At 38.6% G+C, this 1,153,433-nt stretch overlaps 3 protein-coding genes and 2 pseudogenes across 3 annotated transcripts; 4 read left to right on the forward strand and 1 right to left on the reverse strand.

Moving 5' to 3' along the window:
• Positions 1–167,542: 167,542 nt before the first annotated feature.
• On the forward strand, positions 167,543–168,944 carry LOC129085695 (bystin-like). The gene is given in 1 exon segment (XM_054592122.1): positions 167,543–168,944. A coding segment is annotated over 1 exon segment (1,308 nt). The 3' UTR covers positions 168,851–168,944.
• Positions 168,945–236,487: 67,543 nt separating this feature from the next.
• Positions 236,488–236,694, forward strand: LOC129085799 (uncharacterized; annotated as a pseudogene).
• A 34,810-nt stretch (positions 236,695–271,504) lies between these two features.
• Positions 271,505–947,386, forward strand: GMDS (GDP-mannose 4,6-dehydratase). The gene is made up of 11 exons (XM_054591986.1): positions 271,505–271,752; positions 400,877–400,921; positions 413,454–413,541; positions 415,072–415,181; positions 555,209–555,401; positions 556,305–556,409; positions 587,716–587,843; positions 783,955–784,073; positions 843,428–843,524; positions 946,697–946,765; positions 946,988–947,386. The coding sequence occupies exons 1-11, from the start codon at positions 271,651–271,653 to the stop codon at positions 947,048–947,050; spliced, it is 1,119 nt and encodes a 372-aa protein (XP_054447961.1). The 5' UTR covers positions 271,505–271,650; the 3' UTR covers positions 947,051–947,386.
• On the forward strand, positions 788,831–790,089 carry LOC129085552 (60S ribosomal protein L4-like; annotated as a pseudogene).
• Positions 947,387–957,374: 9,988 nt separating the features above from the next.
• On the reverse strand, positions 957,375–960,745 carry FOXC1 (forkhead box C1). Its single transcript, XM_054591987.1, has one exon. The coding sequence runs from the start codon at positions 960,736–960,738 to the stop codon at positions 959,092–959,094; it is 1,647 nt and encodes a 548-aa protein (XP_054447962.1). The 5' UTR covers positions 960,739–960,745; the 3' UTR covers positions 957,375–959,091.
• Positions 960,746–1,153,433: the final 192,688 nt, after the last annotated feature.

Here is a 1,153,433-nt window from a genome sequence, read left to right on the forward strand (position 1 = left end):
GAGACAAAGAAACATGACCCAAATGAGAAAAGCAGAACAAACTTCCACAAAAAGAACTGAATTGGAGACGAGTGATCTACTAGATGCAGACCTCAAAACACTAGTTACAAGAATGTTCAAGGAACTTAGTGAAGACCTCAAAAGCATAAAAAAATTCAGTCAGAAACAAAGGATACACTAATTGAAATAAAGAAAAATTAACAGGGGATCAACAGTAGAGTGGGTGAAATTGAGAATCAAATCAGTGATTCAGAATACAAAGAGTGAAAAACAACCAATCAGAACAAGAAGACAAAAAAGAATCTAAAAATCTTATGGGGATAATGCAAGGAGCCTTTGGGACAACTTCAAGCACACCAACATTTGTATCGTGGGGGTGCTAGAAGGAGAAGAAAGAAAGAAATTGGAAACATATTTGAAAAAATGACTGAAAACTTCCCTAATTTGGTGAAAGAAATAGACATAAAAATCCAGGAAATGCAAAGAGTCCCAAACAAGATGGGCCTAAAGAGGCCCACACCAAGACACATCATAATTAAAATGTCAAAGGTTAAAGACAAAGAGAGAACCTTCAAAGCAGCAAGAGAAAACTAGTTACCTGCAAGAGAGCTCCCATGAGACTGCTAGCTGATTCTTGAAACTTTGCAGGCTAGAAGGGATTGGCAAGAAATATTCAAAGTCATGAAAAGCAAGGACTTACAACCAAGATTACTCTATCCAGAAAAGCTATCATTTAGAATTGAAGGACAGATAAAGAGCTTCCCAGATAAGAAAAAGCTAGAGTTCATCAGCACCAAAACAATTTTATAGAAATGATAAAGGGCCTTCTTTAAGATGGAGAAGATCAAAAATATGAACAATATAATGTCAAATAATATCTATCAACAATTGATTCTAAAAATCAAATATACAGGCGGAACAGAAACAGAATAATAGACACAGAGAACATTTTGATAGTTCCCAGATGGAAGAAGGGTCAAGGATATGTGCCAAAAATGTGAAGAGATTAAACACAAATTGATAGTTGCAGAGTAGTCATGGGGAGATAAAGTACAGCATAAGAATAGAGTAGTCAAAGAACATATATATGCATGACCCACAGATATGGACAACAGTGTGGGGATTACTTGAAGAAAGAGGTGGCTGGGTAGAGGGGAGGGAAAGGAGAAAATCTGGGTCAACTGCAGTAGCATAAACAATAAAATATAATTTAAAATCAAGAAAAATAAATATGAACAAGTATTTGCTTGGAATGTCTTAAAAGCACACTTCAATACTAATGTGTTACGGAGAAAAATGTTGGTTCCATCGTATCCACAGAAAGGTTATTGGAGCCCTAGAAACCTATTTCAAGGCTTGAAAGGGTATGCTCAAGATATAAATAATGGTTATCTCTGGATGATGAAATCATGGGTACTTTTAAAGTTCTCTTTGTTTTGCTTATTTGCATATTTAATATTTCTACAATGAACGTATTTATTATGTGTTAAGAAAAAAATGTGCTATTTTAATATTCTTAAAATAATATCTTAAATTATGGACAGAAAGGTTAACTCAAAAGAGACATTGACATACCTCACCCAAGAGAATATAGTGTCTCATTTTTAGGACTGTCAAGATTCCTTTGGGTCTACCAGGTTAATTCGCACAATGGGGAATGACAACCTGATTTGCCAAGGGACTGTATTTTGTAGGCCAAAGAACAGGGCCTATAGATTGGCAAATGGGCTTACTTTTTGAAAGTAAGACCATCCCAGAATATGGCAATCATGCATTTGCTAAACTATTCTAGCATTTGAAAATAGCAGACCCACAATTCAAGGATTAAAGGAAAACCAAGCCAAAGAAAAAGCAAACAAAAAAATGAATGTGCAAACATTGTTTCTGAACACCGAAGCAACTGTCCTGTGTTAAATTTGATTCACTTCAACTCAGCAACATTAGGGAAGATTTCATCTGTGCCAAACAGGGACTGGGTGCTAAGGGCAGAGGGGTGAATAGAACATTGACTTTGTCCAATGCAGGGTAGTTTACCTTTTTCTAGCCTGGTGCGCTGCTCTTTCCAAAAACACCAGGCAAATTTCTGGATACCAGGTCAGAGGGAATTACAAAGGTCTCTGGATGTGTGAATGCAGGGAGCTCTGAACAAAACAATTCTAAAGTCAAATTCCAGTGACTGCTGTATAAATTAACTACCCTGAGCTTCAGTTTCCAAATTTGCAAAATGAGGATAATAACAAATGCTTCATAGAGATGCTGTGAAAAATCACACCTATGAGATGGATAGGTCAGTTCTCCTCTTCCCATTTCTATGAACCGTTCCACAGTTCTACACCCTCCTGAATGAAAGTTTAACACCATTGGAACAGTCCTACCCTGCTTCTTAGCTGACTCAGCATTTTCAGTATATAACTGAGATTGTTATTTCAGTCAACAACAGTTCCAAGAGCACCTTGTGGATGTTGAGCATTGGTACAGAGTTAGCCACAGTCTTCGTTTTATTGCCTGCATTTCCTAAGAACTACCCCTGCAATGTTTTTTATAAAGTAGAATTGTTTGAGCTAGCCAAAAAAAAATTTGTGACATGCTTTTCATATGTCTTAACCTATTTTCTATCACATTTTTTCCTTGGGCGCATTTAAGAAAATTTTTAAAAGAGTTTATTCATTTATTTATTTATTTTTAGAGAGAAGGGAAGGGAGAGAGCAAGGGCAATATCAATGTGTGGTTGCCTCTTGCACGCCTCCTACTGGGGACCTGGCCCATAGCCCAGGCAAGTGCCCTGACTGGGAATCGAACCAGCGACCTGTTGGTTTGCAGGCCAGCATTCAATTCACTGAGCCACATCAGCCAGGGCTATGAAGTTTTTTAACTGTCTTGCAAACCTGATTAATTTTTTAGTTTTACAGACAATGGTCATTCATTTAAATTGCTGCCCAGGTGTCAGAAATGATAAATGTTGTTGTCATAAAATTCAAGTTTTCAAACTCCTAGGGTTGAACAGAAGGTTTCTTCACTGCATCAGCTGACACCCCAGATGCAAGGCCAATTGTTAGTCCAGGTATCACAAAAACAGGTGCCAAAATAAGATGAAATGTGCAAGGATTTTATAAGGGAATGCTATCAAGAATGGGGAGAACCAGCTAAGGCTGGGAGCACTGTCAGACTGTGGTGCAAGGCTGAGAAATAGGGGAGCGGAGGTTGAGGGCAATGTGCTGGACCTCTCTGCAGTCTAAGGACATTCTGAAAGGCTGTCAGGTTGTCCTCCAGTCAATGTAACCTGTCAAAGGAGTCCTGGGTCTCCCAGGAACCAGTCTGCTTCAGTATCCCTGCTGCTTAGTGTTTCTCTGGGAGCAGCCTGTGGAAGTGTGGGCGTAGGGGAAAGGCCCACTACACAGTGATGATTGTAGAGCCAGCAGCTGGCCCCTGGCTGCTTCTACTTCTGGTGTTGGAAGCCTGTGAGACATGTTCTCATAGCCACCGCACCTACACTGAGGGAAACTCATCACTGTGAATGTTCACACATTTGTAAGTACACCCTTCTATGTCACTAGAGTTCCCATAGCAAACACAGAATTTTAATATTACATTACCATAATCTTTGTACTTTCTAATACATGCCTTTATTTATTTTCAGCTAATTTCAGCAAATACCAACTGGGAGCCAGGCACTGTGCTGACTCAAAGTGGACAAAATGCACTGGCTGTCTTGGAGCAGGTCCAGCTCAGCACAGGGAGGGAGGCAGCATGCAAAGGCATCTAGGGAGGGGGCCACACTGAGAAGAAATGGAGTCAAATGAATCAGATGGAGAAGGGAAAACCAAGAGTCTCCAGAGTGTGGGCAAAATTAAACCAGGATATAGTCATGAAGTCAAAGGAAAGAGAGTGTTGCAGGAAAGGGTTAACTTGGTAGACAGATGGAGATGACTTAAGAACTTTGAGTTATAGGCAGGAAAAATGCTCTACAGTAGACAGTGCCCCCCTTATCAGTGAGGGACACGTTCCAAGACCCGCTAGTGGATGTCTAAAACTGCAGATAGTACTGAACCCTTTACATGTATATTATATATTAATACATACAAATAAATATAATGTTTTTTCCTGTACCTATATACATTTTACAGCTTTTCTTTGGCATATCTAAATTGCCAGCATCACAACTCTTACACTTTGAAGCCATTATTAAGTAAAATAAGGATTATTTGAACATAAGCACTGTGATACAACAGCAGTCGATTAGTGGGGAGTATTTACAACATGAATGTGCTGGATGAGGGAATGATTCATGTCCCAGGTGGGATGGGGCAGGACAGCACGGGATTTTATTATGCTACTCAGAACTTCATGCAATTTAAAACTTATGAATTGTTTATTTTGGAATCTTTTATTTAATATTTTTGGAGCACAATGGACCATTGGTAACTTAAACTGGAAAGTTGAGTCATGGGTATTGATGAGACTTGGAAACTTTGACTGTCTTTGCTTAAGTGCCCACAGAGGCAGGACTAAAATTCATTCTGGGGCTTATGTTCTGATTATCTATTCATTGCTGTTATTTTCACAGCCACTCTGATATTCCAGGGTCTCCTCATCTTTTTTCCTCAGATTCCTCACTATGTCTGAGATACTACTAAGGCTTCATCCAGTTTAATAGTCTGTGATTCCACCAGGGAAGATAATATTGTCATGCAAGGTGTGTCTTGTCACGCTCAGCAACATCCTGTCCAGGTCTCCACTGATCATGCATGCAGGTTCAGGAAAAATTCCAAAAGTCACACAAAACAAGCTAAGGAATAGACTTTAATGAAAAATAGTATTTGCCCAAGGACCAACAAGAAAAGAGAAGGCACAGGTCCCCTTGAACTTTCTGATCTGCAGTATGAGTCCAGGGGAGGGACCCCTCCACAATGTGGGTCCCCTTTTCATGGGTCCATTACAGCAAAACATTCCTGTCAAAGGGGAAATAAACAAACTGCTTGGAGCCAGACAGTCTGGGTTTGGGGCATCAGCTATTTACAGGAGTAAACCATTTGTTACAGAATATCGGCCACCCTGAACCTGAAGATTTTAGGGGCCTGTGGGAATTTGCAGTCTCCCTGCAAAAGAAGGAAGCTCCAGTCTCAAAGAAAGTAAGCTCAGGGGAGCTCCTCCCACTGGAAAAGTAGAGGTCCTTGGTACCAGGGAGCTTATCAATCATGTGACATAAAGCCAAACCCCATGAGCAGTTTCAGACAAATCTGCATATTGCACCACAGATCTGCAGCTAAAATATTATACAAATGATAGGTGGCATCAAAAACAGGTGCAGGACAAATGAGATGGCCATTCAAAATGGAAAGAGAGCTTCAGCAAGTGAGATTATGAGGTAGCTTTCATAAAAGAGATAGAATTTGATCAGCACTTGGAGGGATAGGTAAGGCTTGGGAATGTAAGGTGGTGGATATGGACAACTAAGATGTAAATTGGGATGAAATAACAGAGAACAGAGGGGAAATTTGGAGCATGCATCTTATCGGAACACATGTGGCTGGCAATACCAGAAATATCTCAAGCTTTAATAGTATTAACCAAAGTATTGGGAACCATTTCCTCCTACAATTTTATATCAAAACAGAGAGTAAAATGGTGGTTACCAAGGGAAGGGGTAGGGGATAAGATTGATGGTATTGAAGGACACAAACTCATCATGAGTACTATTAAATATGCCATGGAGAGCTAATGCATAGTATAATAAATACAGGCAATAATACTCTACTATAATTCTGTAGTGATAAATATCACTACATATTACAATCATATCACAATATATAAATGTATGGAAGTAATATGTCATACACCTTCAATTTATACAATGTTACAAATTTATTCAATTTTTAAAATCTCAGAATAGAATTCAGAAATATAATTTCAATAAGGTAAATTATAATAGTGGCAGTTTCGACTCAGTGAGCACTTGATGGTGTTTGCTTTGCTTTGCTGATAGTTTGATCTTTGGGTCCATTAGAATCCAACATAGCTTTTTGGCTTTTTATTGTTCTAGAACTCAAATTTTGCTACTTAGGATAGAAATGCTCACAATGGAATTCTTTATTTTCCCTAAATATGCTATTCTTTTCAGCTCAATTTAGATATTTGAGTTCTGAGTATTTCTTGACATTTTGGAGCAAGCTGCCTAGTTTGAAGACACTGCAGGATAAGGAACTTCTGGAATAAAACATGAGCCTCTGAACCTGACAAGAAATGTATAACATAAGTACTTTAGCTCCAGAGAAAGGGGAGCTGGAGGTAAGAGGTGAGGAGGCCTAGCACCCTGCTCCCTCTTCTTGCCATATTGCTCCATTGGCTGCCTTTGTCATTTAAGCTGTGATGTAATTCCAAATAACCCCAAAATGCCTTTCTCTCCTTTATATTGTTTGTCTTGAGGTAGACTAGGTGTTAAAAATAAGCCAGGTTTGAAATCACCAGTCACTCCTGCAGGGAATCTTTTCATATTCCCATAAACTGGAGCACATCGCTCCATCTCCTTCTCTATATCTGAGGTCAAGTCCTGCTCTCTGCTACCCCATTCACCTCTGAGAAAATGCCACAAGTGGATAGTAAATTAACTACATCCATAACATGGCTCTTCCAGTCTATGATGTGCCACTCCAAAGCCTGGGCTGATTGGTGTATACATCCATGCTGACTTCCTCTGGCTCCTGTTTCCAGGTGAAAACATGTGTTTTATTCCAAGCTCTGCAACTAACTCATACTGGGACTTACTGTAAGTCAGTGATTCTGGGTGTATATTTCTTAATCCATAATAAAAGGAAGGTGACAAAGATGAAGCATTGGCACACTTCCCCATTTCCATGTCCATGGCAGACATCATTAATTGGTCATGACACTGATTTCCAAAATGAACTCAGAATTCTCAACCCAGGGTTCCATGCACCCACTATCAATTAAATGGTGTTAGCTTTTGAAATAAAAATTATTTGCCATCCTGAGACTAAGCTTTCTTCCAAATCTAACAGTCTATTTCTGCATTAAATAAATACAATGGCTATTAACATTAAGAACGGTGAGACAGATGAACTGATTCCAATGCAAATTCATCTTTTTGTAGTTAATGTTAAATGAAGACTGATCTAATTTTTGAAACCAGCTTATACCTGCATTTGAAGTAAAATATCTCTAAATGCAATGAAGAAAGTTGATGTTCTTTGGGTAGGGCAATAGAATTTCATTGGTATACTTTGAATCCATTCCCAAATAAGAACTAGCTTTTTAAAAAAATAATATCATAGCTCAAATATCCAGTTATATTATCTAAGTTATTTTCTTCTTCCTAATTGCACATTTTACAAAATTTAGAGCAATCAGGTAAGGACAAATAACTAATGACAAATTTTTCTTCAGTGAAATTAATCAAGTAGATCTAGTGGCCTACACAGAAATAAGAAAAAAGACTGAAATCCTAGGGGTCAGTAACTATCATAACTGGTATTAGGAGCTCCAGGATGAGTCCCCAAAACTTAGGAAGATACTGCCCTAATTGTACTTCTGGCATGTTCCACAGTCTTTGTCAGTTTACATTCATCTCCCTCTCATGCCTGTAAGTGCCTTGAGGACAGACCCTGCTTTATTCATCTCTGAATCCCAAAAGCCCGAGACTTCAAACAACCAACTACAGATAAATGGCTTCCCATTGCTTGAGACTTTAGGGAGCTTACTTGAAAATGCATGAAGGTTGAGAAGGCAGCCTGCACTCTGTCTGCACACATACTCTTCACTGCTAAGTAATGGAAGGATCCCAAGATCTTTCTTTCTTAGAAAATTGTTCCTGGAAAAGTGAGCAAGAATACAGCTTCCAGGCATGACTCCAGTTTCTATCAGGTTGATCCAATGTGCATCTTCCTGTGGACACCCAATGTCCAGAGGTGAGAAGGCTTCTTGGAAGAATCAATAACAAATGCTGGGAAAGTCCCAATCTTTGGCACTTGGGCAGAATCCTTAAACCTAAAATGACAAAACCCTCAAGAAAGACGAACATTACAACATTTGGGCTCCTTATCAGGGATTTAATCAAGCTTTTCAGAGTAGATCCATGTCCTGTCTTCATGAAAATTGCCTGCCCAAGAAAAAATTATGCCAAGGATTTTTCCCTTTTCTTCTCCTCCTCCTTCTGCTTCTCTTCTTCTCTGCCTCCTTCTCTGGCTTTTATCACTGCAAAAGTTGATTCTGAGATCATGAACAAGCCTCGTATTTCCAGGCCTGCTACATCCACAGCTATTATCAAATATTTGTGCTTAGGTTAACCACTCTATGTCAAAATAAAATAAGTGCAGTGGACATCCATCATCACAGCTTGAACTTGGGAATTACATGAGGTTGAATTACCCTCTACTTTTGCATGTGGGTCTCTGGCCAAGACAACATAACCTGTATAAATAAGAAAGATCTTCATATGTTTTACTAAATTTTAAACTGGTAATTCTATACCAGTCCTGTATTTCAATTAACTAATTGTTATTCTTTTGTACTTGTGCCTTGAAATGACTTAATCTAAGAAGTTGCAATAATAAAATTAAATAACAATATTTCAACAGAGGACTGCCCATCTATACATATCAACAACCTTTGTTCATAGCCTTGGGGAAAAATAAGGTTCTTTAAACAATCAAAATGATATTATCATAAAATTACCATAAACTCCTCCTTTATTTGTCTGTTCTACCCTGGCTTAGTTGGTATGTTGTCTTTTGTGATTTTTTTTTCAATTAACAGACAACAGTAATCAATGAGACAAGGAAAGAGGGTGCAATTGCAGGCTAAGTAAGGGATACCAAGGGGTCCTCAGGTCCTGGAAATGCTCAAGGGTCTAAAGATGGAAACTCAAGAGCTCAGTGGTCTACAAGACATGAAAGACACCAGGAAAGAGAAGTTAAAACCCAAGGACCTGCAAAATCAACTGATTAAGTAAATTAAAATGTTCACTGAATTTAAAAGGAGTGGAGCTCAACTGACGACTAAATCTTACAAAGGCCTTCAGGGTGATATAGAAATATCAACTGAAGAAAAGTAGTGTGGTTCAATCTAATCCACTTTGAGGCCTATAATGGATTCAGGTTCATTAATTACAGGTATGGATTAACAGGTATTTATATATATATGTATGTTTTGGTTTTAAATGGATTTGAAATATTATGAAGGTAGCTTTAATATTTTGAAAAAATGTTACAAATCAGAGTATGGAACGTTTTTATTTCTAACTTCTGAGTGAGCACTACTTATCCTTGAATTAAAGAAAGACTCGGAATGATCCTCAGCTACAATCGTGTGATCAGATGGATTTCAGTCATTTAAAAATTGAGTAGTTGATGTCTTCATAAGGTGACATAGTACACCAGCAGGTCCTCTGGGCACTTTCAAGTACTCAGGCCTGAAAGCCCTCTTTCCCCACACTGTCCAGTGGGCATAGGAGTTATACCTTGGTGGTTACTGTGTGCAATGGGATCCATATTTACACAGCTGTGGGTTTAGCATCTCATTGTCCACATGCAACAGAACAGCACTTTCACATGTAGAAACAGAAAGAACCCTTGTGCATTATTGGTAGGAATGCAGATTGGTGCAGCCACTTTGAAAAACAGTATGGAAGGCCCTTAAGAAATTAAAAATGGCCCATGGATTCCACTTCTGGGTACATATTCAAAGAAACCCAAAATACTAATTCGAAAGAATATACGCACTCCTATGTTCATTGCAGTGTTATTCACAATAGCCAAGATATAGAAAGAGGCAACCGAAGTGTCCGTCAGTAGACAAGTGGACAAAAAAGTGGTTGTGTATATATATATATGTGTGTGTATATATATATATATACACACACACACACACACACACACACATATATAATCATATATATAATTGAATGATACTGGGCCATAAAAAAGAATGAAATCTTACCATTTTGCAACATGGATGGACCTAGAGGATATTATGCTAAGTGAAATAAGTTAGTAAGAAAAAGGCAAATACCATATGATTTCACTTAAATATGGAATCTAAAGAACAAAATAAACTAATAAAATTGAAACAGACTCATATACACAAAATAGTAGACTGGTGGTTGCCAGAGGGGAGGAGGGCTTGGGGACTTGGTAAAAGAGGTGAAGGGATTAAGAAATACAAATCAGTAGTTACAAAATAGTAACAGGATGTAAAGTACAGCATAGGAACTATAGTAAAAAATATTGTGATAATTATGTATGATGCCAGGTGGGTACTAAAAATATCAGGGCAAATACTTTGTAAAGTATATAATTGTCTAGCCACTATATACCTGAAATTATTGCAATATTATATTGAATATAAACTATAATTAAAAATAAAATTTAAAGTTCTTTAAAAAAATATTTCTAATGCTACAAAGTGAATGTCCTACCTGAACTTCCCCCACACCCCTAATCCCAACAATCTCTCTGAGAACCACCACTTTCAAAAACATCCTAAAGACCAACTTCAGGGGCCTCTGCTGCAATGAGGTCCCTCTCCCCAGAACATTCCACATGTCTCCCCTCTCAGAGGACCAGATTCGGTTTAGTTAAAACTCAGTGTAGTTAAACCTTAGAGTGTGAACTTCCAGGCATCTCTATACTTAACAAAAGCATTCGATGGTTCAACCACCAATTGAACAGAGAAATATGTTAACAATTGAGATGCAGTTAGCAAAATTAAGGTTAAGGGAAATTCTATGAGACAAACAACTTGGTTTCTTCAACAAATACATTTCTAGAGGAAAAAAAAAGAGAGAGATGGAGGTGGGGAAATCTAATTGATTAAAAGAAACATTGTCCAAATGTAATGTGTGAGACTTCTTTTGATCTATGATTCAAACAAACCAATAGTAGAATAATAGAAAGATATTGATGAGACAATTAGAAATATAACCAATGACAGGATATCAAATAATAACGAAGTCATTGTTAATGTTGACATGTGATAATAGATTTATATCGTTACATTTATGAGTTCTTACCTTTTAGAGATTTAACTGGACATCTTTATGAATGAAATTATATGAAGCCTGGGATTTGTTCAAAATGGTAGTACAAGGCATGATAGACCATGTGGGGGTATAATTGAAGGAAGGTTGGCCGTGCTTTGATATTATTGAAGCCAGGTGATGGGTACCTGCAGGTTTTCTTTCCTTATGTGTTTAGAATTTCCCATAATAAAAGTTAAGAAAAAAGCACAAAACTTTGGCCAAGTTTTGCTGGCACAGTCCTGCAAGAACAATTTTTTTTTCTTACCCCCCTCTTAACCTATCAAGCTGGATGCAACTGATGGAGAGGGCTGGTGGCAGGTGTGGGCATGAAGCACGCTGAGAAAGGTCTCAGGGAGTTGGAGTGGCCCCTGATGATGAAACTTGACTACTCTCTACAGAATGCCAAGTTCTGTCTTGAACTCAGATGGAAAACATGAACAACCTCCTTTGCAATGACCCCAGCTTTGAGGTTCCTGTCATTTTATTGCAGGACTAGGTTCCCACACCCTGACTTAATTCGAAACATTCATGCACATATCTTCCTTATTATGAAGAATTAGAGAGATGAATGTTTTAAAAGCAGCCTTTCTCTGTGATTGAGTTGGTGGGGGTGGGGGTGCTGTTTTGCCTGGAATGTGGGCCTTCCGACACATGGGATGCTGGAAGCAGATGCAATTGAACAGGGCTTAGGACTTTGCCCAGTGGTGAGGACATGGTTAGAATATTTACTTTGAAAAGTAGCCTCTGTAAATGGGAAATGATTAATTCACCATGAGGAATTTTATACTCTACAGGGTAATGCCCTCAGGACAGAAAGGACCTCTTTGAGAAAACTAGGTTGAAAAGGTTTCCATTGGTCCCTTTGCTTTCCATACTCAATTGACTGTGCACCTTCATAGAGCAAAGAGGCAGCATGGAGACAGGGTATGGAGAAAGAAAGAAAATCACTTCACCTCTTTGAAAAAGTGGTAACCATCAAAAGACATTATCAAGAAAGTGAAAAGACAATCTACAGAATGCAAAAAAAATATTTGGAAAACATATCTGATAAGGGTTTACATAATATCTGGAATATGTAAAGTACTATTAAAACTCAACAACAAAAAGACAAATAATTCAACTTAAAAAATGAACAAAAGACTTAAATAGGTATCTCTCCAAAGAAGATATACAAATGCCCACAAGCAGATGAAAAAATGCTTGATATTATTAGCCATTAGGGAAATGTAAATCAAAACCACAATGAGATTCCACCTTCCACCAACTAGGCTGACTTTGATTATAACTTTTTTAAAAAATAGAAAATATGTATTGGCAAGCATGTGGACAAATTAGAATTCTCTTACATTGATGATAGAAATGGAAAATGATTATTATTATTCATAATAACCAAAAAGTTAATAATGCAATATACCAAAATCCATTGCACTGTACACTTTAAATGGGTGAATTGTAGCTCAATAAAACTGCAAAAAAAAAAAAAAAAAAGAATGCATGCACACACACACCAGTTGTGACTCCTCCCTCAAGCTGATGGCCACTAAAACTGTGGCCGCAGAAGACAAAGCCATCAATCCCCAGCATTATGTAGCATGACCTCAGCCTTAGGGTGCTGTCTCCAGGCACCCCCACCGTCTGTGTCAGCTAGGAATGACCTGTGTCTGTCCTGCTCATGCTGAAAGACTTTGATGACAGGTGTAGCTTTGTGTCTTCATATCTTCCAACATTTGAGGGGAAAGGGCTCCTCCAGCTTCCACTCAGCCCCATAGCGAAGGATGTGGAAAACACAGTTTGTGACTCTCTCAGAGAACTGGGACAATTAAGAAGCCATTGTCTTGTTCTTAAACAAGATTCAGCAACTGGTGACAACAGATACCTCTACAAAATAGTGATTTTAGAAAAGGGTGAGGCCCTGGTCCTCCTGGGGCAGTGCAGACTGAGCCAGGGGAAAGCCGGAAGCCCCACTGTGAAAGAGACTGTCGTTGCCTTCCCCTCAGTGAAGCACAGTCATGTCATATCCAAAACTCTAGCTGCCAACCTCCTGCCTTCTCTCCATCTTCAGTTATACTATCCTGGCTGCTCCTCCCTGAACTGGCATTTTGTCTTCTCTGCCTCAGCACTATGCAGGAGCTTTTCCACCTGGAATCATCTGCCTCCTTCTACCCTGGCTAAGTCCTACTTTGTGTCAGAGTCTCAGTCCACTGTTGCCTCATCTTTGAAACCATTCCATATCTTACACAGAACTTGTATTGTCCTCATCTATCTCTCTTTGATTAATAAAGTAGCTTAGGAAAAAGTACGTGTTTATCTCTGTATCCCCCTTGTTTGGCATGGGGGCTGGCACATATGGGTAAGCTCTCATGTTTGTTGAATGAATGAGTAAACAAAAGAATGAATGGCATGGCCTCTGCATTAATAACCCAGGAACAAACTCACATTGAAGATGGGAAGGGGGTATTTGCACATCCCCATGGACAGAGATATAAGTAGGCCCTGAAGCTGGGTAGCTAGAAGAACTTGAATGAATACCATCTATATTCCTATAGATTTAGTATTTCCCCAAGTGGGCTCACAACCCTCTCAAGACAGTACAAGGGTATGTTTTTCCCCAAGTTTCAGATGAAAAAGGTCACTTGTCCAAGACACTGAAAATGATTGTTCATAAGTAACCACTGGTCAGTCTTGGTCATGCCCACCTCTGCCTCCTACTTTGGAGATTACAGCTACTCCAGGAGACTCAGGAAGGATTCCCTCCTTCACTGTGTGTGTGGGGGTGTGTGTGTGCGTGTGCTGGAGGCTGGGGACAGCGGGGGGGCACTGGCGCAGTGTCAAGGGAGAGGGTTTCTTATTCCCTTTCCTCCATTATCACACCAGCCTCTAGAAATTGCTTAATCTGTGATATGAGTCAAAACCCAAAAAATAAATCTAATTTTCTATTTTATGAATATTACTTTTTTATGAGGAAGGCAATACCAGTTGTTGTGGTCCCATTTTTCATCTGAAATAATGTAGAAATCATTTTTCATAGCATATGAAGTTTATATCAAAAGGTCTCCCATCCAAATCAAAGAAGCTTAATAATAGTGGTGGGTCAACACTAATTCCTACTGAATATTTTTATTCAAATCTACATTTTCCTCTAAGATTTCCAAATGCATGTTGGAGTCGTTGGCTAACTTCAATTTGTGCCCCTTTGTGCTAGTATGGAAACTACAATCAACTGAACATTTACTGTTTTCTTTTTAGTAAATGACTATGTGCTGGAGATTTTCTTTACTGCATAATAAAACCAACATAAAATAAATTTGCTCCAGCGTTTCTTCACTCTTTAAAACTACCATACCTCCTTTGCTCGTGATAGTGTTTTGTTGGCATCCTGCCCAGGCCTTAACTAAGTTATCAGTCGGGTGATGGCAGCAGCCTTCAGCCTCTGAGCTTGTGCTGAGCCTGAGTGTCCTGCTCTCTGCCCATCGGGGGGTCTCCACAGCATGGGAGGGGACTGTGATAGCTTTGTACCCCAAGGGGCTTAGCCACTGTGGACATTGCTTTTATAGACTCTGGTGGTTTCTGACCCTATGTTTTTATTACATTCCTTTGCAATTCTAGCAGCTGTTTTTGTCAAGAGTCTTAATAAAGTTTGAACTGCTAAATGAACTTTATGGAAATTGGTCACAGAAGAAGCCTTTTAGAAAACCAGAGGCTAAATTGCCCCATGGCTACCTTTCACAGTAACTGTAGTGACAAAATAAACCTGACAGCATGGGTGAATAAGGATGACTTTGCAACTCATTTCTTACTAGATTTCTGAGAGACTACCCTCCCACCTACAGTGTTTCTATTTACCATAATTTATTAAAAATGTTTGGCTTCATGGCCCAAATTATGAAGGTGGTTTAAGGACATTTATCTTTTAAGAGAAGCAACTCAAGTTTGTTTTTTTTGTTTGGGTTTTTTTTTTTTCATGTTGAAAAAGTAAATCAGAGATTTACTAGGGCTCTTTGGTCTATATAAGAAAACTAACGTATCCAAGACACTATTAACTTATCTCTGTTATTGTTCAATTATACTAAAAATCATTCCACGTTGTTAAGCATATTAATTTTGGCCACAAAGTTACCTTGATTCAACAGTATCTACATGAACCAGTAAAAAACTCTAAACTTGCTCTAGACCTGACTGGAATACAGTGGTTTATCCTCCACTTCACATGCCAGTGTTAGGAAGACAAAGTTACAACAGACCAAAACCAACCACTCATTTGTTTAGGGTGTGACTTCATACATTTCCATGAATAAAACAGACTCTAAAAGCAGTAAAACCAAGTGTCTCGGTAGCCTTAGCCAGGTACCTGAGTACCCACCTTCCAATCGGTCCTTTTATTAAATATCTCTGAAAATTGATTTTGCCACCAAAACTGAGAAGTTCAGAAACAGAATAAGTTATTTGCAACACTCTAGCTAGTTGAAATAAAATATTTATTTATAGACAAGTCACCTTAAACTTATAAAGTATAAAGTTAAGAACTTGAACTAGATGATCTTGAAAGTTCCTCACACTTCTAACACCATGATGTCTAAGACGAGGTGAGAATTCTACGCTGAGCTGACAGGTGGAACAAAGCAAAGCTCACACTGGATAGAAGGCACTGCTAACAGGGCACTTGCACTGTGGAAAAGACACTTCACAGTTCCAGGTGGGCTGCAACAAGAAACACTTGACACTAAAGTCCATCCCTCAAGTCCCAAGCAAACTGAACCTCACAAAGCCTGCAGTTACAGTGGGCACACAAACCCAGTTTCCTTTTTAGTTTTTTGAGAACTGCATCTAATTTTAATTTTTTAATTGTCATAATCTATTCCAATGCAAATAAGAGGGGAAATATAATCACAGTAAAGGGACTTAGTGCTTTGCAATGATATCATAATGAAATACTCCCTTAAGATTATTTAGAGATCTGTTTTTATTTACCATCTAAAGTCAGAAGATACTTCTTTATATCATTCTTGCTTTAAAAAAAAGGCTCAATTCCAATCATTCACTTGCATCCTGATATTTAATGCCTGTGCTTTAAATGGCAACAGAATATGCCTCTAATTGGAATGACTTTTAACTGGCCTGGTCTTCCTGTCCACGTCACAAAGGCACACATTTCCCTGTATTGAACAGTGGAGGGTGCTGTTGTATTTGATGTGTTTCCACAGTGCTAGCTCTCAGGAAATTTTTTCTAAGGGAAAGGGACTCTTTCCCATAGTAATACAAACATGATGTATGATAATGAAAATAATAACTACACCAACATATTTTCCCAAGAAGTTTTTTTTTTTTGCAGTGTGAATGTAGTGCTCTTAGTTATAAGATACATAGATAAATGAATAGACTTTAGAAAAAGGTAGAAGGCATTGAAAAATACTTTCAAGATGAACATGGGCTTCCCAGACTTTGTAAATTGACAATTTTTGACTATTATATACTAGGAGTTTCATTGTACATTGTTGTTCAGTAGTATACAGATAACATAACAGCAATAAAATATAGTGAATAGTAAGATTAACATCTGGCCACAATCAGCCTGGTGTCATACATAATGCTCCCTGACTGAGTTTCACAAGACCTGAGCCTGGCAAGAATGATAGAAAGACACACTATTAAAGCAAGTTGTGACAGTTAAATATTATTTTCAACCACTGCTAGGCATTCCACCATTCCCCTCCCCAGAGCCTGAACTCCAAAGACTCAATTTTATACTTGCCTTTTTTTCACAGTAAACTTTTGCTTCTACATGACAATACCTTTTGTGTAGTTTCTCACTAATCAGTTTTACTTAAGTAACTTAATATATCAATTTCACAAGCATAAGCATGCTTACAGCATGCTCAAAAGACTCCAGAACTACGAGCAAGGAAACCTGGCTTTTAGTTTAAGCAATTTTCATAAACCCTTAGGAGGTTTGCCAGATAAAATACAGGACATGCAGGAAGTTTGAATTTCAGATAAACAACAAATAACTTTTTTATTTTAAGTACATCTCATGCAGTATTTAAGATGTGCTCATGCTAAAAAATTATGTATTGTTTATCTTAAATTCAAATTTAACTGTGTTTTCTCTGATTTTATTTGTTTAATCTGACAACACTTACTCCTGATACTGGGGGTCCTAAATTGAAAATGACTGTACTACTTGTATAGGGTCACTGTGAAACTTCAGCTTTAGAATCTTATTTGTCTATTTGCATGAAAACATAAAGAAAAGTCTATGAACTTACAAACATTGAAAAACTTGCCAGGTCTACAGCTTTTGGAGAAGATATGAGATAGGCCTTCTTTCCTCTCGTTACCTATTTGGCTGCCAAAAGCCAAATGGAGATAATTGGGCTGACTTGGTATTCTGTTTGATGGAAAACTCCACTTAGGAAATAATGTTTCTGTGAAGTCAGGCTGACAGCTAACAGCAGGATTCAGCCCAAGGCCCACTGAATTAGAATCAAAGACTTTGCTGCTCCTCTGCCAAACCTGGGTCAGAACAACCAGCCCACCCAGTGTAATCCTTGGCTTGGCATCTGTTACTCATTAAGTTTGCTTCCATCTTGGTCATCTGAGCAGAATATCTAGTTCTAGCTGCTTCCTGGTTTTTTTCCAGGAACAAAACTAAGCAGGTGTTATGGAATGCTGAGCAAATGGGGGTGCCTACATTGGAAAGGGATAACAAGCCAGGCTGTTATGGGGAAGCTCCATAAAGCTTTCAGACAATGGGAAGCAAAATGCATCCCGCTCTATCAGCTGCTGACCATCACTACTGCTGTAGAAACCCACTTAATACCAAAGAAGAAGTAACTAGGGGCTTAGCCGAGTGAAACCTCCTGCAGCTGCAACTGCTCAGCAGCAGGAGTGAAGCACAAATTGAAGAGCTAGGGTCCACTGTGTAATGATGATTTTTGTAACATCATCACTGATGAGTTTAGAACTGCGAGATAGAGTGAAATGAATGTCCATAAGTGAGTCTTGATAAGTAAACTGTTGCTCTAAAAGTGAACTGTTTGTCCAGGTAAACAGATTATTTTCTTCGATAATTTGATCATAACAATTTCCCAAGGTAAAGAGTGAAGTTAATTTTTTATTCACAGCTTATCTTTCCTGAGTATATTTTGCTGGTACAAACAGCCAAATCGTGTTGACATAGGCCATCTCAGATCAGTCGTCACACAGCAACTTTTAGTTTGTATTGAGCCCTGATATATAATCAATCATTAATGAGCACTTACTATGTGTCAAGTACTTCCTATATGTTTTTGTATATGAAAGTAGGTGTTGGTATCCCTGTTTATTGACAAGAAAACAGGGCAAAAACCTATTAAGTAATTTGCAAAATCCTTCTGGGCTGATCATTATCTGAAAGGAAAAGATATCAAAGCAGTTTCTAAAAATTTATTTTTAGAGAGAGGGGAAAGGGGGTAGAAAGAGAGGGAGAGAAACATCAATTGGTTGCATCTCATGCTGTGCCCCAACTGGCGACTGAACCTGCAACCCAGGCATGCCCTGGCTGGAAATCAAACAGGCGACCTTTCACTTTGCAGGACAACACCCAACCAACTGAACCACATTGGTCAGGACTCAAAACAATTTTTATCTGACTTAAACAGAAACTGAGGCAAGTGTAAAGATTTTGGCCAAAGTCTGCATCCATCCAGAATAATTCCTTGATACTGTTGAAAAGGTGAAGTTCATTTCCACTGACCTCTATCTAGAATTTTTCCTTTCTGAAGCCCCATCAGATTAAGAAAATCACAGTACCCACTGGAGGGAAGTTTACAATCTGATCCATTCCTCTGACACGCTAACTCAATGTGTACTCTACCAACTTGCAAGATGAATACCACTGATGCCTTAAAACCCAGCACCTCAAACTCAGCTCTGTGCTCACATCATGTCTTCTCCCCAGCGTGAACTTCACTGGGGTATGAGAAACGATCAGGTTACTTTCCTAAGGAATTCAATGGCCTGAATGTTGTTGCAACTTTTCTTTCTTAGGATAATCCCTCAAAAACATGGCCTAAATCATGATAACACTAAGTCCCAAATTTTTGAAGTAGGACATGAAATTATATCTCAATGACTTCCCCTGACCCACAAGAAAAATGCAAAGCTAGCCTTACTTGGTTTATCTTTGTGTTAATCATGACAAAAGAGTATGTTTAAAACACTGAGCAGAATAATGCCATTTTTCAACCTTTTCCTCACAATGTCACATGTCTCTTGAACTAGAGTATTTGTTTAAATCATCAACTCCAGTGACCTTGCTCTCTATATTTATTATGCTTTGGATAAAATAATATTGTAGGAGTTCCTATTTTTTAAATTCCATGCTACTATAAAGTATACACTACATCTATCACTATTTTACCAATCTGTTCATGACTTTGAAATCATAAATAGGTTAGTTTTCAAACCTTCCCTTTCTGAGAAAAATAAGATAAACTCTTTTTAATTTGCCTTGGAATGTGCTAGTTTCTTCATTTTAGATATACAGCTCAGACTTAAGTTTTCATTTTAATAGAATTTTCTGTTTTTCTTATGTCTCTCCTGGACAATCCTTTCTCAGAAACAGAACTGCTTTTGGGCAAATGCTGACACCACAAAATTAAAAGGGGATATAATTCTCTAAACACAAAAGGGAAGATTTTCCTCAGCTCTTAACCATAACAGCAGGGGTGGGGGGGGAATAAAGAGCTTTAATAATATCCTTTGGCATGATATTTTTATAATAAAGGTGACGACTTCAATTTTTACTAATTAAACTATACATCTGTTATTGTGTTAGGCCAAATAATGCCTAGAATAAAGGAGCTAGGATATGCCATCTTTCATTTTCTAAAATATTATGTTGGTTTTATCCATTTTAATGAGAGTAAACTCTATTTGCATAGCTAATATACCAAAGTAAATACAGATGTGATATATATTTATAAACTATTAGTAAAATAGTAAATTAGTTGAAATAAAAAGTTATATTTTGCCCATCACAATTGGCAAACAGTAAGAATAATTGACTTACTGTAGTACTTTCTTATCCAAGATTTCAATTACCTATGGACAACTGCAGTCAGGAAATATAAAAAAGAAAATTCCAGAAATAACTTATAAATTTCAAATTGCACACTGTTCTGAGTAGCATGATTAAATCTCTTAACCTATGCTCCATCCAGCCCAGGACATGAATCAGCCCTTTGTCCAGTGTATTCACGCTATAGACGCTACTTGACCATTCATCACTTAACAGATATCTAGGTTATCACATCACTTATCAGAATGAGAGAGAGAGAGAGATAGACCACAATCACATAACTTTTATTATAGTATATTGCTGTTCTATTTTATTATTAGCTATTGTTGTAAATCTCTTACTATGCCTAATTTATGAATTACATTTGATCGTGTGTGTGTGTGTGTGTGTGTGTGTGTGTGTATGAAAAACACAGTATACTAGGGTTCGGTATTATCTGCAGTTTCAGGCAGCCACTGGGGGTCTGGAAATATATCCCCAGCAGATAAGCGGGGACTACTATTATTTCTACCTGTCCATCTTATAGGATATCTTTATGAGCAAATGGTGTCATAGACTTTGGAGCTAAGTAGAGTTACAAATAGCAAATTATCAAAAGGTGACAATATTTTTGTTTCTCGGCCTTTTCTTTTAATTGTAATCTCTCTAAAGGGTATTTTCAGACATTTTCTCCTAATTAACCCCCATTAAATTTTAAGCACATGTATATAGTGTTTATAGATTGTATGATATGTATATATCTGTGACATACATAAAAAGAGGAAAAAAATTTGCACCTCCCCCAATAACCAATTTTCATTTATTTGGAGGTAATATTATCCCTGTTGATTTTTAGGGTTTTTTAAAATTTAGAGAAATATAGCAGCCCTCAAGTTCCCACTTGGAAAGAAGAAAATATATTAGAATTTATAGGGAAAAAAAGACATAACATTGAGTAACAGTGATTGTGAATCACTGTGCATTTGTATAGACAATCCCATTTCTTTGATTAAGCTGCAGTAAGCAAACCAACAGCCTAATTTTCACAATCCATACATGAGTTAATGAATATTCCTTAAAAAACCAACTTGCCAAAGTTTAAATTACAGTTTTAAAGTGTCCCTGAAGGAATGGAGATTCGTCTTGTGGCAATCAGCTTCTGCTTTGAATTTAATTATTTCAACCACTTTAAGGTTAAATATTGGTTCCCAATAAAAGATAGACATGTTTTTAATTTTTCAAACCGGTAACCTCCTCCATTCATTTGACTCTCCAGTCAGCCTTGAACCTCAGACACTACTTACTTTAAGAGTTCTCTTTAACATCCGTGATGCAGTAGGAACCCTTGCAGCTTTGGCAAGCACATGGTTCACTGAAAAGCAGCTTTGCACTAGCACACCATTTATTTCTGAAATGCTGGCAAAATTGAACAAGGCTCTAACTCCACAAGGGGCCACATTTTTCTTCTGGAAAACTGTCAACACTGGTAAAACAGCTGTGTGCAAATTAAGAGAAATTAGCTATTGAGTCAAATTTCCGTAGTTCAGAGATGATATTTATTGACATAAACATATTCTAAAGTAATGAAAAGTAATGTTTCCAAAATGACATCCAGGGACACTGATGATAGCATATCTGTGATCTATTACCTGTCTGAGAATGAAGCGGGGAAAGCACATCATTTCTGTTTGGCTCTTCCCTCTCTTGTTAATGAGGATATGGGTTTTAGCAATTAAACAGTGGGAGAGAGGTCAGCACGGATGGTGGTGTGAGGATAAATCGTGGCCACCAAAAAGGGGACTGATGTCTAACATTATTCCAGAGGTTTGCCTTTCTAAGCTCACAGGATAGCCTCTACCTTTTCTGTGATTTAATGGCTGCAAAGAGTATGGATATTGTGAGAGACAATTTTGAGGGCATAAGTTTTGTAAGTCTGGAAAAAATCAGTGGAAGAAGGCTCTTTTAGCTAGGAAAGAAAGTAGATCTTCCCGAAATTTGTATTCATTCTTCCAGATGTTAAACTTAGTTACTGTCTATGGAAAAAGGGGGGCTTGCTTTGCATTAAGAGATGAGTTGCAGAGGAAGGGTATAGAAATAAGACAAAGACAATAGAAAAGATTAAAGGCTTAGAACTAGATTGAATGTAAAAGTATATAGCAAGAGATATTAAAACATAGTCAGAACAATCAGAGCATCTTGGGGGTAAATTGTTTGTTTAAATCAGCATTTCCCAAAGTATATTCCCTGGACCACAAGTGAACTATGTTTAGAAATTTTATTCATCTCTCACTTGCTGTTTAACAATTCCTATATTAAATTCTTTAAGAAGTTCCACAATATGAGGTATTTTACTGTTCTTTGAAATAGACTTCATGGTAAATGTTGTAAGCTGGCTTGCACCAGCTCATGAGAGCCGATTCTTAAATTTTCAGGAATTTGTAAATAGGTGTTTTAAAAGAGCCATTGTTAATAAATAAATTATATACACTTAAAATTAAATACATTATATTAAAAAGAAAATAAGCCCATCCTGTTAGTTTTTTTATTTGTTATTACATGTTTTTAGTTTTCTCTCTCCATTTGTTTCAAGGGTGTTCATGATTGCTTTTTCAAGCATTTTAATAATGGCTTTTCTAATATCTGTCATGTATTTCCAGCATCTGGGTGTCATCTCATTAGTGTCTGTTGATTGCTTTTTGATATCAGAGTTGAGATTTTTCTAATTATTTCTATGCCATGTAACTTTGGGTTGTATTTGAGACATTTTGACTATTATGTTGTGAGATTCTGGGTCTTGTTTAAATATATGGAAAATGTTAGTATTTTTGTTTTAGCAGGCAATCAACCTCAGTAAGCTCAAGCTGCAAATTCTAACCAACCATCTTTAGTCTGTGATTTTAAGGTCAGCTCAATTTTTTAAATCTTTGTAATGCTATTTGGACCTGCCCCTTATATGTGCTACACAGTGACTAGTCTGGCACCTAGATGGTAATCTATCTGTTACTTCAGGTACCAAAGTCCTTTATGTGCTAATTAGAATTGGACGCTGAATTGTGCAGCTGGGAGTAAGCCCAGGATTTCATAAACAGCTTTATGAAGTCGTTTTTCCAAACTCCTGTCACTTTGTGCCCTTGTGGGTATTGCCCTCTTCCTAGGGCCCACTTTTTTGTTGTCCATTCAGAAAGCTGGGACTTTAGTTCTTTGCTCTGCTGAACCCCTCTGCAGCTACACCCACATCTCAGACAGGTAGTGAAAGCACTGAAGGGAAAAGGTTATCATCTTGCTGTCAACTCAGTGACACTTTAAATTCTGGTCTTTTTATCCAGTCCACCTTCCACTACCTACTCTCAGGGCTCTGGGGTAGCTGCTCCACACACTCTGTCCAGGCCCTACAGCCACATTTGGCAGGAGAGGCATCCGCAGTTCATCAGGACCCTCCCTGTGCTCTGCCCACGCACCTGCATTCTGTCCTCTGAGAGAAGCCCCCATTAATTCCTTGTTTCTCTTCAAGAGAAATATCAGGGTATTTTTTTAATGATTCTTTATAACATTATTTCCAGAGTCCTCTTCCTCTAACTCACTTTCCTCTATGTTTTTCCAAATGTGTTAATATCTTCCTTAAAGTCTGTTGCCCATAATATGGAACTCGTACCTCCCTTGATCTGGATACTATAAATGTATTTTTGCAGTTTAAGGGCGTTATCTTTTTCAGTAACTGCATTTCTTATTTCTCAGACTAAATTTTGAAATCCCAGGTGACTGTGTATGTATAATGTCAGTTCTTTACCACACTGTTGCCATTGGTCCATTTTATCCAAATGCAGAAATTTAGAACTGTTAATATTATAGTTTACCTTATTGGCTCTAGTTTGTCCTTCTTGCCTATTGGAGTATTTTGGAATTTTAATCCATCTTAGTCTTATATAGAGAGACTAGAAATGAGTTTTATTATGTTCTGAGAAGCCTGTAAAGTGCAAAGACTTTCAGAAGTTAAAGTACACCTCTGAATTGTGAATTCAATTGGAAATGTCCTTTCACCAGCACATCTCTGTGTGTTAAGCGTGTAAGTATATTCTTGATATCAGAGCAGATGGATACCCTACCATGACTGAGTGTTCTAGCCAACCTATTCTAGAGGACTCTGAATTTTAGAAATGGCAGGATAAATTTTCCACACACAATGTATGAGTTAAATTGATGCTGAGAGAAACATGAAAAGAGAAGGGGTGGGGAGAGAAATCATAAAGGGAGATGAAGAAGGGGAAAGGGGAAAAAGAAGGAGGCAAAACTAGGCCCAGAAGGAAGGAAGCTTTTAGTCTAAAAGAGCCCATCTCTGTTGACATTAGGCCTGTGCTCTCTGTGGGTCCTCATCTGCTATACTCACTCTGACAAAGGCTGGAATGAGAACACACAGACATACAGCATAATAAATATTGTCTTATCATGTTAACATATCTTTGGAAAGAGCTCCAAAAATCCCACTGACAGAGATAGTGAACTGGACATAACAGTGTTTTTTCCAGAATACACATTTATGGTCTAGAAGAGAAATATATGGTCCAACAAACCAGAATCCAGTAAAAGAGAAAAGTGAATCCTGGAGAGAACTGAGGAAAATATTTTTATGGAAAATTTCATACATATTCTAAAACAGAATAATGTAATAAACCTCCATGTGCCCAACATGCAGCTTCAATTATAATTAGCTGAGGACCAAGCTGGTTTCACCTACAGCCTCACACTCTGGATTGTTTTGAAGCAAATTCCAGACCTTACACCATTTCCATCATAATTCTTCAATATGTAGAGAGAAGGCATTTATACCAGGATAAATCCTGCAGAGAAAATCTGCATACAAACTCCAAAGAAAAATAAAACTTGAGAACAAAAGTAAAGACTCCAAAGAAAAAGATGAAGAGCCAAGTGGGGAAGTGGGGAAGGAATTCATTCCTAGGAATTATTCTCAGATTTTGATAATGTTTTACATTTTAAATAAGAGAAGATTCCATTATCACTTCTTTCTTCTAATCAAAATGACAGTCAAAATCAATTAAGTGGAGAAACAAAACTGATATTCTTGGGGAGGGTTAAACTCCATATGGTTAAACATAAAAGAAACATATTTGAGCTGCATTGGTCCATGGTGACAACACTTTTTAAAATATATGGGCCGTAACCATATTTTTAAAGTTTATATTTATTTTGCTTCGTTCCATGAGATGTAAACTGGGATATTCAGTTATAAAACAGCATTTTATTGCTTCTGAGTAATTCCCCAAGAGAAGAAAATAACATTTCTTTTCCCCCAAAAAGTGATAAATGTTTAATGAAACTTTTTGAGACCTTTCCCCTTAAAGGTTAAGCATGGCTTTTTAGAATATTTTCATATGCATCTGATTTCTTCTACCTGAATTTAGCTAATGAACCAGAATCCAGGTATGAGTAAGAGAAAAAGAGACAAACACTTGTGCCTCTAAAAACAGGACTTACTCTTCAGAACAGGGAATTGTCCTGTCAAATGAGAGTTCTGTCATTAAGAAAGACCACAGATTGCTAGGGAAAAATACCCTCTCGGAAACTATGAATAAGGGTTCAGAATGTTAAATTTAGCTCAAATTGATAGCTGCTTGAAAGAAAAAGTACAAATATTTCACACTCACACACACAAAAACACACTTACACACACACTCCTAAAGGGATTTTTAGGTATCAGGTACCTTTTAACCCAACTAGTTCCAGAGAAGTATAAACAAACCAGAAAGTGTCTTAGAATAAACAAAGATTTCTAAGCAGAAGAAGAAAAATCCTGACAAGGTCAAATTAGGACCTCCCCAAGATTAAACCTTTCTTAAGTAGTTCTAAAGCCGGTAACCTACATAGTTTTGCACACCCACTAGCACTCATCCACTATCATATCACATTCATGAAGTGTGGCTGATAAAAACTGTAACTGTGAATACCTGCGTCGCAAATATGCACTCCACTCAAAGTGCAGCCTTTTTCTCTCATTTCTCCCCTCTTCTGGTGTTATTTGCTGCCTTGTTTTTATATCTCTGGTTTCCATTAAGTAAAAGTCAGGAGTATAAGACTGTAAATCTCTTCGTGTTCTACTTGGCTCCAGGGCAGCCAGTCCACATCCCCTACCTCAGGACCTCAACTGCCAAAGCCCACCATTGCAGCCCCAGGTGACAGGCGACCAGGAAGGGGAGGGAAAAGAGACTTTCTTGCCTAGGGCCTGTTAACCAGAGTATACTTTCTCTTTCTCCGGTTTGTTTTCTCAGCTGGTGGCATGTGCTCTGCTCCAATACTGCTAGGTCTAGTAGAAAACAGCTTCCTCCGAGATCTAACGGTCCATTTTAAAGAAGTGGTTTGGAGCTAAGAAGAAGGGAGCTCAGTTAGAGCTCTGTGCCCAGCTCTCCCTGTTTTTCTTAGTACATGGAAATGTGAGCTGTGTAAACAGTTCATATTTCACATTCCACCTGTAGCAAAATCAGCCAAAGCAGACAAGGGAGACTCTTTGTACCTTTCTCCACCTCAATTACTGTATTAGTATCTTCCCACCACTCTTTTTATTCCCTCATCACCCTGTTTTTCTACTAAACACACACACTTACCACTGTCCATATCCCAAGGGAAAAATATGACTTTTCCCAAAATATTTTATCCTTACAATGTCCTATGACTCACCAACTTCTCCACCCAGAGGCCCCCGCTCTACATAGCAATTAGAATGCTTTTTACCCATCATCTCTTAAGCAGGGGTTTTATTCCTTTTTTTCTCTCTAACTGAACATCAGGGAAAGCTGGACCCTAAGAACTCAACTACCAGCTCTCAGTTGGGAGCAGAAGAGGAGAGAATCCTTAGAAGTAACCCACCTCCTTTCAATGGGTCTCCTACAGATGACTCCTTTCATCTCAGCTTGAAGACAGTCCTAGGGCTTTGGTTGGCAAAGAACTCCCTGCCTGTCACATAATACACTCAACCAGTTCTTTTTCATCGACAAGAGGGGAATCAATTTGGAGGGAAAATAAATGAATGATTAGAAATGACACATATCAGCATCTGCAAAGCCGTTCATTACAGAAGGTACTGAAGAGTCAGTTCCACCTGGATGCAAGGTCCCCAAGCTGGAATTTATACTTGCACCTACACAGAGGTAAGAGCTCAATGGCCTTCAGGGACGCCTAGTGGTGAGGTTAAACCCAACCATTAACCAACAGCCTTGGCCAGAGGAAAGGTAGAGGGTGTCAGCAATGCTGAATTCTAATTCCAAGTGACCTCCTTCTGGATGGGAAATGGGAAAGGAGGAAGGGAAAGCTTTCTTGTGCTTTACATTCTTAAGGTTCAATGAAAGCTTTCAAGGTAAGAAAGAAGAAAAGAGGGAATGAGGGGAAAAGAGAAGAGATGATGGAAAAATGGAGGACAGGATGACTTCCCTTGGGACTGTTAGACTGGTCTCACATGCAGCCATAACACCAGCTTCTAATTTCAAGTTGTCAAGATTCATCTCCCAAAAAAGTAAGAGCTGAAAAGAACGTGTAATCTTCTTGAAAGGGACCCCACAGTATCTCCAGATGTTTTGGTTTATTCTGTGGGGAAGGGAAAAGGCCTAGATTGAGAGAAGCAAATATGTTCATTCCCCAAAAGGAGGAAGGTCACCAAGTGGGAACAGTGTATTCGCCTTTGGAAGTATTACATTTCAGCAGAAGAAGCCAGAAATAAGATATCATTTGTTAACTTTGCTAATCCATTAAGTATACGTTGGACAACTGAGCTATTATTTGGAACTCTTTGCTACGTGTCTTCTAACAAGGAAACAATGTCCTGCTGAGTTTAGGTGTGGTGTGTGCTAAAACTACATAAAACTTTCAGCAGCTTTATATGAAGTTGATTTTTATTTTAGGGAACAACACATGCTGAATCAGTAGAAGATAGCAAAACCATGGCTTTCCAAACTGTGTAGATGTAGTTGTGAACAAAAAACCATCTCTGTCTTTGTGTCCTTTCATGCTGTGAATTCTGAACAACCTCACTGTCCTTAGTAAGCATTTCAAAGCTTTCTCTTTGATTATTTGTGTCCCTTAAAATATAGCTATAAATATTTTTGTTAGTAACATCTAAAAGGGCATGACAACTGAGGCAAATATCAAACTGGTGATACTATCGACCATCAGGGGAGCTGGCCCCTACCTAGCACTGCTGCATTCTTTGTCACTTTATCTGTCAATCATCAGTCCTTGATTATATTATAAAAACAGTACAGTAATGGGAGGCTTTGGAGGAGAATAATCTGCACAGAATTTCTAGGTCATCTCCTCTGCTCCAATCCAATCTTCCCATAAGTAAATTAATTACCATATAGTAAATTCTGTTATATTCCATGGAATCTCCTGCTTTGTTTATTGGCCTTAAGATATTTGCTCATTATGGTGGCATAATACTCTTGTCCACCCCCCTACCCCGCCACACTGGACATATACCCTCATCAGAAAATGTGTGGCTAGTAAATTCCCCAATAGTTTAAATGGTTTATGATGATTTTTTATTAAATTAACTAAAGAATATAGAATTTGTATTTTGTGTGTGTGTTGTTGGTTTTCTTCCAAATGAGAAACCTCAGAATCATAGACTTTTTGAGTTAAAAGGAGTGTTTTTGTTCCAGCTTCTAATTCTACTGATAGAAAATTGAGGCCTAAGGAGGAGAGTCAGTGGATACCTGAGTACACATGTTAATTTGATGACAAAGCCAGGACTAGGAACATGGATGATATTCAGTGAGACCAGGCACCACAAGTGAGAACACAGAGATGAATACAGAGCCAGTATGACTGTCCTGGCACATGCTAGTAAAATACTCTGGTCACCTGGCCACTTCAGTGCTCTATTCATTGTCTGCAACTCTTCTTGGCTTTTGGTTTAGAACAGTAGCTCTTTCTTTTCTCCAAACACACCTTTAATTGTTAGTCTGAGCAATGTTGAAGGGTGAAGGGCAGAGGGGTGAAAGCCAGAATTCTATGCCAGGTATGGTGTGGAATAAGAAGGATGCATGAGATGATGCAGTTCCCGGAAACCTGACCCCTCAATACCATGTTCTGTGTGACTGACAAGTGATTCACACAGACTTGTTAGAACTGGCTGGTTGCATCCTCCTTCCTCATTCCCATGACACAGAACAGGGCCTGGCAGGTAAGACAGAGGGCAAACTGAAAATACAGGTTGAAAGTCTCCTTTGATGCTCATTCCCCTGACGACCTGTCCTAGGAAGTGTGTGGCTGACAAGAGAGACAAACTGACAGCTGAAATGAATCAGAAGTTAAACCACAATCAAGAGAGAGGGATGACCCAGAATACCATGGTCTTGTTACCAACTTAGAGCACTGCCCTGAATCTGTGGAGTAAGCAACTCTTCCTCACATAGGATTTATAGTGTATAAATATTTTAGCCTGGCCAGCATTCCTTCCCTGTTCCGCTAAAAGCACCTCTCTTTTCTTATGAGGGGGCCAACCTATACCAAGCTCAGACCTTTTGATAGTAGGCTCAACCTCCAGCCTCCTGAAGTAGGCACAGAGCACAGGCCTGCACCATTTGAGCGTTCCACCTCCCTGTACTCAGTGATTGGCTCAGGGGTGAGTTCATGAGCCAAGTGAGGTCAAAGAGACTATACGTAGGGCAGTTTGCTAGAGAAAAACATTCTCCTTCTTCTGGAATTGCTAACAATAAAGGTACCATAACACAAGAGGTTTCAGTGGCCCACCTGAGAGCAAAGCCAATAGGTATGAAAGTAGGTCTGAGGGCCAGACAGCAGGGGAAAAAGAGAGAACAAATCTAAATGACACCATTGTAGCACCTGGATTCAACTACGCCCAAGGTCAAGTCTAATGCTGTTTTTGCTAAAGCATTAGTAACACCAATGTTCACACAGACCTATGGGAAAGGACAGGAACATTGTGAAGCAACTGCAAGTCCTGTCTAAAAAAAAAAAGAAAGAATGTTAGGCCTGACAGTATTCCACTAGGCATTAGCCCAGGTGGGCTTCTTGGAGATAAATACACACAACTTTGGTGGCCACTGTTTGGCTGACTGCTTTGCACTGAGAGTGAACCATGCTGTGGGGAAGGTGTATGCAAGGCACAGTGAAAACCCAGAGAGAGAGACAGTCTAACTGAACCTGGTAGAAGAATAAAATTGTACTCAAATGCCGCTTGCTGGATGAGAGAAAATAAAAAAGACGCAGATTAGGGAGAAGGAGATGAAGAGCTCAGTTTTGAAATCATTAAGTTTTAAGCTGTGTACAGGATATCTGAATGGTTAGGCCTGGTTCGAATATACACATATAACTCAAGGTGAGGATGAAAATGCAGGTTAAAAGCACTAAATTTAGAGTCAAATTTGGAGTCATGGAGAAGGAAGAGTAACTAAAGCAGTAGACACAGATGGATGAGGTTGACTAGAGACAAGGGGAAGAAGAGAAAGTTGACCATGTACAGAACTTGCAGAATGGCAACATTTAAAGGGCAAGACCCAGGAGAGAGAACCAGAAAGAAAAATAAAAAGAATGGACAAGAGGAAGAAGAGAAATCAGTGGCAAATATCACCAAAGATAAGCAAGAGAATGTTTCTAAAAATGAAACAATTGGGAAAACCAAATGCCACAGAGAGATCAAAAATTTAAAAAAGCTGAGAAATGTTCTTTGGATTTGGTGATCTGGAGAGCAGTTTCACGGTGTGACTGTGACATAAACCACACCAGACATACTTGTGCTGTCCTTCTCCTAAACGTCATCTGCCTCTTTCCAACAGAACCAGTGTGTGTGTGTCTCTTTCCTCTCTTCCTTCCCAGTGCCTCCATATGTGTCTTTTCATTACTCTTCTATGGAAGCAGGTAGCACATTGCAAGGAAGTGATTTCTTTTTACATTTTTTTCCTCTCTTACTGATTTACTAGCTCTTTGAAGCAGAAGGCTCTGTATCTTTTTCTTTTAAGTTATTTAATTGAGGCATAATTTATATATAACAAAATGCATGCATCTTAGGTATACAGCTCCACAAATTTTTTTACTTTGTTAAAGATTTTATTTATTTTTAGAGAAGGAAAGGGAGAGAGAAAGAGAGGGAGAGAAATGTCAATGTGTGCTTGCCTCTTGAGCACCCCCTACTCTGGACCTGGCCTACAACCCAAGCATGTGTCCTGACTGGGATTCACACCTGCAACCCTTTGGTTCACAGTTCCATGTTCAATCCATTGAGCCACACCAGCCAGGACTCAATTTTCACATGTGTCTCCACTTGCATAACCCCAGACACAACAAGATAAACTTATTTCCGGGACCCCAGGCCACTACCTTATGCCCCTTCCCAGTCAACACCCCAAAGATAAGACTATTCTGACCTTTATCACTATATATTGGTTTTGCCTATTTTGAAATTAATATAAATGGAATTATAGAATATGTACTCTTTGGAGATGTCTACTTTCATTCAGCATTCTGTCACCTAGATTGAAAAGGATGTAGCCACAACCTTTTCCTTTACATTATTGTATACTGAATGTATGCATCCACTCTTTTGTCATTAGACATTTGAATTGTTTTCAGATTGTGGGTATTAAGAACAATGCCACTATCGACACTCTCGCATGTATATTTTGGTGGACATATTCTTGCTTTGGACTATATATGCCCAGGAGTAAAAGTCTGAAGTTTGTGCTTTCATCTTTTATACTCAGTATATATCATTTCATCCTATATATCAGGCCAATAAATACCTAGTAAGTAAAAGTTGCCCTTGAAATAATAAATAATTTTTAACAAATATCTTATAAGAAATTAATCTATTTACTAAGTTGTTGGTGGTTTTATCAACAAATATTTTTAGACCAATTTCTAAGTAAGTGTGTTGAAATCTAAAGAGCTGGCCAAAAAGTTCAATTAAAAGACATTAAGCCCTTCTTCTTAAAAAAATCATACTACAAGATCAAATTGTGTTTTTTAGCTATACAGTCTCAATAAATAAGATAAACAGCCTTTGAAATGAATAGGACAGAATATGAAGAATTCATATTGAGGATAACTAAGGAAGACCTGCAGTTTTGCCAAGAAAAGGGATAAGACATATTTCACTCTAGGCTGGAAGGCCATCTGGAGCAATGCAACTCTTTTTGCACAAGAAGTTGTTCAGGCAGGAACAGGGCTTCAGCAGGTGCCTCAACTAATGCTCCAGAAATAACATAACAAGAAAGGAACCTGACCAATCAAGGTACGAGATTTGTGTTTTTCTCTGCTTCAGTTTTCAGCAGTTAGAAGTTAATACTGGGGAAAGCCAAGGAAGCGTTGAGGAATGAAGCCTTTGTCTTCATTCCATTTCACTCCATTGTCCCAGCTGACCCCCACACATACACACCCACCTCAACTCATTACGCTAATGCAAGAATCAAGTTCAAACAGGAAGTCAATAGAATGTATTGGTGTTTCTCTAGGCCTCCTCCCATCCCTTTGGGAATCTTTCCAAAAAAAGGAAAAAAGTGACACCTTGCCTAACTAGGTGTCACTATTAAATTATCAATATAAAATGATTAAATAAACAAGTTAGGCAGAGGGTGATGATGAGAGTGATTCAAAGCCATTAATCCTGTTGTTGGCAGATGCTGATAAGAAATACCAGACAAGCTGAAAAAAGAATGAACACAAATAGAAGATCAATCTTTTCCAGCTGGGTCTGCCCAAGAGGGAGGAAACAAATGTGTCTCCTTCTGGACATCTAACTACTCTCACTCAGTTGTCAGATTAGCCACAACAATATATTCATTTGGTTTGTGGCCTCAATAATATATGAGAGTTTGAGTTGGAAACAGACTGAAAAAAAAAAACTGTATGGGAAATAATGACATTGTTTTCACCTGTGGCACAGAGATTTCTGGAACTGGCAATACTGGGACAGACTAGGGGAGGGAAGGTCTGCTTGCCCACACTGACAATGCCAGCTTCCTGTGATGCCTGCCCCTGGAAATTTCAGAATATTTAGTGGGTATTTCCAGAGAGGCACAGAGCTACTGTGTTTACCTCTCAGGGCACATTATTGTTGGGCATCACTGTGAAACCGAACAGGAATGAACATTGTAATTGTAATTGTACTTCTGTATTGAACATTGGCTACATGTCCTGATATCCAGGACATTATTGACTTTTAAAATGGATATTTCATTGTCTTGATAAATTTACTCAAATATGTCAAGGCCATAATGGTCAATACACTATGGGTTAGTTCTTGACTAAAAATTCTTAGAATAATTTTGCCGACCTAACTACATTAGAAGTTCCACAATGGCATTCACAACATAATGTATAAAATAGATAATTAATAAATAATTTTTACCTGACAATGCCCCCTTTTCTTTTATTATCTTCAATTAGATATTTCCTGAAGAATAGCCTAATCTTAACAAAAATACAGTCTCTAATAGCATTAAACCCTTTTTTTTCTGACCACCATCTTCTTTTCCCTACTTGACCCCTCTAATCCCCAACAGCACTAATGCTTTCTCCCACTAATACATCCAGTCTATTCATACAGCCACTTCATGGTCCACAATCAAGTGAGACCCTTTCAACTTACTCAGTTTAAATTTAATAGTGAATCACTTCTCTGCACTAATCTTCAATTCCTTTGCTTCTTTCTGTATTGGTCATGCTTCCTTAAAAAAAATGCTCCAATTTCTTTTTTTCTCATTATTGGTGTACAAAAATGCCTTCAATTTCTGAATATTGACTTTGTATCCTGCTATTTTGCCAAATTCACTTAAATGAGTTATAGTAGTTTTTTGGAGTCTATGGGGTTTTCTATGTACACTATCAGGTCATCTACAAACAATGACAGTTTTATTTCCTTCTTTCCAATTTAGATGCCTTTTATTTCTATTTCTTGTCTGACCACTGTGGCTAGGACTCCCAGTACTATATTGAATAGGAGTGGTGAAAGTGAACAACCTTGTCTTTTTCCCGATCTTAGTAGGAAAGTTTTCATTTTTGTCTGTTGAATATGATGTTGGCTGTAGATTTTTCATATATGGCCTTTATTATGTTGAGGTATGCCCCCTTTACTCCCACTTTGCTGAGTGTTTTTATCATAAGTGAATGCTGTACCTTATCAAATGCTTTTTCTGCATCTATTGATATAATCACGTGCTTTTTGTCTTTCCTTCTGTTTATGTGATGCAATACATTTATTGATTTGTGAATATTAAGCCATCCTTGCATCCCTGGGATGAATCCCACTTGATCATGGTGGATGATCTTTTTTTTAATATAATTCATTTTATTTTATTTTTTTAATAGTTGATTTTTTAAATTTTTTAAATTAATTAATTTATTTTTTCAAATACATTTGTCCCTGCCTTCCCCCCACCACTTTCCCTTGCCTTCTTCCTCTCTCCCTCCCTCAACTCTTCCCCTTTGGTTTTGTCCATGAGTCCTTGCTATATGTTCCTTGACTTTCCCCTTCCCTTCTTTTTCCCCCTCTTGAAAAATTAATAAATTAATTAATTAATTTATTTTTTCAAATACATTTGTCTCTGCCTTCCTCCCACCACTTTCTCTTGCCCACCCCTCCCTCCTTCCTTCTTGACTCTGTTGGTTTCTTTTTTTTTTTTTTTTTTCAGTGTTGCTGGTCTTATTTTCTTTGCATCTTTGATTTGTTGGTTAGGTTCCACTTACAGGTGAGATCATATGGTATTTGTCTTTCACCCCCTAGCTTATTTCGCATAGTATAATGCTCTCTGGTTCCATCCATGCTGTCGCGAAGTGTAGTAGTTCTTTTTTCCTTTCTACCGTGTAGAATTCCATTGTGTAAATATGCCATAAGTTTTTGACCTAATCATCTACTGATGGGCATTTAGGTTGCTTCCAACACTTGGCTATTGTAAATTGTGCTGCTATGAACATTGGGGTGCATAAGTTCTTTTGAATTGATGTTATGAGATTCATAGCTGGATGTGGTTTGACAATATTTTGTTCAAGATTTTAATGTCTAGGTTCATTGGCGATATTGGCCTGTAGTTTTCGTTCTTGGTTGTGTCTTTATCTGGTTTTAGGATTAGGATGATGCTGGTCTCATAAAAAGAGTTTGGGAGTCTTCCTTCTTCTTGGATTTTTTGGAATAGTCTGAGAAGAACAGGGGTTAGCTCTTCCTTAAATGTTTTGTAAAAGTCACCTGTAAAACTCTCTGGTCCAAGGCTTCTGTGTGCTAGGAGTTTTTTGGTTACTGCTTCAAATTCACCAGCTGTTATTGGTCTGTGCACACTTTCTGCTCCTTCTTCATTCAGTGTTGGAAGGTTATATTTTTCTAGAAATTTGTCCATTTCATCCAGGTTTTCAAATTTCTTGGCATATAATTGTTCAGAGTAATTTCTCGCAATCCTTTGTATTTCTGTGGTATCAGGTGTTATTTCTCTTCTTTCATTTCTGATATTATTTATTTGGGTTCTCTCCCTTTGTTCTTGATTAGTCTGCTTAAAGGTTGTTGATTTTGTTTATCTTTTCAAAGAACCAGCTCCTGGACTGGTTGATCCTTTGAATTTTTCTTTGAGTCTCTGTGTCATTCAATTCTGCTCTGATCTTGATTATTTCCTTCCTTCTACTCACTCTGGGATTCGTTTGTTGTTGTTTCTCCAGTTCTTGAAGCTGGAGGGTTAGGTTGTTTATTTGAAATGTTTCTGTCTTTTTAGGTAATCCTACATTTCTATGAACTTCCCTTGAGCACTACCTTTGGTGTGTCCCACAGATTTTGGACTGTTCTGTATTCATTTTAATTTGCTTCCAGAAACTTTTTTATTTCTTCTTTGATCTCATTACTGGCCCAGTCATTGTTTAATAGCGTGCTATTCATTCTCTATGAGTTTGAACATTTCTGAGCTTTTTCCTTGAGGTTGGTTTCTAGTTTCAAGCCCTTGTGCTCCAAGAAAATGCTTGTTATGATTTCAATTTTCTTGAGTATGTTGAGGCTTGTTTTGTTTCCTATCATGTGGTTTATCTTTGAAAAAGTTCCATGCATTTAAAAAGAATATGTATTTTGCTTCTTTTGGATGAAAGGTTCTATATATGTCAGTTAAGTCCATTTGATCTAATGCTTCATTCAGTTCCCCAATATCCTTGTCGATGTTTTTTTTGGAAGATCTATCCATTTTTGACAGTGGTGTGTTAAAATCCCCTATTATCAGTGTGTTGCTGTCTGTATCTTTCTTGAAGTCCTCCAAGATTTTCCTTATATATTTGGGTGCTCCTCTGTTGGGTGCATGTAGGTTTACAATGTTTATGTCTTCTTGATGGATTCTTCCTTTGAGTGTTATAAAATGTCTTTTTGGGTCTTTTTATATAGTCATTGTTTTGAAATCTATTTTGTCTGAGATATGTATTGCTACCCCCACTTTTTTTCCTGTCCATTTTCTTGGAATATTCTTTCTGATCCCTTTACTTTCAGTCTGCATAAGTCTATTATTCTGAGGTGGGTCTCTGGTATGCAGCATAGGTGTGGGTCATGTTTTCTTATCCATTCAGCTATCCTGTGTCTTTTGATTCGGGCATTTAGTCCATTTACATTTAAAGTTATTAGTGATAGATATTTATTCATTTTTTTCCCTTTGTACCTGTATTCCTCTCTTTCTCACTCTTTTTCTCCATCTTCTTAAAGCAGTCCCTTTAGCATATCTTACAGTGCTGGTTTGGTGGCTGTGTATTCTTTTAACCTTCTTCAGTCTGGGAAACTCATTTTACCTTCCATTTTAATTGAGAGCCTTTCTGGTTAGAGCAGTTTTGGTTGCAGGCCTTTGTTTTTCATGACTTAGAATACTTCTTGCCATTCCCTTCTGCCTTGTAGTTTGTTTTCTGTTGAGAATTCAGCTTCTAGACATACGGGGATTCCCTTATATGTTTTACCAGTTTCTCCCTTGCTGCCTTTAGGATTCTCTGTTTGTCTTTGATATTTGCCGTTTTAATGCTGATGTGTCTTGGAGTGGGCCTCATTGGGTTTCCTTTGAATGTGACCCTCTGTGCTTCCTGTACCTGTGTGACTTTTTCTCTCTTTAAATTAAGAAAGTTTTTCAGCATTACTCTTTCAAACAGGTTTTCTGTCCCTTCCTCCTCTTGGTATCCCTTCTCCTTCTGGTATCCTTATTATATAGATATTACTACATTTCAGGTTGTTCTGCATTTCCCTCAATGTCTCTCCATTCTTTTTTAGTCTTTTTTCATTTTCTTTCTCTTTCTGGGAGTTTTTGTCTACCGTATTTTCCAGTTCACTGATTCAATCCTCTGCTTTATCTGGCCTGCTTTTGATTTCTTCTACTGTGTTCTTCAATTCAGAAATTTTATTCTTCATTTCCTCTTACCTCTTGTTGATAGTTTGTATGTCCTCCTTCATGTTGATATAGTTTGCAGCAAGGTCCTCATAGTTTCCCTGTAGTTTTTTGTAATTCTCTCTGAGCTCACTGAGCTCATTGAGCTTCCTTAGAACCATTGTTTTGAAGTCAATATTTGGTAACTTACTTGCCTCTATTTCATTTAGTTCTCTTTCTTGGCATTCCTCCTTTCCCTTTGATTGGCAGGTGTTTCTTTGTCTTCCCATTATTTGTGAGACAATTCTTTTTGCTTCTGCTCCTTGAATTGATCCGTTTTGACTTTCTGACTTTGTGGTGTCTGCTCTCAATTTCTAATTCTCAAGAAACTTTTCTATTTCATACACTTCATACTCTTGCTAATATAATCCAGCAGTCATGCTCCTTGGTATTTACACAAAGGAGCTAAAAACTTATATCCACACTAATACCTGCACACAGAAATTTGTAGCAGTTTCATTCATATTTGCCCAAACTTGGAAGCAACCAACATGTCCTAGTAGGTGTATGGATACATAAACTGTGATATATCCAGACAATGGAATATTATTCAGTGCTTTCATGAGCTATCAAGTAACAAAAAGACATCATGGAAACTTAAGTGTATATCACTAAGTGAAAAAAAAATAACCTAAAAATACTACACACTAGATTTTCTATTTATTTGACATTCTGAATAAAATACAAAACTATGGGAATTATAAAAAGATCAGTGGTTGTTAAGGGATGGCTGAGGAGACATAGATAGGTGGAACACAGTGGATTTTTAGCTTAGAGAAACTATTCTGTATGATACTATGATGAAAGATATATGCCATTATATATGTGTCCAAAACTCTAGAATATACAATACCAAGAATGAACTGTAATGTAAACTTCAACTTGAACTTTGTGTGATTACCATATGACCATGCAGAATCATCATTTGTAAAAAATGTACCACCCTGAGGAGAGATGTTGATTATGGGGAGGCTGTGCATGTGTGGGCGCTGAAGGCTTAAGGGAAATGAAATGTCTGTATCTTCCTCTCAATCTGTGCCTTCCTCACTCTGAGAGTGAGGATAGAGAATCTGCACTTGTAAGAAGTTCTCCAGGTAGTTCATGTCTATGTCACATGTCCATGAGGTCTACATTGTAAACCTCTTAGACTTTAAGATAGTGATTTTCAAATTGTTGGCTTCAGAACCCTTTCTTCAAATGTCAGCCTATATTTTCATACTAAATCAGACAGACAAACCCAAAGAACTCTGATTTAAACAGACAGAGAATGTCCTTAGAAGCCCCATTGCCTTGCAGTGGCCTCTGAAGAGATAGTACTAGCCTCTCCAAGGCTTTATAAAGTATGTAAAGATCTCTGATATAAGAATGAACTCAAGCTTTATTTCTTTTAGGAGGTTTCATTAACATTAGTGCTTTAGTAACTCAACTTACCACTTCTCAGCATCAAATTAGACTCTACTAACACTCAAAATAGCTCCACCTTGAACGTGCTACAGCATAAAATTCTTCTCTGCAAAGACAACTTTTCCTCCTACTGCCACTCCCACTCTCACTTTCACTCAACCTAAGCAGGACTTAAGTCCCTCCTTCCCTCTTTCCCAAAGACTCTGCCTTTCAACCATTCTGGCTATATTCTCAACAGCCTCCTCTAACTCTTGCTATATTGACCTTCTCTTTCACTGGCCTGTGCTAATTCCAGCTCTGGATCATTCTGACAATCTCTTATTTCCATTCTTCTTCCTCAGTTTCCCAAATCCTGCTAAAAAATATGGCATATTCATGTTGACTGGCTCCTCTGAAAATTCATGTTTTTCAAATCTCAGCTAGAACCATAGTCTTTCCCAGTAACTCACTTACTCATCTTGGGTCAGTTCCCCTTCTCCTCCCTTCCATGAAAGCTGTATGCAGCTTGCTGACACTCTTCAAAGTGACAACTTCTTTATACATTTTAATAGATAATATTCCCTTCTGAGTTTACAAAGATGAGAAAGGCTATCTGGCACTGTGTCCCTCAATTTTCCTCTACTCTTTTACTGACTTTATTAATGCCTCTACAATTGCTGTTTCAGAAAACATGCCTTTACTTCCTTCACTCTGTACCTCTTGTTCGATCTCATTCCTTCTACTCTGGAATGTCTCTCTATTATACTTTCTATCTCTTTCAACTGTTCTTACCCTTAAACCTGAAAAAAAAACCCAAAAATAAAATACATACCTTTATAAAGTACACTCTTGTCTCTGGGCTCCCTGAAGCTACTTACTCTCTCATCTCTGTCCTTCTGGATAACTCCAAACTTTATGAAAATATTTTAAATGGCTGTCACTACATTCTCTCCTCCTATTTACTTCTCAACCAATGTAAACTAACTTTTTCTCCTTGCCCTTTCAAGAAATGCTTTCTCAAAAATGAGAAATCTGAGAGTTCAAGATAGTGGAGTAGGTAGAAGCAGCAATCACCTCCTCCCATGACCACATCAAAACTACAAATAAATTATAGAACAATCAATCTGGATAACCACCTGAAGAGTAGCTGAACAAAAGTCCCATAACTAAGGATATAAAGAAAAAGCCACATCAAGACTGGTGGTGGCAGCTTTGCATAGTGGCAGTATTTCAGTCAGTAAGGTTTATCCAAGGTGTGATTATTGCTAATTGAAGACTGGTGGTGGAGGGAAGCGATGAGAGATGAATTGGCCCCACACCCACCTGGGATGACTGAGAATCTGGAGGGGTATCTCAGCTGTAGAGGACCCCCTGAGGAGTAAGGGATCTTAGTCCCACCATGGGCTTCCCAGCCTGAAGCAGTGCTAGCAAAAGGAGTGCACATGACATCTGGCAGTGAAATTCACTGGGGATTTTTCTGCCCAGGTGAGACAGAAGGCTGCTAGAAATCCAGGTATTTTCTTTAAAAGACAACACAGAAATTCTTGTAAACAGGCATTCACCTTGAGTCTCACAGAGGGGTGGAATTTCAGGGGGTGCCAGACTCATACAGAGAGACCAAATTATGTGGCTTTGGAGCAAGGGCTGGAGGAATATCTTCCAATGTTCCTGTGTTGAGTCCTCCTACCACATATCTCAAGAGTGCCTTTTTTTCCTAGGTCAAGCACTCCCCTCACGTTACAGAGCCTGAAGAGATATATTAGCTCCACCCTGATGACTCCCTGAGGCCTCACTTTAGCCAACTCACACAAGGCCCAAGGCCCTGTCAGCTGTCACCAGCCTGGGACTGTGTTGCAGTCTTTTTTGAGGACCTCTTGAGGAATTCTAGTTGGGCTCAGCAGAGCCGGAGATACACAGGGAGAGATTAAGTTGTGTGGCTTCAGGCTGAGGGCCATTTTCCAGCACACTCAGCTAGTGCCACTGTTCTTGTGTTGAGTCCTACCCCCCACATAGCAGTAGCCTGGTGAGCTACACTAGCTCCACCATATTGACACCCTGAGGCCCTGCCCTACTCAACTTGCAATTGGATGGAAGCTCTGCCATAGATGGGCAGGATAGGCACATGTCACAATCTTCTTGAAGGACTTTTTAAGAGTTCTGGTCAGGCTTGGAACTTGTCAGGGACTCATGGGGACATACTGAGTTATCTGGTTTCAAGACAGGGCTCTCTTCCCCTATGGCTTGCTGCCACCATCTGTGTTAAACTCTCACTCTACATGACAAAATCTTAATCTGCTCTAGCCTGGTGAACTCTACTAGCTCAATCCAAATCACTCCCTGAGACCCCAGAGTAGCACAAAAGTCTACAGTCCCCAAGCAGGTGGTGGCTAACCTTGCGTACCCTGAGACTTTTGTTGAGTGACCTTAAACCCAGCCTAGCACTGACACTGAGTTCGAATCTCTATTACCCTGTTGGACACCACTCCCCGCTACCTGACGGCTTCTTGAGAACCTGTATCACATGTCTTGTGTACCACACAAGGCTTTTCCAGTGACTAAGCCTAAGAGACAGCCAGCAGGCAGCACTGGGTCTCAGGGTGCTTTGAGACTTTTCCTGACATGACTTAGGCCTGGTACTGGTGGCAGCCATCCTCAGCTCACACTTGGCCCTTCATACATGTATTCAGTCCCAGAACAGGTAGCCACCAACTGTGGATCACTTTGTAGCTCCTAACAGGTAGCCCAGGGTCAGTCACAGGCAGCCTCTGACATTGACCTGAATCAGAATCTCTCCAAAAAGTCCCCAGATCCAACACACTTGAGGACTGGCTTCAGACCATAACAGAACACTACCCAATTAACTCCACAAGGAGGACACCCAAAAGAATGTCTCAGCAGACACCAATTCTGCTGGGGCAAATTCCCACACAGCAGTTTATAAATTATAGTTGTGGCCATTCCTCACAGCCAGCCAGACTGATAGTGAAAGCCACCCATACATATACCATCAGCAATTAAGTTCAATTACAATAGGAGAGCACACATAACCCACACAAGGGGCCCTGGAACACTTGAAACATGTGATCAGGGACACTGTGCCACAAGATGCCACAGGACACCAACTATTTAAGGCCACCATACCAAAACTGGAAAATAGAGTAGCTCTACCTAATACATAAAAATGAACACAGAGAGGCAGCCAAAATAGTGAGACAAAGAAACATGTCCCAAATGAAAGAATAGGAGAAAGCTCCCGAAAAAGAATTAAATGAAATGGTAGCAAGCAAACTAACAAAGTTAAAAACAACAGCTAGAAAAATGCTCAAGGAACTTAGTGAGAATTCAGCATAAAAAAGGACATAGAAACTACAAAAAAAGAGTCAGAAATCAGAATACAAAACCTGAAATAAAAAAATACATTCAAAGGAATCAATAACAGATTCAATGAAACACAGAATTGAATGTGCATGGGATGAATCAACACAGGATGAATCAGCTATTTGGGAGACAAGGTAGCAGAAATTTCCCAATCAGAGCAACAAAAAGAAAATAAGACTTTAAAAACCTGGAAGAGACTTCAAGATGGCAGAAGAGTGAGTGGAAGTCACACTGACCGTCTTACAGGACCAATCTAGAATCAAAACTAAATTGTGGAGAAATGGTCTGAAAAACAACTGAACAATCATGAGACACAAGCCTTAAAACCTTGGACAGACATAGATTTTGGCTTTAGCCCAACCTAACTGGTAAGGAGTGTGAGAGAAGGTAGAACAGGCACTCACGGCTGGCAGTGCCAAAGGGATATTAAAAGTGCCAGTTGGATCCCCCTGAGAAGAGCAGGGTCTAAACCATAAACTGAGATCTCCAGCCTACAGCACTAGAGCCCAAAAAGCACACAGATAACAGCCATCTGTGAAGAGCACCAGGGGGCTCTCTGTCAGAGACAGGCAGCTGGAGACAAAAAGAGCCCTTTAAAGAGCCAACGCAAAAATTTGTAGTGGCAGACACTTATTCAAATAAAATCAGAAATGAAACAGGAAAAGTAACAAATGACACCACAGAAATACAAAAGATTATGAGAAAATACTACAGTTGTATGCTAACAAATTGGACAATCTGGAAGAAATAGATAAATTCCAAGAAACATATAGTCTTCCAAAACTGAATCAAGAAGAAAAAGAAAATCTGAGCTACAACCGACAACATTGAAATGGAGTAATCAAAAACTCCAAAGAGTCAGAAAAGAAAAATGTAGATGTCAGAAAAAATCACCAATCTGCTATATCCATACAATGGAATATTATTAGGCAACAAAGGGAAATAAAGTACTTATACATGCTACATATGCCATCAGCAATGTACCCTGTAAGAATGAACCCTGAAAACATTATGCCAAGTCAGAGAAGCCAGTCACAAAAACCACATATTGTATGATTCCACTTGCATAAAATACCCTTAATAGGCAAATTCATAGAGTAGGGAGATAGGTGGAATGAAAGTAAAAGCTAAACATTATAGGCTTTCTTTTGCGGGTAATGAAAATGTTCTAAAATTGATGAGAGTAAAAATTAGACAACTTTATGAATGCACTAAAAACCACTGAAGTGTACACTGTACATTATTTAACTGTATGGAATGTAAATTATAATTCAATAAAGCTTTTATCAAGAGAAAAAGAGTCCTGATCAGGATGGCATCACAGGTGAATTTAAAACTTTCAAAAAATAATTAACACCTCTTCTTCTCAAATTATTCCAAAAAATTCAATAGAAAAGTAGGTTCCCAAGCTCACTTTATAAGTCCAACACTATCCTGATTCCAAAATTTGGAAATACATTGCAAAATAATAATAATAATAAAATAATAAGCCAATATCCCTTAGGAACATAGATGCCAAAAACCCTGAACAAAATATTAGCAGACTGAATTCAGCAATACAATAAAAAGATCACACAGCATGATCAAGTGGGATTTATTCCTGTAATGCAATGTTGGTTCAATATTTGCAAATCAATTAACATGATATACCATATAAACAAAATAAAAAATAAAAATCATATGATCATATCAATAAATACAGAGAAAATATTTGATAAAATCCAGAATTCTTTATGATAAAAACTCTCAGCTAAATGAGAATAGAGAGAACATGCCTCAACACAATAAAGACCATATATGACACACCCACAGCTAACTTCATACTCAACAGGGAAAAACTAAAAGCATTTTCCTTAAGGTCAAGAACAAAACAATGATATTCCCTTTCACTACCCTTATTCAACATAGTATTGGAAGTCCTAGACAGAGCAATCAAACAAAAAGAAGAAATAAAAGGCATCCAAACTGGAAACAATGAAACTCTCACAATTTGCAGTTGACATAATACTATATTGAGAGAAATCTAAAGATTTCACCAAAAAACTACTAGAACTGATAAATTCAGTAAAGCAGCAGGATACAAAAAGAAATATTTACAAATCAGTTGCATTTTTATACTTCAATAATGGACTACCAGAAAGACAAACAAAAAAAATCCCATTTAGTATTACATCAAAAAATAATAAAGTATCTGGGAATAAATTTAACCAAGGAGGTAAAAAGACCTGTACTCAGAAAATTATGATATTAAAGAAAAAAATTGAAAAAATACAAATAAATGGGGACATTGCCATGCCTTTGGATAAGAATAATTACCATCATTAAAATGTCCATGCTACCTTAGTCCTGGCTCAGTGGATTCAGCCCTGGCCTGCAAACCAAAGGGTCATTCGTTTGATTGCCAGTCAGGGCTCATGCCTGGTTTGCGGGCCAGGTCCCCAGCAGGGGTGCATGAGAGGCAACCACACATTGATGTTTCTCTCCCTCTCTTTTTCCCTCCCTTCCCCTCTGTCTAAAAATAAATAAATAAAATAAAATAAATGGCCATTTTACCCATTGCAACCTATAATTTAATTCAATCTTTAACAAAAATAATTGTTAAATACTAATGACATTTTTCACAGAAATAGAAAAAAAATAATTCAAAAATGTATGTGAAACCACAAAAGATCCAGAATAGCTGCAAGAATATTGAGGGAGGAAAAGAACAAAGTTGGAGGTATTGTGCTACTTGAAATCAACATATACTACAAAGCTGTAGTAATTAAACAACATGGCACTGGCATAAAAACAGAGACATAGATCAATGGAACAAAATAGGCAGCCCAGAAGTAAACCCATATCTGTGTGGGCAATAAATATGACAAAAGTGACAAGACTATACAATGGGAAAAAGACGGTCTTCAAAATATGGTGCTGAAAAAATTGGATGGATACATGCAAAAAATGAAGTGAGGCCGCTGTCTTATATGCCAAGAAAAAAATTCAAAATGGATTAAAGACTTAAATGTAAAACTCAAAACCATAAGCCTTCTAGGCGTACACATGGGTAGTAAACTGTCTGACATTTCTCTTAGCAATATTTTTGGTAATATATCTCCCTGGAGAGGGGAAACAAAATTAAAAAATTAGAATATGCAACTACATCAAACTATAGAAAAAGAAAGCATCAACAAAACATAAAGACAACCTGCTAAATGGAATATTTGCCAATGATTTATCTGATTAGGGTTTAACACTCAAACTTTATTTAAAAAACTCATACGTCTCAGCACCAAAAATAAACAAACAAACAAACAAACAAACAATTCAATTAAAAAATGGGCAAAGGACCTGAATAGACATTTCTCCAAAGAGGACAAATTGTCAATAAATATACAAAAAGATGCGCAATATCACAAATCATTAGGGAGATGAAGGTCAAAACCACAATGAGATTTCACGTCACACCTGACAGAATGTCTATCATCAATAGACTAACAACAAGTGCTAGCAAGGATGTGGACAAAAGGGAACCTTCATGCACTGTTGGTGGGGATGCAAATTGGTGCAGCCATTATGGAAAACAGTGTGGAGGTTCTTTTAAAAATTAAAAATGGGACTGCCTTATGACCCAGCAATTCCGCTACTGAGTATATAACTGAAGAAACCCAAAACACTAATTTGAAAGGATATCTGCATCCCTATGTTCATTGCAACATTGAAACAGTATTTACAATAGCCAAGATGTAGAAGCAATTGTAGTGCCACCATTAGATGAGTGGATAAAAAGTGGTGGTACATATATACAATGGAATATATTTGGCCATAAAGAATGAATATTACCATTTTTAAGATTTCATGGATGGCCTAGAAGGTATCATGCTAAGTGAAATAAGTCAATCAAAGAACAATACTATATGAAATCAAATTTATGTGGCATCTAAAGAACAAAACAAATGAACAGGCCAAATTGAAACAGACTCATGGATACAAACAACAGGTTTATGGTTGCCAGTTTTGAGGGGGCGGGAGTGATTTGGGGGACTGGGTGAAAAGGGTAAAAGGATTAAAAAGTACAAATTGGTAGTTACCAAATAGTCACAGGGATATAAAGTACAGCATAGAGAATACAGTCAATAGCAGTGTAATAACTATATACGATGCCGGGGGGTACTAGAAATATTGGGGGACAGTTTTTAAAGTATATGATTGTTTAACCACTATATTATATACATGAAACTAACACAAAATAAAGTTGAATATAAACTGTAGTAAATAAATAATGAAAAATCTTAACTTTCTCACTTAATCACCATCCCAGCCCAGTGCCTCTCACATAGTGGGTTCAATAAATATTGGTTTATAAAAAATCCCCAATGATTTCTTAATTTCTATATAAGACTGACTTTTGACACTTTGCCATATAGACTATTAAACTAGTCTTTCCCTGCCACCCTAGAGTCTATTCTCAACAAATCAGCTTGGAAGGTATTTTTAAAGCTTTTATCAGACATAGGGGACAAACTTTAAGCTATCCTCCATAACCCCCACCAGTGTGCAATTTTATCCTCCTGATACAACCTGTGGCTTGCTGTTGTCAAAATAATATAAACAGAACCACATTAAAACAGAGCCAGAGCTGCCATTCCAGAGGAATTTACCTGCATATCTTCTGCCTCAAATCTTTAGTGAAAAAACTTTGGATTGGACTTAAAACAACCTTGTGCCCCAAAAAACCCTTGGCAAGGATAATAAGAAAGCAGTTATTCTGAATAAACTGGTGATTACCAGACTGAATATTAAAAACATTGTTTAGCATTATTGTCACTATTTTATACTATTTGCACCACTAGAAATTTCTTTCTTCTATTGATGTAAATTGTTCCCTTCCCTTTATCAAAAATACCCTTTGGCTTTGTTGTAATCAGAACACTATTCAGGTTTCTGCTTGAATCAGTGCATCACCAATTGCCATTCTTTTTTTTTTAATTTTTATTTTTTGTTCAAATACATTTATCTCCACCTTCCTGCCACCACTTACCCCTGCCCCCCTCCCCCACCTCCCTACCTCAATCCTTCCCCACTTTGGCTTTGTCCATGGGTCTTTTATACATGTTCCTTGACTTGACCCTTCCCTTCTCATTCCCTGCCCCCACTTCCCTCTTGACTGTTGGTTTCTTTTTTCTTTCAGTGTTGCTGTTTATATTTTCCTTACTGGTTTGTTTTACTGACTAGGTTCCACTTATAGGTGAGATCATATGGTATTTGTCTTTCGCCCCCTGGCTTATTTCACTTAACATAATGCTCTCTAGTTCCATCCATGCTGTCGCAAATGGCAGTAGCTCTTTCTTTCTTTCTGTTGTGTAGTATGCCATTGTGTAAATGTACCATACTTTTTTGATCCACTCATCTACTGATGGGCATTTAGGTTGTTTCCAACACTTGGCTATTGTACATTGTGCTGCTATGAACATTGGGGTGCAGAGGTTCTTTTGTATTGGCATTTTGGTATTCTTAGGGTATAGTCCCAGCAGAGAAATCACTGGGTCAAAAGGAAGTTCCATTTTTAGCTTTTTGAGGAAATTCCAAACTGTTTTCCACAGTGGCTGTCCCAGTCTGCATTCCCACCAACAGCGTACTAGGATTCTCTTTTCTCCACAGCCTCGCCAGCACCTGCTGTTTCTTGATCTGTTTATGATGGCCATTCTGACTGGTGTGAGATGGTACCTCATTGTGTTTTTGATCTGCATTTCTCTGATGGCTAGTGATGCTGAGCATCCTTTCATATGTCTCAAGACCCCCTTTATCTCCTCCTTGGATGAGTGTCTGCCTGGGTCCTTTGCCCATTTTTTAATAGGATTGTTTGTCTTCTTGGAGTAAAGTTGTGTGAGTTCTTTATATATTTTGGAAATCAAACCCCTACCTGATGCATCGTTGGCAAATATATTTTCCCATATGGTTGGTTCCCTTTTCATTTTGCTGATGTTTTCTTTAGCCGTGCAGAAGCTTCTTATTTTGATGAGGTCCCACTTGTTTATTCTTTCCTTTATGTTCCTTGCTTTAGGGGCATATTGGTGGAACTGTTGCTGTGTGGGATGTCTGAGAGTTTCCTGACTATGTTCTCCTCTAGGACTTTTATGGTGTCACGACTAATATGTAAGTCTTTTATACATCTTTTTATTTTTGTGTATAGTGTCAGCTGATAATCAAATTTCAATTTTTTGCATTTAGCTGTCCAGCTCTCCCAACACCATTTGTTGAAGAGGCTATTTTTACTCCAGTTTATGCTTCTGTCCCCTTTGTCAAATATTAATTGACCATAGAGACATGGGTTTATTTCTGGCCTTTCCATTCTGTTCCACTGATTTATGTGTCTGTTCTTGTGCCAGTAACTGACTGTACTGATTACAATGGCTTCGTAATATAGTCTGATGTCCATTATTGTGATCCCTCCTACATTGTTTTTTTTTCTCAAAATGGCTGTGTCTATTCGGGGTCATTTATGGTTCCATATAAATTTTTGAACCTTCCCTAATGTCTGTGAAATATGTCACTGGTATTTTAATAGGGATTGCATTGAATCTATAAATTGTTTTGGGAAGTATGAACATTTTGATGATGTTAATTCTTCCAATGCATGAACACAGTATATGTTTCCATTTATTTGTGTCTTCCTTAATTTCTTTCTTGAATGTTCTATAGTTTTCCGTGCACAGGTCTTTTGTCTCCTTGTTTAAATTTATTGCTAGGTACTTTATTTTTCTTGCTGTTATAGCAAATGGTATTTTTTTCCTGATTTTTGCTTCTACTATTTTTTTGTTGGTGTACAAAAATGCCTTCAATTTCTGAATATTGACTTTGTACCCTGCTGTTTTGCCAAATTCATTTATTAGGTTGAGTAGTGTTTTGGTGGAGTCTATGGGGTTTTCTATGTGCACTATCATGTCGTCTGCAAACAATGATAGTTTTAATTCCTCCTCTCCAATATGAATGCCTTTTATTTCTTTTTCTTGTCTGACCACTGTGGCTAGGACTTCCAACACTATGTTGAATAGAAGTGGTGAAAGCAGACAACCTTGTCGTGTTCCCAATCTTAGTGGGAAAGCTTTTAGTTTTTGCCCATTGAGTATGATGTTGGCTGTAGGTTTTTCATATATGGTCTTTATTATGTTGAGGTATGCCCCCTTTACTCCCACTTTGCTGAGTGTTTTTATCATAAGTGAATGCTGTACCTTATCAAATGCTTTTTCTACTTCTACCAATATGATCATGTGGTTTTTGTCTTTCCTTGTGTTTATGTGATGTATTGCATTTATTGACTTAAGTATACTGAACCATCCTTGCATCCCTGGAATGAGTCCCACTTGATCATGATTGATGATCTTTTTAATATATTGCTGGATGCAGTTTCCCAATATTTTGTTGAGGATTTGACCGTCAATTGTTCATAAATGATATTGGCGTGTAGTTTTCTTTCTTGGTTGTGTCTTTATCTGGTTTTGGGATCAAGATGATGCTGACCTCATACAAGAGTTTGGTAGTCTTCCCTCAGCCTGGATTTTTTAGAATAATCTGAGAAGAACAGGGGTTAGCTCTTCCTTAAATATTTTGTAAAATTCTCCTGTGAAACAGTTCGGTCCATGGCTTTTCTGTGCCAGGAGTTTTTTTATTACTGCTTCAATTTCCCCAGCTGTTATTGGTCTGTTCAGGTTTTCTTCTTCTTCATTCAGTGTTGGAAGGTTATATTTTTCTAGAACTTTGTTCATTTCATCCAGGTTTTCAAATTTCTTGGCATTTAATTGTTCATAGTAATTTCTACAATCTGTTGTATTTCTGTGGTATCAGTTGTTATTTCTCCTCTTTCATTTCTGATATTATTTATTTGGGTGCTCTTCCTTTTGTTCTTGATTAGTCTGCTTAACAGCTTGTTGATTTTGTTCGTCTTTTCAAAGAACCAGCTCCTGGACTGGTTGACCCTTTGAATTTTTCTTTGGGTCTCTGTGTCATTCAATTCTGCTCTGATCTTGATTATTTCCTTCCTTCTATTTCTCTGGGATTCATTTTTTGTTTTTTCTCCAGTTCAAGTTGTATGGTTAGGTCATTTATTTGAAATGCCTCTATATTTTTTAGGTAATCCTGTGTTGCTATGAACTTCCCTCTGAGGACTGCCTTTGGTGTGTCCCACAGGTTTTGGACTGTTGTGTGTTCATTTTCATTTGTTTCCAGATACTTTTTGATTTCTTCTCTCATCTCTTTATTGACCCATTCCTTGTTTAATAACGTGCTATTCAGTCTCCATGAGTTTGAAAGTTTTTGAGTTTTTTCCTTGAGGTTGGCTTCCAGTTTCAAGCCCTTGTGGTCTCAGAAAATCCTTGTTATTATTTCAAATTTCCTGAATTTGTTAAGGCTTGTTTTGTGTCCTATCATGTGGTTTATCTTTGAAAAAGTTCCATGCATTTGAAAAGAATGTGTGTTTGCTTCTTTTGGATGAAAGGTTTTATATATGTCAGTTAAGTCCACTTGATCTAATGCATCATTCGGTTCCACAATATCCCTGTCGATGTTTTGTTTGGAAGATCTATCCATTTTTGACAGTGGGGTGTTAAAATCCCATACTATCAGTTTGTTGCTGACTATATCTTTTCTGAAGTCCTCCAAGATTTTCCTTTAATATTTGAGTGGTCCCATGTTTGGAGCATATAAGTTTACAATGTTGATGTCTTCTTGATGGATTCTTCCTTTGAGGATTATAAAGTGTCCCTCTGTGTCTCTTTTTATGGCCTTTGTTTTGAAATCTATTTTGCCTGAGATAAGTATTGCTACCCCCACTTTTTTTTCTGTCCATTTGTTTGGAATACTTTTTTCCATCCCTTTACTTTCGATCAATGTAGGTCCTTTGTTCTCAGGTGGGTCTCTAGTAGGCAGCATAAGTGTAGGTCATGTTTTCTTATCCATTCAGCTATTCTGTGTCTGTGATTGGGACATTTAGTCCATTTATATTTAGAGTTATTACTGATAGGTACTTATTCTTTTTTTCCCTCTGTACCTGCATTTTTCTCTTTCTCATTCTTTTTCATCTTCTTAAACCAGTCCCTTTAGCATATCTTACAGTGCTGGTTTGGTCGAGATGTATTCTTTTAGCCTTCTTTTGTCTAGGAAACTCCTAATTTCACCTTCTATATTAATTGAGAGACTTGCTAGGTAGAGCTGTCTTGGTTGTAGGCCTTTGCATCTCATTACTCAGAATATTTCTTGCCAATCCTTTCTAGCTTGTAGTGTTCTGGTTAGAAGTCACTTGCTGGCTGTATCGTGGCTCCCTTGTATGTTACTACCTGTTTCTCCCTTGCTGTCTTTAGGATTCTCTGTTTGTCTTTGATATTTGCCATTTTATTGATGATGTGTCTTGGAGTGGACCTCATTGGGTTCCTCTTCAATGGGGCGCTCCGAGCCTCCTGGACTTGTGAGCCTCTTTCTTTCCTCCAATTAGGGAAATTTTCCATCATTGTTTTTTCAAACAGCTTCTCTATCCCTTGCTTCTCTTCTTTTCTTTCTGATATCTCTATTATGTGGATATTATTACATTTCTGGTTGGCCTGCATTTCCATCAATGCCTCTTAATTCTTTTTGAGTCTTTTTTCTTGCTCTTTCTGGGAGTTTTTTCCTACTTTGTCCTCCAGCTCACTGATTCGATCCCCTGCTTCGGTTAGCCTGCTTGTGATTCCTTCTACTGTGTTCTTCCATTCAGAAATGTTATTCTTCATTCCCTATTGTCTCTTATTGATAGTTTCTATGTCTTCTTTCATGTTGATATAGTGTGCAGTAAGTTTCTGATAGTTCCCTGTAGTTTCCCATAGTTCTCTTCTAGCTCGCTGAGCTCATTGAGCTTCCTTAGAACCATTGTTTTGAATTCAATATCTGATAGTTTACTTGCCTCCATTTCATTTAGCTCTCTCTGTGCGGATTCTTTAACCCTCTTTTGAGAGTTGTTTCTTTTCCTTCCCATTATTTGGGAGGCTCTTTTTTTTTTTTTTTTTTTTTTTGCTTCTGCTTCTTAAATTCATCAGTCTTGATTTCCTGACTTCGTGAATTGAACGTTTATGGTAGTAGGTTGTTTGTTTTTTGTTTTTTTTTTTCCTTTTCTTTCTGGGTATGTCTCTGATGATGTCAGTTGTTGACCCTGTCTGACCTTAGGCAGTCTGTTTGAGACTTCCAGGAATCTACTGTCTGTGTCTGTCTCCTGCAATTGTTAACCTAGTCACTCTGCCCTCAGCTGTCAGGCTTGGGTACCACAGGATGGGGCAGTGCCTTCTGATGCTGGGGCAATCATGTCCTTACAGGCTGCTGCCACTCAGGGGAGTGGTCTGCCTGAGCAAGATGGAGACTGTGGAATGGGGAAGGAGTCAGCACTAGAAACCCCCTGGCTACTCCCTTAGTTTTCTCCCCAATGTTTTTGTCTCCAGTCTCTCCTCAAGCACGTCTCTAAGGAGCTCTGTGTCCCCTTTAGCCAGGGATCTCCTATCTCTGTGGGCCGCTCTGCACTCAGCACTCAGGCCTGCGTGCAACTCCTGGGTGGAGTGTCCTAAGGGCAGGCCTATTACTTCCTTTCCCCACTGCTGTCTCTTTGGGGCATGGTCTGCCTGAGCAAGATGGAGACTGCATAATGGGGAAGGAGTCAGTACCAGGAACCTCCCAGCTACTCCCTCAGTTCTCTCCCCAACACTTCCATCTCCAGTCTCTCCTCAAGGGTCTCTAGGCAGCTCTGTGCGTCCTTTAGCCAGGAATCTAATACCTCTGCCAGCCGCATTGTACTCAGCATCCAGGCCTGTGCATAACTCCTGGGCGAAGTGTCCTGAGGGCAGGAGTATTGTTTCCTTTATGCCTGAGCCAGATGGAAGCTGCAGAGTGGGTGGTGAGTCATCACTGGGGCCCTGCTGGCCACCATCTCAGTTCTCTCCCCAATGCTTTCCTCGCCAATCTTTCCTCATGCACCAGCCCACTCTGCCCCCGCCTCTGCCCAGAGATCAAGGAAGGTGGTTGCCACTGCAAATTTTTGCATTGGCCCTTTAAACATCTCTTTGCATCTCCAGCTGCCTGTCTCTGGCAGAGAGCACCACTCCACTTTTCACAGTTGTCTTTTGGTCTGTGTGCTTTTTTGGGTTCAGATGCTATAGTCTAGATGTTCCCACTTATGATTCAGACCCTATTCTTCTTAGGGGGATCCAACTGGCCATTTAAATATCCCTCTGTTCTGGTGCCTGTGAGCGCCCAGCCCACCCTCTCAAGCCTCCACCACACTTCTCACCCATTAGGATGTGCAAAAGCTGATTCCATATCTGTCTGAGGCTCCAAGGCTCCTCTCTTGCTGTTGTTCTGTTGTTTTCCAGGTGATATCGCCACAATTTAGTTGCAATTCCAGTTTGGTCAGGGGAGGAGATCAGTTTGACTTCCACTCACTCCTCCACCATATTCCCTCTCTCCTTCCTCCTTAACTCCAAGCTCCAGCTTTCCACCTAAGATTTACACTTAGATCTCTGGAACTTGGTCATTCCTGCCTCTCAGGACAGACAGAGTTCCTATTTTTTTATTGGTCTCAAATAAATACTTCTTGCCTCTCACTTTGAAAGGCCTTATTGTTTTTTGTACATCAAATTTTTATTTTAAATTAGAATAACCATTCTTTTGCCAAGATAAAGGCCTTACTTTTTAATATATTTTATTGATTATGCTATCAGCAACTGTCCCATATTTTTAAGTATATTTTATTGATATGCTATTATTGTTGTCCCATTTTTTTCTCCTCTTAATTCCCCTTTGCTCTGCACACCCCCTCCCACCAGCATTTATCCCCCCTTAGTTCATGACCATGGGCCATACATATAAGTCCATGGGTTGTACATATAAGGCCTTTGGCTTCTCTATTTCCTATACCATTCTTAACCTCCCCCCTGTATATTTTGTACCTACAATTTATGCTTCTTATTACCTGTACCTTTTCCCCTATTCTCTCCCTGTCCCCTCCTTGCTGATAACCCCCCATGTGATCTCCAATTCTGTGATTCTGTTCTTGTTCTACTTGTTTGCTTAGTTTTTGTTTTAGGTTCAGTTGTCGATAGTTGTGACTTTGTTGTCATTTTGCTGTTCATAGTTTAGATATTCTTCTTTTTCATAGATAAGTCCCTTTAACATTTCATATACTAAAGGCTTGGTGATGGTGAACCTTTTAACTTTATTTTGTCTGGGAAGCACTTTATCTGCCCTTCCATTCCAAATGATAGCTTTGCTTGATAGAGTAATCTTGGATGTAGGTCCTTGCCTTTCATGACTTTGAATACTTCTTTCCAGCCCCTTCTTGCCTGCAAGGTTTCTTTTGAGAAATGAGCTGATAGTCTAATGGGAACTCTTTCGTAGGTAACTGTCTCTTTTTTCTTGCCAATTTTAAGATTCTCTCCTTATCTTTAATCTTGGATAATTTAATTAGGATGTGTCTTGGTATGTTTCCCCTTGGGTCCAACTATTTGGGACTCTCTGACCTTCCTGGACTTTCATGTCTATTTCCTTCGCCAGATTGAGGAAGTTTTCCTTCATTAGTTTTTCAAATAAGTTTTCCATTTCTTGCTCTTCCTCTTCTCCTTCTGGCACCCCTATGATTCAGATGTTGGAATGTTTAAAGTTGTCCCAGAGGTTCGTAAGCTTCTACTCATTTTTCTGAATTCTTGTTTCTTCATTCTGTTCTGGTTAAATGATTTTTCGTCCTTTTGTTCCGAATCATTGATTTGGGTCCTGATTTCCTTACTTTCACTGTTGGTTCCCTGTATATTTTGCTTTGTTTCACTTTGTATAGCCTTCACTTCTTCCTATATATTATGGCCATACTCAGTCATTTCTCTGAGTATCCTCATTACCAGTGTTTTGAGCTCTGTATCTAATAGATTGGATATTACCTCATTGTTTAGTTCTTTTTCTGGAGTTTTGGTCTGTTCTTTCATATGGGGCATATTTCTTTGTCTTGGCATACCTGTTACATAGTAAAGGGAGGAACCTTAGGTATTCGCCAGGGTGAGTCAATCCGTTTCATTGCCTTGTGGTGCTGTGTGTGGGGGAGGGGTCAGAGAGGGAACTATGCCGCTTGCTAGGCTCTTGCCTCACTTTCAGTCACTTCTCCTGCTACCCACAAGCAAATTGGGTCCTTTTGGTGCTGATTCCGCAGTGGGTGGGCCCCTCCAACAAACTCTCCTAAGACTGGCAGTTTCTCCCACCGCCACTACCACCATCAGTATTTACAGCCAGAAGTTTTAAAGCTTTCTTTCCAGGTGCTAGGACCCTGGATTGTGCAGTCTGTCTCCCTCCTTAGTTGTTCCTCCCTGTTTATCTGCACACAGATGTGTGACCACCCAGTCCACCAGCGGCCAGCTTGCCACCCGTCTTCTTCACCCTGGCTGCCTATCTCTGCCCCTCCTATAGTCTGGATGAATGTCTCTTCTTAAATCCTTAGTTGTGGGACATCCATACAGTTCAATTTTCTGGCAGTTCTAGTTGTTTTTGCTTTTAAATTGGTTGTCATCCTTCTTTCGGTTGTGCAAGGAAGTGAAGCATATCTACCTATGCCTCCATCTTGGCTGGAAGAAATTTCCTAAAGGCTTTATTTTTTAAGTTAACCTTCTAACCAATAGAATATGGAAAAGATTGTGAAATTTCATGGTGACATTATGTTAAAAAACTGTCTTGCTAGTAGACCCTCTCTACTGTCTTGCTGTTCTTGTTAACTTGGAAAAAGTGAATCACATTAATCCTACAAGCGTGAGGAAAAGAACTCTGCCAACAATCAGAGGGAGCATAAAAGGAAGTACTTCCTCAATTGAACCACCATATGAGAACACACCCCAGTCAACATCTTGATTGCAGTCATGTGACAACCTGTGCAGAGGACCTAGCTAAGTGGTGCCTAGACTCCTACCTGCAAAAACTGTGAGGTAGTAAATGTGGTATTTTGATATGCAACATAGAATACTAATATATCAAATCACAATACTTTTTATGATCAAGATCTCAATACCATCCATCACATTAATAATAAAACCCAAAGTTCTTGGGTTTTATGAAATCCTGTAAACTCTAATAATCTAGCTCCTACACTTCTCCAGATTCGTCTCTCTCCACTCATTCCACTGTAGCCACACAGGTCTTCATGACATTCTTCAAATACTCACACCCATTTCTGTCTTAGAGCTTTTGCACATTGTTTCCCCTGCCTGGAAGAGTCTTCCTCCAAATGGCAAATCCTCAAGAAAGCCTCCCCTGTCCACATCCCCTACTCTAGCCCTTATCAATACCTGAAATTACATATATTAAATATATATTATAATATGTATTGTATTTGTTATATGTTATATTGTATTTATTATCAGCTTCCTTTAACTGTAAATAAGCTCCTTGGGGGTAGAAACATCGGTGTCATTGTAGGACAGTGCCTAGAATAATGTCTGGCATTGAGTAAGTGATAGAGCAATTTTTATTGAATTAGTGAATAAATTTGTTTGCCACTAATTTAAAGCATTCAGTATTATTGATTGTCTCCTTGAAACTTTCTCCCCTTACTATGCCCTTGGTTTTTTCTTACTTCTTTGAACTATTGACCTTTTTTTCTTTGCTGACCATTTCTCCTCTCCCAAATATCCTTGGAAGTTCTCTGTAATTCTAGCCCTTTAGGTATGGGCAGGTTCCTGGTCTTTTGGCTGAACCAGGAATTCTCTCTCAGGAATTTGAAATGCTCCAGTAAAAGATATTAACAGCTTTCCTACTTTGTACTGCCAAGTAACTTATTTTTGTGTAATCCTCAACATAAACCTCCTGTCATTTCTATGCTTATTTGACACTGCCTAAATGTGTCATTGATTGGGGAAAATGAAGTTCTGCCTTGGTATTTAAATTCACACCTGTGAATTTTTTATAACACAAAATTAAATAAAATGATCTTTCACTTCATGTGTGTAGCACTGTGAGATGACAAGCCAAGTTCAAGTGCATAAACCAACTGGAAATCTCACTGAGATACTAGATTGTGCTGCAGCAGACATGAATGTAGGGTGACAGATGCGATGATGTTATATTATAGATAGTTTTTAGATGTGAGTTGTCTAATATTTATGATGCAAATCATGAGCAATGATTAAGATACTTAGTACTTTCTATGTAAATCAGAACTTTGTAAATTCTGTGCAATCAAAACAAAAATCAAAATTGCATGCTGAGGTTACAATTACCATCTCTAATTTTAATTTTCTAGTGTGTGTTATCAAAACATCTAGTTTTCCTTAATATCATAATTAATGAATTTAACAAATAGGAACTTATAAAATAAAGGAATGTTAATAAAATAAAATAAAAATATGTTATTCTGGTTTATCCTGATCTAGTCTCTTCCATGAAGCCAAACCATGACTATCATCTACCATATGAACCAAGGAAAAGGAAAAGCCAGACAGCAGAGAAAGAAGCAGGCTCACCGAAAAGGAAAGGAGTGTGGTGAAAGCATCTCTCTGATATCAGTCCTTTGCTGAGGCCTGGCTGAATTTGCCTCTAATGTTTATATGATACCAAAGCCAGGGTTTGTTTCTTTTATCATAGCTAAGATGATTGCATGCCCTGGTTTTCATGAGGCAGTCCCAGTACAAAGATCAAGAGGGTCTCTTTTACTCCCTAAAACACCTTAGTTTTAGATGACAAATTATATTATTATTTACTTATAACTACAAAGTCCCATCAAATATACAAATAACTTTACTGGATTGAACAAAAATTTTTCTTTGTATTCTTCAAGGAGACTGTACCAAGTGGTATAACGATATCCTTAACACAAACAGCTTTGAGTTCGTAGGACTCTTTTACAAAGTTTTTCCTACAAACTGATGGCATTACACTAAAGATCATGAAATAAAATAAATTGAGAAATGCATCTTTTGAAGCTTCTCAAAGGGATATAATACTAGGTATCCAATACTCTTGCTCCTATGATGACGTGCATATCAAACGTGAGGACTGTGGAAGCGATGAGCTGTATTCTAGATGTATTTTGAATGTCGGTAGATTGGATGTTAAGTGCAAGGAAAAAAATAATAAAAAATGCCTTTAACTTTGGGCTAGAACAGTTGTGTAATTTACCAAAATGAAGGAGAAATAGGTTGGGTGAATGTAAATCTGTTGTGGTCACATTTAATTATGGACATCTACCTACGTGGTTCCAAACTGGAGCTATCTCCGACATAGTTGGGATTTATTGGAAGGATGAAAATGATTGATAGAAAAAAAAAGAATGAAAATAATTAAGCAAGGAAAGAATGGAAGAAGGGGTAAGAAAAGAAGAGAGAAAGAGAAAAAGACAATTAATATATACATAGCATCTAAAACCACAAAACTAAGTGAATGAGATCTCTTAGGCAGCTATAGAGACAAGTAAATCTAGAGACATGGAGGACCCAGGATCAAGACCCCAGTGTGCCCCACCATTGGAACATTGGAATAGTAGTCAATAAAGCTTAAAAGTGAGTGATCAGTCAGCAAAGTATAACACATAATTTTTTAAAAGTTTGAAAAGGGAGGAAATGATTAACTGTGTCAAATTTTTCAATTGTTTTACTGTGGTTATTCAAATTTAGGTCCTTGGCAGGAATTATTTTGAAATAAAGGCAGTGAGCTTGTCACTACAAGGAAAACAACTATGAGTCTTGTTGGAAATGATAAAATTTGAGCTATCTAATAAAAATTAGACTTACCAACACTTAAAGACTTTTTGATGAGTTGTGTGTGTGTGTGTATCTATATATGAGAAATATTATTCAGCCTTAAAAAGAATGAAAATTTTGACACAAGCTACATGAGTAAACCTTGAGAAAATTATGTTAAGTGGTGTAAGTCAGTCACAAAAAGACAAATATTGTATTATTCCATTTATGTGAGTTTTCTAGAGTAACCAAATTCATAGAAACAGACAGTAGAATGGTGGTTGCCAAGGTCTGGAGGGAGGATTAAATTGGGAGATGTTGTTAAATAGGTACAGAGTTTCAGATTTGCAGAAGGAAAAAGTTCAGGAAATTAGTGCACAACAATGTGAATATATTTAACATTAATGAACTACACACTTTAAAATGGTTATGGTGGTAAAATTCATATTATGCACTTTTACCACAGGAAAAAATTAAAAAACATTTGTGCATCAAAGAACATAATCAATGGAGTGAAAGGCAATTCACAGAATAGTTGAAAATATTTTTAAAGATATATCTGATAAGAGGTTAATGTTCAGTATACAAAAACTCTTTCAACTCTAAAAGTATGACATGATTAAAAACTGGGAAGAGAATTTAAATGGATATTTCTTCAAAGAAGATATGCAAAAGGCCAATAAGCACTTGAAAAGATGCTGCACACCCTAGTCATTAGCAGAAATGGAAATCAAAACCCCAATGTGCTTTCCCCTCACACTCATTAGAATGGCTACCATCATTGGTTAATTTTATGTGTCAAGTTGACTGGACAAGGAGCGGCCAGACATTTGGTCAAACATTATTCTGTGTGTCTGGGTGAGATTAACATTTGAAATGACAGATCATGTCAAACAGATTACTCTCCCTATTGTGAGTGGCCCTCATATAATCAGTTGAAGGATGAAAACAACAACAACAACAAAAAAATCCCACCTCCTGCAAGTAACAGATAATTTCTCCTACCTGACTGTCTTCAAGTTGGGACATCAGTGTTTTTCCTGCTTTTGGACTCAAACTAAAACATCAGCTCTTCTTGGATCTCAAGTCTGCTGGCCTTTGGACTGGAACCATACCATGTGCTCCCTGGTTCTCTGGCTTGCTGCTGTAGATCTTTGGATTTGACAACCTCCATAACTTCATGAGTCAATTCCTTATAATAAATAATTAAATGCATTTATTTGTTTATTTATTCATTATAAACATGTATACAAAGTCTTTTGGGAAAAAGTCCAACCATTGTTAATATACCATATTTTGCCATGAATAATGTATACTTACTTTTTTACCCAAATTTTTGAGAGAAAAATAAGGATGCACATTGTACATGGATAGTACCTGAAACACCTTGTATCTGTTCTTGTGTTTTGCAATTATTTTTCACATAAAATTTCATGTGCCATAATATGTTCACAAATAAATCCTAAAATTCCTTTATAATACAAAAGAGTATCTAAATATAAATGAATAAAAAAATTGAATTAAAAATTTAAAACAAAAGATTTTTTTCCTGAAAGTTTGGGCCAAAAACGTGGGTGCACATTATACATGGCAAAATATAGTAACAAGAACAGTTGTGTGACATTGATTTAACCTGACACCCAAAGAGAGTGGACTGGAATTCACATGTGTGAACAATGAAGACTTCACTGTATTAGTAGGGGAAGTAGACACCATTGAGTGTGTACAGTGTGGCCATCATATTCAAAATGACTGAGATAGTAGAGCAACGAATCTGCATCAAATTTTGTATTAAGTTTGAACATTCCTCCATGGAAATTATTTGGATAACTCAGAAGGCCACAGCTATGGGCAACTGGTGATTGGCAACTTCATCACGACAACACGCCCATGCATGCACTATATCTTGTGCAGAGTTTTTTTGTGAAATATCAAATCACCCAGGTGACTCAGCCTCCCTATAGCCCAGATTTGGTGCCTGGTGACTTCTGGGTCTTCCAAAAACTATAATCACCTTTGAAAGAGAAGCAATTCAGACTGTCGATGAGATTCAGGAAAATATGATGTGGCAGCTGATGGCAATGGGAGAATTGTGTGAGGTCCCAAGGTGCCTACTTTGAAGGGGACTATGGCATCATTACCCTATGTACAATGTTTCTTGTATCTTATATCTTCTTCAATAAATGTGTCTATTTTTCATATTACATGGCTGTATCGTTCTTGGACAGACCTCATACATAATGATAAATACATACAAACACACATCCTCTTGGTTTTACTTCTCTGGAGAATGGATAACCCTTAATAATACAGCTACTATAAAAAACAAAAACACAAAATAGCAAGTGTTCATGAGGATGTGGAAAAATTGGAACCCTTGTACACTTTTGGTGAGAGTATAAGATGGTGCAGCTGCTGTTGAAAACAGTTCTTCAAAGAATTAAAAATAGAATTATCATGTAACCAAAAAGAATTGAAAGCAGGGTTTCAAAAGGTATTTGCCTATTCACGTTCATTAGCAGCACTATTAACAATAACCAAAAGTTGCAAGCAACACAAACATCCATCAACAGATGAATCAACAAACAAAATATGGAATATACGTACACTGGAATATTATTCAGATCTAAATAGGAAGAAAATTCTGACACATGCTACAATATGGATAAAATTTGAGGACATATGCTCAGTGATATAAACCAGACACAAAAAGGTTAATACTGTATGATTCTGCTTACACTAGGTACCTAAAGTAGTCAAATATATAGAAATAAAAAGTAAAATGGTGGTTGTCCTCAGCTGGGAGGACAGGAAATGGGGAATTGTTGTTTAATGGGTACAGTTTCAGTTTTGTGAGGTGAATGAGTTCTGGAGATGGATGGTGGTGATGATTGCAAAACAATGTGAATGTACCTGACAGAACTAAGCTGTACACTTAAAAATATTTCAGAAGGTAAATTTTATGTTATGTATTTTTTATCACAATGTAGAGTAAATGAATAAAAATAATTGATGGATAAAATATCTATTCAAAGTACAAAATATACCAATGGTACCAAAAATTTATTGCTGTAGTTTCTGATTCTACATTACAATTAATTTTTTACAATTATCATTTAATTTTTATAAAGACTCAATAGAGTCTTTATAAAGACTCAAAAAGAGTCTATAAAGAGTCTATAAAGACTCAAAAAGAAGAATATTTATAATTATTTAAAAGGCTATTACAATATTTTTTTGTAACTACATATCCATGTCAGCCCAGATTTTCTTCATACATTTCAACCAAAACAACATATTGCAATAGATCTAATGCAAAGAAAGAGAATCCAACTCTCTTCTATTGAGCCAGTAAAAAAAGAGATTTGCCAAAATATGAAACAATATATTAGCCCCTTTACTCACTATGTTTTTTTTTGTTTTAGAAAATACAACCATTTTCACAAAATTGAGTTATTTATGTCAAAATTTTTATTTGTATAGGAATTAATAAATATTTTAACTTTATGCAGTTTTAATTTATACTATGTAAATATTTATAGATGTACTATACATAAATATAAGCTCTTTGTGGTTCTCAATAACTTTTAAGAGTGAAAGGGATGCCAAGGCCAAAATGTTTGTGAAATATTGATTAAACTAATGTGACACAGAAGATAACACAATAGTCTTTTCTCATTCCTTTGCACTTGAAATATTACAGCTTTCATTAATAGAGTTTAGATAATCACATTCAGAACATCAGAAGTCTGAAATTAGTATCTTTGGGCTGATAGCAAGATGTCTGTATGGCTAAACTCCCCTGGTAGCTTTAGGGGAGAATCTGTTTCTTGCTTCTCTCAGAATTCCTTTGCTTGTGGCCGCATTGGTTTAATCTCTGCCTCATCTTCACTAACCTATCTCCTTTTATGTTTTTGGACTTTTTTCTTCATAGTACCTTACCTTCTTCTCTTCTGTCTGTGTCTTCTCTTTTAGCTATTTCAAATTTCCCAAGACTCTCTCTTATAAGGACATATGTGATTAGATATCACTTTTTAACTTTATATTTCAAGCATCCCATCATAGTTATATTTGTTAATTTTTTTGTTAAATCCAGTGTCAATTTTTTATTTAATCTTTATTGTATTTTTTCCATTACCATTTAATCCCCTTCTATCTCCCTGTTCCCAGCAATCACCACACTGTTGTTTATACCCATGAGTTCTTGTTTGTTTTTGCTCAATCCCTCCTCCACCCCATAACTCCCTGCCACAACTAACTGTCATCAGCTCTCCAACTATAAGTCTGTCCCCATTTTCCTTGTTAGTTCAATTTGTTTATCAGATTCCACATATGAGTGAAATCATATAGTATTTTTCTTTCTCTGATTGGCTTATCTCATTTAGTATACTGTTCTCCAGGTTCATCTATGCTGAGGCAAAAGGTAAAATTTTCTTCATTTTTATGGCTGAGTAGAATTCCATTGTGTAAATGTCCATAGTTGTTTTATCCATTCATCTACCAACAGACACCTGGGCTTCCCCCATATCTTGGCAATTGTAAATAATGTTACAATGAATATAGGGACGCTTATGTTCTTTCAAATTAGTATTTTGGGTTCCTTCAAATGTACTCCCAGAAGTGGGATTGCAAGGTCAAAAGGCAGATCCATTTTAATTTTTTGAGGTGTCTCCATACTGCTTTCCACAGTGGCTGCACCAGTCTGCATTACTATCAACATTGGACTGGTTTCTTTTGTCTCCACATCCTCACCAGCATTTGTTGTTTATTGATTTATTGATGATAGCCATTTTGGCAAGTTTCAGGTAATAATAACATTGTGGTTTTAATTTTCATTCCTCTGATGACTAGTGAAGTTGAGCATCTTTTTGTATGTGTACTGGCCATCTGCATGTCCTCTTTGGGTAAGTGTCTATTCAGGTCTTTTACCCATTGTTTAATTGGGTTGTTTCTTTTTTTGTTGTTGAGTTTTGTAAGTACTTTATAAATTTTGGATATTAACCGCTTATCAGATGTATCAGCAAGTACATTCTCCCATTCTGTGGGTTGTCTTTTTATTTTGTTGATGATTTCTTTTGCTGTGCAAAAACTTTTTAGTTTGATGTACTCCCATGAGTTTACTTTTTTTCTCTTGTTTTGTTTGCCTGGGGAGATATATCTGATAAAAATTTACTACTAGCAATGTCTGAGATTTTGCTGCTTATGCTTTCTTCTAGAATTTTTATGGTTTCAGGTCTAACATTTAAGTCTTTGATCCATTTTGAATTACTCTAGTGTATAATGTAAGAATGTGGTCTAGTTTCATTTTTCTGCATGTATCTGTCCAATTTTCCCAACACCATTTGTTGAATAGACTCTCTTTAGGCCATTGTATGTGCTTTCTCCCTCTGCCAAATATTAATTGACTGTAAAGGTGGTGTGGGTTTATTTCTGGGCTCTCTATTCTGTTCCATTGACCTAAGTGTCTGTTTGGTGCCAGCACCATGCTTTTTTGATTACTGTGATTTGTAGTATAGTTTCATGATAGGTGATTCCTCCAACTTTGTTCTTCTTTCTTGGGATCACAGTTGCTATGCGGGGCATTTTGTGGTACCATATGAATCTTTTTAGTATTTGTTCTAGTTCTGTGAAATACATCATTGGATTCTTGAAATTGCATTGAATCTATAGATTGTTTTTAGTAGTATGGACATATTAATGATAATAATCCTTCCTATCCATGAACATGGTATGTGCTTCCACTTAATTTTATCTTCAATTTATTTCTTCACTGTCTGATAATTTTCTGAGTACAGGTCTTTTACATCCTTGGTTAATTTTCTGAGTACAGGTCTTTTACATCCTTGGTTAGGTTTATTCCTAGGTATTTTATTCTTTTTTGAAACAATTGTGAATGGGATTGTTTTCTTAATTCCCCTTTCTGTTAGTTCATTATTGGCATATAAAAATGACACTGATATTTTCATATTAATTTTATATCCTGCTACTTTGTTGAATTCATTTATCAGCTCTAGTAGTTTCTTGGTGGGGTCTTTGGGATTTTGCATGTACATTCTCATGTCATGTGCAAGTACAGACTGTTTTACTTCTTTCCAATTTGGATGCCTTTCATTTCTTCTTCTTGTCTGATTGCTATGGTTGGCACTTTCAGTACTATGTTGAATAAGGGCAGTGAAAGCAGACATCCTTGTCTTGTTTCTGACCTTAAGGGAAACACTTGAATATTTTGCCTGTTGAGTATGATGCTGGCCATGGGTTTGTCAAATATGGCCTTCATTATTTTTAGGTATGCATCCTGTATTCCCATTTTTCTGAGAGTTTTTATCGTATATGGGTTCTGGATTTTATCAAATGCTTTTCTTGTATCTATTGATATGATCATGTGATTTTTATCCTTAATTTTGTTTATGTGGTGTATCACATTTATTAATTTGCAAATGCTGTACCAACCTTGCACTCATGGAATAAATCCCATTTGACAACTGTGTATTGCTGTAGTCAGTTTGTTAATATTTTTTTGAGGAATTTTGCATTTATTTTCACCAGGAATATTGCCCTGTAATTTTCTTTCTTTGTTGTGTATTTATCTGGCTTTGGAATTAGGAAAACGATGACCTCATAAAATGAGTTTGGGAGTTTTCCCACCTCTTGAGTATTATGAAATAGTTTGAGAAGAGGTGTTCGTTTAACATGGAATGTTTGATAGAATTCAACTGTGAAGCCATCTGGTCCAGTGCTTTTGGTTTTGGGGAGTTTTTTGATGATAACTGCTTCAATTTCATAAGGTGGAATCTGTCTATTCAGATTCTCTGATTCTTCCTGATTTATTTTTGGAAATTGTATGTTTCTAGGAATTTATCCATTTTGTCTAGTTTGTTGGCATGTAATTGTTCATAATATTTTCTTACAATTCTTTGTAATTTTTTTTTGTTGTTGTTGTCAGTTGTTATTTCTCCTCCTTCATTTCCAATTTTATTTACTTTGGACCTTTTTCTTTTTTTTATTGATGTCTTGTTAAAGGTGTGTCAGTCTTCTTTATCTTTTCAAACACTCAGCTCTGATTCATTGATCTGTTGTATCATTTTTTTAGACTCTATTAAATTTATTTTTGATCTGATCTTAATTATTTCCTTTGTTCTACTCACTTTGGGCTTTGTTTGTTGTTCTTTTTCAAGTTCTTTTAAATGTGAAGTTAGATTGTTCATTTGAACTTTTTCTTGTTTTTTGAGATAGGGCTGTAATACTATGAATTTCCCTAAGATTGCCTTCCCAGTGTCCCACAGATTATGGATTCTTTTGTCCTCATTTCCATTTGTTTCAAGGTATCTTTTGATTTCTTCCTTGATCTCATTCAACAATGAGATCATTATTTATTTAGTAACATTATTTACTCATTATTTAATAGTACCCACTCATTTAATAGTATCCACTCATTATTTAGTAACACATTATTTAGCTCCCATGTCTTTGCTTGTTTCTCAGTGTTATTCTTGTGACCGATTTCTAGTTTCATAGCATTGTGGTCAGAGAAGGTGCTAGATATGATTTCAATCTTCACATATTTATTGAGACTTGTTTTTTGTCCTAACATGTGGTCTATCCTAGAAAACATTCCATGTGCACCTGAAAAGTATGTATATCTTGCTGTTTGGATATAAAATTTTCTGAAGATATAAGTTAAATCCATTTGATCTAGTATGTCATTTAAGGCTGCTGTCTCCTGGATGATTTTCTGCCTGGAAAATCTATCCATTAAAGTTAACAGGTTGTTAAAATCCCCACCTGTGACTCTATTTCTGTCCATCTCTCCCTTTATGTCCATCAAGATTTGCTTTACAGATTTAGGTGCTCTTATGTTAGATGTGTAAAGGTTTACTGGGGTTATATCCTCTTGTTGGATTGTTTCCTTTATCATTATGTAGCAGCCTTCTTTGTCTCTTACTATAGTCTTGGTTTTAAAGTCTATTTTGTTGGATGTAAGTACTTCTACCCCAGCTTTTATCCTCTTTTCCATTTGCATGAAATAGCTTTGTCTGTCCCTTTACTTTTAGTCTGTGTATATCTTTTGATCTGAGATGGGTCTCTTGGAGTCAGCATATACATGGGTCTTGTTTTCTTATCCATTCAGATACCCTGTGTCTTTTGGTCAGAGCATTTAAGCCATTTACACAAAAGGTGGTTATTGATAGATATATATGTAGTGTCATTTTATTGTTAGACTGTTTTCTTCTGTTCTTTTTTCTTTTTCTTCTTCTTCTTAAAGCAAGCCCTTTAACATTTGTCACAGCACTGGTTTGGTGCTAACAAACTCCTTCAGCGTTTTCTTGTCTGGGAAGCTCTTTATTTCTTCTTCAATTTTAAATGATAGCCTTGCTGGGTAAAGTAGCCTTGGTGGTAGGCCCTTGCTTTTCAGCACCTTGAATATTTCACAGCACTCCCTTCTGGCATGAAATGTTTCCATTGAGTAGTTAGATGCCAGACTAATTGGCTCTCCCTTGTAGGTAACTACCTTCTTTTCTTTTGAGGCTTTTAGGATTCGCTCCTTGTCTAAGCCTTGTCATTTTAAGTATGATGTGTCTCTGTGTAGGTTTCTTTGGGTCCAATTTGTTTGAGACTCTCTGAGCTTCCTCAACTTTTGTGTCTTTTTACTTCACCAAATTAGAGAAGTTTCAGTCGTTACTTTTTCAAATAGGTTCTTGGTCCCTTGCTCATTCTCTTCTCCTTCTGGTGTTCCCATGTTTAGGATGCTGTTGCGCTTCATGTTGTCCAAAATGTTTCTTAAGCTCTCCTCATTTTTTTTAAATTCTTTTTTCTTTTTGCTGCTCTGCCTGAGTGTTTTTATCTACCTTGTCTTCCAAAACACTGATTTGATCTTCTGTTTCATCTAACCTACTGTTTATTCCTTCCATGTTATTATTTCAGATATCACGTTCTTTATTTCTGACTGGCTTTTATGGTTTCTATGTCTTTTCTCATGTTATTGAGTATCTTTATAATCATTACCCTAAAGTTTCTCTCTGATGAATTGTTTGCCTCCATTTCATCTAGTTCTTCTGGAGAATTCTCTTGTTCTTTTACTTAGGGTCTGTTTCTTTTTCTTTTTTTAATATTCTCAGTAATCTTTTATTTTTATTTTTATTTTTTTATTTTTTAGAGAGAGGGGAAGGGAGGGAGAAAGGGAAATATCAATGTGCAATTGCTTCTCACATTCCCCCTACTGGGGACCTGGCCTGCAACCCAGGCATGTGTTCTCACTGGAAATCGAACCAGCAACCCTTCGATTCACAGTCCAGTGCTCAATCCACTGAACCACACCAGCCAGGGCAACTTGGGATCTGTTTCTTTGCCTTCCCATTTGGGTTGCTTTCTTGTAGTTTCCACCTTAGCTGTTAAACCAATCTGTTGTTAAGCTTATCAGTTGCTACTCTAATCAAACTGTAGCCAACATCCCAGCTTAAGCACCACTGGGTGGGACAAAGTAATTCCTGTGGGTGGGCTATTGCTTCCTTTCAGGCTGATGTCACTTCAAGAGAAGTGCTCTGCCTGAGAAAGATGGCTTCTATAGTATGGGTAGTTACTCAGCATAGGAATCCTGGTATCTGTTCCTTCAGTTCTATCCCAAGAACCACCAGTCCCAACCTCAAGTGTCTCTAGTCCACTCTGCTCTCCCTCTGCCAGAGTCCAGGGTAAATGACTGCAAACAAAATTTTGTGCATCAGCTCTTTAAGAGGTTTTCTAAGTCTCCAGCCATCTCTCTATGGAAGATAGGAACCCTGTGAGCCTAGCTTTGGGTTTAGACCCCACACTTCTCAGGCAGAACCCCCCAGCTGCTGAAATATCCCTCCAGAACTTCAGCTGCCACCCGTAGGTGCCCAGACAGACCTCTCACACCTCCTCCTTGTGGAGAAATATTTTCTTCTGTTTTGGAATAGGCTGGAAAGAAGCCTATAACCAGCTAGGCTTCTTTCCAGCTAGCATTCAGTTGGTTATTCTAGATGATTTCTGTACGATTTAGTTGTAAGTCCAGATTGGTCCTGGTCGGAGGTTAGTGTAGCTTCCACCCACTCCTCTGCCATCTTGAATTATTTAACAGTGTCAATTTTTTAAAAAATTCAGTTGTTCACTGGGTCCTTTGTGGTTGTTTTTCTAGTCTTTTATTCACTCATAATAAAGAGACACTAGTAAGGACATAGGTCCTGCAGCCCAACTCCCCAGCTTTGAATCTCAGTTCCATCAATTCTAAGTTATATGTATCAGGAAAGTTAGTCATTCCTTTGTGCTTTGGTTTCCTCATTCATAAAATGGGATGATAAGAATTATGCCCACAACTTAGGCTCGTTGTGAAGATTAAATGAGTGGGTACTTATGAAACACTTACAATATATCCTAGAATAAAGAAAGCATCGTATAAATGTTAGTTATTATTATTATATGAATAAGGTTAACAGGAAGAAATTGGGTCTGGCTTAGGAATTAGATCATTGAAACTGAGATCAATACTATTGATATGATTGATACTGATGAACTATCTATTAAATAAGTCACTAGACACTGAGATTGGTACCCCAAAAAGGCATCACTTTGTATGTCTGCACTAAAAACCATATGTATTTTTCAGAGCTTTCCATGGCTATGCAGTCATTACTCCACTCCAAGAGCACACCATAGGAGAATTTCTATTAACAGTCCACAAAGTCAGAGGAGGCACTGAGAGGTTTTGTCTCCAGCTTTTAGGCATAACCTGTTTCTGAAATGAATAGTGGATATTTATGGAGGGAAAATAACAGCATGTATTCTGTGAATTGCTACATCATTTCTATTCCACTTCCTGTTTCCACCATTTGGAGTATTTATAAAATTTTCCATTTGATTCCTTTTTTGGGACAGTCTGCTAGTTTGGAAAAAAATGGAGGGAGGGACAGAACTAAATAAAATGGAGTGCTGAGCTCTGAAGCTATAAACAGGATGATGGGCGCTGCTCCTCCTGTGGACAGGATCTCAGCTAGGACTCAAAGGCAGATTTTTTTTTTTATTGTTGTCAGACAAAGGTTTGATCTCCAAAATATAAAAAGAACTCATATGCCTCAACACCAGGAAGACGAACAACCCAATTTAAAAAGAAGTTAGATTCTTTTTAATGTGCTTTTCTAAATTAAACTTACTGGGATGACATTAGTTAATAGGATCATATAGGTTTCAAGTATACACTTCTATGATACAAGATCTGCATATTGCACTGTGTGCCTACCACCCAAAGTAAAGTTATCTTACCTGAAGGGGAGTCAAGAGTGGTGAGTACAGCCTGCTGCTGGCTGACAACACCATGTGTGGACTTCTTCTCTCCCTGGAACTTGTTTGCAGTCATTATTTCTGTGTGCAAAGAGCTGAGGTAGTTGCCCAGAAAACAGAGGATGGAAAATGAGGGTTATCGCAGACTGCATGAAATAGCTCGTGGTTTCTCTCCCACAGGAATGCACAAATAGGAGGCTCTCAAAGAACTGTTTGCAGACAGTCTGCAAAGAGAAGCTCTTAGCAGAAATGTAGCCTTCAGTAACACCAGCAGTGGAGTGACAGGCTGGGAGACCAAGAGCCTGGACTGGAGAGGAAGTGGTGCTGTGGGACTGCAAATAGGAGGGGACTGGGATGAGCTACTATGCTGATGGCCTGTTTCTCAAGGTACTGTGGCTTTCTGTGCCTGGAACAAATGATTCAGGCCTTCCCAGAATGCTTTTTCAAGCTGGCCTCTTTACTGCATTGGAGATTCGACCTGTACTTTTATAACATGCTAATGTTAGGGCAGAGTGAAAGCCAGGGATGCAAAGCTGGCCCTGAACCAAAACTGAACACACCAGCCCAATGGCTCTGAGCTCTGCTCCTTCAAGTCCCTTGGGACACGTGTGCTTCCTTTCTTTGTTGTCTAGTTTTAATCTGTCCAACCTTTAATGAGAACTACCTTGAGATTTGCCTCCAACCCTGCCACCACAGGGGAGCAAGTACCAACATAACACTAAGTCAGACCACACTGAGGCCCTTGCTCATTGCCACATTTTCTCCTTTTAAAACACAACCTCATGGTTGCGAGTAACCATTGGGCCACTGGAGTGATTCTGACCTACCCAGCCAGTTGGGCAAAGGAACAAGTCCTTGCCAAGGGCAGACTCAGGTGAGTTTGGAGCCAGAATACCAACTAGAAGAATGTGGGAGCATTTGCCCTGACCCACTCTCCAAGAAGTTCAGGAAATGCACAAAAATTGCCATCAGGATGCATAACTAACAAAGATGACTTAGACAGGACTTTCCAAGGCTATCGATAATAAATACATGCTTGGCATGTGCTTGGGTACTCCACCAGAAAGTAGATTTAAAAAGCACGCAAATGATTTTTTTAAGATTTATTCAGATGAGTATTATGTCATTGCAAACTATTTAGCCCTATTAAGTAACTGGACAATTTATCATAGTAAAGGAAAGGGAATTGGAGGTTAACATGCTTCTAAGCATTTCATTCAAGGGAGAAAGATGAGGGAAAACACGTAATATATCTTAGGAACAGTAATGTCCTGTTATTGTTAAAAACTGCTGGGACCTCATTAGAGCCTATGAAAACATCATCTGTAAGTACTGAAAGGCAATAAATCTTTAATAGCCAAAAAAGAAAGTAGGTAAAGGGAGGTAAAAGCAAGAGGGAAGAAAAAGATAAAGCAGAGAAAGAGAAAAATAAAACACAGAAGAAAATTTTTTTCCTGCATTTTTTTTAATCAACATGTCCCAAGCCACAAATGCAACTATTAACACATAGTCTAATTTCTTTGGTATTATAAATAGAACATACAAATTCACTACAATATCTCAGATTCATTTTCATCAATTAACATTATGTTGTTAGAAAATGTAGACTGCAAATACCATTTAATGTTAGGCAGTATAAATTGAATGAAAAAAATACCAGCTCTTCTGTTAACATTCAACACATTATGTCAAATCCATTACTTGTAAACTGGTAGATTTTATTCTTAACTATTTAAATAAATGTTGCACATATAAACTTTATGACAGAACTGAATAACTATGTCCCTTAATTTTTAAGGCTGAAATGACTTTTATGACATTTGATCCTATTCTTTTTTTTAAGATATTTAAAACATTTTTTTTGGTTTTTGCCACAATGGCTACTCAAAAACATTAATTGAAGGGTCAATCCTTATAATAAAATACTAGAATAAATTTGTTTTTAATATTTTAGCATATCTTGTATAACACTTTACTGGTAAGAAGTTTTTTTTTAATTTATTTTTTCAAATACATTTGTCTCTGCCTCCCCCCCACCACTTTCCCTTGCCCCCTCCCTCTTTCCCTCCCTCAGCTCTTCCCCTTTGGTTTTGTCCATGAGTCCTTGCTATATGTTCCTTGACTTTCCCCTTCCCTTCCTTGTCCCCTCCCCGCCTCCCTCCTTCCCTCTTGTCTCTGTTGGTTTCTTTTCCTTTCAGTGTTGCTGGTCTTATTTTCCTTGCATCTTTGTATTGTTGGTTAGGTTCCACTTATAGGTGAGATCATATGGTGTTTATCTTTTGCCCCCTGGCTTATTTCGCTTAGCATAATGCTCTCCAGTTCCATCCATGCTGTCGCGAAGTTTAGTAGTTCTTTTTTTCTTTCTGCTGCGTAGTATTCCATTGTGTAAATGTACCATAATTTTTTGATCCAATCATCTACTGATGGGCATTTAGGTTGCTTCCAACACTTGGCTATTGTAAATTGTGCTGCTATGAACATTGGGGTGCAGAGGTTCTTTTGTATTGGCATTTTGGTATTCTTAGGGTATAGTCCCAGCAGGGGAATCACTGGATCAAAAGGCAGTTCCATTTTCAGCTTTCTGAGGAAATTCCACACTGCTTTCCACAGTGGCTGCACCAGTCTGCATTCCCACCAACAGTGGACTAGGGTTCCCTTTTCTCCACAGCCTCGCCAGCACCTGTTGTTTGTGGATCTGTTTATGATGGCCATTCTGACCGGGGTGAGGTGGTACCTCATGGTGGTTTTGATCTGCATTTCTCTGATGGCTAGTGATGCTGAGCATCCTTTCAAATGCCTCTGGGCCCTCTGTATCTCCTCCTTGGAAAAGCGTCTGCCCAGGTCCTTTGCCCATTTTTTGATTGGATCGTTTGTCTTCTTGGAGTGGAGTCGAGTGAGTTCTTTATATATCTTGGAGATCAAACCTCTATCTGATGTATCATTAGCAAATATATTTTCCCATAGGGTTGGCTCACTTTTCATTTTGCTGATGTTTTCTTTTGCCGTGCAGAAGCTTCTTATTTTGATGAGGTCCCACTTGTTTATTCTTTCCTTTATGTCCCTTGCTTTAGGAGACATATCAGTGAAAAACTTGCTGCGTGGGATATCTGAGAGTTTCCTGCCAATGTTCTCCTCTAGGACTTTTATGGTGTTGTGACTTACATTTAAGTCTTTTATCCATCTTGAGTTTATTTTTGTGTATGGTGTCAGCTGATGATCCAATTTCAATTGTTTGCATGTAGCCGTCCAGCTCTCCCAACACCATTTGTTGAAGAGGCTGTTATTGCTCCATTTTAGGATTCTGCCCCCTTTGTCAAATATTAGATGCTCATAGAGACCTGGGCTTATTTCTGGGCTTTCTATTCTGTTCCACTGGTCTATGGGGCTGTTCTTGTGCCAGTACCAGATTGTTTTGAGTATAGTGGCTTTGTAGTATAGTTTGATGTCCGATATTTGATCCCTCTTACTTTGTGTTTCTTTCTCAAAATTGATGAGGTTATTAGGGGTCGTGTATGGTTCCATATAAATTTTTGAAATGTCTGTTCTATTTCTGAAAACACAGAAGAAAATTACCAACTACAAGTAGTCCCTTGGCATCTGGGGAGATTGGTTCCATGATTCCCTACAAGTATCAAAATTTGCAAATGCTCAAAACCTTACGTGAAATGGCATAGTATTTGCAAATAACCTACGCAGTCATTTGTATACTTTATATCATCTTTAGATTACCTATAATACTAATACAGTATAAGTGCTTTATAAATAGTTGTTATACTGTATTATTTAGGGGATGACCAAAAAAACATTCTATATATGTTCAGTATTGACCCAACTATTGCAGGCCTAACTCCATAGTACATGTCAGCAACAACGGTAACATTTTTTTACCGAATATTTTTGATCATTAGTTGGTTGAACCCAAGGATGTGGAAACTGTGGATACTGATGGCCAACTATTTCTGTCAATTTTCTCACCAAGCTATGAGCCAGCAATTTCCATATTTGCCTGCCAGCTGGCTTCCCAAAATGACTGTGTGAATCCAGTGGCTTGTTGTGGTTGATAAGGAAGGAGGCAATATTAAATATTTTAAAATAATTATCAATCATTAATAAAATGTTTGGGATAGTTTGGTGGAATTTTTGTTTATTTGTTTGTTTGTTTATTTGCTTTGTTTTTTTAGTTTTCAAACTGTAACCTCTCAGTGATCTTGGTTTCTTCCTTGGACATGGAAACTCCTTTTCATAAACTTCATACTGTGATTAAAGTTGAGCCAATTCTGAATAATTGAGCAGAAATTAAACAATAAAGTTTCAAGTTGCTCATTTTGGACTAACTAAAGATTGTCCCTATAGTCATTGTTATTGGCACACAACCAAGGAGCATCTTCTAAGCCAAGCGTTTTTACAGGATTACAGTAGTGAAGGTTTTTTTTTTTTCCTTTTACAGAATTGAAAAAGATGGTCACAGATAATAACTAACAATGCCCTTTTTGCAAGAGAAAAAAATTACAGCCTTAGCAGTTAGCAACATGGAAAGTATTAGACAGGCCAAACCTGCAAAGTAATTAATCATAGCTACCAAAATATGTTAATAAAGAAAAGGAACTCTTTAAAAAAATAGTGAAAATACTATATTCTCTTTCCTCTATGAAAGATATTAGTTGCCTCCTCAACTGACCTATCTGCTTCATGATAAAACTTCTTAAATATTTGGGTGGCTTTTATGTGTAGAGAAGAAAATATTCTTACCATTGTTTGAACTATTTTATTGTCCATTGGTTATTTTTTAAACACAACACCTTTCTAAATATTTTACACACTACTTTCATAAGCTTAACTATTAAATAAAAAGCTACTTTATTAAATAACTATTACTGTATATCTACTACAAATTCTTTTTAAAAAAGAAAAAAGACCAGGTCTGATTTACTTACATCTCTGCTTGACTTTGGTTACTGAGATGTAATATTTCTTTCTCATCATACACTACAATTCTTAGTGTTGACATACAGACACCAGCAAAAACCCATTAGCCATTCTTCATCTCTTCTTGTGTATAGGGCACAGATGGCACAATTCCGATGGTGTCTTTTCCACCTCTCGGGCCCCAGTTCCCCTTCTCCATCTTCCTTTATTTGCACACTTGATTAAATAAATGCAAATGGAAATAAGTGATCAGAACATTTTTCAAAGAAAGTAAGTAATCAAGAAAAATGAACTCCCATGGATACAGTTCCTTTTCAAGTTGACTTTGAGTGCATTGTTTTTTAGATTAAAGATGTGTTCTACCTGATTATTGTTGTGAAGCTTTGTTATCATCTACATAATTTTTTCAGCACAGCAGTTTCCTAAGTGTGATCACCGGACTAACAGCACCACCTGGAACTTGGAAGAAGTTTAAATTCTCTGGCTCTTCCCATGCCAAATGAATAAGAAATCTAAGAGCAGAAGCCAGCACTCTGTGTTCTCACAAATGCACAAGTGCCACATACAGCAATCCCAATGCATGCAAAAGTTTGCTTTGGCATCACTACTGAGCACTTTATTTAGTCTTTATTTTCTTGCACCTATAATCAACATATAGAAGGTTATCATGAAATGATCCCCCAAATGTTAAGACCACTGATCTTTAAGAAGGCTGCAGAGTAGATGGAAGCTCTGTCCACTTGCTCCCAGACCCAGGCTAGTCTTGCAGATAAACCACAGAGCAATCAACTAGAAAATCCAGCTGGGGGTGAATGAGAGCATGTGTGAGTGACTGTGTACATGGAAAAGTGTGCAGGGCATGTGCATGAGTGGGCAAGAGCCAGACCACCTGCAGAGCACACAGAAGCAGGCAGCCCAGGCTCTCCTAGCAGAGCAGCTGCTGTTGCCACGGCCCAACCTGCTACCTCTTGCTGCGCATATTTGGGGCAGAAGCCATTCTGAGGATTTAAAAATATCCTCCTCAGAAAGAGGCTTCCAGAGTGTCAGCAGCTTGGCACCCAGATGTGTCTCTGTGCCTTCTGCCCTGGCAGGGTACACCTGCTGCTGCCGGGAGCCATGATCTGGGGACTGTGGTACTTACTGGGGAAGAGGCTGTTGCCTCCCTGACCCCAGGCACCACAGGAACCACAAACAGGACAGAATCTGACTGGGGAGGCTATGGTTCAGCTCAAGAGCCACGAGCTCCAGGGGCAGAAAGAGACAGCCAGGGCAGTGCTAACTGCAGGAGCAGCGTGGTGGGTGCAGGTCCACCCAAGTTTGAGAATCGATGGAGGGAATGACGAAAGTATTCTGCCACTGCCCTGTATTATAGTATCACTGTGGCACTCTCCCAATGGCATCCAGGAGAGATCCAAACAGAAACTTGATTTAAAACTGTTGGAGGCTCTGACAGGCTCTGGAGAGCCCTGACCAAGAGACTTTGGGCTTTTGGGGGAGGGAGAGCATGAGGAAAACAGGCCACCAAGGGCTTAGTGCAACATAGAGGAGGCCACAGAAAAACTTTCTGTGGAGCTGAGGCGAGAAGAGAGACTTAGGACCCTATTCTCTCATGCATGGAAAGACGACCAGGAGCTGAATGCCTGAGATTTGCAGCAGCCCTTTACAAGCAGGCATGCCCAATCCTCACCTGTGGGATTACAGGCTTTGCAGATCAGTGAGGCCAGGTTCAGAGTCTCCTGCTGGACGTGCATCTGCAGAGGAAAGCTAAAAGCTCTGAAAGGGCCCTTTCTACCAGACACTACAAGTTACGCTGCTCATCAGCTCTGATCCACTGAAACCAGCAGAGCAGAGAGATTAGAGACAGGTGCAAAAAGGAGTGTTCAGGGGCCTATCTAGCCTCCGCATCTAGACAAATCTGCTGTCCATGCCAAACAGGAAAAACCACCCCCTTTTACACATGTTGACCCTTCACAGGAAATGAATAGCTAATTCACCAGAAACTACACATTATTGGAAAGAACCTGGGACAGACCAAGATGTTTGCTGAGGGTGTGGAGAAACACTCCCACCACCTTCCCTGAAAACTGAACAGCACTCCCTGGGGGTGACCCAGGGTCCCCACCCACCTGATTGCACTAGAGGTCCCCTCTGGAGACAGGTGGAAAAGGTATGGGCAGCCCTCTTGGGTCATTAAATGAACCACTCCTGAACCCAGGGCTAATGGAAAGACAGCAGGGCAGAACAGTAAGGACCAGCCAAATCTGAATGAGAGAGTCACAGACTGTGGATCACTTGTAGCTTCAAAGAGGCTGCATAGGGCCAGACTACAACTTCATCTGACATTACCAGGGGCAGATCCAGAAAGAGAAGACAGTGGTAAACACTAGATTCTATGGAGATGAATTCCACCACAGTCTTCTTCATTATTGGTGCTATTTTCTCTTCTGCATAGTTTTTTACATTCATTATCTTTCCTTCAAATTTGTGCCTGCTATTTCACTAATTTGTTTGTCTTTTAGTTTATTCCAAACTTCATATTTTGCTCCTCCCTTCTCCTACTCCATTTACTTTCTTCCTTCCTCTTCTTATTTTTGTTTTAAATTTTTTTCTTGCTACAACTTGTTTGTATTCCACACTCTTACAATTTCTTCCTGCTCCAGCCTCTCAAAACCATTTCTTTTGTCATCCGTTATCTCACATTATTTTCCATTTCTTAAAATATCCTTATTCTCTCTCCATCTTTATCAATCTTCATTCATTGGTTGCGACTATGGTGGTAGTTGTTGTGTTTCTACAATTTTATTTCTAGATCTTCTCTAGTTTTGTATTTCAAATCTCAAATTTTACCATTCCCCTCTCCTACTCCATTTTGCCTTCCCCTTGTCCTTTCTATTTTTCATTTAAAATTTTACTTTCTCCCTGTCTTAGCCTGTTTTCATTCCTCAAACTTAGTATTTATTCTCCCTCTATTCTCTCAAAATCACTTCCCTTTCATCTAGGTATCCCATAACATTTTCTTTCTTTCTTTTTTTCCTTCTTATTCCCATTCCACCAGTATTAATCTTTGCTTATCTGTTTCTGATATCACTGTAGTGGATTTTTTCCTTCAATTTGGTTCCTTATTTTTTCACTATTGTTAAAAAGTTTTTTTAAACCTTATACTCTACTCTTCCCTTTCTTACTCCATTTTTCCTTCTTTCCCTTTTTAAAAAAATTACAATATAAATTCTATTTTCTTTCTTTTTTACTTTGTTCCTGTTCCTTACCTTAATTATTTATTTATCTCTACCCTCTCAAAATCATTTCTCTTTCAGTTAGACATTTCATATTCATTTTTTCTTTCTTATAATAGTTTTAATCTCTTTACACCTTTATTAATATTTTTAATTTGCTGTTGATAGTGTGGTTGTGGGTGGAAGTTATTACTGTGAGTGTAGGTTTTGTTTCCAGGATTGTTTGATTTGTTCTGGCAGCAACTCTACAACAGCATACAAGACATGATGGGTGGTATGATTCTCAGACAGTCAACAGGAGGGAAGAGCCCACCAAAGAATGACCCAACAAAAAACAAACCTAATTACAACAAGAGAGCCCACATAAATGGCATAATGGGAATTAAGACTATCCAGTTCAGGAGATCAAGGAGATTATACCATTTAGACCCACAGGTCTCCTACCACGGAAGTTTACACCACAAAGACAAGGAGTCAAAGCAGATCAATCTAATGCAGAAAAACAACCAAGAAGAGTCACCAAAAATGAGGAGACAAAGAAACAACTCCCAGTCAAAAGGCAAGTAAGAATTCCCAGAAAGAGTGCTAAATGAAATTGAAGCAAGCAATCTACCAGACCTTGAGTTCAAAGGAATGGTGAGGAGCCCAGTGAAAACTACAAGAAACACTATGGAAGCTACAAAGAACTAACAGGGAACTGAACCAACATGAAAAACGACAAAGAAACTATCAATAAGAGCCAGGAAGAAATGAGGAATAAAATATTTCAAATGTAGAATACACTAGAAGAAATTAAAAGCAGACTAGATAAAACAGAAAATTGAATGAGTGAACTGGAGGACAAGGTAGAAAGAAACTCCCAGACAGAGCATAAAAATGAAAAAGATTTTTTAAAAATGAAGAAGGTTTAAGGGAGCTACTGGACAACATGAAACATAATAATATTCATAATCTAGGGATATCAGAAAGAGAGAAAAAGTTGCAGGGATTAAAAACCTGTTTGAAAAGATAATGACAGAAAACTTCCCTAACTTGATAAGGGAAAAAGTCATGCAAGGACAGGAAGCACAGAAGGTCACAATCAAAATGAACCCAAAGAGGCCCACTGCAAGATTCATGATAATTAAAATGGAAAAATTTAAAAACAAGGAGAGAATCTTTAAGACAGCAAGAGAGAAAGAGCTAGTAACATACAAAGGAACTCCAATAAGGATGTCACCTGATTTCTCAGTAGAAACACTACAAATCAGAAGATAATGGCAAGAAATATTCCAAGTAATGAAAAGCAAAGGCCTGTAACCAATACTACTCTACTCAGCAAGGCTCTCATTTAAAATGGTAGGTGAAATAAGGAGTTTCCCAGACCAAAGAAAAAAAAGCTAAAAATAATATCTCCAGCAAACCAGCTTTGCAGCACATGCTAAAGGAACTACTTTAAGAAGATGGAGAAAAAGAGAGAAAGGAACACACAAAGGGGAAAATGTCAATGAATAAGTACCTATCAATAATAATCTTCAATGTAAATGGATTAAATGCTCCAATCAAAAGACATAGAGTAGCTGAATGGATAAGAAAACATGACCTGCATATATGCTGTCTGCAAGAGACCGGAATCAAAACAAAAGGTCTACACAGACTGAGAGTGAAGGGATAGAAAAATATATTCCAAACAAACAGGCATGAAAAAAAAGCTAGGATAGCAATAATTATATCAGACAAAATAGACTTCAAAACAAAGGCCATAAAAAGAGATAAAAGCTATTATATAATGCTTAAGGGAAAAGTCCATCAAGAAGATATAACACTTGAAAACATACATGCACCCAACATAGAAGCACCTAAATATACAGAGTCCGGCAGAAGTAAGGCCTGCTTGAGCGTGGCTGATAGGGTAATAATGTGGGTGTAATAATTTATAGTTTTAATTTGATCATTTAACCTAAAATGTCTTATGATGTGCTTGAGTGTAATGTTGTTATGTTACAGAATTACATGCTTAAGATTTTGTAAAAGTAGATTTTTACCTGATTAAAAAAGGGGCATTTTTTGTGCTGGACCCTGTATACATTCTTTTGAAATGCACAAGGAGCATTTTCAAAGAAAGACCACCTTGTAGGACACAAAACAAGCATCAAGAAAAACAAGGCTCACAAACTAATTCAAAAAAATTGACATCGTATCAAGCATTTTCTCAGATCATAATGGCTTCAAACTAGAAACCAACCTCAAGAAATAAATTCAAAAATATTCAAATACATGGATACTGAATAACATGCTATTAAATTATGAATAGGTCAACAATGAAATCAAGGAATAAATAAAAAAGTTTCTGGAAATAAATGAAAATGAACACACAACAATCCAAAAACCTGTGGGACACAGAGAACCCAATCCTGAGACGGAAGTTCAAGTAATACAGACCTACCTAAAAGTGATAGAAAAATCTCAAATGAACTACCTAACCCTACATATACAAGCACTAGAGGAATGCAAAGCCCATAATGAGTACAAGGAAGTAAATAATCAAGATCACAGCAGAACTTAATTATATAGAGCCTAAAAAACAATTCAAAGGATCAATAGATCTAGGTGCCAGTTCTAAGAAAATAAACAAAATTGACAAACCCTTAATCAGACTCATCAAGAAAGAAAGAATGAGGATTGAAAAAATAAAATCAGAAATGAAAGAAGTTACACAAATATTGCAGAAATAGAAAAGATTGTATAGACCAGTGGAACAGAATAGAAAGCCCAAATATAAGCCCAGGTCTCTATGGGCATCTCATATTTGACAAAGGGGGCAGAATCCTAAAATGGAGCAATAACAGCCTCTTCAACAAATGGTGTTGGGAGAGCTGGACGGCTACATGCAAACAATTGAAAATGGATCATCAGCTGACACCATACACAGAAATAAATTCAAGATGGATAAAAGACTTAAATGTAAGTCACAACACCATAAAAGTCCTAGAGGAGAACATTGGCAGGAAACTCTCAGATATCCCACGCAGCAAGTTTTTCACTGATATGTCTCCTAAAGCAAGGGACATAAAGGAAAGAATAAACAAGTGGGACCTCATCAAAATAAGAAGCTTCTGCACGGCAAAAGAAAACATCAGCAAAATGAAAAGTGAGCCAACCCTATGGGAAAATATATTTGCTAATGATACATCAGATAGAGGTTTGATCTCCAAGATATATAAAGAACTCACTTCACTCCAAGAAGACAAACGATCCAATCAAAAAATGGGCAAAGGACCTGGGCAGACGCTTTTCCAAGGAGGAGATACAGAGGGCCCAGAGGCATTTGAAAGGATGCTCAGCATCACTAGCCATCAGAGAAATGCAGATCAAAACCACCATGAGGTACCACCTCACCCCGGTCAGAATGGCCATCATAAACAGATCCACAAACAACAGGTGCTGGCGAGGCTGTGGAGAAAAGGGAACCCTAGTCCACTGTTGGTGGGAATGCAGACTGGTGCAGCCACTGTGGAAAGCAGTGTGGAATTTCCTCAGAAAGCTGAAAATGGAACTGCCTTTTGATCCAGTGATTCCCCTGCTGGGACTATACCCTAAGAATACCAAAATGCCAATACAAAAGAACCTCTGCACCCCAATGTTCATAGCAGCACAATTTACAATAGCCAAGTGTTGGAAGCAACCTAAATGCCCATCAGTAGATGATTGGATCAAAAAATTATGGTACATTTACACAATGGAATACTACGCAGCAGAAAGAAAAAAAGAACTACTAAACTTCGCAACAGCATGGATGGAACTGGAGAGCATTATGCTAAGCGAAATAAGCCAGGGGGCAAAAGACAAACACCATATGATCTCACCTATAAGTGGAACCTAACCAACAATACAAAGATGCAAGGAAAATAAGACCAGCAACACTGAAAGGAAAAGAAACCAACAGAGACAAGAGGGAAGGAGGGAGGCGGGGCAGGGAAAAGGAAGGGAAGGGGAAAGTCAAGGAACATATAGCAAGGACTCATGGACAAAACCAAAGGGGAAGAGCTGAGGGAGGGAAAGAGGGAGGGGGCAAGGGAAAGTGGTGGGGGGGAGGCAGAGACAAATGTATTTGAAAAAATAAATTAAAATAAAATTTAAATAAATAAATAAATAAATAAATAAATAAAAATGACTGGATAAACAAACAAATAAATAAATAAATAAAATCTTTTAAAAAATAAAAAATAAGAAATTAGACAACCTGGGTAATATGGACAAATTTCTAGAAACAAACAAGCTTCAAAAGCTGAATCAAGAAGAGATAGAAAGCCTGAATAGACCACAATAACTAGTGAAATTGAAGAAATGATCAAAAAACTCCCAGCACAAAAAGCCCTTGACCAGATGGCTTTAGAGATGAATTTTACCAAACATTTAAAGAACTAATTCTTATCCTTCTCAAACTATTCCAAAAAATTCGAGAAGAAGGAAGAACCCCAAACTCTTTTTACAAGCCCAGTATTATCTTAATTCCAAAACCAGGTAGAGACACAACAAAGAAAACTACAGTCCAATATCTCTGATGAACATAGATGTTAAAAACTTCAACAAAATATTGGCAATTTGGACCCAGCAATACATTAGAAAGATCATCCACCATGATCAAAGGGAATTCATCCCAGGGATGCAAGGATGGTTCTATATTCACAAATCAATAAATATAATATACCACATAAACAAAATTAAAGTAAAAAATCACATGATCTTATCAATAGATGCTAAAAAAGCATTTGATAAGGCACAGCATCCATTTATGATAAAAACACTCAGCAAAGCAGGAGTAAAGAAAGCATACCTCAACATAATAAAGGCTATCTATGAAAAACCTACAGCCAACATCATACTCAATGGGGAAAAACTAAAAATTTTCCCACTAAGACTGGGAACACACACAAGGGCATCTGCTTTCACCATTTTAACTCAACATAGTATTGGAAGTTCTAGCCGCAGCAATCAGACAACAAAAAGAAATAAAAGGCATCCAAATTGGAAAGGGGGAAGTAAAACTGTTGTTGTTTGCAGATGATATGATAGTGTACATGGAAAATCCTATAGACTCCACCAAAAAACTACTCAACCTAATAAGTAAATTTGGAAAAGCAGTGGGATACAAAGTCAATATTCAGAAATCAAAGGCATTTTTGTTACACCAAAAATGAAATATCAGAAACAGAAATAAGGGAGGAAATCCCATTTACTATAGCAACAAGAAAAATGAAGTACCTAGGAATAAACTTAACTAAGGAGGTAAGCCTTGTACTCAGAAAACTTCAGAACACTAAAGAAAAAAATTAAGGAAGAAACAAATAAATTGAAGTATATACCATGTTCATGGACTGGAAAAATTAACATCATTAAAATATCCATACTACCCAAAGCAAAGTGTAGATTCAATGCAATCTTTATTGAAATACCAATGGCATATTTCACAGATATAGAAAAAACATTTCAAAAATTTATATGGAACCACAAACGACCCTCAAGAGCCTCAACAATACTAAGAAGAGCAAAATAGAAGGGATCACAATACCTGATATCAGAGTATACTATAAGAACACTGTAATCAAAACAGTATGGTACTGGCATAAGAACAGACACATAGATAAATGAAACAGAATAGAAAGCACAGAGATAAACCCAGGTATCTATGGTAAATTAATATTTGATAAAGGGGACAGGAGCATAGAATGGAGCAAAAATGAGCTCTTCAATAATTGGTGTTGGAAGATATGGACAGGTACAAACAAAAAAATGAAAGTAGACCATCAACTTATTCCATACACCAGAATAAACTCAGGATGGATAAAATACTTAAATATAAGTCATAACACCATAAAAGTCCTAGAGATAAACATAAACAGGAAAATTTCAGATATCACACACAGCAATATTTTTGCCAATATATCTCCTAAGGCAAAGGAAATAAAGGAAAAAATAAACAAATGGGACTATATCAAATTAAAAAGTTTCTGCATGGCTAAAGAAAACATCGTCAAAATGAAAAGGGAATTGTCCATATGGACAAACATATTTGCCAATGATACCTTGGACAAGGATTTGATCTCCAAAGTATATAGAGAATTCATATAACTCTACACCAAGAGGATAAACAATCTAATTTTAAAAATGGGCAAAATATCTGAATAGACACTTCTCCAAAGAGGACATACACAGGACCCATAGACATATGAAAGGATGCTCAACATCATTAGTCATCAGAGAGATGCAAATTAAAACCTCAATGAGATATCATCTCACGCCAGTTAGAATGATCATCATTAATAAATCAACAAAAAACAAGTGCTAGTGAGGATGTGGAGAAAAGGGAACCCCAGAGCATTGTTGGTGGGAATGCTGGCTGGTACAGCCAATGTGGAAAACAGTTTGGAATTTCCTCAAAAAGCTAAAAATGGAACTGCCTTTTGACCTGTCAACTCCACTAAGAACCCTGAAACACCAATTCAGCAGAACCAATGCACCCCTTTGTTCATAGCAGTGTTATTTACAATAGCCAAGTGCTGGAAATAGCCTAAGTGCCCATCACTAAATGATCATGGTCTTGTAGTATATTCTGATATCAGGTATTGTGACCCCTCCTATTTTTCTCTTCTTTCTCAATATTGCTGAGGATCTTGAGAGTCGTTTGTGGTTCCATATAAATTTTTGAAATATTTGCTCTATACATGTGAAATATGCCATTGGTATTTCAATAGAGATTGCATTGGATCTATAGTTTGCTTTGGGTAGTATGGATATTTTAAGGATGTTAATTTTTCCAGTCCATGAACATGGGTATAAGCTTCAATTTATTTGTTTCTTCCTTAATTTCTTTTTTCAGTGTTCTGGAGTGGATCAAAAAACCATGGTACATTTACATAATGGAATACTATGCAGCAGAAAGAAAGAAGGAACTCCTACCCTTTGCAATAGCGTGGATGAACCTGGAGAATATTTTTTTAAGAATTTATTTATTTGTTTGTTTGTTTATTTTTAGAGGGAGGGAAAAAGAGAGGGAGAAAAACCAATGTGTGATTTCCTCTTGCACACCCCTCACTGGGAACCTGGCCTGCATCCCAAGAATGTGCCCTGACTGGGAACTGAACCAGCAACTTTTTTGATTGCAGGCCAGCACTCAATCCACTGAGCCACACCAGCCAGGGCTGAAACTGGAGAATATTATGCTAAGTGAAATAAGCCAGTCAATGAAAGACAAATACCATATGATCTCTCCAACAACATGAACCTAATGAACAAAACAAAAAAAAAAGGAGCAAAATAGAACCAGAGGCATGGAAACAAGGTACAGACTGACAGTGACCAGAGGGGAGGGGAGAAGGGGATGAGGGTGGAGAGAGAGGAAGGAACTAGTCAAGGTACATATATGAATGATCCATGTACATGGACAACATTGTGGGGAGTGACTGTAAGTAGGGGGTGGGCTGGGAGGAGAAGAGCAAATGGGGTAAAATTGGAACAACTGTAATAAAACAATTTAAAAAATCACTAATCTTTGACGAATAATTACTTACTGTTGCAACCTTGTTATGCTCAGAAATAACCCATTCTAAGTAGCATTATGTATATGTATTGGAGATGAAAACTAACAAACATGCTCAATCAAGTCATGTGACTGGGTTATAATTGAGAAAATTATAATTGAGATTGAATTAAAACTTAAGTCAAGAAGATTAAATCTCAAAATAGGGAAATTGTGTGGGGATGGAGGAATATCAAATGAAAATGTATCCACTGTCCTCTGCCCCCAGTTCCTGATGCAACTTCTAAATTCTTTGGAATTTCCTAGGTGGCAAGAGTGAATTTTGTTCCAGTGAGGTAACTCTTACTGGGCTCCAGGACAGCTTCAGAACAGAGGCCGAATCACTAGGAAGACCAAGCCATTTTGGAAGCTTGGAACTTTCAGCACCACTCACTGTCCTCTGGAAAGGGGAGAGACGTCTAGAGACTGAGTTAATGATTGATCATGCCTACATAATGAAGCTCCATAAAAATCCCAAAAGTAAGGGATTCTGAGTGCTTCCAAGCTAGTGAAAACATGGAGGTGCTGGCAGAGAGACATGCCTGAAGAGAGCTTTCCTTCCCCTATGCTCTGCCCTATGTATCTCTTCCATCTGGATATTAATCAGTCTCCTTGAAAATGCCCTTTTATAGTAAACTAATAAATGTAAGTAAGTGTTTCCCTGTGTTTGGTGAATCATTCTAGTAAATTATTAAACCCAAGGAGGGGGTTGTGGGAATGCTGGTTTATAGCCAGTTGGTCACAAGTATGGGGGACTTGTGATTGGCACCTAAAGTGAGGGGTGTAGAAGTCTTGTGGCAGCGAGCTCTTAACCACCTGTGAAATCTGATGCTAACTCCAGGTAGATAGTGTCAGAATTGAGTTAAATTGTAGAACACTCAGAGTCAGAGAACTATGTAATGTGTGGAAAATCCATAATTTGGTGTTAGAAGTGAAGTGTGGCAATCATGTTTTAGTATTGTGAGAATAAAGAGAAATACAGGAGTATTTTCCTTATACAAGGAGAAAGAGATTCTATAAAAAGACTAAGAATTCTAAATACCAGAAAGTTTTAATCTGTTCTGCACAGGGACCGTTCAGCTGTTCCATTCCTGCCCTACATTTAAGCTGTTTATGGTGCTGGAAGAAATCATGCAATAGTATAGATGACTTCCACTATAAAGTCTTCATTTTCAGCTTTGGTTGGGCCAAAAGTGGATTTTACCATCTCCTACTTACCCTTAGTCAGACTTTCCTAAAACTCATCACCCCATCACTGGCCCATCACTCTCTAAAAGCAACCCTGGCCCCACTTCAGAGAGAAAAGAAGTCATCAGACCACAAATTCCTCAAATTTCTGCCATGAAACATACAGATTTAACAAGCAGTCACACCTATTCTTTCTTCTTTCTAAAACCTGCTTCTTCATCTAAGGTTAATATTTTAACACTAGATCTCATCCGTTCTGTGTCATTAGGAATTTCCCACATTATTATGCCTCTCTCTCTTCTTTCTCTTCAATACCTCCATGTATATGGATTCATTCCCAACAAACCTCTCTTACCAAAAACAAACAAACAAACAAACAAACAAACCTTAACTCAATATTTCCCCCTATCTGTTTATATCTCTCCAACTACTTAGTATTCTAGTATGAATCCTAGGTAGTCTCTATGTTAAAAGAGCAGATTCATCAGGTTCGACCAGGAAATATCTTTATTCTTCTCCCCCTGTCATTCCAAGCTTTTCTGTGGAGTTTATTCTCATCTTTACCTAAATGGAATATTAGACAGACACCATAGCTTGTCTGCTCATATTGAATTGTAAAAATAAACAAGAATGATCATCTTTTAGCAACTGGGTTTCATTTGTTCCACTGTAATAATCAAAATTATGAAGTTTATTTAAAGCTTCTCACATCTTCCAGCTTTTTCCTGGAAGCCTTGGGGTGAGCAGTCTCCATTCTCTGATTCTAAGCCTAATGCTCTGCTGCTATTCCTCCCTTGTGAATGTTCCCCTGGCTCCTCCAGGGAGGAAGTAGAAGAGAAAGAGGTAAGGCAGGTAGTTCCTTCATCTTCTTGTAGTGTCTCTGGTCTTTGGGGACATTCAAAAGTACTTTTCTCTGGGCAAGGGAAAGTGGTGGGGGGTAGGCAGAGACAAATGTATTTGAAAAAATTAATTAATTAATTTAAAAAAGACAAAAAGTACTTTTATCTGAATACATTTGTGAATTTTTCAGAGACTTTTTTTTCTAGTACAACATGGCTGGTGTCTTTTATTAAAGGGGAAATCTGGACACAAAGGCAGACACACACACACACACACACACACAAGGAGAATGTCATGTGAAGATGGAGGTAGAGACTGGAGCATTGGGCCTACAAGTCAAGGAATGCCAAAGATAAACAGCAAACAGCCAGCTGCTAGGAGGGAACAGTTTCTTCCTCACAGTTTTCAGAAAAGGCCAACACTATTGATGCCTTTATCTTGGGCCTCTAGTGTCACAAACTGTGAGATAAAAATTTTCAGTTGTTTAAGCTCCTTAGTTTGTGGCATCTTGTAATGGCAGTCTTGGAAACTAATATATTATTTATTTGTGAAAGTGAAGTATTATTTATAAAAACAAAATATTGTCATATTTCCATGGTTTGCCATATTTCCACCCTATAAAATTCCTCCAATCCCTACACCTGTTCTATTTGGTATCGACTGTCAGGGAAGACAGAATACACTCCAACAAACAGCTGTCTGGCTTTTTTATCTGGTAGAAGTCTTTTTTTTATTTCCTCTTGACCATTCTTTCCTTTTGAACAGAAAATTTCAACAGCTTCCCAACTTTATCTCAGAGACATTTTTTAAAAACTGCATATCTCACAAATGGCTCCTTACCTTCTCTCTTTATCTACTTGAAACTTCCCTTTGTCCCTGATAATCCAATCAAAATAAATTCTCTCTGTTTGGATCCCATTGACCCTCTTACATAAGGTCCCCTTAAATATGACTGCAGGCATTTGTCTCCATCAGCATGGTAGACTAGAAACCATAAATGACCCAGCAACCTCCACTGCACGATAGGAAAAATAAGTGAATCCTGGATAAATGTGAAACAAAGTAATAGAATAATAAAAATGACTTAAAAATAAAATAATAAAATAAAATAAAAGTAGCAATTCAATGAATCAGCATGCTGGTTATAAAGTGAGGAGCCTATCTTACTTTGAAACCTGCAACCAATTTCAAAGTGAAAACCTGAGTCTGGGAACTATAAGAAGTAAGCAAGATCCAAACCCCTTTTCACCCTAAAACTATGTACTGAACTTCAATAACTTTTCATGTACATTGAAGAACTACACAGTGGCATGTGAAATAGGAAATTAAGCCTTCAGCCCAATCAAGGTTGGAAAATAATACATAAAGGTGGAGTGTATAGGTCTACAGGCTTAGCATAAGGGTAAATGGGAAACAAACCTAGCACCAAAAGGGAAAGTAATGAGCATGCCAATGGTGAGAATTCATAACTACAATCCCCACTCACATGGATTTGCAGACTATATACACTGTATTTGTGGTCTGAAAAAATACAAACAGTTTAACTTAAACTGGTTCCAAGACAGTTATGATGCTGGGCAACTGATAGAAGAAACTTCATACATTTTCAAAAGGAACACAACCTCAACACAAATTTCAAAGAATTCCAACAGATCAAGTTTCAAGAAACAAATACAGAAGGGAATAAAGTATTATGGGTAAGAAACAACAGGACACACAATACACACATATACACAACACATTGTAGATTGGTCTTACAGAACTTGGGATACAAGATGTTTTTCCTAGGATCAGCAACTGTGAAAGGGAGGGAGAGAAAGCAAGATTAAGCAGACAGGTAAAACTACAGTGTAGCTCTAACAAAAACCTTGTCCAACCAGAGAGAATTGGTGAGAACATTGTCCCTTAGGATTGTCCTATATTAGGTCAAAATGGCCATGGCCAGACCTTGACATCCTCACTCAGTCTCTAGATATAGACTGTTTTGGTATGGCCATAAGACAGGCAGCTCTTTGCACATAAAGACTGCCTACTGGCCTCATTACTCCCCACCAATGGCATTAACAACTAGACATCAACTTTTTTCTTGCCTAATATAGATGCTATGGCCCTGGATGAGTAGCTCAGTTGGTTAGAGCATCATCCTGATACACCAAGGCTGTGGATTCAATCCCCAGTCAGGGCGCTTACAAGAATCAACCAATGAATGCACAAATAAGCAGAACAACAAATCAATGTGTATGTATCTCTCTCTTTCTCTCTCTCTAAAAATCAATTTAAAAAAGGAAGAAGAATAGGAATAGGTGGTATATCTCTGTCAGATATGATAGATAAATAGGTAGGTAGATAGAGAATTGATAAATGATGATGATGATGATAGATAGATAGATAGATAGATAGATAGATAGATAGCCAGGTAGATAGCCAGGTGGATATCGTAATAGGTCAGGTAAAGATTTTAAATATGTAAATTATCACTCAGAATATAAAATAGGTATCTTAATAGACTTTTTCTTTCATAGTTCTCAAAATGATTAAACACATTTATAAACAGAATCAAATTTGTAAAGTAGAACATGTAGAAATGAACATTACAATAAAGTTTAAAAATGTATTAGTCATGTTAAATAGCAGATTAAGCAAAACTCAATAAAGGCTTTCAGTCAAAACTGTGGCATAGGCAGACATGGCTTGTCTCTTCACACAACCACATCAAAATTACAACTAAATATAGAACAACCATCAATAAGAACCACCAGAAACAAAGTTGAATGGAAGTCTGGCAACTACAAAATTAAAGAAACCATATCCATCCTTAAGTTGGCAAGCTGGTGCCATATCTGAGACTCCATCAACCTGGCCACATCAGAGCACCAACACCCTGCACCTGCACAGCTGATGCTCCATGTAGGATAGAGAATGGTGGGAAGTGGTTACAGCCAATCCTTAAAGCTGACTAGCCTAGATAAATCCCTCCCATTGATTTGCCAACAGCAACCAAGGTTCTCAAGCACAAGAGGAGGGTTTACTCAGCCCACACAAATGGTGCACCTCGAGTACCCAGCTTGGGTGATAGGGGAGGCTGTGCCACTGGACCCTACAGGACACCTACTACATTAGATCACACTACCAAGACACAGAGTCAAAGCAACTCTACCTAATACATAGAATCATACACAGGGAGGCTGCCAAAATAAGGAGACAAAGAAACATGGCCCAAATGAAAAAAAAAAAAAACCAACAAACAGATCAAAGCTCCAGTAAAAGAACGAAATAAATAGAGATAAGCAATCTATCAGATGCAGGGTTCGAAACACTGGTTACAAGGATGTCCAAGGAACTTAGTAAGGACCTCAACAACATAAAAGAGATCCAGTCAGAACTGAAGGATACACTAATTGAAATAAATGACACCTTACAGAGAAAACTCAGTAGAGTGAATAAAGCTGAGAAACAAATCAATGATTTGGAACATAAGGAAGCAAAAAACAAATACGAAGAACAAGAAAAATATATAATCCAAAAAATTGAGGATAGTATAAATAACTCCTGGGGAAACTTCAAGAGGTCAAACATCACATAATAGGGATGCCAAAAGAGTAAGAGAAAGAGCAAGAATTTGGAAATCTATTTGAAAAAATAATGAAGAAAATTTCCCAAATTTGGCGAAGGAAATAGACATGTAAGCCCAGGAAGTTCAGAGAGTCCCAAACAAGATGGATGCAAAGAGACCCACTCCAAGACACATCATCATTAAAATGCCAAAGGTTAAAGATTAAGAGAGAATCCTAAAAGCAGCAAGAGAAAAGCAGTTAGTTACCTAAAGGGGAATTCCCATAAGACTGTCAGCTGCTTTCTCAAAAGAAACTTTGCAGGCTAGAAGGGACTGGCAAGAAATAATTAAAGTCATGAAAAGCAGGGACCTACAGCCAAGATTGCTCCATCCATCAAAGATATCATTTAGAATCAAAGGGTAGGTAGAGCTTTCCAGACAAACAAAAGCTAAAGGAGTTCATCATCACCAAACCATTATTGTATGAAATGTTAAATGAACTTATTTAAGAAAAAGAAAATCAGAAGTATGAACAATAAAATGGCAATAAATACATATCTATCAACAATTGAATCTAAAAAACAAACTAAGCAAAGAAGAAGAACAAAGACAGAATCATGGATATAGAGAGCATTTTGATGGCTGCCAGATGGTAGGGGCATATGCTGGATTGGGGGAAGAGGTGAGGGAATTAAGAAGTATGACTAGATAGTTACAGAACAGCCATGGGGATATCAAGTACAGTATGGGAAATGAAGTAGCCAAAAAACTCATATGCATGACCCATGGACAAGCACAATAGTAGGGGTATTGTCTGAAGGAGTGAGGAGTGCTGGGTGGAAGGGGCAAAAGAGGAAAAATCAGGACAACTATAATAGCATAATCAATAAAACATAATTAAAAATAAATAAATGAAAGCAAATATCATATAGCTGAAAAAAACTAAATAAAAATTACTAAATTGAAAGATGGGTATGAAGAAATAGTCAAATGCAACTCAGAGAAATAAAAATAAGGAAAAGAGAATGAAAGGATGTAATTTATGTTTAATTAGAGTTTAGGAAGAGATAAGAGAGAATGAAGAAGAGGCCATTTTCAAAAGATAATGAATGAGAAATTTCCAGACTTGTTGTAACCCCTCAGATTAAAGAAGCCAAATCAATTCCTTGTTGGAAGAATTTTAAAAAATTTAAGGATAGACATATCATAATAAAACTGTAGAACATCAAAGACAAAGTGATAATTTTAAATGTTAGCCACAGAGAAAAGACAACCTTAAAAGGGAAGGTATTATATTGAAGCTTGACTTCTCATCAGCAATAATAGAAGTCAAAAATACAGAGAATTTTTTCAATATACTAAAATGAAATTACTATCAACTTAAAATTCTTAGTCATATTATTTTTTTCAAGAATGAAGAGAAATTTACCTTTTTAGAAAAACAGAACCTGAGAAAGTTAACCTCAATAGACCCTTATAAGAAATACTACAAATTACTAAAAAAAAGGATAAAATATTTGATAACCTTAAATTTAAAATTTTACTTTCATCAAAAGACATCTAGAAGACTCAGAAAAGGAAAATATGGAAGAAGATACTTACAACACATATAACCCACAAACTCATAGCATCCATGGTATGTAAAGTGCTCCTACTAAAAATTAATAAAAATAAGACAACCCAATAGAAAATGGACAACCACACTGAACAAGCATTACATACAACAGAAAATTCAAATAAGCAATAAACATATTTTAAATGCTCAAATTTATTAGTAACTCAGGAAATGCAAACAAAAACCACAGTAAGATACCTTTACACCAGGCTGTCAAAAATCATGAACTTTGATAATAGCACGCGTTGGCTTGGATGTGAAGCAAATGGGACTTTCATACATTGCTATAGGGAATGTAAACTAAGAACAGAATGTTACAGAAAATAAAAATGGAAGAATCTTTTCAAATTGGAAGGTTTGAAATGGACTTTACAAAAAACTTTAACTAAAATTGAAGAATAAGAAGTTGGTTGGACCAACCAATTCCAAGTAAAAAGAACAGTTTGTATATGGGCCTGAATTTTGTAAGGAGTTTGGCATTTTTAAGAAACTGGAAGACAACCAGGGTGGCTGGACCAGGAGCAAGGGTAAGGAGATGGGCAGAACAGCACAGGAGCAGGCTAAAGAGTCAGGCAGGAATCATCCATGTTCTTTCAGGCTACTCTAAGGATTCTGATTATTATCCTGAGCCATGGGAGGCCATTAAAGGGCTTAAACAAAGGAATGATGTTCTCAAATTTGCATTTTTCATAAAGATCACTGGTTGACACTAAAAGATGGGTTAAGTATATGTGTGTGCAAAAGTGGGTACAAGAAAACCACTTACAAGCCTTTTACAATAATCCAGATGGTTAACAATGATAACAGTCTTAGAGGAAGCTGACAGATGGAATAAAATCAATAGACCTTGGTGGTGGCTTAGATATGGTGGTGAGTAAAAAGGGAAATGTAAAGGATGACTATAGATGTCTGAAGTCTGACTTACAAGATCAGTTGCATTGTGATAACATGCATTCAGGAAACCCTGGAAGAAAACAAGGCTGAGTGTGGCACACAGAGATATTATTAGTTTAATTTTACACATTGATTATAAGATACTCATTTTGCCTCCAAGTAAACATGTAGAGGATTCATTTGACATGTGAATTTAGATTCTGTGATTTACTGAAGCCAGCTCACTCATACTCTGCATGTCTTCCCAACTCTGCATTCAGTGACATCATGTCAATAGCTCAATATTGGCCATGGTGAGAATATTTACGCCATGGAAAATGGCAAAGGCTACAATTCATGGCGGTGTTTTTTTTTTCCATTTGGAGAATTGTGGGTTAAACATTACCCTCATACCATTCTTTGGATCATAGGAAAGTCTAGTACAGAGATAAAAAATATGGAAGTCTTCAGAAGGCAGCTGGAGGTTTTTAGCTGTGCTTCATTAAGCAGCAATTCATTTTTCACACAGAGGTGAAAGTCTTAGCATGGAATTTGTTCATGCCATCCCCATAAAACAGCCTGTTGTTGACACATAAATGGCTACCAGACTTTCCAGACAGGTTGGGGTCTTTAAAGGAGAGAAAAATAATTATTTGTCAAAGAAACCCAATTCTCCTTCTATTTTTGACCTTAGCAGTATGATAAGGCATGTGAAAGCAATGTTCCAGGTTTGTATGCATGTTCCATTTACTGCTTTGGGACCATCTATATCTGCCTCCCTAGGAGCCTATGTGGTGTGATTCCAGACCTAGGTACACACCAGCACCAGGTGGCAGGCCTCGTGCACACCTAGCTCTACCTGATCTTACGCTCAGACATGCAAGAAGACATGAGTAAAGAGCCTTGGCAACAGCTTAGTTGCCACCCACAAAACCATATAATTCTAGGTAGCACATGGAAGCAGAGCTTAAGATACCACAGTGACCAAAGTATCTGACAACTGGAGCAAGATGTGTGGCTAACATTCCTCAAAAAAGGGCTCTCAGAGACTGACTGCAAACACTGTTTTGAGAGTGTCAGCGGTACTCTCTGTAGGAGGTCTTGATAACACTTCCTGAGATAATAGCTACCAAGATGGTGACAAAGGCACCTTCTTCTGGTCTAGAACTTTCCAGCTTGCCAAGCATTCTCACATACAATTTCTCATTCTTATTTTTTACAGCAGCTCTACGGAGTTGAAAGCATAAGGTCATTATTTTCTTCTATTTTACAAATGAAGTAACTACAGTTCCAACCTCTTTAAATTAACATGGACCACCCAGCAACACTGTGCTAGGACTGAGTAAAATTCACTCCAAAATGTATATTTGTACATACAGTGTAATATATATTTCTATATATAATTGTGTCTATTAGTAACAGTATATATTTTGCTTTCTGAAACTTTTAAACAGCTTTTCTATAAGTCCCAAGAAGTATTCCAAACAGTACCCATCATATATGTGTTAACACGTATACATAAAAATGTTTTTAAAATACTTTTTTCTGATAGTAAAAGTGATACATGTACTGATATTATAACATTTTGAAAATCAGGAAGTCACCCATAATTGATATGCAAAACAAAAATATCTGGTGTGTTGGAAACATTATTAGGGTAAATATAGCCTACCGACATAGTGATTATCTTGAACGTGCACTCATTTGAGCATACAATGAATGGCATTTGAAAATTAATATTCATGTGTGTGCATGTTCATAGGCATACATTTTCAATATCTTGTCTTTGAAACTGCTCAAATATCCACCTTACATGGAATCTTAAAGGTAGCTGTAGAATTTTCACACACACACACACACACACACACACACACACACACACACACAAACACTGCTACAGTGGTCAGCCTCTGGGATGCCCCGTGATTCTTGCCTCCTGGTTGGTATTCATCCTCTGTATAGTCCTCTGCCATATGGAGCCTGGCAACCCTGTATAACTAATAGAATATTCCAGAAACAGCAATATATAATTCCTAAGGCTAGATAAGAAAAGCCATTGTGGCTTCTTTCTTCCTCTCTTTAAGGTCACTCACTCTGAAGGAAACCAGCCACCATGTCTGAGGACATTCACGCAGCCTACAGACAAAGCCACTTGGAGAGAAACTCAGACCTCCTGTCAACAGCCACGGGAGGGGGTCATGTTAAAGCAGATCCTCAGCTTCAGTCTGAACTGCAACCTCACCAGAAACCCTGAGTCAGAACCACCCAACTAAGACATTCCTGAACCCGATTCACAGAAACTGTGAATTGATAACCCTTTATTGTTGGTTTAAGCAAGCAAGTTTTGGGGTAATTATGCAGCAAAATATAAGTAATACACTTATTATATACACTTAAACCAGACCACTTAAATCCAAGCTCTATCACTTACTATGTAAGTGGAGTTGGTAAACTCACATCATCTATCATTTATAATGTGTTTTAAATTGAAATAATAGTATCTACCTCAAAGCACCTCTTTAAAAAGTAAATGTGATCACTCACCTTGGTTGGGTGGCTCAATTTGTTTGAGTGTGGTCCTGTACTCCAAATGGTTGCAGGTTCAATTCCCAATCAGGGCACTTACCCAGGTTGTGGGTTTGATCCCCAGTTGGGGCACATATGGGGGACAACTGCTTGACATTTTTCTCTCATATCAATGTTTCTCTCTCTCTTTCTCCCTTCCTCTGTCTCTAAAATCAATAAACATATCCTCAGGTGAAGATTTTAGAAAAAGGGGGGGTTGTAATCATACATGGAAGTTCTTGGTACAAGGTCGGCATTCTTGGGGTGATTGATTCCAGTTTACCCAGAACTTTGTTTTAGCACTGAAAGGCTGGCCTCTACAGAACTTCTCCAAGGCCAAGCAAACTGAGATAGTCATTCTAGTATTCATTGAAAATTGGATGAAGGTGAAAGGTGTCAGTGGTATATAGCTAAGAAAGGAAATCTATGAGCATCAGGTAGACTAGCCCAAACTGTACTTACCCACACATAAAGAGATTATGGCTAACATTGCATCACCTTATCTCTGAGACTGGATTCCCAGACCGTGGAAATAAAATCAGGCTGCATTTCTTAAAAGTTCTGCTGTGACCCCAGAGATGTCTGGTCTGCTGTTTCCATCACTCTGGTCTTCACCAGGAAGACTCAAGTCTTCCTTTACCATTTTTTTCTGAAGTTCAGATAGGGCTTGACCACATCATCAACAAGACTAGTCTAGAACATTTTATTGTGTCAGACAGTGAAGGTACTAAAAGGGAAATGCAATTCCACTGATGCTGAAAATGGCGACTCTGAAGCCAGTGATCAAAACTGACCTTAGAACCCCTTAACAAGCAGGGTCCCAGGTCAGCCCTGACTAACCTCCATGGAAGTCCCAATTATCTCCCAGCCTCCTCAGAGTCTACCATCCTGAAGGGCTCCCCTTCTGTTCTCCTTGCAGGTCTCATCTGTAACCTTCCTTGCATTATGTACATCTCCATCCATCCACCCCATAAATGAACAGCAGTTCCATCTCACCATTTGGATCTGTGCCAAGACACTGCTCCCTCTTGGAAAATTTCCCCAACTCCCAGGGAGCTTCTTATGGCCCCCAGCACTTACCTTGAAGTACCACATTACAAGTTATATCACATTTGCTTCTTTGTTTGTCTCACCCCAACCTACCCCCCAGTCTCAATATGCTTCAGCACAATGTCTGTGTCTTGTTCACCTTTCTTTCCTCAGTTCCCACAGTGCCTAGCACACAATGATGTTCAATAAATGATTGTTGATCAGAGGCATAAATGTATGAATACATGCCTTTCATGTTACCTTTCATGTTACTTGGTTTGATTTTCCAAAGACTGATATCTGGGAAGCAGAGTAAAATGCTCTTTTTACTCCTTAGGAGCCACAGTTTGCTATAGTTAATGAGTAGACAAAGGGAAGAGGAAGCAGAGCTCACCACTTGTACAGCATGCCCAAATGTAGACACTGATTGACAAGACCTTAATATCAGGGACTGCCTGTCCTAAGGTAAGGCCTGGTAATTAGTCCCAAAGAACATCGTGCTCTCTGTCTACACTGATTACTTAAGAAGTAAAGGATAAAATAAAGTCTTGAATGGGTTTTCTTTCTTTACAAAAACAAATGACACAGACCTGGACTGACCCATTTGACAAACTCCAGCACTTTGTGGATTCCCTATAATTGGGAGCTTCTGCCCTCAGCTACTGAATTACTCACCCACAGACAGAACCAAGGGAAGCCAGGCAGTCTGGGTAACACACAAAAGAATGATTAGCAGACAGATCCTGAAGTAGCTGGCTCTCTGGACAAAGATGGGAAGCATGAGGTCAATGCTGTGAGTGAGTATGTGTGTTACAGTAGAGGCCTGTGGCTCCCTGCCAGAGGTTCTACTTCATGCATCACGTCTCACTGGAGGAAAAAAGAATGTCTTCCAGAAATCCCAGTCACCTCCACATCTGGTTTAGTGCTCTTTCCAGCAGCCTGAATAAAATGATGTGCTGCTTTCAAAATCAGGTCAAAGTAATAGAGAGGAAGGATGTTTTGACAAATAAACCTCACTCCATCTGGTAAACAAGAGAAAAAAAATAAGTCAAGACAAACCCTTGTAAAGGGAAGCAGTAATGAGTGGGTAACCTGCAGTATATCTGGAGTAAAAACATTGAAATTTGGGATCTAAGACAGCTTCTCTGCTATGACGCTAAACTGGGAGGAGGAGCAACTGCATCTCATGAGCTCGTTTTATTAGGAATTTGCTATTATGTATCTGCTATTTGGAAGGCAAGTATTACATTGTATGTGGTTCTCCAAGAAAGTACACATAAGACAGTACACATCAAGGCACATAAAGTGTCAGACTGAGCAGCTGCAGCCATGCCTGGTATTAAGAGAAGGGAGCAAATGTTAATATATGCTCTTACATAAATTATTTAATGTAATCTTTGCAACAAAGCTAAAAAGACAGTGTTATCACCCTTGTTTTGTGAATTAGAATTAAGCATTTTAATAAAGTATGCGTAACTTAAGTAAACTTTGGACATGCGATCTGGACCTGAGAATCCAAGTGTGTGTGTTCCCATTATTCTGGAGTGTGCAGTACCCCTCTAGTCTATGACCACAGCATTGCCATCTTAGACACTTTTATTTTCTTGTTCAGTGGAGATTCCAATGGGTCCATAACCAATCACAGCAAGCTGTTGATCAGAGCATTCTCAGCAAGCATGAAGCTATGTAGGCTAATCACTCTGTTTCTCTTTTGCAATCCTACTTTCTATTACATTGGAACTTAGTATATTTTCCACAAGATAGAGTATCAAGGTAACTATATAAAAGTCACACTCACTTATGACCTTTTCTAAATTTGAAAATCCAAATTCTCCATATGCTTATGAGCCCTGTCTGGAATTAACCAGACAGAGTGATATCCTTACATTATAGAGTGGGTGTAGAGTTAAGGAAGTGGATTGAATTTACAGTGGTTACCCTTTTTTGCCAAGAAACTCCTCCAACTTGGGTTGGAAAATCAATCCTCAAATGTCATGTATTAATTGGACCCTTGGTCAAAGACATCAGCCAATTAAGGTCCTTGAAGCAAGAGCATACTGTCTTCCAGAGCTGGCGCTAATGGCTTGAAACCTGGTCACACACTATTTCTCTACCTCTACTGCCACACCCATTATTTTGCCCCTTTGTCCAGTGACTTGAGTTTTCCCTCTTCAGCCTGCTGGCAGAATTAGAGGTCTTTTAAAGCTCTCCAGGACCCAGCTGCCCATGAATATTAAAAAAGAAGCCACAGGTAGTTATTGAAACTTATGGAAAGTTTGTGAAGTTTTAGAGAGGGTCTTGGAAGGGTTTGTGTCTTTCTGGAAAGAGAAAAGAGAAGCGGTGACCCAAAAGGAGGAGGCATTCTGTAGGCCAGCAGATGGGTCAAAAGAACCTAGAAGACATGCCAGTTTCCTGCCTTTCCAGCATGAGAGAGAATACATAGTCTGGTGCATTTTTTCTATTAATGTTTCCAACATCATATTTACTAGTAATAAACATGTTGCCCATCACTTATTGGCAAGACACATAAACCAGAAGCTCTAGTATCCACTGGACTTAGACTGGAACCTAGACTCTGTCACTTTCTAGTTAGGATATCCTATGCAAGGAACTTAAATTCTCATACTTCCATACTGAAGAACCTAGGCTGCCAAAAGGTTAAGTTTTTCATACTTAATATAGGGTATGTGCTCAATAAGTGTTATTAACTACTATTTTTCTTTGCTATTTTTCCAAATCTTCCCTAACTCAGTTAACAACTCCTCTCCATATGAAACAAATATAAAATTGGACATTAATTTGAGACCCAGATCTGAGTATTTTCCAACTTAGAGTAGTGGCATTTGTATATTAGGGCACATGTAGACCAGGTTAAGCCCTAGAAAATTTACTGATGAGTTTCATAGTGTGGATGCTTAACCTCATGTACAAGAAGTATTAGGTCTCTTTTGATGACTAGAAAAACAAAGAACTGAAACAATTACACTACAATTTTGGCCAAAGAGCGCATGTTCATTTTGAATAGTCCCACTGAGGAAAAAGTAAAGGCTTCTTATGGATTCAGTTATTTGGAAAATTGCTTCATGTTTCCCAAGCCTCTATAGAAGTGAAGTGACTTTTCTATAGCTCACAATCTTCATGGCAGCTTACTGATGCAATAATGTCCAGTTTATGGTAGATTGAACTGCTGAGAAGGTACCTATTAGTCTGCAGGGCTCTCTGGAGTTAGAAGTTGTCATCTAGCTGAGTGGAGTTTCTACGTGGCAGTATTAGTATTGTCTAACTGATTGGAACAAAGCCAACTGGGATATTCAAAAATACAGGAATATTTCATACCTTTCCAACAATTTTCCAAGATTTCAGACAGTTGGCTTTGTCCCAGAAAAATTTAGTGGCTACCACAATGACAATTCATAGAGAAGCCTTAGAGTTCTTTACTTTCAAGCCAGACATGAAGAGTGTTATAGGGGGAAAAAAATATGCCTGGCCATCCACCTATGCTCCTTTACTTCCTGACTTCTTCATTAAATATTCTTGTCATGTTCATATTCCTTGATTTTGGTTCCATCCCCACATCTGCCCTGATGATACAAGCATCCATCCAACATGTATTTCTATTGAGTTTGTTCAATATAAGGGAAATAAGTGGGCAGGAGGGAACTGAGTTAGGACTACACGTTGGCAAAATTCATTGTTACTGATAAGTGTCAATGATTTACTGACAGACCAATTTTTTTTACCATTATTAGATGGAAATCTAATGCCAAAGACTTTGAAGATCTTAACAGAAAAATATGGAAAATCCTCTTTAAAGAAAACAGTCTCTCTGAAACAGACTGCAAACTATAAAATGAATCACAGGGGATGAGTAAAACATGGCCTGGGCTAAAGGTGCTCCAACTTCTCGCTGCCATGCACAACCTCACCCCATGGGTGTCCAGTTCTTCTGTTGTGTCAGTATCTTTCCAACACTTGCTTTGCCCCAACAGACACTGTTAGCTGAACGCTGCTGTCCTGCTGTGTCTACTCCACCCATTACCTAAATATAGTCATTGTGGCATCTTGGTCTAATACCCAGATACTTAGGACAGGATGCAAATTCTTGCTTGAGAGAGCACTAATTCAGAGGACCCAAAACTTACAACCACCTGGAGAACATAGTGCTAAGTGAAATAAGCCAATCAGAGAAAGCAAATACAATATGATTTCACGCATATGTGGAATCTAATGAACAAGCTAAACTAACAAGGAAAATGGGGACAGGTTCATAGATGGAGAACAGGATGGTAATTTATGGGGAAAGGTTAAGGGGTGGAGGGATTGAGCAAAAAAGAAAAATGACTCATGGACATGGTCAACAGTGTGGTGATTTCAGAGGAACAGAGGGTATAAGGGGACTAAGGGGACTAAATGGTAATGGAAAAGAGTTCAATAAAGATTAATTTTTTAAAAAACAACCATAAAAAGGAAGGGAAGGGGAAAGTCAAGGAACATATAACAAGGACTCATGGACAAAACCAAAGGGGAAGAGCTGAGGGAGGGAAGGAGGTAGGGGGTAAGGGAAAGTGGTGGGGGGGGAGGCAGAGACAAATGTATTTGAAAAAATAAATTAAAATAAAATTTAAAAAAATAAAATAACAACCATAACTTTTAAGAAGTTCATTTTAAAAATTTGTTGCATTTATAGGTTTAAAACGTCATGGATTCCTTTAATAGCATAGAAATAATAACACTAGTAAAAATTACCTAAAGAAATAATAAAAGAGGGTGTTGATTAGTTGCCCCCATTGCTATCAACATTCATGAGTGAGGTGTTCAAAACACAAAATCAGTCAGATGCGTACTTAGTGCTACCTGTCTGGAGCACCAAAAAGTCTCCAGCTCTTTTTAAAAAGGCTAGAGCTCTTAAATCACTCATGGTAAGGGCACTGGCTTGGCTCCTAGGTGCCAGGATGGTGAAGGAGGGCAAAGGGGAATGACAGTCATCTTCGTAAACACTGTTACCAAACACGGGGTATTGAGAGCTTTGTGTCCATTTGTTCATTTTATCCCATCAACAGCCCTATAGGATAAGTACTTCTGTGCACATTTTACAAATGAAGATTCTGAAACTCTAAGAGACCCAAGAGTAACTAGCTCCAATTCAGCAGTTAGGATGTTGCAGAATTTGAGATCAGAATCAAAGCCAGGGCTGTTTGGCATATAGCATTAGAGATATACTACAAATCCCCAACCTTAACCACTATATTAATGCATCTCAAACTTGAATGTTCATTTGAGCTCCATGTGGAATCTTGTCAAAATTCAGATTCTGATTCTTAGATCTGGGTGAGGCCTGAGGCTCTGCATTTCTAACCAGCTCCCAGGTGATGTAAATGCTCCAGGTCTTGGATGTCACTCTGGGAAGTGAGATGCCAAATAATAATCCCTCATCTATGTCTAAAAGGGGTACCCACAACTGCGAAAGTGTGGAGTACAGAGAAGTGAGAAGGAGGAAGGAAGCAAGATTTCCTGTTGCAAAATGTCCCATTCCTTAATGTATATATGGCAATTAAGAAACCCAAAAAGTCAATAACTTTCTCCCATGAAATATCTTAATTAGAAACTAAACTCAGGTTCTGTGTATCTATCTATCTTCTGCTGAACACTTGGGTCTCAACAGATTGGCCCAATTTTGTATTTTACAAAATCAGCCTCCAAGAATAAGAACTGGATAAACTCCTTCTCCCTGGATAAATCCTAAGGACAGAGTAACAGAGTTGAGTAAGCCTGAAAGCTTGCAAGCATCCTGTCGTGTGCACTGTAAAAATGTGAAAGATGCTTCCTTTTAGGGTCACCCTAAAGTCATCCAAAGTCACACAAGACTAGACTCTCACTTGGGAGTGGTGCCCACTTAATGGCACTTGTTTCCTCATTGAGCTTGTGAAGACATATCGTGGAAGGGGAGTTGCATTTTTACTGAGAGACTCAGTGGTGTTTCCTGAGAGTGATGTTAGGACTTGAGGGATACTTGGAAAACATCTGCTGACACCAGCTTGCACACAGGACTGGAAGTAACTCAGGAGCCTGATCACGGCAGATCCTGGCCTCCTCGTCAAGTTGTGGCTCCCTCTCTTTCTCTGTTCCCCACACCCAGAGAGCAGAACTGGGAAGTGCCCAGTACAGACCTACTTCCTCGTTCTTGGCATGAGCTCATTCTGCCTGGAGAAATCATGCAGTACTATGATCACCCCTAAAGAGGATGGTGAGGGTTGGGAAAGAAACATGATGTGTTTTCATACTGGCTTTCCTAAGTCTGTGGTTGGAAATCTTAGTCAGTTATTCTTCCATGAATTTGTCATCCATTGACCTAATCATTCAACAAATATTTACTGAATATCTATGATGTACTAAGCAGCATGCTAGAGATGAGTGTAATGCAGTCCCTAGGCTTGAAGAACTTAGAGTCTAAAGGTAGAGACAGGCATGCAAATAAACAATGATAATAGATATCATGCCCTTAAATTACCTCCAGTCTTGTGTACAGGGCTGGGGTATCAGATGTTGTAATAGAGGTTTGTTCAGAAGTGGGAGGGAACAAGAGGGGAAAGTTCCTACATTTACTGAGCTCCTACTATGTGCCGTGTACTTTAGAACTTCAGAGTTTCCCTATCTTTTTCATATCACTGTTCATCTAGAAAATGAGAGTAGTCCTGTGACATACTCAGATGAACTCAGGAGGCTACTCTGACCTGGAGACCAACTGCCCAGGCTCCAATCCTCTATTGGCTGGCTGCAGGGAACCACATCCCAGCACCACCTAATCCATTCTCAGGTGCTTCACTGCTGTGGAGCCAGGCAAGATGGAACTGAAATATACCACTGAAATCTCACAACTCTACAAATGGGGAAAGTAAGACCTTATGAGTTTAAGTAACTTGTTCAAGGTTTTACATAGCTCATAGAAGCTGAGATTGAGATATGAACCTAGGGCAGTCTTATTCCAAATCAATGTGGTTTTCCCTTTGGAATTATATTTCCTCCAGCTCTGCCCTGAGGAAACACTTCATTGAGAAGTGGGCCTGAGGAGAATAGATCTTAAGGAATGAACATGGAAGGTTATCAGAGGGGAGGAGAAGGGGGAAGAAGGGGGGAAATGTACAGGAAATAAGAAACATAAATAGTAGGTACAAAATAGACATGGGGAGGTTAAGAATAGTGTAGGACATGGAGAAGACAAAGAACTTACATGTATGACCCATGGACATGATCTAAGGGGGTGGGGAATGCTGGTGGGAGAGGGGGCACAGGGAAGAGTGGAATAAAGGGAAAAAAATGAGACAACTGTAATAGCATAATCAATAAAATACATATACAAAATGAAAATAGAGATTAAGGAATGAGTAATTGTTTGAGGAGAAGAGAAAAGATTTCCAAGTATAGAAAACAGCAGGTGTAAATACACAGGGACATGAAGTATGTTTTTCCATATCCCAAATTAAGAACTATAATAGTATTCATTCATATGTGACAAGAATAAAAGGAAATTCATTATCATAACACAGTTTCCTTCCCCATCTTTTAAATAGAAAGGACACTTTGCTCAGGTGAGTTAGATTTCTAGATCTGTTCAACTGATTGGCTTAGAAGATGGAAAGGAGAATGTCCAATGCAGAACACAGGCTTAGTTCAGTCACTAAGGAAAAATGAGATGGGGGTGGGGATAGGGAAGAGAGTTGAACCAGCGCTGTGGGAATAGGACAAAGAGAGCAGAGGAAGAGTGAGAGTGGGGAAAGGACAAACTGGATGTGAGGCACTGAGAGACAGGGAGAGAGAAAGAGAGAGAGAGAGAGAAGCAGAGATTTTAGAAAAGAGACAGGGAAAAGGCAGCTCTGAAGAGACTTCAGCTGAGGTCTAACATAGCTCTCTTGCCTTTAGGAGTCTGTGCATGTTTCTCTGAGCTATGTCACCATGTCGAGAATGGCCTTGAGGTAATTCAGTATATTTGGGTTTTACATTTGATCTAAAAATATGCTCTACAGATGCTACCATTTCCAAATGCTGTGCTGAGAAGTGAGAATACGGTGAATAAAAGCACACAGCCCTGCCATCCTGTGCTCCCAGTCAGCTGAAGCAGACAGACAGGCAGCAGATGAACTTATTACGGGGCACAGCATTTCAGACACAAAAGTTGGCACATGCAGTCATCCTTGATTTCTGTTTTAAAATATACCTTTGTAATTTAAGCTTATTTGAATAATATTGGTAAATAGCATTATATAAGTTTCAGGTGTAAAATTTTGTTATATATTTGCAATAGTCAAGTACTGGAACCAGCCTAAGTGCCCATCAGTAAATGAGTGCATAAAAAAACCACGGTACATTTACACAGTGGAATACTATGTAGCAGAAAGAAAAAAGGAACTACCCTTTGTGGCATGTATGAAACTGGAGAATATTATGCTAAGTGAAATAAACCAGTCAGTGAAAGACAAATACCATATGATCTCACCTATAAGAGAAATTTAATGAGCAAAATAAACTAATAAACCACAGACATGGAAACATGGAACTGACTGACAGTGACCAGAGTTGGGGCGGGAAGGGGGATGATGGTGGAAAGAAGGGGAAGGGACTAGACAAAGAGCATGTACAAATGACCCATGGACATGGACAATGGTGTGGGAATTGACTGTGGGTATGGGGGTGGGCTGGGCAGAGGTGGGCAATGAGGAGGAAATGGAGACAACTGTAATAGAATAACAACAAAAAATGATTTTTAAAAAGGGTGAACAATGGACTTATAACATGTAGAACTTTTTGCTTAATATGATGAATTACAGGCACTGTAACTATTGGTATAAAAATAGTCTCATCCATCATTTTATCTATCTTTCCACAATGTCCAATATTATGTGTTCAATATCTCTTTAATGTCTGTAGGAAAATGCCAAATTTATTGTGCAAGTTTCTAATAAAAGCAAATATATAATACAAAAAAATAATATGACATCTGTATAATCCAATGTGTACACACCACCTGAAGGCAAGTCTCCTTCCATCACCATGTATTTGCCTCCCTTTACCCTGTTTATTCTCCTCACACCCCTTTTCCCTTCTGGTAACCACCATTGTTGTCTGTATCTATGAGTTTGACTTTTTTTTTTGCTTGCCTTTTTTTTCCATTTGTTGCTTTTTGCTTTATATCCCACAGGTAAGTGAAATTATATGATTCCTGTCCTTTTTGTTTTAATGCCATGGGTCCCCTCCAGCCCACGCCTCTCATTTTTTATGTGTCTGGCCTCTGTAAGAATTTGAAATTATAAAATCTGATGCATGTGCTTTTTCCTCTGTTATGTGAGGATAATGAAACCCATGTGATAAAGTTGTGATGATTGAATGTGGAGCATTTGACACAAAACATAACAAATACTAGTTTCTTCCTGGGTGAATTGCTTACAAAAATGGCCACAATCACCCCCCTTCCTGTACCCTCACCCCTTTGTGATATGATGTTGCAGCTCCCCCTATCAAAAGGTGAAGTCTATTTTTCCACCCCTTGGATCTGGACTGAACTGTGACTTGCTTTGGTAAATAGAATGCCATAGAGTTACCTTGTGCCAGTTCTAAGCCTCCAGAGACCTTGCACACTTTCACTTTTTCTCTTGGAACCCTGTCTCTGCCATGAGAACAAGCCCAGACTAGCTTGCTGGGGAATGAGAGACCAAATACCCCAGACCAGGCCATCGTAAATCAGCCAGTTAATCTGCCCCTAAAGACCATGAGCGAATCCAGTCAATGTCAAAAGGACACCACACTGATCTCAACCCAACATTCTGATGTGTAGAATCTTGAGCTAAATAAATGGCTGGTGTTTTAAGCCATAAAAGCTTAGGGTTGTTTGTTACAAAGCAGGAGCTAACTCATACACTCCCTCCCCAAAGGCCTGGGCTGGCAGAAGCCATGACTTATTCATTCCTACATTTTCTTCAGGACCTACAGCCCTGTCTCCACCCAGAAAATTTTGAAGACAAGGAGAAAGGACTGCTGGGCATGGGAGCTATGTCATATGTTGGACACTCACCCTGCATCAGACCCATTGCCACAGAGCAAGCGGTCAGAAGTGCCTGGTTTATCAGTGTAGAAGTCTGCAAAAGAAGGAAAGAAATGGAAGCTCTGCATATGATTCTGAGTTGAAGCCTTGGGTGATGAAGGCAGCACCTTGTAAGTCTTCTGCCCCAGGGAGGTGAGTTACCTCAGCTGTGTGAACTCAGTGGGCACATGCGGGACACTCAAAACAGAAAAAGTCCCACCTGGGAAGAGAAAAGCTGAGCCATGAATTCAGCTCCAAGCCTCTTCCAGCAGAGGCAAAATGCCCCTGGACTTTTTGGATCTCACAGGGAAGTGAACTTGTTTAGAAAAAAATCCTCTTGCCAGTATCTTTATCAAGGCTTCAAAGTTGTAAATGACAGTGGAGACGTACCTGGGAGGTGGGTAGGAAAGGAGAATTAACTGTGCCCTGGAAGGAACTCAGAGGGAGAGCTGATGGGATTGTTCCAAAGGAAAATGTGTGATTCCTGTCCTTTTTATCTGACTTATTTCACCTAGTTTAATTTTCTCAAGATCCATCCATGTTGTCACAAATGGCAATAATTCATCTTTTTATGGCCAAATAGTATTTCATCTTATGGAATACTGGGTTTGAAGGACACCTTGGTTGTTTCCATTTCTTGGCTATTGTGTGAATAATGCTGCAGTAAACATAGGGACACATATATCTTTACAAATAAATGTTTTCAAAATTTTGAGGTACATACCCAGGAAAGGGATTTCTGGGTCATATGGTAACTTTATCTTAATTTTTTTTTTGAGGAAACTCCATATTGGTTTCTATAGTGTCTGTACCAGTTTACATTCCACCAGCAGTGTATGAGAGGGTCTTCTTCTCAATATCTCCTATGATACTTGTTATTTCATGTCTTATTGATAATAGCCAACTAAAAGTATGGGGTCATATCTCATCGTGGTTTCGATTTGCATTTCTCTTATACCTGGTAAAGTACAACATTTTTTCCAAATATCTGTTGGTTATTTCTGTGTCTTTATTGGGAAAAAAAAAAGTCTATTTAGGTCCTCCACTCATTTTCTAGTCAGACGGGCTTTTGTTGTTGTTAAAACATATAAATACTTGGAATCAGCATGATGGCAGAGGACTGAATGGAAGTCACACTGACCTCCTCCCCGGACAAATCTGGAATTACAACTAAATAGTGGCGATATCACCTGGAAAAAAAACGACTGAATAGAGAGAGAAAAACATTATAACCATGGACACACAGAAGAATCAGCTTCAACACAACCTGAATCCACCAGCACAACAACATAAAAGATGTAGTGGTCAGAGTGACCCTCAGTGAATCAGCTGGAGGGAAATACCCTCCAATAAAGGACCAAACAACTATCAAAACCCAATTAGTTCCAGACAGCCAACATAAAAGACATAAAAGGCATCTCAAGAGCGTCAACTTCAAGTGATCAAGGAGACTGCACCACTGAATCTCACAGGTCTCCTACCATAGAACTTTACACCACTAAGTCAGGAAGTCAACACAGATCAATTCTGGAAGCAGAAGCAACAACAACAACAACAACAACAACAACAGAAGAGTCTCTCAAATAAGGGGAAGACAAAGAAACAACCTCCAATTGAAAGGAAAGGAAGAATTCATAAGAAAGAGATATGAATGAGATAGAGGCAAGTAAACTATCAGATATTGAGTTCAAAACAATTGTTCTTGGGAAGCTCAATGAGCTCAGTGAGAATTACCAAAAACTACAGGGAAACTACCAGGAACTTACTGCAAACAACATCTGTATAGGGAAAAGACATAGAAACTATCAACAAGAGCCAAGAGGAAATGAATACAATTTATGAATTGAAGAACACAGTAGAAGGAATTAAGAGCACACCAGATGAAACAGAGGGTCAAATCAGAGAACTGGAGGAAAAGGTAGAAAAAGCTCACAGGAAGAACAAGAAAAAGAGTAAATACTCATAAAGAATGAAGAGAGGTTAAGGGAAATGCAGGACAACCTGGAACATAATAACATCTGTATAATAGGGATAGCAGAAGGAAAAGAATGGAGCAAGGGATACAGAACCTGTTTTTAAAAAGCCATGATGGAAAACAACACCGTTTTGTTGAGAGAAAAATTCACACAAGCCCAGGAAGCCCAGAGGGTGCCAAACAAGAGGAACCCAGTGAGGTCCAATCCCAAGACACATCATACTTAAAATGGCAAATATCAAACACAAACGGAGAATCTTAAAGGAAACAAGGGAAAAACAGGCAGTAACTTATAAGGGAGCCCCGATACAGCTAGCAGCAGACATCTCAACAGAAACACTACAAGCCAGAAGGAAATGGCAAGAAATATTCCAAGTCATGAAAAGCAAAGGCCTGCAACCAAGACTGCTCTACCCAGCAAGGCTCTCAATTGAAAATGAAGGCAAAATAAAGAGTTTCCCAGACAGAAGAAGGCTAAAAGAATACATCTCCACCAAGCCAGCACTGCAAGATATGCTAAAGGGACTGCTTTAAGAAGATCAAGAAAAAGAATGAGAAAGAGAAGAACAAAGGTACAAATGGAAAAAAAATGAATAATACCTATCAATAACCTTAAATATAAATGGATTAAATACTCCAATCAAGAGACATAGGATGGCTGAATGAGTTAGAAAACAAGACCAACACATATGCTCCCTACAGGAGAACTACCTCAGAACAAAAGACCTACACAAATTGAAAGTAAAGGGATGAAAAAAATATTCCAAGCAAATGGGCAGAAAAAGAAAAAGCAGGGGTAGCAATACTTATATCACACAAAATAGATTTCAAAATACAGCCAAAAAAATAGACAAGGAAGGATACTTCATAATATTCAAAGGAAGAAACCATTAAGAAGACATAAATATTGTAAACCTATATGCACCCAACATAGGAACACCCAAATTATAAGGAAAACCTTGAAGGACTTCAAGAAAGATATATTCAGCAACACACTGAGTAGAGGATTTTAACACCCCACTGTCAAAAATGGATAGATCTTCCAAACAAAATGTCAACGAGAGTATTGTGGAACTCAACAATCCATTAGATCAAATGGACTTAATTGACATATATAGAACCTTTCATCCCAAGGGAGGAAATACACAGTCTTTTCAAATGCCCATGGAACATTTTCAAAGACAAACCACATAATAGTACACAAAACAAGCCTCAACAAATTCAAGAAAATTGAAATCATAACAAGCATTTCCTCAGGCAACAAGGGCTTGAAACTAGAAGCCAACCTCAAGGAAAAAACTCAAAAACGTTCAAACTCATGGAGACTGAATAACATGCTTTAACAATGAATGGGCCAAAGATGAAGTAAAAAAGAAATCAAAAAGTTTCTAGAAACAAATGAAAAGATCACAAAACATTCCAAAACATATGGGACACAGTGAAGGCAGTCCAGACAGGGAAGTTCATAGCAATACAGGCTTACCTAAAAAAGATAGAAATATTTCACACAAATGGCCTAATCCTACAGCTTCAAGAACTGGAGAAACAACAAAAAACAAATCCTACAGCAAGTAGAAGGAAGGAAATAATCAAGACCAGAGCGGAACTGAATGACATAGAGACTAAAAGAACAGTTCAAAGGATCAACCAGTCCAGGAGCTGATTCTTTGAAAAGATAAAAAAAATCAACAAGCCTTTAAGCAGACTCATCAAGAAAAAAAGGGGGACAACCCAAATAAATAATATCAGAAATGTAAGAGGAGAAATAACAACTGATACCACAGGAAATACAAAGGACTGTAAGAAATTACCATGAATAACTACATGCCAATGAATTTGAAAACCTGGCTGAAATTGACAAATTTCTAGAAAAATATAACCTTCCAACACTGAATGAAGACGGAGCAGAAAGCCTGAACAGACCTATAACAGCTGGTGCAATTGAAGCAGTAATCAAAAAACTCCCAGTACACAAGAGACCTGGGCCAGACAGTTTCACAGGAGACTTTTATGAAACATTTAAGGAAGGGCTAACTCCTGTCCTTCTCAGTCTATTCCAAAAATCCAAGAAAAGGGAAGACTTCCAAACTCTTCTTATGAGGCCAGCATCATCCTAATGCCAAAACCAGATAAAGACACAACAAAGAGAAAACAACAGGCCAATATCACTAATGAACATAGATGCTAAAATCCTCAACAAAATATTGGCAAACCAAATCCACCAATACATTAAAAAGATCATCCACCATAATGAAGTTGGATTCATTCCAGGGATGCAAGGATGATTCTGTATTCACAAATCAATAAATGTAATACATCACATAAACACAAGGAAAGACAAAAGTACATGATCATATCAATATATGAGGAAAAAGTATTTGATAAGGTACAGCATCCATTTATGATAAAAACACTCAATGAAGTGGGAATAAATGGGGCATGCCTCAACATAATAAAGACCATATATGGAAAAACCTACAGCCAACATCATACTCAATGGGCAAAAGCTAAAAGCTTTCCCACTAAGGTCAGGAAAGAGATAATGTCCATTTCACCACTTCTATTCAACATAATGTTGGCAGTCTTAGCCACAGTGATTAGACAAGAAAAAAAAAATAAATGGCATCCAAATTGGAAAGAAAGAAGGAAAACTGTTTGCAGATGACATGATAGTGTGCATAGAAAACTCTATAAGCTCCACCAAAACACTACTGTACCTGACAAAACACTGCTTTGAATTTGGCCAAACAGCAGCATCCAAAGTCAATATTCAGAAATCAAGGCATTTTATACACAGACAATGAAATATCAGAATCAGAAATAAGGAAAAATATCTTATTTGCTATAGTAACAAGAAAAATAAAGTACCTAGGAATAAACTTAACCAAGAGGTAAAAGAACTGTATGCAGAAAATTATACAACACTGAAGAAAGAAATTAAGGAAGACACAAATAAATGAAAGCATATACAGTGTTCATGGATTGGAATAATTAACATCATCAAAATATCCATACTACCCAAAGCAATTTATACATTCAACACAATCCCTATTTAAAAATCAATAATGTATTTTGCAGACATAGAACAAACATTTCAAAAATTTATGTAGAACAATAAACAATTCCAAATAGCTACAGTAATTTTGAGAAAGAAGAACAAAGTAGGAGGGATCACAGCACTTGATATCAAATTATATTACAAGGCCACTGTAATCAAAACAGTCTGGCACTGGCATAAGAACAGATACATAGATCAATAGACAGAATAGAGAGCCCAGAAATAAGGCCATGTCACTCTATGGTCAATGACTATTTGACAAAGGGGGCAGAAGCATAAGTTGGAGTAAAAATAGCCTCTTCATCAAATGGTGTTGGGAGAGCTGGACAGCTGCTTGCAAAAAAATAAAATTGATCAACAATTTACACCATACAGAAAAATAAACTCAAGATGGATGAAAGACTTAAATATAAGTTGTGACACCATAAAAGCCCTAGCAGAGAACGTAGGCAGGAAACTCTCAGGTAATCCATGCAGCAATATTTTCACCAATATGTGCCCTAGAGCAAGGGACAAAAAGGAAAGAATAAACAAATGGGACTTCACCAAAATAAGAAGCTTCTGCACCACTAAAGAAAACATCAGCAAAATGAAAAGGGAACAAACCGTGTAGGAAAATATATTTGCCAATGATAGCTCGAACAAGGGTTTGATCTCCAAAGCATATAAAGAACTCACACAACTCCACTCCAGGAAGACAAACAATCCAATTAAAAAGTGGGCAAAGGACCTGAACAGACACTTCTCCAAGGAGGACATGCACAGAGCCCAGAAAGGGTGCTTAATTTAACATCACTAGCCATCAGAGAAATGCAAATTAAAACCACAATGAGACCACCTCACATCCGTCAGAATGGCCATCATGAACTAATCAACAAGTGCTGACAAAGTTGGGGAGAAAAGGGAATCTTAGCACATTGTTGGTGGGAATGCAGACTGATGCATCCACTGTGGAAAACAGTATGGAATTTTCTCAAAAAGCTAAAAATGGAACTGCCTTTTTACCCTGTGATTCCACTGTTGGGAATCCTGAAACACCAATTCAAAGGAACCAATGCACCCCAATGTTTATAGCAACACAATTTATAATAGCCAAGTGCTGGAAGCAACTTCAGTGCCCTACAGTAAATGAGTGGATCAAAAAACTATGGTACATTTACACAATGGAATACTACTAAGCAGAAAGAAAGATGGAGCTCCTACCCTTCACCACAGCATAGATGGAACTGGAGAGCATTATGCTAAACAAAATAAGTCAGGTGGTGAAAGACCAGTATCATATGATCTCACTTATTAGTGAAACATAATCAACAAAACAAACAAGCAAGCAAAGTATAACCAGAGACATTGAAATAAAGAACAAACTGACAGTAACCAGAGAGGACAGGGAGGGGCATAAAGGGGGAAAGAAGAGGAAGTGTCATCAAGGATCATGTATAAAGGACCCATGGACAAAACCAAAGAGGTGAAGGATTGAGGGTGGGAGGTGTGGGAAAGCAGTGGCAGGAAAACTGAGACATCTGTACTTGAATAACAATTTAAAAATGCAAAATAAAATAAAATTTTAAAAAAGAATATAAGAAAAATGTCATTAGTTGTAAAAAAAATATATTAATATATATTCAGGTATTAGTCCCCTGTCAAAGGTATCATTTACAAATATCTTCACCCATTTAATTGGTAATCTTTTTGTTTTGTCAATGTGTTCTCTTGCTGTGCAAAACTTTTTAATTTGATGTAGTCTCAGTAATTTATTTTTCCTTGTACTTCCCTTGCCTTTGGGGTCAAATTCATAAAGATTGCTCTGAGACATCAAAGGTCCATAAGTTTATTGTCTATTTTTTTTCTATATATCTTATTGTTCAGGTCTTATATTCAGGTCTCTAATCCATTTTGAGTTCATTTTTGTGTATGTTGTTGCATAACAGTAATTTTATTCTTTTGCATGTGGCTTTTCAATTTTCCCAACACCACTTATTGAAGAGAATTTCCTTTCTCCATTTTATGTTTTTGGTTTATTTCTGGATCTAAATTCTGTTCCATTGTTCTGTGTGTCTGTTTTTCTTCCAATACCATACTGTTTTGATTATTGTAGATTTAAAATATAGTTTTAAGTCAGGTAGTGTGATACCTTTGGGTTTCTTCTTTTTTCTCAGGATCACTTTGGCTATTTGGGATCTTTGTGGTTCCAATGAATGTGATGATACTTTTTGTTCTATTTCTGTAAAAAATACCTTTGGGATTTTGATAGGGATTGCATTAATTTGTATTGCTTTAGGTAATATGGCCATTTAAACAATGTTAATTTTTCCAACCCATTAACACAAACTATCTGTCTATGTTTTTGTGTCTTCTTCAATTTTTTTCTACGTTTTGTAGTTTTAAGTGTACAGGTTTTTCACTTTCTTTGTTACATTTATTCTTAAGTATTTTATCTTTTTAGTTCCAATGTTAATGGGATTTTTTTATTTATCTTTCTAATATTTCATTGTGAGTACACAGGAATACAATGGACTCTTGTATATTGATTTCATATCCTGCAACTTTAATGTATTTGTTTATTGTTTATAATAGTCTTTTAGTAAAGTCTTTCACGCTATCTATATATACAACCATGTCATCTGCAAATAGTGACAGTTTTACCTCCTCATTTGCAATTTGGATTCCTTTTATTTCTTTTTTTTTTTGCCTGATTATGCTTCTAAGACATCCAGCACTACAGTGAATAAGAGTGGTGAGTGGGCATCCCTGTCTTGTTCCAGATCATAGAGAAAAAGCTTTCCATTTTCCTCCATTGAGTATCATATTATCTGAGGGCTTGTCATATATGGCCTTTAATTGTATTGAGATAGTTTCCTTCTATCCCCATTTTATTAGGTGTTTTACTTATAAGTGGATATTTTCTGCATCTATTAATAGGATCATATGATTTTAGGATTTACTTTGTTAATGTGGTGTATCCCACTGATTACTTTGCATATACTGAACCATCCTTGCATCCCTGGACTGAACCCTGCTTGATTATGATGTATTATCTTATTAACATATTGTTGTATTTAACGTGCTAGTATTTTGTTGATGATTCTTGCAACCATGTCCATCAGAGATATTGTCTTATACTTTTCTGTTTGTGTTGTTCTTGATATAGGTATCAGAACAATGTTTATTGGCCTCATAAAATGAGTTTGGAAGTGTTCCCTTCTCTTCATTTTTTTTGGAAGAGTTTGTGGAGAAGAGGTAATAAAGATTCTTAAAATGTTGGTAGAATTCACTGGTGAAGCCACCTGGTCCTGGGCTTTTGTTTTGAGAAAAGATTTTTTAATTTTGTTTCAATTATCTCACTAGTTTTTGGTCTATTTAGATTCTCCAATTCTTCATGGCCCAATCTAGGGAGTTTTTATATTTCTAAGAATTTTTCCATTTCATGTAGCTTATCAAATTTGGCGGCATATAGCTTTTCATAGTGTCCTAAAAGCATCTTTTGTATTTCTGTGGTGTCCATTGTAATTTTTCCTTTTTCATCTTAGATTTTATATATTTTTCTCTTCCCTTTTTTCCTTAATGAGTCAAGCAGATGTTTGTTAATTTTATTTATCTTTTCAGAGAATGAGCTCTTTGTTTCATTAATTTTTTCTTTGTTTTTTTTTCTCTATTTCATTTATTTCTGCTCTAATTTTTATTATTTTTTTTCTTTTACTGACTTTGGGCTTTGTCTGTTCTTCATTTTCTAGTTCTTTAAGATGTTGTGTTAGGTTTTCTGATATATTTCTTATATCTAAAGGTAAGCCTATAATGATAATAAATTTACCTCTTAGTAAAGTATTGCTGCATTCTCCAAATTTTGATATGTTTTATTTTTATCTTCATTTGTATCTATCTTTTGATCTCTTCTTTTATTTCTTCTTTGGTCCAATAGTTTTTAAGTAGCATGCTTGGTATGATTTCAATCTTCTTAAATTTCTAGAGACTAGTTTTGCACCCCAACATATGATTTATCTTTGAGAATTACCCATGTGCCCCTGAGAAGAATATGTATTCTGTCATTTGGGGATGGAAAGTTCAACAAATATTAATTATGCCCATTTGCTCTAATGTGCCACTTAAAACCAGTATTTCCCTATTGACTTTCTCTTTAAATCATTTATATTGCTTTCAAAGGGATATTCAAGTCCCCTAGTATAATTGTATTTTTGTCAGTCTCTCTCTTTAGGTCTGTTATTAATTGCTTTATGTATTTTAGTGCTCCCAGGTTGGGTACATGTACCCTGATAACTGTTATGTCTTTTTGATGACTTCTCCCCTTTATCATTATAAAATGTCCATCTTTGTGTCTTGTTATCTTTTTTGAAATCTATTTTGTCTGATTAAGTACAGCTACATCAGCTTTTCTCTGGACACCATTTGCTTGGACTATCACCTTCTGCCCATTCACTTTGAGCCTACTTGTCATTGTAAATGAGATGGGTTTCCTGAAAAAAAAAACAACAACATGTAACTGGGACCTGTATTTTTTTTTTATTTGAGATAGGGAGAAGAAGGGAGAAAGGGTGAAAAACACTGATTTGTTCTTCCACTTATATATGCATTCATGAGTTGATTCTTGTATGTGCCCTGACCGGAAATCAAACTTGCAACCTTAGCATAATGGTGATGCTCTAACCAACTGAGCTACCCGGCCAGGTTTGAGTCTTATTTTTCCTGTTTTTTTAAATTAATTTATTTATTTTTCCAAATACATTCGTCTCTGCCTTCCCCCTACCACTTTCCATTGCCCCCTCCCCCTCTCCCTCCCTCAATCCTTCCCCAATTTGGTTTTGTCCATGAGTCCTTGCTATATGTTCCTTGACTTTCCCCTTCCCTTCCTTTTCCCCTGACCAACCCTCCCTCCTTCCCTCTTGTCTCTGTTGGTTACTTTTTCTTTCACTGTTGTTGGTCTTATTTTCCTTGCACCTTTGTTTTGTTGGTTAGGTTCCGTTTATAAGTGAGATCTTATAGTATTTGTCTTTTGCCCCCTGGCTTATTTTAATTAGCATAATGCTCTCCAGTTCCATCCATGCTGTTGTGAAGTTTAGTAGTTCTTTTTTTCTTTCTGCTGCCTAATATTCCATTGTGTAAATGTACGATACTTTTTTGATCCAATCACCTACTGATGGGTATTTAGGTTGATTCCAACACTTGGCTATTGTAAATTGTGCTGCTATGAACATTGGGGTGCAGAGGTTCTTTTGTATTGGCATTTTGGTATTCTTAGGGTATAGTCCCAGCAGCGGAATCACTGGATCAAAAGGCAGTTCCATTTTCAGCTTTCTGAGGAAATTCCACACTGCTTTCCACAGTGGTTGCACCAGTCTGCATTCCCACCAACAGTGGACTAGGGTTCCCTTTTCTCCACAGCCTCGCCAGCACCTGTTGTTTGTGGATCTGTTTATGATGGCCATTCTGACCGGTGTGAGGTGGTACCTCATGGCGGTTTTGATCTGCATTTCTCTGATGGCTAGTGATGCTGAGCATCCTTTCAAATGTCTTTGGGCCCTCTGTATCTCCTCCTTGGAAAAGCATCTGCCCAGGTACTTTGCCCATTTTTTGATTGGATCGTTTGTCTTCTTGGAGTGGAGTCGAGTGAGTTCTTTATATAACTTGGAGATCAAACCTCTATCTGATGTATCATTAGCAAATATATTTTTCCATACCGTTAGCTCCCTTTTCATTTTGCTGATGTTTTCTTTAGCCGTGCAGAAGCTTCTTATTGTGATGAGGTCCCACTTGTTTATTCTTTCCTTTATGTCCCTTGCTTTAGGAGACATATCAGTGAAAAACTTGCTGCATGGGATATCTGAGAGTTTCCTGCCAATGTTCTCCTCTAGGACTTTTAGGGTGTTGTGACTTATATTGAAGTCTTTTATCCATCTTGAGTTTATTTTTGTGTATGGTGTCAGCTGATGATCCAATTTCAATTGTTTGCATGTTGCCGTCCAGCTCTCCCAACACCATTTGTTGAAGACTCTATTGCTGCTCCATTTTATGCTTCTGCCCCCTTTGTCAAATATTAGATGCCCATAGAGACCTGGGCTTATTTCTGGGCTTTCTATTCTGTTCCACTGGTCTATGGGTCTGTTCTTCTGCCAGTACCAGATTGTTTTGAGTATAGTGGCTTTGTAGTATAGTTTGATGTCCGATATTGTGATCACTCTTACTTTGTTTTTCTTTCTCAAAATTGCTGAGGCTATTCAGGGTCATTTATGGTTCCATATAAATTTTTGAAATGTCTGTTCTATTTCTGTGAAATATGTCTTTGGTATCTTAATAGGGATTGCATTGAATCTATAAATTGTTTTGGGTAGTAGAGACATTTTGATGATATTAATTCTTCCAATCCATGAGCACAGTATATGCTTCCATTTATTTGTGTCTTCCTTAATTTCTTTCTTCAATGTTGTATAGTTTTCTACGTACAGGTCTTTTACCTCCTTGGTTAAATTTATTCCTAGGTACTTTATTTTTCTTCTTGCTATATCGAATGGTATTTTTTTTCTGATTTCTTCTTCTTCTATTTCATTGCTGGTGTACAAAACTGCCTTTGATTTCTGAATACTGACTTTGTATCCTGCTGTTTTGCCACATTCACTTATTAGGTTGAGGAGTTTTTTGGTGGAGTCTACAGGGTTCTCTATGTACACTATCATGTCAACTGCAAACAATGATAGCTTTACTTCCTCCTTTCCTATTTGGATGCCTTTTATCTCTTTCTCTTGTCTGACCGCTGTGGCTAGGACTTCCAATACGATGTTGAAAAGAAGCAGTGAGAGCATCCTTGTCGTGTTCCCGATCTTAGTGGGAAAGCTTTCAGTTTTTGCCTGTTGAGTATGATATTGGCTGTAGGTTTTTCATATATGGCCTTTATTATGTTGAAGAATGCCCCATTTATTCCCATTTTGCTGAGTGTTTTGATCATAAATGGGTGCTGCACCTTATCGAATGCTTTTTCTGCATCTCTGGAGATGATCATGTGGTTTTTGTGTTTTCTTTTATTTATGTGATGTATCACGTTTACTGATTTGCGTATATTGAATCATCCCTGCATACCTGGGATGAATCCCACTGGATCGTGGTGGATAATCTTTTGAATGTATTGCTGGATGCGGTTTGCCAATATTTTGTTGAGGATTTTAGCATCTGTGTTCATCAGCAAAATTGGCCTCTAGTTTTCTTTCTTTGTAGGGTCTTTATCTGGTTTTGGGATCAGGCTGATGCTGGCCTCATAGAAAGAGTCTGGGAGTCTTCCCTCCTCTTGGATTTTTTGGAATAGTCTGAGAAGGACAGGGGTTAGCTCTTCCTTAAATGTTTTGTAAAATTCTCCTGTGAAACCGTCCGGCACTGGGCTTTTGTGTGCCGGGATTTTCTTGATTACTCCTTCAATTTCCCCAGCTGTTATCGGTCTGATCAAGCTTTCTGTTTCTTCCTCCTGCAGTGTTGGAAGATTATACTTTTCTAAAAATTTGTCCATTTCATCAAGATTTTCAAATTTCTTGGCATAAAATTGTTCATAGTAGTTTCTGACGATCATTTGTATTTCTGTGGTATCAGTTGTTATTTCTCCTCTTTCGTTTTGGATGTTATTAATTTGGGTCCTCTCTCTTTTATTCTTGATGAGTCTGCTTAAAGGCTTGTCAATTTTATTTATCTTTTCAAAGCACCAGCTTCTGGATGGGTTGATCCTTTGAATTTTTCTTTTCGTCTCTATGTTATTCAGTTCTGCTCTAATCTTGACTGTTTCCTTCCTTCTACTTGCTCTGGGATTTAGTTGTTGTTGTTTCTCCAGTTCTTGAAGTTGTAGTGTTAGGTCTTTTATTTGAAATGTTTCTATCTTTTTTAGGTAAGCCTGTATTGCTACGAACTTCCCTCTCAGGATGGCCTTTGCTGTGTCCCATAGGTTTTAGACTGTTGTCTGTTCATTTTCATTTGTTTCCAGAAATTTTTGATTTCTTCTCTTATCTCATTATTGACCCATTCATTGTTTAAGAGTCTACTGTTCAGTCTCCATGAGTTTGCAAGTTTTTGAAGTTTCTCTTTAAGGTTGATTTCCAGTTTCAAGCCCTTGTGGTCCGAGAAAAAGTTTGGTATTATTTCAATGTTCCTGAATTTGCTGAGGTTTGCTTTGTGTCCTATCATGTGGTCTATCTTTGAAAAACTGCCATGAGCATTTGAAAATATGTGTATTTTTCTTCTTTGGGATGTAAGGTTCTATAGATGTCAGTTAAGTCTCTTTGATTCGGTGTCATTCAGTGCCACATTTGTTTATTCATGTTTTGTTGGGAAGATCTGTCCATTTTTGACAGTGGGGTGTTGAAATCCCTTACTATCAGTGTGTTACTGTCTATATCTTCTTTGAAGTCATCCAACGATTTCCTTATAAACTTGGGGGCTCCTATATTGGGAGCAAATAAGTTTACAATGTTAATGTCTTCTTGATAGATTCTTCCTTTAAGTATTATAAAGTGTCCCTTTGGGTCTCTTTTTATGGTGTTTATTTTGAAATCTACTTTGTCTGATACAAGCATGGCAACCCCGGCCTTTTTCTCTTGCCCATTTGCTTGGAATACTTTTTTCCATCCCTTTACTTTCAATCTGTGTAGGTCTCTTGCTGAGGTGGGTCTCTTGTAGGGAGCATATGTGTGGGTCATGTGTTCTTATCTATTCAGCCTTCTTGTGTCCTTTGATTGGGGCATTTAGTCCATTCACATTGAGAGATATTACTGATAGAAACGTACTCATCTTTTCTCTTTGTACCTGTGTTCCTCTCTCGCTCATTCTTTTTCTTCATCTGCTTAAACCAGTCCCCTTAGCGTATCTTGGAGTGCTGGTTTGGTAGAGATGTATTCTTTAAGCCTTCTCTTGTCTGGGAAACTCCGTATTTCCCCTTCTATTTTAATTGAGAGCCTTGCTGGGTAGGGCAGCCTTGGCTGTAGGCCCTTGCTTTTCATGACTTGGAATATTTGTTGCCATTCCCTTCTGGCTTGTAGTGTTTCTGTTGAGAAGTCAGCTCCTAGGCGTATCGGGGCCCCCTTGTATGTTTATTTTCTCCTTCTCCCTTGCTGCCTCGAGGATTCTCTCTTTGTCTTTGACATTTGCCATTTTAATGATGATGTGTCTTGGAGTGGACCTCTTTGAGTCCCTCTTGAGTGGGGTCCTCTGTGCCGCCTGGATTCACGAGAGCCTTTCTCTCCTCAAATTAGGGAAATTTTCCATCATTACTTTTTCGAGGAGGTTCTCTATCCCTTGATCCTCTTCTTCTCCTTCTGGTATCCCTATTATATGGATATTATTGCGTTTCAGGTTGTCCTGCATTTCCCTAAATGCCTCTTCATTCTTTTTGAGCCTTTTTTCCATTTCTTGTTCTTTCTGGGAGCTTCTTTCTACCTTATCCTCCATCTCACTGATTCGATCCTCGGCTTCATCCAGCCTGCTTTGGATTCCTTCTACTGTGTTCTTCAATTCAGAAATGGTATAGTTCATATCCTCTTGTGTCTTCTTGATAGTTTCTATGTCCTTTTCCAGGTTGCTATAGTGTACTGTAAGATCCTGCTAGTTTCTCTGCAGTTTCTCATAGTTCTCTTTGAGCTGGCTGAGCTCATTGAGCTTCCTTAGAACTATTGTTTTGAATTCAGTATCTGATAGTTCCCTTGCCTCTATTTCATTTAGCTCTCTCTGTGGGGAGTCCCCTTTTCCACTCATTTGGGGGGAACTTATTTTTCTTCCTATTTTTGTGAGAGTCTGTTTAGTTATTTATTTATTTATTTATTTATTTTTGCATCTGCTTCAATTGGGCTGTCTAGATTTCCTGACTTTGTGGATTAAACTTCTATGGTTGTAGGTGGATCCTTTTATGTATTTATTTATTTATTTTTCCCTTTACTGTTCTTTCTGGGCCTGCCTCTGATGATGTCAGTTGTTGACCCTATATGACCTTGGGTTGTTTGTTTGAGCCTGCCAGGGGTTGTCTGTCTGTGTCTGACTCCTGCTTGGGGCAGCTCTGTGACCTCTTCTGTAAGGGCTGGACTATTTTTTGGGATCGCTCTGCACTCTCTCGCTGGCTCCTTGATCGAGCTCCTTGGCGCGCGGCAGGATCCCCCGCCCGCCTGGGCTAGTGAGTGCCTGCCCCAGACCAGGGGGCTTATTTGCAACCTCGCATACTTGTCTGGCCCCGCTGGCAGGCGAGCTCTCCGGCCCAGGTCAGTTTAGGGCCTTCTATTGTGTGTTTTCCCCACTTTTGGCTCTTTGGGTGTGTCGCTTGCCCTCGCCAAATGGAGACTTAGGAAATGGGAGGAAGTCAGCCCCAGGACTCTCCGGTTAATCCTGTCTCCTGTCTCTCCTCCAGGGACTCTGGGCAGCTCTGTGACCCCTTCTGCCCCAGATCTACTAATTTTGTGAGCCGCTCCGCAATCGCAGGCCGGGCAGGTCATTTTTTGCCAGTGCAAGCATTTGCCAGCCCGTGCGGTTCACACAGACGCTCGCCAACCCTCACCAGTCACTCGGCCCAAGTGTGCACGCCTGCACTGGGTGGTTTTGAGGTGTCTATGTTTGCTTTTCGGCTTTTTGTTCTTTGGGGGTGTGGCCTCTTCCCACACAATGGAGACTACAACAAGGAGAAGGAGTCGGGGCTCCCTGGTTCCTCCTCCCATTCTTTCCCCAATGCCTCCATTTCCAGACTCTCCTCAGGGGCCTCCGGGCAGTTCCATGACCCCTTCAGGGGACAGATCAATGTAAGAAGCAGAAGCAAAAAAGAAGAGTCTCACAGATAATGGGAAGAAAAAAGAGCACCCCAAATTGAAGAGAAAAGAAGAATCCTCACAAAGAAAACTAAATGAAATAGAAGCAAGTCAAATATCAGATATTTATTTCAAATTAACGGTTCTACAGTAGCTCAATGACCTCAGTGAGCTCAAAGAGAATTACCAAAAATGACAGGGAAACTCTGAGGAACTTATTCCAAATTATATAACCATGAAAAAAAGACATAGAAAGTCTCAATAAGAGGCAAGAGGAAATGAAGAATACAATTTCTGAATTGAATAACGCAGCAGAAGGAATCAAAATCAGGCTCAATGAAGCAGAGGATCAAATCAGCGACCTGGAGGACAAGGTAAAAAAAAGCTTGCAGAAAGACCAAAAAACAAAAAAAGACTCAAAGTGGATGAAGACGCCATGAGGGAAATGCAGGACAACCTGAAATATAATAATATCCATATAATAGTGATACCAGGAGGAGAAAAGGAACAACAGATAAGGAACTTCTTTGAAAAAGTAATGATAGAAAACTTCCCTAATTGGAGGAGAGAAAATGTCACAGAAGTCCAAGAAGCACAGAGGGTCCCATTCAAGAGGAACCCATTGAGGCCCGCTCCAAGACACATCATCATTAAAATGGCAAATATCAAAGACAAACAGAGAATCCTAAAGGCAGCAAGGGATAAACAAGTAGTAACATACAAGGAAGCCACGATACAGCTAGCAGCTGACTTCTAAACAGAAATGCTGCAAGCCAGAAGGGAATGACAAGAAGTATTCCAAGTCATGAAGAGCAGAGGCCTGCAACCAAGACTGCTCTACCCAGCAGGGCTCTCAACTAAAATGGAAGGCAAAGTAAGGGGATTCCCAGACAAAAAAGAAGGCTAAAAGAATTCACCTCCATGAAATCAGCACTACAAGATATGCTTAAGGGACTGCTTTAAGAAGATGAAGAAAAAGAGTGAGAAAGAGAGGATCACAGATACAAAAGGGAAAAATGAATAAGTACCTATCAATAATAACTTTATATATAAATGGATTAAATGCCCCAATAAAAGACATATGATAGCTGAATGGATAAGAAAACCTGACCCACACATATACTGACTACAAGGGACCCACCTTGGAACAAAAGGCCTACACAGACTGTAAGTAAAGGGATGAAAATAAATATTCCAAGCAAATGGACAGGTAATAAAAGCATGGGTAGCAATACTTATATCAGACAAAATATATTTCAAAACAAAGGCGTAAAAAGGCCACTTTATATTACTCAAATGAAGAATCCATCAAGAAGACATAAACACAAATACCATATGGTCTCACCTATAAGCAGAAACTAACCAACAATACAAAGATGCAAGGAAAATAAGACCAGCAACACTGGAAGGAAAAGAAATGAACAGAGACAAGAGGGATGGAGGGAGGAGGGAACAGGGGGGGAAAGGAAGGGAAGGGGAGAGTTGGGGAACATGTGGCAAGGTCTCATGGACAAAACAAAAGGGGAAGGATTGAGGGAAGGTGGGGGGAGGGGCAGGGTAAGTGGTGGGGGAAGGCAGAGACAAATGTATTTGAAAAAAAAAATTTCCTGAACTCAAAAAAAAAATGACATAAACATTGTAAATATATATGCACCCAACATAGGACCACCCAACATAGGACCACCCAAATATAGAAGGAATATCTGGGAGGAACTCAAGAAAGATATAGAGAGTAACACACTAATAGTAGGAGATTTTAAGACCCCACTGTCAAAAATGGATAGGTCTTACAAACAAATTATCAACAAGAATATTGTGCAAGTGAATGACGCATTAGATCAACTGAACTTAACTGACACTTACAGAACCTTTCATCCCAAACAAGCAAAATATACATCTTTTTCAAAGATAGATTACATGATAATACACAAAACAAGCCTCAACACAATCAGGAAAAATGAAATCATAACAAGCATTTTCTCAGAACACAAGGGCTTGAAACTAGAAACTAACCTCAAGGAAAACTCTCAAAACAATTCAAACTCATGGAGACTGAATAGTACGCTATTAAACAATGAGTGGGTCAATAATGAGATCAAAGAAGAAATCAAAAAGTTTCTGGAAACAAATGAAAATGAACACACAACAGTCCAAAACCTATGGGACACGGCGAAGGCAGTCCAGAGTGGGAAGTTCATAGCAATATAGGCCTACCTCAAAACGATAGAAAGATTTCAAATAACTGACCTAACCCTCCAGCTTTAAGGACTGGAGAAACAACATAAAATAAAGCCCAGAGAGAGTAGAAGATAGGAAATAATGAAGATCAGAGCAGAATTGAATGACATAGAGACTAAAATGAGAATTCAAAGGCAGAGACAAATGTATTTGAAAAAATAAATTAAAATAAAATTTAAAAAAACAAAGGATCAATAAATTCAGCAGCTGGTTCTTTGAAAAGATAAACAAAATCAACAAGCATTTAAACAGATTCTCAAGAAAAAAAAGGGAAACAACTCAAATAATATCAGAAATGAAAGAGGAAAAATAACCTCTGACACCACAAAAAAACAAAGCATTGTAAGAAATTACAATGAACAATTACATGCCAAGAAATTTGAAAATCTAGATGAAATGTATAAATTTCTAGAAAAGTATTACCTTCCAACACTGAATGAAGAAGAAACAGAAAGCTTGAACAGACCAATAACAGCTGGGGAAAATGAGGCAGTAATAAAAAAAACTCCCAGCACACAAAAGCCCTGGACCAGATGGTTTCACAGGAGAATTTTACAAAACATTTAAGGAAGAGCTAACTCCTGTCCTTCTCAAACTATTCCAAAAATCCAAGAAGAGAGAAGACTCTCAAACTCTTTTTATGAGGCCAATATTATCCTAAACCCAAAACCAGATAAAGACACAACCAAGGAAGAAAACTGCAGGCCAATATCACTGATGAACATAGACGCTAAAATCCTCAACAAAATATTGGCAAACTGCATCCACCAATACATTAAAAAGATCATCCACCATAATCAAGTGAGATTCATCCCAGGGATGCAAGGATGGTTCAATATTCACGAATCAATCACATAAACAAAAGGAAAGTCAAAAATCACATGATCATATCAATAGAAAAAGCATTGATAAGGTACAGCACACATTTATGATAAAAACACTCAGTAGAGTGGGAATAAAGGGGGCATAACTCAACATAATAAAGGCCATATATGAAACTTTGCAGCCAACATTATACTCAATGGGCAAAAACTAAAAGCTTTCCCACTAAGATCAGGAACAAGACAAGGATATTTCCTTTCACCACTTCTATTCAACATAGTATTGGAAGTTCTAGTGACAATGATAAGATGAGAAAAAGAAATAAAAGAAATATAAATTGGAAAGAAGGAAGTAAAGCTATCATTGTATGCAGATGACATGATAGTGTACATAGAAAACCCCAGAGACGCCACCAGAAAACTACTCAATCTCATGATTGAATTTGGTAAAACAGCAGGATACAAAGTCAATATTCAGAAATTGAGGTGTTTTTGTACACCAAAAATGAAATATCAGAAACATAAATCAGGAAAAATATCTCATTTTCTATAGCAACAAGAAAAATAAAGTACCTAGGAATAAACTTAACCAAAGAGGTAAAAGACCTGTATGCAGAAAACTATACAACACTGAAGAAAGAAATTAAGGAAGACACAAATAAATGGAAGCATATACTGTGCTCATGGATTGGAAGAATTAACATCATCAAAATGTCCATACTACCCAAAGCAATTTATAGATTCAGTGCAATCCCTATTAAAATACCAACGATGTATTTCTCAGACACAGAACAAACACTTCAAAAATTTATATGGAACCATAAACGACCTCAAATAGCCACAGTAATTTTGAGAAAGAAAAAGAAGATAGGAGGGATCACAACCCCTGACATCAAACTATATCAGAAGGCCACTGTAATCAAAGGAGTTTGGCACTTGCATAAGAACAAACACATAGATCAATGGAACAGAATAGAGAGCCCAGAAATAAACCCATGTCTCTATGATCAATTAATATTCAACACAAAAGGCAAAAACTAAAAATGGAGTAAAAGTATCCTCTTCAACAAATGGTTTTGGGAAATCTAGACAGCTACATGCAAAAAATTGAAATTCAACAACCAACTTACACCATACACAAAAATAAACTCAAGATGGATAAAAGACTTAAATATAAGTCGCAACACCATAAAAGTCCTAGAGGAGAACATAGGCAGGAAAATTTCAGATAATCCATGCAGCAATATTTTCACCAATATATCCCCTAGAGCAAGGGACTTAAAGGAAAGAATAAACCATTGGGACTTCATCAAAATAAGAAGCTTCTGCATGGCTAAAGAAAACATCAGCAAAATGAAAAGGGAACCAACCATACGAAAAACTATATTTGCCAATGATATCTTGGACAAGGGTTTGATTTCCAAAATATAGAAAGAAGTCACATGTCTCCACTCCAGAAAGACAAACAATCCAGTTAAAATGGGCAAAGGACCTGAACAGACACTTCTCCAAGGAGGACATACACAGGGCCCAGAGACATATGAAAGAATGCTCAGCATCACTAGCCATCAGAGAAATGCAAATTAAAACACAATGAGATACTTCACACCAGTCAAAATGGCCATCATAAACAGATCAACAAACAACAGGTGCTGTCAAGGCTGTGGAGAAAAGGGAACTGTAGTCCATTGTTGGTGGGAATGCATATTGGTGCAGCCACTGTGGAAAACAGTTTGGAATTTCCTCAAAAAGCTAGAAATGGAACTGTCTTTTGACCCAGCAATTCCACTGCTGGGATTATACCCTAAGAATCCCAAAACACCATTTTGAAAGAACCTATACACCCTAATGTTCATAGCAGCACAATTACAGTAGCCAAGTGCTGGAAGCAACCTAAGTGCCCATCAATAAATGAGTGGATCAAAAAACTGTGGTGAATTTACACAATGGAATACTATGCAGAAGAAAGAAAGAAAGAGCTACTACCCTACATGACAGCATGGATGTAACTGGAGAGCATTATGTTTAGGGAAATAAGCCAGGGGGTGAAAGACAAATACTGTATGATCTCACCTATAAGTGGAACTTAGCCTGCAAAGTAAGCAGGCAAGGAAAATATGACTAGCAACATTGAAAGAAAGAAGAAACTGACAGGGACAGGAGGGAGGGAGTGCCGTAGCGGGGAGGGGAAAGGGAAGGGTCAGATCAGGGAACAGGTTTGAAGGACACATGGACAAAGCCAAGGTTGGAAAGGTTAAGGGGGGTAGGTGGGTGTGGGTGGGGCAAGGGAGAGCGGTGGTAGGTAAATGGAGACAAATGTATTGGAACAATAAAAAAATTCTTTAAAAACACTTTAATTTCTTTGTACATTTCCATCAGAGTTCCTGAGTGAAAAAGTTCATTGTCAATGAGCAGTAATGTTGAAAGAAATATTTTTCTGAGCAGTATGTCTCAAAAGTGGGCTTAAAATATTCAGTACACATTGCTTTAGAGGGATGTGCTGCTATTTAGGCTTTGCTGTTTCATTTATAAAACACAAGAAGGTCAATTTAGTATAATTCTTAAGGACACTTGGATTTTTGGAATGATAAATGAGTATTGGCTTCAACTGAAAATCACCAGCTGCACTAGATCCTAACAGGATGTTCATAGCAGCACAATTTACAATAGCCAAGTGTTGGAAGCAACCTAAATGCCCATCAGTAGGTGATTGGATCAAAAAAGTACGGTACATTTACACAATGGAATACTACGCAACAGAAAGAAAAAAAGAACTACTACACTTCACAACAGCATGGATGGAATTGGAGAGCATTACGATAAGCAAAATAAGCCAGGGGGGCGAAAGACAAATACCATATGATCTCACCTATAAGCGGAATCTAACCAACAAAACAAAGATGCAAGGAAAATAAGACAAGCAACACTGAAAAAAAAAAAAGAAACCAACAGAGACAAGAGGGACAGAGGGTGGGGTGGGTGGGGGAAAAGGAAGGGAGGGGGCAAGTCAAGGAACATATAGCAAGAACTCATGAACAAAGCCAAAGTGGGGCAGGATTGAGGGGGGGGCAGGGGAAAGTGGCAGGGGGAAGGCAGAGACAAATGTATTTGGAAAAATAAATTAATTAATTTATAAAAAATAAAGAGAGTTAGAAGCTTTGAAGTGGCATTTACTTCTCTCTAGCTATGGAAGTCCTAGATGGCACCTACTTCTGATATAAGGTGGCTTCATCTCATAGAAAAAAATATGTTCAGTATGGCCATCTCCACTTAGCTAGATCTTCTTTTTTTTTAATTATATTTTATTGATTATGCTATTACAGTAATCCCAATTTTCCTCATTGGCCCCTCTACCCAGCACCCCACACTGCCTCAGGCAATCCCCTACCATTGTTAATGTCCATGGGTCATGTATATACGTTCTTTGACTACTCCATTTTCCATACTCTACTTTGCTTCTCCATTGCTATACTGTAACTACTTATTTGTACTTCTTAATCACCTCACCTTTTCACCCATTCTCCCATATACCCCTCCCATCTAGAAACCATCAAAATACTCTCCATATCCATGATTCTGTCTCTATTCTTCTTGTTTGCTTAGCTTGTTTTTTAGATTTGATTGTTGATAGATTTGTATTTTTTGCCATTTTATTTTTCATACTTTTGATCTTTTTCTTCAATAAGTTCCTTTAAGATTTCATATAATAATGGTTTGGTGAAGATGAATCTTTTAGTTTTTTCTTGTTTGGGAAGATATTTATCTACCTTTCGATTCTAAATGATATCTTTGCTGGGTAAAGCACTCTTGGCAGTAGGTCCTTGATTTTCATAACTTTGAATATTTCTTGCCAGTCCCTTCTAGCCTGCAAAGTTTCTTTTGAGAAAGCAGCTGACAGTCTTATAGGAACTCCCCTGTAGATAACTAACTGCTTTTCTCTTGCTGCTTTTAAGAGACTCTCTTAATCTTTAACCTTTGGCATTTTAATTATATGTCTTGGAGTGAGTCTCTTTGCATCCATCTTGTTTGGGATTCTCTGTGCTTCCTGGGCTTGCATATCTATTTCTTTTGCCAAATTAGGAAAGTTTTCTTTCATCATTTTTTTCAAATAGATTTCCAAATTCTTGCTCTTTTTCTTCTCCTTCTGGTATCCCTATAATGTGAATGTTGGAAAGCTTGAAGATGTCACAGAAGATGCTGACACAATCCTCATTTTTTTGGATTCTATCTTCTTCTTTTTCTGACTGGTTGTTTTTCACTTCCTTATGTTCTAAGTCATTGATTTGATTCTCAGCATTATTCTCTTCATTGTTGCAGCCCTGTAAATTGTTATTTCAATCAGTGTATATCCTTTGTTTCTGACTCGGTCTTTTTTATGCTGCTGAGGTTCTCACTAAGTTCTTTGAGCATCCTTATAACCAGTGTTTTGAACTCTGCATTTGATAGATTGCTTATCTTCATTTTATTTAGTTCTTTTTCTGGAGTTTTGATCTATTCTTTCATTTGGGCCATGTTTCTTCATCTCCTTCTTTTGGCAGCTTCCCTATGTTTCTACGTATTAGGTAGAACTGCTTTGATTCTGTGTCTTGGAAGTGTGGCCTAATGTGGTAGGTGCCCTAAGGGTACCAGCACAGCCTCCCTACTGCACAAGGTGGGTACTGGAGCAATGCCCTTCATGTAGGCTGAGTACACCCTCTTCTTGTAGTTGAGCCTTGATTGCTGTTGATGGATTAATGAAGGGATTTACCCAGGCCTGTCAGCTATAAGTACTGGCTATGACCAGTGACCACCAGTCTCTGCCCTCCATGGAGGATTAGCTGTAAGGAAGTGTGGTGGGTATGCTCCAACATGATCTATAACTGTCCACTGGTTGCACAGTCTCTGAGATTTCCTGAGTGGTACACACCAAGGTCAGCCCCTACCTGTGTTTTTTCTGGGATCACCCTGCGTGAGCTATAAAGCAATCTGAGATGGTCTGTACTTGTGCTGGGCTTGAAGACTCCCAGGCAAGGCCAAGCTGTGAAGCTAGGCTGGCTGCTGCTAGTGCTGGCCTGGGGCAACCTAGCGAGAGTTATGGGACCTGGGGGCTCATTGAGGCTGGCTGTTGCTTGTTTGAGAAGATTTAGGAATTTGTGGAACATGAACCAAGACCAGCCATTCATACAGAAAAGAAGCTTGCATTGTCCTATAAGTTGGGTGGGACAGAGCCTCAGGCCATCTCCAGGGTGGGGCAAACAGTGTTAGCCAGGTTGGTAGACTCTCAGATATGTCACACACATACTGGCTCTGTGGCGCTATGGGGATGGGGGAAAGGCTCAGAAAAGGAGCAATCACCTCCACCTGCCTTTCTGTCTGGGAGAAATCTGTCTCCCAGCTCCCACCTTGATGCCAGACACTTCAGTTCCTCCCTATATGCCACCAGTGCCTTTATTTTATTATTTTTTTTGGTGGGGTGAGAGTTTGTGGGTGTATGGGTGATAAGGTGAGGTGATTAAGAAGTACAAATAGGTAGTTACAGAATAGCCATGGTGATGTAAAATACAGTATAGGAACTGGAGTGACCAAAGAATTTGTACACATGACCCACAGACATGAACAATGGTGTGGGGGTTGCCTGGGGGAGTGGGAGGTGCTGGATGGAGGGGTGCAAAGAGCGGCAAATTGTGACAGCTGTAATAGCAAACCAATAAAATATAACTTTAAAAAGAAACATTTATTTTTAAGAACTTTTTATTATAAAAACAACTTTAAATATACACAAAAGTAGAAATGATAAAATAATGAATCTCTGGAATAGAGTTTGGCTTAAGGGAACATTGGGGCTGGTTTGATGTTCTGTCCAGACCACTGAATCATTCTCTCAGTAATGTTTGTTTTGCTGTTTTACCATCTGTATGCTCGCTAGTGGCACATTTTATTTCCTTAAAGAACATTTACTTTGCATTCACAACTCAACTATCTGACACAAAAGTCCTGGTTTTAGCCTATCTTATACCTATCTTTCAATATGCCTTCCTCAGTAATCTTAATTATGTCTGGCCTTCGATCTAACATGAGAGAGATGTGATTCCTCTTTTCACTTGAACACTTAGAGGCTATTGGAGGGTTGTTAATTGGCCTAACTTCAATATTGTTGTGTCAGGGAATATGGAGGCCCAAAGAAAAGGAGAGAGACCAGTAACAGCCAGCGGATGGAGTATTCAAAACACACATAATGTTTATTGATTAAGTCAGAACACATGATATGTATTGATTAAATTTGTGATCTTATATGGGCACAGTTCTTGATACCCCAAAGGAATTACAATAGTAAAATCAAAGATCACTGATCACAAATTATCCTAATATATAAAATAATAATAATAAAGTCTGAAATATTGCAAGTATTACCCAAATGTGACTCAGAGACATAAAGTGATCAAATATTCTTGGAAAAATGGCACACATGGATTTGCTTGACACAACATTGTCACAAACTTTCAATTTGCAAAAAAAGTAAAATCTGTGAATGCAATAAAGCAAAGCACAATAAGATGAGGTATGCCTGTAAATATGGAACTTAGGTAGTTCTATATTTATTTATATACTTACTGACATAACCAAATTACATGAAGAATTAAGAAAATACTCCAAGTAAAAGCCACCTTTACTTCTAAGATTTTTTTTTTAGATATTTCAGGCAAAGAAAATTTAATTCACTTAAATATTCATGTAAGTATCTCCAACTCTCCATATAAGTATCTCAACATTTATTTTTATTTTTTCCTTTGTGTTTCCTTAAAAGATTCTTTATTTTTTAAAAAAATATGATACATTTCTTTGAATAAAAATTTCATTAATAAGCCAGAATTATATGGGAAATAAAATGAACTAGGACTAGTATTATTCACTTATACTTACAGTTTAATACTATATTATTAAATTTTCAGTTCCTGTTATTAAAATGACATTTATATCCTGCTGAATTGCCTGGATAAAAAAAAATAATCAGCTCTTAAGAAGCCTAAAGTCCAAATACAGAATGAACTATAATGCTTAGAATTAACTGCTTCTATTATTCAACAAAAATTAAAAGTATAATGGAAATGGTAAAATTTACAGAGAACAGCTGGAAAATATCGTCCTCCTGACAAAAGTTAACCTTAATTGTGAAATAACTCTCCAGCCAGGACATCATCATTTAAAATTTGCTTTTTGGTCCCCTGGGCAACATTTCCCTATTCTGTTTCTAACAAATAAAGTTTACCTCAGTCGTTTACTTACAATTATTTTTGTCAGGTGGCAAGCCAATAAAATACATGAACTCTATAATTAGCACAAGAAATACGTGTGTTTTATAGACATTTATGGTAAATTTTCTGTGCATTTTAGAGGCTGTGCAACCAACAGTAAATCTCTAAACATCTAAGAGAGCTTCTGCCCTGAAGGCACCATTTCCCAGCTGTTCCATTAAACATTCATCACCACTTATTTCGTAGGATTTTTAAATTAATACATATTGTGATTCTACTTTTAATTTGTACTCCACTCATTCAATATAGCACCTACTGGGTGCCAGGTGCTATGTCAGATATGGGGGGTAATAAGATTTGACCAGGAAAGAAGGGCTGTGTTTCCTGATTTTGTAAAGAGTGCAGCCAATTGGACATGGAAACCTTGGGAAGGGTATATGAGGATATACTTGCCAGCTTTTATTTTGTGTGTGTGTGAGTGTGCGCGTGTGTATTTTTTTTATATATATCCTCACCTAAGGACATATTCATGGATTTTTAGAGAGAAGGGAAGAGAGGGAAGGAGAGATGGACAGAAACCTCGGTGTGAGAGAGAAACCTCAGTCATTGGTTACCTCTCACACATGCCCTGTCAGAGACCAGGTCCTACAATCCAGATGTGTGCCTCGACCAAGAATTGAACCCACAAACTTTTGCTTTACCACACGACTCTCCAACCAACTGAGTCACACTGGCCGGGGCTACTTTAATAGTAATTTTAAACAGAACCTCTTTACCAGGGATTTCACAAGCCAATTACCAACACTAAAAGAAAATTATAACTATTACAATAATAATAACAAACTTGAAGAACATAATGGATAATGTTACAATCTAGGGAATAGAATCAGGTGATGTCTACAGTATACCAAGTAAAAAATGGACCATTAGCAGCCTAACTTTCATGATACACATGCACAGCCAAACATCTCAGGCCAGCTCTCAGAGTAGCTTTCTGTGTTACAGAATGTGGTCAGCACTGCTTAGTGCAAGTTAGATGCAGATGAATATATTAATATGTAAATATAGTTGGTTCTTCTAATTTTCAGTACACCTAATTAGCCAATACCAAACCCCTGAGCCAGGGGTAACACAAGGTTGGGTTCCTCCAAGCCTCTGGTCACAATATTTTTGTCAATCAACATATAACCTTGTTTTATGTGTGTTTCTGTTTAAAGACATCTTCTTAAACATATAGTGTCAATTGTTGATTAATTAACATTGAGCTCATGGCTGACAGCACTATAACTCATGCCTGAATGAAGTTCATTTAATACATGTATTTTCTCCTTGAGGAACATCAAAACATTTTTGCCCTAAGGAACACTAGAGAGCACTTAGACACTCTGTGTGGAGGCCATTTTAAACAGCAAAATCACCACCAAAAAGCCCAAAAATGCAAAAATGGGGCACTAAATAGACCATGAGAAGGACGCTTCACAGTGTGAGAGCTGATCCAAGGAGGCAGAGCGTTGTAGTGCTCAACCTCAACTGGACCACATACATCAGATAACTCAAAGTTTTTGCTCTATGCAAGTCCATGAATGATCATAAAAGCCGTGTAAATGTTGATTTGGGGATTACAAATAAATTTTACCATGTAGGTGAATTCACAAATACAGAATAACAAATAAAAAGGATCAATTGTATATGAATAAGACCATCAAGACATTTTAAAACTTTTTATCATGAAAATGTTGAAACATACACAAAAGTAGAGAGAATGTTTTTTTCTATACAAATCTCTGTTTTCAAAGTTGCCTCTATGACTTACATATTTAAGATGAAATTTGTGCTTGCTCTTTTCAAATAATAGAAAGACTAGCACGTAGTGTACCTGGCTGATAGGCCTATGACCTGCTATTTGCACAGTTGAGTTCTTTGAGAATCAGTAATGAATAGACATGACATACCAAACAAACAGGAGTGATGATAAAGGAGAAATGATTGTGACATAAATACATTTTAAAAATAAGCCTTTTATTTGGGGGAAAAACAGGGATTAACAGGTGAAAAATTTATTTATCATGGATACGTGAATTAGAGTCATAAATGAGCCTAAAGTTAACAGCATCCAGCTACTGATGATGAAGCAGCAACTATCCATATTTGAAAAGCATTTTGGTAGACTCTAGACAATCTAACATACTTTGGAAAACTGGCCCTAAAAGCTGGTCCAAATTAGTGTCCTGGTTGGAAATACCAGGTGTGAACCCAAGTATGGGCTAGATGGATGCGAAATTATTGCTTTGAGAAACGTGTAATTTTAAACAGATACTTCTTTACCCATGAGTTCACAATGCCAACTGCCAAAACTAAAAGAAAATTATAATAATAATGATAAAATGGTGGTAAAAAAAAAAAAGAAATCCTTCTTTTGGGACAAATAAGGATTCTTTTTCTCTGTTTCACATTCATCTATTTTTAGATGTGACATAAAATGTCACCGCATAGTAAGTACCCCTACCATAAAATCTCAAAGGTAATTTCTAAAATCTTGTTTTCAATTTCACATTCCTGAAATGAATGCAGACATTGAAACATCTGTCACATGCATGTGAATTTAGGCCCTGAATACATACCTTAGCAGACTTTCAGAGACTGGCACATTCTTAACCAAAGACCATTTGGATTACCTTGTCCTCTTCTGTGTATGACATTTTCCATAGTAAAGAAACATATCACATATCATATCATTTGCCACAAACCAATTTTTCCAAGTTTCATGAGTATCACCTCCCTATTCCTGGAACAGAACAGGCATACAAAGTTTGCCAACAGTAATTCAAACTTAGACTGCTAGTCACTTCCTAGACAAGGCTGTCTTGACAACCAATACCTATTTTCCCAACATTTCAATCTGTGTAATGAGATGTTGCTGTCCTGTCATGTGGATAGATGTTTGAGTAGGATGCAAGAGAGAAAGGTTTATATGTAGCCTCAATTATCTACCCCTGACTAGTCAGGAAAGGCAGAAGTAATTGGGATAATGGTTTTGTGGAGGAAAAATAAATAAAACTTAGGAAGCCAGAAACTAAATAGGAGACTGGCCACATGTTAAAATCATGTTAAAATATGTCTCTTTAAGGCACCAGGATGGGGAACGGGTGAGGAGGATGTTAGCAAGAAAGTAGGCCAGGATCAAATGAGGGCATCTAGCTTTGTCCGTCCTCAGCCCATGCTGGCACACTTCCTGGACCATTCCATCTATCTTCATTTTTCTGCAGTTGACATTTGCCTGCAATAATGCATTCCTGAAAGATTATGACCCAAGAATACCTTTTATTTAGATTATGATACTCAACACAGCCCTTATTTCTTAATTCACATATGTAAAGACATCTTAAACTTCTCATTTTAAGCATAAAGCAATATTCTGTGCTCTGATCAAATACAGTAACTCTTAGGTATCTTTTGTCTGGTTAATTTCAATACAATGTGAACCTTCAGAGAATTAGTAATTTTGTTTCTGAAGCAAAGAATAAGAGAAGAACAGGCAGTTAGCCTGTGACTTCAGCAAGGAATTGGCTATCAGGTTGAAATAATCACCCTGAACGTGCCCGATCTCATCTGAAATAATCTTCTAAAGATTAAATGCCTCTTGTCAAAGGATCAGTAGTAATTAGGTAGTGACAATTTACCTAATGATATTTTAGTGATATTTTCATCTTTTTTTGGAAAACTGCAGTGTCCAAAGAATTAATCCCTCATTTAAAATTCTGGTATTACCATGGCCAGACAACTCAGTTGGTTAGAGCATCGTGCCTATACACCAAGGTTGTGGGTTCAATCTCTGATCAGAGCACATACAAGAATCCAGTCAATGAATGCATAAATGACTGGAACAAAAAATTTCTCTCTCTCTCCCCCATCCCTAAAATCAATAAAAATTTTTTAAATTTTATAAAAATCATTAACATCAACTACTTCAATTTGGGGAAATTTTTTCTGCCAAAGTTAGATAGATATATCTATTTATGTATAATGATTCAACATTGTTGATGTTGAAAAAATTTAATGAAATAGGTGTTTTTTACCCAAAGAGAAATATTATCATGATGTTCCTCCCCCAATTTATCTCCTTGGCCTTCCATATTCATTATTTCCTAAATCAAAAAAATACATACATTATATATTAATAGTACATCTGGAAGATCCAGTTGCCACTTTTTTGACTCTGTGTGTGTGCATGTATGTGTTTGTATTCGAATGCTATTTACTCTATCAGCTATGTCCTTACTGATTTCTTAACACAACTCAACCATTCACATATGTAAGATATGTGTATCCCATGTATTTTTGTTGTGTAGATAAAATCTAGGCTTTATCTATTTGATTTGCTTGCTCTGAAGGGTCAATAGCCACCAGCTGAATTATACTTATACTGCTCAGTCTTTCCACTGACTATAGCTATTCAGGAACCATTCATATTGGCTCTGTGCTTGGAAAAGGGAACAAGATATTATAATTTGAGTTCAACAGAGCATGACCAGAACATAATGTATATGATCCAGAGTTCAGGAAGGGCACTTGGCCAGGAGAAACATATGCAAAGACGGGGAGCTTTTTCTACCTGTCGGTACTTTTCTTGGTCTTCCCTCCCTCATTTTGACCATAGTTAGCTTTCTTTGATACAGCCTACCAGCCTTACTTCAGTACTGCTGATTAAGAAGCATGAGAGGGCAGATTCACTAGGTCACTCCTTCATTTATACCTTTATTCATGCATTCTTGAGGTCCTGCAATATGTCAGACATTGCAGTGAGCAAAATAGACATAAACCTTGCTTTTGTGACTCCCACAGCTCAGTAGGGGAGACAGATGTTAAACAAATATATAATCAATTAATTGGTAAACCATCATTGCAATAAGCACAGAGCACTAGAAACATAATATATTAGCCATCCTCTGGCTTTTCCTCATGCTAAGTCCTAAAGCCCTCCCAACTCTGAGATGCAAAATATTTTAGTGTAAATTGCAGCCCTACTGGAGAAAGCACTGAAAAACTCAGCAGAACTCAGGGCCACTTACAACCATAGTATCTTTTCCAATATCTAAGTTCAAAAAATTAAATTCTAATCTTCAGAACTCTATGCTTTCACTGAATTAATTGGCAAAAATATTTTACGTATCTATAGTTAGAGTTTTAAAGCACTTCCACATACTGAGTCAGTTGCTTTATATTCTTCTTTTTGTTTTTTTGGAACACAGCAGGATATTGCCTATTTAATTAATGATCCATTGGATCTTTACAACCATCCTGTGACTTAATAGGACATGTTTGTATATATTATTTTATTTATATTTATTTTATTTATTTTACTTTTTTTGTTGTTGTTCTATTACAGTTGTCCCAATTTTCTCTCATGGCTCTCCACTGCCCCACCTACCTCTCCACCCCCACGCCCACAGTCAATCCCCACCCTGTTGTTCATGTCCGTGGGTCATTTATACTTGTTCTTTAACTAGACCCTTCTCCTTCTTTCCTCTCTTATCCCCCTCCCACGTCCACTCTGGTCCCTGTCAGGGTTTTTCTGACTTCGATGCCTCTGGTTCTATTTTGCTCATTTGTTTGTTTTGTTCATTAGATTCCTGTTATAGGTGAGATCATATGGTATTTGTTTTTCATTGACTGGCTTAATTCACTTAGCATAATATTCTTCAGTTATATCCATACTGTTGTGAAAGATAGGAGTTCCTTCTTTCTGCTGCATAGTATTCCATTATGTAAGTACCAGTTTTTTGATGCACTCATTTACTGATGGGCATTAGGCCATTTCTAGCACTTCACTATTGTAAATAATGTTGCTGTGAACATAGGGGTGCATAGGCTCTTCTGAACTGGTGTTTTGGGATTCTTAGGGTATAATCCCGGCAGGGAACTTGCTAGGTCAAAAGGCAGTTCCATTGTCAGTTTTTTGAGGAAACTCCAAACTGTTTTCCACAGTGGCTACACCAGTCTGCATTCCCACCAACAGTGGACTATGGTTCCCTTTTCTCCACATCTTTGCCAGTACTTGTTGTTTGTTGATTTGTTAATGATGGCCATTCTGACTAGTGTGAAGTAGTATCTCATTGTGGTTTTAATTTGCATCTCTCTGATGGCTAGTGATGTTGAGCACCCTTTCATATGTCTCAAGAACCTGTGTATGTCCTCCTTGGAGAAGTGTCTGTTCAGGAAATTTCCCCATTTTTTAATTGGATTATTTGTCTTCCTGGAGTGGAGTGGAGTGAGTTCTTTGTATATTTTGAAGATCAAACTTTCGTCCGAGGTGTCATTGGCAAATATATTTTCCCATATGTTTAGTTCCCTTCTCATTTTGCTGATGTTTTCTTTAGCCTTGCAGAAGCTTCTTATTTTGATGAGGTCCCACTTGATTATTCTTTCCTTTATGTCCCTTGTTCTGGGGGACATATCAGTGAAAATATTGTTGCATGGAATATCTGAAATTTTGCTGCCTATGTTCTCCTCTAGGACTTTTATGGTGTTGCAACTTATATTTAAGTCTTTTATCCATCTCGAGTTTATTTTTCTGTATGGTGTAAGTTGGTGATCGAATCTCTATTCTTTGCATACAAACACCATTTGTTGAAGAGGCTATTTTTTACTCCATTTTATGCTTCTGCACCCTTTCTTGAATATTAATAGACCACAGAGATATAGGTTTATTTCTGAGCTCTTTATTCTGTCCCACTGATCTATGTGACTGTTCTTATGCCAATACCAGACTGTTTTGATTACAGTGGCCTTGTTATATAGTTTGATGTCAGGTATTGTGGTCCCTCTTACTTTGTTTTTCTTTCTCAAAATTGCTGCAGCTATTCAGGGTCATTTATGGTCCATATAAATGTTTTGTCTGTTTGTTTTATGTCTGTGAAATATGTCACTGCTATTTTAATAGGGATTTCCCTGAATCTGTAAATCGCTTTGGGTAATATGAACATTTTGATGATATTAATTCTTCCAACCCATGAGAACAGTATATGCTTCCATTTATTTGTGCCTTCCTTAATTTATTTCTTCAATGTTGTATAGTTCTCTGCGTATAGGTCTTTTACATCTTTGGTTAAATTTATTCCTAGGTACTTTATTTTTCTTCTTGCTATATCGAATGGTATTTTTTTTCTGATTTCTTCTTCTTCTATTTCATTGCTGGTGTACAAAAATGCCTTGATTTCTGAATACTGACTTTGTATCCTGCTGTTTTGCCACATTCACTTATTAGGTTGAAGAGTTTTTTGGTGGAGTCTACAGGGTACTCTATGTACACTATCATGTCATCTGGAAACAATGATAGTTTTATTTCCTCCTTTCCAATTGGGATGCCTTTTATTTATTTTTCATGTCTGGCCACTGTAGCTAGTACTTCCAATACTATGTTGAATAGAAGTGGTAAAAGTGGACAACCTTGTCTTGTTCTCGATCTTAGGGGGAAAGCTTTTAGTTTTTGCCTGTCAAGTATGATGTTGGCTGTAGGCTTTTCATGTATGGCCTTTATTATGTTGAGGTAGGCTTCCTCTAGTCCCACTTTGCTGAGCGGTTTTTTCATAAATGGGTGCTGTACTTCATCAAATGCTTTTTCAGAGTCTATTGATATGATCATGTGATTTTTGTTTATCATTTTGTTTATGTGGTATATTATGTTTATTCATTTGTGATGTTGTACCACGCTTGCATCCCTGGGATGAATCCCACTTGATCATGATGTATGATATTTTTAATGTATTGCTGGATCCAGTTGCCAATATTTTGTTAAGGATTTTAGCATCTATGTTCATCAGTGATATATTTAGTTATTTTATTATTTAATTATGTACAGATTTTTGTAGGCAAATAAATGGAAATTTCAAGACTAGATCACTATCTCAAATCTACACAGCTAGGTGGTTGGGATAAGGGGTCCTATGACTATGGTTGTCACCTCTCTACTTGACTTTTATATTGGATTTCAGAATAGTGACTACATGTTTGTGTAATTTGACCACTAGGTAACAATCATTCATTTTTTTTCATTGTTTTTAATGAGGCTGAGCAAGGAAAGACTGAGGAATAAACAAGTTGTAAACATTTAAACACAATTTTTTTTTTTTGCATTACCTGACTGTGGCAAGTAGGGGGAAGAGGGGTGGATAGACACCTTCTTTTCTTCATAGATATAACTTCTTTTTATATATAACCTTATAAGCACATTCTTATCAACCAGTTTCTACTCACAGCTCATAATAATTTAGTTAGAACTTGGGTGCATGAAGCAACTTTTTGCTTTGTTACAAGGAGTGCTATGGGCCATGTAATTGAGTCCCCATGACATCTTCCTGCCTTGATACCTAAATTCCATCCCAAATGAATGTGCTATGGCAGAAAGTTAGGCTGAGATAACATGCAGTTATCTCAAATAACCCAGTCTAATTAATATGAGTATAATGATATTTGTCCACAAAGAGGAATAAAATTGGTTGGGACACCTCGTATTTACTAGGCTTTATTTATGTGTACATCAACATCAAAAGACAATGATGGCATTGAGACAATGTAGTGAGAAAAACTCAAAGTGTCCTTTACACACAAATTGGATGAGATTATTTCTCAATCTTTAACATACCACAGGTTCTATATTAAGTGGTTCTCACTGTAACTTTGTTATAAGTCACTTGTCAAATGAGTTCACCACCTATCCTACATCCAGGAGTGTCTGAGGAATGAAATAGTATATTTATAATTTTTAGTTATCATTATCATCATCATTAATTTATTACACCAGGCAATGATATTTTTAGCATGGATCATTTAAAATGTTTTATATGAACTTTTGTGTCTGGGTGATGTCAACCCTTTTTAACTTGACAAAGATTTATAGCTTATTAAATTGCTGACACATATTTACAAAAATCCACTAAGGCTCAGGAATGTCCTTATATCTCTTTTTCATAACTCTTCCCACTCTTCACACTTCCACACACCTAATAACTTTAAGATGCATCTTCCCCAAACCTCCCAGCCTATGGCAGGTGCTCAATAAATATTGCAAAAAGAAATGAATAATCTTCCATGATTGTGTCATATACCTACTGTTGTAAAGGAAATTATTTAAGAAACTAGTTGCCTCCAAGTTATTAAGAATCCCTTGGACTGTACACAGACAAAAGAAGTCTTAGTTATGGGAACAACTTTAATATAGGATTAACAAGACCAGCTCTGAAAATAATGGATCTGAGATCAAGTTTGGGTAACACTGCACATTCTGACTTCCTCTGAGAAATAGTAAAGGCCCCGAGAAGTCCCACTGTAACAAACCTATTTAATAGTTAAACCTGGAATTGTCTATGGGACTTTTCCTTTCTACGTCCCTTCCTTCTCCCTTTCTCTCTCCCTCCCTCCCTTCATTTTTCCTCCCTTCTTTCTTTTACTTTTTTCCCTCCCTTTGTCAACCACTCCCTCTTCTTTTCCTCTTTCCTTACTATCTTTCTAGTTTTAGAGTACATTACAAAACTAGTTGAGTAGAATTCTCTCTTTTATTTTTTTGGAAGTTTTTATTTTATTTTTTATTGAATTTATTGGGGTTGAAATGGTTAATAAAATTATATAGGCTTTGAGTGTACAATTCTGTAATACATCATCTGTATATTGTACTGTGTGTTCACCATCCAAAATTTAGCCTCTTTCCATCACCATTTATCTCCCATTTACCCTCTTCTACTTGCCCCCACCCTCTTTCCCTCTGGTAATCACCATACTGTTGTCCATGTCTATGAAGTTTGTTTGGTTTTTGTCTGCTTAATCCCTTCCCCTACTTCACCCAGTCCCCCGGACCCCTACCCCCCATCCCGTGACAGCTGTCAGTCTTTTCTCTGTGTCTGTTTCTATTTCCTTTGTTTATTTTGTTGATTAGATTCCACATGTAAGTGAAATAATATAGTATTTGTGTTTATATGATTGGCCAAAAGACACATGAAAAGATGCTCAACATCACTAATCATCAGAGAAATGCAAATCAAAATACAATGAGATACCACTGCAACCTATCAGAATGTCTCTCATCAATAAATTAACAAACATGTGCTGGTAAGGACATGGAGAAAGGGAAACCCTCATGTGCTATTAATGGGGATGCAGACTGGTGTAGCCACTGTGGAAAGCAGTATGGAGTTTCCTCAAAAACTTAAAATTGAATTGCCTTATAAAACCAGTGATTCTATTTTTGGGAATTTATCCAAAGAAACTTGAAACATCAATTTTAAAGAATATAGGGTGAAAGAGGTGAAGGGGTTATGGAAAAAAACTCTCAGAAACCCAGACAATGGTATGGATTACAAGAGGGAAAGGAGAGTAGAGGATGAGGTAGAAAAAGGTAAGGGGGATAAAGGATGATGGAAGAAGACTTGACTTGGGGTGATGAACACACAATACAACATACAGATGATGTACTATAGAATTGTACACCCAAAACCTACCATATAATTTTATTAACTATTGTCACCCCCAAAATAATTCAATTAAAAAGTTTTTTAAAAGAATATAGGCAACCCTCAGTTCATTGCAATAGCCAAGATTTGGGAGCATCCCAAGTACCCACCAGTAGATGAGTGGATAAAAACGCTATGGTACATTATGTGGAATACCACTCAGCCATAAAAAAGAAGGATATTTTGCCTTTTGCGGCAGCATGGGCAGTCCTAGAGAGTATTGTGCTAAGAGGAAAACTCGGTTTTTTTCTATTTTATTTTTTTAAATTTTTTTAAATTTTATTTTTAAATCATGTTTATTCTTTTACAGTTGTCTCAATTCTTCCCGCTTTGCCCTCCTCCATCCATCCCACCCCACCCCCCACTCCCACAATCCATTCCCACTCTGTTGTTCATGTCCATGGGTCATTCATACATGTTCTTTGTTTAGTCTCTAAGAAGAGAACTCTGTAGAAGAATTCTAGTTTCACCAAATGACTTGCCACATACACACACAAAAAAAAATAGGGCCCACCCTCAAATGGGCAAAGGCCTAACATCTTTCAGAAAGATCATGATGTAGGTGTCTTCTTTCCCCTCTGTGATACTGGAGAGTACTTGCTTCATAAAGGTATGAGGATGCACTGAGTTAGTGCATATATGATGCTTAGAGCAGTAGTACCACACATGGTAAATGCTCAATAAATATGAGCTATTGTTTGTTATTATTATCATCATCATTAATTATTGAGTTTACAATGGGCCAGACCTGAGTGAAATTGCTTTGAAAAGTTAACTGGCTTTATTTTCAGGACACTCTTCTTGGTGGCAAACATTTTTAAACCAACAAATGAACTGGTGCTTTCAAGACTGGCTATTTTTAACTTTTTTTCAATGACCTCTTTCACTGTTACGTGGTGGGTGGGCAGCTGTTTGCAATTACTGCTGTCTCTGTGGTCTGCAGGTAAGCCAGAGTGGAGGAATCTGGCTTTTTTCTAAATGTTTTCAAGTCACTTGGCAGCCAGACCACACCCAATGAAAATATGCTAAAGCAGACGGGTAGAGTGAGTTGGAGACACAGGAGTGACTTATGCTCAGGAACTACCATCGCCACAGTTATTATCTTTTAAATTGAATTTATTGGGGTAAACATTGCTTCACAAAACCATGTAGGTTTCAAGTGTACAACTCAATGGTAATTCTGGTCCACTCAGGGAGGGCAAGTGGTAGGGAGGAGCCTCTGGAAGGCATTTCAATGGACTGCTTATTGGCCTATTGTTGAGAATGTTGGTTTTCTCACTTGGGCTTCTCCATTCTTTATTGGTGTGTCCAGAAAACAAGTTGGTGCTGAACAGAAAGGCCTTCTTAGCAGGAGAGGGAAGAAAATATCCTTCCTCGACTGCTATAAACCCTGAAACATAAGAGAGCAGCCATCAACAAGAATGTGTATGGATTGGGGGGTTTTATTTTGCTTGGTTTTAAAATCATGAGAAACTGAAACCAAGGAAATAGTTAAATAAAAGATCTTTGGGAAATATGCCTTCTTTTCACCATACAGGCTATCAAGCTTTGAAATATGGAAAAGACAGCTTTGGGAAACTCTTTACTTGAGAATATGCTCCCACTCATTAAATCCATGTGCATTCATGCTGTCTGTTGCCTCCTGGCTGTGTCTCTCTGGAGATGCCTGATTTTCCCCATCCAGCTATGGGTGTGCTCACACAATTTCATGTACATGTATGAGGTGTGTATGTTCACAAGTGTATGTGGGGAGTATTGGATTGTGGTATGTGCACACATCTGGTGTGTGTGCACTGAGTGTAAAGAGGATTTATGCTGTGTGCACATGCATCACATGTGTGTACATGTATATAGTGTGTATGTGTTTTGATATGTTGGAGAGGTGTGTTAGGTGTGAGTGTGTCTGTGTGCACATGCATGCAGTATACGTTTGTATGTGTGGTGTGGGTATATAACAAAGGACAGAAGCTCCCGGTACAAGCAGGAAAGATTTCTACCCCAAACAAAAATTTATTAACTCATTTTTATGCCATTATTTATGGTCACCACAAGGTCAGAGCTGCACACTTACTACCTAACACAAGAAGAAGATATCTGCACACCCTATGGGCACACATCTTAAAAGAGTAATGAAGAATACAGATTAACTAAAAGTTGCCAACTGGTTTTTCTGCATTTTATATTATGCTGGTTATGTCAGTGACTGTCAAATATTAAAATAGTACACCTTTTTTTTAACTACTTCTTTCTAATTTGTCCATGTTTACTGCCTTGAAACAAAGGAGGAAAATGTTGAGAAAAGTAGGAAAGTAAGAAAATAAGATGGAGAGGGGAAAAGAGAAATATTTAAGACAGAAAACTGGGAATGGGCTAGGGAAACGCTTGTTGGCCAACACTGCCTGCACGTGCCAGGGAGGAGGACCACATTCTAACCACCGGAAACCCAGAACAATTGCCTGAGTGTATCTGAAGGTAAATGAATTAATGACTTCAGTACTGTCGTCACCCCCTCACTAACACATTCTCACCTGTGGCATGTTGGCCCACTGGGTTTGCAGATTCAAAGCTGGTTTGTATACCTATTCCCTAGTGAAATATGTTGAAGTTCCCCTACAAGAAAATTTTTACATAATTTTTGCATGTTCTTGTGCTTAATCAGAATAACATGATTCTCATGGGGAAAAAAACCCAGGTGGTCTGAACAGTGGTCTTACAGATAAGATCTTTTGGGGAGAATTATTGCATGTAATCTGTTAGACACAACACCTAAATTCCCTTAGTCCCAATTTTCCTTGAAATGAAAAGAAATCAACTTATTTTTACCAAACAGCTGACTGGCATAAATTATAGTAACAAGCATTCAAGGGCTTTTGTGATTATGCTGCTTTCTTCATAAAATGCTGCACTAAATAAATTTCCAACCTCCATTTCCTTCTGTCTAGGGATCTGAAACATTCAGTAGATTCATTCACAGAATATTACAGCTAGAAGGGACTTTAGTGTTCACCTGGTGCAAACACTTCATTTTTGGATGGAAAACTAAAGCCCAAATGTATAAAATGCCTGGACCAAGGGGCCTCTGCAGGTTTGCAGAAAACCAGGTTGGGAACTGAAAGCATGCTCTCTGCATCCAGCTTCCAAATGCACCCATCAAGTATGAGTGCACAAGTGATGGAGAGCAAACTGGGTCAGGACAGTTTTATCAAGGAGGAAGGGAACCTCTAATACAGACTTTATTTGAAGAAGTGCTTCCAAATGAACCTATTTGCAAATAACCATTTCTAGCCACCTAGCAGATACCTACCTTCTTGTGCCACTGACAGAAAAGAGATTGCATGTGATTTGTTGTGGGTAAAGATGTACACAGATGTTAACTAGGGTCTGCCCAAACAGATCTCATTCATAATGTTTTCTTTAAAATAAATCTTTTGCAGAATAAGATACCCTTTTCATTCTCATTTGAGAGCATCTGTATCTAATTGTTGTGAATGAGGAAAATGGAGAAAGTATCATCAAGGAGCATTCTTGAAATGAAGCATTTTAAAACTCCTATGAAATACGTGTATGTATTTGTCTTACTCATAGAAAGAAATATGAGAGCAAAATTTCCTTCTTTAGGGGAAGGATAAATAGGCCAATATATCACAAGCTCAGTGCACAAGACAGTTTGGCAAATACAAACTGGTCTGTCTGCTTTATTACTTTTGAGATTATGTGGAAACATTGTGGGTGGCAAAGGGTAACTTCCTCCTTTATCCTGTGCTACCTAAAAAAAAGAAAATGGTGTAAGAGCCAGATGTCAGTATACCTCAATGAGCAATGAACTATCACAGAGACAACATTTAGATATTTTAATGTTGATCACAGGTCAAAAAAGAAAAAGCTGAAAGGCAGAGTTTGCAAGCATCTCAGTAATATATAATCAACATATTCGTAGACATCTTTATCTTTTCATTCCTCCAAAGTTTAATAACTGGGCACAGGCCCTGTGTTTTGTTTAGAATTTTTCTCCTATCCTCTTGGTTTATCTAACCCTACATATACTCAAGACCTCATTTCAAATGTGATTTTATCCAAGATATTTTTTCTGCCCCCTGATTTAATCTAGGTTCCTGCTACTGCAGGGTCCGATGATGTTCCTGCATATCTCCCCACATTTGCATAAAGTCACCTGCCTTGCCAGACTAGAAATTACCTGATGGTAGGAAGCAGGTGTGCCCCATTCTCAACTCTCTCCCCAACACCTAGCAGAATAGTTGGCACATAGAAAACTCTCAGCACATATCAGTCAAATGGAAAGATGGATGCACACCCTCTCTAGTTTCAGAGGCTGTATTTAAAATACCTCTTTTCAAGCCTTCCTTTTTTGACCACTTTCCTCCACTGCAGTAGTGTTCGACTGGAAACATAGGAGTGTGGAGGATAAGGCAATCTGGCTACCATTTGCATTGGCCAAGGATTCCATAAGATTTCCTCCAAAGAGTTGACACATAAGGAATTAGAGATGCCTTGAATTCCAAATCTTGATATAAAGTGGACCCCCAAATTCAAGCTCTACATACCTTTGAGTCAAGAATTGTATATGTTTCATTTTTGAATCCCTAGTAGATTTCCAATAACACTTTATTAGTGTTTATTTTTCTCATAAACTAAGAAAACACCTTTAGGACTTCTGGTCAAGATGGCAGCATAGGCAGATTTGGCTCAGCTCATCACACAACCACATCAAAATTACAACCAAAATATAAAACAACCGTCACTCAGAACCATCAGATATCATGTTGAATGGAACTCTGACAACTACCGATTTAAAGAAACCATATCCATCCAGACGCGAAACAGGCTGGTCTCTCACCAATGTGAAGAGGTTAAAAATTTAGGAAGGATATCTTGGGAGCAAGGAGTCCCAGACCCACACCAGGCACCCAAGTCCATGACTCCAGGAACAGAAAGAGAAATCTCCACAACTTCTGGCTGCACAAACCAGCAGGGATTGAGTCAGCAGAAGAAGCTCCTAGAGCCCCAAACCATTCCTCTTAAAAGAGCTCACAGACTCACCTACTCAGACTCACTCCCTCTAAACTTCAGCCCTGGGGTAGTAGCTTGAAAGGCAACAGTGGTATACAGTGAAGAACAGAAGTGTCTGGCATCAAGGCAAAAAGAGGCTATTGTCCCTTTCCTAAACCCTCCTCTGACATAGTCAGCAAGTTGATACCATATCTGAGACTCCAACAACCTGGCTAACACTGTTCATTCTACCTTGAAGATCCCCAGAGACTCTGCCCCACCCAATTTATATGCCCACCTAAGCTGCATTATATGAATGGCTGGTCTTGGCCCAAGCTTCAGAACTTCCTAAATCCTCTCAAACAAGCAACAGCTGGCCTCAGTGAGCCACAGATCCAGCACTAGCAACAACCAGATTAAATTCACAACTTGGCTTTACCTGGGAATTTCCAAGCCCAACACAAGTAGCAGCCATCTCAGATTGCTTTATAGCTCAGGCAGGGTGGTCCTGGGCAAAATACAGGTTGGGGCTGACCTTGGCCTGCACCACCCAGGAAACCTCAGGGCCAGTGCACCCAGTGGACAGCCACAGTCCACGTTGGAGCACTGCCACTGTGCCCCTGCACAGCTGATCCTCCACTGAAGGCAGAGGTTGGTGGTCAGTGGTTGCAGACAATCTTTGCAGCTGGCTGGTCTGGGTAAATCCCTTCCACTGATGTGCAAACAGCAACCAAGGTTCGACTACAAGAGGAGGCTGTACTCAGCCCTCACAAAGGGTGCACCTTGAGTACCCAGCTTGGGTGATAGGGGAGGCTGAGCCACTGGACTCTACAGAACACCTACATTAGACCATGCTACCAAGACAGAACATCATAGCAGTTCTACCTAATACACAGTGACAAACACAGGGAGGCTGCCAAAATGAGGAGACAAAGAAGTGTGGCCCAAATGAAAGAACAGATCAAAACTCCAGAAAAAGAAGTAAACAAAATGGAGGTAAGCAATCTATCAGATGCAGAGTTCAAAATACTGGTTATAAGGATGCTCAAGGAACTTAGAGATGACCTCAACAGCATAAAAAAGATCCAGGCAGATGAAGGATACACTAATTGAAATGAACAATTTACAAAGAAACAGCAGTGGAGTGAATAAAGCCAAGAATCAACTCAATGATTTGGAACATAAGGAAACAAAAAACAACCAGTCAGGGCAAGAAGAAAATAGAATTAAAAAAAATGAGGATAATGTAAGAAGCCTCTGGGACAACTTCAGGAGTTCCAACATTTGCATCATAGGTGTGCCAGAAGAAGAGGAAGAGCAAGATATTGGAAATCTATTTGAAAAAATAATGAATAAAACTTCCCTAATTTGACAAAAGAAATAGATATGCAAACCCAGGAAGCACAGAGAATCCCAAACAAGATAGATGCAAAGAGACTCACTCCAAGACATATAATTAAAATGCCAAATGTTAAAGATTAAGAGAGTCTCTTAAAAGCAGCAAGAGAAAAGCAGTTAGTTATCTACAGGGGAGTTCCTATAAGACTGTCAGCTGCTTTCTCAAAAGAAACCGCAGGCTAGATGGGATTGGCAAGAAATATTCAAAGTCATGAGAGACAGGGACCTACAGCTAAGGTTGCTCTACCCAGCAAAGATATCACTTAGAATCGAAAGGCAGATAAATATCTTCCCAAACAAGAAAAAACTAAAGGAGTTCATCATCACCAAACCATTATTATAGGAAATGTTAAAGGAACTTATTGAAGAAAAATATCAAAAGTATGAACACTAAAATGGCAAAAAAATACAACTCTATCAACAATTGAATCTAAAACACAAAGTAAGCAAACAAGAACAGAGACAGAATCATGGATACAGAGAGTATTTTGATGGTTGCCAGATTGGAGGGGTGTATGAAAGAATGGGTAAAGAGATGAGGTAATTAAGAAGTACAAATAGGTAGTTACAGAAGAGCCATGGGGGTGCAAAATACAGTATAAAAAATGGAGGAGTGAAGGAACTCATTCTCATGACCCATGAACATGAAAAATTGTCAGGGGCTACCTGAGGGAATGGAGGTGCTGGGTGTAGGGGGAAAAAAGGGGTGAAGTCAGGACAACTGTCATAGCATAATCAATAAAATATAATTAAAAATTAAAAAATAACATTAGACTTATATCACAAAAAGTAAATAAATAAACAAAGGTAAATTAGGTACCTTGGACAGGAAGTGGAAGTAAGAATGTTGTATCTAATATACTCAGAGGTGAGAGGGAAAAATCATTTCTTCCTGAGAATTAAACTTAAATTCCCAAACAATGGAGGTGACTGCATCTATGGTCTGCAAATTAAAAAGTTGTCTGTCAAAAAAACACCTTTATATAACATTAATATTTGCAGGCTGGGTTTCGCTCATAATGTGAAAGTTAGATAAATCATAAATTAGCTTGCCTTAGCCAATAAATTGTTCCCTCTAATTTTATGTCAGTGCTAAACATCTAGCATCTGGTTTTGTGAAGTGGTCTAAATTACTCCAGAAACAGTAACTGATTCTCTGTAAACATATTCCAAATCATCCAATGCTTCCAATAACTTCTACATTGGGCTTCATGAGGGCATTAATGCCAAAAAGTATTACCTTAATGTCAATGAGCTACTAAAAGAACAAATTGATCATAGAAATGAGGAGCAGGCAAACTGTTTCTGTCAAGGACCAGAGAGCAACTATTTTAGGCTTTGTAGGACTTTCAGATTTTGTTGCATATACTCAACTTGGTCAATATAGTATGAAAGCAGCCATAGGCAATACAGAAAAATAAATGGGTGTGGCCAATTTCAATAACATTTTATTTACAAAAACATTGCAGGCTAAGATTGGCTCACAGGCTGTAATTTATTCATTCCTGAATGAAACAATACATTGATCCAGGTGAAGCCAAGACAACACAGCAGAGTGTTTCAGGAAATTTTCTAGTAGTTTAAATAAAGAAATTATGGAAGAATAGACTTATTTTTCAAAAGATGGTCAAACCAAATTTAAAAAAAGAAAAGTAAACCTTAATGGTCAATACCATATTCACATTGAAAGAAGTAATATTAAAATCATTTAAAATATAAATTTATACTTATAAAAATTCTGTAATGTAATTATCAAATTTATAAGTAAAGGGAATTTATGCATACTTGTGACTGCACATATTTATGTATTACAACTAAGGTAATTCATTTAAACTGGGGAATTCTGTGAGGAATATTTTTCTTTAAAAGAATTTTATTTGGCTATTTCTTTTAATATTGTTTGCAAGAAATTTTTTATTTTTTAATATATTTTATTGATTATGCTATTACAGTTGTCCTATTTTTTTCTCCCCTTTATTCCCCTCTACCCTGCACTGCCACACCCCCCGGCATTGCCACCCCCCACTTAGTTCATGTCCACGGGTCGTGCATATAAGTTCGTTGGCTTCTCCATTTCCTATACTATTCTTCACCTCCCCCTGTCTATTTTGTACCTATTTATGCTGCTATTCTCTATACCTTTTCCCCCATTCTCACAACTCCACCTCCCTGTTGAACTCCATTTCTATAATTCTGTTCCTGTTCTGGTTGTTTGCTTTGTTTCTCTTTTGTTTTTGTTTTTTAGGTTCAGTTGTTGATAGCTATGAACGTGTTGTCATTTTACTGTTCATAGTTTTTGATCTTCTTCTTCTTTTAGATAAGTCCCTTTAACATTTCATGTAACAAGGGCTTGGTGATGATGAACTCCTTAACTTGATCTTGTCTGGGAAGCATTTTATCTGCCCTTCCATTCTAAATGACAACTTTGCTGGACAGAGTAATCTTGGATGTAGGTCCTTGCCTTTTATGAGACCATAACTGTCTCTTTTTCTCTTGCTTTTAAGATTCTCTCCTTATCTTTAATCTTGGGTAATGTAATTATGATGTGCTTCCTTGGGTCCAACTTCCTTGGGATTCTCTGAGTTTCTTGGACTTCCTAGAAGTTTATTTTCTTTGCCAGATTGGGGAAATTCTCCTTCATTATTTTTTCAAGTAAGTTTTCAATGTCTTGCTCTGCCTCTTTTCCTATGGCACCCCTATGATTCAAATGTTAGAATGTTTAAAGTTGTCCCAGAGGGTCCTAAGGCTCTCCTCATTTTTTTGAATTCTTGCTTCTTCATTCTGTTCTGGTTGAATGCTCATCTCTTCCTTTTGCTCCCAATTGTTGATTTGAGTCCCGGTTTCCTTCCCTTTACTGTTTATTCCCTGTATATTTTTCTTTCTTTCACTTTGCATAGCCTTCACTTTTTCCTCCATTTTGCAACCATGCTTAACCAGTTCAGTGAGCATCCATATTACCAGTGTTTTGAACTGTGCATCTGATAGGTTGGCTCTCTATTCATTGCTTAGTTCTGTTTTTGGAGCTTTGATCTGTTCTTTGATTTGAGCCATATTTCTTTGTCTCAGCATGCTTGTTACATTGGAAGGGGTAGAGCCTTAGGTACTCACCAGGGCTGGGCAACCCAGGTCACTGCATTGTGACTGCTGTATGTTGGGGATGGGTCCAAGAGGGAGCAATGCCGCCTGCCTGGCCAGCTTTCAATCACTTCCCGTGCAACCCACAAGCAAATTGGGCCCTTCTAGTGCTGAGTCCTGGGTGGGTGGGTTTGTGTACATTTTAAGACCCTGTGGGTCTCTCCAATGGACTCTAATGTGAGGCTGGGAGTTTCTCCTGCTGCTGCAACCCCCGCAGGTTTTTATCTCCAGTGGTTTTGAGGTTTTCTTTTCCTGCAGTGGAACCATGGGTTGCTCGGTCTGTCTCATTCCCCAACTCTTCTTCTGGTTTATCCACACACAGATGTGGGACCACCTGGTCTGCCAGCTGCCACCTCGCCCACCTGGTCCTCCAGCCACCACCTTGCCGGGCATCCTCTCCACCCTGGCTTCCCCTCTTACCCTCTGCCCCTCTTACCAGTGTGGATGAATGTGTCTTCTTCAACTCCTTGGTTATCGGACTTCCATACAGCTCAATTTTCTGGCAGTTTTGGTTATTTTTTGTTTTTAAGTTTATTGCTGTCTTTTGGTTGTGCAAGGAGGCAAAGTGTATCTACCTATGCCTCCATCTTTATTTTGATATAAGGTTGAAAACAACTGGCCTGGATGAAATTTTTGAGATTTTGATATTCAGGGTAGATTATCTTCATAAAAAGAAAAAGTGATAATACAGAGTGTTAACTTATGCCAGTCTCTCTTCTGGGAAGTGGAGGAATTCAGTAATAAAATTAATCTATAAGCATATTAAATATCCTGAAGGCACAGATTATATTTCACTCTTAGTAGTGTTCATTTGGCACTCAATACTTAATTGACTATGTGGATGCACTCTTCACAGCTTGCAGATGACTATATCCTAAAATAAAATGAGGGTAGCTAGCTCAAATATACAGTTAAACTCATCATAATGCAGTATTCTAATCAAATAAGTATCTGATACTTAATATTTTTGAGGATGAAAAGAGAAAATGTTTCTTTTTTTCCTATGTTCTGGAAAATTTTTTGTAACATTATCATTGTTTCATCCTTAAATGTTTGGAAGAATTGTCCAGTGAAAACATCTGTACCTAATTTTATCTCATATGAAGGATCCTAGAAATCATACTTCATTTTTACTACATTTTAGCATTATAAAATCCTATTTTATAATAGGACAAGATTCTACATGATATCAGGGTCACCCACCTCAAAATATCCCACATTGCACCCTCCAACACCCACTATTCACCCCTTCTTCTTATCTTGTCCCTGGGAAGTAGAGAAACATGGGACCTTATTCTACCGCAGCTTCATCTTAAAAATCCTCCAGTACATCTTAGTTGCACAATGAGTAATCATAGTCTAGTGGAATAGTTACCAAAGCAAACTGTTTGCCATGCATCCTTCTCAGCCTTGTACTCCAGGAATCCAAATCTTGTTGGATTAAAAGTTGTGAGGGCCTATGAATTGGTCAGAATAAATCACATTCTGCTAGAGCATGAAACAACCCCAGGATCTCAGGGACTCACTCCATCAGAGATACTTCACTTGTTCACAGAGCACGACCATTTCAGGTCCACTCTGGTTGTGCTCTCCAGGCCATTGAGGAGCTGCTTTATTTGGAGCATCACTTATCATTAGCACAGAGAAAAGAGGATCAGAGGGAACCATGTGTTGGCTGCTAAAACTTCCACCTGAAAGTGACAGGCATCACTTCCATATACATTTCTCTAACAAAAACAGGACAAATCCAAAGGCAGCCCATGAAGGTAAGGATATATTTGTGACCAACAATACTCTCACCAGATTTAGAGCAAGGATTCTCAATGTCTTTCCTTACTGGTCTTGAATAAGTTGCCTAACCTCTCTAGGCCTCCACTCTCTCAACTTCTAAGAGAATAAAACAGTATGCTTTTTACAGGGGTCTTTTGACAATTTGCATTTAAGGTGCATCATGCCAGCCATACAGTAAGCACTCAGCAATGTTAGTTATTGGTATTATTTCTCAATGGATGCTATAATTCTTAAAGGAGGTGGGGAGGTTAAAAAAAGAAAGAAATAGCAGATTGCAAACCACTATTCTAAAGGTTTGGGAGTTTTAGGTGAAACAAAAGCATTGCTCACCATCACCATGCCTAACATGCATGCACACACAGGCATATGCAAACACACAAATATGGCACTTGGGTGCTACAGAAGCATTCTTCAAGCCATACTGCCTCCAGAATCTGTCCTAGTTCCAATCAGAGCAGCTGTATGGGCCCAGGATTGCTTTAGACCCCAGGTCTCTGGCATATCACTCTGCTCATCAGAGGGGCCATATTCTTGTGCTGGAGCAATCTCACATCAGTGAGGAAGCATGACTTTCACCCCCATTGACAGTACGTCATTGATTTCTTTCATTGAAAGGAAACACCCAAATATACTGCATTGAATGACTCCATCCAACCCTGCTCTTAAGTAGAGTGACCTCTCTCTCTCTCCCCTCCTTCTCTCTCCTTTTCTTTTCTCTCTCTGCCTTTAGCTACTATAAACACATAACATTTTCCTTTAGGTGAAACAGTATCTCCGTCTTCTGAGAGCCACTTCCCACCCATTGCCAAGTTCTAGTGCAGGCCCCAACTGATTTAACTCCATTAACCTGTCCCAATACAGACATGATTGCAGAAAGTGCAACTACCTGAGACCATCAGGCTGGGGAACTGCATGCTGGGACTTGTGGGAAACAAGAACATCTCTCCCTTCAGGGGCACTACAGGGAGTAAATCTCTTTCTCCCATTGAAGGATATGCTGCCACTGCCATTTATATCAGGGACTCTCAATTTCAGCTCTACTGACATTTGGACTAGATAATTCTCTGTGGTGGGGACTGTCCTGTGCATCATCCCTGGACTCCACCCACTAATGCCTTAGCACACCTTCAATATGACAACCAAAAACTTTCCCAGACATTGCCAACTGTCCCTAAGGACAAAATTGGCCCAGTTGAGAACCAGTGCTGCTGTCAGACAGTTTCAGCAGAGTTTTATGTCATTTGCAACAAACAGAAACCTGTTACAACACATGTGAATGATATCCTTTGATCACCTCTCAGAAATACCTTAAAGTGGGATGGTATAAATTCATATTCCACTTATGAACCTCATGTTTGTCCTTCAAGCATTTGTTTTAAATAAATATAAAACTTACTTTCATTTATAAGGTTCTTAAAGCAAGGAAAGTTTCTAGTTTGAAGACTACTTTTAACGTACTGACCTGGTCTAGGTATCAAATATAGTTGGAAAAATAGAGACACATTTGAAAGATCACTCTGAAAACATATTTGTAACTGGTCCACAGATTTCAAGAAAATAGTCATTCCACACAGAAAGAAGAGTAAGATTAAGAAATAAGCAAAGCCACCATGTTAAAGGAATTCCTTAGTAAAGGAATTATGTTATTCAAGAAAGACCTAAGCCAAAGCCAAGAAGAAGACAGTCCCAGCTACCAGAGGGAAGACAATGTCTTTGCTTTGTACCTATCATGGACAATCAGTGATCAGATGTTAGATGCCTCCTGGGGAGGAATATTTGAGACCTTGAACTTAAGCCATTCTCCTCTGCCAAAGACAATATCTAAGGAGGGGCTCAGCTGAGAACTGTCAGCTGCTACTACCATGTGTCTGAAGGGGGAATATGAGTGACACTAATCAAAGTGGCCGATCCAAGTGGGACAGCATCCACTCTAAGTGTAAATTAAATGTTTTACACTAAATATAAATCTTACATCACTAGATTACTGGCTTCAGGAAGGCGAGGATCTTGTCTTTCTTTTTTATCATTGCATCATTAACCCCCAGAATGTAGCCTTTCACATGGTAAGCACTCAATAAAAGTGCAGTGGTCAACCAGCACTGAAACAGGCAGGTATCACTTCACAAGTGCTGATGCACTGATTATAGCGTACCAGTTTCAGCGTCATTCCAGAGTTCTCAGATTAGTTATCTGTGTGACATTTTGCACTAATAAATTGTGTAGGTTCTTTATTTCTTACGAGTGTTATAAAATTTTACAATTTAGGTATAAAGTCCACTTTAAATGGCATAAAGCCAACCACTCACTTGCAGTGGCATCTCAACGCTGATACAAAGCTGCTCTTAAGAGGGAGCTCGTAGTGGGAGTGGACAGCAAACTTCAGTGATGGAATAAGACAAGAAATCCTCCAATATCCTTCACAAGGGACAAGGGGCCTCTTGCCACCTAGGCACACCTTCCAGCTGGCCAGCTGAGTGAGAAAAACATGCACTGAGATGGTTGTGTTCGCTGTGGAAAGGCTGTGGGGAGCATTTTGGACAGCTCTTTGGAAAGCTGTAAAATAAATGCAGTTTAGAACACATGATGTTTGACCAAACAGAGCCTCCTCTCAACTGCCAAGACAGCAGAGGGACTTAAAACTGCATATTATAGGCCAGCGCTTGCTTTCATATCCATCCATGTGTTATTTCATTCTACCTGGGGAGAGAACTAATTTACCAAGATAGGAGTGTGTGGGTCTGCATATACCTGTGTATTTTGTGTGTACATATGTGTGTGAGAGTGTGCTGGCATGCAGTACATTTCACAAGATAGTCATTTCTCAAAACATGAGTCAATACTATCTCATTTTTTTTTCAGTTCAGGTATATTTTCTCGACAGAATTAAATCCTTTATAATTGTAAACCAAGATGAAAGGCCACCACTAATTATTTTGACTTTAAAAGATTATTATAATTTTTAAATGGGTAACTCTTTTTTTTTTAATCGACTGATAACTTTATTTACAGGGACACTGTAACTCATTCTGGAGATTATATGCAGAGGTATTCCTCATTTACTTATTTCTCAAAACAACAAATAAAAATGCTTACATAGTTGAAGACCTATGTAAATTGTTTATGTCTGTATTTTCTTTCTTTTTTTTAATTTATTTTTTCAAATACATTTGACTCCGCTTACCCCCCACCATTTTCCCTTGCCCCCTTCCTCTTTCCCTCCCTCAGCTCTTCTCCTTTGGTTTTGTCCATGATGCCTTGTTATATGTTCCTTGACTTTCCCCTTCCCTTCCTTTTCCCTGCCTCGCCTCCCTCCTTCCTTCTTGTCTCTGTTGGTTTCTATTCCTTTAAGTGTTGCTGGTCTTATTTTCCTTGCATCCTTGTATTGTTGGTTAGGTTCCACTTATAGGTGAGATCATATGGTATTTGTCTTTCGCCCCCTGGCTTATTTCGCTTAGCATAATGCTTTCTGTTCCATCCATGCTGTTGCGAAGCTTAGTAGTTCTTTTTTTCTTTCTGCTGCGTAGTATTCCATTGTGTATATGTACCATAACTTTGGATCCAGTCATCTACTGATGGGCATTTAGGTTGCTTCCAAAACTTGGCTATTGTCAATTGTGCTGCTATGAACATTAGGGTGCAGAGGTTCTTTTGTATTGGTGTTTTGGTATTCTTAGGGTATAGTCCCAGCAGGGGAATCACTGGATCAAAAGGCAGTTCCATTTTCAGCTTTCTGAGGAAATTCCACACTGCTTTCCACAGTGGTTGCACCAGTCTGCATTCCCACCAACAATGGACTAGGGTTCCCTTTTCTCCACAGCCTCGCCAGCACCTGTTGTTTCTTGATCTGTTTATGCTGGCCATTCTGACCGGTGTGAGGTGATACCTCATGGTGGTTTTGATCTGCATTTCTCTGATGGCTGGTGATGCTGAGTATCCTTTCAAATGCCTCTGGGCCCTCTGTATCTCCTCTTTGGAAAAGCGTCTGCCCAGGTCCTTTGCCCATTTTTTGATTGGATCGTTTGTCTTCTTGGAGTGGAGTCGAGTGAGTTCTTTATATATCTTGGAGATCAAACCTCTATCTGATGTATCATTAGCAGATATATTTTTCCATACCGTTAGCTCCCTTTTCATTTTGCTGATGTTTTCTTTAGCCGTGCAGAAGCTTCTTATTGTGATGAGGTCCCACTTGTTTATTCTTTCCTTTATGTCCCTTGCTTTAGGAGACATATCAGTGAAAAACTTGCTGCATGGGATATCTGAGAGTTTCCTGCCAATGTTCTCCTCTAGGACTTTTAGGGTGTTGTGACTTATATTGAAGTCTTTTATCCATCTTGAGTTTATTTTTGTGTATGGTGTCAGCTGATGATCCAATTTCAATTGTTTGCATGTTGCCGTCCAGCTCTCCCAACACCATTTGTTGAAGACTCTATTGCTGCTCCATTTTATGCTTCTGCCCCCTTTGTCAAATATTAGATGCCCATAGAGACCTGGGCTTATTTCTGGGCTTTCTATTCTGTTCCACTGGTCTATGGGTCTGTTCTTCTGCCAGTACCAGATTGTTTTGAGTATAGTGGCTTTGTAGTATAGTTTGATGTCCGATATTGTGATCACTCTTACTTTGTTTTTCTTTCTCAAAATTGCTGAGGCTATTCGGGGTCAATTATGGTTCCATATAAATTTTTGAAACGTCTATTCTATTTCTGTGAAATATGTCATTGGTATCTTAACAGGGATTGCGTAGAATCTGTAAATCACTTTGGGTAATATGGACATTTTGATGATATTAATTCTTCCAACCCATGAGAACAGTATATGCTTCCATTTATTTGTGCCTTCCTTAATTTATTTCTTCAATGTTGTATAGTTCTCTGCGTGCAGGTCTTTTACATCTTTGGTTAAATTTATTCCTAGGTACTTTGTTTTTCTTCTTGCTATATTGAATGGTATTTTTTTTCTGATTTCTTCTTCTTCTATTTCATTGCTGGTGTACAAAAATGCCTTGATTTCTGAATACTGACTTTGTATCCTGCTGTTTTGCCACATTCACTTATTAGGTTGAAGAGTTTTTTGGTGGAGTCTACAGGGTACTCTATGAACACTATCATGTCATCTGCAAACAATGATAGCTTTACATCCTCCTTTCCTATTTGGATGCCTTTTATCTCTTTCTCTTGACTGACCGCTGTGGCTAGGACTTCCAATACGATGTTGAAAAGAAGCGGTGAGAGCGGACATCCTTGTCGTGTTCCCGATCTTAGTGGGAAAGCTTTCAGTTTTTGCCTGTTGAGTATGATATTGGCTGTAGGTTTTTCATATATGGCCTTTATTACGTTGAGGAATGCCCCATTTATTCCCATTTTGCTGAGTGTTTTGATCATAAATGGGTGCTGCACCTTATCGAATGCTTTTTCTGCATCTATCGAGATGATCATGTGGTTTATGTGTTTTCTTTTATTTATGTGATGTATCACGTTTACTGATTTGCGTATATTGAACCATCCCTGCATGCCTGGGATGAATCCCACTTGATCATGATGGATAATCTTTTGAATGTATTGCTGGATGCGGTTTGCCAATATTTTGTTGAGGATTTTAGCATCTGTGTTCATCAGCAAAATTGGTCTCTAGTTTTCTTTCTTTGTAGGGTCTTTATCTGGTTTTGGGATCAGGCTGATGCTGGCCTCATAGAAAGAGTCTGGGAGTCTTCCCTCCTCTTGGATTTTTTGGATTAGTCTGAGAAGGACAGGGGTTAGCTCTTCCTTAAATGTTTTGTAAAATTCTCCTGTGAAACCATCCAGCCCTAGGCTTTTGTGTGCCGGGAGTTTCTTGATTACTCCTTCAATATCCCCACTGTTATCGGTCTGTCCAAGCTTTCTGTTTCTTCCTCCTTCAGTGTTGGAAGATTATACTTTTCTAAAAATTTGTCCATTTCATCAAGATTTTCAAATTTCTTGGCATATAATTGTTGATAGTAGTTTCTGACGATCCTTTGTATTTTCTATCTTTTTTAGGTAAGACTGTATTGCTATGAACTTCCCTCTCAGAACTGCCTTTGCTGTGTCCCATAGGTTTTGGACTGTTGTCTGTTCATTTTCATTTGTTTCCAGAAATTTTTTGATTTCTTCTCTTATCTCATTATTGACCCATTCATTCTTTAATAGTCTACTGTTCAGTCTCCATGAGTTTGCAAGTTTTTGAAGTTTCTCTTTGAGGTTGATTTCCAGTTTCAAGCCCTTGTGGTCCGAGAAAAAGTTTGGTATTATTTCAATGTGCCTGAATTTGCTGAGGTTTGCTTTTTGTCCTATCACGTGGTCGATCTTTGAAAAACTGCCATGAGCATTTGAAAAGAATGTGTGTTTTTCTTCTTTGGGATGTAAGGTTCTATATATGTCAGTTAAGTCTCTTTGATTCAGTGTGCCCTTCAGTGTCACAATATGTTTATTAATATTTTGTGGGAAGATCTGTCCATTTTTGACAGTGGGGTGTTGAAATCCCCTACTATCAGTGTGTTACTGTCTATATCTTTTTTGAAGTCATCCAACAATTTCCTTATAAACTTGGGGGCTCCTATATTGGGAGCATATAAGTTTACAATGTTGATGTCTTCTTGATAGATTCTTCCTTTAAGTATTATAAAGTGCCCCTCTGGATCTCTTTTTATGGCCTTTGTTTGGAAATCTACTTTGTCTGATACAAGCATGGCAACCCCGGCCTTTTTCTCTTGCCCATTTGCTTGGAATACTTTTTTCCATCCCTTTACTTTCAATCTTTGTAGGTCTCTTGCTCTGAGGTGGGTCTCTTGTAGGCAGCATATGTGTGGGTCATGTGTTTTTATCCATTCAGCCACCCTGTGTCCTTTGATTGGGGCATTTAGTCCATTCACATTGAGAGATATTACTGATAGAAATGTACTCATCTTTTCTCTTTGTACCTGTGTTCCTCTCTCTCTCATTCTTTTCCTTAATCTTCTTAAACCAGTCCCCTTAGCATATCTTGGAGTGCTGGTTTGGTAGAGATGTATTCTTTAAGCCTTCTCTTGTCTGGGAAACTCCGTATTTCCCCTTCTATTTTAATTGAGAGCCTTGCTGGGTAGAGCAGCCTTGGCTGTAGACCCTTGCTTTTCATGACTTGGAATATTTGTTGCCATTCCCTTCTGGCTTGTAGTGTTTCTGTTGAGAAGTCAGCTCCTAGGCGTATCGGGGCCCCCTTGTATGTTTATTTTCTCCTTCTCCCTTGCTGCCTCGAGGATTCTCTCTTTGTCTTTGACATTTGCCATTTTAATGATGATGTGTCTTGGAGTGGACCTCTTTGAGTCCCTCTTGAGTGGGGTCCTCTGTGCCGCCTGGATTCACGAGAGCCTTTCTCTCCTCAAATTAGGGAAATTTTCCATCATTACTTTTTCAAGGAGGTTCTCTATCCTTTGATCCTCTTCTTCTCCTTCTGGTATCCCTATTATATGGATATTATTGCATTTCAGGTTGTCCTGCATTTCCCTAAATGCCTCTTCATTCTTTTTGAGCCTTTTTCCCATTTCTTGTTCTTTCTGGGAGCTTCTTTCTACCTTATCCTCCATCTCACTGATTCGATCCTCGGCTTCATCCAGCCTGCTTTGGATTCCTTCTACTGTGTTCTTCAATTCAGAAATGGTATAGTTCATATCCTCTTGTGTCTTCTTGATAGTTTCTATGTCCTTTTCCAGGTTGCTATAGTGTGCTGTAAAATCCTGCTAGTTTCTCTGCAGTTTCTCATAGTTCTCTTTGAGCTGGCTGAGCTCATTGAGCTTCCTTAGAACCATTGTTTTGAATTCAGTATCTGATAGTTCCCTTGCCTCTATTTCAGTTAGCTCTCTCTGTGGGGAGTCCCCTTTTCCACTCATTTGGGGGGGAATTTCTTTTTCTTCCCATTATTGTGAGAGTCTGTTAAGTAATTTACTTATTTTTTTATTTATTTTTGCATCTGTTTCAATTGGGCTGTCTAGATTTCCTGACTTTGTGGATTAATCTTCTCTAGTTGTAGGTGGATCTTTTTTTTTAGTATGTATGTATGTATGTATTTATTTATTTATTTATTTATTTATTTATTTTTCCCTTTACTTTTCTTTCTGGGCCTGCCTCTGATGATGTCAGTTGTTGACCCTATATGACCTTGGGTTGTTTGTTTGAGCCTTCCAGGGCTCTCCTGTCTGTGTCTGACTCCTGCTTGGGGCAGCTCTGTGACCTCTTCGGTAAGGGCTGGACTATTTTTTGGGATTGCTCTGCACTCTCTCACTGGCTCCTTGATCACGCTCCTTGGCGCGGGGCAGGATCCCCCACCCACCTGGGCTAATGAGTGCCTGCCCCAGGCCAGGGGGCTTATTTGCAACCTCGCATACTTGTCTGGCCCCGCTGGCAGGCGAGCTCCCCGGCACTGGTCAGTTTAGGGTCTTCTATTGTGTGTTTTCCCTGCTTCTGGCTTTTTGGGTGCTTTGCTTGCCCTCGCCAAATGGAGACTACAGAAATGGGAGGAAGTCAGCCCCAGGACTCTCCGGTTAATCCTGTCTCCTGTCTCTCCTCCAGGGACTCTGGGCAGCTCTGTGACCCTTTCGCCCTGGATCTACTATTTTTCTGAGCCGCTCCGCAATCACAGGCCGGATGGGTCAATTTACACCTACCCTTGCCGCTCTGTGCACTCCCTTGCAGGCCATTTTGGTGCCAATCTGTGGGAGGCCTTGCCGGCCGGTGCAAGCTTTCACCAACCCTCGCCGGTCACTCATCGCAAGTGCGTGCACCTGCACTGGGTGGTTTTGGGGTGTCTATGTGTGCTTTTCGGCTTTTGGCTCTTTGGGGATGTGGCCTCTTCCCGCACAAGGGAGACTACGGCAAGGAGAAGGAGTCGGAACTCCCCGGTTCCGCCTCCCGTTCGTTTCCCAACGCCTCCGTTTCTAGTCTCTCTTCAGGGGTTTCCGGGCAGTTCCGTGACCCCTTCAGCCAAGAATCCACCCCCTGTATGGACTGCGTTTCAATCGCGGGCAGTCTGGTTCATGCGCCTCCTGCTTCTGCCTCTTCGGGGTCACGCCTTTCCAGCCCACAATGGAGACTACAGAACGGGGAGGGAGTCAGGACTCCCCGGTTCCTCCTCCTGTTCTTTCCCCAACACCTCCGTCTCCAGTCTCTCCTCAAGGCTCTCGCAGCCAGTCTGCATTCAGCCCCCCAGCTCACATGCACAAGCTGTGTTCGGGGTGCACAAAAGGCAGGTTAATTGATTCCCTTATGCCTGAGCGAGATGGGAGCTGCAGAGTGGGAGGTGCCTCTTCACCGGGGCTCCACCGGTCGCCATGTCAGTTCTCTTCACAAAGTTTTCCTCACCAGTCTTTTCCCAGGCACCAGCTCACCCTGCTGCCGCCTCTACCCAGAGGATCAGGGAGGGTGGCTGCCATTGCAATTTTTGCGTTGGCCCTTTAAATGTCTCTTTGCATCCCCAGCCACCTGTCTCTGGCAGAGAGCACCCCTAAGCTTTTTGGGGTTGGTTTTGTCTGTATTTTCTTGGTTTTAGCTGCTGTAGTTTAGTGTAGTCCCTGTTTTTGATTCAGGCCCCGTTCTTCTCGGGGGAAGCTAACTGGCCGTTTCAATGGCCCTCTGGTGCTAGTGCCCGTGGGCACCCAGCCCACCCTCTCGAGCCTCCACCGCACTTCTCACCCGTTGGGATGTGTGAGAGTCGAATCCACAGTCCGCGGCTCCAAGGTTCCTCTCCCACTATAGTTCCATTGTTTTCCAGGTGATTATTCCACTATTTAGTCACAATTCTAGTTGGGTCTGGGGAGGAGGTCAGCGTGACTCCCATTCACTTCTCCGCCATCTTAATCCTCCCCTCAAATTCTTTATGTCAGGCTGTGTAGAGCCCCATGCTTGCTTTTCCAAATCATAATGGAATTCAGATTTCAGAAATCTCTTTTTATCAGCATTCTCTCTTCTTTACAGGTAAAAATCACAGAAAATATAAATAAAGTGCATTTAGTGCTCATATCAAGTTGAGGATTTCCAGGAAGGAAGAGGTCCTGCAGGAGACTGAAGAGCACTAGAGGAGGGGGTTGTTTCTAAATGGGTCACTCTTTTCATTTCCAAAGAGAAGTCATCAGTCTATTCACTGGTTGGGAGGAGACAAATAATGTGCTTTGCTTGAACACATAATGTAGCAGTTGCCAGGACTTTATTCACTTTTAACTTAATTTTATGTGTGAGTATTTAGTACTTGGAAATGATACATAATTCAAAATCATATGTAGAAAATTGAATTTTCCCCCTTCCATCCACATCTAGTAGCTACCCAGTTTTCTTCTAGAGAGGCCCACGGGTTCAAGGGCTACAAGCCATTTTGTGTTATCCTCTTTTTATGTAGAGGGGGGCTTACACTACTACACTGTTCTGAACTTTGCATATTTACTTCTCAATATACCCTGGAGATCACTCCATACTCATACAGTTTATTCCCTTTTTTTCCCATAGCTATAAAGTATTAGCATTTCAGTTCTTTCTAATCATTGGCCATTATAACTAATAACTTTATAGATATGCAGTTTTGCATGTGTGCAAGTAGAGATGTGTAAAAAAAAATCCTTGAGAGAGACTTGCTGAGTCAAAGTATTTATAGTTTTGATAAGAACAAATTGCTCTAGTCTCCCAGTGCATTTTGAAAAGCTAGGCTAACCAGGAGGGCTGGGCCTGTGGGGAGAGATGGAGTACGTGCGGTCTTCTCCAAGTATGGACTGCCATAGGTCAGAAGTCATCTACGAATTCTCTTCAGGGCAAAAGATAGAAGGGTTGATACATTAGTGCTGAAAGACAAATATGGAAACAATACTGTGAAGACAACAAGCAGTTTTTTGGCCATCACTGATTGGTTATATATACTACTGAAATGAATGGCAAAAATGCACTCTGGGACATGGATGGAAAGGTGGTGTGCCCTGGATGGCATGATTGACTTCATTCACTGCAGGACTGATGATCCTCCAACAGCAAAACCACTGACAGCTCATAAAGTCATTGGGATAAACCATAAATTCAATGTGAGTGGCACTCCAGAGCAATATGTACTTTATTTCACCTCTAGAGATTCAAGAACGGGTCCCACCTTTAACATCTTAGAAGTAAAGACAATAAAAAACAATTTAAACATATAAAATATGGGGCTTTTCATATAACACTTTTACTGCTTACTCATAACTTGATTAAAATTGATTAAAAAATCAAATTGCTGCTCTATAGAGATTGAAATTGATTTATATTTCTTTCAGGAATGTACGATACACTTTTTTTTTTACTTTTCCTCCCACAAAGTGTGTTGCTTTTTTTTTTTTAATCTCTGTCTATCTGATAGGTGGAGAAGGGTATTTCTGGAGGAAATAGATGGAGGGATATGAGAAAATAAGACTTGCTAGCAGTTCAAAAATGTTGAAGCTGGATGATGGTTACAGGTAAGGGAAGTTCACAGTATTATTCTGTCTAGTTTAGTACAGACTTGGAATTTTCCTTAGTAAAAAACTTGTTAAAGAGTCATTTCTTTATATTGACTTTTCCAAGACCTGCCTATATAAATTCTTTTCATATTTTTATATTAAATTATTAAGATATTTTCTATTGATTTATAAGGGGTATTTCAAATATTAGGAAAATTAGCCCTTTATTTGTAAAATAGTTCCTACATATTTTTCCTGCTTTGTTCTTTAACATTTGAACTTTCAAAGAAAATTATTTATTTGAATTTAACAAACTTTGTTTTATGATTTCTATGTGCTATATAAAATTAGAAAGACTGTTCCCATGTCAAGATTTTCTTTAATTTTATGTGTTCTGTTTAGTATTTTCACTGTTTTAACCACTTTACATTAAAGCTATTCTAGATCAAGAAAATGAATGGAGAGCACAAGCGCACTTAAGAGTTCTCCGTGCCCACGTGTGAACTTTCCCGGCAACTTTTTCGAGAAAAATGCCCAAATTCAAGGTGGCTCGCGGAGTGAGGGGTCAGGAAAAACACGCACCCCTTGCCGAGCAGATTCTGGCTGGCGACGCGGTGCCGGCAGGGGTCCGTGAAAAGCGGTAGGGTCGTGGAACCGAGGGAGATGAAGAGTATATAGGGCCCCGGTTGACCCGACGGATTTTGCAGCAAGCTCGGCAGCAGCAGGAGCTCGAGGCCGAGCATAGGACTAGGGGAAGGCCCGCGGCGCCACGGGAGCGCATCACGCGGCTGGGTCCAGGAGTGCCACAAGATGTATCAGATGACGAGGATGAAGAGTGGCCTACCCTGGAGAAAGCTGCCACAATGACAGGGGTGGGCCACCATACAGAGGTGGTCGTGGACCCTGAGGATGAGCGTGCCATTTAGATGTTTATGAATAAAAACCCTCCTACCAGGCGCACCCTGGCTGACATCATCATGGAGAAGCTAACTGAGAAGCAGACGGAAGTTGAGACAGTCATGTCCGAGGTGACAGGCTTTCCTGTGCCCCAGCTGGACCCCCAGGTCCTGGAGGTCTACAGAGGAGTCCGGGAGGTGTTATCTAAATACCGCAGTGGGAAGCTGCCCCAGGCATTTAAGATCATCCCTGCACTCTCCAACTGGGAGCAGATCCTCTATGTCATGGAGCCCGAGGCCTGGACTGCTGCTGCCCTGTACCAAGCCACAAGGATTTTCGCCTCTAATCTGAAGGAACGCATGGCCCAGTGCTTCTAAAACCTTGTCCTGCTCCCCCGGGTACGAGATGACATTGCTGAATACAAACGACTAAATTTCCACTTCTACATGGCACTCAAGAAGGCCCTGTTCAAGCCTGGGGCCTGGTTTAAAGGGATCCTGATCCCACTGTGTGAATCGGGGACCTGTACCCTCCGGGAAGCCATCATCGTGGGTAGCATCATCACCAAATGCTCCATCCCTGTGCTGCACTCCAGTGCGGCCATGCTGAAAATCGCCGAGATGGAATACAGCGGTGCCAACAGCATCTTCTTGCGACTGCTGCTAGATAAGAAGTATGCACTGCCCTACCGGGTGCTGGACGCGCTGGTCTTCCACTTCCTGAGGTTCCGAACGGAGAAGCGCGAACTGCCTGTGCTCTGGCACCAGTGTCTCCTGACTTTGGTCCAGCACTATAAGGCAGACCTGGCCACAGAACAGAAAGAGGCCCTCCTGGAACTTCCCCGGCTGCAGCCCCATCCACTGCTGTCCCCTGAGATCAGGCGTGAGCTTCAGAGTGCAGTCCCCCGAGATGTGGAAGATGTTCCCGTCATCATGGACTGAGGAGACAGTCACTCATCCTGGTCTGAGGGGCGTGGGAGGACCACAGGATCCTTGTTTGGTGACTAAAGGTGGCACAGCCTTTACAGCTGAAGACCCACATTTGGGCAGTGATGGCTCACGGGTATCTGTGACTCCCCAGTACCTGACAGGGAGGACTGTGGTTCTGGCTGGCCCCCTCGTCCATTCTAGGCCATTGTTCCTGCTCAGTTCTGGAACCTCTTTGAGTACTTTTCTTTCAGGCTGTGGTGTCACGTCACTGGGATGTGTATAAAAAACTAGTTATTTATTGGGAAAAAAAAGAAAAAAGAAAAGAAATGGAGCTAATATTTGAGACAGAGATCCAGTTTTTTATTATTTATTCTTAATTATATCTTATTGATTTTGCTAGTACAATTGTCTTGATTTTTCCCCCCATGCCCCTTTCCACCCAGCACCCCTCTCTCCCTCAAGCTATTCCCACATCATTGTTCAAGTCCATGGGTCATATGTAGGTTCTTTAGATACTCCATTTCCTATACTGTATTTACATCCCCATGACTATTCTGTAACTACTTGTTTGTACTGTTTGATCTCTTCACCTCTTCACCTATTCTCCCGTACACCCTTCCCATCTGGAAACTATCAAAATGTTCTCGATATCCATAATTCTGTCTCTGTTCTTGTTTGCTAGTTTGTTTCTTAGATTCAACTGTTGATATATATGTATTTTTTTGCCATTTTATTGTTCATTCTTTTGATCTTCTTCTTTGTCTTGAACAAGTCCCTTTAATATTTTGTATAATGATGGTTTGGTGAGGATGAACTCATATAGTTTTCTCTTGTCTGGGAAGCTCTTTATCTTCCCTTCAATTTTAAATGATGTTTTTGCTGGGTAGAGTAATCTTGACTGACTGTAGGTCCCTGCCTTTCGTGACTTTGAATATTTCTTGTCAATCCCTTCTAGCTTGCAAACTTTCTTTTCAGAAATCAGCTGACAGTCTTATGGGAAGTCACTGTAGGTAACAAATTGCTTTTCTCTTGCTACTTGTAATATTCTCTCTTTATGTTTGACTTTTGACATTTTATTTATGATGTATATTGGAGTGGGCCTCTTTGCATTTATCTTGTTTGGGACTCTCTGTGCTTCCTGGACTTGGATGTCTTTTTCCTTCAACAATTTAGGGAAGTTTTCTTTCATTGTTTTCTCAAATAGATTTCCAAATTCTTGCCCTTTCTCTTCTCCTTCCGGTGCACCTATGACGCAAATACTGGAACACCTGAAGTTGCCCCAGAGGCTGCTCACCCTATTCTCTCTTTTTTTGGATGCTATTTTCTTCTTATTCTGATTGGTTGTTTTTTGCTTCCTTATGTTCCAAGTCATTGAGTTGATTCTTGGCTTTCTTCACTCTACTGCTGTTTCCCTGTAAGCTGTTCTTTATTTCAGTTAGTGTATCATTCGTTTCTGAATGGATCTTTGTACACTGTTGAGGTCCTCACCATGCTCCTTGAGCATCCTTATAACCAGTGTTTTGAACTCTGCATCTGATAGATTGCTTACCTCCATTTTGTTTACTTCTTTTTCTGGAGTTTTGATCTGTTCTTTCATTTGGGCCACACTTCTTTGTCTCCTCATTTTGGCAGCCTCCCTGTGTTTGTCACTGTGTATTAGGTAGAACTGCTATGATGTTCTGTCTTGGTAGCATGGTCTAATGTAGGTGTTCTGTAGAGTCCAGTGGCTCAGCCTCCCCTATCACCCAAGCTGGGTACTCAAGGTGCACCCTTTGTGAGGGCTGAGTACAGCCTCCTCTTGTAGTCGAACCTTGGTTGCTGTTTGCACATCAGTGGAAGGGATTTACCCAGACCAGCCAGCTGCAAAGATTGTCTGCAACCACTGACCACCAACCTCTGCCTTCAGTGGAGGATCAGCTGTGCAGGGGCACAGTGGCAGTGCTCCAACGTGGACTGTGGCTGTCCACTGGGTGCACTGGCCCTGAGGTTTCCTGGGTGGTGCAGGCCAAGGTCAGCCCCAACCTGTATTTTGCTCAGGACCACCCTGCCTGAGCTATAAAGCAATCTGAGATGGCTGCTACTTGTGCTGGGCTTAGAGATTCCCAGGTGCAGTGAAGCTGTGAACCTAGGCTGGTTGCTGCTAGTGCTGGGGCTAGTGCCCCTTAGCAAGAGGTACAGAGCCAGGAGGCTCACTGAGGCTCTGTTGCTTGTTTGAGAGGATTTAGGAAGTTGTGGAGCATGAGCCAAGACCAGCGATTCATATGGAAAACGAGCTTGGGTGGGCCCGTGAGTTGGGTGGTGCGTAGTGTGTGAGGATCTCCAGGGCAGGGCTAACAGTGTTAGCTAGGTTGGTGGAGTCTCAGATATGGCACCTGTCTGCTGGCTCTGTGGCTCTGTGGCTGTGTGGGGAGGGCTCAGAAAAGGGACAATGGCATTTGCCTGCCTTTCTGTCTGGGAGAAAGCTCTCCCCTGGCTCTCCCCTTGATTCCAGACACTCAGTTCCTCCCTCTATGCCACTGGTGCCTTTCAAGCTGCTACTCCAGTGCTGGAGCCTGAATGAGTGGATCTGAGTAAGTCCATGTGTGGGTTCTTTAAGAGGAACTGCTTGGGACTCCAACAGTCTCTTTCACCAACTCAATCCCTGTTGGTTTTTGCCGCCAGAAGTAATGGAGGTTTATCTTCCTGGTACTAGAATCTGGGGCTGGGAGGGGCTTGTTGTGGGGCTGGGACTCCTCACTTCCAAAATATCCCTCCCTAATTTTTATTCACCATATGTGGATATGGGACCAATCCATTCCTTGTCTGTGCCCCTCCTACCAGTTCAGATGGATGTGGTTTCTTTAATTCTGTAATTGTCAGACTACCATTCAACTCAATTTTCAACAATTCCAAGTGATGGCTCTTCTATATTTCAGTGGTAATTTCAGTGTAGTTGTATGAGGACATGAGCTATGTTTACCTATGCTGTCATCTTTACTGGAAGTCACGGATCCAGTTTTATTCAATGTTCATCTTGTTGTCCTAACATCACTTATTATTACAACATCCATTTATTCTTCATGGATTTCACATTCCTGTTATCAAACACTGGAATTCTGGTGGTATTAGGGACTACTCATTCACCAATGCCTCCCACAATTTATCTGGTTGGAAGAGTTAAAACCCATCATTTATTTCTCTTATCTAATTGCATTGGCTAGCACCAACAGGATACTAAATAATAATGCTAATTGTGGATATTCTTTTCTTGTTCCTAACTTTAATGAGAATATTTATATTTCCCCATGAAGCATAATGCTAAATTTGAGGTGGAAATAGGTATCTTTCATTTTAAGGAAGTATACAGGTATGGCTCATATCAAACTAAAGTATTCAACTATTGCTAATTTCCACTCCAGATTTTCAGTAGCTTAAACAAATAAAAGTAGGGTTTTGGTTTGGTTTGGTTTGGTTTTGATTTGTTTTAATGACTCAAATGATAGCCCACCATTGATCATAGAGCACTACAAGGGCTCTGCTCTCTGCTGTCACTCAGGGACTCATGCTCCTTCTCTATACTGGTTCTTACATCTCTTAGAGCCTCAGAAGCCTCCTAGAATCTCTGCATATGGATGGAATAAAAGAGGAGAAACATGTAGGCAATTGTGTGGGAGATGTTCACAGGCCAGGCCTAGAAATGTCTGATATCATTTCTTTTCACACTTCATTGAAAAGAACTCCCTGCAATAGAAGCTGAACAATGTTGCCTATCTTTGTGTTCAGGAAGGAAAGGAAACAAAGTTCAGGATTTGTTTTTCCTATTACTGTCCACCTATATGCATATTCACCCATATGTGTACAAGTATGTATTTCAATGTTATCAGTCAGGACTTGATAGGTTATGCTGGAGTAACAGACAACCTAAATATCTCAGCTTCTTTCCACTAAAGACCCATATACCAGATGCATGTCAGAGGACTGTCTCTACTCATCCCAGTTATTCAGTGATTCAGATTGATGCAGAAACCAACTAAAACATGTTTCCATGATAGCTTTGACAGGTGAAGAAAAAGATACAAAATTAGGCACAGTATTCTGTTGACTAAAGTAAGTCACATGGCCATAACTGACTGCCACAACAAGGAAATACAAATCCCCCATGTGCTTGGATGTAGAGATGAGCCAGATATAAGTGAACTATGAAAGTACTTACCCCACTTAATGTGTATAAAACTATGAATCAGTGTTCTGAAACCTATCTCACATCTAAACCATAATTGTTTTCATGCCTGTAGACATATATAAATGTGGCTGGAACACAATGAAATGCACCTCAATCCAAAGATAATATAAAATATTTAAGAAGATGTTAAAACCTTGGTTTACTTGGCCAATATCAATACCACTATCCACTAAATTCAAACAGTCTGTCTAAGAAAAGTGTATCTGCATTTGTTTATTGTGAAATCCGTAAGTCAATCTAAATGGATTCAGCTAAGCCATTCCACAAATCTCTATTCTGTGGATTAACATTTACTGCGGCTAAAGATTTTAGTGCAGTTGGAATCTATCAAATGCCATAGGCCAAATCTAAACTCTGTTAGCAAAGGTCAAGATTCGTGGAAATTAAATACAAAAAAAAAGTCTCTTAAAAAGTTACATTTTCAATAGCCTTCTTCAAATTTTGAAATGAATTACCCTTTTTTTCCTTAACATACTATTAGGTACAAAGTTTTACAAGAAAGCATTATATTCCAAAGGAAGTAAACCAGTCAAGAAATGTGGATCGAATTCTTACTATGTACAACAGCTCTTGGAATGTAGGTAATTTGTTTCTCCATTTGCAATCATTACTCAAGATCTAACCAGAATTTCACTGGTTGTTGGATGAGCCAGAATAGGTTAGCATGAAACCTGAGTTGAAAGTGCTATTTGGAATTGATGATCTTATAAAGTTTGTCAAGTACATAGTAGATGTATTATAGAATAATTATTACTCTATCAATAGCTTTTCCCCACATTTTGTTTCTTCAAGTATTATTTCTGGAAATAGTGACCCCACTCTCACCACATGTTTGAGCACATGATCTGGGGTAGGCTGTAAAACCTTCTGTTAAAGAAGAGTGAGAGGGCTTCGGGGAATTCTGCCTTAATTTCTGGAACTCCATTTGCTCTCCTCTGCCTTTTTCTGGCCTTCATAAGGTTCACCTGTGTCTGAAGTCTGCATTTTCCCCTCATTTGCCCCTTCAACTAACATTACAGAGAACTGCTATATCCCAGATTCTATACCAAATCATGGTGATGCAAGGAAGAAAAAAAGTTGTCCCCTATCTTTGAGAAAGTCAAGATCTAGTAAGAAAATGGAAATTTAAATTAAGGCAACATGCAGAAACTGCTCCACAATGCTTGGAGTATTGTAAACACTGCCTCATTTACTTTACTTTTCCAGATTCAACAGAACTAGCTCAAGCCGCACCTACAGATTGCCAGGAATGTCAGGATCACAAACATGTACTTTCTTGTCCTCCCCTGGATTATCTGGGGATCCTGGAAGGCTCCAGTGCAGATTTATTCTGAGTAAGGAAACCCCTGTCATCTCCCAGCTGGCTGTCTCTTGTGACCAGGTTCTCACTGCTCCCTACCCCGACTCCACTTCAGTGCTGGCCCCTCATTTGTCAGCACCGCTGACCCATGCTGCAGCCAGTGGGGTCCTTCAAGAGAGGTGCTCTGAATCTTTCTCCACTTCCTCTGCTAAATACACATGGGTCCCCATCATCCAGTTTCCTAGGGCTGTGGCTCTAGGTACTCATTCCTTCCAGATACACTTCCTGCATTCTCTTCCATGATCTGACTTCCTAGAGGCACATGGCTTCAGACTCTTCATGGAGTCCACCACAACTTGAGGATCCCCTCAGTGGCATGACAGCTTTCCTTTTCAGTCCTGGAAACAGTTGTTGAGCTGTGCTGTGGCTATACAGAGAGCACCACTGGGGTGGCCGCTCCTCCTGGGTCGGGCAGCAACCGCCACATGGGGTGAGGGGGGATGGAGCATGCCACAAGGAGCATGGTGCTCCCTGAATCTGAGGGAAACCAGCTGGGGCCAGCTGAGATGGGAGCAGGGCTCTGAATTCCACAGAGCCTGACCCGGGGTTGTCACAGATAAGGAGAATAAACACGAATTGTTGCAAACACTTCTCTGTGTGCCGGGAGAGCAGACATAGGCACTTTCCTCTTAGTGGAGAAGCCCCGTGGCACATCCATATAGTGGGGAAGGCCCTGAGTCCCTTTGTCCAAAGGCTTTTATTGAAAAGGCTATCAGTGGGGCTAGGTAACAGGAATGCACAGGTTATCTCATTACATCAGTATGTGAATGTTTACATAGAATAGATGATGTTTCGAAGAAAACAAATGGCAGGAACACACCAATTTTCATGGGTCTGAGAGGAAGATGAGTAAACATGAGAGCATAGTAAACATAAAAGCGCCTAAGGGTATAGGGCTAGAGTCTGTGAATAATGTAATTGTCTTTCTCATCATGAGCTAGCTAGAGCTTTTGAGAGAAGAACAAAGCACACTTTAAAGAATTTACTTTTAGGCCTGATTTCACTGGGAACCACCAGATCTGGTTTAGGGCTGATTCCTGTATTATTTCTTGCCTGAGCCAGGCATGTGGAGGGAGCCACCAAGAGACAAGGAGACTGCTTTCAGCTGAAATGAGGGCTCCGGCCATGTCCAAGCCAAGCAGTATGGGCCTTTTTGTTCTTTCTCCATGTCTCCCAATTTCTTGTCTGCTGCCCATACCAGTGGATGTCTGTCTTAGGTTGCACCTCCATTGAGGGGTCTTACCGGTTATCAACAAGCGACCATCACAAAGCAAAGCAGAGAGGCAGGAGCTATGCCCCTGCCAGGGAGGACAGGTTATGTCTCCTCGGGAGCCTGTTTCTCCAAGGCCTCCTGATTATTTCCAGCCTTGGGGCCCTCCAGCCTGTCAGCAGGGTTACAGTTCCTGAAACCAGACAGGGCATTTCCCAACACACACTGGCTTTATTTCTTGTCTTTTTCAGTCACTGTTGATGGGATGCACCCAGATCTTTGGAATGCCTGGCAAGCAGGAAGACCTCTTCCCAGATAGTCCAGCAGCTCATTTTGTGGGCTTGAATCAGGGCCATAGCTCACAGTTCTGAAAGCAGCATGTAGCACAACTACAGAAGTTGGATGGCTGGGTCAGAGTACAGATGCAACACTTAATTTCACAAAGAAACTGCAGGTTTTCCAGAATGACTACATCAGCTTCCACTCCCATTAGCCATGTTCTCTCTCCCCATAACCTTGCCAACACTTGGGTTATCCATCCTTCTAACTGTTGCCATTCTGATGGGTCTGCAGTGGTTTCCATTACTAATATTTCCAGAACTAGACAATCAATGACAATGGGCTTTTGTCACTTATAGTCATTCTGTCTTAGTCATAAATCTATGCCTTAGCTAACTAGTAATTTGGGAAAAAGCTTAAACTATATAGTATATTTTAGAGACCACACCATTGAATCTCTGGTTTTCTACCATAGAAGTTCACACCACAAAGTCAGGAAGACAAGACAGGTCAATTTAAGAAGGAGAAGCAAAAAAAGGAGAGTCTCACAAATAATGGGAAGACAAAGAAACATCCACCAATCTAAGGGAAAGAGGGAATCCCCAGAAAGAGAACTAAATGAAAAGGAGACAAGTAAACTATCAGATATTGAGTTCAAAACAACGGTTCTAAGGAAGCTCAATGAGCTCAGAGAGAATTACCAAAAACTACAGGAAACTATGAGGAACTTATTGTAAATTACCATGCTGGTAATTTACATGCTGGTAATTTACATGAACATAGAAACTATCAACAAGAGGAAAGAGGAAATGAAGAATATAATTTCTGAATTGAAGAACACAGTCAAAGAAATCAAAAGCATGCTAGATGAAGCAGAGGATTGAATCAGCAAGCAGAAGGACAAGGTAGAAAAAAGTTCACAGAAAGAGCAAGAAAGTGAAAAAAGACTCAAAAAGAATGGAGAGGCATTTAGGGAAATGCAGGATAACCTGAAATGTAATAATATCCGTATAATAGGAATACCAGAAGCAGAAGAGGAGGAGCAAGGGATAGAGAACCTATTTGAAAAAGTAATGCTGCAAAACTTCCCTAAATAGAGGAGGGAAAAAGTCACACAAGTCCAGAGAGCACAGAGGGTCCCATTCAAGAGGAACCCAAAGAGGCCCACTCCAAGACATATCATCATTAAATGGCAAATATCAAAGACAAACAGAGAATCCTGAAGGTAGCAATGGAGAAACAGGTGTAACATAGAAGGGAGCCCCAATACAGCTAGCAGCTGATTTCTCAAGAGAAACACTGCAAGCCAGAAGGGAATAGCAAGAAATATTCCAAGTCATGAAAAGCAAAGCCCTGCAATGAAGACTGCTCTACCCAGCAAGGCTCTCAATTAAAAAGGAAGTGAAGTGAGGAATTTTCCAGACAAAAGAAGGCTAAAAGAATTCACCTCCACCAAACCAGCACTCAAGATATGCTAAAGGGACTGCTTTAAGAAGATGAAGAAAAAGAGTGAGAAAGAGAGGATCGCAGGTACAGAGAGAAAAAATTAACAAGGACCTATAAATAATAACTTTAAATGTAAATGGATTAAATGTTCCAATCAAAAAACATAGGATAGCTTAATGGATAAGAAAACATGACCCACACATATGCTGCCTATCAGAGACCCACCTCAGAGCAAAAGACCTACACACACTGAAAGTAAAGGGATCAAAAAATATATATTCCAAGAAAATGGAAAGGAAAAAAAAAGCCAGGATTGCAATACTTATATCAGACAACATAGATTTCAAAACAAAGGCCACAAAAAGAGACCCAGAAGGACACTTCATAATACTCAAAGGAAGAATCCATCAAGAAGACATAAGCATAGTAAACCTATATACACCCAGTATAGAAGTACCCAAATATATAACAAAAATCTTAGAGGACTTCAAGAAAGATACAGACAGCAACACACTGATAGTAGGGGATTTTAACACCCCACTGTCAAAAATGGATAGATCTTCCAAACAAAACATCAACAAGGATATTGTGGAACTGAATGAAGCATTAGATCAAATGGACTTAACTGATATATATAGAACCTTTCATCCCAAAGAAGCAAAGTACACATTCTTTTCAAATGCATATAGAACAGTTTCAAAGATAGACCACATGATAACACACAAAACAAGCCTCAACAAATTCAAGAATATTGAAATCATAACAAGCATTTTCTGAGGCCACAAGGGCTTGAAACTAAAAATGAACCTCAAGGAAAAAACTCAAAAACATTCAAACTCATGGAAAATGAAAAGCATGCTATTAAACAATGAATGTTTCAACAATGATATCAAAGAGGAAATCAAAAAGTTACTGGAAACAAATGAAAATGAACACACAGCAGTTGAAAGCCTATGGGATACAGCGAAGGGAGTCCCAAGAGGGAAGTTCATAGCAATACAGGCCTACCAAAACAAGATAGAAACATTTCAAATAAATGACTCAGCCCTACACCGTCAAGAACTGGAAAAACAACAACAAACAAATCCCAGAGCAAGTAGAAGGAAAGGAATAATCCAGATCAGAGCAGAATTGAATGACATAGAGACTAAAAAACTATTCAAATGATCAATAATCCAGGAGCTGGTTTTTTCAAAAGATAAATGAAATCGACAAACCTTTAAGAAGACTCATCAAGAACAAAAGGGAGAGGATCCAAATAATATCAGAAATGAAAAAGGAGAAATTACAACTGATACCACAGAAATACAAAGGATTGTAAGAAATTACTATGAGTAATTATATGTCAAGAAATTTGAAAAGCTCGATGAAATGGACAAATTTCTAGAAAAATACAACCTTCCAACACTGAATGAAGAAGCAGAAAGCTTGAACAGACCGTTAACAGCTGGGGAAGTTGAAGCAGTAATCAAAAAACTCCTGGCACACAAAAGCCCTGGACTGGAGGGTTTCACAAGAGACTTTTACAAAACATTTAAGGAAGGGCTAACCCCTGTCCTTCTCAGACCATTCTTAAAAAATCCAAGAAGAGAGAGGACTCCCAGACTCTTTTGATGAGGCCAGCGTCATCCTAATCCCAAAACCAGGTTAAGACACAACAAAGTAAGAAAACTACAGGCCAGTATTGTTGATGAACATAGACACTGAAATCCTCAACAAAATATTGGCAAACTGATTCCAGCAACACATAAGAGAGATCATCCACCATGATCAAGTGGTATTCATCCCAGGGATGCAAGGATGGTTCAATATTCACAAATCAATAAACATAATGAATCACATAAACAAAAGGAAAGACAAAAATCACAAGATCACATCAATAGATGCAGAACAATCACCTGATAAGATACAGCACCCATTTATGATAAAAACACTCAAGGAATAAAGGACACATCCCTCAACATAATAAAGGACATATATGAAACACTTGGAGCCAACATTATACTCAACAGGCAAAAAATAAAAGCTTTCCCACTTAGATTGTGAACAAGACAAGGATGTCTGCTTTCACCACTTATATTCAACATAGTGTTGGAAATCTTAGGCACAGTGATAAGACAAGAAAAAGAAATAAAAGGAACCCAAATTGGTAAGGAGGAAGTAAAACTGTTTGCAGATGACATGATAGATAATATACATAGACTCCAACTAAAAAATACTCGACCTAATAAATGAATTTGGCCAAACAGCAGGATACAAAGTCAATATTCAGAAATAGAAGGCATCTTTGTACACCAACAATGAAATATCAGAATCAGAAATCCAGAAAAAAAAATCCCATTTGCTAATGCAACAAGAAAATAAAGTACATGGAACAAAGTTAACCAAGGAGGTAAAAGACTTATACTCAGAAAACTACACAATACTGAAGAAAGAAATTAAGGAAGACACAACTAATTAGAAGCATATACCATGTTGATGGATTGGAAGAATTAACATCATCAAAATGTCCATATCACCCAAAGAAAATTATAGATTCAATGCAATCCCTATTAAAGTACCAATGACATGATTCACAGATATAGAACAAACATTTCAAAAATTTATATGGAACCATAAATGACCCTGAATAGCCACGGCAATTTTGAGAAAGAAAAACAAAGCAGGAAGGATCACAATACCTGACATCAAACTACATTACAAGGCTACTGTAATCAAAACAGTCTGGTACTGGCACAAGAACAGACACATAAGTCAGTGGAACAGAATAAAGAGCCCAGAAATAAACCCATGTCTCTGTGGACAATTAATATTCAACAAAGGGGCAGAATTATAAAATGGAGTAAAAATAGCCTCTTCAACATATGGCATTGGGAGATCTGGGCAGCTACATGCAAAAAATGAAACTCGACCACCAAAATACACAAAAATAAACTTAAGATGGATAAAAGACTTACATATAAGTCACGACACCATAGAAGTCCTAGAGGAGAACATAAGCAGGAAACTCATATATCCCACACAGCAATATTTTCACCGATCTGTCCCCCAGAGCAAGAGACATAAAGGAAAGAATAAACAAATGGGACTTCATAAAAATAAGAAGCTTCTGCATGGCTAAAGAAAACATCAGTAAAATGAAAAGGGAACCAACCGTGTGGGAAAATATATTTGCCAATGATACCTCAGAAAACGGTTTGATCTCCAAAATACAGAAAGAACTCATTTGACTCCCCTCCAGGAAGACAAACAACCCAATTAAAAATGGGCAAAGGTCCTGAACAGACATTTCTCCAAGATTTAGAGGGCCCAGAGACATATGAAAAGATGCTCAGCATCACTAGTCATCAGAGAAATGCAAATTAAAACACAATGAGATACCACTCCGCACCCATCAGAATAGCCATCATAAACAAATCAACAAACAGCAAATGCTGGTGAGGTTGTGAAGAAAAGGGAACCCAAGTACACTGTTGGTGAGAATTCAGACTGGTGCAGTCACTGTGGAAAACAGTTTGGAATTTCCTCCAAAGGCTACAAATAGAACTGCTTTTGACCCAGTGATTCCTCTGCTGAGATTATACCCTAAGAATCCAAAAACACCAATTCAAAAGAATCTATGCACCCAAATGTTCATAGTAGCACATTTACAATAGCAAAGTACTGGAAGCAACATAAGTGCCCATCAGTAAACGAGTGGATTAAAAATCTATGGCACATTTACACAATGGAATACTATGCAGCAGAAAGAAAGAAAGAGCTACTACCCTTCGCAACAGCATGGATGGAACTGGAGAGCATTAACGCTAAGCACAATAAACCAGGGGTTGAAAGACAAATACCATATGATCTCACCTACAAATGAAAACTAATCAATAAAACAAGGAAGAAAAATATAACCACCAACATGAAAGCAAAAATAAACTGAGAGTAACAAGAGAGGAGGGGGGAGGAGGGTAATGGGGAAAAGAAGGGGAAGGATCAGGTAAAGGAACATGTATTAAAGACCCATGGACAAAGCCAAAGTGGGGAAGGATTGAGGGTAGGAGGTGGGCGTTGGTGGAGCAGGAAAAGTGGTGGTGGGAAAATGAAGACAAATGTATTTGAACAATTTTTTAAAAAGCTCTTAAAAGAGTGTATTTTAAAGATGACAAGTAATAGATAGCCAGCCCTGCCCCTCCCTACGCAAATATGAGTTCTTTTGAAGCACCCCAAGGTCATCGTCTCCATGTGTCCTCACAGCTACACTGTATCCAGTGCCTTCCAACAGTGCCCTCCCTACCATGAGGCTAACCAAGAGCACTGCAGGAACAGGCACTGAGGAGGGATGGGACAATGGGTGACATAAGCAGAAGCTTTGCACTGAAGTTCTGGAAGTAGATAGTGATGGTGGGTGCAGAATAACAAGAATGTACCTAATACTACTAAACTGTATACTTAAAAATGACAAAAATCATGAACTTTAGGTGTATTTTTCAACAATTTTAAAAGTCACTGTGGTTTATGGAGAAAAGGCTGGGAAAGCAGCAGAGGAAGTGAAAGACCAGTTAGAAGGTGACTGCAATAGCCTAGGCAAGAAACATGGCTGGACACGGGGTTGGCAGTTGTTTGTTCGGATCAGGGCCAGTTCGGGGTGTCTTAGTACCACCCAGTTTACATCATTACTGTGTTCCCAAAAATCAAATGTTATGTGCAAAAATATTAAGAGCCTATTTCCCAGGGTTTGTAAATGGATTTAAAAAGTTCTACTATGTTGCATGGCAACACTTATAACCCAAACAGATTTCCTAAACTATTACTATGACACAGTGAAATGTGTCTACATAAGTAATGTCCATATATAAGTAATATATAATGTTAGGATGTAAAATATTTAAAATATACTTTCATGATCTCTAAATAATTAATGTGATGGTTAGTTGTCATTTGTTAATTTGGTTTGTATGCTGTAACATAAAGAGTCTGTTTACATTGGACCATGGCAAACACCACATTGCAATGAATTCATTAGCTTAAAAAATGCAAACAAAATTTACAATAAAATAAATAAATAAATCTTCTTGTAATAAACTGCTTCTCGCCATCGTCCCTGGCTCTTAGGAACTAGGGCGTAGACATCTTGGGGTGAGGGTTGGAGGCATTATCCTGTCTGCTACAATGCTATAGATGGGAGTAGAGAAGAATGGAAAAAAATTGAGCTCTTCACAATGATACTATGCACTTAAACCTGAATCTCTTACCTCTGGATTTCTTACTATATGAAATAATAAATTTTTGAATTGTTTAAGCAAAAATGTTTTCTTAAAATATTTATGTTAATTTACTTTATGGCTTACTTTATGGTATTAGCAACATCTTCATGCTGTCTAGTTTTATCACACTGATACTCCTCACCTAAATTTACACTTGTGAACACCAAAGTACAGATAAAAAATTTAGGTGAGTTATAGCAACAATCCTAGATAAACAGAGAAAGATCACTAGTTTATTACATTTCACCAAATTATGATGACTACTTGGAACACTTTAAAATTAATCTATATTATGAAAACACACGTTTGAGGAAGAAGAATGACTTGCTGTATATATTTAAAAGGTTGAGGTAAAAATGCAGTTAGTCATATGTGGGCTAATCCATATTAATTTAATATGAAAATATACTATATCAGATTTTCCTAAGTTTGCTTTTTCTAAATATGCGTCTAACTAGATGTCTCAGGAGTCCTTATCAAAACATTACGTTGCTTCTGAGAAGAAGGGAGCTCTGGGGAATTATACTGAAGAGAAGATAAAGGCAAGGAAACTTCAGAGTCTAGTCTGCTTGAAAGGGGGATTAAAGATACCTGCAAGAAGAAAAATGAAAGTTAGGAAAAAATAAAAGCATCTTTTTTCTTTAATCTCTCTTCTTTTCTCTTTCCACATATTATTTAACACAGGTGTTGCCATAATAGGCTCTCAATAAACACAGTAGATACAGAGTGAATGCATGAATGCATGAATGAACGAATAAATAAATGGCTAGATGGCTCATCACTTGGAATCATTCCTATGGACAGTAAAGAGAATAGGAAGTATTTTCAGGAGCATGAGTAGTTATCAATCATTTACGTCCTCTTCCTCACTCATCAACAGCCGCACATCCCCATTATCCTTAAACAGATCTAACTGCTTGCTACAAGGAGCACTGAAGTCTAATTTGATGTTATCTCTTAATGTAAGGCTCTAATTTTGAAACCACATGAATAGTATTGGGTTTTTACTTTGTATATGTTATGCATCAACAGAAAATATAAAGATATATTTACAGACCCAAAGACTATATATTTTTAAATATAATGAAAACAAGGTGAACCAATTAATGTTTGAATACAGTGTAAAAAAGAGTAGTAGTGCTCATTCAATTAGGAAATAGAGTCCAAACACTCATAACTTACTTAGTTTCCATCCTAGTCCTGACTCAATTAGAAACATGTTTGGCTACTGTATACTACTTAACCATTCAGGACCTCCATTTCCAGTATCAAAAAGGGTTGGGTCAGGTGATTGTTACAGTATCTCTCAGTTCAAAAACTGGACACTATCACTTTAGTGAGTAGAAGTTTGAACTAATGTATAAAGAAGTACAAATGCAAAGCATTCCAACTAGAAGAAACCACTAAGTTAGAAACCCTGGGCTATTCTCCAAGATTCTTAAAACTGAACTTAGAGTCCAAGGAGACAGAATTGCTGAAAATTAAGTTGTGTTGTCTTGTGAATACAAACCAAAAGTATGTTTTTAACAAAAGTATTTGATTTGTGTGCTCATACAGAAATACTTTTAGCTATCTACCCCAACTTCCAAAATTACAAGAGTTATCTTAAAGTTTAAATCTATAAATAGTTTTGCGGGGTTTGTTAGGGTGGGGTTATTTGGATTTGTGTGTGTGTGTGTGTGTGTGTGTGTGTGTGTGTGTGTTTTGCAGGGGTAGGGGGTCATCTTGAAATTCTAAAATCCTGCCTAGGAATACAGATTTTCCTGTCTTTGGGCACTTGTGCTACGCTTCAAGTCATATGCATTGAACACTGTAAAAGTGGCAGTACCATTTTGTGCAGGTTTAGATAGTTTAGCTAATCTAAAAAGATAAAAATATACAAAAGGTATGCTTTCATGGAGATTTTCCTAAATCAACCTTCACCCCACTTTTAAAAGCATTTTGCTTATTATAACAATTGGTGCTTATATGTATTTTTTCCATTCAGCCCTTATTGTTTGCAAACACTCTATTAAAAAACAAATGCAAAAGTAATATCAAATACAGCCATATTCCAGAGACAATAGCAAAATCCTTTGGTTAAATTGATTTTCAAAACAAATGTGTGGTTCTCAACACATTTATTGGGAAGTAAATGTTTGTAATAAAAGCATATATACAAATATAAACATCACAGCCTTTATTATTAAATCGATGTAACTACATTAACATAATAGTGTTTTATGGCAATGAAGAATAAATTTAAAGTGCAATGAATCAGGTTCTCACTTAAACCAGTAATATTAAACTTACTTTCCACCAAACATTTAATGAATGCTACCAACAAGTAGCTACTGTAAGTTTCACCCTTGTTTCTCAAATTTATCTCCACTATGGGTATATTTGAAAAATTAAAGACAAAAAGTTGAGACCAGAGGTTTTACAGAAAAAAAATATTAGCCCTACAAAGATTTATAACCCCCATAACTTTCTTAAGTATAACAAAAATGATTTGTAGCAATATGTGATCCCAATACATATCCACACTTATTCAAAATAAGTGTCACACATAAAGGCACATTTCTGTGTAAGTCATTGGCAAAGAGAAGACACTAAATTTTTAAATAGTAGAGCTTTGCACCATCCTGACAGGTGATTTACTTCTATGGCATAGTTACTATAAAAGACACGATGTTGGGCCTACTACCTCCCACCCAGAGTACACCTACTTGAATTTTCTTTTTAGGTGTAATTTTCTAAGCTCCATGGTCCCTTCTTTGGCTTCTGTAACTTATTTCCTTAGCTCGTTTCTTCTCCTGCTCACTTTTACTACATATGTAACTTTCTAAATAAACTTTATCTTACAATTTGAGTTCTTGACTTTGATTTACGTCTTTGCCAAACCCAAGAACCAAGGTCCAACTTCACCAGTAACAACTGAAGCCCTTTCACTGCTGATAATATATGGTGCCATGACTGGGATCACCTTATCGCCCATCTCAGCAGAGTAAATCCTTTGTCAAAATGTGCCTTGTCAATGCTGAGATGGAAGGTAAATCTTCCCTCTGGACATAGAGTCACCCAACCAAATGAACACCCCCAGGTGACAGCTGGGTGACAGGGTCCAGTCTAACTTTGGGAGTCCCTCTTCATCACTGCCTTCTAAAATGAGACTCAACAATTTAACTGAACTGACTTGTTTTTAGGAGAGAACAATTGAGTCAATGAAATATGGGGCAATCTACCAACTTCATTCACTTCTAGATAAAACAATTGCATATCAAGATGATGATGATTCAGGGATCCCAGCCTCTCCCTACTTTGGGAGGATCAGCTAACAGTCCTCTGTTCCAGTCTTGGAACCCATTCCCCTGACTCCCTTAGTGATATCAGGCAGGGAGAGACTTCCATACCCTATATAGGCAGGGACCATGGCCTTTTTGTTTTTTGTCAGCAGAAAGTAGTTACTAAGGACTGATGGTCCTCCCTCATCACCCCTAAAAGATTTCAGGGATAGAAGTCTCTGAGGAGGGAATGAAACAGGCTAGTAAGCCAGGAGAAGTGGAATAAGGAAACTGAGACAGATAGTTAAACAGTCAAGCTGTTTACAGGCATCTAGTAAATCACATAATCATATCTTCTGTAACCAAGAACACTTAAGAGTAAATGGTTTACACTTCTTCGCCCCAACCTGAGAGTAAATAGCTTAAATCGCCCTAGTCAGGGATGTAAATAACAAAAATCCAGTGCTATTTATGCCAAGGACAGGTGAAGTCAGGGGGATAAATCTCATTTTGGTACATCACAGAAAGCTGATGAATATTCTATTGAGATCCTCCCATAAGAACTCCCCTGAACTCCTAGTTTTTAAACCTCTCAAGATGAAGAGCCCAAAGGGCTGGTTTGTTCTCTCTCTTTCTCTCCCTGCTCCCTTCTACCTTTCTCATTCTCCCATTCCCTAGAGCAAGCCTGCTCAAGAATTTTCTTTTCAAGTGTACTTTCCTAAGTTACAAGGGCCCTTCTTTTGCCTCCATAACTCGTTTCCTTGGCTCATTCTTCTAATTCATTTTTATTACCTCTGTAACTTTCTAAAGAAACTTTGTCTTATAGTTTGGAGGGGGTGGGGCGCGGAATATGTTGACACAATTAACCTTACTCAGTTAGGCCAGCAGATGGCGGTATTGACTATACCAAAACAGCCTAAAACTGACCAGCACTGCTCGTTTCAAGGTAATTCCCAAGAAATACAAAGGAGTTAATCTTATCTGTGTTTTGAAAGTTTCAAAGATATTATTCCCTCCTAGGAGAGACTACTGTGAACTCCCTTTGAAAACACTTATGATCCATCTATTTCTCTTGGCTCTGTGTGTAGTCTTTCTTTCATTTCCACAAGGATAAATACAATTTAGGGACTTTATCTGTCCTGTAGTTAGAAAAGGACTACTGTTTTGTTTTGTTTTTAATTATTTTACTGATTATGCTATTCAGTTGTACAGATCTTTCCCCCTCTACCCAGAAAAGCAACTCGATCAGACATTCCCCCAACATCATCATTCACGTCCATTGGGCATGAGAATAAGTTCTTTGGCTACTCCATGTCTTATACTGTATTTTAGACCCCCTGGCTATTCTATAACTACCAGTTTGTATTTCTTAATTTCCTCACCTCTTCACTCATTCTCCTCCACCACGTTCCCACCTGGAAACCATAAGTTGTCTATATTTTTTAATCTGTCTCTATTCTTGTTTGCTTAGTGTTTTTTTATATTTGATTATTGATATATTATGTACTTTTGGACATTTTATTTTTCAAAGTTAGATCTTCTTTGTCTGGAACAAGTCCCTTTAATATTTTGTATAATGATGGTTTGGTGAGGATGAACTCATATAGTTTTCTCTTGTCTGGGAAGCTCTTTATCTTCCCTTCAATTTTAAATGATGTTTTTGCTGGGTAGAGTAATCTTGACTGACTGTAGGTCCCTGCCTTTCGTGACTTTGAATATTTCTTGTCAATCCCTTCTAGCTTGCAAACTTTCTTTTCAGAAATCAGCTGACAGTCTTATGGGAAGTCACTGTAGGTAACAAATTGCTTTTCTCTTGCTACTTGTAATATTCTCTCTTTATGTTTGACTTTTGACATTTTATTTATGATGTATATTGGAGTGGGCCTCTTTGCATTTATCTTGTTTGGGACTCTCTGTGCTTCCTGGACTTGGATGTCTTTTTCCTTCAACAATTTAGGGAAGTTTTCTTTCATTGTTTTCTCAAATAGATTTCCAAATTCTTGCCCTTTCTCTTCTCCTTCCGGTGCACCTATGACGCAAATACTGGAACACCTGAAGTTGCCCCAGAGGCTGCTCACCCTATTCTCTCTTTTTTTGGATGCTATTTTCTTCTTATTCTGATTGGTTGTTTTTTGCTTCCTTATGTTCCAAGTCATTGAGTTGATTCTTGGCTTTCTTCACTCTACTGCTGTTTCCCTGTAAGCTGTTCTTTATTTCAGTTAGTGTATCATTCGTTTCTGAATGGATCTTTGTACACTGTTGAGGTCCTCACCATGCTCCTTGAGCATCCTTATAACCAGTGTTTTGAACTCTGCATCTGATAGATTGCTTACCTCCATTTTGTTTACTTCTTTTTCTGGAGTTTTGATCTGTTCTTTCATTTGGGCCACACTTCTTTGTCTCCTCATTTTGGCAGCCTCCCTGTGTTTGTCACTGTGTATTAGGTAGAACTGCTATGATGTTCTGTCTTGGTAGCATGGTCTAATGTAGGTGTTCTGTAGAGTCCAGTGGCTCAGCCTCCCCTATCACCCAAGCTGGGTACTCAAGGTGCACCCTTTGTGAGGGCTGAGTACAGCCTCCTCTTGTAGTCGAACCTTGGTTGCTGTTTGCACATCAGTGGAAGGGATTTACCCAGACCAGCCAGCTGCAAAGATTGTCTGCAACCACTGACCACCAACCTCTGCCTTCAGTGGAGGATCAGCTGTGCAGGGGCACAGTGGCAGTGCTCCAACGTGGACTGTGGCTGTCCACTGGGTGCACTGGCCCTGAGGTTTCCTGGGTGGTGCAGGCCAAGGTCAGCCCCAACCTGTATTTTGCTCAGGACCACCCTGCCTGAGCTATAAAGCAATCTGAGATGGCTGCTACTTGTGCTGGGCTTAGAGATTCCCAGGTGCAGTGAAGCTGTGAACCTAGGCTGGTTGCTGCTAGTGCTGGGGCTAGTGCCCCTTAGCAAGAGGTACAGAGCCAGGAGGCTCACTGAGGCTCTGTTGCTTGTTTGAGAGGATTTAGGAAGTTGTGGAGCATGAGCCAAGACCAGCGATTCATATGGAAAACGAGCTTGGGTGGGCCCGTGAGTTGGGTGGTGCGTAGTGTGTGAGGATCTCCAGGGCAGGGCTAACAGTGTTAGCTAGGTTGGTGGAGTCTCAGATATGGCACCTGTCTGCTGGCTCTGTGGCTCTGTGGCTGTGTGGGGAGGGCTCAGAAAAGGGACAATGGCATTTGCCTGCCTTTCTGTCTGGGAGAAAGCTCTCCCCTGGCTCTCCCCTTGATTCCAGACACTCAGTTCCTCCCTCTATGCCACTGGTGCCTTTCAAGCTGCTACTCCAGTGCTGGAGCCTGAATGAGTGGATCTGAGTAAGTCCATGTGTGGGTTCTTTAAGAGGAACTGCTTGGGACTCCAACAGTCTCTTTCACCAACTCAATCCCTGTTGGTTTTTGCCGCCAGAAGTAATGGAGGTTTATCTTCCTGGCACTGGAACCCTGGGCTGGAGCCTGGTGTGGGGCTAGGATTCTTATATCCCAAGACATCACTCCTGAATTTTTATCCACTACACATGGGTGTAGGACCTGCCTATTCTACAAATCCATCCCTCCTACTGTCTGCATGATGTGGTTTCTTAAATTCTATTTCTGTCAGAATTCCATTTAACTCTATTTTTGACATCCTGAGTGATGGTTCTGTATTTTACCTTTATTTTTAAGATTTAATTTATTTATTTTTAGACAAAAGGGAAGGGAGGGAGAAAAGGGGAGAAAAACATCAATGTGTGGTTGCCTCTAGGGTGCCCCCTACTGGGGACCTAGCCCAAAACCCAGACATGACCCTGACTGAGAATTGAACCAGTGACCTTTTGGTTTGCAGGCTGCTGCTCAATCCACTAAGCCACAGCAGCCAGGGCTGTTACGTATTTATTTGTAGTTCTGATGTGGTTGTACAAGGAGGTGAGTCATGTGTACCTGTGCTACCATCTTAACCGCAAGTTGAAAAGCAGCACTGTTTACCTTATCCAGGAAAGAGCTTTGGAACTACATGGAAATATTCCTACAAATATGGAGTATAACATATGCATGAGAGAAAAACAAGAACGAGTTCACATTTTGAGTTAGAAATTTTAAAATACTCCAGGCTATCCTTGAATTTTCTTTCTTTTTTACTACCAAAGTTTTCAGGTGAACTCTACGTATTCCATCCAGTAGGCATTGTTAAAAGGCTGGATGAGTTATTTATCCCTGTAAAGTAGAGCAGCATGGAAAACTTTTCTTAACGGATCAGATGGTAAATATTTTAAGATTTGAGAGCAAAAAGACAAAACTGAGGATATTATGTGGGTACTCATATAACCATTTTAAATGTAAAAACTATTCTTGACTTAAGAACCATACAATACCCACTGGCAGGACAGGTTTGACCTGTAATATGTAGTTTACCAACCAGTGGCTAGAGGATAAACTCTGTCATGTGATGTATACATATTTCAGGCAAAAACCATAGATTCTCAGAAAAATATACTTTAGCCTGTATATTATGTTAAAATTTGTCTATTTTAATTGTTTTTCTGTTTAAACCTTGTCCATTGATATATGTAAGGTCTGTCCAGAATGTATCTGGCCATGTAATATGATTATAGAGACAATTTTTTAAGAAGATACGAGAAACATTGTTCATAGGACAATGACGTCTCAATCCCCTTCAATGTAGGCACCTTGGGACCTCACACAGTTCCGCCAATCACCATCTGCTACCCCATCATGCTTTCCTGAATCTCATAAATGGTCTGAAATCTCTTACCTTTCAAAGGTGATTTTAGCTTTGAGAAAAGCCAGAAGTCACAGGGCACCAAATCTGGGCTGTAGGGGAGTTGAGTCACCTGGGTGATTTGAGGTTTCACCAAAAGCTCTTCATGACCCATGATGCGTGAGCAGGTACATTGTTACAGTGAAGCTGCCAATCACCAGTGGCCCATAGCTGTGGCCTTCGGAATCATCCAAGTAGTTTCTATGGAGGAATTTTCAAGCTTAAAGCAAAATCTGATGCAAAGTCATTGCTCTACTCACTCAGTCATTTGAATGCAACAGCCACACAGTACACATGCTCACTCAGTGGCATCAACAGCCCCTCCTGAAGTTGTCATTGTTCACACATGTGCATTCCAGTCCACTCTCCTTGGCTGCCAGGTTACATAGATGTTGCACAAACCATTCTCATTATATTAACAAAGGCTGGACTCTTTCTGGACAGACATTGTAAATATTTTTTTGCATCTAGATTAACACACATTTGAAATGCCTTTTATCAGACCTCTAAGAAGCTTAACCACCTTTAAGAAAACACATAATCTTGTTGACTATCCTATAATCCAGTCCCAGACTTGCAGTCCCCCAACTTCATGTAATTTTCCTATGTTCTGTCCTTAATTCTAAATATACATATATAAGAAAGATAACTTCAACTGTCATTCTGGGAAGAATTTTCTCAGTTTGTGAAGATTTGCTTCCAGGTATGTCCTCTGTTTGGCTCAGATAAACATAAAAATTTTCTACATATTTGTATGGTCTTACTTCAACAAGATATATAGTAAAATTTAATATTAATCTTTAATATTTTTAAAATATGCAGCGTCTGGCACAGATAACACCCCTTTTTTATTACAAAATCATGAGCATGTAATTCTGCAACATAACAATATCGCATTCAAGTACACCATATAACATTTTAGGTAAAATATTCAAATTGCTGTCTGTCTCACATAAGACATTCATATTCCCTACCAATCACACTCAAACAGGCGTTACTCTGCCAGACCCTGTATATTATTATTAATAGGAAACAAAAATCCTGGACCTAACATAAGGAAATCTGGTCCCAAAGGCACTCATAATGGTGACAAATGAGGGGAGTGAGGAACAGGTGCTGGAGAGAAAATACCCACAAACATCCACAAATAAATAACTGTAATGCTGTGTATAGTATATGCTTTTCAGTAAAGGCCTTAGTTAGAATGTCTTTAAAAACTCAGTGTTAATGAGTTTTCATTTAAATTTTTAAAGCCTTTCCATTTAAATTAAAATTTATAATTTTAAAAAATCACTAGCACTGTAGGCTTTTAAGGAGAAGATTCCCCTTCTTTCAGACTTTGAACTGTACAGTAAGCTCTCCCCAGGCCAGGACAAAGGAGCATTAGGAGGTGGGCTGCCGTTACCTATCCAGTGTGGAGATCTGAGGGATTAGTGAACTAATCTATAGAGCTAACTTAGAATGAAATGTGAATTTAGCTTCACAATTTCCTTTTCTTCTCTTTCAGACGGATCATTGAATATTCTGCAAAGTAGATTAGTTAGTAAGAAAGGAATGACATAAAATAACAAACTTACTCAATAATTATTTTATCTTTGATTTGGCAATATGGTCAGAAATATTCCCATAAGCTTGATTTTTAGAAGTGAAGAAAAAAATCTGGAATAAGTATGCCTGTGCTCTGGGTCCTGACTTAGAGGTCAGAAGGACCTTCAGCGTCATCCAATCCAATCCTTTTTTTTTTTTCCCCCCACAAATGAATCAACTATGGCCTAGAGAACTGATGTGCTAACCCAGAGTCACACAGCAAGGAACTGACAAGACTATGTATAGTCTGCTTAAGACAAACTTTATAGTTTCAGGGTTAGAGCTACAAACAAGTTATTTTTCTTTCAATGAATGTGTCTTTACATAGACTCACAAGATAAGGGTAAAATACAAGGTAATTTGAATGCCTTCTACTACTGTCCAGAGACCTGGTAAAAGTAGGAATTAAGTGTTACAACTCTTGCCAACTCCAGGCCAGTTCTGGTGCAGACTGTAGAGAGTTGTGGGGGACCTGGATTTGCTCAGCCAGCCTGTAGTTGCCCAGAAACCTGAATCCTGCCTTCTCTGGAGAGGAACCAGCCACACTGTGTCTGAGAGTCTCCGATCATGGCACAGACCAGCGTGTCACTGTCCCAGACAGAAAGTCACTTCTTTTTGTCCCACCTTTTGTGCAAAGGAGCAAGGAGATAGAGCATTTCAAGGTGGGTTCTCTAAATACAAACAACAGACCAATCCCTAAAACAGAGAAAAAAAATAAAAGCCTCTCACATCTTTGCCTATCAACATATCAAACTGCTTCATTATAGTCAAGTCACATCAGCAAGTGTTGTTTTTAAAGTTAGGGCTTTTACTTTATGAGACATTCTGTGACCCACAAAACAAATTTTTATCACACAACAGTATTTTGTCGGTGACGTCCCAGGCCACTAAAGTAGATTACCCATGGGCCCCCTACCAAAATGGTCTCAACTTCTGGGTTCCAGGTGACTAGAACATTTTCATTCTACTAAGCCATGCCACCTTCTAACCCAAAACCTCTTATCTTTTAGCCTGTCCACTCATTGACCCATCTATTCCAGAAAGAAATAGGAGGATGAATTTTTAAATTTCTACATTACTTTAAAAATATTTTTCCAGTATGAAAGCAGGCAAATGCCAACATTATACCAAAAGCAATGTGCAAACTGGTTTATAGGCAGCAAATATGGAACCGTCCCCTGCTCACTGCTGTCTGCCCCCTGCCCCTTGTCCCCTGCCCCAGCAGGCGCCCTCTTCTCTTCCACAGGGAAGAAAAGCCATATGAACACTCACTAGTGCCCCCTAAAGTGGACAGCCATTATCCTGTGTGCCAAGAATAGCACCTCTGTCTTCTGAAAAATATTCATTCAAAGCATGTGGCCTAGAGGGGGCTGTCATCACAGTGTCCCTGGTGTGTCTCTAAACATTGGTTGGGCCAACAAGAGCCCATCCTAGAACTCTTTCTTTTAGCTGTAGCTTTTTTTTTTTTCCTTTGGTTACCAGTTCTTAAAGAACTGAACCTAAATCTCCTCAGGCCCAAACTCTGGCTCTGTGATAAAATCTGTCTGGAGCAGGAAAGAAATGCAGCCAGAGATAAGAGCCAAGATATGAGAGAAAAAGAGAGACACAGAGAGACAGCAAGGCAGAGACAGAGAGGGAGGCCAGAGAGCTCACAGTCCCTGATTCTGATAACCTCTGGCTTTGCCCTTGCCCTACCCAGCTAGTAAACTGATGATATCCTATTTTGCTTAAGCAAATGTGAGTTAGAATTCCAGTCACTTGCAACCAAAGAATCTTGACTGAAACAGAAAGCGCTGCAGGGGCCAGTCCACTACTGTTGTGATATAGGCAGGAGTTAACATGTAGTTTAAAAAGACAGTAGTGTCACTCCCTGGCCAAATAAAAGAAGAGAGTATACCTTATCTCTTTACACTTTCTATCTCAATAGGTCATCTCAGCTACTGGCATTTAGAAGGAGAGACAGCCTTTGCCGCATGCTGGTCTTTTCTTGTGGATCCTTGTGCCAGTCCACTAGGGCTGCCATAACAAAAGACCATAGACTGAGTGGCTTAAACAAAGAAATTTTTTTCTCATCATTCTGGAGGCTGGAAAGTCCAAGATCAAAGCTCCAGCAAGGTTCAGTTCCTGTGGGAGCTCTCTTCTTGGCATGCCAATGGCCACCTTTCCTGCTGTGTCTTCACGTGGCTTCAGGAAGAGCAAGAGAGAGAGACAGAAACATAAAGATATGGAAATAGAGATAGAGAGAGACAGAGAGGGGAGAGAGAGAAAGGGAAAGAGCCACATTGAGATAGGGAAAGAGAGACACACTTTAAGCCCTGATCTATTAGATCAGGGTTCCACCCTTATGGCATCATTTACTTTAATTACGTCCATAGAGGCCTCTCTACAAATGCAGTCACATTGGAGGTTGAGCCTTCAACATATTAATTTCAGAGGAACATAAACAGGTGTAGGGGTAGGTGACACTGGGATCAGATCAACCATTGTTGAACAGTTTAGTTCAACAAGCATTCATCAGTTATTTGCTGTATACCAGGTCTTGTGCTAGCACCAGGGATTTAAAATAGACAAGCTGCATGCTCTGCCCTCAAGGAACTTTGTGACAAAGGAAAAATCAGGCAGCAAACAGATAAATTCAATGTAATACAACAAATAATGAGACTGATGAGTGTTCACGGTGCAGTGAGAGCTTATGGGAGGGCCTTTACCCTTTAGGACCCACAAGTAAACCTCAAAGGTGAGAATGGCAAAGGGCTTCAAAAGTGGCATTTCAAGTAGAGAGGTGATGTGCTGTGCATGGGTACACAAGGTGCTTGTCCCATGAAAATGTAAGTTAGGAAAAGAAGGATGTCGGGAGACAAGGCTGGGTGAGAAAGGGGATCTATTATGAACTTGTCCATGCTGGCATTCTGGAGGCTTTGCACGGGGGAGCTATTGGTCAGGTTCATGCGCCAGCTACGTCATTATGGTGACTGAGTGCAGGATAGACTTGTAACAGGCATGTGCAGAGGTGGTTCAAACAAATGATAAAGGTCCTCTTTGGAACTGCAACAGTTGTCCTAGGAATAAAGGGATAGATTTGAAAAATATTTAGGCTATAAAATGGGTAAGACTTGGTGACTGCTGGTGTGAGGAAGAACATGAGACAAAGAGGATGCAGAATGACTAGGTAAAGGGTAGTACTGTGGGCTTGGAGCTGGGTGGCGTGGTGATGGGAGATGATGGGAGCAGATCCAAAACCTATGGAGCAAGTGCAAAGACTAGACTAGCCCATGGAAAAGACGGCTTACCAGAGAGTGCTGACTTAATGATATGAACAATAAACACAACAGGTGCCCTAAAAGCAGCAGGGAAGGACAAAAGCGCACCTAGATGATTTTCATAGTGTCTAAAAGTTTTAAATGAAGCCTAGGAAGTCCCATGGCTGTATGGGTAGGTGGGCTGAATAGTACTGGCCCACACTGTTTTGTCTGCACGGTATTGCTTTGCTGTTTCAATGAATGAGTTGACAACATTCACATACCAACTTTTTCTATGCAAAACCTGGATTCATGGCTTCCTGGCTTCCGGCCAAGATGGAGGCATAAGTAGATATGCTTTGCTTTATTGCACAATCAAAAGAAGCATAACAACCAATTTAAACACAAAAAACATGATCTCACCTATAAGTGGAACCTAATCAACAAAACAAACAAGCAAGGAAAATATAACCAGCAACATTGAAAGAAAAAAGAAACCAACAGTAATGAGAGGGAAGGAAGGAGGGGGTGACAGGGAAATGAAGGGGAAGGGTCAGGTCAAGAAACATGTATAAAGAATCCATGGACAAAGCCAAAGTGGGAAAGGGTTGAGGGAGGGAGGTGGGGGTGGATTGGACAGGGGAAAGTGGTTGCAGGAAAATGGAGACAAATGTATTTGAACAATAAAGAAAATTTTTGGAGAGAAGATGGCGGAGGAATGAATGGGAGTCACGCTGACCTCCTCCCAAGACCAAGCTGGAAATGCAACAAAATAGTGGAGTAATTACCTGGAAAACAATGGAACGATAGTGGGAGAGGAGCCCTGGAGCCGCGGACAGTGGATTCTGAAGGGGCCAAACTTTATGAAGGGAAGAATTAGAGCCCCCCTTAGTAATAAGATAGGACAACGGCTGAGCCTTGACTCAGATAAACAGCCCGTAAAAGCAAGGTCAGAGCTGAGGATAAGGGAGGAACTAATACCAAGAAAGACATATCAGGGTGCAGCCCCCATGCAGCTGGGCCAGAGTCGACAAGAATAAGGAGGAGGCATAGGGCAAGAACAATACGGATATGGGCAGACTAAGGGGAACAAGTTGACCCACACTAGAACAAACAATACCCCAAGATGATGGAAGAATTGTGACACCACCCAGTAACAATGTAGAAAAACCAAACAGCCAATAGCTAACCGCCACCTCTTGCCCTTGTATCCTGCTTGCTTGCTCTGCTTATAAAAATCCATGTAATCTAACAGCAGCGCGCCTTTTTCCTTTCGAGGGAAAGGTGGCCCCTGCGCAGGTAAAAACTTGGCCAAATAATAAAGAGTGTGTGATCAAACTCTAATTTCTGAGCTCATACTTGCGGGGATTGTAACAGATTCGACTCTCACATCCTAACGGGTGAGAAGTCCGGTGGAGCCTCGAGAGGGTGGGCTGGGTGCCCACAGGCACTAGCACCAGAGGGACATTGAAACAGCCAGTTACCTTCCCCCGAGAAGAATGGGGTCTAAATCATAAACAGGGACCCCTAAACTACAGCAGCCAAAACCAAGAAAATACAGACAAAACGCAACCCAGAAAAGCTTAGGGGCGCTCTCTGCCAGAGACAGGTGGCTGGGGATGCAAAGAGACATTTAAAGGGCCAACGCAAAAATTGCAGGGGCAGCCACCCTCCCTGATTGCTGGGCAGAGGCGGCAGCAGGGTGGGCTGGTGCCTGGGAAAAGATTGGTGAAGAAAACTTTGTGAAGAGAACCGACACAGCGGCCGGTGGAGCCCAGGTGATAACGCACCTCCCACTCTGCAGCTACCATCTTGCTCAGGCATAAGGGAATCAATTAACCTGCCTTTTGTGCGCTCTGCACACAGCTTGTGCATGTAAGCTGGGGGGCTGAGTGCAGACAGGCTGGGAGAGCCTTGAGGAGAGACTGGACTGAGATGTTGGGGAAAGAACGGAAGGAGGAACCGGGGAGTCCCGACTCCCTCCCCGTTCTGTAGTCTCCATTGTGGGCTGGAAAGGCGCGCCCCCCAAAGAGGCAGAAGCGGGAGGTGCATGAACCAGACTGCCTGTGACTAAAACGCAGTCCACACAGGGGGTGGATCCTTGGCCGATGGGGTCACGGAACTGTCCGGAGGCCCCTGAGGAGAGTCTGGAAACGTAGGTATTGGGGGAAAGAACAGGAGGAGGAACCAGGGAGCCCCGACTCCCTCCCCATTCCGTAGTCTCCATTGTGGGCTGGAAAGGCAAGTCCCCAAAGAGGCAGAAGAGGGGCGCGCAGGAACCAGACTTCCTGCGATTGAAACACAGGCCACACAGGTGGTGGATCCTTGGCCAAAGGAGTCACAGAACTGCCCAGAGATCCCTGAGGAGAGACTAGAAACAGAGGCGTTGGGGAAAGAATGAGATGAGGAACTGGGGAGTCCCGACTCCTTCTCCTTTCCGTAGTCTCCATTGTGCGGGAAGAGGCCACACCCCCAAAGAGCCAAAAGCCGAAAAGCACACATAGACACCCCAAAAACACCCAGTGCAGGCGCACACACTTGGCCAGAGTGACCGGCGAGGGTTGGCGAGCGTGTGTGTGACCCGCGCGGGCTGGCGAACGCTTGCACTGGCCAGCAAGACCTCCCACAGATTGGCACTGATATGGCCTGCGAGGGAGTGCACAGAGCGGCAAGGGCAGGAATAAACTCACCTGCCCACCAGCAATTGTGGAGCGGCCCACAAAATTAGTAGTTCCCCAGCCAAAGGGGACACAGAGCTGCCCAGAGTCCCTGGAGGAGAGACCGGAGACAGGATTAACTGGAGAGTCCTGGAGCTGACTTCCTCCCATTTCCATAGTCCCCATTTGACGAGGGCAAGCAACGCACCCAAAGAGCCAAAACCGGGGAAAACACACAATAGAAGACCCTAAAAGACCAGTGCTGGGGAGCTCGCCAGCCAGGGGTGCCAGATGAGTATGAGAGGTGGCCAATAAGCCCTCTGGTCTGGGGTAAGCACATGTGAGCCCAGGTAGGCGGGGGATCCTGCAGCGCCGGCAGCGCACTCAAGGAACCAGCGAGAGAGTGAAGAGCGATCCCAAAAAATAGCCCAGTCCTGACCGAAGGGGTCACAGAGCTGCCCCAAGCAGGAGTCAGACACAGACAGTAGACTCCTGGAAGGCTCAAACAAACATCCCAAGGTCATATAGGGTCAACAACGGACATCATCAAAGGCAGGCCCAGAAAGAAAAGAACAAAAATACTTAACAGACTCTCACAAAAATGAGAAGAAAAAGAAGTTCCCCCCAAATGAGTGGAAAAGGGGAATCCCCACAGAGAGAGCTGAATGAAATAGAGGCAAGGGAACTATCAGATACTGAATTCAAAACAGTGGTTCTAAGGAAGCTCAATGAGCTCAGCCAGCTCAAAGAGAACTATGAGAAACTGCAGAGAAACTAGCAGGATCTTACAGCACACTATAGTAACCTGGAAAAGGACATAGAAACTATCAAGAAGACACAAGAGGATATGAAGAATACCATTTCTGAATTGAAGAACACAGTAGAAGGAATCCAAAGCAGGCTGGATGAAGCCGAGGATCGAATCAGTGAGATGGAGGATAAGGTAGAAAGAAGCTCCCAGAAAGAACAAGAAATGGAAAAAAGGCTCAAAAAGAATGAAGAGGCATTTGGGGAAATGCAGGACAACCTGAAATGCAATAATATCTGTACAATAGGGATACCAGAAGGAGAAGAAGAGGATCAAGGGATAGAGAACCTCCTTGAAAAAGTAATGATGGAAAATTTCCCTAATTTGAGGAGAGAAAGGCTCTCGTGAATCCAGGCGGCACAGAGGACCCCACTCAAGAGGGACTCAAAGAGGTCCACTCCAAGACACATCATCATTAAAATGGCAAATGTCAAAGACAAAGAGAGAATCCTCGAGGCAGCAAGGGAGAAGGAGAAAGTAAACATGCAAGGGGGCTCCGATACACCTAGGAGCTGACTTCTCAACAGAAACACTACAAGCCAGAAGGGAATGGCAACAAATATTCCAAGTCATGAAAAGCAAGGGCCTACAGCCAAGGCTGCCCTACCCAGCAAGGCTCTCAGTTAAAATAGAAGGGGAAATACAGAGTTTCCCAGACAAGAGAAGGCTTAAAGAATACATCTATACCAAACCAGCACTCCCAAGATATGCTAAGGGGACTGGTTTAAGCAGATGAAGGAAAAGAAAGAGAGAGAGAGGAACACAGGTACAAAGAGAAAAGATGAGTACGTTTCGAACAGTAATATCTCTCAATGTGAATGGACTAAATGCCCCAATCAAAGGACACAGGGTGGCTGAATGGATAAGAAAACATTACCCACACATATGCTGCCTACAAGAGACCCACCTCAGAGCAAGAGACCTACAAAGATTGAAAGTAAAGGGATGGAAAAAAGTATTCCAAGCAAATGGGCAAGAGAAAAAGGCCGGGGTTGCCATGCTTGTATCAGACAAAGTAGATTTCCAAACAAAGGCCATAAAAAGAGACCCAAAGGGACACTTTATAATACTTAAAGGAAGAATCTATCAAGAAGACATCAACATTGTAAACTTATATGCTCCCAATATAGGAGCCCCCAGTTTATAAGGAAATTGTTGGATGACTTCAAAAAAGATATAGACAGCAACACATGGAGAGTAGGGAATTTCAACACCCCACTGTCAAAAATGGACAGATCTTCCCAACAAAACATTAAGAAACATTGTGGCGCTGAATGACACACTGAATCAAAGAGACTTAACTGACATATATAGAACCTTACATCCCAAAGAAGAAAAACACACATTCTTTTCAAGTGCTCATGGCAGTTTTTCAAAGATAGACCACATGATAGGACAGAAAGCAAACCTCAGCAAATTCAGGCACATTGAAATAATACCAAACTTTTTCTTGGACCACAAGGGCTTGAAACTGGAAATCAACCTCAAAGAGAAACTTCAAAAACTTGCAAATTCATGGAGACTGAACAGGAGACTATTAAACAATGAATGGGTCAATAATAAGGTAAGGGAAGAAATCAAAAAATTTCTGGAAACAAATGAAAATGAACATACAACTGTCCAAAACCTATGGGACAGAGCAAAGGTGGTCCTGAGAGGGAAGTTCATAGCAATACAGGCTTACCTAAAAAAGATAGAAACATTTCAAATGAAAGACCTAACACTACAACTTCAAGAATTGGAGAAACAAGAACAAATACATCCCAGAGCAAGTAGAAGGAAGGATATATTCAAGATTAGAGCAGAACTGAATGACATAGAGAAGAAAAGAACAATTCAAATTTCAACCCATCCAGAAGCTTTTTCTTTGAAAAGATAAATAAAATTGGCAAGCCTTTAAGCAGACTCATCAAGAAAGAGAGAGGACCCAAATTAATAATATCAAAAACGAAAGAGGAGAAGTAACACTGATACCACAGAAATACAAAGGATGTCAGAAACTACTATGAACAATTACATGCCAAGAAATTTGAAAACCTTGATGAAATGGAGAAATTTCGAGGAAAGTATAATCTTCCAACACTGAAGGAGGAAGAAACAGAAAGCTTGAACAGACTGGTAACAGCTGGGGAAAATGAAGCAGTAATCAAGAATCTCCCGGCACAAAAGCCCAGGGCCGGACGGTTTCACAGGAGAATTTTACAAAACATTTAAGGAAGAGCTAACCCCTGTCCTTCTCAGACTATTCCCAAAAATCCAAGAGGAGGGAAGACTCCCAGACTCTTTCTATGAGGCCAGCATCACCCTGATCCCAAAACCAGATAAAGACCCTACAAAGAAAGAAAACTACAGGCCAATTTCGCTGATGAACACAGATGCTAAAATCCTCAGCAAAATATTGGCAAACCACATCTAGCAATACATTAAAAAGATTATCCACCACTATCAAGTGGGATTCATCCCAGGCATGCAGGGATGGTTCAATACACGCAAATCAGTAAACGTGATACATCACATAAATAAAAGACAAAAACCACATGATCATCTCGATAGATGCAGAAAAAGCATTCAATAAGGTACAGCACCCATTTATGATCAAAACACTCAGCAAAATGGGAATAAATGGGGCATTCCTGAAAGTAATAAAGGCCTATATGAAAAACCTACAGCCAATATCATACTCAACCGGCAAAAACTGAAAGCTTTCCCACTAAGATCGGGAACACGACAAGGATATCCGCTTCTCACCGCCTCTTTTCAACATCGTATTGGAAGTCCTAGCCACAGCGGTCAGGCAAGAGAAAGAGATAAAAGGCATCCAAATAGGAAAGGAGGAAGTAAAGCTATCATTGTTTGCAGGTGACATGATAGTGTACACAGAGAACCCTGTGGACTCTACCAAAGAACACCTCAACCTAATGAGTGAATTTGGCAAAAGAGCAGGATACAAAGTCAACATTCAGAAATCAAAGGCATTTTTGTACACCAGCAGTGCAATAGAAGACGAAGAAACCAGAAAAAAAAATACCATTATTTATCACAAGAAGAAAAATAAAGTACCTAGGCATAAATTTAACCAAAGACATAAAAGACCTGTATGCAGAAAACTATACAACATTGAAAAAAGAAATTGAGGAAGACACAAATAAATGGAAGCATATACCGTGCTCATGGATTGGAAGAATTAATATCATCAAAATGTCCATATTACCCAAAGCAATTTGATCCAACGCAATCCCTATTAAGATAGCAATGTCATATTTCACAGAAATAGAACAGACATTTGAAAGATTTATATGGAACCATAAACAACCCCAAATAGCCGCAGCAATTTTGAGAAAGAAAAACAAAGTAGGAGGGATCACAATACCAGACATCAAACTCTACTGCAAAGCCACTATATCAAAACAATCTGGTACTGGCACAAGAACAGATCCATAGACCAGTGGAACAGAATAGAAAGCCCAGAAATAAGCCCAGGTCTCTATGGGCGTCTAATATTTGACAAAGGGGGCAGAAGCGTAAAATGGAGCAATAATAGCCTCTTCAACAAATGGTGTTGGGAGAGCTGGACGGCAACATGCAAACAATTGAAATTGGATCATCAGCTGACACCATACACAAAAATAAACTCAAGATGGATAAAAGACTTCAATATACGTCGCAACACCATAAAAGTCCTGGAGGAGAACATTGGCAGGAAACTCTCAGATATCCCACGCAGCAAGTTTTTCACTGATATGTCTCCTAAAGCAAGGGACATAAAGGAAAGAATAAACAGTGGGACCTCTACAAAATAAGAAGCTTCTGCACAGCTAAAGAAAACATCAGCAAGATGAAAAGGGAGGCAACCATATGGGAAAATATATCTGCTAATGATACATCAGATAGAGGTTTGATCTCCAAGATATATAAAGAACTCCCTCGACTCCACTCCAAGAAGACAAACGATCCAATCAAAAAATGGGCAAAGGACCTGGGCAGACGCTTTTCCAAAGAGGAGATACAGAAGGCCCAGAGGCATTTAAAAGGATGCTCAGCATCACTAGCCATCAGAGAAATGCAGATCAAAACCACCATGAGGTACCACCTCACACCGGTCAGAATGGCCAGCATAAACAGATCAAGAAACAACAGGTGCTGGCGAGGCTGTGGAGAAAAGGGAACCCTAGTCCACTGTTGGTGGGAATGCAAACTGGTGCAGCCGCTGTGGAAAGCAGTGTGGAATTTCCTCAAAAAGCTGAAAATGGAACTGCCTTTTGATCCAGTGATTCCCCTGCTGGGACTATACCCTAAGAATACCAAAACACCAATACAAAAGAACCTCTGCACCCCAATGTTCATAACAGCACAATTTACAATAGCCAAGTTTTGGAAGCAACCTAAATGCCCATCAGTAGATGATTGGATCAAAAAATTATGGTACATTTACACAATGGAATACTACGCAGCAGAAAGAAAAAAGAACTACTAAATTTCGCGACAGCATGGATGGAACTGGAGAGCATTATGTTAAGTGAAATAAGCCAGGGGGCGAAAGACAAATACCATATGATCTCACCTATAAGTGGAACCTAACCAACAATACAAAGATGCAAGGAAAATAAGACCAGCAACACTGAAAGGAAAAGAAACCAGCAGAGACAAGAGGGAAGGAGGGAGGCAGGGCGGGGAAAAGGAAGGGAAGGGGAAAGTCAAGGAACATATAGCAAGAACTCATGGACAAAACCAAAGGGGAAGAGCTGAGGGAGGGAAGTAGGAAGGGGGCAAGGGAAAGTGGTGGGGGGTAGGCAGAGACAAATGTATTTGAAAAAGTAAATTTAAATAAAATTTTTAAAAAAAGAAAAATTTTAATTTAAAAAAAGCAAAAACACAACCAGAACCTCAGGAAAATCAAATTGTATGGAAGTCAGACAACCAAGAGGTTAAAGAACATTTATCCAGCCTAGTAGGAGGGGTGGAGATGGGAAGCCAGAGTGACGAGGGCATATGACAATGCAGCTGATGGATGGGGGGCATATGAGGTGATAGCTGGTAGACCGAGATATCCCACATTCATGTGTGAATAAGGCAGAAGGAACAACTGGGGAGTAAGTCAGACCATGCAACCCAGTGTTCCAGTGTAGGGAAACTGAAACCTCAAAACCTCTGGCTGGAAAAACTTACAGGAGTTGCAATGGCAGGAAGAACTCCCAGTCTCACAGAAGAGCCTGTTGGAGGGGCCCAAAGGACCCTAGAACATACACAAGCCCAGGAATCAGCACCTGAAAGGGCCTGGTCTGTTTGTGGGAAGTGAGGGAAGTGACTGAAAGCTGAGTGAGAGCCAAGCAAGCAGCATTGTTCCATCTCTGACCCCTCGCCACATACAGCATCACAACACAGCAAAGTGTGTTGCCTCACCCTGGTGAATACCTCTATGGCTCCGCCCCTTACAATATAACAGATGCACTGAGAAAAAGAAATATGGCTCAGATGAAAGAACATATCAAAACTCCAGAGAAAGACCTGAGAGATGAGGAGGAAAGATAGCCAATCTTTCAGGAGCAGAGTTCCAAACACTGGTAATCAGGATGCTCACAGAAGTGGCTGAGCATGGTTGCAAAATAGAGGAAAAAAATGAAGACTATGCAAAGTGAAATAAAGAAAAATATACAGGGAACCAACAGTGAAGGGAAGGAAACTGGGACTTAAATCAACAAATAGGAGCAGAGGGAAGAAATAAACATTCAGCCAGAACAGAATGAAAAACAAGAATTCAAAAAAATGAGGAGAGCCTTAGGAACCTCTGGGACAACTTTAAACATTCTAACATTCGAATCATAGGGGTGCCATAGGAAAAGAAGCAAAGCAAGACATTGAAAACTTACTTGAAAAAATAATGAAGGAGAACTTCCCCAATCTGGCAAAGAAAATAAACTTCTAGGAAGTCAAGAAACTCAGAGAATCCCAAGGAAGTTGGACCCAAGGAAGCACATCATAATTACATTACCCAAGATTAAAGATAAGGAGAGAATCTTAAAAGCAACAAGAGAAAAAGAGGCAGTTACCTGCAAAGGAGTTCCCATAGGACTGTCAGCTGATCTCTCAAAAGAAACTTTGCAGGCAAGAAGGGCTGGAAAGAAGTATTCAAAGTCATGAAAGGCAAGGACCTACATCCAAGATTACTCTATCCAGCAAAGCTATCATTTAGAATGGAAGGGCAGATAAAGTGCTTCCCAGACAAAATAAAGTTAAAAGGGTTCACCATCACCAAGCCTTTAGTATATGAAATGTTAAAGAAATTTATCTAAGAAAAAGAAGACGACCAAACCATGAACAATAAAATGACAGCAAATTCACAACTATCAACAACTGAACCTAAAAAAAATAAAAATAAAAATAAACAAACAACTAGAACAAGAACTGAATCACAGAAGTGGAGATAACATAGAGAGTTATCAGAGGGAAGGGGGCAGGGAGAGAATGGGGGAAAAAGTACAGGGAATAAGAAGCATAATTGGTAGTGCAAAACAGACAGGGGGAGGCGAAGAGTAGTACAGGAAATGGAGAAGCCAAAGAACTTATATGTATGACCCATGGACATGAACTAAGTGGGAGAATAATGGAGGGAGGGGGTGCAGGGCAGAGGAGAATAAAGGGGAGAAGAAATTGGGATAACTGTAACAGCATAATCAATAAAATATACTTTTAAAAAAACTGGATTCTTGTGTCTCAGTGACAACGTGTGAAAGGCACAGCACTGATCCTGCCTTCTTCTCTGGCAACAATCAGCAGGGCTGGAAAGTCGGCACGGCCTTACAGACAAGGCAGGCCCACTGTCTAAGCTGAGTGTCTCAGTAAGTGTTAAGAGTTGGCCACATTGCCCCACAGTATCACAAAGATGGGAGAAAAACCAACCTTGCTGTAATCAACTCTGGTGAGATGTTCCCACAACTATCATCTTGTGAAAATACAAATCTTTCTCTCAAAATGCAAGTTTAGGACATTTTCTCAACTGACTATAGACTCCCAAAGATTTTTTGTTTTAAACTAAATAAAATGATGCCAATATTTATAAATATTTTTATTGGCATGCTGTATATATACTAGACTAGCTATTACTGACAATAATATTATATCATTTTTCTTCTAACAGTTCAAAATATTTTATTAAAACATAAAGCAAATTTCCTCCAAGCATACATGACTTCTGAGCCTTATCTGGAGTCTACATCAAATATAATACAGGTGGGAAAGTTATGGTCAGAGCAGATACAACTTGACTATAGTAGAGGAGTCTTCTGGGACCTTGAAAAATACTCCCTGCATCTGCATAGTAAGTCTAAGCCTGCCTACTAAAATTGCAAAGGTGCTATCACAGGACAGAAAGTACTGTTTTTTAATCCAGGGCAGGAGAGTTACAGGTAAGGGCCAGAAGATAAGGAAAACTGTGGGTTATTTGAAATGGCTACCACCTGTATGGTCTGTTTACTCTGAGGAAAATGTTGATCAAAGGTATCTGGTAGGAAAAAGTAACTACCAACAACTGATGAGGATGAAAGAAGAACATCTATATTTATGGATAATTCACATTGAGTGTTTAAGGACATGGCAGGCTATTGGGCCCTTTTTCCTTCTCTGGAGCACCCTCATTTATCTGAACTGAGGGATTTTTCTTTGTTTTCCTGTGTGTGTGTGTGTGTGTGTGTGTGTGTGTGTGTGTGAGAGAGAGAGAGAGAGAGAGAGAGAAAGAGAGAGAGAGAGAGAGAAGAGAGAGCAAATAGAGAGTTGGGACTTTTTTCCAATTTACAAGATCTACAAGTGTCTTGTGAGCATGTGGTTGGTTGGGGTAGTGACCAACTAACTATGTGATCTTCAGGCAAATTTACTTTGGATTCTGTTTCATTTTTTATCAAAAGCCCTTTTCAAAATGTTCTGCCAGATGCCGTAGTCCAGCTAAAGGGCTAATTCTCATTCCAATTTCTATTTTTAAATTAGAGCTTCAATTTTAGGCTTCACTCTGTTGACAAAATGAGATGAGTGCTCTGCTGCCCCATTATCATTTTATTTAACCCCAAATGTCATCCAAAGGTATTTTTTAGTCTATCCTAATAATCTTCTATAGTTTCATCATTTTTGTTTGCTTGCATAATTAAATTATGGTTCAATAGATTTTTACTGGAAATATTTCAGGTATGACTTTTAGGGGACTCTAATGTATATTATTGGCTTTTTCTTGGCTCTCAAGTTTATTGAGGAAAGAGAAACCATGTAGGTCCATATCTGGGTTAGTCCAATCAGCGTTTATCTTCCAGGATACAGCATCTGAGGTTCAGATCAACATGTGTGCAAATTGACACAGGTCGGGTCATATGCTCTCAAAAGCATTATAAATTCTGTGAATATTTGTTGGTCTTGTTTAGGTTTAGGGGAATCTTTTATTGCAGTTCTTAATTCAGCTCACATGCAAGGTTTCAATACTATAGTTGTCCATTTACCTGAATCATGGGAGGAATGGATATTTAAAGGCAACTGGCATTTTGGATGTTTAGAGAGTTATTTAGACAAGAGAAGATGAGGGAGGAGTTGTTTGAAGCACAACAAGAAGGAATCAGAAGGGAAACCAGGAAAGGGAGAGCTGATATTAAAATGAGTATTTTGTTCTTGCTTCACTTGGCCTGATTGCTCATTAGGTTTCGTCAAAGAATTTTTAGTGAAGCCATTTTCAACTCAGAACTTTTTTTAGAAGCCTGTTTATACCAACCAAAAATGCTGCCCATTGAGTCTGAGAAATATTATGTCCATTTCTTCTTCTCATAGGAATCATTATATTCAAAAGAAAATGTTCCTCAGAGTGGCCACCAAAGGTCCAAATCATCTGTGGTAAAGTTATGCCATTCAGAAAGGCAAGCACAAGAATTAACATTGTAAAGAGTATATATAAGAGCAGGAAAAACTCTTCTCCAGTTATAGGAAAGGATTTAGACTTAGACAACCCCTTTAGAACTGGCAGCAGTCAGTAGGAACATAATGCTTGTGTACCCCATGTCTCAAGCCCCCTACCTGAGGCTGGCTGCCTCCAAATGCAGACCCCACAATCTGTGCCCCCAGAAGGCAGAAAACAGCAAGAACACTCTCTCTGCATCAAAGCTAAGCTCTCAGGACACAAAATCAAGACAAAAGGAAAACCTTATTCAATTTTATTGGGGATCCACAGCAAAGTCTGTCCAAGGGAATGCTGGTCTGGTGAGAACTGCAAACTCACTGGTCTGTGAGGTCAGTTCACACAACAGGCTTATAGGGCATATGCTTGGTTCTACCCTGTGATTCTTCTTATGATAATACAACCACACAAAACAGTCTCACACACACACACACACACACACACACACACACACACGCACACACACACACACCCAGCAGAAATGGTTTGACTACTCCAAGGATGAACAAAAAATGAAAACCAATAATAAAAGCTGGGTACCAACCTGAGAATAAACAGCCAAAAACTTAATGCAGCGAATGAAGTTTAGACTCAGTGCTAATTACCATGCCATCAGTGTGAGCTGCAAGGCACAAAGGACCTGTGGGAGTTCCATACGTGGTTAAATGGTGGACCCATGGCAAGAGTCAGTGCAGACCACATCTCAGTGAGACCTTGATTATAACTGTGGAAATTTTAAAAAGCCAACTAAATAAGAAAAACAAGCCTAGTTATTCAGAGCTTGCTGTGGGAAGGGAGTCAGCCCCTACTATTTGTGTTTGGCAGAGGCTTGAGGCAGCCAGAGGAGCAGAAAAACTTTATAGTGGAATAAACGAAAGTTTTCAGGTGTACCTTGATTGGAAGCCATTGGCCTGGAGAAGCTGGAACCAGAATAACTAGAAGTGGGGCATTCCATGTAATTGGTTAGAGGTACAGATTTGGAACTCCCTGATTGGTCCTAAACTGGAAGCAGGGGCAAAAATTACAGAAGCTGTCAGTTATTAATCAAGCCCTGGCTGTTTTTGGCCATTGCTACAGAGGTTATTGTTTGGTTTCCTGGGCTGGCTGCTGCAGGTTATGGGTCAAAGCTCTACTTTTATACCATTGGGTTGGGCCATTGGCCATTGGGCCAATATGTTCAGTGTCTCAGCACAGAGCCTTCAGTCCATCAATTCTGCTCCTAGAAATTTGTCCTACATAATGAAATGTGTACAAGGTTACCCATGACAACATTGTTTGATAGAAAAAAGAGAAGATTAAAAAGAACCAAAATATCCATCATCAGGGCACCAAATATATAAGTGAGGGTGCACCAGTGTAATGGACTAGTAAATAAATGTCCCCTTTTTGGTGTTCCTAAGCCCATTGTACAGCACTCATCTCATGCTACCTATTTACATGTCATACTTTCTAGTGCATTCTTAAGGACTCAAAGCAAATTTATTCAACTTTGTGTCTTCTCAATAAATATTTGTCAGTTGAGAGTAAAGTACAGGGTAACTGTTCTCCAACCAGAGGACAGGAGGTCATAAAAAGTATTGCAGAGTTTAAATTTCTCTAATGGAAAAGCACAGTAAGTCATACAGTTGTTTTTGAGCAATATGTTTTTTCTGCCATGATTTCAGATGTTAGAATACATTTATAGAGGCAAGATGTTTAATTCAAATTAATAAGTTTCCTGGGACATTACTTAAAAGAAGAGGTCAGCAAAGTTTTTCTCTAATGGGCCAAGACGGTAAATATTTTAGGTTTTGAGGGCCATACTATATCTGTCACCTATTCTTCCTTGTTTTTTGTTGTTGTTATTGTTGAATATTTTAACAACCTTTCAAAAATGTAACACCTTTCTTATTTCTATGGCTGTATAAATACAAGTCACAAGCTGGATTTGGGGCTCACAGAACCCTGTCTAAAAACCAAATTTCACTGACTTTCTCTTTGTTCTTAAAACAGTGTTCGGTAGAAATATCTAAGTATGAATATATAAATATCATTGGAAAGCATAAAATAGACTTTTTCAGGCAAAGAAACATTATAATAAAAGAGATTAAAGTGACTACTGCCAAAAAAAAGACTATCCAAACTTAAAGAAAATTTTATAAGAGTTTATTTCGGCCAAATTTTGAAGACATGCCCAGGAGCAAGATCTCAATGAATTGAGAATGTGCTCCAGGGAAGGGCAGTTTTATAGCTTATTTTATATGTTAGAATCAAAGGAGGAGATGTAAAGAGGGTTACATGAAATCCCTTGGTAATAGATTAAGGAGGTGGGAAAAAGAAAAGTGGGGAAATCTCTAGGACAGGATAAAAAGAAAAATGGAGAAACATACTGCTTTTATACTGATGGATACAGGACAGTTAATAATTAACATTTTCAGCACATAGAGATGGCATTTGGGGAACAAGATAACAATGGGGGTTCTGTGGTCTTGTGCTCTGGTGCCTGGAGTTGTTCCTTCAAGGGATCTTAAAAAAAGAAAATTATTTTGACATTTTGAAGGTATGTTATCTTGGATGCATAAGAGCAATGGACAGGGTTCACTTAAGGTAAGGTTGACCTTTGCTAAGTAAGCTGTAGGCCTAGAACATGGCTACCCACCATGACCTGACCAGTTAGGAATTTGTAATCAGACCATCCTGTGTGGATACTTTGGTCACTGGCCTGCCCAGCCTGCCATGAGGCCCCCTGAGCCTGTTGTGTTTATTACATAGCCCCTTTTTCATTCACATGACTGAAACTTTAGAATCAGGGTCACCTGGAGGACTCATTAAAACCCAGGTTGCTGTGGGGGACAAGTTCCCAAGTGGTGCTAATATTTCTTGTCCAGGACCATGTTCTGAGAACCACTGTACAGATGGAATTACCAAATGAAAACCTCAGAGTTCTTAATTTTCTGCAACCTTTTATTTGCTGCATCCCCCCTCAAAGATACCAGTGTATTAGGCACTTCATAGATGCCCCACTGAAACTTCACAGTCTCACCCAGCTCCAAAGACAAAAGGAAAACAATGTTGACAAACCAGTAGCAGCCCTGGAAGAGCAGCCCTGGAACAAGAATCCAGCAAGACTCTAGGAGTGTGATCCCTTTTTCAGCTGAGAACATTTTGTGCCCTGTTCCCTACCTCCAACCCTGGTGTTGAAGGCTGCTGACCTGCAATGAACTGGAATGGAATATGGTGACAGCCTGTGTATCCTTTGCAACTAGTTCACCCAGTCTTCAAGGGCCCATGGCTCCAAGATGATCTGAGTTTTGACTCTTTCTTTTCTTTCTTTTTTACATGCTTTTATTTGTACTCTATTTACACTGTACAATTGTTACACACCTACAAAAAGGACAAAAGTCTAATCCTTTCTCCAGTGCCAGGTCAGAGCTAAGCTGCACAAAAGAAAATAGTACAGTAAATAACAAGAAGAGTTTGGATATCCTGTACAAGTCAAACTGCCTGGCACATGATGTATTTAAAGCTGTATATGAGTAAATTACCACAGGAGAATCTCCTGTCTTTGAAGTGACCACACAGTTTTATGGATGAGGTCTCCTTAGTTCAATATAGTTAGTTTCTTTGAGAACAGAAACATGGAGACTTGACCAGGTGTGACATGGATTGCTTTTACTTGATAAGAGTGAAGGTTTTTTTGGCATTTTCAACAGAGTTGTTTGAAATAAACCTTATCAGTGCCAGAAATGCACCACACCTAGGCACTCTGCTACCTAGTCTTATAATCTAGAAAACAGTCATATTTTAGATCCAAAACCTGGAAGTTGGGCTTCCCAAGTGGATTGACAGTGTCTCCTTGTGCTTGCTTACTCTTCCTTTCCTGAGGACTCATGGCATCTTCCTCCTCTAATACAACATCCTGCCCTAGTTCCTCCCGACCTTGGCCTTGGTGGTGGCTGCTGCTGACTGCTCCTCTGCAAGACTGGAAAGTTCCTTCCTGTCCACAGCCCATCAAGCCTTTGTGGCTAATCAGTGGCTACTCCTTGTAGCCCATGCTGCCTCAAGAGGTTGTGGCTGAGCAAAGTGCCAGGCCCCAGGGAGTGCTGCACCAATTTGTCCGCCTGAAGACTCACCTTCATGCCCAACTCCTCGGTGTTGGCTTTGAAGAACCACAGGCTCGGGTTGGGATTCATTTAGGAGAGAATGGCCTTAATCATCCCCATCTGGTACAGTTCTAGGCTGTAGCTGAAGGCATTCTCAGGCACGAGGAGCCCCCTACCTGGCTAGGAAAGTAAGGCGAATGATATTTGCACTCAGGCAGGGCAAAGGCAGTGTGTTTTCATAGCCCTAGTAAAAGCGGTAGGGAACACCACAAAGCTCTCCACACACTCCTCAGTGCCCAGGTACAATATCCTGGTACAGTTTATGTCTTTGTTTTGCCTTCCAGCTTTAATTGCCTCTTTCTCCTTCTGATTAAATTAGTCCTCAGTTACTTTTTGATGGATTTAGATGATGATGTCAATTTGGCTACTAGCCTTCTTAAGACCTTGTTAACATGCAGAAATTTTTGTCATCATCCTTAACCACACTATATGTATGTATTTCCCCTGGAGTCAAAGACCAGCTTACTTATTGAGTTAGTGTACATTAAACACTTAGAACAATGTGTGGTACATACCTTGTGCTGCACAAGTCAAAAGTCTGACCACTTGCTATTGTTATTCACAGTACCGAGCACAGAACCGGGCTTAGTAGGAGCTACATAAATATTTTTTAAATGAATAAATAAACAAACAGTATAACTTATGGTTATAAGCCCCCCTTCTCCAACGTTCTTGTAGTTCATCCATTGTCCTTGAAAACACAAATAACATAGGAAAATCCAGACCTCACCTGACTGATTTGGGAAGAGCCTCCAGACAAAGCCTGTTAATCCTAAACACTCACTCAAGGTATACTGTTGGAACAAATGTGTTCCTATAAATACAGACAGGGAAACAACTTTTTAAGAAAAGGATATTCCTTTAGGGTGTGCCTAAAGGCACAGGCTCAGTAAGCCTGTGGAGAATTGTGTTTGTGTTCTTCCCTTCAACTGTGAGTAGTAATTCTGGTTTAAATAGCCTGGAGGGGAAAGAACAGTGAGAGTGGATGGGAAGTGAAAGCAAGTTTTGGGGTTTGTTTTTGTTTTTGTTTTTGTTTTTAGTATTTTAAGCAGCCAGTGGAGGGACAACTTTGGTTATTTTCGAAAGAGAAATGCAGAGGGAATTAACAGCAACACTTGTATCTGCTCAGTGAGAAATGTTTAAAAATCAGAGAAACCATCATCACTTATAGAGAAGAGAAGAGAGAATTAGAAAACTGACAGCATGTAACACCACAGGAATGGACAGTCACCAGCTATTGGTAACACCTGTGTACAAGAAAGTCTCCATGGTTTTCTAATACCTAAACCCAATCTGACAAAGGACTGGAGTTTACCAATAGAAGAACAACTTTCAAAGCATTGGGGAACAAGTTTAAAATGAGCAAAGGCTTATTTTAAATGATTTAGTTTCTAACTCTTTCTCAAAATAATACTTCCTTATTAATTAAAAAAATGCATGTGTCAAAGAGCACAGTGAGGAACTGCAGAAGTGAGCATGGGCATCATTGCTGCTCTTGAAAGCTGAGGCAAATTTTGCTTCCACAGAAATCCAAATACCCCAATTGGTGTATACCTGGCATGGCTCTTCCAATCAGAAATTGGCTCTTTTTAGCACCAGCACTATAGGAATTACCATATTCAAGTCCAGGTTCCCTCTCCAGGCACCCAGACACTGATCCAATTCATAGGTACCTTAATTTAAAGAATTGATTGAGAAAAATTGAAACTAAGTGATAACACAAATTACATATGTTAGTGAACTGTTAACTTAAGCTAATAATATATTTGGGAAATATACAAATAATGTGTTAGAATAACTACCATAAGTTTTTAATAACTATCAATTTTCCGTGTATAGTATTAGTAAAATTGCCAAGAATAACCAGGCAAATATGGGTCTTTAAATAGTCTTTTCTTCTGTAATTATGTAATGGAGCACAGCCAGGGCGCCCCCCCCCCCCCGCAAAGGGTATTTTGTAACAGGGTCCAGAGATTGGGGTGTCCAAGAAAAATATATTCTCCCCACCCCAGGGCGGACCACCATGGGGGATGGGAGCCTTGAGCAGGGCCATTGAGAATTAGTTTGCATGTCAATAACAGGATAGCTTCGTTCCTCCTTTGCAAAGAGGATTATTTGGCATATCACCAAAGCTAATCAGGAAGGTTTAAAAGACTTAATACAGAATGTAACAGAGAGGAGAGACATTGGCATGCAGGAGAGAGAAAGGGACACAAACTCTGGGGAACAGTGTGAAAACGACAGGGAAAGAAAGAGGGGAGAAAGGACTCTTGCTAGTGGGCCATGAGAAGGTGTCACATGGTTATGGATTAAGAGCTGGAGATCGCAGCAACGCGGTGGATGGTGCTGAGATCCATGAGAGGCCTGCCTAGCCGAGCCCCGGACTTCTGTTCTTTTTCTTCTGAAGGACGGTACCCCTGACAGGCCTAACTGGGCAAAGGGGGGAAAGCAGGACAGTGTGTGTGCTGGTGGTTGTTTTGAAGGGATTTTGAGGTTTAAGAGTGACATTTAGCCATTAATCAAACCTATAAAATGGAGAACTATTTTGAATAAATAGTTCCTTTCCTTTTCACCAAACTCTGCCATTCAGAGCCATAATTCCAAGGGCGGCAGGCAACGGACCCACAACCGAGGGGTCCCGGGTGAGAAGGGTGTCATTTCAGTTATAGCATCTGAAAGGACCCCACCACCACGGGTCCTTTTGTTTGGTACAATTATAGTAGTTCTGTAGCACTCACTGATCAGAAACCAGAAAAGTTGGTGTTCATGATGCCTGTCACTACCAGGACTGATAAGTAGAGACAAGGATTGAATCTTTATGGGAACTTTATTCAGATGGCCAATGATCTGAGAAGATGGTCTTAACATCTCATTTCAAGCTGACCTTTTCATAAGAAAGTGTGGGTAAGGGGTTTGGAAAACAAGGCTAATTGGGTAAGAGTTGCAGTCAAGGGTGATTTTCCTAGTACTTTATCTGTTGATCAACAATTCTTTATCAGGATCATAGTGTTCCCCACTTAGGGAAAAAAATGGCTCAGATACTATCTCCATAGTTTGCTGACCCACTGGGGCGCAGAGGCTGAATTGAATTTTGACCTCTTGGAGTCAAATGATCATGCATTCCAGTTCTTGGAATAACAGCTTTCCACATTCACTAATCACTTAATCCTATCAATTAAGGCTAAAATCATTAATTCTCAAATCCCCCTATCAGATCTACTTTCATTAATCAAACTGGAGGATTTTATTTGGGGTCTTCTTGCCTGTGCACATCAAAGCCCAATAAAACACAAACAGGAGCTTGCAGCAAAGAATGTAAGGGCTTATTTTTAGGAAGTGGCCCATGCCCTGAGACATAGGTGAGCTAATACTCAAAGACCTGGCTCCCAGATGGGCTCCAGGAAATGGGTGATAGGGGAGGAAAATAGTTAATCATGGTGACTAGGGTCCTGGTCAGGGTTGTGGTCTCTACTGATTGGCTGGTACTAGAGCAAGTGGTCAATCAGTGCACCTGGTCCTGATGTCAGCATGGAGTCACTTCATCTGGTTTTCCTGCTTTTCTGGGACTGGAACTGAAACACAATTGAGACCTAGATGTTATATCTAGTTTGGTCAATGGCAGCACCAAAAATTCCTTACCCAAAGTTGGCCCGCATAGGATAAAGAACTCTGGAAACATCATGCACAGATCCCCCAAATGTAAATCAAGATCACACACATCAGTGCACATACTAAAGCCATACTACAAGCCTTTGTTAAGATTATCTTTCTTCCTTTGGAGTTCCAGATATCACTGATAGTAAACAAGACATTCATTTCACTTCTCAAAATATACAGTATGGGCTCTTGAACTGGCATTTATCAGAACTTTTACTTACAGGCATCATAAAGCATCATAGTGACTAACTTAAACCAGTTTGAATTTGATTAAATGAAACATGGCACATTGACTGTCAGGGATAAAGCAGCCCTCAGCTTATCAAGTAATATAAGAAATCTCTCAGAAAGGATTTCAGAGAAATCTGTTGCTTCTCTGATAAAAAAGGGTCATACTCAACTAGAATGCACCTATTGCTTTTTGCTATGTACTTTCCTTTATTCTTTCTGCCCAGAACTTTGATGTGATGGCTGGAGGATGAGGAGCCATCAGAAGACTCTGAGAAAGGAAGCCACAAATTAATTCCTCTGTGGTCAAGCTTCTTCAGCTGGGTTTTATTGCAGCTGAATAAAATCTTAAAGATCTCAGGCTAATTCTGTCTTCTTTCTTCTTCTTGAGTCTAATTTATTTATTTATATTTTATAGCAAAGTATATTTTCTTTCAGGTTTTCACAGTAATTTGCTTTATAGTTCTCATTTGATAGCATTTTTAATATCTCTATCTGGATTACCTTTTTTATTCTACATATTATTAAAAAATTATTCCAGCTTCTGATTCACCTATTTTGATCTTTGCGAAGGAAAAGCTCTTAGTCTTATCAGTTTTATTGTTTTCCTGCTTTTTAGTTAGTTAATGTCTGTTTTTCTTTTCAATACTTTTATTCTATTTTTTCTACAAGTATATGTCTTTTATAGATGCACACACTGATTGTTTTTAATATTCAATTTCTTGTTTAATAATAAAATTAGTTAAGGCTATGCCATTTTTTAGCACACATTTAAACCCCATGTTATAATTTTTGATATCTAGTGTTTAATTTTTTTAAACAGATACTCTTAAACAGTTTTAAGATTGTTTTTTAGCTGCAAAATTTTACTTGACAAAGTAATTTGTGTATGTGTTTCTTTCTGCATTATAATTAATTTCTAATATTATACTAAATAGGCATCAGAGAACATGGTCTGTGGAATTTCTAATGTAAATTTTATTGAGTTTTTCTTTGTGGCCTATTACATAATCAATTTCTACAAATGTTACATAAACATTGAAAAGAATGACAATAAAATTGTAAAGATTCCACCAAAAAAAACTGTTAGAATTAATGAATTTACCAAATTGCATGATACAAAATAAACATGCAAAAGTTATTTTTATTTATCTACCTTAACAATGAACAATCAAAGAAGGAAATTAAAAAATATATTTACAACAGCATCAGAAAGAATAAAATACTTAGGAATTAACTTAAGAGGTGAAAGACTAGTATACCAAGAACTACAAAACACTGCTGAAAAAAATTTTAAATTACACAAATATATAGAAGAAGACCCATGTTCATGAACCAGAAGACTTAATGTTGTTATGATGATAATACTACTCAAAGCAATCTATGGATTCTATGCAAACCCTATCAAAATCCCAATGATATTTTTTGCAGAAGTAGAAAAAAATTCTAAAATTTTTTTTGACATATCAAGAGATTCCACACAGCCAAAATAATTTTGAGAATGAAGATAATACAGATATGAACATAGGGATGAAGATAGTCTTTCAAATATGTGTTTCAAGTTTCTTCAGATATATTCCCAGAAGTGGAACTGCTAGGTCACAAGGCAGTTCCATTTTTAGTATTCTAAGGAAACTCCACACTGTTGTCCACAGTGGCTGTACCAGTCTCCACTCCCACTTCTCCTCTCATCCTTGTGAACAATTGTTTGTTAATTTTTTGATGATAGCCATTCTCAAAGGCATGAGGTAATATCTAATTGTGGTTTCACATTGCATTTCTCTGATGATTAGTGATGTTGAGCATCTTTTGATATGTTTATTGGCCATCTGCATGTCATCTTTGGAGAAGTGTCTCTTCAGATTTCTTGACCATTTTTTAACTAAACTGCTTTTTTTTGGTGTTGAGTTGTTTGAATTCTTCATAAATTTTGGATATTAAGAGAAATAAAGATGGCAGAGGAGTGAATGGAAGTCACACTGACCTCCCACCATGACCAATCTGAAATAAAACTAAATTGTACAAAAATCACCTGGAACAAAAACATGAACAATAGCAAGAGAGGAGTCTTATAACCTCAGACAGACAGAAGAATCAGCTTTAGCGCAACCTAACTAATAAGGAGAGTGGTAGAGGCTCAAGAAGGTGGAATAGGTGCCTACAGGTAGCAGCACCAGAAGGATATTGAAATAGCCAGTTGTCACCCTGAGAAGAGTGGGGTCTAACCATAGGCGGGGATCTCCAGCCTACAGCACCAGAGCCCAAAAAGTACACAGATAGCAAGCTGATAAAAGCAGCAGAGTTACTCTGTGCCAGAGACAGGCGGCTAGAGATGCAAAGAGCCTTTTAAAGGGCCAATGAATAAATATTTATGTGCAGCCACTTACCGTGGTCTCCAGAAAAAGAGAGGGCAGAGTGGGCTACAGATACCTGAGGAGAGACTGGAGAAGAGAACTGAGAGAGTAGCTGGCAGGATCCTGGTGGTGACTCATCCCTCATATAGCAGCACCCATCTGGCTCAGTCAGGCCATGCCCCTGAGCAGTAGCAGTGTGAGAGGACACAACAGTCCTGCATCCAAGAGGGACTCTGTCCTGCCATGTGGTGCCTAAACCAGACTGCAGAGTGCAGAGTGACTAGATTAGCAACTGAAAGAGATAGCCACACAGAGTAGATTACTAGAAGTCTTGAAAGACTGCCTAAAGTCAGACAGGGTCAATATCTAACATCATTGGATACAGATCAAGAAAGAAAAAACAGCAGTCTCCTACCATAGAAGTTCACACCACAAAATAAGGAAATCAAGGCAGATTGACTTAAGAAGCAGAAGCAAAAGAGAAGAGTCTCACAAATAATGGGAAGACAAAGAAATACCCCCCAGTCGAAGGGAAAGGAGGAATCCCCACAAAGAGAACTAAATGAAATAGAGGCAAGTAGACCATCAGATACTGAGTTCAAAACAATGGTTCTAAGGAAGCTCAATGAGCTCAAAGAGAATTACCAAAAACTACAGGGAAACCACAAGGAACTTACTGCAAACTATATCACCATGAAATGGGACATAGAAACTATCAATAAGAGACAAGAGGAAATGAAGAATACAATTTCTGAATTGAAGAACACAGTAAAGGAATCAAAAGCAGGCTGGATGAAGCAAAGGATTAAATCAATGAGCTGGAGGATAAGGTAGAAAAAAGCTCCCAGAAAGAGCAAGAAAATGAAAAAAGATTTTTTAAAAAATGAAGAGGCATTGAGGGAAATGCAGGACAACCTGAAGCATAATAATATCCGTAATAATAGGGATACTAGAAGCAGAAGAAGAAGAGAAAGGGGGAGAGAACCTGTTTGAAAAAGTAATGATGGAAAACTTCCCTAACTGGAGAAGAGAAAAAGTCACACAGGTCTGGGAAGCACAGAGGGTCCCATTAAAGAGGAACTCAATGAGGCCCACTCCAAGACACATCATCATTAAAATGGCAAATGTCAAAGACAAACATAAAATCCTAAAGGCAGCAAGGTAGAAACAGGTAGTAACATATAAGGGAGCCCCGATAAGGTTAGCAGCTGACTTTTCAGCAGAAACACTACAAGCCAGAAGAGAATGGCAAGAAATACTCCAAGTCATGAAAAGCAAAGGCTTGCAACCGAGACTGCTCTACGCAGCAAGGCTCTCAATTAAAATGGAAGGCAAAATAAGGAGTTTCCCAGACAAAAGAAGGCTAAAAGAATACACCTCCACCAAACCAGCATTGCAAGATATGCTAAAGGGACTGCTTTTAGAAGATAAAGAAAAAGAATCTATTAATACACAGTTCCTATCACTACCACCAATACTTGATATTACCAATATTTTTAATAGTCTGATTGTGACAATGATGTGTGATTTTAATTGTTACACTATTATTTGTTGAAACTAACCTTGTTTTTGTATATTTCTTGCCTATTTCTATTATTTTAATAAAAAGCTCTAAGTGACTCTATTCATTTTTTGATTAAATGTTTGTAGAATTGTTTCCCTAAAAAAAACTATTAACCTTTTCTTAGATGCGTTGTAAATACTTTCCTATTCTATTACTTGGCCTCTAACTTTTTTTATATGTATATTACTGTATAGTCCTAAATGTTTATTATAGTCATATTGTCAATATTTTACTTTATAGCTTCTGGGTTTGAATATGTTATTTCAGGATAAGAAAAATGTTATTTTGTATTTTCTCTGAAAACCCCTTAGATTTTGCATATTGATTTTTAACTCACCTGAATATTGTTTGTACAATGTGTGAAATATGGCTGTTTATTTGTTTTATTTCAAGTAATAGTGGCCCATGCACCTTATTTGTTGGCTGAGCCTTATTTTCCCCATTAATTTGAAATATCAATTTAATCATATATTATATTGTTAGACATATACATTTGTTTCTAGAATGCTCATTTTATTTCATTGATCTACTTGATTATTTCTGTGCTGTTGTCATGTTCATCAAAATAAGAAGCTTCTGCATGGCTAAAGGAAACATCAGCAAAATGAAAAGGGAGCCAACCATATGGGAAAATATATTTGCCAATGATACCTCAGAAAAGGGTTTGATCTCCAAACCATAGAAAGAACTCACATGATTCCACTCCAGGAAGACAAACAATCCAATTAAAAAATGGACAAAGGACCTGAACAGATACTTCTCCAAGGAGGACATACACAGGGCCCAGAGACATATGAAAGGATGCTCAGCATCACTAGCCGTCAGAGAAATGCAAATTAAAACCACAATGAGATATGACTTCACACCAGTCAGAATGGCCATCATAAACAAATCAACAACAAGTGCTGGTGAGATTGGGGAGAAAAGGGAACCCTCGTACATTGTTGATGGGAATGCAGACTGGTGCGGCCACTGTGGAAAACAGTTTGGAATTTCCTCCAAAGACTAAATATGGAACTGCCTTTTAATCCAGCGATTCCACTGCTTTTATTACATCCTAAGATTCCAAAAACACCAATTCAAAAGAACCCATGCAGCCCAATGCTCATGGCAGCACAATTTACAATAGCCAAGTTCTGGAAGCAACCTAAGCACCCATCAATAAATGAGTGGATCAAAAAACTGGTACATCTACACAATGGAATACTATGCAGCAGAAAGAAAGGAAGAGCTACTACCCTTCATGACAGCAAGTATGGAACTGGAGAGCATTATGCTAAGCGAAATTAGCCAGGGGGTAAAAGACAAATACCATATGATTTCATCTATAAGTGGAGCCTAATTAACAAAACGAATTATCAAGAAAAATATAACCAATAACATCGAAAGAGAAAACAAAGTGACAGTAACGAGGGAAGGAGGGAGGGAAGGAATGGGGAAAAGAAAGGGAAGGGTCAAGTCAAGGAACATGTATAAAGGACCCATGGACAAAGCCAAAGTGGGGAAGGATTGAGTGTGGGAGGTGGGAGTGGGTGGGGCAGGGGAAAGTGATGGTGGGAAAATGGAGACAAATGTATTTGAACAATTAAAAATAATTTTACAAAAAGATAGACAACTGGAAATCCAGAGGGTAAAAAATAGTTTCTGTCTCTAAGGATTAAATATAGAGGAGCAGGAGTAAAGCACCAGCAAGTAAAAGGACATTAGAATTAAAAAATGTAACATTATGGTAGACGTGAGCCCATAAGAGGCACATAACTTGAAACCTTCTTAGACAAGGTGGTAAGTTTAGATGAAAGGAGGAGAGGTAAGAGGAAAATTAGCCTCGACAGAAAATAGCACAAACAAAACTAATAAAATGGGAAAAGTACTTTTAGAAAATGGAAAGTATTATTTCCTTTTTATTGAATTTATTAGGTTGACATAGGTAAACAAAATTACTCAGATTTCAGGTGCACAATTCTAAAACACACCATCTGTATACTGTATTCTGTGTTCACCACCCCAAGTCAAGTCTCCATTTATCACCATTTACCCCCACTCTACCCTCTTCCATCTGCTCCCAGCAATCACCACATTCATGTCCTTGTCCTTGAGTTTTTTTTCCCAAAGCCCCCCAACTCTGCCTCAACAGTTCTTAGCTTGCTCTCTCTGAGCCTGTCTCTATATTGCTTGTTAGTTCATTTTGCTCATTATATTCCACATATGAGTGAAATCATATGGTATTTGTCTTTCTCTAGCACAATGCTCTCCATGCCCATCCGTGCTGTTGCAAAGGGTAAGATTTCTTTCTTTTCATGTCTGATTAGTATTCCATTGTGTAAATGTACCATAGCTTTTTAATACACTCATTTACTGATGGACGCTTCTTTGTTGATTTATTAATGATGGCCATTCTAACAAGTTTGAAGTGGGAGCTCATTTCAGTTTTAATTTGCATTTCTCTGAGAAGGAGTGACATTGAGCTTCTTTTCATCTGTTTATTGGCCATCAGTATATCCTCTTTGTATCTATTCAGATCCTTTGCCCATTTTTTAATTGGATCATTAGTTCTTAATCTGTTTCAATGTTGTATATTCAAAATGTTTACCAATGCTATTTGAACATTTGGTTTTGGCATGACTATTTTTTAATTGCTTTCATAGGATTTGAGAAATTTTAAAGGTTTGACTTTATATTATATTAAATATGTTAAGGTGCTCCAGCATCTCACATTAAACATCATTTATACATTTTTGAATAAATTGAATTTTAATACAGTTGAATAGTTGATATTTATTATTTTGAACACATTTTATTGTGACTTAAAAATCATTCCAAAATATAATTTTCTTTTCAGAGTATTGAGCCAATAATTTTTGATATAGTAATTTATTCATAGTAATACAAACAACTTAAAATAGAAATACGCCCATATTTCATCTCACAGGGTCAACAGCCTCCCTATAGTGTGGCATTCTTCCCTCTTCTCTTCTCTCTCCACCCTTGACTGGTTCCTCACCCACATGAGGTGGATAAAAATTTGGGAGGGATATCTAGGGAGTGAGGAGTCCCTACCCGACACCAGGCATTCCAGCTAAGGATTCCAGTGCCAGAAAGATTAGTCCCCACAACTTCTGGCTGCAAGAACCAGCAGGGATTGAATCAGTGAAGAAACTTCTGGAGCCTCAAGCAGTTCCTCTTAAAAAAAACTCATACACAGTCACCTACTCAGAATAACTCTCTCTGAGCTCCAGCACCAGGGTAGCAGCTTGAAAGGCACCAGTAGTATATAGGGAGGAACTGAAGTGCCTGGCATAAAAGTGAGCAGATACCATTGCCCCTTTGCTAAACCCATCCCAAACAGAGCCCATAAGCTGGTACCGTACCGTAACTCCATCAACCTGGCTAACCCTGTTTGACCTGTCTTGGAGTTCCCCAGAGGTTCTGCCCTACCCAACTTACAGGTCCACCCAAGGTGCTTTCCCATAAAAATGGCTAGTCTTGGCTCCTAAATCCTATCAAACAAGCAACAGCTGGCCTCAGTGAGCCAGACTAAATTCACCGCTTGGCTTAGCCTAGGAATCTCCAAGCCCATTACAAGTGGCAGCCATCTCAGATTGCTTTAGGGCTCAGGCAGGGTGCCCCATGCTAAACACAGGTAGGGGCTAACCTTGGCCTGCCCCATACGGTAAACCCTAGAAATGAGTCAACACACCAGTGGACAGCTATAGGCCATGTAGGAGCACCACCGCCCTACCCTTGAACAGCTGATACTCCATGGAGGGTGGAGATTGGTGGCCAGTGGTCACAGCCAGTCCCTACAGCCGACTGGCCTGGGTAAGTCCCTCCCATTGATCTTCCAACAGCAACCAAGTCTCAACTAAAAGAGGCACTCAGTCCACAAGAAGGGCGCACCTCAAGTACTCAGCTTGGGTGATAGGGAAGGCTGTGCCACTGGACCCTACAGGACACCTACTAGATTAGGCCATACTACCAAGTCACAGAGTCAAAGCAGCTCTACCTAATACATTGAAAAAAATACAGGGAAGCTGCCAAAAAAAGGAGATGAAGAAACATGGACCAAAGGACAAAACAGATCAAAACTCCAGAGAAACAGCTAAACGAAATGGAGATAAGCAATCTGTCCGATGCAGAGTTAAAAGCATTGGTTATAAGGATGCTCAAGGAACTTAGTGAGGACCTCAGCAGCATAAAAAGGACCCAGTCAGAAATGAAGGATAGACTAATTGAAATAAAGAACAATTTATAGGGAAACAACAATAGAGTGGAAGAAGCTGAGAATCAATTCAATGACTTGGAATGTAAGGAAGTCAAAAACAACCACACAAAACAACATGAAGAGAAAAAAATCCAAAAAAATAAGGATAGTATAAACAACATCTGGGACAACTCCAATAAGTCCAATATTTGCATCATAGGGGTCTCAGAAGGAGAAAAGAAAGAGCAAGAAATTGGAAATCTATCTGAAAAAAGAGTGAAAGGAAACTTCTCTAATTTGGTGAAGGAAATGAACATGCAAGTCCAGAAAACACAGAGAATCCCAGTTATGATGGATGCAAAGAGACCCACTCCAAGACACATCATAATTAAAAGGCCAAAGGTTAAAGATAAAGAGAGACTCTTAAAAGCTGCAAGAGAAAAGAAGTTACCTACCAGATGTTTGCCAGATGGGAGGCAAGATGGGGAGAATGGGTGAAGAAATGAAGGGATTAAGAAGTACAAATAGGTAGTTACAGAATAGCCATGAGGTTGTACAGCATAGGAAATGGAGTAACCAAAGAACTAATTTTCATGACCCATGGACATGAATAATGGTTGGGGGATTGCCTGAGGGAATGGGGTTGCTGGGTGGAGTAGGGCAAAAGGGGAAAATTCAGGACAACAATTGCTATTACACAATCAATAAAATATAATTAAAATGTTTTTAAAAAATACAATGAAATAAATTTCTACAGGTTTGAATGTTTCGTACATCAACAAACACAAGAGAAAATACATTTCTATGAGGGCAGAGACTCATATTAGGGACACCAATAAGAGCTTGAGTGTAGGCAATACAGTATGAAATTCCTGTTTAAATTTTAAGGAAGGAGAAAAGGCATAACTTGGTACAAGAACTTGGTTGGGAAGAGAGAAATTCAATTTTGATTTTGAAAAATTATTTTTAGGCTAGTATACCAGTTCCTCTCTAGAGACCTCTCCTTTGCTTGAGGAAACACTTCTATGCAGTTTGGTGACAGATCAGCCCTAGGCATGATTGGAAATTCAGGAGAGTGAGACACAGGGAGAGTTAAGTGGTTTAGTCTGCATGAGAAGAGTCTGGAGTTTCCTAGAATACTGTCGGAAAGAAAGATAGGATCTTGCAGGCCAGAAAGTTGGAATCCTCAGTGGGGAAGGGGGTTGGAGAGATGGGAGTTAATGAACAAAAATTTGACTGAGTAAATTTAGAGATCTAATTGGCTTTCTTGAAGAACTCTTGTATCAGGCAGCAGGTCATCTAGTAAATAGAAAGATACTCCAAGACACTGTACAAAATGGGAGAGTTTTAGCAGCAGAGACTGCGCAGAACAAGAAAGTTAAGAGGAGACTTCTGGCCAAGATGGAAGTGTAGATAGATACACTTTGCCTCCTTGCACAACCAAAAGGACAACAACAAATTTAAAAACAAAAGACAACCAGAACCACCGGAAAACTGGAAGTCTGACAACCAAGGAGTTAAAGGAGAAACCTTAATCCAGACTGGTAGGAGGGGCAGAGATGGGCAACCAGGGCAGAGGGGACAAGCAGCAAGGCATCACCTGGAGGACTGGGAAGGCAAAACAGCTGCTGGTGGTCCCACATTTGTGTGCATATAAAGGAGGAGGAACAACAGGGGAGTGAGACAGACCACGTAACCCAGGGTTCCAGCACTGGAAGAGAAAGCCTCAAAACCTGTGGCTGTAAAAATCTGTGGGGGTTGTAGCAGTGGGAGAAACTCCCAGCCTCACAGGAGTGTTCGTTAGAGAAACCCACAAGGTTCTAGAACATACACAAACCCACCCACCTGTGAATCAGCACCAGAATGGCCCAATTTGCTTGTAGGTAGTGGGGAAAGTGCCTGAAAGCCTGCTGAGAGCTGAGCAAGTGGGATTGTTCCATCTCTGACTCCTCCCCCACATACAGTGCCCACAACATAGTAACATGAGTTGCCCCAGCTAAGGCTCTGCCCTCTACAAAATAACAGGTGCACCGAGACAAAGAAATATGGCACAAATGAAAGAACATATCAAAACTCCAAAGACAGAACCAAGCAATGAACTAAGCAACCTATCAGATGCACAGTTCAAAACACTGGTAATATGGATGCTCACAGAAGTCGCTGAGTATGGTTGCAAAATAGAGGAAAAAAATGAAGACTATGCAAAGTGAAAGAAAGAAAAATATACAAGGAACCAACAGTGAAAGGAAGGAAACCAGGACTCAAATCAACAAATAGGAGCAGAGGGAAGAAATAAACATTCAACCAGAACAGAATGAAAAACAAGAATTCAAAAAAATGAGGAGAGCCTTAGGAACTTCTGGGACAACTTTAAACATTCCAACATTCGAATCATAGGGGTGCCATAGGAAAAAGAGGCAGAACAAGACATTGAAAACTTACTTGAAAAAATAACAGAGAACTTCCCCAATCTGACAGCGGAAATAGACTTCCAGGGGATCCAGGAAGCTCAGAGTCCCAAAGAAGTTGGACCCAAGGAAGCACATCATAATTACATTACCCAAGATTAAAGATAAGGAGAGAATTTTAAAAGCAACAAGAGAAGAAGAGACAGTTACCTGCAAAGGAGTTCCCATAGGACTATCAGCTGATCTCTCAAAAAAAACCTTGCAGGCAAGAATGGATAGAAAGAAGTACTCGAAGTCAAGGAGTGTTATCAGCAGGGAAGGGGTGTGGGAGAATGGGAGGAAATGTACAGGGAATAAGAAGCATAAATGATACGTACAAAATAGGAGGATGTCAAGAATCATGTAGGAAATGGGGAAGCTAAAGAACTTTGATATGTACAACATATGGACGTGAGTTAAGGGGGTGATACTGGTGGGAGGGGCATGCAGGGCAGAGGGCAATAAAGGGAAGGAAAAAATGGGACAACTGTAATAGAATAATTAATAAAATATACTTTATTTTAAAAAAGCAAGTTAAAAGAGTGGATTATTTCAGGCAAGGTCACCTTCCCTTAGGAAAAAACAGGGATTTTTCAGGCAGATTGCCTTTCTAGTGGTGACCAGTAAATTCCAGTCCAAGTGGTTTAAAATTCCACTCCTGGGAGCAGCTGAAACTGCTATCAAGCTAGGTATTAAATGTTGGCTGGACTTAGCACAAGCGATGCCATTTCAGGCCTGTTATTTCTTTTTAATAGGACTTTAGAACAAGGAAGTCTAATAATTAGCACTTATTTATGATTATCCTGATGATCTCTGCCTGCTTCCTCTCAGAAAAAAAAAAAAAAAAATGTGTGGTAAAGGGCTTCTCTACATATCTGACCATGTCAGTAAAGTTTGTGGCAAGTTGAAACACCACCAGAAAACAGCTGTGCTCCACATTGGTTGGGGAGAAGGATGGAGTTAAGATGGAGAGTTCAGCAGAAGCACAGGAAATAAAGGGCAAAGACCAGGATAATTCACAGAAGTATAGAGATGAAACGCCATCTAATATAATTTCCACCTTAAAATACAGTGTGACCACATAAGGCTGGGTGCAATGAAGTTATCTGAGAGTCAGAAGCTTGAATATATTCAATGAGGTGTGTTTTCAAGCCAGCTTGAATTCTGGACCTGAATTCCCTTCCATAAGAGGCTCCTTTTCTCACCCTGTCACCCCAGGGACCCTTGCTGGGTTTACCATGATCTCCTTTGTTCTCTTTTATTGGAGAACCATTGCTTTGTTTAAAAAGTAATAAAAGAAGACAATTTATGTGAAACAAACAACACTTTATGAAGTGGATGGTCTGCTTTCAGAGAACTGCAAATGGATGGAAGGCAAGAAGCTTTGATAGGATCAAGAACAAAGAAGAGACAAATAGAAAATATCTGATTGGCTGGGTCACATATTTAATCATGCTCGGATGAAAAGGCCCAGAGTTGGCTTGCTGCTTTGCGATTGGCTGGCTGAATACACTGCATTTCAGGTAAGGCAAAGCATTTACAGAGGCACAAAATTTATCTAAGTTTCAGTTTGTTGATGTGGCACCCCAAGCAGAAGTGGCTCCATCTTGGTCTTAGAAATGTATTTCTATAGCTTCCAAAGCCAGTTTTTCTCTCAGCTTTCATTTGGACTTTTCATTACATTGCCTATTTTGCCTTACTGATTTTAGGCAACTTTATAGGTTTCACATCCTTTACCAGATATATATCCCACAAGTATCTACCTCAGGCCTGTGGTTTGTTTGCCTTTCACTCTCATAATGTTATTTTTTTGAGGAAGTGTTACTCTTAATTTTAATATAGGTTAATTTATCACTTTTTCCTGTAGGGTTGATACTCTTTTATGAACTCTTTGCCAGTCTCAAGCTCATGAAGATATTCTTCTATGCTTTTTTTCTTAAAGCTTAATTAGGAAACAACACTAACTCGAGAAGTTACCTTCATCCCCTTGTTCATAGCAACTTTATATGCAATAGCCAAGGCATAGAAACAGCCTAAGTGTCCATCAATGGGTGAACAGATAAAGAAAATGGGGCACATATACAGTGAACTATTGTTCATCCATAGAAAATGAGGAAATCCTGCCTTTTAGGACAAGATGGCTGGATCTTGAGGGCATTATGCTAGTGAAATTCAGACACAAAGAAAGACTGCATGATCTCACTTTCATGTGAAACAAACAAAAAAACCTGCAAAAAAAGAGATCAGATTTGCGGTACCAGAGGAGAAGTCTGGGCAAGGGAATTGGATGAAGGTGGTCAAAAGGTATAAACTTCCAGTTATAAGATAAATACATACTAGGGATATAAAGTGCAACATTATGACTATGTAACCACCGATGTGTAGCTATGAAAGTTGTTGAGAGAGTAGGTAAATCCTTTGTATATATATGAGATCATGAATGTTAACTAAATGTTTTTAATTATAAATTTATTTTTAGGGTAGATATACATGTATGAATTTTTATTTCTTCTTGTGTCCATTTGGTAAGGGATATTTTCCTAGGGATTCCTGAATATCTCCAAAGTTGTAAATAGAATATAATTATTCATTGTATTCCTTTTTATCTTTTCAACATCTGTAGAACTTCAGTTATGTCCCACTTTTCCCCTTCATATTGGTAATTTGTATCTTTGCCCTCTATTCATTTTATTAAATATGTCTTATTGATTATGCTATTACAGTTGTCCCAGTTATTCCCCATAGCCCCCCTTCACACAGTACCCCCATTTGCTCCAACAATCCCCCCCTTAGTTCATGTCCATGGATCGTACATACAAGCTCTGTGGCTTCCCCATTACCTATGCTGTTCTTAACATCCCCAATTTTGTACCTACCAATTATGCTTGTTAATCCCTGTATTTTATACCCCATTCTCCTCCTTCCCCCTCCCAACTGATAACCCTCAAAATGTTCTCCATATCTGTGATTCTGTTTCTGTTCTACTTGTTTGCTTAGTTTTTTATTTGGATTCAATTATTGATAGTTGTGAATTTATTGCCATTCTATTGTTCATTGTTTTGATCTTCTATTCATGATGACTTACTAAAGGCTCTATCAATTTTATCATTCTTTTCAAATAGTACCCTTTTGTTTTGCTTATTGTTTCTATTGTTTCTCTGTGAACATTTGCTTTTGCATAATACAACTCTGCTTTTATATTTATTTATTTCAGTCTTTTTAATTCTGCATATATATTTGTTATCATAAGACATTAAATTATTGCTTTGTGTGGCCAACGTTTATTCATATTTACCCTCACATTACCCTTTCTCATTTTTTTCATTACTGCCCTGTGTTTCCATGCTTCTGTATAGTATCATTATTTTTTCCTTTCTGCTGAATTCCCCTTAGCATTTCTTTTAGGGCCCGTATGCTAGCGATGAATATTTTCAGTTTTATTGCCTTCATATTTGATGAATAGTTTTATTTTGTGTAGAGTTCTAGATTGGTAATTATTTTCATTAACACTTTTCAAATGTTTTTCCATAAGTCTTCGAGCTTCCATTGTTTCAGCTAAGAAGTCAATTATCAGTCTTTTGTTGCTCTTGCAGGAATAGTGCGTTGTTTTTTTTTAAATCCAGTTGCTCTAAAGATTTTCATTTGGTCTTTGATTTTAACAGTTTGGCTATAATCTAGTTAGGTGCAATTATAAAAATTTATCCTGCTTTGGTTTGTAAGCTTGAATCTGAGCTTTCTTTGTAATCTTTCATTAGTCTCAAATAACTTAGAGCCATTATTTATTAAAACATGTTTCTGACCACTTCTTGTATCTTTCTCTTTTGGATATTTCCATTTTAAGAATACATAATACACTCTTTTCTGTTTTGTTGACTCTTTTTGCACACTATGTTTCAGTCTACAGATTTAGTATTTACTTTTCTTTTGGTTTTATGTGACAAATCTGCTTTTAAACCCACTTACTTAGTTCATAATTACAGCTACTGTATTTTTCAGTTCTAGTATTTATATTTGCTTATTTTTATGGATTCAAATTCTCTTATCAAATTTTCCATTTTTCCTCTACTATCTTGACATATTAATCATAGCTATCTTAAATTTCTTTTCCAATAAGCCCAATATCTGTGATTCCTTAGGACTGTTTGTATTTTCCTTTGTCTTGTTTTCTTTTTTCAATCATAAGGTATGCCATGCTTAGTAATCTTTTACTGAAACTTGTGCCCATTGTAAATGAAAATTTTTAGAGGTTCTAGAAGAAAGTGTTTTTTCCCTTCAAAGATTTGCTGTTTCCTCTGCTGACAAATAAAGTGGAAAATTAATAATCTGTTCAGATTTGGAATAAAGGTGACTATAGGCTCAGTATGCTTCTAGTTCACCCACAGCTCCTCAGGCATAGCTCTCCAGGTGTTCCAGCTGAGGACCTGTAGGAGCCTGAACCCTAACACTTCTATTCTCAGCACTGAGTGATTACTAAAACATTTGCTCTACTTTCAGATATTTTTATTTGGCCTGTAGCCTCTATCCCAGAATAACTTGAAAATTTAGCAAATGTCTTGAGGGAAATCCAACAGAGTATAGGGATCAGTTTCCTACCTCTCTTTTTGCATAAAAATCTCACCTATAAGTCTTTGATTGTTTCTTTGTAGTATGAGACTATACTGGATTTTCTGCTTTTAATAGCAATCATTTCCTCAATCCCTTTTCTTGAATTCTCAGTCTCTCCTTCCCCCAGAATCAACAAACGCCCTGAGGAAAAGAGTGACTGCATACTGTCACCTCAATTCTCTGCATGGTTTCTCTTCTCCAGGATTCTGTCCCCTTAATTCTAATTTGCCTTAGCACGTTGATGCTTTCAAACATATTTCTAAACTATGCATTTATCTGACTTTTCTAGCTGTTCTTAGATGGAGTATTGTTTGATTCAAGCTATTCTGTCATACCTGGAAGCTGATTATCCTTTTGAAACACATTTTATTATATTCTCCTCAGTTTGAATTTCTTAATGCTTACAGAATGAAATCCAAATTCCTTACCAGATCAGACAAGTTTCTTTTTACTGTCTAGTGCTAGTGTACACTTCTAGCTTCATCTCCTTATTTTCTTTCATTTACCCTATAACTCAGTTAAATGGAATTATTCATCAGTTCTCAAATAAATCATGCTCTTCTACTTTTTTAAACATTCTCATGTGCTTTGTTTCTTGCTAAAAAATTGACTTTCCCTTTTTAACTTCTCCAAAGTTAATATTGATCATGAGGGCTTATCTTAAATGCTACTTTCTCTGCGAAGACTTTTCCAGTGCTTCAATACAAGTTAGATGTTCCTTCCTTTATATATCCATGTTAATGCTTCTATCTTAACACTTTATAATATCTGTTAATGCATTTACTTTCTCCAGTGGACTCTGAGATACTTGAAAGCAAGGGTGTGATATTATGATTGCTTGTTGCTTCAATGTCCAGCAGAATGCTGAACATAGAAGCTCAGATTTAGGAGACCTCGTTTTATATTTTTTTCACCAGAAGCCCTTGATCCTTTTTCTCTTGTGATCCTAACCATTTCATTTTCCCTCTTACCTCTCACAGCCAAACTTTTGCTACAAATAGTCTACAACTCTACATTAATCACTTCAGTTTCCTCAATAGCTGATATTTCCTCTCTTACTGAAGTTTGGCAAGTGTTCTCACCACTTTAGAGCAACAATACTCTTGAAACCCCCAAAATTTAATTCCAATTACACACCTTGTTTTAAAGTAATTTGTATGGAAAACATACAAGTAGATAAGAGGTACATGAAAACATGTTTGACATCACTAACCACTAGGGAAATACAAATCAAAATCACACTGAGATACTACCTCACACCTGTTAAATGGTTCTTATCAAAAAGATAAGAAACAGCAAGTGTTAAAAGGATGTGGAGAAAAAGGAACGCTTGTGCACTACTGGTGAAAATGTAAACTGATCCCGCCACCATGGATAACAATATGATGATTCCTCAAAAAAATTTAAAAATAGAACTACCATATGATCTAGCAAATTCACTTTCCCACATTTATCTCAGCATTATTTACAATATCAAAGATAAAGAAACAACCAAGTTGTCTATCAACATCAAAGGATGATTATATTTAAAAAATTAGATAGTATATATCTATAAAATCTTTCAGTGGACTATTACTTAGCCATAAAAATAAGGAAATCCTACCATTTTTGACAACACAGATGGACTTTGAGGGCATTTTATTAAGCTAACTCAGACAGAGAAGGGCAAATATTATATGATCTTATATGTGGAGTCAAAAAAAAAAGAGCTCATAGATACAACCGATTGATGTTTGCTAAACATGGGGAGGGCAAGGTGCAAAAAGGGTGAAGTAGTCAAAAGGTGAAAACTTTCAATTTAACTGAGTTAAGAGTTCTTATCACAAGAAAAAAGAATTTGTAATTTTATATGGCAATAAATGTTAGCTAAACTTATTGTGCTAATCACTCACAATATATACATACACCAAATCATTCTGTTGCAGACCTAAAACTAATACAATGTGATATGTCAATTATATCTCAAATAAAATTAATTAATTAGAAGTCACTTGTATGTAATATCTCTGGTAGACTGCTAAAATTGATAGTAGAAATGTTGTGTATATTTACATCAGGCCTTACATTTAGTAGGTCAGAAAACAATTGAATGCCATCTTTAAAAGCCTTGCCTCGGTCTTTTCTCTCTCTGTTTTCTCTGTATCAGCTAAGACTGATGATCATCATCTCTATATCTCTTCCCTCAGATTGTAACAATACACCATTCTGGCACTATTTTGGCTCTACTTCTATATGTTAAATATTGCCGGAATAAAAGACTTCAAAGTGTAAATGATGAAAATATGATTGACCGTGACCAGTAGAATAATGAGCAGTACCATGATAGTTTTGACCATGAGACAGCAACATGATTGCATCACAGCCTCATCACAAAGGTTTGCAGCTAGCCTGGTTATGGTCACAGGGAGTTTTACCCTTTGCAATATCCACAGTCAGGAGTAGGGGCTGAGTGTGTGAGTATATCAAGTTCCTGAGTGAAGATCCCTGGTGTCCATTTGGGATTCATAACAGGTAGAACCCAAATTATTGGAAGGTGAAACTACAAAAAAAAAAAAACTTTATCTTTAACCTTTGGCCTTTTAATTATGATGTGTCTTGGAGTGGGTCTCTTTGCATCCATCATAATTGGGACTCTCTGTGCTTTCTGGACTTGCATGTTTATTTCCTTCACCAAATTAGAGAAGTTTCCTTTCACTCTTTTTTCAGATAGATTTCCAATCTCTTGCTCTTTCTTTCCTCCTTCTGAGACCCCTATGATGCATATATTGGACTTATTGAAGTTGTCCCAGATGTTGTTTATACTATCCTTATTTTTTGGATTTTTTTCTCTTCATGTTGTTTTGTGTGGTTGTTTTTGGCTTCCTTACGTTCCAAGTCATTGAATTGATTCTCAGCTTCTTCCACTCTATTGTTGTTTCAGTCTCTCTCTCTGTCTCAGTCTCTGTCCCAGTCTCTCTCTCTCTGTCTGCCTCTCTGTCTCTCCATGTCTCTCTGTCTTTCTCTGTCTCTGTCACTCCATCTCTCTGTCTCTCTCTCTGTCTTTCTCCGTGTGTGCTTCTCTCTCTGTTTTGAATCCTTTGTATTTCAGGAAGGCAGCTTCTGTGCTCAGAGCAACCTCTTGGAGAGGACCACATGGCATGGTGAGCAACTGAGGCCTTTAGTCCAGCATCTTGCAAGGAACTGAAGCTACCAACAATGACATCAGTCATTGTAAAGAAACTACAAAAAAAAAAACTACAAAAAAAAAAAAAAACCCAAAAAACCTCTTGTGAGAGGCAAGAGAGAAAAAAAAATTAAATGTCCATCAAGTAGAAGAATGAGGAAGAAATTTCACTAGGTGTTAAGCTAAAAGGTAGATCAGTCCCAAATTTGAATTGTACACTGGTCACAATGTTCAGGCATAAGTCAGGAGGGAGAAGAAGAACTGCTGCATCTCACAATATTAAACATAAAATTGCCAATTGAAGCTCCTAGTCCTACTTAAGTTATTCCCACACCAGGATAGGTACTAGGATATGATCTGGTGCCATGTACACTTCTCTAGCACCACCGTTTCCTCCTATTCCAGCTGTGGGCATTCTCCCAATTTCTCTGCTTTTACCCTTCTCTTCTTTCTATCATCACTCCTCAGAGTTTTATTTACCTAGCTACTCTCAATTACCCCTGTGCAGATGTCTCTGTTTTGCTGGCTTCTAAGAGCCTTTGAGTTTATGAGATAAGTCAGTCTATATCCCTGGCCTATTCTTTGTATTAAGAGTCACATTCTTCTAACTTCCTACTAGATATCACCACCAAAATGTCCCCCTTTTATATCAAAATTGAACTTATCATCTTTCTCCTTTAACCTCTCCTGACTTCCCTATCTCTTTTATTACTTACCCAGTCTGAGCTTTTGTTTTCTTATCTTTAAAGTAAATAAAATGTTATTTTCCATATAAAGTTGTTTTGAAGATGAGAAACAAACTATGTAAAACACCACAATTCTCTGCACAGAGTTGAGGTTCAATAAATGGTTCCTATTAATAAAAGCTATACATTTATTTTCTTATCCTGATCATTTAAGTTTATGACAACTTCTCTGTGCCCCTCATTTTTTACATTCAGTTAGGTACGCCAAGCTCTTTCATGACAAATTATAAGACACCACTAGCCTTATTCTCTGCTTCAGACCCTTTTTCTTCCTGCATTTGATTATGAAAAAAATTTAAGCATATATTAGCAAATTGGAAAGAGTGTTATACAAACATTCTCATACCCACCACCTAAGATTCTACTATGAACATGTTACTACACTTGCTTTATTATATAACTTTCCATCCATAAATTTTTATATATTTCCAAGTAAATTACAGATATCAGTATACCTCCCTCTATATACTTTTGTATGCATGTCATTAACTTGAGATCTATATTTGTTGACAGTTTTTCTTCTGTGATAAAAATTGCATGTGATTTAATATACAAATCTTATTAATATATTCACTGATTTTAATAAATGAATATATCCTTTAGCACAAATTTTATCAAGATATAAAATATTAGCCTCAACCCAAAAATTTTCCTCATGTCCCTTCCCAGTTCCCCACTTTTCTTCCCCAGAGCAACCATTGTTGTGATTTTTTTGTACCCAGAGATGAGTTTTGTCCAGCTGTTATTAATTAGTTCATATAGCAACCTAGATATTAAGTCATCTTCATATCAGTTTCCCTCCCTCAACTAAAATTACTCTTTACCTATCATAATTCACCACTCATCTAGAAACTAATCCCCTAAAATGCTACTTTCTCATGCTACCACACAAATCAACCCATTTCACAAACTCCCCATTGCCTGTGAAGTGCAAGATGCTAACAGAAGTCCTTCCTCAATGTGATCCCAGCCTACTTTGAGCTACATCTCTAACTTTTGAACCTCTCTCAAGGAATTAAACACTGCCTTTAGTTTAGTTTTTTTGTGAAAAGTTCCTTGAAGCACCTTGAAGACCACAGCAGTGTCCCAAACACCTTTATATTCCATAATATATGGGAATGCTTCCTTGCGCATAATCTCATGGTCAATAGATATTCATGAAATAAACTGATGACAAATTTAACAGAAAAAAATGAATAAAATTGAAAAAGGGAATGAGTGAATTGAAAAGGATTTTCTTTACTGTCTCATATTACTCTAGCATTAACTTGCATTAGTTATATTTACTGTCTATCTCGTAAGAATGTGGTGAGAAAGGCGTGCAAAAATTCCCCAAAAGATTTCTACAAAATTTAGACATGAGAGAAAGAAAGACAGTTGGTGAGCAAGAAGGGGAATCGTTTGAAATTTTTTTGATTAGGAATCTAAAGTATAGTCTTATGACACTGATATGTAGATTGATATTTTTATTTTTTTAAGTTGTCAATTAAAAACATTTTCTCTTGCTTCTCAGCCTTTTGGCTAAGATCAAGTGTAGTATCTGTTCTTATCAGTTTAAAAACTAATTTTCTGGATTCAAGTGTAGAGTTTAGAAGAGCAGATATCAACATTTTGATGCATTTTAGAAGCACAAGGGGAGCTTTTAAAATCTCCTGACGTTCAGACTCCACCCTCAGCATTTCCGATTCCATTTGTCTAGGGTTTAGCCCAGGCATCAGTAGGTTTTTAGAGTTCCCTAGGTGATTCTAATGTGCAGTCATCACTGCTTGAGGAATGGTTCTTTACATCGAGACAGCACATTTATTGCCAAAGAGCCAGTGAGGAAGGAATGAAAAAATTCCCAGCTAAAAAAGAGAATTAGGGGCGTTAGTTTTTTCCATTTCTGGCAAAGTAGAGCATGTGTGCACCATGGAGAAGAGGAGTGGATTTTCCAACAGCTACAGGTCCTCAGAAAGCTGGTCCTTACTCAGAGCTGGAAGAAGAACAGGTCAGCTGCAACCATGCAGGAATCACATCGACAGTTTGGTGCAAACCCAATTGCTTCAGGCTGTCCCAAGGATAGGCCATGAGCCTAGGCTGCTCAATCACATCAGGAGTTACTAGGAGAGCAGGGATGAAGGGTTTGCAGGCAAAAATACCAACAAACCTTAAAAAATACATAACTAGAACATTCACATAATGTATGTACAATATGGAGCTGGCACCTGCTTTATGGAAGGATAAGAAGCAGAATACATCTGTGAAGTTTCTGTCTAACAATCAAAGAACATCAGTGCTCCTCAACCCTTTCATTCACTTCATGACAATAATGAATAGTAACATAGTTGTCCGTATACTAAAAGAGATGATGAGAAGGCATCATTATAATTTACTTTTCTTTTGAACCCCAGTGGGTTTTTTATACCCCTCAGTTATATCATTGGCCCCTGCAAGTATTGCTCCCTTATTCTAGTCTCATTATGTTCTGATCTGCTCCTCCTCCATTGTCAAGCACTCTATTCCATTTAATATGTATTTTTGTGTGTGTATGTGTTCTTATAAAATGTGCTGTGTTGTTTTAATTTTTGTAAATGGCATTGTTATATATCAAATTCTATTCCTTTACTTTGTCTTTGGAATATACTGTTTTTAAAGCCCTATCCATATGTTCTGTGTATTTATTTTTTTATTCTCACCCAAGGACAGGCCAATTGATTTTAGAGAGAAGGGAAGGGAGAGAGAGAGAGAGAGATGGAGAGAAGCATTGATGTCAGAGAGAAGCACAGATCGGTTGCCTCTCACACACCCCATCCAGGAACAAAACCCAAAACTTAGGTATGTGCCCTGAAGAGGAATCAAACCTGTGATATAAACTTTTAGTTTTGGGGACAATGTTCCAACCAGTTGAGCTACACCAGCAAGGGCTGTTTTGAGTATTTTTAATCCATTGATCCAGGGAACTCATGTACACCTTTCACGACCCACTCTCCCAATGCTGGGTGCACAGGTTGCTGCCAATACCCTGTCACCATGAAAGAGTATTCTTTTTCTGCACTTGCGGAAAATTCCTTTACTGTCATCAACTAGAATTCTTTAAGTATACTTCTTTAAGTCTAACCATCTCTTCTTTTGAGTGTATTGTCAAATCTATTGTTAAAAATACAAATGTTAAATCATAATGTAGTGGATTTCCAATACAGTTGCATTTTTTATATTAAGTATTGTATTATTACAAAATAATAATGAATCTTTTCCTCAAGCATACTCTCTGATATACTTGTCATTCTATTATTGTCAATAATTCCATTGCAGGACTTATTATAACACTACTAAGCTTATCCAGCAAACTTCATTTTATCTCATTTTTTGAAGATTGAAGTTTTGCTGAGTCCTTAATTTTATGAGTACATGATAATATATATTTTCACACAGCCCTTAGAATTTTCCTGTCCCAAGTAAAAGTCACAATTTTAAACTTCTTTGGCCTTGGATGCCTGACGCTTGCCCCCGTTTTCCAAACTGTAACAGATCAGGTCTTTTGCAGTTTGGGAGTCCACCATTGGGAAAGGCAACAGGTAATTGGTTTCTTCTCTTACTTTGCAGTTTGGCTTCTACCCTTCTTCCCCCATCTTGTTGGCTATGGTTTCAGATCCCTCTCTGAAATGAGGTTGGAGGAAAGGAAAGAAGTGGTAGGAAAATTTTGCCTTGCATGCTACTGCCAGAGTTGCATTTCTCTCTGGATCTAGCAAATGTTTAAAGCTGGATTTTTCTCATTTGCAGCTCCCTTGTTGTGGGTTAAATACTTTCCTTCTGCTCAAAATTAAGATCTTGCCTCATCCCCTGAGCACCTGGTGATTCAGTTGCAGACTCTTTTTGCTGAGTGCCTCTTGTCCCAGTGATCTATGTCAGGTTCTCTGGTTTGCTCTGGCATAAGACCTGCACCTGATCTTGGAGTTCCACACATGCATCTCTTCCCTGACCAAGTCTGGAAATGCTGACCCAATTTAATGCTGCAGAAATCTCTCAGACTTGCTTTCCTGAAGTTGCAAGTGACCAGCTCAGCAGCCATGTCTCATATTGTCCAGATAGAAGGCAAAGGCCAGCCTCTATGTCTCCTATACTACAAGGAACACACATCTCTGCTACCCCTGATGCCCCTTTATGGACTTCAGGATAGTTTAGACAATCTCACCATTTGGGAGTGAGATTTCCACTTGGAAAGAAAATGAAATGCAAAAAACATTAGCAATTCTCTCCATTACCCCTCAAATATTCTTTTAGTCTCCACTCTTAGTTCTTTTGTGCACTTGGTATAGGTAAAGAATTGGGAAGTCATCCAACTGGCTTTCTGTCTTATAGGTCTGCTTTAGAATTCACTCTGGCATTTGGTGTCCGGAGTCTCAGGGTATTAGCTGAATGTGCTCTTGTAACATTCTGTTGTAGGTATATTATGCTACCCCTGCTGAGAGGCGGGTTGACAACTTTTGAGGAAAATGACTACTTTGAAGACTGTCGTCCAGCTAGTGTATGATTGTCTGCTGGCAAAGCCCCCACCTGAGGTCTTTCTCTCAACAGCACACTTTTTTTGATGTCAACATTAAAAACTAAGTGTATCTCAACTTCTCTTAGTAGCCATGTGTAGCTATCTTTATTCTAAACTCAATTCATCCCTTTGGAGGCAAATTCTATTTTTTACCAGTTTACAGGAAGGACAGAAGGGCCAGGGTGAGGTTTCACAGGAGCACCAGCCTGGGCCTTCACCAGAACTGAAGACAGCAGAGGCAGAGACACCTGGCAACAAAGGGATGCCAAAGTGGAGCCATGGGCACAGGCAAGATCCAGTTGGAAACCACAAGCTCCTAAATGTTGAGAAAGAGCATTGCCAGACTATTGGGAAATAATTGTCAGATTTGGGACACACTGAAGTTGGAATATGAAGCAGAGAAGAGAATCTGCAACCAAGGTTTGGAAATTAAAAATAATAAAAAGAAGAATGGCATTTCTTTATTTGTGTGAATTATCTGGAAATTTAAAATAATATAAGAATTATCTTAGTATATTTTCACCTATTTTGATCAGTTTCTTAGCTGCACCTGTGTCTAATACTAGTCCATGTTATTTCTGTAAAGAATTTTATTTGGTATTATTATTAATTTTTTGTCCAAAAATTGCTTACAAACTTCTTCATATTTTACAGTTAACACTTTTGAGAACTTTTTGAATCCTTCCACTGACTTTCTCGGTAGATAGTGTTTTTTCAAATTGAGAAAATGCTCTCTCCATGGGACCTAAGGCACTTGATAAGCTCCAAGCAAATTTGATAAATGCTGAGTACTCTCAATTCCAGTTATTTTAGTATAGAAATGTGGAAATATTTTTAGTTACTTTGGTATTAAAATATGTAAATGTTTCCAGGCATTGTGTTTTGTCCCTGCCCCCACCTCTCACAGCCTTGTCTACACTCTGAGCCCCAAGACTATCAAATCTAATCTCACCAGACCCTTTATATGTCAGTGTGACTCAGGCACAGAACTCTTCTGGAATCTGACCTCCATAATTCCCTACACATTCTTTTATCTCATTTTAATTCTCATTTTTTCAACCTCCTCAGACCACTTCCATGTTCTCTTTAGAACAGCACTGTGCAAGAGAATGATAATGAAGCCATATATATAATTTCAAATTTTCTAGTATCCACATTAAAAAAGTTAAAAGAAAGATAAAATTGCTTTTAATATATTTTAGTTGATATATCTGAAATATTATTTCAATACATAATCAGTATATAAATTATTGAAATGTTTTATATTCTTTTTTGTACTAAGTCCTCAAAGTCCAATGTGTATTTTACCCTTACAACACATCTTAAGTGCTCAATAACCATATGTGGCTAGTGGATACCCTACTGAACACAACAGAGCAACCCTAGAATATTGATGCTCAAAGTGTTGTCCACAGACCAGGAGCAGCATCACCTGAGACTTTATTAGGAATACAGAATCCCCAGTTTGGCCAAGATTTCCTGAACTGGAATCTGTATTTAAGAAGACTCCAGGTGATATGGCTCCACATTAAAGTTTGAGAAACTCTGGTCTGGGAGACACAGTCAGTCCTCAGTAAAACCCCCATACCCTTTACTCATCACTTGGCCTTACGGAAATTTGGCCTTGACCTGTGGGCACTGCCTGCCCTGCATCTCTCTCAGATGGTATCTGTTTTCTCTGCTGCAACTTTGTACCAGTGGGCATATAGGTGGGGTGGATTTCTCCTTCCTACCTCCCTAACCACTCAGAGCTTTGAATCTGATGTTGGCAAAATATATCATCCAAGTGCTCTCATTGTTTCTGCTGCTGACTGAACCCCCAGAACACTCCTCCTCATTCTTGTTTCTCTGTATCACTCCTACATGACTTAATGATTTTTTATCCAATGATACATTTAATGCCCTAGCTCCTTCAGTTCCCTCTTCTCCAAAGAGCTGAGCTTGTCTTCCATTCTTCCTCAAACACCTGTTCCCATGATTAAACCTTATTGTACTTTCTCATCACAAACAAAAACAAAACCAAAACCAAAAACTGCTTTTGCACCATAAGCTCAATTTCAAGCACCCCCTCTCCAGCCACTGTTTCCTATTTTTGTTCTCTCCTCCTCTTGCACTCCAACAGCCCTTCTACCTCACCAGGACCAACACTACATTCACTGTCCCTCATGTGATGACTTCTTTCCTTGTCCCAGTTAATTCCATGGCTCAGCAGCAGCAGCACATTCTTCCACACAAACCCTTCCACTCTAGACTGGTCATATCTTTTTGCCAAAATAACAGTCCTTGTAAAATGCAATGCTCCACCTAGGCCATGCAGTTGAACGTGACCCAGGAAAAACACATAACTGCTGACTGGCCTTATTTTGAATACAGGATAACCAATGAGTGATCCTTTAGTGCTGCCAGGCAATTTCCCTAGTCAATTCACTTTCCTCCTTTCCTGAATGAGTCTCTCACACCTTCTTCTCAAGTTTCCAACACCCTTCCCCCATCCCCAGTCTTAACCAATGGCCTTACTTTCTATTTAATTGAGGAAATGGAAGCAAAAAGAAGAGAATTCCACAAGTCCCACTGCCACAAACAATTTCTATCAATCTGTGTGTACATCCTGTGTCCTGTTATAAAGGCTAGTTGTCTGGGATCTGAGCTAAGGCTGGCCTATGCCTGTCTGCTCGCTGGGTGTCATTTCTCTTGTCTACTCAGGGACACCACCGTAGCAGACTTTCCTTCTCTCCCTACATCACTAGTTTGCTCCTTCCTAAGTGGATCATTCCTACACACTACAAATTTGCTACTATTTTACATCACCCTCTGTCTCCTAGTCTTTACTCCATTTCTCTCCTTCTCTTTATAGGAAAACTCCTAAAAAACTCCTACCTTTACTGTTTTCAATGCCTATCCTCCTTGTTTTTTCTTTAACTCACTTTAAGCACCAATCCACAGAAACTGTTTATGTCAAGGTCACTATTCACTACCTTGTTACTAAATCCAATGGCCAGTTCTCAGTATTTATTTTATTCAAACAATTAGGAGCAGTAGATGGTTGAACACTCTTTCCTTAAAATACTTTATTTTCTTGGCTTCCAGGACACCACACTGTCCTGATGTTTTCCTGTTGGCTGTTCCTCATTTCTCCAACCTGTTAACATTGGAAAACCTCAGATTTCAGCCTTCACACAACTCTTTTCTATCTATACTTATTCTTTTTTTTTAATGTCATATCTATACTGACTGACTATTCTCATCTTGTACTTCCAGCCAATTCCTCTCTCCTGAACCCCAGACTTAAATATCTTACACCTTGCTCAAAGCTCTATTCAGATGTCTAAAGGACATCTCAAAATTAATATGTTCAAAACCAATTTTTTTACTTTAAAATATTTATTTTTTTATTTTTTTATTTTTTCAAATACATTTGTCTCTGCCTTCCCCCCACCACTTTCCCTTTCCCCCCCTCCCTCTCTCCCACCCAAACTTGTTCCCTCCCACAGTCTTCTCCAGCTCAATTAATAGCAAGTTGATTCTTTCAGTTGCTCAAGCCAAAGCCTCGAGGTGATCTTTGACTTCTTTCTTTCTCCCCTTCTTATTTCTAATCCTTTAAAATTTTTTTTCCTTTACCATTTACTCTTCTTATGACAGCCAAACATGCTGTCAACTCAGAGCTTTCGCCTTTGTTTTCCCTTTTCCTTGAGCACTTTCAATCCAGATACCCTTATGGCCTACTCCCTTACATCTTTTAAATTCTGTTAAAATGTAACCTTCACAGTGAGACCTTCCCTAACTGAAAAAAATTGAGAATCGTAGCCTTCTACCCTAACTTCCTGATATCCTCTATCCTTTTCTCTGCTCAATTTTTCTTATTGTTATCTAACATATTGTTTTACTTATTTGAATTATTTACTTTCTAAGTCCTATCAATACTGCAACATCCCCTGAACTGTCTCTTAGGCTTTCAATCTTGAATTCGTTTTGTAACCAAAGGAGTATGCTATGAAAAAGGTAAATCTGACAATTATTGTTCCACATCCTAAAACTCTTCAGTGACAGCTGATAGCTTGACACAGTTGTCCTGTTGTGGCATAAGACCAAGATAGGTTTGGTACTGACCTCTAGAAAAACATATAGAAATAAATGGGCTATGTAGCAGATAATGTTGGTTTTCTACTTATATCCCTATGCTCCACATATTTCAATTCCTTCTATTTTTGAAAAATAGTCCACATTCCCAAACATACTAGCAGTCTTCCTATAAAGACTGAGAGAAATTGGAGCATGAACACCCACACTCACTTGCCCTGGTGAAATAACTATGAGTGGTTATTCCATATTATTTCCAAGTTTTCCTACATTATTAGGCTCAGTCACACACAGCAGTAGTTAGCTTGTTAACACACCTTTTATTTGGTTGCCTTCCATTCTTTGTATTATTTTTTCACTCCCTTACTGGTGCTTCCTGCACCTCCCAAATAAAATACTTGCATTCAAATTCTGTTTCAATATTTGCTTAAGGGAGAACCTTAACGGAAACAGGACGTTGGGAGTGTCATTACAACCAGGTATCAGGAGGCCACATAGCTAAATGCCTTGCAAACCACAGGAGAGCACAATCCATGATGAATTGTTCCTCCCAAAATGTCAATAATACATCTGCCTCTTTATTATGGCAAATAAGACCTATCACTATCTATTTTCAATTTCCCTCTCCAGTCTCATTTCAAACTTGGTTTGTTAGGTTTAATTCTTTGTTTTGCTTTTGATGTCATTTTTATTTGTTTGTTTTTAGATCCTAATTCTGTCATTCCAGATTAAAGTCAGAGTGGTGCAAAGAATAAAAAATCACTTACACTTACCTAGTATAATTTCTAGATTCATTCTTGAGAATGACCCTACAGGTCTACCCTGGTAATTCATATGGGGTATCTGAAGGAATCTACACATCTAGGGATCCTTAAAGAAGCCATTGAGTCTAGCAAAGTCTCTTAATGAGGCTTTCATAGTTGCTCTAGAATGAAATGCAATTTACCTAGTTTTACACAACATAGGTTTTCAAACGGCAGAAAAGTTTCACCATCAAGTTCATCATTATTGTAGAGTTACAGCCAATTACTGATTCGCTAAATCAAATCATGTTATTCCTCACTAATGCTTCCTTTTATTTCACTTACTTTCACTGCTGGAAGGAGAGGTGATAGAATGGTGCCCATGGCTTTTTTTCCACCAAACTTTATGATCTTTTAATACCTCCTATGTCAGAATGACTGAGATTTTTCCTGTCTTGACTTATGATAAGCATAGAGTAAGACTTAGAGTGATGGAGAGCACCTTGAGTTTTACCTAGTTCCATTTCCTTGTTTCCTGTTAACTCTTCAGGAAAGAGAGTTGCCTTACTCCTCGTCAAAGATCTGTAATGATTCATATGAAGCTACTTACTTTAGTATTTCACTCTTGCAGCTAACCCAGCATTAACACTACTTATTACAGTGCCTGGTATGTAGTAGGCACTTCCAAATATTTTCTGAGTAAAGGTTGAATAAATAAAATATTCAATCAAAGTTTAAATTTAGGTTCCTTTTTTTCAAAAATTATAAGTATATTTTATTGATTATGCTATTACAGTTGTACCATTTTTCTCTCCCCTTTATCCCCTTCCACCCTAAACCCCTCCTCTCATCAGCATTCCTCCTCCTCAGTTCATGTTCATGGGTCGTACATATAAGTTCTTTGGTTTCTCCATTTCCTACACTTTTCATAACCTCCTCCTGTCTATTTTGTGCCCACCAATTATGCTTCTTATTGCCTGTACCTTTTCCCCCATTTGCCCTCTTCCCTGCTGATAACTCTCCATGTGATCTCCATTTCTGTGATTCTGTTCTTGTTCTAGTGGTTTGCTGAGTTTTTGTTTTTGTTTTAGGTTCAGTTGTTAATAGTGGTGAGTTTGTTGTCATTTTACTGTTCAGAGTTTTGATCTTCTTTTTCTTAGATAAGTCCCTTTAACATTTCATATACTAAGGGCTTGGTGAAGATGAACTCCTTTAACCTTCCCTTATCTGGAAAGCACTTTATCTGCCCTTCCATTTTAAATGATAGCTTTGCTGTATAGAGTAATCTTGGATGTAGGTCCTTGCCTTTCATGACTTTGAATACTTCTTGTCAGCCCCTTCTTGCCTAAGGTTTCTTTTGAGAAATCAGCTGATAGTCTTACGGGAACTCCTTCATAGGTAACTGTCATCTTTTCTCTTATTGCTTTTCAGATTCTCTCCTTATCTTTAATCTTGGGTAGTGTAATTATGATGTGCTTCCTTGAGTCCAACTTCCTTGGGATTCTCTGAGTTTCTTGGACTTCTTAGAAGTTTATTTTCTTTGCCAGATTGGGGAAGTTCTCCTTCATTATTTTTTCAAATGTTTTCCATTTCCTTCCTCTTCTCCTTCTGGCACCCATATGATTTGGACGTTGAAATGTTTAAAGTTGTCCCAGAGGTTCCCAAGGCTCTCCTCATTTTTTTTCAATTCTTGTTTCTTCATTCTGTTGCAATTGTATGTTTATTTCTTCCTTCTCTTCCAAATCATTGATTTGAGCCTCAGTTTCCTTCCCTTCACTGTTGGTTCCTTGTATTTTTCCCCTTATTTCACTTTGTAGAGTCTTCACTTTTTTCTCTATTTTGCATCTGTACCCAACAATTTCTGTGAGCATCCTGATTACCAGTGTTTTGAACAGTGAATCTGCTAGGTTGGCTATCTCTTCATCGTTTAGTTCTATTTTTGGAGTTTTGATCTGTTCTTTTATTTGGGCCATATATCTTTGTCTCAGCATTCCTGTTAGGTTGTAAGGGGCAAAGCCTTAGGTGTTCGTCAAGGTGGGGCAAACCGCTTCACTGTGTTGGTGGTGCTGTATGTGGGGGAGAGGTCAGAGAGGGGAAAATGGCACTTGCTCCACTCTTGCCCCACTTTCAGGCAATTCTCCAACCACCCACAAGCAAATTGGGCCCTCTTGGTGCTGATTCCCGAGTGGATGGATTTGGGTATGTTCTAGGACCCCGTGGATCTCTCCAACGAACACCCCTGTGGGGCTTGGAGTTTCTCCCTCTCCCACAACTGCCACAGGTTTTTACAGCCAGAGATTTTGAGGCTTTCTCTTCCCATGCTTGGAACCCTGGGTTGGGTGGTCATCTTGCTTCCCTGGTGTTCCTTCCAGCTTATCCACATGTGAATGTGGAACAGCCTCGTCTGCCAACTGCTGTCTCACCTGCCCAATCTTCCCGCCGCTGCCTTGTTGTGAGTCCTCTTTGCTCCAGCTGCCCATCTGTGCCCCTCCTACTAGTCTGGATGAATGTTTCTTCTTTAACTCCTTGATTGTTGGACTTCGATTTTTTGGCAGCTCTGGTTGTATTTTGTCTTTAAATTTGTTGTTTCTTTCTTTGGTTGTGCAAGGAAGAAAAGCGTGAATACCTATGACTCCATCTTGGATGGAAGTCCTAAATTTAGGTCCCTTTTATCTTTCTTGGATTTCAGCAAGAAAAAATGGTTCAGCATTTTGGTGAAAGCCCTTTATCAGGTTTGAAGATAACATTAACTAAAGTAGTCTTTTCTCTTGACAAGATGACTTTTTAAAAATTTTAATGAGAGGAAAATCAAGATGACAGAGGAGTGAGTGGAAGTCACACTGACCTCCTCCCAGGACCAATCTGGAATTACAACTAAATTGTGCAGAAATCATCTGGAACAAACAACTGAACAATAGCAAGAGAGGAGTCTTATAACCTTGGACAGACAGAAGAATCAGCTTTAGCACAACCTAACTGGTAAGGAGTGTGGTAGAGACTGGAGAAGGTGGGCAGGGCACTCACAGGCAGCAGCACCCAGAAGGATATTGAAACAGCCACTTGGATCCCCCCCACCACCGAGAAGAGCAGGGTCTAAACCATAAGGGGATCCCCAGTCTACAGCACCAGAGCCCAAGAAGTAGACGGGTAATAGTCAGCTGCAAAAAGCGGCAGGGTTGCTGTCTGCCAGAGATGGGCAGCTGGAGATGCAAAGAGCTTTTTAAAGGGCCAATGCATAAATTTTTATTTGCAGCCACTCACCCTGTGCTCTGGCAAAGACAGGGGCAGAGTGGGCTAGAGACACCTGAGGAGAGACTGGGGAAGGAGGTTTTGGGGCTAGAACTGAGAGAGTAGGCGGTGGGATCCCAGTGCTGACTCATCCCCCATACAGCAGCAGCCATCTTGCTCATGCTGACCACTCTCCTGAGTTGCAACAGCATGAGAGGACACAGTAGCCCTGTCCCCAGGAGGGACTTAGCCCTGGCCCAGTAATGCTAAAGCCTGATTGCTGAGTACAGAGAGGCAGCCACAGATAGTAGATCCCTGGGTAAAGGGGGCGCAGAGTAGTCTAGAGACACGAGGAAAGACTGGAGACAGAGGCTTTGGGGAGAGAACTGAGAGAGTAGCTGGCGGGATCCCAGTGGTGACTCCTACCCCATATAGCAGCAGCCACCTGGCTCAGGCAGACCTGTCCCCTGAGTGACAGCAGCATGAGAGGACCCAATAGCCCCGCCCACAGGATGGACTCTGCCCACCCTGTGGTGCTTAAGCCAGCCTGCTGAGTGCAGAGTAACTATATTAGCAGCTGAAGGAGCCATCTACAGACAGTAGATTCCTAGAATTTTCAAACAGACTACCTGAGGTCAGACGGGGTAGACGTCTGACATCATCAGAGGCAGATCCAGAAAGAAAAAAACAGCAATCTCCTACTATAGAAGTTCACACCACAGAGTCAGGAAATCAAGACAGTTCAATTTAAGAAGTAGAAGCAAAAAAGAAGAGTCTCACAAATAATGGGAAGACACAGAAATACTCCCCAGTAGAAGGGAAAGGAGGAATCCCCACAAAGAGAACTAAATGAAATAGAGGCAAGGAAACTATCAGATGCTGAGTTCAAAACAATGGTTCTAAGGAAGCTCAATGAGCTCAGAGAGAATTACCAAAAACTACAAGGAAACCACAAGGAACTTACTGCAAGCTATATCAGCATGAAAAGGGACATAGAAACTATCAATAAGAGACAAGAGGAAATGAAGAATACAATCTCTGAATTGAAGAACACAGTGGAAGAAATCAAAAGCAGGCTAGATGAAGCAGAGGACTGAATCAGCGAGCTGGAGGACAAGGTAGAAAAAAGCTCCCAGAAAGAGCAAGAAAATGAAAAAAGACTCAAAAAGAATGAAGAGGCATTTAGGGAAATGCAGGACCTGAAACATAATAATATCTGTATAATAGGGATACCAGAAGGAGAAGAGGAGGAAGGGAGAACTGTTTGAAAAAGTAATGATGGAAAACTTCCCTAATTGGAGAAGAGAAAAAGTCACACAGGTCCGGGAAACATAGAGGGTCCCATTCAAGAGGAACCCAATGAGGCCCACTCCAAAACACATCATCATTAAAGTGGTAAATATCAAAGACAAAGAATCCTAATGAAGGGAGGGAGGAAGAGGAAGTAACATATAAGGGAGCCCCGATAAGGTTAGCAGCTGACTTTTCAACAGAAACAGTGCAAGTCAAAAGGAAATGGCAAGGAATATTCTAAGTCATGAAAAGCAAAGGCTTGCAACCAAGACTGCTCTACCCAGCAAGGCTCTCAATTAAAATGGAAGGCAAAATAAGGAGTTTCCCAGACAAAAGAAGGCTAAAAGAATACACCTCCACCAAACTAGCATTGCAAGATATGCTAAAGGGACTGCTTTAAGAATGATGAAGAGAAAGAGTCTATGAAAACCCAGTTCCTTTCAGTTACCAATACTCAATATTACCAATATTTTTAATACTTGTTAATCTATTGTGACAATGATGTGTGATTTTAATTGTTACACTATTACTTGTTGAAACTAAACCTGTTTTTGTATATTTCTTGCCTATGTTTATTATTTTTAAAAAGCTTCAAATGACTTACTGGTGTTCTTTATCCATTTTTGATTAAATGTTTGTAGATTTCTTTCCCTAAAAAAAAACAAACAAACAAAAAAAAAGAACAAAAAAAACTATTATGTTGGGAAATGCCCTGTTTGGTTTCAGGAACTGCAGCCCCGCTGACAGGCGGGAGGGCCCCAGGGCTACAAATAATCAGGGAAGCCTTGAAAAAACAGGCCCTTAAGGAGACAAAACCTGTCCCCGGGCAGGGGCTATGCCCCTTCACATCCCCCTGCTTGACCCTGTGATGGCCAGTGATCCATGACAGGTAAGCTTCTCTCATGAGGAGAAAACAACCTAAGACAGACATCAGCTGGTATGGCCAGTGGGACAAGGAATTCGGGGACACGGAGAAAGGGAAAAAAGGCCTGCACCCCTTGGCTCAGCTTGGACATGGCCAGAGTCCTTATTGTATCTGAAAGGATTTTCCTTATCTCTTGGTGGCTCTGCCCCACCTCCCAGGCGCAGGCTTGAAACAATACTAAGGGCAGGTACAGCCCTAAACCGGATCTGATGCTTGGTGGTTCCTGGGGACAATCAGGCCTAGAAGTAAGTTCCTCTAAGCATGCTTTGTTCTTCCGTCAAAAGCGATGATAACTGGCTCTTACTGGGAAGGAGATTTACATTATTCACAGACCCTGACCTGAGGCAGATCCCTTGTGCTCCTTCAATTGTTATCTATGATCTCTGTTTTTTATAAGCAAAGCCTTTTGACATTGATTGATGAGCTTTGCTGTATACCCCTATGCATTTGATTCTCAATAATAGCCTTTGGACATGGGGGTTCCGGGCCTTCTCCACTAGAGGAGAGAGTCATGACCCTTTTCCTGGAAAACAGAGAATTCTTTGTGACAACCTGTGTTTATTCCCCCCATCCATGACAACCCCGGGATGGGCTCTGTGGGATTCAGAGCCTCGCTCCCTCTTCAGCTGGCTCCAGTAACCCTCAGATCCAGGAGCACCTGCGCCCTGCACTTGCTGCAATGCGTCGCCCCCACGTGGCACTATTAACCCTTTTTTAGATATGTTGCAAATACTTTCCTATTCTATTACTTGTCCTTTAACCTTTTTTATATGTATATTACTGTATAGTCTTAAATGTTAATATGGTCATATTATCAATATTTTACTTTATTGCTTCTCAGTTTGAATATGTTACTTCAGAGTAAGAAAAATATTATTTTGTATTTTCTCCGAAAACCCCTTAGATTTTACATACTGATTTTTAACTCACCTGAATTTTGTTTTATAATGTGTGAAATAGGACTCTATATTTGTTTTATTTCCAGTAATAGTGGTCCATGCAGCTTATTTGTTGAATAAGCCTTATTTTCCACATTGATTTGAGATATCAATTTAATCATATATTACATTGTTACACAGATATATACGTTTGTTTCTAGAATGCTCATTTTATTTCATTGATCTACTTGATTATTCTGTGCTCGTGTCATGTTTTAATTGTTGAGACTTAATAATGGATTTAAATTTTTTAATATTTTATAGTGGATCTTGACATTTAATAAAAAAATTAGTAAAATCAATCTGTATTTAAAAAAAAAAAATGAAAGGAGGAACTCCAACCTTTTGCGACAGTATGGATGGAACCGGAGAATATTACGCTAAGTAAAATAAGCCAGTCGGTGAAAGACAAATACCATATGCTATTACCTATAAGTGGAATCTATTCAACAAAATAAACTAATGAGCAAAATAAATCACAGTAAAGAAAACATGGAGCAGACTAAAAGTGACCAAAAAGGATGGGGAAAGAGGACAATGGTGGAAAGAAGGGGAAGGGACTAGACAAAGAACATGTATGAATAACCCATGGACATGGACAACAGAGTGGGAATTGACTGTGGGAGTGGGGGTGGGAGTGGGATTGGTGGAGGGGGGTAAAGGGAGGAAAATTGAGACAACTGTAATGGAATAAACATGATTTACAAGTAAAAAAATGACAAAAAAGTTTTAATTGGAGCATTTGTTTTGCTTTTAATTTTTTATGGCAATTCTTATTACTAGTCTTTGTATTTTTTGCTGGGCAAAATACTGAATACAATAAGCTGAAAGGGCTGCCATGAATAGAGTAAGGAAGAACAAGTAAGAACATTACTAATCTTAAATGTCATAATTTAAATGGATAAATTTTAAGCTACGTCCATAAAATAAAACTAATAATTAGAAGAACAGCACCATTTCTCATCAACACTAAATTTAGTAAGCATTGACTGAACATCTTTCCAATGTGTTTTGGGCATATTTAAAGAAGGAAAATGCAAGTTGTGCTTTTGAGTAGCTGGGAGATTCAAAGGTGTTCTTCTTTAACAACGATTTCTTAATTCATGAAGAAATCAGTTTTGACTTAGTATAATCCGGGAAGGTTTTTGAGTAAACACTAATTTCCAATGTTTACATGTCTTAGAACTTTGAATTAATAGGCAGAGAAGGACAGGGAAGTGTGAAATTTTTTTAACTAAGAGTTTCCATTTACTTTAAACTGTCTCTTTCCATTTGCTATTTCATTTTTTTCCCTAAATATTTTCAGAGGTTTATGCTCGATTCCAAAGCAGTTCATATAAATTTTGTGTATGCAGAGAAGAGTAGGTAAATGCTTTATAACTTTTTCCTTTAACTTACTTTCATTGCCATTTATGCTGTACTAAGTAGCCTTTTACACTTTTTCCACCTATTTTTAAAAAGACATGCTACACTTTTTTACAAGTTGCCACAACCACTGTTAGATGACACGTTAAAAGGTTCTGAACGAAATTCCAGTGTTGTGGTGGAAAGGTAGTTCTAACATTAGATGTGTGTCCAAAAATTCAACTTAATTCTGATAGTATTTACCCAGAGATAACATCGATTTCATGGGATAAGAGCTTGGTCCCACAAGACTGCCCTCCATTTCAGATGCCAAACACAAGCTTAGGTTGTTACCTATGCTTCTGACCAACCCGCTATAGATTGGAGGTTACCATGTTCAACTCCTTATGTTCAATTAATTGGTTACTATGGCTCACAGAACTCGGGGAACCTATTTATTCACTGGATTAGTAACTGATTACAATGCAGCTGTAGGTTCATATATACCATGGATGATGTCAAATGAACTGTAAAAGAGTCTGGAGGCTTCACTAGAAATAAATGATAAAGATTTCCTTCAAGGGTCTTAGAGCTTGTAAACTGAAAACATAGATAGGCGAAAACTCAGAAGTGTTCCAAAGGAGAAAGAAAAGTTAAGAGTTCTTATGGTAAAAAAGAACATTCTTGAAAAGAATCAGTCCTGCATATTTAGCCCTAGGACTGGTCAAGCATGGTTATCAGACAGATATCAGGTGGTCCGATGATGGATGCCAGGCAGATGTCAGGTGATCTGGGTATGTAAACATTTATTCCTTAGTCTTTTAGTGGGTAATTGGATGGTTATCCAGAGTTCAATGGATATCCAAGCACTGAAGTGTCCTTTGGAAAGTTTAAAAGTTTAGTTCCCAGGCTAGTTTAAAAAAGGATAGAATTGTTTCCTCATGCCTCAACCTACTTGATTTTAGTAATTTAGCAGGTTTACTATGGTGACTGCATTTTATTTCTTTACTCTATTCCTCGATGACTAGGTAGCAATCCAGGCAGGGATCAAAGTTTCTTCATCCTGCTCCCTTTTAACATTTCTCTTAATTAAGACATGTTTTTGTGATTTAGGGCTGTTCTAGCAAATTCCATTTCTCTAACACCAAATAAAGATCTGGTCACCAATTTCAATGTGTGGGGGAAGGGTTTTCCCATACCATCAAGCAATTCTTGGACATCAGCTGGGTGTCCCACAATGCAATTCAATTCAGACACAGTCTACCTGGAGATCAGATTCTGCAGGTTAAAGGCTCAGTTCTACAAGACTGCTTTCCCTACCTCAGTTTCAGACTCCTGTCTCAAGTCCAGGTTGTCACCAGTGTTTTTGACCAACCTGTTATAGACTGGAGTTTCCCGTGGCTTCTGCCTTGGGTTTGATCATTTTGCTGGAGCAGTTTGGAGAACTCAGAAAAACATTTTATTTATTAGATTACAAGTTTATTATAAATGGGTATAACTCAGAGATAGCCTGATGGAAGAGATGCATAGGCCCGGTAATGGGGAAAGATGTAAAGCTTCCATCCATGTTCTTTTCCCCAGGTACACCACTCTCCTCAAGTCTCCATGTATTGATCAATCTGAAAGTTCCCTGAATATATCCTTTGGATTTTCATGTAGACTTCATTACACAGGCTTAATTGACAAAATGATTGGCAATTGGTGATTGATTCAAATTCCATGCCCTATCCCTTCTTCAGAAATCAGGGGATAGAACTGAAAAATTCCAAACTTCCATTTGTGGTTGGTTCTCCTGGCAACCATACGCATCCTTGAGTGCTTTCCAAAAGTCATCTCATTAACCCAGTTGTGGTAGAAAGGAGTTTAGTATTAATAACAAAGCACCCATTTTACTTTATGGCTCTGAAGCTATTTCAGGAACTGGGGAAAATAAACCAAATATTATGACAAGAAAATGCTCCCACCGCTCTTATTGGTCAGGAAATTTCAAGAATTTTGGGAGCTGTGAACCCAGAACCATGGATGAAGACCAAATCTGCAAGAGAAATGTATTTTGGTCATCTGAGTGACTAAATACATATTTATTCTAAATCATAATATTACACACATTTAATGAGAAACACAAAATGCAGACAATTTAAAGTATTCATTTTCATATTTTAGATCAGACTTATTACTAACTTATGTTTCATATGTTGATGTAAGAAACATTCAAACCTGCAGAGAATGTTTGTGAGTTTATTTGAGCTAAACTGACAACTGCCAAGAAGCAAAAGCTCAACAGATTGACAAATGGTCCGGAAAATGGCAGTTTTGTACCTTACTTTATATGTTACAATCAAAGAAGAAGGCATAAGGGAGTTACATGAAACCCATTGGTGATAGGCTAGAGAGGCAGGATAAAGCAAAGTGGGGATACATCTGGGATTGGATAAAAAATAAAATTATAGATACATACTTCTTTTACACAAGTGGGTACAGGATATTTAACAGTCAACAATTAACATAACAATAATAATGAGAAAATTTGTGATCCCCCTCTGGTGCATGCCTGTGGTTTGAGAGGTCCAGGAAAAGGAAATACAGTGTTCAAAAGATATGTTATTTTAGATATAGATGTGAAGGAACAACAGATAGGCTCAGTTAAAGTAAACGTTGACCTTTGTTAGGGAAAAACGATAGCCTAGGACGTGACTGTCCATTGTGAACTGCTTTCAGTTACGAAGCTTTAATTTCAGACCACCCTGATACAAAGAAATCTGATCAGATCACTGGGGAGGAGTAGGAAGGTGCCATAGGAGGAGGTTGTCAGAGGCGATGGTAAACAGACTAGGATGGGATTGGCTGAGAAGCTGATTGCCTTCAGAGTGCATGGAATTATGGGTGAGAAGATTTGGAATAAAAGAAGGGCTCTCAGGCGGGCTCTCTCTGGCTCTTGGGTTCTCTTCTTCCTTGAGGATGCCTGGATGACCTTGCTGCAGCTGCCTGCATTTCCCAATGGGTGGTATTTTGGATGGGAAGGAACTCTGGGTACAGTTTACGACTGGGCTGTCCTGGCAGAGAGTGGCAATTTTATTCTTTGGATGTTCTAGAGGGAACAGACTCTGAGGCAGAAACTTGTCATTCTTTCAAAATTGTGTAGCTTTTGTATCTTATGTTTTAATTTGTAAACTAACACTATAGAAATAAGATAATTAAAACTAATGATGGGGGTGGCGGAAATGATAGGAGAATTCAGGTGTTTAAGAGTTTAGCCTTAATTGACAGGCTTAAGTGATTAAAGCTGTAACCAAAGAGTTAAAGAGGTTTGTCTTAATGGATAGGCCTAACTGACTACAGTATTTTACCATGTATAATGTGCACTTTTTGCCCAAATTTTTGAGGATAAAATAAGGATGCACATTATACATAAGCAGTACTAATTTGGTATCTATATAAATGTTTTTAATTCTTTTATTTATGCTTATGCATTAAAAGTGTAACTCTAGAAAGCAATAGCAATATTTGTATGCAAAGTAATACATTGGAATACAATGATTGGTTTTGTTTCTAAATATAAATAAATAATTGGATTTAAAAATTAAAATGAAAGATTTTTTCCCTGAAAGTTTGGGCCAAAAATGTGGGTGCACATTATACACAGGAGCGCACTGTACATGGCAAAATACGGTAATTCCTGTGGAAAGCTGCTATTCAAAAATTGCGAAGCTTTGGAATAAAGACTCCTTTCCTTTATCACCAAACATTTGCCTCTGGAATTTTGTCTAGAGGGTGGTGGCAGGCAGCAGGATCCCAACTGCTGTGCGATAGCAATCCTCTGTGGTTATGTTAGGTCTCTAAGTTTGTAAGTCCGCCACACAGGACTCCTCTGAGCTCGTCAGATTTTGCATTTGGTCCCTTTTCTTCCATACAAGCAAAAATATTGTTTATTTGAAATTTTGTTGCTTAATTTAAATACATCAGCTTTCCCCTGCAGAAGAGCTTTATGGATTTTTTTCAGGATTGACTTGAAAGATATATAACATTAAAGGAAATTTTCAGTAATATTCTTAGCTTAGTATATCAAAAAACAGTAGTAATATTTGGTTCAATTTATGTCGTAGTTGATTCAAATTCATGCTAATTATAACTGAAAGGGAAGTCTGGCTTCTTCAGGAGGTAACCGTACTTTTTAATGAATGATCATAGTTTTCAGATTTTAGAAAGAATGAAAAACAGTAATTTTCTCCACCACCCTAAGACCTTAGCTCTTTGAGGGCAAGGACTGTGTCTTAGTCTCCCTATACTCAGAAAATAGGCAGGGCAGAGATGAGGTCGAGGAAAAGCATTTGCTCCCCATTTAACTGTGAGACAATTAAGGATGAGGCACTCTTCTGAGATTATAACCAGCCAGAGTTATGATCTCAGATTTTCTGTATCCTTGTGGGATACATTATGCTCTCTTAAGCTGCTTCCTAGCAGACCATGTTTCTTCTGATGGTGTTTCTTCTTAGGTAAGCTTATTGCCCCACCTTTTTTTTCTTGGTCCAATGGATGGATAGAACTTAGGCCCAAGTTTCCGTCTTCTTCCTTGGGGAAATATTTGAAGGAAACGTCTGACTTATACCTCTACATCTTTCTTCACTCCTAGGGAGGAAGTCTGGTGAACCTGATTGTGATTTGTGAGGAGTTACTGGGCTCCTCACTTTTTCTTTCTCCCTGTGCTCAGGCTTTTCAGCTCCCTTGTAATGAACACATCTGGGAAGAAACGTCCCCCACCTTCTCAAGGCAGCAGGGCAACCCACCATTATTTCTCTGTGTCAGCTCTGCCACATCTTACTGGGTAGGTAAGTTGGTGAATTAAGTCCATTGTAGACCAAGTCTCCAAATAAGGAGGGGTGGGGTGGAGAAGGGGAGGATAAGAAACCTCTAGCCTAAGCCAAATTTTTCTAACAGTTTTCTAGAACAGGGTTTTCTTGTGCCCTAATCCAAATGTAACATGCTGCATTGGACTCTCATTCAGTAGTTATCCTTGTTTGAGTGCTCAATCAACAGTCAATGCTGGAAAACAGGGAGTGACAAAAGATATTCTACTCCAACATAACATTTACAACTGTGTCAGAAGAGTTATTTGTTGTTGTTGTTGTTGTTTTTAGTAACTTTGCAGTATGGACAATTTTACCATCTACAAAAACAAACATAATACTCTTAATAAATCCCCTCATACTCATTCTCAAATACCAACAACCATTAATTGATGTCCAATGTTTCTCCATATGTACATTTAAGAGTTTTTTAAACTATTAAATACTTATTTTTTCTAAATGACAAGTGTAGTTCTCACTTTCTTAGGCCACACAGCCTGAGGTGGATGAGGGTTAAAGCTTGGGGTTAGCAATAACATCAACAAGAACACAAAATAACATCAGAGTGACTCTGTTCTCCTTTGCTCCCAATCCAATAGCAGCAGTGGTATTCCAAGACCCCATTACCCCTTCCTTTCTCTGAGATGATCTAAGAGGTTCATGTATTGTTTTTTTTTACCATGGCAAAGATGCTCTTCTGTCACTTAGAGACTTTGAGGGATAATTGCTGCTGCTGGGATAAGCATAGGCCTTTCTTAAAGACTTAGTTTTTTAGACTCACTGCAAAGTTGAAAGGAAGGTATACAGACTTCCCATATGTACCTGCATAGCTTACCACATTATCAACATCCCCTACCAGAGCAGTATATCTGTTAAACTGAGGAACCTATATTGACACATCATAATCATTCTAAGTCTATAGTTTATGTTGGGGTTCATGTATGGTGTTGTATATTTTATGGGTTTGCATAAATTATAATGATATGTATCCACCATTATAATATCATACAGAGTATTTTCACTGCCTTAAAAATCCTCTGTGCTCTTCCTATTCATTCCCTTTCCTCCTCCAACCCTTGGCAACCACTGATTTTTTTATTGTCACCATTGTTTTGCCTTTTCCAGAATGTCATTTGGTATGTATGAAATCATATGGTATGTAGATATTTCAGATTGGCTTCTTTCACTTGTAATATGCATTACTTCATGTCTTTAATAAGGTCCCCCTTCCTTTTAATGGCTTGAAAGCTCATTTCTTTTTAGCACTGAATATTTCATTGTATATACCACAATTTATTTATCCATAAACCTATTTAAAGACATATGGGTTGCTTCCAAGTTTTGGCAATTATGAATAAAGTTGCAACAAAAACCTATGTGTAGGTTTTTATATGGACATAAGTCTTCAATTTATTTAGATAAATACCAAAGGGTGTGATTGATAGATTGTGTGGTAAGAATATATGGGCATCTGGCCCTGACTATGAACACCAGACTCCTGGAGGATGAGAAGCTCCCAACACCAGCGGTAGACAGCTATCCCGATATCAACAGGCCCTTATATCTACAGATTGATATTGAACTCAGAAACCATTTTGTTTAATTGTCTTTACCTGTCCACTAATGGTATTTATCAAAATAATAGTTATACATGGTCTTTTGGTTTTTCTGTATGATTTGGCTTTTTATCATTACTGAACATGTATAAGATAACTGTTAATACTGTTTTTATGGTTTACATAAATGTTATACTAAATACAAAACATAGAAAAATGAGACAGATGGCAAAAATAAAATCATGATAGTTCGCAGGATAGAAATCATCCAGAATGTGGGTTTGTTTGTTTGTTTGTTTTTGTTTTGCAATGAAGGCCATAATACCTGACTGCCTTTTACTTGCTTACTCTCCCTTTTTGGAAAAAATTCAACCTCAAGTCACACATATGGTTACAGAACTTCCCCACCTACAACGGTCCACTTTTAAACAACACAATGTTGATACTGAGATGTCCTAGAAATGAACTTTCCTAAATCTGTGAGAACATACTATCTGGCCAAATGGTTAGTCATCAATGCATCCTTCAGTTTGATTCATGACTAAAAGGGGAAATTGTGAACAAAAAGGAGAGATCTATGGAAAGTAAATTTGCAGTGTAATCTGATTATAAATTCCTAATTGAGCAAGTTAAGGTGGGTAGTCATGCCCCAGGAATATAACTTCCTAATAAAAGGTACATCGTTGCCTTAAGCAAGCCCTATCCATTGTTTTTGTGCATCGAGGTTAACACCTCTTCTAAATAAGAATGTAATCACTGTCAAGAGAGCACATAATCTTGTTAACTATCTTGTGACCCAATTCCTGCCTTGCTTTCCCTCACCCTCTTGAAATTTTTCTTGTGTTTCCTTCCTACTTTCAAATACATAAAAGAAGCTGCAAAATTATTCTCCAGAGCATTTGAGACGTTTTTTTTTTTAAAGATTTTATTTATTTACTTTTAGAGAGAGGGAGGGAAGAAGAAAGAGAGAGAGAAACAATACTGGACAAGAGATACATTGATAAGTTGCCTCTTGTATGCCCCCAATCGAGGACGTGGCCCGAAAACCAGGCATGTGCTCTGATGGAATCGAGCAGGTGACCTTTCAGTTGGCAGATGGGTGCTCAATCCATTGAGCCATACCAGCTAGGGTAGGATTTGAGATCTTGCCTCCTGGCTACTGTCATCAGTTTTGGCTCAAATAAATTCTTATAAAAATTCCCTATAGTTATAAACATTTCTTACATTGACACATATAATTGGCAAAGTTCTATAATCTTTCTGGGGACAATATTTTTCTGAGTTATGAGTGAACTGTTGGCAGTACAAAATATAAGAGCCTAAAAGTAGATTTGGGGAGGCTGGATTTAGGTAGAGAGGTTATTAGATAATGAGGAAGGAAAATGTAAAAAAAGCTGGGTCAAGTTTTCTAAGGAAATGGAATTCCCTTGGATAGACAGAGAAATCATTTTGGAGAGAATGAATTCTTTCTTATCCAGAATTTATAACTTGGCGCGCATTGATACTTATATTTTTATTATTTCCTACAACAATAAAAGGAAGAATCTCAAATTGTTACCTGACTAAAGGGTCCATGTTTCTGTGCACATCAGAGCCCAATCAAATGTGAACAGGAGTTTGCAGTCAAGGAAATAAGGGGTTATTCATTGAAGAAATGGTTCCAAGCCTGACAACACAGGTGAGCCAGAGTGCTAAAGCCTGGCTGCCTGTGGCTTTCAGGGTATAGATTATATAGGAGGAAAATTATTAATCATGGTGACTAAAGGAGTTGGGTTGTGGGCTCTACAAACTGGTTGGGGCCAGGGTAGGCAGTAGTTGATCATTGTTTAAGGTCTTGATGTCACCAATGACATCTCTCTGGTTTCACGAGAGTGTGTTTTGTAGGCTCATTCCACTTTCTTGGGCCTGGGCTGAAACACAACTGAAGTCAATATGTTATCTTTGACTGAAACTCTTTTTTTGTGGTCCACAGACCTGAGGCTTTGTTCTTAAGATAGGTTTATCCTAACCAGAATCTGATGTCCTAAGGGCTTAATGACTAAGGAAAGGAGTGGACAAACAGAAAAGAGAAAGGGCCATGTAAAGAAACTGAGTTTCTGGGCCATTACACATTTTCTAGAAAAGTTGGCTCAAATTGCTTAAAAGTTACTTAGCAAGTAATGGCAGAGGCCAGGGTAAAATTGAACTCTGTCTGACAGTAACATCCATGCTCTTTCCATTTCCTAAAGTAATCCTGCATTAAGTCAACAAACAATTACAGCATCCCTACAATATGCCCAAATCTGGTCCAGAGGGTATGTTACAATAGATGCTGCTAAACTGCCTTCAACAAAGACAATAACAGTTTACATGTCCACTTAAATCGCAAAAAAGTGCCTGATTCTCAAGCCTATTCTCCAAACTGAATAGCTAATATGGAATTCTTCAAAATTTTATGGTGTGTTATTTTGTTTTAATTTATATTAAATTGAACATCTCTTCGAATGGATGTTTTACAATTTCTTATTTATTTTTCTCTAAATCACCTTATCATACATTAAATTGGGTCTCAAAATGATATGTTCAAGTCTTAACTTTGGGCTTCTGTGAATTTGACCTTATTTGAAAGTAGGGTCTTTGTAGATGTAATCAAGTTAAGATGAGGTCAAAAGGAATAGCGCAGACCCTAAATCTAAAGTGGTTGATGTCCTTATACAAAGAAGGAAATTTGGACATAAACACACATAGTGAGAATGCCTGTGATGATAGGCAGAAATTGGAGTAATGCATCTCCAAGTCAAAGAGCCCCAAGGATTTCTGTCAAGTACTGGAAGCTAGGAAGAGTCAAACAAAGATCTCTCCTAGAGCTTTCAGATAGATCATGGCCTGCCAACACCTTGATTTCAGATTTCTAGCCTCCCATGAGACCATTCATTTATTTTAAGCCACCAATTTTGTGGTACTTTAGTAAGGCACTCCTAGGAGATAAATACCTTGTTCTACAAAAGGTCATTTGACTCTAATTTTGGGTTTAGTAATAATCTGTGGTACAGATGGAGGCAAAAACAGGTTTTTAAAAATAATTTAAAAAATAAATATGGATAAATATAATCTTTGTTCTCCAACATAAAGCCAGGCTATCATGATAATGGGCTATCACTCCCTTGTTAGGTTATGTTATATAAGATTCTGTCTTAACATATTGGAGTGAGAGATTCTCCTCATTGGTTGATGAAGTGAAAAGCCATGTTGAGGAAGCCCACAAGGCAAGGCCAAAAGGCCTCAGCCAAAAGACCTGAGGCTGCCTTCTTCTGACAGTGAGTAAAATGCCAATATCCTTAGTCATACATCCAGAAGGATATGAATTCTGCTATCCACCCATTGAACCTGGAAGCAGATTCTTCCCCTGTCAATCCCCGAAATGAGAACACAACCCAGCTAACATCTTGTTTGTAGTCATGTTAGGCCCTGGGTAGAGGACCTAGTCATACTGTGCCTAGACTCCTACCCAGAGAAACAGTGAGATAGTAAATAGGTGTTGTTTTCAGCTGCTAAGTTTGTGGTGATTTGTTACACAGTAATAGACAACTAATGCAAGGGGTGAGTATATTTTGCATGAGGAAAGGGTGTGAATTGAGTGGCCCAAGGATGGCCTGAGGTAAATACTTTCCAAAAAGGGCCACTGTCAATTCCTATGGGCGCATTCATTCATTGTATTTCTCACATCAAGTGGTGGAATCTGATTCCCTCCCCAGGAGTTTGGGCTGTGATTATTCAGTATTGTTTTGACCAATAGAATGTGATGAAAATGATGTTCTTAGACATCAAGGTTGTCATAAAAAGCCATGAAGTTTCTTCTAGGTCTTTTAGAATCCTTACTCTTGGCATTCCTGACCCAAGGTGGAAGCATATCAAAAGGGCCATGTGGAGAGACCACATGGAAAGGACAGATGGAGAGAGAGGTCTGGTCATCTTAGATTCCAGCTGAGTGCAACTATCTAGCCTGCCCTGCAAAGGCACCAGGCTGTGAGTGGAGACTTTTTGGACACTTTAGACCATAATGACTATTATCTGAATACCACTGAGTGACTCCAGTTGATGTCACAAAGAGCAGAAGAATCCGTTTAAATTACTGATTCACAGAATCATGAGCAGTTTGTTAGACAGTAATCAGGCAGGATATGGTTGGGCATCTTCTGTGAGGCAGAGTATCATCAACACTAACCTGGAATATCTCCTGTGGAAGTTTGGGAGAGAAGAGGGGACTCAATAGCTGAATAATTTCACCTATCACATATCATTGGGTAGGGTTGCATTGCATGTCTATGTCAGTCCTTCACTGACAAGGGGCATAAAATCATTATGATAAATTTAAACTAATCAACATTTACCTCTGTAACTCCTTTCCCTGAATACTTACTGAATACTACTTTGTTGAGAGTCAGACCGTAGTATCTACCATAACAGTTACCTGCTGCCACAGTCATTGTGTCAGAACAATAGCTAACCATGTTTTGTCTCAACTATCTTCATTGCTCACAGGCAATGGAAGGTCTGTCCCCAGCAGTGCTTATTGCTCTTCACTGAGGTTCCCAGAGGAGTAGCTTCCTTTTCTAGAGTTTACAGTTTGTTTTGAGAACTCGGGAAAATTATCTCAGAGCTGCACCTGAGGATTACTTAAGAGATCCATCTTAAATCATATCAAAAGTGAGTCTTCTCACTAAAGATTAGGGTACAACCTAAGGCAGAGCCTACATACTCTTTAGTCCTCCTTGTACCCTAAGGTAAATTCCCTAAGTCATGTCTCCCAGAGCTTGAAGGAAGTTCTCTCTTGGTGGGAAGAAGGAGCTGTTTAAGAAATGCATTAGTATCAAAGTTCTTTTTACCTTTTTTTTCCAGGAGGTCTAGCAAATTCTCTAGTTCATAGAATTTATGGTTCTTGCCTTTATAATTCTTGCATTTCTGTTCCTATATAAATTGGGCCCGTAGCCAAGACCTTTACGAGGCATATAGATCCTAAAAGGAAGATGGGAAGCCATTACTAGTTGAAGTGGGCTCAGCCTGGAAGAGCTTAACATTTAGGACAGCACCTTGAACATGTTAAACATGTTAGTACAAAAGGGTAAAGTTCCTCTGGAATTAGAGTGCTTAGAATTAAAAAATGAGACCTATATCTTAACCTTGAGGGAATTTGACATACAAGAGTCAGACTAGTAACCAGGAATTGACAAATTTCCATAGGCAGTCAAGGGTGTTTCATTTCCTAATCTAATTCAAAGTATAATGTATTACTTTATTTCTAGTGTTGGTGTTATTGGAGATTTATTTGTTATTGACAAGGCTTTAGGAAATATTGCAAAAAGAAGTGAGCACGTATGTGTTCTCAAATCCGGAGAGGAGAATGCTGAAACTAGGAGACAAGGAAGGCTTTAGAGCATCACATAACTTTCCCCCTGATTTTGATGCCACTAAAGGAAAAACAATGTTTTATGCCTTAAGTGGAGATTATAATCAGATAGTAAAGCAATGATCCCAAGACTCTGCGACCTGACATTTTGTGAATTAAGAAACTAAGATTATCAGAGTGAAAATATTTCTCAAGAAATTAGCCCTTTTATCTTAACAACTATTTCGTTTTTCAACTAAAAATTGAAAATTAAAAAAACCAAAGATGTGGGGGCAACATGACTTTGAGTACACATGCCCTACTACAGATAGATTATACGCAGGACCCAGAACTCATACTTCTTATACTCATTTGCTTGAAGAAAGAGAGCTCTTAGATGGAAAATTTTAAGAGTGAGGATGTGAGAAATACATGTGTTCAATTATTTTGAATACTTTCCCCCTTTTCTAAAAACATGGTCTAAAAAACTTGCCACAGTATAATTTCCTAAGTGGAATGATATAACCCTAAATTGAGGTGACAAATTTCAGAAAGTCCTTAAAAGCTTTAGAGCTATCTCATCACCTTGCAATTTTGTTTCTAAAACTCTATGCTTCCGCCATAAATTCTGGAAAAGGAAACTTACACAATTTAATTTTATTCCAAAGAGAAACATAGTGGAAAGGTGAGGATCTAAGTTATTTCATCTCCAATGGAGTTGGATTTTATAAGATTTTACTTAAAAATTTACTACTTCTATCTTGGTTATTTCCTGAATTGGCAAACTGATATAAATTCTGAAGGTGGGTGGAAGTGAAAAGGAAATGGTCTCTATTTCTTCCCTGTATGTTTTCTCTGCTACAATGCTTCTTTCTCAGTCATACTTACACACACACAAGTAACCATTTCATTGATCCTTCAATGTTGGTTAAGAACCCTCAGTTTGGAGTCTGTCAGAGTTTTGAGTGAGACACAAAGTAGAAAGGCATTTCAACTAGAAAGGGATTTAGTGCAAGAAATTCTGTTTACAAACTCTTTGCAAGGAAACAGTTTAGCAGATTTTAGAAAACTAAACCTGCAATTAACATATGTCCCAACTGATTATACTCTTGGGCAAAATGAAAACTATAGTCACACAAAAATGCTGAGTGTGAACGTTCATAGCAACTTATTTGTAGATGTCCCAAACTAAAGACAACCCAGATACCCTTCAGTAGGTAAATGGCTAAACAAACTATGGTACATCCACACCCTAGAATACTATTCAATAATAAAAAGGAACGGTATATATCAACTTGAATGGATCTCTGGGAAATGCAAGCTGAATGGAAAAATCCAATTCCAAAAGATTGAAAGCTGTGTGATTCCATTTATAACATTTTTTGAAGTGACAAAAATTTAGAACTGTAGAACAGATTAGACATTTTCAATGGGAAGAAATGGGGTTGTAGAAGGGCAACATGAAACATTCTTGTGTTGTCAGAACTATTTAGTATTTTGACTTTGGGAGTAGATAAACAAACCTACACATGTGATAAAACAGTTTAGAACTAAACAGACACATACATGCACAAAGGAGTACATGTAAAACTGGGTAAATCTGAATACAACTGGTGAATTGTATCAATGTCAATACCCTGCTTGTGTTATTGCACTATAGTTTTAGTTTTAAAGGGTACCTAGGATATCACTGTGTTATTTCTTACAAATACATTTGAATCTAGAATTATCTCAATAAAAACCAGTTAAAAAAATGTAGGAAATGGAGGAACAGAAGCAGGGGCTGTTGATGTCAAGGGCATACCTCTAAGGCAACCACACAGCCCTAGGCCGGAATTTAGGAAACTGCTGCCGCCACTCCTCCCGCTGGCTGATCATGAAACTTGTGACCAGACCCAGACTTGGAGTCTAGCTGGCAAAAACTCTCAGGACAGTCTAATAAGAAGTGCCAGATTGAGGAGGAACATGTTTGACTGGCAGAACTCAATTTGCTTCCAAAACACTAGATGCAAAATGATCTGGGAAATGTGGGTTTTAGCACTATAATTTTTCCAAGTAGAATATGGAATGGAAATTGAAAGAGCTAATCATGATATTTACCATAACCAGCCACTAGCAGTGTGACCTTGGGCAAGTTTACTAATCTTTCTGATTCTAAATTTCTATAAAATAGAGATTGTTACCATACTTACCTCATAGAATTAAATAAGATATGGCCCATCTTACATGCTCATTCAATACATACTAACCATCATCATTGGTTTTCCAAACTGAGGTACAGTGAAAGAAGATTAGCAAATGTTCCACAAGTGAAAAGCTAAGGAAAAAAAAAATAAAAAGAAGAGAAGAAATAATTTGGAGGGGAAAGTAGAGGCATTATTTTTTAATAAATAGCATCTACTCAATGTCCAGAAATGGGAAACAAACATGTAGAAAAAACTTATTCAACATACTAAGTATTGAACAAAATGGTTGATGCTGTGGACTGAATTGTGTCCTTCCAAAATTCACATGTTGAAGCTTTAACTGGCATTGCGATGGTGTTTGGAGATAGTGGTCTGGAGGTAATTAGATCTTGAGAGCAGAGACCTCAGGATGGGATTATTGCTCTTATAAGAGGAGACAGGAGAGAGATGTTTCCCTCTTTACCATGTGAGGAATAGCAAGAAGATGGCCTTTTGCAAGCAAGAAGAGAGCTCTCACAAGGAACCAAATAGGCCAGCACCTTGATCTTGGGCTTCTCAGCCTCCAAAACTATGAGAAATACATTTCCGTTGTTTAAGCCAGGGGTCTCCAACCCCCAGGCCATAGACCAATACCTGTCCTGGCCTGTCAGGAACAGGGCTGCACCCGAAGGAGGAGGTAAGCAGCAGCAGGTGAGCTATCCAGCAAAGCTTCATCTGCATTTACAACCATTTCCCATCACTTGAATTACCCCTTGAACTCTACCTCCTGTCAGATCAGTGGTGACATTAGATTCTCAGAGTGTGAATCCTACTGTGAACTGCACATATGAGGGAGCTAGGTTGCATGCTCCTTATGAGAATCTAATACCTGATGATCTGAGGTGGAGCTGAGGCAGTAAGGCTATTGTTGGGAAACGGCTGCAAGTTATCATTAGCAGAGAGGTTTGACTGCACAGAGACCATAATAAATCAATTGCTTGTAGTCTCATATCAAAACCCTATCAGCAGTGGCAAGTGACAATCAAGGTGCATCTGGTGGCAGGCTTTAAGTCAGAATCTGATACTTTTTTAGTCCACGTGTGGCCTGTCCATTATTTTATTTATTGCTTCTGTCCACACCTCTTTCCTGCACTGTGCACTTGTCTCAGTCAGTTTTGGGAAACCCACAAGCTAACCCTAGCCAAAATGTGTAAAAAACAAACGTCACTGGAGAGCTTCTTTGGAAAGGGGAAAAGACCCAATGACGAGACAGCAGGAGATTCTCAGATTGCCAACAAAAAGAAATATCCATTTAAAAGAAAATTGTAACAGTCCTACTTAAAATTATAGGTTCATTGTAACAGGTGATTCACATTCTCCAAGTCTGCTTTGTATAATATGTGGGGACTGGCTATCCAATGAAGCCATGAAACATTAAGAACTGCTTCCCCACATGGAGACAAAACACCCTGCATTAAAAGACAAGCCTTTGGAGTTTTTCAAAAGAAAAAAATGTGAACATGAAGAGCAGGAGCAATTATTGAAGGCTGACACTTCAAATGTGTCTGTACTGAGGGCATAATTCTTAGTGGCTAACAGCATCTCTAAACCTGAGAATCCTGTTCTATCAATGAAGAGTTGATGCTGCCTACTGCTAAGGACATTTGTCATGAAATTTTAGGAGAGGTTGCAGTTCTTAGGAGAGCTGGTACATGTTCCTCTTTCGGCTAGCACCATAACTAGATAAATTAATGATATAGCAGAGGTTATTGAGGTACAATTGTTAGAGAGGATTAATGAGTTACCATGGTATGCAATCCAGGTTGACGGCTCTACCAGTGTTGACAACAAGGCAACAATGCTTGTTTTTGTGTGATATATTTTTCAGGAGGATGTGCATGAGGATATATGTGTACTTTTGTTACCAACCAACACCACAGCTGTAGAACTATTCAAGTCTTGGAATGATTACATATCAAGAAAACTGAATTGGTCGTTTTGTGTCAGTATATGCACAGATGGAGTGTGTGCCATGACTGAACAGCCTTCTGGTTTCACTACTTGGGTCAAAGAGGTCACTTCTGTATGAGTCTACGTACTGTGTCATTCATAGAGAAATGCTGGCTAGCTGGAAAATGTCACCTGAACTTAACATTTTGCAGGATGTGATTAAAATTATCAACAACATTAAAGTACATGCCCTTAACTCATGTCTGTTTGTGCAGGTCTGTGAGGAGATGGACGCAGAGCATACATCTTCTTTTATACACAGAAGTGAGATGGTTTTCTAAAGGTAGGTCACTGGCCAGAGTTTTTGGGTTATGAGAGGGGCTCCAGAGATTTCTCTTAGAAAATAAGTCACCACTGGCAGCATGTTTCAGTGACAAAGCATAGGTTACAAAACTTGCTTACTTGTGTGACATGTTCAACCCGCTCAATGTGCTCAATCTGTCACTTCAGGGGAGAATGACAACTGTGTTCAGATTGGCAGATAAAGTGGCTGCATTCAAAGTCAAACTGCAGTTATGGGGTGACAAATGAACACTGGGATTTTTGACATGTTTCAAACATTAGGAGAGATTTTGAAAGAGACTGAGCTGGGGCTGTCTTTCTCCCAGCTGGTGCATGATTACCTATCTCAGCTTTCAGAAGAGTTTTAACATTACTTCCCAACCACAAAAGACCATCCCCCCCCCGCCCCCCGAGCTGGGAAGGAATGGATCTGTGACCCATTTGTGAATAAGCCAGGTGAATCATCTTTGTCTGTTCTAGAAGAGGATCAACTGCTCGGGATCACAAATGACAGTGGCCTTTAAAGTATGTTTAAGACAACTTCAAATCTCCATACATCCTGGATTAAAGCCCATTAAAGGCAGACTTTCCTAAGATTGCCACAAAAGCACTGAAAAGCCTGCTCTTACCTCCAACATCTATCTTTGTGAAGCAAGGTTTTCTGCAGTGACAGCAACCAAAATGAGATACAGAGTAGACTGGATATAAGCAACACACTTTGGGTATCACTGTCTCCCATCACCCCTGGATGCGACCATCTAGTTGCAGGAAAACAAGCCCAGGGCTCCCACTGATTCTGCATCATGGTGAATTGTATAATTATTTCATTATATATTACAATGTAATAATAATAGAAATAAAGTGCTCAATAAATGTAATGTGCTTGAACCATCCCCAGACTATCCCACCACCCCATCCCCCGCCCGTCCCTGTCCATGGAAATTGTCTTCCACAATACTGGTCCCTGGTGCCAAAAAGGATGGGGACAGCTGGTTTAAGCCACCTAGTCTAAAGTATTTTGTTTTAGCAGCCTGAACTATATACAGTTCACTTTTATCCTTTAAGAGAACTTGAGAGTTTATGGCCTTGCCCTTGTCTTCATATTTTCATCATGTTTAAACCAGCCCCCTTTCTGCCTACCCCTCCCCCCAAAAAAAACAAACAAGAAAAATCTTTTTTTTCTAGCTGTTTGTTATGAATTAAATTTTCTGCCCTCTCCCCATTCACATTTAAAGTCTTAACTCCCAATAACTCAGAAAGTGACTATTTGGAGATAGGATTCTTAAAGACATAATTAAGTTAACATGAGGATATAGGGTGGAATCTAAACTGACTGATGTCCTTATAAGAAGAGCAAATTTAGATGTAGACATATATAGAAAATCCGATATGAACACGAATATGGACATCTATAAGACAAAAAGAGAGGCCTCAGAAGAAACCAATCCTGATCTTGGACTTTCAGAACTGTAAGGAAATAAATTTCTGTTGTTTAAGTCTTCCAGCCTGGGTATGTTGTTATGACAGCCCTAGCAACCTAATCTATTGTCCTACCACTTTTCTTTAGAAAAGTTTTTTAGAGAAATGTCCTTTGTTTTTCAATGTATCTCTGAACCGTTTCCCTTAATATTTTGTAATTATTTTATTTACAGACCTTCAGATAATATCAATTTTCTTTTTATGGGTCTTCTACTGTCATCCTTCTTACTCGGACAGATAAATGTCCAGTGTTCACTAGCATGATAGGAAGTCTCATAGCTGCTGGATAAACTTGGCATGTACTCCCTGAGTATCCCATCTTTTTGACAATTTTTGGGAAAATGTTAAATAATTTATCTGCAAGTTAATTCAAAGCATTTTTTATTAAATAAAACATAAATTATTGAGATAATCTAGTAGATTTCAAAGACATTACTTGTTTATAGTGAGTTGCCCTAAATGAAAGTGTTTACTCTCCTCTACAATATGGCTTTTCCATTTATCGCTCAGGCAGCCTTCTGTTACTGCATGTAAAACTTACTCAGTAATTCTCCGTATTGAATGGACAGAGGAGAAGACAAGCCTATCTATACAGCTAAAGAATATTCCTGAAAGGCTGAGCGGCCAGATATTTTTAATTTAATCCTGAGATTTCCTTATTTTGGGATTTAAGGTATTATTCGTATGCTAGATTGAGCACTCTCCTACCTAACTTGATTTGAAGTGACGATCTTACGTGTCATAAGCAGAGTAGTGGAGATAAGGAAGTTTCTGTCTCCTCCCTAGGTCAACTGCTCTGGTATACACACCTGCTACCCTTCCAGTATCTGACTCACCTCTGCTCTTTTCCCTGCTCGATGTACAGCTGCCACATGGAAGCCAAATTCAATAGACCTCAAGTTCTGACCCCACCTTACATTTGTATTACTTTTTTTTTTCTTTTGGTTAACTTCAGGTTTATTGACCCATGCAGTCTTTTCATTTCCTTATTGTGTATGTGGGAAGGACCAGACTTTTTTTTGTTTTGTTAGTCCTCTGAACTACAAGACTTTTAATCCAGTTCCTTGGAACCTTGAGCCTACCTCCAAGCCTCTGGGAAAATGTGAAGAGCCACAAAGCTAGGTTAGAGGTGAGGTTAGTTATTCCGCACAATCGTAATTCCCACTCAGGAGCCTTGTAATGCTAGTGCCTTTCAAGAAACATAAAAGACCCCTCAAAAAAGCACCGCAACAGGTTTCCAGAAATTGTTTATCAAAGCCTTTGACCCAGGCCCACAATGCCCAGATTTGGAATTCAGGGATTTCTCCCAACAGGAAGGTCGGACCATAGTTTCTCCTGGCACCCTCCCTCCGGTACGTATTAGGATCCCTGAGAGATGCTGAAGCAGAACGAGAGGACAGGGGATACCGTGGAGGGAAAGAAGGGGATAGACCTGATCTGCTCCTGGCCCGGCCCCCTCGACAGGAGCTAAAATACAGTACCACTTCCTGTCCCGAGGCTGCGGACCAACCCTAGCCAGAGGCGGCAAAACCACCACCAGATCCCGCCCCTCCGACCCCGCTCTGCGCCCGCGTGGCTGCCGGCGGTGGGCGGGGCCTGCCGCAGTCTCCGCCGGAGCGTCGCGGGCCTACGCGATGACGCGACGCTCGTCAGGCTGCAGCTGGGCAGCCCAGCTCCCGGCCCGCCTCGGTCCGCCCCCGGCCCTTCCCACCCAGTCTCCCGAGTTCCCCAGTCAGATAGTGGCGGCCGGCCGCGCGGAGCGCACTTTGCTTGCAGCCCGGGCGAGGCGGCTTGCGCGCGGGCACACCCCCACCTCCTTTCCTCTCCGGCGCCGCCGCCTCAGCTCCGGTCGCCTTCGCTCCGCCCTGCCCTCTGCCGCACGCCCGCAGGGACATGGCTTACGCGCCGGCACGCTCCCCTAGCGCTCGGGGCTCCGGGGACGGCGAGATGGGCAAGCCCAGGAAGGTGGCTCTCATCACTGGCATCACGGGCCAGGTGAGTGCAGAGGCAGGGGCCCGAGCTGGGCCTGCTGCTGCCGGGGCACGTGTGCACCGCTCCTTGCGCTCTGGCTTCTTACGTTCCAGGAGCAGTCTTCTGGGCGTCCCGGAAGGCGTGCGTTTGCCCGAGAGGTCGGAGACGAGGTGTGGTTTGTAGAGAGTGTGGTAAATGCATTGGGTGTTACTGGTCTTCCCCTGGGACGTGGGACGCGTATTCTGGATGGGATGTGGTCCTCACACCTGAGCAGGGCTGCCCTCTCTCACCTGTGCGATTGGCGACGGGAGCCCTTGTTTTTACGGCCCTCTAGGGTGCACTTGGAATTTAGTTCTTTGCGGATCCTAGTGCCCTGGAGGGAAAAACGTCGTTTATTAACGGAGGGAAAAGGACCTTTTATTTGTGAACATGTGTATGGAGCCACATTAAGGCCGCTTACCTGCTAGTGCTTGGGAAGCAGGGAAGGAAGTTTCTTGTTGAAAAAACTCACCAGATTTTCAGATAGAAAACAGAAAAATGACAAAGTAGTGCTGTGGAGTCACGGAGCAGGAAATGCTTTTTTTTTTTTTTTTTTTTTTTTCTAAGCGTACCTTACGGAAACTTTAAAATTTCACGAACTTCTGAGATTCATCTTCATACATACTAGGGTTCCACAGAAATGAGTTTCCTGACTGAGGTAATCACTAGTGCAGCCCTGAATGTTGGAACCTCGCGTGCAGGCTGAGCATGGCCCATTTGTGACAGTGGAACTCTTAGAGGTGTGCAATAGGTAGGGGCTGACCACTGTGTCTTATCAGGCTGTGCTGTTTTTCATCCAGTGGCAATGAAATAATTTTGTCCGTGTATTTTTGTTAAAAAAATGTGGCTATGCTCCTGGAGATCTACTAGTAGCCAATATTACTCTGTAATAAAGATGACAATAATAGCTAATATATATTGCGCTTATTATATTTTAGTCACTTGACTAATATTATTAACTCAGTTTTCACAACTACTGTCTGAGGGGGCATCCCCACTTTACAGATGTGGAAACTGAAGCATGGAAGTTAGATTTGTCTGAAGTCAAAACTAGAAGTGTCCAGTTGGGATTCAAACTCTGCTCTCAAAGCTCTCTAGCATTGGAGAGAAGTTGAAATTGGCCAGATGTAGAGTCAGAGAAGATTGGACAGTTTTAAATACTGGATATCTGATTAATTTCTGGTTATTTCGTGCATTTTACTTTGTTTAAGGTAATTGCAGTATCCAAGTGTTTGAAAACTGATAAGAGAGGTGGGTAGATCAAGGATTTGAGGTTGAGAAAGAGAACTCTTAAATTCAGACAAGGGCTTACCTACTGTCTCTCCTTTTCTAATGCTGAGGACTCTTCTGCAGGTTGTTCCCCTTTTTCCACTTTCTTAGACTGGATTTGAAGTTCAGATGTTTACAAAGCTTGTATGAGCTCTTGAAGGTTAAGTTTCTTTTTTTTTTTTTTTTTAGTATCATGAAGAAGTTAAGCTATTACTGTAAACCACTGGTATGACTTAACACCAATTTAAGTGACCAGCAGTATGAATCAATGCAGTTAGAAATGGAACCTTATTTAGAGCCCTGAGCGTAGTTTTCTGGTTGGTGCTAAGTGGTGAGAGATGCGCTCCCCTACTCTAGTTTGTCTTGTAGGCTGCCAGGGGGTAGTCTTCCTTAAGCACATATTCAGCATGCTTCTCCCTGACCAGACATCTTTGGCTCCTCATATCATTTGCAGCTTTAAACTCCTGCTTGAGTTTCAGTTTCCTTTTAACCTCTGCACCAATCCCACATCCTTCCAACATCCACCCTCTGCATTGCACCCTTACTTGTTGGCTGTTGTGTTGGCTTCTGTAGCCCCTGGCACAGTACTGAACTTTGTAGCTGCCAAATAAATCCTTGATGAAGGAATTTACTGGTCTGCTTTGCATTTATCTCCTAGGACAGTGAGTCCCAACCTGGGTATCAAGGAGCTCCGGAAGACTGAAGTTAATACGAGGGATCTGAAAATCCATAACTTGTCCATATAAAAAACAATATTGGGTGAGAGCTTATTGAGCTACTCATTCTGCTAAACATTTTATATTTCAATCTTAAGAGGCAGGTACAATTTTTATCCTCATTTTACATCTGGCTAAGTAAGGTTAAATATGTACTCTGAAAGTGCTCACCTAATAACAAGTGTCAGAGCTGAGATTTTTAACCCAGCACTTGCTCTAAGTCATTTTGTTATACTGCCTTTATGGTAAGCCACACACATTAAATTACAGCTCTGTGAGAGAGAGAGAGAGAGAGAGAGAGAGAGAGAGAGATTGCTTGCTTGAGATTGAGATTGTTTCACTCTAAGGAGAGGTTTCAAAAGAGGTAGTAACTACTGCACTGGCCCTTAGGGTTATGATGGCAATTATGCCAAGACAGACTTTTAAATGAGTTGTTAAATTCGCACATGAGAATGAGTGCAGATAGCCAGTGTGCCCTGTCTGTTCTGCATCGCTAGTATTTAATGTCAGGCCCCGCCCTCCTATCTATTTTTGACACAGTAGTTGTGCATCATTTTCTAAAGTTTTTACCTTACTAAATCATCTTAAAGAAAACCAGTCTCTGGCTTTGCATTACAGCCTTTAGGCTCTCTACCATGTCCCCAGAGTTCACCTCCATTGTCTAATGATGCTTGTTGTTCTTTACTCACCCATGGAAATCTTGCTGTTCTTTGAATACTGTCGCTTTGTATATCATTGGAATCATCTTTTGACCAGGTGTCGTCAAAAGTCTTTATTCCTTTAAACGCCACTAAAAGCCTCTGCAAACACTGACAAATTCTGTTAAAAACAGCCATTCCAGGAACTTTGTGTGCATTTACGTATATGCATTTCTTGTACGCTACAGGTAATTTACTACCTTAGCTCTTTGGTTTGTAAACTGCTTTCAGATAAAAACTCTGAGTGGGCTTTCAACAATGCTGACTTACTTTTCCCATTAACAGAACACGTCTTTACTGTGTGTCTGTAGTGTGCAAAGCTTGTTTTGATGCTGCTGGGAATATAAAGATATGTAAAATGTTCTCTCTGCCCATTAGGAACTCTCAGTCTTTGAGAAACCTAAGACAATGCACATGAAAAGACAGTGCATATGAAAAAAATCAGTATTGTAAAAATATATTAGGCACCAAATGAATGGTCCACTCAGCCTCAGGAGTCTGGGAGAAGTCATTGAATGCTAGAAATAGGAGGGCCTGTGTTTGGGGTGAACAGCGTGCACAGGAATACAGAAAAGGGAGAGTTTTGGGGGACACTGAGGAAAAAATGGTAAAAACAAAGGAAATTAAATTATTAAATTATTATGTTCTTTGCTCATTTTCAAAAGAATTTTGAGGTGACTTCAGTAAAAAAAAAAAAAAAAACACATCACTAGACCATCATAAAAAGAATAAAAGAAACAAAGAATCTGCAATGAAGGCACTAGAAAGATACAGGTAGTGTACCAAAACCCAAAGCTGAGGATAGCTGCTGTCAGGTGGGCACAAAATTCATCTTTGACCTTCCTGACAGTAAAAGTGAATAGGTGAGTACAACATTTTATTAGCCCTAAACTCTCAGTGGAATAATTGTTTAACAACAGGTTTATAATAGTATCGTGCACAATATATTCCAGAGTGGTTTTGAAAAGAAGGCAGAATCATCTTCTTAGAACACTCATTACTCCCTAATGGACAGTGAAAGTACACTTATTGGTAGGTGGAGATTTTAGAGAATTAAATAGCTAGTGTTTGTGGATTTTCCCTTTTCTAATATTTATTTCAAGTTGGTATCTGCCAGGAGGGCAGGCAAGTAGGAATTGTAGATTACTTTGTCAGATGTGTTTAAGGTTAATATTGGTGTGAATTTGACATGGTGAGGTCCTTACCACCTGCAGGTAGGCTTAGAGTTTCCTTAGGAAGTGGTTTTAGATCTGGTCAAACATGTAAGCAAGAACCAATACAAGGTTCTGGAGTTCTGCTTTGATGCCTAGAGGACAAAAAGCATGTATCTTTAAATAGTTGAGTGTTAGTCCGTCATGGTCAAGAGGAGTTAACTTGTCCATGGTTGGAAGAAAAGGTTTTGGTAAGTCTTGCATAGATGAAAAGGATAGACTCTTGAGTTATTAAGGTCAGATTATCTAAGCCATATTTGTTTCAGAATTTTAATTTTATGGCCTTTTTTTCCCTTATTTTTACTGGCTTCTTTTCAGCTTATTCTAGCTGCCATAAAATAGTCCTTTAGTTACTTACTGATGCTTATTGTCTTGCAGAAAACTTGCCTGGAAGTTGTAGAAGTCTGTAGAAATAGGGATAAAATGTTATGATATATGGCTTTTTGGTTGGGTAGTAGTAAGGCATTGTCAGGGGTGAATTGGATATTATATACCTGACAGATAAATTGGAATTTAGGAGATGAAATGATTTGTTATAATTTCAGATTTAAAGGACTTGGAATATATCCATTTCAAGGGAAGAAAATAATGTGTCCAGTTTTGTGTGATATAGTTCCTACTGGTTTTGTACTTGTATTAACCACTAAATGAAAAAAAAGAAAAAGGATATTCCCTTGGTATACATGTTGTGATTTTATAACTGGAGTTGTTACCACCATTATGTAGAAGAGGAAAGGAGATTGAAAAAATGTGATTTCCCCAGGATTAGACTCCAGATTCTTGTCTTCCCATTGTTTTAGGATTGATCAACACTGTCCTTAACAACAAGAAAGAGAGACTTCTTTGAGCCAGAAAAATTGGAGTAAAAAACCATATGTAGTAATAAAATGTATATTACAGAAGTAAAATTGAATAATAGTAAATGTACATCTGAATAAGAGATCAAAGCTATTTCAATATTTAAGGAAAAGGTAACTTTAGATAAAATTTAACATCTTATTGTAACAAAATATGTGTAGTTTTAAAAGATTGGGAGCCTTAGAGTAATTACATAAGAATCTTTAGTATTTGATCTACAAAGGAAAATTAATAAGATTATAGGGACTAAACGAAGATGTTAACTTTAGATAACACATTCTTTAGACATGCACTGTTCATTCAGTGCCATATGCTGTCCCTGAGCTGGTAGCTTGTCTCCAGCTCCTCCAAACTTACTGAGCTCTACCTTGTCCACTCATAGTGTAGGAAAACCTAGTGTTGCATCTCTCCATGTTCGGCTGGACTCCATCTTTTGATCCTGAATGGCTTTTTTTGAGGTGTAGAGATCTGAACTTGCCTATCCTTTGAAGCAGTCTTTTCTGAACCTTTATTAGATCAAAATACCACTAAACCAGAACTATTTGGCTGTGATTCCATGTAAAGAATTAGGCCTAGGGAGTGAGGCAGAATGTTTTCATTTAACCAGAGTTCTGGATACCTGATAGAGAATTATTTGAAGGGGGGGGGGGGATACAGAAAAAAAAATTTACAACATTGATAGAATGATTACATGTGCTTGGCAATGTGCTAAGCATTTTGTATTAATTATCTCATTTATCCCCAGGTGGTACGTATTTATACTTTTCTCAAACAAGAAACTGAGACTTGGAGAACTTCAGACTTGCTTAAGAACCCTTAACGAACTATTTTTTTCTCAGGACCTTCTCTCACGTGTCAAGTCAAACTAGCCCTGTTGGCTAGTTTGTCGACAAACAGCGGAAGTTCTCAAGAAGTAAGTTGCTTTTAAAGGCTATTAGATATGTGTATTTTGATTAGTGCTTAACCATATCCATTAGGAGATAATAACATTATTAGCTTATGTGTCAGCAGAAACCTGCAATAAGGATGGGCAAGCGAGTGTAGAAGACTGTTTTCTGAAGCCTATTGGAGACTCCTGGTGGCTCCTTTCCCCAGCCTTTTTCTCAGTTTTCTGATGATTTTTACTGTAAGAGATGGCAGTGGTTAGAGCGAAGTGCTTTTCTCTGTTCATAAACCACTGTATCTTCCAGTAGGGCAGGGTGTCAAGTGCTGTTAGACAATTCATGGGATCCTGAGAAACATGTAGGCTGCCGGGGCTGCAGCTTGGGTAATGGGTTGTCAGAATGAAAATTGTGACTGGAGAGCTTGCCCGGAGCCCTGATGAGCACATGGATAGTCCCAGTTTTCAGTTGATGGAGAAAGGCTTTTGAGAGGCAGGATGCTTGATTTTGTGGCTGCTACAAATTGTTCTCAAGGACCCTTTTACCTGCACACTAATCTGAGGATTACAGCTCCCAGGTCACTTGCTGTGCCCTTATATACATTACTTCCTTTCTTTAATGTTGCTTTCCCCTCTGTAGGGTGGGGTTTGTCCTTGCTCTTATGGCCCAGATTAGATTTTCTTCAGGAGACTCAGAATTCCCCTATTCTAGATTCTTGCACCTCTATTATGAGCAAAGAAGCCTGTCTAAACCTTAAAGTCTTTTGACTTGCAAATTGCACTTAGCAAATATTTTTGACTTGGCTTTTCTTCTGTTGGGTTAGTTTGATCCGTGGAGGTGCTTCCTTGACTAGAGAGTAGCCTCCCTTCTTCTCTCTTGCAGTAAGCATTGCATTTGGGCTATTATCAGTACTTCATTTCATACCTCTCCTAAATTTCCAGGTAGCACTTTTATTTCATGCTTATTAATTTTTCTCCCAGAGGAATTACATTTTGATGCACGTCACCCTCTACTTAGTAATAGAAGTACTAGTAATCATAATTCATTCAACAAATGTTTGAGTGTCAACTATGTGTCAGGTACACGGGATACAACAGTGAACAAAACAGACAAAAATGACTATCCTTATGACATTGATATTCTAGTAACTGTTCTGGTAACAGTGTAAAGTGGATGTTCTAGACATTGGTGATGGTGAGGATGATTATGATAGGTCACAATAATTAACGTGTATTGAGCTTTTACTTTGTGCCAGGCACTGTTCAAAGGGTTTTACATTTATTAATTTATTAAAGCAACATATCACTTCTCAGAGATGATTTTCTTATTATGCCCAAGGAACACAGAGGTTAAGTATATTGCAAAGTCAGATTTGAAAGGTAAATCCCAGTAATTTTATTTTCTATTAAGTTTGTAATTAGTATCAACAAATGAATTACAAGCAGAGGTTAGTACATTGTTTATCAAATATGAAAAACAGCATATTCAAGAGTATTTTTGTAGTTGTGGAAAGGTGGGTTACAGTAGTAAAATATGCATGTATTAATCACTATATTCTTTTATTTTAAATGTTGTGTCTTTTGAGTCATATCTTTAGTTAATTCTTTGGAGGGCCCATACTGATGACTAATCTTCCAAGCTCACTGAAGGCTAAGACTCTGTTAGAGCAAAAGGAGGAGAATTAGTTGGATATGTAGGCCAACTTAGGTTTATATTACTCCTTATTGGCTGACGAGCTCCATGGCTTTGGGCAAGTTATTTACCTTTGCTGCCAGGTTGGCAGAGTAATCCCTACCAAATAGAAATAAACCTGGTAGGTAATAGGGGCCTAGCATGGACCTTCTCTTCACTGGATTGGCAAGATAATAAAAGATTCCTTGAATTCTATGAAAGGAAGTTGAATGTGGGGAGTACTAATATTTAGCCTTTCTTTGAACAGGGAATCTATTATCTAGGGACAGAAGGTTCCAGAGTATTTGACATCAACCACAAGGCTAGAAAAGTACTCGAAGGCCAAAAGATTTGACATCTGATGAGTCTTAACAGACTGAATGTGCAAAGCGGGTCTGGGAGCCATGTAAGAGGATTGTCAGTGGTGGCCTTCACTCTAAACCTTCCTTAGTGGGATTTGTGGTGGTGGGATGAAAGGTTTGGCATAACTGGAAACGAGCAGTTCTTCATTTCATACCAGAGTTCATTTCATTTCATAGTGCTTAAGTACTGTCCTACTTTGATTATGGCTATTATATAGGAGAAAGGTTTTTTTGTTTCTTTATTTTTTCTTTTAAATGTTTTTACATTACTTGTTATTCGTTGATTATACCTGAGGAAAGAGCTTGGAATGGAGAATCAGAGGCTGCATTTTAACACCAATTAATTATATAGTCTTAATTTTTCCTGAATCTCTTTCTTAATCCATAATGAGAAGATGATTGTTAAAGTCTGTTTAGAGTGTAAAGGGCTACAGCATTAGGATTGAACACTAAATTATAATTGATTTTGTGCAAGCAAATCTTATATTTAAGCAATATAGTCATTTAATATCTGTTTTAACAATAAGGCCAATGGGAGAATTAAAAAAAAGAAACCAATGACTATTTAGTAAGTCTGTAATGAAGTGTATAAACTAAGAGGAAATTTAAATGAGTTGTATTTTGCAAGAATTTGTAAGGTTAAAGTGAAAAATCCAAGCTGTCTGCCCTTGTTAAGTTACACCAAATGAAATCCCCCCCACCCCCAAAAGGATTTTTAAATTCCTGTTATTTATTTATTTTTTGACTGAAGTTTTAGAAAAATAAGTATATTGTGAGTTTAGTGTTTAATGGTTGAGGTTTTCTTTATTTAGTAAGTATTTGCTGAGATTTATTCAGTGGTGAGCTAGGCACTGGGAATATAGTCACCAGCAAGATAGACATGATTTTGTCTTCAGGAAGCTGATAGTCTAATGGGGGACAAGCAATTTGACAAGTAATTTTATAGCTTGTTAAGTGCTGTGATAATAACAAATGAATCACTGGGTCACAAGAAAATTATCTCTTTGAAACAAATGTTCTAGCCCTGGCCAGGTAGCTCAGTTGGTTAGAGCATCATCCCCATATGCCGAGGTTGCAGGTTAGATCCTGGTCAGGGCACATGCAAGAATGAACCAGTGAATGTACAAGTACGTAGAACAGCAAATTGATGTTTCTCTTCCTCCCTTCTTTCTCTAAAAATCAATAAATAAAAATAAAATGCTCTAAAACAGGGGTGTCCAACCTGCGGCCTGTGGGCCACATGCAGCTCAGGATGGCTGTGAATGCAGCCCAAGGTAAAATTGTAAATTTACTTTATTATGGGATTTTTTTTGTGATTACATGTCACAGTGTATTTAATGTGTGGCCCAAGACAACTTTTCACCCAGTGTGGTGCAGAGAGCCAAAAGGCTGGACACCCCTGCTTGAAAGTAACATTTACTGAGCATTGCTTACCTGGAAGTTTCTGGATATATATGCCCTTGTATTAAAAGGGTTAGTTGTGAGGTCTTTTTATAGGAAGCTGAGCTGCCTGAGGACCACCTATATGCTACTTATTCTTTTTGACATAAATATTTTGCATAATCTTGTATTCAAGATGTTACATTTTTACTTTCATTTTTTTTTCTGCCTTGAAAACTGTATTTCCAGCCTTTAACATTTATTCCATTTGGAGACCTTACCAGTTGTTTCATCAGATATACTTATGAATGCACAGGGGAATCATGTGGGCCAAGTGAAGAAGGATTTGATGAATTCCCATCTTGTGATGACATTCCCAGTATAGTCCCTCATGCTGAGTTAGTGTCAGCCTGGAATTAGTATTTGTTTTATGGTTTTATAACTAACTTTTGAGCCAGTACAGTCATGAGCTGATTAATGATAGGGATATAAAGGTCTAAGAAATGTGTTGTTAGGCGATCTCCTTGTTGTGAAACATCGCAGAGTATACTTACACAAGCCTAGATGGTTCAGCCTACTGCACATCTAGGCCGTATGGAATATAATCTGTTGCTCCTAGGTTACCATGCCATAGACCATGCTACTGTACAAAACAACAAGAGATTGAATCGAGCACAAGAAAAATGATGCCATCCAGATATGTGAGACTGCTGCCACTGTGACATGGCATAGTGTTTTATAGCAACTTTTTTTTTTTTTTACAAATCCATTTCATGATTTACTTTTCAATAAGTTTAAATCCTTCAGGGGTATAGCCTTACATGGATTCTGTGCAGTTCTCACTAATCTCTAAGTGTGCTTGGAAAGAATATTCAAATGATTTTTGTGCTGTTTCAACTGTAACTTGGGAACCTGAAACTGAAATAAAGTTTTGGGGAGCTTCTGAGTGGTTTCAGCTTGGTTTTGTGAGGTTGTTCAACCTTGTGTATATGGAAGGAAAAAATATTGAGTGAATTTCTTAAGAGTGAATGGAAAGATTTTGGGGAGTTGTTTTTTGAGGGTATGTGATAATACATAACAGATAGAGAGTTTTGCTTTCCTACATTTAAATATTTACCTCGAAAGGGAGACACAGTAGTTAGAAAAAATTGAACTGCCTTTATTGTTTTTTTTTTTTTCCTTTCAGCACGTTTGTGGACTATATTTTGTATGTGTGGTGTGTTTTTACTTAACCTCCTCATTCATTTTGCTATTTTGACTAATTTAGAAAGTTTTGAATAGTTTTCACTTATGTAGTTTATTCTTTCTATTGAGTTGTATTTTCGTCTTTACTGATGTGTGACCATACAGATTTTAAACTGTTTAAGCATAATCCAAAATTTATACCATTGCCTGATTGTTATTATGGCTAAATTTTTATTGTAATTGCTAAAAACAAGGGAGTGTTTTAAAAGGAATTCATTTGCCTAGACCAGGTAAATACTTGGTAGTCCAACTGGAAATCTTAGAAGATTCTCTTTGTAAGGCACGATGGTTAGTGGAAGGCTTAGGGTTGGGTCCAAGAAACCTGAAATTACTGCTTAGCTTTTTGAACAGTGCAGATCACTTAACCTTTATGGGCTTTGGTTTTTCTGCTCTTTAAATCTATTGTACATGTCAGGAATAGATGTAGATATACATATAGAATAAAGACATTGGGTTAACATTCACAACATGTATAATGGAAACTAGAATTTAATAGGACATTGTTTGTGTTAGGGAGGGATTCCAGGAATTAGCCTGCTGCAGGGCTCTGAAGAGGAGGTCAGCCGTCGGCTCTTCATGTGTAATCAAGGCTGTCATGTAAGAGGCAGCCGTGTTGTTCCCATAGCATCTTGGAATGATGGTGTAGTAGATGTGGTAGCAGAGGCTTCTCCTTAGGGACTCTGGGAAGGAATGAGCCTTTCAGGTTTATGAGGTACAGGTACATCCTAGGTTACAGTTAGTCTGTCTACACAGGTAAGACAAACGAGTATGCTTTGAAAGTTTATTTATGTAACTTGACAGTTGTTTTTTTTTTTCCCTATTAAGTTATAGTAAGGCCATGTTAGTATGCGAATAGTATTGTCAGGGATGATTTTGGCAAAATATTCTAATCCTGGCCTTGGAATTGAGAGGAGAGCAGTTCCTAAAAGAAGAGGAAAACATGGATTAGAATCCTGACCTCTGTACTTACTGGGGGCCCCATGCAAATTTCTGCGTCTCTCTGCACCACTCTTATCTGTGCTAAGAAGTAATAAACCTACTTCAGAGTGCAATCAGGATTGAATTGTAAGAAAGTGCCTTGTGCAATGGCATTCAAGAAATGGGAGCATCATAATCCTAGAGGATCGTTTTGGTTTTTCCAGTGTACCAGATAGGATTTAAACATTCCTCATCTCCTGACACCTTATTGGCTTTAGGACACTTTTCCCTTTCCTCTTCCACCCATATGTGCAGTGGAGCCACAGGCACCCCCACTGGCTTTGCTTCAGGGACTCCTGCTGTTCCCCTCTTCTTCCCCTGGCCTCCGTCTCCCCCATTTCACAGCCAGGGAATTTCCCCAGGAGTCTCTTGCTGCTGTGTGGCCAGTAGCCTGGCCCCTACTGTTGACTGGAGCTCCTTTACCCCATTCCTCAGACACCATACCTGAACCCCCACAGGATGAAGCTGTCACTAAGAATCTGGGGCTAATTCTGGAAGACAGAGAGGGAGCTCAGTGAGATCTAAGTAAGCCATTCCATGTAGAAAAACATTACTAATGGTTACTCTAAACACTACATATTATGGGCTTCCGGAACTAAATTTGTGTTCAACTAAGTGCTCTTTCTATGGAGAAATGGGTTGCAAGTTTCAAATAGTTGATTTGCAAGAGTATTTTTGGCAAGATTTGTTAAAGCATACCCTTTTGATCAGTTACTACCAATTCAAAAGCCCACCAAACAGGTTGAAACTTGACTGCTATGCGGGTGGGAAGGCTGCCTTTTTTTTTTTCTCTAATTGCACTCGGCACCAAGTGGCTCCTTTCTCTTAAACAGTTTTTCCTTTTCAAAAAAGGGCTCAGCTCTGTAGCAAGGGTTGGAGTGGACACTGAAGAAAGAGGGAGAGCTTACAAACTAGAAGAGGAAAGGGAGAGAGACAGAACACCACAGAATTGTTGAGAAGCATGGAAGGTTGGTGTTGACTTTTTAGTGTCATTTCCCACTGTAAATTGATCCTTTTAAGTCAGTGATGAGATAAACATTTAATGCTGTGTAACGTTCGAGTTAAAGCCTTGCTTCTTATATCCAGGAAAAAACAAGCACAAACAGGTGTTTGCCCTCTCTCTTTTAGGAAAAGTGCTGAAGGTGAATTCTGACACTGCTACTAAGGAGGGTACATTTATCCAGGTTTAGCACCAACAAGTTTAAGGTGCTACTTGCTTTCATTTTATATTGTGCTTCCCAGTGTAGATGCTTCATAGTCCTGGGCCATGCACTGGAAAGAAAAGGGCCTTACATGGCAATGCCTTGGCTTTTATTAACGTACAGGAGTGTGCATATTTCCCATGTTGCCTGGAAATGCTGCCTAGAACTGAGAAGGTAGAAGCAGGTGTGTGAGGGCCTGCATCTGGAGAGCTGCAGGTGAGTTCTGAGCAGCCATATACAGGTGGCCATGCCCAGAGGGAGTTGGCCCTGCCTTTTTCTGTCTTGCTTGTGTTCCTATTGAGCTGCAGCTGCCACTGTGACCCAAACTGCACCTGTGCAAAAGAACCCTGTCTTGTCCACCTGGTTCTTACTCACTTACTGCTCCCATCTTGATATTTCCAACCAAGGTTTCTTTTTTCTCTGTTCACTCTCTAGGAGTTACTGAAATTCTCACCAGAATCTGCTATAACTCTTGATTTGGGGTTCAGCCAAAAGAATACTTTGATTTTCTATTTTAAATATATCATCTTTATTATATTTTACCATTTAGTCCCCTTATACCTCCCTTCCCAACTTTGGTTTTTTGGTTTTTTTTTTTGGTGTTTTGATCTTGGATTTCAGCCTTCTCCAAAGAAATAACACCTTTGCAGCTGAAGTAGGAACCTTCTGTAAAGTATAGATAGCTGTCAGTGTTGGTTGCATTGTAGAATAACTTGAGTAGCTTGAAAAAGTCTTGGTTCTTCACCTATACAATTGAGTGGGTTTAGGGTGGGACTTCTATTGGCCTTTTTAAAAAAGTTCCCAGTGATTCAAAAGTGAGCTTAGGTAGAGAGCTATTTACTCATTTAAAGGAACTGTGATAATTACTTGAAGATGAAATGGTGTTTTCCCCTAATAGTTTCCCAATTATTAAAAATAATAATACATTTTAACTATAGGAAAATTAGAAAATATAAGGAGGGGGTAAAATGTCGGGGAAAAGAAATGGAACCAACATTCCTAATCACACGATTCAGAAATAATCACTGGCAGCATTATTATCTTTTTTTTCACTGTTTTGACTAAACTGTTTCTGATTTGTTTCTCTGCTTTTCAGCATATATTATTGGCTGGGAAGAGGATATGGATCTTATAGTGGATCTGGAATCTTTCCTGAATGTTCCTTTAGGAGTCAGCAAATACTGATTGAGTACAAGGGACTGTAGGGAACTGTGGAGCACACCTCTGGGTTCAGGGATGAAGAGAACCCCATCTTCAAGATTTCTAAACATATAAACCATGTAGCACCTTTTTGACCTCTGTTACAATTATCATGGACATTTGCTTGTATATTTCAGTTCAAATGTTATTTGCTCTTATTTGTTTTATATTTTCAGTGAGACGATGTAATTTAGGGAAATAAATGCAAATAAAATCATAGTTCAGTAATTTTTAACATGTTATATGTAAAAACTTAAAATAATTCCTGTGATGTTGATTGAGGATTGAAGTTTCAGATATTCATATTCAATTACTGCTCCTCCTGATTGGAAGGTGGTTGTTTACCTTTCTGGTTGGGAGTATTGGTCTTGGTATATTTTTCAGTTAACTTTTGTTAATAATGTTCTCATGAAAGCACTTTATTAACTTATTAATATTTAAATTTAACTATAACACAGTAATGGCAAAATTTAGTTGTACTTAAAAGGTTTAGTGCAGGACTCCTCAAGATGTGTCACTTTGGCAAGAGAGTTATTTTGAGCTGAAGGCAGTTGAGACCCTGAAACTTTTTACTGAAGGAATTTAAATTAGGGTCCTTGACCATGATAAGAGTTATTACCAGAGATAGCATTTTATTACCTGTGAGGGAGGGCCCCCCCAAACCAGAATTTCATAAAAAATTGTATATTCTTATATGTTTAAACTTCAGTCGCCTTCAAAGTACTCTCCATTTGATGTAATACACCTATTGAGATGTTTTTCCCCACTGCTCAAAACAGTTTTTGAACTTGTGGATTTTGATAATTGTAGTGCTTCTGCTGTTTTTTGTTTTACCTCTTTCACATCAGCAAAATGTTTCCCTTTGAGGACTTTTTCATCTGAAGAAATAAAAAAAGGTCTCTGGGAGTGAGATTGGGTGAATAGGGAGGATGGGGCACGGGGATCATGGTGTTCTTGGTCAAAAACTGCTGAACACTCAGGGTGGTGTGGGCAGGTGTGCTCGTAAATCACCCACCAGGAAATGGGCAAACACATTGAGTTTTCAAAAAAAAAAAAAAAAAAAAAAATTCACTCAAACTTAATGGAGCCTCTCACCACACCAGCTAGTACACTGATACAGATGGGTTCCTAGATCACTCACCTAGCAGCAGCCCACCCTCCAAAAGATAATTCCTTTTTTTGGGGGGGGTCTCCCCTCATAAAGGGCAAGGCAAACTGCTAATTACTGAACATCTGCTCTTCTTATCCTGTGAATGACATTCCTCCCCTCTGAAGCCCCAAGGTGTCCTCTTTCATCCTTAGCTCAGAATGCCATATATGCCTCATTTTCCTTTTCTGTCTCTGAACCTCTCATATATGTAGGGGGTCTCTGACTTTATGTATGTAGGGTTCCCATATAAACATTTATAATTAAGTGTGGTTAATTTCTCTCATGTTGATTATGATCTTACAGGTCTCCTTACAGTTCTGACATTCTTCCAAAGTTTGTGGACTGCATTGGGGTAGAAGAGGCTCTAACTTCTCAGGTTTTATATCATTTCTACCAAAGAACCAGAATTTCATATCGAGGGCCAGGTCTGAGAGAAATCAAGTATGTTGCCAAGACCTAGAACAGGGTGAGCACAGTGATTGCTCTTTATTCCAGGTGGGTAGACATAGAGACTCCTCACCTGGCACAAGGGTGAGGTTATATCTGGATTTCTCATCAATTTTCTGTTGAAAGTTGGCATTGTGTCATGTAGACATGGAGAAAGGTCGGAAAGCACGAGTTAAAAAAAATGGTATGTAAATCTTGACTGCTAACCTGGCTGGGGAAACTGTCCCTTGTATAATTGTTTTCTCTCTCCCTCTTTGTTTTCTCCCCCCCATTTTTTTTTTTTTTATTTTTATAGTTTTTTTCCTTTTCTATCCCCACCGCTATTTCTTTCCCCCTTTTTTGGGTTAGGCCTTCAAGGATTGGAGTGAGAACACCTTATCGTCAGAGCACAGAGTTCACATGTTAGGAAGTGAGAGTGGCAGGAGAGCTGTAATGGTAGTCCTTGCCCTCCTGTGGTCCTGACTGATTGCCTTGTGGGTGGTAATTGTACTGTAGGAGAGTTTAGAAAGCAAACAGTGGAACCTTATTTAAATAGCTCTGGAAGGAACATTAATGATGTTTGTAGGTCATGGTCCAGATGGAAACGGGCACTTTCCTGAATCCACCCCTCTCATTTTACCCTTGAAGCATTTCCTTGTTCTACTCTATGTTAGGGTTTCACAGTCATTCCCTTTAGATTCCTAGCTTAATGTGTAATTACGATGCTTTTCTACTTCCTTTTTGCTGATATACAGGTCATCAATGTTTGTCTGTAGCAAACACACTGATCAGGATGCAAGCTGGAAATCTAAAGGTTAACAAATAATTCGTCACGCACACAGCATGTCACAGGACAAATCAGAATGAGCTGAAGAGAGCTGTGATGTAGGGGAAGGGCCGTCAGTAACAGAGAAAGTATAAGATAAAGGGGTTGTTTGCTCTGCCCTTCTGTCTTCATTAAAGTCAACGTGAGAAAGGCTGAAATTGTATAGACACACCAGTGTTCAGATCGGTTCTCTCCCAGTTTTTGGTTCTGTGGCTTTGAGGTAGATACTCAGTTTCTTTGTGCCTCAGTTTTCTCTTTTGTAAAGTGTGTATAAAAATACTACCTACCTCATGGGGTGAGGGTTAGATGAGATAATGCATGTTAAGGACACAGTGCCTGGAGCATAATAAGTACATATAAATTTTTTACAATTAGCTATTCTGGACATTATCTTGACCCAGAATTCTTTCCTTGAAGATATGCTATAATTTTGACAGGAATACTCCACTAATTCTTCTTTTCATAAACAAATAAATGTGTTGGTATGCAGGTACTTGACGTTAGTCAACAAATGCTGTACTTAAGATTTTTTTCTTTAAGAGCATTTATTCTGAGACACAATACCAAATTTGTATACAAATATTTCTGACCACTGATCCCTTTTGCTCCTCTAACTATATATGTAAAATAGTTAAAACTACTTAATAAACTCTTTTTAGAATAAATATATTCCTCCAGTAATAAGTATCATTAAGGTTTTTAATCAGGAAGCAATTGGTTGCAAACTGAAAATACTTTTCAGTGTTTTGGTGTATTGTAAAGTTTCTAACATCATATTCCAACTGAAAATGCCTGGGTGTCCAAATCTAATAGCCAGAAGTCATTGTTGCCCTTTAGTCAACAGTCTGTTTCAAGAGATCCCTGCAGTGAAAACTGAATTAAGATGAATTGCAGTAATCCAGCATTTTTGTCAGTAGGGAATGTACAATTTCTAGGGTTCCACAAAGGTCTGTTAGAAAAGCTGTGCCTCTAATTCCCATAGCTTTTGTTGCAGCTTGAGTCGAAGGCTGTATGGAGGCAGAATCCCCTTTTTCTTTGTGGCTAATGCGTTTGAGTGAGTGGATGTGAGGCAGGGTTGAAAGAAGTTAAGGAAAAATCTCTCTTACCAGAACCCCCAACTCATAGAGAAAGCAGTTCAGGGAAGGAGAACCCCTACTGTGGTTTCAGAAGTCAACAACAAGGACTGGCTAGAACCATATCATTCTAAGATGGAGAAAAATTGACCAGAGACAGACCCCAAAGCTCATTATACCATGATTATAATGAGAACTGATGCCACAAGTAGAAGGAGGGCTGAGGGGGACAAACGTCATGACACTTCCAGAATGGATCTTGTTAGGCACATGGCCCCCTCCCAACTAGAAGGTGGAGTCAGAATTTGATGCCACAAGGTTTATAGACCACCCCTCCCCGCCTTTGGAAACACAAAATTCTAAGAACTAAAAGACTGCTTAGAACTCATTCTTGAGTTGGCCTGCACCTACTTGGATGCATGCTTTTCGCTTTTATGCCCTGACCTCGCTTTTATGCTCTGACCTCTTTTTTTTCCCTCTACTTGAATAAAACTTGCTTCATTTTCACTCTGACTTGTCCTTGAAATCTTTCACAGGAGAGCCAAGGACCCGGAGGTCTCCTGACAAGCCAAAGGTCCTAGACTATGCAAAGGCAGGGCCATCCCAGGGCTTGGAAGCTGTCTAGTAACAGAGGGAGTCTATTCACATAATGGAGGATAATTGTTTTATTAAAGTCTACTGATTTGAATGTTAATCACATTAAAAATACCTTTCTGGCAACATGTAGATTGGTGTTTGGCCAAGTATGTGGTACTATGGCTTACCTAAGTTGACACAGAATTAACCATCACTATGTCTTTCTCAACTTTATCATCTTATCTCTGTTCAGATTGCACTCTATAATCACTGTGGTGCCTTCTGACCACCTGGAAAACTGCTCCTACTTGAGTAATCAACTCTCAGTCTGTCCGGACCTTCCCAAGCAGTACAGCATTTCTTTTTTCTTTTTTTTTTGTTCCGAATTGTCTGGTAATTACCTCTATTAGAATATTATTCCCTTGTTGCCGTGCTTTCTTCACTTACTTGTCTTACTAAACAGAATGAAAATACCTTAATGGGTAAGACTGCTGTGTTCACAGTCTTCATGGCTTAAATTCATGCTACCTGCCTAGTAGTAATTGTGTAATGAATTAATGAGTGAACAGAGAAGTTTAGGCGAAAGGTTCTGAGGCAAGAAATTACAATGGAAGCAGTTGGTGAGGAGGAAAGCAGAGGTTTGGGAACTTCTTGAAATTGAGAAATCACCAGTCACAGCAATAGGGTAAGATCCTGAATTCCCAAGGGAAGGATTATAGCTGCTGAGGGAAAATTAGGTCTGCCCTCAAATTAAATAGAGGATTAGAGTGAACCTCTAAGAAGTCAAAAACTCAGTACTAACGCATACTTCCAGTGAATGCTGGTCTGACAATTTCCTGAGAATTTGTAGCTCTGATAACATGACTGACAAAATGCATAAGCTGTCTCTTATCACACTTTTTAGCATATTAGATGCTTCTTACTAATCAACTCTGGGCAAGTGAGTGCTGTCAGACATCTGTCTTTTGTTTTTTCTTGGAGAAAAATTTAGGTGGAATTACAGTATAATTTTTTATTTCTTATTTAAGAAAACCTATCTTTTACGGCCCTTCAACATTCATTTTTTTCTTTTTCTTTTTTTTTGAGAAACCTCCATACTGTTTTCCATAGGAGCTGCATCAGTTTATAGTCCCAGCAGCAGTGTATGAGGGGTCCCTTCTCTCTACAACTTTTCCAACACTTGTTATTTCTTCTCTTACTAACTCTAACTGTTCTAACATGTGTGAGGCAGTATCTCATTGTGGTTTTGATTTGCATTTCCTTTGTAGCTAGTGATATTGAACATTTTTTCATATATCTGTTGGCCATCTGTATGTCTTCACGGGAAATGTGTCTGTTCAGATCCTCTGTCTAATTTTTAGTCATGGAATTTTTTTGTTGTTTTTGCTGAATTATATGAGTTCTTTATATATTTTAGATATTAGTCCCTTATCAGAGGTACTGTTTTTAAATACCTTTTTCCATTTTGTTGGTTGCCTTTTTGTTTTATTGATGGTTTCTTTTGCTGTGCTGAGCTTTTTAGCTTGTGTAGTTCCTTTTATTTATTTTTGCTTTTACTTCTTTGTCTTAGGGGTCAAGTTCACAAAGACCCCTCTGAGACCAAGGGCCATAAGTTTAGTGCCTGTTTTCTTCTATGTATTCTATTGTTTCAGGTCTCATATTCAAATCTTTAATCCATTTTGAGTTAATCTTTTTGTATGGTGTCAGCAGTCTAGTTTCATTCTTCTGCATGTGGTTTTCTAGTTTTCTCAATACCATTTATTGAGGAGACTATTCTTACTACGTTGTGTGTTTTTGGCCTGTTGAAAATTAGTTACTCATATATGTGTTGTGGGTTCTCAGTTCTGTTCCATTGGTCTTTGTGTGTGTTTTTTTCTTGCCAGTACCATGCTGTTTTGATTATTGTAGCTTTGTAGTATAGTTTGAAGTTAGGGACTGTGATACCTTTGGCTTTGTTTTTTTCTTCATAATGATCTGGCTGCCTCTTAAAGGGGCAGCACTGAGTTTCCTGCTCACCCTGTTGACGCTGGCTACCAAGTGTGTGCTTTATTTTCTCTTATACTGCATGGCACATTCTGAAAGTAATTTTTGTTTTATTATTTTTTTTGTTTGGGATTATTATAATGTTTCTTAAGAGTTTCTAATTCTTTTACTCATATTGTAAAATTCACTAAGATCACTTTATTAAAAGAGCATTTTTGATAACACTTTTAAATAATGTATAATTGAATTTAAGGAAACCTGATGAATATAAGAAGATAAAATACAATTGAAGTCAAATGGATGGGTAAATTGTGACATTAAGAGTGAGAACCAGAATTCTTGAGTCAGGGATAAAGCTGGGAAGTTAACTACATGCCACAATCCTATATGTACTCTCTTAGAGAAATACCATGGTTTGTTTTTAAGCTTTATTGCAACCAAAACAAAAAACGGGCAAACAATTACTTGCATAATTTATGGTATTTGAAGGGAAAAAAAGATAACTAGGCTGCTCAGAAGCAGTATCATTGCACAAATATCAGAGTGAATTGTTTCATTTATAGATCCCTGTTGTAGATCCCAGGGTTGTGGTCTGCCCACCATTGTCCTCAAGCTAATTGTGACTGGTTAGACAAGATAAGAAAAGATGATAGTAACTTAAGCTTTTATAGCACATTGACATTCCTTTGACATTCACATATCTGATCATTTCCCTAAGTAATCTACTTTGAATAGTATTTACAAAAGAACCAGTTTATGATGGACTAGAAATTTAAAACTAGAATTAACAAGGAGTATGGTTTTCACCATAGCTGGCTGAGAAGCATTGATTTAGAGGAGACTATGATGGAGGATCACAAAGTTGTCTTCTCATTGGACATGTGCTGTTGGCCGATGGCAATACTCTAATACTATTCTCTAGGGACTCAAGTTTGCAGTTTTCTTATAATGTGGATGTTATGGAGTTTCTGCCTATTTAAAAAAATATTTATTTGTTTTTTGAGTAATAGTTCACTGAGTTTAGAATACAAAAAATCCAAATAGGTAGGTGTTCAGGAGAGTCTCCCTTCCACCCCTGCCTTTACCTCTCCATTTATTCTTAGAGGATTCACATGTGACTTATGTCTGTGTTAGCTGTATTTGAATGTCAGAGTGAATGTACTTTGTATACTTCAGACAGTCCTCTGTGAGAACTTTTTGATGGTTGGATGAGTATGGTGCAGCAGTGTAGATCCAGAGTCAGCTTTTCTATGTTGCTGAATAGATGTGGTAGTGACGATGTGGGGTCTTGGTTCAGCCACCTTGGTTTCTGAGTTCGGCAAAGAAAGTTCAGAGCCAAGAACTGTAATACGAGAGGCAGTTTATTTAGCATGCAAAACACAAGTTCACTTGAAGAGAAGATTTAAGCCAGTTGTCCAGAGTGCTGCCTAGGCTTTTTAGAGAGTAAGCCACAGAGGCAGAAAATGTGAGTCAGATGGGCTGCATGGACTCAGGAAACAAGTTAGAGGCAAAAGAAGGTCCCTTAGACCTTGGAAGAAAGAAAGCAAAGACACACACCTGAAGAAGGAAGATCCAAGCATGCTCTAGAGAGAGTGCGAGCACTGGGTCCTTTGTCTTAAGAGTTTTTATGTTTTCTAAAAGCAGGAATTTTAGAGATCTCAGGAGAGGATCTTAATAGAATATTCATAATCTTTCTAGGTGTGTCTTTCAATATGCTGACATCAAAATGAGTGTATAGGGTCAGGGTTGTGTTCTCTACTGATTGGTTCATGCTAGGGTAGAAGTCTCTGATCATTGCATCTGGTCCTGATGCCAGCCATTTCTTCCCTTCATCTATTTTTGCTACTTTTTTGGGCCTGGAATGAAACACAACTGAGGCCCGGATATTAGGTGTAGATTGACCAAAACTCTGTCTCTGTGGTCAACAGACTTGAGGCTTTGTTAAAACCTCATTGTCCTGAGGGCTTAATCCTTAATGGAGTAGTTGTGCAAGGGAGAAGGAGGCAGAGGAGTCAGAGTGCTGATGAGGCCAGTTCAAATCAGCTGTTTCAGTTTCCCCATTCTACTTGCCAAGGAATTTTCCTGGCTTCTTACTATCCTGCCTCATATGTAGACCATTTTCATTTGCTTCAAACAAACGGCTGCCTTTTAAAGTGAATGGTGAGAAGAAAGTGCAGTATTTTATGTTTACTGACTTATAGTTGTGAGAGTGGTAGACTCTGAGAGCTGACTGACTGGGATAGGCCACAGACATAGAAGGGTGCCTCCCCTCTGAATGGAGCTGGGTTCAAGGGACAGTCAGTCTCAGGTTCTCAGTGAGTCACCACCATGGAAAGTAGAAAAACTGGTCTTAAATAAAGGCCCTAAATTTTGTCTTAGAATATAGCTGTAGTAACTTTAATCTAGAAGATTTTAAAAGTGGACTTTACATAATCTTGGCTATGAAATAATCTTAGTGAAAACCTGTAGAACATCTAATTTTGAGCAATTTAAATTCTTATTGAATTTTCCAAGATGCACCCCAAAGTGTCCTAAAATGTAGCCTGAGTAACCAAAGGCATGGACTTGTTAAGTAGGGGAGTTAAAGTATTCTCTTTTAACAAGGCAGTTATTCTAACAACTATGATGATAATTAATAGGATGGTGATAATTAATAGGATATGTATGCTACTGAAGAGTACACAGACTGTGGAAAGTAGTATGGTATGAGATAAAGAGCTCAGGATTTAGGTCAGATTTTGCAAGCTTGCAACCGTCAAAAACTTTACCCTCTGTGAACCTCAGCATCTTATTTATCATGTGAGGATAATTAACATTTAGTTTACAATACAGTATGTGGCATTTGTAATCTGGAACACTTTAAAATATACATACATTGAAATATATAAAAGATTGAAAGTTACAAATGTGTGTATTAAAATATATTAAAGAATGATCAGAATCAAGATGGCGGAGGAGTGAGTGGAAGTCACACTGATCTTCTCCCAGGACCAACCTGGAATTACAACTAAATTGTGGAGAAATCACCTGGAACAAACAACTGAACAATAGCTAGAGAGGAGCCTTGTAACCTCGGAGACAGATGAATCGGCTTTAGCGCAATCTAACTGGTAAGGAGTGCAGTGTAGACCTGAGAAGGCGGATGAGGCGCCCATGGGCAGCAACACCAGAAGGATACTGAAACAGCCAGTTGGATCCCCCTGAGAAGAAAGAGGTCTAAACCAAAAGTGGGGACCTCTAGCCCAAGGCTCCAGAGCCTAAAAAGTACACAGAAAACAGCCAGCTGCGAAAAGCAGTAGGGGGGCTCTCTGCCAAAGACAGGTGGCTGCAGACACAAAGAACTGTTTAAAGGGCCAACACATAAATTTTTATTTGCAACCATTTACCCTGGTCTCTGGCAAAGTGGGGACCTAAAGATGCCTGAGGAAAGACTGGGGAAGGAGGCTTTGGGGAGAGAACTGAGAGAGTAGCAGGCGGGATCTCGGTCCTGACTCATTCCCCATGCGGCAGCAGCCATCTGCTCAGGCAGAGACCACCCCTCCTGAGTAGCACTGACATCAAAGAACCCAATAGCCCCACCCCCCAGGTGGATTCCACCCTGCCCTGGCTGTCTAAGCTGCCTGCTGAGTGCAGAGTGGCAGCCACAGACAGTAGATCCCTGGCTAAAGGGGGCCTACAGGGGTCTGGTGACATTTGAGGAGAGACTGGGGATGGAGGCTTTTGGGAGAGAACTGAGAGAGTAGCCGGCGGGATTCCAGGGGGGACTCCTCCCCCATAAGGCAGCATCGCGAGAGGACCCAATAACCCTATCTCCAGCAGGGACTCCACCTCTCCCTGAGTTGTCTAAGGCTCCCTGCTGAGTGCAGAGTGACTAAATTAACAGATGAAGGAGACAGCCACAAACAGTAGATTACTGGAAGCCTTGAACAGACTGCCTAAGGTCAGACAAGGACAACATCTGACATCATCAGAGGCAGATCTAGAAAGTAAAAACAGCGGTCTCCAACCCTAGAAATTCACAGCACAAAGTCAGGAAATCAAGACAGAGGAACTTAAGAATGAGAAGCAAGAGAGAAGAGTCACAAGTAATGAGAAGACAAATATGCCCCACTTGAAGGGAACGGAGGAATCCCCACAAAGAGAACTAAATGAAATAGAAGCAAGTCAACTATCAGATACTGAGTTCCAAACAATGGTTCTAAGGAAGCTCAATGAGCTCAGTGAGCTCAGAATTACCAAAAACTGCAGGGAAACTATGAGGAACCTACTGTAAAATATATCAGCATGAAAAAGTACATAGAAACTATCCATAAAGACAAGGAAATGAATACAATTTCTGAATTGAAGAACACAGTAAAGGAATCAAAGGCAGGCTAGATGAAGCTGAGGACTGAATCGGTGAGCTGGAGGACAAGGTAGAAAAAAGCTCCCAGAAAGAGCAAGAAGATGACAAAAGATTAAAAAAGAATGAAGAGGCAGTGAGGGAAATACAGGACAACCTGAAAAGTACTAATATCCGTATAAAATGGATATCAGAAGAAGAGGATGAGGAAGGGATAGAGAACCTGTTTGAAAAAGTAATGATGGAAAACTTCCTTAATTGAAGGAGGTAAGAAGTCACACAGGTCTGGGAAGCACAGAGGGTCTCATTCAAGAAGAACCCAATGAGGCCCACTCCAAGACACATCATAATTAAAATGGCAAATATCAAAGACAAACAGAATCCTAAAGGAAGCAAGGGAGAAACACGTAGTAACACATAAGGGAGCCCTAATACGGCTAGCATCTGACTTCTCAACAGAAACACTGCAAGCCAGGAGAGAATGGCAAGAAATACTCCAAGTCATGAAAAGCAAAGGCCTGGAACCAAGACTGCTCTACCCAGCAAGGCTCTCAATTAAAATGGAAGGCGAAATAAGGAGTTTCCCAGACAAAAGAAGGCTAAAAGAATATACCTCCACCAAACCAGCACTGCAAAATATGCTAAAAGGACTGCTTTAAGGTGAAGGAAAAATTTCTATGAATACCCAGTTCCTTTCAGAGTTGCCAGTACTTGGTATTACCCATATTTTTAATACTCATTAATCTGATTGTGACAATGATGTTATTTTAATTGTTCCTTTACTATTTGTTGAAACTAAACCTGTTTTAGTATATTTCTTGCCTATTTTTATTATTCATTAAAAAACATGCTGTAAATGACTTTTTGATATTCTTTATTTATTGATTAAAGGTTTGTAGAACTTTTTTCTCTCTCTCTCTCTCTCACACACACACACACACACACACACACACAAACACAAACCTATTAACCATATTTTAGATGTGTTGCAAATGCTTTTCTATTCTATTCCTTGTCCTTTAACTTTTTTTAGATGTATTTTACTATATAATTAAATGTTTAATATAGTATATTGTCAATAAAAATAAAAAAAGACAGTAAAGTAGAAGAATCCCTCTGAGTTATGACAATACCTAGCAAAGTGAAAGGTATGTGCTCTACAGGCTAGGAGTCCACCCCTAAATATCTTTTGTGTTGTGCACAAGGGGCTGTTTTTCAGATGATTTGTTACAGTAGTGTTTGTATGAGTGAAAATTAGGAAACAATATAAATGTCCATCAATAGCAGAAAAGATACCTCAATTTTCTTCTCTTTATAAAATGGAATATTATATTCCAGGTCTAAATTACATATATCAATATGAACAAAAAAATCTCAAAAAATTTCAAGTAAAAAAAATAGGTAGTAGAAGTGCACATAAAATTTGATAATTCCACCTCTGTAAAGTCTGAAAATATTAAAAAAATACAGTATTATTTATAGATAACATAAGCATGGAATGATAAGTAGCAAATCCAAGATAATATACATACAATATGTGATACAATAAATATACGAAGTCTGTCTAGAAAAAGTGCAACCATTGTTAATATAACAAGGATGGTTTGTGTGACATTGATGTAACCTGGCTGCCAAGAAGGGTGGACTGGAATACACCTATGTGAACAATGACAACTTCACTGTACTAGTCAGTGAGGGTGGTAGACCCCAGTGAGTGAGTATGTGTACTGTGTGGCCTTTGTACTCAAAATAACTGAGCGAGTAGAGAAAACAAGTCTGCATCAAATTTTGCTTAAAGCTTGAATATTCCTACACGGAAGCTATTCAGATGATTCAGAAGGCCACAGCTATGGGCAACTGGTGATTGGCAGCTTCATCATGACAATGTGTCCGCTCATGCATTACATCTCATGCAGAGTTTTTTGGCAAAACATCAAATCATGCAGGTGACTCAGTCCCACAACAGCTGAGATTTCACACCCTCCAAATTTTGCCTTTTCCCAAAACTAAAATTGCCCTTGAAAGGAAAGAGATTTCACACCATCAATGAGATTCAGGAAAATACAGCAGGGCAGCTGATGGCAATTGGAACTGTGTGAGGTCGCAAGGTGCCTACTCTGAAGGGAATTGACATGTCATTGTCCTATGTACAATGTTTCTTATATCTTGTATCTTCTTCAATAAATGTTTCTATTTTTCAGTAAAAAAATTATCATATAGGAAGGATAAAAAGATAATGTAATATACTGTGCTGTCTGAGGTAGATTAAAAAAAAGGCACCTACTTTCCATTCTAGGATATGAAAGTCTTTGCAAAAGTGAATCATTAATTTCTGGCAAAGATGGGCTCTTAATCCAAAAAACAGCATATAACTAAACTGTTTTGTAATATCTTAATGATCTGCTCTAACTGGCTTGCCCTTATCTTGCATTTCCTCTGGGCCAAAATATTTCTATTCCTTGTTTTTCTCCATTATAATTAAGATAAGAGGGAACTTACGTTGATATGAGGTACAGAAAGTGGTAGTTTTTGTTGTTTACCACTTTACTTTAACCTCTCAGTTTCCAGTGGATTGTTTTGAATAACTTGGTATTCAAATGAACACCTTTAACTTTCCTTTTTCCCCTAAGGTTTCCTTACCCACCCTGCAGATATTTTTAAAATGAGATAAGTGAGAAAATGGATGGGGTGATTGTAGCGCCAGTGGGACAGTACCAGTCCCGAGTCCATGTGCCCAATTCTTCAGGAGGCCAGAACTCAAGATGGCGGAGTTTGCAGTAATGAAACTTACTGATTGAAAAGGCACCGAATTGGGAAAATGGGAGTTCCGATCCTCAAATCCATCTTAAGACAGCAGAGAATTCAGGCTTCTTTTATGTCAAAGCATGGGAAAATGGGCAGGGCTGTTTTGGTAAGAATTCAAGCTCCAAGCACAATTACTGTAATGATTAGCATGTCTAAAGCAGAAGCTATTAGCCTGAAGGCCATGGAAACAACACAGGCTCAAACAGGATGGAGTCAGATCAGCATTTTATTGTTACAGGAAGGGTGCGCCAGTGAGAGATGGTGAGGAGACTAAGGGAATCCCCAGAAGCCATATGTAAAAATTGAATTTTATAAACCATTTCTCAGTTTTTTTGGAACCTCTGAGCACTTGTTTTCTGTCAGTTTATTTTTATGTCACAGCGAAGTCCAGAGTCTAAAGGAACTTTATTAAAATTTTGCTTAGCTCTTGCTATCCAGAGCAAAGCTACTTTGTCTATCCTCCCTTCAAAGAAGGATGTGCAGAGCTCCTGTTTCTTGGCAGGCTTTGGCTGAAAATATTCCATGAGTAGCCTGTGCGTGCATGGCCTTGTTTGGGCTGGGGAGTTCAGAGAAGACTAAGAGTCATCTTGCTGTCAGGGAGCTCACTTCCTCATAGTAAAATGCCCTTAAATTTCAGTTATTAACACTGAAAGTCATTTTATTAATAATTTACTATTAGGATTAATAACAGCAACTAAAATATATTGAGTGCTTTTATGTGCCAGGCCCTGTATGTGCTAAGAGCTTTGCATATTTAATCCTCACAAGGGTGCCATCACTTTTTGAGCCATCTGCAAAATTTTTATAAAAGTAGTTTGATGTTTACTATTTAAACCAGGGTTGGGAGACCTTTCTCCTACCTTACCCTGGTAAAAGGCTTAATTCAAAAGCAAGTTGGTGATAATATATATCCCCTTTAAAATTAACAAACTAAAAATACAAACCTTTACCTGACATTAAAATATTTTATACAGTATGGTGTTATAATTTATTATATAAATGTTATGTTGTATTATAAGAACACTACAGTAAATTAAAATACACTGCAGTCCTATATTATGGAATAACACATGTAACTGTTCTGTAGCTCTTGGTGTAGTTGAGATTAAGGTGAGCGGATATAAAAAAATACATAGAGAAGACAAAACAAGGGGGAAGGGCATTTTTCTGTAGTGATGGGATTGGGATTTTGGTGAGTACAGAAGAGAAGATTGAAAGTAGAAGGTAGAGAGGTGAAAGGGAGGTAGGGCAAGAGGCTTAGAAGGCTTTTAGAGCAGATTAGGAGATGTCACAGTTTGGGCTTTGAAGAAACTGGTTTATAATGATTACTATCTTTTTCTACTGTTGAGCTGCTTACCTACTTGCTACTTAACTCTCAGGAGTCACACCTCTAATCCACATCTCTGTGCAGTGGGTGGGGTACTGCATGGCCCTAAGCATCCAGAGAACTGCTAAAGGTGGGTGTCTTTTGGGGCTCCCAGCATCCTGGGGGAGACAGACCCTATCTTCGTTGGTCCCTACGCACAGTAAGAGTGGTAGTCAATATTGGATTTGGGCCCTAGGGGCACTGTGGTAGGAGTGGGAGGCATCTGGGAGCAGGTGATAGCTTAAGTGCAACTTCTTTAAAAGAGGAGTAGGAATTAGCTGGCGATGAGGGGGCACTGGGGAGGGATCATTCAATTAGAAGTACTTACACAAGGAAAAGAAAGGCAAGGTGATAAACAGCCATAGTGTGTTTAATCAGCTAAAGCAGTTGAATGTATTTGGAGCATATGTTACATGCAGTGTGAAAGGGCCTCTTGAAGAGGGATATGTGTGATTTTAGTGATTCTGTTTTATCCTTAGATTTAATAATTTTATGTATGATAATTGACAGTAAGCAGATCTAAATGAGTTTTTCTTTTTTTCCTTAATTCTTCTTGGGTTACATACCCTTTTGGCTCAAGCCTGGATCTTTCCCCATAGAAAAGCATGAGTACAATAAGTGCATGCACATGCATACTTATGTAAACACATACACAGGTACACACACAGATTTACTTACACAAACTCATGTACACACACTCACATACCCCTCCGAATCAGAGGTTCACAGGTCTCCTGAAGCACATGCATGTTCCTCTAAGTTGGAATCTGTTTCATAAAAACTTGAGCTGGTGAAGGTCCTGTTTTTCTTAAAAATGTTCAAAATAAATTATCATATATCTAGGAATTGTAAAATGGTTATAGGGTATTATTCTCTTTACAGAATTTTAAAACATCAACATACTTCTGAACCTTAAATACTATAAAATTAGAAATTAAAAATATTTAATGATGTGAGTCATTTTAAGTAGTATATATAGCCCTCTTTAAAAAAATCATTTTAATAATCCCAAATCTTTTATTTTTTATTTCTATTCTGTCTTATCCTGAAATGATTCAAGACAGTTTTATTAAAGAAATTTTCAAATATATACTAAAGTAGAAATCATAGTATTATAATGAGTCTCTACATACTTATTACTTAGATGCTGCAATTATCAATTTGTAGCAAAATTTATTTTATGTATAGCTCTACATTTTTCCATGATCCTCTCCCCCAAGTTTTTTACAGTAAATCTGGCATTATATTATTACAGGTGTATGTATTTTTGATAGTATACAGTAAGTCCTGTATACTATTAACATTATCGATAGGTTTTGCAACTTTAGTGAAATGACCTATGACAAAACCACTTTTACCATAGCCTAATTGATATAAACAAGTTCCCACAGCATCTTGTCTACGTTATAACAAAACAACTTTGAGATCATCATCAGGGGTTATTGTTTTATTAGAGTTTGCAGTTTACTAGAGGTGATAATTGGATTTTGTATTCTTTCTTCAGTAATTAACTGCAATCCTTCTAAAGAGAGAAGCTTGTAAATATTTGGTTACCCTGAGGTATAGGAAAGGCAAAATAAATGATCAATTCTTTTTCTTTACTAGTTTTTAATGAGTTAGTCTATATCATTTTCCAGTGGAGACCCCCCTTTTTTTTAAGTATCATTATGGACTCATGGAATTAAATGTTTTTGATGTGTTTCAGTCCATTGTATCTTGCTCAAATTGCCTAACTTATGGCCAGTATAAAATGTTTTAATTTGGGCTCTGCATTTTTTTTTTGATGCAACCATGGTAGTCTTTGTTTCATTGCTTTCAGATATGATGAGAACTTCCATGTATTTTTTCCAGCTCCAAATCTGGCATCAGTTATTTTTACAAGGTGCTTGAGAGCAGGTTTATTTTAATTTTGAAAGTCTTTTAATGACAAATTAAGAGTCTATGCTTCATGCAGCAGCTGCTGCTAAAGTACTGATTTTGGTTGAAGCTTCCCAGTGTAGGGAGCATTATCTCTTCACCTCTTTGTCATTTATGTGCAGTGTTTTGCACATAATAGAAGCTTAGTAAATATTTGTCAAATGTTCGTATACAGTGGGAGTTCTTCTCCCCCTCCCACTTGAAGCTTGAGTTCTAGCTTCACTCATATTTATTTTCAGTGATGACCCACATGCCTTACCTGAGAGGGCTGAACCTGTCAGTCTTCCACATCTAGTGGTTCCTCCATCTCAAAATGCTCTTGTATTATATGTTAACAGCTCTTAAAATGACCCTCATTGCTTATCGTGTAACTTCTCACTTCCTATCTGAACCAGAGGGTCACCATCACAGCTTCTTGCTGATTATCCTCCCAGGTTTAGATGTGATGGGATTGCTCACACGTGTAAGAAACAAACAAAGAGAAGGCCCCTAATTTTGGCCTTTCTGTGGCCTCCAGGAGGCCTTTTTTCTTTCCTAGCACTTTCTGACCAGTGCTGCCTCTTAGGGTTGCCTACCCTGTGATCATGCTGTAGTGTGGCCCAGCAATCTCTTCTAGGCCTGCCTCAGTTTTGTTTTGTATTTTTGTACTCTGTGTGTGCCCCCCTCTTCATAAAAGAACTATTTGTGTACCTTCGTGACAGAATTAATTTGTTTTATTTGCTTTTTTTCCCCCAAGCAAGTTCATTCAAAATATCCCATTTAATTTCTATACCTCTGTTAAGATCATTGTGTCTGTATTGTTATTTAATTTTATAAATGAAGAAAATGGAAGCCCCAAAAGCTTAAAGTGTTTAAACTTTCTGTTAAAGGCCTAAGATCCAACCATTAGTAAATGGCAGAAAATAAAGAGTTAGAATTTAGAGCTACAGAGGCTTTTTACTATGCTTCGCTGACTACCATAATTCAAGGGCCTCCTTCTGCAAAATATTTTGAGGCATTCTTCAGTCAAGATTATCTAAAATGGCTTTATTGAGTGACTTTTGCCCCCTTATGATGAGCTTTTGTTGACATTACAATTTTATGAATTCTAATAAAGTGAACAAGGGCTTGTAGTGAACACCCATCCTCCCTTTGAATGCAAATACTGGAAAATAATGTATAGTGGGGACCTTAAAAATTCCTTGTCCCTGAGGTTCTTAAGTCACCTAGAAGGGGAGTAATCTTAGGGAAGAGTAGTTAACTGAAAAATGACATGAGCATACAAAAAGAAATATTTATTAATAAGAACAATAAATATTTTTCTTTCTGAAATTTTACACTTGATCTTAGCCAAAAGGCTGAGAAGTGATCTTCCTAAAATTTTAAAGCGATTTTTTAAAATAAGCAAGTAGTTATTCAGAAAATGCTCTTTTTACTTTTTAATCCGACACTGTTCTTATGGTCTGAGGTTAGAGTCCATGTTAGACTGAATAAATCCAAGATTATTTTTAGGTTATTCTCAGATAGTAAACTCAGTGTTTCTAATTTAGTTTTTCAAAAAGTTAATATAACTTTGGTGTACTGAAAAAGGTGATAACTAAAAGAAAAAGTAAGCAGGCCTTTTCTAATGCAAAGGCTACCTAGTATGCTTTCTCTAGCAATTACAACCTTTATAGCTGTTTTATTATTTTTTCTTTTCCAAACACAAGTTGGGGGCTATGCAGTTTTTGTAGAATATGCATTTAAGTGTCTGAGGTGTATCCTGTAATTTGTACTATTATCTAAAAATTGTAGCGTTCTTGAAATTTTGTTCCTTTGATTTTCAATTTTTTTCCTGTCAGGCAAAATTCTTTGAAATGGTGGTCCTGCAAATGCTTGTTGCTAAACCAATATTTTGTTTAAGTAGGGAAAATTCTAAATTGTTGGCATGGTTATATGCTTGCCGACTTAAGTCGTTGAGAAAGACCTTTTTGAACTCTGACTTTCCCAGGAAAAAATAACATTCAAACCACCTAAAGAGTTAGTTAGTTGAGGTATTGCTAGTTTACAATTGAATCCAGATGTTAAAAACAATTGGTGTTAGTATAATTTTATTACATTGCAAAATATCACATCTAGTTGGTTTCTTACTTAGTTGAATTACAGAGAAATGCAACACAGGTTTTAAACGAAAAACAAGTAGGTATTATAACATTAAAATTCCCCACACAATTCTATAGTTATTTAATTTCATGAACTGTAATTCAAAAGGGGTGGGTTTTCCACCAAAGAAACATGTAAACTTACAGAAAAATTTTATGAGTTTATCTGAGCCAAATTTTGAGGATATGCCCAATAGGAAGATCTCAATGGATTGAGAAAATGCTTCAGAGAGTGGCAGTTTTTTAACTTATTTTATACATTTAGAATCAAAGGAGAAAATGTAAGGAGAAGGTTACATGAAATCTGTTTGATGGTAGTTTAAGGAGGTGGGAGGAAGCAAAGTGGGGAAATGACTAGGTTTGGATGAAGAGTGTTGACAAACATGTAGAGAATATATTATGAGCTTATTATATGAGTTAAACAGACTAAGCTTGCCTGGAAGCTAGATCTCAAATGGTGCAGAGAATGACAGTTTGCAGTGTCTTTTATACATTTGAAGTTAACTCTACAGAGGTCATGGTCAAAAAAATTACGGTGTAGGTAGCATGTATCCCACACTTTCATTACTATGTGTAATTACCAGGTGTAAATGAATGAGATACATTCATTACTGTTATGTGCTAAAATGTAAAAAAAATATTAAAAACTGCAAATTTGCACTTACTACATTTATGTAATAAAACACATGATTTTATTTATTTTTAATTAAAATCTAGAAAGTATTTAAAAATTATAAAACAAAGAATAAAAATTTTTCTTTTCAAATGACAGAAACATGGATATTGCTAAAAAATGCAAAAAAAATGGAACATTAATCAGAATCTTCAGTAGTTGGCTTTGCAAAATATTTGTAACAGTCATTGCAAACAATATTGCTATGCTCAAGGCAAAAATACTTTTCGCAACACTTGCAGAACTATTTTGATAAGCGACTCTTTTGGATGCACAGTACTTAACATATCTTTTGGTTATAGAATATGTTATAACCAAACTGACCACTTAAATGTTATGGCTTAACACTAGTCATGTACAAACATGCAGCTAGTCATGACCTTGAACCTCTGCACCCAGTATGTGTAACAATATTTAAGAAAAGAGTTTGTACATCTCAGATCCGCTGTGACCTCTGCAGGGTTAAGGAGGGAGCTAGGGGAGAAAATGCATTCGATAAATTCAGCACCATTTATGAAAAAACCTCTCAACAAAGTGGGAATGGAGGTATTGTAACTCAACATAATAAAGGCCATATATGAAAAATCTGCAGCCACCGTCACAACAGGCAAAAACTAAAAATGTTATTTTTAAAGATCAGGAACAGGGCAGGGCTATCCTCATTTAACATAGTACTGGAAATCTTAGCCACAGTGAGCAGACAAGAAGAAGATATAAAAGGCATCCAAATAGGAAAGGAGGAAGGAAAATCATCATTATTCACAGATGACATGATATTATACATGGAAAACCCTAAAGACTCCACTGAAAAACTACGAGACTTAACAGATGAATTTGGCAATGTAACAGGATACAAAATCAATACTTAGAAGTTTATGGAATTTTTATACACCAATAATGAACTGTCAGAAAGAGAAACTAAGAAAGCAATCCCACTTACTATTGCAACACAAGAAAAGGAAGGTACCTAGGGATAAATTTAACCAAGGAAGTAAAAGACCTGTACTTGAAAAACTACAGGATGCTAAAGAAAGAAATTGAGGAAGACACAAGTAAGTGGAAGCATATGCCATACTCATGGATAGGAGGAATTAATATCATTAAAATGTCCATACTACCTACAGCAATCTATAGATTCACTGCAATTCCTATAAAAATACCAGTGGTATATTCACAGATCTAGAACAAATATTCCAAAAATTTATGTGGAACCAAAAAAGAACCTGAATAGCATCATCAATCTTGAGAAAGAAGAACAAAGCTGGAGGTATCACAATATATGACGTGAAACTATCCTACATGCCCTGTCTGGTGTGGCTCAGTGGATTGAGCACTGACCTGCTAATTGAAAGGTCACTGGTTGGATTCCCAGTTTGGGCACATGCCTGGGTTGTGGACCAGGTCCCCAGTTGTGGATGTGGGAAACACAACCTTTCCATGTATCTCTTGCACACTGATGTTTCTCCCTCTCTTCCTCCCTCCCTTCCCCTCTCTCTAGAAGTAAATAAAAAAAAAAATCTTAAAAAGAAAAAAAGACTGTACTACAAGGCCACAATAATCAAAGACTGGTACTGGCATAAGAACAGGCATATAGATCCCTGGGACAGAACAGAGAGCTCAGAAATAAACTCATGCTTTTATGGTCAATTAATATTTGACAAATGAGGCAAGAATATACAATGGAGCAAAGAAACTTCTTCAATAAATGATGTTGGGAAAACAGGATTGGTACATACAAAAAAAAAAAAAAAAAAAGAAACTAGATCACCAACTTAGACCATACAAAAAAATAAACTTGAAATGGATAAAAGACTTAAATGTAAGCCACGAAATCATAAAACTCCTAGAAGAAAACACAATATTCTTGCTGATATATCTCTTTGGGCAAGGGAAACAGGAAAAAATAACAAATGGTACTACATCAGTTTAAAAGCTTCTACACAGTCAAAGAAACCATCATCAGAATGAAAAGGGAACCCACTGTATGGGATAACATATTTGCCAAAGATACATGGGTAAGGGTTTAATTTCCAAAATGTACAAAGAACTTACACATCCCAATACAAGGAAGACAAACAACACAATTAAAAAGTGGGCAAAGGACCTGAATAGACACACTTATCTAAAGAGGACATACAGGTGGCACATTGACATATGAAAAGATGCTCAGCGTCACTAGGCATCAGAGAAATGTGAATTAAAACCACAATGAGTTAACAACTCACACTTGTTAGAATGGCTACCATCAATAAATTAACAAACAATAAGTGTTGGCGAGGATGTGCAGAAAGGGATAGACTCATGCACTGTTGGTGGGAATGCAGACTGGTGCAGCTACTGTAGAAAACAGTATGGTGTTTCCTCAAAAACTTAAAAATGGAACTATCTTTTGACACAGCTGTTGCACTTCTGGAAGTATATCCTAAGCATCCAGAAATACCAGTACACAAGACTATATGCACACCTATGTTCATAGCAGTGTTATTTATAATAGTTAAGATCTGGAAACAGCGTAAGTTCCCATCAGTAGATGAGTGGGTAAAAAAGCTGTGGTATATTTACATAGTGGAATACTACTGCACGCAGCAGTAAGAAAGAAGGAAGTCTTACCTTTTACAACAGTATGGATAGATCTGGAGACTGTTGTGCTAAGTGAAATATGCCAGTCAGTGAAAGTCAAATAGCATGTTTCTCACTTTTATGTGGAATCTAATGAAGACAAACTAATGAACAAAAGAGAAAAACGAATCATAGATACATGGAATAGACTGATAGCTGTCAGGGGCCAGGGCAGGTATGGGGACTGGATGAAAGAGGCTGAAGCATTTAGCCATAGGACATATATGTATGACTTACGGACACAGACAATCATATGGGTGTTACCTGAGTGAATTGTGCACTGGGTGGAGGTAGTCAAATGGGGTGAAAGTAGGGACAATTGTGATAGCATAAACAATAAAATACAATAAAAGATATTTACGCAATGGAATACTACTGCACTTTCCACTTCAGACACAGCAGAGTCAGGGTTCTACCTTCATCTGAGATTAGGCTCCTTTCTCAGTTGAGAAACACCAAAAATATCATGAAGAGCTAAAACCATTAACTCTTCTACTAACTTACCTTTTAAATGACTGCCTTTTCAAGAGCAGATGTTTGTGAGTTTATGTTAAGGCATAGCAGATTATTTTAGATTTATATTTTATAATCAAATATTTTCTGGTAAAATATTGGAAAAAATAATAAAGTACATACATAGGTCAGAGATCACTATTGAAATCGGTCTTGCCTATTAAAGTTTAAAATGCAAATTACAGGATTGTAGGAGTAATTGATAGTCCTACCAAAATAATTTGAAAATAATCAGATGTTATTTGAAAAATGGATACTTTGTTAAATATTCTTGCCATGAAATAAGTTTATTTTAATTACTTTAACAAATATTTCTTGAGCATTCACTATGTTCAGGCCCAGTCCTAAGCCAGCAGGAGCCAGCCAGTGGACCTTCTGCTCTCAGTAATTAGGTACTGTGGCAAGGGGCCTCACTTATGCATCTGAAGAGACAACTTTTCCTATCACTTCTGGAGTGGTGGGGGGAGAGCAGACGTATAATAAACAAGTAAGCAAACAATAGTATTTTCGCTCGTTATCAAGTACTTGGAAAGGGAAGAACCACACGTGGTATGAGAGGGTGCTGTGTGTCTTTTCACAAGCTGTGTCCAGAGATGAGAATTTAAAAGGAGACTCCTATATCCCTATCTCTTTCTGTCCCTTTCTCTCCTAGGAGTAACAAAATGTTTTTAGAAAGCCCCCAGCTGACTTCCTTTCTGTGTAGACCTACAGGTGTATTCCTAACACACCCATCCACTGGTTTACTCCTGGGATTGAGTCACATTGGGTAGGGATGGATAAATACATTTGGGATTTGTTTAAAAACTTGGTAGTTAACAAATACCAACCACTGTACTTTTGTTTAATAATAGCTAAACTATATCAACCATTTATTATGTGCCAGGCTAACTGCTCACAGTACCTTATGTGCATTATTTCATTTAATCCTTTTAACAGTATTCTAAAGTAGGTGGAGAAACTGAGGTGTATAGAGAGAAACTTGGGCAACATTACACCTTGTACTAGAAATATTCATCTAGCACTCCCATTCTAGACTTTGTGTTCTTAAAATGCCATCTGTGGAAAATACAAAATATATTTTTGAAATATTCTATACACATATCTTAACAATAAAAAAGAAGTTGAGTCTTAACACAATAAAAAAGGAATTGAGGACCTAAATTGATCCACCTTCAGTAGCTAGAAACTCATTTATATGAAGCTTCTTGTTTTCCTACAGTATGGAATAATTGTTTTACACACACACACACATACACACACACACACACACAGTCTGTCTGGAAAAAGTCCAGCCATTGTTAATATAGCAAGAATGGTTTATGTTAAATTTGGAGATCTGAGTAAGATTGTATTTGCCAGATTTCTCCAATGTAAAGTTACCCTTTTGCTTTTTGTAATTAATAAGTAACTTGTAAGAATTCATTGGTATCCTGTTCACCACCAGTCTATCACCCTATGATTTTAGTATCCATTCTTGCCTGAATAAATTATTAGCACAGTGATTGACAAATGGTGATTTTTCTAATTCTGTTACTCTACATGCATTAATTGAAAAGCTCTCTCTCCCTGTTCTGATCCCCTTCTCATTTTAGTATCAGTATGAACTTACAGACTTTTAAAAATAATTATACATTCCCTATGTTATTCATTTTGATGCTCACATTGTTCCAGATTTGGTCAATGCAAGCACCTTTGACTTAGCTCCTGTGTACTTTTGATATGTTATTACTATTTTTTGAGTACTTCCTTACTTTGTGGCATAACAAGATGTTTAAAGTTCACCTTGTATTTTTCTTGTCTTATTTTTAGAATCTGTTATTTCTCAAAGGAGCCCTGGTTCTTTTTAGGGAAGAAAAGTATTTAGAAATCAAGAACAAGGCAATTGGCGTGTTCTTTGCTACTGGAGTATCATTACTTCTAGTCCTTTCAGTGGACAGAGCTAGGAAAAAAATATGATATCTGTCCAGAAAAAGTCCAGCCATTGTTAATATAATGAGAACAGTTTGCCCAATATAGATGTAATCTGGAAGCCAAAGAGAATGGACTGGAATGCACATGGTGTGAACAATGCTGACTTCATTGTACTAGTCAGCAGGGGTGGTAGATGCCACTGAGTGAACATGTGTACTTTGTGGCCTCACATTCAAAATGACTGAGAGAGCAGAGTAGCTAATCTGCATCAAATTTTGCATTAAACTTGAACATTCCTCTACAGAAACTATTTGGATGATTCAGGAGGCTGCAGCTATGGGCAACTGGTGATTGGCAGCTTCATCACAACAACATGCCTGCTTATGCATCATGTCTTGTGCAGAGTTTTTGATGAAACATCAAATCACCCAGGTGACTTAGCCCACCTACAGCCCAGATTTGGCACTCTGTGGCCTTCAAAACTAAAATTACCTTGAAAGGGAAGAAATTTCAGACCATCAATAAGATCCAGGAGAATATGACAGGACAGTTGATGGCGATTGGGAGAACTGAATGAGATCCCAAGGTGTCCGCTTTAAAGGAGACTGAGATGTCTCTATCCTATGTACAATGTTTCTTGTATTTTGTATCTTCTTCAATAAATGTCTGTTTTTCATATTACATGGCTAGATACCTTCTGGATAGACCATATATATTTTATATATACACATACACACACATATTATATGTAGTATATGTATATATAACTATAGACACACAGAATATGTTACCTTTATATGTGTTAAGGCCATTTTTCTTTAGGAATCCTTTCACGTATATCAACTAGGTTTTTTGGTCCTGATGGGTAAGGAGCATATGTTCTGTCTGTATGTAACTTACAGAAGTAGTACTAAGATAGCTACTTGTTTCGTGGATCCCTTGTTTTATTGAAACAGCTTAAGAATCTATCTTAAGTGTTGTGTGAGATCATGTGTTAAAATCCATAAGATAGATTTTTCCTTAATTTTAAAGTATGGTTATCTTATTTTTTTTTTGGACTACTTAACCGATTTATAGAGGTTTGAACAAATGCACATGTTTGATAGTGATAAATGTAAGTAATAAAAGCCGTAAACATTTTTCTCAAGTTCATTTTTAATTGTATGTGTTTGTATATGTGTATGTGTGTGTTAAAAATACATTATTTCAAAATTTGAATATAGTTGTTATCTTTTTACTTGGCACTTATAGAATCTCAGAATGTGCATGTATTGGTACCTCCCTGTTATTGAGGAGGTACCCATCCACTGGCTTACTCCACTGGCTAAGGACACTGGCCTGTTGTGCTGGGTGCTCCCCCTAGAGTGGGGAAGAAGTTTAGTAATGAGTCGTAGAGCTGAGGAAATGTGAAACATCACCTTTGGAAGGCAAGGTTTGGCAGCATCTACCCCCACCTCAATATATGTTAATTCTGGGTTCAATACTGGGCTCTTATTTTGTCACCTAGGGATACTTAAAACCAAAACCAACCAACCAAAAACCCTGACATAGGCTAATACTAAATATTGCCATTACTTAAAAAAAAAAATAAAAAATAAAAAGACGGCTTTAACACTGGAATAATTAGGAAGTTATCTGAATGGTAGAAGATTTCATAAAAAGCCTGAATATTGAGCCATGGGCTTATCTAACACTTAAATAACCTCCCTCCCTCCCACCCTCTCTCCCTCTCTCCCTTCCTTCCTCTCTCTTTCCTCCCCTCCCGTCCCCTTTTCTTCTTTCCTTTCCTTTTCCTTTTCCTTTTCCTTTCTTTCGCTTTGTAATAGCCTGATGGACACTCAGGCACGTACACTGTTAAGGAACAAGTTCTCACTAACAGCTAGGAAGAAGGAGATTCAAAAGTACTGGTAATCTTGAAGTGACAGAAGGGGTTTCTGAAACTGAGCTTGAGATTTAGTTTAGTAATATATTTGCTCTGGACTTTGGGACAGGACTGCAGGGTCCTGAGCCAACATATAGTCATTGTCTATGCTATTGAAAACATTAGATCACCTAAATCTAAGACACCTTATATTTCTTTCAATAAGGATGGTGACAGTTAGTGTGCAGATGGATGTTTCACAGCTTTCTTAATGTAATCCACTCTATAGGCCTTAGAATTAAGTTAGTGATAGTAATTTTTAAAAAATGTGTAGGTTTTACTGAAGAAAATAGTAAAAAATGGTTTTTCTAAAATGGTTTTCTCAAATTACCACATCTTGGACATGTTATTTTCTGAAGTGCTTTTACTTCTCTTTGGGTATTTCAGCTACACTGGGCTCTTCCATTTTCTGGGCTGTTATCAATGTATAGGAAAAATTATGTAGACAGTTCCCAATAAGCATCTAAGCTATGTGGGCTCTGATCAGTATCACCTTTTTGTGGCCCTATAAAGCAGTGAGGGAATTGCATACAACTTATCAGTTCAATGACCCTCAAGTCATTTCTCCTGTGACTGTAAGATATGTGGACTGGGGATCAGGAATAGTAGCTTCCTTTTTCATTTTGCTGTGGATTTCGTATTAATGTGTAGATGAATTGCTTAGCCTTTGTGACAGTTTTGTCATCCATAAAATGAAATAGTGAATGCTGTTAATCTAGCCATACTGTTCACCTGTAATATGGCTGGAGACAGAACAGGTTATCTTTTTAAGATGATGGATGGATTCTTTCTAATTTGGTAAAGGGAATACTTGTCTACCTTTACCAGCTCACCTCTCCCCACCCAGGTCTTTCACATTCCTGGAAAAAAGCTACTAAACTGGCAAACTATGTGCTTAACTTCTTGATTGCCAAGATTTTATTTTTGAGAAATGTTTGCAATATTTTTCCAATTTAGTGAAATTTACCTACGTAACTCCCCTTAGTCCTTAAGAAAATTGCTTCAGGCATTGTTAATATTGCAGTCTTGCCAGGAAAACCTTCAAGTGGGAAGGCCTTCTGTCGAAGAAGAGAAGGAGGGATCTGATATGGTAACCGCTTTTATTTTTATTTCATAAGGGCATGTAAATTGTTCTCAGGGTTAGTATTCATTCCATCAACACATACTTATTATATATCTTCTTGGAACAAAACAGTTCTAGGAGCAATGCAGATAAGCTAATAGTTTGAGTCTCATATAATTTTTGTAAAGTTTGATTATAATTTGAATCTGTGTCATTATAAGCTCAACATTTTGTTGTCATTGTGGCATAGACAACCAGTTAGGTTTTTTTTTTAACCATTTTTGTCTTCTTGCTGATAAACACAATCCATATTTTATTTGGAGTCAGCTTTGTGCTTACTTAAAGGATGACATTTTCTAACTTCCTTAGTCACTCTGACTCTATGCCTTAATTCTGAGCAATGAATATAAGTAAAAGTGCTCTCTGTGGCTTCTGGAAATACTGATTAAAGAAGGAATTTGGGAGAAATGCCCCTTATAGCCTTTACTTTCCTCTTTCCTGTTACCTAGTATGTGGATATGATGTCTTATTCTATTACAGTTGTCCCAATTTTTCTCCATTTTCTCTCTTCCGCCCAGCCCATATACCTCTTGCACAGTCAGTCCCCACACGATTTTCCATGTCCATGGGTCACTCACACATGTTCTTTAACTAGTCCCTTCCCCTTCTTTCCACCATTATCTCCCTTCTCCCCTCCCCTCTAACCACTGTTAGTTGGTTCCATGTATCCATGCCTCTGGTTCCATTTTGCTCATTAGTTTATTTTGTTGATTAGATTCCTCTTATAAGTGACATCAAATGGTATTTGTCTTTTACCAACCAGCTTATTTCACTTAGCTTAATATTATCCAGTTCCATCCATGCTGCTGGAAAAAGTAGGGGTTCCTTCTCTTCTTTTGCTGCATAGTATTCCATTATGTAAATGATCCACTCATCTACTGATGGGCAGTTAGGCTGTTTCCAGCACTTTGTAATTGTAAATAGCACTGCTATGCACATAGAGGTGCATAGTTCTTTTGATTTGGTGTTTCGGGATTCTAAGGGTATATCCCAGTAGTGGAATTGCTCGTTTAAAAGGCAGTTCCATTTTTAATTTTTTGAGGAAATTACATACTGTTTTCCACAGTGGCTGCAGCAGTCTGCAGTCCCACCAACAGCACACTAGGGTTCCCTTTTCTCTACATCCTTGCCAGCACTTGTTTGTTGATTTATTAATAATAGCCATTCTTCTGACAGGTGTGAGGTAATATCTCATCATGGTTTTATTTATTTTTTAAAATATATTTTATTGATTATTCTATTAAAGTTGTCTCAGTTTTTCCCCTTTTGCACCCCTCCACTTAGCACCCTCATTCCTGCCAGCAAACCCTCCGCCCCCTTCATTCTTAGTTCATGACCATGGGTCATGCATATAAGTTCTTTGGCTACTCCATTTCCTATACTGTTCTTAACATCTTCCTGTCTATTTTGTATCTACCAATTTATACTTCTCAATCCCTGTACCTTTTCCCCCATTATCCCTCTTCTCCTTCCCAACTGAGAACCCTCCAAATGATTCCATATCTATGATTTTCTTTGAGTTTGTTTTTTAGATTCAATTGCTGATAGTTGTGAATTTATTGTCATTTTAATGTTCATTGTTTTAATCTTCTTTTTCTTCTGTAATTCCCTTTGGCATTTCATGTAATAATGGCTTGGTGATAGTGAACTCCTTTAGCTTTACCTTCTCTGGGAAACACTTTATCTCCCTTTCAATTCTAAATAATAGCGTTGCTGGATAGAGTAACATAGGTTGTAGGTTCTTGCTTTTCATCACTATGAATACTTGTTGCCTGTCCCTTCCAGTCTGGAAAGTTTCTTTGGAGAAATCAGCTGACAGTCTTATGGGAATTCCTTTGTAGGTAACTATTTGCTTTTCCCTTGCAGCTTTTAAAATTCTCTGTTTTTAACCTTTAGCATTTTAATTATGATGTGTCTTTGTGTCCATCTTATTTGGGACTCTGTGCTTCCTGGAGTTGTATGTCTATTTCCTTCACCATATTACAGAAATTTTCTTTTATTATTTTTTCAAATAAGTTTTCAGTTGCATGCTCTTCCTCTTCTCCTTCTGGCATCCCTATGATTTGGATGTTGGTATTATGGGACGTTGACTTGAAGTTGTCCCAGAGCCTCCTTAGCCTATCCTCATTTTTTTTTTTTTAATTCTTTTTTCTTCTTGCTGTTGTGATTGCATGATTTCTCTTCATTATATTCCAAATTGTTGATTTGATTCTCAGCCTCATCCTCTCCACTGCTGGTTCCCTGTAGATTTTTCTTTATTTGACTCCATGCAACCTTCACTTCAGCCTGGGTCATTTTTATGCTATTGAAGTACCCAGTGAGTTCCTTGAACATCCTGATAGCCAGTGTTTTCAACTCTGCATCTCATAGGTTGCTTATTTGGTTTAGTTCTTTTTCTGGAGTTTTGTTCTGTGCTTTCATTTGGGCCATATTTCTTTCTCTCTTCATTTTGGCAGCCTCCGTGTGTTTGTGTCTGTGTATTAGGTAGAGCAGCTTTGACACCCTTAGTAGCATGGTCTGTTACAGAAAAGCACACCTGTAAGCTGTATTGGCAAAGCCTTAGGTAATTGCCAGGGTGGGCCCACCTGTGTGACCTCTTTGTGACTCTGTCAGGAAGGTCTTGGAGAGGGGACAATACTGCTGCCTGGCTTCTGGAGTTTTACCCAGGAGGAAACTGTTTCCTGGTACTCACTCTGTTGCCAGTGACTTCAGTTTCTTCCCTTATGCCACTGGTACCCTTCCAGCTGTTGCCCTGGTGCTGAATCCCAGAGTGGGTGAGTCTACCTAAGTTCAAAATCTGTTGCAGGCCCTTTAAGAGGGATCTCTTGAGAATCCTGCAATTACTTCCACTGCCCAACCCCCACTGGTTTTTACAGCCAGGAGTTATAGGGTGTGTTTTCCTGGCATTGTAATCCTGCCCTGGGTGGTCTGGTCTGGGGCTGGGATCCCTTGCTCCCTAGGTATCCCTCCTGAATTTTATCTACTACATGTGGATAAGGGGCTGCCTGTTCCGTGTCTCTGCACCTCTCCACAACTCTCTGCATTTCCACACCTCTCCATGTGCCCCGTGTCTCTGTCTCTCCTACCCATTTGGATGAATATAACTTCTTCAAATCCTTGATTGTTGGATTTCCATATAGGTTGATTATCTGACAATTCTGGTTGATATTTGTTTTGTAGTCTAATTGTAATTTTTCCTGTAGTTGTGTGAGGAGGCGAGGCATGTTTACCTACACCTCCAGCTTGACCCTCTCATTGTGGTTTTAATTTGCATCTCTTCGATGGCTAGTGATGTTAAGCATCTTTTCATATGTCTGTGGGCCCTCTGTATGGCCTCCTTGGAGAAGTGACTATTAAGGTCCTTTGCCCATTTTTTAATTGTGTTGTTTGTCTTCCTGGTGTTGAGTTATATGAGTTCTCTCTGTATTTTGGAGATTAAACCCTTGTTCGATGTATCATTGGCAAATATATTCTCCCATACAGTCAATTCCCTTTTCATTTCTATGGTCATTTCTTTAGCTGTGCAGTAACTTTTAATTTGATACGTTCTCATTTGTTTATTTTTTTCCCTTTATTTCCCTTCACCTAAGAGATATATTGGCAAAAATGTTGCGATATGGAATATCTGAAATTTTTCTGCCTACATTTTCTGCTAGGACTTTCATGGTATCACAACTTATATTTAAGTCTTTTATCCATTTTGAGTTTATTCTTGTATATGGTGTAAGTTGGTGGTCTAGTTTCATTTTTTTGCATGTACCAGTGCAGTTGTCTGAACAACATTTATTGAAGAGACTGTTGTTACTCCATTGTATGCTCATACTCCTTTGACAAATATTAATTGACCATAGAGGCTTGGATTTATTTCTGGGCTCTGTATTATGTTCCATTGATCTATTTGTCTGTTCTTATGCTAGTACCTGGCTGTTTTGATTACAGTGACTTTTTAGTATAGTTTTATATTACCTATTGTGATCCCTCCAAATTTATTCTTCTTTCTCAAGATTGCTGAGTCTGTTTGGGGTCTTTTTTGGTTCCATATATATCTTTGGAGTATTTGTTCTAGATCAGTGAAACATGACATTGGTCTTTTAATAAGAATTACATTGAATCTATAGATTGCTTTGGATAGTATGGACATTTTAATGATATTAATTCTTCTAATCTATGAACACAGTATATGAGATCTATCCAGAAGGTATCCAAACATGAAATATGAAATATAGAGACATTTATAGAAGAAGATTTAAGATACAAGAAATATTGTACATAGGGCAGTGATACCTCAGTCCCCTTCAAAGCGGGTACCTTAGACCCTTACACAGTTCTCCCAGTCATCATTGGCTGCCCCATTGTATTTTGCTGAATCTCATTAATGGTTTATCTCTTTCCTTTCAAAAGTGATTTTAGTTTTAGGAAAAACCAGAAGTTTCAGGGCACCAATTCTGGGATATAGGTGGGCTGGGTCACGTGGGCGATATGATGTTTTGCCAAAAAACTCTGCACAGGATGTGAAGTGGGCTTGTTGTGAAGTGTCCAATTACCAGTTGCCTATATCTTTAGCCTTCTGAATCATCCAAATAGTTTCTGTGGAGGAATCTTCAAGCTTAATGCAAAATTTGATGCAGGTTTGTTGCTGTACTTGCTCAGTCATTTTGAATGCGACAGCCCTGAAGTACACATGCTCATTCAACTTTGTCTTCCTCCCCCACTAATACAGTAAAGTAGTTATTGTTCACACATGCACTTTCCAGTCCACTCTCCTTGGCTGCCGGGTTACATAGATGTTGCATAAATGGTTCTTGTTATATTAACAATGGCTTAACCTTTTCTGGAAAGACCTCTCATATGTTTCTATTTACTTGTATCTTCCTCATTTTCTTTCTTCAGTGTTCTATAGTTTTCTGAGTGCAGGTCTTTTACCTTTTACCTAGGTACTTTATTTTTCTTGTTTCTATCATAAATTGGATTTTTTCCTAGTTTCTCATTCTCATAGTTCATTTTTGGTGTATAAAAATGCTGTTGATTTCTGAATATTGCCTTTGTATCTTGCCATTTTGCTAAATTCACTTATTAGGTCGAGTAGTCTTTTGGTAGAGAATATAGCTTTTTTTATGTACACTATCATGTCATCTGCAAATAATGACAGTTTTACTTGTTCCTTTCCTATTTTTATGCCTTTTATTTCTTTTCTTGTCTGATCACTGTGGCTAGAACTTCTGGTATGTTGTCAAGTAAGAGTGGTGAAAGTGGACACCCTTGTCTTGTCCCTGATCTTAAGGGAAAAGGTTTTTAGCTTTTGCTCATTGAGTATGATGTTGGCAGTAGGTTTCTTATATATGCCATGCCCTTTATTATGTTGGGGTATGCTCCTCCTATTCTCACTTTGCTGAGTCTTTTTATCATAAATAGGTGCTGGATTTTATCAAATGATTTTTCAGCACTTATTCATATATGGTCATATGGTTTTTTCTCCTTCATTTAACTTATGTGTTGTAATACTTTTATTGATTTGCAAATATTTTTCCATTCTTGCATCCCACTTAATCATGATCTATGATCTTTCTAATGTATTGCTGGATCCGGATTGCCAATATTTTGTTGAGGATTTTAGCATCTATATGCATCAGAGATATTGGCCTGTTATTTTCTTTCTTTGTTGTGTCTTTTCTTTACCTGGTTTTGGAATTAGGATAATACTGGGCTCATAAAAAGAGTTTGGGAAGCTTCCCTACTGTTGCATTTTTTGAAATAGTTTGAGAAGGATGGGATTAGTTGTTCTTTGAATGTTTAGTAAAATTGGCCTGTGAAGCCATCTGGTCCAGGGCATTTTTCTGCCAAGGGTTTTTTTTGGTTACTGCTTCAGTTTCGCTAGTTGTTATCAGTCTCTTCAGGCTTTCTGCTTCTTCTTAATTCAGTTTTGAAAGATTGTTTCTAGAGATTTATCCATTTCACTCTGGTTCTCCATTTTCTTGGCACTCCAATAATTTTGGATGTTATGGTTAGAAGCCAGAAAGATAGAAGGAACTATGGTCCCTGGTTATATATATATTTTTTAAATATATTTTATTGTTTATGCTATTACAGTTGTACCATTTTTTCCTCCTCTTTTTTTCCCTCTGCCCTGCACCCCACTCCCACCAGCGTCCTTCCGCACTTAGTTCACATCCATGGGTCGTACATATGAGATCTTTGGCTTCTCCATTTACTATTCTTAACTTCCCTCTGTCTATTTTGTACCTACCATTTATGTTCCTTATTCCCTATACCTTTCCCCACATTCTCCCCTCTTCCCCCTCCCTACTGATAACCCTCCAAGTGATATCCACTGCTGTGATTCTGTTCTTGTTCTAGTTGTTTGCTTAGTTTTTGTTTTTGTTTTTGTTTTAGGTTCAGTTGTTGATAGTTGTGAGTTTGTTGTCATTTTACTCTTCAGAGTTTTGATCTTTTTCTTAGGTGAGTGCCTTTAACATTTCATATACTAAGGACTTGGTGATGATGAACTCCTTTAATTTTCCCTTATCTGGAAAACACTTTATCTACCCTTCCATTCTAAATGATAGCTTTGCTAAATGATAGAGTAATCTTGGATGAGGTTCTTGCCTTTCATGACTTTGAATACTTCTTGCCAGTCCCTTCTTGCCTGCAAGGTTTCTTTTGAGAAATCAGCTGACAATCTTATGGGAACTCCTTTGTAGGTAACTGTCTCTTTTTCTCTTGCTGCTTTTAAGATCCTTTCCTTATCTTTAATCTTGGGTCATGTAATTATGATGTGCCTTGGTGTGTGCTTCCTTAGGTCCAACCTTGGGACTCTTGAGTTTCCTGGATCTCCTGGAAGTCTATTTCGTTGGCCAGATTGAGGGAGTCCTCCTTCATTATTTTTTCAAATAAGCTTTCAATTTCTTGGTCTTGCTCTTCTTCTTCTGGCACCCCTATGATTTGGATGTTGGAATGTTTGAAGTTGTCCCAGAGGTTCCTAAAGATATCCTCTTTTTTTTGAATTGTTTCTTCATTCTCTTCTGGTTGAATGTTTATCTGTTCCTTCTGCTCCTATTTGTTGATTTGAGTCCTGGTTTCCTTCCCTTCACTGTTGGTTCTCTGTATAGTTTTCATTATTTCACTTTGCATAGCCTTTACGTTTTCCTCCATTTTGCGACCAGACTCAATCATTTTTGTGAGCATCGTGATTACTAGTGTTTTGAACTGTGCATCTGATAGGTTGGCTATCTCTTCATCGCTTAGTTTTGTTTTTCTGGTGTTTTGATCTGTTCTTTCATTTGGGCTATATTTCTTTGTCTTGCTGCTCCTGTTATGTTGTAAGGGGCAGAGCCTTAGGTATTTACCAGCGTGGGGCAACCCAGGTCACTCTTTTGTGACACTGTATGGGGGAGGGGTCAGAGAGGGAACAATGCTGCTTACTTGGCTCTGCCGGCTTTCAGTCACTTCCCCCACTACCTACAAGTAAATTGGACCCTTCTAGTGCTGATTTTAGGTGGGTGGGTTTGTGTACATTCTAGGACCGTATGGGTCTCTCCAACAAACTCTCCTTGAGGCTGAGACTTTCTCCAGCCGCCGTAACTCCCACAGGTTTTTACAGCCAAAGATTTTGAGGCTCTTTTTCCATGCTGGATCCCTGGGCTGTGCAGTCTGTCTTGCTCCCCAGTTGTTCCTCCGAGTTTATGCACATGCTATGTGGGACTACCTGGTCTGCCAACCACCACCTTACCCTCCTGGTCTTCCAGCTGCCACCTTGCCAGGCATCCTCTCCGCCCCTCCTACCAGTCTGGATGAATGTTTCTTTTACTCCTTGGTTGCCAGACTTCCATACAGTTTGATTTTCTGGCAATTTTGATTGTTTTTTGTTTTTAAATTTGTTGTCCTTCTTTTGTTTGTGCGAGGAGGCAAAGTGTATGCTGGTTATTGTTAGCCTAGTAATCAACTACAATACCAGCCCTGGACTGACTACTGCCAGATTTGTTAACTTGTATGTACACCAAATCCTGCAAGTAACTCATATCTTCATGATCATCTTCAACCTTAGTGCATAATTGTGAACATAGCCACTGAGCAGACTTCTGGGGTTTACACATCTGCTTATTTTCCCTCATGGCCCCTGCTGACAGTCATTTCAAATTGCAAGTAAGGAAATCCTCAGATTAAGGAATTGGAGCTTCACTGTTCCTGAACAAATATGCTTGGAAAAGCTCTAAACAGAGATTCTCCAAATATGCTTCCCAGATCAGCGGCATGGTTATCAATCTGGCAGTTGTAATCTTGGGGCTACACCCTAGACCTTCTGAAGAGAACTCTGAAGAGTGTGGCCCAGTAATCTGTGTTTTAATGAGTGATTAAGCAGCAGGCTAAAGCTTGAGAATCACTGTTTTACGGATCGGATCTTCTGCATCTTGTAGCTCAGACAAACAAGGTGGCCTGTGCATATGACATTGGCCAGGTAACAGTGGGCTGGTTGGGGTTGAAGTGGATAAAAATGACTATTTGTACTCTGTACAAGTTGTTTTCCCTTATTTAGTATGGAACGGACAAAAAAGCACTTAAAAATGTGCATGAATTCATGCAAGAGATAAGTACATCCCTCAAGGTTAGTGGACACAGCTTGTGGTGCCTTCTAGTGCTTCTCAGAGGCATTAGAAAAGCCCACCTGACGTAAGAGCCCAGAACTCTCCAATAGCAAAGGAAACAGTATTTTGAATGAGAACTCTGATTTCAGATTTGGATACCTGTGCTTTTTATGTTCCCTGTTCTACTATCAAAGTATTTCAATGAAAAATGGACAACTTTCTCGAAAAATAGAATTTGCCAAAAAAGATTCAAGACGTAACAGAGCACATCATAATAGTATGTTTCTGTTAAGGAAATTGATATTGTTATCAGAAACTTCTCTCACACACATGCAAACATGCAAAAGCCTTCATGAATAAACAAAAATCCCTGAAGGCTTAGATTGAACAATGAAAAAGAAGCAGCCATGTAATGATTTTAGGGGGCATTATGCAGGAGGAAACAGCAAATGCAAAGCCACCGATACAAGAACCTCATTGGTGAAGTCTCTGATGTGGGCAGAGAACACATTGAGGATCTATAAGAATTTGGCAACAACTAGAACAGGAACAGAATCGCAGAAACAGAGATCAGGGGGAGGCGGGGGAGAATGTGGGAAAAGGTACAGGGAATAGGAAACATAAATGGTAGGCACAAAATAGACAGGGGGAGGTTAAGAACAGTATAGGAAATGGAGAAGCCAAAGAACTTATATGTACGACCCATGGACATAACTAAGAGGGGGATGCTGGTGGGAGGGGGTGCAGGGAGGAGGGGAATAAAGGGGAGGAAAAATATGGGACAACTGTAATAGCATAATTAAAATATATATTAAAAAATACAAAGTAAAAATAAAAATGTAAAAATTTAAAAAAATTTGGCAGACAATTTTATCATAATTGAAACTAGAAACAAATGCAAGGTATTAACTACAAGAGTATTATAATCTGATTTGGGATTTCACAAACTTATTCTGACTGCTGCATGGAAGATAAACTATTGAGGGAAACGGGAAGAAAGGAGACCAGTGAGCAAGTTTTAGAATAGTTTGGACACAGGAAAATTGTGGCTTGTACAAAGGACATGGTGAGAAAAGGTCAGATAGTGGAATATATTTTGGAGACCGAATGTATGGGATTTGCTACAATATTTGTCTTGGGAAAGGAACTTTCCAATGAGGGAGTTTTACATGCAACTAATGGTGACATAAGCAGAGGATGACTAATACAGTGTTTCCTACCACAGACCATACAACACTGAGTTGGTTGCTTCAGCTTACACAATTATTATTACTGACTTTGACCAAGTTATGCTGTAATTTCAATTTCCTCATTTGCAAAATGGAGATTCATCCACCTTGGAAGTGGCAGGAAGAATTAAATGAGAAAACGTGTGTTAAAGTGTTTAGAACAATACCTAATGGCCAAAAAGTAAATGGTCAATATGTGTTAGTCGTTACTATTTTCCTTTGTAAAACTTTACACATAAAACATGTCTATATTAGGAAAAGCTTTTTGTCAAAACACACATACTATATAGATTGATATATGTTATGGAAAACAAAATAGATTTAGGCCTTGTAGTAACTATGTAAGAGATAACAGACAGCCCCGACACAGTATGAACTAAATTAGAGGGCTGCAGTCAGGTTGTTGAGCTATCTAAGCTGTTTGCCACATGTTGGCGGTAGAATAAGGAGACTGATTTTCTAACCTGACCCAGAACTGTCAAAACAGAAATTACCTCCATCTGCAGAAAGGACAACATAAAGGTGATAGGAAAATGACCTCTGTTATAGGCCAGTCCACAGCTGGTGATAGGAACCTAATACATGATGTGTGCTTGGCACTTTTAGGGAAAATGCTAAAAATTATGAGCCTACCAAAACAAAGACAACCTAAGGTACTAGTTTTGTCACTGTGGGAAACAACTTTCCTTAAGCCTGCATATCACTCAGATTAAGGATGTTTGAAAGTCAAGTTGTTCAGAGATATCTCAACTGCATCTCAAGGGAAATTATACCTTCATCCCAGTGCCCCCGTACCAAAGAAAAACGTTAAATGTTGATATATGTTGGTTCCCATTATTTTAATTGAACTGATATTTTTTATCTTTACAAAATGCATTCTTTTTTTAAAAGAAATTATGTGCCCATTTAAAGATTTTCATTTCTTGTACTACTGTGAAGATGTTTCCGCGCCCCCTCACCCCCCACCTTCTACCCTACTACCCATTACCTAAAATGGCCATTGTAAGGTTTTCTAACAAGATGTATTATCTGGGAAGAAAATATGACAGAATCAGTGGGATCAACCTAAACTGCTTATATTTCTTTGGTAGACCAGTTAAACGCTATTTTGAAAACACAAAAAATTCATTTTGGAGTCAACCACTTTCTCCAAATCATTACAGAAAACACTGTGGGGACATTTCAAAAGTCATTTAAAAGCTCTTGACACATAAAAAACAAAAATTGCAGTATAAATGTCACAACAGTGTTCACACAGACCTTCACAGTGGACCTACTGTATTATGTCTAAAGAAACTTGGCGTTTTGTCTAAGAATAAGCCAATAACAGAAACTCAGTAATAGATGCCTTGGTTTCTTACTAATATAGGAATCTCCACTGCTGACTTGTACTGGACAGGAGCACACAGGTTTAAATAACAGCTGGCGGCAAAACCTGACAGGGAAGGCAGTATTATTTTTAAGTTGGAGAATCGTTTTTCATAAATTTCTTTTCTTACATGTTCTTTGCCAATTTTACCATCATTTTTCATTCCAAAATTGAATAAATGTCTTCAAAGTGACAGGAAAGTCTACATTGAATCAATAAATGTAACTCCCTCCAGCCCCCCAGTGGCCTCAAATAACTTTAGTACATAAGCATCAGCCTTTTATTAATTGGACAAACCCCCAGAAATGAGGAAAAGTAATTTATGTTGGCAATTTGATTAACAGGCTTCCTATGAACATGCATTCCTATAAAGCTAACAAGTATGAACCCATTCAAGACAAACCAAGAAAAGTTCTTAGGAACCTTTAAAATGAAAAAAAAAAAAAATAGCAGAATTCTTATGGCAAAGGGGGCATGTAGCCCTCATCCAGGTACCTTTGCTACTTGACTCATGCTGACTTTCTGCAGAACCTGTCAAGGGTTATAGGCCAGAATTGCTTCTCCAGGACTGTGCACGTGATTTGGAGGGCCTTCTTCATTTTCTCCTCTCTTTCAACCACTCTATTTGCTGTGGTCCAGCACAATTCATCTTTATTAGAGTGAGAGTAATTTCAGGTTGGAAGCAGTATATTCTATTGAGATTACCCACAACAATCTTGGTACCATGTTAAATTTGATAGCTCCTTCTGTACCTCCCTTTCTTTGTAAGGATGTAAGTCACAAGTCTAGTACTTTTCATCACCTGACATGTATTCATTTATTGCATCTCCTTTGTTTAGAGTATAAACTTTTCTGGTTTAGGGACTTTGACTGTTTGTCTTGTTAGAATTCCTACTTCCTAGAATGCTATCTGGCACATAATAGGTGTACAATAAGTATTTGCTTAGTAATGAATGTATTCTAAAGCTATTTGTACCAAGAATAAGATACAAATGTGACAGCATTAATACGTGTAATATACAGTTACATTATATTTCTAATCTGCTATGGGCTAGAATAGCATTCACTATATGCTTTGGGATTATTTACCCTTTATCCTTTAGAAAGCCTTAATTCTCAGACTTTCTACTTTTTTTTTAAACAAATATGTCCTGTATGTGCTCTGTGCTTGGTATGATTTCTCAGTACTGCTGAAAAGTAGTGTGCTGTTAAGGAGTTTATACTCGAATGAAAGAGACTGAAATAAATGAGGATAATTTCAACAAATGATAAATACCATGAATAAAATTTTAGCAATAAAGAGTAGATTGGGTTTGGGGCTGGGGTACTGCTTAGATTGTTGGAAGAAGGCCTTTGAAGGAGGTATCATAAGAGCTGAAAATGGAGAGAGGGAGCCAGTCCACTGGAGAAGGTGTTAAGGTGGGGGTAGAGGGTCGAGGGTAGAGAAGGGAGCCCTATAAGGTCAGGAAGTAAGTAGGGGATGGGTTGTGTTGAATTTTGTAGGCTATTGTCAAGTTTACAGTATATTCCAATTGAAACGGGAAGCCATTGGAATGAAATTTTACATGATTTATTCGTTTTATGAAGCTCTCTAGCTGCCTTTAAGTTGTTATATCAGGGAGGTACTTTATTTTGGATCCTGTTAAAGTCTAATAGAGATATTTAAGTTTAATACTTAATTTTTATTGCCATCCATAAAACTAGAATGTTTTCATTAAATTGTCTTAGGAACATCGCAATTACTAAGTAAACAACACCATGTATTATAGACATGAAAGTTAAAAAGACAAAGTAAATTAGACTAAATATTTATCCATTATGACAAATAAAAAATGAACAATACTGTATTTTGTAAAGTCTTTTTTATATGATATAGGAAATTTCATTTTTACATATTTAAAAAATTGAAATTGCATTTGAAATGAATACATTGTTAGAATTTAGGGTTCAACTTCCTAAGTAAGGATACTGTGTTTACCCTTTAAGGTAGCAATGGCAAATACTTGCCTGAATTACAGATTTTATAAATGGCTATTTTCTGTCTTTTCCCATTTTAACTAAGAATGGTCTTAGAAGGAGGCTAAAGGAACCTTATAGACTAGTAATAATTCTTCTGATTTGGGATCCATGACCTTGGCTGTGTGTATTCCAGACACCAAAAAGTGTACAATGCTTTGTGTTTCACAAACTTGATGGGAAGTCTGATGTGCTATAGAAGCTATAGTACTGATATTTTCCAGTTTCACACAATCATGATTTTTCTGCTTCTGTATGTACATTTCTCAGTAAAATAAAATTTACCTTATTCTTACCCTCAGCTGTCCTTTTCCTTATTTATTGCTCAGTTCTGTCAATTCTCTTTTTTCCCCCCACCTGAGGGTATGTTTATTGATTTTATAGAGAGCGTAAATGAGGGGGGAGAGAGAGGAACATCCATCTAAGAGAGAAAAATCAATTGGTTGTTTCCCATATGCTCCGCTACTGGGGATGCAACCTGTAAGGTAGGTGTGTGCACTGACCGGGAATCAAACCCTCAGCCTTTTGGTGTATGAGTCGATGCTTTGAACAACTGAGCCACCTGGCCAAGGCCCTCATTCTCTATGTTTCTAATAGAGTGATCTTTGGAGCAGGATTAAAAGTTAATATAACCTCGGACCTTCTAGTCATTGAAGAGTCCTGTCATGCTTTCATATTGTAGAAAGGAAAAACAAACGGATTGAAAATTGTGTCATTGAAGGAGAAATAAAGTACATTAGTTTGTAACAGGGCCCTCTAAGCTGCTCTTAGTATTTTGGATACACTATAATTTCCTAACAAGTATTTTTTCCTATTATAAGGATGACAGTGATGAGACCCCTGTTAATAAGATAGCCCCCTTTTCAGGGAACGTATGGTCACTTAGGAATTATAAATATTTGTATATGTATACATGTACATAAGTATAAAAATATCCTGATTTCTCCTCATGGCCAAGGAAATTAACCCTGTAGCTCCAGGTGAAAGTTCTGCATTCTTTGTTTATTCTTTCCTCAGCCAGTCCTGGTCTCAGCTTCCAGTGGCTGCTGAATTTAGTCTGTTTCAGGTAACTTCTCATCAGCTGCTATGGGTAAGGAGCATGTAGGGTGATTTGCCTCACTTACTTCTTGTTCATAGGGACAAGAATGCTTGTGCAGCATTTCCCTGATGTTAAATATCAAAGCTGAAATCTGAACCCAGGCCTTCTTACTCTAAAGCTTACATCCTTCCATTGATACCTTTGTTATTTCTTATAACAGTATTTGAAGAAATGAATGAATGACTGAAACTTACATCTTTTGGCCTTGCAGAATGAGGAGAGACTAAGAGAAAGGTGGCTTCTTTAAAGAGTATTTTCATGTTATCCCCACTTTGTCATAGAAAAATGGTGTCAGTATTTGTGTATATTGTGAAAGTCACCATAGTAAGTCTAGTTAATGTCCATCACCACACATAGGTATAAAATTTTTTTTCTTGTGATGAGAACTTTTAATATCTACTGTCTCAGCAACTTTTAAATATGCAATACAGTTTTGTTAACTATAGTCACCATGCTGTACATCACCATGTCTTATTTATTTTATAACCAGAAATCTGTACCTTTTAACCTCCTCCCATTGTGTACCTAAAATTAATATATTTGTTAATTACTGTATTTCACCATGCATAATGTGCCCCCATGTGTAATGCGCGCCCACAGCTTTGTGTGCATTATACACAGGATTATTTTTCCCATGGTATGTAATCATTATACCCATGTATAATGTGCACCCTTATATTTCCCTCAAAAACAGTGCACATTATACACAGCAAAATATGGTATAGCTCATTAAAAATGGCATTAAAGAAAAAAAAAAGCAGTTCCATTGTTTCCCTCACAATGCTGGTTGTTGTCTTGTGGCATCTAGAATCAGGAAGTTTTGAAAATTAAAGCCATATTATCTTTGTTAGAACATTTCAAGGAGATGGGACACTTTTATTTGTACTGAATAAAATGTTGCTTGACAAATGTCCTGAGTCCACGTCTCACCTTTTGTTGAGCTCACGGCAAAGTCAGAGCTTCTCAACCTGCAGTGCTTCTCTGTGAAGGCAAATGGTGCAGAGCCAGGCAGGCCTTTTTATGGGAAATGTAGTCATTTTTATAGTCCTGGCCATTGAGGTGGTCAGGTTTAGCAACGTAACTCAGGACCACACAGGGAGCGGGAGAAACAGCTGTCAAAAGGGCCTCTGCCTTCCAGCCAAATGGTCTTTTCCTAAAACTATCTACCTTCCTCAGGAAACAAGTCTTTTAAAAGCAACCTAGCCTCCACCAGGAACCTGGACTGGAAGATGAATACAGCCATCCTTTGAAACTTCTATTCATTCACTGTTTCCACTGGGCAAGTTGCTCAGTCTTGAATCACTGGGATGAGTCAGGAACAGAGGGCACTTTGATGTAAGGGTGAGGAGTCTCTGAAGCCATGCCTAGTGTACCTCCCAATAAAATCAGTAATGGGGAGTAGTGGTTATAATGTACGTGTGAGTTTGCTAATAGCTTTTCTTTATTGCTGAGTTTTATTGGCTCTTCGTTGAAGGGATCACTGAAACGTGAAGGAAGTGGCTTCTCCTAAGAAATGGTGTTGAACTGCTGCTAGACACAGAGGTTCACATCCCTGATCCTTTTACTAGTTAAAAGGATTAAACCGGCCCTGATCTTTTGGCAAGTATCCTTTTAGAGCCAAGTTTATATAATCCTCACCATCATTATCATCATTAGGATTATCATACCTATTGTCTAATGTTCCCTAGTTGCTAAGCTATTATATTTTAAGATAAAGGTCTGCTTTCAACATATTCAGCTCTTAAAAAATTTTGAGCAATCAACTCTTAGGGAATTCTTTTGATTGACATAATTTAATGTCAAACAGAGAGTCATAAAGATTAGTGTTCTGTAAGTTTCCTCTTGTTAACAGAATATATCTCTTTTAACTTTGTTGTTTTTAAACTGATATCTCTGAGCACCTATTGCCACTATCCTGTTAGAAGTTCAGTTTGTCCTATTCTGAAGTGTCCAGACCTAGGCAAGAGGTAAATAAACCACAGGCAAGCCTGCTGTGATCTATGGTTGCTTTGAATTTGTTTTAGATTCTTCACTTAGTGTAGGTGGCAAACTGTTGAAAAGACAAAAAGTTATAGAAACCTGCTATGGTACATTTTCAGAAGTGATATCCATGTTTAGCAATAGTGAATTCTTTTAGGCGCTTCTGAGTGGGGTTGTGCCTTGTAATCTACATTGTTAATACATTTTGGTAAGTGTAAACTCTCTTTGGTCTTGGCGCCTAAAGTAAAAAACATTGTAGAATCCAAGGTTGTGTGCATAGAACAGGTGTTTATTAGTGCAGTGAGGGAAATAAACCACCAGGTGGCTCAAGTATATAGCATCTGCACTTGTTAGTCCTTGATAATTACACTGAGGTGTTGCAGTTGCTGTGAACGTCAGAGAAGACCATTTAGTAAAAGTCATTGTGGGAATTGTTTTTTCCCACACAGTTTTTGAATGTTAAAGCAAAAGGTTGTCTATTTAAATTCCGTTACTGACTAGTGTTTATAAATTTTTGTTTTTATAAGCAAAAACACTGTTTTGCTTAGATTTACATGAAAGCTTGAATATTATTTCTATTTTTGACTGAAGTGCCCCAAATTGTCATCTTAGAATTTTATGATAATTTTTAAAAACCTGTTTATGTTGCCATATATGGTCCACAGTTAAAAATAAAATGAATGAGTATTTAACTTTACTTCTGAAATTTAAACTGTCAGCATGGTTTATATTGACTTATTTTATGCTTCTATTCTGTGGAAAATGGAGGGGCACACAGTACCTGAGAAATCAATAAATACTTTTTTTGTAAATTTATTATCGCCCAAGAAGAATTTAAAAAACTGTTTTATTCCATGAAAAGGAAGTTGCTCAGGAGCTTACCAATAGCATTAGACAGAAAGGGTTAAAATGCCAAAATATTTGCTTTATTAAAAAATATGTGAAATAAAGTTTAAATAAAATTAACCCTTGCGGTACATGATTTATTTAGCAGATCAAGACACAACATCTTTGTTTTGGTCGGGGGTGGAGGGCTCTTATGCTTTTTATTCTTCAATCACAGCTTTCCTGGAATTAGGTTTTTTTTTTTCTTTTAATCTTAAGGCACCATGAAAAATAAAACACTTCTTCAAAATCTTAATGCCTAGTTTTCTAGTTTTCTGTTATCTAGTTCTTTTTCTTTTTGCTTCAACTTTTTTTTTTAAATTTTAGACAGTTATTAGTACTATCATTTCTGTTACAGAATAGGAGAATGAAAAAGAAGGTGAAATTCAAATCAGGCTTTTTTCCTTTATACTAATCTGGTTAGAGTTTTCCTAAAGAAAATATTGTGGTAATTTTAAAACATGTTTTTAAAGTTCTTTTTAACTCCAGGTAAATATAATTACCTCAAAAAGGAAATCAAAGTCTTTACTGATATTATTAAACATAATGTTTTCTTGTCCTTTTTTGTAAAGTGAAGGCTTATAATTCCAAAGACTATTTAAGGAATGATTGTGACTAACGAGTGAACATTGTTTTACTGTAGTTGGTCAGAAGCAGTGTTTACTGTCTGAAAAGTCTCGATGTGTGTTCAATAGACTATACTAAATTTCCTCTTCTGTGTATGTTTAGTCATGTGGTAACCAAAAGCCTTAAACAGTGAATCTTTGTTAAGGTATTAATTTTTGACAAGGAAATTGATGTGATTTAAAAAAAAAACTATTACTGTGTGTGAACAGTGCAGAGGAAGGTATATGTATATTTCCTTCTACTCATGATTAAGAAAATAAAACAAAAAAGTGTGTGTGTGTAGCACTTTTTAACCCTAGTTATTTTTTTATTCATACTGGTAGCTTGGTATACAAATGGAATCTTTTTTATCATAATGATAAAAGGATTAGACATGCAGAGCAAGTTGATTGATAAAGAAGTAAAATTGTTAGAAAATGCTTAAAGATATAGTTTAGTATTATAATACATTCAGATGTAATATTTATTTTTTGGATCCAAGCAACTGTATATATGTGTGTGTGTGTTTAAAAAATACTCCATGAAGAATTGACTTTTAAGAATCATGAAGAATATTTTCACCAATTTTATTTTTTATATTTCTTTAAAAAGTTTTCAAAAATTTTTTGCATTGTGGGTACTTTAATGCCATTTCCTTATGTTTTAAATTTTTTAAAAATTAGTTTTGCTTTTGCTTTGTAAATTACAGTGAATATTTCCATTAAGCTTTGATATGAAAAGAACTGAATTATAGAATATAAAAGTGTTTTGATCAATAGGTGCTTCCCTTATACACACAGTCCAAACTGCTTACAAGGCTGAGATGAAGTCTGAATTGCCTGAGGTGTGGGAACTACCTACCTAGCTTGACTTGCATCTTGTTGAATTGAGAAAGACAAGTGATATTTATGTACCTTTTTTTAATAGTACTTTCACTAAGTTTCCACTATTTCAGGGGTCTTTGTGGCCATTTTATGTGTATTTGATGCCTTTATAGTCTTAAAATGAACTTCATGAATAACATCTTAACTGCACATGTTATTTTTATTAATCCATGTAATATTTTTACTACAACGAAAAAAAAAGTAAAGTGATTTGTAAGGAGAATTTGTTTCTCTATATAAGGGTGTAGACACTGCTGCATTAGGACCTTTAATGAAGCACTCAGATGTGTGCCCCTAACATAGAATCCCAGATGGGCTGGCTACACGTGCAGACTGTGACACCCGTGCATGGCAGTGGCAACAGCAACTCAGGAAATCCTAGTGGCTATGCTGTCAGTGACATCATTTTTTGAAATGGGCCAATTTTATTAAATTTGGAATAAAATAGTAGTTTTCCTTAACATATATGTTGTGTCTATGGAAAAACCTGTTAGGTTCTGTGCTCAGATAATTAGAAAAAGGCTTGCTTCCCCCCGATCCCCCTGCACAGGAGTATCCAGCAGGACTTTTGAGAGTTATGATGAGGGACACAACACCATCTTTGCCTGTGCATCCCAGGCATTAAAGTACCTCAAACAGTCTACCCACGAAGCAGCAGCATTCTCCAATGGTTGTGTAACCATAATGCCTCCCTAAATTTCCAAAACCTCCTGTAGGGCAATGGGAGTGTAGGCTGAGAGAGCCTGTGGTAAATCCCCAGCAAATTACTTGGCCATGTTCACTTAACAACACTGTTAAGAACCTATCTCTCAGGCAGTGTGATAGGTGCCAGAGAGTGGAGGATGAATGACACTTATTTCCTTCCAGATAGAGCTTAGTCCTGTGTGTGAGAAAACATACATGCAATGTAAGGGGAGGTGAGGTAACTTGGTCACAGGTGGGATCCAGAAAAAAATCATATGGGTCATTTTAAAGGTAAGCTTTTTTTCTCCTACTTTTACGTTATCTCCCATATTGTGTTAGGTTCTTAGGATCATGGCCAAGAGTACATTACCATTAGGAATGACTGGGTGGGAATTCCAGCTTTGCCCCTTACAAGAAGTGAGACCTCAAAACGAAAACTTGTTAAAGCATGGGCTTTCTCACCTGTAGAACTGAGGATAATGAGATTACCTTCATAATAAGGTAACTATAAGAATTAAATGAGAAATGCTGTGTAAAGACAGCACAATGTCTTATAGAAAATGAGTGTATTTTACCTTTTTTTAAACAAAAGAATGAAAACTGGCAATAAATGAGGTTAGGGTTACTCTAGTACTAAACTGTTTTTTAAATTACAAATATATAAGAAATAAAATTCCCATAGCTTGTGATACCAGCTTTTCATTCCATATTGCTCTTTTTCGACTTCAAGGTTATTATCACTGGAAGTAAGGTGGAAAATAAAATAAAAAGCAATTTGTGCTTTCAATAAAAGTTGTAGGTTGAATGTTTTCAGCTGGCTAAATTGCCTTCCTGAGCTTGATGATTTCGCCTTTGTCTTGAACCTGAGGAGAAATGGAGATAGGAGTAGTGGGAAGATTTGGAGAGAGAAAGACTCCTATTGAAAGATATATTAAAGTTATTGAAGTCTGTAAAATATTTACATTTGGTTACATAAATTATCGCATAAGATCACTGAGCTCCATCATATAAAAAGAGAACTGCTTGGTATACACTGTCATCAACTTAGTAGTCATGGAATCATGAGTTAGCTTGGTCACAAAATGTTTGGGTGGATTTGATCTTTGTGCTGTAGTGGTTGATACTTGTAGTAGAATATCAAAGCTATTCCCCATAATCAGTGGGATACAGACTAAGAAATAATTCTTTTCAGATGTGAAAGTATGTTTCCTGTCCTCCAGAGGAGTGTACCTATTTTCATATTCTGCAAATGCCATCAAAGTAAATATGTTCTGGAACTATATTCAGAACTGTAAAGGCAGATTATGAACTGCCAAGTGAGCAGTGTTCAATAGAGCAATGGTTCCCATTCTTGGTTTCTAAATAATATGAATTTCTGGGCCCTATTTGGATCTACTTAGTCAGGATTTCTTAGGGTGGGGCCTGGGGTCTTTGTTTTGAATTGGCTCCCTAGTCGATTCTGACTGTCAGAAAGACTGGGGAATCACCGTTATGGACTGGAAAACTAACCCTCCAAAGATAAGATTAGCTTGCATTTCTAGTTGTCCGTTTGATATTTCTGCCTGGATGTTCTCCCTAAATCCCGAAGTCAACACAGGTAAAAAGAATAAAAAGAAACATCTGCAGTCCTCATCACCCACCCCTTCACCCCAGCTCCTGTTACTGGCTTGAGTTGTTATCTCCTGTTGCCCAGACTCAATCATCAGATCCCTTTGAATAGTTTTTTGCTCCCTTCGTTTCCTCAGACCAGTTTATCACCATATATTCTGTGTCTCACTTTTTCAGCACTATCCTTGTCCCTTCTCAGCACCACTTTTCCTGTTCATTTTCTCATTAACCTTCAACTGGGCTTTGCAGTCTCACCGATTTCACTGGATTTAGTCTTCTCCACTAGTTTATATAAGTATGACGCCTGTTTTCTTAGGGCATTGTGCTCATAGTGGGTTAATGTAAATGTTTTAGCCGAGCATTCAAGCACTTCCATAATATCATCACAGTTTTATCTTACTGTGTATATCACAGCTTTGGCCATCATGGACAACTGGCTGTTCTTTGACCCTGCTTCATCTTTTTCACACACCACATTGTTCCTCCTGGGAACGGTGTCCTTCTTGGGGCCTCACCCTGTTGCTCTCTCATTTTGTCATGATCCAGCTCAGTGTCAGGTACTTGAGGAAGACTTCCTGGTTCCTCCTTTACCAGATGTGCTATCACCCACCTCTGAATCCTCTGAAGTGTGTTACAGTTAATTGGTTATTGGCTTATCCTTATTATTGGACATTAAACTGTTTGAGAATCTAGACTTGCTCATCTTGCTACCCCTGCAGCATTTAGTCAAGAATCTCAACCATTGTAGATAAAGCAATAACTATTTGTTGAATTATTTATAACTGAAATTGCCTGGAAAATATTTCATTGTTGCAAAGAATAAGAAATTGAAACCTTTTACTACCTTTTCCTACCTCAGTAATGAACCTAATTCATATCAAGGTAGAGCATTTATTTTCGAACTTAAGGGGCGGTTGATTATGAGACCATTATCGAATAGTTTCAGACATTTCCCTGAGGCAGCTGGAGAAACTAAAAGAAGGCTCTTGATACTGTTTTTATAGGCAGTTTTAAATGACTTCTGTTTGACTACTGATGAGTTTTAGCTCAATTGGACTTTATGTTTAAGGAGAGCATTCTGAGCATTTAGGTAAAATAATCAAATCCATACTTCAGTTGTGTGCAGTGTAGGGCCTTCGTGTCCCCCACCCCCAACACTCCTATCACTTTAAATCCTCCCTCTTCTGTGGAGATGGGCATGTTGCCTCAAAGAATGTGGCAAGCTGTCAGCCTAAGAGAGAGCAGCCTACGTGTGACAGGTGGGTAATTTGTCAGGTATGAATGGACCAGGATTAGGGTGCTGATTGTGTCAATACTAAGCTAAAAGCTCTGCAAGGAGCCTGGAGACTTTTTGCTTTCCTGAGCAAAGTACTTGTGGGCATTGTTTTGTAGTGTCTTAGAGGCAAGAATTAAATTCAGCGAATCTAAAATTAGGGTGCTTGTTTCACTTTTTAGTAATTGAAAACATTTTAAAGTAATAATTTCTTTGAAAAAAGCAATTTCAGCTTGAAAACCTTTGCTTGTTCCCCTAATGTGGGTGCCATTTTATATTACTCATTACAGTGAAAGTAAGGCAGAGAAAAGCCACATCCTAGGGTTTAAATCTTTACTGTTTTACTTGCTTCACATGTCGTCATAGGCAAAGCCTTCTTAACTTCATTTTAATCTCAGTGTTCTCTTTTGAAAAACAGGAATAATGATGATACTGCCCTTGTAGGTTCGTGGGTAGATTAAATGAAATGGTAGATAGTGAGCATATTGCACTGTAGCTTTCATGAACACAGAACACTGTGAGACATTTTTGCACTTTTTCTACTTTGTGTTTTGTCTAAGAGCTTGGTACCTCTCCAAGGAGTAAAGTAGGTATGCTTGGATGAGAGTCAGGCTTGTGACTGTGACTAATGGGACCACAGGTAAATCAAATCCAGATAACTATGAATGCTTGTCAAGTGATAAATAAAAAGAATGGAACTTGTTACACAAGTATGTTATAGGTCTTGCTAGTCACTGTGATTTCATACCAGACCAATAGGATGGAGCTGAAGAAGAATCTGAAGACATTCAAGGTCTGTACTTTGCCTGTGTCAGGAATGCTTTATCAACTGACCAGCTGACCTTCTTTCCTGCCTTAGTGTGGAGAGAACCAGCTGAAACCAACTTACTCATCTGTTTCTTTTGTGAACTTGACTTGTGAACAAAGAATATAATATCTTAGTTTTAAATGATGTCATTGAAAAATCAATGAAGCAAACATTATATATAGCAAGATGTAAAGTACAGTAAGATTACCTAGAGCAGGAATCATCTAGGATATTTTAATGAGCTGGCAAAGTTTTAAAAATATTTATTCTTCTAAACATAGAGTCTCACTAACGTTTAATAGTAGCACTTTTAGTATAAAGTATCATCTATCATATTCATAACATTATATATGAATATGTATACAATGTTATGAATATATATATTTATTTGTGAATTGTGAAATACCCAAGTAAAGACTTTTTTAGTAGCCCATTTGGTGTCAAACAGCAGTAGCTGGAGAGTACTAGTACTCATCCGCTAGTAATTTCAGTCCGACACCTTGATTTTTCAGATCTTGATGTCGATCGAATCTTACTACAGAGTCTATATCTGTAGGTGGTTGTGTGGTTTTTAGTCCTTGCTTGACAGAATAGATTTTTTTTTCCTTTAAATTAGTAAGCAAAACTAAACAATGGTAAGCAGTGAGTATTAGAGAAAATGCTTGAAGGCAGCTGGAGGGGACATCAAATATAGAGCTGAAGTTCTTCTAACATGTTTAATTTATTATAGGGAAGGCTAGCTAGCATATTGTTTCCCTAGGAGTAAGTAACTGTAAGGGCTTGTTACAAATTCCCCCCCATCCACCCACCCTCATCCAGCTTATTTCAGATATTCAAATGCTTTAATGGAAATCTATAAACAGTGCCCTTGGCATTAGTTTGGGAATCAGCTAAACTGAATTGGTGGACTTATGCCAGGTTCCATTAATTGACACTTTTGCTATTTTTCAGGGATAGGCTCAGCCCTACACTGCAATAACATAAACAAGTGATTTTTGAATTGCTGCAAAAATGATACAGCATCTTACTTGAAACATTATAGTGGTTCCCGTACATTTTGTAAATTAGCAGCTTTCATTTTCCTACATTCTCTACATGTTTTGTCCATATGCGCACTTGGTTTTACATGGTGAAGTTCATTGGTTCCCAATGTCAATGTGCCTGTGTTAGAACCACCACGCAGCTTTGATAATGGCACAGCTTTGGTGATTCGAAGCCTATTAAGTTTAAGAGTCATTGGTAAGGATATTCAGTATTCAATAGAATACAGTTTTAAGAAATACATGCCAATTAATTTACTTTTTCACAGGCATTTACTAAATTTATCTCAGTTCTCAACTATACAATGGGGATAAGAACAATATGGAAGAGTTTCTGGGGAGATGGTGAGTTGTTTGAACAGGAGTGGCGAGAGTGTGATTATGTGTGAGATACTCCTAGACACTTCTGGATACAGATCTGCTGGTTGCATAGATATGGGCTAATGTGTTTTGAATGGAACCTCATTTTTAATTACAAGCTGATAAGGCCTAAGGAAATTGAGGTATATATTAAATAGGTGGTATAATGTCATCATGGTCCTACTTCTCTCAAAATGGCCCTATGTAGGGTATCAGCTGGAATTTTCTGTGGAGGCATTGACTCTATCTTCGAAGAAATTGTGTCTTTACTATTGATCTGTGAAGTAGATAGAATGCATGTAGGGTTGAGTAATGCTAGCAGGAGAGATTTAATACAAATCTTGGTAGTTTAATTATGGAAATAAGTAAAAAGGCTGTTAAAATATTGTTGGTTGAAGAGGTAGTTTAATTCTTCCACCTTGTTGGATCCTCAAAGTTGACACCTGAATGGCTATATATTTTGAGGTAAATTAGTTTGATAAAAATATTGATCATTGCATAATATGAAAATATACAACTATAAAGTACAGTATTTTCAGAAACAAATGATGATGCATATGAACTTCACTGCTTAGTTAAGTGCCGAACATTTTTCAGAACCAAAGGAAAAAAAGTCTTGGAATTAGAACTGAGTTCAAATTGGTACTGATCAATCACCCACCCACCCTGAGCTTCCCCATGGAAAGGCAGGTCCGTGAGAGCAGGGATCTTGTTTCTTTCGAACATTGTTGCAACTCCGGTGCCCAGAACAGTGTCTGGTAGAGACAAACACATAAATGAATGATTCTAGAGTGTGCTGAGTACCATGAAAGGGAAAGCACTTAATGGTGGCATGCTGGAGCAGTGTCAATGCCTGCTGACAGTTGTGCCAGTTTGCAGTGGGACAAGTAAGCACAGAAAATGAGAGATTCTTATAGTAACATGATAAGAACATTTTTTTTTCTTTTCTTTTTTAAAAAAATTTATTTTTTCAAATACATTTGTTTCTGCCTACCCTCCACCACTCTCCCCCGCCTCCTCCTTTCCGTAACTCCTCCCCTTTGGTTCTCTCCACGAGTCCCTGCGACGTGTTCCTGGACTTTCCCCCTTCTTCCCGCTCCCCCGCCCCCCTCTCTCCCTCCAGTCTCTGTTGGCTTCTTTTCCCTTCAGTGTTGCTGGTCTTATTTTCCTTGTATCTTTGTATTGTTGGTTAGGTTCCACTTATAGGTGAGATCATATGGTATTTGTCTTTCGCCCCCTGGCTTCTTTCGTTTAGCATAATGCTCTCGAGTTCCATCCATGCTGTCGCGAAGTTTAGTAGTTCTTTTTTTCTTTCTGCTGTGTAGTATTCCATTGTGTAAATGTACCATAATTTTTTGATCCAGTCATCTACTGATGGGCATTTAGGTTGCTCCCAACACTTTGCTATTGTAAATTGGGGTGCATAGGTTCTTTTGAATTGCCGTTTTGGGATTCTTAGGGTATAGTCCCAGCAGGGGAATCCCTGGATCAATAGGCAGTTCCATTTTCAGCTTTTTGAGGAAATTCCACACTGCTTTCTACAATGGCTGCACCAGTCTGCATTCCCACCAACAGTGTACTAGGGTTCCCTTTTCTCCACAGCCTCGCCAGCACCTGTTGTTTGTTCATCTGTTTATGATGGCCATTCTGACTGGTGTGAGGTGGTACCTCATTGTGGTTTTGATCTGCATTTCTCTGATGGCTAGTGATGCTGAGCATCCTTTCAAATATCTGATAGATAACATTTTTAACCATTGATGCTACAATTCAAATTTCAAGCTTATGTTTTATAGCTTTTTAAAAATCCATTTATAAAGGAAATTATTGTAACTGTATTTTACAAAAGGATAGTTCATTGATAGATTGAAAATTATTTTTACAGGCTCCATTCATCAAGATAGTTTAAGAAGCACTTTACTAGAGAGTAACAGGATGGTACCAGTATGTAAGTTTAGGTTAGAGAAGCCCTCTGTGAAAATGAGATTTAGAAGATCTTTTTAGACAGAACAAACTGGAATAAGTGCAAAGGCCTCAAAGTGACTACCTAGTTAGGTTCTAAGGACCAGGAAGAGGCCAGGAGCATAATGAGTAAGGGGATGATGAGGGATGTGGTTGGGTAGTGGGCAAGGGCCGCATCCTCTAGGCATGTTGACCTTGGTAACATGGCTGAGTTTTATTCTAAGTACCAACTGTTCAATGGTGGGTGGGTGGGGTGTGTGTGTGTGCATGCACGCACAAAGAAGTTTAAGGAGATCACTTTTGCAAAATGGATGATAAGAATTAAGAGTAGAAGGGAATGTACCAATTAGGAGGCTGGTGTTGTAGCCCATACAAGAGATAATGGTGGATTGGACAGGAGTATGGTTAGGGGAGATGGAAAAAAGTAGACCAATATGTATTTTGAAGTTGAACTGATAGGATTTGCTGATGGATTAATTTTGGTGAACGAAAGGAAAGGGAGGGTCAAGGATGAATCCTAAATGTCTTCATCATTTGGATGAGTAGAAATGATGCCTATTGAATGGTAAGATACTTTTTGAAGTGATAGGTGAGTGGGAATTAAGAATTGAGAAGTGTTATCTTCCTTGTTTTTGTGTACCTTTTTAATCCCTTTGAAAGTGGAATTTCATAGATCTGTCTCGTGTAACACTGTTACACATAACTTGGAGAGAAAATACCTAAGGCAGTGGGCTTATTGAAATCTCTAGTTGGTTTTAATGGTTTAAAAACACTGGAGAAAGAAATCATTTTGGTTATCAAATACTTTGGAAACTTCCAAAAGAAGAATTCTTTGGAAGAAACTTCCAGAAGAATTCTTTGGAATTAATGGGAGGATTTATTTATTTTAAAGTGGCATCCTGCTCTGTATTTATTTAATTGGCATGTGTTTATGTCTCAACTCATTCTGCAAAGTTAATCAGGTGGTGAAATACAGATACTGTGGCAGTCATATAGCTTTACCACCACAGTTGTCACTTGGTTAAGTCAGTGAGAACAAAAGGGGAGAATTCAACTTTCATATTAAGTCCTGAACTTTATTTTCTAAACCATTTTTGTTTGCTAATACCTTTTTTCCCCGTACTAAAAATCAAATGATGATAAGGTCAATTTAATGATCAAATTTGAGATTGTCAACTGGACAACTGAGAAAATAGATTAGCTCTGGGATGTACCTTTCCTTGAAGCATTAGAGTGTCTCCAGAAAGGTTCAGGTGTGTTTTATTTGGTTTGGGCTCTGTAAGGTGAGATCCTGATGTTATTCTTTTATTTCCTTAAGAGAGGTCCTTTGATATTTTGAAATATGCCTGAATTTGCCCAGTCTCTGGCATCTTCGCCTACATTTATGGCCAGTTGTGACAGTTCTTTGATTTTCATTGATTCAATTCTGCACCTCTGAGCTGTCCTGAAGAGCCCCAGCTGCTGTCATTCCGACCACAGACTAAGAAGAATTGCTTAATATACCTGCAGCTACCCCATGCTTCATGCTTCGCCTTTGTGAAGAAATTATGCCACTATTATCTTGTATCTTTCTCATCTTTAAGTATGGTCAGGTGGGTGTGTCACCTCAAATTTTATTTCTGTTTTAAAGTGAGAATTTAACTGATTTTGTTTACTTGGGAAGTTAATAAAAATTTTGAAATAGAGAACCTTAAAATATTTTTCTTTTGTATAAACCTTTTGTACTGTCTGTGCACTTTGATGCTGCAATTTCTTGAAATCAGATTTTAAAGATACTTTAAAATTTCTTGTATACAAACCACCTATTGCTTTTTACAAAGAAGTTATCGTGCATTTAAGTTGGAATTGTTCCATAATTTTTGTCATTTTACCATCATTATGATGCCTTTCTATGTATACTATGGTGGTTTGCTTTTATTTCTCATCTTTTGTTCTAGATGGTAGTGTTCTTGAAGGCAGGTAGCATTTTTATTCATTGTAGTCCACATAGAGTAAAATTGTCTCTTGTATAAAGTAATTGTTCAATGAAAGAATCAACATTCTTTCAGATGATTCTATTCTGATAATAGCATCTCATAGCATAAATGTCTTTTAACAAAGGGTATGTTTCTTAGGGTGTGTTTTGGCATCAGAATATCATTGTTAGGAAGAAGTTAGGGCATATGTGTGTTTAGACATTGGAAAGGGCAATTATGAGAAAATTCTGTTAAATCCAGACTTACAGGGCCAGCTATGCATTTATCCATATCATTGTCCAAATGTTTTAGCTTTATAGCCAAAGACTCAAACCTATTCCACTCCTAATTTCTTCAGGTTTTACTACTGACCCATCCCTTTTAGCAAAATAGCTTTTTCTTGCGTTATCAAGATCAAGCCTGTCCTTAGGTGAATCATACCTTATTCCTTTAAAATCTCACTCTGGTTTGATGGTCCCTCTCTTCTTTGGTCCTGTAGGAGGAAAATATGCCTATTTCTTACCAAGGCTGGACCTCCCATCTGTGTTCTTTTTACCTCAGGTGGTTGTTCTCTCTGGGTTTGGCTCCCATTTCTTTTGTATCCTTTCCTGTTGCTCTTTTCACTACTTGCCAATGAACTTTCTGAGATTGTCCATCTTCTAAAATGAAACTTCTTCCTTCACTCTCCAACCTGCTTAGGTTGCTTTCCCACTCCTCTGCTTGCCTTATGTCCACACCTTCTCAAGGTGTGCCCTCTGTGTCTGACTTCTCACCTGGCTGTCTCTTGCTTCTGAGCCCTGCACTGTAGCCCATGTTCAGAGCTGCATGCAGCCCTAGTACCAGGAATTGCTAGTCCTGAGGACGGGGCTTCAGCATTTGCTTCTAGGCCAACTCCCACTTTTACTCCCTGGGGTTGCCAGGCGTGGGCTTCTTTCTTTTTCTTTTTCTTTTTTATTGTTTATATACATTTGTCTCCATTTTTGCACCACCACATTCCCCTGCCCTACCCACCCCCACCTCCCACCCTCAATCCTTCCCCACTTTGGCTTTGTCCATGGGTCCTTTATACATGTTCCTTGACCTGACCCTACCCCTTCATTTCCCCATTACCCCTCCCTTTCTTCCCCCCCTCATTACTGTCAATTTGTTTTTTCTTTAAAAGTTGCTGGTTATATTTTTCTTGCTTGTTTGTTTTGTTGATTAAGTTCCACTTATAGGTAAGATCATATGGTATTTGTCTTTCACCCTCTGGCTAATTTTGCTTAGCATAATGGTCTCCAGCTCCATCCATGCTGTTGCGAAGGATAGTAGCTCTTTCTTTCTTTCTGCTGCGTAGTATTGCATTGTGTAAATGTACCACAGTTTTTTGATCCACTCATTTATTGATGGGCACTTAGGTTGCTTCCAGTGTTTGGCTATTGAAAATTGTCCTGCTATGTACATTGAGGTGCATAGGTTCTTTTGAACTGTGTAATTCTGGGGGTATAATCCCAGCAGTGGAATTGTTGGGTCGAAAGTCAGTTCCATTCTTAGCTTTTTGAGGAAATTCTAAACTGTTTTCCACAGTGGCTGCACCAGTCTGCACCAACCAACAGTGTACTAGGGTTCCCTTTTCTCCACACCCTCACCAGCACTTGTAGTTTGTTGATATGTTTGTGACGACCATTCTGATCAGTGTGAAGTGGTATCTCATTGTGATTTTAATTTGCATTTTTCTGATGGCTAGTGATGCTGAGTATCCTTTCATATGTCTCTGGGCCGAGGGTGTGTCCTCCTTGGAGAAGCGTCTGTTCAGGTCCTTTGCCCATTTTTTAGTTGGATTGTTTGTCTTCCTGGAGTGGAGTCAGATGAGTTCTTTCTATATTTTGGAGATCAAACCCTGGTTGGAGGTATTGTTGGCAAAAATATCCTGTATGCTTAGTCCCCTTTTCATTTTGCTGATGTTTTCTTTAGTCATGCACAGAAGCTTCTTATTTTTATGAAGTCCCATTTGTTTATTCTTTCCTTTATGTCCCTTGCTCTCGGGGACGTATCAGTGAATGTCTCAGTGGAATGTTTGAGAGTTTCTTACCTATGTTCTCCTTTAGGACTTTTATGGTGTCACAACTTATATTTAAGTCTTTTTTCCATCTTGAGTTTATTTGTGCATGGTGTAAGTTGGTTGTCAAGTTTCATTTTTTGGCATGTAGCTGTCCAGATCTCCCAACACCATTTGTTGAACAGGCTATTTTTACTCCACTTTATGCTTCTGCTGCCTTTATCAAAAATTAATTAACCATAGAGACATGGGTTTATTTCTGGGCTCTCTATTCTGTTCCATTGATCTACATATCTGTTCTTATGCCAGTACCAGATTGTTTTGATTACAGTGGCCTTGTAATATAGTTTGATATCAGGTATTATGATCCCTCCTACTTTGTTCTTCTTTCTCAAAATTGCTGTGGCTATTTGGGTATGTTTGTAGTTCCATATAAATTTTTGAAATGTTTGTTCTATATCTGTGAAATATGTCATTGGTATTTTAATAGGGATTGCATTGAATCTATAAATTGCTTTCAGTGGTATGGACATTTTGATGATGTTAATTCTTCCAATCCATGAACACAGTATATGCCTCCATTTATTTGTGTCTTCCTTAATTTCTTTCTTCAGAGTTGTGTAGTTTTCTGAGTACAGGTCTTTTACCTCCTTGGTTAAGCTCATTCCTAGATACTTTATTTTTCTTGTTATAGCAAATGGGATTTTTTCCTGATTTCTAATTCTGATATTTCATATTTGATGTACAAAAATGCCTTTGATTTCTGAATATTGACTTTGTATCCTGCTCTTTGGTCAGATTCACTTATTAGATCGAGTAGGTTTTTTGGTGGAGTCTATGGGGTTTTCTGTGTACACTATGATGTCATCTATGAACAGTGACAGTTTTACTTCCTCCTTTCCAGTTCGGATGCCTTTTCTTTCTTTTTCTTGTCCGATCGCTGTGGGTAGGACTTCCAATACTGTGTTGAATAGAAGTGGTGAAAATGGACAACCTTGTCTTTTTCCCGATCTTAGTGGGAAAGCTTTTAGTTTTTGCCCATTGAGTCTGAAGTTGGCTGTAGGTTTTTCATATATGGCTTTTATTATGTTGAGGTATCCCCCCTTTATTCCCACTTTACTGAGTGTTTTTATCATAAATGGATGCTGTACCTTATCAAATGCTTTTTCCACGTGTATTGACATGACCATGTGCTTTTTGTCTTTCCTTGTTTTTATGTGACGTATTACGTTTATTGATTTGTGAATATTGAACCATCCCTTTATCCCTGGGATCAATCACACTTGATCATGGTGGATGATTTTTCTTATGTATTGCTGGATGCTGTTTGCCAATATTTGGTGAGGATTTTAGCATCTATGTTCATTAGCGATATTGGCCTGTAGTTTTCTTACTTTGTTGTGTCTTTATCTGGTTTTGGAAACAGGATGATGCTGGCTTCATAAAAAGAATTTGGGGGTCTTCCTTTTCTTGGATTTTTTGAAATAGTCTGAGAAGGACAGGGATTAGAATTGTAAAATTCTCCTGTGAAACTGTGTGGTCCAGGGCTTTTGAGTGCGGGGAGTTTTTTGATTAATTCTTCAATTTCACTAGCTGTTACCAGTGTGTTCAGGCTTTCCACTTCTTTATTCATTGTTGGAAGATTATATTTTTCTAGAAATTTGTCCATTTCACCCAGGTTTTCAAATTTCTTGGCATATAATTTTTCAGAATACTTTCTTTCAATCTTTTGTATTTCTGTGGTATCAGTGGTTATTTCTCCTCTTTCATTTCTGATATTATTTTTTTGGTCCTCGCCCTTTTGTTTTTGATGGGTCTGCTTAAAGGCTTGTCAATTTTATTTATCTTTTCAAAGAACCAGCTCCTGGATTTGTTTATGCTTTGAATTTTTCTTTTAGTCTCTATGTCATTCTTTTTTGCACTGATCTTGAGTATTTCCTTCCTTCTATTTGCGCTGGGCTTTGTTTGTTGTTTCTCCAGTTCTTGAGGATGTAGGGTTAGGTGGTTTATTGGAAATGTTTCTGTTTCTTTTTCTCTCGGCCTGTATTGTTATGAGCTTCCCTCTCAGGACCACCTTTGCTGTGTCCCATAGGTTTTGGACTGTTGTGTGTTCATTTTCATTTGTTTCCAGAAACGTTTTCATTTCCTCTCTTATCTCATTATTGGCCCATTCATTGTTTAATAGCATCCTATTCATTCTCCATGAGTTTGAACGTTTTTGAGTTTTTTCCTTGAGGTTGGTTTCTTGTTTCAAGCCCTTGTAGTTTCAGAAAATGGTTGCAATGATTTCAGTTTTTTTGAATTGGTTCAGGCTTGTTTTGTGTGCTGTCATGTGTTTTACCTTTGAAAATGTTCCACATACATTTGAAAAGAATGTGTACTTTGCTTCTTTGGGATGAAAGGTTCTATATATGTCAGTTATTTGTCCATTTGATCTAATGCCTCCTTGAGTTCCACGGTACCCTTTTTGATATTTTGTTTGGAAGATCTATCCATTGTTGATAGTGGGGTGTTAAGATCCCTTACTATCAGTATGTTGCTGTCTATATCTTTCTTGAAGTCCTCCAAGATTTTCCTTATCAGTAAGTTCCTGGTAGTTTCCCAGTTGTTTTTGTTAATTCTTTGTGAGCTCACTGAGTTCCTTGAGCTTCCTTAGAACTGTTGTTTGTAACTCAGTGTCTGATAGTTTACTTGCCTCTATTTCATTTAGTTCTCTTTGTGGGGATTCCTCCTTTCCCATCGATTGGGAGGTGTTTCTTTGTCTTCCCCTTATTTGTGAGACTCTTCTCTCTCGTTTCTGCTTCTTAAATTGATCTGTCTTGATTTCCTGACTTTGTGGTGTGAACTTCCATGGTAGGAGACCCGTGATAGTCAGTGGTGCAATCTCTTTGATCTCCTGACCTTGCTGGTCTTTGATTGCCTTTTGCCATTTTTGTTTGTTCTCTGGAAGTAATTGGGTTTTGATTGTTGTTTTGTCTTTCTTTGGTGGGGCCTACCTTTCAGCTGGTTGACTGAGGGTAACTCTGCCCACCATGTCTTGTTTGTTTTTTTGGTAGGTGCTGCCAGAACAAAACCACTAAGCCCAGGAAAGAAACCAAAATTTGCAAAAATAACTCTCCCCTGCAATCTCACTATCTACAGCATATGAACCAGTATAAATAAAGCTGTAAAGAGATTGATTGTTATAAGAAAGGAGAGAAAACACTATTAATATAAGATCTAATGACTTAAAATGCCCAAACCTGATAGACTCAAAATGAACATTAAAAAGATATGTAGTAAGGAAAATATCAAAAATCATGGAGAAGACTACAGCAGCTTTCGTCTTAGTAGCCTCTAATATTTATGTGTGTTTTTTCTTTTTGGATCCTCCTCTGATGATGTGAGGTGTTGACTCTATGACCTTAGGCAGTCTGTTTGAGATTTCTAGGAATCTACTGTCTCTTTCTGTCTCCTTCAGTTGTTAATCTAGTCACTCTGCACTCAGTAGTCTGTCTTAGGCATCACAGAGTGGGGCAGAGTCCCTCCCTGTGGCGGGGCTATTATGTCCTCTCATATTCCTGCTGCTTGAGGAATGGTCTGCATGAGCCAGATTGCTTCTGCTGTGTGGGTGAGGAGTCAGCACTGGGTTCCCGCTGGCTACTCTCAATTCTCTCCTCAAAGCCTCCATCTCCAGTCTCTCCTCAAGTGTCTTTAGACGACTTTGCAACCTCTTCATCCAGGGATCTGTGGCTGCCTCTGTGTACTCAGCAGTCAGGCTTCAGCAGCACAGAGCCAGTGAAGAGTCCCTCCTGGGGTTAGGACTATTGTTTCCTCTCACACTGCTGCTGCTCAGGGGAGTGGTCTTCCTGAGCAAGAGGGCTGCTGTCCTATGGGTGAGGAGTCAGCACCAGGACCCCACCGGCTCCTCCCTCAGTTCTCTCTCCAAAGCCTCCTTTTCCTGCCTCTCCTCAGGCCTCTGTTGCCTCTCTGCTACCGCCTTTGCCAGAGCCTAGGGTAAGTGGCTGCAAATAAAAAGTTATGCATTGGTCTTTTAAACAGCTCTTTTCATGTCCTGTTGCCCGTCTCTGGCAGTCAGCAAGCCTGCCACTGTTTCTAGCTGGCTGTTATCTGTGTACTTTTTGGGCTCTGGTACTGTCTGCTGGAGATTCTCGCTGTGGTTTAGACCCCACTCTTCTTAATGGGATCCAACTGGCCATTTAAATATCCCTCTGGCGCTGCCACCCATGGGTGCCCAGCCAGCCTTCTTGAGTCTCTACTGCACTCTTTACCAGTCAGGTTGTGCTAAAGCTGAGTCTTCTGTCTGTCCAAGGTCATAAGGCTCCTGTCTAATTGTTCAGTTGTTTGTTCCTGGGGATTTCTCTACGATTTAGTTGTAATTGCAGATTGGTCCTTGAAGGAGGTCAGTGTGACTTTCATTCACTCCTTCGCCATCTTCCAGGGGGACTTCTGAGGAGGATGAATGGGAGATGAAAGATCTCTCCTTAGGGTTTTCTCCTTCTTCTCCTGTTTCGGTTGGCACTCTCATAGTCCCCTCTTCTCACCCATAACCAGACAGATTAGGGTTGTCTCTACACCTGGTCCTAAGGTAAGCCAATATATGTTTTCTGTGAATGTTCTCCGGCTTCCTAGGAACCTAGACCACTCCCTAACCCCCTCTGAACACCCCACCCACCCTAATTTTCTACAAAGTTGTTTTGCCAGACATTGTGTTAGGAAATTCATACATTAGTATTTGCCCCACTTCATGAAGACATGTGTACCCGCTTCATAGATGAAGTACAGAAAGTGAAATCACTTAGCTGAAGTCATACAGCCAGTAAAAGGTGAAACCTCTGTCTTAAAAATCTGTGTTTTTAACTATTCTTGCATTGCCTTATTGTAGTTTTCTAATGCTTTAAATTCTTTTAATAGTGAGATAAAATTTTAAACTAAAATATCTCAGTAGCATGTTTAGGAAAACTGCTAACACCAAATATAGTGAATCTGAATCTATTGTTTTGAAACTTTTTTGTTAATTAGCAGAAATAAACTTTTGTCTTGGGCTGATGTTGGGTGGTAGGCAGCTCTGGTGGTAGATTGGAGGCCTGTCAGAATCAAAGGTTGGTAAGGTTACATTTTGCTTGGAGCCACATCTGTTGCCTTCATTTGCTTGAAGTCAAATGAAGCATCTTTGCTCCAAGGCACTTATGTATGATACAGTTATGTACTAGGCAGCTTCATGGGAATACTGCTGTTGCCTGTTTCCTCATATGTCAGATGAGGGTAAAAATAGTACTGTAGCAGATGGAAGTAATCGTACTACAAACCTTGTAAGGTTGTTTATGTGGACTTGTGAGTTAATAAGTGTAAAGTGCTTAGAATACATTTTGAACATATATAAGTGTTAGGTATAAAAGAATTATTACTATTATTTTTAATAGTGACTATTATTGGATATTTTATTTTTGGCGATTTTAGAGGGGAAGCATACCTTACTTTTTGTGTGTGTTAAAATAGAAAGGTAGTTTCATTTCTCAGAAGTTCTGTATCTGCAGGCTTGAATCCTTGCTGTGTGAAAGTGATAGGAAAGTTGAATTTGAGTGAGGCAATTCATTGAGTGACATGATGCAACCTCTGTCTCTGGTTCTTGACAGCTGAAGTGTGGGAATGCTGCTTTCTTTTTTTCTAGCTTTATTAGTTCCCTCAGGAATATTAGAGAGTAAGGGATCTGATGCCTGTTTTGCTCAACATTCTTTACATGGAAACTTACATGCTTCAGGTGGCACATCTCCTTGGCAAAGAATTTCCTCTGAGTTCAACAAGATTTAGAATTAATTCTGCCAAGCCCAGGAGCCATGTTTTTGTTATTCTTAAACTGCTCAAATTTGCTGGGCGATTTTAAAGGTTATTAATACTTAAGTCACCTTAAATTTGCTATTTTTATATTGCTTAGGATGTTCTGTTCTTTTTTTGAGATGATGCTTTTTAAATTGACTTATGCTAATAACTAAAATGTGTTTTTCAAGAAGCAAACATGCAATTAATTCTTAGGTTCCCAAATCTAGCCAACCATGGAATCCTTGGGGAGGTCTCTGAAATGATTGTATGGTGTTGTGTGTCACATTGCTAGCCTCTAGGTGGCCTTGGTCATGAATTAGTTCTCTGGTATGGTCTGGTTGAGCAGAGAGAATTTTTTCTGTTTCACAAGGAAGGACTTTATAACCTGACCACAGGGTCCTATTGTCACTATTGTTGGAGACCTGGACCCTAAGCCCTTGAGGCTTCTACCCTCCCCAGAGACAAGTCTTTTGCCATTTCCTATATTTTGCATAGGTCATTGAGCCTTTAAAAACTAAGCACCTTTGAGTTCCACTCTCATTTGTTACATTGCTTTTTGTGTATCTGAACAATATTTAAGGTGAAAAACAAAATTAAAAATTAGGGCAGTCATACCCTAACACAGAAGAATTTTCTTTATCCTGAAAAACTGTGAAATATTCTGCAGGTGTAGTTTTGTTTTTTGTTTTGTTTTTTTTAATGAAATGGGTGAGTTTGTACATGGAGTTCTAAATTTTTCTATGTAAGTCCTGAAGATACCTTAATAGGAAAGAATGGGATTCAAGAAAATGTTCATCCTTTTTTACAAATATATTTGCAAACATTTACTCATTTAATCCCCCACACTATTGAAGTAGATAGTGTATTTGTTCACATTTTTGAGATCTGAGACTTCTGAACCTCCAGCATCTGAGCACAGAACCTTGCATAAAGAAGATACTTAATATTTATTGAATAAGTGAGAGTCCAAGGTTATATGACTTAGTTAACTGTCAGCCAGGAGTCTTTACTTTGTCTCTACTTCATATTATAATGTATTGAGATCTGGGATTGGAATCCTGATTTGTACTTTTCCTTGTTATATGGCCTTTGGCTTGTTATGGAACCAACTTTGCCCCTAGATAATGGTCCTTAGGGTGAGAGGAAATACTGCCCAGTTCCTGAAACCCTCAGGTGCTTGAACTAATCTAGTGAAATATTAGCTTAATACTCAGTGGATGTGGAAACCATCTATTTAATAATCTCAGAATACAGGGTTTATTTTCCTTAAGCAAACTGCTACTGCAGTAGTTCGCAAATCTAGACATTTTCCTTTGTTTTTTATTGTAAGAACTACCCACAAATACAACCTTTATAGGCAGTCCTCTGTCACTTCTTTTTTCCTACGTAACTAAGGTACAGTAGAACTTTCTGTTTGTACGACCTGTCTGTATAGTTTCAATGTTTGCCCAATCCATTCAAATTAAAGTACTTAACACTAAGAGAGATGGGTACATGCATATTCAGCTTTCTTTAGTGTCCTAAGTCTCTACTTTGTGAACCCTTCTAAGCTTGTGGCTGTCTGTAGAGTAGTGGATCTGATGCCTTCCTGTCCTGTTTATCTCTTTGTAAAAACATGGAATCATCTGGTATTAGTTAGTTTTAATCAGTCCATCAGCTGGGTGCAGGTGGCTTACAACTGACTTTTTCTGAAGTGTATTATCTTGAACTACGCACTTACGCTTTAACTCCTCAGTTTCTTACTGTGAATGAAAAATTTCCACACCCTTCACCGCCCCTCCCCCCCTTTTAAAGAAGCTTTAGGTATCCGTAAGCGGACATGATGATTTTTTTGTTTGTTTAATAATGAAGGACTTAAAGGCTATGCATTTTCTTTAGAGTATATCTGATTATGTTTCTTAAGTGTTGATAAGTAGTAGTCCTGTTATTTTAGAAATTAACCTGTAATTGCAGGATATCTTTCTTTTCTTTGTCCCATGATTTATCTATTGTAGTACTTCAAAATTTCTAATTTTTTATTGTTTAAAATTCATTACTATTTTTATTGCTTTGGCAAATAAGACTATGGCTTTGTGCTATTTATATTTGTTAGGAACTTAGTAAGGTGTTCTTTGCATCCTGCTATATTATCAAATGTTTTAATAAATGTTCCATTGGTGTTTAAAAGGATGATTTTTTAAATATATAAATTACAAAGTTTAATACAAATCTATTTATCAATTGTGTAATCTCAATCCTCTGTATTTTGTAATTTTTTTCCTATGGAATACTGAGAGGTATATCCTTTTATAATGCTGTTAGATTTTGCAGGACTAATTATTCATGCTCTTCTAATAATTTTTGTGTCTTATTATTTTTTCTTTCAATGCAGTTATATATAACACAGACAGAAGTTCATGACCATTATACCTTAATTAATTGTTCTGCTAGAATGCTTTTGTTTTAAAATTCACTTTGTCTTTTCCTCCTTCTCCTTCTCCTTCTCCTTCTCCTTTTCCTTTCTTTTTTAAAAATCTGCTTGAGTCCTGGCTGGTGTGGTCCAGTGGATTGAGTGCTGACCTGCAAAACAAATAAAAATCTGCTTGATATATAACCAATCTGGTTGTTTTGAAAGGTGGTATCTTATTTTTCCCCCTTAATTTGAGAAATTTTTATCTTTAATAGAGAGGAATTAAATTCCTTTATAATCCTCATCATAATAGATAAGTTTGGAGATCTTTCTGCCTTCTAATTTTTTATTTTCAATGTAATCTTGCCTGATATGGGGGTTGGGAGTTTTGTTTTTTGTTAAGTATATTGTTTTTTTTCTTGTATTTTATACAGTGTTTGAAAGATACCTATTTTTAATTCTACAGCCTGAGAAAGCATTTCAAATTTGTCTGCCATTTGAATTATTTTTCTGTTCTTTATTGTGTCAGTTTTTGTTTTCACTGCTTTTAGTGGGAATTTTAAATTTTTACCTTGCAATTTTAGTTTCCCTTTTTATTTCATTCACTTTCCTTTTTACTTTACCCTTTTGTGTTTTTAAAGAACTTTTAATTTTTTGGATTTCAGTTGTACAATATTATTTTAGTTTCTGGTGTACAGCTGAGTCATTAGACATTTATAACACTAATGAGATGATCACCCCAATAAATCCAGCACCCATGCTGAACAAATTCATGTTGAACAAATTACTTAAATTTTTCTTCACCCACTTTTCTTCTTTAGTTGTTATTTTATTAATTTTGAATGTGTGTAAGGACTCCTTACTCCATTTTATTAAGCTCGTGAGACCCTGAAACTTGTGTGACATTATCTTGTACTTTACTCCTCATATTAAAAATACAGGCTCCTGAATCAGGTTCATGAGTTCCCGAATTCCCTGACTGATGTGTATTTGTAATTTTTAATGTTTTCTTTTTGATTGATATTTAATAGTAATAACTTTTGTCAGTCTGGTATGTATTGGTCTTTAGAATTTTAAGTCTTCCAAAAACAGAAACCATACAAATGGGTGAATATTTAATGTAATTATGCTGTTTTACTTAGTTTAGAATATATAGTAACTATCTGGAAGTAACCAGGTTTTTTTAAAATTACATTGAAAAAAATGGGATCTTTTTTTTCTATTGTACCACTAGACAGCACATTCTAAACTAGCCCAGGACTCTCCAGGCAGTAATTGGGAGTTGAGTGTTGCCAACTGAATACATGACTGAATTTTCTGAGTCTGTATTTGAGGATGGTGTTTGGTTAGAGGGGGTGTGAGTTAAAAATAACAGGTCCTGACAACTATTTTATGAAAGTAAAGGGAAAAATAAGCTACTCTCAGTGGTCTCATTGAGTTGCAGTTGTGATCATTAGTTTTTTGGTGCCTCTGTTTTCCCAGAAGATTTTTTTAAACTGTTGGTTTTTCTTTTCTTTTTTTTTTTGGTTGCTTGGTTGCATATACTATTGCATGTACTATGGTTGAGTGAGCTATTTTTTGTGTGGACTTTAAGCTGTTTTACATATAATTTTATATATATAAATATATATATATATACACACACACACACACACAGCATATATATAAATATATAAACTGGGCTTTTGGTTTTCTATTTTTATAGTAATGCTAACTTTAGATTCATTCTTCAGTTTCACAAAGTGCCTTCCAGTTCTTAACTTGTCCTTGATTTATGTTTGGTAAATGTAGCACTGCCTATGTTTGAAGTTAGCCCAGATGTTAAGAATGTAAATGAGGATTATTTGCTCCCCCCCACCCCCCCCAAAAGTTGATTGTGATGTCTACAGTGAAATTTACAGATTCTCTCAGAATCCCAGTATCTTTTTCAAATACTCTGTGATTTAAAACTTTCAGTATTTTCATCCTATAACCCCTATTTTCTACATTGTGTCTTGTCAGTTTACCTAGTAAATTAAAAATATCAATTACTATTTTTCTTTTGTTGACTATAAAGATTTATAAATTCATGAAAACTGAGAGTGAACTTTTTTCTTCTAAATATTCAGAACTAGAGATTCTTTAATTTTGATCTTGTGTACAGTGGTTGTATAAAATATATATTTAGAAAGAGTCCTTATTTGGCATCTCTATTGCCCCATTTTGAGGTTTGTTTTTTTTTTAATAAGCAGTTGATATGTTCTGGCTAGTATTGGAAGAATGTAACTGATTCATTCAATTTCAGAAAGTACAGGAAAAAAATGAAACCATAGTAGAGCTCTAAACTTGTAATATATGAAATTAAAATAGTTTGGGATTTTTCTGCAGAGTATCCTCTCTGAACAATGTGCAAATACAGTGTGCTAATTATTTCACATGTATTTGTAATTCCATTGGCTAAAAGCTGACACGTGAGACATTCAAATTATGTAAATTTTCTGGCTCTGCGTTCTGAGACTCAAGTTTTGTTAGCAGTGAAGTGACCCTTTGCTTCCCTCCCAGTTTCTTCTACTAATGAACCTTAGGCCTTAAAATGGTACAAGTGAAGCTGTCTGTCATGAAGGTAGTTTTGGTTTTATAGACTGTTACAGCAAATAGCAGTCTTCATACTTTTCCCTCCCTACAGTTTCCAGAGCCTCAGGGAGCCTGAAGAGGGGAAATGGAAAGAATTAGAACATCAATATTGCTGATCACTACGTCATTCTGAGGACAGAAGGAAAGAGGAGAATGTAGAAAAAAACAAAGATGGAAGAGGGACCCTATGAAAGTTTGTACCTGCTCAGTGCAGGGGCAAGAAATGAGCCCCAGGAAGTAGATGCATGCTGTTGTGTTACTCCTTGCCTCAGCATTGGCTAAGAGTTATTCTACTGGAATTTCCCAGTTGGTGGTACCTTATAAATACTACAGTCAAGGCTTGTTAGTCATTTGTCACATGTTCATTTAAAAACTACTTATTGACTGCTTGCAATGTAAATCCAACATTTTTAGTAGGCATTGGAGATACAAAGAGAAAAAGACAAGAATTTTGTTCACAAAGAATAGACTGATGAAGAGAATCATGTATATGCAGCTTAGTAGAGTGGAATATTGCTGAAAGGAAAGTGTATGTGATTGCTATGGGAGCAAAGAGTAAAGAGCAGCTAGGGGAATTTTCTGAGAAGGAATGATAGGGTGTGTCATTCCACAGGGCTAGATGGGAGCAGCCCTTGTAGGTAGAGGATGCCCATAAAGATATGAAGAGCATATTACATGTGGAGAATAAGGGAAGGCAGTGGTAAGAGATTAAGTGGAATGGTAAGGGTTTTGTGTATCTTCCTATACAATTACGGGTTTTGTTTATTTTTGTATGGGGAACCATGAAGTTGAAGAGGGGCTGATTCTGATTCTAGTAGCTTTTAAATGATCATTCTGGGTAGATCATATTCTGGTGGACACTGCATTAGAGTAGGGAATACTCTGCAGTCTAGAGGTCTTAGTTCCAAGGGGAGGAATGCTTCCACCAGGAGTTACAACAATGGTCCCATTGAACTGGAAGTTAAGATAGCCATCTGACCTCTCTGGGCTCCTCATGCAAAGAGGAGAGCTATGGTGTTGGCTGGAGTGATTGATTCCGACTTCCTGGGGGAAATTGAAACTATTATTTCATGATGGAGGTAAGGAAGGGTATCTCTGGAATATAGAAGATCCCTTAGAGCACTGCTTAGCATTACCATGACCTGTATTAAGGTCTATGGAAAACTACAACCCAATCCAGGCAGGACCGCAGAGGCTCAGGAATGAAGGTTTGGGTCACCCCACCAGGTAAAGAACCGTGATGAGCTGAGGTGCATGCTGAGGGCAAAGAAATACAGAAGGGGTAGTGAAAGAAGGTAGTTATAAATATGCTACAATGACTTGACCATTACAGAAAAAAGGGCTATAATTGTCCTGAGTATTTTCTCTGTATTTTGTTAAAAATATGTGTTTGTGTACATGTGTATAGAAAAACACAATTCCTATATATACACAAATTATATGTATAATATATATATTACATAGCAAATATCTTTGTTTCATCCCTCTCCTAGTCCCTTATCATGTGACTTAAAATGTATTGGCTCTATATCATAATATTGGAATATTAATTTTCTATCATAGTATTTAACTTACGGACTGTCAAGGAGAGAACAAACCTTATTCAAGGACTTTATTCTCTTCTGGGGAAGGATTAGTGCATTTTCAATTGTACATACATAGGATAGTTATGTTAGGCTAAATTATGACTTTATTATCTTTATATGGATATTATTTAGGTTTAAGATGTGTTATGTATTGGTACCAACTTGATAAGGAGTGTACTTGTTTCTTTTTTTTTCCCCTCTTTGTACTGAATTTATTGGGATCACACTGGTTAACAAAATTATATAGGGTTTCAGGTGCACTATTCTACAACACATCATCTATACACTGTTTTGTGTGTTCACTACCTCAACGAGTGCACTTGTGATGGTTAATTTTCATGTGTCAACTTGACTGGGCCACAGGGTGCCTAGACATTTAGTTAAACATTTTTTTAGGTACATCTGTGAGGGTATTCCTGAGTGAGATCAACACTTGGATTTGTAGACTGAGTAAAGCGGATTGCCTTCCCCAGTATGGGTGTGTCCCATGTTATCAGTGGAAGGCCCGAATAGATCAAAAAGGCTGACCCTCTTGCAAGTAAGAAGGAACTTCTGCCTGACTGCCTTGAACTGGGACAGCAGCCTTTTTCAGACTTTGGACTTGAACTGAAATATTGACTCTTCTAGAATCTTGAGCCAATAGGTTTTTGGACTGTAACTATAACATTGGTTTTCCTAGGTTTCCAGCTTTCTGACAGCAGATCTTAGAACTTCTCAGCCTCTATAATTATGTGAGCCGATTCCTTATATAAATCTCTGTAAACACACACTTATGTTTCTGTTTCTCTGGAGAACTCTGACTGATATAAGCTATTTATTTGCCGCTCCGGCACTTGAGAATTCCACATGAAATGGCTAGGTTTGGTGATCTTACTTTTCACTGGTGATATTTTTTTTCTACCTGAGCATCAGGGTAGGTGACAGGAGTGTATACCCTTTCCCCTGGCAGTTTTTCTAGTCCCTTCTCATTGTTAGGATAGTTTCTTATTGACAATCTGGGCCACACACATACCATCATTCAGTACCATATTTAGCTGTGTATAAAGTGTACTTTTTTGTCCAAATTTTTGAGGGAAAAATAAGGATGTGCATTATACGTGGGTAGTACTAATTCTGTATCTATATAAATGTTTTTAATTCTTTCATTTTTGCTTATGCATTAAAAGTGTTAACTCTAAAAAGCAATAACGATATCCATATGTAAAATAATACCCTGGATTACGATAATCAGCTTTGTTGGACTTGCAATGGCAAGTACAACACAGTTGAAACAAAAACAGTGTTGGCCAATGGTACAAAGAAATGAAACAAACAGCAACATATTATTATCCACAGAGTAAGATAGATAATGCCGATAATTATCCACTTGATAAGATAGGTGATGCAGACTTTTACCGTGGGGTGAACAGTGTGACATTTTTCTTCATACACTTTAGGTGGGAGAAATTACTAGAAAATCCCTTGGAAAATGTCAAAACGGTTTTTGTACACTGCAAGCTTTAAGCTAAAAGTTATTAAATGTGCTAAAAAGCATGGCAGCAAAGCTGCCAAGAGACACTTTGGACTTCCTCTCAGAGAGTGTCATCAGATTGTGGAGGTGACAGGAAGAAAAGCTTCTTAGATGCTGAGATAGAAGAAGGCAATGCGAGGGAAACCTCTAAAGTGGCCAGAGGAGGAGCAGGAGGTGAAGACCTGGATTTTGGAGCAGTGTCAAATTAGGATCTCTGTTTCGACCAAGGTGATACAAGGGGAAGGTAAAAGGATTGCATCAGAAAAACAATGGTGATTTCTTAGGGCCACCTAAGTAGTGTTTTAACTTTATGAAGAGAGAAGGTTTGAACATGAGGACATGAATGAAACTTGCCCCAAAAGTTCCAGCAGCCTATGAGGATCAAGTTTTGGAATTTCATTCTTATGTTATCAATCTTTGAAAGTCTTAGAACTTTTAGCTCTCCCAAATCATCAATATGGATGAGGTGCCACTCACATTTGATATACCATCCAACAGAACTGTGGACATCAAAGGAGCAAAGTCTGCGGCTATTAAAACTATTGGTCATGAGAAAAACATTTCACTGTTGTTCAAGACTGTGTGCAAATGGGACAAAGCTACCATCTATGATCATCTTTAAAGGAAAAATGTTTAAAAGAAGATTCCAAATGGAATTATTGTCTACATACATGAAGGAGGATGGATGAATGAAGAAGGCATGATAATTTGGCTTCACAAAATCTGGTCACGAAGGCCAGGAGAATTACTTTAAAAAACCAGCTTTACTTGTTTTTGATCACTTCAAAGCCCATGTTACACAAAGTGCAAAAGCAATCAGAGCAAACTTGAAAACTCAACGTGCTGTGATAGCTGATGGGCTAACCAGCCAAATGCAGCCTCTTGATGTGTCAGTAAACAAGTCCTTTAAGGCCCTAATAAAGAAAGAGTGGATGTCTTGGATGCAGTCAGCAGGTGTATTACACCTACAGACCCAGTCAAGGAAGCATTCATCATCCAGGTTTGTGATTGGATCCTAAGGTGGTATCAAAAGGAAATGGTTGTGAAGTCATTTAAGAAATGTGGCATCAGAGGAGAATCAAGATGGCAGAGGAATGACTGGAAGTCACACTCAGCTCCTCCCAGTACCACTCTGGAATTACAACTAAACTGTGGAGAAATCACCTGGAACAAACAATTGAACAATAGCGAGAGAAGGGACTTACAACCTCTGACAGACAGAAGAATCAGCTTTAGCACAACCTAACTGGTAAGGAGTGTGGAACAGACTTGAGAAGGCAGATGGGGCGCCCATGGGCGGCAGCACCAGAAGGTTATTGAAATGGCCAGTTGGATCCCCCTAGAAGAGCAGGGTCTAAACAATAGGCAGGGATCTCCAGTCTATAGCACCAGAGCTGAAAAAGGACACAGATAACAGCCAGTTGCGAAAAGCGGAAGGGTTGCTCTTTGCAAGAGACAGGTGGCTGGAGATGCAAAGAACTGTTTAAAGGGCCAATGCATAAATTTTATTTGCAGCCACTTACCCTGGTCGCCAGCAAAGGTAGGGGCAGAGTGGGCTAGAGACGCCTGAGGAGAGAATGGAAAAGGAGGCTTTGAGGAGAGAACTGAGAGGGTAGCCGGCAGGATACTGGTGCTGACTCATCCCCAATGCGGCAGCATTCATCTTGCTCAGGCAGACCACTTTCCTGAGTGGCAACAGCATAAGAGGAAACAATATCATGTTCCCAGGAAGGAATGTTCCTTGGCCCTATGGTACTGAAGCCTGACTCCAGAGTACAGAGTGGCAGAGTACACAGGGTAATAGATCCCTGGGTAAAAGGGACGTGGAGTGGTCTAGAGACACTTGAGGAGGGACTAGAGATAGAGGCTTTGAGGGGAGAACTGAGAAAGTAGCCAGTGGCATTCTGGTGCTGACTCCTCCCCCATATCATAGCAGCCATGTGGCTCAGGCAGACCACTTCTCTGAGCAGAAGCAGCATGAGAGAACACAAAAGCCCGATCCACAGGAGGGACTCTGCCCCACCCTGTGGTGTCTAAGCCAGACTGCTGAGTGCAGAGTGACTAGATTAACAACTGAAGGAGACAGCCAGAGAGAGTAGATTCCTGGAAGTCTCCAACAGGCATCATCAGAGGCAGATCCAGAAAGAAAAAACAGCCATCTCCTACCATAGAAGTTCACACCACAAAGTCAGGAAATCAAGACAGATCAACTTAAGAATCAGAAGCAAGAGAAGAGTCTCAAAAATAATGAGAAGACAAAGAAATACACCCCACTCAAGGGAAAGGAGGAATCCCCACAAAGAGAACTAAATGAAACAGAGGCACGTAACCAGTCAGATACTGAGTTCAAAACAACGGTTCTAAGGAAGCTTCATGAGCTCATTGAACTCAGAGGGAATTACAAAACACTACGAGGAACTTACTGCAAACTATATCAGCATGAAAGAAGACATAGAAACTATCAATAAGAGACAAGAGGAAATGAAAAACACAATTTCTGAATTGAAGAACACAGTAGAAGGAACCAAAAGCAGGCTAGATGAAGCTGAGGACCGAATCAGCAAGCTGGAGGACAAGATAGAAAAGAGCTCCCAGAAAGAGCAAGAAAATGAAAAAAGACTCAAGAAGAATGAAGAGGCATATCCAAATAATAGGGATACCAGAAAGAGAAGAAGATGAGGAAGGGATAGAGAACCTGTTTGGAAAAGCAGTAATGGAAAACTTCCCTAACTGGAGGAGAGAAAAAGTCACACAAGTCCAGGAAGCACAGAGGGTCCCATTCAAGAGGAACCCAATGAGGCCCACTCCAAGGCACATCATTATTACAATGGCAAATATCAAAGACAAACAGAGAATCCTAAAGTGAGCAAGGGAGAAAGAGGGAGTAACATATCAGGCAGCCCCGATCCGGCTATCATCTGACTTCTCAACAGAAACACTGCAAGCCAGAAGGGAATGGCAGGAAATATTCCGAGTCATGAAAAGCAAAGGCCTGGAACCAAGACTGCTCTACCCAGCAAGGCTCTCAGTTAAAATGGAAGGCGAAATAAGGAGTTTCCCAGACAAAAGCAGGCTAAAAGAATACAATTTTCACCAAACCAGCACTGCAGGATATATGCTAAAGGGACTGCTTTAAGTACAGAAAAAGTTTCTATGAATACCTAGTTCCTTCCAGAGTTGCCAATACTCGATATTACCGTTATTTTTAATACTCATTAATATGATTGTGACAATGATATTATTTTAATTGTTCCTTTAGTACTTGTTGAAACTAATCCTGTTTTAGGATATTTCTTGCCTATTTCTATTTTTTTTTTAAAAAGCTTTAAATGACTTTTTGGTATTCTTTATCCATTTATTGATTAAAGGTTTGTAGAACTTTTTTCCCTAAAAAAAAAACCTGTTACCCATGTTTTAGATGTGTTGCAAATACTTTTCTAATCTCTGTCTTTTAACTTTTTTATACATATATTACTATATAATTAAATGTTTAATATAGTGATATTTCAATATTTATACCTTCTGGGTTTCAATATTTTACTTCAGGTCATGAAAAATATTCTATTTTCTTCTAAAACTCTTTAGATTCTACATATTGATTTTTAACTCACCTGAATATTTCTTGTATAATGTGTCAAATAGGACTCTATATATGTTTTGTTTCAAGTAATAGTGATCCATGCACCTTATTTGTTGAATAAGCCTTATTTTACCCATTGATTTGAAATGCCAACTGAATCATATATTACATTGTCAGGCAGATATATACGTTTGTCTCTAGAATGTTCATTGTATTTCATAGATCTACTTGATTATTCCTGTGCAGGGGTCATGTTGGTTTCATTGCTGAGACTTTATAGTGGTTTTAAAGTTTTTTAATATTTTATAATTAACTTTGACATTTAAAAAAATAAATAAAATCAATCTACATTTAACAAAGAAAGAAAGAGAGAGATGGAACTCCTACCTTTTGTGACAACGTGGATGGTACTAGAGAATATTAAGCTAAGTGAAATAAGCCAGTTGATGAAAGGTATCATATGATCTCACTTATAAGTGAACTCTGTCCAACAAAATAAACTAGGAAACAAAATAAACTACAGGCACGGAGACATGGAGCAGACTGAAAGTGACCAGAGACGATGGGGAACGAGGACAATGGTGTAAAGAAGGAGAAAGGACTAGACAAAGAACATGTATGAATGACCCATGGTCATGGACAACAGAGTGGGAATTGACTGTGGGAGTGCAGGTTGGGGGTAGGATAGGTGGAGGGGGGAAAAGGAGGAAATATTGAGACAACTGTAATAGAATAAACATGATTTATAAATCTAAAAAGAAATAAAATTAAAAATTGCAACAAGAAAAAGAAATTTTATGGACCAGTAACAAATTTATGATATTTACGCATCTAGAAAGCCAAGAACTCTTGGTCACTTGTTACTATCAGAAATAGCATAATCTTCAATTTCTAAATTACCAGTGTCTTCTGAGGAGTCACTTTCCTAAATTACGTTTTCCTCAGTTCCAAACATAGCATTGCTGATGCCACATTTCTTTTCACACCATATATTTTTGCTAGAATATTATTGACTATATTCCCTATGCTATACTTTTTAAAAATGTTTATTCAATTACAGCTGTCTCAATTTTTCTACCTTTGCCCTCCTCCACCCACCCCACTCCGCCACCCCTCCCAGTCAATTCCCATACTGTTGTCCATGTCCATGGGTCATTCATGCATGTTCTCTGTCAAGACCCTTCCCTTTCTTTCCACCATTGGCCTCTTTCCCCATCCCTTCCGGTCACTTTCAGTCTACTCCATATTTCCATGCCTGTGGTTTATTTTGTTTGTTAGTTTATTTTCTTGAATAGATTCCAAATATAGATGAGATTATACGGTATTTGTCTTTTACCGAATGGCTTATTTCACTTAGTATAATATTCTCCAGTTCCATTCATGTTGTCACAAAAGGTAGGAGTCCCTTCTTTCTTTTTTTTAATGCAGATTGTTTTTATTTATTTATTTTTTTAATGGCAAAATCCGTTATAAAATATTTAAAATTTTAAATCCATTATAAAGTCTCAGCAATTAAACCAACATGACCCCTGCACAGAAAAAATCAATTAGATTAATGAAATGAGCATTCTAGAAACAAACATATATATCTAACAATGTAATAAATGATTAAGTTGATATTTCCAATCAATGGGGAAAATAAGACTTGTTCAACAAATAAAGTGCATAGACCACTACTACTTGAAATAAAAAAAAATACAGCCCTATTCCACACATTATACAAAAAATATTCACATGAGTTAAAAATCAATATGTAAAATCTAAGTTTTCAGAGAAAATACAAACTAATATTTTTCTTACCCTGAAGTAAAATATTCAAACCCAGAAGCTATAAAGTAAAATATTGACAATACAACTATATTAAACATTTAAGACTAAAGAGTAATATACACATAAAAAAAGTTAGAGGCAAAGTAATATTACAGGAAAGTATTTGCAACACTTCTAAAAAAGGGTTAATAGTTTTTGTTTTTTTGGGGAAAAAAATCTGCAAACATTTAATCAAAAAATGGATAAAGAATACCAAAAAGTCATTTAAAGCTTTTTAAAAAAAAATAGAAATAGGCAAGAAATATCCTAAAACAGGATTAGTTTCAACAAGTACTAAAGGAACAATTAAAATAATATCATTGTCACAATCAGATTAAGTATTAAAAGTAATTTGTAATGTCAATTATTGGTGACTGTGAAAGGAACTGGGTATTCATAGACTTTTTTTCTTCATCTTCTTAAAGCAGTCCCTTTAGCATATATCCTGCAGTGCTGGTTTGGTGAAAATTGTATTCTTTTAGCCTGCTTTTGTCTGGGAAACTCCTTATTTCGCCTTCCATTTTAACTGAGAGCCTTGCTGGGTAGAGCAGTCTTGGTTCCAGGCCTTTGCTTTTCATGACTCGGAATATTTCCTGCCATTCCCTTCTGGCTTGCAGTGTTTCTGTTGAGAAGTCAGATGATAGCCGGATCGGGGCTGCCTGATATGTTACTCCCTCTTTCTCCCTTGCTCACTTTAGGATTCTCTGTTTGTCTTTGATATTTGCCATTGTAATAATGATGTGCCTTGGAGTGGGCCTCATTGGGTTCCTCTTGAATGGGACCCTCTGTGCTTCCTGGACTTGTGTGACTTTTTCTCTCCTCCAGTTAGGGAAGTTTTCCATTACTGCTTTTCCAAACAGGTTCTCTATCCCTTCCTCATCTTCTTCTCTTTCTGGTATCCCTATTATTTGGATATGCCTCTTCATTCTTCTTGAGTCTTTTTTCATTTTCTTGCTCTTTCTGGGAGCTCTTTTCTATCTTGTCCTCCAGCTTGCTGATTCGGTCCTCAGCTTCATCTAGCCTGCTTTTGGTTCCTTCTACTGTGTTCTTCAATTCAGAAATTGTGTTTTTCATTTCCTCTTGTCTCTTATTGATAGTTTCTATGTCTTCTTTCATGCTGATATAGTTTGCAGTAAGTTCCTCGTAGTGTTTTGTAATTCCCTCTGAGTTCAATGAGCTCATGAAGCTTCCTTAGAACCGTTGTTTTGAACTCAGTATCTGACTGGTTACGTGCCTCTGTTTCATTTAGTTCTCTTTGTGGGGATTCCTCCTTTCCCTTGAGTGGGGTGTATTTCTTTGTCTTCTCATTATTTTTGAGACTCTTCTCTTGCTTCTGATTCTTAAGTTGATCTGTCTTGATTTCCTGACTTTGTGGTGTGAACTTCTATGGTAGGAGATGGCTGTTTTTTCTTTCTGGATCTGCCTCTGATGATGTAGATGTTGTCCCTGTCTGACCTTAGTATCTTGTTCGAGGTTTCCAGTAATCTACTGTTTGTGGCTTTCTCCTTCAGGTGTTAATTTACCTTTCTGCACTCAGCAGGGCGCCTTAGACAGCTCAGGGTTGGTTGGAGTCACTCCTGGGGGCGGGGTTATTAGGTCCTCTGTAGCTGCATCCGTATTGGGGAGGAGTCAGCACTGGGATCCCACCAGGTACTCTCTCCATTCTCTCCCCAAAGCCTCCGTTCTCTCTCCAAAGCCTCAAGTGTCCCCAGACCTCTGTGGGCCTCCTTTAGCAAGGGATCTACTATCTGTGGCTGCTATCCTGCCCTCAGCAGGCAGCTTAGACAGCACAGAGTGGGGAGGAATCCCACCTGGGGGTGAGGCTATTGGGTCCTTTGATGATCAGTGCCACTCAAGGGGAATGGTTTCTGCCAGAGCAAGATGGCTACCGCTGCATGGGTGTGAGTCAGCACTGAGAATCTGCCGTCTACTTTCTCAGTTCTCTCCCCAAAGCCTCCTTCTCCAGTGTCTCCTCAGGCGTCTCTAGCCCACTCTGCCCCGCCTTTGCCAGAGACCAAGGTAAGTGGCTGCAAATAAAATTTATGCATTGGCCCTTTAGACAGTTCTTTGCTTCTCCAGCCACCTGTCTCTTTCAGAGAGCAACCCTGCTGCTTTTCATAGCTGGGTGTTTTCTGTGTACTTTTTGGGCTCTGGTGCCTTGGGCTAGAGATCCCTGCTTTTGGTTTAGACCCCTATCTTCTCAGGGGGATCCAACTGGGCGTTTCATTATCCTTCTCGTGCTGCCACCCATGGGTGCCCCGCCTGCCTTTTCGAGTCTCTGCCGTACTCCTTACCAGTTAAATTGAGCTAAAGCCAATTCTTTTGTCTCTGAAGTTACAAGGTTCCTGTCTCGCTATTGTTCAGTTGTTTGTTCCAGGTGATTTCTCCACAATTTAGTTGTAATTCCAGGTTGGTCCTGGGAGTAGGGTAGTGTGACTTTTACTCACTCCTCTGTGATCTTGATTCACCCATAAAATTTCTTTTACCTTGTATCTGTTCTTGTGTTTTGCAATTATTTGTTACATAAGATTTCTTTTACACTAATATGTTCAAAAATAAATGCTAAAATTCTTTTATAATACAAAAAACAAGTATGTAAATATAAATAAATAATCAAATTAAAAGGAAAGATCTTTTTTGAAAGTTTGCATTTTGTATACATGACAAAATATGGTATTACAACCTTAGCCTCTAATGCACATGTCATTGGTTTTGGTTGGACATCTTAAGAGCTAGTCATGGCCATGCAGAGATCCTTGAGAAGATTAGAGACTTGTGTAAATTGATGGGCTATTTGTCCTCAAATGTATTATTTTTATTATTTTTTAAATTTTTAATGATTTTAGGGAGAGTGAAGGATTGGGGGGTGAGAGAGAGAGGTAGAATATGAATCAATTTGTTGTTCCACTTATTTATTCATTCATTGGTTGATTCTTTTATGTGCCCTTACTGGAGATTGAATCTGCAAGATTGGCACATCAGGTCAGTGCTCTGACCGACCTACACGGCCAGGGCCTAATTTTATATTCTTAGATATAGTCATATAGCATGTAGAGATTGACGGATACAGGCACAGAATGCAGGAGAGAAGTGAAATTGCAATGGTCCTGGAAGCTGGAGATCAGGAGGGTGTTTCAGGCCCCTGGGAAGAAGTATGAGTTAGAAGGACACATCCATCACCTCCACAGTTGCTCTTCTCAATGGTGGCTACGTTTTAGATGTTACTAATCTAGCGAGTTTAAAATCTGGTCATGTAGTAGAGCAGCAGGAAGATGTGTGTGTGTGTGTGTGTGTGTGTGTGTGTGTGTGTGTGTGTGTGTGTGTGTAGAACATGAAAACCTGGCATCTTTGGTTTTCTCATTTGAACCAGGATTCATTTTACTAGCAATAAATATTATTATTTTAAATGTGAAGTTTAACATTTCAACTCTAAATACATAAGCTTATAATATACAAAAATGAACCTACTCTTATCTGCTAGCAGTCAATTTCTGCTTGCTCATAGCAACAAAGAGTTTCAAGCTCCAGAGGTATAAGAGAAAAAATTATGGGAAAAACTTCGAGGTCAAATGTCTGTTACTTGATTTTACCTACAGAAAACCTGTCTTAATTGGTGGAATACTGGTGTTCCATGAGACAATTTAAGAACCACCAAACTTGCCTAATCAGTTCCTTTTTACCAGTGCAAAAACTGGCCTCTCTACACTGACTGACTCAAGATTTTAATGTTGCATAGCTGTAGGCAGAACCATGACTAGAACCCAGGCATCCACAGTTAGGTGTGCTTTCCCTTCTTGGAAAATGGGCTACTTTTATTTTTAAAATATCAGCACAAGAATATATATCATGGCCAAGTTAGTCTCGAGATTTTCCCTCTGAAAGCAATGACCTTATCAAGCATAGACAATTTCCTGTATCATTAAGACGTTCCTTGGCACAATATTATTTTTCTTGGTGAATGTATTGTGGTGTAAAGCGCACACACACAGAGCCAGCTGTCTGATCTTCATGAGTGAACTAACTGTATTGTAGCTTATCTGTGGCAAATCTTGCTTTTAAGGTTACTGACAGCAACTCCTGTCATTAGTGACTTGTTTGGTGGAGGTCTTGGCTTTCTTTTTATTCTAGCAGCCTTAGTCAGAGCCAGGAAGTCCTTTGAAACCAAACCCTTAGCCCATATTTGTATTACAGGGTGGGTTTGGGAAGTGGTAACTTTGTGTAAAAGGGTTCTTTGGTTTCTCCATTGAGGTCCCTTATCTTTTTACCAGCCAGCCCCACATGGGTCCTTTTTCTGAACAGAGAAGTTGGTCCGAGGGTCATGGTGGGTAACCGGGGTCTTCCCAGCCGCCTGTGGGTCAGGCTTCATAGTATAGCTTTGTTATGATATTGAAAATGAATTTCCAGATCCTCAAGTATATCCAAATGGAAATAAAATCCTCAAAGAAACACTTCAAAGCTCCCTGAAGGTACTGTTCTATCTGCCTTGTTTATAAATTATTTCCCAGTGCTCACCCTTTTTAGGATAATGGATACAAGTTCTCTGTGTATACCTATTCCCACTCATGTCATTTATTACAATGTATCTTTTTTCAATGAGTAGAACTAACATAAGCGTAGAATTGAAGATTAATTATACTCTAAAATTATCTTAGCATAATACTTTTGACAAAATTTATTAAAAATGTTTCAAGGAATAATGGTCTTCTATAATTACAAAGTTGGCTCCAGGATATTGTTTTATTTCTCTTCTTCTCTTACAAGTTTTATTTTCAGCATGTGCTTCAATGTTAGATAGCTGAGTCAGTGAAAACGCCACTGGCAGTGCGGCTTCTACTTCAGTGCTGGCTGTTTTTCCCATTTGGCAGTAGAGAAAGACTCCATGGGTTGAGTGTTTTCTTTAGTTGTCCTGTCTTCAGAACATATGAGTTGTGCATCATTCCTGTCAGTTCACTTTGAGTGAACTGCATCTCTATGAGTCTGAGTTGATAATAAAAGCAATTTAAGCTTAAAAAATATTTCAAAGAGGTCTTTGTTTATTCAGGTTGCAAGAATAACTAGCAGCACATATTTAGGGAAGTGATATTTATTAGAATATCTGTAGGCTGTGTTGGTTTAGCAAATTGAGTTGTCTTTAAAGAATTCATTTTATATATATATATATATATATATACATATATATATATATATATATATATAAATTTAGAGTTTGTCATTGGACATGGATTGACTTGTTTTTATCTGAGATGGTTTCCACCTATGAATGAGGCCAGAGTGGTGCTCACTCATCAGGTCTTAATGAAGATTAAATTAAAGAAGTATTTCTCACATGCTGGCACAGCACCTGGACACTCACCATAGTGTCAGCTGCTATTGTTCTTCTGGTGAAGAATCACTGTTCAAAATTCTCTCTCCTCAGAATTAGTTCAGATGTAGTATCTTTACAAAAGTTGCACTGTGTAGAGATAGAGCTATTATAAATTTTCTTTTCAGAAAATACAGTACTGCTTGTTTTTATAGGTAGAGATACTTACATTTGTCTTAAAATTTATTTAAAGATATATTAATATTTAGGCTTAAGTAGATCATATTACCTCCTATTAACTGTAACAGGATTAAGTTATATTTGTAGTCAAAGAATTTTTGTTGACTACATGGTGATAATAAAAACATGGTGCTATAAAACTGCATATTTGCCTATTTGTACATATGCTTTCAAAGAACTTTTTTAAAAATTTATATTTTTATTTGTTTTTTAGAGAGAGGGGAAGGGAGGGAGAAAGGGAGAGAAACATCAATGTGAGAGAGACTTTGATCTCTGTTGCCTCTTGTAAACGCTCTGACCAGGGACTGGACCTGCAGCCCAGGCAATGTGCCCTGACTGGGACTCAAACCAGCAACTTTTCAGTTTGCAGGATCATGCCCAGCCAACTGAGCCACACCAGTCAGGGCACAAAGAACTTTTTAAAATAACTCTTTGGCCTACATTTAATATATATCTCCAAAGTTAGGATTGGTTTAACTTAACAGCGGAGAGATTTTTACCTTAACAGAAGAGAGATTTTGGTTGTATTTCATAAAGTGTCAATATTCTACAATATTGAGGGAAAATGAATTGGTTTTTTAAAAAACATGGCTAAGTACTTGTTTGTTATTGCTTCACAGAGCACATAATCAGTGATCCTCCCTCTGCCCCTTTCTGTTTTTGATGATTCCTTTTCCTGCAGGGTTACCTTGGAGATTCCTAAGATAAGTGGCTTATTTGTCACAAACAACTAAAGACTTGTGAAGGACCACTTTATTACCTCCAGCAGGATAGGGAATGAAGTAAGATGGACATGATGAGGGAAAGAAGCACCCATTTATACTAGTAGGAGAAGGAAAAACCAGTTACTGGATCTGGGCGTAGTGGTTTGAGTCAAAGGTTAAGGGGAGTTATCAGAAGGGATTTTGCTGAACCCTTATCCCTGCTATTTTTTCCCCTTACAGTGAAGGAAGTTCAGGGCAATGATCTTAGTAGCAATCAAATGTCAGCAGGCATCCAATGGGAATTTTTACTGAGGATGAGGAGGGATATTTGTGATCTATGATTCTTTCAGAGCCTGAAAGTTCCTTCATTAAGGTCTTCTGAAGAATTATCATGTGTGAAATACCATTTTATTTAGGCATCTAAATGGTATGTATTTGAGTTTGATTGGAAATTTTGCTTCTTACTCCTAATTCATTTTTCGGGGGGGTGGGGAAACAGTTGTCATAGGACATATTTATGCTTTACTTTTGTGTTGTATTCTCACCAAACTCTAAAAAGCGTTTTCTTACTGTACATTAAGGACTCCTTTCCAGAGATATTTGAATATGAATTGAGACAGGCTTAATTTCTATGAATACATATTAGTCACTGCATGTTTGTGTTTGTTTTTTAATATTATTAGTACTCTGAAAGGACAATAACATTTAGAATGAGCAAGGTGATAAAAAAGGCCACTGTGGGAGTTGAACGTGAAAGAATGGAGCTTTCAAAAAGGAGGGAGGTATTGATGTGGTTTGAGGGCTGAGGTTTGTTTTTGTTTGAGCTACCATCTTAGACACAATAGTGAATCAGAACTGTATCAGCCAGGCAGGTTTTAAGGCCCATTCCCAAACAGAGACGTCTCTCTTAGATACATGGAAAGGCCAACATAGACAGCCTATTTGTTCTGCTTCTCATTTTACCCTTGTGGAATGAAGGAATCCTGCTGAACAGTGCCAGCATTAGTTTAGGCTGAAACATGAAACACAAAATTGTATTGGGTAATAAAGGAATTTTAAAATTCCTGTTTTTTCCCCCTGTGGCTCTCTCTCACAAAACAGGCTCATGGTGAAATACTTCTGCAAGTGTTCTCATTCATCTCTGAATGATGCAAGATGTGTAGTGGCTTGCAGTTCTCAATTACTGAAGCCCTTATTTCTCTGGCAAGTTTGTCCTTTTTGTCTGCAGATTTCCTTTTGGCAGCAAAAATACTCACACGACAAGATGAGCATTGCCATTTCTGGTCAAGACAATATCTGTGTGCTGAGATTTGCTGTAGGATGGGTGATCATTTGTAGTCAGAACAACATCCTTGGTCAGTGGGCTGAGGCATTACTCAAGTTTTTACCATTATTTTGCTTCCTGGATCACCTAAAATCAGTCCGAGACTGATAGCACCCATTGTACCACACAAATTACCATATTATAATGTTTACATTCTGAAAAGACAAAGAAGTTGAATGTTTTGAACACTTGAGCACTTGTCTTAGGGGCGGTCTCTAGAACCTTCCTACCTAAAGTGTGGTTCATAGGTGAGCAGTGTCCCTGAGAGCCTGTTAAAAAATATAAACATATTTAGAGGTAAATATTATTTTTGTCTTTGTGTATGAGAGCTTTCTAAGTTCTACTCTGACTAGAATAAGAAAAAATAATTTACTTGTTGGTCACATTATGAAACTAAGTTTTTTGATTTTTTAAAAAATTAAAGTGTCAATACAGTCTAATTTTAATGTTATGAAAGATATAGTCTAAGACTATTTTTTGAAAAACTGAAGACTTTTAGTTTATCATGAAAGTCAGTATTTGATTGTGTGCCTAATTCTTAGTTCACTCATTTACTTCATCATTTATATTGAGCATATGCTATGGAATGACATGACAAGGCCTAGGTCTGTCTGTTGCTTCTAAGCCTTAGGAATCTTTATTAGATTTTCTTAAGTCAAAATGAGTATTTTTTTTCTTCACTAAAAATGCTTTTTTCAAGTTTGCAGTAATAGGTACATACATATAATTGAAATACCTCAGAAAGATATTTTTGAATGATTGAAAATTTCTCTGCCCCTACCATCCTTCATGCTTTTGCCTTGAAATTACAACACACAACTTAGAAATATGTGGGAACCAGTTTTTAAGGTATTGGATAGTATATTTAATTTTCTAAGCTCTGCAGCAGAGTGGTATCGACTGAAAAGATTTAAAGGAAGAAACCCTATGCCATCTATTTAGGTTTTTCTTAACATTTGGCAAATTCTTGAATCTTTTTAGCTCATTTGATTTTGTTAATAGGTTGGTTTAAAATATCTCTTCAGATCTTTTCAAAATATGGCCATTGTATTTGGTTTAATATACATAAACTTCAACTCACATTTGTTAAATCTTCACAAGCTGATTAAAAATACCTTTCAGCAGAAACACTGGTTCTTACACTCCACTACAAGAAAGGGAAAACAGCTTGATGAAACTGTTGCTTAAGAGGAAATTTGCATAATGGTTATACCTCTTGCATTGCATTTTTCTTAAGGATATGGTATCCCCATAGCTCCATAAATAAGGAACTCCTGGATTTGAAAAATTTGGAACAGTTATGTTCTTATCTTCTGCTTGGGACACACTAATTTTCTTGTCAACCTGATGCAATTCGGTTGAAAGGTTGAGCTGTCATCTATTGGTGGTAAGGAAGTCAAGTGTTTCCTTTTAAAATAGGGAAACCATTTATGAGAGAGGTCCAAAATAAATGGTGGGTATTTGGCCACAAGGTTTAGCCACAAAAGACTTTTTACCCAAATGATAACTACCTTTGAAGTCAGTTTGTGGATCTACTTAATTTTTGGAAACTGACCAGTTTTCTGATCTCTTTATTAATTGTCAAATTAAGAGAAAAAAAATCATTGTCTTTTTTGTAATTTCTATTTCCTTTTGTGTTTCATCTATTAAATATAATTACTGGGAAAATAGCAAAGATAAGAACTGGGTTGTACATGAACTTGTAATTGGTAATAACAAATAACCTTATGATTAGAATCATCTTCATTTTATCATATTAGGCATATAAAGCCTTATTTAAATCAGTTTGGGTGTGGTTTTTTGTTTTTTAATGTTGACAGCATTTAATGAATGTTGGATTATGAAAAGTCCTGAGACTAAGCATCCCACAAGGAAGAGCCTCACCTCTAGTTTGAGAAATGTATTTAAAAAATAAAGTATGATTACATATGAGTTGAAAAAAATGAAGAAATGTTGTGAAAGAATCAATTGAAGCAATCAACCTCTTTAAGCTATACAAAGTAGGTAAAAAAAATGTAGGTAAACTGTTGAATACATTTTATATATTTCCGTCTTTCAGCCTATTGGAGTGCTCTTGGAATTGACTGGCTTGGTCTAAGCTAAACTTTTTTTTTTTTTTTTTTCCCATTTCATCAGTAAGAAGCTTTTATTGAACTCACTTTTAAATAGATAAAATTCAGCATAGGTTTGGTCTGGCCAGAAGTTCAGGTCTTAAGTAATAAATATTTTGAAAAATTCAGCTTTTACTCTGATCTTTCATATAATTGTATTTCAGTGCATATTTTTATTGATATAATTATTAGTCTATTACTATAAACTTAGAATTAGTCAAGAAAAGAAGTTTTGGTGGCACCAAAGACTGAATATTTGGAAGTTTAGTAGTCTAAGTTTAGGTGGAAAAAATCTTTTAATGAATTTAAGTTGGAAGAAGAGTTGGTGCATACTTGAAGTCACTGACTTTCTTTTCTTTTTTATGTGCCAAAATCAGAACTATAGATCCTAACCACTGCCCAATATTTTAATTTAATTTTAATATAGGAGTTTTTTTCAGCCATTCTTTTTGTGTTAATTAATCAAAATTATTAACAGAAATCAGAACAGAAATTTAATTAATATGCCATTTTGATATTGCAAAGAATTTCAGAAATAAAGGTAAGCTGTTTCCCAAATAGGATCACTATATATATCCATAAGCCATTATTTTTTCCTTTTAAGTCCAGAAAAACGTGAACAGGACCAACATCTGAAGAAGAAAAGACTAAATGTACTTTTTTCCCCCCCTACTTTTATGTTTAAAATCTATCATGAAATATCAAAAATTTTTTATTTCAATTTTCAGTAAATGTGATTATGACTTGGAGTTGTATGCATCTTTGGGAAGAATAGAGAATACTTACATTAAAAAAAACATAACAGCAGTCTTAACAGATACTTTTTTTTACTTTTTATACAAAAGTATTATGTGGACAAGGCAAAAACCAAACTATATAGCAAGCCACTTTCATCACACCTGTAGTTCTCTATTCTCCCCTTAGAGTACACTTTTTGGTGCATCTTTTCAGAAATATTTTTATGCACATACCATTTCATATTCTTTTAAAATTTGCATAAATGTTATACTTTTCATACAAGTTTGCCCCTTGCTGAAATAAACATTCTTGTACACATACATATGTAGGGGTTGGCAAATGTAGGTTTACAACTGTTTATATGGAAAAAGACATGCAGGTTATGATTATTACAATACCTTTCTTAACTCAGGAGAACGTGACAATGGCACAGTACACTTAGGTGCCACCTCATAAGTATGCATATTGCAGGCCCTCATTACTTATACATTCTTATAGTCTACTCTGTTTCTTGTACTTACAAGTATAAACCTCCTTTTGCCCACCTCTGTATGTAACTGGGTAAAAAGGATGATGCTGATATCTCATTTTGATTTATGTTTATTTCACTTTGAGTAGTACTTAATATGTTTGGATATATATTTATTGCCCATTATATACAGCAAAATATGGTAATAATTTTATAACCATGTAACTTAATAGAGTCTTGTTTTTTAGGTATAGAGTACATCATCTGCACTATAATAATTTTATTTATTTTTTTATTTTTGTTCAATTGCAGTTGTCCGCATTATCCCCTGCCCATTACTCTCTCTGCCCTACCCACCTGTACCTCCTGTATTCAGTCCTGCCCCGCCCCTTGTCTCTGTCCATGGGTCCTTTATGCATGTTCCTTGATGACCCTTCCCCTTTTTTCCCCCATTATCCCCTATCTCCCTCCCCTCTAGTCACTGCCAGTGTGTTCTTTATTCCCATGCCTCTGGTTCTATTTTGCTCGCTTGTTTGCTTTGTTCATTAGATTCTCCTTATAGGTGAGATCATAAGGCACTTGTCTTACACCGCCTGGCTTATTTCACTGAGCATAATGCTCTCCAGTTCCATCCATGTTGTTGCAAAGGGTGGGAGTTCCTTCTTTCTTTCTGCTGCGTAGTATTTCATTGTGTAAAGGTACCAGTAGTTTCTCATCTAATTGTACACACTAGTAGCAGGAAGCAACTCTTAGTCTTTTAAATACTTTCCAAATTGACCAATAAAGTATTCTGAATGCATTTAATTTGGTTTTAAATAGCCTTTCTTAGTACAGTACTCTTGAACTTAGTTTTCAGTAGGGTACATGATTGTCTTGCACGAGATGGACAGCAATTTGAACATTTCACCTAAAATGTCATATGGTGTGTTTGAGTGTGATATTTTTATGTAATTTTAAAAAGGGGTGTTATTTGTGCTGGACCCTGTATATTTATGGCATCGACCTATCCGCTTATGTATGGCCTTTAAATATGGTGGACTTCCTACCAAGTGATGTGAGCTTTAATTTGGAAATGCTGATTTAGTTTAGCATTCCTCAAACTTGTTGATAAGGTAACAAATATCTTTAGAAGTACATTTTAAATTAATAGTTATGTATTTAATTTATCTTAGAAAAAATTAATTTACTACGTTTCTATTGTGTGTTTATGTGTGACATTTACTTAGAATGAGGTTAAAAACAAAGCAAAATTATTAGGAAAAAAGTTTTAAAAAGTGCATAAATTGTAGAGCTCTTAACGAGTGAAAGCTTGATTGAAATTTGGAAAATACAGTTTTAGATTACTAATGTTGTACATAAAATTTTCAGAGATCAAAAGCAGTTTTCTATGTAATTTTAATAGCAATGCATAATAAATAATACTACTAGTAATAGTAATACTGATGATTATTGTGAACTGAGATTACACTAAGAGCATTTTATACATTATTTCACATACTGATAAAATTTGTCTTTCTAGTTTACAGTCTCAAATAAATGATGCAGCTTACTTGCACAAGATCATACAGCTAGCAAATGGCTATCCTCATGTTTATTATAATTGTTAGTCTCAGAATTCACTCTGATTCATTCATATTTACATGACAAAATTATTTTTGAAAGTTATTTTATCCTTTGGCAATCTTCAACAAAAATAAAATTATATGCTAAATCTAATTTTTCTTTATAGACAAAACTTTACAAATAGATTGACTCAGAACATCCTAGTTTATCACTCAGGCATCTCTAAGGGAAATTTAACAGTGTAAAAGCGGTCCAGTCATGTTCATACTCAAAATCGCTAAATATTCAGACTAGTTAGAAGCTGGGAACTTTATCTGTGATCTATTTTTTGTGTAATGGAAAGAGAGAACTTGCATTAGCTATCACATAGTAATTAATGAAAGAAGTCCTGCTATGCATACTTAGAAATACAAGCTAACCATAGCTCTTTTAAATTTACTGAGTGATTCAATTCAATATATATGGCCAATATCTTAGAGAGTTTGCAGAAAGATTCAATCTAGTCAATATTACTTAGTTTCAATTGTGAATTATTAGTCTGAAATAATTGTTTCCTAGAGGTAGACATAATTTCAGAATTTACTTTACTGTTCTAATATAACAGATGGGGAAACCTCAAGCCAAAAGCAGTAAGTGGTTTTCACAACGTAAATTAATAATTGGTAATGTCAGTTGGATTCTGGAATCCATATCCCTTGAACTCCATGGAGATAGTTTTATATTAGTCGGGGAACTAGACTTCAGAGGGAGGGGTCCCACTCAGTGAAATTACTAATTTCTATCATCTCTGCAGGAAGTTTTGATTTCATAGTCACCCTAGTCAGTTTCTATTTAATAGTTAATCTTTTTGTACCTGTTTCTAAAATAAAAATCATTGGACAAATTATTTATTCTCCTTTAGGAATATATACTAGTCGGAAATAGCATTTTCTGGCAGAAATCATAAAATACAAACTTTAAGAGTACTGTGTCATGCCATTGTTTGCCTTGAGCACCTGTTATTAATAAAGCAAGTTTGAGGGCTCAGCATACGTAGCAAACTGAGATAGAGGAACTTCTATTTCTTCTTGTTTTCAGGACATAAGATAACTTTAAGACTTAAAAAATAAAAAGAAAACTCCCAAACCAAAAAACCTTGGGACTTAGTTACCTCACACAGCTTTGGTTGAGATCTGCTTTGTGTACTCAATCTCCCCACAGCTTGTAAAGTCAGTTAAATATAGCCACAGTTGGGTTCTGTGGAACAGCAAATAGGAAAAGAAGGGAAAGCTGGAGGCGTGTTGGTGAAAAACACTTTAAAGTAATTTATTTTGACACTTTTTAAAGGCTTCTTTGTAAATGCACTTTTAAATAGTAATTCTGTTTCCTTGAATCCACACAAGAGCATAAAATAGACTGGATTCAGGAGAGCTGGCCTGGGAACATTTTCAGCTTTGTTACTGCTGGTGTTGGGACAACTGCTCCATTCTCCACTGCACTTTTTTGTTTGTTTGTTTGTTTGTTTAGTTTGTTTGTTTAATGGACCTAAATTCAGGTGACTGACATAATCCTTAATGTACACCATCTTTTGTATGCCTGTTCATCCAAGTTCTGTGGTTGTTAATACAGTCTACCTACAGGTTTCCAAACAGAAGGGAGCACTTAAGTGACCCGATACTTGGTAGGGGTTTGGTTAATAAATAAAAAGGCAATACATCTTGTTCTCCTTACATCCTTTTTAATGAAATTAACTAAATTGTTTATCTTTTTAACCAAACCCCTGGTTCTTCAGTGACTCTTCCCAATAAATAAGAAAATTATTACCTACTTTTTTCTTGTTCCTTAATTACTTTAATATAGAGCCTGTAACTTCCTTAAACTGTCTGAGACAAGCAAAAGAACAGTTTAAAAAAACTTTTCATATTGTCAAGGTTTTGGTTTTCTCACTGATGAAATAATTAGATTTAATTGATCACTAAGGCCCTCTCCACGTCTAATTTTATGATTCTGCACTGTGGCAGAGGTGCTTCGGAAGCCCAGTGTGCCAATAGTACCTTAGGTGTTGCATCCAAGGGGTTCCAGTATGACCCACACGAGCAGTTTCTTTTCTTCTGCTCTGTTTCTACACATCCATGAACGTTGCTCTCATGGACTTGTCAGCTTTGAGCTATTGTTGATGCACAGCTCCTAAACTCTACCTCTTTAACTAAACTAAGGCAACATACCAGAGTGTGACTTCAGGTCTTTGAGAAACCCTGCTCTCAACTACCAACTTCTTAGATGTGAACACAAACCCAGAGAGACCAGAGGATGCTTTTAAGTCTTGTATTTATACTCTGCTGCCCTACTTATGACTTCAAAGTGCATGTTGAGTCACTGAATAGATCTATTAACTGGAGGTTTTCACACTACAAATCAGAATTTACCACACTTGGTGTAGTCACACAAGATTTAATTTATTTTGGATCACCCCTTTAGCAAGGAACTTAAGATTTTACTGCTCTAAAAATGCTTTTGAAACATTATTTACCCTGTTGCTCACTCAACATCTGACAAAAATGTGAAAGTGCTTCCAGGAATAGTAAAAATGTGTTTCAAAACACTGGGTTAAAACAGTGAGGTTAGTTCTGTGGTAGGGGTGCCCCACTTTGAGAATGTCTAATATATAACAGCCTTTATAGAGGCTTTTACACAGGATTCTTTTAAAAAGGGAATACTCCTAACATATATCAAATGCTAGTCAAAATATAAAAATTATTAAGACATCTTGTTAGCAACATATCTATTTCATTATGCATAAAATGTAAGTACTTTTAGTTTCTAAGTTGCTGAATTATCTAGTATGCTCAGGGGAATTTCTCTAAAGCATTTATTTACTAGGCTTGGGTAGTCTTTATGTTTTTGAGGTCCTTAGAGGAAAGTTTTGTATTTTGTCACATGATCTGCCTTGTAAGCAATCATTAAGAATTGGATCTCTGTGAAAAATACGAGATTATTGCTACTCGCATTTGATAGGTGGCGATGGCATGCGTATATGTGGGGAGGAGACGGGTAAATCTTTACATGGGGGGGCCTCCAGAGTGATGGCTTGGGAATGATGCAGAGGTTTCTGATGTCTTAATGCCAGACTAGAGATAAATAATTCAAGGGTTTCAAAGTTATAGAAGTCTTACGTCTAGGTCTTTTCTCCTCCTTTTGGAATATTTAAAAAATGTCCTAATATTTTTGGACTGGAAAGCTTAGGTTCAGAATCTCATGCCTCTTTTCTGGGCTAGCAACCAATGATATGTACCACTGAAATTAGGATATCTCAACGTATGTGTGTGTATGAGATTGGTTTTCTAATTTTGGCAGAGTTGCTGTATCAGAGCTTTAAGAACTATCATTTTGATTATCTTCATGATTTATTTCAGAGCATCACTTTTGCAATTTGGCCAACTGGTAACTTTCTTTTAGATTTTATCAAAACTGAAGAGTTTTGAGTGGCTTTTCTCTTTATTCGAAAATACTGTCTTTGATCCTACCTATCATGTCAAATGAATATCGGCATTCTGAATTTAAGAATTAGCTCAGTAGGCATAAGGCAAAATTGAACTCTACTTTCTTTTGCCTTTTGTTCCATCAGTTTCAGTTAATGGTATGCTGGATCTATTGTGACTTTCTCTTTCATACCTTTATACATTCAACCAAGAATATTTTCTTCCTTCTCTCTGCTAATTAAGCTCCTTTACATCTTCAAAAGGCTGGTCTAAAATTCATCTTTAGGAAGGCTTTTGGCAGATTATACATGACATGTAGCTCTTTCTGATTTCGAAAAAAAATTAATCACTTATTGTATGAATAGCATTGTAGTAGAATGCAGTCTGGGGACATAAGGTGAACACTTCCATACCCTTGCAAGAGCCTACTGTCCAGTTAAAGAAGCAAGAGAAAAAACTCACAAAGATACCTTTCCCTCTTGGGTGGTGTGGTTAAAATGTATCATTGAGCCCTGGCTGCTGTGGCTCAGTGGATTGAGTGCTGGCCTGTGAACCAAAGGGTGGCTGGTTTGATTCCCAGTCAGGGCACATGCTTGGGTTGCAGGCCAGGTCCTCAGTAAGGGGCGTGTGACAGGCAACCACACATTGATGTTTCTCTCCTTCTCTTTCTCCCTCCCTTCCCCTCTGTCTAAAAGTAAATAAATAAAATCTTTAAAAAAAAAGAATAATCATTAAAAAAAGGATAATTAAGTGTGCAAGGATGTAAAAGCAAGGGGAGAAGTTAATTACAGTGGAATACCTAAAGGGGCCATGGAGCCTGACCTTTTTAAATTTAATTTTATTTTAATATTATCACAAACTCAACCCTTTGGAGCTCCTTGGGCTATTAGAGATTATATAATGTAATTAAATTCTAGTCTTAGATAACTACATACCATATTTTGCCATGTACAATGCACACTGTTTGCCAAAATTTTTGAGGGGAAAATAAGGATGCACATTATACATGGGTATTACTAATTCCATATCTATGCAAATGTTTTTAATTCTTTAATTTATGCTTATGTGTTAAAAGTGTAACTCTAGAAAGCAATAATGATATTCGTGTGCAAAGTAATACCCTGGAATATGATAATCAGTTTTACATATAAATAAAAAATTGAATTAAAAAACTAAAATGAATGATTTGTTTCCTGAAAGTTTAGGCCAAAAACATGGGTGGGCATTATGCATGGCAAAATACGGTATTACCTGCTGGGCATGTCTGAATCTTTTCTCACCAAACTGGCCAGTATGTACCGTTCTTCTAGTTAACTTGACTCTTTCCTTTCTTCTGCCCTATAACTGTTGCCTTTGCCCATCATTCACATGTTTATTTTTATTATTCTTGTTTAGAAACTTAATCACCTTTTTCTAAACTCTTGAAGTAATTTATAAAAAAATGTTTTCCCCTCCTTTGCTGTTCTGGCTTTTAGTCAGTCTTATTCACTACTGCCAGATCCCAAATTTCTGCTTTTTTCACAGGTATAAAACTTACTGATTTTAACTACTGTGCAATGCTCAGACAGACCTTGACTGGATCTTGGATTGAAAAAGATTTATAAAAAGATTTTTTGGCAATTGGGAGACTTGAATAGTGACTATATTGATGGTACTGGCATCGCATAAGAGAACTGCAGTATCCTTAGAAGTTGCTTGCAAAAAAAGTATAATTAAGGGTGAAATATCACTACGTTTTCAACCTGCTTTCAAATGGTTCTCCACCCCAAAACAACAAGAAGTGTATATGTATAATATGGAGGGAGATAAAACAAGTGTGGAAAACTATTAATTGGTGAACCAAGGCAAAATTATAATGTTTGTTCACTGTACTATTTTATCAACTTTTATGTATCTCTGAAAAATTTCAGGATGAAAAGTTGGGTGCATATTTTAGCAAGGACTAAAAAGGCAGGTTTCGGGTCAAGTGTAGTGCCTGTGGATTGGTAGTGACCACTTAGAACTCTGTGGAGAGAGATTCTGAGCCAACAGGGCAGGTCCTGTACATGCTTTGGGTAGATGGAAGGTGGCATGGTGTCATGCATGCAAATACTTCCATCTGTGACATAATAATTATGTGCCCTTCTTGTCTGTGGAAGGCCTCATCTACACTGTTACCTTTTGTAATTATTCTTGAGTCTAATGCAAGTTTCTGTGCCTTCAAGTGAACGTTTTCCATTTTCTCCTAGGTTATCATTCTGCCTAGGCTTGAATTCTGCCTTTTCCAGGTCTAAATCCAATGACCAGCTTCATGACTTATTCTTGGAACAATACTCTCAACTACTTCATCATTGTCTTTCTTTTTCATCTCTGCAAACTCCCAATCCTAAATGTCTCACTATTCCTTTTTTTCCTGTGTTTAATGCTTAATCTACTGAGTATTCTTGAGGGGGAAAAACAACCAAGTTTGTATGTGATATCACTATTCATAGTCTCCAATCTCTTTTGGGCTCTCAGTGACCATTGTATGTTGATCATTTTTTTAACACCTTCCTAACATTAAGTATTCTAAGTTTGCCTCTTTCCTCAAACTGCCTAGCCAAACTCGAGCTCTTGGTCCTTAGCAACACTTTGCTTGTTAGTTCTTGAGACAACCTTCATTCCCCCTTTTCCCCTACTAAATTATCTCCATCTGTTGCCATTCTTTTCCCCAGCTATAGGTAACCCCTCCCCTTCCTCTTCAGACTAGGCCTCCATTTGCTCTTGAGCCTGTTCCCTTCCTGATTAAGCCATTTACTCTGCGCTTCTGTTTATTCACCTCTCTCCTGTGTCTCCCTTCACCAGCCTGTTGATGTGTTTTAATCTCTTCCATTTTAACCATAATCTTTACTATTTATTAATGGCCCATTTTATATCATGTATTTCATTTATTTTTAATTAGGAAATATTTGATAAATGAAAAATATATATACTATGTATGTAACTTACAAAGTATAATAATAAAATGAAAAATCAGGTCAATCTACCACCCAACTTAACAAAACAAAACAGGAAAATCCTGGTGAAAGCTCCCCGTGTGTCCTTTCTTGCCATGCCGTAGGGGTATGAATATTACGGTATTTGCCTATCCTCTTGCTTCTCTTTACAGTTTTATCATAAATGAATTGTGACTAAATGTTATTTAGTTTTATAATGTAATTTTTAGTTTTTAAAAATTACATTATACTTTATATTGTATATTTTTCTCACTCAGCATTGTTTATAAAATTTAGTAATTTTGAGGTGAGTCTACTTGCTTTATTTCCACTGCTTTATAATAGTCACATTTCTGAATATACCACAATCTGAATATTAGTGTTCCTATTACTGGACATTTGGATTTATTCCACTTCTTGCTTTTACAGATAATGCTTCTGTGAACATTTTTTTATGTGCCATGAACAAGAGTCTCTCTAGGGTATATCCTGTATGATAAAGTGTATCTGCTTCAACATTGACATATAAATGACCTGTCTTGCAAAATGGTTTTACTAATTTATAATTCCACCGACAGTGTACTTGTATGTCTTGTGATCACATCTTTGCTAATAATGATTTTGGTAGATTTTTAAACTTTGGATAATCTAGTGTGTGTAAAATGTTATCTCACTGTGGTTTTAATTTGCATTTTCCTGATTACTGACAAAGATTAAATGAGCATCTTTTCTATGCTTACTGGAAATTTGTGTTTCATCTTCTAATATACCTATTCATGCATTTGCCAGTATTTCTATGGGGTTCTCTTTTCTAAATTGATATTTGGGACTTCAGGGTATATTCTGGGTACCCAACTTTTCTGTTATATGCACTTCCCAACTCTTGAGGAGCTGAACATATCTTTTCATATTTCTTGTCATTATACTCTTTTTTTATTTATTTTTTAATTTTTCAAATACATTTGTCTCTGCCTCCCCGCCACTACTTTCCCTTGCCCCCTCCCTCCCTCCCTCCCTTCCTCAACTCTTCGCCTTTGGTTTTGTCCATGAATCCTTGCTATATGTTCCTTGAATTTCCCCTTCCCTTGCTCCCCACCCCTCCACCCCCCCCCGCCCCGCCCCCGTCCTTCCCTCATTATACTCTTAATTGAAAATTTAGGATTCTAGCCCTGGTCTTAGTGGACCTTTCAGACTCTGCATGTGGCCTCATCTCCACTCTCACCCTGCTGTGCTTTCCCAGGAACCTTGCAGTAGCAACATCCAGGCATTCATAGCAGACCCAATTGACTAATTTACCTTTTTATGAGACAGTCCCTTTTACTGAAAAGCTCGTCTCCCATTCCTAGCCTCTTGCAAGTTTCTACTACTTCTTTGTTACCCATTTCACGTTTCTGCCTCTTTCTGTGGAGCTTTTCCTCACATACCAGGCATGTGGTTGTATCCCCTGTCAGGGTTGTACTCTGTCCCTGGTCAGGTGTTGTACCATTGCTGCACTGGGGATGCAGCTGGCATAGGGATTGCAAGTTTGAAGTCACATTGTTTAATGTATTACTTATATTTTTAATTTCCTGTATATTATGTTTCAACACCATTTTTTTCTGAACATCTCAAAAATTTTTCTGGCTGGGGAGGGACAGCCCTTTCCTGAAGCTAGCCAATTTGTAGGCATAGCAAAGGGCCCAACTGAGAACATGCCTTTGATATCAAACTATTGCAGGGCCAAACCACTTTTATCTGGCCCTGTACACCCTGGAGAGGATATTTCTTTGCCTTACTCATCCCAGGGCCTCTTATTAGGCATCTAGTGTTTGCTTCTAAAATTTAGAAGCTGCTGAAATTACTCAAACTAGTCAAACCTAACCTGCCCTACTTGCCTTGCTTTTTCTGTGGAAATCTCAGTAAAGGCTCTAACCTTTGCTTTCCCTTTGCTCTTGCTTTTTGCCTCCTTACCACCCTGAGTTTTCCCCGTTTGTCTTTGTATGGTATGCTGAGCCTCATGTTCCTAGGGCTTGAGAGTATTATGCTTTTTTCTGAGCCTCTCCTGTGGCTGCAGCTAACTTACTATCACATAAAAGATTATAAAACAGTGAATTTTCCCTCCAATTTCTTGAAACCTAAATTACATACAGCACTTATTCAGTTTAAGGTATATAGCATGATGATTTGACTTACATATATTTTGAAATGACTACCATAAGTTTAATTAATATCCATCATCATAATACCAAAAAAAGAGAATATGCTTTTTTTTCTTGTGACGAGAACTCTTAGAATTTACTTTCTTAATAACTTTCATATATATCATACAGCAGTTAACTGTAGTCATCCTGTTGTATATTACATTCTTAATACGCTTTTTATAACTGGAAGCTTGCACCTTTGACTACCTTCCTTCAGTCACATTCTCCCCACCTCCTGCTTCTAGTAACCACAAATCTAATCTCTTTTTCTATGAGCTTGGGTTATTATTATTACTTTTTAAGATCCCGCATATAAATGGAATCAAACAGCATTTGTCTTTATCTGACTTTTTTCACTTAACATAATACCTTCAAGTTTCATCCATATTATTATATGTGGCAGGATTTCCTGTTTTTTTATGTCTGAATGATATTCCATTTTGTGTGTGTGTGTATGTGTGTGTATCACAACTTCATCCATTTATTCATTAATGGGCACTTCGTTTGTTTCCATGTTGTGACTTTCGTAAATAACACAGCTATGAAAAATGGATCATACAGGATCTTCTTTATAACATAGTCAAATATTTGATTTTGAATCTATACTTGGCTTTTATTTTAGTTGTATGACCTGACTGTTTCCTCATTCTTAAAGTTGGCTTAACAGTCAGACCCTACTGATTGTTAGGGTTGTTCAGGAGGCTGATGCTTACAGAATATTTCTGTCGGTTCTGCCCTGTGGTAAATATTGCCTGTTAATTTTATTATCACTGTTATTCTTACATATATTACCACAGCTCTCTTATCTACTACATTTTCATTTCTTGAAAGGCAAAGTTAGTCTCTGTAACCCTCTGATTGGACATCAACAAGTATTTGACAAATGAATGAATGAAAAAGGACATATGGCAGAGAAGATTGGAGCCAGGGTATGAAATGCCCATATTAAAAACATTTATTTCTCCCTGGCTGGTGTGGCTCAGTGGATTGACCTAAAAGTCACTGGTTCAGTTCTTGTCAGGGCATATGCCTGGGCTGTGGGCTGGGTCCCTTGTGGGGGCATCCAAGAGGCAACTTTTACCCGAATTTTTGAGGTAAAAATAAGGATGCACATTATACATGGGTATAATCACTGTATACCGTGGGTGTAGCAAAATGTGGATGCGCATTATACACTGCAAAATATGGTAGCATCTTTATAGAAACATTTATTTTTATTTGGTTAGGCTTTTGGGAATGGAGTTGATATTTAATTGAGAGTTATGAGTTTTTTACTAAAAAGTTTATGTTTAATCAGATGGACCAGTTCTAAGCAGTTTTGAAGAGCCCCAGGCTGCCTGGAAATGCATCAAGGTTTGCCAAGGGGCTGGAGTAGGAGGTGTGACGCAGAGGAGAGTGGGAGGCCAAGTAATGGGCAAAACGCTCACTTCTCCCAGATCCTCCCACAGATACCTCCACCCCGAAGCCAGACAGTTCTGTGGTAATCCCTGTTATGTGTTGGATATCTGCTTAAATTTCATTGTGAAAGGAGTTTATTTGTAGGAGTAGCACAGCCTACTTACCCTAGCGTACTGGGTGTCTGATGATGGCTTAGACACTGGAGGCAGGAAGACCAGGGCAGTGACCAAATGAGGTGGGTGGAAGGGGATGGCGGCTGCAAATCTGAGAAGCACTCTAAGGGAGGGCTCACAGGCACCCAGGTTCACAAGAAAGAGTCTGTACTGCTCTTTGATTGGTAGTGTGGGAAATAAGAGGCCCACACTACCAATCAGAGAACAGTGTTTCATGTTTTAAGACAAGAGGCCAAACTGATTGATAAGACAGGTTTTGATATATAAGTTGCACACAGGGCATTGGCATGCCTGCTGGAGATTAGAACCTGTGAGATTAGAAACCCAAGGACATTGAACTTTATTGATCAAATATGTACTGCATGTCAACGACCTAACAGTGTGATGGTCATGTGAGCATGTTGAGCATGTGGGTCATCATGAGCAAAGTGGTTGTGGTCCTGTGTTCGTGGATCCTGCAGTCCAGTGGCGAAGGCATGTAATCAATCCGTTGTCACTGATACATAATGAGACATGTGACAGTAGCTATGAAGGAGAGAACTGTGTGCTTTGAGTATTTCAGGGAGGGCAGGGGATCTGACTCATAGGGTGAAGCAAATTAGGAAAGATTTTCTGAAGAAATGATTGTTGAACCAACATCTAAAATTACGGAGTTACACTAAGGAGATGTGTGAGAAACAGGGATAGTCAGGAGAGTTGAAGAAGAGGGAGCAGCCTGTGTGAAGCTTAGGAAGGACGGATTATCTAAAAAAGGTCAGTGTGACCTGCAGGCAGAGAGCACTGGAGGAAGGACAGAGTTGGCCTTGAACCTGGTAGTTCCTGACAGCCAAATAGAAGTGCAAGAGCAGAAACTGTTCTCTAAACTTTTCCACTCTAGCCTTGTCTGACCTTTTGTTTGCCACTCCTCATTCTTTTGGGTTTTGTATTAGTTTGCTAGGGCTACCTTAACAGAGTACCACAGACTGTGTGGATTAAGCAACAGAAATTTATTTTCTCACAGTTCTGGAAGCTAGAAATCTGAGATCAAAATGTCAGCAGGGTTGGTTCCTCCCTCAAAAGGACTTGAGGGAGAATCTGCTCCAGGCCTCTCTCCTCACTTTTGGTAGTTTTTGGGCAATATCTGGTGATCTTTGGCTTGGGTAAGCATCGCCTCAGCATCTGCCTTCATGCTTATATGATGTTCTCCCTGTGTGCATCCGTATCCAAATTCCTCTTTTTTATAACTCATATTGGATTTAGGGTCTACCCTACTCTCGTGTGACCTGATCCTAACTGATTTCATTTGCAATTATCTTATTTCCAAATAAGGTCACATTTTTAGGTATTGGGGGCTAGAACTTTTAATATTTGAATTTTTAGGGGCACACAGTTCGACCCTTAACCGGTCCTATTTTTAGCATGGCATTATGGTTTTAGAAAAAGCTCTTCAAATATGAGCATGAATTTTCCCCCTTTTTATCTTAAGGCTTAAAAATGAAAAGATAAAATTGAAACTGGCTTATAGTAAACATGCAGTAAAATTTAGATAATAAGGCCTTTATTCAAATGCCATAATTTACCTCCACCTTATAAGAAAATACAAGTGCTCATTGTTGTCCATTAAACTGTTAGACAGTTGCTGCCAGATGGATATTATTAGCCTGAAACCAGTGGGACCCAAATTTATGCTAGGGTAGAAGGGTAGTGGGAGAGAAGGAAAAAGGAGAAGGACACAGAGGCAGAGAAAGGGAATGCAACCAAAACTAAACCAAGACTTCCTGGCATGGAATTAGTATTTGTAGAAGGTGTCAAGCGGACACTTGGAGACTATGGTGCCACAGGGTGTGGCTGCTGGACCATGAATGGAACTGTTGGTATGATGTTGTCAGATGTCCAGTATGTGGAAGGTGGCTTCCAGGCTACCTGGTCATCCTTCCTTTTCCACCTTGGGGTTTCCCAAGGCTGGGGACCTATTGTCAGTTCTTATAAACACTTTTTAAGTGCTGTTAATTTATTCCTCCTCCCTCTGTATTCCCATCTACTCAGAATCCATTTCCAACTACAGGTCACTGTTAGTTTTATGTTCCCGCCTATAGGCACATAAGCTGCTGGCCATTCTTGTGGGTTAGTGCCAATGCTACACAGGTTATTAAATGTTTTGAATTTTACCCCTAGTTTAACATAATTTTTAAAGATTCAGTTATTATTCTAGCTATGCATTTGGGTGTGAGAAACAGGTCTGTGGCCCATTTGGGGCATAGAATCTTAGAGGTGGAGGAAGCTTATTGATTTTCTGGACCAATTTCTTCCTACGGCAGTCTAACAACTGGTTATCCAGTCTTTCTAAGAGTATTCAAATTGACCAGGAACTCCTTACTGCAATACACCATGGAGGGCTTTGTGTTGAGCCAACCCTATCCCCGTTTAGTATTTTATTTTTGTTTTTATTGAATCCTCTGCAGTTCATTTGTTTGTTTGTTTGTTTTATTTTAGCCCTTCAGTTACTTGGAGGTATGCTATTTTGTTCCCCCTTTGGACACTTCTTTTATTTTATTTTTTCTATGCCATTTCTTATTTTTCACCCTCCAAGGTTACTTTAGCTTGTCAGTGTCCCTGAGAAGACTTGAAAGAAACACTTTAGAGGTAGTGGTTTCATCAGGGTAGAATGCAGTAAAACCTACTGTATTGTTTTAACTGGGTTGCTTAGCTCCGCTGGTTACTTGTGTCTTCTGAAGCAGTGTATTCTGCCACTTTGAATCACCCAGAATTCAGATTCATGGTGTCTTAGGTCACCTTACCCCAAATGACTATATTCTCATAACATTTCTCAAAAACCTTCAGTTGTTTTGTATTGGTTGAATACAAGGAGTTTATACTCCTTTGCCTGAACTGAATGCCTTCTAGAAAATGTCTTAGATCAGGATTTTCCAGACTTTGTTAGAGGACTACTGGGTCTGCCAGATGCTGCCAGATGTTAACAGCTGTTTACTTTCACCACCAGCCCTACCCTTCAGAGGAGTGAGGATTCTGTTATTAAATAAATTGGGAAATGCTGCTTTCTGGATTCCCCTCTTGTTGATTCACAAGGCACTTTTACAGGCTCAAGGTTTTGAGAGGTCCTTAGCAATTGTATTAGTTTCCTAGGGCTGAGGTAATAAACTAGAACAACAGATTTACACTCTCATAGTTCTGGAGGCCAAGTGTTGTCAGGAGCATGCTCTCCCTGGAGGCTCTCGAAGAGAATCCATTCTTTGCTCTTCCAGTGTCTGATGGCTGCTGGCATCCCTTGACTTGTGGGTCACATCACTACAGTCTGTTTCTGTGGTCACATGGTCTCCACCTCTTCTGTGTGTCTTCTCATGTGTAAAATCTCTCTGTGTCTCTCTCTTTATAAGGACACTTGTGATTAGATTCAGGACCCATTCAGATAATCCAAAATAATCTCCCCATCTCAAGAATCTTAAGTTAATTACATTGGCAAAGTCTTTTTTAAAAAAAATTTAATCTTTATTGTATTTTTTCCCCGTTACCATTTAGTCCCCTTATACTCCCCTCTCCCCAGCAATCACCACCCTGTTGAAGGGATTGAGCAAAAAGGAAAAAGGACTCAAGGGCAAAGGCTGTTTTTTGATATAAGATTACATTCATAGATTCCAGGGATTAGGACGTGGCTGTGTCTTTGGGAGGGGACATTATTTTAGCATACCACAGTACCTAACAGCTGATCGTCTTTTGTCCATTTGTGACCAAGTAGCACTTTGCTCACACTTGTTGTACCCACTCTCCCTTGCCAGAAAAGAGCTTTTCTTTTTTTATCTACAACATTTATTTTTAAGCTCAAGTCTCTTTTCCGCATTGCCTTCCTATCAGTTCTTGGCTCCCTACTTTTAATCGGAAAGTAGTTTGGTTTATATGTTTCACACACCTTGCAAACTCTGTGAAAAGTGTCCAAGATTCCATAGTTAAAATTGTTGAGTCTACACATGAAAATCAGTGAATCGCTGCCAGTTTACAGACCTGTTCAAGGAAAGAAAAGACAGTGAAGGCAATGAATGATTGTGAATGATTTTGTGCTCTTTGCCAGCGCTCATTGGTAGAGTCATGGATGAGTTTTACCAAGATTTCTGTAATATATACTCCAATGTAAGATTTTCTTTTTTATCTTTAAACAAAAGGAATCCTTGCAAAACAGCAGATAAGGGGGGACTACTGTACATGCATACAAAAGATTATTTTTTTAGTATACTTGAAGGAGGAATTATTTTAAGCAATCATTCTTAAAAGTGGATTATTCCAAAAGTAATTGATGACGCTTATTTAAAAAAATTATTTTGCACTAAACTATATGTTTTAATATACATTTATTAGTTAACTTAAAAGTTTAAAAAACATTTGTGGCCTCTTGGTTGAAATATTTTTATTGTGATTGAAGGAGAAGTATTGTGCAAATAACGTGGTAGTTAGGATTATACAAATTGGTTCCATATTCTGCCAAGTTATCTAATTACCTCTATGACCCTGAACAAATGATTTAAGCTTTCTGAACTTCAACTTAGTGATCCTGGAAAATGGGGAGAATGTTTGCTACCACACCAGGATTCTATGAGATATGAACGTGAAAAATATTTGAATACTTAGCAACCATAAGGAATTATAGAAATGTAACATTATTTTGATATAAATAATAGTGAATTCTTTAAAGAACATATACAGGGTCTGGCACAAATAACACCCCTTTTTTATTATGAAATCATAAGTATATAATTCTGTAACACAACAATATCACACTCAAGCATACTGTATGATCTTTTAGGTGAAATATTCAAATTAAAACTATAAATTATTATACCCATATTATTATCTACCAACCACACTTGGCAGGTCCCTATATACTGTAATGTAAGGTTGAGTTAACTACATATATTGGAAGAAGATAGCTTATCTGAATTTTAAGGCTTACTTCTGCTGTACCCTGTATAGTATAATGTAAGGTTGAGTTAATTACATCTATTAGAAGATGATAGCTTATCTGAATTTTAAACGTAGCATTTTGGTAGAAAAATACTTTCAGCTTTTCCAAATGTTTGATCTAAATCTAAAACATGTAGTCAAATATCCTAAATAAGTCATAATACTAGGATAGACAGTCTCTGGGAAACAAAACAGTAGTTAGATATTTAAATATTGTAACATTGGACCAGAAGGTGAATGTGATGACATTCGATTGAACTAGAGATGACTTGACAAGGTGTCCTTCAGTTCAAGATCCTGGCAAAGCTGGAAATTTGGAACTTGGGGCTGTTGTGACCAAGATGGGGAGTTATGTACATTCCCTGGTGGGATGGGAATTATTTTTCATCCAGAAAATCTTCATTCCACCCAACCCCACCCACCTCTGTCTACCCTTACAAACTCTGATCTTCAGTAGAGTGTAATCTTGATAATGTTTTATCAGTCCTGTTAAGTAAGTCAAGATTTTAAAAAGTGTACAGTTGAATAACAGGTAGGCCCCATTGTTATTTGTTAAAGAAAGCAAAATGACAAATTAAATACATCTTAAAGCATATGCCCTATAGAAGTCTGAGCTGTCATCTGACCATTCACACCCTGCCCTTGTTTTTGTGTTAGGGCTAATAGGCAGTGGTACTGGAGAGAGAATTGCAGGTATGATGGAGGCACATACTTTTATGCGCTTTTTTTCCACCCTAAAATGGTTTTTGATACCTTCCTCTGAGTGGCAGAGCCTTAATGTGCAGTGTATAGAATGTAATGAATAAATAGATATCCTAGCCCACAAAATTGAGTTTTACCAGCTGAACCAACTCCCAGACACCCTACCTCAGTGAAATCAACATTGTTTGTAACTGTTCTGAACTCTGATTTATACACATTCATTCCTACAACACTCCATTTTTTATCTGTCCTCAGGCTCTGAATATTAGTTAGCTTTTTTTTGTTTGTTTGTTTTATAATAGGCAGCTTTCTGAGTAGATGCTTACAAGTTTCTCAATTTATACTCATGTATATAGGTTTCATCTCTTGCAATGATTTTAAGTTATGCAAATAATAGTTTTCATTTTGTATCTTTCTTCAGTGATTTGCAATGTCTCCAGGGTGGTGGGGACTTTTGTTGCAGCAGACCAAATCTAAAATGCACCAGGGAGCCAATAAGTAACATTTCTGTCATAGCATGCACATATTATAAGAACAGTCATTGTGCCAATGAATTACATCCCTAAAAGAATTTGGGGTAAAAAGTGTAAGAATATTTGCAAATAATTGAACTCTGTATGTCACCAACAGTGACATATTAGTAGCAACCTGTTAAATTAATGTACAGTAAAATGGGAAAAGATATAGTCTTCAATTTTTGTTCTTTTGACCTTTTAAAAAATTAAACAAAAGGACACTTGTTTTGTCCTCATCTCTGAATCAGGACATAAATTATAAAAAGAAATGCACAAGGAAACATGAATAAATCAGGTAAAGAATAAAATTTAATAATTCCCTTTTCAGTAAAAAGTTTTTTTCTTCCAAATTTAAGGTGTTTTTTTTTTGTTTTTTTTTAAATTAATCTTGGCCTTGAACACTGGACAAAGTACCTCTCTGTGTTAGTCTAAGTACCTGCAAAAAATCATTTCCTCTGTAAATCACTTGGGTGATTAGAACTACATAAGCCTGTACTTTGCAAAAAAACAGCCTTTAATTGTATGGTCTGTCACTTTGAGAGATAATGAGAAAGGGAAAAGGAAAGAGAGAGGATCTCTATTTTCAAATTTCAGACAATTTTAATTTATACACACATATATATGCACACATATATCTGCTGTGAAGAAATTTTAAAAATTTTTTATTTTTAATTACAGTTCACATACAATATTATATTAGTTTCAGAAATACAACATAGTATTAGACATTTATATAACTTATGAAGTGATCACCACAGTAAATCTAGTACCCACCTTGTACCATATGTAGTTATTATGATTATTGACTATGTACGTTCCCATGACTATTTTGTAACTAACAATTAGTACTTCTTAATTCTTTCCTCTTTTTTCACCCATTTCCTCAACGTCCCCCGATCTGTGTTCTCTGTGTTTATGTTCTCTGTGTTTATGAGTTTGTTTCTTTGTTTTCAGATTCCACATGTAAAAGAAATCCTATGGTATTTGTCTTTCTCTAACTTATTTTACTCAGCACAGTATCTTTTGGGTCCATTCATATTGTCACAAATGTCAAGATTTTATTTTTTATGACTGAATAATATTTCATTGTATCTATGTACCACCTCTCCTTTATCCAAATCATCTTTTGGTGGGCACTTAGTTTGCTTCCATATCTTGGCTATTGTAAATAATGCTGCAGTGAAAACAAGGGTGTATGTATCTTTTCAAATTAGTGTTTTGGACTTCTATGGATAAATATTCAGAAGTAGAATTGCTGGGTCATTAGGTTGTTATATTTTTAACTTTCTGAGGAAAGTTTTCTGAAGTGGCTGCACCAATTTGCAGCCCCACCAACACTGCATGAGTGTTCTCTTTTCTCCACATCCTCATCAACACTTGCTGTTTGTTGGTTTATTGATGATAGCCATTCTGATAGATGTGAGGTGATAATCTTGTGATTTTAATTTTCATGGTGATTAGTGATATGGAGCATCGTTTCATTTGTTTATTGCCCATTCTAGGTCCTCTTTGGAGAAATGTCTATTTAAGTCCTCTGCCCGTTTTTTAATTGGAATGTATGCTTTTGGTGTTAAGTTTTAGGAACTTTTTATATATTTTGCGCAATAACCCCTTATCAGATGCGTCATTGGTGAATATCTCCTCATTTAGTAAGTTGTCTTTCTGTTTTGCTGATGGTTTCCTTCGCTGTGCAAACACTTTTTAGTTGATGTAGTCCCATTTGTTTATTTTTGTTTCCCTTGCCCAAGGAAACATATCTAAAAAAAGTATTATTAAGAACATTGTCAGAGAGTTTACTGGCTGTATTTTCTTCCAGGAGGTTTATAGTTTCAGATTTTACATTTAAGTCTTAATCCATTTTGAGTTTATTTCATACATGGCATAAGAAAGTGGTCTAGTTTAATTTTATTTTATTTGTTCAGTTTTCCCAATGTTATTTATTGAATAGACTGCTGCCTTTTCCTTATTGTACGTCCATGTCTCCTTTGTTACAGATTAATTGACCATTCAGTGTGGGTTTATTTCTGGGCTCTCAATTATGTTCTACTGATCTATGCATCTGGTTTTCTGCCAGTACCATGCTGTTTTGATTACTATAGCCTTTAGTATAGTTTGTCATCTGGTAGCATACCTCCAGTTCTCTTCTTCTTTCTCAAGATTGCTGTGGCTATTTGGGGTCTTTGGTGGTTCCATATAAATTTTAGGATTATTTGTTCTAGTTTTGTGAAAAATGCCTTTGGTATTTTGGTAGGGATTGCATTGAATCTATAGACTGCTTTATAGTGTACGGACATTTTAATAATGTCAATTCTTCCTATCTGTGAACATGTTATATTATTCCATTTATTTGTATTTTCAGTTTTTTTCTTTGTTGTCTTATAATTTTCCAAGTGCAGATCTTTTACTTTCTTGGTTAAATTTACACCTAGGTTGTTTTTTGTGTTTTGTTTTTTGTTTTTTTTTGATGCAGTTATAGATGGGTTTTTTTTCTTAATTTTTTTCCTGATACTTTGTTATTGTATAAAAACACAACTGGCATCTAAATGTTAACTTTGTAACCTACTTTACTGAAATCATTTGTTAGTTTTCATAGTTTTTTGGTGGAGCCAAGAAATTATTTTAAGCATGGCGTTTACTAGTAATATATTATTAATTTTTTATAGATCTATATAAATCTGATTCCATTAATTTGGAGCCCTGAGTTCAAAAACTTTCCGTTAGTATATTATTCTTAACTTAAAAGGAGTTATTCACACCAGACTGAACTGGCCAGTAGACGGATCTTTCAAAGGATGTTGACTGAGATCCATTTCTTGTATTTCGACTGTTTTTTCCCACCTTGATTTCATGCTCAAGTGTGGTGACTTATTTCTCCAAGACACTGTGTGGCTTCTAGTATAGAAGAGATCAGTATGGTAGTATTTCATAGCTTTTCTTTTATGCACACAGCTTTGCCACCCTCTGTTCATTACTAATGTATCTACTGGTGTTCCCTGATAGCAGGTTATCTGGTTAATATTCTCATCCTGTCCTTCTGTGGGTTGGCTAATGTTTGTGAAATCTGAGCCCTTGTTGAAGCATTATTGTTTCTAGGCCAGGAAATGCCTGGCTTCCCAGATACTTTCCAGAGCAATAGAGCAGGGACTAAATTTCTTATGTCTTTCCTGTCCTTTATTCCATAACACCTGTGACCCAAGTGAATGTTTGATATGCACTAATCTGGAATACTTTGCATTGTAAATAAATTCTATAGAGACCACATTTTATGTCAGAACACCTGTAGGCCTGTCATTGTGGAGTGATTGATCCCATTAGTGAAGCAGATTGCCATAGAAATAAGAGAGAGAGAGAGAGAGAGAGAGAAAGAGAGAGAGAGAGTTTTTCAAATCCTTGCTCTGGCTGCTCAGATCTTGGGGAATTTCTTGGTCTTAATTCACTTCAATTTGATCATTTGTCAGATGCAGATAGTAGAGCATTTAGAACATGCCTGGCATATTCTCAATGCTATCCATGTGCCTACTGTTATCGTTATTACTATTATCACCATCATTTGTAGTAATAATAGGTTATATTAAGGCACTTGTGTTTCTTCTGAAGGATAAAAAAGTCAGTATGAGTGTTGGGAATGGCAGGATGGGAGAGAGAAAAACATGAAGTTCAAACTAAGGGAGCTTATATTTAAAAAAGGAAAGAGAATTCGTGGGATACTAGTATTCTTAGGGCATACTTTTACTCATGTGGAGATGAACAGGTCAGCTCACCCTTGATGTATCTTTGTATTATTTACATGCAGCACACATGTAGGCTGTTAATAAATGCCTTTGGGTTTACTTTTGAGGTTTTTAAAACATTTTGGGGACTATGTTTGGAATATCTGTGTATGTGTTGTCCTCCTAATCATGCAACTAAAAATTACCTTTTTATACCTTATTAAAAACTGTTTACTTCCCACCATGTTATTTTAACCTTTAATCCCTTTTTCCTTATAGCATTTGCCTAAACTACAGAAATTTGTTTTACTGTGTGGAAATTAATGGTATTTCCTTTAATGCTGGGTTGTGCAATTGTACCTGGAGTTTAAATTGTGGTGTTTGCCTTCCTCTTTGCCATTCAAACTAAGAGTTTATAATAATCATTAGCAATTTGAAGAAACATGCATTTTAAATGAGGTTATTATGGAAGTTCTTCCATTGAAAATCTGCTAACCTGTTTTAAAATATTTGTCAATGGTTTCTTTGGAAATAAAAATTAGTAGCTTTTACACATGTTTCAGATACATATAGGTATAAGAACAAATCAATTAGCAAAATACAACCTACTAGAAAAATGTATTGAAAAATAAAAGAAAAAATAATTTTCAAAAGAAATATAATACATAGTCACAAACACAAAACAAACTCTTCAGTCTTAATACTAACCGAAAACTGGAATGAAAAACATCATTTTTTAATCTATCATATTGGGAAAATCTTTTTCTAAAATTAAACTTATAGGTTATTTTTTTTCTCTGTGATATCTTTTCACATGTAAATCTTTTAAAGAATTTACCCTGGACATAAGACTTAACATTACAGTCTTTGGAAATGGAGCATGTTTGGGGGTGAAGAATGCAGGGTAATGGTAGACCAACATGTAGGATGGCTTTCCAGCTCCTCATGATTTGCTGGAGGGCCTTGCGTTTAGTGGCAGAGCCACTGTCACTTCTTGGTGAGTATATACAAGGTGTGTGTGCAACCCCTAAGCACCTGCCTGAAGGACTCTTTCCCTAGCAGGCGTGCGGCGGGAAGGGTTGGCTACAGAAAGAGTATTCTAGCTGTTGAGCACAATCAATTCTTTATTACTTAGAGTTTGTTGATCACATTTCTGAATTACTGTGCTCCTCTCTACCAGAAGGTAAATCTAAGCAAGTAGAAGTCAGTTCTTCAGTGACTGCACCTTTTATGAGGAAATAATTTTCACCTTTGAAGACTACAGAAGTGGCAGTTGTTCATGTGTTTTAAATATCGATGGTGTCCTTGTTTCTTGTCTACCAGTCAATCAGTTAATTATCACTCTACTGATAATTGTTGGCTATATTCTTGCTCTTCACTCTGTAATATACATTGGTATATTTTACTTGGCTTTCAACTTTAGACGTTAAACCAGTCTCATAATTAAACTTTTCATTGTCCTTTTTAGTGAAAAATTCAGAGGTCTATGAGGCCAGAGACTGGGCTTTTTTTTTTTTTCATTGGTGGTGTTTTGTTTTGGGGGAGGCAGGAAAGGGTACAGCTTGTGCTACTCTCTAACTGTGACTCTACACTAAACATTTAACTTTTAAATCTCAATTTCCTGATCTGTAAAATGAGAGAGTTGGATTAATTAATCCCTGTGGTCTTTTGAATTCTGTGAGTCTGACAGAAATTTTATCCAATGATTTGTTTTACAAACATGAGCCAGGTTAAAATACTTTTCAAATATATTCTTCCTCTGGGCTCTTCACACTACACTGGCTAATCTTCCTATTGGAAGTTTTTATTTTAAATCAAAACAGCACCCTCTGTTAATTATTGAAGTTATTTGTATTTTTCTTATTGGAAATAGAGATTACTTTCATACTGTAATTGCAATTAGCTGAAAAGATGCTTATTTTAGAGTAATTAGAACACTTTAAGTTAAAGAGCATGAAAGGTGGTATAAACTAGTGCTTTCTCTTCTTACAGAGGAGTATTCTATTTCCCCATGCTTGACATGGTCTAAACAAGGAAATCAATTTTATTATGGCATGATATCTTTAGCCCAATACTACTTACCTTATTCTGTCAAAGAAGCTGACAAAAGGTGCTTAAGCAGAAACATACAGTATAATTTAGCATGCAGTTCACAGGGACCAGAATCTCAAATTCCATATAAGAAAGTATCCTGTTTATTCATCCTCCTGAGCTCTAAGTTCATCTATATTTGAATAGAGAATAGAAATGCTAGTTTTTCTTCTCAGGAGGGTAGACTTCCTAAAACAGGAATGTTTGGACATGGGGTGGATATGAGGTGAGGGTTGGTCAGTGTTTTTTAGCCTTGTATGGCCATTGAGAAAAGGGGGAAACTTTCTGTCCCTTATCAGCTTTTTAGAGATGTGAACTCTAAAGTAGTTTTCTTATTATAGCCAAGATATAATTCAGCTAATTTCTGGAATTACTCTTAATTTGTATGGCTGTTTATCTGGAACATTTCTGAGTATTTGTGAAAGGTAAAGGACAGAGATACCCATATAGAGGGACTGTAGGTATTAGGCACACGAAATCTGGCCCTTTTGAACCCTGCACAGTGGCCCTGCCCTCTAGGCCCTAAAACCCAAACATGCAGCCATCACAAATCCATGTTCACCTCCAGACCATACTATACCGCTTCCCAAGTAGTGCTCATGCCCAAATGAGACCTGAGAAATTTCAGGCACTATGCCTGTCTCCCTCCTTTGAACTTTGGAGTGTTCTAAAATTACGAGACGTCTCTGGGTTTGGGTCACCTGATTAAAACTAGAAGCAGTGTGTAATCCATAAAAACACTTTGTAATGGAAAAATGACTAAACCAATATGGTTTACAATGAATCCACTTACATTATTTTATTATTTTGTAGGGTTTAGATGTATTTTGGTAGGTCCCAGGTAAAGAGGAGGTTGTTTCCTAGGTCAAAGTAATGGGAGACAATGGATTCCAGTCCTGGCTTCATCTCTAGTGTGATATCAGGCAAATTGGCTAATCTCAGGTGGCAAATGGCTGCTTGCCTTCTAGGCTGAGTTCTTGTGAAAATAAAACATTTCTGTGTTTTGAAAATGTTAAAGCCATGTTGTTTACTTAAAACTATATAGCATTTAATATGAAATCGATACTCTTAATAACCACATGCAAAATTAAATTTAAGAGTCACAATTGGGACATTATTTATCCAACTAAAAAGTTTTTTATAACAAGGATTGAACCAGGCTGTATCAAATTGTTAACTGTGATCATAGTTAATGCGTGGGAAATTTAGTCCATTCGTTCCTTTGTTCCTGAGGAGTTAAGTGTCAGAATTTAATGTTGGTTGTAGGTTCTCAGTTACCATGATATTTCAGTAGTTAGTCTGATTGAAGCAATCTCTAGCAGCCCTGTTCTTCTAGAGGAGGCAGAAACAATAATCCTGCTGGCTTGGCAGACGCCTGCCTGTTTAGATACTGTGTCTCCAAGTGGAGTCCCCTCAGGGACTTGGGGAGAGGACTAAGGGAGGACAGCTGGGCTCCCAGGGACAGAGACCAGGAGACCTCTCTCTCCTCCACTTCCCACTCATTGTGCTGCCCAGGCCCTATCACTTGAGAGACCTGGCAAGGAAGTAAGAAGGAAGTGAATGCCACTGCTGGTTCAGAATGTTCCAGTGTGGTTGGAAAGTTTGAGAAGTGGCCTGGGTGAGAAGAACAAGACCTTATTGACAGGGTTCAGTCCTGGTCAGGTCTGTTTCACATCAGCCTTCTAAATAATCCCAGCTCTCCCTGCCTTCATGGATCTTGAGCACTTTCACCTCTGCCTTTTAAAAAACAAAACAAAACAAAACAAAACCCAAAACAAGAAACTTTCTGGGCAGCTATGGTAGAGCATGAGCATTTTAACTTTTTATTTAAAGAGAAATTATAAAATGTGGAAAGTATGGCATTGGCTGTTTCAAAATGACAACACCAACAAGAGAAAACAAAACATACTTCCTAGAGCTTTTCAACCTACTGTAAAATTATTCATCTTGTTGTAAATGTTTTTTCTGTTATTTTCTCATCGACTGACTTACAGACTACTGACTACTCTCACATTTCCGATGATCATATAGAATGACCTGGCTTGTCCTGGTCTGAATTATTTAGCCCTCTTACAGATTTAGTTTGCACATTGGGTATTGAAAAATTATGCAGTTGGATATAAGACTGAAAGGAAAAGAAATATGCCAAAATATTTCTCTTCTTCTCCACATGAGTTTGTAAACCAGAATATTTATGTCAGGCAGTCAGAAGAAAATCACTGGAGGTTTTAGTGAATTGTAAAATGTGTCCCTTGTATATCTTGCCTTGTCATCCTGCTTGAATTTATTCATGATGTAGTAAGACCAACCCTCTCTTGGTAGTTCTGTCATTTTCAGGACTCATAGGTGTCTCCAATTTCAGCTGTAAGTCAAGGAATGATAATGACGCCTTCTACATTTTTCTTTTTTCCTGGTGTATCTGGTAGGAACTTTCAAAGTTCAAAGGGATATTGTAAGCTTTTTTAAAAATAGAAAGCCCAAGTATTTCTAATTACTTTTGAGTATATAGACTTTTATTAGTTGGAGCCCCCATTTTTCTGTGTCTGGATGGGATGGAGGGGGACTTACCTAGATTGAAAGCAGAAGAACAGTAGCAGGATTGCTTGTAAAATGCCTATGTTATTCATTTTCTGAGCAAGGCTGGTGACCTCTAAAACAATGATCTCTTGTACTCGGGTACCTAGAAGGGACATGTGAAATATTTTAGTGTAAATGAACCACTATTACCCAGAAATTTTTTAAAGAATTATTAAAAACCAGTTGACTATCCATGTTTAGTTAGACACTAGTGATTAACTGCATGATTTAAGACACATACAGATGAAGTATTTAATGTTTTATAGAAAAGATAAAACATTATCTTTATCTGTATGTGTGCATGTGCATGCACTATATTCAGTGATATGTACAAATCTGATCATGTCTTCCGCCCCCTATCCTGACTCCTATCTTAAAATCCTTTCTTTAGTGACTTCACAGAATCCTTGGATTAGAAGCAAACTCCCACCAGTGGGTGGAAAGCCTCCTAGCAAAGGCTCTCACCTTCGCCCTCTCCACCCTGGTGTCTTTTCTGAGTGATGTCAGCACTCTGGTGTCCTCTGCCTCCTCCTCACACCCACCCTGCTCTCCCCCCAACTCCCATAGCTACCGTCTCACCCCTTCCTAAGAGATTCCTTTTTGCAACCCTCAGGATTAGAGTTTTATATTCCTACAGTAGTACCAGGGACGCCTACTTTGCCTCACATATTTTACATATTTTACACGAGTCATTTTCAATCTTTTTCATCTCGTAGCACTCATAAACTAATTATTAAAATTCTGGGGTACAACAAGTGTATATTTTCTACCTGTCGGACACGAAAATATAAGTATAATTTTGATTCATTTACACCAGATGGCTATTGTGTTGGCTGTTGTCATTTTTTTAATGTGAAAATCTAAGGGAAAAGAGGTCAGTGCCCCCAACTAAATAGTCAGGTAGTGCATGCTTTAAAAATCCTTGTGGCACACCAGTGTGCTGTGTGGCACAGTGGTTGGAGATCACTGTTTTACACGGCTAGTAAGTGGCAAAACCTAACTCTATATCCATCTGATTCTGAGGCATCGTGTTCTTTCTTTTGCCCTATATTAATTCCCTGGACTTCAATTTCTTTCTCTGTGAGTATAACAATGAAAACACTTTAACTGTGCTTCTGTGGCACTCAGATGAAATAATGTCAATGAAAATGTATAGTGAACAGTGGAATACCATTTGGTATTTACTGTCAGTCTTGGCTGCCTTCTTGGCTAGCTATGATGAGTCTGACATTTGTCAATTTTTTTCTTCTTCCCAGGATGGTTCGTATTTGGCTGAGTTCCTGCTGGAGAAAGGCTATGAGGTGAGTGACTCAGTGAGCAAGCACAGGCTGGTGGAATCACTTGGACACAGTGGCCTCTTGCTTCCTCTACTGCCGTCCTCCTGCGTGTGTTTTCCACTGAAACTCTGATAACAAATCAAAATCAGGGGAAGAATGTGCCTTTTGGCTTGTAACCATGCCAGCTCATTGTACTGTTTATCTACTGGTGAGCACTGGTGGCTTCCCCCTGTTCCTTAATGTTTAACTGCTTTGCACGCTTCCCACATTTTCAGATAAAGCAGCAACCTGTATAAGCTAAAAGCTGTAATGTTATTAGGGTGAATTTATGATGTGATATGTTACATAAAAAAGTCCCACTCATAGTAAAGTCACTTAATTCGGAAATTGCATGGAGCAATATAAACTAAGTTGATCTTGCAAGTTTAAATGAAAAATTAATGCTTATAGATTTTGCTTTCTAAAAGGCAGGCGTATATTTTATGGAAGCTGAAGCCTCTGGATTTGTTACTATCATCATTGTCTTCGTTGTCTTTTCTTTTCCTCTTTCTTGTCTTTTATCATTTTCTATTTTAAGAGAAACAAGGGTATCATATTTTAAATTTGATACAGCTTTGTGGGTACATCTTACCATTTTAAAGAACAGTTTTCAGATATGTACACTTACATAAATTCATGTTATACAGTGAATGAAAATCTACGCAGTGACCTGTATGCCATGGCCTGATTTGGGAGTCTTTACTTTAATAATTTTGGATTCTCTGTTTATCCCAATTGGAGGTACATTGTTTTAAAAACGTGCACTGTGGGCAAATCAACAAACAGCAAGAAATTTGGCATCTAAAAACCAGCAGGATTTGCAAAAAAGAAATAAATTTCTTACTTTAACTCATAATCTTTTTTGAGAACCTTGACTTTTAGACTTTAAGAAGTAATGGCAGATATGTTTAGTACCTTCTGTACCCTTATCTAATAGCTAGTTCTATATCTTACAATCATATCAAAATAAGGCAATGTAATTATGAATGTATTATATATGTACACGTTAATATAAACAGATTTTTACTATAATTGAGGGATAAATACATATACTGGAGTAGCAGATTTTAGAAAGGATTATATGTAATGCCGAAGAGTTGGTTTTAGGTGCAGACTGATTTTTATTCAGGCTAGATTAACATAATGTTGTAATAAACCTAAAAGGAAGGGTGTTGCAGAGAGAAGTTGGGACAGACCAAGAAGATTTTAGTGGCTAGAGAGGAGTTAGTGATCTGGCTGTGTATCGAGTAAAGCAACAGAGAGAACTAACTGAGTAATAACTGGTGGGCTCAGGACATGCTACTTCAAAATATGGCACTTTGGCATACCAAATATTTTAAGCTGGAGGAGTGTTAGAAAATGGCAGAAGTTTCTCCTGTAAGTCTGTCTTTGTCAGTTTAGTGTAGAGGAGCGAAAGGGTCTTTGGCTAGGTCTGAAAATTAAACTGAAAAGCATACAAATTTATTTAATAGAAGTTTTACATGACAGGGAGCTTTCATGAGCAAATGAACATCTGAAGAAACAGTTAAGCCTAATTATTTTTATGTTAAGTTTGGTGGAGAATGGACAGCCATGGAGAAATATGGTAGGTAGGTCGAGGAGTGTGAGGGAAGTGTATACACTAAGAGAAACCTAGCAAGGTCTGTTTGGTAGGATTCTTCTTGGTGTCCCCTTGTTTTCAGAGATAAGGATGCTCCATCCTCTATGTCTAGAGAGGGCACCTCTTACTTGAGGGTTTTATGACTATTTCAGGGGAAAAGGGCAGGGGGAAAGTCAGAGTGGCCTTCCTGCTTCTGCCATTTTCTCAAACTCCTTCAGCTTAAAACACTCAATATGCCAAGGTGCCATATCTTGGAGTAGCATGTCCTGAATTCCATCGTAGTCATCAGAGTTTTGGAAGAGAGGTGGCGTATCAGAAGGCATGCTCAAACAGCATAGTGTTAGAATCTGCTTTCAAGATGGACATTGGGGACTGACACTTGAGGTAAGGATGGTGGGAACAAGGAGAGTCTAGAGCTAGTCTAGAGAAAAGAGAAAAAGGGAGTGACAGTGTGAGGTGCGGTGGTCTCTGTGGTGGGTTAGTGAATGAGCCTGGGATTAGTCTGGATATGATAGACAGTAAACATTCTCAGTCATCAGGATGGTGCTACTAGCAGGAAGAAGACATGCATGGAGAAGCAAAGCTCTATTTAGGTGGCTTGTTAAGGAATGAGCAGACTTCAGAAGGCAGGTAGTAATGTTCATAAATGGATGAGAGACTTAGAAATAAATGTAATAAGAACCTAGAACTGCCACATGAACTACAAATCTTTTTGTTCCATTGGCATTTGAAAATTTAAGAGCAGATTTTATTCTGATAAAAACACAATAGAAGGCCCATTTGGCAAGTCAAAGTTAATGGGAGGAATGAATCATTGAAACAATGACTGGCAAGAGAAGAGAGGTTTAGGAGTAAGATCCATAAATTGATAGAAAGAAATGCTATAGACAATACAGGTGGAAGGTATAGAGCTTCAAAGTATAACCAGAAATGATCCCTCCTTTTAGCACAGGGGAAATATGAGTTTTGTAGGAATGGGGGGGAATGATAGTATGTTTATCCACACTGTATTCAATTTTAGTAGGCTGCTGTCTTCAGTTTTAAGGGATTAATAAAACTGAAGGATAAACTATTAAGAGGAATCTGATGGTAGCACAGATCAAAGTAAACATGAGAGTGAGAGATTTTTTGAGGAGGTTCCACTGGAGAGTTTCTGGAATTATCAGCCAGCATTCCCTGCTTGCTCAAGACCATGAGCAAAATAACAGGGTAAAGAGCATGCAGTACCATTAAAGGGGGATATACCTGTCCACACCTACATTGACAGGGTCAGCATCAGCACAGACTTCTAATTCAGCAGGTTCTCAACCTTTAATGTGCGTCAGAATCTCCCAACACAGATGGCTGACTCAGAGGTCTGGAATCTGCCTTTCTAACAAGCCTAGTTGTTGCTCATGCTGCCTTCCTGGGTACTGCAGCGTGAGAACCACTGGAACTAAAGGTCCAAATGAAATCATTTAATCAGGAGATATTGGGTTGTCCATAAAGTTCGTTTGTTTTCTGTAAGGTGGCTCTAGTCAATCCTTAGTTAGTTTTAACTTTATTTGAAACAACTTTGTTAGACTGGATTGTGACAACTGTCATATTAGTTTGCATTTAAAAAAATACTTATCAAAATTGTTGAATTTTTGTGTAGCCATTTTAATAATGAAGGTGGAAGAAAATATGCAACATTTTCACCATATTATGCTTTATTACTTCCAGAAAGGTAAAAATGCAGCTGAAACACACCAAAAAAACTTATGCAGTTTATGGAGAATGTGCTGTGACTGACTGAATATGTCAAAAGTGGTTTATGAAGTTTCGTGATGGAGATTTCTCACTGGACGATGCTTCACGGTTGGGTAGACTCGTTGAAGTAGATAGCAGTCAAATTGAGACATTAATTGAGAACAGTCAATGTTATGCCATTCCAGAGACAGCCAACATACTCAAAATATCCAACTCAGTAAAGTTATTGGTGAACATAAAAAATGTGTCTGTTATGTTATAGAAAAAACTGTATGGACTTCTTGGCCAATGCAACAATTTGTGAGGACTTGCTTCTCTGAGCTCTCATATAATTTTGAATCCAGTCTTTGTATAAGGAATATCACTACAAATTCTATGGATAGACTTAATACTGAGGCTTAGTTCTTCACAGAAAAGAAAGGGGCAGACTTTAATTGGCTAGCATGGCAAGGTCTTTCATTGTGAAGACGGGGAAGCAACAGTGAGCTGGAGGGAGGCAAGTCAAAGAGCAGACACATGGCTGGGTAGTGATGATGGGGCTGTGTGGGCAAGAACAAATTATAGAGTTAACATAGCACAATTAGATCTATTCCTTTACTGCTTTTTAGTAAAGTAGCCAATGTAAAGGTACAAAATGCTTGGTTGATCTTAATGCAAAAACAGGCATTGATGAATGACTTGAAAAGGAATGTCATACATTAGTAGAGTGATTAGTCAATGTTAAATAGTATGCATGACCTCACTCATTAGATTCCTGAAGCCATGGGGCATGGTCATCTAATGTGGCCCTTAAATCCTCACATCTGAGCATGTTTTCAATGAACTGTTTTAATGGGAAAAGGAAGGAATGCTTCATCTCTGGTCCAGTTCTCATTAAGGAGACTCTGTATAAAGGTAAAAAGTTACAGTTTTCACTGTTGCTTGTTTCTTGAATTTTGCTCAAGATTAACAATTAAGGAGAGCATAAAAAGAATAGATCTAATCCTAGTTCATTATTTATAGAATATCTATAGATATCATTCATGATGAGGAAAACTAAGAATTGCCAGGTTTTATATAAAATCACCCTTTAAACTATTATATATTTTCTTCTTTAAAAGGACAGAGAAAAGATAAACATAGTTAAAAGAATAAAATCACAATAACTACATACGTGGGAACAATTATGTTAAATACAAATGGATTAAAGGCTCCAGTCAAAAGACATTGGATAGCTGAATGGATATGAAAACAAAACAAGATCTGTATACGTGCTGTCTACAAGAGACCCACCTCAGTATGAAAGACACACTCAGACTAAAAGCAAAAGCATGGAAAAAGCTATTTCATGCAAATGGTAACAACAACAACAAAAAAGCTGAGGTAGATGTACTTGTTATCAGATAAAATAGATCTTAAAACAAAGGCTACGATAAAAGACATAAAAGGACATTGCATAATGATCTAAGGATCAATCCAACCAGAGGATATAACCTTGTAAACATTTATGCACCTAACATAGGAGCACCTAAGCATATAAAGCAATCTTGATGGACATAAATGGAGAGATTGACAGTAATACAGTTATAGTAGGGAACTTTTAACACCCAGTCAACATCAATGGCTAGATCTTCCAGACAGAAAAGCAGTAAGGAAGTAGTCACCTTAAATGATACACTAGATCAGTTGGATTTAATTGATATAATTTGAACATTTTCAAGAGCACAGGGAACATTTTCCAGGATGGCTCACATGTTAGAACACAACACAAATCTCAAAAAAGTTAAGAAGATGCAAATCATATCAAGCATTTTCTCTCACCACAATGGTATGAAACTAGAAATCAATTAAGAGGGAAAAAACCCTGCAAAAAACACATGGAAGCAAAATAACATGCTACTAAACAGTGAGTGGGTTAACAACAAGGACAAGGAAGAAATCAAAAGATATCCTGATACAAATACAAGTAAAAACAAATGACCTAAAAATCTATGAGACAGAGTGAAAGCAGTGTTAAGAGGGAAATTCATAGCATTATAGGACTGCCTCAGGAAACAAGAAACATCTCAAGTAAAACAAAAAAATCTAACTTTACACTTAAAGGAACTAGGAAAAAAACCAACAAAGTCCAAAGTGATTAGAAATAAGAAAAAATATAGTCTAAAAAACAATACACATATCTATCAGTGGAACCAAGAACTGGTTCTTTGAAAAGATTAGCAAGATTGATGATTTTAACTAGATGCATCAAGAAAAAAGAGAGAACTCAAAAAATAAAATCAGAAATGAAAAAGGAGAAGTAACAATTGACACCAAAGAAATACAAAGGATTATAAGAAAATATTACTAACAGCTGTATGCCAGGAAATTGGATAGTTTGGAAAATAAGGATAAATTCCTACAAACATGCAATTTTCCAAAACCAGATCAAGAAGAAACAAAAAATCTGAACAGACTGATTACAACTAATGAAAATGAAGCAGTAATCAAAAACCTTCCAGCAAAAAAATAGTCATGGACCAGATGGCTTCAGAGGTGAATTTTGCCAAACATTCAAAGAAGAACTAACACCTGACCTCAAACTATTCCAAAAAATTCAAGAGGAGGGAAGACTCCCAAGCTCATTTTATGAGGCCAGTGTTATAGTAATTCCAATACCAGATAAAGACTCTACAAAGAAAGAAAACTATAGGCCAATATCCTTGATAAACAGATGCAAAAATCCCCAATGAAATATTAGCAAATGAATTCAGCAACATATTAAAAAGATCATACATCATGATCAAGTGGGATTTATTCCTTAGATGGAAGGTTGGTACAATATCCACAAATCAATTAACAAGATACACCACATAAACAAAATGAAGGATAAAAGTCATATGATCATATCAATAGATAGAGAAAAGCATTTGACAAAAATCCAGTACCCATTTATGATAAAATCTCTCAACAGACAGGGAATAGAGGAAACATACTCCAATGTAATGAAGGTTATATATGGCAAACCCACAGCTAACGTTATGCTCAATGGAAAAAAACTACAAGTGTTTCCCTAATTAATATCAGGAATGAGACAGGGATGTCCGCTTTCACTGCTCTTATTCAAAATAGTACTGGAAGTCCTAGCCACAGCAGTCAGACAAGAAGTGGTAACAAAAGACATCCAAATTGAAAAGAAAGAAGTAAAAGTGTCATATTTGCTGATGATGTGGTACTTTATATAGAGAACCTTGAAGATTCCACCAAAAAACTGTTAGAACTAATAAAGGAATTCATAAAGTAACAGGGTACCAAAGAAATATTTAGAGGTTGGTTGCATTTTTGTGTACCAATAATGAACTTTCAGGAAGGGGAACTAAGAAAACAATCTTTTTTACAGAAGGATAAATTTAAACAAGGAGGTAAAAGACCTGTATTTGGAAAATTATAAGGTAGTGAAGAAAGAACGTGGAGAAGATACAAATAAATGGAAGCATATGCCATACTTATGGATAGGAAGAATTAATATCTTTAAAATATCCATACTACCCAAAGCAATCTGAAGTTCAATACAATCCTTATCAAACTACCAATGGCATATTCCATTGAACTATAACGTAATCCAAAAAATTTATATGGAACTACAAAAACCCTCAAGTAACCACAGAAATCTTGAGAAAGGAGAACAAAGTTAGGTATCATGTTACCTCATATCAAAACTATACTACAAGGTTATAGTGATCAAAACAGCATGGCACTGGCTTAAAAACAGACACATAGATCAATGGACCAGACTAGAGAGCCCAGAAATAAACCCATGCCTATGTGGTCAATTAAAATTTGACCAAAAAGTCAAGAACATATAGTAGAGTAAAGACAGTCTATTCAATAAATGGTGTTGGAAAGATTGGACAGATAAATGCAAAAAACTGAAACTAGACCACCACCTTGCACTATATACAAGAATAAGTACAAATTAAAGACTTAAATGTAAGACTTGAAACCATAAAATTCCTATAAGACATCATAAGCAGTAAAATATCTGACACTTCTAATAGCAATATTTTTTTCTGACACGTCTCTCTAGCAAGGAAAACTAAAAGGAAATAAACAAATGGGCCTACATCAAAACTACAAAGCCTTTCACTGCCAAGGAAACCATCAACAAGATGAAAAGACAACCTATTGAATGAGAAAAGACATTTGCCAATGATACATCTGATAAGGGGTTTAATACCCAAAATTTATAAAGAACTTATACAACTCAGCACCAAAAACCCACAAACAACTCAATTTATAAATGGGCAGAGGACCTAAATATACATTTCTTTGAAGAGGACATGCAGATGGTTCATAGACATCTGAAAAGATGCCAGACATCACTAATCATCAGGGAAATGTAAATTAAAACCATAATGAGATATCACCTCACACCTGTGAGAATGGCACTCATCAATAAATCAGCAAACAACAAGTGTTGGTGAGGATGTGTAGAAAAGGGAATCCTCATGCACTGTTGGTGGGAATGCAGATTGGTGCAGCCACTACAGAAAACAGTATGTAGAGTCCTCAAAAATTAAAAATGGAACTGACATATGACCCTGTGATTCTACTTCTGGGTATATATTGGAAGAAATGCAAAACACTAATTCAAAAGAATATATGCACCCTTATGCTGTTTGCAACATTATTTACCATAGTGAAGATAAAGAAGTAACCCAAGTGCTTACCTGTAGCCAAGTAAATAGAAACATTGTGGTACTTATATACAATGGAAGTATTGGCTATAAGAAAGAATGAAATGCTACCATTTTTGATAACATGATTGGACCTAGAGAGTATTACGCTAAGTGAAATAATACAATCATAGAAAGACAAATGCTATATGATTTCACCTAGATGTGGAATCTAAAGAACAAAATAAATGAACAAACATACTCACTGATACAGAGAACAGACTGTTTTCCAGAGAATAAAAGGTTTGGGGTGACTTGGTGAAAGAGGTAAAGGGATTAGGAAATACAAATTGGTAGTTTCAAAATGGTCACAAGGATATAAAATACAGCATAGAAAATGTAGTAAATGATAGTATAGTAACTATGTATGGTGCCAGCTGGGAACTGGAAATATTGGGGGGGGCATTACTTTGTAAAGTATATTATATGATTGTCTAACCACTGTTCTGTACACCTGAAACTAGTACAAAATAATATTGAATGTATACTGTAATTGAAAAATAAAATTAAAAAAGTTAAAAGTAATAAAAAATATGCAACAGGGACCATTAAATAAACAAAACGATAACTTTATGTATTTATTTCTACATGTTGTTGAAGTGCAAAGGATGGTTATTGTTTATACCCAGTCAGCCGGCTCAGAGCTAAGGTGAGAAAGCTCTTGGGCTCTGGTGCTGGACAACCTGTGTCCTAATTCTCCTCTGCCACTTGCTGGCTCTGTGGCCTTGGGAAAGTCACTGAACCTTTTTAAGGCTTAGTCCCTTCTCACAGGTGGGGGATGGTAGGCACACCATTTCCACAGGGTTGTCATGAAGATTTGAAAGAGAGCCCAGAGGAGCTCTGTGAGATCTACAGGACTTGTTGATACAGGAGTAAGAGAGTGACACAGTGCTTCATGTTGACAAGCTGAGGGCCATAGGTTTTGTAGCAGGCTCCTTAGCCTAGTTCATTAAATAGCATTAGTGAAAGACAGGTGTGTTACATTGCCTAGGATCCTAGCGCTGTGCATATTCCTTCTCATCATGAGGGAAAAAGGAAATCCGACAGAAGTGAAGCTTAGGAAACTGCACTCAAGTTTCTAGTGCTTTCCTGGTGTCATTGTTAGCACTAAGCCAACAGCATACTTATGTATACCTGAAGCTAATGCAAAATAATAGAGTGTAAACTGAATAAAATATAAAGAGAAACCAGAAAAAATGAAAGACAAAATTAATCCCATTAAAAGCTGGAATTTACCAGGGAATATATGAAAAATCTATACTAAATAACTTGTTAACAACTGCATCAAAACATACAAGAATTTAACATAAAGAATAGGTAAATTGTGGGTTTCCCTTCTGGGAAATGTACAACTAGGGGGATCAGGAGAACAAAAAAATGGTATATAAAGCTTGTGTAGTGTTTTCTCTGAGAAATTAGTTAGAATATGGAATTTCTGTGCTTCCATCCTTGGTCTGTGAGAAACCTTGAATTGCATTTTTCCAGGTTGTTGTATATCCCAGAGTCACTGGTGAAAAAAAGCTTTTCTATGGGTTTTATTTTGAAACCATACTGAGTGTTAGCATGATGCATCATGTCCAGTCTTTAACACCGCCTCTTAGTAGGTGTGTGGTCTCAGGCAGCGTTCTTATCTGTAGAATACGAGTAGTAATAGAAAGGGTATTGTAAAGATTAAGTGATTTAATATCTATTAAAGAACAGTGAGCACATGGCCACTGCCACGTACATGTTAGCTATTGATGTTACCTACATAATCTGTACCTTAAAAAAAAAGCAAGTGGCTTTAAACATCCCTGGAAGGCATCCTTACCTCCAGGAAAAATCTAGACACTGAGAATTTGAAGTTCAGTGGTAAAAATTTTCTATCTTCTTGACTATATTAAATAAATAAGTAAACAAATACTAAAAGGATTTTTTTTTGGATTGAAGAAGGGAAAAAGAAAGGGAGAGGAAAGGAGGGAAGGAAGGAAGAAAGGGAGGAAGGGAGGGAGGGAGGGAGGGAGGAAAAGATTTCTTCAGGTACTCCCTAATCTGACTCTAGGTTTTGAAGTCAAACCAACTTTGTTTTGACACTGAGAGAACCTGAATTTTTCCTTTTCATCACTTAGTTAAATGGGACATGAAATTTATTTGTCAAAATACTCACTTCCATTTAAGGCTTGAGTTTTTCAGAATTATGTTTTGTTTTCAAACTGCTGTAATTTAATAATGATTTTGATTAAATTTATGTGGAGTCACAATCAGCTCATTTATCTTTTCATTTTGGTTTTCTAACTTCTCATCTTTTCCCCCCTAAAATCCTTACAAAAACAAACAAAAAATCCCTACTTACATCCCGTTTAACTAGATTATCCAGTTTGCACATTTTGGCTTGTCTTTAAGTATGTATTTCACCTGTCTCAGAGGCAGACAGACTTAGCTCTCCTATGTTCTTAGAACAACACTTGCTGTCATGGATTAAGCACTTTGCAGGTCTTTCTTTCCCTGTGTACATATACCAAAAGTTGGGAGTGAGGGAAAATTAAACATCCCTCACGTTAGCAAATCGCTCATATATGTGTCTGAATGCACACGTTTTTGATATTTAAAAAAAATAAAAAGGACTAGTGCTTAATGCTTTATCGTTATACTTTTGTTATTTTTATGCTGTGACTTTTTGTAGCTGTCTGATTTTAATACTGAATCCATCAATATCATTTTTTTTATCAGAGCCTTTTGTTTGTATACAGTGTGTATGTATATGGCATTTCTCTTTGTTTTGAGTTGTAATATATGACATACCCAGAATTAAACAATCAGAGGAAAAATAGACTGAATCACATTTTTATTGTTTTTTTTTCACTTTCAAAGTTAAATTATCTGTTTTTACAACATAAATTATTTTCTATCCAATGAAATAAAGCTGAGAAATCTGTATTTCAGAAATAACTTTGGTGGTAAACACCAATTTTGCTATGTATAAGTATATTTGTGAACTTGTTTTTTATTAACAACATTTATTAAGCTTGTAGAGCAGGTCAGCTTTACAATTCAGTAACAATTTGAAAATTTGGAGAGACTATCAAATAGAATAAATCCCAAGTTTATGTGTTATATTCTTCACCTCTAAATTAAGAAATGACTGTATATACCCAAATCTCAAATTAATGTTTCCTAGATTTTACCTTCTAAAATGTTAACCAAGGTTGTGATGTTCTCTTCTTAAAATGTTTTCATGTTTATCAAATTTTCTTTGGTTTAGTTCTTTTGGAGAAAAGGGTGGAGAAATGCTTTTTGACTACAAAGCAGCTAACCAACAGAATTATTAATTGTGGGTGTGCTGTATCCTTTTGTAGACGTCAATTTCTCATGTCTACTATATAAAATGAAGATGGCATTTCTTTTTATTTGATAGAAAGTCTTAGGTGCTTATAATTTCTCACAGCATTTGAAATATTTGAGTCATGCCAAGGATTAAATTTTGTTTGGAAAAGGAAACAATTGAGCTAAAATATAGGAGTGTTTTCAGTTGCAAATGAAACTATCCAACTTTAGAAGGATTGCTTCTGAAAAAAGTGAAGGATTAAATCTGCCACAAGTAGAACTGCAACTTGGGCTCTGGTGACATAAGCTGGTGTTAGCATTGGCAAGACAAAGAAACCAAACTTGACAAGAAGGAAGTGATACCAGGTCTTGAACAACTTATCTTATATATCAGACACATAGTCTTTTTCTTCAGTATTAGACAAATACACAGTCTTGTTCTATTGACTTATTTTTTCCTCACACTTATCATGGTTATTCAAAGATAAATTTTTTTTAAATCCTCTCTTCATTTGAGTTTTCTTCATGTCTTTAGTAGTAGATAAGTCTTGTCCTCAACCTATGCTATTTCTTACTTTTCCACATAGCTACTCTCTGCTCTCTGCTACAGTCAGTGCTACAGACTGCTCTCTGATTATATTAATTGACACAGATATATATGTGTTTGTGCATGTATAAGTAAATAGATAAATAAATATTGTAAGATAAAAAGGTCTGAGGACACTGAAAAGATGTGGTGGCATTAGAGCCTTTCGGCCTTATGTTCTGTGTTAGAGGTCGCAAGGCTGTTTTACTGATATGGGCTCATGTGGTCTGTCTTCAGTTTCAAATTTAAGAGATATTTTTGTCAGCAGTAGGGCTGTAAGTGTGTGTCCTTGGAAAAGGAGACATTTGAGTATCTAAAACTGAGGACTTGCTGTGAAGTCAAATAATTATCTAACGACTTTTGTTGAGATTGGCAGTAAAAGTACTGGTGAAAAATAGAGGTAGGGTCCTGGTGGCTGGAGGGCAGTGGTTGAGGAGAATGTAAGCTGTGGAACTTGTTACTAATGTGAGAATAATTTCTGTAAATAATAGTTATGTATTTTTTATAAAGCTAAATATTAGCAAAAGAACTTTTGAGTTGCTTATTAATCTTTATTGTACATTTATAGTTTATTCGTGTCTTTCCACATTATAAAAAATGCAGGTTCATGGAATTGTACGGAGGTCCAGTTCATTCAATACTGGCCGAATTGAGCATCTGTATAAGAACCCCCAGGCTCATATTGAGGGAAGTAAGTAATTTTCTTTTTCTAAAATTTCTATTACCTCCTCTATTATAAGGTATTTTTAAAGGTTCTTTCTCTTAAAGCCCATCAGTTGCAGTTATTTACACCTGAATTACCTCTATTGACTGCTATCTGTATACTTTGAAAACCCTTCATTGCTTGCTGCCCCTAGGTCACAGTGTCATCTTGGTTAGGCTGTTACAAGGATATTTATTCGTCAGGTTACCCCACTCTAGAGACCAAGAGTAGACATTGCCTTTGATCACCCGTCTTCTGGTGTTCCTGTCCCTTCATGTAAGATCATATTCATAGAGCACTCTTTTGCTTTTAAAATTTGGTCTAATTTAATTAAGTTAAGCAGTCTTTGTATATTAATTTAATTTTAAAAATAATTTGTGAAGACAGGTCCCAGACCAAATGACAATAAAAACTATATTTAATTGCTATATAGGTCATTGTCAATATTTATAGTTGTCTGTTACTTTTGTTAATGAAATTGCCTGTAGGTAGCTGTATAGTTTGCATAGTACAGTCACTGTGTTTTCTCATTGGATCTTTCCAGCAGCTCCTGAGGTTCTGAATGAGACTATTTTACAGGTGAGGAAATGGAGGCAGAGAGAGGTTGTGACTTTATCAAGGCCACACATCATGTAAAAGACAGAGTTGGGACTAGGATACAGAATTTTTTAACTTCCAAGTTTATCGTCCTTTGCTTACCCAGTTTTTCCAGACAGAAGGGATGATCCACTCAGCTTGTAAACTACTAGTGATTTTGTATTCACCTAAGATCCTGGAATATTTGAAAACTTGAGTTACTTGTGCAGACAGTGCTATCATAGGAAGATGACCTCGTCCATCCATAGTAAAGGCTTTTCATCTTAATATTTATGTCATTCATTACATACTCCTTAAAAGTTATTATCATTTTTGTGTAAAGTACAGAATGGTACTGCCACTGGATCTAGACATAAATTAATATTGTATAAAAATAATGAAAAGATGAAGTGAGCAAATCGTTCATATATATGTCATTGCCTAATGAAGTCAATGTAAGGATCTGCTTAGATTTAGATTAGAGGAAGGCTAGTTGTCCTTTAATCAGTTATGTCACTACTTCAGGCATTTCATGGATGGCTTTAGGATTGATGTTTATGAAGTACTTAAAAATCGCTAGATAAAAGTATCTGAACATAGTTATCTTCACTTTTATCAATGTGTAGATTTTCTTTATCTGAATCTTGCTCTTAGTTAACACACCTTAACACTACCTGGGAGCCATAAGATATGTTAATTGTATAATGTCTGTCATAATATTGTGATTGTTTTTTAAAAGTTCATCTGAGTTTTTATAAATCCTGTAGAGACATAAGCAACAAATGAGACTATCTTCCTACTACTTCAGTTTTTAAAAACTCTTCTGCTCCAGAGCCAGTCTGGATTTTAGACTTTCAGAATATGCATTTCAATTTTACTATTTTAAAAAACTGGTCTTACCTTGTTTTCTTTTATCTAATGCTATGTTTTTGAATCCTAAAGATATGAAATTGCACTATGGTGATCTCACTGATAGTACCTGCCTTGTGAAGATCATTAATGAAGTCAAGCCTACAGAGATCTACAACCTTGGAGCCCAGAGCCACGTCAAAGTAAGCCATTTTTATTATCATAGTTTCTCTGGCTGTGTTCCTGAGTTATTCTGAATTTTATTTTATTTTTCTGTTGTGTCTTAATACAGTAATACAATCATAGTCCTCAAATTTAATCATCAATATTAGTTTGGATATTAATGAATCCAAACAGAAATATTAATACATTTTTTAAAAAGTACATTCTCTGTTATCAAGCAATATAATAAAATCTTACTGCTATCATTAAAATAGCAGTATTCATTTATTTTGGGTTGCTCTTGTAGTTGTGAGTCCTACTTGGATGTATTTTCTGCCATTTCATATCACACTGTAAAGAAGTGTTTTTGAGGCTCCCAGTCAAGATGGAGGTGTAGGTAAACATGGCTCACCTCCCCACACACCACGGTAAAATTACAGCTAAACTGCAGAACAGCTTTCATTCAGAGCAGTCAGAAAATTGAGCTGTATGGAAGACTGACAACTATAGAATTAAAGAAACCACATTCATCCAGACAGTAGGAGAGGTGGAGATTGGACATGCAGAACGGGCTGGTCCCAAACCCATGTGTGGTGGATATAAAAGGGAGGGATAGCTTGGGAGCAAGGGATCCCAGCCCCACATCAGACCACCCAGTCCAGGGTTCCAATGCAAGGAAGTTAGGTCCCCATAACTTCAGGCTGTAAAAACCAGTGAGGGCTGGGTTGGCGGAAGAAACTGTGAGGTTCTCAGTCACCTTCTCTTGGAGGGCTCGGCACATGGACTTACTCAGACTCATTCCCTCTAAGCTCCAACACCAGGGCAGCACCTTGAAGGGCACCAGTTGCATACAGGGAGGAACTGAAGTGTCTGGCATCAGGGCAAGATTTGGGGTACAGCTTCTTCCCAGACAGAACTGTGGACAGTGGCCATTATTCCTTTTTTGAGCACGCACTTCCCACCCACTCCCCACTGCCACACAGAGCCTTAGTGGCAGCACCATACCTGAATTTACATCAGCTTGGCTCATACAGTTAGCCTCACCCTGACGATTTCCTACAGCTGTGCCCCAGCCAAATTATGGGCCCACTGAAGCTGATAACAGTGGCTTTTCTATATGAATGGCTGGGCTAGGCTCAGGCTTCAGACCTTCCTAAATCTGCTCAAACAAGCAACACCTGAGCCCAGCCCACCTTCTTCTCTCTGAGTGGCCCCAGGCCTGGCACTAACAGCAGCCATCTGCAAATCACTTTATAGCTTACATCAAGGGGGAGTCCCAGACAGAACACAGGTGGTGGCTGACCTTGGCCTATACCACCTGGGAAACTCTAGAGCCTGCACACCTAGTTGACTGTAACAGACCACATCAGAGCACCAGCACCCAACCATCTCCACAAGCTACGGAGGGAGGTGGTTGCTGGCCAGTGGTCACAACCAGTTCTGATAGCAGTCAAGACTTAACTACAAGAGGAGGGAATACTCAGCCCACATGAAGGGCGCACCTTGAGTACCCATCTTGGGGGATAGGGGAAGCTGTCCTACTGGACCCTACAAGACACCTACTATATAGGCCACATTCCCAAGACACGGAGTCAAAGCAGTTATACTTAATACATAGAAACAAACCCAGGGAGGCTGCCAGAATGAGGAGACAAAGAAACATGGCCCAAATGAAAGAACAGAACAAAACTCTAGAAAAAGAACTAAACGAAATGGAGGTAAACAATCTTATCAGATGCATAGTTCAAAACACTGATAATAAGGATGCTCAAGGAACTCAGTAGGTACTTCAACAGCATAAAAATTATCCAATCAGAAATGAAGGAGACATTAAGTGAAATAAAGAACAGTTTACAGAGAATCAACAGAAGAGTAGATAAAGCCAAGAATCAAATCAATGATTTAGAACACAAGGAAGAAAAAGACATCCAGTCATAGAGCAGGAAGAAAAAAGAATCTAAAAAATCGAGGATAGTGTAAGGAGCCTCTGGGACAACTTAAAGTGTTCCAATATTCACGTAAATAGGGGTGCCAGAATGAAAAGAGAACGAACAAAAAATTGGAAAACATTTGAAAAAATAATGAAAGAAAACTTCTCCAATTTGGTGAAGGAAATAGCCCTACAAGCCCAGGGAGCACAGAGAGTCCCAAACAAGTTGGACACAAAGAGGACCACACCAAGACACATCATAATTAAAATTCCAAAGGTTAGAGATAAAGAGAGAATCTTAAAAGCAGCAAGAGAAAAGCAGGTAATTACCTACTAAGGAATTAAGACTATCATCTGATTTCTCAAAAGAAACTTGCAGACTAGAAGGGACTGGCAAGAAGTATTCAAAGTGATGAAAAGCAAGGACCTACTACCTAGATTACTCGATCCAGCAAAGCTATCATTTAGAATTGGTGGGCAGATAAAGTGCTTCCCAGAGAAGATAAAGGTAAAGGAGTTCATCATCACCAAATGATTATTATATGAATGTTAATGTCACTTATTGAAGAATAAGATCCAAACTATGAACATTAAAATGGCAGTAAATACATAACTATCAACAATTGAATCTAAAAAAAAACTAAGCAAACAAGCAGAACAGAAACAGAATCACAGATATAGAGAATGTTGGAATGGTGGCTAGTTAGGAGGGCGTTCTGGGGAAATGGGGGGAAAGCTGAAGGGATTGAGAAGGACAAATTGGTAACTACACAATAGGGGTATTAAGAGCAAATACAGGGAAATGGAGTTGCCAAAGAACTTGTATGCATGATCCGTGGACATGAACAAAGGAAGTGATCACTGGAGGGAGTGGTGGGTACTGGGTGGAGGGGGACAAATGGGGAAAAAGGAGGGAGTGGGGGAAGCTGAGTAGAAGGGGGCAAATGGGGAAAAACTGCCACAACTGTAATAGCATAGTCAATAAAATTAAAAAGAAAAGAAGTGTTTTGTTAAAATGTAATTCAATGAGCACTGGATGGTGTGGCTCTGTGGATTGAGCCCTGACCTGCGAACCAAAGGGTCACTGGTTCAGTTCTCAGTCAGGGCACATGCCTGGGTTTCTGGCCAGGTCCCCAGGAGGGGACATACAAGAGGCAACCACACACTGATGTTTCTCTCTCTCTCTTCTCTCCCTCCCTTCCCCTCTTTCTAAAAATGAATAAATAAAATCTTTTAAAAAATGTAATTCAATGAAACTTATATTTTAATATTAGCTTTTGGTATCAGTTATATCACTGAGAAAAATGATATTCGTGAGTCTCAATAATACGTTAAAATTAATGGAATTAACTTCTTCAATTATAAGTAGTAAAAATCATTGCAAGAAAAACTTTTTAACTCCTTATCTCTTCAGTATGATACAGCTAATGTTGATTTCTTTCCCTTTATTTTGATTCTCTGGTAGTCTATCTACTGTTCTTTAGGGTTTTTTGTTTGTTTGTTTGTTTTTAAATTCTGGAATAAGTTGTAGTAAACCTGAGAAGCCCATCCCTAGGGTCCTAACAGTTGGTTAAATTCAAGTTTCTGTTGCTGAATTCTAGTGCTTACTTTGGTGAGTGAAATCTGAAGCCAGGGGTGATATTACATCTATTTAGATCATTATTCAATCAAGGTAGTTAGTGGAGCTTTGAAATAAAAGCAAATGTACTCTGAAATAGTACATAAAATCTATAAGTATTTTTTGCTGTGTGATGAATGTATTCAGCAATATTATTTTAGAAGGTATTGAAGGTGATTTGTTATTTATTTGCTATTTCTGCATATCCCAACTTTGGGCAGAATGGAAGCTACGTGCCTGTTTTCTATCTCTGATATTTTAAGGTAGAAATTATAGGTTGGATCAAATGAAAGCAGATATAGAACATAGAGAAACATAATTATAAGCCAAGTTTTGTAATTGATATCTGATTTAAAAATTGAGTTTAAATCTTAAAATTGTTCTCTGAAATATTAACCTTGAAAGATGGCTACATATCAATCAATAAAAACATCTCTTGTCTGTGATGTCTCAGAAAAAAAATTAACTCCTTTCTTAATCTTTGATGATTCTGTTCTTTATCCAAGTTTAAGCTTTGAGCTGTGAAAGATATCAAGGTTAGAGAAGAGCTTTTTTCCTAAATGATTCTAAATGTATTTTCCAATTTTGAAAGGGAATCATGCGCACCATACCTTGAGAAATTATCACCTCTCTGTTCTATAGAGAAGTAGCGACTCTTTATCACTCCAGGAATGAAGACTTTATTTACCCCTAACTGAAGCAATCAATCCATCTTCCACATTAGAATTTATCTGTCTACTTTACCTTCCTGACCAACCATGAGAGTATCTTCCAGACAAAACAGAGTGTTTTGGAATGAATGCGCTACTGTTTAATTTCCTTAAGATTAAGAAGTTTCCTCTGGGATTGTAGATAGTTTATCTCCTCTAAAAGCTATAAACTGGCATGGTGTGAGATGCAGGAAATTTTATAAAGATTTATTTATAGAAGGCCTTCCCTCTACTAAAACGTTTTTGTAGTTCAAAAAGCCTGATATACTTTCCTTACCTTGAAGTGAGCCTAATAGTATCTGGTTCCCTTCTAGGGTAGTTGTACTTTTAGAATAGAAAGCATAGGAGGTTGAGTTGATTGCTTCTAAGTTGCTATGTATGTGAAGTTATCCATTTTTATTGTGTTTTCACCTGCTCCCAATGGCTGGTTAATTGGCAGAAATGATAGTTAGTTGGATATTAATAAGGTAGTTTACCCCTTCAACAAATACTTGCATGCATGGTAGAGTGGAGGACACAAAAATATGTAAAACCCACTTCTGTTGTGAGGATTTCAACTTTCATAGGCGTGGTGGGTGGCAAGTGACAGAGGCTGCTACTAATATTTGGGTCTTCAGAGAAGGCTGAAAGAGAACTTCAGTTTGAGGGAATTATGCATGTTGTTGAGGAGGTTTTGTAAGGACATTTATGGACAAAGTTAGTATGAACTCGTAGTTAAAATGGATGTAAAAATATAAGGCCAAGAATCAGGAGTGAAAAAACTTGGGACATGCTTGCAATGTCATGAGTATTGTAGGTTAGCTGAGTAAAAAGTTTGTTGAAGAGAAATGTGAGGTAAGGCTAGGTAGGAAGTTGGGCAGCTTCCACATGTTTTTGAACAGGGGAAAAATAGACTCAGATGAGTTTTATAGATAAGGGTCTTGAGGTAGAACCTCAGAAGAAGTCGGAAACTATTCAGATGAAGATGGTGGCATTAGAATTGGGAACGATGAGGATGAAACAGGATGCCTGGTAGAGCTGACCCCTTGCTGGCAAGATATGGGGAGCCAGAGAAGAGGGCAAGTGATACTTCAGTGCCCATGGAGCCATGAACTCGAGGAGGAGCTGTTGTAATCAGGTAGAGGAAATGAGAAGTTCCCTCTTGGATACATTCCATTGGCAGTACTGGAAGGCCATTCAGGTGAAGCAGGTCATGAGGTAGTTTAAAATATTTTGTAAAGTTTGAAAGAGATATAGGGTACAGAGATGTAAATTCGCCTCTGGGAGTTCCAGAGATCCCAAGGCAGCAGCTAGAAAAAGAGTAGAAGACTGAAGATTGAACCTTGGGGACATCCATGTATTCATACTGTGGAAGGAGCAAGAATAATCACTAATAACAAGAAGTAGGAGATGGAGAGGCAGGGTGGTAGAATTGTGTCATAGTGGGAAAAAAAAACTAAGGCCATTTCAAGCAGTAGTGGGACCAGCAGTGCAAGATAGTGCAGGTGAGGCTAGGAGAATGAGGACCACTTGGCAGTTAGGGTAGAGTTGATTTGTGACTTTAAAAAAGATCATTTTAGTGATATGATAGAAGAGTTAGCCAGAGTGCAGAAGGTTTAGAAAGTAAGGGGTTATGAGGGAAATGGAAATTGAGTGGAGTCTTTTTTAGAAATATCCTGGTATAAGTAAGAGAGAATATGATAAAGATTAGTTCCCCAGAGTTCTTGATTCATTAGGTATAGAGTGGGGTCTGAGAATTTCCATTTCAAAGACATGTCCAGGTGATACTGCTCATTGTCTGGGGACTTCACTTTGAGAACTACTGATTAATATTCTGGGTTTCTTGGTGTATCCATATGTAATACAGGGCTGGGGAAAAGTAGGTGTATAGTTTTAACACAAATAAATAAATAATACACTAATTAATAAGTAATAATACAAGAATAAACTCTGTGTTTTGTGTAATCACAATTATAGACCTACTTTTTGCCCCACCCTATATGTGCCTTAATGCATTCTTCTTAGGCCTTCTTCATTTAATGTATTATCTTTGGAATCTAACATGGTAAAGCCCTATTCCCTGCCAGTTAATGACTATGTGAGCTTTTAAAGCCTAAAACCATACCCTAACAATTAGCAATGACAAGAATGGAAAGAACCTAAGGACAGTCCAATTAACTGGCATGTTTATACGAAAATTCTTCACATTTCAGAAATCTTTTTCTAAGCTGTGTGTAGTCCGTGAGAATAAATACTTCTTGGGTACTCCCAGTATTTTAGGAGAACAATATGACTACAAGCCACTGTCAGAATGTCCTTTAAAAGCTCATGGTCTGTGCCACTATTTCTCCTGTGATCTAATGTCAGATTGATTCTTAGTCATGGAGAGAGTGGGTGTGGGGCAGGGGCTCGCATGATGGCAGGGGGTGATGACAGACTGCCGGGCTGCTCTGGAGACATTGCTGTGTTCCGCTAAAACTCGTAAGCTCTGTGCATTGAGCTTCGGTTGTCTGCCTGTTCTCCTAGCAGCTTGTTAGTAATTAGGATGGAAAATACATATTTTGTTCCTTATAATTAATTTCTGTATATTGATCAGCTTTATAGGATTTATTGCATTCATGGACAATAGTTTTAAACAAAAGTTCATTCTGACAGTGGAATACTTGGGATAAGTTTAAATAAAATACATTATTATTATATTTGGTTTGGAACTCTTCTGAAAGAAGGTTCTAATATTAGCACATTTTGTATTTAATTTTGAATCCATGACTTCTAGACTGGGCATTGTTTGTTTTGGCTTCTTTTTGCACAGAATAAAGTCTTCTATCACTCTCACTTCCCATTAATTTGATGTGGACTATGGTATGCCTAAAGTAAGGAAAATAAAATAATAGGAAGTTGGCCTGGTTTCCTGTAGGAAACCAGTGAAGATGAAATTGGTTCTTGGAATAAACCCACAGCAGTCTGGGAAATACTGACTGAAGACATTTTTCTGAATCATAAACAGAAAAATTATGACTCATGAAGTGTAGGTCATTGAGAGGCTGATTTGATCTTATGTGGGAGAAAGTGACAGATGACTGAAATGCACTAGTTATTAAAAGTAGTTAAACCTAGCATCATGACATCATTCAAGTAGGAACAAATTATCCAATGTATAATTTTGCCCATTTTGAAGGTGAACCTGCTTTATTTTATTGTATTGTATTGTTTTGTATTGTATTGTATTTTTACTGTGTAAATAATAGTGTTTTTTAAAATTAATTTCTGTCTTAAATTTCTTACCTGTTCAACATTCTTTACTGTCATGTTTTTGATTTTTCTACCATTCCTCGCAACTGCTTTGATAATCTTATATCACTTTTGAAGTCACAGTATTGGACTAGATCTTTCTCCAGTAGATGTAGCTCAGTATTACTCCTTTTCATCTGCAATGTCATGTTGGAATTGCCTTTATTTTTTTCAGAGAACTAAATTATGCAGTCATGAAATGTTAAGAGTCAAAAGGAACTTTAGGAAGAATTTAATATAGTTTTCCTTTTATAAATGAAGTTGCCTGCTCAGAGTCACACATCTGGTTACTGGCCAATTCAGGCCTGGTATGCAGATCCTAATATTCTACAGTTTGTTTGAAAGACCATCCAAGAAAATGATTATCTTTACTAGTAATAATTACTAGGAATAATTCTAATGTAAAATATCTTAACTTCCTTTCTTTACATATCTAAGTTCCTTCTTAAGCTTATTTTTTCCTCTTGTGTCTTTAATAGAGAGAGTAAGAAATTTTGAGTAGGATTTTAAAACTCCTTTTTGCTGTTGAAGAGCATAATATTGAATCTTCCTTTAAGTTTCTCTTATTCAAATTGAATTAATTACATACTTTTCTTTCATTTTATAACTCTTTGATATCTGTGTTGTTTTCCTTTTCAGTTCTATATAAATTATCTGTTTAATTTTGTTTCATGACATAGGAGGCATAAGTCCCCAGGTGGAAAATTGGGGCATGGCTGAGTGAGGGGGAGCAAGACTTTCTATTCTAGTTGTGTGGGACCAGTTAGCAGACTCTGAACATGGAAGCATGAAGGAATGAATCTAAATTGTCTGTATTGTGGCACTTCCAGCCCAGAAGGCTAGGCAAGAAGCAGAGTTGATTGTGAGCCAAGTAACTAGTGTAATGGCTAGGCAAAATTAGAATTAGGGAGAGATGAGACAGAAAAGCCAATCCAGGGAATGAGGCTGGGAATAAAAACATGCATGGGAATTAAAGAGTGGTCCCTGGGAGGGGGCCTGAGCAATTTTAACCTTAGTTAAAATATTGTCATCTCCAGTGGCTTTTTTCCTGGCTGGTCCTGAGAGTTGAAATTTATAGCTGGAGCACTAATCCCATATTTATCTCCAGGAAGCCTAAACCCTCTTGTGGCTGCTCTAATTGAGGGGAGGGGGGTGCGTGACTAAATGTATTGGGAGAATTGCTTATAGTGAGGAAGAGCAGGTGCCTAGGTTGAACATCTGGTTAGTGCCTGAATAACCTAGTTGTAGAACAAAATAAAATTGCAACACAATGTGGCCCTTTACTCTGTAATTATAGCAAAGGTAGGAGTGGCCTATTAAAAACCCAGAGCAGACAGCAGAGAGGACTGTTCTTCTGTGTCCTTGCTCTTCTCTTATTTATTTTGTATCCCAGGAAATCTGACAGAGAGGTGTGAATAGAGAAGGAAAATGAGGACTGGGCAGGGGGCATAGTATTGTTGTTACAAAGGAAACTGTCAGAACATCCTTAAATTTGGGATATACTCTTGCCCTGAATCCCACACAGTTTCTTGTTTGAGTTCATTCCATCAGGTTGTGTGAGTACAGCTATCTTCCTATCCACTCTGGTTGCTACCATTTTACCAGGGTTTGATGCACAAATAGGCTCACAGACCACTGCAATGAGTGTTAGATGACTGTAATGGGGCAGAAGGGAGGTAGGTTTTCATGAGGCATTGTAATATAGGCAAGAGTTTTCAAATTCAGGGTACACTCCAGAATTTCCAGGACACATTCTAAAATTTCAGACCCAGGTCCACCCCATAACCTGGGCTTGGTGTTTTACCTGACTTCAGATCTTGGCCATGCCACTTGCTAGCTGTGTGACTTTGGCAGAGTGCTCAGCTTTTCTAAGCTTCTATTTTCTCATCTGTAAAATGAGCACCCATCCTCCTTAGGTTGTGGATCCTAGGGGCCTTTGCAATTGCTTTTGATGGTAATACTCTTTCCTAGCTATCTCCCTGCCTCATTCCCTTAATTTTTCCCAATTTTTACTTAAATGTCAGCTTCTCAGCAAGGCTGTCCTGACCGTGCTATTTACAACAATAACTCTTCTGGGAGTGGCTGCACTGTTAGTCCATCCTGAGGAGGGAGTAAAGAAGGCCAGCAATAAATGTAGTATGAGCTAGGGCAGAGGGGGACAGTAAAGCAAATTGGCTATTCTACTGCTTCCCCCACCCCAATCCCTATGTTCTCTCTGCTCATAATTTAGGCTAACATGAGGAAATTTTCCAGAGAAGTGAATGCACTAAGGTAATACAGTGAATCAACATGCTACTTTTGCCTGAAGTGGAGGCTTGCCCTTTGCAGCAGCTGCTGCTGTTTGAAATTTTATGCAAGAATATTTCCTCATTCATATGCTTGTAGTTCCTGCCACTGATTCTTAATTTGTTATGACATAAAGGAGAAAATAGTGTTTTGGAGCGTTGGTTCTTTATTAAATGGGCCATAGAATTCTGAGGTGAAAGAGATCTTGGCGATGAGCCAGCTCAAGCCCTTATTTCACAAAGTGCTGCCTGGAACTTTCATTTGATGAGCAGCAGAGCCTGCTATCTAGGCTGGAACCCAGATCTGACGCCACTTGGTTTTCTTGTCATTCTACTAATCTCAGAAGACTGAGGGGCAGTATGTCACTGAGCTCTGAGGGGAAGATAACACAAGACTCTGATGTTTGAGGTTTTACCTCTCTTGTCCATTCCTGCTACTTATTATAGTGAGGTAAAGTTTTGATGCAGTAGGTTTAAATTAAAAACATTGGTTTTTCCTTGCTGGAGGAAACTGGTTATAATTAATACCATATGAGAAGTGTTTGCATAGCTAGGAAGATCCCCAAATACAACAATGCAAGGTGTAATGTTAACATGTTAGTGATAAAATTTGTATATAGGGAAATAGAAATGTACCGTATTAACTCGTCAGGAATAATCAAAATCTTTTTGGTTAGTATCCTAACCAAAACTGCAAAAATAAAAAGAACTATTCAGTTCAATGCAATAGAAAATTTTTATACTGAGTGCCTATACTGTCCTGGTGTGTAAGTTTGCCTAAAAGCTATGGGAGGCAAATAATTGCTACTTATGTAATCAGAAGAATCAATAACTTAATAACCAGATTGAGTAATTTGTTCTTATTTATATACTTAGTTTTTAAAAAGAAATTGCCAAGACAGTTACATGACTATCTTGTGGGGGCAATTTGTTTTAAGATTTAAAAATAAATATTTTCCCCTGGCCAGGTGACTCACTCAGTTGGTTGTAGCATCATCCCAGTAACATCAAGTTTGTGTGAATAACCTAGCCCTGGTCAGGGCTCATACAAGAATCAACCACTGAGTGGAACAGCAGATCTCCATCTCTCCCCCCTCCCCTTCTTCCTTTCCCTCCCTTCCTCTCTCTCAAATCAATAAATTAAAAATTTAAAAATAGGTAAATATTTTTAAAACATTACAAATACATTTTTGTCCACATATTAGTATACACACATTTTAACTTCATGTTGGGTCTCTAAAGATAACTTATTTTGCTTAATAGATACATAGCCTTATGTATTTTATAAGGTTTAAAATTCTTATATCTTCATAGTTAATTTCCTATATATCCTCAGAGCAACATAAAATCACTCTAATTCATAGCAAATTATTAAACTTGAAGTTATGCATGAGTACAGCTATAGGCAGCTATGGGCAGAAGGCTTTAGCTGGTAAAGAGCAGTGAGTATAACCTTGAGAACCTGAGTATTAGTAAGGTGTGTTTACATTTAAAGCTAATATCCATGCATATAGTAATGTGTCTGTTTCTGGAAAAATTAGCTTCTTACAGATTTAATGAGTAAGGTGAATGGAGCAAATATTAGATGCTTTTAGTTTCTATAGAAAGGTAGCTTGGGTGGTACCTCTATGCTATGCTTAAGTAAATTGTGTTTTTTGCTTGTTTTTGTTCTGTATAGCTCTGTTTCTTGCTGATTGATCTTGTCTGTCACCTGTGTGAGGAAAGTACCCATGATATTTAATAAATTTGGTAACTACTTCAGTTTATTACAAGGTAAAATTGCAATAGAGAATCTTTTCATAATTTAATAGTTGTCCTTACAGTGCATGAACTGCACTAATGTAAATATGGCTTATTTACCCCTATGGTTCTTAGTAAGAAGTTTAGCATTTTTTATCTTATATTCATGATGGCAAAGTGGGACTGTACACTGCTGGTGGGTCCCATGTGTCAGCTGGCTCAAATTCTTCTTGGAAGTCTGTTATGGATTTGAGCAATTGAATTCAAATCTAAAACCACTTTAAAGTTCTTTATAGTCCATTAAGAATTTATATGAGAGAGAACACTCTATGAAAGTTCTCCTCTCCCTGTTCAAACAGATTGTTCTGTTTTATTAGATCTAGGTGGTATTGTAATTTTGATAACAGCTAATAATGTTTGGAATTTTGCTTATAATTAGTGGACCACACAAAGGTATGTTTGTTGGGCTTTGTACTTTTAATCCACTTACAATAGTGACTTGTCTACTAAATAAAATCCAAAGTATTATTTTTGCTTTACAACATTTAAGCTAAAATTAGTGTAAATAGCTAAATGTACGTGTGTATCTTAACAATTTCTAGATATGTTTATAAACACAAATAGTAAACAAATAGTAAGGTAATGAAGGTACTGTAACTGAAACTGTCTTAAACTTTTAAAGACAATGGAAAAGTGTTTTTGGATTCCCATTTAGAATAGAATATGTAGCCTGAAAAAGTTAAAATGTAGACATAATTAACATCTTGTTTAATACAACAGTTAGATGTATCTATTCCTCTCCCATCAGCAGCAGCAACAGCAACAACAGCAACAACAAACTTGTGTGCAGATTTAAATATTTAAACTTAACAGTTCTTTTAAAACACCTAATAAAGTTTGGTCTCAAATATGATTCCTACTTTTTCCTTTTAGTACAAGTAGAATTTATAAAATTCTAAAGTTATATCCTTAAAGTTTGTATAGTGAGATAAAATTAAATCTTTTCTATTTCAAAAAATTTAATGCATAAAATGTGTTTTTACTAACTTTTACTCTTCATCATTGATTGGATACCTTACCAGTGCCAGCAAGAAATAAACTGTAAGAAAATTGTTTTAATTTAGATTTTCACTTTTTAGCATCAAAGATTAGTAGATTTCATATATGTTACTCTTTTAGTAATGTTTGCATAATGTGCACATTGTTTAGGGATGTTAATAAAAAATCATCCATGATGAAGTTAAATTTGCATTATTTACGAATGCATGCAGGCTTGGTTTTGCTTATTGAACTATCATCGGTACATTGTTTTGGTAGCAATTACAAAATTATTGTAAATGGCAGTTTTTAGAGGGAAGGCAGCCATTGTGAGCTTTTCAGTTTGTTTGTTATGTCAGGGTAAACCTTCCCTGCGTCTCCTTTCCATTCCCACCCCTATATATTTTATTGGTGCCAGTTTATTTAACAGTAAAAAGTGTGCTAGAAATCAGCAGTATTGACAAAATAAGCCTTTAAGGAGCATTCTTTAAGACTATTAACACATCATTAGTCCTGATTGGAAATATTAGTCTTAACCTTTACTCTGCGGAATAATCGTTAATTTTATTTATTTATTTATTTATTTATTTATTTATTTATTTATTGCTTAAGGTTCCCATAAGTTCCTACTGGACTGTTTCCTTATTTGTTTGTTTTTGACTGAAATTTGTCAGGACAGTTCAGAGCCAATGTAGTCCATACTTAAATGGGGAGGTTGAGAGGCACTCTCATGTTCTGATATAGTTCTCATCTTCCTTAGAAAAGAAGCATTTGAGTGTTTGACAGAGATTAGTTGATTGTTAGGTCATAATATTAGAGTTATTAGTGTTTTAAATAATGTAAGTAAGTACTTTTTTACCTGGTTGCTTTACATTTATTTTACATTAAATATTAGGAAACTGTTTTGGCGTAGTGATCATGGAATCAAATCATTGTAATTTTGCAAAAATTAGTTTATATGTTGTAATTATTTAAGTGACTTAGCACTTACACTTTACTTGTTACCTTTTTTTCAATCATAACTGTAAAAGTTGCCATATTAGCTAAAATTTATATAAGGGAAAAAGTGTTGGTTTTAGTTTATGTTAAACAATGTATCTTCAGTACTCTTTCAGTTTTATTTGCTTCACAAATAAATAAATAGAAGTTCCTGGTAAGCTTCTACATTTTCGTGGGGAAGCAAATTATTCCTGAAGCTCTTCTTGTCATCATCTGTCTACATGATTCTTTTTGGAATGGGGAAGTTTTTGGTACTTAGAAGAATGTTGTGCTTTTTTATACACATAGATGGCAGCAAAGTGTTACAAGACAGCGGAAGTCAACCTTGTAGCTGTAATGAAGGATGAGTGAGTAGCATTATAAGCTGACTTCTATCAAGATAGATGCATGTGTGGTATAGCTAAACACAAAATAAGAAAGAAAGCCACTATTGATAATACAAGAGCATAGGAGAAAAGAAGGGTATAGGAAGCTATAATACATTGTATTTCTGGACAAATCCCAGGTGGGTAAACAATCTTTTGAGGTATGTCATCCATTCCTGTAAGATGATAGAAATCAGCCAAGATAATATACAGGTCAAAATAAAGAGACAACGGAGACTTGGCAGGCAGTAGAGAACGGGGAAATAAAAGAGAAACCTTGCACAAGTTGCAGCAGCAAGTAATGGCCTGCGGATACTGTAGAGTTTGGCCTGCATGTCTCCTTAGTTAAGCAAGTTGCAGAGAGGAAATGTCAGTCCCCGAATCAGGCAAACATTCCATGGGAACATTTGCTCAAATGTCAGCATTTTAGAAAATAGAACTGCAGTCTATTATGGCCTGGTCCTCACACCGGATTTGCTATTAAATACACAAGTACAAATATAATTTTATGTCTTAACTAGCATTCCTAAATAATGATATAATCACTCTAAAATATGACAGCCATTGTAATTAATATTTAATATGAGCCTCTTTCTGAGGACCTTTCTGTGGCCTCCCACAAATTTCCAAAGTAATTTTCAAGTTTTGAACTGAATTTGGTGAAATCGCAGACATGAGGATCTATTGAAATGAAATTGTATGTATCAGAAATTGATATAGAAACATGTTATAAAAAAATTTATAATGTTCTGAACTATCAAATCATGTGAGTATCTTACTACTTATAAACATAATAAGGGCTCCTTAATAACTCTAGAGTAATGGTAATAGAGTTCAGGAAAACATTTCCCGTGCCCTTTAGTTTTTTTCTGATCTACTCTCCGGCGATTTAGTTCCACAGGCTAATCTCTGTGTCACAAAATTGATTCCAAAGGTGTGTATAACAGCTTGCTCAAATGCAATGTCTGGCAAGTCTCTCTTGTGACAGCAACTTATTTCTCACATAATTATTTTTTTTAGTAAATTTGATATCGTAACAACCTTTTCCCTCATTTCTGGGTTCAAAAAATAACACTTAATATAATTTATTTCTCATACTTAATAAAGGCTTACTTGAGAGTATATTACCGTTCACTCTGTAGCTGCTTCAAGCAAATAAGGTTAGGAGGGAATGTGGTTTGTCGGGGGTGCAGTGGTTTCCAGCCCCATTTACTGTGCACTGTAATGGATCTCAATGTTGTTTTAATGAAGCATAAAACATATTCCGGTTGCTGCTTATTACTTATCAGTGCTTAAATGAATATACTGTGTCACATGTCAGTAGAAAAAGAAGATACACATGTATCTGTTCTGTTTTAAACAATCTATTGTGTTAATTTCGATTTGTATGTATACATAGGTCTGTGTTACTCTAATATTATTAGTAATATGGGCTGTATAAACAAAAGAACTAAGAAAAAACTTAAACTAATCAAAATTTGATTTTGATTCTAAACACATAATTATTTTATAATTTTGGGCGCTTTCATTTTCATTAATTAAATGGAATTTTATACAATGAACTTAATCATGATTTAATTCTTAAAACCAAAGTCTAATGTATTTGAATTAGTTACAGTTATATATAAATTACTTCATAAATCATTTAAAAAATCAAACATTTGTTTTAGAAGTAGATATTAATATATATGTATAATTAGTTTCAGATTAGCATATGCTCTTTGAAAATAACTTTTAATCAGAATACAGTGTTTTCCAGGTGACGGTGTACTTTTTCTCTTACTCTTTTTATTCCTCTTTGGCAGTCATTAGATTGAGACTGTGCACTTTTTCTTAATAGGATAGTGTCATGCAGATTATTTATGTGACCTTTTCACTACCACGCTTTTCATAAAACAGACAGCGTTGCAACACCACTTCCTCCAACTGCTTGGTTTCAACGAATCATGTCTAAAGTAGGCAAATTCAACAGAAGAAAATTCTTTTAAAACTTTTAAAGAAATCAATATGTTGATTTTCTTAATATTACTAGTACTGACATAGCCATTTTTCCTGTTAAAATGTAAATATTTTACATAACCGATTAAATATTCAATAAATTTTTTCAATTTGTTTATAACCTTTTAAATGGATTTTAGAAAGAATGCACTCTATAAAGGATATTTATGCATTTTTTTAACTAGAAAAACGGAATGTTTATTGGTTATTTTATTGACATCTTATAACCATTTGTAATTTGTGGTGGCCTTACATTCGAAAATGACTAAGTCTTAGATATTAAAAAATTTCCACTATAATATAATGACAGCTTGAGTATTTTTCCTAATTGTGTTCACTTTTATGTAATTTTGTAGTATTCCAGTTGATCAATAAATTAGAGTGCACTCTATTATTTGGAATTATATTGTTAAAATATTAGTGCTTGTAATTCTTAGCTTTTCTTTCTTATTATGCCCAAGTTGTACTTTTTAAAAAAATTGGTAAACACATTTTAAAATATAAAAATAATTTTTGAATTATTTAAATTGATAGATGAGAGTGACTGTAATCCCAAGGCATATTTTCTCTTGTGATCATTGTCATGAAATTTAGTAATCAGTGGAAATACTAATTTAATATAAATGCCCTAATTTTTAATTTTGGCCTCAAATTTATCCTTAAAAAATTCCTTTTTCTTTTTTATAGGATGCATCTTTATTTTTGAGTTGAACACTTAAGTTCATAAATGTATTGCCCATAGTTGTGTTCTTTGAGGGATGATTTTACATAAATTTGATGTACTTTCTTATTTTGTGGGAGATCCTTTTAAATCTCTAGTCCTCCCACCCCTCTTTTCCTTTCAGTTTCTTTTTGAGGATTCCGCTTATCAAGTTGAACACCTTTTATGATGATGAGTCTTGGTGGTGCAACTTTATTTGCATAGGATTCAGAGACAATTCATAAAGCACTTTTAAAAGCCTCCACCATATGAAATATTAGCTTGTTATTTTTTTATTTTCTGGAGTTTTCTCTTTTGACAAGGGTCATGGAATTTTTTTCTTTTTTTGTATGTTTCTCATGCTAATTCTGAAAGAATTTATAGATATATCATTTGGGAAAAGATACACTTTCACTGACAACATAAATATCCCTCTTACATAGTTATCTGGTAAGAGATTTTAAATTGCAAACCAGGAAAAACTCATTCATTATAATTTAGCATAAATTTTATTTAGCATTTTCCACAAAAACTTCTTAGCAAAATCTGACATTTGAACACTCATATTTTTATATCTTTTTTTATAATAAAACAGATGTTTACAAGAGTTTTGACTCATCTTATTTTCTTGCATTCATAAAGAAAATACTAGTATATTGAAAACTTTTATTCATATAAGTCTCTGAATAAAAATTACATTTCCATGTACAAGAACAACAATAAAGTTCAGAGATTTAATGCTTGCCTTTTCTTTTTATGGGCATTTCATTTTCTCCACTCTAGTAATCTTAATTCCAGATGTTAACACATGACAATTGTATAGTGTTCTAGTCACATGTTTTGGGGCTCCTTTTTTTTTTTTTTTAAATATTATCTCTGTGATCTGATCCTGTTTGTGGTATCTTAATTTCTCAGCTATATAGATTTCATTGCTGTCATTTACTTTTTATTTTCAGATTTCCACCTGTTTAACACATATGTTTGTTGCCACATATCAGAACCCTTACTGAATAATCTGTAGTTTATTTAGATCTTATTGTGGCCTTAAACCTTTATGAATAGAAGTTTATAAAATTAAATAAAATAGTTTGTTGCATATAAATATATGTTAATAGAAACATCGCTATTAATAATGAAAATACTGATTTTCATTGGAACATTTAATACATTAAGAAAACATGCTTAAACATGGCAAATGTCTGAAAATTCACAAAATGTTTATATCTTAGAAATTTGTATTAAATCTAAAAGATAACTATATGGTTGACACATGAACTAAGGATTCACTATATTGACTATGTATATTATTTATTTAATTCAGTTTTAATTATATAATCTATGATTACAACCTTACTGACCTTATAACTGTGATCAATATATTTAAATGTACAACATTCTAATTACTAGCACAGGGTATTTTTTTCTTTTTGAGAAGAAATAAAAGGAATTACACTTGTCAGAGTCTTTGTCTTTTTAGTCATGTAGTGCAAAACTTATGGAATAAAAAACATGTAACTTTTCTAGGCCTCAGTTTCCTTATCAGTAAAATGGCCTGTGAGACTTCAGGAAGTAGGGAAGAATTAGGGTATATGTTCTCTAACATCTCTTTCAACCCTAAAATTCTTCGATTCTATCATATGTTTTTGCAGTGGTATTATGTTTATGAATTATGTGTCTTGTTTAATCTAAACATAAGTGCTAGTAGAACCTAAGGTTGAAAAGTTCAAACAATTTCTCTTAAAAACCATGCTATTGGGGAAGAGTGGACAGATTTTACTATATAATGGTTTTCTCAAGAAATACTTGAAATCCTCATTTAAATTAGGTTTATACCTTTTTAGAAATTTAATACAGAATAATGGTAACTCCAGGATGGAAAACACATTGCATCTAATTTTGTCAGAAAATACTGACTAAAGTATAGTACTCTGTAAGGTGTTGGTCACACTCTTGCCATGGGAATATCATACCTAGAGAAAATTAGTATGTGAATATTTTCTGTAAAATAGAAGTTTGGGTGAATAAGATAAGTTGCTCTTCTGAATAAAGAATTCTAATTTTGCATATATATGCATTTTTATAAAATAATTCTGAGGCATATAAATAAATATAGGTGTCAATTTTAGTTTGTTTCTAAATTTCACTTAGTAGTTATGTTTATTTTTCTTAAAACTTTTAGATAATTGCAGTAGAATCTTATGTGCCCCAAATTTGTTCATCAGGAAAAAATAAACTTACTTTTATGCCTTGACTATATCAAATATGCAGTTTTTAATTATGGAAACTCAGCTTCTACATATTGTAAATACCTTTCACTGAAGTACAACTTTACATAAATTTCAATTTAGTGAATTGTTTTTGCCTTTGCAAGGTGAGGGGGTGGGGAATGGATTTGTTTGAAGGAGTAAAATTTAAAGTATATGTTTGTTTTGCAGTTTAATAATAGAGTTTGTCACTTATCAGTATTGGCTGTTCTACTAGGTGCTAAATGAGACTTTATAATAGGAAATGTAGTGGTTAGATATAGACAATGATTTCAGAAAACAAAAAGTGAAAGTTTAAAAAAAATGCATCTTTAAAAGATAACAATGTATGAATTGCACTAGCACATCCCAAATTCATCATCTGGTGGAAAAAAATAATAATTAAAAGTTTTAATTTCAAGATGTTTATTTTTTGTTCATTTTTTATTTGAATAAGGAATTGCCATTTATTCCTAGCATTTATAAAAGTCAGAGAAAAATACTACATACTAATACAACCATGTCTTTTCTTTTAGCTAAAATACTATATTCCCAAGTGAAAGATTCCAATATCATCTTAGAATAACTAGCATAGATTCAATTATTTTAAACTCATCCAGATTCCTTTTTCATTTAGTGACATTTCATGCATTCAAGGTGGCAAACTTGTTTTCAGGTTGGTTTTTAAAGCTTATTTATTACCAGTCTTACTTTAACCCCAATTAGGGCATATCTAAAATATTTACTCTGAGCTTTTTGTAAGTTTTCTTATATGACTTGTGGAAATCTTAAAATCTCTGAGTGCAATTCCTTTGTGCAGGGATTGCTATAAGTATAACTCAAGTACATGTAAAAATTAGAATTTACTTCGCCTTTCTTGTATAAAATTAAGAATTTGTTTTTAAATGAAGTTATAAATTACATACGGATTCTTAAGATTGATTTTTAACTTTTTCCATCTATAATGAAAGCTAAAAACATTTCAAATAGATTAATTTTTGTGACTAAATTTTCATTATCTCAAGAGCAAGTATAAAAATAGCGTGTAAATTTTAAAACATAATTCTAGCTTATTTGTTTTTGCTAATATAAAGAAGTATTTAATCAGCTTTATATTATTTTCACATGTTTTTGGTAGCTTATTGAAGTTTTTTGTTTTTTGTTTTTTTCTTATGCTATGGTAGGAAGTTTTCAAAATGCTTGAAAAGTATAGATTGTAACAACATTATTTATTTATTTGAATTTTTTGTTGTCATTATTTGAACTATCTAGAGTGGTGACTATCTTCTTAATAATTGGAAGGTCCTCATATAATTCCTTTGTCTTGCATAGCAGGTAACTGAAGCTCAAAAAAAAGCTCCTTGCTTTAGGTTGAGCTATGTCAGATCTAGTTTATGTGGGGCAGAACTAGGACTAAATTTAAGGCTTTGTTACTCTTTATTCAGAGCTAAATCTTCCCTACTCATTGCTTCTCGCTTGCTTTTTCAAAGTATGACATGGATGGATCGCTTGAAATTCTTTTAAAGTCTTTCCTGTATAATAATGATGGCAAAGACTTCAAGAATTTGTCAGGAGCCACTAATACATGTTGTGACAGTAATATAAGGGGGAAAGATGGATTTATTACTAATGAAACTCTTATATTAAAACTAAACATAGTTTACATTCAGTTTCATCCCTCACTGCTCTACCTGTCCCCTTTTTATTTAAACTACCATTGTCTTTCTCTTTGCAGTCTATGTCCTCCTCCTAGCCATCCTTTTCACTGCCACCTCCTTCAGGAGATAGGTGTTAAACTCAAAGAGTTGTTGCAGGGCTTGACTGGAACCATCTGCTTTGCTCTCTTTCAATCTCAGAAAAATAATAGACCAGACATTATTGCAGTGTGTGTGTGTTTGGGGTGGGAGTGATGGGGTGTTATGTATATACTTATCAATAACAATAAAATATAAAAATAAAAATTTTGAAATTTCAAAAATTTAATGATCTATAGAAACCTCTTTGGGACCTCTGGGTATCTTTGAAATTCTTTTTTTCATTTATTACCTGGAACTTGCAAACCTGTATGGTATATTTTTTTCTTTTTCTGTCAGATAGCATTATTTTCTTTGTATTTTACCCATGATAATAACATTAAGATGAAACCTGCTGAATAGATTCACATTGTCTGTCAATATGTACACACTATGTGTCTTTACACACTATGTATCTGTCTTTAGTAACTGTCTTTTCCAAAATGATTAAAAAAAAACCTTACTCTTTGACTCTTAAGTATATGGACATTTTAAAATATAAAACTTTCACTCACTAACCTAAATGATCTTTAGGTATGTATACACAACTAAAATATGAAGTTGATTCTCATCCTTTATGGCATGTGTTCATTGTGACTTGATTGGGAATTTAGTGAGATAACTGTACTTTTAGAACTGTTATCCATTGCTGAGTTTGGAACCTCCCTCTTTGACACAGGTCAAATAGGATTTTACTGTTCCAAGGCTAGTGAAAATTATTTTTCCCCTTGCTTTCGATTAAGTCTAGAATTATTGAGCTTCATAACCCCAGACATTTCTATAACCCTAGGAATATGTGAATTTCATAGCTAGAGCATCTATTGAAATATTTATTAGAACTAACCATACATTTCTATTAATGATTATGATTTCACTTGACCTAGTAACATATGTTACCCAACTTGTCATTTTTTCTTAAAATGGCAAACCATTGATGTAGTTTCCACTATATTATTAACATTAAAATTTTTATTTTGGGAATTGACACAGTGAGTGTTTCCCTTACTGGGTTATGCTTAAACTTTGCTGAAGTTTACAAGTGTGTTGTGTTTTCTTAAAACATAAATGAATTCTGATAATGAAAGAAAAATGGGTTAAATATATGTATTTTTATCTGTAAGTTATAAAAGGTACTTTATTTCTCTGTCTAGATAGGTGTATAACATTTTACACATCAGGTTACAAATGTGTAAAAATTAAGATCATTTTTAACTGTAAAATGAACATTTACCTTATTGATTGGGTTTTTAGATAACCGTTCTGTGTTACTTTACTAAAATCTGTACTTTTATGCTATCTTTGTCTGTTCACTTCTTTCACCATTTTTATTTCTGATTAATAGGAATTTCTATAAATCTTTTATCAGTTATATATATTGCAAATACATTCTTCTAATTGTTCACTGCTATGCTAATTTTATCTGTGGTGTCCTCTGAGCACAAATCTTAGTTATTGTTGAAGTTGAACCCTTTGTGGGAGGCACATTATGTGACTTGTTTGAGAAATTCTCTTTTGGATGGCATATATTCTCTATTAGTTTCCACAGTTGCTGGAATCTTCTTCCTTCTTTAAAAGTTGTCATCCAGTACATTAGGTATATTGTTGAAATGATTCATGCATTTGATCTAATTAGAACAAATGAACTCTAAGTTTCCTTCCAACTCTGCAATTCTGAGATTTCATTATATGACAGATAGATTAAATATAAAGGGTTGTGTGGTATAAAGTTTGCACCAAATTTGAAAGAAATACATTGTATTTCATTGAATCTAAGATATCACTGATTTTCAGATACATCATATTTTATATTATGTATTATTTGGAGGAGATAAACTTCTAATTAAACTATGTTACAATTCTTTCTTATCACTTTAAATTCTTTTATACTTACTGAAAAGCTTATTTAGATTTATTGAAACAGCTGGCCAAGGTGGAGGGGTACGTGGATACACTTTGCCTCTTTACACAACCAAAAGAAGGAAAACGACAAATTAAAAAACAACCAAAAACCAGAACTGCCAGAAAATCAAACTGTAAGAGGTCCAACAACCAAGAAGCTAAAGAAGATATAGTCATCCGGACCAGTAGGAGAGGCAGAAATGGGCAGCAGAGGCCGAGAGGATGTGTGGCAAGGAGGTGGCTGATGGACCCAGCGGTCTCACATTTGCATGTGGATAAACATGAGGAACAGCTGGGGAGTGAGACAGATCACACAAATCAGGGTTCTAGCACTGGAAATGAAAAAGCCTCAAAACCTCTGGAGGTAAAAACCTGTGGGGGTTGAGGTGGCAGGAGAAACTCCCATCCTCACAGGAGAGTCTGTTGGAGAGACCCAAGGGGTCCTAGAATGTACACAAACCCATCCGTCCTGAATCAGCACCAGAAGGGGCCAATTTGCTCGTTGGTAGGGAGGGAAGTGACTGAAAGCCTGCTGAGAGCCGAGCAAATGGCATTGTTCCCTCTTGGACCCCTCCCCAACATACAGTGTCACAGGCTAGTGACCTGGGTTGCCCCTCCCTGGTGAACACCTAAGGCTCCACGCCTTCCAACATAAGAGGCACACCGAGAAAAAGAAATATGGCCCAAATGAAAGAACAGATCAAAGCTCCAAAAATAGAACTAAGCGATGAACAGATAGCCATCCTATCAGATGCACAGTTCCAAACACTGGTAATCTGGATGTGCACTGAATTAGGTGAGTGTGTTCGCAAAATGGAGTAAAAGGTGAAGGCTATGCAAAGTGAAATAAAGAAAAATATACAGGGAACCAACAGTAATGGGAAGGAAACCAGGACTCAAATCAACAATTTTGAGCAGAAGGAAGAGATAAACATTCAACCAGAACAGAATGAAGAAACAAGAATTCAAAGAAATGAGAAGAGGTTTTGGAACCTCCTGGACAACTTTAAACATTCCAACATCCAAATCACAGTGCTGCCAGAAGGAGTAGAGGAAGAGCAAGAAATTGAAAGCTTATTTGAAAAAATAATGAAAGAGAACTTCCCCAATCTGGTGAAGGAAATGGACTTCCAGGAGACCCAGGAAGCTCAGAGTCCCAAAGAAGTTGGACCCAAGGAAGCACACACCAAGGCACATCATAATTAAGTTACCCAAGATTAAAGGTAAGGAGAGAATCTCAAAAGCAGCAAGAGAAAAGGAGACAGTTACCTACAAAGGAGTTCCCATGAAACTCTCAGCTGATTTCTCAAAAGAAACTTTACAGGCAAGAAGGGGCTGGCAAGAAGTATTCAAAGCCATGAAAGGCAAGGACCTACATCCAAGATTAGTCTGTCCAGCAAAGTATCATTTAGAACGGAAGGGCAGATAAAGTGCTTTCCAGATAAGGGAAAATTAAAGGAGTTTGTCATCACCAAGCCCTTATTATATGAAATGTTAGAGGGACTTACCAATGAAAAAGAAGATCAAAAACTATGAACTGTAAAATGGCAATAAACTCACAACTATCAACAACTGAACCTAAAACAAAACAAAAACAAAAACTAAGCAAACAGCTAGAACAGGAACAGAATCACAGAAATGGAAGTCAGAGGGTAGGAGTGGGGGAAATGAGAGGAAAGGTACAGGGAATAAGCCACATATATAGTAGGTACAAAATAGGCAGGGGGAGGTTAAGAATAGTATAGGAAATGGAGAAGGCAAAGAACTTGTATGTACGACACATGGATGTGACCTAGGGGGGAAGTGCTGAGGGGAGGGGTGGTGCAGGGTGGAGGCGAATAAAGGGGAGAAAAAAAATGGGACAACTGTACTAGCATAAAAAAAAAATATATATATATATAAAAGCAAAACATTGATTTATAGAGACATATATTTATATCCCATTTTCCTTTGATCACATACCACAAGCAAACTGTAAATGAAATAAATTGGTTACTTTGTAAGAAAATATGGAATTGCAGACATTCCTCCAGTGACAAATATCAGTTTAAGTTAATACTAAAAGTTGTGCACCATTGTGTATTTTAGTTCCTTTTGGTGTGCAGTAACTTCTTGTTTTACTTCTTGTATTACTGCTGAAATAAAGTATAATTAAAGTAAAATGTGTACTACCTGCAATGACAGCATGAATAGTAATCACTGGCTGTGCACATGTTCAGGCATTGACAACTACAGCACAACCATCATTGGCTGAGTGCAATCATGTGATACAATGGACTGTAAGGTACAGACTGATTTTATAGATATTAGCGTGTGAACAAATGTCTTCTGTAGAGTGTCTGACATTCTGTGCTGTTGTAAGGCTGGTTGCATGTGTTTGGTGCTTTGAGGGAGCATGCTATCCAGTCTACAGTTTCTAAATTACCACAGGAAATAACTATTTGTCTTATTTTTAATGAGAAAATTCCATATAGAATTCTGCCTTATTATCAGTGTTGGTGTAATTGTGGTGCTTTTTCCGTACCTTAGGTGGCTTAACAAATCTCTTAATCTAGCAATTGGAAGACATTTTACAGGGAGTTTAATTTTGTCTCTTATGTGGTACAAGAATGTTTTCTATAGCTTCCAGACTATAAGTTCGTTTATGCTTCTGTCTGTACGGTCGCAGTCAGGGAGCTATCTGCTTTTACTAGCAGCCTGCTCTTTGTTTGGAGTGCTTTCTGGTCAGAAATGTCTCTGCAGTTAACCCAAATCTGATGATTTTCTATCTTATTCCATTGATTCCAGCTCTCCCAGACCCCCAAACTACACCAAAGTGTCTATCTCTCTTTTTGTTTAATTTCAACTTCTAATTTTGAAAATTGCCTAAATCTCTCCTTTTTCTTCTCTGAGTGCTCAGTTTATTAATGTCCCTTGTAAAATATGGGTTGAATAAACCAGGGCCACCTACCATCTTCTCATTTTGTACAGTCTGTAGTCATATTTGCTTCATTGGCAGTTATTCTATGCTATTGAGTGACAATTAAGTTTTTCTCAGGTATTTGGTCCATTAGCTGTGTTTTCTACTGCCCTACTTTTATAGTTTAATATTCGTACATAGTGGAGTATTTCAGAGTTACCATTTATTAAAAAAAAATTTACTAATTGATTTGAGAGGAATAGAAAGAAACATCAGTTTGCTGTTCCACTTATTTATACATTTGTTGGTTGGTTCTTGTATGTGCCCTGACTGGGGATTGAACTGTATTGGGACATTGCCATAACCAACTGACCTTTCCTGGTCAGGACCCAGATTCACCATTTTTTAGTTGCCATCTTACAGATTTTGTGTCATATTATAGATCTAAGTGAAGTTTTTCCAGTTGTGATTATACAAATTTAAAAGCTTTATTTGGTTTTACAGTGCTCAATATAGTTGTTATCATTTCTAGCACTATCCATTTCTGATGTGCTCAGCGTCTTTCCTAAGCATGTGTCCACTTTACGGTTGTGTGTTGAAGCAGAGAGCCCTTTCTACATCCAACAAAATCTTCCCCATAGATATATGCTGACATTGGTCTTTAGCTTTCTTGGGTAGTGGTCATTCATTCAGCCAGTTTAGAATCTCCCTGGTGGCTCAGAAGGGCCTGCATTTTATTATCCTGTCTTCATGAATATCTTGGAAAACTTCATCAAAGCTTTAAGAATGTTGGGAATTGTCACAAGATTGTTTCCTGAGAAATCTATTCTATTTTAATTAGTGTTTTCCCATTATACCAAGTCTTAAAATTTTTTTCTTTGAAATGATATTTTGTTTTTAAATTACCAAAGTAACAGTAGTATAGGATATTTGGAAAACTGAAAAAAAAATTATCAAAAATTTTAATATTGGAACCTACATTTTGCTGTTTTGTTCTGTTTTTCTTTCCAGTCTGTTGACTTACATGAATCCATATGGGTGTCCAATTTTGTAACTTATTTGAGAATTAAATTTTATAAAATAATTCTTTTTAAAATAAGCAGCATTTTAATAGCTCTGTTATTTTACAGGAGTCATTCTAAAAAATCATGCAGAATGCTTTTTAACTTTACATTTATATTGAGCATTATAATTAAAATGCCTTCTTGTGCATTTTTATTACTTATTTGGATCCTCTCTCTGACTTTCTAGAACTGGTACTATTACAGTCATTATCTACTACCTATAGTTAAAGGATTAGGTTGAATCTCTGTTAACCATATCACATGCCTTTGATGTTAGTTAAGGCAAGTCCATGGTTTCTTCTTCTTTTTTTTTTTTTTGCCCCCTTCATCATTTTCCCTTTAGTATTTTACAAAAAAATGGTATACATTATGAAAAAAAGAAAATCCCACATTCTTTGTTCCGTGTGTTTGTATTATTTCCACTCTTTTTTTTTTTTTTTTTTTTGGTGTGTGTATGTTATATGTTTTCAATATGAAATAATGTTTTGTGGTCTGGTAGACCTATTTTTCCTTTAACATGGAAATTATTAAAAGCCTGAGAGGAGTAACATAGACCAATTATGTTTGAACTTAATTCTCAGTCCATTTAGTTACACCTAGAAAGACACATTGGAAGAGTTGGTGGTGAGACTATGGGTTGCCTGTTTTGCCTTACTTTTGTAGTTTTGGCATATTTAATGAGCATGTTTAAAATATAGCCTAGAAAATAGGATAATTAAGAATTTTTGTTCTATAAATTTGTATAATCTGATAACTGTTGGCTTAATGCACATATCTTTCTGTATTTTCTGACAACCGTTCAGTATCTTTCCTTATCCGTCAAACATTTTGCTTTATTTAGAATATCATTTATATTGTCATTAAATTAAAAGCTGGTCTCATTAACGGGATGTGGGAAATGCCCAGCCTCTACTGTAGAGTTCTCGAGCTTTTTGTTTTTTCTGTTGGGAGAAGTGCATTGGGTTCTGAGTCTTTCTAATTCATTGTAGGGTGTGTTTGTAGTGTTTTTTCCTTCCATGTCCACTGATAAGGATATCAGTGATGGAGCATCTTCTATCTTCACTGGTAAGGCGCCTTAAAAATGTCTCTACACTTCCTAGAACTATAACCCCCCCCCCCCTGTAAATCCCCCTCCCCCCCCCCTTCTCTCTTCCCTCCCCTCTCTTTTTTTTTTTTTTTTAATCCCTTCCCCCTCTCCCTTTTTTTTTTTTTTTTTTTTTTAATCCCTTTTTTTTGTTTTTTTACCCCCCCCCCGCATCTCACTGTCTTAAAGTCATCTAACCTGACACTGCTTCTGGGATTTGACGATTGTATGCATTTCAAAACACCTGTTGGCTATAATATGACAGGCACTAGCTCAGGCATTACGTATGTGCCAGGAAAAAAATTATCTTCTATTACCTCACTTTAGTGTAGGTAAATATTACAGTAGAAGAACCCAAAAAGTGCTGCATGATCTCGGATGAGGGAATGATTAATTTTAAGGATGGCGGAAAGGGTGGTATCAGGGAAAATTGCAGAAAGGGGACAACGTTTGTATTAGAACGATTGAAGCTATATTTTGCCAGCTGGTCCAAGAATGAACTGGTTCAGAGAGAGCAGCACAAGCTGAGGCCTGGCTGTGTAGCGTGTCAGTAGGAGTAGTCTACGCCAGTGCTACTACTGGTCATGGCAGTCTATTTCATCTTCAGACATTTCTATGTGAAAATCTGTCTCCTTGTAGTTTATTTTGCATCTGTTATTTCTAACGTGTTTTCCTTAGGAATGCATGCAAAACAAATCCAATTATTTTGTTACATTTTTACTTTATTAATTTGGAAATGGTTTTTACTCCGATGCATACACCCTCCTCCCACCTCAGCCATGTCCCTCTCCTCATGGGCATACCACCCTGTTTTCTATAGCTGTCCTTTACATTGTGTGGATTTCAGGTCCCATAACTCCCTGATTGTTGTCTGCCTAACATAGCCCATCTGTTTGCATCCTTCTTAAGGTGCAATGCTCAGAATTAAATACCTTATGCTAGGTTGTGGCCTGACTGGTGTGGAAAGAGATAGTATAATTTTCTTTTTTTTAATGACTAATATTCTGAGTTTCAGATCAATATTGTGAAAGCCTGTTTTGGTAACCATATCCAGCTGTCCCATTGTCCAGTCATATTAAATGTACTTAAACTGTATTTATAACTCATTATCTCCTGATGTTTATAGGGATCATGATACCACTGAAAATGAAAGGAAGGAAGGAAGGGAAGGAGGGAGCGAGGGAAGGAGGTAAATATTACAGTAGAAGAACCCAAAAAGTGGTGCATGATCTCGGATGAGGGAATGATTAATTTTAAGGATGGCGGAAAGGGTGGTATCAGGGAAAATTGCAGAAAGGGGACTACGTTTGTATTAGAACCATTGAAGCCATATCAATCGTTCTAACTGAATGGGAGGGAGGGAGGGAACGAGGGAGGGAGGGAGGGAGGGAACGAAGGAAGGAAGGGTGGGGAGGGGAGGAGGGAGGGAGGAGGAAAGGTGAAGGAAAACAAAAACTGGATATAATTTGAGTACCTTCCAATAGAAAAATGTAAGATCTAAGTTCAATTCCCCTGAAACTGTTGTAATATGTTCTCATCGGTTGAACTTGTTAAATGTATGAGGCTATGTATTATACAGCTAATGGTGTTTTGGATCTCCTTTTGATATGTGTTGGTTTCACATCCATCCAAACATCTGGTGAGGATATTTCAGACCACATTGGGTTTTCTATCAGCATACTTTAAAAGTAAGCAATTCCAGCTAAACATTATGAAGTCTTCTATACTATAAACCAAGAAGCCATTTAGTTGGCAACTCAGAAGTGGAATGTAGAATGAAAATGAAATGAGATAAATTTCCCCCAGAGGCAGTCCACATTGTACACCCTAAAGGGATGAATGCTGATATTGTACATAAAATGTGCTTTTATAGAAGCTTGGAATTTCCAAATATTTATTATGGCAGTGTTTTATACTTAAATTACATAATGAATATAGTGTCATTTTTCCTTTTAAGTCTCTTAGGCTGATAGTTTGAACTAATAAGTGATGAGACCTTGAAATTTCAGCTAAATCTGTCTTTGAGAGTCTAGAGCATATATTCCACTTCGGTTTTGGAGGATTGTTCAAATTATTTTATGCCATTATAAACATAGTAAGAGTTCAGATATTTTAAAATATTTGTTTTAATTGAACTAGTATCAATATAAATCAAAATACCATTCCAAAAACTTTCAGTTTTTATACTTTTATAATTAAGATTGAAAAACAGGGATTTTAAAAAAAATTTGTGTTATTTTAGCTTGTGATTGAAATCCTAGAAAACAATGTATAATATGTCATTTTATGAACTTAAGAGTTTTAAAAAAATCTTTTATTTATTCACGTTGAATGTTACCTTGGAAATTTAAGAGATTTCTTGATATTTGTGATGTACGTCATTATGAGTATTTTCTATGTAGTCATTGACTGAAGGCCTAATAAATAATTTAGTTTTTAGTGGTAAATGCCTTTATGTATAACTATCAAAAGAATATGTTAATTTTAGTATTTCAAATACTTTTGCTAATTATAGGAATTTTTTACACTTCTCATTTCTACGGATTTTGGACCAGGTATTTTCTCAATTTACCACAATACTTTTTGTGTGTAGAGATTTGACTTCATCATTCTGTTTTCTATCTAGGGATATTGTAGACTAGATTATATGAATCAAATCTATTGAGAACATCTAAAATACAGAATAAGGATAAAAAAATCTTAAAACTTCTTAAAATAATTGAAGAAAAAACAAAATAGTAAACAGTTATCAGCCTAATAATGACTGGAAAGTAGGAGAGGTAAGCTACACATTTAGGCTGTTTTAACCATGAGAACATTCACCCATTTGGCAAAGTGGAACTTCCTTTTGGCAGTTTTGTATGATAAGAGTGACAGAAACCAAAGGGCTACCTAATTAAGTTTAGTATGAACTAGATATAAACCCAATCTCCACTTCCCAGGGATTCCACAGGAAAATTGCTTTGATGCTAAGCAGAGAAGACTGGAGGGAAGTTCCTGAGAAGCTGTGACCACAAGTAGGCCCTCAAGCACATTGTAATCCAAAATCACATCAGTTGGATAGTCTAGAGAACTATAAGCCCAGGGTTTAGTATTAGGAGTTACAGACTTCCAGAACCCGGAGATTTCTGACAGAATATAACAAAATTCCTCTCTGAAGGACGTTATCAAAAATGAGCCTCCCAAACAATTTTACAAAAGCAATAGCCAGCACATAGGGAAAAAAAGCAGGCACCAAAGGAAAAATGTAATTTCTCCAGAAACCTCTCTTCTCATATCTTCTTCTGCTTCATGCACTACTTCTCTTTTTCTTTTTCATATTTTCTCCTTTCTTGCTATCTACTCTCTCTTTTCTTCAATTTTATAGCAACTTAGAGTAGTTTCACTGAAAGTTATCCTCTGCTTTGTAGGTTCTCAAAGTGTTAGTATTTTATTCCTTGTGCTATTGCTTTGGTTAAGGGTTTCATCCCCATCTCACAATTGGGCTGATGTTAGAGATTCCAGGTTGACTTTAATTTTATTTTTTTCTTCCTAAATTCAGTAGCAATAAAGATTCAAACTAATTACATCCCTTATCAGTCTTTCAGCAGTTTCTCTATGAAAATTTCATTGATTTCCCTTAATCTGGCCACAGTGAACTTTCCTTCATTATATGAAGATATGACTGAGGTATTAGGAACTAGAAATGGCTGAGAGTCATTTATTCCTATTATTAATTTCCAATTTAGATTACTGTATTATAAACTAACCTATAATTATGCTCTTGGAAGAATGAGACTTCTTTCATTTTGCTTTAGTATTGGTGCTGGCTCTTCATACGGTAATTTATACATAATAATTGTCTAATAAAAAAAATTCCCTGAGTGAATTAATGGATAAGAGAAGGCAGTTAACAACTTTGTTGAAAGTGTGAGTTATTAGGCAGGTTAGGTTGATAGGAGGAACACTACATTTACTGCTGTTTCACAGTTTACAGATATTTTCCCAGATGTTATCTATCTCCTTTTATCTTTATACCAATTTTATGACACAAGCCAAGCATATTCCTGTTACTACCATTTTACAGGTAAGTTAACTTCTAGTTATCCTTTATGTTTGAAAATGAGTCACTTAGTTCACTTCCAGAAACATTAACTAAATACCATATCCTCCACATACTGCTCTTTTGACTGCATTTTTTCTTCTGATCCCTGCTATTATGACTAATTTAGCCTTGTAACCTTGGTAAGACGCTTGACCTTTTTCTTCCATAGCATTCTCACTTGTAAAATTGATGTTTCATATCAAAACATTTTGTTATAACTATCTCATTTTGATCTTTTAACTACTTCTCTTTCCTCCACTCCAGTGTATTAATGTATTACATTACTTTACAGGCAAGTAAATTAGATAAACCCTGAATCAATTATTAAATCCCAGACTCCTTTTTCAGCTTCTGTAGGGTTAGGAAAAACAAACACCTTACTTACATAAGCAAAATATGTCAACAGAGAATATATATTAATGTTAATAAGAAATTTAGGAAACAAAACTTGAGTGATATAGATAAGTTACCTTGATTATACAGACTTCACTCAATCTAAAATTTTGGAAAAATAAAAATTTCTTTGATGTTGATAATACTTAAGAATGAACAGTCAAGTTGTGTCAGGTCTTGGAATCATTAAAAGCTAAAGACACAGGATTTATTTTCAGTTCTGTAGGAGAGGCAGCAGCACTCAGGGAATACTGTAAAGTCACATGCATTTAAGTACTAATGAATATAGTTCTGTTAGGAGAGCATTTATCGAGTCCCTGCAGTTTCCACGTATTCAGGATCAGCATAGCGGTCTTTCCTTAAATTTGAAAAGTGAATATGAAACCAAGGATCCAAAAACAAATTCAGTCTCTTCTCTTGGAGATTTCCTGAGAAGATTTGTCCTAAGATTGGAGGGCATTCATGGATACAGAAAGATTATTTATTTCAGCAATGTTGACCTAACTCTGCAAGTTACTACTGCTGCTAACTTATTACAGTTATAAGGCCAGATTGTTCCACTCAAGGAAATCAGTCTACAATTAGGATGTCAGAAAGAAGGAAAACATACCTACGTTTTTCATACACAAGAGAGAAATAATCTTAATATCTTTAAATAAAATTGTAAGGGCTACCTATTGGTTTATCACATTTACTTTTATTCAGGATTGACTCATATAGTGCTCTTTCCTTGTCATTGTAACCTGTTCTGTGAGAACTTTGAGGATTCCCCCAAACGAATTCATTCTGGTTGGCGGGGTCAGTGTTATATGAAGAACAATACCAAACATGTGCTCTTAGAGGTAATGGGAAAGCCTGTATGAGGTTAAAGCACTTGGATCCTCATAAATTACATCTGTGGTAATAATTCTTTAGTATTTTAGCTCAACATTTCAACAAGTTTTTTATGTTAATATTTTATTTGGAGCAATATTGTGATTTTCCAAGTGATTTCTCTTATGGAAACTCTTGAGTCCATGAAGGGTACAGGAAATATTTCAGAGCTTTTTTTATTACTTCAGACAGCAGCAAACACATGGCAACAATAATGTACTAAAATGAAAACTATTATCGTCAGCCTAAACATTCTTCGAAAAAGCCCTTCTTTCATAATCTTGACCATAAAGATTCTGGAAATGTATACCACTGGCTCTTCATTGTTTTATTTTCTGCCAACGCACAGCTCAGAAGGGAAATAAAACACATTTAACTGATGTGCATCAGCAGAAGAAAGTCTATCAACACTGACTTTAAAATGTCCTGTATGAATTGAAAAGTATGTAAATGCTGGGAAACAGCCCTCCTCACTACTGGAGGAAGTTTCAGAGACCCTGAGGTAGCTGCTGAACGGCAGCTTTGGGGAGGAACTGTACTACTTTGATTATTTTGGACTGGTTATTATCTCTTGACTTAAATGGAGATACTACATTGCCCATGTTCCTTGAAAGACTAGATCTTCATTAAGTGTCTCTATTGGACTAGAATGATTGGAACCCGAGATACGTGAGGCATAATTTTGTTTTTAAATTTTACTTTTAAATCATGTTTATTCTATTACAGTTGTCTCAATTTTTCCTTCTTTGCCCTCTTCCACCCATCCCACCCTGACCCCCTCTCCCACAGTCAAATCCTACTTTGTTGTCCATGTCCATGGGTCATTTATTCATGTTTTTTCTTTAGTCCCTTCTCCTTCTTTCGACCATTGTCCTCCTTCCCCATCCCCTCTGGTCACTTTCAGTCTGCTCCATGTTTTCTTGCCTGTGGTTTATTTTGTTCATTAGTTTATTTTGTTAAATAGATTCCACTTATAGGTGAGATCATATGGTATTTCTCTTTCATCAACTGGCTTATTTCACTTAACATAATATTCTCCAGTTCCATCCATGTTGTCACAAAATGTAGGTGTTCTCTCTCTCTCTCTCTCTCTTTCTTTCTTTCTTTCTTTTCCTTTTTCTTTCTTTCTTTCTTTCTTTCTTTCTTTCTTTCTTTCTTTCTTTCTTTCTTTCTTTCCTTCTTTCTTTCCTTCTTCTTTCTTAAATGCAGATTAAATTGATATTTCAAATCAATGTGGAAAATAAAGCTTATTCAACAAATAAAGTGCATAGACCACTATTACTTGAAATAAAACAAGTATACAGCCCTATTTCACACATTATACACAAAATATTCAGGTGAGTTAAAAATCAATATGTAAAATCTAAGGAGTTTTCAGAGAAAATACAAACTAATATTTTTCTTACCCTGAAGTAACATATTGAAACCCAGAAGCTATAAAGTAAAATATTGACAATATGACTATATTAGACATTTAAGACTGTACAGTAATATACATATAAAAAAGTTAAAGGGCAAGTAATAGAATAGGAAAGTATTTGCAATACATCTTAAAAAGGGTTAGTAGTTTTTTGGATTTTTTTTAGGGAACAAAATTCTTCAAACATTTATTCAAAAAAATGGATAAAGAATACCAAAAAGTCATTTAAAGCTTTTGAAGAATAATAGAAACAGGCAAGAAATATATTAAACAGGTTTAGTTTCAGCAAACACTAAAGTAATAAAGTAACATATCATTGTAACAATCAGATTAATAAGTGTTGATATTATTGGCTATACCAAGTATTGGTGACTGTGAAAGGAACTGGGTATTCATAGGCTCATTTTCTTCATCTTCTGAAAGCAGTCCCTTTGGCATATCTTGCAATGCTGGTTTAGTGGTGGATTCTTTTAGCCTTCTTTTGTCTGGGAAACTCCTTATTTCACCTCCGTTTTTGATTGAGAGCCTTGTGGGTAGGGCAGTCTTGGTTGCAGGCCTTTGCTTTTTATGACTTGGAATATTTCTTGCCATTCCCTTCTGACTTGTAATGTTTCTGTTGAGAAGTCAGCTGCTAGCTGTATCGGGCTCCCTTGTATGTTATTACCTGTTTCTCCCTTGCTTCCTTTAGGATTCTCTGTTTGTCTTTGATAGTTGCCATTTTAATGATGATGTGTTTTGGAGTGGGCCTCGTTGGGTTCCTCTTGAATGGGACTTTCTGTGTTTCCTGGACTTGTGTGACTTTATCTCTCCTCCAATCAGGGAAGTTTTCCATCATGACTTTTTCAAACAGGTTCTCTAACCCTTTCTCCTCTTCTCCTTCTGGTATCCCTATTATATGGATATTATTATGTTCCAGGTTGTCCTGCATTTCCCTAAATGCCTCTTCATTCTTTTTGAGTCTTTTTTCATTTTCTCGGTCTTTCTGGGATCTTTTTTCTACCTTGTCCTCCAGCTTGCTGATTCTGTCCTCAGCTTCATCTATCCTGCTTTTGATTCCTTCTACTGTGTTCTTCAATTCAGAAATTGTATTCTTCATTTCCTCTTGTCTCTTATTGATAGTTTCTATGTCCTTTTTCATGCTGATATGGTTTGCAGTAAGTTCCTTGTAGTTTACCTGTAGTTTTTTGTAGTTCTGAGCTCACTGAGCTCATTGAGCTTCCTTAGAACTGTTGTTTGGAACTCAGTATCTGATAGTTTACTTGCTTCTATTTCATTTAGTTTTGTTTCCGGGGATTCCTCCTTTCCCTTTGAGGAGTGTTTCTTTGTCTTCCCATTATTTGTGAGGCTCTTCTCTTTTGCTTCTGCTTCTTAAAGTGATCTGTCTTGATTTCCTGAGGGTTTGCAGTGACAAACTGTAACCCTCATCCTAACATAGAGGGATGTGGTGGGGAAAGCCACACCTGTGGCTGTGGGAGGTGCGGTACATAGCAGTTCCCTCACTTCCATGTTGTCTATCGTGCCAGGCAGCTGGGTATTAATCAGGCCAGTAGCAGTAACCTCTGATGTCTATCTTTTTCTGCTGGCTGTGGCTTGCTGTGTCATACCTTGGAGTTGAAGTCATTAGAGTTTGGGAATAGAGATTAGATTAGCAGATTGATCAGACAAGAGTAGAGGTATGTGGCATTTACATTTGTACTACCTTTTTTTCTCTGGTTGTGGAAGAAAATATTTAAAGTGCACCAGGGAAAGTGGTAAATGAATGAAACCTATGATTAATGCCAATTCAAGCAGTGGGCCCTTGCAAAAAATACGTGTATTTTCTATGTTTGAGTCTGTGTGTATATATACAGTAGGGAACACATTGTATATGTCTTTTCATCTTATTTCTTATTTTCATGTTAAACGTTATTGTTATGCATATAATTTTTCATAGATGGGAGGAATGGTGTAAATTGTTTTCAGTCATGTTTGAAAAAAAATTGTGGCTAATTTTCTGAAATTTGTGGCAGTGGTGAGATTAAGCTGGATGTTGGGTTAGTAGTTATCCCATATTTTGTTCACTTGTCCTACTTCTGTGTGTCAGATACTTTTGAAGTGGGTAAGATGTTTGAGAGACCTCCTTTGTAGATTTGTGGATATAATATTGGTTAGGGGAGAGAGAGAGAAGATCTCAGGAAAAGCATATCAATTCTGGGCATACAAAGACCTAATAAAAACAGATAGAAATGACAGGGGGAGGGGTGATCACAAACCTAATCTGAATTTTACAAGGTGAATATTCTGTAATAAAGAGAAGAGGGCTCCAGTTTAAACCAGTACTCTTCAGAGACCTATGAGAGTGAGTGATACATCATGGCACCTACTCCCTCATGTGGCCTGTGACCTGTGGCCTGTGCTCTTTGAGATTTTGTTTAGTCTTATGGATGAAAGGTAAATGCTACTATTTTTGGACTCTGGGGGTTGCTAATGTCAGAGGAGTGGGCTGCAGAACTGGTTGATGAGTCCAAATGATTATGTAAGGTGAGGGCTGAAGGATGAGGATAGATCAGATCAGGAGGACGGACATGGACCAACAAACAAGAAGTGTGGTCTGGAGGAATCCAAAAGGGAGGTGCTGATGCCCAGGATGGCTCTTCATATATTGTTTCCTAAGATGGTCTGGGCATACTCTGATCACAGAGAGGGTACCTAGCAGCCCACTGAAACTAAGCCCTCACTATTACGAAGATTCTTTGTATTGTGAACCCTAATAACAAGGACACCTACTAAGAAGGGCTCCTGTGGTTAACTGGGCTCAAATTTAAAAAAAAAGAAAGAAAGAAAAAGAACAGAGCCTAGCAGCTATTTCTACACAGGGGCCTATCGTGCAAACTGCCTGAACTACCTCTCTGTGCACTGAACTGCCTCCCTGCAGTGTATTGCTGCCCTTTGAGCCAGCCCATATAAAGGAGTTACTGGAATCCTATTTGAACCAATAGGATTGAGGCTTCCCCATCCAATTGGAGCTGCACATCTCTGACCAACCAGAGCAGCTTCTTTCTGACCAGTCAGGATAGTACCCTTTGGAGGATTTAGAGTCTTCATTTGCATGACAACAGGGCAACCAGGGAAGGGGGCTTCTGTCCACATAAACCAGATCCTCATTGGCTCTGAGAGCACACTTTCCCTTTCTACTGAAGACCTAAGACTGCACTCCCTGGCTGAGCCAAAGATGTCTCAACAGAGCAGAGTGGAGCAGACCGGCGCAGGTTGGAGCAAAATGGCACAGAGCAAACCACAGCAGGGCAGACCAGCACAACACAAATCAGACTGGCCATGAACAGACCATCAAGGAGCAGAGCAGAGCAGAGCTGACTAGACGGAGACCGGCCTGGTCCCAGGACCACCTGGCCCCAGGTCCACGCCTCCTCAGAGCTGCCTCACAGCCTTGAGTTGTTTCACACTGAGTAACGGCGCCAGTGATTATTGGTTGACAGTGTATAGCCAGAAACAGCCTTCATGTAGTTCCTAGGGGCACATTATTCTGTCCTGAGATTTCTTGTTTTGTCTTTACACATGTCCTGATTTTTACCTTGATCTTTTTTTTTCCCTTAAGAGTTTAAAAAATGAAATATGGATTTCTCAGTGAGAACCTGGTATCCAACATTTACTAGTATGCCTTATAAACAAAACTTTAATAAAAATGTTGAAATAATTGTTCGTGATACTACTATATTCATCCCCATACAATAGCCCTATTAAGCAGGGGATGTTATCAGTTTTATAGAAAAATCAAGGCTCCTGTTAATTATTTAATTTAGCCATATGAAATTGCCATTTTGTAGCCCCCTCAAGGACTTGAATATCAGCAGTATTAGGTTGTTCAACCTAATAACTAACCAAAGATCAAATGCCAAGGAAACCCATCTTCATTTTTTTGCACTATTTTTTATTGTTTTTTTTTAAGTGGAATTTATCACATTTTAAAATCTTACTAAGTCAATAGTGTAAAAAGCCAAAAGATGTCATTCCATCATGATGCAAAAGCCTGAGAACACATTCTGTGTTGGCACCAGGAAATGGAAGAAGGAAGATCAGAAGGGGCATCTCATCCAATATGGTTTTGAGTAAGTGACTCTTAAGGACTGTTGAGGGAAGTGTGATTTCATGGTTCCCAATACAGTCATTTCTAAGTTTATTTCCTAAAGGTGAATATACGATTGGAATCTGAAACAGAATATCAGTTCTTCGATACTAAATGTGTGCCTTTCCCATGTGTCTGCTGAGTTACTTTTCACATCCTAGAGATGGGTGCTCTGCCCTCCCACGATGTCATGATGATGAAGAGTAATTAGATATGTTTAGAAAAGATGCTTCCCCAAGTCCAGAGCTATTCCTGAGATGCTCTTGTGTATTCAGTACCAAAGTGGCATGTGCCGAAGTTAACAGGAGTTATGGCAGGTGGGAGCTATTTTAATTTTCCCTGTGCACTGACTATCTAATCTAAACATTCCAATGTTGAAAACAAAACTGATAGTTGATATTTCTAGGGAAGGGTCATTGAGCCTCAGGTGGATAAAAAGAATATATGCAAAAAGAAAACAGTATGTTAATGCAGAATATCTGAGTCCAAGATAGAGAAAGGTTACACACTCATCTAATTTAAAGGGATAGAAATTCACAGATGTGTTTATGATTTACCAGCTATAGAGATTTCATATATTGAAATGGCATTTGGAACGGGAAGATAGGGTTCAGATTAGAGCACAGTGAATAACAAAGTGAAAATGTTATTCTAGCAGCTTACAGATACTTCATTGTGTTTGCCTCTGCTAAATCCTGATGAAATGATCTTGAAAGAGTGGAGTCTGTTGTTCTTGGCTTTTATTGATTTTGTTCCATGCAGTGTGAAGGATCTGCTGCTTGTCCCAAAATAATGAAATTGAGAAAAGATTGATTTTGGATGACTTCCAGTATCTTTCCTTAAACTTCACTTTGCAGAAATTGGTCACTCAAAAATAAACCGTAACTCCCACAATTCACTCCCTACTGCTATGAAACCGAAATTTCCAGTTCATGCACCTAATAACTTTAAGACAGATGGAAAATGCAGCCTGTTTTTGAGCAATAATACTTCCATGTTCGATCAGTTCTATTTAAAAACAACAACAACAAAATGACGGTTAGGTCTTTAGACATTCCAAAGCTTTCTGGATATCTTGCTTTTCTTCAAACGTTCCTTGAAGAACAACTGTTGGAATTTTGGCAAGTTATGGCATTGAGGGTTGAGGGTAGAAGAGACTTTCCCCCCATCCATTAAGTTTTAACTATCTCAGGGGATCTAAGTTGTAGAAACTAGATAAGTTGCTTTTTAAATAAATTAACTTCAGCTTTGTCTTATGACATGCATTTTCTATTGTTTAAAGGAAAAATTAAACAAAAGAATGTATCCAGAGCCAAAGACACATAGGCACTGTCATCCCTCCTCTACCCGTCCCCCCACCCCAACACACACACACTCTCCCTCCTGCCTGGTGTGATCTTTCTGAGTCACATGTTGATTTCTTCATTAATAAAGAGTTCTACAAATTGACAGACATTTTACTGTCATTTTTACTCATTTTTTTTCCTTTGGGTCCTTAATGGAGATGAAGGAAATGAGGCCTGGGTTTGTGATGTGACCTATCTGAGATCTCAGTAAAAATAAGACAAAAAGGCTCTTCCTCATAGCACTTGTCATTTGCTATCTTGGAATTTTCAAATATGGCAGTGCAAGTGAATGGGGGGTTGGGGTTTGAGGGTTTAGAATTTTAGTTTTTTCTTTTAAGTATTCCATATGTCATTATTTTTCACAGCTTTTTTTATTCTTCAGTTTAATTGTTAAGGATTGTGGAATGCTTATTCTTTGTTAGAGATCCAGCCTCTGGCACATCTTTAGTTTCTTATATTTACTTTGTTGTTCTTTATTCACTCACCATTTATTGAGCTCCTATGATGTACAAGGCAATTGTGTGTTGTATGTTAATATGTCCGACATCGTTTTTGTCCTCAAGGAATTCATTGTCTGTTAGGTCAGATGGACTCAGGGAAAGAAACCATGGAGTGCCTCATCCAGGCTTCACTCTCTTTGCACTATGTTAAAGGAATAAAAGGGGTCCTTAAAATATCTTAGTTAGGTTCAACTTAGAATAAGAAAGACATGTAGTGGCAGGGAAGACTGTTAACATACTTTGTGCACTATATCTCAGAAAGTTCTAATTTGGATATTGTATGCAATTGAGTGGGGGGGTCTTTAGTTTGCGGTTTATTCTGGTTTTAGCTCAGTTAACATGTGGGATGTGGGGTTGTTGGGGTGCTCTTCCTGGAAAATCAGGTAAGAAAATCTGTGTTTATGTAGACACTGAATAGAGAAAGACATTGGAAATAGATAGTGAGCAATCTTCACCTCTGCTTCGTTGAAATCTGTTCCTTGGGGGCTGAGGGAGTCATTTCTGAAGCAGGGGCATGGTTTCTGTGGGTAGACAAGAGTGAGAAAACATTATGTAAGAGTAACTGTGGTATGTGGTAGGTTGAGGTGGATGCCAGGAAAACCAATGAAGCATATACCAAGCAGTATTCCATGAGGTACTGGTTCTGTGATGCATACTCTGATAAGAAACCTTTGAACTTGTCTGTGTTTAGAAACTGGAAAAAGAATTACAGGAAAGAACAGAGATAGCAGTACTAGGAAAGTTAGGAGATACAAGTAAATGTAGGGTCTTAGAAGCAAAAGTTCACGGAGTTCTGAGGGGCCAGGAGTGCTGATGAGATCAAGAGAATTGGGATTACATAAAGCCTTTGGATTAGAGAGCCATTGGTGCATTTAGAACTGGCTTTTGAGATCATCTGACTTTTGTTATATGTTTTTATCCTTCCCTTTGTTATCTTTTATTTTCTACTGTATTTTATCTATTACCATTTAATCCCCTTATACCCTCCTCCCCCCCACCCCGCAACAATTACAACACTGTTGTCCATGTCCATGAGCATTTTTTCCTTTTCGTTTAATCTCTCCACCCCCTAACTTCCCTGCCCCGCCCCCTTTGCTATCACCCTGCTCTCCATCTATGAGTCTGTCTCTGCTTTTCTTGTTAGTTCAGTTGGCTCATTAGATTCCACATATGAGTGACATCATATGGTATTTGTCTTTCTCTGCCTGGCTCTTTCACTTGGCACAATGTTCTCAGATCCATTCATACTGTTGCAAAGGGTAATTTTTCTTTTTTACTGCTGAGTAGTATTCCATCGTTAAATGTCCCATAATTGTTTTAATCCACTCATCTACTGATGGACATTTGGGCTGCTTCCATCTCTTGGCAATTGTAAATAACGCTGCAATGAACATAAGGGTGCTTATGTTCTTTTGAGTTAGTGTTTTGTGTCCCTTTGGATATATTCCCAGAAGTGGGATCCCTGGGTCAAAAGGCAGATCCATTTTAACTTTTTGAGGTATCTCCGTACTGCTTTCCACAGTGGCTGCACCAATCTGCATTGCCACCAACAATGCAAAAGCATTCCTATTTCTCTGCGTCCCTGCTCTTTGTTGACTTACTGATGATAGCTATTCTGACAGGTGTGAGATGCTATCTCATTGTGGTTTTAATTTGTATTTCTCTGATGATTAGTGACATTGAACATCTTTTCATATATCTATTGGCCATCTGTATGTCCTCTTTGGAGAAGTGTCTGTTCAGGTCCTTTGCCCTTTTTCTCACTGGGCAAAAACTATAAGGAATCCCCTTAAGATCTGGAACAAAATGGGGATGTTGATTTTCACCTCTCTTATTCATCATAGTATTGAAAGTCCAAGCTGCAGCAGTCAGACAAGACAAAATAAAAGGCATCCAAATTGGAAAGGAAGAAGTAAAACTTACTTTGTTTGCAGATGACATGATACTATACACAGATAACCCCAATGATTCCACCAAGAAACTACTTGAACTGAGAAATGAAATCAGCAAAGTAGCACAAAATTAATACTCAGAAATCAGTTGCATTTTTATATGCCAATAATGAACTAACAGAGAAATTAAGAAAACAATCCCATTCAGAGTTGCTTCAGAAAGAATAGAATACCTAGGAATAAACTTAACCAAGCATGTGAAAGAACTGTACTTGGAAAATTACAAGACACTGAAGAAGTAAAGATACAAATCCATAGAAGCACATACCATGTTTGTGGATAGGAAGAATTAACATCATTAAAATGTCCAAACTATAGCAATCTATAGATTTAATGCAATTCCTATCAAGGTTCCAATGATGTATTTTGTAGAATGAGAATAAATACTTCAAAAATTTATGTGGAACCACAACAGGCCCCACATAGCAACAGTGATCATCAGAAAGAACAAAATTGGAGGAATCATGTTACCTAATATGAAACTATACTAAAAGCCCATACTAATCAAAACAGCATGGGACTGGCATAAAAACAGACACCTTAATCAATGGAACAGAATAGAGAGCCCAGAAATAAACCCATGTCTCTATGGTCAATTAATATTTGACAGAGAAGCAAGCACATACAATGGGCTAAAGGTAGTTTATTCAATAAATAATGTTGGGAAAATTGGACAGATACATGCAGAAAAATGAAAGTAGACCACCTTCTGAAACCACACACAAGGATAAATTCTAAATGGGTTAAAGACTTAAATTTTAGACCCAAAACCATAAAAATCATAGAGGAAAACTAAAAAGGTTTTGCACAGCAAAGGAAAATATCAACAAAATAAAAAGACAACCCACAGAATGGGAGAACATATTCGCTAATACATCTGATAAGTTGTTAATATAAGAATATATAAAGAACTTAGAAAACTCAACACCAAAAAAACAAACAACCCAATTAAAAAATGGGCAAAGATTGTTTACCATCTTACCACCAGATATCTCTGACAGAGACATTTATCTTTGGATAAACATTTCTGGTGGTAAGAATGTTTAAATTTAAAATAGGCCCATACCTATTTTAAAAGACACTTAATATTAACATTGTCTATAAACACATATAAAATGTATTTTTGGTTAGTATATTTTATTATCTCAGGTCTTGTATCTTCATCAAATTGCTACATATTAAATAAAGGGCATATATTGCTATATCATAAGTTTACCTTTCCAAATATTTTGATACTAGTATTTCAATAAAATTTGCTTCCTTTGTAATTTTATGTAGTTTGTTTTGTATCTCTAAAAACATTATTCCGAGAAAGCATCCATAGGCTTCATAGATTGCGAAAGAGGACCATAGCACAAAAGCCATGCAGGATGCTGTATGTGTCCTGTACTTCTGTGTCCCTGGTGCAGTGGCTTCATTCACACAGGTACTAAACAGGTATCTGATGGACAACTAAACAATGGTGTATGAATAAACATAGAGTGCTTTTGCCTCCAACAGGAGAGATAAATTACAATTAATTTTCAGCTCTCTTAGTTAAAAACTTATTTTAGTAATGGCTAGACAGTTTGAGCGGTGGTACACCAGAATCTCCCTAAGGAGGCTCCTTTACTCACTGAGAAACCCTGTGTGGTTGGGATCAGAACGTGGCCTCTAGCCAGACGGCCTGAATTCAAATCCTAATTCTGTTGTCTCCTAGATGAGTGTACCTGGACAAGATATTTAAAATTTTGGACATAAGTTTTCTGTAAAGTGGAATGATGATGAAGGATATAAAAATTGTAGACACATTATGATTATGATATATTGTGAAAAGTAACTAAAAGTAACTAAAAGTAAAGAAGATGCTAGAGTGGTAAGAATTTGTATTAATACTCCCTTTACATTCCATGTTCTTATAAAATCTCATAGTTTTATAGCATCACTTATAAAAGACTCTGCCTGTTGTTAAATTGTTGGCAATAGAGTTAAAACCATAACTTTCCATGGATTAACTTGCTAAGATATGAGCTTATTTTGAAGAAGTGTGAGGTGGTAACCTGGGAACAATTTTCCGACACCTGTTGGAATATGTACTTTCACTTTGATGATCTTCTTCCTTCAGTCACTATGTAATTGAAAAGGCCCTTTCATATTACCTTGCTCACCTAGTTCAAGCTATATCCTAATAGCTCTGTTCCTCTATACAACTCTTGGCACTGAGTACATGTAGCCCTTCATTTATATCATAATTACAGCAATTACAATGGTATGTTGTGATTGTTTATAAACTATGTATTTTTAAAAAAACAGAATGTGAGCTTGTTACAGGTAGAGTGAGTAGATAAATTTTTACATCCCATCATTCCTTTAGTGCCTAGTATATAGTGGGTATTTGGTAAATTTTGAGTAAATTTTTTTATCTACAATATGATAAAATATTTCTAGTTACAGGCATTTTTCTCTTCATTCAGCCTTTGATATTGTTAAGTATTTCTTACTTTTGGAAAATTTTGTATGTGTTAAATTTAGGTGTGCCTGGTACACGTAGTCATAGTCATAATTCTGGGGTAACACAATATATTTTCTCCTTTTAACATAAATCTTTTCTCATCCTTTATGTAAATACACCCCTTCCTTACATCTGTTTCTGACAGTCACCCAGAAACTCCTCACCCTGCAGGTCCTCTGTGTTTCGTGCCGTGCTCATGTACTTCTTTCTGCTCAGGCAGGATATACATGCAGATGCCTCCCCAAATCCAGAAAGTATTTCACTACTTGTGTGGCCTGACATTTTTTTAGCTTTAAATATTTTTTACACCACCCGGAAAATACTAAAGTTCTCTGGTCTGTAACATGTTAACTGTTTAACAGCTATCAAATCATGTCTCTCTCTTCCTAGATGTGGAAATTTATATAATTATGAATGTCAGATGTTATATTTTTTCTTCCTTGTTTTGATCCAAAGCCATTTAAAATTGTTTGACTGATTGGTTTTACTGACTACTCTGAAACCCAGAGAGGTAAAACATTACAACCAACTTCTCTTCAAGAAACTGGATTTTTCATGAATTTATTATTTTATTTGATCTGTTCTGCTTTCCTTTCTTCTATTTATTATGAGATCTGTATTGCAAGGGAGGCAAAGCTTTTACCCTTTTATGGTCTCCGGCTGAGCCTGAGAATTACATTGCCATAAGATAGATCAGCAGGAGAAAAGCATACAGATTTTCACATGTACACGGGAGCCCCTTGGGAAAATGAAGACCCCAAAAAGGGGCTAGGCCTAAGTGTTTATATACTAGGTTGAACAAAGAGAGGCAATGTGGGAAAGTAACTGAAATATAAGGGAGATAAAAGTTATTTTAACAGGGTCTGTTGTTACAGATGTTCCTTTACTCTGCATCTCTGGTGGTAAGAATGTTTCTTTTCCTGGCATCCGGGTGCATCTTTTATATGGGAGTTTTCCTCCTGCTCTCAGAAAAAAAGGGTAGGTCAGAGTGCCCTTCTTGCATCTGTTTTTCAAGTGCCTTGGCCCAAAATGGGTAATTCTTATGCCCAAGTTATATATTTTGGGGTGGAATATTCTGTCACCTTTCAGTGTCAATCTATAATAAATAAATATCATAAGAATTTTAATAGAAAATAATTTAAACCTCATTTTTATTTGTTATATTTTCTTATTTGGTTTGCTTCTTAAGCACTCTAAAAAAGAATTTCAGAAAAGAGAGTTTCAGGATAGCAGCAGATAGAGGTACTGAGCATGAAGTCTGAATATAGATGGCTTGGCCTTTCTGACCTTGGACAAGTCACTTAACCTTTCTGTGCCCTTGTTTCCTTACCAGTAGCACAGAGATGATAAGGGTATTCACTTCATAGGATTATTGTGATGCTTATAGGAATATAAGTGAAGTGCTTAGAATGAGTCCCATCTCAAAACAAACAAACAACTGTATAAGTGGAATAATGTGGGATGCTTAAAGAATTACCTGATGTGAAATCAGCTTAGCTTTTCTGAAAGCCAGTGAGGCAAGGCTACCTTTTTTTTTCCCCACACCAGCTGCACTGACCAGCCTAGTACTCCTCAATGTACTATGAGAACTTGTGTCAGGAAGTAGAAATGTAGGTAGCAGTGTTGGAGGAACTTGAAAGACTTGGCCTGAATTGGATAAATGGTAGGCAGGAAGGGGTATAAAGCCAGAAGAAATTGTGAGGAAGAGAGGGCTTATGGAGGATTGTGGGGGCAACTCAGGGCTATAGGAAAGGGGTGAAAAAAGACTCTCCCTAACTCAATGGACAAAATGTCTCTGTCAGCCAGCCCCGTGAAGAAAATAATAGGAAAGTATTCAACAAAGATATAATTTGCTGGAGGTAAGTGTAGTTGGTCAAAATGCATTTTTTTTCCCCTCTCTGCTCTCTCCTACTCTGCCCCCTTACCCATCCCAAATCCCGGCCCTCTCTTCTTCCCTCTTACTCCTGTACGTCCTGTCTTGCTATTGTTTTTTGTTCTTATTTTATTTTTTAAATATTCTCTTGGCCGTGGTATGTCTTATCCTCATTTCCAAAATACTTTCACTAAAATTTTGACAAATTGAAAAAATACAGCAATTACACTTATACAATTGTGATTAACTAATAACAGGTTGATTTTGTAAATGCAGAATACTAAGGTACCCTAAGTTTGAATTACCTTTTAAGTGTCAGTTTCATGTATGAAAACATGATTTATGACAAGTTCTACTTTTCAGGTGATGAAGGATATGAGATTTCTTTGTATTTTAAAATCCATTTCATTAGTTGCTATTTGTTGATGCTTTAAATCTGTGAGATAGCTTTTCCACATGGTCTGTAATTTATTATTGATTTTTGATATCTTCATTTGTAGGTCACCTATTTATATAACTCAATTTGTGTATCACCTGGGCATGTAGTTACACTACTAACATATGTTAATCCATGGCGGTTTTTGACCATTAATGTTAGGGGCATTAACGAAATTTATTTATTGCTATTCTTTTTAAATTGTTCATAGTATTTCCAACCTTCAAACAACCTTCTCCAACTCATTTTCTCAATGCATTTGAAGTGCAACAAAAGTGACTTTTGTCTCAGTGTGGAAGTGGGCCAGATTGTTTGACATAACGACAGGTGGGATATTATTTAGAGCTGCATTGGGTTCCACTGGGTCTTTGTTCCCTCTGGGCTGTATTTTGACTTGCATGCTCCTGACTGCCGTGGGGACATCAACCTCTTTTACTGAATTTGGAACATGCCTGTGAGAGCAGCATTCTAAACATTTTTAGCTACAGAGTTAACATTTTCTTAAACATTTTATATATTAGTGTTTTTATAGTTGGGTTTTACTAGCAGTGCTAGAATTCTATGTAGCATTTATTATGGTTTGATTTTGTTTGTTTTTACATTATGGGAAATACAACCATTGTGTTTATGGTCGTGAATATTGATGCTTTTTGATTCCTTGGCCGTTTAAGTTTCAAAGTATGGACTGTCTTGACATGTATTATTTGCAACTTGCAAAACAGAAAAGAAATTTCCACCATTTTAGAGAAATGAATTCCTTAAGAAATTAAAGATCTTCTGTTTACTTATCGCATATCTTTAATATCTAAAGTATTGGAGTCTGTTATTAGGCTGGGAAATGATGCAAGAGATTAAATTGATCCCAACTTTGAGATATATTAAAATACTTTTCTTCCATCCAGTCAAAAAGATATATGTAAAGAACCTTTTAAATTCCAGTCACTGTGTTATGCGTGAAGAAGGTAGCAGTGAATCTGACAGACAAACTCTCTGTCCTCTTGAAACTTTAGTCCTGGGCTTGTGTGTGGAAGCTCGTGTCTGTGAGCAATTGGAGCAAACATCATGTTTATAAGATTTGACCAAAAGCAAATTCTAAAGTAAACTTGTAGTAATAAATCACTATAATTTTTTTAGTGCTATAGGCTTTGCATATGACACTTTTAACAGGTGAGGAGGAACTATTAATATCTTTCTCTTATAGGTAAGTGAACTAAGACTAAGACAAATTAATTTGTTCCACATCACAGTGGCAGTGTTGAGAATTTTAAAACTCCAGTTTATTTGTTCCTAGTTTATCCTTTCCATTGTGAATCATTTTCTCTAATATAGATTTTAGACTAATAATGCTACTAACTTGTTTTTAAGAAGAAATTGATGCATTACAATTTCAAACTTGGTGATTGGATCATTAACAAAGATAATTATATTTGTAATTTGATTTTTTGGTTTTTACTTATATTTATTTTTTTAATGCAGATTGGTTTTATTTATTTTTTTAATGTCAAAATCCATTATAAAATAATACAAAGTTTAAATCCATTATAAAGTCTCAGCAATTAAAACAAAATGACACCAGCAGAGAAATAATCAAGTAGATCAATGAAATAGAATGAGCATTCTAGGAACAAATATATATATATGTCTAACAATGTAATATATGATTAAGTTGTTATTTCAAATCAGTGGGGGAAAATAAGTGTTATTCAACAAATAAAGTTCATGGACTGCTATTACTTGAAATAAAAATACAGCCCTATTTCACACATTATACAAAATATATTCAGATGAGTTAAAAATCAATATGTACAATCTAAGGAGTTTTCGGAGAAAATACAAACTAATATTTTTCTTACCCTGAAGAAACATATTGAAACCCAGAAGCTATAAAGTAAAATATTGACAATATGACTATAAAAACATTTAAGACTATACAGTAATATAAATATAAAAAAAATTAAAGAACAAGTAATAGAATAGGAAAGTATTTGCAATACATCTAAAAAAGGGTTAATACTTTTTTTGTTTTTTTAGGGGAAAAATTCTTCAAACATTTATTCAAAAAATGGATAAAGAATACCAAAGAAAAGCTTTTATTTTAATAAAGCTTTTTAATAAAAGCTTTTTTAAAAAGCTTTTTAAAAATAATAGAAATAGGCAAGAAATATATTAAACAGGTTTAGTTTCAACAAACACTAGAGTAAAAAAATAACACATCATTGTAGCAATCAGGTTAACAAGAATTGATATTATTGGCTATACCAAGTATTGGTGACTGTGAAAGGAACTGGGTATTCATAGGCTCATTTTCTTCATCTTCTGAAAGCAGTCCCTTTGGCATATCTTGCAATGCTGGTTTAGTGGTGGATTCTTTTAGCCTTCTTTTGTCTGGGAAACTCCTTATTTCACCTCCGTTTTTGATTGAGAGCCTTGTGGGTAGGGCAGTCTTGGTTGCAGGCCTTTGCTTTTTATGACTTGGAATATTTCTTGCCATTCCCTTCTGACTTGTAATGTTTCTGTTGAGAAGTCAGCTGCTAGCTGTATCGGGCTCCCTTGTATGTTATTACCTGTTTCTCCCTTGCTTCCTTTAGGATTCTCTGTTTGTCTTTGATAGTTGCCATTTTAATGATGATGTGTTTTGGAGTGGGCCTCGTTGGGTTCCTCTTGAATGGGACTTTCTGTGTTTCCTGGACTTGTGTGACTTTATCTCTCCTCCAATCAGGGAAGTTTTCCATCATGACTTTTTCAAACAGGTTCTCTAACCCTTTCTCCTCTTCTCCTTCTGGTATCCCTATTATATGGATATTATTATGTTCCAGGTTGTCCTGCATTTCCCTAAATGCCTCTTCATTCTTTTTGAGTCTTTTTTCATTTTCTCGGTCTTTCTGGGATCTTTTTTCTACCTTGTCCTCCAGCTTGCTGATTCTGTCCTCAGCTTCATCTATCCTGCTTTTGATTCCTTCTACTGTGTTCTTCAATTCAGAAATTGTATTCTTCATTTCCTCTTGTCTCTTATTGATAGTTTCTATGTCCTTTTTCATGCTGATATAGTTTGCAGTAAGTTCCTCGTAGTTTCCTTGTAGTTTTTGATTATTCTCTCTGAGCTCATTGAGCTTCCTTAGAACCATTGTTTTGAACTCAACATCTGATCATATATGTTCCTCTATTTCATTTAGTTCTGTTTCTGGGGATTCCTCCATTCTCTTCAACTGGGTGGGTGTTTCTTTGTCTTTCCATTATTTGTGAGACTCTCTTTTTTTGCTTCTGCTTCTTAAATTGGTCTGTTTTGAGTTCCTGACTTGTGGTGTGAACTTCTATGGTAGCAGACTGCTGTTTTTTTTCTTTCTGGATCTGCCTCTGCTGATGTCAGATGTTGACACTGTCTGACTTTTGGAAGTCTTTAAGAGACTTCCAGGAATCTACTGTCTGTGGCTGTCTCCTTCAGCTGTTAATCTTGTCATTCTGCACTCAGCAGTTAGGCTTAGGCAGAGTCCCTCCTGAGGATGGGGTTATTGGGTCCTCTCAATGTGCTGCCACTCAGGGGAGTGGTCTGCTTGAGTCAGATGGCTGCTGCTGTGTGGGGTAGGAGTTAACACCAGGATTCTGCTGGCTACTCTCAGTTCTATCCCCAAAGCCTCTATCTCCAGTCTCTCCTCAAGTGTCTGTAGACCACTCTGTGCCCTCTTTAGCCAGGGATCTATTATCTGTGGCTCTCACTCTGTACTCAGCCATCAGGCGTTAGTGCCACTGGGCTAGGGCAGAGTCCTTCCTGGGGGTGGGGCAGTTGTGTCCTCTCACACTGTTGCCACTCAGGGGAGTAGTCTGCCTGAGCAAGATGGCTCCTGCCATATGGGGAATGAGTCAGAACCAGGATCCTACCAGCTACTCTTTCAGGTCTCTCCTCAAAGCCTCCTTCCCCATTCTTTCCTCAGGCTTGTCTAGTGCCCCTGCTTTTGCCGAAGCTCAGGGTAAGTGGCTGCAAATAAAAATTTATGCATTGGCCCTTTCAGCAGCTCTATGCATCTCCAGCCACCTGTCTCTGGCAGAGGACAACGATGCCACTTTTTGGAGCTGGCTGTTATCTGTGTACTTTTTGGGCTTCTGGTGCTGTAGGCTGGAGATCCCCACTTGGTTTAGACTTTGTTCTTCTCTGGGGCATCCAACTCCTTGTTTCAATAACCTTCTGTGGGCGCCCCGTCTGCCTTCTCGAGTCTCTACCGCACTCCTTACCAGTTAAGTTTTGCTAAAGCTGATTCTTCTGTCTGTCTGAGGTTAGAAGGCTCCTCTCTTTCTATTGTTCAGATAGGAATTGTGGAGGTGATTTCGTCCCAATTTTGTTGTAATTCCAGATTGGTCCTGGGAGAAGGTCAGTGTGACTTTCTTTCACTCCTCTGCCATCTTGATTTCTCTGATTTTTTGGTTTTTAGATGAATGAAAACTGGCCTTAGAATTATATTTTTTAATATTTTTTATTTTTTCAGTTAGAGTTGAAATATGTTAGTTTCAGGTATACAACATAATGATTAGACATTTATATAACTTATGAAGCAGTCACCCAGCAAAGTCTATTACCCATCTGGCACCATACATAGTTATTGCAATATTATTTACTGTATGCCATATGCTGTACTTTATACTTTGTACTGTATGTATGAGTTTGTTTCTGTTTTGTTTATTTTGTTTTCTGGATTTCACCTATAGGTGAAATTATATGGTATTTGTCTTTTTTCTCTCTGACAATACTTCACCTTTTATGGCTTAGTAATATTCCATTGTATATATGTACCACCTCTTCTTTTTCCATTTGTCTGTCAAAGGACACTTAGGTTGCTTACTTATCTTGGCTATTGTAAATAACACTGCAATGATAAAAAGAAAAGGTAAATGAAAAAGAAAGAACAAGTTACGGTGAACATAAGGATGCATATGTCTTTTCAAAGCAGTGTTTTGGATTTCTTATAAATGCCCAGAAGTGGAGTTGCTGGATCCTTTTTTGTCTCTTGTTATAGCCTTTGTGTCTGTTTAGTCTGATATGAGTATTACTTCCCCAGCCTTTTTTTTTTTTTTTTTTTTTTGGCTTCCATTTGCATCCCTTTACTTTCAGCCCATGTGTCTTTCAACCTGAAGTGGGTTTATAGAGGCATATGTACAGGCCTTGTTTTTATATCCATTCAGCCACACTATGTCTTTTGATTGGAACATTTAATGCATTTTCATTTAAAGTAACTGCTGATATGTAATTACTTCCATTTTATTATTCATATTTTAACCTTTTCTCATTCCCCTTCCTATCCCTTTGTTATTTCTTGTAATAGTGATCTGGTGGTGATGAACTCAGTTAGCTTTTTGTTGTCTGGTAAGCTCTTTATGTGTCCTTCAATTCTATATAATAGCTTTCTTGGGTAGAGTAATCTTGGTTGTGTGTCCTTCCTTCAAGTAATTCATGCCAATCCCTTCTGGCCTGTAAACTTTCTGTTGAGAAATCAGCAGATAATCTTATGGGAGCTCCCTTGTAGGTTCAAACCTGTGTTATTCAAAGGTCAACTGTACATTATTGAAGGTAGAAAATGACCTAGAAGAGTCAGTGTTACAGATGGCCAGTCAGGCCTTTCAGGGTGCTGGATGCAGATGCTTTTTTGGGGCTCTTTGGGCACTTCCCCAGTGCCATTGTGATGACAGTTGTGAGATGCCTCACAGCTAGCTGCAGGGACTGTTGCTGCAGAATGCATTCTTTGGTTTCTTGTGCTTATCTAGGCATAGCTGTGGTCAAGAATATACAGAGTGCGTGATTAGCATTTAGTTCTCAATGTTATTCGGCTGCCAAACTCCTAGCACGAGGAAGTAATCCAAGCCCACAGCCTTATGCTGGTGGTAGAGTGAAAATTCAAAGTTATAGAAACATTGAAAGCTTTTAATGTAATGTGATGATAAAGAATGGCTGAGAGAATCACAATCAATACAATTCCTCTATCCTCTTGTCTCTCATTGCTGTATTTAGGGCTGTAATAAGCCTTCCAACAGAGATAGTTTCAATAGTGTTTGGTTAGTAACCACTCAAGATTTTTAATTCTGGTCAGTATGTAACATCATTTTTACCTTCCAGAATAACAATATACTATTCTGGAAGATGGATTTTGGAAAACTACCAATCCATAGAAAAAGGTTTTCCTCTGTTTCCAAAATGCTATAATCATTTCTTATTTGATGGTCTCTAAACTCAGTCATGTGAAGTTCAGAGATAAAGGATGTGATTATGGTCTGAGTAGATGGCAAAGGCAGTGTACAAGTAGTGGATGGATTCTACAAGATTCTACAGAACCTGGCACTCTCATTTCCTACCATTTCTTCTTCCATCCCTTGATACCAGCCTCAGTGGCCTTCTCGCTTATGCTGGACATGCTGGTCATCTTCCTTCTGTCATTCCTTTCACTTCCAGATACCTTCATGGCTTGCTTCCTTCTTTTGTGCCTTTCTTGGATTCACCTTCTCAGTGACGTGTTCCCTTTCCCTGATTAATGTGCAGTCTGCCTATACTTATCTCCCTTCTCTGCTCCTATTTTTGTCCACAGCACTTATTATCAAACATACTCTATACATTTGATATATTTATTTTGTTAATTGTCCTTATCCCCTTACTAAAGTGTAAGAATCACGAAGGCAGAAATTTTTGTCTCTGTGGCACTTTCTAGGATAGGTTATATTGAAATGGAGCCTAGAATGGTAGTCTCCCATAGTAGGTGTTCAGATAATTAATTTTGAATTAATGAATGAAGAGGAGAGTGTGTGTGTGTGTGTGTGTGTGTGTGTGTGATCACAGAACTGAGAAACTGACTTTATTTGTTTTGCTGTTACTTTTCTCAGTTGTGTTTAAATAAGAACCAGAAAATAAAAATATTTAAGATGTGCTTCTTTTAGAATATTTAAGGGAAAAAATCATTACAGAGGCCTCGTACTTGACTTTCATGGAGAGCCAGCATAGTGAGGTAGTCGTGATGAAGAGCTTAAGTGCAGAGGGACAGAGAGTGCTGGGATCTGGGAATCAGGATGCCCATTGCCACCCTTGCTTAGAGGGCTGGTTGAATGACCTCAGTTAAGTTTTCATTAGTAAAATCAAACTGTTTATGTGACTAAAATCACTTCTATGATTTATTGACTAGGGAGAACAGATTAGAAAATGGAGAACATGGTCTAGTGAAAAAATGAGGGGGGCTTGTATTTACTGATTTTTTTCTTTTATTTTGAAAATGTTCTGTTATTTATTGTCATATCAGTTTTAAAGCTTATTTTACACCTTTTTAAAAACACAAAAGCCAGACTCTAATAGCAGTGCTGAAAATGGAAATGTTTTATTTCCTTTTAAAAATTATACTTTTTACTCTACAGATTTTTTGGATCAGTGCCTCTCAGCTTTATTCTGTCAGAATTATTTATGATATATTTGGAATTGATAAACTTAAAAAGTATTCAAGGATTAAATACAGCTTTTTTTCCCCCCTTAGAATTTGAACAGTAGTGCATTTTTAAGGTTTCATAATTAAATGAATAATTTTCTAGAACGTCACTTAGGAAAGGGAATGATAATGAATCCTATATGAAGCTATGAAATATTTAATAACATTATTTTAATGATCAAATCTTCTTTAATGATCAAGTCTGCCTTACATTCAAAGAAAATAGTAGTTCTGATAAATTACATATTTTCAAATGTAGCTCTGTTATTGCTTTCATAAGGAAAGTCTGGACATGAGAACATATTCAATGGACATCACTGCCAGCAACTTGAGCTAACATTAAGAACCTTTCAAACAACTTTAAAATACGTGACTGTCTGTTCTTACGGATAGAATGGGTCAAGGGTTGGAAGGCCTATGTCTGCTTCTAGGTGCATGTTAGGTTTATACAACAGTGTTACGAAAACCAGACTCTTTTCTTTTGATAGTGTTGATCTCTACTTGGACTTGAAGCGCACACTTTGATGCTTCCACTCCACACACCTCTTCTTACTCCAGATCCCTTTACAGTGACACGGAATATGGTGATTGGAGATGTTCTTAAATATGTTTGGTAATATGGGTCTCACTGCCTTTTAAGATATTCATTCAGCCTACCTTCAGAGACAGCTCTGTTTGAAATCTTCTACCTTCTACCTTCATGCAATTGTATTTGAAATCTCTTCCTATGCTCATAATAAATCTACCTGCCTCTAACCTTTCCTAAGGAGTAAGAAAAAAATTAAACCTCCTTTCTACTCTAGTTTTTTCTAGATATGATAATCATTATTATGATCTATCATTATTTCAAGTTAATTACTCTTGGCCTTTTTTACAGCTTTCCTCACGCATAGTTCTGAGCCTGCCAATACCATCTTGATCTCCTTCTGTGAAGCCTGCTGCAGTTGGAGCAGGCCTTGATTTTGATGTGGCACCCTCACTTCGTCCATAAACCAGGTGCTACTCACCAGCCTGGAGTGGGTAGAGTAGCCATTCTCCTTTCCTTTGGAAACCGCTTCTACCCATGTATAAAACTATGATGACATTCCTTCTTTGAGTAGTCAGTATCATTTTGTTGACAATGATGAACCTAGTTAATTAAAATCTGTTTTGTTTTCTTTGTTCTGCTTGTATACCAGTGAACCTACACCTTCATCATCCTATCCTTATGATACTTTTTGTTTTTGGTTTGTTGTTTACTCTTTGATATTCATTTTTATTATATGTGCTAGATAAAGACTTTGGTACCAGTGCTTTGTTATTTTTTTTAAAGGAATATTATTCTTCCTAGCTTATTAACCTCTGTATTCAGCTCTTTGTCACTGACATACTTGTTCTGAGGGTTTAATAAAAATATTGACTAGGGGGAGGCTGAAGATAACACCAGTAGGGTACTAAGGTATATCCCTGTGTATCTCGAGAACTATACTGCCCCATATGGTAATTATGCACTGTTTACATTTAAAATTCAATTAATGTTAAATAATATTAAAAATTTAGTTCCTAAGCCGCACTAGCCATGAGAGGCTATTAGACAGCATTAATATAGAATATTTCTATCATTGCAGCAAGTTTTACTGAATGGTGTCTCTCTAACTCTAATGTTCAACCATTAGTTAGCACTATGAAACATAAAAGAGAATGCCATGAATCATTTTTCCACATTTCCTCACACTGATACCTTTCATTATACTAGAGATTATTAAAGCGACACAGTTTACTAGAGGGGATCAGGCAGGTTTTAATGGAAGAGGTGTAATTTAATTAGTGTTTTGAAGGATGAATATCATTTGGAGAGTGATATTCATTGTGGCATTGTTAATTTCTTGGGAAAACTGGGTAATATGGATAGACATGAATAGTTCAATATTATTGGGGATTAAGGTATGTGAGATTTTGTAGTTAAGAGAGTCACCTGAAAATGGTAGTAGGGACGTTATTAAACTGTATAAAATATTTATAATTCATGTATATTACATATAGTAATGTATATTATATATAAAACTTATATTCAAATATATGTAAATTATATATATATGCTGCTGTAGTATGAAATATGAACTGGAGGAAAAGAGTGTTCATCTGTTCACTCATACATTCAGCACATATTTACTGAGTTCCTACTCTGTCCTGGCACTGACCTATATGGAGAAGATGTCATCATGGAGTCTCTTCCCTGGAGAGGCCCAGAGATCAGTGAAGGAAACACAAACAGAAGCATGTCATTGCAGTTTGCTATATGCTATGGTTGGGATAGGAATGATGTCCTTAGAACATCATTAGATGTCCAAAGGCCTGGGAAAGCATTATCCTGTGAGTAATTTTAACATTTGTCACTAAAGGTGGAAGTTTCACAAAGACACTAATGTTGTTTCCTTCAAAAGCACTTTGTTTCATTTCTCCAGCCATGCTGGGCACTGCTGTATTTCCATCATCTCAACATGCATTAAATGTTCTGTTGTAATCCTGCATTTATACAGAAATGGAGATTCCCATTCTCAAACAGTCCCAAATGCACATGGAATAAATTCTGAATGTTACAAATATAATGAGGTTAAATTAAGATTATATTAATATCAGAATACTTATGGTTGGTGCACAGTCAGTGTTTCATTACTTGGTTGCAGACCACTGGTGGTAAGAGTAATGGAGAAGGCGTTGATGGAAAAATTAAATAATCAAAAACAAGGTGAATTAATCGGTCCTTAAAGCTGGACATGTATCAGAATCATTTTTTAAGCATTAAAAGAAATACTGACCCCTGTATTCTACTCCTAGAGATTTGGCTCAGTCAGTTTGGGGTTATTTCTTGTGTCTTTGCCTTTTTAATTATCTTAAGTGATTCTGATGGTCAGTCAGAGTTAAAACCACCGGTCGCTTGTGTGAAATTTTCTGTCTTCATGTGACATTGACTGAGCCTCTGTTTTTCACTAGCCAGAGCCCGACATTCTTGCAGAATTGAGCCCTATTGTATTGTTGAACATTTAAAGTTAATAAAATGACAGAACTCAAGACAAATAGAAGCATTTCATATATAGTGGTTAATAAGGAACTCTGAAGCCAGGTTTCCTGCCTTTCAATCTTACCTCACCATTTACCTACTCTGTGACTTTGGGCAAGTGACTTAACTCTGTAAGCCTAAGTTTCTTTAGCTGAAAAATGGGCATACTAGCATTTATCTTGTAGGACTTTGTGAGGTTTAAACAAGTTAATATATATGTCTTATTTCATTCATTCTAAGATGTACATGTTACCATGTCTGAAGTCAGGAGGTAACATACAGATGAGAATGTCTGGTTTACTTGGGAATATTATTCCTGTGTGCTACATAAAATCAGAGTGTATCTTACAGTTGATAATATCTTAGATTCATTTATGAAATACAAATGATTGATGCATGAATTTTTGTTTTGTTTTAATGAAGTGGAATAACTTAGTATCTTCTTTAAACTTAATTGTGATGGTTATAATTTCAGATAATTATCAGGCATTTTCTCTGTCAAGGATGGTGCTAGCACTTAATCTTCATAACAAAGTAATAATTGTAGGTATTTTTAGGTGATTATTTTGAGATAGCTAGAAAGTCACAAAACTAAAAGTCAAACACATTTTGCTTTACAGCGCAGCCTGTTAACTTAAATACTGGGCTATATTGACTGTCCATATATTTAATCTACAGATGTGTGTAATGCTCAGAGTTGGTTAGTTCTTTTTAGGTAATGTTGAAAAAAAGCAAATAAACATATGAGCTGCGGGAATTCCAAGTTATTTTTCTACATAACCAACCACTTAGCCCTGCATGCTCTCATGCTTATCTGTTAGGTTGAGGGATGAAATGCTTGAGAAAGAAAAAATAATTTTACACCCTTGAGGCAGGATTCTGGGCTGTGCAGATAGGAGAGTCATCATACCTAGACATGACAGCATATAGGGAGACTATGAGTAACATAATAATGAATAGTGACCCAGCTGGCGATTAGATCAGTATCTGTCATTGGTTTTCAGCCGACTGACACACCTAGGTGTGGTTTTCTTTGTATTTTTCCTGTTTGGTGTTTGAATTTTATGGATTTTAAGTTAGCAACTTTTACCCTATTGGAAAATTTTATTTCTTTTGTCCATTTTCTAAAAAAATTTCTTTTTCTCTGGGATCCCAACTGCAAGGATATTTTAATATTGTGCAATGGCTTTCTAAGGTCTTTTCCTTTTCTTCAGTATTTCTTTGCTCCATTCCTCAGATTAATAGGTTTTATTTCTTTCATGATATTTCTTTTCATTATGCTGAGATTCCTTTTCATTCATCATGAATGTATTTTCCTATACATCCTTGATCAAAGGTACAGTTAGGTGCTTCAAAATCTTTGTCTGCTAATTTCAGCATCCGGGATTATCTGAAGGGTCAATCTTTCTTGATCATCTTTTTTTTCAGAGAATGGTTCTGGTTGTCCATTTTTGATTCTGCTACATTTCTCCTAATAGTGTTGATTTTTTTTTTTTTTTTTTTTTTTTTTTTGCAAAATATTAACTTGGAAGACTAAACTGCAAATTCTGTCTTTTGGCAGTAGTTCAGATCACAGTTCAGTTCTTTTAGTCTTATCATTGTTTACCTGTCAGCCAGAGATTTGGGCAGTGTTTAGACTCAGTGCATACAGGGCATACTGTTTTTTTTCTCTCTCTCTCTTTTCTTGGGTTCCCTATCCCTGCCAACCTCATTTTCAGTTGCTGTGGTTGCCCTAAACTCTGTCCTTTGGTTCTTCAAGCCAGTAAGACAGTGGGTTTTCCTGTAGGAGGTGTTGCTGCCTCTGCATGGTACAAATGGGAGCCTGCCCTTAAGCTAAAATTCATGAAAAATAGGAAGTTCACTTAGAGTCATTTTTTAATCTTTATTTTAGATGCCCCCCACCCCCAAATCTCTTTGCTTTTATATGCTCTCAAATACTTTTAAAAATTTGTTTTTACCTCCTTGGTTGATGTTGTCAATGTTTATAGTTATTGTCTACCAATGGTTTAAATAATAGGAATCTCTTTCTTCCTTTGGAAGAAGATTCTCCTGGGCAGCTTACTTTTTAAAACCTGAAAATATTTCTAGTGATGGAGACATGTATAAAGGTTACATTTTATGTTGAAAGAACAGTGGAAATTTTGCTTCTGAAAAAGCTAAAATTGGAGATCTACAGCTTTTGTTTCATTTTCCAGGAGAACTGAATGTACGTTCATGTTCCAGGAGAATGAACGTCTTTTGACACATTGGTGTCTCATGAATGTAACTTATTCTGAATTCTGAATGAGCACATTTGATGTCTTTCTTGTAGAAATTGAAAGGTTTCCTTTAATACATAGAAATATTTGATTTGTTTATAAAAGATACTAGCTTTTACAAATCAAGCATAAAAAGGTTTTGATTACTCAAGTAATTCTATGAGATATGTATGTGTATGTGTAATTGTACATTTAATTATATGAAAAGTGAACTGATTGATTTGCCTTGATAATTGCCAAACTATTTACTTGATTTATATAATATCCACATAATTAGTAATGCATGTTTATCAATAAAAATATTTTATTTCGAGTCATAAGGTTTTTTCACTTGATCATATTGAACCTGAAAGAATAAATTTTCTCAGTGTGCTTAATCTCTTGTTTCTCAAGCTGTGTTCTGTGAAATTTTAGTATTATTGGATTTAGAAATATGTGCCTTGCTCTTCTGTAATTTTTTCAAATTTGAAATATTAGGATATAGATATTTGATAGGGCAACTATAAAAAGTTAATAGATACAAGTGAGGATGTGGAAAATTATAAAAAATTTAAAAATTTTAATTTGCTGTTGTACTTGCTAATTTATTGAGAAATCAGAGAGCCCTAATTCTCATGAAATGCCTCATGCTGACTTACATCATATATGTGTTTCTTCCTGGGATTTAATTACATTCTTTTTTATGTATTATTTTTAATTCTTTGTATTTTCACTTCATCATGAACAGACATGGAAACTTTATTTTCAAAACGATAGGCTGGTAATATATATTTTTATAATAATGTGTTAAACGTTAAATTTCTTAATATTTTGGACTATAATGAATATATATGTGTATTAATGTTTTAGGAGAAAGTAAAAAAATATTTTCTTGCAAAGATTATTTAATTTTGGAAATTAACTGTTTTTCAGCAGTCTCTTGTCATTTTAAACAAGAAATGGTATAACAGGATGCATCAGCTGCAAGGGGCAGAATACCTAACTTAAAAGCCCTCTAAACAATGAAAAGTTTATAAACTTGCATAACAGGAAATCTGGGCACAGGGCCAGGTCAGCAGGGTCAATGTGGACAGAGGCTCCTTCCATCTTTCTGGTCTGGCAGCCTTATCTTATTAGCTTGCTTTTAGGGCCAGTACCCTCATTATCACAAAATGGTTGCTATAGCTCCCAAAATTCAGTTTTTCTTCCATTATTATTAGGTATTATTAGAGGGGAAAACCTTTTCCTGGTGTTTCCTCATGTCTTCTTGGCCAGGGAAATAGAATTGTCAAAACTGGCTTGCAGCAGCTATGATTTACCTTTTAATGTTAGACACATGTTTCCTGACCACACAGCAGAGTGAATACCAGAACAAATTTAGGACTCTTGTGGCCAGCAAGGAAAGGGTATGGGGTGGAGACTGTTGTTCATAAAACTTTTAGATAACGAAGATATTTTAGTTCCTCGAAAGTGCCGTATTCTCTCTTACTTGTAGGACCTTCTCATTGCTTTTGGGAATTTTTCCTCCTATACCTAACAGTTGTCTTTGTATCTTTTAACTACCAGCTTAGATGTAATTTCTTTGGGGAAGACTTTCTGAATATCAGAAAAAAAGAAGTCTTTAAGGCAAAAATCACTGCTAGGAAGAGATATTCTAAATTTATCTGCACTTTGCAACCTGGCATCAAACTTTAAAGCAGAAATTGAGCAAACTAAAAGAGAAATAGAAAAATTATAATCATAGTAGGAGATTCTGGCACACTTCCCTTATAAGTGCTCTCAGCTGAGAGAAAAAAAATTAAACAGCATGATTAACTCACTTAAGCTAAATAATATAACATGTGGCTTGATCTATATTTAGGTGAAGTTATATAGTATCAGCCTGTTCTTCCAGGGAATATGAAAGGAGGAATACTCCCCAACTCATTTTATGAAGCAGTATAATGTCTAAAATTAACAAGACTATTAAGAGAAAGGAACATTACATCCAATCTCATTTGTGAACTTTCATACAAAAAATTTGTAAACAAAATAACTGCATATCAAAGTCCACAATATATAATGAGGATAATACATTACTAGCTAATTAAGTTTATTTCAGAAATGTAAATATTTAACATTTTAAAATAAATTGGTGTGTTTCACCACATTATTTATGAAAAAGTTTTTTATTGTTACTATATTGCAGTTGTCCCAGATTTTCCCGCTATACCCTCCTCTGCCCAGCCCACCGCCCGCTCCCCAGTCAGTCCCCACACCATTGTCCATGTCCATGGGTCATTCATACATGTTCTTTGTCTAGTCCCTTCCCCTTCTTTTCTACCATTCTGTGCCCCCTCTCCCCATTGGTCACTGTCAGTCTCTTCCATGTTTCCATGTTTCTGGTTCTATTTTGCCTTTTAGTTTATCTTGTTCATTAGATTCCTCTTATAAATAAGGTCATATGGTATTTGCCTTTTACCAGCTGGCTTATTTCACTTAACATAATGCTCTCCAGGTCCATCCATTCTGTTGCAAAGGGTAGGAGTTCCTTCTTCCAGTCTGCTGCATAGTATTCCATTGTATAAAGGTACCACAGTTTTTTGATCCACTCATTTACTGATGGACACTTAGGCTGTTTCCAGCACTTGGCTATTGTAAATAGTGCCGCCAAGAACATAGGGGTGCATAAGTTGTTTTGAGTTGGTGATTTGGGATTCTTCACCACATTATTTAAATAAAGGAGATAAATTATATATCGACTTAACGGAAGCGGTTCATTATTTTATAATAATGGAGCTTTTAAAATCTGCTGTAGTGTGTACATTAATAACCTGCTGCTTTAATAAATTGTTATAAACTTAACAGGTTAAAACAACACAAATTTATTGTCTTACAGTTCTAGAGGTCAGAAGTCCAAAATGGGGTAGAAAAGCTATGTGTATTCTGGTGGCTCTAGGGGAGAATTTGCTGTCCTACTCTCCAACTTCTAAAGACTACCTTGAATTGTGGCCCTCTGCCACTCCAGCTTCAGCTTTTGTTTTGTGCTTGTTTCCTTCTCTGACTCTGACTTCCCTGATTGAAAAGGGCCATAGTGTTTATGTTGGGTCCCCCTGGGTAATCCAGGATACTGTTACTATTTCAAGATCCTTAACTTGACCACACATGCGAATACCATGTTGCTATGAAGTATAACATATTTACAGCTTTCTAATCCTAGGACATGGACATCTTTTTTGTGTGTGTGTGTTGGAGGGGCGGGACAGATTAAGTCTACTTAGCAGAGGGTAGCTGAAAAAGAGCTACAAAGGTATACAAAGAAATCATACGTAATTACGAAAATTTTCTGACATAGGAAATGAGACAAGGTTGCTTATTAACATCATGTCTATTTGACATTGTAATGTAAGATGTATCCAGTGCAGTTAGGCAAACAAAATATAAATTTGGAAAGGAGGAAATCTCTCCCTATTATTTGCAGATAAATGATTGTGGACAAAGGAAAATAGCAAGTAATCTACAGATAAATTATTGGAATTAATAAGTAATTTTAGGAATTGACTTAGCTTGGCCTTGTATAACAAAATACCATAGTCTTGGTGGCTTAAACAACACAGATTTATTTTCCTAAAGTTCTGAAAGCTGTAAGTCCAAGATGAAGGTGCCACATGGTCTGTTTCTTATTAGAGGCCCCTTTCTGACTTGTAAACAGCTGACTTCTCACTGTGTCCTCACATGACTGGGAGTGAGAGAGAGCAAGCTTTGTGATAGTTATTCTTATAAGGGCACTAATCCCATCAGGAGGGCTCCACTCTTGTGACCTCATCTAACCCTAATTAACTCCCAAAGGCTTTATCTCCAAATACCATCATATTGGGGGTTAAGCTCTTCAACCTAGGAATTCTGGGAGGACACAGACATTTAGTTCATAACACTTCATCCCTGATCCCTGCAAATTCATGCCCTTCTCCCATACAAAACACATTCATTCTATCCCAACAGCCCTCAAAGTCTTTACTCATTCCATCATCAACTCTAAAGTCCAAAGTCCCATCTAAGTAGCATCTAAATCAGGTATGAATGAAACTCAAGGTATGATTTAACTTATGGCGAAATTCCTTTCTAGCTGTGACCTCATGAAACAGGACAAGCTTTGTGCTTCTGAAATACTGTGGTGGGAGGGGCATGGTATAAACAGTTCAGTTCCGAAGGGGAGAAATCAGAAAGAAGGAAGAAAGAGGTGATGGGTCTCAAGTAAGTTTAAAACCTACCTAACAGGACAAATTCCATTAGACCTTAAGTCTTGAGAATAATTCTGCTTGGTTTGAACTCTGCTCTCCAAGTCCACTGGGGAGGCAGCATCATCCCCTTTCCTGTGTTCAAGGAGGGGCTCTTCCCCTTTGCTGGGCCAGTGTCTGCCCCCAGGGCTCCAGGTGGTTCCACTGTGTGGCTCTGCAGAGTGGCCCTGCCAACCCCCACTCGTACCCCTGGGCTTTGGGCAGAGGCCATCTGGCCTATTGAAAACAAGATGGTGGTCCTGATAATCTCTGTAGCTCCTTCGGTGTCATTTTTTCCTGCTTTTTGAAGAATGGTAGATGTTCACAGCAGGGTAGCTGTGAAAAATTAAAAGAAAGAAAAGGAAAAAATAGCCAGCACACTCTTGAGAGAAAACGGCATGATGGGAGGAATGAAGAGCTCAGTTGGTTATTAAGATTTAGGTCATATTAATCAAAACACTGAGATTTTGCCCTGAGAATAACAAATAGACTAATGGAACACAGAATTAAGAAAGGTAGGGACAAACTCATCTTTTCACTAAATGGTTATTATGTCAGTTGCCAGGCCACATGAGAAAAAAACCTTACACCATATAGAATTGTAGGTTGACTATAAATCTGAATGCAAAAGGCAAAGTAAGTACTCTTCTTGGATATCATATAGTGGAATATTTTCATAACCTGAAGGTAGGGAAAGATTTCTTATACAGGATATAAAAAGCTTATCAGCCCTGGCCAGGTGGCTCAGTTGGTTGGAACATTGTTCCATACACCGAAAGGTATTGGGTTTGATCCTCCATCAGGGTACATTCCAAGGTTGTAGGTTTGATCCCTGGCCGAGGTGTGTATGGGAGGCAGCCAATCAATGTTGCTCACATTGATGTTTCTCTCTCCCTTCCTCTCTCCCTAAAGTCAATAAACATATCCTGGGGTGAGTATTAAAAAAAAGAAAAAGAGGAAGAAAGTTTACCAGAATAGTTGTTTGAGCTTTACAGTTTGAATTTGTTCTTGACTGTTGGCTTTCAGAGAATAAGTAAATTAGGATGTGTATATTTGAAGAATGATCATGACTTACTGTATACTAGTTTTAAGAGTTTTTGTACCATACAATTTTAGTGTTGTTTTTCAGTGTAAACACAATGGTATAAGCATTTAGTAAACATTGACAAACTTTATCTAAAAGTATCTGGAATGGAAGGTTGGTCATCAAACTTTTGTAGCCAGTTTTCTAAAACTAGAAGTAGTTTGCTAGGTAGAATATTCTTGATAGAGTAACAATACATTTTTAAAAAATATTCAATATGTATAATCTTTCTTTTTAATATTTTATTCTTAAACTTTATGTTAATGACTTGGATATCATTGAGTTAAATAAAATTGTGCCATGTAAGTTGCTATTTCAGATGACTTGGGTGATAAGTTTGCTTTACAAAGGAAAAAATCCCTTTGGGACCCCAGTAATCATGCCCTCTTTCCCACTCCTCCAATTCATTGTTTCATAAAATTTGGTTGTTTGAGTTTACTAGGCTACTCCAAGACCTTTGTACTCAAATTTTACAACAACTCAACCATTCGAGGTCATCTGAAGAGAATTGCCTGCAGATTTGTATTCTGGTGGATAATATCAAATGTCCATTACAATAGGAGTATAATCTAGGGTGTGAATTGGGCATTGGTTTTAATATATATTCAGGCCGCTTCTGATTTTTTAGAGTTGTAATTTATCCAAACATAACTAAAAAGTGAAATTTGTATTTAGAGTTTTTAGTAATTCTTGTAAGTTTACAAGCATGCATATGTGCAGCACATACTCATGAATATATACAAGTAGAAAAAATATTTTTCCTTCAATGTAAAACTGATTCCTGAAACCACCATTTAATGTAAGCAGTATGATGAATTTTGGGGAGACACTTTTAGTATTGTAGTTAGTGCTCACATTTCTTTATTGCTCTTCCTTACCAAGTATAAAAACTTGTATCAGAAAATAAGCAGACTACTGCTATGCTAGTCAACTCTTTTATTACATGTAATATGATAGAAGATGTAGAAAAATTAGTGAAATGGGTTTCAGGAAAATATTAATTATATAAATTATTAACATTGATTCAAGAAAACCTAAGCAGACTACTAACAGGAGACCTAGTAACAATGATATATGTATATACCCCGTGCTCTTTTTCTAGAAGTTTTTATAAGTCTTTAATGAATGGATGATTTTTATGCTACTTCAGTTTTGGGGAGCACCAAAAATGATGAGATGGTTCCTAACTGAATTGTGAAACTAGCAAAGACCTAAAAGCACAAATTTTTTCTTTTTTAGTTATAGGCCAAAATTGCATCAAATGAAGAAAAAATCTATGTGAAATTACCAACAGACATATTTAGCAAAACACTTGAAGCGTTCCTATTAAAAATGACCTTTCCTGTATTTGCTTTGACAATGTATAGCACATAAGGACAGGTTTATTTTTTATCTCATATGTAAGCAACTAATCTAGAAATATAAGGTGAGTACATATGCAATTTAGAATTTTCTAGTACTCACATGAAAACAAAAAGGAATAGGAAAATTAATTTTAATAGAACATTTCATTTAATCCAGGATATACAAATATTGTTTAACATATAGCAGTAGCCACATTTCAATTGTTTTTTTGCCCCAAGTGGTTCGTGACTTCCATTTTGGAGAGCTCAGGTATAAGCTGTTTGGTGCAGTGCTTATGCTGTTTATGCCATCTATAGCTCTATGTGGCTCCCAGTGCTCTGGCTTTGGTTTTCTCTACCTCCATCCATCTTATGAAGGCATTAAGACTGCTGAGATAAAAATGGGGAGAACTCTTAAGATTTCATGAGGTATATTCAGATACTTTTTTTGGGTAATATTTCTTGAATTAGCAAAGATTTATAAGAGTCCCGTTAAGTCACAGAAACAAAGAATGTTTGGATATCAGACATTAAGAAAGCCCAACTTGTGAAGCCAGGTTAGCCAGGTACAGAGTAAAAGTGATCATATTTATGGGTGATATGTCTCCTCTGCTTAGGGACACTTTAAAGAAAAGATTTTTATTTATTTATTTTTAGAGAGAGGTGAAAGGAAGGAGAAAGAGGAGGGAAACATCGATTGGTAGCCCCTCATATGTACGTCAACTGGGGACTGAACCCACAACCCAGGCATGTGCTCTGACCAGGAATAGAACTAGAAACCGTTCATTTTGTGGTATGATGCCCAACCAACTGAGTCACACCAGTCAGGGCGATATCTTTTTCCTAAAGTGACACCTTTTTTTTTTTATTCTTCACTGTCTTTGTCTTCTTTCAACAATGCTAGTTATGGCATACTTTCTAACCTTACCTGAAACTTTTCTAATAGGTTTCCAATCTATGTTTTTACAAATTCATATTAATATTTAAGAGAAAAAGTAAGAAATTGAAAATCTATTTTAAAAATAATGAGAGAAAACTTCCCTGATTTGGTGAAGGAAATAGACATGCAAGTCCAAGAAGCACAGAGAGTCCTAAACAAGATGGATGCAGAGGCCCACTCCAAGACACATCATAATTAAAATGTCAAAGGTTAAAGATAGAGAATCTTAAAAGCAGCAAGAGAAAAGCAGTTAATTACCTACAGGGGCGTTCCCATAAGACTGTCAGCTAATTTCTCAAAAGAAAACTTGCAGGCTAGAGGGATTGGCAAGAAATACTCAAAGTCATGAAAAGCAGGTACCTACAGACAATATTGCTCTACCCAGCAAAGTTATTATTTAGGATCAAAGGACAGATAAAGAGCTTCCCAGATAAGAGAAAAACTAAAGGAGTTCATCATCAGCAAACCATTACTATATGAAATGTTAAAGGGACTTATTTAAGAAAGAGAAGATTGAAAATATGAACAATAAAATGGTAAAAATTACAAGTCTATCAACAATTGAATCTAAAAATCAAGTAAGCAAACAAGAAGAGCAGAGACAGAATCGTGGATATAGAGGATGTTTTGAGGGTTGCCAGATGGGACAGGGGTGTGGGGATAACTGGTGAAGAGGTGAGGGGATTAAGAAGTACAAATAGATAGTTACAAAATAGCCAGGGGGTTGGAAGATACAGTGTAGGAAATGGAATAGCCAAAGAACTTACACCCATGACTCATGGACGTGAACAATGGTGAGGGGATTGCCTGAGGGAGTGGGGGGTGTTGGATGGAGGGGCTCAAAGGGGAAAAGTTGAGACAATAGTATAACCAATAAAATATAATTACAAAAATAAAATTGATGTTTAAAAAATTTATTAAGCAATATGTTCAACAGATATCCATGATCCTTACTCTCTCCTGACCTCTACCTCTCCCTGCTTCTCTACCTCTCCTTCAGGCCCAAGGATGACAAGGTGTGTATAAGGGATGGGATCAACTGTCTGTAGCACAGTTAGTGGATAATGTTTTAAAAGTTGAAAGTTCAGTGGTTTGTTTCCTTTAAGACCAGTCAGAATGGCCTTGGTGTCAAAATGGTCTTGTAAAAATGCCCCAGGCAAAATAGCTTAATTAAGTGGTCTAAGATAAATGTCATGGGTGCTGTTATTGTTACCTGTGGTTACTTACTACACCATACTCTCAAGACAACTAAAGTAGTTGTGTTCTCTTGTGTTTTATTTTTTTCATTCATTATCTTTTGGGGGGCCTACATACTATAGCAGTCTTTTAGGCATTTTGTCTCTCTAATTTTTTTCATTCCTTACAACAGGCATTGCAATTATTAGAAATTCTGTTTATATAGGCACATGTGGCAGCCCCTGTCCTGTGGAGTCCTCCGATTTGCCTCAAATGAAATAATGAGTCGTTCAAGACTCCAGCTGCTGTCAAGAAAAGGGAAGGGCGATTCCCTCTTGAGGAGAATGCGCCAAGCCCTTCTCTAAAGTGGCTTTTATTGAGAAGGATATACAACATGCATGCAAAGCTTATCAACCAATGCCTAAAGGCTATATTTACAAAAAACAGAGGTAAGAGATAACAATTGAAGGAACACAGATTTGCCTCAGGTCCAGGTCTTTTACATGCTGAAGTCAGATGGTCTTTAAGATATGGCTCCTGAATTCAGGAATTCACTCCTTCTGTTTGGAGCTTAAACATCTGGTTTTTCCTTATTAGGGCAGTGCTAAGCAGAGCAAGCTTCAGTGTCTACAATGCATTTTTTAGGCCAGATTTCCCATAGGAACCCTTGGTGTTAACATCCGATCCTGCCTGCCTCCAGCATTCCCAGTTTTCTGGTCGAGACCTACAGGCCCCTTTCAAGGCCTGGCTTGTGCAGGGCTACAGTTCCTGATACCCCACAAAGTGGTCCCCAACAGGCACACATGTATATGGAATTTTTGTACATAAGTGTATGTGCATGTGTACTTTGTGCAATATCCTTTGGATCATTTGTTGGCTCTCTTAGATGCACGGAGCCAGAATTCTGCAAGTAAAGTTCATTTCTATGACCTTTCATTCCACCACATGGAATTCTCTCCAGCTCTTACAAGCTGATATATTTTACTTTAAAATACAGCAATGCATCAAAAACATCATACTCCATGATCAAGCGAGATTTATTCTGAGAATGCAAGGATAATACAACATGAATAAATCAATAGATGTGATTCACTAAATAAACAAAATGAAGGATAAAAAACCACATGATTATATCAAGAGATATAGAAAAAGCTTTTGATAAAATCCAGCACCCATTTATGATAAAAACTCTCAGCAAAGTGAGATCAGAGGGAACATACCTAAACATAATAAAGACCGCATATGACAAACTTGCTGCCAGCATCATACTCAACAGGCAAAATCTACAGGTGTTCCCTTTAAGATTGAGGACAAAACAGGGGTGTCTGTTTTACCTCTCTTATTCAACATAGTACTGGAATCAGACAAGCCACAGCAATTAGACAAGAAGAAGAAATAAAAGGCATCCTAATTGGAAAGGAAGAAGTAAAACTGTCTTTGTTTGCAGGTAATATGATACTGTACATAGAGAACCCCAAAGATTCCACCAAGAAACTACTTGAACTGATAAATGAATTCAGCAAAGTAGCAGGATACAAATTTAATACTCAGAAATCAGTTGCAATTTTATATGTCAATAATGAACTAACACAAAGGAAAATTAAGAAAACAATCCCATTCACAATTACTTCTAAAAGAATAAAATACCTAGCAATAAACCTAACCCAGGATATAAAAGACTTATACATGGAAACTTATAAGACACTGAAGAAAGAAATTGAAGAAGATACAAATAAGTGGAAGCACATACCATGTTCATAGATAGGACAAATTAACATCGTTAAAATGTCCATATTTTCGAAAGCAATCTATAGATTCAACACAATTCTTATCAAGATTCCAAAGACATATTTTACAGAACTAGAACAAATGTGTCAAAAATTTATATGGAACAGCAAAAAGCTGTACATAGCAACATCGATCCTGAAAAAGGAGAGTAAAGTTGGAGGAATCGTGCTACATAATATCAAAATATACTACAGAGCCATAGTATTCAAAACAGCATGGTACTGACCTTAAAACAGACACATGGATCAATGGAACATTAGAGAGCCCAGAAATAGACCCACACCTTTACAGTCAATTAACATTCGACAAAGGAAACAAGCACATGCATTGAGTGGGCTAATGGTTTATTCAATAAATGGTTTTGGGAAAATTGCACAGATACATGCAAAGAATGAAACCACCTTCCTATACCACACACAAGAATAAATTCAAAATGGATTAAAGACTTAAATGTTAGACCCAAACCATAAAAATCCTAGAGAAAACAGAGGCAGGAAATCTCCAACATTCTCACAGAAGTTTTTTTAATCAGATATATCTCCATAGGCAAGGGAAACAAAAGAAAAAATAAATGGGACTTCATCAAACTAAAACATTTTTTCACAGCAAAGGAAATCATCATCAACAACAACAACAACAACAACAAAGACAGTCCTGTGGAATAAGGGAACATATTCTCTGATACATCTGATAAGGGGTTAATACCCAAAATGTATAAAGTACTTACAAAACTCAACATGAAAAAAACAAACATCCCAATTAAAAAATGAGCAAAGGGCCTGAATAGATACTTCTCCAAAGAGGACATACAGATGGCTAATAGCTATGTGAAAAGATGCTGAACATCACTAATCATCAGAGAAATACAAATAAAAACCACAGTGAGGAACCATCTCACATCTGTCAGAATGGCTATCATCAATAAATCAAAAAACAACAAAAGCTGAGAGGATGTGGGAAAAAGGGAAACCCTCATGCACTGTTTTTGGGAATGCAGATTGGTGCAGTCACTGTGGAAAGCAGTATGGAGATACCTCAAAAAATTAAAAATGGATCTGCCTTTTGACCCAGGGATCCCACTTCTGGGAATATAGCCGAAGGAACCCAAAACACTAATTTGAAAGAACATAAGCACCCTTATGCTCATTGCAGCGTTATTTACAATAGCCAAGATATGGAAGCAGCCCAAGTGTTCATTAGTAATGAGTGGATAGAACAACTATGGAACATTTTCACAATGGAATTCTACTTAGCCATAAAGAAGGAGAAAATTTTACCCTTTGCTACAGTACGGCTATATTTGGAGAACATTATGCTAAGTGAAATAAGCCAGTCAGAGAAGACAAATACCGTATGATATTACTCATATATGGAATCTAATGAACAAATTGGACTAACAAGCAAAATAGAGACAGACTCATAGATGGAGAGCATATGACTGCTGTTGGGCGGGGGAGGGTGTGGAGGGACTGATCAAAAATGGCTCCAGGACATAGACCGCAGTGTGGTGATTGCCGGGGGTAAGGGAGTATAAGTGGACTAAATGATAATGGAAATATATATATATATATATATATATATATATATATATATATGTATATAAAATAAAGATTATATATTTAAAAAATAAAAATGGGAAAAAATGAGTGCACATTTCTGAAAGTAAAGAACATGTGCATAATGAATGCAAAGATAATATTATTAAAATGTTTGCTATAGAGATAATCTTTTCTGATAGTTAAGTCAAATAGATCATATAACTTTCCTGATACCTGTTCTGAATAGTAACCAGTCTCCGTTTTCACACACTGATTATGTCTTTAAATAGCATGTTTATAAAATTATATTCATTTAAGTAGAATTTCACTGAAATAGACAATATGCATATAACTTGATACTAGTTAATGTTGATAAATGTTCACATTGGACTAGCATCACTATTGATTCTTTGATTTTATTAATCTTGTGGACATGACAGCCAGGCCTTTCTGTCATCCTATTTTATTTTTTTTCCTCTATTAGAGAGAGGCAAATGTGGTCTAGTGTGTCTGTCCTCTTACTCAGAGTAAGGAACCATTTAACTCAGAGAAAGTATGTGAGCAGAATTGAAAGCCTAACAGCCTAGAAATTTAAATGAGGGACATGTTCTTGAAGGAAAGTATTCATTAAGGTTATTGTAGAATCTGTCTCCCATGCCCTCTGCATTTAATAAGCAACTCTATGTCCAGAGGTACTTAGTTATGAAATTCCAAAATAATCACATTTTTTAACTTCAAATTTTATTTTGTTAATAAAACTTGGAGAAAATTCTATGTCCCTGTGTTACTGAGCAGTAATTGACCCAATGAACGTATTTCTGTAGCAGTGTTTTCTTTAATGTTGTGTCTGCTTATAAGGGGGAATTTGCATTAGGGAGAATAGTTTTGAGAAACAGCTATATGAAGAGAAGTTTTCTTAAAGTTTTTTTTTAAATATATTGCGTTGACCAAAAAGCTTTTTATTTTTTTTCCCCTGTAGGATGGCTCTAGTAGTGCTTAGTTGTCTTTAACTTCATTTTAAACAATTTTGTTGGGTTGTGTTGTGACAGCTGTCAATATCAGTGTGTATTTAAAAAAAATGGTGAATTTTTGTGTAGCCATTTTAATATTGAAGATGGAAAAAATAGGCAACATTTTTCCCATACTATGCATAATTATATCAAGAAAGGTAAAAACAGAACTGAAACACACACAAAAAGATTTGTGCAGTATGGAGGAGATGTTGTGACTGATGTAATGTGTCAAAAGTGGTTTGCGAAGTTTCGTGCTGGAGATTTCTCACTTGACAATGCCCCATGGTCGGGTAGGCCAGCTGAGGATGATAGTAGGCAAATGGAGACATTAATTGAGAACAATCAACAACATACCACGTGGGAGATAGTTAACATACTCAAAATATACAAATCAATAAAAGTTATTGGTGAAAATAAAAAATATCCCCTTTATTTTGTAGAGAAAAGCTAAACGGGTGTTTTGGCCAACCCAATATATAATTGTTTCCCCAAAAGAACAGGATATTAATTTGACATATCAAAGACTTGGGCTTGCTGCAAGTTCAAGGAACACTGAAGCATACCCTCCTAGTGAAAGCTGGGGACCATGAGTGAATGCTAAGGACGTGAAAGCACCAAAAACGTCTACTAAACAAACCTGCATTTATTCCTGAGAGTGGCTGTTAGGGCAGTTTTAGTAGCTTTTGCCAGTGTAGCTTGCTTATCAAAGCACTTTATCAGTGGGGAAGAGATGTAGGTTAACCACTTCACTTAACTTCAGCTTCCCAGTCACAGTCTGTCAGCAAACAGCTGCTTTTCAACATGTACGCCCTGTGCTGTGCAGCTGATGCAGTAGTGGGGACAAAACCAGCATTGTGTCAGGAAGAAGGGGGCAGGTCTTCAAGGAAAAATATCTGAGCCCAACTTTAGGCTTTGATATAAGGGGTTCTTTGGTGAGCCAGGCTATTCCCCCATCTTTATTTCAAGGTTCAATATTAACTTTAAAAGTATGGCTCACCAAAGCAGGTAAACTATAGACGTATTGTGGCAAGCAGTGGTGAAAGCTTTTATTTTTGTAAGTCACTGTTGTATTGCTGGTATAGCTTTTTCTGCCATTTTTTTCCTTCCTCTAGCTTTGTCCTGCTTTCCTGTTTCATTTACTCCTTATCTTTCTGTCTTCATTTTAGGCTACTTTAGAAATAACGTGCAAGCGAGCAACTTGTAGACCTTAGTGGTGAGGGACACCAGCATTTGTGTTTGTAAACACTAGAGAGCAGCAGAACCAAATCCCAAGACAATCAGATACTCCTAGTCAGGAAATGCATCCACTCTGTCACATCACAATTTAATGTGTAGAAATTTCTTTAGAATGTAGTTGAGCAATGTTACTGTTTGTGATTTCTAGTTTACTTGTTCTAGCTACAAGTTAGGATCTAACCTATTAGCACATTTGTCCTCTGACATCCCTAAAGCCAGCTTCCGTGCTGCTCACCCCCACATTGTTATGGAAGTGCTTGTCATGGTGCAGCCTCTGTCCCTGGGAGTTGGGGATGAGCACAATCTGACTTGAGAGGGACAAGCAGAGTGATGGGAGTACACTTAAGTGAGAATTGGTCATTTATGGCCCTTGTCACCTCAGCCTAGCATTGCTTTTTGACTAATGTCATGGAATAGGAAGTTAATCTGGTTTGCCTACTTTTTGTTCCATTTGTAAGTCTCCAATAGGATTTTCATCTTTCCTACCTTCTTTTCCTTTTACAAAAAAACAAAAAACAAACAACCCAGTGCTCCGAAGGTATATCTGGTGGGAGAGCTCTGTCAGTGGGGACACTGTTTATTAGAGAACTGTTGTTGATGATCATGACACTACCGAGGGTCCCTTTTTTATCTCAAGAGTGCATGTTTTTATCTCAGTATCTTTCTACCTTCAAAAAATTATTCCAGGTAGATCATAAGTGGAAATTGAGGCATATAGGGAGTATTTATTTTATACCTTACTTCTGAAAGTGTATTTTTATGGCTCAAGATGTCATAAAGTGATCTGTGGTGATATTAATTTGGAGAACAGTGCTTCCTTGCCAGTTTCACAGGACATACGAACATATCAAAGGCTCTGAAGTCTTCCCCTAAAACAACTTTTTAAAAACCTTCTCTTGCAGTTTATTTTCCTATAGAATACTCTTTATGAGGTTATCTGCTTACCCTCATTATATCCTATATTTACTTCCTGACATTTATAGGAAAAGAATTATCATTAATCAGCACATATGATTTTATTGTTTTAAGCTCTCTTGGCATTTTGCCTAGACCTCTGCTTATTTGGAATAGGCAACTGAATAATAGCAGGAGTATCTATATGTCTAGTATAGACAGATGGAGCCTAGAAGAGAGGTAGTAATAAGGGATCCTTGAGACAGACCTTCCCACGCTGGATATAGATTGGATTTCTAGTACTGATTGCTAATCATCCTGATTGATGTTCAGTGATAAGGCACTGAAAAGCAATGATTTTGTTCCTAGTTAGCAAACATATTAAATAATCAATAATCTAGTTATCCCTGGGATGTGCACTTATAAATACAGCTTCATAATTGGTTTCACTAATATATTTAGATGCTTAGCCATCCAAAACCTAATTTATCAACACCTTGTTATCTTAAATAGTTTACACAGAAGGGTCATAAATCCTTCTTAAAAAGGCTTTATTTCACCATTTAATTAAGTTTCCATGATTTCCTTAAGTGACTTTAAAAGGGAGTAAAGGGTTGACTTGACTTTCATTAGGCACACAAATACTTGAAGTTGGGTGAAAGGAGCACACTGTCCTTTAGCTCTAAATAGCACAATAAATTGAAGGCTGAGACACTTAATTAGGCCAGAACTGCCTAAGACATGAGATTACTCATGGGGAGGAGATTTTTGAACCCACTCTTGCTCTATGTTACAACGTTTGCTATTTCCTAAAGAACATGATTATGAGTAGAAATATTGATATAATTGACAAATTTTAGTGTTTAGTTCAGAAGACTAAATATTTAGAGAAATGAATAAAATGTAAAATAAAAAATGTTAGTACCATTTGAGGCACAGATGTGGGAGGTAAGATGCTAATGGGTGATTCTTTGGGAAATAAAGGAAGACATTTTTGAGGTGGTGACTTGTTAGTTAGGTTGCCCTGAAGATTGTTTCAAGTTTGAACTTTGAAAGATGATGGAAGGAGCATCCATTCAGATGAAGCATTCAAAAGCATCAAGGAAAGAACACTTGGCCCATGTGCATATGGGAAAAACAGTTGATTTGACCTCTTTGCTGCTTTACAATGAGGCCTTCCCTTCACAATGAATAACCTACATGAGGCTAGCAGAGAGTAGACAGTGTTCCATTTATGAATTCTGAGAGATGTCATACAGTATACATAAAGAATTTTTTATTCAGCTGCAAGTTATAGAAGCCTGGAAAACAGCTTAAATAAATTTATTTTCTCATGTGGTAGTTTTACTGGACAGCCTTGTGCTGTTCCAGAACAGTCGGTGGGGTTCAATTGCTCACCACTTAGAGACATAACTCTGGAGACAGGAGTTTGGTGAAAAGGAAAGCGGTTGTTTATTCAAAGGTTATTATCATTTTGGAATAGTGGCAGGTTTCTGTCTCAGGGCCCTGCTTGCTCCCTTTAAAATACTCAAAGGCAAACAGCACTGCCACCCTCTGCCAGTTCAAGAATATGCCTGAAATCCCTTTTCCCACTTCTGAAAGTACCATCCTTTATGAAATGCAGATAACTGCAGTAGGATTATCCAGGCAGCTTGGCAGGTTCCCAACCTCAGTTCTCGAGCTAGTGCTGTCTGGGAGGGATGCAAGGGCTTGGTGCTCCATCCTGCAGTCTCCAGGGGAACGGTGGTCTCAGGACTCAGGCTCCCAGCCGCAGCGATCAGGCTAGCCAGGGGAGGGGAAAGAGAGCCCGCATCTCAGCTCGTTTGGCATGGCCTCGCGCATTCTGTTTTAAAGACCCGGCCCAGAAATCCCTGTGGTATGCAACATCCTGCTTTTTAACCATTGAACGCTAATATCTGCCATGTTAACCTTTGCCCCTCTCCCAGCCACCATCTTGCACAAGAGGGCAGAAGCATGCTTTTCTAAGAATTAAGCATGCTTTGTACAAGCTCTTTCTGCTGAGTCAGACGGTATTTGGCTGCCTGAGGCAATCTCTCCTTTCAGGTGGCCCTTCCTTTGTAGGGTTTTCATTTCCGCTTTGGGTTTTTCTCCCCACCCGTGCCTTTACCTGATGATCTTGCTTGACCCCTTTGTTATACTAGGGTGCTTAGAAGAGGAAGCTAGAGATGATACAGCCATTCCACAATGCTTTCAGGGATGACAGCTTCTTCTGTTTTCCTCTCAACTATCAACCTGGACTTTCTTCCTCAACCTGGTCTCATAGTGGCTTCTTCCCTTTGAGTATTGTGCCCACATTCTAGCAGGAAGGATTGCCTGGATTCTCACATCTGCCTCTGCATTTGGTCTGTTTGAGTACCACCTTGTCATTAGCGTCTGGAAAACTTCACTATATACGTGTGAGAATACAAGAATGAAAAAGACAAATAACATCTTAGTATTTTACCACAAAAAATTTTGACTTTACAGCCCCCTCGAAGTGTCTTGGGCACCCTCATAGGCTCCTAGACCATACTTTGAGAACAGTTGCTGTAGATAAGTGGTTGACAGACTACAGCCTGTGGGCCAAATGCAGCCCTGAGATAAGAAGAATGGTTGTTACATTTTTAATAACAGCTTTATTCAGATATAATTCACATACGATGCAATTTACCCATTTAAAGTGTAAATTTCAGTGGTTTTAATTATAGTCATAGTTTTGCAACCATCATCTTAATTTTAGAACATTGTCATCACCCCCATGAGTATACCTGTAGTTGTTAGCTGTTACTTTTCATTTCTCTCCTAACCCTTCTAACTGCTGGCAACTACTGATGTACTTTCTCTCTGTAGATTTGCCTGATGTGGACATTTCAAATAAACTAATTATAAATACGATAATTTTTTAGATAAATATTTGCTCTAGTTTATCAATTTAAAAGCAGTATAATGTAATACTTTGGGAACTTCTCATTGAGTTCTTTACTATTAACTGCATAATCAGGTTTATGGTTTCTTTCAGCAGTTATTATTTACTGATGAATGAATCATTGATTCAGTGATTATGCAATTATTCCATCAGACATATGGTTTGGCTCAAATTACAAATGAAGAAAATATCAATTTAAAATAACCCAGGAATGGAAGTGAATGACTTGAATTGCAAAGCCCTCAATCTTTGATTCCCTGCGTGGTTATTCATTCAAGTGACCGCAAGATTTAATATATTCTTTGCTTTGAATAAATCCCAGTAACTTAGTTTAATCATGTTACAGGCTTTTTTAAATCTTACTTTCATTTTTATGACTTTTAATTTATAATTTTTGAAAATGGAATTTGAAAAATCTCAAATTGGTTTTTAAAATTTTCCTCTGATTTCTCTTCTAGGAGTCAGTGAGTTATATAGTAAATCAGTAGAGGAATTATTTCATGTCTATCAAGATGGGGTCTAGTCCGAGATATTTGTACTGTTTTTACTGTGACCTTGTGAAAGGTATTTCCACTACCAGTGAATTAGCAGTTTTGCAATGATGAGGGGAAATCTTGCTACTAATTATGTTGTTGGTTAAATCTGACTTTTTGTGAACTAGTTACTTTTATATGGTTGCCTGTATATATATTTTTACTTTTGTAAATTCCCTAAGGGCAGGGATCTTTTTCTGTTTTGTTCTCTGATGTATGTGGAACACCTAAAATAGTATCTAGTACTCAGTAAAAATTTAACAAATGGATGGATTCTAGAACTTTAGAAAAAGATTTCAGGAAACTTAAGGAGTGTGATCATGTATACCATATGCCAAGAGGAAGTAAATATTGGAAAATATGGGTAGTCAAATATGGTAGTACCAATAATGAGATTAAAATATAGATTACATACATGAAGTCCTATGGACTTCCCAGAAAAGGGTGCTAGATTTAGTTCTGTAATTTCCAGTTGAACAGTATTCTGTATTAGAAAGATAAGAGGCATTTAGATTTACTGTCTCTTCTGGTATTCTTGACTTGGTCCCTCTCCTTTCAAATACTTGATGTTGATTACAAAGAGACTGAGGACTAGATGTATATCTCCAGTACAAACCTATCATCCCCACCAGAAAAGCAGCTCACAGTATATGCCTTCCAGGAGATGAACTAGAGACAGCAAATTTATAGAGAAGCACAACTGAATATTATCTTTTGCTGGAATTTTATTCTATGTTTTGATCATTGAGAGATCCAAACTTTTACACTTGTTCTTGGTGGATCTTTGCATTCACACATTTTCAATGGTAACTTCTGATCATAAAATTATAATTTCAGTATTGTTGAGATTAGAAGAAATTAGGTAATGATAAAAATAGCTAATATTTTTTTCATAAAGCATTTTGTTAAATTATTTGTGTTTTCAAAGTCTTAAAACTATAGGGGACAGAAAATATGACCACAGGCCTAATATTTTCTTAGTACATGGCTAGTATTTTAGTATTTAAAAATCTGAAGAGTACATGTAAAGCATTTAGATCTTAAGATGACCTACCAGTCTTTCCCATGCTCACTTTCCTTTTCAGTCACCAGGCCTTCATACCTGTTCAGTTTAATATACCAGGAATGCTCTAATCCCAGTTTTCTCACCTCAACTTTGTTCTTACCTCAGATACCCTTGTAACTCTTTTCTGTATCTTTTTCAAGGGACTCAAATGTCACATTCTCAGTGATACCATCCCTGGTCACCTTATCTACAACTATACACACACATCTCTCCCTCCCACCCCCGCCAACACACACACACATTGTCCTTCTTTCACTTTATCTTTTTTCTGCCACTAGCTTATATACTTTATTTATTTGTCATGTTAGGTGTCACTCTTCTATTATTATGTTAATTATGAGGTTATGCATCTATGTCTGTCTGGCTCACAACTGTATTTTCACTGCCTAGAACACTTGGAATGCGGACAAAGTTGAATGAATGAATTTCTACCTTCATTTGAGAAATTGGTCAGCACTGATCCAGGTTGCATTCCTATGTGTGCACTGTCGTCTGAGATAAGTAACAGAAATGGAGAAGAACTCTCTAGTTCTTTGCTTCTCAAGCAGGTTCTTAGAAATGCAGTCTTGGATAACACACCAGTACTACTGCATCAGGATGTGCACTTAAACAAAGTGATTCCTTTATGTGCATTAAAATTTGAGAAGTACTGCACGATTTTACCACTGTATGCGTCTGGTCTACCTTGCTTATTTATACTATGTGCTCGCCTCTGTGAGCGTTTGAATGTGTGACCCCAGTATAGAGAATAATATGGTGATTTTTACATGTGAGTTGACACAATAATAATAATTGTTTATAACAAAGGAATTGAAATAAAGTCTTATTATTATGTGGTCTTGGGTAACAAGGATAATACTTATATTCTAGGCTTTTTACATAAGGGAAATGTGGGCTGGTTTCAAGCAATGTATTTTGACCAGAAGTATATCCACGTTTTAGTGAAGTGACTTACAACAGTTTTACTGTGTTTGTCAAACATTGCCTTGTTTGGTGCCAATACATATTTTGGAAAGTGTGCTACTTTAAAAAAGAATATCTATTACTTTCCCCATCAGTGAGTAATAGTTCCAAGGGAACTGTTACAGTGAGTCTTATAAATTTTTCTCCACACACATGTCATTGGTCCCTGGAGAGTATTAAAGCCTTTGAGACTGATTGTGGTCAGGTCTGTTGTATAAACTCTGCTTGCTTCAAATCCTTGGGGAAACTTTAGATAAGAAAGTATTTTATATACAATTTCTGTATGGAGCAGTGTTCACATAAAAAAGAAATTGGGGCAATATTTGAAGTTGTGTGTCCTCTCTTAACCTCTCCCTAAAAGTTTTCAGTTACTGAAATAAGAACAGCAAAGGGTCAGTGGTGGGGTAGGTAAATGCTGTGTTCATCTCCTCCCATGACCACCTGAAAATTACCACTGAATTACAGAACAGCCATCACTGAGGACCGTCTGAAGACTAGCTTATCAGAATCCCCATAATTATGAATATAAAGAAGGCCACATTGAGACTGGTCTATCCATTTCTCCACCTATCTATTCATCCATTAACCCATCCTACTTTTTATGCATTTTGAAGTTCTTCACCATATATTACATGTGTTTGTTTAAAATTTTTCTGGTCAAACTTATACACAATGAAGTGCACAGATATTAAATATACCCGTTGATGAGTTTGACAAATGCATGCACCTATGTAACCCAAGCCTCTATGGAAACAAAGAATATAACTCTATGTCCTTTTCCAGTCTCTACCACACTCCCCAGAGGCAGCTGCTCTTCTTATTTTTTAAATAATATATAAATTTATGTTCATTTAAATGGATCAAGTAGTATGTATTCTTTTGTGTCCAACTCCCTTTACTTTTACCATAATGTTTTGGGGATTTGTTTATGTTATTGCATGGATCAGCAGTGGTCTCTTTTTACTGCTGAGTAATAGTCTATTGTATGAATAGTCTTTCTTCTGTTGATGAACACCTGAACTATTTTCAGTTTTTGGCTATTATAAATAAAGCTTCCATAAATGTTTTTGTACCAAAAAAAAAAAAAAATGGTATTGAGGGCCTTTGCAGGCATCAAGTTCTTTTTCTCAGCTTTCCAACTTCACAAACTTGATTTGGGTATTCTCATGTACACCTTTGCAAATATTTAGTAAAGACAAAAGGAACAGACTCATGTAGAGAAGATGGACAGTAGCCAATAGTAACAGGGAGCTCTTACGTGGAGCGCAGAATATGCTGTGGGAGTGACTTGGAGTTTGTCACGATCCCTGTGTGAGCATTCCATTTCCCTTCTCCATCAACCTGTCCACCTGTTTGGACTGTCCTTGTGGTGCCCTTTATCTCATGGGAAGAAACACAGTTCAACAATTAGCTAAAATGCATTCAATCTGTTTTATAATAGAGGTTTGACCAGGACCAGATGAAAATCCTGAAGGGACCTGAAGCATGGAAAATAGGATTTTATGCTGCCTCCTCTACACCCCAGTGTCTAATTTAAAAAGACACAAAATTTAAAATCATGCTTAGTTTCTTTAAAATATTTCTTTGATATATTTTGATGTCAAAATTCTAGATAACTTTAACGCAGATAAACTTTCTTTTCTTTTGGGTTAACGCGGAACCCCAAGCATATATTTTTTCAGATTGTTAATGTGATTCAGCAGGGGGTCAGCCTCAGATCCTGCCATAATACAATTCAATAATACTTCATAATAGAAGTGATGCTTGACACAAGTCTTGTAGAATGAGCAAATATTTTCCAGTTTTATAAAATTTGCCACTTACGTTGTATGGAGAGATTGAACTGAATAGAAGATGTAATTTGTAATCTAATCTCCATCATTGAGGCAATTATTGGAAATCACCAATATTTTGGATGAATTATAGTGGGTTTTTACTAGGAAAGCTTTATCTTCTTTTGCATGGCTTCTTAGTTCGGGTGCTAGGAAACAGCAAAAGCCTCAACCAAGGGTTACTAGTAGATGGTGAGAAGGAATATGAGGCTTTCAGAGGCAGGACAAGCTTACAAATTAGACAGTCTTCAGCTGAGTAATTTAATAAGGTTTGTAACTTATTTTATTGTAATTGAAAAATATCTGATTAGGGTCAGGTGAGTTGGGGGGTGGTAGGTGGTAAGACAGAGACAGAGAGATGGAAGAATCCAAAAGGTGATGGCCAAACTAAATTTAAATTAATATTTATTAGAGTATTGATTAGATTTATTTTGTGTCTTGAAGGAGGTCAAACGTTAACAAGATGCTTTACATGTCTTAAACACTGACAATAAAATATATTTTTTAAGTTATGGTGAAGCTCTCAAAAAACTTCCGCCTTCTTACTTCCCTTGGTTTAAAAAAAAAATCACATAGCCAACCATCTATCTTGTATAATTATCCTCATAAACCTCTGAAGTGTGCTTTTCTCCCCAAATATTATTGGCGTTGATTCTGGCATACAGTCATCACATCAGTAATTACAGCTGTTAACTGGAATATAGTCATCAGTATTTACTAGCCTCTATTATGAATGCATAAATCATTTAATAAAATGGTGTGTGGATACATTACTTGTCATTTTGTTTATGTTAGGCATTCTCTGCAGGTATTCAACATGAAAGTTAAAGCAGTCTGAGACTCATTTTGTAGACTGTGCTTCTCATTAATAGAAAGCAGCATGTGTGCATCCTGCAAACCCATTTCCTTATTTAAAGTGGGCATCCTTCCTTTACTGAGATATGCTTCCTTTTTTATTACAGGACTAAAGACCAAGCCTTTGTAAACCCTTAAAGGCACATCCCTTCCAACTGACCTTTTGTCCTGAGCTACTAAAGTGTATTGTTTCGTCCACTCTGAGTTACATGGGGTGTCTTAGGAATTTTTGTTTTCGTTAATTAAATTTGGAAATGTGTCATTTTTTTTTTCCTATCTAAAATATAAATGAAAGTCCAGTCAAATTTATTTGGGAGTCTGGTAGATAAGATCATTGCAAAGGATAAATGATTTAGGATTTAAAAATACATGTATCTTTTCTCCATTAAGAACTTGAAACATATTTATCTTTAATTAAGTTACCCTCTTATCTGTGCTTCTTTCCACCTACAGGTGTGTGTGTTTTATATCCATGGCACATGCTGAACAAATTTATCCTCACTAATTATACTAAATAGAATGAGACCCTGCTTGAATAAACATATTCTTTTTATACTTAAATGTATTTGTTAAAGGAAGCTAAAATAGAGCTCTATAGCAGAACTTGTTAAACTATGTAAGATATTGTTTTACCACTTAGACTTCTTTCTATGCCCTTTTTAGGGCTTTTAGAGTGCTTTTTTTTTTTTTTCCCCAAACAATTCATTGTTTTTCCTTAACCATTCAAAACCTTTTTTTAAACCTTTCTTCAAAGAAGTATAGACATTAGAATTTTTTTGAGTCTAAAAGTGTAGAAGAAAAGGACCCTGCAGTGGTCGTAAGTTCATTAATTGTAACACTATAGAAAGCCACTTTGATTATGCAGGTAATTTCCTGAAGTTCCTACTCTTCATGTATAAATCTATTTTTAATAAAAAGAACTTTCATAAACTTTATGAAATTTATGACTTGTTAAATCTGTATTATGACATGCCATTTGCCTTATTTTCCAGTAACTGTCATGTACTCTGTTGTCCTCTGTCCTCTGATTCCCTTACATTTGTTTCTGGAAGAATTCTGTCATTTATTTGCCACTTAGACATCAGTAAATTGATTGCAGTTTTGGTTTATACTAATATGTCAAATGTACTTATTACGTTGATCATTCCTGTCCGTATCCCAGGCCCTAACATTTTCCTCTGGGACTTTATTTTTCTTTTAAGATTAACCCCCTCTGTGTTTGCATATCTTATATATCCAAATAGGATCATCTTTCTTAATCTTTAAGAAGAAATCACCTAAGTTTCCTATTGAGCATATTAGAAATCAAAGAAGAAAGAATAAATTCTGTACTTCAGGGCTTTCTACCTGCTACTCTCTCCATATTGGACTGCCTCTTTTCCCTCCCTGCACCTTTACGTGTTCTCTCCACACAGTTGAGCTGACCAAACTCCTTGCCCAACACGTGCCCACTCCTGCCCAGCCTTGCCCAATGCCTGTGCCCTCCTTATGAACACAGCTCTTCTTCTCTTCAGTAAGTCAGAATGCTTCAAATTTAAAAGGACCAACAAGGATCACCCAATGAAGCAATTTTAGACTAATTCTCTTGATTTATACTATATTCTCTGGTTTCAGCTCCTAGTTTACCCTCGTATTTTTGTTTATATTCATGTTAATATGTATCTCACATTCCTGGGGTTATTTGGTCAATTTTTCTTTGATCTTATTATCTTATTTTTTATATGGGCCATAGTCTTCACTGGAAAAATTTATTGACTCATTTTCTATGTCTTGATTACATCTCAAAATTAGTACAAAACTCCTTCATAGATCACATTCAGTAAACTAATGAAGATGTAACATCCATTTTATAAAGTAGCTAATTTAGGCTTGATTAATATGCACTAACATCTCACTTAATCTGGTGGCCAAGTGGTTGACTGCCTCATCCACCAACAATGGGTCCTATGGAGTTCACTTGGCATATGTATTCATAGGCATCATCAAAACCAGTTCTTCTGAAGAATTCCTGGGAAATAACTGAGAGTGCATCTGAGCAGTTTAGGAAATGTTAATGTTAACATTAAACATTTTGCTGATAACATGTACAAATGTATAAATGATAAAACTGACTTTAATAAACAATAAATTTGCACCTGTAGCCAGCAATGTAGAAAATAAAAATTACTATTTCAGGTGCTCGTGGTTTTGAATAGTATATTCTCACTTACCAAACAAATGGTGTATGTATTACTATTAAACCTTTTTTATGTTTCATTTATGAATTGAAAAGTTGTTTTGGCATCACTTTTTGTTTGAAAAAACTTCTTATTATCCTTATTTTCCACTTCATAAACCCACAGTGCATACTGAAAATATTTGTGTTAGAGCTAGACAAATGTTGCCAGCAATCAGCAGAGGAAAAAATGGAGCCTAGTGAATGTGGAGTGAAGGTCTGTGCTTGGGAACCAAAGCCTTTTGAGTCTGAAATGAGAGAAGTTGGGAGAGCCCCCTAGCTAGGAAGCCCAGGGTGTGGAATGGTCCAGGACCAGCTGGTGATCCTTACACCTCCCTTTGCCTTTTGAGCACTGTTTTGGTTTGGTAGCTAAATGGTGCTAATTAATCTTAAAGTTATTGTTCTGAGCATACACCTTTTACATTAAAAAAAAATAGTAAAACTTGAGCATTTGAGCAAAATATGCAAAGCAGTTTTAAAATTAATTTTATAAGTTATTTTATGAGGACCATGTGGCAGCTTACAATCTTTTGAAAAAATTTTTTTGAAGAAAACATCTTTGAGTACGTGAGACCTGATAACATGTGACTAGTGAAATCATCTTCTTCACAGAGCCAGTTGTTCATTCAAGTGAGCATTATTTTTCTGTGCAGCTTTGTTAGGATTAAGAACAAACTTGACCATTTTTCTCATTTTGCATTTTCCAAATACTTCAAGTTGAAACATGTTTTTAGATTGCCAGAGAACATCTTGACCTGGCTATTGGCTACATGGAGTGCACCTTTATTCATTCTGAATCATCATTCATTTATTCATTTATAGATCCACAGGTTAAAGTACAATGTAGAAAATACTTTCTTTTGAGCCAGCAGAATCATTGTCCATTAAATATGTTAGTTGAATTTACTTGGTTAACAGCAGTATGTATAAAGTAAAAACTGTATTTGAAAAATTTTCAAGTACAAAAAGAAATCCTCATTTGTGTGTGCATGCCTGTGTCTACACCTGCTTTAAGAATTCTAAATATTTATTTTTGGTAGACTCTAAGCTCCACTTTATCCCAGCCATGAATAGGCATTCATTAAATATTTATCACACACACACCCATGCTCATCAGATTTATAGAGCTAATAGTTTATTTTTTAATTCTTCCAGTAAGTGGAAACAAATTAATTTCTTTTCAAAATAAAAAAAAAATCTTTTTTAATATCTTCTGCTTTATTTGGGTACTTTTTCTGTTTCTTCTTCCATTGAATTGTTAAGTTCATTTATTTTTCTGTTTTCCTAAATGATTATATTGAAGATTATAATATTCCCACAAAGTATTGAAGTCTCTCACTATTGTTGTAAACTCCCACAAATATTGAAATCTCTTACTATTATCTATTTTTCCTTGTTCATGATTATATCTTTTGGTGGATGGGGTTACCGGTATGTACTGTACCTCATTATTCTTGATTGAAAGAAAAAAAGGGTTAATATTACTGAATCAATTTTTTTTGTAAGTATCTGTCAGGGATTTTGTTTTCTATTCCTTATATTTTCAATCATAGTGTGTTCTTTTGCTTTCAGTATATATTTATTAAAAATAATTAGGCATTACTTTTTTGTAACTTCAATAATCACTTTTATAGGCAATTTAATATGTTTACATTTATTTTTATTACTATTACATATAGGTGCTTACTTCTATCTTCTTAGTATATGTTTTCTACTCCTTTTTGCTTGTCTTTTATTTCTTGCCTTTGGTTAATTTGAATTTTTTAAAATTTGCTTTTCCTCAGCTACTAGTTCAGAAGTTATACTTTCCATTTGTATTCTTTTTGCTGTTATGCATAATTTTAAGACCCATACTTTACGAAGTCTCAATCTAATTAATAGTTCTCACTGCCTACTCAGAACATTTAAACTCTCATCTGCTGCCCCCATGCTTCAGTTTATTGTCCAAAAATTTAATTCTGCCCTGCTTGCATATCCTTCAAATTAATCACTGTTATTGTTGTTTTTAAATATAGTTTGTAATTGTTTAGATTTATCCACATTTACCAATTTATTTACCCACCCTTCTTCCATCCTGTTCCTGCTTTTTAAATAGCAGGTCCTTTAGTGGTAGTTTCAGTGAAAGTGTGTGAGTTATAAACTGCCTGCCTTTTGTCTGAAAACATCTCAATTTTCCCTGCACTCTTGAATGGTCGTTTGGCTAGTTTTTGAATAGTTTTGTGTACTATTTAACCTATTTATTTACACCTTTTGTTTACTAATATGGAATTTCTGTTTAGTGCTTTCTTCAAATCCACTTTTTTTTGTTATCCTTACCCAATGACATTTTTTCATTACTTTTAGTTGGGTGGGGTGGGTAGTAGAGAAACATGGATCGGTTTCCTTCTTGTACCAGCCTCAACTGGGGATCAAACCTGCAGCCTGAGTATGTGCCCTGATGGGAATCAAGACTGACATTTTGGGTCTACAGGATGTCGCTCCAACCAACTGAGCCACACTGACGAAGGAAAAATTCACTTTTTCTTTGTAGCTTTACTTCCTTATTTTACCTCTTTGAATATTTCAAATATGCTTATTTTATAGGGTCTTTCATACTCTCTTATTTCTCTCTCTCAGAGTGAGAATTCTTCTGTGTGTTGCAGCTCCACATTCTCTTGAATGTTTGTGTAACCTATGTTATAGAAGGGTCTCTGAAGAGAGGTTTCACATTTGCTTCTGCCAGTGTTTCATTTTACCATTGTCAACAAAGTTTTTATGTTTTGAATTCTGAAAATTATAGCACAGAAGTCTGTTTATCCAACAAATAGTTATCATGAGGATGAGACAGAAGTCCTGTCTTTTTGTAGCTTGTAACCATACTAATCAATGCCAATTAAAAGAGGTTCAATAAATGTAAAAATGACAGGAGAGCCTTTATTCTGAAGTCTAAACAAAAATGAATTTAACTTGATAGCATAAGTACATATTTAGGTAGTTGCCACTGTTTTAAATGTTACTGTAATTTACATCTGTGTTTGAGTATAGCTTTCAATATAATTTAAAATGAAATTCAAGTTGGCTATTTGAAAAATGCCTGAAACACCCCTGGGAACACAATTGGACAATCATTCACCCAGATTCTAGGATCTACATTAATATTGCCTGACATGGTTTGCTAACTAAGCTCAAGATCTGTGTAATTAAGAATATAAGTTATAGAAGTACATTATAAATAATTTTTTTAAAAAATCTCTGAATTATATATTGAGAACACATAGTTATTAAGAGACAAGTGCCTGAATTGTGTTATTATTTCTCAGAAGGAAAGCTGGTTGGAGTTTGGGGGATTCTCTTTGTGCTTTCTAAAGCTTCAAAATTATTTGTCTGTGATGTTTTCTGACTGATTCCAAAATTATTTACATATGAAGTGAAACCTTATCCTGTTTTGGAATGCTTTTCTCATGGATAATAAATGCACGGTGAAAATCAGAAATACATATCTCAGTCTAAAGTGTTTCTGTGCACCAGCACCTATGGTAGTCACACACCTGCATTTTGCTGTGTATAATGCGCACCCACACCTCAGCATCACCCATATATAATGCATACCCACCCATGTATAATGCGCATCCTAATTTTTCCCTAAAAAATTTGGGCAAGAAAGCGTGCATTATACATGATAAAATATGGTGATAACAAATATTGTGTAGATAAGAAGCTTGGTTTTAATACTGTGTTAGATGTGGTTGTGATTTTCACTTTATAATCTCCATAATTGCTAGTAGATTTAACAAGTGATCTCATTTGTGATTTCTCCTCTCCTTTTAAAATATAAATTTTAAAATTGATTGAAGCTCTATTTTATTTTAAATAATATATGCTGTCACTACACTCTTTTATTTATATTATGAATCTCAAAAAATACAAAAGAATACCAGAAAAGTGCCACAAAAATTATCACTTGGCTTTCAGAACACAAGTTTCTGCTAGTTAGGGGTGACGAGCTACTCTTTTTTAGTCACCTGTTTACATTGAATACCTTGAAGGCTTGCCATGCATAATCTGGATGATCTATTTGCTTTCTGTTTTCCTTTAGCCACCCCACCAACCCATGACATTTTAAAAGAAATTTGTTCTACCTCACTTTATTTAGACTCTGTTCCCTGTCCTTTTGGCATTGCATCTTCCTGGTTCGGGTATAGCTTACAAGTGTTGTCTGTGCCAAATTTTCATACTCTGTTGTCCTGCTAGGCTTAGGGAGCCTGTCAGACCATAAAATAAATGTGAAACTCAGGTTTCAATGAAAAGCATTCCCTCATCCTCAAGTCCAACTTTTCTCACCCTTTGGCTTAATAGGATTACACAAAGGCCATTTGATGTTGGGCAGGCTGTGTTAGCAATTTAATGATGCTGAGAAAGAGACAGTGGCCAAGCCTTAATGAGACTGTCATTTCACAACCTCTAAATCAAGACAATACAGCTGAGGAAGTCTGGCTCCTTGCCTCCCTGCCAGCTGGGTGGTATATGCATTATTAGCATCATCTTACAGTCTCACTGGAACTCCAGAGTGAGGCTGTGTGGTGTGATGTGGTAGGAAGCTGTTTCCTGAATGGGCAGGGATGGGAACTTACTTGGTACATAATTATTAGTGAATGTAACTATGTTCTATTCTTCCAAGATGTTGGTACCTTACCGCAGCTTATATATGGAATTAGAGTTTTAGGAATTGAAGTTAAGACAAGACCTGGAGTCCAAGAGAGTCATAAATATTTTACTTAATATATTAATTTTGAGCTCTTTTTCTACTTATCCCTTTAATTCTATATTTACTGTTTCTGAATCCTTGAGTTTTTTGACTTAGCCTTTAAATGCTCACTGTAAGTCTCTTGTTTTTAGGAAAAAGTCACCTCACCCTCTTAGTCTGCTAATTTAATATTTTAATGGTCTTAAGACCTCTACAATTAGCGTCTTAGTTGTTGATCACTGCTGTTATTATTTCAGATATTTGGTAGTAACCCATTTGTTTTTGTTGTATTCCTAAATTTTCAGTTTGGTAGATAAAAAGGGTCAGAATTTGGCCCTTGGAGAGGCTGATTATAAATAGATAGGAAAATAGCAATAAGCTAAGATACTGCTTTACTAATGGTCCCTTTCAAATACTTAAAAGCAAATGATTCATCAGATAGGCTCACTAAAAGCAGAAACCTGCCCATTTGTAGAATTTGACTCCTCCTAATCAGAGTAAGGCAACAGGATGTTGAGTTCCTGCTCTGCACCTGATTAAAGCCAAATGCACACGGAACAGTAGGGCAAAGGAGGAAGCACAAGACCATCTCAGCTGGGGGTAGAAGAGCTAACTGATTTAAAAACCCTCCAGGTTTGTTTTATTTTTCAGATCTGCTTAGTAGATAAAGACATATTCACTCTCAGGATTTACATTTTTGAAGTAACATCCCATCTATGATTTATATCTATGTATGGTGCAAGCAAAACTTCTTCCTAATAGATGCGTTTATTGTAGACAATTCTATTATCCTCTGAATTTGCAAAATTTCTTTTTAGGCATTTCTTGCAGCTTTTCAAAGAGTCACTTATTTTTACTTGTATTAAACATTGATGTTTTCCCCCACTGATTTTTATTTTATTAAGTATTTTTTCCCCATTAAGGGGCTCTCTGATGATTTTGATTTTAAAATTATATATTCACCTGAATTCATTGTTGTATTTTCTCATGATTATGAAAGCATTGAAGACGTGTTCTCTATTATTATTTTAGTAATTTTACAAAGTTAAACTTAAAATCTGCTTTCCTAAAAATAATTTTTAAAAAGTTCAAAGTATTCTGCTTCTTCAAATTTAAATAGAACCGAGAAAGTATTTAAAATTAAGACTTTTTATTCTATTTTTGTTTCTAAATCTTGCTGTTTAGCATTCTGTATCTTATCTCTGCTAATGATATATAAATGTGTGTACTTATATTGTACTTATTTACCCTTAAATCATAACCTTTAGGCATACATATTAAGTGTTGACATGTATAAAAAAATGCCTGTAAAACCTGAAAAATTACTTTTTTAAGATTTTACTTTTTTTTAGAGAGTGGGGGAGGAAGGGAGAAAGGGAGAAAGGGAGAAAGGGGGAGAAACATCTATTGGTTGCCTCTCGTTTGTTCCCTGAACTGGGCACAGAACCCGCAACCAAGGCATTGTGTCCTGACTGGGAATCAAACTGGCTGCCTTTCGCTTTGCAGAACGACGCCCAACCAACTGAGCCAAAGCAGTCAGGGCCTCACAATTATTTTTATGTATATTTATATTATTCCCCAAGGGTAATTTCAGAAAATACTATTTTATTGGGATAAATATCATGAAATTATGTATGTGTACCACACTGGTTAGATAAACTCTAAGATCAGCAGTTTTTTAGACTTTTGCCAGTTTAAGATTTAGGTGAAACTTGTAATTTAAAGTACCAAGAAGCAGATAAAGACATCACAAGAAAATCATACCCATATCTCTCTTCAGTAGATGCAAAAATCTTAAACAAAATATTCGCAGACTAAATCCAGCAAAGATGACCAAGTGGGGGATTCAGTGCAGTAATGCAAAGCTGGTTTAACTTACAAAATTTGATTAATGTTATTTAGCATATAAGCAGAATAAAGAACAAATTCCACATAATCTTCTTAACAAACTGAAAAAGACATTTGAAAAAACCCCACTCTTTTTTTCTGATGAAAACACTTGGCAACCTAAGAATAGAACTTAACTTGAAAAAGGGCATCTACAATAAACCTACAGCAAACATTATATTCAGTTGTAAAAGACTGGACACTTTACTGCTAAGATAAGAATAAGAAAAGGTCTTGGACTCTCTACTTCTCTTTAGCATTACTCAGAGTAACTAGGCAAGAAAAAGAAAGAAAATATTGGAAAGGAAGAAGTAAAACTGTCTTTTTTAGCAGATAATATGATTTTAGATTGTCTATTGATGATCCTAAAGAAAACGATAAAAAATTACTAAAGCTAATAAATGAGTTCAGGGAAGATTCAGGATATAAGATTAATATAGGGAAATCACTGCTATTTTTATACATTGTCAGTGGCCAATAAGCACATGAAAACATTATTATCCATCAGGGTAATATGAATCAAAACCACATTGAAATGCCACTTTAAACCCATTAAAATGTCTAATAAAAAATAGATAATACCAAGTGTTGGTGAGGGTGCAGAGAAATTGGAATACTTATACACTGCTGGTGGTAATGTACAGTGGGGAATTTCTTCTTTGTTTTTTTGTTTTTTATTTGTGGTAACAGTATTTATTGTATTTCAATTTTCTCTTAGCATATTTTATTTATGCACTAAATACATGTTAACAGCTAGAATCACTGTTATACAATAAATTCTCTGACCTTATTCATTTTTATACCTGAAAGTTTGTAGCCTTTTACCAACCTTTTCCTACTTTCTTCAACACTCCTTAATCTCTGGCAATCACTTTTACTCTCTGTTTCTACAAGTTTGAATTTTATTTAGATTCCACATGTAGGGTGATAACATGTAGTATTGTCTTTCTCTGTGTGACTTATCTCACAGAGCATAGCGTCCTCACATTCCATCCATGTTGTTGAAAATGGCAGGATTTCCTTCTATCTCATAGCTGAATAATGTTCCATTGTGTTTATGTATGTATCTATGTCACATCTGCTTTATCCATTTATCTGTTGACACATACTTAGATTGTTTCCACATCTTCACTATAGTGAATAATACTGTGGTGAACATGAGCGTGCAGATACTGCTTTGAGATGCTGTTTCATTTCCTTTGGATATGTATACCCAAAAGTGAGATTGCTGGATCATATGGTAGTTTTATTTTTAATTTTTTAAGGAACTTCAATACCATTTTCCATAGTGGCTGTACCAATTTATGTCCTCACAGACAGTACAGGGCTTGCCTTTTCTCCATGTCCTTGCTCACACTTGTTCTCTCTTTTCTTGTGATCACAGCAGTTTTTATAGATAAAGGTTATAGCTTATAGTTTTCAATTTTCTGATGACTTGTGATGTTGAGTAACTTTTGTGTACCTGTTGGCCATTTGTATGCTTTTTTGGGAAAAGATTTATTACTTTTTCTGCGCATTCTTTAATTGTATTTTTTATTTTTGCTATTGAATTGTGTGAATTCTTTATATATTTTGAATATTAACCACTTATATATGATTTGCAAATATTTTCTTTCATTCTTTAAGTTGCCTTGTCATTTTGTTGATGATTTCCTTTGCTATGTAGAAGCTTTTTAGTTTGCTATAGTCTCACTTGTTTATTTTTCTTTTGTGCCTCTGCTTTTCAGATCAAATCCAAAAATTGTTGCCAATAACGATGGCAAGGACGTTAAAATCCTCTGTGTTCTCAAAGGAATTTTATATTTTCGGGTCTTCAATTTAAGTTTTTAGTCCATTTTGCATTGATTTTTGTGTATAGTGTAAGATGGGGTCCAATTTTAATCTTTTGTATATTGGTATTTTCTTTTGGGCTTCATATTTTGTTCCATGATCTATGTGTCTGTTTTTATTCCAGTATCATACTGCTTTGGTTACTGTAGCTTTGTGATATGGTTTGAAATCAGAATGTGTGATGTTTCCAGCTTTGTCCTTCTTTCTCAAGATTGCTTTGGTCATTCTGGGTCTTCAGTGGTTTCATTCGAATTTTGGGATTTCTTCTCTATTTTTGTGAAAAATGCCATTGAGATTTAGAAGTGGATAGCATTGAATTTGTAGATTGGTTTGGGTTTTATGGATATTTTAACAACATTAATTTTTCAAATCCATAAGCATTGGATGTCTTACAGTTTATTTTGGTCATCTTCAATTTTCTTCATTAATAACTGTCTTGGAGTCTTCAGTGTACAGATCATTCACCTCCTTGTTTAAAAGTATTCCTAAGTATTGTATTCTTTTTGATGCAATTTTAAATGGAATTATTTTCTTATTTTCTTTCTGATAGTTTGTTGTTAATGCATAGAAATATAACTGATAAATAAGTGCCATAAGATTGCAGGATAAAAGAGCAATATATAAAAGTTATGTTTTATCGTGCTGTCATTTCAAAAGATAATACTTCATATGCTCAGTGACAGATCTCTCCTTCTGGTTTGTTGTCTATGTGATATAATTTATTTGGATATGGTCTTGTAATTTCTTTTATTCAAAATATCCTGCTCATGATTTTCTTCTGCTGTTGGTCTTGATTTTTTATATATATTTACCTTTACCTCAGCTCTAAATACAATGAAAAATCTAACAATGTGTTTCTTAAAATTATTTAAATCATTTTGAAAAACTCACTGCTGTCACACAACCCGTTTTCCTATGTCTTATTTACCCATGGAATCTGGTGATCACTTTATTGTGTTAAATGGTGATGTTCTCTGTTTTTATGGATCAATGAGTTGTTTATATCTGCCGTTTTCCACAGCAGAGATGACTTTAAATTCATGATTGACAACAGAATGAAATTATTATTTTTTTAATTCTATGTAAAAACTAATGGTAAGTTGTGGAAAATCAGACAATTGGGGGAAAAATGTATTTACCCAGCCAGTAACTTTTTGATGATGAATAAGCTCTTTTAGCTCTCAAAACATTTACAGGAGTACTATTTAAGATCAATGATACAGACACAATTGAAAGGTTCTCTGGGCTCAGATCAAACATATTCCCTCTATGTTTTTATTCTATTTTTTAAATTTTTTAAATATATTTTATTGTTGATGCTATTATGGTTGTCACAATTTTACCCCTTTACCCTCCTCCACCTGGTATCCTCCTTCCCTCCAGCAATCTCCCAACTTAGTTCATGCCTATGGGTTGTGTATAAAAGTTCTTTGGATTCTCCATTTCCTATACTATTCTTACTACCCCCCTGTCTATTTTGTACCTACCAATTATGATTCTTAATTCCTGTACTTTTCCCCCCTTCTCCCTCTCAGATGATAGCCCTCCAAATAACCTCCATATCTATGATTCTGTTCCTGTTCTGGTTTTTTGCTTAATTCCTTTTTTTTTGTTTGTTTTTAGATTCAGTTGTTGATAGTTGTGAATTTATTGCCATTTTAATGTTCGTAGTTTTGATCTCTTTCTTAAATAAGTCTCTTTGACATTTCATGGTGATGATAATGAACTCCTTTAGCTTTACCTTGTTTGGGAAGCAGTTTATCCGCTCTTTAATTCTAAATGATAGCTTTTCTGGATAGAGTAATCTTGGTTGTAAGTCCTTGCTTTTTATCACTTTGAATACTTCTTGCCAGTCCCTTCATGCCTGCAAAGTTTCTTTTGAGAAATCTCCTGAAAGTCTTATAGGAATTCCTTTGTAGGTAACTCTCTGCTTTTCTCTTGCTGCTTTTCAGATTCTCTCTTCATCTTTTAGCCTTTGGCATTTTAATTATGATGTGTTTTTGTGTGGTTCCTCTTTGGATACAACTTGTTTGGGACTCTCTGTGCTTCCTGGGCTTTTATGTCTATTTTCTTTGCCAAATTAGGGAAGATTTCTTTCATTATTTTTTCAAATGAGTTTTCAATTTCTTGCTCTTCCTTTTCTCCTTCTGGCATCCCTATGATTCAGATATTGGTACATTTGGGGATGTCCCAGAGGCTTCCTATACTATCCTCATTTTTTTGAATTCTCGTTTCTTGGTTTTCTGGTTGAATGCTTATTTTTTCCTTATGTTCCAAATCGTTGCTTTGAATACCAGTTTCCTCCCCTTCAGTGCTGGTTCCCTGTAGCTTTTTCTTTATTTCATTTAGTGTAACCTTCATTTCTTCCTTTATGTTGTTGCTGTACTCAATGAGTTCTTTGAGAATCCTGATCACCAGTGTTTTGAACTCTGCACCTGATAGGTTGGTTATCTCCATTTTGTTTAGTTCTTTTTTGGGGGTTTTGTTTTCTTCTTTCATTTGATTCATATTTCTTTGTCTCCTCAATTTGGCAGCCTCCCTGTGTTTGTATTAGGTAGAGCTTTTTTGACTCCCTGTTTTAGTTTTGGCCTATTGTAGAAAAGGCACCTGTAAATTGCATGGGGCAAAGCCTTCAGTAATCATCAGGGCAGGGCAACCTGCGTTTACTGCTTCATAGCTGTGGTGTTGGGGAGGGTTCAGAGAGGGTCAGTGCTACTGCCTGGCTTGGAGGTTTGCCTGGCACTTGACCCATTTCCAGTCACTTCACCCACTCCTTGTATGTGACTGGCACTCTTCCAGCTGTTGCTCTGGTGGTGAATCCCAGAGTGGGTGGGTTTGTGTACATTCTAAGACCTTGCAGACCCTTTAAGCATAGTCTCCTGAAAACCTTTTGCCGCTCCAACCCCCCCTGGTTTTTACAACTAGAAGTAATGAGGATTTACCTTCCATGAACTGAATGAAACCTGGGCTGCGAAGTCTGGCCTGAGGCTGGGATTGCTTACTCCCAAGGTATCCCTCTCAATTTTTATCCACCGCACATAGATGTGGGGTGGCCGTTCTCCTGCCACCACTCCCTCTTCATGCCACACCACATTTTCTCTTTTCTCCACCCCTCGGACTCATCTGGCGTGGCTTCTTTAAATCCTTGGTTGTCCAACTTCCATAAAGTTCGATTTTCTGACAGTTCTGGGTGTTTGTGTTGAAGTTTAGTTCTAATTCTCTCTGTGGTTGTACAGGAGGTGAAGTGTGTCTACCTACGCTTCCATCTTGACTGGATGTTCCCTCTATCTTTTTAAAAGCATATCTCCATGGCATTGAAAAAAGTTCTTAGGACTTCAAGTTGGGAGTGTTGGATTCTACTTTGACTTTGCCAGCAATTCGCTATAGAACTGAAAATCCTGGAAGCGTGACTTTCCAAACAGTTCCTAAATTTCACTGGCCAGATGAAGATAATGTTCCCAGGCCCCAACCCTCAAGTTTCTGATTTTTCAAATGTCTAGCATAGGACTAAATAACGCACTTTCCCTGTTCAGACTTGGGCTGGCCATTTCTTATCTATAATTTCATAGAATGAGTGTCAGGGAGGAAATACAGAATGTAGCATCTTAAGCATGTGTGACTGTATACATGAGGAGTTTAATTTGGAAATGAAAGGCCAAAAATGTGTTTTCCAAATGTGACTGGTCAGTTTAGAAGGGGCACTAAATTCAAACTTAACCATTTTCCTCATTTATTAAATTTGAATATTAATACCCACTTTATTGGATTTTTGTAAGGATTAAATGATATACTGGATATAAAATAATGACAGTAATAACAGTGAGCACTTTAATCTACTTCTATATATTTTTTACAAACTTTGCTACCAGTCAACGACTTGCTTTTTATACAGTAACTGGTGAAGTAAATAAGACAGAAAGCAAAAGCCAATGCATAAAACCAGAGAGTAAGCATCCTGCTAGGGCATCTAACACACAACAATGAGCACCAGGGAGGGGCTTGATGTGTGTGCCTTGGGCACATGCCTAGACTGGTTTAGGAGCTGAAAGACCTTCTTTCAAGGTCCAGAGGAGGAGCATAAAGCACTAGTTTGTCTAAGATTCATTCAGGATATAAAATGCTTTGGTGATTTTTTCTAAATTGAGCCATTTTCTACTGTCCTGGCTTATAGATACAGCTTGAGGAAAATGTAAGCTAAAAGTTCTTAATGTTTAGGCAGTATCTATAAGATATGCTTCTCTTTTTTCCAGTAATGTGGAATAATGGTATTTTGCTCACTTACCTACAAGCTGAACAGTGAACCGGCAGTTACCCAGCTCTTGTCGCAAGTTGAAAAGTTGAGCAGTATTTGAGAGAGCCATAGGACATACTGATGATAGTTATCATCACATTGCAAAATATGCTTTGTGAAGATTAACTCCACAGTCAGTGAAGAAAAAAGTATTATAAAAGGTGTGAGAAATAATGGTTTATATAGTTATAAATCAAATTGTATATTTTAATCAAGGGTATAAGAAACTACCTTAATAAGAATAGTGTGTTCATCAAAAATGTTGTTGAAAATAGTTTTCTACTGCAATTTAGTGCCAAGAAAACATTTCTTCCTTATGAAGACCTGATATATAACCTCATAAATATGAGAGAGGATGATATGGTTTTTAATCTAGTTATTATATTTTATTTCTAAAGCATTTTGGATGTGAAATAGAGCATGATTATAAATGTATGTTTTTGAAAAAGTATTCTGGAAATTAATAGAATAGAAATTAAAATTTTTTAAATATTCTGAAACTAAACTATAATAAAATGAGGGCATAGCATATCTTTTATAATATTTTATAATAAGCATTTAAGTCGTGATATTAAATGTACAGGTAAACCTGAAAAGATTTGTGTAACCAAATACCCAAGAAAATACATCCATTGTCACAGCTGAATTAACTGCTTTTCTAGAATTCTACCATTATTTGAATAATTTCCCCAAACTGTGTCACTTTATAGTGTCATCCTTTTATCTTTGAAGAACTAGATGTTTAAACAGAGCAGATGACTTTAAACTTCAAATGCCAAGAAATGAAAAAATTAGGCTCTTTTTTTTTTTTGAAAACCAAATAAATTTGAGAACATAATGAGGAAACAGAATACCAAGCTATGTAATTCTCATATTTGAGAGAATGTGAATGAAAAAAGTAGAATTGGCAAGAGGAAGTTAATTAATTTAAAGGGTAAATTTCATATAGAATTTTTCATTATAAATAACCCGGGGGATAATGTTCCCAAAGGTACGTATGCTCAGAATTGTGAAAGAATGTCATTTTTTTAAATTAGGAGAAAGCTCATGGTTCATTATAATAGCATTTTTTGCTTTCGGTCTGGTGTTTCTTCAATGAGCAGTACATTTTATTTTATATATAAATGTAGTCTGTTCAGAAAACGTCTAACCATTGTTAATATAATGAAAATCATTTGTGTGACATCAATGTAACCTGGCAGCCAAGAAGAGTAAACTGGAATTCGCAAGTGTGGACAGTGACGACTTCACTGTACTAGTCAGTGGAGGTAGTACATGCTGTTGAGTCAGCATGTATACTGTGTGACCTTCCCATTCAAAATAACTGAGCAAGTAGAGAAATGAATCTGCATCAAATTTTGTGTTAAGCTTGAACATTCCTCCATGGAAACCATTCGGATGACTCAGAAGGCCATAGCAATGTGCCCACTCCTGCATGACATCTCAGGCAGAGTTTTTTTGGTGAAACATCAAATCACCCAGGTTACTCAGCTCCCTTATAGCCCAGATATCACATCCTGAGACTTGCAGTTTTTCCCCAAAACTGAAATCATCTTTGAAAGGAAAGAGATTTCAGACCTTCCATGAAATTCAGGAAAATCTGACAGGGCAGGTGATGGAGAATGGGAGAACTCTGTGAGGTCCCACGGTGTCTACTTTGTAGGGATCTGAGGTGTCATTGTACTATGTATGATGTTTCTTTTATCTTTTTTCAATAAATGTCTCTGTTTTTCATATTGCATGGCTGGACACCTTCTGGACAGACCTTCATATATATAATCTTGAGGGTGTGGTTCATGGGGTAATTACACCCCTGAGGAAATCTGAGATACTTCATGCCATATGCTTTTCAGTCTATTGAAATATGACCTTTTTGCACAACTACCCCACCCCATCAAAACTTGATCAAATCAGTCTAGGTTTCGTTAAAGTAATTTGTTATTTTTCTATTATATTTTTAAGATTACAAAGACTATTCTGTATGAAGCTTTCTTTTATCTTCTGTCAATTTTTCCCTATCCTGAAATTATAAGACAGGAAATTATATAACAGCAGATTGGTATTTTCCTCTTACATAAAATTTACACTAAGCATATTGCTCAAAACACTTACACATTTGAGGGCAAAATATTTTCAGTATGCCCTGGAAATGGCTCTTGTAACTGCTTTGAACACTGTGATTGAAAACTGTGTAATTTGGATTCATGTAAATTAATTTAAAGATCAGAGTGATGTAATTTGTGATGATTGATTTATTTGGGGGAAAGTTAAATACCTTTGCTAACGTTTTGGTTACAGAATGGAAAAGGTGGTAGAAAATCACTGGTGGGCAGACACAGTAGAAGGATGTTTAAAAGTGTGTTTTCCATTAATATAGAGAATATACATAAGTAAAACAGTAAAATACAATATTAAAATATTCATGTTTAGGTTTACCTGGTAATAAAAATCTATTTTGTGGCAACTGTTATGAAATGTATTGCTAAGAGCAGAGATTTAGAACCCAATCCTTCTCCTTCACTCCTTATGCCAATGGATTTGATGATTTTTGTATTTTGGTCCGTTCATCCAGGTGAATGGTGGCAAGAGACATTTAGGCAAAGCTATTCTAATGGCAGCTGGACATGTTTGTCTGGAGTTCTGAAGATGATTGAATTAGAGATAAGGATTTGGAGGTTATTAATGTATTAAGTCCTAACTGAATGTAAAGCAATCAGTCTGTTAGAGTGAGGTCTATGGGGAAAATTAAAGATGGTGTTTGGGATACCAAGAGTTAAGGGTAAGAGCCTAGTTCCAAGTGATAAGAAAAGCAGGAGGAGAATTAGGAATTGGCAATGGTGAGAAACCAAGGAAAGGGGTGTTGAGTAGCATGGTACAGTCTCATTGAGTGAAATGCTTTCAAAGGGATTGTCAGGTAGTAATGATGTCAGGTAGTAATGAGTTTGCGATCAGCTGAGTTTATCACCATGCGTTCATTTGAAGTGTGTGTCAGTTGGTATTATCTCTGATTTTCTCCATGAGTTTGAACACAGTTTAGGTTTAGACAAATGTTTAGATTTTAATTGGATTAGTGGAAGGTCAGTAAACTGAAGTATTGATCCTGATAAAGTGAGTAAAGTGACAAGCTATGTGATGTAGGCTTTCCTAAATCTTACCAAATTTCTGCTATACGATAAGTCAACAAAACTGTTAAACTTGATTTCACATGTCAAAATGCCAGCTGTTGTAAGATGTTAACTCCCATCTCTGTCCACACCAAGCCACATAAATTTATCTCTCTTTTTCTTTTAAAGAGTTGAAATTATAGAGGGGCGATTGCTTTCTGTGGGGTAAATGGCCCCGGTAGGCTGACTCTAACTATGATTTTCTTGCTTGTAGCTTGGACCATATAGTTGAACTCCCTGATACTTAACATCTTGCACAAGGCTTTGTGTTTTGAAGTAATTTAAAACCTTATTAATCCAGTTCCCATTGGGTCAGGATTTGAGCAATTCCAGAACAAGGGTTATTAAAACTCACCGTAACAGTCTCTGAAAAAAGCTCCACTAAGCAAACTAATAGTGCAAACAAGATTTTAGCAAGAATGTTCAAACTACTTAAAACAGGACTTTGTTTATAAGCACCCGTAAGTACTTCTTAAGTACTTTAGGAGCTCTCACTTACTTATAAACTATCTATACACTCATTGCAATCACCCTTATCTAGTTATTAAATCTATAGATTGAAACTGTGTAAGATTTTATTAGTTTAATTCCAATGGCTACATTTTATAGACAGTTTTCAGTGGCTAATGCCAAACATTAGCTCAAATAATTTTCTAAAGAGCAGTATTAAATCCAAACACCAGAAACCAATTTAAAACTTGCTTGAAATTAGGATCCGTCTTTATAGTTTGTGCCATTTTATCCCGTAGTCCTCATTTCGTCACTTCTGTACTCTCCCCACACAATTTTAAGAAATGTTAGTGATTCAGTGTTCAGGATTTCTTTTCCTATTCCCTGAGCGGCAGTACTAGAAGTCTAGAACTTTGATATCACCCGTGAGGAACAGTGATATTTTAGAAAGCTTCAGTCAATACCAATTTGGGACCTACCCCAGAGGATGGAGTTTTTATGACAAGACCCCTGTGTCTAGCATGGGCAGTCAAGAGTTCCCTGGCATAGTATATTATCATTTGGAATGATTTAAGATAAGCAAAACTTTAATTGTTTAAATAAGTTAATATTGTAGTAAATTACTGTGATTTTAAATTTTAAAAATAGCTAATTCTTTTCTCCAACTTAGAGTTGTTTTGAAGTTATAACCATTAGCTATTTAGGTGAGGGATAGTGAACAGTCGCTTCTCAGTGGTCTCCATTGCTCCTGATCTCCATCGAGGCCTACACCCAGAGAAAGTGCTTTGGAAACTTTGCTGCTTTAAATCTACATCTATCATTTTAGGCAGTAGCTATGATATGACTAATAAATACTTTCTGAATTGTTGGTCTTGTAGAAGGGGCTCACCCTCTAGCATTTTGGCAATGGACATTCTCTAAAAAGGTTAATAAATTTAAAATGTAGGGACATACATTCAGATTAATTTTTATTTCAGTGACCTCTGAATGTTTTGTACTCTTTCAAAGACCTTTTTTGTCTTCTCTTTGGCTACACACTGAATTGTAGCCAAAGAAGACATAATCGTGTAGTGTATAGTAAAGGGCATCATGTGACCATATCACTGGGTCTTACTTTAACATGAGGTAGATATCTAAATGTCAAAATATAAATACCTACATTGGATCTTTATCAGAAATTTGGGGCAAAATAATCTTTTTGGACAAACAGCATTGGAAGAAAGGGGTCATAATAAGTAGGATTTTGGTGCAATAGCAGCTTAAATAAATGGAATCTGGCACTAAGCCAGGGTAGTGCTATTCCTTACCTTTGAAAGGTGTCAGTTTGGTCCTCCCTATTGGAAGGTAGGTTTCAAAATTGAAGACCTTCCAAAATTCTGCTGCATCCCAATTTGACTGTTCTGAGATTGTAAGACAGATTTTATGACCAAGGGAAATGTTAGGTCCTATGTAGCTCCTCTTTCCTGGCAAGTCTTACTCTAGAAAACGCCCTTGAAATGTGCTGCTGCTGGCATTTGAAAATTTTTGCTTTCATTTTTGTCACATTTTCTTTTGGAGAGTGGGTGGGGTAGCAAAGACAAGTGCAGTGTAATGGGCAGAGTGCTTCCTGGTCATGTAACTTGGCAGTGCTTTATTCTGGAATTTTAACTAAATTATTTTATTTATGGTTTCCCAGTTTGCAGAACTGAAATCATGTATGTTCTCCCCATATCTCACAGGGATGGAGAGGATGTTAGTAAGATAAAATCTAAAAATCTTCGTGGGGTCTTGATGCTACATAAATAGATGGCATTAACATACTCACCTATCAACATTATCATCATGGCTTTCTCTATACCTAGATTAATTATGACTAAGCAGTAAATCATCCTGACTTTCATTCTGATACCCCTTTACAAATACCAGGGGCGGACCTTCTCCCTCCCTCCAAAAATGGAATTATCTTCTGGAGGGCAGGCCTCTTGTAATACAGGCTTCCCCGATGAGGTGAGTGTTCTAGGAACCCATCTGTATCACTGTATCAGCTCGCATTGTTGTGAGAGGCTGTGTTCAGCTCCAGTGAATGTTTTTAAAGACTCTTTCAGCACATTTGCCCATTTCATGATGAGTGATTTACAAGCGCACCAGCCCACACCGCACTGAGTGTTCAGCAGTTTTTGAACAAAAATGGCATGACCCTCATGCCCCACCCTTCCTATTCATCCCATCTCGCCCCAACTGACTTTGTTTTTTGTCTCCCTGAATGAAAAATGTCCACAAAGGGAAGATTTTGCCAATGTGGAAGATATGAAACAAAAAATAGCAGAAGCACTAAAAGGCATAAAAATTGATGAGTTTAAAAACTGTTTGGAGTAGTGGAAAAAAGTCTCAAGGGGTGTATTGCATTAAATGGAAAGTACTTTGAAGGTGACTGAAGTTTAAATATGAAAGAATAAATACATAATTTTTTATAAATTCTGGGTTTTGTAGGGCACCCCCCTCCTTGATCCTGCATTATTTCCATAATGTTTGTCACCAACTGATACATAGTTTTTATTGATAGTTTATGTCTCTCCACTAGGATAGAAGAGCCATGAGGACAGGGACATGGTCTCTTTTCCCTCCTACTGTTTAACATACAATAGGCACTCAACAGTATATATTAAATGAATGAATGAATATACACTTGGTTTTAGAAAATAGTAAAGCAAAGAAAATGTGATCTGGGGACTTTCTATAAATTCAGAGTTCCTTGCTAGACCATTTTAAAACAAAATTTAAAACAAATTTTAAACAGAACATGGGTTTTACAGCACCTAGGAACTCCTTTTGGAAAAATTGTTTGAGAATATAGTTTAGCCAACAAATCGATAAATCAAAGTAAAACTAAGCTGAAGAACTGTGTGAAATAGGCTTTCTGTGAAAGGAAGTTAAGGTTAACTATATTAAAAGAAAGTACTATAATAAAATTTGGGGAGATTTCTTTATCTTTTAGCATATTAGCCTTGGCCTTTAAGTCCTCAAGTGAACTGGCTCTTGCCTATATGTTAACCTCATTTCTTGTCAGATTCTTCCTTGTTCACTTTCCTTCACATTGCTTTCTTTGTTTTGCCCCTGGATTCACTAAAGCTTCTGCACTTCAGTAACTTCCCTGTGGAAATTCTTCTCCCAGACATTTATATGTCCTATTTTCTCTCTAAATTTAGATCTCTTTCCAAGTAATTCCTCGTCAGAGAGGCCTTTGTTGTACACCCTATCTACCTGTCACCTTTTCTTCCCTGATGGTACTTAGAGAGCCAATATTATGCAGTAGAGAGCACAACCTCAGAGCCAGACTTCCTGGCTCCGCCATTCATTAGCCAAGCTATGACTTTGGGCAAGCAACTCAACCTTTTTGTGCCACAGTTGCCTTATATGCAAAATTAGTGCTATAACTATATCTACTTCATAGAGTTGTCATGAGGATTAAATGAGCAATTCAGGCACAGCTTTTAGAAAAATGGCTTGTGGACAGTGTCCTATACATGTTATCCGTTAGTGTTACTTCCTGACATTATAAATTTATTGTCTGTACTCCCACCTGAATATAATTTCCATAAGAGCAGGGACTTCATATATTTTGGTCTCTACAATAAAAACATGTTGAACAAATGGATTTTGTTTGATCATCTTATCATTTAATTCTTATTTCATTGAATTCATTTTCTTACTATGAAACACTTGTTAAAGAAAAAATTATTCTGAGACTTGTTAAGAGAGACTATTTCAGACTATTATAGCAAGGGTACTGCAATTGAGGAGAGAGGTCAGGCTCAATTTCAAATACAAAAGGAGAAGTGAAATTCATAGCCAGGGAGCAGAGAGAGAGGGTCAATGGATGGGAAATTACTAAGAGGAAGCATTAAGGACAAGGGGATTCTTGCTAAACCAACTTAACAGGATAATGAAGTATGGTTCTGAAATGTAGATACAGAAATGCTCCATCAATATATTTTTGTTTCTTGCTTGATGATAATTCTTTACTTTGTGTCAAAATTTTCTTTTTTTATTTCAATGTCTGCCTACAGCAAATGTCTATTAAGTATCTTCTATGTGCCTGACCCTCTGCAGAGGTGCTAGTATACACAGATGGAAGAGCCTCAAGCCCTGCTCTCAAGGAGTCCACAAATCAGTGTTGTAGAGAGTGGTATTAAAATTGATAGTGTAATATCAAAAATGATACAGGAGGAAACATCTAATTCAGTTCATGAGATTTAGGGTTTACCAAAAGAAGTATGAGATGGTCAGGAATTTACTGTGTGAATGAGGCATCATTCTCTACAATGAAACAAATACAAAACGGAGAGGAACGTCACAGAAATGAGAATGTTCATGGCCCATTTGGAAAACAAATAGCAGTTTGGTGAACTGAATGTATAGCGAGTAGAGCATGGGTCTGGGAAAGGTGAGACAAGAGGTTACTGTGGTAATGATGGGAGACATCCAGGCCATGAAGAGCTTTGAGTGTCCTGATTGTTCCTCTCATTGTATTACTCACCAGCTGTTTGGAATGGAAAATTGAGCATTTATTTCCCATGCTTCTGCTGATCCTCAAATCAGTCAAATTTATGTTTGCTGGATACATATACGGTATCCTCAGTTACATGAAAGAATAAGGCCTGGAAAGGACTTTATTTGGGAGAAAGAAACTGAGCCTTGAACAGGCTGACTTATTGGTTACTGACAAAGTAAGGACTGGGGGTCCTAGTGTTTTAATTAATTGACTTGAATAACTTCCTTTGTCAATTTCTTCATATTTCTCATTCATCAAAATCACACATACACAAGCTTCTTTTCCCTACCCAAGGGTATTTCCTCCACGGCAAATTAATATTTTTCTGCCTCTGAGAACTTGGAAGTTTTGATTCTTTGGGGTTTTTTTTGTTTGTTTGCTTTTGCTAAACTCCAACTTGGATACTGATTATTTTCCCCTATTGCTTTGTAACCAGTATCCTATTGTTCTTATTTCCTCTGTTTGCCTGAAGTATTATTATAGGTACGGGAATGATTATCTTCCACCCTCCTGCCCTCAGTGTCCATACTTTTCTCTTATCAGTTCACAAACCTCAAGGAAATAGGAATCAACCTACATTGCAGCAATATTCAAAAGAAAATAAGGCATATATTCTGTTCAGTGTGACTTTTGTTTTCCTGCAAAATCCAGGGTTTGCATGCATAGCAGTTTCATTGGAGAAAAATTCTTGAAAACACAGCATTAATTTTTTTCTGATTTTGAATGTATGTGGTTAATACCTTCTTACATACCTTTTTCTTTATGGAAAGGCATTAAACAAAAACTAAGAGCTTCAATAATAATATACTATTATTAATAATGTTTTTCTCTCAGAGAATACTTCAGTACGTCTTGCTGAATTGCCTTAGGCTTACATCAGGTTTGTTATAACATTTTGTTGTGGAAATGGTTCCTCATTAGAACTAACACATGGTATTTAGAAAAAAGGCATCTAGAGAGGAAGGAGTAATTTTACAATCACTGTCTCTTATTTATTCATTTTTTTCAAGAAATGTCTTTGAATGCCTATTATGTGCCAGGCACTGGGTTAGGCACACAGTGGGCAAGGTGGTGTTACTAACTTCGCCTCTGAAATTAGTGGTTTCTTTTATGGATTATCTGCTTTTTGTTAGAGTGAGTTGCTGCAAAAGGAGCAGATTAAACACACTGTTTTCCGGGTATCAGTGAGTTGGATACAGACTTCTATTTTGTTAATTTGGTACTTAATCAGGCTTAAACGGAGGGTATGCCTCATTCAAGTTTTCCTGACCCCTAATCAGCTGGAATAAGATCTTTCTATTTCTATCCTTTACTATTTTACAAAGGCTTTGTCATTGTACCCACTTCCTGGCTTCACATTCACAAACCAAAGAATTCCAACTCTTGGTTGTTTTTTTGTTTTGATTTTTAAGCTCTCTCTTAATGTGGTAGCTGTTCTGTTTTCTTGAACATATTTGTTTGAGTTTCAGGAGACTTTCTTAAGATTACCAGGACTTCATGGCTTCCTGGCGATGCAAGAATCATGGTCTTCTACAAAGGGACACTGCCTTCTATTCTGTTTGTTCTGCCCTTTTTATTGACACTCCTCATTTCCTTGGCCTTTTGGTGGCAAACCAAAGCCTGATGTCTTCAGGAAATAGAACTCTAAGGACATGGGTCCAACCATTCTTTTTTTCCTTCCTGTCTTAAATATATTATCTCCAAATGGTTCAGTTTGAAGTGTGTTAACATTTTAGAAGCTTTTCACATAGCTCCATGAGATCTTATTATGCTCTTTGTGACTTTCTACTTTTCTGAGAAAACAGTGAAAGCTTTGGAGATTTTCATAGTGTACCCTTCTTCCCAGATTGTTTTCAAAACATTAAATAAGAATAATTCCTAAACTAGCTACTGACAGACTCTGCTTTTTGTATTTTGCCCTTTCAGCTCGTATGTTTTTATTCCTACTTTCAGTGTTCTGTGTGAAAGTTTCTGACTATGGGGGGGTTGGGGATGCTGGAGGTAGAGAAGGAGTCCACTCTTAACCCTTATGAGACAGGAGATTCTCTCAGTGGTAGAATTATTGTGATTACTTTGTTAAATGCACTTTGTTATGGTACTTGTCAAGGTCTTTAACAATCTAGGTGAATTATATCCACAGGTTTCTGCCTTACTGCTCCATGCCCATGTGCTTGTTTATCCATTAAAAGTCATGAGGCAATACCAACTTTCACAAAGTCACCTTTATTTTCTACCTTGACATATATTTAACTGTGCATTGATTCTGACCATTATTGTATTCTTTGCAAGATTTCTCATTATGGAAGTGACATCCAACAGCTTGGTGATTTCAGTTCCCCTTCAGTTTGACTGTCAGTTACCTTTTTATGGATTAAGTCATACTAGTAATCTGGCATTCTCTTTATAGTTCATATAGTTTTGCAGTGTCACTCATGACTTCGTGAATGCTCTTCTATCTTAGTGATTTATCTTCATTTTAGTTTGTTTCTTAGATCTAGACCAGTTCAGTAGTTACCGCTGTTCCTACCTACCTGCTTCAAATAGCAGTTTGAGAATCAGAGCCTCTTTCTGTCTTCCATAGCAACGAGAGAGCGAATTCTCACAGCTGTCTCAGGCCTCTGCATTTCTTCTATACCGGGATCTCCCAGCAGCCTTCTCTGTGCCTAGTTGCATTTCTTATTGACTTTGGATTTGCCCTTGAACCACACCTTATTCTTTCTTGAGCCTTATTTAAGTGTTTTTCCCGTTTAATGAGTGCACCTTTCCCCTAATTTACCATTCATTTGTTGATTGTTTTGAGCTCCTGGATCTTCTTTCTAGGGCTTTCAATTAAATATTTTCAACAAAACATCTAAGTTTCTTGTGAGGAATTGCTTATTTAAATAAGACTTTTATATATTTCTCTCTTGCCTTAGATAGTTTTTCTGTATTGTTCCTTCTAAAATTGACACATATGTGCTATTTGTGTAAGAGAATAGGTCAAGAGAAATGGAGGCAAGGAGGGCCAGCGAACAGGTTACAGGTATTCCCTACTTTTCAAAAGTTCGCATTATACCACTTGTCTCTTACAAAAGATCTACATTTGTACGTGTTTTTGGTAACTGAAAGAAATCCAAAGAGGATTTTTGCTTTTTTAAAAAAGGTGAAAAGTGAGAATAGTGTTCAGCATTTGTTTTACAGTGGCCTTTACAGAAGCAGCATGCACCTTGGGAAGGAAGAGTAGCTCGGCAAAGCTCCCTCCCTGATAACCACACTCAGCCTCTCCGTATTAAGCCAGCAGAGCTTTGCACTGTGTCTGTGAGCATCTGTGCTTTATCTGGATTTATTTTGTGTACCCGTTAGTTAGATGTGCCATAAAGTAATTGCTTCTTCACTTTATGCCATTGAGGCTTATGAAAGCTTTCATAGAAACACTCTACTTTCAGATAGTTGGGCAAACCCACATAACCTGTTGTTATGGTATTTCATATATTGTGACTCACAAACACTTTCATATTAGAGGAAATTAAAGCTCCCTAAACTACTTATTTTTCCTGCCTAGAAGCTTCAGCTCTGTTTCTTGTTTTAAGGAACTGCCCTATGGGGATAACCGAGACCTTCAGTATTGATAACTAAGGGCATGTTGTAGCTTCTCAGACTCATTTAACCACTTCAGTGATGTCTCATTTCTTTGTTCAGATAATCTATTAACTAAAGAATGATTAGCTATTTAGATGCCAAGTTAAGTGTTCTGTTTCTACATTAATGTTATGCATAGTAGTGGCATTCCAAATGTAATTAATCATAAGATAAAAATCATGCTTTATAAAAATTAAACTATAATATTTTTGTTGTGTTTTAGTCTCCTTATACACAACTGAACTTTTGTAACCTTTTCATTATTTTGTCTGTACAGAGAACACACAAAATTACCATAATCTGAGTAATAACTAGCAGCAAATATTAAATCTTGTAGTCATCTCTGGATTATCTGTAACAAATACTTTTAATCCCTTAGTTTAGTATTTTAAGACTCTTGGTTAAATACTTCTGACTTAAATAATCCCTCTATTCACTCCTGTGCCATCACCCTCTGCCAAAAGACAGCTTGGAGAATATTAGATCAGCTTGTGTATGTGTGATCAAATAATTTAGAATATTAAAGTTATTAAAATTATAAAATAGATCTCAAAGCTAATTTGATTATTCACATTTTTATATGTCCATCTTTAATGTCACATTAATGCTTCAGTGTACTTAAGGAGTTTTTTTTTTCCATTTTATTTATTTACTTTTCAGTAAGTTTAAATATTTGAAGGGCACAGCATTACATGGAAGGTTAATAGCCTTAGCAAGAAAGTTGCTTTGGAATTTCACATGAACCATGCCATTATTTCCATGAGCATGGTTTGCATTTCCCCAGATTACTCTTGTTTTGTTCTGTTTGCCATCAGTAGTCACTGTGCTGTTCTCTGCTTTGTATACATAAGCACATCCCTTGTTGTTTCAGATAGAAAACCAGTTCCATTTTGAGCATAAACACCTTCAATTTATTTTTTATTTTTATTTTTTTAGAGAGAGGGGAAGGAAGAGAGAAAGAGAGGGAGAAAAACATCAGCGTGTTGTTGCCTCTTTCACGCCCCCAACTGGGGGACCTGGCTGGCAACCCAGGCATGTGCCCTGACTGGGAATCGAACTGGCAACCCTTTCGTGTGCAGGCCAACACTCAATCCACTGAGCCCTGCCAGCCAGGGCTAACCACCTTCAATTTTAAGAAGAGCTGTGTACTCCCTCTGGAGACCCTGTGTATAACCAGCAAAAATAGCTAGCCTTTGACCGCAGCCTTCTAGACATATTGGTCGTTATAGAAGTGCTGTTCCCAGCAGGCCTCCATAGGGCCCCAGATGGAGGAAAAAAACTACTTAGGGAGTTTTGATACTTAATATAGAAGAAGTCAGTAATTTATTGAATGATTCAGACCATAGACTGATTGAAGATATAACAATAATGCCTTTAAGATATGTACCTCCAGAACCAAAAACAGCTGACAAGAACTTTTAATGGTATGGATGTAGGTTCTGAGAGAGATTTAATAGCTTTTCTTCTTTTATTTTTTCAATGTTTTTAAAATAAGAAAAACCAAACAAACAGTTTGCCTATTTCTCCCATCCTCTACTCCCTGCCTCTTGCAACCACCAGTCTGTTACCTGTACCTGTGAGCTTGGTTGGTATTCTTTTGAGGGGAATGATTCTACATATCAGAGAGATTTTACAATATTTTTCATTCTTTATCTGATTTATTTCACTTAGCATAATGTCATCACAGTCCATCCATGTTGGTATAAATGGCAACATTTCATTTTTTATGGATAAATAATATTTCATTGTGTGAGTGTGTACATACCAAATTTCTTTCTCCATTAGCCTGTATATGGACACTTAGGTTGTTTTCATATCTTGGCTATTGTAAATAATACTGCAATGAACATGGGGGCACAGATACCTTTTGAATATGATGTTTTTATTTTCTTCTGGTAAAGACCCAGAAGTGGAATAGGTGGATCATCTGTTAGTCATATTTTTAATTAAATTAGGGACCTCCATACTGTTTTCCACAGTGATTACTCCAATTACATTCCCACCAGAAATGTAAATGCACAAGCATTTCCCTTTGTCCACAATCTTGCCCACACTATTTATTTTTTTGTCTTTTGATAATAGCCATTCTAAAATGGGTGAGATAATATCTTATTGTGGTTTCAATTTGCATTTCTCTAATGATTAATAGGTTGAGCTTCTTTTCATGTACCTGTTGGCCATCTGTATATATTTGGAAAAATATGTCTGTTCAGATCTTATGCTTATTTTATAATTGGATTGTTTGGGGTTTTGTTTTTGTTGTTGTTATCAACTTATATGTGTTCTTTACATATTTGGATATTGGCCCCTTATCAGTTTCACCCATTCAATATGTTACCTTACATTTTGTTGGTGGTTTCTTTACTGTGCATTTATTTGATACAGTCTCACTTTTTTATTTTTGAAATTGTTACTTTTGCTTCTGGTGTCATTCAAAAATCATCACCAAGACCTACTACGAGAACTTATTGCCATGTTTTTTTCAAGGGGCTTTATGGTTTCAGGTTTTACATTCAAACCTTTAATACATTTAGAATCAACTTTTGCATATGGAGTAAGAAAGCAGTCCAGTTTCATTCTTTTGCTTGTAGCTATTTAATTTTTTTGACCCCATTATTGAAGAGACTGTCTTTCCCCAATGTATATTCTTGGCTCCAGTGACATAAATTAATTTGCCATGTATGTGTCAGTTTATTTCTGACATATCTATTCTGTTCCATTGATCTGTGTGTCTGTTTTTATGCCTATACAGTTTTGATTATTGTAGCTGTATAATATAATTTGAAATTAAGGAGTGTCATGCCTCCAGCTTTGTTCTTCTCTCTCAAGATTGCTTTGGCTATTAGTTTTTCTTTCCTTTTTCTTTGTTGATTGGATAGAAATTCTAGGGCTGTTTGTTCTATACTTTGGGAATTGTGATAGGCATGAGGTCGAACCTGTATATTGGCTATGGGTAATGTGGATACCTTAACAATATTAATTATTTCAATCTATAAGCATGGAATATCTTTCCATTTATTTAATGTTTTCTATGGTTTCTTTCATTTAACATGCTGTACTTTTCAATATACTGTATTTTACCATGTATAATGCACACTTTTTTTGCCCAAGTTTTTGAGGGGAAAACAAGCACATTATACATGGTTAGTACTAATTCCATATCTATATAAATGTTTTTAATTCTTGTATTTATGCTTATGCACTAAAAGTGTAACTCTAGAAAGCAATAACATCATCTGTATGGAAAATAATACCCAGGAATATGTTAATATGATAATAGAAGCGGTGAAAGCAGACAACCTTGTCTTGTTCCTGATCTTAGTGGGAAAGCTTTTAGTTTTTGCCTGTCGAGCATGATGTTGGCTGTAGGTTTTTCATATATTGCCTTTATTATGTTGAGATATGCCCCCTTTATTCACACTTTGCCGAGTGTTTTTATCATAAATGGGTGCCGAACCACATCAAAGGCTTTTTCCTCCTCTATTGAAATGATCATGTGGTTTTTATCTTTCCTGTTGTTTATGTGATGTATTCTGTTTATCAATTTGCGAATATTGAATTATCCTTGCATCCCTGGGATGAATCCCACTTGATCATGGTAGATGATCTTTTTAATATATTGCTGGATGCAGTGTGCCAATATTTTGTTGAGGATTTTAGCATCTATGTTCATCAGCAATATCGGCCTGCAGATTTCTTTCTTTGTAGTCTCTTTATCTGGTTTTGGGATTAGGATGAAGCTGACCTCATAAAAAGAGTTGGGAGTCTTCCCTCTTCTTGGATCTTTTGGAATAGTCTGAGAAGAATGGTTTAACTCTTCTTTAAATGTTTTGTAAAATTCTCCTGTGAAACTGTCTGGTCCAGGGCTTTTGTGTGCCAGGAGTTTTTTGATTACTGCTTCAATTTCATCAGCTGTTATCAGTCTGTTTAGGCTTTCTGTTTTTTCTTCATTCATTGTTGGAAGGTTATACTTTTCTAGAAATTTGTCCATTTAGTCAAAGTTTTCAAATTTCTTGGCATATTACTGTTCAGAGTAATTTCTTGCAGTCCTTTGTATTTCTGTGGTATCAGTGGTCATTTTTCCACTTTCATTTCTGATGTTATTTCTTTGGATCCTCTCCCTTTTGTTCTTGATGAGTCTACTTAAAGTCTTGTCGATTTTGTTTATCCTTTCAAAGAAACAGCTACTGGATTTGTTGATCCTTTGGACTGTTCTTTTAGTCTCTATGTCTTTCAATTCTGCTCTGATCTTGATTATTTCCTTCCTTCTACTCGCTGTGGGCTTTGTATGCTGTTGTTTCTCTAGTTCTTGAAGACATACAGTTAGGTCATTTATTTGAAATATTTCTATCTCTTTTAGGTAGACCTGTATTGCTATGAACTTCCCTCTCAGGACTGCCTTCGTTGTGTCCCACAGGTTTTGGACTGTATGTGTTCGTTTTCATTTGTTTCCAGAAACTTTTTGACTTCTTCTTTGATCTCCTTATCCATCCATTCATTGTTTAATAGCATGCTATTTAGTCTCCATAAGTTTGAATGTTTTTGAGTTTCTTCCTTGAGGTTGCTTTCTAGTTTCAAACCCTTGTGGTCTAAGAAAATGCTTGTTCTTGTTATGATTTCAATTGTCTTGAATTTGTTGAGGCTTGTTTTGCATCCTATCATGTGATCTGTCTTTGAGAATGTTCGATGTGCATTTGAAAAGAATGTGTATTTTTCTTCTTTGGGATGAAAGGTTCTATATATACCAGCTAAGTCCATTTTATCTAATGGATCATTCAGTTCCACAATATCCTTGTTGATGTTTTGTTTGGAATATCTATCCATTGTTGACAGTGGGGTGTTAAAATCCCCTACTATCAGCGTGTTGCTGTCTATATTTTTCTTGAAGTCCTCCAAAATTTTCCTTATACATTTGGAGGCTCTTATGTTGGGTCCATGCAGGTTTCTAATGTATATGTCTTCTTAATGGATTGTTTCTTTGAATATTCTGAAGTGTCCCTCTGGGGCTCTTTTTATGGCCTTTGTTTTGACATCTATTTTGTCTAATGTAAGTATTGCTACCCTGGCTTTTTTCTCCATCCATTTACTTCAAATATTTTTACCATCTTTTTCTGTTCAGTCTGTGTAGGTCCTTTTCTGAGGTGCGTCTCCTGTTGGCAGCACATGTATGGGTCATGTTTTCTTATCCATCCAGCTACCCTATGTCTTTTTGATTGCAGCATTTAATCCAAGCACCTTTACAGTTATTATGGATAGGTACTTTTTCCTTTTTTCCCTTTGTACCTGTGTTTCTCTCTTTCTAACTCTTTTTTTTTCATCTTCCTAAAGCAACCCCTTTGGCGTATCTTCTGCTGGTTTCATGGAGGTGTATTCTTTTAGCATTCTTTTGTCTGGGAAACTCCTCATTTCACCTTCCATTTTAATTGAGAGACTTGCTGGGTAGGGCAGTCTTGGTTACAGGCCTCGGCTTTTAATGACTTGGAATATTTCTTGCATTCCTTTCTTGCTTGCAGTGTTTCTGTTGAAAAGTCGTCTGCTAGTCTTATCGGGGCTCCCTTGTATGTTACCACCTCTTTCTCCTTTGCTTCCTTTAGGATTCTCTCTTTCTCTTTGATATTTGCCATTTTAGTGATGATGTGTCTTGGATTATGATGGGCCTCATTGGGAAGGGCCTTGAATGGGACCCTCTGTGCTTCCTGGACATGTGTAACTTTTTCTGTCTTGCAATTAGGAGAGTATTCCTTCATTACTTTTTGAAACAGTTTCTCTATCCCTTGCTCCTCTTCTTCTCCTTCTGATATCCCTATTATGTGGATATTGTTATATTACAGGTTGTCCTGCATTTCCCATGCTCCTAGTTCTCTTCTCAAAGCCTACATCTCCAGTGTCTCCTCAAGTTCCTCTACCGCACTCTGCTCCCCATTTAGCCCAGGATCCACTATCTGTGACTGCCACTCTGTAGTTAGCAGTTAGGCTTATGCCTCACCAAGCCAGGGGAAAGTCCATCCTGGTGGTCAGGCTGTTTGGTCTTCTCACACTGCTGCCACTCAGGGGAGTGGTCTGCCTGAACATGATGGCTGCTGCTGCATAGGGGATGAATGAGCACTGGGATCCTGCCGGCTATTTCCTCAGTTCTGTCTTCAAAGCCTCCTTCCCCAGACTCTCCTCACGCATCCTTAGCCCACTCTGCCCCTGCCTTTGCCAGAGCCCAGGGTAAGTGGCTGCAAATAAAAATTTATGCATTGGTCCTTTATACGGCTCTTTGCAATTATCGCACTCATTACTATTCAGGTTGTGCTAAAGCTGATTCTTCTGCTTGTCCGAGGTTATGAGGCTCCTCTCTCACTATTGTCCAGTTGTCTGTTCCAGGTGATTTTTCCACAATTTAGTCCTGGGAGGAGGTCAGTGTGACTTCCATTCATTCCTCCTCCATCTTGCCCTCTTCATTTATTTTATAAATTTCACAATTCTATTTATTTTTTAAGTATATTTAATTCATTATGCTATTACAGTTGTCCCATTCTTTTTTTCTCCCCTTTATCCCCCTCTGCACTGCCACCCTTCCTTCCAGCATTCCCCACCTTATTGAATGTCCATGGGTTGCACATATAAGTTCTTTGGCTTCTCCATTTCCTATACTGTTCTTAACCTGCCCCTGTCTATTTTGTACCTACCAATTATTCTTCTCATTCCCTGTACTTTTTCCTGCATTCTGCCCTCTCCCCTTCCCCATTGATAACACTCCCTCTGATCTCCATTTTTGTGATTCTGTTCCTGTTCCAGTTGTTCATTTAGTTTGTTTTTTTGTTTTTTTTTTTTATGTTGATAGTTGTCATTTGTTGTCATTTTACTGTTCATAGTTTTGATATTCTTCTTTTTCGTAGATAGGTCCTTTTAGCATTTCATATTATACTGGCTTGGTGATGGTGAACTCCTTCACGTTTACCTTGTCTGGGAAGCACTTTTTCTGCCCTTCCATTGTAAATGATAGTTTCCCTGGATAGTGTAATCTTGCTTGTTAGTCCCTGCTTTTCATGACTTTGAATACTTCTTTCTAATCCTTTCTTGCCTGTAACGTTTCACTTGAGAAATCAGCTGGTAGTCTTATGGGAACTCCTTCATAGGTAACTGTTTCCGTTTCTCTTGCTGCTTTTAAGATTCTCTCCTTATCTCTTCATTTTTTTTTTATACATTTCACTCAAAATACTCTTTCACCTTTTGGACAGAAACAGGAATTTATATAAATCATGTTTATTACAGTTGTCTCAATTTTTACCCCTTTACCCCTCTCCACCCATCACAGTAAATCCCCACTCTGTTGTCCATGTCCATGGGTCATTCATACATGTTCTTTGTCTAGTCCCTTCCCCTTCTTTCCACCATTGTCCTCTTTCCCCATCCCCCCTGGTCACTTTCAGTCTGCTCCATGTTTCCATGCCTGTGGTTTATTTTGTTCATTAGTTTATTTTGTTGAATAGAGTCCACTTATAGGTGAGATCATATGGTATTTGTCTTTCATCAAGTGGCTTATTTCACTTAGCTTAATATTCTCCAGTTCTGTCCATGTTGTCTCAAAAGGTAGGAGTTCCATCTCTCTCTTTCTTTTCCTTTTTTCTTTCTTTCTTTCTTTCTTTCTTTCTTTCTTTCTTTCTTTCTTAAATGTATATTGATTTTATCTATTTTTTAAATGTCAAAGTTAATTATAAAATATTTAAAAAATGTAAAACTATTATAAAGTCTCAGCAGTTAAACCAACATGACACCAGCACAGAAATCAATTAAATCAATGAAGTATAATGCACATTGTAGAGACAAACATATATATGTGTTTAACAATATAATATATGATTAAATTGATACATTGGATCAATGGGGAAAATAAGGCTTATTCAACAAATAAGGTGCATGGACCACGATTACTTGAAATAAAACAAATATAGAGCCCTATTTCACACATTATACAAGAAATATTCAGGTGAATTAAAAGTCAATCTGTAATATATGGAACCTGCTTGCCAGCTCTATGGTTCTGTGGGCAGAGGGTTCAGGATAAGTACAATGACCTCTGCCCACCTTTCTCTCTGGGACAAAGCTGTCCCCCACCTCTTGCCTTGATGCCAGACACTCAGTTCTTCCTTTTATGCTACTGGTGCCTTTCAAGCTGCTAGCCCAGTGCTGAAACTGAGAGGGACTGAGTCTGAATAATATAAAGGAAGCAGAAGAGTATTAATATGGCGGAGGAGTGAATGGGAGTCACACTGATCTCCTCCCCCCAAGACCAAACTGGAATTGCGACTAAATAGTGGAGTAATCACCTGGAAAACAATGAAATGATAGTGGGAGAGGAGCCTTGGAGCCGTGGACTGTGGATTCGACTCTCACACATCCCAAAGGGCGAGAAGTGTGGTGGAGGCTCGAGAGGGTGGGCTTGGTGCCCACGGGCACTAGCACCAGAGGGACATTGAAACGGCCAGTTAGCTCCCCCCGAGAAGAATGGGGTCTGAATCATAAACAGGGACCCCTAAACTACAGCAGCTAAAACCAAGAAAATACAGACAAAACGCAACCCCAAAAAGCTTAGGGGCGCTCTCTGCCAGAGACAGGTGGCTGGGGATGCAAAGAGACATTTAAAGGGCCAACACAAAAATTGCAGTGGCAGCCACCCTCCTTGATCTCTGGGTAGAGGTGGCAGCAGGGTGGGCTGGTGCCTGGGAAAAGACTGGTGAGGAAAATTTTGTGAAGAGAACTGAGATGGTGGAGGAGCCTCGGGGATAACGCACCTCCAACTCTGCAGCTACCATCTGGCTTAGGCATAAGGGAATTAATTAACCTGCCTTTTGTGTGCTCCGCACACAGTTTGTACATGTGAGCTGGGGGGCTGAGTGCAGCCTGGCTGGGAGAGCTTTGAGGAGAGACTGGAGACAGAGGCATTGGGGAAAGAACAGGAGGAGGAACCTGGGAGTCCCGACTCCTTCTCCTTGCCATAGTCTCCATTGTGCAGGAAGAGACCACACCCCCAAAGAGCCAAAAGTCAAAAAGCACACATAGACACCCCAAAACCAACCAGTGCAGGCACGGACACTTGCGCCAAGTGACTGGCAAAGGTAGGCGAGCATGTGTGGGACCCGCGCAGGCTGGTGAGGGCTCACCTGCTGACAAGGCCTCCCACAGATTGGCACCAAAATAGCCTGCGAGGGAGTGCACAGAGCGGCAAGGGCAGGTGTAAATTGACCCAACCGGCCGGCAATTGCGGAGTGGCTCACAGAATTAGTAGATCCCTGGCTGAAGGGGTCACAGAGCTGCCCAGAGTCCCTGGAGGAGAGACCGGAGACAGGATTAACCGGAGAGTCCTGGAGCTGACTTCCTCCCATTTCCGTAGATTCCATTTGGCGAGGGCAAGCAACGCACCCAAAGAGCCAATAGCGCGGAAAACACACAATAGAAGACCCTAAACTGACCAGTGCCGGGAGGCAGGGGGGCCAGAGGAGTACGTAAGGTCGGGAATAAGCCCCCTGGTCTGGGGCAGGCAAGCGCCAGCCGAGGCAGGCCGGGGATCCTGCGGGGCAGGGGAGCGCAAACAAGGAGCCTGCGTGAGAGTGCAGAGCGATACCAAAAAATAGTCGAGCCCTGACCAAAGCGGTCACAGAGCTCCCCCAAGAAGGAGTCAGACACAGACAGTAGACTCCGGGAAGGCTCAAACAAACAACCCAAGGTCATATAGGGTCAACAACTGACATCATCAGAGGCAGACCCAGAAAGAAAAGAAAAGGGAAAAATAAATAAATAAATAAATAAATAAATAAAAAGATCCACCTACAACCATAGAAGTTTAATCCACAAAGTCAGGAAATCTAGACAGCCCAATTGAAGCAGAAGCAAAAATAAATTAAAAAATAAGTAAATTACTTAACAGACTCTCACAAAAATGGGAAGAAAAAGAAGTTCCCCCCAAATGAGTGGAAAAGGGGACGCCCCACAGAGAGAGCTAAATGAAATAGAGGCAGGGGAACTATCAGATAGTGAATTCAAAACAATGGTTCTAAGGAAGCTCAATGAGCTCAGACAGCTCAAAGAGAACTATGAGAAACTGCAGAGAAACTATCAAGATCTTAAAATAAACTATATCAACCTGGAAAAGGACATAGAAACTATCAAGAAGACACAAGAGGATATGAAAAATACCATTTCTGAATTGAAGAACACAGTAGAAGGAATCCAAAGCAGACTGGATGAAGCCGAGGATCGAATCAGTGAGATGGAGGATAAGGTAGAAAGAAGCTCCCAGAAAGAACAAGAAATGGAAAAAAGACTCAAAAAGAATGAAGAGGCAATTAGGGAAATGCAGGACAACCTGAAACGCAATAATATCAGTATAATAGGGATGCCAGAAGGAGAAGAAGAAAAGCAAGGGATAGAGAACCTCCTCGAAAAAGTAATGATGGAAAATTTCCCTAATTTGAGGAGAAAAAGGCTCTTGTGGATCCAGGAGGCACAGAGGACCCCACTCAAGAAGGACCCAAGGAGGTCCACTCCAAGACACATCATCATTAAAATGGCGACTATCAAAGACAAAGAGAGAATCCTCAAGGCAGCAAGGGAGAAGGAGAAAGTAACATACAAGGGGCCCTGACACGCCTAGGAGCTGACTTCTCAACAGAAACACTGCAAGCCAGAAGGGAATGGCAACAAATATTTCAAGTCATGAAAAGCAAGGGCCTACAGCCAAGGCTGCTCTACCCAGCAAGGCTCTCAATTAAAAAAGAAGGGGAAATATGGAGTTTCCAAGACAAGAGAAGGCTAAAAGAATACATCTCTACCAAACCAGCACACCAAGATATGCTAAGGGGACTGGTTTAAGCAGATGAAGGAAAAGAATGAGAGAAAGAGGAACACAGGTACAAAGAGAAAAGATGAGTACATTTCTATCAGTAGTATCTCTCAATGTGAATGGACTAAATGCCCCAATCAAAAGACACAGGGTATCTGAATGGATAAGAAAACATGACCCACACATATGCTGCCTACAAGACCCCCATCGCAGAGTAAGAGACGTACACAGATTGAAAGGAAAGGGATGGAAAAAAATATTCCAAGCAAATGGGCAAGAGAAAAAGGCCGGGTTTGCCATACTTGTATCAGACAAAGTAGATTTCAAAATAAACACCATAAAAAGAGACCCAAAGGGACACTTTATAATACTTAAAGGAAGAATCTATCAAGAAGACATAAACATTGTAAACTTATATGCTCCCAATATAGAAGCGCCCAAGTTTATAAGGAAATTGTTGGATGACTTCAAAAAATATATAGACAGCAACACACTGATAGTAGGGGATTTCAACACCCCACTGTCAAAAATGGACAGATCTTCCAAACAAAACATTAATAAACATATTGTGGCGCTGAATGACACACCGCATCAAAGAGACTTAACTGACATATATAGAACCTTACATCCCAAAGAAGAAAAATACACATTCTTTTCAAATGCTGATGGCAGTTTTTCAAAAATAGACCACATGACAGGACACAAAGCAAACCTTAGGAAATTCAGGAAAACTGATATAATACCAAACTTTTTCTCGGGCCACAAGGCCTTGAAACTCGAAATCAACCTCAAAGAGAAACTTCAAAAACTTGCAAACTCATGGACACTGAACAGTATACTATGAAACAATGAATAGGTGAATAATGAGATAAGAGAAGACATCAAAAAATTTCTGGAAACAAATGAAAATGAACAGTCCACAGTCCAAAACCTATGGGACACAGCAAAGGCAGTCCTGAGAGGGAAGTTCATAGCAATACAGGCTTCCCTAAAAAAGATAGAAACATTTCAAATAAAAGACCTAACACTACAACTTCAAGAACTGGAGGAACAACAACAAATAAATCCCAGAGCAAGTAGAAGGAAGGAAACAGTCAAGATTTGAGCAGAACTGAATGACATAGAGAAGAAAAGAACAATTCAGAGGACCAAGGAATCCAGAAGCTGGTTCTTTGAAAAGATAAATAAAATTGACAAGTCTTTAAGCAGACTCATCAAGAAAAAAAGGGAGAGAACCCAAATTAATAATATCGGAAATGAAAGAGGAGAAATAACAACTGATACCACAGAAATACAAAGGATCATCAGAAACAGCTATGAAGAAGAAATTTGAAAATCTTGATGAAATGGACAAATTTTTAGAAAAGTATAATCTTCCAACACTGAAGGAGGAAGAAACAGAAAGCTTGAACAGACCTATAACAGCTGGGGAAATTGAAACAGTAATCAAGAGACTCCCGGCGCACAAAAGCCCAGGGCGGGACGCTTTCACAGGAGAATTTTACAAAATATTTAAGGAAGAGCTAACCCCTGTCCTTCGCAGACTATTCCAGAAAATCCAAGAGGAGGGAAGGCTCCCAGACTCTTTCTATGAGTCCAGCATCAGCCTGATCCCAAAACCAGATAAAACCCCTACAAAGAAAGAAAACTACAGGCAAATTTCGCTGAAGAACATAGATGCTAAAATCCTACACAAAATATTGGCAAACCGCATCCAGCAATACATTAAAAAGATTATCCACCACGATCAAGTGGGATTCATCCCAGGCATGCAGGGATGGTTTATTGATATATGCAAGTCAATAAACGTGATACATCTCATAAATAAAAGGAAAGACAAAAACCACATGATCATCTCGATAGATGCAGAAAAAGCATTCGATAAGGTACAGCACCCATTTATGATCAAAACACTCAGCAAAATGGGAATAAATGGGGCATTCCTCAATGCAATAAAGGCATATATGAAAAACCTACAGCCAACATCATACTCAACGGGCAAAAACTGAAAGCTTTCCCACTAAAATCGGGAACACGATAAGGATGTCCGCTCTCACCGCTTCTTTTTAACATCATATTGGATGTCCTAGCCACAGCGGTCAGACAAGAGAAAGAGATAAAAGGCATCCACATAGGAAAGGAGGAAGTAAAGCTATCATTGTTTGCAGATGACATGATAGTGTACATAGAGAACCCTGTAGACTCTATCAAAAAACTCCTCAACCTAATAAGTGAATGTGACAAAAACAGCAGGATACAAAGTCAACATTCAGAAATCAAAGGCATTTTTGTACACCAGCAATGCAATAGAAGGGGAAGAAATCAGAAAAAACATACCATTCGATATAACAAGAAGAAAAATAAAGTACCTAGGCATAAATTTAATCAAAGACGTAAAAGACCTCTACGCAGAAAATTATACAACATTGAAAAAAGAAATTATGGAAGACACAAATAAATGGAAGCATATACCGTGGTCATGGATTGGAAGAATTAATATTATCAAAATGTCCATACTAGTCAAAGCAATTTATAGATTCAACGCAATCCCTATTAAGATACCAATGACATATTTCACAGAAATAGAACAGACATTTCAAAAATTTATATGGAACCATAAACAACCCCGAATAGCCTCAGCAATTTTGGGAAAGGAAAACAAAGTAGGAAGGATCAAAATACCGGACATCAAACTCTACTACAAAGCCACTATACTCAAAACAATCTGGTACTGGCACAAGAACAGACCCATAGACCAGTGCAACAGAATACAAAGCCCAGAAATAAGCCCGGGTCTCTATGGGCATCTAATATTTGACAAAGGGGGCAGAAGTATAAAATGGAGCAATAATAGCCTCTTCAACAAATGGTGTTGGGAGAGCTGGATGGCTACATGCAAACAGTTTAAATTGTATATCAGCTGACACCATACACAAAAGTAAACTCAAGATGGATAAAAGACTTAAATATAAGTCACAACACCATAAAAGTCCTAGAGGAGAACATTGTCAGGAAACTCTCAGATATCCCACACTGCATGTTTTTCACTGATATGTCTCCTAAAGCAAGGGACATAAACGAAAGAATAAACAAGTGGGACCTCATCATAATAAGAAGCTTCTGCACAGCAAAAGAAAACATCAGCAAAATGAACAGGGAATCAACCGTATGGCAAAATATATTCTCTAATGATAGATCAGATAGAGGTTTGATCTCCAAAATATAGAAAGAACTCACTTGACTCCATTCCAAGAGGAGAAACGATCCAATCAAAAAATGGGCAAAGGACCTGGGCAGACACTTTTCCAAGCAGGAGATACAGAGGGCCCAGAGGCATTTGAAAGGATGCTCAGCATCACTAGCCATCAGAGAAATGCAGATCAAAACCACCATGAGGTACCACCTCACACCGGTCAGAATTGCCATCATAAACAGATCAAGAAACAACAGGTGCTGGCAAGGCTGTGGAGAAAAGGGAACACTAGTACACTGCTGATGGGAATGCAGAGTGGGCAGCCAGTGTGGAAATCAGTGTGGAAATTCCTCAAAAAGCTGAAAATGGAACTGCCTTTTGATCCAGTGATTCCCCTGTTGGGACTGTACCCTAAGAATACGAAAACGCCAATACAAAAGAACCTCTGCACCCCAATGTTCATAGCAGCACCATTTACAATAGCCAAGTTTTGGAAGCAACCTAAATGCCCATCAGTAGATGATTGGATCAAAAAATTGTGGCTCATTTACACAGTGGAATACTACGCAGCAGAAAGAAAAAAAGAACTACCACACTTCGCAACAGCATGGATGGAACTAGAGAGCATTATGCTAAGCGAAATAAGCCAGGGGGTGAAAGACAAATACCATATGATCTCACCTATAAGTGGAACCTAACCAACAATACAAAGATGCAAGGAAAATAAGACCAGCACCACTGAAAGGAAAAGAAATCAACAGAGACAAGAGGAAAGGAGGGAGGGGGGCCGGGGAAAAGGAAGGGAAGGGTAAAGTCAAGGACCATATAGCAAGGACTCATGGACAAAACCAAAGGGGAAGAGCTGAGGGAGGGAAGGATGGAGAGGGGAAGGGAAAGTGGTCGGGGGTAGGCAGAGACAAGTGTATTTGGAAAAAAATATAAAGGAAGCAATGATTAATTTGAGATTTAAAAAAATAAAAATAAAATATTTTATTTAAAAAAATTAAAGTCAATATGTAAAATCTAAGGAGTTTTAGAAGAAAATAGAACTAATATTTTTCATGACCTGAAGTAAAATATTCCACCCCAGAAGGTATAAAGTAAATATTGACAATATGACTATATTAAACATTTAAAAGTATGTAGTAATATACATATTAAAAAATTTAAAAGATAGGGAATAGAATAGGAATGTATTTGCAACACATCTAAAACATGGTTAATAGGGTTTCTTCGTTGTTGTTTTTTTTTGTTTTGTTTTGTTTTTAGGGAACGAAGTTCGACAAACCTTTAATCCATAAATGGATAAAGAATACCAAAAGGTCATTTAAAGCTTTTTTAAAAATAATAGAAATAGGCAAGAAATATACTAAAACAGATTTACTTTCAAGAATCAGTAAAGGAACAATTAAAATAACATCATTGTCACAATCAGATTAATTAGTATTAAAAATATTCGTAATATCAAATATTGGAAACTTCGAAAGGAACCAGGAATTCATAGAAACGTTTTCTTAATCTTAAAATAGTCCCTTTAGCATATTTTTGCAGTGCTGGTTTGGTGGAAGTGTATTCTGTTAGCCTTCTTTTGTCTGGGAAACCCCCTATTTCACCTTCTATGTTCATTGAGAGCCTTTCTGGGTAGAGCAGTCTTGGTTGGAGACCCTACCTTTTCATGACTTTGAATATTTGTTGCCATTCCCTTCTAGCTTGCAGTTTTTCTGTTGGGAATTCAGCTGCTAGCTGTATTGGGTCTCCCTTACTGTCTTTAGGATTCTCTGTTTGTCTTTGTTATTTGCCATTTTAATGATGATGTGTCTTAGAGTTGGCCTCATTGGGTTCCTCTGGAATGGGACCCTTTGTGCTTCCTGGACTTGTGTGACTTTTTCTCTTCTCCAATTAGGGAAGTTTTCCGTCATTAATTTTTCATACGGGTTCTCTATCACTTCCTCATCCTCTTTTCCTTCTGGTATCCCTATTATACAGATATTATTACATTTTAGGTTGTCATACATTTCTCTCAATGCCTCTTCATTCTTTTTGAGTCTTTCTTCATTTTCTTGCTGTTTTCGGAAGCTTTTTTCCACCTTATCCTCCAGCTCGCTGATTCAGTCCTCAGCTTCATCTAGCCTGCTTTGGATTCCTTCTACTATGTTCTTCAATTCAGAAACTGTATTCTTTATTTCCTCTTCTCTCTTGTTGATAGTTTCTATGTCCTTTTTCATGCTGATAATAGTTGGCAGTAAGTTTCTTGTAGTTTTCCTGTTGTTTTTGGTAATTCTCTGTGAGCTCACTGAGTTCCTTGAGCTTCCTTAGAACTGTTGTTTTGAACTCAATATATGATAGTTTATTTGCCTCTATTTCACTTAGTTCTCTTTGTGGGGATTCCTCCTTTCCCTTCGAGTGGGGCGTATTTCTTTGTCTTCCCGTTATTTGTGTGATTCCCTTGCTTCTGATTCTTAAGTTGATCTGTCTTGATTTCTTGACTTTGTGGTGTGAACTTCTATGGTTGGAGACTACTGTTTTTACTCTCTGGATCTGCTTCTGATGATGTCAGATGTTGTTCCTGTCTGACCTTAAGTATTTTGTTTGAGATTTCCAGTAATCTACTGTTTGTGGCTGTCTCCTTCAGCTGTTAATCTAGTTACTCTGCACTCAGCAGGCCATCTCAGACAGCTCAGAATCCCTCCTGGGGGCGGGATTATTGGATCCTCTCCCACTGCTGCTGTGTGGGGGAGGAGTTTGCACTGGGATCACACTGGCTACTCTCTCTATTCTCTCTCCAAAGCCTCCTCTCCCATTCTCTCCTCAGGTGTCTCCAGACCTCTCTGTGCCCCCTTTAGCTATGGATCTACTTTCTGTGACTGCCACTCTGCACTTAGCAGGCTGCTTGGACAGCACAGGGTGATATGGAATCCCGCATTGGGCAGCACTATTGGGTCCTTTGATACTGATGCTGCTCAGGGGGAATGGTCTCTGTCTGAGCAAGATGGGCACTGCTGCACACGGGATGAATCAACACCAAGATCCCACCGGCTACTCTCTCAGTTCTCTCCCGGAAGCCTCCTTCCCCAGCCTCTCATATGGGTCTCTAGCCTACTCTGCCCCCGCCTTTACCTGAGACCAGGATAAGTGGCTGCAAATACAAATTTATGCGTTCGTCCTTTAAACGGTTCTTTGCGTCTCCAGCAGCCTCTCTCTGGCAGAGAGCAACCCTGTTGCTTTTTTGCAGATGGCTGTTTTCTGTGTACATTTTCGGCTCTGGTGTTGTGGGCTAGAGATCCCTGCTTTTGGTTTAGACCGTGTTCTTCTAAGGGGGGTCCAACTGGCCGTTTCAATATCCTTCTGGTGCTGCCGCCCATGGGCACCCCATCTGCCTTCTCGAGTCTCCACCTCACTCCTTACCAGTTAGATTGCATTAAAGCTGATTCTTCTGTCCGAGGTTACAAGGCTCCTTTCTCACTATTGTTCAGTTGTTTGTTCCAGGTGATTTCTCCACAGTTTAGTTTTAATTCCAGGTTGGTCCTGGGAAGAGGTCAGTATGGCTTCCACTTACTCCTCCGCCATCTTGAAAATCTCTCCTTATCTTTAATCTCCAGTTAATTAATCATGATGTGTCCTGTTGTGCTCCTCTTCTGGTCCTACTTTTAGGCTTCCTGGGTTTGGATGTCTATTTCCTTTGCCAGATGGAGGAAGTTTTCTTTCATTGTTTTTTCCACATATGTTTTCAATTTCTTTCTCTTCCTCCTCTCCTTCTAGCACCCCTATCATGTGGATGTTGGAATGTTTAAAGTTGTCCCAAAGGTTCCTAATCCTCTCCTCATTTTTTTGAATTCTTTTTTCTTCATTCTGTTCCAGTCGAATGTTTATTTCTTCCTTCTGCTTCAAATTGTTAATTTGAGTGCTTGATTCCTTCCCTTTACTGATAGTTCCCTGTATATTTCGCTTTATTTCCCTTCACATAGCTTTCATTTCTTCTTTGATTTTGTGTCTGTACTCAATCATTTCTGCGAATATCCTGATTACCATTTTTTTGGACTCGGCACCTGATAGGTTGGTCCTCTCCTTATCTCTTACTTCTTTTTCTGGAAATTTGACTCTTCTTTCATTTGGGCCATATTTCTTTGTATCAGCAAACCTGTTAACGTTCTATGGGGTGCAGCCTTTGGTATTTATGAGGCCAGCGCATCCCCGTTCCCTTCATTGTGGCACTGTATGTGAGGAGAGGTTTGAGAGGGAGCAGTGCCTGTTGCCCAGCTCTCGCCCTGCTTTCAAGACATGGGCAGTTTCTCCTGTTGCCACAACTCCCACAGTTTTTTTACAGCCAGAAGTTCTGAGGTCTTGTCTTGCCCACAATGGAACTTTGGATTATGTGGTTTGTCTCACTGCCGAGTTGTCCTCCCAGTTTATCTACCCATTAATGTAGGACCATCTATTCCGCCAGCTGTTGTATTGCCGCTTGTCCTCTCTGCCTTAGGTGCCCATCTCCCTGCCCCTCCTACTAGTCTGGATGAATGTTTCTTCTTTAACTTCTTTGTTGGACTTTCGTACTGTTTGGTCTTCTTGGAGCTCTGGTTGTTTTTTGTTTTTAAATTTGTTGTTTCCTTCTTTTGGTTTTACAAGGAGGTGAAGTTTATCTACCTATGCCTCCATTGTTGCCAAAACTCTTATTTTTAATTGCATCTGTTGGGGTGACATTGGTTAATAAAATTATATAGGTTTCAGGTATACAATTCTGCAATACATCATCTGTATATTGTATTGTATGTTTACCACTACAAGTCAAGTCTCTTTCAGTCACCATTTATCCCAACTTTCTCACCTGCTATCATCCTCTTCCATCTGGCAACACCACACTGCAGTCTGTGTCCATGCATCGTTTTGACCCTCCGCCCCCATGCTTTATCCCTTCACACTTTCACATAGCCTGCAACTTCCTCTCTTTTGACAGCTAGTAGTCTGTTTTCTGTATCTATGAGTCTGTCTCCACTTTGTTATTTCATTCATTAGATTTCACATATAAGTGAAATCATGTGGTACTTGTCTTTCTCTGTCTGGGCTCATTTCACTTAGCATAATACTCTCCAGGTCCACTCTGTCAAAAAAGCTAAGATTTCATACCATTTTTTTACGACTGAATTACCTCATTGCGTAAATGTACCACAGCTTTTTTATCCACTCAACTACTGTTGGACACCTGGGCTGCTTCTTAATCTTAGATATTGTGAATAATGCTACAATGTACATAGCGGGTTCATCTGTTCTTTCATACTAGTGTTTCTGGGTTTGTTCTTTTTGGGGGGCGGTATATTCCAAGATGGGCAATTACTAGGTCATAAGGCAGATCTATTTTTAATTTTTCAGGTAACTCCATACTGCTTTACATAGCGGCTGCACTAATCTGCATTCACCAACAGTGCACAAGAGTTTCCTTTTTTCCATTGCTTACCAACACTTGTTGTTTGTTGATTTATTGATGGTAGCCTGACAGGTGTGAGGTGATATTTCATGGTTTTCATTTGCATTTCTCTGATGATTAGTGACATTGAGCTTCTTTTCCTATGGCTCTGGGCCCTGTGTATGTCCTCTTTGGTGTAGAGTCTGTTCAGGTTTTTTGCCCATTTTTAAATTGGATTGTTTATTTTTTAGTGTTAAGTTGTAAAATTTCTTTATATATTTTTGGATATTAACCATTTATCAGATGTATCATTGGTGAATATGTTCTTCTATTCAGTAAGTTGTCTTTTCATTTTGTTGATGATTTTCTTTCCTGTGCAAAAACTTTAGTTTGATATAGTTTCAATTCTTTATTTTTTTTCTTTTGTTTCCTTTGCTTGAGATGATTTATCAGAGCCATGTTGCTATAAGAAATGTCCAAGATTTTACTGCCTATGTTTTCTTGGATATTTATGGTTTCAAGTCTGACATTTAAGCCTTTAATTTATTTTGAATTCATTTTTGTGTTTAGTGTAAGAAGGTTAGTTTCATATGCCTGCATGTGTCTGTCCAGTTTCCTCAGCACCATTACTAAATAGACTATCTTTAACCCATTGTATGTTTTTGCCTCCTTTGTCAAATACTAATTGATTATAAAGGTATGAGTTTACTTCTGGGCACTCTATTCTGTTCCCTTGATCAATGTGTCTGTTTTTATGCCAGTACCATGGTTACTTTGTTTACTATAACCAATAGTAAACGTGTCCTTGCTTCAAAGGAAGGACAGATTATGCTACAAGTTATGCTTCAAGGACACGTTTATTGATTTGATATGAAGTTTGATCCCTTGTCAGAACGCATATGGGAGACAACTGATTGATGTTTCTTTGTCTCCGTCTGTCTGTCTATCTGTCTGTCTCTCTCTATCTGTCTCTCTCTCCTCCTTCCTCTCTCTCTAAAATCAATAAACGTGTCCTTGAAGCATAACTTGTACTGTGGACAGGAAACCACTGTCAGGACGAATATGGAGAGACAGAATAGTTTCCTATAGGCAAAGTATCAGGCAATGGGGCATTTTATCTTATGTCCTTATGCTTCAGGGCAATAAAGTGCTGAATTTTTTTTAAATGCAACAGATTCCTGGATATTTATTTTGTATCCTGCTATTTTACTGAATTCAAGCATCAGTTCTAGTAGTTTTTATTTTTTTTTTTTGTTGGAATCTTTAGGGTTCTCTATATACAGTATCATGTCATCTGCAATCAGTGACAGTTTTACTTTTCCTTTCTAATCTGAATGCCTTTTATTCTTATCTGTTTGCTATGGCTCGTACTTTCAGTACTGTATTGAATAACACTGCTGAAAGCAGATTTTCATATCTTATTCCTGATTTTCAGGGAAATAATTTTAGTTTTTTCCCACTGAGTATGATGTTGGCAGTGGGTGTCTCATATATGGCCTTTATTATGTTGAGGTGTGTTCCCTCTATTCCCACTTTGATGAGTGTTCTTAATCATAAATGGGTGCTAGATTTTATCATGCTTTTTAAAATTTATTGATATTATCATATGATTTTTATTAATTTTGTTTCTGCTCTGTATCATCTTTATTGATTTTCAGATATTGTACCAACCTTGCATTCCCAGAATAAATCCCACTTGATCATTGTGTATGACTTTCTTAATGTACTGATGTATCTGGTTTGCTAATGTCTTGTTCAGAATTTTTGCATCTATGTTCATCAGGAATGTTGGCCTATAATTTTCTTTCTTTGTAGTATCTTTATCTGGTTTTGGAAATGGGATAATGCTAGATTCATAAAGTGAGCTTGGGAGTCTTCCCTCCTCTTTTTTTTTTTGGAATAGTTTGAGAAGGATAGGTGTTAGTTCTTTTTTAAATGTTTGCTAAAATTCACCTGTGAAGCTCTTCAGTCCAGGGCTTTTGTTTGTTGGGAGCTAGTGTGTAATATTTTTTTCTCACAATCCTATGTATTTCTTTGGTGTCATTTGTTACTTCTCCTCTTCCATTTCTGATTTTATTTATTTGATACTCTATTGTTTTCTTGAGTCTGGTTAAAGGTTTGTCAATCTTGTGTATCTTTTCAAAGATCCAGCTCTTGGTTTCATTGATCTTTTGTATTGTTTTTTAGACTGTGTTGTTCATTCCTGCTCTGATCTTTATTATTTCCTTTGTTCTACTCTCCTTGGGCTTTGTTGTTCTTTTTTTTCTTTTTTTTATTTTTCAGTTTCTTTAAGGGTAAAGTTTGATTGTTTGAGATTTTTCTTGATTCTGAGGTACAACTATAATGCTATGAATTCTCTTGTTTGGACTGGTTCTTTCACTGTGCCCGTCACATTTATCCCCTCCCCCCAACCCCCCACTGGGGCACAACCCCAGACTCTCTTCAGGCAACTCTAGTCCTTTCTGCCCTCCCTTTGACACAGCCCAGTGTGAGTGACCATGAACAACATTTTGTGTTTTGGCTTTTTAAGAGGACGCCTGTGTCTTCAGCAGACTCTGCCTCTCCGTGGTAGACTGAATCTCCACAGTTTTTCGTAGCTGGATGTTATTTCGGTGCCTCTTGCTGGCTCTGATGCTCTCAGCCAGGGACACCAGCTTCGGGTTTAGGTCCCACATTCTCAGGGGGAACCCCCCCTGCAGCTGAGATATTCCTCTGTAACCTCAGCTGCTGCCCATGTGAGCAGAGCCAGCCCTTTTCACATCTCTGCCCTTTTTACCAGTCTTGATGTGGCTTCTTCTGTAAATCCTTTGTTATAAGACTCATCTTCAGCTAGTCTTCAGCTGATTATTCAGAATGATTGTTCTACATTTTAGTTGGAATTTCAGTTTGGTCCTAGAGGAGATGAGTGTCGTTTCTACCTACTCTGCCGCCGTCTTGAAATCCCCCCGTGATTCAGGCTTGAGAGGTGGTATGTTTTAATGTCATATTGAAATATCTTGATTTCAATGTCTTCATTGTCTATGATAAAGTTATGCACTTCTTTTTTAGTCATGATTTTTGACCTGTTGGTGTTCAAATGCAGTCCTGCTTTGCTTTTTTTTTTTCAACTTTTATCAAAAGTCTTTTCAAATCATGGCTACTTTCTGCCAGTAAGATGATATCATATGTATATCTTTAGTTATTGATACCTTTCCTACCAGTTTTCACTCCTTGTTCCTCTGAATCTAGCCCAATTTTTTATATATGTTCTGCATACACACTAAACAAATAGGGAGATAAAATGCACCATTGCCTGATACTTTGCCTATAGGAAACTATTCTGTCTCTCCGTATTCATCCTGACAGTGGTTTCCTGTCCACAGTACAAGTTATGCTTCAGGACAATAAAGTGCTGAGGCACGCCCACCTATTTTAGAACAACCCACTGCTTTTCATGCTCTGTGCAGTCAAGGCTTTAGTCTGTAATACACAGTCTAACTTTTTTCTGACATTTTTTGTAGCACTGCAGTATCCAATGGATGTTTGTAATTAGATATCAAACATCTTTTTTCTTTTTCTGAACCTTGCTCAAACATCCAGTATGTCTTACTTCATGTAAGGTAGGACGCCTGTATTGCATCATCCTGAGGATCACTCGTTTGGTAAATTAGTACGTTGATCCTATACTTACTGCACTCCTTGGCATCTCCTTTGTTGAAGATTCGGTTATATATTGAATGTTTCCAGCCTGTAGACGATTGTTTTTTCATATTTGTTGACATGGTCTTATAAAGATTTTTGAAAGATTCAGTCTCCATGGCTTGAAGTAATTTTATTGGTCTCCTGCCCATCCCCTGTGATTTGTTTCTTCCCAATACTTTCAGGGCAGTTTGCACCTCACCTTCTAGAATTAATGGGTTCTTCCTTATGGATTATTCTTCAAAGGTGTCTGTCATCGTTTGGGCTCTTCTGTATTGATTTTCAGTGTAGTGTTTCCACCTTCCCTTTATTTTCTGTTGGTGATATAATATTCTTCCTTGTTAGTCACTCAGCATTTTTAGTTTCAATGCTAAGGCACTCCAGTCTAATAAATAATATAAAATAAAAGGTTTAAATTTTCCTTTTATTTCTTGAGTACTCTGGTAGAGATTTCTTGTTTTTCCTTTTTATTGTTCTGTCTCTTTACACTGACCATTGTAGTTGCTGTCTTTATCCCTATGTGATAGTCATTGAAAAGCTATGTTCAGGGTTCAGGCCTTTTCCAGTGGCATTTTCTTACAAACAACCTGTCTTGGCTCATGCTGTGGACTTTCCTAAACTCTTGCAAATATTCACAAACCTCAAACAAGCTGCATCTGGCCTTGGTGTGCTCTGTACCTTTTGCTAACTGCCCCCAGGCCAGCACTAGCAGCAGCTGGCCTTGGTTCGCAGGGTGGCCTTTTTCGGGGATCTCCAGGCCCAACACAAGTAGCTGCCATCTGCAGATCACTTTGAAGTTTTTGCCAGGTGGCCCTGGGCAGGGCACAGGTGGCAGTTAACCTTGGCTTGCACGTACTGGGAGGCTCTAGAGCCAGTGCGCCCAGTGGACAGCTTCAGACCACACTAGAGCAACACCCAACCACTTTCATGAACAACAAACTCAAAGGGCAGACTCATCAGGCACCAGAGCCTCACTGAAGCTAGTCCTGCTCCATGGGGTCAGTCCCTGCACAGCACATCTTTTGCTGTGGTCATGACCAGTCCTTGAAGTCAATCTGCCTGCAGGTAAATACCTCCCATTGATGTGCCAACAGCAGTCGAGACTCAATTACAACAGAAGGGTGCACACAGCCCACACAGAGTAGGGGGCACCCGAAATGCCTAGCTCAGGTACCTGCGAGGCTGAACCATTGGGCCCTACAGTATCCTTATTATATAAGACCACTCTACCAAGACCAGGAGACATAGAAGCTCTACCTAAAACATAGAAACAAAGGCAGTCAGGTAGCCAAAATTGGGAGACAAAGAAACGTGTCACAAATGAAAGGACAGAACAAAACTCTAGGGAGGGGGGAAAATACTAAACAAAATGGAGACAAGCAGTCTACCCAGATAGTTCAAAACACTGGTTGTAACAATGTTCAATGAACTTAGGAGAAGAGTAGATGAACTTGGTGAGAACTTCATCAAAGAGATAGAAAACATAATAATGGAGATAGAAAACATAAGAAAGAATTGTTTATAAATGAATACAATAACTGAAATGAAGAATTCATTGCAGGGAATCAACAGTAGAGCAGACGAAACAGGATCAAATCAACAATTTGGAAAAAAGAAAGTAGAAAACACTCATTCAAAGCAACAAAAAGAAAAACAGAATTTTTCGAAAAGGGAGTAGTTTAAGAGACCTGTGGGACAACATCAAGTGTATGAGTATTTATTATCACAGGGGTGCCAGAAGGAGTAGAGAGAGCAAGAAGTTAAAAATGTATTTGAAATATAATGGTGAAAAACTTCCCTAACCTGGTAAAGCAAATAGACATACAAGTTCAGGATGTGCAGTGTCCCAAAGTGAACCCAAAGATGCCCACAGCAAGGAGCATTGTAATTAAAATACCAAAGGTTAAAGGTGAGAAAGAATCTTAAAAGGAGGTAGTTATTTACAAAGGTGCCCCATAAGATGTTAGCTGGTTTTTCAACAGAAACTTTTCAAGCTAGAAGAGACTGGAACAAAATATTTCAAGTGATGAAAAGCAAGGACCTACAACCAAGGCTATTTTATCCAGCAGGACTCTTTTAGAATAGGAGGAGACATAAAGAGCTTCCTAGACAAGAAAAAAACTAAAGGAGTTCATCACCACCAAATAACTATTACAAGAAATGTTAAAGGGTCTTCTTTAAGAAGGGGATGGGGGTTGGAGATAAAAAATATGTATAATAAAAAGGCAATAAATACATATATATCAATAATTTATTTAAATGTAAATGGATTAAACACACTAATCAAAAGACATATGGCAGCTGAGGAATAATTAAATGAGACTGTTACATATGCTGTCTACAAGAGATTCACTGCAGATCAAAATACACATGCAGCCTGAAAGTAAAGTGATGGAAAAGATATTTCTGAACATGGAAACAAACAAAGTTGGAATAGCAATACTTACACAAGACAAAAAATAGTTTAAAATGAATTTAATGAGAGACAAAAAAAGAGGGACCAGTAGTTTCACTTCTGGGTGTTCATCCAAAAAAACCCCAAAACACTAAATCAAAAAGACATGCAATACATGTGCAGTGCAGCATTATTTACAATAGCCAAGATATGGAAGCAACCCAGGTGTTCATCAGTAGATGAATGGATAAAGAGGGGGTACATACCTGCAATTGAATATGACTCAGCCATAAAAAAGAATGAAATCTTGCCATATGAAACAACATGGATGGACCTAGAGATTATTGTGCTGAGTGAAATAAGTCAGACAGAAAGACAAATGCCATATGATTTCACTTATATATGGAATCTAAAAAAAAAAAACATGAACAAGCAGAACAGAAACAGACCCATAGATACCAAGAACATTTTTACAGTTGCCAGATGGGAGGGACATGGGTAAAAAAGATGAAGGGATTAAGAAGTACGAATTGGTAGTTATACAATAGTCAGAGAAATATAAAGAAAAACATAGAGATATGCAATAAAATGTAGTCAGTAATATTGTAGTACCTATGGTTTCAGATGGGGGCTAAATTTATTGTGTGATCAATTTGTAAGTAATATAATGTCTAATTATTGGGTTGTATAGTTGAAACTGATAATATTGTACATCAACTATAATTGAAAAATAAAAAAACATATTTAAAATCTAAAGAAAGAAAATGAACATCCTGGTTAGAAAATAGGCCAAAAATAAACAGATACCACCAAAGATTTACACATGGTAAAAAAGTATATGAAATGATGCTCAACATCATGTCATTAGGGAATTGCAATGAAAAAAAAAAAACCTGTGTTCAGCATTCTGTCACATCCAACATTTGTCTCTCTCCTGTTTTCAACAATTTTTAATGTTCCTACTGTCATCTATCTTGACTTTTTTTTCCCTTTTTACTTCTGGCTTTGTCTTTTCACGTTTCTCCCTAATAATATGTTTAGTTCCAGTTTACAGTTCTCAGTCAATTAAGTTTACAGTGCAAATCTGTTTTTTTTACCTGGACTTCAAATCCGTGAGGAACATATTTACGTTGTATTTGAACACTATAACTCTTTTAGTTCTCTTCTTCCCTTTCCTTTAATGTCTGATATTAACAGAACTTGTTGTCAGCACCACAATCAGCTCCTGGTATTGTTTGGCCGAGAGAGTAGTTTCTTCATCTCCTGCTTCCAATTACATAGTTTATTTGATTTTTTATATTGGCCTTCTGGTGATGTCTATGTGTACAGTCATCTGTTCGGTTGTTTGAAAGATGCGTTATGTGACTGACAAGTTGTTGGCTTTGCAGAAATACACTAGCTAATCTCTTTCCTCATTTCTACATTATTCTTACTTATGTGTTCTAATCACCTATAATTATTAGCATGTTTTGTTTTGGTGTATTGTCAGTTTCTTCTTGGACACTTTCATAAAAGCTTTCAGTTTCATTAGCCTGTGTAGTGGGAGCATAGACTGAAATGGGGTCATGTTAATAGGTTTTCCAGGAAGTCTGATATATTATTCAGTCAGACCTTGCATTGCTGTTCCTATCTGCCTGTGTTATCTCTTGACTCAGTATTGAAGCCATTTCTTCTAAGATAATTTTGCTTTTCCTTAAATTCATCCATGTATTTTTCTTTTCATTTCATTTCAATTGAAAAGCTTGACAGAAGTTAGGCCTTATTCATCAATTTGTTATGAAATTCTTCTCTTCTTTGTTTGAAATTTTTTTACTAATGTTTTTATTCAAATACTTTTTTCAATTTATGCTTTAGGAGATAATAGTTCTATTGACAGTTGTAGAAGATTTAAGTATATATTTTTATTTAATTTGTTATAAAGAAATATAAATAAATAGACCTTTTCTTCAAATGACTTTTCATTTTTAAATTCCACCTTCATTTTGACTGGTATGCCATTCCAGGGAATTTAATGGTGAGCAGACATTGTCAAGGCTGCTGCCCCTGTGACGCTTACACACTAGCATGTAAGTGGGGGAGATAGTAGTTTTGGTTTTTTCCTTTTGACTCTGCCTTATAGTAGATTTCAGACTTTTTAAAATGTGCATTCTTTTTTTAAAATATGTATTTTGAAGTTAAGAGTACAGGGTGCAAAGAGAAAATATGAAGGAGAATCGGTGGGGTAGTGCTGATACACTACTTGCACTGTTGGCGAGCATGTAAATGATGCAGCCACTATGGAAAACATCATGGAGGTTTCTCAAAAGATTAAAAATAGAAATAGCAAATGACTCATCAATTCCACTTCTGGGGATTATCCAAAGGAAATGAAAACGCTCAGATATATGCTCTACTGCGTTCATTGCAACATTATTTATAACAGCCAAGATATGGAAACAAACCAAGAATCCATTGATAGAAAAAGAAAAAATCCTACCATTTGGGACAACATGGATGGAACTTAAAGACATTATGCTAAGTGAAATAAATTGGACAGAGAAAGTCAGATACTTAAGATCTCATTCATATGTGGAATCTTAAAAAAGAAAAAAAATGAATTCATAGATACAGAAAACAGTTTGGTTGTTGCCAGAGGCAGGGTGGGGGTTGGTGGGCAGTGGGCAAATTGGGTGAAAGTGGTCTAAAGATACAGACTTCCAGTTACAAAATAAAAAGTCATAAGGATGTTATGTACAGCATGGTGACTATAGGTAATAATATTCTACTGTAGATTTGAAAGTTACTAAAAAAGTAGACCTTAAAAGTTATGATCACAAGAAAAATATAACTGTGTGGCATTGGTTGTTAACTAGATTTATTGTGATGATCATTCCATAATATATTTATCAAATCTTTATGTTGTGCATCTGAAACTAATACAATGTTTATGTCAATTATGTCTCAATTAAAAAACACACACACACAGCACCACACCCAGTAGGGTGTCTCTAATCAATGAGACAGACTACAACAAGTGTTGGGTAGGACGTGGAGCAGTTGGAGCCCTCATTAACTGCTGGTGAGAATGTGAAATGGTGCAGCAGCATTGCAAAACAGTATGGCAGTTCCTCCAGATGTCAAATATAGTGTTACCAAGTGACCTTGCTCCTAGGTACATATCCAAGAGAAATAAATACATGATGTGTGAAAGAATACCGTCACAAAAGGGCACATAGTATATGATTTTACTTATATTAAGTGTCCAGAATAGGTAACTGCATAGAGACAGAAAGTATTTTAGTGGCTATCAGGGTGGGGCTAGGAAGATGGAAAATATATATTGCTAATAGGTACAGAAGTTTTGGGGGGATGATGAAATGTTCTGGATTAAATGGTAGTGATGATTGCATAAAGCTGTGAGTATACTGAAAACACCAGAGACCTAAACTTTAGAGGTGTGAATTTTATGGTATGTAAATCTAATCACAATACATTGTTATTTAAAAATAATAAAATAGATCCAAATTGTACTTTCTTGGCTTTTAAAGTTTGTGGGTGAAACCTTTTTCTGTTTTATCTTACGGCTGCCATGTGAGCTTTACTGACAGGCCTATATGACCTGAGTTTAATAGTCTAAATTAGAACTCTGGTTAACAGTTGCTTAAGTTCCCTAAATACTGTGCCTGTGCATGGACAAGGCTGCGGCTTCTGCTTAGAGAACACCCAGGACTGAGTAGTAATAGAGGCCAGTCATCTTGCTCACCCTAGAGAGGGAATTTTCTAGGTGAACATTTAGGTCATTCACCAGGCGGCAGGGAAGCTGTCTGCATTGTGCCTGGCTGTGTTGGCCATTAATGCACCACTGATGCATATTTTCAGCTTCTTTAGGTGACTTAAATATTAGATAAATGTGTTTATTGTGCTCATAAATAATTTAAGAAAAAAGCACATCAGTCACATTTATTTTTAAAGAAAATGTTAAAACTGCAAAATATTGAATTACACCTTAACACCCTCTTCCTAGAAATCATACAATTCAATACATAAACAACTAGCAGTATTCACTATGCCTCATAATTGTAAAATTTTTATATATGTAATATACTAAAAAGTCATTGTTGATATTAATTTAAAATAAAAATAAAACAACCCTTTTGAAAATCAACTGTTCTAAAGTACATGTTCTCAAATTTTTCTGTGTGTAACATCAGCAGAGACTTATTACAAATGTGCATGTCTTAGGCCCTCACTCCCAAGAGACTGGTTCAGTCTTGGTTTTTTAGGAACACCCCTGATGATGTTGAAGAGCAGGGGTATGCACTTTGCGAAACATTGCCCTAGGGACTTCAGCCTAGAATTAGGACATGGTAGGTGTGCTTATAGTGTTCTTTATTTTACCATACTTATTTCTTAAGGTATTTTCCAGCCATTTGGTGTTAGAAATAGATACTGTGCACGTTTTATTCTATTAGAAAATATTTTCTCACAAACATAACTTTTCTAAGCGTGTGAAATTGTAAAAAGTCTTTGTTACTCCTGCTAACATCTTCGTTGCTGTTACCCTTAATGTAGCACTGCCTTCTGCTCTTTCCAGATTTCTTTTGACTTGGCTGAATATACTGCAGATGTTGATGGAGTTGGCACTTTACGGCTTCTGGATGCAGTTAAGACCTGTGGCCTTATCAACTCTGTGAAGTTCTATCAAGCCTCAACAAGTGAACTTTATGGGAAAGTGCAAGAAATACCCCAGAAGGAGACCACTCCTTTTTATCCTCGGTCACCATATGGTGAGAATGCCGGCAGGCAGCCTTGCGCATGTGCTACTTTCTCTGTGGGTGTCTGTGTACATGTGTTTCTGCTTTAATTCTGTTCATGTCTCATGGCTGAAGTCATTTGGATGTGAGATTAACATTAAGATCGACTAAAGTGACTATACTTGTTGAGAAGCATACTTTTATTCATTGCTAACTATAAATATTTGCTGCCATTGCCTCCAGGCTGAAATTACCACCTTACCTCACCAATTCATGTTCATTCAACCCTTTTATACAGATCACTTTGAAAGGAAAATTAGACCAAACAGGATTCTTTTTTTCTGAAATGTTGCACTGAAGAGATAGGTTTCATGTTTTGTATCTCCCCAATGAAAGTCTCCCTGAGTTCCAACCCTTAAAAAAGCAAAAAAAAAAAAAAAAGCAACAGGAACAAAAAAGTTCTATTACATTTTATATATTTGTAAAGAGTATTTTCATGAATATGAAAGACCTGAGTGATAAAATTTCTTAGCATCTAGAATATTAGCATTCCATAGTTCTCATTTTCTAATTTCTTAATACTAAGAAAAAGGGAATAAAATCCCTTTTATATATGATAGAAAATATCAAGAAAAGTTTGATATATGACACACATTATAGTTGAAATTAGACTGTGAAAGAAAGAACCATGAGTATTATAAAAGTAAGAAATTCTCAAGTATTTCCTTGTACACCTGATTAACTGGCAGAAGAATGTTTATTTTGTTTTTGGCTGTTGACTCATTTCTTTCTATCTTGGTATATTACAGATTATAATTTTTGCAAGTTGTTATTTATTTAAGATAAGTGAAAAAAATCACTGCTTTTTAATAATAAGACATTGTCTTTCATAAGAGTCACTGTCTTTTATTTGCTTTTTAAAAATTATTTCAACAGGGGCAGCCAAACTGTATGCCTACTGGATTGTGGTGAACTTTCGTGAGGCGTATAATCTCTTTGCAGTGAATGGTATTCTCTTCAATCATGAGAGTCCTAGAAGAGGTTAGTAAATATATTAATGGAAAAAAGAATCTCAGACTTTAACAAAACAACAAAAAGTTGCATTTATATTCTGCATTTGTACTACATAGAATGGACAATTTCACATTTTAACTATTATGGATGTCAGAAGTGGTAAATGAAGAAAATCCAGCTTTAATTACTTAAGTTTTTTAGGATTTTTTTTTCCAACATAAAAAAGCGAACATTATTCCAATTTTATCATTTTCACAGGTAAGTCTTATCAAGCATCTTTTTTAATCTAAGTATTAGGAAATTTTGTATGAATGTAAAGGAATAAGTAGTAAACTAGTACTTGTTTCTGAAAGTCACTCTTTTTTATATTAACTTAACTTGTAGAATCTATATATATATAATTTTACTTTGAATCAGTTGGATGTTCAGTAGTTTTTCTTTATATTTCATTTAAACAGGCATCCAGAAATTACTATGCCTTTACAGTATAATTTGAAATATATTTGAAATCACTTGATTTTCTTTGAAAGAATACATTCTAAAATAACAATTAAAAATGCTTAGTAAACACATAAACAAATAACAAGGTTTTTTTTTTATCATTATCAAGTACTAGGTACTTGATACCTAATTGTATTTGCTGTTTTGTTATGTGACTGGCAGTGCAGTAGGCCCTCTTAACCAGCCTCACCACAGACACATGAGTAATACACTGTGCTACAACACCAGTGGGTGACAGGAGTTTTTCAGCTCCATTGCAATCCTATGGGACCATTGTATATGTGGTCTAACATTGATGGAAACATCAACAATGTCTTGTGAAAAAGTCACTTGGATGATTTAGTACTATGATAGTAAAGACATCTTTGAATAGTTTTAAGAACATTGCATTAACAGCCCAATTCAGTAAGAGGGAAAGAGCAGTGGGAATAGGAAAACCTGGATACTCGAATGGATACTGACATTAGCTGAGTGATCTAGACAGTTCCCGCAACCACACTGGGTCCACAACCTCCCTCACAATGTGTTATACCAAACTGTGATCATCATCATCTATTATGACAATTCAGGTGAGAAGCACTGGAGTATTTTGGTTGACTAATTTATCAACCATCAGAGGAAGAAATATTAATATATTTCTATTAATGGCAGTTGCCAAGGATTTATATCCCAGGAGAACAGGAGAGAGCCACAGTGTCTTCTTCTGATCAGTCTAGAGCTAGACTCCTGGCTGCATTATAGATTCCACATTTCATAGGAAATTTTGAAAACTGGAATATATTCAGAGGAAGCCAGTCAGAATGGTGACCAGTTGTATGAAGACCAGGATGAGTTTAGCTGGAGAAGAAAGGACTAAATGAGCATTCCTAAAGCACACTGTTTTGTCAGCTGCTCCAAAAAAGAGGCAGAAACGAAGGTGGGAGGCAGATATTTGCTCATCTCTTGAGTTTCAAACAGTAGAACAACTGCCTCCTAAGGGAACTAGAAGTTTCCAGAAGGACTGGGTCCCACAACATTGAAAATACAGAAAAAGGAATCTTTATCTTAAAAAAATTTGACCTCAAAAGCCTTCCAATTTCATTTAGGGAAATCTTAGTCACTCTCTGCATTTGATGAACACATATTCTATGAAATAAAATAAGGGCTCTACAAATGTAAGCAATTAAAATGAACAGAATTGTAGAAATAAGAATCTCACATAAAAAGAGAAATCTGTGCTTTGGACTGCTGAGCTAGAGATCATACACATGAACTCTAATTATGATGGGTATATATGCGCAATGACATAGGGAATAAAATTTTAGGGGCCCAGTAACCCAGTGGAGAAGCAGAACAATCTCCAGTGAGAATACAGGGTAAGACAAAAGCAGGCTCACAGCTGTTAGTATGTGAAATGAGTTCATTCTTATATTATTATTTATTTATTATTATTATTTTCAATACAAACTGTAAACCCACTTTGGCCCCACCCTGCATATTCATCCTCTATATCCTAAATGAAGTTTGGTGCTACATATTTAAACTAAATTCATTTAGATTCTAAGTAAATTATATACATATATTAATATATTATCACATATACACATATATTAATAACCTCTCAGCAAACACGAAGTCAGAGGTACAGCTATTCCTAGCTAATAAGAGTGGCTAATCAAAGAAGTTGCTAAGTGCTAGGATTTCTCCCTGTTCTTTGTCTCTCTGGTATAAGGTAGAAGGCATTTTTAAAAAAGACATCCCATAATTCTAAATGTTCTTGGTATTGCTTTTCTAAAGAAGGTTAATTCCCTTTTTCGAAAAAGGACATCTTTTTTAAAGTAGGTCATCAGTCATGAAGCGTTTTGTTCTCAAGTTCTGGGAATACAGTGGACTCAATTAATTTTTGTCATATTTGGCCATAGGTTCCCCTCCTCTGGCTTCCAATGTCTTTTACTTAGAATCATTATTGTTCCCCACCCCCCCAAAAAAATTTGTATTGTCTTGTGGTCTTTACATAATTGTTCTTGAGACTGTTAAAAACATACTAGTCTCCTGTTCCCAATATTGGGTTTTAAATAAGAAATTATTTATTTATTTCTTATTTACTGAAGCATGATAAATCTTTACAAAACATGCACACTCTTTACAATTTAAAAACTATCTGTAAAATCTAAGAAGTTTTGTTAAATTTCACTATTGGCCTTTTAGTTTGAGAATAAAAGAGAAGTTCACTGTTATAAGTTGTTTCATGCCCAAGAACTAGTAATGCTTATAACTTTCTAAGTGGAATTTTATGTGATTATATAGCTACATAATTAAACCAAGTCATGAAAAAATGTCAGGTAATAGGTTTATTACAAGTATTTTTAGTGTCAGTACATTTTTATTTTGTAATTGTGTAAGTTAAAAATTCCCATGATATGCCTTGGCTGTTGTGGCTCAGTGGCTTGAGTGCTAGACTGTGAACTAAAGGGTCACCAGTTCGATTCCCAGGCAGGGCACATGCCTGGGTTGCAGTCCAGATCCCTAGTAGGGGCACATGAGAGGCAACCACACATTGATCTTTCCTTCTCTTTCTCTTTCCTTTCCCCTCTCTCTAAAAATAAATAAGTAATCTTTTAAAAAGTTCCCATGATGTGCTATGAAAGCATAAAAGCTTGGTCTGTTCTCTGTTACTCAAAAGGAAAACAACAATCAGCCATTATAATTTTTTAAAATTAATTTGGTTGTTCTGGGTGTCCTTAGTATAGGAAAAAGAAAAAGGAAGAACTTAATGATTCTTGCTTATAGCATTTCGCATAGGGGATGCTCAAGAAATCTGTTCAAATGATGGTCCTTACCTCTTTAGTAACAAACATGTTTATGCACTTTGCTTGAGTTTCTGTGCTTTTCTCTCCTTAACCTTTCCACCTGCAAAAAATTAAGTACAGGTCCATTGTTTTGGATCAGGTTGGGATCTCGAAAAGCATTCTTATTTTAGAAAGAAAACATAAATATCCCACCATAGGGCTCTATTTGCATATTTGATGAGATCTGTTTTGTTTGTCTGTGTTGATATTAATCACTTTTTTAAATTTATTTTAAAATTAATACTTTTTTTTTTATTTAAAAGAAAAGTAAACAGTAGATGAGGGTATAAGGAGAAAAGTAAAAGTTCTTTTCCTCTCATTGACTCCCAGTTCTGTCCTCAGGCCCACTGTTAACATTCCTTTAGATATGTTCCAGGTACCTTTATTGTAAACATAGAAATAGGCTTATGTTGAACATAATTTACTTTTAGGGCTTTTTTAAATGTTTATTAAATACTTAACCTTGTAGTGTATACCACTTTGTTTTATTTTGTTATCTGGAAATCAATGATAGCTCATTTTCATTTCATGAATGTAACTAAATAATGAAAAATTATTGAGATATATATGGAGATGATGGAATACTTGATATGTGATACAGCATTTTCTGAAACTTGAAAATTAATTTTAATATTAGATTAATTTGACAATAATATTGTGGTTTTGTCACAATTAATTGTCATTTTCTGAGCAGATTCATTGCCAGACTGAGAATTCCTTAATGGGTGAACTCTTAACTCTTCTGCATCTAATACAGTGTCCATTTACTAGTAAGTGTTGAATAAATATTTATCAATGAGTAAATGAGTGAAACTACTGACTTGAAAGCTAAGCAGTCTGAATTAGAGACAAGAATTTTTAGGATAGTTTCAAATAAGTGTTTTTTTTTTTATTTCATGCATACAGTGATTGAAGAAAGGCTATTTTATGTAAAGATTCAGTCTGATACACTTTAATAAATAGGTAAAATTTATTAATTAATAATCTTAGTTTGTATACCTATAATTGCTGTAGTATTTTGAGTTTATTTTCTTAAGTAGAATGATCATCAGCCCCCTTTTGCCCTGCCATCACAGGAAGCAAACACTTTTTTTATAGATAATGCAGTGGTAAACCTCAGTCTAGTCTAAAGTATATAATCCCAAATGCCCAATTAGTAGAGCCCAAATTGATGCAGCTTTTTCAGGACATGTACTTTTTCTCTAACAAAAAATAATTGACAGTGCTTTGATTGCATGAAAAACATCCCATGAGAATTTCTGACTTTAAAAAGTATGGAAGAACTACTTTTTAATATAAAGATACTCTAAACCAGAAGTTGACAAACTAGGGCTCATGGGCCAAATCCAGCCCACCAGCCTATTTTTGTAAATAAAGTTTTATTGGAGCACAGCCATACCCATTTGTTTACAGAGTGTCTATGGCTGCTTTCACAGTAGAGTCCTGTGGCCTTCAAAGCCTAGCACATTTACTTTCTGGCCCTTAAAGAAAACATTTACTGGCCTCAGCTTTAAGGAGTAATTAGATCCTCAAAATCAAAAAAACTTTCAATTGGACTTAACATGGGTTTCTCCCAAACTAGCAAGATAGTCTTATAAAAATATATTAAAAAATATTAAAGTCAAAGAGAATCAATAGTTAACCCATCCATAAACAGAATTCCTGCAACATTTTGGTCAGCTGGGGTTCTGTTGTGCTTACTGAAATACTGAGGTGTGGAACCAGGTAAACTAGTAACTGACCAAAAGTCTATAGCATAGCTCATTATAGCAGCTCTTGCTCCTCACTTTGACTATTATATGTCTTTTCTCCATTCCTGTCCTTTGCTATTTTCTTTTTAAGATACTTATTTTGTTTTGTTAATGGAAGTTTATAATACTGCTAAAGATAGTCGAGATCACCTGTTGTTGTCACAGAATTAACACGTGGAAATCAACAATCTGGGGAATAAATCAATTGATCAAGGGACTTGGTCTCTGTTTTCCTCAGTCTAGTCATTCTTTCAAATAAGGCAAGATGACTGATATATTTATGCTTTAGGTTTTGGTTTTTTTTTTAATAAAAAGGAGGCACTGTAGTAAAATTAACTGCAAATTAATAATGAAGAATAGGTAAAAATTTAGAATTATATGTCCATAAAAGGCATGGCCATGTATATCTTATATGTTCTGTGAATAACTGCTACTATGTGTCATATAATATTTACAGATATTAACAAGTTACTTTTCTTCATAAACACTCAACTTAAAGTAAGTGTACTAGTCTTCTTTTTTTCTTTTTTTTTAAAATCCTCACCCAAGGATATTTATTGATTTTAGAGAGAGAAGAGGGAGGGAAGTTGGGGTGGAGGACAGAGAGAGAGAGAGAAAGACATTGATGTGAAAGAGAAACATCAATCCATTGACTCCTGTTCATGACCAGATGGAGGATAGAACCTGTAATATAGGTATGTGCCCTGACCAGGAATCAAACCCACAACCTTTCGGTGTATGGGACATTTCAATCAACTGAGCCCCCTGGCTAGGGCTGTTCTTTTTTTTTTTTCTTTTTAAATTAAAAGAGAAACTGCTTTATCAATAAATTCACAAGTGTATATGTATCTGAAAACTTTTCCACTCATGGCTTCTCCAAATTCGAAATTCTTTATCTGACTCTTTCAGTTACATATCTCTGAATGTGCGTAAATACAGTTTTCTGTATGCCACAAATGTGGCAACTGTGACACCTTTCTGTTGGAAATACAGATTTATATGTTCTCTATTTAGGAAATAAAGTCTGTATTTACTGTTATATACACAAAACTTTGCTTTTGTTGCTAAGGTTTTTTTTTTTTTAAATTTATTTATTTTTAGAGAGGGGAAGGGAAGGAGAGAGGGAGAGAAACATCTGTGTGTGGTTTACTCGCGCTGCGCCCCCCCCCCGCCCGCTGGAGACCTGGCATGCAACCCAGGCACGTGCCCTGAACTGGAAATCAAACCAGTGACGCTTTGGTTTGCAGGCTGATGCTCAGTCCTCTGAGCCATACCAGCCAGGGCTATTGCTAAATTTCTCTGAAAGGCTGGTCTAGTCTGTGAAGGCTTAAAGCTGTTAGCTATATAAATTAGTGAAAAAAATGAGACATGTTTAAATTACTTTAAAGTAGCTTGTAAATCAGGATATTAGAGTTTCTTTTCAAATATATTGTTTGTTAATAATAAAATCTCTTAAATTTAAGGTTATTCTACAAACCAGAACATTAAAAGCAAGCCTATTACTAAAACTAACAGTAAGATTTCTGAGTTTTTATTTAAAAGATAATGTAACAGGAATACCTACTATTAATCACCTGGATAATTAATCCATTTTGCTAATTATGTTTTATTATTATATCAGCAGACTAGTTTGGCATGCCACAAATATAAACTTGCTGACCTTTAAAAAATTATAAATAACAAATATATTGTAAATAAAGTTATACATTGCAAATTAAAAAAAACATTTTGCATGATCATTAAGAGAGAACAAAAAGAAAGATAGCCACCTAGTTTCAGCAGATAGAAGGAAGGATTGAGGGCAGAAGGCAGGGGTGGGTGGGGCAGGGGAAAGTGGTAGCGGGAAAATGGAGACAAATATACTTGAACAGTAAAAAAATAAAATAATTTTTAAAAAATCAAATGGTTAAAATAAACTTGACTTGATTTTCTCACTTTGATAGCTGTCGCATATAATATCGAGCTTTTTGCTTCCTTGCAGTGTGACTTTTTCATTTTCATTATGAGTGTAGAATGAGTGTCTTAGGTTCCTACAGTTAGGGTATGAGAGACTTCCCAGAGTGTTTGTCCTTGAACAGAAAGCCCACACCAAGAGTGTACTTTGTGAAAGTTCTTTGCTATCTGGTATTGGCAGGTAAGGCTCAAGTGTCTGGTGATTCACAAGTGGGGGCTGTTTACTTTTGACTCTCACATGGATGCCACTAGTTTTGGAGAAGGAGGTAAAGTTAAGAGTTCCAGTCTTTTTATGAGGATATTTTTCTTAAGTTGACTTATCTTAATATGTCATTAGGTAAATCTGGACAATATAGTGAGTACTACTTTCATAATCAACCGAAGAAGTAGAGTTTGGCTAAGTGAACCTACTTCATTTTTACTAGTTTACTAGCAGTGAGTCCCATGCCGTGATTAGCTCCATCCCTTGGGTACCTTTAGTCTGAGTGAGAAATCACAGTTCATGTTAGGAGTGTTATTTCTTCTATTTTTCTCCCACTCTTTCCCTCCCCCTCCCTGTAGTTTTCATCCTTTTCTCTCTTCCTTTCCTCCAATCCCCCTCTTCCCCCATCTTCACCTCTTCCTCCTTCTCTCCCTCACCCTCCTCCTTCTTCTCCTTCTTCTTCTTCAGTGTTTAAAAATGCAATATTTACTCAGTTCTGTAGGAAGTATTATCTCTTTGCAGTAGGTGTTTTTCTTTTCATTCTCCTTCCATCTTTGACCCCTAAATCATGTTCTCTTCCACGTGTGATACATAACTATGCTACCTTCTCTGGGACCATGGAGAGTTCTAGAGATACTTCATCAGTGCTTTCTTCCTTCAGGAGCTCTTCAGTTACTGGACTCCCTGTTTTTTCTTGAATTCCAAGAGAGCCTAATGAATACCACTAAGAGGCTGGTGCATGTATGTGCTTAATTTATTTTGAATTTTTTTCTTAGTCAAGACTTTTTATAATTTCGCAACTGAGGGAATACGAGTAGTTTGGTAATTATCATCAACATCATCATCATCATCATCATCATCATCATCATCATCATCATTATAGTAGTGAAAAATATACCCATGAATTGTTTTTATTGCATTTGACATAGTGATTTAATACTCTGAAAACACTTTTAGAGGCATTCTAACTTGTTTCCCTCATACTTTTTTATGTGTTTATAAAAATATATATCCTTTTACTTTTCTAATTTTTAAATTTAAAAATGTATATTTTAATAAAAATGTATAGCTAATATTTTTTCTTTGAAAGAGCTTTTAAGAAATAGACAGCTTCCCCCTGTATGTATTCTGCACAAGTACCCTCAGAATTTATAAGATAGAAAGTAATTTAAAGGTCATTCCATCTGCCCTGACTAGTATGGCTCAGTTGGTTTGTGTCATCCTCCAAAGCCAAAGGTCATGGGTTCAATTCCCAGTCAGGGCGCATGCCTGGGTTGTGGGCCTGGTCCCTGGTTGGGAAGCATGCAGGAGGCAACTGATTGATGTTTCTCTCACAGATCGACGTTTCTTTCTCTCTTTCTCACTCCCTTCCCCTCTCTTTAAAATAATTAAATAAAATATTTTAATTAAAAAAAAAAGATCATTCCATCCCACTTATTTTTTCTATGAAGAAACTGATGCAATTGAGTTGTCCAGGGTCACAAAACTAACAGATATCAACACTGAAACTAGAAATAATCCTGGGGAAGGGCAGATGATGCAAACATTCATATTTGTAAAAGTAGTATATAAATGAATTTTAGAGGTGAAATTGGAACAATTCTATCCCCTTTAGGCAGAGCTGGTTATGTATACCATGGAATTACGCAAGTGAAGTTGGAAATCTATCTAAGTTGCTCTAATCTTTTGTCAAAGGTATTACATAGTTTGATTAAAGGCAATATTTTTCAGATGTTTAGCAGAAATAATCATAATAAAGCATTAGATTTATAATATTAAAATATAAATGTGGTATGAAACAAATAACTTCAATATGACCAAGAAGTTGATAATGAAGAGAAATAGAGTTAATACAAAATACTTTGAGAACAATGTGGCAATAAGAAGTTACAAAGCACTTTAAACGTACCCATAATTAACAGTTTAAGACTACCGCAAATGGATGGTGCACTACTCTTGTTTAGATATTGAACCATTTTTAGATGTCACAGCACATTTCTCTAAATATGGGCTTCATAAGAAATCATATATATCAGTCTAAACACAGTATTCGGCTGCTGAGAGAATCTGATGTTTTAAGGTTCATGAACTTGTAGTTTTAAATTTTAGACTTGACCCTTTTATCTGGCTGCCAACTGTCTTGCTTCTTAAAATCTTTAACTATATTCATTATTGTAAATTAATCTTTATAATTTTAAAACTATAATTTATGTAAAAATAGTCATAGTAAAATTTTGAATAATTTTCTCCATTTTTTTCTACAGATTATTCTTTATTCATTGCTTTAAAGATAAGATTAATATACTGGAGGGAGGGTTGAGCAATGATGATAGGGAGTGTCATTTTGCCCACAGAGGACATATGAGAATATTAGGAGATACTTTTACTTCTAATTATCAGAACTGGAAATGAGGGGTGGTGGCAGCCAGGGTTGCTCCTGAACATCCTATAATGCACAAAAGAGCCCGACAGCAAAGAATTACCCAATCCAAAACATCAGTAGTGCTGAGGGTGAAAACCCTGATGTAGAATTTCACCCTCAAAGAATATCACCAACTCTAGATGAGTATCATCTCTAAGACTAGGATCTTCTCTTTTTTTTACATATCACTTTTAGTTTGTAGTAAATCCTTCACAGAGCTTTAGCAAACATTTACCTAATCACAGGAGAAAAGCACTGATTTAAATACCTTCATGTGAAACTACTTAGGCCTTAAGTATTCTGATTAAGTGCAGGGCAAACCCAAGTCAGGGAAGTCCAGATAACAGGGTTGTTATTTCAGGGCTCCCCTAATCATGTGGACAATTCTCACTTCAGTGACTCACTGATCTAGAGTACCAAGTCCAGGTGGGCCCATGACTCTCCACATCCAAAATAAGTGAGCATAATTATCTTTCCCTTTAAATTATAGCAAGAACAAAACTTTCCTTTGGGAATAAGTTGTAGAGTCCATGTTTTGGCTTTGCTATTAGATAACCATTAAAATGGGTTTGTAAGTCACCTTTCAATGCGTAGGATTACAGTAATATTAATGTTAGAGGCTCACTTTATTTGAGAATTTTTTAAAAATAATTCAAACTCAGATATTTTAATGCTTTAGAGGATAATAGATTTCATGATATAAATTAAATAACTGGACTTCCATCCAAAATGGATACACTTTGCTTCCTCACACAACCAAAAGGAGAATAACCAATTTAAAAACAAAAACAGCCAGAAAATTGACTGTGTAGAAGTCCAAAAACCAAGGAGTTAACGAAGAATCGTTCATCCAAAGTGGTTGGTGGGATGGAGTCAGGCAGCCTGGGTGGAGAGGAGGCACAGCAAGGTGGCGGCCCAGGTGGGCCAGGTGGTGGCTCTTAGACCAGAATATCCCACATTCGTGTGTGTATAAGCCAGGAGGAACAACTGGAGAGCGAGGTAGACCGCGCATCCCAGGGTTCCAGTGCAGGACACTAAAGCCTCAAAATCTCTGGCAGTAAAAACCGGTGGGGGTTGTGGCGGTGGGAGAAGCTCCCAGCCTCACAGGAGAGTCCGTTGGAGAGACCTATGGGGTCCTAGAATGTACACAAACCCACCCACCCAGGAGCTAACACCGAAAGGGCCCAATTTGCTTATGGGTAGAGGGGGAACTGCCCTGAAAGCCTGCCGAGAGCCGAGCAAGTGGCATTGTACCTTCTCTGACCCCTCCCCCACAGACAGTGCCACAACAGAGCAAAAAATATTCCCTAAGGCTCTGCCCCTTACAATGTAACCAGTGCGCTGAGACAAAGAAATATCGCCCAAGTGAAAGAACAGATCAAAACTCCAGAAAAAGAATTGACGGACAAGGAGATAGCTACCTATCAATTGCACAGTTCAAAACACTGTTAACCAGGATGCTCACAGAAATGATTGAGCATGGCCACAAAATAGAGGGAAAAGTGAAGGCTATGAAAAGTGAAATGAAAAATATACAGGGAACCAAAAGTAAAGGGAAGGAAACTGGGACTCAAATCAACAATTTGGAACAGGATGAAGAACTAAACATTCAACTGGAACAGAATGAAGAAACAAGAATTCAAAAAACAAAACTAGGAGAGATTTAGGAACCTCTGGGACAACTTCAAATGTCCCAACATCTAAATCATAGGGGTGCCAGAAGGAGGAGAGGAAAAGCAAGAAATTGAAATTGAAAATTTATTTGAAAAAAATAATAGAGAACTTCCCAAATCTGGAAAAGGAAATAGACTTCCAGGAAGTCCAGGAAGCTCAGAGAGTCCTCTTTTAGAAATTAGACTCAAGGAGGAACACAACAAAACACATCATGATTAAATTACACAAGATTAAGGATAAGGAGAGAATCTTAAAAGTAGCAAGAGAAGAGATAAAACTATCAGCTGATTTCTCAAAAGAAACCTTACAGGCAAGAAAGGACTGGAAAAAAGTATTCAAAGTCTTGAAAGGCAAGGACTTACATCCAAGATTACTCTATCCAGGGAAGCTTGAATCCAAGGGCAGATAAAGTGCTTCCCAGATAAGATAAAGTTAAAGGAAGGCTTTTATAGTAAAGTCTTTATTATATGAAATATTAAAGGGACTTATCTAAGAAAAAGAAGAATATCAAAACTATGAACAGTAAAATGACCACAAACTCACAACTATCAAGAGCTGAATCTAAAAAACAAAAACAAAAACAAAGGAAACAACTAGAACAGAAACAGAATCCCAGAAATGGAGATCACATGGAGTGAGATCAGCAGGGAAAGGGATAGAGGAGAATGGAGGAAAAGGTGAAAGGAATAAGGATAAATAGTAAGTACAAAATAGACATGGAGAGGTTAAGAATAGTATAGGAAGTGGAGAAGACAAAGAACTTACATGTACAACCCATGGACATGGACTAAGGGGTGGAGGATGCTGGTGGAAGAGGGGGTGCAGTGCAGAGGGGTATAAAGTAGAGAAAAATTGGGACAACTATAATAGCATATCAGTAAAATATGCTTAAAATTTAAATAACTGGAATTTGTTTCTATTTAATACCAATAAGCAGAAAGTGCTCTTCTTCCCTCCTCTTCTTTCTCCTTCTTTCCCTCTTTTTGTCTCCCTGTGTGTATGTGTGTGTAAATACTCTTTTACAAATTACTAAGTTAGTATTTGTTAATTTACCAAAAATCTGAATAGCAAATTCAAATCATGCTACAATATCAATATGAAGGAACAAGGAAGCAAATATCAAACACCGAATATTTTATTTGTATTTCTATTTATTATAAAGGTAACGTGGTTTTTTGCTTGTTTGGGGGCGTGTATGTGTGTGTGTGTGTGTGTGTGTTTTGGGGGGGTGTGGTGAGCATAATAGTCTTAATTTATTGGAAAAAAACTTAGCCAGGGAATGAATTAATCTCATGTTACAGTTCAGCAGAGCATTATAGCTTTTACACAATACTGTTTTTTCTCTGTGTAAAGGGTTACATTATTGGCTGCTCACCTTGGTTCCATCAGGTTCTAGGTGGCTTTTCTGGTTGGATACAAAGTGACATCATGTGGTTTGTAGACTGTGATGCTTCACAGACTATATGTACACTTGGAGATCAGAGAGCTGTCTGCATATATCATTCTTTGTGGAGATGGGGTGTAATTGCTTAAACACAAAAGACTTTTGAAGCAATACTTGGTCTTATTGAAGTGGTTATTATCATTAAACATAGTTTTTTTTCCCACCTGCCAAAGTAAGACTTTTGGGATTGTTAAAATTTTTTTAAATGTTTTGTTATTTCTGTGATATTTGCATTTGATACCAAACTAAGGACTGCCTCGTCTCACATAGCACAGCTCCCATAGTATAATCAGACAGTGTACACAGGGGTTAAGCGTGTGCTAAGCCACTCAGAGCCAAACCTGAATGGACTCAGCTAGGCCCTGTTACTTATGCGGGCCTTAGTTTCCTCTTCTGCACTGATAATAAAGCCTACCTGTCTGTTGCATGATTAGGATCAGAGACAATACACTTACCTATGAGTTCACTGTAAAGGCGACATAAGAGAGCAACATGTGAAAATGATTAATACAGTTCCTGGTAGATTTTGAACATGTGTTTCCTTTTCCCTTCTATTTTCTTCCCTCTTCCTGTATTTTCAGTGTTGAGTCCCAGAATACTAGTTTTTTTTTACTTCTCCCTTTCTAAGGTGAAAGACTTTTGGAGTCCTGTTTGTGGGACTCTGGTGGCTACTGGCATGAGATTAGGACAGTATGAGATGTGAATCCAGGCAGATCTGCCAATTAATGATGGTTCTAAACTGAAAACTAAGAAAATATTAATGATATTTACAGATGAATTAAGAGTAGTCATCAAGGCATCCATGAATTGCAAAAAAGAAAAAAATGTAAGTAGTATTGGAGAATTCCTGGATTCACAGGAAAAGCCATTTACAAATGAGATTCTGGCAGTTAAACCAGTGAACATTTTTTAATTAGGGAAGGCAAAAAAGTATGATGAATAGGGAAGGATATTGGTAAGCACCAAAGGTCTTTGAAAGACGCTTGGGAAAATTAATGAAACCCTCAAGTACTTTGAAAAATGATTCAGATATTTTTATTAATGGTCCTGTAAGAATCTTATGTTAAGTACAAAATGTTATTTTGTCAAAATGATTACAAACCAGAAAACAAAGCCACTTTACTTTTTGGCTATACTAAGAAAAAACACAGAAGTACAATTATAATTTAAATTTTATTAATTTTAAGTTGTAAATTTTTTTAAAGTGGCATTTCCCCCCCAAAAAAATTTAGTTTGAGTCAAAGCTTTCTTTTTTGCTATTTATTATGGAATTTTGTCCCCCTTTTAATTGGTCCAGGTTCAGGTGAGGATACAGAAGAATTCAGCTGCTTGGATTCAATCCAGGTTCTATCACTTACTAAATGAGTGACTTTGGCGAAATTTCTCAGTCTCTCTGAGCCTGTTTTCTGATCTGTAAAATGGGATGATAGCTTTCACTTAGGGTTATTGTGTGCATCTTCTAACCACTGCAACTGCAAATGTATCTGGAGAAGGAGCATTAATTTGTGCCTTGTCATAATTTAAAATGTAATAATTATAAAAAAAGTACTAATAAAAGGGAAAATTTATAAAGGGATACACAAGTTATCTTTCCCATGCAAGTTAAAAAGGTGAGCTTTCAGAGCTTGGAATGTGGTAATTAAGGTAGATAAGGTGTGCTGAAGTAATTCACAGAATATTGAACACAAGGTATTGGTAAGAATAATGTTCTGCACTTCTGTTTATGAGATATTTAATTTACAGGGTTCATTTAAAGACTAAACTCTGAGCAGAAAAGAGTGTTCTAGATGGAAGATTTAAAATCCATTTTAATCTGCCCTGGCTGGTGTGGCTCAGTGGATTGAGCTCCAGCCTGCAAACCAAAGGGTCGCCAGTTCGATTCCCAGTCAGGGCGATACCTGAGTTGTGGGCCAGGTCCCCAAGAGGAGACACATGAGAAGCAACCACACATTAATATTTCTCTCCCTTTCTTTCTCCGTCCCTTTCTCTAAAGATAAATAAATAAAGTCTTTTTAAAAAATAAATAAAATCCATTTTAATCTGCTATGCTCACCCTTTGCAGGGGGGGAAAATACTTATTCTGTAAGAAAGTACTGGTTACAAAGGAAAAAAAAGAGAATATAACAAAAGAGCCACAGCACTCCAGGCCCACAAGCAGCAAGCAGCAGGCTGGCAGGCTGAGTGGAGGAACCAAAGCTTTGCATAAAAACCCACTGTTAATGACTTAGTGCTTGAGGAATGCATTTGGCCAGTGTATAGGCCTTTACCAAAATATAATGAGGGCAGACCAACCTGCAAGGATCACAGTGAAGAGAATATTCCTGGAACAGAGCAGTTCCTTGGGTTAAGATTGCACATGTGTGTTAGGGAGTGAGAGGGCATTGGACATTTTTACCAAAACTGCTGAATACCCTTTATAGTTTTTTAGACAATTGGAAATACACTCACAGCAAGTATAGTGTAGGCTTGGCCTGAGCTAAGATGATGAGTAGGGCGGGCAACTCTTTGATGTTCAGACACTTAACCAGGTATGAGAAAGGAGAAATGTTGCAAAGTGAGGCTAGTATAAGAATATAAGCTTTTTTTCCCCTTAGAAATTTGTGAGACTGAGGACCGAGGGATGCAAGAGATTCTCCTTTGGGGATCAGATTATATGAACTGAGACCACGAGTTAGGAAGGGGGCATCCGCCCAGATTTCATTTGTGAAGTACAATTTGTTATAAGAGGCACACTGCCCCTTAGAACCTCAGGACCTGAGCAGCCCAGAACTCTCGGAGTACAGGAGCCCACGCGGTAATGAGTTCTCGTGGAAGATACTGGTGACTCTGGTTCTACCTCAAGTAGTTCAATGCTAGGAGGGTGAGAATTTTAAACAACTGTTCTTAAGAATATTTAACATTTCCTAGGAACTCCTATAATTGTTTGGGAATCAGCAGGTAGGGGTATTGAGTCAGCAAAAGGTGGACCCTGTTGCTGCTTCTGACCTTTATAATTACAGACTGATAGAATCCTGGGGCATTGAGTTAACCTAAGTACATTTAATAAATTGTATCTTGTTAATATTTGGGCTCAACCATGCTCAACAAATTCTTTTGCCATCTCGATACTATCCTGATTTAATGAACACTTCCAGGTATTATATAGACATTTGTAGTCTGGACAGACCCTAATGATGGGTAGAGTTTAAATTCCCAGAGCAAGCAAAAATTTATGTTTAAAGAAGGTTCATTACTGCCAAAATAGCAGATCATTACAATAAAACTTCTTAAATGTCTAGTAAGTTTTAGGTTTCTTAAAAGGTGCTAAAGCAGGATGTACATGAGGATAAGGAGCCCATAATGAGATGCAATTAAGGAAGTGAAAATACAATCTGATCACAAAGAAACATTTCCTGGCTGTGAGAAAGATAGGTATGCAGCATAATTTTATCAATGAAATAAAGGAAGCCCCGGTGCCCACAAGATGTTAAAGAAGGCTGTGTTGAAGTACACAGGAAACATCTCAGCTCTGGCCCAGGTGCCTCTTAAAATCGTAACAATGAATTTGTACAAAAGAGCAAAACATTTTCTCAAGAAAGAGGAAGGAGTTCTCAGAGGAACACTGATTAATTTCATTTGAGATAGACAAAATGAATATTGTTAAGAACCTTAGTACAGATATATATATATTCTTGTAGATAACTGTAGGACCATACACTCTCAAAAGTTTGTGACAGACATTTAATCTGAAGTGCTAGACATTTGGGAATGTCCTAAACCTTCAAAGGGAACTATTCCTTACAGGAGGCAAATATAAGGCAGGAAAATGAAAATATTAAAAAAATAATATAATCTACACTTCTACACCCAGCACTACAAGGAGCTAATATAGTATATGTGAAAAAAAATGACATGTATGCCTCTCTAGCAGATCAATAGGAGACCTTGGTAGACACAGCTGACTACTGCTATGTTAATTAAGATTGATGGTTATGGAAATGAAATCCTTTTTCTAGAATGGATTTGGTGGTGGGGGATTGTAGGAGTTGAATGTTCCCTATGAGATATGCTTCAGGATCTGGATGGCATGTCCACCAACCAGTAGGAAGGACTCCTGAGAGTAGTTACTGTTTACTTTGAAGCCTTGCCTACTTGGCATCCCAGGTGGTGGCCCTGCCACAAGGTCCTTTCCTCCATCTGATGGAATGAACACGCCCTATGGCCACTTGCGCCATGGCCCCTGACACTAGCTTGATGTTTTTAGCATATTCTCTTTTCCTGAGCTGATTTCTAAGTTTTCTAAGACTGGAATCTTTAAGCATAAATCATTCTTGAGAAATATGAAGGGCTCCTGAGCTATAGCTTCCTTTTTTAAATAAGTTATTAACATATTAGTGTTATAATAATGCTAAGTAACATAGCAGCTAACACTTGCGTAGCCCTTACTTTGTGCAAGGTACTCTGTTTTTCACCCATTTCTCTTAGTTCCCACAACAAAACTTTTAAGAAGGTTGGTTATGTCCATTTTATAAGTGAGGAGACAGAAATTTAAAGAGATTAAATTACCTTCCCATAGAAAGTGAAAACACAGGATTTGCATGCAAGCAGTTTGACTCTAGAATCCCTGGATTTACTCTTTACATTATGCTGGCTCCTAAGGTGGTCTGTCTCTTCAGTAACACTTTATTTCCTTTAGCCTGCAAAAATGCTGCTTTTTCTCCCATCTTGAAATAAAAGCTTCTCAATCTCACCTCCTTCTCTACCAAAGGAGTGTAACAAAAGTCCTGAAGGAACTTGTCTATACTCCTCTTTAAAATCTCTCCTCCATTCTCTCTTGAACCCTCTCACCCATCAGACTTTTTGTCCACATTTCTCTAAAACTCTCTGACCAGGGTCACCAGTCACCTTGACACTGCCATAAACAGTTGTCATTTTTCCATCTGTCCTCTGTCTTCCTCCCTGACCAGCAAAAGCAGTGATTAACAGCTTCCCAGTTACACAATTTCCAGACTTTCAAGATTCTTCTACTCTGTTCATTTCCTTCGGCCTCACTGCTTTCTCCTTTTTGGTCACTATTGTTGCTTCTTCCTCACCTGTTTGACTTCTAAACATGAGTGGATTCATTTTTTGGACCACTTCTGTTTTCTTGCTCAATTTCCTCTCTCGGTGGTCTTAACCAACCTCAGGAATTGAAATACCACCTACACGTCAAGGTTTCCCAAATGAGTACTTTTCATATAGACCCTCCTGGGGAGGCCAGACTTATATATTCACTTGGACTTTAGAGGAACACTTGCCTTGTCTCATGATGGCTTAAATACTTCATGATTATTAGTCCCCTGATATTTGGTCACTGTATCAAATAGACTTAATAACACAGTGTATCTGCAGATAAGGTTAGCACTTACATAAATTTGTTTTAATTTTGTGGAATTTTGTGTTTGTTAGGGTTGATTTGTTTGACTAAGGCACCAGTTCTCTGGGAGGGCAGTTTGTCTCCCCAAGTAAAATTTGGCAAGGTCTGGAGACATTTTTGTTTGTCATGACTGGGGAGGAGGATGCTATTAGCATCTAATGGGTAAAAAGCCAAGGATACTGCTAAACACTCTGCAATGCACAGGATAGTCTCCAAGAAAAAAAAATTATCCAGTATAAAATGTCAATAATGTCCAAGTTGAGTAATCTGAAATGAGGACTTATGAATTTGAATGATCTACTTTCAATAGAAAAGGAATTGAGCATTTGATGCAAATAACAAAGTAGTCTGAACCTTTCTCTTTAAAACACATATTTATGAATAGTTGCCAAAAGTTGGTAGCTATTCCTAACAAATGCACATTGTGAATGGTCCTCTTGTAAGCTTGAGATTCCTTTAAGCATGCCTGTTGGATTTTGAGTACCTGCAGTTAAGTAGTGTTGCTCTTGGCAGGACTTGGTGAGCAAATGAGGTAAGAGCTCTCTGATCTCAGTAGTCTGCTCAGTCAGCCATGACCTTCCCAGTGTCTCTTCTTTCTACACCCTGTCCACACTAAGCCATGGCCCAGGCAGTTCTCAGTGGGGTGGCCAGAGATTACCACAGGGGGAAACTGCAGGGCCCCAAGGCAGAGGTTCATGTGGGGTTCAGGGTAATTGGAATGATTTCTGTTTTCCAATGAATATTGTCCAAACTGTCATTGTAATTTAATGCCAAAAGACCTTTAAATCAAAAGCTTTTGGAGGAAGTACTGGGCAATGAAGTAGAATTTTTATTAGAGAAATTGTGGTTTCTTCAAGCGCTATTTGGGCTCTGACGGAGATAAATTTTACATATGTGTATGTGCTCACACACATAATTGTACGTACGTATGTACATGCCAACAATACAATTTGCTGCATGTCAGAACTACTTAGCTTCTTAGAAGTTTGATAGTATAATTGCAGGGCCATAATGAAATATATGTCTGAAAAATAAGGGCCTTTGTTTAATGTGATAAGCAGGAAAATTGTCCCTAGTAGGACTTACTATATCCCTTTCAGTGTTTCTTTAGTTCCACTTGATCATCATAAGATAACCATTGAAAGACTCTATTGAAATATAATACATTGTGGTAAGTTGTGATTTAAAAGATGGGCTAATATTTTCATTTCAATAAGTGTGCAACTATACATGTCTTAAAGCTTAATGGTAGTAATTGAAGGTATGTGTTTTGTAAATTTTGTCAGTTCTCCTTTTCCTTCAATTTTTGGTTTGGAAGATATTTGACTTTGGAATAGTACGTTGGTATACTTTATGATATTATAGTAGAAAGTTTAAAACAAGGAATGCATGCACACATGCACACACACACATTGATGTAGGATTAGACACAAGAACAAAGCTAGGAAATTAGAGATTTGGCTTTAGTCCTGTATCTGAACCACCCACTGTGTGTTGATGCTGAAATGGTCTCACAGCAGGTCTTCATCATCTGTCCTTACAGGTAGTGAAGCCCAGGGGAAGAACTACAGAGAAAAGATGATGTTGTGTTACATAATTTCATAGGAAAAGAAGTAAAGTTTCCCTTGTATACAAAAAGATTATTATAATTGTATTTGAGCCAGATAAGTATTATAAGCCAAACAATGAGACAAATTTCAGGTTTATTCAAATATTTTTATAAAGAAATATATTATACAAACTCCATAGAAAATAAAACATAAAAATCAAAATTTTTTGAATTTTTAACATGAAAATAAAAATAAACATTTAAAGGGTGACATAGTTATTAACAGACATCCAGATATGCAGAGCAAAATTTTTTTCTAAATCCATTTTCATCTTATTTCCCACTGGTAGTTGGGGACCTCTAAGGACACCAAAGTGGTATCTAATCCTCACTTAATATGAAGCTTTGACATAAAAAGGCCTTTAGGCACTGTCCCGCCTCTGTAATTAGAAGGCTCAGGTTTTGGCCATAGACAGCAACGAAGTGGAAGAGTGTAACTACGTTATCCTGGGGACTGTGAAAGGGGATGAAATGTTACCTGGGTTAGTATCTCACAACTTACATCAGAAACGAACAGAGGCCCTTTCAGGAGGACACCAATCTTCTTAGAGATATTCCTGGTCTCCAGCAAACTAAGATTAGTAAGTATGAAACTTTAGTATCACCAAATGTACAAGAGATCAAACATTAGTCAGAGTCATCAGAAATAACAAGAAATTACTTCCTCAAGAACTTTAAATATTGGGCTTATAAAATTCAGAATATAAAATTAGTAAGACATATTTAAATATAAAAAATGATACATCATAATAACTAACCAACAACAGAAGATACAAATTTCCAGGCGAATTTGAAAAAATTTTTGATATAAAAAAATTATTAAAATAATAAAACATCTCCCTTAAGTATTAGATCATTGAGGGAAAATTGGATGGATCTAAGTAAGTTATTCAGAATAGTTAAACAAGGATAAAAAAGAGAGGGCAAGATGATGGAGGAGTGAATGGAAGTCACACTCACCACCTCCCAGGACCAGTCTTCAATTACAACTAAACTGTGGAGAAATCACCTGGAACAGACAATTGAACAATAGCACGAGAGGAGCTTTATAACCTCAGACAGACAGAAGAATCAGCTTTCGCACAAGCTGACTGGTAAGGAGTAAGGTGGGGACTCAAGAAGGCTTGTTGGATACCCAAGAGCTATAGCACCAGAAGGATATTTAAATGGCCAGTTGAATCCCCCTGAGAAGAATGGGGTATAAACCATAAGCGTTTACAACACCAGCACCCTAAAAGTACACAGATAAAAGCCACCTGTGAAAAGCAGCAGGATTGCTGTCTGCCAGAGAGGGGGAGCTGGAGATGTAAAAAGCCCTTCAAATGGCCAACAGGTAAATCATTATTTGTAACCACTTACCCTGGTCTACGGGGGAAGAGTGGGCTAGAGACGCCTGAGGAGATACTGGGGAAGAAGTCTTTGGGGAGAGAATTGAGACAATAGCCAGCAGGATCCCAGATCTGAGTCATCACCCATATGACAGCAGCCATCAGGTTCAGGCAGAACACTCCCGCAATCAGCACAAGTGGGAGAGGAAATAATAGCCCCGCTACCAGGAGTGACTGTACTCTGCCCTGTGGTGCTTAAGCCTCACTGCTGAATACAGAGTGACTTCATTAACTACTGAACAAGACAGCCTCAGACAGTAGATTCTTGGAAGTCTCGAACAGACTGCCTAAGGTCAGACAGGGTCCACATCTGACAACATCAGATCCAGAAAGAAAAAAACAGCAATCTCTTACTATAGAAGTTCACACCACAAAGTCAGGAAATCAAGACAGATCAATTTAAGAAGCAGAAGCAAAATAGAAGAGTCTCACAAATAATGGGAAGACAAAGAAACACCCCCCATTTGAAAGGAAAGGAGGAATCCCCAGAGAGAAGTAAATGAAATATAGGCAAGTGAACTATCAGATATTGAGTTCAAAACAATGATTTTAAGGAAGCTCAATGAGCTCAGTGAGCTCAGAGAGAATTACCAAAAACTACAGGGAAACTACGAGGAACTTACTGCAAACTATATCACCATGAAAATGGACATAGAAACTATCAACAAGAGGTAAGAGGAAATGAAGAATATAATTTCTGAATTGAAGAACACGAAGGAACGAAAAGCAGGCTACATGAAGCAGAGGATCGAATCAGCAAGCTGGAGGACAAGGTAGAAAAAAGCTAGAAAGAACAAGAAAATGAAAAAAGACTCAAAAAAGAATGAAGAGGTGTTTAGGGAAATGCAGGACAACCTGTAACATAACAATATCCATATAATAGGGATAACAGAAAAAGAAGGAGAGGAGCAAGGGATAGAGAAACTGTTTCAAAAAGTAATGAAGGAAAACTCTCCTTGTTAGAGGAGGGAAAAAAATCACACAAGTCCAGGAAGCACAGAGGGTCCCATTCAAGAGAAACCCAATGAGGCCCACTCCAAGACATATCATCATTAAAATGGCAAATATCAGAGACAAACAAAGAATCCTAAAGACAGCAATGGAGAAACAGGTAGTAACAAATAAGGGAGCCCCAATACAGCTAGCAACTGACTTCTCAACAGAAACACTGCAAGCCAGAAGGGAATGGCAAGAAATATTCCAAGTCATGAAAAGCAAAGGCCTGCAACCAAGAGTATTCTAACCATCAAGGCTCCCAATTAAAATGGAAGGTGAAATAAGGAGTTTTCCAGACAAAAGAAGGCTAAAAGAATAAACCTCCACCAAGCCAGTACTGCAGGACATGCTAAAGGGTCTACTTTAAGGAGATGAAGAAAAAGAGTGAGAAAGAGAAACACAGGTACAAAGGGAAAAAATGAATAAGTCCCTATCAATAATAACTTTAAATATGAATGAGTTAAATCCTCCAATCAAAAGACTTAGGGTACCTGAATGGATAAGAAAACATGACCCGCGTATATGCTGCCTACAAGAGTCCCACCGCAGAACAAAGGACCTACACAGACTGAATGGAAAGGGATGCGAAAAATTATCCCAAGGAAATGGACAGGAAAAAAAAGCAGGGGTAGGAATGCTTATATCAGACAAAGTAGATTTCGAAACAAAGGCCGTAAAAAGACACACTGAATAACACTTCATAATACTCAAAGAAACAATCCATCAAGAAGACAAGCATTGTAAACCTATATGCACCCAATATAGGAGCACACAAATATATAAAGAAAACCTTGGAGGACTTCAAGGAAGATATAGACAGCAACACACTGAATGTAGGGGATTTTAACACCCCTCTGTCAACAATGGATAGCTCTTCCAAACAAAACATCAACAAATATGTTGTGGAACTGAATGGCGCATTAGATCAAATCAACTTCACAGATCATATATATATATGAATATATATATTCATATATAATAACCCAAAATATAATACCCCATTTGGGTTATATATATTTTCATTGGAAATATAGTTCCAATGAAAATGGAACTACCTTTTGATCCAGTGATTCCCCTGCTGGGACTATACCCTAAAAATACCAAAACGCCAATACAAAAGAACCTATGCACCCCAATATTCATAGCAGAACTATTTTCAATAGCCAAGTGCTGGAAGCAACCTAAGTGCCCATCAGTAAATGAGGGGATCAAAAATATATGGTACATATAACGATGGAATACTACAGAGCAGAAAGAAAGAAAGAGCTACTACCCTTCGTGACAGCATGGATGGAACTGGAGAACATTATGAGAAGCGTAATAAGCCAGATGGTGAAAGACAAATACCATAAGATTTCAACTATAAGTGTATCCTAATCCTCAAAACAAGGAAAAGATATATAACTAGCAACATTGAAATAAAAACCAGCTGTAATGAAAAGAGAGGAGCAAACAGGGTAACGAGGAAAAGAAGGGGAAGAGTCAAGTCAAGGAACATGTATAAAGGACATATGGACATAGCCGAAGTGGGGAAAGATTGAGGATAGGAGTTAGGGTTGGATAGTCAGGGGAAAGTGTTGATGGGAAAATGGAGACAAATGTATTTGAACAATAATAAAAAAAAGGATGAAAAGATGAAAATTGTTAACAGAGGGAGAGAGAATGTAATATTCTTTCCTTGAAGGAAATACAGAAAATAGAATGAGGAATAGGTAATGTTTTAAGAAATGGTTGTTAAGAAATTTCCAGGCCTGATATAGGAGCACCATGTATACAAAGCAGAAAACCATATCTAGACACATGGATTTGAAACTTCAGGATACTGAAGACAAATATAATATCTCTAAACTAAGGAGTAGGAAAAAAGATAACCCACAATGTCATGACAGTCAGGCTGCACACTATCAACATCAACAAAAGGAACTTGATAAGACAGCAGAACAGTACTTTCAGCATGCTAATATAAAATGATTTTCAACCTGTAATTGTAAATTTACCAAAACTATCTTTCAAATATGAACCATACAATTTATCTACATTAAAGAAACTTCTAAAGAGTTCATTTTACAAAGAAAGGAAATTATGTTAGAGGAAAGATTCAGGAAGGAATGAGGAGAAACGAAATTCATAAAAACTGGACTATGCACAGCGTTTGTCATCTAAAATTATAAATAGGTGTGAAGAAAGACACCCAGTGATCTGTTTCTATTAACTGAGACAAACTTGCATAGCTTAAATAGAGAAGAAATTTACTTTATTAACTAAATCAAACTTGCAGAGTTTAAGTAGAGTGAGAACTTATTTTATTACCTTTAAATTTATCTTTTACACTTGGAGGCTCTATTTGATTATTTTGATCTAAAAGATATATAATTTCCCTTAAGTGATATTAAAATAATATAATGCTTGATTCATGTTTTATCATATTTTCTCAACTAGTCTAATCTTTAATTCTTATAGTGGGGTCTGTGGTAGCCCCAAAGAGATATGTCCATACCCTACCTCCAAGAATTTGTGAATGTGGCCTTATTTGGAATAGGGTTTTTGCAGATGTTATTAAATTAAGGATTAGGGGATATAGTGATTATCCTGAATTACCAGGGTGGACTCTAAATCCAAGGATAAGTGTTCTTATAAGAAACAGAAAGGGCGGAGACACAGACACACAAAGGAGAAACAGTGAAACCTGCAACCTTTTGGTGTTCACGTGACACTCCAGTCAGCTGAGCCACCTGACTAGTGCTAGGCCTTACTATTTTAAAAGCTTCATCACAGTTAAAATATCCAAGACAGTAAGCATTTATAAGTAATAGAATTACTTTACATTGAAAATAGTATTCTGCAGCCTTTGAATTGTATGTCATTGGATTATTAATATGGATTATTATCCTATTTTATCGATAAGGCAACTAAAAAGTTGAAACACTTGCTTAAAATAATAGCACTGCCCTGACTGGTGTGGCTCAGTGGACTCAGCACTGGCCTACAAACCAAAAGGTTGCCTGTTAGATTCTCAGTCAGGGCATAATGGTTGTGGACCAGGTCTCCAGATGGGAGCATGTGAGAAGCCACTTACTGATGTTTCTCTCCTTCTCTTTCTCCCTCCCTTCCCCTGTCTCTGAAAATAAATAAATAAAATCTTAAGAAAAAGATAATAGCACTGTTAAAAGTAACAGATTTATTAATAACTCACACAGTATGTAACCCTGTTTCCAATATTCTGTCTGAAACACCTTATCCTTTGCTCAGTTTGGATGTTAAAGCTGAAGCCTGTTTTCAGGTCATGATGTGGCTTCATTAGGTTCTGCTCCCAGCACAGACCCCTTAGTGCCCACCCCCGACCTGTGCTCCGGATCACCCCCTCTACTTGGGTACTTCTTGGAGACTCAGCTTGGAATTCAAATACAGTATAATAATATCTTGTTCATATTTACTATATAGCTGAAACAGAAATTCTCTTCTTTTTATTCTATCAGTACTCATGGTCACAATGTTTGAACTATTATTTGGACTGAAACGCTTTTTAATTTATCCCCTTCTTATGAATATACACTTATGTGGGTACTCTTATTTTTCCTAGGTTAACAAGTTTGCATTGAAAAAGTAACCTGTGTTGTATGAGTCTGCATGCCTGCCTTTGGCTGTTTATTTATATCTGTTCTCAATCTCAGAAATTTAAAATCAGAGAATTAAGAGACTTAGTCATAAAAGAACTAAGAAATCAACTTTTCATTGAGGCTTAATTATGGATACCATTAACATTGTAATATAATAATTATAATAATAGCTAACATTTAGACCTTTCTAATCATTACCTAGATGTTCTGTCTTAAATATCAAAACTACATGGCAAGTACTGTTATTATTCTTATTTTACATACAAGGGCATGTTGATATTAAGTCCTTATATGCCTGTAGTGATTTATATTCTACAGCATGTTTTTGTATACATTAGTGTACCTTTGAATTTGGTGTGTTAAATATTACTTTATTGGTAGTTTACAGAGGAAACTGTAACTTCAGAGTTATTAAATGGTTTATGCTAATAAGTAACGGCTGTACTTCTGTCAGTTCATTAGCTAACTATTCATTTCTTGATCTTCTTCATACTGAGGGTCTTCTAGTTTAAGGATCTTAGAAACCAAGCATGTATTTAAAATAATTATGGGACTTCTATTACCCACATGCGTTCTAATGCCCAACTGTTTAAGCAATATAGTCTAAAAGGAGGGATACCTCTTGCATTGCACTGTGAGTGAAAACAACATGAGGTGGGGCAAGATAGGGGTCAGGTTTGGATATTTGTCCTGACCATGGGCAGTCATTCAGCTTCTCTTTGCCTCCCTTTCTTCACCTGCACATTTGGGATGGTTGGACAAAGTGATCTCTAAGGTCTTAACCCTCATGTATAATCATTTTATATAAGGAGTAAAAATGAAGGAGCAAAATTTAAAAAATAAATATGTTAAGCCTCTCCTAAGAATTAACTAGTAAAACATATGGTAGCAATAATAATTTTTAAAATTAATCTTAAAATGCAAGTAAGAAAAGTTACATTATGAGATCAAAGAGAATAGATCTTAGGAACAAATTTAACAAAAGAGGGGCAAAACATACTGTCTGGAAACTACTCATCATTACTGCTAAAAATTTGGAAAGAACTAAATAAATAGAAAGACATCCTGTGTTCAATTGAAAGATACGATATTGTTAAAACAGCACTATTCCCCCTATTGATCTACAGATTCAACACAATCTCTTGTTAAAAGAAAATCCCAGCTGACTTTTTTTTAGAAATTAATAAGCTGATCGTAAAATTCATATGGAAATTTAAGGGACTGAAAATAGCTAAAACAGTCTTTAAAAAAGAACAAAGAAAACTTATACCTCTTGATTTTAAAACTTAATGTTAAGCTATAGTAATTAAGAATTTGTGGGTATGTCATAAGGATAGACTCATAAATAAATGGAATAGAATAAAAGTGAGAAATAAACACTTATTTACAGTTAATTGATTTTCAACAAAAGATGTCAAGGCAACTCAGAGAAAGAATAACCTTTCAACAGTGTTAAGACAACTGTATGTACATATGCAAACGGATGAAAGACCTAAATGTAAGAACAAAATCAATAAAATTTATTTTAAAATATAGGAGAAAATCTTCATTATCTTGATCTAGGCATAACCCTCTTAGATATGACACCAAAAGCTTGTACTACAAAAAAAAAAAAACCAAAAAAAACAAAAATTAGACAAATTGAACTTCTTTAACATTTTTTTGAAAAGCCTTTTGTACATCATAGACACCTTCAAGAAAGTAAAAATATAACCAATACAAGAGAGAAAATTTTTGTAAATTATATATCTGATAAAGGACCTGGATCAAGAATACCATATTCTGCTATGTATAATGCTCACTTTTTTGACCATATTTTTGAGGGGAAAAATAAGAGTGCCCATTTTACATGGATAGTACCTGAAATACCTTGTATCTCTTCATGTGTTTTGTAATTATTTGTTAGAAAAAATTTCTGGTACTATAATATATTCAAAAATAAATGCTAAAATTCCTTTATAATACAAAAAACAATCTAAATATAAATAAATAAGTAATTGAATTAAAAAGTTAAAACAGAAGTTTTTTTCCTGAAAGCTTGGGCCAAAAATGTGGATATACAGTATACAGGGCAAAATATGGTATATAAAGAACTCCTACAACTCGAATAATAAAAAGACAAGTAACACAATTTAAAAATGAGCAAGGGATCTGAATAGACATTTCTCCAAAGAAGATAAACCACTGGCCAACAAGCACATGAAAATATAGATGTTCAGTATCATTAGTGATCAGAGAAATCAAATCAAAATCATTATGAGATAATACTCAATACCGACTAGGCTAACTATTGTCTAAGAGATAAGCCATGAGAAGTGTGGGCAGGATGTAGAGAATTAAGAACCTCAGTTCACTGCTGGTGGGAATGTGATATGGTGCAGACACTTTGGAAAACAGCATGGCAGTTCCTCAAGAGATTAATCAGAGTTTCCCTGTGACCCAGCAATTCTACCTTTAGATATATACCCAAGAGAAAAGAAAATGTCCAAATAAAAACTTGTCCATAAATATTTATAGGAATATTACTCACCATAGCCAAAAGATGGAAACTACCCAAATGTTCATCCACTGATCAATGAATAGGTAAAATGTGTTATATTTGCAAACTAGAATATTATCCAGCCATAAAGAAGTAATGAAGTACTGATTTATGTTGTAGTATAGATGAACCTTGAAAATATTATGCATAGTGAGAGTTACAAAAAAAACCACATAATTATTCTGTTCATACAAAGTGTTCAGAATAGGCAAATCTGTAGAGACAAAAAGTAGATTAGTGGTTGCCTAAAGCAGGAGCTTTGGGGGAAAATGAGGAGTAATTGCGAAACAATATGGGGTTTCTTCTTGGGGTGATGAAAATGTTCCAGAATTGATTGCACTGTATCTGAGTATACTAAAAGCCATTGAATTATACACTTTTAAGTGGATGAATTATATAGTATATGAATTATATCTTAATACAGCTGTTAAAAATATAACATTAAAAAATAAATTTAAAGACCTAGAAATTTCAAATAAATTTGACTAATTATCCAAAATAACTTTTGGATCCAGATTAAGAAAGACTCTGTAACACCTAGCAAGCCATTATAAATTCTGGTGCCGTGAGAACCTAGGCTTTATAGTCACATTGACATTGTTTTGAACCCTGTTTTAGAATGGCCAATTTGCATAGCTTTTCTGAATCTCAACTTCTTCATCTACAAAATGGGGGTTATAATAATGCTTAGCTGAGGGTTGCTCTGAATAATTAAATGAATTTCTGCATCTAAAAAGTTTAGTTCAGTGTTAAAAGCACTGGCCATCAACAGATGTTTCATGCTTGTAGTCATCGTTGTAGTAAGAGCTTAAAGAGAATGAATGACCTGCTGAAAGGCCTCTCCCTATGTTTGCATGTGCTGTTCCTTTTACCTAGATCACTGTTCCAGTCTCAAAACTTAATCCCTTCATGACCTCACTAGGAGACTCATTCAGGCTTTTTTTTTGGTAGGTGTCTCCTGACCACATGCATCAGTGGTGTTACAGGCCCTGACTGTTTCTGTCCTTGGAAAGATGTTATTATTTCATTTCTGGCAGCACTGATTTGTCTGTCTTACCCTCTCTGTGCTGCTTGAGAGTAGGGACTGCTGCTTCACTCCTGGATCCCCCAGTTTAGTGCGCAGTGTTTGATAGGTGCTCAGTTTATACTTGTTGGAAACATGAACAGTGAGATTATAGGGCCTAAGTAGATTGTTTGAACTTCTCATGCTTCCATTTGACTCCTAAACATTAGTTTACTGATAAATAGAATAATATGAACTATTTTGTGTTGGGAACTTCTAATGATTTGACATCACAAATTTATCTAGTATCCTTTGAGATGATAGTATAGACCATCCATTAAAATAAAAAAAAAATACAGCCCTGCCCAGGTAGCTCAGTTAGTTGGAGCATCATCCTGTACACCAAAAGATTTTGGGTTCAATTTCTAGTCAGGTCACGTATCTAGGTTGTGGGGTTCCATCCCCAATCAGGGCATATACAGGAAGCAACCAATCGATTTCTCTCTCTCTCTCTTTCCTGCTGTCTCTCTAAAATCAATAAATATATCCTGGGGTGAGGATTAAAAAAGAAATTTACAAGTCAGTAGAAAATAAATATTGCTAATCAGTAATAGATTGAAAAGGATTACACCTAATATTTCTTCATTTTGAAAAGTTCTTTTTTGAATCAGCTCTGTGTGTTTTATAAAGTACTATGGAAAGTTGAAACCTTGTCTTTCCTAAAGTACTCTCTGAACTGCTAGGAGAAACTGAAAATACGGATTTCCATGGACGTCCCATTGTCATTTTTAATGACAAGGCATTGGTTTAAATATATATACTGTGTTTGTGTAGTAAGTGAACCTAGTATATGTTTGAACTTGCACTGGGCCATATTCTTGCCAAAATTTAGAAAACCTATTTAGAAAAATTCCCCTTATTGCTGTGCCAGTTTCTCTAGAAGCCAAAAGTTTTCATCACAGTATTCACCTTCCTACTACATCTGCAAAGGAGCAAAGATAAAGTTATTGATAAATTATGATAATAATCTATCTAAACTTTGTGAAACCATTATTGACTAGTTCATATGTTATTACTTTGAGAATTTGGCATTACTTGGTGTTTTGTTATAACTTTACCTCAATACAGGGGCATGGATAAAATTGTCTCCACAGTGTTTTTTAATTTTGTCCTTTTTTTTTTTGGTGATCTTTTAAAAGTAGTTACAGGTTTGCATTAACGGCCAGAGAACATTAAAACAATTTCATTACATTCTTAAATATATGACACCTTTCATTCATTCACTTCAAAATATTAACAAAGAATTCAGGAGACCATTTTTATAGATAACACTTAAATGAAATTGGAAGCTAGCACTGCAGTAAATATAGTATAGAGAAACTTTTGATATAGAATTGTAGCCTATTTTATAATTGGATGGCTATGCAAGTCGCTAAATATAAGCAATCTCCCCTTGTTGATAACTCAGATTCATTCCTTGTTTGTAACTTTTAACTAGTTGTACACCCTGTGAGCCAAGTTACTTTCCTCTTCTTCCCAGGAGCCCCAAAATAGCTTTCTTAATAGAAATATATGATGTTTATATTCTTAAAAAATCAGGGTGGTCTTAGATGTCTGTCTTCCATTCTGGCACTTCCCTTTATACAACCCTTTTGAATTTTCTGTTTAAAAACTGGCATTAAGATAGCTTTTCCTTGGCCTGATGCCTGGGTCGCATATTGCAGCAACAAATTAGGAATGTTAAGACATAAGTCCCCCAAAGAAAAATGTTTGTTATGAAAGTAGAGCTGATGTGACACTTAGAATTAGGGCTTCTTAACTTGTCCAAGTGACAGTTAATGATCTTTTTCTTTTTCTTTTCTTTCTTTTTTTTTTTCTTAAATTATTATTTTAAAGTGGAGGGGGAAAAAAGAATGAAAGGAATGCTCAGAGGCTGAGGTTGGGTTTGGTTCACCAAACTGTTAGATGTCAAATATACTCTACTGATAATACATCTTTTGTCTCTTTTTAGGAGCTAATTTTGTTACTCGAAAAATTAGCCGGTCAGTAGCTAAGATTTACCTTGGACAACTGGAATGTTTTAGTTTGGGAAATCTGGATGCCAAACGAGATTGGGGCCATGCCAAGGACTATGTAGAGGTAGGAACTAACTCATGTTCTTTAAAATTCCTGTATCAGTTTGTGTGTTAAATGCCAGGCCTCAGTGGTAAAGGTGGGAGCATATAAAATTTTGCTAATGAAGGTGTGTTTAAGCTCATACTGCTTTCAACTTAAGGCCTTTTGATTCAGCAGTACATGTAGATTATACTGAATGTTACTTGAATGAGAGAGCCTTTTTGAAAAAAATATGTTGTCCATTGTTTTGGATGATGGGCAAAAAAATATCTGAATGGTGTTCTTCGCTTTCTAAAGATTTTTCTTCAGCTCCCCACTTTTTGCACCTTCTCACTCCTCCCTGCCCAATATACATATAACTAACCATGAAATAAATTTTTGGTATAAAGGTACTAGTTCTCAAATCTTCAAGAAATACTGCCTAATTTCAATTTGTATAATCTAAGACCTTCACATTTACATTATTCTACTAAATTACTATGAGTGATATTCTTATAGAACTTTTGATTTCTGCTGCTTAAGAGTCTGTTTATTGCCCTACCCATATGTTAAAATGTGGCTTTTCACCTCAGGGTACTTTATCAATTAAATAAGGAGACAGAGATGTTAATGATGCTATTACAGAATAATGGATATAGTTCAAGGGAAATTTAAATTTTCAGTCTTGAGATTTATATGCTACACATTAAATTTTGGTTTGAGTTACATATATAAGTAGTATAATTTTTCTTTAAGTAAATTGTTACATTTTATCTTGCCCTAATTAACATGCTTTCAGATACCTATGGTAGTTGTATGGCCAAACATGAATGAGCAGGTTAGTGACATTGTCATTTTTCCTGGAGCCTGCTTGTCCTTGTTTCGGTGCTTACAGATTTCCTGTGCTCTGGAGACTATTTCTGTCCCTCATGACTCCTCTCTGGGAAACCGGATCTGGTTTCCTTGTTCATTGATTCAAAAAGAAACGAACATTTACAAAAGAAAGCAAACAAGTAGTTCACTTGCTTACCACAGAGGTTAGCTTAGGCATTTGTTACTATTTATGTTTAGAACAATTAAAAATGTTGTATACTTGAACAGCTATCACTGATTTATATTATGGACAACAAATAGTTCTGATTTTAAATTTTGAACATCACAACATTAAATGTGTTCAATATTTAACATTTAAATTTAAAAATTAAAAAATATTTAAATACGCTCTTCTGAGCTTTAATTACAAAGAAGATTTAATGACATTAGTCAGATATATTTTAAGAATATTACATGAAAAAATATATAAGGCCACACTTTCAGGAATTATAAGAAAGTGGGAGAAGGGAGATGTTAGCAGAAGCTGAAATTTTCTTATGTCTAACCTATATGGCCTTACCTACTTAAAAACATGAGGCAAGTTTTGTAAAAATAAGTACGTTATTTCTTTAATAATATCATTTTGATGTATAGCCTTCTATCTATCTGAATATACTTAGAGTTTTACAGAAGAGTATTTTGATGTCCTTCTTTATTCACACATTTGTTCTCTGAATTTAGGAATTAAATAGATCAAACTTCATTCTATTTTATTTTATATTTTTGCACTGGGTAAAGAAAAAGTTTGTATTGGAACTAAGAGATAGATTTTGATAGGAAGAGAAACATATCAAAATTTTTAAAGTGCTTTTATTACTGGTTATGTTTATTCTTTATACTTCTGTATTTTCCATATATTTGAAATAAATATGTATAAACTTTTAAAATCAGGAAACAAAATAAATGACATTTTAACATAGGCCAGAATATCTACAAAAAATGCATGAGACTGTTAAATAAATACATAAGTAATGAGAAAATCTTCCATGAACTTAGTGGATCTGGAAGAAGGACCCTGTTATTATTTCATTCCCAGAATGCTGTGGCTATTGCTGTTTTCTGAATGTAGCTCAAACCTTGGTACAAAGGACCCACATGTGTATTTGTTTAAAATAAAAATATTTTAGAAATGTTACAGTTCAGAGACTTCAAAAAGTTCTTCTCAAGGATGTCATTTTGAAGATTCTTGGACAAGATGGTGTCAGGACAGCATAAGTAGAAGCCAAAACTTTCATGTAAGAGCAAGATAATATTCTGGCCTTTTGGTAAAATACAAAATTTTCAAATTTTTCAGAGAGACACACATACGAAATTAAGTCATTCTCATTGGCATTCAAGACCTGATTTTTTCCACAATACAAGTAGTTTTTTGTATTAAAGATCCCCTTGGAGTTCTGACAATAACACATTTAAGAAGCATTTTATAGTTATCTTTTATGGGTTCTTCATTTCTAAAGAAGTATCATTAAGTAAGAAGTCATAGTTTGCTATCTCCATTTTAAGAAATATTACCATCCCTTGCATTTTTTAATGTATTAAAATAAGATTACTTCACACACTTAAGACTAAAAGTAAATATTGCCAAAATTAAAATAAAGAAGCATAAGAATAAAAAAGAAAAGCATTCTTTGTTTCAAATAGGTCTGCATCCTGGCACTGCAGTTGGCTTTAGAATGAGGCAGCCTTGGTAAGCACAAATCAAACAGTTTGTACTAGTGTCTCATCCATACACCTTGTATGATTGTATACTCCCTTTCTTTATGCAGAAACATATTGTTTTGGTAAATCTTTAGATTAAGTGACTTGTATTTCTTTACTTATGGATGAATTTCCATGATGAAGAGCTAAGAGCATTTGACAAACAGGGTTTAAGTTATCCCGCTGTGTCAGTGATTTGCTCCTCAGCCTTAGACAGGTTTTATATCTACATTTACCCATCTGTAAAACGGACATAATAACAACCCTGTAAAAAATTAGCATTAACATGCTGTACATAACATGATTAGAATCTACCTGTGCCTTGTAAACATTTTTGCAACAATTTATACAGAGCCACTTCCTGTTGCTGAGTCAGGATCATTAAAATAGATTTATAGTCTTGTTTCCTAGATCAAAATGATTTTTTAATTATTTGAGTGGGTAAGAGGTATTTCAGTTTAAAATGCAGAATGTAGAAACTATATTAAATTATATTGTATTTCAGAATAAACAAGTTTTATGCAGTTACATCTTTTCCAATATTTTATTATAGGCAATTTAAACATCCAGAATAGTTGAGTGACTTTTACCACGAACATCCATATACTCAACAACCAGATTTTATAATGAATACTTTTGTTGCATTTTGAGAAAAAAAATTAGTATTTAAAAATTGCTGTAGTGTTAATGGCTCAGAGCTATAAATACTCACACACAGATTATAAAACATTTGCATTTCCTGTGGGATGTAGTTAATTGGCAATTCAAACATTTAAAATATTTTTATCTTTTTATATAATTGTGATACCTCACAACCTGTTTTTATGCCTGCCTCCCTCCATGTACATAGAAGCAACTGTGCATATTCATGAGAACACAGTGGGTGCCATACAAGATGTGCAAGTCAATTCTTGTCAACCTTGTACCTGTAGTGCCTGAAAACTACTCTGGGTGACATTGTGTCTTCAACACATCTTATATTGAGTACTTATCAGGTTATTGTTCTAGCTGCTACAAATGGCAATCTTCTAAATTTTATCCAATGCCACATAGCCCTGCAAAATGCTATATTGCACAAAGGTAAGTAAATTTCTTTATTGTAAGACTGACTTCTCAAAACTTATATGTGAATGTGCACTATGGCCTGCTAAGGTTAATAAAGGATTTCTAAAACTTATTTAACCTTTCTGCCATTTTAATAAAAAATAAGTGTTGACTTCTAGCAGTATAGAGTTGGGAAGCAGCACCATATGTTTAAATAAAATTAATGGTCACTATTTGGTTAACAAGGTCCCACCATGATTCCACCTTGATAAAACTAGGTAGAACACAGCTGTGGCCAGAAAATATTGATAAGGACTGAGCTGTAAGTATCTTTAAGCATTTACCACTAACAAGATGGTCCCTTGCTCTTGGAATGCACAGGTAATCAAATAACCTAAGCCTTAGCCCTTTCCAGCGCTCAGTGAAAACCCATTATTGCCAAGAGCCAACCATACAGATGCTCTTGAAGAGTTCTAATGCAGTCCAGGGGATATTCAAATTATTGAGTGAGGATGGAGATTCATGAATTTTAATATCACACTCCCCCACATACACCTTTTTCTTTCATCCTCTCTTTTTTCTTTCTTTTTTTTTTTGGCGGGGGGCAGGGGTCAGGAGCACAGACTAATAACAAAAAGCTACTTTTATAAATGAAAATAATTACTGCCAAATGTTGGACATTTATTATGTGCCAGAAACTTAACTGTGGACTTTATATACATTGTCTTATGTAATACGTACAACAATCCTGAAAGGTAGAGGGTATATCTTCAATTTATGGAAGAAGGGACCAAGGGTAAGAGAGGTCAGATAACACATATACACCCAGACCATGACCATTTGAGATGAATGTAGCCAGAACTCCAGCCCGGGCCCAATACCTAAGCTACACCAATAACCACTCATTTTTAGTGAAGTGAGGGGAATTGGGACATTAGCAGCAGGATCTGAGTAACTTTCTATTTTGGAGCAGGACAGAAGATTAAGCTTCTCTCACTTTTCTCTTTCTACCATATCTAATCCACAGGGAAAGACAAATATCTGGAAGAGACTGGCTGAGAATGCCAGCCATCAGATCTCTCTGAACCCATTATATTGGCTGTATGAGGCAACAACAAGGCAAAGGGTGTACTGGGGAAAAGGGATACTTAGGTGGCTCGTGCTCTCCCTCGCCCTCTCTCTTTCTCTCTCTCTCTCTCTCTCTGTCTGACTGTTGGTTTCTCAGTAAGTTAACCTTAATTCCAGCTTTCAGTTCTCAGCTGATAACAGAGACCTTGGGCAAAATGGGGAGCCTCTGGCAGTGGGGAATAGACTGTTACAGAGTTGACAGAGTTGGGGACTGACCATTGTTCTCAATCCTTTCTTTCTCATCTAGTCGCAGGTAGTCTGCTGTTGGCATTTTGCATCCTGTGATAATTCGCACAAATTTGGAATGAAAGTGTGCCATTTAAATATTTGATTTTATTTAAGGGAAGGCATGCTTATTGCATTAACAACAAACCTTTCTTTTTCATATTCAGGAGCCTAGTTTGATTTCTTACTGTGTTTGAGTTCTCTAATGTATTAATGGTACCAGAATCTATTCTTCAGTAAGGCCTCACTTAACAGAAATGCAGAAGGTCATAGTTGCCAATTTTCTCTGGCCAGATATTGGTCCCTTAGAATGGTCATGCCTCCAATTTCCAGAAACTGTAGGCCCTGTTTACATTGCTATTTTAATAAATGAAGCCTTCACCATCCGTATTTCTAGGATGGATTATTTATCAAATTCCTATCCACAGATAATTTAGAAACATGGAGGTGGGTCCATTTTTAGATCATACTTTCAGTTAGGTGAATTTTAAAAATATAAATGTGAACATCTGACATTAAATTGGAAAAGTAGTTCTAGGCAACCAAGTATATGTATGTGGAGAGAGAATGAAAATGAATACAGAATGGAGTTGCATATTCAGTAGATACAGTGCCTGTGGAAACGGATTATGAAACTTTGTGTAAATGCCATTTATTTCCTAATGGCTGGCAATTAACCACATTAAGGTGAAGCTTGTACTCCACCCTTTACTCACTCCCTTTGATGCCGAGTGTCATCACACTATTGTGGATCACGAAATGACTGCTTGTACCTAGGAAAGTAGGGTTCTGTTCCTGAAAATAAAAGTCCTTGGAAAACAGTGTAAAAAGCTTTTTTTTTTTTCTTAGATTATTCTGCTCATTCACCTACATTTGAAGTATACTATATGATTCTTTAAGCTTTCTCCTTTTACCCCCAACTAAAGTGGCTATTTAATTTTAATAACAAGACTATACATATGATATAGATGTAATTAACTCATAAAATATGACATCACCTAAATTTAGTGATGATTTTGCCTATAGAATGTATATATCTTTAATATTAAATTCTTAATTTGTACACTAATGTACCTTGGCAAGGTCCAAAAAATAAGTATTTCTGTTAAGGTAGTCTTTCTCTTATTTTCATTTAACCCATGCCCGTAAACACCCAGAAAATAGTATCTAACTCTTGTCAAAATCCTCAATTTTAAATTCATTTTAAAGTACCTTTTGGCTTTATCCTACTTCTCAATGCTTTGTTACAAGAAATTACTTACTAAACTTGGTCCTGTGGTCCTCCTCTAACTTTCTCTAACACTTGAGTGCTCCTTGCTGCTGTCTCTGGAGCCCAGGCTCCAGGTTCCCAGGCTTGGCCTTAGGGTCTCTTTAACACAAACATGTGTTAATTTTGCCTTTGCTTCCAAAGTCACAAAGCAAAAAACCTTTTCCAAATAGAGTGTTCCCTAAACCAAAGGCACACATTTTATTTTCTGCTCCTGTTTACTACAAGCTAGAAAACATCTGTTTATTTTCTGCCCTGAAACCATTACAGGAAATCTCAAAGATTCTCCTCATTCTTTCTTTTAGGCAAAGAAAAAATTTTGATCCCCTCTGTGAGTGTTGGGTCATTTGCATTTGTAAAATCTGTTACTTCTTTTTCTACCTATGGACTTTAGTATTAAAGCTGGGATAACCAAAGCTTTGTAGAGCAGTTAGATCTGAACTTGGCGAGAGCCCTCTGATGGTAATGTGACCTGCCAGCTGATTGTCTGCTCTCCTAGGACAGTAAGTGGCTGTGAGACCAAGAGACAGACACCTGCAGGGAACGGCAATCTTTGGGCTCTCATTTGGAATATATATTGTGCAAGAAGAAAATGTTTGATACTTTGGCTTGCTAGTTAAATAGCTTTAAAATAGGTCATTGACTTTGTTTCTTGTTCTTCACTCTATGCTTTTTTGTAAAGAATATTCAAAAGCCACTATTCTATTGGCACCAAATTTCCACAGTGTTTCCTATGTAGCTTTTAGAATTGCTCCAGAAACTGTGGAATTAACATACGTGCAAGCTAAACATGCTTCAGTGGATGAATTTAGGGTACCATTAAGAGAAGATCCCCTTTTCATTTCAGAAAAAATAGAAAAATAGACTTGGGCTTCCACTAGACCCAGGTAATTCACAAGTGCAGTTTTACAGAAGCAGAATTGTATAAAGGTGAAATTGATAAACCACTTGTGAAATTGTTTTTTCATTGTTAATTTAAGCCTTACATGGAAATTATTAGTAAAGCTCCTAAAGAAAGAGATGAAATTACTTCTTAGTGTAGCTCCCCAGCTACCTCTTAGAGTTACAGAAAATGTTTGAGATCACTTTTGCTAAGAGTTGTCATTATAAAGAGAGTGGTTGGGTGTAAATCATCGTTGTTCATTACTTTCTGCATAATCTAAGTAGATTGAGATCTCTAAGAATAAAATCACTCCTCCACAAACACAGAATATGATGAGGTTAGTGATCTTGTGCCTGTCTCTCTCAGGGAAGCTCTTTGAAGGCAGAGACTGGATATATTCCTCTTTATCATAATTGTGTCTCTCAATATGCCTGGAAAAGAACAGATTCCCAGTAAATACCTAAATTGAATAGAATCTCCTTATCTGAGCATTTCTTCATATTTATAAAAATGAATATGTATATATGAAATGCATTTCATTTCTCTTACTATTAAAAGATTGTTTTTTCTACTTAGCACAAAACATTACTCACTGAATGTCTTACCAAGTTTCGGTTCTAGTTGTAATGGATTTACATGATTCCAGCAAAGTGTTTTCAAGCAATATTTTGTTTTACTGAATGTAGACCGTACAGGAAAACTGAAAAGTGTCCATATATTTTCATACTGTGCTAAGTTACCCAATTATCTTTAATTCTACTATATTTGACTCTACTATTTTTAAAAGCAAGCTCTCTGAGCACGTGGAAAAAATGAAAAGAATAATATATCTTCCCTGATATATAAAACAAAAACTTAAAATTTACAAAACTAGCATTAGTTTAGAAGATCAAATGTCCCTCAGTGTGACTGATAACATTGAAATCTACTCATTCAGAAACCTCTTATTTGTATGATCATCACTTCTCCCAGTTTCCAAGAGTCTCATTTGATAGAGGATTATCTAGAATAAAGCAAGAATTCCGTCACAGATTTATTGTTCTGAAAAAACTTTCACTTATCCATTTCCCCTCTTCCTATCCTCTTCCCATTCTGTATCTCTTCTACTATCACATACACACACACACACACACACACACACACGCACAAAGAGTAGGTTATTTTCTAATAGTAATGGTCATTTTTTTCTTAATTAGATGCAAAAGTGTGAACTTTTAGAGTTATTTGATAGTAATTGTAGAAAATCTATGCAATCTGTACAGTGTTGCAAACATGGGCCCATTTTTTGGGGGGAGCCCCGGATGCTATTAACCAGAAAAATGTCCTCCCTTTACCTGGGAATCCCTCTTCTCTAGGTCCTTTGCCCGCCACCCTTAAAAATTTTGGCTTTCAATGGCAGAGTTTGGTGAAAAGCGAAGGATTTATTCAAACGTTTTACAAGTTTTGATTAATGGCTGAATGTCACCGTTAAATCTCAAAATCGCTTTAGAACACCCACCAAAATACAGTCCTGCCTTTCCCCCCTTTTGCCAAGTCAGGCCAGTCAGAGGTACTGTCCTTCAGAAGAAAGAGAATGTAAGTCTGGAGCTCAACTATGCAGGCACCATCAAGCTGTTCCCAGCACCATCTACTGCCTTGCCGCGATCCCCGGTTCTTAATTCAGAACCAAGTGGCACCTTCTCATGGCCCACTAGCAAGAGTCCTTTCTCCCCTTTCCTCTCTACATGGTCTTCTCATTGTTCCCTCGTGGGGTGGAGCAAACCATCTCAGAACTCTCATGCACATGTGCTGTAACCAGGGGGAGCCATCTACATGGAGACTACATTTTGCTTTCCTGCTTCCTAAGCCGTGTGGTCAAGGGAGCCCCCACTCTGTTCCCAAAACCACGTAGTCAAAAGCCTCTAGCATAGCTGCTGTGCCTGGGCTTAAACCCCTGCTTGAAGCCTCCTGCCCAACCCCATCTCAGACTCCTTCGGAAGGTGTTGCAATAGGGGGAGTGGCTCTGCCCAGTTACATCCTGGGTTAAAGTTATACAAACCTTCCTGGTTAGTCTTGTTGATATGCAAAATAACCATCTTTGCATTTGTGGTATGAAGCTACCCTCCTATTACTGACATGCAAAATGATTCTCAAAGGCTCTGCTCCCTGCCTCCCATCCCCCATGGCAGCCCATCGGGGATGGGGAGAATATCCTGTATTTTTCTTGGACTCCCCAATTTCTGGACCCCATTACAAATCCCCTTTGGGGGGCCTAGCTGTACCCTGTTACAGCTGGATGAAAAAAGAAACAGTCCGCAGCATCTTTTGGGGTTCTCTGAGTGTGTAATTTCATTTCCTCCCCTTGATGCACATTAGCCACAGGTTCAGAACATAGATCCCTGTTCCCAGATCCATTCTCCAGCTCCTACTAATGAAGTGGAGAGGTGTGCCTCAGACCCGGGGCTGGTGGTGTGTGGGTTACCTGGGTGGAGCCTAGGGGAGGCAGGTTGCATTCTTGGAAGGTGACAGTGGCTCTTGCCTCTTGGTCATTTTGTAACCACATCAACATAAGACAAATACTTATCTGGGTGTGGCCATTGCCTCTCCCTCCTTTTCATTAATGCAAATGCAAAGATCAGGATCCCAGAGTTTTCATGGTTTCATATGTTTTTTTTCTTATAGTGTTTCTTTTAGGTTAAAAATTACTTGCTGATTTTTACTGCATCTTAAATTTCACGTTTGAAAACAAAATACAAAGCTTTCACCAAGTCTTTTTTAAATCCTTGAAAGTTATCCTTTTGTATTTGTGTTTGCTTTATCATTTACATCTTTGGTTTTGATTGTCCCAACAAATTTCAGACCATGGTTATGAGAGCAGGAATTATTGTTCGCACTTTTCATATGAGAAAGCTGGTCTGAAAAGAGAAGCTCTGGCCTGAAGTCCTGGCCTTGTATCGAACAGTGGGTTCTAGCCCCACCCCGCTAACTCTTCCATGCAACTCTTACTGTGATACAGCACAAGGCTTCTGGGTTGTTTGTTGGTATATTTAGTTTTTCTCTTGAGATTTTAAAGCCATCTTTTTTACTGACTTTAAATGGTAATCATTTAAGAAGGGCCATTACCTCTCACTAGGAATTGCAAATAAAGTAGTAGTTATACTAATGAACTTCTGAAAGCTCTAGTCATCCTGTGAAACAAAAAGCACAAATATGAGAAATTGAATTAGAAACTGTAAAACATTTGAAGAACCAGAAGTTAAAAGGCCAGGTCGTATGTCCTAAGCAGGAGACTTCCTCTGAAGCATTAATAGTTGTACAGTCATATAATTTGAAGAAGATATCAGCTCTGTACAAGAAATACAGGTTTAAGAGAAATCATTTCATTTGATCCTTATCTTTGAAAAAACTGAAGTAAGAAGTTTGAAGAAATGGCTTAGGTGATTTAAATTCCATTGCCTTTTGTCAGTGGCAGCTGAGAGCTTCATTGAAGTTAACTATCTGCAAGAGCCGCTGGGAAACCAAAGCCACATTCACTGGCTGGGCCAAATGAGTCATCTATTAAATTAGCCCTAATGAATGGCCAGCTTGCTTGTTTAATTATCCGTGATATAGGGCTCTGGGATGTTAGAAGACTAGTGGAGCTCAAAGAAATTGGATTGGCTTAGCTAAGCATTTCAGTAGGGTTTCCTAACTCATCATACACCTGACGTTCCTTCCCTTACTCTTTCTCTCTCGTTCTCTCATTACTTCCTTGTGTACCTACCCCTCCTTTTCTCCTTACCCTGTCTTTCTTTCTCAGTGGGTGGTGGACAGTATCAAAAATTCTTACTTCAGAGTGTTAACTGTCTTGAGTATTAACCATCAGGTTTTGCACGATGAAGACCTTCTTAAAGTGTGATGAACTGCTGGTGGTACACCCCCTTACTTAACATGTACTGTGTAAACAGCATTGTGTTGTGAATAGGTGGCTACTGGGCTTCCTCTCACTTTCCTACAGCTGTTTCCCATATGCAGTGGAATAGAGAAAACATCATGAAGATAAGGCCTAAATTAAACCATGATTATCACATGTTTGTGTTAAATATTTAGTGACAGTTTTTGCATCAGCAAGGATTGTAAGATCTTCAGGTACAGCTAACCTTTCCATCTTTGTGTTTGAGAGGTATGTCAATGTAAGAACTTCTAAACCTGTAAGAATTTTATGAGTTTATTTGAGCCAAATTGATGACAATTGCTGGAAGCAAAACCTCAAGGAGTTGAGAAAATGCTGCTGGGAATGGTAGTTTTGTACCCTATTTTATACATTACAATCAAAAGAGGAGGCCTAAGGAGGTTACAAGAAATCCATTGGTGACATATTAGGGAAGTGGGTGAAAGCAAAGCAGATAAACCTCTGGGATTGGATAAAAGTACAATGACTGACACTCACTTGTACACAGGTTAGTACCGGATAGTTACTAGTTGACAATTAACATGATAACAATAACAATGGGGGGATTTGAGGCCTCCCCCTGGTGTGGGGCCTGTGTTTTGGGGTCCAGAAAATGGAAATTTGACATTCCAAAGGTATGTTATTTTAGATGTAAAAAGATAACGCATAGGCTCAGTTGAGGTAAAGACTGACCTTCCTTAGGGAAAAATACCAGCCTCAGACAAGACTACCCGCCATGACCTACTCTTAGAAAGTTTTTAATTTCACACCCTCCTATGTGCTTACTTCAGGTCTCTTGAGTTTGTAAGGCCACCACAGAGGCCTCTCCTGAGCTTGTCAGGTTTGGTATGTGGCCCCCTTTCTTCCACAGGTAGCAGTTAGCCAGTCTGTTTAGAGAGCTGAGAAATCATAGTCTGCAGGATGGCTCCTTTTTTTCTTTTTGAACTATTCTAATTGTCATTTGTTGTTGGTTTTTTTTGTTGTTTTTGTTTTTGTTTTTTACAGAAAAGGTGTTTCCTGAATCTGAAATACCATGAATTAAAATGTACTTTTGGCTTTTATTTCCAAGTTTAAGACCTTACCGAGTACTGAAATACATAAACTATTTGATATTCTTTACAAACTTATTTTCACAGTAATCTAGTGAAATAGATGCTATTTTCCTTTTCCTCTCCTAAAGACAAAAATAAAAATAAGAATTTGAGACATAAAAGAACTTAGTTTGTCTCTGATCAGGCCTCTGTGCTGTGCATTTATCTGTCAGCCCTTCATTGAGAACCTTCTCTATGTCTTGCACTTTGATAAGCTAGCTCTCTCTGCCTCCCACACTGTATTTTATCTGATTTCTCCATAGACACTATCACTGTCTCCACCACAGAATAAAGACTGGTAGTGATTGGAGTGCTACACTCAGGATCCTTGCCCGTGCCCCTTATTTCAGTTTTAAGCTTCATCTAGTCAAGGTCTCAGCTCCAGACACACCTGAGTGTGCTTTTGCTGGGTGCCTGGCTTCCACTAGGTCTTTGGGCTGAAAAAGCCTCGTCCCTGCTCATTTCTTCTCAAAATTCTGCCCCTCCCCCAGCATCAACGTAAACTGCCTCTTCCTTTTACTCTCCTCCTCAGCCCCTTAACCAGAAGAATTGACCATTTCCCTTGTAGTTCTGTAGCCCTTTATTCCTATCCCTTCACATCTCTGTCAGAGCCTTTATCCCAGTTTGACTGGGAAGCCTCTCCCTGTGTCTGACCCCCTTTTGTAACACACAGTGCCCTTCAGAACATCTGAAACTTTGGGGTACTTGGCATGCGTTTCTTAGCTTCACTGAGTTATTTAACTTAAAACTGAAGGCAATTTTGTTATTATCCTATCCAACCCCTTTATCTAGCAGTTAGGTGAAGCACTTAATTATTCAGAAATATTTACTGACTTGAAGTAAAACAGATAGTTCAGAGTTTGAACTTACCTCCAGGCTTTCATGGTCTTTGCACTGTAATGTCCATCAGATCACATGACCAGTGAATGTGCTACATGATGCGTTTTGCCACAGCTGCAGAGACGAGTCATCTAGGTGGTTCATGCATCAGTTAGGAATTACATTGAGCTGCAAGTGACAGCGAGCCTACCTACTAGGGGCTACGTTTTACTCACCACCAGCTGCCCTGGGGTAGACGCAGGCCACTGTGTGATTCATAGATGCCAGGACCAATCTATGATCATTCCTTCTCTCATGGTCCCAGGGTAGCAACTGCCACCAACTGCAGCCCCAACACCACACAGCCCCAGCCGTCCTGTGCAGTTCCCCTAATGCTTGTATTAGGGAAGAGAAGCCTGCAAATCTCTGGGTGACCAGCACTAGCATTTTGTTAGCCACTGCCATGGCCCACGGCCACTCTACTCTATACAAGCCAGGTTTTTGGCTTCTCAGACTCTTTCTAATCAAAGAAGACAAGAGGATGGGTGCTACAGGAGACACATGCTTATATCCAAGTGTGTGTTTGCAGAGCTATCATTGAGCACTGGCCACAGTGAGTCAGGGAGGGACTGAACGGACCCAGAGCTCTTTTCCCTGCCACCCCCCACCCCCAAGAATTCTGTGTCCATTGTGGTCCCACCCACATTTGGATTTCTTGTGATTGTGAACCCCCACACTAACTAGATGTGCAAGAAGTCGGAGTATAGACTGTAGTTACTTTAGGCTCTGTATTTAAAAGTTCACTTTTTAAAGTTTTTATGATAATTCATAGGTGCTCAGTCTAACATAAATCATATGCTATTGGTTTCCTAAATGTTGCCTCAGCGCCTTTTTAAGGATTGCTGTTAGCTTTCCTCCCTGTCAGGAAAATCATTCAAATCTATGGTATAGCAGTACTGTTTTATTTTGCCTTCCTTTTTTCCCCTCTACACTCATTTACTGTTGTAGATGGAAACATAATGCACAATTATGCTTGTCTCATTTACATAACTCTCCTGTTAGCTATCCGTTTTACCATATCTACATTTTTGTGTTTGACCTATTAGGGCTTTTTTGGTTTTATGAAGAAAAAAAGTGCTTCCCTCAGCAGAACCATCTGGCCTGTTTCCTGTTCCTGAGCAACTATATGTGTATTCTAGCAGGGCCAGGCCTGTGGTTTTTCTGAGTGGTGCCTTTACACTGGTGGTCTTAGAATTCAACTGGAGTAATGGAAAAGTCATACTATAGGCTTCTTTCAAGTCTAAAGTTTCCAAGGTGAAAAAAATGCATATTATTGTCATTTTTGACATAGTATTTTTTTCTGTAACTAGAATTTAGTCTTTTAAAAAGAATTACACCATTTTATTCTTTGAGGAAGCAAAGTTGATTTTAAAATATCTTTCAGATAGCGGGCTACCAATTTTGCATGCCAGGAAACTAAAGTGACTGAAAATATAATCAAGACATGTTACAACATACAAGTTTTCTTAAATGGCTGATTAATAATAACTAGTTCTTTTTTTCTTCATTTCAATTGAGATACAGTTGACATGTAACATTATATTAGTTTCAGGTATATAGCATATTTGTGTATATTGCAGAATGACCACCACAATTAAGTCTAGGTAATATCCATCACCATCTATAGTAACAAAAATGTTTTCTTGTCAAGAGAACTTTTAAGATTTACTTTCTTTGTATAAGTTTCAAATATGCAAAAGAGTTTTATTTACTAGAGTCACCATGCTATACATTACGTCCCAGAATCTTTTTATTTTATAACTAGAAGTTTGTACCTTTTGACCACCTTCGCCCATTTCACCCCCCCTTAACCCCTTGCCTGTGGCAACTACCAGTCTGTTCTCTGTGTCTTTGAGCTGGAGGGGTGGGGGAGTTAGTTGTTGTTGTTTTAGAGTCTACATATAAGAGAGGACATACAGCCTCTATCTTTCTGTTTGATTTATTTCAGTGATCATAATGTCCTCAAGGTCCATTGATGTTACGAATGGCCAGATTTCATTCTTTTTTACGGCTGAATAATATTCCGTCATGTATATATAATAATGTGTTTTCTTGAAAATCAAATAACAATTAACGATAAAGGATGAAGTGAACAATAAATAATACCAGTAAGCAAATTTTACAACCAAAGGACTCTATATTCAGTTCCTCTTCAGTATGATGAAGGTCAGGTAAACCTAGTTTGGACAGGTGGTTCATAAAGAATGCTGCCTCGGCCTTTCAGTGCACTCAGAGATCCACTGGGCATTGTGTATAGTTTCATAAAGGTGTGTGCACAGAGAGGTGAAATTCTGCATTTTTATGTTGTAATGTGTGCACTTATTTTGAAAATTTTCTAACTAAATATGCACTTATTTTCCATTTTCTAAAATGCTTCTTTTTATTGTAATGTTTTTAGGATCAAAACAAGTCAAAGGTTTTTGGAATCCAAGATTTTCATTTGTCAATGTGCCCCCACCCCTTTCCTTCCTTCTACGCATATCATCAGTCACATGGTAGGTCAAATACACAGGCTGTGCAGGGAAGAAGAGCCCGTGGCATTTTTTTTTTTTTATCTTTTTCATAGATATCATGTTGATTAACCAGTAGGTACCACATTTAACAAATGTTACAATAATAAATTTAAAATGCTTAACCTAATTTTTCTAAGCATATAGGAAGGACTCAAAAAAGTTAGAGCCCTCTCCAAAATTCTTAATTAGGTCACTTCTTTTTAGTGGTTAGTAATGATAGGCACTAAAATAACAGGACTGTGAAATCTCTGATTCTTGCCATAAGTTTAAAAATGTTACCTCAGACTTACTATGTCTTATGAAGGGCTTAGAGACACTGAAAGAAGCTCTGAACCAGGGAATTCCGTTCCTTATGCCGATTTTCCCCTGCAGACCAGTCTGTGACACCTCCACGACCTTGCTGAGCCTGAATGCTGCTTTAAGGTGTACAGAGTTGAAGGGAATGCTCTTTTTTTTTTTTTTTTTTCAAATTGTAAGAGGAAGAGAAAAGTTAAAAATTGAGACTAATAGAAGTTCGTGAGGAATGTTTAAACCCTTAAAGGTACAATTTATGTTGCAAGTCAGTTTGGTCTTAAAGGTCAGCCCTGAGTTTGGGACAAATCTGGGATTTTAATCCAGGACTCCTGATTTTTGGATTTCTGCCCTCATTTGTAGTTAATTAAAAATATGAAGAAGCAGGATTATACACATCATTCACATGCATGTACAACTGTGCGTGAGGAAATGCCCATAGCAAAATGCAAACTTCTCCATATCTATTTTGTAGCCTTTGAACTGAGAAGCTAATAGTTCCTTTGGCTCCTTTCTAGATGGTTCTAGCTGGGATGACATTAAAATGATACAGTCTTTATTGAGTTTATCTCATAACCCAAATTACATGTATCTCATGGATGATATTTTATTTTAATAAATATCTTTTACTAAAAAAATTCAGAGCAAAACTGGTCAATATTCATAAATTACATGCAAAGAGAAACCTTAGGTGAAACTTTTACGTGAAAAAATATAAGAAAAGCAATGTGTAAAAATATGGTATATCTCACTTATTGATCAGGTATTTTCTCTAGTATAGACATATATCATATTATTTATAACCACGTATTAATACATTTAAATTTTTGTTTATTTGTGTCTTTGTTAGATGTGCATCCCTACAGAGGCCAGCCTGGCTCACAGGAAAGAAGCTTCCCTGTTAGTGCTATGACAACCTTGCTTTGTGGTAGTGAAAATGTCATTGACATTTGCTTTGGGAAGTTATTGGCCTATTTATTGGAAAAATAAATACACTGTGTTCTGTAAGATGAGTGTTCACATATTTTAGTTAAAAGACCCCTTTCAAGGTAGATCATTCCTAGGGGAATTCATATTACTTCTCTCACTTCATCCTTGTACTGGCCTAAAGTAGGTATCCAGTCTTTGATTTCCTAAACAAAATGTCTTTTAAAAATATTTTTAGAAAATTATCTCATTTTGTACGTAGGTCACAATATATGGTTTTGTACTAGGTTTGTTTTTGTTTGTTTGTTTAAATTGTACTATAATTCTACTTTGAAAATTGGTACACAGGACTACGTGGTCCTTGCTTTGGGAGAACTCATGTCTAAGTTTGCGTGGGAGCAGTTAAAGTGAGTGTAGATGCACTTCAGACACAGATATGCACGCACAGATGCACCAGCCTACAGGAAGTCACGTTCCCTTAGAAGCCTGCAATCAAATGGCACAGAAACCATATAGGCAAAAAGAGAAAATAATGGTGGAGATGAGCTTGCAGGTACAGTCATATGGACATATTACCCTCAACCTTACCTTCCTGTTCACAGACTGACAGAGAAAATGATGGATTCTGGCAGCATGTGAGCCAACAGCTTTTCCACGTGTCTAAGCACTCACACTCAGTGGTCAGACAGAGGGACACATGCCTTCTGATTTCCGCCTTCTTGAAGAATTGGGTCTGCCATGCATGGAGAGAACTCTGCAACTGGTCCTCTGCCCCTTCCTGCTGTGTCAGACGTCATTGGATGGATGACTAGTTAGTGAGTAGGACCTTGCAGCCTGTGCTTTAGGTAGCCTTGGTCTCAGAGAAAAGGAAGCTTCTTTTTAGACCCCTCCACCCCTGCTGGTTCCTTTGTTCCCTGCTCTCCAGCCCAGAATGCTGCAGGAACCCCCTGGGGTGCAGATCCAGGACACCCCGGCATTTAACAGATCTTGTGAATGAGCAGCATGTCTTACCCGGGCCTCCACAACCTCCCAACAGTCTCAAAGTCTCTTTGAGAAACTAGACTATCATAGAGATATGAAAACAGTTTGATCGTCAAATCAGTGAATCAGAGGTGTTCAAATATCTTTGACATCAGGTTAAAAAAAGACCATAAAATTTAGAATATGCTGGCTTCAGTGACCAAAAAAATAAATTTTGTGTATAGTTGTTGATTTCAACTGTGCTTATTTAATTTACAGCAATTAGTGTTTTGGTATGGCCTAAATCTTACCTAGGAATCTCAGGGATTCTTTGGATTTCAAAGTGCAAGGCTCACTCCATACTTGGAACTCACCTACTGAACTCTTACATACCACCCCTCAAAGTTGGCCATTGACCATTCGCAGAAACCCACAAGAAGACGGTTTCTCTACATATGCATGTTGTAATGAAGCTAGCTTTCATATATGATGGCCCTTCTGTATAATGCTACTTACCTAACAATGCTGTTTATCAATTTAAACCTCAGGTGTAATAGTTATATTAATCCTTGTCACAAGTGTCACTCATTCAGTAATTTTTGCTAGGTAGAGATTATTGTACCTTTAGGAACAGGTTTCTGTGTGGCTCTGTGAAGAAAGGGTCAATGAATACTTTCCCTTTCTGTGAATGATGAATGGTACTCGCAGATACCTGAGCATTTCTTCTCAGAGACGCCTGCACATGTGCTCACAGACATCCCTTTAGGGTCATTTTCACATACCAACACTGACAGTGTGTATCAGTACTATAGACCCCTACACAGATGAACACAGATAACCTTTTCTTCCTCTGTCCCTGCCTCCTCACCTGTCTCCTCAGCACCAGGAGTGCCCCATGTCTAATATGGTATTTACAAATGTTTCCTCTGCTCCTCAAAACAGCCATGCAGAATAAGTGTCCTTACACCTATTTTGCCAATGAAGAAAAGGAGGCTCAGCTTGGTTAAGTACTTTGCCTAGATCATGTGGGGATAGTGCTGTAATGGAGCTGAATGTATGTGTCAACCATGTCAAAGCTTATGGCTTCCCACTCTTAGGCCATGACACCTCTCTCTACCTCTTACGGCCTTACCTCCTTCCCTCTTATTTCTTTTACAATCGATTTTTCCTACCCTTATCTCTCTTCAGAGAACTTAACTTTGCCTCTAATAATTTTTGACAATTCTCCATTGTCACCCATATTTTCTTCTGACACTAGGCAAGACTTTGAACTCAAGCTGTTGCCCTCCAGGATGGAAGGAGGGATTTGTCAGCAGTCTGAGACCCTGTGGTAGAAGCTCCTGTTTTCTCTATTCTGGGCATAAGGCTAGGACAGTTGAAGCTGTAGAGGAACATCGGTGGGATTCTAATCTGTGGACCCTCACGTGGCACGTGGGGTCACCATGTTGATGTGGTTGTGCTCCATGAGGTGGCAGGGAGCACAGCACACATCAAAATCTCCACCAGGAAAGGGTATCACTGATAGCCTTCCACTGACAGAAACAAATTTATTGGTTAAGTTTACTAACTCTTTGTCTTTGTTTAATCAAATAACTGTTCCTTCTTTTGACTTACTCTGTATGCCTGAAAAAAATAAGCCTGGGAAACCTACCCTTATTTAATCAGCCAAAAGATGTTTGGTGTTGCTGAGGAGGAATGACATCCTGGAAGATTTTCCTGCCAGCTAGAAAAGAGGGGCTTGCTGGGACCACAGTTCCCTGCATGCAAATGAGGACTCTCCTGAACACTGTGCCCCACCAGGAAGTGTCCCTTCCCTGCTCGAATCAGCTAGCTCATTCAGGAGACCTTTTCTCTCCAGGATAGCGTTTATTTTGTTTTGCACTATATTATGCTATTTTAATCATATTTTTTTAAAATGGCTTTTTAGAAGCTGTTCTAAACCGTTTGTCCTGCAGCCCTCAGAAGTTGGAGGTCCTGTCCTGCCATCACGTGTTCTGCAGTCAACAGCGCCTTTCTGTTCTGAGCTTGCCCTCCTCCCCAGAGCTGAAATAAATCAAAGTTAGTTGAGACTCAGTCGCAATAAATCAAGACCTGTCCAGGACTGGAGCCTGCCCAGTCAAAATGTCATAGCTTGGCTTTCACTGAGGATTAATTAAAGGCCTGATATAAAGCCCAGATGTGCTTCAGGAGAGTAGTAAGCTGCCTAGTGGCTGTGTCTCCCCAGGTTTCTGCCCACCCAAGAATAAGCTGAAGGAGTATGGAAAAGGCATCCAAGGTTGGGAGGACATGGAGGGGGAGGGCGGCTCCCATCAGCGCATTTGAGTGGACTTTATCTAGTTTGAAAGAAATAGAACAAGTTTTGCAATGTGGAAAATATCTGTCAGGCTGTGTGTATACAGTATTTAAATAGAAGGAAAATACAGTAGTGCAAAAGTTTTAATTGAGGAGACAAAACAAAATGAACCAAGTAAAGGAGCTTTCATTGTAAAAAACTATTGTAATAAAATTCATGCCTGGTTCACACTGAGCCTGTAAATTTTTTAGGCCAAAGAAGCTGTTCAGGTGAAATACTTTGGAGGTGTTCTTATTCAGAGAAAGCTGAATTAGATGGAGATAGCTTTTGGATTAGGATTTACCCTGAGTTCTTCCTTCAGTTGTGCATGATTCCGCGTATCTACCCAAAAAGGACCCTTGATTAAATTACCATTGAACAGATCACATGGAAGTGAATATGCAACATGAACTAATTTTCCATACATACAAACAAAATACTGCATTTAAAATAGAAAACAAGATATAACATAATTTAAAACTATACAATAATTGCTATGTTTTTGTGGGACTTCAAACTTAATATTTACCACTGGGGAGATTAGATTCTAAATTTGAAAAGAAAAACAAGACACCATCAAAGACTGGTAATACATCAACAATCTTTTCCTGGGGTATACTTTCCTTACTGAATATCTGAAAATCAGCTATTTAGAAACTTTATAAACAAAACTAAGTAAATCTTTTGATTGCTATACAATCTATAATAGATACTTGGTGATAGTTATTAGAATACTTTGATAGGAAAAAATGAGGTTCTTTGTGAGAGCTTGCTATTTTTACATCATATCTTTATATAAGCATCAAGCATTTATCAATGGAAAGTTTAGCTTTTCCCAGAATGGTGGATTTCCTGACAATACTGTATTGATATTTACCCTCTGGACCTGAAATTTTTGTTTTTTATGAACTTAAATAATGAAACAGTATATATAAAACAGATTTTAGAGAAATATTATAGTTTCAACTAAAGTAATCTGAATGTTTTTATATCTACTATTTGACCCACATATTTAAATATATAACTATATCTAGTTATAATGACTTTTTAAATCTACTGAACTCTTTTAACAGCCACATTATATGTGATCATATATAGCTTCTTAGTATGTTTTATCCTACAGTATGATGGCTGAAGTAGTAATTTTATCCCATGTCTTGTTGCCAAGGTAGTAATTTAAATAGACTTTTTAGCATACCTCTGCAATTTCTCAGAAATAACAATTTCAGTTATTTTCCAGATGATGAAGTAACATGTTTCTATTGAGATTATGGAGGACTAGTAGGTCATTTGGTGTTTTTAATAGCAACATGTTATTCAGTTTTTAAGGCCTTCCTGAAGGATACTTTACTTATTTTAGGCAGTTATCTAGAAAAAGTTAATTTACTGAAAACTTATATTTTTATTAGTTTAGATAATTGATTTCTCAGAAAGATTGCTATTTCTTGCTTTATTGCTTAGTCCAAAAGTATGCTTCATATTTACCATTGTTTTTTATTCTACACTTAAATTTTCCTGACACTCTGTGAGGTTGAAAGGCCCAGGTCAGTGTGTTGTAGAGTGAAGATTGGGTTTTAAGAGTCAGGAACTTGAGAGAACAAACCTTCCCTATTACCTATTTTAAATACTCTTGCATATTCAACTCTCAGTATATGGACTTTAATGACATGCTTCTAGAATTGGCAATTGGTATATAACATATCATGTGCTATCGTAAAGAAACAACCCCCCCGCCATCCCCCGAGATTTTCTACTCCATCGGGCTATTCTTTATATTTCAATTTGGAGTATTTTTATCATTAAATAAAATTGTACTCTTTTATCTTTGGACTGTAATTTCTCAGCACCCACAGTAGACTTTCTTCCTTATCTGGCTTCTCTGTTCATACAGCCTCCGATGATTTATTACTTAGTTGTTTATGTGTCTGTCTATCCAGGCAGATTACACATTCCTCAAGGGCAAGAATGGTGTGTTTCATTTGGTTTCTTCAGTGTCTAATTCATTAGGATGAGGGAAATGGCCTGGGAAGGAAAAAAAGGTTACAGCATAGCCTAGCTTTCTTTCTAGTATAGTAGTGTGTTATTATAGCATATTGGCCTAAATGAGTTTCCTGAAACACTCTTTAAGTGATATCATCCAGAAGCACTTTTTTGAAGTTACGCAGCCTACATTTCAGTGTATAACCTTTTGGACTAGAAGGTACACTTAGAAAATCATCCAATTAGATGTGGAAATGAATATTAAAAAAACAAAAGTCCATGCTTTATCCAATGTTGTACAGCCAAAACTAAAAAAATATATATATATTTTTAAAGACCTCTCAGCTTCTTTGGCTACGGCTTTTTTCTTTCCACTACTGTCTCATATCGTCACGTTATTTTAAAGATTGGTAGAAGTTGATCATAAAACTTCATGATTACTTTCTAAAAATACATCTAGCCATATATTTATAATATGTGTACTTTTTAATTTGTATATCACACTTCAGTATATGTTATTTCAAGAATGTCATGATTTATGAAATCTGACATACTTACTAGCATGGATTCTTTATGAACATTTTTAATGATAATAAATGCTTAGCATTTAAAGTCGAGGGGGTTGTTATAATAATATGGATTTGATTGCTGCTCTGTGTTACGTGCTAAAGTATCAGACAGTTTTTTCCTTTATGCATTGTTGGCAGTGTTCATTATAGATTCCACATGATAAAAGAATTAGATTGTTAAATTTTAGCAGTTATCTACTGCATCTGCTCAGAAACTGGCTCGACTTGGGTGGTCTTCCACCCCGTGTTAGATGCCCTGAGGAGGAGGTCACCCCCACAACTGCACTCCCCACTCCTCACCTCCCACCACCCCCTGCGGCCCTCACCCCACTTGCCCAGTGGGAGGCTCTAACTGTTGAGGAGGGCTTAAGCCACTACATAGGCACAGTAGGACTCCAGGGTCCTCAGAGCTCTCTTTCCTAGGAAAGGGACAGTTCGTGAACAAGTAAAGTGACTTGGACCTTACATGTTATCTAAAAACGTGTGGGTGGCTATGTGGACTCTCCCAGGGACCAACCCCAGGGCAGCTGTCACAGGTGACTGTGTTCCCTGTGCCTGGCTTCCCCGCTGCTGCCAAACCCCAGCTGATGATGTCTTCAGTCAAGGTTAGGCTATATTTACAAAGAATCTGAGCTAAGGTTCTACTGAAGGCTTTGGAGATTGTTTTTTGGCTTTAAAATTTAATATATTTTATAGTAAACCTATTAAAACTTAGGCCCTTTTCCATCATTTCCTGGAATGACCCTAGCATTTTCTCACTCTTGGTTCCATGCAGCCTTAGTACTGAGCTTCCTTAGTGAAGGTCTTTTCTCTTTAATGGAGGCTACTCTTTGAAAATCTCTTGGGTCACCTTTATCCGGCTTTGCCACATTGAAAATTGTCAACACTATTCACTTTACTCAGTCTTCCAGATGCACAGAAACAGCAGTTTTAAATTTCCTCCTAGTCATAAAGTCAGGGCTTGCTAATTATTCCAGTTCATCAGTATTGGAACAAAGCACTCAGAAAAAAATAACACTGGTAACATTTAAACCTGACACTGTATTGTTCATACTAGATGTCTTACCAGCTCCATAGGGTAGATGGAGAAGGAAGGAAGGGAGAGGAAAGACAGGAGAAAAGAAGCTTTCCTTCTAATTATGTTCTCCCACTGCCACTTCTAGCCTTCTTAACAAAAAGGAGCACTTATAAAGAAAGTGATGGTTCATAAAGCGCTTTTACATGCATTATCTCAGTTCTTTTCCTTCCTGGCATTTATCACAATTGTAATTAATTCATTAATTGTGTGATCCCTGGTGATCTGTGTCCTCTGTTGTAAGCTTCTTTTAGGCAGGACCCTGTCTGTCTACTCCTAAATCCCCAGCCAGTGGCCGCTCTGTAGCCTATGATAGGCTGGCCATAGTGTTTATTAAATGGATGGATGATGAGATTTGATTCTCACAGCACCTGCACTTTAAGTGTGAATCTCCTAGGTTATTCTGATCCCCTAGTCTAAGAACCCATTTGCAAGCCCCCATTGCCCCTTGTTCTTTCTTTTGAAACTCACAGAACCCTTGTCATTAGTTATCGGAGTCTACCCTGCTAGACGCGTAGGCTTGGCCTGTGTGTGATCCTTTGTCACTAAGTCCCTAGGGCTGAGTGCAGCACTGAGCACATGTTGAGGTTTAGTCAATGTTTGTTGAATGAACAAATAAGTAAACACCCTCGAGACACTATTGTTTTGCCTGGTTTATAGAAAAGGGAGATGGAACTTGAGAGAGTGAATAGGTTGAGTCGGGTCACTTGTGTGGTGGAGCATCACTAGCTGTTCTGGCTTTATGTCCTGTGCTTTTCCATTGCACCAGTCTGACTCATTAGCATGAAATCCACCCCATGGCTGCTCTCTGAAAATGACCATTTCCAGGACCTGAAGGGCACAGCTGCAGCCTAGAGGAGGGGGATCTGAAATTAACAGTAATGCCTGAGGCCTTCCTCATGTCCTTCAGGGAGGGACAGACAAGTCCAAGTTTGCCCAATCAGGCTGGCATGCTGTTCTGAGTTGTCCTCAAGAGGACTGAGGTGCACCTCACCTTAGGAGTTCCACTCAGGAATTCCTGAATGAAACATTCCTCAAGGAGATTTAGGGCAGTCACTTCTTTTCTCCCTAGGGTGAAACTATTGTGCATAAATGTCATCTTTAGGCACACGTGCCACGCCCACACCCAAAATCCATCTATCTTGGAAAAAAAGATTTCTCCTTCATAATTTCTGATGGGATTCTCCTCCCTGGCTGTAATAAACCCTCATGATCAGTAAATATCACCTGCTGAAAACAATCACAGGCTGACTGGGGCTTCCTTGGGAGTAAGACTTGTTAACCTACCGTGCACACCGTGCACACACACACTACCTCTGCTGCTGGAGCCGTCAGGCAGTAGTCATCCATCCGTTCCTTCATTTACCAAAATCTTACCGGTACTCTATGCTATGAAAAATGATTCCCACCTCAGTAGCTTAGCATCCAGGAGGGAGAAGTTGGTGGCATCAGTACAGAGACTGAACTAGGTAAGTTTCTAAAATATCTTGTAATTCTAATTTAAAAAAATAATAATTCAGACGGTTTCTCTTCTTTGGTTAGTTTTGCTATGGACAGAAGCAAGGAGAAAGGCCTTGAGGATCTCCTTGTGAGGCAGGGTCTGCTTTCCAGGGTGAGCTTTGAGCAGAAAACAGGGCAGCAGGGAGCATGTTGTCCTGTGTGGGCGGGGGATGAACTTGGTATGAATCCAGCCTGCACAAAGTATCAGATATCCTTAAATTTTAAGGAGCTTCTTTCTGGTGAAAGGGATCATTCAGTATTAGGTCAAGAACACTGGTCCTGAGACAGTCCCTGGCTGGCTCACTAGTTAACCGGTGCTTTTTCATAAGGAAGCCTGAGATTGTCATATGGTAGCACTATGTCTCCACATATGAATTTAAACTTCAAGGAAAACCTTTCTTTTTAGGCTATGAGAATTATTTGTATAGACTTGGAACTGTGTCCTGGGGGAGGGGGTAGAAAAAACTGCAACAATTTGATTTACAAAAAGGTATATATGCTTCTAAACTTAGGGAGTAGAAGTTCATTTCACAAAAGAACTCCCCACAGGGTGCTTTGATATTGCGTGATCTCCCAGTACAGTAAAAATATAATGCCATTCTTGTTCGACTTATATACATTTGAAAAGCATACATCCTTGCTTCTTTCTCTGTGCTTCATACAGTGTCAGACTTTTGTGGAATTTAAATGGCCACATTCTGATGTAAAAACATCCAGTTGCCTAAGAATGCATCATGCCACAGATTGCTTACCAAACATGTTTTGCAATACAGTAGTTGGCAGGGGGCATCTCACTTCAGTAATTAGGGGCACACTGCCATGAAAAGACTCCAGTGTCCCTGTAATAAAGTCTCCTGTGAACCTGTAACTCATCTGTACTTTTCACCACTCTGACGCCGTAGGCTGCACTGGCTTCATATTGCCGTGTATGGCCATGGCCCTGCTTTTGCAGCTACAAATGATCCCGTTTGCCGAAACTCTGCGGTCCTCCTGAACCTTTGCCTCTTGGAGGTGTGCTGTTACATTTGTCATTTTTGTCCTGCAGAAGAAATTCAGCTAAATTCTCACAATGGTGTAGCTGGGACGGGAGCCTCATTCTAGCAACCTTAAGACACCTCCAAATGAATTTCTGAAAATTTATATTTCTTTAACACAGAAGATCCACATTAGGGATACAAAATTGAGACCACAAAGGAAGTTTTAGTTGTTATTTATGGTAAATTTTATGTTGTGTTTATGTGTATGGATTACACAGTAATCAGTCTAATCTTGTTTATATGTAATTTTTTAGATGAGTGATTTTGATAAATCACAATAGTAGAAGTCCACAGGTACACACTTACTTCCTTTATAAAAAGTCAGTAACACAGGTACATTGTAAATGATTCAAACAACTTTCCATTCATATTGCCAGTTTACAAGTTTGTTTTTTCTAAGACTTCCATTTTTAATGCTTGTATTTGGTTTTACTTTTTTTTTTTAAACTAGAGCACATTTTCTTCATATAATTCTGAATACAGTACAATTACCCTTGAGCTTTGTTTCTGAGCACTTTAATCATACATGTAATACCTAAAACTTTTAATATGAATAAGTATGCCTGAAGTCAAGCCACATTAAAGTCATATGTCATTTTAAACAAAATATATAAAATGCATCTAATTTTTGTGAGAATTCTAAATATGAAGCAGTCATGCCAAAGAGAAAAATTTCTTCATTAAATCACCTTTCTTGGTGTTTTCAAAAACTAAACTTACTTGTCACCTTTGCATTTTTCATAATCTTTTTAATACTTTTTTAATATATATTAGATGTGGCATAAATATTTTCTCTAGAGCCAAAAAATTCAAGCTCAACTTAAAAATTAAGCAGTGAAAACAATCTCTTAGCTCCCTTCTTACTTTTGGTACTTGAATTCATATGAAAAGGCCTTCAAATTTTAAGGTAGGCAAGTTATACAAAGAGGGGTAGAAAAAGTGTACTTGCCTTTTTCTGGCCAGATTACTTTCATAAGCATTTTAAATGCACCAATATTTTTAAAAACATTACTAAAATCGACTTAAAAATTTTTTTCCATACATATCTGTTCTGTGGATAAAATTGTTTAGTGGCTTTGATATGTTTTATTTGTAATTATATGGGTCTGCGGGATTTTGGGTTGTCCTAGTCAGCACTGATTTAAAGACTATTTTCAGGAGTTTCTCTCACACCCATCCCTTTCATCATGGCTCACCTCAGGAGAGGATTGTCTTCTTTTCAGATCTTCATGTCCCTGAATTCTCTGATAAACTGAAAAGATTTCAGAGCATGGGCTCTTTATGTAGTCTGCCACTGAGTCCTGGCCTGCTTTACCAGTATACCTGCACAACCCAAGAACCTCTTACCCTAAGATTTTGGGGGCCAAGGGGTTCATATTCAAGTGGACTTCACATCCATGGCACATCTATGATTTGTCATCAAATAATCTAAGATTTTCAATGGGGAATTGTGCACACAGACCTCAGGGGTATATCAGATGCGTAAGGTGGGCTTGGATAGGCTTTGTCAAATTGGGATTTTGGTGATGGTTCCGAAACTGATGGATATACAACCCCTACTCAGTGCACTGGTTCCCTGGTCTGTATAGTGAAGCTCACATTCCTTGGCCTGATCGTCAAGGCCTTGGATGGCCTGCCCTAGCTTCACTTCCAGCCTTCCACTCAGGTTCTCAGTTGGGATTGTCCAGGAAGACATCCTGTTCCCATGGTAAAAGGGTTTTCCCTCTTTTAGACTGTGTGGCAAGATACCAGCACTACTCTCTACTTTGTAATCATTTCTGCTCGCATGCTTCATCTAACCGTACTAGGCTTTGTTGTAAAAGCAAGGGTCATGTGTCTCTATAGTACCTATCAGGGTTGTATACACAGTTGATCCTCAGTAAAGTTTGATGAGTGAACACCTGCATCCTCTTGTTAGCATTAGTTAATCACTTATTGGTGGTAAATGATCAGAATTTCCTTCAATGATAAGCAGTGCCTTTATGGTAGAGTTGCCAGAGTTAGCAATTAGAATTATTAGAATCCAGTTAGTTTAATTTTAGGTAAATAGCAATTTTTAATATAAGTGTGTCCCAAATACTGCATGAGGGTAGTTATACCAGGAAGTTATTCACTGTTTATATGGAATTCAAATTTAACTGGACCTTGCATTTATCTGGCATTCCTGCTTTGTGGCCTTAGCTAAAGCAACACGAGGGCTACTTCTGCCCTCCAAAAATGTCATTTCTCCCTCTGGTCATAGACTTCAGATTTGTGACATTTCCTTAAGGTACACATAATCATGGCAGAAGTCAAACTTTTTGTTCACAGATAACAACTTAACAAAAATTAATAACTGGGTATCCCTTCCATCAAATACCCTGTACTGAATACTGTGCCAGTCGCATGTAGGGCTCAGTAGATGTGGTACCTAGCCTCTTGATGAGAGGGTACTTTCTAGGGGAAAGTTTAATCAGTCAGACAGCAGAGGAACAGTGATGAGCCACAGTGAGCACCCTAAGGGACGGTTCAGCCTTTCCTTGGGCAGCCTGATCCAGCCTTTAAGTACTGGAGTGGTGTCTGAGTCTAGATCTTTTAGGCACAGCCTTGTGTTTTGAGGCTTGTTGGTACAGTTCATTTGAGATGGTAGAAGAAATCCATTGGAGCTTACATACAAAGGTGATGATGGTCCAACCTAAGGCAAGAGACAAAGATTTGTGGGTCACTTCAGTGGGAACCAAGTTAAAGTCCAGAATTAATGAAGTAATTCAAATCCCTTTTATCCGGGGTTATTCATTCTCTCTACCACCACGTTGCTTTGAGTGCAGTCCCTAACTCCTCATGCCCCTTCACTAACCTCCCAGTACTTCCTGACCACAGGTCAGATTACTATCACCAGTAGAATGGAAATTACCACTTCCATGAATACTTCCTAGGACTTCCTTATCTGCATTTGACCCCTTTCTTCCATGCATTCTTCTCTTTCCTTCTCTTTCTGGCTCCCTCTGCCTCTCTTCCGTCTTTCCAGAAGTATATCTCAAGCCCCTGTGATGTGTAAGCTCTGTTCCCAGTATCTGGGGCACTGTGGTGAATAAGCCACCAAGGTTGCTGCTTTCAGTGACCTTACACTTTAACGAGACGAGACTTGCACTCAGATGAAGGACTGTCCCAGGAATTCAAAGCATAGAACTGTTATGGGATGGCTGGGGTCCTGTCTGAGGATGTGCCAGTTAACCAGAGAGTCGGACAATGAGAGAGCCAGCAAAGCAGAGAGCCACTGCACGCACTTTTGAGAGAGACAACAGCAACTGCAGGAGCCCTGAAGCAGGCAGGGATTGGACTCATTTGAGGAACAGAAAGCCATCATTTCTGGGACAAAGTATGAAGGAAATGATATAGGTCATGTAAGGACAAAGTGAGAAGATGGCTTGGCTATCTTGAAGCCAAAGAAAGAGGTCTCACCACAAACCATCCCTGCCGACATCTTAATCTTGGACTTCTGGCCCTGAAATCATAAGAAAGTGAATGTCTGATGTTTAAGCCATCCAGTCTGTGGAACTTTGTTATGGCAGCCTTAGAAAATTAATACAGTCTTCTTGTCCTGCCCACTCACCTTTCACAAAGCCCAGCCCATGGCTTCCCCCAGCACTGTGTACTGAGAACTTAATGCCTCTCACTAGCCGAGACCTCCTCTGTCTGCCACCCTCCCCCTTCTGAATCTACTGCCTCTGTTCATGTGACTACCATATATGTAGTTGCACTTACCAAAAACTGGGAAATCGTCCTAGACATCTTTCCTCTTCATCTTCCCTCGATCCTGCAGTGAGTCTCAGAGCCCTGTTTGTTTCACTTACAAAGATTTCAATCAAATTCCTGTCTGAATTCCATAGCCATCCCTATTAGTGTCACCTAAATTTGGAATTTTGTTTGCTTTTACCTAGAAAAGGGCTCCTAACCTGCTGTCTACAGTTTAGGTACTTGATGGTACTTGTGACTGTAGATCACACTGTGATGACATACAAAGGCTGTACCACCACCCAGAATGTCTGAATCAAATTATTCCCTTGTGCACGTGTTCTCACAATGAAATCCAAATTCATTGCAGCTACAGACAACATACCAGCAACTTCACAATCTCACTCTGCCTCTCTATGTCAGTTTCTCTTGCCATTCACACTCCTCTCTTCTCACAGCACCAACCCATTTACCATTCTGTAAAGTTCTTGTGTTCTCCTTCCCCTCTATATTGTTATACATGCTATTTCTCACTTGAAATTCCCTCCACCTGCACCCCATCTATTCACTCTTATTTCTACTAAAATGTTAAGCTACTTAAACATGTAGACCGTGTCCTTTCATCCTGTTCTCCACACCGATTAGCTTTCAGTAGTTGCTCCATGATTTTTGCTGAGAAAATAAAGGAATGTGTCCTAAGGTTCTTTGTTTGCTCAGTGGTTTTTGAGGGGATGATTTTGTCCCCCAGGGTACATTTGGTAATGTCTGGAGACATTTTTGGTTATCATATTTAATGGGCCAAAGCCAGGAGATCTGCTAAACATTGTACCATGCATAGGACAACAATGAATTCTCCGGGCCAAAATGTCAGTAGTGTCGATTTAGAGAAACTGCCTTAGCTTCTGTATCTTAGTGAGCTATCCTTTCTAGCCAAGTTCCCTGTTCCCACAGGTCTGTTTGTGCCGTTGTTGTCTTTTAGGAAATTACTCTCTGATCATGGCTTTACTTTAACATACCCTTCCTGGATTGTGTTCCTTGAGGTTGGGGATCTTTGTGCCTTTACTCTCTGCCGTGTTGCTCAGTAAAAATAATTGAATAGAAGAATGAATGAAAAAAGAAATGAATGGTAGAAAATGCTAATACAAATTTTGCCTCTAGCCCTGGCTGTTGTGGCTCAGTTGGTTGGAGTGTCGACCAGTACACCAAAAAGTTGTGGGTTAGATTCCGGGCCAGGGCACATAATGAAGTTGTGGGTCACCTCTTTAGAGTGTGGCTGATGGAAGGCAGGCTTAGCTGGGCAGAAGTCGAAAAGGATGACAGGCAAGCCAGGCACCACCCTCAGACGATTACTTTTAAACTCACAGACCATGGAATAAAATTACTCCCAATGCCAAACTGTGCCTCAGTAATGTGCTGTAGCGGCTTCTTGAACCTCTGACCTTTGAACAGATTCGGCGTGTTCCACTTTCAAATGAGGATGCATATAAATTAATTCTGGAAATTATCAGATTTATTAATAATTTACAGAGCTTAATAGAGAGGAAAGAATGTCTTTTGTTGGACACTTACTTTGAGGGGATGTGACTTTTTAAAAATAAGTTGTTTAAGTTGTTAATAAATAAAATAATCCCAATCAGCAAATATCTTTTGAATGAATATTGCTATTGCTACCGAACAAAATGGACCTGTGTGTCGGGGTGGGGGGTGCCTAGATGCTATTACCAAAACAACGACACCCTCCTTCCCTGGGATCCCTCGGATGTGGGTCCTTTGCCCACTGCCCTTGGAATTATGGCTCCGAATGGCAGAGTTTGGTGAAAAGGAAAAGAAACTATTTATTCAAAAGTTATACAGGTTTGATTAATGGCTAAATTTCACCCTTAAACCTCAAAATCCCTTTAAACCAACCACCAGTACACACACCGTCCTGCCCCCCCGCCCCGACTTTGCCCAGTTAGGCCAGTCAGGCCAGTCAGGGATACCGTCCTTCAGAAGAAAAAGAACAGAAGTCCGGGGCTCGGCTAGACAGGCCTCTCGCGGGTCTCAGCACCATCCACTGCGTCGCCGTGATCTCCAGCTCTTAATCCATAACCATGTGGCACCTTCTCATGGCCCACTAGCAAGAGTCCTTTCTCCCCTCTTTTTTCCCATGTGGTCTTCACACTGTTCCCCAGAGTCTGTGTCCCTTTGTCTTTCCTGCAGGCCCCTGTCTCTCCTCTTTCTCTCCCAATTACATTCTGTATTAAGTCTTCTTTAACCTTCCTGATTAGCTTTGGTGATAGGCAAAATAACCCTCTTTGCAAATGAGGAATGAAGCTATCCTGTTATTGACATGCAAAATGACTCTCAGTGGCCCTGCTCAAGGCTCCCATCCCCCATGGCAGCCCACCCTGGGGTGGGGAGAATATATTTTTCTTGGACACCCCAATCTCTGGACCCCATTACAAATACTCTTTTGGGGGGCCCTGGCTGTGCCCCTTACACTGTGATCCCTCTATCAGTAGGCACTGAGGGTATATTTGAGAGGATTATAAAACATAACCCCCAAACTTCATGGAGCTCAGAATCTTGCATAAAAATTTCATTTTTTAAATATGATTTTTTTTTTTTACTTCTATACCATTTCTTTCTAATGTTTTTGGCACAATGGTCTTTTGTACTTGGTATATGTTTATTCTCTTAATAGTATCAGCAAAAATTTGGCATCACCAATGCAATGTCAACAGGGGTCCCCAATTTAGGGGGTGGTGAGGGGAGAGATGATGTTTAATGAAAACAGCTCAGTCATGATATAGCTCAGCTGGCCCCAGGGAGGACAGCCTGGACAAGAAGGTCTGGGTATTAACTGACCCAGGGTAATAGCTCAGCTCCAGTGTTGCAGCTCCAGTGGATGTTGCAGCTCCAGCAGGGGAAACACAGTCTTTGATGGAGACTGAATGAGTGCCTCACCTAGATAGAGTTGAAGCTAGCTTATATAGAGAAGAGCTTCTCTCCACCCCTATCCCTCACCCACAGTTGGTTTGTTCTCATGCAAGTGAGGACTCCAAATCCTCACAGTTTGAGGGGTTCAAAAAACACTGCCCTGATTGGTTGGAATGGACCTGCTCTGATTGGGCTCTGATTGGGTGGCAAATATGTGAATGAGGTTATTGCTGGGCATCTGTGATTGGAGAACATAGTCTCAGTCCCGTTGACTGAATCTCAGTCCTAAGAGCTCTCTTGTAAAGGTCAATTCAGCCAACAGGAAAACTTTGCAGGAGGCTTGGCAGCCCATTGTGTGGCCTCTTGCTCAAATGAAGCAAACTTGAGGAACCTCTGCAAACAATGGCTGGTAGACTCCAGTTAAGAATTTGAGCCCAATTACCCATGAAGTGTCCTTTTTGGCAGATATACTCTTCTTGGGGTTTACACTAGGTAGCTCATCATGTAAATAAAAGAGTAGGTGTAACATCTTACTTTCTTCATAATAAAGATTTAGGTGAACATGAGATAGATGTATTTTCACTTTCAAACTAAAGAGAGCACCATTAACATATAAGATATTTAGCATTATTATTCCATCCTATTTTATTAATGTTTTTATATTAAAATTAGATAGTTATTTAAGGAGGAAAAATGTTCACAACCAGTTGATGTTAATAGAAAAATATTAATATAGGTCTTGTAAAATCCTTCGGCTTGTAAGTACACTGTCATTCTTCCAACTGGAATTCCCCATGGCTTTTCTCAGAGTGGTAGTAAGATCAGATTAGAAGTGTGAGTAAAATATTATTGCAATCAATTAAGCATTAGGCTTATAAATTGATCAATAATTTTTCAAAAACATGATAAGTCATGGTTCCTTTTCATTTCATTGAAGAAAATGTGATAGCTAAGATGAAAAGACATGTTTATTTTTGTGTCAGGTATTCAGTGTTAGTTAATTAAATATTTTCATCAGTTAGGGTGACCTCTTGTCTCTCAACTACATATTGATTTTCATCCTTTTGTGCTTCCACCCTTCTGACTGCAGTAAAGAGAAACCAGAGTCTCCTCAGCCCCTTTCAGGTTCTGTCTTACCTAATTGGGGAGCATCTTCTTTCCAGAGACCTCCCTTTGGAGAGGAGTATCAGTGAGCTTCCATCGTGTGAACCTAAAGGTCTCAGATTTGTATAAATATTCAGGGCAGGTCAAACATTTTTCAGTGTATTTTTTAAAAGCTTGCTTGAGCTAATTTAATTTCTTATATTCATTAATTTCTCTCCTTCCATCTCCACTCCCCTCTGAATAAACGGCCCTTCACATGAATCCAATTTAGCTTCAATGCACCTTATTCACACTGCCTTTTATTGCAAGCCACATTCCAGCCAGCTGTAAGATTGCCCGGCTGCCTCAGGTTTCCCGATTTAGCTCTGGAAATGATTTCAACATGGCAAAAACTTTTCACTGGCCAATTTGGAAAACAGGATTCAATTTGTGAAGAAAGCCCAAAATGGCAACTGAAAATGAAAAAGAGGATGGAGAAGGTTGGGACAGGGGGAACAATCAGAGAAAAGAGAAGAGCAGCCTTTGAAATTCTCTTCCTGGTGTTCCTCCCTTCTTCCCTGCCTAGGCCTGCTTCCATTTTCTTAAATTGAGGTAGGATGGGGAGGAGTTGGTGGGGTGGGAGTTGGGGGGTGCTGAAGCTGACAATCAGTGTTTAGCCTTGCACTTTTGTCACTCTCCTTGGGGCTTTTCTTCTTGGCCTTGCTTTAATTGCAGTACTGGTATAAACAAGGGGCTAGTGTGGAACTAACTCTCCAGCAGCTGGAGGAAAATGGGCAGTAGTGTCCAGGAGGAGGTTTAGAGCCCAGGCAGAATCACATGTCTTATCTGGGAGGGGCCTGTATGAAGGGCAAACAGTTTGCAACTGTGAGTGAGAAAGCATGTCTAATCAAAGTAGGCCAAGGCATCAAATGTTCACTTCTACCCGGCAGGGGGTAAAAAAATAGTAACACTTCCCTCTTACAAACACCATTGAGCTTAAAGCCACCTTGCTCAGTTTGAGTCTATCTCTTAGATCCAAAAGTTATTTTTAAGTAGTTCATATGGGGTGTTAAAAGGTTAATTTATAGTAGATTTATTCTGGGATTTGGTAAAGGAGATGCTATTGAAATGCACACAGGCAGATTGTAGATACCAAAGGCCGATTGATTTCACAGCCTAGGGAAGACATACTTCTAGGAATCTAGGTAAAAGGTGTGTGTGTGTCCTTGCTTTTCTCTTTGGGATTGTACTTCAGTCTCTCCCAAGAGAAAAGAAATATTGTATTTAAATATAAGTATAGTTTAATTATAAATTATTTATACCTCTATTATGTTGCTTCTGTTATATGGAATTTTTGTTATCAAGATAAGTAAGTTTATTATTTGTAGAGGGGTGTTTGGTTTTTTTTTTTTTACAGAACACTAAATTTTGAATAATTTCAAAAGCCTAATACCTTCAGAAGTTAACCATTGACAACAATTTATATATCATTTAAACATAACTCCTTAATGTTGATAGTCGGTTGAATGTGGGGAGTTCTTTGGATTCGCTAGCCATTTCAGCATCTAGGAAGGGCGTTGATATAGTCATATAACCTCTAACACTGATGCCATTCCTCAGCTTTTGGGATCCTCATCTCTGTCATCCTAGCCCAGAGATTCTCAAACTTCTGGTATGTATAAGAGTGACCTGAAAGTTTTATTAAAAACACAGATTTTTTTAGGTCCTACCCCTGGAGTTTCTCGTACAGTCAGTCTGAGTGGGTCCCCAAAATGAACATTGTAAATAACTTCCCAGGTAATCCTGCTGTTGCTGTTCTTGGTACCGCCATTGGAGAGTACGGTCATAGCCATTAACCTACATCCTGACCCAAAAATAGGAAAGTGTTTTTAAAAATTTGGAGTTCTGGAGCTCTAATGTACAGCATGGTGACTATAGTTAATACTGTAGTGTGTAGTTGAAATTTGCTAGAAGCAGAGCTCTTAAATGTTCTCACCATGGGGAAAAAATAAAGAAGAAAATGGTAACTACATCGGGCGAGAGATATGTTAATTAGCTTGTTTGTGATGATCATTTCACCATGTATAGATATATCAAAATATCAAAATATACCTTAAATGTACACAATTTTGTCATTTATACCTCAATAAATTAGCTCAAATATTTATAATAAGTTGATAATTTCTTTAAAATATTTTGGAAGTTTTTAATCATGCAGTACTTCTCCTAACATTTTTTCAAGTTAGAATAATCCATTCTAGAAGTTCCGGGATTACATTAAGAATAGGAGCGGGCCCTTGTTCTAGGTCAGCCATTCATAATTCCAGTTTATTCCATATTCCAGACCATTAGACTCCTCTACTTTGACTATGAAAGGTATGATAGGTTGCACTTAGAACAGTTCAGTTTGCCAGGTGAGATATGGATTTATATCTTAACTATCCTGAAGCCAACAGTAGTGAGCGTTTGGTTTAGCACAATATCGTTCAGAATGTAAAGGAAAGAATAAATGAAAGTAACTTGTAGAAATGGAGACTACATGGCTTGATATTTGTGCATAGGTGGCAAAGGAAAGAATGAAAGATGACGCTACCAGTCAGACCAGGAGAATTGATAGCAGTGCTTTTTTTCTTTTTTTTTTTTTTTTTTAAATATTGGAAGTTGGCTTTGGGATAGAAAGTAAGAGTTGATTTCTAAAATATTAGCCTGTACATTTGTAGTCAGTTGGTTTTCAACAGGGTACCAACACAATTCAGTGGACAGAGATGAGAATCCCAGTAAGAATGAACTCTTCTGATTTAATTATTTATTCAAATTAAAACCTAAGGCTGATCTGATAAAGTTCACCATCTGTTAAAAGAGTCAAATCTAATCTCTTAATATAACACCTACATGGTACTACCTTTACTTGCAAAATTTAGTCATTTTTCCCTGTCATTGTGTTGATAAATATAATAAAATAAGTATTGTTTTTGTTCTTGATTTTGATTTTTTAAAAGTGTAATTAATTGAAATGAAGTAGATAAAACACAATACGAAATGGTCACTGTTCACTACAAAACTCCAAGGTCACAATGAGATGCACTAGTAAGTGATCCTGAGAATGCATTTCTTATTCAGGATGCTATTCACAAAGTAGCTATCAAATTTGTAGCCTGCATGCATTCACAACAGGTTTTCTAATTTATCTTTACATTTCCATCTCTGATATGAGATGAAGTTATTTGATTTATTGCAAAATAAAATCTGCCATTTCTGGTCATCCTTCTTCCATTGATATTGTGGTGCTTATTAATGTCAAATTCCAACAGAATCACACGACTGAGAAATAGTGATTTGATGGGTCTTAAATGCATATACCATGATGAATTTCTGATGGAGATTGAACTTGATGGCAGTATGTTAAGTTCTTGAAGTTGAAAATTAATGTTATATTTTTAGGGGACATTCTTGGCATTGGTTTTACCTTTTGGGGGGAGGGAATGAGGACTATTATAACTTTTCTTCTTTTCTCAGACAAATGACCTAGCAGGATATTTTTTATAAATTATGAAAACATTCACTTTGAATAGCATGCTGTGATTCGCAGATAAGTCACTTAGGTTCATCCTATACTTCTTATTTCTGCAGACAGCACTAATCAAAGCAGTATGAGAATCAAACAGTCTTATTAGTCAGTGGAGCCCAGTGAGTTCAGCACTCTCCTATGTTTTGAAGTATGGAACAGAAGGAAACGTGTGGTCCCTCTTCCTGAGGGTGGATGGCTGTGCAGTGTCCCAGGCTGGCCTGCCAATGGAGTGGTTTAAACAAAGTATGTGGGCTTTGTTCTTCAGGCCAGAGGACATGTATATTAGGGAATGGCAGGTGGATGTTAACAATGGAGGATGGAAAGGACAGAAACACTGGTGGGGAAACAGGCAGCCCCCAGAGTGGTAAGATGGACTGTATTTGCCCTTCTGACACCTAACGGGCCTCAGAGGCCAAGGAAGTCATGATATTGCCGCATCCCTTTTCACTGTGATCTTTTTAAACTAAAAACACAAGGGTGTTTTTAACATATGAAAGCACTGCTTTGTTCCTTTGCCTTTGTAGTCTCCAGCCAATGTCAGTTTAGATATATTCCATGATTTCTACTACTCTTCCTTGGTATGAGAAAGTGATATAAAGTTCAGATTAAACACTTGACTCCTTTAGTTGGATTTGCAGACACATTAATTTGATATATGATGAAGATAAACAAACAGAAAGAGAATGAGTGGGAGAATCCACATATTCTAAGATAGTTTTTCTACTTCAAAATGAAAAATAATTACATTTATCTCTGTAGCACAGAGATAACTAGGCTGTAAATTAATTTCCATGCAGGCTTTTCTAATAAGTTACAGAGTTTCACTCTTTTCCAGAATCAGAAGTCCAGTATGGCATTTCTGAGTCAAGTGCTCTGAGCCTTCTGACCCTATTTCTTTGTAACAAGAGCTTTATCCCCTTAAATCTATAAATTATTTGAAACATTCTTTTAACTTCTCAGAGGAGAGGTGCCAGCTTGCTTAAGTATTTCCTGTTTTATCAGAATTCTATATTCATTTTTCACTTGTTTCCATCATAGTTTCCTCCTGTGTTAAATCAGCATTTCAAAATTTAACATTGAGTAGGAAACTTACAGATACATGATAGAACTCTGTGGCTTAAGTAGATAAATCTTGGACCACTAACAGAAGGTAAATAACTAACTTCTATTCAAGTAGTTGAGAAGTGATCATCTGTAAGGTCAAGCAGCTCTGGGCACTGTAGCCTAATCTCTACTTTTTAATGAATAAATCATTGCTAACTGGTGATTTCACAATTTAACTCCTTTTTTAAACATACTGCTGATGAGGATGAGTTATGCCCCTAAAAAGCAAGTTAGGTACCCTAAGGGCCAGAAGGGGACTGGGAACATTTACAAATGAGCATTACACTAATGTGAACCAATGGATTATTTGCATTCCACTGCTTCAGTTATCACTTAGTTGGCTGCAGGCTCTGATGGCAAGCCTGTGGACTGCATTATGTTAGCCTCAAATATAAATGCTAATGTCTGATTTTTTCACATTCTCCACCATATTTGGTAAATTGTACTAGTTTAGGCCCCTAACAGCTGCCAAGAGTCTTGTTGGCAAAAATGCCACTTTGGCAAAGATATAACTGACCATCAGTCCTATTTGTAGGCTTTCCCTGGTTTAATGCCGCATTATTTCCTACCCAGGACTCTGGGGTTTGTGTCTTTTATTAAATGTGATGATTTAAGTTATACGAGGTCTGTCCAGAAAGTACCCGGCCATGTAATATGAAAAATCGAGACATTTACTGAAGAGGATACAAGATACAAGAAACATTGTACATGCGACAATGATGCCACAGGCCTCTTAAAGCAGGCACCTTGGGACCTCACACAGTTCTCCCAGCTGCCATCAGTTACACATATTTTCCTGAATCACGGTCGGTCTCAAATCTCTTCCTTTTCAAAGCTGATTTTAGTTTAGGGAAAAGCAAGAAGCCACAGGGCACCAAATCTGGGCTGTATGGGGGCTGAGTCACCTGGGCAATTTGATGTTTTGCCAAAAATTCTGCAGGAGTCGTGACACAGGAGCGAGCTGATTGTTGTGATGAAGCTGCCAATCACCAGTTGCCCATAGCTGCGGCCTTCTGAATCCTAATAGTTTCCATGGAGGAATGTTCAAGCTTAATGCAAAATTTGATTCAGATTTGTTGCTTTACTTAGTCATGTTGAATGTGACAGCCACATAGTACTCGTGCTCACTCAACAGCATCTACTGCCACCGCCCCCCCCCCAGCCCCTACCCACTAGTACAGTGATGTCATCATTGTTCACACATTCACATTCCAGTTCACTCTCCTTGGCTGCCAGGTTACATTGATATTGCATAAACTGGTCTCGTTATATTAACAATGGCTGTACTTTTTCTGGACAGACCTCATATATGAATTGTCCTTCTATTTTATATTTTGCTTTGCCTGCAGTGTTTTTATTTTTGGATAATTCTCATAAAGGAAGTTTTCAACTGTATAAGTTTAACGAATTGTTGTATTGATCTGATATTCACATTGATATTTGACTGGGTACTTGGAACCAGTTGGTGAGAAAACTAAGATACAGGGGGTAGGAGGACAATGACTGAGTAATTCTGGTTCCCACATGTAGGTTGACCATGGCCTCTTTCTTAAATTGAAGCTTTTGCTCTGATTATAATTCTATTGTACCAAAAAATCTTTGCTAGTTGAACACTGTATACTAAATATTGTGGAGGTGGTCATATTCTCTCCATCGATCCTAAATGAAATGGAAGTAGAACTATGTAATAAATTTTGTAATAATTGAAGAATATTTTGTTTTGATTAAGTGAACATATAATAATGTTCTTAAGTCTTAATTTTATTTGGCTAATAAGGAAACATAAAACATGTAATGTTAAAATTCCTATTTGGTTTATTTTATATTTAAATTAAATTAACGATAAAATTTAAATATTAATATTTTAATGTTGAAACTTTTTAATTATTTGGCTTAGTATTCAAAATAATTTGTATGTATTTAGATAGGAAGAAAAGTCTCAGGTACCAGGGTGCTGACTTCCTGTCCCATTTCTCAACCTTAATTTGTGTGTGTCTGTGCAAGTTAAAGACTCACCTAAATTATGTCAGTAAGACAGGGTTTCAGAGTAGATAGATAATATATCTGAGGGCCCTTCTAGCTTTCTAAAGCTATTTTGTAATATATGTACAAAGATCTTGTTATTGTTTAAATTTGTCTTTAAGATTTAATGTGTTTTAATTTTTCTTCTATTTTATTACTAACTTCTAAAATCCATTGATCAACATCTTAAAAAATAGATCAATAGACTATTGTGATTAATTCCATAAAGTTGTATTTTTCATAAATAAGGGTCTGATATATAGGTTTGTTTTTAACATCACAAAATATATATAAAAAAGTCCTTTTCTCTAGCTGATGGCTTGCATTACTACGGCCAGCATAGCTACAATTTTACAAGATGCTATGTACCCAGCTAAATAACATACACTATTTCATCTAATACAGCAATATGCATGGTTGGTAGTATTAGGTTTGTTTTACAGGTGAAAAAACTGGAGCAAAACCCAAAGATATATAACTAAAGAGAGGGGAACTCTGAGTTAGATAATCCAAGCTTTTGTATTACATCAAGTTGCCTTACACTTATAACTTCATTTTTGAGCATCATCAGATAATGAATTCAAGAGCCAAAGAATCTAAAGATCCTATACGTAGCCATGTTAGTGCTTATTTTTAAAAATCAGCAATAAAAATTGTGTTAGGATTCTCTTGGTCACTAACTCTCTATGATTGTAGGTACTTGCCAGATGTTGCTAATTGTGTTGAGTTTAAGATTGAATTTTAGATATTTTTCCTCCTCCTAAGTCTTTTTTTTTTGTCTTTTTTTTTATTGTTCAAATACATTTGTCTCCATTTTCCCACAACCACTTTCCTCTGCCTCACCAACCACCTCCTAAGTCTTTTATATAGAGTTTCTTCATTTCATTATTTTCTTCTCTTCTTTTTAAGTGATCCTAAATTATAAATATTCTAATTGCAAAGTACAGAATTTTTTTTGTCAACTTGCCATTCTATTCTAAGAGCACCCAAAGAGCACTTCTGATTATACTTTGGTTTATTTCATCCCAGCCTTTTATTTATATTTTAGAATATGTATATATTCATATGTGCTCATATGGGTATGCTCAACTAAATGGGATGATTTTAATTATAATCCATATTTGTATTGCTAAGGAATATTGTATCTCCATTTTAAAAAGCCATTTAATTCTCTTTGGTCAACCTCATGTGGAGTACTGTGCATAAATTTTCTCTGCCTCCAGTTCTGAGGAATTAAGGGCTGTAAAGAATTCTCAGATGCCTGTTGCCTGGTCAGTATGCTTAATTTAGACAACGTAAATTGTATATTCTAGTGTGAAAATGCTACACTATGTTTTTAAGACAATGCTCCCCTTGGTTGATTTAGAAAAAGAAGTTCTAAGTAAAAAAACCCATAAATACACCTAAATATATGCATGTTTGAAAAAGATAAAAGATAGTCATTTTGATTATCTTTTGTGGGTGAAGTTTTCTTGACATAGGACCTTGTCTGGGAAAATACTTGAACTTTTTGTGTAGCTCCAAGAATTGGAATCACATACCTCTTCCCTCTCCTCTCTCTCTTTCTTGGAAGTTATGTCAGCCTCCTTCTACTTAAATTCTTGCCAGATCTCTTTCTGACTGTTGGTCAACTTGCCAGATCTTAAGTGATGTCTTTTGCTTCATCCTGCTGTGCATCTTGCAGGAAAACAGATGCTCTTGATCGTTTGAGTAATCTGAATCCTGTTATTTCCAGAAACTCAGTAGGGCTTCTGGGATGGAAGTTGGAGCAGTCCAGCTGAAACACTGAGAATGAGAGATGAGAGGTTCACTGAAAAACAGAATAGATAATTTTTTTGTGGATAAATTTGTCTCATTTACATGGCTCTTCTTTAATCACATCTTCGCAGTTTTATGATGAACTCGTTATTTGTTCAGATTCCATCCCTTTGGCTGTGTCAGTATTACCCATGCAAGACTACATGGCAGAGATTTATAATGATATACTTTAGGGTTTACATAGAATCACTTTACTTCAACTGTAGTCAAACTTCTTTTCCTAGAAAGTGAGCCATATTATTTTCAGTCTCTGTTGTTTTGTTTTGTTTTTTAATCACTTAGTGAGTGTAAAAAAATTTTTGGTCTTTTGTAAGTTTGATTTGCAGGACAGCCTTGGCTGCAAACAGGTTAAGATGTAGCCTTAGGATATTGTTGCTCCTCCTTTGGTTTCATCTTTTTATTCATTTCTTCTGTATTCTGGATATACAGCCTAACTTTATTGTCCATATCACTTGTTCCATTTTTGTGGGAAAAGCCTGCTTTTCGAATGTATTTGGTCTATTAGATTTCTCTATGCCACCCTTTTCCTCTTGCCTGTTTTTTAAAAATAATAGATGTTTTATTTTTAATAATATTTTTAATAATTTAATATTTTAATAATAGATGTTTAATAGATGTTCTTCACCAAGAACAGGAAAATATCTATTTCTAAAATTTCCTCTTTTCTGTCTATGAAATATACTTCAGGAATTATTTTACCTTTGATTCAGTCTAATATTTTCAAGATAACGAGATGTTCTTTTATTTTTTTCTCCATCCTTGATTTCTACTATTATATCTCACCAACAATTCAGTGTTCATCAGAATACAGATAGAGCTTTTGTCAGAGGTGGGCAATGTTTGAGATTTCCCAGTGGATGTGGTGTATGGTTTCTGCTGCTGAAAGTTACCTTATTTCTCATGATTATGATCTATGTATATTAATGGAATTTGTCTGGAATTGGGGAAATACTACTATTTTGTCACCTATCTCTGCACTGAAAGATACCATGTAAGCATACACTTTCTAGTTACCCTAGCAGAAATAACTCGAGCAGAGGTTTGGACATTAACCGAAATAGCTGGTACCCAAACCAATGCACTTGCAGTACAAGGTAAAGTAAGGGCTCTAGGTAGCATTGGACAGAGCAACAGTAGTGATTCCCAACTTAACCCAGTTAAGTTTTTGAAATTTTCTCATCACAGTATAATGCTTTTGCACATTTTCCTTCCCTTCTTTTTTATTCTTATTGCCTTCCTACCACTGGTAATACAAACTCTATTTAAGAAAATACATCATCACTGATTGCTATTCACTCTCATTTATTGAATAATAAATAACTCAAGTATTTATTGAATAATAAAACAAGTCCATTCTCTCTCTCCTCATATTTATCAAAGTGCTGTCCTCATCTCAAATGTGTAACAAGGTCATATGTCCTTGTAGCAAAATGAGTACTGCCTCCTCAGACCCTTTAATAACAACACCAGGGTCAACAGTGCTGTCTCCTAAAAAACGCTACTGCTGATGCCTTATCGCATCTTGCCATCTCTCAGAACATTCTCCTGTGCCTCGTGCACAATATCTAGATGATAACTCCGTGCATGAAGACCGTTTTTAAGAGATGTCTTAGAAATGCAGTGCGTTTGTAAACTGACCAACTGAAGCCATCTGTTCTGTGCTAGACCTGGTGACTTAATTGATCTGTCAGAATGTCTACTCTCAAGCCATGCTTTTTCTGCTGCTTTAAACACAAAGAAGTAAAAATGAGAGAAAATCCATAGTGAAAGAAACTTCTCTATATTATCACAATAGGAAAAAAAGTGGGTAATATGCTGAGAAATAAGAATAAATTTTTCTCTTCAAGAAATGCTTAGTTTTTTATTTAACATAAAAATACCTATACTGGCTCATAATTATGAGATCACTTGAAATTAACTCACCCAGCCAGCTTGCTTCCTTAGCAGGTCAATATCCAAATTGCCCCTGGTGTGCATCTCAAAGATTTCTGAAAATTCTGAGAAATTCTACCACCTTCCTTGATAGCCTTTTTAGTAGCTTGTCTCTCATTTAGTCAAGTAGTCCTTCTCACATATCTAAATATTTTTCTATGTTTTGTATTCAATACCTATTTAAATAGAAAATAACTAGTTAATTATTTTCTTTCTGGTGTTTGTAACTAAAATTTAGAAACAATTCTTGAATTCCTTTTCCCCCTTTTATTTCTTTCACAACTTTTTATAATTATTTAGCAAATATTTCTTGAATACCGCCTTTTATTGAGAATTTATTGATTTGCACTAGGGATGGATGAAAAGATGAATACCACACAACCTTTGACCTCCCAAAATCCACTGTGTAACAAAGAAACATGCTCCCTGAAATCAATTACAATAAGTGGTAGTGAGTGTGATGATAGCTCTGAGCCCAGATATATTTAGAAAAAGTTAGGTCTGTTTCAAGCCCCCCTTTCTATCATTTGCTCTCTTGAATTCATATCTATTAGGGAACTATTCACCCTTTAAGAGTCTTTTAAGTTTTATTCAATAGTGTTATTTTCCACGTGCCTAATCATCTACCTGGTTCCCTGCTAGATTCTGCAGAAAGCACATTGGGTTCATTTATACTTCAGTTCATATTTCTAGGGATTAAATCATATCCGTTAAGAGCATTACTGTGCACATTGGCATTTTCATCTTAACATTTCACAATTCTGTAAGTGTAACTTTCTTTTTTCACACAGAGTTCTGTGTGGCTGGTAGAAACGTTAGAGTCTAGCCCCACAGGACCAGCTGTCATATGCCTACATCTGTACACCCAGAGCACATCTGTAGAGTCAAGAATTCCCTGGTGGTTGGGGGTTATATTTTTGAGGGTTAACACATCATTTCATCCCTTAGGATATCTGTAGTTATGAAAATGGAAGGACGTCCCTGAGGAATAAGCTAATGTAGATTGTTTGGCATAGCTAACCTAAGGACTTTTTAAGAGGATAATATTTCTGCATACAGTTTTGTGTTACAGCTCCTGGGAAATAGATATAGCCACGCACATGGTCAGGTGAGCTGGAATGCGCGAATAGGTGTGGCCGACCTCTAGGTTATGAAAACTTGTTTCAAAGAGCAAAAGCGTTTTGCTTATAGGGTTTATAATCTGTGTAAATGTACTCCCCAGAGGAAACATCCCTCAAAAATGTGGAATTCCTCTAAACGCCACAACCTGGGATATATATACATAGTGAGGTTTTGTCATGCCAGGTGACAAGTGAAACAGTGTACCTGCCAACCAGTTTAGTCTTTAAATCTCTCTCAATATATTACAAATGATCCATTCTAGATATGTATTAATTGCATTTCCCCTCCAAAATATACTTTTATACAGAGTATTCAAGTCTAAAGAGGATAATGGGGGACTTGACAAAAGAAGGTGTGCCTTTCAATCCTCACCATTTTTTAGGCCCCTTAAATTCTTCCCATCAATAGTTTTGCTGAACATCTGGGTATTTGCTGCACATTGAGACCCCTCACCTGTGCGTCTGTGAGACTTAAGAAAAGTTACGCGAATGCAATTTCTCCCATTGCAATGGTAGGAGGTGATTGTCAGTTTTGGCAGTGTGACTTTTCTGAGGTGACCCTGGAGGGGAAAGAAAAGATCAGCATGTTAGAAACCAGAGCTTGAGTTACACTTTTCTGTTACTCTGAGGAGAACCTGGGTTCCGATACACAGTGGTAGCAGAAAGTTGAATTGTATTAGTGTTTTAGCTATAACTATTGCCCAGGGCATTTTTTTCTACGAGATCATTTTCTCCTGTTTTGAGCACCAGGGAAAGGATGCTCAGAGAACCTCTATACATATGAGAGTTAACTATCATTTTTCACTATAAATCGAAAAAGAAGGAAAGAGTTTAATTTCATGGTGTAGTCTAAGTAAGTTTGTTGAACAAACAGAAATGTCAATAATGATACTTAACATTTATATTGTATGTCAGAATTTTCAGAAAACTCTCCTATGAGTAATCTCATTTGTTCACTGTTCACAATAGCACTAGTTAGTGATATTGTTCCTTTGTTCAGTGAAGGAGATAAAGATCACAGGAGTTCAGGAGTCCTCCAAAAGCCAGGCACGAATCTAACTGCCTCCACTTTCTACCAGCCTAACATCTCACATAGCCTCCCCATAATCTGGGCATAGGTTAGTTGCTTTAACAAATCATCACATTTATTTTCCAGGTCTGTTTATTACATCATGCGGATTATATCCTTCAGTTAAATATTATGTAAATCAGTAAATAATCTCTTTTATGTTTCACTTCAAAAACCTTTTTTTCCTCATTACCTTTAGCTCCTGAGCATAACAGAAAACACAGATCATATCTTTAGTCCTATCTCAAATTATCTTTATTTTTAATGAAGATAATAACATAGGGTTATTTTGCATACATATTTCAAAACATGAAATTAATGTATTCCTATTTTGAGCAAATTTTACTGTCAGAAGTCTACTTTGGCATATGCAAATAGAAATTGTGAAAATATTTGTCAACATTACAAGAAAAAAACCCTTTAGAACATCTTGTGATACATTACAGTGATTTTAAGAATACTAGTAAGGATTCTATATTCTGAAAATTTCATAAGATTTTTAATCCATCTATGTAATTCTGGTGTTTAGAGGTTTCAAGACAGTAATAGAGTCCCATGGGTTTTAATTTGTGTATTTCTGTATGTGTGTGCACACATGTGTTTGTGTGTGTGTATTAATTAAATATCTAAAATCTTTATAATGTATCTTGTGGCATTTATATACATTTAAAAGCCTTCTTAATTCCAGCACTCAGAGATCGTGTTGGCACATATCCTTCTAGTCTGTGTGTTTTATGTATATGTATATAAATAGAAAAAGACTGGAAAGTGAAATATATTTAGTTAAAAAAATTCACACATTTTCTCTAAAATCTGAATCAAAAACATCAAAATTCAGTTCTTGTAAATTTGTTCAAATTCATTAGTCTGAAATAATTTTTGAATATGACTTTTTTGAATATTCTTACACTATTTTATAGTTCTGTATTCTTTTTATTTTGAATTATGTACACTCAAGAATAGGTAACCTCAAATATGAGACAGTTTTGTATCTTTCAAAGAAAAGAAATAAAATATATTCTAAGCCAACTGAATATTTAAACATTTAGGAATGTGGACAAAATGGTCAAATGACTATAAATGTTTAATTTACTCAATTTAAGTACATATGCATATTTTAAATAGCATTAAGATATTTAGAAATACAGGTGTTTTCTACTCATATTTTATAAAATGATTTTATTCAATATTCTCAAACACACTTTTGACACCTTTTTTGAGTCATCTCTTTTCAAGGCTTTTTTTTTTTTTTTAATTTATGTTTTCAAATACATTTGTCTCTTGAATCCATTGCTGGTGGTGCCATGGGAACATCTATTCCAAGCCACAAGTCTCCAGTGAATAGCTTTTTTACCTCTTTTTTTTTTAAACAAATTTTTTCACAAGAGTTCTTGAAGCATTAAAACTAGGATTGATTGGTGTTATTTGAAATTAATGTTTTTCCTCTTGCTCTACCACCTCAACACTGCACTTAGTTGTTCAAAATAGCACAATTGAATGACTGCCCCATAACACTCAGGATATTGCTGGGACTCAAATATAAGGTGATTCCAGTTTTGCTGAGGGGTGTTGGAAGGGAGATTTGAAAGTTTAGAGCACACGTAAAAAGAAGTGTCTACCTATCAACTGTTCTTTCTCTGTCACCTCCTGAATGTCTTCTGTTAAGCTTTTCTACATAACCAAAATAACAAACTTGAAATTCTGTCAGGCCAAAGTGAAAAAATGGAGTCAATACCAGAGTGACTCCTAGCACTGGTAGCTGGGGTGCTGTCCTCTGTGGAGTGGCACACTTCTGCGCCCTGTGGGAGACAGCGGGTACCCCTTCCCTTGTTTGTCCCCCTGCCTCCTTTGAGCTGTAATTACAGCATGGCTTTAATATAGCTGTGGCCATTGGGGACTAGAAAAGCACAATCAATTGATTGTTTTGTGTGAATAAAGCGAGTGTGTAGTGTAAGGCGACTTAATGAGTCCTTGTGGTTGCTAGTACTTTGGAAGAGGTTACTTGCTGTTTCGTAGTAAACCACGGCCCCTCTAAACAGGCAGGGTGTTATGTTTTCCTGCTGTTGCCAGCTTCTCCTATCAATTCAGTTTGCCTCTTTTACCAGGGGCCCTTACTGAGGTGCTTGAAACCACAGATAAAGAGGTAGGCCCTTTCTCACGTAAAAATAAGCCTACTGCTTTCCGGTTCAGGTCTCTCAGTTTGTTACATAGTAAACTTCTTCAGCCTCTGCCTGTCCTTCTAGGTTTTTTTCCTGCTTGTTTTTTCAGTACTGCCTGGACATTGGGTGCATCAGCTGATACATCATTTCTAAGCGTCTAAATTTGTGTGTCATGTCATGTTTCCAAAGGAAGAGTGGCCCCAATGTAGGTCCCCCTGGGACTTTGTTGATTAAAATTCCTTCATTGAACAGTAGAGTTGTGGCGCTGCATTCTTCTTCCAAAGGTAGGTAGGATGGCTGGTAGTGGAAGTAAGGATATGGAGAGTGATCCAGCCCGAGTGAAAATCGTTTTAAGGAAAAGTGGGGGAAGGAAGTCAAAATGCAAAACACCCTCTGACACGCACGGCTAATGTTGTAATAAATAATAAGCATCCTTAGGACTTACAGACATAACCCTTTTCATTTCCAAAGCATCATACTAACATTTAGGTAATTTTCCCAGCATCCCTAAGTTAGATTATTTTCACTTTTCCTGTAAAGAAACTGACACAGAATAAGTCATTTGCCTAAAGGTACCATGGCTACCCCTCACTGTCTAAGTGTCTCTCTGTCTTTCCTCTGCTGTGAAATAACTCACCCAGACCCATAAAACTCTGGGGATTTCAGCAGTCCCCTGAAACCTTTGTGATGCAAGAATTTAATGGCACTTGTTGCTCTTACAAACGCTATGCTGCCTGATTCTGCAGCACTGGGGCAGCTTACAACAGCCAAGCCAGACGGAAAACACGCAAACAGCTGCTGGGGGCTGGGGACCGGCCATTCAGAGGCCGCGTGTAACAGAATAGGCTGCCAAATTCTTGGCTGCCATATGTGCTGTGTAATACTTGTCATCCCAAGTGAGTCATTAAAAGGTTTCCCCTTAATGGGGCTTTGAAGTGCTGGGACAGCTTGAGCGCATCTATAAATTGCCACAAACAGCTCTCTAACTGAGTTAGCTAATTGCTTGCTCTTTGACTTATTAGGATCAACTGAGTTAAATAATTTGTCACATGTATGGCTCATAATAAATAATGTGACTAGCCAGTTTCTGAGCTGTTTGGGTGATATATTGTACCCCTTTTGGATGCTGTCACATGTAGCTAGCAAATGTGGGCTATTTTATCCATGGGACTATCATGTCCTTGCAAAAAGTGCCTGACAGTCTTCTTACAAACAAATGTGCTTCTCCTTCAACCTATCCATAATGCATTCAATATCATTTTTCTTGATCATTAGTCACAAATATCACACACATTCAAGTCATAGGCAAAGGAATATAAATAATAAGTATTGAATTATTATTATCATCATTAATATGATTGAATTATTACAGTATCCCTGATGTCTGTCCTCAGTCAGCTCAGCACTGCCTCCAGGCCAGCATGGATGCTGTGGGCACGCATTGGGCTGGGTTCTGTGAGCTCTGCCATGGGCACCATTGTCCACTGTTAGAAGATAGAGGGTAAGAATGGAAGAGATAGGATTATGGGCAAGGGAGAGATTCATTTGAAAAAGGGGACCTGGGAAGATAATTGTCCTGTCCCAGGAGAGGGGCTATGATTTGCTAACTAGTTATAACTAAGTACTTCATTTACTCAATAAATAAATAATCTGGTGCCTTAAAGGTGCTCACTGCATCACACAGAAGAGCTGTGCTGCCAGCACATCTGGGCTGTCTGGTTTTGACATCAATATCATCTATTTGTTCCCATTCAAAAAAGAAAAAGGGTGAATGGCTTGTTATGTTGTTAATCTTAGCCTGGACTATATTTTTGTAGAAATTACGAAATGACTAATAAGGAAAGAATTGAGCTCTTTGTAACTTTTTTTTTAATCCTTACAAGAATGGATTGTAATGGGCTTTCCTTAGTTATTTGGAGAAATTTTATTTATTTTTTTAGCATGGAACAAGTAAATCTGATGAGGATAGTTATGCTCTTCTTTTATAAAATTGGTAGATTAGTTCTCTCATGATTTCATGAGGAAGTAATTCTATAACAGAGAAGGATGGGAAAAATCCACCTTACCAAAGTTTTCTCTTAGCTTTTTTACGCCATGAAATATCATTTATAGTTCATTTATTTGTCTGTACTCCCCAAAACACTCAATTGAAATAATAATAGCCTTAACTAACACTTTTATGACAATTTTAAAAATTAAAATATTGCATTATCTTTACATGTTACTTTAGAATTAATGTTCTTCTGCCATTTTCTCTAATGACCTATTCTTTTTCTTTGTTTGAACATATTTACTTAGGGTTTTAATATCTCTATGCTTGCACATTATCACTGAGACAACAGGCAATAAAAATGCCAGAAAGTCTCAAACAGTGAGGCCAAGAAGTCACAAACAAACCCCAGCTGGAGGATTTTCCTTCTTGTTCTTCATTTTCCCTCCACCCCTTTCCTGGCCACCCTTTCTTAAACCATGGTACTTGGTAATTCTCCTTTTGGGTGTTTACAGTGTAATTAGGTAATGGTTAAAGTGTGTGTGTGAGGGGGTTGGTGGGCGATAGGGTCATGGATAGCTGTATTCAGTTTGTAGAGGCTGGGTATTTAGTCTCTCAGATCGGGAATCCACCCAAATGTGGATTTGTTTCATATGCAAGATAGTCAATGTCTGTGGCCAGCCCTGGCCTTTATTTATCCAGCATATGTAAGAAGAGATATTTTCAGTTCCCTGGGCCCTATTCATGTTTATTTTTGCTTACAACAATTAATTGGTTGGTGCAAACCTTAAGTGTATCATGTCTGCCTTCTCTGAGAAGTGGTATAAAAAAATGAAACTATTAATATGAGTTAATTTAACTAATAGTATGTGTTAACTAATAGTACATTTGTTTTGAATACCACTCCTAAATGACTTCTTAAACTTCATAGGTGTGTCTTGGGTGTAATGAAAATAATGATTCCATTAAAAGGAGTATGTGTAAGGAAGAGTGTGTTGAAAGATACCTAAGGTAACTGGCACTGGAGTATATTTTCTCCTCTTAATAGACAAAATGTGCTGAGTGTGCACACACACAGCCAAGCTGAGGCTTCCCGTATCACAAGCAAAGAGCCACAGTGATGACTGGGCTTGCATTGATTTGCAGCTGTGCTGTGTATACATGTGTGTATGTGTTAAGGGTGGGGAGAAAGATCGAGAGTATGGATTGATTGGCACAAGTATATATTCTGCTTATAAGAGCTGGGTGCATAATCGTCACTGGAAGTACACACTGGATGAAGTGTCCATCCTGAGCTCTCCTCAGTTGTGTACCATGGAAGGTGTGTCCTGGCTTTCTTTGTCTTTGTCCATTAAAGCATCGACTACAAAATTGCCTGCTGTATTCAGATCTGTCTTACCAGTGAGAGGGTTGTCATCTGGCACTGAGGAGCAACGAGGGACTGAAAGAAACCAGCATTGATTTCACTGCTTATTCCTGTAGAAAAACCACTAGAAAGTGGCCACTGAATTAAACTTTTCAATGCCAAATGTGGCATGTTGGCAGAAGGACAGCAGTATGTGGCTGCTTGTCATAACCTTCTTCTCCACTCTGCCTAGCAAAGAAGGTACCAGGTGTGACCCGCCCCTCCCCACCTGTGAGAGAGTAGGCACCACTTATTCCGGGTGCAACTGGTGGCAGATAAGCATAATCAGAGACCATCTCAACCCCATAGCACCTAGCCTGTGGCGGCACAGTTTCTAGGGTCCCAAGACCAAATGGCTGCTATCTCTTGTGCTTGTGACGGCAGCGCAGCCTGGGGAGGAGCAGGCAGGAGCTGAGGGAAGACACCACCAGTCGTTTGCAGGTGCTCCGGAGGATGAAAGGGGAAATAGCCCACTCAATGTTCCCGAACAAAATTGTCTCTTTTCCTGCAGTGTGGTTCCAAACATTGGGTTATGTGATTTCTTTTTCTGCAGCTCCTCAGCTTTATAATGATTCAACATTAAAATGTATTTTCTGCCTATAAGCTTTGTGCTACCTACTTATTACCTCTCCTGCTGAAAACCTGGGGTAAGATGGCCCCAGATTTTTCAGAGTTCCTAACCATGTCAGAAATGTTACTGCATGAACATCTGAATTCTGTGGCTCTCATAACAACAATTCAGAATACGCACATACCAGACATTCACCAGGGAACAAGGTCTTGACAGTTCTCCAGCTTCTGCCAAGCAAGTATGAAATCATTGCTGTTAAAAGGATGATACCATGCCACCCTCGTCTTTGCTTTATAAGCCTTGTATCTGCCTTAAACTGGATAACCATGGAGAAACTACATATGCATTATCTCCCCCAGCCGAATGGCCTGCCCTATGTTCTGTCTGCCTTTGCATTTTATTTAAGGCTGCTATTTTTTAAAAAAAGACAAAACCAAAGAAATTCTTCAGCATCTACAAAGAAAGATATGTTCAAAAACATCTCTCCTCGTGTTACTCAGTACACATGTATGAGAATTCACATACCTCGACCAGAGAAAAGCAATCCTGAAGAGTTAGTATTTTCCTTTTATTCAAACAGCATGAACTCTAAAACCCAACAGGTCTCCCTTCTTGCTTCAGTTGCTTTATCTGCTCAGAGACTGAGAAAAGCTTCATTTTTATATGCTTTCTTCCCACTGTCACAATATCGCTTCAGATCCTCATTTTAATGTCTCTTTTTCATGTTATATTCTAGGTGTTACACAGAGGTGTCTTAAATCATTTAAAGGAAAGCAAAATCTTTTTTTTTTTTTCATGTTATAGTTTCAGTTAAAGGTGTTCACATCATGAGGTGTCTTAAATCATTTTAGAAGGAAAGTGGATATAAATTATGAGTAATTAATTTTAAATGAACATTTTTAAACTTAGAATGTACTTAATCTACTCCTGAATTATTTTTTCAGTTTTATTGAGACGTAATTGACACATAGTAATGTATAAGATGTTCAGCATAATGACATTACTCACATATATTGGAAAATGATTAACACAGTAAGTTTAAATAACATCTATTATCTCGTACAGATATGAAAAAAGAACACTTTTTTCCTTTTGATCTACTCTGTTAGCAACTTTTAAATATACCATGCCACACTGCTACCTATAGTCATCGTGTGTCATATCACTTCCCCAGTATTTATTTATGTATCTTATAACTAGAAGTTTTTTGCTTTGTACTTCTGATTTCAAGTAACATGCAAATAGTGCTTTACAAGTCTCAGTTCCATCCATAATACCTGGATATTAAGCATCTGGGTACACAATCATATGTAATATATTCTGTACCCTCTGCGATTACTAAACATTTATGTGTAACCTTTGCCCCAGAGTGTAGGGAGAAAGCCCTCAACTTAATTTAGAGATTTAGGAATGAATCCCAACTCTGCTACTTTTGACTCCTCTGAGATAAATTTCATCATCTGTAAAATTCTTTAATTCACAGAGTCTTAAAAATTATTAAATGAAGTAAAGAATGTAAAAATGCCTACCTCAGTGCTCTGCAAAATAATGTTCTTAATTTCCTTCCGTCCTTTTGTGTTGCCTGGGTTCAGGGTAATCTTGAGATGAAGTATACTCAGTTTATGAAACTAAGTGCATTCAACTCAAATTATTGCTGTCTCCTTTGGGTCATCTGTACATTCTCCCTATTGTCACTTCATCAGTATAGGAAAGTATTTCCCAGGTTACCTGACTACCCATTTAGAATAAACTGGTGAATAAATTTACAGGCAAAGATCTACTGATTAAAAAAAAGGCTTTGGGGAATAAAATTCACATTTAGGACCCCGCCTTCCGAGAACTGTCTCACTGGGGAGAAGATACCTACCCAGCAGCATGCAGGGACACCTACAATAACAAGGGCTGATTCGTGGCTGTGTTTCTCCCACCTCCAAACATTCTGCCTTCTTTTATTTGTATTTCCTGAAGGTGTGTTTTCTTCAGTTCTTCTCTTGGTGAATTCTATTCTGCTTTGTTTTGTTTAGGCTTCCCTTTTGATTTACTGACTTATTTTTACTAAATATCTTAAAGCCATACTTATTAATAATTCAAAATTACACAAGCAGTAGAGATTTCCTCATATCTATGTTCTTCAAGATATGTTCTCCCTTGTCTCTAGAGATCTTTGTGGTGGGGACCTTGTGTAACATTTGGGGAAGGCTCTCAGGTCTTCATCTTTAGTAAGTTAGTTGGTGGGTGTTAGTTCTGGTGGTCTGAGGGCACAGTGTTGTAAAATCCAGAGATTTGTCAAAGTTATTTCTGTGTGTATTTGCCCACAAACTTTGTCAAATCTCTTCAGACATAACCTTATTGTTATCTTTTAAAACTCAGATCTAATTGCTTGTATTACTCCATAATAGTATAAATAAAATAAGTCTTCGTTAACATTTAAGGGAAAAACCTTTTCTTTCTAGAAAACATGTAAAGATTATATTATGAGACTTATTTAACCACTTTTAAAGTAATCTGTATTTTTACTCTATTAGCATGCCCTTCATGAAAATGCAATATGTGAATATTTTAACTTTAAAAATTGTCACAATTTACAGCTCTTGAGTTCTAAGTAGTTTTTCTCTGTATTAAAGAATTGACCAGAACCAATGTCATCAGAAGAGAATACATAGACTCTCTGTAAAATTATTGTAAGTAAATTGAGAAATGTGGCTCAATACATCCATGCAATTTGTCAGAAGCATAATTTTGCATAAACTGAAACACAACACCTACTCTTGGTTAACTTTTTGGGGTTAATTAAAAAATTAGTAAAACTATCATATATTATAAACTAAAAAACACTTGTTATCTTTGATGAGTGTGATATGCTGGATGGTTTTTCTTCCTGAAAATGACCGTGGCAGACTACATCAACTGTGTAGCAAGTGCTGCCCGCAGGGACCTATGGGAGCCCTGAGAGATCCTGGGCAGAGTGTATACCACATCCTGGGCTCCCCACTCTTCACTGAGAATAACAGTGCTATAGCACGGTTCAGAGTTCTTAACCAAATACAGTTCATTGCTTTGCCTTTTCAAAACTTAAGAACAAAACCTGTATCTATTATAGTCAATAATTTTCTAAAAAATCTTTTCTTTGTTATGGTCTCAGCAGGTTTTAGTTGGTAAACTTCAGTAAGCAAGTCACCTCAGCAAGAGTGACACATTGAACTGACTGCTGGTGAGAAGTAGGCTGAGACCTGCCCTTTAATAAATAGAAAACCAAACTATTAGCAATAGAATTAGCTCATACTCACTGCTAACTACCTGCTTTCTGTATGGCACTCAGTAGCTCCAGCCACTTAACATTTTTAAGCCTTTTTTCTCCTCTGTAATATAAACTCTGTGAAGCTCAGGCGTTTTTAAAGCACATACCCTTCACTAAGGAAGCTTGATACAATAAAATCTTTGTTCTCTGTAGCATTGCAGATTCATATATGTATATATACACATGCACTGTCTAATATTTATCTGGTCTGGAATAAGCATTAATCTTTAATTACTGTATAAACATTTTAAACAGGTGTGGAATAACTGCACTCTCAAAAATGCAGTGTTTATCTCCTCACTGCCTGATGGCATTGGCCCCGCTGCCTGATGGCTTTCACCTCCCTGGGCTTGAGGTGGAAATGGAGAGGCAGTGGGTAAAGGGCAAAGAAATGCCCCAAATCCCACATGAATCAGAAATTTCCAGTTATAAATTATGCACCACCATAACATCCTTTACCACAGTTTGTGAGCCAGGAATTGAGTTTGAGGTAGTTTATAGCAGAAAAATGTGTTTTTCTGTATGGTGGGGGTGGTAGTGAAGGGGGTAAAGGGTTGTGTATATATCCATGCCTTTTTTTTTCTTCCTGTGGACTGTACACTCTCAGCCGCCTTTTCTCAGGGCTGTGCACCGAGCCCGTGGTGTGAGGAGATATAAAGCAGCATTTTTCTAACTGCCTTTGAAAACAATGAGGGCTCTGTTAACAAGAGCCCAAACCTCTGCAGACAGCCTTGCTGGTTGGAATGACTGGTGGAGACCAGGTTCAAAGCCATTGGTCTCCAAGTGCTTTAATTCAGCATTATTTTGCTTCTGTAACCTCTTTTTTTTTTTTTTTCTTTTTTCTTTTTTTTTCCCCTTTAAATCTTCTGAGGTCTCCTTGTTTGGTAGAGAACTGAGCAGTGACTTTTTATAATTAGATTAAAGTTAATCAAATGAAGGCTTGGATATTTTAAAATGTCATTTAATCTCCTCCTTCTCTTCCCCCATAGATTTTATCACCCTACCTACATTTATTGTAAAATTTCACCTCATTTTTGCCTACTTCCAGGTTTTCTAGTTTGAAAAATTAGAGGAAAACAGGTATTTTTGCCCATCTTTGTTTTTCCTTGAGGTAAATAAAACTCAATTGTATACTAGCCATTATACAAAATAGTTGTGATCTTCCTACTACTTTTTCTACTATTACAAATCTACCAGTTGGAGAGTAAACAAGGAGATACACAATAAAAGCTCCCACAGTCAGGGACAAAACAGGGAAGAAAAAGTTATGAGGAACCCCTCAGTTGAGAAATATTTTTTACAGAAGGCAATTTATGTCTGTGGTAAGTGCTAACTGATTACTTTAGGACATTTTGGTCGATTTAACATGATAATACCATAGAGAAGTAGGTATTGAAGAGTGGAACTGATGAGCACAGATGATGGAGTTTCTGTCTTTCTTTCTTGTCCAAAATTTATATCCTCTATATTATGTTTTGCAAGTGGAATTTGAAAACAAGGCAAAGGTAATAGTTCAAAAATATTTTCTACATCTGATATTGGTATAAACTCTAAATGCCGTATGAAATTTGAATTTATTTAAAATCCTTCTGTGCATTTGCTCTGGGGAGTAGGCAACAGAGTGAGGCATCAGGAGTTTGCCTCTTAGCAAGTGTACTTTCTGCTCAGATGACCGGGAGATCAGGTTTCCAATTTGTTAGGCTGAAGGCAATGGGGTGGTATGCTGATGCGTCTGGTTCTGATTTTTGAGTGGTGTTAAAAAGGTCAAGGTTCACATTTTTTCCATTTTATCCTGAGTTCATCACAAGCCAATCTACCTTGACCACATTTAGTAAACACTACTAAATGGATGAAGACCAGGGATGGAGGGATCATAAATTTGTGTCCACCCCTGGGTTTTTGCTATATAAAAAGGAAAATTCATGTCATTGTAGATTGATCCATTGCTTCATAATTTTGACCGGTAGTCTGATAATTAAAATGTGTATTTACAGTAAAAATAAATAATTTACTATTTCTAATCTTTGAAAACAAGTTGAAATCTATTTTATCGATTCATTTTTTTCTTTGTCACAGTTCTCTAAATTTATACCTCTATTAAAAATAGAACTACAGAAGTGCTGTTAGAACTACAAATAGAAGTGCTGTTAGGGACTACATTTTGCAAAAATATATGGTATTAAAATTACCTATCTATTCTTCTAATATAGAAGTTAATAGCATCTTTCCATATCCCTGCTTTGAAACATTAATCAAACTATTGTTCCTATGTAGTAACACCAAAATAATAATTACATAAATAACTCTGATATCTATGGTTTATCTTCTAGGGATTGTTTTGAATTCTTATTTAATAGGAAATAGCACATTTCTTATTTTCATAAAAAGTGACTTAAAATTTTTATAAATAAAATGTTACGACCTACCCCTCTTAAATATTTTTTTAATGGAACATAATCTCTTTTTTGTCCCACTGGTTAACTGGCTAATTTGTTTGAAATTGGTTAATGTCCTTGTAAAGGATGTACACTAACTAGAAAATTTTATCAAGACTCTTCCTTTATTTTATGATAATTTTAAAGGTTAGAGACTTATGTTGCTAACATGCATCATAATATAAAGCAATGTACATGTATGTGAGGTGTTTCCATTGCAGTGATAAATACAGCAGTTGGCAAAAGTAGGTTTCTGCTTGTGAGTATGCAAAACAGTTTATTTCTGTATTATTATTTATTAATTATTACAGTATTTATCTATGTTATTTCCATATGAACAATTGTAAACATATTTTTCCCAACCCCTGTATATACTGTACAATGGTGGCAAAAAAGAAGTAATTTATAGATTATCGAACTACTGTCCTTTTTAGACATATATATTAAGATGTTCTTATTTAATGAGCTGAAACAAATGTGTAAACATGTCTTAATCTCTAAGAATAAATTTAATTTATGATATAAAAGAAATTTCTAGGAGGTATTAAAATCTTTATATTACTACTAATAAAATAGCCCATTTTCATGCTGTGTAGGTTTTCTTTAAGGAAAAAAAAGCTATTCTAACACTTTATGGAAATTTAGAGGTATTGAATAGGATATTTTCCCTCCCTCATTTATTTGTATTGTAAAACACACACAATCTTTTCCTGTGTTTAGAGGTACTATTTAAAGAATTAATATGTGGACACATTACATAATACTTTAAAGTTTTACAGCCAAGCATTTGTGGGTGCTGTTTCCAGCTCCCTCTCCCTTCACACAAAAATGTGCTAAAACAAATAGGAAAAATATACCGTCAAAGGTAAAATCCTAAAACATGTTCTTTTTTACTCATTAGAATTTTTCCTATGTTGAGTTTTTCTCAATATGTTAAAAGAAACTAATGGTTGTGCATGATTGTAATACCATATAAGAGCCCATAGAGATCTCTGCAACATCTTTTACAGTCACACAGGTAATAAAGGTTGCTGGAGCAACAGATAACAGGCAGAACCTTTTTAATTTAATGTCTAAATCACACTTTCTAAAAAATATATCTCTCTGTTCTGCAAAATAAAAATACAAACATCATTCTTACATGTTAAAAGGTAGAGTGATGTAATTAGCTTCTAAGCAGTTGCTACTCATAAAAAATTAACTTCAATATTTATCTTCTCTAACTTCAGGGGCATTTTTTTCTTCTCAGTGCTTTGTGTAAGTTGTTTATGCACGTTTTTATTTGGAAGAGAGAATGCGGCACAGAAAGACTTTTTCTTAACAATGTTATAAACATTGCATGCATAAAAATTATTTCTTCCCCAATGGATTTCATATTGTACCCATTATTTTAGCCTAAAGAAAAGTATCACTTGGTGATGCAAAGTAACAAAACCACTATTTTTTACTTAGGAAAATAATAGATGAATAAAACATTTGACATTTTCAGGTTAACCTGACATTGTTGTCACCCATGATCTTGGGTGCAGATGGCAGATAATGATCAGCATGAACGATAGCAGGTTGTTGAAATATGTAAACCATACACTTTTTTAATGAAAGATTTTAATATTTGTTAACCTTGTTCTAGCTAAGGCAAAAAAACTTTATGGAGATACACATTTGGTATATTCAGCAAATTCTTTTTCATAGTTTGGTATCCTGTAGTCAGCACTTAATACAGCAGTGGTGTGAGCCGCTGATACACTTTCGGGACGTTCTCCTGGAAGCCTGAAGCTGTGACAGGAGGACTCTTTGTTTCTTCCTGTCGCCTCCCGTTCCAGGTGTGTATGTGTAAAGGGAGAACCACTGCGTTGGTTTGAAATATTAAAATAAATTTTATTTTGTTTCAATACCAGGCCCAAAATAGATAAATGAGCTTAACTCATCAAACAAAACATTATTTTTATTGGTCTGTTCTAGGAAGAATGAAAATTCCTAGTGTAGAAGTATCTGTTCTTTCCTGTTCAAGATATTTTCTATAAATCCCAGTTAAATACTCAGAGGTTTAGATTGTTGGGAAAGTGGTTGAAGCAAATGTGGTTTTCTCTGAAACTCTTTTATTATTTTCATGTTTGTGTAATATCTCTGTTCTGTTCTTAAACTTATTGAATAACATCTGTTCTTCAATTTGAATTTTAACAAAAGTAATTTTCAGTGTAATATATAGAGTATATTTTGTCTTTGTTATCTAGACTAACTTTTCAAAAAAGTCAGATGGGACCAAGTGTGTTTATCAGCCCCTGGACTCATTTGAGACCAGGGACTGAAATGCACCTGTTCAGGTTCTCTCACATCAGCTTCCTAGAGAGGAGGCCCATGACAGCCACTCAGAGGACAAATGGGGTGCCAGGTTACTCTCAGCTACTTAGGCAATTGCCCTGGGACCTGTAGGCACCCCTTTGTTCTTTCACTATTTTAGGGGAGAAATTCTGCCTTTAGCCACTGACATTTCTGCTTGATGCAGTGAAATCAGAGGAATTGAATAACCCTGTTTAGGGCTAGCAATTCAGCCCTGCAGGCTGCTATTTTCACAGGATTCAGGCTCTCTGGATTTCCCTCTAAAAAGCAGGGCAAGACCTGGGATGCTTCCCCCATTGGCTATGTCCCCAAGGTGGACTAAGCTGACTGGCCTTTTCTGGTTCCTGCTCCTTCTCCGTGCACCCTGTGACTGGGATGATATCATTGCCTAGGATAACTTTCCGAGCCTTCTTGGCATCCGCTTTTTGAGATTATTCAACCTTTCGGCTCCTAGGGTTTCTGAATGATGCAAGGCTGACTTGCTGGCCACCAGAGAGAGGTAAACAGAGAATGACCCTTTTGGTGACTGAGGGTAAGGAATCAGCATCATTTAGTGGTAATTTTAAATATTGCTTAGAAACCACTTTACTATATCTTTTGACCTAAAGCAGAAACCTTGAAAGCTACATTTTCACATTTGAGAAACTGTTATTTAATAGAGGAAGTAGAAATCATCCATATTGTTCCAGAGGTCAAAATTACATCTTATAAGAAAGATTTTAACAACCAGGATTATTAATAATGGCAAGAGCTAACTCAGAAGCAGGGGAAACGTTAATCTTCTAGTTCTAGAACCTTTGGTTTCTCCGTATATTTGTTCATTATGCAAGTTTTTTTGTTTTGTTTAAGTTTAACATCATTTCCCATTTTTATACATACTGTGTTTTCCCCTTGAACAAGCAGTAACTCAACGTATGAATGATTAACCCAGAACTTCAGAGATGTCAGTCTGGTGTTAAGGCCCTTCAAATATTGAGGGTGCCTCCACCCTGTGTGCATTTTACCGTACAGGTGAATGGTAGAACTCTTCTCCAATGATCTACTAAAAAGCAGACATCTTCTTTAGTTTAACAGTGCACTAACTGGAAGGCAAAGAAAAGAGAGATCTTGTTTTTGTAGGTTATGTTCTAGATATTTCACTGCCCCAGTGATGGGCTCTGGGCCAAGATGTGTAACTGTGAGTGTGCTTCTGACTGACCAGCAGCAATACGGCAGGATGTGTGGAAAGCCACGTTGCCCAGGTGGTGTAATTATAATAAAGGCTGGAAGGTTCAGATTCTTATCTCTTCCCATCAGTGTTACTGTGTAGCTCAGCAAGTTGGAGGTCTTTACTTATTTAACCTTTTGAAAATATCATTGGATTTTACTTTCCTAATCAAGCTCCTAAAAATCCAAACCTGTGGACCAGGCCTTCTCTTTCACAGATGACAGCATAAGATCTTAGATTCTTCCTGTCCCTTTTTTGGACAACATACAAATATTAGTGAAAAATATCAGCTGATTTTTTTGAGTCAGGTTTATTGAGGTATAAACTCACATGCACTGAAGTTTACTCTTTTTGGTCTATAGTTATTTGTTTTTTAAAATTGAATTAATTATGTGATCATTACTATTATCAAGATACAGAGCAGTTCATCAATGCCAAAATTTCCATTTCTCTTTGTAGTCAGTTTCCTCCCCTTTCCTTAAACTTAACCCCTTATAATCACTGTGTTTTCTGCCCCACAGTTTTTCTTTTACCCATTGCCATATAAGTATAATTATATAGCAGGTACAATTCAGAGTCTAGTTTCTTTTACTTAGCATATGCATTTGAGATTTCCCTGTTGATTGATATATAGATACAGATATTGATATTGATATAGATATAGATGTCAGTAGTTTATTCCTTTTTTCTTTTTTCTTTTTTTTTGCTGAGTAGTAGTCCATTGTATGGATCAACTTCTTTTTGCTATGCTGAGAATTTTTTAAATTTTTAATTATAGTTGGCAAAAAATATGATGTTAGTTTCAACATAGTGGTTCCACGTTTACATACCTTTTAATGTGATCTCCATGATTAGTTTAGTAGCCACCTGTCACTGTGCAAAGTTATTACAATATTATTGGCTGCATTCTCTGTACAGCACAGTATATCTCTGGGGCTTATTTTACTTAATAACTGGAAGTCTGCTCCTCTTATTCCTCTACATCTTTTTTAACTATGTCCTTATGCCCCTCCCCTCTGTAGTTATGAGTCTGCTTCTGTTTTTTGTTTGCTTTGCTGTTTTAGATTCCGCATGTAAGTGAAATCAAACAGTATTTGTCTCTATCTGACTTATTTCACTTAGGAAAAACCTCTAGGTCCATCCATGTTGTCACAAATGGCAAGAATTCAGTTTTCTTATAGATACAACACACCTACCTTACCCATTCATCCATTGATGGACACTTAGGTTGCTTCCATATCTTGGTTATTGTAAATAATGCTACAATGGATATAGGAGTGCATATATCTTTTCGAATTAGTATTTTCATTTTCTTTGGATAAATATCCAAAAGTAGGATTGTTGGATCGTATGGTGGCTTTATCTTCAATTTTTTGAAGAGTCTCCATACTGTTTCCAGGGAAGCTACAACAATTTGCAATTCCACCAACAATGTACCAGGGTACCTCTTTTCTACATCCTCACCTACACTTGTTATTTGCTGACTGTTAATAGCCATACTGATAGACGTAAGCTGATATTTCATTGTGGTTTTGATTTGTATTTCTCTGATGATCGGTGACATTGAGCATCTTTCCAAATGTGTTTTGGCCATCTGTATGTCCTCTTTAGAGAAATTTGTATTCAGGTCCTCTGCCCATTTTTTAAATCAGATTATTTTTTATATTGACTTACATGAATTCCTTATATATTTAATATTAACGCCTTATTGGATATATAATTTACCAATATCTTCTCCCATTCAGTAGGATGTCTTTTCATTTTGTTGGTGGTTTCCTTTGCTGTGCAGAAGCTTTTTAGTTTAATTTATTCTCATGTGTTTATTTTTGCTTTTGTTCCCCTTGCCTAAGGAGCCATATCCAAAACGACATTGTTAAGATCGATGTCAGAGTTTACTGCCTATGTTTTCTTCTAGGAGTTTTATGGTTTCAGGTCTTACATTAAGTCTCTAATCCATTAATTAAAGTTTATTTTTGTATGTGAAGTAAGAAAGTGGTAGAGCTTTTTTTTTTTCCTTTCGCGGGTATCTGTCCAATTTTCCTAATACCATTTATTGAAGAGACTGTCTTTATCCCATTTCATACTCTTGCCTCCTTTGTTGTTGATTAATTGGTCATATTTCTGGGCTATTTTGTTTCATTGACCTTTGTGTCTGTTTTTGTGCCAGTTTTGATTATTATAGCTTTGCAGCATATAGTTTGAAATCAGAGCCTCCAACTTTGTGTTTTCCTTTTTCTTTAATGATTGTATTTATTTTTAGAGGGCAAGGGAGTGAGAGACAGAAACATGAATGTGTGGTTGCCTCTTGTGCGCCCTCTACTGGGGACATGGGTCGCAACCCAGGCACGTTCCCTGACTGGGAATCCAACTAGCAGCCCTTTTGTTTGCAGGCTTGTACCCAATCCCCTAAGCCACACTAGCCAGGGCCTAACTTTGTGTTTTCTCAAGATTGCTTTTGCTATTTTTTCACTGAAAAAAAAACTTATAGAACTTCCTCATAGCATCTTAATTATATATCAGTGATTTATTTTTAATTCATATATTTCTTATTGTAACACATTACTATGTAGGTGTTTTGTTGTTTTTTTCTTTACTTGTCATTTGCTTAACTAGTCTCTCTTTCTTACTAGAATATGAGGTCTAGATGACATGGGGAACATGACAGTTTTCTGGTCAATATAGGTCAATCTGTGTTAGACTTGTAGTTTAATCATATTAAATAAGATTTCTAATCTCTAAAACTTGTACTTAAGTCCTATTTTTTAAAATAAGGATTGAGTATATTTGAAACACTTGAAGTAAATTATGATGTTTGTTTTTTGGATACAATGAAGTGTTATGACTTATAATTCCAATGTGACTTTTATAGAGACTGTAGAAATCCTCTGGGCAGTCCTTCTCATTTTGCAGAGAAGAATTTCAGAGGGTACAGGAGCCACTCAGCCATCTCCTTGGTAAGAGGGCAGGGATGGTCAGCTCTAAGCACTATCTAACCCTCCCTCAGAGGGTTGTGGACTTTTGACAGGCCATTCAGAAACAACGCTTTAGGATCATTTTTTCTTAGTTAAAAGGAAAAACAAAAAAGGCAAGGATTTAAAATTCAATATCATGATGAGGCATAAACCAGTTAAGGCAAGTAGACTTATTTTATTGCACTTTTGTGGCTAAAATTTTGCAATTTTACACCAAATTAAAATTTGTTGTATTTTTTTTTATACAACTTACTACAGCCTCGCCTAATTTAACCTGCTGCTGAAGAAAATTTTTATTTTTCTCTGTCATAAGATGCATTTTAGTAATTTGTAGATTGCCTTTCTATTAGCAGGGGCATTTGAAGAAAGCATTTCATCAACAGTACTGAAACCACACAAGGGATTCTAGTTGGATTTCTGTTTTCTGATTAGGTATATCAGTATCTATTGCTGATCTCTTGGGTTAAGTGCTATGTCTGGATGTAAAAAAAGGAAAAAATACACATACAATATGCTAGTCAATAAATCACTGCCAGGGCCTAGATTGAGTTGACATTTTTATACAGGTCTGAGGACAAAATTTATAAAGTATAAACCAGTAGGACAAAAACATGTCTCCTCAGACTTGAGAATCTGACCATAGTGTTGATTTCATCTTAGTTTTATGTTTAAAAAAAAAAAAAAGCACTGAAATATGGCTGACTTTTTCTCCTTTAATGTAGTCTGCCAACACTTGTAAATGATCTAAAGCCATTAAAATTCTCTTTTAAAAAGTTGAATAGACTTTAACCTCCCATGTAGACAGTAAGAAAAAAAGAAAAATCATCTTTGTTCAATTCTTATAAGATCAATTGATAATCTTTAATATTAATGACACCAGGAAGGTCTAAAGAAATATTTAAAATGTCTCTTTAAACTTATGAGAATGATAGTGGAAGTTAAAGCATTGACTCTGGGTGTTGGAAATAAACATTTTAATTTACTCTTCTTTCCCTTCCATTATGTTTCTTTTTCTGTTTTTATTTCTATTCATTAATGTATAACGCATTCCTCAGCAAAAATAACAACCAAAGAAAGTAATTGGAATATGTAAAATGTAAACCAAATACTAGTGTGAAGTAGTAGAAAAAACGAAATGGAAATCTAGTGACAAGCAAAGCATTGTTATTGAAAGGTTTTGGAAAAAAGCCTCTTTCACGTTGCTGGCCCAGTTAGGAAGTTTGGTCGCTGGTACAAAGCCATACAGCTGCACACAATATAAAGGAAGGTTAACAGCATATTTGGTGCGTTTATAACTTCCCTGGGGCATTTTAACAGTAAAAATAGTGATTGTTAACCCAGTCCATCTGAACTTAAATATGAGCTTACTTTGCAAGAAATGAGGGGTAACGTCTAAACACTTTTCTCTAGGTTTCATTATTGTTTGAAGATTTTATATCATGGCTCTTTTTTTCTGTTTTTATATGTTTTGTTCAATGTGCAGAGATATTTGGAGTCATAGGCTAATAAGATAAGAGACTCCAAACTCTCAGCTCTATAACTTGACTCTTATGTACTGCGACATAGATCTTCATAAATATACACACTTTACTGTTATATGGTGTGACATGTTCATAAATACAGCACAAGCTTGTGATGAATGTGACAGTAATTTGTCTTAAAATTAATCTGGGGAATTTTCCAAGGTGATGATTATCGACAGATGCCCCAGTGTATTTTGCTTGCAGTCACAGAAATGCAATTCCTAACCATGACAACACATAGATTATCAAAATGGTTGCAGCCATGTTTATAATTTAATTAATAAACAAAACCAAGGAGTGCACATGGACCACAGCTTAGTCCCACTATAAAATATGGTGAATAATTGAAATAGTTTTTTTTAATATCCCCAGTAATGCAAGAAAAAGTAAAGACATCTGTCTTTTCAAGGTTTCAGGACATATGCATTCTGCTTGATAGTTCTCAGTCTCACAAACAGGAAACCAATGTAATCAACCTTAAGAGGCCATTCCCGATAAAAAGAAATTTAGGAATACTTTCCAGATTAGCCCCTACTGTGACCCTAAATCAAGATACTGTTAGCCAGAGCCAAACCAACATTTTTAAAGTGTTAGTTCAAGACACTGGAATGGACATCCCTCCTCAGCCCAAATCTGCAAAAGCACACTGCAGTTGGCTGTCTCTGTGTGCTCCAGGCCTTATTCATTGTTCATGAGTATTGGAAGCCATGCAAGTAATCCTGTACTTCCCATTTTGATGCTGAAACTAAACTGAGCACATAGGACTGTCAAGTGATTTTTTTGAAATTGGAAAACAGCAGTACCCAGTTGCATTCACTGCAGTGAATGCGATGTGTATGTTTTCCTCCATACAGTTTCTAAGACCTGGTCATTTTCACTTTTCACTTGGTAATGAGGTCAGTATTTTCTAACACAAAGTCTAAGGCTGGAGGACAGATCTGCATTCTGAGCACTAGTGCTGCCATGTGCGTACATGGTAGGTTTGTTCCCTTTGGAAAGCACCATAAACTCTAGCAAGTCAGAAATGCATTAGCATGTGGTACAACTAACTATATGCTTTGTGGGACTGATTTAATCAATTTACTTTCATAGACTTTTGTCCCTCACCTCCAGGATAGACATAAGGAATGAGCCTGTCCACTTCCACATGACTGTGTCAGTAGTGAAGTGTTTGGTCACTAGGGCGAGATATATAGGAAGGAATATCAAAACCACTCGGCCTAATAAGGAGCTATTCTAAGTTAAGCTCTTTTAAGCTGGATGTTGGATCCAGGGTGGAGCCCCCTACATGTTCAACCCTGGTGTGAATAAGAGGCTATACTCTGTTGCGTTTTGTGCAAATGAGCTTCAGCTGTTCCGCTTTGGGCACCATGCCAGCAGTCTGTCCTAAGTAAAGCTGAGCACCCTATTGCGGAGTGGAGTCAGCTACCACTACAGAATATTAGAATGCCAACTGTGCAAATAGGTCAGCTCTCACCAATTGAAGAGCTAATATCTACCCCAGTGGCAAAGTCTGGCACTCCATATGGTAGTTAATAATATTTTTAGGGCCAGAAGGAATTTTCTGATTTATGGAAGTAAAAGGAGAAAGTGGAGGTGCTGAGTTGTAAGTAGGAATAGGTAGAGGCAACCATGCTAGCAGGTAGGTTAAAGTGCAGTTTTCTGTGATGTGGCATCAGGCCTACATGAATTATAAAGAAACTTTCCATTTTCAGCAACGTATTCATCAGAATCAAGAGATGACGGTAGGTCAGGTATTTTAAATGTGCATCCACACTACCTTTATCACTATCACCACCACCAGCGAGCATATCTGATCCTCACTAGCCATACTCTGAAATACAAGACTTATCCCCTAAGGCAGTCAGTCTATACATTTATAGGGAGATTTGGATTTCCCAGAAACATTCAAGGGTTTATTGCTCAGCTGCTCAGAATTCAGGAGGATGTTGAAACTATTGTGGAGAGATTTTGGAGTTGAGAGATAGATACACAGACACACATAGTCTGTATGTATGTATGTTTATAAATCCAATCTTGTAACTTCAAATCTCGTTATAATATACATGCATGCATCCTTAGACTTGTGTTATAAGGGTATGTGTGTGTTACAGTAGCAGTAAGTGTAGTAGCAGAGTGAAAGAAATAGAACATATGATACAACACCTAAAATTTGTTGGAAAGGTAATTTAAATTGCATTTTAAGGTTTTAAAATTATGGAAGGGTGAATTTGTGTATTTTTTCCTGAAAATACTGTTTCCCTGTCAGTCTGGTAGTTAGCCTTGTGCTATCACGCTGTATTTTGATTAACAGAAGTATTTTTTTTCTAGGTTACTGCAATTGACCATTTTGCTTAACATGTTATCCTTCAGTTCTTTTTTCCCTAATATTTAATGTTATTTGTCATTCCATCATGACAACTGTCAAGGACATAGATAAAGGAAGTCATCATACCATTCTGGCCATGGCATTTGGGGGAATGATGCCAGCCATCTCTGAGCTTGTAAATTCTAGATTCTAGATTATGTAGTGGTCTGTGTCTATTCTGAAATAGAACTCTGTTTTGTTTAGTGTTAACTGCTGAATCTGCTCAGCTTCCAACTTCTTGCTGTTTTACTCTATAATTAATAAATAGACCTTCCTGTTAATGGTAAAAATAAGGAATACAGGAATCAAAATTTGAATTACCAAAATATATTACTTATTGATGGTTTTAGAAAATGGATGCTGACTGGAGATGATATTGACACTAATGGCTAAAATTGAAATCAGGGATTTCCTTTGAATGTGTGTGGTCTGTGCTTTCCTTTCCAGTTCCCATAGTAGATCATCAAAGTGCATTGAGCCCCTAATATCTGTCCTCACACAAGGTGGGGAGATTGATGAGTAGATAGGTAAAATATGGGAGTTAGTATTTGTCGTAGGTAAACACAGTGAATCATTTTTAAATGCCACGTGAGCACCTACTAGAAATTTAAACATTTTGGGTTTTTTTTTAAACAGCTACACACTCTGGCCCAACAATACTCTCCCCTCTGTAATGAAACTGTAAAAAAAAAAAAGCACTAGTTTCTAGCATAGAGCCACTTATCTTCATCTTCCTTTTCTTTTTTTTCCTAATTATCTGGACTTTGTAAAAAGTCATCCTTAGCTAATAAGTATAGTAAAGGAAATAGTCCAACATAATTAACATGAGATTATGAAGCATCTCCTCTTCTGTAAACTTTAAAAAAAGCACACAGATTAACATTTCAGGTCACGGGGGATAAGGTTATTTGCGAATGAGGCACCTCCTTACAGGATTGCAAGTGTCCTAGGGGCAGGGACTCCAAGCCATGGACAGCTTTTAAACACGACTGCGCTCACACTGAACGAGGATGGTGCTGCAACGAAGTTCTTGGAAGTAACTTCTAGAATAGTTTCTCAGCCTCACCATGATTGACATATTGAGCCATATAATTTAATCTTTTCTGTTGAATAGCATCCCTTGTTTCTACACTCTATTAGCACACACACAACTCTAGTTTGACAACAGCCAGTCTTCCTAGACATTGCCAAACGTCTCTTGGGGGATAAAACCTTTCCCAGTTGAGAACCACTGTTCTATAAGGATGGGTAGAGATTAGGTAGTGCCAGAAGATAGTATTAACAGATTTCGGAAATTTGTTATGAGACTTACTGTGTTTTGTTCTTAACAAGAACAAAATCTGAGTTTTTAAAACTGAAATCCCAATTTGGTACATGTTATGTTTGCCCTTGATTTCAGTAAAATAAAGCCACCAAGGTACAACTCAAGGTCAGTGGCCTCATCCACATACAGACACATATTCATCTTTAAGTTTTTTTTTAGAAATTGGTATATTTTAAATATAAGACTTTTTGAACAAGCACATTTTCCAGTTTTACAGAATGAAATTGTTTCTGCTACCAAAGTTTACCTGGGTGTGAACTTTTACAACTGAAATATTAATCCTTGAAAAGAGATTTTTATAATGGAAATGCTGACACAACCTTAGCTGCCCTGCTTCAAATGGTATTATTATATTATTCCACTCTCGACCGTGTCTGTGTTCTGAAAACAGTGCTGGCATTGTCTGCCTCTGAATGGTGCTAAAGGACTGAGGAGGGGAAGGATTTGGCACTGATATCAGAGTGGGGGAAATAATTTAAAATAAAAAATACACCTTATGTGCATGACTCATTCATTCAACTCAGAGGATTTTCTAAAATGACTAGGTTTGATCCACATAGGATTTGTGTGTTTCACCACCTGTAGTACATCAAACTTGATAATGCCTCTTGTTGCATCTCCCACTATCCAACTGAGTCTTGAACTGCAAAAATGATCGTTCAGTTATGAGTTTTTTCTTTAGTAAACTAATCACCTCAATGTAGTCTAACTAATGTTTAATTTCCTGGTAGGCTCTTTAGCTGTAAGCAAAGCAGATGTGGACAGTTTGGAAAATGTTTTTGTCTTGTTTCATATACATGGTTGTCCCGGTGTGTGCACACTGGCACTCACACACATACACCTGTTATCTCTTTGTATAAGATTTGTATAATCTTGAGAGGACCTTTTCAGAAAGACACTATGCTTTGTGCTTGGTGTTGGCAATGTTGCATGTCTTGCATGCTTTTCAGAAGTTTCGGATGTGTACTTGGTAAGGAAGAAAGAAAAGAAATGGAAGGAATTCTAGCAGGGCCCGCCTGCATTTCCCCTTCCTATCGGCAAGGACAGAAATGAGAACCTTTTCTAAGTGACAAACAGGCCTTGAGGCAGACGCCCACTTCCTACTGTTTCCCACCATCCCAAGAAGCAGAAAAAAAATAGTTGAGGGTAGTTAATAATGAAAGTGAAGAGAAAAATTGAGAATGAGAAAGATAAAATGCAAAATAATGAAAGCATGGATTATGAGGGGGGAAATCTTTTAATGAAGGGAAAAGCTTGTGGAAAATAAATACAGAGATATTACTTTTAAACTGGTTTGCTGTAGAGCACAGGGCAGAAGATGTATCGCTGAGTTGAGAATGGAAAGGGTAGCAAAGTTTTTCCATTTTTCAGGTTGTTCATTGAGCAAAAAGCTTCTGTTATCAAAATACACTTGAAATCTTTGTGGCCAAAAGGAGCAGTAGTACATTTAATTTATTGTTTTATTTTAAGTTCTTGGCACACATACTACACATCTATGTCTAGGCTTTCATGTCCGGGCATTGTGACCCCAGGGGTACAGTGTGCCCCCCTGAGTTTTCATCAGCTGTCGTTGCTTCAGCATGTGACACCTTTGGAAGAGACATGGTTCAGAGCATCCACTGTGCCACAGAAGGCAACACTCCGTGCTACCTAGAAACATACTTTTCATGTCCCCCTCATTCCTTTCAAAGGGTCTGTGTGATTGTCAGTGGAGCTTCACACCCTCATTCTTGTCTGCTAGCAATAATGGCTGGAGACAGTGGGATGAGCTGTTAGGCACAAGCGTGGGTGATGATTGAACACGTATGTTGGTGCATGCTCTATACTGTCTGCAAAGTAGCCTACCATTTTGTTCTCATTTTAAAGTGTTAATCTCCCCAAATAGAAGGTGCTTGTTCTGAATGAGAAACAGAAGGGGCACTTGCGAGAGGGACATCTGTCTGTCACAGAAATGACACATTTGCCTCCGATTATCATTACAAGGATACAATGTATAGATAGTTCTAAAGGGCAGCTTTTCTTTTCTTTTTTTTTTTTAATTAGCATTTTCAAAAATACAGTGTTTTGTCATAAACACCAGGGTAAGGGAAAGCTCTGTAACACTTTAATATTGGCGATCACTTTCTTGTTAGTTGGCCTATGTTTATAGCTCTACAAACACATTCCCCTTATTAAATGCCTGTATTCTGCCATTCAGTGTGGGGTCTGCTGTACAATATGTGTGCTTTCAAACAATTAGATAGCAGCACAGGCAAGAAGCAAATTCCTGCCCTGAAGCTCCTAACTTTAATAAAGTATGTTATTTCCAGTAAACCCCTTAACATGAGTATAGTATTATTTATTGTTCACCAAATGTGTTTAAATATTTAAATGTTTAAATGACATCAGCAAGCACCTAAAACTTATTTCCTGTTGCAATAAAATATACGTATTTTCTCAGTCTTATAATGCTCTATACTACTAATAATTAAAAGGTTAGAAGACAGACTTAATTATAGCTGATCACTCAGCCTTTTCCCTCATTGTTTGGAACATACATCTTTTTCCCCCTAAATATCTTAACCAAGCTGTTTTATGTTCCATTATTCTGTTTTGTTTTCAATCTAATGTGTAAGAAAGAGCGTTGGATCACGGGCACACCCCCTTCCACAAACCTCTCCAGTAAATCAAAGTCCTTAACCTTGGACAACCTGCTTGATAGAGCATTTGCTGTTGTTTATAGTCTGTGATCCCTGGGATTGGCTTTCCATGTAATAATAAAGTACTAAAAATCTCAGAGAGTAGGATCCACTTGGGTGTTCTGCGGTTTGCTTGGTGGTTGTTAGCCTCCTTCCCACAGCAGAGAAGGGAATTGGAGGGGAGCATCATAAAGAACAAGTTAGTGGGTTGCCAGCTGAGTACAGCCCTCCCTGTGAACAGGTTTGGGTAATAGCAATATTTCTAAAAGGGCAGGCGGTGACACTTAAGTGAGGTTGGTCCTAGGAAGCAGTTGCAGGTCTGGATCCAATAATATATCATTGACTGCGTCTGGAATAGATCGCCTGGATAAATTGAGTGAACTCTTACCCTGCTGGGAGCTTTTTTGCTGTGTGCTCTGCGCTTATTAGCCTCCTAGCCCCTACTTTGACCCTGTTCCCTTTTTAAATTAATGCATCTCCAATTCCCTAATCTAGACATTTTTTTTAAATCTCATGTTTCTTTGTTTTCACCCAATTTGAGGAAATAGCTAAGGAGTTTTTAACTGTTTACCCAGAGGCAAAATTAACAGGTGCATTCCAGGTTATTGTAAGACTCATCAAATACACTGAGGGCCTGGCCCAATTCCAGTTCTGATAAACAAGCCAGCATTGTAAATTAATTGAAAACTGACGAAGATAAAAAAATATACTTAGAGGCCCAGATAAAAGTTTTACTGTGCATGTGCAGAAGAGACTGACTGCAATGGGTATTTCGACACACGTCCACTGTAATGAGTTCCTAATGAAAAGAACTTGGGTAATAGAAACTGAAGCTAAACCAAAAAGGGCCACATTTTTAACATAGTCTGGGAATGTATTTATATCCAATAGGAGCTTGGCACAACTATTCAGAAGTTTGCCACCAGTTCACTGCCAGCTTATGCCTTTATTTGGGGTAGAAGGCCCTTGAGCTAGCATGCGAATGGATGAGGAGAAATAGGAAGAAAATACATGAGGAGAAATAGGGTATCTCTGATAGTCTGCATTGGAACACCTAAGGATCATTTACAGGAAAACAAATGGTATTTTACATGCAGTGAATGCCTTCAGGTACAAAAGCTCTTTGAGACCTAACTTCCTTATTATGAAAAACAAACTTAATATTTTACAAAGAACACCCACTTTTTCTGAGCAACCTGGCTTCCGAAAAGGGTTTTGAAAAGTTCTTTGTTAGATGGAGAAAAGGGATTGCAAAATTGGGTTGTAATGATACCGATGGTGTTGCTGTTTTAAAAAATATGACAAAGCTTCAATCTGAACTACTGATTCTCTGGACACAATAGGGTAGTTCTTGTGGTGTACTTTTATTACAATGAGGACATTATAATAAAAATTTAAGAAAGTAAAATTCAGGGAAAAGCTATAGCAACAATTCTAGGGTTTGTTTTTACTATAACAAAATTATTTTACTTCATTTAAGCTGAGAACTTTTAAGAATATTCACAAGTTATTCACAAATAAGAAGCCTGTGTGTTCTTGTGCTTGCTTACAAACAAGTTAACAAACTTTTCTGCATCTGGAGAGTAAAGACAATAACATTGTTATTTACCGTATATTATCTGTTTTAAGAAAGATCATCATATAATATATCCAGTCACTATATTCCTACCCCACAGTATTGTTTATTCATCAGCACATGTGGTCTGTGGATCGCATGAATGTGAAACTATTTGATATACATGCTTCCAGTCATATTCATTTATGAACACCTATTATCAGATTTTTTTCCCTGAAATGTAGCATTTTTCCATGTATTTACTCAATGTGTATTAAGCATCTAACTCAGGCTTTAGTGCTAGCACAAGTGCCTTATACACAAAGGATGCTTACTAAATATTTGCTTAACAATTAATTTAATCAAAAGAGAGACTAAATCACAGGAAGAAAGAAACATACTTAGAACATACACTTAAAAGTCTAAGCCAGTAGTTCTCAACCATTGTTGATTGTCCCCCAAAGGACATTCAGCAATGTCTAGAGACAGTCAGTTTCTGTTGGAGGCCAGGATGGAGTGAGGGGGCAGCACTACTGGCATCTAGTGGATAGAGGCTACACATCCTACAGGGCACAGGAAATGCCACAAGAAAATCATTCCAGCCCAAAATTTCAATAACACCACTACTGAAAAACTCTGCTTTTATATAAGAGAAAACATACATGCACGCATCCCCACCAGCCCCACCTCATGGTTATACTTTACACACCCTCCCTGGGTGATTCCTTCACTCCTGGAGTTTCTATAGCCATGGACACTGTAGTTCCAATTTTTTGTCCTCTGTGCAGACCTTTCCCTGCATCTAGCTCTGAACAGCCTGCTCTCTAGACAATCCCATGCCCATAGTCAAAGGCTATCTCAAAACGGAACTCAGTCTTTCCTCCAAACATTTGCTTATCGTGCTCCACTAGGCACATGGTTGGCACTTGAAAAAGAAAATGTTTTGGTAAGTCAAATTGCATAAATAACCCAAAACAGAAAGTTGTAAATGCCAAGAGAGGGTACCAGTATCGATGGGAGTTCAGAGACAATGCATCTCACTGTAAGGGCAGTGAGCATATGGAGTGGATTTAGGGGCAGAGGTCCATGGACATGTTTCAGGGAAGGTGCCATTTGATCTGGGTATTGAAAGATATGTAGCAATTAGACACCTGTGATTCTGGGTGGATGAAACAGATGAGAAAGGAATAGAAGCTGTGTGACCAGGGACCATATGGTAGAATGCTCTGTTTGGAACATTGCATACTTAAAGGAAACAGTAGATGATATAAATGGAAAGTTAAGTTGGTGCCCAATCATGGAGATTTGGCAAAGTTAAGAAGGCTGCACTTCACTGTGTAGGCATTTGGGAGCCATGAAGATTGAAAATTGACAAGATCTGAGGTGGATTTCAGGAAAATTAAACTAGCAGTGTCTGGACCACCCAGTGCTTTTCACCTTGCATCCTTGAAGTCTCAGTTTCAATGTCACTTTTTCAGTAAGTCTTCCCCAACTCCCAAGGCTTGGCTTAAGGTCCATGCTACATCCTCTCATAGTATCTTCTACTTCTCTTCTGTACATCTGGTCATACTCCTTTCTCCAGTAGTGCCGTCTTCCCCTGTGACCATAAACTTGCAAGTCACTCAGGCCAGCACAAATCAGAACTTCAGCTCTGGTTGACAGAGATATTACCGTAGGCAAACACTGTAGAATTTACAACCTGACTAATAATAGGGCAAAGTAGACCAATCAGGTATGACTTCAGGGTTCTAAGACCTCCTAACAGGGAACATGTGGTTCATGAGTAGGGACAGGAGGCAAATGGGTTGACACATGTCCAGCCACAAAGAAGCTGAGTTCCATTTTGCATATGCTGAGATGGAAGTGCTGGTTAGCATTAGTGTGGAGAGACTTAGCAGGCATGGAAAATGTGGACAAGGACTAGGGGTGTAGATTCAGATGCAAAAGTCAATTGTAGTAGTGGTATTTAAAAACATGGGACAAACTGGGTAAGCTTCTGCTGTTTTGATCTTTTGAACATTACCAAGAGTGGAAATTTCATCACTCTTCCCATTATCTTTTTTGTTATCTTCTGGATTTCTTCAGAAACATTTACTATCTTTCCAATAAAAGGTACACAATTTTGCTTATTAATTACATCCAAAGAGTCAGGAATGATGTCAGCTGCTTTTCTTCCCTTGGAATTTCCCCATGATACTCATTTATTTTGCCAGAATTTTCACCTCCTTGGATCAGTTGAGTCAAAATGGACGAATCTGCTACATCCTAAAAGACACAAGTTATAAATGTCCTAAATTTTAAAACATATCTGCTCATGAGCAGGAACCTGGGGCTTTGCTCCACTGTGAGTGTGACCTTGCTTCTGGCCACATCTCTCATTTTCCAGTTACTCTCTTCACCCCTGTGCCCTGTCTTGCCAAGCCCCAGTTTTCCAAAATACAGATTGCAAATTTAACAGTTCAGTGGAGGAAACAGAGGTTTATAATCTAGAATTTCAAAGGATGTAGAGAATGTTTTCTTTCTTGAGATTCCTGCATGCCTTCTAAACTCTGTTTCATCATGCCTTCCAGATTCATAATTTTCCCATCTTTTCTTCTAAGGAAAGAAACATATTCATGTTTTTGTAAACTGTGGTTCACTTTAACCCCGTGTTGGAGTAGTTTTTGTTTCTTTTTATTGATTTTTTATATTTTAGAGAGAAAAAGACAGTAGAAGTCATGATGTCTAGTCCCTTCTTCAACTCCCTGTTCATATTATCAAGGAAGCCATAGGGTGAGTGGCTGTCCCAGGAGCTCGCACTGAAGGCCTGGGGTCCACACCTGCCCCACCATGTCATCATGCACAAATATTGTCGAGAGGTATTAGAAGGTGCCCTGTGAGCAGACAGTTTATAATCTAAGAAGTAGATAATAAAGGCCCATCTGAAAAGGTCTCAGTTATGTTAAATATCTATTTAATATTCATAAGCAATGAGGTGACTGGTTAATGAACAAAATTACAGGCCAGCATATTCTTCTGCTATGATCCATGTGCATCTTATATGAGAATTATGTTTATATGTATATATGTGTTGTGGGTATACATGTGTATATCTATATGCATGATGGATAGATGTTACAAGGAAAATCTAGATACAGTTTTCTTCCACTAAAAGCATAAATAGGAAATTTCTGTTCAAGATGGAAGAGGAGGTGAATGCTCTGCTTGCCTCCTCTCATGACCACATCAAAATTACAAGTTAGTTATAGAACAACCACCCTTGAGAATCATCTGAAGACTAGTTGAACAGAACTCATATATAAGGATGTAAACAAGAAGCCATATCAGACTGGTAGGAAGTTGCGGACAACGGAAACAAGCTGGTTCCATACCAGTATGTGGTGATTAAAAATCAGAAAGGACATCTTGTCCTGGAGGCCCTCCCTAAGGAGTTAGGAATCCCAGCTTCACACCGGGTTCCCCAGCCTGAACCAGCAAGGTCAAGAAGAAAAGCCCCAATAACATCTGGCTGTGAAAATCAGTGATGATTCCTTTAGGGTGAGACACAGGGTTGCTGGAGACCCAGGAATCCTCTAAAGGGCCCAAGCATCAACTCACTCACTCACAAACACTTGCACTAAGCTCCAGTGAAGGTAAAGCAGTTAAAAAAGTATCAGGGATATGCAAGAGGAAATGAATTGTCTGGCTGCTTCAGGATGAGTTCTCTCCGGGACAGAAGTACTAACAGTTGCCATAGTTAGTTGTTAAGCCTACCCCTCACCTAGCCTGCAGATGCAGATGAGAGCCAAATCTGAGTTTCCATCATGATTCCCTGAGACCCTGCCCATCTAACTCATGCACAGGCTCCAACATCGTTTGGCCACTGTTCCTCGAAAGGTGCAGATCTCAGCGCACATTGCAGATTTTCTTAAACACCTCCCAGAGGTTCACAGACCCCAAACAAGTAGTGTCTGGCCTAATTGTGCTCCATTCCTTTTACTAAGGAGCCCCAACACCAGCACTGGTGGTGCCCAGCTTGGTTTGTAGCTTATCTTCTCTCAGACACCTCCAAGCCCGGCACAGGTGACAACCATCTTAAAATCACTTTGTAGCTCTTACCAGGTGGCCCAGGGTTGGGCAAAGGCAATAGCTGACCTGGGTCTGCACCATAGCATCTCCCAAGAGACTCCAGAAACAACACATCCAGTGGTCAGCTTCAGACCACAAGAAAGCACCACCCAATTACCTCCACAAACAAAACACCCAAAGGCTACAGAGTCTAAGCATGAATGAGAGCATTGCTAAAAAGAATCCCCCTTCCTGTGGTCATCCCCTGCATAATAGCTCATCCTCTATAGACAGTCATTCCTTTCAGCCAGTCAGCCTGAAGGTCAGTTCCTCCCACTGATGTCACAACAGTCATCAAGCCTCAGCTTCAATAGCAGGGCCCACACAACCCACACAAGGGACACCCCTGGAACACCAGGCTCAGGTGACCAGGGAAACTGTTCCACAGCGCCCCACAGGATACCTACTGTAACGCAGGAGCTCTAAGCCAGGGAGCTAGATTTGTGTTCGAGATATTCTGAAAAAAACCACTCGGAGGACCAAGAGATGTGGATGTGCCGTTTACTACTCATATTACAAGGGAGTACACCAACGGTGGCAGATTGGTGTCAGAAAAACTGCGCCGCACCTCCAGCTTTGGTGCTACTTATAAAGTTAGAAAGGGAGTAGCACGTGAAAATTCTACACTTTTGTGATAAACACAGGAGTCTTGAGACACAGGGGCCTTAAGAGGGCTGGGACATCCAGATACAGACTGTTTTCCTCATTCCTTATGGCTGCTGGCCAATCAGCCATCTGTTCTCTGAGGATGTGAAGGGGCCATGTCCTGAGTTACCCTACACCTACTATATAAGGTCACTCTGTCAACACCAGGAAACATAGCAGCTCTACCTAATACATAGAAACAAACACAGGGAAGCAGCCAAATGAGCAGACAAAAAAACATGCCCCGAATGAAAGAACAGGACAAAACTCCAGAAAAAGAACTAAAAGAGACAAGCAATCTGCCACATGCAGAGTCCAAAACACTGGTTATAATGGTGATCAATGAATGTAGGAGAAGAATAGATGAACTCAGTGAGAATTTCAGCAAAGATACAGGAAACATAAAAATGGAAAGAGAAAGCACAAAAAATAACCAGTCAGAAATGATACATATAATAATACAATCAAGGATATATTAGACAGAATCAATAGCAGATTAGATGAAGCAGATAATCAAATCAGTGATTTGGAAAACAAGGGAGCAGAAAAGACCCAATCAGAACACCAAGAAGAAAAATGAATTTTAATGAATAAGGATAGTTTAAGGAACCTCTGGAACAACATCAAGCATACCAACAATTTTATCATGGGGGTGCCCAAAATCGAATAGAGAAAGCAAGAGATTTAAAACCTATTTGAAGAAATAATGACAGAAAACTTTCCTAACCTGGCAAAGGAAATAGACATACAGTTCCAGGAAATGCAGAGTCCCAAACCAGATGAACCCAAAGAAACCGACACAGGGCACATAATAATTAAAATGCCAAAGTTTAAACACAAAGAGAATAGCAACAAGAGAAAAACAGTTACGTGAAAGGGAGCTCCCATAAGACTATAAGCTGATATTTCAACAAAAACTTTGCAAGCCAGAAGAATGCCACTTAATATTCAAAGTAGTGAAAAGCAAGGAACTACAACCATATATAGAGTATATATAGAGAGAATATATATACTCTATCTAGCAAATCTATCATTTAGAATCAAAGGAGAGATAAAGGGCTTCCCAGACAAGAAAAAACTAAAGGAGTTCCCACCACCAAGCCAGAATTATAAGAAATGTTAAAGGGACTTCTTAAAGGAGAAGGAGTAGGGAGAGGAGGAGAAGGAGAGGGAGGGGGAGGAAGAGGGGGAGGAAGAGGAAGAGAAGGAGAAGAAGAAATATGAATAATGACAGTAGCTTCATGCCTACCAATTCTCACTTCAAATGTATATGGATTAAATGCTCCAACCAAAAGACATAGAGTGCCTGAATTGATAAGAAAATTAGACCCATATGTACAGTGACTACAGAAGACCCACTTCAAATGGAAAGATACAGAAACTGAAAGCAAAAGGATTCTATTAAACAATGAATGAGTTAACAACAAAATAAAGGGAGAAATAAAAAAAAAAGTTGAGAGAAATAAAATGAAAACACAATGAACCAAATCTATGGGACAGAGACAAAGCAGATCTAAGGGGGAAATTCATAGCAATTCAGGCCTTCTCAAGAAACAAGAAAAATCTCAAACAATCTAATCTTATATCAGAAGGAACTAGAAAAATAATACATGAAACCCAAAGTGAGTAGAAGGGAGGAAGTAATAATCATTAGAATGGGAATAAATGAAATAGTGTCTCAAAAAAGAATACAAAAGATCAATGAAACCAAGAGCAGGTTTTTTCAAACATAAACAGGAATCATAAACACTTAACCAGGCTCATCAAGAAAAAAAGAGAGAGGACCCAAATAAGTAAAATCAGTAATGAAAGAGAAGTTTCAACTGACACCATAGAAATACAAGGGATTATGAGAAAATACTACAAAATTATATGCCAACAAATTGGACAATCTGGAAGAAATGGAAAAGTTCCCAGAAACATACACTTTTTCAAGACTCAGTGAAGAAAATCTGAACAGACTGAAAGTCTGAACACATCAAATCAGTAACCAGAAAAATTCCAACAAACAAATGCCCTGCACCAGATGGCTTCACAAGTGAATTTTACCAAACATTTGAAGAATTAATACCTAAACTCAAACTATCCCAAGAAATGGAAGAAGAAGGAAGACTCTTGAGCACATTTTAAAAAGCCAGCATTATTCTGATTTTAAAACCGAACAAACACATTAGCAAAAAAGAAAATTATAGGCCAATACCCTTGATGAATATAGATTTAAAAATCCTCAGTAAAATATTAACAAACTGAATTCATCAATACACTAAAAAGATCATGCTCCATGATCAAATGGGATTTATTCCTGGTTGCAAAGTTGATTCACTGCCCACAAATAGCGTGATACACCATGTAAAAAAATAAACATAAAATTTATGTGATTGTATCAATAGATGCAGAAAAAGCATTTGAAAAAATCTAGCACCCATTTATGATAAAAACACTCAGCAAAGTGGGAATAGATGGAACATACCTAAAAACCATAAAGGCCATATATGACAAAGCCACAGATAACATCATACTCAACTGTGAAAAGCTAAAAGTGTTTTCCTTAAGATCAGGAACATGCAGAGATGTCCACTTTCACCACTTTTATTCAACATAATATTGGAAGTCCTAGCCCACCAGTTAGACAAGAAAAGGGAAGAAAAGGCACCCACATTGGAAAGAAAGAAGTAAAACTCTAATTTTTTGCAGATGACATGATACTATGAGGTTGGCTAAAATGTTTGGTTATTTTTTCATAAGATGGCTCTAGTAGTGCTTAGTTGTCTTTAACTTCAATCAAAACAATTTTGTTAGATTGTATTGTGACAGCTGTCATGTCAGTGTGCATTTAAAGAAAAACTTACGAAAATTGGTGAATTTTTGTGTAACCATTTTAATATTGAAGATGGAAGAAAACATGCAACATTTTCAGCATATTATGCTTTATTATTTCAAGAAAGGTAGAAATGCAAACAAAAAAAAGATTTGTGCAGTGTATGGAGAAGGTGCTGTGATTGATCAAATGTGTCAAAAGTGGTTTGCGAAATTTTGTGCTGGAGATTTCTCACTGAACAATGCTCCTTGATCAAGTAGACCAGTTGAAATTGATGGCGGTCAAATTGAGACATTGATTGAGAATAGTCAACGTTACACCATGCAGGAAATAGCCTGCATCAATAAATTTATTATTTATTAATATCCAGATCAATAAAATTATTGGTGAAAATGAAAAATATGTCTTTTATTTTATGAAAAGAACTAAATGGACTTTTTGGCTAACCCTAGACCCCACCAAAAAACTACTAGAAATGATAAATGAATTTAGCACAATAGCAGAATACAAAGTTAATACTTAGAAAGCTATTGCATTTTTATACACCAATAACAAACTGTCAGAAAGAGAAATTAAGAAAATAATCCCTTTTACAATTGTATCAAATAATAAATAAATAAAATACCTAGGAAGAAATTGGACCAAGGAGTTAAATGACCTCTACTCAGAAAATTATTAGATGTTGAAGAAGGAACTGAAGAAGATACAAATAAATGGAAGGATATACTGTGCTCATGCATAGTAAGAATGAACATTGTTAAAAATGGCCATACTACCCAAGGAGATCTATTGATTCAATGCAATTTCTTTCAAAATACCAATGGCCTTTTTCACAGAACTAGAACAAATAATACTAAAATTTATATGAAACCAGAGAAGACTCTCCAGAGACAAAACAATCTGAAGAAAGAACAAAGTTGGCAGGTTTCACACTACCTGGTATTAAACTAATGTACAAGATTGTAGTAATCAAAACAGCCTGGTACTGGTGTAAAAACAGATATATAGATCAATGGAACAGGATAGAGAGCCCAGAAATAACCCACAGCTGTATGGTCAATTAAACTATGACAAAGGAGGCAAGAATCTGCAATAGGGTAAAGGTAGCCTCTTCAAATAGTGGTGTTGAGAAAACTGGACAGATACATGTGAAAAAAATGAAACGAAACTGCTTTTTTACACCATATACAAGAATAAACTCAAAATGGTTTAAAGACTTGAATATAAGACCCAAAACCATAAAACTCCTAGAAGAAAACATAAGCAGTAAACTCTCTGACATTGCTCACAGTGATAAATATTTTGGATATGTCTCCTCGTACAAGAGAAATAAAAGAAAATATAAACAGATGGGACTATATCACGCTAAAGAAACCATCAGCAAAACAAAAAGACAACCTACTGAATGGGAGAAATTAGTCACCAAGGATACATCCAAGAATGGGTTCATATACAAAATATATAACAAACCCATACAACGTAACACTAAAAAGACAATCTGATTTAAAAACGGACAGAGGATCTGAATACACATTTTCCGAAAGAAGACACACACATGGCCAATAGACATACAAAAACATGCTCAGTGTCACTAATCAGAAAAATTCAAACTAAAACTATAGTGAATTGTCACCTCACACCCGTCAGAATAGCTATCACTAAAAAAAGCAACAAACAACAGGTTTTGGTGAGGATTTGAAGAAAAGGGAACCCTCATGTACTGTTGGTAAGATTGCAATTTTGTGTAGCCACTACTGAAAACATTATGGAGGTTCCTCAAGAAATTAAAAATAAAGCTACCGTATGACCCACCAATCCCAATTCTGGGTATTTATCTGAAGAAATCCAAAGCACTCATTTGAAAAGATGTATGCAGTATTTACAATAGCCAAGATATGCAGGCAACCTAAGCATTCATCAATAGATGATTAGATAAAGAAGTGGGATACATATACAATGGCATATTTGCTCAGCCATTAAAAAACATAATTTTACCATCGGAGACAACATGGATGAATTTAGAGGGTATTATGCTGAGTGAAGTAAGTCAGAGAAAGGCAAATACCATATGATTTCACTTATATGTGAAAACTAAAAAACAAAGTAAATAAACAAAAAGAAAAAAAACTCATAAATACAGAGAACAGACTGATGGTTGCAGAGGGGAGAGGATTTAGGGGACTGGTGAAGGTTTTGGAACTACAAATTGGCAGTTACGAAATAGTCACTGGGATGTAAAGTACGGCATAGGTACTATAGTCAATATTATAATAACTATGTATGGTGCCAGGTGGATCTAGACTTATCATAGGGAGTTATTTTTAAGTTATATAAATGCCTAACCACTACGCTATACATCTGAAACTGATACAATATTGAATGTCAACTGTAACTGAACTTTTACACATAATTTAAGTAAAGAAAAGCACAAATACAAATTTGAGCATGGGATAATAAACTGAAAATGAAATCCATCGTGCTTTCTACCATGAACTCAGTCTATGAACTTATATAAGCCATTTATTTTAAATATATAATATAGAAATAATTGGAGAGTCAGATGATGACTCTTACACATTACCTCAATCTCAGATGTAAAATTCTGTGTGATATGAAATAATCTGTCTTGCTGTTATTTCAAATGGTTGTACCTTTTTTTGGTAACTAATCTCATTCATATTTACTATGAATTAGAGCAAAATATTAAGAATACATATTCAAATGTATTTAACTTTAGCAGTATTTAGTGAGTAGTACTGTAAAACCTAAAGATTTCTTCTGAGGCCAAATTTCAATTTTATTTAAAGAGAGCCAATTAATTTAGTCATTATCTATTCACATTAAGAAGTATTTACTTTAAGATTACAAATGCAGTTCTTGATACTATTTTCTTCTACTCAATTGAAGTTATCTGAGAGAGAAGTTAACCTATTTATAGAAAAACTTCTGTTCGAACTTGGGCTAAAAATTATTTTGAAATGTAGTTTCATATAGTAATGCTACTGTTAAGTTGCTAGGGAGATATAGTACAGACAGATTGTACATCCATTCTCATTGCCATATTTGCCAACCAAGATATTTTATATAACAACAACAGCAACAAAATCAAACTTTTTTCAAATCCTTCTAGGAAAAAACAGTGCAGGTTGTTATACTTCTTGGTACAAAGTTGATAAATTTTCTGATACTGAAGACTATCTGTCAGTGACTTTTGGAAAATTCAAGCTAAATATAAAATACAATACCAAGCATGTTTAAGTTTCAAAATTTTAGTTAAATGTAAGAAGTATGGTATAGCAAGAATTTTAAGTTTCACTCTGAAACAAATAAGTAAAAACTCTTTGAAATATGTGTGCTGTAATATTTACTAGTTTTAAAGACCAGCTTTGAATGTTCAACATATGGTTCAAGTACAATACATGCAATCCATTTAGGCTTCAGCAAAGACAAAAACCAGTTTTTTTATTTGAGAAAAATTCATTCTGTTTGAAGGTTGCTGTTTTTGTGTTTGTTTGTTTGTCTTGTTAACTTCTTTTAACTTAGGCAATATACCAGACTTGGAAAACTGTAAGATTTAAAGACAAACTTGCATTCAAACCTAGCTCAGCCCCTTAACCAGTTTGTGGACTTTGTGTGTAGTAATCCATGCAAGTAGGATCATTGAGAGAATTAAATCTGTGGTGTATATAAAGCAACTAACATGGTACCCAGCACATGGTAGATATTCAAACTCGTAGTTGCTGTTAGGATTATCTTCATGCTCATATTGAAAGCAAAACCTATGAACGAGGTGAGAAAAAGGTGCTGAGCGTGAAAGTCTAAATAGAAAGTTGGTATCATAGCTTAACAGCATTTCAGACAGTGTGAGTGGATACAGTGGCATCTGTTCTGCTCCCCATTCACTGTTGGGAAGGGCTCTGTGGAATGGGCACAGCAGCGTGAGTAGCTGCCTTGTGCTCAGCAGGACAGGCCTTAGCCACAGGGTCATTGCACTGGAAAGAGATGCTGTAGAGTGCTGGTAGTGATTCTGTTGCTTTCCCACCTTAATTTTACATAGATGCAGTTGTTTTATTTTCTAACACAGGAATCAAGAGACACAGAATGGTTGACAGCCACCGGGTCATGTCCTGCTTTAGGTGTGAATGGACCTGCCTGATTGAGGCCACACCTCCTGCCACTCTAAGGACTGCCTGCTTGACCGTGGGCATTGGCACTGACACATTGGCATGTAGTTCGTAATCTGTATCAGTCTACTCTCTACTGTCCATGCAGAATGCAACCATGAAAGGGAGCTAGCTATTTTCTTATTAAAAAAATAGAATTTGAGCTTCAATATCTCATTGCAACCTTTGAAGGCAAGAAACATTAGATAGTTGATCACCTCCCTCCCCCTCAACCTCACACCCCAAATTAGGATATTTTTAGCATCAACAGAAATTTTTAATCAAATTGGCCTTAACTGTAAGGAAATACATTGTTGCATATGACCTGACATTCAGAGGTGGGCGAGGCTTTACTGCTGGCTTACCCAGCATTGTCCAGGACCCAGGCTGTTCCCGCACTACTGTGCAGTCTGTACTTTTTCCCCAGGTGGGCCTCTGAGACGCCAGCTGCCAATAGCAGTAGGCCCACATTCTTCTCCATTTGAAGAAACAGGTGATGCCCCATGGTTTTCCCTGAAGTCCCCAGCACACCTGTGCCATCTCACTGGCTACTGTTGAGCCTTATGCCCTTCCTGAGCCCTATGATAGTCAGATAAGTGGAATTGTGCTGATTGTATTAGACTACAGCTGTCGTCAGCCTCCCTGAGGCACAAGGGTGAGGATAAAACACAAAAACCATACTGGGGTTCTCTGAGGAAGAGAGAAGGTAGGAAATCACTTAGGCCACTATGAGAAAGACACCACAGGAGACTGCCTGGAGGTGGGGATCTTTGTCCTGAGTTTTAACAAGGAAGTAGAATTAGAAGGAAAGGAAGAAATTTTAAGTAGATGGAAGAGCATGTACAGAAATTTCAGAAGTCTGAAATCATGTTTTTCTTTTAAGAGAGCCATAAGTATGTGACTATAGACAATGAGAGTAATGAAATATGAGCATGAACAAGAGGTTTTATGTCACCCAAGCTTAAAGGCCATTCTGAATTAAAGGAATATCTAGGCCAGATATGAAGAAGGTTCTAAATTAACACAATGGTAGGGAAAATGAAGAGGAAGTGTTCTTTAGAGAAATACTTCAGAAGAAAGGTTGCAGGACTACCTGGGCTGTCAGACATGAGGGAGTGAAGGAACTGAACAAACCTTAGGTCCTCCAGCCTCTGTAACCACCTGGTCAGTGTCATTTCTCATACTGCATGTTTCTCTCTCTCTCTCTCTCTCTCATACAGACACATACAACACAGAGGCTGAAATTTCTATGAAAATGACACTGCAGCAAAACTAGGGACATATTAATTTTTCATTTGTTCTCTGCCCCAGTCTGATATTAACAGCTTTCACCATCCCAATTTTATTCATTTGAGATTGCAAAAAAGTGATTTTTTAAGAAAAAAGATTTGGTGATTTCTTGTTTTGTTTCGTTTTTTTCCCTCTTACCTGAGAACATGTTTCCTTTGATTTAAGAGAGAAAGGGAGAGAGACAACAGACATCGATGTGAGAAACATTGATTGGTTGCCTCCCATACACACCCTGTCCAGGGATCAAACCTGCAGCCTAGGCATGTGCCCTAACCAGGAATCAAACCAGCAACCCTTTGGTGTACAGAATGATACTATAATCAAGTGAGCCACACAGCCAGGGCAAGATTTGGTGATTCTAATTAGCTGCAACACTTATCTTTAGAAAGACTATCATTTCAAAAACCTCAGTATTTGGTTATCAGCTACTAGTGAATTTGTTGTGTTCCATTTAAGTTTCATTATGTAGTTAGAGTTTGGGGGAGGAAGCATACTATTTTCAGTATCATGTTTCTTACAAATGGTTGAAATATACTTAGTCAACCTCCTTCCTGCATACAGTTCACTTTTGAACTAAGACTATGAGTAACCTAAAAACAAGGAATGCCTTGAAATATTTTGGGATGTTCTGAAAGCAAGGAATTATATGAGAGGGAGTCCATTTAACTTTAGCACTTCCAGAACTTTAGCACTCCCTGAAGATAAATGCTGCAAGACTTATTGGCCTTCTTTTACTATTTATGTTTTTCTTTTAATTCACCAAAACACTAGTTAACAAAACTTCAAAAAAAATTCCAGAGATTTTTAAATGTATAACATATTCAATCTCTGATACTGAAATTCTGAATAGTATTTATCAGTTTGTCAGCCTTGGAGAACTACAAAAAAGTCTGACTCATAGATTGCAGTCTGTCCTATTCATTTTTAACTTGTATTATGCACCACAGAGTAACTTCATTAAGCAGCAGTCCACCACTTGCACAAAGTAAGTGGCTCCCAGATCCCATCCCATAAGCACCAAACTGCCACTGAGGCATTTTACCCAAACTGAACCCCGCCGAGATTATGCTGAAGACCACACACTATGGCTATTCTACAGAGGTTATTTTAAGTCCAGCTGATTCACATGCCTGTTTTGGCTCCTTACAGAAAACAGGCTTCTAGATCAGCTGGACATCTGAGCCCAGTGTCTCCACTCAGTGCTCTACTTGAAGTGCAGCTGACCCAGACTTCGGTTTCTTAAAGTAGCCAAAAACTAGCATCTGGCCTTAATTTAGACTCAGCTTATGGGCTCCGTACTAGTAGCAAATACTTCTCTCCCTCTCCTCTCTGGCTGGGACTGGGCTGAGGGAGGGACGGGGGGAGGGGCTCAGTGAGATATGCTTCTATTTTTCTGTCTCTGACTCTCACTTCCAGTAACATTCTTTTCCTACTTGCATGAACCTGTTTGATGTTTCTGTTGACACATCTGCCTTGGTAAAGCTGTTGTTATTACTGCCATCTTTATTTTATACCCATTCAGAAATAGTTCTTGAGAACCTAGTACCTGCAGGCCCATTGCTTTCACTCTGGAAGCATGGCGCTGGGACAGGTAGAGCATATGGGCAGTGTTGCCATCCCTGAAGTGAAGAAGGTCTGGCTGCACCTTCCAGGTATGAGGCTGTGAAATGTCTCAGTAGAACAACATCTATTTTACCTTCTAACATTTGATATTTGCCTGATGAGGGCATTTTTTTCCCCAATCCTTTGGATTAAAATACATTTCAGAAATTTGGGCACCTGAAGAGCACTTATTTTATATATTATATGTTGTAGGAATTTTAAGCAAAAGTAGAAAAATTCAGTTCCCGCCTCATGGGTGCTGTTTTCATCTATGTCTGCTGCCTAGGAAACTTGGGAGAAGTTTTAAAAGCACAGTTCAGTCATACCTCAATAAAGTTGATTTCAAACAAATGACTGAAATAGTTCCCAAAATATTCCTTTCACTGTGAGCTTAAGATGAAATTGGTTCCAAAATATGCCCACAAATGCTAAGAGCTCACCAGTGCAAAAAAAGAAAAATGCAGCCCACTGTCACTCAGCCTGCTTGCCTGCTTGTCACACTCGTCACTGAGACTCATGACTAGTAGCCCACCCTGTTCCTTCCATAGGTAGCTTCTAGTGACAAATGCTTTCAGCTTTTCCTGACAGAGCTCATTGTGAAACAACATGGTTTTACTTCCAGTTTCAGGGTGAAAATTACATCAGTTGGAGAAGTATATCTGACTTGGAATCAACTAGACTGGTTGAAATGATGGATCTGAGATATACTTGAAGGGATAATTGTACACAACCAGTTTAAAAGCTGGTAAATATTTGAGGGTCAGGGGTTAAATGTCAAAGCCAGAGTGCTTGGGCTGAGCTCCATAAAGTATCAAGAATGACTGCTAATTAAATCCAGGGTATATTTCACCAAAGGGAAATAAATTTGACAGCTAACAAGCAATACTGGATTACCACCTTACAAAGGTTAGGGATCATGCTAGTAATTGTAGACGGTTTAGTTTTTAACCCAATAGTAATCTGGAGGATGATTGCTTACAGTTACAGGTTACCACACTAAACAAAGTTAAGTCCTGTGAGTCAAAAGTATTACCAAAAGGCATATATATCTGGGTCCTGGCTCACTTTTTGTTTAAAAATAAATGCCATGTGTCTGTTGCATAGCAAATTCCTAAAATAAATGTACTCACAAGACTTTTTTTTCTGAGCTGAAATTTTTTTCTCTGATTAATAATTACCAACCAGTGTAGTAACCAACTATAAAATTAGATGAATTTGATTTCCAAACCAGTACAGCAAATTCAAAACAGAAAAACGTCAGCTAAAGGTATTCGCTTTCCTAGTTATGCTTTTGTTGTTCTACTTAGGTGATAAGATATTTTGCTTAAGTTCAGCATTCTTAGATGGCCATGTAATTTGGATGCCCCACCTCAGAAAAAGCTGTTTACCTTAAGATGAGATATACCTTATGAGCTCTAAGCAAACAGAGTAATTGTAATACTTTAATAGCTGTGTTTACATGCAGATCTTGAGATTATTTCTGCATTAGGTGATTTATAGGGCTATATTAAGTAAATCACAGTTGGAATGCTGCTGCAAAGGATGAGTCACAAAATACTGCCATTTCCCCTTTCTCCTTTCAATAGAGCTCAAAGGAAAGAGGCAGAAAAGGAATTCCTCCACTCCCTACACTAATCTTGATGTTAATCAAGAAATCATCCCATTTCTGGTATCATTTCAGCTATTTTTGATGTTGATTTTTATGGATATGTCTGTTTAAAATAACATTGTTTAACCCAAAATTTCACAGCAGTAAGTTGATATAGAAAATAAAAATTGCCAAAGCCATTGTAGAAAATCTCGTCATCCCTAATACTCCAACTTCTGCAAGCTGAACTAATTACTGCCTGGTCTTTACTTGCGGTTTTGGTTAAATCAATTAAGTCCTTAGGAGTAATTTCAATAATGCTAGTGTTTGAGAGAACTGCATAGCAAACATGATTTGCCTTAATTAGACTTTTAAATTCAGAGCCCTATCTAAGTCTGGAGCCAAATGCTCTATTTTGAATCTCTCTGTATTCACTTAGTTGTAAGGATAAATTTTTTAATATGTCTGGCTCTAAGTAATTAGTTTGCAAATTTGTAATGTGAGATGTTGTAGGAGCAGAGTTTGAGAAGGAAAGCAAAGCCTCCTCCCTTTTCATTTTATTAGCTTTTCCTGTATCTGAAGACTTCCTGCAAGGATGGAACATTCCTTTAAGTTCAGCTCGTGGGAGGTTTGCACCAATAGCATAAAAAAGTCTCCAGACAGGTACCTGACGCTGACCTTCATGTACCTTTTGTCCTTTAAAAAAAGAAAAAAAGTAATGCAATTTTTGGTCAAGCCTCTCAGAGCCTTCTGTAGGCCGCCAGCTGAGCCCTGTGGAACTTGAGTTGTGCCTCCTTAGTCCTTTTGACTCCTCCTTCCCTGGGAGGAGGGAGTCTCCAGTGGCTGCCCTCCATGCACGTCTTCCTCTCTGAGTGAGATGGTGAGCTGGAGATCCTGTTCAGACCTGTGGGAAAGTGCACAGAGCACCAGCTACGCATACCGTTCCTTTCCCACTCACTGGGAAAGGAACTCCCTACAGGAAGCTTTCATTAGCCTGAAAGAACATCGCTCCTTCGTTTTAACTCTTTGGTTCCTGTAGCAGTAAATCCATTGAGGGCAGTATTCACATTTCAGATCTTGTAGTTCTTTCTTTAAAGAGTCATACTGCTTTGCATCCACAGATAATGTTTTAGAAACTTCTTTACCAGATAAGGATTAATCATAATGTATTCCTTCCCATAAAAAATTCAGACTCTAGTAATGAAGTCCATCACACTTGTCATCATTTTGAGCAATGCCATTAAGCATCATCTATGCAAATAACAGATTAGGAAGCTAGAAGATCACATAGTATTGGAATTCGAATCCTCAATGAAGTGTTACTTGTTTAGGTTTTTCCATTTTTCAAAGATTGTATTTGTCTGATTTTATGGTAACTTAGTGTATGTTATGAAGAAGTGACTGTGTCCCCTCCATTGGAAAGAGCTCTCCGTCTTCACCCACCCCCCTGCCTTTTGTAAGTATAGAAGAATCTCCACTATAATGACATACAGTGATAGTAAACGTTTAACAATCTCTGCCGTCCCAGGTTTATCTTATCATCTAAACATGTGGTGAGCCGAAAGAGGTTAAGTGTCTTTTCCCTAAGGTGCAATATTTCTACACTTTTGAATTCAATTTAAATTTTATTTTTAAAGTCTTACAGTGACACATTTGAACATTCTGAAAATTAAACCTTGTAAGAACATAATTGCAAGAGTTAGGGGAAATTGAACAAATGAAATATAAATACTTCTACTTCCTGTATATGAATTTTTAGTCTTTTCCCAAACTTTCTCTATTGTAAACTTAAAACAAAGTCTTATCAGCAAGTAACATAGAGTAGCAGCTGGATATCATTAAATCCCTCTGTCTAAGGCTATTCTTCTTCATTACCTTTTTCCTGTCAAGCTCTTGCTCTGCACAGAAAATGTAACTTTGTGATCGAGATTTATGTAACTCAGGTGTCTTCTGTTTTGAATGAAAGCTTGGCGGCAGAAGAAAGGAATATGCAAGAGTCCATAGAATTTTATAAGAAGCAAAGGGAGAACTTGACAAAATTCAGTGAAGAAAAACTGAATTTTTATATTATATAACCAGTTCATCAACTATTTCACCCAATCTTCCTTTTATAGGTTATTTTCATAATAAAAATATTTTTCTACAAACTGAAATAGCCAGTAGATTTTATTCTACTCATGCTAGAAAATTAGTTATTGTAATCATAATATACACAGCAGCGTTCTCCAAATGCTTTCAGATTCAGTGAAATGTCTTGACTTAGCAGCATAATGGAAAATACTGACAGACCTATAACCATAAACACCAATTAGAACAAGCAATACAGATTCCTTCCTGAGTTTAAGTGTAATAGCATAAAAACTAAGTTAATGGTGACGTTGTAACACACACACCAATCTGAGCATTTAACTTGGTCTCTAACGGCTTTCATATGTCAAAATCTAAATTCAATTTTAGGCATTTTTTTTTTTTTCAGTGATACAAGAGAACCACTGAGAAAAGAGACTCTTTATCTATTAAAGGTGATAAGACACTAGGTCAGCAATTTTCAAATGGTGCACCATTTTAAAACATGCAATATCTGACTATTTAGTCAAGGCCAGTGAACACTTTTGACCTTAAATTGTCAAATAAAAAAATGACAACACTGAGCACAACAATAGCCATCCACTGTAAATGAATCAAGATTATACTTCTTTTTTTAGATTGGCAAAAACATATATATTTTTGATGTGCTGGAGAATTTTAGTGATTAGTTTATGTGTGCCATGAGATGAAAAAGGTTGAAAATCACTGCTCCAGGGAATCAAAAATATATATTTAAGAGATAAAGCAAGTGAAAAAAATCCCTGATGACCCTCTGGAACATTAAATTGATAGCCTCTTTTTTTCTTATTATAATACTTATTTTTTATTGTATTACCAAATTGATATCTTTAAGAATCATTATAAACTGGTGCTGGCCAGGTGGCTCAGTTGGTTAGAGCATTATTCCAATAACAGCAAGGTTGCAGGTTTGATCCCTGGTCAGGGCATATACAAGAGTCAACCAATGAAAGCATAACTAAGCAGAACAACAAAATGATGTTTCTCTCTCTCCTTTCCTCTCTCTCTAAAATCAATGAAAAGCAAAGTTGTAATAAAAATGCAACTACCACATGCAATTTTATTCATGATTGCTCACAATTAACTATTCAATTGATAATTATGCCCACCTACTGCACTTACTATTTGAATTAGAAAAACAAAAAATTCAAAGAACTTACAAAATAGACATGCCAAACCTAAAAAAATATGAATTTTAGTGAGTTAAATGTGATAGTGACATATCTCTTTTTATTTCACCTTTGTTTCACATTATTTCCAGTAAAAGCCGGATAAAAATTCTCAGAATTTAACAACTCTCCCAAAGAATGGAACTGAAAATTCCATTTAGGAATCTCACTCCCACTGTTGCAAGGACAGAGAGTATAGAGTGCTGCACTGGACTCAGCCAGCTTCAGCATAGACTACCTCCAGCCTTTCCCCAGCTGTTGGCCCCTGCGTGCTCTTTCTGGCTGACTCCTCACATCCTTCAGCTGGTTTAGACGTCATGTCTTCAAGGGAAAAATCCCTGACAGTTGCCCCCTATCCAACACTAGGTTCTTTGCCCCTCCTGTGCCCATATCAGGTATCATCTCAGCACTTAACAATTGCTATTTCCTCCATCTAGCTATGATTCTATCAATGAAAGTTACATGCCAAAAGAACTTCCATCCTGTATATAAGTACTCATCTATCTACCAGAGTTCAAGAAGAGCTCTGTCACATATTTGAGCCTCACCATCTCTTGGGCAAACTGAGTTTGATCTCATTCATTCCTCTTAGTAATTATGTGAAATAGAAGAAGACCTCCTTCATTTACACAAAGAAACTGAGAAAAGTTGAAAAGAACTTGCCTGAGATTATACAGATAGTAAATGGCAAAGTCTGCATTTGAACTCAAATATCTCTGACTAAATCATCTACTTCCTTAAACAACTATCAATTTCTTTTTTTACTAATTTACCTAGGAACATCTAAACCCATGCAACTATTATTTTGACACCTGGACGTGTAATGCTTTGAACTCATTTAGAGTTGTCTATATGGCTTGTCTTTTTAATGACATTATAAGCCCCTAATGACATTGTCTTTTTAATGACATTATAAGCCCAATTACTGACATTAATTGGTAGAACACTGCCAATTTTTTAAAATCGCCTCCACCTGCTCCTGCTCCTACCTCCACTTGATAGCTAGAGGGGGTACCAAGAGCTAAATACATAATAGTAGCTGCTTAATAAATGCCTGTTGAAAATATAAACGTTAAAAATGGGATATTGTATTGCTTACAACAAATAGATGTCAAACTTCAATTTTGGCTCAAATTCAAGGACCAAAAAATTAATCCAAGTGATCAGATATGCAGGGGTGGGCAAAAGTAGGTTTACAGCTGTGAATAAATGAAGCACAGAGTTAATAAAGCTATTGTAATAATCATAACCTGCATGTCTTTTTCCTTATAAACAACTTTAAACCTACTTTTGCCCACCCCTATACTTAGAGCTATGGAACAAAAGGTTAAACTCCAAAAATGCTTTATTCTTACATATTTATTTTCAGGGAGAGGATGCCCATGTCCATTGACAGAGAACTAATTAATATCTAAATTAAAGCAGTTAAATAAATTATGATAAATCTATAATATGGTTTGCTTGCAGCTGTAGAAAAGAGCGACATTTGCTATGAAACAGAAATACCTCTAAGTTATGTTAAGATGAAAAACAAAGATCTGAATAGCAGCATGTAGAATGTAATAATAAAAAAGTGGGCGAGGGCCCTGGCCGGGTGGCTCAGTTGGTTGGAGTTTTGTCCCATGCATCAAAGGGTTGAGGGTTCAATCCCTGGTCAGGGTGCGTATGGGCGATAACTGATCGATCTTTCTCTCTCCACCCCTGCCCCCCACCTTCCTCTCTCTACCCTCCATCCCCCCTCCTTCCTCTCTCTCTCTCTCTCTAAAATCAATGAGCATGTCCTCAGGTGAGGATTTGAAGGGGATAAAAAAGGTAGATGAGGGGGATGAGGATATTACTATGGTTGCCTGGCTGGGGAAACAAGAGGAATGGTCAGAGGGAGTATTAGGGACTGGATGAAGACAGTTCGGTAGATGCCTTGTTAATTTTTGAGATTTTAACCATATGAATGCAATATCTTTTAAATATGACTTTTAAAATTCTGGCATTATTGCATATGATATAGCTTAAGAAATTGCTTTTCAACCCATTTTCTGTAAGAACAGAGTGTTCAAATTAAAAGTATATTAAAAATGAATGCTGATGCTTAACCTAAATCTCACAAAAGCACTGTAAATGAAAGGTTTTGTTGTGTTTTATTATGAAGTGAAAGAGGGAGTTACTGACTCTCTACACAGATGTCATGCACTCAGAAAGGATAGATCCCAACTGGGGCCAACAGGCAGAAGATGTATCATGGTGCCCGTGACCCTCAGTGACCCCAGGAACCCTGGGACCTCAGAGCAATTGCTCAGGGAAATGCTGCATTGTAGGTCTGGGTCTGTCCTGCCAGATGGAAATTAGTAACTTGAAATAGCCCAACGTTTTTTTCCTCCACTGAGAACATTTTAAATGGAATCTCTTTTAGATTTAAATGTTTTAAATCTTCAGTGGACCCTTAATCAAACTTGTATATCTCTTAGTGTTTTTTGCTACTAGATGCGTTAATATCAGCTGTTTTAATATCAAAGCACAGCAGATATTTTAAACTGCAAATCTGTGATGTTTCCCTTTTCAGTGTTACCTACTAGATTTCAAAATATTACTCCTTTATAATTTCTTTTAATTTTTAAATAAACTTTAGCAAAAACCTAAGCTTCTGTCTTGATGATTCATTCAATCATGTCTGTAGGTACAAGTCTTCATTTTTTAATGAGCAGGAATACTAGAATTGTTCTAAGGATTTGAGTGAATGTACTCATTGTGATTTTAAGGAGAACATATTTCCTATTTAGACAGTGACTAGCAATTGAGAAAAGCTAACCAGCTCCCTCTTAATTTACTTTATTTAATAAGCCATTTGGGTTGCTGTTAATTTCTGCATTCATAATTGCCTTACTCTTGAATAATGAGGATTTTTCAACCCATTGCCCTTTCATCTGAAATTTGATTTCTAAACAACCTTGGTTACAGTTTTCTACTTCATTGGAAGAACTTGGTCATCCAAAATAAGAGTGAGGTGCGAAGTTTCGTTTCTGCAGAGCAGATTTGTCATGAGTCTAAACATTTGTCTCTCAAGTAATTTACCATTTACTTACATTGTGTTATTTTCCCTGAGGAAGGGGAGGAGAAGAGAAAGGAAGAAAACTTAAAAAAAAAAAAAGTTTTAAAAATGTGTACTTCATTCAGGATTTAGATTTCACCTTATAAAGTTTTTATTACAGTGTCCCCCTCTCATTGTGCCATGAAACACTGAATCACTCGTGTTTGTCTCTGAGGACAAATGGTGTTCTCATGTTTTATCCTGACACCTCTGAGATGAACTTTCCATATGAAGAGAAGGGAGGACATTTGATGCTTCCAGTGTTATTCAGCAGCCTCCCCTTTCCTGGGAGTCACTGACACATGTAGTCTGGACAGCGAAACCCAGAGGGAGGTGACGCTGGGCCAGTTCTCCTACTGACTAATGTGCCTGAGGATCCCTGCCACCCTTTGCCCACTTCCAATGTACTGGTTTTAGAGAAGGAGCTTTTCATATGCTCCACCACTGCCTGTGCTGGGCAGAGGTCCAGTGGTGCCAATAATTTTCCGTCTTTTGTATGAGTGATCACAGGCCAACCCCAAGAAACTGACAGTGATTTCACTTAGTTCTGCTAATGATCTTCAGCAGCTGAAGACTTCCTTCCTTGTGTGGCCTGCACATTTTGCTGCATGAGTGTGAGATTTAGACAGAGGCCACAGAGGCACAGCCTGATAAAGTTTACTGTCGGCATCTCACATCCATGGCCAAAATTTTCATGCAGTTTGTCATACCTGCTCTAGATGAGGTTAACTTTTGCATTAAAGGATTTCTGCAACTGTGCTTTCTAAAATGTGAAGGCTCACTTTGTTAGTTCTTTTACTTACAGAATGTTTGCAGTCAAGCTAACAATTCATGTGGCAGACTCTTTTTAAGACCAGAGAATCTTTGGCTCTCTTCTACCATACCTTTCTTTTACCATTTTTCTACTTTCTCATCTTGAACTTGCAGTGAGTCCTGGCTCCCAGGTAGTTTTTGGTGTTATCTGCATGATAGGCAGAGGTCACTTTAGCACAAAAATGTCATCACTTCAACTCTAAGATCAAACGCTACAAATAAAAGTTAAACTCTGGGAGTTCTTTTACTCTATGCCCTGCTCTTCACTTCTAGCCAAATCATGTAACATGGTGGTTTGCATAGACTTATTATGTATATGAAGTTATTTTCAAAACCTACTTCCAGTTATTTGTCCTAGGATCCAAACCATAAAGAAGCTTTTTGTTAGAATTATTATTATTATTATTTTTAACAAAATCTCTCGGAGATAGAAATAGTAAAAGTAAAAGGCACCAGAACTGACCTGTGGCCCTTGTACCCTGGCTGCGGGGAGACCCCGTAGTCAATGATTAACATGGGCCTGACCTAGGCTTCCCACACATCATTCATCTCATTTTCAATGTGCTAGTTCGCCCTCACAGATACTCCTAGAAGTGAGTTCTAACTTCTCAAGTAAATTTCCTACTTAAAGAGCTTTCAGGATTTCAACCAAATCCTGAAAAGGGTAGGAACATCTTTGTGCAGATGAATCCTCAGAAAGCTGGAACAAAACACTTGACTCTACACTGGTGACATGGTATTTTACAGTATCTGTTTTTATTTTATTAAATTATGCTTCCCTTAAAATGTGTGCTCTTCTCTAATCTTTTTGCTAAAAACTGTATAACTGTACTGAAAATACTTAAATAAAGTGAAACTGGCATCTGTTTTATGTTTTCCAGTTTATAAAGACTTTCCCTTCACTCACCCCCATAAAGCAGGAATTATTATTGTAATTCATCATTTTACTGAAGAAACTGCTAAGTCACATTGGAAAGCAGCATTAAGAGTGATGGCCTCTTGCTTACGTTGCCTGTCAAAAGTTGCAGAAGAGACACAGCCACTGATTTCTCCTTTGGTTTCAGAATAGGAGGACTGTGACCTAATGTCAGAAAGGCCAGTTTAACCAGTGGAATGATTCTGAGGGAAGAAAGCCGTCTTAATTCTTCTAATCCTATAAATTGGTCATGTATTGGTAACCAATCAGGAAACAATTTTTTTAAAAATTTTTTCAAATACATTTGTCTCTGCCTTCCCCTCACCACTTTCCTTTGCCCCCTCCCCCCTCCCTCCCTCAATCCTTCCCCTTTGGTTTTGTCCATGAGACCTCGCTATATAGGAAACAATTTTTAAAAGGCCTTAACAAAATAACTCTGCTGGTTCATTCTGATTTGGAAATATTAAAGCTGTATCTGTATTAACAAAATACAGCCAACATGGTCACTGCATTTATGTTTGTGGAATTGTGCTTGAAGAATAATTTTAAAAATTATAATACTTTTGACAAATAATTTTTAAGATATGAGTGAAAGGAGCTGCATTTTCTTGAGTGGGTAAATTTTCAAATAGCAGTATAAAAGTTGAAGTATTCTCTAAGAGAATCTAATAATTATCTCCATTTGTTATCTTTTTAGGTGCCTTGGTATAGCGCAGGGGATTTAGATTTTTATCAATTATCTTATAACATTAATATCTTAATAATAATTATGAAGGATTTATTTCTGAACAGATATCAAATACAGTTTATCATTCACTCATCTTCTAGGCAAATATCACTATATCAAAGTATATTTATTGTTGTTGTTATTTTACTAAAGAAGAGTTAGAGTGGAAAATACTCATTTCATAGGCTTTCCTTCTGTCTCCCTTTTTTTTCTTCATTTCTAAACATACATTGAGCCCCGTGGTGCACCAAGCACTGTGCTTGATTATATGGAATACAAAGCTGAATAATCATATTCCTTTTTGTCAAGATGTCTAGGGTCCAGAATACTGGTTTCCATCGGGGGCAATGTCTGGGGACATTTTTGGTTGGTACAGCTGAGGTGATACTATTGACACCTAGTGGGAAGGAGCTGCTAAGCCTCCTTTATTTTGTAGGACAGCTCCCCACAGCCCCACCCCAAAGAATTATCTGATACAAATTGTCATTAGTGCCCAGGCTGAGAAGCCCTGAGTAAGAGCAACTGTATTCAGTAGGACTTTGGTGATGAAATTTATATCTGCACTGTCCCATGTGGCAGCTCTTGGACACAGGTGGAAGTTGAGCACTTGAAATATGGCTATAATGACTGAGGAACTGAGTTTTTAATTTTATTTGATTTTTATTAATTTAAAAGCTAGTTGTGCCTAGTGGCTACCATGCTGGACAGTGCAAGTCTAAAAGAAGAGACTAGTGAATTAACCATGATTGCAGCCCCATATAAGATACCCTTAAAGCCAAGGCTCCTGAGAGGTATTATGGGAACGACAAAAAAACAGAAATCTGAATTAGAAAAGGCAATAGTCCCTCTTTAGGAGCACAGCTCATAGAAGGTGATTTGAGCTGAGTGTTAAAGAATTAAAAAGTATGGTACATGCTCACATATAAAGTAACTTGAATATAAGATGATTTTTCCACTTACCCAATGAGAAGATTCACTGAAAAAATGGGTTTGGGAATAAAAAAACATTTTAGGGGAAAATATCTACTTGAAAAATTTAATGTTTTTCAATTTAGTTATACAAATATTTAAAACCATATATAGGTACATATTTGCATATATATTTATAAATATATACATGTATTATGTTTTTTCCAGTCTTACATTTTCTGATGTTCTCACATTTTCCAGTTCTTCAGTTTCCTTTCTGGTATAATTGCATCATCACTAGAACCCCTGAGTTGTCTACAAATTCCCTTAGAACACACTGTCTCATTGCCATCCAAGCTATTTGAAATAATAGCACTTTTAAAAGCTTTGTGCATAGGACTTTAAAAGTGCCCTTAGAAAATGTATCTAGGAGCTGGAGGTGTAGGTCGATATACTTTGCCTCCTCGTACAACCAAAAGAAGGACACAACAAATTTAAAAACAAAAAATAACCAGATTGCCAGAAATTGGAACTGTATGTAAGTCTGACAACCAAGTTGCTAAAGAAGGAACACTCATCCAGGTGGCGTCACAACACAGGGACCTGGTTTGCCCTGCCCTATGGCTCTGCCCCTTCCAACATAACAGGTATGCTGAAAGACAAAGAAATATGGCCCAAATGAAAGAACAGATCAAAGCTCCAAAAATAGAACTAAGCGATGAAGAAATAGCCAACCTATCAGGTGCACAGTTCAAAACACTAGTAATCAGGATGCTCACAGAATTGGTTGAGTATGGTCACAAAATGGAGGAAAAAGTAAAAGCTATGCAAAGTGCAATAAAGAAAAATTTACAGGGAACCAACAGTGAAGGGAAGGAATGTGTTGTAGTAAACAATACAACATCCAATGAAAAAAGTCCCTGGCCAGTGATTCAAGCCTGTTAATTGTTTAGTACATATTAGAGTAGACTCAGTGAGTGTCAAAGAGAGTGTGTTCAAACAGACCAGCACCAAATCCAAGCAGTAGATAAAATAAATGAGACAGTGAAGGATCTAAGGGTTGAAGTGATGTTTTGTTAGTTTCTAAATAAAAGCTTGGAAAAACAAAAAGCCAAAACAGTCATAGTCCAAATATGAAGAAAGCTAAAAGAAAATTCACCTTAATTTTTTTTTTTTATTGTAGAAAATTTTAAACATATAAAATTAGGCAGTGTGGTGTAATGAACTAACTCTCATGTACCATCACTGGCTTCAATAATTTATCAACTTATAGTCAATCTTGTTTAATTTATACTTTTACCTATTCCTTTCATCTTGTATTATTTTGAAGCAAAGCCCAGGCATGATATTTTATTTGATGTTAATGCTAGGAGAATTCTTGTCTTGAGAGACACAGGCTTCCTGTGCCAACCCAGAGTCTTAGGAAAGGAAGTGTAATCAGAGCACATTACCTGTCTCTGCAGAGAGCACTATTTTCATGACTGTCATAATATAAAATTGATTTTTGGTTTTCACTGTTTGGTGTCAACCTATCACAATGCCTGGGCTACTTAATTATGAAGAATAGAATACAAATGTTTCTAACTTGACAGTGAGAAATTGGAAGGTGGAGGTGGATAAAGGACAATCTGTCCTCTATTGTATATTCTGAAACCACCACTCATCTTCATTAGAGAAACTTTGGGTCTCCATCTCTTCTACCAGGGATGTTGGTGTTTGGTACTCATCATTAAAAAAATAAAATAAAAATATTGCCTTGGCCAGTGTGGCTCAGTTAATTGGAGTATTGTCCTGTAACCAAAAGGTTGTGTGTTTGATTGCCTGTCAAGGCACATACCTAGGTGGTGGGTTCAGTGCCTGGTATGGGCACCTACAATCCCTGGTCTGGGTGGGTGTAATCCCCTGTCTGGGTACATATGGGAGGCAACAAACTTATGTTCTTCTCTTGCAAACTTATGTTCTTCTTATGTTACATCTCTCTCTCTCTCTCTCTCTCTCTCTCTCTCTCTCTCTCTTCTCTCTTTCTAAAAACAGTGAAAAAATGTCTTTAGGTGAGGATTAAAAAAAATTTTTTAAGAAGTACTTTTTGCCATTAAATTGGTTTCACCAGAATCTTTTTAATTTTACTACAAATCCCTAAGCCATTATTCTGATTCTGATTGTACTAGTATGCTTGATCAATCACATTGATCCCTTTATTCACTTGATTGCTTTGAGTATCTAAGTATGTAAGTCCTGTGTGGAATTCTGAAAGCATCTTCATGAAGAGCACATCCTCCATAAATATACAAAAGTTAGATGACATCTACTTCCTCTTCTACTCAAGAAAACATAGCCAGGTGTGGGGATGGCCCTGAATATCCTCAGGTTTTGTTTTCTAATCATTTGCAAACTTAATGGTACTAGTAGTAACAGATTTCTAGTGAGTCATCTAAGAACTAATTTTAACCCACTAGAGGTACATAACTCCTTGATTGACAATGGTTGTTCTAAGGTTGATTATTACATAATTATTTCAAAGGAGAAAGGTAAGTTAACTCTTTATCTTATTTTAGGATATATGTTCAAGGATTATTAATACAGATATATGGAGCTTCCTCAGCTACTACCGTAAGAGCCACAAAATTAAAAATTGAATGTGTCATTACTAGTTGAGAACACTAGAATGTTTTCTACTGATGACATACCACTATTTGTAGCATTAAGTAGAAAAGGATAAGGCTCACATATCCCCTTTTTATAATATAAAGAAAATGGAGGAGCATGAGCATAAATAGTATAGACATTAAAATTGTAGGTTCAAATAAGACAGTGTCAATTCCAATAAAGTGTATTTTCTCATTAATCACCCCAAATTCTTTATGGATAGTTAGTTTACTAAGCATTTTACTTATATGAGATCACTTGGTTCTCATTCTGACTCCATGAACTAGTCATGGCAGGTGGTATTTACCCTAATTATAAATAAGGAAACTGAGATTCCAACAGGTTAAGTGGCCAGTTTAGGACTACATGGTTAGTAAATGGCAGCACTAGTACCAAATTCTTATCTTTTACCTTCTTACTTTCTTTTGTATATATTCTGTAGATATTTTCTTTATGGTTATCATGGGGGTTATAATTAATATCCTAAAGTTATAACAATCTAATTTGAAATTATACCAAGTTAAATTCACTACAACTGTATCAGCACACATTTTTGTTGATGTCTGTCACAGATTACATCTTTAAATATTGTGTGCTCAGTAACATTGATTAATGATTTTTTATATACTTACCTTTTAAATAACTTCAAAAATAAAAGGCAGAAGTACAAACCAAAATTATAATAACAGTAGCTTTTATAATAGCTATGTATTTACCTTTACTGGGGATCATTATGCTTTTATATAGCTTTGAGTTACTATCTAGCTCCCTTTCATTTCATCCTGAAGGATACCCATTAGCATTTCTTTCAGGGCAAATCTAGTGGTAAGGAACTTTCTTTGCTTTTGTTTACCTGGGAACTTCTTAATTTCTCCCACATTTTTTAAAGGACAGTTTTACAGGATATAGAATTCTTGGTTGACAGTGTTTTTCTTTCAGCACTTTGAATATATCAACCAGTGGCCCTTTGGCCTTCAAACTTTCTGATGAGAAGTTGGCTAATAATCTTTTTGATGACCCCTTGTATCTGATGAGGTTCTTATCTCTTGCTGCGTTCAAGATTCTTTGCCTTTGTCTTTTAACAGTTTGATTACATCTTTGTACATCTGCTCAAGTTTATCCTACTTGTTCATTGAACTCCTTGGATTTGTTGATTCATGTCTTTTAGCAAATTTGGGGAATTTTCAACCATTATTTCTTCAAATATTTTTTCTGTCCCTTCTCTTTTTGCTTCCCCTGGGGTTCCCACAATGTATATGTTGGTCCCCTTAATGGTGTTCCATAAGTCCTTTAGGTTCTGATCACTTTTCTTTATTATTTATTTTCTTTCTGTTTCTCAGATACAATAATTTCATGTCTTATCCTCAAGTTTTGCTGGTTCTTCTGCTTGTTTAAGTGTTTTGAACCCTTATATTACATTTTTCATTATCTTTATTTACTTTTCAGCTACAGAATTTCTTTGTTGTCCCTTTTCATAATTTCTACTTCTCCTTTTTTAATCCTTGCCTGAGAATATATATGTTTGTTGATTTTAGAAAAAGAAAGAAAAACATTCATGTTAGAGAAACATCAATCAGTTGCCTCCCATATGCGCCCCAACTAGGGATAGAACCCACAATCTAGATGTGCACTCTGACCAGGATCAACCCCACAATCTTTTGGTGTAGGGGACAACACTCTAGCCAACTGAGTCACCCAGGAAGGGCTCTTTTTATTAATATACTCATTTTGGTCTCACATCATTTTTTTGGTTAGTACTTGACTTTCTTTAGCCCTTCGTATTTTTTTTAATTTTTTAAAAAACCTATATGGTTCCTCTTTCTCCCTTCTCCTCCAGCTCTTTAATCTTTGGCCCCCCAATAAAGTGAATCAGACAAATAATCAAATATTTAGTAAGCACCTACAATGCGGAAGGCACTGTGCTAGGTGCTCGAAGTAATTTAAATGTAATAATGCATGTCCCCAACATCTAAAATCATATTTGGGATGTAATTTAAAAAAATAAAAACAAATATACAGTACTAGAATCTAAAACAGAGGGTAGAGGAAAGCAGAATCACTGCTTGGGAGTGGGGATGTTCAAATAATAGCTACAAAATATCGAACACTTTATTACAAGACTCTGAGTATGGAGAGTTTAGGTAGTTTACAGAAGCCTACTTGGATAGTCGTTACTGGAGCTGGGGTTTGGAACTGATGTGATATGCACATGCTTGTTACTACAAACACTGTGCTCTATAGCAAGCCTCTTGGGAGAAACACAAAGAAGCAAGGTCACCAGGCAGTTTGAGAAATGAGAATCTAATAGTGTGTTTCCAGACCAAAGGGACTTGCAGGAGTTGTGGCACAAAAGCTTTAAAATATAAGTGCTGATATATTCAGAGACTGTGAATAGTTAATTTTGGAAGGAAGAGCAGATGTAATACACAAGAAGGCTGTGGATGGAAGTGAAAAATATGCTGTGGAAGACCTAGAGTGTGTACCTGGATTCTTGGCTATGTGCACAGCCAAGGTGGCGTCCTCCATATTGCATAGAGACGTTATTACATTTTCATGGTATATGACATGAGTTGTAGCCCCTTGATTTGTACATCAGTGGTCACCCTGGATACAGAGACAGTTAGGAGGCAAAATCATCACATACTTGAAGGACCATGGCCTAGTGAGGTGGCAGTGGAAACAAGAGGAGAGCATTACATAGAAGCCTCTGGACTTACATCTAATTGAAGTTGTTGGATGATAGTGAAAGGAGAGAACTCTTAGAAGGTTGGAATTTGGTAATATCATAACCAAATAGGGGACATGGAGAAGCAACTTTCTCAGGATATGGCAAATAATGAGATGAGTAGCATTTGAGTTATTGGTGATACTGTGCTATTAGAAATAGTGTGGAAAGGGGGCTTTTAGTTTTTGTCTTGTTTTTTGAGTCATGAATCATTTTCAATGGAAATTTTAGATTCTTAACAAAAATGTACAGATTTTTTCATACATTGAATGTAATTTCAAGAGTTTAGTGGATCCCTGAAGTCCATCCATGGACCTTCTTTACCTAGGTTAAAGATCCTTACATCAGAAACTTAGATTTTTGAAGCCATGTTAGTAGATGAATATACTGCAAAACAGTATGGAAAGGGAAAAGAAGGAAGATAAAGTCACAACTTTAGAAGTGCCTAAATTCAGGTGTCAGGAAGTAGAGGAAGAGCGATTGGGCGGGAGAGGGAGGGAGAAGTACCTGGTGAGTACAGTTCTTAGAAACCCTGGAGAAGTAACTCTTTAGAGAAGACTGCATGCAGTCAGCTGTTTTAAGGTGATACAGTTAGAAAGGTGGTAATCTGAAAATCTTCAAACTTGATGAAAAAATACACAGTTTGATATTATTGTTCCCATTTCTTAAAATAACTGTGTGAAAAGAGAGCCAATTTTAAATTGTAAAGAGTAGGTGCTGAGAAATTAGAGATAATACAGAATTTTATTAATTTGATGTCAAAATATCTAATGGGCATTTTTTCCCAGTAATACCTGACCCAATAGAAAAAGAGTCAAACATTTAGTAGGGACTTACTATTGTATGAGAGTTTTTAAATTCTCATACCTAAATAAAGGGTATTTAAATGTAAAAATCAGGTAACTTTACACAAATAAGTAAATTTTCTACAGAAATAACATTTTGTCAAATGTTTTACATACTTCTAGTATGCATGCCAAATCTTTTCAATTAGCTTTAAATTGTAAAAGTACAAAAAGTCACTGAGATTTAGAGGATGCCTAGAAAAAAGGAAATCCTGTGGTATAAATGACCCAACTATATAATTTCAAATTGGAATAACTAGGTTGAAATGTTTTCTTACCACATTTTTTATTGGGGGGAAAACTCGTTTACTTTTTCTTTCAAACTTTATCAGGGAAATATTTAACTATTGTATAACACAAAAAATAAAAGTACTTGTTATTATAGATCATTTTAAAAGTGTAATTTATTACATTATTGATAATTTGAAAAGTTAACATTAATTAAGTAGTTAAAATATTAGAGAGGCATTTTACTTAGGTAAAAATAGATCATTGAATTTAACTTACTATCTAATATAAGCAAAAGCAAATGAAATATAAGTAAACCTCTAACATGCTTTGCTTTTGGTTTATTTGTGTATTCATCACAAAATCTTAAACATAACAGGTAATTTTCTTCCTCCTTTTTTCTTCTCTCCCCTCTATCTGAACTATTAAGTAATTTTCTAAGTGCTTTTGCTTATCTATAAGCTAATTGACATTTTTCTTGAATTGGCACATCACTGCATATTTTGTTTCAGCGATTCCTTTTTTCTCTTTGAGTTTGTCAAATTGTTACTGGTTCGGAGTTTTTATATGATTTCCCCCCCTTTTTAGTCTTAAGGAACTCTCTTCTTATGAAAATAATCAGAGCACTGTCATGAAACCAGGAATGTATGACCTAAAACTTACCCCAATACTTCTCAGAATGATGAGTTTCTTAATATGTTTGGCCTTTGCCAAAATATCTCATACTTGAAAATATAGCTATGGTTTTAAATTTCCAAATGCTTTCACTTTAAATAATTTTGTAATAATAATAATAAATGGGAAAACGTGAATTGGGCCACAGATTTGCTTTTTCCATGCCCCCTTCAGCTCAGGTAATGTGTTGCATCATTTCATTATGCAGAATGCAATGGACAAGAAATCACTTGTCATAGATGTGTTTCCTGGTAGTTTACACACCAGAAACTGAAATCTGAGAACAGTACTTAAAGGAAAACAAAGAGCTTTACAGTATTTTTTTTCTTTTCAGGAAAACACACAGAAGCTAATTTTAGCTTCTTGATCAAATTGACCCAGCCTTTAACCCTGGCAAACGTTACCACAGCACACTTCCAATAGACAATAGTTTGCATACCAGCACCACACTGGAAACAGATGTGCACGCAGAATTGGCCCTTTTTCCCCCTCTGAAGACTGAGCCTGCCACTGTAGTAAAAGCTAAAATGTGCTCCTTTGTAATTGGGGTAAAAACTGGGTCTTCTTTCAAATTTCAGACTACAAGCTTTCCTGACTTCTTAAAATTTATTATGTCACAGTTATGTTTTGACCAGAGTTTCAAAATATCAATCACTAGAGAAACATCTCTTGGCTTCAGCATGATTTTTATCCTGAGGAAAAAAAAGAAAAGAAAAATTGTTAGCAGCTGTGCTATTCATGAGTGATGGGTACACAGTTTATATTTTAAAATATTTGGAATGCGAACAATTACCTCTTTTACTTTCTCACCAAGTCTCCTATACTTATATAAATTGCGTTTTTATTACCAAAGAAATGTCCATTTCCCCCTCCTCCTCCCTGCAGCCCTGGCTTTGCCAGGTGGCTCCCTGAAGCACCCGCCCACCTGCAGCCAGCTGCCCACTGTCCACCATCAGTGGCTTCTGGCCACAACTCAGCTCCAACAGCTAATGAAGCCTCCCACCTAGGGAGGAACCAGGATAGTTGCCTCAGGTTAGGAGCATTTAGCATAGGCTGTTCTTGAAACCTCTAGGGGGACACACAAACTCTGAAATGCTAGAGACTTTCCCGTTTTTGCCAGGAGACAAGAAGAAAATATCTTTGTTTCCTTGAGAAATGATAAAGAACATTTCCTGTCTTGTTTGCTGTAGTAACTGCCTCTGCAAGACATCCTTTCATTTTGGGATAGCTATAATTGGCTGTAATATATGTGTTCATATAGAGCGTTTATGTATGTAAGACACAATGAGGTTACATTCTTTCAGTAACTTCTATAACTGTTTTTGTAAATTCCTGTTTGAAACATACTGGACTCTGCAACTTCACTGAAGTTGCAAAGTAAGTTAATGACTAGAGTCCAAGCCAGAAACCCAGGGCCGGCTTTGCAGCTGAGGCCCTTACCCACATGTGCAGAACAACCTAGTGACAAGCCACAGAGGGTTCTTAAGGCTTATAGACAGATAAATCCTAATGGATAATTTGTATCTGTAAAATGTGAATTTAGAGGAATGCAATATTGTTTTGAAACTTCAGGCTTTATGTTAGAGAGCATTATGTAAATTACAGTGCTTATCAGAAATTTAGAAATTAAATGAACTTATTCTTCAGTGCATAAGTAACTTATCCCCATCTTTAAAACATTCTTTTTTCTTAAAAATAATCATGACCACTTATTCCTTCAAATGAATTGTTTAAATTAAAACTGAAATAGAATTCTAAGAGATAATACATCTATATGGAATTACATTCAGTAATTACATATTGGACTGCTGTAACAATAATTGCATATCAAATGTATTAAATGCAAAAAAAGTTATAAATTTAATAGGATACATAAGCAATTATTGGGCAGATATCTATACCAAAATATTATTTCTTATATTTGCAAGTTAATAACCAATGGCTATATATGGACTCTGTAAAGGGAATTTAAACTATTTTGCTGGATTTTTGCTTGACTGCCAAAGGCAGGAAATTCTCACTGCATTTTTGATTGTGAAATTCAATACTATTTATATATATGTTTTTATTACCAAGGGATTTTTTATTCACATTTTATTTTTTGTAATAAAGTTTATGCCTCTTCTTTCAGTATCACATGAATAGCAGATAATTACCCTAAGTTCTTTTTCACCATTTGTAATTTATACTAAATTTGTTTTCAAGCTTGTAAGTTTCATATCATTAATGCTGAGTCAAAGATGGGTAGCTTATAAACTATAACAACATATAATAAATACGCAATTTCATTAAATAATTGTTATATTACCCAAGGGCTTCTATCCAAGAGTTTTCTGTGATCTCTGAATTTATTGTTGTGTACGGTACTAAAACAAATACTCAAAACTGCAACTGTGGTTCCTGCTTAGCATGAAGATCTCTAATTTGTAGCGTAGCATGCCATTTTATTTTCTTTAATGTTTTCATTATCACAATGGAACAAGGAGATTAACATTACCCCTAAAGCTCCCACCTGTCATAATCTTTATGAGAAACCTAGTCCAAAGTACAGATTTCAAAGTGGATATAAAGAAATATCTTTCAAGATGCTCTTCCATGAAACCTTCCTGATGTGACAAAGTTACAGCCATAACTTTTCACAAGAAATAATGGAATCATTTGAAGAGACCTACCTTGAATTTATTAGAATAAGTACCTACTGAGTGCAAGGTATGACACCTGGACCTTATCTGCATTATCTTTTCCTGTCTCTCAGTAACCCAGGAACAAGAATGATGTTCTTATCCCTAGTTTGTGACAAAGAAGGGTGAATTGACTTACCTTTAGCTATGTAAACCCAAGATCCCCACCTAAGTCCAAAATGCACTTATTTTGATGATCTAGTGTACCTGTACATGTGTGTTGGATATATGATATGAGTTACATGCATGGTATATGTGTATGTGTGTGTATATACATGTTTGTATGCTTGTACTAGTATCCACCACCACCCCAGAGAAACATAACTTTCAGTCATAATAACAACCTGCCCTTTATATTCTTATTTTTAAAATTCATTAGCGATGCTTTTTCTTGGCTAATACACTTTGATTTACCCTGTTATGTTTCCCAGAAACGTAACAGATCCAGGAGATACATTCAGTTTGGTAATACTGGTATCTGTTATTATATTTACACTAAAAGCATGTATTAATGAATTCCTGTGCATTCAAACAATGTATTTATGTTCTCTAATCTTCTGTAGTTTATAGTTTTCTGATGGATTAATGATTATGATGGATTAATGATTATGATGGATATTTTAAGACCAACTCTATATTTTAGAAAACTAAATAGTGGATTCACTTTTTTTCCCTTTTGTTAGCATTTTACAGCATTATAATTTTTCTTTCCTCTGCAGTTTGAGGGAGAGACAGCAGTGGGCGGGGGGAGGGGGGAGAGAGAAAGGAGGAAGGAAAAGGAAGGAAGAAAACATATCATTTTATTATAGTCTCCTGTAGGATTTAGGGCATAGGTTGCTTTTTCTCCTGTTAACCAGGCTTTTACCTCCTTTCCAAGGTGCAGCTCCTTTGATGTCTTGAGAGAGTCAGGGTGAATGGCATCACGTTGTAAGCTCCCCAGAAAGCCAAGGCATTCTCCTGACCTAGCTCCATCGAAGAGTTGCTTTGCCCTCACAAGGACAGAAGCAATTAAATTGTTTGTTCTGCTACAAAGTAAATGGCCTACTGAGAACTTGTTTGTATTTTTATATGTTTTTACTGTTCATGTTTTCAATGACCTATGTTATAAAGTAAACCATAACTACTTCTGTAAGCATGTTACAGTAGTAAAGCAAAACTGTATATCCCTAGATATTTATATCACTTCACTCAAAGCTTTGGAGTGAAACTTAAGAGAAAAAAAAAAGATTTCTTCCCAAACATTTCAGTTAGAAACTCAGCTTCAGATCCTTGGCAGTCTTATGTATAGGCTTTCTTGCATGATTGTTGAATAACATGTTATTATACGTGAGGGAAGAATAGTTCTTTTGTTGGCTGCATTACATTTTGTGGTGAAATTGGAGAAAACAAATCATTAAGGAAGTCTATTTTGGTTCAAGACATTACACACTTATGACGAGTCTGTTTTTTAACCTTGCCAAGTAAAAAGAAAATGCAGACCCATTTGTATTGGAACAGGAAGTCGTGTTCTAGATTGCAATCTATCAGTAGCATCGTGTGTGTGTGTGTGTGTGTGTGTGTGTGTACATATATGAAGGGAAGAAATGTATCAACTATAAGTTTGTAGACACTATTGTGTGTGTGTGTGTATACACTGCTATTTTTATGTATAGTCACTGCTAGTGACTGATTTTCTAGATACTGTTAGAAGAAAGGGAAAAATTTTGATGAAATTTTAAACTTTCATGGCCCCATGCAGACCTGCGTTCCCCTGGCAGTTTCCATGGACTTCCAAAACTCTTTATCACCACCTTTCTATTGAAATGCCCATTGCAGCAGCATCCTGTTGTGAAAAGACAAAAAGAAAAAACTTTAATGACTTAAAAATGTCTGTGTGTATATATTTGTTGCAGTTAGAGTGAGTAAAGAAAAGGGTATGAAAATAAAAATGCAAACTTTAAATCTCACTTGAACAACCCTACTAATTTTTTAAAATAAGTGATGTTTGAAAGCATGTGGATAATCAGAAAGGAGAAAAACAAACAAAAATTCAGACTGCTTTCTCTTTGTTGTCCAAGAAATGGCTTTATGCAATGAGTGTAAAGAATGTTCCCTTTCAAGTAAGTCCATGTATAGAGCTGTTGCCTCTGTCAGATACCTTTTTACCTGTGATCAGTAAGGCTGGGGCCACAAGTAGACTTCATTTAGAATTTAATATCAAAAAGAAAGGCACTGAGTTTTTCTACCACAGCTATTTTTTCCAAATATAAAGAAGTTATCTAATTTTATTTTGTGAAAGTATCACTTATTTTATATACATTTGCATGTAATAACTTGTTGAATTAAAAAGAAATCAACAGAGACAAGAGGGAAGAGGGGGCAGGGAGAAGGAAGGGAAGGGGAAAGTCAAGGAACATATAGCAAGGACTCATGGACAAAATCAAAGGGGAAGAGCTGAGGGAGGGAAGGAGGGAGGGGGCAAGGGAAAGTGGTGGGGGGTAGGCAGAGACAAATGTATTTGAAAAAATAAAATAAAAAAAAAAAGGTTATTTATAAGGTGACTCATACTCCTAACTTGCCTCATACCTAAGATGAATTGGTGAATTTTTTAATTAAATGAATTGCTTTTTTATTGCAGGCAATACATGTATTGGAAAAAAAATTTTCTTAAATGATCTGGTATTCCTGTAAACAAACAAAAATGGAGGTTCGGCTGCCTGTTACTACAAAAGCCAGACTCAAGGGGCAGGTGCTGTTGCAAAAGAAAAGAGGTTTATTCAGGTGCTGCACAACCTGGGAGAATGGTGGGCTCCCATGTCAAAGACCATCTCCATCCTCCTGCTTAAGCCTGCTGGTCTTACAGCGATAGGGAGGAGAGGGCTTTTCTCCTATCCAATTACGTTTCTAGCATTTGGCACACTTGGGGCCTTACCTATTCATTTTTCTAGCTTTTGGCCCACTCAGTGTATGAACCTCTCCCTGCTGCCATCTAGGACTCCCCTGGTGCTCTGACGGTGTTACCATACCAATTCCCCTCTTCCAAACTCTGGACCCTTGTACTCTTAAAAGGGTAAATGGACAAGGATCTCTCTCTTCTGCAGTTCCTGCCGGCAAAGAATGCAGTCCGACCTAGCCCCAGGTCCAGAAAGTCTTACTAACAGAGGAAGGGAGGGGTGTCAGGAATGGAGGGAAGCCTTTACACGAGGGAGAAGGATTGCTGTCTTTAGTAGGTGGGGGGTAGGCAGAGACAAATGTATTTGAAAGAATAAATTAATTAACTTAAAAATATAAATCAATAAATATTTTTTAAAAAAGAAGGCAGCATCTGCAGTGTCTTGAGGGTGGCACTACTGAAAAATTGAAGCTGGCAGACTGTTTGGTATTGTAAATGGGCATTCAAGAGGGGACCCATTTTGCAGACAAACAATCAAGTATTTAGTGTGCCTAGTAGTGCACGGAAATTGTAGTGAGATCAGAAACTGAAAGACTAAAGGATCCCCATGATTAAAACCATGAGCAGTGGCACACTCAACGGAAGAATGAATTTGCTGAGGATGCCACTGTCTGGGATACACACAATAAAATAAAAAGAAACATTTTCACTTGGCTTTGGTAGGCACTGTACCTTTCTGAAAGAGGAGCTTTAAATCCCCTCAGGTGTGCAGGTCCTGCTTTCCCTTGCAGTATCAACAGCAGCAGAAAGATCCAAGTCCTCCTCAGGCAAGTGCCCATTTTACCTATTTGTGGTGGATCCAAGGCTTGATTACCATGAGCTTTAGGGAAGAGTCTGTTGTCAGCAAGATGTCATAGGGACCTGTACATTACTCAGCTGTTCAAGATTTTGAGTCTTCTGTGTCTATAGTAAGACTCAGCCTCTCCGCTAGAATGGTTGTAAGGGCTTATCAGATGGGTAGATGGACCTGCAATGAGCAAACTTGTGCGAAAATGTAGTGTTTGCCTTATATATTGTACATATTGTTTGATTTTTGATTCAAGTTCTAAATCTAACTGGGGTGCTCCTAAAACAGAAACTTGGAAGGGTCTCCCATAAACTATTTCAAAAGGGCTTAATTGAGCCCTATGGAGATCGTGGCTGATCTGAGAGATACAAACGTTCTTAAATATTGTTACATACATCAGGTGCTTAGACCCAAGGTCATGACTAGCTGTGTGTTTGAACATGACTAATGTTAAACCATAATATTTAAGGCGTCAGTTATAATACGTGTTTCGTAAGGGTGCATGATATTCAATAATAAATTGTATCTGAGACAAACCGCAAACTCCGAAGTCAGTGTTTATGTAGTGTGCATGTGTGCATGTGTGTGTGTGTTTTCATGAAATTGGCTGGAAAAATATATCAATTTGATAATCCAAGAAGAGATGTTGAAGAACTTCAGCCAGTGCTACTCTAGTCACTTATCAAAATATTTTTGTAAGTGTTGTGAAAAGTATTTATGCCTTGAGCATAGCAAAATTGTTTGAGGTGACTGTTAAAAATATTTTGCAAAGCCAACTATTGAAGATTCTGATTAATTAGTGTTAAAGACATTTTTTGGTTGTATTTTTTTTTAGCAATACTCCTGTTTCCATTATTTGAAAAGAAAAAAATTTATTCTTTATGTTTTTATATTGCTTTAATAATTTCTAGATTGTAACTGAAAATTAATAAAATCTTCTATTTTATTATATAAATATAATAAATTCAAATTTGCAGTGTTTTAATTTTTTTTTTGTTTGCATTTCAGCGCATACTAGTAGTGAATGCATCTCTCAGATACACATGGCCTACACTGTAATTTTTTTACCATGACCTCTGCAGGGTTCAGCCCACTTTAGGCGCTACCCTAACCTGGAGCAAGGCAATAGGGAGTGCCCGGTTCCATTTCAAATGTGTTTCTTGGCTTATTTTCACCAGGGTCTTCTTTATTGTGTGGTTCATTTTCTCAGTCTTTCCCATGGATTGAGATCTCCAAGATGCATGTAGTTTCCATTGAATTTGTAGTGCCTATTCTATCTTCTGGGAGATCAAAATGAACAACACTCCCTCGTCACTTTGCATGCTGTGGGGAAGTCCAAATCTAAAGATTTTTTTCTCTGAAAAGAAGTTTTGCTACCTCACTTGCCTTCTCAGTTCTAGTGGGGTATTCCTCTACCCATCCAGAAAACGTATCCACAAAAACTAATAAAAACTTAAAGTTTCCTCTGGTTTTAGGTATCTGTGTAAAGTCAACTTGCCACTCTTCAAATGGGCATATCCCTTTATATTGTACTCCCTTTCCTTTGGGGCACATTCCGTTTTAGGATTGTTTTTGGTGCATATCTGACAGGCCTGGATAGTCCTCTGGATGGTCCTTTGTAAGTGAGGGCCCTTCAAGTGTGGTCTAATGGGGTCCATTAAAGCATCTGTTTCATAATAGATCTCTTCACGTAGGTGTTTGAAGGTGAGATACACTAGAGATTGAGGGAGTAAGAGTAAGATAATTACATGAGTGTTGATCTTACATATAAAATTAGGGTCAATTTTAGAAACCCCCCTTTACAGGCTCATTTCTCATCTCATTCTGTGTAATGGGGTTTAAATTCTGACGAGTCCAAGTGGAGAATCATCCTAAGAGGCAGTGGCCCTCGGGAGACTTGTCTTGCTGCCTCATTGGCATTTTGGTTTCCCTGGCTTGCTTTGGAACTGTTCTGCTAGTGTCCTTGGCAATCTGGCATTATGGCAATATGATCTGGCAGATTCACTGCCACTAGCAATTGTAAAATTTCTATGTTTGATGTCCTTATTCCCTGAGGTTAAGAGCCCTCTTTTTTTTTCCATATTACACCATGGGCATGGACTATCACAAAGTATATTTAGAGTCAGTGTACATGTTAACATTTCCTCCCTGGGATAATTCTAAGACTCTGGTGAGGGCGATCAGTTCAGCCTTTTGTGCTGAGATTCCTATGGCAAGGGCTTGGGCTTCTATTACCCAGCTCATTGCGGACCATTCTCCATGAAGCTGCCGTTATCTGTATAGATTTCCCAGTCAGGTTCTGTCAGTGGCTGGTCCCATAGATCTGGCCTCCTGGAATAAACTTGGTCAGTGATTTCCAAGCAATCATGCTGGAGGTATGAGCCTTCTTCTGGGTCCAGGAGTAGGGTGGCTGGGTTTAAGGTAAATAGTAGTCTGTAAGGTAACATTCAGGTTGTCTGATAAAATAGCCTGATATTCTCCCATGTGCCCTGCCATCAGCCAATACCCTCCTTTTGGTTGTAATAGGCTTAGGAGCTGGTGTCTTGTGAATACCATAGTAGCCTGTGTCGGTGAATTTCCCTGCTTCCTGTAAGGTGTCACAGGTAGCTGCTACTGCCCAGAGGCATGGCGGCCCTTTGTTCTGTGATCCAGTTTCTTTGAGAGATAGGCTTTAGGTTGAGGTGTATTTCCCAGAGTCTGGGTTAATACTCCCCAGTCTGATTCCTTGCCTTTCATGAATGTATAATTTGAAAAGTTTCTGTAAATTGGGCAATCCTGATGCAGGAGTCAAAACAAGTTTTTCCTTCAAGGTATGAAATGCTACCTGACAGTCTCTTGTCCATTCAAAAGATTCAGAGTCTAGTCCTTTCAAAGAATTGGTTCTGTTCTAAGAATGCAAATTTGGCACAACCCTATAATCCCTAAAAATCCACTAACCTGCTTTGTTTCTCTGAGATTGTTATTACAGCAATTGCTTGTTTTCAATCGGCTATTAAGCTCAGTACCCTGTTTCAGTTGGAATCTCAGGTATGTCATCTTCTGTTTACAAATCTGGGCCTTGTGAGGCAATACTTTTATGTCCTCTTTTTGCCAGAAGATTCAGGACTGTAATGGTGTTCAGCAAACAGTTCTCATAAGTAGTGCTAGTTATCAGTAAGTCATCTGCGTATTGTAAAAGAACTCCCAGTTTCAATTAGACATCCCTTAAGTCTTTTGCTAGTATTTCCCCAAATATGGTCAGGGAATTCTTAAATCATTGTGACAGCACAGTCCAAAAGTATTGGAGCGTGACTTTAGTCCTAAAATTCAAAGGCAAATAATAGTTGAGCCTGTTCATTGAAGGAACTCCTGTTTTTGTAATTATGTGGTCACTCCAGTAAGTGTTACTACAGCTGAACTTTTCTTGGTTAGTTTTTTGTGGGTTTTTTGGTCTTTTTTTTTTCTTATTGTTGTTCAAGTGCGTTTGTCTCCATTGGTTAGTTTTTTCTTTAGCACTTAGTATATAGCTCCCCTATTGACAAGGAAATCAATTACCTTGTTCCTCACTGTCATTTGTATCCAGGGCTCCTGAGAGGAAATAATAATACGTCAGGAGGTATCTAGGGGAGCTGCTAAGCATCCTCATTCCTCATCAGATTCATCATTGCTTTCTTAAATTTATCCGCAAGGGTTTCTATCCTTTTTGTTTTTCTTTTTAAGTTCTGGGCAGTCCTTTCTCCAGTGGCCTTCCTCTTTGCAATAGACACATTGATTGGCACCTACGGGGTCTTTCCCTTTTCCTTTTAGGTCCTACCCATCCTTCTAAGAAAACACTGGTCTGTTTTAATTTCCATTATCGTGGGCATGATAAATCTTTAAGGCTATGCTCACCAGCTGGGAGAGATTCATTCCCAACCCTTGTCTAAACATGGGCGCTTCCTTATGATACCTAGAGTATTTTGTCCAGTAAAAGGCATGTATAGTATCTGGACTGTTGCTGGTGCCTATGGGTCCATATCAGTTTGCTTTTGATAGACCTAATAGATCCTTTCTAAAACTTCAGAAGGATCTTCATTTGGTTTATACTAAATGGCTCATATAATGTTCAGGCTCTTTTTGTTTAGGCACCTTTTTTTAAAGGCCCCTCCAATATGCATCTTTTGTAATATTCTAGGAAGGCTGGGTTCCCACTATTCTGGGCCCAGTTTGGCTCTGTCAAGGGAATTACTCCAGCTGGGTTGGGAGTCCCATTGGGATTTTCTTGATGGAGATAATGAGCCTCTTCATTAGCTTTATTTATAATTAGCCACCATTTACCTGCTGTTAGCAGGGTGTTAAGGAGAGCTTGTACACCTGCACAATTTGAATGCAGAGACGCTAAAATTGAGGTGATAAGATCTGCCATTTTCTGAGGATCCTCCCTATATGAGGGGTTGGAATTCTTCCAGTTTAGTAAATCTGAATTAGAAAACAGAGTATGGGCCCAATAGTAGTGAGCAGGCTGATCTTCCTAGTATATTCCGCCTATAGGATATTTCTTCAAAGGGAATTATCCTGCTCTGGATAGGGATGCTCCCTGACCAAATTGTGTATCCTGCTGGGTCTTTTAGGGGGAGACCATTCCTTCATCATAAAGGGGTGGGACTGTTGCCCCTCTTGGCCCTATTTCAGCAGGAGTAGTGATAAGGGAAGTCTTCCTACTGCAAATCCTGCATCCCCTGGGTTCAGAGCATTAAAGAGACTCACTTCCACACTTTCTTTTTCCTCCTTTGTCCTACTGTCACAGATGGGTTTTGAAGCTACTTCCCTTTTCTGCATCATTAAGTGGTTCCCTTTTCTTGTCGAATCTTTATTGTGTAAAGACATAAATGCCTGGACATAAGGGATTTCCTTCCATCTCCCTGACCATTGGCAATAATTACAGTTGCCTGATAGTGTAGTAATTTAGGGAACCATTTAGGAACTATTTTTTTCCATAGTCTAAAGTACACATAGGCCAAGTAGTGTTATAATAGAAAACCAGTTCCTTCCTGGACATTGGATAATAGTTACACATGGACCAATCTGCTAAAATTCAGCCCAGTGGGCTCCCTTCAGGAGTTGAAACAGAACAACACCTGGTGGCACAAAATTATAAAACTAAAACTATAAGCATGACAGGACCCCACACAAAGTTGGAACATATAAACCAAACTTGAGTCCACAGTTGCATTTTTCCAAACGAGTTTTCACAAGCAAGCCTTAGTGTCTTATCTCCTGCAAACTGATACCACAGGCAGTCCTAACAGGGCCCTAGTAGCACAAAGTCCCAAATGGTAGGGACAGAGGACCCCTGGTGTGCACGCTGGTTCAATTCAGCCAGTTTTCGAGTCTGTTCGCTTCCCAGACCCATTTCCTTTCACCAGCCAGGCATTTTAGGAAGCTGACACTTTGAGCAAGAGTGTAGGGAAATTTCCTGAGACTAGAGTGTCCCCACAGTCCCACCTTACGAGTTGGCCTGTCATAGGCAGCTGGGAGCTGAGCCTGAGCCCTCTGGGACTTACTGAGGTCCACGCAATTCCATCTGGTTTCTCCAAAACTGTTGCCAATCAAAAGCAGAGGTCCGGCTGCCTGTCACCACAAAAGCCAAACTCATGAGGCAGGTGCTGGTGTAAAAGGAAAGATGTTTATTCAGGTGCTACACAACCTCAGAGAATGGTGGAATTCTCAAAGACCATCTCAATCCTTCCTGCTTAAGCTCTCAGTTCTTAGAGGGATAGGAAGGGGAAGGTTTTTTTCCTAATCCAATTATCTTTCTAGCTTACTGCATGCTCGGAGCAGTATCCATTCATCTTTCTAGCTTTTTAAAAATTTTATTTATTTATTGTTAGATAGCGGATAAGGAGGGAGAAAGAGAGGAAGAGAAACATCCCATATGCAAGAGAGATATCAGTTGGTTGCCTTTTGCACTTCCCCAGCTGGGGACCTGGCCCACAACCCAGGCATGTGCCCTGACTGGGAATCAAACCAGCAACCATTTGGTTCGCAGGCCAGCACTCAATCAACTGAGCCACACCAGCCAGGGCTCAGCCAGGGCTCATTTCATTTGGCACACTGGTGTAAGAATCATTCCCTGCTGCCATCATGGCCAATGGGCAGAGACTCCCCTGGCTCTCCAACTATTTTATGGTAACATTCCAGAATACAGAAAAGATCCATTTTCTATTTGAAAGAGATGAACTACATTATATATATGAAAAATATAACATACAACAGAATGTATTTCACCTTAAGATGAATATTTTATAACATGATTATGGGTTTTCTCTTAGAATTTATGATCTTTTATTGTATGTCTGCTATTTTCTCAAATTTAACCTGGTATTTCATACTTCATTTAAATAAAGGCCTTTCTTTTTGTTGGTACAAGTCAACTAAGTACAGAATTGTTCATCCTATCTTTTTTTTTTAATTGTTGTTCAATTACTGTTGTCCCAGTTTTCCCCCATTGCTCTCTCTGGTCCCACCCCCCTAGGCCCACTCCCACAGTCAGTCTCCACCCTGTTGTCTATGTCCATGGGTCATTTATAACTATTACTTAACTAGACCCTTCCCCTTCTTTCCTCCCTTATCCACCATCCCCTCTGGTCACTCTCAGTCTGTTTCTTATTTCCATGCCTCTGGTTCTATTTTGCTCATTTTGTTTTGTTCATTAGGTCTTTCTTATAGGGGCGACATCATATGGTATTTGTCTCTCATTGACTGGCTTATTTCACTTAGCATAATACTCTCCATTTCCACCCATGCTGTTGCAAAAGGTAAGAGTTCCTTCTTTTTTTTTCTGCTGCGTAGTATTCCATTGTGTAAATGTACCACAGTTTTTTGATCCACTCATTTACTGATGGACACTTGGGCTGTTTCCAGCACTTGGCTATTGTAAATAATACTGCTATGAACAAGAGTATATAGGTTATTTTGAGTTGGTGTTTCAGGATTCTTAGAGTATACTCCCAGCAGTGGAATCACTTGATCAAAAGGCAGTTCTATTTTTAGTTTTTGAAGAAATTCCACACTGTTTTCCATAGTGGCTGCACCAGTCTGCATTCCCACCAATAGCACGGTAGGGTTCCTTTTTCTCCACATCCTCAATAGCACTTGTTGTTTGTTGATTTGTAAATGAGGGCCATTCTGACTGTTGAGAGGTGGTATCTCATTGTGGTTTTAATTTGTATCTCTCTGATGGCTAGTGATGCTGAGCACCATTTCATATTGTCTATGCAATATTTGTATGTCCTCCTTAGAGAAGTGTCTGTTCAGGTCCTTTCTCCATTCTTTAATTGGATTAATTGTCTTTCTAGTGTTGAGTCATTTGAGTTCTTTATATACTTGTAATTTGTAGATCAAATCCTTGTCTGAGGTATCATTGGCAAATATATTTTCCCATATAGTTGGTTCCCTTTTCATTTTGATGATTTTTTTTTAGCTGTGCAGAAGCTTTTTAATTTGATGTAGTTCCATTTGTTTATTCATTCCTTTATTTCCCTTGCCTTAGAGGATATATTGGCAAAAATATTGCTGCATGGGATATCTGAAATTTTCTTGCTTTGATTCTCCTCTAGGACTTTTATGGTGCCACATACTATGTTTAAGTCCTTTATTCATTTTGAGTTTATTCTGGTATATTGTGTAAGTTGGTGGTTGAGTTTCATTTTTTTTGCATGTAGCTGTCCAGATCTCCCAACACCACTTGTTGAAGAGGCTACTTTTACTCCATTTTATGCTCCTGCTCCCTTTGTCAAATATTAATTGACCATAGAGACATGAATTTATTTCTGGGCAATATTCTGTTCCATTGATCTGTGTGTCTGTTCATATGCCAATGTCAGACTGTTTTGATTATAGTGGCCTTGTAGTGTACTTTGACAGCATGTATTAGCATGTATTGTGATTCCTCCTACATTGGTCTGCTTTCTCAAGATTACTGAGGCCATTGGAGGTCGTTTTTGGTTCCATATAAATTTTTGAAATATTTGTTCTAAATCTGTGAAATATGTCATTGATATTTTAATTGGGATTGCATTAAATGTATAGATTTCTTTGGGTAGTATGGACATTTTAATGATGTTAATTCTTCCAACCCATGAACACAGTATATGCTTCCATTTATTTGTATCTTCTTTAATTTCATTCTCCAGAATTCTATAGTTTTCCAAGTACTGGTGTTTTTCCTCCTTGGTTAAATTTATTCCTAGGCACTTTAGTACATCTCCACCACACCAGCACTGGAAGAGGTTCTAAAGGGACTGCTTTAAGAAGATAAATAAAAAGAGAGGGGAACAGAGGTATAAGGGGGAAAATGGCAGTGAATAAATACCTATTAATAATAACCTTAAATATAAGTGGATTAAATGCTCCAATCAAAACACATAGGGTAGCTGAATGGATAAGAAAACATGACCCATGTATATGCTGTCTACAAGAGAGATCCATCTTAAAACAAAAGATCTACACAGACTGAAATGAAGGGATGAGAAAAAATATTCCAAACAAATGAACATGAAAAAAAGCTGTGGTAGCAATACCTATATCATCAAAATAAATTCAAAACAAGGCTATAAAAAGAGACAAAGAAGGATACTACATAATACTTAAGGGAATAATTCATCAGGAAGATATAACCCTTGTAAATATTCATGCACCCAGCATAGGAGCACCCAAATATATAAGGAAAATCTTGGAGGACTTCAAGACAAATGTCTAAAGCAACACACTCATAGTAGGGGATTTTAACAACCTACTGTCAGCAATGGAAGACCTTCCAAACAAAGAATCAACAAGGACATTGTGGCATTGAATAACACTGTAGATGAAAAGGACTTCATTGATGTATACAGAACCTTTCATCTCAAAGAAGCAAAATATACATGCTTTTCAAAGGCACGTGGAACATTTTCAAAAATAGACCACATGGTAGGACACAAACAAGCCTCAACAAATTCAAGAAAACTGAAATCATATTAAACATCTTGGATCACAATGGCTTGAAACTAGAAATCAACCTCAAGGAAAAAAACTCAAGAACATTCAAATTCATGGAGACTGAATGAATAACAGGCAATTAAATAATGAATGGTTTAACAATGAGGTCAAGGAAGAAATCAAAAAAGTTTCTGGAAACAAATGAAAATGAACAAACAACAGCCCAAAACCTATGGGACACTGTGAAGACAGTCCTAAGAGGGAAGTTCATAGCAGTCCAAACCTACCTAAAAAAGATAGAAATATCTCATGTGTTTTTCTAATTTTTTAATTGATTTAAGAGAGAGAGATTGATTTCTGTTTACTTATTTATGCATTCACTGGTTGGTTCATATATGTGCCCTGAGCAGGGATCAAACCTGCAACCCTGGCATCTTGGAATGATGCTCTAACCAACTGAGCTACCCAGCTAGAGCTATCCTAAAATTTTTACTGGAAAATGAAATACCCAGAAACTGAAGTAACAGGGAATTTTACAAAATTTTAAAATAAATGTCATTAGTTTAATTGGTTGAGTATAAAAAATTATGAAGTAGGGTTATTTCATATAAATGAACTTTGAATGTATATAGACACACATGCTCATATGATGATTTTTTTTTATAAAGGCATTTAACATAAAATGTCTAAATTAAATTTCATCTGCTTGAGTTTCTTAATCTATAGACATAAGTGGCTCTTTTATATTATTGAATCTTACATTATTTAAGTCTGTATAATACCTGACATGTTTAAATTCCTCTTCCACCTCATGTGACACATTGATGAACTTACAGAATGCATCTTGGGTGGTCTCTGAATGTTCCAAAGGCAGCTGCACTACTTTTTTCCCTATGGGTACCTTTATCTTGGGTATTAATGTTGAAAACGTTGTAAGACTTTTCATAATGTTCCGATAGTCTTTCTGGTCCGAAAATATACACTTTTTTTAGAAAGATAAAAAGAGCCATTCTTGTCGCAGTCCTTTGAAAGTGGGATGCTTTTTCCTTTTGTAAAAAAAGTTCCTGTCTCTGCTGCAGGCAGTCCTATCAGTGAGGGGACCAAAAACCTACCTAGTCATGATGCTACCTAAAACCGTTCTGGCAGTCAACATAGATTTAATCAGACTCTGATGCTAGCAATGATATTCTGATGTGGTTTAAAATTATGCAGTTAACTTATTTTTTTAATCAATATGTGAGAATTTGCTGAGATAATGGAAACACAAAAAGGGCAAATAGGCTTCAGGTTGCTTTTGAAGACCAAGTTGCATTTTGAAGTATAGCACAGCTTCGTAATGCCAGATTTGCAAAATTTGCTAATGTAAAATGATTATGTTTACACAGTTTATGTATTTCTTTATATGAAAGTGAATGTTACTGTTTATATTAAACAATGCATAGATTTTATTATCTTTCTAATATTTCAGTTTTTAATGATAAAACAATCAGATGAACAATTCTGTATTTAGTTTACTTGTGCTAAGAAAAATTTAAAAGTTTTTGTTTTAAGTCATGCAAAGAGCTTAAGTTAGTAAAGATATCATTACTAAAGAAAAAGTCAGTGAGCTGCTTCTCCTTTCTTACTTGAACATCTCACAGGGATGCTGAAATCCTTAGAAAGATGTTCTTATTAAAACCTCTGGAACTCTGTTTTCTCAACCATACAGTATTAGCTATCTAGAACTAAGTACTCCCAAGGTACCTCTCTAGGGATTATGGTTCTCTCTGTCTCCCAGGACATCATGTAAAGGTTTCAGGTGGAAAAGGACACCCGTAAGAGGTTTTTGTTTTTCTCAAGTCAAATGAAGGTAGGAATGGCTTAGAAATAGTAGTTCCTAAAATAACTTCACATTGGCTGTTGAGCCCTGGGTTTCCCTTCTGAACTTTCATTTAAAGAAATCTTTAAAATGATTTGTTTATTTATGAATTTTTATTCTTTTCCCAGATTCTTAAAAACATATATTGATACTTAATATCTCTTTTTGGAAGCATATAGTCACTGAGAATTATCAAACAGATAAATCAAGGAAAGCTCTAGCAAAACAAGTTCTCTTGCTCATGTGCATTCTTTTTGTACTGGAGTCTCAGAACTTTATCTCAAATTAGAACTTTTTGTTTGTTTCCAAACACGTAAAAAAAGAGAGCCTACCTCCCTCCCAGCAAATCTGAGAATTCACACCAAGATCCCAGACCAAGCTGCCCACCCACATTAGCAGTACAAGGCCCTCTTCCCCTCACTTGTAGATTCTGTGTCTGGAATCGTGTAGATATCTGCCTGGGCTTGGGGACTGGGAATGTAGTCGTCATCCTCTCCCTGCTCAATGCCTCTGATCTGTCTTTCCTTCTTTGTCTTTTCTTCTCCTCTCAGTCCTCCCCTTACCCCAGCTTTTGTTGCTCCTCTCACTCCTCGTTCTCCCCATCTCCCCTTCTGCCCTTCCCTTTCCTTTCCTCTGCCCTTCCTTCTTTTTCTCCCTCATACCCCACTACTGAAATTTCCTGGAATATTCTACAGCTGCTAACACTGGGAACCCCTGGTTTTCTCTACATTTCTCAGTTCACCTTTAGCTACAGAAAGTCTTAAGTCCTCAATAAATTATAATCTGGTCCCAAATTATTAACTCAAATCGCCCTCTTCTCATTCTTTCCACCTGAATCACCACTAGCACTGAACATCCCCTTAACCTGCTCTGTGCTTTCAATCTTGCATTCCTTTGCTCCTCCCATTTACCTTGCCTGGGCAACACCTCTCCATTCTACTGGGTCCTCAACTAAAATTTTACCCCTGTGAGTTTTGCACCAACCCACCTTTTATCTCATTTCTTTTTTTATTGATTTTCAGGAGAGAAGGGAAGGGGAGGGGGAAGAAAGAGAGAGGAACACTGATTTGTTGTTCCACTTATTTATATATTCATTGGTTGATTCTTATATGTGCCCAGACCGGAGATCAAACCTGCAACCTTAGTGTGTTAGGGCGATGTTCTAACCAGCTAAATTACCCAGCCAAGACCTAAGCCGTACTCATTTTTTAAATTTATTCAAGGTGTATTTAATCACCTACTATGTACAAAATACCAATATGAGTTGTGAGGAGCATAAGCATGAATAAAACTTAGCTGATGATACTTACATGACTTGTTTATAAAAATGTCTATTCAGCACAGTTCAAACCTGGTAAAATTACACTGAGTATTAGAAAACACCTCAAGACTGTATTCTTAGATAGCTTCTATGAAACAGAGCATATTGGGTGGGCCAAAAAGTTCATTTGGTTTTTTCTGCAAGAATGGCTCTTATAGTGCTTATTTGTCTTTAACTTCATTTGAAACAGTTTTGTTAGATTGTATTGTGATAGCTGTCATACCAGCGTGCACTTATAAAAAAAACTTATCAAAATTGGCAAATTTTTGTATAGCCATTTTAATATTGAAGATGGAAGAAAATACACAACATTTTCTCCATATTATGCTTTATAATTTCAAGAAAGTTAAAAGCGCAACTGAAATGCAAAAATAGATTTGTGCAGAGTATGAAGAAAGTGCTGTGACTGATCATACATGTCAAAAGTGGTTTGCAAAGTTTCATGCTGGTGATTTCTCACTGGTTGATGCTCCATGGTCAGGTAGACCAGTTGAAGTAGGTAGTGATCAAATCGAGACATTAATTGAGAACAATCAATGTTACACTATGTAGGAGACAGCCGACATACTCAAAATATCCAAATCAATAAAGTTACTGGTGAAAGTGAAAAATGTGTCTTTTAACTTACTGAAAAAACCCTATGGAATTTTGGCCAACCCAATATTTTTCTTTGACAAAGGGGAAAGTTTTAAAATAATTATTTCTCATTTCAGCCACAGTGGGACATGAGTGCTTACCCAGCAGAGCACTGTTTTTGCAGTCGTGCAAGTAATCAAGAAACCAAAAGATTTTAAAATCTCTCCTCTTAACATGGGTCAAACTAATCAGCAAGATTTTATTTCATATAATCAGAATCTTCCTAATATCATTACAGATAATTCTGTGGAATATTGGAGGGGGAAAAAAACATAATCAAGACATATAAAGAGCAAAACATCTCAGTGTGCACCTAAGCATTTGGTGTGAAGTGGACACCTTACATTTCCACAGAAAATAATTGTACATGTAAGAAAAATATAGCCAAGTCTTTTCTCTTCTAGTTTTCTTAATTAATTGCCACAAAGATAATTTTTTAGTTTTCAAGATTATTCTGTTTAAAAGCTAAAAATGCTTGACTTTGATCATATAATGGTATCATAATAAAATTAGCCACAGTGATAAAAGAATCATCTATCTATATGCCAATCTGACCTTGTCCTTGCTTTGCTTGCCTGCAAGGTAACGTCCACTCTGCTCTTTGGCAGTGGAAATTCTTTGTGATCACCACTTCTTACCTTTGCCCCCATACCTCTCCCTGTCTGTTCCCTGAACAGACCAGCTTCTTCATGCCCCTTTTACTCACCTTGTTTCACATGCCAGGGAAACTCTTTCTCCATCCTTACTCCCCCAATTTCCTCACACATGTCCTGTCCACCACAGCTTCTCCTGAGCCTGCTTTTCCTATCTCTAGCTGAGTTAGATGCCCTTCCTTAGTTTGCACCATCCCATGCCTGGGGCCTCTGTCAGCACAGGGAATGCAAATTTGATTGCCAATTTTATCATCTCCCTCGTCTCTCAACTGTGAGCATCTGCTTGACTATGTTTCCAGTGTACGGCAGGACTGTGCCTTATTAATTTCAATCCCCCAGCCCCTGGCCTAGGGGTGAGCAGACAACAACTGTTCAGTATTTGTGTTAGTTGCATAAATGAAAGAACTATTAACCACATTTGAAAATTGATGTTAGTTATTAAAAAACAACCTTCCAAGGTTTATTTTTGTGCCACATGTTAGATATTAGTGTTTACCCCTTGATGAATTCAAGTAAGACTGGGAATATAAAATATATTTCAAGGTTAACCTGGGTTTTGCCCTCTGAAGTCACCAGGTGATGGTTCAATTATTTTAATACATTGCCCCTAACAGCATAATTGTTGGGCAAATGATTTTTGCATCACTTTCTCCTCTTCTCCTGTAAGAGTTACTGTGATCTTTTTTTAGGGTTTCAGTATTCTTTCACTAGCCCTCTTCTTTGTCACTAGTTTTTTAATTTACACATTTGGTTGGCTGGTTCCTGTTACTCGGCCTACAAATCTGTCCTATGTCATCTCCTTTGAGTAATTTATAACCTCCATAAAATGCCATGTAGAGGCACTTTTTTACATTTTTAAGTAATGGCGAGAAAGAATTGCCCTGGGAATCAAAAATCCAATGAGTCATAGATTATTTTGTTATTTATGACCAGAGAGTGGTCATTGACAATATTTGGCAATTTTACAGCTATGAACCTAGGCTATTGTGCTTTAGAATGTAATTTATTAAGCAAATAAAACTCTTAACTGGTAATGGGTCCTGTTAAATCTGAGGAACCACATGAGCTCCAGGCCAGTACAGCTGTGGAAGTTTCATAGTAGCCACATACATCTCAGATGTCTGGACACTAATATTTTACACTTACTTCATGGTTTTATTTATTCAGTTGCCTTTATATTCTTGATTGGATTCTGACCAACCATTTTGGTTTAAGAAGTCATCAGCTTTGAGGAGAGAGGGAGGAGCCTGGAGAAAATAAAATGAATTTATGTTGAAATAGCATAAATCCTTCCTTCATTAGCTATGACATTTAGTAAATTCAGGCTGTAAAGAAACACCAGATGTGTTCATGGAAAATACTGATGTAAAACCATCTTTGAAAAAGAAAAAGACAAGGACCTAAAACTTAATCAAAGGTACCTGAAGGAGAGGTAATACAGATACAGAAATAGGTAGATATGTATATATTTTGTAATGCTGTCTTCAGCTAAGTTCAGCCAGTCTCACCTTTTAATGTGTGGAGAAAAGGAAAATCTTGAAATTCTCAACCAAGTAAGTTAATCTTTTTCTAAATTCAGTCATGTGCCCCTTAACAATGGGGATTCTGGGAAATGCATCATTAGGCGATTTCATCAGTGTGTGGACATCCTAGAGTGTACTAACACACACCTTAATGGGACAGCCTATTGCTCCTAGGCTACAAGGCTGTAGACCACACTACTGGACTGAATACTGTAGGCACTTGTAGCACAGTGGTATTTGTGTATCTAAATAGTTCTAAGCATAGAAAATATACAGGAAAAATATGGTAAAAGATAAATAGTGGTACATCTGTATAGGGCACCTACCATGAATGGAGCTTGCAGGATTGGAAGTTGCTCTGGGTGAGCCAACAAATGAGTGCTGCATGAATGTGGCGACCAAGGATGTTACTGTACACGGCTACAGACTTTATAAACACAGTACATTTATGCTATGCTAAATTTATAAAACAACATGAGATCAAATCAAGCACAGGAGAAATGTTGCAATCCAGAGACAGTTAAATGGATGTATGAAACTGCTGTAGGCGTAAGTGGCACAGTGTTTTTCAGGAAACTTTTTATTTTAATAAGTAGAAAAGAATACCCTCTAAAATAATGATAAAAATATAGTGTAGTAAACACATAAACCAATAGCTGAGTCATTATGGTCATTATTAAGTACTACATACTATACATAATTTTATATGCTATACTTTTAAATGACTGTATATAACTGTATGTGCTATACTTTTATATGAACTGGCAGCACAGTGGGTTTATTTACAACAGCATCACCACAAACACATGAGTAATGCCTTGCACTAAAATGTTACAAAGGCTAACTACTATACTAGGCAATAGGAATTTTTTAGCTCCATTATAATCTTATGGGACCACCATTGTATTATGTGGTCCAACATTAACCAAAATGTCATTATGTGGCACATGAATGTAGCAACACTAGTCAGTACTTATTTGTTGTTGTTTTTGTTTAAAGCCAGAAAGTACCTTTGGTATAATTATCATACATGTATATCGGACAATATCTAAGATTAGAGAAATTCAATGATATACTTAACAGTATGCAACACTGTCAAGGAGGTGGGTCTAAAGCCAAACTCCAAATACTGATCAGTGAGAAAATTCTAAAAATGTTTCTTCTATTTCACAAAATCAGTGCTAGATGTCACATTTAGCCATCCATTCTGCAAGTAATTAATTAAACCTCACCATGGTCATTGTCTCATACTTATGTATAAAATAGAGAGAGGCTAGACTTAAGTGTGTATAGTAGAAGTGGCACTAATGAAAATAAGATCAGAAAGAAATGAAACCATTTCTGCAACCTTTAGGGCTGTCCTTGAATTTAATCAGACCTCATCTAGGTTCTCACTGCTATTTTGTACTGTTATAATTTCCGATTTACATTTTTGCCTCCCTAATTAAACACAGGGTTTTGCCACTTATTTTATCAACTGCCTGTGCGCAATCCCTAAGACAGGGTCAAGTACCAGGAACATACTTGAATGAATGCACATGTTACTTCCCTGCTAGTTGTTTTGGTCCTATTTCTCAGGACAATGATAGTGCTCAGTCTAAAAATTATTAAGCTGTTGGCTTTTCTTTATTAATTTTAGGAGTTTGGTATATAGTCTAGAAAAGTATTTTCTCCCACTCTGTAGGTTGCATTTTCACTTTCTTAGTGATTTTTTTTTGTGTGTGAGCAGTTTTTTTCATGAAGTCCAGTTTATCATTCCTTTTTCCTTTATCATTACTGCTTTTTCTGTCTTCCTTAAGAAATCTTTGCTTATCTTCATGGTCATGAAGATATTCTATATTTCTTCAATAAGCTTTAGATTTTAGTTTTCATATTTAGGTCTGTGATGATCCACCTAAAATTAATTTTGTGTATGGTGTGCGATAGGGGTGGAGATTTCTTCTTTTCTATATTAGCTGTCCAGTTACTCTAGGACTGGAGGTGGAGGGCTTACTGAAAAAAAAAACTTTCCCCCATTGAATTACTTTGATTACTTTGCTAAAAATTTGCTTTTGTGTCTTTGTTAAAAATTAAAATAACCGTAGTTTTTAAAATTCATCCTTTCATCCATAAATTCTTCTATTGAATTTTAAGTGAATTTGTGTTATGGTCATTGACAAAACAGGAGTGAAAAACAGACACTGTTTCTGCTCTCATTGGGTTTACAGGCCATGGTTCTACCCTTTGACTGAGACTAAAGAAGGGAGGAGATTATATAGGAGAGTAAAAATCTCATTATAAGCACAAGATCTCTGTCTATAAATCTCACTTCCTATAATCTGTTCTTTGAGTTTTAAAAATGAATATAATGTGACTGAAACAAAACAATTAAAGTACTGAACATACTTTTTTCAAGGCACATAAACTGCCTCTGCTCCCGCCACATCCTCACCCAAACTGAGGTTCACTGGCCTCAGTGAAGACTAAAAATGCAGGTTATATTTGTATCATCGTGACTGAATATATCAGTACTTGACAAGGTTTGAGGTGCTGAACAATGAGATTTCTTTTGTTCTAAACCAGGCAGCTACACAGAAACTGAACAGTGGCTTTCAACCCAAAGAGAGAACTATTGGCTGATTTGTAAATATAAGTGGTATTTATGGTTCTATTTCTGAATGATAACTACTGCCTAAAGGAAATCCTTTGCTTCAGTTACAGGTATCAGTGTGTGAAAACATCAACAGGGCCTCTTTCCTGTTTTGAAATTTAAGAATCCTAAACTTCCTACCTAGGCAAACTCAAATCCTTTATATGTCATTGACAAACACTAATGGCTATAACTGAAGGCTTTAGCACAAAAAATTAACTGGATAGAGTTGGAAACAGTGTTTCTAAAGCCCTAATTTGTTAAATTTCAGACGGGAACCACTAGGCTTAGGTCTCAGTTATGGTGTCCTCATCCCTAGTTTCTTTTGACAGTGGGTGGAGCACCCATGCCCGTATTCAGAGACTTTTTCTAAATTATCAATAGTTACATTGGCAATAGAACCCCTAATTGAAAACAATATGCCTCTTGGATATGAAATAAGGTCTCAATTTGTAAGAACCGAGTTCTAAATTTATAAGAACTTTCAGCAGTCTTTGATATTTTAAGTAGCAAATTCTAAGACTGATTTATTTATTTAGTTAGTTAGTTATTAGTGGGAATAACTCTCCCAAGCTTTGGAAGTTGATCTTTGAATTGCTAAGTACATTTTCAAAAGTAATGGATAAATTCGAACTTGGAGCAAAAGTTGGTTATCAAAATACATTTTTGCACACAGACTCCAATTACATATGTCTACATTTTCATATAAAGTGAAGCTGCACAATAGATTAGTCCCAAAGTGAAAATCTAAATACCCTGTACCAGAGTGTCTCAAACCACTTTTGTCTCAGAACCTCACCCCACCCCTCTTTGCACTCTTAAATATTACTGAGCATCTCAAACTACTTTTGCTAATGTGGGTTATTTCTATTAATATTTACCATGTTATAAACTAAAACTGGTATCTGACAGATATTTATTAATTCTTTAAAAAATGACATTGTAACAAACATGCATTTTTTGTTACAAACATACAGAACATATCTGTATGAAAATAACTCATTTTCATACAAAATAACTGTTCCAGAACAAGAAAAATTAAGAATGACATTTTTTCACATTTTAAAAAATCTTGTTAATGTCTGGATTAATAGAAGAGAATTGGGTTCTTTTATATGCTCCAACAGCCTCTTGCAATATGTCAGATAGTTTCTAGACTTATCCTCCCGGGAGAGAATGATGGCAAAAGTATAACGTTTTGTATTATTAGAAAAATAGTTTTGCCCTCAAGACCAAATGAAAAGGTCTCAAGGACCTCCCAGGATCCCCAGTTCATTCATTGAGAACTACATCCCTGTGACTGTTGGAATGCTTATGTGACATCATTAGAGCAGTTTAAAATGGCATGTATGTGAATCCCTTTAAAACATAAGGATATATTTTTAATAATATATGCTCCCTCGACATAGAAAACAGTGTGTTATAATATCCAAATACATATAGAGTACAGCAGGAAAAATAAAGCATACATTTCAGCACTTAATAAACCAAGCATCTTAAAGAGCAAAACTACTAAATTACATTATGAAAATCTGAAAATATAAAGAGAGAACTATAGGTTCTATGTGACAGAAAAGAGTTCATCAGTTCCAAAAATGAGATGAACAGGGAGGAAAGTTGACACTTTCTTATAGACAGTAAGATGCCTGTCTTAATTTGACTTTGAAATAAAAAGCCTCTCAATTCCTTTAGAAGGTTGCCTACAGGATACTTGTAGACCAATGTTTCCTCAAACAAAAACCTTGATTTTGTTAAAGCACTTGGAAAAGTATTCCACTGAGATCCGAGAGTTCTGTACCTTAAAGTGTGGCAGAAATTACTTTAGCCTAGAAAATACTAAAGAGCAATATAGTTCTACTGCCAATGGAAATGAGCATTTGAGTATCATGTTAAAGAGTTTTAGAAAAACACAAAATAGAATAAACACATTTCAGCCATGTAAAAAAAAAATGTTGATAAGGATTAGAAGTGAATTTCTAGTAGGTTTTCAGAATTTTCTGTTTATTGGCTTTTTTTCTTGTAAAGTTTACTATAGTAGTGAATTTCTATAAATTCAAATGAAAGTGTATACAATTCATGATAAAGAAGAGATCAATGTGTTCTTTAGTAGCATGGGAACTGGTCAGCAAGTATAATCAACTGAGAGGACCAGCCAGCACTGAAGGACTGATTCATTGGCAGGATTCATAAAGCAGTACTCTTAACATGGAATCCCAGAAGTAACGGACAGGAAGGCAGAGTGGCAGCAGAGTGTAAGTGACAGAGGGCACAATTCTTGGTGTGGGAGGGCCGGCCTCAGGGATGCAGAGGAGCAGGGTGCAGCAGGCAGAGGCCCTTGCCAGGCAGAGTCGTCAGAAGCCGGGGCATCCGTGGCTCCACTGGGTCGTGATTTCAGACTGAAGGAAGAGAAGGTCATAGGATTAGAGAAAAGCTTGTATTAGAACCAAGTTTGTGTAGGAAGGACCAGGTAGCTGGCTTGCACTGGCAAGCTGAGTAAAAGGTTCTTATTGTTCCTGCTTCTTTAGAGAAAATGATTTTACTAATCAAACTGACCATAAAATATATAAAGAATGAAGACAATAAAGGAAATGACTGACAAAGAAATGGTTAAAGTCACACTGCAGATTTGTGTATTCCTTGTCATCCGTTTTGTTCTCCTAATGAATGGTGGAGTTATACTTTTCCTTTTACTGAAACCCCTAGGATTGGAACCACTCTTTCAAAATACGTACTAAAAATCAGACACTAAATTACACCTGTGAGCTTAAAGCAGCAAAAATAATTTACTGACCTTATTCACCCCTTCATTGCAACAAACTCTTTATATGTCTGTACCTCGACTGCGGGGAGTTGGTTTTTGACTATGAACCTCTCTCTCTCCACCTCATTTCCCCTCTGTGTAACCAAACACTTTTCAGCAACTGGAGGCCTAAACAATCTTGTTAACTTAAAAGTTTTCCTTCAGATTTATTGACCCAGCGGAGTTAAACGGGGTAAGTGTTGATCAACACCTCTCAGGTATTTCTTTAATTACTGCACTGGCATCTCCAGGGCCTCATAAAAGTGTGCAGTGTAAGTTAGAAATAAAACGACTGTTTTATTTATTTATTGATCTACTATTTATTTATTTATTGGGAGGGGGAATTCGGGGTTTTCTAAAGGGAGCCTCTACCTTTTGCCATAAATTATAGTTGTAGCCTTGATAATACTGTGACGGAACAATAAGGTCTCCAGAGCAGCTTGCTGAAAGAGATTAAACTGTAAACTACACTATGAATAAGGAGGGGCGGGAAAAAGAAAAAAAAACTGTGGTTTTCATAAAGCAGAAAAGAAATACATTGACTGGTGTTTACAGCCCAGAGTCATTTTTTGCCTTCTCAAGTACAAACCAGTCTTATTTTTAACCAGCCAGGGTTTTGCAAGAACTCCGTATCAATCCCACAGTCCTGTTCTTTGAAATAATTGCACCAAGCTGGTCCCAAACCAGCAGTAACTAACTGAAAAGCAGGAGGGAACATTTCTCAAACATACAGTGCCGATGAAATTTGCCATAACGCTATGAATTATGTCGGCTGCTGCCTGTATGAAGTTCCACATAATGGGAAAAAAGAATTTAACTAGATCTTAATTGAACATACAGCTACATAATATCCTTTTGTTTAGGCTCAAAAATGGATTTTTTTAAACCTCCTTATCAGTGCAGCTATTAAATATTGTGGCTCTCCAGCTATCAGTCTCCGATCAGCACAGTTAGTGCATTTTACCTTCCAAGGAAGTGCACTCTGAGCCAGCTGGAGCACGAGAACTGTAGGAGCTGGAGAAAGACGTAATTGAAACAGGCGACTGCTTCAGTACAGACAGGAAATAAAAGGAAGACTGGCCCTCCAACGGATTAAATTAGATGTTTCAAATTCAGACAGTATCAGGAAAAAGAAGACTGATGTTAGGGGGAAAAAGGTAACAGTAAGTTCATTCAGCTGAATACCCCCCTTCTCCCCTCATAACACATGTTTTTGCTGGAATCTCACCATGCTGCCTGTAGGGTAGAATCGCCCAGGCTTCTCTCCTGGCCAAACAACAGAGTAGCAGGTCCCTGTGTTAATGTCACACTATCCTTTCCCTCCTGCCTGCCCTCTCCCTTTCAGAGTCCTTTGGTATTCTATTTCCATAAATTAGGCGTGAAATTACGTTGGGCTGAGGATACATGATTTCAGCTGTTTTATACTTGGAAAGTAAAATCTTTTAGACCTAAAGCAGAAACATTTTTAAATATACTTCCTGCCTATTAGTTTGAGATATGCCTGTAATAGAAAATACTTGCTTTGTAGAAACTTTCTTTTTTCCTTCTTAATCTCACAGAATTCTGTCTTCTCCTTCAGTCTGAGTCAAGTAACATTTATTGAATACCAACTGTATACAAGGCCCTGGGCTAATTGGTGTCTGATATTGATACATTCATTAATGGATGTACAATTCAGATTCTCAACTATAGGCTTATATCAGTAGATTTTGTTTTGCATTGGAATAACTGACTGAAACTGTTGCAGCATTTTTTCCCTTATGTGATTATGTGTCTCAGTTTTTCTATCACAGCAAATGTGAGCCTTTGTTTAACATAGTTTGCTTAAATATCCAAATCCAAAGTTTTTTGTTAACAGTGCCTGAGATGTTGCTTTTTAAGGTCATTGCCTATTTCTGCATTATAGTATCCAATGTCATTCATATATGGGGAAAGGGGAGCATTAGATAAGATGTTTTTTTCTGAGCCACACACACAGAAAAACTCAAGCTAAAAATACTATAGCTCTCCATTGTCCCCTCTTGACAGCTGATAAAGTTGAGCATTACTAGTGGATAGAATTCCAACTTTAAAGATTGAAAATGCCTTTGTATTTCCCACACTATGGCTCTCTGTGTTTGTAAACCACAGTCTTAGAGAAATGTGGGGTTGCCCGCCTGATCCAGGCCCCATTTGCTCAGGTGTGCTCACTGTTTTAGCTTCTTGAATTAAGCCCTGGGAAAATTCCCATGCAAACATCTGCTTCATTTGCCCTGCCTCTCCAACAGGAGTGAGGTAGGGTGAGGAATGCATCATGTCAGTGGGTTTTGCATGGGAAATGTTGCGGGTTCCTTCCACTGCAGCTGGACAGCTTTATATAGCTATAAACCTTTACTGCTGTATTAAGGTTCTATTCAAAAGGTATGAATCTCTGATATTCATGGTCCAACAAAACCGTTACTGATTACTTATCTACTGAATAGCTACCAGGACAACTTGGCAACTTGAACAACAATAAGCAATGTACTTCGTATTCTCCAACAAGGGGCATTCTCATTCATATAAATAGAATGGCATTCATTTTTAAAACTCAGAGGAACAAACTAGAAATGTATACCTGTGTCCCCCATAAAAGCCACTGCACCTTAGCTTCCTCACCAAAAGCATATTTCTCCCTTCCTGAAAGGTCGTTTCAACATCTGTCTCAAAGAATGTGAACGCTTTACAACGAACTTTGCATTCTAGGCTTTAGGGCAGGCTGTGCTGACCTCCAGGTTTCATAGCCAGGGATGAGTGTTCCAAAGAGTGCCTGGAAGCAGACTGTGTCCTCGGTGCGTACATTTTCAGGAGCAGAGAGGAAGTGGTCGCTGCCTGCTTCCAAGATCTGTGACATCCAGAGAGTCCTAAACCAGGACATGTCACTTTCAGGAATTGCCAGTCCTTAGAACTCCCTCCTGCAGCAATTCTCCCCCAGAAGTTTGCTCCCACACTTCAACATCTTCTGGTGTGACTCTATGGCTCTACTCTTGGAGGCCAGTCCCATGTCTGTGCATTGATATGCAAAATTACATGTGTTTATTGCAGCTGTGTGACCTGGCTGTGTCCACTTAACCAGGTCCCAAGGAGCTGATGATTATTGTGTCGTACAGTGAAGAAATGAACATCAGTAGGAACCATAAACGCATTGTGCTAACTAACCTTCTACCAATGTCACCTCCTGAGACAGGATGACATTATTATCCACTTTTTAAAAGTGAATAAACTGACACTGAGAGGGTTTAAGGAATTTAACAAATCAATATAGTGGATATTTGCTAGGACTTGCTAGGATTCACGCCCAGAATTCTCAGGATCAGAAGCCTCCTTATTTTCATGTATCACGTTTCTTAAACTAGGCCTGATTTACTTTGAAAACCTAGTCAAGAGAACTTGTTGTTCAGAAGGAATGGTTTCCAGAAGACAGCCACCAGTGCACCACGCAACCCTAGTTAAGAAGGAAGGAAGGGAGGGCTGGGAGAGAGACCATTTTACTCTATTCTTCTAGCCTCCCGTTCTCTTTCCCTACAGCAAAGTTCTGAACCACTGAGACTCTCTCAGCTAGTTGTGATTTTAATTATTAAAGAAAAATTGGCAATAAGATGAGAATGACCTACTAACCTAAACCTTGGAGAGTTTGCTAATTCCAATAAATGCCTGGTACACATGTGTGGGAGGTGTTTGAAAGAGTGGGTGAGTTTTCTTATCTGTTCAAAGAGGGAGTCCCCAAACTAGTGTATGTAGGCACTAAAGTCCACGGATTTTGTTAGTAGGATGTAACTCTTGAAATCAGTGATTGTCGTTAATGATAATAGCATCAAATGAATAGCGTGCACAGGTGCACAAGAACTATTTTCTCCAGAATCTGTCTTCAATTTTAATTCCCCTTCCCTCCCCAGCCACCTAGTCAATTTCTCTCAACTTCCTCCCTTTGTTTTCCTTTACCTGTCCATGTTAGGGTCATATGACATCTCTTTATTCTAGATTGTGACTAAGGAAGGAGAATCAAAGTTTTTTATTTTTGCTTTCCATAGCCTACTTTGACAATAATGAAGGCCTTCAGACTTCAAATAAAAGTATATCTTGATGATAGTTTTCCCTGTTAAAAATATACCCATCAGAAGTATCACAATTTGAAAAGGAAAACTAGACCAAAGTTACTTAGTTTAAGTGTGTCGGGGATGACAGTCATGTGTAACACTTCATCCTTTGTTAAAAGGCACTCCCTTGCCAAAGCTTAGGGCCTTTTCAATATATGCAGTCTGAGCCAGCACATCAAGGTTACGCACTTTTATCATTAGGGATTAAATCCTGAGAAATTGGACATTTTAAAGAGAACCTCTTTTTCATTACCTGAACATTGAGGGCAAGAAAGAGGGGACAGCTGACTCTTCTGCCAATAGGAAGCTCTGGACCTGGACTGAGTACAAGGAGCCCTCTATCAACCCCCCAACCTCCTCACTTCATTTTCCCCTTCCTTCTCCTCCTCCAGCTCCTGCTGCTCAGTTGCACGTCCCTTCCCTCACTCATCTTTGAAACTAAATGATATCTTGGGGATTGTTAGGTACAAAGGTTATCAAAGTTCACATTTAAAAATAAGTAGGGGTAATTGAAATCGCTCTTTACCGGCCCAGAACACACTACATGGGACAGAAGTAAACTTGGGGGTTTCCAGGTTATTTGCATCCAGCTTCCTGCCTTACTGAATTCACATAGCTACTTCCCACAAGTCTGCAGCATGTTTTTAAGCAGGCAAAATGCAGGTTTGTGTTGCCACCGATGTGTCATAGCCTGCAGTTCACACCCCCGGTGTAGGTGTCAACAAAGCTGTCTCTTACTCTTTGAGGTATAAGGTGCCAAAACCAGAAAACGGGATCTGATTGCAAGGAAGGCGCTGGCAAAACAAAACATTAGAGTGCCTGGTTCTGTTTGACATTTAGGGGACACTCACTTGGAGAACTCCCAAACTCATAATACCCCAAGAGGAGGCATACTTTCTCTTGAAGATTCCATGGGCGCCTGGCTGCGGGGAGAATTATAAAGCCCTTCTTATCAAAAGGAGACTCTTGCTACTCCCAGTCCATATGCTCCTCATTCACGCTCCAGCTTCCAGAAAGCCTGGTGCTATTCCAGAACCTCCCACACAAAGGGTTTACACAAGACTTAGTGGTTCTACAGGTTCTGTTCTTACCTGAGAACTAAGTACAGAAGGATTTACTTAATACGTCCTTAAAGATCTGGTTTCTTTCAAAATGACCTATTACAGTCCCTTATTGAAAATCAGAACACAGTGATGTGGAGTTGCTTTTTTTTTTTAATAATAGCTTTTAAATCCTTAAAACTTTTCCCTTAAGACAAGTGTGTGTGTGCATTTGTGTGTGTGTATGATTGCTGAGTAATTAGAAGTAAACTCTTAAATCAGAATTTAGGCAAGATTGGCCTCCTTCAATATGCAGTCACAATTAATACAATTTTTAGAACTATGGGATGAGTACTTTTCTGAAGCTGATACCAAGATTGAAACCAAAACTGGGAAAATGAAAACTTTGAGTCCTTTGACTACTTTGTAAATGAATTGCAGGAGGGCATTTCCTAGGAGTACTTGTGAATATATAAAACCAGGAAATAACTATGTGGCGTTTTTAGCATTAATACCCCCAAATGAGTCAGAGATAAAACTGATTCAGAAAACAAGACTATCCTGCCTGTTATCGAAGAAAAAGTATTTTGACTTGTTACCAAAGTTGTCCTGGTAAACGCAAACACATGGGGTCCAATGATTGTAATGGAACCTAAAGGCAGTGCTCACTGAGGCCCCGAAGCACACAGCTCGTCCTGTATTCTACGTGAATGATGTCCTGTGGAGCATACTTCCAGAGCATCAGCCCAGGAGCCAGACTTTGGAGCTCAGATACTGGTTTTGTCACTTCCTAGCTGTGAAATGCTGGGGTCTGTCTTAAGGTCTTTGTGGTTCAGTTTCTCCGTTTGTGGAATGAACATAATAATAGTGCTTTCCTCATAGGATTTCAGTGGGTGATAAAACACAATGTATGTTAAATGCACGACACTGAATATTTTAGTGTTAGAAACTACAAAGGTGCAGGTGGTGGCAAGAGTATTAGCATGCACTTGCCACCATGTTTTGCATCACACCAATTAGAAGATCACAAAATACCTCCTGAGGAGGAGCTTTCAATCACTTAGAAGGTCAGCGTAGATAGAAACAAGTCTGTTACAAAATTCAGTACCTGAACTAAAGAGAGAAGTGAGAGAATTCTTTTTACCAGAGGCACTTTAATCGTACCAGCTGTACAATCTAAATTATCCTTCAGCAAAACAGAATTATGAGCCAGCGGTCATTTAACATGGGTATAGTAATACCATTCTTCTTCTTTTCTAGAGCCATTTGAATAAACATTTCTCATCAGAAGTGAGATAAATTAGCCCTGACTTATTGGTGAATAGGACAAGAACCCCTATGGACATATCAAATGAGTAAAAATCACTACAGTTTGAGGAACAACATCTTTGCTAAGTGCTAAGGAAAGGAAAACCTTATTCTCTGCTTCCCCAAGTTTTTTGCTACTAAAACAGGGAGGATTTGCATGGAAAACACAGCAAATGAATATTTTCTGTTTGTTATTTTTAACTGAAATGAGGAGGAGCAAATACAGGGGTAGGCAAAGTGGGTTTACAGTTGTAAGTGGCATTCTTTTCAGTTAATAAAACAATTGTAATAGTCATAACCTGTAAGTTTTTTTCCATACAAACAACTATAAAACCTACTTTAACCCATCCCTGTATATGTAGGAGTTCAGTATTTCAAATTGACATAAAATTTGCGGGTTATGATTTGAGAACTTTGTATCCCATGGAAATTTTCCAAAATGGCATCAAATTTGAAATTCCAAACATGGCTTGATTGTTAAGAGCACTTGGGGACCTTTATAAAATTAGAAGTTCCCAGGCCCCTCACCAACTTGCCTAATTGCAATCTCCAGGAGTGAGGCCTGAGAATTTGTATTTTTTTAAAGCACCCCAGGTGATTCAAAATACACACAGTAAGAGTGTAGTTTATAACTGAACCAGCTTTATTTTTATATCCTATATTTTGGAGCATTATGTTAAGAAAAAAAAATAACAAATTGTATACATTTTTTTCCCCACTTACCTTTCTACATGAGATAAAAAGACCAGGGACTCCAGTTTTCTGTAACCCTCAAGGAGAAAATTTGTGGCTGGGTGGATCTCTGGAGCCAGCATTGCAGGGATTTCTTTCCCTGGAGCCCTGTTCATGGTTGACGGCTGTAGAGCCCCCTTGGGGCCTATGATGATTAATAGAGAAGCATGCACACACCACGGTGCTTTTATACTCAGAGAGGAACATGTCTGGCTGAGGTTAGAGCTCTAGTTACCTCTTTCTATTCGGATACAGATATCATGCTAGGTTGGTGTAGAAAGAAGGGAGCTGGCCAGGCCCTGCCTTTCTCCCTCCCCTGGCTCCACAGGCTATTGGAAATCAGGACACTGTAAGGAAGATTGTGTACTTTTGATAAATTCTCAACACACATCTGACTGCTTCTCTAGTGTCATGTTGCAAATGCCTCTTACATATCTTTAAATCAAAGCTCTTTAAATTGAATGCAATATAATGTGAATGAATTGCTTTCAGAGGAAGAACATCTATTTTCATGTTCTTTATATTGCAAAGTTCATTCCAATATTTAAACATTTCATGTGGACTTTATGTTTAGACATTATCGATCTTCAGATTTTTTTGAATTCAAGGCATAATTCCTACTAATTTGTCCATTTATCACTGCATGATTATTATTTTTTAAATCTAAAAGTTTTCTTTCAGATTTGAATTTTTCTCCAGTGAGGAAATATAGTCTCTAGATTTCTTTCTAATAGTTGATTTAAAGGATAAATCTATATGAAATTATATATGTGGAAATATACAAGGGTTGGCATAAGTAGGTTTACAGTTGTGAATACATGAAACATAGAGTTTATTCTTGTATTATTATTTTAATTATTGTATTATTTTCCATACGAACAACTGTAAACTACTTTTGCCCACCCCTCTGTGTGTGTTTGTATGTGTGTGTATGTGTTTAAAAAGAGATAGGATAGAATAGGATTTAATATTCAGAAGGAAACTCTGTTGTTAAATTCCACACAGCCTTTTAAGTACTTAGACTAACATTGTGTGCATTAAGAAATCACTACATCAGTATTTGATAGCATATAGAATTTATATAAAAATACAACAGGTGCTGGCGAGGCTGTGGAGAAAAGGGAACCCTAGTACACTGTTGGTGGGAATGCAGACTGGTGCAGCCACTGTGGAAAACAGTATGGAATTTCCTCAGAAAACTAAAAATGGAACTGCCTTTTGGCCTGGCAATTCCACTGCTGGGATTATACTCTAAGAATCCTGAAACACCAATTCAAAAGAACCTGTGCACCCCAATGTTCATAGCAGTGCTATTTACAATAGCCAAGTGCTAGAAACAGCCTAAGTGCCCATCAGTAAAGGAGTGGATCAAAAAACTGTAGTACTTTTACACAATGGAATACTACGCAGCAGAAAGAAAGAAGGAACTCCTACCCTTCGTGATGACAGCATGGATGGAATTGGAGAGTATTATGTTAAGTGAAATAAGCCAGGGCGTGAAAGACAAATACCATATGATCTCACCTACAAGTGGAACCTAATCAACAAAAAAAAACAAGTGAGGAAAACAAAAACATTGACATGGAAATAAAGAACAAACTGTCAGTGCCCACAGTGGGAGGGAAGAGGATAACGGGGCAGGGGTGGTGGGGGAGAAGGGGAAGGGTCAAGTCAAGGAACAAGTACAAAGGACCCGTGGACAAATACAATGTGGGGAGACAAGTACAATAAAGTAAGGATTGAATGTGGGAGGTGGGGGGTGGGTATGGCAGGGGAGAGTAATGAGAGAAAAATGGGGACAACTAATTGAACAACGATAAAAAAATTTGAAAAAACATTTATATAAAAATACATTTATTTAGATCATTTAGAATATTTAGGATATTATTAATATCAAAATACATTTAGTCTGATATGGGTGTTTCTCTCTTCAGAGGCTCCAAATTAATTTTGTGTCCTTGGGTTAAGGATGGCAAGACTGTCCTGTGTAGTACATATATGCAAATGCTTTCATTAAATGCATATTGCTTTTAATCAATATATAAAATGATTTGGGGGCTATTGTTAAAATTCAGAGTTAAGAGGAAACTTTGAAAATGAGATTTGATGTGTTAAACAAACAAAAACTTTCACAGTTGGAAGCTTTGTAAAAGAAAGGACTTATTGAAGTATAAGGTAGCCAGAAACGGACCAGGTCCATTTCAGCAGCAGGGCTGGTGGAGAAGAAAGATATAGCCACTGCCCTGGAATTGATGGGCTCTTTCATACATTATGTTTTGGGGATGAAAGTGTAAGTTGTTTTGAAAGAATTTACATTGGTTCCAGATAAGAGAAGTGGGAAAAGGTGGTGCAGAGGGGCATTTCTGTAATAGTGTACAGTCGGTAAATAAGAAATATTTACTACTTTTAATTGATTACAGATAAGAGTCCTGAAAATTCACACATGTGCGCGATGCAGTGTATCCAGTGGTCAGTACAGAACTTATTCAAAGCTCCAATTTACTTTCAGGAATGTGAGCAGTCTTTTGTTAGCTGGCCCACAGCTATTAATTGGTTAACTACTCATGTCTATGTCTTTCACTCTCCAGCCTGTCATAACTTAATGTAGAAAAGCTCAGAATTTTTCTCTTGTCAGCCATTCTTTCATCTAACACAACAGTATTAAACCTGCTCTTTTATAAAGTAAGAGAATTTGGCCTTAGTTTATAAGCTAGTATTTTTTTCAGCAGCTTACCTTAAATTCCTAGACATGAAACCATCAGGGATACCCTCTTCGTGGTCAGCCACCAAACACAGAGCCATCCCTAAAATGCCAGTTTCCTTTCCCTGTGATTTTTGCTGATGGGTTAGTCCAAATGCTGGCATCGCCTCAGCCGTTTATGTGGTGCTATGGTTTCCCCAGTTTTATTTTCTCAGTGAACTGCTGTTTTAGGGAATATCTTAAACTGAGAAATCCTTAGAGTAGATATAAGTATAAGGAAACGGAATTTGAAATATAATTATTTCATTGTTGGAACTTCCATGGATTTATCATTTTAAAATAAAGGAGGAACTCACTAAGTGTTTGTTATGGCATTGAAGAGTAGCTTGTCAGTTCCCTTCAGAAGGTTAAGATAAACTCACATAGATCTAAATGCTATCTTTTGTTGTTGTTTTGTTTCATTTTTCTTTTCATTAAAACATGCCTTCCTGGGATTATCGTTCACTTCCCCACCCTTTATTAAGACCTATTTAAAACTAAGCCATTCCCATAAAACATATTAAGCCCTTACCATCATTTTACTTTCTGTCATCCTTGGACATCCCTTGTCTTGCCAGACCTAGGCATGTTATACTTTAAGCTGAATAAAGACATCTTTTCGTTTTTGCCCAACTCTGTTCCTTTAAATCTTGAGCATCTGGGAGAAGCTCTGAGACTTGAGGCAAAGAATTTGCTTGCCTCTGGGAATGCTAAGCAAAAAGAGAGACCCAGAATTCCCGGTGACCATAAAATTGCAGAGCAGGAAGAGAAAGGATAGTAATCATCTCCCAGAGGGGGTTTTAACTTGCTTTGGCATTTTAAAGTAAGAAGATTAGCTGCCTTCACAATATACTATATCTATCACATGTGCATGTATGGCACCCTGAGCCTTCACCTGCAATGTTTGAGATGCATCTAGTTTTCCTGATGCTGGCTATATTCACTTAACACAAGGGCAGACTCATCAAGTCCATGGACATCTTAAGGTCATTCATCAGGTTTTCATTTCATGAACTTCTGGAAAGAGATCATTTACAGTGTCCCACACTGATTCAGACCTACTTAAAGGAGCATAGAAATTTCAGGTTACCTGAATTTCTTGTAACTATACTAAAGAAAGCTGGGATTCTTAGGCTCACCTTAACCCATATCTGTATCCCTGGAACACTTTTATAGATTCTTAAACCATTCCAGCGTACAGAAGTTCATCACAAAGGCATAGTCATTTTATCATAGTTCTGAGACTACTGTAGAACATGGAACATCTGAGAATTTATGACCCAGGAAAATGCCCCACAGTTCTCCCAGAAGAGGAAAAAAAATCTCAGGAAATGATCTGTTGAGCCTGGACGAGATTGCCATTAGAGTATAGAGAGAGAAAAGGGAGCATATCCACCTGAAGGTTAAATGTACAAGAACTAGAGGATATATTGAAACGTGAAAGCATCTAATAAGAATTTCATAATGAGAGAAAATGGAAAATAGAAGGAAATTATCAAATGGCCATTTGAAGAAAATTTCCCAGAACTGAAGAATATGAATTGAGATTGCAAAGAACTGTGTGAATGTCCAGTTCGATGAATGAACAAAGAACCACACCAAAGACCATTACTGTGAAATTTTAACATTGGGATTAAAGAGAAGATCTTAAAACTTCCAGAAGTAAAAACATACATATGACCAAGGGTGAAGTCAGGAGTAAAAATGGCATAGTTTATGTCTGCTTCAACATTAGAATGAGAAGCCAATGAAGCAAAGCTTTCTAAATTTTAGAAAAGGTTTTCAACCTGAAATTCTAAACCTAGTCAAAATATTACAGACACTTTCAAACACATATTATTTTGAAAGAAATTTTCCTGTTGCATTTGTCTGAGAAAGCTCCTGGAGGATATATTCCACCAAAACGAGGGAGTAAACTAAGAAAGATAAAGGTATAGGATTCAGGAAGTAGAGATCTAATACAGAGGAGAAGGGAATTCTCAGTATTACAGCAAAGGAAGTCCCAGGAAGACAAAAGCAGTAAGTCTAAAACAATCAGTCATTGAAGGTGTAGGGCTTCAGGAGTATGTCTGAAGAATAAAAAATAAAAGGAACCAATTAGTACTCTGCAAGTTTGAAAGCATGGACAATTAAATTGAGATGTTTTATAAAGAGTTGAAGGGAGTAGGATGACTCAGATATACAAGGAAAACTAATTAAATGATAAAAATTCAACTGTTACTAAGTATGGTGGGGAGAAGGAAGGGATTTTTAAGGAAGAAACTGAAATTATGATCCATTAGTTGATTTGGGAGTGAATAGTATTTATTTAGAAATTAATAATGAGTACTATGAATGCAGGTTTAACCAAAAATTAAGAAGTAATTATTTTGAAAAGTAGGGCAAAAAAGTGTGTAAATATACTAAAAATCCCCTGCAGCTGTATGGAAGTCTATGTTAATCCCCAAAATGGATTAATCAGGAGGTAAAAGAATAGCAAACATCATTTAGCAAACTGTTGTAAGTGTAGAAAGGGAAAATGGGAGGAACAGGGATTAAGGGAGTCTGTTTTTTTATTATTATAAGTCTTTGGCACTGTTTAATTTTTTTAATATTATTTATATGTAATATTTGATTAGTTTAAAAATATAGGAGCAAATATAATTTGACTGTCATACACAGTATTGAAATTAAAAATATATTCAGTTTTCATCTGAATGCACACTATATTATAGGGACAGAGAGTAAGATTTTTTATTTTGTTTTCTGTTGAGATATGATGGCTAATTACATTACGTTCAGTGTACAACATAATGATTTGATATTTTTATACAAGGTGGGGCAAAGGTTAGTTTACAGTTGTGAGTACACGAAACAGAGTTTATTCTTTTATTATTAATATTATTTATTAATTGTATTATTTTCCATATGAAAAACTGTAAACCTGGTTTTGCCCCATCTCGTATATTGTGAAATCACAAAAAGTCTAGCTAACATTCATCAGCATCCACAGTTATGAATTTTTTCCCTGTGATGAGAACTTTTAAGATTTACTCTCTTAGCAACCTTCAAATATACAATACTGTATTATTAATTATAGTTAGTATAGTAAGATGTTAATTTCATTTATCTCAGGAAAGAATTGTATTAATTTCTTACTACTGCTGTTACAAATTACCACAAACTTAGTGGCTTATAGCAACACTGCTGTGGACTGAATTGTGTCCCCCTAAAATTTGTGTTGAAACTGGAGGATAATTAGATTTAGATATGGTCATGAATGTGGTTTCTATACCATATGAAATCTCAGTGAAGAGGCTGCCCTCCACTACCCAAGAAGAGAGCTCTCACCAGGAACTGAATGTGGTGGCACCCTGATACCAGACTTCTAATCTGCAGAACTCTACGAAAATAACTCTATTGGTTAAGCTACCAAGTCTATGGTATTTTGTTGTGGCAGCCCAAGCTAACTAAGGCAAACACAAATAGGTTAAAATCAAGATGTCAGCAGAGCTAAGTTCCTTCTGGAGCCTCGATGGGAAAACCTGTTCCTTTCCTTTTCTAGCTTCTAGAGGCTGCCCGTGTTCCTCAGCTTATGGCCCCTTCCTCCGTCTTTGTAGCATAACTCCAACCTCTGTTTTGTCCTCACATCACTTTGTCTTCTCTGATCCTCCTGCTTCCCTTATAGGAACTTGCAATTACATTGGGCTTACCCAAATAACCAACATAGTCTTCCTTACTGAAGATCCTTAATCCATCAGCAAATGACTTTTGCCATGTAAAGTAACATATTCGCAGGTTAGGGGATTTAGGGCATGGACATCTTTGAGGGACCATTATTCAACCTACTGCCAGAGATCGAGCAGATGTGAACAAACAGAAATTCTTTATTCTTAAGGCCCACATATCAGGATTATTGTCAGTGAATTGAAATTTGTTAAAACCACATAATCTTTGTTATATTCAGATATAGATGAAAGTTCAAATTTAATTTTAGTTAGAATTACAACCATTGAAAACCTTGATATTTTGGAAAATTGGAAAATTTCATAGATAATTTGCCTTGTCAAATCATCTCAATTAAAACAGATAAATGAATGACAATTAAGAGTTTAGATGCTTGAGCCCAAACTGTGTTTAAAACCCAAATCCACCACTTTCTGTGTCATTTTGGACAATTTACTCAACCTCTATAAATCTCAGTTTTCTCATTTGTAAAACAACTACAATAATAGTACCTACCTCATTGGGTAGCTGTAAGACTATGCCTCCTAACTCATTGAAGATATTAATAAATATGAGCTCTTGTTTATTATTGTTATCATTAATTACTGATATATCTTCTAGTTGACAAAGGAGGCTTTTCTAATAACCCATAAACCCTGAATGTTTCTTCCTGAGTTGTCATGCTGGAGTGATGCTGTTTTTGTGTCTGGCTTTGTCAACAAGTGTGTAGAACTGATAAGATAGTTGACAGAAAGAATGAGATTTTTCATGGTGACCCTGAAAATGGACAAAGCATTTCATAAAAAATAATAGAGTCTATCTAGGAACTCATGGTGGGTCCCTAGATAGCCTTAGGATGAGGGCTGGTCATGCTAGAAAGACAAACCACATGATTAGAGGGTCAGAACCATGAGCCATGTGTGGTCAGACCAACCTCCTGGCCTCTGGAGAGAAGGAGGTAGGAGATTAAGTTCAACCGCATAGCCAATAATCTAATTAATCGTGTGTATAATTAACCCCCAATAAAAAGTCTGGACCCCAAGGCTCAGTGGAGCTTTCTGGTTGGTGACCATATAGATGTACTGGGAGGGTTTCATGTCCCGAGAACACAAAAGCTTTGAATTTGAAACTCCCAGGCCATACCCATGTCCCTTCACTTGGCTGATTTTGTTTTGTATCTGTTACATAACGTATGGTGCTTTGCTGAGTTCTGTGGCTAATTCTAACAGATTATTGAACCTGAAGGAGGGGTCATGGGTACCCCCTAAATTTGTGGACGATTAATCAGAAATACAGTGGCCAGGAGATCCCAAACTTGTAGCTGGCATCAGACGTGAGTACAGTCTTTTGGGGGGCTGTGCCCTTTAATCTGCAGAGTCTAACTCTGGGTGATTAGCATTAGAATTACATTGAAATATCAACTAACAAATTGAGAGAGATGAAAGAAAGTCCAGAAATCTGACAGTTAATAAAAAGCAAACATGGTTTTTTAAGTTGTTAAAATTATTTGACCTAAAATATAGTGCTAAGTTGCATCAACAGCATTTGAGCCAAAAGGAGCTTTGGTACGTCTTTAAATAGCTAGATTGAAGTTTGTCCCTAAATGAGAGGTTTGTAGAATTCTGACAGAAGCTCTTATTCTCTTCCCTAAAGTAATGATGCCAGCACTTGCAGCCCTTTTTGTTCCTCTTTCATTGCTGGTTAAGTATCAGAAATGGCCTCTTTTCTTTCTCCTACCATTTCCATCAAATCTTCTGACGCATTTCTGCCAGTAGACCCCAGCATAGTCACCCCATGCTTGTGAATGAATTGACCAGGGCCTCTTAGGAAACAACGAAAAAAGGCCCAAATGAATCCTTTGTGTGCTGCTGCCCCTACCCTGCGTTTTAATTTTGAAGACACTGAAGAATCTTGTGGAATAAATTGTGTGGAATAAATTCTTTACCTGTGTGATTTCTCTCTGGATCCTTGGATCCTTTCATCCCGTTCCTCCACCCCCTGCTCTGAACTCTGGATCTCCCTCCTATCTGTGGCCTTGGTAGTGGTCACCTACTCCCTGCCTTATGACTCATGGTGTCCTCTCTGTGCCTGCTTTTGGCTGGCTTGCCATGCTTTTCCTCATTGCCTGTTCTAACCTCTGGCTATTAATATTCCAATTTGGCATCTGGGCAATTGAGACTTAAAGAGGGTAAGTAACCTGCCAATGCTGCAAGGTTAGCACATGGCAGGGCTGGGCTCCCAGCCTGTCTACCTCAAAGCTGTGTTCTCTCTTCTCTACCACACTGCCTTTCCCCTCATTTGAGCCTTTGCTACCAAACAGAAGTCTATATTTCAGTCCTGTATACAGTCCACTTTTAAAATGGTGTGTCAGCCATTGAAACCTTAGAGTTAAGATATTTACAAAAGTATGTGTGTCCTGCAAAACATGTCCCAGCTCTGGCCTGGTGACAGTAGGCTGAAGTACCCTCCTGTACACCAAAAGGTTGCAGGTTCTATTCCTGATCAAGGCACATACCTAGGTTGCAGTTTCAGCTCCCAGTCGTAGCACATACGGGACTCAACCGATAAATGTTTCCCTCTAACATTGATCTCTCTCTCTCTCTTTCACTCTCTTTCAAATCAATAAACATATCCTCAGGTAAGAAATATAGGTGCACACGCATACATATATGAGGTCTGTGTGGGAAAACTCCAGCTATTGTTAATATAAGGAGAACAGTTTGCACAATATCGATGTAATCCGGAAGTCTAGGAGAGTGGACAGGAATGCACATGCACGGGCAGTGATGACTTCACTACACTAGTCAGTGGGAGCGGTAGACACCATTGAGTGGGCATGTGTGGCCATCACCTTCAAAATGACTGAGTAGAGCAATGAATATGCGTCAGATTTTGTGTTAAGCTTGAACATTCCTCCACGGACTATTTGGATGATTCAGAAGACTTTTGAGGATGACGCGATGAATGCAACACAAGTAAAAGTGTGGCACAAACACTTCAAAGATGGTCAAGAATCAGTTGATAACGATCCACATTCTGAAAGACCTGCAACAAGCTGAACACCTGAGAATGTTGAACATGTATGAGCTGCAGTCAACAAAGATTGGAGATTGACAGTGCGAGAACTAGAAGCTGATTTGAGGATTACAAAAACTGTCTGAGGTTTTGACACAGACCTTGGCATGAAACATGCTGTGGCAAAATTCATTCCACAGCTTCTGCTCACCATTATGCTGCAGTTGCTAATGACTTGATTCAAACCACTAGCAATAAACCAGATTTCCTCAAGAGGGTCATAACCAGAGATGGATGGAGATAAATCCTGGATCCACAGCTATGATAAGGAAATGGAGGCCCAATTCACAGCAAGATCAATACCATGTTAACTGTTTTTTGATTGGGATGGTGTTGTCCATCACAAGTACACTGCTCCAGGCCAAACAGTTAATAAGGAATACTACCTCAGTGCTCTTCATTGGTTGAGAGATGCAATATGATGAAAAAGACCATGGCTATGGTCAACTGATGATTGGCAGCTTCATTACGACAACACACCCACTCATGCATCACGCTTCGTGCAGTTTTTTGACAAAACATCAAATCACCCAGGTGACTCAACCCCCTTACAGACCAGATTTGGTGCCCTGTGACTTCTGGCTTTTCCCAAAACTAAAATCACCTTTGAATGGGAAAAGATTTCAGATCGTCAGTTAGATTCAGGAAAATACAATGGGGCAGGTGACAACAATTCCAACAAAGGATTTTGCAGTGTTTTGAACAGTGGAAGGGACTCTGGGAGAACTATGTGTGGTTCCAAGGTGTCTACTTTGAAGGAGACTGTGGCCTCCTTGTGCTGTGTGCAGTGTTTGTTGTACCTTGTATCTTCTTCAATAAATGTCTATTTTTCACTGTATGTGGCTGGATACTTTCTGGACAGACCTCATATATATGAAACATATATACATATATTCCAAAGAAAATTTGGCTTCTTCTCTACCTACTAATTACAGATAGCTTATGAAATTTATTTAGGCTTTATTTATACTTTAGAGTCTAAATTCTCTTTGGTAATTCAGGAAAATGTCTTTACACCTTCTCCCCTTTAAAAATATTTCAAGTATCTAGGGCTTACTCTCCTTCCTTTTTCTCGTGTTTGGGTCTCAAGACTTTACACAATAATTTTGTTGCAAAAAAATAGAGTCAAACTAATTAATGTTTAAACTTTTTTAAAAATTTGAATTCAAAAGAACACCTCAAGATCTGTTTTTTCCCTAATTGTAAGTGAAATCCCCATTAGTGGCAGCCAGGACGGAACACCGATAGAGAGTGGGGCCTCTTGTTTGCAGAGATGGACTTATCACATGGTTAGCAGCTGGGATTTATGTGGAGACTCATTAAATAAAACAGCAGTGGCAGCTACCTCCTGCTGGAATACACTTGGAGGTACAGTGCCTGAATTTTCCCAGTCCGAGTTAGTCTTTTATACTGTTTTATGTCTCTCTCATTTTTCTGACTGTTCTTGACATTTTCGGACCTCACAGTACTTTTATTATTATTTTTATTGCTACTATAACAATGATAACTTAAGGGTCAGATTTATATGATGGCACCTTAGCCAAGGGGGAGATTATGGCATACCCAAAAAACATGCAGTTAATGTTCAAGTCTATTAGCCTTTCATTTTTATTAAGTGGGAAACTTTTGTTTTGACACACATGAGTTTGCAGAGCCATGAACAACTGCAGGATTATATTTGCTGGGGGCACATATATTTGCATGGGCCCAGCAGGGGCCCATGAGCAGATGAAATAATGGAAGACATCTCAGTGTATCTAAAGCTGATATATCATAACATGACACTCATTTGACTCAAGTTATAAATAAGTAAATAAACAAACAAACAAACAAATAAGTACCTGCATGTCAAAGAAGAAAAAAAGAATTACTGAAGTGTTTTTCTTTTGGAATTGATAGTCATTTTTTTTTGTTCTTTTTTTACTTTCCAAAGTAATTATAATTTTTAGAAGACAAAAATGCCACAAACTATTGACAAATTTTCTTACTTGTAATAATTTCAACATGTAACTGGATCAATTGGGAGATGCCAGCACCTCCTGCACTCACAGCAAACCATCTCTTGTGAGCGTGGGTACATTGCTCTTAGCGCCTGGCCCAAGGCTTTCAGTCTCCGTGTGCTCACTGTGTAGGCACAGGACTGCCCACTTCTCACATTGGTCAGTACCTGAGCAGTCGCACAGTCACCAGCAGGTGAGGGCTGAAACTCAGTTTGCTGGCCAGAGACCAGGGCGTGAGCCATGAACATGAGATTCTGAGGTCACACTCCTAGGCTCTGCTGTGCTTGCCCAAGCTAGATGATAAAGCCAGTCTTGGAATGTTAGGAACATGAAGTTTCCAAGTGAGCATGTGCTGTGCCCTGCTGGAGAGGAAAAGAAAAAACTGGAGGTTTCTGCTCTGCCAGCTTTTCCAGATCCTTGTTCCTCCTTCCAATTGTTGCTAGGAAGCAGCTGCTCAGCCCTAGCCTACACCTCCTCATGGCCCTTGCATCCAGTGTCTATTCAGATCAGAATGATGTGTTGTTCTGGGCCTTTTCTCCCTCGTTTTTTCCTGTTCACCTACTGGAGGTGAAGGTCTCTGAGTCCCTAAGGAATGGAAATATCCAAAGCTGGAAGGACTTTGATCCCTGAATTAATACATGAAAGACTGTTTTTAAACACCCAGTTGAATCCAGGAAAGCAAGAATAGAGAGGGAATTCTTTTGTGTTAAAATCTTAGCCACTAGCTACAATGTGGATATTAGATTAAGTAACATTAAAATTCACTTCACCTATTTCTTTTTTATTGTGGCTACTGGAAAATTTTAAATTACCTTTGCGGGTGACAATGTATTTCTGGTAGGCATGGCTGTACCTAGACAGTGAGATTTCAGTGCATGTCTGTTATAGTAGCATGTATTGCTTGAGCAAATACAATGGTGCCATTCAAAAGTGTGCTGTTGCATAGTCTCCCAGACCAATTGCAGGTCTCACCACTACAATAATAGTTTGCTGTTTTCTTAGAAATTTATTTCTCCAGAATGAGATGTTATCCACATTGTTAAAAGTTAAAACGAAGCATTTTTCGAGTACAGCTTTTCTATGCCGTCATCAATGAATAAGAATATTCTGCAATATACCATCCTGGCATTCAGTTGCCACAGTCATAGTTAAATTACTCTCTTTAAGGAAATGGGGCCTAATGATACAACTTATTACAATTGTATTTAACATTATGACTTTCATCTGATAAAATTATCTTGCTACTTGCTAGCATGTTTCTTAACCCACCATCTCTACAGCTTTGTTTTTGCTTGTTTATACTTCAGGCTAGAGACTTAATAAGAATACAAATAAAAACATGTTTTGAATCCTCTTTTTTAATTATAAAGCACCTGGATTTGTTATGACCACACAAAGAACTTCATGAATTATATTCCTAACCCTGTTTATCTAATATAAGACTCTGCTGGAAAAATAATTCTTTGGACTTTGACTATTTCTGTAGCTTTATTGAGCGTAATCTTTTAGTTTGCTCTTTCTTGGACTAAAAAGTCATTCTTTATGCTTTTTTAGAGAAAAATGTGTGCTGTAACACAGATTATTTGTATATTAGAACTACTCTGGATAACTCTCTTTCTGAATAGTGATGTTTAAAATAGAGTTGCAAAGTTTTTAATTGATGTCAGTATGTGGCAGTGATTCATTATTCAGATCTGCAAAGGCATATCTGTGACATTGGAGAATGAAGTCAGTCTGTTTTACATGTAATGCAGAGAAAACTAGGCTGCTGACTGGTCAGTTATGTGTCCAAAAGAAACAAAAGTCCAACTCCACAGAAGCACTGAAAAGTGGTTCTATTCTTTCTTGCAGTGTTTAGAAGAGGCAGCACAGAGATTCCAATCATGGGGCGCAAAGCAGTGAGACCTGAAGTTCTTCACCTGTCTGCCCAAATGCCTCCAATGTCTCTCTGCCTCAGCCCCAAACTCTCTGCTCTAAAATTGCACCTACATCTGACTCTCCTCTCCTCCCTTCTGTATCTGGCTTCTTTGCTCCCCTCTTCAGCCTGCGCTCCTTCCAGATAGTCCAGATAGTCCAGATAGTCCAGATAGTCCTAGGATCAGACAGACTGAATGTACTCAGGCAGGCAAAGGGGAAGGAAGTTTGTGAAAACTTGCAAATGAATTTTTCTGGTCTCCATCCCATATCATTATGCTTAGAAATTTTTTTAATGGCAATCATAAATAGCCCATGTGTAACATACATAATCCAACTTTTACATTTATTTATTTATTTATTACTATGACAGAGAGAAAGAGAGACATTGATTTGTTGTTCCACTTATTGATGCATTCATTGGTTGATTCCTGAATATGCCCTGACTAGGAATCAAACCTCCAAACTTGGTATATCAGGATGATGCTCCAACCAACTGAGCTGCATAGCCTGGGCTCAAAATAGAGCACATTTAATATCCTTATATTTTGTGTCAAGACCCTAATTACAGTTGAGAAATTTTTGTTTCTGTTCTTTTTTTAAAGCTGGCCCAGTTAGCCTGACTACCTACTCAATTATTATAAATCCAGAGCTGGCCATAGACCCTCAAGGAAGGGGCAAGACTTTGTATGTTACCCAAGCTACCCTTAACATGTTGACTTCTTTTCCATCACTAAGTACCAAAAACCCTCACGTCCTTTTAGTGTATGTATTTGAAACTTATTAATATGAATGAATGAGCTGCTTTGTCACGTAGCTTGTACTAATGTTTTCACTTTTCTCTCCTTTGTTTTTTAAGTAGTAATACAATTGTCACCTCTCAAAATGGCAAAGTTGTATTTATTTCAGCAACATTATCATTACTTGTGTTAAACTTCCCCTTCTTAAGGGAGAAAATGCACAACTTTATTCAGATTTTGTATTCCAAAGGGTAAAAAAACTACTTCCCTCCTTTTAGATTCTTTTGGACATGTGGATCATGACCTCAGTATTTGGCGTTTGTCTGTTATTAAGTCAGGTCCTGAGGATGCAGTGCTGAGAGAAGCATATTGCCACCCTCAGAATATACACCATAAACAATTAAATATCAGAGTCCAGTAAGTATCTGCACCCCATACACCAGCATCCATCAACCTCAGTAATGAGACTTCCAAAAAGAAAGGATGTTAGGGGTGTCTGAGCTCATGTGCTTTGAGTTGAGAGGTCAAGTCCTCAGTTACTTCCCTGGTCAAGCCTCTCTGATACTGGGTTTTTGTTTTGTTTTGTGTTGTTGTTTTTTTTTTTTTTTTAATTTTATACTATTACAATTGTCCCAATTCTTCCTCCTTTGCCCCTCTCCACCCAGTACCCCCATTCCATCCAGCAATCTCCCTCCTTAGTTCATGTCCATGGGTTATGCGTGTAAGTTGTTTGGTTTCTTCATTTTGTATGCTATTCTTAACTTCCCACTATTCTGTTCCTACTAAATATGCTTCTTAATCCCTGAACCATTTGCCCATTCTTCCCCTTTCCCCTCCCAGCTGATAACCCTCCAAATGATCTATGTCAGTATCTATGATTCTGTTCCTGTTCTGATTGTTTGCTTAGTTTATTTATTTATTTTTAGATTCAGTTGTTGATATTGTGAGTTTGTTGCCTTTTTAATGTTCATGGTTTTGCTCTTCTTCTTTTTCTTAAATAAGTCCCTTTAACATCCACATGGCTTGGTGGTGAACTCCTTTAGCTTTGCTTGTCTGGGAAGCATTTTATCTGCCCTTCCATTCTAAATGGTAGCTTTACTGGATAGAGTAATCTAGATTGTAGGTCCTTATTTTTGCATCACTTTGAATACTTCTCCCTTCTTGCCTGAAAAGTTTCTTTTGAGAAATCCGCTGATAGTCTTATGGGAGCTCCTTTGCATGCATCTCTCTGCTTTTCTCTTGCTGCTTTTAAGATTCTCTCTTTATCTTTAATCTTTGGCTTTTGATTATGATGTGTCTTGGTGTGGTCCCTTTGTGTCCAACTTGTTTGGAACTCCCTGTACTTCCTGGACTTGTATTTCTATTTCCTCCGCCAAATTAGGGAAGTTTTCTTTCATTATTTTTTCAAGTAAGTTTTCAACTTCTTGCTCTTCCTCTTCTCCTTCTGGCTTCCTTACGATTCAGATGTTGGCACTATTGGAGATGTCCCAGAGGTTCCTAAGCCTCTCCTCATTTTTTTAAAAAAATTCTTGTTTCTTCTTTTTGTTCTGGTTGAATGTTTATTTCTTCCTTATTTTCCAAATTGTTAGTTTTGAATCCCTGCTTTCTTCCCGTCTCTGTTGGTTTCCCGTGGATTATTCTTTATTTCACTTAGTGTACCCTTCGTTTCTTCCCTTATGTTTATGCCATACTCGGGGAGTTCTCCGAGCATCCTGATAGCCAGTGTTTTGAGCTCTGCATCTGATAGGTTGGCGATCTCCATTTCACTTAGTTCTTTTTCTGTGGTTTTGTTCTGTTCTTTCATTTTGGCCATATTTCTTTGTCTCCTCAATTTGGCAGCCTCCCTGTGTTTGTTTCTGTGTAATTAGGTAGATCTGCATTTACTACCTGTCTTAGAGCTGCTTTTATTACCTGTCTTAGTAGGTAATTGCCAAAGCAGGGCACCCACTTCACCACTTTGTGGCTGTGTGGAGAGGGCTCAGAGAAGGGACAAAGCTGCTGCCTGCCTTCTGGCAGTTGGCCTGGCACTCACTCCATTTCCAGGAATTTCACTCCCTTCCCATGTGTGGAGCCCTTCTAGCTGCTGCCTGATCCTAGGTTTTTTGATAGGGAAATAACAGTGCCTCCTCTTCATTGTTGTTCAGAGAATTAGGTAGGTTAAATTGTGAGTGTGTATAGTGGCTAGAACATTGTATGAAATTAGTAAAATTACTTTATAAACATTTTATTTCACTTTGATCTACATGGCCATTTTGCCCTCTTTATTACTTTCTAGTAGCTCCTAATATTTGTCTTTGCCAGTAACTTAAATAATCACACATTTAGCCAGGAGGCATTTTTGTCCAAGTCTCCCGATACCGAACATTTATCCTTTGGTGGGTAATACAAAATTTGTGTTTGATGATGCTGTCATATTCTCTAAATTCATTTTCATCAGTACTAACAAAGTTGGTCTTAAGGCTTGGACTTGAAAGATATTATTAGAAGATTAAGGTTGTAGAGAATTTTGTGGCCTCTGAAGAGATTTTTAAAATGTATCCAATTGTTCTTACTCAAGATAACTAAGAAAATGAATGTTCACAAAGCTTGAATTGAAGATTATTGTGTTTGTTTGGTTATGTGTGTGGAAACAGTGACTCTTAGAACATACCTAGGTCTGGGTGTGTTGGGTTGGGAGTTTTGTTTTTTGTTCTTGCTTATTAAATGCATTTAACTAGGTCTTTAGCTAGAAACTTCTTTCTGGCTATGTTGAATTAAGGAAATAAATGAAAAAATTGGACCAAATTCTTTGAGTCTGGACTAAGCCAGGCCAAATTCTCTTTCCCCCCATGCAGTTTCAATAGAATTCCATTGAATTAATTTTACTCATAATAAAATCAGTTGCATTTCAAGCCTGCCTGCAGACTCTCAGGTCCTTTTGATCCAAGCACAACAGCTTGTTGCTGTGCAGTCTGTTGAACTTGGCGGTGAGGGGTGGTGACAGGGATTTGTGTTTGAAGTTAGCCCATTCTACCCCTGCTCATCAATATTTCAGTACAGCTGGGATTCTCTGAAAATCAACTTTGGTCAAAAAAAAAAAAAAAAAAATAGCTGTTCTGAGAAGATTGTGCTACTCCTAAATTACTATTCCTACAATACTATAAAATTGTAAAAGGCTCCACAACCACTAAGAATATTGGAACCTGGTGACTCATCTTTCAGTACTAAGTTGAAAGGAAAGGATGTTATGGCCAGCAGGGTTCATTCCAGAGGATATTCACAGCAGGACATTATTCTCTGAACTGACAATGCAGTAGGGTTCAAGTCCATGTGGAAGAGCTGCCAACATCTCGCATGAGGTGACCCAGCTTGGGAATAAAGGAGACAGCAGAGGGAAACAGAACCAAGACCTTGGCCTCCACACTTAAAAACTCAAACCCACCTGAGGATGATTCTGAGCGAAGCCATTAAGAAAGCAATCAGGAGGCTGTGCAGTCAGCTTGAGGAGCACAGGGTTAGGAACCCATGCCAAGGCTTGAGTGACACAGAGGCAGAGATCCACGCCGGAGAGAATGAGCGACGAGGTGCCAGAGCCTGGGCAGCTGGCTGAGTCAAGCCTGGACCACCAGCGACTGCAAGAATAAATCTCGTTTGGAGCTTTCTGTCCCTCACAGGGGACCTGAGGCAGCAGCAGTGACACCTAGAGGAAGGACCCAGGAAGGCAGGGGACTCCTTTGTTAGATTCTACCTCAGGTCCCCTAAACACACAAGATCATTTTCTCACTGTTGGTTAGCAAAGAGCCCTTTCTAACCAGCAAGTTGTCCTGTGCCTTTTCTGATTTCTGTATCTTCACAAATCAGGGACTTACCACGTAAGACAGTGCTTTTGAACTTGATGATCTTAAAGCACAGATAAGTTTTGTCCTACTGTAATGAGATATGAAAGAAAAAGGAAAAAAGATCTGGTTCTAGACTTTTAAGATTTGAAGTTCCTTTCCTTGATATGATGGTTTGAAATTTACACATTAAAATAAAAAAGACATGGAGAAATGATGGTACATCGTGTCTATACCAGGTCGGATCACTCCATGCAGTTTGTACTCATAAGTCTAAGGTTGCAATTTAGTCTCTGATTAAAAAGAAAAGTGACCTGGATGTATTTCCAATATAATAGTGCAAATCAGGACAGCAAGTTCCTTTGAGTCTGACATTCTGTCAGGCACTTGAGCTACTGTAGTAACATGAATGAGATGTGCAGCTAGGGGAAGTGACCTTGAGCTACACTATGTTGATCCTCATAGAGGTAAACCAAGCAGGGCAGTGAAAGTCTTCTGCTTCCCTGGCCTGGCATCCAGCCCCACCACTGGGGTGAAGGGAAGGAAAAGAGATGGTTTATATCTGATGGCTGTAAGCTCCTAGTGCCCTGGAGGGACTGCACAGTATAGGTAACTTTGAGACAGAGCGGGGTAGACCCTTCTGTTCCTCCCCTCTCACAGACCAATGAAGACAATCCCCAGAATGCCTCACGGCTACCTTTGACCCTCTTTAAGCTTTTCAAATAATAACAGTTGTTGCCTTTTATGGAATATATTCTGTACTTCTCACCATGCTAAATACTGTAAATTCAACCCTAACAAGAACCTCTGTGCTACTACATATTCTCATCCTCATTTTACAGATGAGGAAACTGACTCAGAGAAGTAAGTGACTTGCCCAAAGTCACACATTTCCAAAAGATAAGAAATAATTATTTAGAAAATGAAACTTTTACTTGTATATCCTCAAATGCAGTTACTAAACTATCATTTTGCATATGTAAACAGGCTGTAAGTGGAGGGAATGTAGTAAATATGCTTCTCTCTTTTTTTATTTATTGATTTTACACAGAGAGAGAGAGAGACATCGATTTGTTGTTCCACTTAGTTATGTGTTCATTGGTTGATTCTTGTATGTGCCCCAGCTGGGTATTGAACCCACAACCTTGGCATATCAGGATGACATTATAACCAACTGAGCTTGCTTCTCTCTTTTTATGTCCAGAGTTTGTCACCAGCCCCTCTGAATTGTAGTTATTTGTGTGTGGCCTGAGGGAGCTATTTTGTGGGATGTGTCCTCAAAAGACTAAGCTCAACTGGAGTCAGCAACCGAGAAAGGACTCTAGAAGTGATTCTTTGCAGCTGGTTCAGTAATTGCCTGCTTCTGCTTCTGCCTGCTGTTCACAATAATGTACCTGATACTACAGTTATAGGGCTGGCTCCCTTTCAGGATTCTGAGCAATTAAAAACAGGCACTTAGTTTAATTCATCTGTGACCCTCAATAAATTAAAGAAGAAATTGAATTTGATCGGTAGTGTTTTTATTTTATCACTATCAATTAGAGGAACAGATTAGCACACAATATTGAATTATGCTTGTCCAGCTGCTTATACACTATTCTTCAGGGTGGAGAGGGAAGCAACAAAAGAACATTCTGAGGATATTTCCTGTCAGAAGATATTCCTATTTACATAGACATGTACTCATCAAGAAGAAGACAGATGTCTCCACGGGGGTCAGATGCACTGTCTCTCACTGGAAAATTGTGGGCTGGGTCTAAAAGTTTCCTTCCAAAGCTATAATCTCTAGAAGCTTCTCAAGTCACTCAGGGTTCTTTGGTTGTCTTTGGAGAGAATTTGAAGGAAGAAGGCCCGGGTAGAATCCCAGACTGTTAGCTCACCAAATGTATGACCTTGGGTCTCAGTGCATTCATCCAGGAGCAAAGGGAGTATGTATTCCCAGCTCTAAAAGCATTGGTCAGGAGACTGTGTCATCAGGTCTGTGTCAGAAGAGACAGAACTGGGCCGAGGAACTAGAGGGGAGCACTGAGAGGAATGAGTGACCCATTTCTGAAGTTTCCCATCAAGTGGTATCTTGGGTCTGAGACAGTCTGGCTCGCAGAGTTGACTGCAAGAGAGACCTGCCAGGGAAGGGCAGACCTGAACTCAGAGGAGGCATGTGGATTGCAGCAACCCACCTCTGGCCTAACTCATAAACAGACTGGGGCTTTTTTTCCTTGAGACCCTGGCCAGGCCTGGTCCTGGGAGCAGCCTGGGAGGCCCCGCCAGCCCCTGCAAGGTGACAGGACAGGCCCTTTGAAGGGCCAGGCACAGCAATAAGAAACCTGAACCGGGAGGGCAGCGGGGTGTTGGGGTTGGAAAAACATTTTCAGGCATTTTTCTGCCTGAAGAAGGCGGGCGGGGGGGGGCAGAATATGCAAGGGGCCAAGTTCTGCCTGTGGAGCTGGTACAGCCCTGGCCCACACTGGTCAGGCCGCTGCTGTCGACGCACTTTGAGGTCTGAACTGCAAACGTCAGCAGGCTTTTTCCTGGCTGGCAGGAAGGGAAAGTTCCCTCCAGTGACAGACAAAAATAATGGATTCGGGGCAAGTCTAGGCCTTCAGAGGTTACAGTGAAAATTAATGGAGGGCCACGTTAACTAATGTTACTCTAATCCTGCAGTTTGGGGCAGTGGGCTAAATTTCTGTTTTATGACATGTTTTACAAACTAACCTATTTTAGATGTTGGAACACTCCACACTGGAGTAAGTTCCAGGTCAGGAAACTTGCCCCTCCTCTTGAATTCCACAGTTCCTAGGCCACTCCTTGGTGCAGTGCCTGTTTCACTTGTCTGCTATCTCCACTGAACCTTTAACATCAGCTCATTTATCTTTCAGGTGTTATAATCATTGACTTCAATCAGTATTCCATTATCCTAAACAGGCAATTATCTACATTGTCACTTTTGCCTTTGCTCTTTTGACCTAGGGGGTCACAAAGTCCTGAATGTAACTGAATCCAGCAAAATTATTCCCTTACCTGTCATATAAATAGTCATCCCAGCAAAATGAGACCCAAGGGGGCTTTTCGAGAGGTGTTGAGAAGGCCAGTCTAACTCGATCCTTTATTCAGCTCTTTAAGGAATGCAGTACTGTTTTGGCACTCTATCAAAATAAAACAAAGTTCCATTTTTCAGCTTCTTTATTTAAAGTGTGCACCCCTGAGCTTACAAATGCTTCTTTGTGGCCTTCTTTATTGAAATTTCCATTCAGCTCTTCCATCTGTTAGCTGTGTTTACCACTATTTCTAGGGAAAGAATTCAGTGTTTCACCTTTATTTGGGGTGTAAGGTCATAAAACTGTCTGGATTATTTCAGCTATATTTATACCAAACTTAATATTGCTTCTTTAACAGGTTTAAAGCTTTTAATTCCCTGGTTCATTATTCACAGTGAGCAGTCTGAAGAGAACTGTGTTTTAAAACGAGGAAGGCATTTTATACCTTCTTGCTATCCCTTCACCATCCCCCAAAGAGAAGGTGTTCTGTAAAGGTGGATTTCATCCAAAGAACATCTAATTAAACTTTAGTTCTGTCCCTTATGATGGCTGTTGACTGCACATGATTGCATGTCAGGAGGAGAGACTTACTCAACATTCCCCTTTTTCCTAGAAATAGTAATGTCACTACAACCTTAGAAAAGTCTTTTAAGACTCATGGTGTAACACTCACTGTTGAAGCAAGGTCTCCCAGATGGAGCTAGTATGTGTGTGAGTGTATATGTGTATACATACATGTACATACATGTGATGTGCCTGCATGTGCATATGTGTACAGGTATGTGTGTGTATATATGTGAATATGTATGTGTGCATATATGTGTGTGTGTCTGTTTTATAAATACCTACTTATATATTCAAATTTCTCAAAGCGTTGTTACCTTAGCCTTCAGCAATAAATTTGGAACTACATCAAAAAGACATACAGAAATAATGTAAAATTAAAATGCAAAGAATATTTTTCTTTGTAGGATTGCCACATAAAGTTTTTTTTAAAAAAGTTCTACACATTCCCCATAAGAGCGTGAACTTCAAGGAAGCGGTGTGGAGTACTGAAAAGAGCACCGTCTTTGGTGTGGGCAAGCAGCAGGCAAATTCCCAGGCTAACTGGGAGCGGTATGACATTGGTGCAGTAGTGCGTCTGACCTCCATTGCTTCTGCTCTCCAATAGGAGCAACACAACCTATCTAAATGGCATTGTGAGAATTGAGGCAAATATGAAGTGCCTGTATGATGCCTGGCACATGACATGGTAGGTGATCATCATTGATGGGCTTTACTACCCTTATGCCAGATTTCCCTGGGTAAGAGGTGTCTAAAGTATGTGTCTAAACCATTTATTTTCATAGTAATGATTGTCTGACACCTATCATCTGTGACCTTTTGCCAGATGACCACATAAGAATGTTCCATGTTGTTGCTTCCTAGGTTATGAGCCTCAAGTCACATCCCCCCAGGAGTTTGCAGCACTTGCTGGAAAAGAGTGTCAATCCTCACCCTTATATTTATTTCCTGCGTTAACAGGTGCTCAGCGTAGACAAGTTGAGAGCCGAGATAGAAAAAGACAAGGCAGTGCTTTGGGGATTTGGTTAAATGCAGGTTCTGATCCCGTAAGTCTGAGGTAGAACCTGAGATTCCACATATTGGACTCTCGGGTGACCTCAGTGCTGCTCATCCACAGACCATTCTTTGAGTACCAAGGATCTAAGATTTCTCAAATGCTGTGTGGGTTGTGAGGCTTTGTAACAACAGGAATACCTTTGATTTAAATGGAAATCTATATATTAAACATAATTTGTTTTTAAAGAAGGCAACACCAACCCCATGATTTTTCTAACTCATAGGAAATTTCACTGCCCTCCCATAAATGGTTTAGAAAAGTGTGTATCATTTTTGATTGTGATGTGTTATCAACTGAACATTATGCGTGGCTCAGTATACAGACTGATGGAGGTACTGATCTCTGAGCCCAGCTGGTTTGCATCCCTAGCTGCCCTGTGATTCCATCCAGAGTGGTGGCTGTGTAAAGGTGTAAAGGCCTTACATGCATAGCACAGGAATCACAATACATGCACGGTATTGCTCAGTAGAATACTGGCCATAAAATCCCATGTACCTCTCAGCTCCCCTTTCCTTATTTTTAAAAACAAACTTTTCACTATAAAGTTAGAAAAGAATATGCATTCATTTTAGAAAATTTGAAGGAAAAAACACCTATCATTAGAAACAACCATCTGTTGCTCTTATTTTTGAAAATTGTAAGATAACTTCTCTGTATTCTGGAGAATAATATTTTGAGTTGTAAACTCAACATGATTTTATAGAGGGGGAAAAAAAATGTGCCAGCCACTTCTCTCACTTCATGCCTCTTTCCATCCCTGGCTCTGGGAGCAGGCATAAGGCCCGACAGTAAATTGTGTATGTGCACAGGCTTCAAATACTGTTTTTTGCCATGTATAATGAGCTCCCGTGTATATAGTGTACATCCATGTTTTTGGCCCAGACTTTCAGGGAAAAAAAAATCTTTCGTTTTAATGTTTTAATTCAATTTTTTTATTTACTTGTATTTAGAAACAAAACCGATTATCATATTCCAGTGTATTATTTTGCATACAGATATTGTTTTCTAGAGCTACACTTTTAACACATAATCATAAATAAAAGAATTAAAAACATTCATATAGATACAGATTTAGTACTACCCATGTATAATGCTCATCCTTATTTTTCCCTAAAAAATTTGAGTAAAAAAGTGCACATTATATACAGCAACATACGGTAGGTGCTGTGTTTTGGCCCTACTCAACATAAGATTAGAAAGCTTCAGAGTACAGTGGGTTTAATTAAATTCATCATGTCCAGTGTAGGTGCCATTTTTGAGAGCTTTGATTTGCAGGTGGCAGTAGAGCACTCTATTGTGACAAACAACATGTTAATATAACTTTTCTACAGCATAAAAGGAAAAGGCACCTTTTTCTAATGTACACAAACATGTCTTTTGAGCTAGCAGCCATACTCAGTGGTAGTGGTCATCTTATTTAACCTTTACATCTTTGGAAACAAAGATGATCCATAGGGTCTTACTGTAGCTGCCCATAAACCCCACTGAGCTTCAGGTGGGCATTAGCTTGTTGACAGAATTCTCCATCTCTCTGAAGGATTGGTATTTCTGGAAAACCTCTCTCCTAGATCCCTCATTTGTTTTATTTACTTATTTTCAGTGATCATATTAGGTATTACGGATTTTAATTAAGTGGGTGTCTCTAATAGACTTGTTTCTTTGGAAGAAGCCAAAGACAACAGGCCATCCAGTGGCCTCAGCTTGGAAATTCCCAGATCCCTACCCCTAACCCCAGAAAAGGGCAATAATTTGCCTGGTCCCAAAGAAATCTCTCTTCATTCACTCCTGCCTGTGCCTCAGACTTGCTGCTGTACCTTAAACTCTCTGGGATGCAGTTCCCTTTTCTTAATCTAAGGTCATCTAAGGTCTTCTGATCCTCTAAAATTATATATGTCTATGATCTGATCAGAGTTGCTGGTAAAGATAACTGCAGGTATTAAATATGAAAACTTTCTTCTTTATGAGCACAAAAAAAAAATTTGGAAACTATTTCTTTTAGTTTGAGTCAAGTAATTTTTACCCTGACATGACTTACCATGCTTTTTAGAACTCTAACTTGCTGCACATATGTTTTCAATGTGAGCCATAGTTAAAACATCTTTCCTAGATTTTTGTTGAGACAGAAGGACAGAGTGTGTGTTTCTGCCTGTGTTTGTCTGTGTCTGCACATTTACACACAGCCATCATTTGGGGATGCTGATCGGCCCTAATCCACTTTTAATAGCCTAGTGAGAGATTGCATCATGTTTTGTTTTACAAAATATGAAAACTATCTGCAGCTGTGAAGGGATAACCCTCATAATTCATCTGAGAGACTGCCTCTCTTACTTGTGGGATCTACTCCATATCTCATATCAACTCATTACTCTGTCTATCCCCTATGTACGCAGAAAGACTGCATGATAGATGCTGTAAAACAAGGATGTCATTTCCACAAGAGGGGGAGGTTAAACCCTGTGATACTGGAGTGATGAGGCACAAGTGAGTTAAGAAGGCAGTATATCTCTCCACACCAGATAATATACTGTCCTTTATTCTGCAGCTATATTTATATTAACAGTGCAGCTAAGAGAAGAGATGAGAGAAGTAGAATTCTTATGTTTTTGATTCATTTATTTATAAGGCCTTGCCTCCAACATTTTTGGTGCTCTTTGGGAATTTTGCAACAAGCAAGAATGGCCATGGCTGCCTTTTTTCATGATTTTCGTTAATTAATTTTTATTTGTCATTATAATGTCGACTTTTGGATATAGCCATTTCTGTGCTTTAAATTAAAGCCACTATTCAAATATTCAATCTAGTTCCTATTTTTCAAAAATGTATCATGTATAGTAGTTTCAACTTTTGACCCAATAAAAAACGCTTGAACTCTAAGATACTCATAAACTGTTAATGGACTTGATATTTCTTAAAAATGGGCTGTCCCCTTTCATGTTAAAATCTTCTCTGTCCTTTCCAAGGAGACTAAAGTCTTAATTAACTCATTCTGGGAATAAGACATGACTCCTTCAATAGAGTTTTTTCTCCACATTCTCTCAAGAGGAATTGATTACTAATAATCCATGTGTTAGACATTACTGAGCCTGGCCAATATACCCAGTAGCGCTTAGTGAATAGCTGACTGATTTTGGAGTGAATTGCTCACTTCTCTTGCCCGTGCTGTGAAGCCGTCATGCCATGCATGTATACTCACATTTTCCTCTGATGTCATACATAACTTGCCCAAGTGTGAGCCCTCTTTCTTTAATTGTGTGACTCTACTTAGAGGTGTGGTCCTGAGGCACCCAGAACCCTTTTGTGAAATGGGTTAGTACAAATATGTATTTCATATCTAACATTTGACTCTGTAGCACTAAACTATTCTGAGCAATGGACAGAGCTTTCAGTACCATCTCACTAAAAGAATAGAGTTGTATGTGAGGAAGTATTACTTCAGTAGAGGCTAACACTTTCCAAGGAATATCCTAACTGTTGGGAATGACCTTGGGTTAACCCAAATAACTTAGCTATTTTCTTAAATAGCACACTTAACTTGAAGATAAAATAATGGACCCTCACTGAGTTTTACAAGTGCCCCAAATAAAGTATAAAGCTCATGCTCTATTTTTCTCTTGAACTTCCCCTGAATTCTTTTTTTAGTCATCCATTGAGATAGTCTATATTCACCTTCCCATTTCCTTTAGCCCTGATGTTTGAGCCCAGTGTTTGCAATTAGGCATTGGCAAGCACTGCTATTTACAAAGGAAGAAGAATGAGATTTTTCAGTATTAGCCCCAGCTAGTGATCATCAAAAAGCTTCCTTGAGTGATCTTTATACCTATATTTTGCTCTGAAATATATCTCCCAGCTTAAGGATGAGAAGTATCAAATGGAAACATAGAGGTAATGTTTTCAATAAAACCCTTGTGACAAGCTGCCACCTACAGAGAAGTTGAAAGTAAATAAAGGATATTTGCACCTATTTTCACTTTTAGTATTATCTTAGGTAGTACAATAGACTACCCAATTCTTCCCCCATTAGGCATTTCCCACAGTCACCAGCCTATTTTCAAAGTTCTTATAAACTAATCCCCAGTGATATATAATGCTTCATGTTCTGTTCAGTCTAGATAATCTAGTCTGTGATAGTAGATGACGCTGCACCCCAAATTAGTGTTTCTGTCCTGAGTCTCCGCCCAAGCCTTTTTCATTTTAAGAGCTGAAAACAATTTATGAAACACTGAACTGCCTCTGAAGGTGCAGTCCTAGCATTTATTGACTGAAACACTTCAAAGTCCTCTTTCATATTTGAAAGGTGCTTTTTCTTATTGATACACAGATTCAAAATACCAGCTCAAATGACTTATTATGTTCAGTGAAGACAGAATGTAAGGACTTGGGAAATTATGTACATAAGAATTTCTTCGCATAGACACAAGCACTTCCTAATTACAAAGGGAGATGCAAAAAAAAAAAAAAAAAGCAAAATCATCTCCTATGGGGCAGGCCCCTTGTAGTACAAGCCTCTCCCACTAGATGACAGTTCTGGGAACCCATCTGTATCAGTGTCCCAGCTGACGTTGTTGTGAGGGGCTGCGTTCAGCTTCAGTGATTTTTTTTTTTTTTTTTTGAACACTCAAGTGTTTGCCCATTTCATGAAGGGTGATTTCTGCCCACACCACTCTGAGTGTTCAGCAGTTTTTGATCAAAAACAAGATGACCTCTGTGCCCTACCCTCCCTATTCACCCCATCTTGCCCCAGGCAACTTAATTTGTTTGTTTCCCCGGATGAAAAAAGTCCTTCAATGGAAAGCATTTTGCCCGTGTGGAAGAGGTGACACAAAAAATGACAGAAGCACTGAAAGGCATCAAACTTAACAAGCTCAAAAACCAGGCTGGTGTAGCTCATTGGATTGTGTGCTGGCCTGAAAACCAAAGGGTTGCCAGTTCAATTCCCAGTCAGGGCACATTCCTGGATTGCAGGCCAGGTCCCCGGTAGGGGGCACATGAGAGGTAACCACACATTGATGTTTCTCTCCCTCCTTTCCCCTCTTTCTAAAAATAAATAAATAAAATATTTTTTCAAAAAAACTGTTCTGAGCAGTGGAAAAAAACGCCTTGATAGATATATTGCAGCAAATGAATAGCACTTTCACTAAGGCAGTGTGCACGTTAGCACACTTGTGCTGTTTTCATAAATATCATTCTCCCAGGTCATATCCAGCCATTCTTCAATAAGACTGCAGGCAAGACTGGCTTTTCTGTTGCTGTTAGAAGTCAACAAAAGCATCTTTGCTTGTTATCTTCTTATACTCTTAAGTTTCTCTTGAGACTGATTATCTCCCTATTATATATTCATACTTTCCAGATAGCTCTTCTCTTTTATCTTTTCCTGAACATTTACAATCCTAATAGAGCTAGCTCAGATATCACACCGTACCAACATATTCTGGTATCATAGCCTTCTCTCCTTGTTGGACACACCAGATGTTATAAAATTGTTCATTTTCAGTTTCAACACTTCTTATTTATGCTGTTGTATGACTCTGGCAAATCAGTTAACATCTCTCATTCATTGTTTCCTCATGGGTAAAAGAAAAACAATGATACCTCTTTTTTCTTTAATTCAAAGTTATTGTGAGGATCAAATGACATATTGTGTGTTTTAATAAAACGTAGTGCTATATAACTGTAGGATATTTGTGCCTGATTTACTTGGATTGAATGGCATCATTAATGCAAATTAATATTAACTACCATTTTATTGATCTGCTACTATGTGCCAACTGTTGTTATAGATACTTATGCACATTTTCTCACTTATTTTTTAAAGTCTGCAGAAGAGGCATTTTTATCCATATTTTACAGTCGAAGCAATGGTCCCAGAATTCTAGGTGTTAAGTAGCAGAGTTGGGATTCTAACCGGGTCTGTCCAGTGCCCAAGCTTTCCTCATGGTTTTTCTCTGCACCCTAAATAAGAAGAAAGAGAAGACAAAGGAAGACCTTCAAAGCATCCTCAGTGGGATACATTTGAAACTGAATATAGTCTATTTAAGTGTCCTGCAGCCGACATGCTTCAGAATCATCATGTTTTCAAGCTTAGATACCTTAGCTCCAAAAGAATACAATGCTCGAGTGCCAGGGGAGGGGCAGGTGTTTTAGCATGTAAGGTATAAGAAATAAGTGAGTATCAAAAGTTACCATGTCTTACAAACCTTTTACCTATTATATTATTTCATTTTATTTATGGATCCTGTAAATCAAACAAGGAATGCATTAAGTAAGTCAGAGCCCTGTGCCATACACTCTAGCAAATGCTTCTTCATTAATTACCTTGGAAGCTTTATTTATTAAAGGATCACAATTTTAAAAAATATTTTCAAAACAGTTGACTGGATGCTTTTGATAAAATAGTCTTCTGTCCTCATTAAGAATACCTTTATGGATGCTTCTAATTAATTCTCTTCCTCCCAATTTTCATTTTTCTGGTATAAACTTTACTATTCAATGGTTGGCTCTCGGAACAGGAAGGCAAGTTCGACTTCATAAAATCAACAACTAACATTTGCACTGTGGTTCACCATTTACAAAGAGAGCACTGTTCCCCACCACTGTCCTGCTCCCAGTGCTGAGGGTCACTGTCAGAGGGCTCCAACTCCACATGAGGAAACTGCTCACCTAGGAGTGCTCTGGAGCAGTTGTATTGACAATGTCTGTGGTTCAGTCTGTATCTTTATGGTCAGTTTCACTGCAAGGACTCTGTCCTCTATTTCCTATGCTCCACACAGCTTTTAGTGCGGTGCCTTAAGCTAGATTGTCAGTAAATATGTACTACATGGAAGCATGGAAGAGTGAAAAATTAGTAGAAATTGTTGTGTTATCTCTACAATCAAAAATTTTCAAACCTTGCATCCAAGGATAGCCTTTAGGTGGTATCTGTGAATCTCTAAAATCTTAGGCAAAAATGTGCCTGTGTGGAGACTCACACATGCATTTTCCACTGAGGAGAGTATCCTCCTTATTTTTCATCAAATTCTCAAAGGGGTCCATGACCCAAATAAAGTTAATAATCACCGCTTTAAAAAATTAAACAGGTAGCCACAAAATATTTTAAGATTTTATTCAGCATTCATAACAAAAGATAAAAATTATCAGAAAGTTGGATTTAACTTCTGTGTTACCTAAGCAATATCAACATTTCATAGCTAAGCTAATCAATTTAGGTTTGTTAGTGCTTAAAACTAATGAGGTTGAAGCTTGGGCTTCAGTCTTCCTATGGGCTAATAGCACAGTTTTATGACTGTAGATTTCACTGAGTCCTACCAGCTATCCTGAAAATCTCCATGCTGAGTTTAAAAAAAAGAAAAGGCAGGGAATTATGTCAATCAGTTTCCTCACTGCGTTTCCTGTATTGTTTGTATGTTCATAACTTCGTTCTAAATATTGCTGTATTTCAGCTGAGAAGAAACTCCACAGGCTAAAATAAATAAGTAAATAAATAAACTTATTTATTTACTTATTTATATGTATTTGATATCATTTATATATAAATATATATATATTTAATTTTCTCTAGGTTTGAGAGACTTTCTTAACCAAATTTTGACATTCAGGAATTTTATTTCCTCATAAGTTACATCAGATACTTTCTGCTACATTGGATGCTTTTTGAGAGAAGAGCCCATTTCCTTTTATTTCTGTAAATATAATATACAGTGCCATTGTATAGTATGTATTCTTTTAGTATCAGTGATTGCCATGGGTCTTTAATGAAGTAGCTGGTGCTTTAGTGAAGTAGAATCATCTAGTCAAAATAGAGAACTTTTCTAGGAACTAATTAGATCAGGTCACTTAATGTAAAGTATAATACACTAGCAAATAATTTTTACCACTGAGTACTTTGCTGTCTGCTGTATTATAATCAGAGAAAGTAAGCCATTATTCCTCACCTGGGGTATATTATTTAATACCTTTTATCTCTTACAGTAGTCAAAGAATATTAAAGGAATCCAATGTAAAAAATATCTAAGAGTGCACAAAAATGTTTAAACATGCACAGAATAGCTTTTAGCCTGCAAAATGTCAATAGGTGAATACTGGTTTATAATAGTTATGAAATGCCATTTTTCACTAATTATGAATATTCAAAAGAAACAATATTTTTAAATCAAAGCAAAGCATAATATACATGATAGTATAGTAGCTAGTAAGAAACATTTGTCATCTAAGTATTGAAGCAGAAGAACTCTAATATATGCACCCAATTCTTAATTCCTTATATTTTATTGGTCATATTTTATAGACAGGCTACATTGACACCTTCCTAGATCTATATTTCCAATTAAATGTTTTAAAAGCAAGTGATAAAATGGTTATTCTTGTATTTTCTCAACATATCTCATTAATTATACTATTACTCCAAATATTTACAATGTGTCCTTTCAAACATTTGCAGATGTAATAGAAGGCACGTCTCTATGACATTATATGCCTTACTAAACTAGATATCCCCATGTTTACACACATACATATGGTCAATGATTCATGTTACCTACTAAAGTTTCTTCTTTCCTGATTTAAAAGATATTTAAAGGCTGAAATACTGAAATGTTTATTTTTGACCTCAGGATCTTACTGCTTTATATAGTAACACATAAACAGGCTAAATACTTACTTTAATACCATCAAACCCACTTTTTACCTTCATTGTAAAAGTGAGGTTTGGTCAGCTGAGGTCAAGTTGGACACTCACAGCATCATTGGCAATATAGTTGGTGAACTCTGTCACAGAGAGGAGAGTCAGATGTAAACACTGAATGTTTCTCTGGCAGCTTAGAGCTGGGATTAACTTGGATCACCTAGTCTTCTGCTTTTAATGAAATTCCCTCCCTTGTATTTTCATGTTTGGAAGAGAATCCAAAGTTATCTCATGCTAATTCAGTCAGGCAGTGCCCTCCGGGGATGTCACAGGCTTCCCTGACCTCTCCGGAGAGAGATTCAGTGAAGGGATGAGGAGAATTAAACATTCCTGAGAAATTGGAAAGCAGCAACCCCCAGAGAATTTGCAGAGAAACTCACTCCAGACTCAGCTGCCAGATACTCAAGTCACCTTTTCAGCACTTGCTTGATGTCTCTCTCAGTCCCATCTGGCTTGACTCAGAGGTCAGTCTGGGGACTGGGAAAGGTGGCAGCTCTGAGAAGAATTCAAGGGAGGTCTACAATAGCTCTTTCTGTCTTTGTCATTTGTTGTTATTTGAAGTACATTCAAAAGGGTGAACAAAGCTTAGGGTGGAAGTCGTACTAGATTTTGCTTGTCTGTCTTTTTTTTTTTTTAACCCAAAATTTACTTGAGATATTTACTTTAGATGAGCTGGTATTTTTAGCTCCCAAATAATGAGTTCCCTGATTTTTGACAACTGAAATTTAAGGGTTGTTGTTATTTTTATCACGTAGGACCTCTGCAACTAATTATTTTGTAATTATATTGGCTATTTTACAAAGGATGTTTTCTCTTGTGCCTTTAATGAAATTTGGGGTGGGGGGTTAGAAAACATGTTTCCGATTTTAAAATTACATTCTCTCTGTGGTTTACATTTCCTATTGAAGAATTTCAAAAAAGTAGGAAAACATGAGTATTCCTAAATATATCTGTATTGTAAACGAACGAAGAAGCTACATTTTATAGTTTGTCCATTTTATTTCCTAGTGAATTGAATAAAGCTCAGTGGTGGTGTGAGAAGAAGGTTTAGAGATCCAATTCCTAAAGGAAAAACCACTCTATTGGGGCACTTGATCTGGCCTGCCCTCTGCCATATTCTGTTTAGTCAGGCAAAATTTTACATTTTTTAAAGCTAACAGAATTTGAGAGTTTTGTTTGTTTGTTTGTTTGTTTGTTTGTTTGTTTTTTAGCATAACTCTTGGTTTTTAGCATTTCAAATGGGAACTGTCTGCTGGAATGAACTGCACAGCGTTGCCCCTCCTAGAAGGCGGTCCTCTCTACAGGCCACCAGGGTGAGCCCAGCAGGGGACCTGGAGGCTCTGGAGTTGTGAAGCCTGTCTTAGGCCCTTTCTCCTGTGCTTTGTTTAAAAAGAGAAATCACTTTTCAAAGTACTTTTGTTCACTAGAAAGTTATTCCTAATTTTGGGGCAAAAGCAGATAGACAAATATTATACTCATTTCTTCTTTGGATTCTCAAGATATATTTATCTCCTACATGGTGACCCAGAAAGAGGATTGGCCTAGAAAATGGAAGGTGTGGGCTCTCAGGCCGGGCCTGTCACCAGTCATCTGGAACGTCTTGCTGGACCCCAGTTTTCTTATCCTTAAAAACCAAATTAACCTGCCAACTCTCAGAAGTTCTCCGATCTTTGTTACCGATCTTTGTTACAGTGATTCAGTTCATAATAGCTTAGGTTTTCTAACTTCTCTAGTTTTTCTGTCAAAAAAAAAAAAATCTTAGAATCAATCCTGTTGATGCACTGAAAGAATATTGTCTATAGCAAACCACGCAGGACTCCCTCAGTACTGGTGAGAATCATTCACATAATCACTCTCCCATTTCATCTCCATAGTTTTCAAGAAGTACAGTCAGTCTGAACACAGTTATAGTGGACGTCTGCACTTGATACCTGAAGTAGAGTCATTTATGGGGGGATTCAGGGATATTTTAAAGGACCCGAGCTAAAGGCTTCAAAATCCCCAGCCCTTCATGTTAAGGCTGAAAGTAGGAAAGGGAGGAGGGTCCTGTGTTGGGTCTTGGAAGTGCACACCCTAGTTCCTCTCATTTTATGGCTGCTCCCTCAGTCAGTGTGTGCTGAAAGAGTTAAAGGGCTCCAAGCCCCAGCTCACCATCAGGGAGTGTCTCGGGCACTGCAGAGAATCTGGCACAAAGTGTGTTTTCATGGAACTGCTTATCAAAACTAAGCCTCTGCCGGTTCATTTAGATGGGTGGGTTGGGTGGAAAACTGGCAGAGGGATCAGGAAATCTGCCTTCTGTTCCTCATTCTGCTGCCGCCTGACCCTTGCACAGGTCATTCCCCCTAGCATGTCTCAGTTTCTCCATCTGTAAAATAAGACAATGAAATTAATTTCTTTATAAGAAATGTGAACGAAGTTTTTCTGATTACTTTCATCAAAACTATGGTAAATGAATATTTTCATGGGGGCTTTGCCTTGATCCATTCTTTGATCTCTTGTCTAGTACTTTTTTTATCTGTTTGGAGGGGCTTTTCAGACCACAGCCTTCTTGCTGCCTGTCAATGGTTGTGCTCATACCTAAGCTTCGTATTAACACCATCCCCCACTCTAGAAAGAGAGACAGTAGAGGTGGGAGCTCTTTGTGCCAAAATAAACAATAAAGTTTAGAAACATTTAGACCAAGATAATTAGGAAAATGATGTTGAATAAAAGATGGCATTAAACTTATGTTTAAGTTAGAGTCTGGTTCCAAAAAGCACAATCTCCAGTTAACTGATTGGTTTATAAAGGTTTGTTTGGTTGTTTTTTAAAAAAGATTCTATTTGTTCAATCTGCCGATTACTCCTCAGTTCAGTCTCTAAGGACTTTTTCTTCATTGAGAAATCGTGGTGGAAAAAACCTCTATGAACAACTGTTTATTTACTATTTGGGAACACTATTAAACAAAGGAACACTATCTAACAATAATTAATGACGCTAACTACTCAGAAAAAGAAAAGACTTAAAGCTCCTCTGAAATATCAAACTGTATAATGCAAATTTATTTTCCTGAAATAGCAAAAGCCCACATATGAGACAAATATATAAATTATCAGGATTTTTATGCTCTTTTAAAACTTGAATATAACTAACCTATTTTGGACAAGGAATCAAATTCTTAGGGATAGAAATGTTGAAATCCCAAATTCCATTCTCAAGTACATTATTTAAAAAAGAATTAGTGCTCTGAAAAATGCTGTGTTTCTATGTTAAGTATGATAGTGGTCTGTGGAATTGTCACATCGTCTTTCAGAGGTCCTTATGGAGAACTGATTTAGGCATTAACCCTGGAATTTTCTCCAATAATATTATCATTTATGATAGCAATAACATTTAGTAGATCACAAAGTGCTTTGAAAATATTATCTAATGCGATACCTAAAACCATTAACCTGTGTAAGAAAGTCCAAGGTGAAATAAGCAGCTTGTTTTAGGACTTCCATCTGAGTTCTTTTCACTGCATAACATTGTCACTGTCCTTTATGACTGCCTATTTTTCTGTAAAAGCACTTCACTTGGAAAGACGAATAAACATTTGAGGGCTTCATGTCTTGGCTCTGTGATTCTCTCAGCTTTCACATTCTGTACACGGGTTTGGGTTTTCATTTTGAGTATGTGTCTTTGTGTCCAGTCTCACACCAGAAGCTCCTGTTACATAAAAGTACACAAGTGATCACAGAAAGAGTTCCTAAGATACCAGCACCATGTTTATTGCTGGGAACAAGATCTTTTAAAAAAATATAACAAAATGTTTTTTTCTTCACTCCTTCACTTCTAACTTCCACCTCCAGTAGTGCTAGGAGAAGCTGAATCATATGAGAAAACAGGCAGTTTTGTGATGCCTGGCTCTGCTCTACAGAGCCTCCAAACTGGGGCTGGGGAAGACTCTCAGCTAAAGAGACTGGAGTTTCAGCAGGTGGTGCTGTTTCCCCCAAGTGATAGGGACATCTTTGCCCCCCAGCCAGGGGGCACTGTTCATTCTTAGGAACAAATGTCTAATGCTTGTCCTTTTACTCAGTGGTTCTAGCAAAGTTTTAAACCAGCACTGAATTAGAGACAAAAGTGAGTCATGCAAACTGAGAAACTGGCTCTCGTTGCTTTGTAGATCATCATGCCTCCATGATGCCTGGGATATCCCACTTTCCCCTAGAGCAAACCTGCAGTCCTTGTCACTGTTAGAAATACAATACTTGATATTTTTTTTTCCATCTCTGTTTGTTATGGAGTCAGTTACATATAGGCAATCTATAGGAAAGAAAAAAGAAAGGCAGGAGCAATTGTGTAACTGTCATTCCCTCGCTGACCAAGCTCTTTAATGTCTGTGGACACACACATCTGGAGGCCTAACCAGAAGATAGTGAGGACAGCACATGGGGAGACATTAGGATTTTATCTCTGTGCCTTAGAGAATCGATTGACTGGATTTTTTTATCCTCACCTGAGGACATTTTTTTCATTGCTTTTAAAGAGAGAGGAAGGGAGAGAGAGAAACATCGATGTAAGAAAGAAACATCAATTGGTTGCCTCCTGTCCACGCTGGGGCTGGGGATCAAACTGCAATCCAGGTATGTGCCCTGACTGGGAATTGAACCCACAGCCTTGGTTGTGGTTTGAGCTGACACTCCAACCAACTGAGCCACACAGGCCAGGGCAACTGAATGTTTTCTTGAAGACTTAATTCATCGATTGTTCAGCTCACTTGCATAGGCCTCTCACTGACTCTGTACTGAATTTTTTCTTTTTCATTTTGATTAAAAGGATTCATTCTAGAGAACACATACCTCTGAACAATGGAGCTGGCTTAGTGGGAGAGGACTCATTAGTTTATTGTCACATTTGTGGATGACCCAATGACCCACATTCTTCAGCATCTTAGAATATGTCCTAAAGCTCCGACAGCACAAGTCACCCTCACCCACTTTTGCTTTTCTTTCTGTGGTTTTCAAAAAGTGTGGTAGAAATGGGAACTGAAGATTTGGTATAGTCTGTCAGAAAGTATGATTATCACACTGGCTCATTTTCAAGAGCAGTACAGGTATACTAAATAGTCTACCTACACACTTTAAAATGACCAGTTCTTACATTAATTTATGGCTTTTGGAGCAAATATGGTCAATAGTTATTCTTTAAATCAGGAGTATTAATTTAAAAACAAAAGTATCAACATTATCTGGTGTCTCAGTGAAGAAAAAAATTTAAGGGAACATTTGAAATTTAGTTTTGATATGTTGCCAGTTTGAAGTTTTTTCAATACCCTTTTAATAAGTACAGTAAGAACACTATCGTGTTCTTTGAAAAAATTAACAGGCATGTGAATGTGACGGATTCTGTATACTTCATTTTGGAGGCACAGAACATTGCATATCTTCCTAGGAAGGTTCAAATCACAAAGTTAACATCTGCGTTTGTAAACATTCCTCTCAAGTGCTCTTTTCTCTGAAAGTTGGAGGCTGAAAGAATGAAGCACAGATTTTCCCCAGGCCAAGAGTTGCATCATAAGCCCTTTGTGATCAATAAGAACATTGTGGTGGTTATTTCATAGCTGATTAACTTATATGTCTACAAGCCAACACTTGCCTTGAAAGGCTGGTCTGACTTCTCGTGGTGTGAGTGTGGCCTTTACTAGCCTGTCCTGGCACTGAGCTCTAGGACTGCACTTTCCTGATGGTGGCCAGGGTGCAGCCCTGAAGTTTCGTTGTAAGTAACCCATCAGCTGGATCCTGCTTTTTGTGAAACGGCGGTTTGTCTTTTCAGGCAATATCACAATGACAAGATAATTAGTGTTACAGAGGGGAAAAAAACCCAAAACAAAACAACACAGAATTGAAAACTGCATCAGATACCTGGTTGTGGACTGTTCAACTTTGAAGAGAGAGAAAATGTGGTGGCTTTATTTTTCTTAATAACTGGGATAAATGCAAACAGTTACAGGCAATTGAGCATTTAATGATGAGATAATGCAGAAAGGCATAACAATAAAAATTGCCCATATGTTTCTCAGTTGATTGTTGAAACACTCTGTTACTTGGCTTTTCTGTAATTGGTTTACATGGTATTGTATTTTAATTCATGACAGGATCTTAGAACTTCCTTTCAGAGCTTTTGTATTCCTCCTTGCAGGCTTTCTGTTTCATTTTTAGGGAAATGGAATCCTTGTGTCTTATAGTTGAAGTATTATTTTGAGGTGTCTGACATTGCTTTCAATTTCACCAATTGTGGGGTAAATAAACCGCTGTGTACTTGGGGAAAAAAATTGGCAGAAAAGGGGAATATGTCAAAGACTCTTGCTTTTCATTCCTAGTGAGATTTCCCAACTGGAGCTTCTCTGTTTTATTTTGCCTCTGGCTAACATCTAAAGATCAGTAATAAAGCTCTATGCAAATACTTTAATGTAGTAAAAGAACAATATTTTGACACTCATTGACACAAGCAAAAAAATACAACACTAAATTAGTGTTCAGACAACAATGAAGACATTGTTCATTTATATGAAATGAATGTGGAAAATGTTGTGTTATAGTACCAGGAAAGATTGCTCTTCAGTTCTCGACCTTTAGCATTTGCTAGATGACATTACTTATGCTGTTGTGTAGTGACAGACAATTGTTTATTGTGAATAATGGGTCTTGAGCAGTTATTGATACTTGTCAGGCTACTGAAAATTTTAGTAACCAAAAAATAAATGTTTCTTCTTCAGGGTCTGGTAATTTCAGTTAGGCTTCTCTAAATTTTTTTTAAATTTTTTAACATTTTAGAATTTTCAAATACTTGATAAATGCTTAGAAGATGTTGATTCAATTTGTCAAAGTCTTGATTTTTTAGATTTTTATCTGGAGTTATAAATACTGAAAAAAACCTCCCATCACCATCTACGTGTTTTTAAAATAATTGAACTTTCAGGGGCTCTTTTGATTTTTTTTTTTTATTTGATGAACATAAAGGAGCCCTTTGTTTAATTTCCAGTAGTGTGGAGGGGCCCTTATTGGAGGTGAAGTTGTCTCTAAATTATTATTTTTTATATACAGTGAAATTTCTTCTTATATCATTAAACTCAAATATTACTGTTGTAATCAATGTTTTCTTAAATAGAACTGGCTTCCCTTTTCATATCTTTCAATCAAGGATATTACAAAGTTAGCATCTAGGAAATAATTGTGATAACAGAAACATTCTGCTCACGGGTAAGACCAAGTCAGTAAGAGTAATTTGACCTCCCTGAAGAACAAAACTTATATTCTGTTTATATTGGGGTATTTTATATATAACCAAAAACTAAAGGCAGAATGATTAAATCTAAAACTGTTCAAACATGGTTTTGAGAGTGTTGAGTAGAGAGTAACTTTTAAATTGAATTCCTGATTTTCGTGAATGAGGACATTGTGGGAAAAGACATTTGAAATGAATTTAAGTGAGTGAGTTCAATGGGACACTACTTTCCAGTAACAAAAATGTTGCATGTGTCCCAGCCTGCAATCTTCAGAGGAACAAAAGGATGGGTAGCATCAGTGTTCTTTGGGATTAAAAACAGACAAGTAAGAATCCTCCAAAGCTCTCCCACTCTGCTAGTGTACGCTGTCTCTTCCCCTGTGCTCCCATACCTCCTTTCCTGCTCGCATTTATCCCATGGGCCTGTGTTATACCAGTTACAAGCTGGGCATGTGGCAGTCTTCCCTGTGGTCCTGTGGAACCAGGTGGTCCCTTATCCCCTTTGGAACTGTCTTCTCAGCTGTGAGTACGGAGCCTGATGCATGATTGGTTCCACACACTCAGGCTCTGCTAAATTCTGGAAGTACTGGTCCCCAGCTGCCTTCTTCTGAGCTTGTTGGCCCAACGAGCAGAAACCAACTCAAAGGAATTCAAATAAGAGGGGATCTGTCATGAAGAGTGTAGGGATACGTCCCAAGAACTGGGAAGTGAAACCTGCCTTCCTGTGTGTTTGTGCATCTCTCCCCTCACGGCCCCTCAAGCCTTGTAGTCCCCCTTTCCCGACTCTTTTCCCAAGTGGGTCTCCTGCTCAACCCTGCAGTGCGCCTTCTGCAGGCCTCCCCTTGGCTTTAGCAGGGCCAGCATGGCCTCATGTGACAGCCATATGTATATAACTCCAATGTTCATTCAAGCTGTAGGTCTCTTACCACAGATTTTTTTAACTCTTATTGGCCCAGAATATGTCGGGTGTCAGCGGGGTGGATGGCACAAGAACAGGTTACCTGGCTTAAGTATTGCTGCTTTGATTGACTCTTTCAGCAAGAGCTGTGGATAGGGATAATCTTGCTTAGGAGGAAGGTTTTAGAAAGCTTCTATGCCTGTTGTCTTCTGCATACTTACCCAGAGTTTATGTAACAAAAGTTCTTACTTACATCAAATGTTGGACTTTTAAAATCCTTTTCTATACAAATATTGGAAGTCTATAACCCAGTAAGGCACAGTGTTTACCTTGTTTATTTCCACCTGGCATACTCTCACAGTCTAGCCCAGTGCCTGGTACCTGGCCAGCATTCTGTATATATTTATTGACTGACTGATCGGGTCCCCAGGTTAGCCCACGGAAGTCCATGTAGCCATTCCTAACAACGATTTATAACAGAGTTTCTACAGGAAAATGCATCCCTAGTCATAACCATTAAGAAAATGCATGTTAGTGTAATGCAATAAAAAGAACACTAAAAGGGAAATCGAGGTTCTAATCCCAGCTCTGGCAGTAAAAAGGTGTGTGACTTTAGGTGAGTCATAGAGTCACTCTGGTTTCATTTGCTATATCTTTAAAATTAATTGAATTGAATGAGAATATCTCTGAGGTCCCTTCCAGCTATTAAACTCTGTGGCTCTAACAGAATGAGGATTAAATTTACTCCACCCTTTCAGTCTTCCCTCCCAGTGCCATGTATGATTACAAGGGTTTGGTTGTGGAGATCAACTAGATCCTCAGGCACCAATAGCCCTCTCAAGCTACATAGTTGCCATTGTCATCATCATCATGATAAATAATAGTCCTTGAGCACTTATTATGTGCCGGACACTATTCCAGGCACTTTCCATACATTAACTAATTTAATCCTAAAAACAGTCTTGTAAGGTAGGTACTATTATTGTTTTCATTTTTCTGAGGCACCGGAGAATTAAGAGACTTGCCGAAAGTTACCCAGGAAATCCCAGGGCTGGGGTTTAAGCGCAGGTTGTCTGATTTTGAGTCTGAGCTCCAACCACAGCAAGTAGTAGTTGTCAGTGTGGTCCCCAGACCAGCAGCTTCAGCTTCCCCATGGAACTTGTTAGAAATGCAAGTTTTCAGGCCCTAGTCCAAGCTGACAGAGTCAGGAACGCTGGGGCTAGAGGGGCAGCGATCTGCTTTAACCTTTCAGATGGTTGCAATACGCACTAAAATTCTAGTGGTCCTGCTTCCTCTCTTTAGCACTGCCTTTCAACATACCGATAAGAGGTTCTCTAGGTTTCTACTCCCCAGGTATTCCAATTGGGGAGTTGAAGGTGTAGTATCATAGCCCATTTATACATGAACAAGGCAAGCATTCAAATGTCAGAGGATCATAAATTAGGATCTAGTTATACTACTTTTCAAGCTCTCTCTCCTAATTGGCATCACTGATGAAATCACTCCAGGAAAAGCCAGGAGGCAGAGATAATTACAAAGGAGGGAGATGTGGCCTTCTCCAGGAAGGCCCAGCACAATCTTTGACAGGTTAAGCAAACAGGATTAGGGCAGCACATCGTGTAATAGGTGCAGGCTCTCCTCCCTTACACCAGGCCAGCTGTAGCCTTGACTGCGCATGCTGTGTCCATGAGCTGCATGCAGTTATTGAGCACTTGAAGTGTGCCCAGTCTGATTTGTGATGTACTGTAAATGCAAAATATGCACTGCACATCGAATACTTAATACATGGAAAAATAATGTAAAATGTCTTGATAATATTTTATATTGAAACGATAATATAATGAATATGTTTAACTCAATATATTAAATAAAACATTAAGTTTAACTTCACATTTTCTTTTACTCTTTTACTGTGACTAAGTAGAAAATTAACAATAACTATGTGACTTGCATTATATTTCTATTGGCAGCACTGTTTTCAACTAAGCTTTCAAAATCCTATCATCTGCCTTAGTGCACACGATATGGTGTGTGTATAGATTTTACTTGTTGGTAATGATGATTATCAACATTGGAACTGAGAGATCTATGGCAAGGTTAGGACCTGTTTTTCAAGGGAGCCAGGAACCAGCCCAGGATTGGGATTCCAAAGGTTAGTCAGACGGAGAGGCAGAACCAGGTGGTCAGGACCAGTTTGAGGGGTAAAGCCACAGAGATGTTAGAGCTGGCTTCCCCACAACATGTTTAGGCAGTACAGCCACGAACCACGAGTAAGGAGATGGACGATCAGGTGGTCATGAGTGTAAAGTAACTTCCTGCTGTATACCCAGAGCTTTTATATTGCTCCTGCTAAGCCAGGAACTAATTCTAGAATGACTTACCTGGGTATGCAAGTGGGTGCAGGTAATTGGAAACACCTGGTTGAAGTAGGTGGCTGGGCATGCTCCAGGAAACAGCCACTTCTGGGAAGAATGCTGTGACAGTAATGATGTTAGGGCCAAGTTAGAACATTTGTTAAATTATTAAATTAACCTCAGTGCGAGTTTCTATATTCCAGGTGTTGGTCTGAATTACTGTTGCCCTCATATAAACCTAACTATCACTGCACAATGTTAAAGGTAGACAGAGCATTACATAGAAACCACAAACTGAAACAATGTTTATATTAAAAGCAAAAGTATTCATTAAGATATTGAATCAATCAGTTGATATTATAGTCATTACAAAATAGTAGATTTTTTCCAAAGATGGCTGCAATAATCCCTCCCATCCTTCACGGCCTCTTGCAGTGTGACTTTACCACTCTTCTCATAAAGGAGGGGAGCCTGTTTCCCTTTTTTAGAATTTGGGCTGACCCTATAACTAGTAGTATACAGTGGAAATGACACCAGGTCACTTTCAGGCTGATGCCTTCTGCGGCCTTGCAGCTTCCGTTTTGTAAAGAAATTTGGGCTAAACAAGTGAATGAAGAGAGACCATGGGGGTGAAGGCACAAGGAGAACTGAGGTGCATCCAGCAGCCAGGACCCAGACCTGGGAGGGAGGGAGGCCCTCTCAATCCTATAGCCCAGTCAAATCACCTCAATCAGCACCACGGGAGCACAGGTGAGCCGTCCTCCCAAGCCCTCCTGAATTACTAACTCACAGAATCCTGAGCAATAAGAAGGGTTAAGCCATTAAATCTTAGGGTGACTTATTAAGCAGCATTGAACAAATAAAACATCCTTTATTTGTATGTGCATTTTCCATTGAGGTTCTTTCACACATTGTTTACATGGTCACTTAACTTTGGATACATATAATTGCTTAAAATATTTCTTTATACACTCAGAGTATATTAGGCTGAACAGATATACATGCATACAGTCTATAGATTTTGCTCAAATTAATTTGGAGTGCTAGGAGGCCCACAAAATGGTATTACATAGGGGTGGAGATTATCCTTATGAGGAACCACTTTTATACTAACCCTAGTAGCAGAAAAATGTTGCTGAAGAAGAGACACATTTTACTGTCTGTGTCACAGCCTCCTGGCTGAGGGACAACGTAGACTTTGAGGGGAAGGCGGAGAGGAAGAGTGATTGCCAGATAGCACCATAGTGGCCATGTGATTTCTAGGCTATTCTGTGAGCCACACTAACCAACCAAGTGCTGAAAAATGAGGGCAGCCATGTCCTGGGTATGGTGAGAGGGTTTTGAGAGCAGTTTGAATTGAAGTTGCAGGCTGCCCTCTGTGCACTTCCCTGCTCTTCCTTGTATGATTTCTTCAGCAAACATCAGCCTTGTTCAAATAGTCATAGCGCTACCCCATGGTCTCTGTCTGGGGTGGGCCTGGGAAAGAGGGTTCCAAGGAGAAGAAAAGGAACATTAATAAAACAGATGAATAGCACATATTATAAGGAGCATTATTCAAAATAAAATATGTAGCTGGAGTTCAGATAATTGTTCTCCATAAATTCAAAGAGATTACAAGCAACATGTTTTTGTTCAGTTTGTTAAAAGCAAAGATTGGAAAATGACAGGCCATGGACCAGTTGCCTGTTTTTGTAAACAATGTTTTACTGAAATACAGCCATGCCCGCTTGTTTCTATATTGTCTGTAGTTGTATTTGTACTATAACAGCAGAGTTGAGCAGTTGTGTTAGACATCATATGGCTCACCAGCCAAAGATATTTACTATTTGACCCTTTAAGAAAAAGTTTGCTGATCCCTGGCTTAAAGAAAATAAAAGAGTTAAGTTGGACGTAATCAGGACAGATACAGAGGAGAAAAAGAAAGCCACTTCAGAGATTAAAGTCACATTAACAATGAAATTTAAAATAAAACAATCAGGTAAAATAATCAAGATAAGAACAAACATTAAAATGGATAGATAGGGTATAGTAGACATAGAAAGTAGAAGAAAAACGATACAACGTGTGCGTAATTGGTGTTCCTGAGAAAGAAATGAACTAGAAGAGATAAAACATACTCAAAGATTAATATAAGGAATAAACAGGTCATTTGAATCTGCATATCAAAAGAGCAGATGGTATGCCAGAAAGAAACGATTCAGAGTTATTAACACAAGACTGAGAGCTTTTAGGTTTTATATTGTTTCTAGAAATGAGAAACACTAACCCCCAACCTTTGCATTTGCAGATTGGTGTACCTGGCTAGAATAAAAGGATACAGGACAAGGCAGATTTTGACATGGCCCCTTTCTTTCTGTGCATATGATATCAGTGTAGATATGGTAACTGCAAAAGAAGCAAGAGCTATGTAACTTTCTAAGCTGTGTTTTATTATTTTTTGGTGTTTTTTTAAAATTTGTTATCTAACGATTTTTCCTGTTTGTATCTTTAAAATGTCTGAAGAGCCCTTAATTAAAGGAATACACAAACCACAGTACTTTTGCCCAGAAAGAAAATTAATAGCTTGAGAGGGCCTGAAGGCCAGCCTTTGGTTTTATTCTAGGTGATTTTCTTGATGCAGTTTTTTTTGTTAGTCATTTAGTACCTGCTTCCCAACTATGTTATATTAGGGGTACTCTCCTAAGCTAACCCTCAGACCTTTCCATGTGGGTCCCACAAAACTGAAGTCCTGACCCAGATTGTAAGGCCAGGCTGTCATCTTGAAAATAGCTGCTGAACAAAGCTGAAAGGCACAATGCATGTGAATGTGTCCACACTTGGTTTCCTTTAGTGGGAATTCCAATTTCCATTAGTTCAAATTCCTGCGATTTTTATTAGAATTGTTTCATAGATTTTCTCCGCTGAAATATATGTATATATAATTCTCCGTTAAGATTATTTTTATGACAGTAGCGCATAAAGCACAAATGCACAGAGCTGAAAAAGCAGCAAATAACGTAGTTAAACATAACCTTGATTAACAAATCTTGTTATTCATGGATGACAGCTCAGTTAATAAGTGTTTGTGGCTTGGATACTAAACTGGAGGTTAATGGTGAGGTGGAAGCAATTGTAGAATCCAGATTTTTAAGACAAATATGCATCCCACCCCAAAAGGCATGCATGGAATCAGGTGTGTAGTTAGTCAGCTGTGGTGATGTACTTCGGGTGTTCTCCTTCACTGGTCCAGCTGTGAACGCCTCCAGAATGACCAAGCCAGGGAAGGAGAAGTGACCCTTCATGGCCCAATTCCTCATGCATGATTTGAAGAACCAAAGAGTAGCCTGTGAGAGAGGAGTATTTTTATTTGAATTTTTCTAATTAAAATTTTATTTTGACTTCTCAAAATTAGATTTGTAGAATGGATAGATTAATTATATAGTTACAGGATAGCATGCATCCAAAATTAATGAATATTTATAAGTATCTAACTTGGCCTTCAAATGTCAATGGGATGGAGTCAGATTTTCCCTAAATTTTATGTGACTTAAAAACAAAATGAATGTGAGACATGATTTGAAAACTGTACGGTTCATTTGGCATTAAGTGGCATTCTATATTAAAGAATCTGAAGCATAGGAACATTCCTTAACTAATTCTCTTTCCTACCTGTGAAATGGATTTAAAAACGGGAGTTTTTGTTTTTTTTGTTTTTTGGGTTTTCTTGTTTTTTTGTTTTTTTTTATTTGCAGTGATGATCAGGTCAGGGCTGAAAGTAAATAAGTACCTGAGGAAATGGATAAGTCAGTCATCTCCTTAAAGGACACTAAAAGAATGTGGGAGGATTTGCCTTTTTCCTCCTTCATTTTTTGAGAGAGAGAGAGAGAATTGACATCCAAAACATGTAGCCTTAAAATCCTTTCTATAATCAGAAGCCAAAGCTGGGTGGCAATTTGATCACAGATTGTGCCCTGGTGGTGTCATGGGTCATATGTTCAGCATGTGAACAGGAAGGTGAGAAGTGGTGAACTTTTGCCTCAGTTGTGCCATCCATCAGAGAATAAATAGACCAAATCAATGTGTGCAGCTGTATGAGAAGGGGAATGGCTGAGTACTTCTCACACAGGAGCCTTTGTGTCCTGGGCATGACCTAGCATCATGATGGGATGCACTGAGCCTGGGCTTTGTGGCAAATTACTAACCCATTATCACACCAGAACACAAGATCGTTTATCTGCTAATCCAGAGTGTCACCTGTTCTTCATTTACCAGTCAATAACCATTAATTATGTTCAATGGAAATTTAAACAAAGCCCTTTCGCTCTGTAAAACCAGTAAACTATTCAGTAATAACAAATAAATCTGGAGTTGTATATCCTTTCCCTTCCCATTCCCAGACTGGAGTCTGGTACAATATGAACTTTAGAGGAAATGCCTAGAAATTGATAGGTCAAAGGCTTCAGATAGTCTTATGGAAAAGAAAAGAGCAGATTCTTGGCACTCACCCTAGTGAAAGTGAGAGGCTCCAACTGATCCCCAGATTCCTGATGAGGAACAAAACAAGCACCAGGGAACTTGTGCCCAGTGTTTAAAGTAATCTGCTATTAACCAGTAATCATATTTTCTCCTTTTATTTTTAGCAAGCCTTTGCTTTTTTTCACATGACTAAAAATATGATTATTTTCAAAAACCATTCTAACACAACATAGTGTTTTAAAATAAATAAAATAAATCCTAAAAGACCTATTTGAAATGTTATTTTTAGAATGGAAATTTGAGTAAAACACATTTAAGTATATATGTTGATCCTGCAGAAAAACATTTAAGTAGAAATTCTAGCCAGGAGCATAATTTAATTTTTCCTAAAAATTTTGAAAGTATTTTAAAGAAAGCCAAAAAAGTTTGCATGTGTTCATGTGCGTGGGTGCACTCAGAAGTGGGAGGGTCAGCCTAGTTAGGAAGTATGGCCAAAGGACAGGCTGAGTCCCAGTGAACCCAGCCATGCCATCTGCTATTGATGACAGGAAACTCAAGGAGATAACAGGAATTTGTTTCAAGGACTAGACATGGAGCTCTTGCACATGGCACAGGGGTGTCCAACCTTTTGGCCTCTCTGTGTCACACTGGAATAAGAGTTGTCTTGGGCCATACATTAAATACATTACAGCACGTAATCACAAAAAAATCTCATAATGTTTTAAGTAAACTTACGCTTTCATATTGGGCCATATCACAGCCATCCTGGGCTGCATGCAGACCATGGGCCTCAGGTTGGACACCTCTGGTAGAGAAGAGGCCAGCATTCCCACACAGATGAGGGAAGCGGCCATTCTAGGCCATGGGAACTACACATGCAAGTCACAGATGCAAAGAGCAGGCCCCTTAACTGGCCTCTGTTAGAGCCAGTGCCCATTACAAAGAAGCACCTCTCTGAGGACCTTAACAATGAAGGTGCTGGGGCACAGGTCTTGACCCACAGACCTGGGCTGCATTTCAGACCACAGTCCTCAGCATGGAGCAAATAACAGTGAGCAAGGGCCTTGGAACCCAGGGGGCTACAAAGCTTTAAAAAGAACATCTTGGATTTTGTGTGTTTTAAAAACTGATCGAGCTTTGTTATTAAATAATTAGTATAAAATTTAGAAAGTATTGTAATTGAACTTATGAACTATGAACTCGTAGTGCAAAACGAAACTAGGTATTTCACTAATGTAAACAAAACTCTCTCCTAGCCAAGACAATTTCATCAGTTACTTTTCAGTATATCATTGACCTGAATCTCTTGCCATTGTTTCACCCAGTTGCCACATGTCCAAGGCATGTATAGCTGCCCAGTTGCCCAGTCTCATCTTTTTTAGAACAAAAATATGATTTAAAAATGTCATGTAAAAGACTAAAAATACAAAATATTCACAAGAAGTAACTTCAAGTAAAAGACAAGTATTTACCTTTTTTTTTAATTTTTAGAAATCTGCCACAAATTCAAAGAATAAAGAAGAATTAAATATTTTTGGTTTCTTTTTTGTAAGCTTCCCTGTTGAATTCAGGAAACCACTTTTCAGCTTATCTAATATCAGTTTGGGAGATACCAATCAAAATGGTTTTCTTTCAATCTTAGAGCAAGTGGTCAATTCACATAATGTTGGGGACTGTGCCTACTATTTTTACTTATTATATTTTGAAAAGTGAGTAAGAGTGATAAAAAAAAAAGAAAAGAACATTGATCTGCTGCTTGCCTGGGTTGCTCTTAAAGAGACATTTCAAATACCAACTATACTTATTTTTTTTAAATCTGTATCTTCTGTGTAAACAAACCTTTGAAATTAATGTTCCAGTTATAGCAGTTCCAGGCTATAGAAACTATAGGCCTGTATGCTGTTGATAAAAGCTGACATAACTGAGTGAACCCAAGTTGTGATCGTTGCCACCATTTGTGTCTTAGACCTGCAGTTCCTTTGCTGCCAAACTAGACTTCTCGTTCCCAATGAAAAAGTGCACCTGTAGATACTCCCATTGACCTTGAAGTGCTGCCTGATGAAATCCTGAACTGATACAAACCTTTTCATTTCCTCTTAGAGAACTGTTTAAAAGTGGTAGTGCTATTCATTACATGATTGTTTATCCATTAATGATTTTTTACAATTTAATAGAGATTTATTTTATAGGTTTTGACTCTACTTTCTTTTTTGTTGGAATGTGAAATTGGTAACAAGTGAAGCCTCTAGAAAAAGCATTTACAGATAAGAGGCAGAGTAGCAGTATGTAAATTTTTAGCTGATGCTCTTGGAAGAGTAAAACCTAACTTAGGTTGATATTTTTATGTACCATACCATTAGCTGTACTACCCATAGAAGTTGGGGATCTTAAAAATGTTTGAGCAACTGGAAATCAAGATCCATAATTTAATGTAGTAGACTTAGTTATGTTTATTGAGAAGGGTAGTGGTGGAGTTCTTGAGGTCTGAGATACTTGTGAAGTCCAACATTATGTATAGGATTCAATATTCCTTTCTTGACATTATTCCCTTTGTACTGAATACAAAACATCTCAATTACAATTCATACTAATCTAATGATAAGTGGCATTCTTTCAGTTTTAGAGATAAGAAAACCGATTGATAGATCAGTTGTTGCACCTCACGTTTTGGAATCTAGTATAAACAGTATCAGTAAAGCAATGGCCAAGTAGCTCAGTTGGTTGGAGCATTGTCTCATACACCAGCGGTCCCCAGCCTTTTTGGCACCAGGGACCAGATTCAAGGAAGACAGTTTTTCCACCATCAAGGAGTAGGAGGATGGTTTCAGGATGATTCAATCACATTACATTTACTGTGCACTCTTTTTCTATTATTATTACATTGTAGTATATAATGAAATAATTATACAACTCACCACATTAATGAGCTAGGGTTAGCATGTGGACTTACCAAAACTGTGACTGTGACGAGTGCACAGTGCAGGAAAGAGACACAGGTGGAAGTGGTAAATAAAATAATGGGTGGGTCACATGCATACTAAAATAAGTGTCGGATTCTGACATACAGCCTGCCACCAGATGCAGTTTTATTGTCACTTGCCACTCAATGACAGGGTTTTGGTATGAGTCTGTAAACAATTTATTTATTATGATCTCCATGCAGTCAAACCTCTCTGCTAATGATAATCTGTATTTGCAGCTGCTCCCCAGTGCCAGCATCACCACATCAGCTCCACCTCACATCATCAGGCATTAGATTCTCATAAGGGGCACGCAACCTAGGTCCCTCGCATGAGCAGTTCAGGGTAGGATTTGCATTCCTATGAGAATCTAATGCCACTGCTTATCTGATGACCTGACAAGAGGTGGAGCTCAGGAGGTAATGAGAGAGATGGGCTGCAAATACAGATGAAGCTTTGCTAGCTTGCCCACTGCTCACCTCTTGCTGTGCGGCCCAGTTCCTAATAGGCCATGGACTGGTACCAGTCTGTGGTCCAGAGTTGGGGATCACTGCTGTACAACAAAATGTTGTGGGTTCAATTCCCGGTCAGGGCACATGACTAAGTTGCAGGTTTGATCCCCAGTCAGGGTGATATGGATGGCAACTGATTGATATTTCTCTCTCTCTCTCTCCCTCCCCTCCCCCAGCTCTTCCTCTCTCTCTAAAATCAGTAAGCATATCCTTGGAGGAGGATTAAAAAAATAAAAATAAATATATATAAATAGTCTCAGTAAATGAATAGTGGATTAAAAAAATTTTCCCTTGGGGCTTTTTTAATCTCTTTTTTTCATTACAGTTGACATAGAATATTATATTAGTTTGGAGGTGCACCCCAGTAATAACATATAACTTACTAAATGATCATCTCAATACATCTATACCCATCTGACCATATGCAGTTATTAGAATATTCTTGACTATATTCCCTACGCTGTACTTTACATCCCTATGGCTATTATGTAACAATCAATTTGTACTTCTTTATCCTCTTCATCTTTTTTACCCATCTCCCCAACCATCAAAATGTTCTCTGTATCTATGAGTCTGTTTCTGTTCTGCTTTTTTTGTTTGTTTTGTTTTCTTAGATTCATTTCTAGATATATATGTATGTATGTATTGCCATTTTATTATTCATATTTATTATCTTCTTCCTCTTCTTCTTCTTAAAGAAGACCCTTTAACATTTTTATAAAGTACTGGTTTGGTAATGATGAACTCAGCTTTTTCTTATCTGGAAAGCTCTTTATCTGTCTTTTAATTCTAGATGATAGCTTTGCTGGGTGCAATAATTTTGGTTGTTGGTCATTCTTTTTCATCATTTTGAGTATTTCTTGCAAGTCCCTTCTGGCCTGAAAAGTTTCTGTGAGAAATCAGCTGACAGTCTTATGGGAGCTCCATTGTAGGTAACTAGCTGCTTTTCTCTTTCTGCTTAAACCCTGTGGAGGTCATGGCTGATCTGAGAGATACAAACTAACTTTTTTCTTAAATATTGTTATATATATTGGGTGCATAGGTTCAAGGTCATGACTAGCTGTATGTTTGTACGTCACGAATGTTAAGTCATAATGGTTAAGCCAGTTTGGTTATAACAGTGTTTCATCAGGGTGTGTGATATTCAATAGTAATTTGTATCTCAGAGATACCACAAACTCTGAAGTCAGTGTTGGTGTGGTTAGGATTTTTTTTTTATGAGCTGCGAAGTCAGTGTTATGGGATTTTTTTTCTCATTTACCATGGAAAATGGCTGGAAAAATACATATATCAATTTGATAATCCAAGGGATGTTGAAGAACTTCACTGAATGCTACTCAAGTCTGATGATGACAATGATAGAGTCAAGTATGACAATGAACGTGATTTAGTAAATGAACATTATATGGAAGTTTGTTCAGAAGAGCCCTATACCGAGCAAAATATTTTTAGTGAAGAAAGTGAAGATGAATTAGACATAAATGGAGAGTATTTTTTTGGAAAGGAAAAAAATCAAAACATGTTAGGTGCTATGCATCCAAAGTGAGTCACTTATTAAAATATTTTTGCAAGTGTTGGGAAAAGTATTAATGCCTTGAGCATAACAATATTGTTTACAATGGCAGTTACAAACATTTTACAAAACCACCTATTGAAGATTCTGATTAATTAGTGTTAAAGACATTTTTTTGGTTCTGTTTTTTAACAATATCCGTGTTCCCATTATTTGAAAAGAAAAATTTTATTCTTTATGTTTTTATATTTTTGTTTAGTAATTTCTAGATTGTACCTGAAAATAAAAATCATCCATTTTGTTATATAAATAAATGCAAATTTGCAGTGTTTTAATTTGTTTCACATTTCAGCACATACTAGTAATCAGCATATTTCTTGGATACACATGACCTACACTGTAATTTTTTTGACTGCAACCTCCACAGGGTAAAGATTTTGTCTTTGTTTTTAACCTTTTGTATTTTAATTTTGCTGTATCTTGGTGTGAGCTTCTTTGGGTTCATCTTGTTTGAGACTCTGTGCTTTCTATATGTCTATTTTCTTCACTAGGTTAGGGAAGTTTTCTGTCATTTTTTCAAATAGGGTTTCAATTTCTTGCTCTCTCACTTCTCCAGCACCACCATGATGCAAGTGTTGGTGTGCTTGAAGTTGTCCCAGAGGCTCCTTACACTATATTGTTTGTATTCCTTTTTCTTTTTGCTGTTTTGATGGGGGTGCTTTTTGCTCCCTTATATTTCAGGTTGCTGATTTGAGTCTCGACTTTTTCTATTCTGCTGTTGATACCCCTAAATTATTCTTCATTTCAGTTAGTGTATCCTTCATTTATGATTGGCTTATGGCTCCCATGTCCTTTTTTTTTTTATGGATTCCATGTCCTTATTTATGCTGTTGAAGTTCTAAGTTCAACCACCCCTCCCCAAAGTTCACCAAGCATGATTATAACCAGTGTTTTGAATTCCAGGTCTAGTAGATTGCTTGTCTCCATTTTGCTTAGTTGTTTTTCGGGAGTTTTACTCTGTTCTTTCATTTGCGATGTGTTTATTTGATCTCCTGAATTTGGCAGCCTCCCTGTGTTTGTTTCTATGTATTAGGTAGAACTGCTATATCTTCTGGGCTTGGTAGAGTGGCCTAATGTAGTAGGTGCCCTGTAGGGTCCAGTATCATAGACTCCCCAGTCACTCAAGATGGGTACTCCAGGTGTGCCTCACCCCCATGTGGGCTGTGTACACCCTCGGGTTGTAGTTGAGCCTTGATTGCTGTTAGCATATCATTGGGAGGGATTTTCTGCCAGGCTGATCAACTGTAAGGACTGGCTGTGACCACCAACCACTGTGGAAGATTTATTGCACAGGGGCCCATCCCCCAGAGCAGGGCTTAACTCAGCCAGGCTCCTGTGCCTGCCGAATCCACCCCCTTGAGTATGTTGCTGTGGAGGTGGTTGAATGGTTGGGTGGTAGTAGTATGAAGCTATCCATCAGGTGCACTGACTCTGAGGCCCCCCTGGAGGTTCCTGCCAAGGTCAGCCACCACCTGTGTTCTTCCCAGGGCCACCTGGCTTGATCTACAAAGCAATCTGCAGATGGCTGCTATTTCTGCTGGGCTTGGAGGTGCCCAGGAGAGGCCAAGCTGCGAACCATGGCGTGCTGCTAGTGCTGTATCTGGGACCAATTAGTGAGAGATATGGAGCAGCCTAAGGCCAGAGGCTGCTTTTTGAGAGATTTTAGAGGTCTGAAACATAAACCAAGACAGGCCGTTCATATGGAAAAGCCACTGGAAACTGCCTGGGTCTCCCATCCAAGTACTGACCAGGCCCGACCTTGCTTAGCTTCCAAGATCAGACGAGATGGGGTGCATTCAGGGTGGTATGGCCATAGACTGGAAACTGCTTGGGTAGGCCCACTAATTTAGTGCGACTGGGCCTCACCAGAGAATCACCAGAGTGGGGCACACAGTGTGGACCAAGTCATGGAGACTCAGATATTGCACCTGCCTGCTGGCTCTGTTGGGAAGAGGGCTCATCAAAGGAGCAATAGCCTCTACCAGCACTTTTGTCTGGGAGAAAGCTGCCCCCCAGCACTTGCCCTGATGCCAGATTATTCAGTTCTTCCCCTTTATCCCTGGTGCCCTTCAAGCTTCTCCCGAGCTCTGGAGGTCAGAGGGAGTGAGTCAAAGTAAGTCTGTATGTGGGCCCTTTAAGAGGAATTGCCTGGGACTACAGAAGTCCCCCATCTCTTTTGATCTCAATCCCTGCTGGTTTTTATAGCCAGAAGTTATGGGGATTTCTCTTCCTAGCACAGGCACCCTGGGCTTGGGGGACAGGTGTGGGCCTGGAATCCCCTGCTCCTCAGGGGGGATCTCTGCAGCCAAGATAGCCCTCCTGATATTTATCTGCCGCATGGGTGTGGGACCAGCCCGTTCCACATCACCACCCCTCCTACCAGTCTCAGTGTGGCTTCTCCTTGAAATCCTTAGTTGTAGGACTTTCATTCAGCTAGGTTTCAGGTGGTTCGGAATGACAGTTGTTCTGTATTTTAGTTGTAATTTTGACATGGTTATGTGAGGATGCAAGTGTCATGTCTACCTAAGGTGCCATCTTGACTGGAAGTCCATTAATAATTCTTGATTATTTTTCTTTTTGATGTCACCACATTGGTACATTTTTCACTTGATCATTCAGAAATTTTGTTCTGTTTTGGGGACAAACATCTGTCTTTAAAAGATTTTTCCTTCCTTTCCATCCATGATATGAAGGTAAATTAGACAATGTTTTTTACACTCTTCTTTTCATAAATGTACTATAGAAAAGTTATTTGCCGCATGTACTCTTCAATATCTTGTTCCTCTAAATTGTAGTCCAAGGAACTGCTGCATAACAGTCACTTGGGATGTTAAAGATAAAGATGTCTAAAGCATATTCTCTACTAAGTCCACTTCTGTGGTTGTGGCCTAAGCATCTATACTGAGTTGATTCCCCACATGATTTTAATATACATTAAAGTTTGAGAACCACTACTGTAGTGGTGAGAATATTGTATTAAGTTCATGGTTATTTTCTAGCTGTACATGTTTAAAGTATTTAAACATGGGGACTGCTGGACTCTAGTGTAAGTGACTCTAATGCCATGGTAGCCCACACAAGCTAGCCAAACCTAAGCCATTTCACTTGAATCTAAGAAAATGAAACTTAAGAACAACCAATCACAAACAGCTAATTTGGCTTTCCCAAATACGGCAACTGCATGAACTATAACCAATCAAATAATTTCTCTGCTTTGCTTTATTTCATTGTCTACTCTATGAAAACCTTGCACCTAGCTCTTAACTGATGGACCATTCCTAACCACCTTTGGTTTAGCACTACTCTATTCAAATAAAGGTATGAGCAAATAAACTCTTTTTAAAGGAATTTTACTATGCTTCAGTTTAGCTTTTAACAATGTCCGTACCCAATTAGTGCATTTGATAACATTGCATTTCCCAAGTGGCAGCTGGCTGCAACTTTAACTTGGATTTGCCTGTCTCTCTTAAGGCTATGTGGCTGATGTTGCAGAATGAGGAGCCAGAGGATTTTGTCATAGCTACTGGAGAAGTCCACAGTGTCCGGGAATTTGTAGAGAAGTCATTTTTGCACATTGGAAAAACCATTGTGTAAGTATAACTAAGAGCTGATTTCTGGTCATTCACCAGACATTTGCTGTCATGTTTGTATAGGCGCTTGTTATTCTGCCTTGGTTTTCTCTTTTTTCTGTTTTTTATCTATTGTAAAGCAATGTAGGGAGTTACAGTGTACATCAGGGACCTTGTTCTTCACTGCATCCAACCCCAGTTACATTTTATGTGAAATATTTGTCACCATCTAAACAGTCTTTTTTTTTTTAAATTTCTTCTTTCTTTTTTAATTTTTAAAATGTTTCCTTTTTGAAAGGTTTTTAATTTACAGTTTTTTATTATGATTTATATATGGTGTACTTTGATATTGCTGTAGTTAATTGTGCTCTTACCAGTAAATATGATAACATTACACCATCTCTTTTTAATTCTTTCATTTTATATTTTAAAATTTGAAACCATTAAAAACTAACAGAGGAGTTTTAAATAAATTCCAGTCTTCTTTTCTCTGAAACTTTGAGAGTTGGTTCCTAGCCTGATACCCCAAGAACTGGGAATTTTGTGTGTATTTCCTATAAACAATGACATTTTCTCACATGAACTAAATACAAAAATTACAGTTGGGGAAATTCACCATGATAAATTGCTGCTGTCTAAATTGTCAGATCTGATTTCATTTTGTCCAGTTGAGTGAATGCTATACTATATATGAAAATGATTTAGTTGATACTCATGCACTACATTCACTTGTAGCATTAGCACATTTTAAAGGCAGATTTTTATTGGAATATTGGAAAGATTTGTGGGAAATCATTCACTATACATGGACGATTAGAAGATTGTTTTTTGGCCATTTTTTGTTACCTTGGTAAAATAAATATGTAACAAAATTTACCTTTCTAAACATTTTAATTTTATTTTTAATAACTTATTTATTTTTAATTATACTTGAAATTCAGTATTATATTAGTTTCACATGTACAACATAGTAATTAGACATTTCAATAACTTATGTAGTGACTCCCCAATAAGTCCAGTCCATACTTGACACAATATATTGTTATTCCAATGTTATTGACTACATTCCCTATGTTGGACTTTACATCTCCATGACTGTTTTCATAACTAACAATTGTACTTCTTAATCCCTTCATCTTTTTCACCCATTCCCCAAAGCTCCTCCCATCTGGCAACCATCATTTCGTTGTGTGTATCTATGAGATTGTTTGTTTTCTTTATTTGTTTATTTTGGTTTTTAGATTTCACATATAAGTGAACTCATATGATATTTGTCCTTCTCTGTGTGACTTTTTTCACTTAGCATAATATGTCTAGGTCCATCCATGTTGTCACAAATGGTAAGATTTCTTTTTTATAGCTCACTAATAATCTAGTATATATATGCACCACTTCTTTATCCAATCATATATTAATGGGCACTTACGTTGCTTCTACATTTTGACTATTTTAAATAATACTGCAGTGAAAAGAGGAAGGGTCAAGTTAAGGAACATGTATAAAGGATCTGTGGACAAAGACAACAGGAAGACTGAAAGTGGAAGGTGTGGGGTGGATGGGGAATGGAGACAACTGTAATTGAATGGCAATAAAAAACCACAAAATAAAGTAAAAAAATACTGCACTAAACATAGGAATGCATATATCTTTTCAAATTAATGTTTTAGTTCTGTTTGAATAAATACCCAGAAATGGAATTTTTGGGTCATATGTTAATTCTATCATTAATTTTTGAGGAACCTTTATGCTATTTCCACATAGGCTACACCAATTTGCAATCCAACCAACAGTGTACAAAGATTCCCTTTCCTCTACATCCTCACCAACACCTACTGTTTGTCAGTTTATTGATAATGGCTATTCTGACCAGTGCAAGGTGATATCTCATTGTGGTTTTATATAATTTGCATGTCTCTGATGATTAGTGATGGTGAGCATCTTTTCATATGTCTATTGGCCATTTGTATGTCCTCTTTGGAGAAGTGTCTATTTGGGTTCTCTGCCCAATTTTTAATAAGGTTGTTTGGGTTTTTTGGTGTTAAGTTGTATGTGTTTATATATTTTGGATATTAATTTCTTATCAGATGTATTTTTGGTGAATATATTTTTCCATTCAGTAGGTTACCTTTTTGTTTTGTTGATGGTTTCCTTCCTTGTGCAAAAACTTTTTAATTTGATGTAGTCCCATTTTTTTTGTTGTTTTTTGTTGTTCCTGTTTTTTGTTTGTTTTGTTTTGTTTTGTTTTTGCTTCTCTTGCCCGAGGAGAGATAACCAAAAAATATTGTTAAGAGCAATGTCAAAGAGTTTATTGACTATGTTTTGGGTCTTTTATTTAAGACTTTAATCCATTGTGAGTTTATTCTTAAATATGATGTAAGAAATTGACCCAGTCTTTTTGTATCACATGCGTCTGCCCGGTTTTCCCAGTACCATTTATTGAATAGGCTGTCCTTACCCCATTTACCTCCTTTATTGTAGATTAATTGACCATATAGGTGTGGGTTTATTTCTCTGCTGTCTATTCTGTTCTATTCATCTACGTGTCTGTTTTATGCCAATGTCATACTGTTTTGATTACTATAGCCTTATAGTATAGTTTGATATCAGGTAGCTTGATACCTCTAACATTTTTCTTCTTTCTCAAGATTGCTTTGGATATTCATGGTGGGTATGCATGGTCCTTTGTGGCTCCCTATGAATATTAGGATTATTTGTTCTAGCTCTGTTGAAAATCCTATTGGTATTTTGATAGGGATTTCATTGAATCTGTAGATTGCTTTGGGTAATCTGACCATTTTAACAATAATCCTTTCTATCCATGAGCACAATATATTCTTCAATTATTTGTATCTCCTTCAGTTTCATTCTTCAGTGTCTTACAGTTTTCCGACTACAAGTCATTTACCTCCTTTGTTAAATTCATTCATAGATATTTTTTAATGCAATTGTAAATGGATTGTTTCTTTATCTTTCTGATAGTTCATCATTGGTATATAAAAACACAACCAATTTCTGTATATTGAATTTGTATCCTGCTACATTACTTAGTTCATTTATTAATTCTAGTATATTTTTGGTGGAGTCTCTAGGGTTGTCAATATGCAGCATCATGATATCTGCAGACAATGTCAGATTTACTTCTTTTCCAGTTTTGATTTCTTTATTTGTCTTTTCTAAATGATGTAGCAAGAACTAACAATACTATATTTGTATAAAAGTGGTGAAAGTGGACATCGTTTGTCTTGTTCCTGGTGTTAACGAAGATCAGGACATGATGCACCATTGAGTATCAAGTTAGTTGTGACTTTGTCATATATTACCTTTAGAACTGGTTTGAGCAGGGTAATCTTTGAAAGTTTGGTGAAATTCACCTGTGAAGCCATCTGGCCCAGGACTTTTGTTTGTTGAGAGATTTTCAATTACTGATTTGATTTCATTAGTATTAACAATTGTTGGCTTGCTCATATTTTCTTTCTTCTTTATTCTGTTATAGAAGATTGTATGTTTCTAGGAGTTTATTTCTTTTTTTAATAAAGATTTTATTTCTTTATTTTTAGAGAGAGGGAAAGGGAGGGAGGCAAAGAGGGAGAGAAACATCGATGTGTGTGAGAAAAATCGCTTGTTTGCCTCCTGCATGTCCCCAACTGGGAACCTGACCCACAACCCAGTCATGTGTCCCAAATGGTAATCCATCTGGCAACCTTTTGGTTCATAAGCCAGCACTCAGTCCATTGAGCACACCAGCCAGGGCAAACTTACCTATTTCTTCCATGTTCTTCAGTTTGTTGGCATATATATATTATTCATAGTGTTTTCTTATCATTTTGTATTTCTGTGGTATCAGATGTCACTTTTGCTCTTTCACTTCTGATTTTATTTATTTGTGCCCTCTCTATTTCTTGATGAGACAATGTTACTCATCTTTTCAAAGAACCAGCTGTTTGTTTCATTGATCTTTTGCATTTTTTAGATCTATTTTGTTTCTTTCTGCTCTGATCTTTAGTATTTTGTCCCGTCTACTCACTCTGAGCTTTGTTCTTTTTTATTGATTTTTTAAGTGTAAAGCTAGATTATTTACTTTAGAATTTTCTTATTTCTTTGCATAGGCCTGTGTTGCTATAAATTTCCCTTTTCGAACACCTTTGGAGATAGATTTTGGATTCTGTCTTCTACTTTTCACTCCTCTCAAGGTATCTTTTGATTTTTTCCTTGATCTCATTGTTAACTCATTCATTGTTGAATTACATGTTGCTTAGCTTTTTGTGTTTGTGTGTTTTTTAGTTTTGTTATTGTAATTGATTTTTAGTATCATATCATTGAGTTTGGAGAAGATGCTTTATATGACTTCAGTCTTCTTAAATTCACTGAGACTTGTTTTGTGGCACTACATGTGGTCTATTCTGGAAAATGTTCAATGTGCACTTTAAAAGAATGTATATTTTCCTGCTTTGGGGTGAAATGTCCTACAAATGTCAATTAAGTCTATCTTGTCTAATATGTCACTTAAGGCCCCTGTTTTCTTATTGATTTTCTGTCTAGATATCAATGGGTTGTTAAAGTCCCTTACTATTACTGTATTACTGTGGATCTCCCCCTTTATGTTCTCCAATGTTTCCTTTATGTGTATATTTACATACTGCTACATTGGATGCATTAATGTTTACAAGGGTTATATCCTCTTTTTGGATAGTTGCCTTTATCACTAAGAAATGGCCTCCTTTGCTTTTCCTGTGGGAACCACCGGGTTGAGAGGAGTGTGTCCCTCTCCCATCCACAACATGGTGTGTGATCATCCATGGATATCAATATACTCCAAAAAATGGGAATCATCTTGCAAAAATGTCACTTTACCAGTTCTATTCAAGGTTCCCATTCAAACAGATATTATTAACTTTGTTCACACCATCTTGCGCAAAAAAAATATAGACAGCCCTATGCTGTCAGTGAATTGTCAGATCATAAAACCAGTGCTTATTCTTGAGCTGCTGGCAGAGCTCTGGCTCAAATTCCCAAGAATTCAGGAGTTCAAGATGATGGAACTCATCAGTCTAACCAGGGTGCTTTTGGAAATGTGTGTCGTGGGGGCCACATGTTTGCACCAACCAAAACCTGACACCATTGGCAATGCAGAGTGAACAGAACATGGAAGCAATATGCCGTCTACTCTGCCCAGCACTGGTCATGTCTAAAGGTCTTCACATTGAGGAAGTTTCTGAAATTCCTTTGGTGGTTGAAGATAAAGTTGAAAGCTACAAGAAAATCAAGGAGGTTGTTTTGCTTTTTAAGAAACTTAAGGCCTGGAATGATATCAAAAGAGTGTATGCCTCTCAGCAAGTAATAGCTGGCAAGGGCAACATTAGAACCCATCATCATATCCAGTGCATGGGACCTTGCATCATCTAGAATTAGGGCAGTGGTATTATCAAAGCCTTCAGAAACATCCCTGGAATTACTCTGCCTAATGTAATCAAACTGAACATTTTGAGACTTGTTTCTGGTGGGCATAGGGGCCATTTCTGCATTTGTACTGAAAGAGCTTTCCACAAGTTAGATGACCTGTACGGCATTTGGTATAAAACTGCCTCCCTCCAGAGTAACTACAATCTTTCCATGCACAAGTTGCTCAGTACAGATCTTAGCAGAATCTTGAAAAACTCTGAGATCCAAAGAACCTTCTGAGCACTACACAAGAAGATTCATTGCAGAGTCCTGAAGAATACACCGAAAAACCTGAGAATCATGTTGAAGCTAAACCTGTATGCAAAGACCATGCACCAGAATACCAATCTTCACCAGGCCAGGACTACAAGCTCCAGGTGGGTAAAGCAGAAGCAGCACCAGAGGACACATCAGATGAGAAAGGGGTTGGTTCTAGGGAAGAAATGTGTGGCAGGAAAGAAAGGGAAGAAGGCGTTGGTGCTACGAAGCAGAATAAGCCTTTGGTGGGAAAAAGGGTAGCAGTTAACAAGAACCCAGCAGCTGAGAAGAAACCTGCAGAAAGAAACCTAACACAGAAGAAAAGAAGCCTATGGCATAAACTTAAATTTGTTTATTCCATAAAGGTTAAATTGCTATGGACAGCTGATTTTGAATAAAAATGTGTCAATGGCAAAAGAAAAAAGAAAAAAGAAATGTTGTTCTTTGTGTCCGGTTATAAACTTTGTTTTAAAGTCTATTCTGTCAAATACAAGTATTGCTATGCCAGCTTTCTTTCTTTCCTCTCCATTTGCATGAAATACTCTTTTTTCGTCTCTTTTCTTTCTATGTGTATCTTTCAATCTAAAGTGAGTGTCTTGTAGGCAGTATATGCATGAATCTTGTATTCTCATTCATTCAGTCATTCTATGTCTTTCCATAACTTAATCCACTTATATTTAAAGTGATTATTGACAGGTATATAGTTATTGCCACTTTATTATTTATATTTTTTATCTTTCTTCATCTTAAAGAAGACCTTTAACATTTCTCGTAATGCTGGGTTGAATACGATGAACTCAAATAACTTTTTCTTGTCTGGGAACCTCTTTATCACTCTATCAATTCAAAATGACAGTCTTACTGGGTAGAGTAGTCTTTTTATGTTATTATTGTTCCCTTTTTGTGGTATATTTTTTCCATATCAATTATCTCTTCAATACCCTCCCCCACCTCAACCCACTCCCCTCTTCCCTGTAATCACCACACTGTTATCTGTGTCAGTCTGCTATTTATGAGTCTGTCTCTATTTTGCTTATTAGTTTAGTTTGCTCATCAGATTTCCCATATGAATGAAATCATATGGTATTTGTCTTTTTAGGACTGGCTTATTTCAGTTAGCAAAATGTTCTCCAGGTCCATCCGTGCAGTCTCAAAGGGTAAAATTTTCTTTTTTATGGCCAAGGAATATTCCATTGCGTATATGTACCATAGCTGTTTTATCCACTCACTTACTAATAGACACTGGGCTGCTTCCAAATCTTGTTGATTGTAAATAATGCTGCAATGAACATGGTGGCACATATATTCTTTTGAATTAGTTAGTTGTTTTTGTTTTTGTTTTGGTGCCTTTGGATAAATTCCCAAGAAGAGGAATTGCTAGTTCATAAGGCAGTTTCATTTTTAATTTTTTGAGGTAACTCCATACTGTTTTACAGTATGCAATTTGCATTTCCACCAACAGTGCTCTGGGGTTCCCCTTTCTCTACATCGTTCTCCAGCATTTGTTTTTTTGTTGGTTTATTGATGAAAGCCATCTGGCAGGTGTGAGGTGATATCTCACTGAGGTTTTAATTTGCATTTGTCTGATGATTGGTGATATTGAGCATCTTTTCATATTTCTGTTGGGCCATCTGTCGTCCCCTTTGGAGAGGTGTCTATTCTTTGCCCATTTTTTATTTGTTTTTTTTTTGTGGTATTGAGTTTTATACATTATTTTTTAATAAATTTTGGATATTAACCTCTTACCAGGTGTTATCAGCAAATATGTTCTCTCATTCAATGAGTTGTCTTTTCATTTTGTTGGTGGTTCCCTTTGCTGTGCAGAAACTTTTTAGTCTCATATAATCCCATTTCTATTGTTTCCCTTGCCTCAAGAGATATATCAGAAATAATATTGCTACAAGCAATGTCTGAGATTTTACTGCCTATATTTTCTTGTAGGATATTTATGGTTTCGATGTCTAACATTTAAGTCAATAATCTATTTTTAATTTATTCTTGTGTGTGGTTTAAGAAGGTGATCTACTTTCATTTTTCTGATGTATCTGTCCCAGTTCCCCAACACAATTTATCAAATAAATTATCTTTAGTCCATTGTGTCTTTTTACTTTCTCTGTCAAATATTAATTGACTATCAAGGTGTGGATTTTATTGTGGCCTCCCTATTCTCTTCCATTGTTTTATGTCTGTTTTTATGCCAGTACCATGGTGTTTTAATGACAATGGCCTTATAGTTTGATATTTAACAGCATGAGTTCTCCAACTTTGTTTTTCTTTCTATACATAACTGTTGCTATTCGGGTTCTTTTGTGATTCCAAATAAAGTCTTGGAATTTTTTTTTTCTAATTCTGTGAAATAAACCATTAGTATTTTGATAGAAATTGCATTGAATATATAGATTGCTTTGAGTAGTATGGACATTCTAATGATGTTAATTCTTCCAATCCATTAACACAGTGTATACTTCCACTTATTTGTATCATCTTCAGTTTGGTCCTCAGTTCCTTAACTGTCTCAGTACAGGTCATTTACATCCTTGGTTATATATTTTATTCCTTTTGAAGAAATTGTGAATGGGATTGTTTTATTAATTTCCCTTTCTGATAGTTCATTATTGGCATATAAAAATGCAACTGATTTTTGGATATTAATTTTGTATCCTGCTACATTACTGAGTTCATTTATCAGTTCTAGTAGTTAGTGGAATCTTTATGGTTAACTATGTACAGTATCATGTCATCTGCAAATAATGACAGTTTTACTTCTTTCTTTTCAATGTGGATGCCTTTTATTTCTTCTTGTCTGATTGCTATGGCTAGGATTTGCAGTACTATGTTGAATACAGGTGGTGAAAATGAACACCTTTGTCTTGTTCCTGATCTTAAGGGAATGCTTGTAGTTTTTGCCCATGATGCTGGTACTAAGTTTGTCATATATGGCCTTTAGTGCATTAGGTATGTTCCCTCTATTCCCACTTTGCTGAGAATTTTTATCATAAATGGGTTCTGGATTTTATCAAAAGCTTTCTCTGCATCTATGGATATGATTGTGTCATTTTTATCCTTCCTTTTGTTAATGTGGTATATCATGATTATTGTTTTGCAAATATTGTACCAACTTTGCATGCCCAGAATAAATCCCACTTGTTTTTTTTTGTTTTTTTTAATTTTTTTAAATTAATTTATTTACTTTTTAAATACATTTTTATGGTATATGATCCCTTTTGGTGTATTGCTGTATTTTGTTTGCCAATATTTTGTTGAAGATTATAGCATCTGTGTGCATCAGGGATATTGGCTTACAGTTTTCTTTTTTTGCAGTGTTTTGAATTAGCATAATACTAGCTTCATAAAATGAGCATGGGAGTATTCCCTCTGCAATTTTTTTGAATAGTTTCAGAAAGAGAGGTGTTGGTTCTTCTTGGAATGTTTGAATTTTGTTCACTGGGAGGTTTTTTAGAGTACTCCATCAATTTTACTAGTTGTAATCTGTCTATTCGGATTTCTGGTTCTTTCTGATTTAGTTTGGGAAAATTATATGTTTCTATGAATTTATCCATTTTGTCCAGGATGTCCAATTAGGTGGCATATAGTTGTTCATAATATTTTCTTATAATCCTTTGTGTTTCTTTGTCATCAGTTGTTACTTTTTTTCTTTCATTTCTGATTCTATTTACTTGGGTCCTCTCTCTCTTTTTATCGTGATGAGTCTGGTTAAAGGTTTGTCAATCTTGTTTATCTTTTCAAAGAACCAGCTCTTGTATTCATTGATCTTTTGTATTGTTTTTGTAGACTGTATTTCATTTATTTCTGCTCTGATATTTATTATTTCCTTTTTTCTATTCACTGTGGGCTTTCTTTAATGTTCATTTTCTAGCTCCATTAATTGTAAAGTTAATTTATTTAAACCTTTTCTTGTTTATTTGAGATATGCCTTAATGCTATAAATTCCCCACTGAGAACTGCTTTCCCCGTGTCCCAAAGATTTTTGGTTGTTGTGTTCTTATTTTTGTTTGTGTCATGGTATCTTTTGCTTTCTTTCTTGATCTCATTTGTTAACCCATTCATTGTTTAATAACATATTATATCGCTTACATGTATTTATATATTTTTTCAGTTTTCTTCCTGTGATTGATGTCTAGTTTCATAGCAGTATGGTCAGAAAAGATACTTGGTATGATTTCAGTCTTCTTAAAGTTATTGAGACTTGTTTTGTGTCATAACATGTGGTCTATCCCAGAAAATATTCCACGTGCACTTGAAAAGAATGTATATCACGCTGCTTTTGGATGAAATGCTCTGAAGATATCAATTAAATCCATTTGATCTAGTGTGTCATTTAAAGTTACCATCTCCTTGTTGATTTTCTTTCTGTAAGTTCTATCTACTGAAGTCAGTGGGGCTTTAAATCCCCTACTGTAACTTTATTTCTGTTAGTCTCTTCCTTAATACCCATCAAGATTTACTTTATATATTTAGATGCTCCTATGTTGGTTGTATAAATGTTTACTAGGATTATATCCTCTTGTGGAATTGCTCCCTTTGTCATCATTTAGTGTCTTTCTTTGTCTTTTATATCCTCTGTTTGTCTCTTATACCCTCTGTTTGTAAAATCTATTTGGATATAAGTATCGATACACAAGTTTTTTTCTTTTCATTTGCATAAAATATCTTTTCCATCCCTTAATTTTACTATGTATCTTGCATCCTGAGGTGGGGGTATTTTTCTTCCTGATTTAGCAGCCCTGTGTCTTTTGATTGGAACATTTAAGCCTTTTACATCTAAAGTGATTATGGATAGATACTTATTTATTGACATTTTGTTCTTAAAATATGTTCCTCTGTTTTCTTTTTCTAAAGCAACCCCTTTAACATATGTTGTAATACTCTTTTTGTGGTAACAGACTCCTTTAGCTTTTCTTGTCAGGGAAGCTTTCTTCAATTTTAAATGATAACCTTGCTGGGTAAAGTAGCCTTGGTTGTAGGTGCTTTCTTTTCATCACTTTGAATATTATATGCCAATCCCTTGTGGCCTGAAATATTTCTGTTGAGAAATCAAATGACAGTGTTATGGGATCTCTCTTATAGGTAACTATCTGCTTTTCTCTTGTAGCTTTTAAGATTCTCTCCTCGTCTTCGAGTTTTGCCATTTTAATTATAATGTGCCTTGGTGTGGGCCTCTTGGGTCTATCTTATTTGGGACTCTCTGCACTTCATAGACTTGTGTTTTTTCTTCAGTAGGTTAGGGAAGTTTTTGGTCATTATTTTATTAAATAGTTTCTTAATCCCTTCTTCTCTCTTCTGCTTCTGGTATCCCTATGATGCAGATATTGTTACACTTCATATTGTCCCAAAGGTCCCTTAAACTGTCTTCATTTTTTAATTTTTTTTCTTTTTGCTGCTCTGATTGGGTTTTTTTTTTTTTTCTACATTGCCTTCCAAATCACTGTTTCAGCCTGTGGCTTCATCTAACCTGTTGTTTATTCCTTCCAGTGTACTATTGATTTCAGATGTTGCATTCTTTATTTCTAACTGGTCCATTTTTATTATTTATATGTCTTTTTTGCATACTGTTGAGCATCCTTATAATCATTACTGTGAACTCTATATCTGATAAATTGCTTGCTTCATTTCATTTAGCTCTTTTTTCTGTAGAATTTTCCTGTTCTTTTTGGGGGGCCTGTTTCTTTGTCTTCTCATTTTGGCTGTCCCTTTGTGTTTGTTTCTATGTATTAGTTAGCTCTTCAAAGACTCTGGGGCAGCCCTATGTCAGACATGCCTGTGACTGGCACTGGGCAACCCATTTGGAGGTATTAGTGATCCATAGTTTGTGGTTCCCTTTGCTGGGCACAGGTGAAAGGACCAAGCTGCTCACCAAGGCGTGATTTACCAACACTGGGCCCAAGGCAAGGTAGCTAATGTCTTAAATCACCCTGAGATTAGCCTCCTCCTACAGGCTGCCTGTGTTAGGCTTAGTCTCTGAAAGAGCCTGTGGCTGTTCTCCTCAGCATTGCTTAAGCTTTACAGGGTAGAACAAGAGGGAATTCTGCAGGGGGGCTATTTCTCCTCCCAGACTGATGCCACATGGAGGGGAGTGCTCTCCCTAAGAAAGATGGCTTCTGCAGTATGAGGAATGACTGCAGGGATCCTGGCAGCTGACCCTTCAGCTCTAGGCTCAGAGCCACCACCTCCAGACTGTTATCACACAGCTTTCTGCCCTGGAGCCCCCAGTAAATGGCTGCAAGTGAAATTATGTGTGTTGGTACTTTAAGACAATGGCTGCACCTCTAGCCATCTCTCTGTGGCAGGGGAACATCCTGGTTGCTTCTCACAACCGGATGTTATGGGACAACTTTCCCAGTTCCAGTGCTCTAGGCTAGGGAGCCAGGCTTAAGATTTAGTCCCCACACTTCTCAGGAGGAATCCATTCAGCTGCTGAAATATCCCTCTGGAACTTCAGCTACTGCTCATGGGTGTCCAGCCAGCCCTCTTGCACCTTCACACTTACTACCAGTCTTGATATAGTGATTTGGTGTCTTCTATGAGTCCTTGATTATAAGGCTTCTCTCCAGCTAGTCTTCAGTTGCTTTTTCAGGATGATTTTTCTATAATTTAGTTGTAATTCCACTGGTCCTAGGAGTTCAGTGGAGTTTCCACCTACTCTGCTGCCATGTGGATCCTCCCTAGTAGTCTTGGTTGTAGGTCCTTGCTTTTTGCCAATTTGAACATTTTGTACCAATCCCTCTGGCCTGCAAATTTCTGTTGATAAACCAGCTGAGGGTCTTACTGGAGTAGGTAAATAACAGTTTTGTCTTGCTGCTTTTAAGATTCTTTCTTTGTCTTTAACTTTTGGCATTTTAATTATGGTATGTCTTATGTGGGCCTATTTGGGTTCATCTTATTTGAAATTTTCTGCACTTTCTAGTGTTGTATGTTTATTTCCTTCACCTGGTTACAGAAGTTTTCAGCTACTATTTCTTCAAATGAGTTCTCAATAGCTCCCTCTCTCTCTTCTTCTTCTAATACCCCTATGATGTGACTGTTGTTATTGTTGATATTTTCCTTTAACCATGTGGAGGTCACAGTCAAAAAAGTTACAGCATAGGTTGCGTATATCTGAGAGACACAGTAATTACTAGTTTGTGCTGAAATGGGAAAAAAATGAAAAACACTGCAAATTTGCATTATATTTAGATAATAAAACACATGATTTTTATCTATTTTCAGTTACATCTAGAAATTATTAAACAAAGAAATATAAAAACATAAAGAATAAAAAATTTTCTTTTCAAATAACAGAAACATGGATATTGCTAAAAAATAGAACCAAAAAAATCTTTACCGTTAATTACTCAGAATCTTTCATAGTTGGCTTTGCAAAATGCTTGTAACAGTCATTGCAAATAATATTGCTATCTTTAAGGCATAAATACTTTTCACAACACTAGTAACCATTTTTTGATAAGTGATTCATTTTGGTGCATAGCACCTAACACATCTTTTTCTTTTTCTGCATGTCGAAGGAGCTGTATCTATATTGTCATTAGAATTTTCTTTAATTTGTGTTTGAAACTGATGAAGTTTCAGGTGTAAAGGCTTATGCACACCTGTAGAGATTTCTGAACGACTTTTAATTTGTTCTTACACTGACTGCATTACAAGATTTCTACTAAATATTCTGCACCTTATTTTCACATTGATGTTTAGCATGTGAACAGTCTGAGCATTTATTCCTACAATATTCAGAATTGTGTAGCATATAACCATAGGCCATCTTCTGGTGTTCCTCACCACGTTATGTGTGCCTATCATGTGGTCCACAGTGTCAACTCCTGTTATGTCAGGCTTCTGCATCTAAATTTACAGTGTCATCGAAATGCATACTTGAAACTAAAATTACATCTTTCCCCTTTTTTGGGTATGAGATACAAATGTGCAGTCTTCACCAAAAGCAAATAAGTTGGATATTTCTGGCCTGTATTTAGAAGACAGAAATTCAGGGGTGGTTAGGGTTTACTCTTACACAACAGTTCTGCATATGAAAGTTGCTTCTTTTTCAAGTTATAGGTAAGATTTATATCAGTTAACCAGTTATCTGCTCAAATATTATGTCCTGATGAGGAAAGGGGTCTGGCAAGTCTCTTGATTATGTCTTCTGGTTTATTACTAATCAATAAGGATCTTTGGGCTGCTTACTGGCATATATTTCAAGATTCCCTGTGTAAAACACTTTTGAATTTACCATAGCAAAAAAATTTATACGATATTTATTGGGCTTGAACAGAATATATTGTCTAAGCCCACATTTGCCCCTAAATCCAGGTAACATTTTGTCTATTGTTACGTCCTGTCCTCTAGAGTAACATACTTCTCAATATTCTACAAATGCTGAGAAAATGTCTCTCACAGCCACTAATTTATCTGCTTTCAGAGGTCCTAAGCAGGTAAGTTTGTCATCAAACCTGATACAATCATGAATAATTCTAAATCTCCATAGAGATATCATAAGTCTAAGAAGTTCAATCCCACTACCATCTGTAGCCCATAAATCCTGCAAATTTAGCCAATTGCTGTGATGTAAACCAGCTAGATATAAAAGGCCTAAAATACTTTCAATTCAGTTTTGTCTATTCATTTAGCATCTCTACAATGCTAAAAATAAAAAAAAAAAAAAAAGAAGAAACAACACTGACTTCAAAGTTTGTGACAAAAGTGACTACACCAAAACTGACTTAGGAGTTCACAGTATCTCTCAGATAAAATTTACTATCAGATTTCACTCACCCTTACAAAACATGTGTTATAACCAAAATGACAGGTTAAACTTTATGGCTTAATATTAGTCAAATACAAATGTGCAGCTAGTCATGAACTTGAATCTATGCACCCAATATATGTAACAATATTTAAGAAAACAGTTTGTTTGTATCTCTCAGATCAGCCATGAGCTCCACAGAGTTAAGCTATTCTCATTTTTTAATTCTTTTCTTTTTTCTTTTCTGATTTTGTGTTTTCTTCTACCTTATCTTTCAAATTGCTAATTGAGTCCTCTGCTTTAACTAATCTGCTGTTGATTTGATTTAATGTATTCTTCATCTGGTTCTTTTTTACAGTTTTTCTCTCTTTTTGTTGAAGTCCTCACAAAGATCATCTATTCTTCCCTTAAATTCATTGAGCATCCTCATAACTAATATTTTGAACTCTGTATCAGATAGATTACTTGCCTCCATTTTGTTTCGTTATGTTTCTGAAGTTTTGTTCTTTCATTTGGGACATTTTTTTCCTCCTCATTCTGGCTGCATCTCTGTGTTTGTTTCTATGCATTAGATAGATCTACTACATCTTCTAGTTTTTGCATAGTAGCCTTATGTAATAGGTGTTCTGTGGGTCCAGTGACACAGTCTTCCTGGTCACCTGAGCCAGGTGCTCCAGGGGTGTCCCATGTGTGGGTTGTTGTGCCTTCTTGTTTTACTTGAGCCTGTATTGCTGTTGATAGATACGTAGTTTGGATTGACTAACCTACTGTGAGGATATGCCTGTCTACAGCAGAGGAGCTTTTGTGCAGGGGATGACACCTTGGAGTGGAATCCACTTTTGTGGGGCTCTCTTACCTACCAAATTCACCCTTTGGTTGTGTTGTCTGTGGGACTAATTGGTTGGTGCTTTGGTGTGGTCTGAACCTGGCCACTGGGTTTGTTGCTTCTTGGGTCTCTTGAGATCTGCTCCAGTGAAGACCATGCCTGTGCCTGGGTCAGGACCACTCATAGGAGATGCAAAGTGATCTGTGGTTTGTAGCTGCCTGTGGCAGGCTTGGAGTCACCTGATAGAGACTGTACTTCAGTCCAATCCCAGCTACTACTAGTGTGGGTTTAGGACTGCTTAGCAAAATGTACATGGCACACTGGGACCAGTTACTTCTTTTTAAGGGCTGTGGACCTTTGAGGGTTTTGGGAAAGTCCACAGTGTAGGCCAAGGCCAGTTGCTGTGTTTAACAGATCCTGGCTGTGGGGGGCATCTCAGGAAGTCACCAGGATGTGGTAAGTGATGTGAAGCAGGTTAATGGGAACTCAGATTGGGCATCTGAGCCTGCAGACTGTCTGGGGAAACAGCTCCTCAAAGGAACAATGGCACCTGCCAGTACTTCTGTCCAGCTCTTGCCCTGAAACCAAGTAATTCAGTTCCTTACCCTAAGTCCCTGGTTCTTTTTGAGCTACCATCCTTTTGCTAGAGCTTAAGGTGAGTATTTTTGAGCAAACGAGTTGTGCTCCAGATCTTAAAGAGGACAGGTTGGTGTATAGCAGCCCTGTGTCTCACCCAGATGAATCTCTGCTGATTTTCATAGCCAAACATTGTTAACACATCCATTACCCATGCCAGTGTTCTGGGCTAGGGAACCCAGTGTAGGTCTGGGACCGCTCACTCCTCAGGGGAAGCTCCACAGCTGAGATATGTTTCCCAATTCTTAACCACCACATGTGGATATGAGATCAGTCTGTTTCGTGTTTCCACCCCTCCTACCAATCTCAGCATGGATTCTTCTTTATTTCCTTAGTCATAGCAGTTCTGTTCAGCTAGTCTTAACATGGTTCTCAAGGGCGTTCTATAATTTAGTCATAATTTTGATGTAGTTGTTGGAGGAGTCAAACCCAACATTTACCAACTCTGCCATTGACTAGAAGTCCTTATTTTAATCATTTTTATTATATAATTTACTGTCACTAAGTACATTCGTAATGTTATGCAACCGTTACCACCATCCATTTCCAGAACTTTTTAATATGTCCCAACTGAAATTCTGTACCTATTAAATAATAATTCATCATTTCTTCCTTCTCCCCACCCCTGGCAACCATGATTCTACTGTCTGTCTCTATGAATTTGCCTATTCTAGATACCTCATATAAGTGGAATCATATAGTATTTATCTTTTCTGTTTGGTTTATTTCACCTAGCCTAAAATTTCACCTAGTCCTCAAAATTCATCTATATTGTAACACTTATCAACATTTCATTTCTTTGATGTTAAGGCTGAGTAATGTTTCATTGTGTGTGTGTGTGTGTGTGTGTGTGTGTGTGTGTGTGTACTATATTCTGTTTATCCATTCATCTGTTGTTGAACACTTGGTTTGTTTCCAAAACTATTGGCTATTGTGAATAATGCTACTATGTATACAAGCATGTACAAATATCTGAGTCCTTGCTTTCACTTCTTTTGGGTATATGCTTAAGGGTGGAATTCCTGGATTGTATGTTTAACTTTTTGAGGAACTGTCAAACTGTTTCCCAACATTTATTTTTAAATTATAAGAAAAGGCTTCCACTTACAGCTATAATTAAACCTCCTATCTTAAAAAAAACAAACAAACAAACTAGGAAACTAGAGAAAAATAGATCAAACCATTGTTTTGAATATCAGAAAATAAGCAGTGTAGGACGTGGATTACTGTTAGAAAAGAAACAAATGAGGTGAGCCTTCCAATAAACCTGTTCTTCTTCCTGGGGCATAGTCTTAACCATGGAGTATTGAAGAAGAATTCCAAGCAGAGAACAACTGTTTTGCTGAGTTGAGGAGGAAGAGATCAGAATTCAGAGTCTGAGGAACCTGGATGTTATGGGGCAGAGTTCCAGAAAGGTGGGATCTACAAAGAAAAAACCTCCAGGAATCTGCATAAGGATCTCATTGAATCTTTACTGAATTATAAGATGTAGGTGTATAAGAAGAAATACAATAAGCTTGGACCAAGAACTACTTGGGAGCTGGAGAATGTTTCTTAGAGCTCGGATGCATGTGAGTTTGAACCAGGCATAATGGAGAGTCCTTGTTCATTTCTTAGAAAATGCAATACAAATTCTAGAAGGGCTATGCCTCAGTAATGGGACAAATACCTAGAGTAAAGACTACTCTAGCCTCAGGCTAACAAAGTTTAAATACAAAAACTTCAGAGGAATCACACTGGACACAAATAGCTTAGCCTCCAAAATAACAAAGGCTAATGTTCTTCAAAAGAAGACAGTAAAATCTAGACTCAACAACATAAAATTCTTAATGTTTCACATTCAATCAAAAGTGAATAGAAGTTTCAGGAAGCAAGAAAATGTGATCTATAACCAAGAGAAAAACCAATCAATAAAAACCAACTGAGGAATAATAAAGATGATGTTATGCGCACACAAGGATGTTAAAATAGTTGTTATAATTATGATTAAGTATTTTAAGGAATATATGAATACAGTGAGAAGAGAGGGAAAACATTTAAAAAGAGCTAAGGGAATTTTCTAGAGATGAAATATTGTGTCTGAAATTTAAAAATCCACTCTTGGCACTGAAAGCAAATTCAGTACTGCAAAAGAAAAGACTAGTGGACAAACTCACAGAAATCATCCAAGATGAAGTCCACAGTTACTTGTGGGACAATACCAAACACCTAACATTTGTCTAATTGGAATTCTAGGGCAGAAAGGGCCAGAGAGAAGGAGGAGCACAGAAAAAAGAAACAATTGCCAAAATTTTCCCAAATTTAATGAAAACAATAAAATCACATATCTCAAGAGGCTTAGAAAGTCCCAAGTAGTATAAACACAATGAATATCTCACCAGGCTACATCATAATCTAATTACTAAAAATAAATGCTAAGGAGAAAATCTTAAAAGCACCCAGGAAAAAAAAAGAGGAATTATTTACAGAGGAACAATTATAACAATGTTTTGTTATCAAAAACTGTGCAAGGCAGAAGACAATGGAGCAATATATCTAAACTGCTGAAAGAAACCTGCAACCTAGAATTCTGTGCTTAGGGTAACTATTACAAAATTGGAATTAAAGACATTTTTCATACAGACCAAGGCTGAGATTATTCACTGTCAGCAAACATTTAAATAGAGAAGAATGATACTAGTTTGACACTTGTATCTATAAAGAGTAATGAAGAACAAGAGAAATAGTAAATATGTGGAAAAATAAAAAAAGTTTTTCTTCCCATTTTAAAATTTCTTTAAAAGATAATTAACTGTTCAAAGTAAAAATAATAACAATATATTGTTAAGTTTCTAACACATATATAAATAAATTGTATGACAACAGTAGCACTATGTATGGGGATAGGATGGAAGCATTTCATCATTATACAGGTGGGGAGAAAGTAGGTTTATAGTTGTTTGTGTGGAAAATAATATAATAATTAATAAATAATACTAGAAGAATAAACTGTTTCACATACTCACAACTATAAACTTACTTTTGCCCCACTCTTGTATTTTTTGTAGGGTTCATATACTAGATGTGAATTTATATAAAATTATTTGAAGATAGACTGCAATAAGTTATAGGGACCTACTTTACTCTTTAGAGAAACTACTAAAACAAAGCAAATCAAGTAAACCAAGAGTGGAATTAAAATGAAATACTAAAAAATACACAATCTAAAAGAAAACAGGAAAAGAGGGAATGGGAACAAATAAAGATGAGACAGATTGAAAACAAATGACATCCATTGTGAATGCTCTAAATATTCTAATTAAAAGGGAGATATTGTTGGACTTGATTAAAAAAACAATATGCTACCTGTAAGAAACACACTTTAAATATAAACACATAGCTAGGATAAAAGTAAAAGATGAAAAAAAAGAAAACATGCAAACACTGACACATGAAAACTATGGAGTGACTATATTTATATGAGACAAATTAGATTTCATTTAATTAGAAGGAATAAAGAGTTATTTTATACTTCTAAATGGATCAATTCATGAAGACATAATCTTAAACACATATAACCCTGTTATAGTTATTTCAATATACTGATGAAACTGGAGAAAAACAAACAAGTATACTTTATATTTGGATGCTACAACACTTTTCTCTCTGTCACAGATAACAAAAGGAAGAAAATCTTTAGGATATAAAGGTTTTGAACAACTTAGTAAACCCTGTAGACCTAAATGATAGTTACAGAACATATCAACTCTAACTACAAACAGCATAATATACATTCAAGTGCTCTTGAAACATTCACCAGGTTAGATCCATATATTCTAATCCATGAAAGGAGTCTATATAAATTTTGAAGAATTAAAATTATAAGAATGTTTTTTGAATGAAATGACATTCAATTAGAAATCAATGACAAAAATATTGTCTCTAAATATTTGAAACCAACCAACACGCTGCTTTCTTAAAAGATTTGTATTTATATATTTTTGTTATGAGCATATTTTTTTATTGTTCAAATACATTTATCTCTGTTTTCTGGAGACCACTTTCCCCTGCCCCAGCTCCCCCCACCTCACACCCTCCATGCTTCCTTACTTTGTCTTTGTCCACAGGTCCTTTATACATGTTCCTTGACTTGACCCTTCCCCTTCTTGTCCTCTTACTCCCCTTCCTCCTCCCCTCTAGTTACTGTTGGTTTGTGTTTTCATTCAGAGTGCCTGGTTATACTTTTCTTGCTTGTTTCTTTTTCTTTTTTATTAAGTTCCACTTATAGGTGAGATCATATGGTATTTGTATTTCACTGTCTGGCTTATTACACTTATGATAATGCTCTCCAGTTCCACCCATGCTGTCATGAAGGGTAGTAGCTCTTTCTTTCTGCTGCATTGGATTCCATTGTGTAAATGTACCATAGTTTTTTGAACCATTCATTTACTTATGGGCACTAAGGTTGCTTCCAGCATTTGGCTATTGTACAGAGTGCAGCTATGAACATTGGGGGGCATAGGGTCCTTTGATTTGGTGTTTTGGGATTCTTAGGGTGTAATACCAGCAGTGGAATGGCCGGGTCAAAAGGCAGTTCCATTTTTAGCTTTTTGAGGAAATTCCAAACTGTTTTCCCCAGTGGCTGCACCAGTCTGCATTCCCACCAACAGTGCACTAAGGTACCCTTTTCTCCACAACCTCGCCAGCACTTGTTTGTTGATTTCTTAATGATGGCCATTCTGATCATTGTGAAGTGACATTTCATTGTGGTTTTAATTTCCATTTCTCTGATGGCTAGTGACACTGAGCATCCTTTCATATGTCTCTGGGTCTTGTATATGTCCTCCTTGGAGAAGTATCTGTTCAGATCCTGTGTCCACTTTTTATTGGATTGTTTGTTTTCCTGGAGTGGAGTCGTGTGAGTTCATTATACATTTTGGAGATCAAACCCGTGTCTAAGATGTCATTGGCAAATATATTTTCCCTTGTGGTTGGTTCCCTTTTCATTTTGCTGTTTTCTTTAGCCATGCAGAAGCTTCTTATTTTGATGAAGTCCCATTTGTTTATTCTTTCCTTTATGTCCCTTGCTCTGGGGGACATATCTGTGAAAATATTGCTGTGTAGAATATCTGAGAGTTTCTTGCCTATGTTCTCCTCGAGGACTTTTATGGTGTTGTGACTTATATTTAAGTCTTTTATCCATCTTGAGTTTATTTTTGTGTATGGTATAAGTTGGTGGTCAAGTTTCATTTTTTTTGCATGTAGCTGTCCATATCTCCTAACGCCATTTGTTGAAGAGACTATTTTTACTCCAATTTTTGCTTCTGCCCCCTGTGTCAAATATTAATTGAACATAGAGACATGGGTTTATTTCTGGGCTCTCTATTCTGTTCCATTGATCTATGTGTCTGTTCTTATGCCAGTAACAGACCGTTTTGATTACAGTGGCCTTGTAATATAGTTTGATGTCAGGTATTGTGATTCCTCCTACTTGGTTCTTCTTTCTCAAAATAGCTGTGGCTATTTGGGGTTTTTTATGGTTCCATATAAATTTTTGAAATGTCTGCTCTATATCTGTGAAATGCATCTTTAGTATTTTAAAAGAGATTGTGTTAAACCTATAAATTGCTTTGGGTAGTATGGACATTTGGATGTTAATTTTTCTAATCCATGAACATGGTGTTTGCTTCCATTAATTTGTATCTTCCTTAATGTCTTTCTTCAGTGTTATGTAGTTTCCTGATATAGGTCTTTTACCTCCTTGGTTAAGTTTATTCCTAGGAACTTTATTTTTCTTTTTGCTATAGCACATGGGTTTGTTTTTTTTTTTTCTTGATTTCTGATTCTGATATTTCATTATTGTTGTACAAAAATACCTTTCATTTTTGAATATTGATTTTGTATCCCACTCTTTTGCCAAATTCGCTTATTAGGTTGAGTAGTTTTTTTGGTGGAGTCTATGGGGTTTTCTGTGTACACTATCATGTCATCCGCAAACAATGAAAGTTTACTCCCTCTTTTCCAAATTGGATGCCTTTTATTTCTTTTTCTTGTCTGGTTGCTATGGCTAGGACTTCCAATGCTCTGTTGAATGGAAATGGTGAAAGCAGACAACCTTGTCTTGTCCCTGATCTTAGTGGGAAAGCTTTCAGTTTTTGCCCATTGAGTATGATGTTGGCTGTAGGTTTTCCTATGTGGCCTTTATTATGTTGAGGTATGTCCCCTTTATTCCCACTTTGCTGAGTGTTTTTATCATAAATGGATGCTGTATATTAACAAAAGCTTTTTCCATATCTATTGATATGATCATGTGGTTTTTGTCCTTTTTGTTTATGTGATGTATTACGTTTATTGATTTGTGAATATTGAACCATTCTTGCATCCCACTTGATCATGGTGGATGATCTTTTTAATGTATTGCTGGATGCAGTTTGCCAATATTTTGTTGAGGATATTAGCATCTATGTTCATCAGCAATATTGGCATTTTCCTTTCTTGATTGTGTTTTTGTCTGGTTTTGGGATTAGGATGATGCTGGCCTCATAAAAAGATTTGGGGAGTCTTCCCTCTTAGATTTTTTGGAATAGTCTGAGAAGGACAGGAGTTAGCTCTCCCTTAAATGTTTTGTAAAATTCTCCTGTGAAACACTCTGGTCCAGGCTTTTCTGTGCCAGCAGTTTTTTGATGATGGCTTCAGCTTCACTAGCTGTTATTGGTCTGTTCAGGCTTCCTTCTTGTTCAATCAGTGTCAGAAGGTTATATTTTTCTAGAAATTTGTCCATTTCATCGAGGTTTTCAAATTTCTTGGCATATAATTATCCACAGTAAATTCTTACAGTCCTTTGTATTTCTGTGGTATCAGTTGTAATTTCTCTTCTTTCATTTCTGATATTATTTATTGAGTCCTCACCCTTTTTTACTTGATGAGTCTGCTTAAAGCCTTGTCGATTTTGTTTATCTTTTCGAAGAACCAGCTCCTGGATTGGTTGATCCTTTGAATTGTTCTTTTAACTCTACATCATTCAGTTCTGCTGTGACTATGATTATTTCCTTCCTTCTACTTGCTCTAGGCTTTGGTTGTTGCTCTTTCTCCAGTTCTTGAAGTAGTAGGGCAAGTTGATTTATTTGAAATGTTTCTATCTCTTTTAGGCAGGCCTGTATTGCTATAACTTCCCTATCAGGACTGCCTTTGCTGTGTCCCATAGGTTTTGGACTGTTGTGTATTCAGTTTCATTTGTTTCCAGGAACTTTTTGATTTCTTCTTTGATCTCTTTATTGATCCATTTATTGTTTAATAGCATGCTGTTCATTATCCATGAGTTTGAATGTTTTTTGATTTTTTTCCTTGAGGTTGCTTTCTAGTTTCAAGACCTTGTGATCTGAGAAAATGCTTATTATGATTTCAATTTTCTTCAATTTTTTGAAGCTTCTTTTGTGTCTTATCATGTGGTCAATCTTTGAAAATATTCCCTGTGCATTTGAAAAGAATGTGTTTTTTGTTTCTTTGAGATGAAAGGTTCTAAATATGTCAATTAAGTCCATTTGATCTAATGCATCACTCAGTTCCACAATATCCTTGTTGATGTTTTGTTTGGAAGATCTATCCATTGTTGACAGTGGGATGTTAAAATCCTCTATAATCAGTGTGTTGCTACCTATGTATTTCTTGAAGTCCTCCAGGATTTTTCTTATATATTTGGATGCTCCTATGTAGGGTGCATGATAGGTTTACAGTGTTTATGTTTTCTTGATGGATTCTTCCTTTGAGTATCATGAAGTGGCCTTCTGTGTCTATTTTTATGGTCTTTATTTAGAAATCTATTTCATTTGATGTAAGCACTGCTACCCTGGCTTTTTTTTTCTTGTGCATTTGTTTGGAATATTTTTTCCATCCCTTTATTTACAGTCTGTGTAGGTCATTTGTTCTGAGGTAGGTCTCTTGTAGGCAGCATACATGCAAGTCATGTTTTCTTATCCATTCAGCTATCCTATGTCTTTGATTGGGGCATTTAATCCATTTACATTTAAAGTTATTATTGATAGGTACTTATTCCTTTTTTCCCTTTGTATCTGTGCTCCTCTCTTTCTCACTCTTTTTCTTCATTTTCTTAAAGCAGTCCCTTTAGCGTATCTTGCAGTGCTGGTTTGGTGGAGGTTTATTCTTTTAGCCTCCTTTTGTCTGGGAAACTCCTTATTTCACCTTCCATTTTAATTGAGAGCCTTGCTGGGTAGAGCAGTTTCGGTTGAAGGCCTTTGCCATTCATTACTTGGAATATTTCTTGCCATTCCCTCCTGGCTTGTAGTGTTTCTGTTGAAAAGTCAGCTGCTAGGTATATTGGGGCTCCCTTGCATTTTACTACCTGTTTCCCCCTTGCTGCCTTTAGGATTCTGTTTGTCTTTGATATTTGCCTTTTTAATGATGATGTATCTTGGAGTGGGCCTCATTGAGTTCCTCTTGAGTGGGACCCTCTGTGTTTCCTGGACTTGCGTGACATTTTCTCTCCTCCAATTAGGGAAGTTTTCCGTCATTACTTTTTCAAACAGGTTCTCTATCCCTTGCTCCTCTTCTCTTTCTGGTATCCCTATTATACAGATATTATTATGTTTCAGATTGTCCTGCATTTTCCTCAATGTGTCTTCATTTTTTGTGTGTCTTTTTTCATTTTCTTGCTCTTTCTGGGAGCTTTTTTTCTACCTTGTCCTCCAGCTCACTGATTTGATCCTTTGCTTCATCAAACCTGTTTTTGATTCCTTCTACTGTGTTGTTCAAATCAAAAATTGTCTTCTTCATTTCCTCTTGCCTCTTACTGATAGTTTCTATGTCCTTTTTCATGCTGTGATACTCTGCAATAAGTTCCTCCTAGTTTCCCTATTGTTTTTGATAATTCTCTCTGAGCTCACTAATCTCATTGAGCTTCCTTAGAACTGTTGTTTTGAACTCAACATCTGATAGTTTACTTGCCTCTATTTCATTTAGTTCTCTTTGTGGGAATTCCTTCTTTCCCCTGATTGGGGAGTGTTTCTTTTTCTTCCCATCATTTGTCAAACTCTTCTCTTTTGCTTCTCCTTCTTAAATTGATCTATCTTGATTTCCTGACTTTGTGCTGTGAACTTCTATTGTAGGAGACCACTGATTTTTCTTTCTGAATCTGCCTCTGATGATGTCAGATGTTGACCCTGTCTGAGTTTAGGCAGTCTGTTCGAGACATCCAGGAATCTACTGTTTGTGGCTGTCTCCTTCAGTTGTTAATCTAGTCACTCTGCACTCAGCAGTCAGGCTTAGGCACCACAGGGTGGGACAGAGTCTCTCCTGGTGGTTGTGCTATTGTTTCCTCTCATGATGCTTCCACTCAGGATAGGGTTTTGTCTGAGTAAGGTGGTTGCTGCCTTATTGGCAATGAGTCAGCATCAGGATCCCACCAGCTATTCTCTCAGTTCTGTTCCCAAAGCCTCCTTCCCTATTCTCTCCTCAAGCAGCTTTAGCCCATTCTGCCTGAGGGTAAGTGGCTGCAGATAAAAATTTATGTGTTGGCTCTTAAAACAGCTCTTTGTGTCTCCAGCCACCCATCTGTGACTGAGAGAAACCCTGGTGCTTTTTATAGCTGGCTGTTATCTGTGTACTTTTCAGGCTCCGGTGCTGTAGTCTAGAGATCCCCGCTTATGGTTTAGACCCCACTCTTTTCCAGGGGATTCAACTGTTTGAATGTCCTTCTGGCGCTGCTACCCCTGGGCACCAAGCCCACCTTCTTGAGTGTCTACTGCACTCCTTACCAGTCAGGTTGTGCTAAAGCTGACTCTTCTGTCTCTCTCAGGCTATAAGGCTCCTCTCTTGCTATTGTTCAGTTTTTTGTTCCAGGTGATTTCTCCACAATTTATTTGTAATTCCAGGTTGGTCCTTGGAAGAGGTCAGTGTAATTTCCATTCACTCCTCTGCCACCTTGCCGGTCACACTTCTAAGTAATACACAGATCAAAAAAAATTACAAAGAAAATTTAAATATAATTTGAACTAAATGAAAATTAAAACAGCATACTAGAACTTATGAAATATAAAATCTAAAGAAATATTAAAGTGAAATTTGTGGCCTGGAATACTAATATCAAAAAAGAGAAAAGAGAGCAAACCAGTTATCCAAGCTTCCATCTTAAGAGATTATAAATAGAACAGCAAATTAAACCAAATCAAAGAGAAATAGATTTCTGATCAAGAGGAAAAACATAGATAAACACAGTTCACCTTCTTCTACAACCACATCAGAATGACAACTGAACTATATAACAACCATCACTCACAACTGTTGAGTTGAATGGAATTCAGACAACTATGGAACTAAAGAAACTGGAACTAACGAAACTTCATCCATCCTGACTGATAGGAGATGCAGAGACATGGAATAGGCTGGTCACACACCCACGTGTGGTGGGTAAAAATTCAGGAGGTATATCTCAGTAGCAAGATGATCCCACACCAGGGCCCCCACCCCAGGGTTCCAGTGCCATGTAGGTAAGCCCCCATAACTTCCAGCTCTAAAAGCCAGCAGAGTTTGAGTCAGTGCAAGGAACTACTAGAGTCCCAAGCAGTTCCTCTTAAACAGCCCACACATGGACTTACTCTGACTCACTCCTTCTGAGTTCTAGCACTGAAGCATTGACCTGAAGGGCACCAGTGGCATACAGACAGGAACTAACATGTTGGCATCAGGGCAAGATCTGGAGGACAGCCTTCACCTAGAAAAGTATGCAGAAAGAGGCCATTGTTCCATTTCTGAGTCCTCCCCACACAGAGCCACAGAGCTGGCAGGTGGGGGGCTATATCTGAGACTCCATCAACTGAGCTAACACTGTTTGCCCTGCCTTACATATCCCTGAGGCTCTACCCCACCCAACTTACAGCCCACCCAAGTTGTTAACAGTGGCTTTTCTATATGAATGGCTGGTCTCATCTATCATGTGTTCCTAAATCCTCCCAAACAAGCAACAGACAGCCTGAATGAGCCCCCAACCCATATACCTCTGGATGAGCCGCCTCAGGCCTAACACTAGCAGAAGCCAGCTTTGCATTACACTTTGCTTTGCCTGGGAACTTCCAAGCCCAGCACAAGTAGCAGCCATCTGCAGATTGCTTGTAGTTCATGCTAAGTGGCCCCAGGTGGAATACAGGCACTGCCTGACCTTGACCTCCACCAGAGCATGTATACCCAGAGCCTGTATACCGAGTGGACAGCTAAAGACAATGTTGGAGCACCATCCCCCAGCCAAACGCAGCTGATCCTCCACGCAGGGTGAAATTTGGTGGTCAGTGATCACAGCCCATCCCTGCAGCTCACTGGCCTGGATAAATCCCTCCCATTGACCTGCCGATGGCAATCAAAGCTCAACTACAAGAGGAAGTTGTACTTGGCCCACACAGAGGGCATACCTTGAGTACCCAGCTTAGGTGATAGGGCAGGCTGTGTCACTACTCCCTACAGGACACCTACTATATTAGTCCCTGCTACCAAGACAGGGAGTCAAAACAGGTCTACCTAATAGATAGAAGCAGACATAGGGAGGTGCCAAACTGAAGAGACAAAGAAACATTGCTCAAATAAAAGAAAAAAAAAACTTCAAAAAAAGAACTAAACAAAATGGTAATGAACAATTTATCAGGTGCAGATTTCAAAACACTGATTATAAGGTTGCTTAAGGAACTTAGGGAGGACCTAAACAGCATAAAAAAGACCCAGACAGAAATGAAGGATGTACTAATGGAGATAAAGAACAATTTACAGGGAAACAACAGTAGATTGGATGCAGCCAAGAATCAAAGCAATGATATGGAACATAAGGAAACAAACAAACAAACAAAAAATCAGAACAAGAAGAAAAAGGAATTTAAAAAAACGAGGATTGTGAAAGGAGCCTCTGGGACCACTTCAAGCCTACCAACATTTGTATCACAGGGATGCCAAAGGAGATAGGAAAGCATAAGAAACTGGAAATCTATTTGAAATAAAATAATTTTTAAAAAGTTCCTTAATTTGCTGAAGGTAATAGACACGCATATCCACGAAGCACAGAGAGTCCCAAACAAGATGGATGCAAACAGGCCCACACTAAAACACATCATAATTAAAATGCCAAAGTTAAAGAGAGAATCTTAAAAGTGGCAAGAAAAAAGCAGTTAGTTAACTATAGAGGAGCTCACATAAGACTGTCAGCTGGTTTCTCAAAAGAAACTTTGCATGCTAGAAGGGAGTGGCAAAAAATAGGCAAAGTCATGAAAAGTGGGGACCTACAGCAAAGATTGCTCTACCCAGCAAAGCTATCATTTAGAATGGAAAGGCAGATAAAGAGCTTCCCAGACAAGAGAAAATTAAAGGAGTTCATCATCAACAAACCATTATTGTATGAAATATTAAAGAACTTATTTAAGAAAAAGATCAAAAGTATAAACAATAAAATGGCAAAAAATACAAATCTATCAACAATTGATTCTACAAAACAAACTAAGCAAACAAGAAAAACAGAGACAGAACCATGGAAATGGAAAGCGTTTTGATGGTTGCCAGATGTGAAGGGGTTTTGGGGGACCACTTGAAGAGGTGAGGGGATTAAGAAGTACCAACTGGTAGTCACAGAATAGCCATGGGATATAAAGTACAGTATAGGAAATAGATTAGCCAAGGAAATATACACATGACCCATGAATATGAACAAATTGCCTGGGGGAATGGGAGGTGCTGGATGGAAGGGGGTATACAGGGAAAAATTAAGACAACTGTAATAGCATAATAAAGTATGATTTAAAAGAAAAGAAAGAAAGGAGGAAATAATGAAGATGAAAATAGACATTGATGAAATAGCAAAAATAAAAACAGTGGCAAAAATCAGTGTAATCCACAACTGGATATACCTGTATCTAGGATTATGATTAGGGAAAAAAAAAGGAGGGGGGATGACACAAATTTTATCTATATAAAAGAGGAAACACTACAGATCCTCCAGACATTAACATAATAATAATGAAATGCTAGGAAGTATTTTTTGTCAAATTAAATGGAATGGACAAATTTTATTAAAGGCACAAATTGCCAAAACTGACTTTAAAAAAATAGAAATCTTGACAGTTCTATATCATTTAAGGAAAAAAGTAATATCCTTACTCTACACACTTAAAAGAGAGAACACATACTAACTAATTGTATGAGGCCAGCATTACGCTGACACTAAGAACAAAGACATTACAAGAAAAGAAGTGTACAGACTAGTATTCCACATCAATGTAGAAACAAAAATTGCTGACAAAATACAGTCGAACCTTCATTTTTTAATGTCTCCCATCTCAAACAATTCTAATCTCCATCAAGTTGTTAATGGAAAAATTGTCTCACTTGAGCAAAACTTTGATTCTTGACATAACCCTCTAGTGCTTATTCCTGTATGATCAGTCACATGTTTCTCAGGTAACAAACAATGGAGAGAAAAAGCATGAGTATGAGTATGATTCAGTTTTCAAACAAATCACTTCTTAAACAGCCTGCTGGAATTAAGTTCAAGAACTGATGTTCCACTGTACTAGCTAATTGAATCTAGCAACATATAAACACTTCACCAACGACGTATGAATACATATATAACACAAGTATAAACACATGAACAACTAGGATTTATCCTAGGAATGCAAAGTTGGTTTAACGTTTAAAAACCAACTTAATTCACCATATTAAAAAAACAAAGAGATAAACCTTATGATTTTTTCAATAGATGCAGAAAAGCAGCTGGCAAAATTCAACGACTATTTATTATTAAAAAAATGAAAATAATTCAAAACATACCAGCCCCTGAAGGAAATTTTCTCAAGCTGGCAAATGTCCTCTGAGAGAAATTCACAATTAACATTATAATTTATGGTGATATTCCAGGAAAGAAAAATTTGTGCTTATAGAAAGTCAGGTGGTTGCATGAGCATGATTGGAGCTGAGTGTAGGGTGGGTGATGAGGAAAGGACAGAATCTTTTGGGGTGGTAGAAATGCTTTATATCTTGATTGTGGCAGTGGTTATATGAGTGCATGCATTTTTCAAAACTCATCAATCTATATACTTGTTACACATTTTTTTTAAGATTTCATTTATTTTTTAGAGAGGGAAAGGGAGAGAAACAATGTGTGGTTGCCTCTTGAGCGCCACCTACTGGGGACCGGGCCCACACCTGAGCATGTGCCCTGACTGGGAATCAAACCCACAACCCTTTGTTTTGCAGTCTGGTGCTCAATCCACTGAGCCACACCAGCCAGGGCTACTTGTTACACATTTTGATTGCACATTATACCTCAGTATAGCTGATTTTTTTAATAAAAGGAATAGAAAACAAGGAACTTGAGTGGTCATCATCAAGGAATGTTCAATTGAATTTGATCAACTCTTACATAGTTATTAAAAATAATGCTAAAGAGGAATTTGAATAACATGAAATATGATTATGACAATACTAAGTGAGCTCTGTTACATGATCTAAATTCCCTAAAAATATGCCTACAAAAGATTAGAACAAAACACACCAAAAAAAATTTAATAATGGCAATTTCTACATGGAGGGATTGTGGGTGACTTAATCTCCTACTATACATTTCTTTATAACCAAATTTTCTGTAATTAACTCATGTGCTTTTGTAGTAAGGAGTCACTTTATATGTAATTTTTAAAAATTAGGGATAGTCTTGCAAATGGATCCCCAGGTAACTCTGTTTTGAAAAATGTATGCGACTTGGCTATTCTCCCAACTTGGAGACAATGTTCTCTGTTGAGTCACCAAGTCATCCTTTTGCCCTATAGTCCCATGGATTAAATGCCTATTTTTTGACCTAGCACAGTCTTTCACAAACTAGGATGCTGTTCTAGGAGATGTCTATAAAAACATTCCATGTCTGGTTCATTTATGAAATACTGAATATTATAACCCCTCTTGAAGAATCACTAGGTTTAAAGAAACTAATTTAAATCAACAGTTTAAAGAAATTTTGATCTTGTTTAACCCAACAAGATTTTCAAAGTTTAATGTAAAATTTTATATTAAAATCCCACACAAACAACAGAGTTCACTGGTCAGCCACTGTGAAGTATTCTTATCATTCAAAAAAAAAAAGAAGTAGTAGATGTCTAGTGTGTCTGCCTCTTTCCCTCTCTTTGCAGTCATACTTTTCATTAGTACTTTCCCCCTCAGTAGAGAAGGCCTAGTAAAGCAGTGAAGTCAATTTCACTAAAATTTATCTCAAAATTCAGTCAATGACCATTTTGTTTCAAATGACAGACTATATGACAAATCAGGCTTTTAGTGGTATATTAAAAATTGCCCCTGAGTGGTGTATAAAATTGTGATGAAGTCAAAAACCTTTTCCAAATTCTTCCAGAAAAGAAAAATGGATGTGATCATTCTAAAAGAACTAAAGAATTTGCTTTGTCCCTTTAATAATAAGAGTCCTTTCAGTGGCAGCATATCACACTAATGTCAATTACCACAAAGATGTCCAATACCTATTTCAGGTCATATCATTGAAGTTGTGTGAACAGAACGTTTACAATGCATACTCCCCATAGTTTGTCTAAAAATGTAAAATTCCTTCTCAGGGCCAGATAATAAAATCATGATGGCTTTGTGAATGTTGTCTGCAAGTTATGTCCTATTGTTTGTTGGTTGGTTTGTTTTCAGTTTCCTTCCTCTGAGTCTTCTCTGGGTAACATACATCAGCATGCCAACCTCCACTGGAAAAAGAAGAGGGAACCTGCAGGCAATTCCATGTGCTAGCACCAAGGATGCTCCTTGGGCGTCAGAGTCCTCACTGGATCTTTGAGCTTCTGTCAGGACCATCAAGTCCTTCTTGCGAATGGTACCCTCATAGTCAGAAACAAGGCAGAAAACACACTGGGATCTGAACAAAGCTTAGAAGGCCAAGGATAGTATTGTACCTCAGTAACTCATAGTTTTATTACAATTTGGGGAAATATGTTTTCTAGACCTTAAGGAGAGCACACCTCTTTCTCCCAATTATGCAATTTTAGTTTCTTTATTTCATAACTTCATCAGTTCCATTCCTAAGGCACTCGTCCTTATGTGTACACAGTGTGACATACTGTGCTGTGCCATGAAAGCACAGTCCAGTACCACATTCTCTGGGTTTGAATCCCAGCTCCACTGCTGCCTAGTGGATGCATTCATCCTCTCTGTGTCTTCATTTTCCCAACTGTAAAATGGAGATTTCACAGTGGTGGTGTGAAGATTAAGTGGGTTAATATAAGTGAAGCACATAAGACAGTGCTGATTCATCCTAAGCTCTATATAAGTGTTTGCTATTAATGAAATGAGTAATTGATTAAAAATGACATTTGTCAACAATGAATACAAGAGATAAGTGAAATGTAGACACAGTAAGATTGTGCAATTGATTATATTTGGGGGGACAAGAAAAAGTAAAGAAAATCACACTAACGTGTGACAGAAGGAATTTAAGAGGGATACTTAGCAGAGAAAGGCAACTGTAGGAGGGAGAGCCAGCTTACTCAGTTGTAATTAGATAGATGTGGGTGTAATGAGACGTCTCTTTGTCTCAAATAGTGATCCTTTCTGAAATATAACACCTTTTTCCTGAATCTCTCCTCTAGATCTGTGGTTCTCAAACTTTAATTTTCTTGAATCGCTTGGGGATCTTGTTAAAATACAGACTTGAATCAGTAGGTCTGAGTAGGGTCTGGGATTCAGAATTTTCTTCCTTGTTTATACTATTATAGTTGTCCCAATTTTTCACCCTTTGCCCTCGTCTGCCCAGTGCATCCCTAGCTCCCAGTCACCCCCGACCCTGTTGTCCATGTCTATGGGTCATTCATACATGTTCTCTAACTGACCCCTTTTCCTTCTTTCCACCATTTCCCTCCTCCCCACCTCCCCTCTGGCAGTGGTCATCTGTTCCATGCTTCCATGTCTCTGGTTCTGTTTTGCTCATTAGTTTATTTTGTTCATTAGATTCCTCTTATAAGTGAGATAATGTGGTATTTGTCTTTTACCGAATGGCTTATTTCACTTAGCATAATAGTCTCTAGTTCCAACCATGCTGTTACAAAAGGTAGGAGTTTCTTCTTTCTTTCTGCTGTCTAGTGTTCCACTGTGTAAATGTAACACAGCTTTTTAATCCATTAATTACTGATGGACACTTAGGCTGTTTCCAACACTTGGCTATTGCAATGGCACTGCTGTGAACATTGGGGTGCATAGGTTTATTGAATCAGTGTTTTGGGATTCTTAGGATCTAATCTCAGCAGTGGAATCACTGGGTCAAAAGGCAGTTCCATTTTTAACTTTCTGTGGAAATTTCATACTGTTTTCCACAGTGGCTGCACCAGTCTGCATTCCCACCAAGAGTGTATGAGGGTTCCCTTTTCTCCACATCCTCACCAGCACTTGTTGTCTGTTGATTTATTAATGATGACTACTGTGACTGGTGCGAAGTGGTATCTCATTGTGGTTTTAATTTGCATCTCTCTGATAGCTAGTGATGTTGAGCATTTTTTCATATGTCTATGAGCCATTTGTATATCCTCCTTGGAGAAGTGTCTGTTCAGGTCCTTTGCCCATTTTTTAATTGGATTGTTTGTCTTCCTGGTGTTGTGTTATATGTATTCTTTATATATTTTGGAGATTAAACCCTTTTCCAATGTATTATTGGCATATATGTTCTCCCATACAGTAGGTCCCCTTTCCATTTTGATGATGGTTTCTTTAGCCATGTAGCTTTTTAACTTGATGTAAAAATTTAAAGACTTAAAAACTCCAGGGTTTCCCATGAGAACAGTTCAGCTGAGTACCTACAACTGGTTCACTTCATTTTCTTCCGTTTCCTCTTACTCCTCGTACCTCTAGTATTTGTAAGATTATTTAAGTGTTAGTTAAATTTAATTGCAACTGGATTGAATTTATCATCAGATAAATTGAGGTAAAAAGCATTCTCTGGGTTTTCCATTTGTACCATTAATAAGTTCAGGAGTGCTCTCAGAGGAGACGAAGAGCTCTAAAACACAGTGGTCATAGTGCCTACCTTTTTTCTTTCACATAGTTTGAAGGAGATAAACCAAAATAAGACTGGGATATCCAAATTATAAAGCCAAAGTTTCTGGAAATTGCTTCTAGTTCAACCATAACTAAACTGATCTCTAATCTAAGATATTATCTTTCATAACACAAGTCACCTCAGAGTCTAAGGAATACTGTGGTTAATCCAGTAATCATTATATATCCAATCCCACCAGGTCTTATTGAGTCAGGTTCTTTCAGATGAACTAACAATTTAATTTATAATGTAATTTGCTTACTTCAGGAATTATAGGGTGGTGGGGACTGGATGAAAGGAGGTAAAGGGATTAGCCAGAGAACATATATTTACAGCCCATAGACACAGACACAGACAGCAGTGTGGTGCTGGCTAGAGGGAAGGGGAAGTGGAGGTTGGGAGGAGGGGGTGAAGGATGGGGGGCAAAAGGAACATGTGTGAACAATAAAAATAAAGAAAATAAAAAATTTAAATTTAAAAAATCCAAAAAATTATAATAGCAATCTGTCAAAATAACCTTGGAAATTGGAAAATGTCAAAGAGCTTATGTTTTTTGAAATGTTTGACCTGATTTTTTTATAACATTTTGTGTTTTAAAACATTTCACATTTGCTTAAATCCCAACAATAAAGGAAAGTCTATAAACTTTCCCTTATGAAGGGAAAGAAGAAACAATATTCTTTTTTTTTTTTTGTAGTTTTAAGGTAATTTTGTTTCTGAGTTGTAATATGTAGAGAAAAAAATTTTAATTAGAATCTCTTTTCATGTCATTTTGTATTCAGTTACACTTCTTCCTTACCTAGCTACCTGACTTACAAATTTGTGTTACATAAAATCTTTGTGCAAAGATTAAGAATGGGAAAGCAAAAATACAGTCTTGATGCTAGGAGTTGAAATATTGAATAAAAATGAAGAGCAGGATGATAGTAAATAATCTTTGCAGTACAATTATCTACATTATCTTTATGCTCTCTCATTATTTAAATAAGATATTTCACGTTTCAATGAAATTATCCATATTCTTTTGTGGACTTAAAAATGTATGTGGATTGCTTGTGTTGGGATTGAGTTTCTTTAACACGTTCTTAAAATAGAATTCATATTGCTTTTAAATAACCCTCCAAACTTCATATTGCAATGTATACTTTAGAAGAAATGAGTATACTCCACTGTACAGTGGACACAACTTAACACATTATTTTCTAAAATTAGGTGCCCTTTTTGTTTGTGTTTTCTTAAGAAATCAAGCATGACATTTTATTATTAGGTATGTTTTGTTGAACTCCAAATATCATAATGTACGATATGTATAAATCCTTATTTTTTTAATGTGTAAAGTATCCATGCTACTAAAACAAACCCTAATTAAATATAGTGAAAGTATTTACATTAGAAAGAAGAAAAACGAATGAACATTTTTACTAGTCAGGATTCTTTTGCTTTTAAGGGACTGAAACTGAACTCAGGACAGCCTCGGTAACACTCATGGCCAGGATCTGGAGCTCTATTGTGGTTCTCTGCTTTTTGCCCCTGCTGCTCTTGTAATGCCACCTTCATTCCCTCAGCATGTCCCGCTGACAGAGGATATTGTTGACACTGTTTCTGGAGACATACCCTAACATAGTCAATGAGGAATAGAACCTTTTTTGATAGTTATCCACTTAAGAGAAATCTTGCAAAGGATTCTAGCTCCCCCCATTGGGTCCTGTGATCATCTCTAGACCAATCACTGAAGTCAGAGTATGGGGCAGACTTTTAGGCCTTGTCTTGTTGCCAAGGAGAGAGAATTCTGTCCTTGAAAGCCAACAGAAATCCATAGTTTGACCCTTCCCCTACCCCTTCAAGGAACATGTATAAAGCACCCATGCACAAAGCCAAAGTAGGGAAGGATTGAGGGTAGAAGGTTGGGGTGGGGGGGCAGTGGAAAGTGGTGGTGGGAAAATGGAGACAAATGTATTTGAACAATAAAAAAAAAATCCATAGTTTGAGTGAGAGGGAGCAGGGTCCTCCACCAACAGGGTAATGTTATTTCTAGAATAAAGGCAAAAATGTGGTACTGGATAGACAAACAACATGTTCACTATATCCCAAAAATATGCCATGAATTGCATACCTATTCAGTTTTATTTCAGTGCTGGGGATACTGTTTCACAGAGACGGAAAGAGACAGTGAAGTTAAGTACCCTTCCAAGGTAACTCAGCTGGAGAGTGGTAGAGCCAGGATCTAAACTGAGTATTTCTGAAACAAAAGGCCTTTAATGCTGCACTTTTCACCCTCCCTGTTTATATCCTTTGAAAAAAATATATATTAGTGATGTGATGGTTGCATGCAAACGGTGGAGTCACATTATAAGCAACTTGCCAAATTAGCCCTAGCCCTGCATGCCTTTGGGAAAGAGAAGCCCCAACCATTAATGCAAAGAGAGCAAAAGATGCTAAACCTCGGCTTTTGAGTGTTCAAGAGCCCAAGTTATAATGGAAAAAATAAGACTTGAAGGATAATTTTTACTGTATGTAATTTTGGTCTGTCATTCAAACCTTGTTCCCTCCTAACCTGTAGCACCACTCCTAATCTCTTGAGCACATCCTGCCCTTTAGGATCTGCAACTGTGCAGGAAGAAGGTAGAACTGTGCCTGTCTCATTCACCTGTGTGTCCTTGATGCTCACAGTAGCTGGCCTGCACTAGGTGCTCTATAATACCTACTCAGTTGAGCCCAAATGGATATCCAAATGCCAGCTAGCCCAGAAAGTCCTTCCAAGAATGCCACTGTTACCCTAACTTCCCCGGGTTAGGTGAGCAGAAACTCCCTCGGCATGCTTCCTTCCCTGATGATGATGATGATAGCTCTAGGGAAGACACCATGCTTTCTATTCCAGGAAGCTACTAAGGAAGGATGGAAAGGATCTGAAGTGACACAAAGGCATGGGAGATGGAGAAGAGGGACTGACCCAAGGAAACCAGAATCAACAGGATTCAGTGAACAATTGGATTTAGAGTATAAAGGAGAGCTTATTTAGTGGGGCCATCAAGTAAGAAAGAAAACTTCCTTCTCTCCCATCATTTTTACCTCCTGTGTTTTATGTGCTTAAAGAAAGGTGAGAGATATTTTCTCCAAACTTCTGGACTTTCTCTAATCTCGTATTCTTTTATATTAGACACACCAATCAATAACTGGAACATTCTTACTTTAGCTGTTTTAAGATCTGTTGTCACCTCCCACTTCTTCTACTATTTTTGAAAATATCTGTTATAATTTTCATTGAAAAAGCTTGTCAAATGTCTTGCTATCTATATATTTAGAATTGGCAGAAATATTTGCTCGTGAAGTTTTTGACATCATTTAAATGAATCTTGCTTTGAATTTATTAGAAAATAGCACATTTGCATCTTGGTTAGTAGACGATATTCCAGGGAGCATATCAGCAGCACATGACATCCTGATAAAATTTACGGTAATGTTTGACAATTAAATTCCAAATTGACCATTAGTATTGAGAAGGAGCCTATGACTACAAATGGTTTTTCTAAGGACATTACAGGGTGTGTGTTTGTTTAGTCAAACGAGGTTGCAGCACTGATTTTGCTGTGTGCGTGTGTGTTATATTTTGCTTTTCACTTTTCCATCAACTTTTACTAAATAATGTGAAAAGGAAGTACTTTTTCTCTTTCAATTAAAGTGATAGTAGCATAAACCAAGGAGGCACATTCTCTTCTTAACTAACTTTCTGTCATTAATCTTGCTAAATTTTGAAAAGAAAGTTGTAAGAGTAGCCTGCAATCGTGTGAGAACCATTATCTACAGCTTGGGGTGAGGGACAGAGGTTTCAGCCAATGGAAATATTCATCATAGTTTGTGATATTGTATCTACATTTTCAATAAAAACAACAAAGGTAGTGATTAGTATATATTTACAAAGAAACTCCTTTCTAAAATCCTCTTGGATAACATAACCAGACATTTTGTGTTCAAGCATAGTCTTTCCCTAGTAGGGAATTGTTTCATGGAGGGTGGGATTTCTGCCACCTGACCCTGAGGATGAGCATGAGGAGGATTCAGAAGATGAAGGCAGCGTGTGGAAGTTCTGGGTGTGAATCCTGTATTCCTGTGGCTGGGTCGATGACTGTTAGATTGCATTATCGGAAAAGTACATCCTTCCAGTCAGGCCTTTTTGATGAACAGATTTTCTTATGATCCTCTTGTAAGGATTCTCAGGGGGAAGTCAGGGGAAGGAAAATCACTGGCTCTGCCTGTTTCCTCCGGGAAGACTCCCTACCTTTTGATGTGCACAGGTGCACTCATTGTCTCTTCCCTGACAGCATTGCAGCCTCTGTTTTCAGACCAGCTACCTCTAAGTCCCTAATAGTTTTAACTCCCACTTTATCACCTTGCCATATGTTTCTTTGATGTCCATACCAAGGTAAGTGAAATCAAAGCTAGGAAGTTAGAGAAATATAACTCACATTCAGTCATCCACCACTTAGAATATGTCGTTAGATCCAGAAAAATCACTCGCTGTGAGAAAGTCTACATAGAAACCTATGCCTGAGTGTAGGCAGCCTGAGAACTTTCTGGAGATGCTCTAAATAAAACTAAGCCTTCAAAAGTGTATATATTTAGTGATAATAAATAAATTGGGACTTTTCTTATAAGCTTCAATGGACAATTAATTGAAAGAGAATTTCCCCCCTCCCTCCCTCCTTTCTTTCATCTTTGCCTTTGTCCCCTCCCCTCTCTCTATGGAAATTTAAGCCCTACTTATATTTATAACTTGGAGTTATAAAGATACTTGGGGTTTTAACCCATGAAAAACAAAATATAACAGTCCAAAATGATGTGAACCTTTATTGAAGCAACAAGTTTTTGAATTATTAGCATGTACAGGACCTGATTTGAGCCCTGATATCATGCTGTTTCTGGAAGGCTGAGGCAACCCTCATTCCATTTCGTATACAGTTGATGCAATTCACTGGGTAGCAGGTCAGTTTAAATTCTTTCACTAAGGATTCATTAGATCCTCAAAATAACTTCTGCCTCTATATGTTACCTAATTAAACAGCCAGCATAGTACCTGAGACATAGTAGATGCTCAGTAAATATGCTCTCTGCCCACTTCATTTTTCTCTCGAGACCAAACTCATCTAAGACAATCAAAAGGCATTTTATTCTACTTGAGAAATGTAGGCTCTAATTGGGTGACAATAAGAACACATTATTTACAAATATATACAAATAGATGATGGTCTTGTGCAAATGTATTATATCAGTACTGAAGTGATAACACAATGATGAAGATTGGAGTGGTATCTGTAGAAGGGTAAACTTAAATGGGCCCTTGGCCAAAGTGGGAGTTACGGATTTTAATTAAGAAGAAGGAACCCTGGCTGGTATGGCTCAGTGGATTGAGCACCAGCTTGCAAACCAAAAGACCACTGGTTTAATTACCAGTCAGGGCACATGCCTGGGTTGTGGACCAGGTCCCCAGCTGGGGGCTTGTGAGAAGCAACTGGTCAACGTTTTTCTTTCTCTCTCCCACTCTCTCTGAAAATAAACAAAAACTTTTTAAAAAGTGGAGGAGGGGAAGGAAAGAATCCCAAGTGGGTGGAATGACATGAGAAAAGGCATGGAGGCAGGAGTTATTAAACTGTATGTGGGCGATGGGCAAGCAGATAAACTGGGTTGGACCAGCCTGACCACATTAGAGACAAGAGATACCCACACCTACTATACCTTCTGCTTCCACACACTCATTCCCCAGGTCTTAGCTTACACATCCTCCCTGTGGCCAACACCCTACCTACAACCAGGTCTTGCCTGGTGCCCTTCATCCTCTAACAGCTCCCTGTCTACCTTCTGCCATCACTATACATGACTTTGTGGTGGCCACTGCACTTCAAGCCTCTTAAGGACAAACACCGTATCTTGCTTACTCATGCATGTGTTCTTGGCACTTGGATTAGCTTAATGCCTAGCACTTAGCAGGTACTCAGTGCAGATCTGTGGGAAGTGGGAGGGAGATGCAGAGATAAGGTTGACCAAATAAAGGAGGTGCAGATGACAAAATGCCCTGAACTATGCCTGAGACTCTCACACAGAACCTGGGCACTAGTCTTTAAATTGTTACCTTCCCACCATGGCCCCTTAGGAGGACCTGCATATATTTTGCTTACTCCTGTAAGGCCAGAGAAACTCCACCTACATTCTTTGGGAATGGAACACTTTAGCTGAGTTAAAGTAAATTAAAATAAAGCAGGTAAATAGAGCACTGTTAGCAATCCATGAAAAAGACAGTATGGAAATACTGAGGCTCATGTAAAAGCTAGCCATGCTTTTCAGTCCCCTTACCCTGCCATTTTACAGCTGAGGAAAATGACCTATGGTCTTTTTTCTTTCTTTCTTTTTTTTATTTTTATTTGCTCTCTTGAGCCACCTTCATTATGCATGGCCATACAGTTTCTACCTTGAGTTAATTATACCAGTCTGATTTCCTAATGATAAAGCATAACAAAAGACAATATAAAAGTAGAGCCTCTCTGTTAAATAGTTTCTCAGTGACACTGATAGAAAGAAGAAAGCAAGGGAAATACTGACCAACTGACAACTTTTATGGGAAATGTTTGGGGGAGCCTCCCCATAAAAATGGCTGTGTCCTTGTAAAAGGGTACCCCACCCATTCTGCTCATTTAAACCTTGTGAGATAAAAGGAGAACTCCTTTTCCCTCACATAGAAACTACAGATTGTACTACCTGCCTGACTCTTGGTGTGGGGATTCATCAGCTGACATTTACAAGGGGGCCGTTTTATGGCGAGCATAGAAGAAAGGTCCCCATTACTGTAACAAGTAATATGAATAGCCTTCTGTGTGAAGAGCATACAATGGATTTCAATTTCACACATTTTGTTGTAGTTGCTTATTCATTAACTACAATGCAAGGGCTGGAAACCCATCATTTAATGCTACCAGTATTGATATAAATAAAATTGAGAAAGACTGAGCATGGATGGAGAAAAAGGTGTTTGCATTTCAATAGCAATCTGAAAGACCTGTGCACAGCTTCAGTTCTCATATATACACAGCACAACCTTTACACTAGTGTTTTCTATTAGAAGTTAGAGTTGGTTTTGTGATTAAAACAGTGGTCCCTGAACCTAAAATTATACCCTGTTCTCTCTCCTGTTCCACTCTCACTCCTTCCAGGAACAGTGCTTCCTCCTGCTTTCTCAAGAAACTATCAGTTATCACTCCTTCCTCTGCCTTCGGCCCTTCTTCACAGCTTCTTCCCATCAACCTCTTGACAGTTTCAAACCCAACCATTTTTTTCAAATGTACCCCCACAAACATTGTCCTCAGGCCCTGCCCTTCCTCTCATCTCCCTGCTCTGCCAAAATGTACCAAAGAGTGACCTCTCCTAGCAATCTCCCTTTCCTCAGGTCCCTTTCCCCTTCACCTCACACCGGTCTGCCTCTGCCCCATGGACCCCATCAAAGCGGCTCTTCCCCCCCATCCCCAGGGACCTAAACCTGATGGACCTGTTTCAGTTCTCGAATCCTCCTTGACATCTCCCCAGCAGTGTCGACAGCCCGTCCCTCCTTGGCACACTCTTCATCCTCTGTTCTTCAGTAGTCTACAGTTGGCCTGCTTGTCCCAGTCCGCTCCTCCTCAGCCTTTGCACACTTGATCTGCCTGCCCTGTGGGTGGTTCCCTGTACGGAGGATATGGCAGCTGGAGTGCCAATGGCTCCAAACACTCCAATCAGCTTTTCTGGTTGTCCAGAAGGCAGAGTGGGACGACCTCTGGGGAAAGAAAGCCCTGGGTTTTTAGAAGAGATGGGCAGCACAGTCCTGACAGGCCATGTAGAGGGGGAGATACTGGGAAGGTCCTTGGTCAGAGTCTGCAGTTTGTAATGCTCGCGTTTGTAATGAATTTTTCCTTCATTATTGTTTGTTTCCAGTTAATTTAGCTCAAAATTTAAACACTAAGCATTCCACAGGAATTGTCAGAAAACCCAGCAGTCTCCCACCTCCTGCCCTTCCCACACCCCTTCATTTTCACAACCTATCTGCTAGAGAAATTCTGTGGGCTTTTTCCATCTGCGGATGTATGCTCTTCTGCTCTGGCAAATTGTGTTGATTTACCTCAAGATAAGAATTTGCTCTGCTCTCTGTTTTTCTGTTCTTTCTCTCTCAAAATCCATCATACTGTTACAATGTTTTAGCTGATTATTTTGGCATTTATCTCCATGTTTCTAAATAACATATTTATATTTCTTGCTCTTGATTTTTTTTTCCTTCTAGACATTATCTATTGGCCTCCTCTTATTTGAAAGAAGAAGGGTTTGTTTTCTTTTTCTTTCCTTGCATCATCCCTCCTTTCTCTTAATACTCTATTGTTGTATTTTAATTTTAGGTTAGCTTAGTGTCACATTATCATGACTGGTCAATGGTGTTCATTCTAGTAAGCCACAATCACTTTTTCTTTTCTGTACAGTTGTCTTTTTTTTTTTTTTTTTTTACTATAGAGCTAATGATCATTGTCTTTCTTCCTTTGCCTTATCTTCTATATATTTATCACTAACTACCCTCAGACTTTGCCCCAGCTCTCTAAATCATGTTTGAATCAGCCACAGGTTATTTTATCAGTCATGCTTTTTTGGAGCAGGCCTTCTGGAACCTTCTGTCCTGTTCTGCCTTCATGCCCATCTGGAGGATCCTCTTAGCCACTCCCCTGACTTGGATTCCCTATTTTTCTGTTGTCTTTTTAAAAAGACCTTTATTCGGTGAAGGAAAATCTTGATGGTTTTCTGAGGATGGTGCATAGAAAACAAATGTTTTTTGACCAAGTGCAGTAAGTCCTTATGTAGTGTCATCATAGGATCTTGGAAGCAATGACTTTAAGCAAAATGACATGTAACAAAACCAATTTTACCATAAGCTAATGGATATCAACAAAAGTTAAGTTCCTATAGCATATATCTGGTCACAAAAATATCAGTAAACTTATAAATAAAGACCTCAAACACTTCTAATATTAAACACTGAAGTAACAGTGAGCTATATATACATTGAAGACAGAATAATGAAAACAAGTAAAATCATTATTTTCTAACTCACTCATTGCAGTTTAGGTCACAGGTGGCAGAAGCCCATCCTGGCAGCTGAGGGTGCAGGCAGGTGCCACACTCGATAGGAAGCCCTTCTATCACAGGCATGTCACACTCATGTAGATGGGACACTGTAGACATGTACACAGCTCTGGGATGTGGGAGGAAACCACAGTCCCCGGAGAGAACCTTCACAGATGTGGGGAGATTGTGCAAACCCCAAACAGACAGTGACCCCACCCAGTAATCATTTGTTGGCTTTTTTTTTCATCAGTGTTATAATGAAACATTATTTAAGGACCTGCTACATATCAAAGGATATCTTTATTCTAGCTACAAAATTAATAAGGTAGCTGATATATATTTCTAGTTTGGAAATAATTCTCCTTCAGAATTTGGAAGGCATTAAACCATTCTGTTTCCCTGCAAGTCTATCAGACCTTCCCTTTGTCCCAGTGTTCTGAAATTTCATGGGATGTGGGTCTAGTCCCATCCTTTATTTGGGACATTTTTGCAGGGAGGGAGGGGTCCTTTCCTGTCTGGAAATGTATGTTATATTGTTCTGATCAATTTTCTTAATTTATTTTTACGTAATTATTTGCTTCATTTTTTTCTGTACTCTCTGGAAATCCTATTATACTGACCTCTTGAGGCCATCTTCTGAGTTTTCTCTTTCTCTGGTCTTTCATATCTACAGCTTTTTGCTCTACGTATTGGGAGATTTCCTCAACTTTATCTTTGATTTCTTTTCTCTTTTTTTTTCTTTTTTATTGAATTTATTGGGGTGACACTGGTTAACAAAATAATACAGCTTTCAGGTGCACAACTCTACAACAGACCATATGTACATTGTACTGTGAGTTTCCATCCCAAGTAAAGTCTCCATTCATCACCATTTATTGCCCCTATACTTTCCCCCACCTCCCTCCACCCATGTCTCTCCCCAGAAATCACGTCACTGTTGTGTGTGTCCATCAGTTTTTCTCTTTTTTATTATTTTTTGCTCAATCCCTCCACCCTCCCAGGCCCCACAAAACAGATGTTAGCCTATTCTTTGTAAGTCTATCTCTACTTTGCTTATTAATTCATTTCGTACATTAGAGCCCACATATGAGTGAAATCATATGGTACTTGTCTTTCTCTGACTGGCTTATTTCATTTAGCATAATACTCTCCAGATCCATCCACATTGCCACAAAAGGTAAAATTTCCTTCTTTTTATGCCCTGGTAGTATTCCATTGTGTAAATGAATCACAACTTTTCTTTTAAAGATTTTATTTACTTATTTTTAGAGAGAGGGGAAGGGAGGGAGAGAGGGAGAGAAACATCAATGTGGGAGAGAATCATCGACCTATTGCCTTTCACATACCCACAACTAGGGACCAAACCCACAAGGAGGTATGTGCCCTAAACCAGGAATCAAACTGGTGACCTTTTGCCTTATGGAAGGATACCCAAAAACCTGAGCCACACCAGTTAACGCTGTACTACAGCTTTTTTATTCACTCCTCTACTGATGGATACTTGGCTCCTGCCAAATCTTGGCTATTATAAATAATGCTGCAGTGACCATAGGGATTCATATATTCTTTCAAATTAGTTTTTTCAGATAAATGTCCAGAAGTGGAATTGCTAGTTCAAAAGGCACTTCCATTTTTAATCTTTTAAAGTAACTCCATACTGTATTCCACAGCAGCTGCACCAAGCTGCATTCCCACCAATAGTGCACAAGAATTCCCTTTTATCTACATCCTCGCCAACATTGTTTTTTGTTGATTTATTGATGATAGCCATTCTGACAGGTGTGAGGTGATATCTCATTGTGATTTTTATTTGAATTTCTCTGATGATTAGTGACATTGAGCATCTTTTCATATGTATATTCACCATCTGTATATCCTCTTTGGATAAGTGTCTATTCAAGTCCCTTGCCCATTTGGTAATTGGGTTGTTTGGGAGTTTTGTGTGTGTGTGTGTTGAGTTTTATAAATTCATGATAAATTTTGGATATTAACCCTTTATCAAATGTATCCAGTAGTATGTTCTTCCATTCAGTGGTTTGTCTTTTCAATCTGTTGATGGTTTCTTTTGCTGGGCAAAAACTTTTTATTTTGATGTAGTCCCATTTCTTTATTTTCTCTTTTTCCCTTGCCTGAGGAGATATATCAGAAAAAAAATATTATCATAAGCAGTGTTTGAGATTTTACTGCCTATGTTTTTTTCTAGAATTTTTATGGTTTTAAATATAACATTTAAGTCTTCAATCCATTCTGAGTTTATTCTTGTGTATTGTGAAGGAAGGTAGTCTAGTTTCTTTTCTTTTCTTTTCTTTTCTTTTTTTTTGTTTTTGCCTATATCTATCCAATATTCCCCACAGTATTTATTGGATAGACTATCTTTACCCCACTGTATGTTTTTGCTTCCTTTGTCAAATATTAATTGATTATAAAGCTGTAGGTTTATTTCCGGGATCTCTATTCTGTTCCATTAGTCTTTATGTCTGTTTTTATACCAGTACATGCAGTTTGATTACTATGGCTTTGCATTATAGTTAGATAACAGTTAGCGTGATTCTTCCAACTTTGTTATTTCTCAGGGTCACTGTTGCTATTCAAGGTCTTTCATTGTTCTATATAAATTTTTTGAATATTTGTTCTAGTTCTGTGAAATACACCATTGGTATCTTGATAGAAATTGCATTGAATCTATAGATTTCTGGAGTAGTATGGGCACTTTTATGATGTTAATTCTCCCTATCCATGAACACAGTATATACTTCCACTTTCTTCAGTGCCATAATTTTTTGAGTGCAGGTCTTTTATGTCCTTGGTTAAATTTATTACTAGGTATTTTATTATTTTTTTAAAGGAATTGGGAATAGGATTGTTTTCTTAATTTGCCTTTCTGATAGCTCATTATTGATGAATAAATATACAACTGATTTCTGGATATTAGTTTTGTATCCTGCTATTTTACTGAGTTCATTTATCAGTTCTAGTAATTTCTTGTTGGAATCTTTAAGGTTCTCTTCATGCAGTATCATGTCATCTGCAAATAAGGACATTTTTACTTCTTTCTTTCCAATTTGGATTCCTTTGACTTCTTCTTCTTCTTGTCTGATTGTTGTGGCTAGAAGTTCCAGTAGTATGTTGAATATAAGTGGTGAAAGCAGATACCCTGGTCTTGTTCCTGATCTTAAGGAGAATGCTCATAGTTTTTGACCATTGAGTATGATGCTGACAGTGGGTTTGTCATATATGGCCTTTAGTGCATTGAGCTATGTTCCCTCTATTCCCACTTTGCTGAGAGTTTTTTCATAAAAGAGTGCTGGAATTTATCAAATGCTTTTTTCTGCATCTGTTGATATGATCATGTAGTTTTTATCCTCCATTTTATTTTTTTATTATATTTTATTGATTATGCTATCAGAGTTATCCTGACTTTTCCCCTTTGCCCCCTTCCACCCAGCATCCTCTACTCCCTCAGGCAATCCCCCCACTACTGTTCATGTCCATTGGTCATTTGTGTAAGTTCTTTGGCTACTCCATTTCCTATACTGTACTTTATGTCCCCTGGGCTATGCTGTAACTACCTATTTGTACTTTTTAATCACCTCACCTCTTTACTCCTTCCCCCACACTCCCTATCTGGTAACCACCTGGTAACTACTTTTCTCTTGCTGCTTTTAAGAGTCTCTCTTTATCTTTAAACATTGGCCTTTTAATTATGATGTATCTTGGAGTGGGGCTCTTTGCCTCCATCTTGTGTGGGACTCTCTGTGCTTCCTGGACTTGCATATGTATTTCCTTCACCAACTAACAAAAGTTTTCTTTCACTGTTTTGTCAGATAGACTTCCAAGTTTGTGCTCTTTCTCTTCTCCTTCTGGCACCCTTGTGATGCGAATGTTGGACCTCTTGAAGTTGTCCCAGAGGCTGTTTTTACTATCCTCATTTTTGGGGGATTCTTTTTTTCTTCTGGTTGTTTGGTGTGGTTGTTTTTTGCTTCCTTATGTTCCAAATCATTGATCTGATTCTCGGCTTCATCCACTCTACTGTTGTTTCCCTGTAAATTATTCTTTATTTCACTTAATGCATCCTTCATTTCTGACTGAGTCTTTTTTATGTTCTTGAGGTCCTTACTAAGTTCCTTGAGCATCCTTATAACCAGTGTTTTGAAATCTGCATCTGACAGGTTGTTTATCTCCATTTTGTTTAACTATTTTTCTGGAGTTTTGATCTGTTCTTTCATTTGGGTCATGTTTCTTTGTCTCCTCATTTTGGCAGCCTCCCCGTGTGTGCTTCTATGTATTAGGCAGAGCTGATTTGACTCCATGTCTTTGTAGTGCTGCCTAATGTAGTAGGTGTCCTATAGGGTCCAGTGGCATAGCCTCCTGTATCATCCAAGCTGGGTACTCAAGGTGCATGCCCTTTGTGTGGGCTGAGTATGCCGTCGTCTTGTAATTGAGGCTTTGTTGCTGTTGGCAGGTCAATGGGAGGGATTTACCCAGACCAGTCAGCTGCAAGGATTGGCTGTGACTACTGACCACCAACCTCCACCATCAGTGGTGGATTAGCTGAGCAGGGGCAGGGTGGTGGTGCTCCAGTGTGGTCTGTAGCTGTCCACTGGGTGTGTTGGCCTTGGGGTTTCCCAGGTGGTGCAGGCCAAGGTCAGCCCCTACCTGCGTTTTCCCGGGACACCCCAGTTGAAGCCAAGCTGTGAATCCAGTCTGGCTGCCACTAGGGCCCAGTGAAGCCAGCTGCTTCTTGTTTGATAGGATTTAGGAGCTAAGACCAGCCATTCTTATGGAAAAACAGCTTAGGGGGGCCTGTAAATTGGGTGGGCAGTGCCTCTGGGAATCTCCAAGACAGGCCAGACAGTGTTAGCCAGGCTGATGGAGTCTCAGATATGGTACCAGTTTACCTGTTCTGTGGGAGAAGGGTTTAGAAAAGGGACAATGGTCTCTGCTCACCTTGATGCCAGACACTCAGTTTCTCCCTGTATACCACTGGTGCCTTTCCAGCTGCTACCCAAGTGCTGGAGCTCAGAGGGAGTGAGTCTGAGTAGGGGAGCCTGTACATGAGTTCTTTAAGAGGAACTACTTGGGGTTTCAGCAGTTTCTTCCACCAACTCTATCCCCACTGGATTTTGCAGCCAGAAGCTGTGGGGACTTATCTTCATCGCACTGGAATCCTGGGTTAAGAGGACCTACTGTGGGACTCCTCGCTCTCAAGATATCCCTCCCAAATTTTTATCCACATGGGTGTGGGACCAGCCCATTCCTCCTCTGTACCCTCCTACCAGTCTGGATGGATATGGTTTCTTTAATTACATAGTTGTCAAACTTTTATTCAACTCTATTTTGTAGTTGTCAGACTTCCATTCAGCTCGATTTCTGACATTGCTGAGTGATTGTTTTTCTATATTTTAGTTGTAATTTTGATGTGGTTGTGCAAAGAGGCAAGCCATGTCTGCCTGCACCACCAGCTTCCAAATCTATCCTTCATTTTTTAATGTGTTTTTTTTACCATGTTTATTAATTTGTAGAAATTATACAAACCTTGCATCCCAGGAATAAATCCTACTTGATCATAGTGTATGATCTTTTTAATGTGTTTATGGATCTGGTTGCTAACATTTCGTTGAAGATTTTAGCATCTATGTTAATCAGGGATATTGGCCTTTAGTTTTCTCTCTGTAATGTCTTTATCTGGTTTTGGAAATACTGTAAAGTCAGCTTCAGAGTCTTCCTTCTTCTGGAACTTTTTGGAATAGTTTGAAAAAATAGGTGTTAGGGTTTTCTTTTGGAGGGGGCAATTATTTGGTAAACATCACTTGCGAAGCCATCCAGTCCTGGACTTCTGATTGTTGGAAGTTTTTTGATTACTCCTTCAATTTCACCCATTGTAATCTGTCCATCAGTTTCCCTGATTCTTCCTGATTCACTTTTGGAATATTGTATGTTCCTAGGAACTTAACCATTTCATCCAGGTTGTCCAATTTGTTGGTATATACTTATTTGTACTTTTTTTTACAATCCTTTGCATTTCTCATTTCTTTGGGCCCTCTCTCTTTTTTTTCTTTATGACTCTGGTTAATGATTTGTTAATATTGTTTATCTTTTCAAAGAACCAGGTCTTAGATTCATTGAACCTTTGTATTGTCTTTTTAGACTCTACTTTGTTTGTTTCTGCTCTGATCTAATTATTTCCTTCCTTCTACTTATTTTGGGCTTGGTTTGTTGTTCTTTTTCTAGGTCCTTTACGTGTACACTTAGATTGTTTATTTGACATTTTTCATGTTTCTTGAAATATACCTATAATGCTATGAATTTCCCTCTCAGGACTTCTTTTGCTGTGTCCCATAGATTTGGGGTGTTTTTGCTCTTATTTGCATTTGTTTCCAGGTAATTTGATCTCATTGGTAACCCAGTTGTTGTTTAGTAATGTGTTATTTAGCCTCCATGTCTTTGTGTTTTCTTTTACTTTCTTGTGATTGATTTCATATTATGGTCAGAGGAGATGCTTTATTTGATTTCAGTCTTCTTAAATTCAATGAGACTTGTTTTGTGTCCTAACATATGGTCTATCCTAGAAAATGTTCCATATGCACTTTAAAAGAATGTATATTTTGCCACTTTGAAATGAGTGCCCTAAAGATAATCAATTAAATCCATCTGATCTAGTGTGTCATTTAAAGCCACTGTTTCCTTGTTGTTGTTCTGTCTGGGAGGTCTACCTATTGAAGTCAATGGAGTGTTAAAATCCACTGTATTTCTGTCAATTTCTCCCTTTACATTCTTCAAGATTTGCTTTACATATTTAGATGCTCCTATGTTGGGTGGATAATGTTTACAAGAGTTCTATCTTTTTGTATCCCCTTCATCATTATTAGTGTCCCTTTTGTCTCTTACTATAACCTTTGTTTTAAGGTTTGTTTTGTCAGATATGAGTAGTGCTACCCCAGCTTTTTTTTTAAATTTCTATTTGCATTAAATAGCTTTTCTTTCCCTTTCCTTTTAGTCTGTATGTATCTTTCATTCTGAAGTGGGTCTCTGGTAGACAGCACATAAATAGGGCTTGTTTTCTTATCTACCCAGCTACTCTATGTCTATTGATTGGAGCATTTAAGCCATTTATATTTAAAGTGATTATTTATTGATAAGTACTTATTTATTGCCATTTTATTCTTTAAATTATGTCCCTCTGTTTTTTTCTTCTTCTTGTTCTTCTTCTTTTCCTGTTCCTCCTCCCTCTCCCCTCCTCCCTCTCCACTTCCTCCCCGTCCTCCTCCCTCTTCTTCTTCTTTTTCTTCCTCAGTCAGGCCCTTAACATTTGTTGTAGTACTGTCTTGATGGTAACAAACTCTTTTAGATTTTTTTTTTTTTTTAGCCTGGGAAACTTTATTTCTCATTCAATATTATTTATTATTTTAAATAATAGCATTTCTAGGTAAGTAGTCTTGGTACTAGGTATTTGGTTTTTTCATGACTTTGAATATTTCATGCCATCCCTTTTGGCCTGAAATGTTTCTGTTGAGAAATCAGCTGAAAGTCTTATGGGAGCTTCCTTGTACATAACTTACATAACTATCTGTCTCTTTCAGTTTTTAAGATTCTCTCTTTGTCTTTAACTTTTGTCATTTTAATTATGATGTGTCTCAGTGTGGGCCTCTTTGAGTCCATCTTTTTTGGGACTCTGTGCACTTGCTGGACTTGTGTGTCTTTTTTCTTTAAAAAATTAGGGAAGTTTTCAGTAATTTCTTCAAATACATTCTCAAGATCCCTTAACCTATCCTCATTTTTTTTCATTCTTTCTTTTTTTTTTTTTCCCTTTTGCTGTTCTTATTGGGTGTTTTTGCCACCTTGTCTTCCAAATTGCTAATCTGATCCTCTGTGTCATCCAACATACTGTTTATTCCTTCTTGTGTGTTCTTCATTTAAGATATTGTTTGCATTACTAATTTCTGACTGGTTATTTTTTATGGTTTCTATGTTATTTTATATACTGTTGAGCATTTTTATAATGATGACTTTGAACTGTATATCTGATAAATTGCTTGCCTCCATTATCTTTAGCTCTTTTTCTGGAGATTTCTCCTGTTCTTTCATTTGGAGCCTGTTTCTTTGTCTCCCCATTTTGGCTGCATTTTTGGGGGGGATTCCTATGTATTAGATAGATCTGCTATGACTCCCAGTTTTTGTGGGATGACCCTATATAGTAGGTGTCCAGTGAGGTCCAGTGCTCTAGTCTCCTTGATCACCTGAGGTAGGTGCTACAGGATTGTCTCTTGTGTGGGTTATATGGCCCTGTCTGTTGTAACTGAGTCTTGTTTGCTATTTGGCCTGTTCATGCATAGGATCGATCCTAGGCTGGTTGGCCCTGAGGCTCAACCCCAATGTGTTATGCAACCTGCTGCATTGCTATTAACCACATGAAACAGAATTTGCCTCAGCAGTGTTTGATACCTGCTGAGATCTCCCTTTGGATATGCTGCTTGTGAACCTTATTGGATCCTCCTCTGATGTTGTCTGAAGCTGGCCACTGGGTGTTTTGGTTCTGAGCCTTTTGGGAGGGACTCTGTGTAGGCCAATATAACACATTGCCTATGACTGGCCCTGGGCAATCGGTTTGGAACTGCAAGCGATCCACTGTTTGTAGCTGTCTCTGCTGGGCCTGGGTGCACATGGGAAGAACCAAACTGCTACCAAGGAAAGGTTTTATCATCAACAGACCCATGGGCAGGTCAGCAAAAGTCCCAAGGCACCCAAAGCTCCACCCGTCTGCCAGCTCCCTGTTAGGCTAAATCACTAAAAGTACCGCTGACTACTCAGCAGGGCATAAGCTCCAAAGGGTGGGGCAAAAGGGAGTCGAGAAGGTGGGGGCTATTGCTTTCCCCCAGACTGATGCCATGGGGAGGAGAGTACTTTACCCAAGAAAGATGAGCTGTGGCTGGTGTGACTTGTTTTGTTGGAAAAATCATTCCATATACCAAAAGGTTGTGGGCTTGATTCCCAGTCAGGACACATATCTGGGTTGCAGGTTCAATCCCCTGTTGGGGTGTGTACAGAAGAGAACTCGTTGATGTTTCTCTCTCATATCAGTGTTTCTCTTTCTCCTGTCCTTTATCTATAAAAGCAATTAAAAAATTTCGTTGGATGAGGATAAAAAAATAAAGAAAAGAAAGATGACATTTGCTGTCTGAGAAAGAGACTCAGCATAGGAATCCTGTCAGCTGCCCCTTCAGCTCTGTTCCCAGAAGCACAAACCCCAACTCTAGTTATGCTCTGCCCCCCCTCCACTGTAGCCCAAGTTGAGTGGGTACAAACGAAATTGTGTACATTGGGCCTTTAAGAGTGCACTTGTGTCCCTGATGGACTCCTGTCTCTCCCTGGTGAACAGAAACCCCACTGCTTTTCACAGCCTGATCTTATGTGGCACCTGTTCCTGGCTTTAGTGCTCTGGATTGGGGAGCCTGGCTTGGGGTTTAGACCCTATGCTTCTCAGGTAGCACCCCCTGCAGCAGAGATATCCCTCCAGAACCTCAGATGCTGCCCTCTAGGAGAGCAGGCCCAGCCATTTTCACACCTCCACCAGTCTTGATGTGGCTTCTTCTGTAAATTTTTGGTTATAAGACTTCTCTTCAACTGGTTATTCAGGATGATTTCCTATAATTTAATTGTAATTCCAATTTGGTCCTGGGAGGAAGTGAGTGTAACCTCCACCTAATCTGCCACCATCTTGGATCTCTATCCTCTAAATCTTTTGAATTTTTAATTTCTGACTTTTTTCAGTCTCTAATTTTTTAAAGTTATTCTTTGTTATATAATATCTGTTTTTGTTTCTTTGATAACTTTCCTTATGTCTCTGAAGATATTAATAGTGGTGTATATGAGTTTATGTTTGTTTTAATTATCTTCCCTGTTTATTTTTTCAAGTTGCTGTTTTTATTAATTTGTTTGTTGTGATTTCTGTCTTTTATATATGTGGTTCTCCCCATGTGTCTGTTGATCCTTGGTTTTCTGCTCATGTTTAAAAGTGGGGTTTACAAAGCAGCCTGGGAGTTTCTGAGAACATATAGCTTATTTGACTATCACTATAGGAAGACCTGGCACGGCCATTTAGTGGTGCCCAGAGAAGGGTCCAGTCTCCTCCCTCAAAGGAGATAAGCCTGACAGCCAGCACCCTAGGACTGGCTGTGGAATCTCAACAGGGAGCATGCATATTTTTTCCGTGTTTTCAGTACGATACTTCATCCTTCACTGGGCCCAGTAACCTTCAGTTGTGGGGCCTTCTTCTCCAGAAAGGGCGAGGCAGTTGGCAAGTGATACAGTATCTCAGAAGGGATTGGGCATCATACTACTTTCCAAGCAGAGTTGTAATCAGCCCTTACTTCCTAAACATTTGGGGGTCCCACAGGTATAAATTGGGTTCATCCTTGGCTTTATCATTACTGACTTAGGAGTCTGTTTTCTAAGGCTCCTGATAAGTTCCTTAACACTCATCCATCTGCTTTCCAGCTTCCAAAATTTGGTTTCCCTCTTTTCTTTCCTGTTCTTTTAGCCCTTTTGAGTTTACTCCTTTTCCGAAAGGAGTCTTGGGAAGGAGCAAAAGTGTGTGCAAATGACCATCTTTATCCAGAACCTAATAATTTTTCCAGGATTAGTTATGTCATTTGCTAAATTTATACCCTGGCACCTATTTCTCTATCTGTGTCCTAATGAAATAGCATTTCTTAAAGTAATTCCTGGGAACTTTTGTGATTTTTCAGGTTGCTATAAGGAGGACATTGCCCCCTCCCCAACCTTAGGTGTGTCTCTTAAACTTGACTTACCCAGTTGAATTTGCTTTTGTTCATTAAAGGGATTCCTAGTTGAAATTTTAATAGCACCTCATCTTGACTTATTGTGCTTAAGTCTGCTATTCTTCAGTACATTCTGTTTATTTTTAATGCTTATCAGGAGCCAATAATTTATTTTAAAAATCAGTTATACAGGATTCCTGTTCACTGAGCTGTTGATCCAGATTAGTGGCTAGCAATTCCTGTTAATTAGCTAAATCCTCTACTCCCTGTCAAGGTATCCTCATTTCATGAACATCACAGGTCTGCTTTGAGTCATAACATTACTTGTAAGGACAAGTTAGCTGTTACCTTCTACTTGTTAATACAAGTGTTTCATGTATTGTTACTACTGAATGCTTTTTGGCCCTTGGCTGAAACTTTTGCTTATTGCCCTCATGGAGATCTAGTGCAAATTTGAGTTGTTTGCCAACTTAGTTCTGCTTTGAGCCATTTCCTGGTTATAGTTGATTATTCAGTGCAGCTATATTAATCGTAGAGCCCATATCATGCCCTTAGAGATGGTTTGGACTGTAGACAGCCTTTTCAAAATGGCAGCCCAGCAGACAGTATTCAGACAGAGGCAAAGAAAGCCTGTGTGCAGGGAACTAATAACCACAGGTGCCTAAGTAGCATCAAGTTCAAGTCAACTTGTAGATTCCTTCCTTCAGTCTTTTCCCATTTTGGCTATTGCTACAAATTTCAAATGTTTGCATATGATTACAGAGCAAAGAGAATCAGTAGTAGACAGGAAAATTCAAGCTGGTTCAACAAAGCAAGCTGTTGGTGTGAAAAGAAATTAAATGCTGTCCTTTAGTTGAGGGTGAGGGTATATCATTAACTCATCCCCTAAAGCAGGGGTGGCTTGTCCAGGAGGACATAAGTTGCCAGCCCTGGGGTTTTCCAGGCCAAATCCCACCAGAGGATCTTTTTTACTATCCTCTGAGGACACAGTTGAAAGGGGTAGTTTAAACAAAAAAGATGGTGATAATGAAGAAGAGAGTGAATGAGAAAGAAGAATAGAAAGCAGGAGGAGGAGGAGAAAAGAAAGAAAATGTTACAGAGACTGTATGTATGTGATCTATAAAGCTTAAAATATTTACTACTTGGCTCTTTATAGAAATAGTTTGCCAGCTCCTGGTCTACATATTGCTGGCTGAGCCTCATTCCTTTCCTGTCCACACGTTCCTTCCCCAGTCATGGAAAGTTCTCTGAGTTTTTCCCAAGACTTTAGCAACTTAAATACACATGTGTGTTCATGTGTGGTTTCAAAAGAATTTAATTACAGATAGATGTGAATCATCAGTTCTCAAGTTTGTGACATCTAAGCAAACTTACCAACCTAAAAGAAGATTATAGTTATGTGTGTATATAAGTCAGCATGACCCACTATGGATTCCATACCTACAGCTACAACTGGAGAAAACAGCAAATTTATGAACTGTATTTTTGTAAACCCTGTTGGCTTAGTTGGAGACACTGTCCTATACGTATACTGTTAAACTTGTTTCTCTTTGTGAGTATGAAATGTAAACAAAAATAATTAAAACATACTTTTACGATACAAATATCCTCTTATTTACTGAAAGCCTAACCAAAGAAAAAGTTTCACCTGAACAATTAACTTTAGAATTAGATGGGCAAATTTTAAAAATTATGACTTTACCATATATTCTTCTTTACCATAGATACTAGCCAAAATTTGGTCTTTATCAATATGTACAGGGTTCATCATCACTTTAGGTTTTCTCATTTTACAGCACTTTAGTCTACATATTCTAAAGCATCCACACACCATTTCCAGGTGAATTTTCCAGAAACTTAGCCCTGATCCTGCCAAATAAGCCTAGACAACAGTAAGAAATTAAACCAAAGAAGTAAATTATCAAACATTCCTTTTTGTGTCAGTTGGTATGAAAGTCCTGGAAAAAAATGCCAGTGGTACAGTTTTATATTGTTCAACATATTGTGCTATAGTTCTGTGTTATGGGATATTTTCGTATTTATCTTTATTCTGTTGGTAAATTTAACATTCTTGTAAACTCAATATTCCTGCAACGATGAAATATTATCCCTATGCTATCAAATTGAATTGAGAATAGAACATTTAGATGATTACCCAGAAAAAAAGATGTGAGGCCACTTTATGCATCTAATACTCAACCTATGTACAAAACTTAAGTATGATCAATATTTAATGTTCTCCTTCAATAGCACCTGTGATTCACATAGTTAAGTAACTAATTTATTGCTCATTCTTTTTTTAAGTATATTTTATTGATTATGCTATTACAGTTGTCCCAATTCTTCTTCCTTTGCCCCCCTCTGCCGAGTACCCCCCTTTCCTCCAGCAATCGCCCCATTATTTCACATACATGGCCGTGCATATAAGTTCTTTGGCTTCTCCATTTCCTATACTATTCTTAACCTCTCCTTGTCTATTTTATACCTACCAATTATGCTTCTTATTCCCTGTACCTTTTCCCCATTCTCTGCCTTCCCTCTCCCTGCTAATAACCCTCTAAAATTCAGGGGGTGTCCAACCTTTTGGCATCTCTGGGCCACACTGGAAGAAGAGTTGTCTTGAGCCACACATTAATACACAAGCACTAATGAAAACAAAAAATCTGATAATATTTTAAGTAAATTTATGATTTTGTGTTGGGCTACATTCATAGCTATCCTGGGCTACATGTGGCCCATGGGCTGCAGGTTGGACATGCCTGATGAATCTAAATGATCTCCATATCTATGATTCTATTCCTGTTCTAGTTGTTTGCTTAGTTTGTTTTTGTTTTTTAGATTCAGTTGTTGATAGTTGTTTGTTGTCATTTTAATGTCCATAGTTTTGTTGTTCTTTTTCTTAAATAAGCCCCTTTAACGTTTCATGTAATAAGGACTTGTTGATGATGAGCTTCTTTAGCTCTGCCTTGTCTGGGAAGCAGTTTATCTGCCCTTCAATTATAATGATAGCTTTGCTGGATAGAGTTATATTGGTTTTAAGTCCTTCCTTGCTTTTCATCACTTTGAATACTTCTTGCCAGTCCATCCTTGCCTGCAAAGTTTCCTTTGAGAAATCAGCTGATAGTCTTATAGGAACTCCTTTATAGGTAACTTTTTTATTTTCTCTTGATGCCTTTAAGATTCTCTCTTTACCTTTAACTGTGTCATTTTAATTATTATGTGTTTTGGTGTGGGCCTGTTTGTATCCATCTTGTTTGGGACTCTCCATGCTTCCTGGATTTGCATGTCTATTCCCTTCACCAAATTAAGGAAGTTTTCTTTCATTATTTTTTCAAACAGATTTCCAATTTATTATGCTTTCCCTTCTCCTTCTGGCACCCCTGTGATGCAAATGTTGGAATGCTTGAAGTCGTCCCAGAGGCTCCTTTCACTATCCTCATTTTTTTTATTCTTTTTTCTTCTTGTTCTGATTTTTTTGTTTGTTTGTTTGTTTCCTTATGTTCCATATCATTGCTTTGATTGTTGGCTTCATCCAGTCTACTGTTGTTTCCCTGTAAATTGTTCTTTATCTCCATTAGTACATCCTTCATTTCTGCCTGGGTCTTTTTTATGCTGTTGAGGTCCTCACTAAGTCCCTTGAGCATCCTTATAATCAATGTTTTGATTTGTGCATCTGATAAATTACTTATGTCCATGTTGTTTAGTTCTTTTTCTGAAGTTTTGTTCTGTTCTTTCATTTGGGCTGTATGTCTTTATCTCCTCAATTTGGCAGCCTCCCTGTGTTTGTTTCTGTGTATTAGATAGAGCTACTTTGATTACCTGTCTTAGTGCACCTGTTAGGTTGTATGGGGTGGAGCCTTAGGTACTCTCCAGGGCAGGGCAACCCACTTCACCCCTTTGTGGCTCTGTATGTGGGGAAAGGGTCGAAGAGGGGTCAGTGCTGCTGCCAGGCTGCTGGAGGCTTGCTGGACACTCTACCTGTTTCCAGTCACTTTACCCACTTCTCGTATGTGACTGGCGCCCCCTTGCTGTTGCCCTGGTGTTGGTTCCAAGAATGGTTGTGTTTGCATATGTTCTAGGACCGTGCGGGCCCTTTAAATGGACTCTCGTGGGAGACTGGCAGTTTCTTCCACCACCTCAACTCCCACTGGTTTTTGCAGCCAGAAGTTAAGAGGCTTTATCTTCCCAGTGCTGGAACCCTGGGCTGTGTGGTCTGGCCTGGGGCTGGGATCACTCGCTCCCTGGACATCCTTCCCAATTTTTATCCACCACATGTGAATGTAAGACCAGCCACCACCACCACCTCATCGGTGCCACACCACATCCTCTCCACCCTGGCTCCTTGTCTCTGCCCCCCTACCCATCTGGATGAATACGACTCCTTTAAATCCTTGGTTGTCGGAATTCCATACAGTTTGATTGTTTGGCAGTTCTGGGTGTTTTTTGCTTTGAGGTTAGTTGTGATCCTTCTTATGGTTGTACAAGGGGGTGAAGTGTATCTACCTACTCCTCTATCTTGGCCAGAAGTTTGTTGCTCCTTTGTTTTCTTTAATCCTCACTATGACTGATCCAGGGGACAGATATAGCTGGAGATGAATCCTGTTGTCATAGGATTCATCTCCAGCTATATAGCATTGAAGTTGAACATTACTTTGTAAAGTCTTTTCTTTCTTTGCCAAAATGGTTCATCTATAAAAATAATTTAAATTATATAATATTATGGAGTTCCAGCAAAAAGCTGGCTGTGAAGCTCATGAGCGCAGTGCAGTGTGCGTTGTGGACCTTAGTGGCCATTGTTGGGGTCCTTAACTGTTTTCAACAGTAGATGTTTAAGGAAGGAGTAACATCATAGCTGAACCAAAGGAGGTAGAGAAATGCTAATATACCCTCTCTTTAAGTAAACCAATTAGTTGTGCACTTCTGGAGATTTAATAATCTGATATTTTTTAATGAGGCCCACTGCTGACTGGGTAAAGTAAGGGAATTTATATTAATTCAGGGATGAAATGAATGGTTAATTAAGATATGAAACTTATTCCATATTGGAATGCATTGAATTACAATAAGTATCCGTAAAACTACAAAAAGTAAATAAATTAAGAAGGGGGAGACAGAAGAAATTAATTAATTCATAATAATTTACTTTATCAGGAACAGTCTAAAGAATTGAAAAATATTGAAATTCCCTGTAAGGGAATATGTTGAATATAAGAAAATATTCAACATATTTTGAATAATCTGTTCATTTCTAAAGTCTTGCTTCAGAGCCTATCATGATTTTCTAAGAAAGAAAGGTGGGAGGAGCCCTACCCTTTCCAAACAGATCTGGAAAGGCTTTGAAAGTCACTCTTCCACTAATAACAGGGTTAAACTTCATCCTGTGTTCCTGTAGTTAATGAGCTTATATATTCCTGCAGGGAAAAGCTGAGCCATCCTGAGGGACAGCATGGCCAAACACTTCCAAGCAATTAAAGACTGATTAAGTGTTTATCTTCTTTACAGGTGGGAAGGAAAAAATGAAAATGAAGTGGGCAGATGTAAAGAGACCGGCAAGGTTCACGTGACTGTGGATCTTAAATACTACCGACCAACTGAAGTGGTAAGGATTCCTGACCGCCCAGTGTGGGGCCACATTTGGCCAGCTGTCTGGGAAAATACTATCACTGAATTCCCCAAGCCAACCTTCAAAGCTCTCCATTGGGCTCTTTGGCATCTTTCAGTGGGCATTTCCCAAACCAGAGTACAGTGAATTGAATTTGAGATGTTATTCTCACCACAAAAATCTATTGCTTTAAAAAGGAAAGCAAGGGTAAAACACACCCAAGGACATAGTTCATCTCAGAAATGGAGACTCACACCAATGGCAGATCTCATCGTGTTAGTCCCCTGCTTTGACAGCTGATCCCAGATACCTACAAGGCCCTCTATGACCTGTAGGATCTCAAAATCTGGAAGGCCCCATACCTCCTCAGTGCACCCATGCACTCACACATACACACAAATGTAAATCATAAATGGTCTCCCTATACATTTTTTAACTCTCAGCTCAAGTACTATCTTGCCTTTGATTCCTTTTCTAGACAATATATTACTACCACTGAAATTTCTACTTATTCCTTTTTATCTACATTATGTGCTACACATAATTATATTATAGCATCTATTATAGCTTAGTATATTCATTTGTTTACCTGTTTTTCTCCCTTTACTAAACTGTGAACTCTTTCAGGATAAGAACATTTTAAAAATATTTTCGACTATTACAAAGTATAATAGGTGCTTAGTAAATATTGGCTGATGGGTAGATGGATGGATGAACAGATGCATTTCTAAATATAGATGTTTCTGTATTAACAGATGACCTATAGATTGTTAGAACATAATATCCTCCTTTCCTAGAGTTATAAAAACTTCTAGCTTGATATTGTCACTTTAATGTGGTCCACCCTCGCTATGGTGACAAAACACATGTTAAGTATACCTAAAGATAATAGAAAGTGGCATTTTCAGAAAGAGATATTCAAATTGATGGCTACCTAATGACATACATATTGACTGTGAAAATAGGATCCTGTCAACCTGTTTTACCTGCATTTTGAACCAAACCCCTGTGTATTGTACAACCTTTCAGAGACTGGGAAAACCCCAGTGAAGAGAGATTGAAAGTGCCTATGTCATCAGTAACTACCCTTTAAAACGCCTTGTTTCAGATGAAAGAAAAACTTCATTTCATGCACTTTTACACACAGGAGGAAATAAAAAGAAAGAAAATAACCAATGCTTAGAGACTAGGACTGTAGAGTCAAGCATTGTCCTTAGCACAGGGCGTGGCTGGCTCTTTGACACAAGGGAACAATGGTTCCCTGTGCTAATGGCGAGCGGGTGTGCCAAGGAGAGGATGTGCTCTGTCTCTGTGGGAGGAAGATACCAGCACAGTCCTGCTGACACAGCAAGGAATGCCTGTTTGGGGCCCCTAACCACACTGGCATTTGTTTCCCTGTCCTAAAGAGGTGCCACAAGGTGTCATTTTTCTGGAACGTTGTGCAGATCACACAACAGGCAAAGTTGTTTCTGCTAACAGCAGAGCAAACAAAAATTGTCATATCAGAGTGGGAAATTTACTGAGCCAACAGAAAGCTCAATACTCATAACAATTTAAACATGGCTCTTTCTCTCTCTGACCCCAAAATAGTTTCAAAAGCTAGGAAGTCATTAAGAATGGCTTGTCTGTCATTCTCACTTAGGCAAGGTGTGGGATTGATAAGAACACAGAACAAAAGAATTTGCTGAACAGGAAAAGGACCCTTGGACTAACAAGACAGTTCTTGAAGTCCATCCCTATCCACCCTTTTTCCTGTCCCAACGCTACATCCCTCCCTATTTCTTTTGTTCATTCAAATGTCATTATCATACCTGTTCTGCAACTTCATTCACACTAAAGCCCTTTGAACCTAAGAGTGGTGTCTTATTTCCTGCGCTTACTTTATTTGTTCACTGATCTAGTTCCCACCCGGATTCCCTTTACTACTTCAGTTTGGATGTTTAACTGCATTTCATGTTTCTAAGCCTTTAGGCTGCATTAATTTTGTTTACTCCACTTCAACTGCATATTCTATTGGGCAAGCTTTTCTTGTATAGTGAGACTAAACTTTTAACCTCATTCCTCAGAACAAGGAGTTTTCACAAAACTTAGACCAGCTTTACATCCTTCTGTTGACTTGCCTCTGGGGTGATAGTAGTCCTCTTCCAGTTGAAAGGTGACCAGAACTGAACACTGACTTTTAAATGAGCTTTTACGTATGTGGGGACCTGAGTAGCCAACACATCTAGAGAATCACTGGCCATGAATCCTGAAAAGCACCAAGCTCTTCAGAGATTTATCAGTACTTAATGTAGTATAGACATGGAATTCTCCTATGTCTAAATCATATCCTTCCCCGCTCAGTGTCTAAGTTCACTTTGCAAGTTCCAAGCCTTCTTTTCACCTTCCTCAGATTCTGTAAAATCTTGTTCTCATGATTAGCTTTAATCATATGTATTCCTCCAACATAGGGCACTCCTAAGGCAAAAGCATAAACTATTGAATAGATCTCTTTAGTGTCAAATGGTTCCAAAATGACTTATAGAAAAAAATAAAGAAAGAAAGTTTGAAAAGAAAAAAGGGATAAGGACACATCAGGTCTCAGAAAACTAGTATCCTAACGCAAGACTGAAGGGACACAGAGCTTTGTGTCATTTTTTTGAATAAGATTCAGACAAGTCTTAAGAAAAGCTCCTTTACTCAGCATAGGCCAGCACTGGCACAGAGACAGCCACTGGAGATTCCATAGAGAACATGCTTGCACATATGCCAATAATATCTGTCCCCATTGTTGTAGCCACCACAAAATCTTAACTCTTGCTTATGTACCAATAGGAAAAGTCTTGAAAGTGTCCGTACTAAGCTAAGGGACTCCAGCATCCAATTAGAACTGAACGGAGTCACATTTTTTGCTTCTTTACCTACAAACTCCTGGGTGTCCTTTGAACATTTAGGAGTTTTGCTACTGTGGAGAGTTTAATCCTGAAAATTAGACTTTAAATTTCACATTGCCCCTGAATTCTAGTATTTGGTGATGGTGTTATCAATACTTAAGTTCTGTGCCTCTTTAAACTCCTGTCTTGTATACAGTTTTCTATACGTGCATACGTTCATACATAGATTCATTGCATTGTGAATTTATTCATTGAAAAGTAGGGTTGTGCTGAAGTGTGGGCTTCAGGGCCAGACTATCTGAATTCAAAGTGTCAATTATTAGCTGTGGGACATTAGGCCAGTTACTTAACTTCTCAGTGCTTATGTTTCCTTGTCGTTAAAAATGGGTTTGGTAATAGAACTGCTTTCAGAGTTGTTGGAAATTAACAATTAGGTATATAAAATGCTTATTAGAACAGTATCTGATGCACAGGAGAACACCCAGTATTGATGCTGTTATTTTTATTTATTCAATTCATTCAGTAAATATTTACCAAACACTGTGTTAGATCCTAGGGAATACAGTGTAAACAAGACAGACACATTGCCTGCCCTTGTAGAAATTGTAGATATAGAGGTCTAAATCAATTACTTAAATCTAGTACCTTTTGAAAAGTAGAATGACACAGTTGGTAAATCATATAAACTAACCAGTAAAAGGTAAATAACAAGTTATAATCAAAGCTTTTAGCAAATATTAATATGTACTTTGTTTTTTTATTCTTGTTTTATCTTGATTTCATCTTTTCTGATCTGCTCTCTGAATATTAAATAAGATATTCAGTAGTATGGAAGCATCATGTATATAAAAGAAAATTGATATTGACCTTTTACTTACTTTAAAATAACCATAAAGGTATCTTCCTTTTGTTTGAGAATATTTAACTTGGAAAATTTACAAATGTTGAGTTAATTAAGTATTCATCCTAATGTGCCAAATTTTTAAGCACACCAAATGGTCAATCCACTTTAAAAAAAAAAAAAGCTGAGATTTCTTTTCAGTGAAGCAAACAAAAATCCTATTTTTTTCTGCAGAGCATTTCGGGAAAGGCATGGAGGACACATTCACAGACTAAAAGTGAAATCACATATTTTTCGTAAAAAGTATCTTGACTTAAATTCTAGTAGATAATGAGAACTAAATTTTCTCTTGCTATATTATTTGTCTTTAACATTCATTTTTCTTGCCATTGTATTTCTAATGTCCTCAGTTGTGATTGGTTTTTGTTATATTTGCTTAGATACTTTTAAGTTTATTCCCATTTTTATAGATATTAGAAAAAATCATGAATTAAAATCTAGAATGGAGAAAACCATAACTTTAAAGAAGCTCAACAAGCACCTTCCTTCAGTAAAAACATGTGGCCTCTTTCTAATCAAATTACCATATGCTTGTCAAGTTGTTCCCTTTGCAAACTTTTCCTAATATTTTTCTGTAAATGATGTTAGGTTCAGTAGCCCAAAATTGCTTGCTCTGTCTCATAGTCCTGTTTAGAAGAATGCTGTGTAACACTTTCCAGACCTCAGGAATCTGATCTGTCATCAGGGGACTTGTATAAAAAACAGCTGAGCTCCCCTCAGTTCCATCTCTTGTATTGGGGGTCTTGAAACTGTCCCCTTTTACTCCCTGTTCTCACCACATTCTCACACTTCCCACCTGTAGCAAGAACTTAGGTCCTCTCTACTCCATCCCTTCATCTTCTCCAGGTCTGTTAGAAGCTAGTGCTCTTTCCCTGTCCTGATTCTTCTGACCTCTAAGACTCTAATCCTAGCCCTCTACTCTTGCTCATTTTTTGTTCCTTGTTGTGACTGGTGGGAGCCTAGGTAAGAGGATGCAGAGAGAGAAAATTAAGGGCAAGTCCCTTTCTTTCTGCATTCCTCAGTATGTATAAGGAGAGGCTGGATTACTTGTTCTATAAGGTCCCTTCCAATTTTCATATCCTAGCTTTCTGCTTTTTTATCAGACCAAGCAATGTGGAATGTTGTCAGTAATGCCTCATCAGAATGTTTCTTCTTTTGTAATTATTCTCTGGACTTCTTATTACTTGTATTTTATAGTTTATATCTCTAAGTCACTTTTTATATTTTGGTCCTCCCTCTTAGGCTCCTCATAGTAATCTCTCCTTAATCACATTGGCCTTTTTGCCCTTTTTCTTCCTTGGGCTTATCCAAAAGAGCATTAAGTTTCAGTCTCTTTGGTTGATTCTCAAATATTCCACTGTATGTTTTCCATACTTGTAGGATCCCACAAAAAACCCCCAGGTATGTATAACATTCCTCCTCAAGCCTGTGTTCTTTCCTCGGCTGCTGTATCCCCAAAGAGCATTTCATATCTAATGAAATAGGAATTGTGTACTGACCATAATGCCCCCAACTTCCTTTGCATTTTCCTTGAAGGTTCTTATGATTACATCCAGATTAGAATGATGTCATTAAAAATTAAAAAATCTTTATGAGTATACAAAACTATATGCATTATCTTATTTTAAAATATCTTCTCTATTTATCCTAAAAACTTTCTGGAATCTTTAATGCAGATGGTTTTATTCCTTTATTCCAATAAAGAATTGTAGTGTTGACCTCTTGGCATCTACAAAATAAATTCCAAAATCTTGGAAATTTGTTTTAGCCTATGTGTCTACTTTCCTTAGGAATCATAATTAGCAGTTGAGCTCAGCTTCTACCTAAATGAGATCTTTTGCAGGTCACTCAAAGAATTACTTAGAGGAGACCCAGCCAGCACTGATATGATCACCTGCTCCCTCTTCATTTTCATCTAGCCAGTGAGATCTATATTCTGGAATTTTAGAATTCATTATTTGCTGTTTGTTTTTCAAACAACTCAACAATGCTTTCTGTTCTATCAAGCCATATTTACCTTCTAAAATAATTATCATTCAAAAATCTTTATGCATTGAGATTTCATAGATAATATTATCCATGGTTTTCTTCCTCCACACTGTTTCAACAAGGTTAATAACTCCTGTCCAAGTTGTATTTTTTTCCTTAGCACATTATTCACTGTGGGCACCAAATACTCTGGTCTACTAAAATTTAATCCTTATGACCCAACTTTGTTCTTCTGTCAGTCTTTATCTTACTTCAGAGGCTTCCTCTTGCCACTCCCCACACCCTTGGCTCATGGCAAACTGGTTTCTCCATTCATTGTTACACCTATTAGCAAAGTGGGGAGTTCAGCTGACTGCTTTGTCAGAAACTTGCAAGTGGATATCCACAGTGATGGTCTTACTTCTTGAATTAGTAGCGCTGATTTTCCTCCTTGACAGTCACACTTCATGTGCTTGGCCTGCCAGTAAATACCTATTGTCATTCATCTGCTGTTAACAATAGGCACTGTGCTTAATAACAAAATCAAGTTGGTACATTTTGTAATGCTGTGATAAATTCTCAATTTCTTTGATAAGTCAGATATGTGCTGCTTCTTGAAAACATGATGTGAGAATATCTAAGCTAAGACATAGGTAGATGTCTATGTACTAAAAGATTCTCTAACTTTTAAGATTTACTAAAAGAGTCCTTGATATAGTGCATTCATAGTATACATTCAAAATATAATTTTTATTTACCTTAGCTTCACAGAAATATATCAGTATATATCAAATAAAATATCCGTATATGATTGAGGTCTTAGAGATTCAATTCAAAAATAATGTTTACTTCCAGTCACGATGGCAGCATAGGCAGACATGGCTTGCCTCTTTGCACAACCATATCAAAATTACAACTAAAATATAGAACAACCATCACTCAGAACCAGCAGAAATTGAGTTGAATGGAAGTCTGACAACTACAGAATTAAAGAAACCACATCCATCCAGACTGGTAGGAAGAGCACAAATGCAGAACAAGCTGGGCCCTCACCCATGTGTGGTGGATAAAAATTTGGGAGAGCTATCTCAGGAACAAGGAGTCCCAGCCCCACACCAGGCTCCCCAGCCCAGGATTCCAGCGTCAGGAAGATACGTCCCCATCAATTCTGGCTGCTAAATCCAGCGACCAGCAGGGATTGAGTCAACAGAAGAAACTGCTGGAATCCCAAGCAGCTCCTCTTAAGGAACCCACACACAGACTCACTTGCTCAGACTCATTCCCTCTGAGCTCCAGTACCCGGGTAGCTGCTTGAAAGGCACCAGTGGCATAAAGGGAGGAACTGAAGCATCTGGCATCAAGACAAGCAGAGGCCATTGTCCTTTTTCTAAACCCTTGCCCCACAGAGCCAGCAAGCTGGTGCCATATCTAAGACTTCATCAATCTGGCTAACACTGTTTAACCTGCCTTGGAGTTCCCCAGAGATTCCACCACACCCAGCTTACAGGTCTACCCAAGATGCTTTTCTATTTGAATGGCTGGTCTTGGCTCATGCTTTACAACTTCCTAAATCCAAACAAGCAACAGCTGGCTTCAGCGAGTCCCAGGCCTGGCACTAGCAGCAGCCAGCCTAGACTCACAGCTTGGCTTCACCTGGGAATCTCCAAGCCCAGCACAAGTAGCAGCCATCTCAGATTGCTTTATAGCTCAGGCAGGGTGGTCCTGGGCAAAGCACAGGTAGGGGCTGACCTTGGCCTGTACCACCTAGGAAAAGCAAGGGCCAGTGTACCCCTTGGACAGCTACAGACCATGTCAGAGCACCGTCACCCTGACACTGCACACTGCACAGCTGATCCTCCACAGAGGGCAGATGTTGGCAGTCAGTGGTTCAAAGCCAAACCTTGTAGCTGACTAGCCTGGGTAAATCCTTCCCATTGATCTGCCAAAAGCAACCAAGACTCAACTACAAGAGGAGGGTAGACTCAGCCCACATGAAGGGCACACCTCAAACACCCAGCTTGAGTCATAAGGGAGGCTATGCCACTGGACCCTACAGGTCACCTACTACATTAGGCCATACTACCAAGACACAGAGTCAAAGTAGCTCAATCTAATACACAGAAACAAACACAAGAGAGGCTACCAAAACGAGAAGACAAAGAAACATGGCCCAAATGAAAGAATAGATCAAAACTCCAGAAGAAGAGCTAAATGAAATGGAGATAAGCAATCTGTCAGATGCAGATTTCAAAAGACTGGTTATAAGGATGCTCAAGGAACTTGATGAGGGTCTCAACACCATAAAAAAGATCCAGTCAGAAACAAAAGATACACTAATTGAAATAAAGAACAATTTACAGGAAAACAACAGCAGAGTGGGAGAAGCTGAGAATTGAGTTAATATTTAGAACACAAAGAAGCAAAAAACAACCACGCAGAACAAGAAAAAAAGAATCCAAAAAATGAGGATAGTATAAGCAGCCTTTGGGGCAACTTAAAGAGATCCAACATTTACATCATATGGGTGCCAGAAGGAGATGAGAAAGAGCAAGAAATTGGAAATCTATTTGAAAAAATAATGAAAGAAAACTTTTGTAAGTTGGTGAAGGAAATAGACATGCAAGTCCAGGAAGCACAGAGAGTCCAAAACAAATTGGAGCCAAAGAGGACCACACCAAGACACATCATAATTAAAATGCCAATGGTTAAAAGATAAAGAAGAGAATCTTAAAAGCAGTCAGAGAAAAGAAGTTAGTAACCTACAGGGGAGTTCCCATAAAACTGTTACCTGATTTCCCAAAAGGAACTTTGCAGGCTAGAAGGGATTGGCAAGAAATATTCCAAGTCATGATAAGCTGGGAATACACAGCCAAGACTGCTCCACCCAGCAAAGATGTCATTTAGAATCGAAGAGCAGATTCTAAATGATAAAGAGCTTCCCAGACAAGAAAAAAACTAAAGGAGTTCATCATCACCAAAGTATTATTATAAAAAATGTTAAAGGGACTTATGTAAGAAAAAGAAGATCAAAACTATGAATAATAAAAATGGCAAAAAATAGAAATCTATTAACAATTTAATCTAAAAAGAAAAAAACAAGCTAAGCAAACAAGAACAGAGACAGAATCATGGATACAGAGTGTTTTGATGGTTGCCAGATGGGAGGGAGGTGGGGGAGAGTTGGTGAAGAGATGAGAGGATTAGGAAGTACAGATAGGTAGTTACAGAATAGCCATGGGGATGTAAAGTACAGAATCGGAAATGGAGTAGCCAAAGAACTTACACACATTACCCATGGTTATGAACCATGGTTGGGGGATTGCCTGAGGGAATAGGGGTACTGGGTGGAGAGGGGGCAAAGGGAAAATATCAGGACAACTATAATAGAATAATCAATAAACTATAATAAAAATAAATAAATAATTTTTATTGTATTCCTAAAATGGACCTAAATCCTAGTAGTTCTGTGAGAAATATAAAGATGGAGGACATAAAGTCCTTGTTCCATAGTAACCCTCAGACAAATGACGTGGAAAGCAGCTAAGAAACTACTGGGACAGTCACAGGCAGGTGTAACAAGGACTAACTGAACCAGGACAGTAGAACAAGAACAGTGACAGATGCCAGGACATGACAGAGATGGAGACCACAGGATTAGGTATCAAATTAGACAGTCATATGTGGAAGATAGGAACCAAAGGTAACTCTCTGGAGTAAAGGCTCAACAGCGAAGTGTGGTGGACAGATAATGATGTCATAACCCACATGAAAGATGGAGTGAGAGGACTCAATTTACAGGGGAAGGAGCAAGATTGGTTATATTCACATGCCTTAGGGATAGCCATTTAGAAATATCAAGCAGGAGTGGGAGCTGGAGGCCTGTTGTAGAAGAAAGAGGTCAGGCGTAGGGGTTAGATGTGCAAGCAGTGAGAGTTGAAACCCTGAGAAGAGCGCCCCGAAAGAGAACATGTGGGGTGGGAGCAAGGGGAAGATAAGAGCATGAAGGCTAGTCACAAAGCTAGGCAAGTTAATTCCAGGAGGTAAGTCTCAGAAACACATTTTGAAAAAGTGGGTTAAGAACTCAGAGTTCACAAATTAAGCAATGGTATTTCAGAACCTAGGACCAGAGTAAAGTATCTCCCACGCTACATAATTATTTCTGGCCTTCAAGGGTCCTTAAGGATGTAAAGGGAGAATACCAAAGAATTTACATTATCTGACAGATGATTACTACATCTCAATCCAGACAAAACTGAATTTCAGAGGTAAGCAAAGACCTAATTTCAAATTGATGTGTCCTGGAAGTCAGGTTGCAAAGCATTTTAGAATTCATAAAGATCAAAGCGCTTACATAAATATAAGGTACTTTGCATTGCATATTTCATTTTTATTACTGTCATCATTAATTATTATCATTATCAGTATATCAGTAATGAAATCATTAGTTATCAAGAAGCATCTTCAACTCCTGAGATTTTCTTTTATTTAAATTTATTTTGTTTTGTACCTATGCACCTTCATGCAGAAAAGGCTTTACTGCCCTGGCTTGTGTGGCTCTCAGGTGGCCGGGCATCGTCCAGCACATGGAAAAGTCACAGGTTCGATGCCCAGTCAGGGCACATGCCTGGGTTGCAAGTTCAGTCTCCAGCTGGGGCGCATACAGAAGACAGCCAGTTGATGTTTCTCTCTCACATCAATATTTCTCTTCCTATCCTTCTCCCTCCCTTCCCTTCTCTCAAAATTCACAAATAAAAAAAATTTTTTTTAATATAGCTGTACTTCTTGACCCAATGGTATAAGTGGTGATCATGGTGAAAGATGGGGAGGTGAACTGTTGACCTTCTCTTCAGACTCTGCCTAAGCTGTATGTCTGTAGAAGCTATAATAGCACCTGACATCCAGCAAGTTCTATGGCTGCCCCCCCCCCCAGAACTTAGGTATCCCTAACAGTCTAGAAAGCAGTCATCAAAGAGAAGACATTAGTCCATCATTCATGTTCATATTTACTGCCAAACATACCCTTCACTCCTCCCTCAGAATTTTTGATGCAAAAACCTATCTTTGTTCTTGTTTCTTAGAGTCTGGGTGTCGCTTTTACCATATAAACTCTATGTTGGTGCCCTAACCAACATGGCTCAGTTGGTTGGGCGTCATCCCACAAACCAAAACATCACAGGTTCGAATCTGTCAGGTCACATACCTGGGTTGTGGGTTTGGTCCCAGTCAGGGCACATATGAGAGGCAACAGATCAATGTTTCTCTCTCACATCAATGTTTCTCTTCCTCTTTTTCTCCTTCCCCTCTCTTTATAAATAAATAAATAACATCTTTTTAAAAATAAAATCTACAGTGGCTTTCTGTTGCTGCTATGACAATTATCACAAACTTAGCAGCATAAAACTGCACACATTTATTATAGTTCTAGCATTCAGAGGTCTGAATTGAGTTTCACTGGCTAAAATTAAGGGGTTGACAGAGCTGTGTTCCTTCTGGAGGTTGGAGAGTTCTTGGACTGCAGGATATTATATTGACAGAGAGTACTGAATTAATCACTTTGAACCATTGCTCTTTCAGTGTTTGGAAAGCACATTATTAATCACTTTGAGGAGAAATAAGAAATGGAGGACTCTAGTTAATTGTCAGTTCATAATATACACACTCAAAAAATACCATTAACATGCACTTGGGCTGTTATAAATGAAAACAAACCATACTTAAGTCTGAAGTAACTCTGGGCAAAGGGACATGAAAGGCGTCCTAGAAAAGGGAGCTTCAAAGTAGGGCTTTAGAAAGATATGTGGTTTAAAAGAGAAAGAGGGCATTCCAGGTTGGGGCAGGAGGTGCCCTGGGAATGAACCTTAGGGAAGGGACCCTGTCATGTGGAGAGTGTGGGCTCGGCAGGGGAACAGTGAGAAACGAGGCTCACCACCGCAGACGTCCCTTCAGGCCTTCCATCTCCCCAACAGCACTCCTCTGCCCCTGTCTCCGCACCTCCAACCTGTCTATGCAGAAATTCAGCTGCTCTTCCTCCTTTATTTTGTATTCTTTTTCTTATTTACCTTCTCTTGTTTTGCTGTCATATGTCTGGAAACCAGCCACATGTTACCCTTATGGTCCATGCAGCCACTATTCTTTCTGAGACCACCAGCCTATCTTTTGTCACATGTCATCTAACGCCTGACTGGTTGAAATTCTGGAAGTGTCTCCTTACCTCCTTTATTGAGTGAAACAAGTTTTGTGTTTGAGATGAATTCTTAAAGAGTTCACAGTTGTGTTAGTGATTCAAAGATGAAGTCAGGAATAAAGAAGAACTTACTCTCATGAGACAGATTTGTTTATCTCATAAACATGTGTCCTTAGCAGTCATTCCAAGAAGATCAAACTAAATATGCTTTTTTAAAACATATTCTTCACTTCTCAGTGATACCTATTTTTCTCAAACTCTTCCAAAAAATTGGAGATGAGGCAATACTTCCTAATACATTTTATGAGGCCACCATAATCCTGCTACTAAAACATGGCGAGGATGGCTCTGGCAAGGATGGCCCAGTTGGGTGGAGAATCGTCCTAAATACCAAAAGGTCGCAGGTTTGATTCCTGGTCAGGACACATGTCTGGATTGCAGGTTTGGTCCCAGAGGCAACCCACTGATGTTTCTCTCTCTCCCTTCACCTCTCTCGAAAATCAATAGATATGTTCTCGGTTGAGGATAAAAAAATGAATAAAAATAAAATTATGGCAAGGATAACACAAAAAAAGAAAACTAAAGACCAATATGTCTGATGAATACACATGCAAAAAAATTCCAAATAAAACACTAGCAAACTGAATACAACAGTACATTAAAAAGTTAATATTTCACAATCAAGTGGGGTTCATTGCAAGGGCACAAGGGTGATTAACATATACAAATCCATCAACGTAATACACCACATGAACAAAACAGAGGATAAAAATCATATGCTCTTATCAATAGAGGCATAAAAAGCATTTTATAAGATACAACATCCATTTGTGATTAAAACACACAATAAAACAGGTATAGAAGGAAAGTACCTCATCCACTTACGATTAAAACTCTCAATAAACTGGAAATAGAAGGACAGTACATCAACATAATAAGAACAATATATGACAAACACTGAGCTAAAATCATACTCAATAAAGAAAAACTAAAAGCTTTTTCTCTAAGCCCAGGAACAAGACAAGGATATCTACTCTCACGACTCATTCAATATGGTACTGGAAATCCTAGCCAGAAAAATCAGGCAAGAGAGAAATAAAAGCATCCAAATTGGAAATGAAGAAGTAAAAGTGTTAACTTTTCGCAAATGACATGATTTTTTATATAGGAAACCCTAAAGACTCCACCAAAAAACTATTGGAAACAGTAAACAAATATTACAAAGTTGAAGGATACAAAATCAATGTACAAAAATCCACTGCATTTCTATATACTAACAATGAAATTTTAGAAAAAGAAATTTAAAAAAAAAACAATTCTTTTTGCAATTGCAACAAAAAGATCAAAATACCTAGGAATCAAGTTAACAAAGGAAGTGGAAGACTTATACATATGCTGAAACTACAAAACCCTGTTGAAAATAAATATTTGTGTGTGAATTAGTTTTTTGTTTTTTGGAAGATTAGAGAGTGCCAAATTCCCATATTGAAATTCTGAAATTTAAAAGAAGCTATAGTGACAATTTGGATATGTCCTACTGGCTTACAGTATAAATTTAAAAGGTGTAAATAAATCTCAACACTTTTTGCTCCCAACCCTCAGACTATTATAAGTTTTCTTAAAGCTCTGTAGCTCCTCTTCTGTGTTTCCACTATAACATAACAATGAATATTTTCCCACCAATCTTAATGGGCATTTTGAAAAAAAACTAAAGAATTGTTAGTCTCAAGGGCCTGCACAAATGTCAGCCCTTTGTGAGTCTTCTCCTATTTCCTTGGGCAGAGTCAGCACTCAGCCCTTTTGAAGCACTTGCCCACTGTATTGTGATGCGCTATTTCCACCTGGGACCCTGCCAACAGTTGACATCTAATGGCCTTGGATCGGACTTAGCACATAGTAGGGGATAAATTAATGAACACATGATGACACATCAAAGAATCATTCTCATGCTTTCCAACCATCTCTGGTATGAAAAATTTACTCAAACCAATGTAATAAACTTAAATTCTAAATAGCAAAAAAGGTATAAAAATATTTTTCCTCTTTTTCTTTCTGTTTGAGATTGTATGGCAAGATGACTGTGGAGCTTACAATTCACATCTATATACCCAACCTTTAAACGAAATTCATATTCTATATCTATCTTTTTTGCTGTGTATTCTCTTTTTACTAGTTCTTTTATTTTTGCCCCCTTTTTATCTTCTGTTTTTGCTGATATTCCTTCCTTATTTTTCTTCACCTTTTCTGAAATTCTCTTTTTCATAAATTCTAATTGTTCCCCTGCCCCACCCCCCCACCCTGCAACTTCCTTTTTAATCTATTCCAAGCATCTTAAATGAGCTCAGCACACCAGAGTTATTTCCTGGTGCCTCTTTGTAGGAAGCACTGGTTATGGAGATATTACAACCTGACCTGGAGCAAGGTGCCTTTTGGTAGCCACATGGTGTGCTGTGCACTCCCCATTGGAGAAACCTTACATTGTCCACAACCTTGAAAGGACTGTGCAGTTAACATCAGATAGACATGCAAAATACATCCTAGTTTGCTTCTGTCTGAGGAAAGTATATCTGCCAAAGGGAGGTATTTTTAACTGTGAGCTGCTAATAAGAAATGCCCCCATCGGCAGCTACCATCTTTCTTTTAGCTACTCTAAGACCATATTTGTAAAGCAGAGTATCATATAACATGAGACATTTCATTGCTCCTTTAGCTTTGTCTACCACACAATTTCTTCTGCTGTTCCATCTCCTAAACTTAATGAGTAAAACATGAGAAGTATAGTTCAGTGAGTCACTCAAATGACTGATATTTGGAGCTAATATCTATTAGAAAATTAATGGCATTTTATCATTTCCTTTCCTCACTTCACATCTTCAGTGTTTTTATTGTTAAGTGCAGACTAAAATTTGAATGTATGATTGTGTAAGTGACAGTCATTTAGATAATATTTTTTAAAGACTTTATTTATTTATTTTTAGAGAGAGGGAAAGGGAAGGAGAAAGAGATGGAGAGAAACATCAATGTGTGGTTGCCTCTTATGTGCCCTCTATAGGGAACCTGGTCTGCAACCCAGGCATGTGCTCTGTCTGGGAATTGAACCAGCAACCTTTTGGTTCACAGGCCAGCACTCAATCCACTGAGCCACACCAACCAGGGCAGAACAGTATTTTTTTAAATATCTGAAATGTGTTAGGGTTACAGAGAAGATTTTTCCTGGTACGACTTGCAGTGTCTTCCTATTTGTGAACCTATTCTGGTGACAAATTCAGTCCGGTGCAGTGGAATAGGTTTTGGATATACTTTCTAAAACAGGTATCTAAAATGTAGTGTTCTTTAGTATTACATTTATCAAATGAAGAGAAGTGACCTGGTTGAGTATGGCTCTCTTGCTAAAAATGTTAACTTATAGTGAGGATGTGAAGAAAGAATTCCAGTGAGTCCATGGGTCAGATGAATAGGAAACAGTAAAGAGAAGGAATGTGGATCAAAACAGTTCCTGATTTTCCTTTTAGGTCCTTGTGTTGTGTGCTGCCAAGATGAGATGATGAGAAGCCCTTTTCACGCAAAGGGCGCATCTGTCAAATGCAATGTGTGTGTTAGTGTTGGGGCTGGGAAGCTGTGGATATGAAATATTCTCTTTATGAATCAGCACCTCCCACTTCCCCTAAAGGTGGATGGCTGTTAACACAATGCATTGTCTCCTGTGTCAGCTGGTGAGGGAGGGCAGTGGGAGGCAGCATGGCTGAGAGAGGCAACACTGAACAAACAGTGGCAAGCACCTGATCCTGGTGTGGGCGGGTGGGAGGCTCCCTGTCATCCTATGTGGTGCTGAGCAACCACCAACTGATCCCAGAAAGGAAGTGGAAAGATAACACACTGGAAGCCATCAGCAGTACCAGGACATTTCATCCCATACAGTTAGCCATGGCTAAGGGAATGGTTTTAATCAAAGTTTTCACTAACGTATTTATGAACAGGCTAGCACTTAAGTTCTTGTCACAGTATAAATTTAAAAGGTGTAAATAAGTCTCAACACTTTTTGCTCCCAACCTTCAGACTATTATAAGTTTTCCTAAAGCTCTGAAGCTCCTGGGTTTATCTGGAAAGTATAAAACAGTCAGTTGATTGTCCTCTTGGAGCACCCACAATTGTCACATTTCTTCTGACTTATCGGTGTTACATCCATGACTTGGTCTATGAAGTATTGTGTTCACAATTCTATTCCTTTCTAGCTTTCTCCAGCAGAAACTTTATAAACCTGCCCCATTGTCCCCATTGTCAATTTGTATTTGTCAGTCTTTTAGGTTCAACCTGCTCTCCTTAGCCCTCCCCCAGCTAAATAGCCCTTATATTTATTTATAGCCCTTATATTTAGCCCCTATGTTCTGCTACTGACCTCTATTGAAATTCAAACTAAACAACTCAGTGCTTTCTAGAAATGCTCTTCTTTCCTTTTCGGCATATTTCATGATCTTACTCTTTTTTTTTTTTTTTTAAATAACTCAACCTCATTCCTTTTTTTTTTTCCCCTCCATCTGTATTATCTTTCCAGGCAGCTGAACTTCATTTTTGGTACCCTTATGCTTTGTGGTCTTCATGGCAGACTTAAAAATAAAGCATGTATTTGTTTTTAAACATTAAGTTGGTTATAAGTCCTTATTTCTTCTGCTTCTTCTATCTGTGTGTCATTATGCACCATAACTCTCACTGTAGACAGCAGGTCAGGAATGTATATTTGCAGTTATTGTTTATATAAACTATTGGTAATGGTATTAGTGTCTTCATCTGAAGTAAACCACGAGGAAGGACACTTTAGTCTGGCAATTAAGAGTTAAGATAGAGTGCAGCATTTGAAAGTTGTGCACTCAGCTATCTACACCTTCACCTTTACAAATCATCTCAGTGCCCCGTCTTCTAAATGAAGGATGACTGTGCTAAACTTCACAAAAGTATCAGGAGGTTAAGTTAATGTTGGTGAAATGTGTTGAGATACATGATCAAAGATAACATTATAATACATTGATGTGATTCTTACCAAGGAAAACTCCTCAAATAAGGAATCAAGATTAATCTGAATTAATCAACATCCTCTATATATACTGTGAAGCTCCAAATGTCTGATCTCTTAAGAGTTTTCTCTCTCAGTCCTAGAGTCTGTTTCTAGATGCTGGAGAGGATTAAAGAGTAGGCCATGGTCATGGAATTATAAACAGAAGAATTGAGCCAGGTGTTGGTAAACATTCAGGTGAGGGATCAGACTGGGTTTGTAGGGCATATTCTGTGGATGACTATCCAGCAAAGCCACCCAGCAGACACCTGCGGTCTAGCACATCATGTCAGCCCTAATGTTCATGGTGGTATTTATTACTTCCTATTAACAGTCCCTTTATCCAACTCAAACCATGTGACCAACAGGGACTTTGGTCCATACGGCACAGAATCTGACTAAAAAGATGGCTTTCCAAAAGATTCCCAGGTCATTTAAAGGGTGGGGACAAGGGTACATAAGTGGCCAGGAGTTCTGTAGGTGAAGAGATACTGACAGCACAGAACTATGCAAAGTGGGTCAAAAAATTATACCTAAATGTAATGTGTGGACGTTGTAGAGGTACAGCCCCACAGCTGCAGGCTGTGTATGCAGTGGGTTCAGTGCAAACAGCGGCAGATGTGTTTCTCCATTTATTTCCTGCTTGCTGTGTTTCATTTTGATTGTAAATGTTAGAGCTGGCATGTGTGTGCCAGTTTCCTGTTCTTGGAGAAGTGGCCAGAGGACCGCTTCTGCACAGGCAATAAGCTGAATTACAGGCATATTTTATTAAGGGTGGCTACCCTAATCCATGTTTCTCAAGCCTGATGTATTAAAATCATGCAGAAAACAGCCATGATCTCTGGGAGTTCAGGACTCTTTATAGGCCCACTGAGGCAGCCAGCCTTGAGCCAGCCCACATATACACAGGTAGGAAGCTGCATCCTTGGTCTGCAGTCACGGTGATGCAGATAACTTAGTTGTCCCTAACATTTTTGTTTTGTTGACCCATTGGAGAATCAGATGAAATCTGATTCTTCCCAGGGGGAAAAGTGTTCAGAATGTATCATCTCTTATATAATTATGGGGAATCGTCATTCCTTTCCAGTCATCACTGCTGAGAAAAATCAAAACTGAAGTGTGAAGTCTAGCCCTTTCTTCTCTAGTCCCAAGTTTTAGCTCAGCTCAAGTACCCTTTTCTAGGCTATTTTATTTTATAAATGCTCATTGTGAGTGATTAAAATTTTTATCTTTATAATCTGATGATGCATAATCGGCCCCTTCACACATCCACAATTAAGCCCTTCACAAACTCACATCATTACTTTGGAAGAGCACGACGGCTTCCCCAACTCAACAGAACATGAAGATCTTTCACTTCTCAAGGGAGGATGCTCTTAGGACCTGCATGTTGAACTTGGCAGCTTCAGAAGATAATTTACTGATTAAAGTTAAACCAGTGGTTGAAATTTAGAAGTCAAGATTTTGGGTGCAGATAGCCTTAATTTCTCCAACCTGATCTTCAATGAGCTCCTCCTCAAACTGAGCCATACCCCAGGAGGACTTCCAAGGCTTACTTTGATGTGTCTGTGCCGGTGTGTGTTGAAGCTCTGTCAGGTCTGATACAATGACCTGTTTATTCCATGCTAGGTACATGAGTGGCCATTGACTGCTCAATCAGTGAATGAATGCTGCAGATATACAGAGAAAAAAAAAAATCACTAGTCCATTAGTTGTTTTAGGCATCTGATCAATCAGTTTAATTGGTTTTCTTTACCAAGTTGATGGATATATCTGCTGTGGTCTCAGCCATGATGTAGTTAAACTTCTCAGGTATATACGCATATACAAACATTTTTCCCTGTCCAGTGGAGTGTGGGAATATAAATAGAGGGTTTGGAGACAAAGTCAGCTTGACGGGCGTGGAGATGAAGAGCCCGGCCGCTGCAGGACTGCTGGCGGCGAACAGCGATTCTCAGGGCCAGACTTAGATAATTAGGCAATATAAAATAATTTTTTAAGGTCTGAAATACTTACATTAAGTGTGCTTGTATGAGCTGAGGTTTTGTTATCGTTTTATAATACAAATGCAGTTTTTCTTGACTATTTCCAGAAACAATTCTGCAGTTTAGCCAAAAGCTGTTGCTTAAGGTGCAAATTCCATTCTTGGGTGCTCTGCCCCAGTGGAGCCAGGTAGTTTTTCAACTAAGACCATTTTCATTTAGAGAAAAGACATTTTTCTTTCCCCAAACTTCACATTCTGGTTTTAAGTAGTAACTCTCAGTCCCAACTCCAAATGCTAGTTATAGCATAAATTCCTGCTGATTTCCTTTTTCCCTATATTCTCTAATGGAAGCAGTCTCAAAGCTATGCAAGAGCAGCTCAGAGAACTGGGTTTTTGCCTTGGAAAGAAAAAGGAGTCAAGGCCTTGTCCCACATCAGTTGTTCATTTCGGCACTCTCCTGTGAAGCTCAGCTAAAAGCATTGCGTGCATCTCTCCAGTCCTGGGGAGGGGTCAGGCAGCAAATCCCCCTGCTGAGGTGCTGGCCTTTGTTGCCCTTTTGAAGGTGTGTGGCTGGTGCCTTGTGCCTTGCGGCTCCCTGATTTCTCCAGCACCGAGCCTTCTTGTCACTTCTTACAGCCACCAGGAGCCTTATCTTCTCCATTGTCATTTCAGATAGGGAAACTGGGACACTGGGCCAGCAAAAGGCCAAGTACCTTGTCTAAGGTCATGCACACTACACTGAATGGTAGTGGTCCAGCTGGTTTCCAGGCTATGGTTCCCCCATTAAGCCTCCCTTTCTTTACTCCAGGGCCATGTGTTCCAGGTCACCTGACTCTTGACCTCAGGAACACCTGCTGTCCATGTTTCAGCAAAGTCTCTCTGCTATAGCATTAAAGTTTGGCTGACATTTTGATTCTTTGAAGGTCTTCCCTGGTCTTTTCTCAGTACAGCTTTTCTTTGTTGCAGGGGGTATGTTTGCACCTACTAATGCCTGAAACTATAAACTCAGTGGGCAAGTCAGTGATGTGTTCACAGGACATAAACCTGCCCTATCACCTGCAGAGTTGAGACACTGTGGACTGTCCACAGGCCCTCAGAGGGATTATACAGATGGCTCAGCTTTCCCCCAGTGGTTCCAAAGATTTATCTACAAGTGGGAGTGGTCATGGCCCAGCTGGAGCCCATCACTGTATCACCTGACAATCACCCTTTGTCCTTTCAGTGCGCAACTGGCACACATTTTACTTACCACATAAAAAGTCTTCTTGAGCAGGTTTATGTTTAGAGGAAAAATTAAAGCTGTGACATGCACGGAAGTAAGATGTGACTGCTGGTGGCTTTTTCAAGCAACAGTGTTCTTGCCTTGGGTCTCAAGGGAATGTTAGCAAGGCCCAAAGACCTACCTGGCAATCACAGACCTTTCTTCAATGTACCCATGGAATATTTAGATAACTAGAGTTTCATTTAAAAGGAATATCCTACCAAGGAGTTTATAATAGGCATAGTTTGAGGAAAAGCCAAACCTGCTTTTCCCATGATGTAAACCATTTTATGGACCACTTATCTGCTGGTATAATGGAATTTTTTTCACAATACCTTCTTCATACCTAAACTGTAATATTGTTAATATCAGACTTCATTGCACACTTTTTTTTATCCCTGAGCAGTTCACATTCAGGACCATCCCAAGTGGCATATTTATCCTTGTCACTTTCACTGCATTGACCTTGCCCCCAAAGGGGATCCGACCGTAGACCCAATCAGCTTTCCCTTTCCTCTTCATCTGCCCTTTTCTTTGCCAAACATGCCTTACAGCTGCCGGGGACATCACCTCCGGGAGGGGCATCTCCAGTGTCTACAGAGTTACACGTTTTTTACCTGTGAGATACCTGAAGATGCCACGTTTGTTTCCATGTTTTCTTTGTGACCTCCTAAGTCTTTGGAGGCTGTGGATGGACACCTTTCCCACTTGGTACTTCTGGATGTTTCCTCATTAAAATTGGATGAGTGATGTATTTGTTTATTCTTATTTCATTTTTTTATACTGGTTTCAGAAAATGTAATTACCCGTGTGAATAGGAAGGGCTTAGTCTAAGCCTATTTTGTGAAGTCTTTAGTAACAGAGCTGGCATCTGAAAACATTTTTCTCTCTTAAAGTATGTTTGTTTGTTTTGTTTAAGATTTTATTTATTTATTTTTAGAGAGAGGCGAAGGGAGGGAGAAAGACAGGGAGAGAAACATCAATGTGTGGTTGCCTTTCCCATGCCCCCTACTGGGGACCTGGCCCGCAACCCGGGCATGTGACCTGACTGGGAATTGAACTGGTGACCCTTTGATTCACAGGCTGACACTCAGTCCACTGAGCCACACCAGCCAGGACCTTAAAGCATGTTTTAAGTGATGTTAGGACCACAGCCTTTCCCACCAAAAGCCTATTTTCTCAAAAATGGATCTAAAATACTAATAAAAATAGTTTAACTACACCAATTTAAAAGTTATACCTAGTTCTAAAATTGTTTTTCTTTGAAAGAGCATGTCCTGAGTTCCAAGTCTGGGTGCTAACAACACGCATCTTTCAGGAAGAGTTGGGTGAGTGGGAAGGACAGGAGGCCCAGCAGAGGCTCTCAACACAGAGCTGTGTGCGGTCAGTCTGCTCAAGGGCCACCCTGGGCGAGATAGAGGCCTCTTCTGTCCAATTCCTCACCCCTGGGCAAGGTCCAAGGTCTCTGAAACAGAGCCTTTGAGAAAGTTGTTCTGTTACTTCTCTCAACTACATGGCTGTTCAATCTACACTTAAAGCCTTGCTTCCCCTTTCTATGAGACCTAGGTTTATTTTCAAGGAATAGATAGATGGGTGGATGGAAAGATAGATATTTTTAAATATCACAATCTCTTCAGCCCATGATTTGACCTTAAAACCTTATGACTTTGTTTTGCTCTCTTGAAGTCACATAAAAAGTATGGCTAGCAGATACGTGGTTCTGGTGGGCACAATGGAGATGTAATTTTAATTCCTTCTATTCCCAACCAATAATAATATTGAAATTTTGGGTAAACAACATTTGAGAGGTACTGAAACTTGAGATTCACTTAACTGCTAAAATACTACTCTGTTAGCCACAAACCACCAGTTATAAATGTTTCCATGCCCAGTTCAGTTGACAGCAAGAGGGTTTGGAAGGTTTTAAGCTAGGAACTAGTAAAAGATGCCAAATGCTTCTTTGCCTTCCCTGAAATATTGGCATGAGAGTTTGCCTTTAAAATAATTTTCTTGGGTCTAGAGATCTGTTGGACAGCATAATGTCCACTCATCAAGGGTAATTGCACGTGATACTTCAAATTGACACAATGCAAAGAAGCCGTTTAAACTGCATTCATTCAGACCATGGATACTCAGAAAAATGTTTGAAATAAAATGTGGAGTGAAAAAAAGCAGTATTACAAAATTACAGTGTTGTCACAAGCATATAAGAAGACCTACACACAGGTGAGAAAAAGTTGGAAGGAATTATCTCCTGTTTCCAGCTCAAATGTTGACATGGTATTTTGCTGATGGGTCGGCCTATAAGGGGCTTTCCTAATGTTATATTTTCCAGATGTTCACTAACAAACATATATTACCTTAAAGTGAAAATTAAATTAAAAAGAGAAACGCCTTAATCACAGACCTCAGACTTGTTCTCATTGGTTGAAATAAGAAAAAGCATCAGGAAAGAGACAAGTACTTTCACAGGGCCTCAGTTTAGAACAAATCGGCAGAAAAAAACAACCTGAATGTTTCTCTCGACTTCACTCTCTTCCTCATGACCTCCCACCTCTGATCAGTCCCCAGACCTTTGATGCTGCCTCCCCAGCATCCCTGGAGTGCATAACCCTTCCAGTGTGCCTCCCTGGCCTCCTGCTTGTGTTCCTGTCCCTGGCTCCTCCCCAGATTCATCAGTCACAAAACTACCAGAACACTTCTTTTTCAAGTGCAAATCTTACCATGGTCTTTCTGGCTTAATGCCCTCTGCTGCTCATGAGGGCCCTTCCTTCCCTGTCTGACTCTGCCTGGGATGACTGAGGGTGTCCTGATGCCTCCCTGGACTTTGACATGACAGCCTTTCCCTCCACCACTCCATTCCCAAACTTTCCCTGGTCTAAGTTCTCCTCCTCTCTAGGCTCAGGGTTTGCTATGCTTCCTCCAGGAAGCTCCCTCACAGCGAGGTGTCCCTCTCCCATTCTCTGTAACCCCTGTGCTTCATCAGGTGGCAACTACCACCCTACACAGTCCACAGCCTCTACCAAGGGTTTCAAAATTCATAAAGCTCTGGAAAACCACAACTTTCCTTGTAGTCTGTCTGGTAGCAAAATCTTCCCTGGACTAACACAAGACGATTTACGGTGCCTTTATATTATTTATTGTGAATGTTCAAGGTTTCACACTTTTTTGCTGAAAAATTTTTAATTTTTCTGAAGAAACATGAATGGATTTGATTATGGAGGTGTTAAGAAAGATGGGGTTAGAGGGACCATATATTCACCATGCAGCTTTTGAGAATAAATAGGGCACTAGCCAGGTACAACACCAAGACAGGTATAAATGGGGACTCTGCCAGACAGGATAGAACAGATGTTCACCTATGTGTGCCACACATGTCACATTGTTCTCCTAAAAGCCAAAGATATAAATTCCAAAATTCTCCCTAAAGTATTCACATAAGGGATTGTGCACCTGTGTTCTAATTGCTGGTTTCTGTGTCTCTTTCTGTTACAGTATTTTAAGCTCCTTAAGTACAGGGAAGGTGTTATGTTTCACTTGTATCCCCAGTGCCATACTAGACATATAGTAATCTACCAATATTTATCGTTTGAATGGAATTTAAATATTCATCACTTTCCGTTTTAGTAGTATTTAAGAATTATTTGTAGAACTAGCATCTGATTATCAAAAGTCATTGAGCCATTGATGTAAAAATTTCTTCATGGACTTTGTGCAGCATTTTACCATGTATGTTATCATTAAATGCTCTGATACCAAAGCCACTTCTACTTAACCCCTTCAAATGGCAGAAGAACTGCTGTCATGGCCAGATGGCTCTAACATTAACCTGCAAAGCAAGCTTCAAGCAAGCAAAGGCTGTTTAACTTATTTACTTTCTCTTACTTTACTCTCTTCTCACACATGGAAATGGTAACAACAATAATTAGGTGGTGTCCACTGGACACATATTATATACTGGGCAGTATGCTAAGCACTCTTGTGTATTTTCTCATTGACTCTTTTCAGTAGCATCATGAGGCAGGCATTTTTATCCTCCCTGATCATCTGTCCAGGCCCTCCTTCTTCCTTTCTGGGGTGTTCCTTTGATTTCCCAGGTTTCTTTCTAACTGGACTCACTGCCTCAATCCTCTGGCTTCAGCAGATCATCCTGAATAGGACCATTACTCTCATCTACCTTCTTTACAGGCACATTCTTGCCTGGGTACCTGCAGTAGTTCCCAGGTGCCTCCCCCATGTAGCCCACACTACTCTTCCCAGTCTGCTGAGCTGCGCCTTCACCACCCCCGACAATTGCCCCCTCCTGGAATCATCTGTGCCTTTGCTCAGACTGACCTACCCCCTCGGAGGCTCATTCTCTGGTTCCTGGCCCTATTATAGTTAGAGTCAGCAGGGCAAATTTAACCCTTGTAGACAACCTTTTGGTGCTGGCTGATTATATCATCATCAGTCCGCTTAGCAAAAATGTTAACTTGTTAGAGTCGAGAACGATGTCTCGTCTCGCTATTGTATATTCCATGGTGCCTGTCATGTAACAGACAAATGATAAGTGATTAAAACTGTGATTGATGGGACCTTAGAAAGGCAGGGCGCACTGGTGTTCAGAAGCATACCTTTCTCGTGAGAGGACCACATCCTTACACTCATTTTTGTAAGAAGCCTGTGTCAAAGGTGAAAGAAAAGAAGAGAAATTTGATGACTTCAAGTCGGAAACCTGGATCTAAAAATCAAATTATAGAAGAGATACAACCAAACAGCACCTAGGAAAAAGCCTTGGCATTGTAGCTATCTATAAGCTCAGTGTGAATCAGGAGAGTGCTATGGAGTCCTCAGAAGTGCAGTTCTGTCCTGGGCCACTTTAAAGGCAGTGTGATGCTCAGGAAGAGTTGCAGTGTCCACAAACACACACACCCACCCACCCACCTCCTTGCTTGGGCAGGCAGAACATGGCCACAGAGGCACTGACAAACACATGCAGGGAGAGTGGCCTGGGTGTGGGGAAGAGGGTTATATTTCTTTCTTTATACAAAATAGTTTTTAATCGACTTCTAACCAATGCAGAAAAAGATGTATACAAAAGCAACTTGTAAAAACTTTTTTGAATGAAAGTTCCTAAATCTATGAGCTACAGGCTCCTTTTGGTATGACAAGACATGTTTGGATATGTTACATTACCACTTTAGGGTGGAACTGGAGATAGAAAAGGTGAACTCAGGTAGCAACTCCCTGCCTTCAGAATATTTACAGACTATCAGTTAAAACATCTGTTCTCCCTTTGAAAGAGAAGGGGAGGGAGGGAGGGAGATAGGGAGGGAGGGAAATGGAAGGCAGAAGGAGAGAAGAGAGGAGAGAGAGAGAGAGAGAGAGAGAGAGAGAGAAAGAAAGCAGTCAACAGGGCCCTATACCTGCTGCTCTTTCCCCACGTGCCCCGCTTGACTGCCAGCTCAGTTGTTCAGGAGCAGTCAGCACAGAAGGAACTCACTAAACATGTATTATCCTTATTATGCTTAGGAAAGATTTCGGCTTTCTCAACCAAAATATACTGCTGCAGCTGTAACTCAGGGCATACGTTCCATTTAACACTTCAACTTGTCTTTGTGTATGTGGGCTGTGGTCCAACTGCATTAGGAAATCCTTCGTGGATAGCAATCTGGAACATGAAAACCAGCACTCATAAGTCAACACAATTGATTGTCTCTCTTCTTATTGTGGACTGAGACAGACTTGTCACAAAGACGAAATAATCTTTCATGGGGAAGTGATTTCCCCCAGAGTCAACAGAAGGGCAGTGAGGATGGGTGTCTATCTGCAGTTCAGTGTTCTTGAGCTTACTATAAGCCTCAAGTGCTTACAGCTTAAAGGCATCAGCCTGAAAACCTCCAGGACCCTCCCCCTGGAAGCTCTTAAAGCCATCACTCCCCCAAGTTCACCATAGACAGATGCCACCCTGCCTGACAATGCTGTCAAGAGGGACAGAGAAAGACAGAAGGTGTCTTCATTGTGGCTTCTCTCAAGGAGTTTTCTGTCTTCTTCCCTAGGGAACATGATTCAGTAATATCAAGTACAACCCTTTCAGATGCTCCTTTCCTTATTCTCCTAACTATTCACCCACCCCTCAGTGAAATTATAAAATATAACCAGGGTCAATGTTGTTAGGAAAGGATTCAGCACATTAACCTCCTAAGAGGACGAAGGGTATTTTAATTTGAGATTTTTGAGTGTAAGAGTGGAATGCGTTGTAATATTTTAGTCCTGGCTCTGCCACCAGCAAAGTGTGTGTTTTTCTAGATTTGTTCTGTCTCAGTCTCCTCCTCTATAAAACTAAGGAACAGACCAGGAGTTCCTACTGCTCTAAACGTCTTTAATTCTGGTCAAAGTTCTCCAGCAGTGCCTGAAGTAAGCTATGTCTTTCCAGGTAGTCAGCCCCAGGTGACTCTTGTTAAAACATGAGACTGTGCTGGGCATTCCTGAGAAAACAGTGCAGACCATGGTGCATTATGGCACCTTTCCTCAGACTCTACCTGGTATAAAACCGGGGTTCCAGTTTCAAGGTCAATAATACTTAAACTACTATAACAGACCCAGAGATCTCTATCATTTAAGAAGAATCTCTCATACCCTCATCTCAAAAGTCTTGGACATCTGATATTTTTATAACATCGTATTTCCCTGCAGAAGACAAACTTCTGAGTTGTGAATCAGCTTTTAGCCACTTTGGGAGAACAGTTCTCTTTGAAGAAGAATATGTTTTATTCCAAATAAAGTTATTTGTCATAGTCGTCATCAGTAAACAAAAATAAGTAGTTTTAGAGGGATTTACTTTAAGCTTACAGAAATGGAAGAAACATTTATAGAGGTATGAAAAGGAAGAAATATATGAGTAAATTTGTTACTTATAATTTCATATATATATATATATATAAAATAAGTAAGACTTCTGCCCCAGTGATCTTAGATTTGATGACCTAATGTATGGAACTGGAATAGAATACATTGTTTTATTTTTAATGTTCTCATCACAAGAGAATATAAGACATTACTCATTTCTCAAAAATATGAATATATATTCTTTAAATTGTAAAGAATTGCCTTTAAGTTCAAAAATTGCTTTAGCTAGAGAACGAAGTTGCCCTGTGGATGGCTGAGAGAGGCTGTTGAAGTAGACGTGGGTCTTACACTTGAAAGTGCGTCCACTGGCAGTGTTGAATCAGCCAGGGAAAGGGTGCTTTGTAGAGCAGCAGGGATTCAAGGACAAGACTTTTTATTTTATTTTCCATGGAAAAAAAAATACCTGAAATGTTCACAATGAAAAAAGGGTTACCTGTGGTTTTCAATAATAAATACAATGTATGTGAAAAATGGGGGTCAGTTGGTTAATTATAAGCCAAAGCTTAGTAAACATAGTTCACCCCTTTAATAGAATGATGTACTCCACTCCACGCTCCCCGCAAGCGCCCTGCTCTTAAAGGGTCATGGTCAGGTGCCCTAGTGGTGTCACCAGAGATTCTGCCCAGGATTTTGTACTTTGCTATTCTGATTTATGAATAGGATAAGTTACAGCTGAACTTCTTAACTCCTGCCTCTGTTTGTCCATTATTTTAAAGTACAGTAACAGTCTCAGATTTCAAAAACCTGGATGGGATGGATTTTTGTGTCTAGGGTATATGTGTGCCTGGAGTCCAGTGAAAGGCAGTAACCCCTGCAAGATGCTGCCCGCAGGTAGAGAGGAGAGGGCCTCGGGAGTATTGTGCTAGCACCTCTGTCATACAGAGCATTTATCTGCAAGAGAGCTCAACTGCAAAACAGGAAGCACAGATTCTATTGCCTTATGTCTCCGTCTTACTCCTCAAGTCAATGTCCCTAATGTCCAGGCAGTCTTTAATTAATATTTTCTCACCTCCCATAAGAATTTAAAAGTGTGACGTAGAATCCTTCCTATGCAGCTTCTGACTCCCTTCAGAGTGACGAGGAGCCAAGACTGTAGTTTTTCTTCCCCTCAACAATAAAAACTAATAATTTGGAGTTTATGAAATTGACTGCATGCTCTTCCTGCCCTCCCCCTCCTGCATTCAGTGAGACTGGAGAACTCCATTTGATATTACTATCAAATTTCTGGTTTTCAATTTTCTTTTTTTGTGCTTACATGAAAATGAAATTAAATGATTGCTGATTTTTTTTTCTAGCAAGCATAATAATAAAATTCAGAATAAAACCTTTCAAAGTGTAGTTGAGAATAAAAGTGAGTTTTCTAAAACAATAAATCAAAAATTTTATGGTCAGGTAAATTAGTAGAACCATAAAGATTGTTTTCTTAAGGAAAATTCCTATTCTTGCATTTCTATTCAGTATAATTTTTCTGCCACATCATTAAATACAAAGTACTTCAAATTAAACAGTTGCTTCTGACTGAGAGTTTTTGAATAAATGGACAAATAGTTTTTGTGGGAGTTTTTACATTTGGGGGCCTCTCTTATAGAAAAGAATACAAAAATATCTAACTTTTGGAAGTTTTTGACAGATATCTCAGGCCATGTGAATTGTTGCTAAGTCCCACCTGGGCCTCTTAAGTGCAAGTGAGGGTGCTGAGGCCTTGTCACATTGGGCCAACGTACCGCTGTGTGTCAGGAAGCTGTGTCTGTCCTCAGCTGTTCCTGGGCAGAGGGGACACTGGCCAGTGCACAAGGGTCCTTATAATAAGGAAGCTGGAGGCTCACAGTCAGAGGAGGAGATGTGATAACAAAAGCAGTAGCTACACTGATATGAGGGAGTGGCCACAAGCCAAGGAATGCCTGCAGCCTCCAGAAGCCAGAAAAGATGAGGCAGTGAATTCTCTCTCCCCTGAAACCTCCAGAAGGAACCAGCCCTGCCTACACCCATAGTTGTAAAGGGACAAGCCCCTAAATCTGTGGAGATCTGTTAGACAACCCTAGGGAGCACAGAGGAATCCCTTGGCTGCAGCCTTCCCTTTCTGGCCCTTTCCACACAGTTCTTGCTGTGCAGCCTTTTCTGAAAGCCCCTGCTGGCTGCCCCCAGCCCTGTAGCTTGTTGGTTCCTCCTCAGTCTCTTACCTCTGGCTTCTTTTCCTCTTCCGTACTCCTATTTTGTTGTTCTTTCCGTTCTCAGAACATAAGCCCTATGGCTCATTTTTCCAGTCTGATATGCAGTTTTTATTTTCTCTCTTCTATTTCTTCCCTGATTAGATCCTTAATGGAAAAGCAGCACAGAATGATACTTCTTAACACTTCAGGCAACTGCTCTTCTTTAACAGTCTGGGTGCTTTTTAATAATACACAGAGACGAAGATAAACTAGATGGAGCCTAAAGAGGACATGGGATTAACATTTTTTAAAGGTCCCAACTCTGAGCTACCCATTTGTTTCACATGAAAATCAAGAATGGGAGTTTTTATCACTGCGTGATTGTAGGCATGTATGCCCGTGAATCCTAGGGGCACTGTCTGTTCAGAGTACTTTTGGAATTTCCATTTGGCCAAGTGACAAGAAAGCATTCACAATCCTAAGGAGTAACTTATCTACTCCTTCCTGAGGAAATATGCACCCCCACCACAAAGCAAAGGAAGCCAGGCTCCAGAGTGCCACGGAGGCAGCACCCCCACACAACACATTTGTCCCCAGGTGCTCACGTCAGACAGACGTGACCCGGTAGGGGCAAGGACCAGCACCTGCCTCTCTCAGTGCTGGGCACTGTCACACTAATTGCTTTCACACCTCAATTCCAACTTTGTCCACTTGACTTTAAACAGCAACCCTGAATCATCTCATCTCCTGACCATCACATTTCCTCAGTCAGGAAATCTGTAATTTCATGTATTTTTCTAATAAGCAAAGTCCCCAGAGATAAAAGAAGCTACCACAAAATACTCCACTCTTTCTGGAAACAGAAGAAAGACTCTGCTGACCTTGTTTGCAGGGAGGGGGGTTCTTCCTGATACTCATGCATGTGTGTTTTTACCACACTGGGGCGGAGGGCAATTCGGGGAAACCGAGATCACATTTAAAAGAGCTCAGTTCTAACTTCATGGGCCTTGCCCACCCATCCCAGGCCTCATCTCCAGTAATATTTCACACATATATCATCTATAAATACTGCAGTGTATGTATATTGCATATGTACACAAAGCTAAAGTATACATTAACCAAGATAAACTGTGTTTGCCAGGCCTTTCATCTCCTCAGGAGGCTGTTATTACTGGATTCAGGCCCCAGAGCACCAGCTGAGGAGAGGAAACTAGATTCTGGTGTGCAGGGTCTGGGAGGAATAGCTCTTTGTCTAGCCTTTTCTTTTTAGAACAGATGCGAAAATAGCATTCGCATGTGGCCCCCAAAATGCAATATGTCTGACTTGTCCCCGATGCCCCTTTTGTCCATGTGTTACTTTCTAGAGGTACTTTACACTTGATAATCTCTATGTTATACCAGATTGCAATGCAACAAAGGAGCAGGAAGTGCTTTTGTAGTATTTCCCCAGTTCAGTCTGAGTAATCAAATGGAAGTAAATGATAATGTTCAGTCACAGAAACTTAGCTGGTAATAAAACAAAAAACCTAAACAACTTTTTATAAAACATTCCTAAACAGAAAATAATGCAAAAATCATGGACCTCTGCAACCCCATGTTCTAAACCAGTGGTTCTCAAAGAAAGGTCTATAGACCAACAGCAACAAAATCACCTAAGAACGTGTTAGAAAACATATTTGGGGGGCACTATGCCAGACTTGATGAGTCAGAAACGTTGGGATGAGGTCCAGGAACCTGAGTTTTAACAAGCCTCTAGATGATTCTGATGTTCGCACAAATTCGAGAACCTTTGGTCTACACCGTAAGCTAAACTAGATGCCAAGTAAAATGAAAATTCATGACAGAAAACTTTTTCCTGAATGGCTCAGTAAGGGTACTCACATAGAAAGACCCTTTTCACATGGCTTCTTCCTCCCAATGAAATGACTGTGAATGTGCTACCCTTGTGTTTTACAGGCAAAGTAGTAGAAGTGGTGACACTTAGAACTTGAGTGAGACCTGCCATTAAAGCACAGGGGTGATCTTTAGAGACATTAATTAGCCCTAATGAGGAGTGTGTGGGAATCACAGCCACTCTAAATATGCTGACTTGTGGCGTTGAGGCTCATACAACAAAACAACTATTATAGTCTTGAATGGCATGTATGTTTTTGGGTACCTACTATGTGACAGACATACTACTATGGATTTTCTATGCAGTAGCTTGTTTCATTCTTCCTGTTGCCCTACCAAGTAATCATCATTATTTCTGTCTTTCAATGGTGGTTGCTTAAAGGAACCATTATTTACCCCAGGGTCACAGATTTTATAAGTGGCTGAGGCGCATGCAGGCCAAACACTTGTTCTTTGACCACACAACCCTAATGAACATTAAATCTGAGCCTTTTTATAGTAATCACCATTCTTCTGACTGTTTACATTCTTTAACTTCATTGGAGAGAAATCCTATCTGAAGTAGAGGGCAGTGGACTCGACATCAAGATACGTGGACTTTCGCCCTGCTTCTCTCAGCTCTGAGTTGCATAATTTGGATCAAGTCACCTCCTTAACCCCTTTAAACCTTACTTTCCTCGTCTGTGAAATGGGGATAATAATTCCTCCCCCGCTTTCCACCTTCGCTTCTCTTGAAGAACAATAGAAATACTGCTTGTGAATCTGTCGGTAACCTGTCAAAGCACTAAAAAATAGGCTAATATTTATCATGCCTTCTGTCTTTCCAAAAGAAAGATTGCACCCTTCAACTCAAGGAATGTTTACTTAAGTGGAGAAAAAGCAAAGCAAATTAAAGTAGCCATTACTAGCCAAGAACACAAGAAAATTCTCAGGGAGAAAAGGGTTCTTCAGTTGGTTTTATTAGGATCAGCAACTTATGGGACCCATCCCTGATGAGCCAGCCAGAGAAATGGCCCTGGCCAGCAGGAAGAAGCGGGCAGGGCGGGAGGGGCAGGCTGCCCTCTTTGTGAAACACTCTTTTGCAAGACACAGATTACAGGTGTGCGTTAGTAGGACAGACCTGAGCTATCACTTCCTCGGTGTTAAAAGGTCTCATTACATTTCATTACCTTTTTTTTTTTTTTTTTTTTTTTTTTTTGCTTAAAACATTAGGAATTCTAGAGTGCTGAACCAAGAGGATGGTAATCATCCTTTTGTGAATGTCTTTGCCTCTCTTTTCTATTCTCCTTCCCATTTCTCTATGTGCATAGATTTGGCTGCCTGTAGCTTCATCATCTAAGTTAAATCATGTCCTCTCATTTTCTCTAGTATTATTTTTCTTATCAAAGCTTCAACTCAAAAAAAAAGTGTATGATTGTCTTTCTTTCAGGTTCATCTTGCTTATGGAGCCATAAGCTCTCCTTGGCACTGTTTTTCCTCAGGGGTCAAGGCACTGAATTTGAGCCAGGAGAGGAGAACATGGGACTCAGAATGACAGGGCAGGCTCCCTGGGACAGGGACCTTCCATGGAGAAGCACACATGTGCTCACGACTTTGGGGGTACTGTTAAGAGCTGCTTCCTGATGCCATTTGTCATGACCAAAGGTGTCCATATTGACTTCAAGGAAGGTTGACATGTTAGACACTATCTGCTACCATGAGAGAACTTGCTGTATTTACTAGTATCTAGCATTTAGAAAGTCTCCCCCTGAACATCACTGCCACCCCTTATTCTTCTTAAATAAGAAGTGTAATTAGAACATTGCTGATGTAATATTTCAAATGGAGTTCCATTTAATTCTACTATTTCAAAGCCTTTCATTAGTTCAGCATTTTTACAGAAGACTCAGAAATCCATTTATTTCTGAAATTAACTTACTGTCGAGACTTATAACACTGATCAGAAATGAGGATCTTGACTTTTCAGTATTGTCCTCATTGCATACTGCACCAGTGATGACTCGTGGGTTAGTTGTCTCTGCATGGTTCATGACGGTCTGCAGTCACCAATCACAGGAAATGACCGACCTCTCACTGTGACCTTCAGGGAAGTTGTTTTTTTTCTTTTTATTTGTTCATAGAAAGAAGAATGAATCTGTTCTCTGATTGTTTATAACCCAAGAGAGGGGCAAAATTAACAAGCAGATTCCTCCCCATGCAGTATTGTAAAGAGGCATTCCTTCATACAAGGGCTTTAGACAATTACACTCACTAAGCAGAGTTTGCCTTGAGCCTTTAACCTACTCAGACTAAGTAGAAATTTATAAAAGCAATAGTTATTTTTATTTGAACAGATGTATGTTCTAATTTAAAAATTGGTTTATTGCCACAGTAAATAATCTTTAAGCTTTTTCTAAATTTATGTAACATTCATGACATAGTTGTTCATTCATTAGATTGTGGGTGGATGAGAAATTTCATTCTGCCAACATTCACAGATCCTATTTCCACTTCTCACCATCTGCTAAAGCAGATCTAAAGGTGCTCTCCCAGGGTGCTCTCAGGAACACACATGGGTGCAGGCACATGCATTCATTCACAGACAGGCACACACAGGATTAACATGCCATTAGTAAAAAATGTAATGAGATTGATTTCTTAAAACAAATATATAAGAAATAGTAAAAGCCCCACACCACCATTTACTAGCTGTGTAATCTCTGAGCCTTAGTTTCTACTTTTATAAAATGCAGGCTATAGTGCCTGCCTTTTAGTGTTGTTGAATCAAATGCAATAATGGTACATAACAGTACCGTAAATAATACTTTACTATTTTATTAATTTTAACATGCATTTTTTAACAACTCTAAAATTGAGATCCATATGACACTATGTAAGTATATATCTATATATATACACATATACATGACCCCAAAGAACATTAAGTCTGAGTATTTAAATTTTATTTAAAGTTAATTTTTTGTTACATTTTTAATTTTAACAATCCTAAAATCGATGGTATTTAAAACACTGTTTTAATGGGCAAGTTTTTCTTTCTCAGGGGTGGATAAAATAATTCTGCCCCTCACTGTCAGAGGCATCTCAGAATCAGTGAGGCAGAGGGATTGTTACTATGGTTTGTCAGGTCATCTAGGAAGGTGCTGTACTCTGCTGTGTTTTAATAGTGCTCTCCTTATTTCAACAAATTTTTAGTGGCCTGAGACCTTCTTTTCAGTATACTCAGAAGTGAAGTGAATAAGGATGAACTTGGTTTCAGCTCCCAGCCTTGCCACTTATGTATATTTTAACCTTGGGCAAATTGCTTGACTCTTCACATTTCAGTTTCCTTATACTTAAAAGGGGAATGATAGTATTTACTTGAAAAAGTTGTTATAAAGATTAAAATCAGATAATGTGCATAAAGCACAGCACACTTGTAAGGTGTGTAGTATATGCTCAGTTAATGATAAAGGAGGACACAAAATAGTGACCATGCTTGCTAGTAAAAGATCCTTTGCAGTTTTATTTGACTTTTTTTTGAAGTAGACAACAGTCATCCAAAGTCCACCCTCATCAAGTTAATAACCATGTTGAGTGATAACAAAAACTAAGCATGGATAAAAAAAAATAAGTATGTCCACTTCTAGCCAAGATAGAATGACAGGGACCAGATTTACCCTTCTATCCAGAACAAGACAAAGCAAAAAATACAAAATATATGGGAAAATGATTTTCAGAGCACTAGATATCAGGCAGCAGAGGGTGTGATCCCTAAAAAATAGGAAACAAGTGAGGCAAGCCCTTTAAGTGCTCCAGTCGCTGCCTTGAGAGAGTTTTCAGGATACATCTGGAAACAGGAATCAGGCAGAGGCCGGCAGACTCCCTAAAGTGAGAGAATAGAGATGAGAGTTCAGGGAGAACAGACTAGCAAACGTACACAGGACAGAGTACCAAAGAGGAGAGAACTGCACAGATTGCTCCAGAGAGCTGCAGAGACCTCCTTTAGAGCATAGATGAGGAAACCATCTAAGGCTGGGGAAGAACCACCCAGAGGATTAGAGGAAATAGTATCAAGCATGTACGCAGAGCTGAGAATAGTGCCTCCTCCCACCAACCAGAATGGAAAAGTTCAAACTCCGCAGGCCGTGGCTGGGGTGTTCAGAAGGGTCTTGCCTCAGTTGTGGGGAGTTATTAGCCCTAGCGTGGGCACTGCTCCTGACCTGACTAAAAAGTCTTAAAGGAAGGCACAAAAGGATCACACTGTTTTTAAGTAAGTTAACTGTGTCTCCGAACAAAGTTTAAGAATACTTATAGAAATACAAAACTATCTACCATCACACAAGGTAAATTTCACAATATATGGCAGGTGCTGTACTCTGCTCTGTACAAAAATCCGATCAAAAATTACCAAGTTTGCAAAGAAACAGAAACATATGTCCCATAATGAAGACAAAAACAATCAATAGAATGGACATGGAAGATGTTAAAACCAGCATAGAATGGACATAGATGTTAAAATTAGTGGCAGGGACATTAAACCAATTTTTAGAACCCTATTTCATATGTCTAAAACATTAGGTAAAAAGAAAATATAAAGAAGACACCCAAATTGAACTTGTAGAGATGAAATCTATGCTGTCCTACATGAAAATTATATTGGATAGAATTAATGGTATACTAGACGTTGCAAACAGAATAGATTAGGGACCTTGAAGACATGGCAATAAAGAACTACCCAAAATGAAACACAGAAAGAAAAAGAATTAGGAAAAAAAAAGAACAGAGTGTCAGTTCCCTAAGACAACTTCAAGTGCCCTAATGTACATGTAATTGGGGTCCCAGAAAACATGGGAGAAGAAGATATCTGAATAAACAGTGGCCAAAAATTTTCCAAATTTTATGAAAACTATAAATACACAATCCAAGAAGCTCAACAAGCGCCAATCACAAGAAACAGGAAGAAAACAGCACTGAAGTGCCTCATCGTCAAATTGCACAAAACTAAGAACAAAGAAAAAAATGTTAAATGACCCGTGACACACATAGGAACAAAGATAAGGATGACAGCTCTTTACTTCACATTAATTACAACCCTTAATAAAGCTGTTAAGGCGAAACAAATTAAAAATACTTTAATTATACCACAGAACTGGTTCTCTAGTATGACTTGGAGATTCACTGTTAGGGCAATTCCCAAAGGGACACTCCAGAATAGTTCATCACTGTTAGACTCCAAGATGATTTCTTTAGAGGAAACTATGCTCATTTCATTTGTATATGTAAATGTGCAACAGTTCCATTTTATTGTTAAAAAGCAGTTTTATCACTTGGTGATGTTTTGTATATTACTTCATGTGTTTCAGTCGGCATTGTGGGCTTTTGAAAGCCAGTTTGAACATTCATTTAAGATTAGGTCAGGTAGGATCCACTTGACTTAAGGAAATCATAGCTCTTCTTTAGCTTTAGTACAATTTCTCTGAAGGCATTAGGGAGTCTCCATTTGCATGACACAGTAATACAGAAATCCCCTGCTCCAGTGGCTTGCAATCTAAGACAACCCTCACATATCAGTCTTCTAGGCCAGCTGCCCCCAACCTTTTTGGCACCACGGTCTGGTTTTGTGGAAGACGGGAAGGGGATTGGTGAGCTTCACGTGCCCCTGTGTGGAATAGGGAGGGGCCAGAGGCTGAGCTTCATTCCCCTGGGGGGAGTGGAGAGGATACTGGAGGCAGGGCTCAGGTGAGCTTCACTCACTTGCCGGCTGTGGATGGGGCCAGAGACGGGAGGCAGAGCTCAGGCTAGCTTTGCTTGCACCGCTGGGGATTGAGGCCCCGGTTGCAGGCAATGGAAAGGCAACTTGAACAAAAACACTGGCGTTACAAGTTTCCTTGTGCAAGGCTGCCAGGAACATGTTTACTTCTAATATCCTGTGTCCAAATCAGAAGATATAAATGTATCTGATTCAAAGATGTGGGTGTAGTTTTTAAATCATACCTCTATTCAGTTCTACACTATTTGTGATTCAGGAGGAGTGGCCCTAGATTGCTACATTGCTGGCTGACATTAGTCATTAGACAGTTCATTCAGAGAATAAAAAGTTACTTTATAATAGCTAGTGAAAGCTTTTAAGTACTCATTGCAAAGTAGTTTTAAAGGCCTGCACTTAAATGCTTTTATGGGCTCTCTTGGCTCATGTTTGCAGTCATTGGACACGGAGCAAAGTCAAATGAAGAGGAGAGGGAAGTGGTAAACAAATTCTTCCATCATCGTGATTGTATCCAACTCAGTATGAAATACGGAATCCCACACAAGCCATTTCTCCCATATCTCTTCAGTGTTTAAAAATACATGTATCTGACACAGTTAACTTTCCAGCTTAATAAAAAGACCAAATACTTGTGTGTCTGTGTAATAGGCTATCTGTGGCGTTGAAGATGGTATAAAAGCGTAACTTCAGAGCACCATTTTTCAATGCACCATTTATAAGAAAGTAATCTTTACAACATTGACCACGGAGATACACATTCTCTAACGTTGATTTTGGGTGCTGTCCAGTGCAAATGACAGTATGTTAAAGTCCTATCATTTATTTACCTTCCAAAGCTTATGTATATATGGAGAGTTGACTTTTTTTATAAACTCTTGCTCCTTGAATATATGCCAGAAGTTGGAAAAATCACTACTCCAAAAATCTGCATACATTTCTAAAGTGTTGATTGCCAACTCTTTATTTGATGCTGTTTCCTTAATGAAGACTATTACAGCAACATCTTAAAAATACTAAGCTCTACATAGGAGTAAAGTCCCTGGACAAACTCTTCCATGTGGGCTGGTATCTAAGACAAGGACCTTATAAGCACTGTGGTAGGTTTGTGACTCAGCAACTAAAGATATGCATGAAGATCATAGAGGAGTTTCAAGAAAATCACCAGAGAGGATTTAAAGTGGAAATATACACGTGACTTTAAAAGGTAGAAGGAACCAGAATTGCTTGATCCCTGGAGGCAGATTCAAGTGGGACAAAGAAAAAGGTTTGGGGTTAAACCTGTATTCTATCCACCACCTCCTACCTGTGTGACCTCAGCAAGCTATGAATTTCTCTAAGCCTTATTTTTCATCTGTCTAGTGGGAGTAATTTCTATCTTTCAGCATTTCTGGGGCTAGTAGAAATAATATCCTAACACATAGTAGGCACTCAACAAATATAGTGATTTTTCTTTTGCTGAACCCCAAAACCTCAGAGTCACCTTTGACTCCTCTCTTTTTCTCACACCCCATCGCAAACTCTGTCCACTCTCCTTCGGAAATGTACGTCCAGACTGCAGCCACATCTCACTACCTCCCCATCAACTCCTTAGACTAAGCCACAATCCTCTCTGCCATGATTCATCCAGTAGCATCGTTGGCTCCTATTCTTGCCCCCAAGAGCTCAGTGTCAATACAGCAGCCAGAGTTACACTTAAAATCAAGTGATAGCTTATTATTTCTCCCTCAAAACCCTCCCTGTGCCTTTCAATCTCATTCAAAATTAAATCCGATGCCCTCCCACAGCCAACAGGGCTCCCCACGATCTGCCCCTCCCCTACCTCACTGAGCTTAGGCCCTACCCTTTCACACACACCCTGCCCCCGTGCCCGCCCCGCCCCCCGCCGCTTACCTCTATTCAAGCACATTGCCCTTCAGACTTCACCCCAGGACTCCCACACGCCTTCCGGCTCTGTGTAAATGTCACTCTATCAGAGGAGCTTCTATAAAGCAGCAGGCCCCCATCACAGCCTCCCCTCCACCTTCTTGTGAGCCTCTGCTCATCGTATTCACTGCTGCCTCCCTTATGCCGAGAACAGTACTCAGAACAGGGCCATGTAACTGTTGGATGAGTGAGTTAGTATTGGCCCTACACACCACTGAGGGAGAGACCTAGAATGCAATGGAAAGAGTTCTGGGCTAAAATTCAGAGTGCATGGGGCCTGAGTTCAGGTCCTGACCTTGATACTCACCACCTGTCTGACCTCGAGCAAGATCTAGACACAGAACATGGGTTATGCTCTACTTCTCTGTGAAATGGAAGCCTGGGCCACTTCCAGCTCTGAAATACAATGGTGCTGTGAAGTGTGTGCTGTCCAGCTGTTCTCACCTCCCACCTTTCCTGATGGTAAAGCCCCAGGAAACACATGGAAATATGAGCTTTAGTTTTCTGCTCACAGAAAAATTCTGTCCATGAGATGTTTAGTAAACACTGTGAGGTTACTGATGTAGGTAAGAACTTTACAGGTAACCCTTTTCCTCTTGTCTTGGAAAAATGTACTTGTGATTTTTCCTAAAACTTGAGAATGGACTAAAACCCTATGAAGTTCCAGTTTTACCTGAGATTCCAAATGTTTTTATGTAGCTTTACTTAAAGTAAATATATTTGAGGTTGGAGGGAATGAAGTTGTGTAACATTTCAACAGATGGCACTGCTGGTAACTATTATCTGACAAATAAACTTCAGCTTTACTAACTTAAATAATCTCATTTAAAAAATTATTGCATCCTGAAATGATACATGAATTTGTTTAGTCCTTTACCTTACCAATACCTCAGAAAGTGAATTGTTTTAACCATTTTGTTTAGTGAAGCCAGCCCTGAAACTTGGAGCAGTTCAATTCCAAAAGTTGCCTGCATTAATATATTGTACACTTTTACCGAGTGCTGTCATTAAAAATATGACAAGATACTTAGAAGAAAAGAGATCATTTGCACGGAAGTGCTGTCCCTTTCAGCTTATGACATAAATGCAAATCAATCAGTGGGATCTATTTATCTAGATGCCTTAAATAGATGTAAATACTGTCTTCAGTGACTGCACATACAAAGGAAAACATTGTGATTAATCAGGGGGCATAAAGACACATGGCCAGCAGAGTCTAAGGAGACAATGTTGTGCTGAGAATGAGAGCCAAAGTGTTAGAGGTGATGTTTATGCCCCTTCATCAGCTTCTTCTATCCCTGACCAACGTTTCCATCTGATCTTCAAGCGAGATCATTTTAATCAGCCATGCACTTGCTTCTGGGTGTGGTTTCCCTGATTGCATACTTCAGCACAGATTACAAATATTTGGCAGGATTCCTCCTTCTGTGGGAACCAGACAAGTCACAACACCAACTGAACGCTTTAGACTGTTGTGCAGGAAAGAACCGCGTCATCTTGGGTTTCAGAGTGCAGAGGCTGAGAAACTTTTGCTGTGGTCCTGCTCTCCCCTAACAGCCAAGTGCCTCCAGCCAGGAAAGGGCTTTAATTAGAGTTACAGGCTCCTATTCTACTGACACCTCCGGACAAGACCCACAGTCATCAAGAACTGGCCCAGGAGTCCCCAACATGGAGCAACGTATTGTCTCAGAAAATGACTCATTATCCTTTTTATGGCATGACCACCCAGAATGGGAAAGAGAAATGAAGATTCGAGTGTGAGCCAAAAAAAAGTCTTCAGTGTGTGATATTTAAGAGTTCACTGATAAGATCAAGAAGGTTGTCATAAATTGTTAGCTTTTAAAAACTTAAAAACATCATTATTTAGTAAAGCCAAGAAATGTTGTGTGAAATAGACATAGTTATTCCTTCACCTTGAGCCTAAAATTTCTTCTCTATGCCCCTCCAGTTCCTTTTTGCCCCATTCACCCTCTTCTTCCTGTTGGCTGTCCATGTCCATGTGACTGCCCAGCCCCGACTTGTGTTCAGCTCCAGGACTGTGGAGGGACTTGACCTTTGGGGTTAGGAGTGTGGAGCACCCATAAGACCATGTGGCTCCCAGGATTCAGGCACCCATGGCATTAGTCTGGAAATGTGAGCATCAGTAATCTGTCAGCATAATTGGAGATGAGGCATTTATCATCATATGGTCCTTTAATTGCCTTTTAAGAATAAACAGGGTTGTTGTTTTTTTTTTTTACTTTATTATTAATGTCAATTAGCAAACAAAGAACCGTACTATTTGTATACTTGAAAAGAAGAGTAATAACAACACTTGGCACTTCTATATCACGTTTTATCCAAGTGTCCCAAGGCACTTTACAAACATTCAAGTCTCGGTGCCCTCTTTTTTTTCCCCCCTGAGGTAGAAGGTAAATAGTAAAAAGAAAAAAGAAAGAAAGAAACCCAGGTAAGGAGACAGTTTTCTGTCAGAAGTACTTGAAGAGGAAAAGCAACACTTATGGTTAAGATCAGCTTGGCTTTGATGACAGGCAATGTTAGCACATGTAGGCACGGGGTTATTCATTCTAACTGACAGCTAAACAGGGAGAGGACTCACAATTTACCCAGTGCATTTACTTGGTACCAGGTACTGCATTTGGCTTTTCCCTCCCCCAGCCCATGTATAATTTATTTAATATAAAAATCACTCACTTTCGGTGTATAGTTAGATGACTCTTGGCAATGTATACAATTCTGTAGCCATCATCATAACCAAGATAGAGAACATTTCTAATACCTCAGGAAGTTCTGTCCTGGCCCTCTGTAGTCAGTCCTTCCTTCCCCATCCACTTATTTTTCTCTTACTATAGTTTTTCCTTTTCTAAGATGTCACATAAAGTGAATCATTCATTTTTAGTCTTTTTTGTTTGACTTCTTTCACCTAACATAATGACTGTGAGATTCACACATGTTCTCCAGTATGTTAGTAGGTCATTCCTTTTTATTGCTCAGTCGTATGCTATTGTATGAATATATACAATTTACCCTTTCAGCAGCTGGAGGTCATTGGGCTGTTTTCTTTTGGAATGATATGAACATTGCTGCTAAGAATATTGACAAACAAGTTTTGTATGGACCTATGTTTTCCAAACTTACTCTCTCCTTTGGCCTTCCCACCAGCAATGTCTGAGTTCCAGTTGCTCCATGCCTTGGTATTTATATATCATTTCAGCTAATCCTCACAACAATGCTATGAAGTTAGGTATTGTTGTTATGACTCCCATTTAAAAAATGAGGATACTGAGACCTAAAGAGATCAAGTGACTTATTTAAGGTACATAGCTAATAGATGGCAGTTTCAGTTTATACTGAACCAGCTCTATTGTTGCCCAAACCCACTCTCTTTCTATTATAAAATGTGGTATAGTTAAGATTAGGAGAACCTCTGCTGATAATCTAGACAGTTTTAAGACACATGAAATATGATTAGTTACATGTCAAAAGCCTACTTCATCTCATATGATGTAAATACAGAGTTCAATGTAAAGGGATTTATTAATTAACTGAAAATAAAATTTAGGGAAAACATGAATGAGATCAAAGTATCCCTTATGTCTTAAGCTTTTATTCTCCCCATCAGTGTATCACATTATTTGTATATGACACCTGCCTCCTTTCCTTGAAACCCATGGGGTAAATGGTTACATCGTATTAGCTAAAGCTAGGAGAAAAGCCAGCAATAGAGCCAAGATTCCTGGGCATCCAACATCAGCCTTTCAGCCAGAGTTTCTTGGGTTGATTTTTCAAATGGAGCCATCCACGGGGTAATATGTATATTATAGGAACCAATATCAAAAAGAAAGCAATTTAATGAAATAAGCAGAGTGAGGTTTGCATGCATTTGCCATGCATGTCTTTTCTTTCTGTCCTCTCTGTTGCCCATCCAGAGGTCTCAAATTGGGAGCCTCTAGGAGCATACAGGCCAATAGAAGTATTTTTTAATTGAATTTAAGTATCAGAAGGTTTCACAGAAAAATCCAGATTTCTCCTTCTATCATAAGACCTTCAATACTGGGTGCACACCCCCTTGCTGACATTTTCTGCCTGCTTGCCTGGGCCAGGGGGTGTGTTGTGACTCTGGCCCACACAATTGGGGAAGTTGGCAGAGTAGCCAAAGACCAAAAACCTGAATCTGTTTCACTGGAGAGTCTTTGCCTGTGAACCTGACCAGAAATGCCAATATCGGCTGTCAGTTTGGTGGAAGTGAAGGGTTGGGGAGAGGAGTTCAAGATGAACTTTTTTGGATTCTAACACAATTCTGGCTTTTTCCTATCTGAAATTGCAATGCTGCAAAAAGTGTGCTAAGATTATTTTGGACATAGACTCTTTTTTTCTTTGTATTTTTCTTGGAATAAATTATAAATTAAATTAAATGAATCCCATGAAATGACTTACAATTGCATCTGCTATAGAAGGCAAAATGCAGGTATTCAGAAAATGTCAAAGTTCTGGAAGAAAAAAAGCATTTCATAAACCTAGAATGTACCAAATACTGAAGGTTGGAAGGTTTGTAAGTGAAGGGACCATAATTTGGAGGCAGGTCTTCTAAGCCTAAAACCTATAATCTTTTAATTAGAAAAGAAAGAAATTTCTACATGAATACACTAAGTGGTACTTTGACAGTCAAATTCATAGCATTCTCTTCATTCAACATGCATCGCTTTATTGTGGTGTTTAAGAAGAGCAGAAGGGTTAGTAGGATTGCATGGGTCCCTGTGAAGTCTTCCGTGAGCACCTCTATTGAAAGCCCTCTTTGTTGGTCACACAGCCCCCCCCCGCCCACTCAGAACCACACTGTGTCCTGAGTGAAGAACCTTTTGTAATTTCTCATAACTTCAGATGCTGAACACTGTAGACTACTTTTTCTCTGCCATTTTGGAACCCTGCATGCTAGAACACCACTGACTGGAAAATGGGTGGCTTATCCAACAATGTGACAGAATTTGCAGTGTGATGTCATGCATGTCAATCAAGCAGAAGCTTTTGTCACATTTGGATGAGTACCAACATGTCCAGGTGGCAGGACACCGCCAGGAGGCAGAGGTGCAGGTGCATTCCTTCCTCTGCATTGATACACACCCTGTGTCCATCACCTCTTTCGGAAAGAAGGGTATGTGTGTGTCTGTGCATGTGTATGTATGTGTGCTTTTTGCTTTTTGCTTTTTAGCCTCCCCTGTAAAAAGGCAACAGGAAGTGTGAACTGCCAGAGAGAACAAACCAAGAGGTAAATTATCTCTCCCCACTCACATGACTTTTCTTTAGGGAACATCATTCAGGGTGATTTGTCATGAAAAACAGCTTTTTAGGTTCCTTGTATTAGTTTCAGAAATGGCAAGCACTCATGCACCCACCCTGGGCAGACATCTTCACAAATTTATTTCTGTGCTTTGCCTGATAGGAAACAAAAGGTAATTATAGGAGAAACTGTTCTGTGATTCTGACAGTTCAGATGTTGCATTTAGAATATATGGCATCCATGACACTTTGCCTTATAAGTCCCTTTAATATGAGGATCTCAAAGGACCTTATCCATGTGAAATGTCACATTATAATGTAATGTAATATAATAGAATGCAGATTTGGGACAGCTCCCAGGGAGGAAGGCCAGAAGGCAGGCATCGTTCCTGGTTGAGAAATTGAGCCATAGTAAAGAATCAGGGCCAAAATCTTATCTGAGCCTTAGGTTGTACAGTACTTTGAAAGTCAAAAGGTATAAGAAGAGAAATAGCTATTGCAGGCAAAGGGATTCTGACATTTGGGATTGGGACCCCAAAACATTTCATTCCTGATATGAATCAAGCCCCCATTATTCACTGTAGCTCACCTACCTGTGCTGTTCATTTACCTAACTGTCCAGAATTAGGTCTTACAACTTTGGAGGATGCTGGAAGTAGTCAGGTTGGTGAAGGGCCCACACGTTAGGAATTTGTGTTAGGTACTGAAAAATGCTTCATGAGTGAAGGTCAGCTCCAAGCCTTGGTGACAGTGACCTGTTGAACAGCTGGATGTTAAATATAATAGATTCTCTTAGGCAGTAGAATCTTCTCTCTGCAACCAACTGAAAATAATATATACACAGTTAGTATAATTTCAGTTTATGACACCTAGCCTAATGTGTAAAATTACAGACTATTTGAAATTAATGGTCATTTCAGTGCAGGTATTTGTGCAACATGACTTGACTATGGTTGATCCATGCTACAACATCCAAGAACAATATATTCCATTGTCGATTTTTTTATTTTGTTTTCTTTCTTTTTTTTTCCCCTTGTCTCCAGGAGACCAATTAATTGTTCAAAGGTAATATATAGGGGAGATTTCAAAAGCATTTACTTTGGCACAGTCTCTGCCCCTTTGTGGTCTGGCTAACAATAAAGCTAAAATTTGTTTTGTAATGATGGTTCTAGTTGGACTGGAATTCCTTTGAAGTTCTTGCAGTTTGCTGTTATAAGAGCTCAAGATATTATTTGACTTTAATAAAACACTCTCTGTACATTATCAAAATATGGTGCACACCAAATTGTAGCAACTTACAGTGGCCAGACTCCCTCTTGGACGTATTCCACATGAGTGAAGCACATAGCATCTCAAGATGAGCCCCTGTCTACATCCATTAGTCCTCAGTCATTATTCTGTGGCTGATTCATGGACTTTAAAACCCCCTGCAAGTTCAATATCAGCAAGTATGGGGAGCAAAGAGCAAATCTGAATAAACAGACGATTTTAACCATGGCACACTGTCCTGGTCTGATAGGACAGAGAACCATGCCAGTTGGTGTAAAAGTTCAACTTCTCAGCTCTTGCATTAGTTGACCTAAATTATTTAATGCTGTTGTCACCTCTAAATAAACATAGTCATTGTCCTGGTCTCTGTTTATACTTTAAAACTCTTCCCACCCACCCCCACGGGCTGGAACAATCCATATGCTTCAGTGAAAGAGGGCATACCAGGGCTGCCTGCAGGTTTGGGCCCTGGATCCAGTGACAAAGGTAGACTTCATAAAGGTTACTGTTCTGCTGATACATAATGATCTAGAACATCAGTGCAGAAGTATTTGGTAACTGCTGTCCATCTACCCTTGACACAGGACATACATGTATAAATGGTGTCACCCTTTGTTTTTGTAATGAGTGCGTGCATGTGTATTTGACAAAGAGAGTATTGTGTGTTTGTGAGTGTGTGTGTGTGCGTGCGTGTGTGTGCGCGCACAACTGGGATAATATAAATAGTTTGGAAAGCAGTTTTTTTGTCTAGGGCTGTTTTGGTAAACAGCAGTTACTTAAAAAATGTGTTGCTTCCATATCAGAATTAGATTTAGGTATTAGAATGTCCTGTGATGGGTGCTAGTTTTAAACAAATAATAAAGTCCTTGTAGTGTTTACAGACAAAGCTGACTGGGCTGTGTTTCATTGCTTGTGTAAATAAAAATATTTAAGTAATTCTTGTAAGTTTAAGTAATTCAAACAAATGCCTGACCCTCCTTAGAGGAATTTATAAATAGGTCATGTAGAAAAATAATTTTAATAATCTATTTTAATCTTGTAACCTCTGAGTCTTAAGTTAAAATGTTCTGCCCATGGTTTTACCATTGTCCCTGCCTTATGTGCTACCTTCCCATGTTTGATCTGAGTCGTATTTAGTTGACGAGAACAATAATTAAAAGTCCATTGAACTCACTTCCAGTTTCCACTCTAACATGTAAGGAGTGGGGAAATCTTCATTCCTGTCCTCAAAACAAGAAGAAAGTTAAACAAGCTGAAAATCAACAACTCTTCTTAGATTCATCAGAGAATTGAGGCCCTGGGGCAAATGCCACCCTCAAAACTCAGAGAGAAACATGAGCAGACACAATTGGAGATTGTCAAGAGCAGAAACTTCCACTGGGCCAGCATCAGGTAGCAACCCATAAAGGGTGGTTGACTCATTGCTGAAGGCTAAGCATGGACTAGCTTAAGAAATCAAAACTCTTGGGAGTTCAGCATTAGAGGGACCCCACACTGTCATGGGTTTTACCTTTAGGAGTCCAACTAGATTCTCAAGGAGAAGATCAAAGAAAAATAACCTCATACTTTTGTAACCATTTTGAAATATGTTCAAAGCTCTCTGTTGTCCTTAAGAAAGTCCTTCCCAGAGCCTAACTGATATGGGGGAGGCAGATATTCAAATCAGGCCCCCTCCAGCCCTCTTGTCCCACTTAAGATGGTGAGGAGGAAAGCTAAAAAGCACTTGTAGCAGTCACAGACCAGGAAAAGAATAGAAACTAATTATAGGATTATAGCATATTTTCCCTTCCTTCGTACATTAACATCACACCAACAGGCTCCTGCATTAATATGGGGATTGCAGCCGAAAAGGGGGCAAGGTTCAGACTCTGAGAAGGAGTCTGTAGGGAAACACAAGGACAAACGGGAGGGAAAACCAGGGACACTGGAGGAAATTTTAGCCTCTGATACAGATACAAAATATGATAAACATGGCTAACTCCTACCAGATAACATAAAACCTCACATTTAAGACCTGTTTACCTCAGTTCCTTTTCCCTGATACATCAAGTCTGATTTTCAACTACAAGACATGCTAAAACACAAAAAAAGAATAATCTGAAGACACAAAAACAAGCATCAGAATCATAGAAAAGACTTTAGAATTATTTGTCTTTAACTTAAGATAGCTATGATTAATATACTAAGTAATTTAATGAAGAAAGTGGTCAACATGCAAGAACAGTTGGGTAATATAAACAGACAGATGGAAACTCCAAGAAAGGATCAAAAAGAAATGCTAGAAATCAAAAGCAATGTAACAGAAGTGAAGAGTGCCCTTGATGGACTCATCAGGAGACTGGACATGGCCAAGGGAGGACTCAGTGCACTTGAAAGTATGCCAATAGAAATTTCAAAAACTGAAAAGAGAAAAAGGAATGGAAAAAAACTGAAACACACTATCCAAGAACTGTAGGACGATTACAAAAGGTGTAACATACATGTAATGGGAGCAGCATAATGAGAAGAAAGAGAGAAAGGAATAGAAGAAATATTTGAAGTAAAACTAGCTGTAATTTCTTCAAAATTAATGATAGCTACCAAACCACAGATTAGGAAGCTTAGAGAACTCCAAATACAATGAATACCAAAAATTGATAGTTAAATATGTCATTTTTGAACTTCAGATAATGAAAGACAAAGAACAATTCAAAAGAATTGAAAGAAAAAACACCAGATCTGTAGAGGAATAGGGGTTAGAATTACATCAGACTTCTCTTCAGAAATGACACTAGCAAGAAGAGAGTGAAGTGAAATGTTTAAAGTGTTAAAGAAAAAAATAACAAATCTGAAATTCTTTATCTCGTGAAATTATCCATTAAAAGTGAAGGAGAATAAAGACCTTCTCAAACAAATAGAAATTAAGGAAATGTGTCCCCAGTAGACTCACCTTGCAAGAACTGAAGTTAAAATTTCTTCAGAAAGAAGGAACATAGTATAGGATATTTTTGTGGATATTGACAAATTATTAATAATTCTAAAGTTAATATGGAAAGGCAAAACACACAGAATAGCCAATACCCTACTAAAGAACAAAGTTAAAGAACTGATACTACCTGACTTCAAGACTTACCATAAGGCTATAATATCAAGATAGCATGGTATTCACAAAATAATATATCAGTAGAATAGAACAGAGAGCCAAGAAATAGATGCAACCAAATAGAGTCAACTGGTCTTTGACAAAAGAGCAAAGGCATTTCAATGGATAAAGGATAGTCTTTTCAACAAATAGCACTAGAACAACTGAATATCCACATGCAAAAAGGAAAAAATGAATCTACACACAGGCCTTGCACCGTTCTCTAAAATTAACTCAAAATCTACCACAGACATAAATGTAAAATGCAAAGCCAAAAAACTTATAGAAGACAGCATGGGAGAAAATCTTGATCATTAGTGACCCTGGAGTTTTTCATTATAACACTGAAGATGGCCTTATAGTTTTTACTTACAACACCAAAAGCACAGACGTTAATGAAAGAACGTTAATGAAACCTTATTAACATTAAAAGCTTCTGCTCTGTGAAAGACACAATTAAGGGAGGGGGGAGAGAAGCCACAGACCTGGAGAAAAATCTTTGCAAAACACATATCTGATAAAGGATGGTATCCAAAATATACAGAGAACTGTTAAAATTCAACAATAAGAAAATGAACAACCCAATTTGAAAATGGGCAAAGTATCTAAACAGACACTTCATCAAAGGAGATAAATAGATGGCAAATAAGTATATAAAAAAATGCTCCACATCACATGTCATTAGGGAAATGCCAAATTAAAATAATAACAAAATACCATTATACACCTAGTAGAATAGTGAAAATCCAAAACACCCAATGCTGATGGCGATGTAAAATGGTACAGTCACTTTGGAGGAAGGTTTGCAGTTTCATAGAAAGCTAAACATAATCTTATTAAATGATCCAGGAATCTCACTCATAGGTATTTACCCAATGGGGCTGAAAACTTATGTCTGCATAAAAGCTGCATAGCAATGTTTATAGCAATTTTATTCATAATCTCCACAAACTGGAAGCAAGCACAATATCCTTCAGTAGGAAAATGGATAAATTATGGAACATTTATACAATGCAATGTTATTCAGTGATAAAAAGAAATGAGGTATCAAGTCACAAAAACAAAAACATGAAGGAATCTTAAATGCATATTACCAATCTGAAAGGCTACATACCATATGAGTTCAACTGTATGACATTCTGGACATGGCAAATCTGTGGATACAGTAAAAAGATGAATGGTTGGCTTGGGTTCAGGATGAGATGGAGGGTTAAATAGGTGGGACGTGGAGGGGTGGAGATTAAAGCAGAAAAATTCTTCTGTACAATACTGTGGTGGTGAACACATGGCGTTATGCATTTGTCAGTACCCATAGGATTGTACAATACAAAGAGTGAACCCTAATGTAAACTATAGACTTTAATTAAAAATGCATCAATATTGGTTTATCAATTGTTACAAACATACCACTCCAAGATACTAATAGGGAAAATTGTGCAGGGAATGGGGGAGGAAGTGGTATATGGGAACTGTGTACTTTCTGTATAATTTTTCTATAAAGCTAAACTACTTTGAAAATTAAAGTCCATTTACTTAAAAAATAAAATAAGAGGCCCTTTGGCACCCTACTGAAGACAGGTCACAGTGAGAAACCTGGCGTCTTATCAAGCCAGAAAAACTGGTAGGGAGGGGAAAAGGGATATGATAATGCCCCAATCACAAGGCCCTGTAATTTCTGGGAACTCAGCAGCCTGTGGATCTGGGCAGACATCTGTCTGCTGGGGTGAGCAGAGTGGATGGCCTGAGATGTTAGAGAAAAAAATAGAGTCAGTGTTAGTGATGGCCTGAAACTGGAGAGGTTCTCTGAAATCCTAACCCTCATTTGTTTTCACCAAAGTTCAAGCCACGGTGGGCCTTCTTGATCCTCTGCCAGCTGCTGCTAGCTGATCGATGGTTTGTTTCACGCTGTGTTTAAAAATATGGAATTAGGAATTAGGTGGTACGTTCTGAATCCCTGCTGAAATGTCTGGCTGGGCGTGGTAAAGAGTGTAGACCTTGCTGTGAGTTGTTCCCTGACATGCCCAGAAAGAACGCCAGGGAACAGCCTACTCTCTAGCCCTGTGATGGCTCCACTTCTGACGGCAGCACTCAGAAAGCCCCTCAACCCTGTCATAAGACAGCGCACACAAACTGTAAGGAAATTAACCCCTGAAATTTGCATCACCAGTATCATGGCCTGGTGAGGTGTTTGAATCCTCCTGAGGCCCTTTTTACCTTCTGGAAGATACTCAGTCTGGTGGTAAAACACGTCTTCTCCTTACATTCCCCTGTAAACCTCTGCAGTCTGTCATTTCTTGAGACCTTTTAACCAATCTCAGAATTATCTTTCAGCATCTGATTTTGTTTTCACGAAGGAAACCAAGAATTGTGAAATGCCTCTTTTCACACTACTCTTAAAGACTTAAATAATTATAGGGAATGTTAGGCTACAAACTGGAAATTTCAGAGATACTTCTGTTTCTAAGAATTATCGCTGTCCTGCAAGAATTCCTCAGAACTCTAGGTCTCCTCTTACTTGTGCATGCCTATGCGCGCACAGACACAGGGGCCACCTCATCAGTTGCCCATGGACTACTGTCTATAACAGCCATCGTCCTTCCTTTCCCCTCTTGCCTCTCCCTCTCTTCCACTCTATTTTTATCCTACCACCCACCATCCTCTGTCTCCAGTTCTTTCCCATTCTCTTTTCATCCCATCTTCTCTCTCATTCATTCATCATGATTTGGGTACCAGACCACCTTTATCATTTCAGAAAACAACATAGCCGTGGCTTCAAATTGGCAGTACCTCTCAAATTACCCATTCCTATCATCACCGAAGCCCGACCCAATTGTGATCATACTGTGTGGCCACTAGTCATTGGCTAGTCCAGAACAAAACACAGTGAAGAAGTGAGTGGTCATATTGGATCTGTGATTTTGCCCATTTTTGATTTATCATACACATATTTAGGAATGAACAAAATACTTGGCTCTTAAATCATCAGAATGATGTCATTCATTCAACGTTTCTATTTATTTACTTAGTGGTTTACATTCATACACATTTGTGACCCTAAGCCTAGAAGATAAAGATGCCCTCTTTTAGGAGTATTCTTTGGTGGTGGGGTGGGGTGGGGTGGAGGTGGTAGTGGTGTTGCTTTTGGCCTCGTCCCAGCAGCATGCCATTCATTTTCCTCATCACTGTGGTGTTTCACAGAAAAGCAACCAAAGAGGAAAGCTGCCTTTGTTTGCTTGCTTACAACAGGGCACAGAGCAAGAGGCAGCCTTTAAACACATGCATGAACATGAATGTGTCTGAAAACTCATAAATGGGAGTGATCAGCCTGCCACCAGGCTCCAACAGGCTGGCATTTCTGTAGGTCACAGGTTGCTTAGGAAGGGTAAATGCAATGCAACTGATTGACACCTTGGCGCAGCTGCATGTGCCGGGGCCTTTGTAAGTTACTGTGGTTTGCAGGATGCTGCCATCAGAGCTTCATCCCCATTTCGAGACTGAACCCCTCCAAACCCCCCACAGTTGCAGGGAGGTGAGTAACGTGGAAATGAGCTCCATTGTCTAGAATTTCAAAAGGCCCTGCAGCTATGTGGTGACAGCAAAATTCTGAGCCAGAGTCTGCCCTGTGAGCGAGGAAGGATGAGCAACTTGTAAAGGGGTGTGCTTCATTGAACCCAGCCTCAGAGCAAGAGTTTTCATGCTTGCAGAATGAAGACGCGTTCTTGTAAGAAGTATGAGGTACTCACCCCAGGCCATGGTCTGACCTGCAGATGACTTCAGCTTTTCGAACCATGGAATGCAGAATGAAAACGAAAAGCATAGCTGAAGACAAAAGACACTAGTACATGATTATATCTCTCCAGCACTACTGAAATCTTTTACCTTAGGAAAACTATGTTTAGAAAGTATAAATATTTAATTCTCCTCATTTTTAAAAGATTTTATGTATTTATTTATAGAGAGCAGTAAGGGAGGGAGAAAGAAAGGGAGAAAAACATCAATGTGCAAGAGAAACATCGATCAATTGCCTTTCATATGCCCGGAGCTGGGGACCTGGCCCACAACCCAGGCATGTGCCCTGACTGGGAAACAAATCAGCCACCTTTCAGTTTGCAGGATGATGCACAATCCACTGAGCCACACCAGTCAGAGCACATAATTTTCCTTATTTTTAATGTTTTTTTAAATTATACAACGAACTTAGGATAATGTTCTGTACTATTTTATGCTAATGTACTATTTCCTCTGTCATATGCCAATATGGCTAAACCAATTCCATTTAAACATCTGAGCTGCTGATTAATTAAGAAAAGCTAAGAATCAATTACCAGTCACAATGCCTTAGAAACTTGTAAATCCCACATTCCAGCATGTGTTTCATAAGGTGAAAAAGGATTGTCTAATTACCAGAACATTTCCCAAAGCATTCCCCTCTCACTTTTAGTTTATGTGGAAAAAGTAAATGGAAACTCTTCTTATTGAAGTAGCTTTTTGAAATCAAAGCAAGAGAAGTGTTGCTTCTGAGAGTTATGTACAATGCCTGTGCACAGGAATGCCCATCTTGTCTTTGGTCCTCATTACAAACATTTAACACCCTCTCCTTTCTGAACCATCACCCTCTTGCCCCATAATACCAAAAGGCCATCCAGCATTCATTGAGGCTTCCTCATTCTCACTCTGTGTCTAGTGCCACACATGTCATTTTTCCTGGAGACTTGGTGGGTCTAAAATAATGTTCAACCTTTCCTCTCCTTTGTAATGCTGAGTGGATATTCCAGAGAAGCCCACCAAATCCCATGGAGCAAAGGGTTTCTGTGGTTTTTACAGTCACTGGGCCATCATCAGACAGGTCGACATTTCTTGATGGCAAACCTCCACTTAAGTGTAAGCTTCATAAACTCACTGTGAAGAGCTCTGGAATGTAATGACATCATTTTTCAATACCCCCATTGAAATAACAAAACACACAATGCATGTTTCCTTTTATTTAAGTTAACAGAGGAAGATGTTATTCATGAAGTACATTTTTCTCTCTAAGCAAATGTTTTCTACATTTATTGAATCCTAAGGATGGAAAGAGCCTTAAAGATCATAGAATCTGAATTGTATCCCAGAGAGAACATGTACCTCAGAAGAATGGAACCAGAATTAGAGGCCCTGAAAGAATTGTAGATGCCATCCTCTGCGAAGTGCACCTTCAGAGGGGTAGGCCAAGCCCTAGAGGCTCGTGAAATTGTCAGTAACTAACTGTGACAGCACTAAGCCTAGGAACCGATCTGCCCAAGGAACTATATCAATGCTTTCTCTTTATCCCACGAAGGAAATGTCTTTTCTGTTGCCTCCTTCTGAGGAAAAGAAAGACATTATGACCCTCTTAATCAGGGTAACAAGACATTCAACCAAGTTTTCTTAGGCCTCAGTATTAGATTTTTAGGTTATAGAGGGTTCTTCCTTCACTAGCTGATTTCTTCACAGTGTTGATTTGAATTACACATATGTTCCCTTAGTCTGTGATTCTTCACTAATCCCAGTGTATGTGAGGTTTCTATGAAAATTCTTTTTGAAAACTCACTGGCATTTGTTGTCCTGAGCTGATACCCTGGCACTTGATCGATTTGACAAAAATCAGATGATACATTGCTAGAAGCAACACATGTTCCAAAAAGCTATTTCTAAGTTTTTAGAGAATGGAGAATATTCTGTTTTGGTGCTTGCGTTCCTTTTTTTCCCTATATCTGTTAGAATATTTATATTTTTCTGCCTATTTTTTAAAATTTATAATCTATAAATCAAAAATTTCATCTTATTAAGATGTTTTTCAACATAATTTGTATTAGAGTTTATTCATCTTATATTTATATTTATTTGTTTACCATGGTACCAGTATAGCATTTTAACAGGAAATGACACTATCTTAGTTATTTGGAAGCGGGGCCACAAGTGAGTTAAAACTCTCTTTATACAAAATTTTTTAAAAATTAAACAAAGACTTCCAAGGTAGATCTCTTTTGAAATAGCCCTACTTTGGAATATATTTATTTACAAGTCATATTCATATATTTTAGTATAGCATTTTACAAGATGTTTGAATGAAGAGAGGGTCCCAATCTTCATTAGAAAGAAACTTAACCAGGACAATAAATCCGTTCAATTCCTCTTAAAATATCCAAGGTACTGATAAGTGGGACACGTTTTTTAAATTTTTTATTGGAATGGCCACCTCAGAGTAAACATTTGAGAAAAAAAGAAAAAACTAATAAAATTTGTCACTTAAAAAAATACAGAAGTTTTCAGACCAACCCTCCTCCCCGTTTCTATGCTGCCATTATTACCAACTGGTCTTCAGAAAAGACTGTCACCATCAATTTTTCATTTTTAAAGGATTTTAATTCTTTCAGCATGTTCATATGGTTTTATAAAGCCCCAGATACCCAGTAAATCCCCTTGGTGTTGTAAGACAAGATTGCTGTTAAAAAATGTTTAGGCTTAGTCAGCTTCTTCTCACTGCTGACTTCATGAGGGGCTCTGGGAAATAGTGTTTATACTAAGCTTAAATTGATAGGGCAAGTTTAATGCAGTCGGGTCAAAGGTACAACTGCTTAGCCGGTCTCATCAACCACTCAAGTTTCAGCATTGGTTTATAAAGAAAGGTCTGTAATGATAACATCTGGCTGCTTGAGTGTGACTGCATTTTGCCTACTATGATTGAATGGAATTTAATGGTGGGGAGGAGAAAACCTAGGGCAATTTCATTCTTGAATTATGGTTCCAAATAGATAAGGCAAAATGGCAGACTTTGATCAATCTTGGTCTGGCCATCTAGCAGTTTGTCGAGCACACTTGCTGCTTTCATCTCTGCCACCCCTCCCCCGCCCCTCTGTAAGACAGGCATCCTTGCTGAGTCAATGGCAGGGGTCCAGGGTGGATGCAGCTGCAACCAGGCTCGTGTTAATATGTGTTCAGGGCCTTTTTTTTTTTTTCTTTTGGTGTTGCTCATCTAGCTAGTTCTGACTTGTTCTGTGAGGACTCCAAGGGTACTTGTGCTCAGCAGAAAACACAGCACCCTTCCCTCAGAGGATGCTCCATAAATGGCTGTTCGCCACCTGGGAGGGTTGATTACATTGACTGCTAGACAGAAGTTGCACAGCCTAATTCATGTTGTCAAAGAAGGAAGAGAAAGTTAATTACTGATCTCCGCCATCATTCCAGTTAGCTTAGTTTGTGCCAAGGTTACAAGGACACTGATCTTAAGGACCCAAAATGTAAATGTGTCATAAATCAGTTATAGACATCATAGGAGATGCCTACTATACATCTCCTCTAACAAGGGACCAATTCAACTGTACCCCAAGATCCCAAGGGTCCTGTGCATTCTGTGGATACTCAGTAGAGTCCATTAATGATGACAACACCATAAAAAGCTAATTGTGTTAATTATAAATTCATGTTGCTTAAAGTCTTTTAAAGTTTTCTTGACTTTACCTTCGGATCAATGAGTATCTGTACAACTTTTGAAATTTGCAAGAACTTCTTTTTAATTAAACAAATAAGTGGACAAAAACTTAATTATGTAAATCATGGCAGAGATTTGCCTCCCTAGTACAGTAAGGCTGAGAAAATGGAAAGAAGAGGCAGTTCTCCAGTGCTTAACATTTACCATATTTGTTCCACTATGTTCTTGGTCTTGGTACATCTTCAGGACCAATAGGAGAGGAGCCCGAACCCACTACATCCATAGTGTAAAATAAAGAGGGTGTAGAGGGAGACACATTCATTGTGGTGCAGGTGAGAGGACCATGGGACAAGAATTTGATTCCCAGTTTTAAGACCTCATAGCTGTCAACCTTGGGATTCTCACAGAGCCTTTGTTTCTTTATCCATAACATGGGACAGATGTCTAATCTACTTACCTATCACACACCTACCTATTGTGGCTTATGAGAATCAAAAGCAGTATATGTGAAAGTCCATCTGTAGCCTCCCACCATACCTGAACGGAAGTGTCATTATCACTTCTCCATTGGTGGTCTATTTTGCTGACTCCTGTTAATGTGACCAGAGGTCAAATTTAACCCTCTATGTCACTGAAATTAAAAATAAGGTCCTCAGAAGGAAATAGTCTACCAATTATATAACTCAACTTGATATTAAAAACCCAAACATACCAAACAGATAAATTAAAGAGAATATTTAGAAAGTAGTCCTTATTTTAGCTCAGTGGGATTTATTTTAGAGAGCAAGCTTCCTCGTGACTTTTCAGACATGATTGTGTATAAAACATTCTATTTTTCTAAAGCTATAGCCATGTGTGAGGCAAGGCAGGTGTATATCCTTCTCTCCGTTCTCCGTCATCCTGTCATTATCGTCTTCATTTGGCTCTACTCCAATCTTAACCCAGTAGCCACTGAACAAAGCTCATCTCCAAGTCAAAACACAAGTCAGGAATATATAGTCAAACAGGAGGAAAGAGACCCTCAGCCTTGGTCCTCATAAAAGAGGAAAACCAGGACACCAAAAACAACAGCAAAACTTTCTACCCTGTTCTTCCCTATCAGATACTCACTCATACCCTAGAAGAAAAATGGGTGCAAGTAATGTATAAAGTGAGCCTAAGTTGCATCTGATTCTTTGCACTAAAAGTCAAGGGTCTTCCCACCTTTACCTTTTCTGTTAATGCTTCATTGTCACTTTCAATTTCTAGGCTGGCCCATTACATTTGTAGGACATGCAATTGAAACACTGCAAAGTAATTGTGATTATACATTTTGTGCCCTTAAAAGTATAAGCCACCACCCTTCCTGGTGTGGCTCAGTGGGTTTGGTGTTGTCCTACAAACCAAAAGGACACTGACTCAATTCCCAGTCAGGGCACATGGCTGGGTTGTGGGCCCGGTCCCCGGTTGGGGGCATGTGAGAAGCAACTGATCGATGTTTCTCTCCCTCCCTTTCTTCCTCTCTTCCCCTCTCTCTAAAAAATAAATAAATAAGATCTTTTTAAATAAAAAGTATAAGCCACCTTTGAATACAGTGGGAAAAAACAAACAAACAACTTTCAATTCCATTAATCCTGCTCTGTCCACAGAAGTTACAGATGAGGAAAGCCAACCTTGTATGTAGAAGGATGTATGTATTTACACAGCACATATGTCACGTATAAGCAATTATGATGGACACTATTGAAGTAAAGCATGTTAGTTCTATAGTTAGGACCATTTTAACTTCGATTTCAAAGTGTTTTTACTGCCCTATACCTTTGATATTAATGAGGTAATCTCTACCCATGTGTGCAGCCTCTTTACTACTATACTAGGATTTTCTAAATTAGATGTTACAGGTAAATATTAGCATTTTTCTTCTAATTGTTAGACTAGAGCTGAGGCTGATCACAGAATAGTTTACATGAGGCTCAAACCCTTCAATACTGGCTTGGAAGTGTAAAGTCGGGCCAGGCACAGTGGAATGAGAACTCTCAGAAGAATGGGATACTCATTCGTCCAAGGCCCCTCTAAGGAGAAATGATTTCTTTTCCACTGGGGGAGTCTTCCATATGAGTGAACAGTGAAGTTGGAAGAACACACCTTGACATCATCTGTGGTGCCACAAGCCGGGGGGCTGAGGAGGAGCTGACAGGTGAGGCAGGGTGCAAAGGGACAAAGGAAATATATGCTTGGTTCAGAAATCTCTATGGCCAGCAGGTTAGCCCAGGTTCTCACTGGTTTTGACTGAGGCTGATACAAAATTCAAGCAGGAAAAAGCAGATTCTTGATCTTAAAAAAAAAAAAAATTAGATCCAAAGTTGATCTTTTGGAGTAAAAACATGTAACATTTTGGAATTAATTTGATGAAAAGAATTGCCAAAGTAAATATATATATATATATTTGATTACCTTTTTAAAGCAACATTTAGCCTAATTATTGTAAATAAACTATAAAAGGTGGTACATGCAAGTATTAAGGATCTGTCCAACAAATTCTGAGTGCTTACTATCTGCCAAGCACTGCTCTAGGCCTTGGGGGTGCAAACTTGTAGGATACGTACCTTCTAATGGGAGCACAGGAGGACACAGACAACAAATTAATATATCAGAGGAGATATGTACTGTGAAGAAAAATAAAGTAAGGTAAACGGTGATCAAGGAAGGCATCTCTGACAATGACACATCTAAACACAGCCATAAAAAAGTGAGGGAGAAGGCCATGCAAGTCTTCGAAGGGTGCTCCGTGAGCACGGCCCTGCAGCAGGTGCATGCTTTAGCAGTTGAGGAACAGCAAAGGGGCCAGTGTGCCTGGCATGGAGTGAGCAATGGCTGGGAGTAGAGAGGTGGTTAGGGAGACAGCCATGGGCTAGTCATAGAAGGCACTGTGGCCACTGCTGGAGTTTGTGGTTCTAGGGTATGTGAGAAGGAGAGCCATGGGGTTGTTCTGGACAGGAAGAACACCACAGCAATGCAACTTGCATCCAGGAAGCATCATCTGGGGGCTGTGGGAAGAAGTCTGTAGGAGGCCTGCATGGAAGCAGAAAGGAAGAAATGTGGTTTTCTACTATTCTACAAACTTTAGGGGTTTTCAATTAAATACATCAGAACAAGGAGTTTGGGGTGCTTTGGTGGTGGGGATTCCACAGTCTAGACTGGGCTGGGTTCATAAAGAGAAGCTGCCGCTGCCTTTTCTGAGCCAGCACCCTCAACTCTACTTCTGTGTGCTCCACCTGCACAAGTTTCCATGCCCTTGGTGCCCGTCTTTTCCTAGTATCCCCAACAAAGTTTTCAAAAACATCCCAAATTGCATTTCCCTACCCTTTCCCAAAGCACACCCTAAAAAAGCAAGAAGATGCTAAGGAAAGCTACAATCTAGTCTTGTGCACTGAATTCTATGAAAATAAGAAATTTCAATTTAGGGTTTTCCTCTCCCCATAGAAAGAAAGGTCATATTTTAAAGGAAATGGCCCAACCTCTCTCCAATATTGGATATCCAGAAGAGGACAGAGAGCATAGGAAGATTTTAGTAAAATAATTAAATCCATTATCCCTCTTCCCCCTCCCCTCTGGTTACTGTCAGTTTGTTCTTTATTTCAATGTCTCTGGTTATATTTTGCTTGCTTGTTTGTTTTGTTGATTAGGTTCCACTTATAGGTGAGAATGGGGGAACATAGGGGAAGGGTTGTCAAGGGACATGTATGAAGGACCCGTGGACAAAGCCAAAGAGGTTAGATTTGAGGGTGGGAGGTGGGGATAGGTGGGACGGGGTGAAGTGGGGGGGGGGGAGAATGGAGACAACTGATCTTAAATGACAATAAAAATAAATAAAAATTTAAAAAATGAAAAAAAATCCAAACCTATAATCCTCAATCTGACAGTCCCATTGCAAGGATTTGTAAACTGAAAGTTTTTCTGGGAGTCCTCATTGAGTCATTCATTCTACAAACATCCATTCATCCCAAAGCAGCATTCCTCCCAGCTGACTGCCCTCAGCATTTTGGCAGGAGAGAGCTTGAAATGTTACCCAGGGATAATGTCCCAATTCACACTGTCATCAAGTAACAGAGGAAATGTTGGAGTGATTTCTTTCGAGTGTTTTTTTTTTTTTAAGTCAAGGCATTTTCCTTGGCTCTGATAGCAATATATCTAAATTAATATAATCTAATTGGGGTGATATATATGCACCTCTTGAATGTTTCTCCTTGGATATTCCAACAAGTTATCCAGGGTTTACTAGATTTCTACGACTGTAACGTGGGCCTAGACCTTCTCGAGATCCACATGAGTCTAGACCTTCCTTCACCTTCCCAGGTTCTCCCCACTTCCCCACAACTATTCTCAAGTGAGCTGCAGTTCCTCATATGGGAGCTGTCACCCACGGCTGCAGAATTCCAAGTCACGCCCCCAACACTGCCACTCTCACCTCTACAACCACTCCCAAATGTACACCTTTTCCCAGTTCTTCCTGGAGACCTCTTCCCTTTTTATTTATCGAAATGTGCAGAGTCCTTCCCTGTCTTGGATGATGCAGGATCATCATCCTTATCTAGGCCAGATTTGAATTCTAACTCTGCCTGAAAATTGACCATTTGTACCTCAATTCCCATTCCTAAAGTGAGGATAAAAATAAAGTGATAGTCATCTGGTGGAGTTGATTTGAGGGCTTAGGAAGTGAATATTATAAAGTTCCTAGTGCACAGAAGGCATTCAAGCAATGCTGGATCTCCTCTTTCCTCTGCCCAGTCCTCATACTCCTGTAAGTCACCCAGCTTTCTACCCTGTCCCACCATCTCGGAGTCCAGGGCAGTTCATCCTTCACAGTCATCAGTTTTCCCTCTGCAGTGTTTCTTTTGGTTCTCAGTTATTTATTCCATTGCCCTAGTGCAGGATTCCGTGGTGGTTGCCATTGTCATTTTTGATGACTCTCAGTTGATAGGCTCCTCCTGCCCATGTTTGCTCTTTTCCTCCATTTTCTCCTCCCTGTATCGCCCACTCTTTTCCAGCTGCCTGGCCTGCCTCTCCTCTAGCCAGTTCTGCCAGTGCACTTGCCATGTGGCAGGGAATGAGAGAGTGGCGGCCTTCCTCCCCCGACTCACTGCAGCTGCCCAGTGAGGAATTACCCAGAGAGAGCTCACACTCTCTCGCTCTCTCTTAGTCAAACTCTTACTCTTCTGGGTTGTACAATGAACAACAAATGTCATGACCTGGTAGAAGGGGCAGGGCCTGACAGCCTTCCTTGGGGCTTGCCTCCTCTGTCACTTCTCAGTGGGTCTGCTGCAACCACAGGCCCTCAGACAGAGATGCTCCAGCTCGACCATAAGGCCAAGCAGTTTGGTAATCCAGCTGACATACCACTAGCACACTTGGGTGCAAGTTTAGATCAGGTGCTTCTAATTTAAGTTCCCAGACCCTCTCTGGGCTTATTGTGTGACCTCAAGCAAGCCACTTAACCTGCATGTTTCCTTATATGTCAAATGGAGATAATAATACTTAACTACATCACAGGGTTGTAGTGTATATTAATTAATTAATGTTTGTAAAGTGCTTTGAAGATGCAAAGCTGGTTAAGTGCTTAAGTATTCTGATGATAGTCTTGCTTGTTATTAGAACCTTCCCAGGTTCCTGGATCATCCCTCACTGATTAGAGTAGGTTCTAATAGTAACTGCTGTGCCATCCACCCAGGGATCTAAGACATGGCCCTTGAGAATTTATCCCAAATAGATTCGTAATTTGGAAAAGATGTGAGTGAGGCCTATGCCCAAACATTGGGCCAGTTACTGGGCTCTTCATAATCTTCCAGTAGCCGAGAGGACTGCATCATGGTGTTTGCTACAAATGGTTATCTGTTGTAATTGCTTTCATCTTTTATGTGGCGCTGCTCAAATCCAGACTGAAAACTGCTTGCTGGGACTTGTGGTCTCCTCAGGCCATATCTCAAGGTCCAGATGGGAGAAAATGGGGGCCTGTGGTGTGAGCAGCACTGATTTACTTACAAATCCATGGAACCGTGCTGGAAAGAATGAGAGGCCCTAATATACTTGTCTTCCAGGCAGCTCTCTGAAAGATTGCAAGTGCTGTGCATGAATATCTTTGCCACCTCACTTTTGTGATTGTGTCTATTTTTTAAAGACTATAGCAGGATTTGGATTTTAGATTTGCCACAATCCTCAATAATGTCATATTGCCTGTATTTCACAAAACAAATAGGCAGTTTGAATTCAGGTACTAGTCAGCTAATAATCAGGATGGAAAGAATTCATTTCCAGCCTGGTTGGAGATGTGGTTCTTATACAGTTGATCAAAGAGGTGAACAGAGCAGAATATGTCCCTGCAATTTACAGCTTTGATTTAACATACGCCTTCATTTTTCTCCTACTAGAAGTGCCACTCAGGATCCCTTACATTCTTTTCCTCCTCAGTCTTTCTAGAGAAATACATGCTATGTCTCCAATATTTTCAGTTTCAGAAAACTGAAATGGCTTTGTTAGATTTTCTGGGCAGTTTGTGTTTTTGTTTCTTTTCAATGTTAGATGTTATAAGCCCAATGACTAAGCCCCCTTCTTCAAAGTTTTGTATGAAGAATTAACTCTCAATTAAGATTTTCAGATTCCTGTAGCTGAAGTGTTAGGCTTCACCTTAAAAAGAAAAATTATTCCAGTCCCATTAAGGGCCTTTGAGGTTTAATTGGCACGTGGATGGTAGCTTTACCTTGCCCTGCCCATGATTGCCCCAGATATGGTTAGCAGGGGCTTTCCAGGCAGGCTGCAGCAAGGAGTGTGACAGGGTGTGTAAAACAGCATGCACATCATTTTATTCAAGGTGCTACTTACATGCTCGCCTTAAGAGCACAAGCAGGGTAGGTCCTGGAAATATCAAGGGGAAACACTTTGTAAAGTCCAAGAATTTTCTAAACTCTATGCTGTACACCTGATATTAATACAAAATGATATTGAATGTCAACTGTAATTGGAAAAAATAAAAAATAAAATAAAGAGCACAAGCAAGGTCTTTGGGATGGGGGAGCAATGTGATGCATTTTTAGGGCATGGGCCTGCACACTGCCCTCACAGATTGTCTACGTGCAGACTACGGATAATTTCTTTGGGGATGCACCACAGGGAGCCCGAGTTTAATAAGAAATCCCTTTTCCTAGTGATTCTAACATGTTAGGGAAATGAAGTGGCTTTAAAATAGATGTTACTCTTATTTAAAATGGACATTAAAGTATGATCATCTTGTTGCTAGCAGTTAGCTTGTATTCTGAATAACAATGTCTTTTTCAAGTGACTGAGTATCCTTAAAGGCTCTCTAAAGTGTACTATGGAAAACTGCCAGAGTGCAAGTGTCCACTACTGCTTTAAACCAATTTATTATAACTGGAACCTTACACAGAATTGAAGAGGACCAGTGAAAAAAGACTATTCTTTTCTTGTTGACAAACCTCGATGACTCTAGCCCTTTGTTTCACTCATGGACTCCCGGTCATCCACCTGCCACTCTCTTCCTCTCCTGCCTTCCCCTTCCTTCTCGCCCTTGTTTTTTGGTGCATCACCCAGTACACCCACTGTGAGGTACTCAGGCTGTGATGCACACCATTATGTTTTGATGTGCATGATGCTGCACCTCACTAGACAACCTTGACCTTAGGAATGAACTTTAGTTAAAATGACTTCACATGCAGGATCTTAACATGGCAAAAATGTTATAAAACTGATGGATGGTGATGGTTGTGCAACTTGGCAGAGCAACTAAACATTCTATTGTACAGCTGAAATGGGTGAATTATGTGCAACAGTGAAGGGAGGGAGGACGGGAGGGAGGGAGAAAACTGCCCCATAGGTACTCCCAACATGCAGTCCCCTGTGTTGGGAGTACCTATGCATATACCTGCCACCCTCCTGCCTGATGCATATATCCTCACATAAGCTCACAGAGGCCAAGCAAGGTCTGCTTTGCCCCAGTGACGAAGACTTGGTCACTAGCTCACACCGCAACTCATTCTATTTTCAGAATGCTGATGTTATTACAAAGTTATTTTTCCTGTCAATCTAAAATCTGCCTCTGTGTAACTTATATGTTTATCTATCTTAATCAATTCCAATCCTTCGTCCATATGCTTCTTTCAGATATTAGAAGACAACTCTTAGGACTCCCCCAACCTAGACCCAGGTTGTCTTCTCTAAGCAAACCCTAATTGTACCTCACCTTCCTCATTTCTTGGACATTTTTAACAATGGGCTTGGTTCGGGCAACAACGTCATGCTGCCAATGTGACTTTGGTTAAGATTGTGACCTCCCCAGGCCTCAATTTCTGATCTATAAGAGGAATATTGATCTAAGCAGGGTGTCCAACCTGTGCCCATGGGCCACTTGCAGCTCAAGATGGCTATGAATGCAGCCCAACACAAAATCATAAATTTACTTTAAACATTATGAGGTTCTTTTGTGATTATGTGTCGCAGTGTATTTAATGTGTGGACCAAAATAACTCTTCTTCCACTGTGGCCAGAGATGCCAAAAGGTTAGACACCACTGAATCTCTCAGGTGCTTCAAATATTCCAGATTCTATGGTTTTCAGATGAAGAATTATGAACATATATGCTGATGTTATTAGTCTTGCTCTTTTATTTCTTAAAAAATAATTTAATTAATCATTAAAAAAATTTGCTTTTTTCTGCATGATCAGTAGACTTCACATGATAGATGAAGCACTGGGCAAAACGGAGAGCAAAGCTGCCGCCTGCCCTGTGATTGCTTCCACAAGGCCCCACCTCATACAGGTGGTTATGTCTCTGGGTTCTCCTGGAGGTGGGGCAGGCCTGACCCCAGTCAGCACAGTACACTGTACTCATTCAGTGGAAAAGCTATGACTAAAAAGAGATGTCACAAATTGTGGGTTCAGCTTGGCAACAATAAACGTGTTGAAGTGTGCTCATTAAAGAAGCAACTGCTGGATAATAATTGATAGTTTCTCCTAAATCCAAGTAAAGAGATAGAGCCATGTACGCCTTCAATATCAAGGATAGCAACATTTATAAAATCAGTTCATGATGAACCACCTAAATTAAAGAGAAGACGGCCCTCAAAATAGTGTCTTTCAGTTTATAATTCAGTGGCACATTTTCTAGATCATCATTTGAATATCTATTTGCAAACACATACCCTTTGAAATCCTAGCCTCTGAGTTGTTCCGTCAGAATTCTCCAGAATGTTCAAGGCAGAGTGAAGAGAGCCCAGCTCCCGGCCCCGGGCTGGCACACCGCAGTCCACAGCGCTCACCCGTGCTTTAACAGGGCGGCGGGGGGCAGGATGGAGGAGGGGGATTTACCTCTAAGTATTATGTGAATTGTTTGCCTGTATGTGGATCTTTGTTACAAGAGTACTTTTAAGGAGTAAAGAATAAAAGTAATGAAAGGGAATTTTGCTTAACTCTCGAGGGAAAAAGAAAATGGTGGGACAGGAATGAGTGTGCATAGGGTGACTGCCCTCAGCCATCACTTTGGATGGAAACATTTTGCAGGGCCCAATTGGTTGCTGTTCCTGAAAGAATACTAAGGACAGGAAATTTGGTCTCGTTTCACAAACTAAGGTAGTGAAAGAACCGTGTGAATATCACTTAATAAATGCCTACTTCTGTTTTTTAACAATGCAGAGTATCAGTGCTCTCCTTTGAAAGCATTCCTAAGTTAGTCAATGTTGTAAAATAATAGAGAAAACTGACATTTTTACTGTGACATGAGTTACCATATAGCAGTTATCTACTGGCTCATCTGGTTTTTATGATCCCTAGTGTAGCTGTCATATCAAGACTCAACCAGCATCTTTAAGCTCAGCCTCTCTCATTTTAGCACCAGCTTAAGTGCCTAAGTGCACCTTCCCACAGGAGCCTAATGGGTTCTGTCTGCAGGTGTGTGCCAGACAAGTTCAGTCCCAGCTCTGTCCCTTCACACCTCATTCTTGGTTTTATCTGGGAACATATCCATGAAGCAGAGACTCCACCGCACCCATGGGCATATCATCTGGCCTTCATGCTCGTCAGGAAGTTGATGGCATCCTGGTCAGATTTCCATGAGTTACCAAGAGAATCAGGCCCCGAGGGAGCCGATGCCCCTCCTGTAGCAAGGCAAAACCTCCTAAGTGTCCCCTTCACAGAAGGAGCATGGCATCCCCTTCACCATTGATGAGCCACTGGACTTTGCCTGGTTTGGGTAGGTGAAGGGATAAGGCTCAAATGGCCCCTCTGGGCTGGCTGGAACAGCCCTCATGTGCTCTGTGAGGGAGCGAGTCGTGCCTACAGTCCACCATCACACTGTGACATACAACCGTTTAATGAAAGAATTAATTCAGCATTTTTAATCATTCAAATCTCTGACAGTGTCATGATGAATGACCCTGTAATCCATGAAGGTTTTTCATCCCCCACGACAAGCTTCTTTTCTGTGGTTGGCCTGGTGCAGAATGTAAGTTTGACTTGAGTGAGATGGAGTTTTGGGTGGAGCAGAGGGCCCTGGCGAGCTGAGTCTCCTGTGTTTGGGGGTGGGGGGTGGGGGAATGTCAGATGGCCCTGGTGAGCTGTGTCACTCTGTGGTCCCAGCACTGCACACCACATCTCTTTCCTTCCCTGCTGCCTGTTTTCCCCTGAGGAAGCCTCCAGCTTGGTCCTCTGGGAAGCCAAACTTCAGTCTTTCCTTGTGCCTTGTAAACACAATCGTAAAGATTGTTTTCTGGTGAGAGTCCACTTGAAGGAACACTCAGCCCTTCTCCAGTACAGTGTACTGTATGCTATAGACCTTAAGTCTTTTAGTCAGTAGTATTTCAGTTGTATGGAGGGGAAGTGCCACAGCATGTAGCCAGGAGCCAAACCCAGATCAAAGTATGTTTTCTAACAAGCAAATCAGTCTACTTTACCATATGTACTGACTCACCATTTACAAAGCCCTTTGCAGATATTATCTCATTTGAGCCTAAATTTGTGATTTGTGATTGTAAATCTGCCTGGGGAAGAGGACAAAAGAATAGAGGAAAAAAAAATTTTTTTTAATGAATAAATTGCTTCCTCATTGACAAAAAATAAAATAGGATAATCAATATCTAATTTAGCAACTTAAGTAGTAACTGACTGTGGAGGTAGTAACTTTCTCCTCCTAAATGCACTGCTGTGAGGCCCTGTTGCCAATGGATCCCACATGCCTTAGCACATGCTTCATATAGTCAGGGCTCCAGGAGCATAACTGAGTTTTTAGACACAGCAGTGAGGACATTTCCAAAGCTCAGTTTATCAATGATAGGAGAAGAGACTTATAAGGCATTTGTTTTCTTTTTAAGAAAAATTCATTTAACCTTACTGGAAAAATTGGACTAGTCGTGTTGGAAAATTAATCTTACTGGTTAAGATAATTATCTAGCATGAATAAATGAAAAAAAAAAAAGAAGAGAGTCAACCTAATGGATTCGGCAGATGTCATGTAGCTGGAGTTATGCAGACAGATGTCCTGGGTTTAAGTGCCAGCTCCACCGTTTAGCATCTGTGTGACTTTGGGCCACTTACTTAACTCCTTTATCTCAGTTGCCTCATGCATGATATAAAGATTTGACTTGCAATTGACATAAAGATGTGACTCTGACTCAGAAAATTATGATTTACCATAACAGCATATAATATGGCCCAGTAAAAACCTCTTAATTGTTGATTCTGAGTAATATATAAATATGTTCATTATACTCTTTCTAGTTTTGTGTTAAAAATTTTATAGACTTTCAACCTAAAAAAACTAATGTATGTATTTTACATAAACAGAAAAATTCTCCAATTAAAAAAATATATAAATAAACACCTACATATACACACATGTATGTCAGTTTGAACATGAAGTAGTTGAATGAGTAGCTTTAGGAATTTAAGAAAATAATCAGAATCCATATATTCTCCCCTGCACTTTCTTTTTAATTCAGTGTTGAGTCCCATGATATAACCAGCACTGTGCTAGGTGCTATGCTACAAAAATTAAGGCTCAGATGCCAACTAAGGCAGTAGCTCTAGTGTGACACTTTTTTAAATAAAGTTTATTGGAGTAACATTGGTTAATAAGATTATATAGGTACAGGTATACAATTCCATGACACATGATCTCTATATTGCATTGTGTGCCCACCACCCAAAGTCAAATCTTCTCCCACCACCATATATTTGACCCCTTTACTACCCTCCAACACATTCCCTCTAGTAACCACCACACTGTTGTCTGTGTTTATGATTTTTTTGTTTGTTTTTCTTGTCCATTCATTTGTTGCTTTCAGTTTTATGACACTTCTTGAAAAATAAAGGAGAGTTGAAGATTTACTATAGTAATGATTATTTATTTTCAAGTTGAGTACTGAGTTTTTTCATTGTTGTAAAATACACATAGCATAAAATTTACCACGTTAACCATTTTCAAATACACAATTCAGTAGTATTAACTACATTCACATTGTTGTGAAACTATCACCACCATCTTTCATTTCATCTCTCAGAACTGAAACTCTGTGCCCATTAAACACTAAATTCCCACACCCATCTCCCTCAGTGTCTGGCAAACAACATTCTACTTTCTGTCTCTATAAATCTGACTACTCTAGGTGCCTCATATACGTAGAATCATGTAATATTTGTTTCTTTGTGACTGGCTTATTTCATTGAGCATAATGTCCTCAAGATTGATCCATGCTGCAGCCATGCCAGAATTGTCTTTCTTTTTAAAGATGAATATTTCATTGTATATGCTATGTTTATCGATTTACCTGTAGCTGGACACATAGGTTGTATCTGCCTTTTGGCTATTGTGAATAACCCTACACACATGGATGTACAAATATCTCTTTGATACCCTGTATTTAATTCTTTTGGGTATATAGCAAGAAGTACAATTGCTAAATCACACATTAATTCTTTTTTTAAATATTTTTTTGAGAAACCTCAGTACTGTTTTGTATAGCAGTTGTACCATTTTACATTGCCACTAACAGTGCACAAGGGTTCCAATTTCTCCACATTCTCATCAGTACTTGTTATTCACTTTCTTTTTATAATAGCCATCCTAAAAAATTGTGATCTGGTATCTCATTGTGGTTTTATCTGTGTTGTCGTAATGATTAGTGATGTTAACAGTGATGTCATCCCATTTCCGTACTGGCTATTTGTACATCTTCTTTGAAGAAATGTCTATTCAAGTCCTTTGCCCATTTTTTAATTCTTTAATTTGTTTTGTTTGCTCAGTTGTAGGAGCTCAGATATATGATTTGCAAATATTTTCTCCCATTCTGCAGTTTGACTTTTCACTCTGTTTTGTGTTCTTTGATGCACAGAAGTTTTCATTTTGATGTAGTCCAGTTTATCTGCTTTAATTGTTATTGCCTGTGCTTCTGGTGTCATAACCAAGAAATAATTGCCAGATCCAACATCATAAAACTTTTCTCCTGTGTTTTCTTCTGTTTTATAATTTTAGCTCTTAAGTTTAGATCTTTGATACATTTTAGTTTTGTTTCAATTTAATCTTTATTTTATCTTTTAATTACGATTGACATAGGATATCATATTAGTCTTAGGTGTACAACATAGTGATTAGACATTTATATACTTTATGAAGTGATCATACCAATAAATAAAGTACCCATTTGACACCATACAGAATCATCATAATGGTATTTACTGTGTTCTCAATGGTATACTCTATATTCATGTGACTATTTTAATTACTGGCAATTTGTTCTTTTTAATCCCTTTCACTGTTTTCATTCATCCCCCCCAGTTGCCCCCCCATCTGGAAACTATTAGTTTGTTCTTTGTATCAATAAGTTTATTTCTTTGTTCTTTGTTCTTAATTTTGTTATCTAAATTCCACATATAACTGAAATCATATAGTATTTGTCTTTGGCTTATTTATTTCACTTAGCATAATACCCTCTAGGTCCATCCATGTTTTTGCAAATAGTGAGATTTTACTTTTATGGCCAACTAATACTCCATTGTATATCTACCACTTCTTTATCCAAGTGTCTACCAATGGACACGTAGGCTGCTTTCATATCTTGGCTATTATAAACGTTGCTGCAGTGAACACAGGAGTGCACTTGTCTTCGAATTCAGATTTTTTTGGATAAATACCAAGAAGTGGAATTATTGGGTCATGTAGTAGTTCCATTTTTAATTTTGTGAGAATTCTCCTTACTGTTTTCCATAATGACTTTGCCAAGTTACAATTCCGCCATAGTGCCAAGGGTATTAGTTTCTTCTCATTCTTACCAACACTTATTGTTTGTTAATTTATCACTGATAGATAGTCATTCTGACAGGTGTGAGATGATATCTCATTCTGGTTTTGATTCACAATTCCCTAATTATTAGCGATGTTGAGTATCTTTTCATGTGTCTGTTGGTCATCTGTATGTCCTCTTTAAAGAAATGTCTATTCATAGCCTCTACTCATTTTTTAATCAATTTGTTTGTATGTTTTTTGATATTGATTTATATGAGTTCAGTATATATTTTGAATATTAACCCCTTATCAGATATGTCATTTGCAAATATCTTCTTCCATTTAATAGGCTATCTTTTTGTTTGTTAATGGTATCCTTTATGGTACAACAGCTTTTTAGTTTGATGTAATCTCATTTGTTTATTTTCTTGTCTTTGCCCTAGGACACATATCAAAAAACAAACAACATTGCTAAGACCAATGTCAAAGAGTTTTTGTCTATGTTTTCTTTTAGGACTGTTATAGTTTCCAGTCTTATATTTAAATCTTTAATCCATTTTGAGTTTATTTTTCCTATGGTATAAAAAAGGAATTTAGTTTCACTTTTTGCATGTATCTGTCCAGTTTTCCCAGCATCATTTATTGAAGAGACCATCTTTACCCAATTATGTATTCTTGCTTCCTTGCCATATATTAATTGATCATTTAAGCATGGGTTTATTTCTAGGTTCTCTATTCTGTTCCATTGACCTATGTTCTGTTTATATGTCAGGACCATGTTGTTGATTACTGTAGACTTATAGTATCCTTTGATATCAGGTAGCATACTTTCTTCTTCTTTATTGAAGATTGCTGTGACTATTCAGGGTTGTTTATGGTTCTATATAAATTTTAGAATTATTTGTTCCATTTCTGTGAGAAATGCTGTTCATATTTTGATAGGGATTGCATTGAATCTATAGATTGCTTTGTGTAGTATAGACATTTTAACCAGGTTAAGTCTTCCTATTCATGAATATGGTGTATTCTTTTAAAAAAAAATGTATTTATTTTTAGAGAGAGGGGAAGGGAAGGAGAAGGAAAAGGAGAGAAACATCAGTGTGTGAAAGAGACATTGATCCGCTGCCTCTCATCCACCCCCAGATCCACGTCCCCCATTGGGGACCTGGCCAGCAACCCAGGCATGTACCCTTACCGGTAACTGAACCAGCATCCTTTCAGTTCATGGGACAATGCTCAACCTACTGAGTCACACCAGTCAGGGCAACATGATGTATTCTTTAATTTATATGTGTCTTCTTCAGTTCCTTTCTTCAATGTCTTATAAATTTCCAAGTATGGGTCTTTTATGTGCGTGGTTAAATTTATTACTAGGTATTATGTTATTTTGGATGCAATCATAAATGAGATTTTTTTCCTTAATTTTTTGTTCTAATAATTGATTATTGATGTTTAAAACTGCAACCAATTTCTGAATATTAATTTTGTATCCTTTATTTTTTATACTTTACTGAATTCATTTATTAGTTCTAATAGTTTTTTGGTGGAATCTTTCGGATTCTCTCTATATAGTACCATGTCATCTGCAAATAATGACAGTTATACTTCTTTTCTAATTTAGATGCCTTTTATTTCTTTTTCTTGTCCAATTGCTGTAGCTAGGATTTCCAAGTCTATGTTGAATAAAAGTGGTGAAAGTGAACATCTCTGTCTTCTTCCAGATATTAAAGAAAAAGCTGTCAGCTTTTCACCATTAAGTGTGATGTTAGCTGTAGATTCATCATATATAGACTTTATTATGTTGAGGTATGTTTCCTCTATTTCCATTTTGCTGAGAATTTCTATCATAAATGGATGTTAGATTTTGTCCAAAGCTTTTTCTACATTTTGATATGATTTTTATTCTTCATTTTGTATAGGTGGTATGTGACATTAATTGATTGGTAGATATTGAAGCAGCCTTGCATCCCAGAATTAAATCCCACTTGATCATGGTATATGATATTTTTAGTGTATTGCTGAATTCTGTTTGCTAATATTTTGTTGGGGATTTTTGTGTCAATGCTTATCAGGGATATTGGCTTATAATTTTCTTGCAGAGTATCTTTGTCTGGTTTTGGTATCAGGATAATGCCAGTTTTGTACAATGAGTTTGGAGGCCTTCCTTTTTTAGTTTTTTGGAATAGTTTGTTAAAAGGATGGGTGTTAATTTCTCTTTGAATGTTGGTAAGATTCACTTGAGAAGCCACTGGTCCAGGGCTTTTGTTTGTTGGGAAGGTTTTTTGTTTTTTGGGGGTTTTTTTGGTATGGTTTGTGTTTTTTAAAGACTTTATTAATTTATTTTTGGAGAGAAGGAAAGGGAGAGAGAAAAACATCAGTGTGTGTGATTGGTTGCCTCTTGAGCACTCCAAATGGGGGGCCTGGCCTGCAACCCAGACATGGGCCCTGACCGGGAGTCAAACCAGCAACCTTTCAATTTGCAGGCCTGGGCTCAATCCACTGAGCCACACCAGCCAAGGCTATTGGGAATTTTTCAATTACTAATTTGATTTTGTTGGCAGTTATTGATCATTTATATTTTCTGTTTCTTCTTGAGTCAGCCTTGGGAGATCGTGCATTTCCAAGAATTAGTATCTATTTCTTCCAGGTTCTCCAATTGGCATAGAACTGTTCATAGTATTTTCTTATAAACTTAAAAACTTTTTTACTTCTGTGATTTTGGTTTTGACTTTTCCTCTTTCATTTCTGATATCTTTTATTTGGGCCATTTCTCTTTTTTCCTTGACAAATCTGGCTAAAGCCATCTCAACTTAGTTTATCTTTTCAAAGAACCAGCTCTTCGTTTTATTGATCTTTTCTACTTTTTAAAAATTTTTCTTTAAGATTATATTCATTTATTTCTAGAGAGAGGGGAAGGGAGGGAGAAAGAGAGGGAGAGAAACATCAATGTGTGGTTGCCTCTTGCACACCCCCCACAAGGGGCCGAGCCTGCAAAACAGGCATGTGCACTGACTGGGAATCCAACCAGTGACCCTTTGATTCACTGGCTGGTACTCAATCCACTGAGCCACACCAACCAGAGCACACTGTCTTTCTTTTTAATCTCTATTTCATTTATTTCCCTTATGATCTTTATTATTTCCCTTCTTCTACTCACTTTGGGCTTTTCTTTTTTTAGTTCCTTTGGGTATAAGTTTAGATTGTTTATTTGAGATGTTTTCTAGTTTCTTGAGGTAGACTTATATTGCTTTGAATTTCCTTCTTAGAACTGCTTTGGCTATGCCCCATAGATTTCAGGTAATTGTGTATTCATTTTCACTTGCTGAAGGTATCTTTTTCCCTTCTTGATCTTGTTAACTCATTTATTGTTTAGTAGAATGTTATTTAGACTCCCCACATTTGTGACTCTTTTCACTTTTTTTCTTGTAATTGATTTCTAGTTTCACATCATTGTTAACAGAGAAAATGCTTGATATGATTTCCATCTTCTTAAATTTATTATTGAGACTTATTTTGTGTCCTAACATATGGTCTGTCCTAGCAAAAGTTCCATGTGCACTTGAAAAGAATGTGTATTCTACTGCTTTGGGATGAAATGTCCTAGAATACCAATTGAGTCCATCTTCTCTAATGTGTCATTTAAGGCCACTGATTCTTTGCTATCTACTCCAACTTTTTTTTTTTCATTTCAGTTTGCATGAACTATCTTTTTCCATCCCTCTACTTTCAGTTTGTGTGTGTTGTTCAATCTGACATGGGTCTTTTGTAGGCAGAATATATATGTGTGTTATTTTTTATTTACTCAACTATCTTGTGTCTTTTGATTGGAGTATTTCATCCATTTACATTTAAAGTAATCACCGATATGTATGTACTTATCAATATTTTATTAATTCTATTCTGATTGTTTTTGTAGCTCTTTTCTGTTTCTTTCCAATACTCTTCCTCTTTTATGTTGACAACTTTCTGTAATGTTACGTTAGGATTCCTTTCTCTTTATTTTTTGTATATATTTTATATATTTTTTGGTTTGTGGTTACCATGTACTTCATATACCCCAAGCTATCATTATAGCAGTCTATTTTAAATTGATGGTTGCTAAGTTTGAACACATTAAAAAAATCACTGCAATTTTTCCCTGTCTTCTCCCTACTTGTATTTTTGTCATTATTTTTTACTTCTTTTGTGTGTGTGTGTGTCTCTTAATTTATTGTTGTAATTACATATGGTCCTCCTACATTTTTATTTTAATATTTGTACTAGCTTAATAATTGATTGATCCGCTGCTTTTATTACATATTTGTCTTTGTCAGTGAAGGTTTTTCTTGTCTACGTATATATTTTTTATTTTTGTTTCTTAGCTCTTACTTTCTGCATAAAGAAGCCCTTTTAATATTTCTTGTAATGCTGGTTTAGTGGTTATGAACTCTTTCAACTTTTTCATGTCTGGGAAACTCATATCTTTCCTTTAATTCTAAATGATAACCTTGATGGATAAAGTCATCTTAGTAGTAGGCTTTTGCCATATATCACTGAATATTTCATGCCATTTCTTTCTGGCCTGTAAAGCCTCTGTTAAAAAAAATCAGGTGACAGTCTTATGGGAGCTTCCTTGAACATACTAACTGCTTTTCTTTTGCAATCTTTAAGATTCTCTCTTTAGCTTTAGCTTTTGCCATTTTAATTATGATGTGTCTTGGTGTGGGCCTCTTTGTGTTCATCTTATTTGAGACTCTACATTCCTGAACTTGGATGTTTATTTTCTTCACCAGGCTAGGGAAGTTTTCAGTCATTATTTTTTCAGATAGGTTTTTGATCACTGTCTCAAATGTTGTTTTTCAGACACTCAATTTTGTTCCAGCAGCTCCTTAAATTATCCTTTTTTTTAATTCTTTTTTTTAATTGCTTTTCTGATTGGGTGTTTTCCACTACCTTGTCTTCTAAATCACTGATTCATTCCTCTGCTTCCTTTAACTTGCTGTTGATTCCCTCTAGTGTGTTCTTCATTTTAATTATTGTATTCTTCATTTCTGACTGGGTATAGTTTATGTTTCTATCCCTTTGTTGATGTTATCACTGAGTTAATCTATTATTCTTCCAAGTTCATTGAGCATTCTTATAACCAGTGTCCTCAATTCCTTATCTAGTAGATTTCCTGCCTCCATTTTGTTTAGTTATTTCTAGAGGGCAGTGGAATTTTTTCATTTGGAACATGTTTATTTGTCTCCTGATTTTGGCTGACACTCTGTATTTGCTTCTATATATTAGGTAGATCTGCTACATCTCCCAGTCTTGAAAGAGTAGCCTTATATGGAAGCTGTCCTGTGGTACCCAGTGCAGCAGTGTTTCTGATCACCTGAAACAACTGCTCCAAGGTGGCTCCTGTGAGGTTTGTGTGTTTCCTCTTCTTGTAGTTGAGCCTTAATTTCTTTTAGCATGTCTATGGATGTTGTTGACTCTTAGGCTAACTGGTTGTGAGGGCTGGTTGGGACAACATGGAAAAGCTGTTGTGCTGGGACTTACCCAGAAAATGGAAGTCGCTTTAGCAGGGGGTCTGGTGACAGCTGTGGCTGCACTTCATGTATGTCGGTGCTGACATACATGACAACTGAGAGAGTTGCCCTGATTCCTGCATTTCTAATCCTCACCCTGAAGTTAATCAACTTAGTTTTTTTTTTTTTTGAATTAAATTAAATAGTTTATTTACCCCCATGCAATTCATTCAGTTCATTTAATTTAATTTCATACTTATAACATAGGGAACAAACTAACTAGCTTTCTCCCTTTGGGATGGAAATGGCAAATATTTTGGTTCAGAATTAACAAGCAGCGAAGCTGATATTTATAATAAATCATCCATTGTTAGCCATCCTGATAATTATTCCGTGAATGGTCTAAAATATACAGAGGTATACTCTCTGTATATTCCTGACACCTTTTCAGCTATTGCCTCTGTTCTGGAGCTTAGAATGAGTGAATTTGTGTGCAAGCCCTTTAAGAGCAGCATTTTCAGTCTCCTGCAGTGCATTGTCTCTCCGGTACATAATTTCCCCTGCTCTTCACAGACAGATGTTATGGAGACTCTTCTGTCTGGCACTCATGCCCCTTAATCGGGAGCCCAGTTTGGGGCTGTTACCCCTCACTCCTCAGGGGGGCTTCCACAGCTGAGATATCCCACCCATTTCTTAATCCCGACACCATGGGTGTATAGACCTGCCTGGTCTGTGTCACTGCCCCTCTATCCAGTCTCAATGTGGTTTCTTTATATCTTCAGTTATACAAACTCTGTTCAGCTAGTCTTCAGATAGCTCTCAGTGATGGTTGTTCTATAATTTAGTTGTAATTTTGATGTGATCATGGGAGGAGGCGAGCTCTCAGTTTACCTACTCCACCATCTTGACTTCACCCTCAGGTCTGATCCATTTTGAGTTGATTTATGTATATAGTATAAAGTAAGGGTCCAACTTCATTCTTTGGCATGTGGATATCCTGCTTTTCCAACATCATCTATTCAACAGACTGCCTTTTCTTCATTGAATGGTCTTGGTACCCTTGTCAAAACCATTTGACCATACATGTGAGGATTTATTTCTGGGATCTCTTTTTCATTCCATCAATCTGTTCACCAGTGTTTATGCCAACACCACCCAGCTTTGATTATTATAGGTTTGTAATAAGTTTTGAAATCAGAAAATGAGATTTCTAACTTTTTTCCCAAGATCCCTCTGTCTATTCCCAGTCCCTTGAAATTCTATATGAATTTTAGGATGAATTTCTATTTCTATAAAAAACACCATTGGAATTTTAATAGGAATTGTATTGAATGTGTACATTTCTTTCAATAATTTTGTCATCTTAACCATATTAAGTCTTCTAATTCATGAACATGGGGGTCTTTCCATTTATTTGTTTTTTGCACTTGTTTTTTAAAGGTCCATTTTTAGCACAGCACCATATTTGGTTATGGAAAAAAGAAAAAGTCTTTTTCCTAGAGCAATGTACAGTCCAATTTGAATGACAGAGTAGAGCATAAGTCAAGAGCATAGATGAGAAGTGACACCAGGTGAATGCATCAGGGGTGCTACCATGAGGGTCAGAGGAAGAAGGCATGTCTGACCAGCAATGCTTTAGGACTCCTGTGAGACTGACATGAGTGGCACAAACCAAGAATGAGTCAGGAAAGCCAAGAATCTGATGGGTTAGTGATGTGAATGACCAAAAGTGGACTAGAAAGCTCAAATAGAAATCAGGCAATCTTGGGAGATCGGGAAAGCTTAAGTAGAAGTGGGCAACCTACCAAAGGGTGGGAACTAGGCCAAAGCTGTACCCATGTGTATGAGTAGCAGCCTAAACACATCCAACAAGAGAATGTAGACAGAAGGAGACCTTATACAATGTCTGAACTGGACAAAAAAAAAAAACAACTGGAGTCCCACATCTGGATCCACTTTCTACAAGGTCAGAGATTGGGGAGTATAAAAAGTCTGGCCTCAGCAAAATCGGGGCTTCAGTTCCAAGTCTGTTACAAGCCCTGACCACAGATACCCACAACTGCTCTTTTACTTAAAGTAAGTTGTCCACACAGTATAGGTGGAGTCTTGGTGACATAGGACCTAGAAACTAATAAGCTCACAGAGTATCTTAGAAGGGAGTTCTAGGAGAATGTTTTTTTTCCCTCTCTGTCCCTTGCTTAGAAATGTAGATCAAAGAACATGTGCATAGGACAGCACAGGAGAAAGCTGCACAGTGCCTTAGCCAGTCAATCTAGGGTGCTCTCTTAGATCAGTCTAACTTTTCAAACTTGTTTTTGAGTGTTTCTAACATGTATGACAGATGTGAGATAAGGCATGGTGAGAACAAGCCATGGGGTGAGTGTGGGTTGCTGCCTACGTACCACAGCAGGCATAAGGCCACCAGCCCCAAAGTGGCTTCCTGCCCAAATAAATCTAAGGGAAGTGTGCACACTGTTAATGGTGGTGAAAACTAGCATGGCCGTAATTATTTAGATAAAGGGCTCAAAGAGGAATATGTACATGTTGAATGCCAAGCCTAGTTTTCATCTCATGAAGGGTCTAGGAAAGCTATTCATCTGTCTTCATCATTGATCTGGTTCTGTCACAGGCAGAGGAGCTGGTCTTGCCTCCCCAGAAAGGCATGACAAGGTAGTTGGTATTTTTCTGTTTCAATCATTTGTTCATTTTTTTTAATCTAAGAAGACCGTGATAATTTTTTTAAAAAGATTTAATCAGCCCGGCCATGTAGCCCAGTTGATTAGAGCATCATCCCCATAGGTTGCAGGTTCGATCTCTTGTCAGGGCACATACTGCAATCAATAAGAATCAACCAATGAATGCATAAATAAGTGAATCAACAAATCAAGCTCTCTCTTTCTCTCCCCAAATTAATAAAAAAGAAAATTTTTTAAAGACAATTTAATCAGTAGACAATAAGAGATGAGGAGTTTTCCGCCCTCTACTTGTATTTTATTCTACTTGGTAATTAAAATGAAATCAGAATCAGTAGGAGAACCCTTTAGTATTTCTCATTCTGCCTGGTTACTAATGGACCGTGGCATATCTCACAGATTCTTAAATAGGTGCCACTGTTATAAGCCATCTGATGGGACACTCTGGAAGCATGTTGCAGCACTTAAAGGAGGCTCTCCCCAGATTTAAAGAAACAAATTAATGTACAATTACTGCTTGGTTTCTTTCTTTCTTTTTTTCTTTCTTTTTTTTTGGCGGGGGGGGGGGGTTGGTTTTTTTGACATAGAGTTTAAGCCTTAAGAAAGCTGCCAGAAGAGCATTGTTAGAGCCACACACAAAAGTTAATCCTTTTGGTCTTTGTTAGCCTCATAGTTGCCTTAAGAATTAAAATTATTTGTGCTACAAGTGCAGTTGTTAATATTGTTGACACCAGTCTCCACAAAATGAGATGAGGAAAGGAAAAGGCTCCAGTCTCAGAGCTGAAGAGTCAAAAGAGGCCTCAGCCATTAAATCCAACTCTGCCACTTTACAATTTATAAAATGGAGGCCCATAGAAGCTGTTACAAGGTCAGACAGCTACATAGTTACTGTTGACCCTTTTTAGAAGGTGAAATACAGATTTACCGTGTTGGAGAGTTCCATTCTGTTCTTTTTAGGGCTCTCTGAATGATGAATTTGAAAAATTCTATGAAACCAGGAACCAGTCACCCACATAGAGATATAAGACAAGTTAGAAGTTAAAGAACCCTTAGGACCATAATATCTAAGTGATATCTTTGACACACAATAAAAAATGTCTTTATTGGAGAAGATTGCCATATTTCTTCAAAACTTAGAAGGAATAGCTTGGAGAAAAAAGGAAGAAACGATTTGGAAAGAATAACCTGTGGTAACTGGCCTTTTGTTTAGGAATGAGTTGGACTGCAGCAAAAGGAAAAGGTGCCCTTTGGCCTGCACTTGAAGAAGATGTAGTAATTAGGGCAAGAACACTTGGATCTATTGCATGTATATCTTGTGTAACATGCTTTCATATTACAAGGTGCAATAAGAGAGAATTTCCATTCCTTTAGGAATCTTAGTTTAATGGATATATTATTATGAAAATTAAAATGTTATTAAAAATGATCGGAAAAAGGCTAGATGTCACAAACACTTTTAATGTTGTTGACATAAGTATGTGTTAAATTTAAAGACTGGGAAATTATCGGATATTCTGATCTCCTGAATTGACCTCTGAGGCTCTTTTCCCATCTGTTAAGAAGAGTGAATGAATGACACAGACTTGAAACATGGATTGAGATGAGCCATAACAAGACTTTACAAAACCCCACAGAGCAACAATCTCATTTCTTCTGGGTACCCAGGTTTATTTCCTGAGAGTATATCACAAAATTATTCTAAAACAGGACCCTCTGGAAGGTCCTGTTTTAGACCTTCCAGAAAGGGTTAATAGAAAGGGTTAATGTACACCTCCCACGCCAGGGAGACACAATATTACTGCAAGTGACTCTTAACATAACCTGACACTTTGCATGTGAATAATATTTTATAGATAGTATTATAAGTTAACACTTTTTAAAAAATAACTGTAATTACATTTGTGCATTTTAAAAGATTATTGTAAAATAAGCTCATATTCTTCTTATTTCTAAATGGGCATAAAGTTATCTTTGCAGCCATTATGTATATCTAGAAATTTAGAACAATAAATTCAAGGAAGAGCTCTGAGGAGAAGACGGTTAAGGTCATAGATCCTTGATCAGGAAAGTCTCTACTACAGCCAGTAGAAAAATCAAACGGAGGCAGCAGGCCATGATCACCGCAATATTTTTATACTTAAACCAATGAAATGCAGCTATTTTGCAAAAATGATTTCATTTGAAATTGTTAATAGTTACAATGTTCTGTTATTTGGGAGTGGTAGTTAGCTAGACTACCTATGAATTAAAGTGTTACGAAACTAACAGATCTGAAAATTCTCTATGCAGAATAATTGCATCTTTATTGAGGAAGCAAGAGCCATACTTCTCCTTGTGTAAAGGAAAACTTAATTGTATATTCTTAACATGTGTTCAAAACTATTTCTTACTATAATAGCAAGGAATGAGAGTTTAGCAGAACTGAGGCTTGTTCTATGTTTTTCCCCCATAAATTCAGTAACATTGCGTTGCTAGTTGTAAAATTACACTGTGCCTTATGGAGAAGCCCTTGGAACCTCGTGCATTACTTAGTGCAGCTCACAAGCAACTTTAGTATGTAAGCAAGTCAGAAAGCATGACACTGCAGAGAAGAGTTTTTTGGATCAAGGTGATCCTAAAATGTGTCAATATGTTAGAGATGTGAGATCCCATCCAAAATTACTTCTTCTGATTATCGTACACACAGAACAACCACACTGCTTATATATTGTCACTTCTTAAGAATAACAGTGGGAAAATAATGAAAAGAGAGGATGTGATGAACCACTGTCCAAATTATAGAACTCCAGGCCAGTTCTCATCAGATCAAGGAAAAGAGCTTAAAACAAGGAATTTGGTCACTTTTTCCACAAATACATCTCCAGCACTTACTGAGGGCAAAATAAGTACTAAGCATAAGTGGGGTGGATAATGACTAAGAGTTCTCTTCCCCTCGGGAAAGTGCTATAAGGGCAGACCCCTGTGCACTCAGGCTACTGAAGCGCTCTGTGTCAGTGAGGGGAGCCAGAGCTGCCCAACTTTGCGGGAAGACCAGGTCACTTGGGGTCAGCGTGCACTCGGAGGAGATGGCTTCTAAGCTGGCTCTTGAGGGGTGGGTATGATGTTGGTAAGTCCAAGACGAGAGAAGGGTGTTACAAAAAGGAATGGCTTGTTATTCCCACTGTGGCATGAGAAGGTTTCCAGGATTCTTCAAGATTCAGCCCTGGTACCCTCTCCTCCACAGAGCCCTGTCTGTCCCATGAGAGAGCAGGTGCCTACCTTTCTTCCCTTTTATCCTCCACTGACAATCCCTGTCAGAGTTCTCATCACACTGTTTGCAGTGATCGGCTTATGTGCCCAATATTCCTGCCAAGTACTGGCTTCGGGAAATATCCAGTGCCTGCTGAACTCCCCATCCTTGCTCTGGACCTCCCACATCTTCCATTTCCCGTATCATGTAACAAGTAAGATCTTCCATAATAAAAAGGATTTGGTAGAGAGGTTATACCTTAGTGAATGAAACAGTTTAAAATCACAAATTTCAGAGACCCATTCTCCAAAGCCCATGGTCGTTGTTCCCTGGAGAGCATGGGTCCCCTTGGGAGAGGGCTCAAGTCCCTCTCCCTCTGGCACCTGCCCTCCTCCCTGCCCAGGTCTGGTCGCCTTTATGCAAAGCAGTTCAACCTTTTCCTACTAGCATCCCTTCTGCCCACCTAGGCCAGGGAAGGAGTGGGCCTGACCTCGCATGCCCAAGGAGGCCAGCAAGGCAGCCTGCTTAAGAGACAGCCTGACAAGTTCTCTCTGACCTGGCTTGTGAAGTAACCTCCCCACTCCAGACCCGTGACATCTAGCTGTGTGTGTCCAGAATCTGGTAACTGGAATGTGGTAAGCATTCAGTTATGCTTCTTCACTGAGTTTCTAGATGTGGGGATGGGGAACGGGAAGTATTCAGCATGTGCATGCTTTCTGGTTCATCCAACTTGTCCTGGATGTAGAGTATGTTTGGAAAGAAATGGGAAGTTAGCCTGGAAAAGTAGTTTGGGATAAAATTGTCAAAAGATGTCGAAAGTGTGAGCGAGAGTTCAGATTTATTTGGCAAGTAGTAGAGATTCCTGACTGGGGGAGTGCCAGGGCGAGTGAACAGCATCCCGGAAGAGGAGACCCTGAAGCAGGGGAGGGGTTGGTTTGTAAAGAAGTTACCATCATCACCCAAGTACATGTGAACCGACGGCCAGAAAAGAAGAAATAGGGTGCAAAAGACTGTAAAAAGATTTGGGAACGAGCCCTGGCTGGTGTGGCAGTGGACTGAGCACCAGCCTGCAGACCGAAAGCTTGCTGGTTCGATTCCAGTCAGGGCATGTGCCTGGGTTTTGGGCCAGGTCCCCAGTTGGGGGCATGTGAGAGTCAACCTATTGATGTTTGTCTCCCTCTTTTCCCTTCTCTCAAAAAATAAACAATTAAAATCTTTTAAAAAATATTTTTAAAGAAATATTTGGGAATAAATAATGTGGCCACAATTTGGAAGGAGGTAAAATTGACCACAGATTTAAGATGGCGTGTGGCGGGGGATTGGGGTGGGGGGCAGGTGGTGATAATGGAAATAATGCAATAGGAAAGGAAACAGGTATATTTATTTGGGGCGGTAAGGAGGATGTTTGACTTCAGTTTTAAGCATTCCTTCATTCATTCAACAAATACTTATTGAGTGCCTACTGTATTCCAGGCACAGTGTTAGATCATGAAAAGAGAGGTAAATAAGACAGGTGGTTCTAGTCCTCATGAAGCTTACACTTTAAGGAGGCATACAAGAGAACAATAAACTAATTGACAAAGGAATTGAAGACTGTGAAAGGGCTAGAAGGGAACATCAAGAGGATACTGTGATAGAGAAATGCAGGGCTGTATGTGGAGACTTGTTAAGGGCAAAGCCCATGGTGGGTGTGGTGATTGCAGCTGCCCAACAAGCAAGGAAAAGGCAGACCTGAAACCTGGGACAAAGGTGAAGGTGGAAAATGTAGACAGTGGTGTCCTTCATGGTAGGTAGCTGAAGTCATGGGTGGAAATGGGCCTGCCCATAGAGAGTGGAGAAGATAGGCCAAGAACAGAACCTTGAGCTTAGAGGTGGGCAGAGAGGAGGCACCAGCAAAGGAGAGAGCAGTGAGTGAGGCAAGGGCAAGCAGAGTGTGGGAAACCAGGGAGAAGGAAGAGTTTCAGGATGGAGGGGGTGCCTAGTGCCCACAGAGACCAGCAGGAGGTCAGAGCACCCAGCACCAAGAGCAGAGAGTGGCATGGGAGTCCAGGAGAAGGCACTCCTTCGCAGAGTGATTGAAAGGTGCTCTTTCTGGCTGAGACTGCCTCCATAGATGATTCTTTAAGCTCTTGTGTGCAGGAAGCCATCTTACACACCCACGTGTCACTGCAAATAGGCAAGAGATAGTTTCTACCCACGTGGAACTTTCATTCGATTTGGGAAGGGAAGTATAGCAGTTAAGAATTAGATCACAGCCTGTGGGTCAGGGGATTGACCCCAAAGTAAAATTGTACATGACCTTTTAAAATGACCAGCATGGCTCAGTTGGTTGGGTGTCGTCCTGCAAAGCAAAGGGTCCCAGGTTCAATTCCTGGTCAGGACACATGTCTGGATTGTGAGTTCAGTCCTTGGTCAGGGCACATTCAAGAGGTAACTAATTGGTGCTTCTCTCTCACATCGATGTTTCTTTCCCTTTCTTCCCCCCTCCCTTCCCCCTCTCTAAAACAAAATAAAATATTTTAAATGCATAGGGAATGTGGGAGGAGATGACGAAGTGCACAGTGGTGAGGAAAGCAGGAATAGGGGACAGAAACAAAGCCTTAAACCTACTCAGGATTTCACATTAGCTGTTCTGCAGCGTGTATTTATGGAAATGGAGAGGAGAAACTAGGAAGGCTTCGGCAACTGTACTGAAAGGAGACTTGGGTGCCCAACCAGAGGTGCCTGAGTGGTAATTTGACAGTTCAGGTGACAGACCCTCAGTCACAGCTGTAGCGGTCTGGCATCCACATGTGTACCATAACTCATATGTTCCCTCAAGGTGAGATCAGGTATCGCCTGCAGACGAGGGCCTTCCTGAAGCTGGTCCCTGGAGGAAGGACAGCATATCCTCAGACTCGAGGCTGCACGATAAGCATCGGTGCTGCGGAGGGGCTGTGGGCACCTGCCAGGCCCAGTCTGCACATCTGGTGAAGTGTCTGGGAGCATCTCCTGGCTGCTGGCAGAACAGGCAGAGGAGATAGATATCAGGGCTCAGCAGGAGGCCTGTCACGGGCTGGGAGGAGCTGGGAGCCCTGTTAGCAAGTCCCCTGAGGCAGAACTGGGGCAGGTATCCTTTGTTCTTCCTCAGTGTTTTAATGGGACTTTTGCAGGCTCCACCTGCCTCCGTATGCCAAGGAGAGTCCAGAGGGAGATAAAGAACTTGAAGCCTTTTGGAGGTAGGAGTAATTAATTGAAGCAAGAGACCTCAAGGGGTAGGTCAGACATGAAAGTGTCCAGCTAAACTGGAAAGTCTGGGCTTCGTTTTAAGGAGAGAAGCCATTTTTCCGTATAATATCTACTGCTCACCCAGCAGTGGACTGTGTCCCAGGAACACCAAACTAAGTAAATCATTTCCCTGCCCTCAAGATGGGTGTGGTCTGAGGAAGCAATTCTAGAACAATTTTTCTGAAGACCCCCACTCAGAGTTTCTGATTCATTCGGCCTGGTGAAGGATCCCACCAACTTTACAAAATTTGTTCAGGATCACATGTCTCTCTGGGGAGACAGAGGTGGAGAAAAGCAGCAGAAGAGAAAATTAAAGGAAGTACTGACTTGACCTGCCTGATGCCCACCTCCTGAGCTGATGCCCTAAAATGTTGCTGTGTCCACTCTGCCAAGGCTGGTGGTGGGGGAAGGGGGTTTGTAAGCTCCTGAGGAATCTCCATAAGCAGATATTTAAAAATAAGGGAAAAATTTAATGTGAGAAAAATATGGAAAAGCTCAGAGAGAGGAAAGGGTGAGAATCAGAGGTAAAGGGCTGTATGTGGCCTGCTCTTCCTTGTGTACATTAGGCTAGGGGACCTGCACCCCACCCTGAGCACTGACTTCCTGTGGGACTCTGAGGGGCAGACCTTGCTGTCCCCAGCTCCTCCACCTCCAATTGGGACCAGGACAGCTGGCCCCCTACAGCTTTCACATAGATGCTACAGACAGAGCATGAAGGCAGGGTTTATAAAGTCAAAATATTATACTATGTTTCTATTCATAAGGATGACTAAACACACTTTATTTATAAGTCAAGACTGGTCACCATGAAACCCAGTTCTCCTTCCTAGAGGACAAGGCTAGATTGGCCTTAACCTTAGGAGAGGGGGGTATTTTGAAGGTATAAAAGGAGGAGTTCATTTTCTCCTCCAACCAAAAATTTCAGGCAGACCAAAATAACAGTTATTGAACTGATGACTTTGGAGTAGGTTTAAAGTCTGAAACCAGCCAGATTTCATCAGAAATGAAACTTGTTACTGTGCACCAATATCTGAAGAGCATGACTTTAAAGGAGAGAGAGGACAAGGCCAAAGGAAAGAGCAATGCAGGATGGTGCCAGGGCCGAGTGACCTATGAGAAGGAGAGGGGAAATCCCAAAGAGAAAGGTGAAGCAGGACCTGCTTCTTTTTCTGAGGAATTTTCCAATGTGGTCTGTACCATTTGGGGGGAAAAGAAGTACATCTCTTTTTCCCCTTTCATGAAGGTAAGCCAAGGAGATGCAGATGGATATTTTGCAAGAGACATGCAAAATATTAAACAGAAGGTGAACCAATATTTAAAAGCCTTTGTGAAGAAGAAAGAAGAAGAAGAAGAGGAGGAGGAGGAGGAGGAAAGGGGAGGGGTGGGGAAAGGAGGAAGGAATAAGAAGAAAGAAGAAAGAAGAAGAATCTTTCAGGAGGAAAGGAGAGAGAAGAGAAGACTAAGAGAGAAAGAATGTGTTGAAGAGAAGGGAGCTGCGAGCGGTGCATTGCTGAAGCCCAGGGCTGTCTTCTGGACTGTGCACATGTTGGCATGGTTGGGGGGCGGGCGGGTCTTTTCTACCTCTGGTCTCTGTGATCCGAGGATCTTGTGTCCTTTTTCAGAGCACCAGTCAGAGGTGTGATGTAAGAAGGGTCGAGTCACCTGATAAAGATCTAAGTGGCCCTGCGGGTTCTGCCACAGGCTGGGGGTCAGGTAGGCCCTCACTGGGTGGGGAGGTGCCCTAACTGTCAGTCACTTGGAGCATTTACCTCCTCTGACAGGAAGAAGGTGTTTTCTCCTTCTTAATATATCAGACCCTACTCCCTCTTCCAGAGACTCATGGGTGGAAGCTAAGAAGTGAAAGAGGATCTGAGTGAGCTCCGGGGCTTTCTCTGACGCCTCTAGGCTTTGGACCTACGAACAGCAGGTGTCTGTCCTGCTCTGGCCTCCAGCCTCTTGCCAGGATGTTCTGAAATCAGTCCAATCCAATCACCAGCCCCTGGATGGCCAGAAGTTTCTCCAAGAGAACCCCAAGGACGCCTGTGAGCAGAGGGTCTGAGGAATATGCAGAGGAAGAAAGGTATCCATCCAGAGATCTTACTTGGCGAAACTACAAATCAACACATCTTAAATTCACTGCCACCTCTAACAGCTTCTCTGACCCCCAACCTCAGGGGCTGGTCTGAAGTTTGGGGGTTTCTGACCAGCCAGCCCTTGGTCACCAAGGGACCCCAGACCAGGTTGCTCCCCAACCTGGAGTGCGTTCTCTAGTTCTCCCACGGCTGGCTCCCCGTGGTCAATTATGACTGCTTAAACATCCCTTCATCAGCATTATTGACCCCCATTACTCAATTTTACTTTCACCATGGCTCTCATTACAACCTGGTTTCTCATGTGCTTTTACAGGAGTGTGGTTTAAATAAATGAAGAGGAGGAACAAGAATATTCCAGGCTATGGGAACACACAGTAGGATGAAAGACAGCAGCCAACTCTTCCCATTAGAGGTTTCTGTAGGGGGGCGTTTGGCAGCAATGTTGGAGAGCTTGCATGGAGACCTGAGGGATCATGCTGGGCTCTCCATGTCCTGGTGGAGCCATGCCATTATACACTGACACTGGCTGCCATTTATTGAGTGCCTCCTCAACATCAGGCACTGTCCTAAGCACTTATATTGTTGCTGATATTCATTGTTGGTTGAAAAAATTTAAGTTTATAAATGGGCAAACTGCAACCCAGCTAGTAAATGATGGAACAGGGATTCATCTAGGTTGACTCCAAATTTCATGCTAAACTACTGCTGACTGCTGAGTGCCTGGGGGTCTACACCCAGCATGAAGAGAGAATTTCCCTCCACACCCACAGGCATCCCAAACTGCAGTTCCTGGAAGATTTCCTAACACCTGTGTGCCCTTCAGCTCCTTTTCTTGCACCTAGACTTCACCGTTGCTTTTTGCTTTCCTACTCCTTAGTCATTCTTCACCACCCAGATTAAGGAGCATCTGCTCTGGGAGGGATTTTTGAGGCCGTGGGCCCCTGCTGGGCCACAGTCCCTTCATCTGTCCCACTGTGAAAGCAGCTTAGTCCTAGCACTTTTCCAAGGGAGGGGGGCGCTAGACAAGTCCTCTGTTATTTATTTATGGAAGCACTTCAGTGACATGCTTAGCACAGGGCACTTGTAAGGCTAACCACAAAGCTCATTCTCCCCTTCTCATGTCCCCCTTCAAGTCTCAGGCCTCTCCCTACTCCCTGTACTCATTCTGACTTCCTTCTCTGTTCACCTGCTCTCTGTCACTTACCCTGCACTGGGACATGTATCAGATACTGCCATTTGTTATTGGTCTCCACTATTGTACCTTGAACTTCTTGAGGACCAGGTGATTATGGCTATTAAGTGCATGAATGACTGAACATTGCCAGGATTACATGAGAAAATAAGTGAGAGGGTCCTTTTTAAATAGTAAGTGCTGTTGTTTTTGTGATAACTATTACTATCATTACTATTATGGTGGTCATTAGAGGAATCCCTTTCTTTCTGAACTCTCACTACCAAACTCAAGAATGAAGTGGATTTGGATAAAGTCTTTTGAAACCATGTGTCCTCCAGACACGCTTTCCTCATATCCAGGTCTAGTACTAGTCTCCTTCGCTACTGAGGCCCTGAAACTGAAAAGCCCTGCCCCCTAAAGAATAGTGTCTTTCTATTTTCTGTTAGTAGTGGTCATGGCAGTGGCATAAATAAGACCAGACAACTCTTTTGAATTCTGTGAGTTGAAGTCTTTTCATAGAAAAGGGTGTTCTGAGGGGGTCAGATATGGAGCAAAGGTCCTTTGGAAGTTTGCAAACTCACAAAATCCCCACGTCACAAGTCTCTTAGTATTCCTTGCTGTCCTAGGAAGCAGTGTGACTCCTAGAAAGCAGTAGAAGAACCTTTTCAGGTGATGGCTAACATTTTTAGCAAGAAAGTATTTTTTAATTAAGGTAGTACATTGTTTTTTTTAGACTTAATGATATTGCACACTTAATAGGCTACAGTACAGTGTAAACATAACTTTGGTACCTATTGGGAAACCCAAAAATTCCCGTGATTCACTTTATTGCAATATTTGCTTTACTGTCGTGGTCTGGAATGGAACCCCCAATATCTCTGAGGTCTGCCAGTACCAAAGATTTGTCTAGAGAATTGTCATAGGGACTGTGTCCTCCCCCACCCCACCCCACTTCCCATCCTCCCTACTGCGCTACCTTGAGGCCTAGAGGAGGCCTGGGCTCCTGACCATGTGAGCACCTGGGGAACAAGCAGGTTCTCTTGAGCATTTAAACAAAGAATCCCAGAGGGGGCATGGCAGGGGTGACCTCAAGCTGACAACTAGGGAGACTCAGGCTGGTGGGGGGCTGGTCCTCTTGAAGGCACCTGCCAACAGGAGTCCACAGAGAGGGCAGGTTTTTAGGGAGAACCTGTGGGAGGTGGAGGGAGGGCAGGTGGGAAGGGCAGGCCAAGGGCTGACTGCAGAGGACACTGGCCTCTTTCCTGCTGTGCCACTTGGCCTTTTCCCTGAAGGCAATGGGCTGTCATTGCAGGGTTTTCATCCAGGAGCAATAGGATGAAGACAGTGTTTTGGGAAAATGAATCTGCCCTTGTTAGCATCGACTCTAGACCTGCTGTCTGACCTTGAGGTGCTGCCTGGACCTGGCAGAGGCAGTCCACTGGGTGCCTGGCCTAGTGGTATCAGGGGCCTGGTCTAGGGTTTAGCCCCTGTTAAGGGCCATTATCATGACCATTCTTGATAGTACTTGGAGTGATAGTTATTTTTGAGGAAACTACATTGATTATATTAACCAAAACACAATATGCTATATCTAGCCAAAGTTCTCTCTATAAAATCTTCCACCTCCAGCTGGAGAAAAACCATGAATTCATTTTTGCTTTAAAATCCAAGGCTGCATCCTACCTTGTCGCAGCATACAGCTTTGACAGTCCTGTGTGCTCGTGTCAGCCTGGTTTCTCTTGAAATGCCCCCTTTTTCTGACTCTTAGATTTCTACTCCTGTTATCTGCTTGAATCTATCATCAACATAGTAATGCAACCAACAGTTTTAGTGTTCCTGGACCTCTGCAGGGTGAAGGCATATTCTCCTCCTCTTCTGTCTATAATCAGTTCTTCTCCAGGGCTCGACTTCACGCTCATCAAGAGCATTTGCTTGACTGCAACGGGTCACATGGTCTAGCTTTGTTCTCATCTGTTGTCAGACCACTTACTAAAAAGAGTAGACCCTGAGGGAAGGAGTCTAGGTAAATGGGCTAATTACCTAGTCTTTAGAGTCAGACAAACTTGGGTTTGAATCCACATTCATCTCTGGAGTGACACTGGCACCTCACTGTCCTCTTGTGCACCCATTGCTGGTTCTAAGGAATCCCCAGCTCCCCTGACCCCTAAATTAGTCATCAGGCCCATAGGCCTCACTGATTTCTGGAGCAGATGACAACCAGGAGCCCTGTCACATTTGAGTCCTAAATGAATGGCAGGGGGAGGGGGCAGGGAGGGTGTGGGGGTGGCTCCCTGGCCCATTATAGAGGTGACCTCACTGAACAGCCCGAGTCAAGTCTTCCTGAGCCAGCAGCAGTCTCCAGTAGGTCAGTGGAAAATCTGTTTCCGCATTGTCACCACTACTATCAGTGACATGTGTAGCCTAGAAACAAAAGGTAACACAGTTATCCACTTTACAGCCACAAGGTAACTGAAGCACTTAGTCTGACTGGTTGTATGTAGCTACCTGAATGTTCAGGGGTGATTTCACAGGGAGGTTTGAGGGCCTAGTTCCCTCAGAGCTGGGCACAGCGCGTCACCATCTAAATCAGGCCCCCACCCTCAGGGACTGGCCTCCTGCCTAGTGCCCTATGCATGGAGCCATCCAAGAAGCATGTGCCCAACCCCGCTGGGCACAGATGCTATGGGACCAGAGCCAGGAGAGAGAGGCCTCCCACCACCCTCTGCCACCTGACTGTGTGTTAAGTCACCCAGCTCACCTCTCTACACAGCTTTGCTCAGGAGCAAAACTCGAAGTTCAGTGCTAAAGCTAAGCCAGACCGGAGCCCAGCTCAAGCAAAGCTTGAATGTGACTGCTGCTACTGCCACAGCTGCTATGACATGATGAGTGGTCCTCAGGCAAGGAAATGCAACATGGGGTCCACAAGCACTGACACGAGGCGCACAGCACCTGCTCAGGCAGCGCGGTCTTAGGAGAGTGGCAAACAGTAGCCCAGAGCAACAGCCTTCAGATTCTTTTAGTCCCACCATGCCCTCATTTACTGATGAAGGAAGCCCAGCTACAGGACTCGTGGCAGGGCCAAAGCTGGGCCTCACCTCCCTTTCCTCTCTTCTATGTCATTCCTGTTCCCTATACAGAATCCTGAGGAGATCGGACACAGGAAGGCAATTTCACTTAAGAAATAAAAGTTGGGAGGATGTAACAGTGTGGTTAGGGCTGCTTTAGGTGACAGTAGGTGGCCTCCCTCCTAGGTTAGTAGAGTTAGGGCCCAGGCTCTGAGCTCCTTCAGCTTAGAGACTCTTACTTCCATGGTGGCCACTCTGAGCACCAAACTTCCAGGAACCTTCACAGGGCTGTGTCTACTCATGTGAATCTTGAATCCTATGAATAGTCTTTGTACAGAACACTTGAGGTATTCTGTGAAAGCAAAGTGAAAGTAACTTTGAACTGAGTCCCTAATCTTCATTTTGCCAACCTTCCAACCCAGACCAGCCTTTTATCAGTCCTGGCTCAATCTTCTTGGGAAGAACACCTTTCTTCCCCAACCCCCCAACTCAAGAATCCTAGCACCTCACAGTTGGCATCACATTGCAAAGATAGGCCTACTTGCTAGGCTAACATGCTTTAGTAGGATTGATAAGGCCAGAATTCTAGAACCACCCAAGACTCCAGTCTGCCTTTATCCCTCTTTCCTGTGTTTATTTGCAGAGCGCATCACGCACATCAAAAAAGACAAGGTTCCTGCTCCGCGGTTTTATCAAATTACTGAGCAGGGGAAACAATGTAGAGATGCAGACATTCCCCCTTGTGGCGTGAGCAATTCATCCCTTTATTTCCTCCGACATTTTGGAGCGTCTCTTCTCTGTCAGCTCTCAGCCCTAGTTATTAAAAATGATGGCACAGTGGTCTACTACTCTGGCAATACTACATAGGAAAGAATTCTAACTGCAGAGTAGTGTTCTACAGACAGTCCAAAGGACAAGCAGAGAAGAGCAGGTTGATGGGTGCAGGATGGGAGGTGTTGTGGCTTGGCGTTACTGGTACAGTAGTGGATTATGTAATAAGAGTGTGATGTTTATATTTTTGCAATCAATAATTTCTCACATCTGGATAGACCTGTCACTTCCAAAGCATTTTCACATGCACTGAAGTGTTATTTTAAGCAAGCCGGCAGAGTGTGAGCCAAACTCTCATTTTATCTGTGCACATTAAAGCCACACTTCATTGTGGGCAACTGTGAGCTCAGACTTGCAGCCTTGTCAACGAAGTCCTCTCCGAGTGCAATCAGAGCACCTGCCAAGGGTTACTGTGCAGAGTGTCACACTTGGGAGTCCCCACCAAAGCTTTCATCAAAGTCAACCTGATTATTTTCCACTGCATTTTCCTGAAAGGATGTTATGATTTTCTAGATGTTTGGTGGCTGGTGATAAATCAGGCTTTTATGATGTCATGTGAAAGGCCACCTCTCGGACTTCCTCCTGCAACAAGCCATAGATTAAAAGCAGGACGTGCTGGTCGGCATAGTGGACACAGTTTAACTTAACCCTTTCCTTGCTTGTCCTAAGGCACAGCTGAAGCTGTCCACTAGCTAGGGTAATGGAATAAGGTGAGCTGCCTTTCCTGCACCTGCCTTTCACACAAATACAGCTGGGGCCTGTGGACACTGGGCTACTTTCTCTGAATTCATCAGACTTCATCAACTAAGAAGCTTTGGCATCAAATCAAGATTCAAAGCAAGACAGTGTTATTCCATGGAGTGGAATAAGAGATCATAGGTAATTTTATAAAAGTAATCTTTTTAAAAGAGCATCTGATTCATAATCATGAAAGTGAGAGGTTTCTTTGAAAAAGAGATAGTAGCTAATGCCAGTGGATTGTGATAAAATGCTATACTTTGCTGGTAGCATTGTAAATCCATACAATGTATTTGAAAACAATGAAAAGATTCTCATTCAAGCCAAAATCCAACAAGTTCTCTATGAATTCTCTCTTTCCCTCACCCAGACATCCAATCTATCAGCAAGTCCTCTTTCCACTGTGCCTCCAAAGTAGATCTCAAGGTTATCCATTTCTTTCCATCTTCCCACTTTCACCGCTGCCCCTCCAGTCCAGTTGGCCACCATCACTCACAACATCTGTGGTCATTCTCTCATCTGGTCTCCTCTCCTGCACAGCAGCCCCTCTCTAACCTAGCAGAGCACCCACAGTGAGGTGTGAAATGTCCAGCAGAGTATACATCTGTAGCTTTTAGAGCCTCCAGTGGCCCAGAGCAAAATCCAAGCTCCAGACGTAGTGTAGCAGGCTGGTAAAGGACACATTGAAGTAAAGCAAGTTCTTTCTCTGTCAATGAGTGGATCTTTACAATGCACGCACACACCCCTACAGAGAGAGGAGGGGGAATTTGGTAAAAACTTTCATAAAAGCCAAGCAAGTTTCAGTGCCATGTCCCTTTTTTTTTTTTGAGAGCTCGTAGAGAATAGAAGAGGCTCCTTAGTCAGGAAGGTAAGGTTGTGGTTACAGTTTCACTCCAGCCAGGATTCTGCTCACTCAGGAGGAAGTAAAGAATGGGACACCATCTCAGGAGCCCTCAGGAGGTTGAGGGTGTCCTCATTTGGCCAGAAGAGGAACAGCCCTTCCACCTCACATCACAGGAGTTGCCAGAGCAGCAGGATAGGCCACTGACTTCTGGGCCCTGTATCCTTCAAGAGTAACCAGATATTTCTAGGTTAGGTGGCCCAAACACAGCAGAGAGTGGCAGATTTTTCAGGAGGGAAAGAGGTTGTGCGTTAGAGTTGGAGCATGGTAGACAAAAATAACTCACACACCCTTTTCAAAACAGCTAGAAATCAGTCCCATGCTTACTTTCAAAAATTACATTAGTGTCAGAAAAATCAGACTTTGAACTACGTCAAGTTGAGTTAGCCAGGTTTATAATGGTGGCCTACCAGCTGCAGGTGATATAAGCCTTAGAGTTGAAGGGACAATCAGTGATGAGAGAATAAAGTCTGTGACAACATGGCTGTGCTGAGAAAGGCCGAGGCCCTGTGAGAGGGATTACTCAGGAGACCAGATGTAATCTGACTGACCATTTTTACCACTCTGACCTTGTCTTGGGCTTCGATCCCCTCAATCATGCTGTGCAGACTCAGCGGCCTTCTCTCTGCTCCTCAGACTGAGTGAATTGCTCCCTAAGGCCTCTGCACCAAAAAGACCCTCCTACCTGAGGTTTTCCTATGCCTGGCTTTTGTTTTCTTGTCACTCAAATCTCTGATCAAATGTTACCTCTTTAGAAAAGCTGTCCCCACCCCCCAACCCTCCAAATCCAGTTCCTCTTCAGTCTTCTGCCCAGTGCTCCCCTAGAGCAGAAATGGTTTTATTCATGTCTCCTGTGCTCTTGACTCTCTCTGCCCCTTCTGGAATGGAACCTCATGAGAATGACTTCTTCTTGTCCATGTGGCTTCCCAGCATCTAAAGGAGTAAATGTTTGGCAGCAAACAGTCAAGAGCATGTGAAATGATTACACCAATTGGGGGAAAGCAAAATACAAAATTTCATACTCTGGTTACCACTGTTCAAAAAATGATGATCTAAAAATAGAAGTTGGATTGGAATGCAAGGGTAAAAACGACATGTAAGTATAAAAGAAAAACCATAAGAAACCCATGTATTCATCCATAATGTTACTATAAGAAATTAAAAGAATAGCTTTTTGTACAACTGCGCAATAAACACAATAGCTAGCCTTAACAGAAAACCTGTATGTAATGAAATAGAACTACTGCTAGCACTTTTCCTTGTATAATCTTGAATTCTCATAACATCCCAGCAAAATAAGCTGTTTTCCCATTTTACATATTTAAACCCAGAGACTCAGAGACATTAAGGAACTTGCCCTCCAAAGTCACAAAGCTAAGTGGCTAAGCCATGATATGAAGCCAGGTCTCTCCAGTGATATCTCTGTTGTTGGTATCTACTCATATTTTGTTTGTAAGCTAGAATTTATGTAAGGTAAAATGCCCAGATCTTTAGTTCATAGTCTGAGCTGCTTTGACAAATATGTACATTCATGAACTCTACACTCTTACCAACATAAAAACATCACCCAAAAGTTCCTTTGTGCACCTTCCTGTTGTTGAACCCCTTCCCTGACCTAATTTCTATCACCGTCAATTTGATTGCCTGTCCTAGAACTTCCTATACATTGAATCATATAATATATACTCTTCTCTGTCTGTCTCTTTCATTCAGCATTGGAGTATGTTGATATTTCCTTATGTTGATGTAGTCTTTATCATTTAGAGACTACATTAGTGGATTAGTTTTCCACTCAAACTAATGTAGCATAAAGTACACTGCTTAAGTACTTTCTAGGGAGGTTTTGTCCTACTGAGCATGGTGAGTGCTGGACTAAGAACCAAAAACCCTGGCTTTTAGTCCAAAACTCTACCATGACTTTGTGACAGTGACTGATTATCTCTGTAGATGCATCTCTATATAGATGCATTCAGGTATAGGATTATGTTTCTCTTATACAGATACAAAAGGAAGAATGCCAGGTAACCATGTACTATAGATCCCTGGCAGCCTGGTAAAACTCTCTATAAACAATGATAATAGGAAACCAAATGAATGAATAAATAAAATCATAGAAAACCTAAAATTCAAAATTTCTCCTTGCCTCTCAAAAACCTTACTAACAAATCTCATAGTTGTTGTCTCCATTTTTCTTCAAATGTAAAAGTCCCCAGAGAAACAGTCAAAAAGCAAGAATTTGGATATGGTAAGTTATCTGGTTAGTCCTAGAGCTTAAGCTACTGAGGGAATGAACATTAGAATGAGCGTGTGGATGTATATTTGAATTACCCTGTCCTGTCATTTCTATTTTGGTTGGGGAGAAGGATGGGTTGCTAGATGGTTGGATGGCTAGTGGCAGAATGGGAAGGAGGGAGAGGAGGAGGATTACTGAAGTGAGGTTTCTTGAATTTGAATGACCTAATATATAAGTTGAGAAAAACACCAAAGGAAAAAAATACCCCATCTATGTCATAGAAGCAATCATATTATTTACCATATTCTTTAGTACTAATGTTCAAAGGGAGTGGGAGAAACTTTTCTAAAGGGTGGGGTAGATTTCCTAACAAACTGGAAGGGAACAAGCTTAAGGAAAATCTCCTTGTCTTGTGGGATTCAAGGTCACCTGAGGCCTGAGCTGGGCTTCCTGGATGAGAAGGTCCTTCCCTCAGCGTGCAGGCTGGAGATAAGCCAAATGACAGAGTTGGGCTGGAACCCCCACAGATACTTTGTACATTGCTTTCATCCTAGGAAACAGGCCATCTGACACAGATACAAGATCTCTTGAGTTGCATTATGAATGTGAACATGTGGAGGCTAATTAGCTGATGTATGTGAAGTGGTTTGAAGGTAAAAAGTACTAAGTGGCAAAAGAAAAGCAGCCTGTGTCTCATGCTCCAGAATGCCACTTGCCAATTATGTCACAACAATCTTTAATCGGTCCACTTAAAGGTGCTTTATCTCCTTTCCTCGGGGTTTGTGTCACCTCCTACCAGCATGGGTAAGTCTTCACACCCTGGATCCAGTTATTAACTGTAACCAGTAATTTCTGACAAAAAGATGGTGCTAGCTTTGAAGCCTGGAATACTGAGGTCACTAACAGTCTTATCTCTCCCTCATTAACTGGCCCTGTACTACGGCTGTGAGTCAGCCCCCATATCAGCTGGTTAGGGAAGAGATTGGAATCAAGAGGGCCCCAGGTACAGTAGTTAATCTGGCCTTCCCCATGTTGATACTCCTTCAAGCACCAGGGATCAAGGAATAGCACTAAGTAAAAAAATTAACTCTACAATTATAATTATAGATGTAGAACAGGTACAGAAAGATCTAGTACCTCATAAACGTGTATGACGTAAGACTACATCCTCCAAATCTTATTTGCTTATTTTATTTAAAGCAACCTATTAAACACCCACCTATAAGTAGATAGCTCACCCAAAGCCACCAGATACAGCTTCTGAAAAACGCTTCTCTCTTCTCAGCCCCCTCAAACCAGAGCCTGGTTGAACAGGACAAGCCCCAAAGGCCCACAGGGCCCAATGGTGCTGATGGATGGAGTGTTCCTGGGACTTTGCTCCACAGATGCTGCGCTCCTCCGCCGGTCACGAGGAGAAGCTGGGCTTCTGCGTGGCATGAATTATATGTAGCACATGTGTCCACAGAGGAGAGTAGACCACTGTTCTTGTCTCTACACATCTCAGGCATGTCCACCTGAAAGGACTTTCTCCAGAATATTTTTAAAACTCTATGTAAAAGAAAATCAATGTGTTTGTGTCCTGTATTTCCCCTATATAACTGTATTGTCTGGGTGTCTCATAGAGCCCTTTTTTGCCTAACCATGTTTCCCTTTTTACACTCACCATATTTTTAAAATACAAATGAAAAAAGATGTATCTATATGTATACACTGCACTAAAAATAACATTAATTAGGATCTCCCTTTATAAAGTGAAAACTTTTTGTAAAAAGCTACATTAGGCTTCATTTACAAGTGGACACATAATGAAGACAACATTCTTATTCACTTTCTAAGAAAGCTCTACCTTGCTAGGTAGGCTTTTTCATTAGTGTCTGGGGCATACATGTAGGGGGATTTCTTTCCCTTTGGTAGCTCTTAATAACTACTGATTACAAATGACAAATTCTACCAATTGAAAATAAGTGGTTCCCAGCCAAGAAAAATGGGATCAAGTGAGGGGTCACCGGATCCTGGAGACGCCCCCTCAGACACTACCCATGAGGTCAGCACAGCACATCCTGAATCATAACTAACGGGGCTCACGTGTGAGGCCACCAGCGGAGGTGACAGTGTCACCATGTGAGGGCTTGGCCAGGGTTTCAGGCCAGGGAACACATACGTTGCCCCATGCTGATCGCCTCCCCGAGGCCTCTGACCAGGTAACTGGGAAGGAGGACACCGTGCAGGGCAAGCTCACACTGTTGTTCTCCCTTTGCCACTTTATCTCCACTGTCAGATGCTCATTGGAGCTGGTGCTGACTGACTCAATTTCCCTGAGGTTGAGCCCAAGCATTGTTTGTGCTCTGATGGCATTCTGTCGGCCCTGCTGATGGACAGTCCCATTGGTCCAGTTTCCTGAGCAGACGAGACGGCCCACTGTTTTCTCCTTGTCTCTTATCACCCCTTGTCATTAAAGGAGATGCCTGGCTTCAACTTCAATTTGTGCTGATATACAGCAGTAACAGGGAAGAGAGAAGGGAAATGTTCCTTACTGTTAAGGCCACTGCATTTCTTACTGCTGAGTTTCACTCCCTCTTTGGGAAGGTTTCAATCAAAGGATATATTTATGAGCATCTGAATTTAAACTGTGTGCTAAGAGACAATATATTGCACACTTTCTGGGGGAACTTTCAGACTTCAGTTTTCCCCAATTTTTACTGACTCTCAGATGCGTGTCTTGAATCTTGAGTGGGATATCCTTTGAAGTCTTTTCGGTATTGTTTTTTTTTGTTGTTGTTGGTTGGTTGGTTTTTTTTTTTTTTTTTTTTGTTTTGTCTTTCTAAAAAGAAGCATTTCCCCAAGAGTAAATCTTTCCTGCTCACTCTCCATTAGCATAAAGTTAGATCAGGAACCAAATTCATTGGCATTCTTTTATTCCCTTGGAGCCTGAGCTATTCCGCAATTTTGCTTTTTTAAGAAAAGTGGAAGGAAAGAAATGAATGCCGAGTGTGCTTCATCTCCATAGCTTAGATTCTTGACGATGTTTTACCAGGGTTCTCATCAGTCTTAATTTTCCTTATTAATATCCCCTGTCTATACATCTTCTCCTTCTTCATAGCACTTGAGTCAATTTCTTTCAATATGCACATTAGAAATTTAACAACATCCTGCCAAAAGAGCTCACACTCTTAAAATATTTCTCCACCTAAACAGATGTCCTTCACAAACCTCATAAGAAGACTTGTCGAGGGAATGCGGTATCCAACACATAATTTGAAATAAATAGTAGCTTTCCCAGTGCAGTCTCAACAAAAGAGAAAGAAAAAAATGAACCTGTGAACTTTGAAAGATATGTGATACGATCTATTTAATAACATTCCCCACAATGATTTTAGGGAAAGTGGGTGGGTATCAAAGGGATTTAATGTGTAAAATAATAGTCAAAATAAAATTAAAATTGGGGGAAGGCAAGGGGGGAAGGTTAGTACCAGTGTCATTTAAAGATAGGTTGTTATCTTGATGGAGATGAAAAGGTGTCCGGGAGACTTGAGAAGAGGGGACGATAGTTAAAGTAGAAGATAATGGCACAGCAGGGTCTCTGCTTTCATGGACTTTATGTTAACTACTGTGGGCTCAGAAACCGGCTTAATGACTTTTCCAGGATTTGGTCTGGCCCTTTATCAGTTCACTATAACAAGAACACAAGCCAGGGAAGCCTGAAAAATTGCTGCAGCAAAACACTCCCTTCTGCTGCTGATGTTCGCAGCTTTGACCACTGGCCTTGGCCTTTAGGGTTTGTGCCTGGACTTAGATTTAGAAGACAGCTCCTAAAGTCCGAACAAGTCAGTATAGTCAGGGACTCTGAGAAAAAAGAAGGGGGCTCTAGGCATCTGGACATATGCATTTTCTCTTGCTCATGCTGTTTTGCTGCTATAAAATGCTCAGCTAACCGTAATTGAATTTGACAATAATAAATCACATGTTGAAACTGTATAGCTCACCTAAGGAATAGCAATGGAAATGGTGAAGACACCAGAAGCCAGAGTTCAGGAAATGTCATATTCACATAGAAATGCTTTAAATTTTTCTCAGAGCTTTATTGTCTTTTTTTATAGAAAGGCTCCAGACCACCCAGTGCACAAAGTCCATTTTGGAAACTGTACATAAAATCATCACTTACATTCAGCTTTTGCTCCTGTTGCCATACTGTAGCTTTAAGCCTATAAACAAAGAAGGAACTGAACTTTCAAAAAAATAAGAAAAGAGTAAAACAGATGAATTCGTGCTTCTCTCTTGTCCTTAGGAGCTGATCACACCCTAGTGGAGAGGACTTGGGAAATTTAAAAGGAAACTATGTTTGGCCTTATTTTTCTCTCTCCTATCCCATTGCTCTGCGCAGTCCTCTAAGGAGAGAAGTTCCTGGTGTCCTTGTAAGAATACAGCCTTCACAATCTCATTTCTCTTCAGGCTAGTGGAAGACTTATTTAAAAAGGCCTTTCCATGTCCTTGCTGCTATTCCAGAGCCAAGCACACTTCTCTGCCAGGCCCTCTGCATGCCACCTTTTAAGGACGTCTTGTACCCTGAACCTTGCAAACCAAATCATTTACTATATCTTTTCTCTGGAGAACACACAGGAAGGGGTAAGAAGGTCCTTCAGGAGGAATGAAGTTTAAAATAGGCTGCGATGCTCACAGTCTTCCCCTGAAAGCTGATGAGGGCACGAGCACATGGACTGCTCTGGATGTTAGCTCAGTTGCATCTGGCATAAAGAGCCGCTGTTTTGTTTTGATGGAACCTCATCCTTTCCCTTCACAAGGTCTTTTGGTCTAATTAAATTTCAGGGAGACAGAGCCTTGGCAGGAGGTTAAAGTAAGCTGCTAGACTGGAATGTAGGAGTTGGGCTCAAAACTAAATTGGGAAGTTTAACTGGGTGCGTCTCTGGTTTCAATGAAATACTTTTACAGTGTATGGTAGCAATGTCTGTTTCTGAGCTTTTGAAAACCATTTTTCTTTTTCCTTAATTTTAGTTCCCTAGTTGTTTTTATATTATAAGCTACTTGTAGAAAAATACAGGAAACATAATTACAATACAAAGCTCCCTTTCCCAAGCCTACTGAGGTCATTTGCAGCCAAACTTGGTTTTAGGGTTTTGCTAACCATAAGTTCAGAGCTATGAATTGCATCCTATGCAATACTGGTTGATTTACAACAAGTGTTATGTGATTAAACAATAACCATGTTTCTCCAAGCTGTGTAACTGTTACAGAATTGGAGGGCCATATTGCTTCATGACTCCACATTTCACAGCTCCCTCTGGGAAGAAAGAATGGATATCTTTGTGTGACTCTTATAGTAAAATAGAAGTATTGTAGAAGTATATACAAGTTTATTTAGGGTAAGGAAAGAGAAATAAATTCATTCGTTTTTCCACTTATATTTCCAGTTCCATGTAACACCGGGTTAAATGGCTAATTATTAATTTTTGTATCCTACTTTTCCTGAGGAATCTGTATATGGATTTCCAGACCAGCAGAAATAACTCGTTTTACTATTGTTAATACTCTGGAGAGGAAATCAGTACTTCATTGTATTGTGAAATGGAACGCCTTTGAGAGTTTGATTTATTCAACCCTAAAAAGTCATGATGGATGATTGAGAATGAGAGTTTTGAATGTCCTCCGTTGGAGCACAATTTCAAGCAAACAGTACAAATATTCACAAGTGCATCGAGACACCCTACAGTAGGAAAAGCGTACCAGGGAAGGTGAGCATGCAGAGTGCCCTGCAAAGCAGGTCTTGCCCTGCTCCTCTGGCCTTTCCACTGTGGGTCCATAACAAATCCCCTAGGCCTGCCTCCTTCACAGGGGAGTCTGAGGGAAATGAGTGGGCAAGGCTTTTAATTGCAGTCTGATTATGTTACTTTCAGTTGACATAACTGGCAGTGAAAATAGTGTCTTAATGAGATATTTACCTTGTTTAAAGTTCAGCGATTTTCATATTGCCTTCACATTCTTCTGTTTTGAGTACTCATATCTTGTGTACTATTTGATGAATACATTTGTACATGGAAAAGCTAAGTGTTTATCTTACCCCCAAAATGGTCAAGTACTTTTCTTTATTCTTCTTCTCTCATTCTTTCTTCCCTCCCTTTCCTCCTTCCCTCCCTTTCTTCCTTATTGCAAGTCATCTTGAAATTCCCATCTCAATTTTCTTCAGAGAGCTGTAATATGAAATTGGTGAGTGAGGGCTGAGATGCAGGATTAACTTATTCTCCTCTAGTTTTCTTTTAGCAAGTTTTCCTTCCAAGGAAGTCTTTTAAATGGATGGAAACTCTCCGAAGCCCTGGTGTGTTTGCAGTTTCCGCTCTCTCTGGTAACAGCTGAGCAAGCGGACCCTACCAGTCATGGGCAAACAGTTTTATAGTTTTCAGTATTTTGATAAGGCCCTGTCAGATAGGACGAGAAACTCAATTATCAAGCAAATGGCGGCCCCAGACTCTTGTACAAGAGCTGGAGGTTCGTTTGAAAATTAACTTGATCCTCCAACGAAGCGGTTAGGGGACACTAAGCAACACCAGTGCTTGCTCTTCAGAGCAGTGTTTTCAAACTGCCGGTTGCACCTCGTTAGTGGGTCGAGATGAGTATTTTCTACGGAATGGAACAGAACCGAACAGAACAGAAAATACTGTGGATAGGGACCCTGGAAGTCGGGGTGAGGACTGCTTCGTGAAGCTTCAGTTTCGTTTGAAAGAACCACTCAGGCTGGAGTTAGCCGCGGCTGGGTAGTAAGAGGGGCGCACAGCCCCGCCTGGAACGACGTTTCCAGACCGCGTCTCCACGCCTGGCTGGTGGCTTGGGGCTGACTCGGGGCGTCGGCGGGGGGGGGGGGGGGGGGGAGCGTGGGGGGCTGTGATTTACTCACTTTTCTTTCTTCTTCCCTGAGAAATGTAGTAATTCGAAACTGTTCTCACAGTAGCGTCCCTGTCAACTTCATGTGTGTATTTTAAAGTCACTGAGCGTCCGAGGGACGCGGTGGACCGGAGGGCTGCGCGGGCTGCGGACGGACGGCCGTCACGGTCCTCACCCGGCGGTGCAGCGCATTCTTAACTGCGACCTTCGCAAGATTTACGACTCGCAGTGCCAAGACAACGTGCCCTGCGGAGACCAAAAGGAGGGAAGCGGGAGCCTTGAACGCCTATGGCCTCGGAAAGACAGGGTCGCCGCGGCTCCGGACCGCCACCCCTGACCAGGCCGTTTCTCTCTCTCCACCCTTTAGGACTTTCTGCAAGGAGACTGCACCAAAGCGAAACAGAAGCTGAACTGGAAGCCCCGGGTCGCTTTTGATGTAAGTGTCCCTTTCACGGTGCGGCCTGTGGACCCACTTGCCGCAGGGCTAGTCCGGGCCCGGCCCCGCGGGAGAGTGGCCGCCTGGAGGCAACTGGGCGCCAACGTGCCCAGGACGGAGGGCGAGGGGGCAGGGTGAAGGCTGCCGTGGGAGTGGGGGTGTCGCCAGAAGAGAGCGACAGAAACCTTATCCTCACCGTCCACCCTCTGTCCCGGGTTCCAGGAGCTGGTGCGGGAGATGGTGGACGCCGACGTGGAGCTCATGAGGAACAACCCGAATGCCTGAGAGCGGCAGCCCAGCCCCGAGCAGCCCCGCTGGCCTTTGTCCGGGTGGAACCAGCCTGGCGGTGCCACAGAAGTCCTGGAGGGCGCGGGCGGGGGCCCGGGGACTGGCCCTTCCGACGGTTGCTGGAGACCCTCGCTGCCAGTATGCGGTGGTCCCACCAGCAAGACTGGGGCCGCTCAGGTTTGCAGCAGCCGGGAAGTGGCACTCCCTGTTCAGCCCACTTTCCTTTTGTCTAGGCCACTTGTGAATGATTTTATGAAATCAACAAGATGTTTTAATCACATGTTCACTTAACTTGAAATTATGTCATTAGCTGAAATTGTGAGGTTTTCGAATGGTTTTTCTTTTTTCTTATTAAAAATGGCCTTTGTATGAACCAGCAGTGGGAGTTGATGTCTATGTTTTCTCAAAGTTATAAAAGCAGCTATAAGGGGCCCAAAACAAAACAAAACAAAACAAAAACCTCCGATCCATGCCTTGGAGTGAAATAACTTCCGTCAGGCCTACTCCCTTTTGAGAGAGCCCCTGCTGGCAGAACCCTGCCAGGCCTGAGTCCGACTTGGCCAGAGCGTCCTCCTAAGTCTATGCCTGGGACATTTCTTTCTCCCTTTCAGTGACAATAAGCCACTCTATCCAGCCGATTTGGAAGCCCAGTTCCTGCAAAAAAGGAGGCATTCACACCAACCTCAGGTCTCTGCTGACTATAATTAGAGCTCATGGGGCTCCAATCATCTCAAAAGAAGGCTTCAGAAATAGAGGGGGGTTAGAAGAAGAAACTTGAAGGTAAGTAAATATTGTTGGAACATTCCATGCCAAAGCCCCTGGGTTACCCAGAGGTCTCCGAGCCCATGCTTGTCCTTGTGGTCTAGAATCTTACACAATACTTATTTCCAGCCTCTTCTCAGTACTAGGTCACTTTTTAAGTCTAACTTTAATTTTGTCATTCAACCAACTTATATTAAGTGCCTAACATATGCCAGATATTGTGCCCTTCAACTCTATCATTGTTTGTTAATTAGAAATTATAATAGGCTTTAAGGCTGGACCTCAGATCACTGAACCCAGTTTCACTGAGTGCACCATTTAGGTGGCTTTGACTGTAGGTATGTGCTCCTGAGCCATGGACAGTGTATCTGCACAACTTAAGGCAGGTGGACACACAAACATAAGGACGCGACAAGCAGCAAGTAAGGATTTGTGTACAGGTGGACACCTCTGCATGAAATACAATATTTTGCCATAGAACAAATTAGGTCAAGACTCTTCTTCTTCCCCTCACTTCCACTCCAAGGAAAATAAAGTAAAACTTTATAGCAAATGGAATTCCAGCCTTTGCCCATGGTCCTGTGAGTGTGGGTGAACTGTTTCTGAATGTCTTCACCAGCAGGTTTATGGTCTGGGGGAGGACCCAGGCTCCAACGGCTGGCGGCAGGAAAGAGGGCTCTTTGTGTGGCTGCCCGAGTTGCTGCGACAGCATGCTGGCCAGGGCCAGCCTCAGCTTTGATGGAGCAGAACTAGGGTGACCTGAGCTAGCCGCCCCCCCTTCCCTTCTCAGAAGCTGCCCCAGGACGGGCCTTCTCCCAATCGGGGATGCTGCTAATTGGAAACAGATGGTCCCTGGCAGACTAGGCCTCCAGGACTAGGCGGGCTGGTGGGCACACATACACACACACTCACACATACATACTTACACACTGTCACTCACAGACTTCATACATCCAAACACTCACAAACACAAATACACACCTATAAACACGCCATCTCGCACACACTCTCACACACATTCACTCACTTGCAGACACAACTCATAAACCTGCTATCACACACTGTCACACGCATACTCACAAATCTCACAAATAAACACAGTCATACACATTCCCCTTAGCCTTGACCCGATAGGCACCTCCTCTCCTCCTTGACCCCTTGAACCCTCCACCTCATCCCATATCCAGGCATAGAGACCGTCTTAGGGACTCCAGGGCTTTCCATGGCCCCATTTCATTCCGTGTGTCGGGGCTTATTAGCCTATAGACAGAACCTCTTCAGTGAAGGACAGGAGAGATTCTAGGTAGGGCTTTAATGGGACTCCAGTGGAGTCATAATGTTAAATTATTCTTCTCAAAATGGCCTGGAGAATTAGTTTTTGAAGGACACAAAAAGTACTTTTTTGGTTGCAACCTTCTCTCTCTTCCTGAACCCTCAATGCAGAGCAGGGAGCGGGGGAGTCATTTGGCTTCTGGGCCTCACTGTGTGTCTTTGAAAGGAAAAAAAGAAAATGAATTTCCTTGAGTATTTTTGTGTTTTCTGTGCTGTGAATTTCATTTGGACATCCTTCAAGATAATTCTTCTATCTTAAATCTCAATTTCAGTGAATTTATTTTTCCCTTTTTTCTGCCCTGCCAGCTTTGGCTATTCATTTTAGATGTGGTAAAATATGTTCCATCTCGATTGTTTTTAAAGTTAAAAACTAGGAAAGATTTGTTTAACGTTAAAAACTAAGAAAAAACTAAAACTATGAGTGTCAGTACACTCATATAATAGCAAAGCAGTCAAATACCACATTTGTACCCCAGATGAGCAACAAGGTGTATGCAGGGGCCATCCGGCAGCCTCACTTCCCATCAGACATGCCTGCCAGACTCTGTAGTGGGCTGTATCTGCTGCCCTTTATCTTTGAGGAATTAAGAGGGAGCTAGGTCAGGCATAATAAACCTGACACACCTTTACAGCTATTTATAAGGAAAGGCCCACCCTGACGTTTAGGGGAAGTGCTAAAGTGCTTGCAAGATAATGCTACGGGCAGGAGGACTGGGTCAGAAACTCGGTTTCGGTCTAGGATGGTGCTACAGTAAACCAGTACAAGATTCTGTAGAATCCTTGGCTGCACTGGTGGGCTGCTGATGAATGAGACCTCTGCGTTATTAAAGGTCGTAGGAAGAGACAAAACTTTGAAATTTCATTTCAAAATACCCCTAAACTCGTTGTTTACAAATAACTTTCTAAACCCCAAGAAAAAGCCTCAAAGCACCCCAGGCATCTTGTTTGTATATGGGAATTCCAACCAGGCATTCTCAGTTTTCAGATGTATCCCAGTAAGTCCAGTCGCACTCGTATTTTTCACAACCTGCGCTGCAGCGTTCAGTAGATGGCATGAGGAGTGAATGGGGGTGCGGAGAGCCCCCACCGGGTTTTACGAAAAGATTGTATGTCTCTGTGTATGTACACACATGTCTTACAAACAGAGCTCTATGTTCCAGGATGCCACTGGCACCTCCCAAAATTGTGTTTTAATCACTGAGGATGTCGAGAATTTGCACAAACAGCAACGACAACTGGGACACAAAGCCTTTCTAGGGGCTGGCCTGCCCTCCGCATTCAGGGGTTTCCCACCGTCTGTCCACAGTGTCCTTTTCCAACACTCAGGAGTCGTGGCGGGTGCTGCTCCCCTGCCCCAAGCAGGTTCGCGGACAAGATCTCCCCGGTGACCTCCCAGCTTCACTCCCTCCCAGTGCACACCCGGAGCGAATGGAGCACATTTTGAGGGAGTGTGCCATCAGGATTATTACCCAAAGACTGGATCTCCGGCCACCTCGCTGTCCTGAGCCTGGGAGGCCACCGCTTCCTCCCCCAGGCCCGAGCTGTGAGGTTTCCCCACTGCGCTGCGCCCTCGCTCTTCCAGCGTGCGCTTTATCCCCAAAGACCTTCCAAGGCCCCTTAACAAGTATGTCGGAAGGGCCCCACTTCACCCTCACCCATTTCCTCTGCCAGAGTCTCTGCTAGGAGGCCGACCGCGGGCTGACCCCAGGCCCTGCCGCCTACTCCGCGTCTCCCGCCCTTCCTCCAAGGTCAGGGGTCGCACACAACTGACGCCCCGGACGCCCTGTTCTCAGCTTCCCCTTTTGATCTTTAAACTCGGGGGCCGAGGTGCCCGCCTGTGTGCACGCCCCTCAAAGCCGCAGGCACTGGGACTGCTTTGCTGGTGTGATGCAGAGCCCCGACAGCGTCTGCAGAGGCCTACGCTGGCCAGCGTGCCCAGCTCACTAGCTCTGAGCCCTCGGGTGAGCCTCTAGGTCTCCCAGTTTCGGCCTGGACCGAGAAGGCCCGGCGATTGGGACCGCAGACCGCAGGGGATGGAGCGGCGCCGTGCGTGCGCATGCGCCGGCCGCGCGTCCCGTCGCCGCCCTAGCCGGCCAGAAGGTCCCGCGCACGTGTAGGGGCACCTACAACCTCGCGCTCCCCCTGCCCCAGGCACACCCGCGGGGAGCTGAGGAGGTGATGGAGGTATGTTATTAAGTAAAAAATAAAAGCAAACAAACAAACAAAAACCCTGCACAGTCGTAGTCCTGGCCTCACTAATACGCCGGTGCACGCAGGGTGCATGCGGGATGGACTCTCGGAAGCCTAAGGTCCAAAGGACAAAAGCTTGGGTGACCTGGGGGAGACAATTGTAACTGGGGCTCCCGGACTCCTGCCAACCTGACTGGAGGCCCTGGGCCCCGCCAGCCTGAGAGGAAGCCGCACAGCCCGAGGCCTGGGCTGGAGTGGCTGGCCGAGGGCGAGAGAATATATATTTGGAAGGGGTCAGGACCTCGGCTGGAGTTTGACTTTTTATGGTGAGGAAGCCGCTTGGAAAGGGCCTTCTGGCGAGACTTTCCTGTTGTGCCACTTCTCCCCGGCAGCGCCAGGAAGAGAGGGAGGTGTTATCCCTGAGGTACCCCAAGGCCCTGGCTCCACGGACTCTTTCCCGGGGACTGAGTCGGCGGATAGGCCCGCCCAAGGGGCCAGCTGGCAAATGCAGAGCAAAGTCACATTATTTCCCGGTCACCAAACACTTACTGTAAATCGTTGCCTTGCACCTCCCCGATATTCCGGGGAACCAGAGCGGGAGTGGGCGTGCAGGAACGCCCCCAGGGATCTGACACTGATGACCTGGGGAGTCACCGCGTTGAATTCTCTCCGGGAATTTCTAGCACCTAGTCAGCCCTGGGCTGTGGGGAAAAAACGGTGAGGCCAAATTCACCCCCATCTCTCCCTGCGCCACTGAGGACAGAGGCTCCAGCGGCACTCTCACACCGAGGTTAGCGCACACTCCTCCTCTCTGCAACCTAAAAAGCCAGCTGCGAGGCCTGGCCGTTGTCGGGTGTCACCTGTGCGTAATGATAACAAAAATCCTCTTTGGGACCGCAAGGAAGCTCTGACCCCTGGCGCAGGCTCCAGAAAGGCCCCTGAGGCCCTGAGGACCATCTGGGTGTACCGAAGTGCCCCACGACGCGAGCCCCGCGCGACAGGCCCCGGGGACAGGCGTCTGCAGCCTCCAGGGCCCTCCCTGTGCACCGTCGGGGACACCGATTTTGCTCCACTAGGAGGATAGAATTTTTCTTTTTCCTCTACTGGCAGATTTTTAGGAATCCTAACGCTGTGTAAACATGTGTTCCCCAACCCCTGTCCGGTTTCCTATCTATACAGTTAACAAGACCTCGACCCACACTCCAGTACAAACGACCTGCTTTTATACTGAAGGAAATGCAGAGGCCTTAAGAGTTAATGGCTCTAAATGTGTTGGTTTTCCTGCATTTTCCCTGGGGTTAAGTAATGGTGGAGGGAAGGCCTCTCCCTCTCTCAGTCTATATTGTCCTCAAAGCCCTAGATCCAACTCCTTCATTGCCCAACCTCACATCTAACTACCTGAAGAGCACTTCCCTGTCCCTACGTCCTGCAGGAGTCCCACCACCCACCTGGCTCTCGCTGCCCACCCACTGCTCACCCTCTGGATTCACAAATTGCACTCCCATGCCCACCCAAGTAGCACCAAACTGTGTTGACTTACTGGGCAAATGAGCAGCCCACAGAGTCTCCATAGGAGCAACATGCAGAGACAGCCAGGAGAAGAGGATGGGCAGTTTAGCCCAACTGACCAGTAGTGCTAACTGGTGGGCTCAGAGGAACCCAAGAACGGACCAGAGAAAAAAGACGCTCTTTGGGAGAACAGAGGGAGGTGCCCTCTGGAAGAGCAAGAGGCCTGGAGAAGCAACCCTGACAGAGATTTCTGAGGCCACCCTCCCGACCCCAGGTGGGGATGCTATGTACTGGAAGCAAGGCTGGACCCTCTCAGGACCATGCAGAACCCACGTCTCCTATTTGGCTGGGTTTCTGGAGGAAGCTCTGCCCTTCTCTCCTATTTGGAAGACCCCTGCCTATATGCAAGGAAATTCCAGATCCCACTGCATCTCTCATAATACGCTCAATATGCTGCAAATTAAAAATCAGTGAAGGAAAAAATCAAGTAAACAACAAAAAAAAATAATATAAAACAGAGGGTTTCTTTTGAGCCAGGGTTTGATGGGAAAGGGGCACAACAAAGGTCCTAAGTCAGGCCTTATGCTCTCTAGGCCATATTTTGATTTCCAATGAGGTGGACATGGTACATTTTGCTCAATTTTCCACTCCTAATCACGTTTAGAACATCATGGAGAAGTGGCTTTCATTCTCCTGAATGGATTTTGGAGCTGGAATTTATTTCAGTGGTCCTTCTTTCCCAACCTGGCTCAGACCTGGAAACTGCCAGTTCTTCTCCCTTATGCACCAGGTCTTTCTGAGGACTAGGAGTAAGTTCTGGTTCCCAGCATCAGGCCTATCACCCAAAGGACTCAGCACCTGGGCCTGCAGGCCACCAGGGAGAGCAGGCTCAACTGGAGTGGGGACATCTGGGACATTGGGGAGAAACTTCAGGACCTCAACTCCTTCTGTAGGGAGTTGGGAGAAAAAGCAGTGAGTGAAAGTAACAGAGATAAAGAGGGGGACTGAGGAATAGAGACACAAAGAGACACAAAACTTAATGATTATATTGGATTCTCACTCAAAAAGGGGAGATGAATTAACTTTTGTATCAGGCTACAAAAGTTCTGCCTGTGAATATAGACCGAAATACTAAAAAAAAAAGGGGGGGGGCGTTAATAAAAGCTCTTTGCAAGGAAACTCGTGGCCTCATTATAAATTGAAATAGGAACTTTCAGAAAAGTGGGGTTTCTGATGCTGGCATTTAGGGTCCCATGGCAAATCTCAATGGGTTTTTTCATGCCTGTGGCCACTGTCTGAACAGATTACGTTTTGCTTGTCAGGAGCTCTCCTGAGCTTAGGGCCAGCCTGCTCTCTGGCCTCTACTTCCCACAGCTTGGTGGGGTGAGCACTCTGATAAAGTCTCTTGATTCCTTTTCTCCCTGCCTCCCCCCAAAGCTCTCTGCTGGCTGAAGAATGACGGCCCAGCAAGAATGTATTCTGCCTGGCCAGCTTTATTACATGGCCACCATCAATCTTACCCCTAACGTGACATTTGTTTATGACTTGGTGGGAAGGGCTAATGGCTTCATGAACTGGCTCTGAAATGAGTCTAGAGGAGTCTGAAGAGAATGTCCTGTGACACGAGGCAGGATCCAGTGGTGGGAACTGGGCTCAGAAGCATATGGGACCCCTCTCCAAGGAACTCCAAGATACAGTATGGAGGTAGAAAGCAACTGTCCTTCCAACCAGGCTTGCTTCAGGCGCCACTAAAAGCTAGGGAGACCACTAGTATCCAAAGCCATGGAAGCCTATTGGCCCTCTTGGGCAGTCTGTCCAGGCAACCTGGATCAGCAGAGGGTTCAGGACCTCTGTAAAGTCTGTATCATTTAAAACAAAACAAATGGCCTTCCACCTTAAAAACTGACACTCCTCTCTAGGGAACTGGGTGCGAGAGAAAAGATCTTATGTCCCTTCTTAACCTATCAAAGTTCAGGGGAGCCCAGTAGGGCTATAAGGCACTCTTGTTTCCTGACCCCTGTTTCTGACCCCACAGGAAACAGCCAAGAGCTTATGGGCCACCAGCACAATTGAGCCTTATTCCTCTGCAAACATCGATTATTAATGACAAACTCTGTGGAATGATAAATCGTAAAATGCATGCTCGTTTGCATGCAGTCTGGTGAAAAAAGGTCTGGTAACTACACACGTTGGAAACAGCACGCATTCCTACCAGACATGCAATATGCCAAATGCAAGCTTTCAGGGGGCATGTACTATGCTGGCATTTACTTGCTCATGGTAGAAACTGCTACGAAAATAAATGTGACCACTGCTACATAAAGGACAAAATGTTATCCTAAAGCCTTCTGCAGAGACTAATTTAAAAATTAGCCTAGTCCCCATCCCTGGGTCCTGCCTTGTGTCTTGGGCTAATTTCAAAATGAAGTGTGTTAGTTAAAATATGAAGGAGTTTTCTTATAATATCTTACAGGAAAAAAAATCCTTATTGATGGAAAAGTACAGATCAAACATGAAAACCACTAAGGAATAAGTAGTTCTCCCAGATTAAATAAGGTTGACGGGAATTGCTTTTTCTAACACTGGATATGAGAATACAATTGCAAATATAGTGATACCAGAAACCATTGCATATGTGGTTTTAACAATCAGAATAATTTGTAGAACTTCGGACCTTCCATTCAAATTTAGGTAATCCGCGCAGAAATAACTACCTTTGCTATATATGTGTAACACAAGCACCTTCCTAGACACATAGGTCTTCCATGCCTAATTTTCAAACGCTGGAATCCAAGAGGGCAAAAATGACTGCTAAGAAGCCTTCCCCCGGCAAGCACTTAAACGCTGTCAGGAGCTACGGCCAGGGTCTCCTCTCTGTCCGATGAAACCAGATCTCCGCACTCATACCGGGTCCCTGGTCCAGCCACAGGGCCTCCAGACCCAGGAAGGAGGAAAAAAGGGCGCCCGAAGCCCACTTCCCATCCTGGCGGGACCGGGAACAACTCACCGCGTCCATTCCAGCTCAGGCTGCTTGCGCTCCTTCAGGGCGCCCGAGCCGACCCCTCCCCGCGCGCCTGCCTCTCCGTGCCCCCCCCTCCCCCGCCGCAGCCCACCAGTCGGGGCTAAGCAGTCCAGTTCCCAGGGGCTAGACTGGGCCTAGGCCTGGGGCTGACTGTAGCCGCGATGCCCGGGCGCCACAAATCCGAGGTCGCAGGAGATACAGAGGGTCACGGGCACGTGGACCCTGAACACTCCGAACCCGCTGCCTGCCGGGCACGTCTCTCTCGCATCCTGTCCTTCAGGCCGAGCGACTCCCGCGCCGGCCACTGCCAGATGATTTGTGGCCTCCGTCAACCGACCTTACACACTGCGAGGACGCATCCCTGCTGGGGAGGCCACCTAAGGCCCCAGAGCTGGACCGGGAGGGTCGGTGCGGGCAGGCCGAGGGGCGCCGGGTAAGAGGTCCTCTTGCAAACCTGCAGCTGCGGGATGGCGCGGGGAGAGCTGTCACCGGGGAGCAATGGAGTGCCTATGACCTTTCCACCCTGGCTGAGTTCCTAAACACACGTGTGTCCTCAAAACAAAGGCGGCGAAGAGTGCAAACGGGAAGCGCTGTCGTCCCGGCGGCGCGAGGGTAAGGAGTAAAGCCCTCTGCCTTCCCACACACACCCCTGACCTGTGCTACCTTCCCACCAGCGCGGTCTTCCCGGCACCTTCGCTCCAGCCCATACTCCCAGCCGAGGTCTTCTTGGACTCTATTTTCTCCTCAAACAACTGGTTTCGCGAGGAGGCAGCCAGGAGCCAGGGAAGGGGCGGGGCGGGGTCGACGTCGGGGTAGGAAGTAGCTCCAAACACAAACATGCCGGGCTGGGCTGCGGCGGGTAATTACAGCTAATTAGCCGAAAAGCCTACAGTCCGGGAGCCGCGTCGGGAGTCCGGCGTCGGGCCGCGAGAAACGCCCCCCGGAAAGCCCGTGGTGGGCCGCAGGTCTGCATTCGCCGTCATCCCGCGTTCTAAAAAGATGAACCAGGCATGTTGGAAAAAGAACCGTCTCAGGCTGCCCGAGCTGCCCGGCCTGGGGATCGGTCACCCAGTCCGAAGAGACTAGGCCGTTTGGTCACCTGCTGCCGCTCTCCTCCCAGGCCTGGACAACCCAGCTCAGGCCACCGGACCCTTTGTCCTTAAACCCCAGCTCCACACTCGGCTTGTAAAAGTGGACCAATGCACAAACTCTACGGTCTTTGTCAATGGATTCGTTCCCTTCACCGCCCACCCAAAGCAGGGTGTGGGGGTCCCGAGGAAGCTCGCGGCAACCCCAGGTGCTAGAGCTGCGACAGCAGCCCGTAAGCTCACGTAGCAGCAGGGAGGCCAGTCTCAGCCGACCTGACCCGAGGAGACACCCGTGCCCGGGGCCGCAGCATTCTTCCCTGGCTATTAGGTTACGACTCTGAGCAAAGAAGACCCGAGTAAATCAGAGGCCACGTAAAGCAGGTTTTGACTGAAATTAGAATGTATTTATTTGCAGCAATCCTTTAACAATGATCAAATTTTGACAACAAGCAACAGCAATTACTGCTAAGTGTTGCCTCTAGATAGGAGCGGCAGATAGCAGGAAACTGTATTATCTTGAAAACAAACTAAAAGGCCCTGAATGTCTGTAATCAAATTGCCATCTCCCCAAAGTCTGATTGACAGGGCTGATCACTCTAAGATAATGAATTTATTACATTTCCTGGGTTATTTACAAAGGGGGAGGGCCAATTCGATTGCCCCCTAGGTTTAACTGTAAATTAGCAAGAAAAATTGGATTGAAAAGAAACCACCCTAGACTAAAATGTTGTTCTTCTCTCCTTCCTTCTTATTGCTTTAAATCTTTTTCAGAAATAATTGTTCTACAAACATATCTTCTAAAATAGTTTACCGAAGATTAAATTTCCCTTTCCAACCCACAGTACATTTTTTATAAAAATCAATCCTTCTAAATAACACATGATGGATTGTAAATGTGGATGAATTATATACATTTAAATGGTTTATATTTCCTTTTTTATAAAGGAGTGAAAAAATAGGAAAACAATTTGGTTCACAAGGATGTATAATACTCATCCCAATTTTTTTGTGTGCTACACAAGCCAAGTATTTCTCTGTGTATATCTGGAGGCACATACACCTCTCTCCATACACAGGTATCACTGTGGTAAAGACGGGTGCTGATTCACGGGCTAACAATTTCCAAATCATGTTCTGTCATTACCGAGAAAATGTATTTATGTATATGCCAACGCAAATCTGTTTAGGAAAGTATGTTTTTACTAGCCACAAAGCAAGCTGACTATATAGTACATTTTGCGGGAGATGCTGCAAGGAAACAACTAAACGAAAAGAGACTTTCATGTTAAATTTGACAGGAAATGGAGGGTTTCTCCATTTTTCAGAGATTCAGAATAGGTAATTTGTAGTGTTTTAATCTCTGAAATCTTTTTCTTATAATAATTAAGGCTGTATTAAAGTATCCAGACATATAGGCATCATTCAAACTGAATGGTAATTTATTAATAAACAAACAAGGAATATGTTCAACAAAGAAAAGATGATAGAATAAGATTAATACAGTTTCCCTTTTTATAATGAAAAAAGGCACAATGTAAGTTTCAGGCAATTTAACGTCAGATTTTGGAAACACTTTCTGGCGTTTGGTCCACGACATCCAACTACAAATTAAAAATAAATTACTATGTTGAAATTTACACTTTAAAACAAGTCCATGAATAAAAAGAAAGCGATTTCCACACACGGGGACTTCCCCCGCCTTTCAGCATAGGATAAAATAATATCTTACAGGTGAGAGGTGAAGGAAGGAGAACGGTAAGGGGATGGAAGAGAAGGAAAACGAAAGCGTGCTCTCTGAAAAGCAAGAAGAAACTTACGTGTTATCTGCGGTAACACTGTCCTTTAATAAACCATGATTTTGCTGTCTCTGTAAAATGGTTTACGGTTTTGTTTATTTAGATAAGGCAAAGTGGAGGTGGCTCTGAATTAATCTTTTTTTTAAAAAAAATAGTGTTTTGTTTTTGTTTGTGCTGGTGAGTTGAACTTTTGTAAGGATTCTGTTCGCTGGTTGGGAGAATGTTTTTCAAGATTTAAAGAAACTGGATTATTTTTTGGTTTCGATTTTGCATTGATGGTTCTTTTGGTTGTTCCTGCTCTAGGGTTCGATTCAGTTCGGTTTTGAGGTGGCTGGGGTGTCAAAATTTGCTACAGTCATAGACGAAAGCCCCGGACGTGCGGTACAGAGACTGGCTGGAAGGGAAGGCCATCTGACAGCTACTATTCCCGTTCACCGGAGAGTTGTTCAAGCCGATCCTCTGTGACTCGAACATCTCCCGCACCGAGTGGAAGTTCTGCTGTTGGCTGGGGTAGCCCGCCGCCGCCGCTGCCGCCGCCGCGCTGGCCAGATGGCCCAGGTCTCCGCTCGCCTGGTTCAGGTACCACGAGGTGAGGCGGCCTTGGTGGGCTGCAGGGTGGTGGCCGGCCTCCTGGCCGCTGCCGTGACTCAGGGAAGAGGAGCTGCTGCTGGTGACCGGGGGCAGAGAGTAGTCGGGTAGGGGGTCGTCCACGGCTGAGCCGCCGGCACCCCCGGGCGCGCCCTGCAAGTGGCCGCCGCGCTCCCCGGCAGCGTATAAGCTCATGGCCTGCAGGTTGCAGTGGTAGGTCCCGGCGCTCCCCGCGCTGCCGCCCCCGCCGCCACCGCCCCCGCCGGAGCTGCCAGCGCTGGAGCTCTGGCTGCAGGGGGAGCTGTAGAGGGAGCTCTGGCCAGGCGAGTAGGCGCCGAGCGCCAACGGGGGTGCGATGCCCGCGCGCGAGGACCCGGCCGCCGAGGCCAGGAGTCCAGAGCCGAGCTCCGCGGCCGCGCCCTGAGGCGACCCTCGCAGAGAAGTCATGATGTTGTCCACGCTGAACCCCTGGCTGTGGTGCGGCTGCGGCGCGGGCTGCGCGGGCGGTGGCGGCGGCGCGGACTCCGCGCCGTCCAGGCTCAGCGGCCGCGCGGACGGCAGGCTGCCCGGGGGACTGCTCCCGCTCGACAGGCTGCTGCTGCTGCTGTCGGGGCTTTCGATTTTGGGCACCGCAGCGGCGCTGCCGCTGCCCAGGGCGGCGGCCGGGGACAGGGGTTGGGGCGGCGAGGGGCACGTACCGTTCTCGGTTTTGATGTCCTGGATACGCACAGGCGGCGGCTGCGGTCCGGACGCGGCGCCGTCGGTCTGCTCCGGCGGCGCGGACGGGGGCTGGCGGCCGGGCGGCGGCGGCGGCGGTGGTTCCTTGAGGTGCAGCCGGTCCTTCTCCTCCTTGTCCTTCACCGCGTCCTTCTTCTTGAAGCGCCGCCGCCGCCGCAGGAAGCTGCCGTTCTCGAACATGTTGTACGAGTCCGGGTCCAGCGTCCAGTAGCTGCCCTTGCCCGGTTTCTTGTCGTCGCGGGGCACCTTGACGAAGCACTCGTTGAGCGAGAGGTTGTGGCGGATGCTGTTCTGCCAGCCCTGCTTATTGTCCCGGTAGAAGGGGAAGCGGTCCATGATGAACTGGTAGATGCCATTGAGGGTGATCTTCTTGTCCGGGGCGTTTTGGATGGCCATGGTAATGAGCGCGATGTAGCTATAGGGCGGCTTCACCATGTCCTTGGGCTGCGGCTGGGGTGTGTAGGGCCCGTAAGCGCGGGCCATGCCGCCCGGATACTGCTCGGCATGCGCGGGGTGCGAGTACACGCTCATGGGGGCCGGCATGGCGGTGTAGCCGCCCCCGGCCGCCGCCGCCGCCGCGCGGTAGTAGCTCTGCTCGCCGCCGAGGTAGGGCACCACTCCCAGGGAGTTGGGGCTGGACACGGAGTAGCGCGCCTGCATGGCCCCCGCTCGCCGCCGCCGCCCCGCGCCGCCCGCCGCCCCCCACCCTCGCTCTGGTCGGCCGCGCGGCGCCGGCCGCCTAGTCCGAGTCCGGGCCTCGCGGAGCTGGTGTCGGGCCGCCGCCGCCTCCCGGAGTCGCCAGCTGCGCGCGGCCTCTCCCTGCGCTCGCTCGGGCTCCTGGGGAGCCTCCGGCCACTTCAGGGCCCGCGCTGGCCGCGAAGGAGGGTCGGTGCTACGAGAAAGGGCCGGGCCAGGACGCAACAAATGGCCTTGAAGAAATTCGCGGAGCCACTTCCAGGCGAGAACGGCAAAAAAAAGAGCCAAAACTAAAAAACAAGAAGGCGCCCTTCTCGCCACACTGCCTACGCCTTCCAGGAGACTGCCTCGAGCCGCCGGCGAAGGCGGCCAAATCACCAGGGCGGGGGGCCGCGCGCCGGCCGCCTTCCCGGGCCCCGCGTCACCTTTTTTTTCAGTCTCTTGCGCGCCGGCCGCTTAAGGAAGCATTGGAAAACTTCTGAACTTTTGAGCATCCGTCACCCAGGCGAGGACTTTTTTACGCAGTTACATTTTTTTCCGGGCAGCGGAGCCCCGCCCCACCGCAACAGCAGCAGCCAATGAGACGCGAGAACCGCCTCTGAATGAGCCGAAGGCCGAACCCCGCCGGGCCGCGCCGGGCCGCGGGAGGACCACGGGGCTGACCACACGCGCGCCGGCCGGCGGGGTCCGGAGCTCGCGCCTAAGCCCAGGTCTGCGTGGGCAGTCGGTTTGTCTGCCCCGACTGCGCCCCGCGCCACCGGAGCCAGGCAATGTCTCCCATCCTGGGCCATCCGCACGGACATCCATTGTTCTCTCAGATTTTCTGGGTCCTCCTGGGTTCCACACAGACCCTTCCTCCGTCCAGTGCTCCCAGGCGTCGCCGACTCCTCGAGTCCCAACTCGCGCTGGCTCTCTCTCATTCCTTGGCCGTTCTGTCTGGCTCCAGCTCCGGGATTTCCCAGCCCCTCCTTCTTTCCCCCCTTACCTTTTCTCTCTACCCACTTCTTCCCTCCCCTCCTCTCCCGATCGACCAGTGGACTCACTGGCGTCACAGAGGTCTCCAGTTTTTCCCCACCTGGAAGTTTTCCTGTCCTTAGCTGGGTTAGAGAGTCTTAAGGGCTCGGTTACTGCCGTGCTCTCTTACTGGTGGGGAAGGAGTTGTCGACCTCGTCTCACCGTCCCGCGACCCCTCCCAGTAGAGATAAAAGAGTAGGAAAAGGGGCTTTGCCGGGAGCTCCCGGCAGTGGTTCGCCCAGGTAGACGGTGTTCACCCCACCGCAGGACAGTCTGCCCCTCGGCCCCCTAGGGCCCTTGGCGGCCATGGGGTGCTTGCGGCGAGGGCTGCTGGACCCCGGAGGCTTCCCTGCGCTACCCTTCGGGGAGCATGCGGTGTCCCTCAGATTCACAGCCCACCAGTTCCTCTCTTGTCCTGTCGGACTTAGAGGAGGGGTCGTCAGGCTGCGGGCTCAGTGACATTAGCAGGTGTAATGACAAGAAGCAAGTAAATATTTCTAGAGTATAACACGTCCGAGTCCAGTCTCTAGGAGCACACGCGCTGAGCTGCGGGCAAGCAGAGATAACGGCTGTTTGGGAGGAATGCTCAGAATCGCACCTGCAGGGGGATAGGTACAGATGGAGCATCCTTGTGCGTACGTACGCGTACGCGAGGGATGTGGAGGTTCTGGGTGACTGGGATGGAATGGGAAGTAGAGAAATGAGAGGGAAAGAAACGAAGGAGAGGAAGAGACATGGGCCTCCCTCTGCTTGCAGCGCGATTTTGCATTTGGTCAACTCCAGAAAAGACCTTCCTGGAGACTGACCACTAGATCCTTTACTAAAAGCTGGAGAAACCGACGAGTTTAGGAAACTGAAGAAGAGTAGCATGACACATTTAACACTTCCACCTCCCACCCCAATTTCTGACAATCTGTAACTAAAAGATGTGTTGGGAGCTCCTTTTGGTTTCCTGGTTGCAATCTCGGCTCCCTCTGAACAAAAATCCTAACTGCATCTCCAGTTGTCAAGGGCGCTGACTTAGGCAGCAGGCACAGCTCCGTGACACTTGAACATTTAAAAAATATATTGAATTTCATAATGGACGTTTCTTGAAGAGAAGAGGAAGACCTACTACTTCTAGAAATGGCCTGGGGAAGGGGGTGCCCGGAAGTTCCGATTCCTGAGGCCTCTGCCTCCTGGCCTGCTTTGCGCTTTGGGCCACAAACTCCTTTTCTAGAGTGTTCGCAAGGCTGAGTCGCTGACTGGTTGGAAGAAACATTTTCAGCAGGAGGCTCAGTACTTGGTGGTGTCTAAATACTTGCGGGAGAAAGAGGAGAAACCCCAAGACTTGAAAAATGAATTCGTCTCCAACCTTCAGTCTTGGACCCTAACTTAATAAACTCCTTTGGCTGAGGCTTTATGGGACGCTCTAGCTGCAGCATGGAGGCCAGTTAAATAAGTGTTCTTCCTAAACACCTCAACATTTGGTGAATTCAGTCTTTAAAATACGTTTCTAGTGCTTGCAATGCGCGGGACAAAAGCAGGGACAGCGTCTCGTTTGTTTTCCGAATGTGGGAAATGCCAACGGACCCCGGTTTTGCAATGCCAGTCGTGCTCCGATGGATGTCTCGCCCTCCATTCCCTCCCTCTGTCAGCCGGGAGAAGTGTAAACAGCCTGTTATGTAAATTGCAAATCGAATGACAGTGGGGGTCTGGGCTCCCCTCTTCGGAAATAAAAGTTGCCGTTGTGAAATTAGTATCTGGATTACGGGGGTGGGGGAATGGAGGGGTGCAGTTTTATAAAGATCAACTTTCCACTGGTTGAGCTCTGGACATTCGCCAGGAAAAGATATTTGCATTTGTGTTTATAAGCTTACTCGGAAGCAAACCTCCAGTAAACGGCTTGATTGTATTTCAAGTACTTATTATTGTTGCTAGCGGCGTTCTGTGAACATTAAGGCGCAGATACGAAGTCTTTGGGGGAATGGGCTAAAGTTTTTGTTTCCAGGTTAAAGTTTTGGATGCCTTTTTTTTTCCTGCTCCACTGAGTAGTTCAGTCACCCGTTAGCCCACCCGCCCCCGACTCCCACCCCGCAATCCTTGATTCAATGGGCAGAAATGCCCCACAGGCGACAGCGGTAATGGATGTTTGGTGGAACTGTCGCTCGGTCCATCCGCCGACCCCCATCCCCTCCTTGACCCGCCAAGCCGGGTTGCAATCCCCGGGGCTTACCATAGCGTTCCTAGCTCTGAGGAGGGGGCGTGACGTCACAGTGATATTTAAGACAAGGCCTCCCCGGCCCCTACCGTAGAAAAACACCGGGGAGGGGAGATGTGACGAGCATTCCAGGAAATACCCGGTTTCGGGAACGTGGTGACACCTAAGGAATGAGTGTGGCGCGAGGGGGGTGTGTGGGGGGGCGTTGGTTGGTGGATGGGAGGGAGGAGATGGGGCCCTAACGCAGATCACCAGGAGGCGGGAGCTCCTTTTCAAGTCAGGTCGAGAGCAGAAGGGTCGGGCGCGGGGTGGAGGTGGGAGGGGGCGAGTCCCGGAAATTACTGCCCCGGGGCGGTAGCCCCGTCCTGGGTGCACAGACTGTCCTCCCTGTCGGAGACCCCGCGGGAACTTTCCAGCGTCCCTCTCAGCCCTGGCCAGCCGAATCGCCCCCCACGGAGTGCCCAAACCCCCTCCCCGCCCGCAGGTCTGGCTTGTGCAAACCCTTGGCTCTGAGTTGTACCCCAGAAGCCAGATGGTCGCGGGGCTAGGACGCCCGCGAGCAAGCTTGCTTAAGAGTGGGGGCGTTGGACTCAGGATCTGCTGTAACAGGAACCTCAGGCACAGAAGATGAGTGGGCTTCGCCCACTCCAGACGGTGTACCAAATCCTGGGGGTTCTGCAAACCCAGGAGGGAGGCTGCAGGTCCACAGCCGTCTACCATCTCCCCCTTCCCTGGCCAGAGTGGAAGCTGAAGATTAAGGCAGTTTCCCCGACAATGCGACTTTACAACTCCTCCTGGACTGAAATCACAAACAGTTGGGGCCACTCCGTTTGTGAATTGTATTTGCGCTATTCAGAGAGGTGGCATAGTTCCCCCTATGGCCTCGTTTGCGTAGACCAGGAGCCCAGGGGTAGGGGAGAATATCCTTCTGCCAATAACCGTTATTCGTTATCAAACTGTCAGCCTGGCAGGTAGTGTTTGTCTTAAGTGTGACTTTTCAGCGAAGGGAGGAGGCAGAGAACAAAGGTCTGGGTGACCTCTACTCCGGAGATCGACTGCCTTCTTCTCTTAGTGGGGGGTCTCTGAGTATAGGTTCTGTAGAGGCAGTCTTCCAATTCAGCCCTCTCCTTCGTAGAAAAATAATTCCTACAATAAATAAAAAAAACAGCGTTTGTTTTTCGATTATGTTTTAAAGACAAAATAATCCACATTGCCTGTCTACATGATTTAACTAATTGGATATTTGCCCTCGTTGGGGCAACCCTTCCCGGGAAGTTTATAAGATGGGATAAATTAATGTCATCTCCCAAGTCCCAGCACGGGCCGTCCCAATAATTACTTACATGGGAGAGAACGTGCCAACATCTACTCATGGTTATCCCCTCGGGTCGGCCCACCTGTCGCCCCACTGTAGGAAAGCCCCAGTTTCCCGGAGCGTTTCTGGGGCTCAGAGCCAAGCTAAGTAGCAAGAAAGGGCCACGGGGCTTGCAGGAAGTTAATCTTTAACTTTGGTGCCTGAGTACGAAAGACTCAGGGCTCTCTTTGTCCAGGCAGAAGTAGATGGCGATCCGAACTGTCACTTTTCATTAACAATCCAGGACAAGTGTACAATTTGTAAAGGGGAGGACTAGTGGTGTGCGTGTGTGCTCACGCGCGCTTCGGTTTATTTCCACCCAGGTCCCCCGCTGACTCGGGGCCGCAGCCGCAAGCCAGGGCCTGGAAAGGTAGAGGCCCCGCCGCCTCCCAGCTTCGCAACTTGGACTCATTTGGGGCACGCGCCGCGCCGCGCCGCCCCCGGCTGTCCTCAAGCCGCAGAGTCCGCTAGCGGCACAGAGACTACGAGTGCGGGCCGGCAGAAGGGCAGATGCGCTTTTCCGAGGCTGGAGAGGAAAGCACACGCTCCCGCACCGACGCGTCTTGGCTAACGGGTGTTAGAATCAAGGCTTTGATCAGCAGACAGACCCATAGGCAGATCGGAATCGAAGGCGGGGTGAGGCTGGATGCATTTTGCTGGTTGCAGGGCTTGCGACCGCCGGCGGCGGGCGCTTCCCCGGGCTTCGGCCCCGCCTCGCAGCTGACCCGCACGCCGAAGCTGCCGCTGGCCCTTCCTCCTGTCACAGAGTGACCTTCGCCGAGCCCAAGCCTCGATGATCCGTCTCGTTGGCGCTGCCGGGCGACCTGAGCTCTGGGATATCCCTTCTGAAGTCCCTCACCACACCCCGGGGCGTCATCCGACGCGGGTGCAAAGCTGGGCCTGCTGTGCGTAAGGCACGGGCGCCCCCGCCCCGCACCCTGGACCTTGTGTGGAGCAACCAAGGGGCCCTTCACAGGAGCCTCCTGTTTGCACCACTCAGGGCAGGGACAAGGCCAGCAAACTGGCTCCGTGCAACAGGTCTCCCCGGAGGGCGGCTGGTACACGGTGCGCCTGCGGCTGGAAGCGGTAAGCCTGGTGGTTGAGGCCCCTTCCGCCCTCCACAAGCTTCCCGTCTCTTCCCTCCGAGCTCAGAGTGGAGAAGGGAAGGTGTATGGGAAGTCCCGATGCCGCTCTGCAGCCCGGGGCTCGGGGCGCGAGTGCTCGGCCAGTCCCAGGTCTCTGGGGTTCCGAGCCCGCCCGCTGCTCTGGGCGCGGGCACTGGGCCCTGCTCTGGCTCCGAGCGCCCCCTGCCGTTCACAGCTTCATCTTTGGTGCGCCTCTGCAGCTGTGGGACCCCTCCCCCGGCCTCAGGCCTGCACCTTCTAGAGCCTTCTCTGGGGAAACTGTTCCTGAGGAAGAGGTCCCTGGGGAAGGTCAGGCAGCTGGAGTGGGACCCCGCAGGAACTGGCCCCTGTTTTCGCACCCTGCAACCTACCCAGGGTCCAGGCGGGGATTGTCTGGTCGTGACACCCAATGGAGAGACCGTCTTAGGCTCCCAGGGACAGATCAGGGACGTTTTCATGCCTGGAGCAGGAGGTGACCGGTACTGAAAGCCAGCCACTGACTACATTCCTTCCAGGCGACCCCTTTTAATTGATGTGCACATTACAGAAAAAGCAAGGCCGCTTCATCAAGTGAATTACATTCTGGGAGATGCCAAGGAATGTATTTACTGGCAACCAGGTTTGCCAATAAAAGTTGCAAATGAAGACTGCTGGTTTCCAGGAAAATGTACTTCTGTTTTTTAACCACTCCTTAGTCTTTATTATGAAAAACTGAACTCCCAAAGAACTGGTTTAGAGAACAGGACTATTGAGTGGCAGTGATGGTGGCTGCTAGTGCAGTCTCACACCCCCACACTCATTTATACACCCCAGCGACACCGTAGGACAACACCAAGAGTGCACACTGTGGCTTTACCCATGGAGAGACCTGCCAATATTTACATACACTGTAGACACAGACACAAGGCTAGACGTTGGCCGGCAGAGAGGTATGCATTCGGATTAGTGCTATTTAGTTTGGAAGCTAAGATAAAAGAAAAGATAAACGATGGCAAATAAGAGAGGCAAATTTCCACAGAATATTAAATAGAAATAGAGGTATAAAAGGAAACAAAGCACTTGCTCTGTAGTATTAAATGATAAATTAAGGGCAACAGACAGACCAACCCAGAACTGATGTTCATTGAGGTCTCCTTTTGTTTGGGGTCACAAACACTCCAGTTAGAATTAGAAAATCTCTCCACTCACGAAATGGCACAGCTCTTTGCTCTCCTCCAAAGCTTGGCCCCTCCTGCAGATACTTGGTTTGGGGTAGAGTATGAATACTCAGCAAGGGTGAATGTTTGATATGACATTTCTCTGTCTTAACCACAGACCCCTAAACAATAGTAATAAGATGCGTGGAGCACTTATGTTGTCATTCTACCAAGTGCTTTAAGTAGTTATTTTATTTAATCCTCACAAGGTCCCTGATGGGGATACTATTATCACATCTTATGTAGGACGAAACTGTAGTTTTTAAGAGAAAAGTAACTTGCCCAAGTTTACACAGCCCTCATAATTTTACCTTCCTGTGTCATAGTGGATCATTTATGTGTCATTAAGAGAAGGAAAAATTAAACTATTAAGCAATATCAGTGGCCTCCTCTCTATTTCAGATGTTATAATATGCCTTTCAGATCAATGGTACATTAAGTAATCCATTTAATCAAAAACGTATGGAAGCTGTCTATGTTCAACATTATTCTAACAGTTGGATGTATAACAGCATATGCTTTGATGGACATCTTTGTGAAGGTAAAGTGCTAAGTCAGTGCTTGGATCGATTGTATGTGTTTAAATATACTTGCATTGGGCTGGTATATTAGAGCACGTATGTTCTAGAGATGCTCACAGTAGTGATATGAGGGGAAAATGATAAAAGAAGTATATGTACAAGAAAATGCTATACATGGGGACACAATCATAAACTAATAGAGGTCCTGCTGGCTGACTCATTTGTTCTCATCTTGAATGCCATCTGATGACTTCTTTCCTGGGTTTTCCATCTATTGAGTTGTCCCAAGGAAGATTCTCCAGGAAATACAGACAGTGGAAAAAGAGATGCTCTCTTCTGTTCCCTGCCCCCATGCCTGGACCTACCCCTATCCTCAGTCCCTGCCCCTGCTTGCAGATGATCTAGACAAACAGGACCTTGCAGGCTAAGAAAACTTAGGGAGCTGCAAGAAAATGTGAACGTTTCCACTGTCTTCCCCTCACAAGATTCAGGAGGAAGGAGACTTGGGGAGGGACTGGTAAGCAGAAGTTGGGTTTCGGGGTTGGTCCACCTTCAGGACCCTGTGAGGGGACTGTTCTGCAGTCGGAGCTCATACTTTTCACACAGAGAGGGAAACTGAGGCTTACTGAAGAAATCTTGTCTGAGGTCTCATTTCTAGTCCAGCCTTCCCTCAGCATGTCATGCTTGCCCTCAGCCTGAAGTCCCACAAAGGCCTTGGTGTCTAAGGCAGGGGAAACATTTAGCCATGTGTCTAATGAGGGAAGTGAGAGGCATGGAGAGAGGCAGGGTTTTTTTTCCCTTTCTAGGAGTCCCTCCCTTGCTCATCGTGGACTTAGTCTGAGCCTGGAGGATTGCTCAGAAGTCCAGTAGTGAGATAGGAAGAAGGTTGCCTGGGTTACAGAGCCAGAGGCAGATGTAAGACCTCAGGCAGTGCTAGGTGGTAGGTCAAGGGGTTCTCTGGCCCAAGGGGCTCTGCTCTCTCAGGGGACAGGGCAACATGGTGTCCTGGACCCCTCAGTGGTACCCAGGGGCTCCTCTGCGCCAGGATTTCCCACATCGTCCCAAGAAGAGCCAGGCATGCCCAGCCCCGGTCATTGGGTTCCCTCAGCTGGTTGCCACAGCAGGCGGTGGGCTCCAGGGGCCGAACTCCCGGAGGGCTACCCCAACCCCCCTCCCCTTAGCTGTGGCGACAGTCTGGGACTGTCCTGCTTCTCTTCAAGACCAGCCATTGTGGGCGTCTGGTCTGCCTTTGTCTGTCCCCGCAGCGGAGGAAGGTTCTTTTAAAGGCTGGGCTGTTGTGTTCACACAGGCACACACACGTAATCCCAACCCAGGGCCTGTGTTTAGTCTATCTCGCTGACGTCCTTCCTGAACAGATGGGAAAAGGAAACGATTCTCTTAGCCATTTTTGCCTTCCCTGTACCCCGGCTCATCCATCATTTTCTCACCCACTGTCCCTGGGTGGACGCGTCTGCGTTGACTGCCCTGCAGCAGAAAGTCCTGGAGGCGGCTAACAGGAATGGCTGGCCGCCGCCCACCCGCCCCTGCTTTTCCTTCTTCCTCTAACACAAAGGTTTACATTATGGGATATGCCAGTGATGAAACAGGCTCCAGATTAGATAAGGTTAAATGACACTTTTATAAGGTGTCAGTATCAGCTCAGGAGACATTCTCCTTTTATTTGTGAGTGTGCTTGTAATAATAGTTTGTTTTTATACTTCTCTCTCTTCTAATGTAGACAACATATATACACACTGTGACTTATTAGGAAGAGGACCACTCACTACCCAAAGGGGGGAAAATTAGTTACTTGCCAAGAAAGACCAAGTTGCTAAAAGTCCTGACTTCTGGGAACTGGCCCAGCCATCGAGGCAGAACTGTTTTGCTTTTGTGTGTGGTAATTCTACAGAGTCCCTGGTGCCATCTTAAGAAACACCCCTTCGTAGTTTTCATTGTTTGCCTTTATGAGTACTTGCTATCAAAGATTATTTGTTAGGTGTATTTGTTTTAGTAAGGAACCAGTCCAAAGGCAGGCAAAGGTGTCATTGGGAAAATGTTTTGGGAGGAGTCGGGCAGGGTTTTTACATAATAGGGAAACAGACAGGGCTCCACCCTCCTCACATCAAGGCAAACACAGTCACATATTTTGTTTAATACCAGTCACATTGTCTACCGTCTGCTGGAAGTGGGTTAGTTTTTTAGTAAACATCACTATCATCAATGTCAACTGTTTTTTCTGGAATGGTCTCAGATCCCGATGCTTTGCCAATTTTAGTTTGTCTTTGGATATGTTAAAACAGAGAACTAATGCATTGAGATAACATTTTCTTTTACTTTTAAATGAATTTAGAAAAATATGTTTTATATTTCTCTTTAGTTTAGCATATTTGACTTTCCCTTGATTATGCATTAAATGGAGAAAAACAAACACATTTTTCTTGCTCTTTTTTCCCTTCTTTTGCTGGTTCGTACATCAGCTTTCCTGGTGATATCTATATAGCTCTGCTGATTTCAAGGAGATTCAATTATCAGATGGTGTTGATAATCTATTGTAAATCTCATGAAAAGAGAGTTGTACTGTGTTTTCTGACTGTGCCCAACATTTTCCAAGTAGGTATTTAAAACCCAGAAAGCATCCCCTAGCAGATCAGAGAAATATTGAATAGAGGTCAAATACTGGATTCAAAGTTTTTGGCAATGTCCCTTTAAAAACAAATTTCTCTGATATGCTGAGAGCTGCTCTTCCACTATTAGCATAACTCTCAGTTTTATCCACTAAACAAATACTGTTAAGTGTCTATATTCAGGGAAAAAAGAAAATGACGGAAGAATAATTTGCTCTTTCTCTTAGGAAAAGATTGAATGTTGAATAATTCACTGTAATTTAAGTCTTGAGAGTTTCAATTCATTCTTCCCCACTTGGCCCTATTTCTGGCCATTTAATATTATATTTAAAATTTGAAGTTAACTAAGTATAGGGACATGGGAGGAGAGAATGGGGGTGGGGTGAGAAGAGAGATCAAACCGAGGACCAAAATTTTGAAGAAAAAGTTTGATGGGTCTTTTATTGATACCATTTTCTCTTAGAAAGCATGATTGAGGTTATAAATTTTCTCATATTTTGAAGGGCTTATTAATGATCATATGGGGTAGAGTCAACAGGATACTGCAGGGACCCCCCTCATCCTCTTGGTTGGGTTCAGTCTGAAGCCCTGCTGGGAGCCCAGGGCTGTGCCCAGGAGACAGAGATGGGTCCTCTGCCTGCTGCATGGGTGTGTGTGTGTGTGTGTGTGTGTGTGTGTGTGTGTGTGTGTGACAGTGTTGTTTCTGTTTAAACGTGCCTCCTTTCCCCCCCTTTTTTTTAAAGATACATGAGCTTTCTAACACTTCAGTAAAGATTGCTTCTATAGCTACCGTTTTCCCTTATAAGAGACATTGTGCCTTTGGGGAAGGGAAGAAGAATGGGAAGCAAAGAGAAGGTCACCAATGGAGGAAGAGTGCTGAAGAGACCTGCACTCCTTTGCCCTTGTCCTACGGCAAGCCAGTTTGGGGCCCTGCAGGGTCAGTGCCATGGTATTGGGTGCCACTGAAATCATGTGTCTCAAGAAGTTGCTTGCAGTGTGTAACCAAGCCTCCTGTTAGGAGCAGAAGAAAATCAGGAGATGGAGGCCTCTCCATCTAGCTGCCCTGCCAAATATAGGCCCAGAATAATGTTTAAGCCTGAGAGAAGGCTGTATTTGTGTCAATGTTTAGGAACCTTCTGGGGGTATTCTCATTTCAGCCACCAAAGGGGGTAAAGATGTGTGAAGGGTGGTCCTGGGGAGAAGCCATCACACATCTGCTGGGGGGCAGGAGCCAGCAGCCCACCTGCCTGGTTTGCCCTCGCTTTCCCCATGGGCAGGGTATATCTGGAGGAGGAACATTCATTCCACCGCATTCTGTTGCTGTCCTCACCCTCTCTGAGTTGAGTGTGGGTGTTCTCCATGAACATTTTCCATCTCCTTGCAGAGTTACATGTCTGCCTGGTCCAACTTCTGCCCACATACAGCATACACCATGAAAGGCCATTTTTCTTTTTGAAGTAGATCCCAAATAATGCACATGATGAAGTGCAGGCAGGATGCCTGTGCGAAAAAACAAAACAAAACAAAAAAACTTCTCCTAATTATTTCAGTGGAACAAAATGGTTGGGCCCTGCAAGCAAAATCTGACGGAAACGAAACCTTTCTCCATTTCAGGTCGAGGCATTAGGCACGCAGTGGAGCCAAGGGGGATTCGGGCTGGCTCAGGGCCCCAGAGCATTAGGCCCACCGAAATGCCTGGTCACCCCAAGCATCCCCAGGATGTCTAGCATGAGGTGCTTAGCTGTGCCTCAGCTTACCTTGTTTTCAAAGGAGAGAATAATAGCTGTCTCTTAAAAGTTAAAAGAAGGATTTTTGTGAGATGATCTTAATGGAGAACCTTGGGAATGCTTTTGGAAAAATAATCTGTGTAAATAGGAAATTAAGGAACAATGACTATAAATAATAAATGAATGAGCATCTTGGTGCCCTGAAGTTGCAGTTCACGTCACGTCACTGGAGTTTCAGGTTTCTACTCTGACAAGTAGGTACCGACAGGAGTTGTGTGTTAAAGTCTGATTCTGCTGAGAAAGGAAGCTGCAGATAAAGAGACTAACAGCTTCACACTTGGAGAAATGAGTTGGGCTGGAAGGGCCCAAGGAAACGCCATTCTCAGAGTGCTGACCTGCACCTCATTGTTGGCAATGGTTTGTGTATGAACTAGCTCACTGAGCTTTAGAAGAAATTGTGTTACCATGGGAAACAAAGGGGGCTATAAAGTCTAAGAAAAAAAGGCCTGTATGTATTGCATTGTAATTGAGATTCTGACTTGTAAATATATATAAATCACACAGACTATGCTAGTATAAATTGGGTGTTAAACACAAGTGAGGTTTGAATAGTGCAAATTCTGAAGTAAAAACTTTTTGAAGAAACTTTTTGGAGCAAATTTGATGTCCATTAATGAGATCAACTTAATGGGATCGTGAACAATCATGAGGACCTTGCATAGCATGACATGGTGAAACTACTAATGGGTTCTTTTAGACAACATCAAAGAAAATAGAAAATTTAAATGATCATTAGAATAGTGAGGTGATTCACTCTTATCTATCCATTTCTTCAGTGTACAACTATACAGGTTTTTTTATATTATAAAGTAGGAAAATGGAATTTGGAAAAGCATTGTTTTCGATTTGAGATGTACAATCACATCATGAGAAGCCTCTTCGGACAGTCCTCCAGCTGGTGACTGGGCCTGGAAATTCCCAGTGAACAAGTATGGGACAGGCAGCGGGCCTCCTGGGGAGGGGAGGGGAGGGGAGGGGAGGAGGAAAGAGAGCAGTGGGAAGAAAAAGAAGTGGGTGTCTGTGGGAGAAGAGGTGTAAATGCTCAAAGTAATTTGGTGTGAGGAAGAGATAAACAAGGGGTCTAAAGCCTCTGAGAAGGCAAAGAAGGAAAGCCTCCTGCTACTCCCAGTACTGCGGGCATTGAGTTTCACATAAAGTCCTTTATCTCCCTCTGCTCTGATATTATCTCACCTTTAAAATGGTAAATCGCTTCTATAACATTTGCTGATTCACAAAATGAGGGCACTGCAAACTGACATAAAGACCGAGTGGAACAGCTTTGGAGAGTATAGATTTCCCTCTCATTTTGCATGAATCTTATCTGTTGGGCTTGTGTGTATGTGTGTGGGGGTGAAGTGTAGGAAGGGGGAGAATGCTGGGTGCTGTGAAAGGGAGGCTGGTGAAGAAGAGAGCTGAACTGATTGCTTATGGGCTGGCTGTTCTTCCGGTTTTTCTGGGCTGGGGGGTGTATGTGTGTGTGTGTTGAGGGGGGGAGGCATCTGGGAAGCTCCAGGACAAATGACTCTGTCTCCTCAATGAGGGAAGGATTTTCATGAGACTCTGTCTCTTGGCAAACTTCACTCTGTATGCTGTTATCTAGGGAAGAAGGGCCTGAGTTCTTATGTGATGTCAGACTTAAACAGAAGAGAGGTTCTGAGAAAAGGAAAGGGCAAGAAGGATCAAGAAGTTTGCTGTGCTCACAACAGCCAAGACAATTTCTATTGCTTTTTTAGCATTTATGAAAAATACATTATTAAAATATGCATAATCAGCTTGTTTTGGAAATCCTCAATGCATTTAGCAATGTTTTATATGGAGTTGAAAATTAAAGGTAGATTCCATATTTTGTACTTGTTATAACTTTAGTTGTCATGGTTCTTTATGTATTGATGCTAAGTGTCCTCTCTGGAGTTCGATAAACTAGAATGGAATCTCAGTTTTGAAGATGGAAGTTCTTTCTTGATGCTATAAGAATGTATGAACACCAGTTATTTCCGATTTTCCCCCCACCCTCCACCCCCACACTTCCTACCCCCATCTGGCTTTTTATTTATTTTTTTCTCCAGGATTGCAGGCTGGGGGTCCTTTAATGCAATACCAGTCTGTAGGGATTGTGATGGATCTCTATTGCCATCTAGTGGCAACAGTGAGAAGTGCACTGAGGGACCTCAAAGAAGCCAAGGAAGTCTCACACTAGCGAGGTGAGACGTATTTGCCAAACCAAGTCCTTGAGCTTTATGACTTAATATTCGCAAGACAAGAGCTTTATCACTGTATTTGGAATGGCAGTGTACTGCGTGGGCTTTACTGCTGGGTTCTTAGATTGACTCCAGCTTGTTAAGGAAAAAGAGTCGCTGAATTTCAGTGTCAAGTTAGGGTCTGTTTTGGTGAGTCTGTTTCCTTATGGTGGGCAAAAATCCACAAATGAACTTGAATTACCTTAGTCTCTGCTTTGGTCCATCCAAGTCGAAACCCAAATGTAGCCATGAGAGGCAATGCGGGAAACGTTCAGAACGTGTGGTGGGTTTCCCAGCTCTGCAGACGGACTTGAGGGCTGTGCCTCCTGCACTTCTGCCCACAATTTCTTAAACTGATTTTGACAACACTCCTCCTTAAAGAAGACCCCCTAAATCCAGCAGTCCCCTGTTATATGTATTGGGGAAGGGAGGGCGGGACTGGCGGTAGGGGTGGGGAAGGAGATGCGCGGGGGCGGGGGGGGGGGCGCCCTGAGGAGGAGATGTTTTAGAGAAGCGAAGAAACTAGAAGTTGTGTTCCCTGAAATCCTCAACTCCAGGCACCTGCTGGAAAGTCTTTGGTGAGGCACCTGCCCTCACTGCACTGAGCCGTCAGGGTGTTTGAGAGGGACAGGCGTTATTGTTTCCCTGATGAAGGACTGCTTCCTGAGTTCAGAGCAGACCTGGTGAGGCTCCTGTGCAGGAGGCGGGCAGGAGGGTGGGCGCAGTGAGGCCGGGGCTGTGCCCCAAGGCATCCCAGGCAATGAGGCCCCACTGATGGGCAGGCACTCCTTGGGGAGCCCCCCAATCTAGTCAGTTGACATTTTCTAACCACCCTGACAGCTGAGGATCCGGATGTGTTACCTTAAAATCCAGCCCTTGGAAAGCCTCAACTATGATTCAAATGAGAGGCCATCGTGGCCACATGAGTTAATTGAAATATTAAGAATTCTTAATACTTGAGAATAATATTGATATATTAATAAGCACTTTAAAACATAACATTCATAATTGTCTCGAATAATTCCTTGAAACGATGTAAAACTCATCCTTACCTACAAGTGCATTAATTTAGTCTTTCTCGGTCGTCGGTTCCTTTGATAGAGAGTCCTCAGGAATTCTTCCCCAGCTTCGGCTCTCTTGTGCAGGCTTCCTTCTCTTTTCTACTTGGCCTGATGCAGAAACACTGTGGTGGGGACAGTGGACTCCTTGGGCAGGGTGGGACAGCCAGTGCTTGCAGGTGGCGGCGGCGGCGGCGGTGGTGGTGGTGAGAAAAATCGCTGCTTTGACTGAGAGAAGGATGGGGTGTGACTAATTTAATCTCTCCTGTGAGAAGGCTGGACTTACGCTGGAAGGTTTTCAGAGTACATTCTGAATTTTAACTTCCAAGTCCCAATGCTTGTCTCAGTAGTGAGAGACCGACTTGCATGGCGGCCACGGCGTCTGGGTGACTGCCCCTCTCCCCTCCCCCTACTCGTGGCCCTGATGGACCCAGGTTGGCACTGTGGACTGATTCCCAGGTGGGAAAAAGAGCCCAGAGACTGGAGTCTGCTGGGATACAGGAGCAGCCTGACAGACGGCACCGCAGTGCTAGGTGGAGACACCGCTAGGTGTTGGGAGGTGGTGTGAACCCGGGCATCTGCCACCCTAGGGATGTGGTTATCTCCCCTCAGACCCTTCCTGCCCAACTAGTGCCTGAATGAAGTTATATAAAACGCCTTTATGAGCTGAGCAAAGGGTGTAATTTGTTCTGGAAGAACATAAAGTTCGTTGTTTTCCTTCAGCTGTGGGTTACTCTCAGCTCAGTTTGTCTATTAAGAATGCTCACTACTTTGTCTCATTTCCATGGGCAAATTTTCCATGGTCTTCAGGGATGCAGTTTTAGACAACAGAATTCCAGTCCTTTAGTAAAGAATAAGAAAATAAGGCTTTCCCCCCGCCCCCTACAATTTTAAAAAGGGGTTTCATTATTAACCCTTGACAACTTTCCTTGTTTCCTATACATTTTGAATCATATAGAATTCATAACACAACCTGCAAGTTTATTTTTTAATCAGAAGCCTTCAGTCACGTTCAAAGGGAGACTTTGAATTCAAGCACTTTTTCAACCTCATCCTCTTACTTCTCAAGTTGATAGATCTGTATAACTTGCAGGGAAAGATGGGGGCTGGTTCAGCAGACATCTTAATCGGGACAGTCCCCAGCAAGAAAACAAGTTCTTCTGGTAGCCTAAGTGTCCTGCAGGCAAGTTAGGCTGCTACGAGAAAGCTAATATCTAGGTTAACTTACACTTGTCAGTCATTTTTTTCGGTGCCTTTGTCTCGCTTTTTTTTCTTTTTTGAAGGCAACAAAACAGAGAAATTTTTAAAAAATCCAATTACACACACATACATGCATGCACGTGTGCACACACAGGTCTGCATTCACCTGTGGAAACCTTATGGCCTTTGTGGTCCTCAGCTACCAAGTAGGTTCAAATGACAGTAAAGTGAATACCAATCAGGTGAGGGAATACTTCCTTTTCCTAGAAAGGCACCCCGGTACCCCAGGAATCTGCTTTTGTTAAAACGCCAGAGAAAGAAAGAACCCTCTGGCACCCACCCTCATTTGCGTCTTTCCCAAAGGAAAGCCAGCTCATTTTCTTTGTCATGTTCCCCCCAGGACAGTTTTCCTTGGCTGTCAGTGGGGTGGCGAGGAGGGGCTAACAACGACTGGTTAAGATACCTACCTAGGGATTCCTTCCTGTGCCAGGACTCCAGTCTTATGTGCTCTCAGAGGTCAGCTCCTCTGGACAAGGACAGCAGGGTCTAGGCATCCTTTGGTTTGTCCATGAGGTGTGTACAAACACAGCAGGTCACCATAGAGGTGAGAGCAGTCTCATCTGGCTTCCAGAAAGCGTGTCCAAAGAGGAAAAGATCCTCCTGAGATAGATGAAGCTGAGGAGATGGTGTTTGTGCCTATTTCTTGTGTGCCCGTTGTATGTTTGCAGAAGCCAGGCAAAATCCCTCGTGAATCACTTCACACCTCACATACACTCGGCACAGCTCTCAAAATCGCCCAAGGATCTTGTCATCAGTTCAAAGGAAAAATGTGCTAGTTTAGTGTATGAATGTATCTCTTTACAGCTATAGAATGGTCACGTCATGGAACAAGCATGCTGCACTTCAGGGAGTGAGGGTGCCTATCATAAAGGCTTATTTTAGGTATGTATTTTCCACTGAATATACTGTAAAATCAGTTATTTGGCTGTAACCTTCTATTCATGGGCCGACTCTAGAAGCATGTATTTTTTAAAAGACAGAAGAAAATTAATCTTGCAGAAGGCTTTGTGTGTGTTGGTGTAGAGGGGACACAGAGAGTGCTAGAAAGAAGTAGGAACATAGAAGTCGAACTTGTCTTCCTTCAGAGCTGAACGTGGGCCATTTTGGCTGCCAGGAAACTCCACAATGGTTGAACTGAAACAGCTGACATTGTTCATACGCTTTGTCCTGGGGACCAAGCAGCTCCTACATGTTAGCAGGCAGGCATTTCCTGGAATCAGTGGAAGTGGTATGTCAGGCCAGGTCAAGCAGGCTGTGGGTGATACAGCTGGGACAAGAGCCCACTCAGGCCTCATTAAGCAATGACCTTGATCTCCTAGATTCTTTTCCTCTCTCTCTCTTTTTTAGAGAGAGGGGAAGGGAGGGAGAAAGAGAGGAAGAGAGACATTGATCAATCAGTTGCCTCTCGTACATGCCTCAACTGGGGACCAAACTGGTGAGCTTTCACTTTGTGGGATGATGCCCAACCAACCAAGCCACATCAGACAGGGCTCTCCTAGATTCTTTGGAGGAAATGGTGAAGCTACAATGTCTGAAAAATGTTTGATGATGTCAGCAAATTTTTATGAGATTGTAGCTACAGTTGCACTTGATTATCATGATATTTTTAAACATGGCAGATCTCAACTTTAAAAGAAGTCAGATAAGAACAACATTTTAGAGCAGCAGAGTCAAGGTATGACTAAATTCTGCCTTTTAAGTCATCATTTGGTTGTTTCAACCAGGGCTTGAAAGAAAACTTTGCTGAAGGTAGGAGTAAAAGAGATTTACACACAATCCTGAGTCAGCACACTGGCTGCAGGTGTCATCCGAACAGCACGTTTTCCTGTGCTCCGCCAGTGAGGACTGCCCTGCTACTTACTGCCTGGGGCTCTAGGCTCATCCAAAGGTGTGCCATCTTGCAGTTCACAGACTGATGGGCAGCTTGTTCAGCTTCCTGAAGGCATCCTGTTCAACTTCAGTAAGACTTTCTTGAAAGAAACGTTGCTCCTTGCTCCCCAAATGTAATACAGTTGATTCTCGTTATTCACAGACATTAAACTCTTTAACATTACCATGAACTCTGAATTAGTGAACACCGGGCCATCGCTCCTGGGGGAAATACAGAGTTGGGTTCCTGTGAGCCTCTGTGTACAACATTTTTGTTAACTGATCAGTGCGTAAGCTTGCTTTACGTGTGATTCTGTTCAAAGACACCTCATTTACTATATAACTGATTCAGTAGCACTGAACTCAGTTCAGGGCTGACAGCACTGTAACTCATGCCTGAATGAAGTTCATTAACACAGGTAATTTCTCCTTATGACACATCACAACCTTCTTGTCTTTAGGAACACTGGAGAGCACTTAAGCACTCTGTGTGGGGTCATTGTAAACATCAAAATCACTGCCAAAAAACACAAAAATGCAAAGACTAGGGCACTACATAGACAGTGAGAAGGACACTTGTTTATGTTGTGAGAGCTGAACCAAGGAGGTAGAGCCCTGCTCATCCTCAGCTGGGAACATGTAGGGCAACTTAGATTTTTGCTGTTTGCATATGGCCATGAATGACCGTGAAAACAATGAGGGTATTGATTTTGGGGTTACAAATAACTTTTTAGCAAGTAGGAGAATTCTCAAGCATGGAATCTATGAATAACGAGGGTCAACTATAAAAGTATATTGTTAAATTCAACATGCATTTTTAAGATCTGCTGACTTTGAGTAATGATTATTATGTTATCTAGGAATTTAATTTTTGGTCTTATCTGATATGGAAACAAAAATAATTCACATTGAAAAAATTAACTGCATTTATATAGAGTTTTGTTAATAAAGACTCATGATTTGAAAATAACTCTTTACCTTTCTCTCTCCTGGAAGTTAATGATCCCTTTCTGTCTTATCTTTCTATACCCATCCAAAAAAAAAAAAAAGTCACTCATCAAACACCCTTTGGATCTCTGGATATGACCGGCCCTGATATTAGCCTCCTTCACCAGTCACCAAGGTTAGAGTTTTGGGATGTTCTAAAGATCAGATTGTTGAACTATTGAATATGAGTGTATTCAATATACTAGAAGGTATAAATTATTTCATTTGGAGACTGTGTTTCTGACCTTTGGAGCTATACTGGAAAAAAATATTTCAAGTAAAAGATCACTTTCAAGTGTCCTTTTCATAGTTTCATGAAATAGCTTACCAATTTTCTCCAAAGTGAGATTATGAAACTGTCCCTCTAAGGCATCGTTTCCTATAATGAGTTCCATAGAGCACTTGGATGCATGTGGATGATGCAATTGGATAAATTCCAGAAATTCTGAGCAAAGTCAAATTTGTTCCTCTACCACAGCCTTTCTCAGAGCCTTTAGCTGCTAATGTTTATTTTAAAATTCCGCGAGGTATGTATGTAGTGTGTCCCACACATTGTGGACCATGGCATTATCTGCCAGACTACTGTTCTCTGGGTGCCCTCTAGGGAAACACTACTGTAGAGACTGGGGGTGCCCAGACTATGGGGGCGTACCTGCAACAGAGGAGTTGTTCTGGTGTGCAGGCTTCCAGCTGCTTCCATGGTGGGCAGACGGCAGCAGTGGGGACAGACCACGATGGGTAAATGAGACGATGCCCTCCCTCTTTTTCTCTCGGTACTACTGGGGCTTTGTTTCCTGGCTTGTAGGTGCTGACGTGGAGATGCTTCTCTCTGTATGTGATTTTGCAAGATGCAGTTATTGAGCACTGACTGTGAATAGGGGCTGCACTAGGGGTGGGTGATGAAAAGATGAATGAGACTTAGAGCTGCCAAAAGAGAAGAGACACGAGAGCGACTTCCCTTGGATCTTGTTTTTCATGCTGTATCAATAACCATCTCAACCTTAGTTACCAAATACAAATATTTCGGGAAGCACCTTGCAGATGCACACAGCTCTTTGGACCCAACTGACCACAAGTGGAACTGATACCAATCTTGTCACCATTACTGTTGAAATACTGTGGCTTTTCCTTTTCTTTTCACATTTCTTATGTAGACAACATCACGTGCACAACAACTGGGTAATGATAATAACTAAAAAATTCTCAACATCTCTTTTTGTGCAATTTGAAGCTCCATATTGGTCATCTCTGTATGTGGAAAAAGCATGAAAACATTGTTTTTAAACATCTTGTATGTGCACAGCGTGGTCTAGATACCAGGCAATAGAGTAAATGAGATTTGTTTCCTATCTCAGTCAAAAGAAAGTCTTGCATTTATAATTAAATAGTAGCAATTATAGCTTCCAGTTAGTTCTCAAATACTCACTCTGTACCTGACACTGGAACTTTCCAGGTTTGCTCTGAATAATAACTATGATGTTGCTGGCAATGTTTGGGGCAGAAGTTTTTTTTTTTGTTGTTTTTGTTTTTTGTTTTTTTTAATGGAATGGGCTATAATTGTTGGCATTTAAATAAAAGTGATAGTGAAGCACCTAGGACAGTGTCTGGCTTGTGGTAGGAGGGTAGGAAAAATAGCCGTTATTGCTCACTATAACTGTTACACAAAGCAGTGTCTGGTTCTTATTCACTTTGGTCTCCTCAGAACAGATGCTCAATAAATGTTTCTTAAACAGTGATGAAATCTTAAAAAGAAATGACAATGACTACTCAGCAAAACAGAATAGATATGAGGTCACATTTGTACTCTTAGTTTTTGTAATGATTTTTTTTTATTATTTGTGGAATTAATGACATCTGCAAATTCAAGTAAAGAATTTGTCAAATTAACTGAGCCAGTGGCATGTATTTCAGGGCTTTATCTAAATAATTCAGCCACTAGTATTTTGGGGTTACATGTTACCTAGAAAATGGCCTTACTTTCCATTTATTTCATGTTATGTATTGGCAGATGTTCTGGAGCATTACAAATTCTAACCATGAACTTAATGACAGAAATGCAAAATATATATATGTATATATTTTATTGGGAGGATTATCATGGTAATTTCAGCATGTAAAGCTCTAAGTAAAGGAGATGACTTTAGGACATGTATATAGACTTTTCTAGGAAGTTTACAGTCTATGCTATTTCCATAAAGATTGCTCAACATAAGCTCACAAACTCCTTTAAGGGACTCGATTCTGCAGCCACCAAGTCGGGCAAGCCAAGCCCTGCTCACTCTGCCTGGACAAGGGCTGCAGAAGTAGCCCCCCCAACTGCAGAAGTGGCTCCCCCTGCTGCAGAAGTGGCACCCCTCCCGCCGCAGAAGAGGCACTCCCGCCGCAGAAGTGCCCCCCACCCCGCTGCAGAAGTGGCCCCCCCGCTACAGAACTGGCCCCCACCCCGCTGCAGAAGTGGCCCCCGCCCCCACCCCGCCCCGCGCTGTCAGCAGGAGCAGCCGGCTGGTTATAGGGAGCAGTGGAGTCGCATTTCACAGCTGCTTTATTCACTTGCTCATAACTTTCTGCCAAATTCTTTGGGGCTGAAACCTCTTGTCTGGTGCTGGGCCATGTATGCCCAAAGGTAAATTTTTTTGGAAAGTTTCTGCCAGAGCTATTAAGTCTTTCTTGAGTCAATGAAGAAAGAAATTCTTCATTTGAATTAGCTGGCTTCAGTTCACCAGGAATTCAAAATTTAACCCAGTCACACAAGAAAAGTTCTCTCTCTCTTACACATACCTGCACACACTCACACACACCAACACATAAACACACTCACACCCCACAACACATACCCCACACATGTACACACTGACACATGAACATCCACTCACCCAACACATACACTCATATACTGCCACACACACACTCCCCCACACACACTCACACACATATACTCACACTACACACTTGCACATCCACAAGCACATCCAATACGCAGCCTCACCCTGACACCCTCCCACCGCAGAAGAGCCACACCCTCCCACACAGGGCCATACTCTCAGTCTGGCTGACATAAAACCTTAATCAAAGAGTCATTTTCCTCTTGTGGAAAACCAAGACTCTTTGTACTTCATTATATGTATGTAACAGGAAAGGAAGAGAAACTGAGGACAAACTCATGAGGCATTGGCAATTTTTAAGCATAAACAAATGCACTCATTTGTTCCTTCAAATTAGGAGTATGAAACAAGTCAGAAAGGGACCTTTCAAGGCATTGCTACAGTAACAGCAGGAGTGGAGGTTAACCCCTTAGTCATATTAATTGAACATTTTTGCATCACTGGGGAGAAGGGCACCCCCCTCGACCCGGATGTCATTCAGGTCTCCCTCTATCCTGACCTTTGTCATCCCTGTCTAGTCACAAAGAACCTGTATTTAGAACCCTGGAGAAAGTAATCGCTCTTGGAAATGAGGATGGAGGCAGATACCTGTGGCTGGAGCAGAGCCACAGAGGTAAGTGACAGGCTGCCTGGCACTGTCCTCAGTGTCCTCCACACCTTCAATAGTCCACCGATGCGTGACCACCAGTCGGTGAGAGCCCTGGTTCTGTTGGAGCCAGGACCAGGACTAACAGCCCCTCCTTCCAGCCTTTTTTACAACCTGGAGCTTTCTTCAGAAAGGCTCTGAATGACAATTTGACACTAACATCACCTGATTTGGGAAAAGCTGACATCTCACTTTCTGTATTTAAGTATTATATAATTTTATTTTGTGAAAGGAAAAGAGAAAATGCCAAAGACACAGGAGGAAAAAGCCAAAGGATTTTGGAAGATATATTGAAGAAGAAAAATTGTTGAGGCTGGTTTGTTGTAAGGACAGGTAGCCTGTGCCCCTTCTGGTCTCTGGGTGGAAACTGAGAATGCAGGCAGTGGTTCATCCTGCATTCTCAGCAGGTGGCAAATTGGGGTGATGGTCCAGACCATGTCCTCACAGGCCCTGTGTGCTGGCACTGAGCAGTGAGCCCCAGGGCAATTGTTGCCATGAGTTGGCTTTGCCTCTGCCTCTGTGGAAGCCCAGTAGCCCATTGACCTACAGACAGCCCAAGGGCCACTGCTGTCCAAAGAAATGCCCCTCCTCCTTTTCACAGGCACTTCAGGCTGCATGTGCTCTTGCTGAATGGTTTTTTCTCTTCTGAGCTGACTTCACCTGCACAAAAGCACACTGTAGGGTGTCAGGATGTGGGGAGACTGGGAAACACTCAGCCTCAGTACTCAGATACTCAGCAGACTTGCCTGAGCCCCTTTCCCCACAGCATCGCCTCCCAAGGCATCATTGCAATCCAGGAATGGCCTCTCAGCTGGCAGCTATATTCTGCAAAGTACTGTTTTCATGTTGAACAAGTAGCTCCTGGGAGAGGGTGGTGGGTTTCAAACAATTCCTAGAGCTCCTTGCACACAGTGTAGCCATTTCCAACACTCTGGCTGTTCTTTCTTACGAAGAGACTAGCATGAATAGAGTCAGTACGTGTGGCCTCCTGGCATCTGGGTGGCTTGGGAGGGTAGGGTGTGTTTTGTGTTGGGTTTTGGATGAGACACATGTGGAGCAATGCTGATTTCCACCCATCTTGAACAGCAGCCAGTGCTCTTGCACTGTGGATTTTCTCACCTTTATGTTTGTTTATGAATTATCTGGAAAGGAGAATTTATGAGCTTCCTGGGATGGATAGTACCCAGAGGCACCTGGGAGAAGCCAGGCTGTGTCTACACAAGCAGAACCATGTGGGAGAGCTAATGGGATCATTTAGAGCAAGTCCCCTGTTGCTAGTTCCTGAAGAAAGAACTTTTTGTTGTTGTTGTTCTGAATTATTGAGGTTAACTCTGCACAGGGACCAAACTCACCAGTTAAGTAGTTGGCTTGTTAACTTGCACAATTTAAAAGAGATGACCGAGGTCATAGGGAATGTTGGGAATCAAGGTGTTGACCAGACAAATCATAAACTAATCTTTAAAACAAGTATCATCAACATTTAAGAAATCCTTATTTGGAAATCAGAAGTTCTTGAGGACTTTTTTAAAAATTAACTTTTATTGTCTGAATAGGCAATACAACATGGCTTCAGTAGAAAAAAGATGAAAAGATCGATACGGAGAAGTCTTTCTCCCATCCAGGCCTCTGTCCTACTGTTCCCCAAACCCAGCACCGAATGTAACTACTTTAATTAAAACTTATGTTTTTGTGGGGGGATATGTGTATGCTATGTCTTTCTAGTGCTCCATTGTAGAAAAATAAAAAGTACTTCTTTTTTTTTTAATAAACAAAAGCACCTTACATTTTCCACTTAACATTGCATGCTGTTGATGTCTCCCTTAGACCATAGGGAGCTTCCCTTTCAGAGCTACCTGATATTCCGTGGGTGGCTATACCACGGTTCATTTCACTAGCCCACACAGATGGACGCCTGTGTTGTTGTCAGTCTTTCACTATAACAAACAATGACCAAATAAGCCAACTTGGAAGTCTGTTACTATATATGTATGCAGGAGTAGCCATAGCTTAAATTCCCAGAAGTCAGGATTACTAGGTCAAAAGTAAATGCATTTATTGTTTTGATAGATATAAAATACATGTCCACTGTCATCTTGCCACTTTGCCCTCCTACCAGCAAGGCCACCTGTCATATTTCTTTTTCTGTGAACTAGTTTTGTCTTTGTCCATGTTGTCATTGGGTTATTGGAGTTTTCCTTCCTAATTTACAGAAGTTCTTTATGGATTGGGAAGATTAACCCTTGTCCATGATATGAGCTACAGCTAGTTTGCGTTTATCATGTCTTTTGACTTTGCTTATGGTATATTTTTCAACTTTTGATTATGAATAAATAAATGATCAAAATAACACTGCATCAACCATTTCTATATCTAGCCCCCAAATTTAACAATTGATAGCAGAAGCTATCACTTTGCCTTAGCTGTGTCTGTGTGAGCCTGTGGGTGTGAGATCTTACCCACGTGTGAGCATGAGCACTGTATACATAAGATGAGACAGCATGTCTTGAAACTCACGCACTTTAGCATGCACCTCCTAATGGGGGCATGTTCTTATGCTCATATACAATTATATCATTAACATAGCCAAAACAATTAACAATAATTCCCTAATATAATCTAATATTCATACTGCCCATGATGTCTTTGCCATATAGGCATTTTTAAAATTTTTATATGTTTAGATTAACCAATCTCAATCTTTCTTTTTTTTTTTTTTTTTTGATGACTACTGATTTTTTGAGTCTTAGTTAAAAAGGCTTTCCCACTCATGGTTATAAAGGCCTTGAATTTTTTCTGTCCTGGAATTATCCAGTACTTTTTATGGTTTCATTTTCTTACATTGAAGCCTATTATACATTTGGAGTTTATTTTGATATATTCTGTGAGGGATGGGTCCAGTTAATCTTTTTGTGACTGGCTACCTGGTTGCACTTAATTAAAAAGTCCATTTTTTTTTTTAGAATAGAGATTTTGTTTATTTTCAGAGAGAGAGAAAGAGAAGGAGAGAAACATCAATCTATTGCCTCTCATACAACCAGGCCCACAACCCAAGCATGTGCCCTGACAGGGAATCGAACCGGTGACCTTCCGGTTCGCAGGAGGGTGCCCAATCCACTGAGCCAACCAGCCAGGGCAAACAAACAAACAAACAAACAAACCATCTTTATTGCCATAGATTTATATGTAGTATGTAGCCTTTGTCATATACTTATTTCACATATATACTTAATTCTATTTCTTGGGTTTCTATCTCTTTTCTACTAGTCTTTCAGTTTTGATTATTAGATCTTTACAGTATGTTTGATACCTTTTAGGGCTGGCTCCTTCTCATTTTTCTTTACTTGCACATTTTCTTGGTTATCCTTCCTTTTTTTCTCCATATAGACTTTAGAATTACTTGTCTAGTTCCAGAAAGCCCCCTTTTTAAAATTGAGCTGGTATTCATATTTAAGTAAAAAAAAACTTAGAGAGAGTGGACATCTTTTCAGATTCATACATGTCAAGAACATGGTATAATCTCCCATTAAAAAAATTCAACCTTTGTATTCTTCAGGAGCATTTTGAAGTTTTATTCTAACGGTTTTCTCCTTTCTTGTTAAGTTTTCCCTAGATGTGTTATTTTTGTGATTGCTCTTGCAAATGGCTTGGCCTTTCCCACTCTTTCAAAGCGGAGTTGTATACATAAAACTGTTAATTTCTATGTGCTAATCTTCTGTCTTACTCCTGGGAGAGTGCATTTGTGTGCCTACATCATTGCACAAGGCTGAGAGGTGTGGGGCTAGAACTCAGCAGGCTCTTCCTTGGTCAGAAAACATGCTCATGGGGCTGTGGTCACCAGACAGTGCAAAGGCATGGTAAAGGCTGTATTGATTCTGCCTTTACTTTCCTGAAGTACAGTTTATAGTAGTTTTTGTTGATTTTCTTAAGGTGTCCTGGTTGCATCCATTAACAGTGAGAGTTTCACCTCCCTCTCAATTTTTATTCCTTTCTTTCTCATAGCTAACCGCTTTGGCTAGTGGCATTATGGTAGTTATGGGAGTATGGTGTTATGGTTGTGATAATAGTGGATGTCGTTGTTTTTGTTACTGTCATAAGCAAGAATACCTTCAGCGTTCGCCCCATGTTCTCTTTTTAAAAACTATCTTAACCACTTTTAAAATTGTGATAAATTACACAAAACGTAACATTTATTATTTTAACCATTTTAATGGTACAGTTCCATAACATTAAATACATTTACATAGTTGTACAATCATCACACCATCAATCTTCAGAAATTTTTTTTTAAACTGACACTGTCCCCATTAAACACTAACTCCACGTTCCCTTCCCCCAAGCCCCTGGCAGCCGCCTTTCTGTTTTGGCTCTATACATTTGCCTACTTTAGGTACCTGGTATAAGTGAAATCATACATTAGTTATACTTTTGTGATTGGCTTATTTCATTTAGCATAATATCCTCAAACTTCATCCATGTTGTAGTGTGTGTCAGAACTTTTTTCCTTTTAGAGGCTGAATAATATTTCATTAATGGATGTATCATAATTTGTTAACTCACTCATCTGTTGATGGATCACAGTTTTATTTTTGTATATTGATGCAAATAATTTGCCCTTGCTCACTGTAGTTTGCATATCACCTAACATAGTGCCAGGCACCTAGCAAGCACAAAATCGATGCTCACTGAATGCACAGGTAACAAATCAATATCCAGCTATAGACAAAAATATGAGATGGGAATTTGTAAAGTTACATCTGCCATGTGTATGCGGCTTTTGGGGATTTAAAGCATTTAAAAATATATGTTTATTTTAGTTACACAACAACCCTTCGAGGTAAGAGTTATTACTCCCATTTTACCATTTATATATTGTACAGGTAGGAAAATTGAGGTTTTGGAAGGTTATATGTTTAGCTTAAGGATTTACTGACTGACAGAGGTGGGAATAGAACCCATGGATTTGTCTCCAAATTTAATGATCTTTCTTCCTGCACCCTTCTTTTATTGTGAAGTAGAACACATATGCTGAAAGTGCTTCCCTGTCAATGTATAGCTTAGTGAAGCCACCCCCATACCAAATGGAACATCCCAATACCTCACAACTCATGCCACCCCTGGGAGGGTGAGCCGTGGGCTCTCCCAATTGAATCATTATCTCATTTCTCTGAAGATTCTTGTTTTTCTTTTTACAGTTTTACCACATGGATATAATTCTTAAAAAATATACATTTTTTTGTGGTTTTTGGCCTGCATTTGAATTTTTTATGTAAATGGATTCATATTGTCTATTTCTTTTGGTCTTGCTTCTCTTCAACACTATGCTTGTGGAATTGATGCTTTTTATTGTATGTAGCTATAGTTCATTGTTTCCATTGCTTATAATATTCTTTCATACTTATTATTTTTAATTTAAATTATATTTTATTATTTATGCTATTATAGTTGTCCCACTTTTCCCCCTCTTGCCCCTCTCCACCTAGAACTCCCATTCCCTCAGGAATTCCCCACACTGTTGTCCATGTCCATGGGTCATGAATACATATTCTTTGCCCACTCTATTCCCTATGCTGCACTTTACATCCCCATGAGTATTGTAACAACCAATTTGTTCTTCTTAATCCCTTCACCTTTTTTGCCCATCTTCCCGACCCACCTCCCATATGGCAACCATCAAGACATTTTCTGTATCTATGATTCTGTTTCTGTTCTTTTTTTTTAGATTCAATTATTGACATATATGTATTTATCCCCACTTTATTGTTCATATTTTTTATCTTCTTCTTAAAGAACACCCTTGAACACTTCATATGATACTAGTTTGGTGATGATGAACTCCTTTAGTTGTTTTTTTTTTTTTTTTTAATCTGGGAAGCTTTTCCTATAGGACATCTACTCCGTTAGGCCATTCTACCAAACCCAGGAGACATAGAAACAAACACAGGGAGGCTGCCAAAATTAGGAGAGAAGAAAACATGGCCCAAATGAAAGAACAGAAAAATCCCCCAGAAAAAGAACTAAACAAAATGGAGACAAGCAATCTACAAGATGCAGAGTTCAAAACACTGGTTATAAGGATGCTCAGTGAACTTAGTGAGAACCTCAACAGCATTGAAAAATGGCATGGACACCATAAAAAAAGAACTAGTCAAAAATGAAGGAGACACTAACTGAGAAGAAGAACAATTTACAGGGACTGAAAAGTAGAGTGGATGAAGCTGAATCAAATCAGCAATTTAGAATATAAGAAAGCAAAACACACCCGATCAGAACAACAAGGAAAAAACCCCCAAAAATGAGGATCACGTAAGGAACCTCTGGGACAACTTCAAGCATACCAACATACACTTATGACTTATCAATTTTAATCTTGCTGAATGTCAGTGTCTTCTATGAAATTCTTGTATGTGATTTGTGATACACATGTTCTTGTGTCTTATTTCTGTTTAAGCATTCCCCTCGGTGTGGGATTATAGGGTCCTAGTCACCCATGGCCTCTTGTAGTGTAGGAGAGTTCCAGAGAGCCTACATCCTACCCAAGTGACATTTCTCTTTACCTCAACTCAAGGGGCATTCCCCACTTCCAGCTTCTGAGCTTTTTCTCCTCTCTGAATGGTCCCTCTCCTGGTTTGAGGTGTTGTGCACCCTCATGCTTTCCATAAGCCTAAAAGCTACATTCTCAGGGGGGCCATCGACCTAGACATACAGTGTCATTTAAAGAGTGGTCGTCAGTGAGATGGATGTTCCTGAACAGACCGCAGGAAGGAGACCTGTGGAAAGCTGGGATGGCCTTGGATACTGAGCTGCCAGACTGTCCAGGGGCCAGGCAATTATTTTTTAGTTTTGGTTTAAAGTATTTCCTGTGTCAGGCTTGGGCACCTCTCTCTGTCCCCATTTGGCTACAGCATAGGGTGAATTAGTGATTCTCTGATTGAGGGATCACTTTGGAGCTTCCAGCCCATGGTGCTCTACCTGGGATCTTTGGCACTCACCTTCATGATCTATTCAAGTTTCACTTCCTCTGTCCTGGCCACCTCCAGGCAGACAGTATCCTCTCTAGGTCCTTAGGGTGATTTATCTCCTCTTCATTGTCTCATAGGACATTAGCTCTTATCTACCATATACCTAAATTTCTCTGGTGAGTGAGAGACCATGGTGTACACTCCCATTTCAGCTCCAGCCTCTACAAGATGCTGGGCTTAGGTGACAAAAGGAGAAAAAGGACCCCCCCTTTTTTTTGCTGGGGTAAGGTGGAGGTGGCTGCAGGACAGATGGAAAGAAACAAAGAAGTAAAGGTAGGTCAAAACTTTGCTAAAGTATACTCACACTCACCCCAACTAAATATTGAATTTTGGCTGCACTGCCTACTCTTCCACTCATTGTCATTCCATGTTTGGGGATCAGCAGATATTCTGTCTTGTGCTCTTACATCAAAGATGACCGCAGATCACAACAGATAGATCTGTGACCTTGATCAAATTTGAATTATAGAACGATTATCTTGTTTATGAAGATTTCTTTCTCAGGTATAAAAGTGAATACTGGTTGGGAAGATTCTGGTAGAATCTTAGCCTCCCAGGGTATGGGGGTCCTAGGGTGGCCCATGGTTTGAACAGCAGCATGATGGTACTTAACAGGCTGCCCTTCAAGCCAGTCAGGACCCCACATCACTAAATACTTCTTCCTCCAAATGTGCTGGCTAAGGAAGTTTTCTCTATATTGGCTCATCGCTTAATATAAAATTATACCTTGTTCTCAGTAAACACAGTATTATTTTCTTAAAAAAAGAAAAAAAAAAGGGAGACTCAGAAGAGTGTTTCCTAGCTGAAACATGAGTGATTCATCTCTAAACCACTCCAGGCAATAGCCGTATTAGTGTACCTACCTGAAAGCCTTTTTCTTGGATCATTGATTTTAAAGACAGGAAGTGTCAAGTAACTCTCCCATATCTTCTTGCCTCTGGATTTTTTTGTTTTGTTTAGAGTAAGAAGTTTTGCTTTTCAGGGAAGGATAGGTTCGGGCTGGTTGAGTGGAAGAGGAGGACAGACACACAATGTCAGAAACTGACCTGTGTTGCTATTAATTCCCCCGGCTGGGTGAGAAGTTCATAGTACTGTAGGACCAAGGTAGAGGAGAACTGCAGTGACCTGTACACTATCTTCCATGACGACCATTTTTTCTTCTAGCCTCCCCATCTTTACAGACCCTCTTATAGTGGAGGTTAATCTGCAGAATCCCTCACACTTCAAGGGTGGTTTGTTTTATAATCTCACTTTCTTCCTGGACTGGGGAAGCTGACATAACAGAAGGCCATAAAGGATCACTGCAGTGAGGGGGAGAGGAGGAAAGTACAAGGAAAAGAGGAAAAGAACTTGATGAGAGGAGAAATAAGGAGAGGGGAGAGCACACTATCCCAACTGAGGTCCCTCACACTGTTCCTGGGACCATGTTTGCTTGAGTTCATCACCCCTCCATGGAACGATGTCTCCAACAGCTGACTTTACTAATCTCAGTACAGGCAGACAGCAAGCATAGTCCCTAGAAACTGCAGGTTATAAATATATTGTTCGTTCTTTGGCTAAGAGCCCAAGTGTGGTCTGCAGCTGCCCAGGTCCTGGTCCTCAGGAGAATGCAAACCTTTTTCATGGGGAAGGCTTGTGATTATTTTCAGGTTGTTCTTGCCCTGGTTGACTTATAGCTGCTTCACTTACTCAGTGTTTCATGCTATTGACCTATCCTTCATTGCTCAACCCTTCACAGCCTGTAACTCAACTTTGTGGCTCTTTTCTGGAAGGCTTCCAGTGTCTCAATGTTCCTCTGAACTTGGGGTGCTCCAAACTGTCTGCGGTCTTCTTAAAGGCTAAACTAAGGGTTGGAATCTACAGAATAAAGAAAGCCTTGTTACCTCTCAGGCACACAGTGTTTGTCTTCTTTGTATACACCCAGTGTATCATAAGGTTAAAAAAAATTGTGATTCTATTACATCATGTATTTATAAGTACTTCACTATTCATTGATACACCTAGACCTTTCCTGGAATCTTTGCTTTCCCCACATTATCCTCCAATTGTTTCCCTATCTATGAGAAGAATAGGAATTAACTAATAATAATATGGTTTCTCTCCTTTCCAGAGGCCTTTAATGTGGTAATAAGATACACTCTTCTCAGGTGAAGAAGTGTCTAATGTGGGGTCTCTTTCCATCTTCAGGGAGGATGTACTTTAGGCAAAATTGTCTTTGTCTAGCAGGGATGTTAAACTCTGGCAGTAACATCTCTCTGGAAATTAGGCCGAATTTTGATTTCAAAGCTAAGACGGGTCACTCTTCCCTCGGATTATAGGAGGTTGAGCTATCTGCTATCTTCTTCACCAATTTCTCTTCAGTTTTTTCCTGCTCATTTCTTCTAAGATATTGTCTGATCTTTTTTTCTTGCCTCTTGTAGGTCACATAGAGTCTTACAGAAGGAGATCTATATGAACTAATCTTAGCAACCAGACATCTGAATCCTGGAAAAGTTGTGACTCAACTAGTCATGGCTGGTTACTGGTAGACTGACCAGAATCCAGAAAGGATGAACTTTCTAAGTTGTTTGTCCAAACAGCTAATAGATGATCAATGAATATGGATGTAAGTGAGAAATTCCTGTTGTTTCCCTCAAACATCTCATTCTCAATTTATAAAGAGAGAATTTCTATGATTTTTCCTGTGCATGGCCACCAGGCTTAAATTCATCATACCTTGCCTAACCTCTGTGGAAAGAACTGTGGCCGAAATATGACTAATTCATCAGTGGATTTATGGTCTGTTCAAAGCCCACATAAGAAATGGAAAGAATCATGGCCATTCTGTGACAACAGCAGGATTTATTTGGTATGAGAGGGTTACCATAGAGGGACTCTTTACAATTTGTTGGATATGAGGTTTTTGAAACGGTGGAATTTTGGACATGTGGCATTATTGTTTTTGGAAAAATGGTGGAATACCCCACTCAATTATCTGTTGTGCTTGGATGAGTAATAAATTCCAGCAAAGAAATGCAGAAAACAGAATGGTAGATTTTCTTCTTGAAAACATTGGCTAGTGCTTCAGTCCCTCCTGCTCTCCTCATGTCTTACTCATTTCTCTCTGTGATTCCTTCCTTGAGCTATTCAAAACCAGGATTTTTCTACATAAAATAATGAAACATAAATGTTTAAAAAACCCACAGGTCATTTTTGAAGTCAGGCTGCACTGCGCCCAAGTGCTGGCCTCACTTTTAGAAGTTGGATATCATTGTTACATGCTGGGCATCTAGCCTCCTTTGGGCCAAAAGTCTCTTGGTGCTTATTCCTGCATTTGCCCTCAGGACTCACTGTTTCTTCTTTCCAAGGACAACTTGACACAAATGGTATCCAAGGTTCTCTCTGTACTTACTAGCACAGTTGTTCTTTACACTGTAAAGACCACAGTTTGAAAACCAGTTCCAGGCTTTGAGGCATTTCCAAATAGCTGGACAGCTAAACTCAACTTTACAACCATTCCTCCCCCTTTGGTGCCCATTTTCAGATATTTCTCCTTATTTGGAATTTTGACCTTTCCCTTGATCCTGTCAGACACTGTGGTTGGTGTAACTGCTCTGGATCCAGAAGAGGAAGGTGAGCTTGTACGGCTACTCCAGGTTGGGGTGGGTTGGGGTGGGTTGGGATGGGGGACTGGCTGCCTCAGATTGTTGTTGCTTCGAAAGGCTGCTCAGTAGCCCATGATTAATGGCATCTGACCAGCCAAAGAGCTCAGCTTTGTTTCCAGGGCAGAGATTTCCACATCACAAATCTTTCCCAAAGCTGGCGTCTGGTGGCCCAGGACTCCTGCAGCCCAAGAGCGGACAAATGGGCATTCTGACACCACACACTGTCTCCATTCAGAGCCCTGGCCACAGGCCTGGGAGGCTGAGGTGGTGAAAGTATCCTGGGAGGAGGATGAGTGGCCCTTCATCTGTGCAGGGGGTGATTACTAGCTTTGAATCTTCTTCGGCAGAAGTGGGAAGGGCGTTGGCCCAGCACAGCGTCAGAGGGAAGCTCTGGCCAAAGCAAGAGTGGGATGAGGGTGAGTACTGGCCACTGGCCACCAGGGGCAGGCCTCCTACTGAATCTTTGGTCTTTTCCATTTACTGTTTGCCTAATTTATTGTTCAATGTGACTAAGTATGTATTTTAAATAATTTTCTCTCAGAACTGAAGTCTATTTAAAATGTTTGCAACTTAATCGTTCTGTTTCAAGTATGTAGAGTACATTCCATTTGCTGCAGTCCTGAGCTCTGAAACCCAGAAGCTTCTTGTGGCCTGCATGGTGGCTGGGTGAGTGGAGCTTACTGAGGGCACAGCTGTTCTCAGGCCCACAGGCTGCTTTCAGGCGGGATGGTGGGCCCAGTGCAACCTAATTTTCCAATTAGAGGAGAGGAGAGGGAAACCGAGATCTGTAAGTGTGATGTCTTGACTTTTAATGATAGCAACTAATTCAACTCTTTATTTCCTCTTTTTTTTATTGTGGTAAAATATACATAAATATAAAATTTACCACCTTCATCATTTTTAAGTGTACAGTTCAGTAAAGTTAAGTATGTTCACACTCTTGTACAACAGATCTCCAGAATGCTTCACCTTGCAAAACTGCAATTCTGCCCCTTAAACAACTCCCCACTCTACCTCCCTCCACCCCTGGCAACCATCTTTCTGTTTCCTGTCTCTTTGAATTTGAGACTGTACCTCATATAAATAATAATTCAAGTTAAAAAAAAAAGAAAAGAAAACCCTGAGAGTCAAACAAGACCATTTGTGATCTGTTTGTTTTCCTGGAGTCACCAGTTTTCCCTAGAATCCCTCCCTGGTGCCAGCAAGAGACAGTTAGTTGTTCATTCCTGAATAGCTTTGCTCTCCCAAGTTACTTGTAATTAAGTTATCCATTGAGCAATGATTGATTTTGAGCTTGGCTGTTTTTTCCTCCAACTTCTCTTTCATTTATTGCCAGGATTGATCATTTTGCATATCATTTTATAAACCAACTTTGAAGAAATACACAGTAAAAGCACCAGGTTTGCTGTTAAAATGATAGCATGGTAGAATTCGAGAGATGAAAATCCATGAAGTCAGGGTTCACGTGCAAGTACTGCAGAAGTCATTAGGTAATTTACGGATTGAAGTATTGATATGAACTCATGACTTTCAGAATGTTTAACAGGATTTTCCCAGCTGTACAATGTTGCTGTCGTGTAGAATCACTTTGCCATCCCTGATTGTGCCTTCGGTGCTTGCTTCTGTCATAGGAGGAATCCTAGGCTGATTAACTGCCCTTGAATATAGCATTTCAGATCTTCTTCATGGATAAATTCCCTAAACCCCAGGCCATGACCCTTAAGCATTGTGGATCACAACTAAAAATTAAAAACGAAGTTTTAATTTCCTTTCCCACTGGGGCCAGAAGGTCAGAGAAAACAAGGCTGGCAGACTGCTCACTGGCAGCCTTCTTTTCTCAGACCTCACCCAGAAATGTCTTCACAAAGCCTGTTGAAACGCACACTTTAATCATCAAAACTGCATTTCCCAATTGTGGGGAGCCACAACTCTGTTTTCCCATCAGAACAAGGCCAGCCTTTCATTTCCAACTTCAGGCTGAAGGGGGACAGTGCTGTCTTTTCCTGCACAGGCTGAGGTCTGGGTATGAAGAAAGGTTTCAAAATAGGGCATCCGGGTTTGCCATTTTTGGAAGGAGAACATCTGGTGTTCCTGGAATCATTTTCTTTTTGAAAGAGAGCAAATGGGGACTGAAACCCTGAGCCTGGGCCTCCGCAGGTCTGTGGGGAAGTGAATGTTATGACTGGGCTGAGGCTGGCATGGAGCTGGCTCTTCACTTTGGGATGCTTTGCGGATTATGGCTTTCTTTCTGATAGAGCAAAATTATCATCCAAATCTTCTGGTTTCCCAGGTAGAAATGCTATCTCTTGTGAGAATGTCTTTCAAGAGGTTCTTCCCCTCTTTCTTTTCATTTTCCTGTTCATAGAGTCAAACTGTTGGGGAACTGTCAGCTTGTTGTGTTTTCTGAAAACCAGACTTGTGCTTTTAACATTTCTCTGGGGAATGCTGGGCCACGGTCTGCATTAGTTGTGAGGTGACATGGCTTGGTGGGTTGACAAAGAGCCTGGGAACTCAGAGGCTGTGAGTTTTATAGTCTCAGCTCTACTCCCTCAGTGAAACCCTCCGGGTCTGTTAAGAACTTCAGTTCCCACACCTACAGAGGGAAGGCAGACAAGGGAGGAGGCTCAGAGTGGGGAAGTGTGCAGACTGGAAGCCCAAGGAGGACTCCAGGTTGCCTCTGTGCTGGTGGGTGGTCGTCACCCTGACAGCACAGGGCAAACCTCGGGGCCTTCACAGGAACTTTGCCTAAGTGACCAGTGGGGAGTCCTGTTGAGATAAAATCTAGTGACAGGGAGTGGGAGGAAGGGAACTCATGTTTACTGAGTTTCTAACCAGGGACTGTGATTAATACTTCAAGGTTCAGGGAGAGGCACCTAGTGAGCTCAAATGCTAAGTCACCCTTCCATGTATTTTCCAGATACTTAGACCCCAGGAAGGGATTGCTATGTTGTTTCTGTAGATGAGAAACCTCCAGTAGGAGAAGTGTAGCCCTCGGGGATACAGAGCTGGTAAAAATTGGGAGTTTGTCCTAGGTTTGTTAAATCTTAAGACTGAATTTTCTGCCATGGGAAGGACATTTTCTACACCCATCAAGAAAATTTTCTGAACAACAACAAAAAAATCCATCACAGTCTAATGAAGGAACCAATCATTCAGAATTGAGACTACTTCAGAGAACTGAGGCTCTAGTCATTAGCTGATCATTGGGGAAGGATGGCGCGTTGGTCATTTGCCAAGGCTGTTTGCCATGATGCTGGGCCTGTTGGGTGTGCAAGGCCTGCAGTGCGTGCATCAGGGAGTGGGTGGCTGGGGCCAGAGGACGTGCAGAGAAACCTTTGATGGGCTAGCAACAGTCTGAGAGAGGATCATTCAAAGTTGCCTCTTCCTGTTCCAAGTTGTGAAATTTGGCTCAGGTTTGGGGATGGGTAAGTTTGCTTTATTCTGGCTTAATTCTCGAAGGAGGAAATAAGCAGTGAAAAGAAAACAAATGAGGGCTCTCCTAGCCTCTGAGTATCTCCCCGTCCCGAGCTCTCTGGCCTTGGCAGGCTCTTTGGCATGGTCATCTGCCGGTTTGGAAGGATGCTGAACTGTGTGCTTATTGCCTCATGTATTTACAGCATCATAAGCACCAGAAACAGAAGATATGACCATAGAGAGCAAAACTTCGGCTCCTCAGTGAGCAGGTTCCCTAAGCCTGGGATGTGGGGCATTGTGGTCTCTGTGCGCCACTGCTGGGTTGCCTCCTTTTATCTGGGTTCGGGAGTTTGCCTCTGACTTCTGCTAGGGCCTTTCTGTGAGCAGGCCTGGCTGTGACCAGAGGTCATAAGGAGACCTGATTTTTCACCCAGACATGGCAACCTGGCGGCCAGCAGGTTGGATTCATTCTGATGATGTGTTTTGTTGGATGTACATGGTATTACCAAATGTTCTGAGTCATTATTTTTAAAAATCAGGAATTTAAAAAATAAGGCTGGATTTCTTATTCTCTTCCATCCACCTGGATTTCTGACATCTCTTCCAAAAGACAGAAGATCTGGTGATACTGTGCCTACAGCCTCCACTGCAGGAGGTGGAGAGAGGCCTTGTCACCTAAGGAAAGGCATTAACATATCTAAAGACTGTGTATCAGTCAGAAGCAGGGCAGCACAGAACAATGCCTGTCCCTGCTCTGTTCACCTTAACCTCTGCGTGGAGCTGAACCTACCAGCTTATTTGAATTTAATCCCTGTTAAATATTTGCAATATATTGTAAAACTCCTTGCTTCTCTCCTTTCATCACCAAACTTCTGATGAATATTCACCTTCAATGTCAAACCACCTAGAATGAGAGAAGGCATGTGGTGATTTTTCTCATTGTCAATCAGTAGGTTGCCCCTTGCTCTCTTACCTTTTGTGGGCTTGGTGAGTGCTGACCATCAGGTTTGTGGATCCACAAAGCTGAGCACCAGATCTCTGCACTGTGGAGACTTCAACCAGGACAATTTGGCCTCATGCAACTCTTCAGCCCCCTACCTTATTGTATCCCTTCTTTATTTTTTATTTTTCATTTCGTTACCTAACATGTAACTGTTGGTAATTGTGCAGTCTATTTTCTCAGTTTGTATGTTTTATTTTTAAAACAGTTTTTCAAAGTACTTATTTATTATATATATATTATTGACTATGGTATTACAGTTGTCCCATTTTTTCTCCCCTTTATTCTTCTCTGCCCTGTACCACTCCCCCACCAGTATTCACCCCTGCTTAGTTCATGTCCATGGGTAGTACATATAAGTTCTTTGGCCTCTCTATTTCCTATATATTACCTTCCCCTGTCTATTTTGTACCTACCATTTATGCTCCTTATTCCCTGTACCTTTTCCCCCATTCTCCCCACCTTCCTATCCCCTCTGATGTCCATTTCTGTGATTCTGTTCCTGTTGTAGTTGTTTGCTTATTTTGTTTTTGTTTTTGTTTTTTTTTAGGTTCAGTTGTTGATAATTATGAGTTTGTTCTCATTTTACTATTCATAGTTTTTGATCTTCTTCTTTTTCTTAGATAAGTCCCTTTAACATTTCTTATAATAAGGGCTTGGTGATGATGAACTCCTTTAACTTAACCTTATCTGGGAAGCACTTTATCTTCCCTTCCATTCTAAATGACAGCTTTGCTGGATACAGTACTTCTGGATGTAGGTCCTTACCTTTCATGACTTTGAATACTTCTTTCCAGCCCCTTCTTGCCTGCAAGGTTTCAATTGAGAAATCAGTTGATAGTCTTATGGGAACTCCTTTGTAGGTAACTGTTTCATTCTCTCTTGCTGCTTTTCAGATTCTCTCCTTATCTTTAATCCTGGGCAACATAATTATGATGTGCCTTGGTGTGTGCTTCCTTGGGTCCAACTTCTTTGAGATTCTCTGAGCTTCCTGGGTCTCCTGGAAGTCTATTTCCTTCACCAGATTAGGGGAGTTCTCCTTCATTATTTTTTCAAATAAGTTTTCAATTTCTTGCTGTTCCTCTTCTCCTTCTGGTACCCCTATGATTCGGATGTTGGAAAGTCAAAAACTGTTGTGGAATCTCCTAAGCCTCTCCTTATTTTTTTTCATTCTTGTTTCTTCATTCTGTTCTGGTTGAATGTTTATCTCTTCATTCTGCTCCAAATGGTTGACTTGAGTCCAGTTTTCTTTCCTTTACTGTTGGTTCTCTGTATATTTTTCTTTATTTCACTTTGCACAATCTTCACTTTTTCCTCCGTTTTGTGACCACACACAACCATTTCTGTGAGCATCCTGATTACCAGTGTTTTGAACTGTGTATCTGATAGGTTGGCTATCTCTTCATTGTTTAATTGTATTTTTTCTGGAGTTTTGATCTGTTCTTTCATTTGAGTCATATTTCTTTGTCTTGGCACTCCTGTTATGTTGGAAGGGGCAGAGCCTTAGGTATTCACCAGGGCAGGGCAACCCAGGTCACTGTGTTGTGATTCTGTATGTTGGGGAAGGGTCTAAGAGGGAACAATGTTGCCAGCTCAGCTCTCCACTGGCTTTCAGTCACTTCCTTCACTATACCCAAGTGAATTGTGCCTTTCTGGTGATGATTCCCAGGTGGGTGGGTTTGTGTACAATCTAGGACCATGTAGGTCTCTCCCATGAACTCTCCTATGAGGCTGGGAATTCCACAACCCCTGAAGGTTTTTAGAGCCAGAGGTTTTAAAGCCTTTTGTCCTGCACTGTAATCCTGGATTGTGCAGCCTGTCTTGCTCCCCAGTTGTTCCTCCCAGAGAACTGAAGGAGTAGCCTGGGTTCCTGGAACTAACTCCTTCCCCAATCCACAGTCTCCATCTTGCTAAGGCAGACCACACCCCAGAGAGGCAGCAGTGGGAAAGGAAACCATACCCCTGCCCTCAGGGCACTATGCCCAGTACTTGTGCTCAGGCCTGGGTGCTGAGTGCAGTGCTGCCTGCAGAGATAATAGATCCTTGGCCAAAGGGGACACAGAACTGCCTAGAGACTCTTGACAAGAGACTGGAGATGGAGGTGTTGGGGAAAGAACTAGGGGAGTAGTCAAGGGGTTCCCAGTACTGACCCCTTTCCCATTCTGCAGTCTTTATTTTGTGCAGGCAGGCCATGCCCCACAGAGGCAGCAGAGGGAAATTAAATAATAGCCCTACCCACAGGACAGTCCAGCCTGGACAGGAGTTGCATGTGGGCCTTGGTGGTGAGTGCAGAGCTGCCTGCAGAGATAATAGACTCTGGGCTAAAGGGGACACAGAGCTGCCGAGAGACTCTTGAGGAGAGACTGGAGTTGGAGGAGTTGGGGAGAGAACTAAGGGAGTAGCCAGGGGGATCTTGATGCTGACTCCTTCCCCATTCCACATTCTCCATCTTGCTCAGGCAGACCACTTCCCTGAGTGACAGCAGCCTGTAAGAACATGATAGTCCCACTCTTGGGAGGCACTGCCCCACCCTGTGGTGCCTAAGCCTGACAGCTGAGGGCAGAGTGATTAGATTAACAGTTGCAGGAGACAGACACAAACAATATATTCCTGGAAGGCTCAAACAGACTGCCTAAGGTCAGGCAGGATCAACAACTGACATCATCAAAGGCAGACCCAGAAAAAAAAGAAAAGAAAAAATAAATAAATAAGTAAATAAAAAGACCTGCCTACTACCATAGAATTTTAATCCACAAAGTCAGAAAATCAGGAATGATCAATTTAAACAGAAGGAAAAAAAAGACTCTCACAAATAATGGGAAGGAAAAAAAAAACACTGCCAATTGAAAGGAAAGGAGGAATCCCCACAAAAAGAACTAAATGAAATAGAGGCAAGTAAACTATCCGATATTGAATTCAAAACAATGGTTTTAAGGAACCATTGAGCTCAAAGAGAATTATGAAAAACTATAGGAAAACTATGAGGAACTTACTGCAAAATATATCAACCTGGAAAAGGATACAAACTATCAAGAAGAGGCAAGAGGAAATGAAGAATACCATTTCTGAATTGAAGAACACAGTAGAAGGAATCAAAAGCAGGCTCAATGAAGCAGAGGACCGAATCAGTGAGCTGGAGGACAAGGTAGAAAAAAACTCCCAGAAAGAGCAAGAAATGGAAAAATGACTCAAGAAGAATGAAGAGGCATTGATGGAAATGCAGGCTAACTGGAAATGTAATAATATCCATATAATTGGGATACCAGAGGAAGAAGAAGAGGAGCAAGGGGTAGAGAACCTGTTTGCAAAAGTAATGATGGAAACCTTCCCTAGTTGGAGGAGAGAAAAAGTCATGCAATTCCAGGAAGCACAGAGGGTCCCATTCCAGAGGAACCCAATGAAGCCCACTCCAAGACACATCATCATTAAAATGGCAAATATCAAAGACAAAGAGAGAATCCTAAAGGCAGCAAGGGAGAAACAGTGAGTAACATACAAGGGAGCCCCAATACAGCTAGCAGATAACTTCTCAACAGAAACACTACAAGCCAGAAGGGAATGGCAAGAAATATTCCAAGTCATGAAAAGCTAAGGCCTACAACCAAGACAACTCAACCCACAGACTCTCAATTAAAATGGAAGGTGAAATAAGGAGTTTCCCAGACAAAAGAAGGCTAAAAGAATACATCTCCACCAAACCAGCACTGCAACATATACTAAAGGGAGTGGTATAAGAAGATGAAGAAAAAGAGTGAGGAAGAGAAGAACAGAGCTACAAAGTGAAAAAATGAGTAAAAATCTATCAATAATAACTTTAAATGTACATGGAATAAGTGCCCCAATCAAAAGACAAAGGATACCTGAATGGATAAGAAAACATGACCCACACATATGCTGCCTACAAGAGACCTACCTTAGAATAAAGGATCTTCACAGACTGAAATTAAAAGGATGGAAAAAAAATATCCCAAGCAAATGGATAAGGAGAAAAAGAGGGAGTAGCAATACTTATATAGACAAAATAGATTTCAAAACAGGGGCCACAAAAAGAGACCCAGAAAGATACTTTATAATACCGAACAGAAGAATCCATCAAGAAGATATAAACGTTGTAAACATATATGCATTCAACATAGGAGCACCCCAATATATAAGGAAAATCTTGAATGACTTCAAGAAAGATATAGACAGCAACACACTGATTATAGAGAATTTTAACACCCTACTGTTAAAAATAGATAGATCTTCCAAACAAAACATCACCAAGGATATTGTGGAACTGAACAACGCATTAGATCTAATGGTCTTAACTGACATATATAGAACATATATAGAACCTTTCATCCCAAAGAAGAAAAATACATATTCTTTTCAAATGCACACAGAATATTTTCGGAGATAGACCACATGATAGGACACAAAACAAATCTCAACAAATTCAGGAAATTGAAGTTATAACAAGCATTTTCTCAGACCACAAGGGCTTGAAACTAGAAACCTACCTCAAGAAAAAACCTCAAAATCATTCACACTCATGGAAACTAAAGAGCATGCTATTTAACAATGAATGGGTCAATAATGAGATAAGAGAAGAAATCAAAAAGTTTCTAGAAACAAATGAAAATGAACACACAACATTCCAAAACCAATGGGATAAAGCAAAGGCAGACCTGAGAGGAAAGTTCATAGCAACTCAGGCCTACCTACAAAGATAGAAACATTTCAAATAAATGACCTAACCCTCCAGCTTCAAGAACTGGAGAAATAACAACAAACAGATCCCAGAGCTAGTAAAAGGAAGGAAATAATCAGGATCAGAGAAGAATTGAATGACATAGAGACTAAAAGAACAATTCAAAGGATCAACCAATCCAGGAGCTGGTTCTTTGAAAAGATAAATAAAATTGACAAGCCTTTAAGCAGATTCATCAAGAAAAAAAGTGAGAGGACCCAAATAAATAATATCAGAAATGAAAGAGGAGAAGTAACAACTGATACCACAGAAATACAAAGGATTGTAAGAAATTACTATGAGCAATTATATGCCAATAAGTGTGAAAACCTTGATCAAATGGACAAATTTCTAAAAAGTATAACCTTTCAACACTGAATGAAGAAGAAGCACAAAGTCTGAACAGACTGGTAACAGCTGGTGAAATTGAAGTAGTAATCAAAAAACTCCTGACACACAAAAGTCCTGGACTGGATGCTTTCACAGGGGAATTTTACAAAACATTTAAGGAAGAGCTAACCCCTGTCATTATCAGACTACTCCAAAAAGTCCAAGAAGAAGGAAGACTCCCAAACACTTTTTATGAGACCAGCATCATCTTAATTCCAAAGCCAGATAAAGACACAACCAAGAAAGAAAACTACAGGCCAATATTGCTGATGAACATAGAGACTAAAATCCTCAACAAAATATTTACAAATCACATCCAGCAATACACTAACAGGATCATCTGTCATAATCAAGGGGTATTCATCCCTGGGATGCAAGGATTGGTCAGAATTCATAAATCAGTAAATGTAATACATCACATAAGCCAAAGTAAAGACAAAAACCACATGATCATATCAATAGATGCGGAAAAACACTTGATAAAGTATAGCACCCATTTGTGATAAAAGACACTCAGCAAAGTGGGAGTGAAGGGGGCATTCCTCAACATAATAAAGGCCATATATGAAAAAGCTACAGCCAACATCATACTCAACGGGCAAAAACTAAAAGCTTTCCCACTAAGATCGGGAACACGACAAGGATGTCCACCTTCACCACTTCTTTTCAACATGGTATTGGAAGTCCTAGCCACAGCAGTCAGACAAGAAAAAGAAATAAAATGCATCCAAATAGGAAAGGAGGAAGTAAAGCTATCATGTTTGCAGATGACATGATAGTGTACATATAAAACCCTGTAGACTCTACCAAAAAACTACTTGACCTAATAAGTGAATTTGGCAAAACAGCAGGATACAAAGTCAATATTCAGAAATCAAAGGCATTTTTGTACACCAGCAATGAAAAGAAGAAATCAGAAAAAAAAAAATACCATTCGATATACAAGAAGAAAAATAAAGTACCTAGGGAAATTTAACCAAGGAGGTAAAAGACCTGTATGCAGAAAACTATACAACATTGAAGAAAGAAATTAAGGAAGACACAAATAAATGGAAGCATATACCGTGTTCATGGATTGGAAAAATTAACATCATCAAAATGTCCATACTACCCAAAGCAATTTATAGATTCAACACAATCCCTATTAAGATACCAATGACATATTTCACAGGAATAGAACAGACATTTCAAAAATTTTTATGGAACCATAAACGACCCTGAATAGCTGCAGCAATTTTCCACAGCAATGAAAGAAGCACAAAGTAGGAGGGATCACAACACTGGACATCAAACTCTACTACAAAGCCACTATACTCAGAACAATCTGGTACTGGCACAAGAACAGACCCATAGACCAGTGGAACAGAATAGGAAGCCCAGAAATAAGCCCAGGTCTATATGGGCAACTAATATTTGACAAAGGGGGCAGAAGCATAAAATGGAGCAATAAGAGCCTCTTCAACAAATGGTGTTGGGAGAGCTGGACGGCTACATGCAAAAAATTGAAATTGGATCATCAGCTGACACCATACACAAAAATAAACTCAAGATGGATAAAAGACTTCAATATAAGTTGCAACACCATAAAAGTCCTAGAGGAGAACATTGGCAGGAAACTCTCAGATATCTCATGCAGCAATTTTTTTACCAATATGTCTCCTAAAGCAAGGGACATAAAGGAAAGAATAAACAAGTGGGACCTCATCAAAATAAGAAGCTTCTGCACAGCTAAAGAAAACATCAGCAAAATGAAAAGGGAGCCAACTGTATGGGAAAATATATTCGCTAATGATACATCAGATAGAAGTTTGATCTCCAAGATATATAAAGAACTCACTCGACTCCACTCCAAAATGACAAACGATCCAATCAAAAAATGGGCAAAGGACCTGGGCAGACGCTTTTCCAAGGAAGAGATACCGAGTCCCCAGAGACATTTGAAAGGATGCTCAGCATCACTAGCCATCAGAGAAATGCAGATCAAAACCACCATGAGGTACCACCTCACACCGGTCAGAATGGCCATCATAAACAGATCAAGAAACAACAGGTGCTGGCAAGGCTGTGGAGAAAAGGGATCCCTAGTACACTGTTGGTGGGAATGCAGACTGGTGCAGCCATTGTGGAAAGCAGTGTGGAATTGTCTCAGAAAGCTGAGAATGGAACTGCCTTTTGATCCAGGGATTCCCCTGCTGGGACTATACCCTAAGAATCCTAAAATGCCAATTCAAAAGAACCTATGCACCCCAATGTTCATAGCAGCACAATTTACAATAGCCAAGTGTGGAAGCAGCCTAAATGCCCATCAGTAGATGATTGGATCAAAAAATAATGGTACATTTACACAGTGGAATACTACGCAGCAGAAAGAAAAAAAGAACTACCACACTTCGCAACAGCATGGATGGAACTAGAGAGCATTATGCTAAGCGAAATAAGCCAGGGGGTGAAAGACAAATACCATATGATCTCACCTATAAGCGGAACCTAACCAACAAAACAAAGATGCCAGGAAAATAAGACCGGCAACACTGAAAGGAAAAGAAATCAACGGAGACAAGAGGGAAGGTGGGGGCAGAGAAAAGGAAGGGAAGGAGAAAGTCAAGGAACATATAGCAAGGACTCATGGAGAAAGCCAAAGTGGAGAAGGATTGAGGGGAACATGGGAAAGTGGTAGGGGGAAGGCGGAGACAAATGTATTTGGAAAAATAAATGAATTAATTAAAAAAAGAGAAGTACAAATAGGTAGTTACAGAAGAGTCATGGAGATGTAAAGTACAGTGTAGGAAATGGAGTAGCCAAAGAACTTTTATGCATGACCCATGGACATGAACAATGGTGGGGGTATTGCCTGAGAGAGTGGGGGGCACTGGGAGGAGGGGAGCCAAAGTGGAAAAACCAGGAGAACTGTAATAACATAATCTATAAAATATAATTAATAAAAAGACTCCACCAAAGAGTGATTATGACTGGTAAATGAATTTAGTAAAGTAGAAGTATACAAAATTAATATTAAGAAATTAGTTGCATATTTATGCACCAGTAACAAATTATCAGAAAGAGAAATTAAAATAAAAATCATATTTGCAGTTGCATCAAAAAATACCTAGGAATAAAGTTAACCAAGGAGGTAAAAGACCTGTACTCAGAAAATTATATGACATTAAAGAAAGAAATTGAAGAAAATGAAAATAAATGAATAGAAAGAATTAATATTGTTAAAATGTCCATACTTCTCAAAGCAACCTTTCGACTCAGTGCAATTCCTATAAAAATACTAGTGACATTTTTCACAGAAATAGGAAATGTAATCTTAAAATTTATATGGAACCACAAAAGACCCTGAATACCCAAAGCAATTTGGAGAAAGAACAAAGTTGGAGGTATTATGCTACCTAATATCAAACTATATTACAAAACTTACAGCAAAAACAGCATAGTATGGCATAAAAACAGACACAAAGATCAATGGAGCAGAATAGGGAGCCCAGGAGCAAACTCACACATATATGGTAATTAATCTATGATGAAGGAGACAAGCATAAACAATGGAGTGAAAACAGTCTCTTCAATAAATGGTCCTGGGAAAACTGGGCAAATACATGGAAAAAAAAATGAAACTAGGTCACCGACTTATACCATATACAAGAATTAACTCCAAGAGGATTAAAGACTTAACTGTGAGTTTTGAAACCATAAAACTTCTAGATGAAAACAATAGGCAGTAACTTTTCTGATATTTCTCTTAGCAATATATATTTTTTCTGATATATCTCCTTAGGCACGGGAAACAAACAAAAAAAATAAACAAATGGAACTTTATGAATCTAAACAGTTTTTGCACAACAAAGGAAACCACCAATAAAACAAAAAGACAACCTACTGAACAGGAGAAGATATTAGCCTGTGATACATCTGGTAAGGGGTTAATGTCCAAAATTTATAAATAACTCATATAACTCAAAATAAAAAAAAAACTATCCAGTTATAAAATGGGCAGAAGACTCAAATAGATATTTTTCCAAAGAAGATATACAGATGGCCAGTAAAAATATGAAAAAATTCTCAATGTCACTAATCACCAGAGAAATGCAAATTAAAACCATAGTGAGATATCATCTCACACCTGTCAGAATGACTATGATTAATAAATCAACAAACAACAAGTGTTGGTGAGGATGTGGAGAAAGAGAATGCTTGTGTACTGTTGGTAGGATTGTAAATTAGTGCAACCACTGTGGAAAACAGTATGGGGATTCCTCAAAAAATTGAAAATGGTACTACCTTAGGAACCAGCAATTCCACTTCTGGGCATTTTTTTACCCAAAGAAATTTAAAACATTATTTCAAAAATACACATGCATCCCTATGTTCATTGCAGCATTATTTACTATAGCTGAGAAATAAAAATAATCTAGATGTCCATTAATGGACAATTGGATACAGAATTATGGTACATATATACAATGGGATATTACTTGGCCAAAAAAATCAAAACAAAACAATGGACTCTTGCCATTTGTAACAACATGGATGGACCTAGATGGTGTAAAGCTAAATGAAATAAGTCAGACAGAGAAAGACATATCATGATTTCAGTTTTATGTAGAATCTCAAAAACAAACAACAAAACATAAACGAACTCATAGATACAGAGAACATTTTGATAGTTGCCAGATGGGAGAAGGTTAAGGGGATGAATGAGAAAAAAAAGGAGGCAATTAATAAGTACAAATTGGTAGTTAAAAACATAGCTCATTATGCTAAATCAGAATACAGAGATAATAATAGTCTTCACATGTGAGAGATTCCATGTGCTAATGCATATGTGGCACAGAGAATATACCCTGCAAATACTAGCTTTTATCATTAATTCCTGCGGTCCCTGTGTATATAGTAAAGATGATACAGGCTCCGGAGATAGCTACCAAGAATATGTAAGACATGGCCACTATCCTCTCCTTTAACATCTAGTTGAAAAACAGTGATTACTATGTGTCATGCTACTGTGTCTAGTGCCCTGTGCAAGTGAGAGAGAAATCCAAGTCCAGAATGTTTTTTGGTCTTGAGCAGTCACACTGAGCCTGAAAGTCCATCAGAGCACACTTTTGTTTAAAAACATATTCCACGTGTTTCAGAATAGGAAATTAAAATTTGTCTCAGAATTGGTGAAAAGAAGAGATTTCAAATTTGTATCTTCTCACATGTTTTTGGAAGCAGTTAAGACACCTTCAGTACCACATGCTTGTGTTTATTACCAAATTTTATTTTTAAAAATATTTTATTTATTTATTTTTAGAGAGAGGAAGGAAGGGAGGAAGAGAAGGAGAGAAAACTTCAATGTGTTTGCTTCTTGCTTGCCCCCAACTAGGGACCTGGCCCGCAACCCAGGCATGTGCCCTGACTGGAAATAGAACCAGTGACTCTTTGGTTTGCAGGCTGGCATTCAATCCACTGAACCACACCAGCCAGGGCCAAAATTTTATTTTAATATAGAGTACAATGGTTTTTTAAAGAAGATACCAAAATGTATCTGGATTTTGCCTTCAAGTAAACAGTTATGAGCACCTCCACCTGATCTCATGTGACATTTGCATAAAACTATGCATACAAAGGTTGTCAGGAACTTTTATTTTTTTAAGATGACATTTCAGAAGAAGAGAAGTGAGAAGGTTTTGGTTTTCTAGGCACCCACCATTTGTTTTCATAATGTCTTGTAAGAACGTATATCTTAGGATGGTCAATTCCTATAATATTCCAATTTATTTATTTATTTATTTTCATTTTTTTTTTATTTTTTTTATTTTTTATTTTTTTTAATTTATTTACTTTTTAAATACATTTGTCTCTGCCTTCCCCCCACCTCTTTCCCTTGCCCCCTCCCTCCCTCCCTCCCTCAGCTCTTCCCCTTTGGTTTTGTCCATGAGTCCTTGCTATATGTTCCTTGACTTTCCCCTTCCCTTCCCTTTCCCTGCCCCCCCTTCCCTCTTGTCTCTGTTGATTTCTTTTCCTTTCAGTGTTGCTGGTCATATTTTCCTTGCATCTTTGCATTGTTGGTTAGGTTCCGCTTATAGGTGAGATCATATGGTATTTGTCTTTCGCCCCCTGGCTTATTTCGCTTAGCATGATGCTCTCCAGTTCCAATTTTATATGGTTCTTCAGCTTTTCCATGTAGTTGGATTTTCCTTGGGAATTCTCAAGCAAAGTTGTGCTAGAATATTTCTGTACCTCAATGTTTATAACATGACAGGTAGCAAATACAAGTGCTTAGAATATCCAAAATTCAGCTTTTACAAATCATGACCAGACTATGTTTAAATTCTTTTAATATCTGGTTGATTTTCAATGAAACAAGCATTGTATCAACAAAAATGTATGTAACATAATCCATTAAAGGAAAGAATAATTAAAGTAGGAATCTGTACATGTTGTCCTGGTTCCAAATCCTAAGTGTTGATTCAGTGACACTATACAATTACTTTTTGAATTGTTGAAGAAAGTGCTGGTTTTATTATTCAAGAAAATTGAGTTTTAGAAATGACACATAAACACATAGGATTAATTAACTACTTTGCATTTTTCTTTGGTTTTGTAAAAGATGAAAATGTAGGTGACATTGTTAACTGCCAATTACTATCTCTTTTATTTTCTAAATTGCTTAATGCTGCTGCCAAAGTTCAATGATATAGTTAATTGAAGGGTCATGACAGCATTTCTGAGTGAGGCAGTTACAGGTAAAAAAGAAAAATAGTGACTTTGGGAATCACAAAGAGAAATACAACTTAACACATTTTCTAATGGTTTCTCACCATTAGGATGTGGGATGATATCTCTTAAGTTTCTCTTTAAAACTTTAGGTGAGTTTGTTTCTGCATTCTTATCTGCCATTCTCTGGGCCAATTGAAAAGTCTGCCTTTGAAAAATGGAGCAGAGACCCTGTGGGAAAGCAGGAAGCAGTGCAGGACCAGTCTCTTGGAGTGAGTGTGTGCCAGTGAGGGAGCCACCATGTAGCACTTCAGCATCTGTAATTTGGAGAAGACAGGCACACTGGAGGTGGCTTTGAGTTCCAGGGCCTCCTGGAAGGTAGGGATGCTTTGCTGACAGACTTGGACTTTTAAAAATGACAGAATACCATCGTTTGCATGAAAAACTACCATATGATCTTGCTACCAATTGCCAAGTGCTGTGGGAAAGGGAGGGGTAAGGAAAGAGGAAGAGAAATAGCTTGAAAGATTTGAGGAATGAGTTTTCACATCTTTCACCATCCCAACCTTAACTCCAGCTTTTCTTTTAAGTCCTCATCTGCCCTGCTAGGGTCAAAATACTTTTTACTTTATGTGAAAAATTGTTCCCAGGGGAAGTACTCTGACTCTGGCTCTGAAACTGATTGATGTGCTTAGAGTCCCTAAAGAGCCATTACTAAGTGTCTAAGTTGCAGTTGCTGAGGAAATGGGATGTGTTTTCGAACTCATCTAAAATGGCTTCATGGAGGGTAAATCTCAAGTTCCACTTTAAAAAGGGAAAGCCTGTGGTTTGGCCAAGGAGAATGAATAATATATCCTAGATCCATGTGTAATGACTTGGTTTAGTGAAAAAAAGATGCTTAGGAAAAGGAATACAAAGAGGGCTGCATGGTGAATTGCCCATGTTCACTGGCAGACAACAGAATTCAATCCAGTTAGTTCAAGTAGAAAGGGATTTATTAAAGGATATTGCATGGTTTAGACTCTTTAGGAAGGCTGAAGAAAAAAATTCCAGATTGGTCTTTTAAGAGCAGTGCTGAAAGCCACTGTGCAGAATTAAAGAAGCTATTGCCTCTTCAATAATTCAGCAGATGTTCATATTTACTTTAAAAATATTTGAACAATCTCTTCTTTGACATTTGAAATTTTTATTTTTCCTTTTACTCTTTGAACATATATTTCATTCCACTTCCTCCTTGGAATTCTATCATAGTATAATATATATATTTTTAATATTTTTAATAGCTTTATTGAGATATAATTCACATGTTGTACAATTCCCATATTTCAAGTATACAGTTTAATGGCTTTTAGTATATCAGAATTGTGCATGCATGACTTCAATCAATTTTATAAATTTTCATTCCAAAATAAATTTTGAACTTCTAAACTGTCATACACTCATTTCTCTATTTCACCCACCCCCAGCCCTCAGCAACCACTAATCTACTTTCTGTCTCTATAAAATTGTTTATTCTGAACACTGCACATCAATGGAATTGTCCAATAGGTAGTCCTTTGTGACTGGCTTCCTTCAATTAGTATGATATTTTCAAGTTCATCCATGTTATATTTGAAATATATTTTTATGCTTGAAAATACTTGAAAAAGTTAATGATCACTCTTTTCTGAAAACAAAAAAATGTATGTGATTATGAATTTGACTTCAAAAGCAAGGGAAGTAAAGGCAAAAATAAACAAATGGGACTATATCAAACTAAGAAGCTTCTGCACAGCAAAAGAAACTGCCAACAAAACAAAAAGGTGGCCTACCGAATAGGAGAAGATATTTACAAACAACAGTGGCAACAAGAGGTTAATATCCAAAATCTATAAAGAACTCATACAACTCAACATTAAAAAAGATCCCACAAACAATCCATTTAAAAAATGGGCAGAGGACCTGAGTAGACACTTCTCTCAAGACATAAAAATGGCCAACAGGTGTACAAAAAGACTCAACTTCATTAGCTATTAGGGAAATGCAAATCAAAACTACAATGAGATAGCACCTCACACACATTAGAATGGCTGTTATCAACAAGACAAGTAATAACAAGTGTTGGAGAGGTTTTGGAGAAAAATGAACCTTCATGCACTGCTGGTGGGAATGTAAACTGCTACAGCCACTAGGGAAAACAGTATGGAGGTTCATCAAAAAACTAAGACTACAGTAGCAATATAACCAAACAATGCCTCTTCTGGGTATCTACCTCCAAAATTTGAAAACATTTATTTGAAAAGATTCTATCCCTCTATGTTCATTGCAGCATTATTTACAATGGCCAAGATATAGAAACAACTGAAGTGTCCCTCAATAGATGATTGAATAAAGAATATGTGGTACATATATACAATGGAATATTACTCAGCCATAAAAGATAAAATACTGCCATTTGTGAAAACATGGATGGACCCTGAGAATACCATAGTGAATGAAATAAGTCAGACAGAAAAAGTCAGGAACCAGATGATTTCACTCATTATGGGATATAAAACCAAAAGCAAAGAATGAACAAACAAGCAAAGCAAAAACTCACAGACATAGACAGCAGTATGGTTGTTACCAGAGGGAAGGGGATTAGAAGTTAGTAAAGGGTAAAGGAGATCAAATATATGGTGACAGAATAAGATTCGATTCTGGGCGGTAAACACACAATGCAATATGCAGATGATGTATCATAGAATTGTTCACTCGGAACCTATATAATTTTATTAACAAATGTTACCCCAATAAATTTAATAAAATTAAATTTATTAAATTTTTATTAAATTTAATTTAATAAAAAATGTATATGAAATCAAATTTTAAAATTTCATTTCTAAAATTTTCTAAAAGACTAGGAGTATACAAACATTTTATAGGTTTAGTGATCAGTATAATTATTGCTATCACATGCAACTAATGAAAACGACATCAATGTGTTATAATATTGACATCATATTATAATGTCAATATTGAATATCATCGCTAAACACAAGGAGAAAAATTTTATTAAAAATGCATCATTTTCCCTGGCTGGGTGGTCCTGTACACCATAAGGCTGAAGGCTCAATTCCTGGTCAGAGCACATACCTAAGTTGTGGGTTTGGTCCCCAGTCAGAACATGTAGGGAAGGCAACCCATTCATGTTTCCTCTCTCACAAGAATGTTTATTTCTCTCTCTCTCTTTCTTTCCCCGTGGGCACACGTGTGTGTGCACACACACACACCCCTTCTCTCTAAAATCAATATGTATATCCTCAGATGAGGATTAAAAAAATCACTTATGTGATGCATTTTTCTCTCTTTTTAATGTAATGGGGTGAATACACCACTGCCATAATGCAACATACTTCTTTTAAGCTTTATTTAGGAATAACTGAAAAATGTTATTATATATATTTAATATGTACAATGTGATGATTTGATATACATATACATTATACTTACTAGTGACTATGAACAAGAACCAGATAATGAACACATCCATCACCTCAGTTATTTCTCTTAGTGTGTTTGGTGAGAGTGCTTAAGATCTACTCATTGAATCAATTCTTTCCTTACTTCCTGTTCTTCATAGATCACAAAATTAAGCTCATAGGAATGGGAAGGGTTTTGTTACAGAAATTACAGAAATATCACTCAGTTCTTCCAGTTCCTTCCAAGTTTTAAATCACCTAGTGTTTATTACCCAAATTCTCTTTCCTTGTCTCTCACAGGACTCCCTCTTCAGAATGGTGTGTTCTCTGACAATAGATGAAGGGTAGGAGATGTGAGGTCATTAAACAGAACTTGTCATTACTCTCACCACCCACTTCATCATACATCTGAATTCAGAACATCTCAATATAGATACTAACTCAGTTACTAAATACTCAGTTACTAACGCCAAGCCTGACCCTTAACAGAAAGTCACATGAGACAGTGACTGATGGAAAGGCTGGAGGGTTTATAATGCCTTAGTTACTTATCAGGAAAGACATTCCCTGTGTCTGGCATATAGAGGGCTCCAAGGACAGGGCAATCTCCTGAGTGAGTCTGGAAGAGCTGAGGGCTAATGCTTTCTGTTTCGAAGAAGTTCAAGGGTGATGTGCACACAAATGTGCTCAGGAAGGTGAGAATGTGGAAGTAGATTTCTTTAAAGTTATCTGTGTAGCACTTGGACCCAGGAGTTAGAAAACCATTGAGATAACAGATCTTCGATTTTCCTTCCTCAGGGTTCCATTGCTGTATTGATTAGTGTTCAGTTACAGAAAATAACCCATTCTCAATAGTTTGAGCAGAAAGGAATTTCTTACAGGATATTAAGTGTCTCAGAATTGCTGGAGAAGATGAACAAACAAGATCTAGATGCAACTCTTGGGAATGACTCCTGGAGTCCTGAACAGGAAGGAGGCTTGTGGGCCTTCCAGGTCAGCGAAAAGTCTGACACTTTGGGAAAATGCCGCATTAGCTGCTGCTCAGCATGGTGTGGATAATAAAGCAGATAGTGGAGGGAAGCATGTGGTGGCGGAGGAATGGAAAGGGCCTTGGAGCCATGATCAAGTGAAACCAACGGAGGACAGACAGCCACAATTTTCTGAGGCCTCTGAAAAAGTGGCATGATTCATTACTTTTAGAACATTTATTGGATTTATCAGATTCAGTGAATTGGTAAGTAGGATGGTCTAAGAGATGAGGGTAAATGTCTTGAGGCTTTGTTGTGCTTTGTGGAAGAACCACAATCAGAGAAAGGAAGGAGGGTAGCATCCTGAGGGGTGGGCAATGAGCTGGCCCCAGCAGGACTCGCTGTGCTCATTATTAACTACAGAGAAGACTCGAATCCAGCGTGTCCAAAGCTATGCTCTGTGTGTGGACACAGAATATGACAATGGTGTGTGCTGAAGACCTTCCAATTCCCTTCACACACAAAGGTGTTTTCTATCCCTACTATTTCCAAAGTAACTTCATGCTTCTTCAGGGTCTGAGCACCAGGAGGACAGCACCTTTGATTGTTTTCTCTATCACTTTATCCAAACACACAAAATACTGTCTAGTGAAAAGGAGGTACTTGGTAAATATTTATTGAATTAATGGATAAAATAATGAGTTCATAAAAAGAACCCAGCCTCAGTAGTGGGTCTGTGACAAGGTTTTTCCTAGTGGCTGAGTGATGAATCTCCAGTTCCAGCAAAGGTGGTCATTGGATGATCATTTTCACCAAGCCTGAGGTCTAGAGCAAATGATAAGGTGTTTGATGTCTGTTTCTAATATCAAAGTAAAGGGCACAATGGTATTGTATAGCTTTAAAACTACAACCTCAACAGCAACAATTTAATGAGTGTTAACTATGTGCTAGATACTATACTAAGTACTTAGTATTCATTCATTATCTCATGCAATCTTCATAAACATCCTTGAAGTAGATTTTGTGATTCCTATTTACAAATGAGCAAACTGAGTATCTGATAGATAAATCAACTGACCAAGGGTGATTGGATTAGACCTCAATTTTTACTCTGACTTTTAAAGAGGAGTGCTTAAAGAAAATTCATGTGACTTGGTTTCAGATCCAGCTCTGCTGTGGAGCACCCTGGTGTGATGGATGTCACAGCCTCACTCCTGACCTGCACACTTAGAGAGCTGCCTTTTCCAGATGTTGCTGGTGGGCTCCAGCCACATGGCCAACTCTGCTAATAGAGGTTGAGTGGAAATGACTTGTGTCATGTGCAGGTGGAAGTATTTTGATCATTAGTCTCTCCTCTTGCCATTGTGACTGAAAAAAAAAAAAAGTGTGCTCTCAATGCTGTGGCCACAGGGTGGCGAAGTTTCCATTATCTTTGGTCCTAAAGATTATATACAGCTGAGCTTCCTAACAATCAATTTGAGATATATCCAGTGAGCAAGAACACATTAATGTATGTTAAGGCATGGGATTTTAAGATTGTTTATTACTCTGGGATAACCCAGTTCATTCTGACTAATGTACTTGGTCTACTCTCTTTAATCCTCTGAGCCTCCATTCTATCCTCTGTAAAATGGTGATAATAATATCCACCGAACAGTGCAGAGAGGGTTACAGAAGAGAATGGTAGCTTCCAGGCCTCACATTCTTCAAAGAAGATACAGCTTAGCAATAGACCATGCTCTAAAAATGTTTTCTTCATGTCCAGAGTAGTGTGTGTTTAAGATCTTAAAGTTTTCATTTCTCTATTCTCAGATTTGAAGATATAAAGGGAGAATTGAGACCCTAAATACTCCTTGTATCTTTGGCTTGTAATTTTCTAAGTCTCCATCAGAGGTCAATTTTATTTTATCTGGAGAAAGATTTTGCAGGTGACTCTTGCTTGTCTCCCATCCACCAGCCCCACCTTTGTAGTGCACAGTGAGGGAGATGTGGACCATTCCCCAAATTCTGTTGACTTGCTCTGGCTAATGAAATGTAAGAGGCAGTGACACAGGCTGCTTCCAGATGGACGTGGGAACACCTGGTGTGAGACCCTCCATGCTGTCTTTCCTTGCAGCAGTGAACTAGAAGACTAAGCTAAGATGACTGAGACCTAAGATGGTAGAACTCTGTCAGCCTGAGGCCCTGACTAGTTAAGAAGAGCAGAGCCCTCCTGCTGACCAGCTGTGGACATGTGGCGAAAGAGAAACCCACCTTTGTTGTTTTGAGCCATGGAGATCTGGGGGATGCTTCTTACTGCAACATAACTTAGTTTAACCTGACTAATTTTATTGGGAATGAGGCAAAGTGGCAGTAATAGACCTGTGGACTAGGAGTCAGGAGTCCTGGATTCTGTGTGTCACCAAGGAAACTATGGGTTCTGTTTTTCTGGGCTTCAGGTTTCATTATTTGTAGATAAAGGAAATTGAACTTGGTTTTGTCTTAGTCATCTTATAATTGTAATAGGCTCCTCTCTCTCTCTCTTTCTCTCATGTACACACACACACACACACACACACACACACACACACACACACCCCTATCCTTATTCTAGAGATTAAAGTGAATGACTTAATAAACCATGATATTTTTACTGTAGTCTGGATGTTTGTGTCCCTCCAAAATTTATGTGATAGTGTTAGGAAGCGGGACCCTTGGAAAGTGATTAGGTCATTAATGGGATTCTTACCCTTATAAAAGAGACCCCAGAGCGCTCCCTAATCCCTTCCACCATGTAAAGACAGAGAAGTCAACCATTTGCTGCCTGGAAGAGGGCCCTGACCCAACCCTGCTAGAACCTGGGTTTGGATTTCCAGCCTCTAGAACTATGGGAAATAACTTTCTGTTGCTTAAAATTTACCCAGTCTGTGGTATTCTTTTTATAGCAGCTCAAAAGGACTAAGAAAATTTTCACAGAATTCAACTCTTATATTCTACTTATCATATGTAGTTAGCTTAAAATAAGAGAGCAAACTTTGTTACAAGCTTTTCCTGAGATGACATTATTTCTAAGATGAAGTCTCAATATTTTCATTCTGTAAAAGCCTTTTGTTTCCTTGGTGGGCCTTGCTTCATTTTTGTTTTGCACACAGAGAGGTAAGTAAGGAGCTTTTGAATTTGGATTAGACAGCTGGGAAAGCAAACATGTTCTAATCAAAATAGTTTTGCTCCTCTTCTTACACTAATTTATTGAATCAAAAAGAAACTTCCTCTTACTGGAAACTCAATTCCTGACAGATGGGGAAAAAGGGATAGGAAGCTGGAGAAAATATCACAACTGAATGACATGGCAACCTTGTGGTGAGAGGCTCCATCTAAAATGGAGATGCATTCAAGAAAATGAAAATAAGATTTACAGGATAAATTTACATTGTGAAAAGCAACGATCAGGGAAAACTCATGTGGTGTAACTCTATAAGGAATCTGGCAAGAAAAACATAATTCCTATCCTGCAGCAAGGACAAAGGGCTACAGGCTAAGATGCTAGGGTGACAAGGAATCCCTAGATGGAAGGGGAATTCTGCTGTTGGTTATCAGGTAATAGATCATTTTTGCTTGAAGAACAGCTGGGAAGATGGAAGTTTATTGGAAAGGTGTACGAGAAGTATCAATAAAGTCTCTCAAGTAGTTACCTTCTTTTCTTTGGTTGAGCTTTGGCTCCATTGCTTATAAAAGAAAACCTCATATTACAGCAATTTAAACATGTCAGTGTTTATTTTGTTTCACAGAGCACACCCAGAGACAGGCATTCCTGGGCTGATACGGCAGCTTCGCCATGTCAGCAGAGACGCAGTCCTCTTCTGCCTTTCTGTGCATACACCCCCAGTGCATAGCTCCCATTTTCAAGGTAACTTTATGGTCCAAAATAACTGGTGGAGCTCCTGCTATGACATCTACATTCCAGACAGCAGGACTAAAGAGCTGTAAAAGGGTAAAATGGGCTCATTATCTGAGTTAGCTCATTTAAGAAGTCTTCTCCAGGGAGCTTCCTGCTGCCCTCACTTTGTGGCACTTTGGTAATAAATCATCTTCACATTTAAAAAAAAAAAAGTCGTCTTCTCAGGAGTCCCACCACCACTGCCTCACTCGCAGAAGTAGTTACTTGGCAATACCTAACTAGAGGGGATGCTGGGAAATGTAGTCTGTTAGTTGGGCATGCTGTTCCTTCCAATAAAATCAGGATTATGTGATTAAATAAGGGGATAACAGACATTATGAGGCATCTAACACCTTCTGCTACATTATTTTTTCCATCTTTTGTCTATGAGATGGTTATTGGGATCAGTTATATATTCAAAAATAACATGGCATTCTAAGTTATCAGTTGAGAAAATGGTGTATTGGCCCTAAATTCTGAAATTTCTCATGTAACTTCAATAAAGAACAGTTCATAACTATTTCTTTACTTTGTGCTGGTGTGTCCTGACAACGAGTTTCATGGGTAGTCAGTATCTGTGAATAGTTGTCACAGATACAATTTTAAAAAATAGTTCCAGCAACAAACTGGAACTTTTAACTGTTCTAAACACTGGAATTTTAAACTGTTTTTTCCCAAGATTTTAATATGCCAGAGTGCTTTGTGACTCTCCAGAAACAATGATTCCCCAGGTCATTTGACTACTGAGCTCTTTCTCTCTTAACATTCTCTGGAATTGCTGCTCCATGGGACACACTTTCTGAAATGCCCTCATAGGTCATGGACCCAGAGAGGACATCTTAATGGCCATCTTCTAACAACAGGATTGGAAACTCTGAGATTGTAAGCTTCTGAGGACTGGGACATGGTCTTCTATATCTTTCTACCCTACACATTGCTTGGAATATTGATTGTTCACTGCAGATAGTCTCAATATATTTGTTAACAGCTGCTCAATTAATTGGGTGATGATGGTCACTTAATTGGGGACCCAGAAATAGAGAATTTTTGCCCTATGATCAAAGACAGATTGGAGATATGTGTTTTATGACCTAGGTTTTATTCTTACTCAGGTATGGTGAGACAACAAATCAAGAGACAATTGCCATTGAGAGAATAATTTATTAGTTACAAATCCCAAGAGTAGGAGCATGCATCGCCATATAGGGCCACATGAAAAAGTACCAGGGTCAGTCAGGAGGCAGACAGAATGGGAGGAAAGCATAGGCCCGAGCCTTTGTTGTGATTTCAACAGGAAGGAAAGGGTAAGTCAGGACCGAAAGGGTAAGCTTGTTTAGGATCAGGTACTTGGAATAATTTCATTGGGCTCTGGGGCACAGGGGCTTTCCCTGACTGTCTAGTACTTGGCCTTGAGGTGATTGAGGTAGGGGAACTGTGGGCCAGAGTGTGAGAATTCTCTGGAGGTGGTGGGAGAGTGGGCTCTGGATTGGTTGGTTTGCATGTGAAAGGTGCTCTCACGGGTGAGTCCTTTGCCATCTCTAAGAATTGACTAACCCTGGGAGGGGCAGTGTCTCCCCATCAGTGAGGCGCCAGGTATCAGAGCATAAGAAATACAGAAAATAAGAAAATAAAGTTAATATACAATGCAATGGAGTGAGGGCCCCTGCCACCTGTTCCCTCCTCCTTTCCCATTTCTGGCTTATTTCCTCAGCAGCTTTCAATTCACAGACCTGATCTGTCCTGGGGATTTGGTGTCCAAGACTCCTCCTCCTACCAGTCATGTATTCTCTGACAGTGCTTGAAGAATGTAAGAAGTAAAGTTATTAAACAGAAGTTATCACCCCCATCTATCATACATCCAAATATAGAACATTCTAACAGAGACCAAAATGCTCAGTTAGTCCAACCAGCCTTACCCTTCACAGAGCACAAGATGGAAAGTCCTGGGGAAGGTCATGGGAAAGACGGAAAGTTTGTTGCCTGTATTATTATTAATGAAGGTTCCCTAACTTGGCTCCTGGAGTCCTGTGGGAAGGGTGAAGGGATTATCCTCTTTTCTAGAGTGGGAGAGAGTGATGTGAACTCTCAGCTCAGACACCATCTTGGAAATGGACTCAAGTGAGTTGACGATCCAGAAAAGATTCCTTCCTTGTTGCTATCACCCACCTGTGTTTCTCACTCCTCCTGGATCACAGTGGAACAGAATTTGACCTCTCTACTTCTTCCCTGCCCTCTCCACTGGATGAGGGTCACATACACATGTAATTTGAAGGGACAGCTAGGAAAGGCCAATTAGTGAATGAGCTGGGTGAGGACAATAGGGCATAGAGGGATTTGTGTTTAGCTGAAGATAACATCACCTGCCTGTTTGATTCAGATTTAAAACATTTAAAGCACTGTGTTCCTCAAATCAAATACATCCCTGCTAGAATAACCAAAGAGGGCTTGAGTTTGTGGCCTTCTAGTCAATATATATTACTTTATTTTCTTAATCTTCCAAAGATGACATTATTCGCATGGTACTGATAAGGAAACAGGTTCAGAGAGACAAAGGCAGAGTGGGTTTTGGAGTTGGGCAAGTCTGCCTTCCAATTCCCTCTCTTGTCAAGTGTGACTCAAGGTGACTTCAGTTTTGTTTCCATAAAATGGCATGGGACCTCCTAATTCACGGGTCTGACATAAGGAAAAGGAGGTAATTGTGTCTCCCTCACAAAGTTGCTGTAATGGTTAGAAATGACGATTAAGCAAAGTACCTTGTTTAGTTCCTGGAACTTAGTAGGTCCTCAGTGAGTAGTACTTGAAATTATTAAAACAAGTTATAAGTTACATTTTCAATACCATATTCCTTTTTTATTGAATTCATTGGATTGACTTTGGTTAATAAAATTATGAAGGTTTCAGGTGTACAATTCTGTAATGCACCATCTGTATATTGTGTTGTGTGTTCACCACCCCAAGTCACTTGTCCTGCCATTACCACCCCCCTTCCTTCTAGTAATCGCCATACTGTTGTCTGTATCTATGTGGTTATTTTTTTTTGTTTTTGCTTAATTCCATCACCTTTTTCACCCAGCTCCCCAATCCCACTCCCCTCTGACAGCTATCAGTCTGTCTTTTGTATCTATGAGTCTGTTTCTATTTTGTTAATTTATTTTGTTCATTAGATTCCACATCTGAGTGAAATCAATGATATATGTCTTTCTTTGACTAGCTTATTTTATTTAACATAACACTCTCCAGGTCCAGCAAAACATCTGGCTCTTGAGAGTATACCACAGTGCACATAGTTTAAAACTTTATACTTGGGAACATCTGGAGAGTTTGACATGATATAGGCTGAAATGCAGAGAGGTTAAGAGAATTCTTCAGGGTCCTGTAGTAGTAAAGAAAGCTCTGAGTCCTGCACAGCCTTGAGGGCTTTGAGCAGCCTTTTTTTCCTAGTATCACAAGCATGGAAATAGCCTTACCTTCTTTTGCAGCAGTGATGGCATGGAGTGGATTGACCTGCCCATTGTGTCTTTTGGAGAAGATAGAGGGGCTGATCCATCCACTAAAGTATACCTCCAGCTTAAAATCACAGTGGTGAGGCCTGAGACTAATTAATTCTGGCCACTGTCAAGCATGCTTCTTCAAGGGGTGTCTTCTCAGGCAGAGAGAAAGTGTGCTGTGTTTCTCTCCTACTAAAGTCCCCTAATCAGAGTGATCATCAGACAGAGACATTGGAGGAAACAGCATTTCTTCAAAGCTGAAGAGACCTTTATGGAGAAGAAGATCAAAGATCTAGGAACTCTTTTACATAATTGGTCATTTGAATAATAGCTTTGCACCAGGAGACCAGCTTGGCCTTGTGGTCATGAATGGGGGGCTGTTGACAGATGGTTTCCCACCTTGGGACTTGGGTTTGTAGTTAAGACTCATGGGGGCCTGCCTGAGCCACAGGGTTTTGCCTAGGAGCTGAGCACCAGCTTCTAGAAGAAGCCTGGCTGGCTGAGCCTTACAGAAAAGGAAACACTTGGGTTTCACTTGAAGTATGGTATGTGGGGAGGGGGCCAGGACTGGGAGCAGGAAGAAAATAATGGTCTCTTTCAATGTGGACAGATGTGGTCTGGCTCAGAGACAGCCTGGTTTCAAGAATAAGGAAAAAAGAGAAAGAAAAAGACCCAAGTGATCAAGTACCATTTAAAAGTCTGCACACATTCAAAGTTGTATTTTACATTCTATACAATGGCAGACAATAAATGTGATGAGTTTTCCAGCCTGTGAATATGGAGAGCCTGTCACTTCCCAAAGCTTAGCAGGGGTGCAGATGCTTATGTGCTTGTATACTTTTGGGTGTGTATAAACACCTACATACAAGTCAGGTACACATGTGCATGTTGCCCATGGCACACATATTTCCACCTTCTCCTCAGAAAGCCATGAGCCTACAGTTGACCTAAAAGTTTGGTACAGTTTGTAGGCTGTACTTGGAGCAGCTGCTGGGATTGGTTCTGAGCAGGGTTACAGGCTGGCAGCTTCTAAGATAATGGGTCACCTTTTTTATCTTGTTGGTAAATGAAGAAGATGATTGTTGGCTTAGAAACCACAATAAGTTTGGGGCACAGCCGTGACTCTGTCCTTAAAGCTTCACAACAGAATTGTTCTGCTCACAGGTTTCCAGTGTCTAAGTGTTCACTCCATGATGATAAAATAGCATGAGAATTAGCTGTAGGGTTTCTAAGGTCCAGTGTAGGCTTGCTACTGGTGTGTTTCCATCCTCATGTTCTCCCCTCTGCCCTGGGAGCTTATTTGGGTGTTTGTCATGCCAGTCTCAGCTCAAAGAGGCAGGGCAGGCCAGGAGAAGCCTTGGGGCGTGTGTCACCAGGGCTCGGGGCACCCCTGGGAGAATCAGCTGGGCCTGGGTCACGAGGAAGTTTCCATAAATCTGGTGCTCACGTCCACCTGTTAAAAATGCTGCCTAAATAAAGGTAGAGCAGTCCCAGGGCAGGCAGCTCTATGGGCTGGTGAGCTGTGTGGCCCGAGGCAGCCCTAAGGCAGGCAGAAATAGGCAAGCGCAGAGCCCATGGGTGTGTTCCTTCGCCTATCCCAGCCATCAGGAAAAGTCAGAGGAAGAGGGGAGAGTTTGGGGAGGAGGATCCCTGAAGGGCTGCAGATGGGACTGGCTGGGATTAGCTACCTCCTGTCTACAGAGTAGGGGCTGCTGCAGGCCATGTGGATACAGAGCAGGATCTGAGGAAGTGGGCCAGGGCTGGAGTATTTAGTCACTCCCAAAATACACTCCTTGGGGAGAGTGAACTATTCCAGGAGAGAACAAGAAGTTGGAGAACCTGTGCCCCTCCTGCATCTCCTCTTGCCTCTGACTGTGCCCTTTTCTAAAAAGGATGTGCTAGGCTGGCCTTCTTCCTTCTATGACTCTTCTGCTCTCTGTTCTTGTTCTGTGTATGCTAAACAAGGTATGCTGTGCCAGGCCATTGCCAGAAGGGTGGCTCTTGAAGGGCCCTTAGGAATTATCTTGTCCAACCTTCTCACTTACCAATAAGGAAACTGAGGCTCAGAGAAGTTGTGGGACTTTACTAAGGTGACAGAGGGACCTGCATACTGGGTCAGGAAGCCAAGTGCCCCCAACTGCTGCACTGTTCATTCTACTGCTTTTCACCACTGGCCTGGGGGTCAGGGCTGTCCTGAAATGAAAAGATTTGGGTGAAGTGCTCTGTAGAGCATAAATATTAAATAATGCATGTAAACACTCTCTGTGTAAGTAAGAGTGGAAGGAAAAGGAGAAGGCCAGGTCAACACACTACAAACCACCTTCCCTGGCCTACGTGCTGGCTGTATGCACAACTGTTCCCCACCCTGACCCCCACTCTCAGGCCATGTGGGCTCAGAAAGAAGTCTGTGAACATAGCTAGAAAGAGCTCTAGTGTCAAAGGTATAGAAGGCAGCAGGGCCAGGGCATTGTGGAGAGTCACTCCTCTCTTTGCCCATATGTTTCCCTGAGATTAGGCAGGAGACACTGAGAATTAACCACCTTCCCAATTTAAACGATTTTTAGGGCACTGTTCAGTGGCATTAAGTATATTCACATTGCTGTGTAATCAATGCCATATCCATCTCCAGAACTGTTTTCACCTCATAAAGCTGAATCAATTTCAACACTAACTCCTCTTTCCCACAGCCCCTGACAACCACCATCTACTTTCTGCCTCAATGAATTTGACTACTCTAGATACCTCATATCATTGGGATCATCCAGTATTTGTCCTTTTGTGACTGGCTTATCTCACAGAGCGTGATGTTAAAGTTCATCCATGTTGGAGTACAACCACCTTTGATCTTAAACTCCACGTGTTTTGAAGGCTCTTTCCTCCCAGGCCCACAGTCTCAGACCATGGAGCAGCACACTGGCTTGCTGGAAAGGGGCAGTTTTGTGCTGGAACCCTGGAGTGTTGCAGGGTGCTACACTGGGTTTCTGAAGCCCTTTCCTCTTGTGTTTGGCTGGTTAGCAACAGATCCCCCAGTGAGGTTCTTATTTTACTGTACTCACAGAGGGGGGAGAACTTGAACTCAGAGCAAGTGAAAGTAAAAGCTACTGACAGTAAGGATTTTCACACCCTCTTGTAAGATTTAGAAAGCTGGTATGCTTTAAAAATTTTCTGGTCTTCCATAAGCTAATATTAAGTATTTTAAAGAAAGTAATTCTATATAGGCACTTAATGCCAGGCCTTGACAGCCAGGCCTTGACAATGCCTACCTGTGGAGTTTCCCACAGACTGCCCTGTCACTGTTGCAGCCCGGCACAGGGATGATCGCAGGTGAAGGTAAACTGGCCCTGACACTAAAACCAGACCTGAGTAGCATTTTTTCCTCTCTAAGTTTTTTTTTTAGTGTTTTTCAGATAATACTAGGCCTCTTCACAGTGCTCAAAGACTGCCAGACCTAGCCAGATCAAAATTGATTCCACAGGCTTGAGGAGGTGCTGTAAGCAACGAGATGACCCAAGCTGACTTGAGAGCAGATGGAACCAAGGTTCGTGGAACTCAAATAACAGCAGTGGTATTATTTGCCATTTGGAACCTTTAAAAAAATATTTTATTGATTATGCTATTACAGTTGTCCCAATTTTTCCCCTTAGCCCCCCTCCACCCAGTACCCTCCTCTTCCTTAGGCCATCCCCATACCATTGTTCCTTGGTGACTCCATTTCCTATACTATACTTTACATCCCCATGGCTATTTTGTAACTACCTATTTGTACTTCTTAATCCCCTCACCTCTTCACCCGTTCTTCCCCACCCCCCTTTCATCTGGCAACCTTTTCTTAAATAAGTCCCTTTAACATTTCATATGATAATGGTTTGGTGATGATGAACTCCTTTAGTTTTTTCTTGTCTGGGAAAGCTCTTTATCTGACCTTTGAATCTAAATGACAGCTTTTCTGGGTAGAGCAGTCTTGGCTGTGGGGTCCTGTCTTTCATGACTTTGAATATTTCTTGCCAATCTCTTCTCGCTTGCAGAGTTTCTTTTGAGAAATCAACTGACAGCTTCATGGGAACTCCCCTGTAGGTAACTAACTTATTTTCTCTCTCTTGCTGTTTTTAAGATTCTCTCTTTTTCTTTAACTTTTGGCATTTTAATTATGATCTATCTTGGAGTGAAACTCTTTGCACCCATCTTGTTTGGGACTCTCTGTGCTTCCTGGACTTGCATATCTATTTCCTTCACCAAATGAGGGAAGTTTCTTTCATTATTTTTTCAAATAGATTTCCAATTTCTTGCTCTTTCTCTTCTCCTTCTAGCACCCCTATGATGCAAATGTTGGAATGCTTGATGTTGTCACAGCTATTCCTTACACTAACCTCATTTTTTTGGATTCTTTTTTCTTCTTCTTGTTCTGATTGGTTGGTTTTTGCTTCCTTATGTTCCAAATCATTGACTTGATTTTCAGCTTCATCTACTCTACAGTTGTTTTCTTGTAAATTGTTCTTTATTTCAATTAGTGAATTGTTTGTTTCTGACTGGATCTTTTTTATGCTATTAAGGTCCTCACTAAGTTCCTTGAGCAACTTGTTAAAATAACGAGTGTTTTAAACTATGCATCTGAGAGGTTGCTTGTCTCCCTTTTGTTTATTTTTTTCTGGAGTTTTAATTTGTTCTTTCATTTGGGCCATGTTTCTTTGTCTCCTCATTTTGGCGGCTGCTCTGTGTCTGTTTCTATATATTAGGTAGAGTCGCTATGACTCCATGTCTTGGTAGCATGGCCTTATGTTGTAGGTGTCCTGTAGGGTCCAGTAGCACAGCCTCCACCATGACACAAGCTGGGTACTCGAGGTGCATCCTTTGTGCAGGTTGAGTACACCCTTCTTTTGTAGTTAAGCCTTGATTGTTGTTGGCAGATCAATGGGAGCGATTTACTCAGACCAGTCAGCTGCAAGGACTGGCAGTGACAACTGATCACCAACCTCTGCACTCTGTGGACGATCAGCCTGGTAGGTCAGTACACACAGTCAGCAGCAAATCCTGCCATTTGGTAGACATTCCAATAATGTTACCACACTGTATGCAAAAAGACAATAGACAGGCACAGTTAAGGTAAAGATTGACATTTATCAAGGAAGGTACCAGCTTAGCACTGGAGTACTTGCCATGACTTATAATTAGGAAGTTTTAATTTCAGATCATTACATGTGGTTACTTTAGGTCTCTTAATTTGTAAGTCTGCCACACAGCCCTCCCCTGAGCTTGTCAGGTTTAGTATGTGGTTTCATTTTATCTTAAATTAGGATGGCTATAATTACCAAAATAAAACAGAAAATAACATGTGTTGGTAAGGATGCTGAGAAAATGAAACTCTTGTGCATTGCTGATAGAAATGTAAAACGATACAGCCACAGTGGAAAACTGTATGGAGGAGTCTTAAAAAACTAAAAGTAGGATTACTATGGGATGTCACAATTCCACTTATAGGTATTTTCATCCAAAAAATCAAAAGCAGAGAACCAAGATGGTGGAGGAGGAAGTCATACTGACCTCCTCCCAGAACCAACCTGGAATTATGACAAAATTATGGAGAAATCACCTGGACCACACAACTGAACAATAGCGAGAAAAGAGCCTTATAACCTCAGATAGACAGAAGAATCAGCTTTAGCACAACCTAACTGGTAAAGAGTACTGTAGACACTTGAGAAGGCAGACTGGGCACCCATGGGCAGCAGCACCAGAAGGATATTGGAACAGCCAGTTGGATTCCCCTGAGAAGAGCAAGGTCTAAACCATAAGTGGGGATCCCCAGCCAACAGCACCAGAGCCCAAAAAGCACACAGATAACAGCCAGCTGCGAAAAGCAGCAGGGTTTCTCTCTGCCAGAGACAGGTGGTTAGAGATGCAAAGAGCCATTAAAAGGGCCAACACATAGTTTTTTTTGCAGCCACTTACACTGGTCTCTGACAAAGGCAAGGGTAGAGTGGGCTAGATACTCCTGAGGAGAGACTCATCCCCCAGATGGAAGTAGCCATCTTGCTCAGGCAGACCACTCTCCTGAATGGCAGCAGCGTAAGAGGACCCAATAGCCTTGCCCATAGGATGGCCGTGGCCCACCCAGTGGTGCCTCTAAGCTGGCCTGCTGAGTACAGAATGGCAGCCACAGATAGTAGATCCCTGGCTAAAGGGAGTGCAGAGTGGTTTAGAGACACTTGAGGAGAGTCTGGAGGACAGAGGCTTTGGGGAGAGAACTGAGGGAGTAGCCAGTGGAATCCTGGTGCTGACTTCTCCCCCATACAACAGCAGCCATCTGGTGTGAGCAGACTACTCCTCTGAGTGGCAACAGCATGAGATGACTCAATCACCCTGCCCCCAGGAGAGACTCTGCCCCACCCTGTGGTGTCTCTAAGCTGGCCTGCTGAGTGCAGAGTGACTAGATTAACAACTGAAGGAGACAGCTGCAGACAGTAGATTCCTGGGTCTCAAAAAGACTGCCTAAGGTCAGACGTCTGAAATTATCAGAGACAGATCCAGAAAGAAAAGAAGTGGCCTCCTACCACATAAGTTCACATCACAAGCCAGGAAATCAAGACTGATCAATTTAAGAAGCAGAACAAAAGAGAGGAGCCTCACAAATAATGGGGAAAAAAAGAAACACCATCCAGTTGAAGGGAAAGGAAGAATCCCCAGAAAGAGAACTAAATGAAATAGAGGCAAATAAACTATCAGGTTTTGAGTTCAAAACAACGGTTATAAGGAAGCTCAATAAGCTCAGTGAGCTCAGAGAGAATTACCAAAAACTACAGAGAAACTACAAAGAACTTACTGAAAATTATATCAGCATGAAAAGGGACATAGAAACTATGAATAAGAGACAAGAGGAAATGAAGAATACAATTTCTGAAGTGAAGAACACAGTAGAAGGAATCAAAAGCAGGCTACATGAAGCAGAGGAATGAATTAGCAAGCTGGAGGATAAGGTAGAAAAAAAGCTCCCAGAAAGACCAAGAAAATGAAAAAAGACTCAAAAAGAATGAAGAGGTGTTCAGGGAAATGCAGGACAATCTGAAACATAATAATATCCATATAATAGGGATACCAGAAGAAGAGGAGAAGCAACGGCTAGAGAACCTGTTTGAAAAAGAAAGCAATGATGGAAAACTTCCCTAATTGGAGGAGAGAAAAAGTCATACAAGTCCAGGAAGCACAGAGGGTCCCATTCAAGAGGAACCAAATAAAGCCCACTCCAAGACACATCATCATTAAAATGGCAAATATCAGACAAACAGAGAATCCTAAAAGCAGCAAGGGAGAAACAGGTAGTAGCATACAAGGGGGCCCCGATACAGCTAGCAGCTGACTTCTCAACAGAAACAATACAAGCCAGAAGGGAATGGCAAGAAATATTCCATGTAATGAAAAGCAAAGGCCTGCAACCAAGACTGCTCTACACAGCAAGGCTCTCAGTTAAAATGGATGGCGAAATAAGGGGTTTCCCTGACAAAAGAAGGGTAAAAGAATACACCTCCACCAAACTAGCACCGCAAAAGATGCTAAAGGGACTGCTTTAAGAAGATGAAGAAAAAGAGTCTATGAATACCCAGTTCCTTTCACAGTTGCCAATACTTGATATTACCAATAATTTTAATACTTACTAATCTGATTGTGACCATGATGTGTTATTTTAATTGTTACTTTATTATTTGTTGAAACTAAACTTGTTTTTGTTTATTTCTTGCCTATTCCTATTATTTTTAAAAAGCTTTATATGGCTTTTTGGTATTCTTTATCCATTTTTTGAATAAATGTTTATAGAATTTTTACACTAAAAATAAAATACTAAAAACAAAAAACTATTAACTCTTTTTTAGTTGTGTGGGAAGTACTTTCCTTTAAGCAAGCTGTTAAAACTCTTAACATTATGAAGGTTGAACGATGAGGAAAGACTCTATTTCTGTTCTAATGAGCTTGCAAAATTAAGCTTTTGTGAACTTTCCAGTCATGTATCAATGCCTAGATATACATCTGGACCTCCAGGTAACCTTATAATTATCCCCTTATGACCTCATGTAACCAGGCCATCTGATTACTCCCTGAAGGACTCATGCATACATTCACCTGACAGCCATTATACAGACCACCAGAACTGACCAGACCACTTGGCATCTCTCATCCTGACTGCCTGACATCTGACTGATAACCATCCTGAACCAATCCTAGAGCTAAGAAGAAGGGAGTAATAATTCTCAACAATGTACTTTTTACTATAAGGACTTTAAATTTCTCTTTTTTCTTTGGAACCCTTCTCGGTTTCTTCCTAGCTGTATTCCCTGTTTGCAAACTCAGACCATTGAATAAGTCTCTATCATTTATTTCTAGCAAAGCCTTCAGACTCTTTTAGAGCTTGTTTGACAGAACATATTCAGGGAAAAAAGGCAAGTGTTTGTTTTTGTACATACTAACATTTTAAAAAACATTCCTTTGAGGAATAATTAACACACAATAAACTAGACATATTTAAAAGATCTGATTTTATGTTTTGACATAGTACATACTAAATTTGAAATGTATGATATTGTGATTTATAATTATATCTATATGTGTGTGTATGTGTAAAAAATTTTTTTGTCTTCATCCCCCGGCCTTCCTTCCTGACACAGAGCTCCTAGAGACCTTGAAATTTCTTACAGTGACAGTGAGTGATAAAGGTTTATTTGTTTTTTTGAGGTGACTTTTGGAAAAGTCCTGGGGAAACCATCATGTGATTAGAGGGTTGGAACTTTCAGTTCCACCTCTCTGATTTCTAGACAGGTCTGAATCTATCACCAATTGCCCATGATTTAGTCAGCCATGACTCTAATAAAGCCTCTATAAAAACCCCAAAAGATGACATTTACTAAGTTTCTGGGTTAGTAAACATGTGGAGATTCAGGGAGAAGGTCCTTCTAGAGAGAGGACAGAAGCTCTGTACCCTTTCCACATGCTTTGCCATATGCACCTTTTATTTGACTTTTCTTCAGGTATATACTTTGTAATAAATAAACAATCCAGTAAGTAAAATGTTTCTCTGGGTTCTGCAAGCTGCTGTATTAAATGAAATGAATCCAAGGGAGGGCTTGGAAACCTCCAATGTATAGTTAGTTGGTCTGGAGCACAGAGTACAACCTAGACTTGTGATTTGGTATCCAAAGTGGAGTCAGTATTGTGGAACAGAGTTCCTAATCTGTGGAATCTATGCTGTCTCCAGGTAGGTAGTGTCAGAATTGAGTTGAATTGTAGGATATTCATTTGGTGTTGTGTGGAGGAGAGATTATTCCATAATATAACTGCTATCTGATCCTCAAAATGGATTGGGCCAGAACAGAGATTGCTTCCTGTAAACCCCGCAAAGACTGACAACATGTCCTCTATGTCTTAGGTGTGCTGGTTCCTGGAATAGGCTCTTGCCCTGCCCCAGGCAAGCATGTAAGATGTTTTCCCTTATCTGAAGTGAGTATCCCTATCCACCTTCCCTGCCTTATATAATTTCTTAGCACCTACCATATCCACCACAGAGGATACTTATGTTACTTACCACCATCCAAGGTGCGCCTTGAATGTGAATGTACATTCCCTTAATAAGCTCTTGACCCGAAGAAATTTTCTCAGCATGTTGGTGAATTTCTTGGTAAGGGGGAAAAATCCATACACTGGAAGTGGAGTCTGGTGTCAGAATCATAAGATGTCTGCTAAATATCCAAGTGGATATGACAAAACGTTGGTTGTATGTTTGGGTGTGGAGCTCAGGGAAGCATTTGGAGCTAATAATTTTATAAACTACCAGCACATAGATGGTATTTAGAGATGTAAGAGAGCTTGTTAGAAATAGGACTAATTCCCATTTCTTGAATCCCTTCATTTGTTGGGCACATTTACTCTAACTTACTCTTAGCAACAACATTGAAAGGAATGTAGTATTACCATTGTGATGGAAAGTGCTAGTCATAAACCAAAATCCACACTTCCCTTTATTTATAGAAATAAATTTTGGCTGGGACTTAGACATAAGTCAGGTGCTGCCTCTCCTAGCCCTCTTTGTGGTACATGGGTCAAAATAACTAAGTTATTTCCATGGAGTATGAATAAAAATAATGTGGGCCACTTTTAGACTGGGGCTCATGAAACAATTGTTTGCATTGTCCATGCTTCGTACCCTCTCCCCACTGACAAAAATGGCAATGACCACAACTAACTTGGAAGCCTTGAGCTAAAGATGGTAGAGATGATCTCAACCTGGGTTCCTGGATGACTGCATGGGACAGAACCACCTGCCAAACTGGAACACTCACTTTGGACTACTATATGAGAGAGCAGTAAACTCCTTTATTCCTTAAACTCTTGAATTTTGTTGCTCTCACTCTGTTAAAGCAGTTTATTCTTCTTATCTAATATTTTCATTTTATGAATGTTTGGAGAAGTTAAGATACAGTCACAGAGCTATGACCCAAATATTGTTCCGTCTAATTCCAGTACCTTGACCCATTTATTGTCTCAGACCACTGAAGACTGAGAAAAAGACTGTAGCTTGAGAATATTAGGGTACCCAATTCAGGGCCATCCTGGTAGGTCAGTGAGCAGAGTCGGCAGCAAATCCTGCCATTTGGTAGACATAATTTAAGAGTATGTAGATTGTACAACACGTGTTCCAGTGAAATTCTGCAGAAAAGTTGGAGGTTTTCCTATACTCATGAAGGCAAGTGTTGCTTGGTGCCCATGTCATATTTGGAAAAGAGACCCTGTAGAAGTCATAGACATTGAGCTCTTTCATCTTCAAAATTATTCATTCTCTCAATTTTTCAGAATTTCCAGTCAACTTGATTCCCCAAATCCCTTTTCAAGATATATGGAGAAGATGGCTGCTGAGTAAGTGTAAGCTACACTTGCTCCCAGCCCTAATCTGGATATACAGCTAAATTATAGAGCAATCAAGCTGAATAACCAACTGAAGGCTAGCTGTACTGAAATATTATAGACAAGCATTTACAGAATGAGCCACATAGAAACTGGTAAGAATGCTGGAAATGTGGAAAGGACCAACCCCTACACCCAGGTGGCTGACAGCTGAGAAACTGCAAAACTCCCTCCTGTCAGAAAAGGGGACTGGATGAAAGAAGGTGAAGAGATTAGGCAAATAACATATATGCGTAACACTTAGACACAAACAACAGTGTGGTGATGGCCAGAGAAAAGGAGGAGTGTGGGCTGGGTCGAGGTGGACAAAGTGGGGAGAAAATGAAGACATCTGTAATAGTGTCAACAATAAAAATTAAGTTAAAAAAACTCCTTCCTCCCAGAAGCATGGTGATCACCACTGAGGGATCCTCAACCCAGAGCAACAGAGATGGGAAGAAAACCCTACATAACATCTGGTAGTGGAAATCTATAAGGATTCAGCCTGCGTAGGTACTCAGATGCCACCTCCCCAGGGACGAGCTTTCCTATTGTTACAGTACCAGCCTGGAGAGTGCACTGCCTGGAGAGTACACAACTGATGACAATGCCATTCAGCCATACTTTTGTCCTGTGAAGGGGTCTGCTGATTGCATCCAGCAGTGACATTTGGGGCTCTCTTTTTCTGGGGAGGCCCTTGGAGGAGACTGAGGCAGTGACTAAGCTGTGTAGCTTAGCAAAGAGGTCTAGTCTCCCCCACCTTCAGTTCACAACCGGCACACCTCCCCCAACCTGTTGAATCACTTGACCAGCCCTTCTGTTGTGAATAGCTGTGCAGGGGGACGAGAGTGACACATAGAGCTGGGTTTTTGGGACTGTATCTCCCAGAGCTTTTGTTTGGGAACTAAATGGGTGGATTCTAGGGTGTGTGGCTACATCACGGTGGAAGGGCAACTTCTATCTTCCTCATGTGCTACCCTGGGAAGGAGAATAAGTGCCTCTCCCTTTCCTACATGTTTGCGGGCACCACTCCCAACAGGAGACTGTTTAGATCAGCTCTGCCAATTCCTGGATACCCTGCCTTGCTGGACTTAGTTCTGCAGGAAAAAGGGAGAACAGCTAAGAGCTGGACATTCAAAGTGTGAGTCCCTGGGAAGCTCTTGTCTGGGATTCATCCAAAGTACTTAGCTACCTCTTCAGGTTGGGCTGGTATTACCCATTAGTGCGAGACTCTTTTGATCTGTCCCCTTGAGCCTGGGGTGGCTGAGCTTCCTCCTGCAGAGGACACACCTGGCTGTACCCAACCTTAACTTTCAATGTGCCCCTCCGGGGGGAACTACAGTTGGAGGCTCTGGCAGAGACTGAGTGATTTGGCTCTGGAGTAGGGTCCACTTTCCCTTCATTCAGTGCCTGACTGCATGCCCCCAAGTAGGAGACCCACTAGTCCTGTCCTCCCAACCCTGCTTGCCCCACCCTACTAGCTCACAACCTAGGGATGGGGCTATGGTTTGCAGCTTGCCTGGGTTCACTCTACAGCCTTTCTTCTAAAAGCACCTAGAGGTAGACCAGACAATCTCAGTGGATGCAGAGTGGTTGACAGGTAGAGGTGGATGTCTTGGTCCTTTTACAGATATGCCTCCGGTTCTAAGCTAAAGGAAGCTGACCCTTACCATGTCCAATAGATGCAGCCATAAATAGTAAAATAATGTGGGACCTCCAGACAGGTAAGCTAAGGCTGATTATATACAATGTCTGACATTGACCTATTCCTGAACCCTACCCAAGCAAAATCAGAACCAACAAAACTAGCAGTGGTTTCAGACCACACCAAAGCTTGACCCAACTAGCCACACAAATAGCACGTCCAAAGCAGGATTCCAGCAGCCACCAGATACTATTGGGAAAAACTCAGTGTTGGAGGGCAGCCCCTGCACAATGTCTTATACATGGTAATCAAAATTACCCTTATAGTATGCCAGCCTAAAGGATTAACTATATCCATGAAAGGGCTAACAGCTACAGATTCAGGGACAACAGGAAGGTTCACATAACCCACAAAAAACATGAGTGGATAAGAAGGCTGTGGTACATTTACACAAAAGAATACTACACAACAGTAAAAAAAAGAAGAAATTCTTACATTTTGCAACAGCATAGATGGACCTGGAGAAAATTATGCTAAATGAATTAAGCCAATCAGTGAAAGAAAAATACCACATGATCTCACTTATATGTGGAATATAATGAACACAATAAACTAATGAAAATAGTAACAGAAGTTTAGATACATGAAACAAACTGACAGCTGCCACAAAGGAGTAGGGGGGTGGAGTGGGATGAGAAATGGTGAAAGGATTAACCAAAGGACATTTATACACAACCTATAGCCCCAGAAAATAATATAGGGATTGATTTAGGGAGAAGGTAGGGTGGGGCTACGTAGAGGTGGAAAAAGGGAGAAACAGTAGGAACAACTGTAACAGCATAAACAATAAAAAATAAATAAAAAGAAACATTCCTGGAGCATGGTGGTCAGATGATCTGGAAGATTGTGCAATAAGACACCTTCTTCAGAAAGCCATCATAACAAGTTTGTGAGTCATAACAGATATACCTAATAGAGACAGACAAAATGGAAAGACAAAGAAATATGCCACAAATGAAAGAAAAAGAGAAATTCACAGAAAAAAATCAAATGAAATGGAAGACACCAAAATACCAGGTGGAATTTAAAACAGTGAATGTAAGGATGCTCACAGGCCTTAATGGAAGAATGGATGATTTCAGTGAGAAATTAAACAAAGAGACAGTAAGCATTAAAAAAGACATAGGAACCATAAACAAGAACCAGTCAGAAATGAAGAATACAATATATTAAATGAACACTTAAGAAGGAATCAACAGCAGGTTAGATGAAGCAGAGGATCAAATTAGTGATTTAGAGGTCAAGAACAGTAAGCACCCAAACAGAGCATGAAAAAGAATTTAAAAAATGAGGAAAGTATGAGGAACATGTGGGACAACATGAAGCACAGCAACATTTGCATCATAGGGGTACCAGCAGAGGAAAACTGTAAGCAAAAGATAGAAAAGCTATTTGAGCCCTGGCTGATGTGGATCAGTGGATTGAGTGCTGGCCTGTGAACCAAGGGGTCGCTGGTTCAATTTCTAGTTAGGGGTCCCCAGTTGGGGGCACGCAAGAGGCACAATCGATGTATCTCTTGCACATCAGTGTTCATTGCCCTTTTTTTCTCCCTCCATTCCCATCATCTAAAAATAAATAAATAATATCTTTTAAAAAATAAAAAAAATAAATTAAAAAATAAAAAAAGCATATTTGAAGAAATACTAGCTGAAAAATTTCATAACCTAGTGAAGGAAAACATTCAAATTCTGGAAACACAGAGAGTCCCAATCAAGATAAACTGAAAGAGACCCATACCAAGACACATTATAATTAAAATGGCTGGACATAAAAACAAGTAAAGAATCTTAAAAGCAGCAAGAGAAAAACAGTCAATTACCTACAAGGGAGCACAAAAAGCCTGTCAGCTGATTTCTCAACAGAAACACTTCAAGCAAAAAGGATTGTCATAAAGAATTCAAGGTGGTGAAAAACAAGGACCCAAAACCAAGAATACTCTAATCAGCAAAACTATGATTTAAAGTTGAAGGCAAAATAAAGAGCTTCCCAGAAGTGTACCCCCCCCACCAAAAAAAGCTGAAGGTGTTAATCGCCACCAAATCAGTATTGAAAGCAATGTTAAAGGGCTCACTTTAAAAAGAAAAAATAGAGAAAAGAACATAGGTATAAGTATTAAAATGACAATAAATAAGTACATATTGAGAATAAGCCTAAATGTAAATGGATTAAACAGTCCAATCAAAAGACATAGTATAGCTGATGAATAAGAAAACATGATCCATACATATACTGCCTACAAGAGACCATCCTCAGAACAAAAGATACACACAAACTGAAAGTGAAATGGTGGAAAAATTATTCCATGAAAATGGAAACTGACAAAAAAAAAACTAGGGTAACAATACTTTTATCCGACAAAATAGACTTCCAAAAAAAGACCATAACAAGAGACAAAGAAGATCACTACATAATACTAAAGGGATAACTCCAACAAGAAGATATAACTCTTGTAAACATATATGCACCCAATATAGGAGTAACTAAATATATAAAGAAAATCTTGGGGGACTTTAAGGAAGAGATTGAGAGCAATACAGTCATTGTAGGGAATTTTAACATCCCATTGTCACCAGTGGATAGATCTTCCAGACAAAAAATCAACAAAGAAACAGTGACCTTAAACAACACACTTGATCAGATGATTTTCATTGGTATTTACAGAATATTTCAACTCAAAGTAGCAGAATATATATTTTTCTCAAGTGCACACAAAACATTCTTAAATATAGACCACATGTTAGGACAGAAAATAAGCCTTAAATTCAAGAAGATTGAAATTATATCAAGCATCTTCTTTGATCACAATGGTATAAAACTAGAAATCTACTACAAAAAACCTGAAAAACATTCCAACATATGGAAAATAAATAACATGTTAATAAACAATATTCATTGTTAACAATGAAATAAAGAAAGAAATAAAAGTTGCCTGGAAATAAATTAAAATGAACACACAACAACCAAAATGTAAGATGCAGTAAAAGCAGTCCAAAGAAGGAAGCCCATTGGATTACAGGCCTACCTTAGAAAACAAGAAAAATCTCAAACAACCCAACCCTACTCCTAAAAGAATGGAAAGTAACAACAATAAAGCCAAGAGTAAATGGTAGGAAAGAAATAATAAAGATCAGAGTGGAAATAAAAGACATAGAGACAAAAAAATTAAAAAGATCAATGAAATCAAGAGCTGTTTTTTTTTTAATTAACAAGATTGATGAATCTTTAACCAAAGTCATCAATAAAAAAAGAGAGATGATCCAACTAAATAAAATCAGAAATGAAAGAGAAGTAAAACTAATATCACAGGAATACGAAGGATTGTAAGGAAATACTATCAACAACTATATGCTAACATATTGAACAACCTGGGTGAAATGAATAAATTCCTAGAAACATACAACCTTTCAAAGCTGAATAAGGAATAATTAGAAAACCTAAACAGACTGATTACAACTAAGGGAATTGAAGGAGAAATAAAAAACCTCTGAACAAACAAAAGTCCTGAACCAAATAGCTTTACAGGCAAATCATACCATTCAAATAATAGCTTATACGTATTCTCCTCAAACCATTCCAAAAAATTCAAGAGGAAGGATGGCTTTTGAGCTCTTTTTAAAAAGCCTGCATATCTTGATTCCAAAACCAGATAAAGACACGATAAACAAAGAAAAGTATAAGCCAACATCCCTGAAGAACATAGATGCTAAAATCCTCTACAAAATATTAGCAAACTGGATTCAGCAATGTATTAAAGAGATCATATACCAAAATCAAGTGGTATTTATTTGGGGATGTAAGGTTAGTACTATATTTGCAGATCAACCCATGTCTTTTTGGTTAGTTAATATTTGACAAAGGAGGCAAGAACATATAATAAAGATGGTTTGTTTAATAAATGGTGTTGGGAATATTGGACTGGTACATGCAAAAAGGAATCAAATGACCACCAGCTTATATCATACACAAGAATAAACTCTAAATGGATAAAGTACTTAATTGTGAGTCATGAAACCATAAAAATCCTGGATGAAAATATAGGCAGTAAAATCTCAAAAGTCTCTCGTCCCTTTTTGCCAATATATTTTCTAGGGCAAAGGAGACAAAGGAAAAAAATAAACAAATGAGACTACATCAAACTACAAAGCTTTTGCACAGCAAAAGGAACCATCAACTAAATGAAAAAGTAACCCATTGTATGGGTGAACATATTTGCCAATGATACAGGTGATAGGGGTTAATTTCCAAAATATATAAATAACCTACACAACTCAACACTGAGAAGACAAACAATCTAATTAAAAAAAATATTCTGTTAGAGACTTCTCCAAAGAGGACATACAAATGACCAATAGATGTATGAAAAAATGCTCAACATCACTAGTCATCAGAGTTGGAAATTACAACCACAATGAGATATCGCCTTGCACCGGCAGAATTGCTATCACCAATAAATCAATAAACTACAAGTATGAGGATGTGGAGAAAAGGGAACCTTTGTGCACTACTGGTGGGAGTGTAGATTGTTGCAGACACTGTGGAAAACAGTACGGAGTTTTCTAAAAAATATAAAAAACGGAACTGCCTTTTGATCCAGTGATTCTGCTACTGGGAACATATCCTAAATAATCTTGAAACACTAATTCAAAAGAATATATGCATTTTTATGTTCATTGCAGTGGTGTTCACAATAGTCAAGATCTGGAAACAGACCAAGGGCCCATAAGTGGATGAATGAATACAATAGCTGTGGTACATTTACACAATGGAATATTGTGCAGCTTGTAAAAAAGAAGGAAATATTGCCTGTTGTGACATGATGGACCTAGAGATTACTATGTTAAGTGAAACAAGGCAGACAGAAAAACAAATACCCATAAGATGTCACTTATATGTGGAATCTAATGAACAAAAGAAACTGAAGAACGAAATAGAAGCAAAAGCACGGATACAAGGAACATACTGATAGCTCTCAGAGGGAAGGGGAGAGGGAGACTGGATTAAAGATGATGAAAGCATTAGCCAAACACACACACACACACACACACACACACACACACACACACACACACACACACAGAAACAACAGTGTGGTGATAGCCAGAGGGAAAGGGGTGTGGAGGTGGGCAAACGGGGCAGAAAATGGGGATGGAAAGGGATTATGTTTGGTGCAATGAACCCACAATGCAGTGTGCAGATGATGATTTACTGAGTTGTACACTTGAAACCTGTATAGTTTTGTGAATCAATGTCACCCCAATAAATTCAATTAAAATAATAATAAATAATAAAAGATACCTGAAATGTTAATGTGAAAGGAGACCTTTGGTTTTGGTTTCTATGATGACCAAGTAGAGAGGCTAATAGTTGTTACAAATTTTAAAAAGACTTCGTGGTTGGGATGAAAAAGAGCGAAGTCTTGATCTTTATGTCGTAAACCTGAAATGCTTCTTCTTATAGTATGATGACATAAACTCAAAGAGAAGGACCTAAGGCAGATGACAGAGAAGCCACAAGACTGACCATGGCCAAAGGAAGCATGACCATCTATTCAGAGGCAGACTGGTTACTCTAGGCAAGCACAGAAGTTGATCTGGTATCTGGCCATAGGTGTGCCTTGTTGATCACCCACTATCCCCTTCAAAACCAAGGCAAGTAGAGACCACTAGTTCTGTGGTTGTTGCAACTGGCACCTGAAGGATGAGAAGCCGTCAGATCTCTAGGATAGATTCTGAGCTCTAGGTCACTGCATAATTTAGGCATCCAAATTGAGATGCTTTTTGGAATTAAAGGGGACATTGTTAATGATTAACCTCAGACAACTGGATACAATGACAGATGCTGCCTTGGGAAAACTAGGACTAACAGTCATGCTACTCCACACTAACCAGCTCCTGAAAGGGTCTCAAGAATCTCCACCCTGATGCATTGGCTTAAATATATGAGCATCTCCAAGGATTCCTCACAAAGTTCTCTTTCTTACACATTGGCCCTGCATTATTTTTCTGTGTTTGCTTTGAATCAAGTTGCAATGTTATGGATTAATAAAAAGGATACTCAGCATCTTCTTATTTTAATAAATGTTTCAAGGAGAAAAATGCTCATTTCAAGTTTGCCCTTGCTTTCTGTCATCGCTCGGGAAGAGTTGCCCAGAGCTATCCAGAGAATGGCACATAAGATAAAGTATAAAATCTCAAAAGGAAGATGCCCAAAATTATAAGGAACTTTCTGACCTGTTTATGGGCTAAACTCATAGAGTTACAAGTCTACAATACATTTCTTTTGATTTACAACAGCACATTTTGTGTATCTTAACATCTACATTTAAAAAATGTCCCCAAAAGCTAAACATGGGTGATTATGGGATGAATTGCTCTCCTTGGGTTGTTTGCATCACCCATTCCTGCTTTCTTCTGTTTATCTGGCTGATGGAAGGGTGAAGTTGCAGTGATAGTTTGAGATAGGTGACTGACTCTCATCCTATTGTTTTTGAAAAGAAGTTTATTGATTACACCCCTTCTTGGCCTGTTTTATGTCTAGAAAATGGTTAAACTAAAATCCCATCGCTCTTGACATTCCTAACTAAGATGGCTTTATCTTGAGGACCTCTGCTTCCTGCTGTTTTTGATTGCTGGGCAGGCCCTAACCATGCTTTTGGATCATTGTTACTCCACTTTTCCTTCTGCATGTCTCCCTCTTGCTGGTGGACATCTTGAACTCCTGCTGGAAGTGCTGGTTTCTTGGGTCAGGGACTCCAACTAGATAGAGAATGGGTACTTTGCTTTACCTTGAAAGAATTCTTTTGAAACATTGACTTTCTTATAAAACAGGCCCTGTTGTGTGCATGCTGAGGGCTGTCAGTTCGCAGTTAGTACTCAATAAATCCCATGCCCCTGAGCTGGTTCCACCTCATAAACTCCTACTTAATTAAGTATGACACATACAATTGGAAGCCTCTGCCAAGGCCCACTAGACCTGAGCATGTACATGTGCTCTTGCTATTTCTGGTGGCCCCCTCACATGGCTGCAAAGGGAATGTGCTTTCTTCAAGCCACTGAAGCACTGATTCCTAGGGTCATGGAAGAGATGCCTGACTGTCAGAGGCCCTCCTGCTCCATCAGAACCTAGTACTCAGATGTCTCTCAGGGGCTTGATTTTGGCAAATGGTGTTTCATAAATTTTGAAATAATTAAAAACAAAAAACAAAAAAAGTCTTTGATTGGGAGAACTCCTAGATCATTGATGATTTAGAAATACTATTTAAAATGTCCTTTGATTTAGCAGAGCTTTGAGCAAAGGGGAATCTGTCATTTAGATCCTAATCATCTAAGGTAAAATGAACAGATTCCAATTTTTCTAGTGATACCCCTAAATAATAATAATGAATATCAGGTGCTTCCAAATGAGTATTTCTGAGCATCAGTCAGAAGAAGAACTTTATGATTAAAGTGGTTTTTTTTTTTTAAAGAAACCCATGAAATAACCATAGGGCCACATCATGATCAGAGGTGGACTTGGGGCTAAGAGAGAGACTGGCAAAGAGCTGTTGCTGAGTCAAGCAAGTTACAGGGATCACCATGTTCTTCTTGGATGCTACATAGATCTTTTTTTTTCCTCAGTCAACAAAATAAAGCCTTAATTCTGTTTAAAGACTTTATATAGTCTAACACAAAATGTGAGAGGCATTTCTTGGCTTACATATAGACTTTTTCCATTGTAATGACCTTTTAGGGTATTTAAAATGATGGGTTTCTTCCTGGATAATATTTCATAGATTGTAGAAAGAACATGAGCATTGCACACAGACTTACTGGTCATGTGACATTAGAGTTACAGTTCCTTGGTATCCTCAGGGGATTGGTTCCAGGACCCCTGTGGATATTAAAATCCGAGGATGCTCAGATCTCTTATAAAATGGTATAGTATTTACATATAACTGATGCACACCCTCCCTTGTATTCATACTTTAAATCACCTCTAGATTACTTATAATGCCTAATACAATGTAAATGCTATGTAAATAGTTGTTAAACTTTTTTGCTCAGGGAATAATGACAAAAATGTTTGTACATGCTCAATACAGATGCAACCATTGCAGGCCTGACTAAATAGTGCATAATCAGCAACAACATGTACTCCCCTCCCTCCCCTCAATATTTTTAATCAACTATTGGTTGAGCTCCAGGATGCATAACCTGTAGGTACAGGGGGATGACTATACTTCCTCTCTAAGCATCATTTCCTCATCTCAAAAATGGTCTGACATTTCTTACCTTATGAGGTAGCAGTGAAGTTTAGGACCCAACATGACATAAAATGCATGTGACACAAAATGATTATTTAAAAAAAATATGTTGGATATCTCCCTGTCTCTTGGGATGGAGGTAGAATAATCTTCTCTACCTGTCTTTTCCTCTCTTACAGATGTGGCATGGAGGAAAAAGCCACAGATTCATGAGGAATCAATTTTCTCAAGGAGCAGCTCTGCCAGTTTTTGGCTACAGCTCTGGTACTCTGTCCAACTTGTTATGGAGTTGGGTGGGAGCCATCCAGGGTGAGAGCTGAGGGCTATGATAAATGACAGGATCAGAGAGTGTGCAGAACAGCCATGTCTCAGGAAGGTCAAAGTCCTCCTGCAGAGTCCTGGCCTCATCACGATCTTGTCCCCAATCACAGCTAGAGGTGGTGGCCGTGAACTGCATCCAGTCAAGTTACCCTCTTGTGTACCAGGTGTACCAGGCATTGTTCCAGGCTCTGGGGATACAACATTGCATAAAATAAATGAAAATCCCAGTTCTCTTGGTCGTTATATTTTGGTGGAAAGTAACCGAAGTGTGTGACTCCATCAGTAAATATTTATTGTCTTGAACAATTCCATCTGTGGGCACCACCACTCTTGAAAAAAAAGCTCTGTATTTGCACTACTCCTCATTATCCTCTGGCTCCTCTTTGAGTTGCGCCCTTGAGATTATAGATTATGGGGGACCCCATTCCCTGGGTACCTGCTGAAAGGAAGCAGGATGTTCCCATGCATACAAGCCTTTGAACTCCACACAGAAAGCTACTTTCATAGAGTAAAGCCATGGTGTGAATTACAAAAAGAGGCACAGGGGCAGAATGTTCAAAATGATGGCGTGAAGAACTAGGAAAACACTGTTCACAGTGAAACAACCATTTAAGTGGTGAAAATTATTTAAAAAAATAAAACACAACCCAATGACCATTTAAAGCCTCTAGTTATTGTTCTAAGAGCACACATCAAAGGGAGAATCATTTGAGAAAGTCTTTTTTTAAAAAAAAATATTTTATTGTTCCAATACATTTGTCTCCATTTACCTGCCACCATTCTCCCATGCCCCACCCTCCTCCTCAATCCTTTCCCACCTTGGCTTTGACCATGTGTCCTTCACAACTGTTTCTTGATCTGACTCTTCCACTACGCCTCCCCTCTACACCCTCACTCCCTCCCTCCTGTCCCTGTAGGTTTCTTCTTTCTTTCAATGTTGCTGGTCATATTTTCCTTGCCTGCTTGCTTTGCTGGCTAGTTCCACTTATTGGTGAGATCATATGGTATTTGTCTTTCACTGCGTGGCTTATTTCATTTAGCATAATGTTCTCCAGTTCCATCCATGACATTGGGAAGGATAGTAGCTCTTCCTTTCTTTCTGCTGCTTAGTATTCCATTGCGAAAATGTACCATAGTTTTTTCATCCACTCATTTACTGATGGGTACTTAGATTGCTTCCAGCACTTGGCTATTGTAAATTGTGCTGCTATGAACATTGGGGACAATTTGTTCATTTGAATTGGTGTTTTGGGGTTCTTAGGGTATAGTCCCAACAGTGGAATCACTGGGTCAAAAGGCGGTCCCATTTTTAGATTTTTGAGGAAATTCCAAACTGTTTTCCACAGTGGCTGCACCAATCTGCATTCCTACCAACAGTGTACTAGGGTTCTCTTTTCTCCAAACCTCACCAGCACCTGTTGTTTGTTGATTTATTTATGATGGCCATTCTGACTGGTGTGAAGTGGTATCTCATTGTGATTTTAATTTTAATTTCTCTGATGGCTAGTAATGATGAGCATCCTTTCATATGTCTTGGGGCCCTATGTATGTCATCCTTGGAGAAGTGTCTGTTCAGGTCCTTTGCCCATTTTTTAATTGGATTCTTTGCCTTTCTGGAATGGAGTCAGGTGAGTTCGTTATACATTTTGGAGATCAAACCCCTTTTTGAGATTATCATTGGCAAATATATTTTCCCATAGGGTTGGTTCCCTTTTCATTTTGCTGGTGTTTTCTTTAGCTGTGCAGAAGCTTCTTATTTTGATGAAGTCCCACTTGTTTATTCTTTTCTTTATGTCCCTTGCTCCAGGGGACATATTGGTGAAAATATTGCTACAAGGGATATCTGAGAGTTTCCTGTGTATGTTCACATCTAGGTCTTTTATGGTATCATGACTTATATTTAAGTCTTTTATCTATCTTGAGTTTACTTTTTTGTATGGTGTAAGTTGGTGGTTGAATTTCAACTTTTGGAAGGCTGTTGTCCAGCTCTTCCAACACCATTTGTTGAAGAGGCTATTTTTATTCCATTTTATGCTTCTGACCTCTTTGTTGAATATTAATTGACCATAGAGACATGGTTTTATTTCTGGGCTCTCTATTCTGTGCCATTGATCTATGTATCGGTTCTGATGCCAGTACCAGACTATTTTGATTACAGTGGACTTGTAATATAGTTTGATATCTGGTATTGTGATCACTCCTACTTGGTGCTTCTTTCTCAAAATTCCTGTGGCTATTTGGGGTTGTTTATGGTTCCATATAAATTTTTGGAATGTTTGTTCTATATCTGTGAAATATGTCATTGGTATTTTAATAAGGAGTGTGTTGAATCTTTGGGTAGTATGGACATTTTGATGATGTTAATTCTTCTAACCCATGTACATGGTATATGCTTCAATTTATTTGTATCTTCCTAAATTTCTTTCTTCAGTGTTGTATAGTTTTCTGCATACAGGTCTTTTACCTCCTTGGTTGTTTATTCCTAGGTACTTTATTTTTCTCATTGCTATAGCAAATGGGCTATTTTTCCTGATTTCTGATTCAATATTTTATTGTTGGTGTACAAAAATTCCTTTGATTTCTTAAAATTGACTTTGTATCACAATGTTTGGCCAAATTCACTTGTTAGGTTAAGTAGTTTATTGGTGGAGTCTATAGCATTTTCTATGTACATTATCATGTCATCTGCAAACAATGATAGTTTTACTTCCTTGTCTGATCGCTGTGGCTAGGACTTCCAACACTATGTTGAATAGAAGTGGTGAAAGCAGACAGCCTTGTCTTTTTCCCAATCTTAGTGGGAAAGCTTTTTGTTTTTGCCCATTGAGTATGATGTTGGCTGTAGGTTTTTCATACATGGTCTTTATTATGTTGAAGTATGCTCCCTTTATTCCCACTTTGCCGAGTGTTTTTTTTTTTATTGTAAATGGATGCTGCACCTCATAAAATGCTTTTTCACATCTATTGATATGATCATGTGGTTTTTGTCTTTCTTTTTGCTTATGTTATGTATTACCGTTATTTATTTGTGAATACTGAACCATCCTTGCATCCCTGGGATGAATCTGGCTTGATCATGGTGGATGATCTTTTTAATGTATTGCTGGATGCAGTTTGCCAATATTTTGTTGAGGATTTTAGCGTCTATGTTCATCAGCAATATTGGCCTGTAGTCTTCTTTCTTGGTTGTGTCTTTATCTGGTTTTGGGATTAGGATGATGCTGGCCTCAAAATATGAGTTTGGGAGTCTTCCTTCTTGGATTTTTTGGAATAGTCTGAGAAGGACAGGGGTTAGTTCTTCCTTAAATGTTTTTTAAAATTCTCTTGTGAAACTGTCTTGTGAAGCTTTTGTGTGCGGGGAGTTTTTGATTACTGCTTCAATTTCACCAGCTGTCATCAGTCTGTTCAGGTTCTGCTTCTTCTTCATTCAGTGTTGGAAGGTTAAATTTTTCTAGAAGTTTGTCTATTTCACCCAGGTTTTCAAATTTCTTGGCATATAAATGTTCACAGTAACTTCTTACAATCCATTGTATTTCTCTGGTATCAGATGTAATTTCTCTTCTTTCATTTCAGTTATTACTTATTGGGTCCTCTGTCTTTTTTTCTTGAAGAGTCTCCTTAAAGGCTTGTCAATTTTATCTTTTCAAAGAACCAGCTCCTGGATTGGTTGATCCTTTGAATTTTTCTTTTCGTCTCTATGTCATTCTATTCTGCCCTCTTCTTGATTATTTCCTCCTTCTACCTGCTCTGGGCATAGTTTATTGTTATTTCTACAGTTCTTGAAGATGTAGAGTTAAGTAACTTATTTGAAATGTTTCTGTCTTTTTCAGGTAGGCTTGTATTGCTATGAACTTCCTTCTCAGGACTGCCTTCGCTGTGTCCCATAGGTTTTGGACTATTGTATGCTCATTTTCATTTGTTTCTGGAAAATTTTTTATTTCTTCTTTGATCTCATTATTGACCCATTCATTGTTAATAACATGCTATTAGTCTCCATGAATTTGAATGTTTTTGAGTTTTTTTCCTTGAAGTTGGTTTCTAGTTTCAAGCCCTTGTGATCCAAGAAAATGCTTGTTATGATTTCGATTTTCCTGAATTTGTTGAGACTTGTTTTGTGTCCTATCATGTGATCTATCTTTGAAAATGTTCTGTGTGCATTTGAAAAGGCTGTGTATTTTGCTTCTTTGCGATGAAAGGTCCTATATATATCAGTAAAGTTTGTTTGACACAATGCATAGTTTAGTTCCACAAATTCCTTGTTGATGTTTTCTTTGGAAGATCTATCCATTGTTGACAGTGAGGTGTTAAAATCTGCTACTATCAGTGTGTTGTTGTCTATATCATTCTTGGAGTCCTCCAATATTTTCCTTATATACTTGGGTGCTCTTATGTTGGGTGCATAAATATTTACAATATTTATGTTTTCTTGATAGATTCTTCCTTTAAGTATTATAAAGTGCCTCTCTGGGTCTCTTTTTATGACCTTTGTTTTGAAATCTATTTTTTCTGATATAAGCATTGCTACCCCTGCTTTTTCCCCCCTGTCCATTTGCTTAGAATATTTTTTTTCCATCCCTTTATTTTCAGTCTCTGTAGGTCCTTTGTTCTGAGGTTGGTCTCATATAGGCAGTGTAAGTGTGGGTCATGTTTTCTTACCCATTCGGCTACAATTCATCTTTTGATTGTTGCATTTAAGCTATTTACATGTAAGGTTATTATTGATAGGTACTAGTTTTTCCCCCTTTGTACCTGTGTTCCTCTCTTTCTTACATTTTTTGTTCATCAACTTAAAGCAGTCCCTGCAGCATATCTAGCAGTGCTAATTTGGTAGAGGTGTATTCTTTTAGCCTTCTTTTGTCTGGGAAACTCCTTTTTTTCATCTTCCAATTTAATTGAGAACTTTGTTTGGTAGAGTAGTCTTGGTTGCAGTCCTTTACTTCTCATGACTTGGAATATTTATTACCATCCCTCTGGCTTGTAGTATTTCTTTTGAGAAATCAGCTTCTAGATGTATTGGGGCTCCCTTTTATGTTACTACCTGTTTCTCCCTTGCTGCCTTTAGGATTCTCTCTTTGTCTATGGTAGTTGCCATGTTAATGATGATGTGTCTTGGAGTGGGCCTCATTGGGCTCTTGTTGAATGGGACCCTTTGTGCTTCCTGGACTTGTGTGACTTTTTCTTTCCTCCAATTAGGGAAATTTTCCATCATTACTTTTTCAAACAGGTTATCTATCTCTTCCTCCTCTTCTTCTCCTTCTGGTATCCTGATTATATGGATATTATTATGTTTCAGTTTGTCCTGCATTTCCCTCAATGCCTCTTCTTTTTAATTAATTAATTTATTTTTTCAAATACATTTGTCTCTGCCTAACCTCCACCACTTTCCCTTGCCCCCTCCCTCCCTCCTTCAACTCTTCCCCTTTGGTTTTGTCCATGAGTCCTTGCTATATGTTCCTTGACTTTCCCCTTCCCTGCCTTTTCCCCCTAAATGCCTCTTAATTCTTTTGAGTCTTCTTTCATTTTCTTGCTCTTTCTGGGAGCTTTTTTCCTACCTTGTCCTCCAGCTCACTGAATCAATCCGCTGCTTCATCGAACCTGTTTTTGATTTTTTCTACTGTGTTCTTCTGTTCAGAAATTGTATTCTTCATTTCCTCTTGCCTCCTATTGATAGTTTATATGTCCCTTTTTATGCTTTTATACTTTGCAATAAGTTCCTTGTAGTTTCCCTATAGTTTTTAGTAATTCTCTTTAAGCTCACTGAACTCACTGAGCTTCCATAGAACCATTGTTTTGTATCAGTATCTGCGGTTTACTTGCCTCTATTTCATTTAGTTCTCTTTCTGGTGATTCTTCCTTTCCCTTCAATTGGGGGGTGTTTCTTTTTCTTCACCTTATTTGCGAGACACTTCTTTTTTGCTTCTGCTTCTTAAATTGATCATCTTGACTTCCTAAGTTTGTGGTGTGAACTTCTATGAGAGAAGACTGCTCTTTTTTCTTTCTGGATCTACCTCTGATGTTGTCAGATGTTGACCCTATCTGACCTTAGGCAGTCTTTTTGAGACATCCAGGAATCTATTCTTTGTGGCCTTCTCCTTCAGTTGTTTATCTAGTCACTCTGCACTCAGCAGTCAGGCTTAGGCATTACAGGGTGGAGAAGAGTCCTTCCTATGGGTGAGGTTATTGTGTCGTTTCATGCTACTGCCACTCAGGGGAGTGGTCTGCCTGAGCAAGATGGCTGCTGCCATATAGGGGAGGAGTCAACATTGGAACCCTGCTGGCTACTTTCTTAATTCTCTTCCCAAAGCCTTCTTCTCCAGTCTTTCCTCAGGTATCCTCAGCTCACTTTCTCCCTGCCTTTTCCAGAGCCCTGGGTACATGGTTGCAAATAAAAATTTATGTGTTGGCACCTTAAATGGCTCTTTGCATCTCCAGCCACCTGTCTTTGGCAGAGAACAACCCTGCTGCTTTTTGAAGGTGGCTGTTACCTGTGTACTTTTTGGACTCTGGTGTTATAGGCTGGAGATCTCACTCTCCTCAGGGGGATCCAACTGGCTGTTTAAATATCCCTCTGGCACTGCTTCCCTTGCATGCCCAGCCCACCTTCTCAAGTCTCTACCATACTCCTTTAGGTTGTGCTAAAGCCAATTCCTTTATCTGTCCAATGTTATAAGGCTCTTTTCTTGCTATTGTTCAGTTGTTTGTTCCAGGTGATTTCTCCACTATTTAGTTGTAATTCAAGATTGGTCCTGGAAGGAGGTAAGTGTGACTTCCATTCCCTCCTCTGTCATTTGAAGTCTCCAAATAGTTTTTTAATGCATCAATTTTGATGCCCTTTAGTACTCCTGCTATTTTTTATTTCATGTCTTCTACATCAGTAAAATAAAAAATTCCCTTTGATGAGATTGGGTGAATAGGGAGGATAGGACATGGGGGTCATGCCATTTTTGGTTAGAAACTGCTGAATACTCAGTGCAGTGTGGGTAGGTGCACTAATAAATCACCCATCCTGAAACGGGCAAATGTGTTGAAAGAGTCTTCAAAAAAAATTCACCAAAGCCAATTGCAGCCTCTTATAACAACACCAGCTGGTACACTGATACAGATGTGTTTCTAGAACACTCATCAGTGAGCGATGCCTGTAAAACAAGGCACCTCCACCGCTGAAGATAACTCTGGTTTTTGGGGGGTTCTTCATATGCCTGGCATAACCAGTGGGTTCTCAGCATCTCCTCTCTTCTTTTGTTGTGCTTCTATCTTGCCTGACCTGCAGAGTTCATTCACTACTCATTCCCCAGTGAATGTATAAGTCAGTGATTTATTGGTACCAACGGTGTACCAGACATGCTCTAGGCTCAGGGGATCCACCATTGAATAAAATAAATCCCTGCCTTCTTGTTCCTCACATTCTGATTGGGTGAAACAGATGTTTAAAAATACATTTGAGTGAAATATGTAACCTGTCAGATGGTAATAAGTGCTATGAAGTAACATGAAACCAGGGAATGGATATAAAAAGAGTTTGTGGAAGCACTTAAGATCTGATCTGAAAGAGGTGAAAAATGAGCCATGAAAATATGTTGTGGAAGAGCCTTATAGGAGAAGAGACATCAAGTGCAAAGGCTCCGAGGTGGAGGTACACCTGGAAAGCTCAAAATAACAGCACGAAGAACAGAATGTTTGAGGTGGATTGAGCAAGAGAAACATAAAAAGAGAGGTCAGAGAGATAGCAAGATAAGATTATTTGGAGCTTTGTAAGACTCTGTCTGGCTTTTTTTATAAGTAAGATGAGAAGCCATCAGAGAGTTGTGAGCAGTAAGATGACATGATGTGACACACACTTTATTAGTATCACTCTGGCTGCTGAGTGGAGATTAGACTGAAGAGTCAAGGAAGGATCCAGGAAGAAGAATTAGGAAGACTTTGTAGTAGTTTTGTCACCAGAAAGAGACCAGATCTTAAGCAGATCTGCCTTGATCTGGCCAGTAGTATGTGGGTTCTTGACTTCATGTAGGATAGATTACACCACAGGAGTCCAAGTGATTTTGAGAGTACATTTAATAAAGCTGGGGACAGTGAAACAAAGGAAGGGCTCAGGGTAGAAAAAGCAATAGGAGAGAGAGAAAGTGGTGCTCTGTTTTGGCTCTCTAGAAACATTAGAACAAGTTAAGGAGGTTAGCTTTGGACTAGTTGCCCCTGTTTTCTGCTTCCCTGGTTGCAAGTCTCATGGGGTCCCTTAATGTCTAGGAGAGAAAAATAAAGGTGCATGCCTGAGAGGGAAGAAAGGCACAACCGTGCTCTAGAGAGCCTGCACTGAGGCTTTGTCTTAAGGGTTCTTATCTGTTTTCTAAAGGTGGAAATTTTAAGGAAGTTTATAGGAGAGGATCTCAACAGAATATTCATTAACTTTATGCTGATATGCAAGATGAAATTTATTCCCCTAACTTTATCAGGCCTTGGGTGTGGTTGGCATAAATGGCACTAATTGGATTTCTGTGATTTAACCTATTTACCTGCTGGTTGGAGAGAAGAAGTGTGAACTATTTACTCTTAAGTGTCCTTGGTTAGGGAAGATAGGATTTTGCAATTTACTAGATGGCTGTAAACTGGCTGTTTGACTGTTGTCTCACTTTCCCTACTCCACTTGTCCTGGCTTACCAACCTGTCTCAGCTCAGGTGAGAAAAGATGGTGTATCCAGACCAGGGTAACAGCCATGGAACTGGTGAATGGTGGCTGCACCTGGATCACTTTTGAAAATAGAACTAACAAGTTTGCTGATGGATTGGATGAGGTATGCAAGAAACAGGAGTCATGGATGGGACTGTTGACATAAGAAGTATCCAAATCTGTAGAATATTTTTATGCATTTATTTGAGCCAAAATGGGGACATATGTTGGGTTTTAAAAATCTCAAGTGCTCCAAAGAATAACAGTTTTGCAGCTTCTTTTATGCATTTGAAATTAAGGAGGAAATTTAAGGAAGATTACATGAAGGTGGGAGAAAGCAAGGTAGAGCTTGGATTATTGGGTAGTTAAGATTGTGTTCTCACACTTTAGAAGGAGGGATGAAAGAATGGTCATGTATTAGAAGGAAGGGGACATTTCAAAAATGTGTTAACCTAAATGCACAGAAACATTGGACAGTGCTTGCTTAAGGCAAAGATAAGAATTTTACTACAGGAGTTATAAGCCTAGGGCATAACTACCCAACATTACCTGCCGAGTTAGGAATTTATGATCAGATCACCCTGTAAGATTACTTTCCATAGAATATCCCTCGATTTCTTCCCACCCCCTCCCACAGGACATTCCTCAAACACTAAGAAATTCATCCCGCATCCCATGACATTAAATATGATTTCAGCTGGTTGGGGATGAGGGAGATATTTACATTAAAATAGATGATATCAGAAGAACAAAACTCTAGATCCATTAAAAAAAGATAATGAAAAGCTATGATTCTGTTAGGAGAGGCAGTTGGATCAGATACACTGGGCTGGAGCCCCTGTCCTTATGCCCTTCTCCATCCCTAAATCTCATGTTACTGACACTCTGATGGTATCTACTGGCCTAATCTTACATCCTTGATAACCATGATTTCTGTCTTCTTTGTTTAATCTGAGCAAAAGCAAATCGATTAAGAGAAATTGGGTATGCCTCCATATGTTCCCTGCTTCCAGTCTGAAAAGAAGGAAAATCTCCTTTGCATGTTAGGACACTCTTTGTGTCCACTTTCTGTTTTAGTTCTGCCTGCTCATGTCTGTTGGAGGCAGCTGATGATTAAAGGGGCAGGTGGTTGGAGTTTGTCCAAAAGTGTGTGCTAATATCGCCCCCTGCTGTCCCAGTACTGTCTGGGACCTTTGGTGGGCTCTCTGTGCCCCAAGCTTAATCCCAAGGAGGCAAGTAACTTTAGTTCTTCCTCAGTCAGCAAGGCTAGGTGTCTGAAGAGAGAAAAGATGAAGTTAGTGCCCTACTTTTCCATTTCTGACAGTGTAGTTTAGTTGACATTATTTTCAACAAATGTTACTCACTTGTACTCTGAAGAAACCATCTTTACACAGCTAGCAGAACTAAATGAATCCTTTCAGGGACAGAGAATAGCTTCTCTATAACATGCTTAAACTCAATTTCATCTTTAACATTGTAAGATTTCTTCATTGGTGCTTCCTGCTCACCCCATCCTTAAGCAATTTGCTTGTGCATGGAGGGAGCCATGCTGTGAAAGATGATATTGGTGAAAATGGTTCTCTCTCTTAAGTCTCAGTAAACAACAAGCTACATGTTTATGAGTGAACAAGATTAGCCCACCCTGTACATCATGTCAACTACACAGCATGGACACTTTCTGCTAAGTAGAAAACTGAGAATTCAGCCATGAAAAGCTTTATATAGAAAGCTGCATGTTACAGTTTATGGGTCAATTGATATCTTCCTTGGAGGCTGCCTTCATTTCTGGCTTGGACATACTGATATATCAATGCCACATCAGTCAGCCCTACTCGAGGATTCATATGGAAGGCATGGTCTCCAGAAAACATTGCTTTTGCATATTCATGGTCCCAAATGACACATTCCCCTCTCTTACTTCATTAGTGTTTTGAATGGGGTAGTCCTTTATTGGTGGGTTCTTTGAGTAAATTTTCATTTAGATGGATGGGTCAACACTAACCCAATGAAACCATTCTTGTTAAATCAAAGTCACGCTGAATGTTTTTCCCCTGTGGAATTCATCTTTCTGTGACTACACAAGATATTGCAGTGCATTGTGCACTGACACACCTCATTTAAATGGAGAGATTAGATAAAAGGTCTCCCTGGGGCTGAGGTTACCACTCTGTGGTTGTCACTCAAGTCCTGAGTTGGGAAAGAAATATAAGGTTTTCAGAGCCAAATACCCAAGATTTTCTTTCTTTTTTTTGAACTGACTTCTGATTTTGGCAAATTTTCACTTACAGCACAGTGCATTTACAAATAAAAAAGTAAAATGGGACAGGAGAGTAAGTATTTTCTGATAATATAGTCAGTTTCATTGTTTAAGATATTACCACTATAAGAGACAATCAAGTGTTTTTCACACCATGCATTGTTTCAATAACATGTTTTTGCCCAGTGGATTAGTAGCACATGGAGATGGGAATTACAAGTGTGTGGGTCTATACATTTGTAAATGTTTCACAAATTAAGATGGTTTTTAACACTAAACTGGATCATTTAAAAATTAATAGAAAGTGGCTAAATGCAGAGAACAGTTTGATAAAAGAGATTAAAAATCAAGTATACAAAAATATTATATTGGAATAATAGGCAGTAAATTTAAAACAATAAAATAAAGATGATTTCATGTGTTTTTTTTTTTCCTCCAGGAGCCAGTGAGGCTATTTTGGTTGTTGCTACAAGCATATGTGTGGACACTAGCTTTTTTAAAGAATGGTAGGTCTAAATGAGACAGTTTGTTGTGCAATTAAAGTGACATAATATTTTGAAGACTTACACTAGTTTTATAGTGGGTTGACCAAAAATTTTGTTTAGTTTTTTTCCGTAGATTGGCTCTAGTAGTACTTAATTGTCTTGAACTTCATTTGATATAATTTTGTTAGATTGTATTGTGACAGCTGTTGTATCAGCATGCATTAAAAAAAAAAATCTTACCAAAATTGGTGAATTTTTGTGTAGTCATTTTAATATTGAAGATGGAAGAAAATGTGCAACATTTTCAGCCCATTATGCTTTATTATTACAAGGAAGGTAAAAACACAACTGAAATGCAAAAAAAAAAAAAAAAAAGAAAAAGAAAAAGAAAAAAAGAAAAAAAGAAAGAAAAGAAAAGATTTGTGCAGGCTGTGGAAAAATTGCTGTGATTGATTTAACATGCCAAAAGTGATTTGCGAAGTTTCTTGGTACTGTTGACATTTTGGTTAAATATTTCTTTGTTGTGGGGCTGTCTTATGCACTGGGAGATGTTTAGCAGCATCCCTGGCCTCTATCCACTAGAAGCCAATAGCAGGAGATAGCTGACATACTCAAAATATCCAAATCAATAAAGTTATTGGTCAAAATGAAAAATGTGTCTTCTATTTTACAGAAAAAATAAATGGACTTTTTGGCCAACCCAATAGATGAAAAGTTGTCCTCATCTAAGCTTATCACAACAGAGACAAGAGGGAAGGAGGGGGGGGGCGGGGAAAAGGAAGGGAAGGGGAAAGTCAAGGAACATATAGCAAGGACTCATGGACAAAACCAAAGGGGAAGAGCTGAGGGAGGGAAGGAGAGAGGGGGCAAGGGAAAGTGGTGGGGGATAGGCAGAGACAAATGTATTTGAAAAAATAAATTTAAAAAAATATTATAACAGAGAGGAAAGATGGCGGAGGAGTGAAAGGGAGTCACGCTGACCTCCTCCCAAAACCAAACTGGAATTGCAACTAAATAATGGAGTAATCACCTGGAAAGCAGTGGAGCGATAGTGGGAGAGGAGCCTTGGTGCCACGGACAGTGGATTCTACTCTCACACATCCCAACGGGTGAGAATTGCGGTGGAGGCTTAAGAGGGTGGGCTGGGTGCGCACGGGCACTGGCACCAGAGGGACATTGAAATGGCCAGTTAGCGTCCCCCGAGAAGAACGGGGTCTGAATCATAAACAGGAACCCCTAAACTACAACAGCTAAAGCCGAGAAAATTACAGACAAAACGCAACCCCAAAAAGCTTAGGGGTGCTCTCTGCCAGAGACAGGTGGCTGGGGATGCAAAAAGACATTTAAAGGGCAAACGCAAAAGTTGCAGCGGCAGCCACCCTCCTGGATCGCTGGGTACAGGCGGCAGCACGGTGGGCTGGTGCCTGGGAAAAGACTGGTGAGGAAAACTTTGTGAAGAGAACTGACACTGCAGCCGGTGGAGCCCGGGTGATAACGCACTTCCCACTCTGCAGCTACCATCTCGCTCAGGCATAAGGGAATCAATTAACCTGCCTTTTGTGCACTCCGCACACAGCTTTTACGCATGTGAGCTATGGGGCTGAGTGCAGACTGGCTGGGAGAGCCGTGAGGAGAGACTGGAGACAGAGGCGTTGGGGAAAGAATGGGAGGAGGAACCGGGGAGTCCCGACTCCCTCCCCGTTCGGTAGTCTCCATTGTGGGCTGGAAAGGCGCGACTCCAAAGAGGCAGAAGCGGGGTGCGCATGAACCAGACTGCCTGCGATTGAAATGCAGTCCGCACAGGGTTTGGATCCCTGGCCGAAGGGGTCACAGAACTGCCCAGAGGCCCCTGAGGGGAGACTAAAAACGGAGGCATTGGGGAAAGAACGGGAGGAGGAACCGGGGAGTCCCGACTCCTTCTCCTTGCCTAGTCTCCATTGCGTGGGAAGAGGCCACACCCCCAAAGATCCAAAAGCTGAAAAGCAAACATAGACACCCCCAAAACACCCAGAGCAGGCGCGCACACTTGCGCCGAGTGACCGGCGAGGGTTGGCGAGCGTGTGTGTGACCCACGCGGGCTGGCGAACGCTTGCACCTGCCGGTAAGGCCTCACACAGACTGGCACCCATACGGCCTGCGAGGGAGTGCACAGAGGGGCAAGGGCAGGCGTAAATTGACCTCCCCGCCACAATTGCGGAGCAGCCCACAAAATAAGTAGAGCTGCCCAGAGTCCCTGGAGGAGAGACCAGAAACAGGATTAACCGGAGAGTCCTAGAGCTGATTTCCTCCCATTTCCGTAGTCCCCATTTGGCGAGGGCAAGCAACGCACCCAAAGAGCCAAAAGTGGGGAAAACACACAATAGAAGACCCTAAACTGACCAGCGCCGCGAAGCTCGCGTGCCAGGGAGGCCAGATGAGTACGGGAGGTCGCCAATAAGCCCCCTGGTCTGGGGCAAGCACATGCGAGCCCAGGCAGGTGGGGACCCTGCCGCGCTGGGAACGCGTTCAAGGAGCCTGCGTGAGAGCGCAGAGAGATCCCAAAAAATAGCTCAGCCCTGACCGAAGGGGTCACAGAGCTGCTCCAAGCAGGAGTCAGACACAGGCATTAGACTCCTGAAAGACTCAAACAAACAACCCAAGGTCCTATAGGGTCAACAACTGACATCATCAGAGGCAAGCCCAGAAAGAAAAGGAAAGGACAAAAATACTTAACAGACTCTCACAAAAATGGGAAGAAAAAGGAGTTCCCCTCAAATGAGTGGAAAAGGGGACTCCCCACAGAGAGAGCTAAATGAAATAGACGCAAGGGAATTATTAGATATGGAATTCAAAACAATGGTTCTAAGGAAGCTCAATGAGCTCAGTCAGCTCAAAGAGAACTATGAGAAAGTGCAGAGAAACTAGCAGGATCTCACAGCAAACTATATCAACCTGGAAAAAGACATAGAAACTATCAAGAAGACACAAGAGGATATGAAGAATACCATTTCTGAATTGAAGAACACAGTAGAAGGAATCCAAAGCAGGCTGGATGAAGCTGAGGATCGAATCAGTGAGATGGAGGAAAAGGTAGAAAAAAGCTCCCAGAAAGAGTAAGAAATGGAAAAACGACTCAAAAAGAATGAAGAGGCATTTAGGGAAATTCAGGACAACCTGAAATGCAATAATATCCGTATAATAGGGATACCAGAAGGAGAAGAAGAGGAGCAAGGGATAGAGAACCTCCTCGAAAAAGTAATGATGGAAAATTTCCCTAATTTGAGGAGAGAAAGGCTCTCATGGATCCAGGAGGCACAGAGGACCCCCCTCAAGAGGGACTCAACGAGGTCCACTCCAAGACACATCATCATTACAATGGCAAATGTCAAAGACAAAGAGAGAATCCTCAAGGCAGCAAGGGAGAAGGAGAAAGTAACATACAAGGGGGCCCCGATACGCCTAGGAGCTGACTTCTCAACAGAAACACTACAAGCCAGAAGGGAATGGCAACAAATATTCCAAGCCATGAAAAGCAAGGGCCTACAGCCAAGGCTCCTCTACCCAGCGAGGCTCTCCATTAAAATAGAAGGGGAAATACGGAGTTTCCCAGACAAAAGAAAGCTAAAAGAATACATCTCTACCAAACCAGCACTCCAAGATATGCTAAGGGGACTGGTTTAAGCAGATGAAGGAAAAGAATGAGACAGAGAGGAACACAAGTACAAAGAGAAAAGATGAGTAAGTTTCTATCAGTAATATCTCTCAATGTGAATGGACTAAATGCCCCAATCAAAAGACACAGGGTAGCTGAATGGATAAGAAAACATGACCCACACATATGCTGCCTACAAGAGACCCACCTCAGAGCAAAAGACGTACACAGACTGAAAGTAAAGGGATGGAAAATAATATTCCAAGCAAATGGACATGAGAAAAAGGCTGGCGTTGCCATGCTTGTATCAGACAAAGTAGATTTCAAAACAAAGGCCATAAAGAGAGACCGAGAGGGGCACTTTATCATACTTAAAGGAAGAATCTATCAAGAAGATATCAACATTGTAAACTTATATGCTCCCAATATAGGAGCCCCCAAGTTTATAAGGAAATTGTTGGATGACTTCAAAAAAGATATAGAGAGCAACACACTGATAGTAGGGGATTTCAACACCCCACTGTCAAAAATGGACAGATCTTCGAAACAAAACATTAATAAACATATTGTGGCGCTGAATGAAACACTGAATCAAAGAGACTTAACTGACATATATAGAACCTTACATCCCAAAGAAGAAAAATACACATCCTTTTCAAATGCTCATGGCAGTTTTTCAAAGATAGACCACATGATAGGACACAAAGCAAGCCTCAGCAAATTCAGGAAAATTGAAATAATACCAAACTTTTCCTCAGACCACAAGGCCTTGAAACGCGAAATCAACCTCAAAGAGAAACTTCAATAACTTGCAAACTCATGGAGACTGAACAGTACACTATTAAACAATGAATCGGTCAATAAGGAGATAAGAGAAGAAATAAAAAAATTTCTGGAAACAAATGAAAATGAACAGACAACTGTCCAAAACCTATGGGACACAGCCAAGGCCGTCCTGAGAGGGAAGTTCATAGCAATACAGGCTTACCTTAAAAAGATAGAAACATTTCAAATAAAAGACCTAACACTACAACTTGAAGAACTGGAGAAACAACAACAAATAAATCCCAGAGCAAGTAGAAGGAAGGAAATAGTCAAGATTAGAGCAGAACTGAATGACATAGAGACAAAAAGAACAATTCAGAGGATCAACCAATCCAGAAGCTGGTTCTTTGAAAAGATTAATAAAATTGACAAGCCATTAAGCAGACTCACCAAGACAAAAAGGGAGAGGACCCAAATTAATAATATCAAAAATGAAAGAGGAGAAATAACAACTGATACCACAGAAATACAAATGATAATCAGAAACTACTATGAACAATTATATGCCAAGAAATTTGAAAATCTTGATGAAATGGACAAATTTCTAGGAAAGTATAATCTTCCAACACTGAAGGAGGAAGAAACAGAAAGCCTGAACAGACCGATAACAGTTGGGGAAATTGAAGCAGTAATCAAGAAACTCCCAGCACACAAAAGCCCAGGGCCAGACGGTTTCACAGGAGAATTTTACAAAACATTTAAGGAAGAGCTAACCCCTGTCCTTCTCAGACTATTCCAAAAAATCCAAGAGGAAGGAAGACTCCCAGACTCCTTTTATGAGGCCATAATCACCCTGATCCCAAAACCAGATAAAGCCCCTACAAAGAAAGAAAACTACAGGCCAATTTCACTGATGAACATAGATGCTAAAATCCTCAACAAAATATTGGCAAACCGCATCCAGCAATACATTCAAAAGATTATCCACCACGATCAAGTGGGATTCATCCCAGGGATGCAGGGATGGTTCAATATACGCAAATCAGTAAACGTGATATAGCACATCAATAAACCACAAGACAAAAACCACATGATCATCTCAATAGATGCAGAAAAAGCATTTGACAAGGTACAGCACCCATTTATGATCAAAACACTCAGCAAAATGGGAATAAATGGGGCATTCCTCAACGTAATAAAGGCCATATATGAAAAACCTATAGCCAACATCATACTCAACGGGCAAAAACTGAAAGCTTTCCCACTAAGATCGGGAGCACGACAAGGATGTCCGCTCTCACCGCTTCTTTTCAACATCGTATTGGAAGTCCTAGCCACAGCGGTCAGACAAGAGAAAGAGATAAAAAGCATCCAAATAGGAAAGGAGGAAGTAAAGCTATCATTGTTTGCAGATGACATGATAGTGTACATAGAGAACCCTGTAGACTCTACCAAAAAACTCCTCAACCTAATAAGTGAATTTGGCAAAACAGCAGGATACAAAGTCAACATTGAGAAATCAAAGGCATTTTTGTACACCGGCAATGCAATAGAAGAAGAAGAAATCAGAAAAAATATACCATTCGATATAGCACAAAAAAAGATAAAGTACCTAGGGATAATTTTAACCAAAGACACAAAAGACCTGTATGCAGAAAACTATACAACATTGAAAAAAGAAATTAAAGAAGACACAAATAAATGGAAGCATATACCGTGCTCATGGATTGGAAGAATTAATATCTTCAAAATGTCCATACTATCCAAAGCAATTTATAGATTCAACGCAATCCCTATTAAGATACCAATGACATATTTCACAGAAATAGAACAGACATTTCAAAAATTCATATGGAACCATAAACGACCCCGAATAGCCGCAGCAATTTTGAGAAAGAGACACAAAGTAGGAGGGATCACAATACCGGACATCAAACTCTACTACAAAGCCACCATACTCAAAACAATCTGGTACTGGCAGAAGAACAGACCCATAGACCAGTGGAACAGAATAGAAAGCCCAGAAATAAGCCCAGGTCTCTATGGACATCTAATATTCGACAAAGGGGGCAGAAGCTTAAAATGGAGCAATAATAGCCTCTTCAACAAATGGTGTTGGGAGAGCTGGACGGCTACATGCAAAAAATTGAAATTGGATCATCAGCTGACACCATACACAAAAATAAACTCAAGATGGATAAAAGACTTAAAGATAAGTCGCAACACCATCAAAGTCCTCAAGGAGAACATTGGCAGGAAACTCTCAGATATCCCACGCAGCAATTTTTTCACTGATATGTCTCCTAAAGCAAGGGACATAAAGGAAAGAATAAACAAGTGGGACCTCCTCAAAATAACAAGCTTCTGCACGGTAAAAGAAAACATCAGCAAAATGAAAAGGGAGCCAACCGTATGGGAAAATATATTTGCTAATGATACATCAGATAGAGGTTTGATCTCCAAGATATATAAAGAACTCACTCGACTCTACTCCAAGAAGACAAACGATCCAATCAAAAAATGGGCAAAGGACCTGGGCAGATGCTTTTCTAAGGAGGAGATACGGAGGGCCCAGAGGCATTTGAAAGGATGCTCAGCATCACTAGCCATCAGAGAAATGCAGATCAAAACCACCATGAGGTACCACCTCACACCGGTCAGAATGGCCAGCATAAACAGATCCACAAACAACAGGTGCTGGCGAGGCTGTGGAGAAAAGGGAACCCTAGTCCACTCTGGTGGGAATGCAGACTGGTGCAGCCACTGTGGAAAGCAGTGTGGAATTTCCTCAGAAAGCTGAAAATGGAACTGCCTTTTGATCCAGCGATTCCCCTGCTGGTAATATACCCTGAGAACACTAAAACACCAATACAAAAGAACCTATGAACCCCAATGTTAATAGCAGCACAATTTACAATAGCCAAGTCTTGGAAGCAACCTAAATGCCCATTAGTAGATGATTGGATCAAAAAGTAATGGTACATATACACAATGGAGTACTACGCAGCAGAAAGAAAAAAAAGAAGTACTAAACTTTGCAACAGCATGGATGGAACTGAAGAGCATCATGGTAAGCGAAATAAGCCAGGGGGCGAAAGACAAATACCATATGATCTCACCTATAAGCGGAACCTAACCAACAATGCAAAGATGCAAGGAAAATATGACCAGCAACACTGAAAGGAAAAGAAATCAACAGAGACAAGAGAGAAGGGGGGGGCAGGGAAAGGGAAGAGAAGGGGAAAGATAAGGAACATATAGCAAGGACTCATGGACAAAACCAAAGGGGAAGAGCTGAGTGAGGGAAGGTGGGAGGGGGCAAGGGAAAGAGGTGGGGGGGAGGCAGAGAAAAAAAAACAGAAAAAAATAGAGAAAAAAAAAGAAAAGAAAAACAAAAAAAAAAGAAGAAAAAAAGCAAAAAAAAAAGAGCAAAAAAAAAAAAAGAAAAAAAATGATGTTGGAAAAAAAAATATTATAACAAGAACCAAAACAATAAAAATTAGAAAATAATTAAATGAAATTCAGACTCTGAGACCAGCTTTGAGGATTTAGAGATTCTCAGTTAATTAGGGCTTTACTGAGTGCTTTTAAGCATTCACTTGAATTTGCATAGAAAGTGCTCATTTTGAAATAATTTTAGACTTAGAGAAAAGTTGTAAAAAAAACAAAGTAGAGAGAATTCCTGGATATCCTTCATCCAGCTTTTCCTGCTGTTAACATCTGACATATATGTATTATAATGATCAAAACCAAAAAATTAACATTGGTTCAATGCTATTAACTAAAGTACAGACCTTACTTTATTTTTAAAAAATTTTATTAATGTTCTTTTCCTCTTTTGTTCCAGGATGAAATCCAGGGTCCCATCTTTCAGTTAGTTGTCATTCTCCTTAATTTCCTCCAATTATCAGAGTGAACTTTTATAATGACAATGAGAATAAAAACACTTTACATTTCCATGCTGCTTCCTAATCCTTCATCCCTGTGATGTAAAGTTCTACCTTACAGTGGATGATCACAGAGGTTAAAGTTCGGAAGGTACCCTTTCTGCCACAAACCTGTCTGATAACTTCCCTGAGACTTGCCAACAATCAAGGGAGACAGGGGACTCTTCAATATGTGAGGCTCTAATATCAGAGCTGTGTTCTGTACACCTTCATACAGAGACTAGCAAATAAATGACAGTATTAACAAATCAATATCTGTAGTTTATTAGGAATGCCAGGAAACAAGTATCTGCTTTATTTTTCAGTTTCTTCTTTTTTCAAATTTTACTATCATTTATCTTTTTGTATAGCCTTTGTTCTATTTCTAATCTACAAAACCAAGATAATTCTGGGTGGTGACATTTTAACTTTTTGTGATTGTGGATTCTTTGACGTTACTGTTATAAATATAGTTACAGTGATAATAAAAACGAACATTTTACAGGCAGTTTTTTTTCCTGAACCTCACAGGGTTTTCATGTCTGTACTCTTGTTGGTTTTAACAGCACACCTAGGAAGTAAGAGAAAGAGTCAAGCACTGCTACTGAGAGAGGACATCTTGATGTTATTTCAATTTGATTTGCATAGACACTGACACCCACATCCTCCTCTTTGCAACTCTGTTTGTTCTTGGCTCTTTAAGGCAGAACATAGTGCTAGTTTTTCTCTGCCTTGGTCTGCTATTCCAGCTACTCTTATTTCAATCTTAGATTTTGAAATTTTAAACCCATTTCATATTACTTGAAACTCTACCTTCAGTAAGCATGTCCACACCAATGACTTAGAATTTTATTTAAATGGAAGTTGCTCTAAGTGCCAAGGGTCAGTGATAATGTCTGCTTACTAATGTATGTCTAGAATATAATATACAGTGCCTGGTACATGACTGGAACTCAAGAAATATTTGCCAAATAAACATCTGAATCGATCTTCATTTCTAGTCCTGATCTTTCTCCTAAGCTCTAGACTCACGTATCCAGCTACTTACTTGAGATCTCCAAATTCATGTCTTGCAGAAACTACAAACTAGACATTTCCAAACAAGCCTTTTGTTCCCCAGGCCAATATGCTTCCTTTCCATGATTTCCTTTTGTAGAATATGCCCTACTATCCAAGCCATTGCTCAGGCAAGAATCCTGGATAGCAGACTCAACTCCTCCCACTCCCCTACTTTGCACACTTAATTGATGCCCAAATCTTTGCGTTCCTCTTTCTTAAATATTTCTCAGATTTCTCTATTCCTTCCCTAGCTCTAAGGCAGTATTAACTCTTTCAAGTGCAGTTGCTTCTGTTGTTTCTATTCTCACTCTTCACCTGAACATTTTCTTCTCTAAAACCAGGATAAAACATTTTTTTCCAAGTAGATCAATGAAATATAATGAACATTCTAGAAAAAAATGTATATATCTGTCTAACAATGTAACATATGATTAAATTTGATATTTCAAATCAAGAAGAAAATAAAGCTTATTCAACAAATAAGGTGCATGGACCACTATTACTTGAAATAAAACAAATATAGAGTGCTATTTCACACATTATACCAAAAATATTCAGGTGAGTTAAAAGTCAATATGTAGAATCTAAGGAGTTTTAGGAGATAATACAAACTAATATTTTTCTTACCCTGAAGTAAAACATTCAAACCCAGAAGCTATAAAGTAAAATATTGACAAAATGATTATATTAAACATTTAAGACTATACAGTAATATACACATAAAAAATGTTAAAGGACAAGTAATAGAATGGGAAAATATTTGCCACATATCTAAAAAAGGATTAATAGTTGCTTTTTTTAGGGAAAAATTCTATAAATCTTTAATTGAAAAATGGATAAAGAATACCAAAAAAGTCATTCAAAGCTTTTTAAAAATAATATAAATAGGCAAGGAATATACAAAAACAGGTTTAGTTTCTACAAATAATAAAGGAACAATTAAAATAACACATCATTGTCACACTCAGATTAATAAGTATTAAAATTATTGGTAATATCAAGTATTGGCAACTGTGAAAGGAACTGGGTATTCATAGACTCTTTTTCTTCATCTTTTTAAAGCAGTCCCCTTAGCATATTTTGCAATGCTGGTTTGTTGGAGGTGTATTCTTTTAGCCTTCTTCCATCTGGGAAACTCCTTTTTTCATCTTCCATTTTAACTGAGAGCCTTGCTGGGTAGAGCAGTCTTGGTTGCAGGCCTTTGCTTTTCATTACATGGAATATTTCTTGCCATTCCCTTCTGGCTTGCAGTGTTTCTGTTGAGAAGTCAGCTGCTAGTCGTATCAGGGCTCCCTTATATGTTACTATTTGTTTCTTCCTTGCTGCCTTTAGGATTCTCTGATTGTCTTTGATATTTGCCATTTTAATGATGATATATCTTGGAGAGGGCCTCATTGGGTTCCTTTTGAATGGGACCCTCTGTGCTTCCTGGACTTATGTGACTTTTTCTCTCCTCCAATTAGGGAAGTTTTCCATCATGACTTTTTCAAACAGGCTCTCTGTCCCTTACTCCTATTCTTCTTCTGTTATCCCTTTTAAATGGATATTATTATGTCTCAGGTTGTCCTGCATTTCTCTCAATGCCTCTTTATTCTTTTTTAGTCTTTTTTCATTTTTGTACTCTTTCTGCGAGCTTTCTTCTACCTTGTCCTCCAGCTCACTGATTCAATCCTCTGCTTCATCGAGCCTGCTTTTGATTCCTTCTACTGTGTTCTTCACTTCAGAAATTGTATTCTTCTTCTCCTCTTGTCTCTTATTGATAGTTTCTATGTCCTTTTTCATGCTGATATAGTATGCAGTAAGTTCCTCATAGTTCCTCTGTAGTTTTTGGTAATTCTCTCTGAGTTCACTGAGCTCATTGAGCTTCCATAGAACTGTTGTTTGGAACTCAATATCTGATCGTTTACTTGCCTCTATTTCATTTAGTTCTATTTCTGGGGATTCCTCCTTTCCCTTCAACTTGGGGGGTATTTATTTGTCTTCCCATTATTTGTCTTCCCATTATTCCCATTATGTATTTATTTGTCAACTTAGTGGGGAGAATCTTCTTTTCTGCTTCTCCTTCTTAAATTGATCTGTCTTGACTTCCTGACTTTGTGGTGTGAACTTTTATGGTAGGAGACCACTCTTTTTACTTTCTGGATCTGCCTCTGATGATGTCAGATGTTGTCCCTGACTGACCTTAGGCAGTCTGTTTGAGACTTCCTGGAACCTACTGTCTGTTGCTATCTCCTTCAGCTGTGAATCAAGTCATTCTGCACTCAGCAGGCCTACTTAGACAGCTCAGGGCAGGGCAGAGTCCCTCCTGGGGGTGGGGTTATTAGATCTTCTCATGCTGCTGCCACTCAGGGGAGTGGTATCTGTCTGAGCAAGATGGTTGTTGCTGTATGGAGGAGGAGTCAGCACTGAGATCCCGTCAGCTACTCTCTCTGCTTTCTCCCCAAAGCCTCCATCCCTAGTCTCTCCTCAAGTGTCTCCAGACCACTCTGTGCCCCCTTTAGCCAGGGATCTACTATCTGTGGCTGTCACTCTGCACTCAGCAGGCATCTTAGCACAGGGCAGGGTGGAGTCCCACCTGTGGGTGTGGTTATTGGGTCCTCTGATGTTGCTGCCACTCACGGAGAGTGGTCTCTGCTTGAGCAAGATGGCTGCTCCCACATGGAGGATGAGTCAGCAACGAGATCCTGTCTGACACTGTCTCAGTTTTCTCCTCAATGCCTCTTTCCTCATTCTTTCCTGAGGCATCTTCAGCCCACTCTGCCCCCACCTTTGCCAGAGACCAGGGTAAGTGGCTGCAAATAAGAATTTATGCACTGGCCCTTGAAAGGGCTCCCACATCTCCAGCCACATGTCTCTGGCAGAGGGCAACCCTGCTGCTCTTCTACTGGCTGTTTTCTGTGTACTTTTTGGGCTCCGGTGCTGTAGGCTGGAGATCCCCGCTTCTGGTTTAGAGCCCACTCTTCTTGGGGGGATCCAATTAGCCCTTTAAATATCCTTCTGGTGCTGCTGCCCATGGGTGCTCCACCTTCTTGAGTCTCTATCACACTCATTACTGGTTAGATTTCTGAGGCTGTAAGGCTCCTCTCTCGCTTATTATTATTCAGTTGTTTGTTCCAGGTGATTTCTCCACAATTTAGTTGTAATTCTAGGATGGTCCTAGGAGTTCAGTGTGACTTCCACTCACTCCTCTGCCATCTTGATTCCCAGAATAAAACTTTTAAATTGTAATCTGGTCATATCATTGTGATTTAAACGTCTTCTGTGCTTTCTTAGTACACACAAAATATAGCACTGTTTTCCACATTTTGACTATGGGGAATGTTAAGAAATAGTTTTTAAATCTTGACCCTGTAAATATACACTCTCATTCACATGCATACATACCCATGCACACACGCTTTGATGAGTTATGTCTTTAAAATCAAGAATAAAGATAAATAAGCTAAAGATGAAGTTCTAAATCTGAAATGTGACTTCTAAGGTCCCCAGGGATCTGGTTCCTGACTTCTTCCCCATACTACTTTCCTTCAGTCCTTGTACCCATAGTTTTTAGATCCTTGAACTTGCTGTACTCTTACCTGATAAGTACATGATGTTTCCTCCACCAGGAACAGTACCCATCCCTTCCATTGACCCTCTTGACTCCAACCTCCAGCACTCAGCCTAAATGTCCCTTCTTCAAGGAGGCCTTGCGTGACACTCCTTCTTCCCCAGGCTACCCCACACCACCATTAACTTTCAGAATTCAGAGTGTATCACTTATGTGAGGAAACATGACTTCTTCACTCTTGGAGGCCAGAGCCTTATCTGTTTTTCTCATTGTGTTCCGAGGCTGAAAAAGACAAGTAATAAGTATTTGTTAAATTACCAGATTGATTAGCCAGAACTTTCCTGTGTAATGGTAGGCTTATTAACTTAAAGCAGTGAAGATAAAGATAATGATGAAACTAGATTTGAATTTCCTAGCTAGGTTTCCAAGAGAGCTATATCTTATACAGTTCAAGAGGACATTTATAGAAGCATAAATTCATGTGCACTTAATGATAACTATTTAAATAGTCTTAGAGTAACTTTAGTACATCATAAATGTCTTGTAAAACAGCCCTTGGGTTCCTAAGATAAAAAACAGCAAAGGAGATTTTATGATAAAATTATTGAACTATATAATATTGAGATCTCTCTGGAAAAATCCAGCCATTGTTAATCTAACAAAAATGCTTTGCATGACATCAATATAACCTGATAGCCAAGGAGAGTAGATTGGAAAGCACATGCATGAACAATGATGACTTCATTGTACTAGTCAGTGGGTGCAGTAGATGCCATTGACTGAGCATGTTTACTGTGTGGCCATTGCCTTCAAAATGACTAAGCAAGTAGAGCAATAAATCTGCATTAAATTTTACATTAAGCTTGAACATTCCTCAAGAAACTATTTGGATGATTCAGAAGGCCACAGATAGTGGTGACTGGCAGCTTCATCATGACAACTCACTCACTCATGCATCATGTCTCATGCAGAGTTTTTTGGCAAAACGTCAAATCACCCAGGTGATTCAGCCCCTCTACAGCTCAGATTTGGCACCCTGTGACTTCTTGCTTTCTCAGAAACTAAAATTACCTTTCAAAGGGCAGATATTTCAGACTGAGAAGGAGATTCAGGAAAATACAACAGGTCAGCTGATGGTGATTCCAACAAAAGATCTTGCAGAGTGTTTTGACCAGTGGAAGAGACACTGGGAGAACTATGTGAGGTCCCAAGGTGCCTACTTTGAAGGAGATTGATGCATCATTGTCCCATGTACAATATTTTTGTATCTTGTATTTTCTTCAAAAAATGTCTATTTTTCTCCATAATACATGGTTAGATACTTTCTGGACAGACCTTGATACATGCTGGCAATACTATTGTTACCTTAGTGGAAGAGAAATGTACTCATATGGTTAAATATATTCAAAACACCAATATAATTATGACTTCACAGTAATTATCGATGCATTGCTTTTATTCATGTAGATATATCATATCAAAATATTAAAAACTGAAAATAACTTTTTAATAATGACTTTATTAGTTACTCCAGGGGAGAATGACATGGAGACCCAGGTTTTAGGTCAAAGATGTCTAATGTTATTATTTATCTCTTCCTTATTGTCTGATCTTTGCAATACCCTGCTCTATATTTTATTTGTTAAAATCTCTCAGAATGGATTCTTAAAAATCATCTCCATTATACCCCAACCCCTTCTATAACTCAGCTTGTACTCCCCTTATTCAGCTTTCTGGGGCACACCCAGGCCTGGTGGAAGCAGTGGATTTCATGCCCAAACAACCAGAATAATTAGAAGGTTCTTACTTGTGTTGAGTTAGGATATGATCCTCTCTACTCTCATAGATCTTTCCAGTTGGTAATCTCTCTATGCGACTTCTAAATCCAACAGAACAAGCCCAGATCCATTTCTACAGCCAGCCTATCATGAAGTTGAAGGCAGAAGATCACATTGGCCAACACTTCCTTCCACTGTCCTTCATTCTATATGCTCGCTAATGTGGCATGACTTTCCCATCCTTCCCTGGTCTCCTTTCTCTGGATCTAGAAAGCCAATGTTGTTTTTCAAGGGGGAAATGATAGCCACTGAGGCTACGTGTCAGCCAGGATCCAATCAGGAGTCAAACTATCTAATCCTTTGAACAGAGAAAGTTCAATATAAGGAACTATTAACTATCACAGGGAATTGGAGGCTGGAAGGATTGGTTAGTTATAAGAGAATTCTAAAGAATAAAGACACAGCAGATATATAAATAGTGGCTACCAATCCCCAAAAGAGCTATTAGTCTCTGACCTGAGGCCCAGACCTTGTTAGAAAGGCCATGGGCACAGATCCTTGAACAGCAGAGACACACATGACATGTTGTGCCAGTGGAACTTTCTGGAAATCCATCATTCAAAACATGCTGAAAAGTTGCTGTCTAGCATCCAGAGAAAACCATTCCCAAGGAGGCATCTCATCAGAGGATCTCTGATCAGAAACCACCAAGATGGGGGCTGGAGGAGAGCTCCTAGCTACGGGGCTGTTGGACCTGCTGTTGGACCTGTGGTTGGACCTGCTGTTACAGAAACTACAGTGTGTGCTGGGAACATGACAAGAGAGCACACTGAGACAAGAAAGGAAGACTTCTTCTCTCTGTGGTGTTTCCCCAATGACCCCTGGCAAGCAAAACATTTAACAGGCCTAGCTCCTTTCTCACAGGCCATTCATGAAGCATAAAACAAGGGAGCTGTGGATAAACTGACAACAGGAACAGGCGACTCACAGGTGGCTTGATGTCATGCCACGATGATATTCCTGCTGTTTGCCCTATATTGCTGCTTTCTGCCTAGGCTGACTCATGTTGGTGTTGTGACTAATCTGGGAAGGAGGGAAGTATATGTGGTGGGCGTACTCCCACAGTGAAAGGACATGAGGCATTGCTGCCCGGGATGGTGGGCTGTGAGAGTCACGTGGCTCACAGTCTCCAGGTTGACCTGTGTAAGGGAAAGAGTTATGTACCCACTGGGTTATATACCCACATCCTTCCCTCACTTCACCCTGACTACCACACACCTAGCTTAGTGACCTTGCAGTACCCAGATACTTGACTTCTGTAAAATGGGAAAAACTTCTGTTCTGGTTAAGTCCCAGATGAAAGAGTCAAGTTAGATAGTGTGCGAGAACATGCAGGGGAGCTGCTGGTATGATTACCATTTATAATACTAAGCATTCTCAAATGGTGGTTGGTGTTGACAGATGGCTTCCTGCTTTGGGGAAGAGCCTATGGCAGAGACAACTCCTCATGTGTTAAATAAACTGATTTTGACAGACTTTGACCTCTTTTTCTGCTTGCCAGTGTCTGAGCCCCTTTCCTTTCATAAAGTACACATGTGCTTAACAAACTCCTGCTAGCAACACAGGCCTCAGGAAGAGTAGAGACCGACAGGCAGGATCTTGCTGACCTTGAATGAGAAGGTCTTGGACACCTTGATGGCGAGCGTGATACACTCCCAACCGCAGTTGTGACTGGGGCATTTCCAGACGCCTGAGGTGGGACTGGCCACATGGCAGGAAGAGCCTGAGGCCATGGCATGGAAAATGGAGCCAAGGTTAGAGCCAGAAAGTTCACTTCTTTTTGCAGAGTTTGGTAGCACAGTGAGAGCATGGCAGAACCTGAAGCTCAGAGGCAAAGGGACCACCTGGGGAAGGTTGGTTATTGAAAACAACTGAGATAGGTTTGAGTCTGTGAGGTGGCCTGACAAAGGAAGCAGAAGTTTTACACAAAGTAAAACCTGGAGGTGGGGAAGAGTCAATTCTGTTGACACAGACACTGGTCTGCATTTCACTCCAAGGAAAGGCTCTCTCCCTGCCGGCTCCTTCAGAATCCCTCCTGGCTACTCCCAGACACCCCTACAGTCTGGGTTTAGGCCATGTCCTGTAGCCTGGGTCAAGAGAGCTGTTTGCCAGCGGCTTTCTTGCTCAATGTAAAGCAGACTTGGATCTGCTTGCCAAGACCATGTTTACATGTGGAGTTGGGGGCTGGGGCTTGAATCCAGGCTCTGGAAAAGTGAAAGGTTAACATACCACCCCACCTCCAGTACAGCATCACACCCACAAATAATGACAGAATCTTGCCAAGCAGTAAGTAAAATATGAGTTCCTTAATAGAACACTGAGTGTCCTGTTTGTCTGTGCTTGTGGCAGGTAGGACTTGTGTCTAACCCAACAGCCTAATCACTGGAGCAAGGCTCACAGGGGAGCATTTGTGCTGGTGCAGTAAAAAGCCCTGGTGGACTCTGCTCTCCCCTGCAGTGCTTTGGCCCTGCCTAAGCAGAGTGGCTTCCCATCCCAGTGGCCCAGGCATCACATAGCACAGGTGTGACTGAGGACCGCAGCCTGCTAGACCAGTTGTCATGGCCCTGAAGCTTTTTATTATCCTCATCATCATGGGAGGTGGGCCCTGTTTCCCATTGTATATGAGGAAAGGGTTCAAATAACATAACCGATTTTCATTCTTGTCTATTTTATTTCAACTTCAGTTTATGGTTTTATTATCAAGTGATTTAGGCAAGAGTATGTAGTGAGTTGTTCCTATTAGAGCAGTGACAACTGAATATTTGAGTGTGTGAATGACATACAGACCATTTTTCTTTTTAAGGAAGTTGTGATATTGTGATTTATAATAAAAAAATACATATTGGTCTTTGTCCAGGGCTCCTGGCTCACAGCTCCCAAATCCTTTGGAATTTCTGGAGCATAAATAAGAGCAATGGGAACATCTTTTGTTATATTTGGTCTCTTGTCCTCAGGTCTTGAAATTGCTTTAAAGTCATCAAAGTAAACTGGGTTTCCTGTTACTCATAACAAACCCCTTTCCACCACAACCAGGTTTATGTTAATCTGGTGACTTTTGGAAAACACATAAAGTTGGAGGCTAATTGCCAGGGGAACCAACCAGCATAGCAGGCTGGAAGTTTCACTCCTACCCCATAATTTCCAGGGAGGAGAGAGGGACTAAAGATCAAATCAGTCACCAATGGCCAATGATTTATTTGGCATGTCTATGTAAAAAAGCCTCCATAAAAACCCAAAAGAAAGGGTTAGGAGAGCTTCTGAGTTGGTGGACACATGGAGGTTCCGGAAGAGTAGCTTGCTCAGAGAAGGCAAGGAAGCATCCTTTCTCCACGCCCTGCCTTATGCATCATTTCTATCTGCCTGTCCCTGATTCTGAGTTATGTATGGAATTCAAAGAACTTCCAGATTAGGGGACTAGAATACTTTCTCATGCCACCATACTGGGGTCCATATCCTTTTTTCTGGATCTTTCCTTATGTATTTCTTCATCTGGTTGTTGATTTGTATTGCTTAATATCCTTTGTAATAAACCAATAATCTAGTGTTAAAAAAGAAATAAGCCCAAAATAGTCATTTGCCCTTATGACAACAAATCAAGACCTGCAGCTTTAATCTTTCCCAGGAATGTGACCATTATATTATCTGTATGTTATCACCCTTACCATTTCCTCTGGCTCCCCCCAAAAATGTCCAGGCTTGAAGTAATCCTTTATTTTTCTTTTACTAATAATTTCTTTGCCCCACCATTTTTTTCTACTTATAGAAAGCTTGCATGCTATATAGCTCTTGAAGCACTTCTTTACTTGCTGGATAGGATGCTGCCTGATTCATGAATTGCTTAGTAAAGATACTTAGATATTCAGATTTACTTGGTTGAATGTTTGTTCTTTAATACTAGTGAGTAAATGGATCCCCCCAGTTCTGTGAGCTGCTCTCCTAATTAATCAAACTTAAGGAGGAGGTCACAGGAACCTCTGATTTATAACTAGTAGGTCAGAAGCACAGGTAACAACCTGAGCTGTGATTAGCATCTGAAATGTAGGTGGTGCATGGGGAGTGGTATTCAGTCTGTGGGACTGAACCCTTAACCTGTGGAATTTGATACTATCTCTGGGTAGAGAGTGTCAGAATTTAGTTGAAATGTAGGATGCTCAGCTGTTCAGAGAATTATTAGAGGTGTGGGGAAGACTCCCATATCCCCACATTGGAGTTGGTGTTCAGGACACTCTGAAGACTGACCTGTGTGTCTCCCTTCCCATTCATATATTAAACCCTACTCCCCAGTACCCCAGGATGTGACCTTATTTAGAGATAGTGTCTTTAAAGAGTTAATTAAGATTAAGTGAGGCCATGATGGTGGGCCCTAATTTAATATAATGTGTGTTTTTATAAGAAGATGAGGACACAGACACACACAGAGGGGAGAACATGCGAGGACACTAGGAGATGGTGGTCATCTACAAGCCAGGAAAAGAAGCCTTAGAAGAAACAACTGCTGACATCTTGATCTCAGACTTCCAGCCTGAGCAACTAAGAAATAAATTTCTGTTGTTTAAGCCACTCAGTGGTACTTGTGGTACTTTGTCACAGTAGCCCTAGCAAACTAATATGAGAAGTCAAGCAGTGTTCTAGTAATTTATTTTAAAATTTTTTTATGGATATAAAAATTTTATTTAATTTTTATTTTTTAACTTTATTATTATTGTTGACACTATTACAGATGTTACCCTCCTTCCCCCACGTGCTACCTCCATGCAGCTCTCCCCTCTCCCCTTTACTCTTGTCATCACTACACTATTATCTGTGTCTATGGATTAGGCATATATGTTCTTTGGCTAATCTCTTCACCTTCTTTCATCCAGTCCTCCCCTTCCCTGTCCCCTTGACAGCTGTCAGTCTGTCCCATGTATCCATGCCTGTGTTGCTATTTTGTACCAGTCTGCATTCCTACCAACAGTGCGCAAGTGTTCCTTTTTTTCTATATCCTTGTCAGCACTTGATGTTTGTTGATTTCTTGATGATAGCCATCCTTGCTGTTGTGAGGTGATATCTCACTGTAGTTTTAATTTGCATCTCTCTGATGGCTAGTGATGGTGCGAATTTTTTTATATGTCTGTTGGCCATCTGTGTGTCCTCTTTATAGAAGTGTCTATTCAGGTCCTTTGCCCATTTCTCAACTGGATCGTTTGTTTTCTTGGTGTTGTGGTGTATAAGTTCTTCATATAATTTAAATGTTAACCCCTTGGGGATCACAAGATGTTGGCGGAGTAGGAGAATGATATATCATGCACTTCTCTCAGAACCGAAGTAGAAATAAAACTAAAGCGAGGAATAGTCACCTGAAATAAACTGAAGACTACCTGAAAAAAAGACTTTTAACCAAGGACAGGAAAAATCCACAACACTGATAAGAAGGATGAAGTCATTAAATGGGCTGGCCCCATTCACACAGGCAACAATGTGGCTGTGGGAGCTTTCCTTTGAAAGGAGAGAAGCTGGGACCACAAACTGGGCTCCCAAGAACAGAGTGGACTGTGGCAGGATCAGGTGATCACATAATATCCAGAGGTGAAAGGATGAGGGGTTTTTCTCTGCTGGGGAGAGACGAGACTTGCTGGAGGCAAAATCACTATTTTTTTTTCTTAATTCTTAAAGGGGCCAAAGCACAGGTTTTGTGTTTGCAACCACTTACCTTTGGCCCCAGTAAAGGAAGGGTGGCAAAGACTGGACTCACGCAAGAAGAGTCTGGAGTGAAAAGCACTGGGGACAGAAGTGGGGTAGCGGCCTTGGGTTTTCTGTGCCCAGATATACCTGAACTCCACAGAAGCCATCTTTCGTAAGAACAAGCTCTTCCCAGGGGAAAGGAATTTACATTACCCTGTGGGATACCACTCACCCCACCCTCTGAAATCCTGCTTGCCCCACCCTACATTTCCTTCCTTCCTTCCTTCCTTCCTTCCTTCCTTCCTTCCTTCCTTCCTTCCTTCCTTCCTTCCTTCCCTCCTTCCTTCCTTTCTTTCTTTCTCTCTCTCTCTCTCTCTTTCTTTCTTCTGTTTTTTTTGTTGTTGTTGTTCTGGCTGGGATTTTTTCTTTTCATCTTTCTTTTGTTCCATTCTGCATCTTAATCCCTGCTGAAGAGAAAACAACATATGCAGATTCAGGGGGTGTCAGAGACAGGCTGTAGGTTGCAGCCATTCTATACACTTTCCTGAGAAGCAGACTAAGGAGAGCCATAGAGATACCCTCCCCGTTTCTGGCAGATCCAAGATCTGGGCTCTGGAGATCCCACACAACTGCCTACTAGGGGCCGCACCCTGCTGAGTACAGGATAAAAATCTCAGACAGATTCAGCCTAGTGGTTCAGGGACAGGGGAACACACCGACCATCTTCCCTGAAGTCTGAAAGGCACCTGTCATAGGAGATTGAGGAGTCCCATTCTCCCTGATTCCACCAGAAGCCCTCTCAGAAAGAGTCAGGTGCCTTAGTCTGACTCGTCTAAGACTGAGAGCATGCCAGCAGGCATAGAAAGAGCAAGCCAGATCCTGTGCTGACTTCATTCATTTGCTGACACTGGTCTGGACCCAGTGTTGATAAAACCCAGCTTTGCTGAATAACTTGGTCCATCATGGGTGCAACCAAGTCAAGAGGAATCAGCCACAAACTGTGGATTGCTTATAGCTTTGAACAGGCTGCTGAGGGCTAGATATGGTCAGCACCTGACACTGGCTTACACCAGCCTCAGACAACACCAGAGCCATATCCAAAAGGACAACACAGCAGGCAAGCACTAAACTCTGCTGAGCTGAATTCCACTTTGTTCTTTTTCATTATTTTTGTCATTTTTTCTTTTTCATCACATTTTTATTTTTTCTACTTCCTCTATTTTTATCGTTCTATTTTTTCTTTCATATCTATTATTTTACTCTTACCTTTCATTGTCCTTTGTTCCCTTCTTTTTTTCTTTTCTTATGTTTGTTATTCTTTGTCACTTTCCTGTTTTCCACTTTCAGTACATTGTTTATATTAATTCTCTTTCCTTTTATCCTCCCATAAATGCTTTTGTGTCCTTTGGTCTTTTCTTATTCTTTTTCATTTCCCCCCTTTCCCTAATATTCACTTTCCATTTTTATTATTCTTTGATTTTTTGTTGTTGATATTGCATTAATTGTTGGAGGGGGTTGCTTGTTTTGGTTTTATTTTTTGGTGTTGTTTTGCTTTGTTCTGTCAGTGTCTGTACAGCAGTGTACAAAATATGGTGAGGTCGAGCCTTTCAGCCAGACAGAGGAAAGATCCCACCAACAAACAGGCCAAAAACACTCAGACCCAAATACAATGGGAGAACCAACATAACCCACACAAAGATCATTCCTTGAGCATGCAGATTAGGAGATCCAGGAATCTGCACCCTTGGGTCTACCACCTAAGCCCACCCCACAAGACAGGAAGTCAAGGAAGATCTATCTAATACATAGAAACAAAGAAAAAGAGACAGCTAAAATGGGCAGACAAGGAAACAACAAAAGAAAAGGAGGAATCCCCAGAAAAAGAGCTAAGTAAAATCAAGGCAAGCAAATATCAAACATAGAGTTCAAAGTTATAGTTATAAGGATGCTCAAGGACCTTAATGAAAACTACATCAGCACGAAAAAGGACATAGGAACTATGAATAAGAACCAGTTAGAAATGAAGAATGCAAAATCTGAAATGAAGAATATATTAGAAGGAATTAAAATCAAGCTAGACAAAGCAGAGGATCAAATCAGCAATTTGGAAGACAAGGTGAAAAAAGGCACCCAGTCAGAAAAACAAAATGAAAAAAACTTAAAAAAATTAAGGTAGTCTAAGAGAGATTTGGGACAACATGTAATGTAAAAATATTTGCATCATGGGATACCAGAATGAAAAAAAAGAGAACAATGGATAGAAATCTTTTTGAAGAAATAATTGCAGAAAACTTCCTTAGTTTGGGTAGGAAGAGAGTCAAACAAATTCAGGAAGCATGGAGAGTCACAATCAAGATGAACCAAAAGAAGCCCATTCCAAGTTAATCACAATTAACATGGCAGAGTTCAAAGACAAAGAGAGAATCTTAAAGGAAGTAGGAGAGAGACAGTTAGTTACCTAAAAGGGAGCTCTGATAAGGCTGTAGGCTGACTTTTCAATAGAAACCCTACAGGACAGAAGGGACTGGCATGAAGTACTCTAAGTAAGGAAAAGCAGGACCTGCAATGAAGACTACTCTATCCAAAAGGCTCTAATTTAAAATGAAAGGTGAAATAAAGAGCTGCCCAGTCAAAAAAAGGCTAATAGAGTGCATTTACACCAAACCAGTATTGCAAGACATGCTAAAGGTACTGCTGTAAGAAGAAGAAAATAGAAAGGGAGAGGAACACAAGTACAAAGGAAAAAATTGCAATGAATAAGTACCTAGCAATAATAAGTTTAGACATCAGGATGGTGGAGGAATGAGTAGAAGTCACACTGACCTCCTCCCAGGACCAATTTGGAATTACAACTAAATTGTGGAGAAATCACGTGGAACAAACAACTGAACAATAGTGAGAGGGGAGCCTTAAAACCTCAGGCAGATAGAGGAATCAGTTTTGGCACAACCTAACTAGAAAGTAGTGCAGCAGAGGCTTGAGAAGGTGGAATAGGCACCCATGGGTGTCAGCATCAGAGGGATATTGAAACAACCAGTTGGACCTCTCTGAGAAGAGCAGGATATAAAACATGAGCAGGGATCTCTAGCCTACAGTACCAGAGCTAAAAAGCACACAGATAACAGCCAACTGTGAAAAGTATCAGGGTTGCTCTCTGCTAGAGATGTGCAGATGGAGACTCAAGGAGCCATTTAAAAGGCCAATGCAAAAATTTGCAGTGGCAGCCATTTACCCTGGGCTCTGGCAGAGGTGGAGACAGAGTGGGCTGGAGCCGCTGGAGGAGAGACTGGAGAGGGAGGCTTTGGGGAAAGAACTGAGAAAGTGGATGGCGAGGTCTCAGTTCTGACTCAACCCCCATTCTGCAGCTGCCATCTTGCTCGGGCAGACCACTCCCCTGAGCAGCAGCAGCATGAAGGGACACAATAACCACACCCCCAGGAAGCTCGGGCCCCAACCAGGTGTTGCACAAAATTGGGTACTGAGTACAGAATGGCAGTAACAGAGAGTAGATCCCTGACTAAAGGGGATGCAGAGTGGTTTAGAGATACTTGAGGAGAGTCTTGTGATGCAGGCACTGGGGAAAAAACTCAGGGAGTAGCCAGGGGATCCTGGTGCTGACTCTTCCCCTATATGGCAGTAGCCATCTTGCTCAGGCAGACCACTCCACGTGAGCATCAGCAACATGAAAGGAGACAATAACCCCAACCACAGGAGGGAATCTGCCCCACCCTGGCTGCTGAGGGCAGAGTGACTAGATTAAAAACTGGAGAAGACTGACAGAGGCAGTAGATTCCTGGAAATTTCTTAAAGACTGCCTAAGTTCAGACAGGGTCAACAGTTGACAGCATCAGAGGCAGATCAAAAAGAAGAATAAAAAAAAGCAGTCTTCTACCATAGAAGTTCACACAGATCAATTTAAGAAGCAGAAGTAAAAGGGGAGTCTCACAAAAATGGGACGGAAAAGGAACACCACCAAATCAAAAAGAAAGGAGGAATCCTCACAAAGAGAACTAAATGAAATAGAGTCAAGTAAACTATCAGATATTGAATTCAAAACAGTGGTTCTAAGGAAGCGCAGTGAGCTTGGTGAGCTCAAAGAGAATTACCAAAAACTACAGGGAAACCATGAGGAACTTATCGCAAACTATATCAGCATGAAAAAAGATATGGAAACTATCAAAAAGAGGCAAGAGGAAATGACAAATACCATTTCTGAATTGAAGAACACAGTGGAAGGAATCAAAAGCAGGCTCGATGAAGCAGAGGATTGAATCAGTGAGCTAGAGGACAAGGTAGAAAAAAGCTCCAAGAAAGAGAAAGAAATGAAAAAGGACTAAAAAAGAATGAAGAGGCATTGAGGGAAATGCAGGACAACCTGAAACATATTAATATCCATATAATAGGGATACAATGGACAAATCTTTCAAACAAAGCATCAACAAGGATATCATGGAACTGAGTGATGCATTAAATCAAATGGACTTAACTAACTTATATAGAAACTTTCATCCCAAAGAAGCAAAATACACAGTCTTTTCAAATGCACACAGAATATTTTCAAAGATAGATCACATGATAGGACACAAAACAAGCCTCAAGAAATTCAGGAAAATTGTAATTATAATAAGCATTTTCTTGGACCACAAGAGCTTGAAACTAGAAACCAACCTCAAGGGAAAAACTCAAAAACATTCAAACTCATGGAGACTGAATAGTACACTATTAAAAAATGAATGGATCAATAATGAGATCAAAGAAGAAATAAAAGGTTTTGGAAACAAATGAAAATGAGCACACAAAAGTGCAAAACCTATAGGACACAGCAAAGGCAGTCCTGAGAGGGAGGTTCATAGCAACACAGGTCTACCTTAAAAGACAGAAACATTTCAAATAAATGACCTAACCCTAAAGCTTCAAGAACTGGAGAAACAACAACCACCAAAGCCCAGAGCGAGTACAATAAAGGAAATAATCAAGTACAGAGCAGAATTGAATATCATAGAGACTAAAAGAACATTCAAAAGATCAACCAATCCAGGAGCTGGTTCTTTGAAAAGATAAACAAAATCGGCAAGCCTTTAAGCAGACTGATCAAGAGAAAACCAGGGAGAGGACCCAAATAATTAATATCAGAAATGAAAGAGGAAAAATAAGAACTGATACCGCAGAAATACAAAGGATTGTAAGAAGTTACTATGAACAATCATATGCCAAGAAATTTGAAAAGCTTGATCAAATGGACAAATTTCTCAAAAAATATAATATTCCAACACTAAATGAAGAAGCAGAAAACCTGAACAGACCAATAACAGCTGGTGAAATTGAAACAGTAGTCAAAAACTTCCAGCACATGAATGCCTCAACCAGATGGTTTCACAGGAGAATTTTACAAAACATTTAAGAAAGAGCTAACCCCTGTCCTTTTCAGACTATTCCAAAAAATCCTAGACGACGGAAGAATCCCAAACCTGTTTTATGAGGCCAGCATCATCCTGATCCCAAAACCAGATAAAGACACAACCAAGAAAGAAAACTACAGGCCAATTTCGCTGATGAACATAGATGCTAAAATCCTCAACAAAATATTGGGAAACCGCACCCAGCAATACTTAATCATCCACCATAATCAAGTGGGATTCATCCCAGGGATGTAAGGATTGTTTAGTATCCACAAACCAATAAATGTTATATATCACATAAACAAAAGGAAAGACAAAAACAACATGATCATATCAATAGATGCAGAAAAAATGTTCGATAAGGTATAGTACCCATGTATTATAAAAAAAAAAACTCAGCAAAGTGGGAATCAAGGCAGCATACTTCAACATAATAAAGGCCATATATGAAAAACCTACAGCCAACATCATACTCAATGGGCAAAAACTAAAGCTTTCCCAGTAAGGAACAAGACAAGGATGTCTACTTTGACCACTTCTATTCAGCATAGTATTGGAAGTTCTAGCCACAGCGATCAGACAAGAAAAAGAAATATAAGCCATCCAAATTGGAAAGGAGGAACTAAAACTATTGTTATTTGCAGATGACATGATAGTGTACATAGAAAACCCCATAGACTCCTCCAAAAAACTACTTGACCTAGTATGTGAATTTGGCAAAACATCAGGATACAAAGTCAATATTCAGAAACCAAAGTCATTTTTTGAAAACTAAAAATGAAATATCAGAATCAGAATCAGGAAAAACATCCCCTTTGCTATAGCAACAAGAAAAACAAAGTACCTAGGAATAAAGTTAACCAAAGAGGTAAAAGACCAGTATGCAGAAAACTATACAATGCTGAAGAAATTAAGGAAGAAATAAATAAATAGAAGCATATACCATGTTCATGGATTAGAAGAGTTAACATCATCAAAAATGTCCATACTACCCAAGCCATTTATAGATTCAGCACAATCCCTGTTAAATTACAAATGACATATTTCACAGACATAGAACAAACATTTAAAAAATTTATATGGCATCATAAGCGACCCTGAATAGCCATAGCAATTTTGAGAAGGGAAAAAAAGTAGGGGGATCATAATACCCAGCATCAAAGTATATTACAAGACTGCTGTAGTCAAAACAGTCTGGTATTGGCATAAGAATAGACACAAATCAATGGAACAGAATAGAGAGCCTAGAAATAAACTCATGTCTCTGTGGTCAATTAATATTTGATAAAGAATACAGAAACATAAAATGGAGTAAAAATAGCCTCTTCAACAAATGGTGTTGGGAAAGCTGGACAGCTACATGAAAAAAAATTGAAATTCGACCACCAACTTACACCATACACAAAAATAAACTCAAGATGGATAAAAGACTTAAATATAAGTCATGACACAATAAAAGACCTAGAGGAGAACATAGGCAGGAAACTCTCAGATATCCCCTAATAAGATCTTTATAAAAATATTGTTTGACTTTTGACATTATTTTGTGAACCTAATTTTACAGAAAGCTCTTATTATTCTTTGATTTGTGTTTTTACTATCAGTATATTAACCAAGTTACATTATTTCCCAACAGAGTATTCTAAATTTGGTTACTGTAGTAATACATTTTCATGCAATTTTAACTATTTCTTTCAGCATGGCAACTAAAAGGAAAGAAATAGCAGGACAATAAATTAGGAAGAGTTTATTAGAAAGCACTTATTATGGTGCTGTTTGAATAAGATAAGTAATTATTGAAGATGTAATTTTATAATGAAATGAATTCAATCAGACTGTTGAGTCCTCCTCTTTCTTCTTTGAAACATCTTAAAACAGTGAGCCTTCAGTAGCCAATAAAAGACTATTGCCAACAAAAAAAAAATTGCTTGAAAATGTCTGAGGTTTTACAGCCCTTGTTTTCTTCTGGGATTTTTATGATTTCATGATTTAATATTTATCTTTTATCCATTTTGAGTTTATTCTTATATACTGCGTAAGTTGGTGGTCTAGTTTCATTTTTTTACATGTATCCCCAATTTTCCTAAAATCATTTATTGAAGAGCCTGTCTTTAATGTATGCTCTTGACTCCTTGGTCAAATATTAACTGACCATGTAGGCACAGGTTTATTTCTGGTCTCCTGTTCTGTTCTATTGATCTATATGTCTGTTCTTATGCTAGTATTAGGCTATTTTCGTTACCTTGTGGTATACTTTGATATCAGGTACTGTGATCCCTCCAACTTTCTTCTTTTCCAAGATTGCTGAGGTTATATGGGGTCTTTTTTGATTTCACATAAATTTTTGGAATATTTGTTCTATATCTGTGAAATATGACATTGGTATTTTAATAGGAATCTATAGACTGTTTTAGATAGTATTGACACTTAATGGTGTCAATTCTTCCAATCCATGAACATGTATATACTTCCACTCATTTGTGTCTTCCTCAATTTCATTTTTCAGTGTTCTATAGTTTTCTGACTACCGGTTTTTTTTTACCACCATTGTTAAATTTATTCCTATGTAGTTTGGGATTGTTTTCTTAGTTTCTCTTTCTGATAGCTCATTACTGATCATAAAAATGCCAACAATTTCTTAATATTAAATTTGTACTCTGGTACTTGCCTAATTCATTTATTAGATCTAGTAGCTTTTTGGTGAGGTTTAAGGTTTTCTACATACAATAGGCTGTCATCTGCAGCTAATAACAATTTTACTTCTTACTTTTCAATTTAGGTGTCTTTTTTTCTTGTCTGATTGCTGTTGTTAGGATTTCCAGTACTATGTTGAATAAAAGTGGTGAACATGGCCATTCCTGCTTTGTTCCTGATTTTAAGGGAAACATTTTTAATTTTTGCTCATTGAACATGATGTTGGCTGTGGGTTTGTCATATATAATCTTTATTGCATTGAGGTATGTTACCTTTATTCCCATTTTGACGAGAGTTTATTATCATATATGGGTGTTGGATTTTATCAAATGTTTTTTCTTCATCTATTGATCTGATCATGTGGTTTTTATTCTTAATTTTATGTATATGTGGTATCACATTTATTGATTTGTGGCTATTCTGCCAACCTTGCATCCCTGGAATAAATCCTACTTGATCATGGTATATGATATTTTTAATGTATTGTTAAATCAAGTTTGCTAATATTTTGTTGAGGATTTTAGCATCTTGTTCATCAGGAATTTTGGCCTATAATTTTCTTTCTTTGTAGTGCCTTTATCTAGTTTTGGAATTAAGATAATGTTGGCTTCTTGAAATTTACTTGGAAGTCCTCTCCCCTCTTGAATTTTTTAGAATATTTTGAGGATAGGTGTCAGTTCTTCCTGAATGTTTAGTAAAATTCACCCATGAAGCCATCTGGTCCAGGACTTTTATTTATTGGGATGTTTATATATTTTTTATTATTACATCTTCAATTTAACTAATTGTAATCTGTCCATTCAGATTCTCTGATTCTTCCTGATTCACTTTTGGGAGATTGTATATTTCTAGGAATTCATCTATTTCTTCCAGATTGTCCAATTTTTTTGTATTCCTTTGGTATCAGTTGCTTCTTCTCTTTCATTTCTGATTTTAGTTATTTGGTAATATTGGCATTGTTTCTATTAAAGGGTATTTGGTTTCCTTATATTCATATAATAGTTCAACTTTGTGACTCAGTTTGTTTACTTTAAAATCAAAGCAATGACAAACATAACTGGCAAACAATAACTGGCATTCCTTTTTTGACAAACTGGTCATAAAAAAGGAATGTGAATTATGATCAAGTCCCTCAAGATGATTTCAGCTGGGTTAAATTCAGAGGGTTATACAACCACTTGGCTATCAAACTTTTTATTTTATCACTAAGTTTTTTTAGAATTAATCAATTGAGGACTTCACAGTGGGGATTATTTTCTCTTTGGCTTTTAGGATCAATAATTAAAAGTGACAGAGGGCAGTTTTGTATTGGTTAAAAGTTAGAACATTTGAACAATTAAAGTTGGTCAGAACCGAGTGTGCTTTCCTGGCAGGAAGCATAACTCATGAATGGGGTGGGTCAGCTGACTCATAAGGTTGGCTCTTACTACAAGAGTTTGTAATTCTCTAACTCCCAGCCTCAGTTTTTCTCCTAAAATATCCTTTGGATCCAAGACTTTACATAGGAACTATAAGACCTTTCTGCAATCCATTCTATAATGTTCTGGAGCCTGAAAATACCAATGTAATCTTAATTGTGGTTGTTTTTTTTTAACCTTCAAATAATAAATGTCAGTCTTGCATGGGTCCAAACTTTTCACTTGTTCTTTAGTTGAAATCTTTGCAATGTGATAAAGTAATTGCATCCCAATGAGTGCTATAACACGGCAGTAGCCACTTCCCAAGACCTGGATGGAAAAACTCCATTTCTGCTCCCAGAGTGAAACTGGGCTCCACAATAGCCCATGTGTGCCATGGATTTTGTTTTCTTTCAGAGGGGGCTGGTGAGCCAGTTCCCATATAGTTACTTTCAAACATTCTGTACCACAATGCACATTTTTTTTTTTTTGACCTAGATGGCAGTTTCAAGAGATTTTTCTTTTTTTTTCTATTTTTTTAAGATTTTATTTATTTATTTATTTATTTTAAAAATTTTATTTTAATTTATTTTTTCAAATACATTTGTCTCTGCCAACCCCCCGCCACTTTCCATTGCCCCCTCCCTCCTTCCCTCCCTCAGGTCTTCTCCTTTGGTTTTGTCTGTGAGTCCTTGCTATATGTTCCTTGACTTTCTCCTTCCCTTCCTTTTCCCCGCCCCTCCTCCCTCCTTCCCTCTTGTCTCTGTTGATTTCTTTTCCTTTCAGTGTTGCTGGTCTTATTTTCCTTGCATCTTTCTATTGTTGGTTAGCTTCCGCTTATAGGTGAGATCATATGGTATTTGTCTTTCGCCCCCTGGCTTATTTCACTTAGCATAATGCTCTCCAGTTCCATCCATGCTGTCAAGAAGGGTAGTAGCTCTTTTTTTCTTTCTGCTGCGTAGTATTCCATTGTGTATATGTACCATAATTTTTGATCCAATCACCTACTGAGGGGCATTTAGGTTGCTTCCACACTAGGCTATTGTAAATTGTGCTGCTATGAACACTGGGGTGCATAGGTTCTTTTGTATTGGTGTTTAGGTGTTCTTAGGGTATAGTCCCAGCAGGGGAATAACTGGATCAAAAGGCAGTTCCATTTTCAGCTTTTTGAGGCAATTCCACACTGCTTTCCATAGTGGCTGCACCAGTCTACATTCCCACCAGCAGTGGACAAGGGTTCCCTTTTCCCCACAGCCTCGCCAGCACCTGTTGTTTGTTGATCTGTTTATGATGGCCATTATAACCGGTGTGAGGTGGTACCTCATGGTGGTTTTGATCTGCATTTCTCTGATGGCTAGTGATGTTGAGCATCCTTTCAAATGCCTCTATGCCCTCTGTATCTCCTCCTTGGAAAAGTGTCTGCCCAGGCCCTTTGCCTATTTTTTGATTGGATCGTTTGTCTTCTTGGAGTGGAGTCGAGTGAGTTCTTTATATATCTTGGAGATCAATCCTCTATCTGATGTATCATTAGCAAATATATTTTCCCATACAGTTGGCTCCCTTTTCATTTTGCTGATGTTTTCTTTTACCGTGCAGAAGCTTCTTATTTTGATGAGGTCCCACTTATTTATTCTTTCCTTTATGTCCTTTACTTTAGGGGGCATATCAGTGAAAAAATAGCTGCGTGGGATATCTGAGAGTTTCCTGCCAATGTTCTCCTCGAGGACTTTGATGGTGTTGCGACTTACATTTAAGTCTTTTATCCATCTTGAGTTTATTTTTGTGTATGGTGTCAGCTGATGATCCAATTTCAATTTTTTGCATATAACCGTCCAGCTCGCCCAACACCATTTGTTGAAGAGGCTATTATTGCTCCATTTTATGCCTCTGCCCCCTTTGTCAAATATTAGATGCCCATAGAGACCTGGGCTTATTTCTGGGCTTTCTATTCTGTTCCACTGTTCTATGGGTCTGTTCTTGTGCCAGTACCAGATTGTTTTGAGTATAGTGGCTTTATAGTAGAGTTTGATGTCTGGTATTGTGATCCCTCCTACTTTGTTTTTTTTTCTCAAAATTGCTGAGTCTATTTGGGGTCATATATGGTTCCATATAAATTTTTGAAATGTCTGTTGTATTTCTGTGAAATATGTCATTGGTATCTTAATAAGGATTGCGTTGAATCTATAAATTGCTTTGGATAGTATGGGCATTTTGATGATCTTAATTCTTCCAATCCATGAGCACGGTATATGTTTCCATTTATTTGTGTCTTCTTTAATTTTTTTTTTCAATGTTGTATAGTTTTCTGCATATAGGTCTTTTACATCTTTGGTTAATATTATGCCTAGGTACTTTATTTTTCTTCTTGCTATATCTAATGGTATTTTTTTTCTGATTTCTTCTTCTTCTATTGCATTGCTGGTGTACAAAAATGCCTTTGATTTCTCAATGTTGACTTTGTATCCTGCTTTTAGCCAAATTCACTCATTAGGTTGAGGAGTTTTTCGGTAGAATCTACAGGGTTCTCTATGTACACTATCATGTCATCTGCAAACAATGATAGCTTTACTTCCTCCTTTCCTATTTGGATGCCTTTTATCTCTTCCTCTTGTCTGACCGCTGTGGCTAGGACTTCCAATACGATGTTGAAAAGAAGCGGTGAGAGCAGACATCCTTGTCGTGTTCCCAATCTTAGTGAGAAAGCTTTCAGTTTTTGCCCGTTGAGTATGATATTGGCTGTAGGTTTTTAATATATGGCCTTTATTACGTTGAGGAATGCCCCATTTATTCCCATTTTGCTGAGTGTTTTGATCATAAATGGGTGCTGTACCATGTCAAATGCTTTTTCTGCATCTATCGAGATGATCATGTGGTTTTTGTCTTTTCTTTTATTGATGTGATGTATCACGTTTACTGATTTGCGTATATTGAACCATCCCTGCATGCCTGGGATGAATCCCACTTGATCATGGTAGATAATCTTTTGAATGTATTGCTGGATGCAGTTTGCCAATATTTTGTTGAGGATTTTAGCATCTATGTTCATCAGCGAAATTGGCCTGTAGTTTTCTTTCTTTGTAGGGGCTTTATCTGGTTTTGGGATCAGGGTGATGCTGGCCTCATAGAAGGAGTCTGGGAGTCTTCCCTCCTCTTGGAATTTTTGGAATAGTCTGAGAAGGACAGGGGTTAGCTCTTCCTTAAATGTTTTGTAAAATTCTCCTGGGAGACCGTCTGGCCCTGGGCTTTTGTGTGCTGGGAGTTTCTTGATTACTGCTTCCATTTCCCCAGCTGTTATCAGTCTCTTCAAGAGTTCTGTTTCTTCCTCCTTCAGTGTTGGAAGATTATACTTTTTAAAAAATTTGTCCATTTCATCAAGATTTTCAAATTTCTTGGCATATAATTGTTCATAGTAGTTTCTGACGATCCTTTGTATTTCTGTGATATCAGTTGTTATTTCTCCTCTTTCATTTCTGATATTATTAATTTGGGTCCTCTCCCTTTTATTCTTGATGAGTCTGCTTAAAGACTTGTCAATTTTATTTATCTTTTCAAAGAATCAGCTTCTGGATTGGTTGATCCTCTGAATTGTTCTTTTTGCGTCTATGTCATTCAGTTCTGGTTGAACCTCGACTATTTCCTTCCTTCTCCTTGCTCTGGGATTTATTTGTTGTTGTTTCTCTAGTTCTTGAAGTTGTAGTGTTAGGTTTTTTATTTGAAATGTTTCTCTCTTTTTTATGTAAGCCTGTATTGCTATGAACTTCCCTCTCAGGACGGCCTTTGCTGTGTCTCATAAGTTTTGGACTGTTGTCTGTTCATTTTCATTTGTTTCCAGAAATTTTGTGATTTCTTCTCTTATCTCATTGTTGACCGATTCATTGTTTAATAGTGTACTGTTCAGTCTCCATGAGTTTGCAAGATTTTGAAGTTTCTCTTTGAGGTTGATTTCCAGTTTCAAGCCCTTGTGGTCTGAGAAAAAGTTTGGTATTATTTCAATTTTCCTGAATTTGCTGAGGTTTGCTTTGTGTCCTATCATGTGGTCTATCTTTGAAAAACTGTCATGAGCATTTGAAAAGAATGTGTATTTTTCTTCTTTGGGTGTAAGGTTCTATATAGGTCAGTTAAATCTCTTTGATTTGTGTGTCATTCAGCGGCACAATATGTTTATTAATGTTTTGTTTGGAAGATCTGTTCATTTTTGACAGTGGGGTGTTGAAATCCCCTACTATTAGTGTGTTGCTGTCTATATCTTTTTTGAAGTCATCCAACAATTTCTTTATAAACTTGGGGGCTCCTATATAGGGAGCATATAAGTTTACAATGTGGATGTCTTCTTGATAGATTCTTCCTTTAAGTATTATAAAGTGTTCCTCTTGGTCTCTCTTTTGGCCTTTGTTTTGAAATCTACTTCGTTTGGTACAAGTATGGCAACCCTGGCCTTTTTCTCTTGCCCATTTGCTTGGAATATTTTTTTCCATCTTTTCACTTTCAATCTGTGTAGGTGTTTTGCTCTGAGGTGGGTCTCTTGTAGGCAGCATATGTGTGGGTCATGTTTTCTTATCTATTCAGCTACCCTGTGTCTTTTGATTGGGGCATTTAGTCCATTCATCTTTTCTCTTTGTACCTGTGTTCCTTTCTCGCTCATTCTTTTCCTCCATCTGCTTAAACCAGTCCCCTTAGCATATCTTGGAGTGCTGGTTTGGTAGAGATGTATTCTTTTAGTCTTCTCTTGTCTGGGAAATTCCGTATTTCCCCTTCTATTTTAATGGAGAGCCTCGCTGGGTAGAGGAGCCTTGGCTGTAGGCCCTTGCTTTTCATGGCTTGGAATATTTGTTGCCATTCCCTTCTGGCTTGTAGTGTTTCTGTTGAGAAGTCAGCTCCTAGGCGTATCGGGGCCCCCTTGTATGTTACTTTCTCCTTCTCCCTTGCTGCCTTGAGGATTCTCTCTTTGTCTTTGACATTTGCCATTGTAATGATGATGTGTCTTGGAGTGGACCTCGTTGAGTTCCTCTTGAGGGGGGTCCTCTGTGCCTCCTGGATCAATGAGAGCCTTTCTCTCCTCAAATTAGGGAAATTTTCCATCATTACTTTTTCGAGGAGGTTCTCTATCCCTTGCTCCTCTTCTTCTCCTTCTGGTATCCCTATTATATGGATATTATTGTGTTTCAGGTTGTCCTCCATTTCCCTAAATGCCTTTTCATTCTTTTTGAGTCATTTTCCATTTCTTGTTCTTTCTGGGAGCTTTTTTTCTACCTTATCCTCCATCTCACTGATTCGATCCTTGGCTTCATCCAGCCTGCTTTGGATTCCTTCTACTGTGTTCTTCAATTCAGAAATGATATTCGGCATATCCTCTTGTGTCTTCTTGATAGTTTCTATGTCCTTTTCCAGGCTGATATAGTTTGCTGTAAGATCCTGCTAGTTTCTCTGCACTCTCTCATAGTTCTCTTTGAGCTGGCTGAGCTCATTGAGCTCCCTTAGAACCATTGTTTTGAATTCCATATCTAATAATTCCCTTGCGTCTATTTCATTTAGTTCTCTCTGTGGGGAGTCCCCTTTTCCACTCATTTGAGGGGAACTCCTTTTTCTTCCCATTTTTGTGAGAGTCTGTTAAGTATTTTTGTCCTTTCCTTTTCTTTCTCGGCTTGCCTCTGATGATGTCAGTTGTTGACCCTATAGGGCCTTGGGTTGTTTGTTTGAGCCTTTCAGGAGTCTAATGCCTGTGTATGACTCCTGCTTGGAGCAGCTCTGTGACCCCTTCGGTCAGGGCTGAGCTATTTTTTGGGATCTCTCTGCGCTCTCACGCAGGCTCCTTGAACGCGTTCCCGGCGCGGCAGGGTCCCCCACCTGCCTGGGCTCGCATGTGCTTGCCCCAGACCAGGGGGCTTATTCCCGACCTCACGTACTAGTCTGGCCCCCCTGGCCGGGGAGCTCCCCTGGTCAGTTTAGGGACTTCTATTGTGTGTTTTCCCTGCTTTGGCTCTTTGGGTGCGTTGCTTGCCCTCGCCAAATGGGGACTACGGAAATGGGAAGAAGTCAGCTCCAGGACACTCCGGTTTATACTGTCTCAGGTCTCTCCTCCAGGGATTCTGGGCAGCTCTACTAATTTTGTGGGCTGCTCCGCAATCCTGAGCAGGCGGGTCAATTTATTCCTGCCCTTGCCGCTCTGTGCACTCCCTCACAGGCCGTATGGGTGTCAATCTGTGGGAGGCCTTGCATGCTGGTGCAAGCGTTCGCCAGTCCCCGCGGGTCACACACACGCTCGCCAACCCTTGCCAGTCACTCAGCGCAAGTGTGTGCGCCTGCACTGGGTGTTTTTGGGGTGTCTATGTGTGCTTTTCGGCTTTTGGCTTTTTGGGGGTGTGGCCTCTTCCCGCGCAATGCAGACTAGGGCAAGTAGAAGGAGTCGGGACTCCCCGGTTCCGCCTCCTGTTCTTTCCCCAATGCCTCCGTTTCTAGTCTCTCCTCAGGGGTCTTTGGGTAGTTCTGTGACCCCTTCCGCCAAGGATCCACCCCCTGTGCGGACTGCGTTTCAATCGCAGGCAGTCTGGTTCATGCATGCCCGTCTTCTGCCTCTTTGGAGTCGTGCCTTTCCAGCCCACAATGGAGACTACTGAATGGGGAGGGAGTCCGGACTCCCCGGTTCCTCCTCCTGTTCTTTCTTCAACGCCTCTGCCTCCAGTCTCTCCTCAAGGCTCTCCCAGCCAGTCTGCACTCATCCCCGCAGCACACATGCATACAAGCTGTGTGTCACAATGCACACAAATGTCAATTAAGTGATGTATTTTGTATTCCAAGTCAGTATTCACCAATATGTGACTAAAGAAAAATTTATAAAACAATAGTTTTATTTCTTGCCATTTACTTTTTTAAAGAAATATTTTTTAAATTTATTTTTAAAGAGAGGGGAAGAGAGAGAAAGAGAGGGAGAGAAATATCTCTATGAGAGAGAAACATCAATCAGTTGCCTCTTGCATGTCCGCAACTGGAGACCTGGCCCACAACCCAGGCATGTGCCCTGACTCGGAACCAAACCGGCAACATTTTGGTTCATGAGAAGTTGCCTAACCCACTGTCCCACACCAATCAGTACTTACCACGTACTCTGATATTCCCAACCACATTTTCTGTTATGTGCAATTATTTTCTACCTCATTATAAAACAATACTCATCACAATCCATTCTATTGATTTCATGACCCACAAATATTTGAAAAAACTTTTTGTAGATCTAGTGTAGAGATGCATTAGAAAGGAGCTGGGAAGCATCTTGCCATCTTTGGTGAGGGTGGCTGCCAGGCAGTGCCCACAGTTGGGCATGGCTGTAGGGGGCATTCAGGGATAGATAAGAAGAGTTAGCTCTTCAAGGTGTTTATTTTTATTCTCCAATGAGCTTATTATGTGAGAAAGTGAACCTGAAGTTTCAAAAAGTACAATAATAAAAATACCTAACACCAAGTTCTTTTGGAACTATAATAATCCATACAACAATGCTGGAGTCAAGTGTGCTGGGCCTTTTGAAAGATGACGTGAATATGGGCATGATACCCAAGAAGTCATAGCTGATAAATGGCAGTTATGATTCAAGCTCGTATCTGTAGGATTCTGAGGTTTGTGGTCTTAGACCTGCCTATGACAGGGACTGTGGGCGGCAACTGATCCCCAGGAAGGGAGGAGCATGAAGGGAAAATGATACTTGGCTGGAAGACTATTGACAGGGGGAGGCTTGAGACCTCCTCACCTCAGTCTTTGCATCCTCACCCCACACTCTGCTGCTCTCTGTCCCTTCCTGCAAGATGAGGCTGAGAGCCAGGGCCGGTCAGCAAGCCTGGAGACAAGGATCCTGCTCCACTTGCAAACAAAAGGCACTTGGTCAGTCTTGGCTCTTGGCCTGAGCAGCTTTCTGCCACTTCCTCAAGGTCCTACCTAATGCACTAAAATGTATTAGTGAGGCCCCAGAGGAAGATCAGGCCTACAGTTCACAAAAAAAGACTGCCCTTGTTTTCCTGGAAATTCTGCATCAGGCTCTGCTCTTACACATGCCTCCTGGTGGAGTGAGGATGAGTTCTATTTATGGCAAGACTTTGCTACAAAACGACTTACTGTCTGGGTTGATGTGGTGGGCTGCAGATGTGTGGGCTGTGGGAGGAAGGCTGCGTTCCACTTGGAGTCCCTTGCCTGCTTCTGTTGTTCATTTCCTCCCTGACTTGCAATGGTATCAAAGTTCAGGAATACCTGGACATATACTCCTTATGAAATGTTTATTCTAAAGCATCAGTGATATATAGGTATACTTTTATTTCTGTATCAAAGTGGAAAGAGACACAAAAGAAATATCTGTTCCTCAGGAGACTACAAAATTAGAAACCAGGACTCTTTTCCATCTCCCACAGGTAGTTAGCTTTGCCAGGGCCTTGCTTAGGAAAATGGGTCATTTCAGATTCTTAAGTCTGCATTTTTTGGCCCTTTATCAAACTAATATGTTTAATGTGAGAATCAAACCCTTACTGCTGGGCAAGAACAACTGGTCTAAGTCTTAGACAAAGCCATATAGAATTTCACAGATGTGAGCCAGCCTTATTCAAAGTTGAACACCCCCACCTTTAATTCAATTTATTTATTCAGCCAAGAACTTGGGGAATATACAATTTAAGTTGAAAAACAAGACTATAAAGGGTATTATATATCAATCTGGTTACCAAAAGAGGAGGCTACAGTCCAGCTTCTCCTTGACACCATGTGGCTTTCTCCAGAGTCCCGTATGTAAATCCAGAAGTCTTAGTGCTGACAAAGCTTTTTGATAAGATCAGCCTTAGAACTATGAAAAGTTTACTGAGAAAACTAGAAAAAGTTTTGTTGTGAATATGCCATAAGTTTTGAAGAGGCCTCTCTATCATTGTACAGAAATCAGGAGAGGACGTTCAGAAGCTTAAAACTTTGAAGAACTTATCTGGTATGTGGTTTGATGCAATTATTTCTATATTTGTGCGAAGGAAGAGACTTTCAAGGTCCTGGGTAAGGCTACTCCTCTCTTTATGTTATGGGCTGAATTGTGTTCCTCCCCTCACCTCCTATATGTTGAAGTCCTAAACTCTGGTACCACAGATGTGACTGTATTAAGAGATAGGGTCTTTGCAGAGGTAATTAAGTTAAAACAAGTTCTTCAGGGTGGGCCCTAATTCAATATGACTGGTGTTATTTTAAGAAGAGGAGATTAGGACACAACACAGAGGGGAGATCATGTGAGGACATAGTGAGAAGATTACCACTTACAAGCCAAGGAGCGAGTCCTCAGAAGAAACCAAATTTGCCAACAGAACTATGTACAATTAACTGAATTATTAAAAATTGATCTAAAGCTTGTAGCCTTCAGAACTGTGAGAAAATAAATTTCTTTTGTTTGAGCCTCCCAGTCTGTGATATTTTGTTATGGCATCCCTAGCAAATTAGTACACTTTGTAATGAAGAATGACTTTTAGTAACAAGTTCCAGTGATGGCTTAGGATATCTTGAGTTGACCTAGAAAACAAATCATTCAGCTTTCAGCTTGAAAAGATATTATCACAATGTATTGAATAAAAAAATATATCCTCTCCCTCCCTGCTCCACTGCTCAGGAGTAAGGATGAGAGTGGATTTAGATGGGATGAGGGTCCTGAGTACAAAGGAGTACAAGATCAGGAATCTTTACTGGGCACTTTATTTGTATAACAAGTATGAATCTAAGAATAGAAACACAGATAGGAAAGAAATGTCACTTTTCTTCATTCCTTTTAAATCAAATAAAATGTGACCCTGGGCTCTTATCTTGCTAAATTGGTAGATAATTCGTGCCAGTTATTAATGGGGCTACAACCAAGGATTTTGCAAATGTGATGGCATTTTACAGGATCCCAAATGTGATGGCATTTTACAGGACCCCAAAGCTTCAGGCCCCAAAATGTGTGGCCCAGTTCCAAGTGGGCATGGGCTCTGGGGGCCCTGTTGCCACCAAAACATGGGAATCTCTCCAGGGGCTGAGAGCACAAGGTTCAGGATATGACCTCCTTAAATGAATCATGCAGGCATTCCATGAAGGCCTGCTACCATATTGAGGCATGACCATGGAGAAGACAGGCCCCTTTGTAGTGTTGGTGTACTTTCCTTTCCCTGTCCTTCCAGGCATGGCACATAATCTTCTCAATGAATCTAACCCAGAAGCCACAAACTAGACTCTAACTGGATGCATTTCACAAAAATATTTTGGTTGGCTGATACAGAAGTCAACTCTTGTAATTAAAGCCTCTCTTTAACCAGCAGCTAGGTGAATGGACTCCTGAGCATCTGCATTACTTCTTTCCTGATGGGCACCAGTTGGTTGGTTGCTGTTGAGCAGCCACTGCATCCCATGGGCTGGGCCTTCTATTGCTTCCTTCGTTTTTAATGGACCACCCATGTAGGTCTTTGAATTGACCACCCAGAGTAGGTTTTCAGAAAGGCAGAAAGAGAGGTGGTCTTCATGTAACCTCATTCAACTCTGGGACATAAATTCATCCCAGGCAGAAAGACATGGACTTGATGACTTGCTTGCAATGTGGTCTTGATAAAAATACTGAAAGAACAAAACATGAACTTCATGTTTTCCAGAATTTATATTGTCACACAGTGTTTCATAAACAAGCAAGCAAAATAGAATGATTTAACATTTCCTTGATAAAAGCTGTTATAATACCATTGTTAGAAGGACGAACTAATTGTACTTCTTCTGGCTTCTGCTAGTCCAACTCACTGACAAGGAGAATAAAGCTCCAGTTTTGGAGCTAGGAATAATTCTGGTATGGGTGTGGGGAAAAGTGTATCAATGATGTATTCATAGGCCTTGATATTTCTTGAATTCTAAAGATGATGGATAAGTTTAGGTTGCCTGTTCATCTATGGACTAAGCTGCTGTTATGAGCAATAAGTGAAGAAGTCAGAGTGAAGACTAATCCTGAATAATAGCAACAATGGCTGCCATCATCGAGCACTTGCTTCTGTAGGTGAGGTGAGCATGGCCACCTATAATTCTGGTAACTATCATTCAGGAGCAGAATGGTATTTATTCCACCTGTCAAATCTGCTCTTTCATTTTATTAAACCAACAGAGACAAGAGGGAAGGAGGGAGGGGGGCAGGGGAAAAGGAAGGGAAGGGGAAAGTCAAGGAACATATAGCAAGGACTCATGGACAAAACCAAAGGGGAAGAGTTGAGGGAGGGAGGCCAGGAGGGAGGGGGCAAGGGAAAGTGGTGGGGGGGAGGCAGAGACAAATGTATTTGAAAAAATAAATAAATTAATTTTAAAAATATTAATGGACTTTATTTTTAAGAGTAGTTTAGTAGTTTTTAGAGTGGTTTTGCTCCATTTTCTTCATAGCAAAATTGAGTAAAAAATACAGAGATTTCCCACATTCCCTTTGTCCTGTTTATATATAACATCTTCCATTATCAACATCCCCACAATGTGGTATATTAGTTACAATTGATTAACCTATATTGACATGTCATCACACAAAGTCCAGAGTTTACATTAGGGTTCACTCTTGGCATTACACATTTTATGGGTTTGGACAAATATATAACAACATGTAACTATCATTATAGTATTACACAGAGTAGTGTCATGGTCTAAAAAACCCTCCTGATCTTCCTATTCATCCCTCCTTCTATACTGCCTCTCTTTACTGTCATGAAAATGGTTTTGCATTTTCTAGAGTGTCATATAATTGGAACCATACATCAGCCATTTTATTTTAAAAGTAACATACAAAAACCATCAGGGTTTTAAAAAATTAAATTATAGTTGACATATATTACTATATAAGTTCCAGGTGTATAACTTAAATATTAGTTGGCAATTAAAAGAATGAAATTTTGCCATTTGTGACAACATGGATAAACCTAGAAGGTGTTATGCTAAGTGATTTAAATCAGAGAAAATATATTCTGTAGTTTCATTTATATGTGTAATAAAAAAAAACAAAATAAAAGAACAAACAAAACAAAACAGAAACAGACCAATAGATGGAGAGAACAAACTGATGGTTGCTAGCAGGGAGTGGTTAGAGGGTGAGTGAAAAAGGTAAAGGGGAATAAGAGGTACAAACTTCCAGTTATAAAATAAATAAGTCACAGGGATGTAATGTACAACCTGAGAACATGGTTAATAATATAGTAATTACTTTGTTAGTGACAGATGGTTGCTAGACTTATTATGCCGATCATGTCATAAGATATCTAAATATAAAATCAGTGTGGTTTTTCTTTGTCCTTATATGCTTGTTCCATTTGAGAGAAAGTAAAGGATTCAACCTGTAGTGTCACTGTCTGTCATCCTCAGGTCTCTTCAAGAAGAATGATTGAGGGGGGAAAGTCTTGGTGGGAAAAAAATTTCCTAAAGAAGGAGGTATCAGGCTGTAAGAGAGAAAATTAAGCCCTAAGGAAAAACTAATGGGTGAATGGCCCAGATAAAGGGCTGGGAATTACTCTTGGGAACCTCATGGTCAGGTTTCTGCTGCCTTCTTTCTCTGTACTGCACCTCATCTGATTTCCTGAATACAGACCATCCTAAAGAAACTCAATCAGGGACCCCTGCAATTAGATTTGACTAGCAGAGTGGGAAATGTGAATGACTAATACACATTAAAAAGCCACACCAAACTCACCAGGAGCATAAAAGCCTGAAAGATGAAAATAAACACAAAGAGGAGGGAGAAATAGATGCTGGACACTAAAATCTACAAATACCAAAAGCCATTTGTAAATATCTCTAATGATGTCTGGGAACCCTAAAATCATAAAACAAGAAACAAACATGGTTGGCTTTCACTATTTTCATCATCTCTGAAAGCTGAGAAGTCAAGATGAAGTTAAAACTATTTTAAGAATAGACACTAGATGATACTGGCAGAGTTAGGTGGAAGGTACATTCACTTCCTCCCAGGTTCAAATTGTAATTACAACTAAACATAGAAGAATCAACCTAAATAATCAACTGAAGACTACCTGAACAGGAGTCTTACAACCAAGAATTTACAGAAAAAGCCACATCGAAAATAGTAGGAACAGCAGAGACCTGAAAAGGGCTGGCCCCACTCCCACAAGCAGTGGCTGAATATCTCAGCTGCAAAAGTGGCCCTTGAGGAGCATGGGGTCTCAACCCTATGCCGGGTTCTCCAGCCTAGAGCACCACAGCTGAGAAGAAGTGCCCACATAATATCTGGCATTGAAAATCAGTAGGGATTAAGGCCACCAGGTAGAGACAGTCTGCTAGAGACACAGGTGTCCTCTAAAAAAGAGCCAACATACAAAATCCTGTTTGCAGCAACTCATTTTGGGCTCCAGAAGAAGGAAAACAAAGTAAACTAGAATTGTGTGAGGAGAGACTGGGGTTTGTGACTCTGGGAAAAGAGCTAAAGGGACAGCTGCCAGGATTTCAGTGCTGAGCCCCTCTCCGCACTGAAGATGACATTTTTCTTTAGAGGAGCACTCCCTTCCTAAGGCATAAGCCTGGGAGAAAGTGGTAGTCCTACCCTCTGGACTACTTCTCTCCCCAACCTGAGGAGCTTGAGCCCTGCTGAAGAGTCAGCTGCTTGGGCCAGAGTGTAGAAGTTTGGGTGGACTCAGGAGGTATCAGTGACTGAGTTGTGTGACTTTGGGGTGGGGGCCATTCTCCCAATTTCCCATGAACCTGACTGTTGCCTCCCCTCACAGGGAATCTGATAGATCTACCCTCTGGTTCCCAGTGGCCTCACCACCTTGACTCCTGTTGACTTTACAATGCTGAGCCCAGCTTCCCTAGGAGATTTGGGCAGAATCTGGGGCAAACTGAGTTGTGTGGCTCTGGGGTACTGGTCACTCTCCCTACTTTGCCCTAAGCTTAAATGGTGCCTCCTCCTCACAGGAGATCCACTAGCTCTATCCTCTCAACTCCTGGTGGCACTGCCCAGATGAGCTTAGGCTCTCATCAGAATCTGGAACAGACTGAGCTGTGCGATTATAGGATGGGGGATATTTTTTCCTTGCATGACTGAATGGTGCAGAGCCTTCCATCACAGGCCAAATCTTGGTCTGTTTGGGACTGGAAAACTCTGTTGGCCCCATCCTGATGACTCCTTGAAACTCTGCCCCACCACAACGGTCTGCAAGCATCTGGCAATGGGCAGCTAAACTTTATATATACTGGGAATTTTTCTAAATAGCCTCAAACCAAGGAGTGGCTCCAAATTTGAACCTGTATCAATCTGGTGAATACCAATCTTCTCTTCCCTACCTGATTACTCACTGAGAACCTATCTCATGCAACTTGAGTTCCTCAAGAGGTTTTTTTAAAGTGACTGAGCCTAACACATAGTCATCAGTTGGAGACAGCCAAAGGTGGGTCTTGTGGTACCTGGGAGTTTTGCTGACCTACCCATGGGCCTGGTACTGATAAAAGCCAGCCTTGGTGTGCAGCTCGATTCTTCCTATGTGCACTCATGCCCAGCAGAGGCAGCCACAAACTGTGTTATTTGTAGTTCCAAACACTTTGTTGAGGCCACTGACAGACAGCATCTTACATTGTCCTGCACCAGAATCCCTCCCAAGAAGTCCAGTACCAACATACCCAGTGGCCAGCTTCAGATAACATCAGAGCAGGATCAAATAAACTTCACAAACAACATATCCAAAAGGAGATCTTGGGGACTACCAATCCTTGCTAAGGTGAATTTTGTGTCATATGGTCAGCACCTGGACAGATGCTCACAAACTGTAGACAGGATTAATCTTTTGTAAGCCAGACTAGAGCTCAATCCCATGAACAAATGGGACAATAACAACCAAGACTCAACTACAATCAGGAGGTCCCACACAAACCACACAAAGAATGTTCCTGGAGAGCCCAGATTGGGTCATCAAGGAGACTGAGCCACAGGACACATATTATACAAGGCTATCTTACCAAGACTTGGTATACCTAAGCAGATATACCTAATACATAGAAAGAAACACAAGGGTGCAGCCAAAATGAGGAACAAAAGAAACATGCCTAAAATGAACAAAATAGGAGAAATCTTCAGAAAATGAGCCAAATGAAATGGAGGCAAGCAACTTATCAGATATAGAATTTCTAAAAAATGGTTGTAAGAATGCTCTAGAAACTTAGTGAGAACTACAGCAGCTTGGAAAAAAGCATAAAAACCATAAAAATGGAGCACTCAGAAATGAAAGCAGTATCTGACATCAAGAATACACAAGAAGGAATAAACAGTAAGTTGGATACAGGAGAGAGCTTAATCAGCAATTTAGAAGACAAGGTAACAAAAAAACACCCAATCAGGGCAGTAAAAAAAAAAAAAGGATTAAAAACAATAAAGATAGTTTAAAGGATCTTTGGGACAACAAGAAATGTAACAACACCCACATCATAGGGCTACTAGAAGGAAAAGAGAGAGAAAGAGCAAGGGATCAAGAACCTATTTGAAGAAATAGTGACTGAAAACTTCCCTAACCTGGTGAAGGAAAAAGACACTTAAGTCCAGGAAGTTTAGATGGTTCCAAACATGATGAATCTCATGAGGCCTATACCAAGACACATGATTAAGATGACAAAGGTTAAAGACAAAGAAAGAATCTTAAAAGCAGCAAGAGAAAAGCAGTTCGTTACCTGTGAGGCAGGAACTCTCATAGGACTCTCATTTGATTTCTCAACAGAAACATTTCAGTCCAGAAGGGATTGGCATGAAATATTCAAAGTGCTGAAAAGCAAGGACCTACAACCAGGACTACTTTACCATCAAGGCCATCCTTTAAAATTGAAGAAGATATAAAGAGCTTCCCAGACTAGAAAAAACTAAAGGAGTTCATTAATCCTAAATCAGCATCACAAAAATTGTTAAAAGTCCTTGAGATCCAAGATGGCTGTGGAGTAGGTGGGTATTACACTCACCTCCTCCCAGTGCCAAACCAGATTTACAGCTAAAATATAGAACGATCAGTCTGAATAACCAACTGAAGGACAGATGAACAGGATGGTTATACCCAAGAATTTATAGAAGAAACTACACAGAGAATGGTAAGGGTAGAGACATGGAGAAGGCTTGTCCCTACACCCAGGTACAGCGGTTGAAAAGCTGAAGGGATATCTCAGCAGAAAAAGTCCCTGCTTAGGAGTGTGGGATCTCAGCCCTATACTGGAATCCTCAAACCAGAACACCAGGGCCAGGAAGAGGAACTTGCATAGCATCTGGCAGCAAAAATCAGCAGGGATTCTGTCTGCTGCAAAGAGGAGTGTGCCAGAATTCCAGGTTCTTTCCTAAAGGGCCCACGCTCAGAGCTCTCTCTTGGACCCTCACCCAGAGCTCACGTAGAGGGAGGGGAACTCTGGGCATTCAGAAGCCCTTAAGAGAAGATCTGGGTGAAGTGGCTCCCGAGAGAGAGCTGGACAGTTGGCTACTGAGGTCCCAGTCAAGTCAACATCCCACACCACTTTCAGGCACCATTGTCCACGGTTGGGCACTCCTATTCTTTTTGTTTTAATAATATGTATTTTATTGAGTATTCTATTATAGTTGTCCCATTTTTTTCTACCTTTTATTCCCCTCCACCCGGCACTGCACCACCCTCCAGCATTCCCGCCTCCCTTAGTTCACATCCATGAGTTGTACATATAAGTTCTTTGGCTTATCCATTTCCTATACTATTCTTAACCTCCTCTTGCCTATTTTGTACCTACTATTAATGCAGCTTATTCCCTGCACCTTTTCCTCCATTCTTCCCCTTCCACCTCCCCTCCGTTTTACCATTCATAGTTTTTGATCTTGTTTTTCTTAGATAAATCCCTTGAACATTTCACATAGTAAGGGCTTGGTGATGATGAACCCCTTTAACTTGACTTTATATGGGAAGCACTTTATCTGCCCTTCCATTCTAAATGATAGCTTTGCTGGATAGAGGAATCTTGGATCTAGGTCCTTGTTTTTCATGGCTTTGGAAACTTCTTGCCAGCCCTTTCTTGCCTGCAAGGTTTCTTTTGAGAAATCAGCTGATAGTCTTATGGGAACTCCTTTGTAAGTAACTGTTGCCTTTTCTCTTGCTACTTTTAAGATTCTCTCCTTATCTTGGAATGTAATTATGATGTACCTTGGCGTGTGCTTCCTTGGGTCCAACTTCTTTGGGACTCTCTGAACTTTCTGGATCTCCTGGAAGTCTATTTCCTTCACCAGATCGGGGAAATTCTCCTTCATTATTTTTTCAAATAAATTTTCAATGTCTTGCTCTTCTCCTCCTGGCAACCCTATGATTCAATGCTGGAACCTTTAAAGTTGTCCTAGAGCTTCCTAAGCCTCTTCTCGTTTTTTTTGAATTCTTGTTTCTTCACTCAGTTCTGGTTGAAAGTTTCTCTCTTCCTTCTGCTCCAAATCATTGATTTGCGTCCTGGTTTCCTTTCTTTACTCTTGGTTCCCTATATGTTTTTCTTTACTTCACTTTGCATAGCCTTCACTTTTTCCTCTATTTTGCAACCATACACAACCACTTCTGCAAGCATCCTGATTCCCAGTGTTTTGAACTGTGCATCTGATAGGTTAGCTATCTCCTCACCTCTTAGCTCTATTTTTGGAGCTTTGATATGTTCTTTCATTTGGGCCATATTTCTTTGTCTTACGTACCTGTTACATTGGGAAAAGGGATGGAGCATTAGGTATTCACCAGGGCGGGGCAACCTAGGTCACAGTATTGTGACACTGTGTTGTGTGTGGGGGAGGGGTCCGAGAGGGAATAATGCCATGTGCTCGGCTCTTGGCCAGCTTTCAGTCACTTCCCCTGCTACCTACAAGCAAATTGGGCCCTTCTGATGCTGATTCCTGGGTGGGTGGGTTTGTGTATGTTCTAGGACCCTGTGGGTCTCTCCAATGGACTCTCCTCTGAGGCTGGAAGTTTCTCCTGATGCTGCAACCCTCACAGATTTTTAGAGACAGAGGTTTTGAGGCTTTCTTTTCCCGCACTGGAACCCTGGATTGTGTGGTCTATCTTGCTCCCCAGCTCTTCCTCCTGGTTTATCAACATGCAAATGTGGGACAGCCTGGTCTGCCAGCTGCCGCATTGCTGTACATCCTCTGTGCCCCAGCTGCCCATCTCCACCCCGTCTACTGTTATGGATGAATGTTTCTTCTTTAACCCCTTGGTTGTCAGACTTCCATGCAGTTTGATTTTCTGGCAGTTCTGGTTGTTTTTTATTTTTAAATTTGTTGTTGTCCTTCTTTTGGTTGTGTGAGGAGGCAAAGTATAGCTACCTAAACCTAGATCTTGGTCAGTGGGCATTCCTATTCTTACAGCACCAGCTGAGGAAAGTGTACTAACCTGATCCTCCAAATACTGGTGACACCACTCTGTCAGTGTTGAGTCCAGCAGAAAGGACTGTTGGCTACATCCAACAGGGAACTGAGATGAGCTCTTTTTCTGGAGAATCTATAGGCAGACTGATGATCATTGAATGGAGAGGCTTTAGAATAAGGGCAACATATCACCCCTCCCACAGGTTAGGCAGGCACTGCCCCCCAACAAAAGACTCTCTTTTCAGGATCTCTGACAGCATGCAGCTGCACAGCAAGGGAGATGCAAGTAGCTTGCTTCACTCCTACCAGCCTGTACCACCTCCAGTGGAGGGCTGTTTTGATTTGCATTCCCAAATCTCTATGGCCTCATTCTGCTAAGCTCAGTTCTGTGGGAGGAAAGGGTCCTAGCTCAGAGCTGGGACCTTTGGTGTAACCCATCTTGGAACCTCCCTTCAGGTTCTCTGGTGGCATGCTGTGGAACTATAGGGAGGCCAGCAGCTTGCTCTCCACCCAAGGGCTGGTGCCACCTCCAGCAGAGGGCTGCCTTGATTTGTGCCTCAAAATTTCACAGGTTCAGTCTTGTTGAGTATAGTTCCACAGAGGGTAAGGGAGCAAGGTTCACATCTCAGAGCCACAACCTTTAGAATGTGACTCTGTCAGGATCTCTGGTGGCATTTCTGTGGAGCTAGGAGGAAGTATAGAGCTTACTCCCCTCACGTAGGCCAGTGCCACCCTCAATGAAAGATTACCTCAATATGTTTTTATAAGCCCCATTGGTCCCATCCTACTGGGTTCAGTTTTGCAGCAGGAAGGCAGCTTTATTCAGAACTGGGACATTCATAGTACATCTACCTCAAAGGCTCCAGCCTCAAAGGGCTTGGGCAGGTGTGGCTAGAGACCTAAGGAGAGGAGTGAAGCTTAGCTCCCTTCTGCATCCCAGCCACTGCCACCCCCAATACAAGGCTTTATTGATCAGTTTGCCCAAGTCCCAGTGACCCTGTCCTGTCAAGCTTGCTTGCTCCTGTAGTATGGATAGCTGCTTGCACCCAAACTGAACCTATAGTGTGCTACTTCTGGGGGAGCTAGAGTTGAAGACTCTATAAAAGACTGAATGGTATGACTCTGGAGTAGGGGCCACATTCTTCCCATTGAGTGCATGACTACATTGCATCCAAGTAGGGCATTCAGCAGGCCCATCCTCCCAAACTGGTCACTACACCATACTGAGCTTGCACACTGTGGAAGAGTTAATGGGGCATGGCCAGCTTGGGCTCACTCTACAGCCTGTTTTCATAAGATACTTGAAGAGGTCCAGGCAACCTTGAAAAGGAAGGCAGAGTAGCTGACAGGTGGACATCAAACTCAGGGAGCCTTGGACTTTTATCGAACTACACTCAGCTCAGAGCTCCAGCAAACTAATCCTGGTACACAACCTGGCCCCTTTCACACACACCCAGACCCAGTAGACAAAGCCACAAACAGGGAATGAGATGGTAGCTCCAGATAGGTATTTCAAAGCCAGGTACATAGAGCATCTGACATTGACCTCCAACAGAGCCCTGGCTTAAGGGGCTCCAAACCAATACAACTAGTAGTGGAGTTCAGACCACAAAAAGACAGAAAACTACACAACAATGAAGAAAGAAATTAAGGAAGACACAAATAAATGGAAGCACATACTGTGTTCACGGATTGGAAGAATTAACAGAATCAAAACGTTCATCCTACTCAAAGCAATTTATAGATTCAATGCAATCTCTATTAAAATACCAATGACATATTTCACAGATATAGAAAAAACATTTCAAAAACTTATATGGAACCAAAAAAGACCCCACATAGCCTCAGCAATCATGAGAAATAAGAACAAAGTTGGAGGGACCACAATACCTGATATCAAACTACATTATAAGGCCACTATAATCAAAACAGTCTGGTACTGGCATAAAAACAGACACATAGATCAATGGAAGACAATAGAGAGACCAGGAATAAACCTAAAAAATTTGAAAACTGTCAGTCTGTTCTTTATTTCAGTGTCTCTGGTTAGATTTTGCTGGCTTGTTTGTTGTATGGACTGTTTCAATGCAGGTGAAATCATATGGTATTTGTTTTTCACCTCCTGGCTTATTTACTTAGCATAATGTTCTCCAGATCCATCCATGCTGTTGCGAAGGTATGAGTTCCTTCTTTCTTTCTGCTGCATGGTATTTTATTCTGTAAGTGTACCATAGCCTTTTTTTTATTTGCAGCTTACAACTATGCTCATTTATTATCTCACAGTTTTGGTAGGTCAAAAGTCTGGCATAATATAAGTAGATTCTTTTTCCAGAATCTTACAAGGCCAAAATCAAAGTGTCAGCAGGGCTGTAAGTCAATAGAGGCTTCAGGGTCCTTTTTCAAGATCACGAGTTATTGGCAGTATTCTTCTACTCATGTTTTTCATGTGGTTCCCTCCATCTCCAAGACAGCAAAAGCAGATGGAGGTCTTCTCATGCTTCACATAACTCTCATCCACACCTCTTTGACTTCTTCTGCTTTTAAGGCCTCATGTGATTGCTTTGGGCCTACAAGGATAACACAAGATGATCTTTCTATCTTGAAGACAATTGATTAGTAACTTAAATTACATCTGCAAAGCTTTATTTTTGCTCTATAATGTAACATGTTCATTGATGTGACACCAAGGATGATTATCATGAAGACAGAATTCTGCTTACTATAGAGATATTTTCTGATAAAAAAAATATCAAGTACATTTTTGACTAGTAATAAAGTTTTGTCAACACAAAATTAAGCTTTAAATATTAAAAGGCAAATTTAATGGAAATTTATTCAAAATAATTTTTGGTGAATAATAACAATCAAGAAATATATATTTAGCACTTGTTATAGAGCAAGTGTTACTAGAATTAAGACAATACTATATCCAGCAATACATTCAAAAGATTATCCACCATGATCAAGTGGGAACCATCCCAGGGATTCAGGGATGGTTCAATATATGCAAGTCAATAAATGTAATACAACACATACATAAAACAAAAGACAAAAACCTCATGATCATCTTGATAGACAAAGAGAAAGCATTCAATAAGGTGCAGCACCCATTTATGATCAAAACACTCAGTAAAATGGGAATAAATGGGGTATTCCTCAATGTAATAAAGGTCATATATGAAAAACCTACAGCCAACATCATACTCAAGGGGAAAAAAACTAAAAACTTTCCTACTAAGATCAGGAACACACAAGGATGTCCACTTTCACCACTTCTTTTCAACATTGTATTGGAAGTCCTAGCCCACAGCGGTCAGACAAGAGGAAGAGATAAAAGGCATCCAAATAGGAAAGGAGGAAGTAAAGCTATCATTGTTTGCAGATGACATGATAATGTACATAGAAAACCCCACAGACTCTATCAAAAAACTACTTGACCTAATAAGTGAATTTGGCAAAACAGCAGGATACAAAGTCATTATTCAGAAATCAAAGGCATTTTTGTACACCAGCAATGAAATAGAAGAAGAAGAAAGCAGAAAAAAAAATACCATTCAATATAGCAAGAAGAAAAATAAAGTATCTAGGGATAAATTTAACCAAGGAGGTAAAAGACCTGTATGCAGAAAACTATACAACATTGAAAAAAGAAATTAAAGAAGACACAAATAAATGGAAGCATATACTGTGTTCATGGATTGGAAGAATTAACATAATCAAAATGTCCATACTACCCAAAGCAATTTATAGATTCAACGCAATCCTTATTAAGATACCAATGACGTATGTCACAGAAATAGAACAGACATTTCAAAAATTTATATGGAACCATAAACGACCCCGAATAGCCTCAGCAATTTTGAGAAAGAAAAACAAAGTAGGAGGGATCACAACACCAGACATCAAACTCTACTACAAAGCCACTATACTCAAAACAATCTGGTACTGGCACAAGAACAGACCCATAGACCAGTGGAACAGAATAGAAAGCCCAGAAATAAGCCCAGGTCACTATAGGCATCTAATATTTGACAAAGGGGGCAGAGGCATAAAATGGAGCAATAATAGCCTCTTCAACAAATGGTGATGGGAGAGCTGGACAGCTATATGCAAAAAATTGAAATTGAATCATCAGCTGACACCATACACAAAAATAAACTCAAGATGGATAAAAGACTTAAATGTAAGTGGCAACAGCATAAAAGTCCTAGAGGAAAGCATAGTCAGGAAACTCTCAGATATCCCATGCAGCAATTTTTTCACTGATATGCCCCCTAAAGTAAGAGACATAAAGGAAAGAATAAACAAGTGGGACCTCATCAAAATAAGCTTCTGCACGGCAAAAGAAAACATCAGCAAAATGAAAAGGGAGCCAACTGTATGGGAAAATATATTTGCTAATGATACATCAGATAGAGGTTTGATTTCCAAGATATATAAAGAACTCACTCAACCCTACTCCAAGAAGACAAACGATCCAATCAAAAAATGGGCAAAGGACCTGGGCAGACGTTTTTCCAAGGAAGAGATACAGAGGGCCCAGAGACATTTAAAAGGATGCTTGGCATCACTAGCCATCAGAGAAATGCAGATCAAGACCACCATGAGGTACCACCTCACACTTGTCAGAATGGCCATCCTAAGCAGATCAACAACCAACTGGTGCTGGTGAGGCTGTGGAAAAAAGGGAACACTATTACATTGTTGGTGGGAATGCAGACTGGTGCAGCCACTGTGGAAAGCAGTGTGGAATTGCCTCAAAAAGCTGAAAATGGAACTGCCTTTTGATCCAGTGATTCCCCTGCTGGGACTATACCCTAAGAACACCTAAACGCCAATACAAAAGAACTTGTGCACCCCAGTGTTCATAGCAGCACAATTTACAATAGCCAAGTGTGGAAGCAACCTAAATGCCCCTCAGTAGATGATTGGATAAAAAAACTATGGTACATTTACACAATGGAATCCTACGCAGCAGAAAGAAAAAAAGAACTACCACAGTTCGCAACAGCATGGATGGAACTCGAGAGCATTATGCTTAGCGAAATAAGCCAGGGGGTGAAAGACAAATACCATATGATCTCATGTATAAGCAGAGCCTAACCAACAATACAAAGATGCAAGGAAAATAATACCAGCAACACTGAAAGAAAAAGAAACCAACAGAGAGAAGAGGGAAGGAGGGAGGGGTGGGTGAGGGGAAAAGGAAGGGAAGAGGCAAGTCAGGGAACATATAGTAAGGACTCATGGACAAAACCAAAGTGGGGAAGGATTGATGAAGGAAGAGGGGTAGAGGGCAGGGGAAAGTGGTCAGTGGAAGGTAGAGACAAATGTATTTTGAAAAATAAATAAATTAATTTTAAAAAAAGAAATTGAAAATATATTTGAAAAATAATTTCCTAATTTGGAAAAGGAAATAGACATACAAGTTCAGGAAGCACAGAAAATCCCAAACAACTTGGACCCAAGGAAGACCAACAGACACATCATAATCAAAATGCCAAAGTTTAAAGATAAAGATAAAATGTTAAAAACAGCAAGAGAAGAGAGTTTCCTACAAAGGAGTTACCGTAAGACTATTAGATGATTTCTCAAAAGAAAGTACTGGCAAGAAGTATTCCAAGTGGTGAAGAGCAAGGACTTGCAACCAGGATTACTCTCCAGCAAAGCTACCATTTAGAATTAAAGAGCAGTTAAAGTACTTCCCAGACAAGGTAAAGCTAAAGGAGTGTACCATCGCCAAGCTCTTATAATATGAAATGTTAAAGGGAATTATTTAAGAAAAAGAAGAAACCAGATGCAGCAATATTAAAAAGATTATCCACCATGATCAACTGGGATCTATCCCAGGGATGCAATGATGGTACAATATACATAAATTAATAAATGTAATACACCACACAAACAATACAAAAGACAAAAGACACATGATCCCATCAATAGATGCTCAAAAAGTATTCAATAAGGTACAGCACCAATTTATGATAAAAAACACTCAGCAAAATGTGAACAGAGGGAGCGCACCTCAATGGCCATACATGAAAAACCTACAGCCAACTTAATATTCAATGGGCAAAACCAAAAGCTTTCCTTCTAAGCTCAGGCACAGGACAAGGGTGTCCACTTTCACCACTTCTATTCAACGTAGTATTGGAAGTTCTAGCCACAATGATCTAGACAAGAGAAAGAAAAAAAAGGCATCCAAATTAGAAAGGAGGAAGTAAAACTGTCACTGTTTGCAGATGACATGATAGTGTACATAGAAATCTCTATAGACTCCAAAAAGAAAAACTATTCAACCTAATTAATGAATTTGGCAAATCAGTGGGATACAAAGTAAATATTCAGAAATCAAAGGCATTTTTTTTTACATCAACAATGAAATATCAGAAGCATAAATTAGGGGGGAAAATTCCCATTTACTATACCAACAAGAAAAATAAAATACTTAGTAATAAACTTAACCAAGGAGGTAAAAGTCCTGTACTAAGAAAATGACACAATACTGAAGAAAGAAATTAAGGAAGACACAAATAATTGGAAGCATATGCTATTTTCATGGATTGGACAAATTAACATAATCAAAATGTCCATTACTACCCAAAGCAATTTATAGATTCAAAGCAATCCCTATTAAAATATCAATGACATATTTCACAGATATAGAACAAACATTTCAAAAATTTATATGGAACCATAAACGACCCCAAATAGCCCCAGCAATTTTGAGAAAGAAGAACAAAGTAGGAGGGATCACAATACGTGATATCAAACTATATTATGAGGCGATTGTAATCAAAACAGTCTGGTACTGGCATAAGAAGGGAAATATAGACCAATTGAAGAGAATAGAGAGCCCAGAAATAAATCTATGTCAATATTGTCAGTTAGTATTTGACGGAGGTGGGTGGGAGCAGGAACATAAAATGGAGTAAACATAACCTCTTCAATAAATGGTGTTTGGAGATCTGAAAAAGTACATGCAAAAATAATGAAACTAGACCACAAACTTATATCATACACAAAAATAAACAAGATGGATAAAAGACTTAAATATAAGTTGCGACACCATAAAAGTCATCGAGGAAATCCTAGGCAGGGAAATATCAGATATCCCATGATGGAATATTTTCACCAATATATGTGCTAAGTCAAGGGATATAAAGGAAGGGATAAACAAATGGATTTCATAAAACTAATAAGCTTCTGCATGGCTAAAGAAAACATCAACAAAATGGAAAGGGAACCAACCATACGAAGAAACATATTTGTCAATTGTACCTAGTACAAGAGTCTGATCTCCAAAATATATAAAGATTTCACATAAACTCAACTTCCGGCCAAGATGGAGACATGCACTTTGCCTCCTTGCACAAGCAAAAGAAAGACAACAAATTTAAAAATAAAAAATAACCAGAACTGCCAGAAAATTGAACTGCATAGAAGTCTGACAACTAAGGAGTTAAAGAAGACACATTCATTCAGACTGGTAGGAGGGGTGCAGATGGGCAGCTGGCCAGAGAGGACAAGGACCAGCTGGGGAGCAAGACAAACCAAACAATCCAAGGTTCCAGTGTGGGAAAAGAAAACCTCAAAACCTCTGGCTCTAAAAATTTGTGGGGCTTGCAGCAGCAAGAGAAACTCCTAGCCACACAGAAAAGTTTGTTGGAGAGACCCACAGGGTCCTAGAACATACACAAACCCACCACTTGGGAGTAAGCACCGGAAGGGCCCAATCTGCTTGTGGGTACGGGGGCAGTGATTCAAAGCCAGCCGAGAGCCAAGCAAGTGGCATTGTTTGCTCTTGTACCCTCTCCCACAGACAGTGTCACAACACAGTGATCTGGGTTGCCCCACCCTGGTGAATACCTAATGCTCCACCCCTTTTCCCAATGTAACAGGTACGTAAGACAAAGAAATATGGCCCAAATGAAAGAACATATCAAAGCTCCAAAAATAGAGCTAAGAGGTGAGGAGATAGCTAACCTATCAGATGCACAGTTCAAAACACTGGGAATCAGGATGCTTGCAGAAGTGGTTGTGTATGGTTGCAAAATAGAGGAAAAAGTGAAGGCTATGCAAAGTGAAGTAAAGAAAAACATATAGGGAACCAAGAGTAAAGAAAGGAAACCAGGACGCAAATCAATGATTTGGAGCAGAAGGAAGAGAGAAACTTTCAACCAGAACTGAGTGAAGAAACAAGAATTCAAAAAAAACGAGAAGAGGCTTAGGAAGCTCTAGGACAACTTTAAAGGTTCCAGCATTGAATCATAGGGTTGCCAGGAGGAGAAGAGCAAGACATTGAAAATTTATTTGAAAAAATAATGAAGGAGAATTTCCCCGATCTGGTGAAGGAAATAGACTTCCAGGAGATCCAGAAAGTTCAGAGAGTCCCAAAGAAGTTGGACCCAAGGAAGCACACGCCAAGGTACATCATAATTACATTCCAAGATAAGGAGAGAATCTTAAAAGTAGCAAGAGAAAAGGCAACAGTTACTTACAAAGGAGTTCCCATAAGACTATCAGCTGATTTCTCAAAAGAAACCTTGCAGGCAAGAAAGGGCTGGCAAGAAGTTTCCAAAGCCATGAAAAACAAGGACCTAGATCCAAGATTCCTCTATCCAGCAAAGCTATCATTTAGAATGGAAGGGCAGATAAAGTGCTTCCCATATAAAGTCAAGTTAAAGGGGTTCATCATCACCAAGCCCTTACTATGTGAAATGTTCAAGGGATTTATCTAAGAAAAACAAGATCAAAAACTATGAGCAGTAAAATGACAACAAACTCACAACTGTCAACAACTGAACCTAAAGAAAACAAAGACAAAAACAAACTGAGAAAACAAATAAAACAGAAACAGAGTCATTGAAATGGAGATCAGAGGGGAGAGGGAGGGGGTAGAATGGGGGAAAAGTTACAGGGAATAAGAAGTATAATTGGTAGGTACAAAATGGATAGGGGGAGGTTAAGAATAGTATTGGAAATGGAGAAGCCAAAGAATTTTTACGTACAACCCATGGAAATGAACTAATGGGTAGGAGAATTCTTATGGAAATTGGAGTACAGATCAGAGGAGAATAAAGGAAAGAAAAAAATATATAATCATAATCAATTAAATATATTTAAAAGAAAAAAAGATCTCACACAACTCCACACCAGGAAGATAACCAATCCAATTAAAAAATGCCAGAGGACCTGAATAGACATTTCTCCAAGGAGGACATAAACAGAGCCCAGAGACATATGAAAGGATGCTCAGCATCACTAGTCATCAGAGAAATTCAAATTAAAACCACAATGAAATATCACTTCACACTGGTCAGAATGGCCATCATAAACAAGTCAAGAAACAAGTACTGGCGAGGTTGTGGAGAAAAGGGAACCCTAGTGCACTGTTGGTGGGAATGCAGACTGGTGCAGCCACTGTGGAAAACAGTGTGGAATTTCCTTAAAAAAACAAGAATTGAACTGCCTTTTGACCTGGCAATTCCACTGCTGGGATTATAACCTAAGAATCCTTAAACACCAGTTCAAAACAACCTATGCAATCCAATGTTCATAGCAGCACAATTTACAATAACCAAGTGCTGGAAACAGCCTAAGTGCCTGTCAGTAAATGAGTGGATTAAAAAACTGGTACATTTACACAATGGAATAAATCCTAATTTAACCTCCATCTATTACAAAATTCTCTAAATCAGTCTTTCTCTTATCAGAGATTATGCATCAAAGTCAGATTATTTTTCATTTTAGTCCACAGTAATCCACAGTTCACCCAAGTCGTTGCTTAAGGAATTCAACTTATTTCGTCTGCATCTTGATATTTCTTTCATTTTTACCTTACTTTATTCTTTGTGTTTATTTTGGCTGATGTATCATCACATATTTAGAGGAAAGGAAATAGCTCTGTGTGTTCTAAATTGTTAACACTTAGAAGAGCACATATTCTTTTGGATATTTTAAGGAGAAATCCAACTTCAAGACACGTGCCAACAAACACATGGATTCTTTGTGGTTAAACCTTCAAGAATCATGTTCAGTGCAAAGCACATTTAATGACTAGAAATCCCATAGAGTTAGACTGACTTGTTTCACAATTTGAAAATCAGTGCTTGGTACTATTTTTAGAGATCCTTGTGCCATTTGATAAGCATGCTTCTTTTTCCTTCTGGGTTACTATGATGATAAGGATATTTAAGTGCAGAGTACATCAATTGACTTCTTGCTATAAATATCTGCCAAGAGATTTTAGATTCATAGTTCAAGAAAATTGTCAGGTGGATGAGTGCTTTGCATTGTACCTGACACATAGAAAGTGCTAATGAAATATGAGGTATGATTTTAATTACTATAAAGCTCTGGCCCAGAAAAGTTAAATCATATGCTCCTGGTCTCACAGCTAGTGCATGTTAAAACCAGAATTAAAGCCAATTCCATGTGACTCTGAAGCCCACTTTTCCATCTCATTAGGAAGTTCCCTTGTGACAGTAGATTAGACTTATACTGTGGGTTATAAAAGGATCAGTGTGGAGCCATCTTATTCCATTTCCAGACCCCTTTGGGACCGACCATTAAGGTGAAAGAACATTCCACAGCCTCAAGGGACTGCACTTGGAAGCTTGGATCAGTCCAAGTAAAACTATCATCTAGCTGGAGCCAACTCTGGGTAAAACAGATAACTGGTAACTCTCTCCTGCATGCAAACACATGTGCAAACACATGCATATACACTTACACAGCCATATCCTCATCCACACATCTCCAGGTCTTGCCTTTCTCTTCTCCCTGCCTCCCAAGGTCTATTCTCCATGACTCCTATCAACACTAGGATTGGTAGGTAGAAAGATCCTACTTCCAGCAGGAAGGCTGTGGATAAGATCAGAGCAGGCAGTGCTGATCTGCAGCTTCAGCAGGAGCTGATGCAGCTTTACATGAAGAGCAAGTTCCTCTCTGAAGTCCTGGAGATGTCATTTCTTCATAACATAATTCTTGATTAAAACTATCCTGTTATACTTTATAGATTCTACAGTATCTGTATTAGCTTCTAGACTTTATTAGGAAGAAAGATAACTTTTTATCTTTTTATTTTGAAATAATTATAGAACCACAGGAAGTTGCAAAAATCATACAAAGAGATATAGTGCCATTTTCCCCCAAAAGGAACATCTTTTATAACTTTACTATGATATAAAAGCCAGGAAATTCACATTAACTAAACTACAGGCCTTAAGCAGATCTTACCAGTTTTTACCATTTCTCATGTGTGTGTGAGAGTGTGTATACATCTATGCATTTTTATCCCAGGTATAGATTCATGACCACCATCACAAGCAAAATCTGAACTGTTCTATGCCCACGAAGTAACTCTCTCACCCTACTTCTTTTGCCTCCTTACAGTCAAATCATGTGGCACTCCTTCCCCATCCCTGATCACTAGAAACCACTATTTTTTATCCATCTCTTTAATTCTGCATATGCCTATGCTATAATTTATATCTGTGTGACTATTATGTAACTACATTACACTAATTTCTCACTCATTTCCCCCAATTCCCCTTCTATTTGGCAGCCATCAAAATGTTCTCTGTATCTTCAAGTGTTTCTGTTCTGCTTGTTCATTTATTTTGTTTTTTAGAGTACATGTATAAGTGAAATTATAAGGTATTTGTCTTTCTCTGTCTGACTTATTTTACTTAGGATAAAACTGTAAGGTCCATCCATGTTATTATAGATTTTTTCCTTTTTATGGCTGAATAATACTCCATTGTGTGTGCTTATTCGGTTCTTCTTTATCCACTGTCTCTTGATAGACACTTAGGTGGCTTCCATATCTTGGCTATTGTAAATATTGATGCAATGAATATATGGATGCATTTCTTTTCAAATTAGTGTTTAGGGTTTCTTCAAATAAATACCCAGAAGTGGAATTGCTGTATAAATTTTTTATTCTTGTTATAACTTTTGTTTTAAAGTTTACTTTGTCTATTTTTAAGTATTCCTACCCCAGCTTTTTAAATTGAATTTATAAAGGTGACATTGGTTAATACAATTCTATAATACATCATCTGTATATTGTATTGTGTGTTGACCACCCTAAGTCAAGTCTCCTTCCATTAAAAATTCCCCACCCCACCAATACCCTCATCTACCTCCCACCACCCACTTTCCCTCTGGTAATCACCATAGTGATATCTTTGTCTGAGTCTTTTTCTTTGCTTAATCTCTTCACCTTTTTCACCCATCCCCCAACCTTTTCCCTACTGATAGCTGTTGGTTCTCTATATCAATATGAGTCTGTTTCTATTTTTTTTTGTTAACTTATTTTGTTCATTAGATCCCACATTTAAATAAAATCATATGATGCTTATTTTTCTCTGACTGGCTTGTTTCACTTAGCGTAATAATCTCTAGTCCATCCATGTTTTGCTGTTGCAAAAAAGCAAGATTTTCTGCTTCTTATGGCTGAACAGTATTCCATTGTGTAAATGTACCATAACTTTTTATCCACTCATCTACTAATGCGCACTTGAGATGCTTCCAGATCTTGGCTATTGTAAATAACATGGCAATGAACATATGGGTGAGTGTATTCTTTTGAATTACTGTTTTGGGTTTCTTTGGATATATTCACAGAAGTGCTATTGTTGGGTCATAAGGCAGTTCCATTTCTAATTTTTTTAAGGTAACTTCATAGTGCTTTCTACACTGGCTGCACCAATCTGTATTCTCACCAACAGTGCACAAGAATGCTCTTTTCTCCATTTCCTTGCTCATGCTTGTTTGTTTATTTAAAGTTCAGTTACAGTTGTCCTGCCTTTTTCCCCATTGCTCACTCATACTCCATCCCCTCCTTCCCACAGACAATTCCCCACATTGTCCATGCCCATGAGTTGATTTATTGATAATAACCATTCTTACAGGTGTAAGATAATATCTCATTGTGGTTTAATTTGCATTTCTCTGATGATTAGTGATGTTGTGCATCATTTTATATGTCTACTAGCTATCTGTATGTCCTTTTGGAGAAGTGTCTATTCAGGTCTTTTGTAAATTTCTTAATTGGATTGTTTGGGTTTTTGGTGTTGAGCTCTTTAAGTTTCTTACAAATTTTGGGTCTTAAGTCCTTATTGAATATATCAGCTGATATGTTTTCCCATTCAGTGAGTTGTCTTTCCATTTTGTTGATAATATCCTCTGTTGTGCAAAAACTTTATAGTTTGGTGTAGTCCCATTTGTTAATTTTTTTGTTTCCTTTGCCTGATGTGATAATCAGAAAAAACTATTGCTATGAGAAATGTCTGTGATATAACTGCCTAGGATTTTTATGGTTTCAAGTGTAACATGTAAGTCCTTAATCAACTTTGAGTGGATTCTTGTGTATGATAGAAGAATGTGGTCTAGTTTTATTTTTTTGCATATATCTGTCTAATTTTCCCAAACTATTTTTTGAATAGACTATCTTTATCTCATTGTATGCTTTTGATTTTCATCAAATATAAGTTGACTATGGAGGTGTGGTTTTATTTCTGGGTTTTCTGTACTCTTCCACTTACTTAAATGATTGTTTTTATGCCATTATCATGCTGTTTTGATTACTAAGGCATTGTAGTATAGTTTGATAGCAGGTTGCATGATACCTCCAACTCAGTTCTCCTTTCTTAAGCTTCCTGTGGCTATTCTGATCTGTTGTGGCTCCATATAAATATTTGCAATATTTTATATAGTTTTGTGAAATATTCCATTGGAATCTCAATAGGAATTGAATTGTGTTTATTTATTTTTTAATTAATTTATTTACTTTTTAAATACATTTGTCTCTGCCTTCCCCCCCCTCTTTCCCTTGCCCCCTCCCACTTTCCCTCCCTCAGCTCTTCCCCTTTGGTTTTGTCCATGAGTCCTTGCTATATGTTCCTTGACTTTCCCTTTCCCTTCCCTTTCCCTGCCCCCCCTTCCCTCTTGTCTCTGTTGATTTCTTTTCCTTTCAGTGTTGCTGGTCATATTTGCCTTGCTTCTTTGCATTGTTGGTTAGGTTCCGCTTATAGGTGAGATCATATGGTATTTGTCTTTCGCCCCCTGGCTTATTTCGCTTAGCATGATGCTCTCCAGTTCCATCCATGCTGTTGCGAAGTTTAGTACTTCTTTTTTTCTTTCTGCTGCGTAGTATTCCATTGTGTATATGTACCATCATTTTTTGATCCAGTCATCTACTGATGGGCATTTAGGTTGCTTCCAACACTTGGCTATTGTAAATTGTGCTGCTATGAACATTGGGGTGCATAGGTTCTTTTGTATTGGCGTTTTGGTGTTCTCAGGGTATAGTCCCAGCAGGGGAATCGCTGGATCAAAAGGCAGTTCCATTTTCAGCTTTCTGAGGAAATTCCACACTGCTTTCCATAGTGGCTGCACCAGTCTGCATTCCCGCCAACAGTGGACTAGAGTTACCTTTTCTCCACAGCCTCGCCAGCACCTGTTGTTTGTGGATCTGTTTATGATGGCCATTCTGACCGGTGTGAGGTGGTACCTCATGGTGGTTTTGATCTGCATTTCTCTAATGGCTAGTGATGCAGAGCATCCTTTCAAATGCCTCCGGGCCCTCTGTATCTCCTCCTTAGAAAAGCATCTGCCCAGGTCCTTTGCCCATTTTTTGATTGGATCGTTTGTCTTCTTGGAGTCAAGTCGAGTGAGTTCTTTGTATATCTTGGAGATCAAACCTCTATCTGATGTATCATTAGCAAATATATTTTCCCAAATGGTTGGCTCCCTTTTCATTTTGCTGATGTTTTCTTTAGCCGTGCAGAAGCTTCTTATTTTGATGAGGTCCCACTTGTTTATTCTTTCCTTTATGTCCCTTGCTTTAGGAGACATATCAGTGAAAAAATTGCTGCGTGGGATATCTGAGAGTTTACTGCCAATGTTCTCCTCTAGGACTTTGATGGTGTTGCGACTTATATTTAAGTCTTTTATCCATCTTGAGTTTATTTTTGTGTATGGTGTCAGCTGATGATCCAATTTCAATTTTTTGCATGTAGCCATCCAGCTCTCCCAACACCATTTGTTGAAGAGGCTGTTATTGCTCCATTTTATGCTTCTGCCCCCCTTTGTCAAATATTAGATGCCCATAGAGACCTGGGCTTATTTCTGGGCTTTCTATTCTGTTCCACTGGTCTATGGGTCTGTTCTTGTGCCAGTACCAGATTGTTTTGAGTATAGTGGCTTTGTAGTAGAGTTTGATGTCCGGTATTGTGATCCCTCCTACTTTGTGTTTCTTTCTCAAAATTGCTGCAGCTATTCGAGGTCGTTTATGGTTCCATATAAATTTTTGAAATGTCTGTTCTATTTCTGTGAAATACGTCATTGGTATCTTAATAGGGATTGCGTTGAATCTATAAATTGCTTTTGGTAGTATGGACATTTTAAGGATATTAATTCTTCCAATCCATGTGCACGGTATATGCTTCCATTTATTTGTGTCTTCCTTAATTTCTTTTTTCAATGTTGTATAGTTTTCTGCATACAGGTCTTTTGTGTCTTTGGTTAAATTTATCCCTAGGTACTTTATCTTTTTTCGTGCTATATCGAATGGTATATTTTTCCTGATTTCTTCTTCTTCTATTGCATTGCTGGTGTACAAAAACGCCTTTAATTTCTGAATGTTGACTTTGTATCCTGCTGTTTTGCCAAATTCACTTATTAGGTTGAGGAGTTTTTTGGTAGAGTCTACAGGGTTCTCTATGTACACTATCATGTCATCTGCAAACAATGATAGTTTTACTTCCTCCTTTCCTATTTGGATGCCTTTTATCTCTTTCTCTTGTCTGACCGCTGTGGCTAGGACTTCCAATACGATGTTGAAAAGAAGCGCTGAGAGCGGACATCCTTGTCGTGTTCCCGATCTTAGTGGGAAAGCTTTCAGTTTTTGCCCGTTGAGTATGATATTGGCTGTAGGTTTTTCATATATGGCCTTTATTACATTGAGGAATGCCCCATTGATTCCCATTTTGCTGAGTGTTTTGATCATAAATGGGTGCTGTACCTTGTCAAATGCTTTTTCTGCATCTATCGAGATGATCATGTGGTTTTTGTCTTTTCTTTGATTTATGTGGTGTATCACGTTTACTGATTTGCGTATATTGAACCATCCCTGCATCCCTGGGATGAATCCCACTTGATCGTGATGGATAATCTTTTGAATGTATTGCTGGATGCGGTTTGCCAATATTTTGTTGAGGATTTTAGCATCTATGTTCATCAGCGAAATTGGCCTGTAGTTTTCTTTCTTTGTAGGGTCTTTATCTGGCTTTGGGATCAGGGTGATGCTGGCCTCATAGAAGGAGTCTGGCAGTCTTCCCTCCTCTTGGATTTTTTGGAATAGTCTGAGAAGGACAGGGGTTAGCTCTTCCTTAAATGTTTTGTAAAATTCTCCTGGGAAACCGTCTGGCCCTGGACTTTTGTGTGCTGGGAGTTTCTTGATGACTGCTTCAATTTCCCCAACTGTTATCGGTCTGTTCAAGCTTTCTGTTTCTTCCTCCTTCAGTGTTGGAAGATTATACTTTTCTAAAAATTTGTCCATTTCATCCAGATTTTCAAATTTCTTGGCATATAATTGTTCATAATAGTTTCTGATGATCATTTGTATTTCTGTGGTATCAGTTGTTATTTCTCCTCTTTCATTTCTGATATTATTAATTTGGGTCCTCTCCCTTTTTTTCTTGATGAGTCTGCTTAAAGGTTTGTCCACTTTATGAATCTTTTCAAAGAACCAGCTTCTGGATTGGTTGATCCTCTGAATTGTTCTTTTTGTCTCTATGTCATTCAGTTCTGCTCTAATCTTGACTATTTCCTTCCTTCTACTTGCTCTGGGATTTATTTGTTGTTGTTTCTCCAGTTCTTCAAGTTGTAGTGTTAGGTCTTTTATTTGAAATGTTTCTATCTTTTTAAGGTAAGCCTGTATTGCTATGAACTTCCCTCTCAGGACCGCCTTTGCTGTGTCCCATAGGTTTTGGACAGTTGTCTGTTCATTTTCATTTGTTTCCAGAAATTTTTTTATTTCTTCTCTTATCTCATTATTGACCCATTCATTGTTTAAAAGTGTACTGTTCAGTCTCCATGAGTTTCCAAGTTTTTGAAGTTTCTCTTTGAGTTTGATTTCGAGTTTCAAGGCCTTGTGGTCTGAGAAAAAGTTTGGTATTATTTCAATTTTCCTGAATTTACTGAGGCTTGCTTTGTGTCCTATCATGTGGTCTATCTTTGAAAAACTGCCATGAGCATTTGAAAAGAATGTGTATTTTTCTTCTTTGGGATGTAAGATTCTATATATGTCAGTTAAGTCTCTTTGATTCAGTGTTTCATTCAGCGCCACGATATGTTTATTAATGTTTTGTTTGGAAGATCTGTCCATTTTTGACAGTGGGGTGTTGAAATCCCCTACTATCAGTGTGTTGCTCTCTATATCTTTTTTGAAGTCATCCAACAATTTCCTTATAAACTTGGGGGCTCCTATATTGGGAGCATATGAGTTTACAATGTTGATGTCTTCTTGATAGATTCTTCCTTTAAGTATGATAAAGTGCCCCTCTGGGTCTCTCTTTATGGCCTTTGCTTTGAAATCGACTTTGTCTGATACAAGTATGGCAACGCCAGCCTTTTTCTCATGTCCATTTGCTTGGAATATTATTTTCCATCCCTTTACTTTCAATCTGTGTAGGTCTTTTGCTCTGAGGTGGGTCTCTTGTAGGCAGCATATGTGTGGGTCATGTTTTCTTATCCACTCAGCTACCCTGTGTCTTTTGATTGGGGCATTTAGTCCATTCACATTGAGAGATATTACTGATAGAAACTTACTCATCTTTTCTCTTTGTACTTGTGTTCCTCTCTGTCTCATTCTTTTCCTTCATCTGCTTAAACCAGTCCCCTTAGCATATCTTGGAGTGCTGGTTTGGTAGAGATGTATTCTTTTAGCTTTCTTTTGTCTGGGAAACTCCGTATTTCTCCTTCTATTTTAATGGAGAGCCTAGCTGGGTAGAGCAGCCTTGGCTGTAGGCCCTTGCTTTTCATGGCTTGGAATATTTGTTGCCATTCCCTTCTGGCTTGGAGTTTTTCTGTTGAGAAGTCAGCTCCTAGGCGTATCGGGGCCCCCTTGTATGTTACTTTCTCCTTCTCCCTTGCTGCCTTCAGGATTCTCTGTTTGTCTTTGACATTTGCCATTTTAATGATGATGTGTCTTGGAGTGGACCTCCTTGGGTCCTTCTTGAGTGGGGTCCTCTGTGCCTCCTGGATCCATGAGAGCCTTTCTCTCCTCAAATTAGGGAAATTTTCCATCATTACTTTTTCGAGGAGGTTCTCTATTCCTTGCTCCTCTTCTTCTCCTTCTAGTATCCCTATTATACGGATATTATTGCGTTTCAGGTTGTCCTGAATTTCCCTAAATGCCTCTTCATTCTTTTTGAGCCGTTTTTCCATTTCTTGCTCTTTCTGGGAGCTTTTTTCTACCTTATCCTCCATCTCACTGATTCGATCCTCAGCTTCATCCAGACTGCTTTGGATTCCTTCTACTGTGTTCTTCAATTCAGAAATGGTATTCTTCATATCCTCTTGTGTCTTCTTGATAGTTTCTATGTCCTTTTCCAGGCTGATATAGTTTGCTGTAAGATCCTGCTAGTTTCTCTGCAGTTTCTCATAGTTCTCTTTGAGCTGGCTGAGCTCATTGAGCTTCCTTAGAACCATTGTTTTAAATTCCATATCTGATAGTTCCCTTACCTCTATTTCATTTAGCTCTCTCTGTGGGGAGTCCCCTTTTCCACTCATTTGGGGAGAACTTCTTTTTCTTCCCATTTTTGTGAGAGTCTGTTAAGTATTTTTGTCCTTTACTTTTCTTTCTGGGCTTGCCTCTGATGATGTCAGTTGTTGACCCTATAGGGCCTTGGGTTGTTTGTTTGAGCCTTTCAGGAGTCTAATGCCTGTGTCTGACTCCTGCTTGGAGCAGCTCTGTGACCCCTTCGGTCAGGGCTGGGCTATTTTTTGGGATCTCTCTGCGCTCTCACTAGAGCTCCTTGAGCGCGTTCCCAGCGGGGCAGGGTCCCCCACCTGCCTGGGCTCGCATGTGTTTGCCCCAGACCAGGGGGCTCATTCGCGACCTCCCGTGCTCATCTGACCTCCCTGGCACGCGAGCTTCACGGCACTGGTCAGTTTAGAGTCTTCTATTGTGTGTTTTCCCCGCTTTTGGCTCTTTGGGTGCGTTGCTTGCCCTCGCCAAATGGGGACTACGGAAATGGGAGGAAATCAGCTCTCCGGTTAATCCTGTTTCTGGTCTCTCCTCCAGGGACTCTGGGCAGCTCTACTTATTTTGTGGGCCGCTCCGCAATCGTGGCGGGTAGGTCAATTTATGCCTGCCCTTGCCCCTCTGTGCACTCCCTCGCAGGCCGTATGGGTGCCAGTCTGTGTGAGGCCTTGCCGGCAGGTGCAAGCGTTCGCCAGCCCGCGTGGGTCACATACACGCTCGCCAACCCTCGCCAGTCACTCGGCGCAAGTGTGCGTGCCTGCTCTGGGTGTTTTGGGGGTGTCTATGTTTGCTTTTCGGCTTTTGGCTCTTTGGGGGTGTGGCTTCTTCCCGCGCAATGGAGACTTCGGCAAGGAGAAGGAGTCAGGACTCCCCGGTTCCTCCTCCCGTTCTTTCCCCAATGCCTCCGTTTCTAGTCTCCCCTCAGGGGCCTCTGGGCATTTCTGTGACCCCTTCGGCCAAGGATCCACCCCCTGTGCGGACTGCGTTTCAATCGCAGGCAGTCTGGTTCATGCGCGCCCCGCTTCTGCCTCTTTGGGGTCGCGCCTTTCCAGCCCACAATGGAGACTACCGAACAGGGAGGGAGTCGGGACTCCCCGGTTCCTCCTCCCGTTCTTTCCCCAACGCCACTGTCTCCAGTCTCTCCTCAAGGCTCTCCCAGACAGTCTGCACTCTGCCCCGCAGCTCACAGGCGCACAAGCTGTGTGCGGAGCGCACAAAAGGCAGGTTAATTGATTCCCTTATGCCTGAGCGAGATGGTAGCTGCAGAGTGGGAAGTGCGTTATCACCCGGGCTCCACCGGCCGCAGAGTCAGTTCTCTTCACAAAGTTTTCCTCACCAGTCTTTTCCCAGGCACCAGCCCACCCTGCTGCCGCCTGTACCCAGCGATCAAGGAGGGTGGCTGCCGCTGCAACTTTTGCGTTTGCCCTTTAAATGTCTTTTTGCATCCCCAGCCACTTGTCTCTGGCAGAGAGTGCCCCTAAGCTTTTTGGGGTTGTGTTTTGTCTGTATTTTCTCGGCTTTAGCGGCTGTAGTTTAGGGGTTCCTGTTTATGATTCAGACCCCGTTCTTCCCGGGGGGACGCTAACTGGCCGTTTCAATGTCCCTCTGGTGCCAGTGCCCGTGCGCACCCAGCCCACCCTCTCGAGCCTTCACCGCAATTCTCACCCATTGGGATGTGTGAGAGTCAAATCCGCTGTCCGCGGCACCAAGGCTCCTCTCCCACTATCGCTCCACTGCTTTCCAGGTGATTACTCCATTATTTAGTTGCAATTCCAGTTTGGTTTTGGGAGGAGGTCAGCGTGACTCCCTTTCACTCCTCCGCCATCTTTTTCTCCTGAATTGTGTTTAATATATAGATTGCTGGAGGTTAATATGGACATTTTAATGATGTTAATTTTTTTTCTACCTATGAATACAATATATGCTTCGACTAATTTGTATCTTCTTCAATTTCTTTTTCAGTGTCTTATAATTTTTCAAGTACAGGTCTTTATCTCTGGTTACATTTATTCCTAGGTATATTATTCTTTTTGAAACAACTGTGAATGGGATTTTTAAATATTTATTTATTTATTTATTTTTTAATTTATTTATGTATGTATTTATTTATTTTTCGAGAGGAGGAAGGGAGGGAAAGAGAGAGAGAGAGAGAAACATTAATATGCAAGAGATACATCGATTGGTTACCTCTCACACATCCCCAACCAAGAACCTTACCCACAACCCAGGCATGTGCCCTGACTGGAAATTGAACCTGCACCTTTCAGTTCATAGGCCAGTGCTCAGTCCACTGAGCCACACCAGCCAGGGTGATATTTTTTTTAGTTTCCCTTTCTGATAGTTCATTATCAGTGTATGGAAATGCAACTGATTTCCAGATATTTATTTTATATCCTGCTACTTTATTGAGTTCATATATCACTTACAGTAGTTGTTTGTGGAATGTTTAGGGTTCTTTGTATACAGCATCATGTCATCTGCAAATAATTATAATTATACTTCTTCCTTTCCAATTTGAATGCCTATTATTTCTTCTTATCTGATTCCTGTGTCTGAGACTTCCACAACTGTGTTGAATAAGAGTGGTGAAAACAGGAATTCTTGTCTTGTATCTGATCTTAAGGGAAACATTTTTAGCTTTTGCCAATTGAGTACGATGTTGGCTGTGGGTGTGTCATAAATGTACTTTATTACATTGAGGTAAGTTCTCTCTATGACCACTTTACTGATAGTGTTTATTGTAAACAGGACCTGGATTTTATCAAATCCTTTTTCTGCATTTGTTTATATGATCATGTGGTATTTATCCTTCATTTTGTTTATGTGGTGCATCATGTTTTTATATTTGCAGATATTGTACCAACCTTGCATCCCTGGAATGAATCCTACTTGATCACGGTGTATAATTGTTTTAATGTATTGCTGAATCTCATGTGCTAATGTCATATGAATAATGATGTGCTAATTTAAAAATTTCTTCTTTGCTTTATTTTTTCTTTATTTTAATAACTGACACTATTATAGATGTCTCCATTCCTCCCCTTCCCTTTGCCCACATCCACCCAGCATCCAGTCTCTCTTCCTTCTGTCCATCACCACATTGCAGTTTGTGTCCAAGGATCATTCATATATGTTCTTTGGCTAATTCCTTCCCCTTCTTTCAATTAGTCTGACTCTTCCTCCTCTCCTCTGACAGCTGTAAGTTTGTTTCATGTATCCACATTTGTGTTTATATTTTTTTCATCAGCTTATTTTCATTAGATTCCACATATAAGTGAGAAGATATGGTATTTGTCTTTCTCTGACTGACTTATTTCACTTAGCATAATAATCTCCAGGTCCATCCATGTTGTCACAAAAGATAAACATTCCATTATCTTTTTTTTACAGCTGTGCAGCATTCCATTGTGTAAATGTACCACAGCTTTTTAACCACACATGTACTGATGGGCATTTGGACCGTTTCCATATCTTGGGTATTGTAAATAATACTGCTATGAGCATAAGGGTGCATATATTCTTTCTGATTAGTGTTTTGAGATTTCTAGGGTATAATTTCCAGAAGTGGGATCACTGGATCAAAATGTTACTGGACAGCCCTGTGCTGTTCCAGAATAGCCAGTGAAGCACTCATACTCTTTGCCTAGAGGCATAACTCTAAAGACAGAAGTTTGGTGAAAAGGAAAGGGGTTGCTTTTCTAAAGGTTATATAGTTTTGGAATGGTGGTAAGATTCTTTTTTTTAAATTTTTAAATCATGTTTATTCTATTACAGTTGTCTCAATTTTTCCCCTTTAACCCCCCTCCACACATCCCACCCCTCACCCCACTCCGACAGTCAATTGCCACTCTGTTGTCCATGTCCATGGGTCATTCATGCATGTTCTTTGTCCATTCCCTTCTGCTTCTTTCCACCATTGTCCTCTTCCCCCATCCCGTCTGGTAACTTGCAGTCTGCTCCATGTTTCCATGCCTGGTTTATTTTGTTCGTTATTTTGTTGAATAGACTCCACTTATATGTGAGATCATATGGTATTTGTCTTTCAGCGACTGGCTTATTTCACTTAGTGTAATATTCTCCAGTTCCACCTGTGTTGTCACAAAAGGTAGGAGTTTGATGTTTCCTTCCTTCCTTCCTTCCTTCCTTCTTTCCTTTCTCCTTCCTTCCTTCCATTTTAATTGCAGATTGATTTTATTAATATTTTTAAATGTCAGTCAATTATAAAATATTAAAAAATCTAAAACCATTATAAAGTCTCAGCAACTAAAACATGACACCAGCACAGAAATAATTAAGAAGATTAATGAAATATAGTGAGCAATCTAGAAACAAATGTATCTATTTAACAATGTAATATATGATTAAATTGATATTTCAAATCAATGGACAAAACAAGGCTTATTCAACAAATAAGGTGCATGGACCACTATTACCTGAAATAAAACAAATATAGAGCCCTATTTTACACATTCTATAAGAAATATTCAGGTGAGTTAAAAATCAATATGTAAAATCTAAGGAGTTGTAGGAGAAAATACAAAATAACATTTTTCTTATCCTGAGGTAAATTTTTCAAACCCAGAAGCTATGAAGTAAAATATTGACAATATGACTATATTAAACATTTAACACTATATATAATACACATATAAAAAAGTTAAAAGACATGTCATAGAATGGGAAAGTAGTTGCCACAACTAAAAAAAGAGTTCATAGTTCTTGTGTTGTTGTTGTTATTTGTTTTTTAGGAAAAAAATTCTACAAACATTTAATCAAAAAATGGATAAAGAGAGGGTAGGCAGAGACAAATGTATTTGAAAAAATAAATGGATAAAGAATACCAGAAAGTCATTTAAGTTTTTTAAAAATAATATAAATAGCAGGAAATATAGAAAAACAGGTTTAGATTAAAAAAATAATAAAGGAGCAATTAAAATAACACACCACAGTCACAATCAGATTAATACGTATTAAAAATATTGGTAATATCAAGTATTGACAACTGTGAAAGGAACTGGGTATTCATAGACTCTTTCTTCATCTTAAAGCAGTCCCTTTACCATATTTTGCAATGCTGGTTTGGTGGAGGTGTATTCTTTTACCTTTCTTTTGTCCAGGAAACCCCTTATTTTGCCTTCCATCTTAATTGAGAGTTTTGCTGAGTAGAACAGTCTTGGTTGCAGGTCTTTGCTTTTCACAACTTGGAATATTTCTTGCCACTCTCTTCTGGCTTGCAGTGTTTCTGTTGAGAAGTCAGCTGCTAGCCGTATCACGCCCCCTTGTATGTCACTACCTGTTTCTCCCTTGCTGCTTTGAGGATTCTCTGTTTGTCTTTGATATTTGCCATTTTAATGATGATGTGTCTTGGAGTGGGCCTCATTGGGTTCCTCTTGAGTAGGACCCTCTGTGCTTCCTGGACTTGTGTGACTTTTTCTCTCCTCCAATTAGGGAAGTTTTCCATCATTACTTTTTCGAAGAGGTTCTCTATCCCTTGCTCCTCTTCTTCTCCTTCTGGGATTCCTAATATGCTGATATTATTATTGTTTCAGGTAGTCCTACAGTTCCCTAAATGTCTCTTTGTGCTTTTTGAGTCTTATTTTATTTTCTTGCTCTTTCTGGGAGCTTTTTTCTACTTTATCCTCCAGCATGCTGATTTGATCCTTGGCTTTATCTAGCCTACTTTTGATTCCTTCTACTGTGTTGTTAAATTCAGAAATTGTATTCTTTACTTCTTCTTTTCTCTTATTAGTTTCTATGTCCTTTTTCATGATGATACAGTTTGCAATGAGTTCCTTGTAGTTTCTCTGTAGTTTTTTTTGTAATTCTCTCTGAGCTCACTGAGCTCATTGAGCTTCCTCAGAACCATTGTTTTGAATTCAATATCTCATAGGTTACTTCCCTCTATTTCCTTTAGTTCTCTTTCTGGGGATTCCTCCTTTCCCTTCAACTGGAGAGTATTTCTTTGTCTTCCCATTGTTTGTGAGACTTTTCTTTTTTCACTTCTGCTTCTTAAATTGATATCTTTATTTCCTGACTTTGTGGTATGAACTTCTATGGTAGGAGACAGCTGCTCTTACTTTCTGGATCTGCCTCTGATATTGTCAGATGTTTACTCTGTCTGACCTTAGGCAGTCTGTTTCAGGCTTCCAGGAGTCTACTGTCTGCAGCTGTGTCCTTCAGCTGTTAATCTAGTCACTCTGCACTCAGCAGGCTGGCTTAGACAGCTCAGGGTGAGGCAGAGTCCCTCCCTGGGGTGAGGTTAGTGGGCCCTCTCAAACTGTTGCCACTCAGGGGGAGTGGTCTCTGGCTGAGCAAGATGGCTTCACCTGCATGGAGCATGAGTCAGCACTGAGATCCCACCCGCTACTCTCTCAGTTCTTTCCTCAAAGCCTTCTTTCCCACTCTCTCCTCAGGTGTCTCCAGCCCACTCTGCCCCTGACTTTGCCGGGGACCAGGGTAAGTGGCTGCAAATTCAAATTTATACATTGGCCCTCTAAAAGCCTCTTGCATCTCCAGCTGCCTGTATCTGGCAGAGAGCAACCCTGCCACTTTTTGCAGATAGCTGTTTTCTGTATACATTTTGGGCTCTGGTGCTGTAGGCTTGAGATCCCCACTTTTGGGGTAGACCCTGATCTTCTCAGGGGGATACACTTGGCCCTTTCAATATCCTCTAGTGCTGCCACCCATGGGTGCCCCACCTGCCTTCTTGAGTCTCTACTGCACTCCTTGCCAGTTAGGTTGTGCTGAAGCTGATTCTCCTGTCTCCAAGGTTATAAGCCCCCTCTCTCACTATTGTTCAGTTGTTTGTTCCAGGTGATTTCTCCACAATTTAGTTGTAATTCCAGGTTGGTCCTCAGAGGAGTTCAGTATGACTTCCACTCACTCCTCCACCATACTGATTCTGGAATGGTAGTAAGATTCTGCCTCAGGGCACCACTCCCTTTAAAATATGCAAAAACAAACAGCCCTGCCACCCTCTGCTTGTTCAAGAATGTGCCCGAAATTGGTTTTCTAACTCCTAAAAATGCATCCTTTTTGTAATGCAGATAACTGCATCAGGATTATCCTGGCATCTTGGCAGATTCCCAGTCTCAGTTCAGTTAACACTGACATTTTCTATGCAGGATGGATGCAGGGGTTTCAAGTCCAGCCACACAGTCTCTGGAAATCCGCCATTCTCAAGAATTTAGGCACTCTGTGGCCAACCAGTCTATCCAGGGGAGGGAAAAAGCTGACAGACCTTGTGCTTCCTGACATGCTCCATTTAAATGTCCTCTCTCAGGGTTTGTGGGAAGAACTGGAGGATTATCTGAGATCCCTGGAGAAGAGTCCCTCCCCATTCCATAGTCCCCATTTGTGCAGGCAGGCTGTGCCCCCAAAGAGGCAGAAGCAGCACGGGAGCCAGAAGGCTTGCAATTACGGTCTACAGAAATAGTGGATCCCTAGCTGAAGGTGTCACAGAACTGCCCAGAGACACTTCCAGAGACTGGAGACAGGAATAACTGTAGAGTCCGGGAGCTAACTTCTTCCCATTTCCGTAGTCTCTATTTTGCATTGGCAGGCCATTCCCCCAAAGAGCCAAAAGTGAGGAAAGCACACAATAGAAGACCCTAAACTGACCAGCCGGGGTGCACGCGCTGGGCACCAGATGAGTGTGAGATCGGGTGAGTATGTTGGTCCTGGGGCGAGTGTGCTCAAAGAAGTGGCATGAGAGTGCAGAGTGATCTAAAGAAATAGTGGATCCCTGGCAGAAGAGGTCACAGAGCTGCCCATAGCAGGAGTGAGACTCAAACAGTAGGTTCCTGGAAGGCTCACACAAACAACCCAAGGTCAGATAGGGTCAACAAGTGACATCGTCAGAGGCAGGCCCAGAAAGAAAAGTAAAGAAAAAATAAATACATAAAAGGCCTGCCTACTACCATAGAAGTTTAATCCACAATGTCAGGAAATCTAGATGGCTCAATTGAAGCAGAAGCAAAAATAAATAAATAAATAAATAAATTAATAGACTCTCACAAAAATGTGAAGAAAAGGATGTTCCCCCCAAATGAGTGGAAAAGGGGAATCTTCCCAGAGAGAGCTAAATGAAATAGAGGCAAGGGAACTATCTGATATTGAATTCAAAACAATGGCTCTAAGGAAGCTCAATGAGCTCAGCCAGCTCAAAGAGAACTATGAGAAATAGCAGAGAAATACGCCTAGGAGCTGACTTCTCAATAGAAACACTAAAAGCCAGAAGGGAATGGCAACAAATATTCCAAGTAATGAAAAGCAAGGACCTACAACCAAGGCTGCTCTACCCAGCAAGGCTCTCAATTAAAATAGAAGGGGAAATATGGAGTTTCCCAGACAAAAGAAGGCTAAAAGAGTACATCTCTACCAAACCAGCACTCCAAGATATGCTAAGGGGACTGGTTTAAGAAGATGAAGGAAAAGAGTGAAAAAGAAAAACACAGGTACAAAGAGAAAAAATGAATAAGTTTCTATCAGTAATAACTCTCAATATAAATGGACTAAATGCCCCAATCAAAAGACACAGGGTAGCTGAATAGATAAGAAAACATGACCCACACATATGCTGCCTGCAAGAGACCCACCTCAGAGCAAAACACCTACAGATTGAAGGTAAAGGGATGGAAAAATATTTCAAGCAAATGGGCAAGAGAAAAAGGCCAGGGTTGCCATACTTGTATCAGACAAAGTAGATTTCAAAACAAAGGCCATAAAAAGAGACCGAGAGGGGCACTTTATAGTACTTAAAGGAAGGATCTATCAAGAAGACATAAACATGGTAAACATATATGCTCCCGATATAGGAGCCCCCAGGTATATAAGGAAATTGTTGGACGACTTCAATAAAGATATAGACAGCAACACACTGATAGTAGGGGATTTCAACACCCCACTGTCAAAAATAGAAATATCTTCCAAACAAAACATCAATAAGGATATTGTGGAACTGAATGACACACTGAATCAAAGAGACTTAACTGACATATATAGAACCTTACATCCCAAAGAAGAAAAATACACATTCTTTTCAAATGCACATGGGAGTTTTTCAATGATAGATCACATGACAGGACACAAAGCAAGCCTCAGGAAATTCAGGAAAATTGAAATAATACCAAACGTTTTCTCGGACCACAAGAGTTTCAAGGTGGAAATCAACCTCAAAGAGAAACTTCAAAAACTTGCAAACTCATGGAGACTGAACAGTACACTATTAAACAATGAATGGGTCAACAATGAGATAAGAGAAGAAATCAAAAAGTTTCTGGAAACAAATGAAAATGAACAGACAACAGTCCAAAACCTATGGGACACAACAAAAGCAGTCCTGACAGGGAAGTTCATAGCAATACAGGCTTACCTAAAAAAGATAGAAACATTTCAAATAAAAGACCTCACACGACAACTTCAAGAACTGGAGAAACAACAACAAATAAATCCCAGAGCAAGTAGAAGGAAGGAAATAGTCAAGATTAGAGTAGAACTGAATGACATAGAGATGAAAAGAACAAGTCAAAGGATCAACCAATCCAGAAGCTGGTTCTTTGAAAAGATAAATAAAATCGACGAGCCTTTAAGCAGACTCATCAGGAAAAAAAGGGAGAGGACCCAAATAAATAATATCAGAAATGAAAGAGGAGAAATAACTACTGATACCACAGAAATACAAAGGATCCTCAGAAACTACTCTGAACAATTATATGCCAAGAAATTTGAAAACCTTGATGAAATGGACAAATTTCTAGGAAAGTATAATCTTCCAACACTGAAGGAGGAAGAAACAGAAAGCTTGAACAGATCAATAATGGCTGGGGAAATTGAAGCCGCAATCAAGAAACTCTTGGCACACAAAAGCCCTGGGCTGGACAGTTTCACAGGAGAATTTTACAAAACATTTAAGGAAGAGCTAACCCTGGTTCTTCTCAGACTATTCCAAAAAATCCAAGGGGAGGGAAGACTCCCAGACTCTTCTTATGAGGCCAGCATCACCCTAATCCCAAAACCAGATAAAGCCCCTGCAAAGAAAGAAAACTACAGGCCAATTTTGCTGATCACCATAGATGCTAAAATCCTCAACAAAATATTGGCAAACTGCATCCAGCAATATATTAAAAAGATTATCTGCCATGTCCAAGTGGGATTCATCCCAGAGATGCAGGGATGGTTCAATATACACAGATCAGTTAACGTAATACATCACAGAAATAAAAGAAAAGACAAAAACCACATGATCATCTTGATAGATGCGGAAAAAGCATTCGATAAGGTACAGCACCCATTTATGAACAAAACACTCGGCAAAAAGGGAATAAATGGGGCATTCCTCAACGTAATAAAGGCCATATATGAAAAACCTACAGCCAACATCATACTCAATGGGCAAAAACTGCACGCTTTCCCACTAAGATTGGAACACGATAAGGATGTCCACGTTCACCACTTCTCTTCAACAAGGTACTGGAAGTCCTAGCCACACCGTTCAGAGAAGAAGAAGAAGAAATAAAAGGAATCCAAATAGGAAAGCAGAAAGTAAAACTATCATTGTTTGCAGATGACATGATAGTGTACCTTGAAAACCCTAGAGTCCACCAAGAACTCCTCAACCTAATAAATGAATTTGGCAAAACAGCAGGATAGAAAGTCAATATTCAGAAATCAAAGGCATTTTTGTACATCAGCAATGAAATAGAAGATGAAGAAATCAGAAGAAAAATATCATTCGATATAGCAACAAGAAAAATGAAGTACCTGGGAATAAACTTAACCAAGGAGGTAAAAGACCTGTAAGCAGAAAACTATACAACATTGAAAAAAGAAATTAAGGAAGACACAAATAAGTGGGAGTATATACCATGTTCATGGACTGGAAGAATTAAGATCATCAAAATGTCCATACTACCCAAGACAATTTATAGATTCAATGCAATCCATATTAAGATACCAATGACATATTTCACAGAAATAGAACAGACATTTCAAAAATTTATATGGAACCATAAATGACGCCGAAAAGCCGCAGCAATTTTGAGAAAGAAAAACAAAGTAGGAGGAGACACAATACCAGGCATCAAACTATACTACAAAGCCACTATACTCAAAACAATCTGGTACTGGCACAAGAACAGACTCATAGACTAGTGGAACAGAATAGGAAGCCCAGAAATAAGCCCAGGTGTATATGGGCATCTAATATTTGACAAAGGGGGCATAGGCATAAAATGGAGCAATAATAGCCTCTTCAACAAATGGTGTTGGGAGAGCTGGACAGCTATATGCAAAAAATTAAAATTGGATCATCAGCTGACACCATACACAAAAATAAACTCAAGATGGATAAAAGACTTAAATGTAAGTGGCAACAGCATAAAAGTCCTAGAGGAAAGCATACGCAGGAAATTCTCAGATATCCCATGCAGCAATTTTTTCACTGATATGTCTCTTAAAGCAAAGGACATAAAGGAAAGAATAAACAAGTGGGACCTCATCAAAATAAGAAGCTTCTGCATGGCTAAAGAAAACATCAGCAAAATGAAAAGGGAGCCAACCATACGGGAAAATATATTTGCTAATGATCTATCAGGTAGAGGTTTGATCTCCAAGATATATAAAGAACTCACTCAACTACACTCCAAGAAGACAAATGATCCCATCAAAAAATGGGTGAAGGACCTTGGCAGACACTTTTCCTAGGAAGAGATACAGAGGGCCCAGAGACATTTGAAAGGAAAAGGCAGCTCAACATCACTAGCCATTAGAGAAATGCAGATCAAAACTACAGTCAGATACCAGCTCACACCGGTCAGAATGTCCAATAGAAGCAGATCAACAAACAACAGGTGCTGGTGAGGCTGCGGAGAATAGAGAACACTAGTACACTGTTGGTGGGAATGCAGACTGGTGCAGCCCCGGTGGAAAGCAGTGTGGAATTTCCTCCAAAAGCAGAAAATGGAACTGCCTTTTGATCCAGCGATTCCCCTGTTGGGACTATACCCTAAGAATCCCAAAAGGGCAATTCAAAAGAACCTATGCACCCCAGTATTCATAGAAGCACAATTTACAATAGCCAAGTGTTGGAAGCAGCCTTAAATGCCCATAAGTAGATGATTGGATAAAAAAATTGTGGTACATTTACACAATGGAATGCTACACAGCAGAAAGAAAAAAAGAACTACTAAACTTCGTGACAGCATGGATGGAACTAGAGAGCATTATTATAAGTGAAATAAGCCAGGGGGTGAAAGACAAATATCATATGATCTCACCTATAAGTAGAACCTAACCAACAATACAAAGATGCAAGGAAAATAAGACCAGCAACACTGAAAGGAAAAGAAATCAACAGAGACAAGAGGGAAGGAGGGAGAGGCGGGCAGGGAAAGGGAAGGGAAGGGGAAAGTCAAGGAACATATAGCAAGGACTCATGGACAAAACCAAAGGGGAAGAGCTGAGGGAGGGAAGGTGGGAGGGGGCAAGGGAAAGAGGTGGGGGGAAGGCAGAGACAAATGTATTTAAAAAGTAAATAAATTAATAAAAAAAAAAAACAAAAAAAAACAAAAAAAAATAAAAAAAATAAAAATAAAGAAAGAAAGAAAGAAAGAAAGAAAATAAAATCACTTTCAATTTCAAATCTACCAAATCTAGTTCTTCTACCTCCAAAATTATCCAAAATTAATCCACTTCTTTTTATATCTTCTGCCAGCACCTTTACCTAAGCTACATCATCTTTTCTCTCTTCTATTGCAGTAATATTGTAATTTATAAGTTTCCAATTTTTACAACTATAACTTATTCTCTATACAACACTTTCCAAAGACTGCTCTCTAAGCTTGTAGGAAAAAAACACACAACACTTACCTGAAGACTGTGACTCCCTGCCTGCTTTTACCTCATTTTATCACTCTTTCCCTTGCCCATTCTACATACTTTTTTAACATTTTCCAAACTTTTCAAAGTTTATTCCCACATTAAGGCCATTGTTCATGTGAATAAACTGATAATTTCCCTGCCTTACCTTTCATTGTGATCAAATAAGGTTTTTTCTCTTTATGAACATTCTGCTGTTTAATCTTCTTGGTTATGCTTTTTCATCTCAATGCTCATTTTGATAATTTCCACTCAGAACAAAAAAAATGTTGAAAATAAGACAGTGTAGGTTGGTGTCAATAGGAATTTTATTCAGCAAACAACCAATAAAGGTTTAGGGAGGGGATATATTTGTTAGTTTAAATAGAATTAGGAAGAAACTATTTTATTAGCAACATTTGGGATGGGCTTAGAAGACTGTGGAGCCAGGGGGAAAAAATAAAATTATTCCAAGATTATAATCAGGTAGAAAAAACCCTGTAATTGAGCTGGCAGCTCCCTAGTGATGAGTTCAAATTAATGCATATACAGTACTTTCCCCTTATCCACAGGGGACACATTCCAGGACCCCTAGTGGATGCCTGAAACCATGAGTAGTACTGAATCCTTTATCTGCTATGTTTTTTTCCCTACACATTCATACCTTTTCACTTAAGGGAAACACTCTATGACTGCTCTTTGATATGTGCTAATTGCCAGCATCATTACTCTTGTGCTTTGGGGGCATGGGTCACTAGAGCCCTGCTTAAGCAGTGTGATTCCTGAGAGTCAATCTGATAACCAAGATAGCTACTGAGCGACTAACAGGCAGGCAGTGTACATTAACATGGTGGAAAGACTGAACAAAGAAATGAGTCACATTCATGTGGGACAGAGGGAGACAGCACAAGATTTCATCATGCTGCTCAGAATGACATGCAATTTAAACCTTGAATGTTTACTTCCGGAGTTTTCCATTTACTATTTTCAGACTGTGGTTGACGATGGGTAACTGAAACTAGAAAGCAAAACCATGGGAGAACGGGGTACTATTGTACAATGAATCTAGTTTCATAAAAACAAACACAATCCTTATACAGATATTTAATTTATTTGTACTTGCTTATAGGAAAGGAAAAAGTGTGGACACACATTTATCAGGATTTAAACTGAGTGCCTTAGTTTTTCCTTAATAATACCTTTGTCCTCTGAAACTTATCAGAAGCCTTTTGAGGCACAGAGAAAAGACCTATTCACTTTCTGATCACCCTGTCCTGAAAGGAGTCATGGCACAAGGTCGTAAAGTTTGAAGATAAAACATTTACTAGACACTAATTAAGGAGGGTTTTGTGGTGACAGATGATTACTTTTTTAAATCAAGACCCCTCTCTTGCCAAGACTGAGGAACAGTTCACAAATGATTCCGGAATTCATAGTACAGGCAGTAATATCTAATAAACTAGGTTTCAGGATAAACAAATATTTATAATGTTGGTCTCGGCCTTTTAAACGTGCTCTACTGAATTTGTTAAGACTTGTTCTCCATCTGTTAACCATATCAGAGTCCTACTAACTGGTATTTAAGCTGTTGTTCACAATCAGCTAGTGTTTCATAGACATCTGGAGAGTCAGATTACTGGGAAGGCTGACATTTTTTGTGGGGTTGGAATAAAAGGGTGAGGATCAAGCACTTGGGAGATGCCTTCCCCGGTTGTTTTGTTGGGTTACAGATGGCCTTCTCAGCGTCTCTACTCTCCAGCTCTCACTCTTTTGACTACACCATTTACTCTTCTTGATGAAAATGATGAGGAATGTAATTATTATTTCAGTGTGCAACTAAATTTTTAAGTCTATTCTGCATTAAGCATGCAATCCAAAAAGGTGGAAACCTGTGTCTGGTCTTCTTCACATGATAAAAGGAAAGAAATGTGTTCAGTGAGCTGACTGACTTTAACATTCTATGAATGTGTTATGAGGCTTTTAATTCCCTGTACTGGACAATCTGAATATGATGGTTGGGACAATTAAGATAAAGAGACTTTAAGGAAAGCATTCTTGCTGTGGCAGGGCTTTCTAGCTGTCCACTCACTTTCCATGCCATAGTGGAGAGTTCCTGGGACATTGCTGCCAGGTATATCACTGGCACACTTCCCAGATTCCCTTGAATCTAGGTGGTACTGTGCACTAGATTTGACCAGTGGCTTTGGTCAGTGACTTTGACCAAGACCACTTCTTATTCTAATGGGATTCAAAATGTGCTATGGGCTGAACTGTGCCCTTCCCAAAATTCGCATGTTGAAGTCCTGATGCTCAGTATCTCAGACTATGACTATATTTGGAGATAAAATCTTTAAAGACATAACTAAGGTTAATAAGATAATGCAGGTGCCCTCCTAATAAAAAGGACTGGTGTCTTTATAAAAAGGGGAAATTAAGAGGGAACTCAGAGGGAAGATCATGTGAAGACACAGGCAGAAGACAATTATCCACAAGCCAAGGAGAGAGCCCTCAAAAGGAACCAACCCTGCTCACATCTTGATCTTGGACTTCCAGCCTCCAGAACTGAAAAATTCTTGTTTGTTAAGCCTATAAGCTTAACAAAGCTACTTTGTTCTGGCAGCCCTTGCAAATAAATACTAAGTGCTTTCTCTGCTGTCTTTCTTCCTATCTTTATTTGGTGGGATGTGGGAGCCTAGAGCAAACTTGGAAACATTGTTGAAGACAGTGGATCCTCTATTAGCTTGGTCTCTGAATAGCTCTGTGGATTGGTGTCTGCTATTGGCAACAATTGGGAATATCCATTTGAGATTTTCAGTAAATGGGAAATAAACCAGTATCATATAAAGCCATGCATATTTTGAGATTTATCTATTACAAAAGCTAGGAATCAAAGTAGATAAAGGGAGACACCTGTAAAGAGCAGTAGCCAGTGTGAAGGTGCTATCTATCCTCTTTAACAGAGAACTCTGGAATAGCCTGGACAAGACAGAATAAAGTCACCCAAATATCTCATTAATTGACACATGGTCCTGAGGGTGAGGAATCTCACAGTGCCACAAGAAGGATACCATAATCTGGGACCAGAGACCTTGAGTGAATGATTCTCAGTTAAAAAAAAAAAAACAACTATGGGTCCCATGCTGATAAACAACAGCTGTGGTAGAAAATACAGAAATTTCGTGTTTATGTTGGCCTCCACTGTGAGGACTTTTCATGTTGAGTGCATTGAATGCAACTTTTTCTAAGTTATTTAATAAGTCACCAAAGCACCCAAGTAATTAAGAGGTGGGTGGTCTATGTTGACAAGTAAACAATATAATTTGTCTGTGGTCCTTTTAGTTCCTGCCGACAGAATGAGTTCCAAGTTCACAAAGTTCACTCAGGGCTGAAACCAAAAACTGTTCTTGGTTGTAAATGAGTTAACCCACTGTCACCCAAACCTGGGAACCCACTGACACAGTATGGCAGGCTAGGATGTGAGTCTAGGTTTGGAGCCATCAGGAGGCACAAAAACATCCCTCTGCCTCTTTAGGATTGCTCTGCTGCACCATGGCTAACTTGAAGCTCCTCACAATATTGAAGACAGTGTTGTCTGACCATTCTTTTGATTCTCTTCTTCTTCCAAGTTCATAGGGGCACTGTGTTTCCTGCTCCCTGGAAGTGAGATGTGGCCATATGACTAATGCTGGTCAGTTAATATCTGAGCAGGCATGCTCAGACTGAGTGCCCCTTCCAAACCGATGCATTCAGGAGCCATTACCTGCTTCTCCTTCTGTTTCCCTCCAGTTGATGATGGTACATATGAAGCAACCTGGATTACTGCACTGCCTCTAGAAAAGCCATTGTCAGAGGATGTGACCTAGATCTGAATTGAATTTTGCAAGAGCTTATCTTTCTTTTTTTTTACTTTCTACTCTATTAATTTTTGAAAAATTGTTGTGATACATTTGTCTTCATTTACCCTCCAACACTCTCCCTTGCCCCACCCACCCCACCTCCCCACCTTGAACCTTCTCCACCTTGGCTTCATCCATGTGTCCTTAACACCTGTTCCTTGATTTGACCCTTCCCCTTCCCCTACCCACTATCTCCATCCCTCCCTCCCTCTCATCCCTGTCAGATTCTTCTTTCTTTCAATGTTGCTGGTCATATTCCTTGCCTGCTTGCTTTGCTGATTAGGTTCCACTTATAGGTGAGATCATATGGTATTTTTCTTTCATCCCCTGGCTTATTTCACTTAGCATAATGCTCTCCAGGTCCATTCATGCTTTCGTGAAGGGTAGTAGTCAAGAGCTTATTTTTTGTTCAGTTAGTCAGAGATTTTGGGGTTGTTTTGTTACTGCATAGCCTTGTCCACCTTGACTGCTCACTGGGGCAAAGGCTCCTACTCTACTTGTTCATCAATATCTATTCTCCTCTTCTTTCTAACATTAATAGAGAATTTTTAGTTGGACGTAAACTAAAGTTAGATGCATAAAATAAAGGTGACATTTCACAGCCTCCTGCATAGCTAAGATGTGGCTCAGTAACTAAGTTGTTACCTGGCTGTGGTGTCCTTCTGTGTCCTAGATAATCATGGTTTCTTCATTGCTTTATCTGACAAAAAGCAACTCATCAGGGGAAATTGGGTTGTCCCTGTCTGTGCCTTGCCTTGTGTTAGAACAAAATGGAACCCTAACTTCTAAGATTAAGTTATTAAAAGACTGTGTCTTCCATCTTAGGTGCTTTCTTTTGTTCCCTCACTTACTTGCTCTGAGAGCCTTCATATTGTAAGTTGCCCTCTGGAGAGGCCTATGTGGCAAGGAAGTGAGGGCTGCACCTGCTCAACAGACAGCAAAGATTTGGGGCCCTCAGTCCAACATCTGACAAGGAACTGTCTTGCCCATTGCCATGTGAGTGAGCTGGGAAGAGGATCCTCTCTCTGTCAAACCTTCAGATGAGACTGCAGCCCAGCTGACAGCTCAAAAGCAACTTCATGAGAGGCCTTGAGCTACAAGTACCCAGCAGAGTCATATGCAAATTCCTGATCTATAGGAATTGTGAAATAATATATTTTTGTTGTTTTAAATGCCAAAGTTTTGGGGGCAATTTGGTGGCCATTAATATATTCTCTGAAGAGATATGCATGGAAGTGGCATGTTCAATCTCTGATTAATGCCTTTAAAAGGAAGTGGTATGGCCTCCCCTTCACCTTTGCTGTCTACTTCATGAATGGAATGTTGTTGAGTCCCACTGGACCATCCATTCACATAAAAGGCACACCTGAAACATGATAGAGCAGTAAGGTAGGAGCCTGGATGTCTGACAACTTCATGGAGCTGAACTGTCATGCCAGTACTTTTATCCAAGAGAGAAATAAGCTTCTTTCTTATTTAAGCCATTGTGATTTGGAGTCTCTTGTAAGGAAGTAGAACCTATATCATGACTAAAATGTATACATGAATTCCGTTGGATGGAAAAGCCTCCAGGAAGCAAAATAAATGGAACCAAACTTCTTCGTAGAATCTGGGAACACTTATATTCTTAAAAGTTTAAGGGACTTTAAGTCTCTTGAAAATGAAGCAAAGGCTAGACTTGGTAATGTCAAGAAGAAAAACCTAGAAATGGAGCTGATCATTTTGATCAATTGATCACTAAGAAGGAGAGTTCAGGCAGCTTGACAGTCACACTGATGAACTGCAGTCTTATTCATAAGAATTCTTTTCTAAATAAAGCTAAATAACTCTTTTAAAAAGTGTTCACATGGGCTTATGTTTATTCTGAAAAGTAAGCAAGTGGCATTTTTAATGTGCCACAAATGCGTGGCTACAAATGAGTGGCTGTAATCCACAGTGGCAATGTAGATACTTTTGAATGCCTCTGTGACAGGTTAGCTCTCCCTTGGGGGAAAAAAGAACTGAAAGAGTTTTCATTCACTGTAAAGAATTATGGGCTGCACAAAGAGATGGAGTCTTAACTGTAACTGGGGTTATTTGCTTTCTAATCCTCAGATTTAATGCTGTAAGTTTTATAAATAGCTCAAATAGGACAGATGTAAAGAACAAACGTATACACAATTTGGGATTGAACCAGAATTCTGCCCCAAAGTGTCCTGTGTCCTCTTTTCACTTCTGATTTTATTTCTAATGCTGCTGCATGCTGAATATGAACATGAAAACAGACTAAATACAAACATTTGAAAAAATATCAACCCATAAGACACAAATAATGATTCTAATAAACAGAAGGATCTGTCTGGGTGCAATCTGGCAGCCATTAATATATTGAATTGGAAGACAGAATTATAAAGGATCATTTTTTCTAAATAATTTTATTTAATTCACTATCATTTCAGGTAAACATCTAAACAGAATTTGGGAAGAACATGCACAAAATTATTCTAAAGTAAATCTGGCAATAAATATTTGAAAATAACAGAATATTTTGAAAAAGTAATAAAGGAGGGCTTGTCTTATATGAATGAAATACACTCTTACTATAATAAAACAGTTACAGTAATAAAAACAGTGTGGTTCTGGCTCAGGAATAGACAGGTAGATTAATGGACTGAAACAGAGGATCCAGAAATAGACTCACATAAATATGAAAATACAGTGCATAAGAAAGTTACCATGTCAGCTCAAAAATAAGAAAACAAACAACCTAATAAAAAATTTGGCACAAGATTTGAAAAGGCAATTAACCAAAGAAGATATACAAGTGCTTAATAAACACATGAAAAAATATGCTCAACATCATTAGCCATTAGAGAAATGTAAATTAACATCACAATGAGATTACCATTACACAAGTATTAGAATGGATTTTTAAAAACTGAAAATACCAAGTGCTGATTAGAATGTGGAGCAACAGGGACTCTAATACATTGCTGGTAGAAGTGCAAAGTGGTGCAGTTATTTGAAAACCAGTGAGACAGTGTCTTGTAAAGTTAATAGTGATTGTCATGTGATCCTGTAATTCCCACTCCTAGGTATGAGATGAGAGAGAGAGAGAAATGAATATGTATGTTCTCACAAAAACTTGTAGGCAAATGTTCATAACAACTATCTTAGTCATTGAGGCTGCTATGAAAGAGTACTACAGACTGGATGGCTTAAACAATAGACATTTTTTTATCACAATTCTGAAGGCTGGTAACTCCTAGCCATCTTCTCATTTTGTCCTTTTCTGCAGGAAGGGTGAGAGAGCACTCTGAGTCCTCTTTTATAAAGTCACTAATCTCACTCATGAGAGCTCCACCCTCATGACCTAATCACTCCCCAAAAGCTCCACCTCCTAGTACTAACACATTGAGGGTTAGACATATGCATTTTGGAGGGACACAAACATTCAGCCCATATAATAACTTTATTCATAATCACAAAATCCAGAAAATATTCCACATGGTTCAGCTAGTGAATAGATAAACAAACTGGAACAATGAAATACTAGTAAACAAAACTATGAACTATTGACATACATGAAACCATGCACAAAGTTCAAATGCATTATGCTAAGTAAAAGCAGCAATACTCAGAGGTGCCCTGTGTCATCTCATGTAGAAGACATTCTAGAAATGACCATGCTATAGGGATTGAGAATAGATCAGCGGGTTGCCATGATTAGGGATCCTGTGGGCTTTAAATACAAAGGGGCAGTGAGAGGAGATTACAGGGGGGTAATAGAACTGTTATGTATCATTTTTGTGATAGCAGTTATACAACTTGACATATTTGTCAAAATTCATACAACCATACACCAAAAATGAATGTTACTGAATATGAAATATAAAATAAATATCTACAGACTGATGCCATCTTTAAGTTTTCAAATGAAAATAAGTCCAGATGGATTGAGGACTTAATTATAAATACAGGAATTACAAAATATTATAAGAAAACGTGGGTTATAGTTTTATAATCTTGGGAAAAGTCTTTCAAATGAACATTGATATATATTGAGAAATGCCCAATATATATGAAGATGAAGAAATTTAAAACTACTGGATAGCCAAATAAAATAAACATGTTGAAACTAAATTCATGAGGATATTTGCAACCCACATGGTAAATGATTCTCCCATTGGACAAGGAAACTGAAAGAAAGAAAGAAAGAAAGAAAGAAAGAAAGAAAGAAAGAAAGAAAGAAAGAAAGAAAGAAAGAAACTGAAGTAAAAATGTGGAGAGAACAGGAAAAGGCAACTTACAAACTAACCAATGAATATAAGAAAAGATGTTCAACCTCTTTAATAATCAAAGAAAACAATAAAAAGTTTTACTTTGTATATTCAATTAACAAGACAGAAGTATAAATTCTCATAGCCTTTCTGTAGGGCAATATGAATACCTTTGTTTTCCCTAAGGAAATAGCAACGGAATTTTTAAAATTCATTACTAAAGAACATTTGTTGCATCAGTTTATAATGTCACAACTTTTGGTTGCCACAGTCTTGTGTACCTTTACAATGCTCATATGCTCTGTGAACTCAGGTGCAGAATATAATATACAGAAGGTTCTCAAAACTTTTTGACCAGAGGAACTTCCCTTTCTCTTTCCTGCAAATGGGCCACCCTTAAGTCATAAAAGAGTGACTGAAAGGATCATTAAAATGTTGAAATGGGGAAGGAGGATGGCGGAGGAGTAAATGGGAGTCACGTTGACTTCCTCCCAAGACCAAACTGGAATTGTGACTAAATAGTGGAATAATCACCTGGAAAACAAAGGAATGATATTGGAGAGGAGCCTTGGAGCCACGGACAGACAGTGGATTCAACTCTCACAACATTCCAACAGGTGAGAAGTGCGATGGAGGCTCAAGAGGCGGGGCTGGGTGCCCATGGGCACCAGCACCAGAGGGACATTGAAACAGCCAGTTAGCGTCCCCCCGAGAAGAACGGGGTCTGAATCATAAACAGGGACCTTTAAACTACAGCAGCTAAAACCAGGAAAACACACAGACAAAACGCAACCCCAAAAAGCTTAGGGGTGCTCTCTGCCAGAGACAGGTGGCTGGGGATGCAAAGAGACATTTAAAGGGCCAAAGCAAAAATTGCAGTGGCAGCCGCCCTCCTTGGTCTCTGGGTAGAGGCAGCAGCAGAGTGGGCTGGTGCCTGGGAAAAGACTGGTGAGGAAAACTTTGTGAAGGGAACTGACACGGTGGCTAGCGGAGCCCCGGTGATAACGCACCTCCCACTCTGCAGCTACCATCTTGCTCAGGCATAAGGGAATCAATTAACCTGCCTTTAGTGCGCTCCCCACACAGCTTGTGTGAGTGTGAGCTGGGGGGCTAAGTGCAGACAAGCTGGAAGAAATAGAGGATCCCTGGCCAAAGGGGTCACACAGCTGCATTGAGAGCCTTGAGGAGATACTGGAGACAGAGGCATTGGGGAAAGAACAGGAGGAAGAACCGGGGAGTCCCGACTCCCTCCCCATTCTGTAGCCTCCATATTGGGCAGGCAGGGCACGCCCCCAAAGAGGCAGAAGTGGGGCCCGCAGGAACCAGACTGCCCGCGATTGCAATGTGGTCTGCACAAATAGTGGATCCTTGGCAGAAAGGGTCACAGAACTGCCCAGAGACCTCTGAGGAAAGACTGGAGATAGAGGTGTTGGGGAAAGAATGGGATAAGGAACGGGGGAATCCCGACTCCTTCTCCTTTCTGTAGTCTCCATTGTGTGCGAACAGGCTACACCCCCAAAGAGACAAAAGCTGAAAAGCACACAATAGACAGCCCAAAACCACCCAGTGCAGGCTCGCACACTCATGCCTAGTGGCCGGCGAGGGTTAGCAAGCGTTGGCGAGCATTGGCAAGCGTGTGTGTGTGGACCCACGTGGGCTGGCAAGGGCTCGAGCGGGATGGCGCTGGCTGGCGCCGCCAGGGTCTGCGAGGGAGTATGCAGATCAGTGAGGGCAGGCATAAACCGACCCACATGGGCCCACGAGTGCAGAGCAGTCCCCACAAATAGTGGATCCCGGGCGAAGGGGTCCCAGAGCTGCCCAGAGTCACTGGAGGAGACAGTGGAGACAGGGTTAACTGGAGAGACCTGGAGCTGACTTCCTCCCAGTTCCATAGTCTCCATTTGGTGAGGGGAGACAACGCCACCAAAGAGCCAAAAGCAGGGAAAGCACACAATAGAAGACCCAGAATGGACCAGTCCGGGGTGCCAACCGGGCGCGAGCGCTAGACCAGTGCGTGAGGTTGGGCGAATAAGTTCCCAGGCGGGCTAGGGATCCTGTCGGGCTGGGGTGTGCGCTCAAGGAGCCTGCGGGAGAGTGCAAAGTGATCCACAGAAATAGTAGATCCCTGGCTGAAGGGGTCACAGAGCTGTCCAAAGCAGGAGTCAGACACAGATAATAGACTCCTGGAAAGCTCAAACAAATGACCCAAGGACATATAGGGTCAACAACTGACATCATCAGAGGCAGGCCCAGAAAGAAAACTAAAGAAAAAATAATAAATAAACAAATAAATTACTTAACAGACTCTCACAAAAATGGGAAGAAAAAGAAGTTCCCCCCAAATGAGTGGAAAACAGGACTCCCCACAGAGAGAGCTAAATGAAATAGAGGCAAGGGAAATATCAGATACTGAATTCAAAACAATGGTTCTAAGGAAGCTCAATGAGCTCAGCCAGCTCAAAGAGAACTATGAGAAACTGCAGAGAAACTAGCAGGATCTTACAGCACACTATAGCAACCTGGAAAAGGACATAGAAACTATCAAGAAGACACAAGAGGATATGGAGAATACCATTTCTGAATTGAAGAACACAGTAGACGGAATCCAAAGCAGGCTGAATGAAGCCGAGGATCGAATCAGTGAGATGGAGGATAAGGTAGAAAAAAGCTCCCAGAAAGAAGAAGAAATGGAAAAATAACTCAAAAAGAATGAAGAGGCATTTAGGGAAATGCAGGACAACCTGAAACGCAATAATATCTGCATCATAGAGATGCTAGAAGGAGAAAAGAGGAGCAAGGGATAGAGAACCTCTTTGAAAAATTAATGATGGAAAATTTCCCTAATTTGAGGAGAAAAAGGCTCTCATGGATCCAGGAGGCAGAGAGGGCTCCACTCAAGGGGGACCCAAGAAGGCCCACTCTAAGACACGTCATCATTACAACGGCAAATGTCAAAGACAAAGAGAGAATCCTCAAGGTAGCAAGGGAGAAGGAGAAAGTAACATATAAGGGGGCCCCAATTGGGCTAGGAGCTGACTTCTCATCAGAAACACTACAAGCCAGAAGGGAATGGCAACAAATATTCCAAGTAACAAAAAGCAAGGGCCTACAACCAAGGCTGCTCTACCCAGCAAGGCTCTCAATTGAAATAGAAGGGGAAATAAGGAGTTTCCCAGACAAAAGAATACATCTCTACCAAACCAGAACTCTAAGATATGCTAAAGGGACTGGTTTAAGAAGATGAAGGAAAAGAGTGAGAAAGAGAAAAACACAGGTACAAAGAGAAAAAATGAATAAGTTTCTATCAGTAATAACTCTCAATGTAAATGGACTAAATGCCCCAATGAAAAGACACAGGATAGCTGAATGGATAAGAAAACATGACTCACACATATGCTGCCTACAGGAGACCCACCTCAGAGCAAAAGACCTACATAGTTTGAAAGTAAAGGGATGGGAAAAAATATTCCAAACAAATGGGCATGAGAAAAAGGCAGGGGTTGCAATACTTATATCACACAAAATAGATTTCAAAACAAAGGCCATAAAAAGAGACCCAGAGGGGTACTTTAAAATACTTAAAGGAAGAATCTATCAGGAAGACATAAATATTGTAAACTTCTATGCTCCCGATATAGGAGCCCCCAAGTATATAAGGAAATTGTTGGATGACTTAAAAAAAGATATAGACAGCAACACACTGATAGTAGGGGATTTCAACACCCCACTGTCAAAAATGGACAGATCTTCCAAACAAAACATCAATAAGGATATTGTGGAACTGAATAACACACTGAATCTAATAGACTTAACTGACATATATAGAACCTTACATCGCAAAGAAGGAAAATACACATTGTTTTCAAATGCTCATGGAAACTTTTCAAAGATAGACCAAATAATAGGACACAAAGCCAGCCTCAGCAAATTCTGGAAAATTGAAATAATACCAAACATTTTTCAGACCACAAGGGCTTCAAGCTGGAAATCAACCTCAAAGAGAAACTTCAAAAACTTGCAAACTCATGGAGACTGAACAGTAGACTATTAAACAATGAATGGGTCAACAATGAGATAAGAGAAGAAATCAAAAAGTTTCTGGAAACAAATGAAAATGAACAGACAACAGTCCAAAACCTATGGGACACAGCAAAGGCAGTCCTGAGAGGGAAGTTCATAGCAATACAGGCTTACCCCAAAAAGATAGAAACATTTCAAATAAAAGACCTACCACTACAACTTCAAGAACTGGAGAAACAACAACAAATAAATCCCAGAGCAAGGAGAAGGAAGGAAATAGTCAAGGTTCGAGCAGAACTGAATGACATAGAGATGAAAAGAACAAGTTAAAGGATCAACCAATCCAGAAGCTGGTTCTTTGAAAGGATAAATAAAATTGACAAGCTTTTTAAGCAGACTCATCAGGAAAGAAAGTGAGAGGACCCAAATAAATAATATCAGAAACGAAAGAGGAGAAATAACAACTGATACCACAGAAATACAAAGGATTGTCAGAAACTACTCTGAACAATTACATGCCAAGAAATTTGAAAATCTTGATAAAATGGACAAATTTCTAGGAAAGTATAATCTTCCAACACTGAAGGAGGAAGAAACAGAAAGCTTGAACAGACCAATAACAGCTGGGGAAATTCAAGCAGTGATCAAGAAAATCCCGGCACACAAAAGCCCAAGGCCGGACGGTTTCAAAGGAGAATTTTACAAAACATTTAAGGAAGAGCTAACCCCTGTCCTTCTCAGACTATTCCAAATAATCCAAGAGGAAGACTCCCAGACTTTTTTATGAGGCCAGCATCACCCTAAGCCCAAAACTAGATAAAGACCCTACAAAGAAAGAAAACTACAGGCCAATATTGCTGATGAACATAGATACTAAAATCCTCAACAAAATATTGGCAAACCGCATCCAGCAATACATTCAAAAGATTATCCACCACGGTCAAGAGGGATTCATCCCAGGGATGCAGGGATGGTTCAATATATGCAAGTCAATAACTGTAATACATCACATAAATAAAAGAAAAGACAAAAACCTCATGATCATCTCGATAGCCAAAGAGAAAGCAGTCGATAAGGTACAGCAGCCATTTATGATCAAAACACTCAGCAAAATGGGAATAAAGGGGGCATTCCTCAACGTAATAAAGGCCATATATGAAAAACCTACAGCCAATATCATACTCAATGGACAAAAACTGAAAGCTCTCCCACTAAGATTGGGAACACGATAAGGATGTCTGCTCTCACCACTTCATTTCAACATCGTATTGGAAGTCCTAGCCACAGTGGTCAGACAAGAGAAAGAGATAAAAGGCATCCAAGTAGGAAGTAAATCTATCACTGTTTGCAGATGACATGATACTGTACATAGAGAACCCTGTAGACTCAACCAAAAAACTCCTCAACCTAATAACTGAATTTGGCAAAACAGCAGGATACAAGTCAATACTCAGAAAACTAAGGCATTTTTGTACACCAGCAATGAAATAGAAGAAGAAGAAATCAGAAAAAAAAAATACCATTCGATATAGCAAGAAGAAAAATAAAGTACCTAAGCATAAATTTCACCAAGGAGGTAAAAGACCTGTATGCAGAAAATTATACAACATTGAAGAAAGAAATTAAGGAAGACATAAATAAATGGAAGCATATACCGTGCTCATGTATTGGAAGAATTAATATCATCAAAATGTCTATACTACCCAAAGCAATTTATAGATTCAACGCAATCTTTATTAAGATACCAATGACGTATTTCACAGAAATAGAACAGACATTTCAAAAATTTATATGGAACCATAAATGACCCTGATTAGCTGCAGCAATTTTGAGAAAGAAACACAAAGTAGGAGGGATCACAATACTGGACATCAAACTCTACTACAAAGCCACCATACTCAAAACAATCTGGTACTGGCACAAGGACAGACCCATAGACCAGTGGAACAGAATAGAAAGCCCAGAAATAAGCCCAGGTCTCTATGGGCAACTAATATTTGACAAAGGGGGCAGAAGCTTAAAATGGACCAATAATAGCCTCTTCAACAAATGGTGTTGGGAGAGCTGGACGGCTACATGCAAAAAATTGAAATTGGATCATCAGCTGACACCATACACAAAAATAAACTCAAGATAGATAAAAGACTTAAATATAAGTCGCAACACCATCAAAGTCCTAGAGGAGAACATAGGCGGGAAACTCTCAGATATCCCACGCAGCTATTTTTTCACTGATATGTCTCCTAAAGCAAGGGACATAAAGGAAAGAATAAACAAGTGGGATCTCCTCAAAATAAGAATCTTCTGCACGGTAAAAGAAAACATTAGCAAAATGAAAAGGGAGCCAACCCTATGGGAAAATATATTCGTTAATGATGCATCAGATAGAGGTTTGATCTCCAAGATATATAAAGAACTCACTCGACTCCACTCCAAGAAGACAAATGATCCAATCAAAAAATGGTCAAAGGACCTGGGCAGATGCTTTTCCAAGGAAGAGATACAGAGGGCCCAGAGGCATTAGAAAGTATGCTCAGCATCACTAGCCATCAGAGAAATGCAGATCAAAACCACCATGAGGTACCACCTCACACTGGTCAGAATGGCCAGCATAAACAGATCAAAAAACAACAGGTGCTGGCGAGGCTGTGGAGAAAAGGGAACCCTAGTCCACTGTTGGTGGGAATGCAGACTGGTGCAGCCACTGTGGAAAGCAGTGTGGAATTGCCTCAAAAAACTGAAAATGGAACTGCCTTTTGATCCAGTGATTCCCCTGCTGGGACTATACCCTAAGAACACCTAAACGCCAATACAAAAGAACCTGTGCACCCCAGTGTTCATAGCAGCACAATTTACAATAGCCAAGTGTTGGAAGGAACCTAAATGCCCCTCAGTAGATGATTGGATAAAAAACTATGGTACATTTACACAATGGAATAGTACGCAGCAGAAAGTAAAAAGAACAACTACACTTCGCGACAGCATGGATGGAACTGGAGAGCATTATGCTAAGCGAAATAAGCAAGGGGGCGAAAGACAAGTACCACATGATCTCACCTATAAGTGGAACCTAACGAACAATACAAAGATGCAATTAAGACCAGCAACACTGAAAGGAAAAGAAACCAACAGAGACAAGAGGGAAGAAGGGAAGGGGGGCGGGGGAAAAGGAAGGGAAAGGGAAAGTCAAGGAACATATAGCAAGGACTCATGGACAAAACCAAAGGCGAAGAGTTGAGGGAGGGCGGGAGAGAGGGGGCAAGGAAAAGTGGTGGGAGGAAGGCGAGACAAATGTATTTGAAAAAATAAATAAATTAATTAAAAAACATCTTAACAATGGTCAAATGTGTGATGGTGAGATTTTCCTTCTTTGTATTTTTCTCTGTCATTTGAATATCTAAACAATGAACATTTAACATTTTGATTAAAAATGTAAAGGTGTTTTCAAGAGAAAAAAGATCCGGTGTGTATAAAAGAAGCGTAGCAACCCTTCATTGTAAATCAAATCTCTTTGTAAGTCAGCTTGATATAAAAACAAGAATCTGGTATATAATAGACACTGGAAATATTTGAGTGAGGAAAAGGCCAAGAAGTTCAGCATTGGAAGATGAAGGTCCAGGCCTCTCTATGGCTTACCTGCTTGTGATATTGGACAAAGGCTCACCTTCATCCGCCTCTGTTGCCTTGCCTGTAAAATGGGAATCATAATACTTGGTTCACTCACAAAATAGTTGTTAAAATGAGACTATCAGTGCAAAACTTCTTTGCTTGGATCCTTGAAATAATTGTAGGAAAATTACATTGGGTACCTTGGAGAATTTGAGGCTCAGATAGATTAAGTCACCTTTCCCTGAATCACACAGTCACTAAATCATGGAGCATCCTGTACAGTGAGAGACAGAACTAACAGTCCTCTGAGGTTCTATACCCATGACCATAGTGTATTTTAGAGCTGTCTTACTCAAAGTGTGATCTGCTGACCAGCAGCACCAAAACCATCTGAGAAATGCCATATTTGGGCTTGATCTAATGAAACAGAACTTGTGCTGAAACAAGACTCTCCAAGTGATTCATATCAACATTTGAGAAGCAGAGTCTAATGTACATTATATATAATGTGTAGTAATGAGTAGAACTTTTCTACTGGCCATAAGAAGACTTTGTATGAATTTCTCATCTAAACAGTTGCTACAAGTTCTCCTGTAGAAAAGGATGTTATTTAACTTTGCTTAACTCAAAAGTTTTTAAAACATTCCTTTTTTTCACAACAAAAATTAATATGACTAATATCTAATGCTCTGTGAAACAAATTTTGAGGCAGGCTGAATGCAAAATGTAAGTTCAGGGATCCGTGTTAAAAAATTATTTAAAATCCTGAGACAATGGTAACATTAATTCAACTGTGAGGCACTTCTAAGTAAGGGGCCCTGGGCAGGTGTCAGATCGATGAAGCTGACTGGCCCTGCTTTGGAGACTATTTGAGATTATAAAGAGCTGTGAATACAATAAACACACACCAGAAGGACTGTGAGAGCCAGGATTGTCACTGCCGCAGCCATAGTAAATTTTAAATAACTTCAGATTTTCACTAGAGGTTAGAATCTTGAACTCTGCTACCCACTTTTCAAAAGTTAGATTGCTAAAATTAGCATTTGTGAAGGACTGCTGAGACTACAGAGATGCAGCCAGGCTCTTGCTTGGGGAGGGGTGGAGGCTGTGGTCTGGAGCAGGTCCAGGTGGGCAAGGTTGTGCCATTGGCAGATTAGGGCTGGTCCCTGAAAGGAAAGCAGGCAGGGATTCCTTCTCTGTGAATCTCCTAGTCTAGCCTTCATGGGGCTTCCTCTGAGATCTTCAAATCATTATCTAAATAACCACCCTGAGATGTTTACTTTAAATTCACTGGAGGGCTGCCATTTACTGGGTGAGGGCTCCTCTTCCTCATCATCCCCATCCCACCATGCCACCTTTACATGTCCCTCTCTCCACTAACTGGAGTCACCATTGGAGGAGGTGATGCCAGGTGTAGATGCCTCTGGGCAACAGTGATGAGACCTCTTGAAAGTGCATGGAAGCTCCATCTCTCTATGTTCCCATGTTGTGATTTCTCTGAGAAATGCTGTAAGAAATAGGAGCATGGGACAACGTCACTAATTGTCAGAGTAATACAAGTTAAAACCACAATGAGGTATAACCTTACACCTGTCAGAATGGCTACCATCAATAAAAACACAAATGACAAGTGTTGATGATGATGTGGAGGAAACCCTTGTGCACTGTTGGTAAGAATGCAGCTTGCTGCAGCCACTGTGGAAAGCAGTATGGGATTCCTCAAAAAAATAAAAATGAATCTGCCTATGACCCAGCAATTCCACTTCTGGGGATTTACCTGAAGAAACCCGAAACACTAATTCAGAAGAATATATGCACCCCTATGTTCATTGCAGCATTATTTACAATAGTCAAGTTATGAAAGCAACCCAGGTACCTGCCAACTAGTAGATAAAAAAGTGGTGGTACATATACAATGGATTATTATTTGGCCATAAAAAAAGGAGTGAAATCTTAGCATTTGTGACAGCATGGATGGACCTAGAGGGCATTATGCTCAGTGAAAGAAGTCAACCAGAGAAAGACAAATACCATATTATTTCACTTATATGTGGAATCCAAAGAACAAAATAAATGAACAAACAAAACTGAAACAGACTCATAGACATAGAGTGAACTGGTCGTTGCCAGAAGGGAGGGAGTTGGAAAACTGGGTAAAGAGGTGAAAGAATAAGTAGAAATTAGTGGTTACAAAATAGTTTTGGAAATGTAAGTACAGCATAGGGAATATAGTCAATAAGCATATATGATGCCAGATGGGATACTGGGAATATCAAGGGGAGCACTATGTGAAGTATATGATTGTGTAACTGAAGCTGTACACTTGAAACCAATATAAAATAAAACTGAAAGAAAAGAAAGAAAGAAAAAGAAAGAAGAAAGAAAGAAGAAAGAAAGAAAGAAAGAAAGAAAGAAAGAAAGAAAGAAAGAAAGAAAAGAAAAGAAAGAAAGAAAGAGAGAAAGAAAGAAAGAAAGAAGGAAAGAAAGAAGGAAAGAAGGAAAGAAAGAAATGCATGGGAGATTAGTGTTAGGGTATTACTGAGAATGTTCTTGTAATATGATCGCAATCCACATGAAGACCTGCAGGAAAATGTTCTCAGGACTTTCTTAGAACCCTCAAAAGTGATACGTTAGAGAAATAAGCATGATTTTACCTTGTAAGTCTAGGACATCATTTTTTCTTCTTTGTGCTGCTACAAAGTTCAGAGTTAAATTTTTGAGCTACATTTGCTAGAATATAGAACCAGATGGTACACATTTTTGTATTTTACCTCACTTATGATTTTATCTTTTTTTAAAAATTTTTTACCCATATTTTCTTATTAATTTATCATTATTACTATTTCATTTTTGACAGATTGAGATATAGTCAATATAAAATATACTGCATATGTTTTTGTATATGTAAAATTTGATTATTTCTG

This window comes from Pteronotus mesoamericanus, unplaced genomic scaffold (genome assembly GCF_021234165.1).
Source record: "Pteronotus mesoamericanus isolate MK-2021 breed Mesoamerican mustached bat unplaced genomic scaffold, CSHL_Meso_final scaffold_31, whole genome shotgun sequence".
NCBI classification, from domain to species: domain Eukaryota; kingdom Metazoa; phylum Chordata; class Mammalia; order Chiroptera; family Mormoopidae; genus Pteronotus; species Pteronotus mesoamericanus.

Coding starts and splice junctions, on each gene's coding strand:
- FOXC1 (XM_054591987.1), bottom strand. CDS start 960,738: ATGCAGGCGCGCTACTCCGTGTCCAGCCCCAACTCCCTGGGAGTGGTG.
- GMDS (XM_054591986.1), top strand. CDS start 271,651: ATGGCTTACGCGCCGGCACGCTCCCCTAGCGCTCGGGGCTCCGGGGAC. Junction 400,922..413,453: donor TGCTGGAGAAAGGCTATGAG/GTGAGTGACTCA, acceptor TAAAAAATGCAG/GTTCATGGAATTGTACGGAG. Junction 415,182..555,208: donor GAGCCCAGAGCCACGTCAAA/GTAAGCCATTTT, acceptor TGCTCTTTCCAG/ATTTCTTTTGACTTGGCTGA.